This window comes from Acinonyx jubatus, chromosome B4 (assembly GCF_027475565.1).
Source record: "Acinonyx jubatus isolate Ajub_Pintada_27869175 chromosome B4, VMU_Ajub_asm_v1.0, whole genome shotgun sequence".
Lineage (NCBI taxonomy): Eukaryota > Metazoa > Chordata > Mammalia > Carnivora > Felidae > Acinonyx > Acinonyx jubatus.
The window spans coordinates 52,147,756-53,119,383 of NC_069387.1; the positions used below are offsets into that span (position 1 = coordinate 52,147,756).

The window sequence follows — 971,628 nt, forward strand, 5'->3', positions numbered from 1 at the left end:
AAGCTACATTCTTGGGCATCCAAAAACTCACATTTAACAAAAACAAAAGTGAGAAAGACATAAAACTGTGATGAAGGATTAAAGCTCCTACCCTCTTTCCCTTAAGGAAATGTTGTAGGAAGAATATGTGTTATGCAATCAGTGAGGAAAAGCAAATAGATGTCACTTACTCATGTGGTGTGTTACAGCAGCCCCCTTGCCTTCCACTGAGGTCCTTCCAGACCCAGCCTGAAATGAGAGTCCCTACTGTTGCTTCTCCAGAACTTAGAGACCTTCTTACCTGGCTGTGTTTTTTGTTATTGGTCTATGGTGGGACTCAAGTCCATCCATTTTTCTCTCCAGCCTAAAAATACTCCTTAGTATTTGGTACTCCAAATCTTACACCAAATGTGCTTAAAACTCACAAATGTGTAATCAAATGTTGTGGTGAAGGTGGCTTATGCAGTTTTTGAAATTTTAGTGCAAAGTTATAAAATGCTTAAGTAACAGAAGTAGGTGTGGTCACAAAGATCTCATTTCCCTTATTTAAAAAAAACGCATGCATATAAGACTAATTTTTAAAACATAAACTGAATATTTTCATTTTTTTATTCATTTGGCCCTCGTGGAAGAAATGATGCTTGTGACTACTAACATGGAAGCTACGGTGTTTGCAAAACATCTTTCACATTTTATATAGGCCAGGTTATGTATTAAATTGCAATTTTTTGTAGGAAACATGGTTAAATATAGGCAATTTAAAATGGTTCAATCTACTAATTAAGTAACCGCATGCTTACCAGTGTCTCTAAACAGAAATGTAGTCAAAATTATTATAATTAGTTTTTAAACGGGATTGGCAGCTCCAGATTACCTTTAGAGAACATTTTGAGATGCCCAAGGTTTATTGTTACACTTGGCAGATTAAAATGGCAAGATGACATCTTTTGGAAGCTTAAATGGCCCAGGAAATTAAATTTAAAGAATTACTCTTCCATTTATTCATTGTAAACTTGTAAGTCTGTCTCTGTATTAATTAGGGCTACATTTAACTGTGAGTGTCAGAAAATCCAAATTAACAGTGGCTTAAACAAAACAACTTTATCTCATTCACATAAAATGAGGTACAGGGATAACAGTGTGGGGCTTGTAGAATGGCTCCACCATCATCAGGAACTATGGCTTCTTTTACATCGTTGTTCTGCCACCCTCTATAGATGGCTACCAACTCATGGGTGCAACAGGCTCCTTGAACTCCAGTCATCAGACTTTTATTACAGACAGCAGAATGGAAGAGGAGGGAAGAAAGGCGTGCCCACTCACTTTACAGAAGATGGCCATCATATTTGTTTACATCCCACTGGCCAGCATTAAGTCATATGCTACACTGTGCTTTAAGCTGGGAAATGTAGTCTCATTCTGGGCAGTCATATAGTCATAGAGGTAAAATGAAAAGTTTCATTAAGGGTGAACATACTATATTGGGGGGATAACAGGCTTTTACTCTGGGTTCATAGATACATTTCATGGAAATTGTCAGTCTCCTACAGTTGGTCAAATTTTGTAGAGAAAAAGATATACAGCTTTTGCCAGATTCCTAAAGTTCTCTGTCATGCAAAAATGTTTAAGAATCAGTGTCTCATATATAAATTTAAATCTCTATTCAGTTTTAAATAAATAACATACAAGTAATGTCTATTTCTCAGTATACCTAATGAATTTTGTTACTGTCAATAATATACCTAAGCTCCTATTAGGTACATAAGTATCCTATGAAAGATATAAAACAGAATTTTAAAAAAAATTAAGCCTGGGAAGTGAACAAATATATTTAAACCCCAGAACAATATGTAAAGATAAGTGAATCACTTGTTTCTTGCTTATCAACTATTATAAGAGAGTATGTCTGCTTTTTGTCTCTTACAATTTATAACCCAAGTTGGATTTTAACTCAATGTATTTAGCAATCAAAGAAAAGCAAATTAAAAGGGCAAAGCAGTATTTATTTAAGTCAAGAAAATAAAACAATAACAACTCTAATATTTCATGGCAGAATATAATTGATGTCATTTTGGAAGACAGTTTGAGAATATGGATAACATAGACAAATACTTTGATTAAGATCCTTTGTCCCATGGAATTAAAACAACAACAGCAACAAAAAACTAAAAATATATAGATAAATATTTATTGCATTTTTGGCAGCATTTTTAAAAGTTTTATTTATATATTTTGAGAGACAGAGAGACAGAGAGAGAGGAAAAGAGAGAGAGAATAAGTTGGGGAGGGGCAGAGAGAAGGAGAGCCTGAATCCCAAGCAGATTCTGCACCATCAATGCAGAGCCCAACGTAGGGCTCAAACTCGCAAACTTGGTGTCATGACCTGAGCTGAGATCAAAAGTCAGATGCTTACTGACTATGCCATGCCTTGCAGCATTTTTTAATTAGCAGTTTCAGATGGGAAAGTATGCAAATATCCAACTATAGGAGAATATTTATGCAAATCATAATCTATCAGCAAAGGAAACACATGAAACTCTTCAAAGTGATAATTATGACACTTTTGTAAATAGCATTGAAAATTATCCTGTTATACTAAATTAAAAAGACACAATAGAGAATTGTATACAGATACCTAAGAGTTGACCTTTGAACAACATGAGAGTTAGGGGCGCTGACACTCCGTGCAGTCAAAAATCCATGTATAACTTTTGACTTTCCAAAAACTTAGCTACTAAGAGCCTACTGTTGACTGGAAGCCCTACAGATAACATAAACTGTTGATTAACATATATTTTGTATATTATATGTATTATATACTATATTCTTACAGTAAAGTAAGCTAGAGAAAAGAAAATTTTATAAAAAACCACAAGGAAGAGAAAATACATTTATAATACTGTTCTGTAAAAAATCTTCCTGGAAATAGAGCTGCAGAGTTCAAGCCCATGTTGTGCCAGGGTCAACTGTATAAACAGTAGCTGTGTCATAATATACAAAAGCAAAGGTTGCATTGATTTTTTTTTTCCTACATTTTAATTTACTGCAATGGAGTATCTTTAAACCTGATTGGATTGGATACATATATACTTCCAAATCACTAATGGAAGATCACTAAAGCATGAGATATACTTTCAAGGAATCTTACATAGTTTCATGTAATATCTGTACAACTGCTAAAAAATACATAAAAGGGAGTGTTGGGGCATTCAGAAGACTAGTTGAGCCAGGTTGAAATAATGCCATTAGGCAAATGTACTTCAGCGTTCTACTCTGTTGCAGAAGTTTTAATCCTGTGATATTTTAGGCTGGTGCTGTGGAATTCATCCATGCATAGAATTCTCTGTACTCTGACCCTCTCTACCCTTCCCATAATGATATTACTCAAATCAAAAAGTTCATAATGAGTACTTTTAGTCTTATGATTTGTTTAAGGCTTTCAATTTAAATTTCTTAAACAAGAGAAAAAAAAAACACAAGAAAAAAATTTTTTTTCCCGGATGTATAGTAACAGTAGCCCTTCCTAAGCTTGCCTATCATTCCTACACTCACTTTTCCCCCCATTTTTTTAATCATGGTAAAATACATATAAACAGACAATCTGTCATCTTAACCATTTTTAAGTGTACAGACCAGTGGTGCCAAGTACCTTCATTTGTATGTACACTTCAAAAAATTGCACTAGAAAGATTTTCTATGACCTTAATGCTTTGATAATTTACTCAGCAACTAGTTTAAACTACAGAAGGGTGTCAAAGAGTTTGGAACTATAAGTTCCCAAATATTAAAATGGTATTTGTCTCCTCTTATGTTGAAAATTCGCAAACTTTTTGGAGAGGTTTCTCTGATTCCTTATTGAAACTACTAGGCCAGTCCTCGAAAGGCAGTCATTCTGCTTTTACTGACTCTAGAAGAGCAAAGGTGGAAGTGTATCTTTTTCAGTCATGTCATTTAATAGCATGCCTACAATGTGCCAAACATTGTGTTAAGAGCTTTTGTACACATAGCAAGGGCCTCTGATGTAGGTGGCATCGTTTACATCTTACGGATGAGGAAACCGAATCTCTGAGATTTGAAGAGCCTTGGTAAGGCATGGCGGAACTAGATTACAATCCAAATCTTTAGTCTCCACGTCCACTGTTGGTCAGCCCAGTACAGCTGTCATCCCACATGCTTGCAGCATCTCTAGCAAATCCACACAGGCTGACTCCCAAAATGGCACACAAAGGAGAATGTTCCAGATACAACTATTTATCTTTTCTTCACCACTTTTAACTTGTTGGCATTTGTCACTTAAAAGACATCAACTCTAAGGTTCATGGTGGTTATATCTTAATTATTATATTTTAGACATAATTCCTTTCCAGATCACACTGTTGGCTATAGTAGGTATTTTTCCTTGTTTGATTGTGTGTCTGCTCAACCGAAGAGTAAGTATATAGTAAATAGGTATAAGTGTAGCACAGAGAGAATAGGTATCTATATCCATATTTATATATCCATACTGATACAGTCTAGATACAGATATATAGAGTGAGAGTATGTAGAGGTATATAGTGCTGATACAAGGCCTGGGTGTCCACAATTAGACTGCAGTTCCTCAGGTTCTAAAAAGACCAGTCTCATAGGGCTATAAGGATTCTTTAGGATCTTACATTAGTTGAAGAAAGACTGGCCTTCTCTTTCTTTTTTTATTTTTAATGTTTATTTATTTTTGAGAGAGAGAGAGAGAAAGAGAGAGAGAGAGAGAGAGAGAGACAGAGCATGAGTGGGGGAAGGGCAGAGAGAGAGGGAGACACAGAATCTGAAGCAGGCTCCAGGCTCTGAGCTGTCAGCACAGAGCCCAACACGGGGCTTGAACTCACGAATCGTGAGATCATGACCTGAGCCAAAGTCGGACACTTAACTGACTGAGCCACCAGACACTCTGAAAGATTGGAGTTTTCAATAGTTCTCTATATGTGTATACAAATACACACACACACACACACACAGAGAGAGAGAGAGAGAGAGAGAGAGAGAGAGCTTTGCTATCAGGGACTCTTAGCATATAGATCATTCAGAATAAAAATCTAGTTAGCTAAAGGTTGGGTCTTTCTAAAAACAGCCTTTCTTTCTTCCTTTCCTTTTCTTTCCTTCCCTTTCCTTTCCTTTCCTTTCCTGTTTTTTTTCTTTTATTTCTTTTCTTCCTTCCTTCCTCCCTTCCTGCCTCCTTCCCTTCCTTCTTTTCTCTCTCCTTCCTTCCCTTCCTCCCTCCTTCTTTTCTTTTCTTTTCTTTTCTTTTCTTTTCTTTTCTATTCTTTTTCTGTTTTGAACAAAGCTTAAAATATGCCACATATTTCCTTGTGGTTTTTTTTTTTTAACATTTATTTATTTTTGAGAGAGAGACAGAGCTTGAACGGGGGAGGGGCAGAGAGAGAGGGAGACTGAAGCAGGCTCCAGGCTCTGGGCCATCAGCCCAGAGCCCGATGCGGGGCTCCAACTCACGGACCACAAGATCATGACCTGAGTCAAAGTCGGACGCTTAACTGACTGAGCCACCCAGGAGCCCCCCTTGTGTTTTTTTTAAGCTAACATTTTTCAGAGATTATTATACATCTGCCACTGAGCTGAACACACCTCCTGCTCTTTCATTTAATTCTCACTCACAACCCATGAGGTAGGTACTATCACCGTCATTTTACAAAAGAACCTGAGGCCTAAAGAAGTCAAAAAACTTGGTCAGGTTCTCATAACTAGTAGGGAGTAGTGAAGCCAGGATTGAAATCCAGGTCCTCTGACCACCTTACCCCAAACTTTTTCAATCTTCTCACTGTACTGTCCCTCAGAATAATTTAAATTTTTGTGATGACTCTGCCTTCTAAAATTAAACATTGAATTCACCTGCATCATGCCAGAGTAAGACCATCTGGACCCAAGAATATAGTCCTACAATAACATAGATAACATATGCATTGTAGTATTGTAGTGTTGAGCCACTGAATAAAGTTACAAAGGGTCACCATGTACATCTATATTCAGTGGTCCAAGACTACAGTGTTTTGGGGGTTCATGACACTTAATTTTCTTCTCTTTTCTGTCCTCTTTCACTGAGTAGGTAGCCTTTTGTGGTCAAAAGCATGTGGTTTACAGAGGTAGGTATATTGAGTTCCAGCTCTGCTCTGACAGACACTAGCAGTGTGATCTCCTTTTCATCTGTAAAATGGGTGTGGCATTGTCTACTCTGGAGAAGATAAAAGGAGACAAAGTAGCTAAGGGTCTAACACGGTGACTGGCGGGCAGTAAGTTCTCAACCAATGGCACACTATTATTACAGCATATCACTGCTGTCAGGTGGCTAACCATAATTTCTCACTGCTATCAGTGTTCCTGTTATATCTGGCTCTTTCACTAATTTGTAGGGTCTAATCTGTTTGGGCTTTGAAAGCAGTTCCTGTATTGGTAACATAGCAGAATGGACTTGTGCAAGATATTGGCACTGACATGAGGGTGCAGAGTCAAGCCAGGAACAAAGCCGGGGTGGAAATGCTGAGAAAACATGGACAACATTCCAAAGCACAGTCCACGTAGTTGAAACAGAATCAGAGACGTGACTGGGGCCAGATACTAGGGTAGCCCAAGAGATACCAATGGGAGAGCCAAAGTCCATGGCTCAGTCTGGGGTCACAAGCTGACAGGAGCTGAGCAGAAGATAAAGCACAGGGGCTCAGAGAAGACAGGCCTGGCTTGGAATGTGTTCATGCTCCTTTCGAAGGCCTGGGGCTTTTCCCCATGGATCCTCGGATCTTTTTATAGGCACACCTCCCCAAGACGAACATCTCTTAATTAGATTATAAGCTTTTTTGTTTTAAAGTTAAGGAGCATAGACTCTGAATAAGGATTTAGGGAATATTTCTTTAAATAACAAGCAGGAATTTCAACATGCACATTTTGTTTGACTGACTCAGATCTCTTTTATTTACCAGTAGGCTTTTGACTAAGTAATAGATTAATGAATTTTCTTGACCGCATAGGGTTGCCAGGTCAAGTATAGGATGCCCAGATACATTTTAATTTCAGATACACAATGAATAGTTTTTTAGAATAAGTATGTCCCAAATATTGCATGGAATATACTTATGCTAAGAAATTATTCACTATTCATGTAGAATTAAAATTGAATTGGGATCTTGTTTGTTTTTGCTCATTCTGGAAACCATGGGTACAACTGACTATAGTACCATGAATGGTAATTAATAATTATTTAGAAGTTCCAGAATCAGTGATATTTTTACTGTACACTATTTGACCTCTTACAACAACTGATAAATTTGATGCAACTGTTGTTCTCCAAACTGTTGATCATCAGAGGAGAAGTGGGTGGGGGGACGGGTGAAATAGGTGATGGGGATTAAGGGATGCACTTGTTGTGATGAGCACCGGGGGTTGTATAGAAGTGCTGAATCACTGTATTGTACACCTGAAACTAATATTGCACAGTATGTTAATCGGAATTTAAATAAAACTTAAAAAAATCTATTGTTCTCATATTATCAGTCTTGAAAGATTAATTTCTAACAGTTTGCAAATGGCAGAGATAGAAATCAAACTTATATCTGTATGACCTGAGCCTTAAATAGCACATATACCTTTTTATTAATTTAAATCCACACACATAGTCTGAGTCTGTGGCTGAGAAGGCAAATACATGTATACTGGCTTTCCGTGATGTTTAGATATTTGGATTCTGGCTACCATCATTGTTAGTTACCCCTATGATATATTCATAAAATGCAGCCATTTCCTCTCTATGTTTTCTTCGATCAAAAAGGAAAACTCATTTCTGACTTTTCAAGCTCAGACAGGTATGTTACGGGGCTTACTCAGCAGGTGCTAGTTTTCCTGCACAGTTTGAGACTGCGTTCAGGTGACTCAAGTCTTCTGACCACTCTGTGCTGATGGTCCTGTAATACCTTGTAACAGCAATTTCACTTTCTTAATCCTTTTTGTTACTTCCCTGGCCTTCAAAACACTGCTGGCCAAATATAAATTTAATGTGGGCAGATTGGTCACTTTCCAGGAACTAATTGTTGGCGATGCTCCGTTGCCATTAAATATTAAGTATTACAAGTAGGTAAAGCTAATAAAACAACTTAAGAAAATGGATGTCATGTTATCACACCCACTGATAGATGTCTAAAGCTATGTTGGTGCCCCAAACTTCCATGTGTTTTTGGATTTGGGGATTTTTGCCTAATTACCACAAGTAACCTTATTTAAATAGTTACTTAATCACTGGAAACTGAACTGCTACAATCTTCATTGATTTTTGGAGAGTGTATTATCAAGAACCAGAATTAAAAACTATAATTTATATACCCCTGTCACTTCTCCTGTTGTTATTGACTTCTATTGACAAAACAGTCTGGAGGCATTTGCTATTAACATGACTAAAGCAATTACATAAAAGGCTTTCAAATAATGTCCAGCAAATATATGGTTTATTGCATTTGACATTAAGGATTTATGGCAATTCCAGAGCTCATTTTCATTAAATAAGATATCATTATCCCAGGAGATATCATTGAGAAACATTAATTTTGAAATACTTTTTAAAATGTGTTGCTATTGGGGCGCCTGGGTGGCTCAGTCGGTTAAGCGTCCGACTTCAGCTCAGGTCACGATCTCGCGGTCCGTGAGTTTGAGCCCCGCTTCGGGCTCTGGGCTGATGGCTCAGAGCCTGGAGCCTGCTTCCGATTCTGTGTCTCCCTCTCTCTGCCCCTCCCCCGTTCATGCTCTGTCTCTCTCTGTCCCAAAAATAAATAAATGTTAAAAAAAAAATTAAAAAAAAAAAAAGACTCACTCCAGGTTGTGAGACATGTATTAAAATAAATAAATAAATAAAATGTGTTGTTATCTAATTCCTCTAAAAACAAAAACAATGGAAAAACTTACTTGACTAAAAAAAGTCTATGCTTTTTGTCTGTATGATACATTTATACTCATTCAAGCCCATTCAATACTAAAGTCAATCAGTATTCCAGTTATCATTTTCTTGCTATTTGCCTATCTTTAAATAGACCACAAAAGAAAAATCAGGGCTCTAGTGTCATATTTAAAAATATATACAAGTAAAACATGTTATTTTCAACTAATTAAGTCTTATATAGAAACATTCAAATGATTCACTGGGTTATTCACTTTTTTATCTGGAGGTTTGGGTTTTATGACTGTACAGGCAAGCTTGAATTTACTGAGATAAACTTTGGCAAGATGCACCTGTCTCTCATATGACATCAAAGTGGTCAAAGGGAAATGAGTGTACTGGTTCCTTTGATGCAAACATCGGACTGGATCTGAAACAGTGATTGTGAAATCTTCAAAATGAGCCACCAAAGTATAGAATCTGGGGTTTCATGTTAAAAGAAAAATAATTTCTCAAATTCTTCAAGTAAACAAAAGTATCTGGAAACTTGTAGTCATGTTTATCGGGAGGTTGGAAGTACATGTAGGCTTATTATGATTGCCTCAAACACTGTAGAACACTTTACAAGCTTCTCAGAGGGCATCACTTACATTCTTTTTAAGGTGCATTTTTAAACTCACAAGACAATGGTGTTTGTACACTGAAGCACATAACATTTAGTTTCATCAGGTTAACTTGACACAATCCACTACAAAGCAACACTTTTTAATGATCAGTGTTTAAAGAGTTTAAAGAAAAACATTTACTAACCGGTGACAGCATCAGAAAATTGAGGGTTTCAATTTCTTCAACAAAAAGGAACACTAGTTAGAAGTCAGTGATAGAATCAGAGTCTTATTAGTGTATTCTGAGAGCTTACTACCTTTTCTAACTTCCCTGCTTTCTATTTTAAACAGTATCATTCTAAAATTTCATATTGAGGGAATGTATCTCCTGCCATGATCTTATTTTTTTTCAATGCAATATTTTTTTCAAGTTTTTATTTAAATTCCAGTTAGCATACAGTGTAACATTAGTTTCAGGGAATGCAATTTTTAAAAAACTTTTTAAAAATATTTATTTATTTTTGAGAGAGAGAGATAAAGTGCAAGCAGGGGAGGGGCAGAGAGGGAGGGAGACACAGATTCTGAAGCAGGCTCCAGGCTCTGAGCTGTCAGCACAGAGCCTGACGTGGGGCTCGAACTCATGAACTGCGAGATCATGACCTGAGCTGAAGTTGGAAGTCTAACCTACTGAGACACCCAGGCACCCCAGGGAATGCAATTTTTGTTTTTAATGACGAGGTTTTAACATACAAAGTATGTTTTATTTCACACTTAATGAATCAACATTCAAGAACTGGGAAGAGGGTAAATATACATACTTAATCCTAAATATCTTTATTGTCTGCTTTCATGCAGTCAGAGTAAATTTCCTCTAAACCAGCCATTATAAAATCTTAAAAAAAAATCTCTTATTAGGGAAAATTTTAAATATACGTAAAAGGAGAGAATTGTATAATGAACCCAATATACTCTTTGTCCAGCTTGACCACGTGGCAATATGTTACTGATCATTTCTTCTGTCAACTATTCATCTTCTCTCCATGTCCATTATGTTGGATCCCTGATATTATTTTGTTTCTTCTGTAAATATTTAATTTCTTTAATAATTCTATTATCACTCTATAAAAATAGTATTAATTTGCTGGGATTGTCAAATGTCTAGTTCACATTTATTTTTCCTTTTTTCTCCTAATTTATTTGAAATAGGGCCAATAAAACCTATATACTGTGGTGTGTTAATATGTCTATGTGTTAATATTAAGTTTTCTTAGTGTAATTTCTAGCATAATGATGGTCATGGATATATTTTCTTATATAGTGATCTTTGCCTTACTCTTACGGTAATTAAAGTAAAATACAATTTTTAATTGATATTTTCTCCCTGTAATACCAAGTAAAACAATAAGTAGAACAATCAGTTTTGTGATATCTGAGCCTAAGGATCATTTGCTTAAAAAATTCTGGTTTATTTATTTATTTATTTATTTCCTTTTCATTCAAATATTTTCTTATGGTGTATATGTAGGAAAAAACAGTAAATAGAAATTTAAATATTCACATATTTAGAGTTTTGGCATTGGTAGATATCTTTAAAAATATAACTTACAGGTTAAAATACTCAAAACCATAATCTATTGCTGTTGATACTTTATATGCCATAATAATTACACATTTTCTCCTACTTTTATCAGGATCTTTAATTTGGTTCATAGCTTATCTTGATTATGAATTAAGATTCTTTCTCTGAACCATGGAGACTGAAAATAAAGCTGTCAGAAGATATTCATGTACATCATTTAGGCATAATTTATATAATTAATTGCAATTGGGACTGCAGTTGTTAGAATCAGTTAAAACAAAATAACCCACTAATTGTTTTATTTACTTTTATTTAAAAAATCATCATTTATCCTTGGTTTTGTTCTAGATATGCATTTGATTTTAAAATGTCTTTTGATTGAGTAGTTTCTACTCACAAGGAATGAGTTAGAATCTTTTTTTCTCCTTGAATTACTTATACCCTGGATACAAGTATAAATTTGAAGATGGGATTTAAAAGGTGAATGATTTATACGATCTGAAGAGAAACGAGAGCATTGAAGATGGGATTTAAGAGTACCCTTTACTGTTTTTAATTAAAACAAAAATTTTTTAATGTTCCTTTATCTTTGAGAGAGAGAGAGAATCAGAATCGGAAGCAGGCTCTGAGCTGTCAGCACAGAGCCCAACCCAGGGCTCCAACTCATGAACTGTGAGATCATGACCTGAGCTAAAGTTGGAGGCTTAACTAACTGAGTCACCTAGGTGCCCCAAGAGTACCCTTTGTTAATGATGCCTTCTTATTTGCTAATGAGCATGAAAAGTGTGAATTTCAAGTAGATAATATTACTGCCATTATTGCTGAAAGGGGAACCTAATCTATGTAAACCAATAGAGATTTTGTTTGTTACATAAAGTGTTAAAGGATGCAAACTATTTTTCTCTTTTCTGAACAAACATGGTCTCTTAAATAATCCTGATTGTCCAAATAAATACATATATTTGCCTTTGTAAAGGAAATGAAATTGCAACATAATATCTTCTGTTGAATTTTCTAATATGCTTGGCAATTGAAGTTGCTTTCATAAATGTATTTTCTGTTAAAATTCTGAATAGGAAATAATAGAGAAAATAGTGATTCATGCCATCATTATGCCTTCTTTGTCTCTAAACAAAATTCCTGTGGGCAGTGGTAGGTCTTTAGGAACTCAGCTAATACTTATAAGGCATGTAATATGTTCTAGAAATATTTATAAGTATCTAATATACATTAATCTTATCCTTATAATGACAGGAAGTTACGATACTTATAATCTCCATCTTACCAATGAGGAAACTGAGAGATACAAAGTTTGAGTGACTTACAGAGAGTCACAAAACTAGTTTGCACCAAGGCATTCTGGCTCCAGAGATTTACTTTTATACATGACACCATACTGGATAACAAACAGAAAACCTATCAGTGGTTGCCTGCGATTGGGAAGAGGAATGAGTGCTATACGGAAGGAAGGAGTCAGTTATTTGTATAGTGGAAATATCGTGGACCTTAATTTGTGGTGGTAGCAACATGAGTGTATAGATCAAAACCCATCACACTGTCCATGTAAAATGGATACATTTTACCATATGTAAATTATACCTCAATAAAGTTAGTTTGTAAAAAATCATCAAGACTCACTTTATGGTCCACTATATAGTAAATATTGGCAATTTTTGAGTGTGTTGTTTTCTATATGACCTAATTGATATGTAGAGAAAATACTCCCCTTAAAAGTTACAAGCATATACATCCCTTCGAAATGCAAGAGAATAGGTTAGCACACTTTGCCATGCAGTGGATCATAAAGTGGGTCTGTCACTAAACATTAGTTTCAGGTCTTCTATATCCATACTGATTTTCTCTGCTTGTTTTATGACAACAAGGAGAGCTATACCAAACAGATCATGATTTTGTTTGCCCTTTTCATTCTGTTTCTTTTGTCCATATATTTTTGCCATTTCTCATTCAATCCATATAGATGTTTTAGCATTATTATATTTGCCACTGGAGTGATCTCTTTATCATTAATAGTCCCTCATGGTTTCTAGTCATGCTTTTTGACTTAAGTCTAAAAATTTATATGCCCACACCATCTTTTCCTAGTTAGTATTTGCATGACATATCTTTTTCTGGCCTTCTGCTTCAACCTTTCAGGGTCCTATATATATATTTTTAAAGTTTTTATTTATTTTGAGAGAGAGAGAGAGAGAGAACATGTGCACATGAGTGGTGGAGGGGTAGAGAGAGAGGAAGAGAGAGAATGTGTGCTGACAGCACAGACCCCAATGCGGGGCTCTATCTCACAACCCTGAAATCATGAGCTGAGCTGAAATCAAGAGTCAAATGCTTAACTGACTAAGCCACCCAGGCCCCTCAGTATCCTATTGTGGGTTCTTATCACGTCGGGGCCACCAATTGTGGGTTCGGCTTTTGGCTTTATCCAGCAAAACCGAGGACAGCAGAAAGGATAACTCAAGACTCAACAAGTCAAGAGAGGTAAGGAGGCTAAGGGAAGTCTACCCAAGGTGATCTCAAGCTCCCACATTTAGTAAGCATACATTATAGGGGAAACATTGTGCAATATGTCCCTTGGTAAATGCCAGTAGGGGCTATAGAAAGCCTTGCAAAAACAAACAAACAAACAAACAACAAAAAAAACAAGGTGTTCCCAAGAATACAAAAGAGCAGATGCTGAAAGCTGGGTGGAGAACAAGATAAGATATTCCTTTGATAACATGATCTAAGGAATTCTTGAGCACAGACCAGACCCAACCCCTATATACACATTAACTAGATACTGGTTTACTGTGTTTAGCAGGGCCAGAAAGCAGCGTAATGGGTTCCCTAATATCTTCTAACCCAGGATATAGCTATTTGATTTCCCACATCCTATATTTTATAAGAACATGCACTTATATTTGTTTTTGCTTTTGTTTTATTTTTCATATTCTGGGAATATTCATTAATTTTTATTTAATCACTGATATATTTGAGTTCACATTTACCATCTTCCTATTATTTTTTTTAAATTAGTTCCATCAGTCTTAAGTTCTTTTTTTCCTTTCTTTTATTTTCTTCTTTTTCATTGATCAGTTTCTTTATTATTCCATCTCTACCTCTTGTTAGTTTTATACTACATTACTATCATTTTACTGTTTACTTTGGGATTACAATATGCATACTTCAATACAGTCCATTTATAAAATATAACTTTTACCATTCCCCAGTCACACTAGGAATTTAAACCATTTAAATTCCATTTTACCTTTTCTATTTTTTATATATTATTGTTGTAATTTTAATTCTACATATTCATTTGAATCTAAAATAAATTACTATTTTGCTCAGTCAGTATTAATTTATATTTACTTGTTCTTTCCATTGTTCTTTATTCTTCACTCTGAGGTCATTTTGACTCCTCTGGGGTCATTTTTCTTTTGCTAAGGAATTCCCTTCAGTATTTCTAATAGTTAAGGTCTCCAGCAATACATTTTCTAACATTTTGCTTTTCTGCAAAAGCCTTTATTTTGCCTTCATTTTCGATTGATTTCCCCCCAACTGTTGATAGCATTCTAGGTGGGCAGGGTATTTACTCTGGATACTTTAAAGATGTCATATTGTTGCTTTCTGGCTTTCATCATTTCTGTTAAAAATTCACTTGTTGGTCTCATTGTTTGTCTTTTTAATGATGCACTTCCCCCATGCTTCCCCACTCCCCTACATCTCTGGGTACTTTTTAAATTTCCCTTTGTTTTGGGTTTTCAGCAATTTGATCATGATGTGTCTAGGTTTCATCCTGCTCGTATTTATCATAGAAGTGAGCAAAGGACTTCAGAGATCTGTGGCTTGATGACTTTCATCAACCATGTTCTCTTAAAATACTGTTTTTCCTTGGTTCTTTCTTCTCTTTTCTTCCAGAACTCCAATAGCATGTCTGACATGTAAACTATTTTTCTTATACACACTTGTGGACTTTTAGTGTTTTTACCCTCTGTGCTTTGGTATGAAAATTTTTGTTGATCTGTATTTCAGTTGACCAAATCACTATTTTTCTCTAATCGGCCACATATCTCATTTATAATTTTAATTGTTGTATTTTACATTTCTAGAAATTTCATTTGACTTTCTTTTCAAGATTTAGGCTCTGGTGAAATTTTTCGCATTTTCATCTATTTTCTTCATCTTTCTTTCTACTTTCTTGAACATGTTAGTCATGATATTGTGATGTCCTTATTTGATAATTCCAATATTGGGATAACCTGTGGATCTCTTTTTATTGATTATTTTTTTCTTGTGGTGTTAAGTTATGTAATCCTGTTTTTTGGTATGCTTGGTATTTTTAAATTTAATGTCTGACATATATGAAAAACTGAAGAGCTTTCTTCATATCATCTTCCTCAAAGAGTAAGAGGAGTGGGGGCTGATCCCTTTAGTCCACTCAGAAATTAAATTCCTGGCTGGATTGCACCTTTTCTAAGGCTTCTTTCTAGAGTCTCTCTCACTCTTGTTCCAAGAGTGTAGTTTCCAAGGAATTCCTATTTAGGACTCAGGATGCTCACCTGTGCCCCTATCTTCTGGTCTGCCAGAACTTGAATGCCTGTCTTCTAGTACAACTGTTAGACAGCCAAATCCTCTCTCTGCTTTTCAAAGACATTCTTCTTGGCTTCTTGGATTCTCTCCCCCCCCCCCCCCCATAGCTGCAGAAATCAATGTCATGAGGGGAAATCCAGCAGGAGTGTGGATGCTGTTCTCTGTCCCTACTTTCTGGATGGAATCCTAGCTCCTCAAGTCTCTAATTTGTGCTTCTCCAGCTTCATGGGATGGTCAAAAGTTCTGGTGGGGTTTCTACCTCTTAGCAAGGACATCTACTTGGCCTTTTTCCTGACCCCAGCCACTTGCTACATGCTCAGAACTGGCAAATGCACCAAGAAAAAAACAAAACAAACAGACAGACAAAAAAACCCCACTGCATCATGTCCATTTTCCTCCAGAACTATTTCTGTCCTCTTAGCACCCTGTGCTATGGCAGCCCTGGTTACCTATGGCAGCAATCTGATGCCCAGTCTTATTCTTTTGTTCAGCTTTCTATATGTCTTCAGCAGAGGCTTTGTCTCTTTCAAGATGCTCCATAATGCCCCACTATGAATCTTCATATCCCAGGTAAAACAACAGCAAAACCACAAATAACAATTCAACCCTTTTAAGGAGTGATATATGAGAATAGTAATAGTAGGAGGTTTATAACTCACTTCACACAAGAGGCAAATGGGAGAAATAAATGAGATACTGGTGAATCTAAATAACAGAATTAATTAAATAGAACTAATAGATGTACATTTGATTCTATTTAGTAATTACAGAAAATGTTACTCTCTTCAAGTCTCTATGGGTTGTTTCCCAAAATTGTCTAGAAGAGAACAAGGAGAATATCAATAAATATAAAAAAGAGTAACATTATAGACAATATTCTCAGATTATATTGCAGTAAAAGTAGAAACTTATAACAGAGATTGAAATAAGAAAATCACAATCTGAAGTTCTAATTTTTTTTTTTTAACTCTAAGAGGAAATCTAGGCCTAAATTTCATAGCTGGAAAGTAAAAGTAAGACTTTAGATCCAAAAATCTGTGGTATGTGAAAAGCTGTGGCTAGAAAAAAAATATGATAGCCAAAATCTTTAATTTTCTTTGAAAGAAGAAAAATTGTTAGCTATTCATATTAATATTTTAAAAAATAGCAAAAATTTAACTTAAAAGAAGGAAGACTTATTTTTTTTCCCCTTCCCTTCCCCCATGGTCTTCTGTTAAGTTTCTCAAATTCCACATATGAGTGAAAACATGATATCTGTCTTTCTCTGACTGACTTATTTTGCTTAGCATAATACCCTTCAGTTCTATCCATGTTGTTGCAAATGGCAAGATTTCATTCTTTCTCATTGCTGAGTAGTGTTCCATTGTGTGTGTGTGTGTGTGTATCTATATCTATATCTATATCGATATAGATATACACCACATCTTTATCCATTCATCAGTCGATGGACATTTGGACTCTTTCCATAATTTGGCTATTGTTGATTGTGTGAAGATCATGGAGGAAGGGAAGGAAAAAAAAAATTACAGAGAGGGACGCAAACCAAAAGAGACTCTTGAATACAGAGAACAAACTAAGGGTTGATGGAGGTGTGGGGGTGTGGGGGAGGGGAAGATGGGTGATGGGCATTGAGAAAGGCACTTATTGGGATGAGCACTGGGTGTTGTTATGTAAGTGATGAATCATGGGACTCTATTTCCGAAACCAAGAGCACACGGTATACACTGTATGTTAGCTAATTGAAAATTATATTTAAAAAAATAAATAAAACATCCTCCTGCTAAATAAATAAATAAATAAAGGGAGAAATAAGAAAGTCAAAAATTAAATGTAATAAAAGAGAAAAACATTAGAATAAATACATTTTATAACTGATTCTTTGAGAAACAATAACAATAAAATAGAAAACCTATTAGGCTAACTCTCAAAGAGAGCTGGAGAAGGCACAAAAACACAAAATTAGAAATGAAGAGGACATAAGAATAAGTAAATTATAAGAATGGCCAGTATTTTGCTGGAAAAAAACTATATTCTCATATTTCTGTATTTCTCATACTATTTTCCACATACTATTTTCTGATGCATCAGTAAACCTACCTGTCCAACCTTCTACATACAACCCAAATCTGACCACTTTTCCTCACCTTTCCCGGTACCTCTTTTCAGCCTCCACCATCTCACTTCTACCATTTTCCTACACAGTCTGCATTTAACACCTTGCTTATTAATTCTTTCTCCACAGAGAGAGAGAGATCTTTTTAAAATAATAGTTAAATCATGCCATTTTCACTCACAGATTTCAACTTTGGGTTCTCATATCTCCCAGAATAAAATGCAAAACCCATAAAATGCTATATGGTCCTTCTTGCTATGGCTTTTACCTACTTACTGCCTTCAGCCCCTGGTCTCTTGAGCATATTTCTCACTCAGGTCCTTTCCATTTATTATTCCTTTTTCCCTCACACCAGATATTGAAATAACTCACTCTCCTTTCATTCAGGCCAGAATTTACTGACTGCCCAATTTAAAATAACTACTTTATACCCCGTATAATTTTCTATTCTCTTATCTAATTTATTTCCTCTTAGTATTTATAATCACCTAACATATTGTATATTAAATTATTATCCTGTTCTTCTTCTTAGAACATAAGTTCCAGAAGAGTTAAGGTATTTGTCTGTTTTGATCACTGCTTTTTGTTTAGTGTTCTCATTAATACTTGGCACATATTAGTGCTTGATAACTATTTATTGAATACATTGATGAATGGTCTGATCAATAACTAGAAAGCTTCTGGAAAATCCATTGAAAAGCTCTTGCAAACAGTAAGAGAATTTGGCAAGGCAAATGGTTCAAAGTTAATATAACAATAAGAAAAAAGACAAAATAGCTAAAAATAAGTTTAACTATTAATGTGTAGGATTCTACTGATGGACATAAAGAGTTAAAAGAGTAGAGAAAAATACCTTACTCTGTGATAAAAAGCATCAATATTGTGAAAAGGTTCACTTCCCTTGATACGTGGAATTAAAATACCAGTAGGTATATTTTGGGGTAAATGGACAAAGGTTTTTTTTCTTTCCTTTTTTTTTTTTTTTTTTTTTTTTTTTTTTTTTTTTTTTTTTTTTACTGACGAGCAATCAGTTGACAATAATTAGAAACATTCTGGAAAGAAAAAGAGTAGTGAGCTAGACCATGTTTTATCAGATATTAAACTTGAAGTTCAGTTATCATAACCTAAAGGATATGAGACTGGTGAAATGGAGAATTGTGGATTAGCTTTAAGAAGCAAGGTATGGATCTAGATTCATGTAGAGATTTAGTAGATGATGATGGTAGCATTTCGGATCAGTGAGGAAAAGTCAATAAAGGAGGAAACACTTGCCTAACAATTTAAAGTTTAAAAGGACAGTAAGTTTGTGACCTACCTCATTCTTGTATCAAATAAATTTCAGATGGGTCCAAGATTTAAATGAAATTCAGAAATCAGCAAATACACAGTCATCTCTGTGTATCATGAAATAACCAAGGAAGGAAAAGATGGAAGATACATTGACTATTTACAAATTTTAAACTTTTGTATTTCAAAAATCACCATAAACAAAGTCAAAGAAAAATGAAAAAAATGGGAAAATTATGTGCAACACATATAGCAAACAAAAAGCTAATTTTTCTTACTTTTACACAGAAATGGAAAAAAATTAATAATCTCACATAAAATGGGCAAAGTGACTCAATGGATATTTCATCCAAAAAGAAAAGAGAGAAAAAAGTACTAGCATCCAGCAAACACATGAAAAGACCCTTTTCATTCTTGATTTTAAAATGCTAATTAAGAAGATAGTGTGATGTACATTTGCATGTTACATAAAATGACCTAACTTTTTAGAGACTAGCTTAGAAAAATCACTCAAAATTAAAGACACATAGTATTTGACCCAGGGAATTCCCTTCTAAGAGTTTCATAAATACTCCTATAAGTTTGCGAAGATAAATGTACCAAGATTTCGATTGCAGGGCCATATGCAAGAACAAACAAAGAGAAGCAATTTAAATATCTACTAATACAAGCCTGATTAATAAATACTAGTATATTTGACACATGCTACAACATGGCTGAAACTTGAAAACATAAAGCTAAGTGAAAGGTTGCATATTGTATGATTCCATTTATAGGAGATATCCAGAACAGGCAAGTCTTTAGAGACAGAAAGTAGATTAGTGATTGACAAAAGCTGATGTAGGGTAGAGGAACTGAGAGATGATGGCTAAGAGTATGAGGTTTCTTTTGGGGGTAGGAAAAATGTTCTAAAATTGTGATGATGGATGCCCAACTCTATAAACATACTAAAAAACCTCCGAGTTTTCTACTTTAAATGAATGAATTATATGAGCTGTGAATTCTATCTTAATAAAACTTGATAAAAATCATACCACCAAAAATTTTTTTTAAAAAAAGTAAGTAACAGTATATTGATGCAGTGGAATATCATGCCGTCAATAAAAGGCATGGGAAATGCATTGTTGAGGGAAAATGACAAAGATAGATTGTTAATAATAAAAAAAAAAGCATCTGTTAGCTTTCTTTCCAGCGGGCTGTGAGTGATGGGCATCCCTTGGGACAACTGGGCAAGACCAGGGGCAAAAGAAAGCCTTTCCACAAGGAGCAGAAGTTTGAGCTGGGACACACTCTGTTGCACTAAGATTGGCCTCTGCTGTATACACACAGTCTGACTTTGGGGAGGCAACAGTAATTACCATGCCTGGAGGCTGGATCTGGGGAATCTCTCCTGGAGCTCCAAGTGTTCTATGTACAAAGCAAGGATCATCGATGTTGTTTGCAAATGCATCTATCAATGAACTGCTTCACCAAGATTCTGTGAAGAACTATATGATGATGACAGCACACCTCCCAACCATGGATGAATCCCACTATGTACTGTCCCTGGATGGGGAGGAGGCCCAGCTGACTCCTGAGGAGGAAGAGATTAAAAAAAAAAGATCAAAGAAAATGAAGAAGAAATATGAGGAAAGGTCAAAGAATGCCCAAATCAGCATCTTCTGGAGGAGGAGTTCCAGCAGGGCAAGCTTCTTGTGTGTATCACAAGAAAAGCAGGCCAGTGTGGCAGGGCAAATGGCCTTGTGCTAGAGGGCAGGGAACTGGAGTTCTGTCTATCTGAGGAAAATCAGGGCCTGGAAAGGCAAACGAATCCTCTGTCCTCCCATCTTCGTTCATGTAATAAAGGTGCTTATTTTTAGAAAAAAAAAAAAAAAAAAAAAAAAAGGGAGGGGGGAAGTGCATGTGGCTGAATACTTTGTATATAGGAGTGCATTTTTTTGTTTTTTTTGGTAACAAGAATAAGCAAACCTAAGCTTATTCATGCATAGATAATTTCTGGAAACAAATACAAGAAGTTATTAGCAATGTTTGCTTCTGGAGACAGGACTGACATTCAATGATGGAGGAATATATTCTTTTTACTCTGTATTCCTCTATACCTTTTGTGTTTTTTTTTTATGAACACTTTGATTAAATTTTTCAAATTATCTTAAAATTATGTGACAATGCTAACGTTCAAGTTTGCTCTAATATTAATTGATCATTTATTTCCTTCATTATTATTCGTTCTTTAGGAAGAAATTTCACCTAATTAGGAAATTTCACCTTTTAGGAAGAAAGTGCACCTCCTGTGTGTGAAAGAAACCTGATTTAAAGATTAAAAGTTAGATGATGTAAATGGAGAGATATATTTCAAATTGTAGACTAAAGACTTTAACGTAAGACCTGAAACTGTGTGAAACTCCTAGAAGAAAACAGGAGAAAAAGCTCCGTGACATAGGTCTTGACAATGATTTATTTGGATGTGATACCTAAAGCACAAGCAACAAAATGAAAAATAAACAAGTAGGACTACATGAAATTAAAAAGCACCTGCCTTGCAAAAGAAATCATCAACAAAGTGCAAAGACAGCCTAAGGAATGGGACAAATATTTGCAAACTGTACATCTGAGAAGGAGTTAATATCCAAAATATATAAAGAACTCATACAGCTCAATGGAAAAAATCAAATAACCAATTCAAAAATGGGCAAAAGGTCTGCATAGACATTTCTCCAAAGAAAATATATGAAAGGCTAACAGGTCCCAGGACAGATGTTCAACATCACGGGTCATTAGGTAAATGCAAATCAAAACCACAATGAGATATCACCTCATGTCTGTTAGATTGGTCATTATGAAAAAGACAGGAAATAAACTCTGGCAAAGATGTGGAGAAAAGGAAAACCTTTGCACTGTTGATGGGATTGTAAACTGGCACAGCCACTATGAAAAACAGAATGGAAGATCCTCAAAAAACTTAAATATAGGATGATCATATGATCTGGTTATTCCGCCTCTGGATATATATGTCCAGAGGAATGAAACACTAAGTTGAAAAGATATCTGTACCTCTGTGTTTATAGCAGCATTATTTACAATAACTAAGACATGGAAACAACCTAAGTGTCCACTAATGGATGAATGGATAAAAAAGCTGTGGTATGTGTATACACCCACCCCCCCCCACACCAAATTAAATATTATTCAGCCATAAAAAATGACAAAAACATCTGCCATTTACAGCAACATGGATAGACATTGAGGACATTACGCTAAATGAAATAGGTCAGAAAGAGAAAGGCAAATAATCGTATCATTTCATTTACCTGTGAAATCTAAAAATAAACAAATACAAAAAGCCAAACTCATAGAAAAAAGATCAGATTTGTGTTTATCAGAGGCAGGGAGTAAGGGGAAGGAGAATCGGAGGAAGGTGGTCAAAAGATGTAAACTTCTAGTTATCAGGTAAGTAAGTACTAGGGATGGAATGTATAGCATGATGACTATGGTTAACATCTATATGATATATGTATATGAAGGTTATAAAGAGTAAATTCTGAGTTATCACAAGGAAAATTTTTTGCCTTTTTTTTTGCTTTCTCTCTTTTCTTATTTTTTAATTTATTGTATTTTTAAGTAAACTCTATACCAATTGTGGGGCTTGAACCCAAGATACTGAGATCAAGAGTCGCATGCTCCACCAACTGAGTCAGCCAGGTGACCCCCTTTTAATTTATATTATTTTTAAGTAAATGCTTTCTCTTTTTATAAATGCTAACTAAATTATTGTAGTAATCATTTCACAATGTGTATGAATCAAACCATCAGGCTATACACCTTAAACGTACACAGTGATGTATGTTAATTATATCTCAATACAACTGGAACAAATTAAAATTAAAACATTGTGATGGGGCAGAGAATGAGATCTGTTGCTCTTGTTCAAGTTTACACACATTGCTAGATGGTTTCAAAAGACTGGGTGTTCCCTAGGGCTTGTCCATTATTGTTATGCATGAAAGCAAGTTCTGAGTGCTGAGCATTAGCAAACTAAGATCTTTCATGGACTCAAGGTCCAGTAAAGATAGCTCTTGTTTTTATTGGAGTCAATAGCTGTGAGAGAAGGTTTCTCCCTTAATCGTTTGTTCTTTCATTCAACCAATATATATTGAGTGCTTGCTTTTACAACGTACTGGACCAGGCACTGGGTATATAGTGGTGACTAATAATAATCATACTTACATTTACTGAGCCATTAACCAGAGCATGGTTCTGAGTATGTTACAGAGATGATCTCATTTTCCTCACAAGAGTCCTCACAAGATATGGATACTACTATTACACTTTTGAACAGAAGAGGAAATTAGAGTTTAGAGAGGTTGAGTAGGTTACTCAAGATTACATAGCTAATAATAAGCAACGACCTTAGGGTTTGAACCTACGGAATCTGATTACAGAACATTTACTTCTTTTTTTCTTTTTTAATGTTTTTATTTATTTATTTTGAGAGAGAGAGAGAGGGAGAGAGAGCGAGCAGAGAGCATGGAAGAGCAGGGGGAGCTGCAGAGAGAGAGGGATAGACAGAATCCCAAACAGGCTCTGTGCTGTCAGTGTGGAGCCCTACATGGGGCTGGATCTCATGACCATGAGATCGTGACCTCAGTCGAAATCAAGTGTTGGACGCTTAAGTGATTGAGCCACCTAGGCACTCCAGAACATTTACTTCTAAACATTATATACTGCCTTTAAAAGCACCATTAATTTCATCGTGGGAGAAGGGAATCTTGCCATTCTATCACTCCCGCATGATAGAAAGGAATAGTTATCAATATTACTAGCAAGGAAGAACAAGACAGACATCTTTCCTGCACTCACTCAATTATTCAACAGAATTTTTTTTTTTTTTTTTTTTTTTTTTTTTTTAATTAAGTACTGGGGCACCTGGGTGGCTCAGTCAGATAAGCATCAGACTTCGGCTCAGGTCATGATCTTACAGTTCAGAGGTTTGAGCCACATGTCGGGCTCTGTGCTGACAGCTCAGAGCCTGGAGCCAGCTTCAGATTCTGTGTCTCCCTCTCTCACTGCCTCTCCCTTGCTCCTACTCTGTCTCTCTTTCAAAAAGAAATAAAACATTAAAAAAAAAATCTACCGTATGCTTAGAACTGCTCTAAGTCCTGTGGCTATAACGGTGAAAAAGACTGGTAAGATCTCTGCCCACAAGGTATTTACATTCTAGTAGATGAGAAAGTCTAAACAAGTAAAATGCAAAAAATAACCACAAATTGAGGTGAGAGAGAAATTGATTACAAGAGTAGAGTAAAATAGAAGTGAGCTATTTGCGATTAAGGGTCAGAGAGAAACTCTCTGAGTAAGGCAACAGTGGCCAAGATGGTAACAAGTACTCAAAACCATTTACTTTGCCTTCTGGGCACAGAGCTAAACAGCATTTCCCAGGCTCTTTTACAAATTGATGGAGCCAGTGGAATCTGGGCAAAATTGGCAGACTCCTCTTTGAGGCCTGGTGCTAAACCTCTGCTGTGATGCTCCACACATTCTTCCTTTGTCTTCTTGCTGGGCACAGACAGCCCAGTGAAGGACTCTGAGGCCTTAGAAAGTGATAAAGCCACCTACTGAGGAGGGACCCTGAATCCTCCTTAGGAAAGCTGGCTGTAGGAACCTGACATGAGCTGATTAGACTGTGTCATGACTGAGGGATAAACCTTTTTTTTTTTTTTTTTTTTTTTTAACAAGCCACTGAGATTTGGGGGTTGTTATGGCAATTAGCACATCCTGATACATTAAGCGCTATTGAAGCTAAATCTTGAGAGATGAGAATGATGTAGTGTGGGAAAGAGTGTTGCAGAGAAAGGAAATAGCATGTGCAAAGGGTCTGAGGCATGTGCAAAGGGAAGGAACTGCTGTGGACAACAATCTGAAAGGTGCCAGTATGCCTGCAGCCTCAGTGAGTGAGGGTGTTGAAGTGGGGAAGCGACACCTGCACCCCAAGAAGGCAGGTCTTTGCAGACCTTGATGTGAGGGCTTGATTCTCAATGCAATGAAAAGCCATAAATGTGTTTCAACCAAGGGGGTGGCATGATTCATGTGATAAAAATAACCTCAGTTGTTAGTGTAGAGCAAATTAGAACACGCAAGACTACATTTAGGACCAGGACAAGGTTACATATTTTGTGGGGCCCAGTGCAGAATGAAAATGTGAGGCCCCTGATAAAAAATTATTTAAAATTTCAACACTGCAACAGCAGAGCATTAAACAAAATACAGGGATGACTCCCAGGTCATCGCAGCGGGAAAGGGGGGCATTGGGTGTTTTCTCCAAGTGACGGGAAACTGGAAGAAGCACGGGTTATCCCCATGAAGTGATCATGTGGAAATGGCAACGGTGGATGGTAACTACCTACACCACTTAGGAGAAAAGAACAATCTTCACCTGAAAGGGCTGCAGGGGGAGCTGAGCCTGTGATGAGATGCAGATTTTAATTAAAGCAAGGTAAAGATTTGTTTACTAATCAAAGTATGGGAACTTTAGAGGGCACAGTGTGGTGGCAGACAGTGTGGCTGACCAAAGTGGCTAATGAAGGATGATACTCAGTTCCAGTCCTTCCTTCCTTCACTATCAGTGATGTGCATGGTGATGAGAATAGCAAAGAACATGTCCTATCAGATTACTCTCAGTTCTGTTCCTAATTAGAGCCCAATAAAGTGGCTTATAATAACTAAAGCAGAGGAAGCACTTTATTTAGGGGATCAGATTATTGCCAGGATCCTAGATGATGAGCTTACTTAAGGCAACATGGGATCTCCCATAGTGTCTGAGTCTTTCATATTATCAGCCTTTCTCAGTGCTTTGGTGGTAAGTGTCTCCTAGACCTCCGAGGAGTCTGTGGTTTATCCAAAATCTACTTTCAAATCTATTCTTAAAATGATTCCAAGCAGCCCAAGTTATTAATTTATAATCTAAAAGAAACAAAACAAAATAAACTAGATTATTTTTTTGAGCTAGCATACACCTTTGCTAATAAACTAACTCACAGTAAGGAGACAAACACATACCAACCCAAAGCAAAATTAAATATACAGATAAAATGCTGGTAAAATGGTGTTTTGCATAGATTTAAATATTGTAATTTGCTGTGTTTGTGAGGCAGGCGGATGCAGTTCATTCTGAAGTAGCTTTTGGGTCTTTTCACATGATTTGGCTATTCTTAGATTTCTGAGTCATTCTGTCCTCCATGCTAGTCGTTTTCAATTCCATATTCTCTATTCATGAGGGAGATACAACATTAACCAGTCCAAATTTGGCTATGTGGCTTAATACTCTGAACAAACAGGCTATATATTCATTCCTATTCTTAGCAATACCTTGGGACAAGTTGAATGTAAATAAAATATTTGGGCAATGCACTCTCACACTGTAGAATTTCTGGTAAGAGGTGCCAGGAAAACTTGGCATGCACATTATTGCATAATTGTTTTGATTCAATTTGGTTGTCTTCTTAATGACTAAAATCCCAAAGCAGTAGGAATACTTAGGAAAGAACAGAAATGTGGAGAACATGGGATGAGCCAAAAGACCCTGCCAATGTTTGATCCAACAGAAGCATCATATCCTAAACACTAATGCAGGAGATACATTGATATCTGGAAATGAAATTCTTTTGACAAATGGAAGATAGTAATAAATTCTTTATCCAAGGTGTCATCATGGGAGCTAGGAAGTGTGAGTATAAATAGACTGTAAGGGGACTGGGAATTGAAATTTGAAATTCCATCTACATGGGTTTGTGAATACAGCAGAGGAAGAGGGAGAGAATCCACCAGATAAATTAAGGATTCCCAATGTTTTACTGTATTTTTTATGCCCACCTGATGAAAGTGTCAGCTAGATTGTTGCTCCTTGAGGATAAAAACCATAGCTCTTCATCCTCATATCTCCATTGCCCCAAATAAGGCCTGGGACATAATGGACACTTGATGACTATTTGTTGAACTATAAGAAACTTCAGTGGCAGGGTAAAGCAGGCCCACACTTATTCTTCCACCATATTGTTCTAGGGGAGCCACTGTGTGTTAGAACCACCTCCTTACCCTCCAACTAGCTTTTAGCGCATAGTCTCATTAACCACTCTGAAAATTTCAGTGGAAGCAAAGTATTGACTCTGTCCTACTTTTTACCTCATCCTCCATTTTCCCCCATTTTTTCCATCAGGAAGGTTTAGGGAACCATATATGCCTCAACTGCAGTAGAATCCCAGCTCTGAATAGGAGACCTCCCAGGTGGAGAAGTATTAGCTCTGACATGCCTTGTCTGGTAAGGGCTATCAATCTAACTTAGGCCCCAGACCATCTTCTTTGTCTTCAAAAATTATAACCAACTTGAGATAATTCTTGGCTCCCTCATTGAACAAGTAGATATTAAAGACCAAAAGGCAGCATGTATATGTAGTTTTGTGTCACTTTGTACCAATATGTGGTACTCCTAAGAAGTTAGATATTATAAGTCACATGCAGATTCATATTCCATGCTTTTATGCGTGTTTGAGATCAATTTCTTTAGTACTCAATTCCACTGTTTCCTAAAAGGAGGCCAGAAGAAAGAAGTACCATACGCATCATAGGAAAGAATTCCAGGAAAAAAAAGGAATGGTCTACAGAGGCTTAGGCCACAAAAGTTGAACTAAAATAAATTCAGAAGAGTATCCATTGGAGCTAGTAATTAGGTCAATGACATTCTTAGTAGAAGCAAGTTCAATATGCTGCTCAGAACAGAAGCCAGTATTCTGAGGGTTGTGAGGTAAAGAAGTAGAAGCTGAAGGAGCTTGACCAAAAGAAGGAAGGAGAGAGGATTAAGTCTATAGAAGAATTTAGGATAAGTAATGAAAATGTTTTTAAATAGGGCAGACCTGAATGTGTGTAAAAGCTGTAAGAGAAGATTCAGTTTTGGCTAACTCCATATGTGGATAAATAGAGGCCAGCTAAGGCCAGGCCATGAAGTGGGTACAAGAACCAGGAAGCAGTCAGCTGGGTAAGGGATGGAAGGGCTGGCCTCTGGGCTGCAGAACAAAGGGAAAGAGTCCTCTGAGAGGAGAGATAAAATCAAAAGCAGGCCAACTTTTCAACTTTAATGAATCTAAAGGGAGACTCCTGATTTAAGGCAGTAAGGTAAAAACAGAGTAAATAAAGCTGTCATGAAAGTCATTGAAGCAAACTGTAGGAAGTAGATCCTGGAGAAATTGCCTATGCATTGGGAACATAGCCACCACTCTTGTAGAGCTCTGGTTGCCCTGCAGAGAAGGAAAAACTTAGGGTGCCAACCTGGCTGGGTAAATAAAGATGTCAAAGATACTGGAGAAAGAGTTTGTTACAGATAGAACAAGGTCCCTGAGGTCATGAAGTGTGTTGGCATCCTGACCATAGGTTGAGCAATTAACTTCATTAACATGCAAACCATACATGAGTTTCTGAGCCAAGAGGGAGAGTCAGCTTGAAGGCATTTTTTATGGGCTTAGATACCTGGGATCTAGAGCGGAAATTTCACTTGTGTTTAGACTCTGAGGGAAAAATACATGTGCGTATTAAAAAGTTTGCATATTGTGTTTTTACAATCCCCAGTATTCTTAAACATTCCAAAAACTATGGCCAAAGAGACGTCATAAGATATTTGTGTTTAAATAACCTTTAGTAGTTTTTACATGGTTATTATTCTTTCCATTTGAAAGGATATTTCTTAACCTAGTTTTCTCTGTACCGGTCCTCCAAAGTACTCCTCTTAATTTCCATTTAATGAAAATCTCTACATTTATGGGTTTGTATTTTCTTTGGATTTAAGTTAATCCTTCAAGAGGAGCGTTAACTCTCTCAAGCTACTGGAACTCTGCTTTCTGGAACTGTTAACATTTACTACTGGGGAGTGACTATGGCACCAGGGAGGAGTTGGCTCAGTACATTTTTTCAACCAAATTGCTAACATAATAATTTTTGAATCAGAATATTGGAACTAAAAATCTAGATTTAGAAAATTATTCACTATTTAAAGACAAAATAACTATGTTCATGATTTATATTTTGTTATTTCCAAGTGTTTCTCTGAGAAGTCCTTGTGCTTTATTGTGTCTGTTTATAGTCCCTCATTCTATGAAATCCAGTATTATTTGACATTAAAAATCTAGGATAATGATGAAACTATCTGGTTTGTTGAAATTTAATATCTAGATTCAGAAAGAAAATAAACAGGAGAGGGAGGACAAAACTCACACTAAGGATTATTTATTTTTCATGTCTTTCTTTTTGGATTAAAAATATTTTTTTAAAAAAGAAGGAACTTTTTCTTAAACAGCATCAATTGCAATGAATACCTGGTTATTAGATGCTCATGTACCTCAATTATTCATTTTTGGGAATTATTAGTTTACTAAGTGAAGCTCATAATCCAAAAGAGCTAATCAGACCTTGAAATCAGGTCTCCAAAATCATAAATGTTGAGTCTCAGTTTTTATTGGAAACTTCTAGGTGTCTTCCATATTTACCAATGCTGTTCTACTTCTTGTCTCTCTAGAATTGCATAGCAGATTTTCCCTTACTTTGTAATCTTTGACATACACATGTATATAAAATAAGTTATTTATTTATTTTATTCTTTTTCCAACAACATTTTTATTATTTTGCCTTAAATTTTCAATTAAAGGTCTGGAAGAGGTAAATAATTAATAATTTGGATTTTTTTAAAAAAATGCTGCTCTTTGGATAAATCTGAGATCTTGACATCTGCTAATTACATTGATAACTTGGGAAGTGAGTGGAGAATTCTTATTTATTCATGCACTTAATGAATGATATTGGATATATGTTTCCTTCTGGCTCAACACTTCAAGGTCGTGCACTGATCCCCACATATGTTGTATCAATGTCGAGATATCACACTGTCTTATAATAATAATAAAAAAAGAATAATTTATAAGGACATTTTAGAACTTATCAGCAGGCTATAAAATCTATTTGACTGAACAACATTGTAAACTATGGTTACTGTGCCACTGAATTAATCAAAGCACCAAAAAAATTATAGATCAAGAACTGCTGAGCCTGATTCTCTATTTCCAGCCAGAATGGAGCTAAGAATATGCTTTCATGGATGTGAACTATGCAAGAACTCTCCCTCTCCCTCTCTCATATCCTCTTTTCCATTTGTCTCCAAGCAGAAAATTATCCAGTAGGTACCAGTAATAGTGTTTAGAGAAAGATTTATGCCTATTGACTTCGAAAGGATTGGAGGTAAAACCTTGCTCTGGAGGGGAGAAAAAGCTGAACGTGTAAAGGGTACGAACTCTGTCTGGGTGGACTTATTGGCTCAGTCAAGAAATTAAAGTGACCTATTTGGTATCTACTATACATTTAACTGTGTGAGGTGTGGCAGTGTAAATACGAATCATAAGCTAATTTACTGAACATGCTGCAATTTATTTGGAGAGATGAATGTGATAGGATGATGTACAAATAATTAATATATTTCCCATTCTTCCTCCACCCTCATTTGTATACTTTGGGGCTGCGATGCAACCCCATTTTATCTAGGTAGGCATTGTCCAAAAGGAGATTCTCACTCATTAGCTGTAAATCGGAAAAAATTGGGAGAAGAAGTGATTGGACAGAAGCAGCTGCCCACCCTAGTAGCATATGAACTATGATTACTAAACTATGCAGGCAGGGAGGGTTAGAGGGGATGGAAGAGAGAAACAGAGGTCTTAGAAAATATTGAAAAGGGGACTATGATAGAATCTTACTATACTTAAGAATGTAAGGCTGAGAATAGAGAGGTTGAATGCCTCTGTCTAGTGGAATGCTGGAAAGTAGCAGTGTCACAGATGTGTCCTTGCCATGTAAATGCCAATAATTAGTAAAGAGGGCTGTTTGGAGAATCTCAATGGCAGAACAGGCTAAGATAGCTGGGATAAGCTAGGCATTTCTGCTACTATCACCGGGGCTTAGTTTTGCAGCAGTCAGCTTATGGCTTGATGGGGGATGAGAGGGTGTCTAAGGTAGCCTCCCTCACATGTCTGGAGACCTAGTGTTGACTATTGTCCATGATCAATGATCTGTGAGATCGCTCATGTTTCAGTAGTTGCTTCCAGGCCTCCTCCAATGGCAAGGATATTTTCCAAGAGTGTGAAGAAAAAACTAAAGCCTTCTTGAAAATTAGGTTCTGGAACTCCTACAACAGCACTTTTCTTACATTTCATTAGAGCAAGTCAAAAGGTGAGAGCTTAGCTTCAAAGAGTGGAAAAATAGATTCCACTATTTAATGGGAGGAACTGCAAAGTATTTGTGGTCATATTCAATCTACCACAGTCTGCCCTCTGGCTATGCAAAATCTGCTCATCCCTCCAAAAAAGCCTCATCTCTTGGAGTGCTGAGACCTTGTGGTAAGCAATGCTTTGAGCATATGCCACACGTGGCTATTGAACAATTGAAATGTGTCTATTGCAAATTGAGATGTGCTGATATTTAAAATACACATAGGATTTCAAAGACTTAGTAGGAAGAATATAAAATATCTCTGTAATACTTTTTTATAGTGATTCTATTTTTCCCAGCTTTCAAGGGTATAATAGACATATAACATTGTGTAAGTTCAAGGTATACAACATGGTAATTCCATATAGGTATATACTGTGAAATGATTACCATACTAAGATTAATTAACACATCCATCACCTCTCGTAGTTACCCTTTGTGTATGTGTGTGTGTGTGTGTTTCAGAGCTTCTAAGATCTACTCTTTCAGCAACTTTCAATTATACAATATAGTAGTTTTAACTATAGTCACCATGCTGTTCATTATATACCCAGAACATATTCATCTTGTAACTGGAAGTTTGTACCCTGTGGCCACCTTGGCCCATTTCTCTCTACCACTGCCCCCCCCCCCCCCCCGCCAAGGCCACCCCTGCCAATCTGTTGTTTCTGAGTTTAGTGTTTTATTTCCACAATGAGGTGAGATCATATGGTATTGTCTTTGTCTGACATTTCATTTACATTAATGACCTCAAGGTTCATTTATATTGTCAGAAATGCCAAAATTTCCTTCTTTTTTATAGTTGAGTAATATTAATCTTGGATTGCGACTAACTTGTTCTGTGAGTGTTCTACAAGATGAGCAAACATTTCTAATAAGTTTTAACTTGATAAATGAGTGATGTCTTGCAATACAAGTAGTATGTGACACTGAATGTCACATGATCACAACTGAGCCAAGGTTCCTCTCTCTCTCTCTGTCTCTCTGTCTCTCTGTCTCTCTCTCTGTCTCTCTCACTGCAGGATTGTGGGTGATAATCTCCCATGCTTGGCTACTTGGTCTCAGGCCATGGTGTTTGGCAGAAATCAGAAAATCTGATTTCTGAAAATCAGAAATGTTTTTCAGATTTCTGGCACTAGTGTATTTTTTGTCACATCAAGGCACCTATGGATAGTCCTCTGCTTTTTCATGCAGGAGTAAGCTTAGGAATGCTTTGATGCAATCTAGGTCAGGCTGCCTGCAGATATAGAACCTTTCCTCTGCTGCCTCATTGCCAGTTACACAGTGTATGACAAGAGGTTATTAATACTATACTGTAGTCAACGCCTGTGTGAGCGTATATAATGGTCCCCATGCAGAAAAAATTGAAAAGGAGGTAAGAAGGTGATGATTACAGTGGAAGTTAAGAAGATCATTGGAAATATGAATGAAGTATGCAAGTGGCTGAAATTGCAAGATTTTATAAGAAGTCTATGTTTGCATCTTGTCTGCAGAGGAGGAAGAGAAAAAGGTGAAGGAATCCCTCACTTCAAATGAGATTAGGGAGATGTGTCAAATGTGGGAAACTGCAAAATTCTGTAGAAAAGCACCATCCAAATAAGGCTGTAGCAGAGCGAGCAATGAATCTGTTTAACGACAATGCAATGTCACATTTCTGCAAAATCCTCAAAAGGAGGCGTGTCATTGGATAGTTTTCTTGCTAAAGTTACATGAAATAAAAAGAATCCATTGAGCCAATGGATAGCAGTGATTCCGTTAGTGATAGTGAAAGTTGTCCTACACAGTAACTCTCTTCCCTTGTCTCCCTCACACCAGCCACAAAGGTTTTCAAAGGTAATTGCAGGTTAATTTGTTTATTTTTCTTTATATTTTGTATTTTCTTTATTATTTTGTATTATAGTACTGTAATCATTTTTATATGAATATTTTTGGGTCGTGGAACGAATCATCTGAGTTTCCATTATTTCTTCTGGGGAAATTTGCTTTGATATACAAATATTTTGGATTAAAAGCATGTTTGTGGAATGAGTTATGCTCTCAAACCAAGGTTTTACTGTACACACACACACACACACACACACACACACACATTTTCTTTATTCATCTGTTGATGGACACTTAGGTCATTTCTATGTCTTGGCTATTGTAAAAATTCTTTAATGAACATGGGGTACAGATATCTTTTCAAAATAGCATTTTCATTTCCTTCAGATATATACCCAGAAGTGGGATTGCTATATCATATAGTAATTGTTTTTAGTTTTTTGAGGAACCTCCATTCTGTTTTCCATAGTGACTGTACCAATTTATATTTCCACCAATGGCACACTTTTCTCCACATCCTTGCCAGCACTTGTTACGTCTTATCTTTTGATACTAGCCATTCTAACAGGTGTGAGGTGGTATCTCGTGGTTTTGATTTGCATTTCTGTGATGATTAATGTTAAGCATATTTTCATGTGCCTGTTGGCCATTTGAATATCTTCTTTGGAAAAATGTCTTTTCAAGCCCTTTGCCCACTTTTATTTATATTATTTATATTTATATTTATATTTATTTATTTTTTATTGGTTTCAGGAGTAGAATTTAGTGATTCATCACTTACATATAACATCCAGTGCCCTCCTTAATGCCCATCACCCATTTAGCCCATCCTGCCACCCACCTCCCCTCCAGCAACCCTCAGTTTGTTCTCTGTATTTAAGAGTCTCTTATGGTTTACCTCCCTCTCTGTTTTTATCTTATTTTTCTTTCCCATCCCTTATGTACATCTGTTTTGTTTCTTAAATTCCACATATAAGTGAAATCATGATATTTGTCTTTCTCTGACTGACTTATTTCACTTAGCATAATACACTCTAGCTCCAGCCACATCATTGCAAATCCTTTGCCTGCTTTTAAATCAGTTATTTGTTTCTATATTTTTGCAGTTGAGTTGAATTCTTTACATATTTTGGATATTAACTCCTTATCAGATATATGGTTTATGAATATTTTCTTCCATATCTTAGGTTGCCTTTTCCATTTTGTTGATGATTTCTTTTGCCTTGTAGAAGCTTTTTAGTTTAGTTTAGTTTAGTCTCACTTGTTTATTTTTGCTTTTGTGGCTTGTGCTTTTGGTGTCATGTCCTAAACATTATTGCCAAGGACAATGCCAAGGAACTTTCCTCTGTTTTCTCCTAGGAGTTTTATGATTTCAGGTCTTATATTTAAGTTTTTATTCCATTTCAAGTTAATTTTTATGAGCAGTGTAAGATAGGAGTTCAGTTTCATTCTTTTGCATGTGAATATCTAGTTTATTGAGTATCTTTTCTCCATTGGGTATTCTTGGCTCTCTTGTCAAATATTAGTTGACCGTATATGCATGCAGTTTTCTGGGCTTTGGATTCTATAGTGGTCTATGTGTCTATTTTTATGCTGATAACATACTTTTTTGATTTACTATAGCTTTGTAATATAGTTTGAAATCGGGAAATAGGATGTTTCCAGCATCATTCCTCTTTCTCAGGATTGCTTTGGCTATTCTGAGTTGCATGTGGTTCCATATGAATTTTAGGATTGTGATTTCTTCCTCTGCAAAAAAAAAAGTCCGTTGGAACCTTAATAGGGATTGCATTGAATCTATAAATAGCTTTGGTTAGCATGGACATTTTAATAGTATCAATTCTTCCAATCTATGAACATGACTTATATTTTCTATTTATTTGTATCTTCTTCAATTTCTTTCATCAAAGTTTTATAGTTTTCAGTGTAGATTTTTCACCTCCCTACTTATATTTACTCCTAGATATTTTATTGTTTTGATGTTATTGTAAATGGATTTTTTTCTTTATACCTTTTTCAGTAATTCATTGTTAGTGTATAGAAACACAACTGATTTGGGGCCCAGTTGTGCATGGGTTGCCCAGTTGGTTAAGTGTCTGACTCTTGATCTCAGCTCAGGTCTTAGTCTTAGGGTTGTGAGTTCAAGCCCTGCATTGCGTTCTGTGCTGGGCATGAAGCCTAGAAAGAAAGAAGGAAAGAGAAAGAAAGAAAGAAAGAAAGAAAGAAAGAAAGAAAGAAAGAAAGAAAGAAAGAAAGAAAGAAAGAGGGAGGGAGGGAGGGAGGGAGGGAGGGAGGGAGGGAGGAAGGAAGGAAGGAAGGAAGGAAGGAAGGAAGGAAGGAAGGAAGACATGACTGATTTTTGATTTTGAGTCCTCCAGTATTACTGGGTTTATTAGTTCCTACAGTTTTTTGGTGTAGTCTTTATAATTCTATATGTAGAATTATATATATATGGAGAGAGAGAGAAGATAATATCATCTGCAATAAAAATACTTTACTTTTTTCTTTCAATTTTGGTACCACTTATTTCTTTGTTTTGCCTAATTGCTCTGGTTAGGTCTTCCAGTATTATGGTGAATACAAGTATTGAGAGTAGGCACCTTTGTCTTATTCTTCAAAGTTTCAACCTTTCATCATTGAGTATGATGTTAGCTGTGGGCTTATCATATAGGAACTTTTGTTAAGGTACATTCCTTCTACACCCAATCTGTTAAGGTATTTGTTATGAATAGATGTTGAATTTTGCCAAATTCATTTCCCACATTTATTAAGATAATTATATGATTTTTATTGTTCATTCTGTTAGTGTGATGTATCACATTTATGGATTTGCACATGTTAAATCATCCTTCCATCCCAGGTATGAATCCCACTTGATCATGGCATATGATCTTTTTAATGTGCTATTGAATGTGGTTTGATAGTTTGAGTTTTTTTTTTTTTTGAGAATTTTTGCATTAGTATTCACTAGGGATATTGGTTTATTGTTTTCTTATAGTGTTCGTATCTGGCTTTGGTATCAGCGTAGTGCTGACTTCATAAAATTAATTTGGGAGTGCTCCCTCTTCAACTGTTTGGAAGAATTTGAGAAGAATTAGCATTGATTCTTTAAATGTTTAGCAAAATTCACCAGTGAAACCATCTGATCCTTTGACTTTTTTTATTACTGGGTGGGGAGGTTGCTTACTTTTCCAATTGTTTTATACATTATTGATCTGTTTAGATTTTCGGTTTCTTTCTGATTCATCAATAGGTTGTATGTTTCTAGAAATTTGTCCATTTCTTCTAGTTTGTGCCATTTGTTGTTGTGTGCAGTTGTTCATAGTAGCCTCCTATGAGTCATTGTATTTCTGTGCTTTCAGTTTCAACATCTCCCCTTACATTTATAACTTTATTTTATAAATTATTAATAAAATATAATTTCATGTGAGTTCTCTCTCCCTTTTTCTTGACTCTCTTTTTCTTTTTCTCTCCTCTTTCTAGCTTAAGTGTTGTCTATTTGATTTCTCTTTTCAAAGACCCAACTCTTAGTTTTGTTAGCCTCTTTTATTGTGTTCCTGTCCTCTATTTCATTTATTTCTGTTCTAATTTTATTATTTTCTGCCTTCTGCTAATTTTGGGCTTAGTTTGTTTTTCTTTCTCTAGTGTCCTGTGGTGTAAAGTTAGGTTGTTTATTTGAGATCTTTTTTTTTTTTCTTGATGTGTGCATGTGTTAATTGGTATAAAGTCTTTCACTTTGACTATTTAATCATAATGTGTCTTGGTATAGCCCTTTTGGGGTTCGACTTATTTGGAATTCTTTGGGCCTCATGAATCTGGATGTTCCTCTCTCTCCCCAAGTTTGGAAAGTTTTCCCCCATTATTGCTTTAAATACACTTTCTGTCCCTTTCTCTTTCTTTTCTCCTTCTGGAATTCCCATAATGGATATATTGCTTTTAAAGTGGTATCCCAAAAGAGTATCAGAGACTTTCTTCACACTTTTATTCTTTTTGCTTCTCTCTGGATAATTTAAAATGACCTATTTCCTGGTTAATTATTTGTTTGTTCTTCTGTTTGGTTGATTCTGCTGTTGAAGCTGTCTATTGAATTCTTTCATTCAGCATTTATATTCTTCAGCCTTAAGATTTCTGTTTTTTGTTTGATTTGTGGCTCCTGTTTCTTTGTTGAACTTCTCATATTATTTGTGCATTTTCCTTCTTAATTTTGTTTAGTTTTGTCTGTGTTTTCACTGAACTTTTTTAGAGGACTGTTCTGAAGTCTTAGACATTTTATAGATCTTTGTTTTTATAGGGTCTATTATTGGAGCTTTATTACTTTTCTTTGGTGATATCATGTTTACCTGATGCTTTGTGATCCTTAATTTCTTGCCTTGGTATCTGCTTATTTGAGTAACTTGTCTCTGCTTCCAGACGTTACTGGTTCACTTTGGTGGGGAAAGGCCTTCACCAGTGAGCTCAGCTTGGAGTATTGAACAGGTCAGCTGGTACTATCCTTGGGCAGGCAGGGCTTGCTATTAGGGTCTTTATTTGGATAAAGCTACTGGCCATGTTCTGAGGTTGGGGTGGGAGTGCAACAGGCTGGACTCTATGTTTAAGCAATGCCACTGAGTGGGATCCCTCACTGGGCAGGGCTGCTGGCTATACTCTGTAGTCAGGTGGGGCTGCCAGCAGGATTCCTCAATCACTTCTGATCATGTGAGGTCACAGCCTGTGTTCCCTAACATACTAGTGTCCCTGGTTGGACTCCACAATTGGGCAGGTCTATGGGGTGGGCTTAACAATTGCTCCTGGTCATGTGGGTTTTCATGCTATGTTCCCCAACCAGCTGGTGCTATTGGCTAGACTCCGTGTTCAGGCAGGGCCTCAGGCAGAGCTTCACAATTGGATGAAGCCTCAGGTTGTGCCCTGTGATCAGGCAGGGCTCTAAGTTGTGTCCTGAAGTTGGGCAGGGGCACAAATTGAACTTTTCCCCCAGGTAAGCCACTAGCAAGTCTCCACTGTATGGCAATGTTCTTAGGTTCTTAGGTTCTTAGGTCAAGTGGGGGCTCCAGATGTGTCCCACAGTTGGATGGGGATAGAGTCTGTGCTCTGTGGTTAAGTAGAGTTGTTTTCCATGTTCCTTATCAGTGGGGCTGCAGGCTATGCTATGCAATTGGGGAAGGTCACCGGCTGAGCTCCCTGCATTGGTGAGCCTACTGGCTATGTTCAGCAATCAGTCAGGGCCACACATTGGGTTCTGCAGCTTTCCAGGGTCATTGTTGAGGCTCCTTGGTTATACAAGGCCAGAGACTATACTTAGCAGTTGGATAGGGCTGCTGCCTTGCGTCCCCACCCAAGCATGGCTGAATATGGCTCCATGGTTGCCTGGGTTCTTTGGTTGAGCTTCCTGGTCAGGCAGGACTGAAGGCAGTGGGGTATGCCTTCTAATTTGCTTCCTTCCCAGGCTGGGTCATAGAATGGGCTCTGCTGCCCATACAGCTCATTGGCTGGGGACTCAAATTAGGCAGAACAGCCAACTGAGCTCCCTGACAGCATGGGGCAAAGCCCCTAGCTAGGATCAGCTCAGGCTCCACTGTAAGCAAAAATGTGTTCCACCATGATCTGAGTGTTGGTTGCTGTAAGCTCTGGCCAACTTTTCTGTGTCTGTCTGATCCCCAGTGGTCAAGCCCCACAAACTCTCCCAGTGATCCCCTTGAGGCAAGATTCAAGTGGGCCTCACAGGATGTGTCCGAGAATGCTGGGGGGATTTGATGTCCACCTTGCACTCTTTTTACTCACTAGGTAAATTGAAGGCCAGGGCATCCTCTCAGTAAGGCACTATGCTGGCCTTGGGGAAGGGTGATGTGGTCCATGGTGAGTAGTTTATTTTTTATTTTTTATGTTTTCTCAGGGTGGGTACTTTGTCTCACCTCCCAATTCTGGGATTTTCACAGTGGTATCTTGTTTATGGATAGTTGCTAGTTGTTCTTGTGAAGGGGACTGAAGTCGGGAACAACCTATGTTGCCATCTTATTGATATCACTCCCTGATTCTATGTTGAAATGATAATATTTTGAAAAATTGGTTAAATAAAATATTTTATTAAGATTAACTTCACTTGTTTTTACTTGTTTTAAAGTCTTCTTTTTCCTTTTTATTTTTTAAATGTGGCCACTAGAGAAATGTAAATAACATATGTGTTGAACATTTTATTTTTATTGGACAGCACAAATTTAGAGCAGTAGTTGGCAAACCTTTTCTGTAAAAGGGCCAGATGAATGTTTTAGGCTTTGTGGGCTATAGGATCTCTGTTGCAACTACTCAACTCTCTCTGCAGTGTAAAGCAGGCAGAAATAAGATAAAAATAACAGAGCATGGCTTTGTTCCAAAACAACCTTGTTTATAAAAACTAGTGTCAGGCTGGATTTGGCCTGCTGGCTAAATTTTGTGATACCCTGTTTAGATCATTAACATTTAATGTAATTATTGTTATGGTTGGATTTCAGTGTACCTTTTATTTTGGTATGTGTTTGTTCTTTAGGGTTTTGTTCCTTTTCTCCTTTTTTTTTTTTTGCCTTTTCTTGGATTATTTGAATTTTTTGTTAATATTCCATTTTAATTTATATCTTGGGTTTTTGGTTATAATTTTATGTTATTTTTTAGTGGTTGTTATAAAGATTACAATACACATATTTAAACTTTCAAACACAGCTAGAGTTAAAAAAAAACTTATCTTCGATCATTTGATGCTGTCCCATAAGTACTTGAGGTTCTGCTATTTTTTTTTAATCTTTTTTTTCCCTCTCTGTTCTTCGTTTGGATAATTTTTATTGGTATGTTTGCAAGTTCACTGACTTCTTTGTAAACTTCATTCTGCTCTTGAAGCCATCCATCGGAATTTTTATTTCAAGTATTTTATTTTTAAGTTCCTAAATTTTCACTTTTTCCCTTTTTTATAGGGTGTATTTCTTTGTTGTGATTTTGTATCTTTTCCTGCATTTTGTATTTTCCTATACTACATTGGACATAGTTATTAGAGCTGCTTTTCCTTGTTAATGGGTCTTTGTATGTCAAGTAATTTGGATATTATCTGGAACATTGTGAATATGATATGTGCATATTCTAGGTGCTGTCATACTCCTCTGGAGAATGTTGCTTTTCTTTTAGCAGGCAATCTTCCCAAGTAGTTGCACACTGTCAGCTTTGGCTCATCTTTTATGACAAGCGTTTTCAACTCTGTTCAGTTTTTGAAGGCTTCGCTTGGGTCTATGTGCAGATGTGGTTCAAAATGTAGGGTAAGATTTGTGGGGATTTATACACAGTATTAGGAGAAACCCTTCTGTGGCTCTGTCTCTTCTATTCTCCTGACTGCTGGGACTTCTTTTTAGGAGTTCCTTTTTGCAAAAAGAGATGTTGGGGTTTCTTTTCAAAAAATTTTTTGTTTTGAATCAGGAGACTATAGATGCTGGAGAGGATGTGGAGAACGAGACCCTCTTGCACTGTTGGTGGGAATGCAAATTGGTGCAGCCGCTCTGGAAAGCAGTGTGGAGGTTCCTCAGAAAATTAAAAATAGACCTACCCTATGACCCAGTAGTAGCACTGCTAGGAATTTACCCAAGGGATACAGGAGTACTGTCGCATAGGGGCACTTGTACCCCAATGTTCATAGCAGCACTCTCAACAATAGCCAAATTATGGAAAGAGCCTAAATGTCCATCAACTGATGAATGGATAAAGAAATTGTGGTTTATATACACAATGGAGTACTACGTGGCAATGAGAAAGAACGAAATATGGCCCTTTGTAGCAACGTGGATGGAACTGGAGAGTGTGATGCTAAGTGAAATAAGCCATACAGAGAAAGACAGATACCATATGGTTTTATTCTTATGTGGATCCTGAGAAACTTAACAGAAACCCATGGGGGAGGGGAAGGAAAAAAAAAAGAGGTTAGAGTGGGAGAGAGCCAAAGCATAAGAGACTGTTAAAAACTGAGAACAAACTGAGGGTTGATGGGGGGTGGGAGGGAGAGGAGGGTGGGTGATGGGTATTGAGGAGGGCACCTTTTGGGATGAGCACCTGGTGTTGTATGGAAACCAATTTGACAATAAATTTCATATATTAAAAAAAAAAATTTTGTTTTAATGTTTATTTTTGAGAGAGAGAGAGAGGGAGAGAGAGTCAGAGCGTGAGCGGGGGAGGGGCAGAGGGAGATGGAGACACAGAATCTGAAGCAGGCTCCAGGCTCCAGGTTCTGAGCTGTCTGCCCAGAGCCTGATGCAGGGCTCGAACCCATGAATGGCAAGATCATGACTGGAGCTGAAGTCAGACACTTAACCAACTGAGCCACACAAGTACCCCAAGATGCTGGGGTTTCTGAGTTTTAGGTGTCTGCACTGTGCTACTCTCCAACAGGGGCCCAACCTTAGAGCAAAGAAATAAGACAAAAATTAAGTGAAATTTACCCCAGTGTGGATTGCCTCTCCAAGTGTTGACTCCCCTGCCTTTATGTTTGAGAGTCCTCAGGTAAGTTTTTAAAATTATAGGAGTCCTTAAATAGTTTATTTTTTTCCAGAGTTTTTAGTCGTAATCAGTAAAAGGGATGGGCTGTAAGACACTTGCACTGCCATCATAGAACCTACATCACCTTTCTTACGATTGTTTGGTTTTCTTCCCTTTTGTTTTATCAATCTTTATGTATTTCCATGTCATAGATGTCCTTTTGCTAAAAACAAACTGTTGTTTAGATTTACTTGGAAAGTTTTGTCACTTAGCTATAGAACTAAGTCTGTTTACCTTTAATGTAATTACGTGTTTGAATTTACATCTACCATTTTACTTTCTACTTTTTACTCTTCTAAACTGTTCTTGATTCTTTACTTTCTCTCTTCTTTTAGATTGATTGATTTTTATATTTCCATTTCCCTCCTAATTCAGAAATTATTTATTCAGTTTCTATTCATTTAACATTACATATGAAGTTATAAGAGTATATTTAAATATTAAATCTACTATTAACTGGTACTTTTACTATCCTTTTGGACAATACAAATAATTTTAAGTCCCCATTTTTATTGGTTTATAAAATTCATATACCTTTATTTTATTTATACCTTTTCTTTTTCTCTGTAATCTTTTATGCATCCTGATTTTTCATCAGAAATAATTTTTATTGTGAATGAAGAACATTGATTGGGATTTTCTATGGGTGGCAAACTCCATTTTTTCTTGTCTTATAACTTCCCTTATTTCTTTTTTTTTTAAATTTTTAATGTTTATTATTTTTGAGAGAGACAGAGTGCACATGGGGGAGGTCAGAGAAGAAGAGAAACACAGTCCAAAGCAGGCTCCAGGTTCTGTGCTATCAGCACAGAGCCCAACATAAGGCTTAAACCCATGAATCATGAGTTCATGACCTGAGCCAAAGTTAAACCCTCAACCAACTGAGCCACCCAGGCACCCTGTCCCTTCTCTTTTATCTTAAAGTATCCTTTTCCTAAGTATACAATTCAAGGTTGGAAATTATTTTCTTCATCTCATTAACAATGTCATTGTAGCTTCCTCTGTTGCCATTGAGAAGTCAGCTGTGAGTCTTTCTGTGGCCTTTTTGAAAGCAGTCTATCTTTATTTCTTCTGACTCCATTTAATATCTTCTTCTTATTTTGATTTTTAAATTCCACATGAAGGTATGTAAATATAGATTTATCTTTAATTATTGTTTGGCATTCACTGAGTTTTTTGAATGTGTGGATTTATATCTTTAATATTTCATGTGTAATTTGATTTACTATTTAATGAAATAAATAGTATTTCATAGCTAATTGCTATTTCCAATCCACAAAATTTCATGTTATGTTTTTCAGTTAATGAATTATTATTCAGTTTTTTCTCATATCTGCCATGTCACAGTTTATACTTTCTATTCCCCTACAAAAAACTGTTAATTTTTGTTGACTTTTGCAGGCATTTTATATACAATTATTTTATCATTTGAGGTTGATGATTCCAATAAGTCATATTTTTTGTTTTGCTTCTTTTTTGGGTGGTGTCTAATTGTTTATTTTGTCTGTTGGCTTTCATTCATGGTCTTATCTTTCCTTGTGTTCCTGATTTTATTTGACTTTGTGGTATTATATTAAAATTGTTTTACTAATCATAAGGAAATGCAGTTCAAAACCACAAGGAGGCCTCCCCTCATACTTGTTAGAATCGTCACTATCAAGAAGATAAGCAATAGCAAGTGTTGGTGAAGATGTGGATAAAAAGGGAACATTTGTGCACCATTGGTTGGAATGTAAATTGTTTCAACCGCTATGGAAAACTGCAGGCTGCTCAACAATTTAAAACTAAAAATACCATATGAACCAGCAATCCTACTACTGGATATTTATCTGAAGAAAATGAAAACACTAATTTAAAAAGATATATGCACCTCATGTTTATTGTGGCATTATTTACAAAAGCCAAAACATGGAAATAACAAATGTACATTGATGGGTGAATGGATAAAGCTGATATTTTCATAACAATGGAACATTATTCAGCTATAAAATAATGAAATCTGGCCATTTGCAACACATGGATAGAACTTGAGGACTTTATGCCAAATGAAATAAATCAGATAGAATAAGATAAATACTGTATGATCTCATATATGGAGTCTAAAAAAAAAAAAAGAAAAAAATGAACTGATAGATACAGAGGACAGATTTGTGGTTGCCTGAGGTGGGGTGTGAGGGAATGAGTAAAGGGGGTCAAAATATACAAATTTCCAATTATAAAATGGGTAAATCATGGGATGTATAGTAATGTACAGTATAGTGATGACACTTAATACTCCACTGCATATTTGAAAGTAGCTAGGTGAGTGGATTTTGAAAGTTCTTATCACAAGAAAAAAATTATAAAAAAACATTATTTGGAAAATATTTCTTATGTCTTTTATATATCATCTTTCATAGAGGATTTTCTGTTGCTTTTTCTAGGCATATGGGGTCCTGCCAGTCCAGAACCACTTTAAATGAAGTTTGAGATTTCAGCATCCTTACAGATGGTGCAATGTTGAGCCACATGTTCAAAAGAGAGCTTGCTAACCTCCAGCTTATCTTCTAGGTATAGCTCTTTGTAGTAGGTTAATTATTTAAAAAAATTATTAATGTTTATTGTGAGAGAGAGAGAGAGACAGACAGACAGAAAGACAGACAGAGCATGAACAGGGGGAGGTGCTGAGAGAAAGGGAGACACAGAATCAGAAGTAGACTCCAGGCTCTGAGCTGTCAGTGCAGAGCCCAACACCAGGCTTGAACCCATGAACCGTGAGATCATGATCTGAGCCAAAGTCAGAAGCTTAACCAACTGAGCCACCCAGGTGCCCCTGCAGTGGGTAAATTATTAATGTTTCTTCTCCTAAAAAGTTCCTGATTTTGAGTTCTATTTCTCCAGTCCCACAAAACCACCAAAAGCACTGCTAAGCCTTTCAACTACTCCTGCAGGAATGGTCTATAATACTCTTAGTATGCTTTGAGTACCTTAGCTTATATGTCTGACTACTTGTTTTCTACCGTATCTTGTTCCAACAAATTCTGGAGTATCTTGTGAGCAATTTAATATCTTTGAGAAGAATCTTGTCTGTAGTCTTATGTTTATCATCCATACTCAGGTTTACATATCACTTCATTTGGCTACGTTTTTTCTTCATCTTCAAGTTAAGAATTACATTAATAACTCTAAAACATATGACAAAACTGAGAGTGTTAAGGAAATATGGTGATAGTGGTATCAGTATCCAAGTTCACAAGACTTTTTTAATTACAAAGCTTCACAAACATCTTAATCATGCACATCTGTTTCCCATAAGAATCATGAGATTTCCTCCTAGGAATTATTGAACGTGTCAATCATAATTTAGAATTTATGCAAAAAAACCCAAAAAAACCAAAAAAACAACACTGAGATACCAAAATGTGAAGTTGCTTAAGGAAAGCAGTGAGTAAATATTTGCACTACACGATCACATATAGTTATCAGTATCTACATTTGGGATTTTAGGCATTCTTGTGAGCTCTTCGTGAAAGTTTTTAGATCGTTGCACGGTATAGTTTTAGACATTTGAATGAATTCTCATTTTGTTTTGTTTTTAAATGTTTATTTATGTTGAGAAAGAGGTAGAGAGCAAATAGGGGAGAGGCAGAGAGAGAGAGTAGCAGGCTCCACGCTGTCAGCACAGAGCCTGATGCAGAGCTTGAACTCGCAAACTGCGAGATCATGACTTGAGCGGAAACCAAGAGTCAGACACTTAATTGACTGAGCCACCAGAGCTCCTGAGTTCTCTTTTTGAATTAAATGTATTCTTCCATTCAAAAAGAGCTCAAATGTAAGATTTTATCCTATATTTTAAAGAAATTTAAATTTTTGTCATAGTAGCTACAGATGAAGTAAATGGAATTTTGAGAGAAATGTCTACTATCTACTTCTACTGGGCAAAATACTATGGTGCTACCTGGACAAAGAAAACCAGGAGGCTGCTTACCATAATAACAAGTCAGGATCAAGGTAAGAGATTAAACCTACCACTGTTTTTGAATATCACATATGATAAACTCCAAAGGTGCTGTCTCTTTTAGCAATGCCTTAGCACAAGATTGTCTCACATGGAAGTATATTGTAAATGTTACATGATTCCCAATATAGCACCAGGCTGAAGTCCTGGAAAAGCTTCTATTTATATCTCTTAGAAACAGCTTTTATCAGGAAGTGTTTTGCCCTCCTGACCAGCCCTCTCATAACCTTCCCGAGAGCGCCTTCTCTGAAGTGACACAGGGACCTAGGGTTTACTTTGTTAAAATAAAATGCATGACAGAATGATTAAAAAATATAGAGAGAGGACATAAGGATAAGGTGGTATGATTGTCAGCCATCATAGAATCCTAACCTGAGACATCTGAACCAAGATACCACATTCATTTAAAATAAATCTTATGCAGGGGTGCCTAGGTGGCTCAGTTGGTTGAGTGTCTGACTTGGGCTCGGGTCATGATCTCGCAGTTTGTGAGTTTAAGCCCTGTGTTGGGCTCTGTGCTGACAGCTTAGACCCTGGGGCCTGTTTCTGATTCTGTGTCTCCCCCCTGGGCCCTCCCTCCCCATTCACGCTCTGTCTCTCTCTCAAAAATAAACATTAATTTTCTTTTTTTTAATAAATCTTACACTGCAGTGGGCTCTTGAGAGTATTGAGTCTTGAGTTTTTCTTGCTTGATCTTGGTCAGCTCCTTTAAATTTTGCCTATTGATTCTCTTAAATGAAACTAAGTCAGCTGCTTATAAGGATACTTTTGTTCCAAATAAGGCATGTCTTGACTTAACCCCAGTAAGAAAAGGAAAAAACAAAACAAAACACACCACACTGCACTTTTATGACACTTAGTTGGCCCTATTGGGCTTAAATAGAATAAGAACTATCAGTCAAAACCTGCTGGTTCCTGATAACCATAATTTTACAAGGGGCGTAAGCAGAACTTATTTAAACGGGGCAGTCACACCAATATTTGTTCCTGACTTTTTTTCTTTGTACTGGTCTATGTTTTCCTTTCTTTGAGAATGAATGGTTTAAGAATCACGAGCCTCTTTGATTTGGGGATGACTTAAATGGGGTGTGATGGAGTATCTAAAATCTTGGAATTTTTGTTTCATCAAAAATGTTTGAGATGAAGCATTTAAAATATATTAAAAGGCAAACATGAAACACGGAATAGAAATATCCCTGCAGGTTTTTATTAACTCAGCATGATTAAACACTAAGCAAGGAAAAAGATACCAAGGGAATGAAGAGTTAAATTCTGAGTCTAGTTGGAATTGAATGTGCACGTGGTAGAGATTTCCAGGGAAGCATGTGTGCCTTATGCATGAAAAACAGTTGGGAAGAGGGGCTCAATAAGAGAAACCACTTGGGAAGAAAGGTTACATGATGTATGAGCTAGTGAAATTTCAGCATGTAGAAAGTGCATAGCCATTCTTAATAATCACATAAAATTATCCTCAGGCCAAAGTAAACTCTCTAAGGTCTAGAGAGAGTGGATCAGTGTGACACCTGTATTTTTTACTCCCTGTTCATCATTCTGCCTTAGTTATCTAATTTGACTATAACCATAGTATTTAACATTGAATTAAGAACTTCCCATGTTTCTGGCATGCTTTAATGTATCAACTCTTTAAATCTTCTTAACAAACCTATGAAGCAGAAAACTATTTTACAGATGAGGAAACTAAAACATATGAGAGGTGAGGTTCTTTGAGCAAGATCAAACCGCTGTAAGTGGTAACCTAGCTACAGTGTCTGTTCCTTCACCACTTACATCAGACTCCTGGCTACATACCTTACTTAGCCCAGTGACTGTGAGACCATGTAGGGTCACTTGTAACATTTGTATAATTGCTCAGAATCTCTAGGACACTTAAGATTCAGAGACCGTTTTGGCCTTAGTGAGCTGAATCTCACGTGCCTTTGTGTTTTCTGACGTAAAAAATAACAAAGACTCCCTTCATGTTCCATTTTAAGGGAAAAAAAAACATTTTGTAGACAACTATAAAACATTTCATATACTGCTATGTTCCTGGTACTATTTGAAACATTTGACATTTACTCCTTGGAGGTATTTGATGTTAGTAATATTATTTCTATGTTAATGAAATTCAGTGCAGACCTGGTATTTAAACCTAGTTTGTTTTTTATTTCAAAGCAAGCATTCTCTTGCAAATTGTTACAAAGAAAATTTAAGGTTATTTTGGTTATAAACGACAGGATGTTTTTAATTTTGAATACCTCTAGGAGAAGCTATCCAAATAAATGTATATCTGGAGGTGGAATCTGACTACTGGCCAGTCTGAGGAAATTCCCAGCTGATAGGCTGATGAGCCACTTATGTAAAGATGGAAGAACTATCATGAGATTCTTATAGGAATGCTATTCCCATATCTTCCTCTATCCTAAGAAAAAAACCCAAGAGGGTAGACCAGCCTGCATTTAAACTCAAAAGGTAAGGAACTTCTGCCTTCTGGTATTGGTGGCATTTCTGATAATATTATTCTCTCAGTGAAAGGAATCTCATAGGAGACCATAGTGGCAATCTTAATTTTGCTCAGAAATGTACAATAATACACACAGAAGCACTAAGATAGCAAGAAAAGAATACCTCAGGTGGTTTTCAGAGAATAACTCAGGTGGTTTTCAGAAGAAGATTATTTGAAAACAGAAGTCAATGCACTTGACCTCTAAGCATGCTGTTCTCTGGAAATTGGTTGGACAGAAATGAGGAACAACTCTGTGATGAAAGAGAGTGGTATGAATTGTATCGGGTTGATTTAGTGGCAGCCGCTCAACTCTTACACAAATGGAGCAAAAATGGAAGTAAAAGTAGAGTTGCTAGAGCCCTGAAGGCAAAACTGATTATGAGGCAAAACTGTTGGCTTCTTCATATCCTATTTGTTGCCAAGCTCATAGTTAGAGACTTTCTGGATGGGCGACTGGCCCTATCTATCAACAGATTCCTAGCATTACGTTGGGATCACAGGCCAACTTGTGATAGAGCCACTGTGTTCTTGCCTTCTCAGCAGATAAAGAGGTGCAAAGGCAGTAGGGAAATCTTAGAACTAATTGTATTTTGTCTCTTCAATATAAGTGGCATCATCAGAAGACAAGGACAGTAGCAGTTACTATACAGTACCGTCCACCTCATGAAGTTCCCCAAGGTCCTTAGGTGTGCCATGTGGTAGGCATTTTAGTGTGTGTGAAAATGTTGTTTGTTGAAATGTTTCATAATGGTGTGACTAATTGTAAACAAATTGATATTTTTCTACACTTCCCGTTAATTGTAATCAATAAAATCCAAACCAACAAGGTCCATTTTTATCCTATTCTCTGCCAGCTTGGTTAGGACAGAGCCAGGGGCCTAGAAGAAACTTTAATGTATATGTTAAAAGGCTATAAATCAGTAACAACATGACTTTCTGCAGACTGCTACATTGGAATGATTGTTTATATTCCAAGTTACCTTTCATTGAACAGGCATATTGATTAGGTACCATGAAGCAGTAATTGTGCTGGGATTATTAATAAACGATTAAGACTCACAATCTTTCAGGAAGTTGTGTTCTAGTGGAACAGATAAAAACAAGTAACTTGGACACAAGTTCTAAGGCAGCACAGAGTTGGTGAACTCAGTCCAGGCTGGATATCAGGGTAGGAAAAGACATCTGAACATGTCTTGAAGAATGCTAGGCTGACAGTGAAGGGGAAAATGGTGTTCAAGGTACAGGGAAGAGGTGAGAAAATGTACAAAGTTTGAAAGAGCCTGATGTATACAGGGAATCTTAAGCAGTTTGGTATTTCTTTATTACAAAATGCAAAAGCAGAAACAGGTGAAAATATTGTAGTCAGAGAGAGATGTGAAGAATATGCATTGGACGACAGTTTTGCCATACTAAAAAGTTTAAATTTCAGTTTTTTGAAGTCATAAGAAACCATTAAAGGCTTTTAAATACTGTGGCCAACATTTCAAGGTTTGTGATTTCAATTTGTGGGCCTCTCTAGTTGCCTTGGAGAATGTATTTGAGAGGACAAGACTCTGACTAAGCAAGAAATAGAAAAACAAAGCAGCTCAGAACTCTAAATGGTATATTGGCTACTATGACACAGAACTCCCCATACCAAGTGGCTCATCTTAAGATGATAGCTAGCATTCCATCTTTTATGTGTTTGAGGTTTGAGCATTGCCCAAAGATTACTGTCAGCTTCCTGAATTACTCATGAATCCTATCTGCTTTTCATTAGTTGGCACATATAAATGGCCAACGATAAGGTGCTAGAACTTAGCCAGTCTGCTGACAGAAATGGTGGCCACACCAAACTCTTATTTGGTCCCCATTCATGTGAGCATCTATGTCTCTGTTCACATTGCTTTCTCTACCTGAGTGTTCTTTCTCCATTGTCTGCTTACTAAACTACACTAACATTCCACATCTAAACCTTTTGTGACATTCCTTCCCTTAAGCTTTCATCTTCCTCCCTCAACAATTCTCTTCCTTGTGCCACATGTCTACCTGTAAGTATTAATTTAAGTTGTAATGTTACCTCTTAATGATTCCTCGTTAAGGGTCAGGCGCAATGCAAAATACTTTTCACAGACATCTGATCTTATAATAACCCTACAATTTACCCCAGATAACAGATGGAAGGATTGAGAATTTCACAGACATAATGTAACTTGCTCAAGATCTGGTTAGAAAGTGGTTAGAAAGTGAAGACCAAGGTTTGAATCTTGGTACGTCGACCTTTGACATTTATATGGTTTCATTAATGCCAAACTGTTCTATTTCTCTCTCATCTTCTATAATGCAAGAAATTTCATCTGCCCCCATGATGCCTGGCAAGTAAATAGTGGGTGTTCAAAAACTAATGTTTAAATGAATGAATATTTAGAACAATACCACAGTGCCAGATAAGTTCTTCAGTACCTAGAATTCCCATAAATGAAATGGGGCAACACAGTGTCAAATCAGCTCTTTTAAGAATATACTGAAGCGTAATGTCTTCTAAGTCCATTAGTGTTGTTACAAATGGCAAGATTTCTTTCTTTTGTAAGGCTAGCTAATACATTATTGTATATATGTTATCACATTTTCTTTATCCATTTATCTGTCAGTGGACATTTGGGTTGTTTTCATATCTTTGCTATTGTGAATAATGCTACAATCAATATGGAAGTGCAGATATCTCTTTGAGATCACAATTTAAATTCTTTTGAATATTTGCTCAGAAGTAGAATTGCTGTATCAGAAGGTAGTTCAATTTTTACGTTTTTTTTTTAAATTAATGTTTATTTATTTTTAAGAGAGAGAAAGACAGAGCACATATAGGAGAGGGGCAGAGAGAGAAGGAGACACAGAATCCGAGGCAGGCTCCAGGCTCTGAGTTGTTAGCACAGAGCCTGACGTGGGGCTTGAACTCGTGAATCACAAGATCATGACTTGAGCTGAAGTTGGATGCTTAACCAACTGAACCACCCAGGCACCCCTCTATTTTTAACTGAGGATTCTCCAGACTGTTTTCTGCAGTGGTTGCAACATTTTGCATTTCAACCAATAGTATACAGGGTTATAATTTAACATGCTAAGAGAAATAAGTCAGTCAGAGCAGGACAAACAATACATGATTACATAACATGAGATGTTTAAAATAGTCAAACTTATAGAACCAAAATGTTAAACGGTGGTTGCCAGGATATGGGGGGGAGAGGAAAATGGGCAGTTCTTACTCAAAGAGTATAAAGTTATAGTTATGCAAGATAAGTAAGTTCTAGAGGTCAGCTGTTCAATATAGTGCCCAAAGTTAATGATACAGTATTTTGCACTTAAAAATTTGTTAACAGTACCCTCATGTTCAGATATCATGTTGAATGTTGTTACTACACAAAAACAAAACAAAACAAAACAATAAAGCAAAACAAAAACAGGGACACAAGGTGATAGACATGTTTATTACCTTGATTGTAGTGATGGGTATATGGTTATGTCTACACTCATAAAATTGCCTATATTAAATATATAAATATGTATGCAGTTTTAAAAATATATCAATTATACCTCAATAAAGCCGTAAAAAATACACTAAAGCAAATATTATTTAAATTTGATTTAAAACTTTGGTTAAAAATTGATTTAAAAAATTTGACTTAGGTATATAATTTCATGAAAGCAGTAAACAGTATAATGACATATGATAGAGATCTTTTTAAGGACAGGGCTATCTGAAAGATGATAAGTTTATCACAAGCACTCAAGAATATGAAAATGTTGGATAAAGTGCAATATTAAAACACCAACTATGGTATTAGTGTAGCGAAAATTAATTATGCTGAAGAATGTTAAAAAATTAACTCATATCTTTGCATGAATTAATATATAAATACTGCTTTTCAGATATCAATTTACTATGTGCTCATTCAAGGGCCTACTATATAACAATTGCAAGTATGATTGAGTCTTCTACATGGTAGTCTATTATATGACAAATATAAATATAATTCTGCTTAGTAAATGACAGAGCCTCCCATATAAACAATTGAACATATGATTGTGCCTAAGAATTGCAAATGACCACTTACAAAGCTGAATGTGATAGATTTCTTGCCATTAAAGAAATCAAAACTTTGTAAAAGATGTCAATCTTGTAAACAGGGGAACTAAATTTGGCATTAGTGTCATACCCCATCCTGAGGCCACATAAAACAGGGGAATGAGATTATCTTTATTTAAGCCAATAATTCGGGGTGAGATTCATGGTAGGAGGTCAATAATGTCCCCATAGGAGAGACTCAGAAAAGGCTTCACAAAGGAAGCAGTATTTGACCTGAAGAGATTGAAGGGAGCAAAGCACATTCAGATAATTGGAGAAGTTGAACACAGTTGCAGAAACATAAAAACCTTTAATGTATTGAGGGAAGAATGAGTGGTTTAACATGACTGCAGAGTAAAGTATAGGGTGTGGTATGTCAGGAAGGGCTAGAGGGAGATAGGCAGGGATTGGATCACAGAGAACAACATAGGACATACTAATGGATTTGAACTTGATTTGGTTAGATGTCACTCAAAAATTTTATGATGGTAGTAATGGTGGTGGTGTGTGCAGAGTTAGTTTTTCCTTATAGAAAATGTGTCTGTGACATGGAGATTTGATAGTGGAGGGTAGGGGAGAGAAGGAAGAAAACTTTAACTGGAAAAAGATAAGGAATTTATCTAAGACAGGAGAAATAGAAATGGAAATGAAAGTTCAGGTACCAGGAATGTTAAAAAAAGTAAACCCTACTGATCTTAAGGACTAATTATAAAAGGTGTCTGAGGAAGAGAAAGCAGTCTTAGATGGCTTCTGGATTTCTGACCTGGGGGCCTTGGTAGATTCAGTTGCTATTCACTCATGAATGAAACACAGGAAAAGAAGCAGGTTGTGGGTGGAGGTTAGGAACAAGGCATTGATATAATTCTGCCTAGTGTGAAAAGTACAAGCTCTTTAGTTATATGAGCCTACTTCTAAATTGTTGTTTGCTGTGGGACCTTGGGCAAATTGTTGAAGAAATCAAGTCAAATTGAGACAGATATCAATTGAGCTTCAGGAATAGATCTCGTAACAAATGGTGTATGTATGTGGTACCCAAATTCATAGAGAAAGGGAGTAAAGTGGTGGTTGCCAGGCGTTAGGAGGAGGAGGGAATGGGCAATAGGTGTTTCATGGGTACAGAGTTTCAGTTCAGAAAGATGAAAAGTTTTAGAGATGCATAGCAGTGATGGTTGTACAATGGGAATATACTTAATGCCACTGAACTGTGCACCTACAAATGGCTAAACAGGTACAATTTGCATTATTTCTATTTTATTACAATAAAAAAAGCAGAGGTTGGAAAAAAGGAATAGATCTTGTAATCAACTTACCTAATAAAACACTGAATAACTGAAGAAGAATTAAGGCTAATAAGATTCTTTTAGTGAGCCTTAAACACTAGTTAGTATATGTCCACAATCTAATTGCACAAGCTATCTCTGCAGACTAATATTTAGAGAAATCCAATTCTACCGTGTCAATCTTATGAAACCCTAATGAATTAGCTGTTTGGCACATTATAAAATCACTACTATCTATGTTAATATTATTAGATTGGTGTAATATAACATGTCTAAATAAACGTATGTAATCTCAAAGAGAATAGTAAACAAATGAAGTGTGATTTGAAAATTTATTTCAATTGTAGTGCAGTGTAAAACTGTAAATATCACCCCTTGCCCTGAAGTGAAATTTGGGCAGACCACCACCACCACCACCACCAACAAAAACCCAGATACCTGCAGGGAACAACAACCACACACACACACACACACACACACACACACACACACACACAACCCTAGAAAATTACATTCTTAAAATTATTGCCCCCTCTTCTAGTAGATCATAGTAGAATAATTGAAAAGAAATAAGACTATCGTTTAAAGTATTTATACAAAAATCATTACAAAGTCAACATTTAAAATAGCAAAATGTAGGAATTTGTCCTGAAAGCATAGTTGATTAGGAGAGAGCAGGTAGTGGAGTTCTCATTAAGTACATTGTGGCTAGAAAAATAGAGCTTTACGGGAGACTAGATTCATTTTAATTGGAACAGGCCCCTGTGGAAAACGAAGTACGTCACTAGAGTTGTTCTCTACATTATCCGTGGCTTTGAGGCTAGACTACTCAATGAAGCAATTGTTTACTTATTTCATTAATTCTTCTGAAAAATAAGCTTACTCTGTATTCTCTGGAAACAGAAACTGTAAAAATTGCGTTGTCAAGGGGAAGTGAATGCATATGCTCTGAATTAATTTGTCTGGAAGTCTGGAAAACATTACTGAATGTGGTGAACATTTATCAATTTCAACAACAACAACGAAAAAGAGCACAAGATTTGCAGTGAATGAGACAAAGTCTCTTAGAGACGGATTAGATTTCAGCACCTCTTTGTTACCGTTAGATTGCCACAAACAGAATAATCCATTCGGCACATAGTAGGACTTCACATATTCATTGAATGATGCAATATTTTGGAAAACAAGTAAAATATTACATTAAAATAAGCTAAACAGGTGGTATTTAACTATTTTTTTTTACTCCATGGGAGTCTTTCCTTTGGCTGTCTTCCCATTTCTTCAGTCATGATTTTTATGTAGCCATTAGTCATTATTTGATCTCATATTTCAGAACTTACAGCATACCTGATATAATATATTAGAAAGATACCTTGCATTTATAATCATGAATTTTTGTCAGAAATGTATGATTAACTTATGAAATACCAAAAGTGACATGTCCTTTTCCTGTTGTTTCAATGTCAAGCTTTTTTCCTTGCTCCAAATTCTACGAACTATAAATTTGGTGTGGTGTATGTGTATATGAATGGAATGTGTGTGTGTGTGTGTGTGTGTGTGTGTGTGTGTGTGTGTGTGTTTTCTAGGTTAAACAAGTTCATGTAATTCTCTATATTGAAAGATTCCTCTGGGCTCTTAAAGAAGGAACATTCTAAGTAATCATTTTCCAAGAGGCAAAAAATAAGGTTTTTGTCTCTCCTATACGTAGTTGATAAATTATGTTTCATTGAATAATTTTAACTACAATGACTGTACTGCTGGAGTTAGAACTTTAAAATATTTTATCATCCCCACACTGAATGTTCTCAGTATTAAAAATGAAACTTAATGAGATCATGTATAAGTTTCTAGCATGGTAACTATATAGCAGGCATTCTCATTGTTTCTGATAGAACAGCCTTATTCCCCATGACTCGTGTATTCCTACTTCACTCATTCATTCCGGTTTATATTCCTTTCAGGCTACATTATTCTTTCCTGTCAAAAGCCTAGGCAAAATAAAAGCAAACGGTGACCCAATTTCATCTGAGCATGATTCTTATATCAGAAAGCATGAGAGACGTTTAAATGAGGAATGGAAAAAATTCAACCTTGATCTGACAGTTGTTTGATGAAATAGGGAAGTGAATTTAAAAGTTCAGGGGGCCTTGAAATAGTAGTCATGTATTATTGTTCCCAGCTTCTCAAAATTTTATTTCTCAGAACCAGGAGTTAATGATAAACTTATCAAAGCAGGTGGTCCTTGTTCTGTAGTCTGTTGATTTTACAAAATAAGTAGATGAAACTTAAACCCCAGAATGCCCCCAGTATTTCAGTTCTGCAACCATTAAGATGCTCTCCAACCCTGAGATTCTGTGACTTCATGGTGGAAATCTGAAATTGATCTGGGAGAGGAGATATAGTTATGTCTTATATATGATATATCAAGGTAACAGTAACTTATTGTTTGACAAGGGGACATATTTGACCACGATTATGTCTACAGGTTAGACATAACCTGTGACAACCAAGGTTATCCTGGGATTCCAGTATATCTGTCTTGGAATTAAAAAGTAATGTGACTGGTAGATGTATACATTTGCAGTTCTTATAGATATACATCATAGACCCTCTTCAGTACAACTTGAGGAGGAAAAGTAACTAACCTGAATAGTTTGGGAAATTATTTGTGAATAATTTGATTATTTTAATAATTATTGTGAATAATTTGTGGAGTGAAAGAGGCAAGATGAAACTGTAATATTCCCTTACCCCACCCTCATGATACTGCAGTATAATGAGAAATGCATATGTGGTCTTTCCCTCTGGTTCCTGGTACAGAGCTCCTAAAACCCTAGGAATTCCCGGAGTCAAAATTACGGAGTGTCTTTGTTATTCATAACAAACCCCTTTCAACCACACCTAAGTATGCTAGTGAGGTGACCCTGGGTGGGCTTCTAGATAGTTTCAGGATGAGGGAAAGTTGGCGGAGGAAGTGACCATGTGATTGGTGGCTTGGAACATTCAATTCCTCCTCACCCAACCTCCAGGAGAGGAGAGGGTCTGGAGATTGAGCTAATCACCAATGGCTAATGGTGATGATTAATCAGTCATGATTAAACCATTAAACCATAAACTGGTTTAATCAGTCCAGTTTATGGTAGTGGAATTTCCATAAACATCCTAAACAGTGGGGTTCAGAGAGCTCTGGTCTGGTGAAGACATCATGGTGCTGAGAAGGTGGAGTGTTCAGAAAAGGCCGGAAGCTCTGTGTTCTTTCCCCCAAGCTTGCCTGGGCATCTCTTCTGTTTGGCTGTTCCTAAGTTGTATCCTTTCTAATAATCTGGTAATAGTAAGTAAACTGTTTTCCTGAGTTCTGTGAGCTGTCATAGCAAGTTATCTAACACAGGGAGGGGATTGTGGGAACCCCTGATTTATCGCTGGCCAGTCAGAGGTTTGGAGGCCTGGTCTTGTGACTGGTGTCTGAAGTGGGAGTTAGTCTTGGGATTGAATCCCGTGGTGCCTGCACTAACTCTGGGTTGTAAGTGTCAGAATTCAATTATATGACACCTGGTTCAGAGAGCTGGAGAATTGGTTGGTGTGGGACACCCTCCCCCCACATATTTCATGTCAGAAGTGTTGTGTGTAGTTCCCCTGCACCACTGCACACACTTCACTAATAACCAACTTCTGCCAATACTTCCTAGACATTTCACAAACCTGGCTTTTCTTTCTCTTTTCCATCCCCACAGTCACTGTCCTGGTTCAGTTCATTACCACCTCTGCACAGTCAATATAAATTCACACATCTCATAAGTTATCTCTTTTTCCTAGAACACTTCTTTCCCCCAAATTAACCTTATCCTGTGTCTGGTTAATCCTTTGGATCCTATACATCCCAGTTCAGGAGATTCCTGTGAGTCTTAGTGTCATTTTTTTTTTTTTTTCTGGAAAGACTGCCTATGTCCCTGGGAAGGTCAGAAGCCCTTCTGTTCTCAACATTATGAGTACAGCCCCCTCACTGTACTGACAACGTTGCTTTTTTGAGAAGTGGAAAGCTTATCTTCGTTGTCTCTACATTCTCAGAACATAACAGAGTACCTGCTCTATAACAGTTGCTCCATAAAATATTTCTTGAGGGCCTGAAGCTTGCTCTAAATGCCCCCTCGATAGCATCGGTAGAGTCAGCTGTGTTTCCACATATACTTCTTACCTTTGCTCGAGACATGAGCTACTCAAGAAAATGTCTTCCCTTCAGGTTTCATTCTCATTCAGTTCTACACATCTTTCTAAAATATGTATCTTACCATATCATTTCTCTCCTTTCTTTATCTTCCCATAATTCCCAAGGAAAGTTCAGGGTGAACCAAATATTCTGGTTTACCCTTTAATATCTTTGGATTTGCGCTTTGTCTATTTTGCTCAACATCCTTCACTTTTCTATGTATATCTTTGGCACAGATTTATAGAACAACTGGCATTCTTCATAATTGTCATGCGTTTCAAGTTTTTACGACTGCACACACACTGTCTCTTTTGCCTTAAACATCTTCCTCCTAATGCCTTCTCCTTTCTTCTAAATCCTGTCCCTCTGTTAAAGCGTCAGCTCTCTTGGGAAAGACTTCTCTGAGCCACCTCCGTCCACGTCATGTGCCCACATCTGAGTCACTGTTCTCATTACACTGCATGTTTCCTCCATGATGTACCCATCACAATTCACTATCACTGTCAATTTATGCCTCTCTTTCCTCTAGGTGAGTACAAACTCCTTGAGGGAAGGACCTCTGTCTTCTTGCACCTGCATTTTCAGCATTGAGTGCAGTATTTGACACATAGTATGAGATCAATTGCAAAGGAAGGAAGGAGAAGGGAGAAAAATAAAGAGAAGCAAAGAGAAGAAAGGGCAGTGGGCATATACTAATTTCCAGATATTTAAAACCATTCCAAATAGTAACTTCTTTAAACATAAGGGTCCTGGTAGCTGAACGATTGCTGTCCTCTCTGTTTCTACAGTACCTTAGAAAACAAACCTTAGTTTTACAATCATAATTTATTTGATCATTGCAAATGAATAGATTTTGGTAATCTTGCCATTTTTAAAGCTGTAGAAAAAGAACCTCAAGAAATTCATGAAACTAGGAAGTAAGAAAATCAGGATGTGAATCAGTCTGATCAACACAAATCTGGATATTCTGATACCATACCCAGGAATGGCTACACAATTTGTGGAAAATAAAAGTGCAAAATAAAAATGTGGGGCATCTTGCTCAGAATTACTGAGAATTTAAGGCAATGAAAGTAGAGCATTAAACCAAGCTCAGACCTCTTCTAAGGTGGGGTGTGTGCAACTATACAGGTTGTACGGCTGTGAAGCTGGCCTTTACTGTACATTCCCATAATTCTATGGGGCTCTCATTTGAGTGCTAGGAATGGGATTGGCAGCACATTGATCAAAGGCAAACTCTGTCTTGTCAAACTAAGGAGAGCGAGAATTAGCATTAAGCACCAAGCACTGGGGGTAAGTGTTTTGGGTGTCATCTCATTAATCCTCACAATAGCCCTGTATCTTCTAAGATGACTTTCTCCCCACATCTTCATCAGCCAGCTCAGTCCTATGCCTTTTGAAGCATCAACTCTTCTGGGAAAGACTTCTTTAACCCCATTCCTCTACATGGTATGAATCATTGCCTTCCTACATGGTCTAAGTATACCCTTTACTGGTTCCAGTGTGTCACCTGTGTTGATTTTATTTTCTTACCTGATACAAAAACAAACTGAGACTGAGTCATAGCTAGGAAATAAATGTTGTTGAGAAGATTTAGGTTTACAGCTCCTTTCATTGCTAGCTCAGCATTCCGTTATGCTATTTTCACCTCTTTGAGGCCACTTAACCACCTAAAGTGTTCAGCATTGGCCACCTTTGTCATCACTTTGCTTTTATGCCCACAAAAGTAGTATACTGAGGGTTGAGGAAGGAGGTGATACCTGGTTTTCTTGGTGATAGATAACATACCGGAACATATATAGGTCTTACCTAGGCTTTGTGACTTGTTGAAGGTATGACTCAGTGTATATGAGGGTAAGTATGCACCTTTGTCTCTCCAAAGCTGGGATTAAAAAAATAAGCCAAGAAGAATCATTTCTCTAAGAATAACACCTAACAAGCTATCACCTGCATCTGAAAAAGAGAGGCTAAATCCCTTTGCATTCCAGGAAGCTTGAAGACAATATTAGCATTTCTTACAGGATTTGGTTTCCTAAAATGCTAAATGATCTTAGTGTCATGTTGGAACTGCTCCATTGACAAAATAAACATTTTACCATGATGTAATATAAAATTTTTAAGAGCTTGACTTTGCAATTTAAATTTTAAAATATATTTTAAAATGTAATGTATATGCCTCTACCTTTAAATATGAGAATTAACATATAGAACCACAAAGTAGAGCTTAATGTTCTGCATATAACAGAAGACACATGGAAACCAAAAATCAGCTTCTTGAAGTACAGTAACTGCTGAGATATGACCAAGATGAACATTTTTCTATGGTACACTTGGCTTAATTAATTGAAGATGAGGTCATTGATTTTTAGAAGGTGTTTAAAAAGTGCGGTTAGAGATTGACATTTTCTAAGGCGAATTCATGAATCTTTGATAATCCTCAAACAGAATAAGGAAGTACTGGCACAAAGGAGTCTTCTGTCCATCGTATAAGCCCATGTGAAGTTAAATCAGTGAGGTTGTTGTTTTGTAACTGGATGTTAATTCTCCACAAATAGTAGTAAAGCTCATAGTAATACAGAACCTAATGTGGAATTAATTTAAAAATTTTTTTAGAAAGTAACTTATTTGTAGACATTCTTCCAGGATTTGGGGAGCAAACTGTAAACAAGTGCAGGAGATCCTCTTGGGCACATCCCAGAAAATCTCACTAATTGTTAAATAGCCTCTCTATTGATTTCTGAACACTTCCCCCCACTGTGGCTGGGGGAGGAATAGATGTACCCAAACTATTAAGTAAAGTGTGCAGCTGGGACTGACAGATCTAAAATGGACAGATTCACTGTGTCTGCCAACCTCAGCTTAGCAAGGGCTTTAGTCCAGATAACATCATTTTTTAACATTGTTTGATGGGCTTCCTTTCAGATATGTAGAAGTATTGCCTATCCCTTTAGCTCAATCTCTCAGCTTTTCGTTTAAAAAAATTTACATTTATTTGTTTTTGAAAGAGAGAGAGTAAGTGGGGCAGGGGCACAGAGAGAGGGAAACACAGAATCTGAAACAGGCTCCAGGCTCTGAGTTGTCAGCACAGAGCTTGATGTGGGACTCAAACCCACCAATCTTGAAATCATGACCGGAGCAGAAGTCAGACGCTTAACCGACTGAGCCACTCAGGAGCCCTCCCCGCCCCCCGCCTTTTTTTTTTTTTTTTTTTTTTTACTGTTGGGAAGGAGGTGATACAATGAAAGTTCAAATACGCTTTCTTTTTTAGCTTTTCAAGTATATGACATTTATTCTAGTTGGCCCAAAAATTCATCAAACCTGGAGAAGATTAAGACATGTTATTGCAAGAAGGATGATGTAATAGCTTCTGACATGGAAAATAAGATTTTTCAAATTCCTTAAGTTTCCTTTCAGTGTGTCAAGAACACTGGTGGATGAAGAAAAGGAAGAAGTTAAAATTCAGCCAGAAATGTGTGTTCTTTTTTTTTTTTTTTTAATCGTGGGCTGCTGCTCAAAGACAAAACGAGTAAATAAATGAGAGCAAATGAGACCAGTATTGGACTTTTGTGCCCACTTCTCATTTGAGACTCTGAGCGCTATAAGCTACCCCTTTAAGCTACTTATCTTATGAAGTAAATATTATTCTTCTCATTTTAAAAATTGACGGGGCGCCTGGGTGGCTCAGTTGGCTGAGCGTCCGACTTCAGCTCAGGTCAGGATCTCGCAGTTCGTGGGTTTGAGCCCCGCGTCAGGCTCTGTGCTGACAGCTCAGAGCCTGGAGCCTGTTTCGGATTCTGTGTTCCCCTCTCTCTCTGACCCTCCCCCGTTCATGCTCTATCTCTCTCTGTCTCAAAAATAAATAAACGTTAAAAAAATTAAAAAAAAAATGAGGCAAGTGGAGAGGAACAAGTTGCTCAAGGTTATTCAGATGGCATAGAACCTGGATTTGAACTCAGGACAGTGTGACTAACCACTCTTAACCATAATACCCTATATACTGCCTTTCTGTGAATAGAGCTGTGGGGGGAAAAGTTAATTAAAGTGGTGAAGACTGAAATAAAGTCAGCAAAATTTTAATATTTTGCAGTTATAGAATAAATGAGTTTCTAATTATACTGTTATTGGATATGATATGTCACTTGCCATGCTAGTGTTGTAGTCTTTTAAAATCTCCTAAGATTTTGAGTAGAAATGGAAATTTAATATGTAGCTTGAACTTCTATGTTGGCTTGTTTAAAAAAAGTACAGCCTCTTTAAATTGTGTTTTTGTTCAGTTGCATCCAAACTAAAAGTATATCTTTTTATTTGAATGTCTTCAGTGATTTTGTTATTATTGATAATTATGAAAAATAATATAATTTCTGTTCTTGACTTATGAAGGATCATAAACTTCTATAATAGATTTGTAATTTCCTCAGAGTTTCAGAAAATAAATTAAACGCAACAATAAAGATGCTCTTTGAAGCTCTTTTTAATAGGGTGCTTTGTTAATATTCCAGTCATTCCCTTAGAGATGGTGGAAATATTTAATAATTGTTTTGGGAACCAGACTTTTGTATAAAAGAATATTTTGGGTCTTCATGTTATTTAATCCCATCATCCAACAGAATATAAACTACCTCCTGTCTAGATGTTATTTCCACTTTTAGGTTGTTGGCTCTTTATTCACATGTTTTAAAGGATTATCTCATAGCAGTTTATTTGAACTAAATGAGACATTTCTGACATCAACTTTTAAAACGTGATGGTTTTGTTCTCTTTATTTAGTGTTTTGTAGATTTGCTGTCTCTAACGCAAGGCTTGCTTTTGCTTGTAAACCTATAGTGTTACCAATTAAGTGATGTGGCAATTCCAGTAATGTTAACTATCCTGAGTTAAAATGCTCTCGGACAGTAAAGCAGCAGTTAAAAATCATTGGAATTGGAAAAAAATGTGTCATATGATCAACATATGACACATGCTGCATGATTTTTAATGTACAAGGTCTTAGCTAGAAAATGAAGGTGAGCCTGCTACATAATTTCATGCATGACATAGCATCAAGTGGAAGGGAAGAAGAAGACTGGAGCAAATGGGAATCCTGGCTTCCCAGAATAGTGAGGGAACCAAACGTGACTGAGAAAAGTGATAAGTAAATGGTCTAAAAATCGTTGGAGTTATCAACCAGCCAACTGGTTGATTAGATTATATTAGATTAGAATGAGAGACAAAGAAATATTTCAATGTATGATTTATAAGTAGTTTTCTACAAAAGGGAAAACCTTCAATGCTAAGTGAAAAAAAGTAAGAATATCATCAAACATAGTAAATGAGATCAGTTTCTTCTCAGCTTACTCAATAACACATTATGAGAAAACTGTGCAGGGAAAATGTAGGTGGGACCCAATGAAAATGTCAAAATCTATCCTGATCGAAAAGAAACTCCTACATTTCATCAAAGTAGGAAAGATAACTGGGAACAACTTAGGTAAGTGTGTCAAAACTTCTCTGCAGCAAGTTGCAATAAATGTGTGGCCTAGCCTGCAACAAAATCAAAATTGTGGGAATTTTAATGAAGTACCTGTGGAATTGAAAGAAGAAAACATAATGCATTTATCATCATGCCTGTTTGAATTTACAAGTGATATTGTTTGGTGAATACGTAAAAAAGTTGTGAAAAGTTCTCAATTCTATCATGTTTTCATATGATACCACTTACGAACGTGCAGAAAGGTGAACACTTCTTAAAAATGGGTCACCAGAACAAAGATATTATACATGAGCTATGAAAGTTGCAAAACAGACCTTGACATATATTTCATCTTACATATTGGTATAATGAAGATGGCATCTGGAGATGAATGAATCCTCAGATAAGCAGATGACTGGTGAATCGAATGTTTGGCTGACAGATTCCAAATTTAAAATTATAATTTCCTTAAAACTTTTTTTAAAATATCCTGTGCTGTTCTTAGAATTCTTTCTCATGAGCAATAAATTAAATTATATTACAGACCCTTTTTCTTTGCTTTCAAAAAATAAGCATTATTCCTTTTTGTTCTTTTTTTTTTTTGTCAGAGAGAGATAATAAATATTTTAAATCCATTTGGGAAGAAGTGAAAACATATATCACAAACTAACCTCTGAAGCTTTCAAAGTACCCACGCCCTCTCTTCAAAGGAGGCACAATGTCAACGCATAATGAATTTTTCTTATTTCATGGAATGAACTCTCATGTAAAGCAACATGAGGATGTTCACTGAGAGCAAAATTTTGTCTGTTTTGTTCACTCTACTCCCTGCACCTGGCACAGGACCTAGCACATAGTAGATGCTCAATAAATATTTTATGTAGAACTGATTGAATAAATGAATAAATAAGTGAATGAATAATTATAGGCATATATAACCCTAGAATTCTAATTCGCTGAAATTCTGCAAATCCTAACTTCATCCATGAGTGTATCAACATAATAAGTATGGGCATTTGATGTATTTAATGTGGTATCCATAATGACGCTCACTCAAACCTGGCAATGTTTTGAGTTGGCCAATTGCTACAGCAAGGCACGTGATTTATTTCCATTCCATTTCATCCTTAAAATTACTTTAAAATTACCGTGAAAATAGAAAAATAATACTAGTTGCTGGCATTGATGGATATCAGGAAATAATTGATAATCAAATTGATGGAGTCAGAAGGGCTTAGTGGCCCTGGGAAAAGATTTGCCACATCAACAGAGAGAAAGTGATGCTTCACTAATGACACCCCTAAGAGCTTATTACTGCAATTTTATATGTTCTCATTATTCACATTTTGGATTTTAGCCTCTCACTTCTAACAAACACTGCTTTGGTTATAGTTCAGTGTGATGTCTGTTTAATTGCTAACAATAACATGAAGGAAGTTAACATTATTTTATTAAAAGCCTCTACTTTTGGGGCACCTGGGTGGCTCAGGCTGTTGAGTGCCCGACTCTTGATTTTGGCTCAGGTCATGATCCCAAGGTCGTGGGACCAAGCCCTTTTCTGGGCTCTGTGCTGAACATGGAGCCTGCTTACAATAGTGTCTCTCTCTCTCCCTATGCCCCTGTCCCCCACTTGCACACTCCCTCTGTCTCTAAAATAAAAAAAAATCTCCTACTATTATTAAAATTAATGACCCAGTTGAAAGATTGCTCTCAAATTTCCCATATAGCATTCATTTTGTTTTATTTAAAGTCCTTACCTAGAGTACCCACCACTACCAATTCCTGGGAATCACATCCATTTCATAGACCTATCTGAATTATAAGTATTAGCATTCAGCCCATTAGGCATCTTGAGAGTAGGAATATAGTCCATGTTTTTAACTGATTAGGGAGTTAAAGTTATATAATAGGACTGAACGGCCAGTTTCTAAAAAGCAGCTCTCCAGTTGACCTCAAAGGAAACCCAAGAGGATGAAATTGTTTTCCCTAGGTTTACCAGTGGATGCTTTGCCAATTGTCCTCACTTCCAATAGTTTATAATGTCTCTGTTCATTTTATAGTATTGCACTTCCATTCTTGTATTTTGTGTTCTTCCTTCAAGCCCTTTAGTCTGGCTGCTTTATTTTTATCCCTCGGTTTTGGAACTTCTATGTTTTAAGTGGTATTTGTTGACATTCAGTTCCGGCTCCCTGTATGTCATTTTGGGGTTTGGAGTATTCGTTTCCTTACTTGGTTTCACCTGCCATGTGTGCATATGACTCTACATACATGTGTCTAGGATTCATGAGCCCCTTCTGCTCCTAGTGTGGCAAGCGTCACACCCTGGACAGGAGGGGTTAACATGTCACACCCCCTCTGGTCACAGCTCTAAAATGCACATCTTCTCATGTCATGCTCTTTCTTACAATCCTTTAATACCTCCCTGGGATGATGCTGACATTCCTTAACAGTTCCTGTGAGACTTTCCATGATATGGTCCAGGCTCACCTCTCCAAGGCCACATTTCATCATTTAATCTCTGGCAATATTGAAATGTTCTCAGTTCTCCAAATCTGTTCTCTCTCCTTTCACATGCTTCTTCCTGTGCTAACAACACATACCTCCCTAATGCCATTTACCCTCAGGACTCAGGTTATGTACCCTGTCCCTTGGAAGACCTTCACTACCACCTTGCAGATTATACATAGTCAAGCCACCTGCTCCCTGGCCCCTTGTACTATCAGAGAACAACTGATCCCCTAGATTTTGATTACCTATTTACTTTATTCCCTACTGACTTTAAAGTTCTTGAAGACAAGACCTGTGACTTGTTCACTATTTTATGTGGAGAAAAATACTGAGCGCAAATTAACCAGGCAATATCCTTTCATAAACAGAAAGGTAGGTGTTTTGTCTTATTCAGCATTGTATTCTAAAGACTCAAAATCATGAATGTTTTCTTCCTGATTCCTCTAGATTTCTATGAATTTTTCCAAATATTTGAATTTAAGCTTATGTAATAAAAAACAATTCATTTTTTGCTGTTTTAAATTATGATTTAAAAATTTTAAATTACCTTTGAGCATTGCCTTGGCTAGTTCCTGTAAATTTTGGCTATAATTTAGTCATCATCATTAATTCCTGAATAGTTTATAATTATAGATTTATAGTTTTTGTCTAATATTTAAAAGACTTCTTGTATAATTTTTTTAATGTTTATTTTTGAGAGAGAGAGAGAGAGAGAGAGAGACAGAGTGCAAGTGGGGGAGGGCAGAGAGAAAAGGGAAACAGAGAATCTGAAGCAGGCTCCAGGCTCTGAGCTGTTAGCACAGAGCCCGACGTGAGACTTGAACCCATGAACTGTGAGATCATGACCTGAGCCGAAGTCGGATGCTTAATTGATTGAGCCACCCAGCTGCCCCTTTAGAAGACTTTTTGAATTGTTAAATGATTGGGATCCTTCTTTAATATTTCTTCTATAAATATCTAGTTTCAGTCTTTTGCAAAGTAAATATAGATAGCAATTTTTGGACACTTGGAATTTATGTAGGTTTTTTTGGCAAAATATATCTTTGCTATATATAGATATGTTTTAAGGGTCATGTATACTAGTTAACTGTTTAAAGCCTTACAAAATCTGAAATATATACAATTCTGAATTTATTAGTCTTCATTATATATATTTTATATAATTAAGGGCTAAGAAATGTGTATTTAGTTGTGCCTATGCCTTATTATCATTAAATGCCAAGAAATTTTCTTTATGTATTTTGACACATTTTACAAGTTTTATTTTTTATTATTTTAAAGATCCTCTTTCATCCATGTTAAAAAAATCTACCTTCTGTTCTACTTTGTTCAAACTAATTAGGTTATTTGTCTCATTTTTCTTAATAATGCCTAACTCACTGCCACCCACTGTTTTATGTGTTACCTTTCCTTGCTGGTTTGCTTAAGTTCTGTCTTTTTAAGTAAAGCTCATTTGATTTTGGAGTGCTGTGAAATGTCCCTTCTGTCTCCCCTCAAGCCAAATGAGAGGGGATTCAAGGAAGCCCCTTAAAGAGGTTGCCTTGTGTGCTGGGGTTTGGGGCACAGTTTGTTGCCCCAAGAGCTACAAGACTCACTGCCTTAGGAAAAACTTGCATTGCCAGAGGTCTGTGGAAAGAAGAATTCATGAATGCTTTCTGGCAACTCCTGAGGGCCACATAGAAGAGAGAGACATAACTGCAGCCCCCCTTTCAGGGGTGATAAGCTCTTGAGAAAATGTAATGGGCCTCAGAAAATCAGGCTGAAGTCCTGAATGTCCAGGCAAAGGAGACCTCACTTGTGTTATGAATGCAATAATGGGAGACCCTGTGCCCAGTGACAGTTCCATAGAAATTACAAAGATGCTCCATGAGAAAGAATCAGCCTTAAATCCCTGCCAAGCCCAGAGGAAAACAATGCCAGATGACACTGGTGCCTGTCAAATAAGAACTTTCTTGGAGTTTACGGCTCTCTAACACCTCTGTGAAATCTAGAAGATCAGGATCCAGGCTGTCGACAAGGAGGAGAAACAGTGAAATAAAGGAGGTAACTGGAGCCCTCCCCACACTGCAGGCTTACAACCCATTCCTTAACCTGAGCAGGGAGGGAAGAAGTTGTTGTTGTTGTTTTTAATAACAATTATTGTGGGTCTTGTTTGGCAGCCATATATATTACTGACATATAGTTGACACACAATGTTACATTAGTTTCAGGTGTACAACATGGTAATTGGACAAGATTATGCCTTATGCTATGTTCACCACAGATGTAGCTACCATCTGTCTCCATACAAGGACCCCTGTTACAATACCATTGACTATATTCCCTATGTTGTACCTTTCATGGCCGTGACTTACTCATTCCATAATTGGAAGCTTTTATCTCTCACTCCCCTTCACCCATTTTCCCCATCTCTTCACCCCTTCTCTCTGACAACCATCAGTTAGTTCTCTGTATTTATGGGTCTATTTCTGCTTTTTGTTTGTCTATTCATTTGTTTTTTAGATTCCACGTGTAAATGAAATGATATAATATTTGTCTTTCTCTGTCTGACTTATTTCACTTAGCAGAATACCCTCTAGGTCCATCTATGTTGTTACAAATGGCAAGATCTCATTCTTTTTTACGGATGATTAATATTCCTCTGTGTGTGTGTGTGTGTGTGTGTGTGTGTGTGTGTGTGTGTATGTGTATGGTACATATCCAGTGTATACCACATTTTCTCTATTCATCTATCTATGGGCACTTGGGTTTCTTCCATATCTTGGCTATTGTAAATACTGCTGCAATAGTCATAGAGCTGCATATACCTTTTTGAATTAGTATTTTCGGGTTTTTTTTTTTGTTAAATATCCAGCAGTGGAATCACTGAGTCATATGGTATTTCTATTTTTAATTTTTAAGGAACTCTCATACTGTTTTCCACAGTGGCTGCACCAATTTACATTCCTACCAACAGTGCACAAGTTTCTTTTTTCTCTATATCCTTGCAAAAACTTGGGGAATGGAGGAAGTTTTAAATGCAGTTGGGAGTCTTGACCATTACTTGGGAATGATCATTTAAAGACTAAAATTAAATGTTTTATGACTAAAAGTGACCAGAGGACTTTTTGTTTTCTGAGAATGATCAGAAAAGCCTTGGGATCTGCTTAGACTTCATTGAAGGGGCACAGGATTAGTCTCACAGAACAGATTTGAATGAGCAGTGAGGGAAGAGAACAGAATTTTCTGTTTAATTCTAGGGAAACTGTTTCAGTGCCAGTATACTTTTCCCTCTGTGTGTTTTCCTGGATCAGTGGTTCTTACATGTTGATGCAAATCAGAACACCTGGAGAACTCAGAAAGAACACTGAAGAGTAGGCTCATTGAAGAGAATAAGCCTGAGCTTCTTGAGTTATACCAACTTCCCAGGTGATTCTGATTCCATCTAAGGTTTGAGAACCACTGTCTTGTCGGTGGAAAAATGGATGAGGCTGTGTCATGAGCTGCTTGCTAAATGCAAATTAAATCAGAATCCCTTCTGGAAGTTATCTGTAACTGGACTCAGTCCTGTTTTTCAAATTGCTTATTCTTCCTGTCTGTGTTTCAACCTTATTCCTTTGTCTCATTTATTTACATCCTAAAGAACTAATGTCCTCACCACTCCATAACCATTCTACCTTATCTTGTATCTAATTACCATAATTAGGGTGCTTCATATTCTATTTTAATTTTATGCATCATCAGGCTGTGTGCTGAAGGCCCAGGAAAGGACTTTGGCCTTGATACAGTGAGGTCTTAATTAAGGAAGATTCTTCCCCCATTTCTCTAGATTTATTATTTTGGCCTAACATCCTTTTATGTTAACATAATTTAGTTTACAAATCTACACATTGGACAATTAAGCTTTTTATTTTAATTTTCCCCTTCAGTTAATCATCAGTATTGATGTATTGCTGTATTGATGAATGTATCAATGACTTGTATATTAGTTTCCTCTGGTTGCTGTAACAAATTACCACACATTTCAGTGGCATAAAATATATTTTCTCACAATTCTGGAAGCCAGAAGTCCAAAATCAGTTTCACTAGGCAAATCAGGTGCTGGCATGGCTGCACTGAGCCCTCCAGAGGCTCTCGGGGAAAAATCTGTTCCTTGCTTCCTTCGGCTTCTGTGGCTGCTAGCATTCCTTCATTTGTGGCCGCATCACCAGCATCTTCAGATCTCTCTGTCTGCTGCATCTTCACACTGTTTTCTCTCTTCTACGTTTGTCCATCTCATAATTCCTTCTGTTTCTCTTGTATAAGGAGACATGTGATTCCATTTAGGGCCAACCAGGTTAACAAGGATAAGCTCTTCATCTTAAGGGCCTTAACTTGACCACCTATTTTGCCATATAAGGTAATAATCACAGGTTCTGGGGATAAGGAAGTGAATATTTGGGGGGGGGACCCAGTTTTTCAGCCTACCACAAATTATATTGCTGTGACATTATGACCTCTGTGTAATATTTCACTGTGTAAATACATCAGTTTATTTATATCGATGGGTCCCTGGGTAGTTTTCAACTCTCTGCTATTTTAACTGGTGCTGTTAGAAGATTCTTGCCCATGTCTCCTGTTGTACGGATGCATGAGCTTTTGTAGCATGTATGCCTAGGACTAAAAATTCTGGTCATGGAGTGTGTGAATGTTCAAGTTTTGGAGGCAAGGTCAAATTGTTTTCCACAATGGTTTCACTACCTTTACAATGGTAATATACAAGAAATCTTGGGAGTCTACAACCTCCCTGATACTTGGCATTTTCGCATTTCTAAAGTTGTGCAAACTTAATGGCTGTAAAATGGTATCTCATTATGGTCTTAATTTCCCTGCACTAATCATTAATAATATTTAATATATTTATTTTTTAAGTTTATTTATTTTGAGAGAGAGAGAGAAAGAGAGAGAAGAAGGGAGGAGGGCAGGATAAAGAGAGAGAAGGAGAAAGAGAATCCCAAGCAGGCTCCTCACCAGCAGCACAGAGCCCGATGTGGGATTCCAACTCACAAACCGCGAGATCATGACCTGAGCCAAAGCCAAGAGTCAGATGCTTAACTGACTGAGCCACCCAAGTGCCCCTATTATCATATATTTATTGTCAATATGCATTTTACCTACAGTTAAATGTCTGTGTCTTTTTATCCATATACTTTCTGCTTTTCTTATTGATTTTTAAGGAGTTTTAAAAGATATCTTCTTTATAGCAGTCTTCTGTTGTTGCAAATGTGCAAATGTTTTCCTTCATCATAACCCTTCCCCATCCCCACCTGTTTCCTTAAGGTGTTTTGTATGAACAAAATTTCTTACTTTTGATACAGTACTGTTTATTTTTTGTTTTTGGTTTTGGTTTTTGTAAATTAAGAAATCTTGGGGCGCCTGGGTGGCTCAGTCGGTTAAGCGTCCGACTTCAGCTCAGGTCACGATCTCGCGGTCTGTGAGTTCGAGCCCCGCGTCAGGCTCTGGGCTGATGGCTCAGAGCCTGGAGCCTGCTTCCGATTCTGTGTCTCCCTCTCTCTCTGCCCCTCCCCCATTCATGCTCTGTCTCTCTCTGTCCCCAAAATAAATAAACGTTAAAAAAAAAATTAAAAAAAAAATAAAAAAAGAAATCTATACGTAGTAAAGACTTAAAGGTAAGACCTTACCATTAAGGTCTTAAAAATATTCATCTATATTTTCTTCTAGATGTTATATATTTCCATTTTTGCATGTAAAATCCCTATTTCACTTAGAATTGTTTTATTATTAAATATTATTATTATTATATGCAGTAGGGATCAAATTTGGCCTTTTTCTGTAATAGATAACTTTTTTCCCAACTCCTGTTATTAAACAGTTCCTTTTTTCCCACCTCTGCACATATCAAATTTCCACCCTGAAGTAGCCCTATTTTGGGAGTTCTTTATCTACTCTGCTGGTCACTTGGTCTCTATTACTATGGCAGCCATTGTCTTAATTATCCTGGTGTCATCATAAGCTCCAATTGTTTAAATTTCCTTAAGTAATATCTTAGGTTAAAAAATGATCTCTATGGATGAAATATATTTTGCATGTGGTATTATCCATTGTAAACATTTTTTTGAAAATATACATTTTTGAAAGGAGTGGAATTAGTTAATTCTGAAACCAGACATTTATTAAATATTCTAGTATGGAAGAAATAAAAATGTCTTCTTACTTTTGGTATATTTGGGATTTTATTTGTAGAGTCAGCATATTATAAACTAAAGAACCACAAGTTTTAAATTCAAGGTTAGTGTTCACCAAAGATACTTATGGGTTGCTACTTGTTTTTCCAAGTATAAAATGGGCCTGATGCAGCTTACACCTCAAAGTGAATTTTTTGGTGATAAAAATGACAGATTTCACATTTTCTAATTAAGTGAGGCTTAGTCTTTGCATGTGCTTGAGATTTTAGTCTATTTTAGACAATCAAGTTTCAGTACATTGGAAACATGCACTTTAACTTAGGGGGTACATTCAAAGTAGTTTCTGATAAGTTGATTTGCTTGGAGAAGATTGAGGGGGCAAGTCACTGTAACTTGCTGACTGCATTTTCATAGATCTGGTGTCACCTGAGGGGAGGCTAACTGGCTTGAGGATGCACACTGAAGTATGACACCAGGTCCTCTAGTCTGCCCTATATTCTAGAGCAGCTTAAAAAACATACACAGATTTTTTTATACTTAATGGGCACCAACTCTGAGCTAAAACTAATTGCTGGGAACCGGCCCCACTGAGTCCACTGTTGAGTGAGAATTTTTGAGAGGTCAGTTGCTAAGCATAATCCTGATATGAAACATCATACCCTAAGTCCCTTCTCTGGATTTTCTCAGTTCTTCCATATAAAGTTGAAGTAGATATCATTAACAACCAACTGGATCGTCATAGTAACATCTTGATCAATATAGTCAGCGCCGGGCGCCTGGGTGGCTCAGTCGGTTAAGCGTCTGACTTTGGCTCAGGTCATGATCTCACGGTTTGTGAGTTCGAACCCCATGTCGGGCTCTGTGCTGACAGCTCAGAGCCTGGAGCCTGCTTCAGTTTCTGTGTCTCCCTCTGTCTCTGACCCTCTCCATTCAGGCTCTGTCTCTCTCTGTCTCAAAAATAAATAAACATTCAAAGAAATTTTTTTAAAATGCAGTAAGCACCATTTGGTAGGAATCACCAAATAGTAGCACAACTGCAACTCCCACTGACAGAATGAGTTCCATCCTCTTTGCCTATTTTACTCAATACAAGTTCAGAGTCTAACATGGAAGCGTCTGTTTGGAGATGCCAATACCCTAAGTGCTGGGAGTGGGAGACAAATACAGGAGTGGGTTTTGCTCTTTTCAGCTTCTATAGTGGGAGATAGTTCAACAAAGGCATATGATGGGGAATTCTCCAGATATACAAAGGTATTTCAGATTCTAGGCAGCCAAAGAAACACAAGTGTAATTTGCCCAAAGTCACTGGGCTAAGTGAAAGAGTCCAACTGCAAATCTTTGTACTCTAAGACTCATGGTAGATACTGTGTATGATTAGGTAAACAGTGATAATATTTTGGATTTATAGCATTTCTCAGCAAGTAAACAAACCCTGAACCACTTTGACACTTGTTTGCACTTAAAAAATTTAGTAGTTTGAATAATTTATTACTTTATGTAACAGATGACCAACCTGAGAGAAAGAGACACTAAATGGCTTCCCCATGCAAATAGTTGATAGTAGATTTACCATTATTTGTTTTTCCTGACTCTGTTTCAACCTACTACTGTCCATTACCTGCCCTTGGAAAAGAAAAGGATATGGCTACAAATGAAACACTTTGAAGCTGAGTGATATGTTTTCCTCCCCCAGGCTTTTTGTATGATGCAGGAGGTTAGTAACAGGAAAACTGAAATTTAGGAGATACAGAAAATAATGGATTTGGTCCGACTGGACTATGAGAGGATTAGAGCTGAGTTAAATTATCATAGCTTTAAATAATGCAAAGTCCAGCTTAAATGGAAAGGTACTCTCAAAACTTCTTGGCATATTTCCACTTTAATAATCCAACACCATCTGTGAAAACAAAATGAGTATTATAGGTCTCCACTAAATGGATTATATGTTTCTTAGCAGACACCTGTTCAGAGCACTTAGGTATTAGGTGACTCAGGGATCTAAAACACATCCATATCTATTGATTGAGCCTAGATATCGAATCTAAATGTCGGGAAATACAGTGGCAGTTTTAGAGAAAAAATATCATGGGAAAATATTATATATCCAGTTTAAGCTCTTTGAATTTGAGATTATCAAAGGCATAGTCTTATTCATTTGCACAGAATGGCTAATTTATGAAATGTGTTCACAGTGCAGACACACTGTCAAACATTGGCTACTACTAGGGCAGTGCAGGTGTGTGGTCATATATTATGGGCTATAAGTTGGGGAGTTAGGGAGGCCTGTCCATCCACTGGACTGACAACCTGGGGTTTCTCTATAATGTTAGGTGTGTCTGGCCAATCTGGCTGAATGTGGTGGCCCTGGATTTGTCACTAAAATTTGGGTCGGCTTAGTCCAGATTTTCTTTCTTTTATCTTGTGTTCTTCAGGACCTGGTAAAAAAGCTATAATAAAGATAAGTATAGACTTGAATTTTGTTACAATTTAATTTGTGCTGTAGAAATACACTGAACTTTGAAAAGCAAGCACAGTGATTCAAGAAAAAGCAAAAATTAAATAGGAGGGGATACACATTGCAAGTAAATGTAGCCCACACTCCAATAATACTTTAGAATTAAAAGAAATCTGATATATATAGGAGAATGAATGCTTTTCAAACTTGAGTTTTTGTGCATGTATGCACAAGGACCTAGGAACAGTTCGATATCTTTTGAAAAATAATATGTTTCGTGATAAAACTCAGTCTGAAATAAGAAATAACATAACTCATTATGTTTCTTGAATGTAGGGGCTAAAGTATGCATATTCCAGCGGATATTGCTGTGGAGAAATGCATGAAGATAAATAAAAGCAGGCTTAGACAGATATAGCTATTATTCTGTTCTTCAGGACTGGAGGAAAGGAAACGGGTAAGGTAGGACGGCCCAAAAGAAAAAAATAGATAGAAGTTTGTCCTAGAAGTTTCTTTTCCACTTACTTTACTGGGAGTCCTGCTACCCAATACATAGACTTATAAAAAATGGGAAAAATGACTTTAAGCTAACTGATGATGCTCTATAGTAAATGCATCCTCCATTTAGGTAATACATTTGTGACTTGGAGTGCTGTTGTGGAACATATTTGGGGATAGACACATCAGCACACTTAGGCTTAATTAAAAAAAAAAAAGTAGGAGAAAGTAGAAATTGCTCTTGGTCCTGGAAGATAATTGTTTTTCTTATTAATCAAATCTCATTCATAGGCTAGCAAAGAGAAGAGATAATAGAAGTAAGTCTTTAAAACAGAAGGATGTTTGAAAATGGCTATTTTAAGATTTTTTACTCTAGGACAGTGTGTCCTGACCTTTAGTGCTTATAAGCATCACCAGAAGTAGCAAAAAAAAGTAAAAAAAGGTAGATTCATAGGCTGCATCAGCAGAAATTCTGATTTGGTGGGTCTAGGGGAGCTCAGGTATTTTAATTCTTAAAAAGCTTCTAGGAGATTCTGAAGCAGATGGTCTTGAGAGAATGTGATGATCCCAGGTCCACAGTGAACAGTATTCCTGTTCAGTTCATCAGGAGCAAGGCTCTTACCTGTGTGTAATACAGCTCCAGAGTCTAAAATTTAAGATAGAGAATTGTAAGTGAAGAACTGGAAAGGAATTGCAAGGAGCTGAATAAAAATATGTGTTTGTATTGTGAGAGCTGATAGGAGGACTTTTTTTTGAATTGAAAAAAAATGACGTACAACAAGGTAAAGTTTATGTTCTTTATTTCTAGCAGATTGGTTTTAAGGGATTGTTTATATTTTGTCTCCCTTAATCATATCATTAGCAGTAACGGTTGGCTAGGGGATTTTAGAGGTTTTTTTTGTCAATTACAAGTGTTAGAATACACAGAAATAAATAAAACTCTGAGTAATGTAAACAAACATCCACCCAAACAGGCGGTATTTGAATATGTCATTGTAATAGAATATACAAATGTGAAGCTATTTCTGTATCTGCATTTACAAGACATATCTATTTCTACTATAGATTCTCTGAGGAAAATGTTTAATATATTTTTTTTACTATTTGCTTATAGTTCATAAAACAAAAGTGTTGCTTCTTAGGAGGTTGAAAACAGTAACTAAATATAAAGTTACCACATAGCTTTCTGGATACTAATCATCAAAGAAGAATTCTGGAGCTAGTACTCGTCTATGGACTGGAATTTATTGACTTAATTATAACATTGCTAAGTATGAAAAAAAATCAATGCACCAAAAAAAAAAATACATAGAAAGCACTTATACTGGGACTTTTTCATTATGGATAAGAAAACAGGACAAGAGTTTTGAAGAATGTTATTATATATACCACTAAAACTGCTTCCAATGGAAATTCAAAGGAATAGAATGGTGTGATCATGAAATTAAAAAATGTTAAAGAATAAAGCAGAACATGGCCTAACATAATATGCTGCAGGGGGGGGATGTAATGTGTGTTGAAAGACAAACAAAATAAATATAAGAAATTAGGCCAATTAAAGACAAGAAAGACTTATGACAATAACCTTCTGAGTTTCCCCAGAGAGGTTAAGAATGCTCTCTGAAGATGGGATCCCATGAGGCAAATGGGCCCAGATGATTCTAAGGAAGAAGAAAAAGGGAAGCAATGATCATGAAATTACAGGTCTGGGAGGGATTTGAAAGATTAGTCACATGCCGTCTGCAGCAGTCTTCAAGTTGATGGCCCTACTGCCACAAACATCACATAGAATGGCCTCTCTAGTCTCCATTCATGATTCATAGAATACATCTTTAATAGTCTCCCTTGACTCATTTTTCATATCTAGTAACCTGTCCTACCCTATATTCTGCTCTTAAACTTCTTTTTTTACTAACCTATTTTTACCTCTGTCTTATACTCTGAACTTGACAGTTATATTAAGGCTTTGGCTGTGACCATACTCTGCTCTCCACATTCAACCAGTCATTGTTGGTACTCTCATATCCTGACACATCCTCAGATCTTCACCGCCACCCCTCCGCCCACCCCAGTTTGCTCTTTTTTGCCCTGCGACCAAGACTTACTTAAATCCAACCTCTTAATTGGAAAGCTAAATAAATGAAGTTCTACAGAAGTTATGTAGCTTACGAAAGACATTCGGATAATCAGTAGACATAATCCTGGTCTGTTTACAACCATCCCAGTTTTATTTCTACCTAGAGTTCTCTTTTTAGTACTAGTATCAATGGGTAGATACATACATTTTAACTCAGGTCCTCCTCCTAGTAATTTTTTTCTTCAGCTCACTCAGCAGCAGGTTGTCCAGAAAGGGATGCTGACACAAGTTCCTGTGCTCCACTCATCGTTGTTGTAGCGTGATTCCTTAGACACCCGGCACGCCTTGACCCTCAAGGTGTTGCGTGACTTGCTGTACACAGCACGATCCACAGTCCAGCAGCAGCAACACTGCCTGGAGTTTGTGAGAAAAGCAGAATCCCAGACCTGCTCCACCCACTAGCATCAGAATCCACATGTAATCTTTATACTGATGAGAGGAAGGGAGACTGAAGCTACAGAAGCAAAACTCCTTGTTTTGAATTTTGTTAGCAATTATGTTGGGACAGTCATTTACCCTCTACTCTTTTTACTTTAAAAAATATTTCATTACTATTTTTAATGACTAGTTTTTTTTAAGAGCAGTTTTAGATTCACAGCAAAATCGAGAGGACAGTACAGAGCTTCTCCACATCACCCTCTGTCCCCACGCATGCACAGCTTTCTCTTTTATTAACAACATCCCTCATCAGGGGGGTAGAAATCACCAAACTGTCTTCCAAAGTAGCTATACTATTTTGCATTCTCACCAGCAGTCAATGAGAGTTCCTGTTATTCCACATAATCACCAGCATTTCATGATGTTGGTGTTCCAAATCCTGACCATTTTAATAGGTAAATAGTGGTATCTCATTATTGTTTTATTTTCATTTTCTTGATGACATATGGAATATCTTTTCATGTGTTTATTTGCTGTCTGTATATCTTTAGTATCTTCTTTGGTAAGATGTCTGTCAAGGTCTTTGGCCCATATTTTATTTTTTTTTTAAATTTTTTTTTCAACGTTTATTTATTTTTGGGACAGAGAGAGACAGAGCATGAACGGGCGAGGGGCAGAGAGAGAGGGAGACACAGAATCGGAAACAGGCTCCAGGCTCTGAGCCATCAGCCCAGAGCCCGACGCGGGCTCGAACTCATGGACCGCGAGATCGTGACCTGGCTGAAGTCGGACGTTTAACCGACTGCGCCACCCAGGCGCCCCATCTTTGGCCCATATTTTAATCAGATTGTTTCTTTTCTTAGTGTTGAGTTTGAGTTCTTTGTATATTTTGCACAATAGTCCCTTATCAGCTGTGTTTTTAGTAAATATTTTCTTCTAGTGTGTGGTTTGTTTTCTCATTCTCTCTCTGTTGTCTTATCATAGAACAGAAGCTTTTAATTTTAATGAAGACCAATTTATTATTCTTTCCTTCATGGATTGTGCCTTTGATATTGTATCTAACAAGTCACTGCCATACCCAAGTTCATCTAGATTTTCTCCTATGTTATCTTCTAGGCGTTTCAAAATTTTGCATTTTACATTTACTATCAACATTTTTTAAAGATTTCTTTTATCACTTGCAATACCTAAAAACATGTTGGCCTTTCTTGCTTGTGATAACAAGGGCTGCTTGAGTGAAATTTATGTTCATTCCTTCTCTTATTTAGGAACTTCTTGCTGTGATTCATACCACAGCAGGATCTAAAGGCATTCTGACTCATTTAAGAGAGAAGTTTAGAATGTGTCAAATAGGTTGCATTTTTTAAAGCCCCATGATGCTATAGTGTGTAAACATGCTTTGTATAAACAGTCCACAAAGCCTGGTATTCCTGCTTTGTTCAGCAGTAGCTAGGCTTTTAAAACTGTGGGATACATAATCCTAGAGCCTGAAACTTAAGAAGAAGTTGGTAACTTGGAAGAATTTGCAAGGAACTGAATAAACATGGCACCTACATTATGTGGGCTGACAGAAATTGTCCATTTCAGTGATCTTCTACACCATATCTCACATTTTATAAGGACGATATGGGTTCACATTTAGCCATCATCTTATAAAGTGGAGTTGTCTTACAAATGAGCTGTGTCTATTTGGGCATTTGAGAAAACATGAAGAGCTGAGAAAGTGTGACGATTCCTGACTCAGGCCATGTTACCTTGATATGCATGTTTTGGATAGAAAGTCATGGCTTCTAATGTCTGCTTGAGGGAACTTGGGTGTCTGGGGTAATAGAAACAAAGTGGAAAGCACGGATGTAGTACCTTTGATATTTACACGCAAGGTTTTGAAATTCTGGGCAAACTATCAAAATGCAATTCTATACATAATCCCAAAGAAAGCATAAACAGAGTATTTCCTTTTTATTACCGTTTCCCTTTGTTTTCCCCAAACTATAAATGCTAATATTTTTCTAGCTTCAAAGTTTATAAAATTAAATGTCCTAGATACTCCCAGTATAACTAACCTCTAATGGAATCCTAGAAGCCTAATTTAAATCCTCAGGAATCTATTTTAGGTTCTAGTAATATAAAATATAAAGTTCCCAATAAACTTCAGAGATTGACATTTTGTGTACCGGAGGTATAAGAATCTTTGCCTTTTATGCACAGGTTCAGTTTTCACTTGCTTTAGCTCATCTCTGGAATTTTGGAAAGAATGACTGGTTTCACAAAAAACGCTTCTTGACTTAGAAGGTTTGACTAATGGAGGGGAAACAGCCATGGGCAGGATGAATGGGGGGAAAACTTCCTGAAAACTAGAGAAATGAGAGAAGCCAAGGGAGAAATCATCCTGTATTCTTTGGCCATCACTGCTATATTTGTTCTACTTTTGCAGTTTATAACTGTAGAAATGTCATGAGCATAAACATGAGAAAGTGTCACTCAAAGTGACAACTTCAGCCACATGTGCTTAAGTTATTTCAGCAGGACCATGCACTCAAAATCAACCTTGAGTGAACAAATTAACCAAAAATTTGAACATAAAGGTTTGCCCCTAAAGAGTTTTTGGCCAGCTGCAAATAGGTGATGTGGACCCAAGATCACAGGCATGTCATGAGGGATAACTATAAAGCATGTTTTATCAAGGCGGTGACTACCTGATTCATCCAGAAATAGAGAGACATTTCCAAGCCCATGCCTTGATTTTTCACTGCATGTTTCTTATTTTCCAAACCCAATTCTTTACTGACACTAAATTCCAATTCTGAAAATATTATGTTACAGTGGCAGTCCTGAAGGTAGGTTCTAGATAAACATAATGCCACACTACTTCTCTGCATTTCTTTTTTTCTTTTCTGTGCTTTATCATCTTAACCTGTTGATAGTGTCCAAACTGAGGTCTCAGTTGTACAGCTGGGAGTGTTAGCAGTAGGAAAAAGGGGAAGAGACATTGTCAAGATTTAGAGAAGTACCAAGGATCAATAATAGAATGACAAGATTTTAAGGACAGCAGATGGTAGCAAACTGTCAGCATTTGGTCAATATTTCCACATTCAGGTGTGATAGGGTGATAAAGAGTCCAGAGAGGGACGAACAACCAGGAAATCAACAGGCATGATCATGATGATGATGATAATACTATGGCACATTTATCTGATGCTGCGAATTTACTGGCTACTTTCACACAGAGGGAATTAACAATGTCTCACAGTTTATCTGCACCTAGGGAAGTGTATTTATGGGGTAGAGTGTCTGGTCTTAATTGTACTAAACTTTTTTCAAATTGACAAATGGTTCTAATGGATTTCTGCAAAAAAAGACAAACAGACAAACAAAAAACCCATAGACTGAAAAATTTGTAATGCAAGAGCAAGCAAAGAAGACAATGGAAGAACTGCCATTTCTACCCCTAGTCACATTATAAAGTAAAATAAGGATCACTGATCACAGCAATATATTTATATCATATTGCTCTCACTGAAGTTTTTGTACATAAAAAATGAAATAATATGAATTTATGTCATTTTATTTCCTCTTTAGGTTTAGAATTAATTCCTTAGAGGGAAGCCTGACAGGGAATGAGATAAAGCATCTCACATTGGGATGGTCCCATGGGATGTGGCAGTCTTGGAGGCAGATTTCAGGAATCAGTGTCCTTGGTCCAGCAAGTGGGGTAAGTGGCGGAAGTGGCCAGTGAAGAGCAAGAAGGCAGGACACATGGCATTTCTCATATGGGGTGAGCCGAGGTGTTAGGCAATGGTCCTCAGCTGTGCATGTTGTGGGTCAGTGCTTCATAGAGGGTCAGCAGTGGATTGTATGAGAAGTTTGGGTTTCTATTTGTTGGGTGAGATGAATTGCTTACTTTGTTTTCCCCTTCCCTAGTCTTTGGAAGGTGGAAGGAAGGTATACTAGATTGACTCGTGTTAACCCTTTCAACCAAAAGGTATGTGCAAATCATAACCCCTAGTACCTGCAAATGTGACATGATTTAGAAATAGGGTCTTTGCAGATGTAATTGAGTTAAGATGAGGTCATACTGGATTAGGGTGAGCCCTGATCAAATGGTGGTGTCCTTAAAGAACAGGAAAATTTAGGCTTTTTTTTTTTCCAGCTTTACTGTGCTATAATTGACATATAACATTTTGTAACTTTAAGGTGTACAAGTGTTGATTTGATACACATATATTTCAAAACTATTTCCACCACAGTGTTAGCTCACACCTCCATCATGTAACATAATTCTCTTTTTTGTGGAGGAGTGGTAAGGACATTTAAGATCTACTTTCTTGGCAACTTTCAAGGACATAATAAAGCATTATTAGCTATAATCACCATGCTGTCATTAAATCCTTAAAACTTATTCATCTTACACCTGGAAGTATGTATCCTATAACCAACATCTCCCCATTTCCCACACCCCCCAGCTCCTAGTAACTGCCATGCTATTCTCGCATTCTGGGAGTTCAGCTTTTTTAGAGTCCACACATAAGTGATATCATACAGCATTTGGTTTCTGTCTGACTTATTTTGCTTAGCATAATGTCATTAAGGTCCACCTATGTTGTCCCAAATGGCAAGATTTCAAGAGGAAAATTTGGAAACAAAAATAGGTGAGGGAGAGAGCCACAGAATGTGGACACAGAGATTGGAGTGATACATCTATGACCCAAGGAAGGTCAAGGGTTGCCAGAAGAGTACTCCCCAGAAGCTGGGAGAGAGGGGTATAACATTCTCTCTCAGGGCATCCAGAAGTAGCCAGCCCTGCTCACAAACCTAGATTTCAGGTTCTAGCCTCCACAACCATGAGAGAATGAATTTCTGTTGTTTTAGGCCACTTACTTTGCGCTAATTTGTTATGGCAGCCCTAGGAAATTAGTGCAGAACAGTAGAGATTAGCTCTCTATTTTGGGAGGAAGTTAATTGATTTGCCCATTACACATCATTATTAAAAGGCAGAATCAAGGCTAGCTATATGAATGTGGGCACATTACTGGGCTTCAATTTCATCTGGAAAAATAATGTGAGAACCTAGAGGCAATTTAAAGTTTCTTTAAACTTTTTAAAGTCAAAAAAATATATGTGCTTACATGTGCTCCTCTCCACCTTTCTTCCCTCCTTAATAATGAAGCAATTATTATGCACTACTGTGTTTGGTGCAGGAGTTAAAACAACGTCATTAAATTCATACATTCTAGAGCAGTGGTTCTCAATTCCTAGTGCACATCAGAATCAGCTGGAGGACTTAAGAAAGCCAGAATGCCGGGTCCTAATCACAGGAGTTTCTATTTCAGTAGGTCTGGGAATTTGCATTTGTAGCAAGTTCCAAGGTGATGCTGATGTTGCTGGTCTGCTAACCACACTTTGAAAAATGCTGCTGTAGTGCATGTTTCCTAAGCATCTTCCCAATTGTGATTTTGACCTAGGACCAGTGATGTTGTTGTATGATAATATAGTTTTACCTGGTAGCAAGACAGGGCTTTAACTGTTGCAGCTGCAGAATGTTGGTAAATTGGGTGGGAGAAGCTGAGGCTGTTAGCTTCTGATGGCTTCTATTATTCTAATAAAATAGGGGGCCATCAGCTGAGAGTGAGGTGGGCAGGGGGAAGTGTGGGATATTTGAAAGTAGAGCAATAGCTGTGAAACTGTTATCAGGGAGAGGGGGACCCTCAACTAATGAGAAAATGTGGTAAGTTTTCTGGGCTTTTGTGAAGGCTCGTGGTTAGTGGTTTAAAGTGAGATGGGTTAGCAATCTGGCTGGTTTGTAGTCAACCATATGAGCCTCTCATGTGTAAACATGAAGTATACAGGGATTGAGCCTCACTAGATTCGGGGTTTTGTCCAGTAATGCAAGGGATGATGGATGTCAATGAGTTGACATTATACACAAGGACATGAAGATAGTGACAATGAGATGCAAGGTCTGAGTAGGCAGTGAAAAGGTTTCCAAGATAATGGATTTTATTCAAGGTTGGGATGAACAATTCTTGGAATTGGGATCTGGGAAATATAGGAGTTGGTGGTTACTTAGATTGAGATTTTGTAGATGGCTGAGTAGTATCAATAAATGAATCATTTAGTACCCTTAATAATCTCAGACTGGCTACATGAGTAAGTGTTTGATTTTTTCACTTATCAAGAAGTCCCAGGTAGACAATCCAAGGCTGGTGCAATTATGCATTGTTGCCTTTAGGACTCAGCTTTTGTATGTGTGTGTCTCTCTCTCTCATATAGTAATAGATGCAGTTTGGTTACATATTTATTTTATTTATTTTTAAGATCTTGGGGTCTGTGTTCATGAGAGTGGTTGAACAACACCTATCCCATTTCTTTTAATATCCTTCTAAGGTTTTGATTTAATATTTAATAATATGTTGACCTCATCAAAGAAATTGAAAAGTTTTTTTTTTATTTTTCTTTTGTTTTGTTTTGTTTTTTCTTTCCTATTGTCTGGAAGGCTTTATGGGAGATTGGTATAATTTTTTCCTTAAGTGGATGGGAGAATTCACTGGTGAAGCCATTGAAGTTTGCTTTGTGTAAACATCCTTAATTAAAGATTCAAAATTTTAAATAGATAAAAAACCATTCAGATTTTGTATCTGTATCTGTTCTTGTGCTAATTTCAGTAAACTTTTTCTAAAAACATATTTATTTATAAAATTAATTGTCATGAATGTTCATAGAGTATCTTAGTAGAAGTTGTAGTTCCTGGACCAGCAGCCTTTGTATCACCTGGAACATTGTTAGAAATGCCTATTGTCTTCCCCTCCCGTGCTTACTGAATCAGAAGTTCTAGAGTGGGGACCCAGCAGCCTGTGGTTTAAGAAGTCCACCAGGTGATTCGGATGCATGCTAATGCCAGGTGATTCGGATGCATGCTGATGTTTGAGAGCCACTGCTTTAAGTTAAGCTCTAGCAGTGTCCTACAACTTTGGGATGTTGTTTTCTGTTACCAGTATTTTCTAAGTTTCTTCTTTTAATTTTAATTTTTCACTGGGATTTCTTCTCTGACATAAGTGTTATTTTGGTGAGTTTTGCTTAATTTTTAAATATTTGGGTTTTGTTTTGCCTAGGTTTCTAATTCAATTTTACTATGGTCAGAAGATATGTCCTTTATGATGTTAGCCTTTTGAAATTTGTCTTAACTTGGCCTAGTATACATCTGGTTTGGTAACATTTTCACATAAACTAGAAAAGAATGTATATTCTATCATTGTGTATAGTGTTCTATATATGTTAATTAGGTCATTTGTTAAGCATGTCCAAATCCTTTTTTTTTTTTTTTTTAAGAGAGAGCAAGCATGAGAGGGGGTGGGGGGTGGGCAGGTAGGGGTAGAGGGAGAGAGAGAATCTCAAGCAAACTCCATGCTGAGCATGGAGCCTGAAGTGGGGCTCCACACCACAACTCTGGGATCATGACCTGAGCCAAAATCAAGAGTTGGACTTCCAACTGACTGAGCCACCCTGGCTCCATGCATGTTCAAATCTTATATGTGCTTACCATCTGCTTGTTTTATCTTTCTCTGAGGTAGTTATGTTAAAATCTCCCATTATGATTATGGGTATGTCTTTCTGATTTTAATTCTGTTAAATTTACTTACTTTTAAACTATACTATTCAATGCATAAAAATTTAGAATTGTTTTATCTTCCTGGTTGGCTGACAAATTTTATCATTGAAATGGCCCTCTTTATCTTGAAGCATTCATTTGCCTTACTTTCTACTTCACCTGATGTTAATGTAGCAAAGGCAGTTTCATTGTACAGTGTTTGAGTGGTTTATCTTTTATAAATTCGGTTTCTTTTACATTCAATGTGTCATTATAATTAAAGTGTGTCTCTTGAAAGCAGAATGTAATTAGGTTTTGGTTTTTTTCAGGTTTGAAAATTGTGTCTTTTAATTGAAGCATTTATTGCATGTTCATAAATCTATGATTTTGTATTTGTTTTCTGTTAACTGCACCTGCCCTATGTAACTTTCTTTCCCCCCTTTTGTCTATTATGGATTGCTTGGTTTTTTTTTTCTAATTCTATTCCTTCTGTTTTATTAGCTTATTAGTTTTGCATTTTTTAAAACTCTACTTTTGGTGGTTAACCTATTGCAGCATGAATTCTTAACTTACTAGAATCTTCCTTATATTGACACTCAAGCAATTTCAGAAAATGCAAGGACTTTAAGTACTATAATTCCACTTACCCATTCAAAAATATTTGCATTATTCTTGTAATTTAATTCTACCCACATTTTATGCTCTATAAAGCATTCATATTTTATATAGTATTTATTTAGATATGCTGTATATTTTTTTAAATTTTTAAAAATCTTTTTTATTTTTGAGAGAGAGAGTATGAGCAGGGGAGTAGCAGAGAGAGAGGGAGACACAGAATCTGAAGCAGGCTCCAGGCTCTGAGCTGTCAGCACAGAGCCCAACCTGGGGCTTGAACTCACAAACTGCAAGATCATTACCTGAGTCAAAGTCACATACTCAACTGACTGAGCCACCTGGGCACCCCTAGATGTACTGTATATTAACTCTTTCTATTAATATCTAGCTTTCTATCTATCTATCTATCTATGCCTTTCATAAGCATCCCCCTTAGTGTTTTCCACAGAGCAGTTCTGCGGGGGACAAATTCTACAATTTTTCTTTATATACAAATTTTAAAGATTTAAAAGATCAGTTTTTTTAGAGATAGTTTTGCTGGATATAAGTTTCTTGGTTGGCAATTAATATCTTCAATCATTTGAGATACGTTATACATTTCTCTTTTGGCTTCCATTGTTTCTTTCTTTTTTTGAGATCTAATTGACACATGATGCTATATTAGTTTCAAGCGTGCAACATAATGATTTGGTTTTGTATATATTGCAAAATGACCACCACAGTAAGTCTACTTAACATATATTGCCACATAGGGTTATACATGTTTTCTTTCTTGGGATGAGAACTTTTAAGATCTACTCTTAGCAACTTTCAAATATACAACACAGTATTATTAACTATAGTCACTATGCTGTACATTACATCATAGGATTTATTTATTTTATGGTTAGAAGTTTGTACTTTCTAACCACCTTCACTCATTTCATCCCTCGTCCCATCCCTTCCTTTGGTAACCACCAATCTGTTCTCTGTATCTATGTTTGCTTTTGTTTTTGCTTTTAGTTTCCACATATAATTGAGATCATGTGGTATTTGTCTTTCTCTGACTTATTTCACTTAGCATTATGCCCTCAAGGTCCATCCATGTTTTTGCAGTTGGCGAGATTTCATTTTTTATGCATGAACAATATCCCATTGTGTGTGTGTGTGTGTGTGTGTGTGTGTGTGTACATATACATTCATATACACATACACCACAATTCCTTTATACATTCATTGATCAGTGGACATTTACATTGTTTCCATATCTTGGCTATTGTAAATAATGCTGTAGTGTATGTGGTTGTGCATATATATTGTTCTGAGTTCTTGTTTTTGTTTCCTTTGGATAAATACCAGAAGTGGAATTGCTAGATCATATGGCAGTTTAATTTTTAACTTTCTGAGGAACCTCCATTCTGTTTTTTTTTAAGGTTATTTATTTATTTTGAGAGAGAGCACAAGCAAGGGAGAAGCAGAGAGAGGGAGAGAGAGAGAATCCCAAGCAGGCTCCACACTGTCAGTGTAGAGCCCAAGGTGGGGCTCAATCTCATGAACCATGAGATCATGACCTGACCCAAAATCCAGAGTCAGATGCTTAACCGACTGAGCCAGGCGCTCCCTTCCATACTGTTTTTTATAGTAGCTTCACCAACTTACATTCCTACCAACAGTACACAAGGGTTCCCTTTTTTCCACATTTTCATGAACACTTATTTTTTTGGTCTTTTTGATAATAGCCATTTTAACAGTTGTGAGATGATATTTCATTGTGGTTTTGATTTGCATCTCCCTGATGACTAGTGATGTTGAGCACCTTTTCACATACCTGTTAGCCATTTGTTTGTCTTCCTTGGGAAAATGTCTCCCTATCTTTTAATCAGATTGTGTTTTTCTCTTGTTTCTTTAGAGAAATTAGCTTTCATTCTTTTTGTTGCTTCTTTGAAGGTGGTATGTTTAATTTCACTGATTTTAAGATTTTTCTTTTTGCACTTGGTTTTGGGTAATTTTTTTATGAGTGTCTCAATGTGGTTTTCTATTTATCATACTTGAGAATATAGTATTTCTTACATTGGTGGCTTCTATTTTTCCAGAGATATTGACTCCTCAATTTTTTTCTTCCAGTCTTTTTTCCCCCCATCTTATCTTGAAAGACTTAGTCATTTTCTATGCTTCACTCCATCACTCTCAGTATATTGGCTTTGAGCCTTAGATCCTTATACTTCCCAACTTATGGCTTCTAGTTGGTGGCTGTACCTCTAGGCCACATGTCTGTTGTAAGAAAGAAGAAAGCTCAAGTGAAAGCAGCAGTACATTTATTTATATTTCATGTGACTACCGTGTAGGATCCTGAAGAAAAGTGTTTAGCTTTTGCCTTTTATACTGTAGATTCAGGCTAGAGAGGGTTGGAAATAATCCTGGTTAGCTAACCATCAGTGTCTGCTACAGCAGTTATTGGTGATAACAATATCTAGGTTTTGATGATGAAAGTGGATGACAGAGGTGAGATAGCAGATAAGGTCACTGAAGGTAAGAAAGTCAAGGAACTAAAAGGCCAGGGTCTAAATTGGACATTGTAGATGGATATTGAAATCATTAAGAATCAGTAGTAGGGAAAAAAAACAACAAAACAGTGATTTGGAGTCAATTCCTTCAATACTTATGATGGTAGATGACCTGAAAAAGAAGAGTAAGGGATTACATTAGAGAAATAAGGCACCTACCATATATTTCTACTTGAAGACACTGCTTCTCATGCAGCTCTCCTCAGTGGAGACCCCCTCACCCCCCAATCCAAATGGTGTTGAAACAGCATAGATTCACTTTTTCTTTTTAACTGCATCTTGTGTCTCCTTCTTACCCTAGAAGTCATTACCTTTAAATCCATCAACTAAACCACATTCTATCTCACCCTGTTGGAGACACCTGGAGAACTCCTAAGTCACTCTTCCTCATTTTATCAAGGCCTAAATTTCAGGCACAAGGGCACTGTCTCCAACATTGCTTTCTCATCTTTCATAATGATATCAATATCTATATAGATAATCCTTCAAATATACTGGCTCAATTCCTCAATTCCAAAATCTTCTTTCCCCTAATGATCTTATCCCATAGTTTGCCTCCATCCTCTGCTATACTCTTTATGACTAGAACGGAGATATCCTCATCACCAACAATGTAAACTTCCATAATCTCAATTCCTAGTGTTCTGTTTTCTGGCCACAACATTCTATCATTCTAATTTACTTCCACAATTACTTAAACTGTAAAAATTACTCTGCTCCAGCTCAATCTGCCACCATCTTACTGTCCCTTACTTTCCTCAAGTTCTCATTTTTCTCATTTAGTATGAATTCAGTCATCATTCTCTATAATAAACAATTCCCTTATTTTTCTGTGCCTTTGTGGTGCTTACCAGGCATCATCCTCTGCTCTCTGCTTGGTCAGCATGTGTCCAGGTGAATGCAGCTGGGAAAAATACAAAACCATGTTGACTGCTCTCACTTTAAATTCATGACTTCAGAGCCCCATGTATATTTAGAGCTGCCCACAATCTTAAAACATTTCTCTAAACCATTCATTGCTTACTATGCTAGATTTCTATTTCCTATCTTTCTCTGCTCAAATTTGTAGGTAGTACTTCCTCTCCCACCTCACTTTTAGCTGATGACCTTGCTTTCTATTTCACTGAGAAAATAGAAGCCATTAGAAGAGAGTCTCTACTCGTAGAACCCCATTTACCAATATGGGCCTGTGCACATTACTCCTTTTCTCCTGTTAACTATGAAAGGATTGTCAGTGCACCTATCAGAGGCTGACATTTCTACCTGAGCACTAGACCTCCCCCCGCCTTGCTCAAGGACTTTATTACAAGTTTTCCCTCTTTATTTATGAGCATTACATTCAGCATAAAATATGCCAAACTTAAAAAAAAAGAAAAAAAAAAGAAAATTTCTTGACATCACATCCCTTCTGTCAGTGAACTTTTACTGCACAACAAATTACCGAAGATGTAGTGACTTAAAACCACATTCTCCATTGAACTTCCCCCACTCCAGATTTGCCTACCACTCTGTAGATGCATCTTTTGCTACAATCATCAATGACCTCCATGAAAGTAAATCTCTTGATAGATTTTGAGTCCTTTTCTTATTTAACCCTTCACAGTTGATTTCACTTTCATTTTTGAACTGTCTTCATTTAATAGACAGGAGATCACATTCTACAGATTTTCTTCCTGTCACTGAACACTCCTAAATTTTCTTTTGATGGGGACTCTTCCTCAATTTCCAGTTATGTCAGTGACCCAGGATTCAGCTCTTGGACATTTTTTCTATGAACACTATTTTTGTGATATTGTTCAGTTCGATTGCTTAATCTATATTCTGTAGACTCCCACGTTTATATTTCTGGACTGGGTTTTTGCCCAAATTCTAGAATCTTTTTCAAAGTGTTTACTTTCATATGTCTGACAGGCACTACAAATGTAACATGTATAAAACAAAATTTCTGATTTTCTTCCAAACCTACTCCTCCAGAGTAATCCCCTTCTGTTAGCTAATCCTATTGGACCTCCTTTCACAAATACTCAGAATCCAACCTTTTATTAACAACTAAATTCATGCCGCCATCATCTGTTTCCTAGATTATTACAGTATTCTCCCAGTGGGTTTCTGCACTTACCCTCTTTTGGTTTATTCCCAACAAATCAGAGTCGTGCTTTTAAAAACTAAGTTATATCTCACTAACAATCTAGTCAAAACCCAACAAATATTTGTGAAGTGAATGAATGAATAGCAGGAAGGTTGAGTGGATTTCTAAATTTATTGGACATTTGGATTGGCACTTGTTAGAATTGCAAATCCATATCCATGCCTAATTACAAAAAAATTTTTGCAAAAGTTTTTTGGTGTTATTAACTCTTTTTAAAAATTTTTTAAATGTTTATTTATTTTTGAGAGAAAAGGAGACAGAGCGTGAGCTGGGGAGGGGCAGAAAGAGGGAGACACAGCATCTGAAGCAGGCTCCAGGCTCTGAGCTGTCAGCACAGAGCTCAACGTGGGGCTCAAACTCACAGACTGTGAGATCATGCCCAATGAGGTGCTTGAACTCACAGACCATGAGATCATGACCTGAGCTGAAGTTGGATGCTCAGCCAACTGAGCCACCCAGATGCCCCTAGTCTTATTAACTCTTTATCTTTAACAAACATTACAAGTATATTTCCCAAAGTATGGTTTGTCTATTGACTTTTTAATGATTTTTTAAAAAATGTGTAGTGTTAAAAATATATTAATCAAATATGTCTATCTTTTTTTTTTTTGCTTCAGAGTTTCTAATCTTGATTTTAAAGTGCCATCCAACTCCTAGATTATGAATACAAATTTTCTCCTATTTTAGGTTTTGTGTTATTTTTTATTTCATTTGGAATTTTTCTTATATATGGTGTAAGGTAAGGAAAAGTGTAAAGATAGCCAACTGTGGGACACCTGGGTGTCTCAGTTGGTTAAGCATCCAGCTTTGGCTCAGGTCATGATTTCATGGTTCATGAGTTTGAGCCCAGCATTGGGCTTCACTGGAAGTGTGGAACCTGTTTGGAATTCTCTCTCCCCTGTCTCTCTGCCCCTCCCCAACTTGCATGCGCTCTCTCTCTCTCTCTCTCTCTTTCTCAAAATAAATAAATAAACTTAAAAAAATAAAGATAGCCAACTGTGCCATCACCATTTATTATATAATTTTTTTTTTCACATCTAAGTTTTCATGTTCATTTCTGATTGTATTGGCTTTGTTTTTAACTGGTATGGCAAGTTACTCTTCAGTAGTCTTAGAGTTGATTTTTTTGTTTGTTTCTTTTAAAATTTATTCTTTATAGGGGCGCCAGGGTGGCTCAGTCGGTTAAGTGTCCAACTTCAGCTCAGGTCATGATCTTGAGGTTCACGAGTTCAAGTCCCACGTCAGACTCTGTTCTGATGGCTCAGAGCCTGGAGCCTGCTTCAGATTCTATGTCTCCCTCTTCTCTGCCCTTCCCCTGCTCATGCTCTGTCTCTCTCTCAAAAATAAACAAACATTAAAAATAAAATAAAATTTATTCTTTATAGAAACCTTAAGATAATTTTATCTAACTTTTTTCCCATCCCCCTTCCAAAATAAGTCAGTTGGGATTGAAATTAGAAGGACATTACAGTTTTATATTAATTTTGGGACAATTGATATTTTCTTTCCAAGAACATCTTTTCTTTCATTCTGGTCACATTTCATGACCTACAATGAGAGTTATATTTTTGTTATGGCACTATTATATTGGAATACTTTTTACTACTTGTGTTATTTTAGATAGCTATTGCTAATATGAAAAAAAAACTGTTGTATATACCTTGTATCCAAACACTTTACCAAATTCTTTCATTCAAAATACACGATTTATTAGATTTTTAAATATGCAATCATATCATCAGCAAAATAGATCATTGTGTCTCATTAGTCTAATATTTATATTAATTACATTATGCTGATTATCACATTTATAGAACCTCCCTAAAGGTTTAGATAATGATGATAATAGCAAGAATATCTGTTTTTTTTTCTTTCCTGCCTCTGATGAATATGGTATCTTAGTGTATCTTTTTTTAGACTGATGGTTGCTTTATTTTTCACTTGGTTTTTCTCCTATTTAATTGCTTCTATTTATATTTAGTTTATAATATTTTAGTAAGAACTGCTGCTTATCTAAGCTTTAGCATATGTTAACATGATTATATTATTTTTCTACTTTAATTTTAATGTGATTATATTGATAACCTTCTTGATATTAAACTATTCTTTAATCCTCAAAATCACATCATTTTATAATAGGATATTTTTTCCCACAATGCAGAATTCTATCATCTAATATTTTGCTTAGGATTTCTGCTTCTATTTTTATTAACGAGCTTGGTTTATAGTGTTCTTTTTCCCTCTTCCTTTTTTTTTTAACGTTTATTTACTTTTTGAGAGAGAAAGAGAAAGAGAACGTGAGCAGGGGAGGGGCAGAGAGAGAGAGAGAGACACACAGAATCCAAAGCAGGCTCCAGGCTCTGCACTATCAGCACAGAGCCTGATGCAGGACTTGAACCCACGAACCGTGAGATCATGACCTGAGCTGAAGCCAGATACTTAACCGACTGAGCCACCCAGGCGCCCTCATTTTCCTTTATTTCTTCTTTTTCTTCTTCTTCTTCTTCTTCTTCTTCTTCTTCTTCTTTTTTTTTTTTTTTGGTTATCTACTTATAAAAAGAATTGAAGATTTTTACCTCTTTTTCTATGGTCTGAATATTTTGTTGTAATATATGCTTAAGTAATGACTACATTTGTCCCCTTAAACTATGTCAATTTATTGAGTGGTTTAGTTCTTTACTGGTGGACCTCCTATTGTTTAACGAACAGCTTCAGAAGGACAACAGAGAAAATCGGTAAAGAACAGAGACTTTACCTGCTTCAGGTGGCCTCAGAATCTCAGCTCTCTGTCATTTGTTTCAAGCCAACATGAGCAACAGATTTCAACCTCCCTGGCCTAATTCTTAAAAATATGTTGTATCCTTTGGCCTTGCTGTCAATTGCCCATTTCCTATGCTTATGTAAAAACACTTTTGCAACTTTTGCAGAATTTACAATATTGCTCCATTCTCCCCTTTTCAGAATAATTTAATATTAAACGGGGTTTAGGCAATTAAATTCTCTTTCAATGTTAACTTTAATTTTAAAAATACTATTAATCATACTTACATAAGGGTCACGGAGGCTTTTAAGAAATAAAATTCTCATTGTCCACTGAAACTGTACTCAGAATTCTCATAAAGTTAAAAATGGAACTACTCTGTGACCTAGCAATTGCACTATTAGGTATTTACCCAAAGGATATAAAAATACTGATTCAAAGGGGCACATGCACCTCAATTTTATAGCAATGCTATCAACAATACCAAATTATGGAAAGAGCCCAAATTTTTATCTACTGTTGAATGGATAAAGATGTGGTGTGTGTGTATGTATGTATGTGTGTGCACACAATGAATATTACTCAGTCATCAAAAAGAATGAAATCTTGCCATTTGCAATGACATGGATGGAACTATAATACATTATGCGAAGTGAAATAAGTCATCAAAACTCTTATCAGAAAGTTTCTGGTTACTAATTCAAAAGGATATTCTTATCCTACTTGAAATGTTTTCACTGTTAGACACTCTGAACCACTCTCTCCTCCAGAATGCTTTCCTTTTTGTCTGAGTTTCCTGTCCCTCTTATTTCTCTGTGCTGTGGAGTGCCAGATATTCAGCCTTTCCATGGCACTTAACTGTTTGTGTTCTTTACTTTTATTCTAAGCAATCTCCTCTCCAAATATTCTTCATATTAAGTTATCCACATTCATATCTCCATTCATTAGCTCTATGCTTCTGCTAAGTCCCCATGGGTATCTCTGGCTTAGAGAAGCAAACCTATGTGTCAACCTGCATATTGAACATTAGGACTTAGTTTACAGGAACCACAAACTCAATATGTACAAAACAGAATTCATCTTATTTTTCAACTACCTCAGTGGATTACACAACCATCTAGCTATTTGCTGAAGCCAGAAACCTAAATGTCAACCGTGTTACTACCTCTTCTGTCAATTACACTGGACTGTCAAATCATTCACTTGTTTCCCACTACCACTGCAATTACCTTACTTCATGCCACCATGATCTTTCACCTGACAGAAGGCAATACACTCCTACCTATTCTCCATGCCTCCAATCAATTTTCCTCCTGAACAGAGAGACCCTTCTAAAATTTAAAACTGGTCCTGCAACTTCCCTGCTAATGTTGTCCCCACAACCTTTGGATAAAGTCCAGAGTCCTTAATGTGACTTAATTACCCTTTCTGGCCAGCTCCTTCCTAACTATGCAGTCCCATTTCTCATCATTCCCCCCAACTTCACCACCACTCAATATATTGTCTTTGCTTCAATCACACCTACTTTTTTACTTTGTCTTAGCTGTGCTTCCCTGGTTTCTATCTCTTTTGCCTCTCAATTCCTTTACCCCTGTTCCTCTCACTCTTTTCATCTGTAACTGTCTTCAGTATTCCAAAATCACTCGATTTAATTAACAACTCTATATAATCAATACAAACTATCATAATTAATTAGAATCAATAGGGTCATTACCAGTCCTTACTCCCAAACTCAACTCCCAGCTCATTTTGTATGTTCCAGATGAGCAAAATGGCCAGCTGATGAAAAAGCCTTCTCTTGGTGATCATAAGTCCCTTTGAAAAGCAGATATAGTTTAGCGTTTTTTTCTTGGTTAACTTAAATTGTCTAGCAGTGTGCCTTATACATGATAGGTACACAATAAATAGTCATTTCTCTCTTCCTTTTTTTTTTTTTTTTTTTTAAGGACAAACACCTCTAGGTTCTCCTAACTATTCTTTCTCCAGCATGACTTGAAATATGTTGGGCTGTTTGTGCATTTGTTCCAATTACTCATTGTCTCTCTTAAAATGTCATGTCTAGGACTAAACTCAGAGCTCCAGATGTGATGTGACCAGTAAGATTACTGTCACTTCTATATAAATACTAAAAAGCTCTTAAGGAAGCCTAAGATTATCTCATTTTGTATCTTTAGCGATCACATTTTACTATTGCCATATATTAATGAATCTACCCTGTTCTTTTTCACCTGAAGTGCTATTGTGGTGACTTTTCTACACAGTGGTTAAAAATAGTATCTATGGGGTCAGTTTTTATGAGTTCAAATTTGGGCTTTTCCAATTCCAAGATGTTTGATTTTCAATAAGTTATTTAATAGCTGTAGTTGTATCATTTGAAAAATGGGAATACTTGTAGTACCAACAGTCTAGAGACATGAACAGTAGTCTTATAGATATAGATGGAGATCTAGAAGAACACATGAAAAACCTTAGCATAGTTCTGGGATGTATTAAGCTCTAAATAAATATTAGCAACAGCAGCATTATTATTATTACCATCATCATGTTTTCAACTCCTTGCTTGTGCAATTTTTTTTCTTAAAACCACAATCTTGCATGTGCACATTCTGAATTTCATTGTCTAGTAGCTATCAAGACATTTCTGAAAATGTGGTCAACTTTTTGCTTAAGGTCATGTTAAAGTTCTAACATCAACAGTTTTTCATAGTAAGAGAGGAAATTATTTTCTCTTTTACAGTTACTATTATCAGTAAAATGTTTCAGATCTTTCTAAAATATTGGTGTAGGTAAGAGAATTAAGCTGATAATCAATACTAACAATTATTCCAGTGCTCACATTTTATCAAGCATTTAAAATTAAGGTTTGTCACTTATTTTATATTGGTGATAGTTCTGCTAAGTATCAGCCAGAGTAGACTTGCTGTGTTAAAATAAATACTTATCTTTACACCTGGAATGTAAGCTCTCCATTATGCTACTAGTCAGAAAATGTAACTTATTTAAGTAATTGGATGTTTAAAATGATTTAGCATCAGCCTGTTTTCTTCCCTATGTAACACTTAATTATATCGTCTGTATAAGAAAGGAATCCCTTCAAGGTGGAAAAAGAAAATGATATAAATTTTGGAGTTTATGTTTTTGTTAATATATTCATGTCCCAACCAAAGAAGGAAAAGTGAAGCAGGAGGATTCTACTTGATGATTTGTTTAAAAAGGGAAGGAAAGAAGTGCCCAGGATGAGACTGGCATGTCAAACAATTTCTAAGAGCAATGCTTTTGTTTGCCCAATAGTGTGTATGTAGACGAGGATATTTTTAAATGCATACTTTGAACAATAACAATCCTCAGGAAATATCTTCAAACTCATTCCCAACATAACTTTTCTGTCTTTGTTAATATATTATTTGCTTAAAATTACTCCTTTTCTTTTCTGGCTACCATCTACTTCCCAGCTTCACCTTGATTTCTTCAATGCCTTGGGAAAGTACTAATACAATTTAAATCCTTATTCTTCATGACTCTAATCATAAGACCAGTTTATTCCCTCTTTCTTACAGATGAAATCATACATTTTGCTGATGTTTTGACCTATTCTTATAAACTCTGCTGTCGTAGAGTAGGAACCCTCCTGGCAAATTATCCCTTTAGGAGTCGAAGTATATTTTATTGAATCAATTATGCTGACAAATCACATAATTGAACTTTTCAGTTTTTATGGATAAACATTTTTACTTGGAATCACTCTGTTGCTCACAATGTTCATGACTGAAGCAAGACTTGATCTCATCATTAATATTATATGGAGAGAAGAACATACTTCAGGAATTTTAAAAATGATATTTCGTACAGGTTCTTTGACTCATTATTTAATATTATACACACATTCAAAGTAAAAATTGACAAAAGAAAATTGGTTGGAAAGGTTTAAAGTAAACACAAAAAGTGAGGGATTGCCTGTGAGAAATATGGATAGGAATATATCTTAACTAAAGTCTAGGAATAATCTTTATGTCCCAACTGCTTTTTAAGCTTACTGGTAACATCGTCTATTATTAAGAATTACTTATTTTACAATGGTATTAGAAAACTCCAAATGTGGATTGAGATGCCAAAGGATGCCGCCAGCATAAAACAGAGATGTGAACTGATAAAACAATATCGCCAAAGAAAGAAGGGAAATTAAATTAGGCATGTTAGACAATTAAATTAGACAATTAAATTTTACATTTTTGCAACGTAAACTAGACAAATACAAAGTTAACTAGCTAAGAGGGCGATGATCAGTTTTTTGTTGCTATTGTTTCATTTTTATGGCTGTTTTAGAACAGTCACAATTGTGGTCCTTGATATCCACCTCTAGTACAATTTTATGTGATAGAAATCTATAACAAAAGAGGCCGTATCAAAACCAAGGGGATGACTTTTTAAAAAGAAGGTAAACATTTCAAAGAATCAAGTAATTTAGAGAAAATACTCAAAGTGGGTCTGTGATTTTTTTTTTTTTTAACTTTCCACTCAAATTTTTTGTCTGGAGAGTTAGGCATTATCTGTATTTTTTTAACTTTTTCAATAGGACCTGCCATAGACCACATAACCGAATCTGGAAAGAGACTTAAAAGAGGATATAATTCAAGTCATTTTTTTAAGTGAGAAGAGAGAACTAGAGAGATTAACGACTTACCCAAAATCACACAGCAGTTATTTGCAGATAAGTTTTGTTTTGTTTTGTTTTGTTTTGTTTTGTTTTGTTTTATTTTATTTTATTTTATTTTATTTTATTTTATTTTATTATTTTGAGAGAGAGCAAGAGAGAGAAAGAGATCACAAGCAGGGGAGGGGCAAAGAGAAGGAGAGAGAGAGAATCCCAAGCAGGCTCCATGATGTCAGCTCAGAGACCTATGTGAGTCTTGATCCCACAAACCATGAGATCATGACCTGAGCCAAAATCAGGAGTCAGATGCTTAACTGACTGAGCCACCCAGGTGTCTGAATATCCAGTGCAATGCTCTCTCTTCATTCCCTGGTAGGAATTGCATGTTACTAGGTTTTGTTTTGTATTATCTAGATTGTATTCAACAAAATTCTGGAACTTAGCAGCCATCCAATAAATTCTTATTGGATGTATAAATGAAAAATGGGCCCGAGGTAGCATAGGCCAATACTCCATTTTGTTGTCATAGCTTTCATTAAGCAAATCCTGTGATTATTCCTGGTATCCATTACACACTATAAATAAAATGTGTATAACAAATATAATGTTTTTTAACCTTTCCCATCCAAATTGATATTGAACATTCCTGTGCTTGTTCAACAATTCTGGCGCAGGCTTTAAAAAAAAAATTCTAAGTTAGGGGCACCTGGGTGGCTCAGTTGGGTAAGTGTCTGACTCCAGCTCAGGAGCTTGTGAGCTCGAGCCCCACGTCGGCCTCTGTGCTGACAGCTTGGAGCCTGGAGCCTGCTTTGGATTCTATGTCTCCCTCTCTCTCTGCCCCTCCCTGCCCCTCACTTTCTCTCTCTCTCTCTCTCTGAAAAATAAATAAAAAATTTTTAAAAATTAAAAAATTTTTAAGTTATATTTTGGAGTTAGAGGCTTCAGCCAAGGACAGAAAATTGAAATAATAGTAATGTATACAGTTCAAGGATATGTAATTCTGGGAGTTTAGAAGTAAATCATAGCTCCTATTCTCAGGAGCTCTGCAAACAAAGATACCAAAGAAATGGCAGATTGCCTCTCAATCCAGGGAGGAACAAGTAACAATGACCCATTGATTGCTTATTTATGAAAATTATTTCCTTCCTGGTATGTACTTGGAAGATCAACTCAGCCATATGACTGGCACATGAGATTGAAATCAAGGTGGGACGCTATGTCACGGTAGAGCAAGGGTTTTAAAAAGCAAAGTAGAATCAAAGCAATATGTAGGCAAGTTGTTGGTGTTGCAGAAGAATATGAGCTCTAAAATGTAAGGAGGTCTAAACACGAAATACCTCTTTGCTTACCAACTTGGATAATTCATCCTGAGGAGCCTCATAGGCTTCCTGTATAACCGGAAGTGAAGACAGTTACCCTGTAGGGTTACTGTGAGGAACAAGTAGGATATTGGGAAGGCACTGGCCTTTATACACATTCTCTGTGTCTGGGCTGTTTGTCTCAGAAACATTTTTAATGTTTTCAATGTTAGTATGTATGTGTGTGTGTCCATTACGACATTGGACAATTTGACCCCAAGTTGCTGACAAATGACATTCTAGAGGTACTGCAAAAATACCGAGAAAGCTTAACCTTCTAGATGTTAAAATAAAACTTTTGCAGTGGTTCTATTTACCTTCAGTGGAAATTGTTGAAGAAGAAAAAAATCATCAGGGAGTTAGAAAAAATTAAACTACTGCACTTTGAAATGATGAAGTAAAGAAGGCAGCTTGGAAAAAGTCATGTCCAGAGACAGGTCAGTACTTGAAGAGAAAAAAACACATTTGCCATGTAGCATACTGGACAGACTAGTGGACTGTGTCCAAAGTAGTAGAGCACACCGAGGCATCCAGTATAGTTATCTCCCTCCTTCTCTCTCTTTCTCCCTCCCTTCTCCCCCATTCTCCCCCTCCCCTTTGTCTCCCCCCTCTCCTCCCCCTCTTTTCTCTCACCTTCATTTCTTCTTCCTCCAGTTTCCCTGCCACCCCCCTTACTCACTCACCTACAGATGTGATAAAGTCTCTGCCTCATTTAACAAAGGATACAACTATTGAGCTAAAACCAGTGGCCTCAGAGAGCAGACACAAAGGCAACATGCCTTGATAGAGCTTCTTGAGGCCTGCCTGGATCTTTAATGTGGGAATGCAGTGGACAGGAAGATTCCTTGAGTAAGGCATGGTCTCATTAATCTGGGAAGATTAATTTACAGCTGTGCCATGGTTCTTTGTCACTTGAGGCTTAGGGTATTCTTCAAGACAGCATGTAGACTTAATATTTTTTTAAAGGACATATTTGTAGGCAATGAGAGCCTACACATTCTCAAGTGAACCCCAGCATCCATGTTTTTATCCTATAAACAGCAAAATTAGTGTTCAGTCATCCCTAGTTGGTTTCTCTCATTATGTCCAGATACATTCTACATGATCCATTCCCCACAGTGATAATCTAACTCTGATATTTGGAGTATCTTTTTATGGAATGGATAAGTTCCATAATGGATTAGGCCTCAGGACCAGAATTTTTAATCCACTTCAGACTTTTAGAGTCAATAACCATTTACACAAGTGCTTTTAAAAAGGTTTCCCTGCCTATGAAAACGAAGTCACCTTGGGCTTATCACTTGCTGGAATAAAATAATTGAGTATACAAATAACCTAATTTGTATTGGTCAACATACAATGTGTTAATATATATATTATTCTTTTAGCAAACTTTGCACTGCATTCTCCTTTTTAATATCATCCTTTGTTTTCCTTTATGATGATTAAATAATCACTAATTGGATTCCACCAGCCATCTCTTCATGCTGGCTTTTTTTTTTTTTTTTTTAGTCCTTTTGTTTTTTTCCCATAAGTCTCTTAAATTTTCTTTCCTCCCTCTCTCCCTTTTCCCTTTCTTTCTCCTCTTTCTTCCTTATTTAACATGCTTCAAAAATAAAAAATATAAAAGTTATTTAATGAAAATTTGCCTTCCTATGAATCCTTTATTTGCTCAGTAAATATTTTACCTCTCCCATGCCTAAGGTAACCACTATTACTAATTTTCTGTTTATCCTTTCAAAGAATTTGTAAGTATAAGCCAATAAAATTGTAGATTTTGTCCCCTCTTTTAAAAATACAAGTGGTAGCACACTTTCATTTAACAACAGATTATTTTCAATCTTATGCTATTAAAAAAGTTGCAAAGAATAACCACATAAATGCATCATTTTCCATACATGCAATTATACCTTAGGATAAATTCCTAGAAGTAATTTTGATATTATGAAAATGCTTTCCAAAGGGCTCTACCAGTTTATATTCCCATCAACAACAGATGAAAATCTCTATTTCCCCAAATTCTTACCAATCACATGTGTCCTGAACTTTTGGGTTTTCACTAGTCTGAAAGGAATGGGGAGCACAATGTTTCCCAGTGCTGTTTATATTTGTATTTCTCTAATATGAATAAGGTTTTATTTTAAATGTTATTTAAATTTTTAAAATTTATTTTAATTTTTAAAATACTTAAAAACCGTTTGTACTTGCTTTCTTGTGAGTGTTTCTTTTCATATTATTTAACTATTTTTTTTCTATTGGGTTATTGCTGATTTTCTTACCAATTGATAGCTCTTTATATGCCAAAGACATTAACTCTTTGTGACATAAATTTGGACTATATACTTTTTAGAATGTCATTTGATTTCTTGACTATGCTTATGATATTTGGTTTTTTTTTTTTGCCATGCAATAGATTTAATTTTTATGTAGTCCAATGTATCCATTTTCTCTTATAGTTCCTAAATATTGTATTATAATTAGGAGGATTTTTTTCCCAGTCTTATCTTATAAAAATAATTCTTCCATGTTTTCTTTTACAGTTTTGTATCTCATATTAAGATATTTAATCCATTTAGATTTTTTTTTTTCTGGTATATAGTATACATTATGTGGAATTTATCCAACTTTATTTTTCTATTTGGCTCCCCAGGTAAACCTATTCCTTGGTATTACTACAAAGCCCATATTTTGGAGACTTCCACTCTTGGGAAGAAGACATAGATGTATTTTTTTCCATTCCTCTCCCTAAGGACAGTTAGAAACTCTGGGCGTTATATGTAAAACACATATGAGAAGACTCTGAAAACTGAAAAGAAAACCACTAAGGATCTTGAGACCCAAAGAGCAACTCAGTGGTGAGTTCCTTGGGTTTTATTTTGAGCTTATATAACCCAGACTTGGAACTGAAAAATCAGGAAACTGAAAAATGTCAATAGGCACAGACAAAAAAATAGCCCCGACAAAATCCAACTCTTTGTAGCCAAATGACCAGGAAAGGGCAGCCTAGCAAGGCACAAAATGTTTAGACAATAATCTCTCTACTCTAGCCAAAAACCACAGAAAAAATGTGGCCTTACTTCACCTAAACCACCAAAGTCTGAGGCTCCCCCACCTACCCCTTCCCCATGACCCATGGTCTCAGGGAAGGCTCAATAGAGAATCAGGAATCTCATTCCCACCCAGCATTGAAGAATCTACCAGTCATCTGTGGTGTGGCATTACTACAAAAGTAGTAATGAGGCACTTCTACCCCTCCCATCTAGAGTGGTATCAGCAGAACTTACTGCAACCCAAGACTTTCACTAACACCTCCGATAACAATGACCCCCAACCTCGCCCTTCAGGTGTCAGCAGAGACTGAATGAGAACCTGGTTTTTACCTGTACCTGCTGAGGTGACTCCTCCTTTTCCCCTGCCAGAGTTCTGTCAGAGGAAGCTAACTAAAAATGGAAGGTTTAAATAAGATCTAGAGTCTCATAAGTCTCCTAAATGTCCAGGTTTCAATAGAAAGTTACTTGCCATATGAAAAACTAGGAAAATCTCAACTCAGATGAAAAAGACCATCAGTAGATGCCAACACTAAGATGACAGAGATGTTAGAATTACCTGACAAATATTTTAGAGTAGCCATCATAAAAATGTTTCAACAAGTAATTATGAACATGCTTAAAACAAATTAAAAAATAGAAAATCTCAGCAAAGAAATAGAACATTACAACAAAGAAATAGGAGCTATAAAGAAAAGCTAAATGGAAATTTTAGAATTGAAAAAATGTAAAGGTAAGAACTCAGTGGATAGGCTCAATAGCAAAAAGGAGTGGGGAAGAAAGAATATGCAAAGTTGAATATAGAACAACAGAAATTACTCTGAACAATAGAAAGATAATAGATGGGGTAAAAATTAACAGAGCCTCTGGGGACCACTGAGGCTACTGTAAAAAGAGATCTAACATTATGTTATCAGAGTCCTGGAATGAGAGGGGGGGAAAAAGGGAAGGCTGAAAAATACTTTAGAAATAATAGCTGAAAACATCCAAAATTTGTCAAAAGACGTAAACCTACAGAATCAGAAAGCTATGTGAAATCCAAATAGGATAAACACAAAGAAATCCACAGCAAGATGCATAAATCAAACTTGTGAAAACTAAAGGTATAGAAAAAAAGTCTTGAAAATAGCAAAATAATACTTCACCTATAGGGGGGAAATAATTTCAATGAGGGTAAATTTCTTATCAGAAACCATGAAAGCTGGAGGGGGTGGCACAATGTTTTCCACAGAATTCCATATCCAGCAAATATATAATGCAAAGTATTTAATATATTTAAGAAAAATTTTATCAGGGCACCTGGATGGCTCAGTCAGTTAAGCTTCTGAATTCAGCTTGGCTCATAATCTCGCAGTTTGTGAGTTCAAGCCCTACCCCGGGCTCTCTGCTGACAGCACAGATCTGCTTCAGATCCTTTGGCCCCCTCTCTCTCTGCCTCTCCCTCTTACTCTCTGTCTCTGTCTCTCTCTCAAAAGTAAATAAACATTTATTAAAAAAACATTTGATCATATTAAGGTGAGTCCATTTAATCTTGCATTTTAAAGGATTGTTTCCAAGATAAACTTTTAATTATCAAACTATATAATACACTTTAATGCAGTGGTTCTCAACTTTTCCTTAGGAACTGTTTACAGTTTTAAAGTTCATTGAGAACCCCAAAAGGTATGTTTATGTGAGCTCTACCTATCAATATTTCCTATATGAGAAATTAGAGCTGAGATATTTTAAAAATATTTATTGTATTTCAGAATAATGGTAATAACCCCATTACATGTTAATATAAATATCATAGACTTAAAAGTATAATTATCTTCAAAACAAAATTTGCTTATGAGAAGGTTGGCATTGTTTTGCAAATCATTTCAATATCTGGCTTAATAGAACACAGCTGGAGTCTCACATGCTTCTGCATTCAATCTGTTAGGGTATATTGTTTTGGTTGAAGTGCATGTGGAAAATCTGGTTTCACACAGATATATAGTTGGAGAGCACTGAGTATTTTAATAGATTTTTGAGAAAATTGTCAATATCCTTTGACATTTTATCAAAGTTCAGCAAATACATCCTAGTTTTTAAAATAGTAGCCACAATGTGGATTCTTAAACCGTATCAATGGAGTCTTGGTATTCTGTTGCATTAAAATCTATTTTGCTCTTCAAATGGATCTTTCATCTGTATCACTTTTGTAAAATCATGCATTGGTCACTTGGAAAATACTGGTTCAGGGACTTATACAGGCCTTCCAAATATTGGCCCATTTTATCAAATAGTATAAGAGGCACTTTTCTCAGCATCATTGCAGTTCTCATCCCCAAAACTCTTTTAAGTATTAGAAAGCTGTCAAGCTCAGAGTAGCAGATATAATTTTTCCAGGATTCTAATTTTTTGCTTTTCGGTGGTTTTTCCTTGAACTAATATGCTTACTTTGTTCATTTTCAAAAACCTGTCTGCTAAATACCAAAATCAGATTAGACGTAGATTGTCAATTATTCTTTCGTGTGAAAATGGTTTCATGAAAAAAAAAAAAGCAGCTGGTTCCACTCACAGCTGAAACAATTTCACCAGCGCTTTCACTGAAACAATCATCACTCTTTGGTGTAGAACAGGAGTGTTCTTTGACCTTCTATTTTGTCATGTTTTTGTCAGTTTTTTTTAAACATATCGTCTAGGGCTGAGGTATAATAAATTAAGATTTTTTTTTTTTTTACCACTTCAACAAGGACATACTTAAGTAAAGCTGGAAATTTGTCTGTTTTTGCAAGTGTCTGACACAAGAAAACAATGGCTGCTATTACAGTTAGGTGTTACTGCACTGATTTCTAAAATGGAAACAATTTTGCCCATTATTATTTGGCAGCACCAATATAAATGTCTACACAGTGAAATGAGCATATAATATTTTAGTAGTGTTATGAAAGTATATTTGATCACCTGAACCTCCTCAAAGTGTTACCAGGGTCCTTAGATGTCCACAGATGACACTCTGAGAACAACTGGTTCAATGTTTAGCCAGTTTCTATTAGTTGTCTCCTGTAAGCAAGGGTACATTTAACATATTTTAACTTTTCTCTCTCTTTCTCCATCAACTGACATTGGTCAATAGTGCTATCTTTCTTCATATTTACTTTTGTACTGTTAAGTATGCTTAAACCTCTATTAATTGATCTGCCAGCATTAAATGATATCCTTTGACTCCAGAGATTACAGATGAGGTAATGAGCAAACTTACTTTACCTTCAGCCTCCCCTCTCTTTCCTGGCAAATTTTTATTGGTTCCATCATTTCTGCATTTTCAGAGTACAGTTACCTTTTGTTTTGTCACTGCAGTCCCTACACCTGTCTTAGCCTTTGTGATCATTGCCAATTTCTCAGCCACAGTTTCTCTATTTGTCTGACTGCCTGAAGTATTTCTCAAGAAGTGCTTACAGAAACGTTTCCCAAGTTTTTGTAGGCATCTTTTGAAAGATAATTTGGCTATATATTAAAACCTTTGTGTAAGCCTTCTTTTCTTGAGTGTGTGCATCTTGTACTCAAGACAGTTGTTACCCTGTAGCCTTCTGCTGTTAAATATTATGCAGGAGAAACGTTAGGCCAGCCTGCTTTTCCCTTTACAAGTGACATAGTGTCCTTGTCTGGCTTCCATAAGGATCCTTTGTTCATTTTTGAAGTCTCATATCTTTGAAAGAATATCTTTGTGTTGATCATTTTGTTCAACTTTTCCTGGTACTCAGGGTGTTCTTCCATTACCTACGTTAACATCTTTACTTAATGAAGTTTTTATTATAAATTAAATTTTTTTCCTGGCCCATTACTTTGTATGTCCTTGAATCTCAGTTGTATACATATCTTCCTCCACTTAGGAGGGGTTATATCCTGAAAACCCCATTGTAGGTTGGAAATACCGGGGTGTTGAAAATGTATTTAATACACTTAACCAACTTAAATGTGCTCACAACCTTTGTATTAATGAGCCGATAGTTGGGCAAAATCATCCAACACAAAGCCTATTGAGTAATAGTGTGTTAAATATCTCATACAACATATTGAATACAGTGCTGACCGTGAAAAGGGAAATGATTATCAGGTACCGAAAGGCTGTTAAGTGTTGGGATTCTTTACCCTTGCGATCATGTGGCGACCCAGGAGCTGTGGCTCAATGCTACTGCCCAACATCACAAGAGAGGCTAACCTGGGAGAAGATCCAAATTCAAGGTTCAAAGTTTAGTTTCTATTGAATGCGCATTGCTTTCACACCATTGTAAAGTGAAAAAATCTTAAATGGAACCATCATAAGTCAGGGAATGTCTATATTGGAACTCCTTTACTTTTATCTTCTTATTCTATCATTTCTCTCCAAAACTTTTACAGTTTTTTATTTCTTCTTTTTAAACTTGCAGTCTCTATTTGCTATGTCCCATGCTGTGTTTTTCATGAAGAACTTAGAGGAAACTATGCACTTTATTTTCAGGTAAAATGTGTGTTGTTATACAGATCTTTCTTTTCTTAAGTCAAGCTCAACAAAAGCATAAAACTACATATGCTTCTTGGAACAAGCAGTCAGTGCTCAGTAGTGTCGAATATCCCAGAAAACTTAGTTCCTACCTGATGTTGAAAGATCTCATCTCCAGGAATGTAGAGCAAATCTGGAAGTTTATCTTTCTCTGCCCCCAATATTGATAGTAACAGTGTTAGTGATGGTGGGGATATGTTTGAAGCCACGATTCTGGTAGGTCTCTCAGCTTTGCAAATGTAACTCTCATTTGTGTATGAAATTCAAAGATCTAGTTCTATTACCATAGATCCAAACTCTGGTCTCCAATCCAGGTTTCCTATGATAAAGCTAGTGTTTGGATCTGTTGGACTCACATTTCTCAGTTGTTTCTGACTTTCTGTGGATTTGAGGGGCAAGGTAAGATTGATATGTCTGGCCTTCAAAACTTCTACCCCCTCTAAGTTCTTCCACTCAAGCCTCTGTTCTGTCAGGTGTAAAGGGGATTTAAAATACATCTATATATATCTCCCATCCCAATACCTAGCACATGATATTTGCTTAACAAATAACGACAGCTCCCTCTTCCTCCACCTGAATATATACTATACTTTCTCTAAAAGAAAAGAGATAGGTCCTTTAGATCAGCTGTGGTTTCAGAAGTTGACTTGTAGAACTTTTTACACAGATATTTGCTGAATATTATATTCAGACACTATGCTTGATTTTTAGAATTCAGAAAGAGAAGATATTGTCCTTTCCCTCAAAAAGCTCAAGGTGAGGGTATGTGAGTAAAACATGACTAAGAAATTACTATGCAGTGTAATAAGTGTTTTCACTAAAGTATATCCAGAAGGCTAGGAAAAAGAAGAGCATCTAACAGCCTGGAAGAAGTGAAGAAGGTTTCTCAGAAAAGGTAACATTTCAGCTACAGAAGGAAAATATTATAGAATGATATGAGGGTGTCAAACCACTCAAATAACTGTAAGTAATTCAATATGACAGGAGAGGAGGTTGGGCATAAAGAGAGATGATGCTGGAAACGTAGGCAAAAGTAGTTACCACGGGGTCTACTATGATGTGATTAAGCCATTTGGACTCCTTGCTGAAGGCACAGGGGAGTCAGTAAGGATTTTAAACAGTTAAAAAAAAAATGGTTGCAACATGACACAGTGGACTAAAGTGGGGGAAAAAACAGAAGCTGGGACATTATAAGTCTATTAAGGAGTTTGATGAAAAATATTGGACTAAAGCAGTGGGAATGAAGAAGTAGAAATGAGTTTATTAATTATTAAGGAAGAATAATTGACCAAATTTAGTGATTATTTAAATGAGCAGGATGAAGGAAGGAGAGAGATTCAAAAATACATCTAGGTTTCTGACATAGATGGCTCACTTGATGATGAGGGAAAGGTTTTTGGTGAAAGATAAGATTTTAGTGTTGGACGTGATGCGTTTTACATTGTTAATAAGCTTTTTATTTAAAATAGACTTAATTTTACAGAGTATATATATACACACACATATATATATAGTGTATTACAGGTTTAAATTTATGAAAAAATTATAAAGATAGTACAGAGAGTTCCAATATACACATCTAGTTTTATTAATATCATTCAGTAATCTGGTACATTTGTCACAAATAATAAACTAATAATAAACTATTATTAAGCACATATGTTTTTAGATTTCCTTAGTTTTTACTTACTGTCCTTTTCCTCTTTAGGAATTCTATCTAGGATACCACATTACATTTCGTCATTATTTCTTTTTAGGCAACTCCCGGCTGTGACAGTTTCTCAGACTTTTCTTGTTTTTGATGACCTTGAGAGTTTTGAAAAGTGCTGGTCAGGTATTTTGTAGAACATCTCTCTCCTAGGGTTTGTCTAATATCCTTTTTCTCATGATTTTATTTTTTTTTCTCATGATTCTCTCATGTGATTTTTTTCTATGCACATATTGCACATTCCAGTCTTTTCTACTTTATTCAAGTCCCTACTCATGACCCATTTATTCAAGCTGATATCTTCCTAATTTTCTAGAAATAACTACTATAATGCCTTGCATGGCTCTGTGTTTATTCACATTGTTACCTTCTTCCATCTTTTTCCAGAATGAATCACTTCTACTTCCTCTGATTTCCATCCCTTCAAATATGTCTCAGTAATTTTAATTTTCTCTTTTTTCTCTTGATTCTTCTCATTGACCTATAAACATGTTGTGGAAGTGTTTCATCTGAAAAGAATACTTCTTTCCATAATCTTTCTTTCCTCTGTTAACACTATGTTTTCTCTTCGTCTTGAAAAGATGATCTGAATTTCCTAATGCCCCTAAAAGAGAGAGAATTCTGACAACAATGTGCAGATGGGATGGGTTATTGACAATAGTTGCCCTGGTTTTCTGTCACGCATTATTAAGTCTCCGGCAATCTGGCTTTCATTCCTGTAACATTGTTGAAACTGGACTCTTGATTGTTTTCATTAATCTCCTAATTTGCAAATATAATGATGAGAAGATAATCTTGTTTTGCTATTGTATGCTTATTTTTCATATCCTTACAGGTTCATGTCTGGACATAGAGTGTAATCACATATGGCAATGATAGAATACTGTGTGCCTAGCAGGGTAGAGAATTAAATACTGCTGCACTTGACTTTTTTGTGATAGTCATTTTAACATGCCTTCTTCTCAGAACAGGAGACCATGGGCCTAAGGGCACATATTAGGGTTCTCCAGAGAAATAGAACCAGTATGAGCTATATGATATATACTATATAATATTTATATTTACATATATATATATGATTTATTATGAGCAAATTGATCACATGATTTTGGAGGCTGACAAGTTCTGTGATCTGCCTTCTACAAGCTAGAAACCCAGGACAGCTGATGGTGTAAGTTCCAGTTCAAGTGCAGAAAACCAATATCCTAGCTCAAAAACAGTCAGAACAAATTACTTTTTACTGTTTTATTCTACAAACAAATTGGATGAAGCCCGCCCACATTCAGAAGGGCAATCTGACTGAGTCTACCAAATAAAATGTTAATCTCATCCAAGAACACTAGCACAGTCACAGACACACCCAGAATAATGTTTAACCAGATTATCTGGCCATCCCATTCCCTAGTCAAATTGACGCTTCAAATTGACCATCACAGGGTAAGACAGACCTAAGCTTTGTCACTCACTACTCTTGACTTCAGCAAGCTTTCCTTAGCTTCAGTTTTCTCATCTGTAAAATGTTCATAGCATGATTTCCCAGAGTGGCTGTGGATATTAAATAAGTGCGTAGAAACTCTTTTTTCACAGAGTGGGCACTGAGCAGAACTTGCTTCCCTTTTTATCTCTTGTTCTTACCTCTCCCTTTAAAAAGGATTTGTTTCCCATGATGTGTCTTATCATATTTTGTCCACTGTACTTTTTAAGTAAACAGTGAGTGACCAGTGAAGGGGATTCTACCATTTCCCCTGAGATAATGTTTCACAGATTAAGAGATCTCACTGCCATGGAATGTTTCCTGATCTTTGCCCGAAAGTAAATAGCCTCACCAGTACCATATATAGCAAATTATGATGAGCATGGTTTGTGACTTGATACTTCTCCATCAACCCTGGAAAAAGAAAAGTTAGGTTTCATTTTAAATTAGTGTCTTGGATCATAACAGTCCAATTTTTTTTTTACTAGTTATTTTATTTTCTTAATTAGCATCATGAGAATCAGCTTGTGTCTCCCTAGGTGAATTTTAACTTCACATGTGAATTTTTAATCATTCTAAGTAAAGTTTTAAAATGCCTCTTTCTTCTGATCTTTGTAGTACCCTCTAGAGTATGTCATATATTATTAACCCTTTATTTATGATCTTCAGTAAAGCTCTACATTTATGAGCATGATTCTAAGGACTAACAGAAGCCATTTCATAATTTTATGGTGTAAAGTTAGTAAGGTTTTGGTAGGAAATGTTATATTTTGACTACCATTTCTTGTTCAGTATGCGCTGAATATGTATTAGGTCGCTTATCCCCATTAATCTAACTTACACTTTTAACAATCTGACTTTATGGAAGTGTTCTTTCATATATATATATATATATATATATATATATATATATATATATATATATACTTTTTTTTTTTTTTTTTTGAGACAGAGAAAGAGAGAACGAGTGGAGCAGAGGGGGGGAGGATGGGAGAGAGAATCTTAAGCATGCTTCATGTCCCACACGGAGCCCAATATGGGTTCAATGCTGGGCTGGATCCCACAACCCTGGGATCATGACCTGAGCTGAAATCAAGAATCAGAAGGTCAACCAACTGAGCCACCCAGACACCCCTGTCCTTTCACTTTAAATAAGGGAAGCTCAGCAGACAGCTCTCTGCTATGTCAGTTTTTATGTAGTTTCACCATATTTCCTTTTCTTTATGTCGTAAGATAAAATCTGTCATGAACTTACAAGTAATCAGGCAAAGTGAAATGAGGTAATTATTTTGTGACTTTGATCAATGGAAATAAACACCCTGGATAATTCAAGCCCCATTTCCCACTTTTTCTTTAATAACATTTACTGAAAAGTCACAGCAGATTTTTAGGTAATTGTCTCAATCTTCTTCCCTGGGCCTGAGTAAACACAGCTAATGGGTCTGTTTTACATAATGAAATGTTATGGAAAATTCAAAACATAAGCCTGGCAGGGACTTTCAGAGGTCATCTGGAGCGTCTCACTTCCTCTAGGCAGGCTTCTTGTAAATCTCTCTTTAAAAGAAAATGTCTGTGTCTAGGTTAAGATTTGCAGATGACACAAGACTGAGTGGTCTAGTAAATATGATTATGATTTAAAACAATATCCAAAAAATGGGGATGCTTTGAAATTAACAAAAAGAAATTCTTATTTACCTAAAATTTCAATTGCATAGGTAGAAGTTGTAGAACAGGAGCGGGGAGAAATAACGAGATATAGTCAAGAAAGATGGTGACTGGATCAAATGTTATACAGTGGCCATGTTCAGCATATTAACAGATGTGCTGGGTTCTACTTGACCTGAGGCAGTGCTTGTGCTCCCAATCTGGCAGAGAAATGGATGATCATCTACTGCTTTAGAGACCGACAGTCCACTGGGGAGAACAAAGCTGCCATCTCATATACTTAGCTGATATGTTGAAATGACATTAACAGGCAAGCAGGTCTTTTCTTTTACATTCTCTCTTCACACATAAAAGATTCTCTCAGCTGCAGAGAAGCAGAAGAGTTCAGGGAGAAAAAAATAAGTTAGGACTAGAAGCATTATGCAGACCTAGGAGTGAGAGGTTCCCTGTGAAGTCCAGAGGGTAGATAAAATATTGGTGCTTTGATTATCCCCTTGGAAGCTGAGTATAGTTGAGATGGTATTATATTGTTCTTCGTGCTATCTTAACTGTAAGTCAAGTATCATCCTCCCCACACCCCCATGTAACATTTGGGAAGGAATTGGGAGATTGTCTAAATCTATCCTTAATTGCTATTCTGAATTATGTGTTCCATTCACCTCACTCCCACTCTTGTGGGACCAGACCGCTATTGATTTTACTCCTGATCCTTTCCTAAAGTAATGGGGCCCCTAGTTACAGCTATTTCTATGTTGCTACCTTCATGAGGTCATCTACACAACAGGAGTGATCGTGGGGTAATCTTATCTTTTTTTAAAAAAAAATTAATATTTATTTATTTTTGAGAGAGAGAGACAGAGCATGAGTAGGGGAGGGGCAGAGCGAGAGGGAGACAGAATCAGAAGCAGGTTTCAGGCTCCGAACTGTCAGCACAGAGCCCCATGCGGGGCTCAAACTCACAAACCATGAGATCATGATCTGAGCTGAAGTCGGACACTTAACCGACTGAACCACCCAGGTGCCTCTTCTTCTCTTCTCTTGATGGTCCTGCCATCTACTTCTTTTTATAACACCATTAAGCAAAGTTGTATGGTTATATCAGACTTGGCTGAATGGATGAGTTAAACAAAAGAGGATGTTTTAGATTTCGTTTTTGCATTTCCACAGATTTGCTTTGACACATTGTCCCCAGGTTCCAGTCACTTGCTCTGTAGAGAGCTCCAACTACTTTCCTATTTGCCTCATCTACTAATGGTGCCATCTGTGTCATCCTCTCTGGGTGAAGTTTGAATTCCGGTACAGTTGCCATCATGCTTATCAAGGTAGGAGAGCCATAGTGGCTTTTGCACCTGAGTCTAACCTAATTGGACCCAAAGAGACCCTGCCTCTTCACACCACTTTCCAATTCAGATAAAGCACATCAATGCTGGGAATGGGATCTGATTTCCCAGATTGGCCAGGTACACAGGTGGGAGTCAAGATCTGCTTGAGTTTTGACTTCTGTAAGGTTTTCAATTTCAAGCTCTGGAACAATCAAAATACTGTCTAATACTAGAGAAATATATGGAAAGTACTGTGCCAGGGTTGGTAGAATAATGACTCTGAGGCATGATTAGAGCCTGTTGTTAAAATGGATTAGGGATGTTATATCCTCAGCCAAAGATGTCTCTTGGTTATTACCCATGGGGACAGTTCTACAAAGTGTGTTTTATCTGCCATCAGGGCTCCTCACTGTCAGCCAGGTGATGAACAATCGGCTCCCAAGTCCCATTTCATCGATTGCTTGTTGGACCATTGCTAATACTAATGATTACAGGTTGGGTTTCTGGAAGCAGAACTGAGTGGAATTCAAAAGGCAAGTTGTTTATTAGGAATTAACACCTGTGAAGGGAAGGGGGAGGAAGTCAAGTCTGGCAAAGGAAAGAAGTTAAATTGCAAGGGAGAGTTCACACAATCTTACCAACTCTGCAGAGAAAACTTAGTGAGTACAGTCCACCAGAGTATACCATATTTGGGCTAAAATGGCTGGCCTTTTAGTCTTACCTCGCTCAGTTAGCAGCCTGCCTCCAAGAAAAGTGTGACTTTAGACAAGGGGATGCTCTTCAGTTTTGGCCAGCCAGGAAGGAGCTGACAGCTATAGATGGTGGGGCACCACACTGCCTTCAGCTGATCAGTAAGCTCTTTTTTGAGGGGGATCCAGTGATGCATGCATGTTTCTGTCACAGTTGCTGGGCAGAGAAACATTTCTGTTGAGAAAAGGAAGAGAAGGTAATGTTTGGTGAAAATAGGATTTTTTTTTTCACGAATTTAATTGAAGAGAATAAAATTAAGAATCTAGGAAAAGTAATGGAGTGGACATTTGGGTCAGGAAAAAGGAAGTCCAGAAGGCTATGGGTATTAGAACATAGGAGAAGATAGATAGAGATTTACAGTTTGGAAAGTAATGAGGAAAATAGGAATAAGAAATATTGTCAACCCCCCACCCCATCTCTAAGCCATCTGGTCTTACTGATTTTAGTTGCGGTGTTAAAGAGTGGTTTGTAGTTGTCTGTGGAGTAGTACCTTCTAGTTCCTCCTGACGGCGGGGCGGGGCGGGGGGTTGTGGAAGAAGGTAAAAAGTACATGGTAGCAGTAAGCAGCTGTGAATTAGCCAATGATTCCTGGTCTTGCATGATATTTAAACTCAGGGCTGGGTGCTAATGTTTCTGTGTCCATATTTTAATCCTCTTAGCTGACTTGGAAAGATTTGAGTCTGAGACTTCACAGAGCCTGTCAGAGCTGATGGGATAATGTAGAAAAAGGTTTGCTATTCTCACGTACAAGATAGGCCAGTTCTCTGGAGTCTTAATTTTAACACAGAGCTTAACATCTTTTAGGTCAGCAACTAATTCATCAGAATTAAGAGGAATAAACAGGTGCAATCTTCTTTGTAGTTAAATTGATAAAACTGTTACCATGCACTGTAAGCAGAAAACTGAGACCACTGGGATATTTGCCATGAAGCTTATAGCTTGAAAAGGGGTTTTCCTTGCTGCGTTCAATTCTTAGGGTACCGAATATCATACATACATATGTATATACTTCTTTTCTTTTCTTTTCTTTTCTTTTCTTTTCTTTTCTTTTCTTTTCTCTTTTCTTATGAAAGAGAGACAGAATGTGAGTGAGGGAGGGGCAGAGAGAGAGGGGGACACAGAATCTGAAGCTGGCTCCAGGCTATGAGCTGTCAGCACAGAGCCCCACACGGGGCTTAAACTCAGGAACCATGAGATAATGACCTGAGCTGAAACCAAGAGTTGGACACTTAACCAACTGAGCCACCCAGGTGCCCCTATGCTTCTCAGAAAATAGTATAGTGTTTTATAAATTTCCATTTTTAGTTAATATATATTTTATATATTCTTGTATTAATAAATATGTCTAAATTATCACTAATTTTTATTAACGTTTTTTATTTATTTGAGAGAGAGAGAGAGAGAGAGAGCAAGTGAGCATGAGTGGGGGAGGAGCAGAGAGAGAGAGGGGCACAAAGAATCTGAAGCAGGCTCCAGGCTCTGAGCTGTCAGCACAGAGCCTGAACCCAGGAACTGTGAGATCATGAGCTGAGCCGAAGTCCAATGCTTTACTGACTGAGCTACCCAGGCTCTCCTAAATTATCACTTTTAATGACTACTTGTATTCTACTTACTATATGTTTTTGTCATAATTTAACAGATCCTCTGCTTTGGGGCACTTATTATATATTTTTATTCTATATATTTTTTTTTTTAAGAAAAAGGGTTTTAGTGAAGCTTCTGGTCCTTTTATGCCTATAGACTTACTCAATTATATCTTTATGTTAAATTCCTAGAAGTAGAGTAGTGAGTCAGAGAGTCTATATTTTAAGTTTTAAGTTACTAAATTGTTCTCCAGGAAAGCAATGTAAATTTATATCTAAGTTAAAAAACACATAAGGATATTCTATACCCTCACCAGTATTGTATTTAGTCATTTATTTATCTCTGTTAATCTCACAGTTGAAAATTATATTCCCTTTTAAAATGAAGTTGACTATTTTGCTATGTGTTTATTACAGATTTGTTTTCTTTTCCCTTCCTCCCTTCTTCCCTCCCACCCCACCCCCTTTATCTTCTTTCTTTCTTTCTTTCTTTCTTTCTTTCTTTCTTTCTTTCTTTCTTTCTTTCTTCTCTCTCTGTTTTTGTAAAATTGCCCTCTCATGTTCTTACCCATTTCTGTATATGCATTTTGGTCCTTTTTAAGAAATATATTTTTATATATCAATATCTAGTCTTTGTCCTAGTTGATGTGTGTTACCTTTCTTTTTTGCAATTTTTTTTCATGTACAAAAATACAAATGTTTAAAAATTTTTTTAATTTGAATTTTTCAAATTCAAGTTTATTTTCCTTTCTTAGTTCTACCTGGAGCCTCATGGCTTGCCACATGCTCACATGAGTAACCAGATAAATTTCTTTCTAGTACTTTTATATTCACTTTTCATAGGTAAAACTTTTAATACATTTGAAATTTATTATAGTGCCAGATGTCAAGATACCTGAACATACTTATTTCCAATTAGAGGAGCGTTTGACCCAGTAACATTTTTTAAAGAATTTATCCTTTCTCATTGATACATAGTTGGTATGATTCTGGCTTTGAATACTCTTACATTAATCTGGGTCTATATTACATCCTTAGAATCCTACTGCTTCAATTATTGTAACTATATGATAATTCATACCTTAGAGGAAGAATGGTTATTAATATACTTTTGTCTTTCATATTGTTTTTTATCAATTTTGCAGAAGTTTTTCAATTTTTAAAAATTTTAACTCAAACTAGCTTAAGCAAAAGGCTTAAACTCTTAGAATCCAAGAAAGTTTTGGCAGCTTTGCTTTAAGAAAAATAAGGGAGCAAGGCAGTTCTCTTCTAACAAGGGAAACTAGAGAGAAATGCCTTTCCTTCCCACTATGGCTCTGCCTCCCTTGACACATCAGGATTCTGTCGCCATTGTTATTCTCATGGTGAGAAGTACAGCTGCTGGCAGCCCAGGACTTTTGTGTTAGGGCCTCAGCCACCAGATTGAAACTAATCTCAATTTTTGGCTTTTGGTTAGTGGAATTTTCTGACAAGAGACACATTAGCTCAGCTTGGGTTAGGCAGCCACCATTTTACATGGTTCATTCTGGAAAGTGCCTTGAAGACTATTATACTCTTGGCAGGAAATTTTGTAATAATTTCTGTAATGCAGTAGTAGGTTTGCGAATTATAAATAAATTGTTTTGAAGGTATCATCAGAATTGTTTTTGGTGAACTATTTTGACACAGGAAATGCAAAATGAGAATGGTTTTTGTCTTCTCATGTTTCAATGGTATAGGGAACATTGTTATTGAGTTTGCTGTTTGAAAAGTGGATCCGCATGAATGGTTTAAATGTTTGAAATGCATGCTTAGTATTCATTATAAAAGAATGTTTCTGAACTGTGTAGATTTGGTTTAAAACCCAGCAGCTTTTTATGCCTGTGGGCAGCCATGGCTTGGCCACATCAGTCAGGCATCCATATTCTACCTGTAGTAGACAAAACACTCCTTACACACAAAACTGAAAGATAGAAGGAGGAAATAAAGGAGTGGTCCTTTTAATAACTTCATTTATTATTATTACCATGTGATATAATCAAGAAAATCCAGTTTTGTTTAAATTAAGCCAAAGGTGTGCTTTCATCAGGATTCCATTTTTACTATCCATTCCATGATTCCTTTACCTTCAGCAAGTCCTTTTATGTAGCCATCATAGCCTTAACTTATGATCTATTTTATTTTATCCTTTTTTCTTAAATTGTTGATCACACTGCCTAACCTGTCAGCTTCATTAGAGCATGGACTTTCTTATTTCTCTTTAAGTACTTAGAAGCTAAGTACTGTTGTTAAATATAGGTTGGTACTCCATAAGTGTGTTTTATAAATATGAAATAAAGAGAGAGTAGAAATACCAGAAATTAGGGTGGACTAGAAACTAGGTAACTTATTTTTATATGCCCAAATATTTTACATAATTAAACTTCATGTTAACTTTACTTAGGCCTTAACTGTTTTCTTTACTGTAGTTCTACCCATTACTCATATTCTAGGCATCTTGTAGATAGTATAACTCATATTTTCTTTTTCTATTCAACTAAGCCATTTGATTCTCCTTGAGGTAGTTTTAGTGAATTGGAACACTAAACATTGGTCATGAATTAATAGATGTTATATACAGGAAATTATTTCACAGTGTAAGAAGAGTTCACTAAGACAAAATATATAATATTGCTAACTTGACTACAAATCGGATGAGTAAACAAACTTAGGCATCTAAAAGCCTTTAGCCATCTTATATACTCTGCAAAAACAAGTGTCCTCAAGATCAACACTCTATGAATTTGAAATTTAGGTCCAGCTCCTAGAGTGAAAATAGATCATCAAAAACATACCTGTATTTATTTATCTCGTTAATAGTTTGATTGAAGTATCATTGATATACAACGAACTGCACATGGGTACGATTTGGTAAGTTTTGACATGTGTACACATCTGTGAAACCATCTGTCACCTCTAAAGTTTCCTCATGCCCCTTTATAATCCTTTCTTTCTGTCCTTCCCATGCCCTTTTCACAGGCAGCCACTTACTTGCTTTCTGTCACCGTTGGTTAGTTTTCATTTTACACAGTTTTATATAAATAGTATCTTGCAGCATGCATACTCTTTTATTTGGTCTGGCCTCTTTCACTCAGAATTATTATTTTGAGATTCACCATTGCTTTCCATGTATCATTTGTCCCTTTTTTCTTATATCTGGGTTTTATGTCATTGTATGGGTATGCCATCATTTGTTTATCCATTTGCTTCTTTATGGCCATTTGGGTCACTGCCAGTTTTTACCTATTACAAATTAAGTTGCTATAAACATTCACATGCAAGTCATTGTATGAAGGTTTACTTTCTTTTCTCTTGACTGAATACCTAGGTTTGGAATGACTGGATCATATGGTGCATGTTTATGAACTTTTTAAGAAACTGCTAAACTGTTTTCCAAAGTGGTGGTGCCATTTCACATCCCCACCACTGGTGTGTAAGCTCTAGTTCCTTCACATTCTCACCAACACTTGTTATGGTTGGTTTATTAATTATTTTCCTCATGATTAATGATGTTGGGCATCTTTTCAGGTGCTTTTATGCCATCTATATTAGTTTCCTATTGCTGCTGTAATATATTATCATGAACTTGTTGGCTTGAAACAGAAGGTTATTCTCTCACAGTTATGGAGGCTAGATGTCTGAAATCAGTTTTACTTAGACAAAACCAAGGTATTAGCCAAAATCCTGTTCCTTGCCCTTTGCAGCATCTAGAACTGTACTGCTTGAATTCTTTGGCTCATGGCCCCTTCCTCTCTTCCATCTTCAAAGCCAGTGGTGTAACATCTTCTCTGACTCTGCTTGCCTCTGCTTTCATCACATGGCCTTCCTCTCTTCTATGGTCAAAACTTCCTCTGCCTTCCTCTTATAAAGAAAATGTGATTGCATCTAGGGTCCACCCAGGTAGTTCAGGACAATCTCATCTCAAAATCCTTAGTTTCCTTAATTTACTTACATCTACAAAGTCTTTTTCTCTTTTTTTTAACTAGAGATTAGCACATGGATAAATTCTGGGAAGCCATGATTCACCTGCCATATCATTCATTATTTCTTTTTTGGTGAAGTATATGTTCAATCTTTGGCCTTTTTTTTTTTTTTTCCTCTTTTAATTCAGGTGTTGTTGTTGTTGTTTTAGAGAAGGAGAGACAGAGTGTGAGCAACGGAGGAACAGAGAGAGAGAGGGAGACAAAGAATCCAAAGCAGGCTCCAGTTTCTCAGCTGTCAGCACAGAGTCCCATGCGGGGCTCAAAGCCACTAACTGCAAGGTCATGACCTGAGCTGAAGTCACACACTTAACTGACTGAGCCACCCAGGCACCTCTAATTCAGTTTTGAGAGTCTTTTATATAGGTCCTTTATGAATGCTTTGCAAATATTTTCCTCCAATGTGGCTTATCTGTTTGTTATCCTAACAGTATCTTTTGAAAAACGGAAGTTCCTAATTTTGAGTCCAGTGTATCATTTTTTTCTTCTATGGATCATGCTTTTGGTGTTCTAAGAAATCTTTGACAACCCAAGGTCACAAAGGTCTTCTCTTACGTTTTATCCTAGAACCTTTACAGTTTTAGATTTTACATTCAAGTCTATGATCCATTTTGAGTAATTTTCTTACATGGTACTCGATATGAATGTAACTTCATTTTCTTGCATGCGGATTTCCAAATATCTGAGCACCTTTTGTTGAAAAGCCTATTCTTTCTGCATTGAATTGCCTTTGCACCTTTGTCAAAAACCATTTGTTTATGTGCGTGTGGGCCTATTTTTGGACAGTTTATTCTGCTCCATTGATATATTTATCTATTTTGATGCTAATGCCACACTGTCTTACATTACCATAGCTTTATAACATGTTTTGAAATCAGGTCGTATAAGCCTCCAATTTTGTTTTTGAAACTTTTTGACCATTTATGTTCTTTGTATATCCACGTGAATTTTAAATGTCAAGTCCTAGCCAAAAATAAAAACAAAAGGAAAATCCTGTTGTGATTTTGATAGGATTTTGTGGAATGCTAGATCAATTTGAGCAAAAGTGACAGGCTTCCTGTCAAGGCTTCATGTCAAGCTTCCTGATCCATGAACTAGACATATCTTTCTAATTATTTAAGGCTTCTTTGCTTTCCCTCAGCATTTTTAAAAAAATTTTCATAATTCAGGCATTTATTCCTCTATATTCTTTTAAAAACTTTAATTTTTTTTTTTTTTTTTTACTTTTGACACAGAGACAGTGTGTGAATGGGGGAGGGGCAGAGAGAGAGAGAGGGAGACACAGAATCTGAAGCAGACTCCAGGCTGCTGTCAGCACAGAGTCTGATGCGTGGCTCCAACTTATGAACTGCAAGCTCATGACCTGAGCTGAAGTCAGGTGCCTAACCAGCTGAGCCACCGAGGCACCCTTATTCCTCTGTATTCTTTATCTGTACCATACACCATTAAAGAAAATAAGGTCATGACGCCAATATCAAAACCTTAAACTTTCTTCCATATTTCTCTGAAAATATATTTTATTTGCTTAATATGTAAACTCCATCTTTTTGGAGATATTTCTATTGTTTCAAAAGTAGTTTTGTCAGTATGTCCTTGTCAAAATAGAGTAAATATTTTCTTATCCTTGATTTCCACAGCATTTTACAGTTTCTTATGAGAATCTCAACACACTTAATCTATATTTATAATTTATCTTTACATCACATAATTAAGTGATGAAGTTCAAGAATCTGGCAGTTCAAGAATCTGGTAGTTACAGGATTTACCAACTTCAGGTTCATAGCTAGTTGTCAACAAAGACATGTAGAAGTCAGATAATTATCTTTGAATTATAGGACCCCTGATTATATTCTGGTAAAAAAGCTTTGGTTTTTTTTTTCTTTGTTTTAAGGACTGTGAAATAGGGCTTTAAACGATTTTCTATGTACAAATCGTGATTATTTTAGAAGATATAACAAAATGTCCAGATATTGTATCAATATTTAAAGCATAATTATTCAAAAGGCACAGAGGCTAAACATCCATGCCTTTGTTGTCCAAACCCCGGAGCACTTAAACCAGGGGGCTCTATTTGCATTCCATCACTATAACAAGTGGAGTGCATTTCTGTATCTGTTCTGCGTTCTAGCAGCAGAAAGTAAAACTCCGTCTTCTCACGGAATCTCAGAAGTTATCACACAAAAACCATGTAAGAATTACCATATTGCTTATCAAAGGGCAAAGCCCATGGTTACAGCCCTGTTGACTGGTAGGTGGTGTGGAAGAGATCGATATGAGCTGTGTAATCATCCCTCCAGCTTTATTACAACGTCGGTTTTTTCCAAAGACATAATATACATGGGTACTAATGGCTAATTCGTTTAAATTAGTTCAATAGTATGCATTTTGACTGATTTCAACAAATATTTGTAACATATAGCTCTTTCAGAGGGACACTTTTAACAATCAAGCAGAGTTGAATATTTCAACATGCCTCCAGTTTCTAACATGATGTCAGGAGGCATTTGAAAAGATTAACTCCTTTTCACCAGAAATGCCTTCTATTTGATAAATTTCAAGGTAAATACCATCTTAGCTTGCCACCTCTTCCGATCTTTACAATGATGTTGATTTCATTTTTAATGCAGAAAATGACTATCACTGTGAGTTGACTCAGCTTTTTGTGGTCGAAGGTTATTACTATTTTTACACCACTCCATGTGCCAGTAAAATGTTTCTCACTTCATTATCATGCCCAGGCCTTTATGGTATCGCTTAATACAGGATGAAAATATTTGTCCATTTTGTGTTTGGGTGTTGGTGAGCATGGATGATTGTGGGGATTCAAATGGAGTCGTGAAAAGGGTTTTTACTGATGAATAACAAAAATCTTTCAGAGCTATGGGTACATGTATTTTTAATAGGTGCATTTATTTGATTACCAGCAGCCACTTGTAGTGAGTTCCAGTTGCTCCCCACTAACGGACATAAAAAAATAGTTATTAAGCTGAGATTTCTCAGATTTTCTGAGCAAGACTGACTTCTATTTAAATATGAATTCAAATTTATAAAGTATTTTAAAAATGCTGAATGATATTTTCAGCATTCGGCTTATTTTGGAGTTCAGGAGTGACTACCTCGGGTGACTTGTTATGCTGCTTTTTACCGACTTAGAAATACACGGGTGTTTTAAATACACGGCAGAAGACTGACCTCAGGGGAACCTAGATGGCCTATTATTAAAGAGTCTTAGTTTTTGATAATTAGACACTGCATTTGTTTACATGTATACTCAGAGTGCCTCTGAGAAACTAAATTCCCACATTTTTAGCTCCCTACAAACAGTGATAGACTTGTTCTAACCAGCTTTACCTGAGTTTATTTCTAAGTGGCTTTTAGGGCAAATGACTTGAATCACCGTGTTGTTCACGTTGATATTATATGATGATTTAACCCTCAGAACTCTTGTGCTGTGTACTTTGGCTTTACTCCAAGTCACCATGAGATACGCATAGGGCACGCTTTGTCTTCGCTGAAATCACGAAAACACTGCAATTTCAGAATATGTGGTACCTGTTCCAAGATCATAAAGTGGCCTATCTATTGCCTTCACTCTTGAGCCCATAAAGTACTCCCCATGGTTCCTTTAAAACTAAATTGGGAAGGTGTCCTGTTGCTGGATGTTCATTTCATTTCACATTAATGTGTGGATTCATGTGCTGTCATTATGTTTGTTTTAGAGGTGGATTTTGACAGGAAACTAGCAAGGTTTCAATGTGAAATTTAGCTACAATTTCACATAGATAATTCTTCCTGTCTCTACTTTTTCTTTGAGCATGTAAAATTGAACACACGATTACTTACTTGTACTCAAAGTTACTAAGTAGAGTTTCAAGCCAGGAACTTCCAGTGGAAGGCAGTCTCTTTTGTTAGTGTTTGATGCAAAATGCGTGAAAAGTAAATTTAAGATTAACTGTGTTTGGGGGGCACCTGGGTGGCTCAGTCGGTTGAGTGTCCGACTTTGGCTCAGGTCATGATCTCACAGCTCATGGGTTCCAGTCCCAAGTCAGGCTCTGTGCTGACAGCTTGGAGCCTGGAGCCTGCTTCAGACTCTCTGTCTCCCTCTCTCTGCCCCTCCCCTGCTCATGCTCTGTCTCCCTTTCTCTCCCAAAAATAAATAAACATTAAAAAAATTTAAAAAAAAAAGATTAACTGTGTTTGGAAGCACTTTTAAAAGAAAACTCACAGCTATGTTGTACAACTATTGGTGTTCAGTCAAAGGACTTGTTCTGGTGGAGGAGATAGATCTGAGAGATAAGAACATGTAAAGTCTCAGTGGTAAATCAGTTTGGCATGAAAGGCTTCAAAGTGTTTAAATCCACTTCCACTTTCAGTCTACAGAATACCAAATAGTCTGTTCAATGAATTATTTCATGATATTCCTCCAATGTTTGGTGAGAAAACTAGTGAATGAGAAACATTACTTTTGAAATTAAGAAAATTGAGTTGAGTATATATTAGCAATTTGAACCAAAAAAAGCTAAATATTTCTTTTTTTTTTTTTAAGTTTTAAGAGTTTAAGAAAACATTGATTTGAATGGGGCAGTGACAAACTGGAAGTGATTAGAACTGCTCCCAAGATAAGTATTTCTAATTTTCTATTTTGAATCATTTATGCATAATCAATATTTTAAGTTATAATTTCTGATGTATTGTGGATGCTATATTTTAAAACTATCCTAAAATCATTTGGGCATATATAGCTATTTGTGTGCATGTATACACACATATGTATAGGATATAACATATATATATTTTGATCATTTTGAAAATTGATTCAGAAAACTTAAGTTTTAACTATGTGTTTTGATGAATACTATAGGTCCATAAATAATAATTTAGGTATTTATATATGTGTTTAAGTATATGTAATATATATGCTTTGTCTCAGAGGGTTTCCTTTTAAAGGTATATAGAAATATATAAAACTAACATAAATTTGCTTCTAAGGAGCATCATGTTTTTAAAATTTAAATAATGTTAAAAATAATATAACAAACTATCATTTGATTTATTGAATATGTATTAGGTTCACTTTCAAGTGAGACAATAGTGAATTTATATGGCTTCCTCATGATCTCTCATCCAAAGAAAAAAGAATGAAAGAGGGAATAAGCATTTTGCGCAGTGCTCTGGTTTTCATTCCCCAAATATCTGGGTGACCTTCTGGTGTTGTAGGGTTCAATATCTGAGTAGGGGGCTCTACTTCCTTGTGAAACCATCCAAAAGAATTGGCCTTATCCTTCATCTCTCATCTCTCATCTCTGAGATTCTGAGCCTTGCATCAATGGTCGAATTAAATTCTTCAGTCCAGAAGAATAGACTCAGTCTTCCCAGGCATCCCTCAACAGTCTTGGGCAGTCATCAACCAAGAAAGTAGCATCACACATGCTAAAAGAAAAAAGATTTTCTAGAAAAAAATAAAGAAAGAATTCAGTAGTGTCTACTAGATGCAGGAACAAAATCTACATGGAAGAAATAGTAAAGCAATTAGTATCGACTTTAAGACAGGAAGTATTTTTTATGTTTCCATTTGTTTCTCATTAAGAACCACCTCAACTTATTGGTGCATATGTAACAAAAATAACTCACTTATTCTTATTTATTTATTTATTTATTTATTTATTTATGCACACAGAGTAAAAACGCAGACTTTTGGGATTTTATTCCCCAGCCATTATCAATGGGTTTTTAAGCTAGCTAAAGGAAAGGCAATTCCTGGGAGAATTAAAATCTTGTAAGTGAAGACTCAGGCCAAATTAATCCATGGGTATATATACTTTACTATATTGCAAAAACACTCTTGCTGGCAAAAACAATTTTGATATAGACCAGTCTTCTCTCCTTTATTCGATTAGAAATTTTTCTCTGTAGGGATTTGAATCTCAAAGGCCTGAAACAAAAGTGAAAGTCAACTTAATTCTTTGTGTTTCTGTCTTTTCTTTCTTCCTTCTTTTCATCCCAACCACCAAAGATTTATGTTCTGTGCACTGGGCTAGGTACCAGGGAATAAGAGATAAATAAGACACAGTCCCTGCTGATAAGGGCTTTATCATCTAGTGGGAAAGATAAAAATAAATAAATACAAGAAATAAAGTATTGTAGGCTTTTTGATAAAAGGATGTACCTCTAGGGAAAGGGAAAGAAGCAGTTAGTTACATGTAGGGGGATCTGACAAGGCTTCGTGGATAAAATGATGGTTGCGATGATGATTATGACCTTGTAGTCACCAGTGGACAAAGTGAGAAGAGTATTTCAAATAAAAGCAGCACACAAGAAAAGTAAAGAGGCTTGAAGTGGTAGGTACGTGCAGAATGGTTTGAATAGTTTTGGTATGGCTGGAATAGAAGATGTGCATGTGAGAATAAGAAAAAGAAAGGCACCAAAAAGGTGAACTAAGAGTGTTGAATAGCTCTGTCATTTTAGAAGTCTGGAGTTTGTACTACAGAAAAGAGAGACCTGTAGGAGAACTTGTTGTTTTGTTTTGCTTTAGTAATATCATTGTTGCAGCCATGTGGAAGGTGGTTTGCACAGAGGCCCATGCAGACTGAAGTGGGGAAGGAGAGAGACTGTTTTCACAATCCAGGCTGATGCAGATCTAGAGAGCAGAGCAGTTACAACAGCAATAAAGATAGAGCAAAGCACACAAAAGGAAGGTAATTCAAGGGGCTGCCAAGGATTGTTTTTCCTATCTCCACCAAGATTAGAAGGCAAGTGGCCAAAGCGCTCTATGTCCTTATAATAATTGGTTGTGTAGCATTGATCACTTAATTATGTAAAAGATAAGAAAAGAGTTTCTCTGTAGTTCCTGTGTATGGCAGAATGTCTTTAGGCAGCATTTCTTTTCTTTTCTTCTCTTCCCTTCCCTTCTCTTCTCTGTCTCTGTCTCTCTCTGTCTCTCTCTCTCTCTCTTTCTGTCACTTGGTCTTGTTGCTGTTTGTATCTAACAAAGTTTATGTTGGGAAAGGGAGTTTGGGCCACTTTGGGAAAAAGAAATTGATTTCTTTGTACATTTATTCACTCAACAAACACTTAGAGAGTACTGCACTGTGTCCCTGGGGATATGAAAAGAAAATGGCGCAATCCATGGCCTGGACTTGGAGATTTCACAGCACAATGGGGAGAGTATATAGTAACCACTACACTATCCTAGTCTCCACAGTGGAGGCATGTATGAACTGCAGAGGAACACAGAAGAAAGTAAATGCTTGAGGTCACACTTGGAAAATGAATAATTTGCCATGGGGAAAGGGAGTCAGACAGAATGAATATTTTATATTTAAAATTTCACACAAATAAGGGGAACCTGGTATGTTGAAGAATAAATGGTTCAGAACAACCCCAGGAAAAATGGTGAGAGATAAAACCATTTTAGTAGGCAGGAACCGGGATATAGAGGGACGTTCAAGATAAAATATTCAAGAATTATGACATGGTCCAAATTGCATGGGCAGAGAAAAGAGAAGGGATTAACATTAGTTAAGCAGGTACTTAACTCTGTGATGAATGCTTCAGGGGTAGTATTTCAGCATGATGCAGTGGGAAGAGCACAGTTTTGAAACTGAACAAATTGGAGTTTAGATCCTAGATCTTTTTTATTAATTTTTAGAGTTGGGTCAATTAATTTATTCAAACATCTATCATCTTCATAATGTTTTATGCCTAACTTGCATGGTTGTTATAAAGAACTGATGTTAGCTGCAAAGTGTATGACACGATAAGTGTAGTCATATCCTTAGTACGAATAAACACTATTAGAGCTGAAATTCAAAGCTCTGCATAATTCCAAAGAATGCACATGACACAGCCCTTAACCAGTCAGAATCTTGCAGAGCCTTGGACTGCTTCACTTAACAGTTGGTATGTGACTCATTCTGAGTCCACCGAAGTTAACCCTAAAAATTACATGGAGATCCGGTCAAACAAGCCTTCTTTTTCTGCAGATTTAGAGCACTGAGAAGGTGAGTCTAGAGATCATTGTCACTGTTTGCCACCATGAAGCATGAACTAACTGGCCAAGAAATCATGCTAAAATAGAAGGAGGCAGAGTCAGGAAAGTGACAGTAAGTCCTAGTTCAGCTGTACCTAAAGTTAGCTCTCACTATGTACTTTTTGGGTAAAGGAGCTAAATAACAATAATAACCACAATAATAAAAGTAACTTCCCTTTTGGTTTAGCCTGAATTGAAATAAGTTTTCAGTCACTTTTATCCAAGAATACTGACTAATAAGGTTGGAATTAGTAATATAGATGCACACTTCGGCACAGCAATAATGTAGGGATAGAGCGTTTGTAATCAATAAAGGAAAGAACTAAATATTACGAGGGAGAGACAGTTGGTGTAGACTGCTTGTTCTAGAAGCTGAACTAAAAAAAAAAAAATCTTAAAGGAGAAAGCACAGTAGCTAGAGTGGAGACAGTTAAGGAAGTATTTATTCCCAAGATGGGAGACACTTGAGCATGTTTCTAGCCTGCAGGAATGAGGCCAGTGAAAAGGAAAAGGTTGACAGTACTGAGAAGAGAGGGGATAATTAATGGAGGAAAGTCCAGACAGAGGCAGGAAGTGATGAATATTTCTGTTGCCATGAAATCTCTAATAAGGTCTAGTGTCTACTCAGATGGTTGATCAATTTGACTAAAAGTTCTAATTTTTTTTAAAGAATTGTTTTAACTTCTACATGTCTAGTTATATTTTTTACGTTTCCTCCAATCCCTCCTATTTTCCCCAATCCATATGAAGTCGTATAATACCCCAGTTTCCCATCAAACCAAACCAAACAAAACAAAAAACGCACAAGCAAAACTAAATTAAAACCCCCCATTCAAACTAGTGGAGATTTCCACAGCCAAAGAATATCCAGGATAACTGAAGGCATCTCAACAGAGTCATTTTGCAAGTTTTTAGGTTTCCTCCACTTTTTTTGTCCGTAATTTTCACAATCTGATGCACAAAAACAATGGGAAAGAAGATTACGTCAAATGTATGAAAGAAGTGGCAGAAATCCAATGGGAAAGACATGCCCTCCACATTTGGCAGGAGATGTGCAGAGAGGCAGTGGCTTTGTAAAGTGATGAGTCACACTTGAACAGAGGCTCTGGAAGGAATTAGTTCAAGAGAAGGCTGGAGAGCTCCCTGAAATGTATGAGTGCCTTGGGCCATTAGCAATATGTGTGTGATCATAGCGAGACAAAGGAAACCCTGAGGTCTTCAGCCCGTTTTTTTCTGGAACCAGCAGAGGAAAATATCCCTAGCTTTTCCTGTCTCTGTGCTGTGTAGAAAATCACAGCCCTTTTCTATTCTAGTGAGAAAACAGTTCATAAGCACTTTTTAGAAAACTTTATCTTGACCCAAAGTATGTAATACAGATTTTAAAGATGGTAACTAGATGACTCTGAAGGGAAGATTGATCTGCTCAAAGGTCACTGGGCCACACAATTAATGAGCTTAAGACAGACTGGGCAAGAGATGGATGAGAGAGAAGAAAACTGTTTGTTTAACTCTGAATCAATCAACAAAAAGCAAGCAAGCATCAGGCTGGCAGCAAATGACTAGCATATGGACAAAGCCTCAAACAACCAGGCAAAGAACAAAGCCGAATTTACATAAAGACGTACCTATTGAACAATATGGTAAATATCAACGGCCACGTATCAGGGATCAAAAGTTTCTGATTCGAGTGCTAGCAAACTGCTCAGTATTTAATGTCTTAAGCAGGGATGGATTACCTTTCTGCAATAATTTTGAAAATAACTATAAATATTTATAGACATAAATGACAGCTATTTTCCTAATCCTGTTTGTTGTACCACGTCGTAGTAATCCTAGAACTTTGAAGGGCAGAAGTAAAATTTCAGTTTTATAACAATCACATTTTGAGCTTGTGACATGGAATAATACGACTCATTGTTATACTTCTGTATGTTCAAATATGACCAGAGAATAAAAAGAGGTTAGGCTTTCATAGGCTGAATTATCCAAGTGAGACCTAAATCCCCACAAATTGGTTTTTAAGTGAAGTGCCATGAAACCAATAAAATGTTCCAGTAGATTAATGCAACTGATTGATCAATTGGTTCATAAAGTGGAGCACTTTGTTTCTAAAGCATTGAACGATAGATCACGGAACAGAGTGTTGGTTCCAGGCCTTCTAAAATGGATACAGAACTGCTGGTGTAGAGGCAATTGGCAATATTGTCAGAAGACAGCCTCAGAGTGTGCTAAAACATCAGCTAATTTCTAGCTGTTATACTGTAAAGTTTTATTTATTTATGTATGTATGTATGTATGTATGTATGTATTTATTTTATTTACTTATTTCTTTTTTTTCATTTCAAAAGACCAAAAGTACTTGACATGAGTGGGGAGAGAGAACCCTCCCAGTTCTGGGAACTTTGAGTGAAGGCACTAAGTCTGTACAGCCCAATTGTGATAAAATGACTTAAACATTTCATTATTCCAGTTTCATTTGCTTGGGAGAGTATCCTTGACCCTAGATTAATGTAGAATTGAAATTTCCACAAACTGCAAACCTCTCACCATGTAACTAGAATGATGTCAGTAGAGCAGGTGATCTGAGGCCTTGGGTGACCTCTGAGGGGATGTCCTCTAATGGCAGTGGTGAGGGGGCTTGTTTGGCTTTGACTTTTAAAAATTGCCGGAGAAGACTACTCTTTGTCTCTTGCCATTTGAAAAGAACTGGAAGCTGTAGGCATGTGAGAGCTGATTGTCTCCAGTCCCCCTCTGCATGAAAATTCTTGGCGCTCTGCCTGGTTTACTTTACAGTTAGTATTACCTCATTATTCTTATTTTCTCCTGGTGTCCTGCCTTGAAGAGCTTTTCCCGAATGTGATTTTTCTGTCTCTCCCTTCAGAGTTGACCATGCAAAAATCAAATAAAGACAGTCAAAGCACTGCCCTCAAGGGTGTGATTATAGTGACTTTTGCCTAGGCATCACAGTCCATTATTAATGTAATTCTTCTGAGGAGGCCTTGTGAAAGAGTCCAGTCTGATATAGTTTCCCCATTCTATGATTGAGAAGCTGAGGTACATTTTAAAAATGGAGGAAAGTAGCAATTACAGTGGTCAGGCAACAAAATATTGCAGCAAATAAAAAGTTGAGAACAACATCTATGCTGTGCCCAATTCTGTGCTAGGTGCTAAAGTATGTCCGTTCAAATCCTCAAATTAACTTTCTAAATTAAATGGCATTTTGTTTCAATTTGCTGCTAAGTCCCAGGGCTAGAATTTGACCCCAAGGTCATCTCCTTCCAAAGCTCAGTCTTTGTCACATCACACAGTACTCTTTCCCAATTGAAATAGTACTTTTATAACATATTTCAGTGATGATTTACACTGAGTAGTACATTTTACTAACTATCCTCACAAAAATCTTTTGTACTTAATAGGGATAACTAACTTTTTCTTACAGATGAAGAAACTGAGGCAAATTCAGAAGAAACTGAGGCCAGGGGAGACCCTCCTTCTTCCTACAAAACTTAATCACATTATAGGAGATAGGATTAAGGTCTTCTGTGTTGCAATACTATGGCAGCTACATTAGATCACATCATCTATTTGGGGGTATTTATTTTGGGATAGACCCAAAGCAGTTAAGGATAATGATATATGTATCAGGATTTCCACAAATAACCACAAAATTTTACATGATTTTACTCAAGCTGTAGGTAAGAGGTGCTATCATCACACAGTGTGGAGAAAAATGCAATAAGTTCCCTGACAGCCAGAACAGTATATCCCCAACAATCAGCACAGTTCCTGGCAAATAGTGCATATTCAATAAATAGTTGCTGAGTGAATGGAGAATAACTTAATAACATTGACAAATAAAGGGAGAGCTTGTTTGGGTGCCTGGGTAGTTCAGCCGGTTAAGCATCTGACTCTTGATTTCGGCTCAGGTCATGATCTCATGGTTGTGAGATTGTGCCCTTCATCGGGCTCTATGCTGAGCATGGGACATGTTTGGGATTCTTTCTCTCCCATTCTCTCTCTCTCCCTCTCCCCCCCACCCAACTTGTGCCCAAGCTCTCTCTCTGTCAAAATAAATAAACATTTGAAAAAGAGAAAGAGGGAGCACTTGCTAGTGAGAAAAACATTAAAAAATGAATGGACAGCATTGGTGTGTAGGTGGAACTATAAAGCTGCAACTTTTCAGCTTGTCAGCAGGGCCCACTGACAAAAAAAAAGAAAAAAAAAGTATACCTCTTCTCAAAAGGCTTCACTGGGAAAATGTGGTCTGAGGAATGTTGATTAATTTGACTATGTATATATCACACCAAATTCATCTATACATGGAAAATGCCACTAAACTTACCAATGGGGTATCTCTTTTTGGATGCACTCAGAATGGCTTTATACTCCTAAGAATTTGTTAGTTCTTTTGATCAATAACTAAAAAAAAGTTGAGTGCCTACTGTGTCATGATCCTCAATAGTGAGGATAGCAGTACACAAAATGGAGAAAAATTCTTCCTCATAGATCTTATATTCTAGTGTAGGAAGAGACAATAAACAAAAAGTTTATATACTCTGTCAAATGAGGATAACAGCAATGAATAGAAATAAAACAGGATATGGAGTGCTAGTTTGTGTGTGTGTGTGTGTGTGTGTGTGTGTGTGTGTGTGTGTGGAGAGAGAGAGAGAGAGAGAGAGAGAGAGACAGCCTGTGCAATTTAAAATACAGTGATATAGGAGACCTCACACATAAGATGATATCTAATGAAAGATATGAAGGAGTGAAAGAGATATAGATACTTAGAAGGGTGAGAAAGACATTATTGAAAATGGGCTAGTAAGTACAAAATCCCAAAGGCTGGAGTGTGCCTGTATTGTTAGAAGGAAGAAGGCTGGTGTCAGGACAGGGAACAGGTACACAGTAAAGTCGGAGAGGAAAATGGGTATTACATAGTGCCTTAGAGATGATTGTGAAGGCTCAAAATCTTCTCTGCACAGGAAACCATTAGTGGGCTTTGAGCACAACAACATGATTTAATATATACTGTACAAGGATTACTCTGACCACTTACTGTACTATGAATTGACCAGGGGCAAGGATGGAAGCTATTGAAGTGATCCAGGGGAGAGATGATGATGATTTGCTGAGATATTAACAGCAAAGTGGTAAGAAGTGGCCATAATCTGGATATGGATTTGAAGGCAGAATTGCTAAGGTTTGTCAAGGAACTGGGTATGGGGTAGAAGAGAAAGAGATCTGTCCAAGATAACACAGAGGTTTTTGTCCTTAGCACCAGAAAGGTGTTGCCATTTACTAAGACAGGAAAGACTGTAGGGTGAGGAAGTTCCAGAGATGGGGAATTCAGTTTGCAGTTGGGTGTATGAGGCTGGAGCTCAGAGGAGATGTCCAGGCATGATACAGAGATTAAAGAATCATCAACTTATAGATGGTATTTAAAGACCTGAGACTGAATGAGCTCATCTGAGGATATACTACTGATCGATAAGAAAAGGAGTCCAAAGACTAAGTCATTTCATGATTGAGCACAAATAAAAGACTGAGCCTCCACTCCCATGTGTATTGCAACATTATTCACAACAGCCAAGATATGGAAGCAATCTAAGTCTCCATCAGTGGATGAATGGATAAAGAAGATATGATCGTATGTATCATATATATCACGTTATATATATATATATATATATATATATCACATCACACACATGATAGAATATCATTCAGCCACAAGAAGGAGGTCCTGCCATTTACAACATGGATAGGTTCTCAGAGAAAGACAAATACTGCAAACTATCATTTATGTAGAATCTTAAAATAAAAACAAACAAAAACCCCCAAAGTCATAAAAACAGAGTAGAAAAGCAGGGAGTGGGAGCTAAGGGAAATAGAAGAGGGGGATAAGGACGTGGAAAGAGCACCCAGTGATGTAGGAGAAAAAGCAGGAGAATTTGATATCTGAGAGCCATGTAACAAAAGTGTTCTAAGGAGGATTGATCAATGGTGGGTGCCAAATGTTGCTTGAAAACCATGGAAGATGAGAATAGAGAACTCATCAAGAGTTTTAACAATGGGAGAGTATTCATGACCTCAGCAAGAGCTGTTTCAATGGAGAGATGAGTCCCAAAAGACTGGATTGGATTGGATTGGATTAAATAGATAATGAAGGAGAGGAATTGAGGCAAAGATAAATATACAGTTTTACATTTCAGTACGTGCAGAGAATTGTGAAGGACGGAGATGACTGGAATAAGAGGGGATTGGGTTGCATACTCTGATGGCATGAAAATCTACTCTCAGTGAGTTTAGGAAAGAGAGAGGGAGGAAAGATAGGAAATGTCAACATGAAGAGCACTCAGCAGCCTTCATACCTAGAGATAGTAGGATGTGGGAGAGAAACTATCCATCATACTTGGGGGCTGAGTGGGAACCTGTGCCATAAGGAAAGAAGCATTTTTCAGTTGGAGTAAAAAAAAAAAAAAAAGGTAAAGAAAAAAAAAAAGGTAAAGGGAACCTTAAGTGACATATTTGAAGACATGGGGTATTGAATGGCCCTTGAGTCCAGAGGGCTTAGTGTAATGGTTTTACAAATTGGAGAATGGCAGGAGGAGATGAGGTTAGGTTAGGAGATATGGGTTTGGAGTCTCAGAGATGGAAACAAGGGCTTATTGTGACTGATAAAAATAATGATAATAGATATAAATTTAGTAAAATTAAATTTGATAGTCTTAAAGCAAATTATAGAGATATAGTTGTGAGTATTGTAGATGAGGGAAAAGGAGATGGGAGTATTGTCCAAAGTGTGAGGAACACGGGGTGTTTTGTTACATGATATCTGTAAATGCCAAATATTTCCTTGTCTTTCTGGGTAGTGTATTTTTAGACTTTTCCCAGACTCTGAGCTTATACTATGTTGTAATAGTCACTAAACAAATATCTGTTGAAAAAAAGAGTATAAGAATGAATACATGTTTCCATAAGATGATAAAATGCTGAATGAGACTTCATTTTACATGGGGTGGAGTAACTTGTGTGGGACCAGGACTGCTATTTAGAACAACTAGAAAAGCCAGGTAAAATGATGATCTGTTTGACAACATCACAGGCTGTCGAGGAAATAGACACCAGGAGCACTGAGTTGGGAGGCTGAGATTTGGAGTGTACCCATCATGTGGCTGATTCTCTCCTCAGGACAATTCCTAGATTCTGGGGCTGTGTGGGTTAAGGACAGCAAAACTGACTGGTGTTCGATGTCTAATAGTTCTTAAAATGTCTGGTGATTCCCTCAGTTTGGGACATACAGTCACCTGAGTGAATAACCATAGGTCGCTTTGGGAAAGGACTAAGGACTAAGTATATACCACAGTATATACTTCCATGGTGTTACAGGGTCCTTCCTCCTAGGGCTCCCTAGGTTCCAAACAGGAAAATTAGCTCAGTTCTGATAACCAAGCAAAGAACTGTGATATTTTCTTGAGTTTCCCTCATCTTCTTACCCCTCTATTCTTGCTCTTTTGTTGCCGCTGTTATTTATTATTGATTTTGAACAGAATCTTGGCAGGCCCCCACCTCCCTTTCTCATGGGAACCCCAGATTCCATTAATCATTTACACTGTTCCCTGTGGGTCAAGCCTACTGGGCTCCTCCTCGGCTCACTCTCTGACCTTTCTGGTATTACAATCATTGCAGGCTCATCTTAATGCCTTTCCTGTTCTCTAGGACCTGGGTCCCTTCAGTCTGAGCTGATTTGGTTGCTCTCTGATGCTACCATTTGGCTTTTGTTTGTATTTTATTAAGCTTTTTGAGTTATTTTAGATGGCAAACTTAGTCCGATAGCAGCAATTTAGTCACAGATGAGTTACAGAATATTTAAACACTACGAATTAATAAATACCCTTTGCCCCTGGGAGACCCACTACTCTACCTCTTAGCACTCAAGTCCACCCACACAGAAACAAATTAACATTTTATTCCTAAAGAGAAAATGCATTCCCTACAATATTTTTCTCACCATCGTCTCATGTCCCTGCTATACTGCGCTTTTTTTTATCCTATAATAAGATACCCTTGGACAGTTTTGAAATATGGTCATTCAGATTTCTGTGTTTGAGGCAAGGCATCAAGTGTAGTATTTTAAAACATTAATAAAACTAAATGTATGTTTGTATGTTGGGAAGGAAGTTGGCAGGAGGATTCTGGAGACCAATGGTTCCTTAGCTACGGTCTTCCTAGGAAAACCTGGGGTAAACTAACATTTTAATTGAAATTATGATTTTCATTACATCAAATGTATTGTTTGTCTTACTCCTTTTCTTGAATGAAAAATGGCATGCATTATATTAGCAAATATATCAGAAAAGAAAAGCATCAAAGAGATAGGGTATACTTGAAATCTTTTTGACCGCATGATTTATAAAGCAAGCTATTCTATTTATACAGTTAACATCACATTGCACTTCTGAAAATCTGAACTCAGTTTTCAGAGTTAAAAATTATTTGCTGTGAATATGTGTTTTAGATACTTAAATAGTTGTTTGAGTTCTGTATTACATGCATATGCTTTTTAAAGCTTATCTTTTTTGGCAATTTATCAATTTTTATTGTTATTGATTGATTGATATTTTATTGCTATATAATTGCTATCCTTTCTATTTCCCATAGGAAAGTATATATTAAGCATTATACTTTTCAGGATAACAATGAGAAATTACTTAACATATGTCAAATTTCTCTTAAAACTATGAATTCCTAATAGCAATAGCTATCGCTTATAATGAGCTTTTAATCCTCACAGCAATTCTGTCCTACAGATCTTGTTCTCATTTCTCAGATGTAGAAATTAAAAGTCAGAGTTTAATACCAGCTTAAGGTTACATGAATATCAGTGGAAGAGTCAGGAGTTAAAACCATTTCGTAATGTACACACATAGCAGCTCCTGGTTATTCAATCAAGCACTAATCTAGATCCTTCTAGAATCTAGAATTCTGTGAAGGAATTTTGCAGATGTGATTAAAGCTGCTAATCAGTTAAGGTGATCCCATGGGAGATTATCTTGTATAGACTTGAATCAATCCATTGGAAATCCTTTCAGACATGCTCAAGTCTTCTCTGAGTGGAGAGCTTCCTACCTGTGGTCATCATAAGCTTTTGCTCCTGCCCCTGGGGTTCCAGCTGGCTCACAACATTCTTTTCCTGATGGCTTTCCCAACAGGCCTCCCACTTGCGTAGCCAGTACCCACAATTACATAAACAAAAAGGCATATATTTGCTTATAGATATAATCTCCCACGGGTTTGCATCTCTGGATGAACCTTGACTAATACTCTTGCCTTCACTGCAAATCTCATGCTTGAGTCTGAACTTTGTGCAAATTCAGAATGGAACAGTGGGGAGGGAACAGTGAATTTAAGAACAGGGTGGAGAGAGTGAAGAGCTTTATTTTTGTATCTTTACATCGCGATGTTGAAACAGTTTCTACAAAGAATTCTTTTCCTGTCATTTGAGTGACTCATGTTCAACAACTTTTGACATCATTTCTAAAATTATATGGTATTAAGTAAATATAACTAGTGGCTATTAGTATCTGATTAGTAACACTAGGAGTTATGACGTATCAACATTTTTCAGTGTAAACCTTGAATTTGAATCCAGAAGTTCTGGATTATAGGGAAAAAGTTTTGCTGCTATTACATGTGTACATGAGAATTCTCCACAGATTTGTGTAAACAGTACTTTTCTGCAGAGCATTCCCTTATAACCTGCTCAATAGTCTCCAAACAAAATAGATTTCTCTTTTAATGAATGAATACTAGAATACAAAATACCTTAAAAAATACTTTTATGGACTAAATGTTTGTGTCTGCCCCAAATTTATACATTGAAGCACTAACCCCCTAGTGTGTTTGTATAAGGAGATGGAGCCTTTAAAGGAAGTAATTAGGTCTTCATTCTTTTTTTTCTTCAGTTTATTTATTTTGAGAGACAGACAGACAGACAGACAGACAGAAGGAGCTCGCATACATGTATGCAAGTGGTGACCTGAGCTAAAATCAAGAGCCCAGAGGCTTAACCGACTAAACCACCCAGGTGCCCCAGGGCTTCACTCTTATGATCTCATTTAATCTTAGTCCAGTGGGATTGGTTTTCTTATAAGAGAGAGTGCTCTCTCTTTCTCCACCAGTGGACAAGGAAGAGGTCATGTGAACCCGCAGTGAGATGGTGGCCACCTGTAAGCCAAGAGGAAGGGCCTCAGAATAAAACCTACCTTGCTGGCACCTTGATCTTGGACTTTCCAGCCTCCACAACTGTGAGAAATAAATGTCTGTTGTTTAAGCTACCCAGTTGGTGGTATCTTGATGGCACCACAGGCAGATTAAGAAAAATACTAAACCTAAAAGATAACATTTTAGGGGCACCTGGATGGCTCAGACTGACTTCAGCTCAGATCATGATCTCACAGTTCATGAGTTCCAGCCCCGTGTTGGGCTCTGTACCAACAACTCAGAGCCTGGAGCCTGCTTTGGATTCTGCGCCTCCCTCTCTCTGCCCCTCTCCCTCTTGTTCTCTGTCTCTGTCTCTCTCTCTCTCTCTATCTCTCTTTCTTTCAAAAATAAATTTAAACATTAAAAAGAAATATATTAAAAAGGTAACATTTTACTAAAAATTAGTTAAGTATATACAATTTATTTATTAACTATCTCAAAAAGCATATACTACCAAAAGTTTCTTAAACTTTTTAGTATCTTAGGCCCATAATTTTAAGCTAAATTAAATAGCAGACATGCAGACAATGTAGTAAGCATAATAAATTCTAGAGGAAAAAAAAATAATAGGTTTTGGGGCACCTGCATGGCTCAGTCTGTTAAGCATCCAGCTCTTTATCTAGTCCCGGGTCATGATCTCTCAGTTCGTGGGATCAAGCCCTGCATCCAAAATACAATTAAAAAAATTTTTTTTAAATGTTTATTTATTTTTGGAAGAGAGAGACAGAGCATGAGTGGGGGAGGGGCACAGAGAGAGAGACACACAGAATCAGAAGGAGGTTCCAGGCTGCAAGCTGTCAGCACAGAGCCCAACACGAGGCTCGAACTCACAGACTGCGAGATCATGACCTGAGCCGAAGTCGGACCCTCAACCGACTGAGCCACCCAGGTGCCCCCCAAAATACAATTTTAAAACAGTTAAAAAATTTTTCAAAGTGATTAAACATCATAGCTATAAAGGTATAAGATAAAAGTCTTACTAACTTTAGGTATATGAAATTAGAATGTAATCAAATAACAGTTGAACCATTTAAATGCCAATTTAAAGTTTAAAAAATAGGGGCGCCTGGGTGGCTTAGTTGGTTAAACATCTGACTTGATTTCAGCTCAGGTGATGATCTCACATTTCTTGGGATCTGGTCCTGTGTTGGGCTCTGCACGGACAACGCACAGTCTGCTTGGGATTCTATCTCTCCTTCTCTCTTCTCTTTGCCCTTTTCCCACTTACTCTGTCTCTCTCTCATAAATAAATAAATAAACATTTAAAAAAAAACTTTAAAAAATAATTTTAAGTATCTAAAGTAATCTTCATAAATTATATTTGTTAAAAACTAATAATGGTTATAACAGGGATTATAATGATGATATCCAGATCTTATATTCAATTAATTATATAAGATCTATGACTATTAATTCTTCTAATTATCTTTAGAGCATCAAAAATACAGCAATCTTTGAAAGAGTTTGGGGTAAAATCTCATTTTTTAGTGAACTACATAAGTTGAGGGAATTATATATCTAGAGAACATTTGAATCTCAGCATTACAAAATAAATCATGTTTATAACCATTAAATGTGAAGCCAGGCCAATTACCAAACTAACATCCTAGAGACAAAGTGAAATAATTTCCTTTACTTATAGTTTGTGAATAGGTTAAAATTTAATATATTAGAATACTCCATAAGAATTCACATAGGCTTGTATATAGATTATTTGTTTATTAAATAACCTATATATAATATATATTTAACATAAAACATATTATATATATTTTTTCTTAATCATCATCCCCTATTTAACCCATCCCCCCAACCGCTTCCCTCAGGTAACCATCAGTTTGTTCTCTATAATTAAGAGTCTGTTTCTTAATTTGTCGCTCTCTCTCTTATTTTTCCCCTTTGCTTGTTTGTTTCTTAAATTCCACGTGAGTGAAATCATATGATATTTGTCTTTCTCTGATTTACTTCACTAAGTGTTATACTCTCTAGCTCCATCCATGTCATTGCAAATGGCAAGATTTCATTCTTTGTGGGTGAATAATAGACCATTTATACACACACACACACACACACACACACACACACACATATATATATTCTTCTTTGTCCATTCATCAGTTGATTGACATTTGGGCTGATTGCATAATTTGGCTATTGTAGACAATGCAGCTATAAACATTGGGGTGCATGTGTCCCTTTGAACTAGGATTTTTGTTTTCTTTGGGTAAATACCTTGTAGTGCAGTTGCTTGATCATAAGGTAGTTCTATTTTTAACTTTCTGAGGAGCCTCCATACTGTTTTCCCAGAGGGGCTGCACCAGGTTGCATTCTCACCAAGAGTGCAAGAGGGTTCCCCCTTTTCCGCATCCTTGCCAACACCTGTTGTTTTTTGTGCTGTTGATTTTAGCCATTCTGACAGGTGTGAGGTGATATCTCATTGTAGTTTTGACTTGCATTTCCCTGATGATGAATAATGTTGAGCATGTTTTCATGTGTCTGTTGGCCATCTGTGTGTCTTCTTTAGAAAATGTCTATTCATGTCTTCTGCCCATTTTTAATTGGATTATTTCTCTTCTGAGTGTTGAGTTTTACAAGTTCTTTATACATTTTGGATACTAACCCTCTATCAGTTATGTCATTTGCAAATATCTTCCCACATTCCACAGGTTGCCTTTTAGTTTTGTTGATTGTTTCCTTTACTGTGCAGAAGTTTTTTATTTTGATGTAATCCTGATAGTTTATTTTTGCTTTTGTTTCCTTGCCTCAGGAGATGGGTCTAGAAAGAAGTTGCTATGGCCTAAGTCATAGCCTGTGTTCTATGCTAGGGTTTTGATGGTTTCCTGTCTCACGTTTAGGTCTTACATCCATTTTGACTTTATTTTTGTGTATGGTGTAAGAAAGTGGTCCAGTTTCATTCTTCTGCATGTTGCCATCCAGTTTTCCCACCACCATTTGTTGATGAGACTGCCTTTTTCCCATTGCATATTCTTTCCTGCTTTGTTGAAGACTAGTTGACCATATAGTTGTGGGTTAATTTCTGGGTTTTCTGTTCTGTTCCATTGATCTGTGTCTGTTTTTGTGCCAGTACCATACTGTTTTGATTATAATAACTTTGTAATATCACTTGAAGTCCAGAATTGTGATGTCTCCAGCTTTGTTTTTCTTTTTCAAGGTTGCTTTGGCTATTTGGAGTCTTTTATGGTTCCATACAAATTTTAGGATTGTTTGTTCTGTGAACAATGCTGGTGGTGTTTTGATAGAGATTGCATTAAATGTGTAGATTGCTTTGAGTAGTATAGACATTTTAACAATATTTGTTCTTCCAATCCATGAGCATGGAATGTCTTTCCATTTCTTTGTGTCATCTTTGTGTCATTGCTTTCATCAGTGTTTTATAGTTTGCAGAGTATGTTCTTTGATCTCTTTGGTTAGGTTTGTTTCTAAGTATCTTATTATTTTGGGTTTAATTTTAAATGGGATTGTTTTCTTAATTTCTCTTGCTGCTGCTTCATTATTGTTGCATAGACATGCAACAGATTTCTGTACATTGATTTTGTATCCTGTGACTACTGAATGAATTTTTTGGTGGAGTCTTTCTTCCTTTCATTTTTTCATTCTTTCTTGCCTTTTTATTTTTGAGAGAGAGAGTGTGTGTGAGCAGGGGAGAGGGATGGGGGGAGAGGGAGACAGAGAGACAGGAGAGAGGGAGAGAAAATCCACATGGGGCTCAATCATGACCTGAGTAGAAATCAAGAGGTGGATACTCAACCAACTAAGCCACCCAGGTGCCCCTCAGGTTTTCTAGATAGAATATTATGTGTTCTGCAGATAATTAAAGTTTTACTTCTTACTTACCAATTTGGATGCTTTTTATTTTATTTTATTTTATTTTATTTTATTTTATTTTTATTTTATTTTTATTATTGTGTGTGTGTGTGTGTGTGTGTGTGGTCTGATTGCTGTGGCTAGGACTTCTAATACTGTGTTGAATAAAAGTTGTGAGAGTGGACATTCTGTCTTGTTCCTGACCTTCAGGGAAAAACTTTCAGTTTTTCCCCATTAGATGATTTATCTGTGGGTTTTTCATATATGGCCTTTATGTTTCCTCTAAACCTACTTTACTGAGGGTTTTTATCATGAATGGATGTCAAATGCTCTTTCTGTGTCTATTGAAACGATTGAATGATTCTTATTCTTTCTTTTATGATGTGATGTATCATATTGATTGATCTGCAATATTGAAATCACCCTTGCAACCCAGGAATAAATCCCACTTGATCCTGGTGAGTGATTTTTTTAATGTATCATTGAATTCATTTTGTTAGTATTTTGTCAAATGCAAAATAATATTAAATATATATTAATATATTTAAGTGTAAATACATATTTATATTTAACATATAAACATATAATACATATTTATATAATATATATAAAAAGCCATATTTATGCATTATTGTATCAACCCTTCAGTTTTTTCAAAATATATTTTTAAAGGTTAAATACATGACTTTCATATGAAAATGAGCACATCAAAAATTTATTTAATAAATGAGCAAACAAGAGGGGTCATGTTGTTTCCAAAAAATGTTTAGAAAAACAGAAGTAATGGGGCTCCTGGTTGGCTTGGTCGGTTAAGCGTCCGACTTCGCCTCAGGTCATGATCTCACGGTCCGTGAGTTTGAGCCCCGCATCCGGCTCTGTGCTGACAGCTCAGAGCCTGGAGCCTGTTTCAGATTCTGTGTCTCCCTCTCTCTCTGCCCCTCCCCTGTTCATGCTCTGTCTCTCTCTGTCTCAAAAAAAAAAAAAAAGTTAAAAAAAAAGAAAAACAGAAGTAATTATAATGAGTAAAAGAATGGTGAGAGAGGACTATGAAATTCTACACAAAGCTGAATTATGTCTTATGTGAAGAAAAAAAAGTAACCTTGGGTTTCAGACCAACTTACATATCTTCAGGGCAAAATTCATTAAAATGGCTTCCAGTATTGTACAAATTAACATTTACCCTTATGGTGTAGGAAAATATCCTAATGATAATAGGTAACAAATCCAAAGTTCCAAAATCAGAAAATCCTTGGGTGCACCTGTTAGTGCTTCAGTATGACAATCTCTCCTTGTGATCCTGATCCTAAATAAACTCTAGAGATTGTTGATTAAAAACACAAAAAGTTGGTCACAATGTTTTGGCCAGTTACAGAGATTTAGCAAACAATATCCATAGTTTCCTAACAGTATGCTCCGCAAGTTTTGGTTTGCTTTGGTTGAGTTTTAAATACCTCTTACATGTTGTTCTATTCTGTGGGAGAAAAGAAAAAAAATTATCTTCATTAGGTTACACCTTCAGTACCTCTGTATGTGTATGGATTCTATTTCTTCAACGTTCACAAAATCTGCTAAAGTGTTCTGACCAGTGATGAATTAATTGATCTATTACACTGCCTATGAGGCTGTGGTCTTGAACTCCACAGAAGGTATAAGACCTATGTCCTGGAGGCAATGGACTTTGATTTCAGACCCAAATTATAACCTTTGTTCCATAGTTGGCTTTTAGTTCCAATTACATTGGATTTATTCTCCAGTAAGCCAGCACAAGTGATATCTACAATGATACCCTAATTAAAAATATATATATATTCCTATGAACCTATGAAAATAATTATGTTGCCATTAAAATGAAAGATTTAATCAAATATTTGTTTCTGAAGTATGAGAACCAGTCTTAATGGAAATTTCATTTCAGTCTGTAAAAGCATAGTCTAAAAACCTAAGCATTAGAGCTAGAAGAAGGCAAAGAGGATTTTTCATATACCCATCAAAAATATCAATATTCCAGGTCCACCTGAGTGGCTCAGTCAGTTAAACATCTCACTCTTGGTCTCAGCTCAGGTCATGATCTCATGGTTCATGAGTTTGAGCCCTACAGCGCAGAGCCTGCTTGGGATTCTGTCTCTCTTCTCTTTAACCCTCCCCTGCTTGCATGCTTTGTCTCTGTCTCAAAATAAAGAAATAAACTTAAAAAAAAATCAATATTCCAAACAGAACACATATAACCACACAAATAGATTCCTTCAGCCATTCATTCAGTTCTATGCGTGTAAGTAATTATTAAAGAAGGGTAATATTCTCTGTTGAGATACATGCACAACTATATCATGAGGATTTGATCAGTTTTTCCCCTGAGGGTTGAGTAGGTGTAAGGTGATCGAACTTTCTTTTTTAATAGAGAGAGAGAGACACCTGCCTCTCCACCTCCCCTCCTTAGGGTGTCTCCTTGAAACATTATTGACTTGATAAAAAGCTGAACCTTTTGATCTGGCAATGCAAAGTCTTAGTCCTTCTGATTACTGGAACTGCAAACACCTTCAGAATTAGCTCAGGATTGTCTGTTAGAGTATCAGGAGGTGATCTCACAGGTGTATTCTTTTATCTCCCAAGAAGATTTGAGAAGTTTTAATTGTTCTTTTTCCACTTAAGTGTATAAATATTTGTGAAATTGTATCCAACCTTGTAGACACTTTGAGGCTACCTTTACATGCATGTAAATTTGAAATGGTTACTGACTAGGAAATTTTGTTTTCTCCCTTTCTCTTCAATACTGGTATGGAGGGGATTTATTGGTTTCCTGACAGTTTTCAGGAGTTGTGACATCACTTATGAGGTATAAGATGTTACTTGCTAACAAGTTAGCCTACCATAGTTTCATGGATGCCAGCAGAACCCACAACAGTAGGGTCAGAGACAAGGGACTGTTTATTACTCACAGCGAAGCAAGCAGAATGATCATCATGTTCACATCAGTTGACCTTGCCTACCACTTTGTAGAGGCACCAGGTAGATGCTGTGCTCACACCTGAAGAACACGGAATTTAGGAAACCCAAATCTCTTTTAATAGGCTCCAAGGAAATGAAATGAAATTTACCTGAGGGCAGCCCTAACTTTATTATACTGGCTTCTAAACAAACAACTGTGGAGAAAAACACTGTCTTCCAAGCCTGTTTGCTATTAAGATATCCTTAGAAAGATAACCCAGAACAAGGGTAGCCAGGGTTTATGCTTGTAAGACATACAGAAATGAAAGAGATCCTTGGTGACTTGTCTTCTAAAAATGTGAGAAAATATTCTTCACAGTGAGGGCATTGTAAATTTCTAGAACCTTCCTTCAGGGTGAACATTGTCTAAAATATATTTATATTAAAGCAAGTTATTCACACAAAAATAAATTTGGTAACCAATATTTCAGTATCCTAACTTAGAAATCATCTTGGAATGGATCGCATAGGTAGACCTCTGAGTAAAAAAAAAATGTTAAAAGATTTTGGGGGGACTAATCTAGCTTTTCTAATTAGCAAACCACTGTACAATGCTTAGGAAGCTCAGATTAACTAGTCCCTTCAAGAGAAAACAAATCCAAATATTCTAAAAGTAGTTTTTATAGTTTTACTGTATACTGATAGAGTCAGGGAGCTTATGGATTTTTTTTTTTTTTTAATCTAGAATTGCTACGTTGGTCTGATTTGTTCAAGATTCACCTTATTTCCATTAATTTAATTACTGATAGAAAAAAATGCCTCAAAGCTAACAGTTTTGGTGAGAAAGTTTCTTTCCCCCCTCTCAAAAAGCACATTTAAAAAATCAGAAGTTTTGTGTCTTTATATTCTGGGAATATTAGAATTATGTCCATGATGACTAGTTTTCTACATGAGAACAGCCCTTATTTATTTTTAGAGATTTTCTAACATATTAATACCTGCTGGAGTATAAAAAATATGTCACTCACACAATGAGAAGTAAAGGCTTTTCTCAGTTATAGATTCAGATACACAGACTTCACAGCTTTCCTTCACAACTCAGGTCAAAATACAACACAACACACACAGATCACTGGTTCAGATCCCAAATACTGCTCTTTTTTTCAATGAGCATGAGATATTTTCTTAATTGATTTGAACTCACAAATTAACAAAAAAGACCAGTAACTGAGATAATCTGTTATCAGAGAACAAATCTGTGTCTCTACCCATTACAGATCATTAAATGGTGAGATCATGAAAACAGATTTTCATTTTTTGCTGTCCTATGCAAACCAGAAGCAAAACCTTCGTTAAGAAATAGAAAATAAAACCATATAACAAGAAATTAAAATCATAAAGAAATGAGTCAGTAAAGTTAATTGCTGCTTGATAGTCTTTCTAAGAGGCAAGAAAATATGTACTTTGCTTCAAATACGAGGTGCATTTCTTTGGAAACTCAGTCTAATTGGTTTGGGAAGATAGGTCCATTTGGACATCTTGGTGAAACCTCTAAAACTCTCATGGTTTTTTAGAAGTTCAAAGTATGACTCATATAAAAGGAACGCATCAAAGACTTATTAATAGTGCCCAAACTTGAGAAGAACTTGGGTTAATATATATATATTTGTATACATATATTATATACACATGGTAAAATAGCCTGTATATATGATATATATATATATATATATATATATATATATATATATATATATATATATATACACACACACATATATATATATCATCAATCACACATATAGGAGTATTCATGATGACTAAATGAAAGAATGATGGGATAAAATATTGAAATTACATGCAAAACTGGTGTAATGGTTAATTTTATCAACTTGACTGGGCCAAGAGATACCCAGATATTTGGTTAAACGTTGCTCCTGCATATGCATCTGTGAGGGTATGTGTACGTGTCTGCTGCCACCTCAGCAGAGGAAGATTTTAATAATCAAGTGCATAGAAGGACTTGTTCTGTGGATACCAGTCAGCCTCTTTCCTCAGCTACCCTGCCATTGTCCAATGGGCTCATAAACAAAGTGGCCATGGTGGCAGGAATGGAGGTCCTCATGGGGTCCGCACCATGAATCTCTACCATCACATATTGTGGAAGGGGCAGTGTTTTATTCTTGCTAGAAGAGACGCTTACCCTGGATATGGATCTGACTGGCCTGCGTGCCGTGCTTCTGCCAAAACTACCATCCATGTACTTACATTATGTGTTATGTACAGTTGGATGTTCTACAAAATATTGCTTCTGATCAAGAAATTCACTTCACAGCCCAGGAAGCGTGGCAATGGGCTCATGCTCATGGACGTCCTTGGTCTTAGCATGTTCCCTAGTATCCTGAAGCCACTGGCTTGATAGAACAGTGGACTGGCCTGTTGAAGACTCCAGTGCAGTGCCAGATAGGTGGCAATACCTTGCAGGGCTGAGATGAGGTTCTCTGGGAAGTATATATACTCCAAATCAGCGCCCAGTATATGGTGCTGTTTCTCCCATTGACAAGAATCAAGGGGTTGAAATGAGAGTGGCACCATTATTAACCCTAGTGACCCACTAATAAAACATTTGCTTCCTGTTCTTGCAACCTTATGCTCTGCTGGCCTAGAAGTCTCGATTCCAAAGGTAGAAATACTTCTACCAAGAAACATAACAATGATTCCATTGAACTGGAAATTAAGACTACCACACAGCCACCTTAGACTCCTTATACCTCTGAATCAACAAGCAAAGAAGAGAGGTACTGTGACAGCTGGAATGATTGATCCTGAGTACCAAAGGTAAATTGGATTACTATTCCACAGTGAATGTAAGGAAGAATGTCTGGAATACAGGAGCTCTATTAGGGCATCTCTGAGTATTGCCATGCCTTGTAATTAAGGTCAATGGAAAACTACAGTAACGCAATCCAGGCAGCATTGCTGGTGGCCCAGACCCTACAGGAATGAAAGTTATAAATACCAGCTATGACAATGTGACCAATTAAAGAAATTAGGAATGTTATTGTCATGAATATTCCTCCTGGTTTGTTATAAATATATTTTTATATGTGTGTATACACGTATATGCATGCATATGTACAGAGATATTTTCCATATATATTTTCTATTTTCCCTGCTCTTATTTTCTTATCCTATAATGTAAGATGTATTAACTTTATATCATAGTATTTATTCTTAATTTTATATCATAATATGTAAGTTGTGGGATAATGAGGACAAGAGTAAACATTACTCAAAGACTTAACCTTCTCCTTTGGGGAAGAGATGAATGCATTTCTGGTTGTATACAGTGTAGTTGTATGATCTTAGATGGAATCTGTCCTTCTTGTCTTTATTTGAAGATTAAATGTGATTCAGGGACATGAGTATGGAGGCCAAGATGGTTGATTTTAAGCATCAACTTGACTGGGCCCCCAGGGGGCCCAGATATCTGGTTAAACATTATTTTTGAGTGTGTCTTTAAGAGTGTTTCTGGATGAGACTAACATTTGAATCAATTGACTGAGTAAAGGTGATTGTTCCTTCCCAGTGTGAGTGGGCCTCACACAATCAGTTGAAGACCTGGATAGCACAAAAGGCTAAGTAAGGAACAATTCTGTCTCTCTGCCTATGTCTGTGAGTTGGGATGTTGGTCTTCTCCTGCCTCTGAACTTAGGCTTAGACTAGCACTTACACGAACAGCCCTGTTAGGTCTCAGGCTCTTTGACTGACTAAAACTGTACCATTGTCTCTCCTGGGTCTCCAGCTTGCTGACTGCAGATCTTATATTTTTCAGCCTCTGTGTGTGTGTGTGTATCTCCATTCTCTTGGTTCTTTCTCTGAAGAACCCAAATACAACTGATTAATGGCACGCAAGTGAAAAATAAAAACAAGAAGCTAAAACTTTTGAGTTGTAATATTCACTATGGAGAGGAATAATGGTTCTCAACATGAGAAATTCATTTTCAAATTCATTGCTAATTTTAGCCAAGAATTATTTGCATTGTTATCAGATTTCTACAAGTTAGTTTACAATCTTTACAGAGTTGTAAAATAGCATAATTAAGAGCAAATGGCAAAACAAAACAAGATAGATACTTCTAGATAATTAGATAAACTTTTAATATGAAAACTAATTTATTATTCAGTTTGACCCAAACTGTCCATGAAGGGGAAAAATGCCTACTATAAGACAATTCCTTTTATTATTATTATTTTTTTAATATTTTATTTATTTTTGAGACAGAGAAAGAAAGAGCATGAGTAGGGAAGGGACAGAGAGAGAAGGAGACACAGAATCCGAAGCAGGCTCCAGGCTCTGCGCTGTCAGCACAGAGCCTGATGCAGGGCTCGAACTCACAAACCCTGGGATCATGACCTGAGCCGAAGTAGGACGCTCAACCAACTGAGCCACCCAGCCAGCCCTATAAGACAATTCCTTTTTAATATTCAAGTGTTATTATCAATGTACACTTTAGGTTGGGTATTTCTGAAAGTTTCATGAGATTGTTATGCATGTCAACAGTGAACAGCTTTTCTACATTATAGCTTAGAGTCTGAAAAATTATGTGAAAATATCTCAAAGGTGTACAATCAATTAGATTTTCCTATGTCATCTCTCCCCAACTCCCTACTGTACCAAAATCTTGGGTACTTTAAATTTTACAATGGTATTCATTTATATTGTAAGATGCTCCCTGTCTGTAAGAGTTGGAAATTCAACATTTAAATCCACACTGAAGGGTCTCCAGTTCAATGAATACTACTACTTACATTCATAAACATTTAGATAATTTTTTGTTGTTAAACGTTTTGGCCAAGATATTCAATTCCACTAGACCAAGAGTGGGACATATTATTTTGTTTTTAAATGAATTTTTTTAAATGTAAAATTTTAGAAGGGTTTTTTTTCTGAAAATAAGATGAATTATAGATTTAGACATGAATTTCAAAAAATCATAGTAAATAGTCTAATTTTCTAAGAAGAGCAACACAAATACATTTTTGCTCAAATTCTGGAGAAAAAAGCGTGTCTTCCTGGTCAAATGCGGAGAGGACTTTTGTTGCCCTTACTTGTGAGTTACTGACACCATTCAGAGGGACTCCTTTCAGCCCACAGTCTATAATCCTGCTCCTCACTGCCCGCCTTCCTCCCACTGGATTCTTACAGTGCAGAATCTCAGTCTTTGCTGCAGGTAGAATCACCTACAGAGCCTTGATTGACTGATGCTTAGTATACACCCCACACAAATCAGAATCACTGAGGATAGGGCCCTCATATCATTATTTATCAAGACTTCTCCTGATGATTCAAATATACAGCCAATGTATGGCCATACTGATACAATGGATGGATATTCTGGCTGCTAGCTTGTTTGTTCCTGACATTTCCTCCCAAAGTTTTCAAATACTTAAAAAAAAGTTACTGTGACTTCTTTTAAAATAGGAAGCTCATATACCCATAAAATTCTTATTGTACAATTTTCTTAAGAATAGACATGTTCTGGGGTGCCTGCGTGGTTCAGTTGGTTGAGCATCCAACTCTTGATTTTGTCTTAGGTCATGATCTCAGGATTCGTGAGTTTGAGCCCCACATCAGTCTCTGTGCTGACAGTGTTGAGCCTGCTTGGGCTTTTCTCTCCCTTTCTCTTTGCCAACCCCCACCCCCTACTCTCTCTCAAAATAAATAAGTAAACTTAAAAAAAAAACCTACTTGGGGCCCCTGGGTGGCTCACTCAGTGAAGCATCTGACTTCAGCTCAGGTCATGATCTTACAGTTCATGAGTTTGAACCCCGCGTCGGACTCTGTGCTGACAGCATAGACCCTGGAGCCTGCTTTGGATTCTGTGTCTCCCTGTCTCTCTACCCCTCCCTCACTTATGGTCTGTCTCTATTTCTCAAAAATAAATAAACATTAAAAAATAATAAAAAGAACCCAGCTTTAAAAAAAGAATAGACATGTTCTTCTGATAATATTTGAAAATATATACCCAAAATATATCTTTATAGAATGTGAATTTGTCCCATGTGATCAGAAAGTATATTGTTGATCCAGATATACAATATACCAGATTCCTATATGCTCATGTCAGTGACTTTAATGTATGTGTGGGTGTGAGTGTGTGCAAATTGGTCAATATTATTTCAAAGCTGAAAGTAGTTTCTCTCACACATGAATGATGCATTTTCTTTTCAGGGGGGAGATAGTTTTGTTGCTATTAGCTGGGCTTTAAGGTATGAAAAGGTAAAACCAATATCCTGTTCTGGAATCCGGGTGGGGTGAAGACAATAAAGTCCTATACTTCCAAAAATAAATATTATAAATGATTATTTTTATTCTGGGAAGAGTTGCTCAAAATCCCTTTTTGGGAACACCTGAGAATGGTTGTCTGGATTGCGTGGTAGGAAGATACAGGGAGGGAAATGTGGTGGTCCTTGTAATGATAGTTGAGCGGAAGCTCGCTCAGTTGAGAACTAAGAGTAACCCTGGCATAGCCTGGCCTAAGAACTCTGAGAGATTCTTTATGTTTAATTCAATTTCATGTGTGCATATGTGTGTGTGTGTGTGCGTGTGCGTGTGTGTGTGTGTTTCACTGCATTCCTCTTTTTTTTCTACCCAAACCTTTAGTAGAATCTTGTTAACTCATGTTGGCTGATCATTTCTGTGGGGTGTTGGGGACTGTTCTGGGCTCAGAATGAAGTACCAAAGCGGACAGCAGCAACTGCCTAAGGGGAAAGTTTCCAGACTGGGAGAGGAGATCCAGAGCAGAAAGGAGACAGTCTGCCACAATGAACAGAGTGCTGGGTAGCAGTGATAACTGGAATAATTCCGGAACCTGTAAACATTCCTCAGTGATTCTAGAAATAAAAATACCTGGGAGTGGAGAGGGAGAAAATATTCCAAGACCAGATACTCAGTTATTAAGGATGATGCTATTTATGGTAAAAGTATTTATTTATGCTTTTACATATTTATATTATACTTTATATTATGCATATATTGCATATATTATGCAAAATATATATATTTATGTATATGTATGCATTTATATTATGCTTTACAACCTGGGTTGTAATAGGGGGGAAAAAGCCAACTGCCCATAAATTACTTTAACCACCTTGGAAATAGCTTTATAAATATATAATAAATAAATGATGTGCATAATGCATGAGCCAGCAATACAACTCCAAGCCTTATACCTTAGACCTGTGGTTCTTAAATGTTAGTGTGCAACAGAATTGTGTGTAGGGCTTCTTCTAACAGATTGCTAGGCTCTATCCCTAGAATTTCTAGTTCTCTTACAGTAGCACCCAAGAATTTGCATTCCACAGAAGTAACTGGGTGAAGCTGGTGTTGCTGCTCTAGGAACATGCTTTAAGTATCACTGCCCTAAAACCCCTGCCACAGTGCAGAAGGAAGTGTGTAAGAGAATGTCTCAACATTGTGGTTAAGAATTGGAAACATCTTAAAGATTCTTTACTAAAGAATGGCCAAATACATTGTTTTATTCCTATAGTGGCATTTTCTATAGCTGTTAAAATGAATTAGACATGCCTAGCAAATGGATAAATCTCATGAAACACACTGGTGGGGACCAAAATCAATAGGGCCCATTGTTTGGTGATGGTGAGAAAGTGGATACAACAATGGCACGTTACAACACAAACACAGGAGAAAAGACACAGAGCATTCAGGAAAAACAGTGAGTTTTAGAAGAAATGTTATCATATGATACTGTATTAAATATTAAAATTGAAATATTAAAACATTAATAAATAATACTATATCATTTATGAATGCATATCAAAAGTATGAGAACATGGTCTGAGAATTATAAACACAAAGTTCAGGATAGTACTTAGGGCAGAAGCAGTATGTGGCATAGTTCAGTATAATTAAGGAGACCAATACTGAGTGAAATTGTGGTAACAAAGGGTAGATACATTTTAATTCTCATAAATATTGACAAATGGTCCCCACGGAGGTTGTACTAGTTTACTCAAGTTTTGTATCTTATACTGGGTGATAAGTATGATCATGCATTATATTGTTTCTTCTAATTTCATTGAATGTCTGAGATAGTTCATATATAAAAATTAATAAGGAATATGTGACTGTAACTAACTGCCCCTTGTTGATGCTTGATTCCTTAAAATGTCCTAAAGGAGATAAGAGGAAGATGAAGAAAAGTCACATGGCCTGTACCCTTATGTTAAATGCTGATTTCATCGTAACTTTGTTGCAAATTGTGAAATTATGGAACTGTTCTGAAAATTCCTCTTTCTCTCTAAATTTAGGCCACAGATTACAGATTTTTAACCCAAAGTATAAATGGTTCCAATATGGGTTCTATACTGTACCCAATTTTATTTAAAAGACTGCATAAAGAAAGGTCACATAAAAATCTGGTTCTCTAGTTTTTCTAAAAATATCAGAAGGTCTGGCAACACAGGGCTAACATTCCCACGTGGTAACAACTGCCTGGAGCGAGCACCAGCTGCCCCTCTTCACGCTCTCCATGGAGCTCACCTGGTCCCCATGACTCATTGAAGTTACCACTCTAACCCCTACAAGCATTTGAGCTAACAGTCCCTGCTCTATCGAACATTGTCTGGGGGAAGTAAGATTTGTGTTTTGGAGCTCCACATGTGTGTGGTTATGACTCAATCATAATCAGGGAGGGGAGGTGGGTAAAATTCTGTGATCCACACAGGTGAGGTACACCCATAAGACGATGAACCTTTGAGTGCCCGTTCCTTCAACTTAACTGTGACATGAAAAAAATCTAGACCAGACTTCTCTGCTGGAATTAGAACTTTAAAATCGCCACAACTCTCCCACTAAGGCCTTTGTTTCTCTCCCTACAACTTATCCCTAACCCCAACTCCCACAAGTGCCCTCTCCAGTATTCAAGACCAATGGTGTCCAATAGAATTATATATAGCATTATATGAAGACACATTTATATTGTTAATAACCACATTAAAATAAGTAAAAAGAAACAGGTAAAATTAATTTTAATGATATCACTTATTCCAATGTATCCAAAATACAGTAAAACCTTGGATTGTGAGTAACTTGTTCTGTGAGTGTCCTGCAAGATAAGCAAATATTTCTAATCATTTTTAACTTGATAAGTGAGTGATGTCTTACAGTATGAGTAGTACATGATGCCAAACGTCACATGATCTGAGCCAATGGTTCTCTCTCTCTGTCTCTCTGTGGGATTGTGGGTGATCATCTCCCATGTTTGGATGCTTGGTCTCAGGCCACAGTGTTTGGCAGAAAACACTGATTTTTCAGACCTTTGGAAGGTGCCCCACAACTGGCACTAATGTACTTTTTGTCACTTCAAAGTGCCTATGGACAGTCCTTTGCTTTTCCATACAAGAGTAAGCTTATGAATGCTTTGCTTCATTCTAGGTCAGGCTGCCTGCAGATAGAGACCCTTTCCTCTGCTGCCTTATTGCCAGTTACATTAAACACAGTATACGACAAGAGTTCATTAATACTGTACTGTAGTCAACATCTGTGTGAGCATATACAATGGCCCCCATGCAGAAAAAGGTTGAAAAAGAAAGGAGGTAAGAAGGAGATGATTATGGCGGAAGTTAAGAAGGAAGTCATTGAGAAGTATGAATGAGGTATGTGAGTGGCCGAAATTGTGATTTTATAAGAAGTCTATGTCTGCATCTTGTCTGCAGAGGAGGAGAAGAAAAGGGTGAAGGAATCCCTCACTTCAAATGAGATTAGGGAGATGTGTCATATGTTGGAAATGGCAAAATTCTGTAGAAAAGCACCACCAGAATAAGGTGGTAGCAGTGTGAGCAATGAATCTGTTTAACGACAATGCAATGTCACATTTCTGCAAAATTCTCAAAAGGAGGCGTGTCATTGGACACTTTCCTCATTAAAGTTACATGAAATGAAAAAGAATTCATTGAGCCAATAGATAGCAGTGATTCCATTAGTGATACTGAAAGTCGTCCTACATAATAACCCTCCTTCCTCTTGTCTCTCTCACACCAGCCACGAAGGTTTTCAAAGGGAATTGCAGGCTAGTGTCCTTATTTTTCTTTATATTTTGTATTTTAGTATTTTGTATTATATTACAGTATTGTAATCATTTTTACATGAATATTTTTGGGTTGTGGAATGAATTATCTGAGTTTCCATTATTTCTTTTGGGGAAATTTGCTTTGATATACAAGTGCTTTGGGTTACAAGCATGTTTCTGGAATGAATTATTCTCGCAAAACCAAGGTTTTACTGTATTATCATTTCAGTATGTTATCAATGTATAAATGATTATTTAATACGTGTGTGTGTGTGTGTGTGTGTGTGTGTGTGTGTGCACGCGCGCTGCGTCTTTGATATTTGGTAGATATTTTTCACTTAATGCACTTCTCAACTGAGATTAGCAACATTTAAAGTGCTCAATACCCACGCAGGCTAGTGGGTGTAGTATCAGTGTAGTTCTACATGCAGTTGTTTGCACTTGGTGACATAATCTGTCGTTAGGAGATTTGAATCAAGAGGTTGTTTTACAAATCCTACGAAGTAGGATGTATTCATCAAGACATTTCCTGTGGTCGGTGATACCTCAATCTTTTGCATTGAAATATTCATAAAGCATACATCTTTAGGTTTATTTGTCACAATTGTAATGAAATTATCTCACCTTTTGAGAAGTTCCATATACATAGATAGCTTTATGTTGTGCTGTGGTAGAGGGTAGAGAGAAACAGCACAGGAAATTATGGCCAAGCCCTTGCTCATACTTCAGCTACAGTTTGTAGGAATGAAGCAACATTGCCTTCTGAAGGTTGCACTGGACCGTGAATGACTGGGAGGAACTCACACTTTTGGAGCAGCTTCCAGGTCAAGCCTGGGAACTCAAGAGGGATTACACATAAACTGGCTTTTTTCTCTGTATGTACTAGAAGATGTTGAACCTTGGACTGGTAAAAGGACTATAAACAATAGAAATCTTTCTAGAAGGCAAGATAGAGCAAGCAATAAAGAAAAGGATTTGAGAAAAGTCCCTAAGAAAGATGTGACTATCTCCACTTTGGGCTTTGCTTTGTTTTTGTGTTTGTTTTGTTTGGCCTTTAGTTTAGGGCTGGAGGAACAAATTTCATAACACCTAGTAAAATGGCTTTGGGGAGCAAGTTTTTCCCTCTGACCATGTTAAATAGCTAAAGGAGCACTTTTCCGACTCAGAAGGTAACTTCTCTAATTTGCACTGGGAGTTTTGAGAAGTTGTTGGTTAAGGTTGAATAGAAGCATGACTTCAGCTGGACCATAACAATGGTTGGGACTTGAACAGACAGAGGAGGAGACAGGGCATTCCTGGAGCAGGGTGGCATACGCAGCAGACTAGGCAGGTGGAAGAAATGAAACCCTCCAAATTAAAGTTTGCCACAGTGACAAAGAAGGCAAGGTAATAAGAGAAATTATTCAGGGAGGTCAACAAGACACACAGGGAAGACCTTTATCTGCCCTTAGTCTGCCCTCAGGACATTACAAAAGGTCTGAATGAGGCATAGGGACTTATAGAATAAAGCGACTTGAGTTTTATTTGGAACCATTATAATTTCGCCTCACTTCTTTCTCTTCTACTGACAGCATCCTATACTTCCTATGCTCATTCCACCAGAGTCTTCACTACCTTCAATTTTGATTCTTACGAAAATTTTTGCAGGTTTTCTTTTTTCCTTTCCTTCCTTCCTTCCTTCCTTCCTTCCTTCCTTCCTTCCTTTCTTTCTTTCTTTCTTTCTTTCTTTCTTTCTTTCTTTCTCTTTCTCTTTCTCTTTGTCTTTGTCTTTGTCTTTGTCTTTGTCTTTGTCTTTGTCTTTGTCTTTGTCTTTTTTTCTTCAGCTTGCTGATAAATGTCAGGAGAAGGGAATTATGTGGGGCCAGAACCACAACCATTCATTTCCCAGCACACTTGAGTGTTCATACGGCTGAATGCTAGGATTGCTCTCCTGGCAACCTGACACGTGGTCAGTTTACAGCTCCATGTTTTTGCTTGAGCTTTCCCACTAACCTAAAATACCTTCTCTTCTGTTCTGACCCTAACAAAATTCCACTCAATTTCAAGGCCTAATTCAAGTCTAAATCATTTACTTGGGATAGTCAATATACATCAGTTATCAACACATGGATTACTACTCATTTTTCCCACACTTATTAGATGCCCTGTCTAATTTCGTATTATTTTATGTGTTCTCATCCTATAAACTGTCTGCTTCCTATAATTATATAATAAATTTCTTATAATCAGAGACCATTCTTTATTTTTCTCTTCAAATATTCAATACATCCTAGTTGGACAGATTGATTCTTTGAATCAGTACTTAAGTTGTAGTTATTGAGCACTGATTATGTTCATTATGTTATAGCATAGTGAATAAGATCTTTTACAACTTATTCCTCAGTCTATTTTTCAGCTCTCCTGATTGGCAACTGTGTATCTAGCTTTCCTGATTTTCAACTTTGTATCTAGCTTTAAACCCTAGACTTGCTGAACTTTTCATCCAGTGTCTGTCTATTTTAGGTTATTATTGCCATGTTTCTGCATTTACTATTCCCCAATCCCATGCTCTATCTGCACATGTATATTAAGCCAGCATCTGTTCCCAAATAGTGTTTTATGCCTCTTCTCATAGCACATTGGCAAGGTGGTCTTGCATTCCTCCAGATTGTATCCATACCTGTATACGCAAAGAACAGCAATCTGGTAGCTAGGGGAAGGTATTGCATCCATCCAGGTATTATCAACAGAATAGTCAGAGTACTAGAATTGGAGTGGGTGAGTGGGGAGTCCCATATGTTTGAAATCTGGAGATAGAGAAGCTTTTGAGAAAAATGGGGTGGTCAATAGGGATAAGAGCTCAAAAAGTGTCGAGAGAGAGAGAGAGAGAGAGAGAGAGAGAGAATGGAGGAAAGACCTTTGAGTCTGACACAGAAGAGACTATTGAAGTAATTCTCTGGACGGAGTCTTAAAGAAACAGAGGTAGGTACGTGGGAAATAGTAAAGTTTTGGTGCTGAAGAATTGAATATAGCTCAGATATTAGAAAATTTTGACAGTGAAAGAAAGGGAAACATATAATGGTAAGCAAATATGTCAGCATGGGCAAGGGGAAAAATATTTCCAAGATGGGGAGACTAATTTGTTGATTTTGACACCTACATAAACTTTCACTAACAGTCCTAGGGTGATTATTTTTTCCAAGCTTTTTAAACAAGGAAAAATATGATTATATTGGAATAAGTTATATAAGAAAGATAACACTTAAATATTGTCATTTCCTGCTACGCCACCCTTTTCTCCTGATATAGCACAACACAGTACAGTCTAAATGACTACCATTCCACACACAATTCTGTTAATGCAGTGTTACCTGAGAAAATATTTCTTGTTTGCTTCAATGGTTTTCATTAAATTTAGTTTGTCATTCAATACTTACATCTCACTACCTCTATGAAATCATAACAACAGTTACAATTCTTGGGGAATTCACTAACATTGTCATACCATTTGTTTATGTTTCTTAGAGGACAAATAACGTTGTCATTTTTGTCATTGTTTTTAATGGGCTTTATTTATTTAAAAATTTTTTTTAATGTTTATTTATTTTTGAGAGACAGAGAGAGACAGCATGAGTGGGAGAGGGCAGAGAGAGAGGGAGACCCAGAATATGAAGTAGGCTCCAGGCTCCAAGCTGTCAGCAAAGAGCTCAACAAGGGGCTCGAACCCACGGGCTGTGAGATCATGACCTGAGCCGAAGTTGGACTCACAACTGACTGAGCCACCCAGGCGCCCCTAATAGGCTTTATTTTTTACAGCATTTTTAGATTTATAGAAAAATTGAGGAGAAAATGCAAAGGTTTCTAAATGCTTTACCTCTGCTGCTCTCAGGAAGAAAGTATTTCCCCTATTGTTAACCTCTTGTACTGGTGTGATACATTTATTACAATAATGTACTAATATTGATACTTTATTGCTACTAATGTCTATAGTTTACATTAGCATTCACTTTTGTGTTGGACAGTTCTATGGGTATTGCCAGATGCATAATATCATGTATTTACTGTTACAGTATCATAGAGAGAGTTCAACTTCCCTGAAGAGTCCCGTGCCACCCATTTATCCATTCCTCTCCCCTATCTTCCTGGTAACTTTCTTTCCTGCTAACTAACTCTTGCCTTTTTCAAAATGTCATATAGCTGGAATCATACATCATAGAGCTTTTTGAGATTGACTTCTTTCACTTAGCAAAATGCATTTAAGATTCCTTTTTTTGTGTCTTAACAGCTCATTTCTTTTTATCCCTAAATAATATCCTATTGTATAGCCGCACCAATATTCATTCAGCTATTGAAGGATATCTTGGTTGCTTCCAAGTTTGGGAAATTATTAATAAAGTTACTATAAATACTCATGTGCAGGTTGTTAGGTAGACAGAAGCTTTCCACTCACGTGGGTAAATACCTAGGAGTGTGATTGCTGGATTATGTAGTGAGAGAATGTTTGGTTTACTAAGAAGCTGCCAACATGTTTTCCAGAATGGCTCTATCATTTTGCATGCCCACCAGCAGTGAATAAGAGTTCCTGCTACTCCACATCCTTGCTAGCATTTGGTGTTGTCAGTGTTTTGGATTTTAGCCATTCTAATATGTGTGCGATGGTCCCACATCATTTTAATTTGCAATTCCCTAATGGCATATAATATTGAGCATCTTTCATATGTTTATTGCCATCTGTATGTCTTCTTTGGTGAAATGTCTGTTCGGATCTTTTGCCCACTTTTTAATTGGGCTATTTTCTTATTATTGAGTCATAAGAGTTCTTTATATATGTCCATAGAAGTCTGTATCAAATATGTGTTTTGCTTTATATCAAATATTTAATATCCAATATTTTCTCTCAGTTTATTTAGTTAAATATTACAACTGAGTATAATGTCCTGTAAGGTGAGATTTTATCTTAGCGATTTTTTGGTTTAAATTTAATTGGCTGGCAAACCCAATAATAGCCACATCACACTTCAGCTCTGGCTGCTGTCACAGTGTTCTCAGTGAAATATAGAACAGTTGAGAGCCCAGTTTTCAATGTTGGCCAATGGCTCAAGTATTCAAGAGTGAATTTTAACACGTAAGAAAATTATTTTCCCAAGTGTGTGCAAGCATTCAAATGAGAGCTTATCATTCTAACTTTAAAGGGGACTAATATTTAACCTGCGTATAAACTTTCTTACCATATAGTTTATAAGATTATTATAATTTTTCAGAGAAACCAAAAGAAATCTTCCAGCTTATCTTTTTTGGTGGTTTCAATGGTTTCTGACAAAATAACTAAAACTATATTAACACTAACATAATCCTTTTTTTAAAGTTTTATTTATTTTTAGAGAGACAGAGAGAGAGAGAGAGACAGAGAAAGAGAGCACGATGTGGGGGGAGGGGGTGGGCAGAGAGAGAGAAAGAGAGAGAGAGAATCCTAAGCAGGCTCCACACCGCAGCACAGAGCCAGTGCAGGGCTCCACACAGGGCTCAATCTCGTGAACCATGCAATCATGACCTGAGCCGAAACTAAGAGTTGAACATTTAACTGACTGAGCCACCCAGGTGCCCCTAATGTAACCCTTTTAAATTTTTTTAACGTTTGTTTATTTTTGAGAGAGAGAGAGAGAGAGAGAGAGAGAGAGAGACCAACAGACAGACAGTGTGAACAGGGGAGGGGCACAGAGAGCAGGAGACACAAAAACCAAAGCAGGCTCCAGGCTCTGAGGTGTCAGCATAGAGCCTGATGTGGGGCTCAAACCCACAAACCAGGAGATCATGACCTGAGCTGAAGTCTAGTGCTTAACCAACCGGAGCCACCCAGGCGCCCCTGTAGCCCTTTTAAACAACCAAACTATGAGCAGATTTTTGTGGTGCACAGAAAATGACAGTAATTGGAATAAAATTCCAGAAAGTAAAGGCAAAGAAAAACACAATAAAGTCCCAACAGAGAGGAATGGAAAATATTTTGCAAAGTATCAGCCGTCTAAACTTCACTAACTGGGGGTCCAGTCCAGGAAGGTGAAGTCACCATCCTGAACAACTTGGATAGAACTGACATAAAAAGTTATACATTTAGTCATTAGTGTATTAATCCCCTTTCCCATTTGTAAAATGTAAGCTACATATATTTTTATCTACCTTTACAGTGTATAATTTTTATTGTACAATATTTTACTGTACATAAGACTGTATACTTTCTGTTTTACTTTGAAAACATTTTCATTTTTATTATTTGCTTTTCATTATAATAATAATTATTCATTATTCTGAATAAATATGAATTTATTCATTATTATTATTCATTTTTATTCACCATAACCAGTGGTGAAACAGGTAAAGTAGTAATGATTTCTAATGGTGTATTTCATCTGGTAGATACCTGCATCTATAAGTTCCATGAATCTCAAGTTCAACATGATTATTTTTTTTCCTATCTTCCAAATCTGTTACTTTTAACAGTCCCTGACTCCATTAGTGACAGTGACATTAAAATGTATTGCTTCCCAAGCTAGAATCTTTAAAGTTATACTCACCTTCTAACCGTCTTGCAGTGTCTCTTTCCCAACCCCCATTCATCCTGTACACTACCATCTAGAATGTAAATCTGATACTAATCCTGAGCCTCAAATTTTGGACAATGCTCAGTCACCTAACATGACGCAATGTAAACTCCTTTGCATACAATATAAAGCCTTTCATTAGCTGACTGATAAATTTTCCCAACCTCATTTTCCTCTACACCCCAAAATGGACTCAACACTGGTTACATTAAACTCCCAGTTTCCAAACACAATGTGTTTCTCTGATTTTATTTATGCCTGCTATTCTCCTGCCCCTTTCTTTCCAATTCAGATGTTTTCTTTTCTGTGAAGTTTTAAGAATTTTTGTAACATAATTCATCTTTTACCCCTCTGTGTTCCTACACCATCTTATTCCATCGTACTTTAATTACTTGTGTGTCTTTTCCATGTAAACCATGAATTCCTTGAGGATGAGAATGAAGCCATTTAATTTTGTATCTCTCTCAGCTTGCATAGTACCTGGCTCAAAGTTTGTAGTGGTCAAAGATTAAACAAATGAAGGGCTGAGTGAACAAATGATTTATTGACTTGCTAAAACTTCATTTCCAATGCCCTCCACCGCCCCCCCCCAAATAAACTGCCTAAATAGACACCTAGGATGAGTTACTTTTTTTCCTGAATATTCCATGTTTAGGTATTTTTTTTCCATGTTTAGGTATTTTTAAAACATTCATATTATTGAATGGAAGTTGCTTTGTTGTTTCACTGGTAACAAAGATGCTTGAGATCTTTATTTTTAATCTTTATTGATTTTTGAGAGAGAGAGACAGAGACAGAGACAGAGAGAGCGTGCGTGAGCAGGAGGGGTAGAGATGGAGACACAGAATCTGAAGCAGGCTCCAGGTTCTGAGCTGTCAGCACAGAGACGGACACGGGGCTCAAACCCACGAACCATGAAATCTTGACCTGAGCCAAAGTTGGACGCTTAACCAACTGAGCCACCAAGGAGCCCCAAAGATGTTTGAGATCTAACCCCCACCTTCAGTGAGGAATAGAGACTCTGGTAGTCAGATCTAGAAATAACTGCGACTCAGGTAGAATGGAGTTGGTACTGTGTGAGATTTATAGTTCTGGGTGTTAAAAGGAGGACAAACTTTCAGTTTTATCAAAGTACGTGGCATTTGCTTCAATTATTAAACTATCAGTATACTTTAGGCAAGCAGAAATGCAAAGAAAAAGCATTATATAAAGAAAGCAGCAGAAACAAAGACCCGGAGCAGTGCTGTTTGGCTGGACTGGGAATGGTTTGGTAAGTTGGTATGGCCAGACGATGAAGGACCTAAAACATCAGGATAAGAAGTATGAGATTTGTTTCATAAATTACTGGCAGCTTTTGGATTAGAGAAGGAACATACTAGCCATGGAAAGAACACAATATCAAGGTATTAAACACCCTTCTTTGCAACATTTTGCTCCATACATGTATTAGGTATATGTTGCTTTTGCCAGTTAGTCTCCATTCTTACAGCAACAGAATGTTAAGTCCACCCTCTACCTTCTATCAGAGCTCCAGGGATGGAGTATTTGACCTGGGTTGAGCCTAGACAATTAGGGCATTTTGTTTTTTTGCCCCTGGCTACAGCTATTGGTTCTGGGGAGAACCGTGTCCTAACTCAGGGAAACCAGGCAATTAAACTCCATCCTGGACATAGTTTTAAATAGGCCAGACAGCAGGAAGCATGTTGGTTGAAATCAGTTTGGGCTAGGTTTTCTGAAATTGAAATAACTTTTGCATATCTGTGTGTTTCCCTGCTCCTCCAGATTATTGCATGGCATTCGATTTTATGGCTGAGGCAATTCAGAGGTTTCTTTCCATCCATCCATCCCAATAATGAACTCAAAACAACCACAGTTCAAGGCTTAGGCACAGGCGACAGTGGAATTAAGTTGAACCTATTTTATGAATAATAGTGACTAACAGATAATTAATGATTGATGAAAAGAGAGTTGATTTAAATAACTTATGGTATGTGAGAAACATTTGTAAACTGTGAAGCGTAATATAAAAGTTAACTGTTAATACTCAATACCATTTTTACATTGGCCTAATATTTATTGCTTCATTTGTTGCCTCTTGGAGTTCAGAGAGTCTCTTTGTACTCCTCCTGAGCACCTTTGGTTCTCTCCACGGTCTCTACACTGACTTTCCTTGTTTGTCCATCTGTAGCTTAGGGGGAAAAACAGAAAAAAAAAAGAATCAGGTAAGCCCCAATTCTTTAGAGAATCAGAGTTAATTCATCTTGTCTTGGAGCCCTTACAAAAACACCAACCTAACAACAGAGGTCTTTATTGCTGGGTGTTTTACTGATGATTTATCCTCTTAGACCTTGGTTTTCTATTTGATTGGCAATTGAAAACTGCCGCAATTTCCACCTTTACCTAACAGTGCCCTATATTTCAAAAGTGATTTCACTAACAAATGAAACAACTCCTAAGCTAAGAAAATTAGATTTAGATTTTAATTTACACTTCACAAAAACACACTTGCTGAGTGATACCAACAGCAAACGTAGAAGGTACATAACGGAAAGGAAATAGTCTCAAAACAAGGATATTGGCCGTTTATAAAACCTTATATAAATATTCCTTTTGGATTAGTCAAAACTCAGAGCTTCCATTCTTTGATGTTTGAAATCAGCCAGATTTTTAAAATATATTTTTCAACTTGGGAAATGTTTTTTTTTTATTACACAGTTGAAATATTTTCTTTAAGCACAACTTGTCACATCTATTATTTAAGCTTTTTAAAATTAGCACTTCCTTTCTCTGATGGAATATTCCATTTCCTCGTTTCTTGTCATTTCATTTATTTAAATAAAAAATTCCTTCCCCTAAGTCCCCTGAAACCCTTTATAATGCCTTTTTTTTTACGACTTTATATAATCTGCCTTGTATAATGTTTACTTGTGTTCCTATTATATACCCTTCGCTCAATTACTAAGTTCTTTAAGAACAACTCCTGGTTTCTTCATTGCATAGTACGGTATGCTTCCCTCCTGTCACTGTTTACATATACTTATTCTCCACACACGTGGAACAGAAAGGAAGTGAATTACCAATTTACTTTATAATGGACTCCTCTAGCAACTATTTATGTATTTCGTTTCTGGGTAATTCGTATTGTCCTCTTATCAGAACACAAGCTTCTCCAGGACAGTGATCTTTGTTTGATTAACTGGTATATTCTGAGCATCTAGAATGGTCCCTGGAACATAGTTTACTCGATGAAGATTTATTGAAGAAATGAATGTATGAATGAATAAACGATAGTGAATGATACCACTGGGCGTTTTAAAAGCTAAAGTTGCTATACTCTTTTAATAAACAAAGAACAATGCAAGTTTTACTTTGTAGTTTTATAACCACAAAACTACCATTCAGAATGAAAGTTGTCTGTAAAACTTACAAGAGGACACAGCCCATAGCACCTAGGAAAACAGAAAGCTTTATTTTTAAGCAGCTTTTGTGTTGAGTTTGTTCACAATATGCCATCTTTGACATTTCCCCAGTGACATTTTTTCTCCCATTCTTTCTTATTTATCTTCATGATCACATCTGTTCTCTGTGATTTTTCTCAACATTTGTCTTAGGTCTTTGAAATCAGAGGGTGAAAATGTACTATCCCCGCCTCCCAGGCTTTCTACTCAGGGAGTTGTTGCCTGAAGAAGGTGTACTATCTATGTTAGAAGGGAAAAAGAAAGTAAGGAATAGTGAAAGTGGGGCACCTGGGTGGCTCAGTGGTTAAGTGTCCGACTTTGGCTCAGGTCATGATCTGGCAGTTTGTGAGTTCAAGTCCCACATTGGGCTCTGTGATGGCAGCTGAGAGCCTGAAGCCTGCTTCAGATTCTGTGTCTCCCTCTCTCTCTCTGCCCCTCCACCACTAGCTCTCCTCTGTCTCTCTCTCTCTCTCTCTCTCTCTCTCTCTCTCTGTTTCAAAAATAAATAATAAGCCTGGAAAAAAAAAAGAATAATAAAAGCAAGTGAATGGTTCTTGCTTAAACTCAGCCCAAATGAAAAAAAAAAAAAGCACAGTTGACAGAAAAAAAAACCGTCTTTCATTATAGCACACCAGGGCTAGCTCTCCATAATGAGAGAGGAACTTTCAATTTATGAGGGTGCTTTTTAATTTTTTTTTTTAATGTTTATTTCTGAGAGACAGAGACAGAGCGTGAGTGTGGGAGGGGCAGAGAGAGAGAGGGAGACACAGAATCCAAAGCAGCCTCCAGCCTGTCAGCACAGAGCCGGATGCGGGGCTTGAACCCACAAACTGCAAGATCATGACCTGAACTGAAGTCAGACGCTTAACCAACTGAGCCACCCAGGTGCCCCTATGAGGGTGCTTTTTAAAGCGTGGTGTTTATTTCTCGAAATCCTTTTCCTCAAATCAACCGATTAGACTCCTTTTATTCGGCAAAATGAAATTAGTTCCCATAATTAAAGGTACTGGTATATTGGAAATTTGAGAAAGAATTAAATATGTACAAAGCAAACTTAGGCTTGTTTTAGCTATCTGAAAGGGGAAAAATAAATGTCCCTACTTGATAACAGGTTTTGGCTAAATTAACTTCCTAGGTCATGTGGTAGAAACCATTCATTAGAGTTATCTAAGGCATTCAGCAGATTCTTCTATAACTTTTCAAAATTCAGTGGGCATAAGAATTGTTTAGAGGTCTTGTTAAAATGTAAATTCTAATTCAGCAAGTCTTGGGTGAGGCCTGGGATTCTATATTTGTAACAAACTTCTGGGTAATTTCAGTGATGCTGTTGGTCAAAGACCACACTTTGAGTTCTTAAGGCTTTTGGCTTCTTTTTTTTTTTTTTTTTTTTAACAGTGATTTAATTTGCAATCCCTAATTGTTTTAATTAGTAAAAAAAAAATTTACTATATTTTAACTTTATAAAAAAAACCTTTCATTTCTTTACTGTGCTCCATAACTAAAACACATTTTCTGCTGATTAAATTTTAGATATTTATTCTTTGAGGATTTTTTTTTTTACCTGCTAAATTGAAATGAAAAAAAAAAGATATAATATTCCACAGTTAGATTAGTTGAAAAGAAAGATAAACTGTCTTACCTTCTTGTACCACAGATGCTTCAAGTAAAGACAGGAAAATTTAAGTGAAACAGTCCGTTGCTGGCCTCCATGAGTAGACTTCCTCTTCCTGTCCTATCTCCTAACTTAATGCAATTTAAATGACACATGTTATATATAACACACTCGGTCATATGTTTTCCTAAATGTATACAGGGTTAAAAAATCTCCTCTCATTTTTCCCAAATTTTCACCAATGTATTCTACTTTCCCGAAAGTAAAAAATTGGAACGAGGTTCAGTTTTTAGCTTCCAGTGACTAGCTAATGAGGTAAAAATGTCCATGTTCAGCAATGGTGATTAGAAATGTTTTTGTACTTGGCATTCAGTTTTCAAGAACATTTTAACTATGACCATACTGTTAATGAATGTTTGGGAACACCTTTGGGGAATTTTCTTTCTAAAGTACTACATTCTACTGACTATTTCAGGTCAATGGTAGGGGTAAAAGATGGGATTTAGAGATAGGAACACAGTTTAGCATTCTAAATTGCTTTAGTATAAAGACTGCTGAAAGCATATAGCTTTGAAGAAATCTGTACATGAAGACATAGAAAACTATTTTGTCATTAGGTTTGTGCTGATTTTTGTACATTGAGGAGAAAATATTGTGATGTGTTGACATAGTTGCCAAGAGTGACCTAGGCATTTGTTAACAAAAATGGTGTTTCATAAACAGAAAAAGAGAGACAAAGCATAAAGACAGACTTAACTATAGAGAATAAACTGATGGTTACAGAGGGGAGGGAGGTCGGGGGGGATGGATGTAATAGGTGATGAGGATGAAGGAGGGCACTTATCCTGATGAGTGCTGGGTGATGTATGGAATTACTGAATCACTATACTGTACATCAAAAACTAATATAACTGATATAACTAATATAACTACATGTTAATTATACTGGAATTTTTAAATGGTGTTTTATTTATTGTATTTTTTTAAACCTACCTAAACTAGATGAGTCTGGCTTTCCTGCAAAATGTTTCCTTTGCTGGCAAAGGGTACTTGTGACACTCATTATATGACTTCCTATTTAGAATCTTTCAGTGGCTCCCCATGGCATTCAATCCAAAGCTCTCTTTAGTGTAGCACATTGTAGCCTGTATTGTCCTAACCCCTGCCCACCTCTCTAGGCCCATCTCTTGCTCTTCTCAGTACATCTAGCTGTAATCAGCTAAGTGTTCACTGTTTAGTGGAGGCATCACATGAACCAGATTTTCTTTTCTCCAGTCACCCTCCTCAACCACACTATGTCAAACTTCCCTAACCCACTGGATAGTACATTACAAAATACAAATTTACTCACTTCCTTACTACTCTTGATTGTTAAAATCTCTCCACTGTAGAAGTTACAGCTTCTGTATCTTACATCTCTTTTACTTCCCTCCTACAAGGCTGGTCACTTTCGTGGTTTAGGGAGGATGATTTACTCTTACTGCTCATTCTCTCACCTTAAAATGGAAAGGGGAAGTGATAGGTATGCCTCTGAGACACTTCCTTTCTCTCCCGTTTCCTGGCTCCAGCTCCTCCCCAGTATCCTGGGGAAGGTAGGGGAAAGATTAACCGGTGTCTCTTCCTTATGGACATTTCCGTAGTTTCATGTTAATCATTGCTGCTTCCCTGGCTAACAGTGACAGGTCATGGGAGGGGGCGGGTGTGGGCCCTATTGTTGAAATCCAAATGGTTAAGTCTATCAGCAACCCTCCTGGGAGTCATTTAATTTGACAATTTCCAGCCGTGGGCAGCCAGCTCCACCTGGGCCTCTTCTACACACTTTTTGGTGGTGTTGGTAATACCAACCTCGCACTGCTCAGGTGCCCCTGCCCGCCATTTTGTTCTGTTGGTCTCGGGCTGGACAGCTGGCCCAAGCCATCTTCCACAGTTCTCATTTGTCTACAAGCAGCACACATTCTTATCATGCCAATGGGCAGCTCAAAGGCTGTTTCATGCTTCCCGTGCCCCCCAACCCCAAGGCCTTAACATCTTCCTCCAATTCTCTCTCCCTCGTGTTCAAGAAGGCACAGGTGGGAAAATCAGTAAGTGTCTGACCTACACTCATGTCCAAGCAGGCAGTGAGATGCCAGTCTCTCTTGCCAAGCAGCCCTAAGCAATAAGGATATGAAAAATGACCGAGTATAAATTATCATGTTTTATGGCTACCTTTTTAAACTACAATTGTGGTTGATGGGAAAGTATGTTCATAAAATCAGGAATGCAAAGTGATAAATCAGAACTAGCACAGGTTTTGAAATCCAGAGCCCTAGAATCAAATAAGATCTGCTAGTTATTATCTGGATAAACATTGCCACTACCTTTCTGAGCAGAGGTTAATAATAATTTTACCTGAAAGAGATCCTTTCAAGGGTTAAGTGAAATAATGTATGTGAGGCCTTTTAAAAGCCATAGCAGATTATGGAAATAAAGCATTTACTATTTCTGATATTTCAATATCACTAAAAACCTGGAAGTGTTTTATCTTTACTTTGTAATATTGGATGTTTTTGTTGAGCATAATTCTGACTGTATATAATGGTAAGTACTCTGGAGAAAAATTACTGAATGATCTTGATTAATGGCAGTGGAAAGATATAGTTCAGTCTTGTTCCTGAAATAATGCTGTTCTTTTTCTAATCAAAATGATGAATGTGTTTTCTTGTTTTCATCAGTCATGCTCATAAGGCCCACTTATTTAGAGATTTGGCCTAACAGCTTACCTCAATTTAAAGATGAGCTAATGGATTGTATTTTCCCCTCCTGCTGTTGGGAATAACAGACACCATCTCTCTGAATAACTTTTGAATACTCATGACTGATAAGTAAGCCCTAAAGTTGATTGATTGATTACCAAACATACTAAATTAGTCCTCAAAGTAACTTCTAATTTGGTGAGAAACTGCAATCTTAAGTGTTCTAGGTGAAAATTCAGAACAAGTCTATTTTAAAGGTGTTCTCTGTAAGTAAGAATGCAAAATTGGGTTTGAAATAATTAAATCTGAGAAATATTTATGACTTTCCTCCCTTCATATAGCCTCCTGTGATATTCCTTTCATCTAAAGAAGCGGAATGGGATTTAAGTCCTTTGAAAAATTTTTTTTTATAATGCTGAATCTTAAATTTGTCTTTCAACTAGGTTGACAATCAAAGTTGTTTTAATAAGATGAGTCAAATAAATAAGATTTAAATTTTCCTACCCTAGAGAGAGCCACTTGACCTTCCCTATACTGTAATCTATGTACTTAAAAATGCTTTTCTTTTCTTTTTATGAGTACTATGGTCATATCCATAGATGTATATAAAAAACAAAGAGAAAGCAAATCATTATTTTACATTTTCAGGAAAGCAAATGATTATTTTACATTTTCAGTAGGAGGTCTTTTTTTTTTTTAAAGATATTCCTGACTATAATTATTAAGTTTACCTGCTAAATGTGAGAGAGTGAGATGAAAAGATACAGAGGAAAAAATTAGAGAAAACTCTAGTAAATGTATATAATTCTAGAAGGAATATTTTGAATAAGGCATGCCTTCATAATATAATGGAAGGTTGACAGCTGAGCTAGAATAAACCCAATTGTAATACCAAGAATGATTCAGATTTCTTTTAAGTATACCTAATGTTATCCTGGAAGGGAACAACTGTCTATTATCCAATATATTAATTTATTTTTACCTTTTTAAATTGAAATTGCAAATTTAAGAATAGTCTGTGTGTGTGTGTGTGTGTGTGTGTTTAACATAGATCTGGAATTTATTAAAACAACACAATTCAAAGTAGGCTCTTTTGAAACATTATTCATAGACTATTTATTACATAAAATATCCCAAGATGAAACTGACTTTTCCAGGCTATTTACAAAGTGGTCAAAGAGGGGGGAAGTCATATTTTAAGTGAGATACTTAGATGTTTTTTTACCATTATTTTGACAAATTTGAAAAAAAAATTGCCATAGTTACTGTCTTGGCCACACAACTGAGAAACTTCGTTTTTTTTGTTTTTTTTTTAATTTTTTAATGGCTTTTTTTTTGAGAGAGAGAGAGAGAGAGTACAAGCAGGAGAGAAGCAGAGAAAGAGGGAGACACAGAATCCAAAGCAGGCTCCAGGCTCTGAGCTGTCAGCACAGAGCCTGATGTGGGGCTGGAATTCAGGAACCGTGAGTTCATGACATGAGCCAAAGTTGAATGCTTAACTGCTAAAATGACTGAGCCACCCAGGTGCCCCGAGAAACTTCCTTTGCAATAATGGTGCACATGGAGTAAGGAAACAACAAAAGCTAGCAGAAAAGGCCCTGTTCTTTCCCCTTTTTCATTTCTCAATAACCATGGGATAAAATAATATAACTGATTAAACTGTTCTTAAAATTGGGAAGTCCTGGTTCGATACACGTCTTTAAAAACATCTAATCGTCTCCTTTTCATCATCCACACATAATGTCATTTATTATCCTGTCCTTTCTATTTTTTCTTTTCGAAGTTGGCAAGTTGGAAAGACTACTTTGAGCAATCCAAGCTCCCTCCAACTCCCTTGATCAGCATATGTCTCCTTACCACTGTGCCCTCTTCTTTTCTGCATTGAGACCACAGTATCCCTACCACTGGCCTTAAATCCCTCTTTCCCCCAAACACCCATTCCCCCCCTCTATCTCTCATTTTGTTTAGTGGCAATCCTCCCATATTAGAAACCTCCCTGTTATCCTTCACACCATCTTGCTCATTTTCATATTTAACTTAGTGGCTTCTTGTCCTTCCAAGCAGTTCTGTTCTTCACTGACATCGGTCTTAGGATAGATCTTAGCATTTTTATTTGCTCTATTAAAGAAAATCCAGGAGTATAACATCATACAGCAGTGAGATAGAGTACATAACATTTTCTGGGAAGCGTGGGAGAAAAGAGAGGGGCTCTTTCACTATGAAACAAAAGTTATTTAAAAATCTTATTATATATCTTTACCTTTCTCAAAATTAGGCATCACATGTTTTCACTTGCTTCCCCTCACCCCCCTTAATCTTCTGCCGTTCCCCATGAGAGGAAATGTCCATGTGGCCATAGCTGTCACTACTTAGCCTCGGTCCACAATAAGTGACATGCAGAGGACTGAGACCTGACCTAGCTATAGTCTGAATAAGCCAAGCCCAGCCAACCTGCAGACCCCTGAACAAAAAAATCAACCACAGACCTACAAGCTAGAAATAAATGTTCGTGGTAATAGGATCCTGAAATACTGGGCTGTTTTTGGCATCATCTGACTAGTACAATACTATGGACTTAAAAATTGGTCTGAATGTGAACAAGCATCAGAGAAAGAAGGAAACAGAGAGAAGGAAAAGAAAGACAAAACTTTCCAATGTTGTAAGCATTTTACATATTTTATCTCCTTTTTATTCTCACTCATACTATGATACATTTATTTTTATCTCCAACTTACAAATGAAGAGACAAAAGGATATAACCAATCTCAGCAGCAACTACCTCCTAGAAATGTGTTAGAGGCACCTGGGTGGCTCAGTTAGTTAAGCATCCCACTTCAGCTCTGGTCATGATCTCACAGTGTGTGAGATTAAGCCACAAATCGGGCTCTGTACTGACAGCTCAGAGCCTGGAGCCTGCTTCAGAGTCTGTATCTCCCTTCCCCAACTCACACTGTCACTCTCAAAAATAAATAAACATTAAAAATTTTTAAAAAGAAATGTGTTAGATATATGTATGTCCATGGACACTGATGGACTTTCTTATTTTATTTATGTGTTCATATATATTTTTTTTCAATTAGAATGTATTGGTTTTAAAATATTGACTTCTAAGTTTTAAGAATGGAAATGGGGAACCTCAGGCTGTGTGGAGTTGAGTGACTTTCCTAAGATGACATGCACAGTAAGTAGCAGAGCCAGGCCCTAATTCCACATGATCTCCAGCTATTTGTGCACGTTAAATTCAGTTCCTCCTTTATATCATTGCTGTAAACTGGACAGAGGGATGGGTGAGCAACCATCAATCACTTTCCTGTCCCTCGCATGACTGACCCCTTTCCCCCTGTCCTATCTCCATCCCCTGTTCGCATAGAAAATCTAATTTTGCAACCAAAGATGCACTCCCCTTTACCCCCATCTGTTAAGGTGGAGAACAGCAATATCACTCACGCTTCACATATATCAGAGTTTGCTAGGATCCCAGGGGCAGATGTGCTCTGAGATGTTAACTGCCCCAGCATCTGGGCTGCAGATGACCCTGCAAGAAGGTGCTGTCTGTACATTGGAAGATTCCAAAGTTGAATAAACATGGTTTAGGGAGCTTTGTTCCAGTCATTCATATGCTATTAAGGACCTTGACCCTGTTTTGTTAGCAGTTCTGCCATGGCATTTATATTCCACATCTTGCTTGTTAACATCTAAGAATAGAATTAGGGTATTAGCAAGACTGAGAGTGTTTTCTTCTTCCACTTCCCAAGAATATATAGGGTGTGAAGATGATGAGCAGAATGTATTTTCTCATAATATCCTCCTCTGGTAAACAAACCTAGAGATTAAAACCATTCTTTCAGGCTTTCATCTCCTAACTTCAGAAAGAATTTCTGACATCCCCACCATTAAAGCAGCAAATATAGGCTTATCCTAATACACGAATTAAATCAGAAGCATCTGCCGAAGGAAAAGGACAGCATCTGTTAGAATATGTCACATCATCCAACATGAAATATTTGATTCCTCCTTCCAATGACAGAAGAACTAGACCCTAAAACATCACACATCTGGTAACAATCTCCCACAGGCTTTCAGTGACCAAAGATACAGTGACACTAATGAAGACACCATCTATGTGCTCCTGCTACAAGAGCGCATAGTGTGCAAAAACTAACTTACTGGGTTTATGATACTCAGAGCACTATAAGTGGGAACTAGGACTTTTGAAATTTAAATGATAAATATATTCCAGGGAAGGGCTTTTGGCTATCCCAAAGGGTTTTAGCAACCTTACAAGGCTTTGGTGATTAATTATTTTAATATGGTGGTGATTGCAATCTTGGCTTGAAAGGTACACTAAAAGAACATTTCCAAATATTTATACACATTGAGCCAAAGTTTTAGTAAAAAAAAAAAAAGTATAACTTTCCACTTGGGAGTATGACTACACAGGCAAATTTATTTGCAACATCTTTTTGTGCATATACTCATTCAATAGCAATCTTAACAAATGATACCAAATAACTAAAGAATTCATATTTCATTTTGGAATTCAGAACCAAAATAGATTGCCTCCTTGCTTTTGCAATATATAATCAATCTTTGTAATGAAAAGAAATGTTTTACAAAGGAAAACAGTACAATTGCATCTTACGGCGTGTTTCTCCTTGTCTAATAGAGCCACGTGCAGATGGTTTTACTCCCTACTAGCTCTAGTGTGTTGCTAAGTTCTGCTAACCTACAGAAGGAATGAGACTGCATGAAAATTGGAGTAAATCTCATTTGGTGTGACTTGCGTTAGTAACTGATTATGTGATGTGTTGATAATGATGTTGATAATGAAGTTGAATGACTTAATGCAGATTTACCCTATATGCCAGTCTATGGTTCGTGTAAGTTCCCAGTAGTAACATCAAGGTGTTAAATGTGTTATGGCAACGAAAGTAAAAGTATGTAGTTTGACACAAATCACAAACATTGCTTTTAGTGCAATCATCTTGAAGGATAATACATGATTTGGGTCATATTTCTCTTGGCATTATCACAAGACAAGAAGCACAGATGTATAGTATTCTATAGATAAAAGAAACAAAATTTCCCAGTGATAGAAACTGGGAAAGCTATTTATGGTGGAGAATTTTAAGAAAGAAGTTTTCTGTCTCTGAGGAGTGTGCATTAATTGCTGATTACCAGAGAATAAATAAATTTTCAAACATACTATTTACTGTCTATCTAAGCCTCGCATTTTACATAGGTATGCGTTATAAGAATTTGTGTTATCTTTTTATTCTTTTGTTTGTAGTGACCAAATGAATAACATCTTTTGTATGTGTGTAGAGCTAATTTATATAACTAATTTCATAATTTAAATTGTCATAATTTCAATGCCTTAGAAACATGTTGACTCTCCATTTACATTTTTTTACTAATAGTTCACATTATTGAAATGCCTATTCTTAGGAACTATGTGTATATTTAATTCATAAGATTTAATGGAATATTCTCCAAAGCTAATATTTTTTAAATTACCTATTAATTTTAATATCTATTGAAGAGAAGTTTGGGGGAGAGAATATGTGGAAGGGTATATTCAAAATCTTCAATTACTTAAAGGCATTTCAAGTTGATTTGCACTTAGACCTGCCCTGCGCGTATCCCATGAACTAGGTCCAGGGCCAAATATAGTTAGACAAAATAAGTAGGTAATGGCATATTTAAAGGGGAAAAAAACTGTACGAGAGTGCATAGAAGATGGAACAGTTTGCTTCTAAAAGTGAAATTTTCCACAAAAGGAACTAGTATAGCAGCTAAGCAGTCACTCAACAGACATGTTTCAGAAAAACCAATGGTTTTCCCCCTTGTGGGGCTTTTGGGGTGAAGGATGATGATTTGTCAGGGCATAGGAAGTTAGCAGCCTCAAAGAGACTCCAAAATTTAGGCTCACTGCATCCTTCTGAAGTTGAAGTCGACCTTATACTTAATGCCTTCTGAGAAGTGATCCCCGGTATTAAATTATTTAGAAATGTCATTGATTATGACCTCCCAGAAGGCTCAGCTAAGAGTATAAATCACCTTAAAACATCAGTGTGGAATGGAACTCAGATAAAACAAGTTGTCATCTATCTGCAACTATTAAAATTAATGAGCTCATGGAATGACTGAAACTTTTGATAATTGATAGGGAATATTGAAACAAAAGGGAGATGCACGAGGACAGATATAACCGGCTTCATTCAACACTGTGTAAAGAAGAGAAAGGATAGCTCAAGTGTTGTTACGTTTCTAGCTCCTTTAAGGGTAAGAACGTATTTATATCTAAGCTCAAGCACAGGACTGCAGATTGTACAAACTGACCTCTGAGTAGGCAGATTTAAAAAGGCCTTCTCTATGAATAGATGAATTAGAATAAGGTGCCCCACTCAGGGATGACCGTCCTACTGGGAGAGGCTTGGAGAACAGAGCACAGGACAAATTTCAGGCCCTGACCATCCCTTGTCCCAGCAGCTTTGGCTGTTATACAAATTGCACATCAATATATGGTAGCCTGTGTTGAGTCCATTAATGAGCAAATGAATGAATAAGGACAAAAAATATGGGGCATCCCATTGTTTTATTGTTTCTAAAAAGAAACGATACTAGGATAAGATTTAGTCTGCTAATGACCCCCGGAAGACTAGAGAGATCATGTTTCCCTGATTCAATGACCATCAGAAAACTTTTTGATCAATTATTTGGTTTTCACTTACCGGGATCCTGGGAGCCCTGTAAAGCAAACGTAAGTGTAGTAATTGTTATAGAGTGATACTCAGTAGATACAGGAATCAATATCTTTTTCTCTTTTCTGTGGATTTCAGGAGGGCATTGCATCTCCCATGACTACCATATCATCTTGTCCCTTGCAGTATTCTGTAAAATGTATTAAATAAATGTAGAAAATAATTTTATCAGGCATTTAAAAATTTGGTTAATGCCAAAGACTAAACACTTTTAAGTGGCCATCTCCCTCTCTCTCTCTTCCTCTCCCCTGCTCATGCTCTCTTTCTCTCAAAATAATAAACATTAAAAAATATTTAAAAAAATACTTTTAAGTGGCCAAAAACAGAGTTAAAGTATGTGTAAAACTCATCTCTGATCTGGAACACCTGTGACAAGTGATTGCTACCTTGTGAGGCTCCACCTAAAAACATCAGCTGATCAATCCTTCACAACTACAAGCAAGTTCATTTTATCAGGAAGGCTCACCTAGCAAAACAATGCAAGAGGAATTCACGAAAAGGAAGGCAAAGGCACCTGAGTGGACAGTGTGATTGACACAAAAACCATTACTCAAAATCATAACCTGTTAAGTTTCTAATCTCTCAGTGCCTAACGGCAGAAGGACATAGTAAAAACAAAAGTATAACAGCTGAAAGTGTAGTCATCTGAAAATGAGTAAGATATTGAAAAACTATTTTATTTGAAATCAGGGATAATAATTCGAAAGGCATCAGGGCCATGTAATATATAAGCAACAAGCCTAAAATGTCTCAGTGGCCTATGGAGAGCATCCCTGCCTTGCTGGAGAACTCTACCATCATTCTTATCTTAATGATGCTGCACGAAAATATTACATTCTGTTCCCTTGGTTCAAAAAAGCAGAAAGTCTGTAATTTATAAAAAATGGTTAAAATATAAAGTAGCCAAATGTTTCTCATTGTTAGAGTAATGTTTTCTTACTGCTGTAGGAATATGTGTATATTTCAGCGGTCAGTTGTAGAAATCACTTCAGTGAGGGAAGTAATAGGTAATAAAGCTGCCACACGATGAGAAAAGAGGATGCCACCCAAAGGAGAATGCCCCTGTTAATAAGCCTTTTAGAGGCCAGGGCTAAGATTAAAATGCTGTGACCTTCTGTTCTAATCCCAGAGCCTGTTCTAATAGGTTAACATCTATGTCATGCCAGTCACTAAACATGTTGAACGTCATATCCCTTCTGCAGAGCCTGATTCCTCTTGTTCAGTGTCTCTTTTGCAGCCGACTCCCATTTCTGTACCAACAATACCTCCATCCTAGACTTAGCTCAAGCTTCCCAGCAGCTCTCCACACCTGGCCCGGAGGTAACAAGGGCACAAATAACACCCTGTGAGGCACGTTGCACTAAACAGAAAGGCTTTCCGTTCTGTGGAAACTGGATAGCTAATTAGCCTCACTTGGCCTGAGATTCCTCATTTATTAAAATAGCTTTATTGAGGGGCGCTTGAATGGCTCAGTTGGTTGAGAGTCTGACTCTCGATTTCAGCTCAGATCATGATCCCAGGATTGTGGGACTGAGCCCTGCATTGGGCTCCACACTGAGAGTGGAGTCTGCTTAAGATTCTCTCTCTCTCTCTCTCTCTCTCTCTCTCTCTCTCTCTCTCTCTTCCTCTGCCCCTCTACCCTGCTCTCTCTTTCTCTCTCTCTCTCTCTAAAAAAAAGCTTTATTGAAATATAATTTGCATGCCATACGTATTAGGTTTCTCCAGGAAAAGAGAAACAATAGGATATGTGTGTGTATAGAAAGCGGGAGAAAGATTTGTTTTAAGGAGTTGGCTCCTGTGATTGTGGATGTTTGGCAAGTCCAAAATCTTCAGGGTAGGCTAACAAGCTGGAGACCCAGGGAAGAGTTGCAGTGCAAGCCCAAAGGCAGTCTGCTGCCAAAATTCCTTCTTGATTGGGGAGGTTCGTTGTTTTTTATTAAGGAGTTCAACTGATTGTATGAGACCCACCCACTCTATGAGGGTAACCTTCTTTACTCAAAAGGTACTGATTTACATGTTAATTTCATCTGAAAAATACCTTCACAGAAACATCTAGAATAATAGTTGACCAAATATCTGGGAACCATGCCTAGCCAAGTTGATACGTAAGATTAACCATTACAGGAGCACCTGGGTGGCTCAGTCGGTTAAGCATCTGACTTCGGCTCAGGTCATGATCTCACAGTTTGTGGGTTTGAGCCCCGCGTCAGGCTCTGTGCTGACAGCTCAGAGCCTGGAGCCTGTTTCAGATTCTGTGTCTCCCTTTCTCTCTGTCCCTCCCCTGTTCATGCTCTGTCTCTGTTTCAAAAATAAATAAACATTAAAAAAATAAATAAATAAAATAAAAGATTAACCATTATATCCTAAAATTCACCCATTTGTGTATAATTCAATAGTTTTTAGTATAGTCACAGATATGTACAACTATCATTATAGTCAATTTTATAGCATTTTCATCACCCTCAGAAAGAAACTTCATGCCCTTTAGATAACACTCACCTACCCCCCCCATTTTCCTCAGCCCCAAACAACTGCTAATCTACTTTGTGTCTCTATGGATTTGACTCTTCTGGGCATTTCATGTGAATAAAATAAAAATATCTGGCCTTTTGTGACTGGCTTCTTTCATTTGCATTTTTATTTATTTATGTAACATAATGTTATCAAGATTCATCCCAGTTGTAGCCAGTACCACTACCTCATTCCCTCCTATAGCTGAATAATATTCCATTGAGAGACCATGTTTATGCATTGATTCCCTTGATGGATATTTGGGTTATTAGCATTTTTTGACTGTCATGAATAATGCTGCCATAAACAAGTTTTCGAATGTTTTTACTTCTTTTGAACATACACCTGAGAGAATTGCTCATCATAGGGTAATTCTACTTCCCAGAGTGGCTACCCCATTTTACATTCTCATGAGTGGTGTGTAAAGCTCTTGGCTTCTCCATGTCCTTGCTAACACTTGCTATGGTATGATTCTTTGATTCTAGCCATTTTAGTGGATGTGAAGTGGTATGTTGCGTGGTTTTGATTTGCCTTTCCCTGGTGACTAATGATGCTGAGTTTCATGTTTTCATCTTTTCATTGGTTGTTTGTGTATCTTTCTTGGAGAAGTGCCTATTCAGATCCTTTGTTCATTTTTCAGTTGAGTTATTTACCTTCTAACTATTGAATTACAAGAGTTCTTTATATATTCTGTATACAAGTCCCTTATGAAATATGTGATTTGCAAATACTTTCTGCCATTCCACAGGTTGTGTTTTCACTTTCTTGATAGTGTCCTTTGAAGCACAAAAGTTTTAAATTTTGATGAAGTAAGAATTATCTATTTTTTCTGTTGCTGGCCACGTTTTTGGTATTATATCTAGGAATCTTTTGCCAAATTTTAATAATATTAAACTTTCCAACTCATGAATATGGGATATTTTTCCCACTTATTTAGATATTCTTTAATTTTTCAACTTTTTTTTTCATTTTCAGAGTATAATTGCATTTCTTCTGTTCAATTCGATCTAAGTATTTTACTCCCTATGATGCTACTGTAAATGGAATTGTTTTCTTAATTTGATTTTCAGATTGTTGCAGATGAAGAAAGTCCCTTTGGGAAGAGATTAGGAGCTATCTGTTTGATGGCCTACTTCTGTCCCAGGCAAAATCTCTGAGCCAGGGCTCTGAATCTGGGGGTGGGAACAATGGCACAGTTCTCTCTCACTGATGTGCTTTAGTTGCTGAGTGAGAGGTGGAGTCACTAGTCTGAGGACATCTCAGCTTGCCACCTCTGGCATCGAACCACCACCTCATGGGCCCCAAGCAAAGGTGACAGTATTCTCAGTGACACTGAACTCAAAGTAGAAGCCCCGTTCCAAAAGCAGGGGCAAGGCTAAAGAAGGAGATTCTCACTGCATCACAACACTCACATGGAGCTTAACCTCAGGGGCAAGTAGCTGGGTGCAGCGGGAGAAATGCTGACATCCTGCTCCTCCCAGGAAGAAAGCCCTCCAACTGGAGGCTGTAGGGAGAAGGATCCCTGTGCTCTCGGCTGCACCAACCAAGTGGAGTCTTTGCCTTGCTGAGCTGGAAGGGAGGAGAGCAGGAGTGGTCTTGGTTATTCTGTAGATTTTCTTGAATAAATGTTGATTCATCTATTATATTCTTTAGGACCATATCCAGAGGCTTCAAATTGTTGTAGTTTATGTAATTTTAGATGGGGAGTACTCTGCAAAGCTCTTCATGCTATCATGCTACAGTTTGCTCATTTTTAACATGGAGATCGTAGTCTCTATTTCATGCGGTTATGTGAGGTTTAAATTAGTTAATACATGTGAGGATTAAATTAGTTAATACATGTAATGTGCTTGAACAGTACCTGCTCCAGAATAAGCTATCAAGTAGCTTAATGATGATCACTGTTAATGATGATCACTATCATGGTTTTATTGATTGCCACCATAATTACCATTGGTAGGGAAGTGGTGGATTAAAACACAGACCCTGAAGCCAGCATGCTAGCAGTGTTTTCTTTTTTAACTTAATGTAATTTAATTTAATTTAAAGTTAATACCTTGACTTATGTGTATCCAGATGATTCTTCTCACCAAACTTTTCTCCTTTGACTCAAGTAAATAGTATCTTGAGCCATAGTCATATTTGTTAACAAATCAATTTAAATTATATTTTTGTGTGTGCGTGTATGTGTGTGGAGAGAGAGAGAGAGAAAGAGAGGGAGACTGACACTGAGACCTTTAACCCCCCTACCCCAGCCCCTTAAGTGTCTATATATGATAATAGCAAATATTTTGGAACATTTCTGTGTCTTAGCTTTGTATATTAGTTGATTGATTTCTTATTATACCCTATGTAGTAGGTAGTCCTGCAAAGCCCATATTTTTAACCCCTATGCTATATTCCATTCCTATAAGATTACGTGCTTATTTCTGTATTTACATTTATGCATAGAGAGATTTTCCCCAGCGTGTGAATAGAGGTTACCTCTAGGTGGTGGGATTTTCATGATTTTCAGCTTCCTCTTCCCATTTTTGAAGTTTGCCTCTTTTTTTTTTTTTAAACAATGACCATCTACCATGATTAGAAAGAGCAAAATAAAAATCCTAGTGTGGGGTGCCTGGGTGGCTCAGTTCGTTGGGCATTCGACTTCGGCTCAGGTCATGGTATCACAGTTAATGAATTCAAGCCCCATGTTGGGCTCTGTGCTGACAGCTCAGAGCCTAGATCGTGCTTCAGATTCTGTGTCTCCCTCTCTCTCTGCTCCTCCCCCACTCATGCTCTGTCTCTCTGTCTCTCAGAAATAAACATTAATTTTTGTTTTTTTTTTTTGAATCCTAGTGCAACTCTGCAGGTAAGAGCAAAGCTGCGTTAAGCTCTTTATAATAGGGTGATTAACTTGACAGGGTAATTGACTTGAACCTTTGTATTATCCCATATGAACCTGTCTCTGACCTGCATTGCATGTTTTGTTATGTAGAAACTAGAAATCAATCAAAATACATTCTGTTAATTAATTATATCTTGTGCAAAATATACTGGGGAGAATTCTGTGCTATGTGCTTGTTTCTCTGATTTTTCAAGCCGGGTCAAAGCTTTGGCTCTGAGTTCATAAGCATCTACCACATTTCACCTTGCAGTTAATACTTAATGTTCAAACTTAATTTCTGGAAGGAAGTATTCACCCTTCTTAGGGGAATAAGAGTATAAGTTATAAGAGTACCACTTATATTTGTAAACTTCAGTCTAATTCCTTAAATAAAAAATGCTTCTTAACACTTCCCTTGTAAGTAGGGTGGCCGTGGAGTAATAGTATGTGCATTAATTTTCTTTGTCCTGAGTGACGAACATTCAAGTAGCCTTGTTTTACAGTACTATCATTTACATTTTTATTGATTATTTTAATTAACACTTATTATATTCTATATAGAGAACACACTGATGCTTACCAGAAGAGAGGTGGGTGGGTGATGGGTGAAGTAGGTGAAGGAGTTAAGAGTACACGTATCACTATGAGCACTGAGAAAGGTATAGAATTGTTGAATCACTATAATCATACACTTGAAACTAATATAATGCTTATGTTAAATCCACTGGAAACTTACTGGAAAAAAACTTATTCTCAAAAAAAGGAAAAAATATAGAAATAAATTATTCATGTTGTTTGTATAGACCACAAAAATATATTGCTCTTTTTTCCTCTTTTTCAAGTTACTAAAAGGAGAACTAAAATATAATTTTGCTCTAGGAGAGTGAGACAAAATGTCATATACTTTCAAGTAATCTCCAAATGTGAAATAAGGTAAAACGCAAAAAAAAAAAAAAATCTATTTTATAATAGCTGAGCTAAAGCTACTTAAGAATGTAATGGTAATGACAATTTTAAATACAAGCACATCAATGAGTATTTCAGATACTAGTAATTATTCCTCATTTCTTATTCCCTCTTTATTAGCCAGTCTTCTTTGTGCTAATGTGAAATAGAATTTGAACGTATTTAATTTATGTCAAAGTAGATGCCCATGATCCCTTCCTAAATGTAAACGTGAAGTTGTATAAGTGTTCATACAATATTAGAATGCTGGCTCCAAGGAAAATGTTTAGATTCAGCCTAAACTGGAAAATGGAATTAATAATTTATCAGCTGCCTGTTTTAAATGTTTGAGTGATGAGGACTCTGAAATACAAAGCGGGGTATAAATCCTAAAATTATGTGCAAGCCATCAGGCCTTGGTAACATGACCCAGATGCATGATACAGTACTAAAGATTTTAATCAGCCAAAAATGAAAATATTTCTAAGAGAAAAATACTAAATGAAATTACATGATTTTTGCCCATATATTTCAGAATTGATAGTCATGACACTTTAAAAAAAATTATATTCAGAGAGAGCCTGAGCAAGGGAAGAAGCGGAGTTGGTGGGGGGAGAGAAAGAATTCCAAGCAGGCTCCACACTGTCAGCACAGAGCCCAATGCGGGGCTTGAACCCAAGAACTAGGAGATCATGACCTGAGCCAAAAGCTAAAGTCAAATGATAGTCCTAGCTTTTTATTTAACTTCTTTTCCCTCAGATTTATCACCAATTAAATTATCTAAACCCACAGAGCCATAAAATTGTAGAACTAGGCTTTTAAGCAAAAACTGTTTATATAAAGATGAAAATGTTGAAAACAACCTAACCGTTCAATGCCAAAGGCTTGGCTAAATAATAAAAGATAAAAATCATATGATGAAATATTATCTCACTATTAAAGGCATTCTATAGACACAGAGATAGTGAAAATAGGTTTTAAATTATATTTGGTAAAATTATATTTTTATTTTTAAAAACAGCCATATATATGCACCAAAAATATATAAAAGGATAAACTCAATATTGTAACCATAGCTTATTTTGGTAATTATATTTATTTTTTATTGTCTTTGCATATATATATTTTTTAATTTCTGGGGTTTTTCTCCACAATTGAATTCAATTGCTAGGGATGCTATAACAAAATATCATGTACCAGTTAGCTTAAACAACAGAAATTTATTTCCTCACAGTTCTGGAGGTCAAAAGCCTGAGATCAAGATACAGTTGGTTTATTTTAAGTCCTCTCTCCTTGGCTTATAGGTGGTTGTTTTCTCCCTATTGTCTTTGTATGGTCTTCCCTCTGAGTGTGTCTATGTCCAAATTTTCTCTTCTTGTAAGAATACCAGTCATATTGGATTAGTGCTCTCTCAAACGATCTCATTTTAACTTAATTACCTCTTAAAGACAGTCACCAAATACTGTTTGGTCACATTCTGAGGTACTAGGGTTGGAACTTTAACATACGAATTTGCCCCCAGTGGGGGAGACCTTGAAATATATATATATTTATATAATATAATATAATATAGTATAGTATAGTATAATATAATATAATATATATAATATATATAATATATATAATATATAATATTATATGTAATATAAATATATTTTATATTTATTTTATATATATAAAAATATTTATATATTAATTATATATAATATAAATATATATATAATATATATAATATATTATACAAATATATAATATTATATATATATTTATATTATATATAATATTATATATTAGTATAATATAATATTATATTATATATATATAAATTTGGGAGGAGGGGGACACAATTCAGCCCATAACAATAATGTTCATATATGACTTTTAAGGAGAAATATAAGAACTTCATGTTGACAAGATAAAAAGGGAAAATAATCAACTCTTTCAATATTCCTATGCTAAATTAGGTAATTGGTCTTTTGTTTATAAGTCAATCTATTTGGGATTTGGTTTTTATGAGTCTGTCCTTCCAACTCCTGATCAACTCTCTGTAACTATTAACGCTTTGGCCAAGATTTTGTGTAGTGATGACACCATCAGGTACTGTCTAATTGTGAGGCACCCCCTGAGGCAGCTGGCTAGTCCATTTTGAATTTTTGAGCTGTGACAGCTTCCTTAGCCTCTTCTTTCAGCCTCTTGTTTCCTTAGCCTCTTGTTTCAGTTTTCTTGTTATATAGAAAGATTTTTAGAAATATTAAGGAAACAACAATTAGAATCTTAAACTTACAAAAAACCAATAGTCATGTTTTCCAGACCACAGCAAGTAAAAGGAAAAATGAAATCAAAGAAAATTTTTCTGAAGCCAGTCCAGAAACATTGTTTCTTTTCCTTGGTTTCTCTTAATACTGTGCTGTACTGACACCACTAACAATGGAGCCCTGAGAAAAAGATGGGAAAATTTTTATAATCAGAGGAGTTGAGAAACTTCTGGACCATAAATCTCTCCTCTGGAAGATATTGCCTACTTTTGGTTTAGTTAAGAAAAAAGGTGGGAGATTTTCTAAGGAGGAAACTTGAAGGAACATCAGTGAATACAAAGAACACTAATGACATGGAAACTCCAAAGGAAAAGGTCAGATTTACTACCTATAATCAAAGAACCATGGACCACATTTATTTACATATGCTCTGATATATCTTTGAAATAAAGGTCTAATATAGACTGCCAAAGAGTATATGTTTATACAAATTCATAAAATTCATTTTTATTATATATCTTTCAAAAGGGTATAGTATTTTGAGAAAAGTAAGTGGGAAATATTTTTATAATACTCCATCAAAGTCTTTGTGTTTCCTCTTTTAATGCCTCATGATAAATCATATAGTATTTCCAGGTCTTATTTTCCAATAGAGTTAACTTGTCTAAATTGTAAGGGAAGAGATTTTAGGGGTTAGGAAAAGTAAATATACCAGACCAAACCATGGCTTCTCATTAACTTCATCTATGCTTGTAAAATATTTTTTTTAATTCTCGGGAACAAAAAAATTTATAAAAATATATACACATTAGCAACTGGTTTTATATCCATGCAGATGTAAGTTTGTAATTTTTATAATATCAACTGAATTCAAATGAACTTGAGATAACTAAAGAATATTTGACAACTGGAAAACATCATTTAAGTGTGAATTCAATACTTCAAGTCCTCAAATTAGAAAATATTCAATCCTAAAATCTTGAATATTAATCTGCCTTAATAGAGAAATATCCACCTGTGACAAAGTCACTGAATGTAAACATAAAAAGAGAGCAGATGTATCTAGAAGAAATTAATATCATTTCTTCTTTAATATTTGAAATGCTGCAGATCTTTTTTTTGAGGGGGGAGGGAATCTTTGAAAGCAAATCTCATAATGTGCTTTTTTTTCCCCCACATAGACACAATGCAAGCATTTTGTTCATTGCTTTATAGTGAGTACAGTTCTCGTTTAAATGTTCCTCTCTCCCTGTTAATACATTCGATTGTTTGAATGGCTGGAAAAGAAAATACTAAACAACAGTGACTGTCTCCATCTGACCTCCCCAGTGCCTCAGAGAGCAATTGGCATCCAAAACAGGACTTAATCTTTGGGAGTCAATTTCATTTGAAAACCTTGTAGGTTTCCTCAAAGCCACCTCACAAAATAGTTGCTGGGTGGCAACATAGATTCTTTCCTAATTTAAAAAGAAACTGGATAACTTTGGTACTTCTGATGTCTCAGAAATATTACTTGGCAAGGATTATGATAAGAAACAAATCACTTCAAGTTCACTGCGGCCCTTACGATGACCCCAGTTAGCTGTGTAGACTAGACTTTGTAGGATTAGAAAGCACCTTTCAGTAAAGAACTGGGAAATTTGCAAATGAATAAGAAAGTAGGCCCCCTGGCAGGATCAAAATGCTTTTCCTCATCTGGTGTGAAATTCTTTCCACGGTTGCAGCTGATTATTAGACCACAATAGAATTCTAATTTATTGCGTATTTCTGGACTATTATAATGAGATAATTCTAGAATGTGCTGTGGTGGTTGAAACTGAGAGTAGCTGAGTGAGGCAACAGGGTGGCCTTAAGAATTAGTAAAATAAAGAAAAGGGGTGGGGTGGAGGATGGGGGAGAGCCTGGGGAAAACATGGGTTGTCCAGATGCTAACTATTGCATATGAAAATAGCATTGGGGAAAGTCAGGAAAGCTGAGAAAGTGAGAGGGTGAATAAGAAAACAGGCTCTGAATTCTTCTGGAAAGGAAGTTATTACATTAAGCTCTATCTTTTATTCCTTGGAAAGGCCGGCAATAGAAGTACTTTTAGCCAAGGATAAAATGAGAGGCCCTTTCAATTTCCTTTTGGTGTCTGTTATATCAATGTCTAGAACATTTTTTAAACATTCCATAGAGGCACAGTACTTTACTGGGGAAGGATTGTATGATTTTAAATGTAAAGAAGACAAGATTCTGCTCCAATTTACTCTGACAACCATATCTTTGGTGATTTAAAAATATTTTTTAATGTTTTATTTATTTTTAAGGCAGAGAGAGAGACAGAGCATGAGTGACGGAGGGGCACAGAAAGGAGACACAGAATCTGAAGCAGGCTCTAGGCTCTGAGCTGTCAGCACAGAGCCTGATGCTGGGCTGGAACCCACGAACCATGAGATCATGACCTGAGCTAAAGTGGTATGCTTAACTAACTGAGCCACCCAGGCGCCCACATATCTTTGGTGATTTATGTATTTATGGCTTCCTAGCATTTGGATGTGCATTTAGGTGAGCTAATCAGAATCTGTTTCTTGAACTGCATTTACTTATCTTAAACTTCATACAAGTAGATGGGGGTGCCTGGGTGGCTCAGTCAGTTAAGCGTCCGACTTCAGCTCAGGTCATGATCTTATGGTCCGTGAGTTCGAGCCCCGCGTCGGGCTCTGTGCTGACAGCTCAGAGCCTGGAGCCTGTTTCCGATTCTGTGTCTCCCTCTCTCTCTCTGACCCTCCCCCGTTCATGCTCTGTCTCTCTCTGTCTCAAAAATAAATAAACGTTTAAAAAAAAAAAAAACTTCATACAAGTAGAATATAGGTTCCACAAGAGCTAAAAGTTTTGTCTAGCTTGTTCTTTACTCTTTACCCAGCACTTAGAACAGTGCCTGCCCCAGAGTAGCTGCTACTGATCCTATTTGTTGAGTGAATACACACATAATTCCTACATTCAGTGAGATCATAATTCCTACATTCAGTATAAATGGAATGTTTCCAAAGTTGCTCAACCCATTATTATTGTGCATTCACTCTACCAACTCCACTGATTATTTCAACTGATGTCAACCTGTAAATGGCTTAACACCTAATAGAGGAGACAAACTGCGCGCAAAGCACAATTCGGTATCAGTGGAAGGAATGGTCCGATCTACAGCCATGACACTGCAGTGCTCTGAAAGCCAAGACAAATGTAAATGCCAAGAAATGTTGGGTTGTCTGCAGAACAAATACTGCGGAAAGGTAAAAGGAGATGGGGAAGAGGTGAAACATGTAGCTTTTAGGAGATTGCAACGTACATGGTGATGAAGAGCCTTTCCTCTGGGATCAAGCTGTTTATGAAGTTTAAATCTCAGCTCACTACTCAGTAACCCTGTGCCTTCTCTGTGTGTCATCTCACAGATGAAGTCATAATAATACTACCTAAGCCATAGAGTACTTTTAAGGATCAAATGAGCTAAAATATCTGTAGGACGTTTAGAACAGTGCCTGCCATGTCATATACTATTACGTGTGAGAAGTGTCAACGATCATTACCAAAGCTGTCGGGAAAGAACCCAGGTGTTAAGAGTTTAGAAGAGGATAGTGAAGCTTCTCTGTGCTAACCTTTGACCTCCAAAAGAATGACTTCCACACAGCTCCTTGGGTTATGCAAGTCTAAGGGAAGCAATATAGACAATACTTAATCACTACAGCCTGCTTTGTTAGTCAGCTTCTGGCAAGACGTTTAATGATACCCTCCTCCTGGAATTCATGCCTGTACGGAATCCTCTGCCCTGAGTGTGGACTGGACCTAGTAACTGCAATCCATCGGATTGCAACATCCGATGGGAAAGTGCCTACGTATGGTGTGTGCAGGGCACCAACAAGGTTTACTTCAAGCAGTTCTGCAAAACTCGTCAGAAGTCTTATAACCCTTACCGAGTGGAGGATATCACGTGTCAAAGTTGTAAACAGACTAGATGCTCCTGCCCTGTAAAACTCCGCCACGCTGACCCTAAAAGGCCCACCGTCAAGATTTGTGTGGGAGATGCAAGGGCAAACGCCTATCCTGTGACAGCACTTTCAGCTTCAAATACATCATTTAAATGAATGTAAATGAATGGGCCAACTTGAACGTGAGCTAGTGAAGCAGACACATTAGCTTTTTTCCGTGCTCCTTCCTTATGCCTCTCCTTCTCAAAATACTTCATGAAAGACTGTATTTTTGACAGAGACTTCAAATAAAAGTATTGCAAAACAAAACAAAACAAACAAACAAAAAAACAGAACCCAGATCTTTTTGCAAATAGAACATGACAACAGTAGATGACAACAGAAGATGTCACTTCTGTGATTCGTTTTCAGAAGACTATGACTTCCATCTTGCAAGCTGTCTGATGTCCTGAAACTCTCCCTTGCCCTCTTGTTCTCTCACTTGTTCTATGAACCAAGATGCCATGTTGTAAGATGCTCTGTGGAGAGGCCCATGTGGCAAGAAGCTGAAGGAGGCCTCTAGCAACAATGTGTAAGGACCTAAGGCTTCAGCTATAGCCTAGAAGAAACTGAATTTTACCAACAACCAGGTGAGTGAGCTGGGACTCAAATACTTCCAGCAAAGACTTAAGATAACTGCAGACTCATGAGAGACCCAGAATCAGTGGACCCAGCTAAGCCCTGCCTGGATTTCTGACTTACAGAAACTGGGAGATAATAAATGTTGCTGTTTGAATCCATTATATTTATGGAGTCATTTGTTACATAGCAATAGTTTGCTCATATACAAGTATAAGAAATACATTTTATATTGTGACTTAGCATGCATGTGCACACATAGAGACACCTGTACCTACACTTATATAGCTAGAGCAAGAGTTTTTTAAAACAAGATTTATCTTAACTATGTATAATATGCTCAAATATTTTCTATTCTATTAACTTTTTAAGATGACAATACAGACAGTAAGTTGATTTAATGGCTCACAAATTGGTTGTAACAAAGAGTTTAGAAACATTGGTTAAGAATGTTGTCCCTGAGGTTCCTCAAAATGTTAAAAATAGAACCACCTGATGATGCGGTAATTGTGCTACTGGGCACTTACCCAAAGAATACAAGAACACGAATTCAAAAGGATACATCCACCACTATGTTCATAACAACATTATTTACAATAGCCAAGATATGAAAGCAGCCCAAGTGTCCATCAACTGATGAATGGAGAAAGAAGAGGTGGTATGTACACACACACACACACACACACACACACACACACACACACACAGGAATATTATTCAGCCATAAAAAAGAATGAAATCTTGCCATTTGCAAAAACAAGAATGGAGCTAGAAAGTATAATGACTTAGAAAGCTAAGTCAGAGAAAGACAAATAAGAGTCAGAGAAATAGGTCAGAGAAAGACAAATACCATATGATTTCATTCATATGTGGAACTTAAGAAATAAAACAAACAAGCAAAGAGAAAAAATAGAGAGACAAACCAAGAAACAGACTCTTAGCTATAGAGAACAAACTGATGGTCACCAGAGGGGAGGTGGGTGAAATAGGTGATAGGAATTAAGGAGGGCCCTTGTCATGATGAGCACATGGTGATGTATGGAAGTGCTGAATCACTATATTGTACACCTGAAACTAATATAATACTGTATGTTAAGTAACTGGAATTGAAAACTCAAAAAAAAACCAACAAATAGATTTATACTTAGTCGGGGAGATAAACTGATACACATGCCACTACTAAAGGGTTGACAAACTGTAATAAAATGTAATATATACTCAGAACATTCTTTAATAACCTGTATAAATCAACTTGATTTATAAAGTTCTACATATCAAATATATAGACATTAAAATAGTTGAAAAAAAAAATATTGTCCCTGGAATGAAACTTTCAAGGTTTATAATTCAGCTCTACCACTTAGTATTTGGGTAATTCTGGCAAAGTTGCACAGCCTGACTATGCATTAGTCTCCTAATCTATAAAATGAGAAAAGTAGCAGAATACAGGGTGGTCTTGAAGATTGGATCAGGTAATGTGTGCAAAGCATTTGTTACAGAACTTCACAAAGAAAAAAGCTTATTATTCTTAGCTAATACTTTTTTATTGTAATGAAGCTTTCCTAGATCTTTCCTTATTCCTGGGACAGAATTTGTAATTCTATTCACTCCTACGGCTTGTTGAAAACAATTACTATAGCATCTTTTACATTCTATTATTATTATTTATTTTTCTGTAATTTTATCTCCCATACCCACTTCATTCTTACTAAGTTATGAGCTCTTTAAGAGCAGGTTGTATTTCTAATTATTCTTTGCTTTGTTTTAGAATCCTGATTTTCTCATAATGTATTAACTAGGTTTCTAAGCTTTGTATCATTGAAAAATGTAGCAAACGCACATTCTATTCTGTGTCTCCCTCTCTCTGCCTTCGCCCACTCACAGTGTTTCATTCTCTCTCAAAAATAAACATTAAAATTTTTTTAAAAAAATACTGAAGCACATATGGAAACAGGACAAAGAAAAACAATGGAGACCTATAGTTGACCGAGTTTTTGGCGTTATCAAGAAATAGACTGTAAAGTAATTGTGAATAACACATTTAAGAAATAATTGATAAGATAGAGAACTTTACTAAACAAGTTGGAATTAATTTTTAAAATTTTTTTTTAATGTTTGTTTATTTTTGAGACAGAGACAGAACATGAGCAGAGGGGGAGACACAAAATCCGAAGCAGGCTGCAGGCTCTGAGCTGTCAGCACAGATCCCGACATAGGGCTCAAACTCATGAGCTGTAAGATCATGACCTGAGCCAAAGTCAGACATTTAACCAACTGAGCCACCCAGGTGCCCCTGGAATTCTTTTTTTTTTTTTTTTAAATCAAATGAGAATGGTAGATTTTTAAAAATTGTATTCAGAACTCCAAGGATAAATCTAATATCAGATTTAACACAACAGAATAGAGGTTTAGTTCACTAGGACAACTCTGTAAAATGTATTTGGCTAAAACACAGAGGACAACAAGAACAAGATGACAAATAGAACAAATAACATGAGGTAAATAAGGAATATCATGACAAGCTCTTGCATGTAAATTTGAAAGCCAAGTATTTCCAAAATGATCTTGAGGACAATGAATGAAGCCAAAGTACTTATACAACCGATATTACGACCTATTAAAAAACAACAAAAAAAAATAAGTTATTTTTTTCATCAGAAGACACCATTAGAGAGTGAAAGGCAAGCTGCAGGAAAAGTGACAGCATTTATAATACTTACATCCAACAAAGAATTCATATCCATAATATCCAGAATGTATAAATATATATCAGTATATTGAAAATCAATAAGAAAAAGACAATCTAGTAGAAAAATGGTCAAGAAATATAAAAGAGGTCTGAAACATACGAAAAGGGCTCTCTAATTATATATCAGAATAATAAGAATCAATAGCATAGTAAGTTACACTATATACCTACCAGACTGCTAAAATTTAAAAAAAAGTAATATTAAGTGTTGGTATAGATATGCATCAGTTGGGAGTCTCATTCACCACCACTGAGACTATAAATGGGTACAAACCCTTTGAAAATCTGTTTGGTAGTTGCTACACAATTTTAACATAAGAATACCCCATGATCTACTAATGGATACAGGACTGCCAAAAATGCATGTAAAGAGTGTTCATAAGGCATTATTCTGTATACTGGACACAACCCTTACAATACATTCATAAAATAGAATACAATAATGAAAACTAGTAGACTTGTACCCACAATGTAAATGTGTGACATTGGATCTCATAAGAAATATATACTTGGACTTTGTCCAGGTTCCTGGCACAGGGTTTCTAAAACTTCTGGAATTTCCCAATTGATAGGCATAAAAGGGGTGTCCTTTGTTATTCATAATAAGGCCCTTTGTTATTCATAATAAGACTAGCATAAGTTTATGCTAGTGAGGTGAGCCTTGGTGGGCCTCTGGATAGCTTCAGGTGGGGGCTTTTTTCCAGAGGAACAATAATGAATAGGTAATTGGAACTTTTAGTACTACCCTCTGACCTCTGGTGAGGGTGGGAGAAGAGTTGAAGATTAAGTTAATCACCAATAGGTAGTGATTTAACCAATCATGCTTACTGCAATGAACTGAGTGTTTATGTCCCCACAAAATTTATATGTTGAAATCCAAATACCCAATGTGATTACATTGCTATTGGTATATTAGGTGGTAGGGTCTTTACATCATAAGGTGATTACATCACAAGGGTGGAGTCCTCAAGAATGGCTTTACTGCCCTTGTAAAAGTACCTAGAGAATTCCCTTGCCCTTCTGTCATGTGAGGACACAGCAAGTGAGCTGTCTAGAAAACAGGAAGCAGACTCTCACCAGACGCTAAATCTGCAAGCATCTTGATCTTAAACTTTCTAGCCTCTGGAAATGGAAGAAATAAATTTCTTTTGTTTATAAGCCACCCACCCATTCTTCGGTGTTCTGTTTAGCAGCCTGAACTAACACATCAGCATAATGAAACCTCCATGAAAATCTCTAACCAATGGAATTCAGAGAGTTTCCAGGTTGGTGAACACATCAAGGTGTGGGGAGAGCAGTACGTTCAGAGGGGCCATAGCAGCTCTGACTCACTTCCCCTATACCTTGCCCTATACATCTCTTCCATTTGGTTTTTCCTCAGTTGTATCCTTTACAATAAACGTGATAGTAAGTAAACTATTTCCCTCAGTTCTGTGGGCTATTCAAGCAAATTATCAAACCCTGACAGGGAACATGGGAATCTCCCAGTGTATAGCTAGTCTGTCGGAAGTACAAGAAGTCAGGGAATCGTGATTGACTTCTGAAGTAGAGGTATTCTTGTGGGACTGAGCCCTTAATCTGTGGGTCTGTACTAATTCCAGGTAGTGTCTGAACTGAATTGTAGAACACCCAATTGGTGTCCAGAATGTGGGAAAATTGGTTCAGGTGGGGAAAAATAAACACCTACATTTGGTTTCAGAAGTGAGAGTAGAAACAGGTCAGAAAATGGCATGCAAATATTGTTGACTGAAATAAGCTAGTGCACATTGTATGTTTCAGTTATATCCATTTGGAAAACAGGCAAAACTCATCTATGGTATGAGAAGCCCTGATTTGTTACTTGGTTACTTTTAAGGAATCAGTAATTGGATAGGACAAGCGGGACACTTCATGGTAGCAATGCTCTGTTTCTTGATCTGGAGAGTGGTTACGTGGGTATATTCAGTTTTACAAATTAATTGTTATTCATTCAAAATTTGTGTACCTTATGACTTCATATTTCATTGAAAGGTTTGCTTAAAAATCCATTCAAATATCCATTTACTTTTTTGTCCTAAAAATACATTACATTTCACAATGGAGACTTATATAACAATGTTGAGAATGTTACCAGAAATATTTGTAATACTTCAGAAAGATCCAATCTCCTGTCCTACAGGCAAAATATAAATTCCTAAAAATAAATTAATTAAATAAATTAAAATCAATCAATAAAATAAATCAATTATAAATCTAAATATTTTGATTATGTTTTTATTTTGTTCCTGGCATTTTGCTAGAAACTAGGAACATAATAATTAAGAGAGTCATTGAAAAATAAGGGCATTTTGAAACCTGGGAGCTGGTGTTTTAGTTTTCTATTGCTCTTGTAACAAATTACCACAAACTTAGCTGCTTAAAACAACATATGCTTTTATCTGATAGTTTTGGAGATTAAATGTCTAAAATAAGTCTCACTGAGCTAAAAATCAAGATGTTGGCAATGCAGTATCATTGTGGAGCTCTAGGAAAGAATCCAGGTTCTAAAGGCTGCCTGTGTTTCTTAGCTCATGGCCTTCTTCCATCTTCAGAGCCAGCAAATGCATTGCTCTTCCTTGCTTCTGTTGTCACATCTCCTTCACTAACTCTGACTGTTCCCCCTCCTTCTTTCACCTATGAGGACCACTATGATTACATTGGTCTTACCCAGAAAGTCAGGATCATCTCCCTGTTTTAAAATCTCATATGATCATATCTTCAAACTCCCTTTCACTGTATAAAGTAATACAGTCACAGGTTCTGGAGATTGGGATGCAGACATCTTTGAGGGGCTATTAATCTGCCTACCACGTGATCCTAAGAAATAATCCCTAAAACTAACAAATTAGTCTTTTTAAATTTAATTTGTGTCTCTGACAAGAAAGCTCTAAGAAGAATGTCACTGAAGGCCGTGTAATTCCTTTCAAAATACACCATGATGGTGGCTCCCCCCATTTTCTGTAGTGGTTGGAGGTGGGAGGAGCATTCTGGGAAACACTGTCTTTGAGTTCATTCATCACCTGAGCAGTCTGGCTGGATCTGAGGCATTTAAGTCACATGAAGTAACGAATCTGTATGATCTCCACTACTACCATACTTACTTTCAGTTTTATTTTTTATTTATTTGTAATGTTTATTTATTCATTTTGATACATACAGAGTGAGTATGCATGTGGAGGGGCAGAGAGAGAGGAAAAGAGAATACCAAGCAGGCTCAATGCTGTCAGCGCAGAGATGGAAGCGGGACTCTATCACACACACCTTGAGATCATGACTTGAGCTGAAATCAGAAGGTGGACACTTAAGTTTTAAATCTTGACGATTTTAAGGTGGCTTTGCTTTAAAAAAATGCGATTGCCCTTTTGTGGAACCGGGAAGCCACATAGAGTTGAGCAATTCTGCATCGACACCATCTTTGTTGTGTGTACACCCTCTTGTCCAGGTGTGTCACATCCTCTCGTCCAAGTGTGTCCAAGTGCCCATTCCTCATACCCGGCAAGCTGCCATTCTAATGTGCTTGCAGCTCTCCAGAAGGGCCACATCCTCACACAGTTCTATGGCTTTGCACACGCTTTCGTCATCTCTAGAAATTTCTTGCCCGCATTTATTCATTTGATTAACTGCTATTTGTCCTCTAAGATCCAGTGTAGTATTTATCCCATATAAAAATATTTCCAGGCCCTTCTCCACTCTCATCTAATCTCAGTATACATCCATGTATATGTTCTGATACAATTCTAGGCTTTCTTTTATCAAATCATGTATCAAACTGTATTACATATTTATTTATTTTTTATTGTCACCTTTAGGTAAGTTTCTTTAGGGTAAGATCCTATTTTATTTGCTTTTGAAATTCTAGCATACAGATGATGAATGAATGAATAATGAATGAATGAAATGAATGAATGAATGAATAGTAGTAAATAAATTACACTTAAAGTCTATTTAAGACCTGGTTCTGGTTATACCTACGTGAGATTGGACTAAATTGATTGACAACTTGGAGACTTGGTTTTCTCTTCTCATGAGGATAATAACTTCTTTTTCTCTTATTTGTCATTTGAGGATCAAATGTAATAACTTAGGGAAAAGTCCATGCCAACAGTGAGGTTTTACAGAAACCTATTGACAGCTCACTGAGCTGGGCATAGAGAATACAAAGAAGAATAAAATGTATGCCTGCCATTAAGGAACTTAGATCTGTCCTGAATGTCAAGGAAACAGGAAAAGGAATTGTTTTCTTCTGCCGTGAAGAGGGAGAACATCAAAGAGAGATACAGAGAGTGGCATTTGAGCGGGGCCATAAAGACAGATGAAGCATTTGCTTGGTTTGCAATCGTAAAGTGATGAAATTAATACAAATTAGGCAAAACAAAGAGTGCTATGGGCATACAGAAGGAGAACTGCTTAATTTTGTCCAGTGGAGTCAGATAAAGAAGGTTCACACAAAAGATGGCATTTAGGACAGATCTCAAAGAACAGATAGTATCTTCCCATCCTTCAAAACCTTAACAGGAGGAAGGAAATTCTAGGCAGCCACCACACTGGATGACTAGGCTAGTTTGGCTACAGCATATGGTGTAGAGGACTGGCTGCCAACTCGAAGAGGAGGGTGTTTTCAACCCCCACCTGAAGGCATGAGCCTGGGTCAATAGCAGCTGAAGCCAAGAAGGGCGTAGAGGGTGACTGAATGACAGATGGGGCAAAGTCGCATGAGGACTGATGTCAGAATCGGCTGAAGTCGAAGGAACAACACAATTGCCAAAAGGAAATCTGAGAGCAAAGACCAGTAGCCAGTAATGGACGGATGCCATGGTGTCAACACAGGGGCAGGGCAAGTTTCCAAAGGCAAAAGTCCAGTAGCCCAGCTGGGTTTGAAAGCTCTGGGTGAGCACCATCAGGGACAAGATGAAAACAAGGACCGATTAGGCAGAAAAGAGAATCCATGAGGGTCAAAATGTTTTGACACCATAAGGCAGGAGGTGGTGTTATTTCTAAGAGCCCAAAGAGTATTTGTTGCATACAAACCTTCAGTTCTAGTTCCTGGTGGATGAAATTGTTCCCTATGCTGGGGCAGGAAACACCACCTACTCCACTCCCCTACCTTTGTGGCAGTCACATGCAATTATGCTGGTGGTAAGAAATAAAGCTGGAAATATTAGAGAGGGCCTCATAAGGAAGGGCCTAGAGTGCCAGAGTGGGGAGTTTGTCCATGATTTGGAAGTTAATGCAGAGCCGTGGAAAGATCATAAGTAGGGAAGCCACATGATTGAAGCTGAACTTGAAGAAAATCAACAGAAAAAGTAATGGTATAGCTAGTGATGTTTCAACAAGTCCAATTTAAGTTATAAGAAGTCTAAATTGGAGCCTCTTTCGTCTGTTCATTTATGAAGCATAGGTAATCAGAGTGGCAAACATTCATTTATTAAACCTATATTATCTGAATTGCAATAAGGCTAGCTGATACTATTTTATGGATCATCTATCATCATCATGTTCACCAGTTTGTTACTATATAGTTGTATGGATGGTGGTGGTGAATATTTGTCTGCAGAGGAATCAAAATTAGCATTGTTTTAAAGATTCTACAAGTGCACTCTGCATCTAATGCAGGCCAGTTTATAGGCAAGATATGGTCATGTCTGCTGCCCATACCTATTATGACAGTTTAGAATCAGAAATTAACCTATTGGAAAACTCTTTTATACCTGTATATGCTAGTTTCTGAATCCCTCTAGGCCCCCAGGATGGGGATATTCCTTGATTTTGCCCGGTTCTGTTCCCTGAGAAGGGTTCTGGTGGCCTTTGTTTCTTCTCTCTGTATGTTTGTTTTTGTTTGTTGGTTGGTTTTTCTCCTGATCCTCCTCCGCTCCGTGTGAAGTGAGCATTGGAAAATATGCCCTTTTTGGAAGGTAGAGGCATTTTTAGCCTACCATCTGCTGTTAGAAACATAGGGACTGAAGGATAATTTTGGGTTTTGAGGAAGACTTTCTTAGCCCCGTGCATCTACAACTATATACTCTCTTAAAATGATGGATTTCTTATCTATTAAATTCCAGTTAGCTCCATGGACTAATAAATCATAGTTCTTTGCTCTTTTCCAGACATACTTCTTAGAATTTTACACATATGTTAGTATATAAAACGAACCCCAGAAGCAGATAGGTATGCATATATACTTTATTTTCGTTTCTTCTTTTTCTTGCTTCTCTCTCTTGACTTATTGTCAGTACCTTATAAACACAGACTTTGATGGGAGAATACAACTTTAGTGCCTGTTCTCAGAGTCATTTTGTCCAATTTTAAGAATTTCTTGGGCAGTACCTTAATCTATTCAGAAGGTTTTTTTTCCAGTGGGTGAAACAAGTATATCCTTGTTTTGATTCTTACCAAAAGCCAAGTTTTTATCAGTCTTTATCCTCAGAATATTTCTCAATTTTATTCTTTTATTCTTTGGGCTTGAGAAATGGTTGTCTCTTTCATTATTATATATGGCTGTAAAGTCATGGCCTCCATATCCTTTCATCCCTATTCACAGATCAGTCTGCTCGTTTATAAAGTCATATCTTTCTTCTATCTTGCCATATGTAGCAACTGACAATGGCACTGGCATTCAGTTCTCCCGCTTCTCCCAAAGCTACAAGCTCATCAGACACGTTGTCTACTTTCTAAGCTACTTCAGTTGTGCATAGCATGGACTCCTACCCATCTATCCTGAAATGTCAATTTTCTATCAGCCCTTTAGTCAGTGCCATATATTATCGTTTACTTGGAACATAACGTCCCATTTGTAGTACAAAATCCTGTATTAGTTGGGATAAACTGGGTTATGCTTCAGTAACTAATCTTACAATCTTAGTGACCTCTAATAGCAAAGATCTATTCTGAAAAAGGAGTCAGAGAGCTCATCACTATTGAGTACATAATATGTCCTAGGTGGCCGGCCTTGATCTTTCCATGTACTATTTCATTTTAATCTTTATGAGGTATTCATGAGCATCTCCATTTTCTATGTAAGGAAAATAAAGTTTACAGGGATTAAATAATTGTTCAAGAATACGTAAATAGTAGTGGTAGTGGGATTCAAATCTAGGTCTGTCAGATGCCAAAACTTTTTTTTTTGACTATGTGAGAGAAAATATAAGTGTCTTCTGCCAAAATGAAACCAAGCTAGTCACATGTGTTATTGGCTGCAGCTACTGCATGTAAAACATGCACTGCAAATCTGATTTTTGCTGATTAAATTTCTGCCATCTTTATTCTTTTAGCTTGTATGACTCAACATCCACTTTTGAATATCATGTTAAAATATTCTGTAAAGTTCCTCTTTGAAAAAGTAAGGCATTTGTGAAAGCTACTGTGTATCTTTTCTTCCTTCCTTTCTTTTTTCTTTCTTCCTTTTCATCAAAGAGTATACCTATGCCATAAAGGAAAAGTATAACCTTGCCTTTTGTAACATGAAAAAAAATACCATTACTATTTTGGAAAGGATAATAATTGTACAGAAAAAAATTGCTCACAAGAAAATTAAATTATATAAATGATAAAAGTCTAAATGAGATTGGTGATTGGATTTCAGGGAGAGATTATAATGGAAAATCCCTTTTGGATCTACCAGTTTAACCATTTCAGTCCTAATTTAAATGCTTCAATCAAGAACTTCACAAAACAAGAAAAGTTGAATAGTTTTTCCCTGTAAGGGACTAAGCAAACTGGATGCCACAGGAAATAAAATGACCCATTTAGATGCATTCCTTGCACTGAAGATGGTGACTCAAAGTGGTTAATATCTGATTGCGGTTCCTGGGCTCAGGTCCCATCAGTTGCTGGTCACGTGGCTGTACCACACTTCCTGATGAAATTAGCAAAGATATCTCTAGCAAGGAAAATACATTTTAAGTGAAGCTGAATTTGTAACTATGTTTTCAAATCTAGACATGGTTTCAGTTAGCACAAATGTAAAGAAGAAAAAAAAAGCTACACTGTTAACTTGGTGAGAAAGGGACTTTGTTCATAAGCATAATCAAAGCAGTGCTTTTCCATAATTTGCCTAACTTAATTTCAGGTTTAAATGAACCTTAAGTATACTTCATTGAAAACATGTTTTGCCAGGACAAGCTGTTTGCTTCCTCCTAGGAACTGCTGTATCATTTATTGTGTAAACTGTATTTGTGGTACTAGCATATGTTATCTTTAAATAAAATTTGCCATTTGTACAAATCTGGCAATTTACAAAATACTTTCATATCCAAAAGCACATTTTTGAATCCATAAAAATCCTGTGGATGTATCAATACAGTTGAGAAAATAGAGCTCAAGAGAGACAGAGCAATCTGCCCAAGTTCTTAAAACCAGAAGAACAGGGATCCTTCTAATGCAAAACCTGGTCTTTTCACTGGAATTACTATGTTGCTTGCATTGTTGGTTAAGGTTAACCCCATATATACTGACTACCAACAAGGTTAGAAGCATCTTGAGCAAACTACGTCTTGTATAAATTTTTTAATCAGTTTGGTAGTTTTTGATTATTTTTTTTATTCAAGTATAATTAGCATGCAGTGTTTATTAGTTACAGGTGTACAATATAATAATTGAAATTTCTATACATTACTCAGTGCTCATCACAGTAAGTGTATTCTTGATCCCTGTCCCCTATTTCACCCATCCTCCCACCCACCTCCTCTCTGGCAACTACCAGTTCTCTGTATTTAAGTGTCTGTTTTTCTATTTTGTTCTTTGTTCATTTGTCTTATTTCTTATGAAATGAAACCACATAGGAGTGAAATTATATGGTATTTGTCTTTCTCTGACTGACTTATTTCATTTAGTGTTATGCCCTCTAGATCCATCTATGTTGTTGCAAATGGCAAGATTTCATTCTTTTTATGGCTGAATAATATTCCACTGTGTGTGTGTGTGTGTGTGTGTGTGTGTGTGTGTGTGTGTGTGTGTGTGCATGTATACCACATCTTCTTTATCCTTTCAACTGTCTATGGACACTTGAGGTGCTTCCATACCTTGGCTATAGTAAATAATACTGCAATAAACATAAGACTCTATATATTTCTTTTCAAATTAGTGTTTTTGGGTCTTTTAGAGGGTAAATATCCAGTAGTGGAATTGCTGGCTCATATGGTAATTCCATTTTTAATTTTTTAAGGTCCCTCCATACTGTTTTCCACCGTGACGGCACCAGTTTGCATTCCCAACAGTGCACAAGGGTTCCTTTTTCTCTACAGCCTCCCCAACACTTGTTATTTTTTGTGCTTTTCATTTTAGCCATTCTGACAAATGTAAAGTGGTAACTCATTGTGGTTTTGAATTACATTTCCTGGATGATTAGTGATGTGGAGCACTAAGTTTAATCCCATATATACTGATTACCAACAGGGTTAGAAGCTTCTTGAGCAAACTATGTTTTGCATAATTTTTTATGAACAACCCTTCACAGAATGTCCTGTGCAGGGTGGTCATCCAGAAAAGTCTCTTGTGGATGATGATGTTAACCAACTCCAACAGTCTTCTTCCAAAGTAGGCTTAGAAAATCTTAGTTAGCTTTGAAATATATTTTAATTGCATTTAAAAATATGAGTTTAGTATCCTGCAGAATATTAAGACCACAAAATGTTTGCTTGCTTAGTCAATCTTCAAGCTTTATGCTGTAGGTTAAAATAACCCAACAAAACACCCACTCACCTCAATAACTTTCAAACCAAAAAAATTCAATTTTTAGATATATTCTTTTTTTTTTAACTTTATAAGAAAAGTAATTGCTTACTGCAAAGAAACAAAAGAGAGGCTACCAAAGTGATATTTAAACACTGCATTGGAGAATTTAACATTAAAAAGTATTTTTGTTTCTATATAACAAATAATTATGATGAGCTCTGGCAGTTAACTTTGACAGTATATTTTCATCAGAGGTAACTGATTTACATTTGGAGGGGAATATCCCTATAATAAAAGAAATATAATTTTAAATCTTTTATCATAATTTAAATACTAATTTCTGTGCTCAAAAGGCTTCAAAACTACTCATCTACTGAAAAAAAAAACTCCATGCATTTTCTCTGGGGTATTAATTTATGTTCAAAGAATTACCACTGAATGGAGCTCATATTCAAGTCCCATTGCCATCATCCCCAAATCTAGCATCTCTAGAAATAAAATCCACTAATGGCAATAAATCAACAATGCACTATTGAAAGTTTCCTTTTGGAAACTCCTAAAGGTAAACTATGTTAATCTTGAGAAAGACATCATTTTAAAGGAATATACTTACACTCCTTAACACTGTATTTGTGCCGGATACTCATGCAGGTGTTGACATTACCATTGAAATGGGTCCTGACAAGAACCTTCTGTGCCTGGGACACATGTATACATAGAGAGGGAGAAGAGCAGCTTTCCAGAGTGACTCCCATGATGGTGGTCATGGCAGTGGAGTAATCACCTTATCAGCTACAGGACCAATGGTAAGTTACTCCTCTTCATTGGCCTCAGTTTCTGTTGTGTGTGAAATGTGGTTGGACTAGATCTTTTAATACTCTTGTGGCACACTTTGCGAAACAAACTCACAAGGTGCTAGCGAACCCCAGAATTTGTGAGATTTAAGAATCTGGTTCATGTATTTAATGGACAGATTATGGGCTTCAGTTGTTGTTTTGAATATGTCTCATATGAATATAATAGTCATTAGGAGAAACTTGTTTTAAATTTGAGTGACTCTGTGTACAACAGACCACAGCTAAGCTTTTTTAGATCACTTATGTATTGAGGCTCAAGACCACCTGATGCCTTTTACTCCAGTCAACAAACAACCATAGTTTAGTTGGCAATTGGATTCTCAAAAGCTCATGATAAAGTTTTCTTTTATAGCCAGAGTTCTGAAAGTAATCTAGCAAGTGAGCATGATAGGGGGACTATTTTCTGGCTGTGTTTCTCAAGCTTTTCATGCAAATCCATAAAAATTAGCTTACACAGACATTCTGTGACATTTCTATGCAGCAATATGGGCAATTTGGGGTAAAGTATGTGGAATAAGTTAGAAGGAGCACATTAGCATGCAGTATTAATGTGAGCTCCCCTTTCCCTTTGGTGACATAAATGAAAAATTTGCAAGCAGATTATTACCTAGCCATGTGAAGAATTTTCCATTCTTCTTTTTTTTAAACACCCTTAAAAAAATCGATGTCTAGCTGGGGACAATTAAAAGAGATTAGCACATATGGCATAGAGGCATAAGTCAAGAAGTTTTAACATTTTTACTTAATTTAATAACCATATTTAATGACTTATAGTTTTGAAAGTTTAGCTAGAGCTTAAATTAAGTCAGATTTTATTCTTTCATGTTTTCCTTTTCTATCTTCCTCCCTCTTTCTCCAAGTTAGTGTGAAATAAAAAGAGTGGAACATTTCTTTTATCTAAAATCTCATATCTTTTATGGGTATCCCTCCTACTAAAAACAACAACAACACCATCCAAAAAAGAAATACCCACAAATTAATTCAATGATAGGCACTTAAGACTGAGAAACAGAAATTGATAGCAACTCTTGAATTCCTGTTTGGCTCTTGTATATCGTCTTATAAAAAGTGGTTGTAGCACTCAACATTTCTGAATCAATAGAGACTTGGTTATGACTTCAGATGGCAGAACAAACCCAAATTATGGAAACCTCTCCTAACCAAACAAATTGTATTTCATTCCAGTCTTAGATCAATATAGCACTTGCTTTCCAAATTAAGTTTTGTTTATTTGGGCTATTGGATTTTTACAAAACATGAAAGCAAGTCATTAAGTAAACTAACGAAATTTAAGAAGTTTTGTTTGTTACAGTGTGAACTTGTTTTTTGTGTTCTGATTAGAAACCTGGGCATATTTATTTTATATGGCTAAACTTTCATTACTCTCATATGCATGAGTGTCCCACAGACACTGAGATCTCAGTTTGTCCAAAGTCAACTACCTTCGGTATCAAATTGGCTTTAAGAGCTCCTATTTGTGCTTAGTTATTGGTGTAACAGTCTCCGAAGCTTCCAGTTATCCTCGATGACTCCCTTCTTCTCAGTCCCAGATCCAAATGATTACTGAATCCTGTCAATTGTACCAGAGAAACGTCTTTGAAGTTGCATCCTTTTGCTCGTTATTTCCACAGTCACAGCTGTAGTTCAGGCGAATCCCAGAAGCTCTGTGGCGCAATGCCATTTATTAGCCACGTGACAAGTTAACCCCTCTGAGCTTTAGTTTACTCAGCTATTAAGAGGAGGGTGAACTCACTTCAGAGTGTTACTCGGTGACTGACTGCGGTGATGGGTAGAAAGCATTTAGCAGATTTCTGACATGCACTAAGTTGAATCTTAGCTAGGTGAAGGATGAAAAAGAGAAGAGGTTATACACTCTTTAGATGTTAAAAGGCTTGGAAACTTGAAGCGGCATTGCCCATTCAGGAAGAAGAATTTCTATTTCAGTATCAAGAGTTTCCCATGTCCATTGCTATTAGATAAAATACTAGGCTGAGGACTTAATATAATGATGCTCATAGCTTAATAAGAATTACTCAATTTTTTTTTTTAATGCAAAGTACAGGAGAAGAGCCAATTCCACTCAAAGGACAACTAAATACCACCCTCAGACACTGGTACAGACACATATTCATACCCTAAGAGTACCTCCTAGGAAAATATCCCCAGCAAGTGGTTCACTGATCAGACATTTTCAGCTCTTAATAGGGAATGCTGGGAAATGATTACAGTAGCTACTTTTGTAACACGTTATTTTTGTTTATTTACAATATTAAAAATTAAAGTTTCATGTGACCCTCTATTCTTAATCTGAAATTGCAAATATTAACAAACTTCAGGCTGAGAAAATTTTTACTTTAGTCTTTCAACCAGGCTTCACTCATTTGCACTGATTACTTGTTTCTTCTGTGCCATTTCCACAAGCTGTTCCTCTTATCTTTAATTGATTCAGGCTAATTGTATCTACATCTGCCCTGAGGGAAGGAACAGTTCTTTGGAACCAGTGCTGTAGGGCAGTAATCAGGATCTGTCTCAGAAAGTCAGTGTCCAATAGCTACCAGAAGACAGAGGATATTGGAATTACAAAGATACTTCTGATAGTTCTTTCTACCTCTAAGAGAGAGAGAGACAGTATGCCACAGATTCTGTCTCCTTGCCAGGTCAACTTTCCTGTGATCAATACTAAGGAAAAAAAATTCCATTCAGTTGCCAATTGAAGTTGTATCTTTTTTCAAGTAACACTGAGATGTTCCATTCTTTATCTAAGCTAAATGAACTATCCTTAGTCTTTCCTTTTACTTTTTAAAATAATGGCCAGTTTCTAACCAAAGTTAGCTATGCTTGTTTTTAAAACAACTGCAGAAGGACATGGCTGCCTCAGTGATTGTGGATTACAATCTACTCAGGGTGTCACCACAAGTCAATTAGGATAGATATCTATAAGGGCTATTAAATTTGTCAACCGTGTTTAATAGTCTTTCAGTTTGGCTGATGTTTATTTATAGTTGTTTATGATCTTCTAATTTCCCTGTTTCTACCAGGGCCTATTTAAAGTTTATACCATTTCTAAGATTTCTTTGGGGGTTGTGAAACTATATGTAACATGTTTTTAAAATATAGAGTTATTTTGTTAGGGCACCTTGCTATGGTTGACAAGCATCAACATATTTAAGTAAGAAAAATTATGTCAAGTTAGTAGTTAGAACCCTGAATGATATGGAAATTGGTATTGAAGTGATTGATAATGAAGAGTAGGTTTTGGGGGGTGTGCTCCTGGGTGACTCAGTTGGTTAAGTGACCAACTTCAGCTCAGGTCATGATCTCCCTGTTTGTGAATTCGAGTCCCGCATGGGGCTCTGGGCTGCAGCTCAGAGCCTGGAGCCTGCTTCAGATTCTCTGTCTCCCTTTCTCTCTGCCCCTCCCACACTCATGCTGTCTCTCTCTCTCAAAAATAAATAAACATTAAAAAAAAGTAGTTTTTTTAAAAAGCTTCAGGAAATGTGAGGACTTGGAGTTGGTTAACTCTAAGATGCAGTGAAAGCCAGTGACAACCCTATAAATGTTCTGGTATTTCAGCCTTTAACATACCATGGTGAAAGGTTAGTAAATTATTCCCAGTGATTACCTTAAAGCAAATGCCAATAGTGACAGACTGGAGAACACAGGCTATCACTGCTAAATAGTGATGAACTAGGTTAAAGCAAATAGTTTTTTTAGTGATGAACTGTAGGGGAAGGTTGGACTACATCGGATATATAATATCAAGCTCAAATTCTTATATTCTTGACTCAGAAATAAATTTTAAAAATTAGGATATTTAAATATTTAATGATTTATTAAAATACACATAAAATTGTACATATATGGCCTATATGTACTACATGTACAATTTTTAAAAGCACAGTGACAAATAGGCATATACAAACCACCTCTTCTAAAAATTTGAAAATTACTTGCAGCTCAAGTACATTTCCATTCCTCCTGCCCTTTTCTGTCATCAATACTCTAAAACTTTTACTGAACATTCCCTTGATATTTTTTTATGGCTTTACCACATACGTATGTCCTAAAAAATATACTGTGTAGCTTTGTCTGTTCTTTACTTTTAAAAAATTTTTAAACCTGTTTATTTATTTTTGAGAGAGAGACAGAGCATGAGCAGGGGGAGGGGCAGACAGACAGGGAGATACAGAATTCGAAGCAGACTCCAGGCTCTGAGCTGTCAGTACAGAGCCAGACTCGGGGCTCAAACCCAAGAACTGTGAAATCATGACCTGAGCTGAAGTTGATCGCTCAACCAACTGAGACACCCAGGTGCCCCTGTTCTTTACTTTTATATGCTGGTAATAAATCATACAGTTATGTGTACTCCAATGATTTTTCCCACCCTGAAGATTATATTTTTAGTTGCTTCCATGTTGATACCATGGTTCATTCATTTTCAAAATTGTGTGATACATAACTACATGAATTTAAGGTGATTTACCTATGTAGTCTCCCATCAATGTACATTTGGATTATTCCAAACTCTGACTCTATCGACATGTTAAAATATATCTCCAACGTGCATATAGAGAGTTCTCTATGGTATGTTCGTTGGAATAGAATTGTTGGGTGTAGTGAGGGTATAACTTCTACTTTAAGAGGTAATGCCTAATAGTTTTACACTGGTTATACCAACATGCACCCTCACCAGTACTTTATAAAGTTTCTGTTCTACCATATGCTTTCCAGCATTTCAATTATCAATCTTTTAAGTTTTTATCAATATCAGAAAATATCTCCTTTTATTTTTATTTTGTATTTTCTTAACTTAATAAATTTGGCTACTCAGCTTTCTTCCTGTGTCAAATGCTTCTTATTTTTTTCCCATTTTTATAATGTATTTTTTGTTTTTATATATTGCTTTGTGGGAATTCCCTACATATTCTGTATATAAAGTTTTCTTGCTCATGTTCTTGGGACATATCTTCTCCTGACCTACTTTGTTGTTTGTCTTTTCATGTTGTATTTTGATGATAAGTTCTTTGTTTTAATGTATTTGAATATTGATCCTTTCCTTAGAATCCTTTGTATGGCTTATTTAAGAAATCCTTCCCTACTCTGATGTGTTTTCCTATGCTTTCATTCAAGTTTTCCTTATCTTTTTAAAGTTCTATCTTCCACAAGTAAGTTTGAGTCTATGTTGTAGAAATAAGTTTTTTGTATTGGTGAAAAGCAAAGTTCAAATTTTATTTATTTAATATGGATACAAAATTTCCCCGGCACTATTTGTGGATAGTTCATTCTTTCCCAAATGACCAGGAATTCTATCTCTGTCATGTCAGATAGCCATATACTGACAGGTCTATTTCTTGGCCTGCCCTATACTTGTTTCCACTGGTCTGTTCTTCTGTACCAGTAGCACATTGTCTTAGTTAAATTTTGTGACTGATGAATTTTATTTTTAATAAGGCACTTTCTTATTTCTCCATCTCTTCCCCCCATGAATAATTTAGCTATTCTCAATCCTTGGTTCTTGCATATAAATTTTAGAAATAGCTTTATCAAATTCCAAGCTTGTCCAAGCTCAAATTCTTTTGAGATTTTGATGGGAATTTTATTCAATCTATTCAACTATTTAGAGAGAATGACACTTTTTTTTTTAGTCTATCCATGAATATGGTACATATTTCCATTTATATAGACCTTACTTAATTTCTTTCACCATAATATTATTTTACTCCTATTTATATTTATTTCTGGCTACTATTTTTTTTTATTGTAAATAGTATACTTGTCAAATATTTTATTATTTCCATGTATACAGAAATTCAGTTGACTTTAGTATACTATCCTTATATTTGTCAATCTTATCATACTCTTATTCTAATAATCTTCAGAAAATTGAATTTATCTATAGAGACAATTATATAATCTACAAATAATAAAAGCCTTCTTTCTTCTTTTCCAATTCTTATACTTTATTCTTCTAATTACATTACACTAGCTAAGAGCTCCAATAGAATAGAATAGAAATGATTAAAAGGTGTATCAATGAATTCTTCCTGATTTTCAAGAGTTGGCTTGCTAATATTTAGGATTTTTGCATTTATGCTTCCAAAGATAGCATAGCATAAATTGGTCTTTTTTTTTTTTTTAACATTTATTTTTGAGAGAGAGAGACAGAGTGTGAGCAGGGGAGGGGCAGAAAGAGAGAGACACACAGAATCCGAAGCAGGCTCCAGGCTTCATCCAGGATCCATCCAGGCTCAAAGCTGTCAGCACAGAGCCCGATGGGGGCTTAAACCCCGTCTCACAAACTGAGATCATGACCTGAGCCGAAGTCGGCCACTTAACCAACTGAGCCACCTGGGCGCCCCTAAGTTGGTCTTTAATATTCCCTATTTTTATATTCTTTACTTGACTTTTATGCCAACATTATACTGTCTTGTCAGTTGAGTTGGGGAGTGGTCTCTTCTGTTAAAGACTTTGTTTTAAAGTACATCATTTGTTTTTTGAGTGCTTGACAGAATTAACCTATAAAATCATCTGAGACTGATATTTTATTCATGGGAACAATTTTTATTATTGGAAAATTAATGTTTTTACAGGTTCTTATCTTTCTAAAATTATTTCATTTTAACCATATTTTCAACTTTATTAGCAAAAATATCCATTATATTCTTTTTTAATCATTTTGATATCTGGTTAATCTGTATTAAATTCTTTTTTGCATTCCTATTAGTATTTATTTTTTTTTCATTGATCAATCTTTTTAAGCTTATATGCAATAATTTCTTCCAAGAATTATCTTTGAGCTTTGCTGATCTTTTCTATCTATATTTCTTTACTGTCTTCTTAACTTCCTTTTCTTAATTTTTTTAATGTTTATTTATTTTTGAGAGAGAGACAGAAAGAGAGAGCAGGGGAGGAGCAGACAGAGAGGCAGGCACAGAATCTGAAGCAGGCTTCAGGCTCCGAGCTGTCAGCACAGGACTTGATGTGGGGCCCAGACTCATGAACTGTGAAATCATTACCTGAGCCAAAGTGGGACGCTTAACCAACCAATCCACCCAGGCACCCCTGTCTTCTTAACTTCTGCTTTTACGTTTATACTTCTGATTTCTATGGAATTATAGTTTTTTTTAATCTTTAATTAGATAATTAATGAATTATATTTCTTCTCCCCTAATGTAAATATTTAAGGATATATGTTTCCCTGTAATACTACTTTAGTTCTATCCCTCAAGCTTTGATATATAGGGTTTTTTTTTTATAATATATTAATTTTTTTGATCATTTTAAGGCTCACAGCAAAATGAAGGGAAAGTACAGAGATTGCCCATACACTCCCTTGCTCCTACACGTATATAACTTTCCCCATTATCATTATCCTCCACATCAATGGTATGTTTGTTACAATTGATGATCCTACCTTGAAACATCATAATCACCCAAACTCCATAGTTTACATTAGGGTTCACTCTTGGTTTTATACTTTCTGAAGGTTTGGACAAATGTAAAATGATATATGTCTATCATAATATTATCATGCAGAGTATTTTTACTGCACTAAAAATGTTCTATGCCTCTATGATCATGGTCTGCAATTTTCTTTTCTTGTATTTCTTTGGTCTGGTTTTGGTATAAAAGTATTTCTGGCCTCATAACATGAGTTAGGAAGTATTCTCTCTGCTTCTATCTTCTGGAAGAGATTATAGAGAATTGGTATAATTCATTCATTAAATTTTGGTGTAGTTCACCAGTGAGCCCACTTGTGCCTGGCACTTTCTGTTTTGGAAGGTTATTAATTATTGATTGAATTTCTTTAATAGGTATGGACTTTTTCTGATGTCTTTTTATTCCAGTTTGAGTTTTGACAGATTGTGTCTTCTAAGTAATTGGTCCATGTTATCTAGATTATCAGATTTATGGACATAGAGCTCTTCATAATATTTCTTTATTATCCTTTTAATATCTATGGAATCTCTGATGATGCCTCCTTTTTTATTTCTGATGTTAGTAATTTGTGTCTTCTCTGTTTTCCTTAGTTAGCCTGGCTAGAGGCTTATCAGTTTTATAATCTTTTCAAAGAACCAGCTTCCAGCTTTGTTGATTTTCTCTATTGATTTTCTGTTTACAGTTTCACTGGTTTCTGCTCTAATTCTTGTTATTTCTTTTCTTGTGATTATTTTGGAATTAATTGTATCTTCTTTTTGTAGTATCCTAGAAGCTTAGATTATTGATTTTTGATCTTCTTTTTTGAATATATGCATTTGCTGCTATAAATTTCCCATTAAGCCATGCTTTAACGTGTCCCATGAACTTAGATAAGTTGCATTTTCATTTTCATTCAGTTCAAAATACTTAAAAATTTCTCTAGATATTTCTTCCTTGACCCATGTGCTATTTAGAAGTATGCTTTTCAATCTTCAGGTATTTTGAGATTTTCCAGTTATCATTCTGTTATTTCTGTGGCCTAAGAGCAGACATTATGTGATTTCTGTTCTTTTAAAGTTGTTAAGATGTATTTAATGGTCCAAAATATGATATATTTTGGTAAATATTTCATGTGAGCTTGAAAACAATGTGTATCCTGCTGTCACTGGATGAAGTAATCCATACATGTCAATTATATCCAGTTGATTTATGGCATTGTCGAGTTCAACTATGACCTTACTGATTTTCTGCCTGCTGAAACTGTCCGTTTCTAAAAGAGGAATTTTGAATTCTCCAACTATGATAGAAGATAATTATAATTCTATCAGCTTTTACCTTACATAGTTTCATGCTCTGTTGTTAGACACATACATGGTAAAGATAGGTAAGAATCCTTCTCCTTTGATATTTAATATTTTCTAGATTTCATTTTTATTTTTTTACCCCAGAGTTATAAACTGGTATATTTTTAATTTGCATCTGAATGACTTTAAAAATTATCTTGTTATTAGGTGCATTTAAATTTTTTTTAATGTTTATTTATTTTTTTGAGAGAGAGAATGCAAGTGGGAGAGGGGCAGAGAGAGAGGGAGACACAGAATCCAAAGCAGGCTCCAGGCTCAGAACTGTCAGCACAGAGCTCGATGTGGGGCTCGAACTCACAAAGTATGAGATCATGATCTGAGCCAAAGTCAGCTGCTTAACTGACTGAGCCCCCCCAGCCACCCCTTATTAAGTGCATTTTTAAAAACAACATGCTCTCTAAGATATTGATTCTTTGAAACTTGTTAATGTGCTCTTTATTCTATATCATTTAATCAATTTTTGTAAATATTCCATGTATCTTTGAAAGAACATACATTTTGCAGTTTTGGGGTGCAATTAATTATATGTATACATTTGAGCAAATGTTATAATTGCTTTATAATTATATTTTCATATCATTTCAATACTTATTAATTTCTTTTCTGACTTATCTATCATTTCTTGAGGTAGTTGCCTAATTTTATAGTATGTTGATAAATTTATTATTTTCTTCTTTTGTGTACTTTGGAAATGTATGACTAGACAAATGTCAATTTAGAAGTGTATCTTACTGAGACATTAAATCTTTTATCAGTAGGAAGTGATTTCAGACATATAACTTACAAGTAGATAAACCTGTTGTATTTTGTTTCTTAGATACATGCAAAAGTATTGTATTTCCCATTGGTAAATGCAACTCAAGGTGGAAACAATTCCAAATCTTTCAGAATAAATGAAAAATATTTCAAAGAGAAACAGCTGGTCTGACTAATTCATGAAGTATAAAGAACTTTGATCACACACGATTAACATTAAAATACAGTGTCACAAGTTAATAGGTAGAGTTTCATTTTTCTTTCTCAGTAGGCTGTAAAATAATAATCCCCTTAATTCAGTGGCATATTGGATTAAGTTACACAAAATAGCCTGATATTTAAATCCATCCTGCTCATCTTTGCTTTTTTTCTGGAAATTTTAGTCTATTTCCACTTCAAGATAGTTAATTTGTAGTTCATATTAGGCCCATTTATCCTATGTTTTCCTCGCCACAGTATTTTTTAAATTCTATTTCATTTGTTTATTTATCCCACAAGTTAGATATTATTACTGTTCCCTATAGTCAGTGTTTGGACAGGGTTATGCATAGGTTTCCATTTTCTTTGTTCACCAGTTCTTGCAACTCATATCTTTTTCTTAAATCATTTTCTGCAGTTCTAATGTTTGTCCTTTAGAGATTTCCTTAGCAATGTATGTTAGTATTAAAATTTTCAGTTTTTGTTTGTATAAAATTGTCTTTATATCATTCTCAAACTTGGAAAAGTGTTTCACTGGGACTATAATTCTAGAATGGTAGTTACTTTCTCTTAGCATTTGAAGACATTATTTCTTTATCTTCTGTCTTATTTGTTGCTGTGTAGAAGTTAGTGGTTAGTTCTAATACTTTTTATTTTATAGACAATCTAATTATTTTTCTGGATGCTTTTAAGATCTTTTTGTTCTTGGTATTCTGAAATTTTATAAGGCAATGAAAACAATTTTTTGTTTATTCTCCTTGGGATTCACTGGGTTTCCTAAGACTGAATTCTGTTGTCTGTCATCAATATTTGAAAATTCTCAGCCTTAGCATCTTTGAATATTTGCCTTTCTACCATTCTTTCCAATCTCTCATTCTGAAACCCCAATAAGATATATATCAGACCCATTTATATTATTCCCATAAATGTCAATCTCACCTTCATGGATGGAGCTAAAGAGTATAATGCTAAATGAAATAAGTCAGTCAGAGAAAGATAAATACTATGATGTCACTCATATTTGGAATTTAAGAAACGAAACAAATGAGCAAAAAGAAAAATAGAGGGAGAGAGAAAGAGAAACCAAGAAACAGACTCTTAACTATATAGAACAAACTGATGGTCACCAGAGGGGAGGGGAGATGGGGGGATGGATGAAATAGGTGATGGGGATTAAGGAGTGCACTTGTTGTGATGAGCACAGGGTGATGTATGGAAGTGCTGAATCACTATATTGTATACCTGAAACTAATATAACACTGTGTTAATTAACTGAAATTAAAACAAAAGCTTTAAAAATATTAACCTTGCCTTCATATTTTTTATCTTGTTGATTCTTTGCAGTACATTCTGTGTAATCTTTAGTTCTATCTCCCTGTTTATCAATTCCATCTTTACTTATATCTAATATGCTATTTAATACATTTATTGAATTAATAAACAATTTATTGAATTTAGCACATTCTGAATTCTTTTTTTTAATTTTTTAAATATTTATTTATTTATTTATTTATTTTTAATGCTTATTTATTTTTGAGAGAGAGAGAGAAAGACAGAGTGTGAGCAAGGGAGTGGGGGCAGAGAGAGAGAGGGAGACACAGAATCCAAAGCAGGCTCCAGGCTCTGAGCTGTCAGCACACAGCCTGGCTCAGGCCTCAAACTCTTGAACCATGAAATCATGACCTAAGCTGAAGTAAGACACTTAGCCAACTGAGCCACCCAGGCATCCCCGAATTCTTAATATGAGTTATAATATTTCCTATTTTCTAGAAATTCTATGCAGTTATTCAGTGTTTTTTGTCATTTTTTAGTTTGGGTGTTTTTGTGTATATGACAGTTTGATATGCTTTTTAAACATATTAAACATAGTTCTATTTCTATATGATAGTTCTATAAATTTCTTGCATGTTTTAGATTCTGAAAATTTTTATTTCAAATGATTTCCTCTAGGTAGCTTGCTTCTTTGATTATTTTGTGATTTATTAGCCATAGGCTTATTTTTCTTGGGCCTTTATCTATTGGAATTCTTTGAGGTGTGAGGTTGAAGTTAACTAAAGCACTCATTTTTGTTGTTGTGTGTTTTTGTTTGTAGGCCGTTGAGGGCACTAGCAATATAACCTTAAATATTCAGCTTCAGCCTTTTTGAATTCATCAAATATTCTGCCCTAAACCCATGTGATGCCTGGCTTATGACTAGGAACCACCCATCACCTCCCTACCATCCTTCACCCACCACCATCCAGAGTGAAGGCTGAAGCAGGCAAAAAAAAATTTTTTCAGCAAGAATGTTTTTAGTCAACCCATTGAAGGGATTGTTTTGGGGGCCTTGATTTACACAATGGTGCCTCTGTTCTGGTTTAGACATTGGGAATGCCCCTAGTTTTGTCTCTTTCCTTGTCACATAGGACATTTGAAATTCAAGCTCTATTTCATCAAGAATGTGAAGATGCCCGAGGCAAATGCCTATATACTATGCATCAAAAAATTCACCCTATTTGCCACGTAGCTAATGCTTGCCTATCGAAAGATGGTTGTGTGTGTTTGTGTGTGCATGCACGTGAGTGCACATGCATAAAATTGATCCAGACTTTTTGCTGTTCCGTACTGGAAGTGTTACTTCAGACAGCTAAACCACTACAGTACCAGAAAAAGAAGATAGACTTCTTGGAGACTTTTACTGTTACAGTAAAATAGTTTCATAACTCTTATGACTAAAGAGCTAAAAAAGCTCAAAATCAAGCTCAGAGTTTACTGGGGGATATTTTCTACATAACAGGAAATCGATCTGGAATGAGTAAGGCCCTGAGAATTGAAACGAGTGTGTAGAAGAGAGAAGACTAATTGAAGAACTCTGAAGTTTATTGCCCTCTGAGTCTCCCCCATCTTGGAAAGGGGCAACTTCTCTTGCTCTCTCCCCTTTCTTTTATTAACCAACTCCTGTTCTAGTGTCAAGACACTATCATTCTCTTACCTGAGATGATTAGCTTCCCAAAGGAAACCAGTTCTTACCTCCCATTTTATCAAAGCCGAATACATTGATATTTCAAAATGCCCTCAGGAGTCAACTCTAAGTTTATACCCTGGATTGGGGTGCCTGGTGGCTCTGTCGGTTTAGTTTTCAACTCCTGATTTCAGCTCAGGTGATGATCTCATGGTTTGTGAGTTCAGCCATGCATCTGCTTAGGATTCTCTCTCTCTCCCTCTCTCGCGGCCCCTCCCTCTCTCTCTCAAAATAAATAAATAAACATTAAAAAAAAAAAGTTTACACCCTGGAGAAGAAATGCCCACACAAAAGAGCTATAGAACTCCCTTAATATATATTAGAAATAATCTCAAGAATATATATGGAAATGAAATTTTAGGGTCCTCAGCTAAGCAGAAAAAAACATAACCTCAGATCAGGTGAAATTTGCTAATAATGAAGCAATTTCTAGAAAACCCTGAATCTGATAGTTTTCTGGGTGGACTAAGCCTTCATCCATTTGATTGACAAATGAAAATAAAATTCAAGAACTGAATAAAAAAACATAAAATAAGATGATAAAACTAATTGAAATATGCACATGTATATAAACATAAAAAATTGCCTTTTGGAAGCAAGCAGTTATTAGAATGGATTATTAAAATTCCATTCATATACTGTTTATAAGAGACAAACTTAAAACACAAGGACACTAAAAAACTGGAAGAAGACAACTTTATTGGTGAGGACCTTCAGAGTCTAGAGGTTTTGACCACATTTGGTGTCCTGCTTTGACCCTTTTACCAGGTGGCCTGAAGAGCTGCCAGCTTTCAGTGGCACTCGGAGCAAGAGAAGACTCTCCATCAGGCAGCCGGCAATACAAATGATAACTGGGTCCTTGTGAAACAGCAAGTACAATGACTCGTGAGTCTCAGACGATCAGGATGCTTCATAATCCATGGTAAGCCCCATAAGGGAATCAGTGTTCCGTTCAGTTCTCAACAAAGCCAACCTCTTTATGGCAAGTTACTGTATTTGTGAGAAGGAGTTTCTAGCTTGCTCCTGGATTCAGGTGTTAACCAGAAGAGTGAATCAGGGGAATGTGGGGCTCAAACTGACCATCATACATTAGATCCTACCAGATCTTGTGTTTGTTTAGTCACACACTCAGATGTGCTCCATGCCATTTGATCATTTAGAAGAGTATTTTTCAAACTATTTGGTCTAAGATCCACAGTGAGAAATATTGTCATCATAAATACACTCATACACACATATTTGAAAAAAAAGTTTTCCAACACAAAAATACCTTTACTATATACAGTGCACTGTGATGTTTTTATTCTATTTGATCCTAGTTAATCTTCAAGTTCTGGCTGCAACCCATTACATTTAATTCACAACCCGCTAAAGGTGGGGGCATGCAATTTATCTCTTATGGTATCTCTCAGACCTCATCTTGAAGGCACAAGCAAACTGTACATCCTCAGTGGGTCTACATGTACATCCTCACTGCCAGGGTCTCATTCAGTCTGCACCTGGGACTCCCAGGGAGTTCTTTATGACCTGTTGATGAAGAAGAAAAAAACTGAGCTGGGAGTAATAATTCTACTCTGCTATGTCAATAAACAAGCACAGTTGGTGAATTTCTAAAGTGGGTAAGGATTTTGTAGTTCTTTCAACCATATTCTCTGCCCCAATCACTATTTTAAATGGTGAAGGTTCTATACCTTGATGAAAACTGTCATCATTTGCTGTCATCTCTAAGTAACTCTGTCCTTCCAAGTTAGAATTATAAACAAGAATAATAAGGTTTTTTTTTCAAGTAAGTAACCTAGTTTTAGGTTTGTCACCTTATATTCTTTTTTTAAAGAATTTTTTTGATGTTTATTTATTTTTGAGAGAGACAGAGACACAGTGTGAGCAAGGGAGGGGCAGAGAGGGAGACACAGAATCTGAAGCAGGTTCCAGGCTCTGAGCTGCCAGCACAGAGCTCAATGTGGGGCTTGAACTCACAAAGTGTGAGATCATGACCTGAGCTGAAGCTGGACACTTAACTGAGCCACACAGGTGCCCCAGCTTATATTCTTTAATAAATACCATTACGTATTTACAATACCATGTTGAATGTAATTGTTGTTTTCTTAAAATAAAATAACAATTTTATCATTAGAAGTGTTCTCAAAAATAACTTTTTAAAAAACTGTCATGTTGAACCCACAATATAGTCAATTAATCTTCAATAAAGCAAGAAAGAATATCCATCAGAAAAAAGAGTGTCACTTCAGTGGTGTTGGGAAAACTGGACAACAACACACAGAAGAATGAAACCAGACCACTTTCTTACACCGTACACAAAAACAAAATCAAAATGTATGAAAGACCTGTGAGAAAAGAAACCATCAAATCCTAGAGGAGAACACAGGCAGTAACTTCTTTGACTTCAGCCATAGCAACTTCCTCCTAGATATGCCTCCTGAGGTAAGGGAAACAAGAGTAAAAATAAACTTGGAGACTTCATCAAAATAAAAAAGCTTCTGCACAGTGAAGGAAACAATCATTAAAACTAACAGGCAAACTTCAGAATGGGAGAATATATTTGCAAATGACCTAATAAAGAGTTAATATCCAAAATATATAAAGAACTTGTAAAACTCAACACTCAAAAGAGAAATAATCCAATTAAAAAAGAGCAGAAGACATGAATAGACATTTTTCCAAAGGAGACATCCATGATCAACAGACACATAAAGATGCTCAACCTCACTCATCAATCGGGAAATACAAATCAAAACTACAATGGGATACCACTTCACCTGTCAGAATGGCTAAAATCAATAACACAGGAAACAACAGGTGTTGGCAAGGATGTGGCAAAAGAGGAACCTTATTGCACTGTTGGTAGGAATGCAAACTGGTGCAGTTACTATGGAAAACAGTATGGAGGCTCCTCAGAAATTTAAAACTAGAATGACCCTAAGAGCCGGCAATTGCACTACTAGGTATTTACCCAAAGAATACAAAAATCCTAGTTCAAAGCGATACATGCATCCCAATGTTCATAGCAGCATTATCTACAATAGCCAAATTATGGAAACAGCCTAACTGTCCATCCACTGATGAATGGATAAAGAAAAGGTGGTATGTATGTATGTATGTATGTATGTATATAATGTATGTATGTGTTTGTGTGCGTGTGTGTGTAATGGTATATTAGCCATAAAAAGAATGAAATCTTGTTATTTGCAATGATGTGGATGGAGCTAGATAATATTATGCTAAGTGAAATAAATCACTGAAATACCATATGATTTCACTCCTATGTGGAATTTAAGAAACAAAACACATAAGCAAAGGGAAAAAAATAGAGAGGCAAACCAAAAACAGACTCTCAGCTATAAAGAACAAATTGAGGGTTACTGGAGGGGAGATGGGTGGGGTGATGGGTTAAATAGGTGTTGGGGATTAAGGAGTGCACTTGTGGCAAACACTGGGTATTGTATGAAAGTGTGGAATCACTATATTGTACACATGAAACTAATATTACACTGTATGCTAACTGAATTTAAATAGAAACTTAAAAAATAAAAATAAAAGGCTGTCATGTCATTGATGAGAAAACTAAAGTCTGTAGAAGTAATCGACTTATTATTGTCACACAGTATTGAATACTAGAGCCAAAACTACAATTCAGGTCTTCTGATATCTCAGCTAGTATTCTTAAATGTTCTTTGTTTTTTTCACTGTGTCTAAAGGGGAAGCTTCTCATTTATAATCCATGTTTAGCACTGAGTGAAAATAACAGCTTCATCAAAATGTTTCTAAGGGGTGAGTAAATCAATCACAAAGTGATTCTAGTGATCTTCATGCCTAGCTCAAGTACCATTCAGATCCAGAAAGAGGGGACTAGCCCCAGAGTGGGCTGTTCTTTCATCATTCTGTACAACCCAGATAATTATATTGTTTTAACACTAATGTTAACGTCTTGCTGAAGAAGCTTGAAGTATGTTTTCTTAACACTACAGAGTGGAAAATGAGCAAATACTACCGTGACTCTGATTACTTCTGTTTTGTAAAACGTTATTTGGAAGCCAAATGTAGCATCTCTAGTCAAAGACATGCCTCATGAAACTGAAAATACTTTTAAAGGTCCGTGAGAAGGGTCCTCTAATCATGTCACTACTTAGAGTCCTCCTGGCCTCTTATAAATCATTAGTTTCAACAAAAACAAGGATAAAGTAAAACTGAAAGGTCATGCCCTCATGTCAGAATAGAACTAGTATTTATGTATATCCAATAGACTTGGATAATTTAGATACTTCATCTTCTCTGTGTTCCTGCCCACTTCCACTGTTTTTTCCTTTTTTTTTCACACAACACATCTGTGTTGGAAAGCAATTCAAACATCTAGATATTACTAATTATTCCAATGTCTGTTATCATGTTATTGAAATATCTTAGCCATGTACTAAATATCCATGAGGTTTACTGGCAAGTTTGTTCTCTCAACCACCTTTCTGCCAGCAATGCTAAAATGGAGAAGAATTTGGCTGTTCATAAAGTTTGGTCTCAGTTATAAAATATAGCAGTTACCAAGCCTGTTTTTATCACTTGATTCCAACCTCCATTTGCTATTTCTGCTATTTCCTTTTTTTTCCTGGTTCTTTATAAATTTGTACTCTAGTACACAATACTAGAGTTCCCCACCATTATTGGAATTATCCACTTAAGTGTTAAATCTGCCTCTGGCAAACCAAGAAATTCAGAAATTCTTTTGTATAAAACAAATTCAATGATGCTCGATAACTCTGTTATATAATTATAAAAACAATTCACATTTGCTAGCATGTTTGAAGCCACAAGACTTGAGATTGGACAACCTGACTTTTATCAGAATCATCAATTTCATAGTTACCATGACAGGTCCTGAGCATTAGGTTAGGAGCTCTGTGAGTACCAGTTCAGTTAATCCTCACCAACGTCATTAAGACAAAAGTGCCATTAGTATTTCATCCTCATTTTTGTGGGTAAGGAATCTGAGGCATAGACAAATGTAGTTTGTTACCCAAGGCACAGTGGTTGGTGAGAGGAAGAAGGAGGCCATGAATCCAGGTTTATCTGCAGCTAGTGATTGGCATGTATAGTTTTAAGTAAATGAAAATTAGCCAGGATGTATGAAAGAAAGTACAATTTTATCCTTTTTAATAACCTTTTTGTTAATGCAAATGCTTCCAAAACAACACAAAGGTTACTTTTACATTGTATGCTCCAATATGACCAAATATTTGGTGGTTCCCCTTACTTGTGAAAGATGGGCTTTTTCCAAATGAGAAATACTGCCTATTGATTTAACAAGTTATTTCAAGTAAGATTTAAAGCAGGGAGCCCAAACCTAAATAGTGGTGAGCTAGGTAACATGAGTGATTCAGAAAGGTTAAGGGTAGCAGTAACTAGGAAATGCGGTCTAATCCGGTGGTTCTCAAAGTGTGATCCCCTCACCCACAGCATCAGCATCACCTGAGACCTTGTTAGAAATACATTCATTCATCAGCCCCGTCCCAAACCTATTGAATCAGAAACTCTGAGAGTGGGGCCCAGCAATCTGTCAGCACAGACCCTCCAGGTGTTTCTGATGAATGCTTCAGTGAAATATTGGTACTGGTCCCCAACCAGCAGTTTTGACTCCAGGGGTTCCAGGCACTTGTTGCTAGGAGGACCCTGGGAGACCACTTTGTAAAGCTTCCTGAGTTTTCAAAGTATGCCAGAAATACAGAATTTTATGTGAATTTTTAAATGTTAAGTGACATTTTAGTTAAAACGAAAAAGTAAGAAAAATCTATGATGGCTAAATAAAACATTTCTGCAGATCAAAACTTCCCTGAGTTGCCACTCTTTGGTTTCTAGTTTAGAGTACTTATTACAAGACAGAATGTTGTCAGTATACTTAGCCTTTACCCACATTTCTTGTACTAATAAGTACACAAGAACTATTTGATTCTTCTTGAGAAGGTAAAGAGTCGATTAAGCAGTTTTTTTTCCTTTGAGATTTGTTACCAGAGGACTAGTAATAAATAATACAAATAGCCAAACTTTAAAAATAGCTTTTATATTTTACATAAGTAGTGAATTCACATAACAACATACAGACAAATACTACTGAAGGGTAAACTACGACACTTAAAAGTGTTATTTACCGTCCTACCCTACTTGCAATTTACCTTGTCAGAGATTAGGATTAGTCTATTTTTATGACATTTCATTTTTGACCCATTAACTTTGATATTTTATTTGAATCCCTACAATGAATGATAAAAAATTCTCCTGTGTGACATTTCTTTCACCTGATGATTTCTATCCAATTATTATTTTATGATAAAACTTTATTAACTTAGGGTGCCTGTGTGGCTCAGTCAGTTAAGTGTCAGAGTCTTTGGTTTTGGCTCAGGTCACAATCTCATGGCTTTGTGGGTTTGAACCCCACATCGGGCTCTGCATGGACAGTGTGGAGACTGCTTGGGATTCTCTCCCCACTTGGGCTGTCTCAGTCTCTCTCAAAATAAATAAATAAACTTTAAAAAAATAGAAAAACTTAGAGTAGTGATTCAGTTTAGTAATTATAATGATCTTCCTAGCTTTTCCTGTAAATTGATTCTGAATACTGTCAATAAATATCATTATAGTGTCATGATTATATAAGTTCACAGGAGAATTTGTTGCTATGATTAGACTTAGAGAAAAGGAAATAGAGCCCCATATCTTTAAACCTGGAACACTTGAAAAAGAATATCATCAAAGTCAGATTTCCTTTTTTTTCCTGTCATCTTAGAGTTTTCTGGGCATATACACACATCAGTCTCCTTGTAACCATATCATTTCCTTTCTTAAAATCCCTTGGTACTGTTTGATTAGTTCATATATATATATATATTTATATATATATATATATATATGTATACATACACACATACACATGTATAATATGTATATATAATTAATGTTATATACTATATATAATTATATATTATACATATTATAATTATTTATCATATAAACATGATATAATATATCTTTATATAATGAATAAATATATTCATATAAATGTATTCATATTTATATTTATAGATATTAAATGTATATATTTAATATATATGTTAAATTTGGTTGGGAATGTGAAAAGTAGACTCAATAAATTTTCCATCAGTCTGGAAGACAAAAGGATTGCTGATGAGAAATCTGATGTTAATTTAATTCTCATTCCTTATTGGTTTTTTTTTCTCTGAAATATTTTAGTTCCATCCTCCTCCCCTGTCCATCCTTTCAGAATTGTGGATGGAAAACTGATCAAGAACTTTGTGTAAATAGATGATGTATGTCAAAAATCAAGACACCCTTACAGGTATATGGGCAGGGAGGAGGCAGGTTGGCTAATTACCCTTTTAATGTCTGTAAAGGAAGGCTTTATGTGGGCAGAGGTGGGTGTAAACTATTTTATACGTAGGTTTCTTGGTGTATTTTTCTTCCCCTTTTCCTTGTATCTCTTGTGGCAGCTCTGACATGCCTTAAGTTCTCTTGTGCATCTCTCTCAGATTCAGAGTCTAGGAGTTGTAATACCATTTTATTTAGAAGATGTTCTTGAAGTTTTCACCTAAGTGAAAAGTAATCCGTGCCCACTACACTGCATACAGAAGCAGGTGAAGGGAGTAGGGGACGCAATTCCCCCCAGATGACCTAGAGGCAGTTAATTAATTTCTAAGATCCACTCTACATTTGTTGATTTTGAGATGGGAGCTCCTTCATGGCTCCCATATAACTGGTTGCTCTTGCCCCAAATGTTTGAACTCCTTTCTTTGTTTTTCTTTTCTTTCTTTTCTTTCTTTTCTTTCTTTTCTTTTCTTTTCTTTTCTTTTCTTTTCTTTTCTTTTTCTTTTTTCTTTGTTTTTCTTTTCTTTGTTTTTCTTCTCTTCTCTTTTCTGATATCTTCATCTGGGATATCTCAACAGTTTTGCTTTTTCAGGTTTCTTTATCAGCAGCTCTCTGTTTTCTGCCTTCAGGAATTCCTCATTATTTTTGATCTGCTGATGGAGCCTTTCTTGTACATTATACTCACTTGCAAAATCTGAAGCCAGGTTAATCCAACTCTGTCTGCTATTGGACCCAAATGGACTACTCCTATTTTAAAACAAACTTCTCAGTCAGTTAAGCATCCGAGTCTTGATTTCAGCTGAGGTCATGATTTCATGGTTTGTGAGTTTGAGCCCCACACTGGGCTCTATGCTGACAGTGTGGAGCCTGCTTGGGATTCTCTGTCTCCCTCTCTCTCTCTCTGCCCCTCCCCTGCTCTTCCTCTTTCTCTCAAAATAAATAAACATTTAAAACAAACTCCTAACGTCTTTTTTTTTTAAACTCCTAAGTTCTTATAATGACATCAGTGACTACAAGCATCTCTGCAGTCTGACTCCCAGATACTTCAGCAACTGTCTCCCTTCATTCTCCTTTTACCTGACTCCCTTCTGTCACACTGACTCTCCTGCCATTTCTCAAAGTTGGCAAGCTTGTTCACATCTCCAATATACTCTGTACTCTTTCCCCAGATGTTCTTATAGACAAGTCCCTTAATCTGTTGTCTGTCACTTCTTCAAATGGGACCAGCTCAGACCACCCTGTCAAAAATAGTTTTTTAAGATGTGTTGGGGTGTGTGTGTGTGTATGTATGTATGTATGTATGTATGTATGTATGTGTGTGGTGGAATATTATGCAGCCATAAAAAAAGATAAGCTCTTTCCATTTGTAACAACATAAATGGACCTAGATGGTATTATGTGAAGTGAAAGAAGAGAGATTGAGTCAGATTGAGAAAGACAAATACCATATGATTTCAATCATACATAGAACCTAAAAAAAACAAAATTAGTGAATAAACAAACAAAAGGCAGAATCAGACCTACAAATAGAGAGAATGTAATTATAAAAATGTAATGTAAAAAATGTAATGTAAAAAATGAATGTAACTGATAAAAATACTGATGGTTGTCAGAGAGGAAGAGGGTGGAGGGATGGACAAAATGGGTGAAAGGAAGTAGGAGAGATGGGCTTCCAGTTACAGGATGAATAAATCACAGGGATAAAAGGTACAGCATAGGGAATATAGTCGATGATATTGTAATAGTGTTGTATGGGGACAGACGGTAAGTCAGCTGTGGTGAGCAGAGCACAGCATATAGAGAGATGTTGAATCACTGTTACACATCTGGCACTAATATAACATTGTGCACCAAATATTCTCAATTAAAAAAATTTTTTAAGTAGTTTCTCTATTCCCTCAATCCTGTTTTATTTTTCTGATAGCTCTTCTTTTCTGATAGTATGCCATATATATATATATATATATATATATATATATATATATATATATATATTTGTCTAACTTATTCATCACTCTGTATCCAGCACATGGAACAATACTTAGCAGGATGAATACCTGGTGAGTGACCAAATGAAACAGTCGTGCCCATTATAAAATCTGACATGTGGAGGGGTGTCTGTGTGGCTCAGTCAATTAGGCATCTGATTCTTTTTTTTTTTTTAATTAAAGAAAATTTTTTTTAACATTTATTTTTATTATTGAGAGACAGAGCATGAGCAGGGGAGGGGCAGAGAGAGAGGGAGACACAGAATCTGAAGCAGGTTCCAGGCTCTGAGCTGTCACCACAGAGCCCGACGCTGGGCTCAAACTCACAAACTGCAAGATCATGACTTGATCCGAAGTCAGACGTTTAACTGACTGAGCCATCCAGGTGCCCCAGCATCTGATTCTTAATCTAAGCTCATGTCTTGATCTCAGGGTTGTGAGCTCAATCTCTGCATTGGGCTCTGCACTGGTGGACACAAGCCTACTTAAACAAAATCTGGGGTGGATACCCCTTTATCTGACATATAATGGTCCAGGTACAGAGGAGTTAGATAATTTGGCTGTGGTTACAAAGATAGGATTTAAACCCATATTTCCTATTCCAGAGCCCTAGCTCTTTTATTATTATTTTCTTAATGTTTATTCATTTATTTTTGAGGGAGAGCATGCACACGAGCAGGGGAGAGGCTGAGAGAGAAGGAGAGAGAGAATTCCAAGCAGACTCCATGCAGTCAGCACAGAGCCTTACGTGGGGCTCGAGCCCATGAACCGTGAGATCATTACCTGAAATCAAGAGTCAGATTCTTGACTGAGCCACCTTGACACCCAAGAGCAATAGCTCATAAGCATTGTGCCACAGAACCTCTTGATTTGGGACTCTAATCAGCCAATTTAATGTAGTATGATAAATGCTAAGCTGAGGTGTTCCAAAGGTGAAGGTTTTCCTCTGTCTGCCATTTCCCATTACAATGAACTCCAGGGGATAGTCTTGGTTCTTTAGATATATGAGATTTTTGGCTCAGGTCATGATCTCATGGTACAGGAGTTCGAGCCCTGCATCGGTCTCTGTGCTGACAGCTCAAAGCCTGGAGCCTGCTTCAGTTTCTGTATCTCCCTCTCTCTCTGCTCCTCCCCCACTCACGCTCTGTGTCTCCCTCAAAATAAATAAACATTAAAAACCGATCTGGCTCAATTGGTTAAGTGTCCTACTCTTGATTTCAGCTCAGGTCATGATCTCACAGTCATGATTTCATGGTTATGAGATCAAGCCTTGCATCAGGCTCCACGCTGAACATGGAGCTTAAGGTTCTGTCTCTCTCTCCATCTGCCCCTCTCTCCCGCTCATGGTCTCTCTCAAATAAAAAAAATTGTTTTAATCTGACATGTGGACATTAAATATTTGTGCTAGGTCTACTTTTGTCATCTAGTTCATCTAAAAACAACAACAACAAAAAGTAAAAAAGAAAATTATTGCTGCAGGTAGAGTTCCTTTATTCAAATAAATAGTAGAGCTAATAAACAGTACAGTTAATACAATAAGTTCAGTAATCTTAAAATCTGAAAACATATATTGACAGATGCTGGCGAAATACATTCTGTCATCATTTCTGAAATGCTTCCATGAGGATGCACAGCTTAATCGTTAAGCACAATGAGGTGAAGAGACCATTGTCCTCCTCCTTCTGTATGCTTTATTTTCTGTTCCATTTATTATTTGTCTAGTGTTTAACACCATAGCACCTATGTCTCATTAGTAAAAGGCAATCAGGAAAGACTGGAGTTGAAAAATTATGCCCTGAAATACTCATTTGAAAGCAGTCTGCCCAAGAGAAAGATCCTCCAACTGGAATGCCAACTAACATCCCAAGTGACCAAAGACTGTCAATGTCCCTGACTGAGTCTCAGTTTCTCATCTGTAAAATGACAAACGTGAAACTGAGTGACATTCAAGGCCTTCTTCTGCTCTAATCCTCCACATTTAAAGAACTCTAAATATGACTAGTGTTAGACATGATTCTGAAGTATTTTCCTGTACTCATTTTTATTACATCATAGCAGTCATTGATTATGAAACTTTGTAATGATAGACAAATACAGCATGATTATAAAACACACATTAGGAAATGGTACAGTTTCCATCCAGCGATCTCAGCTTCAGGCCCTTACATGTAAGATACAAATGGAAAGGCCTGTAAGGAAGTAGTTGTCAGCATGGTCACTAGAGTCACACTGGCTAGGTGAAAATCTGGGTTCAACCACTCTGGGTAAATGAACTTGGGCAAGTCATTTTACTTATCCGGGCCTCCATTGCCTTATCTGTGAAACGAGGATACTTTATAGGTTCTCTGAGAATGAAATTACTCTATTTGAGTGAAGTCCTGAGAATATTGCCTGGCATCTATAAAGTATTACTTAAGTATTTTTCTACTATGATTACCTAGTTCAAAGGGTAAATACAAGAATTAAATAAGAAAACACACATTAAAATAATATAATATCTAGCAGAAAGAAATTCATTAACCCAACAAATATTTACTGAGGACTTCCTTTGTGCCAGTCATGGGTCTAGATACTAGGCACAAACATTTATTAATATTGAATTATGATCCCTGCTCTCCTGGGGTTTGTACCCTAGTGAAGAAGGACAGGAAATATACAATTAAGTAATTAAGCATAATGTTTAAGGCGGTGAAAATTGGTTAGAATGAAAATAATTTGGAGGAGAGAATGTTCAGATCCTTTATATTTAAGATGGCCAAGGAAGTCTTGTCTGACAAGATTGGTTTTCTTTCCCCAAGTTAACTCGTATGATAAACAGAACTTTATAAATGCATAGTGTCAATGTCATTATCATCATATTTCCTTAAACTGAATTGTTATGAAGTAAGGGTTTGCATTTGGTATGTCATTGCTATTATTTTGATAAAAATTAGAGTAGTGGCAAGTGTCTTTTTGATGGTTCATGGATACATTTGGAAAACAGGCTGTTATTTTTTTGTCATTTCCAATAAAATCATTAACCTAGAGTTCATCCTATGATGAGTATTTTTTAAATATATATCATATGAATTTTCAGTGTACACAGTAACTTTAAAATGCATGCTTAATGTCTGCAAAATACATAAATGCCATTGAGCATTGATTAGGAAATTGAGGATTACAGAGATGTCCGAATTCATACTAGCAATAGAGCAGCACTCAACCCTATGTCCTTGATTCTAAATTCAGAATTCTCTCTACTACTCTAAACTACTTGAATAATAATATATTTAATTGGCTAGAATCTGCAGAGTCTTAATTTCTTTGTTCTTAGATACTTAAACTGGCCTTTTCTTCCATTTGTTTTCATTCCTGAGGACCAGATTGCACAAGATAATTTCATCTGCAGCATTAGTGGACTTTCATGGCCTTTGCCCTCAGATGAGAAAAATGTAGAATTCATTATTTTTCATATTCAGTATCTCATTTATAATTCAACAAATTCAACAGGGTTTTGTTTTGTTTTGTTTTGTTTTGTTTTGTTTTTTGCTACCATAGAGCTTCTCTTCAATGGTAAACAGTTTACCCAATAGACCTGTTTAACTCCAGTAAGGATATCAGGATAACGTGAAACATGGTAGTTCTAGAACAATACGTTCTACTGAAGCATGGAAAGCTACTTGTCCTCTGGTACGGACTGAAAGCCATAAAGAAGAGCAAATGTGAGCTGGAGAAATGATGAATATTCATGCTGCACAAAGACACTGATTTCCATAGTGGGGCAACATCTGGAGCAGCTAATGGGGTCAGGCTGCTCTTAGTCACCTGCGTGCCAGAGAGAGACATTCACACTTAGGAAAACCGAGCAAAAGTAAGAGGCAGTAATTTAAAATTGTATTCAAATATTGTGCCTATGGAATTAATGATGTGTTTTTAAACATATTTTCGATTCATGAGACTGGCTACATAGGAAGGCATTATTTTAGAAGCATTTAAAAATATAGTCCCATTAAGTCATTTTGTAAAAAGAGTAATAAATGACATTTTTATTGGTTTATCATCTTCTCGGGTTTTTTACAATGTGATTTTCTTGGTTTGGAAAAAAGAAAAAAAACCAAAAAGCCCTAGTGACTTACTCTCCTAAACATGGCAAAAATAGAAAAGAGGACATAAATATAATGCACACAATAATGTCGCACTTTATGCTTTCCCCCAAAAGTGTTTATATACAGCATGTCATTTGAAGTTCAAGATCACGTGTGAAACATTGAGAAGAGTGCCTGGCACAGAGCTAGCAGTGAATAATGCTACTTGTTGTTAATATCCAGCAGTGCCTCCAGTTCAATACATCTGAACTATACTCCTCACTCATTCCCTCACTTCTCCAATCTCTTTCTGCTTTTTCTCACCTGACCTGGTGAATGGCATAACCCACTCACTCTAGCCTGCAACCTGGGAGACGTCAGTGGCTGTGTCTTACCTTTCAACCTAACCACCATCTTCTGCTTGAAATTCTCGATGGCAGTGCATTGGCTTGGGTGCTCATGATATTTTGCCCAAACTCTTGCGATTGCCTTTCTCTTAACCTAAAAGAATCCCCATCCCTGAACCCTTACAATTCAATTGCTACACAGCTGGGGGAAGCGATCTAGTCATGTTGGCTACCTACATAACCTTAAATATTCTCCTGGTTTTAGCATAAGACTCAAGAACTCTCACCCCTACCTCTTTCTTGTCACTTCTCACCAGCCCAACCATATCCTTCTATAATTCATTCCCTCCATCCTCGGTTACATGTAGTTCTCAGAACACCCTATGTTCTGTTGAGTTTTTCCTCCTTTGCACAGCCTGCTTCATCTGAAAAGAATACTCCTTCCTCCTTCTTGGTCTGGAAATCCTGTTTTGAATTTTCAAGACTTGGGCGGGGCATCCATTCTCGGTAATGCTTACTCTGATGATCTTCTCTAGGCAGCTACTCCTCTGAGGCCTGGGCCCATATTGCTGGGTTATTTCCACTGTAGCCTTTGTTCATTTTCACCATGATTCACTTGTTTAATATATATTTATTTATTTTTATTTATTTATTTATTTATTTATGTCTATTTTTAAGACAGAGAGAGAGAGACAGAGCATAAGCAGGGCAGGGGCAGAGAGGGAGACACAGAATCTGAAGAAGACTCCAGGCTCTGAGCTGTCAGCACAGCACAGAGCCCAATGTGGGGCTTGAACTCACAAACCATAAGATCATGACCTGAGCCAAAGTCAGACGCTTAACTAATTGAGCCACCCAGGTGCCCCTTGTTTGTTATTTATTAACGGCTGAATTTCAAAGATAAAAGACACAATCCAAGCTCTTAATTTGCATACCAATCCAAGTGGGAGAAAACTAAACAGTTGCCATAACTGATGTATCAAAAAGTTGGCTTTTAAAATGCTGATTCAGGGGGGCTTGGGTGACTGAGTAGGCATCCAAATTTGGCTCAGGTCATGATCTCATGGTGTATAGTTGGAGTTCGAGCCCTGCGTTGGGCTCTGTGCTGACAGCTCAGAGCCTGGAGCCTGCTTCAGATTCTGTGTCTCCCTCTCTCTCTGCCCAGCCCCCACCCTCTCTTTCTCTCAAACATGAATAAACATTTAAAAAAAACTTTTAGTGGTGATTGAGTGCTCTTTTCCTGCCCTGCCCAACTTCCCCACCCTGCCTTCTTTACTTGGAGTCTCCATTTCAAAAACTTACTTTTCTCTCTTCCTTCAAGGCCAGCATAATATTTTGATGTTCTGTATGAAGTTCACCCCCACTTTGAACAGGATGGGCCAGATTCTGCAAAGGGAAGTGAAATCAATGGATGTTTCCCTTCTGAACTTTACCTGCTCTGTAGCTGGCTCATGGCTCTAAACTCGGGAGGCATTCTGAGTACTTTTGTCTCATTTTTAGTTTTCATGCACACCTGTGCATCACTATTTCTTCTCTAGACCTAAATTAGTGACTGGATTTTCTTTTTTTCCCTCTCTTCTTTTCTCCCTTTCTTCCTTCTTTGTTTCCATCTGTCAGTAAATACAGTCTACATACAGTCTACCATGCATTCTATTCATTGCTATCCTAGAGTGGTAAATAAGACAGATACAGTTCTGATTCCCATGGAGCTCTAAGAATCTACCAAGGGACAAATAGGAAGTAAAAAGTATGTATGTATGTATGTATGTATGTATTTAAATTATTTCATTATAATACTGATAAAAAGAACAAAAGAGAAGACTGTTTTTGTGCTAATGAGGTTCTTAGAGATTTAAAGCATGGAGCAGCATTTGGATGAGAGGTAGTTTATGGTCTATTCTCTAAGAGTGTGGCTGCCCTCAGGTGCATGGTGGTAAAGGGAACTCTCATCTTTACTTCCCCCAAAACACTACTCAATTTGTAGTGTTTGTCGGAGGGGGGGTGGCGCGGAGGGAAGGCAATATGATTAGACTAAATAATATTTAGGTAGTAAAGTCCTAGCAATGTGCCCCAGCATGCACACATGTGAATAAAAGCAAAGTGGCTTCAAGAATGTTCACTTGTCATATATTAGTGCTCTATTTAAACTGCAGAGTTGATTTAATGAGAATTCCTGATATATTCTGTCAGTTGCAAATAGATACCACCAGTTTTCTAAGGAGGAGCATTGCCTTACTTCTAGTGCTTCTGTCCTGTGGCCACACCATAGTTGGGGTAGTTTCGTGTATTGTAAGCATACTTTTAATTTGCATATGAGAATTGTTTGCTAATTTCTTGGGAAGGCAAAAAAATAAAAAGGGTCATGAGGATAAGCTCTGGAGTCACATGGCACAGATCTTTGCTGGATTTAGAATCTTGAACAACTAATTTAACACTCTGTGTTACAATCTCTTCATGTGTACAGTGAGATAAAATGAATAATATAGGTTTGTTGTAAGGATTAAATACGTAGGTAATACACAAAGTACTTTGGCATAGTACCTGCTAGGTAGAAGGTGTTCAGTAAATGCTAGGTAAACATTCTTAGAGACTAATTTTGATCCCAAAGGTGAAAATTAAATCGTTCAGTTATGCATTGAGAAGGAGACAGAGTAACAAATTTGGTAGTAGTATCTTAATGACCTTCTAACACAGTGTGATAGACAGAATAATGTTCCCCCAACCTCCAAAGATGTCCAGGTCCTAATCCCTGGAGCTGTGAATATATTATCTTACACTGCAAAGAGGGCTTTGCAGATGTGATTAAGAATCTTGAGATAGGAAAATTACTCTGGATTATACAGGGGGTCCAATGTAATCTCACGTGTTTTTATAAGATGGAGGCAGGAGGGTCAGAGTGAAGAGAAGGACATGTGATGAGGGAAGAAACAGAGGTTGGAGAGATGTGAGCGCTTGAAGGAGGCCACGAACCAAGGAATGCAGACAGTCTCTAGAAGCTGGAAAAGACAAGGAAAGGGATTCATTCTCTCCTAGAGATTTCAGAAAGAACCAGCCCTACTGACACCTTGACTTTAGCTCAGTGTGAACAATTTTGGACTTCTGACATCCAGAACTGTAAGATAATTAATTTGTGTTGTTTTATGCCAAATAATTTGTGGTAATTTATTATAGCAGTGATAGGGAACTACCACGCATAGATTGGCCTGAATTGTTTCTTTTTTCTTTTTCAGGCAAAGCAAATTTCTAAAGTTAAAAATGGAAAGCTATATTTCAACATATAAATATGTATTGCATATACTTTTCAAAGAAAACACAGTTATTGTTGGGCTTCATCACATGAACAATTGAGAAATTTTTCTGCCTTAACTCTGAGTTTAGACCTAGATAAACACGTTATACCCTCTTCCTTGCTTATCTTTCAACTTGGCATTATTTAGCTGGCAGGGACTAGTAGTTGTTAAGGATTACAAATTACACATATATATATATAAAATACTGTGCTATATGTATATATTATACATAATATATATATAATATATTATACATATAATAAATATATAATATAATATATATTATTATACATTATTAATAAATAAATAATTAATTAATATATTAAATATTATTATATATTATTTAGCTGGCAGGGACTAGTAGTTGTTAAGGATTACAAATTACAAATATATATATATAATACTGCACTATATATATTATATATTATATGATATATAATATATATCATATTATTATATTATATTATTAATTAATGATTATTAATATATTATTTATTATATATTAATATATAATAAATACTGTGATAATATTAAGTGTAAATTTTCCTCAACACTTCTTTAAGAAAATAGCTAAAACTTCTCTCTGTTTTTAAAGTCCTGTTTTTTAAATTTGATTGTGCCTCTCTCTTCTGATTTAATGCTTATTATATTCAAAGTACAGTCTTTCAAAAGAAATAATTTCTGAGGATGAATATTTGTGTTATAAAATAAACCAGTACAGGGTTTCTTGAAATAGAACCTCCCTTAGTGCATTTCTAAATGTTTCAGCTTTATAGATGTGTGATTTATACACACAGCTGTTCTTGAGCACAGGTGTTGTACAAAGTGAAGAGTATCTGTGTGTATCTAGTGTCTGTAACTGGGCATGTTTCCATATATCTACCATGGTGTATGCACTTAAAAACATGCCATTTAAAAAGTAGAACACTTTTCTGGGTTTATTTTATTTCAGGAGGCTAGGGGCACCTGGGTGGCTCAGTCAGTTGAGTGTCTGACTCTTGATTTGAGCTCAGGTCATGATCCCAGAGTCATGGGATTGAGCCCTGCGTCAGGCTCTGCGCTGAGCGTGGGACCTGCTTGAGATTCTCTCTCTCTCTCTTTCTCTCTCTCTCTCCCTCTGCCCCTCTGTCCCACTCTTTCTAAAATAAAAAGAAAAAAGAAGGCTAAAACTTACTGTGTTGAGGTATCAAATGCTTACTCATACTTCCTTCTGTCTCATATACCTTTCTTCATACTCATGGAATAAATTGATAGCGATGCTTCCAGACAAAGACAGACAGACAGACAGACAAAAAGAAAGAAAGAAAGAAAGAAAAGGAAAGAAAGAGAAAAGGAGAGAGAGAAGCTTGAGTCTATTAATAAAATGAATTTTGCTTTTAATTGTTTGTTTAAAAGAAAATAAAATAGGCCATCCTCTCTAAAAGATGCTGCATAATGCCCCCAACATACTACAATAGAATAACAAAAATCTAAAGATGAACTTATACATCCCCCTGATTTTTTAAAACATGTGCTCTAGCTTTAGGAGTAATCTGAATGAGGTGCACTGATTCTTGAGAATGTGTATATGTGTATTTCTAAATTTTTCATCTTTCTCTAGTTCTTTAGTATTTCCAATGCACAGAGCCTATGGTAATGCCCCAGACAAACTGCCCAACTGCTCCATGTTTCCCACAGCAGGGACTTGTCAGGGCTGGAGAGAGACTGCCTGGCGCACGCCAGCTCAAACATGGACATTTCCTCTTTCTGTTTTTCTGCTCCCAAAGGCCAGCCAATCCAGGGTGAAAACCCTCAGCCCTGGCACGTGTGATTGAGAGTCTCCATACAAACGATGATGCTTTCATTCCAGTGCCTCTGCAGGTGATAGAAAGTAAGCTGCCTTCTCTCCAGGAGAGGGCTGCCGGCAATATGTTCACACGTGCTTTTCTTTTAGAAAGAAAACTATTCATCAATGCAGGGCAGTGTTTAGAAAAACTGTTAGTCAGCTACTCTTAAAAGCAGTGATTATTATTTTTTTTTTCAACGTTTATTTATTTTTGGGACAGAGAGAGACAGAGCATGAACGGGGGAGGGGCAGAGAGAGAGGGAAACACAGAATCGGAAACAGGCTCCAGGCTCTGAGCCATCAGCCCAGAGCCCGACGCAGGGCTCAAACTCACGGACCGCGAGATCGTGACCTGGCTGAAGTCGGACGCTTAACCGACTGCGCCACCCAGGCACCCCAAAAGCAGTGCTTATTAAGTTGTGAAACACAGTCAGAGAGTAAAGAGGACCCTGGGGATGGCTCCCTTTGTGGATTCCATACATAGTACGTCTCATAAAATTAGAGGTTCTTCCACTTTCAACTTCTCTCTCACTTATGATCTTCTGTCCCCAAGTGTTTAAAGCTTTCTGATAGGAAAACTTAATAACTTAATACCAGCTTCAAGGAGGAAATCTACAAGTCATGGGTAGTTGTTTTCTTTTTCTACACTTAACAATCCTTATAAATATTATGGTAAGTGTAAAATGGGCAAAGAAGATTTTATGTGTGTATTAGCTTTTTGTTGCTACATAATAAATTATCACGTACTTGATGGCTTCATATAGTATTCATTTATAATCTCACAGTTTGTAGATTGGAAGTCCAGCACCATGTGACTGAATTCTCTGCTGAAGGCATCACAAAGCTAACATCAGTGTGTCAGTTGGCCTGAGTACTCATCTGAAAGCCATAGACAAAAATTCTCTTCCAAGCTCATTTGGGTTGCTGGCAGGATCCAGTTCCTTGTGGCACATGACTGAGGTTCCCATTTTGTTTCTGGCTATTGGCTGGAGATGACTTTCAGCAACCAGAGGACATGTTCCAATCTTTTTCACATGGCCCCATCAATTTTTTTTTCAATTTTTTAAAATGTTTATTTTTGAGAAAGAGAGAGAGCACGTGCGTATGAGAGGGAGAGACAGAGAGGGAGACACAGCATCCAAAGTAGGCTCCAGGCTCTGAGCTATCAGCACACAGCCAGATGCAGGGCTCAAACTCATGGACCGTGAAATCATGATCTGAGCTGAAGTTTGACACTTAACTGACTGAGCCACCCAGGCGCCCAGCCCTATCCATCTTTAAGTCAGTAATGGCATGTCAGATCCTTCTTATAACTTCAAGTCTCTGGACTTCCCCTTCTGCTACCAGCTGGAGAAAAACTTCCACACTTAAAAGGCTTCATGTAATTAGGTTAGACCAATCTGGATAGTCTTCCTATCTTAAAATCAACTTATTAGTAACCTTAATAACATCTGCAAAAACCCTGTTGCCAGGTAACATAACATGATCATAGGAATAACCCCAGGGGGTGGAAATCATGATAGCTATCTTAGAATTCTGCCTATTACAGTGGATGTTCTATTTCAATCACCCTTCCTGGTTATCACCACCTTTTATTGTTTTCAAACTGTGATACAATTCTCTAAGTTCTAGCACACTAATAACAATGCAAGTGATACTTACCCATGGAAATACAAGTGAAATGTGCATGCTACAATGCAAGAGATTGTTGCCCCAGGGATAGACTACTTTTGCATCTGTTTATAAATTCGTTTTAGCATTCCCTGTTGCATATATATGTATGGTTCTTTAAACTCACCTTTGAATTACTTGGAACATCTTTCTAGTCCCCTCATTAAATAATGGATTAAATAAAATATTTAACTTGTGTTCATTTTATATTTCTGTGTATGATTTGACTTTAAAAAAATTGATCCTTTAACAATATTTGTTATATGTAAGTTACTATAGTGTTCATCAGTACACAGAAATAACAATCTTAGGTAAGGTCATAAGAAGCTAGGTCTTTAAATAATTGAAAAGTTTCCTAGAAAGGAAGGAGCATAGTTGAGTGGAAAAGACATTATCGTTTTAAGTGAAATTTTAGGCTAATACCTTATAGAAGATATGGAAAGATGTCTCAGTTTCAACAACTTTATAAGTAATTTTTTTTGGTTAAAGGGTAATAGTGAGTATGTATATTTAGTAATAGTAACACAAGAAGGATTTCCTTGAGCTTTCCCTAAATGAAGGAAAGCCACGAGTAGATGGGTTTACTGACCAAGGGTCCAGAGAAGTAGAAGCATTGATTTTAACTGGCCTGTGTTCCTGAGAACATGAATGAATCATTCATGAAGCTGTCAATTTGTACTCCATCTTATAATTTACAGCTTTGTGGATCAGTAGCCAATATTCAATCATTATAACAAAATTTGTAATTGCACTTGATTTGGTAATTATTACATGAACACTGCTGTTTGCCTTCAACTTTATCATTAGGTACAGATCTTTCTCTTACAATGAGGTTACTTCCCAGTAAGCCCATTATCAAAAATATCATTAAATCAGGGCACCTGGGGGGCTTAGTTGGTTAAGCATCAGACTCTTGATTTCAGTTCAGGTCATGGTCTCAGGGTTTGTGAGTTTGAGCCCTACATTGGGCTCTGTGCTGACAGTGTGGAGCCTGCTTGGGATTCTTTCCCTTTCTCTCTCTCTCTCTTTCTCTGCCCCTCCCCCACTTGCATTCTCTCAAAATAAGTAAATGAACTTAAAAATATATGTATCATTAAATCAAAAATGCATTTAATATTCCTAACCTACTGAACATCATTGCTTAGTCTAGCCTACCTAGTACCTACTCAGAACATTTCATCATTGTGAAGGAAATCTCCCACAAGTCTATAATACAAATTTATTTTATCCACTTCAGGATGATGAAGAGTTTTATCCTACAGTTGAGTGAAATCATCCAAAATAAAGCCTATTTTATCATAAAAGTATTGAATAGCTCATGTAATTTATGGCATCCTGTATTGAATGTGAAAAACAGAATGCCTGTATGGGTACACAATGGGTGTAAGTGCATCAGTTGTTAACCCTTGTGATTATGTGGCTGACTGAGAGCAGTGCTTCACTGCCACTGCCCAGCATCAATAGAGAGTATCGTATTACAGATCACTAGCTCAGGAAAAGATCAAATTCAAAATTCAAGGTACAGTTTTTACTGAATGCGTATTACTTTCACACAATCATAAAGCAGAAAAATTGTAAGGTGAAGCTATGTAAGTCAGGGACTGTCTGTAGTATCTAATTTAGAGTGCCCTGGCATAAATCAAGTAACTAGTATGCTTTATACTTTATAAAGCAAATATAAGTACTCATCTTAAACAGAATTTTAAAACAACCTAAGTGTCCATCCATGGATGAATGGATAAAGGAAATGTACACACATGCGCGCGCGCACACACACACACACACACACACACACTGGGATATTATTCGGCCATAAAAAAAGAAGTAAATCTTGCCATTTGCCACAACATGGATGGACCTTGAGGACATTATGCTAAGTGAAATAAGACAATAAAGGACAAATACCAAATGTTCTCACTTATCTGCAAAACCTGAAAACAAGAACCAAAATCTAAACTCATAAATACAATAAATTGGTGGTTGCCAGAGGCAGGGTGGGGGTGGGCAAAATGGTTGAAGGTGGTCAAAAGGTACAAACTCCTAAGTCATAGGGATGTAGTATGTAATGTACAGCATGGCAATTATAGTTAATAATACTGTATTGTATGTTTGAAAGTTGCTAAAAGCGTGGACCTGAAAAGTTTTCATCACAAGAAAAATAAATTGTAATGATGTGTGGTAATGGATGTCAACTAGAATTATGTGATAGTAATTTTTGGTATATACAAATATGAAATCATTATGTTGTATACCTGAAACTAACATGATGTTATATGTCAATTATATCTCAATGGAAAAAAAATTTAAAAGAATGGGTCTATCAATTGACTTGACTAGTATATTTTTATGTATCCCTGAAAGATATCTAGATCTGTCACACAATTGATTATACTTAGCAACTATGACAGGCCCGGCATTCTGAACTTGAGTTTTGCACAAACACTTTGCTCCATTTGTTTCAAAATATCACAGATTATAATGAACTGCAATGATAAAACATAGAAAAGTTTTTGTGTTTGGATGCTAAACAGTACCCCAAATTGGCATTTTAGTTTGCTAAAAATAATCTCTAAATAGGTAATATTACTATAAATTCTCTTTACACAAAAGAGTGAAACTGTAGCTATGGAAGGAAAAGAAAGATAGCTAAATTTGCTTTACTTTGTTTCTAAAACTTTATATTCTGTTATTAGATGCAGGAAGTAATACACCAGATGTTTTCTGGAAAGTTTGTTTTAAGAAAACAAATGTCTTAAATTAGCATCAATGAACAGTAACTTATTCAGTAAGAGTAGCTTACTTAAAAGCTTCTGAACTTCAGAAGGAAAGCATAAGGCTATACTTGGCCACCATCCTTACTGAGAAAAAATAATTCTCATAGGAAGCATCTTACCATGACTCACAGTTTTGCATCCATGAGAAAGGAGGAAGAGGCTAATGCTGAAATCAGTATTAAATGTGTAAAATAAATCTATATTATAGACGTGTAGGGGATTTCCTTCAGCATGATGAATAATTAGTCATTTCTAGATTCAGTGAGTAGCAATTTCACCTTTAACCCCTCTCACTGGTGCTGTTTTTTGTTTATTTATTTATTTTGAGGGGGGGGGGGCATGTGCAAGTAGGGGAAAGGCAGAGAGAAAGGGAGAAAGAGAATCCCAAGCAGACCCCACACTGTCAGTGCAGAGCCCAACACGGGGTTCCATTCCACGAAACGTTAGATCATGACCTGAGCTGAAATCAAGAGTCTGTTGCTTAACTGACTGAATACCCAGGCACCCCTCACTGTGCAGTTTTTTAATACAGGCATTTGGCCAAGTAAGATCAAGCTGTTGTGCTACAATCATGAAGTATAAAGTACTGCTTTTAGACTTTACAAGTAGAATACTTCTATTTAAGTAAACTGTATAGATTGTGTTTATTTGTACCACTCTAAAACAAACCCTTGAGACAGTGTCACTTTTAAAAGTGACCTAGTATGGTGCAGAAAATATTTATAAATAAGTCCAAGGAACAAATAAAAGTGAATAAGCATATTCCAAAAAAACAATGACAACTTGCTGGAAAAGTTTTTACAAATATCTAAAGCTGTGGTAAGATAGACTTGACAAGTAAATATTATACCTTTCCAGCATCATCTTCCAGTGTCTGTGAACACTGCCTTTGAGTGCAGCTCTCTCATGGTCACATCGAGCTGCACTTTGAATTTCTTGCCTTTGATGCATTCCTGATTTTATTGGTGCTTAAAGGCAAAGTTTGGGTTCTATTTATTTTAAATGCATTAGAGAAATATTTGCAGAATTACTGGATTTATAATAAATGCCTCTAACAAACAGATATGTTAATAAACCAAGAAAACTACACCCTTATGGATTCACTTAGAAAATTGATAAAATTGCTTAGTTGATGATTCTTAAACATGAAATATTTTTTGAAGCTTTTAAAAAGTGTTAGTGGTTTTTTACACAAGGACAATCAAGTTTAAAATGAATGCCACTGTTCTGTTAGATTTCAACAAATGTAACCTTAGAAACATGTTTAATTGTATATTACCAAATGAAAGCGGAAAACATATAGGCTATAGAGCTCTAGATATAGAGCTTTACAGGGCCAAAGTAAACAATTACAAGGGGAAGAATTTAGTGTATATACATGTGGACTACATTATGACAGGCAATTGTTGGACCAGGGTTTTTAACTAAATTGATATCACTACTCAACTCCGACTCTTTCCTTTGGCCAGCACAGACTTCTCAAGTCCACCCTGGCCTCCAAAACAACATTCAAGTTCAGCTTTCTCCATGAGGTCTTTACAACTAATTAAAATTACCTTGATGTCTTCTCACCAATACAAAAGTCAGTATCATAAATGTTTCACTCGCATATGTACTGTGCTGTATTAGTTTCAAGGTGCGTGTATGTGTGTGTATGCGCATGTGTGTTTCTATGCGCATGTGAATCTTGTCCCCCATGCAGGAGTTTGCACTTCTCCATGTGGGAAGCATGGTCTCGTGCCTTTTTATTTCCCATGGTGCCTAAAGTTATTAAGCCTGAAATGGTTCCACTGTAAAACTCCAGGCTGCAGCCAAAGGGGTTTTTAATGGGGTACACAGGAAGTATATTAGAATCCACATTTTTACCTAGTGGGGGATTCATTTTCATCTTGGACCTAAGCTGGAATTTATTCTCTGAACCAAAAGCAGTAGAATATACACCTCGTCCTTGCAACTGCTCAGCAGAACACAGAAGCAGCAGACAAAGAACACTCAGAGAAGACACAGAGTTGCCAGGCTGCTCAAATAGAGACAGAAGCCAGTCCTTGTATAATAAATACTAGCAGTGGCCAGTTAGCTGACAGCAAGGAGCAAAACACCTTTCATATTGAACTACGTACAGTTTACAAAGACTCTATATTGAAATCTGAAAAGCAAGCAAAATGGAAACTGAGAATTTTCTACCAGCGGTAGGAATTTGATAAAATGACATGCTAATCCTAGTACAGAAGAGTTAGGGGTATAAAGAAAACAATATGGATGACAAATTGACAACACATAAAGAAAATTCATTTGTGCTGTACCTGAGTAGAGACATTTCACTAGTCTCACTGAGTTAATAATACAGAATTAGAAAAAGAATTTCCAAACTCTACTCAATATTATTTCTAGTTTGTTATGTATACGTATCCTTAAACGGAGGTAAACTCTAATGAAATTCTTATTTAATACTTTTCTTCCTAGAGCCTTGAGATAAAGAAACCCTCTAGGTATCATTAATGATAGAAATCTGAACCTAGTCACTTGCGGACATGATTCTGGTCCCTGTATTGAATATACCAGGGCAGCATTCTTTATAGAGGATCTCTGTGAGAAAACTTACTCTCATCAGGTTACAATACACTAACAGCTGGCTGGGCAAACATGTCTGTTCACTAAATTCTTGTGGATTTGTTTAACCCCAAAAATTGCGAATATAGGAATTTCTTCTTTTGAGCCCAGTTCTAAAACAGGATAAAACTACCTAATAATCTATACACATTTAAAAGAAAAAGGCAGGGGCGCCTGGGTGGCTCAGTAGGTTAAGCATCCAACTTCAGCTCTGGTCATGATCTTGTGGTCCGTGGGTTGAAACCCCACATTAGGCTCTGTGCTGACAGCTCAGCTCTCTCTGACCCTCCCCTGCTCACACTCTCTCTCAAAAATAAATAAACATTAAAAAAGAAAAGAAAAAGACAGGGTGATGTTGGGTGCTTAATAACCTTGGAATTAAAAGAGAAAAAGAGCTGGATCTTCATGAGCCTTAGAGGTGACATTTACTTTGGTCCGTTTACCTAGGCTCAGAGTTTGAAATCCCAGCCAAAATAATCTTGTCAGTCACCCAGAGATTGTGAATGTCAGGATGGCTAACTTGCATTTTCTAAACTCATAAGAGGCCAACTTTGTTAATTTACTATGTTATAACTTAGTTATAACTTAGTTTGGTCACAAGTGACAAAAACCCCAATGTCAAGCTCGCTTAAACACAAAGGAAACGTATTGATTTAAATAACACAAGTAGTTTGGAGGTTTAGTTAGCTTGATGGTGAGATTCAAAAACATCAAAATTATCTGGTTCCCTAGCTTGAGTTGATTTCCCTCCACATGTTGGATTCATTTGCAGACATGATCTCTCCTCTTGAGCAAAAATTTATTACTGCAGCTTCAGACTTTACATCAGATGTGGAAGGGAGAGCATCTCTCTCCCAATAATCCAGGATTTTGTTGTGGTGATTCCCACAAGGTCATACACCTATCTGTGTACCAATCACCAGACCAAAGGGATGGGATGTGCAAAGTTATGTTAGCCAGTCCTGAAGCTGAAGGTGAGGTCCCACATGATTGTGTAGCAGAGAGGGAGTGTTCGTTATTCCTCGAAGGGAAAGCTATGCATTATTAGAAAGTAAGAAGGATGCTGGGGGCTGGGGGAAAGGTCATTTCATTATACAATAAAAAATACAACTGAACTAGCTGTTGACCTCAGCCTGAGAAGCACATTCTTTTTCCCTAAGCAAGCTAAAAATGTGGATACAAATTATCAACATTTTTTTTTAGTAGACAAAGAATTTGATTGAAGGAAGTTAGTTATGTGATTCAAATATTTTGTGATGACAACCTGACCTATTCCTCTTCATGTTGATTGTATGTTCTTAAGTGTTCTAAGCATTAGTTGCCTGGGGCCTTCCTGCAGTCCCATGTACCAGCTCCCACACCTGTTGTATGGAACTCTAGCTGGTTAAACAAACTCTGTTTTAAATTTGAGGCAGCCAGTTCCCAGCAGAGATTCATTTTAGAACTCTAATACAAAACTCTAATGTCAGTCTGTTAGACTTTGGTGGATTCTACAGACTGGCACATTGCCTAGAGCATGATACTGATTTATTATTATTTTTCTTTCATTTTCTTGAAAATAATGTCTGTTCATTAAGTGTGTAACCTTAGGCAAATCATTTAATCTCTCTGGATCCCAGCTTTATCAATCGCAAATGAGATGAAATTCCATCCATCCTTTCCATATTCTTTATGACACTTTGTCACTAAAAGAGGTCATTAAATCGTCTCCTTTATTTTACATGTTGTGTATATTCATGTTATCCTCTTGCTAAGTTAGCACGTTAATATTAAATTCCAAATCTTAGTGGCTTGGAAAAGGAGAGGTTTATTTCTTACACATGGTACGTGTCAGCTGGGACTCTGCTCCTTATCATCCTCATTGAAAAACAAAGCTGGAGGAGAAGTCTGTACCCAGGAAATGTCAGTTTGATGGCAAAGGGACAGTAACTGGTGGAGCCCATGCCCTGTATAGATCACTTCTGCTCATGTTCCATTGACCAAAGCAAGTCACGTGACTAAGGAAGTATTAATGTGGTAGGAGGTGAACAGGCTCAGAAGGGTAAGCCTATGACAAAGAGCTGAAATACACAATTCTCTCACAAGAAAGGATGACTCACTGCCCAAGTACATTAAAAACTTAAATTATATTGCCTTATATTACCTTATGTTGCTTTATTTTTAAATTTAAAAAAATTAATGTTTATTTATTTTTGAGAGAGAGAGAGAGAGAGAGAGACTGCACACAAGCAGGGAGGGGCAGAGAGACAGGAAGACACAGAATCGGAAGCAGGCTCTAGGCTCTGAGCTGTCAGCACAGAGCCTGATGCAGGGCTTGAACTCACGGACCGTGAGATCATGACCTGAGCCAAAGTCTGACGCCTAACCCACTGAGCCACCCAGGTGCCCCTATGTTGCCTTATTTTTAATGTGAATTAGTAAGACACTTAAAAATATATTAGAACATTGTATAGCCCCATTTACAGTAAACTCAGTAGAGAGGCTGAGAATATGGGACTGCTCTGAGAAAAAAGAATGTCAAGTAGATGTTGCAGTGGTAATGAAACCTGTGGAGAAGAATAAAATAAGTGTGAGCCCTGGGTTTGTGACTTGATCTTTGCTCTGACTTCTCCTGGTTACATTTCAAAATCTGAACTTGGGTGGCACAAATGATGATCCCTCAACAAACTGAATATCAAATATTCACCAAGTAAGTGATTGCTGCAAGATATAAGCAGATTTAGCACATATAAACGTGATATGAAATTGTAATATTGATGTGTACATGAGGCTCTCTTTCCCCTGAAGGGCTGCTGTGACATCCAAGTCAAGGTAATGCAACAGCTCTCGAAGTGTGGTCCAGGAGACCACAGAGTCAGCAGTCTTTGGGAATTTGTTAGAAATACAAAATTGGGGGCCCATCTTTCTACCCAGTGAATTGGAAGTCCTGGGGTTGAGATCCTGCCAAGCCCTCCAACTATTTCTGAAATTCTCTAAAGTTTGGAAACCACTGGTCAGGGAGTATTCTTAAGCCTCTGGGACTTCAAACCTGAATAGGTGATAGCTTGGGTCTTGAGTGCTAATGGCACATCAGCACCTTTGCTTCCGTCTAATAGAATCTAGTGCTGTTTATAATCTTCATCTTCACCCAAAACAACGTAGCCTATATAGCCTAGTGTTCTAAAACTTCAACTAGATCGTTGACATGGATTAGTGTGAGAAATATTTCTATATCACCACATATTTGCTTTAAAAATATGTTTTAGCTATTTGCCTCACTATGCCACTTTGACCAGTGTTATGTGATCTTGAAATAAAAAACCTTGTCTTATTTTAGGGTCTGCTTTGCCAAAAATATTTATGGCTTTCCCAGCTTTGCCAGGATAGGAAAGCTGCAGGGGTTTGGTTTATAGCAAGCCGACTTGTGTAGGTCAAGGAGGCCTGTGGAAAAATCTGAACTGTGCCTCTTTCCCAAACCAAATTCAGGCCATGATCCAAGAAAAGGGAAATAAACACTCAGGTGAAGAATTGTTCATTTCTTCTGGAATATTTAAAAGATCTTTCCTAAGAAGGCTTGATTTAAGATCAGAGAAATAGGATTAAAAATAAAGCTTTAGTGGAAATTGGTGAGTTTAATATTTGGGATTGGATAATTAGATAGTGCTGGGTTCCTAGACTGTTTGAAATCTTCAGATCATTTTGGGATAATTCCTTTTTAGCAAAGTATAGTTCCTTACTTACGTTAGCACAGATATATTACTGACTGAACCTCCCATTGTTATTCTGGTTAATGTTTCTGAATATACTTTGGGTATTTTTGTAGATTTCTTAAAAAAAAACTTTTGTCTATTTTAGAAACTATGTTATTTTTTTAAATAGAAGGATGACTTCTATAACTGAAAATTTTATGCTAAGATTCATGCTTTCTACTTGGAAGTGTTTACAGTTCATGCATTTAGATGCTTGCCTGACATTTTTACTTAGTCATTGTAGTATTTTGCACAATTTCTTTCCTTTAGTAGAAGGTACTAGGGGGAGGACATAAAGATATGGTAATATATTGATAGTTAACATGAAAATGAAAAAAAAGGGTAAAGAATACCTTTTCAAGATCATATTAATAATCTGATTTTCCCAGGACATATTGGTCTGGAAGCTGACATGAATAGGGTGCTACAATGAAAGAATACGGGGAAAAATAATAACAATAAAAAATGTATTTCTAGCAACTGCCATCGCTGCTATAGCACCTCCTGGCATCCCTGTGTGTCTTTCTCTGTGCCATCCGTCACATCGCTGGTGTTGACACTCCCTTTGTGACATCATTCACATTACAGTACAGGCTTGCCTTCATTTCAGTTTCAACAGCACTCACGGTGAAGTAAAGACAAGTACCTTCTCACGATTAAACTCTACAGATGTGTTCCTTCTTTTCCCACAGTAGCACTCTTTCCCCCTATTTGATTTACTGATCTAGTCTCTTACAGCCTCCTTCCCCAAAGAGTCTGGCACAGGTTTCCCGAGGGCTGTTCCAGGAGACAATTTGTGTGACACATTATTTTGCTTCTTTCTTCCCCTCTTGTTCCCAGTGTGTTCCAACTCAGATTCAAAAACAGTCCTACCAGGCATGAGCTTTTTTTGTTGTTTTTTTTTCAGATGTATACAGTCCCTGAGAGGTAAAGAGTACACCATTTTTGCCTAAATGCTTTTAAAAAGCAATTTAGGAATGGGGTCCTGAGTTTAGGCCCTGTGTTGGGCTCCATGCTGGGCAAGGAGCCTACTTAATAAAATAAAATAAAAAAATAAAATAAAATAAAATAAAACATTTGCTATTTTTTAAATGTTTGTTTATTTACTTATTTTGAGAGAGAGAGAGAATATAAGTGGGGTAGAGACAGAGAGAGAGGGAGAGAGAATCCCAAGCAGGCTCCGCACTATCAGCACAGACCCCAATGTGGGGCTCAATCCCATGAACTGTGAGATCATGATCTGAGCTGAAATCAAGAGTCAGACACTTAACTGATGGAGCCACCCAGTTACCTCTAAAATACATTTTAAAAAAAGAAAATACCATTTATATAATTTCCATAGTCATTATAGGGCCCAGAGTAGGGGGTGTTGAGTTAGCTTGGGAGTGAAAGAATCACAAGGCTTTGTCATGGTCATCTCTTACTTGATTATTGGTGCCTATTATGGACTAAATGTTTGTGTTTCCCCAAAATTCATATGTTGAAATCCTGACTCCCAATGTCATAGCATTAGGAGGTGAGACCTTTGGAAATGAATTAGATCATAAGGGTAGAACACTCATAAATGGGATCACAGAGGGGCTTCTGGTTGGCTCAGTCAGTTAAGCATCTGACTTTGATTTCTGCTCAAGTCGTGATCTCACAGTTCATGAGAAAGCCCCGAGTTGGGCTCTGGGCTGACAATGTGGAGCCTACTTAGGATTCTCTCTCTCTCTTCTCTCTCCTCCCCTCCCCCTGCTCATTTGTTCTCTCTCTTTCTCAAAATAAATAAACCTAAAAAAATAATAACAAATGGGACCACAGAGAGACTGTGGGGAGCTCTCTCCACTCCTTTGCATGTGAGGACACAGGGAGAAGTCAGCTATCTGCAACCAGGAAGTGGGTTCTCACTGGATACCCAATTGGCTAATGTTTTGATCTTGGACTTCTAGCCTCCAGAACTGTGAGAAATAAATGTTTGTTGTGTAAGCCATCTAGTCTATGATATATTTGTTATCAAAACCCAAGCTAAGACAGTACCCAAAAATACGGTGCCAGGGAGGAGCAAAATGACCAAAGGGCAAAAACTTAAATAAGATCATGATCCAAGATAGTAGGTAAAATATTTTATTGAATGAAGTATGGCAGCGGGGAAGGAGCTTAGAATGAAACATTCATTGAAGAATAGAATCAGGAGACATTAAAGACTCCAATGGGTCCAAGAGAGGTTCAGAAGCACAGAGATCCATAAGCACACAAGCACTGTCTATGACAGCGGTCTTCTTATGCACAAGATGAGGAATTTAAAGTAAAAGCTATTCCAGGCCTATTAATATAGTCTTTTACTATCCTTTGCATTATTTAGAGATTGGGAGCTTCCTTAGACTTGACTTTGGGTGTAAGCTGCTCTATCCATTGAATTCAACTTTGATCAACACTGAATCAATCATTCCTTCATTTATTTTAACCTTTCTTTCATATACTGGTTGCTTCTCTCTGTGTTGCATTTATGTGTAATCTTCACCCCCACTTTTCACCTTACCTACACTTCATGATTTACAGTCTGATAAATCTTACTAACTGATTGTCTACCCTGAGCTAAAACACCAATAGTGAAGAAGCATCACTAACTCTCAAAGTTGTTGATCTTTTCATTTTCAAATGGCTTTAATTGTTAGAAATGTTTTCCTTCTGATCACAAAAGCATGTACTCTACAATATGATTGTGCAAGTAAAATGTGGTTTCTTTACTACAATGGCTGCACTGATGTCTGTAATACTGCCTACTACACACACAGACATTCCAGAAAATGTGGACACTGCAGACTTACAAATGGATGATATTTCTGTCTCTTTTGATTCAAAGCAGAATATTCATTATTTCTAAATTGCACCTTCCTTGCAGGCTGGTTTCAACAATACATTTTTGATGACTGAATTTCCTTAGGTAATTGCCCAGTCTTTCAGGTTTTGCTCCTGTTTCTTTGTTCCCTCAAGATGGTATCTAAGTAGATGAGGACAGCTTACTGTATTTCCCTGTCATCAGGGAAGAAGGTTCCTCATATTCATATGGTATCCTCCAGATTATCTAGTCTCTGATGTGAAAGTGCAATATAGTCTGCCTCTTGGTATTGAAAATTTTGAGGGATGAATGGTCCCATATAGTATTACAGGCAAATATGAAAGTACTCAACACTGCAGCCCATGAGCTTGGCAATTTTACCCCCATTGTGAAAGAGCCTACCCATGATAACCTCTTTAATTTAATGTCTCTGTTCATCTACTGGTGCTGCCAGCACATCTGCGGACCCTTACTAGGGCATGTGGGAACCATTGGGGTCCCTAAACACAAAATATAGGCCAAGGGAAACCAGGAACATGGCTACAACTTGGTAGATATCCAATATCCACAAATGCCTCTGAGGTATCTTTTCTTAGCAATGTTTGTTATGGCGCTAAGCTAAACCCTGTCACCTTCTTTGGGACCTGAAGCTCCCCATTGCTAAACGGGGGGAAACTATCCCTATTTCTAACATTCACAATCATTGTCACTCCTTAAAAATTTTTTTTACTGTTTATTCATTTTTGAGAGACAGAAACAGAGATTGAGAGGGAGAGGGATGGAGAGAGAGGGAGACACAGAATCTGAAGCAGGCTCCAGGCTCTGAGCTGTCAGCACAGAGTCCAACATGGGGCTTGAACCCACGAAATGTGAGATCATGACCTGAGCTGAAGTCGTATGCCTAACCGACTGAGCCACCCAGGCACCCTGTCACTCCTTTTAAAGCTCAGCCAATTGAAAAGAGTGTCTAACCCTTTTGCTCTACTCTGTCTCCTTTCTTCCACAATCCCTGAAATGTGATGCTTTTCTCTACCTAATATCTCTCCAGGTTTGCAAGCCTAATAGCCAGCAATGTGCTGACAAATGTTTAACAACTGGCACTTTGTGGGAAGAAAACTAATTTGTAGGGTTTGCAGAATTTCATGGGGTAAGTGCTCCTACACAGCCAATTTCTAGCTACCAACGTGATGTCTCTAAATGAGTTATGGAGTGATGCATATAACTAGGTCTTGGAAACCAGTACCAGCCCACCCCAGCACACCTGCTTAAGGTCTAATGATCACACACTAAGCAGAGGATTTGCTGTACAATTATCTGTGATCTGAATCTTTTAGCTTTCCTAAATTGATAGACTAACAATATTCTTTTTCTCCCTTTTTATTCCAGTTGAGCTGCAACTACAGTGCATATTCAGGGAGGATTATGTTTTGTTTCATGTATTTATCAAATTTTCCATTGTTTCAGGAAACTTTCATGGTATTTGAGCAGCCAACAAATCACACCTTTGTGAGTCTGTTGGTTCATGACCTTGGGAATTCCTGGGTAGGATTTGAAAGTGGCCCTTGTAAACAGAGAGCAGGGGGAGATGAAAGAAAGGTCAGAACACTCCAGATTGGTAGGTGACAGCTTCAGTAAGCAAGGGAAGTTACACTCAAGGCTTGTCTTGAGTGACCGCAAGATCTTCTTGGATCTTTACACCCACCCCCTCAGAGTCTTGAGTTTATACAGAGGACTTAACCAGGTTCAGTCACGCATCCAGTCCAGATGGTCTCCTTAACACATTACTCTCTCAAGGTTGCATTCCCAAAGTGGCTCCTAGTGTGGGAACAGTGGGCAGAACATACATTCCAAGGACAGGGGAGGGGCTGGAGCCTCTGATTGCCCAGCTCTCAGGCCAACCTGCTGTCACATACTCTCAATGACTTCCTCTGATTCAATCTGCATTTATCTCTCTTGAGATTTGTGTCAACTGGTATTACAGGCAAAATTCCATGATTTCTCCTTATATAGTGAAACCCGATAATTGACATATTGAAGTATACATTAATTTATCATAAAATTTTCTCCTTTATAGTTTTTCCAAACTGAAAAGTGTGTTTGTAATATATTTAAAGTGCACAATGTGATGATTTGATGTATATATGCATTGTGAAAGGATTCCCCCCCATCAAGTTAATCAACACCTCCATTCACCTCACATATTTACCCTTTTTTATTTTATTTTATTATTTTATTTTATTGTTATTTATTTTTTGTTAAATTTTTAATCTTTATTCCTTTTTGAGAGAGAAACAGAGTGTGAGCAGGGAAGGAGCAGAGACAGAGGGAGACACACAATCCGAAGCAGGCTCCAGGCCCTGAGCCATCGGCACAGAGCCCGACGCAGGGCTCAAACCCACAAACCGTGAGATCTTGACCTGAGCTGAAGTCGGACACTCAACCGACTGAGCCACCAGGTGTCCCTATTTTATTTTATTTTAATTAATTAATTTTGGTGAGAACATTTATGCTCTACTTTCTTGGAAAATTTTAATTATACAATATAGTATTATATCAGCTACAGTTATCATGTTATACATTAAATCTTCAAACCTTATCCATCTTATAACTGAAAGTTTAGACCTTCTAACCAATCTACTCCTATTTCCCACATACCCTAGCCCTTTGGCAAGCACTGTTCTGTTTCTGCATTTCTTTGTTTTAGATTCCACATACAAGTGATACCATGCAGTATTTGTCTTTCTCTGTCTGACTTATTTCATTAGCATAATGCCCTCCAAATCCATCCATGTTGTTGTACATGATGGGATTTTCTTCTCTTTTTTTAGGATGGAAAAATTCTCCTCGTGTGTGTGTGTGTGTGTGTGTGTGTGTGTGTGTGTCCTATTTTATTTATTTAGTCATCTTGCTGATAAACATTTAGGTTGTTTCCATCCTTGACTATTGTGAATAAAAGCCAGATATAACCTGCAATTTCTTTTTCCAAAAAATAAACGTTGCAAAAAACATGGAAATACAGATCTCTTTAAGATAATAGTTTCATTTCCTTTGGCTGTAGGACCAGGAGTGGTATTGCTGGATAATAGGGTAGTTCCATTTTTAATTTCTTGAGGAAGCTTTATGCATTTTCTGTAGTGTCTGGGTCATCTTATACCACCAATAACAGGGCACAATGGTTCCCTTTTGTCCACAGTCTTGCCAGAATTTGTTATCTCTCGTCTTTTTGATAGTAGGTATCATAACAGGTTTTAGGTACCTCCCTTATATGAAGACTGGGAATTACAAATTATCTAGGTGGGTAGGTTACATTAGTAATGAATTTTATTTTGGTAAAGGTGACTGTTTTAGATTAGGATCCCCAATAAGCAGGCCCTGAGAAAGGATTTGAATGCAAGGAGTGTTTTTGGGAAGTAATCCCCAGGATGCACTGGCAGAGGGGTGTGGAGTGAAACAAGAGAGGAAGGGACAGGAGAGCAGGTGCATTAAAAAGCAAGTTAGCTTCCATGAGCCCCTGAAGCACCATGTCTTTGGAAGCTTCTGAGAGAGTGTGCAGAACACCACCATCTCTCAACTATCACACCTGAGATGTTAGGAAGCTAGAGTGTAAGTTATCCATTGCCATTTGTCATTGACTGGGGGCAACTGCCGGGGACTCTGGCTCCCCAGCACTTTTGGCCTGTTTCATGTATGGATCAAGCATGGACCTGTGGCTACAGAAAGACCTCAGGCAGAGGGGCACAAGTGTTAACACAAAGAGGTTTGTAGGCAATTTTAGGGCAAGTGCTGATAAGAGGGACACGACCAATGTCTGCTCCAGTCCACCCCTTGTACCACCACATCCACTCAGGCCCTGCCTGAAGTTATCTGTTTTGTAACTGATTCCACAAAGTTCCGGCAAGTCTCTCTCTCTCTCTCTCTCTCTCTCTCACACACACGCATACATACATACACACACACACACACACACACACACACACACATAATTTCAGAAACAAAACTACCTCATTTATTACCCATTTTATTTTTATTTTTTAAAATTTATTTATTTGAGAGAGAGAGAGTAGGTGAAGGGCAGAGAGAGAGGGAGAGAGACTCCCAAGCAGGCTCAGCACTGTCAGCACAGAGCCCGATGTGGGGGCTCGAACTCACCAACTGTGAGTGAGAGCATGACCTGAGCTGAAACCAAGAGTCAGACGCTTAACCAACTGAGCCACCCAGGTGCTCCTCCACCACCTGTTTTAGAGTCTCCTCACTTTCAGCCAGCACTTGTCCTGGCTTACGTCTCCCACCTGGTTGGGCAACACAGACCTAGGCCCTCGGTGCATTGTCTTGAAGATGTCAGATTATCCCCTGAGATGGAATGCACCAGGAGGCTCCACAGTGAATTCCATGAGTTCTAGCCACGTTCCTCTCTGCTCCCAGTATGCAGCACAACCCTATCAGCTCATGTCAATCGTTATAGTAACTCTTTTCTTTGCCCGCTCTTCTATTGGCATGGGATGCCCAATATGCCTGGATAGCAGCCAAAGTTCTAGGTGCAGTGAAGGCTCTGCCCCACCACCCTTCCCTCCCCCATTGTCTGTGCCCTTACGAGGTCATTCTCCATTCTATCCTGCTAGCATGTTCTGGCCTGCCACAGTGTGTGAGACTAGCGCTCGCTGCAACCAGAAAACGTCCCCTGGCAGAGATCAGCAATCAGAAGTCACTGGTGTGTACAACCAAGGGATATGGGAGAGAAGTGACAGCATCTGTTACACTTATGCTACAAAGTATTTGTTATAAAGGGGGCTATGATCTTGTGGTTTTAATAAGAAAGACATATTTGTTCTTATGGCACAGAGCTCCTAAAGCTCTTGGAATTTCCTAAGTGATGAGAGTGATAAAGGTCTCTTTTGTTATGTTAATGAGACAGCTCTTGGAAAGCACCTAAGGATAGGTGCAGAATCAACCAGGTGCTTTGAGGGTTGGAACTCTCAGCCCCATCCCCAACCTCTAGGGAGTGGAAAGGGGCTGGAGGTTGAATTAATCACCAATGGCCAATGATTATAATCATGCCTATGGAATAAAGACACCACAAAAACGCAAAAGGAGAAAGACTGGAGAGCTTCCAGGTTAGTGAGTGTGTGAAGTTCAGGGACAGTGGCATACTCAGAGAACATGGAAGCTCTGCACCATTTCCCCACACTTTGCCCTATGCATCTCTTCTATCTGGCTGTTCCTGAGTTACATCCTTTTATTATTTATTTATTTATTTATTTAAATGTTTATTCATTTTTTGAGAGAGAGATGGAGACAGAGCATGGTTGGGGGAGGTGCAAAGAGAGAGGAGGAGACAGAATCCAATGCAGCCTCCAGGCTCTGAGCTGTCTGCACAGAGGCCAACACAGGGCACGAACCTACAAACTGCGAGATCATGACCTGAGCGGAAGTCTGACGCTTAACCCACTGAGCCACCCATGTGCCCTGAATTAATGGACCCGTAATCTTGTAGTTTAGTAAAGCGTGTTCCTGAGTTCTGTGAGCTGCTCCAGCAAATTAATAGAACCCAAGGAGGAGGTCATTGGATCAATCAGCTAATCTATAGCTGATTGACCAGAAGCACATGTGACAAACAGGGCTTCAAAGTGAGAAGACTGGTGGGGGGGAAGGGAATGGGGGAGTCTTGTAGGACTGACCCCTTAACCTGTGGGATCTGATACTATCTCTGGGTAGATAGTGTCAGAACTGAAGTGAATTGTAGACGCCTTGCTGTTGTCTGAGAACTGCTTGCTTGGTAGTATGGGAGAAAAAAGTCACACTGGAGTGTGATAATAGATATGAGGTAAAGAACCACTGGCTATACTATGAACTATACATTTATGTACCTAATTGCATTTGATAGCTGGACTCTAAATCTTTTATCACTCAAGGTATCCCTTATTTTATTTTATCCTTCATGTTATCATTTGGACATCAAAAATCTTTACATAAGGAAGTCCTGGGGACAGAGAAAAGGAAATAAAGCAGAGCAGACATAACCAGTGTCCTCCCAATTTTCAGGACCTCTTCAATAAGGACAGAGAAATACAGCTGTAAAAGTGAGCAGGACTTGAAGAGCTCAGTTACTGAGTACAACGTGTGAGTTTTCCGCAATCAAGTGGTAACAGAGAGTAGTCTGTTCAGATCCCACTTAGCTCTACTGCTTGGGTGCAAGAGGGAACTTATTTTAGCCGTCGGCCCAAATATATTGGTTAAATTATTACCATTTTAATTTGGAGGCAGCTGAGAAAATATATGGCAATTACTCCCAGTGACCACTAGATTCAAGATGTCTTTTCATTCATTAATTATTAAGGATTGGGCTTTTGTAAGAGGAGGTGATGGTGACCTCTCTCTCTCCCTCTCCCTCCCCCCCCCCCTTTCATTTAACACCTCTTTCATAGAGGTGCTGTGAGGATTTCTGCCTGTGTGGTAATGAGGTTCAGTAGCCTGCTTTGAATTTGTCAGTGGAAAAGGTGTTATAAAATTTTAAAGTAAAAAATATACTACTACTAATAAGGATGTTGATCTTGAAATGCAATATGAAAACCAGAGACTGGAAATTTAAAATTTGTAATGAAATGCTCTAAAGCTGTGATCTCTTCAGACCTCTGGAGTTCAGCAGGGGTGGGCCCAGGGAAGACTTGGATGGAAGAAGATGCAGGATGTGGTGGCGGTGATTCAGTAGGTGGCCCTCTTCCATCCCAAGGTGGTCCGGAGCCAGCTCCCAGCCCTGGGTTATGGAGCACTGTGCTGCAGGAGAACCATCCATTGGATGAGATGTAAGACTGAGTTTCTGACCACCTCTGCTCATTAAAAATTCTGGGGCATTTTTATAAGGTTAAGGATGTATCCTTGTGTTCTACAATCTGGTTCCAGTTGGGTAGCAATATTGGCTTCTTGGTAAAGTCTAGAGAAAAGAAAATGCATGGAAATTTCAGGAAGATGGTTAGCATTCCTATAGGAGAACATGCAGATAGATTAATTCAAAATTTTATTCCCAAATCTTATTTTACAGAGTAGCAAAACAAAACACCTGTTTGAGTAAGTTTCTTATTGGAGTGTAAATGTATTTGTAGATGAGAGATAGATCTCCTTTCTTGGTAAGTTTATATAATAGGGGTTAATTTAAGGAGCCACTCCAGTATTTATATACGGTGATGAAATGTAATTTGAGGTATTTTCTGGGCTTTGGTTCAGTCCTTTGAATAACTCATCTTTGGGATAGTAAATGGAAAAAGATACATAGTGAATGATAATTGTGTTGATTTAGAATAACCTGAAAGCTTTTCTTCACCCCATTTAGCTCCGTGTCATCTGTAACTTCCTGAACTCTTAGTTCTATGTCACCTATAACTTTACATGTAATACACTGTGATTACAAAAATCAGAGCAAGAATGTAAAATTTATTCTTAATAAGAAATGGACTAGGGTAAAAAAAAAAAAGAAAAACAAAAATTACTATAAAGATTAGGTCAAGGAGAGGAGAGTGATTATCAGAGAAAACTTACGCATTCTGAGGTTTATTCAGAGTCACCCCTTTTTTGGGATGTGAGAAGAACCACTTTGCTTTCTCCCATGCATCACTTACTATTCTTACTGAGCTCAAAATGCCCCATTTCTAGATTTTTGTTAAAGAAAATCATTGAGCCTAAGCTCCCTATGTAATTTGCCATTTCTGTGGAAAGTTACCATAGCGCTGTGGTTCCTGTAGAATGAAAAAAATGCCTCACAGCTTCAGGCAGACATCAGCTCAGATTAACTAATATGGCACTTCCCTCTCTGCCTCTGAATGTGAGATATTGATTATATTGAGAAGCCCTGATGTCTTCTTTTCTGAACTCCGTATTAATGGAAGAAATAGTAGACTAGCATATTGCTTTCTGTATTTAAGTCTTTATGAGTACATAATAGTTACCTATGCACACTGATTACTTCTTTTCTACAGTCTCTACAGGTAGTTATTTTTAAATGCTGTATTTTGACACTTTTGCTATGCTTTTAACATACTTACTGTGTTCAAGCCAACCAGACATGCCATAGTCATAAGTGAGATTGCCCTTTGGGGGCTAATGCTTTGAGGGAGGCAAGAATATAAGAGACAGTATAACAGTATAATAAATAGCCCTAGATTCTGTAGGATCCAATGCAGCTACAAATAAAAATAACATGTAAATGTAAGGATAACTGGTCAAGTGCCAGTATTCTTTAGCTACATTTACTTAAAGGTACAAAATATATAATTGCTGGATCATGGTATCAACAGATCAGGAATCCAGACTGAATTGTGGGGTACCTTAGCCGAGGGACCCGAAATATCTGCGTCTCTGTTTATATTTATTATGAATTATCCTCGTTTATAGCAGTTAGGATGCTATCATTCTCTCCTCCCATTTCATGTGAACAATGTTAATAAATCATCTTTAAAAGCAAAGACTAAAACTATATTTAAATGAAGTTCCCCCAAAGTTCATGCTATACCACTTTTCTTTTACAAAAGACCTACATTGGTACCTGTTTTTGCTAACTGAAAGAAATCAAAGAGGATTTTGACGTTTATGAAAAGAGGCAAAAAGTGCAAATAACATTCAGCATGTGTTTGACAGCGAGCCGAGCTGTTACAGAAGCCGTGCACACTCTGAACAGCGAGTGGTACCAACAAGCTTCTTCCTGAGAACTACGCTGAGCATCTCAGCATTAAGCCACCATGACTTTGACCTGTGTCTGTAGGCATTTGTGCTTTATCTCGATTTATTTGTGCACCCGTTAGCAAGATGTGTCTTAAAGTATCAGCAAAGCCTCAGAGAGGTTATTTTGGGGGTCTGGGAATGCTCAAAATTTTCCCAATGGATTAATGGTAATTGCTTCTTTGCTTGACTCCACTTGGGCTTACAAAACTTTACATAGATACACTCTACTTTCAGATTGCAGGGGAAGCCTGTATTTGTAAGTATTTCTTTTCAGGGTAAACTGCTCTATGTGAGCCAAAGACTCAACATTTATATTTTTAATATTCTTTAGTTATACATTTATTTTGCTTTACATGATATCCAGCAATTATTTTATAACAGAATTAACCAAATATCAAAAGAATTTCAATGTGTGACTAGTACAGAGAAAACCAGTACTTTTTAAAAAAATGATCTGCCTAAGCATAGGCAGAAGTAATAGCAATTCTCTTTTTAGCAGTGTCACAGATGATGCAAAATATAATTTGTTTTCTTTTTATATTATAGATTTACATGTAGTTGTGAGAAATAATTAACAAATTCACATACCCTTTACTCAGTTTCCCTCAGTGATAACATCTTGAAAAACAATAGTACAATATCACAAGCAGGACATTGGCATTGATATAGTCAAGATACAAAACAGATTCAGCAACACCAGGATCCCTCCAGGGGACCTTTTGTAGCCACACATATTTCCTAACCACTCAGTCCCTGCACCTGGCTCCCAACCTCTGCCAACCATTAATCTGTTCTCCATTTCTATACTTGTTTAAATTTCAAGAATGTTATGTAAACAGGGTCATACAATATACAACATTGGGGGTTGGCTTTTTTCATTCAGCTTAAGTGTCTGGAAATTTATCTAAGTGTTTGTGTGGATCAGTAGTTTGTTGCTTTTAATTACTGAGTGATTGGTATTCTGAAAAATACATTTGTTAAGCTCTAAACACACCTTACTAGGAATGCTGCTTTACCTAGGGGATCCTTGTTTTTGAGTAAAGTGCACAATGAAAGAATAATAACACATCATGAGAGGGCTATTTCTTGCTACAGTCTACTTTTAAAATTCTGGTAGTTTAAATGAACTATGAGCAAAAACAACATGAATGTATCTGGAAAACACAGTTAACATATTTTTAAATTACATTAATATAAACATGCGTCCATGATCATGGGAAGTAATACAACAGTTTTCTTCTCTTCTGTAGCGCAAAACCAGACCTAGAGCATTCCAGGATGCTGCTGATAAGCAGGTATAAAGATGCAAAAGACACTGAAGGGCCAAAATCCATGTTGCTCAATAAACTGTTCTACAAACTGGGAATCTCTCTCTCCCTCTCTCTCTCTCTAATGTTTATTTATCTATTTTTGAGAGAGAGAGAGTGAGAGTACAAGTGGGGTAGGAGCAGAGAGAGAGGGAGAGAGAATCCCAAGTAGGCTCCATGTGTCAGCACAGAGCCTGACACAGGGCTCCAACTCATGAACCATGAGATCATGACCTGAGCCGAAATCAGGAGTTGGATGCTTAAACAACTGAGCCACCCAGGCACTCTATCTATTGGGGAAAATAAAGCTTCATAAGATTTCAAATATTTTGAATGCTGGCTGCTATGTATGGAAACTAACAAAGTCTTATTTTGTATTTCCCCAAAAACAGAATTGGGAAATAAATTGAGAAGAGGCAAATTTTATTTCAGTGTTAGAGAAGGCTTCTCCCTGCCTTTGTTTTACTGAGATATAATATGTATAGACATTTGGCTAATGATGATTTCCTCCAAAATGATAAGGAGGTTCAAAACATTTTATTAGCCTTTAGGAACACTGGTGGATTTCATTTATAAAAGAGGATTACATTTATAGACCAAAGATGTTTCTGAGCTATGCTTAATTTTTTTCCTGGCATCTTTTTATGACATGCACAAAAAGTAATAGTTTGGGTGCTATTATAACTTCTGAGGGTAAAGTAAAACTAACTTTAAAATTCAGTGGTATTGGAGTATCAAAATAAATAGGCTATACTTACATATTTTTTCATCAAGTAACCATCAAATTTTTCTCTATAAATATGCTCTAATTGAAAACACAAATGATCCTTAAATTCGAACATTTTAAAGTGGACTGCATATCAGTATCAGCTGTAGAACTGAGGTATTTGCTCAGGGAGTCAGTAAGAGCTCAGTCCTGGACAATCTATCAGTACTTTATTTGGTGGACACTGTACTTTTTTCTTCTACTTCTCCCCCCAAAGTAGATTTTTTTTTCATGTTATTACATATTCCTTTTAAATTTTAGTAAAATGTGTTCCTCTTTATAAAAGTACTTGATGTCTTCTTTGGATAGAGAGGCTCTTTACTGCACCTACATAAATATGGAATGTCATTCATTCATGAAGATGGTGTTACAGAAAATCGGGGTAACTCTTCCCCTATTACGTGTTCTCTGTTCACCTTTGCCTCAACATCAAAATATTTAGTTTCTGTGATTTATTGTATGGCTCTGTCCAGAGTCCAGTGGAAGAGATCTGTTGTTTGGATTTGAAAATTAAAGTGAATGGTCTCAAAAAACAAGGCATAAGAGTGAATCTTTATTACTCCCAGGCTGTTGTTAACATATTGCATATATTTTGAGATGAGGGTTATTTTTAAAGTAATTATTACTGCTCAGAGATTAGTTCACATTCAGCCCAACCCCTATCCTCTTACTACCATTTACTTCTGCAGACACAATTGAAAATTACTATTCATAATGATGAGTCTGAGACACTAGACAAGTTTGAATCATCACAGAAAGATTCAATTAAACCTGTCATGCTGATCGCACTAAAGCAGAGAAGTGGAACAATTTATTTAAAAAAAAAACTCTTTAGGGGGCGCCTGGGTGGCTCAGTCGGTTAAGCATCTGACTCTTGATTTCAGCTCAGGTCTTGATCTTGGGATCGTGAGTTCAGACCCTGAACTGGGCTACATGCTGACATGGACTGTGCTTAAAACAAAAGCAAACTTACAAAAAAACATAAAGCCTCTTTAAAACAGTAATATGAGCATTTTTAAAGCTCTCACTACTCATACTATTTATGGTATTTTGCTATTTGTATGAAAATAGATGTACAATAAATGCATTCACAGCTCTTTTATTTGACTCAGGTACTATGTGCTCTGCTATCATGGCCTGTGATTTCCTTCCTTGTTAATAGTCTTGTCCTCTGAGGTTGAGACATTAAGGGTGTCGAGGAAAGCCTTAAGTCTTCACTTCTATACAGAACATCACCTTTAGATATGTACGTATATGAGACTCTTAAGTGAAAAGCATATGGACTACACACATTTTATCATTTATCATTATTTAGGAGACTAACTATACACACACACACACACACACACACTCACTTGTATCATTACATAATGATTCACTTTGAAGAGTTGCAATTGTAGAGGAGTTACTGAAATTACTGGTGTTACTAATGAGTTACTAATATGATCAATGAGAATAACTGATGTGATGGAGAACACATCAACGTATGGTAGGGAAGATTTGGATTCTAGGCCTGGCCATGATCATGTCCATCCTACAAATCATACCGAGTATGTCTCATTTCCAAATTTGAAAACTAGATAAAAATCATGCATTTGAGTTGGAGACCAACTGAGGGAATTTATGGGGAAGTGGCTGGAAGGAAGCGCTAAGAAATGTGAACATGGTAGTCTGCAAGCTACTGAGACCTTGGGATTCACCCCATGTTTATTTTAACAGCCTTCAGAAGGCGGCTTTATATTTTATTAGTGAATCAAATATTAACTGTTTCAAAAATTCCCAGATAAAGTGCCACCAGTTAGAGGTGTGCCTGAGATTATGATCTCCTCAGGCCCTGTGCCTGAAACCTTTGTCTGCAAAGGGCTTTGTTCTTTAAATCCGATGTGACAATAAATATTATCATTTTCTGCATGTGCCACAAAGTGAACAAGGTTGGGAACCCCTGTACCTAAAGCACTCTGATTTCCTTGACAGTTTGTTTAGAAAAGGTGGAGCCAGCAGTTAACAACATCCAAACGTGTTGTAGGAATGCCAGCTGTGTGTCAGACAACGTGGATACAGAGGGCACGGAGGGTAAAGTAACTGTCCTGGTGGTTTGTGCTGCAGACAGTCTGACGCTTTGTTAAAAACTTTTGCATGGGTCACCATCAGTCCTCACACCTTGCTTTTTCCTTTAGTGTTTCTATGCAAGTTCACAATTGTATTTCGAAAGCTGTTACTTAAATTCTTTGGAAATTAAATGGGGGCAGCACTCTACAGAAAGAGTGGGATGTTTGCACTTAAAAATACAAGTTTTCTATGTGTTTCCTCTGACTAGATGTGGAGCAATGAGTATTAGTATGGTCTATCCTGGCAAAATGTTTAATATTTTAAATTAAAAAAAATTTTTTAACATTCATTTATTTTTGAGAGACAGAGCATGAGTGGGGGAGGGGCAGCGAGGGAGAGGGAAACACAGAATCCGAAACAGGCTCCAGACTCTTAGCCGTCAGCACAGAGCCCAACGTGGGGCTTGAACCCACAAACTGTGAGATCATCACCTGAGCTGAAGTCAGACCCTTAATCGACTGAGCCACCCAGGCGCCCATCGATTTAATGGTTCAAATTTAAATTCAACTCCTAAAGTAGTGTTGTTAATTGGAATAGCTGGAAACTATGTCACAGATCACAATGTGAGAGTTATGACTCTTTAGTAATTTTTATTTAGACATCTCCTAATCCTCCTTTCTCAGCTGACTTGCTACCCAGATGCATATGGTTAAACTGATTTTTTTTCTGCTGGGCCCACAAGAAAACGGCTGTGGATTATGGACATTTCATCTGAGAATCCATACGGAGCTTTCAAAACAGTGATTTTTTAAAAGCAACTTTCTATTAAAAAAGTGATGCTCCATGATTCTGCTTATCAGTCCATTCTGGGCAGCAGAATCTTCCAGGCAAGATTTTGAGGGATCTGTCCACTTGAGCAATTAGTTGTATAAACATATGAAGATTGTCTTTAACTTAGACTTTGACAGAGATACCTGTTTCTTTTATTTGTGCATCTATTATTCGTTGACTTTCTTCATTCATCAAGTATTTACTCAGCAAGTATGCACAGAACTACTACCATGTTCCGAGCACTATTAGGGTCATCGGTACTACCCAGCAAACAAGCCAAAGATGTCCATGGCCTTTGTTCACAGGGCACTTACACCCTAGTGAAAGGAGATGTAGGATAAACAAGACAACAAATAAATGAGCAAGACTATAGCTGAGTGCTATAAATAGACTGCAACAGGGTAGTGTGGTAATAAATGAAAAAAATGTGTGTGTGCACAAGGAGACCCAAGACTTTTTCATGTTTGGGAAAAAGCTTTTCTAAAAAGGTAACATTTCAGGGGCGCCTGGGTGGCTCAGTCGGTTGAGCTTCCGACTTCGGCTCAGGTCATGATCTCTCGCGGTCTGTGAGTTCGAGCCCTGTGTCGGGCTCTGTGCTGACAACTCAGAGCCTGGAGCCTGCTTCAGATTCTGTGTCCCTCTCTCTCTGCCCCTCCCCCACTCATGCTCTGTCTCTCTCTGTCTCAGAAATAAATAAACATTAAAAAAAATTAAAAAAGGTAACATTTCAGACGAGAACTGATGGAGCAGAACGAGGCAGCTGTGTGAAGTTCTGTAAATACTAAGGTCATGAGCAAGATTTTCAATTTGACCTGCTAAAGAATGGAAAAATGGCTTGAGGAGCAGGAGACGAACCCATCAGAAACCACTATTCAAGTGAGGCTATTACATTTTTTAAATATAATTTCTTTTAATGTTTATTTATTTTTGAGAGAGACAGAGCGTGAGTGGGGGAGGAGCAGAGAGAGAGGCAGACACAGAATCCAAAGCAGGCTCCAGGCCCTGAGCTGTCAGCACAGAGCCTGACGCGGGGCTCGAACTCACGAACTGTGAGATCATGACCTGAGGTGAAGTTAGATGCTTAACTGAGTGAGCCACCCAGGCTCCCCGAGACTATTGAATTTTAAATTAATTAAAATAAAATATAAAAACTCAGTTCCTCGGTGGCACTATGTTTCAAGTTCTCAACAGCCATATGTGACTAGTTGCCACCATACTTGACAGTGCAGAGTATATCTGCATCATTGAAGAATGTTCCGATGGACAGTGTGGCACTAGTGAAGTAGGAGAATTGGAATAGGGCAGGTCACAGAGAGTGGTTTGCAAAGATCATGAAGGTCCCTGTAGGTGGCCATGAGAACTGCAAGTTCAGTGGAAAGCCTCTGGATGGTTTTAAGCAGGGAGTGACATCATCTGACTTGCATTTTAAAACTCTCATTCTGACTACTGTGTGGAAAATGGTAGGAGAGCAAGACCAGTGAGAAAGTTATTGCAATGTCCTGGCCAGGGATGATGATGGGTCTTTGGTTGGTTATTGTAAGAGGGAGGGTGAAAAGTTGATGGACTCAGGATCTATTTTAGAGGTGGAATCAAAAGGACTTGCTAACAGATTGGAAGTAAAATAAGGTAAATAAAAGAAGGAATTGAGGGCAGTGCCCTCTTTTGGGACCTGAGCAGTTAGGCTCAAGCCTTTTCGCTCAGGTGCTTAAGCTTTTTCCTATGGTAGGAGGACTGGGGAGAAATAGTTTGGGGTGGTGGGGATTGGTGGAGGATGGCAGGGAGGGAGTTGGAAGTCAGGAATTTTGTTTTGGATGCATTGTATTTTAGATACCCATTTGATATATATGCATAGAGGTCAGGGAGGTAGTAGGGAATGAATAAACCCCTGCTATAGAGTATAAACTTTTAAAATTTAACAGAATTCCTTTAAGCATAACTATATTTGGCAAATGATATGCAACCGGGCTGATTTCTAGATCCTCTTCACAAAGCACTAATGAAAACACGGTTGCTAGATTTAGCTAAGTGGAGAGCTTTACCAAATGGATTTTTCCTTTCCATTTTCCATACTCTACTTTCCCGTGGGTGCCTTTTTCTTATCCTTTGGCTGTGTTGTCACGTTCTGAATTGGGATTCATCGCTATCTGTAGAAAATAGGCAGTTTTATATCTGGGTGATTATTCAGTGTCCACTTTATGTACTGGGTCTCACTTCACTTAATATATTCTGCCCAAAGTTTGTCACTTTTTCACTATAGTGTTGTAGCTTTCTGCATCTCTCTAGTAAGAGTATTTGTTATTTTCATTCATCTGCTTCCAGGTTTGGGATGATAATGAAGGTAAAGGGGTGAGGGAATCCACCTTATTTCCCCTGGGTGGGACACATAACTTTCTGGGTGTGATTTTCATTGAGAATGGGGAGAAGCCCAGATGCCAGGACATTGCCTCTGTAATACCATGGAATACCTCAAGGATGTCAGTTTAACATTTAGATCTAGTATTTTTGTGTTGGTGCATTAACAAATGTCATTCTTATTTTTTCTATTACAGTTTCTTAGAATGTCGACATTCCATCTCTCATAAATTCAATTTTTATGATGATTATTTTCTAAAGAACTGAGATAATTGTGGGGGTGGGAAAGAGAGAAAAGTGAAATATTCTAAAATTCCCCTCACTATGCCTTTCTTTCTAACCTTGATACATGCCGTATTTTTCATTTTAATATGCTGTTTCTGATCACCATTGGATATTAGCATGATTTTCCATTCAAGGTTTTTTACTCTGAAGTGTTCCAGGTAGGCTCTGGCATATGAATCATATCTCTAAAAAGGAAACTCAGAAAAGTATGTGTGCATGCTAGGGGGCTCATTTGTCTTTGGCAAAGACATTGTTGCTTCTGTTTCCTTAATTATCAAACAGATGGTGCCCACTGCCATTGACTAGCTGCCCAACTTGTTCTCCACGTGATAGTATAGTTCTGGACATCTGATGGAGAGTTGTATCATCATAGCTCCTCGTATCCATTTATATCATAAATTAATATTAATACCTGCCTCTAAGGAGAGCAGGCTGTTTCCCGTGAAGCTAAGTTTAAGACTTCAGCCATCTTCTCCCCCCTACTTCTATGAATTAATTTTATCTCAAGTATCTCCTTTGGCTTTTCTTTATATTACTTCATCTCTACACACAAAATACAGTGGCATATTGAACCAATTATCCAAATACTCCAGGCTAACAACACACTTTAACCTGGAATGTCAAGATAATTAAGACAAAATTGGATTATTATTAATATTAGTGAAGGCAAATGACATCTAAGGTAGCCATATTCAACACGAACAAGAGTGGACGATCATATTCTTATGTTCTAAATGTAAAAAGAAACTAGCTCCCAACACTGATGGATTTTAAAGGCCCACTGGGTGGATATTGAATGATTTTTCATAATCTGCCTAAAAAGTTAGTTTTAAATTTTTTCTTTAGTTTCTCAAAGACTACATTCCTACAGTATATGAAGCATGCATCCTGTAAACATTCATAACGAGGGTCCTGATTTTTTCTCACAAGCATTCTTTATGGTAGACATACTATTTCACAACCATTGTGAGTCTTCTCAGAGCTCTCCTGCTGTTAACCTACCTGGCCTCACTTCTCCCGTGAGATTTCTTTTAATTCCTTTTAGGCTTCTTAATTTGGTAAACCTTCTTGAGGCTGGGGTCACTTAATCTCCATGTATTTACCACCCACCATCAACAGCTGTTGCCTAATACGCTCATACCCTGGATTTTTCAAATAACAATTTGGAAAAAACAAACAAAAAACCCCGCCCCCAACTCTTATTTCCCAATTTAATAATGCTGTTATGGGGTGCCTGGGTGGCTCAATGGGTTAAGCCTCCGACTTTGGCTCAGGTCATGCTCTCACGGTTCATGGGTTCAAGCCCCACATTGGGCTCTGTGCTGACAGCTCAGAGCCTGGAGCCTGCTTCAGATTCTGTCTCCCTCTCTCTATGCCTCTCCCTGGCCCACGTTCTGTCTCTCTCTCTCTCTCTCTCTCTCTCTCTCTCAAGAATAAATAAACATTAGAAAAAATTGAAAAATAATAATGCTGGTACTGTCTTGGTAACTTTTTGAGATTTTCCATCATTTGGAATAATAGGAAAGGCTTGGGTTCTGTTTAAAACAGACCTTCCAGCAGGAGCAGCCAGAGCATTACAATGCCACCTGAAATTGGTTTGCTGTTGTAACTGACTTGAGAACTAAGCATCTTTGAATCACTGACAGTAGATGTGGCTTGTCATCAGGAGGTAGCATGTTAGTTTCCACTGCCTGACAAGTAGGCAAGGACAATCCTTTTTTCCTAGCGTCCTAGGAAGCTCGGCCTGAGGGCCAGCCGCAGAAACCCGCAACCCCTGGCTTCAGTAAGCTGGGCGGTGGTAGACCAGCCTCAGCAACCCTTTCTCCAACGTGCTCAAGTGCGTGCGGGACCCGCTCAGGAGAATGCCGCAAAGCGCTGAAAGCAGCGCCTCCTCCGGGGGAGGAGGCGGGAACTCGGCTGGGAAAGCTTTCCTAGGGAGTTGCCTTAAAGAAAGCAGCAAGCAAGCTGAGTCGCTGATCACTCCAGTTGCCCGCTTTTTTAATACAGTTTTAACCAGTCGTCTAAACTCGTTTCCCTTTTGCAAAACTGCAAATCACCACCTACATCGCACCAAAAAGAAGGGGAGAAAAAAAAAAGAAGTAAATCTCGTTCTCCCTTCTCACCCTCCCTTCCTCTCACCCTCCCTTCCTCTCCAGCTCGCTCGCTCTCCCTCCCTCCCTTCTTGCCGCTGCCGCTAGCCTCTCGGACTGTGTCTCTTTCCGACGGGACTTAGCAACTTCTTGGTTATTTCTCAGCCCCCTTTCCATTTTTTTTTTTTTTTTTTTTTTTTTTTTTTTTTTTGCCACCCTTTGCCATGGACTGGACCGACAGACGCAGGGGAGGCTTTGCTTTCTGCCCCGGGGAATGGCGGTTCGCTTCCTGGGGCCGTGCCGGGGAGGATCGGCCAAGGAGAAAGAAAGAGTGATAGAGAAAGAGCTGCAGGAAGGAAGAAAAGGGGCACCTCCAGACGCCGCGGGCCCGGCGCGCAACGCCGAGCGCCGCACGAGATGGCCCCGAGCTCGCCCCGCGCCTCCGGCTCCTCCAGCGGCTGCAGCCCCCGTGCGCGGGGCGCGTGGGGCAATTTTTAAAATCCTGAAGTAGGAAGAGACCCCGGAGGATAGAAATCGGGGGTGGGGGTGGAGCACAATTTTTAAGAGTTTTCCAAAGAGAGAAAAGGAGGAAGTCTGATCGTTTGTGTCTGTGCTAGCTTTTAACTTGAAGGCGTCTCTTTGGAGCATCCAGGATTCTCCAGGAGTTTACTGTGAAGCTGAAACTTGTAGTGGGGCTCGGGGGCCCGGGGAGAAGGAAGGATTCTGAGGGTGGGATTAGGGAGAGGGTGCGTGCGTGCATGTGTGTGTGTCGGGGTGGGGGCGTCGGGGGGACCTTGGGGATTCCGTGAGGAGGGCACACAATGGCAGTGCCCCGCGAGGCCGCCCGAGTCCGAGACAAGCCAGGCCACGGTGGGGTGCATCCAGCCCCCGCCGCGGGCCGGGACTACCCCGCTCGCCCCGGCGCCGCACCGCCGCGGGACTCCGGCAGCCGCGGCCGCTGGAGAGACCTGGTGCTGCAGCCACTCCGGCGCTCCCGGAAACTTTCCTCAGCGCTGTGCGCCGGCTCTCTGTCCTTTCTGCTGGCCCTGCTGGTGAGGCTGGTGCGCGGGGAGATCGGCCGGGACCCGGAGCAGAGTAAGGAGGTGGCGGCTGCGGCGGCGAAGGAAGCGGCCCTGGGAGCAGAAGGGGGCGTCTTCCCCGGGCTTCGGGGAGGTGCTCCCGGGGGCGGCGCGCCGCTCAGCCCCTGGCTGCAGCCCTCGGCGCTGCTCTTCAGTCTCCTGTGTGCCTTCTTCTGGATGGGCTTGTACCTCCTGCGCGCCGGGGTGCGCCTGCCTCTGGCCGTCTCACTGCTGGCAGCCTGCTGCGGGGGGGAAGCGCTCGTCCAGATTGGGCTGGGCGTCGGGGAGGATCACTTACTCTCGCTCCCGGCCGCGGGGGTGGTGCTCAGCTGCTTGGCCGCCGCGACATGGCTGGTGCTGAGGCTGAGGCTGGGCGTCCTCATGATCGCCTTGACTAGCGCGGTCAGGACCGTGTCCCTCATTTCCTTAGAGAGGTTCAAGGTCGCCTGGAGACCTTACCTGGCGTACTTGGCCGGCGTGCTGGGGCTCCTCCTGGCCAGGTACGTGGAGCAAATCTTGCCGCAGCCCGCGGGGGCGGCTCCGAGGGAGCATTTCGGGTCCCAGCTGATTGCTGGGACCAGGGAAGATATCCCAGTATTTAAGAGGAGGAGGCGGTCCAGTTCCGTGGTGTCCGCCGAGATGTCCGGCTGCAGCAGCAAGTCTCATCGGAGGACCTCCCTGCCCTGCATACCGAGGGAACAGGTAAGCGCTGGCAAGCTCTTCTCGCTCGCCTCTCGCCTCTCGGGAAGACTCGAAACGCTTGGGATTCGCCCCAAAGTGGAGGGAATCCCAGAACTGGGTACTAAAGCAAAGATAGCCTAGAAAAATGCTCTAACTTCAGACCTAGTAGGAAAGTAGACACGTATTCTCCTCGTCTCCCACAGTATTTTACAACCTGAACAACAGAAACAATAATAAGTAACAAAACTAGGTGGCGTTTGCAGGGTCTTCCACAGCTGGGTCAACTTTTTAGATGTGCTACACCTGGCGTTTGACTTCCCTCCACTTAAGTACTCTCGTAGCTTTACTAATGTAGCAGAAATCTTCCAATGCAGCTTTTTAGCACTGGGTGATTTTTCAACACGTGGATCTTACTAGATTTTTAAAATACTTTTGATAAAGTTTCATCCAAAGTGACAAATGTTTATGGAAGTCAGTAAAAGCAAAGAATGCTTGAAGGTGAGGTGTTGATACACGCGTTCTGGCTTTGCGGTAAGTTTTCCTTGAAGAGGCTGCATCTGGTGGTGCCCAATTTGTTTTTAAATGTAACTTGGGGACATAGTTATTTATGTGCTAATGTGTTTTGTATCCTAATGATAAACTTCTATTTGGGGAACAGTGTGTCTGAACTGCAGAATTTGTCAAAGTCTTGAACTGAGCTCTTAGTGTCAACTAAAAGAAAACATTTCTCTTGAGTGTGCGCTTAAGTGGATGTTTAGAAATTCAAATGAATTTATTCAGATTATACAGGAAATATTAATTCAGGAGAATAATTCTAAGATTGCTGGTGGTATAAATCTCTCAAAAAGAAAGAAGAGAATTATGAATGAAGTCCTAGAGGGGGGAAAAAAAGGTTAGTGAATTTTGGAGATGAATCTCCTTATCATTAAGGGATTTGAGACCATGGAATATAGTTGCTATAAAGGGCATAAAAGAACAAATCCCAATTTTAAATACAAATTGTTTCTGAAAAGGTATACATAAGTGTTTGCTTCTCTATTCCAAACAGATAATGACACTTAAGGGGGTGGGGGTTGTAGAGAGCTTATTATGTACACAGCAAGTGGAAATTTACACTTTTCCCATTTAAATTTATGCCTACCTATGGTCTTTTTAGGACAACTTTAGTGAGTGGGAGAATGTCCTAATATATAGTAAGCTTTTCTTTTTAGGTTATTCTGTGTAGAATCATGTAGATTCTAAGACCTAGCAGTCACCATATGGTGTGGTGGCTAGTTTGTTTTTGAAATGGAGTTGATTACACAGAATGCAGTTGTTTGACAGTATTTGGCAGAATGGATGACAGCATCATAGTCTCTGTGTTTATTTTAAAACAAATGTACTTATTTAGCTTTTTGTTTAGATAAAGCAAATATTTCTTGGGTATAAGCTTACTCTAAGAGTGAAGTTAAAAACAGGCCACTGACTGATACTTAGTTTTGGTAGAAATTTGGAAATCACCAGAATAAAATAAGCCATCTATTTAAAGGTAAACCAATTAGGGGGAAAACACAGTTCAGTTTCTTTTCAAAGTGTCAGGAGAGAATGTTTTTTAAATGAAAACACCGCTAGTTTAATTACAGTTTGAACACTTTTCTTTGACTTGAAGGGGAATGTGATATGATCATTGCAAAATTGAACCATACTTTGTAAGGCAAATCTGTGATTTAATCATAAATAGCTTGACCACAAATTAATATCACTTAACCTCTTACATTTCTGAAATTCCGTACAACATTTAGAAGTTAAGGAGCTCCAAGTGGATTTAATGTAAAGGTGTTTAGGTGAGTTAACTAGCAGTGTTAATTATCCTACAGATTTTTCTTGGTTTTCTCTGATTTGAATTGATAAATGGAAAATTCAAATAATGTGCAGACTTACAAGAAAACAACTTAGCATTGCATTTTTAAATGTTTTGCTGATTAATGCTGTTGAAAATGCACATTTATAATCTACTTTGGCCATTTTCTCTGGTTCCTATTTTTTTTTTAAGACTGTTTATGAAGAATGTTCTCAAGTGAGAGAGACTAGATCTCTTATGGTTGATGGAAAAAACAAGGTTACATTTAGTAGAAGTTTAGATCCTTGAAGTTTTAATGAGGGTACTGGTTAGTGTGTGCGTATTACTTAAGACTAGTTTTCATATACGGCTCATTAAAGTTGTTGCTGAGTAGAATTGGGGGTGGGTGGGAACTAACATGGAATAGTCTCTTACAAGATAGGGCAATATCTCATACGTTAGTCTAACTGTGTGAAAAGTTCAGGAGCTATATAATAAAAGGCTTATCTGTTTTATCATAAGGAAACAAACTTCTGGTTAAGAGTGCAAAGTGTACACTGTCATCTGCATACTTTATGAAGTCAAGAATCAAAATACTTGTAAAGCACATATATGACCCTGCCCTGAATGCTACCTTTATGAAAGAACGTCTGTTCTCAACTCAAGATGATAGGCAACAAGTGAATTTTAAATGGAGGCGTAAGGACATAAAGCCCAGAAAGGCTGGCAGAGGCCTCTTGAGAATTTACTTGGACCTTGCTCATTGCGAGGTTTAAAGGTGAGAGAATTTCAGCCTTTTCTTCTCTGTATGAATGGTAGTGGCCGCTTGCTTGCGAACTACCTCTTTTCAATGACTCGATTCTAAAAGGTCAAGGAGAGTGGATGATAAAAATTCTCGTAAGACAAACTAACTGACAGAGATATTTTCCTCTCTTTTCCCCCTTCCTTCCTGAACCATAGCTAAGTCTACAGATTGGATATTACACATGGGATTAGTTTTGCAGTGTGGATGATGAAGATGGCTTTAAGCGAAGGAAGGAGAAATAGGGCTAGTCCTCAGTCACAGAATGAATCTGATACTGGGTCTGTCTGTGAATGCAAGTGGAGGTATCTTGACTCTTCGTAAAGAAAAGTTTGTAATATTTGTGTGGCTTTTAGTTCAGTAGTATACTAGTCCAGTATCCTCAAGACTCAGGCTGATTTTGTAGATCAGTGTGTCAAACTGCACTTTTTTGGTTGGCACATGTGTGTCCATTATGGTATATGTATCTTTTCTAAGTGGGTGTTCGTTCACGTTCTAGAGCAGATATGTCTCTCTCAAGTTATCACTGCACTGTCTAAACACTGGACTATGCAAGATACTTAGAATTTCTTGAATTACTAGATATTTTGCATGATTAATGCTATTTTTCAATATAAAATTTTATGAAATTTTTACCATTTGGAAATTGTGTTTGAAGTGGTGTCTCCATTCTCTTTATAAGTCAAAGAACACCATTGGCTGGTCATTCCTCTCTAATTACTGTGACCACCTTGCATTTTGAATTTTGTAAGATTCCTAACCAGTGCTATTTTATTTTGGTTACATGTCAAGAATTTAGTATTTTTGCCTATGGCTTCACACAAAGTACACCCCAGGTATGTGTCTCTCTCTGTTCGTGTTATTTGGACCACTCATTGACAAAATTCTTTAGGATGGATACCGTATCCATCAGAAATGTACGGCTATATACTTTATATTGTAGAATTAAAATTCAAAATGTTCATTTCCCTAAAAACTCTTAAACATCTTTAGCAACAACAGATTTTTGTAGGAATGTAGTGGAGCCTGGTGGTTGGCTGTCAAAAGTAGAATCAAGTTTTTCATCATTGATGTAAGAAAGACATTTTGAAATGAAAAAGCAAGTAGCAACAATAAAACAAAAATATGAGAAATAGATAGGCTTTTTGCTGGTAGACACAGATAGGCCTTGACACATCTTTTATATGGAAAAGTATAACTTCTGTTTATAGTGTGGCTATAAAAATACAGAATTATTTCTTTTGAAAATAAAGACTATATTGTCCTTTGAGTTCCTAATACATTTAAGTATAATACACTATATTCCTCAAACTGAATAAATTTCAGAAACAATCATAGGTTTTTAATTTTATAACATTTCAGTAGGATAACTCAGCTTATGGTGATACAAAGAACAATACTGATTATTTATGACCTGCTGACAGAATTAAAATTAATTAATCTCAACTTCTGAAAACATTAAAAAAGAAAAACACAAGACTTTCTTATCCCTTGGGAAAGGTAAAGGGAAATAATTTTGTGTGTTTGTGGGGACAAAATTGTGATTTTTACTTTGTGTATACAGATAAATTTAAAGCATACTGAAAAAACGGTTTTAACTGACAGAAATAGTGAATCTATATAAATTTACAGAGGTTGGAAGGAGTCAAACAGTAATTTTACTCTTTCTGTATTGAGTCTAAAGTGTAAAAAGTTAAAACTGTAGAACTGAAAGAAATGCTGTGTATGCTGGGCTGTCATGTTAATTAAATAAACAACCAGAACAGTGACTCTGTGTATGAAATACATTTTGAAAAGCCTGGGCAGGGGGTGCAGGCAGGCAGGGGTGAGTGACACTGGCATGAAAAAGCATTCATTGTATTTGTAGTGACATTTGTGTGAATTTGTTGTATTCTATTAGGAAATAAAATTCTGAGACTAATCTTTGCACGACTCTAGTTGAATAAAGGCTTTACTAAATTTATTTTCACTTCTCCTTTAAATAGAATTGAAATGGAATGTTTATGAACCTCAAAATTAGATTTCTATATGTTTTAAGATTTCAGTTAATATGGTTGGTGCCAGTAACATCCCAATAGAGTCTATGTAGATTAACACAAGTTTTCAATGATGTCTATCGAATGAATGAGTTTATTTTGGATTTAGGATAGGAGTTGTATTTTTCAGGAAACATTATTGTTGTGAGATGTAATCTCATGGATGTAGGAAGGCAATCAATGCAACTGTTGTAGCATGTGGTATCCTAAAGAGGTTTTGACATGCAGACACAGTGCCTTTGCATAAGGCAAGTTTCTCTGGCTTTGTGAAATTATGTGTGACCCTACATGTTTGTGGTGAATTGTTTATTTAGTTGGTCTTCTGTCTCCTATCCCATCAAGTCTTCCTCCTCCTCCTCTTCTCTTGTGATATTTATAATTGTATCTTTGAAAAAACCCTCAAGATATGAGATTGAAAACCTAATTTATGTTTGCTTTCTACATTCATGTTTTTAATGAAGCTCTATTAAATAAATTATAATGAACCTTAGAAGGTTCAGGTATCTTCATATTCTTATATATAAATTTGCTCAGTTAATATTCAAATGAATATTATTTTTTTTGTATGGGAATTTAAATCCTCTTAGTAACTACTTATATATACTTTTACTGTTGGTAGTATTTTTTAGAAGGATCTCCTACCTCCCCAATAAGGATTTTAGGGAATTGTCTTAACTTGGATCTAAGAATATAATGCTATTGTCAACATAAAATACACAGCTTACTGTCTGGAAGAAAAATATCTTGAAGATGTTGAATAACTTGTAGTTCAGAGAAAGATCTGTTGGATAAAAATTTTCAAAAATATTAGTCGGCTATATGTGTTCACCATAAATGTATACTACGGTTTTAAAAGAAGATGCTACATTTAGCGAATGTTATCCGTAAAGGTCTTTGGTCAGTGAACCTCTCGAATGTCATATCAGCACATTTTATATATTAGGCCTTGTGCGAAAAGCCATACAAATTATACACAGATATAATATAGTACTTGTCCCTCCAGAGCTTAAAGCCAGTTAGGGTAATGAGAGATCAACATAAGAAAAGGGGAAATCAGTAAAATAGCTAAATGACCTCTTAGATAATAGTTGAAAGAATGCATATAGGTTGAGCGTAGGTTTTACATCTAGATCCAGAACCATTCATCTCTTCTCTGAAATTTTATGCAAAACTTCATCTGTTCATTTTTCCGGGATAAAAGTCTATAGTTTCATAGATTTTCATAACTTCCTCATTACTGGTTAAACATAAATGTTTTTAGAATTTCAGCAACTTTGCATTTTGAAGACAGAATTTTTTATTTGAAATGGAAGTTACATTACTATACCTTTATAGTACTTCTGAAATAAAGTTATTACAGGATTTAGGAAGTTACACTTCAATATAGTACAATGATTGTTTTCATATCCTGAGGTAGTTTATGGCCTTAAGTAATTTGTAGCAAGGAGATCTCAAAATGCTCAATTCTGTATAGTTTGTAGTTAAGAGACTAAAATTAGTCTGATTTTAGAAGAAAGGGAAAGTCAGCTAAATGTATGTAGTCAGACTGAGGCAAAATGTTGGTTTTTATCCATTTTTCTCTTGGGCCTGAATATGCTGCTTGGGGAAGAGTAGGAAAGGAGTCAGGCTGGTAAATTTAAGTATCATTTGTGAGTTGCACATGGAAAGAATTCTAAATTCTCATTCAGAATTTGAATAAAACCCATTGAATGGACAAATAACAGAAAACTTGAGCCCTTACAATGAATTTTCTGGTTATCAAAGTACCAGGTAGCCTCCGTAATGTATCATTCAGGACTTTGTCCCATGATTGAATATCAATTGCATTGCAAAGTCTAACTTTGTGGAGTCTTTATCTCATCAAAGAAGAGCATGCTCTGGTGGCTTGACTATTGATTTTTGTTTTTATTTTAGTTTTTTATATCTATTTAAAAATGTTCAGGATTTCAAAATCCAAGGCAAAAAGTAATCTGCACATCAGTAAAGCATTTCTTTGTTAGCAAAAACAGCTGGTGGTTTTTGTTCACCTAAGTTATTTTGCATGGTTTCCTCAGGAATCCATTAAAATGTAAGTAAATAGGATGTAATATTAGAGGAGGTTGTGAAGAACATTGCCATTTATAAGGTGGAAAGCTAGTTGGGAAAAATCAGCAACTAAACAAGTTCAGCCTGTTTGATTTGATTAGAGCTGTCATTTGTTATCGAGGAATCTGAATGATCATTAAAGACTTTTAAATATAGGTATTCCTGCTAAAATGGTAATAAAATTACTTAAATGTGTTCATGTTGTCATCCTGAGATAGTAATAAAATTACTATAGTGTACTTTTTTCTTTCATCCTAAGAAAGTTTCATCCTATGAATATAGATATAAAGAGCATATTATGTCTCTTGGTGTATATGTCCACATGGGTACATGTGTGCATGCCTGTGTGTGTGATTTTTTTCCTCTGCCAGGAAATTGCTTTGGTTGTACCAATTTAGTGGAGAAACAGTGTCACCCAGTGGCTTTGATGAAAACAGTCTTGTAAACATTATAGATAAGCGCTGTCCAATAGAAATCTAACATGAGCCACGTATTTAATTTTATATTTTCGAGTAGCCACATAGAAAAGTAAAAAGAAACAGGTGAAATCCACGATAGTCATATTTAAAGTAATCCATTATGTCATATCAACATAAAATCAATATAAAAATATCAGGATATTTTGCATTTTTTTTGTTGTTGTAAATTTAAATACCTGGTGTATGTTTTACACTTACAGCATATCTCAGTTTGGTGTGGCCACATTTCAAGTACTCAAATGATATATGTGACTAATGGCTACCTTTTTGGACAGTGCAGCTGTACTTAAAACAATTTTTTTAAATGTTTATTTACTTTGAGAGCATGTGAGCAGGAGGGGAGTAGAGAGAGAGAGAGAGACACGGACAGAGAGAATCTCAAGCAGGCTCTGCACTAGGCTCTACACTGTTAGTGCAGAGCCTGACACAGGGCTTAAATTCACAAAACAGTGAGATCATGACCTGAGCCCAAACTGAGTCAGATGCTTAACTGAGCCATCCAGGTGCCCCTACCTTTTAAACAAATGATATATTTGAATATGCATGTGACCTGTTCAGTTATAATGAATAGCAAGTCTATGTAGATTTAATAATGGCACTTGATACACAATCATTCAAATATATAAGTGACCTTAGTAACTCTTTCTTGTACCACTAACTGCTACACTAATAGGTGGAAAGTCTGTTTTTCGTCTTTTCTTCATTTCACATTATTGCACATATTTAAAAATATTATTTTAATTGGAGGGGAGTTTTCACAGACTTCTTGAATAAGGAGACTTTATGTTTACATGATTCGTAACACAGTATTAAAATTGCCAGTTATTTATGATTCTGCCTTTCAGAGTTTGATTTTTAACAGGGATTGCTTGTGTGGACAGTATGACCATGTGATTAGTCACGTTCATGGTGATTAGTGTATAATTGGGTTATCTAATGTCTCTTTAGAAATGAAAGTGTTTATGTTTATAGTGCAGGTCGTTATCTTGGTAACTTAGGAAACTAAAGTGACAAACCTGCTGGTAATTTTAATGGACGAAAAGTATAACAGTGTCTGTAAAGGGCTGATGACTTCTCACCATTGTTTATGCAAACACTATACAAAACGAAATGGAAATAGTTCTATTTTGTGTATAGAAAGGATTAGAGATTCAGGTAGTATGGAATTTCAAGACTAGGGATTGAGATGAGGTGGCTTTGGAGCTCTGTGTGATTTCAAACTGCAGGGTGAACTCAGAAAAAGGTACAGGTTTTGAAAAAGGTAGTGATTTTTGAATGTCCCCTTCCATCTCCTCTCCCCAAACTCCACAAAGTCGTTAACTCTAGGCAGTGTTCCAATATTACATTGAGAATGCAGGGAAAATTACTTTTTGTATAAGGCATGTTGCTTTATATACACAGATACATACAATGATTTTTTTTAAGTATGTGTTTATTTTGTGTATAATGGTTTATATCTGTGTGTGATGCTTGTGGTGACCTTTGATTTATAAATTCCTTTTCTTTGAGCCAGGCCCATTATTTATCTTTGCATTCCAGAATAAAAATAGTGAGATACATGGATTTTTCACGTATCACTTGGGAAATCTAAAATGAACAAAAGGCAGTAGAATCATATGCAAAGAAGCACATTTAGCTAAAATGAAATAATGTGAACTCAGGCTCACTCCTGGTGAAGTTGGCTAAATTTAGACTTCTAGAAGTAGCTAGCTGGAGAATAAAGTGTCATAATAATCATAACTGTTACCTGAAAGAGTTTGTATTTGAATGTAACTAGTCATTCACCCTGGCTAATTTTTGAAATTGCTTTAAAAAATGCAGAAGTTGGTCGTGTAAAACTTTTTTTGCCAGTCATCTTTTCTGATAAAGTGTGTATGTGTTTGTGTGTGTGTGTGTGTGTATTTCAAAGAAATGCTTTTAATTCATGTGTTTTTAACCTAGGAGATTCTTCTCCCTCAGAGTATATTTAAAATTTGAGGAATACCTTTCTATCCCCCACACCCCACAGTACCCTGTCAGATTATGGAAATAATTTTATGCAAGAAGCTTGTGGTTTTGATTTAATAGGATTTTAATAAAAATATTCCATCTTCTGAAGGAAGTTTAAATAACTGAATATTTATGCTATGTCTATGGCAAGTGTTTGCCTCTGTCCAGGTATAATCCACTTAAATAAAGTTTGAAGTCATTAAAAATGTTCTTTTGGGAATGCTTTATTTTGTGGCAGCCCACGTGGAGTCGGCACTCTTACCTAAACGCTAGTTTAAAAATGAAGGAAATAGTTCTTACTTTTAAACTAAGTGTTGCATATGATTCAATTCACAGGTCCACTTAGGCAATGCTCCTCATGAGGCATGGTGATACAAAGCATCCCCTTGTTTGGTAGTTTGTATTTTGGGGTCCTGACCCCTCAACAGCCTCTCAAAGTTTGAAAAGCAGAGGACCTGTTGAGTTGCCTAGGCTACCTTCAAACTTTGCTTTCTAGGCTAACGAACTAACGTCAGACTCTGATCATAACTGTTTTCATTATAAAAGAATCAAACTTCATAGCCTGCTCCAGCCCAGCGCCTTGCTCATTGTGGGTGCCGGCTGGCAGGTGTAATGGATGGAAAAGAAATAAATGACTTTTAATCTGAAATATTTATCTCCCTAATCTACTGATTGAGCTAGTGATTAAACGGATTTAAGTGAATTTCTATGGAAAGTAGAAAAGAAATAGCCTATCAGCTAGTCCACAAACTTAGATTTTTAATGTATTTGTATTTTTATTACTTAAAAAACTGTTCTCTTGCATGTGTCAGATAAGGGGCTGAATTTGCTGTGCTCTTACTGGGAGGAAATCCCACTTTCAGCATGAGTCCTAGATATTTATTTTTAGCTCATTCCGAACTGAAAATAACCAAAGCTACCACCAAGATCGTCACAGTGTAAATGTTAAAACAAGCTTTGAAATTAGGTACATTTTTTTAGAAAAATAAAAATTGAAGTCTTCTAAGCCTTCTCCATGTTCAACTGATAAATTAATTGACAAAGAATAAGCATTGACTTTATTTGTTCCCATCACTTTCTGCAAAGAGTTGGCAGGTGATCTGAACTGCCTTGTATACTGTGTTGGTCTCTATTTTTGTTAGAGGTTCGTACTGAATAGCTGTATATCTGGAAACGTCTAATGTAAAGTAAATCTCTCTTTTTTTCCTTTAATTGTGCTCAATTATGAAATCTGATTTGAGTCCGTTGTTTCCAGAGATGACTTGTCAATTGTGCTAAATAATCTAGAAACTTGGTGGCATAATTGTAGAGTCCAGATGAGCTGAAAAACCAGAAATGGACACCATTTTCTTGAGATGACAAGTTTTAGTTTATCCAATTATTTTGATATATCTAGTTTTTAATAGAACTTGTTAAGATAGAAAGCTTTAAGACCAACAATATTTTGTTGCTGAAGTTTTAATACTTAATAGAGATATTGTCATAGCCTTTCACTGAAATCAGAAATATCTCTTTTCAGCATGGTAGTCAGATTATCATGCCCTTAGATAAACTGGGAGTACAAGTGTAGTGGAAAAAAGGTTACGTTCAACTATATTATATAGTGACAAGTTTCTTTTACTTTGTGGATGTCAAATGGTCTCCTAGGTAGATTTTTTTTTTGAAAGGTTGCCGTTACTGAAAACTATCAAGAGTTTGAGATTTCTTTAAATATATTATTTTTTAAAAACCTGAATGTTTCTATTTGAAAAAAATAAATTACAAACTAAGAATTTAGTCCTAAATTTGTATTTTGAAATGAGCAAAATATATTTTTGAAAATAAGCCATTTCCAATTTGACATTTTAACACAAAATTTAGAAGCAAAATCTTTTAACTACATTTTGGGACAGGAAGCTAGCTATGTATCTGTACCATCTTGAATAGTGTCTGTTTTTACTCTTAATGATTTGTTTTTGCTCTGATTGGAATTGTTTTTGCTAGATAAGCAGCACCTAAATTATAGCCCAGTTTTAAAGGCAGTGGCCTCATATTGTCGGCTTTTTATTTCTTTTTGCTTGAATAATGATTGAATCGGCTCTTCTTAACCCCTTTAAAGAACGACACTAGAACTTTTAAGTGTCCAGTGGAGCTTCTGTAGGAATTAAGTAGTCCTGAATGAAAAGTGTGAGAATTTGGTTAGGAATGTTGGGTACAGATAGAAATGGGCACTGATTAAGTTATCTAAAAAAGTGGCATTGGGAAATGGAAACTGCCCGCAGTAAATGAGTGGAACAAATTAAGGCTGGTATTTGCTTGTGCAGAAAGAAGGCTAGATCAAAATCAAAGGAATAATTCCTCAGCTTAAAAACATATATTTACTGTATAGTCTTTTTGGGTTATAACATTGGTGCGCTTAAAATCTAGAACTTTTTGTGATTTGGAAAGAGGAGAAGACCTGAGAGAGTCACTCCTGGACACTGGGCAGGAAGCCCATCCATGTATTGGGTCAGGATCTGTCTTCAGACCAAAAGCACTTAGATTATTTTTCAGAAGTCGTGATGCTATTTGTGAACTTTCCTGACATTATTACTTTCCAAGACGTTGATTCATAGTCTTTACTTCTTTAGTGCATTTACCACTTTGACTTATAAATGTACTCTTATGGCAATCTTGCATGACTTTTTTTTTTTTTCACCTCTTATGGGCCCAGATTGATTAAAAATGTCAGCAACTAGGGGCTCCTGGCTGGCTCAATCAAAAGAGCATGTGACTCGATCTGGGAGTCATGAGTTCGAACCCCATGTTGGGTGTAGAGATTACTTAAATATTTCAGCAAGTAGATGTATCTCATTTAACATCCAGGACTGTTTCACAATGACTATTTGTTACCTTCTGGGTATCTCAGTAAGTCTAGATTCTTAGCTTCTTTTTCCTTGGTATTAATCTTATATAATTATAATGCTGTGTTAATCAGACTGTTGTTTTATGAATTCTAATAGTGCCTGTTTCTGATTAATAGATTAGTAGACTTCCTTTAGACGCTTTACAGATCTGCGAGGAGATGGCCTGACCTCACCTACTTATAACTACATATCATCTGGTACTTTCTAAATTTTTTTTTTTTTTTAACGTTTATTTGTTTTTGAGACAGAGAGAGACAGAGCATGAACGGGGGAGGGTCAGAGAGAGAGGGAGACACAGAATCTGAAACAGGCTCCAGGCTCTGAGCTGTCAGCACAGAGCCCAATGTGGGGCTCGAACTCACGGACCGTGAGATCGTGACCTGAGCCGAAGTCGGCCGCTTAACCGACTGAGTCACTCAGGCTCTGGTACTTTCTAAATCCAGTTGCACGCTGTAGTTCTCAAGTTTTAGTGTGAATAAAAATTAGATTGGAAGCATATTAAAATGAAAATTTCTAGGTCCTATGGTGAGATATCCTGATTTAGTTATGTGTAGAGTGGGGTCTAGAAATATGAGATTTTTAAAATTTAATTTTAGAGAAAGAGTACATGACCGGGAGAGGGGCAGAGGGAGGGAGAGAGAGACTGAATCTCAAGGAGGCTCCATGCTAAGCATGGAGCCCGACACAGGGCTTGATCCCATGACCCTGGGATCATGAGCTGAAATCAAGAGTTGGACACTCAACTGACAGAGCCACCCAGGTACCCCCAGAAATCTGAAGATTTAAGGTGCACTGTAGGTAGCTCAGTGGAGAAACATGGGGACTACAAACTTCTGTCTACTAAAACTAGACAGAAAGTTCTGACTTCTGCAATCTGATTAAACAAATAAATAGTTAAAAAATGATTGGTTCAGTGTTGTGGGGAAAACTTCTTTATTTATACATGTGTACAGATTATGGTTTATGAACGTATGACATTCATAAAATTTTCACTTTGATTTCCCCATTGAGGATATCTCCAAAAAATTATTTTACCACTCTACATATCAATTTCTTCTTCTGTAAGACAGGAATAACAATTTTTCTACCTATTTCATATGGCTGTTATAAAACTTAAATACAAATAAATTGCTGTACAAATGTTGAGTATATGCACTTTGTAATGTGTACAGGTTTCTTCAACTTTCTGAACTTTAATAATCCATATCATGACATGGAAATAATACAGTCTGTTTTTTTAAGGTGTGAAGATAAAGTTAGTGGAAATAATGGGCATAGGTTTTTGTCAAACATCACTTCTAACTGAATAAGAATAGTATCTATTCCTACCCATTAAGGCCAAGTCATTGAAGGTTGTGGGCTTAATATCAGAAAGTATCAATTTACATTTGATTTAAAAAAAAAAACAAGCTTGTAAGTCTTATAAAAGATTTAGGTTTTCTGGAAGTTAATTAAAATGATATAAGATTACAGTTGCTTACGTACAATCAAAGCTGACCAATGAAGAGCCTGGGGAGTCAGACAGATTAACAGTGGAAAGAGAAAAACCTGACAAAGATGGTGAGAGGTGCTTCTGAGGAAAATGATACGAGTGAAAAAGGATGAAGGGAGATGTTGAGGAAAATTGATGGAGTCTTTGAACATGTTTGCAAAAATGGCTGATGATGCTGTTGAGAGTCAGCTTTGCAATCATGTGTCATAGAACCCCATCAGAAACGTGTTTTGTGCTATAGCTGCCATTATAACCCATATTTTGTTTTGAAAGTTTTCTCAGGATTTTTTATTTCATTTTTCATGGTAAAATTCCAGTCTTATCCTTCCTTTTTTTTTTTTTTCATTATTTACCATTATTCTCAAACAAGGGACTTCCTGCTTATAATCTCTGGAAAATAGCAGTACAGCATAGGCTCAGAAATGACCCTCAGTGGAAGGGGGTAATGGTTTATTTCACCACATAAAAATATTTCTCTAGATGTTCCCTCTTTTTTCTAATTCTCACAGGACTTCAGTACTCAGACCACTTTTCTTCCAGATTTTCCCACTTATTGAATGATCTTTCAGTCTAGTCTGAGGTGGTTATTTTGGGTTGACCTCAGGGGAGCAAGAGTCCTGCATCATTTCACTATACCACCATTGGCTTCAATTTAGAAATTCTTCCTGTGGTAGTCTTCTTTCCCCCCAACTTGGTCATTGAACATTCTCTGGTTTTTGCTTCTGTCATGTAGAAGGAGATGTCAGACAGGTGACAGGAAAGGGCAGTAGATAAGTAAGCCATGGGAGTCATTGCCAGGCCGTTGCTCCAAGCAGAATGGGAAGCCATTGAAGGATTTTTGGTAGAGAAAGAATGTAATCAGGCTTATGTTGAACAGGATCTCTCAGGCTTTTTGTGTTGAGTGAGAATTAAGATGGACGAAGAGAAAAGGCTATTGGAACAATTGGGAATTAGACCAAGAGGTAGTGTTAGTGAGAAATAGATCTTGAAGGCAGTCCACCAAGATTGGTATTGACTGACTGAACTTCTCTTTGAAGGGAGAAGAGTTTCTTTAAGTTTTCTCTTTTATTCAGAGGCCAAATATTAAGGGAATATCTATATCTTCATTTCCTTTAAAAAATCTGATTGGTTCGATTTTATTGCTTTCCAAGTTTATCTTTTGTCTTTGCTTTTCAGAGAATGTACAAATTGTAAACCCCACTTTCAGGAAAACCATCAGATCTCCTTACATTGAAACAAATTACTTAAAAAAATTTTTTTAATGTTTATTTATTTTTGAAGGAGAGAGAGAGAGAGCGTGAGCAGGGGAGGGGGCAGAGAGAGAGGGAGACACAGAATCCGAAGCAGGCTCCAGGCTCTGAGCTGTCAGCACAGAGTCCGATGTGGGACTTGAACTCATGAACCATGAGATCATGACCTAAGCTGAAGTCAGACACTCAACCGACTGAGCCATCTAGGTGCCCACATTGAAACAAATTCTAATCAGGTGTCTTATACTCTTCAAATGTCATTAGTTTGTTAGGGTATTATAACATTTGATAAAAGTTGGTTTTGGAATTTTATTCTTACATATGTGTCTTATTATTTTAAAACAAATTTTTAATACGTTTAAGTGTCCTCATGCTCTCCCTCTTAAACAGATGTATTTGTAGATGCTTTAACATTTCAGCCTCTAATACAGCAAAAACATTAGACTGTTCAAAGAAAATTCAAGTCTTTCTCTTCTTATTAGTCTTCAAATAGTCTGACAAATCCCATCTTATCTAAAGGCATGCGGCCAGTCCATCCCACACCTTCCTATAGAGGAAAAACTTCTATTTTGTTTTCATATTAACTCAGACCATTTGTCAACCTACAGAGCACTTCAATGATAGGTGCTATATAAATATTTAAATTCTGATAGCCTGATTGCCCTGCAATTTCTCTGAGTTTGCTAACTCTACACTGTGGTTAATATCTGATTCTGAAACGTTTTATGTATTGCTTGAGAGCAACACAAGATAGGAATTTTAAAAAGTGTTAAATGAAGAGTGTTTAATCACATGGGAAAATGTGTTGATGAGTAGAGAGGAAAACTAGGAAACAGAATCGAGGATACGGCAAGCTATCACCTGTAACAACAAAATGCATAACAGAGAGGATAGTTGTCAAAATGTTTGTATGAGTGCATCATGGGTGATTTTTACTTTTCTATTTTCGGTACTTTTAAAGTTTTTAAACCTGAACACACATTTTATAATCAGAAAAACAATTAAAACATTGTAAAGAAATGTAGTCATTTGACATTGTTCTGCTTGACATGTTCAGAAAGCATTTTTAGGACCACCTGCTCCATAGTTGTTGGACCTATGGGCAAAATTAATAAAATTTTGAAGTAAAATTTTACACTCCTGTCTCTTGACCCAGATGGCTGGACAAGCTTAAATTTCTTAGAAGATCAATGTTTAACTGGTATGTGACCCTCTGAAATGGGTTCCTGAAACTCTAGATTGACATATACACAATTTTTGTGATGTGACCTGGAAATATAGTTTCATGAAAGAAATATACATATGCACTGAAATATGTATACATATTTGAAAATGTATTTCAATTTTTACAAGGGCTCTTGAACCTGTTTAGGTTAAAAGGTGGTAGTAAAACTGTAACTGCATTCCTGTGATATGTTGAGATGAATATGAAAAAAAATGATGTTCTACTAAGGAGAGACAATTCTTTTCAAAATGTACATAAGAGAGTACTGAGCCTACTTCACTGATTCTCAGGCCAGTAAAGTTGAAAAAAAGTCAGGTTCATAATGATTTTCAAAGTAATGGACGTTAAAAAAAAATCTTTGCCTGAAGGACTTTTAAGTACCAAAGTATTTATTAAATACATAATATAATTTTTCTAATAGTTTATGCATAGTCTAGAAATATAAGCCTTTTTATTTTATAATATTTAAAAAATTTTTATCCATCATTTATATGCAGAAACATGTTATTTTTATGCTTTGCTTTTTCTGTATCTGAGTTATACTGTGTATAATGATTAATTTCAGTTTTACTTGTCAGGATTTTGTTGATTATTCTTTGCATTTCCCGTATGAGACTAAGGAACTTCATATATTTTCATTTGCTATGGTTTGTTTAAATCGATGAATGGGAGAAAAAGCAGTGTGTGTGTAACATTTTAAAAATTATTTCCACACCTTGGATTATTACCATGCTTTAAGAACTGGAAAGTTATGTAAAACTAAATTTTAAAATATTAAAACAATTTCTGTAACTACCTAAAAACATAAAGACAAGGTGTCTACCTACTAAAGAAAAATCTTTGCAGGGGCGCTTGGGTGGCTCAGATGATTAAACATCCTACTCTTGTTTTCGGCTCAGGTCTTGATTCAGGGTCCTGAGTTTGGGCCCGGCATTGGGCTCCACACTGGGTGTGGGCCCACTTAAAAAAAACCTTTGCAGAAATAAATATGATAGAATCAGAGATGGTGTTTAAATAAAACAAAACAAAAAATTTTTACTCAAGCATTTCATCTTTTTACTATTCTATCCAAAGAGCATAAGTAGATTAGCCTTAGCTGATTGCTGGTTATGTTTAATATGGTTGAGTTAAGGTGACAGAGACTGGTAGGCATTTCTCTGTCAAGTGTATGTGTGTGTGTTAGGGGTGGGGAAAGGGGTGTTGGTTTTGGCACTGAAGTTAGCATTTGGCTAGAATCCAGATCTCAGCCTTGCAGGTCAGAGATGCACTTTTTCTATAGAACCAGAGGTTATTCATTGCTAAAGTACACTAATAAAATTCTAAGTCATGAATCAGAATGTCAGGTTATTAATTTATATGAGGGAATTTAATTGTGAGGAAGATCAGAATACCAGTATTAAGTTTCTTGTTCCTAGTGGGAAAGTCACCTTTAGCATGGTTAGCTCCTAGATTGAAACTAGGGATCCCTAGCCTGTGGGAATTTTCCTTGGAAAACTTACTGTGTTCATGTTTTTAAATTTTAGAACCTTTGAGGAGTTCTCAGAACATACCAGAGAGGTGGGATTGTTGGTGAAGGGTTCAGAGTGGACCTCTGTTGCACCCCCTCCCTGAGTAGATAGTAAAGATACAACATTAACAAATGATTGCAGTGCAAAGTGATAAATACTTTGAAATATGGAAAGTTATGAGAACTTGGCACTCCTGAAAGATCAGAGCTAAATTCAATGGTTAAATACTGTCACCTTTTTTTTTAAGTTTGTTTGTTTGTTTGTTTATTTATTTATTTAGAGAGAACGAGTGGGGAGGGGCAGAGAGTGAGGGGGACAGGGGATCCAAAGTGCGTTCTGTGCTGACAGCAGAGAGCACAGAGAGCCCAATGCAGGGCTTGAACTCAAGGACTGTGAGATTCTGACCTGAGTTCCAGTCTGATTCTTAACAGACTGAGACACCCAGGTGCCCCTCAAATACTATCACCTTCTTAGCATGGATTTGTGGTAAAATTCTGTCTCCCCTTCCTTTCTAACTTGTATATTTGTTTCCCACCTTTTCTTGTGTATGTAGGGTACAATATAAAGAATGTATCTAAAAAAGAAGAAAAGGGGATGCGTGCGTGGCTCAGTCAGTTAAGGGTTAAACGTCTGATGCTTCATCTTGGCTCAGGTCTTGATCTCAAGGTTGGTGGGATCAAGCCCCACCCGCTGGCTCTGCCTTGACATTACAGAGCCTGCTTGGGATCCTCCCTCCCTCCCTCTCTCTGCCCCTCCCCTGGTCATGTTCTCTCTCTCTCTCATTCTCTTTCACTCTCTCTCTCTCAAAAATAAATAAATAAACTTAAAAAGAAGAAAAATCTCAATGTATCCTTATAGGAATGTTTGTGTTTCCCCTGTGTACATGAGGTTCAGAGGGAAGGACAGAGAAAGGACAAAACATGTTGTGGGACTGGATGCCATGTATGGAGCGATGGTGTATTCTGGAAATGACATGTAGAATGGAGAGGCTAGCCTTTGTGGATGTGGGAGGGGTGGGATGGTGGGAAATTTTTAAGAGTTAAGATAGAGTAGGGTGGGGATAGAGGAACGAATAATGGAGTGTTCTAAGATTAGGGTGAGGAATATGAACATTATTTTGTCTGTGCCGAAAGTTACTAAGTTTTTAAATTTTTTTTAATGTTTATTTTTGAGAGAGAGAGAGACAGACAGCATGAACAGGGGAGGGACAGAGAGAGAGGGAGACACAGAGCCTTAAGTGGGCTTCAGGCTTTGCACTGTCAACACAGAGGCCAACGCAGGGCTGGAACTCAGGAACCCATGAGATCATGACCTGAGCTGACCCCTCAGAGGCCTAACCAACTGAGCCACCCAGGGGCCCCCGACAGTTCCTAAGTTTTTTAACCAGAGAGTGATGCCAACAGATGAAACATAGTTTTGATAGCAGTGGATCAAATACTGGACAAACTGACATTTTTGGGAGATGTGTAAGGGACTATTGTAAAAGTCCTGGTTAGAAACCATGGGATTTATTAGAAGAGTTGAGGTTGGAAAGCATAGATGACTCAAGAAAAAACAAAGAGCTGCAATTGGCAAGATTAGTTAGTGATCGGTGGTGGAAGGTGTTAACAAAGTGTCCGGGACAGTCCTTTAGTTTGTGAATCTGGGAAGCTGGAAGTATCGTAATGCCCTTCTTGGAGAGAGAAAGCATCAGAATATCAGCATGCATTTGTTTTTAGGTTCAGAGTGAGGAAGGGAAGGTGATGTGTGTATGTGTTAGATTTGGACATATCCCATGAAGGTTACTTTTGCAGCCTCATGTGACCTTGTTTGCTTGAAGGTGCCCAATTTCATTTGTTCACACAAAATATTTCAGTGTCAGAGTTACATTTGCTCCCCATGTTCCCTTGCTCAGTATGTACATAACTTTTAAAAAAGAACCAGAAGCCTCTTGTGCCCTGTCTATAACCACAAGGACGGAAAGGTTGTAGGCTTTGGCCATTTTAATAAGTTCAAAGATGATCACCCTATTTAAGATTAGATTGTAAATTAGTCTTAAATCTTACAGGACAACTTAGTATTTTTGGTGTTGATCTTACCACTGAAATAGACCATCTAGAGTCAACAGACACTGCAGTCTCTGTGTAATCCTCTGAGATTCTTGGGTGATTTATGTCATAGCCCCAGGTTGCATTCTAAGTTTTTAAAAAAGTTTACTTATTAGAAAGAAAGAGAGAGTGGGGAGGGGGGGCAGAGAAAGAGAGAGAGAGGGAAAGAGAATCCGTCAGCACAGAGCTCATTGAGGGGCTCCAGCTGCACCAACCATGCGATCATGACCTGAACTGAAATCAAGAGTTGCATGCTCAACTGACTGAGCCCCCCCAAGACTGCATTTTAGAAGTACATGGTCAAGCTTCTCATCATCGAACAAATGAATGCTGGATCATAGAACTAGTTACAAATTATTTTGCCAGTTGAGATAATCTAGGCAGTCTAGAGCCGTTAACCTTGTAAAATCATCTGGTTGAATTCCGCTTTGGTAGATTTCTTGGGTTATTCTAAATGTTTAACACGATTTGTGTTTATATAAATAAATAAATGGTTTGTTTTTATAAACATATATTACATATGTATAAAATATATTAGGCTATGCATTCTAGGTCAAGTTTCCTTAAGTGCAATGCGACTTCTATTCTTTGCCCACTTGTAAAGTTTCCCACCTGGTAAAACCCTTCATTGCTCTCCGTATTCTTCTGAACTTGTTTTTATATATCATTGTGGAATTTTGGAGATCTTTTTTTTCTTGTTTATGTATGTGTTCCTTTCTCTAGAAAGCATCACTGCTGTTACATTCTAGAGTTGGAGGGAAATTAAAGGTAGAGCCAAATTTATAAAATTCCTAACAAGTGGCCCTCTATAAAGCTTTTGCTTCATTGCTACCATGATGGGAACTAAGTTCCCTTCCATAGTATTTCTACTCTCCCTTTCCTCTTCCCCTCTACCTCTTGTTGGAAGTCATGGTCTTTTGAAATTGAGAAGTCTGGAACCTGGTACAGTAGTTTAAATGTGGTATAATTGGGACAAAGCAGTGTGTGATTGTCTCCTTTTTCTTACCAAATAATTTAGACCTTTGTTTAACATATACTTGCCTAAGTACCAATCCTAGACCTAAACTATATTAACATACAGGTGAACAGGTAGGTAGGATGTGTGATTCTGTAATATACTTGCTTACAAACCACTAATATAGATAGTAAGATCCTTAATATATACTAAGACTGCATTTGCTTTTTTTTGTTAGCAAAATCTATAGATATATATTTAATTTGTAGTCAAAACTTTGAAGACCTTCACTAAGCTCTGTCTGTATTGTGTGTTTGGTACTTTTGACTTTCTGCTTTTGTTTGATTCACATGAAAAGAGGAAGATAGTCAAGGTTTCTGCTGTGTTAAGTATCTTCCAGTGATTTATGTATGGTTAGAATAGTGAAAAGTGAGAGGAAGCAACACTTTATATGTGAAATTTGTTCAAGTTTTAGGGATTTAAAATAGTTCCATTTATCTGCTTTCTCTTCATTCAGAGTAGACCTTTAACACAATAGAAATCTGTAGCAAGTTTAATAATGTCTTAAGTTCTCATTGGTACAGAACCAGTACAGAAATGTGACATTTTGTCCATGATTTTGTACATAATACTTAAATTTGAAAAAAATTGTTTTAATATTTGTATTAGCACTCCATATAGATCTGAAATGTAGCTGGAAAGGGAAGTCATGAGCTTTGATGCCCCAAATTATGGGTGCCCTTGGAAATACTATCAACATAAGATGGTTCATTTCAATGGTGAAATGAGCTTTTTATCCTAGGTAAGATCTTTGAGTTGGCAGGAACATTGCTTCTTTGTTTCCTACAAAGGTGATGATCACATAGTAGGCTTTTCAGATGCTAACCTGCCTTTGATTCTGATATGTTCTGTTGAGGGAGACCTCCCCACCTCCTGAATCAATGCTTTTGTGAGCCATAGTTACTGATGTGTGTGTGTGTGTGTGTGTGTGTGTGTGTGTGTCACATCCATCAGGTATGTTGAAGTGAGAGAAAAAAAAACTTGCAAATCACATCTCTATAAATTTAATCCAAGAAGGGCATGAACCTAATTTAGGGATCAAGTGAACATTTACTTTCCTGTACAAAGTTCCTGTAAGGAGGTATTTAAGCTCCTCTAAGCTTAGAGGAAGGGCCTTTTCAGGAGTTTCATTTGACATGAATGAAATATTCTTGCAAGAGGCAATATTTACCTCCATTTTTACAGGTCATATAGATTTTACTTTTGATTACTGGTTTTCTAACCTTGGATGACAGACGATTTCATATTTTCCCCCATAAAGTTATGCTTCGTTATTTATTTTCTATAGCTTATGAGTTCATGCTTGTAACTTACAGGGAAATCATAAAAAATGAGGCAGAGAGTAGCTAGAGCACCGGAAGTTCTAAAAGGGTATTTCTGCCTTAAAGATGGTATAAATTACTTTTTCAGGAGTTGGGATAAATACAAACCTCGGTAGCACTTTGGGCAATAAAGGAAGGTGTACTTTATTTAACATTGGAATGACACCAACTGCTAAAGAATTGTACCTGAAATTTTTTTTTTATCTAATTTAGTTAAATATTTGTAGAACACATTAGCTATCAGAAAAGCATTGTAATTATGTAGAACTCCACATTTTCTTCTAGAAGTGCCAAATTCTATAATTGTAATCTTCACAGAAGAAAATAGGACTTTGAAATATAAATTAAAAGAACTTGAATTAGTCATTCTGATTCTGTGTTTCCAAAGTTTGAGAGTATTGTATTGTTAGCTGGGACTGATTTTGCCCCTAGGGAACATTTGGCAAAATCTGAAGATATCGTTAGTGGTTAGGATCCGAGGGGTGCTAGCAACATGCATGTACTAGGTGAAAGCCAGGAATGCTGTTAAACATCCTATAATGCATAGGACATTCCCCCAAATAAAGAATTATCTGCCACAAAAGGTTAATAGTGCTAAGATTGGGAAAGATTTTAGAGTATTGTGCACTTATTTTTATTATCACTGTGTATGAACAAGAGGATGAAATAAACAAATTGAATTCTTATTGTAAATGTGAAATAGTGGTAGCAGGATCTATTGATGGAATGGAGGAATTCAAGTCTAGTGCAGTAATTAAGAAGTAACATTTGTTATCAGATTGGGGTTCTGATCTTTACTCCCATTGTTTGTTAGCCATCTGGCATTGGGTAAAATGATTAATCCCTCTAACCCTGAATATATCCATTTATGCAATGTAGATAGTAAATTTTACCTTATAAGCTTGTTAAGTTAAATGATGTTTGCAAACTAGAAAATATTATACATTCAATAAATGGTAGCCACCGTTATTATGTTTAGGATGTAATTTGGGATTGGTAGTGTAGGATTTATATGGTTATATAGGGAGTGAGATGGCAGAAATGTTCTCAGTAGAGATGAATTTCTTGAATGAATCTAACGGTTTCTCTGTAATTGAAGGATCCAGTATATTCTTAAAAAAGCGCTGGGGTTTGTTAAAAAGAAAAAGAGAGTCTTTTTTTTCTAATTTTACATTCTTCTGTGTTTAAATGTTTGTTTAAAGAATCCATTCCTTTTGTAATTGAGAAAGCACACATGACAACAACAAACCCTCATAGTTTCTTAGAAGTCTTGAAAAATATGATACTTATAAAACCATTCCTCTCCTAATTTATAGTTACCCTTTTGCTAGTTTTTCTACATTAGTTGGTTTCCCTCTTTAGTTCCCTTTCTGAACGTGGTTAAACTGTGGGACCCATTACAATTTTACTGGCATGATAAAGCTCGTTGTATTGATACCTTTATCTTCCAGTTGGCATCTGGTGCTCTCTCTGAAACCACCAAAATTTTGTCTGGGTGGGAAGTAGAGAAGAGCACAGGAGAATTTATAACTGAATCTCCAAAGCCAGGACACTTCACTTGCTCAGGTTCTCTTTAGTGCTTTATTAAGTACTTGAATAGAAACAGAGGAAGCATATTTAGTAAATGTCTACTTGTCAAAAATTGGAAGGCATAGGTAATTGGATGATTAGATATAGATTTCACAGTGTGCATAGATTTTAACAGTGGGCAGAGACTAAAGGCATGAAATTTAATGGGAGAAAATGGAAATTCTGTAAATTTAGTTTTTGAAATGATTGTATCATTTCACAGTGAGAGAATTTGGACACTTATCTAATTCCTGTTTAAGTAAAGAATAAATATTAAGTGTTGAATGGTGCAAGTTCAATGAGTTGACTCCTATTTGCTGCCTTATTAGACTTGGTTTTGGCAGCCTAATATCCAGAATTCCCCTGGGTTTGTAGCTTTGTGACCAGTTCTGCTTGCCATTATTTTGAAGGGAATACTGACCACTAGAAAATGGTCAGAAAGCCTAGAATTAGTCATATCCCTGCTTTGTGATGTAGTAACTGTGTGGCTTTAAATAAATTATAATGTGCTTAAGCTTTAGAAATTAAAGTTTAGGTTTTGTCATATAAAATATATTAGGTTTTATGTAAAAAAATTTTAAGTACCACATAGAGATGTTTTATGGGCTGAGATTGATGATGATGCTAATAATAACTATTATTAAACTAATGTATTGCTTATTCTAAGCCTGGCTAAATGCTAAGAATTTATAAGAACTTCACATTTATGAATGCCTTTTTTTATGTTTTGCACCTCCTCCCCCCCCCACTCTCCATCCTTTTCCTGCCTCTAAGAACCACCTATCTGTTCTCTGTATCTGTGAACTTTTCCCCTCCCTTCCTCCCTTCGTCCTTCTCTCCCTCCTTCCCTCCCTCCTTCTCTCTCTCTCTCTCTCTCTGTCTGTCTCTCTCTGTCTGTCTTCTGATTCCACATATAAGTGATATCATATGGTAGTTGCCTTTCTCAGACTTATTTCTCTTACCATAATTCCCTCCAGGTGCATCCATGTTGTGGCAAATAGCAAGATTTCATTCTTTTTTATAGTTGAATAACATTCTGTGTGTGTGTGTGTGTGTGTGTGTGTATAAATACATGCCACATTTTCTTTACTCATTCATCCACTGATGAACACTTAGGTTGTTTCCATAAGTTGGCTATTATAAGTAGTGCTGCATTGGACATGGTTGCATATATCTTGTTTTTGCTTTCTCCAAATAAATACCTAGAAGTGCAATATATAGTTCCATTTTTAAATTTTTGAGGAACTTCCATGCTGTTTTCCATCATGGCTGCACCAATGGACATTTCCATCAGTGGTTCCCAAGGGTTCCCTTTTCTCAACATCCTTACCAATGCTTGCAATTTTTTGTCTTTTTGATAACACTCATTCTAACAGGTATGAGGTGATACCTCACTGTGGTTTTGATATGCATTTCCTAGATAATTAATGATCTTGAGCATCTTTTCCTGTACCTGTTGGCTGTTTGTGTATCTTCTTGGGAAAAATGTCTATTCAGATATTCTGACTATTAAGCTTTTTTTTTTGTTTTTGCTACTGAGTTGTATGAGTTCTTTCTATATGTTAGATATTAATCCCTATCAGATATGTATTTGCAAATATTTTTTTCTTCATTCAGTAAGTTTCCTTTTCAGTTTGTTAACGGTTTCCTTGCTGTGCAGAAGTCTTTTAGTTTGATGTAGTCCTACTTGTTTAGTTTTGCCTTTGTTGCTTTTACTTTTGGTGTCACATAAAAAAATCACCAAGACCTGTGCTTTCTTCTAGGAGCTCTGTGGTTTCATGTCATACATTTTTAATGCTCATCAGTACTCTGGGAGGTTGGTAGCATTATTCCCATTTTAAAGCTGTGGAAACTGAGACACAGTAAAATTAATGTCACTGTATATTCTAGTAAATCACAGTTTCATGTTTTACACATATATAATGCTAAGCATTATGACATATGTATCCTGACAATATCATGTATTTTACATACTTTTGTGGCCTTATTTCACTTTGCATATGGTCTTCAAGGTTCATTCATTTTTTTATTTAAAACATTTTTTTAGTATTTGTTGATTTTTGAGACAGAGACAGAATGCAATTGGGGGAGAGGTAGAGAGAGACAGGGATACACAGAATCCGAAGCAGGCTCCAGACTCTGAGCTGTCAGCACAGAGCCTGATGCAGGGCTTGAACCCATGAATCTCAAGATCATGACCTGAGCAGAAGTCTGACACTTAACTGACTGGGCCACCCAAGCACCCCTCATCCATGTTGTAGCATGTGTCAGAATTTCTTCTTTAAGGCCGAATAATATTGTATGCATCACATTCTGTTTATCCCTTGATGAATACTTGGGTTGCTTTCACTTTTTGGCTGTTATGAATAATGCTACTATGAATACATGTACACAAATAAGATTTTTATATTACTTAAAATGGCATTAATATAACTTTTTATATAAAACTGTGAAGTCCACGAAGGAGCTGCTGCAAATGTGGGTGACTTGACTGCATTTATTTAACTAGCACACTTTTCCCAAACTGATTCTAATCAATCACATCCTCATGGAAAGATAAAATATAATAGGAAGAGATTAAAAGGCATATGTGAAACAGTTTTAGAACATTAATTAGGAACTGTTCTAAATTTTGGGTTAAAATGGACATTTAATTACTTGGCTGGTCATTACTTTTAGGATTCAGATTATTAAAGAATTGATTAGAAAAGCTGAAAGGTATTGTTATAATTTCAGTTATTTTCTACTGGAGAAGCAAAGAAACCTCTCTCAACAAATAACAACACTGTGGACAGAAATAAATTTAAGAGCATTCGATGCTTTGATTTTCAGTATTTGTTTTAGCAAGGCATAAATAAATTATTTTTTCACCTATACAACTAGTATCCCAATATTCTGAGTTCCTAATTGTTGTAGGGATGGTTTAACCATATTCAGCAAATCTTCTACAATTTTTTTTTAAATATCGTTTTAAGTATTTGTTTGTAAATTTGTATTAACTTCTATCTAGTCATCCCAATTGAAACAGAATTTTGTTAAGAATGATTGGACAGAGGGAAGAGCACATTAATTTTTCTAATTTAGGAGCATTGTCAGGTTCTCTGCTTGTGGTGTGTGCACAGTTCCCCCTCAGTCCTATCATGTCCACCTCTGCTCTGGGACATCCATTAGTAGATAGTTTTCCCAAGCATGTGTGAGATCAGGAGCCAAGGCTTCAGGTCATTTTACCTTCTGGAGTTCTGTTTCCGTGTTCTGCCGAATGTCAGACTGAGCTCTGTTTTAAAAACAAGGAGTTGCTACCTGAAGCTAGGGAGCTACTGGAGAATGAACAGCCTTGAGACCTCTGCTCTCTGAGGGAGCAACACAGCCAGATGCTGATGAATGTGGGTGTGATAGCTGAAATCTTCATTAAAAGCCCATTTTGACTCCTTCATATTTTTTTAATTAAAAAAATTTATTTACTTTTGATAGAGCACAAGTCAGGGAAAGAGAGAGAGAGAGGGAGGCACAGAAACAGAAGCAGGCTTCAGGGTCTGAGATGTCAGCGCAGAGCCCGATGTGGGGCTCGAACTCACAAACTATGAGATCATGACCTGAGTGGAAGCCAGACACTTTATCCGACTGAGCCACCCTGGCGCCCAACTCTGTCACATTGTTAATACTTTTGTTTCTCTTGCTAGTTCATCCTTTTCCTAATTACTAATTTTTCCCCAGTATGCTAAGCATTTTCCAGCATTTTTTCCATGATAGCTAAATCTCCTAACAACCTTAGAGAGATCTATTATTGTGTCTGAAGCTCAAAGACGTTAAGTAACTTACCCAAGATTTCATTGTTTATCAGATGCAGAGCCTGGATTTGAGTCCAGGTCTGTCTGGCTCTGAAGGCTTCCTGTTTCCATTGCACTAGACAGCAGAAGCATTGCCGGAATTCACAGGATATAACTTTCTTCAAAGTGATAATCATTATGTCAAGCTGTTCCCTTCCTTTTCTGCTCTTGCTGTCCTACTTTATGGCCTGGTCACATCATACTTGAATGGACTGCAGGCATATGTCAGATATATTCCAGGTTTGGTTCCAGATCATGCAATAAAGCAAACATTGCAATAAAATGAGTCAAGTTTTTTTGGTTTCCTAAATGCATGTAAAAGTTATGTTTATACTATAGTCTATTAAGTGTGCCATTGCATTATGTCTAAAAATACAATGTACATACCTTAATTAAAAATTACTTAATTGCTAGGCATTATATGAGCTTTCAGCATATTATTATCTTTTTGCTGGTGGAGAGTCTTGCCTCTCATTGCAGTTGTTGAAGGTCATCTGTGGCAATTACTTAGAATAAGACAGTGGTGAAATTGGCCATATCATTTGACTCCTCTCATGAATGATTTCTCTGTAGCATGCAATGCTGCTTGATAGTATTTTACCCACAGCAGAACTTCTTTCAAAATTGGAATTCTCTCAAACTCTGCTGCTCCTTTGTCAACTAAGCTGATAGAATATTCTAAATCCTTTCAACAGTCTTCACAGCATCTTCACCAGGAATAGATTCCATCTCAAGCCATTTTCTTTGCTCGTCCATAAGGAGCAACTTGTCATTCGTTAAAATTCTAACATGAGATGGCAGCCATTCAATCTCATCTTGAGGCTCCACTTCTAGGTCTGTTGCTATTTCCACATCTGTAGTGTTATTTCTTCCACTGAAGTCTTGACCCTTCAAAATCCTCCATGAGAGTTGGAATCAGCTTCTTCCAAATTCCTGTTCATGTTATTTTGATCTTTTCCCATGGATCACACTTATCATTTAAAATATTTTAGAGCGTGAACACGTGCAAGAGAGGGAGAGAGAATCCCAAGCAGGCTCCATGCTGTTAGTGCAGAGCCCGATGCCAGGCTCATACTCATGACCCATGAGATCATGACCTGAGCCGAAATCAAGAGTTGCACATTTAACCGACTGAACCACCCAGGTGCCCTGTGTCACGAATATTCTTAATGGCATTAGAATGGCAGATCCTTCCCAGTTTTCAGTTTATTTTGCACAGATCCATCAGAGGAATACTTACCTATGGGAGCCATAGTCTTATGAAATGCATTTTTTAAATAATAAGACTTGAAAGTTGAAATTACTCCTTGATCTTTTAATTTCCTTCAAGAACTTTTGCTCTGCATTCACAGCTTGGCTGGTTGGAACATAAAGGCCTAGCTTTCGGCCTGCCTTAGCTTTGACATGCCTTCCTTACTAGTTTAATCGTTTCCAGCTTTTGGGTTAAAGTGAGAGAGATGTGACTGTTCCTTTCACTTGAATACTTAGAGGCCATTGTAGGATTATTAATTGGCCTAATTTTGATATTGTTGTATCTCAGGGAATAGGGAGGCCCTAGGTGTGTGTGTGAGAGAGAGAAACAGACAGACAGATATCTGGTTGGTGGAGCAGTCAGGACACACACAACACTTACCCATTAAGTTCACTGTCTTGCATAGGAAATGTTCCTGGTGCCCCAAAACAATTACAATAGAAACACCAAAAATCACTGATCACAGGTCACCATAACAAATATAATAATAATGAAAAAATTTGAAATATTGTTAGGATTATCAAAATGTGACACAGAGGTAGGAAGTAAGCAAATGCTGTTAGAAAAATGGTGCCCACAGATTTGCTGGACACAAGATTGCCATGGACCTTCAGTTTGTAAATGAAAATAAATAACTAAATCGAAACCCAGTACGTGTGAAGCATAATAACGTGAAACGCTCTACAGCAAGGTGTGCCTGTATTGTGGGGTGGCTTCCCAACTGGTCTTCCTGCCTTCATGCTTTCTAAATATTAACTCATCCCCTGAACTTCTGCCTTATACCTTCCTGGTCAAGTGTAATCATGACAGTAGTTTTGTTGAATGCTCGTGTAAGCTCTTGTCAATCCCTTGATAAACAGTAGTTCATAGTTCTTAGTTGCATTTCAAACAAACAAATACCTCTTAATTTGGGATTCTAGACCCTCTCTCATTTGCCCGTCCTCCCCTTCAGTCACTGCACACTGCCACTTCTTTGTCACATTAATTTTCTAGCTTGTTTGAATTGCTTATAGGGTGTGTGCTCTCTAGCTGGTGCTGGTTTGTGTTCTCTGCTCTCTCTGCCTCTCCATGCACCACCCCCATTAGGTAGGTACGTAGGTCTCTGTAGAAACCTTGTTTCCTATTTCTGTTGCATTTATTGCCCCCTGCCTCTAATGCCCATCTCTGAATCCTGATAGCCAACTAATGTAAATGAAAAAAATTCACCCATCTTCTACCTGCCTCACGATGCGTTTTCTGATCATCCCAACTGGCAGTTCTTTCTCCTTTGAATCTCCAGAGCACTCTATGTGTTATTCTCTTATAGCACTTATATTTTTCACCTTGGATTGTGAATATTTTTAGAAATAAGAGTGAGGTCTTGTGGGGGGAAGGGTCCATGTATAATTGGCCTGCCTTTCTCATGTGCCACATTGTTTTCCTGCCATGTAGATGGTCAACAAATGTTTTTGAGTAAATGAGATTTTATAACTTACGTGTAGATAGTGCTTGGACGTTCAGAAAATATCTTAAGTGTACATTTTCTCATTAATTTGGGCAACAATAGTGTAGAATTGGGTGGTTATCTCCATTTTATGGATAGCATTTGGAAGTTTATGGAGATAGGGTCAGGAAATGTCAATGGAGTTTTATAGGCAGTTCTCCTGGGAGAATGGCAAGATGGGACTCCAAGTTAAGCAGTATAGAGCTTTAAGGACTTTTAAGGCAATTGAATTAAGGGTTTTGAACCCTGTTAGTGCCTTGGACTCAACCTTCAGGAAATTAAATACAAAATCATTTACCAAGCCCTCCTTCCCCTACCCAGACCCAGACATTGGTATTTTTAAGTGTAGTGATTTTTAAAAATATTTTTTAAATGTTTTATTTATTTTTGAGAGAGAGAGAGAGAGAGAGAGAGAGAGTGCGAGCAGGGAAGGGGCAGAGAAAGAGGGAGACACAGTATCTTAAACAGGCTTCAGGCTCTGAGCTGTCAGCACAGAGTCCATCGTAGGGCTTGGAATTATGAACTGTGAGATCATGACCTCAGCCAAAGTCAGACGCTCAACCGACTGAGCCACCCAGGCATCCCAGTGTAGTGATTTTGAACAATATTTAATTGTCCCAAATTTATGGAAGAAACTTATTAATAGAGATTTATGATTTCTATTATAAACACATTAAAATTTTTTGAGCCAATCGTTCACAGACTTTTTTCTTTTTATAAAGGGAAACTTTTTTCCCTTATTTGTATAGTACTGTCAAAATTACTTTCTGATGCTGATTTGAATAATAGGTCCATATTCTAGTTGTATGAGGCATAGATTTTTGTTGATGTGGTCCTAACTAGGCTGTCAGAGTTGAAATATTCTATAATGTGTTACTGGGAGTCTACCTAGATTTCTGGGAGATGAAACTTGGGTACCAGTAAAGGTTATATTTAAAACTAAAAAAACAAAAATATAAACAAAGAAGTCTTGTTTCTTAATGAAAATTATTTGTTGAAAGAAAGTTATATAGGAATAAAGAAATAATGTGTAACTCTTATTTGCATGGCAATGTCTGTTTTTTTTTCTCTCGCTTAAAGCAATATCATCGCTTGGGTTTTTATTGTTGCTGTTCAGTTGGTAACTGAATTTTTTTCTTTCTTTCTTTTTTTTTTTTTTTTTTTTTACTGTGTGGGTGTGTTCATAGTGCACACTGACTTTAATTACATTTTTTCTTGCTAGCTCAAGGTCTTGATTTTCAACTTGAATTATTTTAAAATGCAGCAGTACAGTAACATCCTCAGAGACCATTAAAATATTTAGAGATATTTTCCCGATGCTGAATGGCTCATCCTTGCATGCTTCTGTACCATAACGTGTGCTTCTTTAAACTTTCCTCCCCCCTCCTTTATAGTTAGCTGTCCAAAGTGCCTGGCAGATATCTTTTTGATTCTGCTGCAAGGAATAATTGTCAGCCTGCTACAAGAACAGTCAACCACACTTCCTTAGTTAATAACTCCGTGAGCTGTAGGTCGAGGCATGAGGGTGACAATACATCTTTCTTACGCAGGACAGTGTTTAGGATATGTGACCACAATTGTATCTAATATTTAGAGGCTAGATTTACAACTGTGTTATGAATGGAAGGGTTTTGTCGGAATTGCTTCTTAAAGGAAGTAAAGACACTTAACATCATAATGTTCAAAATGGCAATCTCTTATGCAGAAGGAGATTTAGAAGTTTGACAACCAAAAATTTGTCCTTTTTTTTTTTATAAGACAAAGAATGGTATTGCTTGTCATTTTTATTTCAAAACTATTTCAAATCTGAGCTTTAAATAAAAAAAAACACAAAACTGTGAGGACTATCAATATTACTATTTCAGGGCAATCAAATTTAATTTCGATTGTATATACATATATGTATATGTAGATCTATCTAGAAATCTAGGTATAACTATTTCAAGGGAGACTCTATACATGGTAGACATTCTAGTGTTTATTCTAACTTTCTACTCTGAAATTTAACAATTTGGTCAAAGTTCAGTCTTGAGCTTTCTACTTGAACTTCCTAATGAATTATATCCTTTCAAAGGCTTTTCCTGGAATTTCTCTTTTTGGCAGGTAAGTTTGCATATCTAAAGTGACATCATTTGGCCAGATTCCTGAAAAAGAATAATTTAAAAGACAGAAGAATGTAGGTTGGCTTTTGAAAGTTCTAATGTTAAAATTCAGGGAGAAGCTAAAATAGAGAAATCATATGTTGTATTAATAGGAATGTGTTAATTTCTTAAACTTCATCAATATTTCATGAGGTTTTTTGTTTGTTTTAATAAGTTCATGAGGTTTATAACTTTATTTCAGGTGGGAAATACTACTTTTCCTTTTTTTTACTGGGTTAAGTTTTGGCAAAAGTGACTTAGTTACAATTTTGGAGTGCATCCTGCAAGAAAGTAATTGGGTCTGGACTTATTAAAACCACACTGCTATAGAAAGCCATACAATTGTTGGTGTGGAAAAGGAACAAGATAGCTTTGGTAATTTCGAAGTTAAAAATGTAATACTGGAAGTTGCTTGAGGTAGGAACCACATCTCGTAATTTTTTCTTTATCCTGAATTGAACTTAAAAAAATGCTATGTACATGATGGACACTCATTAAAAAATTTTTAATTGATTTATTGGTTACCAAATAAATGCCTGGAATAGTACTAGCCATTCTAACTCAATTTGGCTTTATCTAGTGTTTTTCTTATGGAAATAGTCCTAGAAGTTTTTTCCAGTATTGCTATTATAATTTGGCTTTCTCTAATACATATTTCTATTATGAAAATAGTCATTCTCAAGGACTTTAGCTAGCATTTGTCTCCTGGAAATCACCGTTCCTTAATGGTTTAACTCTTTTTGAACTGTTAACCTCAGATCACCTTGTTTCTGTCTATTCAGATTATTTTCCTTATGAGCCATTATTCATCTTTCTTGAGCTGTTGGCTACTTGCTAAACTTCATGCTCATTTGCATCCGTGTAGTTTATAAGTTTGGTGGGGGGGATAGGAACTAGCACAAATCCTTTTTTAAAATATGCATTTGTCTACTGGCCTTAGCTAAGAAGCGCTAATGGTTCCCCACTGCTTGCTGATTCAGTACAGAGTTTTCTGCTGGCTTCCTTTATCTCCTCCCCAGTTTTTATTCTGACAGACTTATTCAGAGAATGAATCAGCTTTTCTGTATAAAGCTTTGAATTTGTTGTGAAGGAGGAAGTGACAGAGGTAACGGAAGAGAAATGGGAAGTGTGAGGTGTGATCCATGCTGCTTAAATTGCTACTTATTAATCCATCCCTGTTCCCTTCAATTTTCTCTTCATCTGTGTTATATGTATTTTGTCCATTCTATTATGTGAGGGTCTGGGATGTCTTGGTGGCTCAGTAAGTTAAGGGTCCGAATGTTGATTTCAGCTCAGATCATACTCTCAAGAGTTTGTGAGATCTAACCCTATGCGTGGCTCTGATGGTAAGGAGCCTGCTTGGGATTCTCTTCTCTCTCCCTCTCTGCCCCTCTCCCTCCCTCCTCACCCCCCCCCCCCTCAAATAAAACCACTTTATTATGTGAGGGCTTACTTCTGGGATTATCCAGGCCTCTCACGGTTTCTTTGTGCGTACAGCTTGGATATCTGATGGATACTCACCACTACCTGCGAGACCTCCAGGTTTCTTCCCACCCTCATTCTCTTCCAGTCCCTGGGATGACCTAATTTCTCTTTGGCGATTTACTAGAATTCTGGTCCTCTTTCACGCACTGATCCAGAACATTCTTTCACAAACCCTTCAGAACCTGTGCAGCTCATTCTCATTTACCTGAACTCCTCCTACATAGCACTGCACGGCTTAGCATTTCCTTACCTTTTGTGTGGTCTTATTTCCATGCCCACGTCAGAGGCATCCTATCTGAAGCTGCTTCTCAGCATTATTTAGTCAGGAGTCATAGTGGTCCAACACAGAGTTTGGGATCAAGGCAGATATTCACTGCCAGCTGTGTGACTTAGGGGAAGTTACCTAGCATCTCTGAGGCTTTTTCTTCATCTGCTTAATGGGGATAACAATTTCTACTTCATAAAGTTATTACTTAATTTTAAGATAATTTGTTCACAGCATCCACCAGTGTCAGGCACATAGCAGACACTTAATAGATCCTTTTCATCATACATACATGGTTGGGTTTAGAATAGGTATTTACTAAAAACTTTTTTTTTTTTTTTGCAACTAAGTAGCTATACTCCACTTGAATGGCTGAATTTTTAGAAAGGCATTAGGAAGGCAGGAGATAGAATTAGTGTGACGTGTTTTCACATAGTTATTCTTTGTCAATTAAGGTAGTAGCTCTAAATGTAGCAAAATGAGGTCTGTTGTTATATAGTGTAGCTGTTACCAAGGTTCCTAGATAAGGAAAGGAGTTGGTGGAGATTGATTCAGCAGTACTCCCCAGTTTTGTACAATTCAAAGATTCTGTTGCTTGGAATTAAAATTTTAATGGATTTTGGAGTCCTAAAGTTTAGAGTTTCAAGTTAGTTTTTGTAAGCTTATCATTGTTTAAAAATTACTTTCATCTGCCGTCCATGTGTTCGGCATTGTATTTGTATTCTTAAAATAGGTACCTGAAAAGCAAGTAGTATACATAATAAATATTTGTGTTTTTTGTGGAATTGGATTATATTTTAGACTCCTTGTACTGAAGTATGGTAAGACACATTTTCTTACAAGTAAAACTTTATTATAAATGTCACATATGTAGCTTAATATTTTAGAAATCTATAATAGAGTATGGATGAAGTTAAAAAAATTAAACATATGAATCTGTCTCCCTTCGTAAATAATTGGAGGAGGACCTATTTGCCTTAAATGAAAACTGATATTATGGTTAACAAATTTATATTCTTAATGATGTCTTGTGTTATTCTGGTCTGCTGTTCAGCTCTATAGATGTGAGAAAACACTCATTACTAAGGGCACCCTTTTTCTTTGTGGAAAATTAGCTCAAGCTGACATTAATTTGCAGATAGCTTTCATTAAAGAGTTTCTTTTCATAAGGGTCATTCTTCATTCTTATTTCAAAGATTAAATGACTTTATAAATATTTTAATGTAGCATCTGTTCTTATTTTTCCCTACTCACATTTTTCTTCTCAAATATTCCATGTTTCTGTTCTGTAAGCTATACAAATGAGATTTCAAGAAGAAAATGCAATAATTATTGTGTAATTTATTGCCATTCTTTCTCTTATAATTTTCATTTTATTAAACATATTTCTCAAGTCTTTCAAAAGGCTTTTCTAAGTGCCATGAAAAATTTAAATGTATATGACATTACTTATGTGTGTATGTATATTATTTCTGCTGCATAGTTTCTCAGAGTGCAATGATGAATCCATTGACAGTGAAGGGTCTGGAAGGCTCTAAAAGAGAGATTTTTCTTCCTTCTCCCTTCCCCCGTTCCTCTCTACTTCTTCTAGAATGGAACGTTTGTTTCTTCTGAAATCGTATGCAAATCTAATGAATGGATAGATTAAAACAAACCAACCTGATCCAAGCCCTTGAAGGCAGTGAGGGCTTGTGGACCCAGAGCACCAGCCTTTTCCCATCATTCCACCTGAATTCCCCCTCCCTGCCTCTTCCCTCTTGTCCCCTCCCCTAGGTTCTTGGGCTAGTGTGCCAGAAATCTGGAGCTTGAAAGTGATATTTACTACAGCATTTGAGGTCCTAATGGTTGTTATGTTTTGTAAGTCAGTGACCCAGTTTGAAGCCACAGGCGACATTCTACTTTGAATAGTTTGTACTTTTAAAAACTATTTAAGCTGTTTCACTAACTGTGGTCACTTCTACAACTCTTCCTAGAAAACACGGTTTCTTAGATTTTAATATATTTGCTATTATTGGCTTTCTTATTTAAAGATGAACCAGATCTCTGTTCCTTAAAACCAAAGAAGTCCCAACAATTTTAACGCACTAGATGGAGAACAATTTTCTTTTTAGAAGTTATCAGGATTGCAAAACCTTTAATAGATGGGAAAAATATTCATCTTTGCTTGTGATGAATTCTTTCAAAATGAAGTCACTGATTCCAAAATTATGAAATATTACATCTGGACATCATCAGAAGTGAGGTAAGTTTCCCACCTCAAACAGTAATTATTCCTATAGTATTTCTGTGAGAAATGTTTATTTAGCCACCCCTTCAATACCTTAAGTGAAAGCTAGCACAGCACATTCAAACCAATACAAAGCAGTGGTGTGTTAGAAAGAGAAGGGAAGGAAATGAATGGTAACAACTGTGAGATGATATGTTAATTATACCAAAACATCATGTTGCATGCATTAAATATATATAACTTTTTGTCACTCATACTTGCAATAAAGCTGGGGAAGAAAAAAAAGAGCTTTGGATCCAAATGAACATTGGTGCAAATTGTGCTTTGCTACGTATTAGCTGTTTGGTGCTGGGCAAATATGTGAATTTCGTAGCTTTGGTTTTGTATTTATTAAATGAAAAGTTAAATCCCAAGGCTGCAGGTTTGTTGAGTGATAATATGAATAGATTATCTCATATGTGGGATATTTAATAAAGCATTGCTATAGGATGATTGTTATGTTGAGTCAAAAAGTGCCCTTTTATAACTTTGACCTCTTTTCTTAATATTTTCTATTTTATGTAATAAATTTAGATGGTGACCATTCTCATTTGCCTCTTAGAACTCTTATGTCTCCCTCCCCACACCCCCATGGCTAAAGATGACCCTTTCATTTGACCCTATATTTATAGTTGTCCTTTGTGGGACTTGATTTTCATATCTCAACAACTTTCCTCTTCCCTGGTGTGCAGTTGTGGTCAATTCCCACTTGGGTATTGGGCTATACTTGGTGTAGCCATCAAAGCCACACTTGCGTGGCTTGACCCTGTTATCTGACCGCACTAGATTGGACTCAGGAGCAATGAAATTCTGATCCAGAATTTGGTATTGGGACTGAGAGTTAAGTCAGTCTTTTCCATAATGGAAAAGCACCTTTCTGAATCCCTGTGGGGCTAAGGAGCATAGAAAGTCAATTTGCAGAATGAAGCAGTTATGGGGAATGGGACAAAGGGAGAGGGAATCTTAATTGACTCAGGGCTTTCCTAACTTTGCTTCTGCTTCTCCCCTAAGGCTGCGCTGTGCTCCTGTCCCTCATTCTATGAATAACCCTGCCCTAAGCTGTATCAAGTTAGTTTCTGTTTTTTTTAACTACTGTTTTGTCATCAAAAGATGCTATTCCTCTTTTGACCAAAACAATTCAGAGATATCAAAATGTGGGGGAAAATATGTTAACATAATAAATTTTGGAAACATCTCTGTTAAAATCTAGGGCTCAGAATTGATCATGATGTTGGACTCCCCCATCTCCCCACCCCAAATGGGGACACCAAAGTAAAAACCAGCATATTTCCTGTTCTGTCCACAGAACCCTTATCTGTTGCTTCCAGCTGCCTGAGAAACATTTCCATTTAGATGTTCCTATCAAACGTATTTGACAGTTGACCCTCTTCTCTGTCAGGCTGGATCCCCTTTATTTCAGTGTTCCTTCCTCTTCTACGCTAGTGGTCCAGAGGAGTGGAGAATTCTTTTCTCATTCTTACCTAATTCCATTTGACATGAAGTTTTGACATTTAAAAAGAATTATTACCTTAAATTGTGGTATAATATGATATTGAGTATATTCATGCTGTTGGGCAGCCAACCAGTGACCACTGTCTCCTCTCCAGAACTCTTTCCTCCTCCAAAACTGATACATTGCACCTGTTAAACAAGAACTCCTCACTCCCAGCTTTCCCTGGACCCTGGACCCTCATTCTACTTTCTGTATCCATGAATTTGACTACTCTAGGTGCGTCACATAAGTAGAATCGTACACCGTGTCGTCTTGTGACTGGCTTATGTCATTTAGTGTAATGTCCTCAAGTTATTCCAAGTTGTAGCATGTGTCAGAATTTTGGGCATTCTTTATGTTATCATTATTCTGTGACTCTTTTTCTTTTTTCTTTCTCCCCTCTTTTGACAGTCAAGATTCTAAGCCTTTATCACTGTACCTGTTACTGAAGTTATGTCTTAGTCTCTGAAGATTCTCTCTCTCCTTACAGTCATAATCTATAATGCATGAGTCATCTTTAAAAACACGGATTTCATCTAGTTATAACCACAGGACGACTATGAATGGAGCTCCGTGGGTGGTTGGTGCAACATGGAGGCCCTGAATAGCCGCTTCTTGCTAAAAACAATACACTTTCCCACCCGATAGCCCCTGTCTCCTTAATTTTTGAGGCCTTCATAATTTAGTTAGATTTTCTTTTAATTATCTCCTCACCATGTGCTTTTATTTGTATACCTCTATTATTAGTCAAACACTTTCATTTCAGTCAGATAGTCATTTAACTTTCTCTACCAAATCCATTGTTTATACTTGTTTCTTCCTCTTTTTTGCCTTTAATTCCTCTCAGATGAAAATTTCAGCTTCTCATGATCTTTCTGAATACCACGTACTGGGTGTAGTTGACCTTCTTCATGAAAATTTCACAGCTGTGAAAGCCCCACATATACAGGTCACTTCGTTGTAGTCTTACTCTTAAGCCTTTTCACTGTTGATTGTGTACTGCTGGTTAGTAGTTTCCTAACTAGATTACAGTTTCTTGAAAACTTATGTTTGTTTTTTTATACCTTCATATTAGCAAGCGTTGCATGAATATGTATTCAGTGGGCAATAAATACTTGTTGTGTTAGCGACATGTTTATGTTAGTGCAATAAAAGAATATGGATGTGCTTTAAAATCTTTCATGACACGGCTGTCATTTTCTATTTCACCATTCTTTCTAAACCACCCACCCTTAATCTACCTGCAAGTGCTTTTAAGTTTGAAAATATTTAAGAAAATTATTGGTGATAGTCTTTTTCCTTCTGTGAAGCACATGGGCATCTCATGATTTAATCTAGTATCATTCCAAAATGAGAAGTATTTGACATATCTATAGGTAACTATCATTAGATACATATCCATGAAAGGAGGAAAAAAAAACAAACTCCACTTGAATCCATAATGCTGGCAATAGGACATAGATGGCTATTACAGCATTTGAAATGCTAGCCTTCCTGCACGGGTGGAAGAATATTGTTTAGTCCTTTTGCTTTTTGCTCCTTTTGAACCACTCTTTTTTTTTTTTTTTTTTTTTTTTATTCTCCTAGCCCTATTCTGAAACTTAAGCTCAAGGTTATTGATGAGTGTGAAGGATGTTTCTTGTCCATCTTTTTCCTCCAACTCAGGTGGATGGGCTTATTGTTGGTCCTGATTTCTCTTCTTTCCAGTAACCCTGAAAAACACCATACTAGCTATAAAAATAAAATGTTGTAATTAGAGTGCGGGGGAGTATATGTTTTTTTGTTTGTTTGTTTTTGTTTTTTTGTTTTTTCAATATATGAAATTTATTGTCAAATTGGTTTCCATACAACACCCAGTGCTCATCCCAAAAGGTGCCCTCCTCAATACCCATCTCCCACCCTCTCCTCCCTCCCACTCCCCATCAACCCTCAGTTTGTTCTCAGTTTTTAAGAGTCTCTTATGCTTTGGCTCTCTCCCACTCTAACCTCCTTTTTTTTTTTTTTTCCCTTCCCCTACCCCATGGGTTTCTATTAAGTTTCTCAGGATCCACATAAGAGTGAAACCATATGGTATCTGTCTTTCTCTGTATGGCTTATTTCACTTAGCATCACACTCTCCAGTTCCATCCACGTTGCTACAAAGGGCCATATTTCATTCTTTCTCATTGCCACGTAGTACTTCATTGTGTATATAAATCACAATTTCTTTATCCATTCATCAGTTGATGGACATTTAGGCTCTGTCCATAATTTGGCTATCGTTGAGAGTGCTGCTATAAACATTGGGGTACAAGTGCCCCTATGCATCAGTATGGGGAGTATATGTTTAAAGTCATAGATATATTAGCTTATATCACATATGTGGAAAAAGCAGATATTATACAATTTAGTTCAGTAGCAATACATTGAAACACCATTAGCATTCTCTACTAGGAATAAAATGATGAACAAGATAACATCATTCTGCCATTGTGGATTATACTGTAGTAGGACTATATTAAGTAATTATAAATATATAAGTATGATTGAAGGGATGTGGAATATTGATTGCTGTGGGAGAGAATAGCAAGGGAATTTTATTTTGTCGATGGGGTCAGTGAAAGCCTTTGATAAAGTGTTCTTTAATGTATATGCATTATTTACCATGTGTGCCAATCAGACCTCTAAGGAAGGGTTAAGGAAGTAACTGGGGTATAGGCTGTAGATGAGACCTGATGGAATCAGGCACCCATGATGGAATCCTCTCTCTACAGATGGTGTAAGGCCATGGGAGTAGACACAATTCCTTGGGAGTTTGTAGAAAAGAAACACTCTTGAGAACCAATATTTAGCAAGAGATTAGAGGTGCATTTAGGACTGACAACCCCAGATATAAAATTATGTAAGTGGAAATATCTTATACATCATCTAATCTGATTTAGTCAGAATAAAGATGAGTCAGATAAGGTCCTGTTAGACTCAGTATTTTTCTATACGACATGGCACAGAATGTCTCCCAACATTTACCTTTCTACTGTAGGTTTTATATTAATCTAACTTAGCCTTTTAGTGGTATTTTATCTGCATTGAATTACAAATTGTGAGGGTGCAAGAATTTTTTCCCCTATATTTGTCTTTAACACCCTTTGGTGGTAGAAAAACTTAAGATATCTCTCATGTAATCAAATCTAAATGTCTGCCTTGTCCCTGCTTATGAAACAATTATCAAATAAGATAATTCTTGGACATTGACTCTAGGTTGTTTTCCTTGGTTGCTCAGCCTGTTACGTCTGTGTGCTTAGAATATCATGTACTTTTTCTTACAGCCTTTATTCATTTCTCTTACTAGACTCTAGGCTACCTGTGGGCAGTTTCTGTTTTCTAACTATGGTTTGAATCCAGAGAAACATAGTGCCTGGCAAAAATAGGAATGGTATTTGCTAAATGAATGAAACATGCAGATATCTGAGACTATAAATTCTTTAAAGATAGAAACTCACTGTTTTCTTCTGGACAAGTACAAATATTTGCACATAATGAAAACACAATTATGTTGACTTACGGTTCCTTCTTTCTAGGAGATATCTTTTCTTATGGTTTGAACTGAGGGCAGTAAGTGATAGCATTAAGAGTAACAGGTGGATTTTTTAAAAAAATTGAGTCTCACAAGAAATATGAGCCATTATTAGACATAAAAGTATGTCAAACAATAAAATTCATAATTGTAAAATACTCATTACCTTTGGATCTAAAGATTGAATTGTACAGGATTGCTCATAAGGTTCATAGCATATATATTTTTAAGCCTCCAAAATATCTTTTATTTAAAGACCTTCTTTTTAAACCACAGAGTGTAGAGATAGTTAGGTTCTATTTATTGCTAATTTCTCTCTGGCTATTTTTTTCCTTTTTGTATCATGCCCACAGCAGCTGTTTCCCTAACCCTTACCCCAGCCCACAGGCTTTCCCACGGTCCTTTTTGGGCTGTCACTTGGCATTGATCCTTAGTGTGAGAGATTAAACATGTGTCTGAATTATAGTTATGACCACACTACTATCCATCAGGTTTCCCATAAGGGTGATTATGCTTATTTTTACTCCCAAACCAGGTGATTATTTTACAATGAAAGTATTCAGTTCACTTTGAATAAGTCTTCAAGCTCCTCATTTAATCTCTCATTCCTTGGTAACATGCTGATACTTTGCTCTTAGGTTTTGTAGTTCAGTGTGAGCCAAGCTCATGGGATATTAGTGTTGGGAACACAAAGAAGGGCCTCCGTGTTAGACAGAAGTGGTGTTTAGTTCAAACTCTGACATATGTTAGCTTGTAAGCCTGCACGTGTGATAGTTAATTTCTATGGGTTTTAACCTCCTTATGTATAAAATTATGTGCTTTTGGCAACACTGATCCAAATGGTATCATTGTGGAAGATTGGAAGCTAACACATTATGGGCCCTATCACTGTTTCATTCAAAGGTATGAAATCAAGGCTGCTACTTCTAAGGTATGCATCCATGGCTCTACGATATCCATAGCACAATTTGAACTTAAGTTGCAGGGACACTTCCAGGTTGACATATGGGTGTATGTGAAATCGTGGCGGACAAGGAAGGAATAAATGACTTAAAACAGATTACAGTTCTCACTTGTGAACATTAGCACACTGGCATTAAAGGATCTGGTAATCAGTGGTCTAACTTATATTAGAAACAAAACAAACTACCTTTAAGTTCGTTTAGCTATACAGAGTAATTGGTAACTACATTAGTTGCATTCTTAGGAGCTCTCTTTATTATCCTTGTTCCCAAGCGCTATTTAATACATTTTAAGTGTTAAAGGAAGAATAAGTAGTGGGTCAATAAATAAACAATAAATGATTTAAAGATGTTCATTACATTCATAAATTTCAGACATAAATACAAACAACCTACCTTTGCGTGTGTGAGTGCCTATATGCATATGTGTGTGTGACTAAATGGTTACAATTTAAAATCAGGCCAAAATTAAACATTCAAAAGAACACTTATTAAGCAGCTACTGTGTACCAGGAATAGTAGGAATATTTTCATCCAAATTTAGGACACCTCTTGCACACACTATAAAACAACTTAATTTTTTATTGGTGTGTATTTCAATCACATCTTTATTAGTCTTCCTATGAATGCCTTCATTACTTCCCAAAGCCCTCAAGAAATTATGAAAGAATTAGAAGAGACCTTTGATTTTTAGATTCAAATTTTCAGACAGGATCATGTGAAAATTCTTTTCTCAGGTTCTCATACATATATGGTTATGAATACACAAGTATGGGCTATTCTTAGTTACTGTTAATTTAGAAAGAGCCCTCCTTTAGGAATACTTTTTATAGCTGTCAAATGGCTTAAATTTAGATCTATATTCTTAATTTTATACTCAAAGTATATAAGGTAATCTGTTGTGATTTTTCCCCTTATATATGTACCTTATTAAGGGAGTATGGTTATTTTTATTAAAAAAATTTTTTTTTAAGTTTACTGATTTTTTTTTTTAGGGTGAGAATCCCCAGCAGGTTCCACACTGTCATTGCTGTCAGCACAGAGCCCCCTGCAGGGCTCAAATTCACAAACTGTGAGATCATGACCTAAGCTGAAATCAAGAGTCAGATGCTTAACTGACTCAGTCACCCAGGTGCCCCTGATTATTTTTTTTAAAACAAATACACATTTTACAAATGATAGTGGAAGCCTTAACCAAAGTATGCTTAATATGTATACAAGATAAGAAACTTCGTTTCTGCAACTAGAATTCATGCTAGAATATGGACACTGATACTTAAGGCATAAATATATTTTGTAAAAAAGAGTTTATTTATTTATTTTGAGAGGGAATGGGGAGAGAATCCGAAGCAGGCTCTGTGCTGCCAATGCAAAGCTCCACACGGTACTCAAACTCTTGAACTGCTAGATCATGACCTGAGCAGAAATAAAGATGCTTAACTGACTGAGCCTCCCAAGTGCCCCTAGGCGTAAATACATTTAATTTAACCTTTCCTCTGTACTTGATTTGTTGTTGGCTAAAAGAGTTATTTATGTGACATTTATGTGGCAGTCCTTAGCTTTTAGAAACAGTTTACTTGTTCAAAAAATAAACTGGCAGTGCACAAAATTACTATTATATAAAAAGGACATTTTAAGTCTGATATTAGAATAATTTATCTTTTGTTTTACATTAAATTTTTAAAATTGATTTATTTAGAAACTTAAAAAATATTTTTAAAGTTTTTTTTTTGAGAGAGAGAGTGTGAGCGAGGGAGGGCCAGAGAGAGAGGGAGACACAGAATCTGAAGCAGGCTCCAGGCTCTGTGCTGTCTGCACAGAGCTTGACAAAGGGCTTGAACTCACAAACTGTGAGATCATGACCTGAGCTGAAGTCAGACGCTTAACTGACTGAGCCACCCATGTGCTCCTGGCAACTTCTTAATAAACCACAAATTATATCTTGGATACTGACATATTTAAGAATATTGCCAAAGTTATGGTATAATTAGGCTTGAGAAGTCAAAGTTGCCCATATTTTTAACTTCCTGTGGTAGCAATTCATAAATGAAGATTCTGGTATAAGTGCTAAGAGTATGGACTTTTGTTTTGCAAAGTTTCTTTAAACTTGAAGAGACATCCAGAAGGTTCTGAGTTCATCCACCCAGTTTCAGCCAGAATGGCTTTCAAATTGTCGCATGGCTCATTTAGGCAATTAAAACATTGTAATTGTCCTACTAAAGGTCTAGAAGTATGCATTTACCTCACAAGTATTATAAACAGGAATACTAGTTAAGTTTTATGGAACGATTTAATGGGAAAAATGTAGAATGATAAAACCTACATTTGTAGAATGCTTGTTATATATCCTAGGCAATTTATATCACCTCATATTTTTGTCATAAAGATTAAGTAAATTAATAGAAAATACATACATATGCCTTGCATGTGTGTTATCTATTTATAATAATATCAATTATTAATTATAAAAAAGTAATAGGTGGGAGAGCCTTAATTTGAAATCTGTTTGAATTTGAATTCCTGCCTGACCTCTATGTCCATTCTGCTTTTCATTGAGCTTTTCTAATTTTCACATGTAAAGAATCAGGATGGTCCAAACAGGTCACCAGGGCCTCCCTGTTAGTGATCCTTCAAAACAACCTTTTTTATGGGTTTTATTTTTATTTAATTGGAAAGTTCTAAATTTTACTTCCAATATAGTTCACATACAGTGTTATATTAGTTTCAGATGTAAATATGGTGATTCATAGTTCTATACATTACTCAGTGCTCATCATGATAAGTGTACTCTTAATCCCCATCACCTATTTCACCCTTCCCCCTTCCTTTCTTCCCTCTGGTAACCGTCAGTTTGTTCTCTATATAGTTAAGGGTCTGTTTCATGGTTTGTCATTTTTTTCTTTTGTTCGTAAGTTTTGTTTATTAAATTCCACGAGTGAAATCACATGGTATATGTCTTTCTCTGACTTACTTTGCTAGTATTATACTTTCTAGCTCCATCCGCGTTGCAAACGGCAAGATTTTATTCTTTTTTTATGGCTGAATAATATTCTTTGTGTGTGTGTGTGTGTGTGTGTACGTACAACATCTTTATTCATCTTTCAGTGGACACAGGTTCCTTCTAGAATTTGATTATTGTAAATAATGCTGCAGTAAACACAAGGGTGCATGTATCCTTTTGAATTAGTATTTTGATATTCTTTGGGTAAATGCCCCATAGTGGAATTACCGAATCATATGGTATTTCTATTTTTAATGTTTTGAGGACCCTCCATACAGTTTTCCACAGTGACTGCCAGTTCGCATTCCCACCAACCAGTGCATGGGAGTTCCTTTCTCTCATATCCTTGCCAACCCTTGTCGATTCTTGAGTTTTTGGTTTTAGCTATTCTAACAGGTGTGAGGTAATATCTCATTGTAGTTTTGATTTGTATTTCCTGATGATGAGTGATGTTGAGCATCTTTTCATGTGTCTGTTGGCCATCTGTATGTCTACTTTGGAGAAATGTCTGTTCCTGTTCAAAAAAAAAAAAGTCAACAACAAACACAATAGACCTTGGGAATAGAAGTTGGCTTGTGACGACTTACCAGACTATCAGGATGCCTTTCAGTGGTCACTGAATTTACACCAAAATACCTACTACCTACACTTTCTCAATTTCTTCTGTAAAATGGGGATGATGACAATACCAACCCTAGATTTATTGGAAGGAGGAAATGAGATACTGCATGTAAATTGCTGAGCACAAAGCTTGGCATATAACAAGCACTCAGTAAAGTTTAACTGTTACTGTTGCATTGAGGACTGTGTATCATATAATTGTATTGGCTGTGAGTGCTCACTTGTGGCCTAACTGAATCCTATGTCCCGAACTTGATGCTATACTTCGGGAACTAATCTTACTTCTTATTGTACCTTGGCACTCCTCTTCTTATTTTCTGGCAATCCACTTGCCCCATCCATTTTGTTTAAGTTTTTTTTTTTTTTAATGTAGTTATGTTTTAAAAAGATTTGTTAGCTTGAATTCTGTGATAAGCAACAAAATAAATGACAATAATCAACGTTAATATTTTAGCAGTTTCTCCCATTTTTTCAATGCTTTTACAGTTTATATAATTAGGATCATAGGTTACATATTGATTTGTTTTCTGTATTTTTAATTAACAGTATTTTCTAACCATTGCCTACAGCATTAAAAGTATGAAAACTTTTACCACTTGTATGCTTTTTCGCTGTACATCATTTTTATTACTTGTATACTTCTTAAGAGTCTGTGTATGAGTGTGTCCTTTTTTATTTAAGCATTTCTCATTGTTAGACTTGTTGATTATCTCCAGGTTTGATCAGTATAAATAATACTGAAGTAAATATTTGAATAAGCCTTTGTTTAATTTCTGATGATTACTTCCAGATACATTTCTATGTATGTGATTATGGATTAAGTAACTAAGCATTCTGGGAAAAAAAAAAGGAACCAAGCATTTTGTACTTTAATGGTTTACAATCTAATAACTAAAATTGGGAGAAAATTTCTTTTAAAAATGCAGCAATGGTTTTTAAAGTGCTCTGTGACCTCTTTGGGGTTACTATTGAGATGGCAAGAGCTTTACACTGATGGTAACCTTTTTCATGTCCCTTTCTTTCTGACAGCAAGTGAAATTTGTTATTTAATAACAAGGATGCATTTCAAAATATCAGGCTTGACAAAAAAAATTAAGTTACGTGTTCTTGCTTCATTTTATAATATATCTATTTTGAGCACTCATATACTAGATACCATGTTTATTTTTTTTTAATGTTTATTTTTGAGAGAGAGAGAGAGAGAGAGACAGAGTGTGAACAGGGGAGGGACAGAGAGAGAGGGAGACACCGAATCTGAAACAGGCTCCAGGCTCTGAGCTGTCAGCACAGAGTCCGACACAGGGCTCAAACTCATGAACTGTGAGATCATGACCTGAGCTAAAGTTGGACACTTAAGCAACTGAGCCACCCAGATGCCCCAATATACCATATTTAATAAATAGTTTAAAATTAAATTACAATCCTCTGATTAAATTTAATATTAGTGAAGAAATGTAGTTGGAGGAAGGTGGTTTTAGGAACTTTTTTTTAAGTCAGGTGAAGAATATTTTACTGACTTTACAACTATTACCAAAATTCTTAGAAGAAAGTATGGAAAAATATTTAGCTGTTGTTTCAAGTATAGAGAGAACATTACACCCTTTTCACTCTACCCATTTCCATAAAGGGTTTGGGTGTCAGATGGAGCCAGACTTCAGAGAGGAAAGAAAATATCTGTGGCACAGATAGAATGTTTTGGAATCTTCTTGGGAGCTTTATAAGAGTGTGGGAAGGAGAAAGTCCAGGGAACCAGGTGAGCAATAGACTGCAATGTGCCTCTTCCTTGTAAATCCCCCATCTCCATCCTCTGAACTCAGAAATCTCATCAATTCACGAATGCTTGCTTGCAAGTTTTACATCATTCTTAACATGTGAGAATGGGCTTAGCTTCGTGCTGAGGTTGACATGTGGATTGAGGCAACCCTGAAAGAAGAGTGAAAACTCTTGAAAGAGACTAGCACCCAAGAAGAGTGAAAACTCGGTGATGACTCCTAGGGACAGGAATTTGATGAAGAGGAAAGGTTGGAATAGGAACCTTCACCAACTGTGGAATTTGGGGGCATGAGATTTTACTTGTACCCATGGGTCATGGAGGCCTCAGTTTGAAGGCTTGGCTATAGGAGTTTTCAAGAGCATTGCAGAGATGGTAGGATAAGCCCGACTTTTCATGTTGTATGGAACAGAATCCCTGAAGGATTGGCTACACAGTGCCAAATAAAGTCCCCACGCTGGATATGCATCAGGTCTATCACTAGAAATACAAACTTCTGGATACATAGGGTTAGGGTTTGGTCATTCCACTTTGCTATCAGATTCCAGGTAAGTTATCAGGCAATAAAGTGATGAATGTCTTGCCCTTTATTCATATGTCCTGGATCTGACAAATGTTTGGACTGTACTTCAATAGGAATAGGGGAAGGGCAGGTATGAGTGATAGACCTCAATATTGTGCCATGTAGTAGAACGAGGGCAAAAAAATTTTTTTTTTCTAATCACAAGAGGTGTGTGAATGGAAATACAGTTTGGTGGAGATAAAATAGAAGATGTTGAAATGGTAAAGTTGTAATTATGATACATGAAATAGGATACTTATATTACATAAATTTGTATGTACTGCTAGTACAGAAATCATCAAAGTGATGGATTACCCATCTTAAAATATTTGGCATTGGTTTTTAGGCACATATATTTGTATATTTTTCTAGGTTTTTTTTTTTTCTTTCAGAAGTTGCCTTTTCTGCTATTTATTTTGCCTTTCTGTAAGTATCATTTTAATGTTTTGCTGTTCAGGAAACAAATAATGGTAGATTTAATTTTGATGATCAGATTAGTTAATGTTTTTATATATGTCTTTATCAGACTTAATTCTGTGTTCACACCAAGTGACAACTCAAGACTGTGAGAATATTCTATTGGCTATGAGGTTTTTTGCTTTAATTGCAGCTGAGTTAATCTGTAGAATTTAGCAATTATACTGCCATCTATCTTAAGGGTTTATAACACTAGTATAGAATAAGCAAATAGCATAAAACACTTGTACCTGTGTGTGCTTCAGAGTTTTATTGGTAATAAAAAAAAAAAAGGGGCATGCTGATTTTTGTGCTTGGGAACAGAATCTGTTTCTAACCTTTGCTATTAACAGGAAGTGGGAGAGGTGAAATGAGGCCTGGTTTTGTGGCTGGGCCAGAGCACTCTGTGTTCCTAAGAGTGGCATTTAGGTTTCATGTCTGTCTAGCTTCTTGCTCCTTGGAATAGCTGGCCTTTGAAGTCCTGAAAACATAGATTGGTAATGAGCAACATAAAGTCAGGAGTGGGCAAATATTTGGAAAATCCAAGCTCTGAGAATAGCCAGTCTAGAATAATTTGGCTTAGACTGTTACAACTGCAGTTTCCTTTCCCACCTACATTATGAAATTTTTCTAATATAATGGTATAAATTTCCCAAATAAGAATAATTGAGAAGTCTCAACTTCACTTCTATTTTCAGGTAGAGTGATTGCCGTATTTATTTTTAAATTGTAGGATAGCACTAACTTGCTGTCTAGAGTATTAAAGGAAAATTCAGCCCCTGAAGTGCCTAGTTTTGCAGGTAGAAGTGGAATCAGAAAAAGGAATTCTAAAGTAAATTTTTGGTTATATACTACATACCTTTGAATGAAAGTTATTAACCTTTTATTATAATATATACAGTGTCCTGTTTTAGAAAATATTCTCTGCCAGAAAAAAGCTCACATAATTTATTACTTATTTCCACCAAGGTCCTGTTCTAAAAATATTTCTATTTTTATTTTTTAATTTTTTAAATAATTTTTAAAGTTTATTTATTTTGACAGAGACAGACAGAATGCTAGCCGGGGAGGGGCAGGGAGAGAGACAGAAACCCAAGCAGGCTCTGCAGAGTCAGCACAGAGCCGGATGCGGGGCTCGAGCTCACAAACTGCGATCATGACCTGAGCCGAAATCAAGAGTTGGATGCTTAACCACCTGAGCCACCCTGGTGCCCCTAAAAATGTAATTTTTGTTTTGTTTTGTTTTAGAGGATGGACATGACAGTAGCTCCATCTAAGCTTAGGTGAATACTGGAGAATATCCCATTTACCAATGCTCTACTGTCTCTTCCTTTAAGAAAATAAAAATAGGCAAATTTTGCTAAATGGTCCCAAAGGGAGGACATACATGTGTGTGCTTTTATATATTTAGGAATATGTTAATTTTATTAAAAAAATTTTTTTTAAGTTTATTTAATTTTGAGAGAGAGAGAGAGCGAGCAAGCAAGCAGGAGAGGAGCAGAGAGAGACGGAGACACAGAATCCTAAGCAGGCTCCAGGCTCCCAGTTGTCAGCACAGAGCCCAATGCGAGGCTCAAACTCACGGACCGTGAGATCATGACCTGAGCTGAAGTCGGACACTTAACTGACTGAGCCACCCAGACACCCCAGGAATATATTAATTTTAAAAGGCAATCTGAGTTATTAGCATATTTATCTCTTGCCTTGGAGACTGTTCTTAAAACTATGAAGATTATTTAGTTCCAATTACTATAGACTTTTGAAATCTGATTTGATATTCTATTATTTACCTTTTAAAAACTTACATTTATAGTTGTGACTGTCAAAATATAACACATGTATAATTTTTGGAGGAGGTAATTTTATAATACTGATACCTTTATCTAATCTGTTATAATTATGTAACAGTGATAGTTTAAAATTTCAGTTGCCTGATAATTAGACTTGGAATACTAGAAATCACTAGAATGCATAGCTTGGGTTGATTTTGGTTATGTTTGGTTTTACACAGTAGCAAATTATAATGCCAATCTCTATACTCAGGTCTCTGAAAAAACAATGTGGCCTTTCATTTATGAAAATGCATTTAACATATTTATCACATTTATACATATTTATAAAATATACAGAGGAAATCTACATACATTTTAAAATAGAACTCTATAAATATTTGTATCATCCTAGATAAGAAAATTACAAAAATAATGACAATTAGATGTCACATGTCTGTTAGGAGCTCAGTTTTTTCCCCCAAAAGATTCCTCCCTCCCTTAGACACAATGTACACACTTTCATATATGAACTCATAAGCCTGTATCTGCCTTGGTTGACTTCCTTCTGGGGACTTTAATCCTGAAATGTTTCATAGCACACATACAGCTAAGATTAAAGTGTTCTTTTTAAGAGCACACTTTTCATAATGCCTTGAACGTGTTTTCCTGTGGCAGAGGGAAACAACCTCTCATGCACCTGGACAAACAAAGGTGTTCCTTCAAAAACAGACTTTCAGAATCATTAATTCTGGTTTAGAAGTAATTATAAAGGTTAAGTGACTCTCATGCGGAAGGCTTTAGAGCTGGTTAGTGGCCCATCTGTGGTTTGCCTCTCCCTTGTTTACATCTTCCCCATGCCATCTACATTACTGTGTCTCCTCTTCAAAGTTGAATTCCCTTTGCAGCAAGGGGGGCAAAGACAGCCTTCCAGCCTCTTCTAGCCTCCTGGTGGGATGCAGGGCCCACTCACTGAGATAAACACTTGGGCTGAAACACGTCCTGAGGTAAGGCGAGTGATTGGTACGGGTTGGGAGAAGGGTGGGTTTGTTAATTCATTTGAGTCCTAAAGATGTAGAAAGAACAGAGAGTACACAAGAGTACAAATAGCAATAACCAGGTGGGAAATCAGTAGTGGGTTCACTGCTGATTGGAGTGGAGTCACTCTGTTTTAGTGTGAGGTTGAAGAGGTAGCAATGTCTTTAAGTGAGGTTGAAGAGGTGAAAGTTGGTAAGAGATGATGCAGACTAGTGGGAGGAAAGCAGTGGATTTTTGTCCTTTCCTTAAAACGTAATCATAAATTCAAAATTAGGAGAAAATAAGTATTACCAGAGTAAAATTCTCAAAGGATAAATTATTTTTTGCTTGAAATTCTTAGTACTTTTATAGTAATCATATTGGTTTTTACTTGCTGTATTATAGAATGGCTGTACAATAAGGAGGTCAATTCTTGGTTGTTAGGAAGGGAAAATGTGGAGATGAGAAAGGAAAAGATAGTGATTAATGGGGACATGAGCTGAAACATGGCATTTTGTCTCATATCTGAGTGGGGTGGAGGACTCTATATCAGTAGGCCTCTTCTTCTGTCTCATTTTCTCTCTCATTTCCTTTAGTACTTCTCCTGAATCACAGGTTTTTATTTCAGTAGGAAAATAATTCAGTGAATACAACTAGATGAAGAGAAGCATATATGAATTGACTTTCTAAGCAAAAAATTTGGACATATGCATATGAGTTTATTAAAAATCCTATTATTGCAAATTATTAACATGAATTCACCCATGAATCAACAATGAAGTGCTTCTACCCATGCAAAACAGAAATTGTTTTGGAGGTAGTATGGAATAATGTTTACAGCTACCTTATGGATGATTTATGTTAAAATTGCTATGCATACATGTCAAAATCTCTATTGGAAAATCGTAGAACAAATAAGCAAGTTTCCATCACTCACACTGTAGATTGAATCAAACAGCTAATGACAAAGTTTGATAAATATTAGTAATGCTTATAATTAGAAAGTAAAGAAGCAGAATATCAACAATAGAACAGCCATCTCAAGACAGTGGATTACTATGTAATGACAGAATTCCATCAATTGTGGCCTGCACGTTCTGCTCTGTCTGCTTGAATGGCATAGCCACACACTTCAAAGCCAAGTGAGGGCTCAGTGTGCTGAGGAAATTCTGATGGCATGCTGCTAGTTTTACTGGTTATATAGCTCTTAGTTTTAGGTAAAAAATGGTGCTCTGTGAAATCCCTGTGTCATTCATCTTAAACAACTAACAAAAGAACATATTTTAGATAACCTTACGTTAGCGGGAACACACATGGGTTGCCAAAAATATTGAATACTTAAAATCCAGGTCAGTTCCTGGATTGGTTTGGTGACCAATAATGAGTGGTGGCAATGCATGTTTCTGAGAGTATTTTTTATTTGTAACCCCTGAATATGTTGGGGACATATATAAAGTTAGTGGACTTCTTTCCATTAGAAGATGGGTGCTAATGAAGTTGAGTGATTTTTTTTCTTCATACAGTGTTTCTGATTGTCCTATCACTTCCACAATTCTCACTGTGCTTCTCTTCTATATTTAAGAGAATATTTCACTTTTTAAAATAAAGCCTCATTGCAATTTACTTAAAAGTTTATTTTTTTTTTGCCCTAAGGAATGGTGTAATTTATGAGTTTACATATATGCATGTTTGTATGAATAAATAAATTTATAATATTGATATTTAAATAGAGCTAGCACCTAGGTTGGGCCAGACATTATTCTAAGCACTTTACAGATACTAATTTATACAATCCCTTCAACAGCCCTAAAAGTGACCTTTGTATTTTGGATTCAATATAAAGTTATGCTCAGAATGTCTATGACCAATTTCTGTGTTGTGTATCATGATTCTGTTTATTTATTATCTATTTGATGGAACTAAGACTAGCATATAGAAATATGAAGATGTTGTATTTTGTTTGTTTTCCAGGTGTCTGGCACAGTACTTACTTTTCTAAGTATGTAAATGCTTGGATTGTGAGTAACTTGTTCAGCCAGCATTCCACAAGATGAGCAAACATTTCTAATAAATTTTAACTTGATAAACAAGCGATGTCTTGCAATACAAGTAGTACATGATGCCGAATGTCACATGATCACAGCTGAGCCAGTGGTTCTTGAAATTCGCTTTGAAATATGAGAACTTTGAAATTATAAACATGTTTCCAGAGTGAATTATGCTCACAAACCAAGGTTTTACTGTATTTAGTTAGGATCAAGAGACAGCATAACATCATGATTATGAGCCCCAGTCTGGTCCTGGACTACCTGATTTTGAATCCTGGCTCTGCTTCTTACTGGCTGTGTGGTTTAAGGCAGGCTACTTAAGTTGTCCGCACTTTAGTTTCGTCATTTGTTAGATGTATATAATAGAAGCACCTACTTCATAATTTTTATCCACGTAAAATGAGTTAATATTCTTAAAAGCACTCAGAACAGTGACCAACACATATTACGTATAAGTAATGGTATACATAAATGTGTTATTTGAATTTTCAAGAGTTCCCCAAAGGAAAAATACTTAAGTCTGTTGAAATTTTAAGACATAAGAATGGCAACCAGAAGAGATTTTGTAACAAAATGTAGTGGGTTCTCCCAGATTTTTATCTCTGCCTTAGGCAGCTACACGTGTCACTGGCTTCTCTGTTAACTGGAGTAAGTGGTTGCTGGCTCCAAATGTGAACTGAATATGAAAAGTTTCAGTTTGTGAAAAAATCTGGAGGTTTTACTTGACTACAAACTTAGTATGAGCCAACTGTAAGATGCAGCTGCTTAAAGGGAGGGGGAAAGAAAAAGAAAACCATTAAGGCTTTCCTAGGCTGTATAAATAGAAATAGAGTGTCCACATCATGGGAAGTAGGATCTTTGATGTACCTAACACTAGCTAGATCACAGTTGGAATACTGTGTTCTAAGACACTGTAATTTTAGGTAAGACATTGACAAACTGGTGTGCCAGGGGTCTGGAAATCATGTAGAAAACCGGGGAAGCAGGGATGGGTAGCCTAGAAAAGACCAAAGAGAACTAAAACATTTATCTCCAATTATTGACAAGGTTGCCATTTAAAAAAAAAAAAAAAAAAAAAAGGACACACTTTTGTCCTGCTCTAGAAAGCAAAAGTAGAATCAATACAATGAAAGTAACATGCACATTTTAACTCAAGGGGGAAATTTTATAACCATCAGTCCAATAACGGGAGTAGTTTGCTGTTGTCCTTTAATAATGGGTACTGATACTGAGTCTTGCTGGAGTGCTGTAAGAATTCCTGTATATGGTCCAAGATTAGATTTGATCACTCACATGTACCCAAATCAAATTGATGTGTTCATATCCTCATTGGGATTGGCTAGTGAAGACCTCTGGAAAATTCATTAAGATTTTAAGGCTGTTATATGATTGCATGGATGGTAAAGATTAGACTTGCTGGCACTATTGGCTATATTTCCCATAATGAAAAGAGTAAAACATGTAATTGGTTCACTTGTATGCAGGTTGGTTTTGAACCCAAGTAAGGCTGCATCAAGGAGCACTGATGATACATTGTTTTCTTAAATTTCGTGAATTCTTTTGACTTAGATTTAGTACGTTATTAAGAATTTGTTATATGTATGTCAACAAAAATAGTTTGATAAAGGACTAATTGAATATTGTATGATGTTGGGATCTGACCAGAGATCTTGTCCCTGATCTCTAGTTAGTTAGAAAGGTTAAGAAGAGTGGAAATAATGTGTACTTTTGAGTTTTATATGTGAACAGTATTTGAGATTCATACTGGTACATTAAGGATTCTGTTTAAGAATGAGTATGAAAGTACACTACTGGAAAATATAATTGGAAACATCTATGGTATATCCTTGAGAACTGACTTCATGTCTAATAGGAATGTTTCTCTTTTGGTATTTTGTTCTTGCGTCTTCAAATATATGCTCTTTGGGTTAGGTATGTGCTAGATCTTAGCATTCCTTTAAAACTCATCTCATCAAAATATTTGCCTTTATTGTATTAATAGTGCCTAGTTTCAGTGATTTGTTATAATTTCTTTGAAAAAGCAATAAAGTAGACTTAGTAATTTTATAGTTTTCTCATAGAAGACAGATAATTTTAACCAACCGACTTTGAGGGAGGGAGGGAGGGGCAGAGAGAGAGGAAGACACAGAATTTGAAGCAGGATCCAGGCTCTGAGCTGTCAGCATGGAGCCTGATGTGGGGCTCGAACCCACGAACCATGAGATCATGACCTGAGCTGAAGTTGGATGCTTAACCAACTGAGCCACCCAAGCGCCCCAGAAAACAGATATTTTAAAATTTTATTTAATAAATTTAACCTTATAATGTACGCATTTCCACATAGGATGGAATAAAAAGTAAAGGTGATCTAAATAAAGAATTAAAAGGCACATTCACATATTTTTTGCAGTACTAGATAATAGGAGTTTGCTATGATCCAGAATATATTGTCATCCTCCCAGACTATCCAAATTAATAAAGAATTTCTTTGTCTTCTTTGAAACAGGAGTGGGTACAGCTGAGAAATTGTTTCTACGTTTCTGGTTCTGGTCACATCTATGCTAAAGTCTGAATTACTAGGATTTGGTGAGGGACTATGCAGTTAGTTAGTCCCTGTCCTCCATATAGAATTTTTCTTCCTGTTGTAATCCTGTCGTGAAGACACATTACAAATCAAACCACCCTGGTATGAATGTTTATTTCAATTTTTGATACATTTAAAAAACATAGATAAGAACATGAAAGGTAGATATAATTGTAATGTTTATTGATTGTAATCTATAAGTTTTGGAGGTTTTTTTAAAAATTCCAAAGCATGGGACTGGGTATGTGCAAAAGTAGGGAGATGATTGTGCATTCAAGTGTTCGGGTTGCAAATTATTTCCTTTGTTCATCTACTTCAAAAGTAGTCAACGCCATCAAAAGAGGTTTAATTACTGGAATATTTTCTTAAACACGCTTATATTAACATATTGTCATCTGTAAAGTGAAATATCTGTAACGGAGATTTGTGAAATATGTCTACTGTAAATAACATTGATGTTATGAATCTTGATCTTGTCTATCCTTTTCTTATAATTCTACCATGCAAATTCTCAATTAGGACCTCTGAGGAAAATGACTTCTATTGATAGTATAAATAAGCATTTCACTAAGTAATGGTTTTGGGTGTAGTTAAGTTCTGTTGCTTAATATTGCCTTTAATGAACATAGACCAGAAAAATAGCGTACATAGGTTTGACTTCTGATTTCTTTTTTTTCTTCAAATGGTTACTTTTTGGCTGTTTTATCTTACTTTTAATTCTTGTCTCAAATTGTTCCCTGGTACAGTGCTGCAATGGACAGCCCTTTTTTTTTTTAAATCGTTAAAGATATGAGAAAATACATCTATGGGCCTTTGGAGGTGAGGAACATTTTGGATGTAAGAGTGTTGGGTTGTAAACACTGTATTGGCCACGTCTGTGTTTATGAAGCTTTTTCCTAAGTCGAGCAATTTTCAGTCAGCTAACCAGAAGACTATCCTAAGTAATGTAATGGGATCATCTTCAATGAAGCAAATGAACACTTTACTGAGCACCTGCTACAGCCAACACTCTTTGGGAGACAGGGATTGTAAAAGAGAATGTCGATGTATTTAGATTTGGTCGTTAGAGTATATATACTTTTTATAGTTAGTGTTGATGTTTTTTTTTTTCTTTTATCTCCCATCATTTCAGTTTCTCATTTTGTTTCAAATACCGAAGCATCAAATCCATGTTTCATATATCCTAGACACTGGTTGTCTATGTTTTCCCTGCATCCACCCAGCACCCAAATGCCAACATTTGCTGCATTTTGCCCTATGGTTTTAGACTTGAACTCCAGAATGCCCCCAAATGTTTAAAAAATTTATTTGTGTACATTTTCAAAATACCCTTCCTTGGAGGTCTCAGTTTTATGTGAGCTGTAGTTAAACTCTTTTTTCCATGACTTGTAGCATATGGTATTTAACTGTTTGCTAGTGTCACTTTCTCAAGTAAACATATTTGTACAAAAGTATTTTAAGAGAACAGTACACTTAATAAAAGGGTCTCCTCTAAGGTGACTCTATTGCTTAGACTTGGGTTTAAAAATTAAAATATATGTGGCTTCACACACTATTTCATTATCTTCCAAAGTTTGTCATATCTGATCTCTGGGAAAGAATCAGCATTAAAACTTTTTAAAGCCAGAATAATCTTTCTTACATTTCATCCTGAGATAATTGTTCCTAACAGAAGAGAATCAAATCCATTGACATTGTGGCCAGCCACTATCAACCTTGCATTAAAAAAAAAATACAAAAAAACAAAAACAAACAAAACCCACCAAAAACCCATCTATTGCATATGATTTGAAAATATAATCAAACATAAATCTAGGAATAGGAATTCTCTGACCTAATAGAGTATAAATTGCTTTCCATAAATTGTACCCTTAGTGCCTTTTTCATTTCAAATATTATTCACTGAATTCTTCCATCTTTTACCTCAACCACGTTATCACAAAGAAAGGACCTCTAGCCTTTTTCAATTCTGTTAGCCCTGTAATAACAATACTAATATTGGAATACATATTCACTATTCTAATTGTGGCTTCTCAGAGTGCAATTGTGGGAAGTGTTAGGCATGCTAGCTGAATCATAAACACAGCTGCAAACATCTAGAGCGTGATTATTGATGCCATTTGTAAATTAGAGATGTTCGTCACAGAATAATTTGGAGACTTGCCCCAAATCACGTGGATAATCAGTGGTCGGGTCATGATCATAGTCCAGCTATTCTAGTACTGGGGTGCATTGCTTTTCCCAGGAAATCAGGGGATCATGCCCAAAGTGCCATAATCAAATAAATTTGCAGACTCTGATCTTTTCATCCATAAAAAACTCCACAAAACAAAAATTTCAAGACGTGGGGAAGGAAATATCAGTAGTAGTAGTATCTGTGATTCCAATTTAGTGACTCAAATACTCAAGGGGACTGTTTGTGTTTGTGCTTACGTGATAAGTAGCAAAATGATAGTGTGGCTAGTGTGGGTTTTCTTGTGGGTTTTGGCTTGAGACAGAACTGGACTCAATCTTGGCTCTGCAAGTTACTAGGATTGTGGCCTTGGATAAGCCACTTAAACTACTGAAGCCCTGGTTTCTTCATCTACAGAATATGAAATGGATGTCATGGCCTTATTGCAATGTTTTGATAAGTTAGAGATGCTATACATAAACCACCTAACACAGTTCATGGAGCTGTGTGTATGCACACACACACACACACACACACCAACATCTCCTGAAAGGGTAAAAGGAAGTGATTATTTAACCCCTCTCAATATTTAAAGTTATTTGTTAAAGTTCTGAAATTGTGAGGCAATTTTAGCAGAGGCATACATGATGATCAGAACGCCATAGATAATTATTAGTCCTTCAGCCAAGTATTTTTAAGTACGGGAGTTGTCACCTTCAAGAAAATCAAAGAAACAGCAGAGATTACTAGAACATCTGGAGAAGTGATAGTGTCATTCATTTTGAAATTCTTAATATAATTCCTTAGCTGCTACCAAGAATCTGGGATTTTTTTTCCTACACGAAAACGTTGATGTACTGTTTAGAAAGATGGTATTTTGCTTAAACACCAGTTCAGTGTCTTCAGTAAAGGCCGGACACTGATTGCTTTGGAAGATGATGTGAACATTTAATCTTGAACACAGGTCTGATTTTGAGGCTTGGAAAGTAGAACCTGGTTAAATCGTTTCAAATAAGGAAATCTTTTGAAAAGCTACTAGTTTAGGAAATTTATTTTCCAGATGCTCAAACATTGCACAGGATGAACCACTTAACAATATAGGAGAAAACTAGTAATTCCTGTATGTCAAAATTTCAGTTATGAATGCTGCTCATTCTGGCATCACTCCGGATTTTTTCCGTGTACCTTGTATAAGTTATCTCATGCACTTGGCAGGATCATCCTGCATAGTTTGAAAAGCATCAAAAGCTGCTAGAATACTGTTACTGAACATCCAGGTGTTCTGAATCCTAGTGAGCGCTTTCCAGCCCTGCTTTCGTAAAAACGGATGTCCCAGTAGTCTCTGTGTGTCTAAGCACCAATAGCTCTTGGCCAGGCAGGGTTATGCTGATCTGAAGGTGCTTTGGGCTCAAGACCCTGGTAGCTAGAGGCATCCCATAGCGGACATTAATATTCTTGGCTTACTTGCATTTTCTGTCAATGGCTCATCAAAATGCTGTTTGACATGAAACGAGTGTTCCCTGTAGTTCCCTCTAATGGGCCTGGCAAACATTGCAGTCTGTCTTAGGGAAACCAGGTCTGTTAATTGGAAGGGTGCTTAACTAGTAAGCCATTCTTCATACCTGCTTCTATTTCTTCTTTAAGAAAAGAGCAAATTATCTGAGAAGGAGAAGAAAACAGGCATGTATTTTAGTTTAAGTTACTGTAAAAATATGAGTGGGTTTTGGGACCCTTCACTGTCTTGATGCTCTTGAAAATAAGCTGAAAGTAAACCCTACACTGATATAATTTGGTTAATCTATTACCTTGGGCAAAAATTCTGGAAAACTACTTTAAAAGATATGAAGAAGAGGACCCTCTTGCTGAAATCTTAGAAAATGGTGTTTATACCAACTATTAGTGAATAAAGAGAACACAACTGAAAACTTTTATGATGAAAATTTGTTATAGTGAGAAGATTCTCTTAGATTTTGTGTTTTTTGCCACCTCCCTTAATACATCTGAGCTTAGGCACACATACACAGAGACCCCTTAGAAAGACGTCTGTCTTCAATAAAACTTTGAATGCAACAAATGAATGCTTCACCTTGTTCTCTTTTATGTCATGGAGGTACCCCTTCCAGGGAGGAAGGAAGCACTCATGATTCTTGATGTAGCAAATTCACAACCTATATCCTGTAGGAAAATATATTTTTTTAATCAAGGAAGTTTTTGCTAATATTAATAATTTGATACAATCCCCTAGTTCTTGAGAAATACCATGGCTTTATTGAGCTTCTGTATTTTAACATGTTTTTCTTTTGTCTGAAGGAAAGTTGTCCACTTTGTTTTAGGGATAAATTACCCGGTTTTTTTTTTTTTTAATTCTTTGTTCTGGGGTCTGGTTGCATTACTTTACTTTGCTACAGGAGACCAAAAACAAAGCACTATACTGAAAGAAAGATCTGTAAAACTCTGGAAGTGAGCAAAGTTGAAATGGGTGACTGCATAGAAATTTAGCGTTTTATTTTAAAGTACGGTACTTTACCATAAATAGGTCCCTGTCGTATATGTAAGCATTGGCTGCTCTCTGGATCCCTGGGCACTTCCATTCCCTACTTTAATATGTATAACCACAACTTCACTGAACTTAAAAGAATTGTGTTTTAGTGAAGGTAATATTTATGGGCTTTCTGTTATTCTGTGGAGAGGGAGACGTTTCATGGGAAAATTACCTTAAATCCATGTTCTTGTCCAGGACTACAGCTGACCCACCCCTTGGCTCCAAGCAAGGCATTCTTTCTATGCCACAGTTACTGCCATAATATTTAAATATTCTGGATTCACTGGGAGATTCTTTTTTTAAATATCTCTATTATGTCCTTTTTATTTTTTATTTTTTTTTCTATTGTATCCTTTTAGTTTTCAGTCATCATATCTCCCTCAGATTGTCTCACTGGTGGGACATTACCATCCTAATACAAAGTTTGCATATTTGTTTGTCATTCTGTAATTCTGTCTAAACAGGTTGATTTTATGTTTTGAAAGTAAAAGACACAGAATGGGATAAAGCTGTGTAAGGAGATTCTCTGCATAGCTAAGTCTGGCTCTTTACACATAAGCACCATGTTCACATAAGCATAATGAATGAGCCTCAAATGTTAGAATTTCTGAAAACAGTTTCTTCATAAAGGTTGATAACATGACTTTTGTTGTTCACTGCAAGTACTGTTCTGCCACGTTGGTTCATGGGGAGGAAGAAAAGTTTCTCATCATTTGAGAGGAGGAGAGGAGGATACTGTATATAATATGAGAGGGGTAGGAGAAGATTTTATTGGGTCCATGACCTTAAAGTAACTTACTTACCTTTTTTTTTTTTTGAGTTTATCTTTTGAGAGACAGCGTGCACACACATGCATGAGGACTGAAGAGGGGCAGAGGGTGTGGGAGGGGGTGGAGAGAGAATCCCAAGTAGGCTCCAGGCTGTCAGCTCAGAGTCTGAGGCAGGCTTGATCCCACGGAACTGTGAGATCATGATCTGAGCCAAAATCAAGAGTTTGACGCTCAGCCACCCACGTGCCCCAATTTACCTGCCTTTTATGAAACTATTTCTTTATGCTTAAGACAAGGACATTTGAATTGCTGTGAGGATTACTTTAAATCAGATGGGTTAAGTGTTAGCACACTGTGCCTGTCAGATAGTGACTGGTAAGGGGAAAAACAAAATGCCACTGCTATTAAATGTACATGCAGCTATAATATGTCTAGATTTTCCATGGTATCAGATTACACTTCAGTTCTTTGAAATTCACTGGGAAAGCATAAAATAGACTGAAAGAAATCATGAAGTCAAAGATAATCTATGTGCCTTATCTTTTCAGTTGTTTATGACCTTTTGAAAGAAAATGTGTTTGTTTCATACATTAGGTTAATGATACATCATACAACTGTGGTAAAGTTCCTAAGTTTCTGTTAGCTAAGAGTTAAATTAAGGTTCTAGATTGACTGGCCTGGTTATCTGACTTCAGGTATTAACCTGTGTGCACTTTTAAAATGCACAGTTAAAAGCATGATTTCTTTTTTCTTCACAAATCTTTTACAAAAAGCTATGATAATATGCTGATGTTGATGAAACATTTGAATTAGAAAAGATGCTTTTACTTATAGGTGAACATGATAAGACCTCAGGTGGTTAAATGATTTGCCCAAAGTCACATCGACCTGGTTCTAATTTCTGGCTTCACCAAATATGTAGGTACTCTTTGCAAAAAGCAAACTTCTCCGAACATCTATCACATTTTCACTGTTTCCGGGATTATATGTGATTCTTGGAATTTTTTAAACAAATTTTTTAATGTTCATTTTTGAGAGAGAGACAGACACAGCACGAGTGGTGGAGGGACAGAGAGAGAATGGCACAGAATCTGAAGCAGGTTCCAGGCCCTGAGCTGTCAGCACAGAGCCCGACTCGGAGCTCAAACCCAAGAGCTGTGAGATCATGACCTGAGCTGAAGTCAGATGCTTAACCGACTGAGCCACCCAGGCGCCCCGATGCTTGGAAACTTCTTAAAGAAAACAAAAAGGAAGAGGTTCAGTTATTTTTCTCTTCTTCCCTTTTTCTATGTCACTGTAAAAAATCCAGAAAGTCTGAGGATCTTTGCTGAGAAGCTAGCATCTGATTAATGGAATCTGTAATGACTCCAAGAGTTAAGGAGAAGTTTCCAATCACGTTGTCATTTGTATTTATTCCTAAACCAGGGGTCAGTCAGGTTTTTAGTGCTTGTGGAAGGAGAATCTGCTAGACTGAAATAAAAAGTCATCCAAAATGGTTTACAAAGATGGGTGCTGCTGCTGAGATCTCTCATAGTGACAGGGAGCAGATCTGGTCTAGATAGTCCTGGGAATGTGAGGGTGCAAATGTACTAAGATTCACAAAGGTAAATGTATCTAATTGGGTATGTACTTTTAAGGGGAGGTGATTATAATTTGCAGTGATAATGGGAAAAGAAGTGAAATTGGTCACAGGGAGGACCAGGGGATCTCTCACATAATGACCAGTATAACGATCTGAAAGGTTAACCATCCCCCCTCCCTTAGCAAATGTCCTGGCAAATACAGATGAGGGCATTGTCTTTCCATGTCACTGCCAGAGTAAAGAAATGAAAAAGGAGGAGAGAAAGGGTATCATGGTGGGTTAAAGAAGGAAGTCTTGATTCAGCGTCTTGGGTAGAAGCAGTGTACTTCATTTCAGACACTTCCTCATCAATGTGATATAGAGGTCTTCAGTGTCTATAAAAGACCAGTCAAGTGGAGACTTATTTAGCTGTGAGATGTGTACTCAAGGCCCAAGACCTTCTAGTTTTGCAGCAGTGTCCATAGTCAGAAACACTTGGTAAGGTGTCTTCCAGTGGGAGGGTAGAGTGGTCTTCCTCTGATGAGGCTTCTAGAATACCCAGTTGCCAGGCTCTAGATTGTGACCAACAGGATCCTTGAATTGGGATCTGGGAAAGCTTCTTTATTTAATATGTTAATGATAAGCTCGAGTATAAGACTTTAAAGACCTAACAGTAACTGGTTATGCCAGCATGAGACAAGAAGGCATCAACAGAAGGTTGTATACCAATAGACACTGGTCAGCTGGAGACTATTTCATGTGGAGTGAGTTTATGCTTCCCAAAGTGGGTACTGCAAACAGCAAGACCAAAGGCAATACCTTAGGTCAGAGAGTTCAGTGCTTTCAGCAAGTTTTGAGATTCTAAGTTTGTGGATCTGATTAGTTCTCTTGATCTTATGTGATGACTGAGGGTGGTAGGGACAGTGATAATTATAAGAAATTTTTGAGATTTTCATTAAGGTTTATATGATTTTCCCAGTGAAGTAGGTGCCTTGATCACTGGAAATTATACTCCAAGTATACTACTCTAAGGACATCAGTCTTGCAGCAGGGGACAACTTCAATCCCTCATTTAAAAGTGATTTTAAATGCACTGTGGTTAGTGAAGGAATGTAAAAAATGACAAAATGGGGTTTGCTAGGGAGCCTGGAAGCACTGAGTGGCTTTCTTGGGTTTTCCATAACTCCAAATATTTGTTTAATTTACAGTCATTATTTACCCATCTTCATTTCTCCAGTTCAGGAGCAGACTGTTAGTACCACAGGGACATCAGGATGGCAAAAATCTGGCAATGAGGGGTCACGTTTTGCAGATGCAGAATGGACTTCATACACGTGTTCCACAATCTTTATAGATGTCTGTTGCTGCTACCTTTGCAGCAAAGTCAGCTGGTACATTTCCCTGATACTCTGGTTCCATCTTTTTAGTGTGAGCCTCAGTTTTGATGACAGCAATTTCAGAAGGTAAGAGAATAGCAGCTAGAAGATTGTTTACTTGTTGCCCAAAGGCATCCCAGAGGATGTCAGAAAATCCCTTTTGTTCCCATAACATCCCAGAATCAGAGGTGACCCCAAAGGTATGCTGGATATCAGTATAAACTTTATCCATTTGTCTGATAATTGCATGCTTATATAAAATTAATAATTGTCTTTCTGATAAACTGGCATGCTCCAGTAAGGTCATGAAACTCTGCTTGTTGGGCAGGTTAACTTTGTGCAAGGTCTCTTCTTTTGAGTAGTTCATATTGGGTGGTAATAATATTATCAGCTTGAACATTTCCTTTTTCATTTCTACAGTATGACCCATCAGCAAAAAGATTAGATCAGAATTAGTTAAAGGAGTGTCTTGTAAATCAGGACATGGTGTCACAGAATGGAACATTATTACCTCGCTGTCACGCTTTCCTTTGTCAGGCAGGGGTAGTAAATTAGCAGAATTAAGGACATAGCGACACTTAAGATTAAGGATGTTGTGACGTTAAGATTATGTGGTGAAAGCAGAAGATCTCATAGGAAGCTAGTCTACTTACAGAGAAACGTTGAGTCAGTTCAGTGTTAAGGAGACTTTGGACAGTGTGTGCAGTCTGCAAATATTTCCTAGCGTCAGATCTGGTGAGGCATCCAGTAATTTTGCATCTGAAGTTATAATCTTGAGACAGGTGGGAAAGACACACACAACTAAGTCAAGTTGTATGCTGTAATAGTCAATAGACCTATGTTTATTACCATGGTCTTGCGTGAGCTTGATCGCAGGGCTTGATTATCTCTTTGGTGCACAAATAAAGTGAAAGGCTTTGAATAGTTAGGTAGCCCTAGGGCAGATAGTTCATGCAGTATTTGAGTCTTATAAAAGTGTGTGTATGCTTGTCTTCCAAAGAAGGGGTTCAGAGACTGAAATTTTAGTAAGTCTATAGGGGACTTACTATAGGGGGAAGCTAATAGAGAAAAGTTAGGAACCCATAGTTTGTAATAACCAGTCAAGCCATGAAGCTGTTGCTTAGTTGTGGGTCCAGGGAATTCTTGATTAGCTTAATTCTTTTTGGAAACAGCTGAATTTTTTCGACACTTAGATCATGACCTAGGTAATTAACAGTGTCTAGAGATAATTATAATTTTTCCTTAGAGACGTTGTGTCCTTTTTCAGCTAACTGTTGTAGCAAATAAATGGAATCTTTTATGAATGCCCCTTTGGTAACTGAGCACAGCAAAAGATTATCTACATATTGTACAAGCATCATTTTTCTAGGGAGCTGGAGGGTGCTTAAATCTCGGTGGAGTACTGAAGAGAAATAAGAAGGGTCCCCAGTGAACCGTTGAGGCATGACTGTCCAGGTATAGCATCAGTTGTTCAAAGTAAAGGTAATTAGATATGGACTGTTGGGATCTACAGGCATGTTGAAAAAGGCCAAACCAAGGTCTGCAACAGTGAACCATTTTGAGTCTGGTGGAACCTGTGACAGAAGCGTGTTCAGGTTTGGAAAGACTGGGAAATGGGGTATAGTCTTAATAGTTCTCAAATCCTGGGCAGATCACCATCCCATCCATTAGGTTTCTGGACTGGCAAGATCAGCTTGTTACAGGGACGAGTGCAGGGAATAATTTGCTTTGCATGGCCTCAGGCTTGAATGGATCTTGAGGTAATATAAGTTTAGTATCTGAATCTCTACATATTCTGTACTTCTCATTCTTCCAATGTCAGTTTTGGAAATAGCCACAGATTTTTGGGTACCTTGATTAAATTCAGGCACTTTTGTTGCAGTTTTTCCTCTTCTAGGTCAAGGACAGACTAAGGAACATATAAGAGCAGGTTTGGGTTGGTCAGGAAACTCTAAGGAGAGGTCTCCATTGGAGCAAAATATATTAGCCCTTTTAATTGAGAAAGGCAGACCTTACCTAATTGATTGGTTGGGCTGTATGACATAGCAAAAATGAATGTGTTTTAGTAAAATGAAATGTGTTTTGCAGAATTATTTGTTTTGCATTTAGTAAAATGAATGTGTTTTGCAGAATTATTTGTACTGGTTGAGGTAAAAATTCTCTCTGAGCTTTATTAGATACCCCCACTATGGAAACTTCCTTTTTGCTCCAAGCAATTTGTTGTCCTAGGGGGGTAAGGCTTAAGGTAGAAAGCATAGCTCCAATAAAATTTAGCAAGGCTCCCATTAATTTTAATTTTAGTTTCCCCTTGACTGTTTAAGGAAATTGTTGGTAACTTTTTACTGAAGAACTCTGAGAGCCCTGTCAGCTGTGGGAGGGGCCCAGTGGGGTTCCCTCCTTTGGAAATAAGTATGAGGACATTTGAGAAGTATTCGCATAGGACTTTTGAGGAAGATCTCTTTTTCTGTGTCCCAGTTGATTACAGCTAAGACCTTCATCTTTGGATGGCCATTTTGATGATGGACCCCTAGAGGGGTGCAGTACGTAAGGCCCAGGTGTTGTTTTGGGTCTCTGGCCTTGTAGCCGTAAAGCTAATAGCTTGGCAAGTTTTTGTTTGCAGTCTTGTTCCAGTGTCCTTTCAAAATGCTCAGCTGTAGTCATGAGTCCCCAAGCTGGTGACCTCCCAGCCTATTTCATGCCTTTTCTATCAATTCACTAATCTCAGGAGATAATCCATTTACAGAGCAGGCAGCTGGAGCAGGCTGGGTGACCTTATTTATTGTATGGAACCCTGAATACCATAGAAAATGGGCTTCCAAAGGAGCTTTAAATTCTGCCACAGATTCATTTTCTGTTTGTTTGCAAGTCTGTTTAATAGACCAGTCAGTACAAGCAGGAAATACTCTAGGAATGGTTTGTAAAAGTTTAGCTGCTATTTGGCAAGCTTTCTTTTTCTCTGGTCCCTGAGAGGTTGAAAAGCAAGGAGCTCAAATACCATCTTCAGGGTTTTGCCATCTTCTTGTATCCCTTTTTGGGCTCTAGCAGGTCCTACCAATGTGCTGATAAAGATCTGGCAGCCAAATCTAGGCCCCAATCATGACTAAATTCTTCAAAAACACTCTTTGGTTCTTCCCTAGATTTAGGAAATGCTTTTAGTTTCAGGAAATTCTTTTCACTGTGGACCTGAGTTTAGTCTTTGACCAAGCGGTGAAGGATACCTGGGAGGTTCATTGCAACACTGGGTAGTTTTGTTTTGAAAGGTAACTGTCTAATAGTCTCATAGAGTCTAATAGAGTGGAAAGGCAGTTCAGCCCTGGAATGAGTAAAGCACGGGAACGCAAGTAACGAAGGATAGAAGGGAGCAGTAGGAGTTCTGTCAATCCTGTCATTTTTCTGTTTAGGTACTTCTTGTGTCTTGGATTTTTTTCATTTGCCTTTTGTCACAATGCTTTTAATGAAGCTGTTTTGCAATCTTGAAGCCTTTTGGAAGCTTCTGCGTACTAATTAAAGTCGGTATCCTATTCTGTTTGTTCAACTTGGGATCCCTTGCTTTCAAGTGCATTTCTTAAATGAACCATCTTTTCTAATTGGAACATTCCCCTTAATGGCCGTTGTAATTGTAGGTTATATTTAGTAAAATTTTGCCATTTAGCATTACTAGGTATCTGCAGTTTCTGGGACTATAGTTACAAGCCAAGTGTGCCAGAAGGTGGCCCTACCCACCCTTTGCATATAAAACATCCCATTTCTTTTTGCTACATCTTTGGGTTTCCCACAGCAAAATTCATACCTGTAAGCTCCTATCTCAGTAGTCTTCTTGAGATGGCGAGCACTCAACAGCCTTTTTAAATGCCTGACCCCTACCCACCAATGTTTGGGGCTTTTTTGACTTTAAAGATTTCCATTAGCAACTTGCCTTTTTACTTTCAAGAAGGCCACCGACTGGACTCTGTCCTCCCACTGGACTCTCCTCCCACTGGACTCTGTCACACTCAGATCAGACCCAGTCTGATCCCAGACCTAGTCTGGCTTTAAGTTGGATCCAGTCTAGCTCTGGCAGGTGACCATCAACAGTTCCTTACATGGAATCTGGGGATTAGAGATGATTGAACCAGCAGACTCCCCCCCCCCCCCCACCCCAAATGGGGACTGCGGACAGATTCCAAACAAATGGGGAACTGTAGCTGCCCCCAGCAGCTCTCATCTGGTGGATTCTGGGGATAGAGCTAAGGGCTGGGTCTCCAATCCTGTAAGGGAACTGTGCGAAAGCTAATCAGATCTGGAGCTCAACAGAAAAAGAGCAAAGCCCAGAACTGGGAGGAACTTACCCTCGGTCTTTGGAAATAGTGAGAAAGAAAACTCAAAGGGTTTAAAGGCACCACATCTGTATTTCTCGTTGTCCCAGAAGCTGCCAGAAGTCTCCTTTGGTCCTGCTGCTGCCACCAAATCTGTCAAAGAACAAAAATTCAGCCAAGTAAATTTGAAGATTTAGTTGCTTTTATTCAGTGATTCACAAACCAGGCAGCATCCCATCTGACACACAGAAGGTGCTCTTGGGAGTTGTACAAAATGCAAAGCTTTTATAGGCAGATATGGAAAGGACAAGGAAGTTACCAGCAAAAGAAAAAAAAAAAAGGCAAGGTCACCTTCCCTTAGGGGTAGGGGCAGGGGGTCTTATCCTGCAGATTGCCCCTCTCCTGCTGATCAGGAGATTCCAGACTGACTGGTTTAGAATTCCTCTCCAGGGAGAGGCTGGAACTGCAGTTAGGTTAGATATTAAGTCTTCCTGGGGCTTAACGGAAGTGACTCCATTTTAGGCATGCTGATTCTTTTTAACAAAAGAAATGAGGGTGTCATTTTAAAACAGGTTTTGACATTTATTACATTGTGTTACAATAAAACTTTAATTCTTCGTTTGTTTTAAATTTTTTTTTTTTAACGTTTATTTATTTTTGAGACAGAGACAGAGCATGAACGGGGGAGGGTCAGAGAGAGGGAGACACAGAATCCGAAACAGGCTCCAGGCTCCGAGCTGTCAGCACAGAGCCTGACGCGGGGCTCGAACTCACAGACTGCGAGATCATGACCTGAGCGGAAGTCGGACGCTTAACCGACTGAGCCACCCAGGCGCCCCTCTTCATTTGTTTTAAAAAGAATATTTAGGGAGCACGTCTTATAAACCAGCCGTTTTTCTGGGTGCTGGGATATAGCAGCAAACAAAGCAGAAATGGCCTGGGATTCTTGAAGTTATACTCCAGAAAGAGCTTCTTTCTGAGAATAACTTGGACAGGCAGGCGATACCTCTCATTTCTCACTCTGCCATGGGGAGTCCCGGTTGCAGTCTTTGTTACATGGTGTCACTGTGCGATTCTTGACTGTGGCACATTTTCACTCAGTTACTAATATTGATGATCTGTGATTAGCATTTGTATTCAGGTTGATCAACAGTGTCTCTCCACTGTTAAATCAAGTGTTGAGGATTCTAATTCTTTTCTACTATCCAGCTGTAAGTCATTCAGCAGAATTTAGGATTTTCTTCCAGGTTAAAAAAATCAGTTAGAATGCAGCATATTCTGAAATAGTGAATACCAAACAACATAGGACATTGCTATTCCTTTTTTATTTTTTTTTAATACAACTGTGGGAAAAATAGTGTAATAAATACCAAAGAAAACATGTCTGGAAGGTAGAAGATGGGTGATGTGGAAGGCACTGTTTTTTTTTTAATTTTTTTTTTCAACGTTTATTTATTTTTGGGACAGAGAGAGACAGAGCATGAACGGGGGAGGGGCAGAGAGAGAGGGAGACACAGAATCGGAAACAGGCTCCAGGCTCTGAGCCATCAGCCCAGAGCCTGACGCGGGGCTCGAACTCACGGACCGCGAGATCGTGACCTGGCTGAAGTTGGACGCTTAACCGACTGGGCCACCCAGGCGCCCCATGGAAGGCACTGTTTTAGTGGGTAGATTCTAGACTTGGAAGTGGGGGGAGGAGGGGAGGGCGTGTCAAAATTTGAGCCTCATTCCTGAATCTGATTCCCGTGAGTTATGAGATGCCATGGATAAGTTGCTTAACTTGATCAATCTGTTTTCTCCTTTTCTGAAATAGTAATTATGTCTCCTCTGCTCAGCTCACAGTTATTGATACGGATTACATCAGAAGTGCATGGATGCTTTCATACTGTAGTGAAGGTACAAAGGTAGAAATGGTTAGATTTCACACTACAACTGTGGTCTAACCACTCTTGATACAATACGGTGTTGGGTCTGTACAAACAAGGTCAATAAAGAAAACTGGCAATTTTCTCCTATGCGCGCGCATGTGTATGTGTGTTGTCTGCTATCGGGCAAGCTGAGATTTTTTGGTGCAGAGGAATTTTTGTCATACCCCTCAGATTAAATGACATAGGGAAAGCTGGAGTAGATCCTTACTCCTTAAAGTAAGGTTCATTGGTCTGCAGAGTCAGATTTTGCCGGGAGCTGCTAGAAGTATGGACTCTGAAGCCACACCTTAGATTACTGAATTGAAATCTGCATTTTACTAACCCCCCTAGTAATTATATGCAAATTTTCTTAAGCACTGGGGTTAACAGATTTCTAAATCCATCCTGGTCCTTCAGAAGACTCTTCTGAAGGTTTCAGATACCCTGATAGCCAGCAGCTGCTGGATGTTTTGGCACCACCTGGGAGAATGGGGGGCTCAGGAGGGTTATACTAAAATATGTACTGCTTTCTGTTCCCAAGAAACCATTTTAGGGGTGAAAGGTTCATATTCCATTATCCGTCCCCTGAGCCCACCAGTGTTCAAAAATGTTTTTTTCCCAAGACTTTTATGGTGCTTAAGTCAGACTTTTCATATTGGAATAACAGACCAAAAAATGACTGACAGTTATAGTGTCTGGGATTAAGGAGGGAAATATTTAGTCAGAGGAACTTGGAATTTATCAGGAGATATGTATGATTGTATCTCTAGGATTCTGATTTCTAGTCACCTTTGTTCTGTGAGGATAGTGAGTAAATACTGCTCTACTTTGCCTAAGTTCCACAAGGCACACATTCTCAGGAGCTTAGGGCATTTTGTAAAAAAATATCTTACTCTGTTATAGAGGGAAAGAATGAAGTCAGTTTAAACCTGGAGAGGCTTAAATTCTCAATAAAGACCACATGCATGTTTGAAAATAGGAACTACTTCATAGTCCGTGTCTAATAGCGAAACCTTTTCTGTATAAATGCAAATTAGCCCTCACTTCCAGTTTTAGCAAGGTTTAGGTAGGATTAAATAAAATTGAACTAATATCCCCCTTAGAACAGCGCTTTTCTTTTGCAGGATACATAAAATAATTTTTTTTAAGTTTTTATTTTTGAGACAGACACAGACAGCGTGAGTGGGGGAGAGGGAGAGAGAGGAGAGAGAATCCCACGAAACACGAGATCATGACCTGAGCTGAAACCTAGAGTCAGGTGCTTAACCGACTGAGCCACGCAGGCGCCCCTAGATAAAATCATTTTTAAATCTTTCCTCCTGTGTAATTATAATAGTTGTAACTTTACTTCTTGCCCCTTCTCTTTCCCTCCTGCCTGGGGTGCTGGTAAAATTTAAGACATCTTCTGAGCTGCATGCTATGTGATTCCTTTGAGTATGGACTCCACATCTGGAATGTGTAAATAAAAATTCAGAGCGTTGGGTGATGTGAAGTAAATCAGCTTTACTACTAGAGATTGTAGATGGCTCAAGACACAATTTCAGGCCTTAGTTTTCCATTTTTGCTACAAATTAGTGAAATTTTGTCATGGCGAGCATTTGGGCACCGTGTTGTACCCAACTCAGCCTTCCTTTATTTATTCAGCAATCCTGACTTGTTTCTAGTAATATTATAGATGGTAGGCCTGGAGTAGAAAGTAAAGACTTGTTCTCACTCACACAGTTTATAGTTCGTCGTGGTGGATATCTTTCAGAGCCCATAGCTCCAAAGTTTGAAATGAATTGAATTGTAAGTTAGCTTGTTGCTCATCTTAAAGCCTTTTATTTTATTTTTCAGTTTTAGCTAAACTTTTTATGGAAGAAAAGAAATTGCTTTTCACAATAGGTCTACCAGTCAAAGCCTATAATTATTTCGTTATAACTATCTTGAAAGCAGACCCGTGCCTGGGGTATTGCTGACATTAACACTTTTCTTGACTTCTCCTGTGGCTGATTCCATCTAGTAAAGAAGGCTTCCTATTCTTGGATTTGGGAATTTTGCTAGAAAGAATTACTTCCATTTTCTCCAGTGTTCACCAAGTTACTCCTATTTCTCTTTGAAGGAAGCTCCTAACTATCCACAGGTGTTCAGCCTCCTAAAATTTCAATTTATCTTCAGCACATCCAGCCTTTGAGTGTTTACTATAAGACTTTAACCACATAGTAATTCCTGCCTTAAAGAAGTCTGCTGTGTATATAATGTTAAGGCGGAGTTGTCATGGCTGTTATCCTGTGTCTTAAGCCAAATACATTTCTCAGCATTCCAAGGTTATGTGAATACACAGAAATAATTATTTTCAGATGTTGACATTGTACTTAATGCTTTAGTAATGTAAGAAAATATGGTTCAAAAGTCAGTCATCTAAAAAGCAATGCAAAATATGGTGCAGATAAATATGCTGTACATGCAGGCATATGCTATAATGTAGAAATGTTGGAGTAATTTAGCTTTCTGTCACAATATCTTCAAAACAGAGGATATGAACTCTGCTATGTCCTGAATTAGCATGTTTCCTGGACTGCTGTCCAGAGATGGTGTGCCTTGCTTCCAGTCAAGTAACTGCTTTTAATCACTGAGCCAGACCCCTGAGTCTTGGATTCTCTTGTCACTTAATATGTTCTGTCTTTAAGTCAACTTCAAAAGTTAAAAAAAAAAAAAAAAAAGAAATCTTCACTTAGTTTCAAAATACGTTTTTTCTATAATTGTTGTAAAATGACAGTAGGACTTAAAAAGCCTCATCTATCTCAGATTCTTTTGGAAGGAAGGAGTTGAGGACAGTAAGATTTAATCATTGAAGAGACCAAGACCAAGTTGAAAAATACGCTGAATTAATTTTTGTGTCAACATACATGGGAGACATCCAATATGAATTCTATCAGTTTTTATCAATTTGTCTTCTAGTCCATCGAAAAAGAGACACAGATGAAATTTTGTGATACCCACAAAATTCTGATTCTTTACATTTATGAAAGGGAAAATTATTTTCATCATCCCTTAATAATAATTAAATTTTTATAGTGACATTGGAAGAAATCAAAAACTATTTGATATAGGAAGTATTGCACTTGAAAATGTTCAGATCACTGAGTATTGTTGACTGCTTGCAAAGCAAAATATTTTGACTTTACAACATTGTATATGCTGTGGAAAAACGAGGAGTGTGCTAAGGTTTTCCTTTCAAATGCATATTTCTGTCTTTACCTTGTAGACTTGCAATACATAATTCAAAGTGTTTGCAAAGTACAAGAAGTTTATTGTATTGTTTAACTATCTGTTTTGAATTATAACTTTAAAAAGAAAATGGGACTCTTTTCCTGCCCCCCACCCTAGAGACAGATTTTCCATGACAGAATAGTTTTAAACATCAGGATATTGCATAAGTCTGTCTGGAAGAAGTAGGGACAGACAGCACTATCTCATAGGGCTTTGCTTTGTGACAACATATTTTTGTTAAATGAACCATACATAAGTTATAATTTTCCTGCGTGTTTGGAACAGCTTTCAAAATCAATTTTTTGCTTATGTTGTTTCTGATTGTCTTTGTTTGGACACTTCAATAAAAATAAGAAAAATCTTAACCATCACAGTATAGGGTAAGACCCAAAGAAATCTAATTAAGCTTTGGGTCTAAGAGAAAACCTGTTCAAGGAATGTTTGGAAGAGTTAACATTTGTGGTGAGGTGTGAAAAGCTAAAGTCGTGATATTGCCTGGCTTTTATGTACACAAGGACTCATTGGGATTTTTTAAGCTTGCCACCCAAAGACATAAATTCCAAAGTAGTTTATAATGGGAAAGAAATTGGTGGGATAGTTCCATTATCCTACTGGTGGCTCAGGGCTGGCCCTAAAATAGTTCATGGGGTAGAGACTTAAAAGTCAGAGTCTGTTTCAAGAAAGTTGTAATCAGGGTGGGAAGGAAGAACTGTTCCTAAGTTCCTTTGAATTTTATGTGATCACTTAACCAACAAGGCCTGGGTCAGGCCCCCAAGTTTTTCAGGTTGTCCTAAAGAGCCTACTGGGCTGGTTGCTTTTCAAGTGCACATCTATTCCTAAGTCCCACTAACACACTTCTTGAGTGCTTGTTTATTACAGAGGAGACAACGAGGGTATCAAGGAACATTAGGTTTACTTTTTGGTGGAATCTGGCAGAAAAACTGTTTTTCAACAGCCAGTTGTTTACAAGGATCCCTGTATGTCTGGTGACATCTTTATGGCCATGGGAAGGAAGAATGCTTTCTGACCAGTTGTGGAAGATTAGCTTTCTTCCCTTCCTGTTCCTGGAATATAAGAGCCAGGGGTTTATTATCAGAGATTGTAAATTTTCTTTTAGGACTTGTCATCGACAGGCCATGCAGTTTTAGAATAGTTACTTAAGCTATCTAATCTTTGATTATTTATAGATAAAAGGAAGGAAAATATTACCAGTTTTGTAAAATAGTTGTTGTTTCTGAACTTTATGAATAAAGATTGTATATATTACACTAAGAAATTTAATCCAGTTATGTGTAAGAATTACATCTAATTTCTTAAGTTTTTCAACAGCCAAATCAGTACATTTAAGGCATTACAACTAAGTACTGTTGAAAATATACATGGAGAGATAAGAAGTAATACTGGCCGAAGGAAAATATAATATAGTTGGTGGGGGGGGGGGGAACACTGTATTTTATTTATCTTTGATCCAGCAGATTGTTTATAATGAAGTGCCATTAAGCAGTTCAAAAATATATTACAGTTCAGAATTGGAAGAGATTATTTCCTGGTGGTGGGGAGCATTCAGAACAGTCTTCATGGAGCAAATGGTATTTAAGCTGGATCCTGAAGGGTGAGTGGCATTGGGGCAGGTGAAGACTGAGAAAAGATATAGTCCAAGGCAACATCATTAGTAAAGGAAGAATGAAAAGATATGGTATTGAGGATAATGGCCTACTTGTGTTATGGGTAATAAAATGATTAGTTAACCATTACTCAGAGCCAGGCACCGGCTAAATAAGCATTTTACATATTTACATATTGCTAAAATAAGCATTTTACATATTTTATTTTATTTAAATCTTTATGGTAAGCCCCAGAAGTGTAAATTTATGGATCAAGAAACCAGGACATCATATAACTATTATGTGGCAGAAGTTGTACGTTTCATTCTGTAAGCTATGGTCATTCCTGGGATATTTTTGAGCTAGTTGAGTGATGTGTTCCTCTCCATTCCTCTCTTTGCCGCATCTCGCCCTCCTATTCCCACATCCTCTCTTCAACCCTGCCTTCAAACTACAGAACAAAAACTTTCAAAATTAATAGGTCTGATCTTACTGTGTTCCCAGGTCTGGAGCATATCTTTCCTGATCCGTCCCATAGTATACAGTGCCCTGCCAATCCCTTGTAACTACACTTGGAATTATTTTTCATTCTCTGAAATTTCTTTGTCTTCTCTTTCATCTACTTTTCCTGGGTTAGTACCTCCAGGTGGAAGACCCTTTCTCAGATCTTATCTCAGATGAGGGATCTCTGGATTCCCTCACCCTTCCAACTGCTCTCATTTATTGTTAAACATTGAGCCACTTAACCTTACATATAAATTTTGAAAATTTATTTCCAAACATGCATTTCTACATCAAAATGAAATTTAACCGTTGACCCTACATGTTTCATATTAAAATGGCCTTGGGGTGCCTGGGTGGCTCAGACAGTTGAGCGTCTGACTCTTGATTTCAGCTCAGATCATGATCCCAGGGTCTTGGGATTGAGCCCTGCATTGAGCTCTGCACTGAGTGTGGAGCCTGCTTAAGATTCCCTCCCTCTCCCTCTCCCTCCCCCTCCCTCTCCTCTCCTCTCCCCTCCTCTCCCCTCCTCTCCCCTCCCCTCCTCCTCCCCCGTCTCCCCTTCTCCCTCTCCCCCCTTCTCCCTCTCCCCCCTTCTCCCTCTCCCCCCTTCTCCCTCTCCCCCCTTCTCCCTCTCCCCCGTTCTCCCTCTCCCCCCTTCTCCCTCTCCCCCGTTCTCCCTCTCCCCCCTTCTCCCTCTCCCCCCTTCTCCCTCTCCCCCCTTCTCCCTCTCCCCCCTTCTCCCTCTCCCCCCTTCTCCCTCTCCCCCCTTCTCCCTCTCCCTCTCCCCCCTTCTCCCTTTCCCTCTCCCTGTCCCTCCTCCTCCCCCTCTCCCTGTCCCTCTCCCTCCTCCCCCTCTCCCTCCTCCCCCTCTCCCTCTCCCCCTTCTCCCTCTCCCCCCTTCTCCCTTTTCCTCTCCCTCTCCCCCTTCTCCCTTTTCCTCCCCTCTCTCTCCCCCTCTCTCTCCCCTCTCTCTTTCCCTCTCCCTCCCTCTCTCCTTCTCTCCCTCTGCCCTTCTCCCCTGCTTGCACATGTGCTCTCTCTCTCTCTCTCTAAAGAAAAAAAAGGCCCCTAAAGTTAATGTAGGTTCCCTGCCCCCCCAACCGCCCAACTTCCAGCATGTTTCATATAGTCAAAACCAGGTAGTCTTCAGAATAGGCTAAGTTATGTTGCAGTGTTAACCACCAGAGTCTTAATGACTTACAACAAAAACTGTTTCCCTCTTATTTACATGTGTTTTGGCAGGAAGAGTGTGCTTGTTACACTTCCAAAGGAAGCTCCCCTTGACACATGCTTCCCAATCACCTGAGCAGGGGCAGAGAACACAGTAAATCACATAGTGGCTCTTAGCACTTCTGCCTGGTAGTGATGCACGGCACTTGAGAATACACTGATTTCACATGAAATCAGATTTCACTGATTTCACGTGGCCTCACTGAATGTCTAGGAGACAGAACTGCAATCCTACCATATGGTGGAAAGTGGGGGACAAGTAGAAATATTTAGTCAACAGCACTGGAGAGTGTGAGAGATTAGAAATTGTAGGCCAGTTCTTTTGAAATTTACGCTTATTAGCAGTGTGTAAAAATGTAGTCCAGTCTAGCAGTTTGGAAATTAAAAGTAAAAATGCTTAAGGTATGATTATGTGTCTTTTGATATCATTAACTCAATTTAATACATTGAATTTGCAGTAGATGCTTAAATTTAACTCTGTAAATGTAAGCACTGAATGGCTGAGCACAAAAACATATGTTAAAATCATCTTGTTCACTAATAGTGTGGAAAAAAAAGGCAGTGTCACAGCAAACAGGTTGAGTTATCCTTGGATATAAATCATGCTTGAAGGATGCTTTTTTCAGGGACAGAGGCCATGATCGTCATTCAGAATTCATCAAAGACAATGAGCAGAGTTTCAAAGAATCAAAATTCCGCATTGAAATACTTCTCTATAAGTGTTTTGAATTTTATAAAAACATAATATTTTTCTTAATATTTATTTTTTTGGTTTATTTTCATTTGTCATTACCAATTAACAGCCAGCACTTGTCAACACTAATTGTTGGGTTTTGTTTCCTTTTGTGAGAAGAGGTTCTACAGAAATTGATTTCAGGGACATTAAATATAAATGTAGCATTGGAGAGAAATCTTACTCTGTCCTCTGTATGGATATTGCTAAATCGTATCACTCTGGTCCTCACCCCTCACTTGGATACAGGATCCTGACTACCTACATGAATGAGGATACTGGGGAGAGGGGAAAATAAGAAAATAGTTATACTAGAATTACTTGCCTTTTATAAAAGCTTCTTAGGAAATACCTCATTTTTTTGGAATGAATAATGACTGTCAATATGACTGAGTATACAGACACAGAAAGAGGAAGTCTAAAAGCAGTATCTGTTTGATCCAAAAAATTTGTCCATTATTTGCTTTTTCCTGTGTTTTGCTTTTATTGCACAATGAGAACATCTCCTTCCATTTCTTATATGTAAGTTAAACATGTCTGAGTATATATTTTAGCTTTCTTTTGCCTCATAGGGTGCTAAAAATTATCTGGAGATGTATTAGCATAAATTAAAGATTAAATATGGAAATCATAAAATAAACTATTCCATGAAAATAATTTTTTTAAAGAGAAATAAGTATTATTGCTTGTGGTTTTTTTTTTTTTGTTTTTTTTTTTTTTTTGTTTTTTTGTTTTTTTTTTTATCTAGCAGATTTGCTTATGGAACTTTATTCTTCTGCCTCTCAAAAATTTTGCCCAATCCCTCAGAACTCCCCTCCACACCCCCCAGAGTTTGTGTTTCAGTAACCTGTCAAAAGAACAGCTGATTTGCATATGCCAGGTTTACTTCCGTTTAAAGCCTGGATCCTGCAGTTAACTTCTTTGTGTTAATGTGAGAGAAGAAAAAGGAGGAGGGAGAATCTTAAGTATTGGTTTATGCAGCGGAAAGTTAAAGGACAAGAAAGCTTTATAATTATGGAGCACACGAACATTGAGTTCTGTTCTCAGTGGTGTGGTGTGGTGCATGTTTACAAAGTTTTAAAGATGATACATCCTATAATTCCTTTCCTTTCTATTGTATAATTGACCAGCACAAGTTGACTAAGTATTTATTAGTTTAAGGTGCTTGTGGCTGAGTTTTCATTTCTGTCCTGCTTTTTCTCTCCCCTCCTTCCCAACCTCTTTGTCCTGGATATTGGGTTTTCATGTGCATTAAATTCTCTGATAGGCCTTCACACTACCCACTTGTCCCCTCTGGCACTGAATACACATGAACAACAGATAGCAATACCTCTTAAACTTAGAAGCTTACACAAAAAACAAAACCAACAAAACCAGTTGGTTGTATTGATTTTTATCCCTCCATTTCATTCTGAGGAATCTAGTCAATGAAATCAAGTATATTATTCTGTTTAAATTCATGGACTTTGTCCATCCATCACTGTTTCATGTATGTAGCAGTGGGTTCAAGGATATTATTGACTTGACAGTGAATTGTTGACAGTTACAAGCTTAAATGTTGCCTTGTGAGTTTTCAAAATTAAAGAATTAATGCATAAATTCTCTTTGATGTGAACGATTCAAGATGCACCTCACCCACTTTATAGGTCAGGTTGTGGAACAAGGGAATGTGATGAAGCATGATCATGCATGCTTGGGGAATTAAAACCAAACGTGATTTTAGCAAATGATGGGAAGGAGTGAAGCGTGCCTTAAATTAGCTGCCTCGGGAATGATGGGAAGACTTGGGTGGCGATAGAGACAGGAACTATTTACATTATGAACTATATTACTTTATTCAAAGTAAGGCAGTTTGTGATCTATGAAGGAATCCCAGGCTCCAGGTTGGAGCCCATGTGGATCAGTAAATTTTGCACTAGGAAACACCTGATCCCGAGCCTTAGAAAGCACCTCATACTTGGACCGGTTGTTGCCAACACCATGCCCACTGCTAGCAAAATAACTCCAAAAACAAATCAAGCTGGGAGAAATTGCACAAATAAATGGGTGACGGAAGAGCAAAATGGGTAAGTGTGACAACATCATTTCCATTGCCCCCCACACTATACTGCTTACATTAGAAACAACTAGAAGTCTAGTTGTATGTATGTTAATGTAAAGCCTGGTATTACATTCTTCAGTGATGCAGGAGTAAGTGTTAACAGCTGTGCCTGGGTGCTTTCCCCTGCTTTGTCCTGGATATCTATCACCATTTAAGAGAAATTGACTACATACCTTTGGAAAAATGTTTCTCTACCATATTGTGCAAATCCGTGTAAATCTTCTCATTTCTTCCCCTTTTTCAGAGTTAAGTCACACAAATATCTGTAAGGCTTTTCCAAATACTTTGTTAAGCCTGAAGAACTTTTCCCCCAGATTTTCAGCATGTCCAAATGGCTGCAGATTATAGCCAAATGTGAGTATGTATGCGCATGTGGAGTGAAGCCAGTTTTTAAAATGTGGGTGGCAGTGTCTTTAGCTCAGATTCAGGATGCTTTCTTTACACAGTAGTAGGAAACATGAGGGATCACCTTGAAATTCTTTAAAAGCAATCAGAATTTTAGAAAGACAAAGGGAAATGGGAATATGGCCTCACCTTTTATTTCTCACTAACAACATAAATGACTCCCCTGCTGTGTTGTTTATTGTTTCTTCCAGATGATCTTTGCATACTCAGTCCATGGAGTATAGAGTCATTGCCCTGTACTCATTTTTTCCTTCCTGGAGGTATAAATAGACTGATGACGCCCTATGCTCTCTGCAGTCTGTGCATCATTCATACCGTACATCTCCTTTCTAGGTCACAAAGCTTTTAAAAAAAATCAGCAGCGGTAGCAGCATGTGAGAAGATGAGCATATGACCCCTTCTCTCACCTCGAAACAGTGCTTTTGATAGCATCCAGACAGCAGTGCATGGAAACATGACATTTGGATGGTACAAGAATATCAGAGGGAAAAATAGCCATTCTTACCAAATAGTTTAAAAATAGCACAGTCTGAGCATTTTCCCTTCCACCCTTTCTCCCCTACATGCCTGAAATGAAGCCCTTCCCATCCAAGGCATAACAAGGAATTTGTATTTTGTGAGAATTTGGAGAGCCTGCCTCTCCCTTCCACAACAAATATCTGCCTTCTCCCTTGGTGCAGTCGTGTACGCTCAAATCATGAGAAAATGTCCTCTCCCTTTTCCCTCTTCCCTCTCTAGTCAAATAAAAATGGTCTTGCTTCCAGACCAGTCATTTATTATTGAGTGCCTACCGAACAAGGAACAGTGGATTGAGTGTTTTGAGATGGTGTGAGGGAGGAACATGATTCTCTGCTTTCCTCCAGCTTCTTCACTTTGCTGGTAATCAGTGATCTCTAATCCAGTTCTTCCACAGAGGGTTAATTGGGCAGCGATCATCTCCTATTTGGGTAAGGCTAGATAGAACAAGGTTGGTGAAAGGCAATGCCTTTGTAGTCCCTGAATTTGTGTCCCAGACTCCAACTTACTCATCACATTGTTCTCTTCTTGGTCTGTCAATACTTTTTAGGCACCATTAATTCTCTCTTAGAGTAAATATTTGAATGCCTACTAGGTGCCAAACTATTCTAAGCATTCAGAATACCAGTTAACAATTAGAAAAATCTGTTCTCTTTAAATTTCATTCCAGTTGATAATATCTCATGTGGAGTAAGTGCTGTCAAGAGAACTCAAGCAGGCTGAGTGCTGTCAGTAGGGAGGAAGAGAGCAATGTGTTGTATTTCATGCAGGTTGGTCAGGGAGGATCGAACTGATAAGGGGCATCTGCTTCTTTCAGGGGAACAAGCCACGTGCATTGTCGGTGGCAAAAGCGTTCCAGGCAGAGAAATGAGCAAGTGTAAATCTCACAGGGGAGGGCACAGTAGAGGGACAATGGCAAGAGTGGTGTGACCAGGGGTCATGGAGCAGTGGGACACACCTAGGAGGCCCTTCTAGGCCATGCTGAGGCTTTTGTGGCCAAGATGTGACATTTCAGAAGAGCGGCACAATCAGGTCTACTCTGCAGAAGAATAACGTGGAATAGAGAGTGGGTATGTGCTCCTATTTTGATGAATACATCAAATGTACTTTTATTTCAAAGGAAGATACATGTCAAAATTTTGAGCTGAGTAGGTCTTGCTTGGGGGCAAGAAATGTATATTTGAGAACACGTTCATGGTAGTAAACAGGCTTTAATTGAGCCAGAGTACGAAAGATGAACAGGTAGAAAGTCCAATGACCTGCAGAAAGGTGTTTCACTTTTATGAAGCTTGCTGTTTAAATCTAGTATTTACTTTTTAATCCCTTCAAATATGTTTGCAAAAATTCTAGTATTTGAAATATGCCTGGATCACTTGAAGGCTGTAGAGGTCAGAGGTAATTGTAAAATATCAGGTATTTAAGGATATGTTTCAACTGAGTCCAGGAAAGTCTCAGGCCTGAGTATATTAACAGCTCTCCTGACACTAGTCAGTGGTCTCTAATTCACATGTAGCTTTTAATGTTTTTTCTGGAATAAAGGACCAATGACCTTTTTGAATGACCACAGATTCCAAAACAAAAGGGGATTTATTTCACCATCTTTAATTCTACCACATTACATGGCACCCTGGTGTCTAGAATAACTTTCTCATGTATGAGACTGGAATGCTGGACTTCTTTTGGAAATAGCAAGATTTTAAAATCATTTAGGAATATTTGTGCCTAAAATGCATTAGCAGTTGAACATAGTGCACAGTTGTTTAACTGGTTTGTGTTTCATCCCCTCATCTTGTATGCTACACTCACACCTATTAATTTTTTTTTTTTTTAGTTTATTTATTTTGAGAGAGTGGGAGGGGGTGAGAGAGAGAGAGAGAAAGCACTAGTGGGGGAGGGGCAGAGAAAGGGGGAGAGAGAGAATCCCAAGCAGGCTCCACGTTGTCAGCACAGAGCCCGATGCAGGGCTTGATCTCATGAACCACCTGAGCCACCCAGGCACCGCCCCATCGCACCTATTAAATTTCTTTTTGTTACATTGCTCTGACCTGACTCACCTAGCCCTTTACCTGCTAAGTCTGCCTTGTTGCTGTGTCTGAATGGTCTTTTCTCCTCACCTGGTTTACATGCACTGCTCCTTTAAGTCTCAGCTCAGATGTTACTTCCTCTTGGAATGCTTCCCACATTCCTAACCTCGAGTATTTGTGCTCCTGAATCATGGCTGTCCTCTGTGCACATCAGCCTTGTTCTCATATCTCATACTGAGTTGTAGTGACTCACCTAGACTAAGTTGTGCAAAGGCAAGCATGGTCTCTCTGATGTTTATTATTCTTGTTCTTGGTGTTTGCTTTAGTGCATGGAACATAGTAATCAGTAAATGCCTCTTATTGAATCAAAATTCAATATATAATTTTGATTACATATAATTGAATCAAAAATTTTTTTAACTTTGGAAGTCCATTGTTTTATATATAAGTTTTCCTGTTTCTGGGCATCGTTATTAGAACTGAAGTCTTTTTTTTATATCTACCTCTCTGTCACCCATTCGTCATTCACCAAGTTTTGACACTTTTGCTTTACAGGGTGTCTTCAAGGGGTCATCATCTTCTCATCGTCCTAATTAAGGTCCTTGTTTCCTTTGCCTCTGGGTAAAATAAGTTTGGGAAATGCTAGTTAAACAGAGGTTTGATTACCACAGGACTTGACAAAAACTTTAGAGAAGGAGCATTGTAAGTATCCACAGACGAAATATAGGATAGAGCATTCCCTACCTTTATTTGATCAGAGAGTCTTTTTTGTCTCAGAGGGGCTGTTGTGATTAATGATCTGTAGAACTCACCTGGGGAAGTTCTGGCAGAGACTGGGGGACTAGCTGTGCTCTCCTTATGGGCTGACGATCATTTGGTTTTAACCTAATGACAGACATAAGCCATAGACAGCAAACACATGGAAAGGAGGCATGCCGGACCCTTGCCCCTGAATGACCTTTGACCCTTACACCCCTTTGGCAGGTGGGACCAGTTTACTTTAATGAGGTGATGGGGCTCTGCATGGGGAAGCGCACACCTTATTCACCTGCCAGAGATGCTACTCTGTCTTCTTGCTGTGCGGCCGATCGCCTGCTTTCCTTGATGCTGTCTTGCTAAGATTTTAAAGAGTTGATAGCCTCCATCTTCAGACCTTCAGAAAAAATACGATAGACTCTTTATTTTTTTTTAATCTTTCTTAATGTATATTCATTTTTTGAGAGAGAGAGCATGAGTGGGGAGGGGCAGAGAGAGAGGGAGACACAGAATCTGAAGCAAAAATACGATAGACTGTTAATGCCTGCCCACATGGTTTGGATTAGTAGGTTCAGGAAATTTAATAGCCAACCTCATGGAAGTCTGGTGGCAGGCTTACGGGCTTTTGTTTTCCAGATTTGGGGTAGGTGTGAAATGGTAAAGGTGTATAGGCAGCAAAACTATGGAAAGAGAGAATCATGATTTATCAGAGTATCCAAGAACTAGGCAAAATAAATTAGAAAGTTCAACTGTTTGGTTAAAGAGGCCAGAGAGGAAAGGCTATAAAATGTTAAATCCTTTTTTCCTTTGTTTTGGTTTTGAATAGAGATTATATTCAGGAAATCATGTTGTTGATGCATTGGTTGGTCTGTCCCACTTCTGCAGTTGCTCACGGCATGTACTTGGGGTTATGCTTCTAGTTCTATTGCTTTCACATCCCACATCTGATCTATCTGTAATCCTGTTCCACCCAACTTCAGAATCTATCCAGCGCCTCACCATTTACCACCTATACAGTTACTGTCCCGCTGTCAGTCACCATCATCTGTTGCCTGTGTGATTACACTAGCCTTCTGAAAGATTGCTGCTTCTGCCCTTGCCTCCATGTGGCCTGTTCATCACACAGCACTAGAACGAATCCTTTGAAGGGTGAGTCAGATGACATCGTTCTCTACAACCATGTGATTGTTTCAGCTCTCTTTCAGAATAAAATTTAAAATTCTTAATGCAACCAGTGAGCTCAGCTATGACCTGCCTACCTGTTCTCTCTTTGATCTCCTCTCCTAACACTTTCCCCGTTACTCCTTTGGTCACAGCAGCTCATTGCTCTTGATTTAACTTGCTGAGCGTGTGCTCGCCTCAGGGATTTTGCACTACTGCTTCCTGTGTTGGAATGTACTTCCTTTCCGTATCCACATGGTTGCTCCTCTCATTTCCTTACAGTCTCTGCTCCAGTTTTCCTCATCAGTGATGTAATTAAGATTATCATCATTAAAGCAGTCCATACACTAACACTCATCACTCTAGCTTTACCTGCCTGTATCTTTCTGCATTGTCTGTATTCCCACGTGGCATGTGTTACTTCCTTATTGTTCTTCTGTTCCAACTAGAATGCAAGCTCAAGGACTTTATCTTGTTCACTGCTTAGAACAATGCTTGTAGCAAAGATCATGGCACAAGGTAGGCATATGATAGATGCTTGCTAAATAAATGAAAGAATACACGAACAAGCTTTATTTGTTGTGGCAGTCAACATTTACCAAGAAATGATAAGCGGCTTCTCAGTAAATCTCTGTCATCTCTGTATGTTTATGGTAAAATCGGTAAGCTTTCTAATTAAAACATAGAGGTAAACATTTTATGAATTGTTGCTCTCCAAGTTCTCTCTTTTGTGGCATATGGGGCAGACGGGTATTTAAAAATGGTGACAATGTTGGGCAAAGGTCAAAGCAACAGGAAGTAGAATAATCTATTTAGATAATACCTCTTGAATCTGCCTGAGCCCATTTTAGGGACAATTATTGTTTGATGTATTATCTAAAGCTTTTCTAAATCAAAACATCATAGATCCCTGTAACATTTCTATCAGTGTAACATTTTCACTGGTTAAGAAATTGGCACTTGACCACAAAATACGGTGTTTTTTCCTGGGCTGAAAAATACATGAAGGAAAATACTAAAAATTATGGGTTAAAAATTAACTGCCTGTTTAAACAGTTATGTCCAGGACATCTTGACAAACTTGTTGGTTCCCATGTGAAGGGATCATTATCCTCTCTGCAGCACTCCAGTGGAGAGAAGGAGAGTCCACATTCCAGAACAGGGAGAATTGGAGGCATGTATTGTGTTCTGCCCCATAAAAATTTACTAAGTGTTGGAGAGTGATGTAACTCAAGTTTACTAAAGTCCAGAAGCAAAGTCCAGTAGAATTTTAAAACACTGAATTTTGTAGTGTGTTCTCTGGCAGTGTGTTTGCTCAGATAATACAACACCAAAGAAGAGATAGTGTATAAATCTGGGAGCAGGTTTAATAACACAAATATAAATATTTCACCTTTGAACCATAACGTTTATACCTTACAGTTGACTTCTTAGAAAATTACATTTCCAAAAGGGTTGTTGAAAATATGAATCTCTCTGTGCTGTAGGGTGAACCAAACCCTGCATAACCTAAATTGGTTAGCTGTGAAGCTAAACAAATTTATAAATAACAGGTTACAGTAAAATATGACCAACTCAGGACAGTACTCTTGATATATTGATTATAAAGAATCCTTACCAAATAATTGGCTGGAAATCCCATTGAACCTATGTGTGTTCATGATAGAGTTGCCAAGCATTGCATGGTAGTTGAATAGTGATTTGGTTATTTCAGTTGATTAATATAAAGTTTTAATAATCTTTTTATAGTTCTCTTGTTTCTTTATGGAGTAGCACTTAGTCACTGGTAAAAAGAATTAAGGCTGTGACTTTGCCCACAAGATTCAAGCAGAGGGATTATGCTTTTGGATACATTTTCCAGCTGAGGACCTTTCTGAGAAGAACTACTTTCACTCTAAGCATAGAGATGCTTCTGTCAATTTACCTTGATTTTTGCTTTGTTCTCCCTTTGCTTAGGTTATGCCAGAGCTTCCTTCCCAGGACATCCTTTTAATTCCCTTTTATTCAAGGCTAGCCAATCACTTCGTTCCAATGTTGCATCTAATGCCAACAAAAAACAAACAAAACCCCACATAAAACAAGAAACAAACCTGGAAATTCACATAAATTTAAATTTTAAGGAAATTCTGAGAAAGGACCTGAGTGGAGAAGGAATGCCCCTCCTAATGTGGAGAGCCCTAAAAAGAAAGGATTCTAGGGGCGCCTGGGTGGCGCAGTTGGTTAAGCGTCCGACTTCGGCCAGGTCACGATCTCGCGGTCCGTGAGTTCGAGCCCCGCGTCGGGCTCTGGGCTGATGGCTCAGAGCCTGGAGCCTGTTTCCGATTCTGTGTCTCCCTCTCTCTCTGCCCCTCCCCCGTTCATGCTCTGTCTCTCTCTGTCCCAAAAATAAATAAACGTTGAAAAAAAAAAATTAAAAAAAAAAAAAGGATTCTAGTTTTTAATTCTAGGCGGGGAATATTTTAATTTATTCCTTTTCTTCTGTTTTTAATAACAAATCTGTACTTAGACCTTAGATGTTTATAGCTATACTCAGTTTACATAGGAGTCTCAATCATATTATGTTTATAGTATTTTACTTATGGTTAAAATAAGGCATGCAAGAATTAAGGTACATATGTATATATGTATGAATTGGTGTGTGTGTGTGTGTATACATGCATTCACAACATATGTCAACACACACAGCTTAATTCATGTGTATTTTATTTATCCATATATGAATAATTTATTTTGATATACATGTTTTACATATAAATTATTATATAATATTGTCCTCTATAGTAAGTGGTAGATCCAGAGTAGACTGCTGATTTCATAAACTCTGAACTTAACTGTTAGAAAAGGATAGGTCTCTATTCAAAGGTATTATAAAGGTTAATCCACTTTTGGCCACTTAGAGTTAGGGTATTTCTTATCTGAGTGGTTATATCTGTTAAAAAATAACTTTCAATATAATTAAATTTGTCATAGCTCATTTATGGCAATGCTGTAAAATTTAAAAAAAGAACTTGTAAACTATGTCCTGATTAAATTAATAAACATGTGAGATAAGTTGCCATTTAGTAAAATTATTCTCATTTCCCTAAAATTGCTACATCCTGAGCCTGTCTTCTGTATCAGTTTTCACAGTGTTCTTTCATTAGTTGTTATGGTTGTTATGGCCGTTCCATGAGATATTAACTTTCCTAACTAGCAGATATGATCTTTGATATCTTTTTCTTCAAAAATATTTCCAGATATTTTTTTTCTTCTGGATTTCAGGAACTTGGATATGTTAGTCTGCTAATGAATTTTCATCTGTATGTGCTTACCTTCCCAGGGATGGATTTATTATTTATAAACCAGTTAGCTGTGCCATCACAAAAGTAGGAAGGGCAGTGCCCAGAGACTCTAGCTTTGTGTCAAGGTTGTTAATATGTTTTCTGACCACCTTTCTATTTGGTTACCTCTTATGTGGAGAGAACACTTACCATCTCCATTTCTTTTCAACGTAGTATTGAGTTTGTTGCCAATGTTTTTATGTTTTTTTCCAGTAATAGTCCTTATATTTATTCTGAATTTCATCAATTTGTATAAGTAATTACTGAAACACCTATTTTGGAATGAACATGTTATGTTATGCTTTGTATTGGTACAGGAGTGGACTGGGTTTTAGTTTAGAAGTGGTGTGTAGTCAGTATCTCGCATTTTCCTGTTGATGTGCCCTTAGAAACACGGGAAGAGATGTACGCAGGACACTGGGGTTGATATTTAATCTGCTGCCTGAACCTGGGAAGCGTTTTTGCTAACTATAAGGAAGAGAGAATCAGAGGTCAGACCCCTGGCTTCACTGCACTTAAATAGGAAGACAAGGGGTCCTTCCTAAGATTCACATGGTAGAAAAGCATAATTTGGGATGCTGTCCATGTTTTTATGTGGATACGGTCTTTGGAGGCCATCAATATGTCTCCCACTATATTATATAGTTAATCACATGGTGTTTACAGTGTTTCATAGAATGTTTGAAAAATGCGTACGGTGGAATCTTGAGAAGGGAAAAAGGGTGGATTTTCAAAATGAGTATGTAAGGGAATAAAAAATATGTAAATATGTAAATAAAAGTGCATAGTTATAAAAGTGAAGGGAATGTGTCAGATGTGAACAGTGCTTCTTTGCCAGGTGGAGGAATTAGGGGGGACTTTTTTTCCCTACTTAATGTTTCATTTTACTTCTCAACTTTTATAGTAAGCATCTGTTATTTGTGATTTTATGTATCAAGTTGATATTTAAACAAAAGACAATAAATAGGTGGAAAGGATAAGGGTGCCCCACTTTTAGTATATGCAATTTCCTATAAAATTCTCAATAGTCTTGTGACTTAGACTTTTATCAACATTATGTAATTAACAAGTGGTTAAAGAAAGAAAAGAAATAGTCAAACTAAGGTCCTAGTGCAATCTGTCTGACCCCACATACTGTGCTCTTGACCTTACACCTTGTTACAAACAAAATCATCCTGATAGAAAGCTTCAAAGGTAGAAAATAAAAACACATATTTACAGAGTAAAAAGTTTAAAAATTTTTGAAATAGGCATAATTTCTCTTTTAAAACTTGTGTGACTTTCAACATGATTTCTTATTAGTAAAGTAATATGTAAAGAGAAAACCAAGAATGATTTGACCATCAAGATGTTGTTTAACATTTGAAACGATCTTGTTCTTATCTGTTTTGAGTGTGTGTGTATATGTATATTCATGTGTATTTATATATATACTCAAATATTTTGTAGCCTCAACCTGAGATCTATATATCAGAACTTTGCAATGTAATGACGGTAATGACGAAAAGAGAGTATGTTTTTGAGTTATATTGGTTTTACTCTGTGGCAGTAGCCATTCAGAAAGGTAGAACTCATTGAAGCAGCAGAAGTTTGAATGAAGAGAATGACAAAGGTAACAGAAGGACTGGAGGCACCAAAGTGAGAAAGGGTTGCTGCCCCCAAATCAGAAGCTGTTACCACCCAAGGCTGGAGGCCAGGAAAGTGCATTTGACACTGAGTTGCTGGTGGGACAGACAGGCTGCTGCTTCTGCTACCAGTGGTGAACCAGCTACTGAGTAGCTGGCTCCTAGGAGCCAGCGTTGCTAATATTTCTGAAATTGCAAGGCTGGATGTCAGTCACCTGCAGTGGTTCTCAGGCACCTGCTGCTGCTGCTTCTATTAGAAACAGAAAATAATAAAAAAATTTTTTCTTTCTTCCATTGGCAAATTTCTAACCGGTGCCTCCACTGGGCAGAATAATTTATTAAAGCATAACGTGGCCAGGAAATGAATGGTTGGGGGCATAGGATACTAGCAAGAAAGATTCATGTACTTCTCCAAAGTGCCTAACACACTGTTTGTAAGAAGAACGTGATACAAAAAATCTAAATTATGGTAAATGAGAGATCATTAAGCTTTTGGAGTAACAAGAAAATTGTTTATGTTAATGTTGTGGTAGAATTCACGTAATCGATTTGTTAGAACAAAGAATGCTACTTTATCAACATGTATATAATTTTAGTAGTTATTTTAGGATTATTATCAGTACTTTTTAAAAACATTCACTTCTTGAAAATGTGACTTGGCCCAATTATTTTAAAGGCTGTGTTGGTCATCAGTTGAAGTAGGGACATGAGAGTTGATCTCAGAAGTGCTCTTTAGTTTCTACCCCTTCTTTTGGCTCACTGCTCCCATTACCCTCCCTGGGTCATAGATGAATGCCATTTTGGTTTTAGTTTGACCACCATCATTCTTGATAAAAGAGAACTTCAGCTTTTCATTTAAGTAATGTGTGCCTAGTATATACTATAGTATTTCTTGAAATGTGGAGTCCATATTAGTGGTAGAAGGAAACACTGTTTCATATGCAACCAGAAATGCTTTGTAGATCATATGTGCTTCATATGCATGTAAGTTATTTGCTTTTCAGTTCTGCTAATTTTTCTGATTAAAGAGCAAGGAGCAGATCTCAGCATGGTGGTAGTACACCATTAGCATCCCTCCAACACTTAACTGGTCTCCATTTGTTACTGAGAGTAAACCTTGGTCTCCGTGTTTGTTGGGAAGTATGTAATGTCATGGCATTGTTTCTCATTGAATTTAATTTTATGGCAACTTTCCACTTAAAGCATTACTGAGTTTTTATTTAAGTAGTAGTATAAAATTAAAAAAAAGTAAATTCAGGGTGCCTGGGTGGCCCAGTTGGTTGAGTGTTCGACTTCGGCTCAGGTCATGATCTTTCATTTGCGAGTTTGAGCCCCTCGTTGGGCTCTGTGCTGACAGCTCAGAACCTGGAGCCTGCTTCCGATTCTGGGTCTCCCTTTCTCTCTGCCCCTCCCCTGCTCGCACTCTGTCTCTCTCTCTCAATATCTCTCAAAAAATAAAATAAAAAGTGTTTAAAAATTTTTGAAAAATTCAGTTGAAGAAAATTCCAGTTTGACTGTATTATATTATATGTGTGGTTACTCCACAGTATGGTAAAATCATGAAGATGATAGCTATGTGAGTAATTGAAATTTGGGAAACAGTGATACGTAGTACATTTACTTCCATCTTATCCTTCTTTCTAGTTACTTTTGCCATAATGATATTAAGTGTAAAACGATACACTTATCTTCAAAAATGATATTAAAATCATTTTTATCTACTTTCTTCCCTGAGTAATCTATATTAAACTTTGGGTTTAACACAGCAATTAAAAGGGACAATGATGATTATTGATTACTGAGGTTTTAAAACCACAATTCCTAATAAAATAAATTTGTAGCTGATTTTAACAAATTTTGATTGGTCGATTCAGCAAATAAAGACAGGTATTGTGTCAAAATGTCAATTGACAAGTGTATAATATCCTGTTCTATTCCAAAAATGATTTCTCGATTTACAGTATATCAAGCTATAGACCATTTCAGAGGATTTTAAAAATAGCAATGAGGATAGTAATAAAAGGAATGTTAGAGTGAAGAAAAGAGAGGAAGTACTTCTTTTGCCCCTTCCCTGCTGCATTTCTCTGCTGTGGGTACTACCTATATGTAGATACAGTCCGTGTCACCATCAAACAAGGCTTACCACCAGTCTTGGATCTCACCTGTCACTTCTAATTCTAGGTTAAAAAAAGATATGCTAGAAGTGTTACTATCTTTGACAAGTACTTAACCTCGGAATTTTCAAATCAATTTTGAATATAAAGAAGATTAAAATTTAAATTACAATGTAGTTTATGAAGATTGAGGTTAGGATTAACTCTCTTATCAGATTTGTACTTTGGCTCCCCAGTTGCCCTAGACAACACTCTGACTGGTTTGGTTCATTATTCAATTTAGTTTGATTGGGTTCAGTATTCTAAATTTCCTTTTATTTTCAATTTACATTAGTAAAACATTTACTTCAAGCTTGCAATTAGTTATTATTTAGTTAAAAACCTCTGGTAAGATACCAACACACTTTAAGAGGATATAATTTATACTGCGCTTATGCCCAAGGTCACTTTCTGAGCGATTGTACATTGCCTGTGTCCATCTGAAAATACGAGCAAGACTTCTCTTCCCTTCAGTCAGACCTTTTGAGAATAAATTTGAAAATATTTTGCTGGTCATCTAAGTTGCAGGCATTAAATTGTTTCAGTACGATGAACAATAGACCAGGAGTCAGAAGACTTTTAGCTTATCTGTGGCAGAGCTGGAGATAAATACCTGATCTCTCTACATGTCCATTTCTTCATCTGTGTAATGAAAATAATTATATTTTCCTTTTTTATGTTGGTATGCTATTAAGTACATTGATGACTAATTTATATGTATTTTCTTAAATTTTTTTTTTTGATGTTTATTTTTGAGAGAGAGAGACAGACAGAGCATGAGTTGGGGAGGAGCAGAGAGAGAGAGACACAGACACAGAATCCAAAGCAGGCTCCAGGCTCTGAGCTGTCAGCCCAGAGTCCAACACGGGGCTCGAACTCACGAACCATGAGATCATGACCTGAGCTGAAGTCGGATGCTTAACTGACTGAGCCACCCAGATGCCCCTTATGTGTATTTTTAAAACTCCACATAAATACGTCTCTTGCTGCATCAAATCTTTTCTTAATGCTATATCTAAGCATCCTATAGATTGTTCCTAGATGAAGAATCAGCCAAAGAAAGTCTCTGTATCTACAAACATATACAATTAGGGAACGGGAAGCATCACCTCTCCTGGAAGATTTCTGGTTTTAGTCTTGTTTTCACATTTACATTTGTTTCAGTACCCACCCAGAGTATTTGAAAATGTTGTAATTTGTAATTACAAAAGTAGTATGTCTTCACTGAGGAAAGATGCAGAAAAACATCATGAAGGTGACGGAGCATCAGGCTTAATTCCACTCCCCAGACCTGGACACTGTTAATATTCTGTCATCATTACTTCCATCCTGTGTGTTGTGTGTGTGTCTGTTGTGTATGTGTGAAAATTGTATATTTTGAGGCTTTTTTGATTTTATAAAATGCAGACCATACTATGTAAAAGTGTATACATTTTTATATGAGTTTCTCTTCTTTTTTTCTGAAAAGCAGAACTATTTTAAATTTGTTTCTGTCTAGTTGTTAATTATATTTACTGCTGCTATTTTGTTCTTTGGGGATTTGATGTCCTAGTCATTATTCTGCACTTGCCACTAGATGGCTCTGTTCTTGGAGTGACTATTTCCTAAAAGTGTGCCCTGCATTAATTATGTGTAAATGATGAAATTTTGTATTGGCCTTATTGGTATTATGTTAAAAATACATAAATATAATTGTATAATAATTTGTTGAAGTAAGGCTTGTGATATTTTAAATGGTATTTGGCAGATCCACAACTTTAATATACACCTTTCAAATCAGGATTATGTGTATTTAGAAATTAATATATTCACCGGACAAGGTCCACTGCCAATTGATAAACCGTTATGTAAAATGTTTTTTCAAGTATTGCTTTTTAAATCTGTAGCTATAATTTTGAGTATATCATCTTTTTGTCCATTAATCAGCTAATTTTTATTATAATTTTCCCTTCTGTGGCAATGTTCATAGTGATATTGTAATTCTGGGCCACGAGATATACTGTATATATATGTAAGATTTTATTTTGAGTGTTTATGATGGTAAGATGTTTTACCATGAATTGAATCATAATTATTTTCAAAGCTTCTCTGTTTTTGTACAGGTCCTAAGACCATGGCAGGATAGGGTATGATGCAAATTTTCTTTCTTCTTGAACACTGACAGCAGGGCTAGAAATGACTTATCAGTTGAATGAAATGAGATGTATGGGCACAGACATCAGTTTCTCATGTGTGAATAAGTTCTAGTCTTTGAAAACCAAGGTTTATCCAAAGATTTCCAGACATGCCTAACTAATTGCTATCACACCTTATCTTACAGTGAGGAAATAAAATATCAGGGGAAACATTCTTACCATATTATGAAGGTATTAAATAACATACTGTATACCATTAAGCAGATTTCATTTTTATGAATTAAGAAGCAGTCAATAGCATGAGAAGTATAGAACAGGAGCTTAGCCATGACATATAGGCTTGTTGTACATAACTGTAACTTTTGTGTTTTTAGGTTCAGGATACTCTATTTATTTTTATTTTTAGACTTTAGATGTTACATATAACTTGTAAAAATTCTGGGTGTTTTTCTCGGTTCATCAAACCTTGCTTTCTGTGAAAAGAAGTCAGTGAAATTGGAGATGGCTCTACACAGTTTCTTCTCTCTGTTGGTATGCCATTTTCCATTTCTGCAGCGTATGTATTCCAAGAACAGAGTAGCTCTTATACTAGGTCATTAAGTTGTAGCATTACACATGCCTACAACTCTCATATGATTCCCTTGCTGATTCTCTGATAGAACAGCTTTCCAAGCAAACTAACTTATGCATTCTAGAATGTTAAATATTTCAAGTACTTTTATTTACAATTTTTAAAGTGGCAACATGTCCTGCATAAAATAAAAAACAGTTGTAAGTCCTGGAGATGGATAAAATGGGAAAAGCAGATAGGACAAACGGTTCCTACTTCTTAGAATTTGAGGGGCTATATCTAAAGGAATGTTCCAGAAGAAGAAAGTGTTATAAATAATATAAATATGTGCCAAAAAATATTGCTCATCTTACTTCTCTCTCTCTCTTGGAGGTTTTAAATCATTAGGAAATCGTGTTTTGATGGAAGTCAAGTGTAGAGGCTATTGCTGAGTGTGAAGAGCCAATGAACTAAGTCAGCAGGTTAAAACCTGACCCTCTGGCCCATTTATTTTTCTCTTTTCTGCCTCTTGAAAAGCATGTTCCCTGGAGATCTATCCAAATAGTCACTGGGAGTCCTGAGGCCCCACCCTTTGTCCAGTACACTGAACTGTGTTATGCAACGTGGAAATTGTTCCCATTCCAATTCCTGACGGCCAAACTCTTAGAAGTCAAGCGAAGAAACAGGATGCTTCTGTGAAGCACACTTTTTTCACTGACAGCTAGGATCTATGAATGAAACTACTTTTTATTAGATAAAAAATAAGGTTTTATTTCTTTTTGAAAATTTTATAAAGTATATCAACTCTTTCTCCCCTCCCCACCCACCAAAGGTCTAGTAACTAAGAATTCTTGATGAGTGGGAAGCAACAGTTCTCATGTGTATTAGACACATGAAGCAGGAGTGGAGGAGGTGAACAGGTGCCAACTGATGATCATCTAGGGTGCACTGAGTTGTATTCAGGTGACTATAATGTGATATAATGAGTGGTCATGGGTAATACTTTGAATGCTTTTTAAAAATTTTTGGGTAGCTTTAAAGAAATTATTTTAAGACTAAATTTTGGCCATACATTATTTTTAAATGTCTCCTAGTAACACATTTACTCCATTTGTGTTTTTAACTTTGTGTGTAGTTCATGTTCTGGACAAATCCAATGTCCAGAAATTGACATTGGATTGACATTCATTCCAGAATAAATGTAGAAACCACTTACTCTATTAACAGTTGCCTGACTGTGGCTGCTTGTATGACAGAGGAAGTTTGAATTTTAAGATAGAGCATTTCTTCCTCTTTCTCTTCTTTAACCACTGCTACCTGTTCCCTTTCCTAAAAGGGCCTGTCTTTCCCTACCACCAATTTTTAGTTTGAATGGTAAAATGAAATCTTATACATGTGCTTCCCATCTTACAGTTATGAGGACAAAAAATAGTCATTTGAACTCTAGAATTGAGCTCAAAATGTGCAGAAATAGCACAGATTTTATTAGCTTTTGGGAGACTTTTTTGCTTTTCTCATTGTTAGGTGGGCAGCTTTTGTTAAATATGCCTTTCAAGGTTTTTTCTTTGTTGTAGAATTACTTGATCTGTGTATTATTTTAATAAGTACACTCAATTTTTATCTAATTAGGAGTAAAAGAAGACAGCTGTTAAACATAAATTCTAAGTTATTGGTTGTTTTCATCTTCTAGAAAAATTCATTTGAGAAATAGCAGATAGACTTGATTAAAACAATAGGTTATAAATATGTGAAATATGTGGAAGAGACTTTTTTTTTAATTTTTTTTTCAATGTTTATTTATTTTTGGGACAGAGAGAGACAGAGCATGAACGGGGGAGGAGGGGCAGAGAGAGAGGGAGACACAGAATCGGAAACAGGCTCCAGGCTCTGAGCCATCAGCCCAGAGCCTGACGCGGGGCTCGAACTCACGGACCGCGAGATCGTGACCTGGCTGAAGTCGGACGCTTAACGACTGCGCCACCCAGGCGCCCTGGAAGAGACTTTTTAAGGAAGAAGAATAAAAGAAAGGAGATCAGTGCAATGACACTCTTGTGTATGTAGGAATCTTTAATTTTAAAATAAGTTATAAAAGTGAGTTAACCCAGCCCCTTTTTAAATGTTTTAGATTACACACTCATTATAAAAATGAGTTAACCCAGCCCCTTTTTAAATCAGTGATGACATCTAGGCTCCTAAAGCTTTGCATATGATTTCCTGTGTTCCTGCCTGGTAGTGTTTCCATTGCCCTATAGCCCTAGAAGTATTAGTATTAAATGTTTTATAAAAATGAATTATTACTCTTGATTATATAAAAGAAAGATTTTAAAAATCTCTTTAAAATTACCTCTCTATGTGATATGCTCTTAAAAACATTGAAAATACATTTTCTGGCATCTTTTTCTAGGTTTTGGACTTTATTCCTTATCCATTATTAGAACATCCACGGGGCACCTGGGCGGCTCAGTTTAAGTGCCCAACTTTGGCTCAGGGCATGATCTCACGGTTTATGAGTTCGAGCCCCACGTCCGGCTCTGTGCCGACAGCCTGGAGCCTGCTTCAGATTCTGTGTCTCCCTCTCTCTCTCCCCTTCTTCTTGCACTCTCTCTGTCAAAAATAAATAAACATTAAAAAAAAATTTGAAAAGAACACCCACTTTAATTTGAATTTTTGAGCTAATTAAACGATGAAGTGTTGGTCAGTGGGTACGAACTTTTCTTGAAACACTCAAATTAGTAGAAAGACTACCTTTTGTAGCCAGCTTTGTAATTTTGTCCTTTAAGCTCAAGCAGAGTAAATTTTACTGTTCAGATTTTAAACCAACACCATTCTTCTTCTAAGATTGAACTCTGTTCGTACATCCATTATGGGATTTAGTTTTCCATTTGCAAGTGGTTTCTCAGTATTCCCTTTCATACTCGGAGCTGTTGCAGAACCTTGCTTTTATTTTGGCACCATTTTGCATATTATGTATTTTGCATTTATATCGGTTGCTTAGTAGTAATAGTATTTTGTCTTGAAATTAAAAAGATAGATGCTTAAATTCTGTATTCGCCTCTGATCTGGAGCAAGTTATTTAATTTTTTTTGGATCTAGTTTTGTCATCTGTAAAATTGCCCTGGTAGTTTGGATCTATAATATTGATGGTAAAGATGGAGTGAAATGCCTGGTGTGGCCTCAGAATCTTCGTAAAGTTGTGCTAATAGGAGTCAAGAAGCAAGAGGCAAGTCAGATTATACCTACAGCAGGTCTGCCTGATGTTTCAGATTATACTGATAATCTCGCTGTGTTTCTCTCTCCACCATTATGCAACGTCAGGTATACCAGATTTAAGAGAATTATTTCACTGTTGTTACAACTCTTAACCTAACTACTGTTGAGAGGAATTAGACACCAGTACTTTAAGGAGTGTTAATTCACTGCATGTTAGTGGTGGACTGGCAAGCACTGTAATTAGATTTTTTAGGACTTCTTTACACAAAGGATGGACGAACCACTAAGCACCATTTCAGAGTTTCAAATGTCTTTTCTGGCAGAAGTTATTTTGTTAGATGACCTTAGGGAGGAGGTTACCTAAGCTTATTTTGCACATGGTGAGGCTGCCACTTTGTCACTAAGTGTATCATTAACATGGTCTGATTATTTGATCCCTTTCAGTTCCTTTCTGAACTGGGAATTAGAGTTCAAAGCCTTGGAGCTCATGGTGCTTCTCTGCCTTTCAGAACCCAATGGTGGCAACCTTGAAAATGATTAATCATGAAGTTGGAGAAGGCAGAGATCACTGCATACCATTCTCATTGTTATTTTTTCTTTTTTTGGCAAATTTTGAAACCTATTTGTTCGTGTTTAACCGTGAAAGACTTCCAAGCCATTCCTTCAGCCTCAGAGTGACTGAAATTTTCAGATTTTCCTAGCTACCTCAGCAATCAGTATCTTCCTAGTTGCCTGGGTGTGACATCCAAGAAACATGTTTTTTTTTTTTTTTTTTTTTGCCTGCCCTCTAAACTTCATTTCTTACTTTCAGTATGTTGTATACTTTCAGTATGTTGTAACATCCTGTCAGCTTTGTTAAGTGCCAGGGTTTCTCCGTTCCTGTGACCTTGGCCTATCTTCATCATCTCCCACCCAGCTATCTGTCACGGTCTTCTGTTTCCAGCCTCTCACCCCCAGAGTCTTTTTTCCACATCACCTTCATGGTCACTTCCCTGAAACATACATCTGCAGTGATTTCACTCAACACAGAAACCGATGGACTCTTTCTGAATTTGATAAATTAATTCAAGCGCTATGTTGTTGATGATGTTTATTAGGAACTGTTTTAGTTTAAAAACTCCTACAGTTACCTTCCAGCAAACACAGGTGCTTCTATATGTGTTTAAGAGATGTTACCTATTGAATAATATCTAGAGAGGGGTAAATATTTTTAGACACAACATTTATTTTTGATGACCTCTGAAAAGAAATATTATATGAGAGGAGTATAGGTATTATTACCTACTATGACTTACTTCAATGTTATTTATGAAGTAAAGGCAGACTAATTTATTTAACACAGATTAACAGTATTGTAACTGTAAATAACACCTAAATTCTGAAGTTAAAGTTCATTGTGGAGAATGAAGACAGACAAAATAGAAATTCACATGGCAGGGAATTTTGGGCTTTCAGGGAATTGTAAATGACATTCTCTGCCAGAAATGACTGGAACATTGTGTTGTCTTCTTTTCTAAACTTGTTTCCGTTTCCACCTCTTGGAAATCATATCTTGAGTTTAATCTCTTTTTCTTGGCAATGAATTTTTAGATATGACACCAAAGCACAAGCAATAAAAGCAAAAATGTTTAAAAAATGGGGTGACATTAAGTAAAAAAGCCTCTGTCCAGCAAAAGAAAATGAAAAGGCCATGTATGGAATTGAAAATGTTTGCAAATCCTGTATCTGATAAAGGGTTATATCTAAAATATATAAGGAGCCCCTATAGCAAAAAAAAAAAAAATAGCAAACCCTCTCCAACCAAACAATACAATTAAACAAGTGGCAGAGGGACTAAGTAGACATTTTTCCAAAGGAGACCGGTAAATGGTGAAAGTCCTGAAAAGATACTCAATATTACTAATCATCAGGGAAATGCAGATTAGAACCATAATGGAATATCACTTCCACACCTATTAGAATGGCTGTCATCAGAAGGAAAAGAGATTAAGTGTTGGCAAAAATGTGGAGAAAAGGGAATACTTCACTGTTAGAAATCTAATTGTTACAGCCACTATGGGAAATGGTATGGAAGTTTTTCAGGTAACTAAAAATAGAATTACCTTCTCATTCACCAATTGCATTTCTGTGTATATCCAAAGGAAATGAAATCAGGATCTTGAAGAGAGATCTGTACTTCTGTGTTTATTGCAATCGCAGCATTATTCCCAATATCCAGGATATGGAAACAGCCTAAGTGTTTGTCTATAGATGAATGGATAAAGATGTGGTGTGTGTGTGTGTGTGTGCGCGCGCACACACACGCTCATACATACGGTGCAATAGTATTCAGCCATGAGAAAGAAGGACATCCTGCCATTTGTGAGAACATGGATGGATTTGAGGGCACTACGCCAAGTGAAATAAATCATCCAGAGAAAGACAGATGCTGTACGTTATCACTTATATATCTCAGGAATTTAAAAAAGTCAGACTCCTAGAAATAGAGAATAGAGTGGTGGTTGCCACGGCCTGGGGAATGGGGGACATGGGAGATGTCAGTCAAATGGTACAAATTTCCTATTGTAAGATGAGTACATTCTGGGGGTCTAATGCCCAGCATGGTGGTTATGGTTAACAACACTGTATTATACTTGAAAGTTGCTGAGAAGGGTAGATTTTAAATGTTCTCAACACAAAAAAAGAAATAGTAACTACTTGAGGTAATGGGGGTGTTAACTATGTTTATCATTTCACAATATATGTGTATTACATCAACCTGTAATCTTAAACTCACACAATATTATATATCAATTATATATCAACACTGGAAAAAATGTTTTTCCTATTTTTTTCTACTTCTGCTTTATATGTTAAGAAAACTTAGATTGCTTTTTCTGGCTTGTATAGTAGTAATCATTCAGTATCATCCATTTTTCTTAACTTTGAGGGTAGCTTTTTAAAATTTTCTTTAACACTTATTTTTGAGAGGGAGAGAATCCGAAGCAGGCTCTGTCAACACAGAGCCCGATGCGGGACTCAAATTCGAAAGCCTTGAGATCATGACCTGAGCCAATGTCGGATGCTTAACCGACTGAACCACCCAGGTGCCCCAAGGGTAACTTAAAAAAAAAAAGTATACTACAGCTAAGTATACTAAAGCTTTGTTTAATGAAATAAATAAATTTGTTGATGGACCTTATGGCATAAAATAGAAGTTTTTAAAGCAGGGATTTTATTTTGAGTGTTGTTTCTACTTGAGTTGAATGCTGTGTTAAGAAGGTCTCTGAGGCTATATCTCAGCTCAGTGGAAAACAGGTAAGAATTAATGATGTCTCACCTGCCACATGTGTAGGGAGAGAGTGATGTCCTACAGGCCTTCTCTGATTCCAAGTATGACCACTGTTATTAGGGATTTGAACCCTAGGGTCATCTGATTACAAAGCTCAAATTATTAAATAGCTAGTCTGTATTGGCTCTTATAATGGCATATAAGTAGGAAAGAATAGTATAATTTATAATATATATATTTTAAAGTTTACTTGGGGAGAAAGACAGCATGAGTGGGGGAGGGGCAGAGAGCAGGGGAGAGACAATCTGAAGCAGGTTCCATGCTGTCAGCTTAGAGCCCAATGTGGGGCTCGAACCCACCAAGTTGTGAGATCTTTACCTGAGCTGAAACCAAGAGTCAGACTGAGCTTAACTGACTGAGCCACCCAGGCGCTCCTAATTGATAGTATTTTTACACTTGAAGTATTTTGAGATGGGAGTTGGGAACAGTGTAGCCATGTGGGTTGGAAGAGGTAGAAAGGATATTCTTTTCCTTTTTCTTTAGTCAAACAATAATCTCTGATTTCTGAATTTGTAAGTGTGAGCCTTAGGTTATCATCACAGTAATTGGGAAACTTTTGAAATGTAGTAGTTCTGTAGACTGAATTGTGTCCCCCCCAAATTCATATGTTGAAGCCCTAACCTCTCGAATGAGGCCTTCAGAAAGTAGAATTAGAGAGTAGAGTGGGGGTACTCCCCTCTTATCACCCCCTCCCACTACCTTCACGCCCACCCCCCCCCCCCCCGACACACACACACATAATGTCAGGACACAATGAGAAGGCAGCCATCTGCAACCCAAAGAAAAACCTCTCAGCAGAAACCCACCATGCTGATACTCTGATCTTCGATTTCTAGTCCACAGAACTATGGAGTCTATGGATTTCTATTGTTTAGGCCACCCAGTCTGTAATATTTTATTATGGCAGCCTGCACAAACATGCAGCTAAACGAGAGAACCACAGGCCTAAATGTGTCCCTTTCCTCTGTGCTTCAGCTCTGTAAATCCTAGTTTCTGGCATTGGAGTCTGATCACACTGTCTTTTCTTACTGGGCTCCCCATTTCCGCATTCAGAGCAACATTCATATTCTTTTCTAAGTGGCAAGTCTACAGTTTCAGAATTCATGTTTTTTCTATTGCCTCAAGTTCTTTACTACTTAAAATCCCAGAATCAGGATTGAACAAGTAAAAAACGTGTATTTTCTAGGTTTATGGATTCTGGGTAAATTGGTATTACTTATCCAAAACTGCACATTTTAATGAATTTTAGACTTTATACCAAAATAACATTTGAATAATGTTCCTTTCACATCCCTTTTTCTGGTGTTCTCATTTAAAAAATATTTATGAAATATCTTTTACCTGTCTTTTAGCTTCTGTATTTGGCACTTGAGATATAAGGGAGAAGGTAATAGTGGAGTATAGCACTGACATGAGTAGTCAGAAAGGACGTGAACCATAAACAGCCCTATGTTCATACTGGGGAATATTGGCCCCAAATGTAACAAACACTGAAAGAAAAGATCCATCTCTCCCACCTTAAGAGAGCTGTTGTTTTTTTATAGAGTTACACTTGAATGTGTGTCAGTATAACTTAGGTGATTTTTGGGTACCACCTCAGAGATTCTGATGCAGTAGATCAGAACTGGAGTTCAGGAATCTGCATTTAAAAAAATTATTTATTTTTTAATTTACACCAAAGTTAGCATATAGTGCAACAATGATTTCGGGAGTAGCCCTCTTTGTGCCCTTACCCACTTAGCTCATCACCCCTTTCACAACCCCTCCAGCAACCCTCTGTTCTCTATATTTAAGAGTCTCTTGTTTTGTTCCCCTCCCTGTTTTTATATTATTTTTGTTTTCTTCCCTTATGTTAATCTGTTTTGTGTCTTAAATTCCTCATATGACTGAAGTCATATGTTATTTGTCTTCCTCTAAGTTTGTTTAGCATAATATCCTCTAGTTCCATCCATGTAGTTGCAAATGGCAAGATTTCATTCTTTTTAATTGCTGAGTAATACTCCATTGTGTATGTATATATGCCACATCTTTATGCATTCATCCATCGATGGACATTTGGGCTTTTTCCATACTTTCACTATTGTTAATAGTGCTGCTATAAACATTGGGGTGCATGTGCCCCTTTGAAATACCATACCTGTATCCCTTGGATAAATAGCTAGTAGTGCAATTGCTGGGTCATAGGGTAGTTCTATTTTTAATTTTTTAGGAACCTCCATACTGTTTTCCGTAGTGGCTGCACCAGTTTGCATTCCCACCAGCAATGCAAAAGAGATCCTTTTTCTCTGCATCCTCACCAACATCTGTTGATCCTGAGTTGTCAGGAATCTGCATTTTTAACATATTTCTTGGGAGAATAGATGAAAAAAGACCACCAGGAAGGGATTCCTCAGTGGTCGCATAAAACAATTTAGTGTCTGAAAAACTCTAGCCCACACCATGTTTTTTTCTTCTGTTTTTTTTTTTTTTCAGGGTCTTTAGTAGAAAATCTCTGCTGCCTGATAGTTGGCATCTTTGGGGTCAGTTTTATGGGGGGTTAGTTTCTATACATTCCAACAACTTCAGTTCCTCCCTTCAGGCCCACTGCAACCCCAGTCAGCAGGAAATTCTGGAAACTGGCAGACAGAGAGAGTGACCGCTTTTTTTTTCTTTCTCCTCAAGGTACAACTATCTAGTTAGATATAAAATCCTACACTCTTCAGTTGTTACATCTATCAATCTAGTCATCCCTCTGGGATTTGATTAATCAAACAGCTGTAACTCATCTTAAGGAGTTTGTCTCGAAAAAAAACCAAAAAAACAAAAAAACCCAGTAAATAGCTAGTGACTTTTTTCATTCTGAGAAAAATAAAGAACAGTTTAAAGTTTAAATCTTATCAGGGTTTCCTCTGAAATTTTTTAGAGGTTGGAATGTGTAGCTTTTGATCTTGTTTGGGGAATTTTAAAATTTGGCTCAGATTAAAGGGCCAAGTTTTTAGGCACATAAGCAGCTTACTATCTAAAGACACTAGAATATATATTTTCAGATGCACATTTTAAATAAATTAAAATGATTATTTACTAACATGGTAGATCTTTTATTATTTTTTACTTGTTAAAAATGTAATTTATTGTCAAATTGGTTTACATACAACACCCAAAGCTCATCCCAACTAGTGCCTCATCGATGCCCATCGCCCATGTTCCCCTCCCCCACCCTCTCCATCCATCCTCATTACTCTGTACTTAACAGCTTTTGTGGTTTGCCTCCCTCTCTGTAACTGTTTTTTTTTTTTTTTTTGCCTTCTCTTCCCCCATGGACTTCTGTTAGGTTTCTCAAGATCCACATATGAGTGAAAACATATGATATCTGTCCTTCTCAGACTGACTCACATGATAGATCTTTTAAATATGTTTCTGTTGACATAATTTAAGTGGCACTCAAAACAAGCTGGTTGTGTGTGAGCTTACATGTAGTTAAGGTGTAAGCTATAATTTTTTTCTTTAAATGTTTTTATTTATATATTTAGAGAGGGGGTGAGGGACAGAGAAGAAAGAGAGAGAGAGAGAGAGAGAGAGAGAGAGAATCCCAAATGGGCTCTGTGCTGATAGCGGACTTGGGGCTTGATCTCATGAATCATGAAATCATGACCTGAGCCAAAATCAGGAATCAGATGCTTAACTGACTGAGCCACTCAGGTTTCCCATATATATAACTTTTCAACAATTAATAATGAACGATTCAAATAGAAAGGTGGATCTTAGAAATATGTAATTTGCTATTGTAACATTTCTGGTAAGTTGTATCGTTGAACTTTTGTAGGTAAATGCTTTTATTTCCTATTTTTTTAAGTTTATTGATTTTGAGAGAGAGTGGGAGAACATGAGCCGGGGAGGGCCAGAGAGAGACTCCCAAGCAGGTTCCCTGCTGTCAGCACAGTGCCTGATTCAGGACTCAATCTCCCGAACTGCAAGATCATGACATGAGCCTAAATCAAAAGCCTGATGCTTAATTGACTGAGCCACCCAGGTGCCCCTGTAAATAAAAACTTATAATTGTGAATATTATGCATATGAAATGAGTCTATGTGATGTATGTACAGTTTGAAGAATACAGAACATTCGTATTCCATCAGAATATTGCTTTATAGTTCACTGGAGGCCCTACCCTGACCCCATACTCCTCTTTTCCTTATACTGTACAGTTAATCCATATCCTCAGTTTTATAAAAATAATTGTCTTTTCTCTATAGTATGAATCCTTTAAAAATGTTTTGTCTATTTTTGAATGTTATAATATTAGAATAACACTGTTGTTGTTTTTTCTGATCTGCTTTTTTTCACCCATCTCTTTGATTCATCAATGTTGATCTCTTTATCTGTAGTTCACTCATTTCCCACTCTATGTTGATTCATTGTGTGAAGGTACATGCCACAACATATTTGTCCCTCTTTGTGTTGATGGGCTTTTGGATTGTTCTCAGTGTTCTTAGAATACTACTAACAACAAGAATATAATTGTATGGCTTCTAGCACAGAGTACAAGAATTTCTTCAAGGTGTGCACCTTGGAGTGAATTGCTAGGTCATCTGGTATGAGCTTGTTCAGCTTGGCTTGCTAAAACCAAACCACCCTCCATAGTGGGTGTAACAGTAGAAAGTCCTCCCTGGCAGCTTGTCTGTATGTATTCTAGTTGTTCCCCATACTGATGAATCTGATGGGTGTTGAAATGAACTCTACTGTTTTTGTTTTTGTTTTTTTAATTGCCATGTCAATGATTGCTAGTGCAGTAGAATCTCTTTTCGTATATTTAGGAGTCATCCATGAAATGCCCTTTTGTATTTTTTGCCTAGTTTATTATTAATGGTTTATCCTCTTGTTATTTCATAAGAATTCTTTATATATTTTGTATACCTATCTTTTGTCAATTGTGTGTCTTTTTTCTTCCTATTTTCTTGAATAATTTTGGTGACAAGACTTTTTATAGTTTAATGTGGGTGTATTAGTTTCCTATGGTTTCTAAAACAAATTACCACAAACTCAGTGGCTTAAAATAACACACATTTATTCTTATAATCCTGGAGGTGAGAAGTATGAAATCAATTTCACTGGTGCAAAGTCGAGGTTTCAGCAGGCCTTGTTCCCTCCAGAGATTCCAGGGGAAAATTCCTTTTTTTTCCCTTTCCAGCTTCTGGGGTTGCATTCTTTGCGTTCCTTGGCTCTTGGCCTCTTCCTCCCTTTTCAAAGCCAGCAGCTTAGTGTCTTGTTTTAGTCCTCATATTGCCTTCTTCCTCTGTTGTTTTTAGATTTTTCTCTGACTCCTTCCTATAAGGATCTTTGTGATGACATTGAGGCCATCCAGATAATCTCACCTTCTTAAACACATCTGCAAAGTCTCTTTTGCCTTTTGGGTAACATTCATAGGTTCTAGGGAGTAGGATGTGATATCGTTGGGCCATTATTCACAGAAGATAAACTTCTGGGTTTTTTTTTTCCTCGTTCTCTTCCCTTCCCTTCCCTTCCCTTTTCCTTTTCCTTTTCCTTTGCCATGTAGATGGGAGGGTGCTATGACTGTTGAATCTTCACAGGCTAGATGAACTGAATGATTTTTTAAATCTCTTTCGTTCCCTTTGGTCAAGAATGAATGACAAAATAGTCTGTCCTTTAATGATGTCCTTTAATTACCATCTACCTTATGCTAAATGTAGGAAAAAATATGTATATTTATATAGACTACACAGGTATACTTCAGAGGTATTGTGGGTTCAGTTCCAGACCATTGCAATAAGGCAAATATCACAATAAAGCAAGCAAATGATTTATTTTGCTTTTCTAACACATATAAATGTTATGTTTACACTATACTGTAGTCTATTAAAGTGTGCAATAGCTTTTTGTCTTAAAACAATCTACATACCTTAATTAAAAAATATTTCTAAAAGATGCTATCATCTGAGCTTTCAGTGAGTTATAATCACTGATCACAGATCACCATAACAAATGTAATAATAGTAAAGAAGTCTGAAATACGGTGAGAATTAGGAAGATGTGACACAGAGACTCAAAGTGAGAAAATGATGTTGGAAAAGTGGTACAGATATGCTTGATGCAGGGCTATGATAAGCCTCCACTTTGTTAAAAAAATGCAATATCTATGTAGCACAGGAAAGCAAAGCACAGTAAAACGAGATATGCTTGTATATCCTTTTGAATTCCTGGGCCCCTCTTCTTTCTCCTATATTGAATTCAGTAAAATGTCCACATGCTTGGGCTCAGTGTCCTCAGTGAAATCACATGTACTTTTCCATGTGAGGTCTGTTCTATGGTAAAATCTGAAGAGTGAGAAAAATGATGCAGAGAGCTTTTGCAACCTCTGTGCCTAGTTACATGATTTGTTAACTTTATGCATGCTTGGTATATAATGAACGCAAGAAATCTCTTCGGTTTTGTGTATCTGGAAATGGGGATTTCAATGGACTGAAGACACAGGCCACACAGGCTCAACTCCTAATAAAAGAAGAAACAGAAAAGCAGATGTTCTTGGAACTATTCATGGGGATACAAGAGGCTGGTGCTAGATAAGCGTGGAAATAGAAACAGGAGTGGAAGTGAGGCAGGCCAAGAAATGATAGGCACAAGAATTATTTAAATGCTTCAGTTTGTATTTTAGTTCATGCCAGAAGTTATGGAGTTTAAAATTGGGTGCCTTTCTTAACTTAAATCTCTTTGCTTTAATCACTTGCATTTTATTTAATTTATTATTCTTTCCTTTGAGATTAAAATAATGATTTTGTTCTTCTGACTTTTAATATTTGGAAGTTGTGACAATCTTTAGAAAAATACTAGCACAGCGTTGCTATTATTGACAAGTAAAGTACTAATGTCACAAACTTATCAACCTATAATGTCCTTAGACTGGGAAAAATCAATACCTTCATAATATCTATGTGGTAAAGGGGAGACAAGAATCTATATGTATTTTGTGTTACATAATATTTGATTTTATGATATTTGAGTTTTGTGAGATGGATCTGATACTGCAATCCTATTAGGTAAAGATTGCCGACTCTTCTGTGATTGGAATAGAAAAAGGATTCAAGGATAGCTCAACATCTGCAGACCATCTATTTGACACACCACATTAACAAAATGAATAAAAATCATAAAATCAGATGCGGAGCAGAATAAGCATTTGACAGAACTCAACATCTGCTTGTGATAAAAGCTCTTAATAGATTGGGAATAGAAGAAACCTATCTCAACATAATAAAGGTCATATGGAACAAGGCCACAGCTAACATCAAACTCACTGGTGAAAAGCTGAAAGCTTTCCTCTAAGATCATGAATAAGCCAAGGATGCCCACTCTTGCCACTTTTATTCAACATAGTATTGGAAGTTCTAGCTAGAGCAATTAGGTAAGAAAAAAATAGAAGGCATCCAAATTAGAAAGGCAGAACTAAAGCTGACACTACTTTCAAGTAGAATGATACCATATATAGAAAACTCTAAAGGGGCCATTAAAAACCTGTTAGAACTAATAAATTCAGTAAAGTTGCATGATACAAAATCAGTAAGCAAAAATCTGTTGTATATCTTTATACTATTAATGAACTGTCATGAAATGCATTTACAATGGCATCAAAAAGAATAAAATACCTAGGAATAAATTTAATGAAGGAGGTAAAGATCTGTGTATTGAAAACTTTCATTAACCAGAGGTTAATGAAAGAAATTGAAGACACAAATAAATAGATGTCCTGTGCTTATGTTTTAGGAGAATTCGTGTTGTTAAAATACCCAAACACCCAAAGCAATCTATAGATTCAGTAAAATTCCAATAAGTATAAAAATTCCAGTGGAATTTTTCAAAGATATAGAACAAATAATCCTGTAATTTGTATGGAACCACCAAAACCAAATTAGTCAAAGCAATCTTGAGAAAGAGGAACAAAAGACATCATGCACCCTGATTTCAAACTATATTATAAAGCTGTAGTAATTAAAACAATATGGTATTGGCGTAAAAACAGATGTGTAGATCAGTGGAGATCAGAAAGAGGAAGAAAGATCATACAATGGAGAAAGGACGGCCTCTTTGATAAATGGTGTTGGGAATAGCCACATGCAAAAAAATGAACTTGACCACTGTCTTACATCAGAACAATGTGGGGGTTCCTCAAAAAATTAAAAATTTTAGAACTACCACGTGATTTAGCAGTTCCACTTCTGGGTGTTTATCTGAAGAAAACAAAAACACTAACTCAAAAATATATCTCTACCCCGTGTTCACCGTAGCATTATTTTCAATAGCCATGATATGGAAACAACACAAGTGTCTATCAGTGAATGAATAAAGAAGTTGTGGTGTATCTGTACAGTGGAATATTATTCATCCATAAAAAAGAATGAGATCTTGGCATTTTTGACAACATGGATAGATCCAGAGGGTGTTTTGCTAAGTGAAATAAATCAGACGGAAAAAGATAAATACCGTATGATCTCATATGTGGAATCCAAAGAAACAACAAACAAACAAAAAACAAAAAAACCTCTGAGAACAAATTGGTGATTGCCAGAGGCAAGGGGTGGGAGGTGGGAGAAATAAAAATTGAAGGAAAAAATGCAATGTAACTATATTTTTTTGACCCATCATATATGTGTGTATCTATATAAAGCTTGAATTTACTTATTTTATTCATTGTAAGTTTTGAAGATCTATCTAGGAGGTTCCCAACAGTGAGCTAAGCACCATACAGTATTGATGGACAATGAAGGAGGCTGAATCTTACAGTGTTGGGGTAAGGAAGATGTGTGCTAATAGAAAGAGAAAAAGAAAAGAAAGAGAAAAGCAAATCATATGTTGGCTATGGATACAAAAGTTAGGGAAAAATCAATAAAAATAATCTTCAAGACTCAACAGACTATATGAAATCTAAAATACAAAGTTGGTATATTTATATATACCAGTAATATTTTTACTTACACATAATGTGCTATATACATCCTTATATCCGTATTATACTAAGCACACGCTTTCCCTCTGGAGAGTCCATTGTTAAAACATTTGCAACCATATTACTGCTTGTATAAATGCTTAAAATATATATAATAAGGCAATATATAAATTAAAACTGTTTTAAAGTAAAACATGACACATAAAAATGGGGCCAGAAGTGAGACTTGTAACAATAACACAAATATTAACAAATATTATCAGTGTCTTTTAATTTTCTGTGGGTAGCCTAATTTACTCTATACTTTCTGGTAGCTACTGTAAAAAACAAGACCCAGTGGATGATTGATTGATAATATTTATTAATGAGAGAATATTGATTACTTAGGAGAAACTACTTTTGATTCTATGTGTATTTGTAGGACCCTGGGTAAAGTAAAAACAAAAAAAAACCTATAATAATCATATAAAACTTTCAAAAGCATTCAAAGAAAGTTGATTGAGTATAGTGAGTCATTCAATGATATCTCTGCCTAATGATGAGAACTTAAAGCAAATTTCCTGGCACTAGTCTGTCTTGATCATTGCCTGCTCGGTTCCATCTTGTGACATATATCATGTGAACCTACTGCGGGAGAATATAGTTGGCATTGAAGGATAATTCATTCCATGTGATTATCTAAATTATCCAAGAAGGATAGACTGTGAGTCTCTTGAACATATGGTTGGGTCTGTGGGGATTCAAACCAACGCCTTGGGGTTTAGATGAAAAGTCCTTCCCCAAAGAGCAGAAAGATATGTCAACAAGATTATAACCCTTGGCAAATTCCATCAAATTGTTTCAAATCTGTGGGCTGAAAACGTCAGTCCTTATTAAACTGCACACTGAAAATTATCAAGACTGTAATTGCTGAATGTCCCATATTCCTTTCTGCCATTAGCAATGAAGTGACAGCTGAATTTTTTTTTCTTTTTGGTGTAGCAGGGTCACTGTTTGTTATGAGTAAAAAGACAAAACACAGAAAAGTTTCCTTGTTTCCAACAAATACTACCTGAGAATTTAGTGCTGGTGAGTCAGCCCATCATTTCATCTGTATACTTACTGCTAAGCTACATTTTGAGGATGTTCTTCTCTCCAGTGAACACTTAGCAAGTATTAAATCACCAGTAGAGTTTAAAAAAGCAAAGACATATTCTTGACATTTTCAAGAATTTCAAAGTCCATTGGAAATCTTTTGGAGCAAAGAAGTACTATACATTTGATGAGAGATTGCCTGTGAAATCTGGAGCTACTACAAGAAAAGTATGAGTTAAATATTTCAGCATAAATGCCTCTTCTCCCCATTTCAAAAGTACCATATCAAAAGAAAAAAAACAACAAAACTATGTGCCAGCAAATTTATACCCCTTGTTATCACGCAGTTTGCAAGTAAGTGATTCGAGTCTTCTAATTTCTGATCAGAAGTAATGCACTTCTAATCCTTTGTTAAATAACTTAAAAAAAACCGAGTCATAAGGAACAGCACTTCTAGCTGGTAGACAAAATAAAGGCCACAAGTCAAAAGGAATAATTCAGTATCTAGCTAGATAAATGAGATGTGAAAAGACAAGACTCTGGGTTTCTGCTAAAATCTTCCCAAACATAAAACGAGTAAGGGTGTCTACCAGCTGACTTGGGTGTGGAGGTAGAGAAGTAGGACAGAGGGCAGTAGAGGCATATTTTGAGAATTAGAGACACATATCTGGTTCCTAGGTGTTAAAACATAACATACAAAGACTCACTTTGTAACAGATTCTCTCCAGTGTCATCAATAATAGGTATGCTCTTAAACAGGGTTGAGTTTAAGATAGAGGAAATCTCATGACTGACATAATAGTTTACATAATGAGGAAAAGGAAAATTGTTGATTTCATGGGTGTGATTCATACATTAGCCGGACAACTCAGGGTGCTATGTTTCGGTTAAAATTCTAAATATCTTAACACCTTCCCAGCATTATTTTTGACTTGAAGAAGGCAGTTAAATATCTCCCTACCATTCCCCTTATCTGGAATTGAACTTTGAAATTTCTAAAGATTCAGAGGTTTCAGTGAGGCACAATATGGGTATTTCCCCACCTCCCAAACTTTGTATACAGAATGTCAACTGTACTGAAAAGTTGAAAGAAATTTACAATGAACACCCGTGCACATACCAGCTAGATTCTACCATTCACATTTTATAATATTTTCTTAATCACATATCCATTTCTCTAAAACTTCATCAATGTACCAATGCATCTAAGTTTTTTGATACATTTCAAAGTATGTTGCAGAAAGGGGTACACTTCTCTGAAATCCATCAGCATGCATATCATTAAGCAGAATGCAATGTTTATTTACTGGTTATGCAGTGTTTATTTAGCTAGTTATGTCTTAAACCTAACTACTCCAAAGCTGTCTGACTGAAAAAGAGTACTTAGGGGGAGAAAAAGCTGCCAAAAAATAGAGGCAGTTGAGATTTAGCCAGAAAGGAGCAGTTTTTATCTTGGATTAATCAGAGTTTTCAGTTATTCTTGCCATGCTAAGCCCTTTAAATGTACTATTTCATTTGATACAACAACCCTATAAATTCGTTTTGTTCCCTTCACATTCCTCATAAGCAAATGGAGTTTCATAGAGGTTAAATCATTTGCTCCAGGCTGAAATGCATATATCTACATGTGTTGGACCTTGACTTGCAGGTTTTTTAAAAATGTAGATAGAAATAGCAGTGTGCTCAACTTGTGCATCCATTTCTTTCTTGTATTTATAGACTGATGTTAAAGTATTTTATAGTAAAAGTTAACTTGTGTTAATGTTAAAGCTTGATGATTATCTCTTGGGTTGTTTCTAGTATAAAATTTGTTCAGAATTACACTCATTTGTAATATTTTAATGTTCCCTCTTGATTTGATATATGTAGGAGTGAGTAAAGATATTAGTTACGTCTGTTTTTAAAAACTATTCCAAATTCGAAGTTAGGATTGATGAGTTAAATTATTATAGCTATTAAGTTAATATCCCTTTTTTAGCCATCAATACTCCTAAGGGAAACACTGCCTATAAAACTGGAAAAAATATGCCTCTTTTTTAGATCGTTAAATTTCGTTGCCGGCATTTCCTTTATTTGACACTGAGGTTCAAGCAGAGGAGCACAATGTAATTTCCACTGAGGGAATCATTTCATATGTAAGCATGTAAGCTTTGTTTCATTGAATTCTAGCAGAGGCTTCTGAAACTGAAGCTTCTCTCTCTCTCTCTCTCTCTCTCTCTCTCTCTCTCTCTCTCTCTCTCTGTGTGTGTGTGTGTGTGTGTGTGTGTGTCTAGTTCTTAATACATGAATATATAATTATGATTGTTGAACTAATGTTTCTTGACCTTGTTATGCATTAAGATGCCAAAGAGAGTAATAGCAACTAAATCCTACCTGAAGAGATGCCATTCACTGTTGAGTAAACCAAAAGCCTCATTTAAAAATATTTTGCCAAGGTGCACCTGGGTGGTTCAGTCAGTTAAGCGTCCGACTTTGTCTCAGGTTATGATCTCGTGGTTCATGAGTTCGAGCCCCACATCAGGCTCTGTGCCGACAACTCAGAGCCTGGAGCCTGCTTTGGATTCTGTGTCTCCCTCTCTCTCTCCCCTGCTCATGCTCTCTTTCCTCTCTCAAAGATAAATAAACATTAAAAACTTTTAAAAAATATTTTGCCAAGAATAAACACGTGTGTACAGTATTTTTGTTGCATTTGTGGGGAATGCATATTGCTTTATTCTCAAGCCTGTTCTACCTTAAAGCCTATGTACACATCATGATTTTCAGTCCTGTATAGAATCATGTATCCTTCCATATGTAACTCAGTATGCTAGAGTTTTAAAGAGAGTAAAAGATTTGTATATTTTCAAGGAGGAAACTGGTAAGGTTTCTTTTTCTCTGTCATTAAGTATGTTAGCGTGGGGAGTGAGACCCTTAAATAGCAACTGAATCCTTTTTGGAAAACATGTTGGTGTCCCTCCTTCCTTTATAAAAACCAAAGGTGGAACTTGAAGAGTCTCTTCATGATTCATCTCCAACAGCTTGCCTTTCTCCTTTGTCACCAGAGTAAGCAGTTCTCTCCAGATGTAATCTTCTGCCAGAAGCCACAAATTTGGCTTCTTGAAATCTCAGAACTACTTGTTTCTCAAATAAGTAATTAAAAACAAATAAATAAAATGTGTAAGGCTTTAAGGTTCCGCACGTGACTCATATTCTTCCAAAATAGTCTGTTCACAATTGTAATGTTCATAATAACAGTTGTGAGAAAGGGATGTTTAGGAATTATTCTTCATGTAAATTTTTATTTTAAAGTGCTCTTAGGAATAAGGATGGTTTATTCCCATTGACAGCCTGGTCTGTGTGGAATAAACAGGGGAACCATGTTCAGAGGCAGCCTGCTATATTAGAAGGAGCAAGGATTCCGAAGAGGATACTTGGAAAATAAATATAGTGGTAGCTATAATCAGACATAAACACCCTAGGGAGCTATTTGTATGTTATACACCTTCATCAGATGAAGCTTCTGCAAACACTTAAGTTATGCATAATTAATATGTACTGGATCTAGAGCCCCTAACTCTTGCCACTATGTGTATTGCCTTCAGTGAGCCCCTGATGACTTGTTATTTTTTTTTATATCTTCAGTACCTAGCACAGTACTTGACACTCAGTAAGAGCTCAATAAATGTTGAATGTAATCACAAAATTAAGAATTGCCTGTAAATGCAGCTACATAAATATTTATTGTAACTGAAAAATTTCCAGGAAGTAATACTTTTCACCCAAATATATTACCTATTTTGAAATAGAATTTAAATGACCTTTCTCCTTCTTTGTAATAGGAACAAATTTTAATAGGATAATTATATACTTCAAAATCCTCATAAACACCAGTATTTTATGGAATATATTACAATATTACTACTACTAATGTAAAAAGTTCCTCTTTTGCTATGAATCTCAGATCATTTTCAGGTCACAGTTTCAGCATGTGCATTTTTGCCTAGATTCTTGGATAGCTGAAAAGTCTTCCAGCCTCCTGAATCTTCTCGTGCATTTTCTTCTCCATCTTAATAAAATAACTGAAGTAATTACACTAATTTGAAAAGAAGTAATTACTGTGGCATCTTCAGCATTTATTAAAACAATTTCTCATGGCCAGATTTTTTATCTACACCTTTGCTAAGAAAAATGATGCTTAGTTGGGATTGACCTAGGATTTTTCAGGTAGTGCTGAGATACTTCTCAGGAGTAACAGCTTACCTATGGTATCTGTTGCTTGTAAATACTCTTTCCTCTTAAAATGTTTTAGTCAGTCTCTTAAAAGATAACTAACATAGTTTACAGAAGTTGAAAACCAGTGAATAAATCACTTGTCCTTTATATGAAATATATCAAATGTGTGCTGATGGATTCCTCTCTTTTTATGGCAATAATGTGATCATACTGTCGCCAGGAGACCTTTTCACCACACTTCCTTATTGATCAGTGCCAAAGTTCATATGTCTCTCCACATAAATTCCTTTCAGTTTATTCTCCTGTGATATATATACCAGGACACATCTTGCATCCTTGTTGCCGAGGGCCAGAATTTAAAAATTACCCCGGGTTCTGAGTTAAAAGGAAGTGAAGGAAAAAGAGTCTCACTGCAGAAATAGTTGTTCATAATATTGTCCAAATCTTGGTCCTTTGAGCTTATGATCAAACATGAGCACATTTATGAAATGCTTTCCTGGGGCCAGCATGGCAACAACTGTGGTTGGAAAGTGATTCAAATTACACGGAGGACATTTGGATCAGAGACTTCTGCAGCTGGAATTGCTTAGAAGTTTCTCACCATTACTTGAAATCTTTTTACATGTTATTAGTTGAGCATTGTATAATTAAATCTTCGGTTGACTTTAAGTTGCAACAAAGAGATTGGCAGGTGCGCAAGAGATCAAAACCCCAAAGGTAGACTGTCTAAACCTGAAGTTCATAAATGATCAAAAGGCTTCATCTGTCAAGATTTCCTTCATCGTTTTTGGAGTCCTTCTGATCATTGTTGACAAAAGCAAGTATCTGAGGAAAATTTTTCTTTTGGCTATAGGGATGGCAGTGAAGAGGAGTTCATTTGTCCATGAGGGTCTTGCTCTTGCCTTCTGGCCTCATTTTATAGCAACGTGAGGCATGTTCCCCACTATCTCTGAAGAGAATGTGCAAAGTTTGGGCCTTCTTGGGGATGTGCTAATAGCCAAGCAGTAGGAGGGATTTGGCAATTAGTCTCACTGCTACAAAATGACACAGTTAATTGTAGAAAATTACAGGGTAAAATGCCAAGTCAAAGCAGTAAAATACCTTCTTGCTTATTTGATGTTTGTTAGCTATATAACAGAGGCCCTCTATCTTCATGGTGTTTATGATCACTTTCTTCTTTATCAGTCACCTAGTATAGTATCCAGGATTGAAAAATTATTCTGATTATGGATAAGCCACTATATGTACTAGGCATTGTATAATTTAACATGATCAATTACATCTTCTAAAAGCATTATTTCCCAAATAAGAGGATTTGCAAATTTAATAGAGAATCTTATTAAAGAAATGCCCTGATTAATTTCAAGTCTATCAGGAATAAATTTCCTTAACTTGGTCTATAGGTCATTTTCATCTCACAGAAGTTTTCCTTTAATATTTGCTTTGGATTATATAACCTCCTTCTCTTTAAAGCAATCATTTGCCCAGAAGCTATTTTATTTAGCTTGAAACCATAGGAGGACAGTAGAGAGAAGACTATATGTGAATAACAGTTCCACCATGTTCTCATAAAGATAAGTTAAAAAGGGAGAAGCTAAACAAACAAACTAACCAAACAAAACTAGCACTGGCAATGAAGGCAGAACACCATTAAAGCTCTGAAATGAAGCCGTAGGAGAAATTCTCTTCACTGACTTCCTCTTTTTTTTAATTAATTTTTTAAATTTTATTTTAGAGAGGGATAGAGACTGTGCAAGTGAGGGAGAGGAGTGTGTGTGGGGGTAAGGGGGAAGGAGAGAGAGAATGAATGAATGAATATGTTCAGCAGGCTCCACACTCATCATGAAACTGGATGTGGGACTCAATCCCATGACCCTGGGATCATGACCTGAGCCGAAATCAAGAGTTGGACACAAGCGACTGAGCCACCCAGGTGCCCACCCACCCCCCTTTTTTTCCATTTTTTTATTAAAGTATAACATGAAGTTATATCAGTTTTAGTATACAATATAATTATTCCACAATTCTGTACATTACTCAGTGCTCATCATGATGAGTGTACTCTTAATCCCTGTTATCTGTTTCACCCATCTCCCTATCCAGTTCCCTCAGTTTGTTCCCTGTACTCATGTGCCAATTTTTTGCTTGTCTCATTTCTTTTATTTTGTTTCTTAAAGTCCACATGTGAGTGAAGTCATATGGTATTTGTCTTTCTCTGTCTGACTTATTACACTTAGCATTATACCTCTGGGTCTGTACATGTTGTTGCAAATGGCAAGATCTCATTTTTTTATGGCTCATATTTCATTTATACACATGCGTGCACACAACATCTTCATCTATGGATGAACACTTGGATTGCTTCTGTATTTTGGCTATTGTAAATGATGTACAATATACATAGGAGTGTTTGAATTAGCGTTTGCATTTTCTTTGGGTAAAGTAATAGAATTCCTGCATCATATGGCACTTCTGTTTTTAATTTTTTGAAGACCCTCCATCCTGTTTTTCACAGTGGCTGCACCGATTTGCATTCCTACCAACAGTGCACGAGTGTTCCTTTTTTTCTATATCCTCACCCACACTTGTTATTTCTTGTATTTTTGATTTTAGCCATCCTGACAGGTATGAGGTGTTACCTCATTGTAGATTTGATTTGCATTTCCCTGATGATGAGTGATCTTGAGCATCTTTCCATGTGTCTGTTAGTCATGTGTATGTCTTCTTTGAAAAAATGTCTTCTCAAGTGCTCTGCCCATTTTAAAATTGGATTATTTGTGGGTTTTTTTTGGTGTTGAATTGTAGAAGTTCTTTATTTTAGATATGAACCCCTTATTAGAGTTATCATTTGCAAATATCATCTCCCATTTGGTAGGTTGCCTTTTGTTTTGTCAATGATTTTCTTTGTTGTACAAAAGCTTTTTATCTGGGTGTAGTCCCAATAGTTTATTTTTGGTTTTGTTTCCCTTGCCAGAGGAGACCTGTCTAGAAAAGTCTCTACAGCCAGTGTCCACTGACTTCCTCTTAATCAGCTCACCTAACTGACCCGTGCTGCCCAGTCTCTGTTGAAAATACCAACTGATGTATGTTGATAGTGTTTGTTCCCAAACTTCTACATACTGCTCCATCAACTGTGTTTGTTCTCACTTATACATAATTTCATTAAAATTATTTGATGTAGATACATTTAATTTAAATATTTGCTATTTAAATATAAACAAAACCATTGTGTCTGTTTTATGGATATTTGGTTAAATGTTTTCTTTGGAAGCTTGATGAAGGCCAAGTATATTTAACATAAATGTTACATTAACTGTAGGTGATATAATTGTGAAATATTTGGAGAACTGTTAAGATCAAATAACCTTGCTGTATTGGAGATGTTTAGGTCATATTCTCTTTAAAGGTGACGTGTAATACCATGTTGGAGACCCATACCTTGTGGGGTCTTGTCCTTCATAGAAAGAATGGTGAATGAATGTGTGGATGATGAATATTTCAAGTTCAAATCAAATATTTATTCTAAGCAAATTTAATTTGTTGAAATGCTTCTCTGCTTTACATGACTCAACCGTGTGAACTGAGTTTTGTTAACCAATTACCAGTCCTGGTTGCCTAGATACAAAGACTCTTGCTGTAGTAAATCTAAGCGTCACCAAATCTGGGATGTCCTGGGACCTAGTCTGTGAGTTGCACATAAAGAAACACAATGAAGCAGCCAAAAAAATTAAAATAAATACAAGAAACATTTTAATCATTACTTGTATCTTTTTAAGACCTTAAAATAAATCCCACTTATTGCTCACAGAATCTCTTCTCAAATCCCCCAAACTCTGCCCAGCTTCTTGGCTTATACAGTTCACTCAGCATCTCCAGGGAAGTGACCTGGTAAATATATATTTTTAACAGGCTCCCAAAATGGCTTTTCTCTGGCAAGTATGAAAAGCACAACTTCATTTCTTTTTGTTTTTTGACTCTTATGATGACATAATCATTTAACTGGAAGATGAAAAATATTTTGTTAATTTCATGACTAAACGTATGCATTGCACACCTCTGTTCTTTTTTCTGTGCTCTAAAGAAAAAAAATACCCTGATACAGAAAATATTTATAATCTATACAGAAACGAATATTTTTGTTCCAAAACAATTGACTGGAAGCCAAGGCATAGAGAAATTCTGTTTCTATAGGTATGTATTTTTTTTTTAAATGAGCCAGATACTCAGGAGCATATGGGAAATAATAAACAAAAAACAAGGACAATTGGAGGATGAGAAAACGGAGTTCTAGAAGAAGTGAAGCAAATTCTGGCACACAAAGTTGACAAATGCAAATCATTAGAGCCCAGTAGTACGTATTCAAGCTGGTTTGGATAAAACACACATGAAAATAAAATAAAAGTTGTTTCTCAAAGGACAAAATTGGAGCTAAGAGTGTCTGACTGTTTCAGAGATAAGCGCTTCTCAACTTAGAGTGGAAAAGGAGAAGCTGGTGTTTATGTAAAAGAATCTGTGTAAAAGCCATATGGAGCTGTTGCTAATAAATATCCATTTAATCAAATGTCACTATGTTTTTTAATGTTTTGTAGTTTGATGCAGAGAATGTACTTTTATTTCTTCAACAGCTGCTCTTTTTAAATGGATGCAGCTGTACTACAGATTTAATTGGCAACAATTGCTTAATTTTTAGTCCGTTGCTTCCAGTCTTTCAAAAGCAATGTTTCATGTTCTGTGGAAGGGAAAGGCTTGATTTATTTTTCCTAGAAAGTGCAAAGTACAGTATGAAGTAGGAATTAGGCAAATAAAAGTTTCTGCTTGAGTTTTTTGTTTATTTGTTTGTTTAATGTGAAAGTGCTTTTTATTATCTTTATATCCCTACTTTTCGTAGCCATCCTTTTCAGATCGCATTGACAGAGATTTCGTGCCCGGTCATCAGTCCATCTCAAAACTCCCCAAACACTGTAAGCTAGAACAGATTCTGGCAGATGACCTGAACATGAGGGAGAAAATGACACCCATTGGTTTTAAATGTTAACTGCTTTGAGAATAACCCAGTATCAGATATTCGTTGCTTGAATTAGAAATGTGACTCTTCAATACATACAGAAACTTGCATCTCGACGTGTTTGATGGGGTTAAAATAGGAAGCACATGTTCTCCTCTACTATTTATTACTTTTTTTGTTTCTACTGTGATATTGAAAATTGTTCTGGCTCAGTTGCTATGGAAAATTCATCCTTTGCAAGCCTTCCAATTCAGTTTCTTTTTTCTTTTTCTTTTTTTCATTTTATTTATTTTAGAGAGTAAGAGTCGGGGGGCAGAGAGAGAATCTCAAGCAGGCTCCATGCTCGGTGCCAAGCCTGATTTGGGGCTCGATCCCACAGCCCTGGGATCAGGACCTGAGCTGAATCAAGAGTTGGACGCTCAACTGACTGAGCCATCAGGTGCCCCAATTCAATCTCTTTTAAACCTAGAACAAATTTTGGAGGAAAGGGATTAATGTTACAGGACCTACTTTTCATCCGGTTTCACCATCTTTTGCTTTTCACGCTTTCATCCTCCAAACAGGACTGTGAGTACAGAGTATTGGATAGATAATGAAAAACTCGATTTCCAAAATGTGTGCTACTCAGAATCTCTCATGCAAATCTTATCTAGAGAGCTCTGAATGTATAGGTCTGCTGAATAAAACCGCCTTGGTTATCTGTTTCTTCCTGCTTCACATACCCACTTGACTCATGAATTAGCTATGAGGCTGTTTAACTTCTACTTTCTTCATGGAATGTTTCCAAAGATCTCTTTGTACGTGTTAGGCTCTTGTTCAATGTTGCCTAGGCACTTCTTAATTGCTTTATATAGTAAGCTGTGCAGCCAGAATTCAGTGATAAATGTGGATTTGTATGCCCCAATTCCACACTATTTGTTACCTAGTTATTATCCAGAATTAAGTAGATAACCCACTAGTTACTGTGATTACCTTGAAGCTTTGTAGCTCTTAGAACTATCCTGTGCTTAATGGGAGTGACATACTATATAACTCAGTAGCAAAGTCTCTTCTGATTTTTATGTAACATTTTCTTTAACATTTTAAGTGTTCTTTATTAAGCAGTAACCCAGTCATGATAAACTGAAGTAGATATAGCTCTGTATGTTCCCCCAAATCAACGCAACTTTTCTTTATAGTTTTCAGTCTTTTGGGTTAAGGGAAACTTCTTAGCTTACTTCTGATCTCTGCAAGAAAGGGGTTTCTCTGTACAATTCGGTGTGCTTATTATCCTTTCTCACTTTGATATTATTATCTGTTAATGGATCATGAGCTCCATTAAGTTTAATATATATTTCAGAAAGCTTTTGATTTAATTTTGTTTTAACTCTTTGCCTTGTCTTTAACATTTTTGGTCCTTATTCCATTGTCTCATTTTAATTTTTTAGGATATCTAAGATAAAACATAAATCTTGAAGTATTTTTAATAAAGGTATGACAGTAAAAGGTGAAACAATTAGCATTAAAAGAATGTCATTAATGATAATTGATGTACAGTGACCAGAACAGTCCATTGCAGTTTGTATTTAAAAAATTACCATGTTCCTTTCAAAGAGTTCTTTAAGTTTCGCTCTTTTTCCTGCTGTGTGTGTGTGTGTGTGTGTGTGTGTGTTGATAGAGGGCAAGTTGAAGGGAAAGAGTCAAAATAATTCGGTTAGTCATTAATGTGCATTAATAGTATATTATATTGAGATCATAAGTAGCATGTGAAGTTAGACAATGAAATGTCAATTCTTGGGCTAGTTTTCAGGGGCTATTGTAACAGTACCACAGACAGAAAGGCTTAAACAACGGAAATGTAGTCTCTCAGAGTTCTGGAGGATAGAAGTCTGAGATCTGTGTGCTGGAATGTTGGTCTTTTCTGACAGTTTTCCAGGAAGGATCTGTTCTGTACCGCTCTCCTAGCTTTTGGTGGTCTCAGGTATTCCTTGGCTTGTAGATGGCATTCTCCCTGTGTCTTCACATCATGTTTGCTCTGTACATGTCTGTCTCTGTGTCCAAATTTGCCTTTTTAATAAAGAAGTAATCATACTGGATTAGGGCCCCCACAAATAACCTAATCTTAAATCGGTCATCTGCAAAAGCCTTTTTCCAAATAAGGTCACATTCACAGGCACTGGTGGGGGGTTGGGAGGTGAGGGGGTTAGGACTTCGAATCTTTTGGGGAAGGGGGCACACAATTCAACCCATAACAGTTCTTGAAACATTGGCTAGTTCCTTCATGATTGATTGTTAATATGTCTTCAGGGTATATTATATTTTTATTCTGAATGTTCAGAATAAGGTAAAAAGTTAATTCACATATATTGATTTGTTCAGTAGGAAAATGGGCAGGTATTTTGTAATGATACATAATAGAGTTACCTATTTCCTGTCATCTCTGTGCTGATGTGGGTATTATATGAAAATTAATAAATTATAAGGATTCACCTGTCTACATTTGCAATGGAATTCATGTTTTAGAACCTGTGATATTTAACTTCTCTGTGTGCAAATATTTACTTTGCTTTTAAATACTATTACTTATTTCTATAGTAATTTCAGTATGGGTGCCCTGTTATGATATGGCAGGCTACAGAGTGCAAAGATTTATTAATTTTTATCAGTAAAACACTTTTATTTATTTCTTATTGTTTTAAATGTTTTTATTTATTTTTGAGACACAGGGAGACAGAGCATGAGCAGGGGAGGGGCAGAGAGAGAGGGAGACACAAAATCCAAAGCAGGCTCCAGGCTCCAAGTTGTCAGCACAGAGCCCGATGTAGGGCTCGAACTCACGGACTGTGAGATCATGACCTGAGCCAAAGTCAGACACTCAACAGACTGAGTCACCCAGGCATTCCAATAAAACACTTTTAAAAAATTAAGATGAATACTTTGGAATGGCTGAAGAGATTGTGGCTTGAATTAACGAGACTGAAGACTTTATCTCATTAATGCTTAGACACTAATGTCTATGATTTTATTGATACTTCATTGTTTCTCCAAATAAAGTCCAAGAAATAGTTATTTTGGGGGGTTCCTGGGTGGCTCAGTGGATTAAGTGTCTGACTCTTGATTTCAGTTCAGGTCATGATCTCATAGTTAGTGAGTTTGAGCCCTGCATCAGGATTCTCAGTCTCCCTCTCTCTCTACCCCTCCCCTGCTCATGATTGCTCTCTTTCTTTGTCAAAATAAATAAACTTTAAAAAAGAGAGAAATGAAAATGTAATTGATATGGTGTTTTAGAAACTGGCTCCTTTTGAATGGGTCACCTGATGACAGCATTTAAAAAATATATTTGGGAGTTAGATATCTATGTGTAGAAACTCTTAGAGGATTACTTTAGCCTTTTTTTTTTAAAAAAAACAATATTCTTTCTAATCAATGAAGTAATTCATGATTATTAAATCTCAGACAATACAGAAAAATATATGGGAAAAAGTACTTGGAGTCCAACTCAACATAATTTTAAATCTTATTGGTTTCTGTGTCTGTTTCTGAGGGTATGTGTATATGTGCGCGGCTGTGTGCAGAGCCTAAGGATAATTTTGTTTTAGAAAAGTGTAAGTCATGACTCATATGAAATGAGTGTATTTATTTACTTAACTGAGGGAACTGATGTTACAGCTGATTCAAAGGAGAAGTCAATGTATCACATTTATAGTCAACATAGTGAATGATAAAATGAATTTTAAAAAGATGTAAAACTGGGTACTCCTGGGTGGCTCAGTCAGTTAAGTGTCTGACTCTTGATCTCAGCTCACGTCTTGATCTCAGGGTCATGAGTTCAAGTCCTGTATTAGGCTCTGAGCTGGGTGTGGAGCCTACTTAAAAAAAAAAAAGATGCAAAACTCATGAGTATCCACAGAACATGAATCAGTTGCATTCCAATGGACATGGCTTATATTTATGACAGTTTTCTGACAGTAATTTGCATTGCTCTCAAGTTTCTATTACTTAGGGAGTTCTAAAATGGCTCAAAGACTTTGGAAGGAGGAGATAACTAGGAAGTGTGAGCTGGTAAGGATACCCATGATTTAGGATGTATGTTTTATCTTTTGCCCATTTCAAAGTCTTTCACAAATTTTCCATGTGGCATATGTTAACATTTATTTTATCTTCACCAATTGGAATTATATGTTTACATTTTTTCCACCCCAAACAAATATAATTGACATCATTGCTATCCACATGCACATGAAGTGCATAAACTCACACTTAAAAACAAGGAAGCAAAGTAAGACAAAACCATTCCTACCTTTCATTCTTTTTACTCTGGGAGGGGCCAGTATATCACTCTTTCACTTCCCTTTTCACTCACCCTGTCCCAGTCACCCTTTCCCCCTTTCATGACTCCACTCCTCACCCCTGCTACCCCCAACACGCACACATAACCTGGTCAGTCCAGTCCTGATTCTGGAGCCTGGAGTTTTTCTTGCTTCAGTTGGTGATACCCATCACACTATCTGAGAAGTGCATTCAAGAATGTCGTTTGGTGTTGATGAATAAGTATTCTTAACATTTTCCTTTAAAGCCTCTATTTAACTGTGTTACAGAGCTTTACCAAATTAGTCTGATCTTCTTTCTTTTGAAAAATTCATCTTCATTGTTATTCCCATGAGACCTGCTTTTAAGAGGTCTTTTTAAATGAGCCAGCTTTTAAGAGAAATAGCTTCTTTAGCACTGAATGCAAAGTGTTATTCCCAGTGCTTAATCACCATTATTTTGTCTAAAGTATCTGTGGTCAAGGTGATAGTTTATATTTTAGTAAATACTTTTAACTAATAATTCTTCAAGAACTAGTCAGTTCTTTGGGAGTCATCAAAGAAGTTCTTTTTCCAAGAAAGAGAAACTAAGGTTCTAAAAAATTCATTTTCTGTTTGCTCTAAGAACAGATTTTTACTAATAACGATTTCTTTCCTTTTTTTTTGTTTTGAGAGAAACAGAGAAAGTAAGTGAGATGTAAGTGAGGGAGGGGGAGAGGGAGAGAGAGTATCTTAAGCAGGCTCCAGGCCCAGCTCAAAGCCCGACGTGGAGTTCGATCTCATAACTATGAGATCATGATCTGAGCCAAAAATCAAGAGTCCGATGCTCAACCCAGGCGCCCTTTTCATTCCTTTATTAAGGAGTTTTGTAATTCATTCTCACTTGAATGAACAGGCAAGAGAAGAGAAAGATGCACTCATTTTTGTCTTTTCTAGAAATTAATACAGAAAACTTGTACTAAAAATTTCATCTGGCTGTAACTTAGAGTCAGAGTGATACAGCTACCTAGCTTGGCAGTCAGCCCCTCACAATGTGAGCAAGCCTCCAGGTGGTCACGAGAAGTGATGGCCATCCTTGTGCAGAGACTTGTTACCATTTTGATCCAAAGAAAAATGTTTGGGTATAAGTAAAATACTGTAGACATGAAAATAAGACAGTCATTTATTTTGTCCTGTGTATACTCCATGTAGTTATATAGAAGAATGAAAAGTCAATGTGCAGTTCTCTACCAATCCCTGTACATGAAGGAAATCATTTGTGCCTAAACACATTGATGTTTAATTCAACTCTTCTATATAAAATTGTATGTGGCCATAAAATACAACATTTATTTAACATTTGTAGTTAATTCCAGTTCTTCCCTTACCTATAGAGTAGGTAGATTTATTCTAGTAAAACAAGTCTGAAAATAACGTTCACTGATTCAGATGTTGATGACAGATGGGTTTTAGGTCAGGCTAATGTCTGTGGCTTGGAGACAATGATTGTTAACATTTACGCTCCAATAATGAATGACCTGAATTTTTCCCACATGTTTGAGGTCTTGACGTCACAGAGGCTGAAGGATTTGTAGCCGTGGGTATATTCAATGTTGGCAGCCATTCATTAGTAAATCCTTGGTAGGAAAGTTGGATATGAGTGACACCTGGAGGCTTTCTATACCTAGAGGTGGGGGAATTCTGGGTTTGTGGGGTTTTTGTTTTGTTTTTGTTCCCCCCAGTAAGCTAGATTCAGCTTTTAGGAAATAACCACATGTGCAACTGATGAGTTTAGCATTTCACAGAGAGAGGGACTGAAAGATTGAAAGAATGGAAGGAGAAAGATCTTTTATGATTTCTTTCACTGAATAGAATTGGTTAATTTGATGTTAGGTGCTAATATAAAACACTGCCTGAACTATGTGTATATCAAGGATATATATGTGTTATCAATTGCTACTTAAAAGTGAACATTAAAATTTTTATTTTTACCTATCAGAAAAGTGACAGTTACCCTTAAATATTTGGAAAGGGTGCATTCCAAAGTGTCTAGCTATGAGGCAAAATTGCTAATATTGATTCTGTTTTCTTCCCAGAGTCCATTATAATGTGGGAAACTGTGAACACTGGAGTAGTGTCGGAATTTTGTGTTTGCAATATGGAAAAGGGAAATGTTAGGCTTGTCTACATTGTGACTAAGCAGGGCAGTGGATGCATGGTGAGGCTGGGGTGGAACTTAGACTCCAGTTCCCTATAAGACATAGTTCACATAGTTTGATCATCCAGATTTGATGAAATGAAATTTGAAGCATACTTACTCTTCTGTACATCAATATTGTCCCAAGGGAAACTATAAAATTCTATCTTTATTAAACTCTGGAGTATATTGTTAAAAGTAGAATATTAAATGTTTTTCTTTTGGTTCTCATCCCATTGGAAGAACTAGTTAATCCAATATCTCTTTGGCACATTGTCAACAATAGGAATAATAATTTAGTAATCCTTTACTCTTTTCATATTCAAGGATTTTTTTTTTCCAATCCAGGAGTGTCAATACGCAGCATATTGTCTAGACCTCTACGTTACAGAATGATTATCCATAATTTGTAAGAAAGCCCTAGAGTCAAATTTTTTAAATAAAAATTTAACTACAAAATGGGTTATCTGTCCTAAGAGATTAGACCAAATTTCTTTAAAGGAGTAATAGTAAGTGCTGTCATTTCCCATTGTTGCCATCTCACTATTGAATGTATAAAGCTTCATTGCATTTTTATTAGGAAAACATAAAAATTAACAAAAAATAATGTTTATTTTATTTTTGAGAGAGGGAGAATGTGAGCAGGGGAAGGGCAGAGAGAGAGGGAGACACAGAATCGGAAGCAGGCTCTAGGCTCTGAGCTGTCAGCACATAGCCTGACATGGGGCTTGAACTCATGAACCATGAGATCATGACCTGAGCTGAAGTCGGATGCTTAACTGACTGAGCCACCCAGGTGCCCCAGAAAAACATAATGTTGTAGAACTATAAAATATAGAAGTTTACACTTCTTCCTATAATTCTACTTCCCAGATAAAATTCCTATCAATAACTTAGTGCATGATCTTTCAATACAAAAAAGACATGTATACCAACACAGCAAGGAGGCAGTATTCCATGGTGGGCAGAACGAGAGAGAGAGAGAGAGAGAGAGAGTGCATGCGTGTGTGCGAGAGCATAGCCTCTAGAACAAGACTGCCTAGGTTTGAGTCCTATCTTTGCTACTGTAGGACTCAGGGTCCTGGGAAGAAATAGATGACCCAATCATAGGAGTCACTGAATACTTTGAGAAAAGCATGTGTGTGATTTTTTACTCTAGCAATATATCTTGATCATCTTCTATCTCTGTATCTGCACACACACATATACTAATAAACATACACAAACATGCACAAATGCATACCCATTTCTCTCTCTCTCTCTCTCTGCACATACACACACATACACACATACACACTCACTTACTCACTCACTCTTTATTGGCTTTAGAGTATTCCGCTGTGTGCATATACCATGATATATTTAAACTTTTCTGTTTAGATGGGGATTGGGACTATTTTAATATTGCACTATTATATACAATGCAGTAGTAACATTTCACCTTGTAATCCCTAATTTTGGATTTGAGAGAAGCGAGTAAGTTTTTAGTATTTTGAGTCATGTAGATTAAATCATCTTCAGGCCACTCTCTAATAAGAAGGAATGTACATGACTGACATTAGTTCAGCTGTTCAGGAAGTGACTGAAGCCTTTTATTTCTCTAGGTCCTAACCCCATCAATTTTATAAAGAAAAGGTTTATAGACTTCTTTCTATGGCTTTTAACTTGATTGAAGAACAGCTTTTTGAATATTTTTTCTTGATACTATAATATTCTGTGCACCTAGGTTTTAGGTAGTTTATCAAAATATTAATAATTATGTAAAATTCAGGGGCAAATTTTTGAACTGGTTGATCTCAGTGTAATGAGGTTAGAGAAGCACAATTATGAGTTATTGGAATCCCATGGTGTGTTTGTAAAAATTTTTTTAAGTTTATTTATTTATTTAGAGGGAGAGAGAGCACAGCAAGGGAGGGGCAGAGAGGAGAGACAGAATCCCAAGCAAGCTCTGTACTATCGGTACACAGTCCGATGTGGGCCTCGAACTCACAAACTTCAAGATCATGACCTGAGCCGAGATCAAGAGTTGGATGCTTAACCGACTGGACGACCCAGGTGCCCTAGTGTTTGTTTTTAGATGCAATAATATATATCATGATTATTTTTTATTTATATATATTGTTGGCCTAGAACTTTTTTCTCCTTTTGTAACAACTAATGAAGTAAATTTGCCCTTTATTGTGTAAATTTTATAAAATTCAGTAAGTGAAATATGAAAAAAGTAACATTTGTTTATTTTTACTTCTGGTCAGAATTATGGTGGACAACAATATATTTCATTCTGCTTTGAAATAGTTAAGAATATTGCTGTAGTGGAGAATCTAGACTGAGTAAAGGAAAGTTTCCACCAACTGTTCATTAAGGTTACACTGAAGAGAATTGGAACAAATAACATTTTTAACAGTACTGTAATAAAACTATGTTTTAGTGGCATTGGTGACTATCTGTCCTAAATACAGTACTTCTCAGTTACATCATTTGAGGATTTAGCATGAATGAGATTGTTGTAGAAACAAATTCTACAATATTACTTATTTTAACATATTTCCTCTCTAAAAGAATTCCTTTTGAGAATTCTTCCATAAGGGCAGCAGAAAAGAGGACATTTCATGACTTTCTGTGTAGTATCTTTTGTCCTAACTCTCCATCTGCTAAGTGCTCCCTCAGTGCCTCCTGGTAATTCTTCCGTCCTCTCCCTGGATCTCTTGCCTGTTTTGCCAGTTGTCTTGTTGTCTTCAGCACATGCTCTGGTGATCTGTGCCTCTAGTCTCAGTCTTAAACCTTTATTCCTGGCACCTAGCAAATCATCCAACCAAATTTGAATTGCTTTCAGAATATCAGATTTTGGATTTCTTAGATTTGTAACCACAAGTTCAGTGTTTAGAAAGTTAGGATAATACAAAGAAGAAAAGGAAAAAAAAATACAGTGTTAACCTGCTAATCTGAGATCAGCTCATGTTTTCTGTATCTTCAGTTAAATGTTTTACATGGTGCACTGTATTTAATCTTGAATGTTCCTTTTAAATATGTCTATGTTACAAGCATTTTGTTTTGTACTAAGTGTTCAAAACATTTTTAGGGGTCATGTGCCAATTTTCTCTATGGCTATGATATAACTTACTCTCTTGTTAGACATTTTTGTTTCCTGATAGTCCGTATTACAAATAATGAGATAAAAACTTTGTATAAAAATATCTCAAGTTGTAGATCTCTTTATGAAGTATTCCTAGAAGGGGAATTAGTGGGCCAAATGGTATGAATACTTGAGAACTTCCCGTACATATTGCCAAATTGCTTTCCAAGGAGGCTGTACCAATTTGCACTTCCACCAGCAATGTAGAAAAGTGCCTGGTAAGTTTTCAATTGGATTTCTTTGATAAGAAGCCAAATGGGCAACATTGAGCTGGTCATTAAAACAAAGATGAGAACACAACTGTACAGGCATTTTGCTGTCAAGATGGAAATTCTGGTCTGTTGGATTTCTGCTGTGTGCTAAAGGAATTCAGCGTGTTAAATTATTATATCATTTTTATCCTCATTAGGTCATCAGACAACAATCATACTTGAATTTGCTTTTTACTTCCCCCTCGTTGGCACTCTCAATGTCAGTGTAAATAAGCAGACGTTGGGCACTTGGTTAAGCGTCTGACTTTGGCTCAGGTCATGACCTCACGGTTCACAAGTTTGAACCCCAAGTCGGCCTCTGTGCTGACAGCTCCAAGTCTAAAGTCTGCTTCAGATTCTGTGTCTCCCTCTCTGTCAGCCCCTCCCCCACTTGCACTCTGTTTCCCTCTGTCTCCCAAAAATAAATGTTAATAAATAAAGCAAACCAGCAGAGGTCAAAGAATACTGTGCCAAGATTCTGACCCCTCTTCATTGGGCTGGAATCGGTGGTGACAAGTGGGGGTTGATTCTGAATTAGTTACTGAAGACCGTGTGCTGGGCTGGCCCATTGTGACTGACCCTGTCAGGGGGAAGGGACTGAAGAGCTGGATGCCCAGCACCAAGTACGTGATATATTTAACGGCTGGATAGATTGGATACATCAAAGGATTAGTAAGTGAAGTAATGAAGTGGTAAACACACAAACCTGCTGACATTAAAAACCTGAAGTCATCCTTTTTGATATAGCTGGGTAACCCTCTTTACACGTTTGGCTAGTTAGAATTATCCTTGTTAAAGCCTCTTGGACTTCCTGGTCACTGAACGGAACCACTCCCCCCACCCCAAGCAAACAAGCAAAACTAATCCTCAGAGAGCCTTAGGTGCAGATTATCTCTGTACCATCTCATGGACCCAAGTGCTTTTAGAGCCATACAAAGAATTTATTTTGGTTCTTCTCAATCAGAACTCTACTTTTGGGTGTTGGAATTCATCCAAAATTAAGTGCCTGACTTTCGTATTGAAAAAGATACTTTTTTAGAGATTTTGATTTGCTTTGCTATTTTGAACTAAAGAGGTATTGGTTCTAAACTTCTGTCACTCACTGAGTTGGGCTTTATACTTAAGGAGAAAGGTCTTCATAACTGCTAGATTTTTTAAAATGTAGCACACCCATATATGAAAGTGACAGGTTAGAAGTGTTCCAGAAGAGGATCCTTCATGTTGCTGGCTATGTCCTGTGTACTAGCCTTGCTACATACAAGGGAATGGGCCCAGCATACGTGAGAAGTTCCATGAAGAAGCACTGTGCTTGCATTCTGCTGGTCATATTTGAAAGTTTCAATATTACCATGGTGGTTTATGTTCAGTATTAAGATGGGTACTTTTTCTGTAATAGAAACTCTGTTATTAGACACTTCTTCTCAAGAGACCTCTCAGGTTACTATAGTGAAAACTGTCAGTAGTGGTTCCCTAAAGAGACTGCACTTATTTAGGAAACATCCTCATAAGATTAAAAAAAAATTAATGTGATTCTGATATAATTGCTGGAGTACTTTAAACCTATCAGTCCTAGAAGTAGAACTTATCTCTGTTGAAGATATATATATATCTATATATATAGATATATAGATATATATAGAATATGGATATAGATATATAGATATATATAGAATATATAGATATAGATATATATAGAATAGATATATATTCTATCAAAGGAAAATTTATCCTAATATTAAATAATATAAAATTCTAATTCTCCTAGATGTTGGGCAGTGTGTTTTGTGAACTTATTTAAATCAAAATGGGAGCCAATATATATAAAGAGAAATTAAAGAGTTTTTCTGTAAATTAAGGGACCTCTTGAAAACAGAAACCATATTACATATATGGTTTTATATATATATATATATATATACACACACACACGTAAATATATGTGTGTATGTACGTATATATGTGTATGTGTGTATATAGTGAAAAACAGCAAAATATTTTAATTAGAATTTAATGCATTTTAATATAGAATATGTAGATCTGTCATTTTTGACTAATGACAAGTTGCCATTGCAAGAAGCAATGTTTTTACACATTGTTTTGAAAGAAGAAAATGATTAATCTTTATACTTTGAAGAGAGTGTGTTTCCCTATATTAACTGAAAAATGGCCCATAATCTTAACTTGGTCCCTTAACCATTTTTTATTTAGATTCTGAATTATTTTTTCTCTTTGGTATGATTAAAATTCTTTTTTTTCATTTTTCAGGAATTTGTTTCTTATTATTTGGACTGTTCTACAACTGGTTTGCTCAGCAGAAAAATATAATGAAGTTATTTGTTTAAATGAATTTCTTTATATTTAAAAATATGTATATTGTATCTTAGAGGGTTTATATTTAAAAAATATGTATATTGTATCTTAGAGGGTTTTCCTCCCCTAATTTTGGAAAAATGACTGATTAGGGGCATCTGGGTGGCTCAGTCAGTTAAGTGTATAACTTCAGCTCAGGTCATGATCTTGCAGTTCAAGAATTTGAGCCCCACGTTGGGCTCTGTGCTGACAGCTCAGAACCTGGAGCCTGCTTTGGATTCTGTGTCTCCCTCTCTCTCTGCCGCTGTCCCCCCTCTCAAAAATAAACATTTAAAAAAATTAAGAAAAATGACTGATTAAAGGAGAAAAGGCTTTAATTATTTTACTGTAGAGAAATTACAAGTGTTACAGGTAAAAGAGAAAATATTGGCATGGAATTGTAGTCCAAGCATAGGAATTCCCTCTTTAATATTATGTTCTGACTATTCTTTGATCAAGAATTTACACTACTTTTTTTTCTGCCTTTGGATTTAGGTACATTGTGAAGCAATAAGCCAAAATGATTAAATCAGAAATGAGAAAATATTCGTTGAGTTCAAAGATTATTTTTTTATTCAAAGATTGGTGTCTATGTTAGTGTCAGTATATCCTCAGCACCAAGTCAGAGTTTGTTTATTGCCTGGAAAGTGCTAAGTAAATACTGTACAATTAAATTAATGAAGGAATAAATATTTCAGCATTTTAACCAGCTATGAACAATATTACTACTCTAAATAGATATAAAATTATTCCCACAACCTGTTTGTATCAACTTTTTCAATTGTTTAAATGGAATAAGAATTTCTGTTTAGTTCAGTAGAAGTGATTTGAAATGGTGCATAGAATTGAAGTAGTTAAATTTTATTATTCTTATTTTCCTAGAAAATTATACTGAGAGAGTTGCGTTCTGTTTCTCTAATGAGCACTTATAAAAATGAAGCTATTTTCTGGTGCATTTAATATTGTAAGTGATAATTCCAGACTATTTTACATGTTTCAAGTTAGTCTGATGCCTTGGTAATAAAATTGAAAAAGGATGCTAAATCTTGAGACGTTAATGGTAGTAGAAATGACTTCATTATTGCTTTTGACATGTCAAATTTACCACATTAAGCTGTCGTCCCAGTCTTATGCTAAATAACTCACCTGTGTGTGCAGCTCATCCTGTTACAGAATTGATTATACCCTCGATTCTGACTTCCATAAACTCTGTACTTGTTAAACTTACCAACCTGTATGCACTGAACTTTTAAAAGGGAATACAAATGATTGTTCATCCATTTGTAAATAATACTTCATAAAATAATATTAACCTAAAAAAACCCTATCCTTGCTTATATCCTGTAAGGATGTACGTGAAGCAAATACTCCCTATATTTTTGGTAGGAATTATTATTACCAGTTGGGTGCTTTCTACTGAATCACATGACTTCCTCCATTCCCAAATATTAGATTTTCAGTTTGTAGCTGAAAGGATGTAGGAACAGTTAGGAAAAGCTGGATGCTTCTAACCACTTCCGATTTTTAAAAAATCTTTTAAAATTTATTCCTTTAAGCGTTAATCCAGCAATCGTATGAGGAAGGATATTTAGTCAAAGGATGCTTAACACAGGTAGAGTTTGAATGGACCAATGGAATGAGTCTTCCTGCCTAGAAAACCTTTTTCTGAGGATATATCCATGGCTTAAATTCTTATTTTGTTCAGGTCACAAGTCAAATATCCCTTACCAGAAATATCTTCCCTGAGGTCACATGCCCAAAAAGTATTCATTTTACCAGAGGAAATGAGATAAGTCAGGATCTTTTTCTGCTTGTGTTCACTGTTGTATGCTCAGTACCTAGAAGGGGTCTGGCAAAAAGCATTTGATGTGTATCTATGGAATAAATGAGTAAAAACATGAATGAATTATAGAACTAAAGTCCTTTTGATCTCCTCTGATCTTTTAATTTATATAATGGGAGCTAAGTCCAAGATCAGTGCATTGATTTCCTCAATATTCCATAGGTAAGAATTGAGGACATCCCAGAATTCCAATTCAGTACTTCATTCTGCGACCTTCACTTCTGTCCATGAGAGGCAGTGTAGGAAAGGGGAAGGACTCATGTTTGGGAGCCAGACCAAATCCTGATTTTATCGCTTACTAGCTGTGTGACTTTGTGAAAGATACTTAATCCTTCCATGTCCTTTTCTTCAACTGTAAGTGGAGATGACGTGTATATCGCTTTGGATTATTGTGAAGAATAAATGAGACAGTGTATCACAGAACTTGTCATAGAGCAAGCTACTATGGCTATCCTCATCATTTAGTCATTATAAATCATATGGGTATTTAATCTGTTACTTCCTATAATATTACTATAGTAGTATTTTTCTCTGACTTAATATATATAAAGCTTGTTCATCATCACCTGAAGTGATTATGGAGTTTAATAGGTTGATATACTAGGTTCAGAATACTAAGTGATATTAATATGAAGTGTGTTTTCTATACTAGTTTACAACACTAATTAATATTAAATATCAATCTAGTGCTTCTGAGTCCTGAGGCTTTACCCAGTATTCCGCATGAAGATTATTCTCTTATTGGCAATAGACTTTAGAAATAAGCGGGATGTAAATCTAGCTACAGAGGTTGAAACTCGGTGAAAAAAATGTCTTTGATTTTCTTATCAATTTCCTATCCAAAATACAAAAATTTCTATCATTCAGTAACCAATCAAGAGAAGGCATGGAGAGTATTCCAGAAAGAAGTAAGTTGTATAGATACATATTGATCATTCTTTTGCTTAATGTGTCATCTAATTTGAGTATTTGTTTTTTGAAATTAGAATCATGTAGAATAATTATTACTATCAAGAAACTAATTTTTAGATGCATATTTTTATGGCATCATGATTCTGTCAATAAATTTCTGTGTGGTAGCTTTGCTTCTATTGGATTCTAACTTTAAAATCAACATCACAGGGGTGCCTGAGTAGCTCAGTCGGTTGAGCATCCGACTTTGGCTCAGGTCATGATCTCATGGTCTGTGGGTTCGAGCCCTGGGTCGGGGTCTGTGCTGATAGCTCAGAGCCTGGAGCCTGCTTCGGAATCTGTGTCTCTCTCTCTCTCTCTGCCCCTCCTCCATTCCTGCTCTGTCTCTCTCTGTCAAAAATAAATACCCATTAAAAAAATTAAAAATAAATAAATTAAATAAAATCGACATCATGTTTGATGTTCATTAGAATTTATAGACCATCCTGGGGTCCACTGTCTTTAGATTTCCGTTTTTCAAATGTAATGGAATGTGTAATAATTTATTATTACCATTACAAATTATGGAGCAGTTCCTTGAGTTGAGAACTTTTGTTCAAGATTCTAAAGTCCTTCCTTCTTCTCAGCTACTCTGTTAACCTTTTACGTACAAACTTTTATGTACACAGACCCATGTACACATAAGCCAGTTCCTGAATGCATCTTAGTCTTCTTTTAATCCCATGTCCTTGAGTCTAGCACACCTTAGACTTTCAGTAGATGTTTCTTAAATGAATGTTAAGATCTTTTTTCATTTATAAAGAAAACATGCTTTTATAAGCTAAGTTTACAAATTTTCTGTTCCTGCTGTAGCCAGTTATCACACACTTAATGGCACTAACCCACATTTATTTTTTATAGTTCTATAGATCAAATATCTGACGTTCACACTGGGCTAGAATCAAGGGGAGGTGGTTCTGCATGTCTGTCTTTAGGCTCTGGGTAAGATCCATTTTTGTGCCTTTTCCGGCTTATAGAAGCTGTCCAGCTTCCTTGGCTTGTGGCCCTTTCCCTCCACTTTCAAAGCTAACAAAGGCCAAGTCCATCATAAATCACATTGCTCTGACCTCTTCCATCTTCACGTGTCCTACGACTGACTCTTCTGCCTCCCTTTTATAAGGATCCTGTGGTTACAGAGATGATAGTCTGGCATAATTTCCTGATCTCAGGGTCTGTAATCCCATCTGCAGGGTTGCTGTTGCCATGTCTTCACAGCTGCTGGAGATCACCATGTGAACAGCCCAGGGTCTGTTATTCTGCCCAGTACATTGAGCTTATGCCAGCAGCTGAAGCCCCAGAGGTCGTTTCCTTGTTAAGTATATGGGGAAGATGCTTGTTGGTTAGCAAGTGTAAGTGCTTTAGCCAACCCTGTCTGAGGTTTTAGCTCAAAAAGATCCATTCTTTAGGTTTAGATTTCATTTCAAGTGTGTAGTCAGCAATTAGTTTATATAGCCCTGTATTTATGGCCTATCACTTAAGTTCCAGTAAATTCACAGTAAATTCATAACACACTAGTTCATCACACAGTGACAGAGGTCTATGTGGTCCGTGGCAATTTCCCTTGAACTGGACTTAGGAGAATTCTTCTCTCTGCTAACTTTGCAGCCCTGTGTGAATCATTTTTTGCCACTGCACTTCATTTGCTTATGTAGAAACGGCATATAACTAAGTCTCTTACTCATTTTCCAGAACCACTAAGATCTCAATGAAAAATGTCCTATGAAGTACAGAGTTCTCTTTCCTATATATAGTATTTCTCTAGGTTTTATTAAAGGACTCTTTTGTACTGAAATGTTTTATTTACTTTGATGTAAACGTACACCGTGGTGAATCTTAGCACATTACTGAAAATAACTCAACATTTTGTAAAACCACTACTTAGTACTGCTTCACATGTTAAGCTTTCCAGTAAATGATACAAAACAGATTTTTTTTGCCTGGTTTCTTTGGGAAAAGTAATGTTAATCCAAGTGTCTGTTGATGGTTACACATTTCTTTCTGTAGTTCTGTTACATAAATGTGGAACTTTGATGCCTCAGTAATTTTATTTTTAATTAAGAAATATCGAGGACAGTGGTTTTCCAAGTAATTTTGTAAGCTACGGAAGCCCTTTTGCTACAGAATATTAAACGGAGCTGCCATATACAAAACAAATGTATGCGGAGCTGCTCTGGTTGGTTAAGGCCCCCATGAATACACCTTCCAGTGACTGCTAGGGGACCAGTGGGCCTCAGTGAACAGTGGTTACATATTTGTAATGTATTTTGTAAGCTCTAAAGTATATAAGATAATATAGGTCAAGAAGCTATGGGAACAGTAAATGTGTGGGCGTGTGTGTGTGTGTGTGGGCGTGTGTGTGTAGAACAGGTTAAATAAATGAGTTCTCCACAAGTTTATTTTGTAAATGCTAATGCTAAGTCAATGTTTGTTCTCTGAGTTAACTTCCTATAAAACCATAACCCATGTGAATATTTACATTTAAAATTATTTTCTTGAAAGTTATAAATTCATAGACCATGTATTTATATATATCATTTATATCATAATATGCATACTGTGTGTGTGTATATATAATTAAAAAAATCTGTGTAACTTGGAAAATTTATTTTCTGCATCTGTCCATCATGACCAGAGAAAACAGATGTTATAATGATATAGCCCTGGGTCCTCAATATTTAATGTATATATGAGTACATGAAATATTTTTGTTAATCTTATCAGAGGAAATTTGGAAACTGTTTTTGGTCAGACTAGCATATTTAGTTTGTAGTAAGAAATCTTGAAGTTCTATTTTTTTCTCAAACTTTTTATTTTTTTATAGGTACGTCTATAATTTTACAGTAGAATTTATAATTTGGCTCATAAACATTGTCAGAAATGGTATGTGATACTCTTACCTATTGAAAAGATGTGTATCTTCTGCATCCAAATATTCTTAAATAAGTTAACTCTTAAATACTTAAAAAAGTACAAGACAAGTAATAGATATGAAACCTTTAAAGCCAAATGATTAGGAAAAGAGAGAATTGTTCTATAATTCTTTGAAAAATATGGTATCAAATGAATAAGCCATCATTTTTATGTTCTGTTTTAGAGAAATAGGTTACTTAATGTTCTACATATGTGTGCACAATTTGGCTCATGTTGGTAACATCAAAATAAAGTAAGTGACTTGTGAGAAACAGGTGATTTTTCAAGAAGACAATTTACTTAAGAAAACCAAAATGTTTTAAACATTTTTATTCAATCCTAAAAGACTTTGTAAATTTTCATTCATTGCAAAAGGCTTATTAAACTCAACTTTAAATTTAATTCACATCATTAAGGGCATTTATTATATTAGGTCTATAGTTCTGCATCCGCTTTTTGGATTCCTTTTTTCATTTATCACAGCCAGAATATAAGCTACATTTCTATTTGTATTGGGCCCTTGAGAGGTTATATAGCTAATGGAAAAGCCTACATAGGAGTCCAAGGTCTGCCTCTTCCAAAATTCATTGCCATAAGGAAAGCTGGTTAGCCTCAGGGAATTACTTAGACTTTCTCAATTTAATTTACTAGGCTGTAAAATGGTCTAGTCTGAAAAACAGGGGAGTTACAAGAATTAAATGACATAAGGCATGTGAGAGTTTACGGTGTAGGGCATGACGTATGTTAAGTGACCAATGAGTGCTTTGCTTCTCTTGCTCTTTTAGCTAGAAATGAATTTTCAGACTGACAGCCTCTAAATTTATATCTACTGCTTGGACCCCTCTTTTGAAATCCAGACTCCCATATGCAGCTGCAATAAATGACCTCTTGACTCAGATACCTAACACACATCTCAAACTCCATGTGTCCCAAAGGGAACCTCCAAACGTTGCCTTCAAACCCAATCCAGATGCAGTCTTCCTAATCTCAGCTGTTGGCAACTGCAGCCTTCTAGGTGTTTCGTCGGAGATCTTGGGGGCAACCTGGATTTCTGTCATTCTCTTATCCATCACACCCAATCTACCAGCATGTCTAGTTAGTTCTACCTTCTGAATAGTCCAGAATCTGAGTACTTCTCTCCATCTCGGTTTTACAGCTGCCGTAGAACTTATATCTTGCCTAGCCTGAGTGCTACCAAAACCTCTCAGCAGTTCTCTCTGCTTCCTTACTTAACTGTCAGTTCCCAGCAGAGCAACCTGGGTGACTTGAGAATAGAGGTTGGTTAATGTTACTCCTCTGCTTGAAACCATCCATGACTCACCTTGTCAGAGTAAAAGTCAAGGACTTTATAACCCCTACAGGGACCTCTGTAATTGAGCTCCTTTATCTTCGCCATTATCTTATGTCTTATTACCTTTCTCTTCACTTACCCTGCTTCGGCTACACTTACCTGTACTATTCTTTGTGCATGCCAGTGTACTCAGTGATAGTATTTGCATTGGCTATTCTCTCAGCCTGGAACGCTTTCTTCTTGAATATCCTCCTAGCTCATTTCCTATGTGCTTGTGTCTTCCAGTCTTAAATCTGATACTGGCTTCCCATTGTGGTTTAGCCTGACAACTCCCCCTCCCCCACTTCAAGATGAAGCCCCGCCCCCTGTAGTACCAGTCCTTACTTATTATCTTACTCTTCCTTCAAGAGCACTTGTCATCTAATACATGGTAGAATTTATTACTTTCATTATTTACTCTCTGTCTCCTTCTCTAGAATTTAAGCTCCATAGTGATGGAGCAACTTTTGTGGCTGTTGTTTTGTTTATTGATACTGCCGAAGCATCTAAAACAGTGTTTGGTACATAATAGGGGCTCAATAAATATTGACAGAATGAATTAGGTAAACCATTAGAAAAATGCATCCCTAGAGTTTTTTTGTTTTGTTTTGTTTTTTATGTTTTTTTACATTTCATCCTTTACTATTTATTTATAAGGAACCCATGTAGAATAACAGAACAACAAATTTGCAGTTTGGAAACAACTGGGAAGCAAACACAGATTAACCAGTTAAGATATGGTAATGACTTTGGATTTGGGCTACCTGGGATTGATTCCTGTCTTTGCCACATAAAAAGCTCATTGGGATCATCAACTTTCTGATTATTTCATCAACATGAATACTTTAAAATAGCCATCGAGTTGGTAACAAAAATAAAGAAGAAAAATCTTGCATTTTTTTTCAGTTTTTTACCCCAGCACTTGTTTTTCTTAAGCATCCAAATCTGTAAATGATGACATTTGTTGTATTTTTTGATGAGTCCATCCTTTTGAAATAAAGAATTGTATCTCCAAATCAAACAAAATCTCATCGTCATTTATCTAGCTACATCTTCTAATAATACCCAGCGTTTTCCACTCATTTCATGTTAGTACACATGCATTCAGTCACCAGATCTTAAACTGCCCTTCTTATGTTGGCTTTGTGACATTGTGCGTCATCAAGAGCTGTTCTCAAAAACACAGATTCAATTACATCTAACAAACAGGCCAAATATCTAATCTGCCACCATTAAAACTATATTAACCTGCTTTTATCCAGTTGGGGCTTGAATAACAGAGCAAGACCACATCTGTGTCCACAGCTGCTTTCTTTTAGGCAAGAGCTGTAGCATAATATTCTGGACAAGGGCCTTTTGAAGAGTCTGTACACAAAGCATACTCTTCGCTATCAGGGAAAGCCCGTCTTCAGGGTTTGGGGTCTCTACTTTATCATCCGTTTCCCCATTTACAGAGTGTACACTTTATCTTTTTGCATTACCTTCTGTTTCTCTCATTAATACTTCTTTTCCAGAAGTAGTCTATCATTTATGTCTTAGTGTGAACTATTTATTCTGGAAGTGTTTGCTTTTATAGCTTAATTTTCAACTAAATAGTCTTTTTTTCATTAAAAAAATGGGTGTGAAGAAGTTGGTAGGAAAAGTATTTTGAGAGGGCTTTTTTGGCACTATAATAGTCCCAGCAGGTATTTCAGCCTGCTTCATTACTTTATAATGTCTCATCCTGAACTGATGATTTTGTCTCCTGATTATTTTATTAATAGATGGTATTTAATGTTTTCCTTGTATTGTTAAATGTCTTTTGTTCTTTTTATGCGGCTTTGAAAATCCAGAAATAAATAGAAAAAAAATCATACACACTTTTACTCTTTTCTAGAAACCATTGCTATAGTGCTAGTGTTAATTCACGTTTACTAGAATTGGGAGAAATATTTGAATTAGTAATTGAATAGGTGAAAAAAGAATAGTTCATCTATTTAATTCACTTTTTTTTTTTTTTTTGGTTTTTACTTAGGAAGCTGAACATTTTGTTAGCCATTTGTATTTTTTCTCTCATGAATTATCTTCTCATTAACACTTTAATAATAATTACATATTTTGTGTGATAAGACATTTCAAATGTGTTGCTTGCCTTATACATTTATTTATATACATTTATTTATATTTCAAATGCATTTTTAAAATCATTTTGTATTTAGACATTATCTTTCTATTTAAAAATTTTCTACACTCAAAAAGTTAAAAAAAAAAAAAAGGAGACACCTGGGTGGCTCAGTCGGTTAAGCTTTTCCAACTTCGGCTTAGGTCATCATCTCATGGTTTGTGAGTTTGAGACCGTATTGGGCCTTGTGCTGACCACTCAGAGCCTGGAGTCTGCTTCAGATTCTGTCTCCCTCTCTCTCTGCCTCTCCCCTGCTTGCACTCTGTCTCTCTCCCTCAAAAATAAACATTAAAAAAAAAATTAAACAAAATAAAACTTCTGCATTCAGACAGCAACAGATTTAATCAGCATTTTCTTCTAAACTTTTTGGTTTAGGTGATTTGAAGTGTAGCACTTGAATTCTTTGAAATTCACTTATATGAATGATAGTTTACATGTAAATAAGCAAATTGTGTGTATTTTCTAAGTTGCTACATAAATTTGTCAGCAAGTTTAGTTGAATAATGTATGTGATTTTTCTGTTGGTTTATCATATGTAAGATCACTCAAATGGTAGAGGAGAATTCACTGGAACTAGCTAATTAGGTAGAAGTTATATTTCATTCATGGTAGAAGCCAGGTAACAGTGGGTAGAGAGGTAGATGGGAGTTGAGGACATGGAAAATTTTATTTAGATTCATTTCCAAGGTGCTGGGGCATGAAGAGAAATAGAAAAAGAGAAAAATAGCTAGAAAGTGTTTTGGAGATAAAAATCTACATTTGTAAGAAGAAGGGAGGGCCTTGAGTGTGTTTGCTGAGGAGAAAGAAAGTGGAAATGGAGAGGTTTGTAGATGCAGACGATTCAGGCAAATTAGTGGTGGGATTAGGTACCTGGAGAGGCAGGGAGAGGGAAGCTAACTCTTACATGGGTCCTTTAACACCAGCTGAAGGCAGACTGTTTTCTGCTGAGTGGGAAGTAGACCATACAGATGTGTATGGTGCATGTATCTTTGTAGGAAGGAGAGCCTGAGGTTGAGCCAGATTTCTTGACATCTGCAAAACAAGAAGGAAAGTAGGCTCTGTAAGTGCAGAGGAAGGTAATAGATGTCATTTTTGTCTGGATTTCTTCAGACATCTATTCAGCAATTGCTGAATGTTGCCATATGTCAAGTCCTGTGTGAAGACCACGAAAGGTGACCAGAAATGAAGTGTACAGTGAAGTCTATCAAATCACTCCAGTCATGAGTCGACCAGAAAGTCACACAGGGAAGAGGACTGTATGACTTCTGCACTGCAGCATCCAGAGTACCGTCCGTTCCAAAATGAAGTCTCCCTAAAGGGGTGTGTTCAGTTTGGGGAGAGGTGTATTTTCAGTTTGGTTAATGACATAAAAAAGGCTTAATATAGATGCAAATAGATAAATATGGAAATATTTATTTTCATGTATATAATTTAGGGTTAGTGTACACACAAATACTTCCTTGCTGTGTCTGCTGAGAGGGCCTAGAAACACAACACCCCGTTAGCACTGAGCATCTCCAGCTGAGACTGGTTTCTGATACCATCCCCGATAAAGGCATGGGGGTTCTTTGGAGAAGTGGTTTATTTGAGGACTGAGGTAAAGAATATACAATACAAGTCTGGAGTACCTTTTAGTGCCAGTAAGTTAAGAAGTGCTTGCATATACAGTCATCCCTACACACATATACACAGTGATAGGTAGGGTATGTCAGTTGGACCTAGGAGTCAAGTGAAAGAACGCTGATGGCCAAAGCTGGAACAGTCTGAGAAACAAAACACGTAACATAGTGTTGGATTACAACCTAATTTTAAGGTAAATATTCGTGAGTCCATACTGATCTAAATGATTGACTAAATAGGCTGAATAGACAAATCTCCCAGTGCAAAAGGAGTCCAAATAATTTATGTAAATACTTCTCTTGCAAGGATGTAGAATATAACTCTCCACTCCTTAAGTGTGGGCTGCACTAAGTGATTCCTTCCAAAGAGTGTAGCATGGGAAGTGGAGAACAGATTAACTTTACATCTTATGGAACTGCCTTAGTCGGATGATCAAGGTTAATTTAACCTCAAAAGCAATGTCAAGTTGATAGTATATACCCATAATATGATGTGGTGAGAATACATTTACCTATGTGATCTTCCTCCTCAAAACCTTTAACTCCAGTGTAATCATGAGATAAACATCAGGCAATTGAGAGATATTCCACAAATACATTCCTAGTTCCCAAATTGTCACAGTCATCAAAAACAAAGTCAGAAAAACTGCCATAGCTGAAAAGAGTCTAAGGAGATATATAACAACTAAATATACAGTGATTTCCTGGATCAGATTCTGGAGTAGAAAAAAAGACATTAAAAAACAACTAAGTATATCTGAATAATATATTGGCTGTAGTTATTAGTAATATATCAATATTGGTTCATTAATTTAGTGAATATACCATACTACATAAAGTGTTAATAATGGCAAAGTGTGTTTGTGGGAGAGGTGGGGGTCGCATCTGACTCTGTGCCATCTTTACAACTTTTCTGTATATCCAAAACTATTCCAAAATAAGAATTGTATTAACCTTTTTTTTCTTAAAGCCACACTACAAACCATATACTCTTCGGTAATTATGAAGCTATTCTTATATCAAAAGCTAAAGACAAATCCTATTAGTGCTAACTTGATTTATTGAGTAATCCCTTTGTAAACACCACAGTGTGCTGATAAGAGTGTAGTCTAGTGTTTCTTTCTTATCTTTCAGCAGAGGAAACAGATGAAATAGTCCATACTTGACAATAGTCACTTTGGGGTTTAGGGAATTTCAGCTTCCAGAAAGGTTCAGTGAGTTTATTTTTAATTACAGAATGCATTCTGCCGAAGAGTGTAGCACATTTTAAGCTACACAAAATGACCATCCAAGAACTTCTGCGTGGGTTAAGCCTACATTTACCAGAATATTGTTTGGTAAATTTCAACTCCAGCACAGTAAGCAGTGACCTGACACCCTGAGACTGATGACAGATTTGAAAGTGCCAGGTTCCAAGGAAACAGTTGACTTGGTGCAAAGCGTATTATTTATCATCATTTTGGAAGCATCTGTCATGATACAAATACATTCATTTATTAATATAGCATTATTCATAGTAGGAGGCACCAGATTCTTCTTATTCATTCTTTGCCCTTCGGGCTTCTTTTGAATAAATATATTTTGTTCTTTTTGCAGCAATAATTACATAGAGTGATTTTCACCTCACCAAAGGATGTTGTTGAAGGCCTGTTCCTCTCTCCCCTATTAATTTCTCCTTTAAAATGATAGATGCTCTTGGACAGTGATTCTTGATCTTTCATGTTTTGCATCATACCACCTAATGTATTAAAAAAAAAACCTGTGTCCCACTGTCATAAAATCAAACCGTGTTTATAGTCATCCATTGTAAATATATTTTCATTTATATTTAAAGCATAAACTGATACAATTTTAGCAGCAAACTATGTTAACCCAGTATGTTAGAAATATTTGAAGGAGGTGAGATGGCAAAAAATAGGTGATTTGGTGAAATATTTAATGTCTACCAACCAACATGAATAAGAATTACAGTCAATTATGTGATCAGAAAGGATTGGCAAAAGAAAGTGTAACTTGTGAGGATTGAGGGAAAATCTGAGTAATATTTGTGAAATTCTTTGTATCTCATGATACTACTGTGAATGTTATTGGGGAAGATTCTAGGTGTCATTTCTTGTTCCTTGTGCCAATTTACTAGTTGTTTCCAGGAGTTACTTGGTAATGACAACAGAAGAGACTTTACGCTGACAACATTTTACATATTAAGTGATAGGTACTTACAATAATTTTTTTCTTTTTTAAAATTTTTTTAATATTTATTTATTTTTGAGATAGAGTGAGTGGGGCAGGTTCAGCGAGAGGGAGACACAGAATCCAAAGCAGGCTTCAGACTCTAGGCTGTCAGCACAGAGCCTGATGGGGGGCTTGAAATTATGAACCTTGAGATCATGACCTGAGCCGAAGTTGGACGCTTAACCAATTGAGCCATCCAGGACCCCTGTAATGTTTCTGTCTGATTTTTGATGCAAAATTTCTAGGCAGTAGTCTAAAAGAGATATAACCATACGATCTTTACCTTGTTTAAATGTATTTTCGTGCTTAAATATTTAGTTGAGCTGAACTCGAACATGTGTACCAGATGTTGAAAATTTGTAATAGGCTTTTTTCTTTTTTAGTAAGGTTTATATCCCACCGTCCAGAGCCCATATATCTAAACAAGACTTCCAGCCTGCTGGCCACTCATGCACATTTGTTTGATTAGCATGATACAATAGATCAGTGTGACATTCTACAGGATATCCAGACCATTCAGGACATTGCAGATTATGTTATGACAGAGGGATGAACAGTTAACATGGCCCCAAGGGCAAAACTGTAAATGTATACATTTATACATTACAGGTGAATGCAAATTGTTTCTGATTCTCTTCTCTGATAGGTATACGAAAACTCATGTTAAACAAAAGCCCTATGTCATGTATCTTAGGTCATATGAACCAGAGATATAACATTTGGTGTGGGCACTGCTAGTTCATGGACAAATTGTAGTTTGCTGTCATCTTCAGGATCCTTCTGGTTAGTGGAGGAGCCAGACTGTTGAATTGAGACAAAATGAGAACCATACTGTAGATCTTAAGGGGGACACTATTTTATGTCCTGGAGGATGTTTTGAATTGTGACCTCAAGGAACTTGAAGCTCTATAAAGGGCACCATACCCAAGAAAGTAATGGTAGATTTTTTTTTTAGGACAATAATAAAAGTGAATACATGGTATTTGAACAGTTGTGGCCTCGGAATAGAGGAGGGCCTAGAAAACTGTTTAAGGAAGTGAAATTAGTAATGCTTTGAACTGAACTGTGTTTTTAAAAAGGGAGCTAGAAAGGGAAGAGGGGAGGAGCAAGAAGATAGCGCAGAAAGAGCAAGAAGCAAGAAATAATGACGGTGCAGGGAAACTGCATTCTGTGGTTAGTTGCTGAGGCATCAGTTGTGGGGCTCCTATGACAGGAAGTGAGACTGCAGAAGAAAACAAGGCCAGATTGTAGAGGGTCTTCATCATCATGTTCAGGATCTTTTATCCCATCACAGAGAACCAGGTTATGCCAAAGTCAAGGTTGTATTTCTAACATAATGGATCATTCTGGCTCACTCCCCAGTGAGGACCACAACTTTGGGGTGGAAAGTTTGGAGACAGGTAAAGCTGTTGGAACTTAATTGACAAACCCATGGGACTGATGGTGTGAGTGGACTACTGCTAGAGTAGGGTGGAAATAGAGTTACTGAGTCCAAATGAGGTGACTGGTGTTGGAGCTTCAGAAAGGACCCAACGTGTAGACCTAGAGATTAGATGGTTGAGGGATGTGCAAGAAGCAGTACATTTGGGAAAGTTCAACAGGAATGATTAGGGGGATTGAGGATAGGGTGCATTTACTTTGAACTTCAGCTTCAGGTTATAAGGCATGTTTGGATAGAGACATCCAACAACAAATCTGAAGCTCAGAATGGCGGATGGGGATCTTCTGGCTTTAGAAAATAATTATTAGAAATGTTGAAGATAACATCAACTTTCTTAGAAGAGTTTTGGAGATTTTCTTTAGCCCTTCTTTGTGTGAGGTCACTTGCTCTGGTCCTCTGACTGAGTTGGTAAAAATATTCAAAGAGTTGATTTTTGTAGTTTAATTTCTATCAACTTGAAACCTAGAAAGAAAATCTGAAATAATGCTTGCCTTTTTTGTCTAGTAATTGTATAGCTAAAATAAAATATCAGATAGTCACGATGTATACACTTTTGTTATTTATTCCCACTAAAACATAATTATGGACTCTAGAGACCATTTTCATATGTTAAAATATAATTTTTACACAGGTAGAATCATGGTTCATAGAAACACAAAATGAACATAATTCGAATATTTAATTAATGAGGGAACCACTAAGATGTTAAACCCCTATGAGACAAAATTAGTTTGCATTGTCATGAGGAGGAGTCATTTGAATTGCTGCAAACAAAATGTTTGCATTGCTACCAGTGTTCTCTGACTTAAGGATTATCCCTAAAGTTGTAAAATAGTCTAGCCAAAAGCAATCAGAGAAAGCATAAAAATGCATTCTTATTTTTAATCCCTAGAAGAATCATTAGAAATCCCTAACATTCCATTGAAAAGACAGTAATCTTTTTTGTATTAAGGGCCTAATACACTGTCTGATGCATAGTAAATACCCAGGAAATGATTGTTGACCATAATTATAATATACCTATACCACTCACATATTAAATGTGCTTCAGAATGCATGGCCTCAGAATTTCTGTCCAACTTTTATGAACCTAAGTGTTGCTATTTTTACATATATGAAAAATTAAACCTCAAAGGTCTTCGGTTGGTAACAAATCAGTTATTCCAGCATATGAGATTCTCACGTTATTTTTAATGAGATTTCTTTAAACTTTTTGAATTGTCTTCACTGTGATTAATTTAATAGTGAAGATGTTTATAAAATCAAATTTTTTATTCTCAATGTTGTCACTTTTGCTTCATGCAATTAAGCTTAACTAATTAAAAAAAAATCACCAAGGCAAATTACATCAAGATAAATTTCATTCAAAAAAATTTAGCTAAAAGGAGAATATATTTTATTATGCAAAGCTAAAAGCTATAGCTAGGATGAGGAACTCTTTTCTCCTAATTCAAATTACAGAATTTCAAAGCAGGAAGATCATCTTGTCTCGCTCCTCTCTTTATAGATGGGAAACAGAGCCCCAGAGAGAGCACATAATCTGCTCAGTGTCTCAGAGGCACTTAGTAAATGGCAAAGGTGTGAGCTTAACTACAGCAGTGACAGGAGTTCCTTTTTCTTTTTCATACTTTCTAATGCAGCACTAGGAAATGAGATGTAATTTTGAAAGTTGTTCAGTGTCTTTCAGAGCATCAGGTGTTATTTACTGTTCTTGTTTTCGTTGATGTATCCATCCATCCATTCAAAAGGTTTAATTTACTAGCTAAAGTAATCCAAGAATAAAACAGGATGACCAAAACAAGACATGGCCTCACTTCTTGGCCAATTGACAGAGGAAGGAGTTGAAGGCTGGGTTTTACAGTGGCTCTTTGAACAGTAGGCAGAGAGGGTGAACTTTCGGAGTATTTTTGGATGGCTTTACAAATATTGTGTGACTACAAGAGCTTATACGTGGAATGCTTTTCTCAGTTGTATAATAGGTACCACAGTGACATAAATAAGCTTTTTTACTGATTTTCTACTGTGTTTTTATAGCTCCCTCATGCAGCAAATTGTGTATTGGTTATGCCCTAATTGTACTGATATCCTTGGGGAAAATATGTTTTCTGTGTATGTGTGTATACATATATATGTGTATATATATGTTATATTTATAAATATAGCATAGTATCTTATATGTAGTATAATTATATATAATCAATATATGTGATATATGTGATTAATATCAAATATAATTATGTTATAATTATACATAGCATTTATATATCACATTACTATATTATTAATGTAATCAATATTATATTTATTTATAAATTATTAATTAAATTAATATAAAATTAAATAAAATTAATTAAATTAATTAATTTATAAATATTTATATAAATATTATATATATTTATTATATAAATATTTAATATGTGTTTAATATATATAATATATAACACAATAATATAATATATATTATGTTTATATATAATTATATATAATATATAGTATATAATTATATTATATGACTATATAATATTTACATAAATATTTATTATATATAATTTATTATTTATGTATATTTATTATATATGATATATATTTATATAAATATTTATTATATATTATATATTATTTATATATTTATTATACATATAACATATATAATAAATTTATATTAAATTAAATTTAATTTATAAATTTATTTAATAAATTAAATTAAAATAAATAATATAAATTATTATATTTAATTATATAATTAATTATATTGCCATTATCTGAACTATCAGGCCCTGCTCTCTTCCAGCCCAGTGATACTGTCAGGATATATAGTGCAGGGTCCTTTACCTTTGTCCCTGCCACTGTGACAATGGTTGTCAAACTGGAATGAGCATACCAATCTCTTGCTCACTTGTCAGATGTGGAGTTCCAGGCCCCAACCTTAGGATTATGACTTAATAAACCTGGATCCTAGGAAGTGGCCCACAGGCATCTGTATTTAGCAACACTTTCCTGATAGAAGAGCTTCTAATGTGGGTGGTCCAAGACCATATTTTGAGCTCTGACTCTGTGGTGTTCTTTTCTGAAGACAGGCAGGAGTTTCTCTCTCCCTCCTTGGCATGGACAATGCCTATACACTACTTGAGCATGTAAATATTTGTCTTCCTAAGAATTGATAGATGGAAGTAAATTTGCTCCACAAGAGGGTAAATTGCAGGCAGAATTCATCAGTTTTCAGATCTCATAAAGGACTGGCTGTTCATTCATTAAATGGCTTATAAAAGAGCAATCTTCTCAATATTCAAATGTACTAAGGGCACAGACATTTTTATGAATAAACACTAAGAATCAGTTCATTTATATAGGACACTTTTTGAAAGCTTTCTAATCCTTGTTATGAGCATGAACTTTTAGAGAGTTCAGACTTAAAATTTGCAAGGGTGTTTACCACTCGAAAAAAAAGCAATCCTTTTGGGAGATGATCTTGAAGTATTACCACCGTTAGCTCTTTGCTTATTCCTGTGAGAATAACTGACTTAAAAAAAAAAAAAAAAGCAGTAGAGAGCATGGATAGAGACTGCTTTTTAAAATTTAAGCACCTATTTTTTCATCAAGAAAAATCTATTATTGGATTGGACTATTTCCATATTTGTAAACTAAATTTAATAGATGTTTCAGACCTGAAGAGTCTTTTCTCCATCTTCCTCCTTCCCTTTTGCATGTAGAGGATCATGGTTACCAATTCTTTTTGGTAACAGACAGCCAATAACCCAATTAACAATAGATTACATGAACAGAAGGGCATAGCCAGATTAAAAAACAAACAAACAAACAAACACATTTTCATGGTCATTCTCTAGATGCAGCACAGTTCAGTGGAACTTTCTGTGGTGATTAAGATGTTTTATGTGTCTGTTGTTTAGTCTGGAAGCCACTAACTACATGTGGCTACCAAACACATTAAAAATGGAGCTAGTGCAACTGAGGAACTGAATTTTTAATTTAACTTCAATTAATGTAAATTGCCACATGTAGGAAGTAGCTACTGTATTGCACTGTGTCACTCTAGAAGAAAGTATAATGTACAGTTTTTCATAACTGTAGTAGTAGTAAATGAGTTCTTTATGAAGCTAGAAAGCATTGTAGCCTATTAAGGTGGCTTTTAATGGAGCAGTCCTTTGACTTTCTCAGACTTATGGGTGTGGTTATTATCTCTCCCCTTGCTTTTATTTTGTTTGTTTCATTTTTTTTCTTTTTTTGTAATGTTTATTTTTGAGGGAGAGAGAGAGAGAAAGAGAGAGTGAGTATAAGCAAGGGAGGGGCAGAGAGAGAGAGAGAGGGAGACACAGAATCTGAAGCAGGCTCCAGGCTCTGAGCTGTTAGTGAAGAGCCAAATGCCGGGCTCAAACTCATGAACTGTGAGATCACAACCTGAGCTGAAGTTGGATGTCCAACCTACTGAGCCACCTGGGCACTCTTCCCTGCTCTATTTTGAAAGTCCTTCCTTAAAGCAAATAGATGAGTGAGTCAGAAGATCATTACACAGCACCTGGAGGGACCATGTCATGAATGGCTTTCCTTGGGATGATGCTCACAGCATCCTGGCCACCCTATAAAGCTGCACCACTGCTCAAGGGGATTCTTACTCCTTTTTATATCTAATGTGTTTAGCATGCAGTCAGTTCGTGATAAATCTTTGTCATATAAAATAGCAATGTATATCCCAATTTTAAATATCCACCATGATGAAGCATACTGATTTTACTATGTAAAAATCATCTTTAACTGTGCTAATAGAACCCATTGTATGAATTTTCCCTTCAGATCTACATTTATTGATTTGTCCTACATGTTTAGAGTACTTACTTTGTAGCAAGTATTACTTTAAGTATTTTGGAGTTTGAAGATAATTTTTAAGAAGATTTTTGTTTATTTTCAGAGAGTGAGTTGGGGGGGGCAGAGAGAGGAGGAGACAGAGAATCTGAAACAGGCTCCATACTGTCAGTGCAGAGCCCAACATGGGGCTTGATCCCATGAACCATGAGATCATGACCTAGGCTGACATCAAGAGTCAGACGCTTAATTGATTCAGCGACCCAGGCACCCCTGGAATTCAAAGATAATTTAGATACAGTATGTGCCTTTATGAATCCACTACTGATTAGTGAAGATGGGAATTAAATATGCTGCATCATAAAATCGAAACTGATAGTTATTGTATATGTGTGGCGTAGTTTTGAATAGCCAAGGAAAAAGTGATTTTCGTCTGGCTGAGAGCAAAATGGAGGGGATGAGGGCAGAGAAGGCTGCACAGAAGAAATGACTTTTGGGGCAGGCTTTGAAAGAATAGCAGGGGCAACCGTAGGGATGAGTAAGGAAGATAAGGACTGCTGTGGTCCAGGCACTTTGCTAAGAACTTGAGAAATGGTATCTCACTTCAGTTCTCTCAGTGCTCCTCCAAGGTAGGTGTCCTTATCATTATTTTAGTGACAATGCAGCTAAGACTCAGAGTTTAAGAAACTTGTCCAAGGTAACCTCGTTATTCAGGGAGGGCGCCAAGCTTTGAACCTAGGTCTGTCCAACACCAGAGCCCATTCATTGTACCAGAAATCATGAGTGTCAGCAATGACCAACCCAGCATGTTTGGAGCAACTGAGTAGTATGGGATCAGCGAAACACAGGATACAAAGAGGAGTAACTGAAGAGTTAGGAAAAACCACTGGTGCTCTGGTAAGAACGTTGGAATTTTTTTCTGTAAGTTATTTGGAGTCTTGGATGGGTTAGTTTTAGATTAGGCAATGACATCATGGTTCCTAAGGAAATTCAGGAGCTAAAATCAACAGCAGACTTGGCTAATTGTTTGACTTGAAGTTCTTTTTTTTTGAACTGGCTTTATTATTTCCTGAATGCACAGTTGCTGGGAAGTGGTTGAGTTCTACTCTGGCGTGTTGGCTCTCAGCCAACAGAGAAGTAAAAATTCACCGTGAACAGTCGGCCAAGAGACACATGTGGATATTTAAGAAATAATTATAATTGCTTTTCACATGTCTGCCAATGGAATGGAAAGCTTTTGCTCTATTGTGTTTTTTGATTGTTGGTTTGTTTTAATGTGTGTTTTCAAAAACATAAAGTAACAGGACAACAGATATCTGACGGAGTTGCCAAATCATTTCTAGGCTTTGGCCCAGGGTTTGATCATCCCTCTGCTGTTTTCTGGCTTCCTATGCTCAGAAGCACCCGCCATCAGCTCTCAGCCCTGTGGCAAAAATGAGGAATGGGGTCAGAGTCAGGCAAGCAGAAACCAGAGCCAGGAGTTGCTCTGGGAAGTTTGAGCATATGTTTTGTGCAGTGAGGAGTTCTCTGCTTTGTACTTGGCAACCCACATGAGACTCAAGCTAAAAAAGGGGGCTGATGATCTGAGATTGAGGGAGAGAAACCAGACAGGAGACCTTGAATCATGGCATGGCCCTTTCCCCACCTGTCTGATGGACCATTCTTCATGTTGACCCACAACTTAGACTAAAGCATTGCCCCTGTTCCTCATGCAGATGAAAACACACTTTGTTCTTAGTGTAGGGATATGTTTTTCCTTTCCTTTCTGTTATACTCCTTCTCCTTCTGCTTCAAATACATTCCTTGCCCAACTCCTGGCTGTCTCTCTAGGACCTTCCCTTTTTTCTTTGGCTTATAAACATCAGATTAACCTGCAGGTGTCTAGAAACAGGCTGGCTGGACAGAAAGGAAACAGGCAGACCTAGTTTTTAAATCTGTACACAGTTTTTGGAGCCAGGAACTGCTGTACAGTCTAGCTGCTTTGGGATAAGAATTTAAATTAGTAAAGAGGAGTGATGATGTAATAGGGAAATTAAAAAATATATATGTAATAGGGAAATTAAAAAAAAACATAGATGATAGGAATGCAATCAGATATTTTAGTTAAGCATTTTGAGAAATAAGTTTAAATAGATTAAGTATTCAGTTGTGAACATTGAAAACGTATCACTGTCTTGACTGTCAGTGCATTTAATAATGATTGGTAATATCCAGATTTCCAATTTGATGAGTAGCCCATTTAAAAATGATATACAAAGGTATTTATACTACACTTTGTTTTAAGAATGTTTTGGTATAAATTATTTAGGATCTGAAGCCCATGGAAATGTCTCTTACATTATTTTTTTTTTAATTTTTTTTTTCAATGTTTGTTTATTTGTGGGACATAGAGAGACAGAGCATGAACAGGGGAGGGGCAGAGAGAGAGGGAGACACAGAATCGGAAACAGGCTCCAGGCTCTGAGCCATCCGCCCAGAGCCTGACGGGGGGCTCGAACTCACGGACCGCGAGATCGTGACCTGGCTAAAGTTGGACGCCCAATCGACTGCGCCACCCAGGCGCCCCTGTCTCTTACATTAAATCAAGTTTATTCCAAAATGAATTATCCATTTATTCACCGCAGTTCATTGAGCATCATCCATGTGTGATAGGCCAGGTGCTCTCCCATGTGCTGGGGATACGGTGGTGATTTCTTTCATGATGTTTTGTGGCTCCATTCATAATTTTATATTCTTTTAATTTGTCTTGTTCTTCCAACATGAATATACAGTTTTCAGAACTCTTATATATGGAAGGCTGAAAGGGCTCAGGCTTTGAAAGTGTCTTGTTTTCACTGCTTTTGCCTTGTTTTAATAAGCTATATAAAACTTGTGAATTAATATGTTTTTTAATAATTTTTTAATGTTTATTTATTTTTGAGAGAGAGAGAGTGAGACAGAACACAAGTGGAGGAGGGGCACATAGAGAGGGAGACACAGAATGTGAAGTAGGCAGAGCCCAGTATGGGGCTTGAACTCTCAAACCGTGAAATCATGACCTGAGCTGAAGTCAGATGCTTAATCGACTGAGCCACTCAGGCACCCCATGAATTAATAAGTTTTTTAAGAGACTCATGGGTGGCTCAGTTGGTTAATTGTCCGACTTGATTTCGGCTCAGGTCATGATCTTGCAGTTTGTGAGTTTGTGCCCTGCATCTGGCTCTTCACTGACAGTGTGGAGCCTGCTTGGAATTTGCTCTCCCCCCTCTCTCTCTGCTCCTTTCCTGCTCTCACCCTCTCTCAAAATAAATAAATAAATAAACATTAAAAAAATAAAATTTTTTAAACGTTTGTTTATTTTTGAGAGAGAGAGAGACAAAGCATGAGCAAGGGAGGGACAAAGAGAGAGGGAGACACAGAATCCAAAGCAGGCTCCAGGCTCTGAGCTGTCAGCACAGAGTTGGACTCAGATCTCAAACTCATGAACTGTGAGATCATGAGCTGAATCCAAGTCGGACGCTTAGCTGCCTGAGCCACCCAGGTGCCCCAAAGCTTAGTGTCTTAAGGACAGGTGGTGTGTTATCTTACGGGATCAGACTCCTGGTTCCCTCAAGTGTTTGTTGCAGGCTCCCCTTGAAACTTGGGAACCATGCATACAGCATACAAAACTGTTTAGGAGAAGAGAATGCCCCCTTTCCTCTGTCTCAGTTGCCATCTTCAATCTTTTTTCTCCCTTTTTCCATTTCCTGGATATTCACCAGGTAACTTCTTTGGTCCAGACAGCTAAGAATAATTAGTTTTGGTTTGTTTTTTTTCCTAAGTTAATAGTACCTAGATCATTTTAGAAATTGGCATACTCTACCACTCTGACAGAGGTTTTTCTTAACATTGAATTACATTGTTGATTTTTTGCATTCTAGAACTTGATGTTTTCTGATATGATCATTTAAATGCACTGAGTTATTGATCAAAGCAACAATGGAATTTATAATTTCCAACTGGGCCTGTGAGTCTTGGGGTTTCCTTCAGAAAAGAATACCTCTACAGTGGAGGAGCGTATCACTTAAAATGAAAAGTATCTTTAAAATCTGAATTACAAAAGAAAATAATCAATAAATGATTCGCTTCATAGGAAAGTTCTTTGACCTTATCTAAGGTTTCAGACCTCTTTAGTGGAGAATCAAGTCTTGAATCTGGGTCTCCTAGGGGCTGGCTCACTTGTGGAATTGCCCACCACAGCTTCGGGGGAGTACCTTAGAAAGGGTGGAGGGGGATCTATAGGAAACATACTCAGTAGAATGAGTCTTGATCAGCACAGGTTTATTTATTTATTCATTTATTCATTCATTCTAATTTTTTTTAACGTTTGTTTGTTTTTGAGAGAGAGAGAGCACAAGCAGGGGAGGGGCAGAAAGAGAGGGAAACACAGAATCTGAAGCAGGTTCCAGACTCTGAGCTGTCAGCACAGAGTCCAATGCAGAGCTCGAACTCATGAACCACAAGATCATGACCTGAGCTGCAGTTGGACGTGTAATTGACTGAGCCACCCAGGCACCCGAGCACTCCTGATTTAACACATTCTTGTACTACTTGCAGTGTTTAGATTTGAGTAACAAGTTTTCTTGGCAATTGTGGCTTCACTCAAACCTGTACAGCTGTAAATTTCTAAAGCTGTAAGGTATTTTAATGATGTTCTAATTTTCTTGTTTTTAAGTGAGGAAACCATGGCCTTGAGTGGTTATTACTTGCCAAAGCTTATTTCTTAGAAGAATGGGAGATCTTCAAGTACCTTTCAGAATGTGACCGAAAATTACCCAAATCATGACATGTGTTCACTAAAAGATGATAAACTTCTCTGTCTACATTCCAAACCCAGTCAGGATGCCACTTGGGCGAACTTCTAAAGTTTTTAGAATAGCTGCTTTCTTTAAATTTTTAAATTGTGAAATACATCATTAAAAAGAGCATATGTACCATATATTTTAATGTATTTTGTTATTTTAAATCTATATTGTTTTAACTATATATCCAAAACTATAAATACATATATAGTTAAAATAATAAGAAAAACAGGGCACCCGTGTGGCTCAGTCAGTTAAATGTCCAACTCTTGTTTTCGGCTCAGGTCATGATCTCATGAACCGTGCGATCCAGCCCCGTACGGGGCTCTGTGCTGAAAGCGTGGAGCCTGCTTGGGATTCTCTCACTCTCTCTCTCTTTCTGCCCCTCCCCTGCTCGCGCGCTCGCTCGCTCTCTCTCTCTCTCTCTCTCTCTCTCTCTCTGTCTCAAAATAAATAGTAAATGTTAAAAAAATATAAAATAAGAAGAATTAATGAAATATAAAACAGACACACAGGTACCAGTCACCAAGTATAAGAAATAAACCTTCCAGAATCTTGAAGGGTCCCTATGGATTCCTGATCTAGCTCCTCCCCTTCCTTGTCCTCAGAATAATCTCTGTGCAGTGCAGTCTAGTGGTTAGGAGTGTGAAGCTATGTAGCTGCTCTACACCTCTTGGCAAGATACTAACCTCTCTGTGGCTTAGTTTCCTCATCTTATTGTCTAAAGGGAATGATAATATACTTCACAGGGTTGTTGGGAGGGCTAAATAAGTTCAGCTATGTAGCATGCTTAGAAAAGTATATTGTGTTGCAAACATAATTTGTTTACTGTTTGGTTATCATCATGTTGAATTTTATATCTGAGAGACTTTTCATGCTGTCAACCAGATGGAATATAAAGGTCTACAAGCTGGTTTTAAGAGGGATAATTTTATTATTCCCTTTTCAAATCTTTCAAAGTGGAAACATCCTGATTTCTCTTGGGCCTTTTAGATTTCATGTGTTTCACTTTATAAGTGTGTATTTTCAAAATACTGTCCTAAGAAGCTTCCATTGAAACATCATGAAAGTTTATTTAAGCAAAGACTCTTTTATGTTAGAATCATTATTTGAAAAGATAATACCAGTTGCTGGCCAAACAATTTTGTTTTAACAGGGGGTACCTGGGTGGCTCAGTCAGTTAAAGCATCCAACTCAGGCCATGATCTCATGGTTTGTGGGATCAACCCCACATCAGTCTTTGTGCTAACAGCACAGAGCCTGCTTGGAATTCTCTTTCTCTCTGTCCCTGCCTCTCCCCCCACTTGTGCATGCTCTCTCTCTCTTTCAAAACCAAATTAATTAATTTAAAAAAAGATTTAATTTTAACAGGATCTTGCTATTCTGTTGTGTAATAGTGCTGGTTGCATTAAGATACAGTGAAGGGTGATATTAAAAATTGACAGACTTTCCAGAACACTATTTTGGGTCTTTTGGGTTTGGTCCCTCTGCTGAGTTTACTAAAGAGTACCTCTAAAAGTATGAGAGAATAAATGTTTAAGAGTGACAAGGGGATAATTGGCAAAATAAGACTGTAAAACAAGAAAATGAGTTTCTAAAAATTGCTATCTTATCAGTATGGAGAGCCAAAGAAAAATTTCCCACTTGGAGGTTTTGGCTTTTTCTCTTAGTATTTATAAATACGGTTGAAAATCAACAGTACATTTTCCAAGTAAAAGAAAATACCCTTCTGCTTTAGGACTTTGTTTTGAAGTTGCCAATATAAAATTCACCAGTAAGGTATTTGGAAACTCTTGACGTCACTGTTCCTTTTCCTCTCAATTCATGCAAAGATTATTGTCTGAGCTCTTTGTTTTACCATGAACGTCATATTTGATGACATCCCTTTATTGCCTTTACACATTGGTTTAGGCACTCCATAAAATTTCTTATCCTCTATTCAGTTGGTGCTCTTTTCCCCCAGTAAAATTACTTTTTTCCTTGGTGACATAATTCTCAAGTTGACTTCTAGTCAGCAACTCTGTAGGCTCTTGTCTCTTGGTTTTTAGATTCTGTAATGCAATAGGCTAGCAATATTTCCTTTTTATTGAGATTGCATTGTATCTTTGTTAAGAAACTCATTTACATGTGTTTACATTTTAAAAATGTATCTGGGATCTAAAGATTCACTTAGAAATTCGCTTTCCTATCAGATTTGCAAAAGAAAAAAAATGTTGCAATGAAACCATGTCAACATAGGAAAAGAAAATACTGCGAGCATGCATAACATGTCTTCTATATCTCTATGCATCTGGCAGCAGAGATCTGTGTTTCATGAATGATCTACAAATCTGCTTAATGAGTTCATAACCAAGCATGTGGTACTTGGAGTAGTGGAGATGATAGGAAAAGCTGTCTGTCATTCATTTGCTTCCGAAAACATTTAATGGCAGTCTTAAACTTATTTTTTTTTTTTACTTGTGGAATCTCACTTTATAGCAACATGAGTTTATATTGATCATATTTGTAATTGATGACGTACCCATGTCCCTCGGTGAAGTAAATTGTGAACCTAGGAAGATTTTCATGTGTCAGTCCATCAGGAAATATTTTTTTCTTTGTATTTTTTAGCATGAGGAATACAGCAGCAGAAGCATAATAAAATAGCTACCAAACATCTGAAAAGATAAATACATTTCCCCTTTCTAAATGAGATAGTCAAGAGAGAGTTAGTTAAACATTTCTAATCTTACATTTGATGATAATGTTTATACAACCTAATAGTTGCTCCCTTTCCTCTCTTTTGCTTCCCTAATAATAACAGCACTGCTTCTGGCATTAAACGAGTACAAAATAAATAGAAAGGCCATGAGCTTGATGCGCTGTTTCCTTTCTTTTTCCTTGATCGTCCTCCCCTCCCAACCTACATTTCTTGGCATCTTTCCACTCTCTGTTTGTTAGAACTCCGACTCTGACGTAAAGAACTCACAGTGAGTGACCCCCGTGGCAAACCTGTAAAACATTATACAACATGAATAAGAACTTTCTTATTAGATCTGCAGCTGGCTGGGTGCAGACATATGGCAGCAAGAATGTTTTGGAAGAAAGGCATTGCTTGACAAAGAACCCAGTCTCTTGAATAAAGGTTTACACTGGCACTTCTGGATGTTTACAATACCTGATGCCAGGGGCAAGACTCCACACCCCCCCCCCCCATTACATTGTTATTTTACTGTTTAAACCTCGTGGTTTCATATGTCGAGGTGGCTAAAATGTAGAAGCAGACGTTTTATGTGTGTCTGTATAACTTTAAAAGAAAAAAAAAAAAAACCCACAGAACTTTCTCAGGCTCTTCCTGCCCAGCTGGGAGTGCTCCTTTCTCTGAGGCCCAGCCTGTGATGGAAAGTGAGGGAGTTTCTCCTCTGCTGAGAAGACCCAAGTTTTCTGACTGGGATTAAAAACGACCATCAAAGGGTCACCTGGTTGGCTTAGTTGGTAGAGGATGTGACTCTTGATCTCAGGGTTGTGAGTTAGAACTCCACGTTGGGTGTAGAAATTACTTAAAAAAAAATAATAACGACAAAACAACCATCAAAGGGCGCATAGGCTTTGAATGCCTGACAACATCCACTGTTTCTTCTGGTCACTGTTGTTGACAGTAGTTATTTTCAGTTGCTAAAAAATTAGGTGGGGAACGATTTTTAACCTAGGAAGTTGTCACACTGGTTTTCATTTGACTTGTGATTTCTCAGTCTTTTCCTTGCTGCCCTACTGCCATTTCTCCGATGCCAGCTGCTAGAATTGCAAAGAACGTGGTCATGTTTGGTGATCTGCACTAGCACACTGGCATTGAATAATATAGTGAGAAATTTCCTGACGGTGGCAGATGTGCAGTTGCCTCAGGAGGGATGATGACACTTTGAATTACAGTTACAGGAACAGACAGGTTACATCTAGTGGCTAGCCAAGGTAAATGAATGAAAGCTTCTGCTTCTACTAAGATTATTGATCTCCTTTTATTACTGATTCTTTGTAACCTTGATGATATTTAAAATGCTCAAAATCTTAGATGTGGTCATTAGCTTCCTTCCCCTTATTGCACCTGTGATAATTTAGTGATAAGCTAAGCAAGGCCTGCTCACTATATATGCTTGAGAGTATTTTCTAATTATCCCCACGTGATAGCTGAGAAAACTGAGGCAGGGAGCCACCCCCGTGAGCTTCCCAGAGCACACATCATAACAGAGGCAGAATGAGCTGGGAGTCTAACACTGAGCAAGTAGGTGCTTGTTGGTGCTTCTGACTTACTGAGCATATGTTAAGAAGTATATATTTACAGAAGCAACATAGTGTATGCAGAGAATGGACTCTAGTCTGGGAAGATTGAAGAACACTAGGAAAGGTGTTAATAAGAATAATGTTAGAAATGCTCAGAGCTGTAAGGATGATTTTTTCCCTTATTTTTAGGTGTTCATGTTAAAAATTCTTTGGCAAGACATCTTGTCTTTGTTGATTTCATCTACATAGTAAGAATGCAGGCCTAAAAACTGCCCTAGATTTGGAAAAGTCCTATCTGTAAAGGTCTTGGAGATCATCTAATCCAGGAGTCCTCAATCTCTAAATCAAATCTGCCAGATGAACCCTATGGTCAGTCATTATAAACATAACTGATCCTACTCTAGAAAAACTCAGGTTTTTCTAGAAAGTGCAGAAAGCACAGCTCTTGCCAGGATCTTGCATTCAGCAGGTGCTATCAGCACTCATGAAGTATACATTTTTATTTTGAGAAAATGAAAATTGCTTTATTCCTTCAATGGTTGAGAGCCCCATTAGGTAGTCGCCCTTAGTAATTTTCTATGTGTGAAAACTAAGACCCATATGTTATGGGTTGAATTGTGTCTCCCAAAAAAGATGTTAACATCCTAACCCCCAGCACCACAGAATGTACCCTCACTTGGAAATAGGGTCTTTTACAGGGGTAATCAAATTAAAATAAGGTCTTTAGGTGAGCTCTAATCCAGTATGGCTGATGTCTTTAGTGGAAAATTGGGAATTTGGACACAGAGATAGGCACACACAGAGGAAAGATAGCTGTAAAGACAGAGGATTGGAACAATGCATCTATAAGCCAAGGAACATGAAAAGTTGCTAGGAAACCAACAGAACTAGGAAGAGGCAAGGAAGGATTTTTCCCTCTATTGGTTTCAGAGGAAGGGTAGCTCTGCTGGCACCTTGATTTCAGACTTCTGGCCATCAGAATTCTGAGATAACACATTTCTGTTGTTCTGAGCCAGTCAGTTTTTGGTACCTTGTTGCGGTGGCCCTAACAAACAAATGCATCATGGGTATTACTGGTCATAGTCTCATAGGGAATTAATTAGTAAGGTGATCAAGTCTGCAGCCCAGTCTGTCTGAGTTCTGAGTGCTCAGTGCCTGCCTCTAGAAATAAATGATTTCATTTCATTCCTGTAAAGGAATTACAAATTAACAAATTGTTATAAGGGACTGTCACTTTACTGTTACCCATTTGAAGTTATCTGTGTCCATGAATTACTTGATTTAGAAGTTCCTGAAATCTAATATATATTTTCAGGTTCAGATTTCATTTATTAAAATTGAAGAATCGAATTTGAGGAGGTAAAATTTCTTCAGCCATTTCTTTCACGTCTCACAGTTGATCAGTGAAATCTGGAGAAAACCGTAATTACTCTTCCTTTTCCTTTACTTCATGTGAACACTGAAACCATAGTTAATAAAATGTGTCAGATTCCATAGTAGTCAAGGAATTAGGGTCAGCTAAAGTTGACCCTACTATATCTAATGGGCACACCCTTCTCTAGAAAGTAGAAATAAGACTCAGAGTATGTATTTCATAAGATAAATCCAATGTGAGCACCAAGTAATAGATTCAAATATAATTTTTCAAGGCTTGAATATGAGTTCACAAATTAGTATTAATGACTGTAAAATACATTTTGTTAAGAATTAGCCTCATGGCAAAATCACATTGAAAACCTCACCCTTTCTTTTCAAATTAAAATTAATTAGTAAATTAGAAGTGTGAATGCCTTACCAAGCTCAACAAATTAAAAAATGGTACATGGATCCAACAAATCCTTCCTCCCCTGGGCCTTGTCATCTGTGTACATTAATTGGAATAATGCTTTGTTCATTCTGTAGAAAGTGAGTGTGTTTTTAAATACCTCATTTAATGTAAATTCTGACCGGGTTTAATTAAAACATTATAGTAAATCAGAATTGGGATCCTGAGCATGAAAAAGGATTTATTGTTGTCTGGTTCAGAGTTCAGCCAGGAAAAGCACTCTCATGATAATCTAGAGGTTTAATCCTTTGAAATGTCACCCCAGACTGAAGTTCCCAGAGGTTAATGGGGTTTTCCTTATCAGGACATATTTCTGATCCCCATGCAACTCACCTCTTAGCTTTATCCTGTTAGACCGGTTTCTATTTATTTTGACATTCCAAAACAAAATCGTTCCATTATTCTACCAACCTCTGCAAAAGCAGTGCTCCTTATGTTAAAAAACAAAAAACCCAAAAACCTTATCTATGTGAACGCATTTCCCATATTCTTACAGGATACTTTACAACACATTATAAACAATTATTTTTTTTATTCTTTCACTGTAGGGCAAAATAGTGTTCATTTGATGTGAAGAGATTTCTTTAAGATAATTCTGTATTTCTGATGCTTGACCACATGTTACATTTATAAAATGCATAGTCAATAGTTTTAGGAATAGCTTCACAAATTTAAATAGATTTGTCCTACTCACAATCATTACATCACATAAGAGACGAGGGCAAAGAATAAAGGCCTTCAGAAAGCACTTTTTTGTCTGTTCTGTCATTTGCTCCCTTGTAAAATCCCTGTGAGATGGTTAAGACAAGTAGTGTCTCCATTGACTTAGAAACTGAAGCTTCAAGAGGTCAAATATATTTCTCAAGTTTGCTTACATAGTAGAGGTTAAACCTTAATGTGACATTTGCTCTGTTGTGGAAAAAAATTACTCTATAACAATGTATCTGAACAGTGAAGGGTGTACCCTTATAAGGGCATTTTTTTCAGTTAAGATATTGGATTATTATTAAATAAATGATAACACTGTTTTTGATAAGAGTAGTACTTTCTAAAATACCTAAGGAATTAATTGAATACTCTGACTATTATAAGATTTGTTTTACTCAGAAAATTCTGAGTGATCTTTAAATTGTTTCTTCTATGTCTTAGGCTTTTTTTTTTTTTACTTTTTTTTTTTAACATTTATTCATTTTTGAGACACAGAGACAGGGTGCATATGGAGGAGGGGCAGAGAGAGAGGGAGAGGCAGAATCTGAAGCATGGTCCAGGCTCTGAGCTGTCAGCACAGAACCTGATGCAGGACTTGAACTCACAAACTGCGAGATCATGACCTGAGCCGAAGTCTGACACTTAAGTGACTAAGCCACCCAGGTGCCCCTCTGTGTCTTTGGCTTCTGTTTTTTATTCAGTGTTAGCATCTGTGAAATAAGAGATTAAGAAAAAAGATGTCTTGTGTCCTGTGCTCAAGTCTGATATATCTGTGTCCTCTGCTTGCTAAGTGGACAGTTATTCCCTTAAAGTTTCAGTGCCTTCCCGCAGAGTACAAGTAACAGCAAAATAGGAAGCAAATACATTGGAAGCCTCAAGGAATTTTGTTTTTAATTAGTTTATGCTTATTTGCTAGCATATGCTCTGAACACAATTTAATTATACATCTGGAGTCATATTGAACAAAGCTATATAAAAGTAATGTTAAAAGCTATAAATAAAAGTCATGATAGATGCATGGGACAAAAAAGGGAAACTTTGGTAAGATCTGTAATAAGGAATATGAAGATCTGGATGCTTGGCATTTGTCACACATTTATTTAACGCAGAGCAGTTAGTTGGTACACTGTATAGATACTTGAAAATTTGAATATTTGAAAATTTATTTTGGAAATTATTTTCAATAGCCATAATCAGCATTTATTAAGAACTAACAGTGTTGTTTGGGTATAAAATGAACTAAGCCAGAGTCTCTAATCTTGAGTTTACAAATTAAGATTGACAACATTGATATGGTTAGATATAACAGGCAGATGACTACCATTTAACGTGAACATTCGTGATATTGACATCACACAAACATTTGGGTTGAGGTATCAGGTTCCCATGTGACAGTTTCTTGTGAAGCTTATTCAAACCAATCTGTAAGAATGTATTAAGGGTCTCATGCTGTATTGACTGAGAGAAACAACACAAGTAAGGTATTAACTAGATATCAGAACTCAAGCTATACTGTTGTTTTCTCTGGATCATTGCCCTTTGTCCATGTTCTATTGTTATGTTAATATTGCAGCACTTAAGTAATTAACTATTAGTTCTGGAACATCTTCTAGTGAAGACACAGTGTTAGGCTCAGCAGTTGGCAAATGTGCCTGACATTAAGGAATTTGCATTTTTTAAGCTAGAGGTCTGTGGTAAGGTATGAGAGGTACACAGAATGTAATACTTGCCTTTTTCTGAAGCTGTCTTTTTGTCTTCTTTGAGTAATAAACCTCCACTTCAGGAATCTCCCTCACTCTCCCTCATCTCCTCCATTTATGTTGTCTCTGCCTTGCCCCAGATCCTCCTTAACTCTTGACCAGATAATAGAATTGTTTCTTAACTGGTCTTCATGCAGACTCCCTTCTTTACCTGACCCCAGTCTACTAAACACTGTCTTAGCCGATATCTTTCTAAATCTGAACAGAGCAGTGACTGTCTTAACCCATGGTGTAAATATTCCAAGTTCCTAACATGCCTTATCAGGCTTTCCAAAGTTTGCTACCCTTTTTGTAGTGCCTCCTAAGTATAGGTGATCAGTGAATTGGTCTTCTTTTCCTGAACAAAGAATTCATGTGCTTTCAAATTCTGAGCATTTGCCAGTGGCCCATCCTCCTGGGAAGATCTCCAAACCCCTTGACCTCCCTCTCTTTCTTTTTATCAAAACCATCTTCACCCTTCACAACACATAATAAATGGTTTATGCAGCCCTCCTTGTCTTTGAGAAACAGAAATTTTAAGGGTTATAAGATTTTATTATAATTCTTCATTTACATGTTTTCTTTTCCTCTGGTAAGTGAGAGTTCCTTCATGGCAGACTCTCAGCTTTTTATTTGTCTTCTATAACCCAGCATCTGACAGTTAGTAAGTGCTTAATAAGGGTTCAATTTGTGAATAGTAAATATATAATATAGGTCTCATCAAAGCATGTGTATCCTTGGCTTTCTGAAGGCCTTTATCCTTTGCTCTTGCCAGGGCTACCCTTTTGGTCTCTCCAGTGATAAGGTATAATCTACCTCTAATGGGTAATACATTAGAGTAATTTTTTAGAATTTCTTTTTTTTAATGTGTATTTATTTTTGAGAGAGACAGAGCACGAGTGGGGGTGGGGTAGAGAGAGGGGGAGACACAGAATCTGAAGCAGACTCCAGGCTCTAAGCTGTCAGCACAGAACCTGACGCATGAGCCTTGAGATCATGACCTGAGCCAAAGTCAGACGCTTAACTGAGCCGCCTAGGTGCCCCTAGAATTTTCTTATCCATATTTACATTTATACTTTAAATGCTGTGTCCTGTGTGGGACAGCCCTTATACTGATCTGTGTAATTTAAAAAAATGGAAGTCTGAGTGCTTGTCAACCACTCTAGACATTTAGATACATTTTGGGGCTCATGGATCCTTTAAAAGTGCTCAAGCTACAGTTGATTTAAATTACCTATTTAAAGGGAAAAAAGAGTATAACATTCTCCCCCACCTTTCTTCTGAGTTGTCAATTCTCTATCTCTTTTTGTTGGGTTCTAATTTATTAGCTTTTAATTTTCTTTGGTTAATTAAACCTGTTGATACAGTTAACAACCTCAGATGAAAACATTGATGAGAGCATGAATATTTAATGGCCTTAATCTTTGAATGTGAGAGGAGAAGATGCTCATGTTTCAATTCAAATGTATCTTGAATTGATTAGACATTTCCTTATGAGAATAAGGGAATGAGTATGAACTTTAGTTTCAAATGTTGTATCCATTCCATGTTTAGTAGGGGTCTTATTCTAAGGGATCTTGCCATCATTCTCCTTCCCAAAAGTTGCCCTATCATTCAAACAATCTGTAACTATGTTTATAGACTTGTCTTTCTAAAGCGCAAATATGTTCATGTAATTTTTACTTGAAAGTGTTTAATGTTTCCTTGCTTTAAACATTTTTTTAACGTTTATTTATTTTTGAGAGAGACAGAGAGAGACAGAATGTGAGCAGGGGAGGGGCAGAGAGAGAGGGAGACACAGAATCTGAAGCAGGCTCCAGGCTCTGAGCTGTCAGCACAGAGCCCAATGTGGGGCTCAAACTCACAAACTGTGAAATCATGACCTGAGCCGAAGTCGGACACTTAACTGACTGAATCACCCAGGCCCTCCTCCTTTAGCTTCTAAAATATATTATGAAACCTTTAACTTAATGTACAAGGATCTTTGTATCTTGACCCCAACTTACTTAGAATTTTCCCTTATCCCGCGCAATCTCCTATGCATTCTTTAAAAACCAATTTAAACATCACATCCTATCCTTTGTTCATCCCTCATTGTTACCTCCTACCTCTCAGGGAAGAGTTCATTGCTTCCATATCTGTGATTAATTCATGATATGTGAGGAGTACAACGTTGAGGATAAGAGCTGGTGTTTCAAAGGCAGACCTTGCTGTGTATGCATTCTGGCTGTGGGACCTTTGACAGATTCCACATAATAAAGCTCTCTGTATGTCCCAGTTACATCATTTATAAGAGAGGGGAAATGATATTACTCTAGAGGGATTATTTGGAGGATTTTTGAAATAATGCATAGAAAATACTTAATGCATGCCTGGCACACACTAAGGACTCAACCACACCAGTGGGAATAACAAATGTGTGCTTATGTTTTATTTTAATCGCTTATGTTTCTTTCTCCTTTATTAAAATGAGATGGCCAGAATCCCATCTGTCTTTGTTGTACACAAAGTATCCAACAGCCCTTGGTATAGAATATTGGCTTATATGGTTATTGATATTAATATATATGGAAGGTCACATAGTGGTCAAAACATTAATTATTTGGAGAAGAATCATCAGATTATTACAATGCTTTAAATTACCATATTAATGTTGTAGTAGTCACTCAAATATTTTGAGAAGGGTTTTGTTCACAGAGAAAAGGAAAATGAAAGCTACTGTGTGAGCCACAGTTTAAAATAACAAACCCCAAAATGTCAGATATTGTATCTCCAGTGCAGAATTACTCCTGGAGCCAATTTAGAAATAAAAACAATGTAAGTGCGTATAAAATCTCCCTTTGGTTCAAACTCTGCAGGTAGAGCTGGTATAAGTGGAAAGTTTCCTAAATATTTTCAGAGTACCTAGTAATAGGAATAGCAATCACCATGCATATACTTATCATTTTCTAATAGGAATAAGCCATGCTTATATTTACTTTTTAATACAGCTAAAATAGCTTGCACATAAGGAAGTTAATTATAATTCTCTGTTTCACAATATTTTTAGCAGCATACATCAAATTTAAATAGGGATGATTAATGCTCATAATTTTTCCTTAAGCACTTCTGTAGTGTGGAATGTACATGCTTATTAGAAAAAAAAGTTTTAATTGATACATAATTCACATACCATAAAATTTACCTATTTAAAGTTCATTGGTTTTTATATATTCATGGAGTTGTGCAACCATCACCACTGTCTCTGGAATATTTCTATCATCCCCCCAAAGAAATCCTATATCCATTGATAGTCACTTTGCCATTTCTGCTTCTATCCCTGCCACCTCCCTACCATTTATCTTTTTTGTTTTTTTGATTTTTTTTTTAAGTGGTGATAGTCATTTTCAAGATCCAAGTGTCTGGCAACAAAGGGAACTGAGATGTTCACAGATTACATCTGTGTTTAATTCATGAAGTTGCATATATGTGTCATAGCTTGATACATGTGTCAGATACATAATCAAACTACCAATCTTATAGTTAGCATGTTATGATGATTTTGCTTTGGAGTAAATCCAAAGTCAGTTAATGTGTGTGGATCTGTTTCTCTTCCATTTCCAAGGCCTTTCCTGGTATGTATTGATTGCCTTTCATTGTTGCTACTCTTCCATGAGAGAGAGGGAGAGAGATTGCATTTGTACATGTTTGCTCAAATAGAACTCAATAATGACATTTTCATGGCTTCAGGATGTTGGAGCAGAAGCAATTATCTTTCTCTCATGGTCATTTGTATCAGATGATAATTGTTTCATCTCCAGAATGCTATATCCCTTCCAGGCAGGAAGGTGGGAAGGCAGAAGGGCAAAAGAGACATGCCAGCCACGTTTCCTCTTTTAAAGAGTTTTCCTGGAAGCTTGACACAGTGACTTCTTCTTATATCTTAGTGACCAAGACTGTCCCATGTCTGCCTGATTTGTAAGGGCGGGGAGGTCAGGAAATGTAGTTTTTAAGCTGGGCACATTGCCATCTTTATGAAAATCGGGGTCCTGTGAAGAAGGAAAAAGAATAGAAAGTTTATGATATGAGCAACTAGAGGTCTTTGGTCACATAAGACAAGCAACAAAAGAGAAGATTCTGAGTTGGAATGAAGAGACAAATCATCTTTACTATTAGGTGTCCTTTTTTCCTCTTGGTTGATTGTTTTTATTTTTTATTCTATTTTTATTTGAGTACAGTTGACACACAATGTTACATTAGTTTCAGGGGTACTTACGTACTTCTGTCTGTACCTCTGAGCTTATAGAAACTTGGTATGCCTACATTTCCATCAAGAAGTGCTACAGAATCTTAAAGTTAAAATAATAGGCATTTTATTCTTTAAAATTTGAAAACTTATGTATTTCACAAGATGTGTTTTTGTAGCAAGAGAACTCTAGGGAGAATGAAATTGAAGACAAAGGATTCACAGCTATAGAAGTTTTGATTCAACTTCTCATTATTTAAATTTCTATCTAGTTAACTTCTCTTATTAAATTTTCTTTGGGACACACCAATCAGTCATTCTTTAAACAATATTTATTGAGTACCGTAACTGGTACCAGGCACAGTGTACATAGAAAATAAGACCAAAAGTTTGTGCTAACTTCAAACTCACTTTCCAGAATGGGAGACCAACAATACACAAGTAATGAAATAAATAGACAACTTAATTTCATATTGCAATAAGTATAGAAAACAAACAGTGATGTCGAAGAGTAATGGGGGAAGATGAGGGCAAGGCTGGCCTCTTTTCTTTACTCCCTAACCCCAGTGTCTTGTATCAAGCCTGGCCAAGAGTAGGTGCTCAATCTGTATTGGTTGATGTTGGATGGATGGATGGATGGATGGATGGATGGATGGATGGATGGCTGGCTGGCTGGCTGGCTGGCTGGCTGGCTGGAGGAAGGGATGGGTAGATGAAATGGGAAAATTCATTCCAGGACTGATCAATAATATTCAAACCTTGAGTTTGTAGCAGGGAGTTCAAATTTAATTCTAAAGTAAGTGAAAGGCCAGTTGCATGGTTTTATATGGGTTCTCTCATCTATAAAACTTACATGAAGTTGGTAATATTCTTATCTCTATTTTACAAATGAGGAAACTAAACACAGCAATGATAAAATAACTTACCCAGATTGATGAGACTAGGAAGAGTGAAATAGGGATTTGTTTTCAGGAAATTTGACTCGGGAGTCTACCCTTCCAAGGATACTGTCTTGGGCACATCACACACACCCTGCAGCCAGAAACAGCATGAGAGGAGTCATTCCCTCATGACCGCTTCCAGAAAGGAAGAAATGTGGGCTAACAGGAAAATTGCCCTAATATTCCCATAAATGACCATAATTTTCCATTTTCAGATGTAATTTTCTGATCACTTGGAATCCCACAATTCTAATTCTTAAATTTCTTAACAAAGGGTGAGAAACCAAAACGTTTTCTATGGCAGTTTCATTAAAGAGGTTTGGCTGTGACGTGGCATTGATGAACAAATATTTTGTCAAATTCCATCCCTCTCCCTATTTCTATATCGCAATTTCAATGGAAACATGTTTCTTGGTAAAATATTCAGTACTCCCAGTTATAGTTGGAAGCAAAGAAAATGTGTTTAATAAAATATATATATATTGTATACTTTATTTAAGATGGTCCTTTCTCCTCCCAAAAATATCCAGAAAAATTTCAATGTATATAAATAATCTACGAAGCAGGAATCCCATTCTTTGTACATTATTCACATTGACAAGGTCAGTAATAAATTGATATATCAGGACTCGCCTTCTACAACCCAGAATAGCCATCATTAGTTAGCTATGTATCTATTTCCTTGTGTTTCTGTGCTTCAAATTAACTTTTTTAGTTGTTCCTCTTTTTTATATTTGGCCTTTAATACAGGCTGTAGCGTATAGTAATGCTTAAAAAGAAAGAAAGAAAGAAAAAGGCAAGAAGTCTCTCTGCTCTAGCAGTAAGAACAGAGTTAGAGAAGAACATGATAATTCTTTTCGCACTTGTAATTCTACCGACCTCATCAAATACAAAGAATTTATTAAGTTCCTAATTCAAAGTTCATAAATTTTGAAATTCAGAGAGTTCATGAAATACAAAGAACTTTAGATCTTACTATACTACTTTTTTCCTCCTCCTTCCCTTTTTCTTGCCACGATATCTTATATTCTAATTTATTTTCCTTGGTCCCCAGTGACCCAAATAATATATCCCCAAAGGGAATACATTTCCAAGAAAAAATTTTTTTTTGTTTTTTTTTTGTTTAATGAAAAGAACACTGGTTGCAATATAAACAAACACATGAAATTACTCTCAACATATCAAATGGCTCTTGGAGCCATGAAGAAGAATGGAGGGGCTAGGTCAAATTTGGGGAGGTGGCTATATATTCTGCCTTAAACTTGAGCTAAGAGGATATCTTCTGGCCTTATAATAAATTATTTCCAATAACATTTAAGAATCTGAGGACAAAATTCACGTTTTGTTAAAACTTACTAATTGTAGAAAGTAGAAGTAAAGTAATTTTGGCAATACCAAGTTCAGAGGAAAAAGAAGAAACCCAAGGGACGTGTAATGGAGTTGGCATATATTGTTCTCTGCCATGTAAGTGAATCTGCCCTTTTCTCACCAACCCCAAAATGAAGCTGTTTGACAAGAAGGAAGTAGTCTGGAAAATGTTGGGAATTATGTCATTTTGCTGAAGTTTCTTTGGCGCTAATGAGAAACATAGCTTACAACTGAATAAGGCTTTTAAAAATTTACAAAAAGCATTTTTGGGCCAATGTTGAGAGGAAATTTTAAAAAATTAATTCAGTATTTTATGTCATTTTATGAGACTTAAAATGAGTTCAGTTTTTTTAAGTCACATGAATTACTGAGATTTATTTGAAAAAGTCATGCTATGGACTTTTAAGACCCTTTCTGAGAAAGATGGTTAAAGTGGAGAATTTTCCTCTGATTTAGTTAGTTTTGTTGATATATAACAGCTTAAAAACAGAGTAGTAATATATCTGTATTTTTATGGGTTCACAGTGTTAAACTATTTGGGGATAAAAGTAATTTTCCCACTTCTCAGCACACAGTGTTAATTTTAATGCTTTTACATTAAAGAAACTATTCTTGTTTATACCACATACAATGCATAAGAGTGTTTGATTTAGAAAAAGGAAAAAAAAATCCTTAAAACTATCCAAATGCAAGACCTCTTGAATCTTGAGTTAAAGCTTTTGTCACAACTGAGGCTATTTCTGATTTTATTATTTATCCCTGGGATTTCCAAATTTTTCTTATAAGTAAAGATCAGTTTTATAGATTAGTTTCATGAATTTGCCCTCTTGGGTTTGACTGGGTTTTAATTTTTCTGGGGAAAATACTCTTGAATGAGCCCTTTCAGGAGACATTGTATAAATGCAATATGAATGTAGATAGGGAAACTGAGAAATATTGGCATGATCTAGTCTAAAAATAACAGGTGAAAAGCTGGAAATAATGAGACCCCCATTTTTAAAGATTTCTACTCAGTTATAGAAATTGGCAGAAATCACATAAGAGGTAGTTTAACAAACTGTAAAATACAGATTTATAATCACATTCAAGGCTGCTCACAGATTTGGGTTTCACTTGAAGTAAACTTGATAAAGTTAAATGACTTTAAGCCGTAATGCCTCTTTACTATTTCACAAGAAAAATGTATTTCTTTTGTTGCTTAGAACTTAAAAGCTTTTTTACTGTGATTGTTTTACATGGATTTTGTTTTGTTTTGTTTTCGCTTGCTGTTTTAGGGCTAATTAACTGTCACTTGCATGGGAAATTTGGTTGTATTTCCAACTAGTAGATCATACAGCTGAAGGTGCAAGTCTTTTTGATATTGAAGAAACATAGCATAGCCTTTACCTAACTGATCTTTTCAAGTGTTTGTTCTTTGTAATTCTCAGCTTTTTGCTACTCTTTATGTGTCAGGAAGAGTAAGCCATCCCAGTTGTCATTACTGCATGCATCACCAAGGGGTCCTAGTAATGTTAGAGGTTGGGTTTTCCAATTGATACACAGAAAGTAAATCTGACCTGATGCAGTACACTCAGTAGACTCCATTGTCATGTACATCTCTTATGTTACTGTGAGTAATGATGCTTGAGTTTTATTTTACTTATGAATTTGATCAAATTTTATAAACTATGTGGTGGCATGGGTCAAGGAATGGGTTTCTCCCATTCTAGTTTAATAGAAAGTAACCGTATATATCATCAGATTTATACTTTTTAAAAAGAATCAGAATACAGTAACACCTAAATAATATTATATAATTACTAATGGTGACAGAAGTAACAGCTAAGGTTTGATGAGTGATACTTATTACACACCCAGTACTGTACTAAGCCTTCTTTCTGTAATGACTCATTTAACAATCCCCTAACCCACATGAGTTAAACGCTATTATTATCTGAATTCTAATGGTACAGAAACTGAGGCACAGAAACATTCATTAAATTTTCCAAGATCATGTATCTTGTAAGTATCATGTCAGATTGTGATTTAAACTAATCAGCCTCCCAGAACCCATGTGCTTAACCAATGTGCTATACTTGATTAACAGTTCAGAAGGTACTTCAAGATTCTGTGGTGACTCTGGGTTGGCAATATCAGTATTTGTTATGTTTACATAGAGCATGGGGCTAGATATATTGTGGGCACCCAGTAAATATTTGTATGAATAAATATGTGAATGTAGCAATGAATAATGTGTATTAAAGAGACACATTAGTAGAATTTAGTATAACCTAACTTCTGACATGTAATTTACTATATACATTTTGAGGTAATTCTATAGCCCACATTAAAAAATATAATTAACTTGTAGGATTTACATAGGATTTTCTGAGACATTAATTTTTTCTCTTATTCCACAGTTTTTAAAGGAGGTGGAGACTAGAGAGTAGAAAATGGATTTTAGAGAAATAAATCTATCACATTAACTATCATCATTATTAATTCCATGAAGACAAATCAACTCCCACATCTTTTTCTTTTTTCTTACCAATATACTTCATTGCCCAGGATGGGATATTTGGTTTGGCTCAGTAATTCCTTATTGTTAAAAGTAATACAGTAGGAAAGAATTAATTGATCATACATGATTCTATAAATCATATGAAAATAATGTATATGAAAAGCATTTAGAAAACTGTAAAAAATAGTTTCTCAGAATGTATTCCAAATAAAATTATTACTCCCTTTTGAAAGAAAAGTATTCTGTGATCAAATTCTACTGGAAATGTTTAGTTGAATTGTGTTTCTTTAAGACTTCCTCAAACTTTAACAATGCTAATATACATTGCGACTAAGTAGAATTATATTTTGCAGAATTTCACAAGCTTATTTAACTTTACTGCTATTTCTTTGTGAAATGTTGCACTGTTTAAGCACAAGACTGATGTGATTGCATTATTCATAGTAGTACCAAAAATGCAAATTAGCAGTAAAAGTGTCAACAATTTATGTAATCAAGATAGTACAGATGTCATATGTAAATATGTAAAAATAATGGAAGCGTTAGTTTCATCGGTGACCACATATAGGTTTAGAGTAATGATTGTCATTAGGATAACAGAGACAGAAATAGAATTATGGAAACACTCTAAATCAGAGTGTGTGAATATCATCATAATTGTCAGAAATAGATCTATGATTTACAGTAGAGAGGATGGGATTTCAAACTCCAGAATTTTTGAATTTCTTTCAACTTGAAGTCTTTTCATTTCTCATGTTTATGAAATTTATACTTGGTTGGCATGTTAAGAGTCAGGATCAGGGATGTATTCTGTGTAGAGTGGATGGAATTTAGGTAGTTATCAGCAACTGTGAAAACAAAGATATCCCTTAATTTCAGTCATTCAGTTCTTTACTATTTCCAGGGTCTCAGTGCTAAGGAGAGTTAGTTCTAAAGAATCTTTGTTCCCCCTACTAATTTGTCTAAAGATTCAAGATGGGGAGAATAGGAGGAAGCTAAATTATTCTGGAAAAAAAAAAAAACCAACATATTTAGAGCCTGAGAAAGATCCTTGAGGCATGAAAGGCTAGGACCAGTAAGTTGAAAAAGACTCACTTCCCTTGTCCTGCCTCAAAAGTAAAGGGCAAGAGGTGTGACAGCTGCCCTCCTCCCACCCCACCCCCAAATGCTGAAGGATGCCTTTGGAGTATCTGATGAATATTTTTGTGGCTTTTTGCAGTATTCAGTGTAATGTAACCATGTCCTGTTCCCCCTAAAATCTTTGTTAGTATCTCCATCACTTGATAATGCCTTTGCAGAGTGAGATGGACTTGGGTATGGGTGATGTGATAAAGTGGTGGTGGTGAAGGTAGGCTATGGGTAAGAACCAAGGCCACTGATCAAACCTATCTGGTTTACCCAAAGGGGTCTGATGGAGTCTACCAGTTTGTAAATTCAATTATAAAGGAGGGTAAATCTTGTCAGTGTCACCTGCATTAGGCCTTTCTATGCCCCAAACCCCAGGGAAGAACCCTGCAGGGCTGGGTGACAGTGTGTGGGAGCCTCAGGGATTCTGTCAACATCTTTGGCCTAAGGCCCAAATCAAATATAGATTTCAGCATCCCTCTTCTGCAGAGCACAATCCCCTCTTGAACTTCTTAGTCCATTGATAGCAAGAGGTGAAGGAAAGAAACAAAGGATTAAGAGCAATTCCCCTCAAAGGACTAGACAGGAACTGAGCTTGGCTAGACTGTCTGTCAAAGAGCTTCCCAGGCCAAGGTACTGCCATCTAGTAGACCCTGTGGTCAGAGGAGTGAGTGGTCCAGGTCTGCCTTCCCACATGGAATCCTGAAGAGAGAAAACTTAAGTAGTAAAGAGATTATAAAAAGAGTATACAAAGGGGAAGAATCCAAAGGGAAGTGCTAAGTGTAAAGAGAAGCTTTAATTTGTTTATCAAATGGAAAGTTTCATGCCTCTCACAGTAAGTAGAGTTAAAAGGCAGCCTGCTGTGCCTTTTATGACTCTTGAAAAAAATGTGTAAAGGGACACCAGATTTGTGCTATGTGCTATGGCTAATCTAAGGGTGCCTTTGTGAAGTGTGGGATCTATTGCATAAAATTGAGGAAGAGATTGGGGAAGAGGGGGAATCCCTGGTCTGTTATTGCTGAAGAGAATGTACTTGGCAATTTTTAATTAGTGGATCGAAAGATTAACTTTTGGGCAATTTCATACCAGAGGAACGGAGTAAATACCAAATATACACCTATGGTTAAAAAACATCAGCTCTTTTTAAAATTTTAGCTTAAGGATAATCTGCTATTTCCCAAATGAACCACTTCTCCCATCTCGAGATCACGATCCTTGCATCTCCTATTTCCTCTGGCACGCCCACCCCCCAGATATCTGTGTGTACAGCTCTCACTTGATACAGTTCTCTCCTAAAAAGCCACTTTTTCATAAAGGATTTCCCTGATCTACTTATATGAAATTAGCTCTGTTCCCAGGCCCTCTCTGCCTTGAGCCGCTGATTCTCCTTCCTTTATTCCAAGCTTCTGTGTAGCTTTATCATCTCCTGCTATCTTCTGTTTATTCATTTATGTTCTGTCTCCTTTCACTAGAATTGTAAGAGCCAGGTGAGTAGAGATACATCTTGGTTTGTTCACATCTAGGTTGTGCCTAGAACACAATAGGCATATAATAAATATGCATTAAAAATTTAATGAATAAATGATGCAATGAAAAGGAGGTTTATATAGCAACTTTGGCATCCTCCTATGCACCATCTATGGTAGATATAAGTATACATAGTGTGTGTATATATATATATATATATATATATATATATATACACACACACACTATAATATATATTATATATAATATAATTATATATTATATAATACGGCATATATATGTTATTTTATGTGTTTTTAAAAATATGCTTTAGTAATTTTTGACAAGTGAAGTAGAGGAATGGTTTCTAGAGAGGAAGGCCAGGATAACAATGGGATTGTCTCTCTGTGTTACCTTTTTTTTTTTTTTCTTATGTAAAGCCTCTTACCTCCTTAGGTATGTGCAAAGAATTATTTTTTTCACACCTAGTGGGCCTCATGCAGCTTTCATCTCTTTGCAGTAATAGCGATGGTGAACTTTTTCCTCCCATGGAGCCCCTAAAAAGGTGTTCTTTTTTATATTAACAAACAAAAAAATAATGCAATATAGCTCAGGGAAAAATCTAGAAACAAGAAAGGAAAATATTTTACCTACAGAAGCATACTTTCAACTGTCTGCATTTCTCATGCTATTATTAAAAATACCTCTGCTTGGATAGAACCATTTTGTTTCCATGCTGACTTCTCCTTTGCTTTCTCCTGTGAACTTTTTAAATTCGGTGTTTGGCAGCAGTTTTGTTTTCCTTGGAAATGAGTACTGTGTAACATACTGTTAGCTGAAGGCTGTGATGTAGAAATGTATTATTAAAAATAAAAGAGAGAGAAAAGAATTTATTCCATAAGGATGAAAATGACTCAGTGTCAAGGAAGTTAGGATTTTTGAAATGCTTTAAATAATAGATTGTATTTCTTTTAAAGGAAGTATACTTTGTTTCCTAGAAATAAATATAAGGATCTGCATTTTCCTATCTTGATTAGTGGGACCTGGAAAAGAAGAGCGATAACTCTGTGTTTTTTTGTTTTGTTTTTTTTTTTTTTTTTGAGAATTCCTTCATCAGATAGAAAGATTTTTGTTTAGCATTTGTGGGTATAACTTTGGTGACCTATATATCCCCAAACCTTCTTATTAAAATGCCTTTACCCAGAGGGGTAATCATATTTCAGTAGTTAAGAAGGTATTTTTTAAAGGTGAGAGGCAAACATTCTTTTTTCTTCCTGAATTAAGCAGCCATGTATTCTTGACCAGCTAGAATACATTCGAAAACCTTTTTTTTTTCATTTTTCTAGTCAGTCTCAGTATGTGTCTCTCGTTCTCTCTTACATTTCTAGAAACTGTACATAACTAATCATAAAATCCTAAGCATTCTTTCTCCAGAAAGAGTATCATATCATGTTAATGAAGTGTCTCTTTCCCCAGAGTTATCTAGGTATCATGCTGCTCTTCATTTTTCTTGAAAGTTTAGTCCAGATGAATTAAAGTGCAAAAAGAAAAAAAGATAATTCCACAGTTTCTACTTCTGGTCCTTATGGTCCATGACCGATTTCTGTCTTTCATCTAAGCCCATGAAAATGTCAAATGACTACTCTTGTCATCTGCAACTTAATACTAATCCTACCTGTTTGATTCGAAGGATGTTTTGACTTTCTCATCAGTATTGGTTTGCACTTAATTCTGAAATTCACTGACTTCCCTGTTCAAGATCTCCTTTTCACTGTTTATTATAACCAAGATTTTTGGTTTGTTTTAATTTAGTCATGAGAGGGAAGCTAATGAGATGTCTATATACTTCCTAAAGCATTTAGTCCTATGGTACAGCATTAACAGGAATACTTACCTGTGGGCAAATGCTTCATTTTAATGTAAATAATCTGTAATAATAAATAAGTCAGGCCGTTTATCACAGTATGGATGGTTTTTTAAAAGGGATAGTGAAAACATTGTGGTTATTTTAGTCTTTTGTCCTGTCTAAGGGCAGTGCTGTTATGATAGTAAAATAAATTCTTTGTGCAAATAAGATGAAAATGTATGTGCTATCATGTGCTTATCCTCACTCCCTACCTCACCCCTACCTGTGCCGGGTATGATGTAATCACAGGGAGAGCAGAGCCCTGACACCCTGTACAGCACCCCCACTACTTCCTACTACTGCCTTTAAAAAACAAATTACAGAGAATATTATAACAAAACCCATACATTCGACACTGAAACAATTAATGTTACATTTTGACTCATTATTTTAATTAAAAACAAAGTCTTTGTATGATTTCTTCAAGTCCAAAGGGAAAAAAAAATCTTGTTGAAGTTTCTTTGACTCTCTTTCCATCAAATAGAGAATATTACAGTATCTTGTTTATCATTTCAGAGTTTATTGCTTTTTTCATTTTATTGCATAGCATGTAGATTTCTTTAGCTTTTCATTATTTTGAAAAAAGTAGTGATAGTATCATTTAAAAATACATTTTGAAATACTACCAAATGGCTGGTCCACGCAGACTTTTAAATATAATAATTTATAAAATAAATATGTAATAGTAGAATAAAATAGAATGCCTTTACCCTAAATCAAAAGGTCAGATTTAGAGAGTGAACTTTTGGAGGTTTATAAGCTCTGGCTTATTATTATCAAGTTTATCTTGTTCTGTGCTAAGGGATGACCCAAGTGACTCTGTATTTTGAAAGTTTTTGTTCAATGTATTATGTATTATGTATTATAACTTGTGTTTGTGGTTTACTTACCTCTTTTTAGTGTGACACTCATGATAGAATTTATTAAATTATCCCATTAAAGTCATTAGCAAGACAATAATGGCATAACAGTTTTTATAAAATACTATTTTCAGAAAATTTAGGTAGTACTCAAGTTATCATCTCTTTAAAGTTGCCAAAGCAAGTATTTCCTCTTTCTATTATTTTTTTTCTTCCTATTATTGACAAAAGTCAATAATAATAGTTTAATAATAATAGGTCAATAAGGCAGGTGATGAAGTGTGTCAGGAATGGGTTTTGATAGTTCTGGAGAACAACTAATTAAATGTTGATTTATATGTTTCTAAATCAGACTATTTATTTCACTAGTTGATTAGTATTTAACTTTTTTATAATCAACTTTATGTAAGTATTAATATTTACTAGCAGATGTAATGCCATTAAATCCAGAAATTAAAAAAAATTAAAGCATTAAAGAAATGTCCACTAAGCGTAAACATTCAAGGTATATGATGATTACCTGGGCTAATTTACCCCAAACTGTGTGCTAGCCAAATTATAATTAAATCATTTCACTAATTCCAAGGCATACAATAACTGACCTTCTTATTAAAAATGAGTAATTTAAAATTACTTTGTTATATTTTTCACTTATTAAAACTTGAGCATTTTGCATGTAATTTTTAAAAGGGCCCTGAAGGCCACATTGTAAATGCAATATTATATTCTTTTGTATACTCTAATTTAGTGGATAGTTCCCCTGTGGTTGGATGACACAGTGATTGACACATTATAATTACTGGATTTTTACATTTTTATTTTCTAATTCAAAGGGTATGAATTTTTAAGAGTATGCAATATCTATTAAAATTAATATATATAGTGTATACATGTCTGTATTTACAAGTATGTAAATATATACATATGTGTGTATCTGTGCACTACATACTAGCAATATATAGGCATACTAAGCTCCCAGAATATTATCAGTCTGCTAATTTAATAGGCAAGCGTCATTTCTTGCTTTTGTTTATATGGAATTTTTTTCACTTCAAATAAAGTTATTTCCAGTATTGATTATTGATAATTGTTTTGTGAACTATCTTTTCCTGTAATTATTTTGTTAAGTTGCATTACTTTCAAATTTGTAGAAAATTAGTGTACTGAAGATACTTATTTTTTTTACCTGCCATTTAAAGCAAATATTTTGCCAGTGTGACATTTGTACACGGATATTTGAGGATTTTATGTAGTTGAATCGTAATCCTGTGTGTATGTGCGTGTGTGTCTGTGTGTTTTGATTCTCTGTGTATGTGTGTTTTTTGTTTAGTTTGGAAAATCTTTTCACATTTCAAGGTAGTTTAAACATTTGCCTGGACTTTATTTTATTTTATGCTTTTATTTAAAAAGATATTTAAATTTGTCTTTTTATCTATCTAGAATTAATATTTGTGTATAAGGTTCAGCTCTAATTTTTTTCCAAAGAATCTATTTCTCTTTTTTTCATTTGTTGACTAATTCATCAAATACTCATTGATATTTATGTTTTCTTTTTCATATTTTGTTGCCATATGTACTTGAGTTCATGTCACAAATGTCCACTACATCTCATTCATTTATATTTTGAGTCTTAAATCACTAGCTCATAATTAGGGTTAAATTTTAGAATATATTTTAATATCCCCTAGGGTATTACTATCTCTTCTAATATTTTCTCATTCTTACCAATGTTTATTCAGATAAAATTTACCTAGTTGTTTTTTTTTTTTCAGTTTCCTAAACAAATATGGATCACTTTTCACTGAAATTAGGTTAAACCTGTAAATTTGTGTGGGTAGAACTGAACGCTTAATAATTTTATACAATTCAGTCTTTTTAATCAGGAGCACTGTATGACCATCAGAAAAGTTTTACCGTTTTCTGTTTATGGTTATCACACGTCTTGCTAATGTTCAAAACTATAATACTTTTTTGTTGCTATTGTGTTGTGAACAGATTTCTTTATTTTTTTTTCAATATATGAAGTTTATTGTCAAATTGGTTTCCATACAACACCCAGTGCTCATTCCAAAAGGTGCCCTCCTCAATACCCATCACCCACCCTCCCCTCCCTCCCACCCCCCATCAACCCTCAGTTTGTTCTCAGTTTTTGAACAGATTTCTTTATATCCACTAAGAAATCATTGCTGTTGTATAGAAAATCTAATAATGTATATGCATGTGTTGAAGGGTCTGTCCTGTTGGTGTGCTAGTTTATTAGTGATGGGGAATTCTTCCATTGGGACACACGAATAGTAAGTGTACTGGACAGATGAATGGAGTTTTATTCCTTTCAGTCAACATCTTCTATTTTCTTAGTATTCTTCTAGTTGAATGTTGTTTTCAATAAATAAATACAATGCTTTGCAAGTAGAGTAGTTCAGGGCCATTACAACTATGGGACAAACTTGATAATGTCTTATAGTGTCTCTTTTGATGTAAATCTACATTTTGTGACCTTGGGGGCATATTTCACATTAAATCATTTCACTCTTTAGAATTCCCATGTTTTGTGATATTATCAAAACAGAATTAAAAATGATTGAAATATTTTTGCCTTCTCATTTTTGTCATTCATGACAGTAAATTAAGCTATACTAATGATTTATTTAGCGTATTTTCTTAATAAGCTAGAAACCTAATGGCTTACAAACTTAAAAAGCTTAACCTGGGTTAACATCTCTCTAGGACATTCTGACAAAAGAACCATAAAGCTATGTATTAGCAGACTCTTTCTATCAGACAGTAATATTAAAATATCTTCAAAACAACTACCATTTGGAATCTTAGCTATCAAAGAAATTATTATGACTAGGTATATTAATTTATTCATGATAGCTATTTAATACATTACTATTAAAACTTAGATTTCAAAAACTTGATCTTTAGAAGAAGGAGTACACATTTTTTGCCACATAAAATAAGCATCATTGAATTTATGGTAATTATTATATTATATTACAGCTCATGGGGCATTCAGAATGGGACCACAAGCGAGGGCCAAGAGGATCACAGGTAAGTTTGTTTTCCTTTCCTTTTTTTTTTGCATTTCGTTTCTTAATGTTTTGAGCCATGAGTCTTCTAAAACTCAAGAAATAACAAGTAGAAAGAGGAAGAGGCAAATAATCATGCCATTTGTTTTTATTTAAGTTAGTTGTGATTAAAGTCTGGTTTGAAATCCCAAAGGCAGATGCCTGCGTATTCTTCCTGAGAGCTTTCTGGTATCCCAGATTGGTTGTGTTTACATGAATGTAGATTTTATATTCATCTTGTCTCTGCACAATACATTTTGATCAGCAACCCACTCTCTTGCTTTTATTCACTTCCTTTGATAATTTTTCAGTGTATTTTCTTTCTTTCTCTATCTTCCTGTTTTTGGTTAAATATTTTGAAACATAATCAAAGTAAACCCTGAACTAATTACAGATTTTGTCTCTAAATTAACTGTCTTCGTCTTAGGGAAATAGAAAGATGAAAGGACCTATTATTTTTGAAAAGAAACAAATTCTGAACCTTTCTATATTACCAGATTGTTTTCATTGTCTTACTTTATGTCTTAGGCAAGGGTAAAAGCTTCCATGACGCATTTATGCTTTTTAATGACCTAATTAGACAATGTGGATTTGTTTTGGTTCCATAATTACTTTGCCTGACAGAATAAGGACTGAGTTTTATACTAAGAAAATTCTCTGTCCTCCTAGGGTGTTTGTGAAGAAATATGAAAATCATTTATCTCCTAGTAGCCTGTGTGTTTACCTGTCTGTAGACATGCCAAATAAAAATTAAGTGGGTGGAACATTTTTACCTTTCCTGCTCACACTTTATATTTGTCACTAAAAAAATATGGCTGAAAGAAAGTTGAATATGTAGCACTGCATGTGAAAGTCTGTTGTCAACTGTGAGATTCTCTGGAGTGTTTTATGAAGCTGATGCAGACCGGCACGGTCATCAAGTTGGCATGGTAGCTATCTAATTTAGGTCATGGGAAAATAAAACCCAGTCAATCAGTTGTTTTTCGTTGAGATTTTAATAGCTGTGGTTTTATTGTTGTCCATTATCAACTTGATTAGTAAATAATATAAGCCAGGCCAATTAAGTCGGTTATCCCACAGAATTTATGCCCTGCTTTCCTTCACTCTTATTTCCCCTTCTCCATTCTCTGTCAGCTCTCCATCTGTATACATCTGTAATGTTTTAAATCAGAATTTGCCGCAAGATTGGTAATGAAGTGACGACTGTGTGGTAAATGCTTTGTGAGTCCAAACCAGTTAAAAAGTAAAGATGAGCACAAGTAAGAAATTCAACACTTCTGATAATTGCCACCAAAAACATTTTGATATTCAAAACATGCCAAGAAACTTCATGCTGACATGCCCCTTTAAAGGGATGTAGTGTTATATATGTTTGTTTAAAATTTGTGTTATTTACTCCTCATATGACCAATTTGGGTTTTTTAAGGTTTTATTTAAATTCCAGTTAATTAACCTACAGTATAATATTAGTTTCAGGTGTACTATATAGTGATTCAGAACTTCCATAGAACACCTGGTTCTCTTCACAACAAGGGCACTCCTTAATCCACATTACCTATTTAGCCCATCCCCCTACCCACCTCCCCACTGATAACCATCAGTTTGTTCTGTATAGTTAAGAGTCTCTTTCTTTGCCCCTCTCTATTTTTTTTCCTCTTGCTTGTTTCTTAAATTCCACATATGAATGAAATCATACAGTGTTTGTCTTTCTCTGACTTATTTCATTTAGCATAATACTCTCTAGTTCCATCCATATCATTCACTGACTGATAAATGGATAAAGAAAATGTGACACACACACACACACACACAGTGGAATATTACTCAACCATAAAAAGAATGAAATCTTGCTATTTGGAACCCATGTGACCTATTTGGATAGAATATATCTTCAAGTTGGAATTGGTCACTCTTATAAATTAGAAAAAAAATGTCATAAAGGCACAATATTGCTTGTGTTAAATATAAATGTAAAGAACTCAGAGTGAAAAACTTTTAAATTCTAGATACTGCATGTAGCTAGAAAACTTCAAAATTCCATATATACAAATATTTTTATAAATAAAGTTTGATCATATTTGAAAGCCCGAGATGGTTCTCAAAAGCAAAGGCATTGGAACATTCTTGCATGAACTACCATTATCAGCATCAAGGCAGTCTTAGACCTTTCAACTAGCTAAATAAGTATTCTAAACGAGTGTTCCTTTGTCTCCCTTTGATTCTTCAACACAGCTAAAAATTGCTAAGGTAGAAAGAAAAATACACATCCAAAGCTGAGAACAGTAACTACAACAAAAAACATTGTTCTTTGGAAATTTCAGATAACAAGTATTAGGTAATAATTTCTTACCTAATTTTGATTGCCCACTGGGGGGAAAAAGATACTTTATTTATGTTTTATATCATTGATCCCTTATCTTGCTATTATTTTCTGGGGTGATATGTCAAAAGCCTTTTAACCATTTCAAAGGAATTTCAGACAGTCTTCATCTGAATACAGATTTCTTAATAATTTACTAATACTCAAATCCCATCTCAGTTTAGTTTAATTGGAGACACTTAGTAAGTTTTTAAGTATTTACAATGTATACACACTGTGGCAGATCTAAGTCTGAGGAAAAACTGAGTTGTCAAGGTTACTGTGTTCCAAGAGCTCACAAGTTGTATTTGGAAGTAGAACAATATTTGAATATATAATTTTCATATAAGGCAGTCTGGTAAGTGTAAAATTAACTATATAAACAAAACATGATAGGAGTTGAAGTGGGACAGAGTATTTATCCCTAGTAAAACTACTTCTTGGAGCTGATATTGGAGGTGAGCCTTCAATGCTGGATAAGATCTTAGAAGTACAAAGAGAGGAGAAGGAAAAGCTTGAGTAAGAGTCTGAACTGGCAGAGTATAGGACATGTTTGGATATATGTGAATTTTCTTTATAACTTCTTTGTAAACATTTATTGGTTAAGGGCTGTTGCAGGAACTACAGCAAAGGAATGATTCAGAGAATGTCACGCATTATTGATTAAACGTAAGGAAGAAGTAAGGAGGGTCAAGATGTTGAAATCCAGTACTTGAGGAACTAGCACCATTCACATAGCCCAGTTTACAGAGAAGACGATGAGTTTGGTGTTTGTGATGTTACGTGAGAACATTTCCACAAGGATATTTCCACAAGGAAATATCAGACAACTACTTGAGATACCATTCTGGTGCTCTGTAGTCAGATTAGAGCTCTGTAATCAATTGAGAATGCTAATCATACATGTGATAATTGAACTACATCAGACATAGATCCTAGAGGAAGAATATTAAAAGGGAGAAATGAAAGAAAGACTGATTCTTGGGGAAGGCTAGTTGGAAGGTCTGGGATGAGCCTGGGGAGAAAATTAAAGCATGCCTATGTTCCCACTAGGAGACCATTTGAAGGAGAAATGATGCAGAATCCAAAGCAGCATACTATGAAGTTACCCTAGGAAGAAAATTGAGACAACAAACAAAGGTTCATGGAAACAAAACAAAAACATAGGAAATACCTTTCAATATAGTGATTAGCAGGACATTAGCGAGCTTTGAGAATGCCATTTTGATCGAGAAGGGATGGAAAGCAGAATACAGAAATTAAATGACAACTATAAGGTAGAATATTCTCTTGGAGTTTTGTGTTAGAAGAGAGATGGCAGCAGAAGTGAGTGAAATTTCTTTTTATGCCACAGTGAGAGGTGTGTCTCAACAGTTATTAATGGCAAAGAAAAAAGAATCTGTGTAGAGAGGAAAATAGTGAAAATTCTTGACACTGGCCTGTTTAAGGACTGGAAAAATGGTGTGGTTCAGGGAAAGGAATGTACGTTCTTCCAAAGTGGCCCTTTTGGCACCTGTTGATGTGCTTTTCTTACATGCCATCAGTCCCCTCACCAAACCCCACCATTCACCCTTTAGTCAGAAAACTGACCATGTTCTCAAAGGAACTATTGGGTAGATTCACCAAAAAGCACACATGAAGAAGTTTTGGAGAGAAAGTAGAGGCATCTATACCAGAGCAAGGTATAAGAAAAAGAGACAGATAGTACAAAGTAAAAGAAATACTGTGAGCCTAATGATTTCAGCTTTCTTGGTAGACAAAGGGTGCAAGAAGTTGATGATTAATAGTGGAACATCTTGAATGGTAGAAAAATAGATGGAATATATTTGTTTTGGGTATCTAAGAAAAGGGGACTGGCTTGATGTTTGAGTATCAAGAAGTACCTAGTAAAAGCAGAGGCATTTTCTGTGAGTGGGTAGCCTGTAAGACAAATTTTCACCCCTTTTGTGTTGATTTACAACACCACCAATATATGTCAGGCACTTTCTTTAGCCTTTAAGGGGTCAAACCTGAACTGAACAACTTTGGTCTTCAAGAAGCACACAGTTTTACCTGAAGTCAGCCTTAGCTAGAGGATAAAAAATAATCAGCTAGTGGTTTCTTTTAATATTTTTATTTATTTTTGAGAGAGAGAGAGAGGGAGGGGGAGGGAGGGAGGAAGGGAGAAAGGGAGAGATAGCACAAGTGTGCAAGGGAGGGGCAGAGAGAGAGGGAGACACAGAATCTGAAGCAGGCTCCAGGCTCAGAGCTGTCAGTGTAGAGCCCAATGTGGGCTGAAACTTGTGAAGCCTAAGATCCTGACCTGAGTAGAAGACAGATGCTTAACCAATGAGCCACCCAGGTGCCCCCCAGCAACTGTTGAGAGGATTAGTCATTATCAAGATAGAGTTAAGCTTATCTTGGATTTCCCCCCATGTGTTTATTACTAAGTAAAAGATTTTCTCAAATTTGATGTGATTCTCCAAAATTGTATCATGTGTGCACTATTACAGATAATAAGGGGTACCCTTCAAATATTTATCATATGGAAAAATGTATATCTTGTTTCAAGTAAACTGTACCACTTAATTGCATATGACTTTTCAGACTCAATAATAATTTAATTCAAATTGATTTATTGCAATAATTTTGTGACATAATTTATGAACTCACTGACAGCTTTCTGACTGTCTCTTCTTCCTCTTCCTCCCCTTCCCCCTCTCCCTTTTCTTCCTCTCCATCCCCTTCCTCCTCTTCTCCCTCTTTTTTCTCCCCATCCTCCCTTTCTTCTGTCTTCTCCCTTCTCCTCTTCCCCGCCCCCCCCCCATCTTCTTCCTTCTTCCCCTCCTCCTTTTCCTTCTCCACCATGTTCTTAAAGTATATATTCCCAAATAGTAGATATTCCAAATTAGGGAATATGCTAAAAGATTAACTTCCAACAGCATGGAGAACTCTTTCCTCTGGCAGCATTCCCAGTAATACCAAATGAAGTCAGGGATGAAATTCTCAGAAGGCAATTAGTTTTTTATTTTTCCTTAAATTCTTGAAGAAAAGTTTTCCAGTGGGAAGTGAAGAAGGGCAATAGAAAATCACTCTCCTTTGAAAAGGTTAAAAATGTGAGGAGTGGATTCCAAGGAGTCTTGTGGGAAAAGATTACTTTAATTTGTGAGCTTGCTAAGATTTTAATATACTAGGAACCAGCAGGCTCTTCTTTACCAATAGTTAGAGACTAGCAGGTTCCTTAGTTGTTTAGTAAATTAGTGATGATTGACAGAGTACCAGTCAGGATTCATCAAATAGACTTAAGAGCACTTATTGAAGAAACAGCTTTTTGTGTGATTTATGTAATTCTGTAGACAATGAAATTCTGGTTTGTATGTCCCTAAATAAGTGAAGTAATGTGTATATAATAGAAGAGCACAGCTAAGTATTCTGATGGGGAAAAATAAGTTATCAGATACACTAAGCTATTGGTATGCTTAAAAATGAAACAAAGATGGATCTGTAACATATCAATATTTATGGGATGCAGCAAAAGCAGTTTTAAGAGGAAAGTTCATAGAGTCTACCTCAAGAAATAAGAGAAGTCTCCAACAATCTAACTTTCTACCTCAAGGAACTAAGAAAGAAGAAATGAAGGCCAAGGATAGTAGAAAGAAGGAAATTATAGAGATTAGAGAAGAAATAGATGATGTAGAGACTAAAAAGAAAGTTAAAATAAAAGCTGTTCTTTGAAAAGATAAAAGTTGATTAACTTTTTGTTGGACTCACCAAGAAAAAAGAGAAGACTCAAAATCAGAGATGGAAGAGGAGATGTTATAACTGATACCACAGAAATACAAAGGATCATAAGAGGATCAGTCTCTTATAAGACTAATGTGAACAATTATATTCCAGTAAATTGGACAACCCAAACGGAATGGATAAATTTCTGTAAACATACAACCTACCAAGGCTGAGTCATGATGAAATAAAAAATCTGAACAAACCAATGACTAGCAGGGAGATTGAGTCAGTAATCAAAAAGTTCCAACAATCAAAAGTCTGGGACCGGATGGTTTCACTGGTGAATTCTACCAAATATTCAAAGAAGAATTAATAACATTCCTTGTCACACTCTTTTAAAAAATAAAAGAGGAGAAACTCTTTCAAACATACTTAATCTGGTACCAAAATCAGACAAGAATGACTCACAAAAAGAAAACTACAGGGCAATATCTCTAATGAACATCGATGTGAAAATTCTTAACACAATATTAGAAAATCAAAATCAACAATACATTAAAAGGATCATACACTGTAATTAAGTGGGATTTGTTTCAAGGATGCAAAGATGGTCCAACATTCACAAATCAGTCAATGTGATATACACCACATTAACAAGGTGAAGGATGAAAATGATATAGTAATCTTGGTATATGTAGATAAAGTGACAGAATTCAGCATCCATTTATAATTAAAAACTCCCAACTTCCTTCCCACGGAAGGAATGTATCTTAATGTATTAAAGGCCAGATATGAAAAGCCCATCGCTAATATCATATTCAACAGTGAAAAGCTGAAGATATTTCTTGTAGGATCAGGAATAGATATTCACTCTTACCACTTTTATTCAATATAGTACTGGAAATCTTAGCCAGAGTGATGGGGCAAAATAAAAGGAAAAAAAACAAAACAAAACAAACAACAACAAAAAACTACCGAAGGCATCTAAATTGAAAAGAAGAACTAAAATTGTCTCTATTTGCAGATGTGTTGATATTATATATAGAAAACCTTGAAGACTCCATTAAAAAACTGTTAGAACTAATAAGTGGCTTCAATAAAGGTGCAGGATATGAAATCAACACCCAAAAATCTGTTAAGTTTCATTACACTAATAATGAACTATCAGAAATAGAAATTAAGAAAACAATCTCATTTATAATTGCATCAAAAAGGACAAAATACCTAAGAATCAATTTAATGAAGGAAGCAAAAGACCTGTCTATTGAAAGCTATAGGGCATTAATGAAAGAAATTAAAGACATAAGTAAATGGAACGATATTCTGTGCTCATGAATTCAAAGAATTAATATTGTTAAAATTTTCATACTTCCCAAAGCAAACTAAGATTTAGTGTAATCCATATCAGGATTCCAATGGCATTTTCACAGAAATAGAATAATCCTAAAATTTTCATGGAACAACACACACACACACACACACCAACTAAAGAGCCAAAGCAATCCTGAGAAAGGACAAAGTTTGATGCATCATACTCCCTGATTTCAAACTGTATTACAAAGCTATTACAATTAAAACAGTATGATTTTGGCATAAAAACAGACACATGGGTCAGTGAAACAGAATGGAGAGCCCAAAAATAAACCTACACACATATGGTCAATTTATGACAAAAGAGCCAACAATATACAGTGGGTAAAGTATTATTAAATTATTAAAGCCTCTCTTTAATAAATGGTATTTGGAAAATTGGACAGCCATATGCAAAAGAATGATGCTGGGTTACTATCTTACACCATACACAAAAGACAACTTTAAATGGTTTGAAGATATGAATATGAGACCTGAAACCATAAAACTCCTAGGCAAAAACATAGGTAGTACGCACCTTGACATTGGTATTGGCAATAAATATTTTTTTTAATCTGACACCCAAAGCAAAAGCAACAAAAGGAAAAATTAACATCAAACTGAAAAGCTTCTAAGCACCAACAAAATGAAAAGGCAAACCACCGACTAAGAGAAAATCCTCGTTAGGTCTTATGTCTGACAAAAGGCTAATATCCAAAACATACATAGAACTCCTACAACTCAATAGGGAAAACATAATTTGATTAAAAAATAGGTAGAGTATCTGACTAGACATATTTCCAGAGAAGTATACAGATGGCCAACAGGGATGTGAAAAGATGCTCAACATCATTAATCATAAGGGAAATACAAATCAAAACCACATGATTTATCACCTCACACCTGTCAAAATGATTATTACCAAAAAGATAAGAAATAACAGTGTTGGTGAGCATGTGGACTAAGGAGAACTCTTGTCCATTGTCGATAGGAATGTAAATTGATGCACCACTGTGGAGAACAGGCTTCCTCTAAAAATGAAAAATAAAACTACCATATAATTCAGCAGTTCCACCTCTGGGTATTTTTCCAAAGCAACTGAAACACCAATTTGAAAAGATACCTGCACGCCACCTTCATTGTAATGCTGTTTACAATAGACAAGACATGGAAACAACGTAAGTGTTCATTGATAAGTGAATGGATAAATAAATTATTATATGTATTATATACACATACCCCCACACATCAGTGGAATATTATTAAGCCAGAGAGAAGAACGGAATCTTGGGATTTGAGACAATGTGGATGGACCTCCACAGCATTATCTAAGTGAAATAAGTCAGAGAAAGATAATACTATATGGTGTCTCTTCAATGTGGAGTACTAAAAAAAAATTATTACAGAGAATGGGCTGTTGGTTGCAAGAGGTAGGGAGTAGGAGATAGAAATGGGTGAAGTGTTTTTGGTTTAAACAAACTGAATAAAAATTTTAAAAATATTAAAAGTAAGTAAGTAAATTATCTGTGTCTTATTTAGTAGCATGGCTTTAAGTGTCTATCACATACAAGAAACTCCAAACTATGAAACTTCTAGAATAAGAAGCATATATGTAGATAAATTAGCTTTTGCAGTAATATTTTAAGTCTTAAGGATGGATTTTGATGGCAAGTTATCATACTTGAGTATCCTGTCCACTCAGGTGTTCAAGAGAATGATACTTGACAGCTACTCAAGTTGATAACTTAAGCATTTGCATCCTAAGGATCTAATTCAGGGCAAAGCAATTCTTTTCTATATTAAATAATTTGCTTTTGTTACGAGAGTAATTTAAATGCTGTCCAGGTTTACCTGGAATAATGCCATATAAATTTATTAAAGTTAATTTCATTTAATACATTTTGAAAGACAACCATCCAGATTTTTCAGGAATTTATTCCAAGGGATTAATGTAGGGATTAATGCAGATTGGGAATCCATGATTACATTGCCCAAACTCCTGATGTATTACCAAGGAATAATTCATATCCTAGATGAAGCTAGCTGCCAGCGTTAACTTTTTCTGCAAACACAGTGTTTTTCCCTTGTACTTCCTTCTCATTTTTTACTTTACCATGTATTAATCTAATAATTATTATCATTTTTTGGCATCTCTCCAAGGGAATATTTTTATTGTTGTTGTGTTGTAAAATTTGTTTGAATTTTGTTTATATGGGCCAAAATGCCAAGTATTTGCCTGGGCCCTACATGTTTTAGGAATGGCCTTGTCGTCTCATACAATAGAGGCAGGAAAGGACCTGATTGTTTAATACTTATTGAATGACCCTCTTATCTTGGAGGCTGTGGACATCATTTACATGACATGTACCTTATACTTGTTTTTGTTAAATCAGAACTTTTTGGTACATCTAAAAAACAAAACTGCCCATTAAATCCTCCTCTGAGTGTTTTAAATTTTACCCATTAGGTCTAAATTTTTGGATAATCTCTCCCCCATATTCTGTGAAATTGCTTTTATCTGGTGTTATTTTACTGTTATGTCTTTAATTTACGTTGACACACTTTATAAGGTACAGTCTTAAAAATTTGTCCTGATGCTAACATCCAAAGAGGACACATAGACATTTCTTTTTATCTCAGTTCAGAGAAAGGGAAATGGTGTTTCTCTTTAACAACTGAACCCAGTGGTTTATTACTTCTCCAGCATCTCTGGTCTCTCCCCAGTAGAGGCCAGTAGCAAACTCCCTAGTAGAGGCCACCCACAGTTCATATGATAATGAAAAATGTGTCCAGACATGGTCAAGTGCCCCCTGGGAGGCAAAATTGCCTCAGGTTGAGAACCACTGAGATTACAGCATAATCTCTTTGCTATACATATAAAAGATAATAAATAAATATTTACTAATGAATGTTGATATTGCATATAGGAATATGGGAAAATACTTTTTAGGTGTAGCTTTTGAGCTTTCAGGTTCCATCTTTAAGTCTACTAAGCAATTTTAAAGAGCATATTCATTTTGTTATGAGGTAGTTACTCACAGTAGAATCATTCCTAGGAAACTAGGAGGAGAAAATGCACTGTTTCCACACGTAAGCATCCAAGTGATTCAGAAGAACAACCTTAAAGAGAACATGGCTGTGTCTATGCAGTGTTGCACAGAATGTATTTCTGGTGAATTGATGGATGGCCTTGAGTGAATCACTCTTCATCAAGGTCCCTGGTCTCTAAAAAGGCATTGATCGATGAACAGGAATTAAACAAGTCCACAGAAATAAAAGGGGAAATTGCCACTGGCATTTATGCTCTCCTCCCTCCATATTTATAGATTAGTAGAAATGTTGTTCAGTAATTATTGAATGACCCTCTTGTTTGGGGACTGTGGACAACATTCACGTGGCATGTATACTGCCTTATGCCTGTTTTTGCCCAATCAGAGGCTTGTGGTCCATTATATGAAACACAACAAAGAAATGAAACAAGCAGCTGGAGATGACACACGTTTATCTGCAGGAGCTATAAATAACTTAAGCGATCGTACAATGTAATAAGTGTATAAAAGTATACTTTGAAGAAAATAAAAACAAAAATAATTCTTTTCATTTGTTAGAATAACAGAAGAAAGATAGACTATCTAGAGAACTGTTAGTTTTGTCTTGGAATTGAAATGCCTGACAGAGGGAGGTAATTTTTACTGCAGGCTGGATGATTTTATGCAATCTCTGGCATAGAGTAAGATCTCGTTCTTCATTCATTATGGAACGTGCTCTACAAGGAAAGCTTTGGGGGTTGAGTTTTTAAATTTTTACTCATAGATAAAGCTGATGAAAAAAGATGGAGTTGAACATCGTTAGATTTTCATGGGAGACAAAAATCCAAGGCTAGGATATATTGACTTGAACAAACCGTCCTGTAGAGCAATAGGTGAAGGTGAGGTGAAGTGAAGGTCATATGAAAATTAGAAAGCCAGTTAACTATAAGGGGTGAATAAAGGCAACAGAAATAAGAAGTGACTGCAAGAAAGAAAAATAACTGATCTTTTAAAGTGAACATGGACATCTGTTTTGGTATACTAACAAAAACAAAACAAGACAAAACCCAAGATGCAGGTTTTTAAGCATCTTCTTTGTATAATTGGTAGACATTTGGAGACAGTGAATGTTATCATTTAATTTCTTAATGCAAATCTAGGTTACATGCAAAAATATACATTTCTAATACATAACAATCTTATGGAATTTTCCTTTGCTTCTTTTGTAGGGGATGAACTAAAAACTTATTTAAGAGATTTCCCCACATGATTTTATATTGTCATCAAAGCTACTGATTTTTTTTTATAACATTTTACATTGGAGAAGGAGGTTGCTTGGCAGTTGTGTTCTCAATTTAAGTGATTGTCCCATTTTGCGTAGAATAAAGCCATTGTGTAAAATCAAGTAAATCTAAGGAACGGGGGCTAATAATTACAAAGCAAAATCTTGGCGCAACATTAGAGATATTAGCGAACTGAAATTTCTCAAAATTCACAAAACTGAAGCTTCTTGTCAAGTCTGATTTTCCAGACCATAGGGAGGGTTTTTGTTTGTTTGTTTTTGTTTTCTTTTTGTGGTGATGCCTTATGCAATGACCCATTCCCAGCAAACTCTTCGTTTTACTAGTTAAAGCTTGTTCTCATTGGCAATCTGCAGGTTATCAAACTTGAATCAAAATAGTTTGGTTGCTGAATTATATGGCTGTATGGTTAAATACTTCTGGGTGACAGTACGTACTTGGATCTCTACAACTATTTCCATTTTAGAATTTTGTAACCATGTTGTTTTCTTTTCAAATCGTTTTAACCCCAAGTGTACAGAAAGTTGTTTACACACCATCAGTGATACACACTTACGTGAGCAATTAAAAAAAAGTTTAGGAGAAAAACTCTCAGAAGGAGATTATGGGTGAGACCAACAGATGGAATGCAAATTTCAAAAGTTAAACCAACGTGATCATTCAGGAAGATAAAGAAGTGCAAACAGATGTAAAAGCTCTAGTTCTCCAAGGATTGAAAGCAAAGGAATGGAAAGAAGTTGTCTATCAAAAATGATACAAAAGAGACCCAAGGGAAAAAGGATTAGTCAATAGAGGAAATATTATTTCATGAAGCGAAATAAGGACATGACCATTGCAGCCATGTTGAGAAGGTTAACATGCATAAAACATTGCATAAAAGCCCTTTGATCCTGGGCATCATGATTTGGGGCAGCGGTGGGGGGTGGGGTTTGCATGCCTTAAACCCATTTTTACTAGTCAGGATTACTGTGACTCACTGCCATAACTTGTTGACATTTCTCTGGTACTTCAAGAATGTGTCAGTGTGATACATACTTGTGTTTTTAGGCCTCTTACAGTTTTTTCAAAAATATTCCAATGCACCAAGTCAATTTGTGAAAACTAATCCCAGTGTAATTTTGTTTCCATTTTGATGTAGAAATACAGCATGACTTTACATAAGTTTTGGCAAATACTGTAGTGTCATCCCAACAGTCAGTTTTATTTTATGCTGATTATGGTAACTCCATACCCCAAACAGTAGATTTTTAATGAATATTTCCAAAATAAATGGAAGCATGTTGAAATTTAATAACTTACAGTTTAATTTAGTAAGTTTTGTTGAATCAGGGTGTTCTGAAGAAATTTCTATTAATCCACCGTAAAATATAGCATCTCCCTAGGATTTATTGAAATGATTTCTAAAGTGTAAAATAATAAGGCCAAAAAGCCTTTTGTTCTATTTATGCTATTCCTTTGTCTTCCAATTTCTCTCTTTCAAAGCTTACAGGTAAGTTGAAATTCCCTCCTTTTAATATCTTTGATGCCATATTGTAGGATGGTATTTGATTACTTGAACTGTAAACTGCCATTATGATCTGAGGAAAAGTTGTATTGATATTAATGTAGGAGAAGATAGAATTTAAATATATACTTTTCCATATTGGAACATGTGTTCCTCTCATTCTCCAGACCCCTGTGGCTTCTCCCTCCCTTTCTCCTCCCCGCTTTGTTCTCATGACATGGACTTTTTGAGTGCAGGAGTGGTCCTGTCTCATGCAGCGCAGAGATCTGAAATTTACATAAGGACTTTAATAGAAACTTGTGACACATGATATGACCAGGCTTTTCATTATTGTTTTGCTATTTATTTGGCTTAAAACCAGTGGAACAAACTGAACTTGGCATTGCTATTTCTGTTCAAAAAGAAGAAAAATATATAATTTTACTATTTCTTATGTTTTCGTCTTGGCACCGCGGCTTTTGTTTATGGAAAAAGATAGGAGAGGAAAGTGCATTATTTTAACTTCACATGATAAATAATCATACCAAACTAAAATTCCCTTAAAAAGCATTTGTTATTTTTTTAAATTATCATTATTGCAATGCACGCTGCCACTAAGTCAGTGCAAGCTTGAGAAATAATATTAATATTTTGTTTAACATTATAGGTTCAAATGCATCACTAAGATTATATTAATGTATTCCATTAGAATTCAACTAGTTTCTGTGCCTGTGCATGAAAGGGAAACCTTCCATTTTATTATGGATGTTATTTCCTCTTCATAAATCCTTACAGAATTTATGGAAAAGCATTTTGATTACTCTTCTTTTTTTTAAGAGAGAGAGGGGGGAGAGTGCATGCTTGTACCCACCTGCAAGCAGGGGAGGGGCAGAGAGAGAGGGGGGAGATTTACTTTTGATAAAAATGATTTACCTTTGGTAAAAATGATAACTCACACTTTATTGTTAAACTTACTTGTAAGTGTTTTATGGACGTAGCTACTTGGAAATATTAACTATTTTTATCTGAAGTAAATTTATACCAAATAATAAAGAAAAATGGGAATATAAGTAATGTCTGACTTACAAATGTTTCAAAGAGGTTCTGTTTTCATCATTTTATGCACTGATTGTCATGAAAATTTGAATTGGGAGATGCAGTAGGGGAAATAAACAATTTTCCCAGACTGAACAGCATATTATCCATATTAAGTGCATACATAGCTTATAGGAGATGCTATGTTACACTGAATATCAAATAGTTGAAGACTTTCTCCCTTTTTTTATATATTTCAAACATGCAGCAAAGTACAGTGAACAATGTACAAAACCATATGCTTACTACTTAGACTTAATAAATATTAACATTATGCTACATTTGAATTTTTTTATTAATTGATGATTGCTTAGAAATACTTATTAAACTTTTTTATAACATGTACACTTTTCTCATTAAGAGATATGTATTTAGTTAAATTTATTTCACTATACTTGACAATGGGAATGCATAGAATGTGGAAAAAATTAGTATGGAAAAGAATTAGAGAATCTGGAAAGGAATGTGGAAAAAATTAGTTTTTCAAGGAGATAAGCAAGATGCAGGGGTTTTTTTGTATGTAAGCAGTACATTAATAAATATGTATACAAGTAATATCTATTTTAACACCATTTGGAATAAGCTGGTGGTGTATGACCAACATTTAAATAAATACATATCCAGAAACAGGGTTAACATAAATGTGTGAGATAGTCAAAGCATGCCCTGTATTAAAATAATCTCTTTGGAGATATTAAGAAAAGAATATAAGAAATTTTATTAACATTAAATATTCTCTTCTAACAACATTAAATATTCTCTTCTAATTCTCTAAAGCTAATAACAATTAGCTTTGTTAACTAGACCTAAATTTCTTTTAAATCGTATTTTAGAAAATCATCCCTGTATGGGTCATCAGATCAACTTCTTACAATCAACTGTATGTAAAATTGGAAATGGATGTTACTATCTATCCCTGTAATGTTTTCTAAAAGTGTTACTTTCTATACATTGCACATAAATATTTAATGGTTCTTTTAACAGCTTAAAAGACAAAGATGTTTGATATATTTTTATTTTAAAAGTGTAATTATTTATGTAGGAGTTAGAGTTATCAATAGTGTATTCATCTCTTCAAAACCTTACAAGGGTTGTCACATTTGCATACACAGTGAATAGTTTTTGCAGAGAAGAATCAAAAAATAAAATAAGAATTGTAAAAATCCTTAAGATACCACCCTATTTAACATTTTTATTGATGACTAGTTTGGACAAAAAATGCACACTTATATTTTTTGTTAAACATAGGATATGAAGCTTATATTTGAATAATAGAGTATATTTTCATTAAACTCCAGCTAAAATACTAAACCAAAAAAGATTAAATTGAAGAGGAGGAGACAAAATTTTGCACTTAAGTTTTCAATAAATTTCTAGTATGAAGGTGCCTGCATATTTTTATAAACAAGTGAAGAAATAGAAAAAAGGCTTAAAGGTCCGGGTTAACTTCAAGCCCAAATCATGGCTTTTTCTAATAGCATGTGCAAACTTGGGCTCTATTAGCAGTGGTTAGCAATGGCATGCAGAGAAGCAGTCATCTAATAAAATCTGCACTGGCGACATGAAACCTGCAGTGTTGCATTCAATTCACATTCCCAGATCTCACGAAGGGTGTTGAAAAGCTGATCCATTTACACAGAAGATCACCATGTGTAGACAGTATGGGAGAAAGAGTGCTTTCTTGAGTCGTCAGAAGTAGTAGGATGTTGAAGGGGAGTGCAAATTCTTTTTTTCTCTTTGAAGTCCTATAAGATGCTATTTGAATAAATGGATAGAACCCAAGAGCAGTCAAATTTTGATTGGATATGAGGAGGACATTTCTGGCTCTTCAAATTGACCTAGGAATAAAATAATAGTGCCCCTGACTATGAAGTTGTTTAAATGATTGTTATGTAGAATGGTTTCTATTACAGCAGATGATCTAACCTAGTAAGAGTGTGTCTCCTGATTGTTTCTGAACAGTGATTAATAGACAAGATACTAAAATCTCAACCTCCTAAGTTAGTGTAACTCAGAGAAGAGTCCTGTTATGCTTTTCATTTGATGGAAATTTCCAAATCTGGGGAAACCATAAGTTTTAAACTCAGATATAGACCATATTCTTTATAGAGTATTCCATATAGAGTATAGAGTTTCCCTTGGGGAGTGGCTTTAAAGCCATCATTTACATGGATTAGCAATATATATCCATTCAGTATCACCTAGGGAGTTTATCAGAGACTGATTGACAAGGTTTTAGATGGAGCTAGGCAACTTTCCTTTTAAGAAGTTTCCCAGGTGATGTGAAGAGTACCCATACATTCTACCATTGACTTAAAGGAGTTGTATTGGATGCTGAATGGATTTCAGTGCCTAAGCTAATCTTTTTCTCACTCCTGTCTGAAATTCTGAAGTTAGAGCTATATTTCTTTACTACTCATTGGTGTTGATTTGTAAATTGTGAAAGCTTACATTTTGTATTGATATCAGTCATTTATTCATTAGTATGAATGAAGCATAATGAAATGTTTGATGAGGGAGCATAGAAGGGCAAAGAAACAAAGGTACTCAATACTGGAGTTGAAAGTCAGGGAAACAATGCTGACAACTGATACTGGTTTCTCTTCCCCCAACTTAAGGTGCCAGGACAAGAAATTGAACCAACTCCAGCAACTCCATGTGTAATTTACATGATTGATGCACATCCCCCTCCCCCGAGTTGTGCAGTGTACAACATGAACAACTGCACATGTTTAAGGGGTCCTTAATGCCCTTTAAACCTCTTTCTACACACACAACAAAATGTTTGTTCTAAAACCTAAACATGACTGTGTCCCTCCAGTTAACTCTGTGGAAAAGGACATAAGGCCCGTTATTGACTCCTAGCTTTCTACTAACATCTTCACTCCCCAGAATAGATCAGATTTCCTGTTCCTTGGATGGCATTGTGTTATTTCACCCTCCATGCTTTGTAGATGTCTTTTCTCTGCCTGTAATAAATGCTCCCCCACCTTTTATTGTCTTCTTAAATCCTTCTTCAGTGCAGTGAAACATTGAGTACCGATGGTTCATTTAAGCATTAACCATTCTCCCATAACACATTTTTATCCATCATGGATTTGACATAGAATATTATGTAAAATTTCACACCAGCCTAAAATTTCTCATATTCAGGAACTATGTCTTGTTTGAATCTCCCATAGTGACTGCTCAGAAGTTGGTCAAGAAATGTTGAATCAGTGAATGAGTGAATGGGGTGAAAAGTGTGAAATCTGAGCATACAGAATTTTCATTTAATTATACTTCATGAGTTGGTTCTGGTGTGGCCCTGCTTTGATTTGAAGCATACCTGGAGTTTCAATCAATATTCAGGAAAAGCAAATTTTAAAGAACTGAGTATCGTTTTAACAGTTTCTGAACATTAAAAAATACCTTATTACTGATCATGCATGGTGACAATACACCAATTTACCAAATTGTAGAGCTCCTACTTGTGGAATGTCTGAATAAAATTTTGTCCTGTAAGGATTTCCAATAGTTGGATCAATTAGAGAAGACGAATTGAAAAACTTTTAAAAACAAGGAATCCAGAAAGTAAGAGAAATCACATCTATAATAAACTTGTTCAGCTTATTTCTTAAGTAATCTATTAGGTTAATTTTAGTGTTAATTTTTCAACAAATATATAACCTGGAACCAAAAAAACTTCACAGCCAAAGTTCTAGAATTTTTAAACTGCTACAAAACTACCTTAGAATGTTAAACAGAATTTTTATTAGCTTAGAATTCTTCAGTAACATCCCAAATAGAACCCCAATCTCTCTACCCAAAAGTAAAAGATTAAAGTGTTGTGACACATGATAATCTTTATCCAGTACCAAATCTACACTTAAAGCTTGATAATATATTTTCTTCTGCTTGTTTTCCTATTTTCTTTGTGAATTAATTGCATACTTAGAATTTTTAAAGGTCTAATTTAAAATTCATGGAAGAACGTAAAAATACATAATACCCTGTCACCATAGCAGGAAGTAATAAACATCTGTTGAAAGAATCACTATTTGAGCAGACAAGGCATTTGTATATAAGATATGCAAGTGATTTAGTGTTTCTGTGGCTGCTAAACTCTAATGTGGTTCAAGCATATATTTCATACTTAGAAGTTATCTTTGTAAGATGTATGAAATACAAAATCAGAAATGTCAATATATAATGTCCTCCCCCCTCCCCCATATTGGTTGGTACCTATCAGTCATTACTAGCCAAAATGGTGATCCTGCGTTTCTGACCTTATTAAACTTTCCAAACTTGGGTTTTGGTTTATCTTGGACTAACATGCTAAAGTACAGATCCTGCATGCCTTTTCTTTTCATTGACTTTGATGGTACTTTTTTTTTTCCCTATAGTAATTTCTCACTGCTTCCTGTAACAAAAGATAAATGATTTGAAGTAAAATATTAAAAACATATCTTGAGTTAACTTGAGGAAAAAGAAACTAACATTCAGTGGATAGGTTTTTGTTTTGTTTTGCCAGATACTATGTGAGGCACTTCATTCACATAATTTATTTTAATCAATAAATAATTCTGGAAGGCCAAAATTAAATTACTTTTTCAGCTGAGGTTTTTTTGAGCACCTCCTGTGTATGGTTTTAGTGTTAGTAATGAGTTTCATGGAAACAGGGCAGACAAATTTTGCCCCTTAAGAATTTCATATTCAAGAGTTCTGGATAACATTACACATTCACAAATGAAGAGAAAGACTTAAACAGTCTATAGGACTAGCCAAACATCACAGAGCTAGAAAGGGGTAAGGTTGTGTTCAAATCCACGTCTGGCTCTAGAGTGCCGCTTCTTTAAAAAAAAAAAAAAATTAGCATTCATTTTTGAGAGACAGAGTGTGAGTCGGGGAGGGGCAGAGAGAGAGGGAGACACAGAATCTGAAGCAGGCTCCAGGCTGTGAGCTGTCAGCACAGAGCCCGATGCGGGGCTCGAACTCACAGACCGCGTGATCATGACCTGAGCTGAAGCTGGATGGTCAACCGACTGAGCCACCCAGACGCCCCCTAGAGTGCTGTTTTTGACTCCACAGCACTATATTACCTTTCCCCAAGATATATTTGGTATCTGATTTATGAGACCATCAAAACACTTTACCAGATAAGGTAAAAATTCAATTTTTTATACCACTGCTAATTACCATCTGTTAAAATAAACTCACTGTTATTGAATGAAACCTTAATTTTAATTAGAAACAAAGCCCCATCTCGAGATAGAGGTTATAAATTTAGAGTCTCAGAAATTTAAATAACTGCAGGGTTAATCTCTGAACACCAGGTTTTCCGAACAGCCTTATAAATGTGCAGGAAATAAACATTTCGGAATTACTTTTCTGACAAAAAAAAGGTGGTTTCAGGCAACACACATATACCACTGCATTTTCTGCTGCCAAGCCTGCCTTCCATAAATTAGATTTATTATGTACAGTGCATGAGGAAGTTCTCCTCCAAACCTGTGCAGCTCTCACACCCTCCCACTTGACCACGTATGCAGCAGGACTGTTAAAGAGGTTAGTTTATTTATGATGGAGTAGAAATTACCTCTAAATATGAACTTTGGAAGACCTCTGAAAGTGCTGCAACCTTTCATTTTCCCACTGAGGTAAAATTTACTGTACTTCATCGTCTTAAAGCTGCACATCTGTCAAAGCAAAAGGTTGTAATTAAATTTCCTTGGAATTTTATGGAACTACAAATTTTTGGGTTGAGTCCTGCCGAATTCCACACTAACTGAAATGAAAAGTAGTTCCGTGTGGTGGTTAGGAGAATGCTCTTTGAAGTAATAAAGATCCCAACTCCACCATGGAGCACATATATCATCTTAATACGACATTTAACTGCTGGAAGTCATAATTTTCTCATCTGGAAATGAGATAATATCTACTTTGTAGGGTTGTTCTGTGGATACAGTACATTGTAAAACATTAAATCAAAAAGAGTGTCTAGAATAGAGTAGACATGCTCATTTAAATGGTAGCTTGAAACACCTCAGCATCCATCCTCTGCCACCACGACCGTCACCAACCGCCTTTATCTGTTTCTGTTCAAGAACTATGCGTATGTTCCCTCAGAACATATACTACTCATTTACCCCAGTGCCACAGAGAACCACCTCACACGGGCACATTTGTCAAAATGTCCTGCATACGTCAATTAAGCATTTTCTTGTGTTTCTTTCCCAAGACAGCAAGATCTTTCAAAGAGAGATTATGCTACCTTGTGAACTACTCCACTGAAAGACGATTAGCTTGAGCTCACCATTACACAGATTTCTTTGTTCTACGAGAAATGGTATTGTAACTGAGCTCCAAAGTGGAGATATCTTCCTTCCAAGTGTCTGTAAATGTCATTTAACATATTATTTATTGAGTTACCTCTGATTACATAGGTAAGATAAATTACCTGTCTCATTGGGAATGCCCACTTCTCGAGTAATTTATGAAGATGAATTGTAACTTCATCCATAATCATTTTCAATGAGGATATTAATTTTTATGTTCTCTATTTTGCAAAACAAGTTAAGTTGTCCTCATTAAACTTGGATTTTAACTTTTTAAATTAATATTTTTGTTTACTTGGAATGTGAAGCAAAACGTAAATTTACAAAAAGTAAATTTCAGCTTCCTTAATAGTTACCTAACCATTTCGTTAGAGCTAATATATTATTTAAGATTAAGCTACAAAATTAAGCTGTAGAAAAATGATTCAAAGCAGGAGAAGAAAATAGAGCTCTGATGAAATCAACAATGACAAAAAAATAGAATTTAATCTAGCCATAGAAAGAATTTTTTTTTAACCATAGAAAGAATTTTTGATAGCCTGTGAGTCGATTTTAATGTGTACTTTGGGTTTCACCTAATTAAGTAACTTTAAAAATCACCTGATGCTGTTCACTGGTAATTTTTTGGTGTTTGGGAATTTTATCTATATAAAATTAAGTAATTTAAGGTATAACATGTTAATCTCTACGATTGGGATCATCTATAGGCTTCCATCCATGTAGAAAGAATTCTTTCTCTGCTTCATTCTGAGTTATATCGTGTTACATGATTCTGTTAAAATTAGCACTTGATGCAATTTTCACTAAAGAGGCTGTTTCTTTCACCCTCCTTTTTTAACCCCCAAATACTTGATTGGACGTGACAGAAAAGATTTAATTTCAAATTGTAATCTGACAGTTTCATTTAGTTTCTTAAACACAGTATGATTGAAAAGATCTTTTCCAAATGTATAGCTAACCTCAGATGCATAGAACTAATAGAAATTAGGTCAACATTTGCATATTCACAAATCAAAGAATTTATACCTAGAAACTATTGCCACATCTTAATTTGAACTTTTTACAATACTAAACTATCTCATAAGTGAATGTTACTGAAAGAATTGCTTAAATTTTACATTACTGGTCTTTAGGTTTCCTAAATGTGGTTTGGGAAGAAAATATTACCTTATTCTGAAGCAGGAATTTGAGAACAAAATTTGCCTCAAATATAGATTGAATTGTGAGCAGTATTTCATGTGTTATAATTTTTATGTTGTCCACTGAATGTTAGAGTAGCAGGAAGTGTCAAAATTGACAAAAATAAAGATGTGAACATATTTGAAATAGAGTACTATATGCAAACTAATTAAAAACAGAGGGATGAGTAGCTCGGCAGAAGCATTAAGGTATCCTAAAAACAGGAAACAAGGATTGCCTTGGTCTTACATACCGTGAAAGGACTAAATCCTGTACTAGCAGTAGACAGAACTGAAGAACAATTCTTTGAGCATTAAGCAGTCCATTGCCAGTGGGAATAAGATTAGACAGTCTTTATTTTAAATATATTCAATTTATGGAAATTTACAAAAATAAAATTTGTCTTGTAGAGAACAATTTTCTTTTCACCTAAAGACCTTCCTTGATAATGAAAATATTATATATTTTTTCTTAGTTACGTGCTATTATAGGCACAGGTGGACTCTCTTATTTTTCAAATGGAGTATGTCCACTTGTGAGAATACAAGATTCAGTGACCCAGAAAGAGTAACATGGAATTACACAAAGGAATAAAAGAAAAGGGTAAATTGATAAATGTTGAATGAATGTATGCTTTCCAGTTTCTACTTTTAGATCTTTACATTTCAGAGCCACTCGTAAGTTTACAGTTAGTTATTTGTAATCTTTGTTAGGCTTATCTTTTGCATTTTCATTATGACACACAACTGTACCGTGTTGCCGTAAGTGTTCATTCAGAAAATATTCTTTGAGTATCTATTTTGTGTTAAGTGCTATAAATGCAAGAATAAGCATGATTCTTGCATACCTGAAAAAAAAAACCAGCTACACATCATTCATCAATTCATTAAATAATTCATTGAACATTATGACTCTTCTGTGTGGGCAGACACTGCATTAGGCATTAGAAATAGGAACACAAAAATGAAATCGCCATGTTCTTAGAATGGATGAAAGTGTGTTTGGTACTGTGTTGGCAGTATGCTTTGAGAATGATAGAGACTATAAGAAAAATATAAATACATTTGATATTCAGGTCATGCCTGATAGAAATGAGGGGCATTTGAGACTCCTGAGAGTTGATTCAAAATTAGACAAGGGAAGGGTTGTGGAGGACTTCCCATGCAAAGGCAAGGTGTATAAAAGCTTAACAGAATTTTAATTCCGTAAAACAGAGCGAAGAGTGCTGGTTGGGAAGCAGCTTGAGACTGACAGAGGTCACATCTTGCTGGGACTTGTTACTTTTTTTTCATTCAAGTGTAATTAACATACAATGTTGTGTTAGTTTCAGGTGTAGAATATAGTAATTCAGCAATTCCATATATTACTCGCTACTCATCATGATAAATGTACTCAATCTCCTTTACCTATTTCATCCGCCCCCCTCCTACTCCTCTGGTAACCATCTGTTTCTTCTCCACAGTTTAGAGTCTACTTTTTTGTTTGTTTTTTGTTTTCTTTTTAGTTTGTCTCTTTTTTTTTAAAGCTTATTTATTTTTTTTTTTTTTTGGCGGGGGGAGAGAGAGCAGAGGAGGGGCAGATAGAGTGAGAGAGAGAGAGAGAGAGAGAAAGAGAGAGAGAGAGAGACAACGAGAACCATAAGCAGACTTCGCACTGCCAATGAAGACCCCAGAGAGGGGCTTGAGCTCATGAACTGCCGAGATCATGACCTGAGCCAAAACCAAGAGATGCTTAACTGACTAAACCATCCAGGTGCCCCTTGTTTTGCTTCTTAAATTCCTCATATGAGTGAAATCATATGGTATTTGTCTTTCTCTGACTAACCTCGCCTAGCATTATACTCTAGATCTATCCCTGTTGTTGCAAATCATAGGATTTCATTCTTTTTCATGGCTGAATAATATTCCATTATATATATATATATATATATATGTGTGTGTGTGTGTGTGTGTGTGTATGTATGTATGTATGTATACACACACACACACAACTTTCATTCATCTATTGATAGACATCTGAACTATTTCCATAATTTGGCTATTATAAATGATGCTGCAATAAATATGGGGGTGCATGTTTTTTTTTTTTTTTATTTTTACCCAGTCTTCCAGGTACAAAGTGATATCTGATTTTGATTTTAGTTTACATTTCCCTGATGATGAATGATGTTGGGCATCTTTTTATATGACTGCCAGCCATCTCTTTGTCTTCTTTAGAACAATGTCTATTCAAGTTCTCTATCCATTTTTAATTAGATTATTTGTGTTTTTTGGTATTAAGTTCTATATGTGTTTTGGATTCTAATCCCTTATTAATACATCATTTGCAAATATCTTTTCCCATTCAGATTTCCTTCTTGTTTAGTTGATGATTCCCCTCACTGTACAAAAGCTTTTTATTTTGGTGTAGTCCCAATGTTTAATTTTTCTTTTGTTCCCTTGCCAGAAAAGATAAAAAATGCTTCTTCGGCTAATGTCAGAGAGACTACCACCTATGTTTTCTTCTAGGGATGCTATGGTTTCAGGTCTCATATTTAGGTGTTTGATCTAGTTTGTGTGTAGTGGAAGAAAGAGGTCCAGTTTCATTCTTTTGCACGTTCAGTGTTCTCAGCACCGTTTGTTGAAGAGACTTTTTTTCCCATTGTATATTCTTGCCTCCTTTGTTATGGATTAATTGACCATATAAATATAGACTTACTTCTGGTCTCTATTCTGTTCCATTGATCTATGTATCTGTTTTTGTGCCACTATCATACTATTTTGAACATTGTAGTTTTTAGTGTGTCTTAAAATCTGGGATTGTGATAGCTCCAGTTTTGTGTCTTAAAATCTGGGATTGTGATAGCTCCAGTTTTATTCCTTTTCAAGCTTGCTTTGGCTATTCAGTCTTTTGTGGGTCCAAACAAGTTTTAGGATTGTTTGTCTAGTTCTGTGAAAAATGTTGTTGGCATTTTGATAGAGATTGCATTCAATCTTTAGACTGCTTGGAGTAGTATGGACATTTTAACAATATTGTATTTTTAGATGATACTTTGCTAAGGCTTTTGAAGGACCCTGAATTGGGAACTAATATGATTAGATCTATAATTGAGGAAGATTATTCTGTTAGCAACATAGATAGGAGATGGATTGCTTAACACTTTTCAAAGTCATTCTGTAGCACTTGGATAATAGATGAGCTGAAAGCAAGAGATGTGAGGCAGGAGACAAGTTAGGAGACTATGAGGATAAGAAAGATCAAAACAAGCTGGACAAGTGTGATTGTAGAGATTCAAAGGAAGGTTATGTCCTGTCATGTCATGTGTTGTGTCTTGTCCTCAGGCCTTCTTTTATGACCTCCTCTAAACTAGCTAGTCCCCTCACCATACATCTCTATTATTTACTACCACAGCCTTATGTTTCCTTTATACTATTTATTATAATTTGTAATATTTTTATTTACTTATCGTACTTATGAGTATAGCTGTAAATGGGGTGAACCCAGGCATGCTTTCTTCACATTTGTGTTCCCAGTGCCTGGGCAAAATATTTGGCACATAGTAGCTACTTGACAAATATTATATTTTTACATTTATATATTATATTATATATTATATTATATTATATTATATTATATTATATTATATTATATTTTATATTACATTAATAAAAAATAAATATGTGGGAAGAACAAGCAAAGGATATCTTTTATTTTTTTAATGAGGCAAGTAGGTAATGTGGTGTAATCATTGAGATAGGAAATGGAGGAGGAGAAGCAAATTTGGGGGGAAAGAGAATACAGATTAAGTTTTGAGCCCATACAGATAGTTTCACTTTAACGTGATCACCTTCTAAGAGGCAGTTGCACATATGATTGTGAAGTTCATGAGAAGGGGCCAGACTAGAGATGTAGATTTGGAAGTTTTTGAAGATTTGGAAATTTATGAACTAAGCCAGCTGCAGTTACCCAAACAGAATGTGAAAGAATAAGCAGATGGCACCCTGCGACACAACACAGCCTCAGGAAATGCAGTAGCATTACTAACAGCATGAGAAGAGGAAAGTATTAAATCTTCCCAGGATATCAAGCAGAAACCAGCATAAGGACTACCTACACTACCCAAAGATTACCCAAACAAAGAATCCTAGGACTCTTCAATTCTGAAGAGTCAGCTGGAGCAAAGTTACAGGAGGAGGCATAAAAGCACAGTGCTTTGAGAGCCCAGTGAATAGGTCAGCATGGTGGAGTAGCACTCTAGCACATGTGATCCCTGTGGGTCAAGTGTGGTGGAGAAGATGGGTTAGGTAAGAACCACTGTGACACACTTTGTTTGTCCTTCTAAGGAGTTCGGAATGAAACCAGTACGTAATAATCACTGAAGGATTTTAAGGAAGGAAGGTCTGCTACATTAAGTCCCACCCCTCCTCCCACCATGTCATTGAATTCTGTATTTTTTGGATTGGTGCATGTTCGCATTCATGTATATTTTTGCATAACTTCCATGAGTCTGGGAATCAGAGTGTGAATTTGGATTCTAACTGGCTTAGTTAGCCCCTAACTAGTACCATGATTTTAGACCTTAAATAACTTCTTTATGTTCCAGCCTTCTTAATTAAAAAAAAAAAATCATGAATTTGGCTGTGTTATCTGTAATGTCACCCATTGCTTTACAATTTTGTGGTTGTGGTATGTGCTTTGGAAATGGGATTTTATGTATCCTAAAAATGCCCAGTCATTTTATTTGCCAGAAATAAGGGGAAAAAATTCCTTGGTTCTTTTTATAATTATGGGAAAGCTAGTGAAAAATGTAAAGACTACTGAAGTAATAGTTTTCAGGAGATGGGACAAAAGTGGAGATGTGCAATTAGAAACGAGTAATAAATTTAGGTTTGAAAAATTCATCAGAGTGGGAGAGGAGCTGTTCTATGAGAATTGCACCCATTTCACTACTTGTTCCAGGGAGAAACTTTAATGGAGTCAGAAGAAGTTGGTAAAGATTATTTGTGAATTAGGTTTCACTTCCTCTGTGAGAGTTTCACACTATTCCGAAGGAGTACAAGGCCAAGGCAGCCTTCATAAATAAGCGGTATTTCTTATGATGTTTTTATTTTTAATTTAAGGATAGTATCAGTCAGGATGGAAAAGTACTGAAGCATTAAAGAGACCTCGACTCTCAAGACCATAAGGTTTATTTCATGCTCCATCATGTGTTGTCCATCATGCTTTGGCTTGGAGCTGTGTCCATATTGCCCTTCCATTAAGACAAGGTGGTGGGGCAGCTGCTATCTAAGGCATTGCCAATCATTGGCGGGGGGTGGGGGGTGGGTAGGGAGGTTATTTCTTGAGCAATTAAGTACCACACTCTGAAAACACACATCACTTCTCCCTATAACTCATTGGCCACAGCCAGTGGCATGGCTCCACCTAACCACGGAGGAAGCGGGCAGTTGTAATCCCTCTAATGTGTCCAGAAGAGAGGAAAGTTGGGAATATTTTACAAACACCACCTTGGTTCACCATTCTAATTATTGCTGGATGAGAAAATTATTCTCCCCAGAGTTAAAAACAAATACACTTCTCTCCTTCTCAGGGGAGACAACCAAAAACTTTCATCCAGTGTCCATGTGATCTGTTCTTTCCTCATTAGGGAGTGTATTAGTTTGCTAAGGCTGATGTGACAAAGTGGCTTAACGTGAGTGGCTTAAACAAAAGAAATTTATCGTTTCACAGATCTGGAGGCTAGAAATCTAAGATCAAGATGTTCATGGGGTTAGTTCCTTCTGAGCGCTGTGAGAGAGAACTTATTCCATGTCTCTACATAGATTCTGGTGGTTTTCTGGGCATCTTTGTTGTTCCTCGACTTGAATAAGCATCACTCCGATCTTTGCTTTTATCTGTACATAGCATTGGCCTTGTGTATGTGTACGTCTCCAAATTCTCCCTTTTTATAAGGACAGCAGTCCCATTGCATTAGGGTCACTCTAAAGACCTCATCTCCAAATAATGTCACACTCCAGCGTATGGGAGGTTCACATCTCAACTTATGAATTTGGGGGAACACAGTTTAACCCATAACAAGGAGTAATGGGCAGTAATTTCTGTATTAGATGTGGATGTGGCTCCTGTTGATCCTGAGACCTCTAAATGTAAAAGACAGCTTACCAGCCTTCTCACTCTCCCCCGACTAGTACACACACATACAGACACACTTACACAGTATGCACGGGTGGAAAATGGACAGAATCAGCACAGCAAACACTGTCACTTGGAAAGGGAAGAAAGGAAGTCACACAGCATCACTAATGTGAAACAGTTCCAAAGCCTTATTGGGAAACCCTTATCCTGGGATAGTATACATTTTTTCTTAGATCTTGGTTCTGCTCCCTGGAAGAAGGCCTCTGTCCATTGTTCCCTAGGTCCCTGGCTCTGACCTCAGAAGTTCTCCCTGATTATCCTCCAGGACCACTTGTAAACTGGGCATTGGGAAGCATGCCCTTCTTTGGAACTGAGCACCTATATTTGATCACTACCTACAGAGTGTTGGGATCCAAACGGTTGTGTTAAGTACTGAAAACTCATTTGTTTCCTGGTATAACCCTTTCAAAAACATAGCTCCTTTTTAAGCCGATTGCATTCAGCTTTGTATACTAATTACATCTACAGTTTGTTTCTGCATATATGTCTTAGATGTGCTATATCTTCCCGTATGGTGTATGCTTCTTACTCCCACTTTAGATTCTGATAATATGAGACTATTAGACTTTGTTGGAAAACCCTACCAGATTTTGATAAGAAAAGTATCTTTCTTTAGTCTCTTTTTTCTGAGTTATTGTATCCTACTGAAAGGATATATTGAGTGCTGTGACCTTAATTTAGTTTTGTTTTAAGACAACCTGGTCCATTCAGAGGTTTCAGCAATGGGAGTGATGCCCATATTCTTATTAATCCTTACCAAGACTGAGTAGTTACAGGCATTTTTAGTTCAGTCTCCTCAGCTTGCTCTTTTGCCATGTGAGAATGGGAAACAGTTGCCTCTTTTCTTTCTTACAAATGATAACACTTTTTTTCTGAGCTTATCTGTTTCTTGTCCTGGCTTATCAAATACAGCTCACAGTAACCAACACGTGCTACTCATATCCTGTTTTTCATTCTTTCTGCTAGAGCTACAAGTTCATTAGATCCATCATCTACCTTCAAAGATACTGAGAGTGACAGTGTTACCAAACATTCCTTCTCTGCATCACATAGACTGTCTCTTTCCAGATTCTGAGGGTAGGTTTCTCACCACCTGCCACCAGATCCCTAACCCATTGCCTCATATATTAGTGATTTTTTTTACAGCAACACTCCACTTTTGTCTGCCAGTTTCTGAATAGCTTTTTATTACCTTAAGTTATGTTTTGTTAAAATCAAAGCAAAGATCTTAGACTCAACCTATAGGTGTAGAGAAAGCAGTTGAAGAGCCAAGTACAATTAGAGTGAGTGAAGGCATCCTTGACAGGAAGAAAAATGCATGTTTACAAGGTTGGCTTAGAGTTGATTCGTTCATGAAAAATATTCTAAAAGCTTTAAGAAACACCTATTTGGGATGGAGAAATGAGACCAGGCATATTAGATCAAAATTTAATATAAAAACAAAATATAGCCAGCTAAAATTGTGTAGTGAGCACTACAGAGGTGTCCAATCAAATTAAATTCACTGTGCCCACATTATATTTATCATGTAATAAACCATTGTGGGAGGAGGCCTCCTGCACCACTTTTAATGAGCCCATGACTTGGAGGTGGGGGATTCTGGGGAGGGAGCAGAGAGTTTTTGACTAATTCTTGGGGTTAAAAACATGACTCCCTTGTTCAGAATTTAAAATTTGAATTAGAACCATGAGAACACATAAAAGTTAAGAAAACAGGACATAACATTTTAATGGTCTAATATTGACTATAGTGGGTGGAAGTCAAAGAGAAAAATCAGTGTGGACTGGAGTCTTCAGGGATAATTTCACAGAAGCTGTTGGCTTTAAAGAATGAATAAAAGATGATGGGGTGGAAATGAAGAAAAGGTCATTTCAAAATTCAACCCTTGTAACCATACTGGTAATATTAAAAATATTCTAAGGTCCAAAAGCATTTAGTCAATTTAGTGCTGTGATCCTAGCAGTCAATGAACCAGTGTACCTTTTGACGGGCAAGGGCCTTTTGATTCTTTTCTGTTTCTATTTCTATTGATTGTGGAGCTGGGAAAATGACTGCAAATTATTTTTTGCTCTTTATTTTTTGTGACACTGAGCGCAGTAGTGTGTGCTAAGTCAGAGGAATAAATGCACAGGCTAGTATTAAAATCGTGCTCCGCATACTCACATCGCTTTCCTGACACGCATGAAAATGTGCAAGCATTTCCTAAAAGTGACAGCTAATGGTATAAATTAACCTCCTGAATCTGGTTCTGTCATTTTCAAAAGTACTGTAGCGCGTGAAATATGAATAGTAAATGGGAAGAAGAATGGCATCCCCTCCTCCCGCTTTCAGAAGCAGATGGAAGGTTCCACTATCAAGAAAATTATAACCTCTCAGTTTGTTTATTACTGAGATTTTCAAACAACCTTCCTTTACAGTGAACTAATTTAGGCTTGGGGGGGAAAATAGCAGAGGACAGTTCTGTTTAAATTTCCTTTTAAAACTGAAAGGCTTGCCAAATACTGAGCTTTATCACCGGCGGAATAAAGGCAAACTAGCAGTAGTTTATCACCATGGCAAACATATTCAATTCAGTTTGAATAGCAGGTACACATTTAATGCCAGATGGAATGCTTACACTTTTAGGACTTCGAAGTAAAATTCTAGTTTTTGTTTTGTTTTACTAAAGAATCATTAAGCAACAGGTGACTAATATCGATAGAGGTCATCGTATGAGAAAGATACAGGGAATGGAGAACATGCTTCATAGCTTGGAGCCAAATGTGTCTCCCACTCCTTCACCTGATACCTTCCCCCTCATGTTAGACTTCGCTGCTACACTAGTTAAATACACACATGCATAGACATTGCAAACAGCAACATGTTAGAGCTTGCAATATCTTTCTTTGGAATCGAGCATTTAGTATATTCATACATACTTGTCTCTAAATGTGAAATCTATAGAGAAATCGTGAAATACCAGAATTTTAAAATTGGATAAAACTTCATTGACTAATAGGACTAAGAAGAGAAACACCTTTTAAAGACTTCATTTACATTGTAAAAATGTGGTTTTTCTTTGTATTATTTAGTTTGGTGGCTTTTTATTTTTCATACTCTTCACAAGTCTCTGTTCATTGATTCAGAAACTTCTAAAGACACATTTTTACAAAAAAAAAAAAAAGACATTGCCCTCCAAATTAAGACCTAGTGGAAATAGCCTTCTCTGTTCTGTTGCTTTAAAACTGGATATAAATGAAATTATTTTGATGGAAAGAATTCAAGTCATTTTGTAAATAATAGCAATATTGTTAATTTATATTTAAAATGGTTCAGAATACTGAAGTTGGAATATTATAGTGAAAAGCTATATACATTATACTGTAAATTATTAAACAGAATGATTTGTCACCATTGATCCATGGTACAAGTTAGAATCTGAAACAATAGTCATTACAAATGCACGTATTGATGTTTATAGCAATATGTTGGGGACTGTAGACTTTTTTTTTCATTTTTGTGTTTGCTCTTGTCTGTAAGTAGAAATATTTACTCTGATGTGATTCTTGTTTGCACTTGAAAACAAGTGCCGTGTTGTAGAGTGAAGTCATGGTGAAATATAGAAGTGAAAGAATAAAAGGAAGTACATTTAGAAATAATATTCTCCCACAGTCCTAATATGCAGAGGGGGAAAAAAAGGACAATTTTAGTAATTACTAGAGCTATTCTTAGGAAACTACTGCCTATGGAGCTCTTAAATTCTGCAGAACAGTTTTATAATTGCAGACCTATTCCCTGTTCCTTCCCTTTTTTCTCCCTCCCCCACTCATTGTCTGAAAACTGTTTTTTGTTTGTAAATATCCAAATTGTACCAAGTCAAGCCTCCACCAGAATGCTGGAATTACCTGCCCACTCCAAAGAACTCAGATTCTGAAATATTCTCCTTACCCCCACCTTGCCTCATGCATGGTATAAATTCTTGAATATAGAAAATATTTTTTAATCTCCTATATTTTCTGTGTTCTCCGTAAATAAATAGTTGTGATTTAGGGAAGCACTAAGTATAGATAGATAATTTTTCCACTGATTTCTAGATTGCCCTCAAGGAGTTGCTTTATTTACCTTACTATAATTACTACAGGTCATTTCATCTAGAATGAGAGATTGGTTAAGAATCTCTTTTAGTTGGATTTCACTAAGGGGAACAGTATAGAGGATAATGGTGAAGAGAGCAAAGACTCTTCTCCAATTTCATGGAGTCAGAGACTGCCTGGAATCAACCCCTACCCCTTACTTATTACATGTATGCCCTTGAGCAGGTTACTTTAACTCTACCAACTCCTCTGTAAAATATGTATAATGTTAGTATCTTCTTGCCAAGGTGATATGAGGACTAAATGGCAAAGTTATATCAAGTGTTAGTTAAATTAGTCACAGGCATAAAATAAGCCCTTAGTAAGTGGTCATTTTTATTCAATTTCCCACTATGATATTTGTTCACTTTTTTTTCTTGATCAATGAAATTAAGAAACTACTAATGTTCCTACAAAAAAACCAGCTTTCATTTTTATAGTCTACAAATAGGAGAAAACACAGATGGAGTGAAATACGTATTAATTCTAGTATAATATAGAACAGGAGTGCCACTTAGTTTCTGTGGAGAACTTTGGGTACAGAAGAGGTTTTTTTTTTCATTAAATTTTTTTAATGTTTATTTATTTTTGAGAGACACAGAGCATGAGTGATGGAGGAACAGAGAGAGAGGGAGACACAGAATCTGAAGCAGGCTCCAGGCTCTGAGCTTTCAGCACAGAGCCTGATGTGGAGCCTGAACTCGTGAATGGCGAGATCATGACCTGAGCCAAAGTCAGATGCTTAACCAGCTGTGCCACCCAGGCACCCCTAGAAGAGGTTTGATGAGGACAGAACAAGAGCTGATTGGCAAAGGCGAGTTTCAGCCCAGATTCAGAAACATCTTCTAATGACTACAGCCTTCCAGTTTAGAAAGACTGCTTTGTGAAGTGGTGAAGTCCTCGTTACTTTCAACAAAAAGGATCCCAAGAAAGACTGGGTGCTCTTGTTTAGCAGTCACACAGATGGGCAGTGTCCGTTGTCAAAAGTATGACCCTCGATGCTCTCAATTTTTTTGTGAGGTAACCTACAAAATCAAACTCGGAAATACTAGGTCATTAGAGATTCACATTTGGGTGGGATGATATGTTATCAACTCAAAAATCAAATGTTAGTGTGATTGGTGAATTATAGACATTGGTCAGTTGCCCAGGAAACTGTATTAAGTAATATATTACATGACTTGCAATCCCAAATTGTTGATCAAAGGGAGTGGACCATAAAATTACTGCCATAAGGAGCACCTGGGTGGTTCCGTCGGTTAAGTGTCTGACTCTTGGTTTTGGCTCAGGTCATGATCTCACCTTTCATGGGTTCGAGCCCCACATTGGGCTCTACACTCACAGTGCAGGGCCTGCTTGGGATTCTCTCTCCCTCTCTCTATGCCCCTCCCCTACTCACACTCTCTCTCAAAATTAATAAACATTAAAAAATTATTGCCATTTGAATGTGGTGCCTTTAAGTTTCTTATCTCTCTAGAATGTTTCCATCTAGCTAAGATTTAACAGCATCATTGCCCAATATCAGGACCTTCTACTTCACCTTGACAGGCTTTACACATACTGATTGTTCCATGGTAGCAACCAGTAATCCTGACTTGACATAGTAATGCCAGACACTTGATTAAAATATCCTTTTTTTTTTTAGAAACTGATTATAAGACTGTTGTATAAGTTTTCTTGTCCTTTTTTACATTACAGTCCTAGGAGTAACTCCCCAAAGCACTATTATGAATATGAGATGTTTTATGTCTTACGTTGACTCAAACTCGGGCTAGGTCTTAGACAAGACAAAGCTTGTTTTGTCTAATGGATCTGTCTCAAGTGTGCCATTAAAATTTTGAGTATCTTCTTTTTTCTGGTGATTTTTATCTTTTGTGTCCTTGCTTCTCTTCCTCTGAAAACGTGTTAACTGTTTTCTGGACAGTTTTAGAGTCTGTTCTCTTGATTTCTCTATTTTATTAGAAAAAAAATAGTTTCCACTTAAAGACAGTTATGATTAGGTAAGGCACTCAGCACATTCTTTGTTTCTCTGCTTTATTTAATACTTTCTAGAAGGGATGTTAGATATTTTTGCTGATTATTAAACGTTTTAAGGTACAAATCTAATAATTCCTTGTTCTTATTCTCTCATTTACCAAACTGATATTTTCCCTTGCCTGATTCTTCCAGGGCCTTCTGAGTTTTTTATTTTCCATTCTTAACCCAATACATAGAGCTCATAAAAAACAGTAGTTATCAAGTGACTGGTGTTTTTTAAAAACTTGCTTAGTTTATACGTTGAGTGAAGATGTTGCCTCTAAATCAGCAGCTGCTAATGACCTTTTGTTCCAGGAAGCTGTGAGAAATCCAGATGGAGTCCTGGAGCTGAAGCATAGTTTAGGCTTCGCCCCAAGTTGGTATTTTCCAAATGTACCTTGTTGAGTTTTATCTTAGGCCCTAATGGATTTATTCTTAGACTTTGCAAGATTCACCTCAACTTCAATAACAGGGTATTCATTCCCTTGCCTTCTCTTTCCCATTCTCCCTTCTGCCTTAAAGTAATACAACACAAGGTATTAAATATCTTGTAAAGCTACAGGATCAGCATACCTGCCTTCCATCCTGCCACCACCTTTTGCCAGTTGATGGGCCTTTTGGTAGTTTACAGAATCTCTCTGAATCAGATTCTTCTTGTGTAAATGGTAATAACAATTCCCACTTATCAGGTTTTTGTTTTGTTATTAAAATGGATAATGTGTGAAAATACCTAGCATGTTACTAGGCACATAATAAATCTGCAGTAAGTCCTAGCTGGTTTTCTCTAGCTATAAAAAAGTTGTCTTTTGAATTCTTTTTTTTTTTCTTTGCTGCACTTGTTCTGCCTTCTTTCCTTTCTTTCATTACTTCCATAGCCATCCCTTGAACACTTAATACCATGCTAGGCACTGAAGACGCAAAGATGAATAATACTCTCCATACAGTGGAGAGAGTTCACAGTGTCATGCAAAAATGGACATGCACCATCAAGTGTTGAAATTAACTTGAGGATGTGTGCACAGGTCATTTTCAAAAAACTTCTGGAAAAGGGTCAGCAGAGGCCTTCTGGAGGACAGGAATTGCTAAACTAAAGCTTAAAAGATGAGCAGAAAGACTTGAGAAGATATGTCTTCTGTGTAGAGGAAACAACATAATCCAGAAGCCTGCAACAGCCTGCTCAGAAGAACAAACCAGAAATATTTTATAGAAAGAAAAAGAGTGGCAAGAGTCGAGTTGAAAATGAGAGGGAGAGTAAGAGCTCAGTCACACAAGGCCTCATTTTGGATATGCCATGTTCCCTTTTAGAGTTAGTGGGTGAAGACTTTCAAATTCTACATCCCTCCCATTATTTCTTCTCCCTGCACCCCGACCACCATGCGTACATCACTAACTTTGCTCTTTCTACTATTGGAACTGTATCCTATTCCTCCAGTGAGTTGAACCAGGGTAGAAAGTTTAATACATAAGAGGGAACTCTTGAAAAAAAAGTCAGCCCAGAGCACACATAGTCCTATCTGTACTTCATAATCACTCACCTAACTTAGAGGATGAATGTATTTTCATCAGAAGTTATAACTGGAAAATAAGGATATTAAAAGTTCTTTTCAATATTAGATGTTTAAAATTTTTTAAAAAGTAAAAAAGCAAAACTTTTAGGAAAGGTGAAGAACGAGGTCCATAGCAATGTCTCTAAGCAATACCAAGATTGGTTAATCTTAATTAATAGACTTGTCCTTAATGTATAAAATTATTTTTTCAAAATTGTTTACCTTTGATAAAGGTCTGCCTAGGTAAGTGAAGTGTACCAGGATTTGGATAACATTATCTGAGTCAAATGTGTATGCTTTTACCTTGAGAAATAATGTGTTGGGAGCCTAAAAAGGAGCTGATTAATTGGCTTTTAATGAGACCAGTTTACTCTTTATGGTTGATAGTACTTGCCCATTTCCAGGAACAGACTGGGTATTGTGAGGATTCAACTTCTCCCTTTTAAGTAAAAAAAATCATAATAGGCAATAATAATTTAAAATGTGTATTCTCCTTTCCACTATGTGTAAATATTAGAGTTGGTTTTTTGTTTTGTTCTAATTAGGACTTCTGGAAAGGATTTGTATTGGATTGGTGTCTCTTTTATGATTCTGTTTCTTTGATGAGGTGCAAACATTCAGTTGACTTATTTGCTTTTTTTCAATAATTTAGAAAAATATGTGTTTCATGGAGTTATATCTAAGGCAAAATAGCTTGATAACTATATCATATGATTTCAACATTGAAAAAAAATTCTGTCCATCCAAGTTTCTAGTGAACTATTAAAAGATGTGTGCAGATATGTAAGCTCTCAAGCCATTGCATTCAGCCTAAGGCTGCAGACTTATTCTCTGTAACACTGGGTGTTTATTTACAGGGATCAAAGAGAGCATGTGTGGAATCACAAGTCACATTAATAGTTTTCTTTAACACCTCTAGTCTTGGAATAAATGTACTTCAAGTCCTAAAACACAAATAGAAAAGACTTTAAATTTTCTTTTTAATGTAATGATCTATACAACCTTTGACTGGAATTTGGAGAGCTGGGGCCAAATGGCACTGATGCTCTGATGCTAAAGCCGGTTCTTAAAACGGAGCAGAGAAGAAATAGAGAAAAATCTTTTAAAATGGCTACTCTGCTCCTGCCCTCCACAACTGAAAGTCAGAGCTTTTTGCCAGAGAGGAGGGGAGAGCAAAGTTGGGGGTGGAAGGGAATGATGAAGAAGGCAGTGGGGGCAGTTGTTTTTCTGTGCCTGCTGACGTCAACGAAATTGCCAGATGGCATTTGAATGTTTTGCAAAAAGACAGGAGCCTTTTATTACAGCTGTCACATGGGGTTTCATTCATTTGCATTCCCAGAAGTGGTCCAAAGCTTTCCCTAACTGTAGGAGTAATGAGGGCTCTGTACCTTTGGAGACCCAGAGAGCCTTTTGTAGGATGTTGTTACCTTAAGTGGCTCTGATAAGGGACACATGCTCAGAGAATGGCATATTTCACTGTCAGCTTCAGAGGGCTATGAATTACGCAGCTTCAATTAGGACTATAATGTGATCATTCAGAAATATTCTCTGCAGAAGGTCTTTTGTGGATCCTGACAGCTTTGGAAGCACACTCAGCAGCACCTGAAGGGTTAAAAATGGCAATAATGAGCTCTAGGAAAAAAACCCAGGTTTTGTGAATTTATCCCAGGACGAAAAAATACCTAATGGAAATAGACCTATGCATATGTACAAACAGCTTTAGCATCACCATCTTGCCCTGTGCTGCCTGTCATCCCCACACCATTTGGAGGGACAAGAAAGGAAAAATGAACTTTTAGAAAATCTGTGGGTCCATGCATAGAAGCAAGAGGCTTTGAAATACCAGGGACTGTGCTCAGAAACTGACTCCAGGCCTCTCTCTTGAGCCAGGCTGACCTGTTCCCTTCATACTCCATTCCTCCCACTGCCAGAAAATTTCATGTTTTACTTAATTTTCATGCCTAGAATTTCTGAAAATTTTAATCCACTGGATTGTCAACTACATTTTAAAATGACGTACCTATTTCTGGGACAGGTAATTGGATACGTTGATTTCCACAGCTAATTTAAGAATGACAGAAGAGATAAGGTACTTATACCAGAAAAGTTTTTATCTTTGTTTGCTATCACTCATATTATTTGTTACCACAAATACCAAAATGAGTTGATATTTGAAGACGGAGCTGTGTTACCCAGGTCACTTCCTCCTTCTTACCTCAGGTGAATGATATGATGCGCTGTTTTGATGGCAATAGGTCTTTGTGTTGTGCTGAAAGGAAAAGCAGCTTATATACCAAGGGAATTGGAGGCAAGGGACAAGGAAGGCTTAAAAAATTAGCTATTTGTATTACCTAGTTTCAGTCTTAGACCCACACTGGCAGTGATAACAGAGTACTTACAATGGGACTGATCACCTCAATTTTAGTCAAAAATCTTCCGCCCTTTTGTCAGTGGCAACACATGATGCAGATGTCAAGACTACTGGCTCAGTGATGGACAGACCTAGAGAGGTTTCTATGTGCCCTGTTATGCTGCCAATGAAACCAGTCCAGTCACTGTTACCGTTCCATGCTCCAAATACATATACAGGGTCAGCCATGAAATATTTTCCAAATATTAACTATGAGAGTGGAATTGTGGGGAGTGTGTTCATCTTATTTTAATTTCACTTTCTGGTTCCGATTTAGGATCTAGGGAGATGTAGGAGATGATGATGAAGATTATGAAGGTTTCATACAAAACCTTGCGGTTTCCTCTGATTCCTTTTTCCCTCTCATCCTTAGGGGCAGGGGCCCATGTAGTGGCATGACCAGTGTCTTATATTCCTGAATAGATCCAGATCTGAGAGGTGGCTTGAGGTCAGGAGCAAGGAACATAACACCAACATCAAAGAATACCTCTTAGGAGAAAGATGGTATCAGGAAACACGACCAAAATGGGCAGGATGATGGGAATTAAAAAGAGATGGGATATAAATATAAATCACCCACTCCCAACCCCAGGCAGCACCAAGGTGTTTTACAGGTGGAATCAAGATGAGAAACGTATTCATAAATACATATTTCACACAGAGTGTACTTGGATGTAAATCTCAAGAGCATGCAGGCAACGGTAGATCTATTACACACCGTGTTCCTGTTTCCCTGAGAATAAACTCTAGGACAGCTGTCGTGTTAATAGCAGTGTCCTACTTTGTGTGTCCTAACTGTCCACTCAGAAAGTACAGAGCACTTGTACAAGGCATAAGTATTGCTACTGTTGATACTACAATGGCCATTATTCATTGCCACCTATCTAAAATGCTAGAGTTTTGCCTGAGCGTTACCAGAATTAAAACAATATGTGCCTGAATATAACTTCAGGTGATAGTCATTTTTGCCAGATTGTGCTTGTCCCCATAAAGTCCTAAAACAGCAAGCCTATGATTCATTTATTTCTCAACTATAGAGACATAATGTTCTGTAAACATTTTATCTCCTTTTTTCATGAAGTAGGTTTCTGATTGGGCAGTAATATGGTATATTGCATATATTGGACAGTGCTACAGTTCAAGACAATATAAAACCATATGTAGATTTCACTGTTTTGAATGGAGTGTCGTAGAAAAGAATTGAATAGCTAGTTGTCAACTTACATTAGAGTCAAACCACCATCTACTCTTATTTTAATAACACCATTTCTCAGTCAGAAGAAGTTAGTGTAGAGTTTGTAGGGTCTGGTATCTCATTGCTGGTGCCATAATCCAAAACGCAATTCCATTTCACAAAGGACTAGCTACAGGAACAGCTTCATTCTGACACACAGGTATAACCTTCCCATGCTTGAGGCAAATGGCCAAGACCTGTGCTTTGTTAAGGAATCAGAGGCAGTGATGATGACAGGCTGTGCTAGGCTGAGTGTCATGAGTCTTGCCAAGGGGCTGGTAGAGATGTTATTTTTCTACTAAATTCACCCAGATAATCGAGGTTTCAAAGAACTTATGAATTTTAACTTCTCTCATGAGAGGCTGATAAACCATAATGCTAGTGTACTCACTTTTCTTGAGAAATATCATTGCCAAACATTATAACACGCTGGCTATTCTGTTTTTGCTTTTGAACTAGGAAAGTCTACCTAGGCAGGGGCGCCTGGGTGGCTCAGTCCATTAAGCATCCAACTGTTGATTTTGGCTCAGGTCATGATCTCACAGTTGTGAGATTTAGCACCGGGTTTAGTTCTGTGCTGAGCATGGAGCCTGTTTGGGATTCTCTCTCTCTGCTGCTCCACTGCTCACACACATACACTCGCTTGATATCTCTCTCTTTCTGTCTCAATAAATAAATGAATAAATAAATAAATCTTAAAAATATAGAAAGTCTACCTGGGCGAATAAATCAGTGAATAAATAAATGCAACTAATAACTTGCTAATAAGCATTTTGTATGCACCTAATGAGTTGCACACCCTGGAATAAGCACTGGAAATAAAAAAGTTAAATAAAGTCAAGTGGTGAAGACAGGTATGCAAACAAAGCATTCCAATTGCAGGGCAGTGATTGATACATCATTAGGGTGATATAGGAGTACAGGTGATGGGTATCTACCCCAGTTTGGTGTAAAGTGGGGAGTCAGAAAAAGTGTTTTTGGAAGAATGAAGTAGTAATGGAATAGTAGGAATAAACCAGGGGCACCTGGGTGGGTCAGTCATTTGAGTGTCTGACTTCGGCTCAGGTCATGATCTTGTGGTCTGTAAGTTCGAGCCCTGTCTGGAGCCTGCTCCAGATTCTGTGTCTCCCTCTCTCTCTCTGCCCCTCCCCCACTTATGTGGTCACTATCCCTCTCTCTCTCTGTCAAAAATACATAAACATTAAAAAAATTTTTTTAAGGAATAAACCAAAGGAAGGTGGTGGTGAGAGATGGAGGGCAGGGGGTATTGAGGAAGTAAGTACCTTTACCAAGATGTATGATTAAAAACTAGCATGTGGAAAACATAAGTAATTAAGTACTTTTGGAGCAGTAAAATACAGTGAATACTCTTTTTAAGAGTGAAATAGAGTAGCAAGCCATATAGCAGGTAAAAATGCCAAGACTCAGTGATTAATGAGATGAAGTTGAGGAAGGGGACTTAAGGCTTTGGAGATAAGGGTGAATGATTTGGGGCAGGGGGAATTGAAGCAGCGACTGAGATCCTAGAGTCAAATAAGCAGATTAGGAAAGTTGGTAGGTGAGGTGTGGGTGCTAGGCTCTGAGGAGCCATGGAGTCTCCAGGGGGTCCAGTGACAGTAGAGGCACTGGACAGAGAAGTTTTGGGCAGAGATGGTTTAGGTGTTATTAACTAGAAAAGATTATACAGATTTCATGAGAGCTTGTGAACAAATTTAGGGAGTGTCTATAGAATAGAGAAGAGCAGTGGGCTAAGAGAGGAAACCTATGGAAATGGGTTTTAAAATGTTGAAGGATCGGGAAGGAGGAGGACAAAAAATCCAGGAGAGAAGTGAACTGTTCAGAGAGATAGGAAAAGAACTAGAAGGACATGACATCATGGGAGTTGAAGGAAATGAGGTTTCCAGAAAATGCATGCCACCAATACTGTAAATGGAGAAGTCCAGTAATGCAGGATCTGAAAAGTATACTTTGGATTTGTCAATTAGAACCCACTGGGATGGCAAGAGCAATTACAGTCTTGATTCTAGAAGACCAGCTCAGTGGGATGGGATCTAAATGGAAAATTAGAAAATGAAGACTGTGAATACTAACTGTTCTTTCAAAAAGGTTGGTAGAAAAATTGGTTGGTAGTTAACAGGGGTGTGGAGATTGGGGGAAGAATATGGGATTAAAGAGGTATTCTAGCAAGGGAGTAAGAGGTATTCTAGCAAGGGAGAGACTGGGGTGTTTCCAAAAAGGTGGGGTTTATATAGGCTGAGAAGACTCTAGTATCAAAAGTTCGCTTACAACATATACTTTCAGAGTAAAGAGACACATGATCTTAATGGTTACTGTCATCTTGCCGTCAGCTTAACGTGTCCTTCTCAATGTCAGGGCTTTTTCTGCCAGCTTCTTTTGAGAACGAGTTGGCAAGTTAGGAATATTTGAGTTGCAACAAACAAGCTCTTTCTTCCCAGCTGCTCCTTTCTAATATTCCCTATCATAACTCGTCAGCAAGAAATTCTTACCACAATAAATTCTTCATGACAAACATAATTTTCAACATAGTATTTACAGTTTATGGCTAAAATCTCAGAACGGATACCAGTATGTCTCCCGAGCAGAATGGCAATCATCCAGCATCTTGGGTAGGTCATATTGTGGAAAGGTGGTAAATCTTATCTATTTAAAGATTTGATTTAAGAGGCTTTTTAAAATTTTGTAAATCTGAAGAAAGAAAGAATGTTGTCTCAAAGAGCATATGGGGTGATATGTGCTGATGACAGTGGAAAGCTCAAAAGTTAGTATATTCATTTTGAGAAAGCAGATAGATTAACTGTAGGTCTCCAGAATTATCTCTTCAGAAGAACTGATGATCAGCCTGCACTCAATAAATTTAAACATTGTATATGGCCATAGACAGTATATAGGAATAGTATATAAAACTCTTTTAGCAACGCGTCCGAATTTTTTCAGTCTTCTGTTTCCCTTCTGTGTTCTAGAATTTTCTGATAATGTGACTGTATTGTAAATTACCACAAACAAAGCCACTTTCTGCCAAGTGTGCACGTATGCTTGAGTGCTAACCACAAACAGGAGCCCTGGAAATAAGCAGTGTGTCCCATCATCAGGGACTAAGGAAAATCAGCGAGGGCATCCAAAGGAAGTTCAAACATACAGCCTCTCCTTTCTTCAGCACTCTTTTTGTTCCTGGCTCCTGGGAATCTACGTTTGCCAGTCACTTGAGCACTTAGGCCATTGCCTTAAGTAACGTGGTACTCAGTAGGAGGTTGTAAGAACATGAAGGGGATGTTGTTTGACTATAAGGACCAGGCAAAGGCACACTTTTTGGACTGATTAGTATGACTGAGAGCCTACAAACTTTTGAGAACCATTTGTTAGACTAACATATTGTGTTAGAAGGCAGAATTCATTTAATAATTATGTTTTTGGAGTTCTTACAGTATGCTGAGTGCTAAGATTATAAAAATTAATAAAAATCACCCTTGCCCTCAAATTCACAATCTGGCAAGGAATTTATTCACAAACAATTAGCAGTAGTGCAATATGATAATAGATGTTGGGAAAGAGTGCTACAGAGGCTTTGAGGCTGAAGTGATTAATTTGGTGTCAGTTTGGGAATGAGGCTAAAATGTTTTATGTTTGGACATTGGGTCTTGATCATTAAAAACAGTATATCAGAGAAATGAGGTGGTAGGCAGAAGTAATACCATAAGCAAAGGCATGGGGTTGTGGTAGCATATGGAGGAGGTAATCTAGCACAGTTGAGGAGGAAGCACATTAGCGGGATGTGTGGAAATGTAACTGGGGGAAAAGGGGTTAAGGATTAAGTTTTAAGATACCTAAAGCCATCCCAAGAAGTTGAATCTTGTTCTATAACTTCAGAAAACCATCAAAGAAAATAACAGCAGCATATTAGTACCTCTGTATTGGGGAAAAAACAAGTTTGTGGTAGGAAAAAACTGGGGGAAAAACCCTACAGCCATTCTCATGTGAAATAATGAGATGGACTAAGGCAGGGATTAAGGAATTCTAAAGGAAGAAGTAGTTGAGGGGCTCCTCAGTAGAAATTTTCAGTTGCAGTGATTAGTTTGATGTTGGAGGTGAGAAAGGAAAAAAATCCATTAGAAAAAGCCAAGGTGTCCAGTTCACGTAAGTAATTTTGTCATTAAGCCAAGGTGTCCAGTTCAGGTAAGTAATTTTGTCATTAGCCAAAATAAAAAATAAAGGAGGGGAAGAAGAGTCTAGAAGATGGAGGTGAATTATTTTCTTTGGGAAGGTAATGATTGTGGGGTATCTGAGTGAAGCTATCCAGAGAACAGATAAGTACACAGGCTGAGTCCAGAGAATTGGTCAGTGTTGGAGCTCCAAATTAGCAGGTTCTCACTGTAATGCAAGGTGAGAGCTGGAAGGGAAGGGCATAGATAGAAGAAGAAAAAAACAGTACAAAGGGTCAGTAGTTAAGGAGGGAAGAAGACCCAGCAAAGGAGGCATGGAGTTCCTTCTCAGAGGGACTGGAGAAAGCCAGGGCAGGAGAAAGAGGCTGTGAAACTGGGCTAAGAAGACAAAACCAGGAATGTTATCATTAGATATTTTCATGAGGATATTGAATGGACTTGATAGAGGATTTTGCTTTATTTCATTTATTTATTTGAGAGCAAGAGAGCATGCTCATGCAAGCTCAAGCATGGGAGGGGTAGAGAAAGAAGGGGAGAGAGAATCCCAGGCAGACTCCGTGCTTTCAGTGCAGAGCCCCACTCGGGGTTCGATCTCATGAACCATGAGATCGTGACCTGAGCCGAGATCAAGAGTCAGACTCTTAACCAACTGAGCCACCCAGGCTCCCTGAGGATTTTATTGTATCAGATACATCAGTAGAAGATTAAGTATCTTTAAAAAGGATGTTAAGAGAGAGTAGAGCTCTCTTTCCAAGGGTTTAACAGATTAGAATTTAAAAGGAATAAATAACATCTTAGATGGGGTCAAAGAACAATTTTGTCGGGAAGGGAAATGCTAATAATGTTCTTAGGTTAAGAGGAGGGAAAGGGGGAGAAAAAAGAGTGAATAAGAAAAACACGAATGAATAGAAGTATGCTGTTTGTGTTTGAAGAAAGAGTAAGTAGGCATCTTTTTGCTGAGCATGGTTAAAGTTGCTGTGGGAGTAGAAAAATAGATATAAAATGATTCTCATTGCCAAGAAGCTCACAAAATCCACACGTGAGAGTAGAGTACATTTGCACAGGAAGATTTTATGAATGGCATTTTGATTATTACAAGTCATATTGAAAGTCCATGGCATCTGGTAGTTTGCAATTAAGGCACAGTTAGGGATAGTGTACTGATGTTAGACGTGAGTCACTTAGCTAGAGTGAAACTAGTCCTCGCTCTGCTCTCATATCTCCCAGTGAGCCACCAGGGTTTGCTGAAACTATGATAATCATATTTTATTGCCTCCTGATATCCTGAATATAATAAAATCACTGAAACCAATTTTTTAAATTAACATGATGAACTCTGTAGATAATGCTGCTATAAACACAGGCTATCTATAATAGCCAAATTATGGAAACAACCCAAGGGTCCATCAACTGATTAATGGATAAGGAAGAGAAGGAATATTACTCAGCTATAAAAAATAACGAAATCTTGCCATTTGCAATGACATAGATGGAGCTAAAGAGTATAATGCTAAGTGAAATAAGTCAGAGAAAGACCAATACCATATGATTTCACTTATATGTAGAATTTAAGAAACAAAACAAACAGGCTAAGCGTAAAAAAAGGCAAACCAAAAAACAGACTCTTAACTATAGAGAACAAACTGATGGTTACCAGAGGGGAGATGGAGGGGGATGGATAAAATAGGTGAATGGGGATTAAAGAGTGCACTTGTTGTGATGAACACTGGCTGTTGTATGAAAGTGTTGAATCACTGTATTGTACACTTAAAACTAATACTGTGTGTTAACTGGAATTTAAATGAAAACTTAAAAAAAATAAAGTGATTAACTCAGACTTGCAGACACATTATAAAATTTTATATTCATTACCACCTACTTAATCTACTAATTCCTTATACATTTGTTAGAGTTTTATGCTGTATTAGTTACTTCCAACCATAAGAAAAAGAAAATTTTATTCAGATTACTGGTAGGCCATAATTTGAAATGCTTGTTATGTTATCTCTTATAAAAAGGCCAGAGAAAAGAACGCTTCAGGGCTAATGAATTCATAACTCAAGAACATTGTAACAGACCTCGTTTTTTTTTTTTTTCATTCTTTTCACTTTGCTACTGTCTACACTATTGGCTTCATCCTAAAGCTGATTCCACTTGTTATCCAAAGATGGCTGCTGGCAGCAACATTGCTTCCTTCTGGAGGGTGAAGATTTTTTTTCCTCGAAGCACTGAGCAAAGTTCCCCTCAAGTCTCATTGAATCACAGTGCTTAGGACCTACCTACCCATCCTTGACCAAATTTCTGGCCTTAGAGATGGAATCACCATGATTAGTGTAGAGAGTCAATGACAACATCCATTGTGTATAGTTTGAAGAGAGTTAAGAACTGGGGCATGTCACTGGACATAGGCCTTGATATCAAAATGTTACAGTAGTCCCAAGGGCAACAATCAAGTCTGCCGACTGATCAACAGCCACAAGACCTGCTTGATGGGCATCTGAAAACCTGTTTAATCTTTTGGGCACATGTAGAGTGTGGTTAGTGACAGATACAACAGTAAGTTTATATTACTGTTAGAAATATTGAAACCAGCAGGAAGACAGTTTGAGGCTATGTATAGTTAGATCTCACTCTATATTAATTTCAGTCTTTAGTTTGCCATCAGAATCAGCATGTGAAAACATTCATTGCTTCTGTGTTTGTTTTAATCATGCTTTGCTTATTTTTTTTCCTATGGGATATTTTAATTAAGTTCTTGAATTATATTTCCACTGACATCTTCTTTTAAGATGAAATAAAACTAAAAGAGACTGAAATGATGGCTAAAGAGGAATTAACTGCCAGCTTCTCCCTAGATCCTTCCTCTTGATCCCCAGGGGAAAAAATAACCACTTTTTAATCAACACTTTTATTAATCTTGTGAGATCATAAGATCATAATCTTAGAAGATAATTTCTGAAGTCAGTTTGTCTTCTTTGCATAGACCTTTGTCTTAATGAATCTGTGCTGAATCTCAACAAATTGTTGGCCATTTGTATTCCTTCATATGCTATTATTACTATACTAACAGCATATGGAAGCATTGACCAAACTAACAATTATGTCCACAAGGAAGAAAAATCTATGACATAAATGTTGACTGACGCATCATTATGACCAAATGACTTCTTTTCTTGCCTGATTTCCTCTTCACTCAGCAACACATTGTTGCTAAACATGAGGAGTAGGGTATCATTTTGAAATGCTTCTCATACAGAACCTCTATAATCTGGCTCAACATCTGCCTATTAAATATCTTGGTGAGTTACTGGGGTCTATTGACCCAAAGATAATCATATTTATTATCTGTATGTCTCATAACGTTATGAATATAATAAGATTATAACTGAAACCAGTTTCATAAACTGAAGTAATTAACCCAGACTTGTAGACAGATGCATTATAAAATTTTATTTTCATTACCACCTAAAAGGAAAATGAAGACAGATGCTTTCCTATTAGCAACAGAAGTCTCGACAAGAACCACCAGTTTTTCCTTCTAGGAGCAAATATTACATGAGATCTGGCTCAAGTATGAGAAATAAGGACAAAGAATAAATGGCATTTTTCTTGATGGAGAAACCGTGGGATCATCCCTAAAAATTCATTCTGGGAAGAGTCTAATTTGATTTTCAAAAACAAAACAAAAAAACCTAAAGGAAGGGCATATAATAATATGAATTCTTGGTTTGCCTGGGTGGCTCAGTCGGTTAAGCGTCTGACTTCAACTCAGGTCATGATCTCACAGTTTGTGAGTTCGAGCCCCGCGTTGGGCTCCGTGCTGGTAGCTCAGAGCCTGGAGCCCGCTTCAGATTCTGTGTCTCCCCCTCTCTCTGCGCCTCCCATGCTCATGCTGTATCTCTCTGTGTCCCTCAATAATAAATAAATGTTAATTTTTTAAAACAATAATATGAATTCTTAGAGTATAGTGATGATGTTAATAAGTTCTTGATAAGGAGAGCCTAAATTGATGAAGATTAATTGCAGGAAGAGTTTATGGAACTAGTAGTATGTAACAAATTGACGAAGATATATCATCAAAGGTAAGTGACCATACATAGGAATAGTTACCCCCAGATACTGGTAGGCACTTTTGTGCTGTGATTAGTAGTGTAGGTGCAGACTGCCTGGGTTGAAATTCCTTCCTCTTCTGTCACTTACTATCTGTGTAATGTTGGACAAATTACTTGTGCGCTAGTTTCAAACTTTGAAAGTCATTCCCTTTATAATTTGTAGAGCTCTGAGTTGCCTTCTGGGAAATCCAGAAATGATATTACTCAATAATATTTTTAATTTTTGATATTTTAAAGATTTTAACATTTTAAATATTCTCTGCATGCCAAATGGTTCACAGGTAAGTTTACCTCTTCTCTTAAAATCAGTTAGCAAGAAGCAGACCCTCAAGTACTCTGAGAGACAAGGGAGTTTCCAGTTCCCTACACTTTACTGGGGGAATGGGAAGCTGGGGAGCCTTGCAATCCAAGTTTCAAAGTGGAAACTTGGGTGGTGGAGCTATGGGAGTTCTAAGGGCTAAAGATTTTGAGGGAAGTGTCAAGAAACTGAACGTTTCTATGTTTGAGTGATAAGTATCTTTGCAACCAGTCCCTCTCCCTTCTCATGCTTCTCTTCTCTGGAGAGTTGATTTTTATTTTAATCCTATGTTAAGGAGAGGTATGGATGATAATGGTGACTCAGCTCAGGGTAGCCATTTTCAGAGTTGGCCAGAGGTAGGTGTTTTGAGACCTGCATTTTAAGAAACAACTTACTTCCCTTCTGGAAACCAGAGGTGGTGTGATTCATCACAGGATTCCTTCAGTTTCCTCTTTAGTCCTCCAATCGCTTTTAGTCCCCTGAACATCTTCCACTAGACTGCAGGCTTCTTGATGGCAGCTGCCAAATTTGTCTATCTCCATAGCCCTAGGATGTAGACGGTACAAAGTACCCAGTACATGTTCAGTTAATAACTGTTGAATAAATGAGGCAGAGATGGATGTTTCCCAGTGCCTCTATATTTCCTTTTTGAATCACACTGTTGATAAAATGTGTTTTGTCTTAAAATATTGAAATATAGTTGAAATAGGGTACATTTGCACTGTAGAACAAAAAAAAATGCTATCATGCCTATTATTAAGTGGTTGTATAAGTTTGTGTGAGCTTGCCTAGGAATTTCATCACTGTTTATAGTGTTATTTCTCTAGAAAAATTCTATGTTCCAAAAAAAATGGTTTTAAAAGCATTTTGAAATTTGATCTATTTACAAGTTTGGAAACCTTGTTACATAATTTATGGTATCTTTGACTAGTTGTAGAAAATAGAATTTACTGTGTTTTAACAGTACATTTATGAAGTATTGGATGTTGTATTAAAACAGCTTGGGCCTATTAAGAGTATCCATTCACCCCTATGTTTAAATTTGGAGGGCTACTACCAGGATATATCAAAAAAAAAAAAGAACATTTTCCTAGTTGCTTAGACCCAATGTGGATTTTATACCCTGCAAGTGGACTCTCCACCTTTTATTTTGTGAGGGCAAGAGTACTTGAAGAGATTCTCAAAAGAAGGAACTGAGAGAATATTGTGGACAGAGTAAAAGAAGACTACTACAGGAATAAATACATTATATTTTTTTCATGTCTCAGTCTTGGATGAATTTACAGGTGCAACTGATTCTCCTTAATGTTACTTTCACTCTTCCCTCCCTGGCCATTCATACTGTAAGTATCTAGTTGGACAAAATCATTGCTGTGGCAGCCTTGGTCAAGTCTGTCTTCTCTCCACACCTTAATCTTCCTTAAGCACTGTGCGCTGTTCGATTACATCATTTTTCTTCTCAGACATCTTTCATCAGTCAATTACCAACTGATAGAATTAGAAAACTTTGTCCTTCATTCTTGGTCATCTGAAATCAGGCTTCATATTTCCTTTTCAACCTTATTTTCTGCTAATAAAAAGCAGAAACCTTCCATGCCTGAGAGACTAGCCTACTAATGGCATCCTGTATTTGTTTTTCTCATTCAAACACCCGACCCTGTATGTTGACTCCATGCTTCTTCAAGCTTTACTGCTCTGTTTCTCACCTGCTCTGTGCCTGCTCTTCCACTTCGCCAGAATCTTCGGTCTAGTTGTTCAGTCGTCTTTCTTTTCCATCTGGCAGACCCCTCCCGTTTTCACTTTGTTGCCTTTTCGTGTAAAATTTCATGCTGAGTAACACTGAAAAGTACACAAACAACATATTGGAGCTGAGGCCTCTAACCTCAGCTGGACCTTCAGGATTGCCTGAGAATCTAGCCAGCTATTTCCTACTCCTTTTCCAAACGTTCTTTATTCTCCTCTATACTTCTAACCTCCACATTGCCTACATCGCTCTCTCTACGAGGGACTCATGACTAATCTTCAGAGTTAAATAAAAGCCAAAGTATAGGAACTCCAACCTCTCACCTGCAAATCTTTAGCCTTTTTTTCTCACTGTTACCATAGAAAATGTTAGTCACCCTCTACTTCCTTCTCTTGGACCTTGATCTCTTTATCATCTCTGTGTTTTTACTGCAGTCTAAACCCCTCACACTAGTGAGATTCCCCTGGTTCAATATTTATGCTAGCCAGCTCTTTAGAGCTTGTTTTTACCTATGGATATGGACATATCTCTATCTTCCATTTTACAGTAGTTTTCAGGAAAGAGTTTTCTACATTATTTCCATTTTCATATCTTTTCTTTGCTTCATTTATTGCGGTGTGACTTACAACCTCAGCATGTCACTAAAATTGTTCTCTCCAGAGTTACCAGTGACCTTCCAAATACTAAACTAATGGATATTTTTTTTAGAATTTATTAATCTTTCACATTCACTGGCCATACCTCTCCTCTTGACAAAAGCATTTATTTTATCCATTTGGCCCCATGCTCTTAATTTTCAGTTGTCCTTTCTCATTTTCCTTTGCCAGTTTCTCTTCTCCCTGACCTTTTCAAACTGGTATTGATTATGGCCCTGCCTTAAGTCTACCTTTCTTTCTCCTTATACACTGCCATGTAGGGTGTTACTGAAATGACCATATCTGTGTCATTGATACCCAGGTGTATATTTTCAGTTCAGATATCTCTCTTGATGTGCAACTTGAATCATCATGTGAATATCGCATATTTACTGAAGGATGAGTATCTTAGCATCCACATCAAATCTCATTCCTTCTCTTGTGATTCCTAATTTAAGGGAAGGTTCTTAGCTACCCATGTGTACAAGTCAGAAGCCTGAAAGTCAGCCTGACTCTTTCTTCCACACATACTGATGAGGTCACTACCCTGCAGGGGCTTTTCATTACTCTTAGTAGTTAATCAAAGCTCTTACATTTGGCTCATGTTCCTGTCATGATGTATTCCCTCAAACCTCTCCAGACACATCCTTTTCTTCTTCTTCTGTTTTTAAATTTAAGTATAATTGACATGTAACATTATATTAGTTGCAGGTGTCCAACATAGTGATTCGATATATATGGTATATTACAAAATGATCACCACAATAAGTCGAGTTAACATCCATCACCATGCATCATTACAGATTTTTTTCTTGTGATGAAAACTTTCAAGATCTACTCTCTTAGCAACTCTTAAATATATATTATAGTATTATTAACTGTAGTCACTATGCTGTACACAGACAAATTCTTTTCAACCTGAAGCACTCTTACTTCACCTGAGTGTTATCACTGAAAGGTCATTCTTTCTCTTCCTCCAGTCCTTTTAACTCCTTTCCCCCCTCTAAAAAATACTCATACATTTACCTGAATCCTCTGCTTGTTCATTTCATACATGTACCAGATTATAGAAAAATATGTAGAATCACTTTCTTTTTTTTTAAATTTTTTTAATGTTTATTTTTGAGAGAGACAGAACATGAATGGGAGAGGGGCAGAGAGAGAGGGAGACACAGAATCAGAAGCAGGCTCCGGGCTCCGAGCTGTCAGCACAGAACCTGACATGGTGCTCAGACTCATGGACCATGAGATCATGACCTGAGCTGAAGTCGGACACTCAACCGACTGAGCCACCCAGGTGCCCCCAAGATCACTTTCTTTTATCACTACTATTCATTCTCCTTGGCAATTTCACGATTTTCTGCTTATTAGTTATTCCAGAATCAGTTTGTGAAATACAATTTTTACTTATGTCTCCAGTATTTCAGTCTAACAATTCTCAATATTTTTATTTAAATTAAAATGAGAATATGAAATTGTGCTAGAAGGTTAAATGTTTTAGGATGGCTTCCAGAAAATTCATTTATCTGTCTTGAGGAAATACCTTGGACGCTGTAATTTGTCTGTCTTTGTATTCTTTAAGACACAGAACTAGAGAGAGGAAATTTAATTCTCTGGAGGTTTAGAATATGCTACTTACAACTTCACTCATTTTTAAAATCATCGAATGTCTAAAAAGTGTAAGATCCTAAACTAGGGTCTGGGGTTAAACTGGCAAAGGAAAACTAGCACTGCCTTTGTGCTAACGCTGGCAGCCTGAAAGAGGAAGACAAACCTTTATCAAGATCACACATCAAAAGTCGAATTGAAAACTGTCACAAGTGTTTATGACAGAGATGTCCTAAAAATACATGTGAGAATTGGTCAGAGATGCAAGGTTTCTCTGAAGTTACAGCTTCCAAGGCTTTTCATTTGTTTGTTTTGTTTTTGATGCTCCCAGCATGAGGTCCAGGCACTCATGTGGTGAGCCCTTTGGGTGCTACTGTACCAGTCCAAGGTAAGATCTCCTGGTTGGACAGCAGCTGGAGCAAATCGGTAGCATAGATAAGTGCCTGTTGCCCATGAGGTTGGAAAGAGTCTACTGATAGATAACACAGGGCAGATAAAACAGATGCCAATGAAGACTGACACAACCAGTCGTGTCAGAATGCATACTTGGATGGTTTTGTTTTGGTTTGTTTTGGTTTTAGTTTTTACGGATATTTGAATCACAATGGAAAATTACATGGGGAAAAATGTTTAATTGTATATGCAAATGGATCATCTTTAAAGTGTTTACCTTATGAAAATGGGAATAGGCGACAGAACTGAAGTGTTCATAGTGTAAAAGAATTAGTAACGATGTAATTAGTTTCTCTTTGACAATGATCCTGAAACATATAACACAATTTAAAATTTTGTATTACTTTCTACCAATAATCTTATGTAAGTTATTCTTCTTTTAGTGTTTGTTTTTTTTTCTTGTGAAAAAAGAAACTGAACTATGCTGGTTACTGAGGGAGCAGCTCTCATTCAAAAAGATCTTCAATTAGAGTTCTTTAAAAAGGCAGAATACTGCCATCTGTTGTTCACTGAAATTGTTTCTAGGCTAAGCAAACAGAAACCTCAAGAGTTCAAGTTTAATAGCAGTTCTTAAAATTTAACAAATAAAAGACCATCAAAATTCATCAGCTTTTATGAGTTCATACTTGAGAGAGTCTTAAATTTTCTATATTTATAAACTCATGCGCAATCAGAAAACCCAGTTTCTTTCACCAACAGAAATAATAATGCTTTTTATTTATATAACAGTTGGCACTTTACAGGGTACTTACCCACCTTCATTTGTGGGAGCAGTCACATGACTGGTTCTGTACCTGAGTTCCTCATAGAGCCACCAGCCGCCTCATCTTTTCTAATTAGAAGAAACTGAGAGAAGCAGCCCGATATGGGTGCTTAATAAATATGGTTTGTTTCCTAAATGATAAAACAGTGTTCTGTGTTAATTGTTGTTTTTGAGGCTGTTTAGTGACTTTGCTCGTTTCTGGAAGACAGAAAACAGGGACCGCATGAACAACTTTCGGCTTATCTGCAGATAGATTATAGGGAGGTATGTAAGGACACAAGATGGTGTACTACATCCCATTTGGGGGCACGGAATGTTCCTTGAACATCTAAAGAGAAGGAAGTTAAGAACTCTGACAATTGCTGCATTTTGCTGCATCTCACCTCTCACATGCGGCCGGCCCACAGAGATGTTGGAACACAGTTTGATAAAGGGCCCTATATGTTTTCCTCCTACTGTACATACATATTATCTTAAGGAGAAAATCCAAATGTAAACTTCTAGTCCCTGCCAGAAAATTAAAATAAGCAAACATCTGCTTCCTTAGGATGGCATGTAGCCAAAGTTCAGCCTACAATGAGTTACTGCAAAATTTTCACATGATTTCATTTTTAAAAAATTTCCCAACCAACTTCAAGTCTAAAATTATAAATGGGTCCTATGAAAGTATAAACACATATGCAATTTTACTGGCTTTGAGGTCAGAACCAGTAATACACCAAAGACCATTTATCAATCCAGCTCACCTTCTAAGTGAATTTGGGGCCTTAAAGACCAAGATACTACTCCCTGGGACCACAGAGAGCCTTCCAGAGAAAGATTTGGAGGGTTGGGGGTGGCAAACTGTGCTTTAAAGTTGCAGGGGACTGCTCCCAAAAACCCATCAGGCATCTTTTCCCAGCATTGAGGACCAAAGTTGGGTAAGAAAAGTCCCAGTGACTCTTTCCTTTTATGTGTCATCTCTTACACTGTTTATTCCTCTCTTATCCCAGCTTGCTCTTCACCCTGAGAATGTTCTTCCCATGCTATGTTTGCCTCCCAGGGTGCCTCCCACGATGACTAAATAGAAAGGAAGAAAAAAAAAACTTTCCAACAATGGAGCTAAGAGGCCTGCTCCTAGAATTCCTTTCACATACTGTGTTATAAATTATACCAGTGCAATCAGCCATATTAACTGAAACCAGGACTTTTGTACAATTACTTTCTGAGACCCTAAAATCTCAGAATGATTTTCAGTATATAGGAATAGGGAATACGATCTTTAGATTTACCTAGAATAAGAAGTGAAAGTACTCAGGTTTTCATTTTTGTTATTTTGTTTTTGTTGATAAAGAAATATCTCTATGCTGCCTTCATTTATGAAGAAACTGCTGGCCCAGTATATGTTGAAAAAAAACATACATGCAGTACTTTACCACAATGTTTTAGTGCAATAATAATGGTGGGGATATATAATATTTATCAAACATGTACAGTGGGCCAAGCAACTCTGCTGAGGTCTTTATGAGCATGATTTCATTTAATCATCAATAATACTATATAGTATCATATAATAATATTATTATTATCCCCTGTTTTGGATACAGGCAGTCTAGCTATAGATCCTCTGTACCGATTCATAAAGGCCCATGTACCAATTCATAAAATAAAAATTTGGGGCGCCTGGGTGCCTCAGTCGGTTAAGTGGCCAACTTTGGCTCAGGACATGATCTCGCGGTCTGTGAGTTCGAGCCCTGTGTCAGGCTCTGTGCTGACAGCTCGGAGCCTGGAGCTTGCTTCTGTTTCTGTGTCTCCCTCTCTCTCTGCCCCTCCCCCATTCACACTCTGTCTCTCTCTGCCTTTCAAAAAATGAATAAATGTTAATTTTTTTTTAAATTTGATATAGGTGAATGAGTAAAACTTCCTATTTTATCTCAGTACTTTATCATTTTGCTTTCCAACTTCTCACGTATGCAAACTTCCAAATCACATACATGATGAAAATAGGCACCAGTTCCTTTTTGCCACCCCCATGTGCTAATTCATAAACCAAACTTTACTTTCTACCCCTTGTTTCAGGAGTGGTAATGAACTAGCTATGACATAACTATTAATAATAGTTCCTTTCACTGGAAGGCTTCCAAGTGAAAGGTGTTGTATTTAAAATGTGGGACTCTTAACAGATACAATCAGGATCGTAGTTGGTCTGTTCATTTTAAAAACTTTAAAGCAGAGAATTATAAACATTTGACCTACATTTTCGATACCTCTAGTGATATATTTTAACTTAATACATCTAAATATGCAGGCTTTTACACATCTTTTGATGAAGAGCCAAGACTATTTGCTGTAAGCATGTGTCCACTGTATTGATTAGAGTTGCAAGTTGTCTTTCTTACATGTACCACACCTGTACCTCGTTGTATACACTGCCAGTTTCTGTTTATTTCACAGTGGAAATGACTTATGCACTTATAAAAGCATTCTGAGTTCAAAATCTTCCAGGTATGTTATCACTTTCTTCTTGAACCCTTACAGTTGTACCTCCCCTGCTTAATTTAACAGAAATCAATATTAGGGCCTCACTTTTATGAAATGTATTTATGAAGTCTTTAAAGTTGTTCAACTTAGTTTTCAAAGGAACTCTTCCAGTTTTGACTCATGTATCACTGGTTTATGGATATTTTATTAGCATAGGTAATTTACAGTGACCGAATACAACTGGCCTCAACAGATGTGGGACTAAAGGAAACCAACATTTGGCAAATGTACAACTCCATTCTTGGGAGAAGCATGTGGAAATTCCAGAGAATAGCCTATTTGCTTGTGAGCACTCAGTGGACACTGGGCATTTTAACACAGAAAGGAAACAGCACCAGTAACTCAATAATAAGTTATAAGGTAGAGCTTAGGTAAGTTTAGCAATCAGTGAAACAAAGAATTTTCTGTCTACGTAATATCTTTTAAATTGTTTTAAAATTTTTTTAAATGCTTACCGATGCCAAGAAATAAGTTTTAAAATAATTTCCTTCTTTCTTCTTTGATGTATGTTTATGTGTATATGTGAAATCTTTAGATATATAGAATTGGAAGGGACCTTGGGAAAATCCAACCCAGTTCTCTGATTTCACAAGGGGGGAGCCTGTCTGGCCCCCAATGGATACAGTATTGCCTAGAGACAGCCTGTGTGGTTGGTTTTGGAAACCATTATAAATTAAACTATTAAACAAAAAAGAGGATCTAATTTGAGGCATATAGCATCTCAACTAGGTTACTTAGATAACTGTCTTCAATTCTGGTTCTTTAGCGTATGTAACCTGTCTTTGAGTTTCATGTAGAGTTATGAAGAGAGGCATTTATGCTGCTCCTAATTCTGTTTTTTTTTCCAGTTAGAATAAATTAATCTCCAAAGTAAATGACTCATCAGATGATTCACTAATTCACTGAGTCAGAAGACTTGAGAGTTATTACATCTTCCACCTTGAAGTAGGGATGTGTGCAACCTATTTGATTAAATTATCGGTTTAATGTTTGCTTCAAAATGTGTAGGAAGAAAAGCTATAACTTAGCTATATTGGTGCTGCCTCCAAAAGAATTCATCAAGTATTAGATGAGTTACCGTCACCCGACTTTTGAAACCAGATAACCTCCCTCATCATTTTGAACAAGTAGTTTGCTGTTGACCTGAAGTTTCCCAGTCCTTTTCTGATTTTTATCTTGGGCATCTTCTCATTCTTTAAGTGAAATAGTGTTTGTTGGCTTTTTTTTTTTTTTTAATTTACCTTGTTCCTGTAGCTATTTTCTAAAACTTCTTAGCAATTATCTTTTAGGAATTCCCCATTTCTAAATAATATGTTGACAGAACCCGAAACACAGTGCCACAGTAAATAATCTGACATGTTACTTAAAGATATATAATTTTATTTTACATGCTATTAGTAATTTGGTCACGTGGATTTATCTAGAATTTTTTAAAAATTGCAACTTAGGGTAATTTAGAAACTTGAGTGCCCTTCCTAAAGTGCTCGTTTTTTTTCTGATCCCTACACATATTGAAAGCTTTCCCTTTTCTTGTACTAATAGTGTAATTTCAAAGTTTTAACACAGCAATAGTAAGAGTGAAAACAAATTTCCTATAATTGAATTGATTGATACCTGCTTAGTCTAGGAGTTATGTTTAATGGTGTTTATAAGTATATTTGTTATTGTTTCTTTAACTTCTTATCTATAACTCCAGATTTTCCCCTGCCTTTGGTGTTCAATAAGTAAAGTAACTTGGAAGCAACTAGATCATATTGTATAGCAAGACCATTTGTATATTCACAGCCTGGAGATGGTGAGATAGACTGGATGGAGATAAGGAGGGAAAGGATGATATTTTAAAAAGTGGACACTTTGAATCAGCTATTTTTGCTTTAACATATATATATATTTAACATATGTATTTGTTATATGTTAACATTTTAACATATAAATATATATATATATATTTAAAATATATAAAACCACACTTTACTGTTTATCAGACTTAAATTCCCTAGTTTCTATTTAAAGGTAACAATCCAAATTTGGTTGTCATTTAAACAGTGTGTAGGGAATTGTACTTGCATCTTCTTAAATGTTAAGTGTAAATATTTCTGTTATAAGGAGAGCTTGCTAAGTAGAATGTTTTATATTGTTTGATCCTGTTTTTTTTTTTTTTAAGGAAAAGATTTGTTTGATTATCTCCACCATAAAACAACTCAACCGTGGTTTTATGCTCTAGTATATATAGTTCATTACTGCACTGAAAGATGATTTCATGCTGTTAGCTTAAGACTTTCCTTTAAAGTAGCTTTTATATAAACTTAACCTTTAGTATTTATTATCACTAAGGTTTCACCAGTGAAATGGAATATTTCTGAGTATGCCTAGAAATTTAGTTATGTTATTTTTAAAGTTGGATAGGGTATGGCAATATCCTCTTTGTGAGTCACTCTTGTTTCGTATTTTGTATCTTCCGATGAAAAAACTCTACCATTGACCAAAGCTTCTCTCTCCTAAAATTCCTTGTTACTTACTCCTTGGACTCGCCTGTGTCTTTGTAATTTGCCTGCTGCTTATTGAAATAGTGATCTGTCTGCCTTTCAGTGAGTCACGTGTGGTAGCCTTGGAGATTTTGTGGCAAACAAATCTGATTGTTGGTTTTAGATTTTATGCCTCATTGAAGCCTTTAGTTATTTGAGCCAAAAAGTGGTGATAACGTCTGTGTGTGATGAAACTTTTGACTTTTATGCAATTCTATTCTTGAATCAGAAAACCAGTAGAGCAAAGACCTGGTTTCATTCCAGTATTAAGTATATTTCATTAAAGTATACTTTTTTCCATAGTAAAAATGTTCACTTTGCTTTCATAGCTAATTCCAATATGGATAATTTACTACTTACTGGCATGAATATTGCTTTGTTTTTACTTGAAGACCTTTGCTTTTACAAAAGCTATGGCATAAATAGCATTGAAATACATATTGTGCTTATTTTCTAAATTCTTACGTAACACTAACAATGACAGGAGAATGAGTTTTCAGTACTGTTTCTATTTTAAAATTACTTTAAAAATGTTTAAGATTTGTTTTTTTTTCTGAGTACATAAATGCATTAAAAAAGAAAATATGTTATCATAAAATTAAAGAATTATAAAAAAAGGACTTGTTCTCTCACCAATAATTCATTAAAAATTATAGTTCTAATTATCAATGAACATGCTCTACTTTTTCTTCAGGTTTGTAAATTTTGTATGGTGAGAGCATTTTGAGAAAACCTCTTTAATTATTAATTATTAGCACATAAACTGTTAATTTCATTGTCAGAAAGTCTGAAAATTTTATGTCCTAAAAACAATTTGACTTAAATTTTCACTTTTTAAGGGGAACAATACAGTGACTTGTTATTTTAAGTTTATTAGAGAAACATGGATAGGAATAAATATTAGTTTTTCAGAAGGTCACACTGAGTGAGTTTTTTAGAAGCATCATAATTAGAGATGCACTTGAAAAAAATGTGTTTCCAAAGGAAAATGTTAACTTAGTTCAGTGGCATTTCTCATAAACAGTTTTTGAAGTTGGCAATGTAGGTACATATGTGAAGTATGCATAATTATGTATCCTAAAGATATTAACATTACACTTAAATTTGTACATTGGTTCATAACAGATATTTAGTCTTCCAAACAGAGAAAAGCTTGACACAGTGATTAAATAAAGCATTAGATAATTACAGATATATTTAGGAACATAAGGTAAAAAAAAAAAAAATCAACATGTATTCTGGTGTACTGGGTTAGCACTTAAGCTGTAGAATCAGAGTACCTTTATTTGCAGCCTGTTGTTTCCATGTTTCAGCTATCTGACTATGATTTTGGCAAATTATCTTAATAAAAATGGAGTTAATAAATGAAGTAACTACTTTGTAGACTTGTGCTGAATAAGTATCAGCTGCCACTATGATCATTATGGTTACTATTATTCCAAGGTAAAAGACATAACTATTCTATACTGTATCTTTACAGAAAAATTTAGCCTTTACTTACAGTTGTTACAAGGCTACATGTCTTCCTGTATGATGGGTGTTTTCATCATTTTTATATTTTTCTGATCATAAAAAATAATGCATATTCACTTTTTTGAGAACCTACCTTTCTCCACCAGTGAACAATATGAGTGTTTTTTCAAGTAATCATTTATAGATCTACCCAAATCTTAAAAAAAAAAAAAAAAACAACTATATACCAGTGTATAATATAGTCAGAATACAACTTTGTATCATTTTCCCTGTAGATACCCATTTATGACTGCATTCTCTGGTTGTTATAAGAGTACTATTGTACTTTTTGTGTCTTTGTCCTCATGTTTTTACGTATTTGCAGTTTTTCTTTAGATGTCTGTCAACATTGTTTTACTGGATAATAGGATATATGCACTTAAATGACACATTGATAGACTCAGCAAAATGCCCTTCCACAAATACTGGGCTATTTTGACTCACTGCTTATTTCCCCAAACTATTACTAATACTTGGTGCTATCAATGCTTTATTATTTTGCCACATTGATGAGTAAAAGTTTTCATTACATTAATTTGCATTTTAAATATGAGGGAGACAAGGAGCTTTTTATGTATTTGATTGTTTACATTTTGTTTGAATTGTCTATTCAGTCCCTTTATCCAAATTTGTCTTTTATTGATTTTTTTTTAGAAGCTCTTCATTTGGATATGTTTTTTCTTCTCTGTGGGGCAAATATTTTCTCAGTCTTCTTTACCTTTGCTTATGGTGTATTTTCTTACATAGAAGCTTATGTCTTTATTCCTACCTGTCATATATTTCATTGACAGGTTATGAAGTTATATAGTTTTTTCTAACATTCCAAGATTATAACTTACTCCCCAGTATTTGCTTTTAATAAATTGCTTGTAATTTTATATGCTTAAATTTTTCATCTCTCTGGAGTTTATTTTTGAGTCTGTTGTAGATGATTAAACTTTTCTTCCAAATATGTAGCCAAACTTGTAACATCCTCTTATTGAAAAACTCTAGAATTATCATTATTATTTTTACCATTATCCGTATTGAGCACCTAGAATTGCCAGCACAATATTGAGTGCTTTACATGTATTGCCCCATTTAATTCTTACAATTACCTTCTGAAGTTGGTGCTATTACTGTATCCACTTTACAGATGTAGAAATCACAGGATGGAATCTTAGTGACTTGACAGAGATCATGCAGCTAGATAGTGTAAGGTTACGAGTCACGATTTGGATGTAAGTAGCCTAGTTCCAGAATCTGTTATGCTGTTATGTGGGTTTCCTGTGCCTCATATTGTGGCACTGTTCCAGTATTAACGGTCTTTGATGCGCTGTCTTTAAGCTTCACCTACTCTCTTGGCCTTGACTTTGCCCATTATCTCCTTTGCTCTCATGCCTTCCTGCCTGCATTTGGGCCTGGCCAGCAGGTCCGGGAGCATTCCTGTCCTCCGTTTTTTGTGCTCTTCCTTTCTTCAGCAAATACAGAGTAATGACTCTCAGTGTTAGAGGCACTTTGCAAAATATGACAGATGTGCCGCAGAATACCAGAACTAAAATGACTATTCTTACCATCCACAAGAAGAGGGACAATGTGTGAATTTGATCACAAATGGAGTTGCTTTTTGTGCTTGTCTTTAACATTTAATTAAATAACTACCACATACCAGGCTAAACTATCACATTAAAATATTACTGAATTAAAAGTTACAGTACATTGGGGCACCTGGGTGGCTCAGTTGATTAAGCGTCAGAGTCTTGATCTCAGCTCAGGTCTTGATCTTGGGATTATGAGGTTAAGCCCTGTGTTGGGCTCTGCGCTGGCATGAAACCTACTTTAAAAAAAGGAGGAAGAGAAAAAAGTTTACAGTATATTAATGTTACTTTCAGAATGAAATTTCTAAATAAAGTGCAGTTAAATGTTGAGGTCTTCATAAGGAGTGGCTGATAGGAAGTTTTTGTTTGTGTGTTTGTTTGTTTTTCCCCCAGTTCTCTGAAACTTCTTGCCTTGAAAAACTAGTTATCTTTTGGATTTCTTCAAATATGTCTCACCCCTCCCCAAGTTCTAACATTAAAAAACATGCATGAACACAAAAATGGCAAAAGACATGGCACATTTGGGTAAATTTGAAACAGAAATGTGACTTGAATGTACTTTACTGCAACCTGAAAGAGTCCATCAGCTCATTTCTGAGAAAAAAGCCCAATTTTGTCTGTGCCTTCAGCCTCAGCTCTTCTCTCACTTGACTGTTCCTTTGGTGTCTCAGTCTTCAGGAACCAGTATTACTGTGGATATTGCCGTGATGGGTGAAGCTCATGGTCTCATTACCGACCTCCTGGCAGACCCTTCTCTGCCCCCCAACGTGTGCACGTCCTTGAGGGCCGTGAGCAACCTGCTTAGCACCCAGCTCACCTTCCAGGCTATTCACAAGCCCCGCGTGAATCCTGTTATTTCCTTCAGTGAAAACTACACCTGTTCTGATTCTGAAGAAAGCTCTGAAAAAGACAAGCTGGCTATTCCCAAGGTAAGTATTAAGGACACGTTCCTGGAAAGGTTAAATTTTTTTTGTTTTGTTTTCTGGGTCTGTTTGTTGTCACCCCACACCCATATGGAAGATTTATGTCAGTGACTCAGTGAAGACGTGTTGATCATGGTGATCAAAGTTAATAAAAATATAAACATAAAGACTTGTGTCCTTAAACCTAATAGCTTTCTACAAGTGAAAGCTTTACCTTGTTATGTTACCTTTTTATTATTATTATTATTATTATTTTGACTTTGAAGAAGATTTTACTCCTCTATGCCAGGCTCTGTTCTGTGGGCTAAAGATGTAGCAGTGAGGGATGGGGGCAGGAAAAAGTCCCTGCTCCTGGTGTTTAAAATCTGGTGTCTTCTGAAACCCAAGGATGCTCTGCACATGATTTCTTTGTGTGATACCCTTCAGAGTACGCTCCTGGTTTTCCCAAACCCAAGAAGTTTTGAACTCAGAACAGTTTTGATTGATTCTGGATTATTTAAGGTAAAAGATGGCCTTAGTTATTTGTAGAATTCTTTCTTTTTACATGTAAGATCGGAGTTTTACAAACATAAGCTGTAGGAAATCGGATCCTACAGCCAGTTTAGACCTTGCATGAGAATGGGTCATATTAAAGACTAAAAAAAAAAAAAGTTTTAAGTCATCTCTGGCACATCCTGCAGTTGTCTGTTTGGTAAACAGGCGTCTGTCCTCTTTAGCTAGTGGTCAGTCAGTAACACCCTTGCTTTAGCTATTCTGAGTCTCTTGACTCAGGAATGTGTTTTTCACACAGCTTTCTCAATTAGGTATTTACATAATTTTTTGAACATCTGCTTCTCTGCAAAAAGTATGGCTAAGCATGATAAGACAGTAAAGGAATGAAGAGAGATTAACTGATTCCTTTCAGTCTCAAAAGAGACATGAAGTTAGGCATCAATCCTGATATGTAAAATGCTTGACCTCTTCTCTTACTATTGAATTACATTCTAAGATGAATATTCAGACCTTTAGGAAATATAGGAAGCTAGTATCAGAGTCATTCTTTTTTTTAATGTTTATTTTTGAGAGAGGGACAGTGCAAGTGGGGGAGAGGCAGAGAGACAGGGGGAGAACACAGCATCTGAGGGAGGCTCCAGGCTCTGAGCTGTCAGCACAGAGCCCGATGCGGGGCTTGAACTCACGAACTGCAAGATCATGACCTGAGCCGAAGTTGGATGCTCAACTTGACTGAGCCACCCAGGAGCCCCTGTCATCGTTTAGATGAAGACCCCAAAATGTTAATTTTGTAATAGTCATTCCTTTATTGAATTCCTGACCACCTAGATCCAGATAGGTAATATTCAGCCAATAGATTTTAATAAATTTGCTTCCAATTTAAAACCTATTTCCTCCCATTATATTACATAGAAGTCAGTGATCAAAAATATGCTTGATAATAAAATCAACACTCCTTCTTCCTAGCGTCTGAGAAGGAGTTTGCCTCCTGGTTTGTTGAGACGTGTTTCATCAACTTGGACAACCACCACCTCAGCCACAGGCCTACCCACTTTGGAGCCTGCCCCAGTCCGGAGGGACCGTAGTGCCAGCATCAAACTGCATGAAGCATCTTCATCAAGGTTAGGCAATGCTCCTGTTGGTTTCATGTCTCTAGAGAAGTTATTTGCCAAAAGGAATGATAAATTGCAGAGGAAAGGTGGACCAACTAATTACAGTTGCTTGGAGGCCAGTGTCAAAAATGAAGATGGTATATGGTTTAAATGCAGAGCAGTACTATAGGGATTAATATTAGATAGTTAGGCTTAAGTTGTGTTGTGTGACCTTACATGTAAATGGGAACAGGGAGTTGAGTTAATGCCCGCCAGTATGACAGGATGGGAAGAGTTGAGCCCAGAGCAAAGGTAGGCTAGATTTTACAGAGACTGAGATTCATATTGAGATTCTTAAATCAAAGGCATACAACCTGATATTTGCAAATTGTTGTTAGATTTCCCCCAGCCCACCAGACCGGTTATCCTAGTATGATATGAAAGGCAAAAGATCAGATCAAAAAGTAGATCGTCATCCTGAAGGTATCTGGATATGTTCAAACATTTGGTGATTTAAAGTTTATTTAGACAAAGGACAAATTGGTGGCTAGCAGAGACAGGACATGGGGGGTGACGTGGGCCAAATAGGGAAAAATAGGGAAAGGGGGTCAAAAGGTACAAACTTTGAGTTTTAAATAATTGTGATAAGGATATAATATACAGCATGGTGACTATAGTTAGTAATACCATATCACACATTTGAAAGTAGCTAAAAGAGTAAATCTTAAAAATCCTCCTCTCAAGAAAAAAAAAAATTTACTGTGTGGTGATGGATGCTAACAAGACTTATGGTGATTATTTCACAATATATACAAATATCAAATCATTATACACCTGAAACTAATATGTTGACAATATCTCATTTGAGAAACAGAATAGACTTTATGTAGTATGTTAATTAAAATTTTACAAAGTGATTTAAAAGCCAGAATTACCAAAGCTAAAGAAAGATAGTGTTAAGATCTAGAAAGAATTCTGAAGAAAACTTCGTGAAAGAGGTGCTTTTAGAGGGAGCTATTGTGTTTGTCCTTTTCTAGTTAGAATAAAAATAGCATACTTTGCATGAATTCAGTAATTTTGAAAACATTTCCCATACGATTTTAGGTTTTCGAAACATTTGCATCAGTTTTATTAATGATGAAATGACTAAAAAATAACCACATCTTTGTTGAACTCCATGAAGGTAATATTAGAAGTAATTTTCTCCTGATCTGGGCCTTGAATATCAATAAAGCACTATTTTGAGATTGGCAGAGAAATGGAAACCTTTTGAATTAGAACTTTAATGACTAACTTTTCTTTCTTTGTCATTTAAAAATATGTTTAATTGGTTTCTCCCATATTAACATGGATAGTCTAATGAACCTATAGAATCCAAAGCAAACTCAAATGATTCTTTCACGTATCAGTGTAATTCTCCATTTTATTACCTAGACTTCTGTAAAACTTTAAATGCCACCACAGGAGAAGATTACCCAATCTGATTCATGAACATTTCCCAAAGTTTTAAATTACAGGTCTTTGGTGATATATTCCTCTGAAAATATTGACTATTGTCAGTGTCTCCAACAGCAAATATTGATAAGTGATACTGGATCATAGTTAAATATTTGTTCCTTAAGAAAATGAATTTCGGGGGTGCCTGGGTGGCTCAGTTGGTTAAGGGTCTGACTTTGGCTTGGGTCATGATCTCACAGTTTTTGAGCTCAAGCCCCATGTTGGGCTCTATGCTGACAGCTCAGAGCCTGGAACCTGCTTTGGATTGTGTGTCTCCCTCTCTCTGCCCCACCCCTGCTTGTGCTCTTTCTCTATCAAACATGAATAAACATTAAAAAAATTTTTTTGTAAAGAAAGAAAATGGATTTTGTTCTCAGTGTATATCTTTAGGGAAGCTATTTTACCGACCAATTTTTTCCAGGATTTCTGTCATAGAATAGCTAATGCCCCATGGTTTTTTTTCCATACAGTGACTTTGCCAGAAATCCATTTGTGCATTTTTGAATGATTCCTTTATTTCTGTAATTGTTTGTTACTTCTTGTCACATTTCATTTCTTATATTTCTTTTCTTCTTAGTTAAGTGAGATTAAGGACTGTAACTGAAATTATCATGAAGAGGGTTTCAAGAACTTTTATGAGCTGAACTCCCAGGGATCCTGTCATCCTGCTTAATGAAATAAATACTCATAATCAAATATTTTCAACATAATTTAGGAAGAGTGTAAAATCTCATTCATTTTCTTTGTCCAAGAAAAAAAAATACTTAAAGCTGACTTGCCAGAGTATACTTCCCCCCCCTAATTTTACTATTCCTTAATTTCACTATGCTATTGAAAATCCTGATATAAAATCTGAAAACAGTACAAATTTTCACCACAATGAGTAAATGAAATTCATTCTGAAGAGAATTTAAGGGAATAACCATATATTAGTGGCAATAGTACCACCATTAACTACAACTAGTTTTGGTGGACTCCTTTGTCATGGGTGAATATTCAAAGTTAAAAATTCACTTAGAAGACCTATTGATAAAACTACAGATAGATTTCAAAACTGATTTGAGTGTTAGCCCTTGTGGTTTCTTCCCTTTCAGCCTTTTTGTTTCTTCCTTTCCTATGTGCCTATTGAAGACTCTGAGGACTGTAGTTATCAGAAGAACAGAGGTGAGAAGTGGAAATTAGGAGCAACCCTCAGCTTACCTTACGTCCCCTTCAGTATTTAGCTAGGTGATTCACTCCTGGGTAGTTTTACCTACAGCCGGGTAGAAAGGACGCTGGACTGAGGATCAGAAAGACCTTGGCCCTACCACTCAGAGATGCGTGTCCTGAAGAGCAGTCCTTGTCTGAGCCTCAGCATCCTCTGCAAAGAATCCTTTAGAGAAGGGGGAACTGTGGCACAATTGTGAGATAAATCAGGTAGAAGAATACCAGATGCTTCAAAAAAAAAATAGGCTTGAGATAAGTCACAAAAGGCTGAAATAAATCACACCCTAGTGACTGACTGAACTGACCCCTCCTTCAGTATATTAGGCAGAAAGGAAACTTGGTTTAAAAACAAACAACAACAACAAAAACTTAGGATCTGGTAAGACTTTTTGAACCTTGGATGGTGTTGTTATGGGTAGAACTAAGATTATAAAATTTACATTTGTGGAAGGGGATTGAGATCTTCCACAGCAGACATGTACAAACTTTTCCTCTTGTCACCTTGAGGTGCCCAAGTAAAGGTTTCCCCAAGCTACTTTCCTCTTCCAAACCCAAATTATTATGTACATATTTATGTGATTGAAACAGCAATCATGAAGGTGTGAGGGTCAGTCCAAAGCTGAAAGCTATTGTGAGGCTCACAGAAGGCAATGTATTTGAAAGTGCCAGTAAATTATAATGCACATATATACATACACATATACGTATATCTACATATACATAAACATATAGCTTTATTGTTTTATTGATATCTATTTTAATAAATGTTATATTAAGGACTGTATAGCTAGAATTTTAATTTGTCTTCAAGTTCATTTATTAACTTAATTATTAAAGGTACTCTATTATACTTTATAAAACTTTGCAGAATTAGCATATTTTCAATGTTTTCATTAAAAAGTAGACAGCTTTTGAGCTAGCTTTCATAATAGAAAACTTTTTGTGATAATAACAAATGTACAAATATAATAAAATGTAGTTAATGTTAAGGTCTTTTCTTTTAAAAGTCTACATAGAAAAGTAATAACCATTCATTATGTTATGTACTAAGAAATTAAAACTCCTAGGCCAATATACATTGCATAAAAATTCTTCATAGTAATCTTATTGGTCATTCAATCAAGCAAAAGAAGTTAAAGAACAGCGCTGTAAAGAAATAGTGTAGTTATCTATCTCAGATTCTAAGTTTTCTTTGATTTCATTGTTTCAGAATTTTAGGCATTCTGAAATGCCTAGAATGAGATTTCAAGAAGAATATGAAACAAATATTATTTTGTGTGCTTTTCTTAATTGATAATCACTGGAGTTCATTCTATAGTTCATTCACTCTATAACATGTCTTTGTTATAATTTGTTTTGTAAACTGCTATTAGAATTAGGAGAAAAGATGAAGTTTTCAAATACCTAAGTCAATAAGTGAAGAAAAATGTGAAAAGGAAAATAAGAAATGAAGTAACATAAGTGTCAGAGTGTTAAATGGAATTCAATATACAGATTTTTTTGAATTGTTTTTAATGTTTATTTATATCTGAAGAAGAGAGAGACAGACCATGAGTGGGGAGGGGCAGAGAGAGGGAGACACAGAATCCAAAGCAGGCTCCAGGCTACGAGCTGTCAGCACAGAGTCCGAGATGGAGCTCGAACTCACAAACCATGAGATCATGACCTGAGCCAAAGTCGGATGCCCAGCCGACTGAGCCACCCAGGCACCCTGTAAGTTATGGATTTTATTCATTGCTAATGTTACTAATAATCAGAGAATATAGGCAGTAGTAAAACACATGCTTAGCATTCTTCCCTTCAAGAAGTATGAAACTATTAGTGCAGCCCCCTAAAAAAGTCCTTTTGTTCCACATTAGCACATGGGTCTATTTTGTATTTAACATGCAGAATTCTAAGTAATTCATGCATAATGTTGCTTGCACAGAGGAAGCCATTTTGCTTATGGGACACCTCTAAATTATGCGTTATTAATTATGCATCTTACACGACCAATCTCCACCATTCATGACTCCATACCTCCATCAATTTCAGGTTTATTTACAATAAGCCACACAGACCAGGTACATCCTGCTTACACTGCCAGAAAGGAGGCTGCCAGTCCAAGATTGGCAGAATGTCAAATTGTCCAATTATACTCATGCAAATTATAGATCTGACCTAGTACCAAATTTACAAATGTTTAAAAGCGCAAAGGTATTAGCAAAACATGACCAGGTGTTTTTCCCATGGAGCATTCCAAGATTGCCAACATAGCTTCCTAATTACAATATATTCTCAAATTACAATATATTCTGTTTCAGATTTCACTTAAGGTTTTGAGCACTGCATTCAAATAAATTTTGCTTTAGAACACCTCCAAAATTCATATCCCATTAATTACATGGGTGTGTAATATTCTCCTCCCCAACCTTCCATAGATCCATTAATTCCAGATTTATTTATAGTTATAATCTAGGCAAACCAAGGATAGCTTGATAAAAGCATCCCTAGATGAAGTCTCACTGTCCATTACCTTTCTCCTACTAAACAGCATCACTGTGTTTATCAAAATGTCCATCATTAACGTGTTTACAAGGCGATTTGGCTCAGCATCCCTTTCTTTCCAGAGTGTCACCAATAAAAGAAATTGTAGGCTAAATGCTTGTTGCTAACCTTTTCTTCACAAAAAAATGCTTGTGCAAAGAATACTATCTTTGAATAATTTTATAATCACTTAATTTTCAAATTCAGATATACCAAGAATAGATGAGGCACCTGCCATTCATAACTAATGTAAATTACGAACTTTGTTAAAAGCTTTGTCAAATTTGGGGCACCTGAGTGACTCAGTGTGTTAAGCATCCAACTTGGCTCAGGTCATGATCTTGTGGTTTCTGAGTTCGAGCTCTGCATTGGTCTCTCTGCTCTCATTGGAGAGCCCACTTCAGATCCTCTATCTCCCTCTCTCTCTGCCCATCCCCAGCTCACACATGCTCTCTTGCTCTTTCTCTCTCTCAAAAATAAACATTAAAAAAACAACTTTGTCAAGTTTTTAGAAAATCTGTGAGGAACATGATTATAGTAGTACACTAAGAAGGTGTCTGGTTCCTACTAACTGGATAAATAGGAAAATTATCTTTCCTCTTTTATTAACCCAGTATGTTTGATGAGTAACTGCTGTATCCCTGAAGCAGAAATTGAGCTCAGATAACTTATTTTTTTTATTTGGAAGTCATGTAGTCATGTTGCTGAAGCTGGACCATGACTCAGATTGGCAAGCTGAATATGGAAATGGTGATTGCGTTGTGGCAAGATCTATCCCAATAATTGATTAATAAATACTTCATTTTTCTTTATGCTCTGTCTTTATAGTGCTGTTTGTCCTGATTCTTGGAATAACCCAGTGATGATGACCCTCACCAAAAGCAGATCCTTCACTTCGTCCTATGCTGTTTCTGCAGCTAACCATGTAAACTCAAAAAAGCCAAATCGACCAGGTTAGTAGCTTTTTAGGAGAAGAGTTCCTCCTTAGTGAGTGTGTAGTCATGGGGTAAACTAAGCCTTAAGTGTTGAAATAAGATTCTGAGAATTCATACTAGGATATGTTTGGTTTGACAATTCTAAAAAGAAAAAGCCTCAATAACCAATTAATTTCTTAAATTTCCACAGATGCTTTCAATTTCTGCTAGGTATCCTATCTTGAACTTATTGGATGAATAGGAAATAAGTATCATCATTGAGGATAATCTGTGGAAGCATCATCTTGTAATATAAAATCTAATGATGTTCATGCCAATTTCAATTTTATTTTTAGTGTTAAAATTAGTTTTCAGGAGTATGGTAGTTATAGGAGTTAAGAAATGCTTCATTTGCTATACATATTATAATTCTTTCAAAGAAATTCTTTTGTTTTTTTTAATTTTTTAAATATTTGTTTTAGAGAGAGAGAGAGAATGAGCAGGGGAGGGCAGCGAGGGAGACACAGAATCCAAAGTAGGCTCCAGGCCCTGAGCTGTCAGCACAGAGCCCGACACGGGGCTCAAACCCACAAATTGTGAGATCATGACCTGAGCCAAAACCAGATGCTTAACTGAGCCACCCAGGCGCCCCTCAAAGAAATTCTTTATGTCACTCATCCCCTCATATATAAAGGGGTATATGAAAGGAAGAGGTAATTAAATTTGGAGAAAATACAGTTCAGAACCTTTGAGAGCCCTTTGGAAAAGCCCACAAATTAGCAACGAAAAAACCCAATAGCACAATGGGCAGGAAGTTTTCCTTACCTTTCAAGACTGGTACAAAATGAAATTTGATGTGATTTCTCCCATCTGGTATCTCGAATATAACTCTTGCATGGGGTTTTCCACGTTGGACTCAATGTACACTGTATACTTCTAAGCATCAGCTTCTCCCTTCCCTTGAGCTTCCTTTATTCAACAAATATTTGTGAAGCAATCACAGTCTCAGACCCTGAACTAGTTTGGGGAATATGGCAGTGATTAAGCCAGACCCACTTCCTCCTGTCACTAGAATTACATTATCATGGGGAATACAAACAGATCGATAGCCACTACTATTTAGTGTGTTAAAGGCTATGATGAGGAAGAGAGGGAAGACTTTCAAATAATGAAAGATGAAAAGAGATAAGATCCAACACATTGAGAGAAAGCTTAAGGAACTTGAGTCTAGATGAGTGGCAAAATTGGCAAGCACAAGGGGGATGGAAACAGACATGCAGATAGGACCTGGAGATCTATGGAAAAGAGTATAGATATCAAAATTAAGGACAGTTAAGTATGTTTCAGGTAGGAAAGTGAATGTTTTGGGTAAAATTACTTCATTTAATTAGAATTTGGGCTGATTCAAGACTGGAATATGGTTTTTGTCAGATTCTTTTGCTAGATTGTCCCCCTTCTAGAATGTCACTTGAGAGTCTGGGGTATATACGATGACCTCTTCTTCTTAGAATGTTCTGACTAGAAGTTTTCACCTCTCAGCACTGCAGAAAACTCTAATGAAATTTTCAGTAGCTTCCGGCGTATGTTCTTAATCTTCTGCTTTTATAGCAGCTTAAGAATTCTCCAAAAGGCTCCAGGGAAAAACTGCCCCCTTCTCACTTGGCCGTTAGACAGTCACATTCTAGCTGCCATGGCGGCAGTCCCAGACTCCAATTTTCCTGTCATTAGCGTTGTGACGTTGCTAAAAGTTCTGCTGACTTGCTTCCTTAATAGCTGCACCCTTCTGCTTAGATTCTTAGACTTCTGCTCCATGAAAATGGTCAGTAAATAATGTTCTGAAAGGAAGAATAGTTCATAAGACTTTTGCTTACCCTTCCGTGGTATCTTCTCTTTGCTCTCTCTGAGAACCTAGTCCCTCTGAATTGATCATCTTGTCTTAAAAGCTTTTTATTTTTAAACTCTTCTATTTGTTCTTAAAGAAACATGGGTTTATTACAAACTATGGCATCAAAGCCAGAACCAGAAGTCCTCAAAATGGCAAAGTGTCTATGTGGGTCAGAGAAACAGTGCTCACGTTCATTCCACTAATATTTCAAAACACCACCTTGAAGTAGAAACTTTTGATTTTAAAAGAAGTGCATCTCCTCTATTGTTTCTTACGTCTGGAAATTTTACTACTCTCTTCCCCCTTTGATCATCCACTTTCTATTGATGACTATTTCTTGGAATCACGTAAGCAACAAATTTGCTTAAGTCTCTGTTTAGTGTAGGACGACACTTCCTCCAGAAAAGGCTCCAGGGAAAAACTGGAAAGTATGATTTTGTTAGAATTGCATCATTGACAGAAACCACTAAAAGCAATGCAGGTTTCCAGAAACTAATCTCGTCCTCTCTGCTCTTTGGTAATGTTCATTAAGTCATATAATTTAGAAGTTATTAATGACCTGAGAAATATGGACCTGAGTAATATGGATCCTCATCTTGGGCTCCATCAAGAGAGAGGAACTGAATTTGAGTATTCCACATTAAGCCGGAGAGAGATTTTAAGGGGGCACTAAAGTCATTCTAGGTCAGTGGGACCCTTGGTTCTCTACAAAAATATGTGCAAATATTTTTGGAGGAAAGCATCACCAGTTAAGGGCTAACCTATCAAGTTCAAACAAATTGGAGCTTATAAGCAAGAGCACTAAACACACATAAAAGACACACACAGGGTTTCTAGCCATGAGTTAGAAACAAACAACAAACAAAAACAACTTTACAGATTTCTAAAAGGGTTGAAATATTTAAATGCTAAAATATTTACATATTTATGTTATAACTTTAAAGTATATAAATATTTTAAGGAAAATATGAGATCATAAAAAGTAACAGCAATGAGAGAAGACATAACTGCAGAGCAGCTAAATATAACTTTCAGAAATGTAATCCAGGAAAAAGGATAGATTAAATGGAATAATACACTATTAAAGGGAGAAATAGTAAACTGGTGAGTGGAGAATATGAAGAAACTACCTAGAATGTGGTAGAGATGAAAAATGGGGAGTATGAGATTTTAAGAAATGTACGAATATAAGAAAAGGCTAGTATAACATCATAGTTTTAGTACAGGATAGGAGACATAAATGCTGAGGAAGGGCAGAGTAAAGGCAAAAAAAAAAAAAGTTACACAAAGACAAAATAGTGAAATTACACAACACTGAAAACAAAACAAAAATCTTAAAGTCAGCCAGAGAAAAAGGAAATTTCAGGGAAAGCAAGTCAGTCTGAGAGCAAGCAGAACTATCTAAAATAAAGGGCATCAGAACATAGAACATTTTTCTTCCAAGTTCTGAGAGAATGTAACGAACTCTAGCAATGATCCCTGAAAATATAGTCTTTCTGAGAGAATATAATAGCCTGAAATTGTGTAGCTGGCACATCTATCTCACAACAGTAGAGGAATTTTCAGATTCCTAAGATATTTTCAGAAAGTCAAAACCTTGCCACCTGCCAAATCTTAACTAAAGGAATTTAGGATGGATGTATTCTAGAAAGCAAAGTAATAGAAGAGAAGTCTGAGATCTAATAAAAATGGTTACTAAATTTAAAAACCATCAATTTATCAAATGTTATGTGCATAAATAATAGTATTTTTACATTTGTAAGTATTTTTTTTAATTTTTAAGGACAGTATTAAAATATCAGACAATAATAATATGTACCATAAGGGATGAAATATAAATGTAAATGTTCTACTTTCTTGTGTAGCTCAGGAAAAGGACTCAGATGAGGAGCCTGAGGCACAAAGATGTTAAGTAACTTGCCCAAGTTCACAGTTATTCCTGAATCTTTTATTTTGTCCCAATGACTTTATACTAGAAGAAAATTGATGACAACAAATGGAGGTAATTTAAAATTAGGATTTTCTTTTTTTGTTGTTGTTCCTGTCTGGCCAAGTACATGACAATGGAAGGATTTGATTTTGTATCTCTCAGTTTCTTCATTTAGGTTAGAAAATTAAAATTATCAAAATAAACAACCAATGTGCTCATTTTGACAGCACATATACCAAAATTGGTGTACAAATGCTGAATCATTGTACACCTGAAAGTGATGTTCCATGTCAATTATATGTCAATTAAAAAAAAAGCTGAAAACTATAGTTAGTGCATTCACTGGAGATAAAGAGCAAATGATGGCACAGACATGAGGAACAGCCTCATCTTCCTGTGTCCTACTCCTCAGTTTATACAACTGTAGTCAAGAAGAAAGAACAGAGTACAAAAAGAAAAAAATTTCCATGTTACATACCCCAAAGGCAGATGGTAGAAATTAGAACCCAGGCATGGTGAGAGCCTCTCTCCATTCTTGCCATAAAGTACATAAGGTATCTCCATCATGATTACTTTGGAGGGGATTTCGCATTGTGACATACTTAGATTGCTGTCACAGCAGAACTAAATGTTTATAAGATAACCTACGTCCTATGCATGCTGAATTCAACTAAACAAATCCCTGAAAGTCTGCCAAGAGGGAAGAAAGTCCATCAAGAATCAGAGAGCTGAAATTCAATTACAGTTCTTCCTGATCACATGGGCTCTTCTGTTTTGATACCTTTGTTTTTCTGCATTGATGACGTATTGGTGTTGATTGAGCTAAGTGGGTGTGATCTGTTTGATGTTATTGACTGAGATGCCTATGTGGAAAGGGGCTAGGAAAAGCCCCTTTATGTGGCAAAGAGTATAAGGAAATGGAACCAAATGAAGTGTGAAGAGAATAGGAGGAGGAAAGTAAGAAGTAATAGGCAAGAGAGGATAGGGGGATGCAAGCATAGAGAATAAACACTGAAAGGTAAATGTTTCCAGAGGGAACTAATGAAATCTATTCCTTCCACGAATCAAGTAAAACAGTGTATTCTCTAACTCAATCAGTGTTAATATAAATAGTTGAAACAAACCAATTATTATACAATTGCTAATATAAATGGATAAAATCACATAGAAGTCCTTTGATTAAAGCGCAGGAACAGGATATTTAAATATAATTTACATTTTCAAACTTTTTTATTAGGAGTCACTGGCAATGTAGAGCTGCCATTGTCATTCTGCTTTTAAAATTCCTCCAGGTCATACTTACTGCATTTGCAGTAGAACCTTTCAAGATTCTTTTCATTTTTATAAGATTCTTATAATCCTTTTACAGTGATTACAAATCTCTCTACACCTACAAGGTAGACGGAGTTTTCCCTACAGAAAATTTGAGGTGAGAGAGAACTTTAATTATGGTGCTCGGTGGTTGCGGGGGAGGGGGTTGTTTCTTTTTGCATTCTCTATACGGTAGATACGTTTTCTGTTTTGGAAAAATATTAGGGCTGTCCATTTTACTGAGGGCATAAAAAAGAGACATGTATTTATTAGACATGCTCACTCCTTTCTTGTTCAATTAAAATTAAAATGAGAGTTTTACAGCATAAAACAGATGGATTCACTTAAGTAATTTTCCTCCAGTATTGTTTATCATCTCCCTTTAATTGTCCAGAATTCCTAGTGTCTTGACACATTTTCTCATGCTCTTAGAAGCAAGGAATTAAAACCTGAATCACTCAAAGGAGTTGAGATTTTAAAATTTTAAAGTTACATTTTTAATTTTTTTTAATGTGTCAGTTTTAAGTATTTCACATCAGGATGGTTTGAATCATTCAAAGATTTATATTTCATAAGCTGTATCTTTTTCCTGGAGTCTCAAATACAAAATGATAAATAAAATTAAGAATGCATGTTTAGGGGTGCCGGGGTGGCTCAGTTGGTTACGCATCCAGCTTAGGCTCAGGTTATGATCTCACAGTTATGGGTTCGAGCCCTGTGTCAGGCTCTGTCCTGACAGCTCAGATCAGAGCTTGGATTCCGTGTCTCCCTCCCTCTCTGCCTCTCGCCTGCTTATGCTCTGTCTGTCTCTCTCTCAGCAATAAATAAATGTTAAAAAAATAAATAAATAAAAATAAAGAATATGTTTAACTGAATCCCTTCCCCACCCCATGCATGTACATGTGTAAATGTGCAACATGAAATTGGATGATACTCCAAAGCTCATAAAGTTAAGTCTTCTAACTTAGTACATGATCAAGTTAAAAAACAAAGAAACCTAGAATATAATTTGTTCTTGAAGATTTGTAAGAAGGGCATTTCTCTTGTTTCCTTGGAATCCTCTTCCTTGCATCTGATAATTTTGCTTGTAATCTACCCTTTCTAGAAATAAAGAGTATTTGGTTATTCTTAGCACTGATATATCTCTTTCTACCCAAAGACTAAAAATGTAAATATGTACCCATTTTCTATAGCATTCCTAATTCTTTTTGTTATTAAAACTTTACTGTGCAGTGTATGAAATACTTTGATTTGGGAAAAAGGGAATTTATATGTTTATACCTTTATCTTCTCACCTACAATATAAAAATATTCCTGCTTTCCCACCAGTTTTATTGAAAAATAATTGACACACATCACTGTGTAAGTTTAAGGTGTGCAGCATGATGGTTTGATTTACATATATTGTGAAGTTATTACCATGATAGGCTCAGACAACATCCATCTTTCTCATTATAGATATAATAAAAAGAAAAGAAAGACAAACAAGAAAAAGGAGAAAAAATGTTCTCCTTGTGCTTGGAACACACATGATTTACACTCTTAACAACGTTTCTGTGTATCATACAGCTGTGTTAGCTATAGTCCTTATGTTGTACATTACATCCCTACATTATTTACCTCCTAACTGAAAGCTTGTACCTTTTGACCACTTTCCTCTAATTTCTCCTCCACCCACCCCCTGCTTCTGGTAACCACAGTCTGATCTCTTTTTCTCAGTTTGGTGCTTTTAGTTTTGTTTATTTAAAGCTTCCACATATAAGTAAGATCATACAATGTTTGTCTTTCTCTGTCTTATTTCACTTAGCAAATGTCTTCAAGGTCCATCCATGTTGTTGCCTTTGGTAAGATTTCCTTGTTTTTTTTTTTAAATGGCTAAACAATATTTCATTATACACACACACACGTGTGTGTGTGTGTGTGATGTGTGTGTGTGTGTATAATTTATCCATTTATCCATTGATAGTTACTTAGGTTGTTTTCGTGGGACACAGTTTTTTTTTGTGAATGTTTTCATTTTCATGAAGTGAATTTGAGAGTTTTTACTTGTTTTCAATATTTTTTGGAAGAGTTTGAAAAGAATTGGTGCTAATCTTTAAATATTTGGTAAAATTTACGAGAGAGACCATCTGGCTTTTCTTCATTGGGAAGGTTGATTACTGATTCAACCTTCTTACTAGTAATTAATGTGTTCAGATTTTGTTTCTTCCTGCTTTGGTCTTGGTAAATTATAGGTTTCCAAGAATTTTTCCATTTCTTCTAGGTTGTCCAGCTTGTTGGTATATAGTTATTTGTAGTAGCCTCTTTTGATCCTTTGAATTTCTGTGGTATTCATTGTATTGTCTCCTTTTTCATTTATATTTTGTTGATTTGGGCCCTTTCTCTTTTTCCCTTGCTTCTTTTAGCTAAGGGTTTGTCAGTGTTGTTTATCTTTGCAGAGAACCAATTCTTAGTTCGGTTAATCTACTCTGTGGTTTTTCTTTTTCTATTTCATTTATTTCTGCTCTACTCTTTATTATTCCTTTTATTCTGCCAACTCTGAGTTCAAGTTGTTCTTCTTTATTTAGTTCTTAAGATGTAGATTTTAACTTGTTTATTTGGGATCTTTCTTCTTAATGTAGGCATTTGTGCTATGAACTTTCCTACCAGAACTGCTTTTGCTGCATCCCACAGTTTCTGATGTGTTGTCTTTCCATTTGTCTTAAGACACTTTTTAAATTCCTTTTAATTTCTTTGATCCGTTAGTTGTTCAGGAAGGTATTGTTTGATTTCCATGGGTTTGTGAATTTTTACAGTTTTCGTCTTGTTACTGATTTCTAGATTTGTGCCATTGTAGTTAGCGAAGGTACTTGGTATGATTTCAATCTTCTTTCTTTTTTTAAATGTTTTTATGTTTGTTTATTTTTGAGAGAGAGGGAAAGTGAGCAGGGGAGGAGCAGAGAGAGAGGGAGACACAGAATCTGAAGCAGGCTCTAGGCTCAAAGCTGTGAGCACAGAGCCTAATCTAGGCTGGAACTCAGACCACGAGATCATGAACTGAGCTGAAGTCAGATGCTTAACCAATTGAGCCACCCAAGTGCCCCTGATTTCAGTCTTCTTGAATTTGCTAAGACTTGTTTTGCGGCCTAACATATGGTCTATCCTAGAAAATGTTCTATGTGTGCTTGAGATAAATGTGTATTCTGCTTTGGGTAGATTATTCTATTATTAGTCTTTTGGGTCCATTTGGTCTATAGTTGTGCAAATTTGCTGTTTCCTAACTGATTCTCTCTGGCTGATCCATGTATTATGGACAGTCAGGTATTAAAGTTCCCAGCTATTACTATATTTCTTCTTGTAGCTCTGTTAGTTTTTGCTTTATGTATTTAGGTGCTCCAATGTTGGTTGCATAAATATTTTATAATTGTTATGTCTTCTTGCTGTAAAGACATATGCTGTAACATTATAAATAATGCTGTAACATTATAAATAATGTTCTTTGTTTTTACCATTTTTAGTTCAAAGTCTATTTTGTCTGAAAAAAGTATTGCTACTCCGTTTTTTCTGGGTTACCTATTTTCTTGAAATGTCTTTTTCCTTCCCTCTCAGTCTACTGTGCCTTTAAGGTTAAAGTGAGTATCTTTAAGGCAATGTGTTGTTGAATCATGTTTTTTTCACCAGTTGGCCATTCTGTGTCTTTTAATTGGAAAACTTAATCTGTTTCCATTTAAAGTATTTATTGATAGGTAGGGACTTACTATTGCCATTTTGTTAATTGTTTTCTGGCTATTCTGTAGGTCTGTTGTTTATTTTTTCCTTGCCTGCTGTTTATTTTTATATTTTAATGTCTTTTGATATCTGTATGCTTTCATTTCTTCAGCATATTTTTTTGTGTAATTATTAAAGGCTTTTCCCTTGTGGTTACCATGACACATACAGTATCTTAAACTTAAAATGCCATGTTTTATTTTTATTTTATTTTATTTTAATTTTATTAATTCCATTTCATTTTATTATTTTTTCAGTTTCTTTATTTATTTTGAAGCGAGGGACAGAGTGAGAAGGAGAGAGAGAATCCCAAGCAGGCTCCGTGCCATCAGCACAGAGCCCCACACAGGGTGAGATCATGACCTGAGCTGAAGCCTAGAGTCAGACACTTAACTGACTGAGGCACCCAAGGTGCCCCCTAATTGTGGTATTTTAAACTGATAACAACTTAGCTTCAATATAATCCATAAACTTTACACTTTGAGTTTTTTTCTCCCTCACATCTAAGATTATTATATTGCTATTATAATTTACACGTAATTTATGTTGCATAACTAATAACAGATTATTGTAGTTATGATTATTTTTACATTTTTTTTTAACTTTTAAAGAAGAGCTGTAAGTGAATTGTGCTCCACTGTTACCATATTGCAGAATCTATGAGTTTATATTTGTCATTATCAGTGAGATTTACACTACCTTTTTATGAAGTTAATTACCATTCTTTTACTTCCAGTCAAGATGTACTTAGCATTTCTTACAAAGCAGGTCTGATGGTAATGAAGTCCCCCAGCTTTTGTCTGTTTGGGAGTCTTTAATCCTTACTTTGTTTCTGAAGGAGAACTTCATCAGGTATAGAATTCTTGGTTGACAGTTATTTTCTTTCAGTATTCCAAATATATCATCCCATTTTATCCTGGCCTGAAAAGTACTGTTGAAAAATCTGCCCATCATCTTATGGGAGTTCTCTTATATATACAAACTCTCTTTTCTCTTGCTGCTCTTAAAATTCTTTGTCTTTGACTTTTGATACTTTGATTGTAATTTGTCTTGGTGTAGCCCTATTTTGGTTGAACTTTTTAGGGGTCTTTGGGACCTCATGGATCTGGATGGCCATCTCTTTCCCCAGATTTGGGAAGTTTCCAGCCATTGGTGCCTTAAATATACTTTCTGTCCCATCTGTTTCCTTTCTTATTCTGGAATTCCCATAACACAAATATCATTTCCTTTCATTGTATCCCCATAATCCCCATAGGCATTTTTCACTCTTTTTTATTTTCTTTTCCTTTTGGTCCTCTGACTGTGTAATTTGCAATGTTCTACTCTCCTGATCATTGATTCTTTCTTCTTCATGGCCAAATGTACTTTTGAAACTCTCTATTAAGTTCTTCAGTTCAGTTATTCTATCTTTAAAATTTGGATTTCTGTTGGTTTTTGTTCATTTGGTTTTGGGTTTGTTTTGATGGTTGCTAGTTCCTTGTCAGACTTCTCTTTTTGTTTGCATTGCTTTCCTAATTTTGTCTAGTTGTCTGTTTTCTTGTAATTTACTATACTTCTTTAAGAGGGTTATTCTGAATTCTTTGTCAAACAGTTCATAGATCTTCATTTCTTTAGGATTAGTTATTGGAGCTTTATTAGTTTATGTTAGTGGTGTCATATTTACCTGATGTTTTTGTGATCCTTGATTTCTTAGGTTGGTATCTATGCATTTGAGTAACTGAGCTTCTTTTCCAGACTTTGCAGGTTTGCTCTACAGAGACAATTTTCACCAGTCAGCTCAGTTTGTCTCTGGGTTGTCTCCTGGTAATGTCTTTGGGCAGGTAGGACCTGCTATTGTGGTCTATTTTGGAGTGAAACAACTGTTGAAGCTCTGAGGTTGGGAATGAGGGAGTGTGCCACTGGCTGATAATAATTGGATAGGACTGTTGGCTTGGTCCCCTACGTAAATGAGGCTGTAGTATGGGCTCCACAATGCATTGATTCTCTGGTCAGGCTTAGTAGATGGTCAGGACTGCTATTATATACAGTAATAGACTATGACAGGGACCCTAGCAGGGACCCAGGACCTATGCAGCTTGTTGTTTGGGGACATGAATCAGGCCAGAGTGTACATTGAATGCTCTGGTTAGGTAAGGTCATCAGTTTTGCTCTGCAGATGGGGGAACCCACAGGCTGTGCTCTCTGTTCAAGAGCCACTGTATGTAAGGCTATTGATGGGTTATGCAGCTTCCCGTGTGCTCTGTTTAGACCCCTGGTCAGACAGGCTATAGGTTGTATTTAGCAACGAGTAGTACTAAAAACTTAGATTCTCTGCTTGGGCACAGCAGGAGAAGCAGCTCTAAAGCCTACAAAGCTCTTTGTTTGTTGTCTTAACTCAAGCGGTACCACATCTCATGTTCCCCGACCAAGCAGGGCCACTGGCTTTGTTCTGAAAGCTGTCTGTTCTCCCTGCCCATGTGTCAGCTCCAGTGATGCTGGACCACACAGCTTCCAAGAGTTGGTCAGCTGGGGATAAGACACTCTCTACAGTGAGTAGGACTGTCTCAGGGCAGGAGGGGGAGGTGTCATTCCAGCTATTTTCAGTTTCCCAAACAGGCTCTCAGGTTGAGAGTGGCTAGGAGTCACCCTCAGGCTTAGCTATGAATGAATCTCCCTGCCTGTGCATAGCATGGGAACACTCCACACCCAGCACTGGCTTTGCTCTTGGGGTATTCCACACTGCCCTTGCACCTCTTGGCTCAAGTGCCACCGGACCTCACTGCCTCTGGGAATTGTCACCAATCCTTTTGATCAGATGGGGCTGGGAGACACTCCCCACAGTGGGCGAGACTATGACTCACTTCCTTGCCTGGGTATGGACATACTGAGCTTTAGAGCTGACAAAACTCCTTGCTTAAGAATCTGAATCAGGCACATCTGCACCCACCAAGTTCACTGATCTGTGTGTGCCCCCAGCTTGGTTCTGCAGCTGAGCAAAGCTGCTGGTCAAGATTACTATTTGGGCATTGCTTGTATGAACTTGATCTGCCAAGATCCATGTCCTAGTTGTTGCAAACCCCTACCCCCCTTACATATCACAGTCCGATTCCCAGTGGTTGAGCCTCACAGATTCCCCTGCAGTCGCCATGGTACAGATCAGAATAGGGACTCCCACAGAGCAACCTACAATTCTGGGAGGGGTGCTCGTTATCCACTTGGGTTGTCTTTTCCTGCAGGAGGAACCAGAATCTCAGGGGAGACTTTGTGCATTATTGTGCTTGCTGGGGTTAGAGCAGCGTGGTCATCCTGTAGCTTCTTTTCTTACCCTTCTAATGCAGTCTGTCTTGATCTCTGTGGTGCAGAGGGAGTGCTTCAGCCTCACCCCCACGTTCTAGGACTCTCTCAGTGGTGTTTTTTATTGAGTAGTTGTTGGTTGTTCTTGCGAGGGAGAGCTAAGTTGGGAACATCCTATGTTGCCATCTTTGTGACTGAAGGCAAATATCCCTCTTTTCATGGTTGTTGCCAGGGCTTGTACTTGTCAGAAGTGTTCAAAATATTAGACTAACAGTACTACAGAAGCAACGTGCTTTTCCTCTCTTACAAGGTTTATTTTAAATTTCATCCCAGGCAGTAAGTTTGGAGTCTTAAGGTCTGCTGTTTGTTTAAATTTAGTCAATCCTTGAGTTCCAAGAACTCTAATCATTGAGTGGATTGTTAAATTTGTATTTAAGATGGAATTGCATTTCTCTGAGAATCTCAGCTGGCAGCTATAAAGAATTTGCAATGAAAAAGATCACTCTTCTCATAAATTTCCCTTAGAAAATATGTTGTATTAAGACTCATATGGCACTACTCCCATTGACTCGATTAAAAAAAAAAGTGGAAAACTCAAAAAGTCGCAATTAACTATCAAAATAATTAAAGAATTGCCTAAAGCAGTGCCTGTCAGAAGTCTTTTTTTTTTTTTCCAAAATATAGCAGTTAAAATCTTGCCTTGGCCTATCAGCCCTCTACAGTCTTGCCTGGCAGATTCTCTGAACATGTTCCCTGTCCCCTGCTCCTCCTTCCCCTTCACTAAGCTGCTTTCCCTTCCACACTGACCTCCCAACTGACCTTCTGACTTCTCCCAGGTAGGGCCCTCTTTCTGAAACATGCTTCCCCCAGTACTGTCTAAATGTCTTCCTTACTGCACCAGGCCTCTGTTCAAATTTTACCCCTAGAACATTTCTGAATTTCTGTTCTTTGTTCTATGTTCTCTGCATAATTTTTCTTTATATCACTGAAAACTACCGGAGTTTCTTTTCTTTTAATCCCTCCTCCTCTCCTTCTTCTTTTTCTTTTCTCTTCCTTTCCCCACCTCTTCCACCTCTTTTTTTTTTTTTTTTTTGAGGTTCTGTCTTTTCCAAGAGAGTGGAAGCTCCACGAGAGCTGGGATTTTGTTGTTGTTGTTGGCTACTTCATACTTAGTCTCTGGAACAGGACACGCAATTTCTCTGTGCAGACACTTTATACAACATCATACCTCCATCCTGCTCCTTATGTTTACCCTGCTTTTCTAAGATTATCTGAAGGTGGCCATAATCTAACAAATAGTCTAAATTAAACTAGCCATTTCCAACCTTTTTACATCAGAGCATATGATGTTTGATCTGTATATATGATGTGTTATATGTGATACAACGTGTGAATACAGTAGTGTTCCACAGACAGCAGTGGAGAAAGGGGAAAGGATTTAGAGCTTGGTGAAAATTTTATTTCCTTTGTTTTATAAAAATATAATACAATATCATTACAAAATATTAGAAATAATATTAAAAATTAAATTTATTCTGAAAGCTACAAATAAAATCTTATTTAAAAAAATTTACAGCCCTAGTACTTCACAGGACACCTATAACCCACTTGTTGCCCACAATGATAGATTTGTTGGGAAACTCTAAGACTTAAGTGAAGTTTTTGTTTTGTTTGTTTAGGAGATTATATGTTGTGTAGGTTTGTCAGTGTCTTTGGTAAAATAGCTAAATCTTTTCCAAAGACATAGAAGTCAGTATAAAAACCCTTAGGCATGTTGTTAAGTGCAGTACAGATGCTGTCTAGCAGATCATGAATTCTTCTTCCTCCTCGGACAGCCTCTGATAGAAGTATGGGCTAAAACCACATTTTACTAAGAACAGCTGCACTCACTCCATATTCTCCTGTTCATTAGTACTGTGACCATGGGAAGGTTATTTAACCTGAGTCTGAATGATTTCTTTACCTATGAAGGCAAGTGATTAATCTACTGATCAAGTATCAATAATAGAGAGGTGCCTGGGTCGCTCAGTCGGTTAAGGGGTTAAGCATGTCACTCTTGATTTTGGCTCAGGTCGTGATCTCACGGTTTGTGGGATCTTGCCCCGAGTCCAGCTCTGCACTGACAGCATGGTACCTGCTTGGGATTCTCACCCTCTCCCTCTCTCTCTGCTTCTCCCCCATTCGTGCTCTCTCTTTCTCTCGAAAATAAATAAATGAACTTAAAAAAGCAACAACAGAAATATTTGAAAGGAGTAGGAGGATAGGCGGGGCTCCCAGCTTCCACATTTATCAAAGGAAGAGCACAGTTTTCCTCTAGTATAACAAAACAAAAGAAATAGTGATGCCAACAAGAGATGTGAAAATTACAAAAGCCTTTCAGCAAGCTTAATATTACTTTCAATGGACCCAAAAATCTTCGGGTGTAATATATCAAACTTTTGAGAGAACTGGACGTTGGAAGCAAACTAAGCCGGCTGCGAGTTCCCCACACATATTAGTCAATGATGTGAGAGGTGCCTGTTGTGTGTTTCCCTTGAGTGGTGAGAAATAGAAAACAACTCAAGATTTCATTTCATTTGCCTTACAGGAGGTTGTTCAGCCATAAAATGCTAGAAAACAGTAAGCAGATGGCTGTTCAGAAGATAGTTCTCTCTTCACTTTTCAGTGCAGGCTGTCTTCTCTGTGTTTGGGAGAATGGAACTTCAAAAGATCTCGTCCCTGTACTCAAGTATCAGCACTTTGAAATCTAAGCCAGTTTTCACAATCAAGAGTAAATGCACTTTGGCACAGATATCAACACTTAAAATTTAGGCTTTAGTCCTTTTGTTTCATCTGAAATGGATCATATTACATTTTTAAATGGTTTCTACGGATACTATTCTGATCAGAGTTCTGTCTCACACCAATAATGTAGGTTCACTAAAAATGTTGATGGTTAATAAAGTTAATTGCCTCTCAAAAATATATCTTCTTTATTTACGAATTTTAAGCATCGGATACCTGCCAAACTCTGCTCCAGATAAGTTAATGTTTAAAACAATAGCAGATCCTGTTACTGCTAAAAATTTTTCAACATTAGAGAAGGCAAACACACGAGGAAATTTTAATTATTATGTCAGAATGACAAGAAGAAACAAAGATGGGAGGAGAAAATAATATCCTTCTGTCCTGAAGTTACTCCAGGACACCAAGGCTTTAGCTCAACTTGCCAACATTGCCACTGATCTTTTCATGATGATCCATTCTTCCCATTTCATGCCATGGAGACACCCCACTATACACCTTGTCTCCAGATGGTGGTGTGCAGAGAGGGCAAGCCCCATGGCCTGAGTGCTCACGTGGTCCTGATGGAGTGAGAGGGGGTCTAAGGTGAAGCGTAAGAGCTGCAGTTTCTAATTTCCAAAAAAATTATTTAGTGGTTTAATAAATCTTTGTCTTTCTAGGTGCCCTAGCTAAAATTTCACCTTTTTCGTCGCCCTGTTCCTCACCTCCCCAAGGGACCCCCGCCAGCAGCCCAGTCAGCAAAATTTCTGCAGTGCAGTTTCCAGAATCTGCCAACACAACTGCCAAACAGGGCCTAAGTTCTCACAGGGCATTAACTTATACTCAGAGTGCCCCTGACCTATCTCCTCAGATCCTCCCTCCACCTGTTATATGTAGCAGGTAAGGATTTTATTGTGTTAACTAGAGTTTAACTCATCAGAAAACGAATACTAGTTTTCTTCTTAGGAACACTTACCTCCAGTCCACGTAGCTATGTGGAGGTTTGACAAAGCAATGGACAGGAAAAGTAGAAGATAATGTATTTTATGTTGAATAGAAACTTAATTTTTTTTTTGTGGTTGTCTGTTAATATAAAGCTTAGAGTCCATACAGTCCATACAGCTAAACTTTGGAGATGATATAAAATAATTAGTTGTATATTTCCTCTGCTTACTGATGGAGAATGCATAAAACCTGTAAGTAAAAAATTGTATCAAGTCATTTAGTATAATAGGATGTTGTGTTGGAATTTTTAAAAATTTTTTTAATGTTTATTGATTTTTGAGAGAGAGAGAGAGAGAGTGTGTGTGTGAGTGGGGGAGGGGTAGAGAGAGGGAGACACAGAATCTGAAGCAGGCTCCAGGCTCCGAGCTGCCAGCACAGAACCCAACACAGGGCTCGAACCCATGAACCGTGAGATCACGACCTGAGCTGAAGTCGGACACCCAACCGAGGCATCCAGGCGCCCCATGTGTTGGAATATTTTTATATCCAGGGAGGATTTTATATTGATTTTAAGGGTATTTTATCTTAAGCATGCAATTCCCACTTTGAAAATATGCAAATAACACATGACACGTTACAGTTGGACCAAATGGGTCTCTGAATGCAATTAAGCAATCAGTTTGTACTGCTCTATCATTTTTAAATAGAATTAGAAATAAGAAGTCATGTCTTGTCACAGAGGATAAGAAAAAAAGGCCTAGCATGGTGAGAGTAGTTATTTTGCCAACATTGTCCTGAGAAGGAAATACCTTCTTTTACTGATATAGTAATATTATTGTTCTCTAGAAATAGCTTCAACTTGAAGAACTGGTTTTAAAGCATTACAGTATTCTTTTAACTACAAAAGTTGAGTGTTTTTAAACTAAGTATAATCATGAGAGTGTTATTTCTTTTCTAAGGTTACTGAGGATAACCATTTGCATAAATGACTTACATATTGATAGTTTACTATCACCTGGTGGTTCACAGACCCAGATTTAAGCTTCACACGTTTCATTTTCTGATCATTTATTCAAAACCTATATTCTTTTCTCTTTACAAATATTTTTAAAGGGAAATCATTTTTGTTAGTTTCCTGGTCCAGGGTCAGAGTAAAAAGTTATTTTACCATCCAAAAGTTATTCTGTTACCCTCTCTATGACAGCTTTTTTAATGAAATAATTTATGTGGAATATTAATTCCATCTTTCCCCCCACCTCCCCTCACACAAAGCATGATCTGTGGTAAAACAGACCTATCATATATATTTCCCTCAGCGATTCACAACACACATCACTTTATTAAAAGCTCTGAGAAGTCCTGCAAAAAGAAACCTCTTGATTTTTGTCTCATCTAGCATTTCCTGAATATATCTGACAACATAACCAGTTTCTTTAGGTGAACACACAGTAATTTCCCATGGAGCTAGTGTTTGATGGAACATCCTTAAGAAACATGTTTTTGTGGTATGCATCCTAAGCCAAGACAAAGCTCAGCGGAGTAATCACCATCAAGGACATCTGCTTCCAGCATTTCTAGGGAGACTCTCCCACTGCGGGCTTCAGACTTGTGGGAAATAAGTTGCCTAAAGAAAGCAGAGATGTTCTGATCTACCACTCACACAGCTCTTCTCATCACAGTCTATTTTTTGTGAATTTAGCAGGAAGAATGTTAATGGGATTTTTATAAAAGAGGTTTTGGAGAAAAACAAGATAATTTCACTGCCTGCTTTTTCAGTAATGTTTATAAATCCAGTAGTGTGTCTTTTATTTGTTTGGGCTTTATAAATCTGTAATTCAAACCATGTTCTATTATTGCCTTCAAGGCAACCACCCATGTAGGCACAGAGAGCTCCAGAAACACACGACTAATTATTGTGGTTTCCCCTGCTGAACTCGAAGGGTTTGGCATTGAATCCGTCTTTTGGCTGCTGTAATGTCTACGCAACAAGCCATTTTTTTGGCATAAGAGGTAGTATATTTGGACTACTAATTTAAGTGTTCCTTTTAAGTATTATCTTGCAATGAAAATTCTTAAAACTAATAAACCCGGCATCTACCAAGTGTCACCCAAGAATGTAAGCCCATCATTTGTGTCTGTTTTTTCCCCCACTTTGGTCCAGTCATTTTCTTTTGATTCCCTAAATCAAAGTGATGGGATTTCATAATTAGAAATATTTCACATGTGACGCTTTTCCACTTACGTTTAAGGCTTGAAAATAAATTTACTTAGGATGAAAATATTCTCTACCTATAAAAATGCTTACCTCTACAACACATATCTAAGCACAATTCAGGGGAAAGAAAAGTGATGAGACGTTTAATATATTAAATTATGAACCGTTTCATTTCTTTTCCTTTTAGAGTGAATAATCTGTGGTTAAATAACAAACAAAACCGTCCAAGACCATTTGTAGTATTAGGCAGAAGAAAAGCACCCATAAGCAAAAGGCAGAATTAAAATCTAACCATGGAGTTTCTAAACAAGATAAGTAAGAGAAGAAACTTGCCCAACCATTTGTGGGGTTGCTTTTTAATTTATGAAACAGTCAAAAGTGTTGAGAAAGTAAGTGTCCTACATTCTCCAAAGTCCTCTGTTAAAAAGTCCAGTCTCTCAAGTATTTTCCTTTTTCTAGGTTACTCACAACATACCCCTTTGGCCTGTTTTTCTCAACTAGTGTTCTGTGATAGTCAGTTTTACATTCACTCTTCATCAAAATGTATCTCTACTTTCTTCATTTCCTTAGGGCCTTAACAGTGACTGGTCAATATTAAAAAAAATGAATTTTTATTTTGTGACAAAAAGTTAACATACTAACATTCTATTTTCACATATGCAATCTTTTCTTAAAGGGCTCCTTGGGCATAAAATGTCTCTTAATCCACAGAAATAAATCTAATAATGAGGCTTTTAAGCAGATACAAAGGGATTCCACTGGGAAACATTTTTTAACTAAATGTGCATCAGCACCTCCAAAATCATTATTATAAATAGGTAGCAGACAATCCCAGGATTCTCTAAATAACGTAACAATTTTGCCAGTAGTTTCACCTCAACTATGGTCTAGACTATAGAGGAAGATGAGCGTTGAGTGGAGTTTCTGATCATTTGTATTGATGACATTCTCACAAAAAAGAAAACAGTATATCAGCATATCAGCATCTGTATATAAAGCAAAATGAGGTTTTCTATCAAATAAGTGGAAGATAGAAAGATTTGATTATTATTGCCCTTCACGTGTACATAGATGGTGTATGCCTGTGACTTTTTGAAAAGAAAGAATATACTTACAGCTGTTCCAATATTTCTCAGCTGTGGCAGGCCATACCCCCAAGGGACCCCTGCTGCTGTGCCCCTGGAGAGAAGCAGTGCCACCATTCGGACACCAAGCAGAACGGGTAATTCTTTGTTTGGATTCTTTTGCTTAAAATGGAAATCACTTTACTTTTTTTTTTTTTCCTCTGATCAAAAAGGTAACATATATTTCCGATTTTTTAGATAACAAATTTAAAAAGATAGTGAAGGAAGACAAAATCATCCATAGTCCTACTACCTAAGAGCTAATCGTGGGTAAAATTTTGATGCAAAGCTATCCAAAATGGTTTTCAATATCTATACACAAATGTATGTATTTTTAAAACTAGAAGTCATTTTATATAATGTGTAGAACTATATAGAAATGTCATATTATCTTGGACACTGAAGGGTCATCCCTTTTAGGGAACTCTCTGGAGATCTCCATTACAGGCTGAGAATCACTATAAGCTTGTAAAAAGGCTTTTTCTTGAGGCAATGTTATGGACAGGTTAAAAGAACACAGGCATTCAAGGCTGGTTTTACCTTTATTTGACTGTCTACTAGTTTGTATTGTAATCTCTGTGACTCAATTCCTTCATCTGTGGATGTGGATGATAACAGTACATACCAGACAGGATTGTTGTGAGAATTAAATTACTTAAAACATGTAATGGAAACACTAATTTGAAAAGATATATGCACTCTTATGTTTACTGCAGCATTATTTACAACAGCCAAGGTATGGAAGCAACCTAACACATGACAGAATATTACTCAGCCATAAAAACATAATGAAATCTTGCCATTTGTGACAACATGGGTAGACCTAGAGGCTATTATGCTAAGTGAAATAAGTCAGACAGAGAAAGACAAATAACACATGATTTCATTTATATGTGGATACTGAAAACCAAACAAACAGAAACAAACTCATAACTACAGGGAAAAAATGTTATTGCCAGAATGGAATAGAGTAAGGGGATGGGCAAAATAGGTGAAGGGAATTACGAGGTGCAGACTTCCAGTTATAAAATAAATAAGTCATGAGCATGAAAGGTAGAGCAAAGGGAATATTGTCACTAATATCATAACTGTACAGTAACTACACTTATGGTAAGCACTGCATAATGTATATAATTATTGAATCACTATTTTGTATACCTGACACTAATACAATATTTTATGTCAACTATAGTTCAATTTAAAAAAATCAAGTAAAATACTTAATAGTATCTAGGTCACTGTAAGTAATGTCAACAGTGACCCACTGTTTGCTGCCACCACTACAGTAATTATTATTTTATTTTTATTGATGCAGATCTAGGGACTTGCTTTTGTTAGCGCTGAAGATCTACATGGTAGGAAAAAAATGGCTGCTCTGAACTACAGAGTTTAGGGTGATAAAGGTATGCAAGAATGGTTCATGATTATCTGCTTCAGCAGATATGTCAAGGGACACAGGCAAGAAAAATTCAAAAGGAGAATTCTCTGTGATATTGTAGCATTCTGAAGACTCAGAATATCCCCTCCTTATGTCCCTGATATTCTTTGACTCTACTGAGTCTGATAGAATATGGGTAGTAGTTTCTTATCTCCTTTGTGGCCTCATGTAGAACTATGGCCTTTGAGTGTTCTTCATTTTTTCTACAAATTCTGAGATTGAAACTTGTCGATTGTATTTTCATGCTGTGTCTCATTCTAACATAGAACAAACTTCATGAGAAAGATGGAAGAAAGGCAGGTCCTTGGAAAAGTCTTATAAGATACCCCTGATTGCAATAGTCCACCTAACAAAAGCCATTATTCGCTAACAACTTCAGAAAAATTAGATAGTAAAGGTATGATGGCATACAACAATACTAGAATATCCGCATCTGAGAAGGGAGAACAAAGAGGAAATACTTTACCTGACTTCAAGACTTAAACTATAGTAATCAAGATAGTGTGGCGCAGGAATAAGGATCAGCAAATAGGTCAAATGGAATAGATCAGAAAGCCCCAAATTAGACCCGTGTCTACACCATCACTGAATTTTCAACAAAGATGCCAGAGCATTCCAAGAGGGTTGGAAAAAAATGAATTTCACCCCCTACTGCACACCGTATGAAACATGGTCCTGAGGTGGAGCATAAACCTAAATGTAAAAGCTAAAACAATAAAGGTTCTGAAAGAAAACAGAGGAAGATATATTTGTGACTTAGGAGAAAGCAAAGATTCCATAGGGATGTTAGCAATAACCATAAAAGAAAAAAAAAGCTAGGCTTTATCAAAAGTAAAGAATATAGGACGTTGGGTCCGATTTCATGGGTTCAAAGTCATGCGGCAAAATTTACCAGCTGTGTGCCTTAAGCCATTTACTTATCCCTTCTGTGCCTCCAATTCCTTTCTGCAAAGTAAGGATATGAGTAATGCAGTGATGTGCTGTAAAACCCGCCTCAGGATTGTGTAGGTTTAAAGGCGTTAGTACAAATAAGGTGCTTTCGGTGCTGTCCAGCACATGGCCACTCACACAGTAAACTTCATTCAGGCACTTGTTCAGCCATGAGAAGGTTCTTTGGAGGTCTTTGCCCCAGAAGCATGTTCTACAGACTGTTCACATTACCTGATTGGGCCTCTGGTTAGCATAGTTTAGTGCTGATTGAAATGGGAGACAGTGGAAGGAGGCATCTAAGGAGGAAAGCCACAGCTTCCTATGGAGATTGGACACACAAGATGTTGCCAGTCCTTCAGCACATGCTACTGTGCCATGTCCCACAGACACCACCTTGTTCTCAGGTGTCAGCCAACTTCTACCATGTGCCCATTCTGGAGTTAGTGTTTTGTCAGCTACTTGCTGGTTTAATATGTTGGCAGATGCATAAAGGAAAAAGGAACATAATGTTATATGATTTGTAAAAAGTATAAACTGCTGATCTACATATTATTACTGAGGAATTGCTGAGCGTAATATAAACCACAGGTCATAATTCTGTCTATTTTCTTGGGTTAAAAAATGTGTACTTTTCTCCATTTCATGATCTCACCTTCTTGGTGTGTCAGCTCATGAAAGCAGTTATTTCCCTACTCGCTTATGAACATGCGCTCACATAGGACCCCTTTTTCCATTTGCAGGTTTCATCATAATCTGTTCTCTTGTAATTGCAGATGACACTACTCAAGTTACCTCTGATTATGAAACCAATAACAACAGCGATAGCAGTGATATTGTACAGAATGAAGATGAGACCGAGTGCCCGAAAGAGCCTCTAAGGAAAGCTTCGGCTTGTGGCACCTACACGTCTGAGACCATGATATTCCTGGTAGCCCCATATCACTGCGCTCATTCATTTACTTGAGAGATTGCCTTCTGTTACAGAAATTGACTTAGAAACAGATCCCTGAGTCGTTAGATTTACAGATATATCTCTTTTGGAACACACATGTGTTATAGCCATACCTATGTGTGTCAGTGTATGTTTTCCTTATGCAAGTATATCAATCTCTTAATGATTCTATTGCTTAGTGATTAAAACCATAAATATTCATGTCCACAAGTGATTACAGGTGTTTAATCCTAGAATCTAAAAATGTAAATCTAAAAGTGCATAGAAAAAAAATTATTTCATCCAATAAAAAATATTTTATAAACATCAGTAAAAGTGAAATATGTTAGTTATCTTAGGGCTTCTGCTACTTTTTCCTAGCACTTCCTTTATTTAGAAAGCATGCCAATATTTATTTTCCTTATTGTATTAAGCTAGATTTATACTGACACTTTCTACCCGTTAAAATATCCTTTAATAATGACTGATTTGGGGTGTTTATAGAGATCCTTTTAAAGAAGATAAAAGCATACATTTGAGTCTGATTAATCATGGGGAGGCAGCAAATAGTAGAAAATAGTTCACTGTCATGTAATTATCCATTGTTGCTATTATCATTTTTATTTTTACCTGAGTTACCATTTATACTTTTAATTTAAAGAGATTGTCAGATAATGTAATTTCCATGTTTCCTAATCCTCACTATCATTTTTTACTTTTACCTTTTGGTAAATGTACTCTTAAGAATATCCTCATTTAGAACATACTGTAAAATGTCTTTACATTTCTTTAGTGCGGGTTTCTTTATAAACCATACATCACATGAATTAAATAAAAATAGTGAAAAATGTGGCAGTTATCATAGGATTAATGCTGATTTTGAAACAATAGTATAAATTTGGCCGAGTAGGGGGTGATTGACTCCTCCCCCATCATGGGTTTCTCTTGAAAGTCCAATATAAACCAGGAACCCTCCCAGAAAAATTTACATATACTTCTAAAGAGATAAATTTATATACAATTTCAGAGCATCCTAAAGTCCTTTAGTCTTTATTGAAGAATCCCATAGTAGGTGAAAAACAGTTCTATTAGGAAAGAAACATCCATTTTTTTCTGTGGCATATATGAACCAGCAATAGGCAGGCACCTAATACGCAAAATTCATGGTATGAAACAGCATTAGGACCTTCTCTCCTTACTTTGGGACCAATGTCTTATTCACCTTGCTTTTTTTTTTTTTTAAGATCATTCATTCACCCTGAAGTTTTAAGTCATTTATTTTTATAAACCCAGTTGTTGAACAAAGCACAAATTGCTTCGTAGAAAAAAATTACATGTTCTTAAAATATTTTCTTCTTCATTATAGGACAAACCAGTTCTTGCTCCTGAACCTCTTGTCATGGATAACTTGGACTCAATTATGGAGCAGCTAAATACTTGGAATTTTCCAATTTTTGATTTGGTGGAAAAAATAGGAAGAAAATGTGGCCGTATTCTTAGCCAGGTAAGGAATGCATTCATACGTGTGACTTTAAATGTAGGAAAAAAAAAAAAAACTCCTTGGTTGGTTAAAGCTCTGTACATGCTTGACACTGGTGGTGGACTTCAGGTGGAAAAAGGAAATTTTAGTACCTCACATTCTGTAGATTCCTTGGTAGTGGGTCAACAAAAGAAGTTGGAATTTCAAGTGAGTGAATACCATAATGTACAATTAAAATACGTAGTTTTTAAGACAGTGGAGAGGAACAGGGACAAAATAAATAAAAACTGATACAAGCCCTCAAGATAAGAAAGCTACCTAATAATAAATAGTAATTTATTGTCTATAATTTTTTCCAATGACTAGTTTTTAATTTTTTTTTAATATTTCAGTGTTTAGGTCTTACCAAAAGACCTAAAATTGTGCAGAAACACATTTCCTTCCATTGCTGTGAGAAACATATCAGAGTTCTCTGTTCTAATATAGAAGACACCATTAAGTATCACAAGAAATAGACTATGAACTATTGCTAGTTAACAAGACTTTTTGTATATTTTCCTTAAGCTAGATGACTTTCAAGACTTTCCACATTAAAAAATATATAAATTGGTGTCCTTGAAGGAGAAAGAAAACACAGAAATTAAGAATTTGAGTATGACCTCAATAAATGAAAAAAACAAAACAAAACACTGGAATTGTTCTGTTATCAAACACCTCTCAGAACACACCCTCAATGAAAGGGGCTAATACAATAATATTTATCAGCTTATGTAAAATGCTTCAAATGTGTTCTCATAGATTGACTAAATATCACAGCAGAGATGCTAAAGACCACCAAATTAATATGAGACGTAGAATTCAAGACGCTGATTTTTGGAGCCACCAACATTTTCCTGGAAAACACTAGAAGAGAAATCACGTGTCATACTGATTTCTACTCCATGCATCAGAGACAGGCTTTCTTCAGACTTCTCAACAAGTATCTTAAGTGTGGAGTTTCAGGATGAGGATTCCTGATCCCTGAAGGTTTGAAGGAAGATGATAGAGGGGCCTTTCCTCTGTTTTTCAGATCCACAAATACAAAGTACTAGGCTAGTCTTCAAGAAGGAAAAGTAGGTCTGTGCCTTAAAGGGACTAGTAGGGAAGTTAGATATGTGTCAAAATAATGGCAGTTCAACTTCCTTCACAGAAAAGTGTGCTAAAATGATTGATGGCTTATGAAGGTCAAAATAATTATATGGTCTGTGTGCCGTGTAGTTGCCTCTGCTAAACTGTCTTCTAACCATGAACACTGAGACCTAGGGTGACAGCCCTTGCACCTTTCCTAGGAGTTAGTGGGCCCATTTTTCTCCTCTCTTTCCTTCTCCTCAGTGCTAAGCAACCTCTTTTATGCTAGGTGATCGTGAAGACAGCTTTAAGGGCAGCTGTTTTAATCCAGTCCACCTTCACCTCACACCTCGGGACTCCCCCTGGGAGATTTTGTATCCCACTTTCTGAACCCCCTTGCAGACTGCACCTCTGAGGGAAGGATCTTACCTGGAAATACCCCTGGAATGGCACAGCAAGAGGAGATGGCAGTGGGCCCAGAACTCTGCTTTCCCTTTCACTGCAGTGTGTGTTTCCTGTGAAGAGAACATTTTCACATTGTTTGGTATTTGATATGTATGTCACAGACTCCCCCAAGCTCTGCAATTTAATCCTCTCAGTAATGTTGATGCAGGTATTCTGTTTAATCTGTTTTTCAGAAGAGGAAACCAAGGCTTAAAACAGCATATCCCATTCATCTAGTTATATAGTAAATATTGGACCTGTGATTTGAAACCCATACTTATTTTTTTAAGTTTATTTATTCATTTTGAGAGAGAGAGAGTGAGAGCGGGAGCAGGGGAGGGGGAGAGAGAGAGAGAGAGAGAGAGAGGAGGGAGGGAGGGAGGGAGGGAGAGAGAGAATCCCAAACAGGTTCCGCACTGTCGGTACAGAGCCGGGGGCTCGAACTCAGGAACCATGAGGTCAGATCATGACCTGACCTGCTCTGAAATCAAAAGTCAGATGCTCAAATGACTGAGCCACTCAGGTGCCCCAGGAAATCCATACTGTTGACTTTTGTTTACCTTCAGCTGTTTCTCAGCCCCTCATAAAACATTCACTTATTCTGTCTTCAAACTGGGAACAGAGAGCTTGAGCCAGTGGGAAAATGGTTATTGTAGTAGTTGGTTTCTTAGCTACAGTGACAGTATAGCAAATACTGTTCCAAGTACCTAGCTCCCCTTTAATTTCTGGGAACAAGGGGTGGGAATGTGACCCTTGACCAGCTTTGCCACAAAATGTTTTGTAAGAGTCCTGGATAGGAGTACACAATGGAAAAATTAGATGTGGTGAACAATTAGATTGCAGTAAAATTCACTAATGTTTTTTTTTTCCAGTCATCTTTCAAAAATAAATACATAACTACATGATCCTTAGTACGTCACTATTTTATCTTTCCGGTTTATAAAACATTGAACTTTGAGAAAATGCAGTTTTATTTGTCTTGCTGAGTAGAACTTCATGGGATTTTTTTTCTTTGATTGGAGTTTATAAGCGCAAAATCATGAAATTTTCACTGTGTGAAAGGCATTTTTTTTTTTTACCCTAGTAAGACTTTTGGGACAGCTGAAATGAATTAACTTGAACATTCCGAGAAATCACCTTTTGGCTGAAACTACACAGAAAAAATCTCACTTCAAAAGATTTTTAAAGAGACATATGTGCAATGGAAATGACTTTTCAGTCTCAATATACTGACTGCCTTTTTGATGACTATCATATTTACTTTAACAAATTTAAAAGGGCATGGTTCAGATTTCAGAAAAGTGCTTGCTTTTTCCAGTTACCAGTATTTACCTGGTTAATGGAATCTTTACTTGTAGTTTAAATTATTAGTGGTTGATTTGTAATGGCATCTTAGTGAAAATTCTCCTATTTTAAAACCATACTCTAAGATATCCTGTTGTCTTAATTTTTTCAATTCATCTTTCAAATGTTTAAGAGAGTAATGGGAAACTTTAGTTATTTGCAATCTTAAAAACATTGCTTTTCACATACCAGTGGTAGGATCTAACACAGTTTAGAGCACAAAATTTGGAGCCAAAAAAGGCTTGGCTTGAATTTTGGTTCTGAAAATGTCAGCTGTGTGATCTCGGACAGGTCCCTGAAGTAACATGCATAGTTAAGCCCTTTAGGTATTTATAAGCGAGAACTCATATACAGACTAAAGCAGTAGTAAAGAGGAGCTAACTTAACAAAAAAAAAAAAACAGCTTGAAATATTACAGAAACCTTAACTTCACTTTCTGTTGCATTTTTAGAGAGAGGAGGTGTGGATGTTATGTTCCAAACAAAAAGGGTAAAACCTCAATGTACTTGCCATTCAGAGTGGAGAAAAGCATATCGAAGTTGATGTACCTAGGGTATAATCTGTTTCCAACAGCAGCTACGGTGATGCTTTTAAAACATAAGTCAAATAAAGTTACTTCCCTGCTCTAATCTCTTCCAGGGTTTCCCTACCTCACTTAGAGTAAAAATCTTATAATGGTCAGTCTAGCTGTCAAACCCCCAACATTGCATCCTGCCCAATCCCACTCTGCTGTTACTAACATAAATTCTACTCCTGTCCTCATTCATTCTGTTTTAGCCATGCTGGCCTTCTTGCTCTTTCTTGAGCATGGCAAGCATACCTCAGGGCCTTTGCACAGGTCTTTTTCTCTGTATGAAAAACTCTTTTCTCAGATATCCGTGTACTTCAGTCTGCATATCCTTCAATTGTTTACTCAAATGTCACCTTGGATATGTCTGCTCTAACCACCATACTTAAAAAAGCAAATTCCATAGCTTTCCTGGTATTCTCAGTCCTCCACCCCTGCTCCCCCCCCTTTTTTTTACATATTACTTACTACTTTTTGTCATAGTGTATACCTTATTATATCTGCTGTTTACTTCCCTTCCCTGCTAGACCGTAAGCTCCCTGAAGGAAGAGATCTTTGTTTTGTTTACCTGTATATATGCCTCATATGCAGAAAATTGTCTGGAACGTGGTAAGGGCTCAATAGATATATGCTGAATGAATAACTCTCCTTTTTAGTTATGCCAGCCTAAAGAAGTAAACCGAGGCAAGCTCAAAGTTGTCAAAAAGATGAGTTTATTCAGGAATAACAGGCGTACTGCGATTTCGGATATGCAAACTATAGCAAACTATCATGAGTCCCTTGAGGGTTTGGGGTGGGCTGTTATCTATGGGCAGGAAATGTAAAAAGGGGATAGTTCAATTAGAGACTGTTAAAATAAAAAACAAATGGGACCAGGTTTGAAAATTCCTCAAGCAGACGAAACCAGTGCAGTCATACAAACAAAGCTCAAGTCAGTTTATTTTGTGAGACCAGCCCGACCCTGACCATTCCTTGTTCACGCCTCTGGAAACCATAAGTACAACTTCCCAAGGTTGATACGAGGCAACTCTTGATCAACTACCTATCACTTAAGAAAATTCCAGTGTTACCACTTTTTTTGTAAATCAGTCATTTATGGGAAATCAGTCTGTCTTTAAATTGTATTTTCCTGACAGCACATGTGTGAGACTTTTTTTTTTATATCCTTCTGTTTCATTTTAGATAGAAATTCCTTTAGAGATATATATATATATATATATATATATATATATATATATATATATATACATACACACACACATGTATGTTAAACACTGAGTACATAATTAAAGGAATATCATTGAGGGGCACCTGGGTGGCTCAGTTGGATTAGCATCCGACTCTTGATTGCAGCTCGGGTCAAGATCTCATGGTTTATGGGTTCAAGCCCCTCATCAGGCTCTGCGCTGACAGCATGGAGCCTGCTTGGGATTCTCTGTCTCCTTCTCTCTCTGCTCCTCCCCCTCTCACCCACTGTCTTTCTCTCACTCTCTCTCTCAAATTAAATAAGCTTCAAAATGGAATGCCATTGACTTTAAATAAGTTTAAATAAATTTAAAGTCAAATGACAAAAGATAGAAATTTATGAAACAATATATCAAAGGTTTGGAAGAAATATTTCAAGACAATTTTAAGAAGAGATGCAGATAATAAAAATGATGAATAATTCTTTCATAAAGTCTCCTGAGTTATAACCAACTCTGTACCTTTGTGATACGAAGTAAGGCCACTTGAAATGGTGCTGTCCTCCATTCTGCCATGCGAATAACCATTTCTCTCCCCATTACCGCCTGTGCCTTTATCATTTGTTTCTCCATCATTTGCCTGTCAAATATGCCAATTGCATGCAAAGGTATTCACTGACTTTGAGTCGCCAGAGCTGTGAATGCAACTGAAAGGAGAATAGATATTTGGAGGAGAAAGAGAAGACATGTGAGGAAAAAATAATTTAGATGGCATTTATACTGAAGTAGAATAAATTGGTTTCTCTATACATTTAGTCAAGGTAACCCTTTTTCTCTCTCATAATTCTTTCCCCTTCTCTAAGGTACAGCTATGAATCCTTTATCCTCTGGAATTTCTTTTTCAATAAAAATTAGTCAAATTAAAGCCTTTTCTCATTTGTTACTGCTTATGTTATGCACTTGGCAGTCAACAATTTAGGAAGTAGTGTTGCCTAGCAGTTGATATCACACACAATTGATTGCCTTGATTTGTTTCTGCAGTGTATATACTATTGTTTGAGTTGGCTGTTTTCTTGGTTGCATGTCCCCACCTTTAAAAACAGATGAAATGCCCCTTGTGGTCAGGGACTGCAAGGGCTAGACACACAGAGTTCCTCAATAGTTACTTGACTTATTATTCCCAACAGGTGTCTCTTCCAGCTGTGAATTATTTGATGTTTTATAAAGCTTGTGCTTCTGTTTATAGGTATCATACAGACTTTTTGAAGACATGGGCCTCTTTGAAGCTTTCAAAATTCCAGTTAGGGAATTTATGAATTATTTTCATGCTTTGGAGATCGGATACAGGGAAATTCCTTGTAAGTATAAGTTATTTGTGAAATAACACTTTAAAATCTGTCAGATTTGCTGTGGGTAGTGGGATATTGAATGGTTAGCAGCTAGCAGAGAATTCCTCATGGTAAACACAGTGTGTGGCCACATGCTATAGTGATTAGGAGAGAATAGCCTGTTTCAGAATCCCAGCCCCTACATTTATCAGCTGTGGAAGACCATGGGTCTTACTTAACCTCTGCATGCCTCATTTCTCAATCTGTAAAATGGGGATCGTAATATCTGCTTTGTAGGATTGTTATGAGCGTAAAATGAGGTAATAATTCTAAAGGAGTTATAATAGTGCCTTCACCTAGTAAGACAATTAAGTGTGTGCCCCACAAATAATTAAATGTTAAATTTATTGCTCATTTTATTATGTACTCCTTTTATTGGGTGAGTTCAACTTTTGTTCTGGCATCTGCAGAGTTAAAACATTAACTCTTGATATTCTTGAATATAACAAAAACCTGCCTGGGTGTTGAGGGACAGGTGGGTGATGGTATAATTAATAAAATACACAAGAGGCACTCCTAAGTGGTTGCAAAGAAATTATTAGAAGCCTTTAAAATCAGATAAATGTGAAGACCAAAGGAAGATTTTGTGAACCAAGTGTTCATGTTTGTGAACTTTAAATATTATGAGCATAGTTTGTGATTTATAATAATGCAAAATAGAACAGAGGGAAGATGTTAAATTTCCGATATGGAGCATTGCAGGTTTCATCTGAACATCATCCTAAATGCTACAAAATATATGGAATGGAAGAAAATGTCCAAAAACCCAGTCATAGAAATTGTGAAAATGTGCAGAAATCACGTGGTACTTTTAAAAAATAAATGGCATACAACAAGAGAAATAGACATCATATATTGGTTGAGGCATGTCTTAGAAATGTGTTGTTCAAATCATGTTCTAAGTTTTAAGTTTTAAATTTTCTTTTATACACCTTAGACTTTAGAATCCCATGTCTTTTTCTAGTTGCAAAGAGCTGAAGTTAAATAAAAATTCCATGCAGACAAATAAAGTACAGGTATTTCCAGACATTAAACTAGTGATCCATTATTAACATATTGTTTTTCAAATGCCATCTGATTGGAACAGAAATGCACACCTAATGGCATGTGATAGGAAAAGAGAATGAAGAATTGGATCCACAATGAGATTGTTGGAGAATATGGGACCCAAATGCAGGCAAAACAGGACAGTGGGTGTAGAGGAAAGAGGAGCCTAAGAACACTGGTCCCCTTGGGAAGATCTGGCCAATAGGGCCATGGAAATTGAGAGAGAAATATGAAAAAGGGGTAGTTGAAAGGATCTCAAGATAAGCCTTGCTTTCTTAATACCCTTTTCCCAGGGCTCCCCTGGTTGGATGCCAGTGATTGACATAAGTGTTACTGATTTTTCAACAGCTAGTCACCAGACTAAATTTACAAATTGCTGTATTTCCAAATATATTTTAGTAACATAATCAGTGATAGCCAAGTCCATGGAATACAAATTGATATAATAACTACTAACTTTTCTCTAGGCAGTGTGTCATTAAATCATAGGGAAAGTTGACTAGTATTTAAGTGTATAAAGAAGTTTCCAGAGTCTAAATTTTATTATTCATGCTTATAGTTTTTTATTTTACAAGTGAATGGATTTTTTCCCTGAAAGAGTGGGTTCTTCATTCCATGTGAAAAGAATTTGTTTATTATAAACCTGCCTATTCTATCAGGAGTCCCAGACACTTTCCATAAAGGGAATTCACTGATATCTTCTCACAGGAAAGTTTTAGCTTGATTGGTGATCACTTTTCAATAGTAATTCTTTGCATGTGGTTGTGTTGTAAATTTCAACTAATATAGATATTTATTAAAAGCTTTGTTTACCATTAATTATAATTATGTTACATAAAAATTTGTTTTATGTGTCCTTAACTTTAATACATATTCCTGGAGAACTATGTTTCTAATAGCTCTATCTAAATAAACCCATACCTAAATGAAAAAGCTCAAGAGTAACTAAAATGGGTTAGATTAACTTTAATATGACAGTCACCTAAAATAATAGAAACTAAACTGTATTAGACTTCTAAGTACACCTTTAATAATTTTTAAAAGAAGCGGGAAAATGTGAAAGCATTTATTGATTGATTGATTGGTAGAGAGCATGAGAGGGGAGAGGAGCGGACAGAATCTCAAGCAGGCTCCCACACTGACAATGGAGAGCCCCACACAGGGCTTGATCCCCCAATCCTCGGATCATGACCCTAAATCAAGAGTTGGACGCTCAACTGACTAAGCCACCCAGGTACCCAAAAATATTTTAAATTTGTACCCAGAACCCTTATTAAAATTTGAAGAATCTAGATTTAAAAATAGGGGCGACTGGTGGCTCAGTCAGTTAAGTATCCCGACTTCGGCTCAGGTCATGATCTCACAGTTTGTGGGTTCGAGCCCTGCGTCGGGCTCTCCATTGTCAGCGTGGAGCCTGCTTTGGATCCTCTGTCTCCCTCTCTCTCTGCCCCTCCCCTGCTAGTGCCCCCCCCCAAGTTCTCTCTCTCTCTCTCTCTCTTTCTCTCTCCCTCTCTCTCTCTCTCTCTCTCTCTCTCACATACACATACACACTAAATAAACTTAAAAAAAAATAAAATAGACATGGGTAGCTAGGTAGATATGACAAGGTATAGATGTAGGCAACTCACTGACAGAAATATGATACCAAATATATACTTGCTCAGTAAAGATTTGGATAGATTAAGGTATAGTTTATATTCAATTGCACAGAGAGATAATGTTTAATATTGTTCACAGTCCTTTTCAATTGGGCATACTGGCGGGTAAAGAAGATAAATTATCAGGTGATATTCATTAGTAAATTCAAAGTTACTTTTGAGAGTGCTTTTTCTCTTTTCGGTGAATTTCATCTCTAAAATATATGTTACCTAACACCTCTCATTCTTGTTACTGAAGTTGGAGAAATGGGTACGATGTCTCAGAAATACCTGTGATCAGGTACTATTTAATGGCAGTAAGAGAATAATCTTGCTCAATCTGTGTTCAGTTCAGTTCAGCTGAGCTGTATGTCATGTTCCCACCAATTCTAAAGTAGATCCTGAGGTGACGCAGCATAAGCTGGAAAGGCAGAAATATTACAGTATTTGCTATATTCCAAAGGGGAAAATATTTACATTGTCACTTTTCTTCTTTTAACACTTTTCCATCGGCACATAGAATTTTAAATTGAAAATCTATAGGTCTAAAAATGTATGAATTTTACGTATAACTCCAACCCTCCACGCCAGTTTGCTTCAACTCTGTGCTTGAGGGATCAGGAGAAAGTTGAGAAAACAAGTGTCTCAAGACAGAAGAGGGAGATGGACAGGCTTTGGGTATGAGGTGGGGCCTATTATGTGTTATTGTGTGTGCATGTGCGTTTATGTGTTTTCCGAGAGGCAGAGGGGCTTACCAGATGGGAGGGGGAACCACCGAGGGGGTTGGAGGTTTGTCCAAAATGCAGAGATGAAGGAAGAAGGATGACAGTAACGATAGCTCTGATACTGTTACTTATCCCTCTCAGTTGCCTACAAGAAGAGGAATATTTAAGCATGTTTGTGTGTCCTACAAAATCCCCTATGTGGACCTAGCTGGCTTATTTCCTGGGTGCCTTTGCTCCTGAGTTGGTCATCAGAAAGCTGATGGCGAGAACAGCAGCAATATTAGCACTTGACACAATACTTGCACATAATACGTGCTAAGTAAATGTTTATTTAATAAACATGTTATTGACTGCTTAGAAGGCAGGTGATTTTCTATCCTGCATATATGACAGTGACAGTGTTATTCTTCTGGATCTACACATGCATAACTGGAGATATTTTTTTTAAGGAGTTAGGTTTGGTTAGCTATTGTTTTAAGTATTTCTGAACCTATATTCAAGAGCACAGGGGGTATTTATTTCCATATACTGTCTTTACCTAATTTTTAAATCAAGATTATTCTAGCCTCATAAAATGAGTCAGGCAGCTTCCCTCCTTTTTTATATTTTCAGTACCAGATTATTTAGATAAGATTATTCATTGAAAACTCACAGAAGTTACCTGTGAAGCCTTCTGGCCCTGGGCCTTGGGGTGGGGAATAGGGCAGGAAGCAGTAACTCCACAGGTTTATCTGTACTTGATGTTGTCTGTCACCCCAAACAGACTCTGCCAAAACCCTGATCCTGCCCCCATCCGCCCTTCATGATGCTGGGTGCATACACAGGTTTCTGTGACTTGGAAGAGGACTGGGAACTACTTGCAAACAGTCATTTTCCCAGTTTGCCACAAAGGGGGAGAAAAAAACCTAGAAGCTCTCTCCTGATATATCCCCTAACAGTGGCAGCCTGGGCAGTTTCTTCCTCTACCGGAACATCACTGCCTTCTCTGTCCCCCAAGGGTTTAGCATAGCTGTTATTTTTAGGTCTTCAGTGTTTAACAAATCCAGGATGGATTTTGGAAGAAAATTGGTGATCTGTATCATCTTGTTCCAACAGCAATAATTTATTTTATGTGAATTATATTTATATTAACTGCAAGCTTACTATGTGTCAGGAGTTTAAAAATACGTCTTCTGTAATTCTCACAATTGTACCATTGTGCTATAATAAGGCACCATTATTTAATATGTCTATACTTTCAAGATTAGGAAATGAGACTGAGAATTTTAACTCACTTAAGGTAACCCACGTAATACTATCAGAAAAGAGACAAAATCAGATCTCACCTAAATCCAGAAACGTTTAGTGTGATCAATTTTGTACATGACACAGGTGTGGATGTAAAATATAATGGCCTTGGATGACTTGAGATAGTCCATATGCAGAGATACAGACTCCAGTTTCAATACAGTTGTTCTTTAGGGCACTAGATAATATCTGGCAATGGCAAAGGGCACAGGTTTTCCTCTTTTCCTCCTTTGGAGCCTGGGTTATCTGTTTCTCAAAGCTCTTCTGAACACGTCTTCTCAAGTCCTCACAAGACTGAATTGCTGGGGTGTTTACGTAAGATCTAGCTACATGTCCTCACATAAAGACGGACTCTTAACAGTCACCAGAAATGTAGGAGAATAGGCACTATCTCCACACATTCCCTCCGTGTGCCCACCAACACAGTGTCAGTTTTTTCTTTCTTCCCTGAACAGGGACCAGATGTTTCTCTCCAAGTCCCATTATTATTCTTATTTTTCTCTCTCTCTTTTCTCTTCATCTGTTGAGTATTATTCAGAGATATAATCTATATTGGAGGAGACTGTATGATCGTTGGTCATTGGAAATAAAGTATGTAAAGTTAGTAGACTTAGGGTAAGGCATAGCACTCAATGAAATACTATGAAGGGCCAGTAGACAAGAGAAAAACTTGGAAGAATTGCACCAGAAAAAGAAGGTGAGCCAAGAGCACACCAGGCCTTTTGTCACGGTTCAGTAGAAGCTGAGGTGCACACATAGAATAGACCCCCTTCCTGTGATAATGACATTGTTAACTAGAGGATATGGTTTTCCCATAGATTTTGCTGTATGGTCAATGACTCAACTCCCTACATTAATGTACAAAGAGGCTTTTATTTTTCTCTGTAGGTATGTCCTAGAGCTGTATTCCCAAACTGAACATCATTGATTCTTGTTCTTGATTTTTGCTTTGTGGATTTAATCTACATATAAAAGATATATTAGTAACTTTTAACCAGTGTTTTAAGTTTGATACAAAAGAATAGTACTATGTTTTATTCACAGAATATATTTGCATGCTATTTATCAGAGATGAGATATTGGGTGATATAGGCCATTGATCTGACATATTTGAAGTATGTCACGGGTCTTTCTTTTATTTTGGTCCTCTGCATAATCTTATAGGAGCATGGAAATACATATAATATAAAGGTAAACATTACAGGGGTTTCACATAGTGAGTTTTCTTTATATGTTAGGTTTCTGGTAGACTCTGCACACAGATTTTTCCACTTCAGACATCTGCGTGAATAATGAATGTTGTGTGTGCTTTTTTTTTTTTCTTGTCACTATGGATATTTTGGAGTAATGGAAGAGTAATCAAAGAGTATTTGTCCTTGAATGTTTGGCTGCTTTTTGCTGGGGTATTAAAATGTTCAGACTAAAATGTTTATCCAGTAGATGGCACTCTTAGTCCTTGGACCCCAAGTTCACAAATTAATGACTGTTCCCTTTGCATTGGTTAAAGATCATAACAGAATCCATGCCACTGACGTCTTACATGCTGTTTGGTATCTTACTACACAACCTATTCCAGGCCACTCAACTGTGATTAATGATCATGGATCAGCAAGTGATTCAGGTACGTGTTAAGTATATCTGTGCTTCTTTGTAACTGTGACAGGGGGAAAAGTATTTCTTTGAAAAAGGAAGTCAAGACAAATGGTATCGCTTTAATACTTTTTAAAACTTTCTGTTACTTTCATTTTCTCTTCTCAGATTCTGACAGTGGGTTTACACATGGACATATGGGATATGTATTCTCAAAAATGTATAATGTGCCTGATGATAAATACGGATGTCTCTCTGGAAATATCCCTGCCTTAGAGTTAATGGCCCTGTATGTAGCTGCAGCCATGCATGATTATGATCACCCAGGAAGGACTAATGCTTTTCTGGTTGCAACTAGTGCTCCTCAGGTAAATCTTTCAATTTTGATTACAAGAGATAATTCAATTTAGAGATTTTTCCAAAGGAAATTTATTTTATAAATTTGACTTATAATAGGGACCAAATGAATATGAGCCAAGCTATATTTAGCCCTAGGAAAAAATTCTTACAGACCAAGCTAATTTTGAAAATATATCATGTTTGTTCCAAGATATTAATGGCAGGCATGCAACTTTATTACCCATGGGACTCCCTTCTCAGTTTTCTTAAGAAGAAAAGCTAGTTGAATTCATATTAGTGAACCTTCTCAACAAAGAAAATCAAACCTATACTAAAGTCTCTTTTTTGGAAAGATTAGAGAACCCAGCCTTTCTTGGACTTTTAAGAATATGGGGCTTATTTGTATATAAATCCTATTCATTTGAGATATACTCATTATAACAACCATGATTCTTATGACATTTCTATTGATTAGAATTTAAACATCAACTTATTTCATTCATTTGAAGGAATTTTTTTTATCTGAACATAGTATTCCAAAAACAATAACTTTAAAGAAGTTCATTTTCATATATATTTAAAGTTAAGTCAAAAATTAATCACTGAGTATCTCAGCATCTCCATTTATACAATTAAACTCAGTAAGTTTCTCCTTCATTTAATTAGCTGGATCCATGTTACTAAGTATTCTGAGATCCTGTTTTTCTTTCTAGAGGATCTAGAAGACAATCTGGTCTCATACATTTTTTGTTTTTTTCTTGTTTGACTTTTGTCCTTTACCCAACCCCTATCCATTTCCACCTGTCATATAGACTAGACTAGATTTTCCTCTAATCTATATGTTAAAAAAGTATCCTGATATTTTTTCCCTACTTATTTTAAACTTATTCCAGCATGTCCTTCTTACCCCAAAATTATTTTCCCTAAAGATGGGCAAATCATTTTGCCAGCACCATTTGTCATGCATATTTTTCTACACATCTATGCATTTTTACTTAGTTCAATGTAAATTTTCATGTGCTCAGGCTCTCCTTTTTATCCTTATGCCTTTTAACCCTGTATTGTCATCTATCTGACACACTAACCTTCAAGCAGTTTTTAGGCAACTTCCTTCTCTTTTGCAATGTCCTTGAGCATTATTAGAGAATTCCAAGCAGATATTTATTATATACCTTCAATTACTACTTTAAGGATGATGTTTTCAATGGCTGCTTGTGAGGTGAGAATGTTTTAAATTATGAGCTTTTCAGGGATTCCATTCGTATGTATTAGTTATATATATTTAAGAAAAGGTAATTCTTACTCTAGATGCAGAAAGTAACTGAGTTACCTCCTAGGGATTTTAGTGTATTTGGATTGTTTTAAATAGTTAAATTCCTGTGCAAAGAAATCTGATAAAAGCTAACTCTAAGCCCCTCATTTGCAAGAGTTTAGAATAAAGTTCAAGGAAATGAACTTCATCTTATAAAAAAGGAAATTTAACCAAGAAAAGTAACCATCAATCAATGTAATTACAATATATAATTCTTAATAACCACCAGTCACAAGATTAAATTTCTGTGTTCTGTGAAAAAAGAGAATTCCGAAAGCTTTGCATACTCATGTATTATTATTATTATTTTTTTAATTTAAAAGTTGAACTCTTCAGTCTCTTACTTATTTGCTTAGGCGGTGCTCTATAATGATCGTTCAGTTTTGGAGAACCATCATGCAGCTGCTGCATGGAATCTTTTCATGTCCCGGCCAGAGTACAACTTCTTAGTTAATCTTGACCATGTGGAATTTAAGCATTTTCGTTTCCTTGTCATTGAAGCAATTTTGGCCACTGACCTGAAGAAACACTTTGATTTCGTAGCCAAATTTAATGCCAAGGTAAGTAGATTTGTACCAGTCTTCATTTTATGACCATATTGAAAGATGTCATGGAATCAAAGTGTGGAACAAAATTCATTGCTTTCACCTTTTATATGTCAAATGTGAAAATAAAGTGCAATAAAATGATTAACCAGAAGCAGATATATAGACATTGGTCCCAATCTAGAAATCTGAGAAGTTGAGGTGCTGTTTATGTGTGTGTGTGTGTGTGTACACATACATACATTTTGTGCTGCAGAGAAATAAAACTCTCAGTGTCATTGGGTTTTTGTTTGATTTAATTTACTCTCACCTCTGTAGCATATTAACATATATTATCTGACTGTAGAAAAGGTCAAAACCTCAACACAAAATTTCATACTTCAAACATAAACACCAAAATTTAACTTAAGAAAATTTCTTACCGTTTGTAGCTATATTTATTTACTGGTAATTGGTAATATATGCTAATTTTATTTATTTGTTTATTTAGAGAGCATGAGCAGGGTAGAGAGGCAAAGGGGGAAATAAAGACAATCTTAAGCAGCTCCACGCTCAACATGGAGCCCAACACAGGGCTCAATTCCACAACCCTGGGATCATGACTTGAGCCAAAATCAAGAGTCAGATGCTCAACCGACTGAGCCACTCAGGCATCTCTTTTTATTTATTTATTTATCCACTTTAATTTACAGCCTCTTTACATATATATGCTATTTTTTTAAATTATTTTTTAACGTTTATTTATTTTTTTTTTGAGACAGAGAGAGACAGAGCATGAATGGGGGAGGGTCAGAGAGAGAGAGAGAGAGAGAGAGAGAGAGAGAGACACAGAATCTGAAACAGGCTCCAGGCTCTGAGCGGTCAGCACAGAGCCCCACGCGGGGCTCGAACTCACAGACCGCAAGATCATGACCTGAGCCGAAGTCGGACGCTTAACTGACTAAGCCACCCAGACGCCCCTATGCTAATTTTAAGTAGCATTATTTTCACTTCAATAATTAATAATTATTTTGTCCATCATTTCTTATTTTAGTCTTCCGATAAGCTATTTTACTGTTATGCAAGCCAATAATGTTATTTTAAATAACTACGAAGTTCTTCATTTCTTGGTATTCTGATCTCTACATGTTAGGAAGATAATAAATATTGTTTATCTGTTCAACTTTTGCTTTCATTGAGGCAAAACACATTTTAACTTTGCCCCTCAAACAGGTTAATGATGATGTTGGAATAGATTGGACCAATGAAAATGATCGTCTACTGGTTTGTCAAATGTGTATAAAGTTGGCTGATATCAATGGGCCAGCTAAATGTAAAGAGCTCCATCTCCAGTGGACAGAGGGTATTGTCAACGAATTTTATGAACAGGTAACTAACTTAACTGTTTATCTTAATTCCTACTTAGGCTGCTCGTAAATTCAGAAAAGCTTCCAAAAGCTGTAAAATGTGATCAGTCTCTTTCATATTCATACATCAGAAAATGCGCTGACTAAAAACTCTAAACATACACAATTTGCAAGGATTGTGGGAGTGTGGGAGGGGAAGGAGAAGATACTGAGATAATGAAATGACTTAGTGAGCCATTAGGAACACCATTGACATATTGTTTTTTTTTATAAACTGATTATAAGGTAGTTTATATGGGTGAATGTATATCAGATTAAGTTCATTTACTTTTTAATGTTTATTTTGAGAGAGAAAGAGCAGGAGTTGGGGGGCAGGGAGAGAGGGCGGGGAGAGGCAGAGAAAGAGAAGGAGAGAGAGAACCCCAAGCAGGCTCTGCGATGTCAGCACAGAGCCTGACACAGGGCTCGGTCTCATGAACCATGAGATTATGACCTGACTGGAATCAAGAGTCAGACACTTAACCAACTGAGCCACCCAGGCACTCCCAAGTTCATTTACTTTTAGTGGTCAATAACAGCAGCATACAAAAAAACTTTAAAAATAGGCATTTTACTTGACATGATAATGTGAAAATAAACACACTAACAAAAAACCTACCAAACACATAAACATGAGGTGATCTTCCCCATATTATCCTATGCTGGTTTAATTATATCTGAAACTGTGTTTTGAGTACTGTGATTTACTCTCTTAAGAGGAATGTGGAGGCAGTAGATCATGGGTAAAGGACAGGGATCAGTGACATAAAAAGACATGAAAAAAGTGAAGATCATTACCACGGGAGAAAATGGAGGTGATGTAATAACTGTCTTCAGATACTTAAAAGGCTGACTTACAAATTTAGTGTTAAGTGATCATACATTGTGGAGATTAAAGAAGATAAATTATCGCTTAACACAGGACCTGATTTTTTTTTAATGTCTATTTATTTTTGAGAGAGACAGAGACAGAATGCGAGTGGGTTAGGGGCAGAGAGAGAGGGAGACACAGAATCTGAAGCAGGCTCCAGGCTCTGCGCCGTCAGCACCAGAGCCTGACGTGGGGCTCAAACTCACGAGCCGTGAGATCATGACCTGACCAAAGTTGGACACTCAACCTACTGAGCCACCCAGGTGCCCCAAGATGTGATTTTTAAGAAACATGAGATTTCTTTTTCCTTCCCTAAAAATGGTGTGGATATAACCAGTCTAAAGAAGGTATAGTGAGATTGATTTCAAGACAATGAGAGAAAAAAATTTGTATTATGAAGAAATCCAGAAATAAGTAATAAATTGCCTGCTATCGCTGGACATATTTAAAAAGGGATTAGAAAGAATTTTATAGGTTTATAAGGTTTTGTAGACAGGATTCATATATAGAATAAAAGGTTTATACTTTCTAGATACTTTTCTAGAAATGAGATTAATTCATAATCAATCCCCAAATATTGAAATAAAGAAAAATAAAAAGGATAATTTATGATCATTCTACATAGGTATAACCATTGTTGGTATTTCAGTATATTTCCTTCATTAATTTTGCTAGATGACTACTAGTTTACAATCTGTTTTTTTTTTCCAGAAAGATTTGAAGCAGTTCAAAATAAAAACACACAATAGTACTGATAAACATATTGCCAAATAAGACTTTCAGAAACCATATAATCACAGAAGATATAATTCAACCAAAAGCTGGGATAAGATAGCACCTTTAATTGAGCAATAAACTATACTAAGATTTCTGGCAGCTAAGGCAAAAGAAAAAAAAAAGAAAACATGATAGATTATGTATTTGTTGGATAATTATTCCCAGCATTGCATTTTAAAGTGCATTTATATTCTCATTTAAAGAGGAATCATGTGTAATAAGAAGTACCATCTACTGAGACATTAGACCATTTCTTCTATTTCCCCTCAATCAAAAGCCAAAATCTCAAGATCACAAAAGTGATAAATAGCAACAAAACATTTCTACAGGGATCTTAGTAATTTGAGTAGAATCTTTTAGCAGTCAAGCAAAAGAGGGAGTTCACACATGAATGTCTGGGTTCTTACATAATTGCAAATTTTAGGTGCCAAGTGAATGTTGACTTTACTAGTATTTTAAATTTTCCATGTCATTTATCTTTCTGGTTGACTATTCATGCTAAATTCCTATTTCCAGGGTGATGAAGAGGCCAGCCTTGGGTTACCAATAAGCCCCTTCATGGACCGTTCTGCTCCTCAGTTGGCCAATCTTCAGGAATCCTTCATCTCTCACATTGTGGGTCCTCTGTGCAACTCCTATGATTCAGCAGGACTAATGCCAGGGAAATGGGTGGAAGACAGTGATGAGTCAGGAGATACTGATGACCCAGAAGAAGAGGAGGAGGAGGAAGAAGCACCAAATGAAGAGGAAACCTGTGAAAATAATGAAGCTCCAAGTAAGTTTTATAAAATCTATTTCTAGTGTGTTTTTCCTAGGATTGTTGTTTTTTGTTTTTTTGTTTTTACATAGGTTTGGATGAATTTACGCTTCTCATGAACTACATAGTTTGTGTCCACATATCATCTGCATTGGATTGTGGATAACCTCCCTTCCCTAATATCATAATAATAGCAATTATAGACTGTGGAATCTATTATAATACCATGTTCATACAAGGATACATTCTCTGTTATGAAGCAAAAAGAAATCAAGCGGTTGAAGTCTGTTCTTTGTAGTATCTTAATAATATAGAGATGAAAGGAATTTCGCATACTATATAGAGCAACAATAGAGTTTTGTTGGCCTAGTTCAAGGAAAGCCATGTGAAGTGGTAAGAGGTAGTTATCACTCATTTATGTAACAAATTTTTATTAAGCATCAACGCTGTGCCAGGCATTCTTCCACGTACTGAAGATAGAGCCATGAACAAATCAGACAAAATATAAATCCTTGCCCATTTAGACTTTTCTTTCCAGTGGAGTCAGTAGACACTAAGCAGGACAAGTCAGTAAGTCTTTAATAAGTCAGGTACTGATAAATGCTCAATTTAAAAAAAAGGGGGGATATGAAATACTGCAGAGAAAAGTTAAAATTTTAGATAAGGTACCCACAGATGGTCTAAAGAAGAAAGACATAAAAAAAGAAAAAAAGAAAAAAAGACTGAAAGAAGTGAAGGAAGATCCATGGCAGTTCAGGTGGAAAAAGTGTTCCAAGAAGAGAAAGAAACAAACCATGTAAACGTCCTGAGGTCGACATTGGCTGGGTGTTCAAGGAGCATCGGGAGAGCTGGGGTGGCTAAGACAGGAAAGGGGCTGAGGGGGCAGCAGGAGAGAGGCAGTGGGGAGCCAAATGATGTAGGGTTTGAAGGTGGGGCACTGTAGGTCACAGTATGGAGTTTGGCTTTTACTCTGAGTAAGTTGGGAAGCCCTGAGAGATGTGGTGCAGAAGAGTTAGCTGATTCAGCTTATGTTTTAAATGGGTTGCTTCAGCTGCTGTATTGAGAACACTCTTGAGTCTGAGGTGGGAATAAGGGTAATAAGAGGCTGTTGAAGTTATCCAAGTGAGAAATGACTGTGGCTTTGAACCAGGCAAAGTAGTGACATTAGGAACAATGAAAAGTATTCGCATCTGGTCATTGATTTGGAGCACATCATGTAGCCAACCTAATCCATTTTAACTCACCTGATGACAAAAAGGCATTAGTTTTATTCATGTCTTGAAATATTCTCCGCTACTTCTCCTGTCATAGGGAGGAGGCCCAAACATCATAATTAGGAAAACCCATAACCCTTACAGTAACATTGCACAAATAGTGTTATTATTTTCATGAAAACACAGTATGTGGTTTACCTCTGCCTTCATATATAGTGGTAATATTTTTCAAAGCCCTTACCCAAAATATTACCAAAGAAAGACATTCTGATCATTTATTCCCATCTTTTAGCACTGTCAGGAAAATTCATGACTCAGTTCATCTCAGCCATCTAGTAAATTCAGTCTGACATGGGTTTGACCCATTTTGCCCTCTATAAGTACTCTGTTGTAAGCTTGCAAAATAGAGATACAGAGATCTTCATGAACTATAAACTAATGAGGCAGGGTTTCACAAATTTCCTCTAGGTTAAATTTTTGCTTCAGTTCTGTCTTATATTTTAACTTTGGTACAGAATGAGGTGAAAATCAAAAGTTGTTTTACTTCAGTATTCTATTATCAAAGAAATTATATTTTATTTCTCTGGTGCTTATAAAAAGATTTCCATTAGCAATTTTGTGCTAATCTTGAGATTCAGAGGTTGGAGACAAGACTTGGGATTCATGGCTTATGTTTTCATTTGTTCATTTAATAAACATGTAGTGGTTGTTTTGTTTTGTTTTGTTTTGTTTTGTTTTGTTTTGTTTAACTTCAAAGAGCCAGGAGGTAGTTTGCTGTTGAAGGACAGGACAGTTTTTTGTTTGTTTTTTGTTTTTGTTTTTCTTTTCCCACTGAGTGACATTGGAAAGTGTTGTCGGCTTAGCCTCTTGGAAAAGCTTTGTTCCCATGGGCTCTTACTGATTGCTATTTGAACTCAAACACATTGAAAACACACACACATAATACCGGCATCAAGAATTGAAGAACGCAGGCCAGGAGATTAAACAGGCTCAACTTGTCAGCATTGGCTTTAGCAGCAAATGAGACAACCAGATATTCAATTACTTTTCGTTCTGTAGGGTTAAGTTGCCATACTGACTTCCAGATTCTGATGTATTACTCTCCAAGCCCAGATTTCCTCATTTCTAACTCGACTGCTGTAGAATCCGAGTAATTTTAGTTTCATAATCAGATTGACTGAGACGGTTAACTTGATTGAGCCTGAAAGTTAGGTTTCAGAAAAAATTTAGATTAAATATGCACTGATAATTTCAGCAATTTGCAAAACTTGGAGATCTCCCAGGAAACACAGAATTAAATGTTTCAATATGGTATCCTAGGGAAAGAAGGCTTTTTCCCAACCTCATAATTAAATCTGAAAGATTCCTACAGCGAACTAAGAGGTTTCTAATGAAGTACTAAGCTGCATTTAGAATTTCAGCAATGAAAGGCTCTTTGTTCTCATTTCAAAAGGTTCCAGTGCTGAACAATTTGGCTCCCAATACAGGCATGTTTTAGACCACCTGCAGACTCTAATCTACGCAAATTTATTTGGTACAAACTTTCTTCTACGTCACCTTATTCAGTTCAAATCCAGAGAGGTTTATTGCTAGCATTTAACAGCATTAATAAGAGAACAGCTGTTCTCATGGGAGCTGTCCTGAAAGAAAAAGGAGAAAAATCAAGCTTTTGTTACCTTCATCCCTTTGAATACACTGACATGAATGTGTATAACTTTCAGATGGAATAATCACCTTGGGCAGTAGTGTTTTCCTATAACCGTGATTCAAATCTGTCCTTCGGCCAATGCTCATTGGTAACTCTCTTGATTCAAAGGATTAGGTTCAAAAGTATATTGACATTGAAAAATTCCTAAACAGGAGCCGATTTGACTTAACTATAATAAAAACAAAGTAGACACAGACAAGCAGATGACTTTGGTAGAAGAATAATTTTATAAATTTGCTTTTAAAACTCTAATGTGGTAGTAATATATTTTATTGATTTTTATAGAAATAATTCAGATTTCTTTAAATTTTAGTGTATATGTATACACACATACACACATGCATACACATATACACAGAGTCTTTGTTAAGAAACGTTCAGTTGAAGAAATTGATGTCATGCTCCACAGACCCGTAACCCTGCCTGTGTGCATGCCCCTCACTCTGCCTGGAATGCTGCCAACACCTTCACCTAGAGTATTTAATTCTCAAAATTTATGTCTCACCTCAGGTGTCCTGTTCTTTGAAAGAAAAAAAAAATCTTACCTATCCCCTCACAGGCTGAGTCTCTTGTGTTGCCATGGTTTTAATGTACCAGAGAGAGATTGCAATATACACTTTGTTAAAAATGTCAAGGAATGCTTTATTCAACATTGTTGCGATAAGGGAGAGAAATTAAACTCAACTCCATTGAAACTAAGGCAGGAGAATTTTTAAGCAGTAGCATGAGCTATGAAAAAGTACTATAAGACCTTAGAGGGAAGTTGGCCCATGTGATTGAGCCATTTGTGTTTGCTAATTGGTACGTATTGAAGTTAGGCACCTTCTCTCCCGTGAAGACTGAAAGTTAGGGCCCCTGTTTTTCTTGATTTCATTTCAAAAGAATTAATGCCCATGTACTTGAGGAAGGAGTTCCTGGGTTGTAAAACTGGCTAGAAACTGGGAGAAGTTTTATCTGTATTACAAAAGAGCAGAGAAAGTATCTGCACTTTCAAGTTTTATAAAGTAAATGCTATAATAAAAGGCAGGCCAGAGACATACAATCTGGAAGAAACTGGTCTAGAATTTAGTCCAGCTAAGGGGAGCATCAAGACCATCTTAGTCACATGCATACGTCTGTCATAAAACATAGCATGTGTATTTTATTTTCTTGTCTTCTTTGCTCTCCTATAAACAGTAAACTCCTTTAAGGCAAGCTCTTGGACTAATTGGTCTTTGTGTATGTAGCATCCAGAAATTTCTTGTCAATTATTAGGTGGTCAATATAAATTTGATTGATGGGTTCATCTCATAAATAAAATAATGAAAACAGTAAATCATTCTTTAAATTCTTGCTTATGACTCAGCCTATATCCATTCACCCTGGCATTTATTCAATTTAATAATTTTGTTATGTGTCTGTATGGTTCAAAATTAATTCAAGATAGCGTGTCCCTTTTTTTTGGGCATCTGTTTCTTTTCTTTTTATTCCTTTTTTTAAATTTACATCCAAATTAATCAGCATATACTGCAACAATGATTTCAGGAGTAGATTCCTTAGTATCTCTTACCCATTTACCCTATCCCCCCTCCCACAACCCCTCCAGCAACCCTCAGTTCTCCATATTTATGAGTCTCTTCTGTTTTGTCCCCCTCCCTGTTTTTATATTATTTTTGTTTCCCTTCCCTTATGTTCATCTGTTTTGTCTCTTAAAGTCCTCATATGAGTGAAGTCATATAATTTTTGTCTTTCTCTGACTAATTTCACTTAGCATAATACCCTCCAGTTCCATCCACATAGTTGCAAATGGTAAGATTTCATTCTTTTTGATTGCCGAGTAATACTCCATTGTGTATATATATATACCACCTCTTCTTTATCCATTCATCCACCGATGGACATTTGGGCTCTTTCCATACTTTGGCTGTTGTTGATAGTGCTGCTATAAACGTGGGGGTGCATGTGTCCCTTCGAAACAGCACACCTGTATCCCGTAGATAAATGCCTTGTAGTGCAATTGGTGGGTCATAGGGAAGTTCTATTTTTAGCTTTTTGAGGAACCTCCATACTGTTTTCCAGAGTGGCTGCACCAGCTTGCATTCCCACCAACAATACAAAAGAGTTCCTCTTTCTCTGCATCCTCGCCAACATCTGTTGTTGACTGAGTTGTTCATGCTACCCATTCTGACAGGTGTCAGGTGGTATCTCATTGTGGTTTTGATTTGTATTTCCCTGATGATGAGTGATGTGGAGCATTTTTTCATGTGTTGATTAGCCATCTGTATATCTTCCTTGGAGAAGTGTCTATTCATGTCTTTTGCCCATTTCTTCACTGGGTTATTTGTTTTTTGGGTGTTGAGTTTGAGAAGTTCTTTATAGATTTTGGATACTAACCCTTTATCTCATGTCATTTGCAAATATCTTCTCCCTTTCTGTCAGTTGCCTTTTAGTTTTACTGATTGTTTCCTTCGCTGTGCAGAAGGTTTTTATTTTGATGAGGTCCCAGTAGTTCATTTTTGCTTTTGTTTCCCTTGCCTCTGGAGACGTGTTGAGTAAGAACTTGCTGCACGTAAGATCAAAGAGGTTTTTGCCTGCTTTCTCCTCAAGGATTTTGATGGCTCCCTGTCTTACATTGAGGTCTTTCATCCATTTTGAATTTATTTTTGTGTATGGTGTAAGAAAGTGGTCCAGGTTCATTTTTCTGCATGTCGCTGTCCAGTTTTCCCAGCACCTCTTGCTGAAGAGACTGTCTTTATTCCATTGGATATTCTTTCCTGCTTTGTCAAAGATCAGTTGGCCATATGTTTGTGGTTCCATTTCTGGGTTCTCTATTCTGTTCCATTGATCTGAGTGTTCTTGTGCCAGTACCGTACTATCCTGATGATTACAGCTTTGTAGTATAGCTTGAAGTCTAGGATTGTGATGCCTCCTCCTTTGGTTTTCTTTTTCAAGATCGCTTTGGCTATTCGGAGTCTTTTCTGGTTCCATACAAATTTTAGGATTATTTGTTCTAGCTCTGTAAAGAATGCTGGTGTAACTTTGATAGGGATTGCATTGAATATGTAGATTGCTTTGGGTAGTATTGACATTTTAACAATATTTGTTCTTCCTATCCAGGAGCATGGAATCTTTTTCCATTTTTGTGTGTCTTCTTCCATTTCTTTCATAAGCTTTCTATACTTTTCAGTGTATAGATTTTTCACCTCTTTGTTTAGATTTATTCCTGGGTATTTTATGGTTTTTAGTGCAACTGTAAATGGGATCGATTCTTTGATTTCTCTTTCCGTTGCTTCATTGTTGGTGAATAGGAATGCAACCGATTTCTGTGTGTTGATTTTATATACTGCAACTTTGCTGAATTCATGAATCAGTTCTAGCAGTTTTTTGGTGGAGTCTTTTGGGTTTTCCATACAGATTATCACGTCATCTGAGAAGAGTGAAAGTTTGACCTCCTCCTGGCCGATTTGGATGCCTTTTATTTCTTTCTGTCAGTTTTTCCCTTTTGAGAATGATATTAGCATTGGGTCGTTCATATATGGCTTTTATGATCTGGGGGTATGCTCCTTCTATCCCTACTTTCTTGAGGGTTTTTATCAAGAAAGGATGCTGTATTTTGTCAAATGCTTTCTCTGCATCTATTGAGAGGATCATATGGTTCTTGTCCTTTCTTTTATTGATGTGATGAATCATGCTAATTGTTTTGCAGATATTGAACCAACCCTGCATCCCAGATATAAATCCTGCTTGGTCGTGGTGAATAATTTTTTTAACGTATTGTTGGAGCCGGTTGGCTAATATCTTGTTGAGGATTTTTGTATCCATGTTCATCAGGGAAATTGGTCTGTAGTTCTCCTTTTTAGTGGGGTCTCTGTCTGGTTTTGGAATCAAGGTAATGCTGGCTTCATAGAAAGAGCTTGGAAGTCTTCCTTCCATTTCTATTTTTTGGAATAGTTTCAAGAGAATAGGTGTTAACTCTTCCTTAAATGTTTGGTAGAATTCCCCTGGAAAGCCATCTGGCCCTGGACTCTTGTTTTTTGGCAGATTTTTGATTACTAATTCAGTTTCCTTACTGGTTATCAGCGTCCTTTTTTTTTTAACTGTATTTTGAAATTGATCTTACCCTGTAAAATAAAAGAATTTTTGTGGTATATTATAATAAAACTGTTGACAGAATCACTAATACTTCCATAAAAATTGTGGCGGATGGCCTCCAAAAGATCTACTTCCTTTGGCATATCTCATAGCTAATGTATTTTTTTCCTATTCTTACTATTTTTTTTCTTCTTTTTTCCTCTTAGATTGTACATTGTAAATCATTACTACTTCATTAGGTAAACCCAAATATCCCTGCTGATATTCCTGGTAACTTGTACTGTTAACTCTTTAATGTAGTCCCCATTAGATCATAATTTCCTGTGGACCACTTTTTCATATCATTGTCATTTTTATCACTCATCACCACTTCATCATTTACTTGGACCTGTGGAACAGAAACTAGAAAGAACGTGATTCATCTAGTAAACTCTTACTAAAGTCTGGAGCTTTGTACACAATATACACACAAAAGGAGGGACCTGGCTTCTGTGCATTGGAAAGTTCATAGTCCAATAGGGGATCTTAGCCTAATTTCTAAATTCTTGGTCTAAGTCTAAGATGGCCACTCGGATGAAGGTACTAAAAGTTATATTCTGGCCGCAAGCAGACCCTCTAGCTAAACTCAAGTCTAGCTCTTACTTTACCTCTGCACTTGAAGGTCTCCCAGACATTTCATGTTCAGCATCTCCCTCAAATCTCCTCACCTAACATTGCCTTCTCAGTACATCTTATGACCACCTACTCAATGGCTCAGGCCAGACAGCTCAGGGTTGTCTTTGAATCCTCTCTCTTCTTTTTTTCCTTACATCTAATCAGTTGCCAAAGTCCTGTTGATTAAACCTCACAAATATGTCTCACATTTATCTACTTGTCTTCATTTTCATTACTTTCTTCCTAGCCCAAGCCATGGTCATCATGCCATATTCTCTTGGCTGAGTAATTTTTGTCTCTTTCTGGCACCTTTAAAAGATTTTGTAAGACTCAGTGTGATTGTACCTACCTTTTCACTCTTGCCCACTAGAGTAAAAGCTCCATGCTGGCAGGCATTATGTCTACCAGTGAATGACCAGAACCTACCATACTTGGTACATATTAGGTTCTTAATAAGTAGATAAAGAACTGGAAGACTAAATAGTGAATTATGGTATCAAATCAAAGGTCTTTAAAATGTCTTATGTTTCATCTGTCAAAGTTGATGATATTATAGTTCCTTAAGAGATGCAATTCTGTGAAAATTGTCCTTACTATTTCCATGTTGAACACATGAAATGTTTTGGTCACCAAGACAATGTAATTTATTTACTTATCAAATGCATATTTGCTGAGCCTCATTCTGTATAAGATACATACTTGTCTTTACAAGGCTCCCTAAAAGAAGCTGTAGTCTAATAGAGGGGCTAAGGCCTGTAATATATGAGAGCAAGATAAGTGCCCTAAAGAATGCATGTTATTGGGGCACCTGGGTGGCTCAGTGGGTTAAGCGTCCGAGTTTTGGTTTTGGCTCAGGTCAGGATCTCACACTTTTGTGAGTTTGAGCCCTGTGTTGGGCTCTGTGCTGACAGTGCTGCAGACCCTGCTTGGGATTCTCTCTCTACCCTTCTCCTACTCGTGCAGTCTATGCCTTTTCAAAATAATAAACTTTAAAAAATTAAATAAAATAAAAATAAAAGATTGCACATCATTGAGGACATTGTTTTTGTTACAAGTGACAAGACTCCAATAAAGTGAGTATATACAAAAGGGAAAATTACTGGTTCAGGTAATGGGGATGTTGTCCAGTATTCACGCTTACTTGCACCTGCTCTTGTCTCTGAGTCACCTGCTTGACAGCTTGATCTTTCAACCTTTCTTTCTATGTGAGACTGGAAATCTAGCCAGCTCTATATTCACTTCATTTCACATAAACAGGAAGAGGAGAAAAGATCCCCAGCCCCCATTCCCTGACTGATTCCATGCTGTTGGGAAAATTCCCAGGGGAAGACGCTGATTGACCTGATTTGGGTCACACCTATTGACTAGCTGCTGCAACAGGGCCATATTGTGGGAAGGTGGGTGGGGAAGTAGAGTTTGACAACCTTTTATAGAACTATATAATTGAAAAAAGGGATGAGAGTTTCTGATTTTGGATATGCAGTTATCAGAAAAAGATACCAAGATAATGAGAAGGGAAAAAAATGAAAACAATGTGTACTCTTGGAAGCATGAATGGAGGGAAATGAGAGTTTAGAAGAGTGAGGGGAGACAGGGGGAGAGAATATTTCTTATAGGAGCAATTCAGTAAAATCTGAGTCTTAAAATAATAAATGGGCATGAACTTTTGAGGACTGAGAAGAACATTTGAGAAGGAGGGCCAGTACCTGCTGGACAGTAGAAGAGTTCAGTGTATATATGGAAGTAGAGACAGAAGCCAGGCTGCGGAAGATGGAAGACTGCAAAAGCATGCTTGTGCCAGCTTGTGGGAGAACTTTGACAGGACTTTGAAATTAATATTTTAGTCCGTGTGAAGCAGAACAGTAACATTCAAACCATCCTAAAAGAAATCAATCTTGTAGACTTTTGTGGGTTGAATTAGCTGACAAAGTAAAGGAAGACCTAACAAGAAGTTCTTCCAGTAGTCCAGGTGAAAAATCTGGAGGATCTGACTGTATTGAGAATAATACCAAAACTTAAGCAGAACTTTTTATTGGGCGTTACTGGATATTAAATCCGGTTCACAGTATGTCTCGATGTAACCATGATATATTAATGATGGTTGCCATCCCCCTCTTATTTCCCCACTCTTGAAAGCAACATTATGATGATACACAAATCAAGTGGTATATGTATCTGTTTGGTACTTTAGCTCCTATTAATGATGTGAAAAAAAATAACCACCATGTACTCAGCACACAAATAAGTAATTTGGTGTTTTCTCAGGAAAGAAAACTTTCAAAAGGAGGAAAATCTACTGCCAAATAACTCAACACCTCCTGCAGAACCACAAGATGTGGAAGAAAGTCATTGAAGAGGAACAGCGGTTGGCGGGCATAGAGAGTCAATCCCTGGACCAGTCACCCCAACAGCATTCCTCAGAACAGATCCAGGCCATCAGGGAAGAAGAGGAAGAGAAAGGGAAGCCAAGAGGAGAGGAGATCCCAACCCTGAAGCAAAACCAGTGACGATGGATATAATGAGCTGTGTTTCCCAACAGAGTGACTTGTCACAGACTCTTTTCAAGCCAGCACAACACTTAGACACAACACTGTAGAAATACAAGAAGATGGGCAAACAGCTATTGCATTTGGGAATTCTTCGCATTTTATGTGTTTATTTTTACAGTGAGGTACATTGTTAAAAACTCTTGCTCGGAGAAGCTTTCACATTTGCAACACCAGCTTCCAAGGATTTTTTTTAAGGAAGAAGTATATATGTGTGTGTGTATATAAGCTCGCACGTAGATACATGTAAAACATATTCACACACATACACGCACATGCACACTGAAAGCCAGGGTTACTGGCTCCACACTTTAGTAACATTCATATTAAGATATATAGTGGTCACTGTGATATAGTAAGTTATAAAGGAAAAAAAAAGGAGAACAATTCACAGAGGAAATGGGGCGGCTTAGCAGGGAAACAGTGCAGTGAATGTAAGTTACCAACTAAGGAGCTTTTGCTCTTAGTACTGACGGATGAAAGTTCCAGAGCATTATTTGAATTCTTCTACATCCTGCCGATATCATGTGTGTGTGTGTGTGTGTGTGTGTGTGTGTGTGTGTGTGTGTGTGTGTGACAGAGAGGAGAGAGAGCATGCTTGTGTGTATGTATGTGCTTATGTCAACAGAGATTTTTATGGTTTTAGTCATTCATAGAATAGCTGCAGCAGATGACTCAGCACATCTGAACAAACGGAAGGCAGTTCACTCTGGAGTGTCTGAGAGGCAGCCATTCCAAATGCCTTCCTCCATTTAGCTTCAGTCCAGGGCCCTCTGAAGAGGGAGGGTATTCACAGGCTGGTGAGAGGGCCACGGGATTGGTACTATGCTAATGCACCACTTGGAGGCGCTCTATCACCGGCCTTAAACCTGGGAGACTGAGGCATTTTCCAATCTGCTTGCCTAATGAATGTATAGGAGCTGTTTGTCTGTGAGTATGTCTGTCACTCATGTAAGATCAAATCAACTATTTTTAAGGGGATGGCATTCTTTATACATAAACACCTAAGAAGGGGCTGAAGTCCGATCTTTTAATTAGGTTAGAATTCTGAAAAGTTGCCAGAGGAGACTTGGGGGAATTGCTCTTCACGGTGACCTTCCATGTCTTAAATATGCTGCAAAATGTGTGATAGAAAAGAAGAAAAAAAGGCAAACAGAAACCCACTATGGGACATATAGCGAGAGATGAAGGGGGAAAATTGCAACCTAGGGTTTGGTGTTTGTTGACGTAGTGAAAGCCTGATTCTGGGCAACTGTTGAAGATTGGCTTTGGGTGGTGAAGGTCCCACTGACAACAACCTTGTTGTGGTGTTCCACGTGCCGTGGGGTAAGGTAGCTTCTGTCTGCAATCTGGCCCATTGTCATGTTTCTTTTGGCAGGGAAAATTATAGAGGGAATTTTGGGTACTGGGCCTATTATTGAAAGTCTTTTTTTTTTATTTGTTCATCTACACTTGTTTATGCTGTGAGCCAAACCTTATTTAAAAAGTTGATACTCACTTTCAATATTTTATTTCATATTATTATATTTGTCATGAATAGTTATCTTGATGTAAATATAAAGATTTTTTTTTGTTTCTGTAGATAGTAAACTTTTTTTAAAAAAAGGAAAAGGGAAACATTTTTATAAAGTTATATTTTAATCACCATTTTTATACATTGTATCTATCTCCAAGCCCAGTAAGAGAGTGATGAATCATTTGCACGGAGGTCTAAGGACAGCCACATATCTACCTATTCTAATTTAAATGATAATCAGATAGTTATTTTATGCCAATTAAAGGAAGATGCCACAAAGAATGTTTTTTCCTAGGAACTTTGAACTTTTAGGTCACTTTGGGGTTCATGTCTCCCAAAGAGAAAGACTTGCATAACCAATACCGAATTTTTATAATTGGTATCCATTTCTTGCCAATGTTTTTTGGTTATAATTCCTCCTTCAGTACTATGTACGGAAGAACTTGTTCATCAATGAAACGATCTTAGCTTCTAAGTTAACCTTGATGGTGATTTCTAATTTTTCTTTCCTCTGAAGTCATAGCAAAGAGTGTTTACATTAAAAATGCTTTTGTTTCTCATAAATGAATATTCTTCCTTTTCAAAGCAGTGATTTTACATTAACCTATGGCATTTTTCAAATAAGGCAAACATAATATAATCGAAAGTAAACACAATTTCAGGGCAGATTTCCAATTAAGTAGGAAAATATGAAAAAGGATCAAATAGATGCAGACTCTGCTTCAAAAATGAGAATAATTTCATATTTTTGTGTTAACACTAGGTCTTCACTATTCAGGATTTATTGAGTTGTTTTCCATTTTCTTAGTAATGCTTTTGTGTCTCATGTTTGCAAAAATTACTGAGTCCAATGCATTTCCCCAGTGACATTAACTGTTTTCCTTCCCTTGCAAATAAGAGAAGAGGGGGAGAAAATGTGCTCGTTTATCTCTTGTACCTAATTACTTAAGAAAACAAATCTTTCCCCATTCTCCAAATGTCGTATGACAAGTGTCTAAAACACAGGTGAAAGTGAGCACAAATATAGGTTGTGGAGCAAGTAGTGTGACAGCAAAACAGTCATGAGTCTATAACTGTGTATTGGCAGGTGCTGCGTCAAGCTGGCCAGTCTGGCTGCCAGAGTAGAGGTCTTAGCAAATGACCCAGTTGTGTTTATTCTGTTTTAAAGTACCTGAAATAATGGTGGCCTAAGCACTTAGAACCTCTTCATTCCCAAATTGTGTTAATCATTCCAGGCAGATTGATCACCTTTTTTTCTTCAAAAATCAGTTGCCAGGATATTACAGCTAAAAGTCCATTGAAATAAAAAAATAGAGATCAAGGATGACCCTTTCATACACATTCAGTACATCCCAAAGGATGACCAGGGGCATAGAAAGATCTTTTCTGCTGGCTATGTTCTCCCCCTCCTCGGTGACAGCAGTATTACTGTGTTCACTTCCAACTCCAGAGCTTATTCCCTGTGGTGCCAGTGTGTTTGTTGCAATTTGCTACATTTTTATATGAGCCTATTTATAGGTGCCATTTAGGTAAACTCAGGTCTTTCAAATGAAGGAATCTGTAAGCCCATTTAGGAAAAAGGATCATTGTACAGACAGCCATAAACCCAATAGGAGGAAAACTCGGAGCTGGTGACCTTAATGCTAGGGGTTGCTCTCTGTTAAGGAAAAGACCAGGTATTACTATGAGTGTCATCACTGTCATTTCCAGCGTGCTATTATAATGTCCTTTCCAGGTATCCAACTAAGCCAACCTTTAGGATATCGTTCCCTTGGTGAGAACACCACTTTAGCTTTTTTCTAAACTATAAAATTTTATTTGTCATTTCTATAAGATTTGGTTTTCTCTCAGTAGATGAAGATAGTAGCACTGTACAGGGATAGATCTATACTAGTCTTCATCTGGCAAGTGAAGGAATGTCCTCATGTTTAAGAAAATACTCATTTTCTAAAAACAGAATACCCAATTCTATATGTTCCGTTTTGATCGACTTCCAGAACAAACCCCTAATTATTGCAATCCCAGTAAAACTAAAGAAAAGGGATTGTACGATGTGCAGACTGTTCGTATTACTTGTATGTATTGTGATTTCCTCATGTCCCCTGCCTCTCTTGATTTGCGATTTCCCAACGTCCCCTGTCACGTGCCCAGAGAACTTTCTTTGAAGGTAAAAGCTGTGCAAGAGGCATGAGACTCAGGCCTATTCTTTGTTTAAATGGTGGAAAAATATAAATTATTTTCTAAGTAATAAAGATATGCAAATTATCATTGTAAATAAAGTCTAAAGTTTGAAATGACTGCTTTATATAAGTGATATTTGTGTGATGAACAATTCCTGACCAATGAGAAGTGACTGATCAAAAAATCATTTCTAGCCTACTTTGGGAGGTATTTTTGGTGCTTCGCTGTCAGTATGGGGATCTCCATTGTCCTCACCTTTTGAAATATTTCTAAAATAATAATGAAAACCACAGTAAGGATCTTACTGTCCTTTCTTCCATCCTAACCCTAAGTCCCACTTAATGCCTTTCCTGGTTTACATGCCACTTTGGAAATAAACTGTCTTTTCAAACTGGCAGAAGCCTCCAGTAAAACCAACTTTTGTAAGCTTTCATAGCCTGGGGTAAATCAAGATTCTCCTTATTCTAGGGATTCTCAGCTCCTGTGTGTGGAAAGAAAAATATCAGTAAAATTTCAAATGCTCATAGGTTACCTCCAGACCATTGATATCTAAAATATCTGTATACTTCGAAACCAAACTGAGTTTCTTTCATTCACCTTCGCTCCTAACAAGCAGCAAAATACTTTATGATCGTTGTTCTAGGTCATTCATTTCTCTTGTGATTTTTCCATGAAAGGAAACTGAATTTGCTGATACTGTTCGTCTGTTTTTCTAATCTGTTCAACAAAATTCCACCATAAGATTAGGAGACCAATTAGCCGTTTTAAGCGAGGAGCATTCCAAAATTAAATTACTCTTAGAACCTCTAATCAGGGCAAAATATGCAAGTTTTAGGTCCACCTGTATTCATATCAGTTTGTTCCTCTAGTAAATACTCAAATTCTTATTGCATATTTGATTGATTGCATATTCAGTGCATATAAGCACTGAATTAATTAAACTATAAACAATGCATTCAGCAACTTAAATTGAGGTTTGCATGGTATTTATAATGTTTAGCACTAATAATCCATGATCAGAGAAGAACAGATTTTTCAGTCTATATTACATACCACGGCAATTTGCGTATCACCTCACACATTTCATTTATTACCATGCTGCAACTTTACCTTACCTAATGGTGCTTTTACCTTACCTGAGTGATCTTTACATTCATACTATCACATCATTCAAACAGGTTAACAATGGTGACAAAAGATAATTAGGCATTGTCCTGCTAAATATGTTTAAAGACCCAAAACTAAACCTTAAAGCTTTATTATTTGGTGGAACTCCATGTTAACATCTGCAGATTCAAAAATACTGATCCACCGTAAATTATTTTAGTACAGTAAGACTATAAATTATATGGAATTGTATAGAGATGGAAAACAAAATTAGCTTTTGCTCTGTGCTTCAGGTTGCAAAATGAGCCCAAATTTCCTATCTAAAGGTAGCGGGTTCTTCTCCATATTCTACTCCTAAGGTTGGTTACTTGAAAGGCATTGGTATTCATGGATTTCTGCTTCCCTCAACAGAAGAGAAGTCAACCCTTCTTTTGATAGATAGTGAACATGTACCTGTTCAGAAAAGTTTCCTCATTGCTTCACATCAAGAAGAGGTTCTTTAAGCATGCAAATAATCCATTAAAAAAATGCTTCAGAGAGTAATATTGTCATCGTATGTAAGTACTATCAAAAATATTTAAATTTGATATAGTTTTTGAAACAAAGCTGTTTAAAATTTTTTTTGTTATTCAATTACAACGAAACTCACAAAATGACCTTCCATGGTAGAGAGACGCTAAATATATTGATAGAATTACAACTACTATTGTGTCATAAAAAACTGGAAAGAATATTTAATTATTTTTCTAATATTTCTCATGCCTCAGGGAGGAAATTGTTTTATGGCAGGTTCAAGAAATACATGAAATAGATAAAAATAAACTTAGTACCAATAATTTAATTAGATGAAATGCACAAATTATAGCCTGAGTTTTTCAGACTTGTCCAGAAAAAAAAGGAATGTATTATCCAGCAATTTTTCATGGATTAGATTGTTTTAAAGTAAATGGTCTGTTAATGTAGATTATATTTTAGTAAATTATAACACTGTTAAAAAGCCAAATACGTTATCTTCATTACTAAAAATAATTAAATCTTATTAATCTTGACTTTCACAGATGAAGCACTGACCAGGCAATAAACTACACCCACTACTTCATCTACCAAGACTGATCAAATGGTAGGTCGGAATTTGAAATTCATTAACAGAAACATAAATTTTTAAAAATCATGTTAAAGCTTTACTGCTTTAACTAAAATTTCAGTGTCAGTAAAAGTACCTATTTCAAATGAAACAAATTTTAGCAGGGAATTCTTCCTTTCCTCTTTAAAAAAAAAGAAAGTCAAACTCATAGAAGAAAAGTGTGACTTCTCTTCAGTCACACTAACTCAAAATAGTCAAGGAAAAGTGATCAGAAATTCTCCGCCATAATAAGGAATAAGAATACCCTTCACCTAAGTTACAACTCTCCACACCCAGTTTCATTGTGCAGTCCATGGTACCAGAAAGCAGAAAAAAAAAAAAAAAAAGGTTATGGATCAGGAGTGAACACAACATAAAATGTGAAGGATCATGCCAGCACACCCCTCCATCTTTGTGATAAACCAATTTAGTTATCAGTTACTCTTGAGTAAAGACGCTTAATGGATCCATATTTCAGCCCTGACTTCCGTTATACAGTCAGCACGTACACATGTTTTGGAATGTGAATTAGCCCTTAGAACTTAGAAACTGCTGCTTGAGTACCTTTTGATGGGAAGGACTTTTTTTTCTTTTAATTCTAGTAATTTTACTCCCTATATAATAGCAAAATATTTAGATGATTTAATGTAAAATTAAAAGTAGTTGTTTAAAGATGTTTTGTGTATATAACTTGTTGGTTAGAATTTTCCGTCAACTTTCTTTTGAAAATTAACTGGTTATTTTTATGGCTTAAAAACTCCTATCACATATTATGTTTTAGCTAGTTATAAGCATAAACCAGTACTATAGTGTTGCTATCTTTAAATAATAATCCTAATTACCTATATATTACCTGTTAGTGGGGTTTATTGGCTTGACATTTAGTGTATATTTATTCATTAGTTTTTTTTATATAATCACTATTTTTTAATATTCTGTCAAATATCTGCATGGGATTTTTACCATACTGTGTTTGCTTAACTGGTGGTTTGCTTTTGTTTTTGTTTTCCATTTGAGTGTCAATTCATTTCTTGATATATTCTCACAGAAGTATGCATACCATTTTTTGCTCCAACAAGGACAGTTTGTCAGTTGATGAGCACTGGAAATAAATATCACTGAACCCACCCACCCCTTGATATTTCTTCCTAAAGATTTTGGTCATGCAAATCAGAAAATGAAAAATCGGTGCTTTTAAAAATATTCAAAACTTTCAGTGCAAAACAATGAGTAAGAATTCTTCCTGGCTTTCTATCATAATATTTGTATATGCAACTGAAAGAACTTTAATTTGAATGTAGAATATTTTTGGTTTGGGCTGATTTGGTTAATTTGATTTGGTTTTTGGTATTGAAATGGATTTCTGATTCCCGATGGAACAGTTGTTCTGATCAGTCATTATTTCTTCCTTTTCCTAAGAAGAAAAAAACAAACAAACAAAAAAACTGCCATTAGAAAGTTTATATTAGTAAGTCCCAAATATTTGACTTTGTAGGGTATTTGCAAACCAGAGAGTATTACATTAACTTAATTTAGTATTCCTGAAAAGCAATATTTTCAAATAAGTAGCAACCAAAGTAACAGTATAGGGAATATCTTTTGCACATGACAATTTTTAACAAGGTAGTTCTTACCACTCTCAACTGAACGTGTTTATTAACAACTCTCCAAATTTATCAACTTTTAGAAACCCAAGAGTGAAGCATTGGACTTAAGGGATCATTTTGCAATTGAAGTAAATCTTGTCCTTACACCTGTATCTCACACTTAATACATGTAGCAATACTTCGTATCTTCCTATCAAAATTATTTGTTAAGTGATTTAGTTAATGGCTGATAAATATTTTGTAAAACATAAAATTGTACAGAAAAAATATTAATTTGTATTTATTTTTATTATTTTTTAGCATAGACACTATATTGATGCTCCTTTTTTGCCAGAATTACTGGAAGTGCCTCTTGATTTATATATATATATATATATACACATATATATAAATATTACAGTAAACATATACTCAAAATTATTAGAATTGTGTCACAGATGATCAATGTGGATGTTACAATGTGAAAATAATGTATAATATAAATATAATTCTGTGGTATTATGTTTGATGTAGTTATTTGTACAATTCAAGCCCTCCGTCCAGTTTTGAAGGCATCCTTCCCTCTCATATCCAAATGCAGTGGTTTGTGCCCAGCTATACATGCTATAGTGAGACATCTGCTGGACTCCTACAATTCCTAAGGACGCCTGGGGGCTTTTTCCCCCATGGTCACATTTCCTTGCCTATTGCTGATGAATTCTTAGTTTCATCTCTCTGTGACTAAGCTGTGTTCTTTGTCTAATCAAATAGTTAACACCATAATCAACATACCTAGATTTCTGGCATTCAGCTGCAGAGTTCTATAAAATAGCTCTGCCATTGATCCTATAAATACTACAATTTGTCCTATACGGATTGTCTGTTGATGCCTAATACATGGGATATTTGGTTGTACAGACTCAGAATAATTTTTGTTCTGCATCTTTGAAAGCTTTTAAGAAAACTGAACGATTCAAAACATTCAGAGTGTTTTAACTAGCTCAAACATACAGTCTTCAGACAAAAAAAAAAAGCAAATGTGATTTTTATCCACAGTTTCCAAGGAATTAATTCTTTAAGCTACACATACAGATTTCCCTCATTCCCTGTTAGGCAAAATCCCTGCTCCTAAACTTGGTATATTTGTAGCTTTCTTCACTTTGGCCCCAAACTATCCCTCACCAAAGGAACTAACCATCTATCATTTGTATTTCTGTGTCGTAGGCAAGTTATTATCAGTGGAGTATTTACACACACTGTACACATATATTTTCTTTCTTTTGTATACACACACATACTTCCAATCACAGACAGCACAAAAGGGCAGAAGATTGACAGTATCTTCTTGAGTTGTAAACTTTATCCCTCTCCCAAGGCTTTCCTTTTACAGTGATGTCCTCAGTGGAAAGGAAGCAATAGCTGGAAATTCCAGTCCCAACCTTCATCTCCTTCCTGCAACTAGGTGCTATCAAAACTGTTCGTAGGTAAGTAAATGTTCATTTACATGGTTGGGTAAGAGAAGTGATGATAGGTATCTTCTAATGGCTCCTGAGATTCAGCCCAGGGCAAAGGGATGACCATAGCCACTGCCTTGGAGATCAGTTTAGTGTGTCCTGGGTCAGCTCTACAGATCACCCCTATGCCTGCTGAGCCATGTGAGGTGGAGCTCGGAATATGGGTACACCCCAACCAATGAAAAGAAAAATGAAATAAAATCAGTTCTTAAATAATTAGAAACTCTTCTGCTTATTAGGATTGATTTAAGCTTATTTAATCCTGAAGCTACTTCAGGTCCTGATCATTCTTTCTGACATCATTGCTGGCTTTATAAAGGAGCCCAAGGTCCACTTCTGGTGAAATTTGTCAGATTTGAAGAATTATCAGGCTGCCCATGCTGGCTGAGATCTTTTGGGCTATTGGGGCCAGTTAGAGCTGGATGGGCATAGGGAGAACATATTGGTTCATACTTTGTGCTTACTCTACTGTCAATTTGACTGCCTTTTCCCTGTAAGATGCCAAAGGTGAATTCAGAGAAGTCCTGGTCTTCAGAGAGTGCAAAGTAGTTAACGATTATGTAATCATTTTCTATTTGTGCTATAATCAATTGCCACAAACTTGGTGACTTCAAACCAACAATCAATTACCACAACAATGGTGACTTATTGGGTCAGAGCTTGGCCAGTCAGAAGTCTAGAGGGACTTGGCAGGACTCTCTTTCTGGTCTCTCACAAGACTGAAATCAAGTATTTGCCAAAGTGTTTGCCAGCCTGGGCTCCTCTCTGAAGTCTCTAGAATCCACTTCTAAACTCATTTAGGTGGTTGGCAGAATGTAGTTCCTTGTGGTATAGGACTGAGGTCCCCCATTCCTTGCCAGCTGATGTCTGAGAGCCTTTCTCAGGGTCTTCAGGCAACTTCTTTCCTGTAGGCATTGCTTCTCTCACCATTCGTCATCTTCAAACTGGTGATGTCACCTGATTCCTTCTTACACTTTGAGACTTTCTGACTTCTGCTGCATCCTTCTGTCTCCAGCTAGGAAAGTTCTCTCCTTTTAAGGGCTCATGTTATGATATTGGGCCCAGATAATCCAAGAGGATCTCCCTACTTTAAGATTTTTAATTACATTTGAAAAATCTCTTGCCATGTAACTTAGCATATTTATAATTTTCTGGGGATGATGGGGTGGACTTCTTTGGGGGCTCTAATTATGTCTTCTACAAATCATGAATAGGATGAGGAACACAGTGAAAATAAAGAAGGCATATTAGCCACATGGTTGTTCCACATGATGGAAGCTCATGCCCACAGTGAAACTGCGGGGAAGGTACAGAGATTTCCCATATACCCCTGCCCACTGTACACTCAGCCTTCCCCATTACCAATCTCACTATCAGAGTGGCACAGTTGTTACCATTAATGAACTTACCATTTATGGACCATTTATGAACACATCCTAAATCACCCAAAGTCCATTATTTACCTTGGGATTCGCTCTTGGTGTTGTACATTATAAGGGCTTAGACAAATGTATAATTACATGTATCTGTCCTTATGGTATCATACAGAGTATTTTCACTGCCTTAAAAATCCTCTGTGTTCTGCCTGTTCATCACCGCCCCCCGCCCCCTGCCAGCCCTAACCTCTGCCCATCACTGGTCTTTCACTATCTTCATACTTTTATCTTTTCCAGAATGTCGTATAGTTGGAATCATACAGTATGTAGCCTTTTCAGGTTGGTTTCTCTCACTTAGAAATAAGCATTTAAAGTTCCTCCATGTCTTTTCATGGCTGGATAGCTCATTTCTTTTTAGTACTGAATTCTATTCCACTGTCTGGATGGACCACAGTTTATTTATTTACTTACCTGCTGAAGGACAAAATGATTACTTGCAAGTTTTAGCCTTTATGAATAAAGCTGTTAAAAACATCTGTGTTGCAGGTTTTTGAGTGGATGTAAGTTTTCAACTCTTTGAGTAAATACCAAGAAGTGTGGTTGCTGGATCTTATGGGAAGAATATGTTTAGTTTTATAAGATTCCACAAAACTGTTTTCCAAAGTGCGTGTACCATTTTATATTCCCACCAGCAATGAGTGAGAGTCCCTGTTGCTTTAAGTCCTTACCAGCATTTGGTGTTGTCAGTGTTCTGGAATCTGGCCATTCTAATAGGTGTGTATTGGTGTCCTACTGTCACTTTAACTTGCATTTCCCTGATGACTAATGATGTGGAACATCTTTTCATATACTAATTTACCATCTTTATATCCTCTTTGATGAGATGTCTTTTAAGGTCTATGGTCCATTTATTAATTGGACCCATTTCCTTTCTTTCTTGCACTTTTGGTTGGGAAAAAAAAATAGCTGTTTGTCTTAATGAGAGTCTCCATTTTGGGTGTTGCTGATTGCACCTTTATAGTTTCATTTAGCATGTTCTTCTCTTCCTTGCATTTCTTCTTCTTTTTTTCCCCGCACACTTATTGATTTTTGAGAGAGCGCAAGCAGGGGAGGGGTAGAGAGAGTGCGGGACAGAAGATCTGAAGTGGGCTCTGTGCTGACAGCAGAAAGCCGGATGCACAGCCCAAACTCATGAACCATGAGATCATGACTTGAGCCAAAGTCGGAGGCTTAACCAACTGAGCCACCCAGGCACTCACTCCTCTCTTCCCTGCATTTCTTAAGAACTGATATTTAGATCTAAACTGAGGTTTGGTAAGATTTTTTTTGAACTAGGGAAGAGTGCTATTTCAGAGGTGATATTTCAAGTTTCTAGCGTCCATTGAGATATTTAAAATAGCTCCTTCTTTTTTGTATTGTTACTGATCGTTGGTGACCATTACCTAGATGCATTAATTCATTAGAGGTTTGAAAATTATGGTATTCTAATTCTTTCATCCTTTTTTTGTTCATTATTTGGAATACTTCTATACAGAAAAAAAAATGTCTTCACATTTTAATGATTCTAATGACTAGGAAAGACAGGATAAATGTAATTTTTCTCCTAAGTACCAGTTTTAAATGTATTGAAGTGGTTCCTTAGAAGCATCCAGAGTTTAACATGTTCTTTTTTTGGAGTGCTATGAATTCATGAATTTAAACATTCTATATATTTCAACCATTACAGTTACTTTTCTTAACGATGAAAATTTCCTACAGTTGGTTAGTGGGAGCTTGTTCAAATTCACCCATGAGTTACTGGGGCACAATCTAGTCTTCAAGGCCTCCCTGCTTTTTTGTATGACAAATATTCTGGGCTCATCTTATATTCTCAGACCTGGTAGTAATCACATATTGAGAAGCCATAATTCCTTTTATATAGCATTTATAGACCCGATTCAGTGCTGGTTGCACTTATTGCTACTGGTTGATCATTGGTTTTGGGCCTTTTCAGTGCAGAGCTAAGATATATGTCACTCAGACTGAAAACTCCTGCTTCAAATATAGGACTATCAAGTTTTTCTTAACCTGGTTCATCTTAAATTATAAATGACATTTTAAGCCATGAGCCTGGATGAGGTGATTTGGGATTATATGTAGATAGGGCAAAGAAGATATTCTAAGGACTGAACTGTGGAGTGCTGTGGCAATGAATACTAACAGGAAATGACCACTTAGCCAGGAGGAAAACAAAGAGAGTGTGGGGTTATAAAAACCGGGTGAAGAGAATGGATTAAAGAGAAGGACACAATCAATGGTACGCAATTCTGCTAATAGCTCAATGAAGATGAAGCCCAGAAACTGCTGAATTTATTAATGTGAAGGCCTTTGATGTTATTTATGAAAGTAGTTGTGGTAGAGTTGTGGAGGCAAAAAAAAAAAGAGCTGGTGGGTCAAGAATTGGAGAAGAGGAATTTTAGATAAGGAGTACAGATGAAAGCTTGGTCTTAGAAACATGGACCATGCAACCATAGGAATAGAAGAGGAAACAAATCAGATGAATACAAATGCAGATGGAGAGTAAATGTGGTGGGGGAAGAGTACAATATTTCTCTCCTGATTTCATCAGTGAGTTCCCTAAGCAAGGTCATCAGCTGATAATGAAAGTTGGGAAAGAAATGTTGAGGTTTGAGAGAAGTCATTTGGAAGAAAGGGAAAGAGATTAAGTTATTAAAAGTTATGCTTAACAATGCCTCTAAGACCCAGTGAGGTCAGTGGTCATAAATTTAAGATAAGCCCTTATGTCATGTTAATGAGTTTTTATTCAACTATTTAAAACAGTGTGGGTGTAAATACAGAGTAGAGAGAAATTTGAATTTAACCCAACTGTGGTTTGTCAAGGAAGAACAAATTGACCAATGGACAAAGGAAGTGATGCGCTGTGCAAGTGAGTGATTAAAACAGTTATGTAAAACAACTCAGGTAAGGAGGGAAATGACAATATGAATGATATGGGTTAAGTTGTGTCCTCCCCCCTAAAAACATATGTTGAAATCCTAATGCCCTGTATCAGTGAATGTGACCTTATTTGGAAATAGGGTCTTTGCAGATGTGATCAAGTTAAGATGAGGTCACTGGAATGGGTCCTCATTCACTGTGACTGTCCTTTTCAGAATAGGAGAAGACAGAGACACATAAGAGACAATGGTCATGAGACAATAGAGGCAGAGATTAAAGTAATGAATCTACGATTCCAACAATTGTCAGCAAACATTGACGGTAGAAGAGAAGGAAGAATCCCTTCTTTAGGTTTCAGAGGGAGCATGGCTCTGCTGACACCTTAGTTTTGGACTTTTAGCTTCCAAAACTGAGATAATAAAGTTCTGCAGTTTTAAGCTCCCCAGTTTGTGGGGGCTTTGTTAATGCAGCCCTAGAAAACTCATTCATTTATGGTTAATTTCACACCACAGCAGCAGAGGTGAGTGGTTATGGTAAAGTTTATATGGCCTGCAAAACCTAAAACACTTACTATTTGACCCTTTGCAGGAAAAGTTTGCTGATCTAAAATACGGAAGTAGGATATAGTCCAATGAAAGACTACATATGAGAAGTGCTGAATATTGTATAAAGTAAGTAGTATGTACCTTCAAAACTGTAACTTTAACTGTGAACTGAAGAGGTCAGGAAAGGAATCATGTTAGAGAGTGAACTTGAGTAAGCTGAGGATAGACCAAATTACACTCTCAGGAAAATTCCATTTGTTGGTGAGGAAACGTAGGCTCTTTGCACTTTGGGATAGTAAACACTTCTTCCCTTTGAATGCACTAATGGCCACACTGTTAAACACATTGAAAATACAAGACCTATTGCAATGCTTGCTCACTAGCAAAAGCTAGTTTGATTGCTAAAATAAAATATTTGGTCTTTCAGACTCTGAATGTACCATTGCCTCATTGTACGATTTATCACTTTATTTGTGTCCTTTTTTTTTTCATTTGTAGTGAAATGTGCTTATAACCTTTGATTTTTGGTTAATGATCCTTACCATTGTGTGAACTGAAATTGTATATGTAATGATGATACTTTCCAGTCATTTATAACATTTTGTTATTTGGAATATACTTCTGAATTGCTCATATAATTTAATCTTTAAGAGAGCCCCATGAATCTATTTTATTTTGAATAAAAATTCTGCTTCACAGAGGAAGAAGCTGAAATTCAGTAAAGTTTAGTGACCAGGTCAGAGTCACAGCCATTTAAGAATATGATGGATCTTGGATGATACCGGTAGCAAATTCATTTATTACCATAACCAAATGCAAGCTGACATGGCTCAGAATCCTCCTAAAATGGTACTCTTGGAAAAAGAATTTATTGTAATTTTAGAATTTTTCAGTGCAAGGAGTTCTCTCTCCTTAGAATTTAGATAGCATAAACAAGTGGATGCCGAAAAATCCAATGTTGTTTTGTTTTTTTCTTTTTCTATTGGATCCTTATAAATTGTGGATGTGAGCAACTGATCCTGTGTCTGAGAATTAACTCTTTCTAGAAAGAACTCTGCAGAGCCTTGATCCTGACCTGGTATGTGTTCCCTAAGATTCTAGAATCCCAGTGGGAAAAGAAACCACACAGAGATTTAGCCTATGAGCCTTTTTTTTTTTTTTTAAACAGAAGTATCCCAATGATGTCTCAAGGAGCAGCTGGCTTAAAAACTTCTTGGAAGGAGAAGGAGGGATCTTTGTTACAGACTTCCGCCCCTCCTCCTGCTTCTGTTCCCTTCCCCTCTGCCCCCTGCCGAGTTTTGTTTCTGGGAATCAGCAAGTAAGATCACAAGTGGTCTTTTCTCTTTTCACTCTCTCCCATACAGAAAGCTTTATCACGTGTGGCCTTAAACTTGCAGCAAATTGCAAAGAAATGGCTCAAAAGCTTCAGCTCTCTCTGTGCCCTGGGAGCTGAGATGCACGTCAGTGGCTTTGCCAGCGTGGCCTGTTCTCTGCAGACTGCCAGAAAAAAGAGGCCAGGAGGAAAGAGGAAAGAGTCGAAATTGCCCAGGGGTGAGACCATGCCCTTCATCTTTTCTTTCCCCTAATTTGCTCTGTCTGTGTCCATCCAGGCTCTCCCCACCTGGCAGAACTGCTCAGAGCTGCTGTAGAATTCACCCCAGTTTCCTCTTTCAGTCTGTGGAGTGGGGTCCAGCCTCTTGCTGAGCAAGTTGAGAGGAATTGGCTGTCTTTGATCTCCACCTCCAGGTAAGATTTAGTTCTCTGCTTTTGTATTTTGTGACTATCACACCAGATTCTCATAGGAGAGCAGCTAATAAACCCTTCAGTTCTGCACTACAAGTATCTTATCCATACACACCATTAAAATTGGGCCCTTGTCAGGTTGATAGAAATAGGAAAGGACACAGGTTAAAGTCAGATCAACTCAGATCTGGGTTCAAATTTTGACTCTGATGCTTATTGGTTGGGTAGTTCTTGACAAGTCACTTAACAGCTCTGAGTTGTATAATTTTCTATAAAATGGAATTCTAATGCTAACCTTGCTGAGTTGTTTTAAGGATCAGCCAAAAGTATATAATTCACCTGGCACATAAATAGTACTTGTTAAATCTGAATCTGACACAAACAATTACTTGTATTAGGGGGCTTAGCTTTCTTAACAACTCACAGTTCGTATTAGCAAGTACCATGACATTATTTGGTGTCCAGAAGACAAGCTAGTCCAGAGGGTTTCCTCATGAGACTAAAAGAAGAGGGTGTTGGGGGTTGCTCTCTGACTTTCTCTCTGGCAGTCTTTGGAGTTTGACTATGGATGGAATCTATGTCACAGGATTAGGGCACAGAGCTTCAGGGCTTCTGTGTGATCCAATTACACCCTTTCAGGCTATCTATGCTCTTTCAAGACCAGAAGATTCATTTTCAAACTCATATGAACAGAGAATTCTGTCGTTTTTTTTTTTTAAGTGAAAAAAATGAAAAGCAATTGGCTTCTTTTTCTTTGGCCTCCAGAGTAAGATCTACTCCAACCCAGGATGTTGGATGAAAACTTTGCCTGGAGGTATCTGTTCAAGTGGTGGAAGAACAATTAAGGATTTGCCAAATGCAAATCCTTCTAAATAGTTGTGTGCCTTTGCTCTACTGCTGCAACTGCAAATGAATAGAGAGAGGGAGAAAATCTGGAGGATCTTTCCATTCATGTCCTTGAGCTTTCCTTCTTCTTCTCACACAGGAATGAAGAGCTCAATACTCATAAACATGGTGTCCTTGAAACAGACTATTTTTGAGGTGATATGCAAATTAGCCATCAAGATGAAATGACATTTTCAGTGAAAATATCCAGTGCCAGTGTTCTAAGCTGAATCCTATTTTGCCCTAACACAACATCAACTAAGATGACTATAGTTTTCTTATTTTTGTCATTACTTCTAGATTAGAAGTGATTTTTGTGTCAACACTCCCAAATATAAGAAGACAGTGTGTTTTGGTGTCTCAAGGTTTTAATATTGTTTGCAACATGATTGTTTTTCTCTTTAGCATTAGCATTCTAGATGTAACCTTTGAATCTTTTAAAGATAGATTTATTATAAGTGATAGTATATTTAATTATTAAAGAATTAGTTCTGGTCCATTGGCTTTATTATGACTGGCCAGAAATAATATATTGAAGCTCTGAAACAGTAGGCCAATTTGAATTAAATTTAAATTTTTTCTGGTATATATTTCTTGCTTGGTGATATTTTTACATCTTTAATGTTTAAAATATTTTTGTATGTTCATTATAGAAACATTAGGAAATATGAAACACAAAACATTTTTAAAACATTGCCTACAGTGTCACCAACCAGAAATAATGTGTTAACTTTTTCTTTATATCTAGACTTTCTGAAACTTCGTTTCTATGCATATACACATGTGAAAATGTATGCTTCTGTTGTAAAACAGCGTATTATGTATATTGTTTTGTACCATGAAGTTTTAAAATCAGCTCTATAATAAAAATATTCTATATAGCTGTATTTACTTCTTTACACTAATTTCTAAAGGCTTCAAAAGATTTTCTTGCATAAATAGACCATAATTTGTTAGACATTTAGGTCATTTAGATGTTTTGACTTTTTTGTTATTATTATTATTATTATTATTATTATTATTATTATTATTATTGGCAGTGTGTCTCCAGCAATTTAATGAAGGTACAGGTACTCAGTAGTCTTTTAGCAGAGAAACCTATGTAACATTGCATAACCCAATGTTTCTCAGACTCCCTTTTCATTGTTCTGACAAAACATTGTTCTGGAAAACTAGTTTCAGTGACTCAGTGGACTAAAGAAGTTGTTCTTCTTATGACTCAGTGGACATAAGAAGTTGGCCTTGGGTATCAGAACACGGTAAAGAAGAATCTCTATGTCCTTAGTTTCTTAGAAGTTGTGTTTTTTTTTTAATCAGAAATGGATGTTAAACTTTATCACCTGGTGTTTGGCATCTACTGAAACTTTATTGTTTTTTTTTTATTTTGTTTTTTTTCAGCTTTCTTGAGATGTGACTGACAAAAATTGTCTAAATTTATGATGTACAATGTGATATTTTGATATTCATTATAACATGTAACATTATAAATGTATACATTCATTAATGTAGTGATTTGGTAAATAAAATTCCTAATATTGTTACATTTGTAAACTAGATCCTAATTACAGAATATAAATTAATTTGGATTTACTAGTATTTTATTTAAAATTTTAGCATCTCTAAGTTTCACCTGAAGTGTTTTTTTTCCCTTGTGCTATCTAAATGAGATTTTGCTCAATATAACTCTGACGTTTTTAAATGAATAGAGATTTTTATCATCTGTTTTAATTACCTAATATTTTCTCTTTGAAGGGTATCCCTTACTAAACTACTCCTTAGTATTCTTGTGTAAGGGATCTGTCCTTAGTATTTTTGCTTAGAGGTTAGTTTCAGGGTATTTTTGTTAATGGTTCCCTTGGCTATTTTTCTTTTCTCGGCTGTATCAGTACAGGTAATTAATATTTGCCAGAAAGTTACCTATTTGGTCAAGACTTTGAAGTTATTTCTATATATTGTGCATAATTTCTATGTTTTATACTTATAAACATCTATGTTTAGAGCTCACTGATATTGTATTCTTGGGTCTTTGTCTTTTCTTTTTTTAATCTTTATTTATTTTTGAGAGAGAGAGCATGAGCAGGGGAGGGGCAGAGAGACAGGGAGACACAGAATCTGAAGCAGGCTCCAGGCTCTGAGCTGTCAACACAGAGCCCAACATGGGGCTCGAATTCAAGAACTGCCATATCATGACCTGAGCTGAAGTGGGATGCTTAGCTTAACCACTGAGCCACCCAGGCACCCCAATGGGTCTTTGTCTTTTGATCTTGCTTAGTATTATCTGCTCTTTGTTTAGTTCTTTGGTTTTTAACTTTTTTCCTGTTTCACTCAATTTTCCTTGCCCATTTCTTAAAAGTTAAATTTATGTATCAAATAATCTAAAAATCAAATAATCTAAAAATCTAATACTAAAAAAAAAGAAAGAAACAGGCCCTTGCTTTACCCTTCTCCACTCATTTCTCACTCCCTAGAGAAATCCCCTCCAGTTTTAATTGTTCAGGTCTTACTTTTGATATTTAATTCCATATTTCAAAATAAATTCTTGATTTTTCAGTTTTGAGAAATTATCTATGAATTCAAACTGTGAAGGATGAGGTTTAGGAAACACAGAATAAGTATTACATAAAGTCAAGGTAATATATTCATAGGTAGAATAAGCCTAAATTTCTAAATACGTTAAATTTTACTCCTAATGTTATTCCTTTAATTAGTTTTATGAAAATATGCAAGATTTCTATTAACATACAAATGCATCATTAGGGTGATCCAGAAGTTATTTTGTTTTTTCAATCTCTTCACTTAATTTATTTTTTCAGGCAGGTATTGAGCCATGCAGAATCCTAAAAAAGTAAATACGGATATGAATAGGAGAAAATAGGTTCAGAGCATGTGAAACTGTCCAGGGCTTGGTAAGGACAGGAGGATGGAAAATTAAACATAGGAAGGGAGGCCATCTTTTTTTAAGGCACTAAAGTAACTTTTGCCTGAATTAAATGTAAGCCTGAGGCACAAATCATGCTCCTTCCTTGTGTGTCAAACTAAAATGATACATAAATTGGTCCTCTTCTCTTTATTGCCATATTTTAAACCTTACTTTGGATGCTGCAGACATATAGGAATAACAGTGTGCTACAGGGACCTATAAGGGGCATCAATCTTTTCTACCCATTCTGTTCAGATAGATTAAAAGGCTTTAATGACTTAATTTTAATGAATCAATATTCAAATGGTTGAATGCCTCTTCCTTTCCTGCTTGCTTCTAGTTTAAGCTGGCAAGACCACAAAGTTTGCAAAATTCTGCCTCGTTATTTATTCCAAAGACAACATTTAAATTTATTCTTTGCCATAATGAGGCTTAAGCTGGAGGGATTGAGAAAGAATGTTGGCTACAGAGTCCTGATAGCTGGATTAGTTAATCAAATATACTGGTCAATTTTAATTGAAAAATTTTGCCAACTTCTGCGGTAAAATAAGGTAGCTTATATCAAACTATGTCTCCAGAATTGTGATCTGTGAAATAAAAACATTATTTAATAAACAGTGGATTTGAATTTTGTTTTGTTTTTTTACTGTCAGAAGCAACCTTGACAGGATCAGAGTCAAGGAATATTTTCATAATGGACACTTCATCCAAAGAAAATATCCAGTTATTCTGCAAAAGTTCAATGCAACCTGTCGGGCGACCTTCCTTAACAACAGAATATTCTTCCTCAAAGGAGAAACAACAGTGCTGTGGTGAACTGAAGGTAACAAGCAGTTCAACAGTAAACAACAAATAACCCTATGTAGTGAACTAAAGAGTAACAAAGAATTAGGCGGGGAGGGGGGGTGTTGGGGGGAATTATTTGGTGGAGTCCATGTTTTTGACTCTCCATCCAGATGTTTGCTGCACAATTTTATAATTCATGTTTCTATGCAATTACATATTTTCCATATGAGTTAGAAGCAAGAATTTTTTTTTTCCTTTTTAAAAAGCGATCTTAGATGTAACTTATTGAAACCACACTTTATCAGGCAGTGAAAGCAGTAGTCTCTCTCTACCATGTAGGTTGTTACTGCATATTACTTTCGGGCCCCATTTCAATGCCCCTCCTAAACTGAAATGGGAGAGAAGAAACTAACGTTTATTCAGTTTCTACCATGTACCAGATATTATGCTAAGTATAGTGATAGCATTTAATCTATGAAATGTCCATCTATTCCCATTTTGTAAATGAAAATTTTGAACTTTCCTTGCTGCACAGTAAAGGGTAGCATTGCTTTTTATTTTTTTTTATTTTTATTTTTAAAAAAAATTTTTAACGTTTTATTTATTTTTGAGACAGGGAGAGACAGAGCATGAACAGGGGAGGGTCAGAGAGAGGGAGACACAGAATCTGAAACAGGCTCCAGGCTCTGAGCTGTCAGCACAGAGCCCGACGTGGGGCTTGAACTCACGGACCCAGAGATCATGACCTGAGCTGAGGTCAGCCGCTTAACCGACTGAGCCACCCAGGCGCCCCTAGCGTCGCTTTTTAAATGATGCTCAGTGTGACTCCCAAGTTCCTGTTCTTTCTTTGTACCAAACATTCGCTTAGCAAATATATGTGTGTGTTTTCATACAAATGCTCATCTATTCTATGGATATTCCATCACAGACTCAGGTCTGGCAAAATACATAAGCCAGCTATTAAAAAAACATTCATTTGAGAATGAATTTAACTTGAATATGAACTCAAGCACAAGGATAGTAGTTGTACTTTTTTTGGTCTGCTATGTTCCTGCTATGACTGTGAAACAGTCTGAGTACTAGACTTGATAAGATGTTAAGTGTTTGATTATATCCTTGTTTTGTTTTCTTACCTCTGTATGGTTCCTTCCACTCTTTGCTTCACCATACAGTGGATCTTTTTTTCAAAGCCAAGACTCCTTCAAGTATCCTTGAGGGGAGGGGGTGGAAAGAAGGGAAAAAGCAGAATTCAATATACATTCTGAATGAAATATATTTCAGAATTTGTATTTTTAGGAATCTGCATGAGCTTGAGGCTGAAGAAAGCCTGTACCCATCCTTGAGAGAAATCTTCAGTGATAACAAGCTTGTTAGATTGTTCTTGGTTTGCATTCTTGTTTGTCTGCTTGTTTAGGAAGTTTCCACATGTATATCAAGCTAGAGTCAGACTAAGTGTGACTTGTCATATTTTCCAGGTATTTTTGGGTGCCTTGTCTTTTGTTTACTTTGCCAAAGCATTGGCAGAAGGCTATCTGAAGAGCACCATCACTCAGATAGAGAGAAGGTTTGATATCCCCTCTTCACTGGTGGGAGTTATTGATGGTAGTTTTGAAATCGGTAGGTATTGCAGATACATGGCTTTACTTTTAAGTACAAGGTCTTCTAGGCGTTACTAAATGACATCCTCACTGCATTCTGTTGTTGCTAGGATCAGACTCTCTCTGCAAATTCATGTTTAGACAGAATTTACTAGGACCTGTTACAGTGGAGGCCAGGTGTTCACTATTATATGACACACAATCCAGAGTTTCCAATCAGAGTGAGAGACTTTCCTAGAGGTGAGGGTGAGATGCTATTGGGATTTTGAGTTAAAGATATTCAGGAACTGTCTTTACAGAAGAGTTCTATATCCTGAAAGCCCTGTGATTCAAAATTTGGAAGAATTCACATGGGTTGTACAAATCTTTATTGTAATGATTTAAGAAGTGAAACCATAAAAGAAGTTTTCTGCCCAGTGACCTAGAAAAAAATCCTATTAACGAGAACAGTAGAGCAAAGCAGGCAAGAAAACGTCTACTCTCATGTGTCTTTGGGTAGCATTTGACTATAGACTTCCTCTTGGCACTTGAAAAGACCAAATGATTTTAGTCACTGTGTTGGAAGTACTTTAAAGAGTATAATTCCACCTAGAGCTTCCTGAATTGATAAGGTACAAGGCTATAATTCTTTGTTAAAATAAACAAAGAATTGGGGTCCTTACTACCTTGGGACTCAGATATATACTTTATGTAGTAAAAGCTCTAATGGCTCCAGTTTCAGCTCATGTGAACTTATAGAAATGTGAGGAAATATTTTTCAACTCTTCAACAATGACTTTTTTAGTTCATCCTGTATATTTCTGTTCTTACTCTGAATATCACAAAACTAAAAGAATGAAAAGGTAACCTTTTACCTTCAGGGTTTTCTTCCCAAATCCTTCTTTCATCATCCTACCAAAAAAAATGGGAATGCTTAGGTCAGTACTAATCAAATGTTAATGTACATCCGAATAACTGGGCAACCTGGTGAAAATGCTGATGCTGAGTCTGTAGAAATTGGAGTAAGACTCTGCCTTTCTAACAGGCTCCCATATCACATGAAGCTGTTATTCAATGGACCATACTTTCTGTAGCAAGGGTTTGAAACATCTGATCGTATCACTCCCTTGAGTAAATTCTGTAGATAGGCCTCGATAGTTGATGTAGTACTTGATGCCTGTCCTGTCTATAGCCCTAAACTGAATGAAGGGCCATGGAGAGTCAAGATAAGGATGACACACGTAATCACAGGAAGAAATGAGTATAAAGAGGCAACTAGTTCTAATTGAAAGAACAAATCACACAAAAAGAAGAAGGAATGAACAGATAGAACATTATATATCAAGTGGTACTTCTTGCTCACTCTAGATTATAGTATAAAAACATTTTAGAGCTGAAGAGACTTAGAATATGGTCCAAACTTTTTCTTAAGTCCCCAGGTCCTAATGCAACTTGAGAGAGCCTATATTTGATACAGAGTACTAACGTTTCACAAGAAGTGACAAAGGACCCTGAGAATAAATTGATATTAATTCTTTCAGACTATTCTAAGGATAGAAGCTGTTTATTGAATTAGATACAGTAAACTGCTTTGAAATCCTCTCACTTCCATTGCAAACCTTTATTCCAAAACAGCACTAGGTTTTCTCCAGTTGTTTGCAATCCACAGTTTTTCAGAAAAGTGGGTTTCCTGACCATAATCCTAATTTATTCCACTTGCCTCTCTCCACATTCCTTCCTTCCAGCATTCTGGATGCACTATCACCTTTGTCTCTAGCTCCCATTTCTTCTTTTTTGCAGAACAATCTCATTTATCCTTTGACATCAGTTGGCATTATTATCTAATGTCCACACACCAGGCACTCAGTTTTTTCCCAAGTAAAGTATTTTTTCAAACCAAAGTCTTTCTTCAGCAACAGCAGAGTTGCCAAGAAAATAAAATGTTTTCTATATTATCACTTCCTAATATTTCCAGATACTCTTTCTTTCAAAAGTTTTCCCATATATTCTTATAAATATTTAAAAGTTTTGCTTTTCATATTTTACTATTTAATCAACTTCATGTAGACATTATAAAAACTTTGTTTTTTAGAGTAGTTTTGGATTCACAGCAAAATTAAGTGGCAGGTACAGAGATTTCTCATATATACCCTACTCCTACCTATACAAAGCCTCCTCCATGAAAACATCCCCCACCAGAGTGGTATATTTGTTACAACTGATGGACCTACCATAACATTATCGTTCAGAGACCATAGTTCGTATTAAGGTTCACTCTTTGTGTTGTATATTCTAAGGGATTGAAAATATATATATATGTATAATGCTAGATATAGCATTATCTATGTATATCTATATCTATCTATATCTATGTGTATATATATGTATATATATATACACATATATACATATATACATATATATACACACACATATATATATGTATATATGTGTGTGTGTGTATGTGTGTGTATATATATATATATATATATATATATATATATATATATAAATGCTAGATATCCATGCAAACTACTTTCCCTGCCCTAAAGATCCCTGTGCTCTACCTGTTCTTTCATCATGTTCCCCTACCCTCTGGCAACCACTGATCTTTTTACTGTCTCCATAGTTTTGCCTTTTCCAGATTGTCATATAGTTGGAGTCATATAGTATGTAGCCTTTTCAAATTGGCTTCTTTCACTTAGTAATATGCATTTGGGGTTCCACCAAGTATTTTCATACCTGGATAGCTCATTTCTTTTTAGTGCTGGATAATAATCCATTTTCTGGATAGGCTTTAGTTTATTTATCCATTCATCCACTGAAGGACATCTTGATTGTTTCAAAGCATTGGCAACTATGAATAACGCTGCTATAAACATCCCTTGGCGGGTTTTTGTGTGCACATGTTTTCACCTTCTTTGGGTAAATACCAAAGAGCATAATTGCTGGATCATATGGGGAAAAATATGTTTAGTATTGTGAGAAACTGTCAATTGTTTTCCAAAGCTTCTGTGCCATTTTGCATTCTCACCAGCAATGAACAAGAGCTCCTTTTGCTCCATGCCCTCACCAGCATTTTATACTTTGGATTTTGGTCATTCTAATAAGTGCATAGTGTTATATAATTGGCACCTCAATTTGCAGCTCTCTTATATGACGTTCAACATCTTTTCATGTGTTTATTTGCTATCTGTAAATCTTTTTTGGTAACATGTCTGTTAAGTTATTTGGCCCATTTTTTAATCTCACTGTTTGTGCTTTATTATTGAGTTTTAAGTGTTCTTTGAATATTTTTGATAACAGTCCTTTATCTGATATGACTTTTGCAAATGACTTCTGTCAGTCTGTGGCTTGTCCTTTTATCCTCTTTTCATTATCTGTCACAGAGCAGAAACTTTTAATTTTGATGAAGGCCAGCTTATCCATTTTTTTTGTCACAGATTATGCTTTTGATGTTGTATCTAAAAAGTCATCACTAAACCTAAGGTCATCTAGCTTTTCTCCTAAGTTATCTTCTAGAAGTTTTATAGTTTTGCATTTTACATTTAGGTTTGTCATACATTTAGACTTTATTTTTATGAAGAGTGTAAGATTTGTGTCTAAATTCATTTTATTGCATGTGGATGTCCAGTTGTTCCAGCACCATTTGTTGGAAGGATTATTCTTGCTCTCTCATACTACACTTGCTCCTTTGTTAAGGATCAGTTAACTACATTTATGTAGGTCTGTTTCTGGTCTGTGTATTCTGTTCCACCATCTATTTGTCTATCTGTTCACCACTGTTACACTGTCTTGTTTAATGTGGCTCTATAGTATATATTTAAGTTTGGTAGTGTCGATCCTTTAACTTTGTTCTTTTTCAATATTGTGTTGGCTATTCTGGGTCTTTTGCCTCTCCAGGTTGTCAGTTTAGAAGTCAGTTTGTCAGTATCCACAAAATAATTTCCTGGGATTTTGACTGAGATTGAATCAATAGATCAAGTTGAGTAGAACTGGCATCTTGATAATACCAAGTCTTCCTATCCATGAACATGGAATGCGTCTCTGTTTTCTTAGTTCTTTGATTTCTTTCATCAGAGCTTTTTAGTTTTTCTCACATATATCTCGTACATGTTTTAAGATTTATACCTAAGCATTTCATTTTGGGGATGATAAGGTAAATGGTTTTTCAAGTTCATTTGTTCATTGCTGGCATGTAGAAAAGCAGTTGACTTTTGTGTATTAACCTTGTAGCTTGCAATCCTGCTATAATCATTTGTTAGTTTCAGAAGTTCCTTTGTCAGTTCTTTTGGATTTTGTACATAGATGATCATATCTTCTGGGAATGAAAACACTTTTATTTTTTCCTTCCAAGTCTGTGTACCCTTGTTTCTTTTCCTTGTCCTGTTGTATTAAGTAGGACTCCAATACAGTAATGAAAAGTAATAGTGAGATGGGACATTCTTGCTTTGTACCTGATCTTAGTGGGAAGCTTTGAGTTTTTCATCATTAAGTATGATGTTAGCTGTATATTTTTGTAGATATTCTTTGTCAAATTGAGGAAGTTTGTGTGTCTTCCATGTTTATTGAATTTTTATCACGAATGGTTGTTGGATTTTGGTCAAGTGCTTTTCTGCATCTACTGATATGAGCATGTGATTTTTCTTCTTTAGCCTGTTGATGTGATAGATTATATTAATATAATTTCTAATGTTTAACTAGCCTTACATACCTGTGAAAAATCCCACTTGGTCATGGTATATAATTCTGTATATTGTTGGATGTGATTTGCTAATATTTGCTAATATATTGTTGAGGAATTTTCTACCTGTGTTCATGAGAAATATTAGTATTAGGGCAATGCTGGCCTCATGGAAATGACTTAGGAAATTTCCCCTCTGCTTATATCTTTTGAAAGAGATTATAGAAAATTGGTATACTTTCTTCATTACATGCTGGGTAAAATCCACTAGTGAATCTTTTGGAGTCTGTGCTTTCTGTTTTAGAGGGTCATTAATTATTGGTTCAATTTCTTTAATAGATACGGGCCTGTTTATATTATCTATTTCTTCTTAGGGAAATTTGGCAGATTGTGTCCTTCAAGAAATAGGTCTATTTTATTTAGGTTATCAAATTTGTAGGCATAGAAATGTTCATAATACTCCTCTACTATCTTTAAAAAATTTTTTTTAAGTTCATTATTTTTTGAAAGAGACAGAGTGTGAACAGTAGAGGGACAGAGAGAGAGGGAGACACAGAATCCAAAGCAGGTTTCAGGCTCCGAACTGTCACCACAGACCCCTTTGTGGGCCTCAAACTCACAAACCTGAGATCATGACCTGAGCTGAAGTCGGAAGCTAACCCACTGAGCCACCCAGGCGCCCCTCCTTTATTATTTAATGTCCATGAAGTTTGTAGTAGTGTCTCCCTTTTCATTTCTGGTATTAGTAATTAGAATCTTCTCTCTTTTCTTCTTGGTGAGCATGACTATAGGTTTATATTTTTATTTAAAAAATATATTATATTAAAAATTTTTTAATGTTTATTATTTTTTTGAGAGAGAGAGAGAGAGAGAGGGAGAGAGAGAGCATGAGTGAGCACAAGTGGGGAGGGGCAGAAAGAGAGAGGGAGACACAAAATCCCAAGCAGGCTCTGAGCTGTCAGCACAGAGCCCAACGTGGGGTTCAAACTCACAAACTGCAAGATCATGTCCAAACTGAAGTTGGACACCCAAACAACTGAGCCACCTAGGAGCCCCATGAGGCTTATTGATTTCATTGATCTTTTCAAAGAATCATCTTTTGGTTTTGTTGATTTTCTCTTCTGAGTTTCTGTGCTCAATTTCATTTATTTCTGTTGTAATTTTTATTGTCTTTTCTTCTGCCTCATTTGGATTTAATTGGCTCTTCTTTTTCTGATTTTCTAGGTGGAAACTTAGATTACTGGTTTTAAATTTTTCTTCTTTTCTAATATATGCATTCAATGCTCTAAAGTTCCCTCTAATCATTGCTTTTACAATAGTCTTCTGTTACATTTTCTATTTAGCAATTCCTGGAATATTAGAACAATGTTAATATCTAATATAATATTTATGCAGAAACCTTGTTGAATTTATGTTAATTTTTTTTTAAAAAAATTTATAGTTGACACACAATAGTACCTTAGTTTCAGGTGTACAACTTAGTGATTTGGCATGTTTATACTTTATGTTGTGTTCACCACAAGTGTGGCTACCATCTCTTCCATTATATCACTACTGCAGTATTATTGACTGTATTCCTTGTGCTGTGCCTTTTATTCCCATGACTTATTCATTGCATAACAAGAAGACTGTGTCTCCCTCTTCCCTTCATCCATGTTGCCCAACCATCCTTCCCCTCTGGCAACCATCAGTTTGTATTTAAAGGTCTGATTCTGCTTTTTGTTCATTTTTTTTAAGATTTCACTTATGAGTAGAATCATATGGAATTTTTCTTTCTCAGTCTGACTTATTTCACTTACCAGTATACCTACTAGGTCCATCCATATTGTCCTAAATGGCAAAGTCTTGTCCTTTATATGGCTGCATAATATTCCCGTGTGTGTGTGTGTGTGTGTGTGTGTGTGTGTGTGTACGTGCACACCTCCTTTATCCATTCATTTATGAATGGACATCTGGGTTGCTTCCATATCTTGGATATTGTAAATACTGCTACAATAAATATAAGGGTGCATACATCTTTTTTAATCAGGGTTTTCATTTTCTTTGGATAAGTACACAACAGTAAAATTATTTGTTCTTGTGGTATTTTTGTTTTTAATTTTTTGAGGAACCCCCATACTATTTTCCACCATGGCTGTACCAATTTTCCTTCCCACCAACAGTGCATGAGGTTTTCTTGTTCTCCACATCCTTGCCAACACTTGTTATTTTTTGTCATTTTGATAGTTGCCATTCTAACTGGTGGAAGGGGATATCTCATTGTGGTTTTGATTTACATTTCCCTGATGATTACTGATGTTGAGTATGAAAAGATTTTCATGTGTCTGTTGGCCATCTGTGTGTCTTCTTTGGAAAAATGTCTATTCAGCTCCTCTGCCCATATTTTAATCAGATTTTTTTGGTGTTGAGTTATATAAATTCTTTATATATTTTGGATATTAACCCTTGTCAGATATATCATTTGCAAATATTTTCTCCCCTTCATCAGGTTATCTTTTGTTTTGTTGATGGTTCCCTTTCCTGTGTAAATACTTTTTATTTTTATATAGTTCCAATAGTTTATTTTAGTTTTTGTTTCTTTTACCTGAGGAGACAGATCTAGAAAAGTCTTGCTACAGCCAATGTCAGAGAAATTACTACCTGTGTTCTCTTCTAGGACTTTTATTGTTTCAGATCTCAAATTTAGGTCTTTAATCCATTTTGAGTTTATTTGGACGTATGGTATTAAAAAGTGGTTCAGCTCTATTCTTTTACATATGGCTGTCCAGTTTTTCCAACACCATTTATAGAAGACACTGTCTTCCCCATTATATATTTCTGCTACCTTTGTTGTGAATTAATTGACCATTTAATTGTGTTTATTTCTGGGGTGTCTATTCTGTTCTTTTGATCTCTGTGTCTATTTTTTGTGCCAATACCATGCTGTTTTGATTGCTACAGTTTTGTAGTTATCTTGAAATCTACTTTGTGATACATCCAGTTTTGTACTTCTTTCTCAAGATCACTAGTCTTCTGTGGCTCCATACAAATTTTAGTATTATTTTCTCTTGTTTTGTGAAAAATGGTGTTGGTATTTTGACAAGGATTGCATTGAGTCTGTAGATTGCTTTGGGTAATATGAATATTTTAATGATATTAATTATTCCCATCTATGAGCATGGAATATCTTTCCATTTGTTTTTGTCATCTTCAATTTGTTTTTTTTAAAGCAGTTTTAAATGTTTGTTTATTTTGAGAGAGAGCGTGCCCACGAGTGGGGGAGAGACAGAGAGAGAGGGAGACACACAATCCCAAGCAGGCTCTGCAATTGTCAGCACAGAGCCCGGCTTGGGGCTTGAACTCATGAACCATCAGATCATGACCTGAGCCAAAACTAAGGTCAGATATTTAATCTATTGAGCCACCCAGGTATCCTTGTCATCTTCAGTTTCTTTCATCAGTGTTTTATGGTTTTTGAAGTATACTTCTTTCGCCTCTTTCGTTAAGTTTATTCTTACATATTTTATTCTTTTTAGTCCAGTTGTAAATGGTGTTGTTTTTAAAATTTCTCTTTTCTTCTCTTTTGTCATTATTGTATAGAAATGCTACCAATTTCTGGTTATTTATTTTGTTTCCTGTTACTTTACTGCATTTATTTATTATTTCTAGTAGTTGTTTTATGCAGTCTTTAGGATTTTCTTTTTTTTTCCTTTTTTTAAGTTTATTTATTTATTTTGAAAGAGAGCAACCAGTGAAAGGGTAGAGAGAGAGAGGGAGAGAGAGAGAATCCCAAGCAGGTTCTATGCTTAGCAGCACCAACTCACCAACTATGAGATCATAACCTGAGCTGAAACCAAGAGGCAGACAGACACTTCACCAACTAAACCACCCAGGTGCCCCAGGATTCTTTATAGTATAAATGTGTGTCATTTTAATTGTCTGTAGATGTCTATAGTAGAGTTTTCTGAATGGACAATCATATTGTCTGAGACAGAAGTCAGTTTTATATTATTCTTTCCAATACTTAGATCTGTTGTTTGTTTTTGCCTTATTGCCTTGGCTTCAGTACTATCTTAAATAGAAGCAGTGACAATGGGCATTCTTTTCTCATATGTGACCTTAATGAAAATGCTTTTACAAATTCACCATTAAGTAATATGTGTGCAGTGTAATATGGTAGATACACTTTATTTTTTTAAAAAAAAATGTTTAATCAATTAGCATGAGTGAAGGAGGGACAAAGAGAGAGAGAGAATTCAAAGCAGACTCCACACTGTCAGTGCAGAGCCCTACGTGGGGCTTGATCTCGCAAACCATGAGATCATGACCTGAGCTAAAATCAAAAGGTGAACACTTAAGCGACTTGGCTACCCAGGTGTGCCTGGTAGATATACTTTCAAAGTTAATATGCTCAAATATTTTTCTTATCATAAATGAGTGGTTAATTATATTGGATGCATTTACTACATCTGTTAGGATAACCATGGAATTTTTCTCCTTCTTTAATTTAATACAATGATTAAATTAATATATATATATTTTTATCTTGTTTGGTGGTACCCTTGCACTTCTGGAACAAATTGCATTTGGTCTTTTCTTTCATTGTCCTTGTCTAGTTTTGGTTTCAAGGGTATATAAGTCTTATGAGTTGGATGGCTTTCTTTTCTGTTATCTAAGTACTTTGTGTGTGTGTGTGTGTGTGTGTGTGTGTGTGTGTGTGTGTGTGTGTGTGTTGAGAGAAAGGAAGAAAGAGAAGGTGGGGAGAATCTGTTCCTTAAAAGCTTGTTAAAACCACTTTAAAACACTCTAGATCTGTTGTCTTTTTCAGAAGCTAGTGATAGTAAATATGAAAGAATTTTGATAACCAATTTAGTTTTTTAGAGATTACTTATTGCCATTTATTTTCTATGTGTATCTTCTGAGAACTCAGAGGGATACAAAGTAAAGAAAGCAAAAACACTATAGATATCATAGATGCTAAAATGGTATTATGTAGTCTTTGGCATACTCACTAATGTAACACAGAAACAGTCTGTAAACATGAGTTCTTTATTGTGAAGTGTTGGTGGTGTGGGAGTTGGGGAGAATAGGTAATGTTGGTTGCAGGGATACATTACCTATAACTGAAGGTCAGCTTTTACTTTACTTTGGCTTATTCACTGTGACGCATTAACAAAAGTATAGACATAATTATCAATGTCATATGATACAAAGTTTCTTCTACTAAATGCTTAAATACCGAATGAGAAATCTCATACTCAATATTTTTTCCCCTGTGAAAATTAAAACAAGTTTAATTCTTTCTGAAGCCATAAAACCTAGAACCACTGTGCAAGCTAATTTTCTCACTGTCATTATTGTCCTCAAGTCTATAAAAATTGCTACTCTTTTTGCACTTGACTAAAGCTGGCAATGTGAACAAACAGTAGTAAATTAGATGATTGCTTACAGATGTAAGCAAACACAGTCTTGCTCGAAAATTGGAAACATCGAAGAAAGCTTCAAAGCAGCACTATCCATCAGCCATCACAATCAATTGCTGGGGAATTGCTAAGTTCTTACTCTATCTAGCACTGAAGATTTTAAAGACTATTCCAAATGCAAAGAACTGAAACTTTAAGCCTTTTGAAATCTAAGATTCTAAACAATGTTTATCAAACCGTATTTCAGGAACCATCTCCATCAGCACATATGAGCTAGTTTTAAAAATGCAGATTTCTTGACCTACCCCTAGATCCATAGAATCAGAATCTGTTGGGAGCTTCCAAGATACTGCATTTTTAAGGTTTCTGTTACTGTCACCACCACCTTTCAGCGTTTTTGTGTACAGCAAAATATGAGGACGTTTTCCCTAAAGCATATTTAATCACTCATCACAATCATCAACTGAAAGTAATTTATCATATGCTTCTCTAGAGACATTTTCAAAAAGCATAACTTCTACTTGCAGAAAAATTCTTTTTTGTACTAATATGAATTTCATAATTTGATTTCATAAAGTGAGGTACAGTTGTGTTTATCATACTTTTTTTAGAAGGAATATCTGCTGAAGCAAGAATTTGTAATGTATGTTTTAAGAGCAAATGGGAAACTGACAAGTTTTAATAAAAAATATTAATGAATGAAAAAACAGTAATAAGGTTCACTTCAAAATCATTGAGGAAAACTTAAGAGAACACCTAAAGGAACTCTTCTACAATTTGATTTACTGTTAAAACACTTTTAAAAGGACAAATAATCAGGGTAGATGACAATGAGGTAGTTGTGTTGATAATTAAAGTATTTTGATAAATGGATGAAATAATTGAAGTAAAGAGCATGGAGACAATTTCAACAGTCATCTCAGATTAAAGAGAAGAGAGAAAGGATGGGAAGAATGGTGGGGAGACAGTTTAGTTAAAACAAAGAATTGCCAGAACTGCTATAGACATTCATGCATTTAATATGCTGATGACTTTTTCTAATTTATCTAACTGATGCACATTTTATTCTTTATCTGAAGGGAATCTCTTAGTTATAACATTTGTTAGCTACTTTGGAGCCAAACTTCACAGGCCAAAAATAATCGGAACAGGGTGCCTAATCATGGGAGTTGGAACACTGCTCATTGCAATGCCTCAGTTCTTCATGCAGCAGTAAGTCTAAAGCAATTATCTTTTTCTTGATTTAACCAACTGTATTGCTCCCTTTTTATAATTACAATTAATTGTTTAAATTTAAGAAAATCACACATGGCTTAAAGCATGATGATTTATACCTTATTTTCATTATATCCTCTGGGAAAAAATTTAGAATACTTACAAGTTTGCTTAAAATTTAATAATCTGTAAAAAAATTGATATATAGCTATGTATCGATGTCGGCAAAAACTAAAGGGAAATTTCACTATATGTCTTCATTCAAATAATTTATCTGGGGAGACAAAATAAGTAAAAAATGAATGTATTGTGGTAGATGTCAAATGGGTAATGAATGAATGTTTCTGACAATATGCTGGGTCACTTGACTGGCAGATCATTGACTAAGGGTATTTTATCAATTCAAATAGCTATTCAGTGTCCAAATACTTTCTCATAGAACTTTTTCAGTAGGTATAGGTTGTCGGTATCCTTTAACCCTGAAGTCTGCTTTTGGTACTTTTGCTACTAAGTTTGTTAGTACTTGCATACAACTTTAGTAGTTCCAAAGATTTTCCACCATCTTTATATCATTTCACCTTTACCTGTGAAGTAGAAGATCAGTTTGTCTTTTTATTTTAGGACTAATGATCATGACTTAGTCAACTTTTTAAAGGTTAGGTGTCCTGTAATTATAGAACTGGAATCCTAAAACAAGTATTCTGACTTCATGCATATCTATGTTGCCTTCCTTATCCATGGTTACCTATTGCCAACTGAGAGAAGTGACTACCTAGAGGTTTTGAAGCAAGATAATAGTTTTTTAAAATTATATATCAAATAATACTTTGATACTGTTCACTCTAGATCATTGTATCATGACATTTTAGAGCTATAGAGACTTAGGTATGATATAGTACAAACGTTTTCTTGGATTCCCAAGTTACTATATAAATATAGTCAGATTTTTACCTCTGTGGTCAATCTATAAAGATAGTGCACAGAATCCTCTGAGTGGGATCTCTTGTACTTATTTGGATAGCATCCCTGGCCCCTTCATTTTTACTTGGAGAGAGATCGGTGTTTTCAGAACTTCTGCCTACTCTTTGAACACCTATCCGGCCTCCTTTTCATGAGGCAGAAGTTTTCCTTGGATCACTGAGGTTCTACAGAGGTGCCATTTGGAGTCAATGGAAAAACAGCAAGCAAAGGAAAAGGCTGAGGAAATGGATCTTCACTCTGCCTAATCCCTGCTTGATCAATAGCTGTGACACTACTATCTGTCCTAGTCACTGAACCCCCATGTTTGCCACCTGTTTGCCAGGTGGTGGGGGGGTGGGGAAGAATTCCGTTACTTAAAAACATAAAATTAGAAAGTAGTTGCACAGGATAAATAAACCTATGACTCTTGACATAACTCATTCTGCAGTGGGTCTTTTCTGTATGACCTTGGACATGTTACTTAAGCTTTCCAGGCCTCAGTTTATGCATATTAAAAATAGGTATTATAAGTATTAAAAATAATACCTAGCTTATAATATTGCAAATATTAAATGAGATGACACAGGTAAAATGCTTACTAAGTTTCCTCATATATCTAGTAACTGTGTCATTATTCTTATGTATTGTTATGAGACCTTCTTAGATCATTAAGCCACCTGGTTTTAACCAGAGACAAGTAATGGGTTGTCTTCAGATTAATAATTTTGTCACTTCAAGTTAGTGACAAATATAAAACATTCTATTTCCCCTTAATCAAAAGCCAAAACCTCAAGATCACAAAAGTGGTAAATAGCAACAAAGCATTTCCACAGGGATCTTAGTAATTTGAGTAGAATCTTTTAGCAGTCAAGCAAAAGAGGGAGTTCACACATGAATGCCTAGGTTCTTACATAATTGCAAATTTTAGATGCCAAGTGAATGTTGACTTTACTAGTATTTGAATTTTTCCAGTAAAAGAAGTAAAATTTTCTAGTAAAAGATTTTTCTTTTTTCTAGTAAAAGAAAATCAGAAAAAGACCAGCCAGGCAGCCAGGCTAGGGTTATCAAAGGTTGCCAAAGGGTCAAAGACAAATTATTAGACACTACTTTTTTGTATGTTTAAAGTTATATTTGTTTATTTATTATTTAGTGTCTGCATTGGCCTGGTACTGTGCCATGTAATGGGGCTACTTCAGTGAGAAAAAAACAAAATGAAATTAAACAAAAATATATGTGCACAATTTTTACCCATGAAGTTTACTATCTACTAAGGGTTATTATAATAACTTCTTTTTAACTTTTCACAGTATTATTTGGACAATTGTCCAAATGTCATTTTGATCTCCAAGAGACCACTGTACTCTTCTGCCTAGCAGAAATACTTTTGATTTCCAGCAAAACATAACACTGATCATGGATATCAATTATTGAGGGGCTACCATGAACAGACTGTGTTTAGCTTTATGTGTGTGAGCTCACCTGAATCATGAGTTTAAAAAGTATATATTGGTGGTTTTTCTAGGTAATGCAGATAGAGTAGAGACAAAAAATCTCTGTTCTCTTGGATCTTAGGAGGAGGAGACAGATAATAAAGAAATAAATAATGATACAGTATTCCAGATAATGTTAAGTGCTATATAGAAAAATAACCTTCTGAAGACACATAAGGAGTATGTTGCGGGGAGGAAGGGTTGCAGTTTAAAGTAGGGTTATGAGGGGATGGCTCACCCATATGATGACCCTTGGGAAAGACTGAAAGAGATGAAGGAGAGAGCCATGCAGACACCTGGGGAAGAAAGCTTCTGTGCTGATTGAATAATGAATATAAAGTTCCTGCAGCAGGAGGAAATCTGGCATGTGGGTAAACAGCAGGGAGGCCTGTGTGGCTGAAGTAGGACAAGCAAGGGGAAAATGTAAGGGGGAATAGCAGAGGCTGTCAAGGTTGTTTCTCAAACTTTGGTGGACATTTGTGTCACCTGAAGCTCTTGGTAGAATAAAGATTCTGATTTAGTAGTTCTTCGATAGGGTTTGAGATTCAGCTGATGCTGTTGGTCTGCAGACTTAACCTTGAATAGTAAGGTTGCACACAATTGCAACTTCAGCTTCTTCTTGGGATGAGTTGGGAAGCTGGTGGAGAGCTTTGAGCAGAATGGCATGATCTCACTTACATTTTTTAAGGGCCATGCAGACTCCTGCTTGGAAAAATAACTCTGGTGAGGGAAATGTGGGAGTAGGAAGACTATTTAGATGGCTACTGTAGAACTTCATGTCTCTGAATCAAGATTGTTTCAGAGTCTGAATCCAGGTCAGGAACTAAAATCCCTGGTTTAAAAGCATTTAAACCACTGGTCCCCTGTGAAATTACTTCTCTGTCTCCTTATCCAACAGAACCTAAATTGTACAGAGTACATGGATACGCCTACTTTACCACCAAAAATATTGAAATTTGAAAAGGTTAATTGATTTTTCTAGAGTGTCATATCTAGTAATTAGTGGCAAAGGAGACACTTGCATAAATTACATTTATTCAGAATCTAAATAATTGTTATGCTAAACAGTTTCATTTTGATAGAATGAATTAGGAAAGCTCAAATAATTTAAAATTTTAAAAATTCTACATAATCATGATTGACATTAATTTTAAGAGCTCTAAGGCACTATAACAGTCCGTGGTACCTCTGGAATTATTAAAGAAAGAAAATTATATTTATCACGATTTTAATGCTGAATGTTCTCTTGGGTAGCTGAGAATCGACAAATAGTTATCCTCATTAAGTGATTTTTAAACTATTTTGGCCAGAGAACCATATGATAAAAGTAACAACAACTCTGAACTTCTTTCCTTAAATACTAATATACATACAAAAATGTTACTTTTTCTGTAAGGTTCATGGACCTAGCGAGGTATAGATTATGCAAAACTGATATAAGGTGACCCATCTATTAGTCTATATATTTTAATACCTCAATACATGTTTTACTTACATGGCTGAGTAGGTTGTTATTACTAATATTATAAATACATTACTCTGATTCCTAGTCTTTAGTCATATGGTACCTGAACAAAAAGAGAACCATGATGACGTTGAGAAAAAGATAATGTTGTGATGTCCTTTTATCAGGTACCTCTTTTTGGAGAGTGCAGTGGACAGAGAAATTGTCTCATGAAGGATAATTTGAGAGGGAGCATGGCTGGGGAACTGAAGATAGAATTATCACAGTGTTTCCATTCAGCCTTGGCTCTTCAATCCAGCTGCCATTGTAACCATACATCAGAGGAAAGAATGGCATTAGAAATAACTTCGAGCCCTAACAATAAACTCTAGAGAAAAGTGATACCATCCAGATAAACAGTTCAAAATCCCCTTTTATCAGGGGAGAGGAATATGGCAGCAAAATAGGCAGACCCTAGGCTCACCTCATCCCATGAACACAGCTACTATCAAATTCTCCTAAATACCCCAGAAACCAACTTGAAGACTGACAGAACAAACTCCACAGCTAACGAGAGAGAAGAGGCCACATCGAAGAAGGTAGGAAATGCAGATTTGGTATAGGGGAGAAATAGGTCACAGGTGCTGCAGAAGGGAGGGTGCTGTGGTCACAGAGAAGGGCACGAGAGAGAAGAGCACACAGGGGAATGCACAAGGAGAAAGTTTCTCCAAAGTTACTCACTTGGAAAACAAGAGAGGTTGAACTTCATCTGTTCTTGCAACCAGCGGGGCATAAAGTTTAGAGTTTAAAGGTCAGCAGACCTGGCGGATAGAGCCCAGAGGGCACTGTGCTGCTCCTGGAGAGAAGGCTGACAAACAAGCCAGGGGCATACAGCATGGAGACAGCAATCTGAAGAGTACCTGAAGCACACAGGGGTGAGATTATTTGCTCTTCTTGGTTATCTTGAAGCATATTCCAGAGAGATCGCATTCACAGAGATGCCTCTTGGAACAAAGGAGCTGGTACCATTCCCCTTCCCCACTGTTCCTCAGCATAAGCACAGAGCCATCTGCTGGAAGCAGCACAGCACCAACACTAACTTCCTAACTTGCTTATACCAAGCTCCACACCCCTGTGCTCTGGCAGGACTGCTCTTCTCTGTCAAGCTTCCATCAGTTCCAGTGCAGCAGGCTCCATCCTCTGAAGATGAGCATAAACCTCTGCCCATACCATGTCTCCCAACCAGAGTTCTCCAGGGCCTTGGCTCTGGTGGAAGTGGTATCATGTCTCATTTCATGACCAAACCAAGCACATCTAATTAAAACTCACCACATTCAGGCCAGGGAGCAAACACTGCCCGCAGCAGACAACAAAAGCCTCTGAGGACAACCGGCCTGAAGGATAGATTAGCTAAAACAAAACAGCAAAGCGCATGCAGCACATACCTGAGACACCCCCTGAAGCACCAGGCCCTGGACACTTCATGACCTCTTCATAAAGTCATTACTTTCAAGCACAGGAGACATAGTTGGCTTTTCTAACACAGAGAAGAAGGCAGAGACTTAGGCAAAATGCAAAGATGGAGGAATTTATCCCAAATGAGAGCACAAGATAAGGCCATAGCCAGAGATCTAGGTGAAACAGTTTTAAGTAACACACCTGATAGAGAATGACAATAGAAGAAATCAGTGAGACCCTTACTACAGAGATAACAGAGTTGAAAAAGAAAAATGAAGAGTGCAATAAACAAGATTGGAAACAGGCTTGATGAAATAATCAGCATTCTGGAAGAAGCCCAGGAATGAATTAGTGACCTAGAAAGCAAAATAATGGAAAATAATGAGACTAAACAAAAGAGAGAAAGAATTATGGAACACGAGAATAGATATAGGGAACTCAGTAACTCCATCAAATGTAAAAACATTCATATTGTAGGAGTCCTAGAAGAAGAGAGAGAAAAGGGTGCAGAAAATTTGAGGAAAATAATAGCTGAAACCTAGGGAAGGAAACAGACATCCAGATCCAGGAGGCACAGAGAACTCCCATCAAAATCAACAAAAGCAGGCCAACAATCAGACATATTGTAATTAAATTTGCAAAATATAGTGATAAAGAAACTAAAGGCAGAATGTCAAAATAAGTCCTTAACTTATACAGGAAGACCCCGTAAGGCTAGTTGCAAATTTCTCAACAGAAACTTGGCAAGCTAGAAGGGAGCAGCATGATATATTCAAAGTGCTGGAATGGGGAAGACTGCAACCAAGAATACTCTGTTCAGCAAGGTTATCATTCAGAATAGAAGGAGAGATAAAGAGTTTCCCAGACAAACGAAAACTAAAGGAGTTTGTGACCACTAAACCAGCCCTGCAAGAAATATTAATGGGGAATCCTTGAGTGCAAAGGAGAGACCAAATGTGACAAAGACAAGATCAGAAAAATCTGCAGAAACAATGACAAAACAAATAATAAAATGGCAGTAAATACATATCTATCAATAATTACTCTGAATATAAATGGACTAACCAATAAAAGACATAGGGTGTCAGAATGTATAAAAAAAAAAAAAAACACAAGACCTATCTGTGTGCTGCCTAGAAGAGACTCATTTTAGACCTAAAGACACCTGCAGATTGAAAGTGAAGGGATGGAGAAACATTTAACATGCAAATGGATTTGACATACAAGTCAAAAGCCAGAGTAGCAATACTTATATCCGACAAACTGGACTTTAAAACAAAGACTGTAACAAGACACAAAGAAGGGCACTGTCTCATAATAAAGGGGACAATCCAACAAGATCTAACAATTGTTAAGTATTTATGCAACCAACATTGGAGCACCCAAATATATAAAATAAATAAAAACAAAAATAAAGGAACTAATTGATGATAATACAATAAGAGTAAGGAACTTTAACACCCCACTTACGTCAATGGGCAGATCATCTAAGCAGAAAATCAACAAGGAAAAAGTGACTTTGAATGACATGCTGAACCAGATGGACTTAGACATATTCAGAACATCTCATCCTAAAAGAGCAGAATACACATTATTTTCAAGTGCACATAGGACATTCTCCAGAATAGATCTCATATTAGGTCACAAGTCAGACCTCAACAAGTACAAAGGATTAAAATCATACCATGCACCTTTTCTGACCATAACACTATGAAAGTAAAAGCCAACCACTAGAGAAAATTTGAAAAGACCACAAATACATGAAGGTTAAACAACATGCTAGTAAACAATGAATGAGTCAACCAGGAAACTAAAAAAGAAATAAAAATACATGGAAAAAATGAAAATGAAAACATGATGGTCCAAAACCTTTGGATGCAGCAAAACATTTTTTTAATTTTTTTAATGTTTGTTTATATTTGAGAGAGAAACAGAGCACAAGTGGGGAAGGAGCAGAGAGTGAGGGAGACACAGAATCTGAAGCAGGCTCTAGGCTCTGAGCTGTCTGCACAGAACCCGAAGCTAGACTCAAACTCATGAACTGTGAGATCATGACATGTGAAATCATGACATGAGCCAAAGTCAGATGCTTAACCAACTAAGCCACCCAGGCACCCCGCAGCAAAAGCTATTCTAAGAGGGAAGTATATAGTGATACAGACCTACTTCAAGAAGCAAGAAAAATCTCAACAACCTAACCTTATACCTAAAGCTAGAAAAAAGAACAACAAATGAAATCTAAAGCCATCAGAAGGAGGGAAATAAATATTAGAGCAGAAATAAATGATACAGAAACTAAAGAAAAAGAAAAAGAAAAACAAAACAAAACAACAAACAATAGAACCAGATCAATGAAAACAGGAACTGTTTCTTTGAAAATATTAATAAAATTGATAAACCACTAGCCAGACTTATCAAAAAGAAAAGAGAAAGATCCCAAATAATCACAAATGCGAGAAGACAAATAACAAATAACACCATAGAAATATTAAAATTATAAGAGAATATTATAAAAACTATATGCCAACAAATTGGACAACCTAGAAGAAATGGATAAATTCCTAGAAACATATAAACTACCAAAACTGAAACCGGAAGAAATAGAAAACTTGAATAGACCTATAATCAGCAAAGATATTGAATCAGTAATCAAAACCCCCCCCCAAAACAAAAGTCCAGATGCCTTCACAGGGGAGTTCTACCAAACATTTAAAGAAGAGCTAATATCTATTCTTCTCAAACTATTCCAAAAAACAGAAAAGGAAGGGGAACTTCCAAATTCACTCTATGAGACCAACATTACCCTGATACCAAAACCAGATAAAGACTCCACTAATAAAGAGAACTATAGACCAATACCTCATGTACATAGACACAAAAGTTCTCAAGAAAATACTAGCAAACCAAATCCAACAATACATTAAAAAAATCATTCACCACGATGAAGTAGGGTCAAAGGTGGTTCAATATTCATAAATCAATAAATGTGATATACCACATTAATAAAAGGAAGGATAAGAGCCATATGATTATTACAATAGATGCAAAAAAAGCATTTGAAAAAGTACAAATCTATTCATAAAAATGTTTTTTCAACAAAGTAGATTTGGAGGGAACAAACCTAAACATAATAAAGGCCATATGTGAAAAACGCACAGCTAATATCCTCAATGGGAAAAAACTGACAGCTTTTCCTCTATGGTCAGGAACAAAAAAGGAATGTCCTCTGTCACCAGTTTTATTCAATATGATACTGGAACTCCTAGCCACAGCAATCAGGCAACAAAAAGAAAAGGTATCCAAATCAGCAGGGAAGAAGTCAAATTTTCACTATCTGCTGGTGACATGATACTCTATATAGAAAATCTGAAAGACTCCACCAAAAAAAAAAAAAACCTGTGAGAACTGATAAATTCACCAAAGTCACAGGAGACAAAATCAATGTACAGAAATATTTTGCATTTCTATACACCAATGAAGAAGCAACGGAAAGAGAAATTAAGGAATCAGTCCCATTTACAACTACATCAAACCCAATAAGATACCTAGGAATAAACCTAAACAAAGAGATCTATACTCTAAAAACTATAAAACTCAGGAAAGAAATTGAAGATGACACAAAGAAATAGACATTCCATGCTCATCGATTGGAATGTCTATATTACCCAAAACAATCTGCAGATTTAATGCAATCTTTATCAAAATACCAACAGCAGTTTTCACAGAGCTAGAACAAAGAATCCTAAAATTTGTATGGAACCACAAAAGACTCCAAATATCGAAAACCATCTTGAAAAAGCAAAGCAAAGCTGGAGGAATCACAGTTCTGGGCTTCATGTTATATTGCAAAGCTGTAGCAATTATGACAGTATGGAACTAGCACAAAAACAGACATATAGGTCAATGAAGCAGAATAGAAAACCCATAAATGAACCCACAACTATATGGTCAACCAATCTTTGACAAAGAAGGAAAGAATATCCATTGGGGAAAAAAAAGTCTCTTCAATAAATGGTGTTGGGAAAACTGGACAGCAATATGCAAAAGAAAGAAACCAGACCACTTTCTCACACCATACCCAAAAGTCAAAATGGATTAAAAACCTAAATGTGAGACCTTAAACCAGAAAAATCCTAGAGGAGAACCCAACCAGTAAACAATTTGGCGTCAGAAGTACCAAGTTCTGGGACACCTGGGTGGCTCAGTCGGGTAAGCATCCGACTTTGGCTCAGGTCATTGTCTCACCTTTCCTGAGTTCAAGCCCTGAATCGGGGTCTGCGCTGACAGCTCAAAGCCTGTAGCCTGCTTCAGATTCTGTGACTCCTTCTCTCTCTGCCCCTCCCCTGCTCTCTCTCTCTCTCAAAAATAAATAGACATTTTTTAAAAAGTACCAACTTGTTTCTAGGTATGTCTCTTGAAGCAAGGGAAACAAAAGCAGAAATAAACTATTGATATTTCAGCAAAATAAAAAGCTTCTGCACAGTGAAGGAACCAATCAACAAAATTAAAAGGCAGCCTATAGGATGGAAAAAAATATTTGCAAATGACATATCTGATAAAGGGTTAGTACCTAAAATCTCTAAAGAACCTATAAAACTCAACACTCCAAAATGAATAATCCAATTAAAAATTTAAAAATCCAATAAAAAAGACATGAAGAGACATTTTCCCAAAGAAGACATCCGGATGACCAATAGTCTTATGAAAAGATGCTTAATACCACTTATTATCGGGCAAATGCAAATCAAAACTACAGTGAGATATCACCTCACACCTGTCACAATGGCTAAAATCAACAACCCAAGAAACAACAGGTGTTGGCAAGGATGTGGAGAAAGGGGAACCCTCTTGCACTGTTGGTGGCAGTGCAAAGTAGTGCAGCCACTGTGGAAAACTGTATGAAGTTTCCTCAAAAAGTTAAAAAGAGAACTACCTTATGATCCAGCAGTTGCGCCACTAGGTATTTACCCAAAGAATACAAAAATACTTATGTAAAAGGATACATGCACCCTGATGTTCATAACAGCATTATCCATAGTAGCCAAATTAAGGAAACAGCCCAAGTGTCTGTTGACAGATGGATAAGGAATAAGTGCCATATGTTATTATTATATAATATTATATAATATATATGACATATATTTTTGGTGGAATATTTTTCAGTCATAAAGAATGAAATCTTGCCATTTACAATGACATGGATGGAGCTAGAGAATATTATGCTAAGTGAAATAACTCAAAGAAATACCACATACTTTCATTCACATGGAATTTAAAAAGCAAAACAGATGAGCAAAAAAGGAGAGAGAGAGAGGCCAAGAAACACTATTGAGAACAAACTGATAGATACCAGAAAGGAGGTGGGTAGGGGAATGAGTTAAATAGGTGATTGGGATTAAGGAGTGCACTTGTCATGATAAGCATCAGGTATTGCATGGAAGTGTTGAGTCACTATATCGTATACCTGTAACTAATATTACACTAGATGTTAACTAACTTGAATTTTAAAAGTTTTTGTTAATTTTTTAATGTTTATTCATTTTTGAAAGAGAGAGCACAAGCAGGGGTGGGGCAGATAGAGAGGGGGACACAGAATCTGAAGCACGCTCCAGGCTCTGAGCTGTGAGCACAGAGCCCGACGCAGGGCTTGAACTCATGAACCACGAGATCATGACCTGAGCCAAAGTTGGACGCTCAACCGACTGAGCCTCTCAGGCGCCCCTGGAGTTTAAAAAGTTAAAAAAAAACCTACACATCATCATCAATTCTCTAGAATCAGCAATGCAGTTGTTCTACTAAATTTACAACTCTAAATATAGCATGCAATACCATAGTTTTTAAATTATTGCTTTTCCTCTGACTTGGAGATAGTCATGATTTTATCAAACATTGGATATTTTTTCACCAGGGGAATAGGTGATTTATAGTCATTATTTTTACATTAAAATGAACCCTTATGAATAATTCTTACTTTTATTTTCTTTTACTACACTAACTGGTTGAGATATGGTGTAATACCTGTAAATGAGACTTTCTGGTTATCTCTTCAGGACATCTGCTGTTAAGTGCTGGTTTGGTTTAGTGATTCAGACCAAAGGGTAGTGCAAACTCAAACAGGTTCCATAATAAGTCATGTAGTGTACATTTAATATTTTTAGTATGATGTTAAATGAGTCTGTAGTGAAGAAAACATTCTTTTTTTACAGGTACAGATATGAAAAGTATTCTCCTTTCTCTAATTCCACTCTGAGCATCTCTCCATGTCTCCTGGAGTCAGACAATCAATTACCTATCTCAATTATAGAAAAATCACAATCCAAAAGAAGTGATGGTAAGATGATTTTGTTTACTTGACTAAGATAGCTTTTTATAAAGACTTTATATTGCTTTAGTATGGGCAAAAAATTTATGTGATGTTTTTCTCTTAAAAGCTTTACTACTTAAATTGAGATACTATAGTGCCATAAAAATTCCTAGAATATAAAGCAGTATATGATGAGATCTGAAGAAAACATGGAAAGAGCATTAATTGCTGGCGACTGGGAAAAGTTTCCCATGGTTCCAAATAAGGTGGGCCATGAATTAGGATAAAACTAGTTTAGCACATATTAATCTCAGTCCAGTGTTCAGATATGAAAGAAATATATTCTTCCCCAGATCTCAATTTAACTTCTGTGTTCAGCCCCTTTCCATCAGAATGGGATAAATTGAATCTCATTCAATTTGTCCCTAACCTTACCTTTTTCCCCAGGGGTTGCTTATATTCTAGGGAGCTTACATAATAGCAAAGAGGGAAGTTGTGGGAGGGGCCTCTTGGTGTTATTGGTCCCTTGTCAACTTAGGTATTTAAAATCCCTCTGGCCACAATATTTGGTCATACATGTCACTTTAGGGCCATCCCATGTCTACCTTTATGTCCTTTTTTAGCACAGAAGCTCTTCCTGATGCAGATGTGACAGTCTTGGAAACTTGGGAATAATTGTTTTCCACACAACACAGGATGCAAGGAATTTTGTCAGGATGTCTAGAATTCCATATGGCTGATGCACATTGCATAGCAATGCTTTGTGTGAGCACCCTTGGGAACATGGAAATCATCTCTTAGAAAGCTTTTGAGGAGCCAAAAGCAGGACGCTTAGCCACACTGTTCTACATATGTAGCCATCTTGTCTTTTGGGTTTTGCTACCTCCCTGGCTCTACCATGGTGGCCCAGGTTCTTCCTGCTAGGGAATCCACAAATCTCCCCTCAGGTGTTTGCTATGTCTCCGGGATGAGCTCAAATGCCCTGTCTCCACTGCCCTTGAGCATTGACATGCTCGACGCTTCCTCCTCCACTCCCACCCCACTCCCTGCTCCTAGCCCACAGATTGCTGTATAGGCAGTGTGGAAGCTCCTCTTTTCTATACCTGCTACTCATGCAAATCTTTTATCTATACCATAAAACCTTTTCTTTCCCCTAATATCATCATCAGTGCTTTCTTTTGAGATGTCTTTTTTTCCTGAGCAATGAACTCCAGAGGTCTGGATGAAGGGAAGGGCCAGAGGATTAATAGAAATATGAGGCAGGGAGGTAGGGAAGATGTGAACATGTAACAAGTGTACCCTATCCTGCTGTATGAAAAGAAGAAGAAAAGCCCCCTGGAAGAAGAGAAGAGTGTGAAAGGAGGGTTTGGACTTTCACTTCCACATAATGTACAGTTATTGAAGATATTTTGTTTTTGACAGGAAAGATAGGATGTAGATGGCAATACAGCTAATCACGAAATATTTAAACCTTTAGTGTTAAGAAGAAAAACATAGCATTTAGAGGTGGGAATTAAAAATTTTTTAATGTGGGGTGCCTGGGTACCTCAGTCAGTTAAGCATCCAACTCTTGATCTCCGTTCAGGTCATGATCTCATGGTCATGGGATCGAGCCCCAGGTTAGGCTTTGCAGTGATAGCACGGAGCCTGCTTGGGATCCTCCCTCTCCATCCCCTTTCTCTCTCTCTCTCTCTCTCTCTCTCTCTCTCTCTAAATAATAAATAAATAAATAAATAAACAAACAAACAAACAAACTTTAAAAATGTTTTTAATGTAGAGACAGGTTTTAGACAGGTATACAGCATAAGACCCACAATCTTTTTCTTTGCTTTAAATGAGGTCCTGCTCCCTTAAAGTCATAGATCTGTATAAACATCAGATATAGTGGACACAAAGTTTATCCTAAAAATTATAGTAGGGTGATAATAGGACTCTTGTCAAAAATGCTCCACCTACAACCCCCATTCCCACTACACTGGAGAGCTGAGATGTCCAAAAAAACTCTGCAACAGTGGAAATGTTCTATATCTATGCTGTCTAATACAGCAGCCACTAGCACATGTGACTGTTGACTTCTGTAATATAGCTAGTGTGACTGAGGACTGAATTTTTACTTTTATGTAACTTTAATTAATTTACTATTCAGTAGCCACATGTGTTGTGTAGTTACCATATGGAAAACACAGATCTAAGCTATCTTCACCTGTCTACAATATTTCCCTACCCTTGTGTGATCTTGGGATCACACAAATGTCAGGCGTAGAATTGACATTAGAATCAATTTTTTGGAAAAGGAATTCCCGTTATATTTTGGGGAGTGAAATGGAAATCTATAAAAGATAAGTGAAAAATGCGTGGTCACTTGGCTACATTTCTAGAAGAGGCAGAATTAGAAGGAACATGACTACACAATAGTCTTGTCTGTTACACAGTCTGATTCATCTACCCAAAAGGATTCATCCCAGTTCCAAATAACCTATATTTTACTTTCAAATTTTACTTAAGGGCTACTAATAAGTGTAAATAACTCCTACCTCATATGATTATTAGGAGGAAATAATCTAAAAATGCCTGCAAACCACTTAGCCCAGTGCCTGGCAGAAAGGGAGCACTCACAAGTGGTGATTGTCAGAGATAGATAACATTATCACTTTTATTAAAGTGATCAAACTCTTCAAAATATATTTCACTTGTGATGTGGGGGTAATTCTCCAGCTTTACATGATTATATCAAGACATGACTTCTATAAAAGCATTTTAAAATAGTTAGCTTTGAATGTCTAAGAATACTGCCAAAAGTATAGTTAGTTATACTACTAAATAGTTATACTACTAAAGTATATAGAGTTTTAAATTTTTATGTGACTTTGTTTCCTAAACCTGATCCCTAAAAATGGCTATTCACTAACAAACGATTGTAATGCTGTCCAAAGTTGAAGTATCATCCATATAAAAATTTAAATTTCAGATAAAACTTGGTCAGCAATAAAATTACAAGGGATTTCTGTTGAAAAATAGAAAAGTTTAAAGATTAAGGCAAGAAATGCCTTTGTTCAAAATTTTGGTTTTTTTCCCAGACAGGATAGTGAATGTTATTGGAGCATAGGAATTCAAAGTACACAGTATAAATATAAAATAAAAAGAGAAGAGAAAATAAGAAACAAGGCATCAGAAACAAGAAACAAAAGAGTCCTTTTATCAAAACCTCTGGGGGATTTATATTGCCTAAAATATTGAGGAGAAAATATTTTCCAGTCTTGCTTAGACTCCTATCAAATTAAGTCTGTTGAAAATTTCATTTTTACATCCTAATCCAATTTTAGGACAGCTTGTAGAAATGCAAAATAAGTATTTAACTTTGATACTGATCTAATTTCACTTCTCTTGTTTGCTTTCCTTTCAAGAATGTGAAATTGATGCCAGCTCTTCCATGTGGGTTTATGTTTTCCTGGGGAACCTTCTTCGTGGAATTGGGGAAACTCCTATTCAGCCTCTAGGCATTGCCTACCTTGATGATTTTGCCAGTGAAGACAATTCTGCTTTCTATATTGGTAATGCCTACCCCATTCATCTTCTTGGGAAGCAGCATATCTGGTTTTCTCAACTCTATTCCAAACTGAGTGGAATAGAGTGTGCAATAGAGTTTGATACTTCATATCCAGTTCCTATATTGAGGTTCACACATATCTGATGTCCACTCTGAGGATTTGGATGATAAAGAAACTTGCATTAGAAGGACATGTCATGTTAGGGAAAGAACATCAGATTAAAAGAAAATAACTATAAGATCAACTGCAATCATGTACGACTTTGTACAAGTATCTTCATGGACTTCATATTTCATAGGTTCTTTTTATTGGGTTAACTGTGCCACTGAAGCATTTAGGTATCATATATATATATATATATATATATATATATATATATATATATATGTGTGTGTGTGTGTGTGTGTGTGTATATCTGTATGTGTGTGTGTGTGTGTGTGTGTGTGTGTATATATATATATATGTATGTGTATGTATATATTTGTCTCCAGAGCCCTAGAAATTGCTTTCTAAGATAAAAGCCCTGATTATTTCAAGCATCTTTTTTTTCTATGAGGGATAGCCTGAAAGGAATTCTGAGTTATCAGTAGCAGGTATGAATGGATAAAGAAAAACACAGAAAGTATGAGAGCAAGGCCTGACACGAACCCATGTCTGGAACAGGCCCCATTGGATAGACCAGCAGCTAAAATCACACACACACAAAACAAAATATAGCAAAAGCAAACTCCAAGTCCAGATACATCTAAGCGGTATTGACTGAGTGCCTCTTATGTCTTAGAAACTAATTTTTTCTCTATTTCACACACCAGTCTTGGTTTTTTTTGGGTTCTGATCTTTGAGGGCCTGGCCTTCAAGGGACAGAAGGACAAGACTGAAATTCATTGGGAGGGGCTGTGGCTAGCTCCACAGTATAGTTCTTTGCTGGCTATGCACACAGAACTCCAGAGGGCTCTGATTACAGTCTGGCAGCCTGTAATTAAAAACAGGTTACCTGCTCTAATGGAAAATTCCAGCATAAATCAGAAACTAGAGTAGAAGTTGCTAGGCAATGACTCTGGAGACTAGAGGAAAGATTGCAAGCCAAGAGATGCAGGCATGTATCAAGGTGTCCCCTTCCTGCTCACTCTGTTCACCCTGTCTTCTCTTCTGAAAAGGTTCTGTAACTGCCATTTACTCCTCCTATCAATATAAATTAATCGTCAGGGATATGCATGTATCAAGCTCTGTGGTGAAATGAAAGGCATATAGTAGATACTTTGCAAGGAAGAGTTATGTTTCTGGTAACCAGAAATGATGTCATTTATACAGTCTGCTCCACTTTCCTGTTACAGCTGCCTAGGCTGGTCATGGTTGCTCCAGAGAGCACCTTCCTGCCCTCCCACGTCTAGCTCCACTTGCTGGCTGCATCCAGGGATATGCATAGTTACTACTCTCACACAGACTCTCTGAACACATGCACTTCTTCACTAAGGTGGAAGAAATCAAGTTTAATGTCAAAATGACTCTTATGCTTAGCCAGCCACAAAAAAGTTTTGAAAGACTGTCAAAATAGTATAATTCTGATTTTCTATCAGTGGGGGAAATCTAATCCTAACGAGTAAAGTTTGCTCCATTTGGGGGAAGTTAACTTCTTCAGAGTCTTGGTGTCACTTCTTTACTAAGAAGTAATTAATGCCTTCCAAGTGTTCGTTCTTCTTCCAAAGCTGAGAAGGACTTATTTCCTGATTCAATAAGGTTGAAAAAATTGACAAATTAAGCACTCTTAAGTGAAGAGTTGATGAAATATTTTTAGCTACTCACTGGATTTCACTCATATTTCTTGTTTAAAAATGTATTAATTTACAAAAGCAGAGAAATGCCCCCCCCTTTTTTTGGTGCAGGGTGTGTGCAGACGGTTGCAATTATAGGACCAATCTTTGGCTTCCTGCTAGGCTCATTATGTGCCAAACTGTATGTTGACATTGGCTTCGTAAACCTAGGTAAGGAAGTTTATTTTTGTTTATTTATTTATCTTAGTTACTGCAATTTTTTAAATGCAGATGGTGTAAAGAATATCAGAGTCCCTTTTTATAAAATGACAGGATTATAATCTTTCCTAGAATGAAAATAATCCACTGAAAATTTGTTGTTGATATAATCACCACATACATTAATAAATGAAATATGAAAAATAGGCAGTGATTAGAACCGGACGACCTATGGTTTGTTATTCAGATGTATCCTTTTTCACTTCTGGTTTGCCAGTTCAAACACATTCCAGCATAGTTAAGACTAAAAACTGTGGCTTCTCATTGGCTCTTGTTGGTTCAGGTGTATCAACATGACAGTCACATCGATTGATCATGTATTTTGTAGACTTGCCAGGAAGACCGAGAGTTGAAAGTCTTTCGGCAACCAAAATTCATTCTTTACAAATCATTTTCAGGTGGAAGCATATTAGAGTGGGACTACCTTACCCCCTGAGAGAGTAGTTATGGAGGGAATAAATGTCAGAACTCATCTTTCCATAAGTATTAATTTGTTTCTTTCCTTATGAGATGTACCTCCTAGAAATGGGCATTACTTTTCTTTATTTTTTTAAAACTTTTTTAATGTTCATTTACTTGTGAGAGAGAGATGGAGACAGAGTAAAAGTGGGGGAGGGGCAGAGAGAGAGGGAGACACAGAATCCGAAGCAGGCTCCAGGCTCTGAGTTGTCAGCACAGAGCCTGACATGGGGCTTGAACCCACGGACTGCAAGATCATGACCTGAGCCAAAGTCAGATGCTTACCTGATTGAGCCACCCAGGCACGCTTATTTTTCTTTCTTTTTAAAGAAGTTCAAGAAATCAGTTAAAACCAAGAAAATAAGTTGCATTTTTAAAAATTCTGAAATTGCTTTTTGAAATCATTGTCTGTTAAAATTAAATGCAAAACTCTTGCACTAATTTTCCTTTTTTTATCAAATAAACTTCAAGATGAATTCCCCAATTTTTATTTATTCATTCACTTACTCATTAACCTTATTAGTTTTATATCTATCTTAGGTGCTGTTCTACCACAAAATAGTGAAAAAGATAGTAGATGAATTCCTTGAGTTCGTTAAAATCCTGTCATGGAAATTGGTACAGATAAGAAAGCATAGGTGTGATGAGTGGTACAGAGGGAAATTGTTCAGGGGAAGCAATGAAGATGCAGAGAACTAGTGTGAATGTTTTACCAAGTATGGTGTAGTGTCAATTGAGCCTAGTTGTCAAAGGACATGTGTTTATTTTGTTGTTCTCATAGGGCACAGTGGAGGTAGACCAGTTATATGCTTTATGGGTTCTTTATATAGAAAAGAAAAAACACTTGATTTTGTTCATCAATACTTAGCTTCTAGTCAAATAAAAAATGGTGTCAAAAATAAAGTTTTTATAATGATTAAGATATTGACATTTTATTGACATATACAATTCTTGCTTCAGACCTTGAATAGCTCTGAAGTATTATTAACCATCATTTAGTAAATAACATTCTGAGTAGTTTAGACCAGATTTTGACCAGAAGGTGTAGGATTTAGCTCTTTTTTTTTTAAGTAAGATCTTAGACATTCAATTTGTGAACCAGGTGAAAGTGGTGCTGATGTGGGGTGGCTGGCAGATTTTGAGCCCTCAGAATTCTCCCTCACATGTTTCTTTCCTCCTGCCATGGGCCCAAGCGTTCTTATGCAGAACCTCAGGGCAGAGTAGAGACCACTCTTGCAGTATTTAGAATCTATATTTCAAATCTAAGGAACAAAAGAAGAAAAGCATCATGTCCCAGAAACACCTTGTTCCCTTCAAAAAGCAAGATGATGATAATGTTCAGACTAGAAAGTTATCCTGCATGAATTATTAGGTATTTTATGATGTGACAGAGCTAACACTAGGATTTCTTTTTTAAAGAGGCTGATTTCAACACACCAGCTTTGCTGTACATGCTATTTAGCTATCCTCTCTCTCTTTCAGATCACATAACCATTACTCCCAAGGATCCTCAGTGGGTAGGTGCCTGGTGGCTGGGTTATCTAATAGCAGGAATTGTAAGTCTTCTTGCAGCTGTGCCTTTCTGGTGTTTACCAAAGAGTCTACCTAGACCCCGAAGTAGAGAGGATTCCAATTCTTCCTCTGAGAAATCCAAGTTTATTATGGATGATCGCACAGACTACCAAACACCCCATGGAGAAAAGTCAAAAATAATGGAAATGGCAAGAGGTGAGCCAGATTCTGCTTGATTTTGAAGCCCTTTCAGTTTTCCATTGACACTCTATACGGGATCTATATATAATATCCCTCTCTCCCCATCATTTGTTCAGAAAAATTGAGAAACTGTCCAGGAAGCAGAATTGAAGATTACAAAGTCAGCTTTATTACTGGAGAGTGGATTAAAGAACATGACCCAAAGTTTTGGTAATATTCCTTGTTGACATTCCCACCCTTATACTGCTTCAGGTTAAACCTTGCAGTTGCCCCCATCTGGGTTTGCTGCTTCACATCAGTCCGGGTGGACAGAAGAGAGTGAATCTTCAGAGCTTGTGGCTTTTTAACAGATGAGATTCAGCCATTTGACAAACATGTGTCAGTGCACGTTTCCCCCCCCAGTGATCAAGGGAATGAGTGTGGTGTGGAGCAAAAGGCTAGACATGTTAGAATGAATTCCTTCCACATGGAAAAGGGTGGCTGGCCATGAGGAAGATTGGTTCTTCTCAGTTGGGCCCAGCAAGCAATATTTACATTTATGGAAAATCTTCACATTTCAAACTATGTGGCTGCATAATAGGAAGAAGGGGGAATGCCAAAGGTCATTTCTTACACTAAAGTTCATTGAATTAAGTGGAGGTAACTTGCATATTTCTTTCTCTGTGACCATGACCCAAGTTTGAAGAATAGGGACCAGAAAACTGAAGTTCTTAATGTCCTGCCAATGACTTTCAGCTCTGGAGTGAGGGAGTATTCTCGTCCCTCTTTCCTTTTACCCATATCAGTTAGAGGAATCTATTCCTATCTGACTTATATCTCTAACTGTAATCTAAACTATATGCCTGTAGAAGCGAGTGCCTATGTCTCGATGTGAACCTGACAGATCTCAGTCTTGACTTGAGCCAGTGTTTACAACCCATAGTGTGTGTGTGCCCCACACTGTACGTGTTCCTGATCGCTGTGACAGTGGGGCTCGGCCGTCTATGCCCTGCTGCCAAGGCTGTGTCTTCTGCCAGGTGTTACACTGACTTTAATTTCTCCATGTTACTTTTGTCTTACAGATTTTCTTCCATCACTAAAGAATATTTTTGGAAATCCACTGTACTTGTTATATTTGTGTGCGAGCACTGTTCAGTTCAACTCTTTGTTTGGAATGGTAACCTATAAACCCAAGTACATTGAGCAACAGTATGGGCAGTCAGCCTCCAAGGCCAACTTCGTTATTGGTATGCTCACTTGTCCTTCATGCTTGCCAGTAGGTACTGTCAGCTGCATCTTTGTTAACCGTTAGCAATTTTAGAGAACACTATTCTCATATTTAGACTGAAAGTGATTTATGGCATTTTAGATACAAAGTTAAAAAGGTGAGTGAATAAAAATTTAGCAGAATGGAAAAAGATCCAGTGGGGGAAAAATATTTAGATAGTCTGTGGTATAACCTTTTAGCAAGAATTATTCACAACTGTAGATGAGTGACCTTGAGAATATTATATAAACCAAACATGCATTTTATTAGGAGGTTGTGATACTGGATATGTGTCTTTCAAGTATAGCCAAAACTTCATAACAGTGGCCACTTTACCTGAACAGTTTCTAGGACTTTAAAAAGTGAGTATTCAGACAGTTTAAAAGGTACTCATTGCAAAACAAAGTTTGTATTTGCTCAGAGTTAAAGGACTTTTCTGAGTCCTGGCATTCAGCTTATTTAAAAGGGCCGTGTTTTTAGTACAGCAGGTCAGTCAAGAATAAGAAAGCTATTCAGGGGCAAAGAAAAGCATGAAGAAATGAATGAAGAAGAAACAGAATCTACAAATACAAGAAGGTCCTGCTCCAAGTAATTGTGGATACTTTTAAAACCTAGATTAGCTCCTTTAGCCTATGAAGATGTTACTTAATGCTACTGTTTCAAGGCATAAATATATTTTATTCCATTGGATATATTCCTTTATGGTAGGAGACTCTAAAAATTTAAAAACATTTCTTCTTCATAAATATTTCAGGAATTGTTCTATGTATCTATCTCTGAAAGAGAGCTCTGAGCTCATTTCAGAATATGTAATTGTCCTGTAACCATCCTGGATAATTTAATCCAGATGCTAATTTAATTGACTCTGTTTAGACTATTCTGTTAAATTATAAATATTAAAGCTATGCCAGTGAACTTTTGCTTTCAACATGAATTGGTTTGAATTAAGTTAATCGTATTATTTAATTGTTGATCTGAGGAAACAGTTTAGGTTTTTTTGCCCCCCTCCATGCCAATCAGTGCTTTATACTGACTTTAAAAAGAAGAGAAATGAAAGTTTAAGAGACATTCTTTTTATTTGATTTTTAAAATTTCCTTTATGTTTGTTGAGATATAACATACAAGCAACATTTAACACTGTAGCCCCTAAATGGGTAGTATATAGCTGGATAAATGTTTATATGTAAATCTATATGGTAACCATAAACTAGAACATGTAGCCCATTTCAGAACCCCAGAAGCTCCCTCAAACCTCCTTTTACTGAGTACTCTTTCCTAAAGCTTATAAGTATTCTGAACTCTGCCATCATAGATCAGTCTTACCTGTTTTTGAACTTTATTTAAATGTAATAGTATGTTACGCACTGTTTTGTATCTAGCTTATTTCGACTGAAATGAAATCTATGAGATTCATGTTGTGTATAGCTGTTTGATCTTTTTCATTGCTGTGTCATATCCTATCACATGAATATACCACAGTTTATTCATTTTATGGTTGGTGAGCATTTGGGTCTTTTTTTTTTTTTTTTTTTTTTTGCTGTTGACAATTAAAAATAACACTGCATGACTATCCTATATATATTTTGGTGGGTGTATACATATGTTTTTCTTGGTTGTATCTTGGAGCAGAATTGTTGGGTCATGTTTAGATCTAGTAAATATAACCAAAACATTTCAGTAGGGTTGTGCAGATTTATAGTCATGCTAGTAGTGTAAGAGTGTTCCAGTCACTCCACATCTGTATCACACTTAGTATTGTCAGTCTTTGTCATTGTAATCATTCTTATACAGTGTGGTGATATCTTACTGTAGTTTATTTGCATTTCACCAATAACTAACGATGTTGAGCACTTTTTCTGGAGGCTTGTTGGTCATTTCAACATTCTCTTTTGTTAATTATGTTCAAATTGTCTATTTTTCTTGAGCTGTCAGTTTTTTTCATATAGACTTAGAGGGGTGGGTACTTTTTTTCTGGTATAGGTTATGAATTGTGATACAAGCTATTGAATATATGTATTATAAATATTTTCTCACAGACTTCAGTTCTTCTTTTCACTCTCCTAATGATGAGCTTCTTACTTTTAGTTAAGTCTACTTTCCAGTCTTTTTCTTTCTCATTAGTGCTATATGTTTTCATGAAAATGCCTTGTTAATATTTCTCCTAGTAGCCTGTTTTTTTGTTTGTTTGTTTGTTTGTTTTGGTTTTTTTTGTATAATGTGAAAAAGAAGGTCAAGGTTGATATATCAAATGGAAAATCTATCTTTCCCCCATGAGTTGTAATGAAGTGACACATCTTTAAGTGTCTGTTTGTTTATTATTATTCAACATGTGCATAGCAGAGTTTGAGGGTATTTGATTTTGCTGTCAGTGGAATCATAAATACATTTTTATTTCAACTTAAAAACATTTCATAAGGGAAAATTAAGAGCATTTTTTTGAGAAATGTGTTTATAATAGAAAACAAAATTATACACAATCTACTGGGTAGGTAGTAAATACTTTTTGCTTATAAAATTATTTTTGTGAAAAACTAGCACAGATGAAAGAATTTGAAATTTTGAGAGATTCAATGGCCTGCCTAACTGCATACATACATTATGATGTAGCCAGGAATAGAATTATTTCCCCTGAGTTTCTGAGTTATATTTCCTCTCTGGACATAATTATTTTTGGAAAACTGACCAAAAAAATCTAATAATTATATTTTAAATTCTGGGTGACTTATTTCTTTTAACCATAACCCTTCTCTGTACACTCAGATGGTCTCTGAGATCCAGACTCATCATCAGAATGTTTTGATTCATCTATCAAAGTTTGCCTAAAATTCTGATTCCTCATAGTTTCTAGCACATCATGTCTTCAGCTAATTCAAGTACTTTTGTGAGAAATAAGTAATAGTGTCTAATGATTCTTTTTTTAATATATGAAATTTATTGTCAAATTGGTTTCCATACAACACCCAGTGCTCATCCCAAAAGGTGCCCTCCTCACTACCCATCACCCACCCCCCCCTCCCTCCCACCCCCCCATCAACCCTCAGTTTGTTCTCAGTTTTTAAGAGTCTCTTATGCTTTGGCTCTCTCCCACTCTAACCTCTTTTTTTTTTTTTTTTCCTTCCCCTCCCCCATGGGTTTCTGTTAAGTTTCTCAGGATCCACGTAAGAGTGAAACCATATGGTATCTGTCTTTCTCTGTATGGCTTATTTCACTTAGCATCACACTCTCCAGTTCCATCCACGTTGCTACAAAAGGCCATATTTCATTCTTTCTCATTGCCACGTAGTATTCCATTGTGTATATAAACCACAATTTCTTTATCCATTCATCAGTTGATGGACATTTAGGCTCTTTCCATAATGTGCCTATTGTTGAGAGTGCTGCTATAAACATTGGGGTACAAGTGCCCCTATGCATCAGTACTCCTGTATCCCTTGGATAAATTCCTAGCAGTGCTATTGCTGGGTCATAGGGTAGGTCTATTTTTAATTTTCTGAGGAACCTCCACACTGCTTTCCAGAGTGGCTGCACCAATTTGCATTCCCACCAACAGTGCAAGAGGGTTCCCGTTTCTCCACATCCTCTCCAGCATCTATAGTCTCCTGATTTGTTCATTTTGGCCACTCTGACTGGCGTGAGGTGATATCTGAGTGTGGTTTTGATTTGTATTTCCCTGATAAGGAGCGACGTTGAACATCTTTTCATGTGCCTGTTGGCCATCCGGATGTCTTCTTAGTGTCTAATGATTTCAATCATTGTAGCTAGGATTCTTTCCTGAGTGCATTTTGGTTTCACATTAGTTAAGGGTCAGTGTCTAAGTTAGTCGACATCCTTAACACCTACTTTGATTATCTGTAGAATGGTAAAAATAAAAGCATCATTAGTTTAAAATAGCAATGAAATAAGACATATAGAATACATTGTAAATGTACATAGCTGTCATTCAGTAAATATTGTTTTTTCACTTTCTCTTCTATCCTATTTCTCTCTCTCTTTCATTTTGTGAGGGGGTGGGGAGGCTACAAGGAATGATCCTTTGTGTGATAAAGTAAGGGAGAAGCACAAAGAAAGCACATTTCCCCTCTCCTCTCAGAGTAGGCATTTGACATGACATGGAGGAAATAATAAGCAGAAATTTTCCCATGTGTTCAAAGGCCAGTTGTTACAATGATGATTTATTTTTGCTATACATGTTTTTACATATTGGCCATATTTCTAAAATTTAGAAATAATATTTTCTCAGGTTAACTACTTTAATTTTGCAAAGAAAATCAAGGAAAAATAGGCAACAAAAATGTTTCAAATTCAGGGACTAGGAAGTATATGACAGAATAATGTTGCTTTTTCAAATGTGTAACTTTTTTTTCCCATTGCTGTCTCCACTGGAAAAAGTTTAGATAGAGTAATTTTTCTCCTTTTATTTTTTTAAGCTTCTCCTATCACTGTTGAGTTATATGAAAATGATCTTATGTTTTGTTTTCTTTCTTATTACACAGATTGCAATGAGTCCTTTTTCTTAATTTCTTAAAGTTTTTAATTAAATCAGACAGTTTCTAGTGGACGTGATGCATTGACATTGACTATCATTGATAACAGTGATTATCATTCTCAATTCTTGGAGATGTTACACAGACAAATATGAAAAAATTATGATAATTATTTGGGGAATGTTGCTTATACTAGAAAATATTAATTTATGTGGCTAATTTAGCATAGCAAATTAAATATGTGTTAAGATGTGTTCTATATGTAGGTCAAGTTATTTTAAAAATCTGTGAGATAATGGAAACTAATCTTACTTTGTGAGGAAAAAATACTTTTATTATACTCAAGAAAGATGGCTAATTTTGCTTCTTTGTCTATACTAAATTGGCTATATGTGTGTGAAAAGTCCCGTAAATTTTTCCTTGTATGTCCCCCTGTAAAATTGAAATCTTAATATTTATATCTTCTAACATTAGAGTAATATAGTGAGGTCCATTACATATTACAGAATTTTACTTCATCAGAAGAGAAGCTCGAAAACATTCCAAAGTACTATTATTGTTATAGCCCATTACTATTCATCTTAATGGCTAAGCCTATCATATATTTGTATGAGAATCAGAGTTTCCAATTTATATTGTAACTGTAGCTGACCATCTTAAAGCATTTTACACAAGTCTAATAACTCTTGTTTGGGACAGTCACAAGGAATAAGGTCTTCAACATGAATGAGTGTAGTGAAATAGCAGTAACAAATTTGCTCTTAAATTTCTCCTAGCTTTCCTGTTATTTGAGTAAATATATGAAATTCAAGTTAAATGCATAAAAAATTGAAGCAAATTGTGGATGCTAGTGTAAATTACAACTAATATTTCCACTTGGAATATTTAGATGGTAAACGTTTTAAGATCAACACATTTTATGGTGTGAATAGCGAGGAAAGTGTGTAATGAAGAAATCAGAGTGAAATTTCTACCTCATTAAATGACTTTAAAGTGCCTGAAATCAAAGTAAAGAAACTTTGGGAGGCAAGTAGCACATTTCATTTAATGTTCAGGAAATTTGTTGTACACTCAACTTGGCCCAGCATAGATAGCTTACAGATCCTACGGAATTTGAAAGGGAGAATCAAGCTGACAGTATATTTGAAATGTACTACTACTATTTAACAGAATGACGTTAAAATTCCATTATCTTAAAATAGAGTAAACCATCCAGGAGAAATGTTATACTTGAATAAACTTAACTAAAGTTTGTCATTCAGCACTTTTGTAGGAAAATTACAAGGAGCACAGTATATGATGTTGAGCACAGTTCTTGCCTTGAAGGTGAGATTGGAGGGGAAGGAGTGCAAACCAGGCAAGCTAACAGGTAATTGTCATAAGGATCAAGACTGCTGCCTATGGGACTCAGCAGAAGGGCCACAGGCAGAGGGAGGAAAGGAGATTCTGATGATCAACTTGAGTACCCTGATGCCAGATACGTCCCTGAAGGCACCATATGGCTGGCGGATGCTGTGATAAATCTCTAATGAGGAGAAGCCCAGAGTACTCTGGGAAAACAAACCTAATCTTGGAGTTAGAAAAATTTTCTCTAGCACAAGGTGCCAGTACCTAAATCAAGAGCAAAAGGATAAGGAGGTGTTAAAAGACAAAAATATGGGAACTGGGGTGGGGTTTTGAAAGAACATTGTATCAGATGAAGCAGATATCGCTTTAAGAAAGGCCTGGAGGCAAGAGAACACATAAAACTTTCTGGAAGTTTTAAGAGAACACAAGCCTCTTAAAGGAGGTCAGTCAAGAGAGGATATCCCTGATACTTAACATTCTGTACTGTGGGAACAATGCAATTAGCATAATCCCATTTTGGTTCTCAGGCTCTTCTAGGCCAGATCAGGGTGGGGAAAAGTCAGTGGAAACCAACAGAGCATGAAGCTACAAAACAAAGGGTGTCCTTTGTGCTGTGATGCCTTATGTCCCAGGTTTGATTGGTACCTTACAAAACAAATGAAATTCTAAGCACGTTCTCTGAAGGTCTCAATTTAGAGTCTATTTTTCAGATGATATTTTTTAAAAAAATGTTTATTTATTTACTTTTAGAGAGACAGAGCACATGCAAGTGGTGGGGTAGAGGCAGAGAGAGGAGAGAGAATCCCAAGTAGGCTCTGCACTGGCAGGGGAAGCCCAGCATGGGCTCAATCTCACCGTGAGATCATGACCTGAGCCAGAATCAAGTCGGATGGTTACCAGACTGAGCTACCCAGGCGTCTACAGAAGATATATTTTTTTTTATAAACTACTTTTGGAGGGATAGAATTGAAAGAGAGTGGACTCTGCCCTTTTTCTGTAAGTCTTGGATCTATGAGAGGGTGATTCAAAGTCAAGAACTATGAATATGTGTGTGTAAAAGTAGGGACTTAAATGATACACATCAAATCCATGGCAGTGCTTAGTTCTTAAGAAGGAAGATGGAATCTGGAACAGAGAAAGAATGTGTTTTATATATCTTCATATTTAAAAATCAGAAAAATTGGGAGAAAATATTAGCATTTAATTTGAGTCATGAGAACTCAAGTTTGTTATATTATCTCCCATTATCTTCTCTCTTTTTTAAAATAAATAATAATCAGGTTCCTCTTAGTTGATGTTTGGCTCTTTAGGGGCCCCATATACATTCATCTCTGCCACTTTTCATAGCCAGAAACCTCAGTTTAGTTGAGAAAGCAAAAACTATCACCTCCTCTTTTTTTTTATTTCACTAATTTTGTGATTATGCCCCCTTCGAGGTGAGTTGATTTCTAATGTGACCATATTAATGTTACCGTTCCAATTTAAAAATCCAACCAAGTCATCAAAGAGCCTCTTTCCCCACCTTTTCTAATACAGACATGTTCCAATCTACCCACCCATCCCAGTATTTTCATCTTTGTGAATCTGATAGCTTGAAATGCTAATAATAACTTAATTGAATGATATTTTTGTGCCATATATTGTGCTAGGAAGTTTCGATGTTATTCAGTCACCTCAGCACTATTATTTGCTCCATATTATAGGTAAGGAGACAGATTTATAGAAATTCAGAGTATCACCTGCAGTTGCACAACTATTAAGATGTGTGACTGAGATCCAAACCCAGCCAGTTAGGTCTCCAGAGTCCAAGCTCTCAACCACTTTGTTAGACCTCTTCCTGGTATTGTTTTAAAATTACATTTATTTGATTACTAGTGAGGCTGCACATTTGTTTATCAAGAATCCTGTCTCCCAAATGCTTAGAGACAGTATAACGTAGTGATTAAAAGCAGGGGATTTAACATTAGATTCTATCTTGTCAAATCTGGTTTTAACACTTACTAACCATGACCATAAGTAAATTGCTGTCTGAAGTGAAATTAACAATATAGCTACCTAGGGTTGTGGTAAAGGGTAAATGTGAGAGATATATCAGATGCTTACCTGAGTGACTGGTACATCATAAGCAAATAATAAATATAAAAGTAGTCTATTAATACATTGTTATTGTTGTTTTTTTGTGGTGGTTGTTAAGGATACCAGACTAAGCAGACAAGAGTGTAAATAAAAATAAATTTTGTTTGGGCCAGAAAAAAGAACGAACACTGTTTCTTTGTTCCCTAAATTCCACGTGCCTATTAGTCTTTTACACATAACCTTAAAGAACATTAACTTCACCCAGTTGCCCTTTGATTGAACATGTCAATCCTGGGATTAGACCAGAAAGACATTGACTCATTGACTAACTCATTGTTTATTGATTTTGGACTCTGTGCTAGACACTGTTTTAGGCAGACCTCTGAGACTCTGTTGGGCTATCCTTAATCTATAACCTAGACATTCATCAAAATCTCTTGATATGTCAATAGACAATAGGGAATGAATATTTCTATAACTTAAAATGACCAACTAGTCTAACAATTTGTCAGGAAGTATTATAATTTTGTATAATCCCTTAGAAAGTTTATGTCAGTGTACTCAGATTTCTTTTAGAGATTCACAAAATGACATATATATTTTTTATTCCTCAGGGCTCATCAATATACCTGCAGTGGCCCTTGGAATATTCTCTGGGGGAATAGTTATGAAAAAATTCAGAATCAGTCTGTATGGAGCTGCAAAACTCTACTTGGGATCATCTGTTCTTGGGTACCTCCTATTCCTTTCCCTGTTTGCACTGGGCTGTGAAAATTCTGATGTGGCAGGACTAACTATTTCCTACCAAGGGTATGTTCACTCATTAAGTTATCTGAGGACATTGGCTTGTTTAATCAAATTATTGATAGAATTTCAAAATAAGATAATTTGATTTTAAGCATCCTAACTATGAGAAGGAAATTATTGTTTTGTGAAATAGCTGACTGTACTTTGACATGGAAACTGTTATTGTCACCAAAATCTGTCATCTCCTTTGAATTTGGTTGTCAAAGAGAAATTATTGAAAATACTAAATCTACATCTTACTTTAGGGAAGCAACCTAATAGTGGAAAATACAGACCTTGAATTTTGCCTCTGCCCATTATTAGTGAAGTGACATTGTATAGATCATTTAATCTAATCAAGTCTCAAATTTTTAAATAAGAATTATAGCTACCTTATAAAATTTTGTAAGCCTTAAGCAAGATAATATACACGGAAGTGATTAGTACTTGCCTGGCACAAAATCAATGCGCCATTTGTAAACAATTTTTTTTTTCTTTGAACACTTGGATAACTGGAAAGGTCTCTGTGACACTTTTTGTTCTCTCTGTTATACTCAAATCATGTGAAGTTTCAGGAAAGAATGCTATTCCTCAGCCCGGTAACCCACACAACAGCTCTCTTTAGCTCTTTGCAGTTGGTCAAGGGAATATTTATTATGCTCTCAAACCTATGCCATCTTATGTAAGGTAGATGATTAATTTTCTTAGTTTCCAGGGTCTATCACTCCTAATACAAAGCTGGATCTTGAAGAAACTACTCTGTCTTTTCCTTTCAAGAGTCCTTGATATCTCTCTACCTCTGAACAAGAGTTCCCAGAGGTAGCTCTCTTCATTCTTCCACCTAATTATGCATTTTCTATTAAAAAAAAAAGTTATTAAGCCGCTACTATGTGCCAAGCCTATCACCGTGACTGCACTGCCTGACTGCCTGAAACTCTGCTGATCTAATGTTCTGTCTTCTGCTAGTTCAGGTGCCTCTTATTTACTGCTTGCTCTCCAGCTTTCTTCCTATACCTCCTTCCAAGCTCACCTATCTGTCTTGTTTCCATATTCCAGTCTCCAGCACCTTCATTAACCTGGTTTCTCCTGCTGTTAAGTGAACATCAACTACACTTTTCACCATCTAAAATGTCCAGGAAAATTAGTGACTGCCAAGTTTATATACCATTGCTCCTGGGAGTTACCGCAGTAATGTTAGACTTAACTGAGTGTAGCATTGACTTGGTAATAGTCAGCAATGTAGATTAAGGACATTAATTATCAATAGGAATTGCAAGAAGATTCTAAAGAGAGTAGAAGCTCTGTGTTATCTTTAACTGTCCCTATAATCCTAATGGTAGATGGACAGTGGTAAAGTACTTTGTATTTTGCAATTTACAAAACAGCATAACTTTCATTATTTCACTTGTATCCTCAGAGCATCTTTATGAGGTAAGTTTTGTTATCCTCGCTTAAAGGAAAATGTGTTTAGAAAGGTCAATTATCTCGTCAACATATAATATTCTGTCTACCGCATCATGCTGTCTTGAAGCCAGAAGCAAACACATAAACAGTCACTAACTTTTGAAGTTCAAATTAAAAGTATACCCACAAAATAAATGATTAAATATTTTTAAACAAAGAAAAGATAATATATTCATTGCATGAGTACTAGCCCTTGAAAGCAGTCACCTTGAAAGACAATAACTACATTGCAATAATGCTATCATTGTTAAAACATTCTAAAACTCCTCTTTTGCAATTGCTTTCCATATATTTCAGAATATTCTCAGTAATGGCAAAGATTTAACCTTACAAGTAGCTTTGCTATTGGAAGCTGCCAAAAGCAATGGCAGCATACCATGAAAAAGCTCTTCCATCCAGCATGACTATTTTGAAAGAAAAATCTCATTCTAGTATAAGCATTCTGACTTATTTGATTAAACTTATCTTAAAATTTTAAATAACAACACTGTAAGCACATCCTTTGTAAAATATGCAACTAATTTCCACTACAAGATTGTCCGAGATGATAAATGTAACTTACGTTTAGTAGATAACATGATTGGCCTTATAAGATAAAACATGCTCCCCAGGGATTATCCTCAGTTGCTTTGTTCCACAAGGCTGTTTTGATTCTGGACACTCAACAGGAACCTTGTAGACAGCTTTAGATGTGGTAATGGAAGAAACTTTTCTTCTGTAATATTGAGAGTAAGTTTGATGTTATACCAGAATTTGGAATCCAGAGGCTTGGAAGAGTTCTCATTTTGAAGTTTGTCACTAATAAACATTGTGAAATCGAGCCAATAATTTGCCCACTTTGGACCTGACTTTCCTGATCTACCAAATGAAAAGTTGACCTAGATCTCCCCCAAAACTCTTTCAGCACCAGACTTCTGAGACCTTAGTCCTACAATATCCATAGTGGCCTGATTCTAAGCTTTCAAGGCATTTATTTATACTGTTAGATACTACCAACAGTCTCAATTAATTTAACGATTAGCGCCTTATGGAAGAGAATGGTTGAAATATTCCTACAAGATTTCTCAGGAAGCCTGTTTATACCCTTTTATTCTGTCCAAAGACATCTCAGAGGCTTTCGTTTTTATGTTTGAGGTAACCACATGCATAGGAGTTCTACCAGATGGAATATTCCATCAGTTACGAAATTATAATTGCAATCATTATATGAAATACCTCTTAGAAGGAGGGGCCAAAATGACTGATTTTTCCCCTCCAAAATAGAATAGCATTTTACTTCGACTTACCAGAAATCTGGTTTCTTAACAGAATATATCCCAAATTGTTCTTAGTGCTGGAGATACAGGAATTAATAGAAACAAACAGTTCCTGCCCCCACTCAGTATACATGATAGTGTATGTGGGGTTTTTGTTGTTGTTTTTTTGGTTTTAAGTCTCTCAAATACTTCAGGGAAAAAATGAGAGGAGAATAAGCAAATAAATAGATTCAAAACAAGAGAGAAAAAGCAAAGAATGATGGAGTGCCAAGGGATGAAAAATAAGGTACAGGTAGAAGAGAAATACCATTGCATAAGTACCCCCTCAGAAGAATAAAGGAATATGAAAAGAGCAAGGAGAATAAGAGTAGAAGGGTTAGGTAATTCAGGTGAGAGGAAGAAATAGATGTGAAAGAGAAGGAATATTGGGAGAGTTAAAAGGGGAAGGTAAGACAGAATGACAGAGAGGGAGAGAAAAGAGAGAAGACAATCAAAATTATGTAAAGGGAGCGATTAAAACAAAAAGCCACCTCCTTAAGGGCATATATTCTCATTCATATTTGTAACTCTCTTCTCTCTTCCCCAAGCTAGCACTTAGAAGGCTTCCACAAAATTTTTGAACACATGAACAAATGAATGGGTAAGTCATTGAAAAAGCATGTGCAAGAGAGTTAGAAAGAATGCCTTAAGATATGGATGAGCTACGTAGTGTGGGAGATTATGAAAGAGAAAAAGAGAGAGAGAAAAGTTAGATGAACTGGCAATACATTTATTAGACAGACAAATAGGATATGTAGCTCTCCAAACCAAGGTCTGTTGAAATAATGTTGACTGCTTGATTGTTTTTTTTTTTCTTTCACCACACTATCAGCAATGTCCATTCTACTGATGCTTAGACAACAATTCTGAAGGAAATTTACACACATGCACGCATGTACATGCATACACTACTTGCAGTGCATTTCAGTAATGTCATAAATCACTCTAGAAGTTTATTTCTTTTCTGCCTTGTTAGCCATCTTCCTACATCTTTGCATAGGAATATATGAGAAGGTCCTAGACACTGTCAATTTTAGTAAAAACCATAAACCCGGAACTGGATATTATGTGAAGTTGTAAACTTCTAAAGATAACTTTCAAGAGAAAGCTGCTTAAAAGTAGATTCACATCTAATCATCAGAAGCTGGCATTTCCAATGACAGTTGTGTTTCCAAAAGGCAAACTCTGTTGGCAGTGCCATTTATATCATTCAAGAACATTGATTTTTGAAAATATTAGGGTGCTGCCTGCTTAAGAGGTAATATTTTATACTGTTACATTTCTTTTCAGAACCAAACCTGTCTCTTATCATGAACGAGCTCTCTTTTCAGATTGCAACTCAAGATGCAAATGTTCAGAGACAAAATGGGAACCTGTGTGTGGCGACAATGGAATCACATATGCATCGGCATGTCTCGCTGGCTGTCAGACCTCCACCAGGAATGGACAAACTATGGTAAGAAAGCCCTAATGTGTGTGCTTGTGATGCCTGCGACAATACATAACCACACAGCTCTGCAGGGGCTCAGGGGCAAACCCAGAAGCAGACTGCACTTATAGCAGACCTGGCTCTTACTCTACCCTTGTTCTTTTGTATGGAGACAGGAAACATCACCATTGCTAGTGGACTAGAGTTGTTGAAAGAATTAGGATAAGAATTAGAATCGTGAAACATGTTGGAAGAGCCTTGCAATGATGTACGCTAGTTCTCTCATTTTGCTTATGAGGAATCTTAGCCTCAAATGAGAAAGTCTTGGTCATCAGATCATATGATAAGGTCTGCATTGGGATCCATGTTTCCTGACCTCAAAACCAGTGGTCCTTGGAGGTTTTAGGGAGAGGACAAATAGAGGTCAGTGTTAGAAAGTCTAGTCCAAGAGGTCTAAATCCAGGGATCACAAATTGAAGAGATTGATGATTCCAAACACTCTGCCTGAGAAATCAAGCTGATGTGTGTAATAATGAAGAGAGTAGGGGGCTCGAATGAAGGGGTTCTATAAGACGGATGAGGGAGTTGAGGTTGGAAATAAATATAAGAAATCAGTTGTGAAGGATATTAAGTACTTAAAGCATTAAGACTGTTTCTCCAATCACACCTTTATGTTTCTGCCCCAAACATAGACTCTTCCTTAGTACAAACATGTACTCTCTGTATATATGGCTAGGGGTCAGACTGCTGTCTACTTGTGCTGATGAAATCTGCCTGTATTTGACAGTCCTGGAGGGCTGAAAATTAACCCACATGTCTATTTGCATATGCTTATCAACTAGATAAGAATGCTTAGGCAAAGACATCTGTAGACACAGAGTAACATGTTGATTTTCTCTGATTATTGTTATTTTGACATTTTATTCAGAACATGAAGGATTGGCCTCTAGCAATAGTAAATAGGACTACTTATCCATCTGAAATCTGAGTGTTTTTTTACTTCCTCTTCCCTTCCCTCTCTCCTTTCTCCCTCCTTCCCTTCCTCTCTCTCTCTCTCTCTCTTTCTCTCTCTCTCCCTCCCCCTTTCTCCCTTTTCTTCCTTTCTTTCATTCTTTCTTTCTTCTCTTTCTCTCTTTCCCATCCTCCTCCTCCTTCTTGTCTTTCAGCTACTACTTTTTTGTCCAAACTGCTTGGAAGTTTTCCTTGACTAGAACTTCCACTTATTGAAGGCATTCATGCCAGAAACTAAGAAAGGTGCTTAAAAAAATGGATTTAAATATCATGGTCTTCAAGTAATTGGGTATTACTTTATTTTTTTTTTCCATATGTGAGAACTGAGGCACTGAGATGCCTAAACTCGCATATCTTGTATGAAGCAGAGTCAAAGTTCAGAAGCCTTTTACCTGGCATTAAAAAAAAAAAAAAATTCAATGTTGCTACTCTTCCTTGAAAAGGAAAAGCCAACTTTATTTCATTGTTTATCTAAAAATTCACAAACTCTTTTGTTTTTTGTTTTTTAATTTTTAATGTTTATTTATTTTTTGAGAGAGAGAGAGGGAGAGAGAGAGAGAGAATGATCAGGGGAGGGGCAGAGAGGGAGGGAGACACAGAATCCGAAGCAGGCTCCAGGCTCTGAGCTGTCAGCACAGAGCCCATCATGGGGCTCGAACCCACGGACTATGAGATCATGACCTGAGCTGAAGTCGGACCCTCAACCGACTGAGCCACCCAGGCGCCCCATCACAAACTCTTTTGTGATAAAAGTGACAACTCATAATATATATACATTTATACATGAAATTTACAAAAATAAACTAATAGGGATTATAAAAGTTGCCTTTATGTCCAAGATTTAGTTGAGGTTTATTTTTTCAGGTTTTTCCCCCCTGGTAACCATTATAAAGTCCTGTCTTCAAATTGTGCCCATTTATTTAACAAAGTTTTATTGAGTGCCTGAGGACCCGTTTTAGGTCCTCACGTACAGTGTACATGTACCATGATGAGAAAGCAGACAGTTTCTGCCAGAGGTTTCATTCTAGTGGGGGTATATGATTTAAAAATAAATGATTATATAATATTCTAATGGGTAGTGATAAGCACTGTAAAGAAAAGATAGAATAAAGGATGGAGAGATGGGGATAGTCTTTTGAATGGGTAGTCATGGAAGCCCTCTCTAATGAGCAGAGACCTGAGGTATGTGTGCCAACCTTATAGCTATCTGGCAGAGCTTCCCAGCAGAGAAAACAGCAAGGCTATGAGACGTGGGTAAACTTGCCATGGTTGAGGGTTTGCAAGGACACAGTGGAAGCCCATTTGTGTGGCTGAAACAGAGGAAGAGGGGGAAGATCATTGAAGAGTGAGGTTAGAGCAGAATCCATGATAGTGTGTAAGCCACTATGATTTTGGATTTTATACAACAAGTGTGATAAGAAGCTATTGGAAAGCTGAGAATAGTGACTGCCATTTTTAAAGGCTCACTTTGGTTACTATGTGGGTAACAGATGATAGCTGGATAAGAGTGGATGTAAGTTGAGTGTAAAGAGATCATTGCAATAACCAAGACAGGAAATAATGGTGGCCTAGACTTGGAAGTGGCAGAGAAAGAGATAAGGTATGATTGGATTTACTAGGACTTACTGAGAGATTGTTCTGTGATGTCACTAGTTTGAAGACCAAGCACCTTCTGTTTGGATTAAAAAAAAAAAAAAGTTATCTATATAGATTTTACTTTGCTTGATATACCCTAACACCAAGAAGTAAAAGAATATTTACCTTATTGTTTATATAATACATATATATTATACTGTGAGGTCTTTTAAAATGAATACTTATCTTCAACTTTATTCAAATGTTAACTCAATAATTGGGACTCTTTTCTGTTGTGTTACAGATGTTTTATAACTGCACCTGTGTGGGAATTGCAGCTTCAAAGTCAGGAAATTCCTCAGGCGTGATGGGCAGGTGTCAAAAAGATAATGGATGTCCCAAAATGTTTCTGTATTTCCTAGTAATTTCAGTCATCACATCCTATACTTTATCCCTAGGTGGCATACCTGGATACATATTGCTTCTAAGGTGAACACTAATTTCCCTGCCCCAATTTTAATATAATACTATAATCATCTAGAGGATTGATTTCAAATTCTGATCTATGGAATTATGATTCCTTATAGCTCTTTTAGGGAACTTGTCCCACATCCTTGTTCTAGTTTTATCCTTTTCCCACTTTGGGCTTTTATGTAAATATATGGTTGAAGTTTTTCTAGTTAAAATTTTTCAGATCAATTTTTCAGATCAGAGTGATGTCAGTGCCTACATCACTGTAGCTACTTAAAAACAGTATGCTATTTCTAATGGTGGCAGTAATATTAACCAGTGTAGACCAAGTGTGTGTGTGTGTCTGTGTGTGTGTGTGTTTAAGATTTTATTTTTAAGTAATCTCTTTACCCAATTGTGGGGCTCGAACTTACAACCCCGAGATCAAGAGTTGCATGCTTTACCAACGAAGCCAACCAGGTGCCCCTAAACTAAACCTGTTTTAGATTAAACATGGTTTCACTGAATTATTGGTGATAAAATTTTAAAATACTTTAAAGATTCATTTAATACCACAGTGTTTCACATTTATTATTTTAATCTGTAAGGTTATTTTTCTTGTTCTGACTGGAATTATCTGTGTGTGGGGGGGAGGAGGTGTTCATGATTTTTTAATCAATTTTCTCTAATTCATGAATATATGTTAATGACCCCAAGGGTTTTTGCTTATAAAACACTAAAATAATTTTTTTTAATTTTTTTTTAACGTTTATTTATTTTTGAGACAGAGAGAGACAGAGCATGAACGGGGGAGGGTCAGAGAGAGGGAGACACAGAATCCGAAACAGGCTCCAGGCTCTGAGCTGTCAGCACAGAGCCCGACGTGGGGCTCAAACTCACGGACCGCGAGATCATGACCTGAGCCAAAGTCGGCCGCTTAACCGACTGAGCCACCCAGGCGCCCCACTAAAATAATTTTTAAAACTGTGCACCACTTTTGCACATTAAGTGGACATCTAAAAATTTATCATAAGTTTAATAGTAATTAAGCATTGATTTCTAGTATATTATAAATATTTACATTTACAAATATAATGATTTTATTTTATTTATTTTATCTTAAAGTATACTTATTTTGAGAGAGAACACTAGTGAGGGAGGGTCAGAGAGAGACGGAGAGAACCCAAGCAGGCTTCACGCTGTCAGCACAGAGCCCAGTAAGGGTCTCCATCTCATGAACGATGAGATCATGACCTCTGCCCAAATCAGAAGTTAGACACTTAACCAACTGAGTCACCCATGCACTCCCAAAAATATGATGATTTCAATGTAGATCACTCTTTTAAATGTAATTAGTGAGAATCTAGAAAAAAGATTAGATAACTAATATCATCTAACTTTAAATTATACAAAAAATCTTTTACAGTAAATATCTTACATATTTCTTCACCTTGTGCTTATATCTTCATTCAACTTCCCTACAGGCTTCTCATCTGTTGTAATATAATTTATTTTTGAATATTTTTTATTGATTCTCCTATCATAGAGCTCTGTTAAAAAAGTGTATAAATTCAAACTTTAAAATACTAGTTTCATAACTAGTATGGTCATTGATAAATTTTTTATTATGAAATTAGCCTTGCAAATATTACTATTATACAATTAATCAAAATAACCTAAAAATATTACAAATATTGATAAAATTATTAAACATAAAACATCAAATTTATTGGAAACCAATCTTATGAGATGGATTAGGTGATTTTTAAACTAAGTCATAATATTAAAGGATGAATATTATATTATTCTAAAATTAACTTAATCAAAAGTATTATATACATCTTTAATTTCCCACAGTATATTATGGAAATTGATTAGGAAAGATAAAAAATAGAACCTGACATCCAGAAATATGTTCTTCACAAAAGGGCTTAAGGAGAACCTGAATAATTGTGTTTTCAAATGGGAGCATGATTTAGAAAGCATTGCCCCAGAATTCTGAGACCAGAATTGTTCTTCACTATATTTTTTTTATAGTGCTTTTGTTGTTTTTAGGTGCATTAAGCCACAACTTAAGTCTTTTGCCCTGGGAATCTACACCTTGGCAATAAGAGTTCTTGGTAAGTATAATTTATGTTTTAATTATGATAGCCATGATAAATGTATTTTGAATACCTTTCTATGTATTTTTATAGAATTATCATGCATAACTACATAATATAGGTGGTTAGATGCATATCGTTTTTCCTTCCTTCCTTCCTTCCTTCCTTCCTTCCTTCCTTCCTTCCTTCCTTCCTTCCTTTATTCTCTCCCATCCTTTGTTCTGTAAATATTTCTTGAGAGCCAATGCTCTGCCCATGGTATAATAAAGGGATTTGGTGAAATTAGTGACATTTTTCATTTAATAATCTTGTCTCTTCCAGCATTGGTCTATTGTCAGAAAGTTTATTCTTATTATAAAAAAGCCCTCTGAGAATAAAGGAAGATATGAATCAGTAAGAAAGGCTGAAGCTTTAATATATTTTTTTTCAGTTATTAAAATTGAAGGAATTCTTTTGAGCTACTCTCAATGCTAGGATGTATCATTTGTTAGAAATATCAGTTCATTCATGCAATCAAAACAGTATGGCTTTGAGTTGACAATTTTCTAAATGTAATTGGAATGTTTTTTTACTAGCTAGAAGATTTTTCAATATGCATTTAAGTCCATAGAAAATAGAGTTAATGAGTCAGATAAATTTTCTATCTGTACAAAGTTTATATTCTAAAGAAGAAAGTGAAACAATCATAAATATTCCTCTGTAATTTAACAGAAAAGAAATACTAGAGAGAAAAATAAACTCAGATCTTTAAAAAATCTGAAAATAAATAGATCTTGATATGAAATGGGTATATATGAAGATGCAGTATGGCTGCAATATGAAGATGCCATCATGGCTGGCTTTAATTCTATGACCTAAAAACAAAGATTATCTTGAAAAATGTCAGATTATTGAGCCTGAAGTATGTCCCTAGCTGGAATTGGTTTCTATATCTACCTCCCTTTGGAAATGTAATGTAACCTACACTGTGCAAAAGATTTCTACTGGCTGGCTAAGTAGAGCATGTGGCTCTTGATCTCAGGGTCATGAGTTCAAACGCCATGTTGGGCATGGAGTCTACTTAAAAAATAAATAAATAAAAATAAAGTATAAAAAAAGAAATGATTCATAAAATTGATTTCATAAAAATATATCCAGTAAAACCTTGGTTTGAGAGCATAATTCGTTCCAGAAACATGCTTGTAATCCAAAGCATTTGTATATCAAAGCGAATTTCAAGAACCATTGGCTCAGTTGTGATCATGTGATGTTTGGCATCACATACTACTCAGATTGCAAGACATTGCTCATTTATCAAGTTAAAATTTATTACAAATGTTTGTTCATCTTGCAGAACACTCGCAGGACAAGTTGCTCTCAATCCAAGTTTTTACTGTACTTGAAAATGACAAAAATATCATAAGCAAAGTCAAAAGGCAAATGATAAACTGGGAACAATTTTTTTTGTAATTTATGTAACAAAAAATTTATAAAATCTCTGTGATGAAGAGAGCCTCTAGGTGTTAAGAACAAAAGGACCAACACGCAAGTTGAAAAATGGGTAGAAGATATGAATAGCCATTTCATAGAAAAAAATGTAAATGCCTCATATATAAAAAAATGTCAAACTCTCCCATAATAAGGAGAGCACAAATTGAAATTGCACTGATATAATATTTTTTGCTTATCAGATTTGCAAATTACCAAATGTTGTTTGCAATGTATGGGAAAATAGGTACACTTAAACATTACTTTTGAGCACATGGTACCATTTCTCAATGGTCTCAACACTCAATGGAGGGTTATGTGGCAATAACTAACAAAATTACATATAGATATATCTTTTGACCTAGCAATCCCACTTGTAGGCATTGATGCCAAAAATATGCTAGCAAAACTATGAAATAAGTCAAAGGTTATGAATGTCTCATTGTGGCATTATGTGTAATAGCAAAACTGCAGTCTAGTTGTCCATCAATATGAGATATTTAAATAAACTATAGTGAGTGAACCCATATAATGGAATCCTATGGAGCTGTGAGGAAGAATGGGGAAAAAAATCTCTGTCTAATGTTAACAAGTAGATTAGTCAGTTCTAACTGCCATGACAGAATACGACAGACCGAAGGACTTAAACAACAGAAATTTATTTTCCCACGGTTCTGAAGGCTGGGAAGTCCAAAATGAAGGTGCCCACAGGCCTGGTCTTTGGTGAGATCTCTGAGACCTCTTTTCCTGGTTTATAATCAGCTGCCTTCTCACGGTGTCCTCACAAGCATCTTAGTCTGTGTACACATGGAGAGAGGGGGAGAGCTTTGGTATCTTTTCCTCTTCTGATTAGAACACCAGTCCTACTGAATTAAGTCCCTACTCTTATGGCTTCATTTAACCTTAATTATCTGCCTAATAACTCTATCCCCAAGTGCAGTCATATTAAGGGTAGGGCTTCAACATCTGAATTTTGGAGGGACATAATAGTCTATATACCAAAGGATACCCAGGATAGACTCTTAAGTGAAATGAAGTAAAATGTTGAACAATGTTCGTTGTATGATGCATTTGGTGTAAGAAGTATGGAAAAGTGGAAATATTATATGCATATGCAAATGTATTTGCTAATATTTAAAAAAAGAAACAAAGGAAGTATAAACTAAAAACATGATGATGATGATGGTGGTGGTGGTGACTGTAAGGGAAGAAAGGGAAAAAGAGAGGACAGGATGGAAAGTAGAGTTTGTAAATGTAACTCTTCTTTATGTTTTAATTTGAAATTATGCAAAGGTTTTCTATAATTAAAAAACAATGGAAAGAAACTAAGACATTTTTCAAACAAACTGAAACTAGCTGTGTATCATATAAGAGGGCATAACCATAAAGAAAAACATTTAGACTTAAAAGGACATGATCATTACCAAATCCACATAGCCTCACTACATTTTGCAGTCTTATCTTTAATATTAACATTGGTATTGTTATGTTGAACTATTACATATTTTTAGATAAAACAGATGAGATGTTAATATAATTAGAATCAGTATTTTCAGCCCAATAGAAGGGTGATAAAAGCATAAAATAGTAAAACCCATTCTTAAGTAATGGGAAGATGACCAGGAAAAGTAAGGTACACAGGGGTTAGGTTTGTTATGGAGATTGATTGATTGATTGATTGATTGATTTTAATTTTTTTTAACATTTATTTATTTTTGAGACAGAGAGAGACAGAGCATGAACAGGGAAGGGCAGAGAGAGAGGGAGACACAGAATCTGAAACAGGCTCCGGGCTCTGAGCTGTCAGCACAGAGCCCGACACGGGGCTCGAACTCACGGACCGTGAGGTCATGACCTGAGCCAAAGTCGGACACTTAACCGACCAAGCCACCCAGGCGCCCCTGTTATGGAGATTTAGCTGTAGGCCTTCTCCTTTGCTAAAAGCCTCTTGGAATTAAGAATCATCCTTCTCTCCTTGGTACAGAGAGGGGACCCTCTTACAAATGGAGATTTCTCTTATAAATGTAAATTTCCCTTACAAAAGGAAACGCGTTCTATCTTCAGGGCTTCTCCTGTGCCTTCTGTTTCTCAAAATAACCTTTATGCCAGAGGAAGATGATGAGGTGGCATATCCCGGTCTCCTATAGGTACCCTATTACCTCCAAAGCAGTATTTTTTTTAGTTTGAAAGTAATTGGTTCCAGAGACTCATTCATTACAAAGATGTGTGTATATTTTTAGAAGCAATTATTTGTTTTCCACACAGCAGGAATCCCAGCTCCCGTGTATTTTGGAATTTTGATTGACACTTCATGCCTCAAATGGGGATTTAAAAGATGTGGAAGTAGAGGATCCTGCAGATTATATGATTCAAATGCTTTCAGGTACCGTATCATCCTCATTCCTGCATCTCACTGCTACTTTGCACAATGAAATTGGCAGTAAACATTCCTTATGTAGTTTCACTGCGGAATGATAATGTAACTAAGAGGTGTGTTCTATTTTATAGAATAATTTTATTATTCACTTGGCTAGACCTGTATTTGTCCCCATTCCTAATCTCGACTCCCATTTTAAATGAGTGATCATTTTTTTTTAAATTCACAAAAGATTCCAGAATACAATAGAATTTGGCAACTTTATGCGCACAAGTGGGTAATTCTCTGGAGCTCAGAAGCATTTAAATTTAGGTCACATTTTGGGTTCAATTCTATTCTTTTTTAAACTGAGCCAAACTGTCCCATTTACGTCAGATATAATCCCCCTGGGCAAGAGTTGGATTTGGCTCTAAATCTGTCTAGCTTTTATTGCCAAACTGATGTTCAATTATTCCAGTACTTGAGATGCATAAAAGTAAAAGGTTTTTTCTGTGTGTATGAGTGTATAGAGCTGAGGGGCATGGCTTTTTCACTATGGTATCATTCAGTTCAGTTCATCCAACACTTAGTCCCCTTATTGCTTAAAGCAATGCTTCAATGGCTTAAAAGCAGGAAGGATTTTTTTTTTTTTTAAGATTTACAATCTGAGCATTTTCTGGAGAAATAAACTTGGTACTGAACTGTGTAAGTTGGAAGTTGGATGTGAATTGAGCCAACCATCTTAAATAAGTTTGTTTGATTTAATAGGCTTTGATGTTATGTGAGAAATTTATTTTGGTTTGAAAGGGACTTGATCTGTGAGTAGAATTCGTGCTTTGCTCACATTTGCTAAGGCTGCATTCACTTTAACGTAAAGACAATGTATTTCAGTCAGAGACTGAGTATGTGTACAAGGTGACCAGAATAAATCATTTAACCTGTCCTGTTTTATGATAGAATGAAGAACAAAAGTCTTCTTATTGAAGAAAGTGAATCAAACCTCATTCTGCTCTACTAAGAGCTCTGATTCTCCCTTAACATTGCTCCTTTTTTTTTTTTTTTGTAGAAGTGCATCTGGGCAAGTTTCAAGGGTAGGGTAACCACATAATTTATTATTCAACCTGGACACTTTTGAGAGTGAAAGGGGCACTATTAAAAAGTACACTGGGATAACACCAGCATAAGCTAGGACTGTTCTGGACAAATAGGCATATGGTCACCTGGTTTAAGGGAATAATTTACAGAGAGGATGGAACTGATTATGTAATTAGTAGTAACTAAAATTATGGCATCACTAAGAGATGGCTTTATATTAGTACACTGTCTTCAGTAGTCTGCCCAATGTTCACAGAAAGCTCTTTTATAGCCACTGAATCTGCATTCTTAAGGAAAATCATCCTCATGATGGTTTCATTGGTAGATCAGTTTTATTGACATGATATTTATTGATTAACATTGCCTTCCTTTCACACTTTAAAGTTGGATAGTTGCAATAATTGTGATTGAGCATCTCTCTTCTTTTAGACACATATATCTGGGACTAACTGTGATGCTGGGCACAGTGTCTATTTTCCTAAGTATTGCAGTACTTTTCACTTTAAAGAAAAATTGTGTTTCAAAACATAGAAGCTTCAGAACCAAGAGAGAAGGAACAATGGTGTCTACAACAATCAGGAAGGAAAACTGTACTACAGGTGATCATTTGCTACAACCCAACTACTGGCCAGGCAAGGAAACACAGCTTTAGAAAGATTACGACTTGAAGCCATGTTTTCTAATTTCTGGAAATTCTGCAAATAGATTTCAATCTAAAGGGTTTTAAAGTGTAATTTTTTTTCTCCTTTCAAAAGATGTCTTGGATTTTGACCCTAGGTATTAGATGACGTATCTGATAACAAATATAATTAAACATCTAACAGACAATGTAGATAATAAAGTTCATCTAAACCTTTTAATTCATTATATTATTTATATAAATTACTTATATTATTTACTCGTCCTGCTAAATTTTGCCTTGTGCCCATTGATATAGTAGCCGTATTTCTAGTAGAACAAGTGTCCTAATAGTCTAATGGCTGTGTGTAATTTCTAAACTGAGATACTTGTCAAGGGGGAGAGAATACTGTTAAAAAATTAAATTATATCTTGGCCTCCTTTAAATATGACCTTAATGCAGATGTTAGGATAGAGTCAGAACATGTAGAGAAAGATATTTTTAAGCTCTTCCTTTTTTTTTTTTTTTGGAATACAGTAATTGATACAGAAATGTATAGTGGCAAATAATCTTGGGGGATTAGAATTTTGGATTATTACCTATTCTACCATTCATATATGTGCATTGTGTGTGATGCTTAAAGTGACCTTGGTGGTAAAGTAATAAAATTAATATTAACATGCTTTATTGTCCTTCTATAAATTTAGTGGATTAAAAATATTGGTAATATAATACTGTCCCAATTTGAATGTAAGCTGTTCCACATGTATGCACGTGACGTGATCCTAAAACATATTTGAAAGTTGAATTTCTGAAAGTACAGTAGCCGTAGGTGTTATAACAGGAATGCAGACTGAGGGGTTGAGTGATGGTGTGGTTCTTGGGTGCTCTAACTGGCACTCATCACAGGGCCTAATAGTTTCTGGGCAGGCTGCTGACACTGCTGCGGCCTGCCAGATAGCTCTCTGTTTCTGGACAACTGAATAAGTCAGGGCAGCCCTTTCCTCTTTGCGGGCTTCCTGGTGCTCCTCTGAGAAGATATAGTAGGCTCAGTGGTCCACCATCTTTAATCGTCAGCTCTATTATGTACTATATTTTTCTATCTCCACCACAGCTGCATGAGGGGGGCTTGGGCCTCACAAGAAAAGCAGAATTAAGGTAGAGACCGCCCCAGTGGAATCTCGAAATTGTACTGCAATTATTAGCAGCCTATACAACAAACAGAATGTGCAATCAGGAAACTCCCCAAAATAAGTTTTTTGAGGAGTTTCTTGGAGCCTATGTCCCAACAAGAAGGTCTAGCTCAAAAAGGTAATAGTCTTCAACAATGGAAGGATAATATAGTACAAACAAAATAGTTTGCTGTCTTTTCATTTTTCCATTACATACCAATCCTGTAAGTATGAATAGAAAAAAAAAAGATGGAAAGTTTAGGATGGAGAGAAGAGAAAATTTCCTTTAAGTGTATATTCATTTTGTCATTTTATTTGAATTAGTGATGCAAGATTTTCTCATATTTTACTATTTTTGAAAATGAAAATAGACGTTTTTTGTTTCAAGCATGCCTACATCAGACCTGCTACTGATGTGCTAATGTGAGAGCAGGAATTCTTTTTTGTCATCTCAGTATCAATCTTACCCACAATAAATATTTACCAAGTTGGTGAGGGAGTATACTTGTCAAGAATTTGCTCTGTAGAGATATAATTAAAGTTCAAGCTCTTCATCCTGTCTCCCACATCCTCTTTATTTTTTTAAACATTTGTAGCAATATCATGAAAAATAATTCTTTTGCAAGTAAATCTGTAAACAGAATCTTATCCAATTTACTCTTGAGTAACTTGAAAAATGAATATTGGCATGAAAGTTGATTGAATGATCTTTTTTTGTTAATGTACTGTCAGTGAAAAGGAACCATATTTTTATGCATAGCCATTAATTCAACAAGTGGAATTCTGTATATGAAACTCAAAAATATGGCATATGATTTAGTATGATTTAGTGGGAATTGAATTTGCAAAGAGAAACCCTGATGATTTTAGATGAGTAAATTCATCTGACAGAAATAAGCAGGCTTTTTATGCCTCAAAAAGCACATGATTAATTTTTTTTTCTAACAAACCAAACTTCATTTCAGAGGTCAAATAAATTCCCTCAGTCCTAGGGCCAGACATTTGGAGGTCAAGCCTTGACTGACATGTGGGAATCTCACAGTTGCTCCGTATTCAATGGGTCACTTTATTCTCTTATTCTCCAGCCTTTAGAAGTGGCCAGCACCTCAAATGAACATCTGATTCTCTATAATTTTCAGACAGGTCAATCTCCAGCTATGCCATTTTATAAATGGAGTGACTTAAATTGGATTAAATGACTTACCCAAGGTGGAGGGGGACAAATTAATCCCGGGTTCCTCCAATACATCATGATGCCTCTAAAGCAGGTAATAAAAATGTTCTGAAATTCTTAAAAACTAGAAGAATTTTTGTGACAATTAGCATTTAAGAAATCTCCACTTACATATTACATATTTATATGCTCATATAAAGGGAGATTGAAAAAATAGATTGACTACAGCATATAATCGAGAATAATTTTAAAAACAACTATTAAGTTACTTTATAACTATTAAGTATAATAATATTAAGCACTTTCCATATGTGTGCTGTGTGCTTTAGACACATTATCTCAATGTCAAATATCAAAATAACATTATGTGGTAGTTATAATTACTGATATTTTTAGAGGAAAAAACTGAGGTTTAGTGAGTTTTAGTGACTTATTTAAAATCATCAAGTCCTAGTAGTTGGTTGAGCCAAGATTGAAATTGAGTTTTAGTAGTTTTGAACAGTCACATTATGCCTGTATTAATCTATATCCTAAATTGTCATCTTCCACTAACTCTGCTAAAAATGAAATTTGTACATCTACACATTTACATTAGAAAAGCTTTAACATACCAAAACAGGCACATCATTTAAAAAAAATCAAATAATACAGAAGGATTTAAAATGAAAAGTAACAGTCCTCCACCCCAACTTCACTTTTGTTCCTCAAAGGCAATTACTTCTAATTAGTTTGGGTTGTTGGTTTTTCAAAATAGTCACTTCCACATCTTTAAATAATATGTTTGTACCACTTTCTTGACTTACCAACTTTGGGCAATGTCTATTGACTGTCTGATAGATGAGGAGTTATGTCTCTCATTCCTTGTAATTAGTACTAGTGAGGTCACTATTCTGAGTTCCTTGAATGTCACATCAATACCTCCATTTCTTGTTCAATAAACATAAATCATATCATGTTTCCCCACTTTGTGCAGTGAAGACCTTGGAGCTTCCTCCCTTCCCTCGATGTCTCCAAACTCTCTTTATCTCCTTTCTGTTCCCTGTATTTTTATTTTAACTTGACAACATGTTTAATCAGCTCTGTAACCATTCCATCAGGAAAAGCCTGAATGGTTATGATTAAGCTCAATGCCATCTACTGTTGAAGACACAAAATCTCACAATTAGGAAAAAAGAGAGAAAAAAAATAACATATTTATTGAGGACCAACTATGATCAAGCATTAGAGGTACATTAACGTATTTAAGTGTTAATAATGAAGATGTAAAAAAATGTTATATGTTTGAAAAATTTTAGAATTTGCCATTAATGATAATTCTCACACAAGTGCAGAACCTTTAAGATGTGATGATGTACATTGCTGATCTCTTCAAGAGGATGTGTAACTCAAACTCATTTGGCATTAAATCAACTTTTTGTTAACAAGTCTTGGGCCTAACTAGTTTTCTTCAATGCAATGTATTAAAAATACAATTTTATCCTCCTCCTTTTAATTTTTTTTTTTTCTATCTTATATGTCGGCTTCTGGTATCAGGCTTATGTAGTTTTGTAAAGTTAACTGGTAAACTATTTAGTTTTTAAGGTTCCGGAACAGATTTTATAACATAGGAAATATCTGTTTCTTTTACATTTGAAAGAGTGCTTCTAGCTTTTTAAAGAAATAATATTTTTAAATTTAAATATTTTTAAATACTTAAAAATATTTTTAAAAGTTTTTGATTGGTTATTGTAGCTTTTTTTTTTGAAATCTGCTTCCTGATTCAACAAATTGTATGTTTTCTAGGAAATTCTAAATTTTTCTTAACTGCTTATTTATTTTTGAGACAGAGAGGATGCAGGGAAGCAACAGAGAGAGGGGGAGACTGAGGATCCAAGGCAGGCTCCATGCTGTCAGTGCAGAGTTGGATGTAGGGCTGGAGTGGGTGAGATCATGACCCAGCTGAAATCAAGAGTCGGTCGCTTAACTGACTGAGCCACCCAGGCACCCCCAGATTTTTTAATTTCATAAAATTAGAGCACATAAGCCTCAACTTGCTATTACACTCTTTTCTCATTCCTAATTTTATGACCGAGTTTGGCTTTTTTCTGAATTTTGCTTAACAGGAAATTATTTTCTTGAAATTTTCAAAGAAATGGCTTTTGGATTCTGTTTCTCTGCTACCTAATTGATTAATTTTTGTTTTTTACTTTACTTCTGCTTTCTTTAGGCATGCTTTAAAAAAATCTTTACCTGAATTCTTGATTTGTAAGCTTATATCATTTACCATAGTAAACAATATCTCTTACAGTAAAAATTTGTGTATAATTAAAAGGTTTGCCCTGATGTAGTACCAATGATGTTTTTGTAATTGTTTACAAATACATTCTTGATTTTCAATTTGATTTAAAATTCCTATTTGCTCTAAAAGGAGAATGATTTAAAATTTCTCTGTTTGGAAATTTTAATTTAAATTTGCCTTTTAGTTTTCAGATTAATCACATTTACAATTAGGGAATGTAGCCTATTCATTTTATCCTTTTGGAAATTTATAAAAGGTTTAAACCAAAGAAGTTAATTTATGAATATTAATAAGTTCAGGTTTTCAAAATAAAGGATGTTTATTAATGATAAAGGACAATAATAAATATATATGTACCATATCAAACAAGTTAATTATGCACCTCCCATCTTTTGATATTATTTTCTTTCCTGTTTTTTAAAGCTTGAGAGTAATCATATATTAAAATCTTTCAATATAATTGAAAAAGTTTTATGAATTAATTCCATTTTTTCAAAAATTTTTATTTGTAGAACTTAATGTGTTTTATAGCTATGATGTCTTTATGAAGTATAGATTTGATTTTCTAAAAAAATATGTGTAATATATATTAATATGTTATATTAATATTTACAGTTAATTTTTTGAATTTTATTTTAATAAAAATATTGCTACTTCTGTCTTCATTGATTATGTTTACATGATGTATCTCTGTTCCTGCCTTTATTTTTTTCAATTTTCTGTGTTCTGTTTAAGGTTAGAAATTTATTAACAGTATAAAATTGAATTTTCTAAAATTTTACCTTATCTAAAATTTTGTCTATTAGCAAATATATTTAATTGTCATACCTGATGTTTGGTTTTCCTCTTTTATATTATGTATTGCATTTGGTTTTACTTTTCCTGGTATCTTCCTTTATTCTTCCATATGTATATGTGCTATATTTTTGCTTTTAGTTTTTACTAACAGTATGGAAATCATAGCCACTTCTTTAGCAATTTGAAAAATATTTTGCAATTGGTTGTCTAAAAATTATAAAAATATACGTTAATACTATTTTTCTCTTCTGAAAAATGCAAAATAATCAAATAATAAATGCTGTCTATTGACTCCCTTTGTGTAAGATTAAACATTTAAAATGTTAAATTTAAAAGACTTGAATGTAAGAACAAGCCATAAAACTCCTAGAAGAAATCATAGGAGGTGAGCTCCTTGACATTAATATTGGCAGCGATTTTTTTGGATTTGACACCAAAAGCAAAAGCAACTAAAGCAAAAATAAACAAGTGGGATGACATCAAATTAAAAAAAAAAAAACAAAACTTCTTCACAGCAAAGGAAACCCACAACAGAATGAAAAGGCAACCTACAAAATGAGTGAAAGTATTTGTAAATCACATAGCTGATAAAGGGTTAATAGTCAAACTATATAAAGAAATCCTACAACTCAATAGCAACAAATTAAACAATCCAATTTAAAAATGGACAGAAGAACAAAGTAGACATTTTCCAGAGAAGACATGCAGATAGCCAACAAGTAAATGAAAAAATGTTCAGTATCACTAATCATCATGGAAATGAAAATCAAAACCACAATAAGATATCACTTCACACTTGTTTAAATGGCTATTACCAAAAAGACAAGAGATAATAGGTGGTTGACAGAAATGTGGAGAAAAGGAAGTCCTTGTGCACTATTGGTGAGAATATAAATTTGTGCAGCCATGATAGAAAACAGTATGGAATTTCCCCAAAAATATAAAAATAGAACTACCATATGATCCAGCAATTACACTTCTATCCAAAGGAAAAGAAAACAGGATATTGAAGAGACATATGCACTTCCATGTTCACTGCAGCATTATTCATACAGACAAGATTTGGAAACAACCCAAGTGTCCATCAGTGGATAAATGGGTAAAGAAGATGTGGTATATATATACAATGGAATGTAATTCAGCCATGAGAAAGAAAGAAATCCTGCCGTTTGTGACAACATGGATGGACTTTGAGGGCACTGTGCTAAGTGAAATAAGTCAGCTAGAGAAAGACAAATACTACATGGTATCACTTACCTGTGAAATCTATTTAAAAAAAAGATTAAATTCTTAGAGAGTAGAAGAATGGTTATCAGGGGCTAGAGGGTGGGAGAGATAGGGAGAGGTTGGTAAAAGTGTACTGACTTTCAGATATAAGAGGAATGAGATCTGTGGATCTACTATTAAACATGGTGACTGTAGTTGATGACACTGTATTGTATAACTAAAATTGCTAAAAGAGTAGAACTTAAATGTTCTCACACACCAAAAAAGTGAGGTTATGGATGGGTTAATTGACTAGATGGGGAATTCTTTCACGACACATATGTATATCAAATCACAACTGTGTACACTTTAGATATCTTACAATTTTGTATGTCAATTTTACCTCAATAGAATTGCAGTTTAATTTTAAAAATTAAACTAAAAAATTGTTTTTATTTTCTATTTCCTCTTTTCACAATTCCAAGTTTGTTTTACTAATGTAATCAAAGATCTAAGATATAAATTATTAATAAATTATTTTTATGTGTCTTCTGTTTGGTATACAAACAAATCCACAAGGAAAATTTCATGCATGCATCCTTTTGCTTTATATTTATTTCTTTAAAATACATTCCTAGAGATAGAATGTTTCAAATATACTAACCAGTGGCATTCCAAAAGGGAAAGACCATAGAACCTCACAAACAGCATTTGAAAGATTAGCTGTCCTCAAACTTCACCAATTTATCAAATTTACAAATTAAAAATGGCATTTCACTGTTTTGATTTTCATTTTTGCTAGTATATTAAAACTTACATATTGGGGCACCTGGGTGGCTCAGTTAAGTGTCCAACTTCGGGGTTCAGGTCATGGTCTTGTGGTTTGTGGGTTCAAGCCTTGCACTGGGCTCTGTGCTGACAGCTCAGAGCCTGGAGCCTGCTTTGGATTCTGTGTCTCCCTCCCACTATGCCCCTCCCCAGCTTCCACTCTGTTTTTCTCTCTCGCTTTCAAAAATAAACATTAAAAAAATAAATTTTGTTTAATGTGAATTTTGACTTAAATATATTTTTAAATTCTATAATCATCTACTCCTGTATAGAATCTAAATTTATAAATGTGCTTAAAATAATTTTCTTGCCTTATGATGATATGATTACCTGCATTTATCTGTGTTTTATGATTTAGTTTCTAAAAATATTTAATGTATCTGGATTTATTTTGATGTAGTGTTTACAAAGGTTTTTTATTTATTTTTTTTCAACGTTTTTTATTTATTTTTGAGACAGAGAGAGACAGAGCATGAACGGGGGAGGGACAGAGAGAGAAGGAGACACAAAATCGAAAACAGGCTCCAGGCTCCGAGCCTGACGCGGGGCTCGAACTCACGGACCGCGAGATCGTGACCTGGCTGAAGTCGGACGCTTAACCGACTGCGCCACCCAGATGCCCCTACAAAGGTTTTTTAAAGTACACCCAATGTGGGGCTCAAACTCACAATCCTAAGATCAAGAGTTGCATACTCTACCAACTGAGCCATGCAGGTACCCTTTGATGTAGTATTTTGAGATAAGGAACCTAATTATTTCAACAAATTGTTAGCCACTTGCCCTAAATACTATGTGTTTAATAATCTATATTCTCTGCCTTTACAAATTATTAAATTATGAGTGTCTGGGTTTTCTAATCTCATTATTATGCCCATTTCTGTCCAGGGTCACACAATATAAGAATTATATATATAAAGTATAAAAATACATTTTAATTTCTGACAGCATATGCCTTTCTTCATATGATTCCCTCTCAAAGTCTCTTAGATATATTCATTTTTTTCTTCTAGATACATTCATGATTGTTTTGTCAGCTTCTAAAACTATCTAGTTGAGACCTAAGAGACCATTTATTTATAATCTTTATATATATGGCATTTATACATAATGCATATTTCCTTGGAATCCATAATGCATGTTAGTATATGCATTTTTTTACTCCATATAATCTTAAAGATCAATGTTTCTTTCCATTATAGATTAAAAATTTGAGCCCATAAAAGGATTCTATAAATACACCTGACTTGCTAAGGTTGTAGTGTCAGGTTTTGACAGAGTAGAAGCTTAAACCCATATCTGCTGATGCCTAGTCTAGTGCTCTTGACACTCACTATATGTGGTTGATATTGTTTTAAAGCCCCCAACCAGCAGAGATAGTGATATGATACAGGGTACCATATATCCAGGATATTCAATTTTGATTTTGAAAGAATCAAGTTTTCAACTCTGTTCCACAATTTTTACCTCTATCTAAACAATAAAATTAGTTTGTCTATGTTGTTGTTTTTATGTTTCATTTTTCTTTCTGGTATAGATTTCTAGGCTGGCTAAAGTGGTTGACTTGTAAAAAAAAAATTTCTATATTTGGTAGCTCATACAACGCAAAGAACCTCACAATGATAGTAGGGCTGACTAATGAACACAGAGTACCTACCACCACAGTAATCAGTGTCAGCACTGGAGGTGAACTCAGAAGTCATTAGTCAACAGGCAGGAGGATCAGGACCACTGAAGTGAAAGTTCTCATAGACACAAAATCAAGTTACTTACTAGCAGTGTGTGGGTTGCTGTGCTAGCTGGGTGCCCTCTTACCACCAAGACCTGTCATTGACCAACCTGAGTTGAAAATCAAGGCCTTTGAAGTTCAAAGTAGACTAATCGGGATAAAAACTGGTATGAGAAACCCTGATAACTTTATAAAGCACTCACACTGATACAACATATAATTTTTGGCATCATATATGTATATTTAATGTTACCATGGCCTTCCCAGGCCTTACATGTTTTAAGCACAGTTACCTGTAACCTCTCATTTCCTATTCTCCTCTTCCCCGCCTCACTATGCTCCACTCAGGCCTTCCTCATGTTCCTCCAACATATCAAGCAGCCTCTATATCAGGATCTTTGCATTTCCTAAGCCCTTTATCTGGAACATTTTGCCCCCTATGACTTGATCCTTCACTCTCTATTTGTTCAAATGTCAGCTTCTTGAAGGCCTTCCCTAAAAACCCCATCTAAAATAGTATGTGCTGTCCGTTTCTATTTCACTAATCTTACTTATTTCTCTTTATAGCAATTAACTATTCCTCCTTAATATATGTATCCTCTTGCTAATTTCTTTCTTGCCTGCCAGTCCCACAGTGTGTCAAGAAATAGTTTTTCCCCACTGTAATGGTCTTGGCATAGAAGTACCCAGTGAATTAATGAATGAAACATCCTAGATTTGAGAGAAATAGAATAACGGAGTAAAAATTTGGAGGTGTAGAAGGTGTAGAAATCGCCCCCACAAAAATGTGTAAATAGACATCACATGCTGGAAGCTTACAAACTTTCTACACAAAGTTTTATATGATGAATTTTTACCAAAAGGCTTTATTAAGGTATTATTTACAATTAATTGGACTTTATTACTGAAGTTATTCAGGTGCATCTACACATAAGATTCTTTAACAGATTTCATTTTCTAGCATTCATCCTCCAACATCAGTAGAACTCAATCTTAGGTTATACAGTGCTTTCGGCCAGGTCTGGAGTGGATTAAATCCATATTTTAAAAATTCAGGCATTGATTTATTTCATGCCTAAGGCTCCATCCTTCATAAGAAAAATCCAAAGTAGTGAAATATTCCAATTCCAAGACAGAAAAGTATTCAGGAGTGCATCTGTTTTGCCTTATTCAGAAATGCATATATTTTTTTGAAACCCTGCCAGAACCCTGGCCATTTTGAAAGTATTTACTTTATTGCAATTCTGCTTGTGATGAGTGTTTATTGTGAATCTGTGAATTTGCCATTATAAATCTGAGTATGGATTTCCTGGGAGCTGGCAAAGTGCCATCACTGTACATGAATGTCACCTACTCTCCTGTCCACTTCACCGCACCTCAGGGAATCTAGTCACTCTCATGACAGGGGCTCCCTGATTCTTTGCCTCCACCAAAACATTCTATAGCCCCTAGGAATTTTTCATGTAGCCAGGGACATTAGTTCCCGCAAATGTGCCCCTGCTCCTGAATGGTTCCTCCTTCCTGTTATCTCTGTGCCTCCTATTCCTCCAACTTGTAGGGGCAAGGTTGCTCAAGCACTTGATTTCTGTACACAGGATGCTTATTAAAGCTCTGGGTTCTGAAATAAAGTGCTGCTTCAGTTTCTAGCTTTTTTCTTATATTGTATTCCCACTAGATGATAAGTTCTCCTTCATCAAAGGAGATTGATCAAACTTTATCGCCAGAGTGAACAAGGATGGGCAGAATAGCAACTGGAGTCTGTGGGAAAATAGAATATCTATGGTTAAGTGAATGATATCATTATCATCAAGCTGGCATGCCCAGTATGGAGTGAGATCTCAATCTGAGGTAATAGCAAATGAAACAGATTCAGTTTCTTGGAAGAGAATCGGCTAACTGGAACTATGGTCAAAGGTCTAGACAACTAGGGTTCCTAGAGTGGAGCATGATAAAAGAAACTAGATTATGTTCAGAATATCAAATATATTTATTCTCCAAAAAGGAAATAACAAATTTCATGACCATTGGTCAGTGATGTTCATGCAGTTAGAAATATGTGAGGTGCATCCTCTTAGCCACCAAGACCATAAGAAAATATAGTAATTTACTATGATAATATAAGTGGGGAGAATTTAGAGTAGCTGCTAACAATAGAAATCCCATTGAATGGTACCTGGAACCCACCTATGAGCTGTGAATCCTGGATATAGTACAGCAACACTTATCACAAACCTCACCCACCAGAGATTTTTTATATACAACATTCAGTGACCGTTACTTGAACATTTCACTATTGACAGTTTCTGTAAGAGGTAGGTATATGGAGGACAGCAGAGGAAGTGAGAGGAGGGTTGACGAAGGCAGTCACCACCTATGTTATTTTCCTACTGGTACTATACAAGGTACCACAAACAGTGGCTTACCACAGCACAAATTTATTCTCTTCTGAGTCTTGAAGTCGTAAGTCTGAAATCAATCTCACTGGGTTAAAGTTGGGCATTGGCAAGGCTGACTCCTTTCAGAGACTCAGAGAAAAGAGTCTGTTTTCTTGCTTTTCTCAGCTTGTAGTGCCTTTTTGTATTCCTTAGCTTGTGGCCTCTTCCTCCCTGTTCAAAATGTGTAGCTCCAGTCTGCTTCTATCACCACACCACATTCCCCTCTGAGTGTAGTCAAGCCTACCTCTACCTCCCTCTTAACACTTTCCATTACATTTAGGCCCAATCCAGATTATCCAGGATACTCTCCCCATGTTAAGTTGCTTAAACTTGATCATATTTGAAAAGTCCCTTTTGTCACACAAATGAGCATTCACAGGTTCAAGTGATGAGGACACGGATATGTTTGGGGGACATTATTCAGCCTCCCACATCATTTTCCACTACCTTTCAACTTTGTTTTATACATTACATAAATTTTACAAGTGACCTGCTGAGATAGCAAATCATATGGAGACACCATTTGAACTTCTGTTTAACCATTCACTGTTTTATTCAATAAATATTTAATGGATATCTACCAGGTGTCCAGAACTGTGTTAGCCTATGAAGCAAACATCACAGATATATCCTTTCACTCATGGAACTCACAGGCCACATTATTCCCTTTACTAAATTATGTATGCCCTTCCCCTTACTCCTTTTCTTCTGTGAATTTGCCCTTGTCTAATCCTGCCTTTCTGATCTTAAAGCAAGTAGCACTCTTTTTCTGAGAGGATGGGCCAAGAACAGAATTCATTTAAACATGTAGCACGATTAGCTTCTTAGCATTGAAAGCCTCAGATGATATTTTACTCTTTAGATGTTTACTTCACCTAACTTGAAATTATGTGGAAAAAATGTCATATCCTAGGCATGGGTTAAATTAGTGAAAGGCCCTAATCTCCTTTGAATAGGGATTAGTGACTGCATAAATATTGCCCAAGAAAGAGCTGATCCCTGGAGAATGAAAGCTGCTTTTACTGCAAAGTGCTAAATGACTACTCAGATGTGTGAATTATTTATAGTATTCATCTTTACAGATAGGATTCTGCTTCCATCTACTGGCTGGCGAATTTTACAATCTTCGGTACCACACAGGTAATTTTTACTTGGATTATTGTATTTGTTTCTGATTTACAGGCATACTATCAGCTCTTGTCTACCTAGGCCTTCATTACTCCAAAATTAAACAGCTCTTTCTAGTCCTACCTTCTGGAGTGGTTGATTAAATTAACCAATGTGTTGTCTTATGAAAATTGTTAGGTAGCTACAGATAGCCAAGGTATCTAAGAGGACATCTGAAGCCATGAGGAAGTCCATGGTACACAAAACACACTTATAAAGGCCCGAGAGTAAAGGAACAAGGCAATCCCAGGAGGTAAGGGCATGACTGAAATTTCTGGAGGCCTGGGGTTAGCAGTCATTGAGGACAGGAGAATTCTGTTGCTCCAAAGACAATTTTGGGGATTGTGACTAGTCTTTGTTATGTTGTGTAAGAGAGAACAACTTGAGAATTCTCTAGGAAAGTTATAATTTCCAGAAAAAAATAATATTTGTGCTCTGAGGTGTTAAGAATCTTTCAGAAAACAGGGTTAATTAGGATTTCTCTTTCAGAAAACCAAATGTTATACTGGTGCTATTCAAGAGGACACACATTTTTGCCATTTGAGTATGAAAAATATTATTCTGAATTTGAGCCAAAGTGACCTAGAGAGAATTGAGGTAAAGAAGATTTGTAGCATATGAAATATAATAGAAGACTCTGTCATAAAGTCTTATGAATTAGCATTAATGTAGCCTGTAATCAAATAAATGCAAAAATGAAACAGTAAGATTTCATTTTGTAATTGTCTACGATTGAAGAAATATATGATTGATGGATATAATCCATCAGAGGTGCAATATATTTGTAGGCATTGTTCTTGAGATATTCTTTTTTGGAAAGCAATTTGAAAAGTGAGCTTTGGAAAGCTTATACTCTGATTTGGTAATATTGATTCTAAGATATACACTATAGAAATAATCATAGATATATTTAAATGTTTACATAAAAGGATATTCATTATAGCATTGTTTAAAATTAGAAAAACTCAGAAAAGGTCTAGGGGAGCCTGGGTAGCTCAGTTGGTTGAGCGTCCCCCTTGATTTCAGCTCACGTCCCCATGGTGGGCTCCACACTGAGCGTGGAGCCTGCTTAAGATTCTCTCTCTCCCTGTACCCCTCTCCCCCACTCACACACTCTCTCTAACAAAATAAAATTAGAAAGGCCTATTACAATAGCTACCACATAATGAGTGATTATAATGTTTCTGTCATTTGTGCTTGATCCTTCATCCTGAGATACAGCAGGAAAGTAAAGGGAGAGAAAAGAGAAGGAGAAAAAAGGAATAATATAAGAAAATAGAAATAATAGAGAATTACTTATCCCCTATGTTTCCTAACAGCCTAATGATTTGGTATTTCAGCCCTTGAAAAGAATTAGATAAACAGTAAAAGCCTTAGAAATGGTTAAGTAAGATTTTGTGACACTTGTAGGAAAAGACCATTTTTCCTCTGCTCTACCTCAGTCGTGCTACAGACTGATAACCTGAAGTTATGTTGCCCAATAAGGTAGGCACTAGCTACTTATATCTAAATTAAATAAAATAAATTCAGTTTCCTGGTCACACAAGCCACATTTGAAGTGCTCCCTTACCACACATAGTTAGTTGCTACTAGATTTGAGAGTGTACTTATAGAATATATCATCATCTGCTGCCCTGAAGACTCAACACAGATAACTGAGCAGAAATTCGACACTTTTTTGAGTATTGGAAAAATTGTAATCTATTTCACTTTTGTTACCCCATCTTGTAGCTACTTTCTGGTATTTATCATCACCTGGAACTGCTTCACAATAATACATTTAGATTTCCACTTTTCCCCCTCATCTCATTCCCTCAATTAGTCTCTTCCTAATTCATTGGACTTTCAATATATTGGCCCTTCTATTTTCTTCCTATTCATTAGTACAATGATGTCCAATAAAAATACAATGAAGTATGATGATTATATAGGTATTCTGATAGACACTCTTCATTACTTTAAGGAAATTCTAATCACGGTTTGCTGAGTTTTATCATGAGTTAAAGAAGAGTTTTATCAAATGCCTTTTTTACATATTTTAAGATGATATAATTTTAGGGTTTTTTTTTCCTCTTTATTCTATGGATGCAATGAATTACCTTGATTGACTTTAGACGTTTGAATTGACTTTTGATTGACCTTAGTGATTTAAGATTCTCAGATAACTAGAAATAAAAGAGAACCTCTTTAACCTGTAAGTACAAAAACCTACAGCTAGCATTATTCTTAACTGTGAAAGACTGAAAACTTTTCCTCTTAATATTGGGAACATGGCAGGGACCTGCTGTCACCATTTCTATTTTATAATATGATAGTCCAGAGAGAACACTGCAGGTCTTAGACAGTACAATAAGGCAGGGGGAAAGGCATCCAAATTGGAAAGGAAGAAGGGCAACTATTTTCATTTGCACACAGCATGGTAATTTACATTAAAAATTTTTAAAAATATGTTTTTAAAAATCCAGTAAAACTACCAGCTGAGTTTAGTAATATTGCAGGACATAAGTTCAAAATACATATGTAAGTTTTTATACACTAGCATTAAACAATTAGAAATTGAAATTAAAATAATATAATTTATAATAGTATAAAAATAATAATGCTTAACAAACTTGACAAAATATATGAAAGAATTGTCACTGAAAAATACAAAACTGTGCTATGAAAAATTAAAGAAAACTTAAGCAAAGGGGAGATACACCATGTTTATGGATTATATGACTTAATATTACCAAGATGCCAATTATTCCAAAATTGATCTATAGAGTCACTCCATTTTCTACCAAAATTCCACCAGAGTTTTATTCAGAAGTTAACAAGTGTATTAAAAAAATGTTTATGGGAATGTCAAGGACCTAGAATAGTCATAACATTCTTGAAAAAGAAGAACAAAGTAGGAAGACTTATATTTTCTGGTTTCAAGACTTGTTATGAAGCTATAACAATGAGATAGTATGGTATTGACATAAAGATAGACATGTTGATCAATGAAAGAATAAACAGTCTAGAAATAGGCCCACACATTTATATTTAACTGATATTGTACAAAGATTCCAATCAAGTTCATAGGGAAATAATGTTTTAAACAAATGATGCTAAATAAATTGGATAATGATATGCAAAATAGTAAGTCTTGAACCTTGCCTCATGTCTTATACCAAGAACAACTCAAAATGGAGTATAGACTTCAACATAATAGCTAACAGCTCTAGAACAAAACAAGAAAAATTTATTGACCTTGATTTTGGCAAAGATTTCTCAGAATACAAAAAAGCACAAAAGGTAAAGAAAAATTGATAAATTAGAACTCATCAGGGGCACCTGGGTGGCTCAGATGGTTAAGCGTCTGACTGGCTCAGGTCATGATCTCAGGGTTCATGGGTTTGAGCCCTGAATTGGACTCTGTGCTGACAGCTCAGAGCCTGGAGCCTGGATTCTGTGTCTCCCTTTCTCTCTGTCCCTCCCCTGCTCTTACTAGCTCTCTCTCGCTTTCTCTGTCAGAAATAAATAAACATAAAAAAATTAACTTAGACTTCATCAAAATTTTAAGGTTCTGACTTGAAAACATTTGTAAACGTATACCCAACAAAGATCTTGTTTGTAGAAATCTAAATAACTCTTACAACTCATTAATAAGAGGACAAACATCCCAGTAAATGCTGAGTAAAAAAAATTGAGCAGACATTTTACCAAAAGACAGAAAGAAAGAGAGAAGGATAGCAAATAAGCACATGACAAGATGCTCAACATCATTAGTCATTAAGTAAATGCAAATTTGAAATCAGAATTACATACTACTACATATCTATTAGAAGGAATAAAATTTAAAGACTATTCATACCAACTATTAGGAGGGAGAGGAACAAAACTCTTATACATTGCTATTGAGAATGTAAAATAATACAACTATGTTAGAAATTTCCTAAAAACTTAAGTACACAACTCTCATATGACCCAAGCATTCCACCAGTAGGCATTTTTCAAGAGAATGAAAGCATATGCCCACACAAAGGCTTATAAACAAATATTGATAACACTTAATTGTAATAGCCAACTGGAAACAACTCATATTTCTATAAACAGTTGAGTAGATAAAGAAATTGAAATAATTTGTATAATGTGAGCTAATCAGCATAGAAAGGAATGAACTGATATACACAACAATATGATTGAATTTCACAGTAATGATGTTGAATGAAAGTAAGATAAAAGGGATCATTTGTGTGGGTGATAAAAGATGGTGATGGAGTGAGCTATACAGATATCTAGAGAAGAATAGATTGGAAGAACAGCAAATACAAATACTCTGAATATGGGGTCTATATCTTAAAAGTCTTAAGGCCATTCTTTGGACTTTATGCTGAATGGTAGGAAGCCATTGGAGGATTTGAGCAGATCAGTGTCATGATATGACCTGTTTTGACATGATGGAATTCTGGCTCCCATTTACATGGGAGAGTGCAGTTGGTGAATTTAAGGAGATAAGCTGAAACACAAATTGGAGAATGTCGCAATAATTCAGGACAGAACGACAGCCGTGGTGGTGGTGAGAAAAAGTCAGATTCTGGGTATATTTTGAAATTAGAACGTATGTTTTGAGTAAAAGAAGAGTCAAGAATTATTCCAATAGTGTGTGTGCATGTGTGTGTACATGTGCGCACGTGTACACACAACTAAAAGTATAGAACTACAATTGACTAAGATGAGGAATATTATAGGAGTGGTTTGGGAAAGGAAGATGAGAGGAACAGCTTTAAAATTTTTTAGTATCAGAAGCCTATTATCTATGTAAAGGGAGATGGTGAGCAGGCAATGGAAAAATCTACCATAAAGTCTTGAGGAAAAATCTCAGGAATAAAGTCTTTACCAGAGATAAAAATTTTAGAATTCTCAACATATAGATAATATTAAAGATATGAGAATAGATGAGATCACCAAAATATAATGGTTGAATTCTGAGGCTGTCATGGAATAATTGGGAGTGACTTGTAAGACTGTCATGGAATAAGTGGGAATTGAATCCTGACACATTCCCATTAAGAGGCCAAAGATATATAGAATATTTCCACATGAAGTGGAAATGGAAGCCAATGAGTTAAGAGGAAAACCACAAAGGATAGTATCCTGAAAACTGTTTCCTGGAGAAGGGAATAGTCAGCTCTGAAAGATGGCTAATAGTTCAAGTCAGATAAAGACCATCACGTTATAGCATTTAGGTAATTTATGACTTAGGGAAGAGTAGTTTGAGTGGAATTGGGGGTATAAACTTGATTGAGTGTACTCAGGAAAGAATGTGAGAAAAGGAGTAGAAAGCGATATTATAGATAAGTCTTTTGAGAAGACTTTTTAACAGTACAAAAATAGTGCAATACCTGTAAAAGGTACGGAATCAAAAGAGGGATTTATGAAGATGGGAGAGTGACAGGATGCTTATATGCTGATGGGAACATTTCTTTAGAGCAGGAAAATTGATATCCTTTGGAACACAAGGAGAGGAGACAATCTGGTGCACAAATGGAGAATGATCTTGGCTGCAGCATGGACAGTTCCTCAAGGCAAAATATGTGGCACTGATGCTATAGGTAGATAGATGTATTGGAAGGAGGTTTTGAGTTTTGTTCTTCATTTTTTGTCACTGAAATAGTCACCAGCTGAAGGTAAAGATAGGAAAGGATGTTTTAGAGTTTTGAGGAGATAAATGAAGTTTAAAAAGAGTCAAAAACAAGGTGACACAAATTAGGAAAATGCAGCATGATACCTACACAAAGGCTCATTTGAGTTTCTTAATCATAAACTTAAAGTCAACATGTTGAGGGTTTTTCTTCAACCTCATTCAGTAGCATGGATGAATTGACAGAGTAGTCTGAGAGTTGGGGTTAATCAAGGTTGTAGTTAAGCAATTAAGATGATGCAAAGGTCAATAATGACTTGAAGAGATATGGAAAAAAGTTATTACCATGACCATTGAATCTAACCCAGAAATGCAGGAAAATGAGGACATGAAACCAAGAACAATGCAATCTCTGGGAGAATCAATCAGTGGTTTATAAATCCTGATTAGTGAAAGTGTTGTTGCATCTGAGGTATAACACAGTATATGCTGGAAAGATAGACAGTGGTAAACCAATCCTTGGAAATGATATTATGGGGGAAGTTCCAGTTTTTTGTGTAACAAGGTCTTGGATATATCCATTGGAGTAGATAGAAAAGCAAGATCATTGGAGAAGGAAAGGTTAAAAACCAAGAAGCCAGAAAATTAAAAGGATTATCTCCATGATCATTGAAATCACCAATAATTATGATAACAGTAACATTCTGAGAGATTGACTTTGAACCAGGAGCTTAAACTGTCACAGAATAAGTGGAAGTGACTGAAGGATTAGTAGATGATTCCAACAAGAAGAAGGATAAATGATAGTGTCTTTTGATATGAAATTCAAAACTATGCCTTCTGAGAGAAGAGGGAATGAACACAGAAGGGAAGTAGCAAAGTAGAGCAAACTGAAAACCAGCCCATCTGGTATGGAGCAATATGGAGAATAGTACAGCTCCCACTGATTACAGCAGCGGGAGAGGCAGTCTTCAGGAAAGTGCCAGGTTTAAGTTAGAGCAAGAGATGAACAACAGCAAGAAATTCAGAGAAGAGACTGAAGGTAAAGGGAATTCTATGTTTGATTAACCATGAGTTCTAAAAGACTCAAGAAAAGGGTCTTAGTTCAGGCTTGACAGAGCCATATGGGGATTAGAGAGGAGGTGATGAGACTGATCAGGAAATACCTTCCTTCTTATGGTGGTACCTATAATAACAAAGGTGATGGTCACAGTAAGAGTAATCACAAGGGCTTTAGCATCAGTACATACAGAAATGTTGGGTTCTTTCCAGGAGTATACACCTGGAGCTGCCTCATGACCATTGCCAAGGGAAGTGGGGTAGACAGGTGGCAGCATGTTTGCTTTGAGCTTGAAGCCTTTCTCTCAAAGCATGCCTGAGAACTCGGGCAATAAAAATTGCCAGAAGAAACTGCTAGGCACATGTCTTAGAGATGTTTTTTTTACTAATTTAATGTGAATTAATTGCTGTAAATATTTATAATACACAAACATCATACAATGAATCCTATTAGAAAGTAGATATTGAACTATAGTGTCAAGTACTGTGTAAAGCACTTTATACACATTATTTAATCCTTACTCCAAGTATTGTATTTTACAGATGAGGATATTGATGCTTAGAAATCTTAAATAACCTTAAGCTCATACTGCTAGCAAGTAGCAGAGACAAATTGGCATTGAAGTTTATCAGATTTCAAGGACTATGATATGCCATCAGAACTGTAATGATAATCTCTGAAACAAATATCACTAGAATATTTTTATAAAACTATACGATTCTCCTGACCCATGGATGTTAGCATTATATGGATCTTAAAGGAACTATTGTAACATTTTTCCTCTGACCACCTTACTTCTCCACAAGTTGCACAAGCACGGTCTAATTAGTAATTAAACAGTCATACAGAAGGAAGAGCACAGAAGACGCTCTTTGACCTATGAAAACACTCCAGGATTTCACCAGAAGGCCTTAGTTTAGGGATTAGGACGGTTCTTAATTTGTACTATTTTACCTTCATTCCAACCTTCAACCTTCATTCCTTGGTAGAATGGAAATTTGAAGAGAAAATCACTACCGTAGAAGCCCCTAAACTTATTTCCACTCTGAATAATAGGGAAGTCCATAATGTCCTGAAAGTATTCTCTAGGTCTGCTCTAGTGGTTCTCAAAATCTAGAGATACATAAATATTAAATGAAGTGCTTATTTAAAAAAAAAAACTTTCATAAATGGAATCAAAATTTCCTGTGGGGAGATTGTTGGGTGGAGGGGTGGGCCTGGACTACTATAGATTCTGACTCAGCAGAGGGCTATCTGGAAAACCAGATCTTAATTTTCTTTGTCCCAGTTCTACATTTCTCAGTTCCCCTTACTTGGAAAATTGGGGGTCTCCCAACTCTTCTATCCCTCCACAATCTCTGGTTCCTCCTGTGATTCCAATGCTTCTAAAAATAAACATGGACAGAGCTAATGTATCAAATAACTGAGATACAGAATTTAAATACATATTGCTGCAGCTGTTCCAGTAATTGTCTTATAGAAGTGATTAAGGGGTATGTTTTCATATATGCAGTCTCACATTGCTATATATGCATGTGTGTGTGCACATATACATACAAGCATATATATACATGTATATGTATATATACACATATATATACATATATACACATATATACATATATATATACACATATATATATGGTGTTCTCTAAGTAATAGCTATATATATATGTGTCTGTGTGTGTGTATGTATGCAGTATTCATTGACCCTGTATTAGAACTGTACCAAAGTATCAAGCAAAAGAGTATGTTTTATCTTAAATGCTAAAGGAACCAGTAGACACATTTAAAAAACTGCCTTGAATTCTTTTCTAGTTCTAAATATCTTAGATAATCTATGTTTGTATTTTTAAAGAAAAAATATTATGCAACCAACTCAAGCAAATATAAGTTATTCTCAGAAATGAAGTTTAATAATTAAACTTTTACATAAAAATAATTTATAAATTCTGAGAAATTAATGTAATGTAGTGTAAAATCTGACATTTTTTTTTCCTTTTCTGTAACACAAGTGCCTAGGTTAAGCTCTGATTGCCAAAGCATCCATTTCAAAGAGGCAGACATGTCAAAGAGGGCTATCTCAAATAAACAGCTGCCAGCCACAGAACAGATAAAGAGCCATCCCCCATCCTCCACCTTAGAGGCATCTTTGTTTTAGAGATCTTGGTTGATTTCAAAAACTGACCATTTGGGGTCACTTTTCTTTTACTTTTCCTGAGCTTTACATTTTCACTCTTATGTTTTAAATTCACCAATAAGAGTGATTTGGTAAAACCCTAGGCCTCAACCTTCACCCCCAATAAAAGCAGAACCCCAGGCATTGCACTCTCTCTCTCTACCTATAACCTTGCTGTTTGCCTCCACGTGTGCTGTGTAAATCCCAGATCCTATAAGAAATAAACCTGTAGTTTTTCAAAGTTCCCTGATGCTTATTGCTGAGGAGCATCTTGAATAAAAGCAGAACCCCAGGCTTTGCGCTCTCTCCCTCTACCTATGACCTTGCTGTTTGCTCCCATGTGTGTTGTGTAAATCCCCAGTCCTATAAGAAATAAACCTGTATTTTTCCAAAGTTCCCTGATGATTTATTGCTGAGAGGCATCTTGAAATCATAATAAAAACCACCCGAATGGGTCCAACCACAACATTGGTAATTAATAGACTGAGATCAAAAAATATATAACTTTTAAAATGTAGAAGTCTGGAGCAGGCTCTTAGAATAATTAATTTTCTTCTGTTTACTTAGGACAATGACCTAATAATATGGTTAATCATCACTGAACTGATAAAAAAAAAAGCCAACTCACTATTTAAAGAGAGATTTTAACAACAGATAAAGGGATGGACTCTTTGCTACTGGTGTAGGATCTAAGTCCAGGTAAGACCCTTTGAGAACCTCTAATTTCAGTGTTTCTTCTATGTGAGAAACTGCCACAGATTTCAAGGGAAAAAATATTTTGATGAACATGATAAATATTATATGTTTTATGCTTTGTCTTCAGCACACTTATATTTAAGCATATAAAATTTATTAAATATGACTTCTGGAGATAGATGAGCCTCAGGTTTCTATGCTCTGAAAGTTAAAATGTAGAAAATAAGACATTCATAATTTAAAAATAAATTTTGAAACCCTGTTACCATTACTTTCTAGATAAGTGAAACTTCAAGTTAAAAAAAACGGATCTCTGTTTATCTTCTCAAAATATACTACAAGGCATTTATTTTCACTGACTATATGGAATAATTAGATGTATTCCCTACTTTTTTTTTATCCCATATTAACTGGATAATATAGGGTGGAGAGTTAGTTGGCAAACATAAAAAAAATGGGACATGTCTCAAAGTCACTTACCCACCTCTACGTTCCTGTTTCAACTCATTTGACTCAAGGTGAGGACAAAGAAAGAAGTTTTCTAGATAATTTTGTCTCTGATCAAATGAGAAAAAAAATTTTCCCAGCATGGTTCCTGGCATAAACTAAGAATTCAATAAATATTAGTTCCCTTCTCCAATTCAGGAAGGTGGCTATTCTTAATAGACTATTGTGACTGCAAAAGTGAGGTAGAAAATGAAGAAAATCCTTCATAAAAGGTCTAAAAAGTTAATAAATTTGTTTTCTCTTTTTTTCCTCCTCGGTTCCATAGGTATACAGTAGAGACTGGGTCACCTGGCTTGCACTGCTTTTTTATGATCTCTCTAACAGTAAAAGCTTGACACAGGTAAGGAGAGGCTAGTGAGATTCTGCCCTCCACTCCAGCCCAATCAAATGAGGCAGAACTGGGCTGTTCTGTTGAAGAAAGAATGGCAGTGCTGTGTCTGAATGTCTGTGGTTCTGTCCCAGAAACATATTGTGTCCCCAAAGTGTATTTAAATGTCAGTTGTTTGGGGCCCTGAGGGGAAAAAAAAAGTGTCCAGAGAAAAGTAAGTTAAATTCTCCAATCAGGTTTAAAATGCCATGATGAAGTAAAAAGTGTGGTGGTAAGAGTCAAACCTAAATTGATACTCCAACTCCGTTATTACTTTGAGGTTACCCATTACAATTCAGTCTTTCTCAGACATGAGGGGGGGATGTCCTACATTTCCCACTTTTTTGCTATTTTTTCTTGGTATCTAGGAGAGAGGTATGGAATTGTAATCTATCTGAGAAAGTTGTAGAAATAACAGGGAAAAGTAATGACTGTGTTACAAGTTATAAGCAGCAGAGTGAGAAAGGTTTTTTTCAATTGGGAGTAACTGGGAAAATATCTAACAAGAGTGATTTGGGGCAGAATTACAATGAAAAGGTGAGGAAGAACATTACAGGTTAAGAAGAAACATAGGGCAGAGCGTTCTAGGGACACTTGGTTCCATATGGGTGTAGGTGCTAATGGATGTGTTGGGAAATGAGACTAAAAACAAGGGCTGGGTTTAGTTTGTAAAGAATCTCAAATAGGAAGTGTGAATTTTATTCTGTATGATACAGGGGACCTCTGAAAGACTCTGAAGACGGATATGATAGAAATAAAATAAGAAATCATAATTTAATCAAATGCAATAAACAGGGCTAGACTGCAATAAAGAATACTTGTTCACAGGGCTCCTGGGTGACTCAGTTGGTTAAGTGTCCAGCACTTGATTTTGGCTCAGGTCAGGATCTCAGGGTCATTGGGGAGCCTGCTTGAGATTCTCTCTGCCTCTCTTCCCCTCCCCTGCTCACTCGCTCTCTCTAAAAAAAAATTAAAGAAAAAGAAAAAAGAAAAAGAATACTTGTTCAGTAGCCAAAAAACAAAGCACAACAAACAGAACTAAAGCTATAGGGTGTATATACACATCATAAATCATTCAAAGAGATTTTCAGTAATAGATTTAAGTGGAAAAAATGACTTCCTAACCATTTAAATTCTGGGGAAAGATACAGAAAAAGGTATTCATGAAAAATATAACAGGAAATTTATCAAAGGGCTGGTTATGACTTTGGGGTCCCTAACTACTGATTTCTTCCTCATTCTTCTCCACTTAGTAACTGAAAAGGTATAGGCATGTTTGGAGCACATGCAAAAAAAGTGGAATAACTAGGATTTACTTAGATGTACATAGACGTGGGTTTTTGCATTGATGCATATGTTTACATACACATGATAATATCTTCAGATATTTATCACTTCTACAGTTATACATTATCTATTAAATTGGCATTACATATATTCATTGTCTTTATAATATAAGGACTCAATAAATCCTGATTGAATAAATTAATAAAATACATAGTTGATCCTCATTATTCATGGATTCAGTATTTGTGAACTTGCCTTCTCACAAAAATTTATTTGTAACCCCAAAATCAATACTAATGTTCTTTATGGTCATCCATAAACTTGTCCAGAGTGGCAAAAAATCTGAGTTGTCCAAAACACACGGTCCCAGCTGAAGTCAGACAAATGTGGCTCTGCCTTCTTTTTTTAGCTCTCATGTTCTAAACAAGTGTTCTTTTCACAGTTTATTTAGAGCCATAATTTTTCACTTTTGTACTTTTTTTTTGATGATTTTGCTGTTTAAACAGCTCCCAAGTATAGTGCTGAAGTGTGGGCCAGTGTTCCTAAGTGCAAGAAGGACGTGATGCACATGATGGAAAGAATATATGAGTTACATAGGCATCCCTCAGGCATGAGCAAGACAGTGCTATTGGCCACAAACTTAAAATTAATGGATCAACAATATACATTAAATAAGATATCTTTAAACAAAAGCACACATGAAACAAGGTTATAAATTGATTGGTTGATGAAAATGATGTGGCCAGAGATACACGGACATCTAACCCTCTATTAGGAACAATGTTCAGGTCTTGCTGTTTGCATCAACTTTATAGAACACAAGTACTGCAAATAATGAGAATCCACTGCACATATGACATATTTTAAATATATTGTATAATTATAGCCCTATTAATTATCATATATCTATGCTTATGTGTGTTTCTATATATAAATATCTTAGATACATAAGTATGTATTATGCAGATATGTATAAACAAGAATACATTTTCTAAACCTCAGCAAAGAACTCACTGTTCCATATAAAAGAGCAAATCTAAGGAACAAGTTGACTCATTTTACAGTCTTTAAAGTAGAGGCTTAATAAAATAAGTCAATCAGAGAAAGATACATACCATATGATTTTACTTATATGGAGAATTTAAGAAACAAAGCAAATGAGCAAAGAGAGAGAGAGAGAGAGAGAGAAACCCAGAAACAGACTTTTTAACTATAGAGAACAAACTGATGGTTACCAGAGGGGAGATGGGTGGGGGGAAATGGGTTAAATAGGTGATGGGGATTAAGAAGTATATTTATGATGAGCAATGGGTGTTGTATGGAATTATTAAATCACTATGTATTACACCTGAAACTAATTATTACACTGTGCTGACTGGAATTTAAATAAAAACTCAAAAAATTAAAATTAAAATAGAGGTTTAACAATTTACAAAATTATAATTTATCTTGCATTTTGACCTCAAAACTCATAAGAATTTATCTTACACATAAATAAAATGACGTGTTAAAAAAATTTTCTAGGGATGCCTGGGTGGCTCAGTCGGTTAAGCGACGACTTCAGCTCAGGTCATGATCTCGCGGTCTGTGAGTTCGAGCCCCGCGTGGGGCTCTGTGCTGACAGCTCAGAGGCTGGAGCCTGTTTCAGATTCTGTGTGTGTGTCTCTCTCTCTGACCCTCCCGCATTCATGATCTATCTCTCGCTGCCTCACAAATTAATCAACGTTAAAAATTTTTTTAAAAAAAATTTCTAGTATGAAATATTCAGACACTAAATGTTTATCAACATGTAACTAGATATATTATGGACAATAGGATAACTACAACCATAAAGAAACTGAAAAAAGTCATTTATTAATATAAAGTAGCACAAAAAGGTAGAGAGCAGTGTTAACGGTATGCCACCATCTGTGTTAAAAAAGGAAGCTATTATGTATTTAATTAAAAATGCATATCACATTTCTGGATAATGTTCACTGAGAACTGGTTAAATTAGTCCTCAGAATAAGAGACTGGATGTTGGGTAGACAAGGGCTACAGAAAGATTCTTTCATATACGTCTTTTTGATGTTTTGTACTTTCAAATACATATATTTTACATACATGCAACTGCATACATTTTATCTTCAAAAGTAAATGAACAAAATAAAAATAAAGTAGGGTTGTGATAGTGGTAGGTCAAGCATGGCCAGAGTCTCTCTGAGAGGTACTCTTTAACAAGTCCATCTCGACCTGCATTTCATACCTGGTTCCTGAGGTATCTCTTCCATGAAACCTTCTTAGGTCACTCTAATTACAATTCCTTACGTTATTTTTCTGTCTACCCATTTTGACTGTCTACTATGTACAAGGCACGGTTTGACCCTTTGTAAAACTATAAAGATGGATTAAATATATATTTGCCTACCTAAATTTTATAATGGAGATATGTGAAACATTTAAATTTTTCTTTCAGTACTTTAAATTTTTGATCTCATCTAGTGTATGATCTATACTATTCATTTGTTGTTTCAAATTATTTTCAGAAATTTATCTTCCCAATCAAATTATAATCCCTGGAAATTAGGACTCTGTGTGTGCATGTGTTTCCCCCTTACTTTGGTGTCTAACATTTGCCTAGTGCTCTGGACATTGAAGACCCCGAATGAGTATTAGTGGGTTTATCTATTGATTAATGTCAGCCTTACAGCATATTTCTGAATTATATATTGTCGAAGTGAAATAAGTTATCCTTTTTCTCCCTGAATAGGTGGTCGTTTCAAACCAAGCATCAACTACAATTGAAAACACTCAATGATGGACCCAAATCAACATTTGAAAAAGACAGCAGAGACAACACCTTCAGAGAAAAGGGAAACTAGATGCTGCAATGGATTCAGGGTAGAAAGAATTTCATGTTTCCAAATTAAAACAAGTGAAGGGGGAATTTTTTAAAAAAAAACCACAGCCAGTTTTTAAAAAGAATATTTCATTTCAAATTAGCATTTTTAATGAAAGCATACACTAAAATATTAATAGAATGATCTATATCATGATTTAAATGAGTCTTTAAATCTGAAAAAAGGAATTTCTTAGTGATACTACCACTGGCTAAGAGTTTGTTAATGTTAAAAATTTAGAAGTCTTTTGATTTAGAAATCTTCTCTTTGGTACTTGATGGACCAAAAGATATTTATAGATGTCATTAAAATAAGTCACTATATAATGAATAATATATAAATATATTCTTAGAATTGACTTATAAGCAATGGATTATTTAGTCTTGTGAATCACTTTGCAGTCTTGACCTATTAATTTTTTTTCTTTTAGAGAAAGGCATTTTTCATTCTAATAATTTAAATAACAGAGTATGGTGGAAAAGAGATTTGTAGTAATAATCGAAAGACGTCCAAACACCTAGTTACTAACTACTAACTTAGGACAGCCATTTAATTTTTTCGCATGCAAGTTACTGAAAATAATAATCTTGTGTTTTGATTTTGTCTTAAAACTATGAGACATTAAACGGTAGACTGTATTGGGATTTTCATAGAATAAAGTACTCCCTGAGCACAGTGGTGAAGAAACAAAGATTGAGGAAAATTGAGAAGTTTGCCTAAATTCATCTAGCTTGTAAATCAAAAACCTTTAAACCCACGTCAAAGCCTTTAAACTCCTGTAGAGAAGTTTTGAAGAAATAAAAAAAATAATAATAATCATGGCTGCCTTTTATCAATATTTTGAATTTTTTTTTGTTTTTTGTTTTTTTGTTTTTTTTTTTACTCACCGATGTAGTCTTAATTGCTGAATAAGGACTACAGAAGTCAGACTCAATTGCAATAATGTTATGTAAGGCCCCTTTTAACTTTGTCCAGAGAACATGTTTTGTTTGTTTTCAGATATTACTGATAAAGTCTGTTCTGATGAAATATTTGAACAGCAGTCACAGGTAAAAGGTAGTGGTAAATGTAAGTCTAAGGGTAATATGGTGTGCTGGGCTGTTTCTGCTTCTTTTTATTTATTTTTATTTTTATTTTTTAATATGAAATTTATTGTCAAATTGGTTTCCATGCACCACCAGTGCTCATCCCAACAGGTGCCCTCCTCAATACCCATCACCCACCCTACTCTCCCTCCCACCCCCCATCAACACTCAGTTTATTCTCAGTATTTAAGAGTCTCTTATGGTTTGGCTCCCCCTTCTCTAACCTTTTTTTTTTTTGTTTTTCCCCTCCCCGATGATCTTCTGTTAAGTTTCTCAGTATCCACATAAGAGTGAAGGAATATGGTATCTGTCTTTCTTTGTATGTCTTATTTCACTGAGCATAGCACTCTCCAGTTCTATCCACATTGCTACAAAAGGCCATATTTCATTCTTTCTCATTGCCACATAGTACTCCATTGTGTATATAACCACAATTTCTTTATCCATTCATCAGTTGATGGACATTTAGGCTCTTTCTGTAATTTGGCTATTGTTGAAAGTGCTGCCATAAACATTGGGGTACAAGTGCCCCTATGCATAAGCACTCCTGTATCCCTTGGGTAAATTCCTAGCAGTGCTATTGCTGGGTCATAGGGTAGATCTATTTTTAATTTTTTGAGGAACCTCCACACTGTTTTCCAGGGCGGCTGCACCAGTTTGCATTCCCACAAACAGTGCAAGAGAGTTCCCATTTCTCCACATCCTCTCCACCATCTATAGTCTTCCAATTTGTTCATTTTAGCCACTATGACTGGTGTGAAGTGGTATCTGAGTGTGGTTTTGATTTGTATTTCCCTGATGAGAAGCTATGTTGAGCATCTTTTCATGTGCCTGTTGGCCATCTGGATGTCTTTTTTAGAGAAGTGTCTATTCATGTTTTCTGCCCATTTCTTCACTAGATTATTTGTTTTTTGGGTGTGGAGTTTGGTGAGCTCTTTATAGATTTTGGATACTAGCCCTTTGTCCGATATGTCATTTGCAAAATCTTTTCCCATTCCATTGGTTGCCTTTTAGTTTTGTTGATTATTTCCTTTGCATTGCAGAAGCTTTTTATCTTGATGAGGTCCCAATAGTTCATTTTACTTTTAATTCCCTTGCCTTTGGGAATGTGTCAAGTAAGAAATTTCTGCGGCTGAGGTCAGAGAGGTTTTTTTCCTGCTTTCTCCTCTAGGGTTTTGAGTTTATTTTTGTGAATGGTGTAAGAAAGTGGTCTAGTTTCATTCTTCCGCATGTTGCTGTCCAGTTCTCCCAGCACCATTTGTTAAAGTATGTTGAAAACTATAGAAAGCTTATGAAGGAAATTGAAGAAGATAGAAAGAAATGGAAAAACATTCTATGCTCATGGATTGGAAGAATAAATATTGTTAAAATGTCAATACTACCCAAAGCTATCTATACATGCAATGCAATCCCAATCAATATTGCACCAGCATTCTTCTCGAAGCAGAACAAGCAATCCTAAAATTTGTATGGAACCACAAAAGACCCCAAATAGCCAAAGTAATTTTGAAGAAGAAGACCAAAGCAGGAGGCATCACAATCCCAGACTTTAGCCTCTTCTACAAAGCTGTAATCATCAAGAGAGCATGGTATTGGCACAAAAACAGACACATAGACCAATGGAATAGAATAGAGACTTCAGAATTAGACCCAGAAAAGTATGGCCAACTAATCTTTGACAAAGCAGGAAAGGATATCCAATGGAAAAAAAAAAATCTCTCTGCTTCTTTTTAACATTGTTACAGTAATTTCATTTGCATATGCATAGTAAAGTGACAACAATCTGGCTGAAACAATTAAAATTGCTAGAACAGTCCCTTGCAGCATATTTGGAGAGGAGCTAGAAGTTAGAAAGTTTTTGTGTGTAATATATATTAATTGCAGTCTAATAATCTAGACCAGAGAGCAATAATAACAATAGAAGCTAACATTTATTGAGCACATATTATATGCCAGACTCTGTTCTAGTGTTATATTTCTTTTAGTAGGTTTATTCCTTACCAAAATTCCATCAGCCAGATGCTATTATCTCTCTTTTACAGATGAACAAACTTAGATACAGAGAGGGCAAATGAATACTTCTCAGTCCCAAAGCTGGTAAGTGGTGGAGCCACGGTCTGAACTTAGGCAGTCTGATTCCAAATCCCATGCTCCCAATTCTATTCCACATTTCTGAAGTAACTATAGCTTTCCATAATATTAGACCCCTTACGATGTTCTGGTAGGTAGGGATTTATAAGTAGGCTATTTAATCATCTTCCTCATTTTATATTTTCAAATATTCACCTTCAGACCAACTATTTTCAGTATCAGGCAACCATAGGATTCTTACACTTGTTTATGTGCATGGGCACACACATTTACACATATTATTGGCATGTATATACAAACTCAGAGATGTATAAAAGTGCAAATAGATAATAGGTTTTTAAAAATAAAAACAACATAATTTGATTCTTTCATCCCCCTTTTCCTCAATTTTTGGACTAAACCAACCACATCATGTATATTTTCATCATATATATACATATATATATATATATATATTCTTCATCTTTACACTTGATATTTCTGTGTTTCAGATTTCTTATACTTTTATGTTACAATAAAATTTCAAGACAAGAAATAGTAATGCATCATCATCAAAACCCATATATAATAGGACAAAAGTAAAGGTCCCCCCTCTTTGCCTTCATTCCTACTCACCCTCCAAAAATAACCAGAATAACCATCCCTTATGTAATCATCAGTGGTATTCATATCCTGTGTTTCCTCTGACTCACTTTTCACATTGGCCTTTAGCCTTATTAGCCTTTTTTCTATTCATCAAAAATGCTGAGCAAACTTCTGACTTGGAGAAGTTTGCACTTGTTTTCCCATCTGAACATTCTATTTCCAGATACCTTGCTCCTTCATTTTATTCACATTTCTATTTAAACATTACCTCATCCTTGACCACCCTGTATAAAATACCCTTAGTTATTCATAACACTTTGATAAGATTTATTTTTTTCAAAGCAATATCACCACCTGACACTGACACACAAACACACATATGTATATGTGTGTGTGCATACATATGTCCTTAATGGCTCAAAAAAATAAATGTGTTAGAGTTCTCTCATAATCTTAAAGTCCTGATGTTCAGAAGTCTGAAATGAGTCACAATGTACTAAAGTCAAGGTGTTAGCAGGGCTGTGTTCGTTTCTGGAGTCTAGGGGGAAAAGCCACTTCCTTGCCTTTTCCAGCTTCTAGAGGCTGCCCAAAGTTTGTGGCTAGGCTCTCTTTCATATGGAAAGCTCATGGTCAGTCAAGTAATTCTCACACTGCATCACATGAACACTGACTGTTAGGCCTCTCTCTTCCACATTTAAAAGACCCTTGTGATCCCATTGGGTTAACCAGGATAATTTAGGATAATCTCTTTAAGGTCATCTGATTAACAAGTTTAATTACATTTGCAACCTTAATACCTCCTTTCCATGTTACATAATATATTCATAGATAGGCAGAATAACAGCCCTCAAAGAAAGATGTCTAGGTCCTAATCTCCAAAACTTGTGAAAAAAATATATATAGTTTGTGTATGTACTTATTTATTTATATATGTGTGTGTGTGTGTGTGTGTGTGTATATACACACACTGTATATTATATATGTTTAATATACTTATATATTTAATATATTTATATATTTAGCTTTGGTACATTGTATGTTTCTAGTAATTTATTCATATCCTTTAAGTTACCCAGTTTGTTGGTGTATACCTTTTCATATTAGTTTCTAATGATCCTTTTTATTTCTATGGCATCAATTATAATGTATTTTTTTATCATTTCTGATTTTATTTATTTGAGTGTGCTTTTTTTTTTAATCTAAGGGTTTGTCAATTTTTTACTCTTTTAAAATAACCAACTTACCAATTTTTCCTATTGTTTTCTTATGTTATTTATTATTTCTGTTCTACCTTTTGTTATTTCCATCCTTCTGCTAACTTTGGTCTTAGTTTGTTCTTTTTCTAGCTCATTGACATGTGAAGTTAGATGGTTTATTTGAGGTCTTTCCTCCTTCTTTTAACTTGGGTGCTTATCACTATGAACGTCTCTCAATACTACTTTTGCTGCATTCCATAATTTTTGGTACATTGTGTTTTCGTTTTTGTTTGTTTTGAGGTATTTTCAATTTTTTGTTTGAATTCTTCTTTGACCCATTTTTATTTGAGGACGTGTTGTTTAATTTCACATATTTGTGAATTTTCCAATTTTCTTTCTGCTGTCGATTTCTAGCTTTATTCTATTGTGGGGGGAAAAGATACTCTATATGTTTTCAATCTTTAATTTGTTAAGGATTTTTATGACCTAACATGTGATATATCTTGGAAAAAGATATGTGTACACTTAACACAAATGTATATTTTGTTGTTGTTAGGTAGAATGTCCTATATATGTTGTTCAGGTTCATTTGGTTTATAGTATCATTCAAGTTCTCTATTTCTTTACTGATCTTCTATCCAGATGTTCTATCCATTATGTAAAATGAGGTATTAAAGGCTCCTACTATTACTGTATTGCCATATATTTTCCTGCTATATTGTATATATTTCTGTTCTGTTTTGTCAATGTTTGCTTTATATATTTAGGCATTCTGATGTTGGAGATATCTATATCTATATCTATATCTATATCTATATCTATATCTATATCTATATCTATCTATCTATATCTATATATATCTATATATAGATGTATTTATATATAATAATATATATATAAATACATATATAATAGTTATATCTTCCTGGTCATTTGACACTTTTATCATTATATAATGTCTTTTTGTGCTTCTTGTGACATTTTTATTTAAGTTCTATTTTGCCTGACATCAGTGCAACCATTCCTGTTCTCCTTTGGTTACCAATTGCATGAAATCGCTTCTTCCATCACCTCATTTTCAGCCTATATGTGTCCGTAAATCTAAAGTGAGTTTCTTGTAAACAGGGCAGAGTGGAGTCTTGTTTCTCTTTTTTATACATTCAGCCACTTTATGTCTTTTGTTTGGGGAGTTTAATCCATTTACACTTAAAGTAATTATTGATAGAAATGATTTACTATTGCTAAAGTATTGTTTTCTGTTAGTCTTATAAAAGTATACGTCAGAGATATTTAGGCTTTGGTTCCAGACCACCCCAATAAAGCAACAGTCACAGTAAAGGGAGCCAAGTGATTTTTTTTGGTTTCTTAGTGCACACAAGTTAGGTTTACACTACAATGTAGTTTAAGTGTGCAATAGCATTATGTCAAAAAAACACAACAATAATGTACATACCTTAACTAAAAAAATACTTTATTGCTAAAAAATGTTAACCAGAAATTTATAATCTTTTTGCTGGTGGAGGGTCTTGCCCCAAAGTTCATGGCTGTTGAAAGATCAGGGTGGTAGTTACTAAAGGTTGGGACAGCTATGGCAATTCCTTTTTTAAAAATGCTCATTTATTTATTTTGGGAGACAGAGAGAGAGAAAGTGACTGAGAGAGAATGAGCAGGGGGAGGGGCAGGGAAAGAGGGGTGGTGGGGAGAGACAATCCCAACCAGGCTCTGTGCTGACAGCCCCAGTAGGGTTCGAACTCACAAACTGTGGGATCATGACCTGAGCTGAAATCAAGAGTCAGATGCTTAACTGAGTGAGCCACCCAGGTGCCCCGTGCTGTGGCAACTTCTTAAAATAAGACACAGCAAAGTTTGCTACATTGATTGACTCTTCCTTTTGCAATTTCTCTGTAGCATGAAATGTTGTTTGATAGCATTTCACCCACAGTAGAACTTCTTTCAGAATCGGAGTTAATCCTCTCAAACCCTGTTCCTGCTTTATCAGCTAAGTTGATGTAATAGTCTAAATTGTTCATTGTCATTTCAACAATCTTCATAGCATCTTCACCAGGAGTAGATTCCATCTAAAGAAACTAACTTTCTTTGTTTATCCACAAGAAGCAACTCCTCTTCCATTAAAGTTTGATCAGGAGATTACAACAATTCAGTGAAACCTTCAGGCTCCACTTCCAAGTCCAGTTCTCTTGCTATTTCTACTACATCTGCAATTAGTTTCTCCTGAAGTCTTAAACCCTCAAAGTCATCCAAGATGGTTGAAATCAACTTTATCTATACTCCTGCTAATATTGATATTTTGACTCCTTCCCATGAATCATGAGTATTTCTAATGGCATCAGAATGGTGAATCCTTTCCAGAGGTTTTCAATTAACCTAGATCCATCAAAAGAATGACTATCTATGGCAGCTCTAGCCTTATGAAATGTGTTTGGTAAATAGTAAGACTTGAAAGTAGAAATTACTCCTTGATCTATGGGCTGCAGAATGGATGCTGTGTTAACAGGCTTGAAACAACGTTACAATAATAATATCAAAGGTCACTGATCACAGATCACCTTATTAAATATAGTAATAATGAAAAAAAGTTTGAAATATTGCAAGAATTATCCAAATGTGACACAGAAACATGAAGTGAGAAAATGCTGATGGAAAAATGATGCTAATAAACTTGCTTGCCACAAACCTTCCATTTGTAAAATGCACAACATCTGCAAAGCACAATGAAGTGAAAGCTCAATATAATGAGGTATGCCTATAGTTCTTTTATCTGTTTTTTTCAGTCTTGTCTTTCCTTGTGTTTTGTTATTTTTTAAAATTGATATGCTTTGATTCCTTTCTCTCTCTCTCTTTTTAAAAAGTTCATTTGTTTTGAGAGCATGCACAAGTGGGGGAGGGTCAAAGAGAAAGGGAAAGAGGGAGAATCTTCCACACTATCAGTGCAGAACCCAACATGGGTCTCAAACCCAAGAACCGTGAGATCGTGACCTGAGCTGAAATCGGGAGTAGGACACTTAATCGACTGAGCCACCCAGGTGCCCCTCTCTTTTTCTTTTGTGTAAATTCTATAGGAATTGTGTGTGTGTGTGTGTGTGTGTGTGTGTGTGTGTGTGTGTGTGTGGTTAAATTGGTGTTTACATAAAATATCTATAGTTATACCATTATGTTAAACTGATAACAACTTATGTTTAATAGCACACAAAAACTCAACATTTTAACTCCCTCACCTACTTTATGCTGTTGTTGTCACATTTTGCATCTATTTATATTGTGTACCTTTTAAATATTTTAGTTACAGTTATTTAAAAATATTTTTGTCTCTCAACTTCTTTATTAGAATTATCAGTGAATTTATTCACCACTATTATAGTAATAATTATAGTAATACGGTGTTCTGTATTTGTTAATGTACATACCTTACAGTTTCATATTTTCTTATGCTATCCTGTTGCTGCTTCACATAATTTAGTTTCAACTAAAAGAATTCTCTTGAGCATTTCTTGTAAGGGAGGTCTAGTCTTGATAAACTCCTTCAGTTTTTGTCTGGGAAAGTCTTTATCTCTCCTGCACTTTTGAAGGAGAGTTTTGCCAGGTATAGTATTCTTAATTGGCAGGGTTTTTTTTTTCTTTCTGCACTTTAAACATTTTGTCCCATTCCCACTGGCCCTCAAGGTCTTCATAAAATCTGATATTCATCTTTTTGGGGTTCCCTTGTATGTAACAAGTTGCCTTTCTCTTGATTCTTTAAAAATTCTCTCTTTATTTTTGACTTTTGACAACTCGATTATCATGTGGATTGGTGTGAATTTCTTTGAAATTAACTTATTTGTGTTTTTGGCCTTCCTAAATCTGGATGTTGTGTCCTTCCCCAGTTTGGGAAGTTTTTTATTATTTCTTTGAATAAGCTTTCTGGTCTTTTTTCTCTCTCTTCTCCTTCTGAGACTTTCATACATATATGTATATTGTTCTGCTAGATGGTGCCCTCTAAGTCTCTTAAGCTTTCTTTGCTCCTTTTCATTCTTTTCTATTTTTATTATTTGGACTGAATTGCTTCCAAAGACCTATCTTCAAGTTTGCTGATCCTTTCTTCTGCTTGATCTAGTCTTATACTGAATCCTTGTCATGAATATTTTAGTTTGGTTAGTGTATTCTTCAGCTTTATGATTTCTGTTTGACATTTTATTATAGTTTCTATCTCTAAGAATGTTGAAATTCTCACTTTGCTCATACATTGTTTTCTTGACCTCAGTGAGCATCTTCATGAGTCATTTGCATTCACTGTCAGTGAATGATCAAACTCTATTTCATTTTGGTCAGTTTCTGGAGATTTATCTTGCTCCTTTGTTTGGAACATTTTTGCTGGATTCTTCATTTTCATTGATTCTCTGTGTTGACTGTATATTAGACAAAGCAGTCATATCTCCTAGTCTTCACATACTGGCTTCACAAAGAGAAGACCCCCACTAATAAGCTCAGCCAGTTTCTGGAGTCCTCTACCAATTTTACCTTTGAGAAGCTGAGAACTGGGGATTTGTTCTTACATGCTTACACTGTGCTGAGCAGGGAAGAGGATCTATTGTGTCTACCAGTCCTTACTGGTATCTGTGTTCTCCCCCAAAGTGGCTAGACTATTCTGGATCTATCAGAGCTCTAAGACTGGTAACACAGAAGCCAGTCCTCTAGAAAAAAAAAACCCTTGGAAAAAAATGGAATGCTGAATGTATAAGTCAACTTTCTTTCTCCCCTGGGAGAGGCTTGGGGCTAGGGATCTCATCCTGATCATATGGTGCTATGTCAGTGCAGGGACTCTGGTGAGAGGGTATCCTAAATTTCCCAAGCAGCTTCTGTGAATCTGGTTTCACATTCTCCATGTGTGCAGAAGCTGTTCAACTTGTTTCTGGATTTCTCACAAAGGGAATTTTTCTGTGAAAATCTACTTCACTATCTTGCTGATGTACCCCCTTATTGATTTTTGTTTATATGTTTGGGAGCTATGAAGTACATTATTTTTTAACTGTTTCTCCTCCTCACTCCTCCTTCTCCTCCTCCTCCTCCTCCTCCTTTCTTCTATTTAGAGAGAGCATAAGCAAGGGAGAGGGGCAGGGAGAGAGGATGTTAAGCAGGTATTATGCTCAGCGTGGAGCCCAACAGGGGGCTTGATCCCATGACCTTGGGATCATGACCTGAGCTCAAACCAAGAGTCAGATGCTCAACTGACTGAGCCAGCCAGCCACCCCTTAACTGTTTTACCTTCTAAGTAGATATATACCTATATTAATATATAGAAACCTCCTCTATCCCTGATAATGTTTCTTTAAGTATACTTTGGCTAATATTATTATGGCTAAGAGAGTTTTTATTTAGTAACTGTGCCTTCTCTCTCTTTACTATGATCAGAATTTCCTCATGATTTAGGGGCATCTTTTATAAAAAGGGTACAGTTGGATATTGTTTTTAAAAAGCAAAACTAAAATATTTGTGTCCATTTACATGTATTGTATGTGTTGATATATTTGGAGTGTTTATATTAGCTTATACCAATTTATCCTAATTTATATGCTCCTTTTAATGTTTTCTTATACTTTTTAATTGATATATTATCTTTTTCCATAACAATGCAAACCCAAAGGCATGTTCCCTATCCTTGGATGTGTCTCCTTATCCTCTATCATACTGATACTCTTTGGATCTTAAATCTAAAATTTTAATTTTTAGATATCATAACTATTTTTCCTCCTTTCCTATTTTTGTTCTTATTTTTCTAAATACAATAACAAAATTTACCATGTAAATTTATCCATCTTATTTTACAAATTCATGCATCATCTCCTGGTTCTGGTTCTCCTTTTATTTAAGGAAATCTTCCCAAATTTTTTTCTTTTTTCTTTTTTATAATGTTTATTTATTTTTGAAAGAGAGACAGAGTGACTGGGGGAGAGAGAGAGGCATAGACTCTGAAGCAGGCTTCAAGCTCTGAGCTGCCAGCACAGAACCTGATGTGGGGCTCAAACTCATGAACTCTGAGATCATGACCTGAGTTGAAGTTGATGCTTAACTAACCCAGCCACCCAGGCACCTCTTTCCATACTGTTTCTAATGTGGGTCTCTATGTGCCAAATTTTTTGAAAACTTATATGCATAAGAACATATATCTTTATAGTTGATTGGCCATTTGGACAAATGTAAAATTCTAGGTTCAGTGTTCTTTTATTTCAGTACTTAAAAAAATATTATTCTTTGCATCTGTTTTGTGGTTTTGGGTTTTTTTTTATTTGTTTATTTGTTTTTATACCCACTCTTGCTATTTAAAAGCGATGTGCTATCTCTCCTGGAAGACTTCAAATTTTTCTTTACTGTTAATATTCTTAAATTTCAATCCACTGTGCCTAGTTTTCTCATATACATGCATGGGTTCTTCCTTATTACCCTTTTTGGATATTCTGTTGTCCCTTTCAACCTAAAGTTTTTCATCTTTGCTGAATATTGGTAAAGTTAAATTGTTTCTTTAAATATTCCTCCTCTCCTCTGTATTCCTTTTCCCTTTTAAGGCATTTATTATTTAGTTAAGTTCTTTATGAATGAGATCCTCAATTTGGTTTTCCAAATCATCCTTATTTTTATCTCAAATATTATTTTAAAGTATTATACTTTCCATATATCATCTTTTCCACTTATTCTTTTTGTTATTTTATTTTTCCTTCATTTTGCTAATATTTTTCCTCATCCATTTTGTGTATTTATTATGCTTGCTTTAAACTCCTTTGACGTATCTTCTAAAAACATCTACTACTTATGTCTACATCCCAGGCATTTTTTTTTCTTTTCTTACTTTTGAAGAGCTTTATCTTCCTTACATTCTCACTATTTTGTCCTAAGGTCATATGTCTCTGGTTTTGATGGTTACCCTTTTTAAATTATTTTTTTCTTTTAATTTTATAATGTTCATTTATTCATTTTGAGAGAGAGAGAGAGAGACAGCATGAGCAGGGAAGTGGCAGAGAGAAGGGGGGTGGCAAAGAGAGAGGGAGAGAGAGCATATCAAGCAGGCTCCTTGCTGTCAGCACAGAGTCCAATATGGGGCTTGATCTTACAAACAGCGAGATGATGACCTGAGCCAAAATCAAGAGTCGATTGCTTAACCAACTGAGCCACCCAACGGTCCTGGTGATTACCTCTTTTTGATAATGCAACAGCAGGGAGACTAAACAACAGACCCTTGCTGATGTCAACCCCAACAGCTCAAGAAGAAGGAAGGGAGATAAACCTTAGGGTGAAGAACAGTAGTCACTAGTAAACACATGTCACTTTACTTTTCCAAATTCCTCTGACAATGCTCTTTCAGTCTTCTAAGAAGAAACAGGTCTAGGAATTTTGAGGGAGATATCCATGGAAGAAATTACCTGAGATTAGTCAGGCTTACCTCCTTTGCTTAGCTCCTCTGTTGGTCAGGACTTTTGAGACGCCCTGATTTTACTGTGGGGGGCACTTACTACTGAGGTATGGTCAATAATTACCATTCCCTGCATTGAGGTGGAAGACATTGACTTCCAAGGCTGCCCTGGGTCATACAACTATATTGAATGCAGCCAAAAAAAATGTAATCGCTGTGTATTATATAATAGGTTGAGTAATTGCTGAGCAGGGAAACTAAGATCAAGACCAAGTCCAAATTACAAAAGTGAAGTTGAAGATAAACTTGCGAAGATTTCAGAGCAGAGGCCTTTAGTTGCTAGGTGGTTTCTCTTAATTCCTTTTAAAGGAAAGTGCCATTACATGATTAAGGAATTATGTCAAAGTCTGCCATTTTGAAACTCTAGTACATATTAAAACATTATACTTAAATGATTATATTAAAGACATAATTTATGACACTTTTTTTGAAGTTCACCTTTTAATAAAGCATTTTAAAATTTGTAAGCAATTAAAGGTAATCACATAATCAATGCCAAGATAGCACAAAAAGCTAGGGATTATGACAGTGAATACATAAAACTGACTGAAATGAATTGAGTAAGAAAGATGGAAATGCACGGAAATAAAAATGACAATCTGTAAGGCACCTGGGTGGCTCAGCTGGTTAAGCATCTGATTCTTGATTTCAGCTCAGGTTATGATCTCATGGTTTCTAGGATTGAGCCCCGAGTTAGGCTCTGCACAGAGCCAGCTTGGAATTCTCTCTCTCCCTTTTGCTCTGCCTTTCTCTTACTTACATGCTTTCTCTCTCTCAAAATAAATAAATGAACTTAAAAAATATCTTAGGGGCACCTGAGTAGCTCAGTCAGTTAAGTGGCTGACTCTTGATTTTGGCTCAGGTCATCTACTCATGGTTTGAGAGATTGAGCACCACACTGGGCTCTGAGACGACAGCACAGAACCTGCTTACTATTCTCTCTCTCCCCCTCTCTCTGCCTCTTCCCCACTCACATGCTCTCCCTCCCTCTCTCCCTCTCTCTCTCTTCCTCTCTCTCTCAAAATAAATAAATAAATTTAAAAAGTTTTTTAAATGACAAACTGTAAAAGCTGCAAGTGGAATTAACTGTAAGATGTTTATTTAACCAAAGTGACTGCTAATGAGAATATAGTTGCTCACAACTAGTTAGTAATAGAAAAAAAGGAAATTTCAAGAAATTAAAAAGTCTCAGTATATTAAAATTATATAAAGCAATATTAAATAAAAGAAATGTAGATTTAAAAAGACAAAGACCAGGGCACCTGGGTGGCTCTCAGTCGGTTAAGCATCCAACTTCGGCTCAGGTCATGATCTCATGGTCTGTGAGTTTGAGCCCCACATCGGGCTCTGTGCTGACAGCTCAGAGCCTGGAGCCAGCTTCAGATTCTGTGTCTCCCTCTCTCTCTGACCCTCCCTCATTCATGCTCTCTCTCTGTCTCAAAAATAAATAAACATGAAAAAAATTAAAAAAAAAATAAAAATAAGACACAGACCTTTTTTTTTAAAAAGCATAAGGTTGATACTTAATACTGCTTAAATCTTTAGGTATGGGATGCACTGCCCAATTTATGCATCAGACAAGTGCTTTATAATATTTCAGTCTATAATATACATCTTTCTAACTCAGTTATAGTATATCTTATAGAGCTTGTAGGCAGGGTCTTGTCAGTCAACATTATTCCTATTCTTCTCCCACTGCCAAGAACAATTAATATAAACAGAGAGTGTGAATGGAGCAAAGTTTGAGAAACAGGTCTTATATTCATAAATAGAGAAAAAGGATAAATCAATAAAGGGCTTCCAAATTTCATATATGTTTGGTGTACTGACAAACGTTCACAAACATTTCCATGAATTCAGGAACATAATTTCCTTTCAAACTGAGAGTACTTCTATGAAATAAGTTAAAAGTTATATTATTCTTGTATGTATGAGGCAACTGAAGTTCAGTGTAACATTTCCATCTTTATTAGGTTATTAAGTGGGAAAAGGGGCATCTGGATCTAGACTTTGTCATTGCAAAGTAGATTTTGTTTTCTTGCATCACATGCACACCAAGTCCATGGATAGTTTTCTTCTTTTGCCAACAAGAAAACAATGCAAAGAGAAAGAGGTATAAGGAAAAAGAAGGGGGAAAATATGAAATATAGAATCCAGATATGAAATAAAATGAGGTGAAGAGAGAAAGAATGTATCTGAAGCCTAATTTTTCTGAAACACATCAGTATATTGTCCTCGAATCCTAATTGGAAGTAGTGTATTAAATTTATAATATTTACATTCAATTCTAAATTAAATTAAAACTTATGGAAGTTGAGAGCTAACAACAAAGACATTCACAAAGCATCCTAACTAGAAATTCTTTTGCACAGCATGAAGATGAGAGAAAAATAAATTTATTTCACTAAAGCAAATAGCATAATAATTTTACATTATAAATATTTTTGAATTAAGATTAATTTAAAAGCTGTATACCTTGACCTTAAAAGGCAGGAAAAACATTAGATGTAGTTTTCAAGAGATAACTAAAAACAAAAAAAATCAAATAATAATTTGTAGATTTCAACCATGAAAATTTTGGTTTTCAGTAAAACATGCTAAGAGTGCCTTATATCACCATATTAACATGGAAAATAAACAAGTTTTGAAACATAGGAAATCTAAGAATAAAAATGAAAACATTGAAGGATTAAATTTCAACAAAGATTTAATGAGTGTATACAATCACCCTATTTTCCAATTTTCCACCCCTCCCCCCACCATCCCACCACCTACCTTCTCTGGATCTCTTTATAAGAATCTCCCCCTAACTTTTAGGTGACTGTGGTTAAACTAAACTCTTCTTTCTTATTCTTCAGATTAAAAGGACTATAGGTTTTTTAAGAGTTTTAGCTTTGAAGGTACTGTGACCTTACCTCAAAGCCACAAGAATGAGAAATTAACCTTAACCATTTTCTTCTAAGTATCATCTCCCATCCAGAGTCTGACTGCTTTTGTTTGCCCTCCCCGGTCGGTGTTCCTCCAGGTGATTTTGTTTTCCCCTTTGACTTTATAATTGTTATTTGTTGGAGGATTAGTTTAGTGGGAATTTACTGAGGTCTTTTAGAAATGGAAATGGTTATACATATTTAAAAATCACCCTGGCTGCAGTGTGAAAAGAATAACAATGAGGAATGAGAAATACTGCTTAGAAAAGGTGGTAATCTGGGTGAAAGATGATGGTCATTTAAGTAGAAATATAAAGTGAAGTATGTTGAAAAGAGATATTTATAAGGTTACGTTTTTAGCTTTGGAATATTGATTGGAGGTAATCAATAAGAGAGTAGCTCTGGCCTGGGCAGCAGGTTGAATGTGGTGATCCAGGAAAAGGAGGTGAAAAATGAGGAAGAAGACAGTGAGATCTGTGCATAACAATAAAGAGCCTGAATGGAGTTCAAATGTAGGCACTTTGGAAAAGCCATCTAAAATTCAGCAAGAGCAGTCTTGGCTCAAGATATAGATTTGGTAATCATCAGCATCTAGGTGGTAATAAAAACAATGGCAATTGTGGAGCTTTCCTAGAAAGAGTATGTGGAGTTAAAAAAAAAAAAGAGAGAGAGAGCCTGAAACAAAACCCTGAAAAAACAAATTGAAAAGTGAGAATAATATAGCCTGCTAAGGATACTTGAGAAGTGATGCAAAAAAAAATATTTGATTTATGCAAATGTAAACAACTCTCACTTTGTAGTGGAAAGGACAGGAATATTTTTAAAAAGGGTATGAGATTTTTTAATGGAATTGATGAAGTTTTGGGGTGATGTTGGGTGGGGTGGTCTGGAGCCCAGAGACAAGAAAGAATTCTTGAAGACATCTTTGGTGCAAAAAGGTCATTTTATTAAAACATGGGAAAAGGCCCTGTGGGCAAGAAGAGCTGTGCTGGGGTAGTGACAGGTAACTCATTATATACCCTCAGTTTGGGAGGGGGTTAGGGGTAAAGTAAGTCTCTAAGATATTTTGGAAGCAAGGTTTCCAGGACCTTGAGGGGCTAGGTGTTGCTAGGAAAATGCCATTTATTACCTTTTAATAAAACATCAATCATGAGACCCTTCAGATGTATATCAGGGGGTCGTAAGTTTGGAGTATGATTGCCAGCACATACCTTGGGACAGTAGAGATACAGGAAGTAGACTTACAAGATACTCAAGGTTGAGATAATGTTAAACTAAGATTCTCTTTTGCCCCTACCAAAGTGTCATCCTTGAAGCAGCTGAGATCCTAGAGGGAGGTCATTCTGAGGGTTTCAAGGACTTGTCATTGGGTAATAGGCAGTAAGGGAATTTAATTTTTTCATTTTTCTTAGTTTTCCACATTACTGTGGCAAGCACTAAAACTCCTTTCCTTTGTTTTTGGTAGCCAGAAGTGTCCGAGGAATATCACACACATTCCACCTGGGGGAGAGTGGTAATGTTAGCCTATGTTTTGCCCTCAGCTTGCCCCAGCGTCCCTCATCAGAATAAACTTGAAAATGGATTATATAGCTATTCCCTAGTAAATCTGCAAAGGACCTCCAGACAAAACTCTCTCTTGAGCCCCAAACCTGCCAGATGTGTCTGCTTGATGTATGTTTATTTTTAGGAATCTCAAACTTGATTTGTGACTTCATTGTTTTTAACCTCAAAACCTCTCTTTTTCTCATCCCAAATAGCAATAATAGTTATTTGCTCATAACTATTGCTCATAGCATACAGTTATCCAAACTAGAAACCTAGAAAACAAGATCAGAAAACTCATTTTCTATTATTCCCACATCTTATTGAGTCTCCTCTTAAACTCCAAAGTGTCTGTGATTTTTTGTTTCCTTCTTTCCAACTCATCTTTATTTTCTGAAATCAGCTTTCAAATAAATTTGTCATAAGTCCATCTTCCACAGGGATATCAGAATTGGCCCTCTAAAATTTGATCTCCTTATGTTACATTTAAAAATACAATTTCATCTCCCAGTGTCTGCGTATTTCTAATGTTCCACCTAACAGATATTCTTTTTGTTTTTCAAATGATCTGTGTTCTTCCACTGCTCAGATTTTTCATGTGTTTCCTTTTTTGTTTTAAATGTGTTTCTTCTTCAATTTCTAAGTTACTATTATCTCTTTTAAAAAAGATTAATGTTTGTTTATTTTTGAGAAAGGGAGAGAGCATGAGCAGGGGAGGGGCAGAAAGAGAGGGAGACACAGAATCTGAAGCAGACTCCAGACTCTGAGCTGTCAGCACAGAGCTCAATGCGGGGCTTATACCCATGAACTGCGAGATCATCACCTGAGCTGAAGTCCTACATTTAACTGACTGAACGACCCAGGCACCCCAGTTTCTATTATCTCTTAAAGACTTAGTTCACATGTCACCACACCTATAGAAACTTTAACCATTATAGACAGAATTAATCATCTTTTCTATGTATTCATAACATTATAAATTTATAGTACTCATTACATTATTATGCTGGAATTATTTATTGTTTTTGCCCCAGGAAATTACTAGTTCATTTGGGACATTGATTTCATCTAGTTTTTTCTGCCCTTCTTACTCTGCACCTGTCTCAACTCCAAGATGTAGCAGAGTAATTGCTGTATTGGAGTTGCTCAATAAATGCTGAGTAAATGAATTGAGGTTCAGATGAGTTAGCAGAGTTAATCTTGGCTGTACTTGTAACCAATTGGAAACTTGGAACTGTCTTCATGCTTCAGTTCCAGAACTCTTGCCAAAAAGCTAAAGGACTGACTTGCCATGATTGCAGGTAAATATCAACTTGATCTCTTATCTGCATGCCAGTTGTCTCTTTCTATCTGTGATACTTTAAACTCTATTTGATAATTGTGAACATTTATATCTCTATTTTGAAATCTTTCAATCTTAAATTCTCTACCTAATGGCACAGGTGTTTACATGTTTTTCACTCAAGATTTCAGCTTTCTTATTCCTTTTGATTTTTTTTTTAAGTTCTAAGAAAATCATCGTGTCATTCTTTCTCTGAACCTCAGTTCTGTGTTAGGAATAGGGTTAAAAATGCCCATCTTATAGGGTTATAGATTAAAAGAAAACCCAATTTGGGGCAACTGGGTGGCTCAGTCAGTTAAATGTCCAATTTTGGCTCAGGTCATCATCTCACCATTCATGAGTTCAAGACCTGTATCAAGCTCTGTGCAAACAGCTCAAAACCTGGAGCCTGCTTCGGATTTTGTGTCTCCCTGTCTCTCTGCCCCTCCCCTGCTTATGCTCTCTCACTCGCTCTCGCTCTCACTCTGTCAAAAATAAACATTAAAAAAAATTTTAAAGCTCATTTATAAATCTATCTATATTAATTCATTTCATATCCTTCTAAAATCCCAGCTCGTTGGAGAGATTCTATGATGGCTATGTATTTCCATCTATTACCTTTTTCTTATTTGTAAAAGGAATTTAGAATTATACTGTGAGATTTTTACTTTTTTAGGTCCCTCTCTTATCTTGAGCTAATTTTCCTTTTAAGATTGGAGACATGGACTATACAAAAGTTTTCTCTGAACTTTTAGAAGTTCCTTCTTCTACAGGACAGAGTTTGTATTTAGTTATACTTACATATGCTTTAATGATATATTCCATTACTTTTCTGAAATTTTCTTCTTTGATTTCACAAATGAGAGCTTGATGGTCAGCATTTAAATGAGAGTTCACTTTTGTATTTCTTAAATAGTCAATAAATCATATTGTCAATATGCTCATTATTGATTCTGCAATGCCTATAATAGTGCATGGCATAAAACTGTATTTAGCTAAATGATCATAAATCCTGTTTTGGTCTAAATGAACTTAAACCTAAAAACTGGTTGATGGTAGTTCGCAATGGTAATAAAAACACACTTGTGAGTGCTTTCTGTGTGGCTAGCACTTCCTGCAAGTCAAAAATTTTATGTATGTTTTTTCAATTAATCCTCATTGTTTATTATAATAAACATGTTGTAATAATTGCCATCTAAGAACTGAGGAAACCAAGAAATGAGAGGTTTCACTACATGTTGACTGTGTACCAGATTTATAATCTGAATTGGAGGAATAATAATTTTTTCAACAACCCAAAAACATTTATTGAGTATTTGCTCATTATGTGTCAGGCATCTGAGTTTGATGGAGAGCCTGATGACATTTTTTCTATTTATTCATTAGAAGAGAGCTCTAACTTGAAGCCTTCCAGTTCTTCATAGCAGGCTAAGAATAATAAGGCAGAAGCCACCTCTTCCTCCCTCCAATTTTAATAAATAGTCTAAGAGGTATTAAAAGCAACTCACAACTGTGTTAGAAAACAAGAGATATATTCTGTAAATCAGAAACCATGAGGGTTTTCTGAAAGATAATTAGTAAAAAGAATTAGAAAAAAATCCTAGTCTAAGACTTGTGCAGGAGAAGAAAACTGAAAAGCATGGAAGTGGCTCCAAGGGTGCTTCAAGCCACAACACACTGGTGAGAGGTCCCAGGGAAAACTGACAGGTGGTTAGTTAGGGTATCCCACTCAATACATGAAAACATACATCTTTCCTTGTTTAACATGTCTCCCTTCATCATCAACATACCCCCACTTAGTAGGTTGCACATTTTAACTTTGGGTAATACGGACCTTTTAACAATATCGCATCTTCCAGTCTGCTAGCACAGATGTCCCATTTATTTGATCTTTGATTTCTTTAGCAATGTTTTGTAGTTGTCAGTGTACAAGGCTTTCACCATCTTTGTTGAAGTGTATTCTTAAATATTTTATTACTTTGATGCTATCATAAATGGTATTCTTTTCTCAATTTTCTCTTCAGATTAATTATTTTCAGTGTATAGAAACACACCTGATTTTTGAGTGTTAATTTTTTATCCTGTATCTTTGTTGTACTTGCTTATTAGTGCTAATAGTTTTTTGTGTGTAGAATCTTTATAGATTCTTACATATAAGATCATGTCATCTGTGAGCAAATAGTAGTAACAGTATAAATTACATAAATTATAAATAAGTAGGAAGTATAATTATAAATAAATAATATAGTAAAAATATGATTTTACTTCTTCTCCAGTTTATATGCCTTTAATTTTTTTTTTTCTTGTCTGATTGGTCTGGCTAGACTTTCCAGTATGGCATTGAATAGTAGTGGCTAGAGTTGGCATTCTTGCCTTGTACCTAATCTCAGAGAAAAAGTTTTCAATATTTCCCCATTGAGTCTGTTAGATATGGGCTTTTTATATACAGCCTTCATTCTGTTGAGTTAGTTTGCTTCTATTCCTAGTTTGTTGAGTGCTTTTATCATAAGAGTGTTGAATTTTGTGAAATGCTTTTTCTGTATCTATTGAGATGATTGTGGTTTTATTCTTCATTTTGTTAATGTGATGTATTACATTGATTGATTTTCATATGTTGAGTCAGACTTGCATTCTAATTGTAAATTCCACTTGTTTATGATGTATGATCCTCTTAATGTGCTGTTGGACACTGTTTACTAGTATTTTGTTGAGAATTTTTATATCAATATTCTTCAGGGATATTGGTCTGTAGTTTTCTTTCCTTGTGATGTCTTTGTCTGACATTGATATCAGGTAATGTGGCCTCATTTAATGAATTTGTGCCCTCTTCAATTCTTTGGAAGAATCTGAGAAGGATTACCGTTAATTCTTTAAATGTTTGGTAGAATTCTCCAGTGAAACTGTCCTGGGCTTTCTATGTTGGGAGGTTTTTAATTACAGCTTCAGTCTCATCACTAGATATAGGTCTGTTAAAGATTTTTTTTATTTCTTCATTATTCAATCCTGGTAACTTGTTTCTCTAATAACTTATCCATTTCTTCTAGGCTACCCAATTTGTTGGCATATAACTGTCCATAGCAGTGTCTTATAATTTATTTTATTCCTGTGATACTATTTGTAATGTCTTCTCTTTAATTTCTAATTTTAGTTATTTGAGCCTCCTCTTTTTTTTTTCAGTTAATCTAAGAGTTTGTCAATTTTGGTAATTTCTTCAGAATCCAACTCGTAGTTCCATTGATGTTTTTCTATTCCTTTTTTCATTTATCTTTCCTCTAATCCTGATTATTTACTTATTTTTGATAACTTTGGGCTTACTTCTTTTTCTAGACCGTTGAGGTGTAAGTATAGGTTGTTGATTTGAGGTCTTTCTGTTTTTTTAATATTATCTTTTATCACTATATACTTATATTTTAGCAGTGCTTTTACTACATCCCATATGTTTTGGTATGTTGTGTTTTCATTTTCATTTGTCTCCAGATTTTTTCTAAATTCTCTAGTGATTTCTTCTTTGATCTTTTGGTGATGTTGTTTAATTTCTACATATTTATGGATTTTCCTGGTTTCCTTCTGCTATTATTTTTTAATGTCACTCCATGCAGTCAGTGAGAATACATTGTATGATTTCAATTTTATTAAATTTGTTAAGACTGCTTCATTACCTAACATATGCTCTGTCTTGAAAAATGTTTCATGTACACTTGAGGAGAGTGTATATTCTGACAGATGGAGTGTTCTATAAATGTCTGGGTGCAATTGAGTCTAATTGGCTTATGGTGTTATTCACGTCTTCTGTTTCCCTGTTGGTTTTTATCTGGTTGTACTATTGAAAGTGGGGTATTGAATCTCTTATTCTTAATATGTTTCTGTTTCTACTATTAGTTCTGTCAGTGTTTATGTATTTGAGTGCCCTATTGTTAGATACATATTTATAATTGTTATATCTTCCTGATGATTGACCCTTTTCTCATTATATTGTCCTTCTTTGTCTCTTGCAATACTTTTTGGCTTAAAGACTATTTTGTCTGCCAAAAGTATGGTCATCCCTGTTTTCTTTAGGTTTTGTTTGCATAAAATATTGTTTCTCACCTGTGGGGGTAACTATAACCAAAAAATCATAGACTGGGTGGCTTAAATAATAATAACTTATTTCTCCTAGTTTTGGAGGTTGGGAAATCCGAGACTGAGGTATTAGCAGATTAGGTTACTGGAGATGGCTTTTTCCTGATTCACAGATGGCTGTTTCCTCATTGTGTCTTCATGTCATGGAAAAAGGGCATGAGAGTCCCCCTGGGGTCTCTTTTTTAAGGACAGTAATCCTATTCATGGGGGCTCTGCCCTTATGACATAATAACCTCCCAAAGGCCACACTTCTTTATACCATCACTTTGGAGGTTAGATTTTCAATATGAATTTTAAAGGGACAGAAACATCCAGGTTATTACAGACCCTTTCATTTTTAGCCTTTTGGTATCCTGGATCGAAAGTGAATCTCTTATAGACAGTATATGGTTGAATCTTATTTTTTAAATAAATTCAGACAATCTATGTCTTTTAATTGATGCACTTAATCAAGTTACATTTAAAGTAATTGTGGATAGAAAAGAACTATTGCCATTTTGTCAATTGTTTTTCTTCCTTTCTTAAATTTTTTGTTCTCATTTCCTCTCTTGCTGATTTTCTTTCTTTCTTTCTTTCTTTCTTTCTTTCTTTCTTTCTTTCTTTCTTTCTTTCTTTCTTTCTTTGTAATGGCATGTTTTGATTCTCTTCTCATTTCCCTTTATGTATATTCTATAGACATGTTCTTTGTGGGTACCATTGCAATTACATAAAACAAGTTAAAGTTATAACCATCTATTTTATTTTTTTAAATTCTTTTTTACATTTACTTATTTTTGAGAGACAGTGAGGCAGAGCATGAGCAGAGGAAGGACAGAGAGGGAAGAAGACACAGAATCTGAAGCAGGCTCCAGGCTCTGAGCAATCATTCAGGGCAGAGCCCAATGTGGGCTTGAGCCATGAGATCGTGACCTGAGCCAAAGTCGGACACTTAACCAACTGAGCCACCCAGGCACCCCATTTTTAAATTTTTTTTAATGTTTATTCATGTTCGAGAGACAGAGACAGAGCATGAATGGGGCAGGGGCAGGGAGAGAGGGAGACAGAATCCAAAGCAGGCTCCAGGCTCTGAGCTATCAGCGCAGAGCCTGATGCAGGGCTCAAACTTGCAGATGGCAAGATCATGACCTGAGCTGAAGTTGGTCGCATAACCGACTGAGTCACCCAGTTCTCTATTTTAAACTGAGAACAACTGAACTTCAACTGTATATGAAAATTATTTTGTGTATTTGCCTCCATCCCACTTTGTTGTTAATGACACAATTATCCTTTTTATATTGCATGTCCATTAACATAAATTTACATTGACTCTTTATGCTTTTAAAAATCTAAATTAGATTTATAAGTGATTTACTCACCTACATTACAATAATACAGGAATTTATATTTCCTTTACTAGGGAATTTTTCATTTGATATCGTTTTGTGTTGCTATTCATCACCCATTCACTTCAACTTGTAGAACCTTCAGTGTTTCTTGTAGGGCAGATCCAGTGTGATGAATTCCCTCAGCTTTGACTTATCTGGGTAAGTCTTGATTTCTCCTTGCCTTTAAAGGACAATTTCGCCAGATATAGTATTCTTGGTTGGCAGTCTTTTACTTTCAATATTTTGAATATTATATTATATTCCTTTCTAGCCTGAAAGGTTGTTTTGCTGAAAAATCTGACAATAATCTAATGGAAATTGCCTTGTGTGTGATGAGTTACTTTTCTCCTATTGCTTTCAAGATTTTCTTTTTGTCTGTGACTTTTGACAATTTGATTTGATGTGTCTTGGTGTAGGTCTCATTATATTTTATCCTAGATGAACTTCTTTAAATTCCTAAAATTTCTTCACTCAGATTAGGAAAATTTGGGTCCATTGTCGTCAAATAATTTTTCTGCCTCTTTCTCTTTCTTCTTCTGGCATTCTCATAATGCATATACTGTTCTGCTTCATGATGGTGTACCATAGGTCTTTTATATTCTTCATTTTTATTAATTTTTTCCCCTTGGGTCAGTCTTTGAATTTGTTGATTCTTTTCTGTTTAATTTTGAATCTCTCTAGTGAAGTTTCCATTCAGGCAATATCTTCTTCAGTTCCAGAACTTCTCTTAGGTTCTTCTTCCTAGTTTCTATTTCTTCATTAATAATTTCACTTTGCTTACGCATTGTTTTTCTGATTTCATTTAGAGGTATATTCTGTATTTTAATCCATTGAATATCCCTTTGATGGTAAATTTGAATTCATTTTCTGGCAATTCATATATCTCCATTTCTTTAGGGACAATTTCTGGAGATTTAATTTCTTCTTTTAAATGTGTTGTGGTCCCGTGTTTCTTTATATGTCTTATTATTTCTTGTTGGAATTTTGGCATTTGAAGAATCAGCCAATTCTCTGTGGCTTTGTACAGGGATAAGTTTCACTACTTAGCCAGACTAGAGATTCTCTAGACCTCTCAACTTTTTTCTGGGTGTGTTTCCTCCCCGGGCTATTTGAAGAAGTTTGCTGGTGCCTACTTACAAGTTCTTCCTGGTGTCTGAGATACTGCAGCCTCCCTGTGTTAGTAAACTACAGTACTGGTTCTCCACCTAGTGTCTATCCATGGTACTACATGATTCTGGTGCATGGTTTATTGTCTTTGTTCCCAGAGCCTCAAATCTGGCCATCTACTCTTGTCAGTACTTGGATACAAACTGGTCCCTCATGCAGCCCCCTTACAAGTCAGAACATTGGATATAAGTTCTACTGCTTTAAGTCCCCATAGAGAATATAGGAGTTGGGGGTTTTGTCCCAGTTGGCAAGAAAGTTGACAGTGTCAGATTTTCCTACTGGGCTTGCATGGTTGGCTTCACACTCTCTAGGATGCAAAAATGTTTTAAGTGGTTTCTGGATTTCTCATAGAGGTATTTGTTCAGTTGTTGTTGTTAAATCTATGCATCCATGGGGGAAGGTGGGTTGGGGGCTCCTATTCTGTCATCTTGCTGACATCATTCCCATCTACATTTCTTAATTTCTGATGTCAGTAACATGATTATTTTTGGGAAATGATTAGAACCTGAAAATTTTAATTTCTCTTTTATAATGTAAAGACAGTAAATAATTCTACAAGAATTCCTAATTGGCATTCCTTGAAGAAAATATTCATACAATTTTTTTCTAATCCTGCTGGACAAATTTAATATCTTTGTCCTGTGAGTCTTGTTGTTCCCTTCACCAATTTAGTAAAATTGATTTTGATATCATTCCACCTTTTGTGTTTCACTCTTGGATGACTTCCTATATCTTATATAAGAACGCTTAATTATTTCTAATAAGTGGTAACATTTACAACTTTTCTCAAGTCTTTTCAACTTCATCAAAATTCCATATGCAGAATGAAAGTACACACATCTTTCCAGCCATGGAACGGCTGTATTGGGCCTTTTATCTCTTTTTCCAAGCATGACCTCATGCAAGAAACATACTAGGTTATAGTTAGACAAAAGATCAACACAGTTTCATTGAGCAAAACCCTCAAGGATGTGAGGGAGTGAGTGATAGGGACATAACTATGGGGAAGAGTTTTCCTTGTAGGAATAAAAGCAAGAACAAATAACCTGAGACAAAATAATAAGCCTGGGATGCTCAAGGTACAAGAAGAAGACTAGTGTGGATGGAGAGGAATGAGTAAGAAGTAGAGTAACAGAAGATGAGATCAGAAGAGTAAGAGGGAATACTTGTGGGGAACAGATAGTTGGGGTGGGGAGGACAGATCATTTAGGGTCTTGTAGGCCATCGGAAAAACTGGATATTACTAAGAGTGAGATGGGAAAACAGGGAGTAATGGCATGATCCAATTTTTATTTTGAAAGAATTTTTGTAGTTACTGTGTTGAGAGGGAGGATGAGAGCAGAAGCAGAAAGATCTAATAGGCTGAACATGATGGTGCTACCCGCAGTGGTGTAGAAGGCAATGAGAAAGACCTGTCTGAATCGGCTTGGGTTACTATAAAGAATATACCACAGACAAGGTGGCTTAAACAACAGAAATTATTTCTCATAGTTCTGGGGGCTGAAAGTCTTAAGATCTGGATACCAGCATTGTTGGGTTCTGGTGGGAACACTCTTCCTCATTTTCAGATAGTACCTTCTTGTGTCCTCACAGAGCAGAAAGAGAAAGTAAGCTCTTATAAGGACACTAATCCTATCATGAGGGCTCTATCTTTATGACTTAATTCCCAAAGAACCCATCTCCAAATATTATCACATTAGGGTTTAGGATTTTAGCATATGAATTTGGTGGTGACACAAACATCCAGTCAATAACAAAATAATATTTTAATGCTAGATTTAAAAGGAATTTGCTTATGGGTAAATCAACAAATTTTGTTAAAATTAATTTGAAAATAAAACACCTATAACCACTAGAGTTAAAGTATTTTTTTAGAACATTGAATAATTTGTTGTTTTCATTTTAATTTGTTCTCCAATAATAGTGATGATTTATAAATTAAAAAAAAAGTTCCATTTCTAGCTGAATTCCTAGAAATGCCACCTTTGAGAATGTCTAGCCACTTCCCTCTCAGTTAGTCTATACTGTTCATGAAGGAATAAAGAATATCTTATCACCATGGCCATCTCAGACATCATCTAGAAATCTTTAATAATATTAAATAAAAAATAACAGCCTTGACTGTCCTGCTCTAATTACCTGATGTTGCAACCAAATTAGAAAATGATGCTTTATCAATGTAGCGATGGTAATGTTAAAGGACTAGGTAATGTTAAAGTACCAATTGGTATATAGGAAAGGTGGGTATGCTTTTTATGATAAAAATAATGTTTTTAAGTAAATAAGATAAGCCATTTTTAATTCTATGCATATATAAGCATTATAGTCTTTTTATTAATCATTTTAACTTTTCTTTCTGCTTTTTCATAGATGTTCTTAGTAGCCCTGTCACTCAGCTTTATGTGTAAGGCACTCGGTGGAGTTGTTATGAAAAGTTCCATCACTCAGATAGAAAAGAGATTTGACATATCATCTTCTGTTTCTGGCTTAATTGATGGAGGCTTTGAAATGGGTAATTTTTATTTCTATTTTTATTATTACTTAGTAACCAGATTTGTTGAGGTAAAACTGTTCATAAAAGCTCTACACCATTGATTCTTAGGAGTAAATTCTATCCCCCACCCCAGGGGCAATTTGATGATATCTGATGTCACTTTTGGTTGTCATAACTGGGGGGAGGGAGATTGTTATAGACATCTAGTAGTAGAGGGTAAGAGTGCCACTAAAAATCCTACAATGCACAGGACAATCCCCACAAAAAAGAATTAATCTAACTTAGAATGCCAATAATGTAGAGGTTGAGAAATGCTGATTTATACAAACTCATTGCTTGCAGCTAATACTTTTTAGGGCTGTACCTTTCCTCTCTCAAGGTGCCCTAGTGAAAAAAAAAATTTTTTTTTAAAGTTTGGAGAGAGGATTATGATTCTGATGATTTAAGGAAGGAGGAACAGCTTTGGAGCAACCTCTGTTCTACTGTTTGGGTATAAAATTTGGGGTGAAAGGTTTTTTTTATAGAACATTGAATGTATTGCTTTGTTTTCTTTAATTCAGATATCTCTAATAACAGTGAGGTTTTATATTATTACTGGACAATATTTTCTCTTTATGAATTCATAGCTTATTACCTTTGCCTTCTCCCCCTTCAGAATTTTTTTCATTTTAAATAATATCCAAGCTTATTGAACAAATATTAAAAAGTATTATAAAATGTTTAACTTTCATCAGCTTCAAGGTTTATGTTGCTCTCGAATTTTGCATGTAATTGAATATGCTAACACCCACTGAATTAATTCCATTCTGGATTTTAAGGCATTAGTTTACTTTTGCAAATTTTTCTTTGCTTCTCCTAACATGTCCTGTGTTTCTTCTTGAGGATGACTGGTGAAAATATCACCGATTTGATAAGATATGATTAAGTGGTCATCACCTTGTAAGCGTGATGTCCTCACAACAACTTGTAAATTTTACAGTTGTATCTTTTTCACGTCTTATTTCTTCCTTCAGCTCTGTGGTTCTACTTGCATTCTGTGCATGTTTGCTCATCTTTTTATTGGTCTTCAAAGTAACATTGACATCTTCTGCATCCCCCTTCTTCGTGGTGGCCACCGTTTTGGTCCCTTTTTAGACTTCTTAATGATTTGAGGGGACTCAAAAATTATGTATGCTGTATTAATTACAAATATTTTCTGTAAGTTTGCTGTTTATCTTTTAAGTTAATTTAAAGTGTATTTAGCTATTGAATATTTTAAAAAATAATTGTATAAAGAAAGACCCATCTATATTTTTATTATGAATTCCGCTTTTTCATGATTAAGAGGTTATCGACACCTTGCATCCTTCACTCTTCACCTCTGAGATTTAATAAAACCATCTAGAATTTTAGTTTTGGATTATTATTAACTTTAAATTGTAATTTTCTGTGTGTCTCTTTTTATTGAGGAATGGATTCTTAATATTTTTGTTAAACTTTGTAGCTATTTGACAGCAATTATGTGGGCATGGTTTTAGGTTTTCCTGGTTTCTTTGCTTACCACTGTTACTTGAATCTTATGACTTCAAATCTCATCTTTAGTTTTTCTAGAGTAGATCTTTAAGTTGTTATATTTTCCCACAAATAATTGAACACATAACATATTTCCTAAGCTCTTGCTTGTTGGAAAATATATTTACCATTGTATTCAAGTAATAATTTGAGTATGGAATTAAAATTTCAAAATCTTTTCCTTGGTACATTTAAAATATTTACCTACTGCCTTTTAACACCCAATATTACATATAAGACATCATTATAAATATCATTGTCATGCACTGATGAGTACCTCCTCTTTATCTCTGAATTTCAGAAATTTTACTGACATATATCAGGGCTGTTTTTTTTTTTTTATATTACTTCTGGAGAAATGTATCTGAGGGGTTAACTTTAACTGAAGGTTTCCCTTTAACTCAGGGAATTTATTTTCTATTTTTAGATGTGTATCTTTCTCTCTATTATTTATTTTTTTCTGGAACATATATAAGACAAATATTAAATTTCCTCACAGTTTGGTTCCTTTAACTTTTTCTGTCTAAAATTATCTTTGTTTGGAACACCTGGGTGGCTCATTCAGTTAAGCGACCGACTTTAGCATAGGTCATGATATTGCGGTTCATAGGTTGGAGCCCCCATGTCAGGGTCTGCGTTGAGAGCTCAGAGCCTGGAGCCTGCTTTGGTTTCTGTCTCTCTCTCTGTTCATCTCCCACTTGCTCGCACTTTCTCTCTCTCTCTCTTTCAAAAATAAATAAGCATTAAAATTCTACTTTCATTGACTTTATTTTCCATCAATCTCTGATACTGTCTTCTATCTTATTAGCTCCCAATATGTACATTTCTCTATACTATTTAAAATTTTTTTTAATGTTTATTTTTTTGAGGGGGGAGGGGCAGAGAGAGAGAGAGAGAGAGAGAGAGAGAGAGAATCTGAAGCAGGCTCTAGGCTCTGAGCTGTCAGCCGACTTGGGGCTCAGACTCACTAGCCGTGAGATCATTACCTGAGCTGAAGTTGGACACTTAACCAATGTAGTTACCCAGACATCCCTTACTATTTTTGATTTACAAAAATTCTTATTATTCTCTATTTTTAGTCTGCCAGTTCTTATTTTATGGATGCACCATACCATAGTACCTCTAGAGATACTAACTGGATTTTTTCAGTTCCTCCTCTTTTTAGTTTCCTTATTTAACTGTTTCTCCATAAGTTACTTTATCTACCAGTTCATTTTGGCACTTTTATTGAATTTTTTTTCCCTATAAACTGCTTTAGTAATTCTTGATTTGTGTCTATTTGCTGTTATACATGTAGCTCCAGATGGATTAGGTTGGTCATGACTTCCTCTACTTGGAATACTCTTCTTCCCCTTTTTTAATCTAAATAATTTATACTAGACATTAAATCTCAAATGGCCTCTCCTCCAGGAAACTTTCTTGTAACCCCTACTTAATTTAAGCTCTTCTTTTCTGTGATCTAATACCACCTCTGTTCATCTATTTATTTTTATCACTGGTATATATGTTCCTGGAGGACAAATACTATCGTTTATTCCTTTTTTTTTTTAATTTCTAGCTCTTAACACTATGGCAGGTACTTAATAGGAATTTAAAAAATTATAGGAATGAATCAATAAATCCCTGAATGAACACCTTCCTCTCAGGTCAGGAAGATTTTCTGCATTTTTTTTCCAGCCAAAAACAATTCAAACCAATCTAAATTCTTCAGTAAAATTTTATGTCACTAATATTACCTGGTCATTCGAGTGCTTTCTTTCCTATCTAAAACTCATTCTTCTTATTATTAATAACATATAATTTTACAGTGAGTGATTTAATGTAAGTAGGTTTCACCTTCTCAATTGAATTACATGACCTTTGGGGGAAGGTACTATGTCTTATGCTTTACTTGTATTCATTCTGGGGCTTTCCATTCCACTGGACACACAATTGTACTGTCAATGTTTGCTATGATTAATCATGTCAAAATAATTTTATTCTCTTTCTAGGAAATTTGTTTGTGATTGTATTTGTGAGTTACTTTGGATCCAAACTACACAGACCAAAGATAATTGGAATTGGTTGCTTCATTATGGGAACTGGAAGTATTTTGACTGCTTTACCACATTTTTTTATGGGCTAGTAAGTGTTAAACAGTTCTGTCCTTAATTATCATTTAACTATAAATTAATGGTAGAATTTCATCTTTTTTCCTTTTAAACAAGCAGTCATCTTTTAAGAGGAATACCCAGTAAGCATGTGTAGAAATGAAGTATATTTTGTATAAGTAACTTACTGCTTTATCAGCCATGGCTTTCATTGACTTTCAGATATGAATAGCACTAAGAAAGGTATACATTTTCATAGGAAGTAAATGAACTTTTTATGGCCTTTTGATATGACATACACTGCATGTATTTGCTTACAAGTTTTTTTTTAATGCTCAATAAGAGTTTATCACCTAACCCACTACCATACCCATTGAGAGTATTCTTCTTAAGGTCATTGTATCATTATGAGTAGAGTCAAATACTAATGACAGCAAACCTAAAATAGTGATGGCTTAAATAAGATAGAAACTTATTTTCCACATAAAAAAATTAATGTAGCCAGACTAGGCATAATAGATTCATGCTTCTTTTTTATCATATTTCTCTGTCTTTTTAAAAAAAATGTTTATTTATTTTGAGAGAGGGAGAAAGACAGCATGAGTGGGTGGGGGCAGAGAGAGAGGGAAAGAGAGAATCCAAAGCAGACTCCGTGCTGTCAGCATAGAGCCTGATGCAGGACTTGATCTCATGAACCATGAGATCTGACCTGAGCCAAAATCAAGAGTCAGACACTTAACCAACTGAGGCACCCAGGTGCCCCAATATTTCTCTGCCTTGCATGGCGTTAACCTCATGCTCCAAACTGGCAATGTTGTTCCAGGCAACAAGATAAAAGAAGGGAAGAAGAACCAGAAGAAACAGTGCCTGCTGGCTGGGGCTTAAGAAATATTTTCAGAACTATAACACTTATCCTAACTTCACATTGGGCAGAACTTTGTTACATTTCACATCCAGATATAAAGACATTGGAAAAAGTACACTTTATTCCAGGCTACCATGCTCCTAGCTAAAAATCCCACCTACTATTACAATGGAAAGAGAGAAGAATAGATATTGAGAGTTAATGAACAATTTCTGCTAAAGATATTACTTATTCATTGTCAACACAATGTCGTGTCTTTTGGCATACTAATTCCTTTCCCCACCTTTATTTGACTGTCATAAGAATTTTCTTCTTCCTGGTACTCCTGCTTCTTATTTTCATTATATTTCTGTTTCTTGATTTATTTTCTATATATGTGGTTTCTTCATCATGCCCATACTTCTGTTGCTGACACCATAATGTCAGTATCCCCTAACCTCCCTTTTCAGTCTTCTTCATTTTTCATTCTGGATTTTTTGTATGAAGTGTGTGCATTATACGTATCAATCACATATATATATTAATTTTTTCTTACACTTAGTCTCTATATAGTCAACCAGTTCATGGGTATCTCCAGCCTAACATCCGATAAGAATTTCCCATTCATATATTCAAAACTAAATTCATCCTTGTGTCAAAACCAGTTCAGATTTTTCACATTCACTCTCTCAATAATGATTAATTTAACCACAGTGGAACTCAAACCAAAGTCAAGGGGCTCATTCTAGATTCTCTATTTTGACACAGATGACAAGTGGCCACCAAATCTTCCTTATTCTACTTCCAATGTGTCAGATTGTCTCCTTTCATCCCTATTTTTCCTAACCTAACTTAAGCTTCCCACATCTCGGGCCTAGAGTTTTTGCCTTCAGTCTCAACTCCATTATAACTCATATTCCATACTATTCATTTTCAAACACAAATCTAATTATTTTATTCCTGCTTAAAATTCCCAATTTCCTACAGCAGTGTTTTTCAAGCTTCAGATTCTGACCCACTAGGGGACCAATTCAGATTATTGAAACCAACAACTTTTGAGAGGATAGGATAGAATAAATAGAAGAATATACAGTATGAGAGCAAATATTGTTCTATAAAACTTTTATTTTGATTGTATATATATATATATATATATATATATATATATATATATATATATATATTTGTGTGTATGTGTGTGCATGCATGCATATGTATATGTTGTTGTGATGCAAAATGTGTTTCTTACTATTGGTCATAGTTGAAAATGTTGAATGCCTCTTGCCTATGGATTAATATCCAAACTCGTTTACATATAACCTGACTATCTTTCTAGCTTCATCTTACACTGCTCCCCAGAGTGGAGAATCATACTCAAGGCTTGTGGTGTTCCCCCATGCGCCATGCATGATAATGTTATATCTTTGTGCATGGTGTTTCTATAGCCTTGCATAATCTTCCTTCTTTGTCTGTTGATCTCCTATCCTTTTTTAAGGTTTATCTTGCATGTCCTCTTCATTGTGAATTCTTCTTTAGTTTACCACCTTCCCCACCTCAGAGGAAAGCTGATCATCCCCTTTTCCTTTATGACAACTCAGGACCTATTATATTAAAATTATCATGTCTTTTATTGTATATGTTTATCTAATAGAGAATAAAATGCCCTCGGTACAAAAGCTGTGTGTTTTATTTCTAGTTCCCTGGAGCTGAGCATAAAGCCCGGCCTGCAGTAGGCTGCCCTTGGAGCTCACAGGACACCTCAGTATTTTTGGATCAACACTGTCCCTATACTAGCTCCATCTCTGTTGTTTTTATTAAGTTCTTCCTCACTCAATTGAAATAGACTAGAATTTTTTAAAACTAAGTTTTGTAGTTAGACATTTGAGTGTGTGTGGGGGAGATGGGGGTATGAATATCTGTGACAGAAGATCAGACAGGTATTGATAAAATATATAGATGAACTGGTATGCATTATAGATTGACTTGTAAAACACTAAAGTTTATTAAATGTTATCAGAAAGTTTATCAGGAGGTTTAGATTGGGACCACTTGAGGATAATTCAAATGGGTGGATAGGTATAGTTAGCAGGGGATTTTTTTGTTTCGTTTTTTAACAAAGCATGAAACCAAGATATTGTACCTCTTGAACAGAATACAAGCACTCCTAGAATGATAATCCTCCTTTCCTGGGGAGTATTGAATAATATTTCTTAGTGGGCATTCCCATTCATTTGTACCCATTTCTTCCCCTAAAATACAAGCTGGGAAATTCACAAAAGGGATTATGATAACTTAGAGAAAAAAAACAGTGCAAATAAAGTGGGAAAATTTATCTGTATTTCTGGGAAAGTAAAACTGTTCAGTAGATAAGCAAAGCTTTAAATCTGGTGATATTCTTACAGTTACAGGTATTCTAAAGAAAGTCTTGTCAATCCATCAGAAAATTTAACAAGCTTTTCAACCTGTTCAATTAGTGAAAATTTGTTACTCAATAGTACATCACCTAAGATAGTAGAAAAAGGTAAGAATTGATAATGTCACTAATTCTATAACTGGTCAATTTAAATGTGAAAATTATTATGAGATTCATTAGCAAAAGTGGTTAAAAATAGGAAAAGTATTTGCATTATTATGTACATATAACAAAACCATGCTAATATATGTTATATATAAGAAGCTTTTAGAAGTAATAAGAAAAGAAGAATATTTTGGGGCATGTGGGTGACAGTCAGTTGGGCCTCTGACTTCGGCTCAGGTCATGATCTTGCAGTCTGTGAGTTCGAGCCCTACGTCGGGCTCTGTGCTGACAGCTCAGAGCCTGGAGCCTGCTTCGGATTCTGTGTCTCCTCTTTCTGCCCCTCTGCCTCTCATGCTCTGTCTCTGTCTCTTTCTCTCACTCAAAAATAAAAAACATTAAAAAATTAAAAAAAAATATTTCAGTAGGAAATTGGCAAAGAATATATACATTTAAATTAGGAAAGTGGTATAAATATGTTAAAAATGCAACTTTACTTCTTAGGAGAAACACAATTATTACACCAATTAAAGATTATTTTTACCTATTAAGACACAAATTATAAATTGTAGTTATAATTTTTTTTGCCTATTGGGTGTTTCTACTTATTAGGAAAACATTTCAAAAAATATTTTTCTACCTGTTTTTATTAAAAATAAAAAGAAATGCTATAGAGGGAAAAACATTTATGTATTTCTGGGAGTATATAAATTTCTAGATTTTTGAAAGTTAATTTTCAATATAGTAAAGAACATACATGCTTAAATCAGCATATCTACTTTTACTGACTTATCTTAAAGAAATAATCTGGAATGTGACCGGATTTATTTACAGTTCTAGCTACGGCATACCTGTTTAACAGAATGAAAACTTCAAAATATTTTGTGAGTAAAAAGTAAGGGATTAATTAATTAATTAATTAAGTTACAAAACTTATTCAGCACACCACCATGCAGTCATTAAACCCTGATATCAAAGAAATCTTAAAAACATGGGGAAATTGACATAACATGGTGTTAAGTGTAAAAGGAGATTATAATATGATCTGGACATTTAAAAATATAATGTACATAAATATTATGCATATTTTTATGTGAACTGAAAATGTGGAAGATACATGCAAACATGAGAAGTAGCTCTCTGCATGTGGTGGGATTATAGATAACTTAGTTTTTACTTGTTTACTTTTTGCTTTCCTATATTGTCAAATTTTGTAAAGTAACTATCAATCAGTCTTATAATTCGAAAAAATAAAAAAAAAATGTTAAATGGAATAATTAAGGGATTAAAACAGTTGAGTTTCTTATATAAATGCTAAAATTAATATTTAAAATAAAACACTCTTGTCTGCATAGGTTGTGAAAAGGAATCTGGATCATATCTATGGATATATGTACTACTGGGTAATATGCTCCGTGGAATTGGGGAAACCCCCATAGTACCCTTGGGGATTTCTTATATTGATGATTTTGCTGAAACAGGACATTCTTCTTTTTATTTAGGTAATGTACAGAAAATATTAGATTTTATGATTACTTTCCTTGGGTCCACCCTTGAAATAATAGTGTTCCTAAATTCATTTTTTACTTACTAAAAAATTCTTTGGAGACTTGTATAATGTTATTATTGGCATCTGATAAAATTGTTTTATAATATTTTTAGGTACTTTGCATGCAATATCAATGATTGGTCCAATCATTGGCTTTATACAGGGATCTCTGTTTGCTAAAATGTACGTGGATATTGGATATGTAGATCTCAGTAAGTATAATAAGAACAAGGTAACATAATAATACTTTTCACGTACAGGACATCATCCTTCCAAATACTGAATCCACTTTTTCAGTAGTCCTTTACTATTTGTGTGATGAAGTGTGAACAAAATTAAAAAAATAGTGTCTCAGAATTGATGTAATAGAGTTTAATTTCTGTATCTATGAAGGGCAGCAGTCATTATTATTGCTCAGAATTTATTGCATTTCAAAATGATTTTTTGACTGGCTACTTATAATTCTTTATTCTAGGCAGTATCAGAATTACTCCTAAGGACTCTCGTTGGGTTGGTGCTTGGTGGCTTGGTTTCCTTGTGGCTGGACTATTATCCATTATGTCCTCCATTCCATTCTTTTTCCTGCCCCAAAATCTGGATAAACCACAGAAAGAAAGTAAAGATTTAGGATATTCGCATTTCCCCAAAACAAATGAGAAAAGGAGTCAAATAGCTAATGTGACCAACCGTGGGCAAAATATTAGTGAAAATATAACTGGTAAGTATTTCACATTTATAGTCAATTTGGAATTGTTAATTTCAAATGAAAGTAGACGAAACTATTTCTTAGTTGCCACTGGGCAGAAAGCATAGTTCTGACTCTGTTTGATGGAAACTTTTAGAGACGTATAGAACGAGATGTTTCAAGGTCCACGTCATCCATCTCTAGATAACCATACCTGGTCCTGTCTTGCTAGACTCTAACACTTACTACAATTATTTCTAAGAAAGTCCTTCCACTTTTAACATCCGTTACAATTAGTCACCCCTCTAATTATAGACCCAGACCACAAAATTCATGCCATGGACAGAAGTTATGAATTTTTCACACACCTGTTTGTAGGCACAGATTGTTCTACTATTATTGTAATAATGTCACCTGAGACACAACATCATTATTCTCTTCTTCTCCTTGTACCACAAGAAAGGTGATTTATAATACTATATAGTATTTTAAAGCAGAAAAGTTGCATACCAAGAAACAGATCTGAGTCCTGCATTAAATAGAACTTTATAATTTTTTAACTTTGGTCTTCTCATTTCTGTGAACTTTCTACTTAAAGGTAAAATTCTACTTAATAATTGTATTATTAACATAAAAATTAATACTAAGTGCTAACAAATAAGAGACATTGCATGTCTAGTCACTTTTGTTTCTTGAGCACCTAGCATATTGCCTGGGACCCAGTTGAAAACCAAATATTTGTTGAATGAATGAATAAATTAATTAATGATACATGCAGTTGTATGGTAGAGTGCTAAGAATAACCAAATATGAAGTGAACTGAGCAAGTTGCAAAACAGCATGTATGTATGATTTCACTTTGGGGTAAAATAAACTAATTGAATAGATATTAATGAACATATGGAAAAATGAAGGAAAATATAAAAACTGTTGACAGTAGAATTGCAGGGTACTCTGATTTTCTATGTTATATATTTAAGTAATTTTCAATCTTATATAACTTTTATATTTACAAAATTAAGATATTAATGTATACTTAAGCTGCATTGTAATATCTTATCTTTATAATTTTATAGATTTTTTCCAGTCCTTGAAAAGCATCCTTACCAATCCCCTATATGTTATATTACTGTTTTCATCATTGCTACTGTCCAGCAGCCATATTGGTGCTATTACTTATGTCTTCAAATACATAGAGCAACAGTATGGTCAGTCAGCATCTGAGGCTAACGTTTTTCTTGGTAAGACACATTATTTATGTTTGTTTGATAAGCTATATACTACCAAGTAATTGAGTTTCAAGTGACATTTCGTTGTGAAGGCAATTTTATATTTTAGTAAGTATAATTTCTAATTATTTTTTTGCAAATCTTGTTGAATTTGTCTGTCTCATGGTGTCATCATTGTTCTGCATTTGAAGTCACATATCATGCTATTTTTGAGAAGATGAATTCCTAGAAGAAAAGTTGCATGTGAATGGACTATTTAGATATAGTATCTGTATAATTGAATTTTATAGTTTAGTGTTGAGATCCTGAGACAAATCCTTTTGTAATGTAATCATAATTTCATAATTCGTTGACTTTAAATCAGAACTCAGCTACCTACAAAAAATAGGAAAGAGAAAACAAACACATCATTGATGTCTACATAATTCAAACAGGTATCATATTTTATGAGTTATTTTTCTATAATATCTGTTTCTAGTGACATATTGAGACTTGCTTTTGAAGAAAAGGTTTTCTTATATAATTCTTCCCTCACCACCAGTATAAAATGAGATTACTATTATTTTATTTATTTATTAATTTTTGGAAAGAGAGAGAGAGAGCATGAGTTGGGGAGAGGAGCAGAGAGAGAGGGAGAAAGAGAATCCTAAGCAGTCTTCATGCTCAGTGCAGAGCCCAACACAGGGCTCAATCCCTCGACCTTGGGGTCATGACCTGAAATCAAGAGTCAGACCTCAACTGACTGAACCACCCACGTGCCCCAATATGAGATTTTTAAGAGCAGTACATTACCTAGTACAGTACTCAGCACATTGTAGAAACTCAGTAAATATTTGATAAATTAAACTGAACGTCTCAAGTGGCATGTGAGTAGGTCATAAGTAAACAAGAAAATAATAATTATGTTCAATACTTTTATTGAACTTAAGGTAAAAGTTTAAATGGTAAAAGTTGAGTTTGACTCCCAGTAAGGTTCCCAGACTGAATTATGTTGTTGTTGTTGTTGTTGTTGTTGTTGTTTGTTGTTGTTGTTGTTGTTAGAGGGATCTTTACCCTTAATAACTCTTGCAGGACAATGACATGGAAAAATTATAATAGGGGTCCTTTTTAATACCATATTTAGGCCTATTTATCATTTTAGGGTATATGTGTGTTGGGATGAATAAAGAAGAGATATTAATTCTAGTATTTAATTTTAAAGTGATAGACAAATTTAGAATGAGTTTTTAAGGATTGGAACTCTTCATTTTGAGGAGGTGTAAAGGATTTAGATGGTAGAATGCAAGTCTCATAGACAGGTAATATTTTGTTGCTGTTTTCCAGAAGAAACTCCCTCATAGAAACCATCTGTTCAGATATTCAAACATTCTCAGTCCCCGGCTTTTGCTATAGGGGGACCCAAATTCCCAGCACTGGCATCAAGAAGTTATTTTTGTTTCTCCCATGTGCTACACTGGGTCTCCTACCTCCATGCAGGGCTATTGGCTTTCTACTTAAGTCTTAAGATAGGATACATTTGGTTGATGTACTCTGTGTTTCATATTATAACACATTTCGGAATAACCATATTTATATAACAACAATTTTTTTCTCTTATTTCTAGGAACCATAACCTTACCAACTGTTGCAACTGGAATATTTACAGGAGGATATATCATTAAAAAATTCAAACTTAGCTTGCTTGGAATTGCCAAATTATCATTTTATACCAGCGCATTGGCCCTCATATTTCAACAATTCAACTTTGCAGTAATTTGTGAAAGCAAATCAGTTGCTGGCCTAACATTGACCTATGATGGGTTTGTATATGTCAATATATTAATTGCACAATGTATAAATTATACAATGTAAAAGAATATAAGTAAAACAGGGAAGATAACAATCTTAGATAAACTTTTTTTAATTGAAATTTCAATTTACAAATTCTTAAAACCTCCACTTCCTAAAATCTCAAAAAGTTCTCCTTTTATTCCTTCCTAAAAGAAAAACTACATAAGTTGTAATAATAATAGTTATCTTTTGGGGCTTGTTTATAATGACTGACAGGTACTTTTACCCTCATTTTATAGATAGGGAAAGCAGGGTGTAGAGAAATACACATATTACAAGACTAGCAATGTTAAGATTCTGACTTAAATTGGGGAGTTTTGACTCCAAAACTTTTAGTCTTAACCACTACAATTTTGGATGCATTATAAGAGGAATATAAATAACATTTTCCAAAAGTGACTGAAAAATTCTTATCTACAGTTAACTGTAATGTTTAACAGCTATCTGTTTTATTTTAAAGTGATAGACAAATTTAGAATGAGTTTTTAAGGATTGGAACTCTTCATTTTGAGGAGGTGTAAAGGATTTAGATGGTAGAATACAAGTCTCATAGGCAGGTGATATTTTGTTGCTGTTTTCCAGAAGAAGAAACTCCCTCATAGAAACCATCTGTTCAGATATTCAAATATTCTCAGTCCCCAACTTTTGCTATAGGGGGACCCAAATCCCCAGCACTGGCATCAAGAAGTTATTTTTGTTTCTCCCATGTGCTACACTGGGTCTCCTACCTCCATGCAGGGCTATCGGCTTTCTACTTAAGTCGTAGACTTTCTACTTAAGTCTACTTCCTTACATTGTATTGAATTCTCCTTTTCTGCAAGCTAATACTGTTTCTTATGATATTATCTTTATTAGCAGTAGAATTAATAAATATCCTATATATGATTGTATATTAGACCCGGGAAAACCTTTACTTTGTAGTATTATCTGAAGTATTCCCAGTATGCCAGTCTCTACCCCAAATTAGGGGCAGGATTCTGGTGTAGATTTCTTATAATCTCCAGAATATAGCCATGAATTTAAGCTTGGAAAGGTTCGCATTCAGACAACAAGGAAAGATCTTTGGATTATGCTTGTATAACTATGCTACGTAGTGCTGTTTATTGTTGGCTCTGAGCTTCTAAAGTCTCAATCTCATGAGGTGTCAGTTTGAACTTGTCAAATTTCCCCACAACTGCTTACCTAAACACCATCCTATTCTTAGATACTTGTCAACCTGGTCTTGAATTATCTCTCTGCTTCCTCCTAGTCCTGACTGTTGGTAATTACTCCTATCCACCCAGCATTACCCACTCCGGTAAATGCAGAGTACTTAGCACATTGAATTTTTTTTTATTCCAAGCTAATTAACATATAGTATAATAATGGTTTCAGGAGTAGAATTTAGTGATTTATCACTTACATGTAGCACCCAATGCTCGTCAGAGTAAGTTGGAACCCCTAATGCCTATTCACCCATTTAGCCCATCCCCCTACCCAACACCCCCTCCAGCAACCCTCAGTTTGTTCTCTGTATTTAAAAGTCACTTGTGGTTTGCCTCCCTTTCTGTTTGTATCTTATTTTTCCTTCCCTTCCCCTATGTTAAACTGTTTTGCTTCTTAAACTTCACATGAGTGAAATCATACGATATTTGTCTTTCTGTGACTGATGTATTTCACTCATCATAATACATTCTAGAACATTGAACTTTTGAGGTAAAAGAACCTTAGAGGGGCACCTGGGAGGCTCAGTTGGTTAAGCGTCCAACTTCAGCCCAGGTCGTGATCCCATGCTTTGTGGGTTTGAGCCCTGCATCGGGCTCTGTGCTAACAGCTCGTAGCCTGGACCCTGGTTTGGATTCTGTGTGTCCCTCTCTCTCTGCACCCCCCACTCTGTCTCTCAAAATAAATAAACACTTAAAAATATTTTAAAGAAAAGAACCTTAGAGATCATGAAGCTCAAACCTCTTAAATCCTCTTAATTTATTAGTTGAGACCCAGAGGAACCATAACTTATTTGAAGTCACACAATGACTCCAGACTGATGCTATATCACATCAGTAGTTCTAAGGGCTCCCAAGTTGTCAGATATGCGTTAGCCTAAAGCCAGTTTCCTAAAAGCATGTATACTAACTGTGCTATCTATTCAAAAGAAAGCAGCTAGAATGGTGTGGGATTATTTTCCTTCAGTAATTTTACTGAGTGCCTCCTTAAAGATCAAGAAGATTTATAGGATACATCGCTGCCTTCATGAAAATTATAGTTTAATCATAGTAAATAATAGAATAGATGTATTCAACATTTATGAAGTGCTAGTAACAGAACTAACTTTTTAAAATATAAGTAAGTTCAGAGTTTCTTTGATTGTGGCCTGAGGGTCAATAGGAGTCCCTGAGACCTTATTGAAGTCTCAGCAGATTCTAAACTATTTTTATAATAATACCAGAATGGTATTTGTCTTTCTTATTCTCATTTTCTCATGAGTGTAAAGTGATATTTTCTAAGGCTACAATAATGTAATGATAACATCAGTCTGGTGGCTAATGATGTGTGCTTGTGTATTCTCATGTATTAAACATTTGTAGTATTAATTTCTAATTAGAGTCTATATATACCAATACCAATACATATAACCCACTTGAACAAAAAACCTTTGGGGTCCTCAATACTATGAAGGGCTACTGAGAATAAAAACTTGAGAACTTCCTTATTAATTTTTTTTTCCAAAAAGTCCCTATACGATTGATGTTATTATCTCTGACTTACAAATGGCAAAACTGTTTTAGGAAGAGTAGTCACAAGTATCTTATTCAAAGATAATTCATCAATTCTCAAATGTTATCAAGATTTTTATCAAAACCAAAAGCATAATTTTAAAAATCTATAAGCAGAAAATTATATTATACAAATAATCCATTTTATAATTTTAGCCATGTTATGAAATTATATCTTATAAATACAACCATGTTTTATAGTCCATCATTTTAAAGCATGTTGTCATTGCATTTAAAAATTATATGGAGTTATTCTTGTCTTTTTCGAGTGATTTTATTCTTGATTTTTAAAAATTGATCCTTAGGAGTTCTGCTTTGACCATATTGAATTATTTTCTTATGTAGTTGAAATATAGATTTTAAAATTCAAACTAAGTAACACTAACAGATTCATGGGACTTTATAGTAAGCTGGGGAGAAGTTTAGTTTATCGCCTTACTGAAGAGAAACTGAGTCTCAGAAAAATGAAGTGACTTGTTTAATGAATTATTTCTTGGTAGGATCACAAAGATCTCCTATCTAAGTCTTATTGATCTTTTTTTTTCTTTACGTTTTACTTTTTCTAGGTCATAAATTATGTCTGGGTGAAGATGGGGGTATGTGTTAAGTTAATAAGCAGTATTAAAAATGCCATTTTTGCATCATCATTCATCAAATTTCTCTGGTTAAAGCCCAACTGTTTTCCTTGTTTCTCTTCTGCCCTCCTCTGCTTTCTCCTTCCCTGCCCTCCTCATCCTTCTCCCTCTCCCCTCGTGCCCTCCTCTCTTCCTCCCTTCCCTTTGCTTCCCTTTCCTACTCTACCCTTCCTTTCTCTTCTCTCCTCTCTTCCCTCCTTCTCCTATTTCTCCTTCTTCTTTCTCTCTCGCTCTCTTTTTGATATATGTCTACCTTATATTTCCAGAAGTAATCCAGTGGCATCTCACATAAATGTACCACTTTCTTATTGCAACTCAGACTGCAATTGTGATGAAAGTCACTGGGAACCTGTCTGTGGAGCCAATGGAGTAACTTACATGTCACCTTGTCTAGCAGGTTGCAAATCTTCAAGTGGCAATAAAAAGTCTATAGTGAGTATTTGTTTTTACTTTCTCTTCTCTCCTTGATCAAAATCACATATTTGGTTTACCTATTACTTATCAAATCTTTCTGAAAGTGAAGTCTCCAGTAAAAAGATAAAAGAAAAAGACTCCCAGTATTGTCTGTCATTGTGATAGTTGTGGGGTTGTGTTTAACCTCCAATAAAATCCTGTTTGAAACACAAATGGCTTTTTCTGTTGCTTGAATTCTCATTGAGATTATTCCTACTTTCCCCCTTGAATTTATGAGAATATGACTGTCTGGAATTTAAATGCATTTAAGATCTCTAGGAAGCACTTCATTTGACTAATTAGATTCAATTAGGGTTACTTTATCCTCTACCCTTCAGAAGTTAGGGGAAAGTCCTGACCCAACAATTTGTCAGTACTTTCTGCCTTTCCAGTACAACAATCTATATGCAAAATTGCCTTTAGGCTCACCACCCTTTGACTTTCCAAAAAATTAATCAAGGCTTCATGCTCTCTTGACTACCCAATTCTTGGCTTCCAATTTTAATATCTCCAAGGGCAGCACTTCTATCCAGTATAACTTAGTCATTTGCCTACCTATTCCAGACAACTTCCATAGAAATACCATATCCTTCTTCACTTAAAATATTCCCTTCCATGCAAACTATGGGTTCTCCCTAATTCTCTGGGTTAATTTCCAGTAGTTGGGGATCAGGTATTCTACTTACAATCTACTGAGTACTCACAAAGTTGGGAGCCATTTTCTTATCACCAACATTAGCAATATAATCAGCTTATGATCAATCATTGCCCTCTTCCACACATTTCTGTCTTTGATTTTCAAACTTTTTCCATCTTTTCCTTGTCCATAACCCTACTAATTGTATTATTGAAGGGTACTGAGAATTTGAAGAATAAAGCACCCAGAGTCTTTGAAGCCAGGCCATAAATTAACATCCAAGGACTATACTTAAAAACCCCTATTTTATATTCATGGCTCTAGTGCTTTTCACTGAGAATGCCCTGTTTAATCCATGGTCCCACTTGGCCCCTTAGTGAAGGCCTGGAAGAGACATGATGTTAGAATCCTAAAGAGAACTCTGTGTACTGTGGAGACATTTTCTTAATACTGGCATGACTATAACATTTGGGGATTACTGGGGAGTTCTTTTACCAAATCCTTAGTAAGAAATCATCCCTTCCTAATTACTCAAAATAACGTCCTTTGTACCTGAGTTTGGTTATATTGGTCAATAGGCTTGATACATAAAGGATTCCTCCATATTATTCCTAGTGAAAAAGTAAAGTTTGATCATCAGATAAGTACTGATTCAAATTCTTTTCCAATTCCTTCTTCAATAAATAGTCTAGAGTACTAAGAAGTTTAAGCTTAAGTGAATTGCTTTTTTTTAGCCTAGCCTTAAAACAGGATTTATTTAAGCCACCTATATAAATAAACTGCCTGCCAAATCAAATCTCTAAAATCATTTGTTCCTAAGATTTCTTCTCCTGTGCTCTATTCATTAGGGTATTCTGTTGTGTTGAACCTCCCCGGTGATAACATCATCTATCCTCTAATCTGTCATTATGTTCTTGGATGTTGTGTTTGCTGTACAAAGTAGTTCCAGTATGCCTGCATAGTTCCTATTCCCCTAGATTCTGACCCAATTCTAATGGGTAGCTCCAGGTTTTGCCCCCCACAAAACTATATTTTCTGGATTCTCTGAGTAGCCTCTCCCCAGAAGATGTTTCTGACACTTAGGATTGTTAAGGAGAGTAACTAGATGTTTTATAGAAAGTAAAAGTGACTGGGAGAAAATTATTTAAAAGAATTTATATTAATGAGAAATTATTTACAGAGTTTCAAACATTAATTTTTCTATTCTTTTCTAATTTTTAAATTAGGAATGAGTTAAATGTTAATAGTGAATTGCTTTTTTTCTAGAGTAATAGAGGAAACAATTTTGCCTTTCATCTGTTAAACAACTGTATGTTTTAAAAACTAAACATTTTAGCTTGATGGGTGAGACTTCTTTAGCTATAATGAAATGATTTATAACCCAGTCATAATTTACAAATATATTCTGTAATATCTCAACAACTATTTTTTAGGTGTTTTATAACTGTAGTTGTGTGGAAGTAACTGGTGTCCAGAACAAAAATAATTCAGTGAATTTGGGTGAATGCCCAAGAGACAATCATTGTACAAAAAAATTTTATATTTATGTACTGGTGCAAGTCTTGAATTATTTTTTCTCTTCATTGGGAAGCACCCCAACTATCATGCTGGTTTTTAAGTAAGTATGACTTTTTAAAAGCACTTTAATGTATATTTAGACAGTAAACACACCTAATAATGTACATATTTTCCATAATATATTAGGAACATGAATTTATATTTTGTTACATTTTAATTTTCTAAGAATGCATTTTCTTAGGATTATTGTGATACTCCAATGCCATAATGAACGATAAAAAGATTTCATATTTTCTCCTCTTATGAAGAATTTTGTGACATGGAGTGACTGAAAATCACTTCAATTCTGAAAAAAAAATCCATGTTGTGATTCTAAAAGAACTTCTAATTTTGAGATGCCTTACACCAGGATAAGCCTGTCGGAGTGAATCAACCATTGATTTCATTGAAAGAAAACATTTGGGAGCCAGACTGTGTAATGTAAACCATCTACAATATTCTAAAGTTTTCATAACCCTCAAAATTGCTTTTGACTTGGTATCTCAATTACCCTCACAGATAAGAAAAAAATATATGAGCAGAATTCATTCCTTTTTTCACTCAGACTAATACTTACACCATGCTTGAAGAATATTCCATGGTGAATAAAACAGATACACATTAGAATATTACAGGAAATAATGATGTAAGAAAAATAAGTTTAAAAATAAATACATAATTAGAAACTGTCATTAGTACTAGTAAGGAAAAAGAACAACATTAAAGAAAATAAAGAGGAAAACCTAATTGAGGATTGAAGCGAGGAGCAGTGAGAAGAGGACTCAGAGACTTCTCAAAAAAAGCAACATTGAATCCTAAAGTCTAAAGAATAGGTTAACATTAGCCAAATGAAGAACTTTATAGAAAAAGAGCATCAGTGCCAATTCTTCAAGACCAGAAAGAACTGGAGTGTTTGAGTTGGTTGGAACATACTGAGTGAGAGGGCTATGACAGAAGATAAGATTGGAGAGTTAGGAAGGGAGAAGATCACACAGACCATGTTGATGAAGTTAATTGTTCAGTTACGTAAAACTGAAAACATATTAAAACTTGCATGCATATCTCAAAAATATACAGGTGTAAATATGGTAACCTGGGTTAACATCCAAATTATACTTTTAGGACCTAGGTAGTTAACCACAAGTTCACTGTCAGCCAACAACATGACATGGAAGGGAAAGAAAACAAATGTGATAAGTTGTGTTAAAATGAATATTCATTCTAAAATGAATAGACATATTCTACAGCTATGTCTCCACCGTAATATAAAATGTCTACTCAAAAACAGAACTCTTCCATATTTGCCAAATTACACATTAATTATCAGAAAAAAAAACTCCCTCAAAATTCTGCATTAGCTTTATCTAAGTCTTAGCTTTTTAAAAAAAATGTTTTAGTGCTTTATTTTTTAATTTTTTTTAAATGTTTATTTATTTTGCAGAGAGAGAGAGAGCAGGGGGAGGGGCAGAGAGAGAGGAAGACACAGAATCTGAAGCAGGCTCCAGGCGCTGAGCTGTCAGCACAGAGCCTGATGCGGGGCTCTAACCCATGAACCATGAGATCATGACCTGAGCTGAAGTCGGACACTTAACCGACTGAGCCACCCAGGTGCCCCTAAGTCTTAGGTTTTTAATTTAAAATCTTTGCAGAGTGAATAGAGGGTTTTAGATAACACTGTTTCATCATTGATGACATTTATATTTTACCTTATTAAGTGGTTAATATAAACATTACCATCAAAAACATTTACTGATCTCTCACCAGCCTTTAATTTTAATGAAAGAAAACTTTTGTGAAGCAGACTGTAGAATAAAAATATGAACTTCAGTCTATTAATGATTTTCCAATGCTTACATCATAAGGCTATTATTAAAACTAGACTAAGCAGGAATGATTATACTCACTCATTCATTATATTCATTTTGTGTGTCAGACACAATTCTAGGAGCTGAGACAGAACTATGAACATAAGTGATAAAGGCTCCTCTTTTACTAGCTTCCAGTGAGGGTGAAAGACTGGATGGGTATAAAAGAAGAAACAATAAATAAGTAAATATGTAAAATAGAAGTATTAAGCACTAGGAAGAAAAATAACTCAGACTAAGAATATAGAAGTGGGGCAAATAAATGATAATAATTCAAATATTGTGCATTGGAATTCACTTGATAAGAGAGCACAATAAAAAATGAGGGTATAAGCTATGCTGATCTGGGTACAAGTGAAGAGCATGGTCCAGATAAAACATACCCTGTGGGTCACAGTAACAACTTTTGAGTTTATTCTAATTGTATTAAGAAGCCAGCAGAGCCATTAGGCATTAAAATTATACACCTGACTTATCCAATTGTGAGATGACTCTGGCTGTTGTGTGGAGATCAAGTTTTTGGGACTCAAGGATGGAATCAGGGAGAATGGAAGGCTTTGATAGTTCTTCACAGGATGGGAATTTGATTGAGGATAGTGATGGTAAAGGAATTAGAAAGTGATATCAGTTTGTCTTTGATCTGTTTTTAAAACCAAGTCAATAGTATTTGCTGATGGATTGAATGTGGCATGTAAGAAGAAAAATTTAAGGATGATCTCAAGGTTCTGGCTCAGCTCTGAGAAGATGGTGGTACTTTCAACAAACTGAGGCAGACTAAGGAAGGGTAGTTGAAGATAGTGGATAAGCAAGAATTTGCTCTATCCCTGTAAGTCTGAGATGCCTATTGATGAAATATTGGAGCTGGAGACATTAAATTTGGAATGAATAACACACAGATGTTATTTACAATCTTGGCAATGTTGAGACCTTCTAAAGATTGAATACAGATAGAAATAAGATTCTAGAACCAAGACCCAGGCACTCTAATCTCATAAACCAAGAATGGGAGGAGAATCCATTGAAGGAAACTAGGAAAAAGATTCCATGAGGTTGGAGAGAAACCAAGAAGGTGTATCATAGCAGTTAAAGATTGGAAGTAATTGTTGGATTTCATTATGTACTTGTCACTAGATTTAACAAAAGTAATGCATAAAGATGGGAGGAAAGAAGGGCTGTTTTGCAAAGAACCAAGAGAAAATGCAAGAAGGGGAAGTGCAGATACTCAGGGAAAATCCTTCATATTAGTAATGTTATATAAAGAAGCAGAGAAGAGATGTGGTAAGCTAGCAAGGGTGTGGTGTCAAGATTTCTGTTTATGTTAGATATTATAGCATGCTTGTGTACTGATGAGAATTATCCAGTAAAGTTTAAGGAAATTGATGGTACAGGAAAGAAAGGGAACATGACAGGGGAAGGTGAAAGGGGATATGAACAAGTGCATGGAGTTTATTCTATAACAGAAAGGAATGTCTTCTATGTGAGTAAAAAAAAAAGAGTTACATGTTTAGCTTTACTCATACAAGAGTATTGAAAGTCTGTTCTGATTGCTTCTACTTTTTCTGCTAAATAAAATGCAAGGTAATCAACTAAGAGAGAGGAGGAAAAAGAAGTAGCTTGAAATGAGATCAGAAAGTGGGAACTAGTAATCTTTAAGGTTGGGAGAATAAACTGGGAAAGTGGGCTAGTAAAATACAGTAGGATTGTACCAGAGGCCCTGGGGGGTTGTACTTATGAATTTAAAATGAACTTAGTCAGAATGTTTGAATGATTTCCTCAAGTCAGCACAGCTCTGGAGGGGTCGAATGAAAAAGGTAGGGGTTGGATGAAAGCATTTTTGCTTGCCTGGGACAATAACAAATGAGAGGGACATGGTAGTTTAAGGTATATGAAAGGAAGGATGATAATGAGAGAACATGGTAGGAAATAAATGAGGCGGTGAAAATGGAGATGGGTGGGGACAAGGTGGAGGGTGGCAAGGTCCTGAAGAGCCCTGTGGGTCTGAACTTTGTTGGAGTTGGTTTAGTGGATACAGTGAAGTTAAGAGGTGTTAGGAAGAAGGGAGCTCAAAGCTGATAATTAGGGAAGTATGTACTGATTGGCATGACCATGCAGTGGGTGAGATAACCCCAAATGGGTGAAGAGGTCAAGAAACATGTAGGCCAGAGCTTTGAGAGGATGGTTTACATGGATTATTAAAATAACTAGGAAGAGTGGCAGATATAGTTTTTGGAAAAAAATCACAGCCTAGCACTAAAACTGCCAAGGAATGATGCAGGGGCGGGGAGTGTTGTGCTAGTCCATAGATATTTCAGCCAGTAAGTGAGAGAATGATATATTAGAATGGCACAATACTTGAGGAAAGTTAAAGGTCTTTCAGAGGAGGCACTAGGGTCTGCAGGTAGTAAAAAAGCAAGGAAAGGAAAAGGCAAGAAGGACATCTATTCTTGAGGTCCAGTGAGACTGCAGGCTGTGGGAGAAAAACAGCCCCCACTTGAAAGAGTTGCATGGAAAGAGAACCATCAGGGGGAAGCCAGGCTTTGTTAGAACAAGAAAGTGAAAAATTTCCTAAGAACATATGATCTAAAGATTTTCCTGGTAACAAGGGATATAATGGAAGAGTTTGAGTGCTGTAAGAACAAGAGACTGGGTGTGATTAAAGAATGACTAAACCATGTAGGAACCCAGGGACTCAGGAATATGGAAACTGATACTAAGAGAGGTTACATGATTTCTCCAAGTCACTTATTCAATATGAACCACCATTATCTCGTTATTCAAGAATAAGAACTAGCATGGAATGTCATAGGAGACACTTAGACATCTGTTGAATGACTAAGTCTGCTTATCTCTATGAACAAATACAGTCATCCAAACAGTTCAAATAAAAAAAAAACACCTTTGTATTAGTTAATCAAGTATTTCCATAGAAATGTTCCATAGAAACAGTCAACTCCTCCCTATCCTGCCATTACTGCTGGATAATTCATTTCACTTGAAATGTATTAGGCTATCACAGGTATGGTAGTGTCATCATCTCATTGGACACAGAAAAATGGAATGGTGGAAAGAAATTTCTAAATGGAAGAGTGAGTTAATTTCTAAAAGAGAGGATACAAATGTGCTTGCTCCCTTTAAAATGCCATTTACATACATTAGACACTAGAATACACAGGTATCTTTTTTGACCCTCCTGGTTATATTCCATGGTTTATGAATCATATTAGTGAACTTTGCTTTTAGCAGAAATGGCAGAAATAAGATGGTAAAAGAGTTCTCCTCACACCAAGACCTCAATAAAAGCATCTGCTGTATCACGTGGCCTGTGTCAACTGAATGGGTCACAGGAGATCTGTTTCTTTGTAGGCATAATAAAGTCTGTTCCAATCACAAACTGATAGGATTTCAAAGGATCAATTGTAAAAATGCTAAACTGTCTTGAAACCTCAACATATTGAAAAATAAGAGAATAATAATTATTATCACTCATATGTTCCCGTTTTAAAACAACTGAATGACAACTTGAAATGTCAGCCATTCACTTGAGGGTTTTCATTTGATCATGAAGAACAATGCCACTGAGTGTTTGTTTGTTTGTTTGTTTATGAAAGAGTAAATAGGGGCAGAGAGAGAGAGGGAGGGAGGGAGGGGAAGAATCTTAAGCAGGCTCCATGCTTACCATGGAGCCTGATGCGGGGGCTTGATCTCATGACCCTGGGGTCACGACCTGAGCTGAAATCAAGAGTCAGATGCTTAACTCACTGAGCCACCCAGGAGCCCCAAGAAATGTTTAAGTATTGAATTTGGTTTGGTATTTTGGAGATGTTTAATGTTTCTTTGCCCTTATTTTATTTCAGAAATGTTCAACCTCAGCTGAAATCCCTTGCAGTGGGTTTCCATTCACTAACTATACGAGCATTAGGTATGCTAAATATAGAGATTAAAAATTTAAGATATAAATTTTCGTGCCAAAGCTCACAGACTGAATATAATTAATTTCCAATTATAAGAAATGTTTAGAAGTTACAATTCAAAATAATTTCTATTTTTGTTGTAAATAAAAAATGAGAGGAAAACTAAGTAACTTAAAAGAGAATTTGTTCATTCTAGTTAACGTCAAGGTTTAACTAGAACAAAGAGTCATCATATTTGTTTTACACTCTTTTTAACACAAAGATAAGTGATCCCCCAAGTTTCTCTACTTTTAGAATTAGGAATGTTACTTCTAATAGGCAAAGTGGAGGGCCTTCCTTCTACACAAAGACGTTAATGCCCAAAACAGCTTGGAAGTACAGGGTATCCGGTCAGGCTGAGATTGTGTGAAACAACAGGAACAGACTTTTTGCTTTCCCTCTTCTCTAAGGCTGGGGACCCTAACCTTTATCAGAAGTTAAAAATGAGAGAGGAAATGGGAACTAAATGGTAGGACTGAACATCTGGGACTAAAGGAGTGTTCTGAACGAAAGAAAGCTCAGGAAGTAGTGTTTTATGTTGTTAAAGAGTAGGGCTGTAGACTCCAGAGGTTAGAGTCCTATTTCTAAATATTCAAATGAGGTGATTAGTACAGGATATAGGATATCGCCCTTTTCCCCTTGTTGTCATTTGCCATTTATACCACACAGATTTCCCTTGCTAGCTCAACAACTCCTAACTTAACTCCTGTGCAAGCCCCTTTGTAAGATGTATTAACATAATATGCTTATTCCTGGGAAGTAGGAAAAGAGCACCATTCCTCTAGGGATTGGGGTAGAAGACTGACCATGGCCTGGAGGCAGCCACTGATGGCAGAAGGAAAAGTAAGCGAGAGGGGCCAGTCCCTGGGATCCGTGCAAGCAAAAGGAAGAAACATAACTCTATGGCTAATTGCATTGGAGAAGTTGTACAGGAAGTATATTTGAGAAGGCCACAGATTCCTAAAGGTAGAAAGAGGGAATACAAAACACATGGAGAGAAGAAGATGGAGGTGCTGCAGGATTCCACTTAGTTCTCGAACCAGCCTTCCTTCTGTTCTTCTCTAATCACACAGCTCTGTCTGTCCTAGAAGCTTCCTGCCTCCACATATGATGGAGATGCCTCACTCCTAGAAGCTAAGCCATAGAAGCTAGCAGATGAAATAGAATGTGGAAGCAAGCAGTCCTCCTTAGATTCTGAAATAAGATTGAGACTAGAGGAAATTATTCTAATGCCATAAAACAGAAAGCAAGGAATTTTACCATCCTAATTGAGCACATTATTTTGATGTGTCCAATATATGGTGCAATAGAACCTAACTGCTTTTATGGGGAGAAAAAAAGTGCATCCTGAGTAGTGAACTTTCACAAATAATTTTCTTGAATACAAAATATGTGTAAATTGTGAGGAGTCCATAGAGAATCATTAAACTGAAAAAGATAATCAAAAAATAGATAATTTGAAGTTTTAAAATTCCGGTAATGACTTAAGACCAAGGTTGTTACCTAAAACATTTAATGCATTAAGTTTGGTCAGTTTGGTCAGACTGGTGGTATTATATGGGGAAAATAAATTATTGGCATGCATTTCTCATTTTTCAAAGGGTGGCTGTAATTTGTGGAAAGCTGCAAATTTTTCACCCATTTTCTCAGTACCAGTTTTCCTCAGATATGTTTAGCCCAGACACCAGAATTTTGTCATCTCCGATTTTTCACTCTCAGAAAATTGAGACTAATTAAAAGTAAATGGAATTAATAAAATTTGTGAAATATGAATCACTACCACTTTTATGTAACAAAATAAAAATTGTCAGTCACTCATCAAAATACAAAAAGAACAAAGTAAAAACATGGCCACTTCAGTTCCACCATATGCAATATAGATCTCTACTGGCATGTCCCTAAAATTTTGAACTAGGAGTTTATCTCAGAGTTTATTAAAATAGCAGTAGGAATAGATGGGCACTTCTTCTATAAGGCAGCGTATGTATTTCTAAAAAGCTTTACATTCTGTAAAACTGTACACTACAAATAAAACCTGGGTTAGGCACAGACCACTAGACACCTAGGCATCATTGTCATCAGAGCATTAACAGAAACAAAATTCAGCCAGCAGCCCTAACTTGAACAGCCCATGCTCCTTCAGGAGATTTTAAAAATGTGCACAATCAATGGAGAGAAAATGCAGGATTGTGGGCTTTAATGACACGAACAAAGTGGAAGGGGAGCTCTAAGCCAAGAAAGGACAACCTGCCAAGATGCCTAGAATTCTGTGAAGCTGAGCCTGTGCTTGTCTGCGGAGGAAGAGCTAGTGTTGGCATTTACCTTCTAATTTTTTGTTTGTTTATTTAGTTTTGAGAAATTGAGCATGAGCCGTGGAGGTACAGAGAGAGAGAGAGAGAGAGAAAGAGAGAGAGAGAAAGAAAGAATCCCAAGCAGGCTCTACACTCTGTGTGGAGCCTGACACAGGGCTTGAATTGTGAGATCATGATCTGAGCAGAAATCAAGAGCTGGACGCTCAACTAATTGAGCCACCCAGGTGCCCCTACCTTCTAATTTTCTTAAAAATAGCGTACAAGACTCTCCTGACTTTGCAGTAATTGAGTTGAGAACATTTACCTTTCCCTGTGAAGTTATAATTCTACTCCCATTCCTCAGCTTTCCTTGCCTAAGAAAAATTATGTACGAACCAACATAACTTTCATGTTTTACTCACAACATTCTCCTTTTCACCAGTCAGGCTTAAGTTACTTGGGAATCATAAGAACAGAGTGTACATGCGTTTAATGTTCCATCTTCTCTTCCCTATGTGTGGCGGGTGAGGTAGATAACAGATATCTATGCTATTATATGTGATTTGAGCCTTTGAGATTCCTAACAGTCTCAATTATTGAGTAAATTTAGGTCAAAACAATGGAAGAGTGCTTTAAAATTTTCAACTTTTACTTAATCTAAAATGTATCAGTGTGGAATATCACATAGTTATGTGATATTGACCTTGAATTGACCTTTTCTCATGTTGCAGGAGGAATTCCAGCTCCTATATATTTTGGGGCTCTGATTGATAAAACATGTATGAAGTGGTCTACCAGCAGCTGTGGGAAACGAGGGTTTTGCAGGTTGTATAACTCCAGATTATATGGGTAAGATGTCATAAATATATTTCTTGAATTGATTTTTTCCTTTGACTATATTAATTCCTAAAAGATGACATGTCATTTTCGGTATAATAATGATTATAAACACAATTTAATGAACTTTGTATTCATGTTGTATCAGGCAGCATGGTATCTCATTTTAATACTCTTAGCAACTGTACGAGATGCATTTTTTCCCTTTTTCCTTAAATATGAAGAAATAAAGACTCAAAAAGAATAAGTAATTTGTTCAAAATCATACAGTAAATAACAAAAAGATCTGGGATTTGTACTCAGGTTTTTTTGTTGTTGTTGTTTCTAAAATCTCTCCTAATACTAAAGAAAACTATTTTCAGTGACATTCTGGCTTCTCTAAGATGATATAAAATGATCAGCTGGAGCTCTGGTCACAGGTCTGGAAAAAAAAGGAAAAACGTTGTTTCTACAATCTTCTATTCATGGGGAAACAACTGGATGGTCATCTAGAAAAAAAATAGTTGCAATAGTACTTTAACCTTACATAAAAAATAAATGCACATTAATCAAATACATATATTTACAATATGAAACTACAAGTATTAGAATAAAAAACACTGGTAGAAATACTTTTAATTATCTAGGAAGCAGGAATGTGTTGCTCAGTATGATCCTAGCCCCTAAAACCACAGTAGAAAAAAAAAAAAAAAACTCTGTGTCCCAAAACTGAGGCAAAGTTCAAAGACAAAAGGTAAATTGGAAAAAGAAGGTGTAAATTATAACCATCGAATATATAAACCACATCTTTATCCATTCATCAGTTGATGGACATTTAGGCTCTTTCCATAATTTGGTTATTGTTGAAAGTGCTTCTATAAACATTGGGGTACAAGTGCCCCTATGCATCAGTACTCTGTATCCCTTGGGTAAATTCCTAGTAGCGCTATTGCTGGGCCATAGGGTAGATCTATGTTTAATTTTTTGAAGAACCTCCACACTGGTTTCCAGAGCGGCTGCACCAGTTTGCATTCCCACCAACAGTGCAAGAGGGTTCCCGTTTCTCCACATCCTTTCGAGCATCTATAGTCTCCTGATTTGTTCATTTTGGCCACTCTGACTGGCGTGAGGTGATATCTGAGTGTGGTTTTGATTTGTATTTCCCTGATGAGGAGTGACATTGAGCATCTTTTCATGTGTCTGTTGGCCATTTGGATATCTCCTTTGGAAAAGTGTCTATTCATGTCTTTTGCCCATTTCTTCACTGGATTTCTGGTTTTGGGGGTGTTAAGTTTGGTAAGTTCTTTATAGATTTTTGATACTAGCCCTTTGCCCGATATGTCATTTGCAAATATCTTTTTCCATTCTGTCGGTTGCCTTATAGTTTTGTTGGTTGTTTCCTTTGCAGTGCAAAAGCTTCTTTTCTTGATGAGGTCCCAATAGTTCATTTTTACTAGTAATTAAATTCCCTTGCCTTTGGAGATGTGTCAAGTAAGAAATTGCTGCAGCTGAGGTCAAAGAGGTTGTCCCCTGCTTTTTCCTCTAGGGTTTTAATGGTTTCCTGTCTCACATTCAGGTCTTTCATCCATTTTGAGTTTATTTTTGTGTATGGTGTAAGAAGGTGGTCTAGTTTCATTCTTCTGCATGTTGCTGTCCAGTTCTCCCAGCACCATTTGCTAAAGAGACTGTCTTTTTTCCATTGGATGCTCTTTCTTGCCTTGTAAAAGATTAGTTGGCCATACATTTTTTGGCCCAATTCTGGGTTCTCTATTCTATTCCATTGGTTTATGTGTCTGTTTTTGTGCCAATACCATACTGTCTTGATTACACGTTTGTAGTAGAGGGTAAAGTCTGGGATTGTGATACCTCCTGCTTTGGTCTTCTTCTTCAATATTACTTTGGTATTCAGGGTCTTTTGTGGTTCCATAACAATTTTAAGATCATTTGTTCTAGGTTTGAGAAGAATGCTGGTGCAATTTTGACTGGCATTGCATTGAATGTATAGATTGCTTTGGGTACTATCGACATTTTAACAATGTTTGTTCTTCCAATCCATAAGCAGGAAATCTTTTTCCATTTCTTTGTCTCTTCTTCAAATTCCTTCATAAGCTTTCTATAGTTTTCAGCATACAGGTCTTTTATATCTTTGGTTAGGTTTATTCCTAGGTATTTTATGATTTTGGGTGCAATTGTAAGTGGGATCAGTTTCTTTATTTCTTTTTCTGTTGCTTCATTATTGGTGTACAGAAATGTAACTGATTTCTGTACATTGATTTTGTACCCTGCAGCTTTGCTGAATTCATGTATCAGTTCTAGGAGTCTTTTGGTGAAGTCTTTTTGGGTTTTCCTATGTAGAGTATCACGTGGTCTGTGAAAAGTGAAAGTCTGACTTCTTTGCCGATTTTGATGGATTTCATTTCATTTTTTTGTCTGATTGCTAATGCTAAGACTTCCAACACTATGTTAAACAACAGTGGTGAGAGTTGACATCCCTGTCGTGTTCCTGATCTCAGGGGGAAAGCTCTCAGTTTTTCACAATTAAGGATGATATTAGCTGAGGGCTTTTAATATATGGCTTTTATGATGTTTAAGTATGTTCCTTCTATCCCAACTTTTTTAGGGTTTTTATTAAGAAACCATGTTGTATTTTGTCAAATGCATTTTCTGCATCTATTGACAGGATCATATGGTTCTTATTATTTCTTTTATTAATGTGATATATCACATTGATTGATTTGTGAATATTGAACCAGGCCTGCAGCCCTGGAAAGAATCCCACTTGATCATGGTGAATAATATTTTTTATATGCTGTTGAATTCAGTTTGATAGTATCTTGTTGGGAATTTTTGCATCTATGTTCATCGGGGGTATTGGCCTGTAGTTCTCCTTTTTTGTGGGGTCTCTGTCTGGTTTAGGCATTAAGGTAACAGTGGCTTCACATAATGAGTCCAGAAGTTTTCTTTCTATTTCCATTTTCTGGAACAGCTTGAGAAGGATAGGTATTAACTCTGTTTTAAATGTCTGGTAGAATTCCCCAGGGAATCCATCTGGTCCAGGACTCTTATTTGCTGGGAGATTTTTGATAACTGATTCAATTGCTTCACTAGTTATGGGTCTGTTCAAATTTTATGTTTCTTCCCATATGAGTTTTGGTAGTGTGTGGGTGTCTAGAAAACTGTCCGTTTCTTCGAGGTTTTCTTATTTGTTGGCATACAGCTTTTCATAGTATTCTCTGATAATTCCTCATATTTCTGAGGGATTGGTTGTGATAAATCCACTTTCATTCATGATTTTATCTATTTGGGTCTTCTCTCTTTTCTTTTTAGAACTCTGGCAAGAGGTTTATCAATTTTGCTTATTTTTCTTTTTAAAAAATTTTTAAAATGTTTTTATATTTTTGAGACACAGAGACAGAGCATGAGCAGGGAAGGGGCAGAGAGAGAGGGAGACATAGAATCCGAAGCAGGCTCCAGGCTCTGAGCTGTCAGCACAGAGACTGATGCAGGGCTTGAACTCATGGACTGGTACATCATGACCTGAGCTGAAGTCGGACACTTAACTGACTGAGCCACCCAGGTGCCCCGCTTATTTTTTCAAAAAAACAACTCTCTGTTTCATTGATCTGTTCTACAGTTTTTTTGTTTTGTTTTTTTTTTTGGATTCCATATTGTTTATTTCTGCTCTGATATTTATTATTTCTCTTTTTCTATTGGGTTTGGGGTTTCTTTGTTGTTCTGCTTCTAGTTCCTTTAGGTATGCTGTTAGATTTTGTATTTGGGATTTTTCTTGTTTCTTGAGATAGGCCTGGATTGCAATGTATTTTCCTCTTAGGACTGCCTTAGTTACATCCCAAAGGGTTTGGATTGTTGTGTTTTCATTTTCATTTGTTTCCATATACATTTAAATTTCTTCTTTAATTGCCTTGTTGACCCATTCATTCTTTAGTAAGATGTTGTTTAACCTCCATGCATTTGGAGGTTTTCCAAACTTTTTCCTGTGGTTAATTTCAAGTTTCATAGCATTGTCATCTGAAAGTGTGCATGGTATGATCTCAATTATTTTATATTTACTGAGGGCTGTTTTGTGACCCAGTATGTAGTCTATCTTGGAGAATGTTCCATGTACACTTGAGAAGAATGTATATTCTGCTGCTTTAGGATGAAAAGTTCTCTATATATCCGTCAAGTCCATCTGGTCCAGTATACTAGTCAGAGACATTGTTTATTCACTGATTCTCTGTAAAGATGATCTGCCCATTGTTGTAAATGGAATATTAAAGTCCCTGCAATTACCACATTCTTACCAATAAGGTTTATGTTTGTGATTAATTGTTTTATATATTTGGGTGCTTCCGTATTCCGTGCATAAACATTTATAATTGTTAGCTCTTCTTGATGGATAGACCCTGTAATTATGATATAATGCCCTTCTTCCTCTCTTGTTAGAGTCTTTAGTTTAAAATCTATTTTTTTTCAGATATAAGTATGACTATTCTAGCTTTCTTTTGACTTTCAATAGCATGATAGATGGTTCTTCATCCCCTCACTTTCAATATGAAGATGTTGTCAGGTCTAAAATGGGTCTCTTGTAGACAGTAAATAGATGGGTCTTTTTTTTATCCATTCTGATACCCTGTGTTTTTTGATTAGAGCATTTAGTCCATTTACATTCAGTGTTATTATTGAAAGATTGGGTTTAGAGTCCTTGTGTTATCTGTAGGTTTCATGCTTGTAGTGATGTCTCTGGTGCTTTACAGTCTTTACAACACTCACAGAGCCCCCCTTAAGATCTCTTGTAGGGCTGGTTTAGTGGTGATGAATTCCTTCAGTTTTTGTTTGTTAGGGAAAACCTTTATCTCTCCTTCTATTCGGGATGACAGACTTGCTGAATAAAGGATTCTTGGCTGCATATTTTTCCTCTTCAGCACATTGAAAATTTCCTGCCACTCCTTTCTGGCCTGCCAAGTTTCAGTAGATAGGTCTGCTACTACCCTTCTGTGTCTATCCTTGTAGGTTAACACCTGTTTATCTTAGCTGCTTTCAGAATTCTTTCTTCATCTTTGTATTTTGCCAGTTTCACCATGATATGTCATGCAGAAGATCAATTCAAGTTATGTCTGAAGGTAGTTCTCTGTGCCTCCTGGATTTCAGTGTCTGTTTCCTTCCCCTGATTGGGGAAGTTCTCAGCTATGATTTGTTCAAGCACACCTTTGGCCTCTTTCTCTCTCTTCTTCTTCTGGAACTCCTATGATACATATATTGTTCCATTTCATTGAATCCCTTAGTTCTCTAATTCTCCCCTTGTGATCCAGATTTTTTTTATATCTCTTTTTCTCAGCTTCATCTTTTTCCATAATTTTATCTTCTATTTCACCAATCTCCCCCTCTGCCTCTTCAATTCTCGCTGTCAACCACCTCTAGTTTATTTTGTACCTCATTTACAGCATTTTTAATTCAGCATGACTATTTTTTAGTTCCTTGATCTCTGCAGCAATAGGTTCTCTGCTGTCTTCTATGCTTTTTTCAAGTCCAGAGATTAATCTTATGACTGTTATTCTAAATTATTATTCAGTTATACTGTTTATATCTGTTTTGAGCAATTCTTTAGCTGTCCTTTCTTCCTGGAATTTCTTTTGAGGAGAATTCTTCTGTTTCATCATTTTGGCTAGTTTTATGTCCCTTATGTGTTTTAAAAGCTTGTTATGTGTCTTGTGCCTCTGAGAACTACTATATTAAAGAGGGGTAATACACTGTCCAGGGCCTGGCCCTTCAGGAGGTGTTTTTTGGAGAGTGTACTTGCTGTCTGTTGTTGTGAGTTTGGTTACTTTATCTCCCTACTCATAGTGATGTTTTGAACCCTTCACTAGGTGTGCTTTGATTTGTTCCTTGAAGTATCCCCAGAAAGGAAAACAAACAAGCAAAAAACACACAGAAAACAAAAACACTCAAACACACGCATAAACAAAAAAACAAAAACAAAACCAAAAAAACCCACACATGAGCTACAAGTAAATAAAAGGGTGGAGGAGGTACTGATGGAAGAGGCCTTATCCCATACAAAGAGAGAAATGACAAGGGAGGGGAAAAATAAAGAATAAAAATTGACCAGAAAAACTATATGGCTTAATCCAGAGAGAAAGAGTAAGAAAAATAAAGAAGGAGTAAGGGAAAAAGAAAAAGAAAGTAAAGTTATCCATACAGAGAAACTGTAGGGCTTAATCCAGAGAGAGAGAAAGGAGAATAAAGAAAGAGATGTGGAACATGTATCAAGAGAATGGATTAAATATGTCTGTTTAAACAAGCCAACAACCAGAGTAACCAGACTAGAGGAGGGAAGAGATAAGAAGGAGAAAAGGAAAGAAGAATGTATCTATATAATAAGAATTGTCTGAGAATTAAATCAGGCAATGCAACAGCGCTGGTCTGGAGTAGGGGCCATCTGGTTCATCAGTATCAATCCCACTCCAGTAGATACATAGTTATCAGGTGTGGAGGGGTGTGGTATGGTGTGCGCTGGCCTTGCCTCCACTGTGCCCCCCCCCCCGGCTCTCCGTTGCTGAAATCCCACCTTGTTGGTGATGAGGAGAAAATGGTGACACCCCAGTCTCTCCTCCATGGGCCAGGTGTCCCAAACCACTCTGTTTGAGCTGTCCTCACTGTGCTGCGGCTGCAAATGAGGCGTTTTGTCTTGCTCTGCCAACTCCTGTGTCCTGGTGCTTGGCTGGAATTCAAACTCCCGCTCTGTGCGCCCCGTACTGGGGAAGCAGCACTCCATGCTGCCCAATAGGTGGTCCCTAACTGGTGGGCACAGGCCAGACAGCTGACCCCAGTCCCAGTCCGGAGAAAGCCCCTCAGTTAGAGATTGCCTCCTTCTCTGTCCCAGTCTGTGATTTTTTTTTTCTTGTCTAGATACAGACCTATGCTTCCCCAGCTGCTCCTTCTCTTCCCTTTGTCTCTCTGCAGAAGGGGATCCCTCCCCTCGGTTCATTTTGTCTCTTCCAGTTCACAGTCACACACCTATGACCCATCAAGTTGTCCTGGTGGGTCCCTGGAAGCCACAGTCTCTTTTCCTATTGGACTCTTGGAGTTCAAAGTCCTTTAGCTTCAACACTACTTTGTGAGATGAGGGAACTTTGGATCCCCCTACTTCTCCACAATGTTGGCCCCTCCTCCTAGAAAGGATCTTAAATACACATTGCCAAGTGAAAGAAGGCAGTCTAAGAAAGCTACTACTTTCTGCCATGAAGTTTGCAATATTGCAACCAGCTGGAGATAACTAACCCTCTTTAGAACTCTTAACACTTTGAAGCTCACTCAAGGGCCTTATCACTTTCCTTTTGGTCAGTTGTGTTCATTGCCTAAAGTACTTTGAAAAGTACTGCCTAGACATTGTCTAAAGTGGAATTTTAAAAAAGAGCAGTGTGTTCTCCAGTGAAGAAACAGCAAAACCTAGTCACCTTATGATTTTTTTGGATTTAATATTTGAGGTAACCAGATAATTGTTCATTCATTTCATCTAGCATAAAAATAATGTAAACAATTCCTACTCCAAGAAGTAGAAATCTACATTATGATATCAATCCCTAACCTAAACCCAGTTTACTCAAGTTTTCTTAGCAACAGTTACATAACCAGAAACACATACTAATTTTTCTCAGTAACAATAGAAATTCTGAAAAGTTTAACATTGTTGTAGAACTACTTGACATAACCCAAGGATGAGACAAATATATTTGAAGGTTTAAAATATTTCTTTTATTATATGTGGGACACCACAACATTCTATTGTAATTTTAGTAAATTTAAGCTTATATGGCTCAAAATTCTATAAATCCATTCAACTTCAATTAAGCCTAATAATTGTTCAAATATTTTTTGTGTGTAAAGCTTGTCAATTAGTTAACAATGTCATGAGGCCAGTGAGTGTTTCCTAACCTACTAGGTCAGTGACAATCAGTCTTTCTTGTTCATTATAATCACCTGAGGAGCTTTAAAAACTGCAAATATCTGTGTCCCATCTTCAGAAATTTTTATTTGATTGTTCAGGGACTGTGGCATGGGCATGGGATTTAAAAAAATCTCCTGGTATAATTCTAATGTGCAACCAAAGCTGAGAATCATAAGAATCGACCATGTGTGCAAGATAATTTAATGTAGCTTTATTAAAAACTTCCAGTAGGTGGGCTAGATTCAAAAATTTATAAATAACTCACTAAACTCCACATCCAAAAAACAAATAATCCAGTGAAAAAATGGGCAGAAAACACGAATAGACAGTTCTCTTAAGAAGATATCCAGATGGCCAACAGGCACATGAGAAGATGCTCCACGTCACTCCTCATCAGGGAAGTACAAATCAAAACCATAATGAAATGTCACCTCATGCCAGTCAGAGTGGCCAAAATGAACAAATCAGGAAACTATAGATACTGGAGAGGATGTGGAGAAACGGGAACCCTCTTGCACTGTTGGTGGGAATGCAAACTGGTGCAGCCGCTCTGGAAACCAGTGTGGAGGTTCCTCAAAAAATTAAAAATAGGTCTACCCTGTGACCCAGCAATAGCACTGCTAGGAATTTACCCAAGGGATACAGGAGTGCTGATGCATAGGGGCACTTGTACCCCAATGTTTATAGAAGCACTTTCAGCAATAGCCAAATTACGGAAAGAGCCTAAATGTCCATCAACTGATGAATGGATGAAGAAACTGTGGTTCATATACACAATGGAATACTACTTGGCAATGAGAAAGAATGAAATCTGACCATTTGTATCAACATGGATGGAACTGGAGAGTGTTATGCTAAGTGAAATAAGCCATACAGAGAAAGACAGATACCATATGTTTTCACTCTTATGTGGATCCTGAGAAATGTAACAGAAGACCATGGGGGAGGGGAAGGCAAAAAAAAGAGAGGGAGAGAGCCAAACCATAAGAATCTCTTAAAAACTGGGAATAAACTTAGGGTTGATGTGGGAGGGAGGGGAAAGTGGGTGATGAGTATTGAGGAGGGCACCTGTTGGGATGAGCACTGGCGTTGTATGGAAACCAATTTGACAACAAATTTCAAAAAAATAAATAAATAAAACAAAACAAAACAAAACAAAAAAAACTTCCACTAGGCCATACAGCATGGGCTGTGGACTGCATTTAGCCTATAAACTAAACTTTGGCTCCTGGTTCAATCTAAATGAATTCAATTTGATGATCTGTTAGTTAATTCATTTCCTTCATAGTCTCTTTCCATTACACATGAACTAATCCATCTTTGAGAAAGCTAAACATTCCAAGTATACCTTACTTTTATGGAAAGCATTTAGGTAGATCATTAATCATGCTTAGTTTCTGTGGCTTATATATTCCTTTTAAAATAATTTTAAAAACCCTCCTATGTATCAGTAAAAATAACCACTAGAATTGCTGACTGAATATTCTTATGTATAATTTCAAATCCCATTTTTTTTTCCTCTTAAGGTCTTCTGCATACTGGAGAACAACACTGTAAATTGTTTTAAATGACTGAAAATGGAAATTTAATTTTTTTCTCTTTTAACAGAAATACCTACTTGGGCTTGATTGTGAGCTTAAGATTTTCAGCACTTATTCTGCTTGTTGTATTAATTTTCACTATGAAGAAAATATATCAAGGAAAAAATACCAAGGCATCAGAAAATGGAAGAAAAGATATGAATGAAGCAAACTTAGAACCCTTAAATAATGATGGATATTTTGTACCTTCTTCGGACAATGAAGCACATATGTAAGGGGAAGAAAAGAATATGTTGCTGTGTTTTACACTAACATTGTATTAAAGTAGTAGGATGTTATTTTGAGCAGTTCTTGGTCTTTTCACTGAGAGTCCTCACACTCTTCACTTATGAAGGTACAGCAAATCACCTATGAATTTGTCATAATGAACCAGACTATATATAAAAAGGAATGAGAGTACTCTTTGTTCAGGGTATGACTATGCATTTTAGGTGAACATTAATGCAGATGATCCATACAAATTTATACTGAGAGGTATGGTTAGTATGTAATAAAAATTTTTTGCCCAGGTAATTGTAACTCAATAAAACCAGTAACTAGAAAATAGATGTAAAAAGGAAGGAGAAAAATAAATAACCTTAAAAAAAAGCTAATACTTTTTTTTTAAAACCAGTTTGGCCCATGTTACTCAAACATGAAGTTAATGTGATGGAGGCTTTATACTATGATGACATCTGTCATTCATGTATTAAGTCATGTATTTCACAGACCTCATTAATTTATAATTTGAAATTGCATTTGACCATGAACCCCTGATGTATCCTCTTCCAACTTTCCATTAAAATACTAGTAAAGAAGTAGACATAATTGAGAATTTGCAAGCTATGATTGTCAGACAGCATATTACAGAATGTGTTAAGTTTCTTTCAGGCCCATGGAAGTGGATTAAGAAAACTGACATTAATTTGAGAAACCAAAGCCCATTACAAGATGTATCTTCATTCCATTTGCTCCCTGAAAGACATGGATTTTGTACCAGATAACTTAGGAGCTGTTTCTCAATTACATGTGTGTGTGTGTTTGTGTGTGTGTGTGTATGTGTGTCTGTGTGTGTTTGTTTGTTTGTTTTTGGTGCACCAAGAGACAGCTTTCACAAATAAGATAAGGGTGAATGAGAACAAATGTTTGAATATTGTGTTTGTTAAGTGACAACAGCTTTATACTGACTGCTAAAAATTTGTAATTTTTATACTCAATAAGGTTAAAGGACAATTTTTGGCATTAGAATAACCTGTAAAACTTTTTTTTAAAAGAAACCAGTTATGTACCCACCCCCAGACATTCTGATTCAAAACAATTTTTCATGTATCCTAGACATCTCCTTTAAAAAAAAAAAGTCTAGGGGCGCCTGGGTGGCTCAGTCGGTTAAGCGTCCGACTTCGGCTCAGGTGGTGATCTCGCGGTCCATGAGTTCGAGCTCCGCGTCGGGCTCTGTGCTGACAGCTCAGAGCCTGGGGCCTGTTTCAGATTCTGTGCCTCCCTCTCTCTGACCCTCCCCTGTTCATGCTCTGTCTCTCTCTGTCTCAAAAATAAATAAACGTTAAAAAAATTAAAAACAATATTAAAAAAAATTCTATATAGAGTCCCTGATAAAGAGATACAGAAAACCACAGGATAGGAGAAGGTATTCCCGAGTATGACAAAGTCACATAATATGATGCTTGCTAGAATCTGAGAATTAGCCTACAAGTTATGTATATTCAACTATTCTCAAACTGTAGCCCTGAGAAGATTTATTACTCCCACAAACAGAGATTTGGAAAAACCACCAACATGCTCAGTTACTATGTTACAAGTCTGGTGTGACCTTGTCTCAAAAAATAGAGAAAATTATGAAGCTGTTTTTTAAAGCATTATAAAAAAAATAAAGGCAACATCTTGAATATTTATTCGACAATTTTTGAGTGTCAAATATATTTCAAGTATAAAATATCTGTCAAGCAAAATGAAATATAATAGTAAACAAAACAAAACAAAACAAAGGACCCTATCTTGTGGAGCTTATACTTTAAAGGAGACAAACATTACCAATGTTATAAAATTAACTGTTATAAAATTATAAAATGATATAAATTAAAAGAATAAATTTATATTTATAAATGTGATATGTGCAGTGAAGGAAAAAAACATTAAAATATGCCTCAGATTATTTGATCTAGTTCAGAATCCAAGAATCCAGAATATTAATCCTTAATTCAATGACATTTATTAAACAGGAATACAAATCCTAGAGGAAAGCAGAGGGGAGTGGGAATTCTACAAAAATATGAATAAGGAAAGTTTGCAAGGGCGCAAAGTAATGCAAGAGTGTAATTAAGACACACATTGGATAAGGTTAAAAGAAGACAATGGCCGAAAAACCTTATCAATGATGAAATTGAATTTGAAAATTTGTGAAAATGTGGAGGAAAAAGATAAAAAAGCAAATTATGGAAAAAAGGTAGGTGATTTAGAAGTCAGATGGCAATTTAGAGGACAAACTAAAGCACCAACCTAGGAAATTTGATATATTTGAAGAGGAAATCAGATCTAGAAAAGAAACATTAAAAATTTAGTGGCAGAATGCCTTTTTGCTGTGAAGAGAGACTTCAGTATACAGACTAAGACTTTTTATTTGCACCCTGTCTTTACATTCCCATCCATTTTCATGCAGGGGGAACTTTGACTATGATATTTCTTCCTTCTGAATTTTTTTCCACTTAATTAACTGCGTCTCAGCATTCAGATCTAGGCTCAATCACCATTCCTTCAGTGTCTCTGACTTCTCTGCTTAAAAATCCTCCAATTATATTTGTAGCAACATAGGACTTAAAAAAATAGTGATTTTACATCTATTTATGATTTGTTAACTGTCTCCCTCACAGTCATATGCTCTAGGAAGGTAGAAATTGAACTCATTTTACCTGTTTTATTTCCAGCATTCAGCTCAGTGTCCTACACATAGTGGGTGCTTTATCAATTATTTTTGAATGAAGGAATAAGTGAATGAATAAATGAACTCCAAAAATGCCACTCATAAAAACAATATGCAAACATTTTAAAGTTCCATTAAGGTCATTGGATAGGGAGTGGGGACTTTAGATGTTTTGAAATTTTTCTTTAATATTTTTAAATGAAAAAATAAAATTTTAAAACATTTATTTTCTTATTTTGAAAGAGAGAGAGAGAGAGAGAATGATCAGGGGAGGGGCAGAGAAGAGAGGTTGAGAGAGAATCCCAAACAGGCTCTGCACTCTCATCACAGAGCCTGACATGGGGCTCAATCCCACATACCATGGGATCATGATCTGAGCTGAAATCGAGAGTTGGACACTTAACCAACTGAGCCACCCAGGTGTCCCCAAGAAATACTTTTCAAAATGTTAAAAATATCTTTTGACTGCCATCTACATGCTAAGCACAGGTAACAAAAACATTTATGAAACAGAGTCTTTGCCCTATGGGAGCCCACAAAAGAGTTGGAGAAACAGGCATGTAAACATATGAAAATATACACTATAATAAATACTATTCTAGAATAAACATGTCCTTGTCTCTCATTCACGGGGACCATTCTCATTTCTGTTTCAATTTCAACATAGGTATTTTTGGATATTTTACCAAAAATTGAGAATTAATAATAAAAAAATTCCAGTGAGAAGATCACTATGCAAGTGGTACATTTTCAGCAACACTGTGGAACACTCCTGCCCCTAAGTCATAGATGGATCTTTGACCCCAAACCAATCTCCATTATTAAACCTGATGTTGCCCCAAGTTCCATCATTAGAAGTTTATTCTTTTGAATTAACACTTGGTCTTCACTTAAATTGGAAGGGATCATGTATTATTAGTCATGTAATAGTGTGAGTAAGATTCCAATCTTTTCTCTAGAAGCAGGTTTGTGATAATGGGAATGGAGAACATGAGGATATTCTGAAAATAAGAGAAAAGGTCACAGAAAAGTGAGATTATAAACACCAAAATATCCTATGTCTATTTTTAGGATTGATATTAATGATACAGTCCTATACATTTTAAATCTGCAAAAAATGTTCCATTGAGTCACATCACTTAAATAAATGTCTTCATTTGTCTAATGAATTTGTCTAATCATTTGTCTCATAATCTGTTTAATATCTGAGCTTGATTCTGATGATTTGTCTATTCAGACAGTGTGTTTTATTGTTTTTTGTGTGTCTTATACTTTTTTGTTGAAGTCCATAAATGTATTATAGGACAGTCAATACTGAGGTGAATATCTTCTTTATTTGTAGATGAGTCCATCTTTCCTTCGGCTAGGACTGTATTGTGGGTTTGTTGCAGAAGTAGAGCTGGGTTTGGAGTTTGTTTTTGCTATAGATACCCTCAGTGTACCTAGGGCTTCAGATTCCTCCAGGGAAACCTTGTGTTTAGAGTTCTACTCCCTATATGGATTTGGTTCTCCCTTTTGTTTTGTTACCCAGAAATAATCTGTGTCTTCTAGCTCTCCCACTGTATTCCACTCTTATTCTTACTAGATGCTTGCTACTATGGTGGGGTTTACAGGTATAGAGGAGGGAGACTGAAACAAACTCTGTGAACATAGGTCTTGGGAGTGAAACTTTTCTTTCTTGCTTCCCTTCCCAATTGTAGTAGTTTTCACCAGTAACCCTGAGCTACAGTTTTTGTTGCCATTCCCCACTGGAAAGAAAGGCTGTTGTTACTTAGTGGAAAGAGGGGGTACTGGTCTGTGTAGAATTTGACGAGTGCCTGCTGTTTTCTCTCCCCCAGCCAGCATTAATAGTGCTTTTACAAGATTCTCTCTAATGTTCCCTGAGGATGCCTGGTTGGGCTCATGGAGGAATCACCTGCAAGAGGTGTAAAACCCTTCTCTTTGCCACCTTCAGGACCTTCACATGCCAACCCACATATGGTCTTTAGGTACTCATTAAAAATTTCTAGCTGAATCGTTTTACTAACTTATACGGCATTGAGTGGTTTCTGCCCTAAGCGAGTAAATGTTCAAATTCTGTTTCTCCCTGCAGAAGCCTCTCCTTCTTCAGCTTTCTAGTTAACTGCTTGCACACTAATATCAATTCACTGATGGGTTTGAGAAAAGTTATAATTTGCATTTTCTTAGCGTAAAGTTGTAGGTGCAACAATCCTTCCTGCTCTGTGCATGCCTGAACTGAAACAGGAAGTCTCACTCTTATTCCTTTAATGAAAAAGAAAATGTGTTTCAATTAACTATGAATTTGCAAGACCATTTTAGATAACTAGAGAGTAGTTCTCTTCCTTTCCCTCACTTGATTCTAGTCAGTAGATTCTCCAATAACTAGTATCTTATCTATTTGGTAAACAGATCTTAGTACACATATCATTTCTAAAGTAACTCATTCTATAGGCTCAAGTTATCAGGCAAGAAGGCTTTTAATTTTTTTTATTGAGTTCCATCTATCTTCTTAGTTAATTTTTTCTTTTAAAGATTGGATTTTTTAAATTAGAGTCTATTTTTATTAACTCAAAAAATTATCCCTAGCAACTGTGCATAAAGAGTTCTAGTGATGTTCTTCTAGCAATATTTCCCATACTCTTAATATGATCTTTTCATTAATATGAAGTCTCTAAACAAACTGATAAGGAAAAGAACAAATAATGCCATTAAGTATGAAAGTAGAAGAAAAGGCGTAATCTTGCAAATACATCTGATATTTGGAATGCCTGCACAAACATATCCAATGTGGTGAACTTGTTAGAAGTCATTAGGTGTATATTACACCAGGTCTATAAGTTATTTTTCTCACATGTTTTAGGAAAATATACAGAATTATGAAAACAATGAGGTTTTCCCATCATGTGAAAGCCAACTAAATATCTTTTCTGTATATTAGCCTATTCTAAGAAACTTAGCACATTAGGTATATATGTACTGTTTGGAAGAATGTATCTATTTCTCTCTCCCCAGCAACATCCTTTCCTCCCTTTCAAGTAACTTACACTACTGTCATTTACTTATAAAAAATGATATTGGTGAAAGATGTCTTTTGAATTTACCAAGTTGACATATCATTGGGACCAATCAAATTATAATCTTATTTGGAAATTGACTGCAACAAGAATTATATCCCTCTCAGTGCTACTGTGATTTTCTTTTCTTTTAAGTAACATTTGTTTAAATTTTTATTAAGACCAAATGTAAAAAAGAATATCACTGTTTCTAACAAAGTTCTGGGCACTATTGTCCGGTATGAGTTGTATATATACATGTATTAACCAGGCTATAACACTGAGAAAAAGTAAAAGTAAAGTAAACTTATTGTTTAACAACATAAAAAAAATCTACTGAGATAGTTGTTTGTTGGATCCACAAATCTCTTGAGCAATAAATTTAAGAAGTAGATACATGAGTCATAAATTTTAAAATCACTTCTAGGATTTCCTATGCTCACTGTATGGTTCAACAAACTGAAAAACATTTTAAATATTTAGTCAATAAAACTCTTTGTTTCTATTCTAGAGCAGGAGATAACATGAAATCAACTTAAGTTTCAAGACCACAGTATTGTGTAGTGGCATTTATTAATCTAACCCTGGATGTAAGTGAGCTTAGTGTGAAAATATAATTGGCAACATGCATCCACTTTCTAGATATTTATCAATTTTTATAAAATTTATCAATATTTTAATTGTGTTTTTCCCCTTCTTCTCTCTCTCTCTCCTTTTTTCTTTCCTTTCCTTGGTCTTGTCTTTCTTTTCCCTAAACTGAATAATTCAATCCTGAGCCATTAGATGGAGTCAAAAAAGTAGGCATGTAGGTAGATAGGAAACGTTAGCTATTGAGGGAACTACAGGGAACTGAGTGGCATGTAAAAGCTCAAGGGTTCAAGCAACGCTAGGAGAGTGTCCATAAGAGGGATGGACCAACATGGGTGCCAGAACCCGAGGAAGTGAATATTGGTCAGGGTTTTCTAGAGGAAAAAAAATCAATAATATAGATAGATAGATATAGATATAGATATAGATATAGATATAGATATTAGGCAAGCAATTTTGAGACATAGGGAAGAGTTTATGTTGCACTTTGAGTCCAGAGACAGTCTGCTGGCAGAATTTCCTCTTCTTCAGGAGACAGTAGTCTTTTTTTGATTAAGGCCTTCAACTGTTAGGTTGAGGCTCACCCTCACTATGGAAAGTAATCTACTTTAGTCAAAGTCTACTGGTTTAGATGTTAATCTCATCTAAAAAAAACACCTTCATAGAAACATCTAGAATAATGCTTGGCTTACTATGTGGGTATTATGACCTTGCGAAGTTGACATATAACATTAACCATCACAGGAGTAAAGAGGACAATAACACATGGGCATTCTGGTATGGGTGACAAAACCTAAATAGAGGTAGACATCCCTGTAGGAGGAAGCAGGACAGAGGTATGATGTGAGGTGTTGGAACTTCAGTAGAGTGAGAAAGATTTCCAGGTAGGAGAGCAATTACAGTACATAGTGTTGGACTCTGAGTGGAGTGAAGAGGGCATCTGCAAGGGAGAGAGAGTGGCACCAGAAGTGGAAGATTGGGTGGCACCCAGGATGGGGGATTGTTTGCCAATGCCACATTGCCTTAATTATTTTAGTTTTATAGGTTTTAGTATCTGGTGCTGGGCTTCTCCAACTTCATTCTTCTTCAAGATTGCATTGACCCTTTATATTTCCATGTAAAAGCCAATAATCTTGTCAGTGTCTGCATTTCAAAAAGTACTGGGATTTTGTTTAAGATTTCACTGAATCTGTAGATAAATTTTGGAACGACTGACATCCTTACAGTATTAAATGTTTTAACCAATAAATATGATATAGATATTCATTTCTCTGGATACTCTCTTGTAGCTTTGAGGGTAGAGGTCTTGGATACCTGCTATGAGATTTATCCCTAAGATTTCAATGTGGTGGGTTTTTTTTTTGATACTATACTACATAGTATGCTTTACTAATATCATTTCCTAATTGCTATTGATACTTGAAAATCTGTGTTTGATTTTGTGTATCCAGATTTGTTACAATTCACTTATTTGGACAGTTTATGTCTAGTAACTTTTGGATTTTCTGCTTACACAACATGTCACTGATGATTTTATTTTTTCTTTTCCTATCCTTACAAATATTCATTCATTCTTTTCCCCTCCTGTTTCTCTGGCTGGGACATTGGGCATAATGTTAAATGGAAATGATGACAGCAAGTGTTTTCTTCTCACACTCATCCTCAGCAGGAAAGCTTTTAACATTTCTTATTAAACTGTAATATTTGCAGTAAGTTTTTTTGTTGTTGTCATTTTTTATCATGATTGTGTCCTGAAGCATATTACATGGAATTTGTTGTGGGTTTTTTCTCATCTTAAATATTCACTTTTAACCTTATTTTGTATTCATTTAGTTTTTTCTTATATAGGCTCTCCTCTCTATAAGCTTATATTATAAGCTTTCTTATATAGGCTCTCTTCTATATAAACCCTACATTATAACCTTAATATTCCACAAAACTTAGCCCTGACCCTGCTGGTGCAGATTTTCAGCACTACATCAGGTGGCCAGGCTCTGGCTGTCTTCCTGCTCCACCTTCCTCAAATGTTGGTCTCCATTCTTATGCCTGTTGTCTGGTTGCAAGGTGGCTCTTGCTCCTCAAGGCCTAATATTCACAGTTCAGGTAGGAAGGAAGAAAGAGCACAAAATATATTCTCAGAAAGTTTTGTCTTTTTATTTTGGAAAAAAAAATACCAATTAGCAAGTTTCTGCCAATAACTCATATCTGTAGTTAAAGGAGATATTCTTCATTCGCTTCAATTATTCCTTCAATTAGGACTGGATTTTTTTTCTTTCTCTATCAATCTAGGGTCATCATTTCCCACCAAGACCTGAATGGCGAGCTTATGCAAAAACTCCGATTACTCAGTGACCCGTTATACATTCACAGTGTTGGAAATTACATTGTGCTATTATTTGTTGTTCTATAATTGTTTTCTGTGTATATTTATTCACCTAATAAAATGGCGCCAACTTTCATTCTACTTAAATTCTACAGACTACACTTAGTTAGTTCCCATCACTGTCAGGACCTCTAGGACCATATATCCTCTAGGAGCAACAAATGCAAAAGTAGTTGTTCAATAAACACCCATTGAAGAACTTCAACAACTCTTCAAACTGGAAGACTCAGTTTTTCCCTTTCTGTAAATGCATCATCTTATTTTTTTAATATTATTATTGTTTTTGCTGATGTGTTATTATTCTTCATGAAGTACTATTTTTTAACCATGATTTATATGCACAGGGGGAAAATTCAGAGTGCAAAATGAACTAAAATGAAGGACATATATATTATTTTTTCTTCTCCTCCTGATAGTCCAGTGCTGCAGAGGCAACCATTTTAAGCAGTTCTAATAATATGTGTATGCTAATTTTATGTTAATTTATCAAGTTTAAAATATTTGTTAACTTCGTGTTATGAAATATGAAGAATAGTTATTCCCTCTCTTTCCCTTTACATATATATTCCCAACTTTTATCTTTTCTTAAGTTCTTATTTTTTGGTTCTTGTAAGCATTGATTATAGTTAGAATTATAAATAACACATTAAATTACTATTTCTATTTCCATTAACTTAGACTCTCCACAATATTAATTAAGAAAGTAAGTGATCCTAGGCTTCCCTCTATCTATCTTCTCCTTTTCTCTTCTCCACTTTTATCTGCTATGACATTACGTCTACCCTATCATGAAGAAGTTTAAGTGTTCAGAGCAAGAACTGACCTCCACAGATCTCCTAGATCATAAAGCACTCCAACAACTACTTTCTCCAAGTTTCTTTCCTCCACCAAGAAATGTCAGGGTAAAATGCCCCGTCTGCCAGGAGGAGATAAGAATGAGCCCAAAGCACTGGGTCCAAAACCATGTCTCTTTTTTTCTAGGTAGTCAAATTTGTTGGCATATATTTTTCATACTATTCTCTTATAATTGTTTGTATTTCTGTGGTGTTGGTTGTTATTTCTACTCTCTCATTTGTGATTTTATTTATTTGGGTCCTTTGTCTTTTCTGTTTGATAAATATGGCTGGAAGTTTATCAATTTTATTATTTTTTTTCAAAGAGAACCAGTGTCTGATTTCATTGATCTGTTCTATTGTTGGGTTTTTTTTGTTGTTTTCTTTTTGCTTGTCTTTTGTTGTTTTTTGTTTTTTATATTGTTTGTTTTAGTTTCTACATCATTAATTTCTGCTCTAATCTTTATTATTTCCTTTCTTCTGCTGGCTTTAGGATTCATTTGTTGTTCTTTTTCTAGCTCCTTTAGATATAAGGCTAGGTTGTTTATTTGAGATTTTTCTTGCTTCTTAAGATAGGCCTATACTGCTCTTTACTTCTCTTTTTAGAGTGCTTTTGCCTCATCCCAAAGGTTTTGGAGTGTTATCTTTTCATTTTCATTTGTTTCCATATATTTTTTACCTTTATTCTTTGATTTCCTGGTTGACCCACTTGTTGTTTAGTAGCTTGTTGTTTAGCCTCAATGTACTTGTGGTCTTTCCAAGTTTTTGTTTTTTTTTTTTTTTTTTTTTTGTGGTTGACTTCTAGTTTCATAGCTTGCAGTCAGAAAATGTGCATAGTTTGATTTCAATTCTTTACAAAAAATTTTAAAGCCTGATTTGTGGCCTAATATAAGTTCTATTCTCAGAATGTTCCATGTGCACTTGAAAACAATGTGAATTCTGCTCTTTTAGGAAGAAATGTTCTGAATATACCTTTTAGGTCAATCTGCTCTAGTATGTCATTCAAAGCCATTGTTTCCTTGTTGATTTTCTGTTTAGATGTTCTATCCATTGATGTCAGTGGAACGTTATAAAATTCCCTTCTATAGTTGCATAGATAATTGGATAGAATATACATAGCTGCAGATTTTTCTCATTCAGCATGTTGAATATACCATGCCATTCCCTTCTGGCTTACCAAGTTTCTGTTGAGAAATATCCAGCTATCCTATGAGTCTTCCCTTGTAAGTTAAAGACTTCTTTTTTCTTGCTTCTTTTAAGAGTGTTTCTTTATCACTATATTTTGAAAATTTAATTATAATATGTCTTATTGTTGGCCTGCTTTTGTTGATTTTTGTGGGACTTCTCTGTGCCTCCTGGATCTGGATATCTGTTTTCTTCCCAAGATTAGGAAAGTTTTAAGCTATTACTTCTTCAAATAAAATTTCTGCCCCCCTTTACTCTTTCCTCTTCTTCTGAAACTTCTATAATATGAATGGTAATAAATTTGATGGAGCCACTGAGTTCTTTAAGTCTATTCTTGGGTTGTATAATTCTTTCTTTTGTTCACTTTCATTATTTTCCATTATTTTGTCTTCTAGGTCACTAATTCATCCCTCTGCTTCTTCCAGCCTGCTGTTCATTACATCAAGCCTGCTTCCAATATCATTTATTGATTCTTCATCTCTGATTGATACTTTTTTTTAACTCTTTCATCTCTTTTGTAAGGGTCTCACTGATGTCTTCTTTTCTCAAGCCCAGTGGCTATCCTTATGATCATTGCTTTAAGTTCTCCATTAGGAAGGTTATTTGTATTTGTTTTGCTTAGCTCTCTGGCTGTGGCCTTAGCTTGTTTTTTTATTTGTGATAAATCCCTCTGTCTTCTGAGAAAATGTTCCTCTGACAATATCTGACACTATAACTTTTAAGGATTATTTTTTTCTAATATTATACTTTCATCCTTTGACACAGATACTTGTTTTTCAGAGAGAATTTAGTCACCAGGTTTGAACTGCTAAAAAAAAATTCCAACAATCTTTGTTACATGATTTTTAATAAACTGACTCAGTTTTTCAGTATTCTGAACAAAATGAGCAAATATATTACTTGAGTAATAAAGCAGAAAACAAATTGATAGTAGGTGATGGCATAGTAATGAGTAATCTATTTTTAAAACAATCATGTCTGGAATGAATAGGAAAAGTTAAAGAACAGTTAAAGAAAAGAAAAATTCTTTAAGGAAAAGTTAAATAATTAGAAGACATCGCTTCTTTCACATAAAAATGATGAACTTGAATAAAGTATTTAAATAGTCATGTAAGCAGGATAAGAATTTCAATCTCTAACCCCAATAACAAAGCAGAAATTCAATGAAATTAAACAGATTTTCCTAATATGAAATTTTTAAGATCAGTTGGAAAAGGAGATGTGGGATATATACCCTTATTTCACATGAGTTAAAAGAGAAATTGCTATTTTAACATAAAAAATAAAACTGGGTCTAATATTCTGTTTTGAAGGTTGTTATAAATGTCCTCTGAGGAAAATTTCAAGTGCCGTAGATGCCTCAGAAATATCATCAGTGAACATTTTTTTTTCTTGGGTAAAAAAAAATTGAGGTTCATAAAGATAAGAAAAAATTACACACTTACCCCTATTGATTTTAAAAGCAGTTCGGTTATAAGTGTATTCCACAACTCTGGGAAGCATGATATAATAGGGCATTACAATTTAGTTTTCAACTCATTATCATTCAAAACTTTGGAATTTTGGTCCATATCTTTACACTCACTTTCCTTCTTTGTAGTTTTTGCCTCTGTAAGCATAGTTCCTGAAGAGGCATTTTCACCAGGTAGATGACGATTCTTCAAAATATTTAGGATTAAAAAGGCTGGGATATAGCTTAATCCTCTTAGAGCTGCTGGCAAACCAAGGTAGATGTATCTATAAAAAAAATGTTTTTAAATATTAAGCTTACATAGTGTGGTGAGTACAAGCTAGTTTTGAATATCTTTAATTATTAATATTTCATTCCCATGAGGACAATAGCACCTGTTTTGCATGTCAATCTTATATAAGCAACTTTGCTGAACTCACTTATTGTTTGTTAAATTTTTTTTTGCAAATTTTCATCTAGAAAATTCACACTTATTTTCTTTTCTTATCTTTGGGTTTTTTAAATCTTTTTACAACAAATTGAACCTCTGGTTTGAATGCAATACTGATAATGGCAGCAGTTGTATTCTAGTATTTAATAAAATGCTTCCAAAGAATAACCACCAATTGTATTATATTATATATTCTGTGGGGGTCTTTCTCATGGCTTTTTAAAAAAGGTTTATTTATTTTAAGAGAGGGAGAGAGGTAGAGAGAGAATCGCAAGCAGGCTCCATGTTCAGTGTGAAGCCTGACACGGTGTTCAATCTCACAACTATGAAATCATGACCCGAGCCAAAATCAAGAGTTGAACACTTAATCAGCTGAGGCACCCAGGCGCCCCTGGATGATTTTACTCAGATTAAGAAAGTTCCTCTTCTATTCTGAATTTGCTCAGAGTTTCAATTATGAATGCATCAAGTATCACCAGATTATTTTTGTTCCCATAGTTAGCAGAACATCAAGGATTTTGCCCCCTTAATTGTGTTAATAGAGTATATTAGGTTAATAGATTTTTCTGATGTTGAACCATCCTTGTATGACTAAACTCTATTAGTGAGGTTTTATACATTATTGCATTTGATTTATTTTTAGAATTTTTGCATGTGTATTTATAAGTTAAGTCAGCCTATATTTTTTCCTTATGCTGAACTTGTCCAATCTGAATATCAAGACTAGACACTTGTATTGTTTGACTTTTTTTCTGTTATCAACAATACTGCAGTAAACTTCCTTTTACATGTCTCCCTGTGTATGTTAGCAAGATTTTCTCTAAAATGTCTCAGGGTCTTAGAGTACCCAACTTAGCAATTGTCCAGACGTTTTCTTCAATAGTTTTTATTTACTACCAACATTCTTTATAGTCTATAGTGTCTTCTGTCATAAAGAAAATTTTTAGATTTATATTTAGTGATATTGGCTCCTTTCTTGCTCTTTGGTTTGTGTGTGTGTGTGTGTTTTTTTCAACTCAAACCCAAAGCAATAAGGATCAGAGATATGTGGCTGTGTTGTTGCTGTAAACAACCAATCTACTATTGGTTTAATTGTTATTTCTTTGTAAGTCACCTATTTATTTCTCTGGTAATTTTTATATTCATTTTTCTTTATCTTGAATGTTTATAATTTTACTCTGATATGCTCATTTATATATTTTTCACTATGCCTTTAAGATGTATTTTGAAGTGAAAATTCATGCCTCAAATTGTAGAAAATTCTAAGCCATTAATTTTTTTTAATTTATATCTGCCATTTCCTCTATTCTTTTTCTAGAAATTTTTTTTGAGGTGTATGTTTTAATTGTTAACTGGTCTTTAATATTACATAGGTGTTTATTTTTGTTGAATCAGTTCACATTGTTGATCTACATTCTAGATAAATTCTTCTGTACTCTCTTCCAGTTCACCAATTCTCAACTGTATTGCCTTCAAATTTATTATATACTTAGGATTCCTTTTATTATCTCAATAACATGCATTTAATCTATAATGTTCCTGAGTTCTTCTTGATATTCTTATTTCTGCTTGATTTTTCCTATCATTTCTTGTTAACTTTTAATGGATATTATGCCATTTATTAATTTTAATCCTATTGAGCTGGTTAAGCATACTTATTTTAAAGTCTTTGTCAAACTCCTACATTATATGAAATTTAATCAGGAATGAAGTCATGTTTCATTGGGAATTTGTGTGCTTATCTTTTTTAGCATTAGATTTGTTCATGTTTTTTTTTCAGAATTTTTAATTTTTTTTTAATTTACATCCAAGTTAGTTAGCATATAGTACAACAATGATTTCAGGAGTAGATTCCTTAATGCCCCTTACCCATTTATCCCATCCCCCCTCTCACAACCCCTCCAGTAACCCTCTGTTTGTTCTCCATATTTAAAAGTCCCTTCTGTTTTATCCCCCTCCCTGTTTTTATATTATATGTTTCCCTTCCCTTATGTTAATCTGTTTTGTCTCTTAAAGTCTTCATATGAGTGAAGTCATATGAAATTTGTCTTTCTCTGACTGATCAGTTTCACTTTGCATAAGTGTTGCAAATGGCAACAGTAGTTGCAAATGGTAAGATTTCATTCTTTTTGATTGCCTAGTAATACTCCATTTTATATATCTACCACCACTTCTTTATCCATTCATCCATTGATGGGCATTTGGGCTCTTTCCATACTTTGGCTATTGTTGGTAGTGCTGCTATAAATATTGGGGTGCATATGTCCCTTTGAAACAGCACACCTGTATCCTTTGGATAAATACCTAGTAGTGCAATTGCTGGGTCGTAGGGTAATCCTACGACTTAATTTTTTGAGGAACCTCCATGCTGTTTTACAGGGTGGCTGCCCCAGCTTGCATTCCCACCAACAATGCAAAAGAGATCCTCTTTTCCGCATCCTTGACAGCATCTATTGTTGCCTGAGTTGTTCATGTTAGCTCTTCTGACAGGTGTCAGGTGGTATCTCATTGTGGTTTTGATTTGTATTTACCTGATGATGAATGATGTTGAGCATTTTTTCATATGTTTTTTGGCCAACTGGATGTCTTCTTTGCAGAATTGTCTATTCATGTCTTTTGTCCATTTCTTTACTGGATTATTTGTTTTGTGGGTGTTGAGTTTGATAAGTTCTTTATAGATTTTGGATACTAACCCTTTATCTGATATGTCATTTGCAAATACCTTCTCCCATTCTGTCGGTTGCCTTTTAGTTTTGCTGATTGTTTCCTTCACTGTGCAGAAGATTTTTATTTTGATGAGGTCCCAGTAGTTCATTTTTGCTTTTGTTTCCCTTGCCTCCGGAGACGTATTGAGAGAAGTTGCTGCGGCCAAGATCAAAGAGGTTTTTGCCTGCTTTCTCCTCAAGGATTGAGGCTTCCTGTCTTATATTGAAGTCTTTCATCCATTTTGAGTTTATTTTTGTGTATGGTATAAGAAAGTGGTCTGGGTTCATTCTTCTGCATGTAGCTGTTCAGTTTTCCTAGTACCACTTGCTGAAGAGGCTGTCTTTATTCCATTGGATATTCTTTCCTGCCCTGTCAAAGATCAGTTGGCCATACATTTGTGGGTCCATTTCTGGGTTCTCTATTCCATTCCATTGACCTGAGTGTCTGCTCTTATGCCAGTACGATACTGTCTTGATGATTACAGCTTTGTAGTATAGCTTAAAGTCTGAGATTGTGATGCCTCCTGCTTTGGTTTTCTTTTTAAAGATTGCTTTGGCTATTCGGGGTCTCTTCTGGTTCCATAAAATTTTAGGATTATTTCTTCTAGCTCTGTGAAGAATGCTGGTGTTACTTTGGTAGGGATTGCATTGAATATGTAGATTGCTTTGGGTAGTATCAACATTTAACAATATTTGTTCTTCCTATCCAGGAGCATGGAATTTTTTCAATTTTTTTTTTTATCTTCTTCAATTTATTTCCTAAGCTTTCTATAGCTTTCAGTGTATAGATTTTTCACCTCTTTGGTTAAATTTATTCCTAGGTATTTTATGGGTTCTGGTGCAAATGTAAATGGGATTGATTCCTTGATTTCTCTTTCTGTTGCTTCATTGTTGGTGAATAGGAATGCAACCAATTTCTGTGCATTGATTTTATATCCTACAACTGCTGAATTCATTAAACAGTTGTAGCAGTTTTTTGGTGGAATCTTTTGGGTTTTCCATATAGATTGTCATGTCATCTGTGAAGAGTAAAAGTTTGACCTTCTCCTGGACAATTTGGATGCCTTTTATTTCTTTGTATTGTCTGATTGCAGAGGTTAAGACTTCCAATACTATGTTGAATAACAGTGGCGAGAGTGGACATCCCTGTCTCATTATGGAAAGCACTCAGTTTTTCTCCATTGAGGATAATAGCATTGGGTCATTCATATAAGGCATTTATGATCTCGAGGTATGATCCTTCTATCCCTACTTTCTTGAGGGTTTTTATCAAAAAAGGATGCTGTTTTTGTCAAATGCTTTCTCTGCATCTATTGAGAGGATCTTATGGTTCTTGTCCTTTCTTTTGTTGATGTGATGAATCACGTTAATTGTTTTGTGGATATTGAAGAAGCCCTCTATCCCAGGTATAAATCCCACTTGGTCATGGTGAATAATTTTTTTTAATGTATTGTTGGATCCGGTTGGCTAATATTTTGTTAAGGATTTTTGCATCCATGTTCATCAGGGAAATTGGTCTATAGTTCTCCTTTTTAGTGGGGTCTCTGCCTGGTTTTGGAATCAAGGTAATGCTGTTTTCATAGAAAGAGTTTGGAAGTTTTCCTTCCATTTCTATTTTTTGGAACAGCTTCAAAGGAATAGGCATTAATTCTTCCTTAAATGTTTGGTTGATTTCCCCTGGAAAACAATCTGGCCCTGGACTCTTGTTTTTTTGGGAGATTTTTGATTACTAATTCAATTTCTTTACTGGTTATGGGTTTGCTCAAGTTTTCTATTTCTTCCTGTTTCAGTTTTGGTAGTGTATATGTTTCTAGGAATTTGTCCAATTCTTCCAGATTTCCCTTTTTATTGGCATATAATTGCTCATAATATCCTCATTATTGTTTCTATTTCAGATGTGTTGGTTGTGATCTCTCTTTTTTCATTCTTGATTTTATTTATTTGGGTCCTTTCCTTTTTCTTTTTGATCAAACTGACTAGTGTTTTATCAATTTTGTTAATTCTTTCAAAGAACCAGCTTCTGGTTTCATTGATCTGTTCTGCTGTTTGTTTGTTTTTTTGTTGTTTTGATAGCATTAATTTCTGCTCTAATCTTTATTATTTCCTGTCTTCTGCTGTTTTCGGGTTTTATTTGCTGTTCTTTCTCCATCTCTTTAATGTGTAATGTTAGGTTGTGTATCTGAGACCTTTCTTCCTTTTTTAGGAAGGCCTGGATTGCTATATACTTTCCTCTTAGGACCGCCTTTGCTGTGTCCCAGAGTTTTGAGGTTGTGGTGTTATCATTTTCATTGGTTTCCATATAATTTTTAATTTCCTCTTTAACTTCTTGGTTGGCCCATACATTTTTAGTAGGATGTTCTTCAGTCTCCAAGTATTTGTTACCGTTCCAAATTTTTTCTTGTGGTTGATTTTGAGTTTCATGGTATTGTGGTCTGAAAACATGCACGGTATGATCTCGATCTTTTTGTAGTTGCTGAGGGCTGATTTGTATCCCAATATGTGGTCTATTCTGGGGAACGTTCCATGTTTACTGGAGAAGAATGTATATTCTGCTGCTTTAGGATGAAATGTTCTGAATATATCTGTTAAGTCCATCTGGTCCAAGTGTAATTCAAAGCATTGTTTCCTTGTTGGTTTTTGATTAGATGATGTGTCCATTGCTGTGAGTGAGGTGTTGAAGTCTCCTACTATTATGGTATTACTACCAATGAGTTTCTTTATGTTTGTGATTGATTTATATATTTGGGTGCCTCTTCATTTGGCACATAAATGTTTACAGTTGTTAGGTCTTCTTGGTTGATAGATCCCTTAATTATGATATAATGCCCTTCCTCATCTCTTGATACAGTCTCTATTTTAAAGTCTAGATTGTCTGATATCAGTATGGCTACTCTGGCTTTCTTTTGTTGACCATTAGCATGATATATGGTTCTCTGTCCCCTTCCTTTCAATCTTAAGTTGTCTTTAGGTCTAAAGTGGGTCTCTTGTAAATAGCATATAGATGGATCCTGTTTTCTTATCCATTCTGTTACCCTGTGTCTTTTGATTGGAGCATTCAGTCCATTGACGTTTAGAGTGAGTACTGAAAGATATGAATTTATTGCCATTATGCTGTTTGTAGAGTTGGAGTTTCTGGTGGTGTTCTCTGGTCCTTTCTAATATTTGTTGTTTTTGGTATGTATGTATGTATGTATGTATGTATGTATTTTTCATCTTTTCTCCCCTCAGAGAGTCCCCCTTAATATTTCTTGCAGGACTGGTTTAGTGGTCACAAATTCCTTTAAGTTTTGTTTTGGAAACTTTTTATCTCTGCCTCTATTTTGAATGACAGCCTTGCTGGATAAAGAATTCTTGGCTGCATACCTTTCTGATTCCTCACATTAAATATATCCTGCCACTCCTTTCTGGCCTGCCACGTTTCTGTGGATAGGTCTGCTGCAAACCTGATCTGTCTTCCCTTGTATGTTAGGGACTTTTTTTCCCTTGCTGCTTTCATGATTCACTCCTTGCCTGTGTATTTTGTGAATTTGACTATGATAGGCCTTGTTGATGGTTAGTTTTTGTTGAATCTAACAGGAGTCCTCTGTGCTTCCTGGATTTTGATGTCTCTGTCTTTCCCCCAGGGTAGGAAAGTTTTCCACTATGATTTGCTCACATAACCTTTCTACCCCTTTTTCTCTTCATCTCTGGGACCACTATGATTCTGATGTTCTTCCTTCTTAATGAGTCACTGATTTCTCTAATTCTTAAATAGTGCTCTTTTGTCTTAATCTCCCTCTTTTTTTTTCTGCTTCATTATTCTCCATAAGTTTGTCCTGTATCGCTGATTCTCTGTTCTCCCTCATCCATCCTTGCCGCCACAGCATCCATTTGAGATTGCAGCTCAGTTATAGTATTTTTTATTTCATCCTGACTAGCTTTTACTTCTTTTATCTCTGCAGAAAGGGATTCTAATCTATTTTCCACTCCAGCTAGTCTTCTTATTATCATGATTCTAACTTCTGGTTCAGACATCTTGCTTGTATCCGTGCCGGTTAAGTCCCTGGCTGTCATTTCTTCCTGCTCTTTCTTTTGGGGTGAATTCCTTCATTTAGTCATTTTGAAGGGAGAAAAGGAATTAATGAGGTAGAAAAAATTAAAATTAAAAAAATATTAAAGTTAAGACATTAAAAACAAAGAACACACACACACACACATACAAATCGAATAAATGATGCTAGATCCTAAGTGTGTTTTGGTCTTGGTGTTGAAAGTAGCTTGATAGATTAGAGAAAAAAGGGGAGAAAAAAAGAAATCATTTGAAAATTTGAAAGAATGAGTACGCTGAAGTAGACTAAAATGAAATGATCAAAGTAAAATAGAATTTGAAAAAAAAATAAAGAGTAAAAAATATAGTAGAAAAAAATTAAAAATATTTTTAATAAAAATTGAAAATAAAAATGATTTTTTTTCTCTTTCTGTATTCAAGAAAAAAGAAACGAAAAAGAGAACAAAGAAAGAAAATTGAATAGTTTGACTGTCTAACAGACTGAAATATGACTGAAATTACTTCGTTTTCCCCTAGAAGTCAAACTATGAAGCATTTTATAGTCCATAAACTAAGTAGGCGGTGAGGCTTGTGTTAAAGACAGAGGTTGGCCCAGTTGGGCAGGGCTTAGTGTACTGGCTCCATTCTCCACTAGATGGCGCTGTTAGCCTACTGGGGTCGATTGTTGTGGTGCTTGCAGGTGTGTATGCACATACATGGAAGCGGTGAAAATGGTGTCACCCAGCTACCCAGTCTCTAGTGTTGGAACTCTGTTTTCTGCAACTAGCAATCATGCATCCGTCCTCTGTCTTCAGCTTTTGTCCATTTCCTGCTTTTTCACTGTCTGTGACCAAGCTCCAGGCAGTACCTCTCTCCTGAGTTTTATCTCAGATGCGACTGTTTTCCCAGGCCCCTTACTTGTGTGCAGCTTTGACCCATTCAGCCCCTCTGTGGGAGGGTCTCACCGAGCAATGGCCAAATGTTGGCTGCACCCAGGAATGCTTGCTGGACCCTGCTGCTGCTGGTGCCCTGAGACTGTGGCCAGATGCCAGCCCACCCCAGAAAAAGTTCACAAGATAGTGTAGCAGCAGCATTTCAGGGATTATGGAAAATCACAACACACATCTGGCACCAGGCTTCACCCTTAACGACCTTGTTCCAACACCAGCAAATGTGGCCGCCTTCTGGGGCCTGCTGAGCCCAGGTGGCCTCACAGCCTCTACCAAATGTCCTTCCAGCAGTGGAATTGCTTCTCCCCATGTGGCCTGAGAACCTCCTGGACCCCACTCTGCTCCTTGGGATTTGCTCTTTCCACCAGAGCACTGTCAGGTATCAAGCTGCAGAGTTCAGACTCTGTGCTCCTCCTGTTTACAGTCGTAATGGAATTTAAACCCTCTCCTTACTCGTTTCTTTTTACTTCAGTCCCTGTGGCTGTTTCCAATTTTCCTCTTTTCCTCCAGCTACTTTTGGGGAGGGGTGCTTTTCCCATATTTTCCCCCTGTCTCTGTCTTCTCTCCACACACAAAAGCAGCTTCCTGCCCTCTGTGGCTTCTGTCTTCCCAAGTTCACCACTCCATGTCACATACCTGCTGAATTCTGTGGTTCAGGTTGTGCAGATTGTGTGTTAATCCTCAGATCAGTTTTCTAGGTGTGCAGGATGGTTTAGTGTTTGTCTGGCTGTATTTCATGGATGCAAGACACTCAAAAAACTTCCATGCCCTTCTGCCATCTTGGCTCCTCTTGTTCATGTGTTTTTAAGTTTTAGCTTGTAAAACTAAACAATTTTGAATGTTTTGTTGTTGTTTTTGTTGACTGTTTGCTCTGGTTTTCTTCCTGTGTATTTATTCTTCCAAATTTGTTCTGTTTGCTCTCTGTATTTATTCTTCTAAATCTAATAGCTTTCCCTTTGTTCCTGAGGCCAGACTGAGTTTTTATAAGGGTGATTTTTTTATAGTGATACTGGGATTAATCATAAGGAGAACAGATTGTTTGGTCTGGTTCTTGGATATATCTATGTCTTAGTTCCTCCTTAGTAACATAACAATGATGTGTTAAAGAGATTCTTTTAAAACCTCTTTTACAAAGAGGTTTGTATTTGTTTCCTAGGACCTCTATAACAAAGCACCACAAACTTGATGGCTTAAAACAAAGTAAATTTATTCTCTCACAGTTCTGGAGGCTAGAAATCTGAAGCCAAAGTTTGCTTCCTCAGTAGACTCCAGGAAAGAATCCTTCCTTGACTCTTCCTACCTACTGGCAGCAATCCATAGCATTCCTTGTTTTGTAGATGCAACACTGCAATCTCTACCTCTGCCTTCACACAGGATTCGTCCCGTATATATGTGTCTCTATGCCTCTTTTCCTCTTCTTATAAGGACACTGGTGATTTGATTTAGGGCCCACTCGAATCCAGAAGAACCTCATCTTAATTTCACTAATTTAAAGACTTATTTACAAACAACTTATTTCCAAATAAAGTCATATACTGAGGTTATGAGTGGACATGAAATTTTGAGGGACACTACTCAACCCAGTTCATGGGTGTTCAACACCACCTCATGGATTAAGCACTGAATCTGGATCTAATCTCTTGACTCCTTGGAAGTACTTTACTTTTTCTTTGGAAACTGATCACCCAGAAACCACTTCCTGTTTCTAGCCTTAGAGGCTTTGCATTAGCCTTTGTATTCAGGTTTTATTTATTCCTTTATGTTTCTGTTCAATTTCTACTTCAGGAAAACTGGATGTCCAGAATGATGTTTATATTATCTTTTTTTTTTTAATTTTTATTTTAGAGACAGAGAGAGCACAAATGGGGGAGGGGCAGAGAGAGCCAGAGACAGAATCTGAAGCAGGCTGCAGGCTCTGAGCAGTCAGCACAGAGCCTGACGCGGGGCTCGAACCCACAAACCGTGAGATCACGACCTGAGCTGAAGTCAGACGCTTAACCGACTGAGCCACCCAGGTGCCCCATATATTATCTTTGAACCCAGATATATCCCTTTCAAATTTAAAATGATATCTATTGTTCTTATTTGAAGTAAGAAATATATCAATACATAACTTATTGAGCTACTTATCAGGCTTTTCTACCTATTTGAAATTACATTGTTGTCCTTTTTATAAATAATGAGTTCATTAATTTTTAGTCTTTAAAAAATATGTATATATACATATAAAGTTCTAAATATACTTTTGAGTATTGTTTTAGCTTTGTCCCACAAATTTTCCTCTGCAGTGCTTTCGCTGATATAGAGTTTTAGTTATTTCATTATTTTTATTATAATTTATGCTTTGACATTTCAAATGTGAGGTTTTGGGAAAATTTTATCATAGATTTCTAATTGCATTGCATTATGGACAGAAAACAATGGTTGTAAGGTATCAAACTTTTTTTTTTTTAACTTTGTGACATTAGACTCAGTTGTAATGCTTTTTATAGGCTTGAGAAAAAAATATATATTCTATTGGTTGGGGTTTTTTAAATTGCTGTATATCTATTAGATAACTCTTGTATAATTTGGTGATTCAAATTTTTCTGTATCCTCAGTAACTTTTTGCCTATATTTTATATTTCCTTTTGGAAAAGTGTGTTGAAATTTTCAACTCTGTAGATTTCTTCTTGTAATTTTGTAAATTTTTTGTTTTATATATTTGAGATTAGGTTGATAAATATATATGGGTTGATGACTGTTACATATTATTGAGAAAGTGTTTTTTTATTACTAAGTAATATCCTTATTTAACTCTTAATCCTTTTCACCTTAAATTCTATTTTGTCTTACAGTCATTAATATAATCACAAAAGCTTGATTTAATATCTGCCTGGTATTTTTTTTCCTGACCTTTATCTTCAATCTTTCTTCACATATATATTTTAAGCTATGTCTTGTAAGCAACATATACCTGGAATTTTGAAAACACTGAAACTCACATGAAAGTATCTTTTAAGCAAGTTCAGTTGGTTCACATTTATTATGAAACCTGATGTATTTAGGTTTATTTTTTCAACTTATTTTGTGTGCTTTTATTTTCCTATTTCTTACTTCCCTTGAATTTTCCTTAATCCTTTTATTCCTTTCTACTAGCTTGGAATAAATGTAAGTGGCCATCCTTATATCTTTACATTTTTGGCATAATTTAAAGTTAGTCAGTATTTCTATTCTTCGAACTGTAAAAGAGTCCTAGATTTTCCCTGGATTTTAAACTGACAGTTTAGCCTGACATAGTTGCATGGATGCTGGCTGGAGATACGAGACTTCCAGGCCAGAGACAAAGGACATTTTTACTCACAGTACAACAGTCATCACAAACTTCATGTTCAGGTTGGTTTTCCTTAACCTTCAAGTCCCAAAGAAATCACACCATGGGAAACCTATGTGAATTTTGTGCGTACAATGGGTTTTGTTCACAGCTAAGAAAGCCTGAAATTAGGAAATCCCATTCTTTTAAACGGGTTGGAAGAAAATCTGCCAGCCTTAGAGAGAGTTATTACTTTTATCATCCTAGACAGCAAACTCTGCTCCATAGGAAAACATCATCTACATACTCCAAGATCATTTACTATTCAAACATCCTTGAAAAGATAGTCCAAAACAAAATCCTCTGCTAATAAGATATGCAGAAATGTAAGAGACCCATGGAGAACTGTTTACCAACAATATCCACCTCCTGTTTCTACTCTACACCATCTGGTAAATTTTCTCACGAGTACACTTTATCAGCCACTCTAATTAATCTGACTGATAGAGGATGCTAACAAATAAAATCATCTTGTCTAAAATAGCATTTAATTAAGGCTACTATCAACAGAAATCTTGGCAGCAGGATGAGGCCAATCTATACCAGTGATCCTCAGTGTTTCTCAACTCTGAAGGATGTACGCGGGGCCACCTTCACATTACCTCTGAAGAGCTTTTGGGGAACAGAGAACTGATGAAAACATGAATCTCATGTTGTCTGCTCTCTTCACAGTACTTGCCATATATCCTTTTACTAACCAAAATAAGACCTTAGAATGTTTTAAACAATGCTAAATTGTTTTTTAGTAAATGAAAGAATTTTTGTACTTTCAATTTTGTACGATCAAGAGAAATTGATACAGATCTAAACAAAATTCAGGTCCCCAGATAAAAAAGAATATGGAAATAGAGCAAATGGAAGTATTTTGTTCAAAAACACATTATGTTGAGTTTTGTTTAAAATCAGATTTATACTAACAAAAGAATAAGACTTTATGAGACATGAAGAATTTTGTGTCAGCAAAATTTAATGAAGAAGGAAAAATATTTCAAAAAGTAGAGGTAGATGTAAAAAGAAGTAAAGATTCAGGCTAGTAAGATGCTGAAATGATGTAGGATGCAATGAGGATACTTTAAAGAGTAATATAATTTTTAAAGGTAGTTTATGTATAGCTATTACCTTCAATAATGCGTTGATTGCAAACAATTTAACAAAGATTATTTTGAAAGGCTAGGTTAAGGGAGTTATCCATGCTTATATTTACCAAGTAGTTTGAAAATATTGAGGAAGTAAAATTCTGGTATATAAATAAGGAATAGAGATGTAATATTAGCATATATTCTGGAAGCACAGCCAAAAGTAGTCTAGTAACTGAAAAAGAAAGTGTTATACATGAATGTTGTCATTTTATGTACAGTCTGTGCTTAGAAAGCAATTCTTTAAAAAAAGATTATTATATTTACCTGAAATTGGCTGAATCATATATCCTGCATGCTCCTGACTCACCACATTTCAAAGTTCCCCAGTGTAAACATGTGGAATCCACTAAAGCTCCAAAATATATAGGTGCAGGAATTCCAGCTACAGTTAAAGAGGGGAGAAAAAAAAAAACATCAACAAGGTAAGAATTAAGGTACATTATTTTGTTTGTAAACATTTCTGTTTTATCTATTTGTAGAATAAAGTATGAATAGAATGCTTTACATTTTATTTTTACATATCAGAAGTTGTTACTTTTACTATAACATTTCTAAGTTATAAAGGATAAGTAATGTGATGGATAAATGCAACATAAAAATCACTGATATTGAAAATCATTGAATTAATGACTCTCTATATTTTTTGTGCAATTTTTTGTACCAATCATGTATACATTTTACTTTAACAAAGTATTTTTTGTTCATTTGCTTTTCAAATCTTCTAACAGCTGAAAAGCAAAATTAAGTTCAGATAGGTCTTTTTCAAGAAAAAGGGGAAATTCTCCATTTCTTCTTGTACCTTATTCTCATACAAATTACTAAGTGCTGCAAACAGAGGGATATTTGCTAGACTTGGAGAGAATGATTTCATTTACTTGGTAGTTAATAGTGGTCTGATATGATGCTGGAAAAAAATAACAATTTTTACCAAATACTCTTGTGCAAAATGTATGTAACCCCACACCAAGAGACTTCTCTTCAGGCTTGATACACCTAAAAAATAAGTAAATTCATAAATAAAATGAAAATAGAGATTTAAACGCTGTTGTAGTTTCTTTAAAAAGTTGTTTGTAAATGCTGGTAACACACTGGGTGCTAGAACATTTTTTTTGCATGCTCAGATCTTGGTTATCCAAGGCCTGATTATCCAGTTTGTAGTCTACACACGAGCCCTACTTTTGATTCTTGGCATTTTACCTATCATTTTTTTGCTCATTATTATCAGAAAATTATCAAAGAAGAAAATATTTCATATCAGTTTCTACCCCAGTATCCATTTATTGAAGCAGTAGTTCTTGATTAAACCTTCAGCCTAAAACAAGAATAATGCAACCCTAGCTGTATTTAAATTATTTGTATTAACAAAATACAGAAAAGCCAAGAATTATATAAATAAATGAAAGGCAGAAAGAAAACAAGGATAGAAATTTTCAAAGGAATGTGATGAAGAAATCCAAGGCAAACATATTTTAAGTGATTTGGTATCATTTCAAGAGTCACAAAGATCTCTCCATTCTCTCCAAAATCCCCACTCTTTTGCACTGTTGCCTGAAATTCCTATATGCAGAAATAGAGACTATAATTCTGCAATGGACTTTCATGTGTCCCACTCACTCCAGCATCACCATGGCTAGCTCCTCAAAGAATTCACGTTCAGAGTTCTACTGTATTCCCTTTTCTTCCCTGACTAACTCAAAGCTGAGAAAATAAAAGTAGCTTTCTTCACAAAAGCATACATTTTTAGCAAAAATGTCATCTTATTGGCATTTTCTTAACATAAATGTTTTACTGAATTTTCAGAAACCTTATAGATTGATCTAGACATTATCTACCTGACACATAGGTTATTTAGACAACATCAATGATTTTACTCGGAAGGAAGTAAGAGAAGCCAAGAGACTCAGCATGACCCTCTAGGTCCCATGGTTTCCATTTAATACAGAAAATAAGGCATTTAAGTTTTACTGAAGAATTTTTCTTTCCTCTCTATATCTAATATACTACTTAATGATCTCACAGAAATGTGAAATACTAATTTAAACTGTTATTATTTAAACTGTTGAAACAGTTTAAACTATTCTACAAACTCTATCATTGATTGGCATTGATAATAACAATTTCTAGAATCCAGGAATCAGAAAAGTTAGCATGCACATCATGGGAAAATGCTGAGAGAAATTCAAATTTTTCTTTAAATTTGCAGAATAACAATGATGTTGCATCCCTTTGCCATCGTGGTAGGAAATCCAGGGAGATCCCGCAAAAATAGAGACAACACAAGCATATTAGCAAAAATCCAGGTATTCAATTCTACAATATGACCCTGGAAAGAGGTGGGGAAAGAGAGGAGGGACATGAAGAGAGCATGATTAAGTACTTGTTTTATTAGGAGGTAGATATTAATACTGAAAAGTTTTAAAATTGATGAGCAAAACATAAGTATAATTAAGAATATCAATAATCAGTCTGACCATTTCAATAATCAAAGTAGCAGAAGAAAATCCAATATATACCATAGTTTCCTCTTATCTGTGGTTTCACTTTCCACAGTTTCAGTTACCCACATTGAACTGTGGTGTGGAAGCAGATATTTCTCCTTCTGACATATCAGATCAATAGCAGCTGAATGCTACAGTCTGTATATCACAAGGGCTCCATCATTCACCTCATTTCATCTCATCATGTAGTCATTTTATCATCTCACATCATCTCAAGGAGAAAGGGTGAGTACAGCACAATGTGATATGTTGATAGAGACCAGATGCACTTAACTTTCATTATAGTATATTGTTATAATTGTCCTATTTTATTATTAATTATTGTTCTTAATCTCTACTGTGCCTAATTTATAAATTAAACTTTATCACAGTTATGTATCTTTAGGAAAAAATATCAAATATTTAGGGTTTGTTACTATCCATGGCTTCAGGCATCTGCTAGGGATCTTAAAATATGTCCCTTGCAGATAAAGGGATACCACTGTACAATGGAAAGAAAAAAAAAAAAGAAAAAAAAAGAAGTAAAAAGAAAGTCAAATAAATAGAGTATATTAAATAAAATAGCAAAAAGAGTCTTATCACAATAATTACAAGAAATCTAAGTGAGGGGTGCCTGGGTTGCTGAGTAGTTGTGTCCAACTCTTGCTTTTGGCTCATGCCTTGATTTCACAGTTCATAAGTTTGAGCCCTGCATTGGGATCTGTGCTGTCAATGCAGAGCCTGCTTGGGATTCTCTGTCTCTCCCTCTCTCGCCCGCTTATACTCTCTCTCTCTCTCTTTTTCTCTCTCTCTCTCAAAATAAATAAACTTTTAAAAATAAATAAATAAATATAAATGAGCTAAATGTACCTATCTCAGATTATAAAATGATACCTAGCAAATTGTCTATGAAGCAAAATGAAAGACTGAAGATTGAAAATAAAGGAAAGATATAACAAGTAACAACGAACCAAAAGAAAGCTAGAACTTCCATTTTAATGAAAAACAAAATACAATTCCCTAAAAGACATAACTAAAAGATAAAGAAATTAAGTGATGCTAACAATAGAAATATAATGATCAAAGACACATTTTCATATAATATAGCCTCCAAATATATGAATTAAAAAACTGAGAGATTTATAGGGAGAAATACACCTGCAATATTTATAGATTTGAACATCTCTGAAAAACTGATGAATTAATGCAGACAAAAACAAGAATACATTTACAAAATTTAGATAACACAATGCTTTACTTCAATCCAAGAGATATGGAACTACATACCCAAAATTCAGTTACACATTCTTTTCAAAAAGCCATGAAATACTAAAAAAAAATGCACTAGGCCCCAAATACAAGGTTGATATTCAATCTCCCCAACCTGTAATCTTTCAGATTAAGTTGTCTGAACATAAAAATAGAATAATAATAATAAATTATACCTATAGAAAGTTCTTAAAGATATGGAAATTACATAACACATTAATAAATAATCTTTGGTCTGGTGGGGCAAATCACTACGAAATAGAAATAAACTCCACAGAAAATACTAGTTGAGGCATTGCTAAATCAATATTTGGAAAGAAATGTATAGATTTATGTACAGTAGTCAGAATGAACAAATGATCTAAGTATTAAACTGAAACAGTTGGATAAGGAAAAACAGAGCAAGCCTAAAAGAAAAAAAAATCAAGAAGAGCAGGATTACATGAAATAAAGATTAACAAAACCAAAACTCATTCTTTAAAAAGAGAAAAATAAAATAGACAAGCCTCTGACAACCATGATCAAGAAAAAGTAAAGAGGCAAATAAAAAAAATATGTAAGAAGAAAAGAGAAATCCTTTCAGATACATCAGAGAATATCAGATAAGGAATATTATAAACACCTACATACAACAGGTTTAAGTAGAAATTGAAAATATGAATAGGCACTAATACTAAATAAATGAGAATAATAAATAGTATCACTGTCCCAACAAGACCAAAGTATAAATACTTTCACAGATGGATTTATATAGCTTTCAACAAATATTTAATGTAAGTAGTGCCAGAAATTAAAAAATAGAAAATTTATTAATTCATTTTGTGGGGCCTATGATGATTCCAAAACAAAAAAAGAATAAAAAGTAATATGTCTATTTTATTTATCAACATAGATGTAACAGTTTTAAATAAAGTATTATTTAAACAAACCAAATCATATATAAAAATATAATTAAGTATGGTTTTTTTCATCCATGCAAACAGTTCAACATGAAAATATCTACCATTTTATTTTACTACACCAAAAATACTGAGTAGAAAAATTATAGAATCATAGATGCAGAAAAATACATCTAATAACATTTAATACCTATTTCATTATTAAAAACTTAGAAACTACATGAAAACTATATACTGAAAAATCTACAGCAAATATCATCATGGAAAAATGTGTATGTTTTCCATTAAGATTAGAAAAGTACAAGAATACTTGCTATTATCACTATTATTTCACATAGCTTTGGAGGTCCACGTTGATGCTTTAAGAAAAATTTAAAAGCCTAAGATGTGTAAGGTTTAGAAGTGAAGAGACAGGGGCACCTGGGTGGCTCAGTTGGTTAAGCGTCCAACTCTGGACTTTGGCTCAGGCAACGATTTCACGATTCGTGAATTCAAGTGCCATGTTGAGCTCTGTGCTGACAGCACGGAGCCTGCTTAGGATTCTCTCTCTCCCCCTCTCTCTCTGCCCCTCCCTGCTCATGCTCTGTCTCTGTCTCTCAAAAATAAATAAATGTTAAAAAAAAAAAACAAAGACCACAAGACCATATGTAAAAGGTAAAGTTATAAAGCTATTAGGATAAAATTTAGGTGAATATTTGTATAGATTAGGAACATAAAAACATTTTTAAAATGTGACTCCCCAACACACAAACCCTAAGGGAAGAAAATTGTAAGATTTCAGTACAACAATATTTAGGATTTAATTTCATAAAAGAGAGTATGGAGAAATTAAAAGAAAGATGAGAGACTAGGAGATAATTGTATCATGTAAGCAATATTACATTAACATTTATAATTTAGACAATAATCAGCAAAATCACCAAGAAAAATATGTGACATATAATAGAAAATGAGCAAAGAAAATCAATAAGCATCTTGAATCAGAAGCCTAAATAGCTAAAAAATAAATTTTGAAGATGCCTAAACACACTGGATCAGGAAATCACATATTGAAACATCAGTGAACTACCATTTTACAGTCATTGGACTAGTCTAAGTCAGAATGTTAGATAATGTCAAGTGTTAGTGAGGCTGTAAGAAGGCAGGAACTCTCAAGTGGGGAAGGTGTGAGAACTTATACATATACATACTAAGCAGTATTTGGTGAATGTATGTACTTGTGAGTCTTATGAACCAAAGCAAGATTTAAAGCACAATACCACACATGTGAATATAGGAACACATACTCACAAAAAGATGTTAGTATTTTACAAAAGAAAATACATATTTAAGTTCGTGTAGCTATCATATTAATATGGGTGGCTATGGTGAGAGGAGGTGAAAAATAGAATGAAAAAAGCAAAATCAAGAAAGAGTGAAAACTTATCCCAGCCTATGAGGATAATGTGCTGTGAACTGAGAATCACAATGAACTTAACTCTGCTTCTAAGTTCCAATGAAATATGATGAAGAAAAGGGAGAAATGCAAATTTTATTTACTAGGGATGTTTACAATCGTTTACTAGACATGAAGAATGTTGGAATAACAAGAACACATGTATGCCACACCTAAGTCTGAATTTTAGCTCTACAATTTCCTAGTGTTGCAAAGCCCTTCATCATTTGTATCTAACAATAGCTTTGTAAAAGACTCAAGCATTTATTATTATGCCTATTGTTTATTTAAAATGAAGCTCAAGGGGCGCCTGGGTGGCTCAGTCGGTTAAGCGGCCGACTTCGACTCAGGTCATGATCTCACGGTCTGTGAGTTCGAGCCTCGCGTCGGGCTCTGTGCTGACAGCTCAGAGCCTGGAGCCTGTTTCAGATTCTGTGTCTCCCTCTCTCTCTGACCCTCCCCCGTTCATGCTCTGTCTCTCTCTGTCTCAAAAATAAATAAACGTTAAAAAAATAATAAAATGAAGCTCAAATAAATCGAGGGACCTGTTTAAGTCCCTGTAGATAGGAATTGGTGACACAGGCTCTGACAGCTTTGCACTCTGCTGCCCAGTAGTTTGAACCATCTGAAATGACTGCAAGGCAACCACTCTTTACCCATCAAAATGACCATTTCATATGGTTTACACTAAAATATAAATGTGTCTCCTCTTGTGTGAAACAATGAGAGGGTCACTAATTTAACTGCAAAATATAAAGAAGGAAAGATAGGGAGGAAAATGGCAAAATATGAATATTTATATTCCTATACCTTTAAAATTTTGTAAAATCTGACAATGCCTAGTGTTAAACTCTTAATAAATGATATATATGAGCACAGGATTCTTAGATAATGTGGGCTCCAGGGGGATTTCTTAGAAAAAGGCTCTTTAATAAAGAATCCAAAAGGAATATAAATAAAGAAAATATTTTCTGTACCTTAGGAGAACCATATATCCAGGTATGGCAGATAAAGAATAAATGAAACTGCCAACTGCTGACAAGATTAAAAAGTACTGGAGCATCATGGAACAGTCATGTCCTTTGTCACACAGCCCAAGAACTGCAGATGAATTTCCTGATGTTTGAATGCAGCTACAATTTTGGAATACCTATCAGAAAATAATATTATCCTATTTAAAGAAAGTAAAATTTTGAACACAAATCACAAATATTTTGTACATAGGCAACTGGATCAAGGCAGAGACCATTTATTCTCTTTTATTCTCATCTCCTTTGTGGTGCCTCTCAGGATTATAGCAAAACAAACTACTGAATGATGGTTTTAGAAAAATGGTATTTATTTCTAAATAAATAGAGTAAATTTGCAGTAACTCAGCTACCTTAAAGACAAGCCTTTTAAAAACACATATTCTTTTGTTACAAAATGAAGTATGACAAACAAAATTGTTTTGGAAGTCAGTTAAAATATTTAGATACTTACTAACAAAACTTTGTTTCAAAAATACAGTTTATTTCAAAAACAGAGTAAAGTAAGTCCTTTTAAAGTTTTTATGTTTCCAGGTTTTAGTTGGAATTAAAAGTTATATTTTACTTTATAACCAACCAACATTTAAATGTTGTAATATGTTTTTAGGCAAACAAAACAAAACCTAGTTACATTTTCTTAAAAGAGCTGTCAGAATGTGAAAAACAGAAAGCACATGCAAGCATACATACAGGGAAAAAAGGGAAAAAAAAGCAATTAGGTAAATAATTGATATCAAAACCACCAACTTTATCTCCATGATAAAAATATTTCAATCCAGAGTATTTTTAAAACAAATTACCTGAGTAATAATGCCAACAGCTATGAAATTAAATTTCAGTGATCGATGTCTGCTATACTCAAAAATTTTTTTTGATTAAACATAAGATCAGTGGTCAGAGGTTTAAAATAAGATTTATGAAATAAAAGGTAAATCAAGTGAACATACAGAAAAATTTTACTTTTACTTTTATCAAATGTGGCCCCAGTTCATGTGGGAATGTTCTAGTGCAATACATAAAAACAAAGTTTTGTGGGAAAAAGAAAGCCAACAGAATGTGTTACCATGTTTATTCCTGCTCCAACGGATGTCTCACAACCAGCAAGACAAGCTGACATATATGAAACACCATTGTTTCCACACACAGGATCCCATGTTTTAGTTGGACAGTTGCAATCCCTATTACAGTCAGCAAGAATGGCGTTTTCCATATATAAATCTTGTTGCATTCTGAAATAATTTAAAATAATTCATGGCTATTGAAAGATCATTTTCTTTTTCTTCTTTTCATCTTAATCCAAAATTATATTTCCTCTCCTTCCCAAAACAGAAACAGAAATCTTCCAACCATCAATGTGTGGCCTCAATACTATATCTCTGGCATAAAATATACCTGCTTTTGTGATCACATAGCCACTTTATCAATGATTTATTTCAGATAAAAAAATAGCCGATAAACAAGTATTAATTGAGTGTCTACCATATGGAAGGTATTTTTCCAGGTATTATTAGCACTCAAAAACGAAGATGACTTAATCCCTGTGGCTGATCCATATGGTAGCATTTAACAAGAGATCATATGTTATGAAAGCAAGCTTGAAGATCAAAATCTATAAATTCAGTTTATAATGCAGATATTAATTACATTTAGCTTCAGAAATCTAACTACTTGAGTAAATAAAGACATTCTTCTAGTATGAAGAGTGTCCAGGGGATATCAAAATGGCAACACAGTTTGTTTTTGATGAATCTCCCTCATAAGAAGACCAATTAGCAGCTATCTATAGACAAGATACCATTGTGAAAATCCCAGAATCTGGGAATGAGGCTAACGCACCTTCCTGGAGCACAAAGACCTAGAAGGACCACATTGGAAGAGTAAGAGGAACAGTTAGACTCTGATCAAATTATGCATCCCCCAGGTCAGCACAACACCACACTGAGAAGACCTCCTTGGGTCTACAATTTCTTCAGTGGGAAAAGAGAGCCAAGGTAGACATCAAGTACCTTCAGCATTGTGGGATGTTACCCAGGAGGCCCATTCAGGTCTCACTTCATGAGGATGACTAGAAGAATCTGCAGGCTTCACTTATTAGGGATTCGATAGAGAAGGGGGACAGCAATTACAACCAGCACTCAGATCTTGATAGACAGTATCCTTACTTGCAGCACTATCCAAGTACAGATCCCAGCCAGTAGTTCTACTGATTTACAGAGCTGAATGATGGCTCCTTTTATCCAAGAAACTCAGTTGGCAGTTCTGCTTTATTTACAGTCAACAGACTATACTGGCTGTGGAGCCCATTCAGCTGCCACATCTGGGCAGGGAAGCAAATTCACAGGCTTCCCTAACTGCTGAGCATAACCTCATGTTCCACCCACCCAGAAAGCGTGGCCAAAGAACCTAGGGAGTCATAGAGTCCATCCTACAGCCTGCTCAGTCTGGAAGCCAAGCAAATAGCTCTGCCCCATTGTTAAACATAACCTCTGGCCCCACATAACCAAGGAGCCTGAACAGTAACCTGGGAAGCCTCAGAGCCCAGACTACAGCACCACCCAGCAACAGAGCCCAGTCCTTGGCCTTACCCAATTGCTGAACACAGCCTGAAACCTTGATCAGGCAGGGAACCTATCCAGTGACTTTGTTAAATCATGGAACAAACCTAAAGCCTCACCTGATGAGAGAACCTGGAGAGCAATTCTGCCCAACCAGAAGATGCAGTTTCTAGTACCACCCTATTCTGGGGTACAACTAGAAGCCTCTCTCCTCTAGAGATTCTGGCCAGCAACTTTGTCCAACAGCAGAGCACAGTCAGCAGCTTACCTGATTATGAAGCCCAGTCTATGGCCCACCCAACTTCAGGGCACACCTTGTGGTCCTTTCTGATTACAGAACACAGCCGGAGACCCAAGCTGACCAGGAGCAATTGCAAGCCCAGCCCATTGCTCTGACCAGTGGTAAAGTCCAACCAGTGGCATCATCCTGCCAGGGAATATAGCCTACAACCTTGTCCAACCAGAGATGATTGCAAAGATCTATCAGTGGTCCCACAGAACTGCAGAGCACAGTCAGCAGCCCTTCCCAATCAAAACACCCACCGGTAGCCTCATTTGAATGTGTAACCCAGCCAAGAATCCCAAATAGTTTGAATTCAAAACTAAAGTACACAAAAACACGTAGTAATTAAACTGACAAAAGTCAGAGATGAAGAGAGAATTTTGAACACAGCAAGAGAAAAATTATTTGTCACTTCATGTGCATTCGCATAAGACTATAAGCAGATTTCTTAACAGAAACTTTGCAGGTCAGAAGAGTGGGATAATATATTCAACATATAGAAAGACAAAACTCTCAATCAAGAATACTATACCTGGCAAAGCTGTCCTTCAGAAATGAAGGAAAGATAAAAATTTTCCCAAACAAAAGTTGAGGGAGTGCATCACTACTAGACCTGAATTACAAGAAATGCTAAGGGACATTCTTTAAACTGGAATAAAATGATGATAAATAACATTATAGAAACATGTGAATGTGTAAAGCTCACTGGTACTGGTAAATACATAGTCAAAGTCAAATTCTCTAACATCATGATTATGGTGTATAATTAATTCACTAACAACCCTAGTTTTAAAGTAAAAAAATAAATAAATAACCATAATTAGAATAATACATTATTAGATACACCATGTAATAATGATGTAAATTTTAATGTTAACCTAAAATGTGAGTGGGGAGAAATGCAAATATATTTTCCATATGCTATCAAAGTCAAGTTGTTAACATAAAATAGGATGCTATAAATATACTTTAATGTAAGCCTCATACAAAGGAAAGAACTATAGTAATACCTAAAAGATTATGCTAAAGTTGTGAAGGCATACTGCCACAAAAAGTTATCAAATCACAAAGGAAATTCATTCATCAAGAAGATATAACAATTGTAAATACTTATGTACCCAATATTGCAGTACCCAAGTATATAAAACAAATATTAACATAACTAAAAGGTGAAATAAACAGCAATATAATAATAGAGGCTTTGATACCATACTATCAACAATGGATAGATCACCTAGATGAGAATCAATAAGGAAATAGCAGATTTGAACGATACAATAGACACCTACAAGACATATACAAATCCAACATATTCCATCCAATAGCAACAGAATGCACATTCTTTTTAAAAGCACACAAACATTTTCTTGGATATATCATGTGTTAGTCCACAAAACAATTTTCAAGAAATTCAAGAAAATAGAAATTATATCAAGTATTTGTTCTGACCACAATGATAGGAAACTAGAAATCAATTAAAAGAAGGAAATCTGGAAAATTCACAAATATATGGAAATTAAACAACACACTCCTAAATGACCACTGGATCATAGAAGAAATCAAAAGGGAATAAAAAATATTCTGACACAAATAAATGGAACCATAACATACCAAAATTTCTAGGATGCAACAAAAGGAATTCTAAAAAGAAAGTTTATAGTATGAACACATAAATTAAGAAGAAAAAAAGACCCCAAATCAACAACCTAACTTTACATATCAAGGAAATAGAAAAACACAAAGAGAGTAAAACTAGATAAATAAAATTATAAATTAAGGAGGAAATATTACAACCAACACCACGTAAATATGAACGATCATAAGACAAAACAATTATACAACAATAAATTGGACAACTTAGAAGAAATGAGTAAATTTCTAGAACACATATCATACCAAGATCAATCATGAAGAAATAGAAAATCTGAATAGATCAATTACTGGCAAGGAGATTAAATCATAATCACAAACCTCCCAACTAAGAAAAGCCCAGCATTAGTTGGTTTCACTAGTGAATTCTATCAGATATCTGAAGAATTAAAACCAATTCTTCTGAAATTCTTCCAAAAATTGAAGAGGAGAAACATCCCCAAACTCATTTATGAGGCCAGAATCATATTAATACTAAAGTCAGATGCAGCCACTACAAGAAAACTATGGGACAATATCCCTGATGAATATAAATGCAAAAAGTTATCAATAAAATACTAGTAAAATGAATTCAACAACACATTCTAAAGATCATATGCCATGATCAAGTGGGTTTTATTCCAGGGATACAAGAATGTTTCTACATACATAAACCAATCAATGTGATACATCACATTAACAAATTGAAGGATAAAAATCATATGATCATCTCAATAGATGCAGAGAAAGCATCTATTTTGTTGACAAAATTCAACATCCGTTCATGATAAAAACTCTTAACAAATTACATATGGAAGAAATTTAACAACATAGCAAAGGCCATTTATGACAAGTCCATAGCTAACAACATACTCAATGATGGGAAGCTGGGAGCTTTCCTTTAGGATCAGGAACAACATAAGAATGTCCATCCTGTCCACTTTTATTCAAGAAATTCTAGTCAGAGCTATTAGGTGAGATAAAGAAATAAAAAGCATTCAAATCAGAAATGAAGAAGTGAAATTATCTCTATTTGTAGGTGACATGATATATATAGAAAACCCTAAGAACTCCATCAAAATATGGCAAGAACTAATAAATTAATTTAGTAAAGTTAAAGTATGGGAAATCAGTATACAAAAATCAGTTCTGTTTCTATACAGTAACAACAAACTATTAAAAGAAAAAGGAAAATCCAATAATTGAATGAAAAGAATAAAATACTTAAGGAATAAATTTAACCAAGGATGTGAGAATCTCTACATTGAAAACTATAAGACACTGTTAAAGACAAAATAGGCCATAAATAAATAGAAAGATATTTATTCCATGCCCATGCATTGGAAGAATTATTATTGCTAAAATGTTCATACTCCCCAAAGTAATCTACAAATTTAGTGCAGTCCCTATACAGATTCCAGTGGCATTTTCATAGACATAGAAAACGATTCTAAAACTTGTATGGAATCACAAAAAAATAGCCAAAGCAATCTTGAGAAAGAGCAAAGCTGAGATATCACACTTCCTGATTTCAAACTATTTTACAAAGTAATAGTAATAAAAACAGTTTGGTATTAACATAAAAAAGAGTCACGAAGATTAAGGAACAGAATAAAGAATGCAGAAATAAACCATGCATATATGGTGAATTAATTTACAACAAACAAGCTAAGAATTTACTGTGGGGAAAGGATACTCGCTTCAGAAATGATGTTGGGAAACTAGGCAGCCATATGCAAAAGAATTAAAGCAGATCCCTAACTTATATACACAAAAATAAACTCAAATGGATTAAAGACTTAAATTTAAGACCCAGAACCATAAAATTACTAGAATAAAACATTGTGGGTGAACTCCTTGACAGTGATTTTTTGGATTGGACACCAAAAAGCACAAGTAACAAAAACAAAAATAAACAAGCGGAACTACATCACACTAAAAAGCTTCTGGACAGTAAGGAAATCATGAACAATGTGAAAAGGCAGCCTATGGAATGCGAGTAAATATTTACAAATCGTATATCTGATAAGGATTAATATCCAAAATATATAAAAACTAATAAAACTCAATAACAACAATAACAAAAAACAGCAATCTGATTTTAAAATAGGCAGAAGATTGTTTCTTGGTCTTTTGGATAAGATCAAGTGTTAAAATGGGCAGAGGAATTAAATAGAAAATTTTTCAAAGAAGACATACAAATGGCCAATAAGTAAATGAAAAGATGCTTAATATCACCAGTTATAAGAGAAATAGAAATGAAAGCCACAATGAGATATCACCTCACTCCTGTTAGGATATGTATTTTCAAAATACAAGAGATGGTATCAGTATGCATAACCTTCCTATAAATTCAGACTATCCTCAAATATAAATCTAAAACTATTCAATGATAGAGACATAATTACACAAATGTATGAATTTACATATGAATTAAAATATCATGTATTCGGATTCAGTTATGCTGGATTTAAGCCCATTGTGGAAACATATAAAGGTGATTAAGATTGTATAGTTAATTCTTAATTTTACCCATTTATGAGAGTATAAAATATATGAACAACATACCCTAATGCAACCTAAAACTATTGGCAGTTTCTTTGATATCCACTTTAATGTCTACGAGGATATCCAAAAACAAGCCCACACACATACATGTGCACTCATAAACTAACGAACCCTATTAGCCTGGAGGGATAGGCTTATAACTGACAGATGGAGGAAAGAGAAAGACCATGGATTATTGCTATCAATTCCAATTAGCAAATGATCTGGTCATTGGGTAATCATTGAATAAAATATGTCATTAACTGTTCTAAAAGTATGACATTCATTAGAAAACAACATACCCATTATAAGTGGTGGTTATGCCAGCAACTGAAGAATTATCACAGATCATGAGAAAACACAAAAAATGAAGAAGATATTCAGTTAAAGATAACCAACATGCTATGTGGGCAGCTTGTTTGACAGTAATCTTGAATTTCTTCATAATTAAACCACCAGCTACATATCCAATGCATATTGGAGGTAAGTTATAAATACCTATAAATGTAAGTAAAATGTTGTTTACAAAGTGATTTAGCAAAAGAACAAATATGGTATCTAATATCTTACATAAGAAACCATCTAGGTCCAACTCACAGTGAAGAAAGCTGATTGATTATTATCTCCACTTATTTACATATTACATACAGAGAGATTTTTAAATGCTCCACAATGTCAAAGTATATTAAGACTCTTATCACTGTCCTTCATTTAATTTATTGTAGTAGGTTGTAAATTTCTTATATGCAGGGATCATGATCTATATCTCTTTTCTAATGATTCAGGCAGGAGTGGCAATTCAAAGTTAACCAGTAGTTTATGATTAATATGATTTTGCCATTGTTTGTACCGACTCTAGTTGTTAAGAATTTGACTTCATTCAAGGTACCTTAGAAGGTTACTTTGCTGAGCCTGTGATTGTCAAGTGTATTTACATTTCATGTCCCTCTCCCTAAAAAGAGAAAAGAAAAAAAAAAAACAAGAAAAAGACAGCCCTTGATGGCATTCTTAATGTCAGGGTCTCTCACAGAAGCACATCACATCTACTTGGGAGAGTGTTTAAAAATCCATTCCAGAGTCCCACACCAGATTGTCTAATTTAGTATGTCTGAGGTGGGTGCCAGGTATCTGAACTTCTAACAAGCACTCTATGTGACGTGGATCCAGGTAGTCTAAGAAATTCACTTTTCAGATCAATCAAAAGATCTCAGGAGAAACCCAAGGTGGAGGAATACCACCAAAGTTAATGTGGTCACAGGAAAATAAGAATGCCTGTGCTGCAAAGACACCACCAGAGGGCCAGGGAACTAAGGAGAGACAGAATTCATAAACTGGAGTTAAAAAAGTAAAACAGACTCCTGATGAATTAGCATTGGTTTCCTTTGTATATTAATGGCTTGCCTACCTAAAAACTGTCTCTAATTTGTACATTCCCCAAGAATTCCACAAATATTTTGAATTTGCATTCTGATTGGAGAGAGAGCAGAAGAAAAAAAAAGCCAGGACTTCCTGGCTTCTTTCCTTCCTTCCCTTTGTTGATTTCCCAGAAGAATGGAAGTAGGAAATGTACCAGAGACAGAAACATCTCAATGTATTTCAATTTAGGAGTCTCCTAGACACATCATCACACTGTTCACCATTTCATGGTTAAAAAAAAAAACAAGTGGGGCTACTAATATAGAGGAGAATAAACATACCAATTAGAAAGATTACATCTGAAGCTGATTTTCCATGTTGCTGTTCCAGATATTTGGGCATGAAGGTGAACATATTAACAAATGCATTGAACTGTATAATACTTATTAGTATGAAAAGCATGTAAACTGGGTTGCATAAAAGACTTTTCATGAATGGCAAAAAATCTGAAATGAAAGAATGACAGCAGTATTATACTAGCTTGGCATTGCATTTTAAGATTTACTTTTTCTAAAACATCAACTTCCCTTCCAAATTACATTTTTCTATTTATAATGCTCATACTGTTTTTTAAATGTGTGTTTTGTTTTGTTTGTACCTCTTGAAAGCTAAAGCTATATCATTTTGGTACCTTCTGCAAGTCAATAATGCAGTTGGCTGGGTAGGGCTCAGAACACAACGGTTTTGCCATCATTAAGTTACTATTGTGTCTTGGGGAAAATATTGTCTGCATTCACACCATTTCCTTTTTTTTCCTTCTCTTTTTCCTTCTCTGAATATCCTCTCTTCTCTAGAGATCATCTAGAATGAAGGATGCTTGTTCTGTTCTTTAAAGTTTAGAAGGAGGTCAACTTGATAAAGTTCACACTCAAATATTGATATTATCATTCCTCAACATTCAAAATGAAGATATATGTGGGTATTCATGGGATATAATTTTGTCAAGTACCGGGTATTTTTCTTCTTCCTCAGAAAAACAGTTTTGGTCCTGCCAGTGGTTCATACTGGGTACACAATGAAATCACTTGGGGTTCTTTTAAGATACAAACGCCCAGGTCCCACTCTCTGAGATCTTGATTCATTTGGTACAACATACTAAGGGTTATGTAAATGATATAACCCAAACGTTCCCCTGTTGGTGTGGACTGACACAGCTCGAAGCCAAATTTGTGGCCCATCTCTTGCAAATATTCTGGGTTGCCCTGCCACCTTTTTGGGATCAAAGTCTCATGTATAGTTACTTTTCACTTTTCCTATCTTCATGTTTTTTTGTCTTGATTTCCTTCCTTATTGTGTATTTTTTTCTCAATAAACTGTCAAAATCCAAAGAATAAATAAATTGGGAGAGAAGGAAGAACAACTCGATGCAAAGAAAACTATTTTAGCTGTAGAATTCATATCACAAATATGAATAAAGTACATGCTGGGTGAGAGAGTTGTGTTCAGAGCACTTTGGAGCTTTTTAAGTTGTACGTGTTTGTTGACATCTCTGTCCTAGTAAATGAGTCTCAGTAGTTCAAATTTCCTTTCTATATCTCTCATACTAAGCTCGCCTCTTTCCTAGTTTTGAAAATGGACCTTGCAGATCACAAACAATATTCTATGTTAAAATCCTCTATGAGTCCACATCAACCTTTCAAAAAGAATTGTTAATCATGATCACTCTGAAAATTTAAAGGTTCTGAATTGACTCCTAATGATCTAAGAAGTATTATGTTTAATACTAGCTTAAGTTAATGTGTAATTGTTAATAAAAGTTCTGTGCAAATTGGTATTATAATTTATGGGTGATAGTAGAAGTAGCAACATCAACAGTAATGACACTAATACTATTAGCAGTAATAACAGTAATATGTGCCAGAACTCCTTTTACCCTCACACAACAACTCTATATTAAAAGTACTATTATTACCTCATTTTACAGATAAGTAAGCTGAGTCTCTCTTCATCTTGTAAATGAACAATCTTTAAGAATTCCAAGGCCCAGGTGATAACTCATACTAATTAAATCACACCTACAGAATTTTAGGCATCAATATTTTTTTTCTAATTTCCCAAGTAATTCCAATATATGGCCAAGTTTGAGAATCAGTGTTCTTGAACACTAAATACTTAGACTACCTTAGCTTAGTTTCCCACAGAAACACTTTCTGTAAATTATTCTTTGAGTTTTTATTGAAGATTATCCAAAAATAAAAAAAAAAACCTGTTCTATGAAATATGCACTTGCACTTGCTGGAAAAGAACTACTATGTGGTTCAGTATTACTGTATCATACATCGTATGAGAATGTTTTTCTTTAATTGCAATGTGTTACTTGAGAACAGTTTCTCTTTAAGAACTATTATTCCTCTCTGTATCAAATATAGAGAATTATATGACCTTTCATGTATTCTTTTTATGCCTTAGCTTCCAGGAAGCTCAAGTTAAGCTAACAGTTTTTGTTTCAGAAGTATACACTTTGAAATAGTGTATATTTTTTCCTCCTTTTGTTCTCAGTTTGAATTTCTTTTTTTTTAAATTAGACTTATGTTCTGTATAAAATAGATTTTTTTAAAGGCAAATGGGGATTTATTTATTTATTTAGTGCCTGAATTGATATAAAATTTTATATAAATGCTGACCACAGATAATTTGTCTTGAAATTATATCACTTATTTCCATGTAGTAGCACAGGAAGACTCAGACTAGTTAGACATTATTGACTACTCACTATTAATGACAAATTGTCTTAATGCAGCCTGGCATGTTATAGTGTTAGACTGAAATACAGACACATATGTATAAAATAAAAAATAAATTATATAGTATTTATATTTACCTTTAGTGATTCCATCCTTTTTCTTCTTGACCTCTTCTCTTTGTTTCTCTTCTTTGTCATTTTTAATGATGTCTGCATTACTCTTTAGTCCTTCCTTTGGAAGCCATTTGGGCAAAAAGAAAAACGGAATGGCAGTGAGCGCATTCACTCCTGCACAAATCAAAAAGCCAAACCACCATGCACCAACCCAACGAGTATCAGTGGGAGTTATGGTCAGATCATCTGTAAAGAAATATACACATTTTTGTTAGCTTGTCACTATTTCCTTCATGAACTGTAGAAAATTCTTAATATTACAGTTTTCAGGTTTTATTCAAGTTCAGAATTTGTATGCAATTTAGACATTCATAACATTTGTCTGACAATATGTGGTATTACAGTATTGTCTAGCAATAAATTATTTTGCTTATCTGGCCTATCCTATAAGGAACTTATTAGTAGATACTTATTAAATAACTACAAGCTCTATTTAATTATAAGCAAATGATTATTTGATTAAAAGAAATTCAGACCTATATCTTTATTTTTTTATTTTTTTATTTTTTTTATGAATATATAAACAGTAAATTTTTTTTCAATATGTGAAATTTATTGTCAAATTGGTTTCCATACAACACCCAGTGCTCATCCCAAAAGGTGCCCTCCTCAATACCCATCACCCACCCTCCCCTCCCTCCCACCCCCATCAACCCTCAGTTTGTTCTCAGTTTTTAAGAGTCTCTTATGCTTTGGCTCTCTCCTACTCTAACCTCTTTTTTTTTTTTTCCTTCCCCTCCTCCATGGGTTTCTGTTAAGTTTCTCAGGATCCACATAAGAGTGAAAACATATGGTATCTGTCTTTCTCTGTATGGCTTATTTCACTTAGCATCACACTCTCCAGTTCCATCCACGTTGCTACAAAGGGCCATATTTCGTTCTTTCTCATTGCCATGTAGTACTCCATTGTGTATATAAACCACAATTTCTTTATCCATTCATCAGTTGATGGACATTTAGGCTCTTTCCATAATGTGGCTATTGTTGAGAGTGCTGCTATAAACATTGGGGTACAAGTGCCCTATGCATCAGTACTCCTGTATCACTTGGGTAAATTCCTAGCAGTGCTATTGCTGGGTCATAGGGTAGGTCTATTTTTAATTTTCTGAAGAACCTCCACACTGCTTTCCAGAGTGGCTGCACCAATTTGCATTACCACCAACAGTGCAAGAGGGTCTCGTTCTCCACATCCTCTCCAGCATCTCAGACCTATATCTTTAAATCTCTTGAAAATAAGAAACGTGATTGTGGTGCCATAGAAAGAGCACTGGATTTTGAGTCTGAAGGTCAGCATTTTAACTTATTTTCCTGATCACTGGTTTGAAATATTTCAAAAATTCTCTAAACTCTTTCACTTCAATTTGTGAACCTGAAAAGTGGAATCAATGTACCTAACCAAGGGTCAAATAAGGCAACAACTAACTGTGATAACAATTGAGGTTACTTTCTGTTACTATTGATACTATAAATAATCGTATTGAATTACCTGTGTTCACAGATCCAGTGTCAACATAAACATTGGCACAGAATGATGCTAATGAAAGTCCAAACAAAGGACCAATGATAGCTCCTGTTTCTACAAACCCTAAAAATAAATGAAAATATAAAGTTATAATATAGTTATATACCCCCATAAAGAGTCCTAATTCCATAAGTCTAGAGCCTGACTTGTTTTTGCCTCAGATATGTTTGCCTTAAACTTTCAGTTTGTAAGAAAATGAAGCTTAGTGTACATATAAGTAACAAGTTTGTTCTGTAAATGTGGAAAAAAAGAGCCTCAAAATGTAAAACTGCATTCTCTAGGCCTCTAAATTCTCTTTCATGATGAATTGCAGGTAAAATCTGCTGTGGCAGCATAGGCTGGGATCGTGCTGTTGACAAAGCCACAATACAGAGCAAGATTCTTTTACTGCTTTCTATAGGCACATTTTTGGAGGAATTCTAAAGTAACACCCTGTAAATTTCTTGTGGCATATTCCTCAGGAAAGCTTTACTCTCATGTCTCCAACTTGAAGCCTCCTCTGGCTGTGTCCTCACTGTCACTGATCCTTCTGTTCACTTTCATCATGATCTCCTTTCTTACTCTCCACATTATCTTCCATACTCATCAGTCCCCTCTTACTTATGACTTACGACTTACTTACTTACGACTGCTTACTCATCTGGAATTTCATCATCAGTTAGCTCTTAGCATATCTACAATTCAGAATCAAGGCTGAGCTCTCGCAGCTCCTGAAAACCAAGACATGACCTTCTTCAACTTTGTTCCTCTTTACTTCAAAATATGTCTCCTCCAGTGTCTCTGCCTTCTCCACCGTTCCATAGGGTAGCCCACCCAGTATACACACCACATTTCTTGACATCATCCCCTTCTATCTTCTCAGAGATCTTGCTCAATTAAACATGTCTTTATTTGTGTTTGTTCAATCTCTCCTACCCTCTGGTTATACTATCTCACATCTACCCTGCTTTCTTTCCTTTCACTACACTCTACACTTGTGGCCTCACCACTCACTGAATCTACCCAAATCCTTCCACATTCTTCTCAAAGCACTTGCAGGCAAGACCAGTGTTATTTCTGTCACTAATTCAGTGTCCTTTTCTGGTCTCCATCCTCCTAGTCTTCATGTTATTTGACATTGCTTGCTAGCTTCTCTTTTGACATTTCCTCCTAATACTTTCAAAAAGCTATGCCTTTATTGTTTTACTTTCTCCCTATGTGACCACTCCTTTGCTTTTTCTTCTTTCTTTTTTTTATTAAAAAATTTTAATGTTTATTTATATGAGAGAGAGAGAGAGAGGCAGAGTGTGAGCAGGAGAGGGTCAGAGAGAGAGGGAGACACAGAATCCAGAGGAGGCTCCAGGCTCTGAGCTGTCAGCAAAGAGCCTGATGCAGAGCTTGAACTCATGGACCCTGAGATCATTACCTAAGCTGAAGTCGGACACTAGCCAACTGAGCCACCCAAATGCCCCTGCTTTTTCTTCTTTATATTCTACTCACTAACTAAAAGTTTTCTCTAGTATTTTAATGTAGGATTTCTCACTATATATATGGCTTCCTTTGGAAAACTCATTTCTCCCTCTTAATTTATTTTCTCTATATATGATTCTCAAAATTCATTTCTAGATTTTATGTTCTCTTCTAAACTTCAGAGCCATACATGGAAGTATTTTCCTCAATTGTATAGCTAACTGATTTATAGTTATTTAATTACATGCACACACACATTTATTTAATTTTTAAGTCTATTAAAAAAAATTAACTACACAGAGATATTTATCAAGTTCGATTGATTTATAATTATGTAGTTATTTATATACTAAACCTTATATGGACTGTCTTATTGACCTTAGAACATACAGATATTATCACAGTTATTTCTATATAATATACATCCTAGTATTTATTGAATAAAGAAATACATATAAAAAGGTATTCATTAATTTATTACAGGCAAGCATTTGTATTCTTTCAAGATAAGTATGTGAAGGGATTTGAAAGTACCAAAAAGAAAAACATTGAAAAAAGTTATTGCAAAATCAGTGCATCATCAAAAAGTGCCAAAGGTTCGTTGGGGTAAAGGATCTGTAAATATTTTGATCTTTTCCAATTATGTGTAGCTCTGTACCTGTCTTCTTTGACCTTCTTTGACATTGCCAGTTCTTAAAAGATATGTCTACAGTAATGGCAAAATTGTTCCTGTACTAAAAGTTATGCTTTTATGCTAACAGATGGAATAACTAAAAAATATAAATAGTTATTCATAATAAATGAAGAATATTTAGGAGATTGGAAGACAACATAAGAGGGTAGATCTTAAATTGGTTATTGTCGGAGATGACACTGATCAATTTTAGAAAAGAAAATTTTCAGAAACACAACCAAGAATATGAACTAGAGATTTGTGAAGAATCTGAAAAATCTGACTAGCATGGAGAGACTGTGATGAAGAGAAACTATACAAAAAACTAAATAAACTAAATAGAGTACAGAGCTGTAATAAGTGGAGAGATCAGAGATAGTAAATAAAAAGCCAGTATGTTATATAAACTGGTAGAGAAGACATAATCAAAACAATGTTTGAGAAAATTGTACTGCAAAAACATTGATAATAAATTGATATTAAAAATCCTAGCAATAAAATGACCAATGGAGATGTTATAATAATCTACAGATGGAGTAATGAAGACCTGAGCAAAAAATAGAGGTAATGAAAATTGTAAGAAAGGTTTTGAATAATAAGGGACATTTAAAGAAAATATTGGTAAATCACTTAATATATTTGATGTAGAATGGTGCCAAAGAAATGGACGAATCAAAGAGAACTCCTGGGGCACTAGATTAGTAGTATTTTCAATAGAAAGAAGCAGAATTAGCAAAGTGGCTTATTTGGAGTTAGCATGTAATTGCTCCATTCAGCAAACTTTCATTGATGGCCAGGTGTGCCGAGGTACTTTGCTCATCATTCTGGAAATCACTGACTCCAAATAACTGATATCCACCCTTAAGAAACTTACTTTCCTGAAAGGAGGCTAAGGCAGATTTTCAAACTCACCAATATATAAAGGAGAGTTTTCAGATTTGGCAAAATCTTCTATGTAGGAAATACCCAAAGGCATGATGGGAGTTTCACCAATTCCACGTATAATATTGCCTACTAGTACATACATCCACATTAATGATTTAACTTCTTTCACACACTCTGTATTAAAAGAAAAAAGATACATTGTATTCATGGTTTGGTAGTAAAGTATTAGTAATAGTTAATTCTAAATTTTTGTTAAACATTTCACAGTTCTTATGTGACATGGCATCTTCTCAATTACTTGTATTACTATGTCAGCAGTGAATCATTGGGCCATTCCAGTTGCATTTTCTGACAGTGTACTTAGGTATGGCAAATATAAATGGTATGTTGGAGCCAGTTACTACTAGGTTGGGAGAGATGAGTAGTATACACATCTCTCTTCAGTTTAGTATTTAGTGACAACATATTGGCAGTTTGATGGCAGTATTTGACAGAAATTGACAAACACTAAAAACCAGAACTATTTTTCCCTCCAAAGAAACAGTTTGCCACTAGCTACTAGACCCAGTTAGCTACTATGAGAGCTGTCCAATTTCTACACTAACTTTGGGAAGAGAAAATAAACCTATAAATATCTCTCCCTAGAACTGATACTATATGATTTAAATAATAATCTCACTGAAGTTTTAATTCTCTACAGCTCTAACCACTTCACAGAAACTAAAAATATTTAACTGGTAGTAATCACATTTTCTCTATAGAACCTACTGTTTACTGTAACCTCCAAATAATCTTTTAACAAAGAAATCCACCCCAATCCTTGGAGCAGCACTGCTTAGTAGAATAATAAAGATTAGGCTGAAGGTTATTGAAAGGGATGAAGATAAGCACATGTCTGAAAACAGCCAGTTCTTTTCTAAGCCAAAATAGCTACCAAGCCAGGAGGACACTCTGTAGGGTGATGTTCAGAAAAGTGAATGACAACTTATTTTCATCTTCTATAATCTGGCTGGGTACCCAAAGATGTGAGGGTCCTGAGCACAGCTGGGCCTGGAAATATCTATCTATATATCTATCTATATGTCTATCTCTCAGTCATTCCTAGTCCAGAAAATCATAATGTCAATTTCTGGGTACTCATAATTTTTTTCTGTGGTGAGAATAGCAAGTTGTATCTAGAGGTCATAGTCAAACTCTAGGCCTACCACAGGGCAAAATATAAAATATCTGGTGATCAAAGAATTTTTATTTATCCACTACAATGCGTATTTAAAGAAAAAAATAGAAAATAGGACCTAGTCAGTCTTTGGCAAAAGAAGAGTATATAGGCCACTCTTGATGTCACTGTTTTGGTTTTGTTTGTTTGTTTGTCTCTTAGCATATGAAGGAGCAGAAGCTGGCACGTTGGTGCCTGGGATTGCAGGAAGCCAGAAGAAGCACCACTATTGTGTCAGACTGTAAAGTAGTATCTCTGGTAGGGAGGAAGAAGTAGGGCAGAAAGACAAGTTCCTAGTTCAGCAGAAAGAGAATAGAGTAAATCAGTTAGAGCATACTTGCTTCCTTTCTCTCCTATAGAAGATCAGTGATATAACACAAATCTTTTTGTTTCTATCTCTATTATTCATTTACAAATCATCAGCATAAATCCATCTTTCTAACGTGTTTTCCTCTGTGGAATTAACTCTAAGTGGTCCTCGAATGGATGTCTTCGGCTTATTTTTAAATAACCATTTCAAAGATAGATAAGGCATTGTTATTAAATATATTCAAATATAAGAGGAATAACATTTTATAATGTTATTGGATGGATATAAGCCAATGGATATAAGCCATTCCTAATCCCCTCCACGATCTCCTCCAAAATCCCTGAAAAAAATAAAATATGTTTTGTTCATTTACTTACTTACTTAACCAAACTTAATAACATTCAAAGCCCCCCAGCAGAAAGTGTTCAGTTACAAATTCACTGAACAGAAAGCAATACAATGAAGTGGACAACCTGATGGATCTTCTGTTGGTCTGATAATCTGGGTTCCATTTTCCATACACAAGAAACTGTTTGAGGACAAATTGCCTGAAACTGAAACTGTAGATTCATATTCATATCTGTATGAACACAGGGAAAACATGTTGATGTTAAGGAGCCAACGATGACAATGTGAGCATTGTGCAGATTATTAACTCCTGCTTCACTTAAGACACAACATCCAAATCCAGAAAAGAAAGTATCTTTTTGTCTTTGCCACCTAATCATCATAAATTAAAATTATTGAAAAGAACTTGCCACTCACTTTCAATGTACAATCCCTTGATAACTAGCTTTCAATTATCTGTATGTGGATGATCTACCTTCTAAATCATCTGACATCGACCTTTGGTGGTTTTTAGGTGATCATTTCCTGGAACTAATTACTGTGTGATAAGAAACAAGAACCAAGAAAAATAATAGACTCAACAAAGCATAATTAAGAAGATAAAGGCTTTGGGGAGAGAAAAAACAGCACAATAAAGCAGTTCTCTAACTTTGGATTCTCTAAGGTTTCCTAATAAGAAATATACTCTCACTTTCTGAGAATCCAAACAATAATTCTTTCACCTGTTCATTCATTAACCCTCTAAAAGAAACAAAGCATTTACCCATCATGAGAGACCTTAGAAGAATCTTAAACACTGTGACAGCACAATTTAATGACTTTTTCTCTTCTCATGAAAACAAAAGTGTTAATAAACTGTGACCATTTATCTTAGGCATATTACCAGAAGATCCACATGCCCTTTCTCAGAAAGTAAATTATATGCTGCAGCAATGGAGGAAATATGTCCAGCTAAGTCTCTCTTTGTTAGAAATTACACTGGATTGGTTTCTATATTTCTATTAGATAAGAGAAAGCCAAAAGAAAACTTGCCTTTCTGAGTTTCAAATGAGCTCAAGAGTGTTATACTTGTCACCAAGAGTCCTAATTAATATGTTACAGAACATAATAAAAATGGTTAAAATACCTTCCCCTTAGAAACACTGCCCAGTCATACCCATAGAGTTTGGCTGTGAACTGTGGACTAAGGCTTCTGTTTCCACACCCATGGTCCCATGAGACATGGAAGCTTCAGACAAAATAAATAATAATACCTTTGGCAGAGTATAGAAAGAAATGACAAAATTGCTGAATATTACTCAACATTGTCTTGAACAGGATAGGATATGATAGGAAATAAAAGAACAGTAGATATTCTTTGTCTTGATGCCTCTGATCCCTTCAGAAATATCTGAGAGCTAAAATATCTTTTTCATTTAGATTATTGACTTAAAACCCAATAACACATCACATGTCCATTCATTCCCAAAACATCAGCAAAATGGCAGTAACTGGATTTTAAAATAGAAAAGGAAAAGACATAATGCCATAAGGATAAAGAAAAGGGAAGGTCTGACAAGAAGAGAGAGTTTCGTAGGATTTTGAAAATGGAAAAGTAGATAAATGAATGATCACTGAATTAGTAGATATGAGAAACATAAAACTGAGTAATTGCCTGTACGAGAGCAACTGAACACATGCCACACATCCCTGGAAAGCTTCAGTCAAGAAAGAAGATACTTCTAAAGGTGAGAGGATGCATGGTCCAAAAAAGGGATTGCTTTCAAGTATGTATAAGGAGCAGTTAAGCCTTTTTAGACATCCTCTGTCATTTCAACTGAATATGGCTTTTGACTCTAGAGTCTGAATAAACACACTGAGGACAGGGAAGATATACTAAAAACTGGGGATATTAGGTTTAAAAAATCCATATACTGAAAAGTGAGATTTCCACTCCCATGTGCTGGTAACCAAGCTTCTACCTCCTAGAAAACAGATTGGAGAATCCCTGCCTAAGATAGTTTATGGGCAGTTATGAGTCACTTAATACACAGCCAGGCCATGTACAATCACCCTACAAAGAAATTTTCCATTAATTAAGTCTTACATACACAGAAGTTCCAGGTAGCTTGTGTTATTCCTCTCTCTTAAATATGTATAGATAACCAAGAACCACCAGATATACGAGGAAAGCCTATAATAGTAAAGACAGAGACAAATAAAAATTATACACTCAGAGAAGGCAGAGACAAGATAGATGAACAAATTTAGTTGGAAAAAGACATCATATTCTTGAAAGAAGAACAAAATATTCCTTCAAAAGATACAAAGAACAAAAGAGTCCTTGGGAATTAAAAATGGGATAGCAAAAGTTAGAAATTAATTCAGTGCTTTAGAAGATAAAGTTAAAGAAATCTCCCAAATAGTAACAAAAAGACAAGAAGATAGAAAATTGGAGAAAATGATGAGAAATATATAACAGGGTATGCAGAATTCAAGCAGTAGAAGTTCTAGAAAGAGAAAATGGGGAGGGGGCATATTATCAAAGAAACAATACAAATTCTCCAAATGCCCAGATTGAATACACCTAGCATGATGGAGGAAAAGGATTTATACTAAGACAATTATCATGAATCCAGACTCTGTAGCTTAAAAGAAAATCCCAATAGCTCCCAGAGAAAAGGAACTGGTCATGGGGATTAGAGTGGCACAAGATTCTCAACAGTACTACTGTAAACTAGAAAACATTGGAACAATGTCTTCAAAATCCGTAGGAAAATATTTCCAACCTAGAATTTTGTATCAGCCAGAATATTAATCAGGTGTGAGAGTAGAATTCCAAATGTTCAAGGTCTTAAAATTTTTATGTCTCTTACACTTTTTCTCAGAAACCTATTAGATTATGTTTTCCAAAAAAAGGAGTAAAAAAGTAGAAGATATGATATCCAGGATCTAAGTTAACTGAATACAGGGAAGAGGCAAAGCAAATTCCCAAGGATAATGGTGAGGAAAAATTTCCAGGAAGGAGCCATGCACCAAGCCTAAGGAGATTCCGGTTCAGACTGAAAATGGAGAATTGGTGACATAGAGATATCTCTAAGGCAAAAATGAAAACTTGTGATATGTATGAGTATTTTGAGATGTTGCCCTGCCAGTGGAGAGTTTGCTGATGATTAGTGAGAGATAAAAAGAAAATGAATCAAATAAAAAAGGAGCAATTATGAAGTCCAATAAAAATGAAAAATATTAAAAGAAAATAATAGCATGGTTCAGTGGTGAAAGATACTTACATAATCGTCCACATGGAAATAGTGAATATAATTTTATAGTAAGATATCAACATATATGACATAACATGAAAGTATTAAAAACTAAAAGGTTAAATATTTACTTAGAACTATGGAGGCAAATTGAAGAAGAAAGAACTAAAAGAATTGCAAGTAACTTCTCTTCAAAACCAGTAATATGGACAATGGTGAAGGGGCAGGGGACAACTCTTTGTGCAATATGATAATTTTGCCTGGTCCTAAAAAATCATTTCATCAGACTTCACTCCATAAAATCCCAAATCTCTTTTTCATATATGGACAAAATATGACTATATAAATGAAGTGAGGCAGCCAAGAGCACAGTGGACCAGTGGAATGGAATCTGCATCTTCCAGTTCCCATTGCAGTGTTCTGTGCTTTTAGGAAACTTTACTCCTAGAAAGGAAATTTCAAGTTTCATTCCATACAGTCCAAAGTTGAATCTATGAAATAATCAGAAACTTGAGTACTTACCGCTCCATGAGGAAATGAGGTAGAGATTGTAAGAAACACCCTAGACCCATAACCACACATCCAACACCAATCAGTATAGGTCTATGTAATTTGGTTCCAAAATAACTCACAAAGATAATCAACAAAAGATTTCCTAGGAAAAAATTGATATTGAAATGAATATTTCAATTAAGCATGAACAATATCTTATCTTCATTCAATCATTTACTATCTAGCATTTCTTTTAGAAAACCTATTCCAAATACTAGAACTGGTACTAGGGATGCATGAAACAATAAATGAATAAGACACAATTCTTGCCTTGAAGAAGGACTCTGTTTTACAATGTCGACAAATACACAAACAGGTATCTGTGGAACCCCAATGGTTAAAGAGAACAGCAGAAGAGAAGTGAGTAGAAGGGATTGAAGGATAGTTCTGAGAGATGTTAAAGACTCTGTGTGTTATTATCTAGTCTTAGATGTGTCACCTCTGGTCTTTCCCTCCATTCCTGCTCCAGAGAATATTATAATGTTTTCCTATGTCGGAAAAGAGAAGCAAAAGTCAAATTCAGATATATATATGTTTTATAACTCATTGTTTAGATATAACTTTGTATTGGTCAATATAATCAAGCCAGAGATCTATGTTTGTTTTTCTCTCCTTAGAAGTAAAAAAGAGTAGATACCCACTTCTCCACTGAGTTTTAGAAATAACACTTGCGTTGAGGAGTAAATAATTCAATGAAAAATTTATCCACATGTCTTAGAATGAAGTTTAAGGATAAAGAAACTAATTGGGGAGGCCTCATTCTGATGAACAGGTCCTTGATAACTATGGTGTAAAGGGTCAAAAGAACCAAACACATGAGGAAGTTCTCATATCATACATCTTAAATTCAGTAATCAATATTTTCCCTGATCTTATTATGCATAAGGAAAACCTCTATGATGAGCTCAAGAATTATAAAAGTTTTAAAAACTTTCCCTCAATTTGTTAATAGTTTTCTATGTAGTAATGTATATTTTGAAAACTTTTCTTTCCATATCTGTTTCTCTCTAGTCTGCCTTGTAAGTAGAAGAAATGTCAGTGCCTACATTATTTTATATGGACAGTGCCTCACCAAGTGCAACCACCTTGTCCTACCTAAGTCTCTAAAATTCCCATCATCAAAGCCATCCATGTTGACAGTATCATCTCTAGAAAGCCACAGTTTGAAATCCATATCCATTTTTGAAAGGAGAAGAAAGGAAGAGACTTCACTCCACATAAGGGTAAGCTGATATTTCAAATTGCATTTCTCTGTCAATAAAATAATTACCATGAAAGGGAATAAGAAAGGACAGATAAGATTTTGTCAAGGGTATGGAGAACGCTATCTATAAACATTACTGAGGAAAGGTAAGCAAAGTAATACATTTATTGGCATCTGTAAATTACCTCTCCTTTTCTCTTCAGCGATTATTTCAGATCTGCATCATTGCTCTCAAGCCACCTATCACCACTCACTTTCCATAGTTAATACTTTCTACTTTGTCAAGAAATTTGGGGCAGTCCAGTTCCCAGGTTATGGCCTTACCACTTTCCTTCTGTTTCAGAGGTTGTGGTGCCCATCCTACCATCCACAGACTAACGCACAACCTGGGCACTTCCATTCCCTCCAACAACTTCACTAATTATAATCTCTCTTGTATATGTTAAGTGTCTCCCTCTCTGATGCATTTTAATTACAGATGTTCTCTAGTTTCTCTCCAAACTGATGCAGATTCCACTTCTTTCCCTCTTGTTCTTTCCCAAAGTCACTGCTCTCTCTCTCTCTCTCTCTGCCTCCTAGCTTGTATATCCACGATTCAGCTAAACATGCCCTGGCAAAGATCATCAATTATTTCATAAAACCCAGGGAATATTTTTCTATCCTTATCTAATGGGATATTTTTTAATGCTTTTGAGACCGTTGAGAAATTTTTATTTTGGGAACTTGTACTCCCTTGGTATCTATACCTTCTCTCCTGTTTCCCCTCTTAATTCTCTATTTCTTCTCTTAACACTTTCGTGGGTTACTTTCTTCCACCTGTTCATGAAATATTGGTGTACCTCAAGGATGCACTCTGCCTATGGTATTTGTCACCGTATACCCTCTTCTTAAATAGCCTCATCTGTTCTCTAGTTTTAACAACCACCTGTTTACTCAGTAATCAGTTCCTCCAGCTCAGACAGTTCCTCCAATGCTTCCAACTCCTATAACTGCAACATGGACATCACTACTCAAAATCTCACTGCTACTACCACAATTTTCCTAAACAGAACTCATCATCATTCCCATAGCCACTACCACAATCTTGTCCCCCTTCCCCATTATCCACTCTACTACCCAAGCTGTAAATCTGGGGATGTCTACTTTTCTCATCCACCACATCCAATCTGTTACTAAGTTCTCAGGAATTTAACTCCTAAATATTTCTTAGGTCACTCTCTTCTTTCTATTCCTACCAGCATGATCTGTGACTCAGATCCAGATAGCTCTCTCTTGTGCTTTTGCCATGCTAGATTCCTCTCTGGCTGGCTGGCCACCTTCAAATCTATCTCAACACAGCCACAAGCATGGCCCTGCTAGAAAGCAAATTTGACCTTTGTTTTAATTTTTTTTAAATATTTTATTTATCTTAGAGAGAGAGAGCTCGAGTAGGAGTGGAGGAGGGACAGGGGGTGGAGAGGACAGAAGATCTGAAGCAAGTTCTGTGCTGATAGCAGCAAGTCCAATGTGGGGCTCAAACTCACAAACTGCAAGATCATGACTTGAGCCCAAGTCAGAGGCTCAACTGGCTGAGCCATCCAGGCACCCCATCTGAACTTTGTTTTAAATAGGTCCGCCTAACCTGCCATATATAAACAAATACCCATGGAGTCCATGATAGAAATCAGGGGTTCTATGATTTTGAGTGAGAAAAAAAAATGCATCTTTATTTTCACTAACTTATAATTAAAGTTATGTTAGCATTTTCTTTGATACTGAGAGTAGACGCAAACTATGGTAGCCTTAACAGTACCTATGATTTTGTCACAGATTGTCACCAATAAAAGTTATAGATATTTGCATATGACATTACATTGTTGTAGATACCTCAAAATATTGACACTACTCATTACTTCAAAATTAGGGTAGATATTATATTTAGTGTGTTGGCAAGCACAAATATTATTATATGGCAGGTTGTTTTAATATTTTGGTAACTTTATTCAAATACAACTGGGTTTCTTTTTACCTTTTTTTCCCTTTTTACTGTTATAGTTTTTATTTCATGCAAGTGCCGTAATAAGCACAGAAGACCAACCATATTTCATTTCTCACCCCTGCCCATTTCTCCAGACTCATATCTTAATAATTCCCACATAAGCTTTGTGAGTCAACAATATTGGGCTGAATGTTACTCCCCACACAAATTACTACTCTGACTCACCCTTATGCTTCTTTTTCTATTGGAATTCCCTTCACGCTCATCTAACCCTGTTTCTTCACCTAGACAACTTTTTACTCATCTGTCAAGATCTTCCCTCAGTAAGGCTATGTCCCTGCTGTGTGTTTCTATAGGACCTTGCATCTATCTATGTCACCAAGTGTACTGCATTCAATTAAAATTATTATTGTGTCTCTATGCCCTCCATTTGTGAGCACAGTCTAGGCAGGGCTATATAATGAGTTGTATCTAACTCCGTCACCAGGATCCAGCACACAGGTGGTGCCAAGTTTAGTTTCAGGGAGTTAAGTGCTAGAATATACAAACAAGCATCACCTGTTTCAGTTTTGCCTCCCCTCAATCCTGATTTTTCTTCCAGATATTAAGTATATTGAAAGCAAAATTCACCTTGGAGGAAATAGAAGTCACTCTAAAGCTGTAAAAGAATGGCATTCGTATTTCTATGTAGCTTTGTTTACAAGAGAAATCTTTCTCTTCCTCAGTCCTCCCCTATGTTCACATCTTCCCAGTCCTCCACAAAATTCAGAGAGTAAGAACAGACTTTATTCCTTCCTAGAGTCTGTTTCTGAAATAAATTCAGGGAGATGCGAAAAAGTTTCTTCTTCCTTCTGCACTTAGAAGAATTGTTAACCTCCCAGAAACAGCAGGAAAATAAAAATATTCATGTTTCCTTTGGAAAACAGATTCTTTTGTTTTCCATGACATATGTCTTCTAAATAGGAAGATAGAGCTTTTAAGAATTCTCAAATGATAGATTAAATTTAAAAAATTTAAATACTCTGCTACTTATCCTAGCTAACCAAAAAACTATTAGAATAAAAAGTCCAGTGGTGGGATATGTGGCAATACTTAGGTGTTATTTGGGAGATAATATTTAAATGAAATGTTTCTAAGCATAATACAAAGTTAGCAAGGCTATTCATCCATTTTGGAAAACATATTATTCAGTCAAATTAGATGGCCTAAAATTGCAAATGAGGAGAATAAAATTCAGACTAGCTTTATAGATAAAATATAAAAAGGAGTAATACAAAAATAATTCATACCAATCTCAAAGCTCCCGTTAATAAATCCAACTAGAGATGTAGGAATGTTGAATTGTCTCTCTATTTGTGTGAGCATGGAATTCATATAAGATCCAGATAATGTTTTGGATACAAATGCACATGTTATTGCCAACAGAAACATCTAGGGAGAAAAGAATATAAGAAAACATAGAAAAAAATTATTTTTAAATTGTATATTTGACATTTGTTGACAAAATTTCTTCTAACACAAGACTGATCATCTCCAACATAAGTAACCCTTAAATTTGCAAGAAACTTTTAATGCAGTCTTTTCATCTGGTCTTTCATGCCATGTTGTCTCTGAAAACTCAAAGTAGGACTGATTAGTAATATTGAATTTTGTGGGTAATTGTAGCTTCATTATTTTATAGGTACCTCTTTTACATATGCAGAAACAGTCATTATAAATAAGAGATAGCTTTTAAATAGATCTTCAACACTACACTGCCATCTGTAGTGCAAGAAATACATATATGATAAAAAAGGAACACAGCATTACACAAAGACATTATTTCTGTAGCAAATTTGTTCAAGGTGTCTCCAAAGTAATATGCAAATTATGCAGCATTAGATTGCTGCTCACTACCAGTTTATTTATTTAAAACAATATTATATATATTATAATAAAATATAAAGTAATTATAAACCATTATAAAAATGTTTCTAAATGGAACAGGCATTTGCTGTAAGAAACAAGTATGAATACAACAAATTTCTATATATTGAATCACATTTCCTACTTACTGATACAGTTTTAGAGGACAGTCAGGTTGATGTGATCCATAACAAAAACCAAGGACAACTTAACAAACAGAAGCATTGTGATCACCAAAAGCTAGTATGGTTTTACTGAAAATGTGGAAAAGTCGCAATTTTGACAGTTTTATTAAATTAGGAAGAAGCAGACTTAGATTTTAGTAGAAGATTTGGCAAAGGAGTATTGTATACTAAGTGACAGCATAGTTAAGTAAATACACAATAGAGATAAATAGATTTAGGCCATCCTGAATGGTGGTTTTCCAACCCTAGGCCAAAGGACTTTTTCCTTGGTCTTACTTAAAGATGTTTCCTGATGAAACTTCCATCCTAGAGACTATTCAATCTACTCTCTAGCCAGCAGACTCAAATCTGTAAAATCCTCACCCCTTCATCTTCCAAATTCTCAATCTTAAACCAACCCCACAATTTATATTGCACCTTGTACATTCCCTTCACAGTTATTCACAATCTTTTCTATTTCTCAGTCTTCGAACCAGTCATGTGGTCTTCATGACCAGCAAATGATCTCAGCAACATCACCATCAAACTTTCCCCCATCTCTGCCTCTCTAATTCCCTTCCTACCTTAGAAGGATAGGTGTCCCTTCTCCAGTACAATAAAATCCCTCTACCCATGCTTTTGAATCCATTCTTCCCATTTGAGATCTTGATTCATCAACTACTACTCTCTCCTCTATTTTCAACCTCACACTCTTTACCACCTCTCTACTAATTTATAAATGTATTTAAAATACTTCTGTCTTCGTGTGTGTGTGTGTGTGTGTGTGATATACGTGTATATATATATGGTATTTTTCCCTACCCCCTGATGGTTGCAATTCCAGCTACCAAGAGGATGTTTGGAAGAACAGTCTAAGTTTATTGCCTAGACTGTTTAACTTTCCATTCACCCTTTACTTTCCTACTGTTTAGCCTCTCCTGAAGCTACTCCATTAAAGGTCAAAAACAACTTCCTGAGTTCCAAATTCAATAGATACATCTCAGTTCTCAGCTTTTCTGATGTCTCTGGGTCATTTGACTCCATTAATCTCTCTTTTCTTCCTGAGGTTCCCACCCTCCCCCCCTCCCCCCCCCACACACCTATATGTCCACTTACCTCCTAGCATCTTTCTATTCAGTCTTCTCTTTGGCCAGCTTGTTCAGGATTTGTCTTGCACCCTCTACTCTGTGCTATCTATGCTCTCCTTAGGAAATCTTATATATTCCCATAGCTTTCCCTATCACCCAAATGCTGAAATCCCTCAAATGTACAAACAGTTTAGATGAGACAATTGTCAGCATTCCTTAGTTGCCTGTAGTCTTGTCCACACCTAAACTCCCTCCACCTGCCACCATAACTGGCATGTGATTTCACTTCTTAAAATGTTTTAATGACTTCTCAAAAACAAACATTTATACTTTTTTAGATGGCAAACCATGTTTCATCTATATGTCAATAACATTCCTGCTGTTTATCCCTATACATAATGTTCTACTTAAAGTTTCTTTAATTCACCATGCCATTTTACATCTCAGTGTATTTTACAGGATGGTATTCCACTTGTAATACTTTTCTTCCTCTTGTGTATATGATAAATATATACTCAATTTTTAAAAGTCAACTCTATCATCATTTCTATCGTGGAGACTTGTTGTTCTGCTCCCCAAGTAGCCTTGACCACTCACTCTACCTTCTCATCCTACTGTGTACTGCCTCTATTATAGCCCTTATCGCCGTGCACTTTATGTATGTACTTGGATGCCTCCTTCACTGTACTGTGAACAATTCAAATATGGGATACATATATTATTTATCTTTAGATCATTGGTGTCTAGGCACTTAATACAGGTTTGCTGAATTAATAACAGAATAAGTATTCAAAAACATCTTGAAGAAGTGGTCAGAGCTGAAAGTAAGCTGAATATAAGATGCAATGTAATAGAATTAAATACAACTGAGATGAATTGGCTGTACCAATTCATTTGGAGAAATCTGAATAGAAATTTATGTGGAAAAAGTCCTGAGAAATTTAAATATGAAGCTCAATATGAGCTAAACCATTATATGGCTATATCTCTGTTTATTCTTTTATAGTAAATGCCATTTGTAGAAACTGTCTCCACACTATAAATCTTTGCAGAGCACATTATTGAGAATAAAAAAAATTCATATGGTTTTATATTTAATTTTAATTTTAAGTGTTTATTTCTGAAAGAGAGAGAGAGAGAGAGAGAGAGATCATGAGTAGGGGAGGGGCACAGAGAGAGGGAGGCACAGAATCCCAAGCAGGCTCCAGGCTCTGAGCTGTTTGCACAGAGCCTGATGTGGGTCTCGAACCCACAAACCACGAGATCATGACCTGAGCTGAAGCTGGACGCTTAACCGACAGAGCCACGTAGGTGCCCCTTCAGGTTTTATATTTAAAAGCAAGGTCTACCAAATAACGTACAAATCATATTTGGGGGTATAATTTATTTTATTTAATATTTTAAGAACAGACACTAGAAGAATCATGGCCCCAGTGTTCTTTCCTAAAACACCTAGATGGGTTACCTAAACTGTTTGGTTCTAGTCACAAAGTAAAAGCAATCAGTGGCTATTCTGACTCATGTCTAGTACGAAATAACCTCTATACTTGTGAAGCTAGTTCTACTAGCTGTTAACAATAATGCCACAGAGTTTGAAGCAAACTTACTGAGGACAGTCCACTGATGCTTTTTTAAGAATTTTGCTTAAAATTTACTACCATAAGGGCGCAAGTTAAAAGTTTAGGAGCTACTGAGCTTTGAGAAATAATAAAAATGAAGAGTATCCAGTTATCCTCAAGTTTAAATAAACCATGTTATTATCTACTGAAAAAAAAAAAGAATTTTGCTTAACATGCATATTTTTAAGTTCAGAGAAGCCAAAAAAAAAAAAATCTGGCTATTAAGCAGTTGCTTCCCAATTTACCTGATAAATTTGTCCTTGCAACATTTTACCATAATGTGAACATCAATATATAATCTTGTCAAACCCCTAAGTAAGCAAATATTACATTAAAACCTTTTCTTAAATAAATGACACTTGACTTTTATACACAAATGCTATAAATACTAATTTTTTACTTCCAAGTTTTTATTTAAATTCCAGTTAGTGAAAATATAGTGCTATTAATAATAATAGCTAATATTTATAGAATGTATATAATATTCTAGTCATTTTCCAAGTATGTAAAAAGGAAAAAATCCTATGAAATAGGAGTTTTGTTATTACCTTTTTCAAATCAGAAAGCTGAAGCAATCACAAAGAACAACTTGTCCAAGGTCATATGGCAAGAAAGCAGTTGAACCTAGGCATGAACACGGGGAGCCTGAGCCTAGATCCTTATTTTTAACCATTCAGTTTTAGGATAAGGGCATGAGAATTGAGGGATAATTTAAGGGGAATTTTTTTTTTGTAAGGGGAATTTTTTAAATAAATAATTAATACAGCATTTCAGGCAAATGTAGCTTGCTAGATCTAAATCATCATTCTCCACTTTTATGCACATGTATAGATTTTCCCTACACATGTATGAAGAAAAAACAAACTTTGATAAGGAGAATATTGGTGACATTAGTCTAAAAACCACTTGCAGTCACTAGCTTTAGAATCAAGACAAATATCCAGATCCCTTGGTTTAAAACAAATTAAAATTTTCTTTGAAGGCAAATGGCTTTGAAGGTATACAAAAAGAATTTGTTCTGAAATGGTCAAGAGTACCAGAAACAGCTAACAAAATGGGCATTATTCTTACAGACAATGGTTGATATGTTGCCAAAGCTTGAAGTAAATATTTGTTTTACTAGGTCATTGTGAATTAATCGTTACAAACAGACCAACAAAGCATTTCTGTACAATGAACCGTTTTCTAGGTGAGACCCCCACACTCCTCTGGACTAAAAACCCCAAAAGAGTGAACATTAAACTGGCCGTTTTATCCAGAAAATCAAATCCTATTGTAACATATTATCGCCTGAAAACTTTTAAGAACTTGTCTTCCATTTAAGTTCCTCAAAATCATTTCTGATTAAATTACCTGAATCAGTAGCCCTGTTTAACCCTCAGTTATAAAACCAACTTAATTAAAGCAAGAAATTATCAATATATTAGGTAATGTGACATTAACATTAAAGCACTTCATGTGAGCAACTTTACAAACTCTAAACTAAAAAAAAAAAAAGTACACATACATATATCCATACACACAAAAGTCCATACCTTCATCTTGGAAAGACATCTTATTCTATGGGTTTTAATTCTTTTCTCATTTTCTGCCATTTTGTTCTTCTGAGTGTTCCAAATATTTATGTTTCAAAGCTTGAAATTTCTTAGTTCATCCTTTTAAGAAGACAAAAATCTGTTAACTGGCAAAATCATAAGTCGTCATTCTTTTGAAGAAAATATAGAATCTGAGTAACAATCAGATTCTACTGTATTACAAAAATACCTTAGAAGCTTTTATTCAGATCTAGAAAATAATGATGTTAGAGAAGATTTAGTTGCTAATTTTCCACTGAGAAAGTTACATCAAATAACTTTAGTTAGTCTTTAGCTAGATTAAAGATATTATAATAATTTGCTATGGTCCCCTTGCAAAATAATGACCACGTGGTTAAAACAAAGGTTTTCATTTCTTTAGCCAAAACAAATAGAACCAAAGTGAGCTTTTTGGACTTACATGAAAATGCTGCTTTTAAGAACACAAAGACTTTGATTTGTGTTTGTGCTAAAAATCTGCTTCAGCAAGCCTACCAAGGCTCAAAAATCTCTATTTGGCCAGGCTCCCTCTTCAAGTTCTTTGCGTTCCAAGACTTCCCTGGAGTCTCAGGAAGGGAAACACTTTCTGGGGCACTGCTGATTCAAGGAAACCTGGGGAGATATGGAATTTTAATCATGGAAATAGTCTAAGTAAAAATAACAAATAATTCTGTGATCTGGAAAAGAATCCTACAGTTGCAAGTTAGAATGTGAGGTGTATAAGAAGACCAAATATATAAGTGGAGAGTGATATGCCTACATATGTAATAAATACAGATATATGTGTACTTGTATATAATACATAGGCACACATTTTTATATGTAAAACAAGAAGATGAGTTAAACTCTATTAAATTCTACTAACCCCTTCTCAAAGATTTTGTCTATTTGTGTCTTGAAACTAGGGCATTATTTTGCCCCCAAACTAAAGGGTTTCACTCTGACAATATTTATTTTCATAAATCCACTTCAGGTTGCCAGAATGATATTTTAGTAGTATCTTCAATGTTCATTTATTAAAATCCTCTGAACAAAATCCATTTAACAAGTGATCCTCAATGATTCCCATTTTCCAAAACTTAATTGTCTTACCTCTATACATTTGCTGAATCAGCAACAGTCTAAACAATTATGTATGAACTTAGTTTTCTTTACTCATTCTCTCACAGACAACAAATATGTCTGCTATGTACCAGACATAGTGCTAATCACAAGATTTCAGCAGTGTTTAAGACAGATAGGCTGTCTTATAGACAACAGAAACTAGTTATAACCTAGTTAATGAGTCTCTGTGGAAAGTACTTGGACCCAGATCCCAAGGAAATTCTATTTTTATTGAAAAACATAAAACTTTTAAATAAAACACAGTGGAATAGAACTGAATAGCATCAGATCAAATACAAATTGTTTGGTATGTAAGAGGTGAGAAATTCATATATCATACATGAAAATTATTAGAGACAATCTTGGCAAATCTGAATGGCATACACATGAACTCATGCTGAAATCCCCCACCTAAAATGCCAAATCACCTTAACTATAGAACAAGTACATGGCCGTAGTTTTGGAAAAACCAATAGATAGGGTTAATTTTTCGAAAGAATGGGAACTGCTATTCTTTGGTTCTCATTTGTATTATACCTGCTTTTTATTTTATACCTGTATTATAAACCTCTCAGCTGCTCTTGTTCCTTCCTTCTCATGATTTAGAATCTGGTCTTTCCTCTGTCTTTTTTCCTTCTGTTCTCCTTGCTAATATCTGAGCCCAATTATGGTCACCCAATGAAACAGTACAAGAGGGAGAAAACTTATTCCTCTTCCATGTCAAAGTTGGCTTTACTCTTTAGTGGCTAAAGTCATGACTGTTCTAAATGCCTATTTTCCTATGCAGCCACAGGACATAGAAGGTGGAGTTAGTGACACAGAAAGTCACTACAAAGGGGAATTCTGTAGTTCTTTCTATGCGTTGTGATACTATGTAGCCATCTTGAGCAGGTTTTATCACCACGCCTCAAAGATTTGTTTGAAATGTGTTTACTATCTTGAGAGAAGTTCTATAAACAGTTGTCTTGACTGGGGTAAGAGGTAGTGTGTGAAGCTAAGCACTTGGAAGAAATTAAATGTGATTGAGTTAATAGTAAACTTTCCCTAAAAATTTTTTGGCTTTTCAGATATGTTTAAAACCTTTAATGAAGGAAAATAAATAAAGGAATGAATAAAATTTATTCTGTTTAACAAAATTCATGAAATCCAATGGTTAATGTCACCATCACTTTTGAGCACCGTGGCTCTGAATCAGGGAATGCACGTGTTGTTTCTTCATATCTCATGGCCCTGCAAGTGCCAGCCATGTGAACAGTCCCTTTTTGTTAGCACAGTGTTGTTTACATGGTGACTTCTGCTCCTGGGACTACAGTGTCACCAATAAATCCCCATCAATCATTACTGTTAATGAAAACAACTTGCTTGAGTTTTATTAAGTGGAGAAGCATTTTCTTTCACTAACTCCTTCTCAGCATTCAAATGAAAGCAGGTAATTCTTTAGTATGTGTTCTCATACAAATGTGGTTGAGTGTCTTCCATGCCTAGTGGTCATGACTCTGGGGGTTTTTGTTTTTGTATTGTTTTTTAGTTGTGGTAAAGGCACATTGTAGAATTAACTAAATGCACATTTTTGGTATTTGGATCTCTAGAACTTTTTCATCTTGCATGACTGAAATTGTATAACAATTGAATAGCAACACCCTGGGGGTTTTGGCACCCCTTGGTTGTCAGCCCTTAATGATATGTTTCAGTCACAAAAGAGTGAAATTTTTACAAAATGAATAAATGGTCCTGTTTGTGCTTTCCCCCCAATGTTAAGTATCTAGACACAGTTTTTTATTACTATAAATCACTGAAGAAACATGTATACATTTAATTTTACATTATTCTATACTATTAAGAAAATAAAGGCTTTCCTTTATCATGACAAAACTAGCAATACATACATGAAGAAGACTTAGGAGAACATCCTTTCCCCGGGAAAAAAAAAAAGAGAAGGCTGCACCAGCAAAAATCTTATGAAAGTTGTTTATTTCCAGAATCTTCAAATGGTTCCTACTAGCCCTGCAAGAAGAGAACAGCCTCTTGGTGGTGTCCAGCTGAAATAATTTCAAACAATAGCACAACAAGTAGTGCCAATCAGGCATGTGTGGAAGCAACAATAACTCTTTGTGTGATGCCTAACAAATTATTTTTCTTCTATTAGTTAATTTCCATCAGAAATCAAAAAATAAGATAATGGGTTCTGCAAATCAGCATCATAAATATAGTTATATTTTCCTTCCTACATGCAGAGGAGGTACAAGAAATGCATGACTGCAGACAAAGTAGGGTAGAAACTTAACTGGGTCATAGACTCATACATGGATTTCACCAGGGAAAGTGAAAAATAGAACATACAAAAACACAAACAAAAGCTTCCATTAGCAATCCAGAAATAAATATACCTACCGTGTTACTTTGGGTAACATACTGTCTAACTCTGTAATAGACCAATATGTGGAAAAAGTAAAACTGAAACCTGACTTCTAAATCTTTAGGAGAACTGATTGTAAATATCATCAGTGTTACCTCATGCCAAGTTATTCTAGAGAATGACTAGATAATTATGGGAATAGCTAACACTTTCCACACTTGTCATATAAACTGTTTCATTTATTTAGATCATTACTCCAATTCTTCTTTTCCTTTTGCCTTCATAGACATAACTTTGGATACAAAAATGTGTTCCTTCGTTTAATTATGGCAAGTAAATACTGAGCTGCTCCTTTTTCTCATAGACATAATATTTTGTCTGTTTATAAAGCTCCCCAAATAAAATGTTTACTTCCCCCCCCAAACCATTGATATATGTATTTGTCCATTCACATTAATAGAGGCAGCTAGATATGGTAAAAATGTCAAGACATGAAGCCCATTTAGCTAATCCTAGTTTAGTTGTGAGTTATTTAATCTCTTGAGCCTATTTTTCCTTAACAATGATGTTGGACTATTTATGCCTATCTTGCAAGATTGTTAATGAAGATTGAGTTATAAAATTTACATAAGATCCCTAGCTTTGTTGTTGGAATGAAACAGTTACTCTATAAATGGCAATGATTATTATTCATTCATTCCCCAAATATTTATTAAGACTCTACTACATTCCAAGCACAGTAGTTGGTGCTAGGGATACAAAGATGAATAACATATGTTCTTGCTCTCAAGAGATCTCATAAGCTACTGGGGTTGGGGTGGATAGACAATTAAATGGTACTCATAGCTAGTTAGTGCCATAATGCAGACAATTTGAACTAAGTAATGGGAAGAAGTGATTCATGAAAACTGTTCATTTGAATACTCATTTGGAATATCATTTGAATACAGCACAGCAGTTTAAGTACTTGGGCTCTGAAGTGAAGCACAACTGGTTTGAAAGCCTGGTGTTAAACTAGCTGTGTGATTTTGTACAGGTTACCTTAATCTATCCACACAAGATAACCTCTACCTTTGTATCAGCCAAGGTTCGGACAGAAAAACAGAGCTCATGACAGGTAGTTCAGTAAAGGAATTTAATATGGAAAAGTGTCATAAAGGTATTAGAAGAGTTAAAAAGCCATATACCAGTAGGAAGTCATTCCCATGCCTAACGCTGTTATCAAAAAGGGAAAAAGGCTGTGCTGCAAGGAGCTGGTGTGCTTCAAGGACACACAGCCACTGTCAGAGGCTCTACCTAAAGTGGGTGGATATGCCCTGGCTGTTTTTTCCTCTTTACACTCCTGTCAAAAGTACAGAAATAACAGAAGTAAGACCAATGAATCACTCGAGTAGTAATTAATAAAAGTTTACTGTGCACAGACCAAAAAAGATAGTTCGCAAAACCAGGAGCACTAAAACTGTGAGAAGTGAGATGATTAATTTTCAGAAATACCAAATAAAAGCTGTGCTGTGTAGTTAATAATAAGCTTACAACCTATTGGGAATATGTACGAACCACTCCCCTGCAATGGAACCCAAACCCTTAGACACTTCACTTCCTGGTTCTTCTTCCCCTCTTCATTTCACTTATTTTTCGTGGGCTTTGCAATGAGTATGCGCCAAAGAACTGAAGTCTCTGTATCACCTCAAGGAATGTACATTTGTTCCAATCAGACTACTTTTTGCCTTACACGGGCATAGGTGACTTCCAGGTAAGGCTGTAGCCTGTATAGTACTCAGCTGATGAGGAATCAGGAAAGGGACCTGCATACTATGAGATAAATTGCCTGCTGTAACTGTACCAAGTGTGCCTGTTCATCAGGCACCCACTCTTGTAATAATGTTGATTAAATCCTCACTTCACTGTGCTCTGAGTCTCTGTGTTACTCTGTTGATTGGGTCAGTGGGCTTATTTATCACACAAATGAAAACATGGAATGTGGCTCAGGAGTATATTATTATAAAGCATCTAAGCATAGTAAGAAAACAGTGACTGTTTTATTTTCACAATGGTTGGTCAGAATATTAGAATTTTCTTAAGTGATAGTGAATTGGTCAGTGGTTATTTCATATCAACTTTGGGAAATAGTTTAAGTTTTGCTTATGATTTCCAGAAGCACAAGCAAGAAATAACCCACATCCAGTTAGTCTTGCAAAAAATAAGCTAAATTAAATGCATAAACTGGTTTTCTCTGCTCCAGGAATTTCCAAGGCTGATCTTGTTTGTTTTGATTTTAACAATTCCAGTCTCACACCAATACTTGCCACTGACAACCTAACACGAAATCAGATGCAAGGGTGCCTGGGAGATTCAGTCTCTTAGGATACAGAGAGGATCAGAGGATGGGAGGCAGAAAAACAAATAACCAACACAGCCACAATCAGTTGGAGTAGAATTAAAATAATATGTAATAAAAGTGTAATATGATGCTAGAGGATAATCAACATGCAGTGAAGGGTAGCAGAGAGAGAGAGAAAGAGAGAGAGAGAGAATCCCAAGCAGGCTCTGCACCATTTGTGCAGAGCTTGATGAGGGGCTTAAACTAATGAACCATGAGATCATGACCTGAGCCAAAATCAAGAGTCAGATGTTTAACTGACTGAGCCACCCAGGTGCCCCCTCAATGCCTTTTTAATTCTCAGTAATAGACTCAGGAGATTTAACTAGTTCCATAATTGGCCAGCTCTCAACTTTACATATGTAGACATTGCAATCTATATGTGATAAGCAGTAAGACATGAGACTTTGTCATCAAATGAACTGATTTTCAACTGATTCATACATCAATCAATTATTTTTATATTATGTAAACACAGTTTCAGTCACCAAATCTTCACATAGAAAGGTACATATCCAGCTTTCTTATTTAAGTTATATGTAGGAAAAATGTCCAAAGAGAACTGAGCTATATACTCTTAGTTACCACTAAGTGCTTTGTTAGAATGTTTCAACAACCAGATTTTTAAAAGTACAGTCAGAAGTAAACCTTTCAATGGTGGAATAAGAGAAAGGGAAAAGACTAGCATTATTATTATTCCTTATTCTCATTATTTCCTTCTATGTGGATAGAATTCACACACAAATCCTCTCTCTGTAACCTCACCTACTCCATGTGAGATGGCTGATATGATTGAAAGACTACTTGGGAAAGCGTATTTATTTGGAGGTCAACTGTAAGAAAGTGTGCTAACAGAAGTAAGCCACATTCCCTATCAGCTTGTAAGTGCTAAAAGTGATGTTTTGGACTCTGTGTGTTATACTTTTCTGTCTTGTTTTTCAATTGACTCAAATTAGGATGGGGGAAATCTGGTATATATTGATATTTACTGGACACTCTCAAAGGCCCCAACATACAAAGAAAGCATGGAGAAGCAGTTTTCCCAAAAGGCTATGACCAGATTAGAAAAACACAAGATCTATTATTATATATACAATATGATACCATTTTTTGTAAAACTATATATAATTGGAGATAATAAAAAAATATAAACTTTGTACATAATTTTTATATTGTAGGCCCTCTCTAGAAGCTTTATAAATATCAATCCATTTAATTTTCCTAAAACTCTATGACATCAATAATATCATCCCAACTTTAAGGATGTGGAATTAAAGCACAGAGAGGTCAAGTAATGTGTGCAAGGACATATAGCTTGTAAGTGTCAGAGCCAGGATTCAGATCCAAGCAGTATGCCTTTGAGATTATTAACCTAGGCTGCCTCTCCATTAGGGTGTGGTGTGTGTGTGTGTGTGTGTGTGTGTGTGTTCATTGTGGTATTCATTTAGATAAAATACTGAAAGACCTAAACCAGAATCTTAAAAGCAGTTCTCTCTGGATGGGTTATGGTTGATTTTGTTTTGTTTTTACTTTGGAAATTTCTGTGCTGTTTTCCACAAGAATGGTTATACTTTTTTTATTTAAAAAAATAGAGAAAAAGAACACCCATCTTTGGAATTGATTTTTTTTAATGTAATAAGAATGTAGCACACTTCTACTTCATGTTCATATTGTATTCCTAACTACTTCTATTTTTTCTTATTTCTTTAATTATTTTGCTTTCACTAATATATTTTGTCTCCTTTTCTCTCCCTTCTCTTTGATTATTTGGTATTTATTTTAGCTATTCAGCCCAATGCATTTATAAATTTCCTGACCGAAGCCACTGAAAGAGCTAGAAGGTATCTGGGCTCACTACTTAGCACTTCACACTGGCTGCATATTGGCACAGGCCATGAAGGTATCCATTCCTGTTTCTACTCTGGGATTAGTAAGTAAAACACTTGTTTAAATTGCATAAAGGGAACAGTTTAGAGGCCTGAATAAATATCAAGAGAGAGGCTCGGGGTCTAGTGTCAGTCACATGAATGTGCACATGACTGGCATCTCCTTCAAGTTACCCCTCAGCTGAATTTGTCAGCATGGTGGCTTGGGTCATTAGACAATTTTAAATTATCTTTATTCATGGCCGTATGCTTTTTTATTTATACTTCTAATGGGCCACTGAATGGGCCACAGGAAGCTTGAGAAGCACTAATGTTAAAATATAACCTAATGAGGAGCATTAAAAAATAGTAATTTTTTTAGTTGATTTATTTACTTTCAGAGAGAGAAAGAGAGTGGGGAGGAGCAGAGAAAAAGGGAGAAAGAATGCCAAGGAGTCTCTGCACCATCAGCACAGAGCCCAGTGTGGTGTTCGATCTCATGAATTGTGAGATCATGACCTGAGCCAAAATCAAGAGTCGGACCCTTAATTGACTAAGTCACCCAGGTGCCCCCCAAAATAATAATGTTATAAATTTCCCATAAGGTTACTTTCATTGGATCATTAAGTTTCATTCATCTAATCAAAAATTTTACCTAGGACCTTATCTTATGGCCTTATTGTTCCAAAATCAATTTTGAAAAGGAATAATACGTGGAAAATTGAATCTAGATGGTCTTTTTTCACACTCAGAGACATATCTGCAAATAATAACTTAAAAGCCATTCTCCTATTTCCTCAATTTGAAAAAAAGTCAAGCATTATAAAACTAACTTTTCTGATTTTTAAAAAATTTTTAAACAATCTAAGCATAGAAATTCCTAACATCATATCAGCTTTTTAAATACCTTAAGAAATATAATAAACACAAAAATCTACATTTTCATATGTGATTCCCCACAGCCAAAGACAACATAATGTCATTTTTGAATTTATTTCTTCACAGATCAAACATTTACTCACAATATTAGTTTAAAATTAAGAGTGTACACCTTTTGTTAATATGATGTACATGAAAAGAAATTTGCATTCATACTTAATATTACCAAATATTATAATTAAATAAAAGTAATAATTGCCTACCAACATCAATTTAAAATTAAACATTTAGGGGCACCTGGGTAGCTCTTGGTTTCAGCTTAGGTCATGATCCTAGGGTTGTGGGATCAAGCCCCATGTTGGGCTCTGCACTGAATGTGGAGCCTTCTCAAAATTCTCTCTCACTCTCCCTCTGCCCTTCTTCCCCACACATGCTCTCTCTCCCTCGCTCTAAAACATAAAATAAAAAAATAAAATTAAACATTTAGGTATAATTGTCTACTATTAAATAAGCTTTTTTTTAATTTATAAGAATTTTCAAAAGATTATGCATTATCGTGAAGGAGAATAAGAATCTTATATAAGCCAAAAGAGATGGATGAACACTGGTCCAGTCAAGTTCTCACTTGGAAAATATGGAAATAGACATCATATGTATCTATGCACACAAAATACCTAATAAAACACTTTTACACAGTGATTGACTAAAAGCCAAAATATTGCCAAAGTCCATGGTTCTTAGCCAGAACATATCATAATAGTCAACCTACTGGTCTATCTTTTTACCTATTCCTATGATCTAACACTTCCCACCAAAAATGAATGCTGTTAAAGCAGAGCTTTTATGAACAGTTTCATTTATTGGACCTTCTCCTTTAAGCAGCAGTATTGTTTTAGCAGTGTTTATTTTGGTATAACTTCAAAAATAGAGAAAAGTTGCAAGAATATACAGAATTTCCATATACTTTTTACTCATATTCACCTGTTAGTTACATTTTGCATCATTTGCTTCCACATTCTCTCCCTTTTCCTCTACCCCCCTCTTTCTCTCTCATTCTCTTTGTGTATATGTTCTTCCCTTCCCACTCCTAAGCCGCTTGAATACATTGGAGATACTGTGATCCTTTCTTATTAAAGATATCTGTGTGTATTTCCTAAAAACAAAGATATTCTTAAAGATATTCTTTTATATAACCAGAACACAATTATCAAAGCCTGAGAATTTAACATTAGTTCAATATTCTTATCTAATCCATAGTTTGTATTCAAGTTGCATCAGTTGTCCTAATAAGGTCTTATAACTTTTCTGTTTTAATAATGTAGGATCCAATCCAGCACCATACCCTGCATTTCATTGTCATATCTTAGTTTCTTTTGATCAGAAACAGTTAGTTATTCAGTTTTTTCCTTTTTCTTTCTTTCTTTCTTTCCATTTTTTCCCTTTTAGTATTTCCTGACCTTGAATTTTTTTTGAGCATAAGTTAGCTGTTTTGTAAAATATTTCTCAAAATGAGTTTGTCTGATGTTTCTTCTTAAGTTCTGGTTACACATTTTAGATAGGAATACCACTGAAGTGATGTGTCCTCCTCAGGGCAAATAATCTTGAGGCACATGATGTCAGCTTGTTGAATTTTGCAAATGTTAGCTTTGATCACTTGGTGAAAGTATAGCTGCCAGTTTTTTCTATATAATTATTATTTTCCTTTTGTAATTCGTAAATAATTTCTGTGGAGATACTTTGAAACCTGTGTAAATATCCTGTTTCTCCTCAGATTTTGATCCTCTAGTTTTAGTATCCATTGATGATTTTCTAATCCCTTTATTCCTGTTAAATTTATTAGTAGGCATTCTGGTATTAAAAAAAAAAAGCTATCATTTTTCTCTCAATGTTTATTTATTCATTTACTTCAATATGGACTCATGAGTTTTATTTTATTTGATGAGTTATAATCTGTTGCCTTCATTATATATATTCATGTTCAAATTTCCCAATAGAAATCCCTTCCAACTGGTTACTCTATTTTTTTGGCTATGTCTCCATCATTGTTTGGGCATTTCCTTTTTTTCTAGCTCTTGAAAATATTCTAGGCTCATTTTCATTCTCCCTGGCACAGCTCTCGGGTTAACTTTTTCTCCAAGAAACCCCAGTTTCTTTAGGGGGAAATAATATTTACAAACCAAGATAGAGATATATACATATGTACTCCCAGGAAATAGATGTCTATATCAACAAGTAAAGATTGGTAATATAGATATAGGAAAATGTATAGATACTGAACACAGGTTCATACTGATACTTCCAATTCCAATCCAAAACATTTTCCATGATGACCAACACTGATCTGTACTGAAATAATCATTTTTTTCTTCTTGGAAAAAAATTTATCCTCTCTGTTATTATGCAGATAATTTTTTTATCTCAAGTTCTTATAACAAGGCATTATTTTTCCTCAATATACTTGACTCCAAAAGCTAATATAATATCATGTCTTTGGATTTATTTGTCAATAAATTCATGTCCTTACTTAGTTCAATAATTTAAAGTAAAACTAAACTTCTAAAATAGCTTGCCACTTTTTAAATATTTTCCCCAGATAACAAGTATCTCTCTCTCTCTTTCTCTCTCTCTCTCTTTTTTTTTTTTTTTTTGGTTGCCTTGTTTTTTGCTCATTTATCTGTTCTGAGCACTCTGTCCTCTGGCTGATTGCCTCTGTGTTTTCTGAGCTTAAGCAATGGAAAAGTCTTTATTGTACTTATTTTGTTGTTGTTTTTGTTTTTTTTGTTTTTGTATTTTTTGTATTTGCTTGTTTTCTAATTTTTTTTATTTTCTTATTTACTTTTTGCTAGAAGTTTAACCTCTGTACCAAGTCCAAGACAAACACATTCTCACTCCATTCAGCAGATACAGACAACAATGGATGGTTTTGCTGTTTAACTCTTTCTCCTTATTAAATGACATTGTCTACACGTATTTATACAAGTATTTGTCTATTCATGTGGGTGTTCTTTGTATGAGGAAGGATATGTGGGAACATTAGAAAAAGCACAGTTGATTGAAATCTGAAGAAATTTTGAGGTAAGAGGAAGTTAAGAGAATATGTGTGGAATGACTACCACATTCTCAGTGAGGAGAATTAAGTTTGTCAGTAGAAAGCAAATGAGTCAGGGACATGCTGGAAGACCACAGTAGAATGAAACAAGTTAAAAATGGTCACTGTTGAGGTTAAAAACAAAAGGTGAAATGGAAGTGAGTAAAAAGATTGGTGAATAGCACTGATTGCTAGACTGAGTAAGATTTGATGATACAATTTTATAGAAGATCATAAATACCATTGTGTAATTAGTGCCAGAAATATTCAATAGAAATAGAAAAATAGGGAGATAAATAGAAAAATGTGCTTATCTAGAATTTGGAATTGGCAATTTTGATTCAGTAATTGGTTAGGGGAGTAAAGGAAGTTAAGAGGCCAGTAAGTATAGAACTGAAATTATGTACCATAAAGCCAAGTTTGAGTACAGAAGAAAGGGAAGAAGGAAGAAACACTGAAACCACAGGGTGGGTCAGGTTATGAGTAATGTGAAACAGATGAAAAGTTGACTAATTTAAAAGGTTAGAGAGTTAGATAAATAAAATATTATTATTAAAGAAAACAATTCAGATGCATTTCCTGGTGCAAGATATCAGAAGAGTACTCAGAAAAACACCACCAAGGTTTGAATGCTTGATACAGGATGTGAAATTTGCCCAGGCTAAGCAAAAATGTTCTCAAATACATCAAAAAATTTTCAAATGCATTGTTTCTAAAAATTTTGGTAAAATTTATAATTAGTATTTGGCAAGGTTATGGATTCTTCCGACATTAAAAAAAATTCTCCTAGCTGACATTTTAAAACAATCTATAACTATTTTCCCCTTTCCTTTCCTGATGCACCCCTTACATATAAAGGTTTTTTTAAGGTGTAATAATTGACAAGGGTTAAGTTAGTATGCTTCTATAATGTCTCTTAGAATCTTAGAAAAGTGATAGCCTACAATAAGTGAAATAGACATTCCAGAACTTCTATGGAGATGGTAGGAGAAGGGATCAAAAAGCTCAAAGAAGCAAGCATGCTAAAGTAGATATGTCACATAAGGCCAAAAACCCCACCAGTCAGCTGTGTTACACAAGAGACTCCAAAGGATATTGTATTTGCCCAAGCATTATGGAATTCATTGGTAAGCATCTTTTTAGAAATTCAGAGATGATTACCTGGGATAACATTAAGAGATGCTATTATAGAATATTGGTCTCTAAGAACAAAGAGGATGATAAAATCATAAAACAGTAGAGGCCAAGTGGTAGCATTTAAATATCAGAAGCAAAGTTGGTACAACAACTTTAAGTAGTGTCAACATTGGAGTAGTAATCAGTGGGATTTGAACTGCAGAAAGTTATGGGGATGGTTAACAGAACATGACAAACATAGGTGCAAGATAGATGGTAACCAACATGAATGTTACTCAACCTACACAATCAAAAGAAATCAAGGATAGATTCTCCGGAGGTTGAAAGCAGCCATCCCTAAGAAAATGTTATAATATCTTGTTCACTTTCCCCAAATGAGCCATTTTTCAGACTGGAAACTATTGATTGAAGGCGAGGCCAGGTCCCCAAGAGGAAAAGATTGTGACATCTCAACACATATATATGGTTTCCTCCAGTCCTTCCTAAATGAGCTATTTAAACATTTATTAGAGTATTCTTCTGTTGGGGAAAGGGATATACTCAAGTATTTCAGGGACTAGTATGTAGGATCTGAATTGACATTGATACCTAGAGACCATAATAGTCATTACAGGCTTCTTGTTAGTTTGGGGCCACATGTGGGCAGACAATAAATGGAGTTCTACTCCAGGTATAGCTTGCAGTGGGTCCACAGAGACACTCATGGCCATGTTTTTTTTTGATCATCAATAATTGGAATGGATATTCTTGGTAAATGGTAGAACCCCAACATTTGTTCCTTGGCTTATGGGGTAAGATCTATCATAGTGATCTGTGGAGAACAGCAGAAATTAATGCCACCTTAAAAGACCAAAAGTGCAGGATTCCTTTCCTATGCTCCATTTACACACTGCTCTTGTCCCTGCAATAAATAGACAAATTCTGGAGAATGACAATAGATCATCACAAACTCAAACTATCAGTAATTCCATTTACAGCTGCTGTGAAAGTGTGTTATTTTTTCTAGGGAAGATTAACATGGTCTCAGGTACATGTTATACATGTATATTATGCAACTATTCATCTGTAAAATATATTCTTTTCTATCTTTATCAGAAAAAAAGAACCAGAAGTTGCTCATATTTGTGTGGGAGAAAAAATGATTTGCATTTACATTCACATTTACAGAGATAGCTGTAATGGGAAAAGACAATGTGTGGAGGTAATGGCAAGCTCTGGTATGAGAATCACAATAGAGACACTCCCGCCCCTCAGTTTCTTAGGATATTTATTTTTAAAAATTTTTAATGTTTATTTATTTTGAGAGAGGGAGGGAGAGAACAAGCAGGGGAGAGGCAGAGAGAGAGGGAGACATAGAATCCAAAGCAGGATCAAGGCTCTGAGCTGTTAACGCAGAGCCTGGTGCGTAGGACTCAACCTCACAAACTGTGAGATCATGACCTGAGCTGAGGTTGGATGCTTAACTGACCGAGCCACCCAGGTGCACTGATCCCCCTGTGTTTCTAAAGCAAGGCCTTGCTCTCTGCAACTACCAGGCCTTGAAAATGAAAGAGCGACTGACTGCCTAGAACACATCAAGTGACCGTGTGACCAGAGACACCCATGATGAGCTGGATTCTATCAGACTCACCAAGCTATGGAGTGAGGTAAGAGCCAAGCAATCAGTCAAGATAAAAGTAATGCCTTTGTTATCAGGCACAAGCAAGTTCAGAGGGCATGCGCAGGCAGATAGACCATACTCCATGTCATCCATTAGTGTTGCACCTACATCTCTCCATCAGATCATATCTACACTATCAGCAACGTCCCTTAGTATCAGCTGAGAGAGGAGACAAAAAATATGAGCTGGAGACAAAAAATAAATAGATGGGTGAGCTCAATATGTGAATTTGATGCAGTTGTCCCTAAAGAACAATTAGTATATAAGGTTTTCCCCCTGGGGACCTGCCTTAATGGCCAAGACATCTTCAATGGAAAGAATTTTATTTTACAATCATAGATTACTGGGCTCTAAATAATTCCTTTGAATTCTGCTTGGAAATACACCATTGTCTGAGCACATCTCTCTTTTGTATTGCCTATTATCAATTCCAGTTAGCAACAACCAGCTCATGCTATCATTTCTGCCACAAAAACCTCCTTGCCTGTGCCACAAGTTCATTAGGTACTTTTTTCATTTTCTAGGCTATTGCAGGCAAACTGACCAAATGGTTTACCACCGTGTAACATGAGTCACCATTTTCCTAAATCATATTATAGGTTTTTGCCATCTGATTCGAAAACCAGTGATGCATACTTCATGTTTTTGTTACAGAAGAACCCTATTTCCAGTACCAGTTTCTGTATGTATACAGTTTTGTGCAATAATGCCACATAACAACCTCAAAAACCTCAGTGGAATCAAAACAGGAAGTATTTTCACATTTATAGCTCTGTTGTTTGGCTGTGGGTTGGACATAGGCAGTACTTAGCTGAGACAGCCTGGAGCCTAGGCTTCTGTCATGGTTTATTTCTATTGCACATATTTTCACTTAGAAATACAGGTTACCCTGAAGCATATTCTTCTTTTATTTATTTGTTTATTTTTTTTAAATTTACATCCAAACTAGTTAGCATATAGTGCAACAATGATTTCAGGAGTAGATTCCTTAATGCCTCTTACCCATTTAGCCCATCCCCCTTCCCACAACACCTCCTGTAACCCTATTGTTTGTTCTCCATATTTAAGAGTCTCTTATGTTTTGTTCCCCTCCCTGTTTCATTATTTTTGTTTCCCTTCCCTTATGTTCATCTGTTTTGTATCATAACGTTCTCATATGAGTGAAGTCGTATGACATTTGTCTTTCTCTGACTGACTAAATTCACTTAGCATAATACCCTCCAGTTCCATCCATGTAGTTGCAAATGGCAAGATTTCATTCTTTGTGATTTCTGAGTAATACTCCATTGTGTGTGTGTGTATGTGTGTGTGTGTGTGTGTGTGTATACCACATCTTATTTATCCATCCAGCCATTGATGGACATTTGGGCTCTTTCCATATTTTGACTATTGTTGACAGTGCTGCTATAAATATTGGGGTGCATGTGTCCCTTTGAAACAGCATAACTATATCCCTTGGATAAATACCTAGTAGTGCAATTGCTGGGTCATAGGGCAGTTTTATTTTTAAGCATATTCTTCTCACATTAGATGACAAGAGTGCAAGTGAAGCAAGTAGAAGATGCTATTGCAGTGTTCCTTAGTGCTTTGTGCTAAACCTACACAGTATACTCTGCTTGTATTCTACTGGCCGGAGCATGCCAAATGGCCAAGTCAGTGATGGGGGACAGGGATCAGAGTATATTCACCCATAGCCAGAGGATCTGAAAAGTCATATGGCCCTAAGTGTCAGATCCATATTCATTTCTATACTCACCCTATGCTCCAGCTATCTGTATCTGCTACTTACTTTTTCAAACTCACCTACCACTATGTTCTTACATCTTAATAGAAAATTTTTCTGCTTTCTCTGCCAATTCCTCTTATTCTTCAAGGTCAAACTCCCAAAGTACCATTCTTTGAAGTCTCCCCCATCCCATCTTCATCAATATTTACTTTCATACAATTTTTTTTTGTTTTTCACTGAATCATTTTCTGCATTATAAAATGCATAGGTATGTGTATCTCCAGGCAGATTACAATCTCTTTAAAGGAAGATACAACATTTTACTCATAAAAAAGAGCTTCTTGTACAAAAAGCCTTCCCAGACTATGTGTCACTTATTTAGTGAACAGGTTAAAGGTGTAGTGAGATGCTAATAGCCCAGCCAAAAGAGGGCCAGTCTGGGCCTGGAACAGCCAGAGTCCCTAAGACTGTCACCTCTAGCTGGGAGCAGCCACTTTTGTTTGTACTGATATACAATACAAATCGTTATTTTTTATATGTGCTATAGGAAAAGCTCTAAAGCACCTAGATAAGTGTTGCTCTGTTAATAAATAGTTCATAAATACTCACTGAATAACAAACTGTAAATCCTTTCTATAAATTAAATAGCACTTTAAAATCATGTATTTTGAAACAAACATTCTAAGTTCAAAATACTACAGATCAGTGTGAATCACACATTTTCTTGGAGCTTAAGATGCATAAATTAAATAAGCTGTCATGGGATTTCTTAAATATGATGTTAATACACATAACAAATATGATTGTGCAATTTATAGAAAAAGTACATGCTTGAATACCATTTAAAAAGGCACTATTCACTAAGTATTTTTCTTTCTTAAATATTTTGAAGTCAACCAATAGGAATAAGTCAGATAATAATAAATAGAATTTGCCTAAGAAAAATTGTTCAGCACAATTTTCTGGTTAGGAGAGAATTATATTTCCTTGGGGCTAATGAAAACATGCCAAGGTGAGTTACGATATAAACTAATTTCTGTGTGTCCATTTTATCTATATCTGAATGTTGGCTGATCTGATTTTCCCTCCTACAAGGCCAGAAATCTGAAAATATGATACAAGCTAAAGAATGGGCTGTCTCATCTCTTATGTCTGAAACTATGGAGCTGTCTCTGCATCTTACTTGTATTCGTGCCACTCATACCAATGCAGACGAGATAGATAAAAATATGAGGCACTTCTCTTAGTTTAGAGATCTGCCACTATGGTAGAGGAGACTGTTAAAAAGATTTATAAGTAAAGCTTTATTTAATCCCATCTGTTTCCCTTCTAACTAGTCCTTGAATCAATTCCATTTTATTTCCTTTGCCACCACCTTTGTCCAATTTGCCATCTTGTCTAATGTTCTCTATGCTAGCATTTTTATTTATTAAGGGAAACAATTATTTCTCCTTTACTTGATTATATAGCTCTCCCCATCCTGCTTTGTACAGATTTGTTTACTAAACATATATACCTAATACATACAGAACACTCTTCTAGATGCATGTAGCTTTAGAAAATGCAGTTTCTATCTACATGAGGCCTATGGCTTATTAAATAAAATATCTATAGCAGTAACTATAATGTAAAGTTATATTATGCCAATGCATAGACTAAGGAACAAGAATGTAAGTTCTGGAGCCAGACTGATTCCAATCCTGACTCACAACTGTCTAGCTACATGACCTTGGAAAAATTATCCAACTTATTTCCTCATCAACGAAATGTACTCAGTAAGAGTACCTACCTTGAAGGTTTGTTTTGAGAATCAAATGAGTTACTATGTGCAGAGATCCAAGCATCATTCCTGGATTGCAAAAAGTACTAAACAAATATTAGTTACTATTATTACAGGAGAAAAAGATCACTTTTAACTTAGGGAATCACAGAAAGTTTCATGATTTAGGCAGCACTCAAACTGAATTTGAAAGGTAGCGGTTAGGCATTCTTGACAGGAAAGTGAAAAAGCAAGTCTGTCATGAAATAAGCAGGCTCCTTCAAGAAGCTCTTCATTCCCTGCAGGCATACAGAAAATGGGGTAAATACCTTAATGTGGGCAACTGGAAATTAGTGAGACTATATGATCTATGATTGCTTCTTTTCTGGATCCTTCCCTCTCCTGCTATTTCTAACAGGATGATGATTTCTCTGTGTGTAAAAACACAACGATGGATTAGATGATTATATTAATTTCCTGAATAGGAAACCAAATTCGTTATGAGATTACTTGAAAGTCATGTACTAGATATTTGCAGGGGAGAGCCATCACTTGCCTGGCTCCCAAAGCGGTCTCTTACCTACAGGCCTTTAGTTTCTCCCCAACACTGTCCTCCTAAGGCCCCAACACACATGTACATGTGCACACACATACACGCATATCCACGCACACATCTTATTTTGCATCTATACACAGGTAGATAAATGTACATTCTAATGTGAACACCTAGAGGTAATGACTCCAGTTTTGTCTCTATTAACTGAAAGTAATGACTGGTTTCAAACCAAACAGAAGAAAAAAGTAGCCCTGTAGTCTGCTGTTACAGGCATTTTTTTTAAGTAGGAAGAACCATAAAGAACTTCATGCAAACCAGGTGTAGCTAACCTTATTGGGCATGAAGGAGAAAGTAGAGCTGATGAAAGTCTGGTCTGTATCCCCAAAAAGAAGTGAATAAGTCAGGCACAAAAACCATTGCTTAACACTAGAGGAAGCTGAATAAAAATACTTTTGAAAAGTCACTTAGGACATATTCACACTAGCTGTCTGCATTTTAAGTTAGTAGATTCTTGCCAACTTTGTTGTTTATTTGAAACTACATGGAATTGACATCAGTATCCCAAGCGGTCAAAGTATTATCTCCAGTTAGCCAATCAAATTTTTAAGCAGACCCTTTAATGATATCATTTAGGATAGATACATGTGTTAAAATATGACTTGAAATACATTTGAGTTTATCTGGATCATCTGAATTGCTTGCAAATTTAGCTATGTTACACAAAGAGCTTTGATTAATATAATCTAAAGAAAGAAATGTGATATAAGTTGACTGTAGCTCAAAGACTTCATTTTCCTAAAGTTTTTCACAAAAAGGTCATCAGTTGTGATTCATCAATCACTGACTAATGAAACCACATAATATTTTACTTTCATTACTCACCAGGCCATGATTCTGAGTTTGTGGAAATGTGACTGTCTTCAAATTCATCATATAATGGCAAAAACATTCTTGGTTAGCAGAATAGCTAATATATGTAACTTACTAATGTATATTTTGTTTAAAATATCATTGGTCCTACCAATATAGAAAATTTTTAATTAAGCATCTTTTCGTGGTCTGTTAACTCTTTTCTTTGGGCTGGGCCAGAATAAATGGTTGTCTATATGATGGGATTTTAAGTAAACTAATTCCAAAATATCACTCTCAAAAGGTTAAAAATTTCCTATATTCCTTTATAAGATATTACAGTTTCTGTTAAAAATGTAGTTCCATGAATAAAAGAGACTCAGTAAATATGTGTAGATTGGATAATAGTATATTAGCCACTATCAGGTTCCCTTATGCACAGTGAAATATTTGGTCACTAGATACAGCTAATCACTTATGAAGTTGTACCTCATGCCTCCAGTTAAGCTAAAACACCTATATATACTGTAAAAAATCCACACACATGTGCCACATACCCATGTGATATACACCTGTCATCTTGAAAATCAAATTGTCATTGTCATTTATTTTTCCTTCCTTAGTCTGTATGAGAGATGACAGGCTACATCAAGGACTGACGTCTTTTTTTTTTAATTTTTTTAATCTTTATTTATTTTTGAGAGAGAGACAGTGTGTGAGCAGGGAAGGAACAGAGAGACACGCACACACAGAATGCGAAGCAGGCTCCAGGCTCCGAGCTGTCAGCACAGAGCACGATGTGGAGCTCGCACTCACTGAGCTGTGAGATCATGATCTGAGCCAAAGTCGGATGCTCAACTGACTGAGCCACCCAGGTGCCCCAAGGACTAACTTCTATGGCAAAATATTTTTCTTTTTTTTGTTTATTTTATTTTATTTTATTTTCAATATATGAAATTTATTGTCAAAATAGTTTCCATATGGCAAAATATTTTTCAGTCCCTTTTGCTCTTCTCCCTTTCCCTTAACTCTTCAGACATGTCCCTCAGGGGCCTCGTTTTGCTACTTTCCAATGTGATGCCAGCTAACTAAAGACACCATTCTCACTAGGAGGTAACATCCTCTTCTGCTGCCTCTTAATTTTGAATTTACTATGCTCCTCCCAGGCAGGTGCATATTTTAATGGGCCTTTTGTTAAAGTTTTTCATTAAAAAGACTGGCTCACATGTTGGGAATTTTAGCACACAAAAAGCCAAAGAGGCAAATGAATATTTGATAGGAAAACCCTTTAAGATCCTTCATATTATACTGTAACTTATCTGATGAATGTAGCAGAAAATTATATTCATGAGAGAAAGATGAAAGAAAATGAACATATTAATTAAAGTCCCACTCTATGCATAATAATGCATTTGGCTCATCAAGTTATAAACAATTTTCTTTTTTTAATTGTTTTTAATGTTTATTCATTTTTGAGAGACAAAGACAGAACATGAGTGGAGGAGGGGCAGGGAGAGAGGGAGACACAGGATCCAACGCAGGCTCCAGTTTCTGAGCTGTCAGCACAGAGCTCGACACAGGACTTGAACTCCTGGACTGTGAGATCATGACCTGAGATGAAGTCAGATTCTTGACCTACTGAGCCACCCAGGTGCCCCACAATTTTCTTTTTTAAAGATAAGGTAGCAGTCTGAGGTTTTAGATTTAGAGTAAGTTTTTCTGTACACTGAATTCAGATGTTAGTAAACCCCAGCCCTTTTCTCTTTAATAACGAACTGTAGTACTGCTTGTCCTTTTTCTTGGTAAGATCAGTGTTGATAATAAAGGTTCTTTCTTCAAAATCCCTAGCTCAAATGAACAGAACAATTTTTCGAATCCATGTTTTGTAAATACAGAACAATTAATCTATAGGAGACAGTAGATGGTAGTTAAATACACACACAAAACTAAACCATAACAATACCTTCAAAGAAGCAGATTAATATTCAATCTTCAGTTACTTGTTGCTTTGCTTTGATTTTGATCTGTTTTTGTTTTATGTTTGATTTTGTTAAGCACAGTTGCAGAATTTTCTAAGACTAACTTTTTATAGTCCAAATTTAATTCATTCTTTACCTAAGCTCAGATAATCAAGGTATGTGAAAGTCTAAATGTATCTGCATATTCATATAGACTCTACCTGCTCCTTGCACTAGAAAAACTAAATTATTGTAAATCTGTGGATCAGTGCTTATCATAGGAGCATAGCAGTCTAGAGACTGAGAATAGACTATTCTAAAAGTTTAGAACCAGAGAAAGAATAACAGATTTATCTGCAAGCAAGCCCCATACTATCTTCTTTTTTTCCTTTGGCACAAACAATAATAACTATGTTTGTTAATTTTAGGTGAATGGGTAATCCTAAAAAATTTAGGTTCACTATCAATTTGTGGGAATGGATTTATAGTATCATGTTACGAATTGTAATTGATTTTAAATTGGCTTTTGCCACATCATCACTGAAGCCAAGTAGTCAAAACTGAACCAAAGGTGTAAAACTGAAATGCATTTTTCCATTCCAACTCATGAAAGACAATCACAAATTATGTTTTTTTAAGCAAATGAACTGATAATAGAATTAAATCTGACGTCAGTTACAAAGTCAGTTTACCAAATGACAAAGTTTCCAAATTTACCAAATTTGCAAACTTACAAAAACTTGTCATAAGGCATATTGTTTTTAAACATACATATATTTTCATTAAATACATTGTATTATTTTTTTCAATATATGAAGTTTATTGTCAAATTGGCTTCCATACAACACCCAGTGCTCATCCCAAAAGGTGCCCTCCTCAATACCCATCACCCACCCTCCCCTCCTTCCCACCCCCCATCAACCCTCAGTTTGTTCTCAGTTTTTAAGAGTCTCTTATGCTTTGGCTCTCTTCCACTCTAACCTTTTTTTTTTTTCCTTCCCCTCCCCCAAGGGTTTCTGTTAAGTTTCTCAGGATCCACATAAGAGTGAAACCATATGGTATCTGTCTTTCTCTGTATAAATACATTTTAAAGAATATTCAATTTGTCAAAAGCTGAGTCCTAGGCTTATTTGGTCTTTATTATTTTCTAATAAATGTATAGAATATATTAAATATATTAAAATTTATTATGTTCTAAAATATAAGTATATTAATTAAATACAGCCTAATAAGATGGTATTATAAGCATAATAAATATGAATAAATTCATTGAATATAGTCATATTTGTGATAAATATATTTATGAAGAATACAATTAGGAAGAATGCATTTATGAAGAATGTATTCATATAACATATATTCTTCAATAGGTTCTTGACTATATTCAAGAAAAAATAATCATATTCACTTTATATAACCAATAAATTATGTTTATAGGAAACCATACAAAAAACATTTAATGTGCTCATAGAGATTAATCCTTAAAACAATATTTTTGGTAAACTAGTAAATTTAAAGTCTGTTCCATTAATGGCTTTCAGTGCCTTGATCTTTGAAGAATTCACTACTTCCATAAAATTGTGGTGAAAAGGTAGTATGTGTTAAAGAGCAGTCAAACACAGAAACATGTTTTTTGAGCACAGGATGTAGATCAAAAATGGGTTATTGTGTTCGAAAGAATTTGCCTTTTTGTATGTACAGTCAATCAAACTAAAACTGCTAACTATGTGATTTTATACTGAGAAGATATATCCCCAAAAGAAAACATATATGGAACAATGACTATCTTTTATCCCTGCTTTAGCGGAAGCCATGGGCATAGCCATCTTTCCAGTAGTGATAAATATCTCATTTTAGATTCCAGAGCAATTTCTCTTTGACTGAATTTTGGCCTGTTGTGTGACCCAACCTCCAATATCATCAGATGTTGTATATCCTGAATTTGCATACTTCCTTATGAAAGAAACACCCACATTTTCCAATGTACCTCATTTGGGCACAAGATGAGCTAGCTAGCAAGCCATACAAATGACATTGTGCCATTAACAATAGGTCCAGTGTGTTTTGCAGTAATTGCCCAATGTAAATCCCCTTGTGTAAGGTAGAGCATTTCCTTCACTCCTTGTGGAAATCTCTTAGTAACATGACTGATCTCAAATTTAAACTTATTTCAAACTACAGTGGGGGGGGGCGGGGAGAAAGCTGCTATTTATAGACAGTCAAAACTGTGTTATTGAAAGATGAGGACTGTTTTAAGATACAGAGGAGTTGTCTTTCTTTTTGCTAACTTCATACGGAAAGAAATTGTTGAAAGTGAAACAACTTTGAAAATAACTTGCTAAAATTCATTGTCAATAAGCCCAAATTGATCTATTTCCTCAAGTACAATTTATTCGGTATACACAGAGTACAAAGTGGCACACTGGGCATTAGAGTTAAGCAGTAGCCTTGGTCCATTTCATCACCTTTTCTAACTCCATTTGCAGTAATTGTCTCTACTTCATCATTACCATGTATTATAGCTCATCAGGCATGCTTATTGTTTCATATGCCTAGGTCTCAACAATATTTAAGTTTCCCTGTGGCCTAGAACTATGGTTTTACCTTATTTTTACACCCATATTTCCTAGTTAGTGCTGAGTTTCAAATGTGTACTGCGTTCATACTGCCAGTCAGTACAATAATGTGGATTCAAGAGATCTCAACCAAATCAAATATGACCAAATGAATGGCTGGTCTCACTTTACTGGAACTGTTTTGACTGCTAGAGTAAGTAGGAATTTACATACATCATTCTCCTCATCTTTAGGCCCAGTGCTCATTGAGTCTTATATCAATCCACAAATGATCAAGCACATGACTCTTTTATCTCTTTATTTTTATTATCAATTCAACTCAGTCATTTATTATTATCACTTTTCTTGAGATAGTTGGTTACCATAAGAAAAACACTAAATTTCCACTTCATTCCATAGCCCAAAATAAATTCAAAAAATAGTTCTGGAAGAAAATTTTGCATTATTTATAGGCTATGATGGAAGAAAAGACCTTTCTAAATATAAAAGTAGAGGCAAAAATACTTATATTAAATATTAAAAAGTTAAAATTTAGAGCAACAACAATAAAGAAAGAAAATAAAGTCTATTCATAGCAAATAAGAATCTGGGAAACACTGAAATACATATGACAAATTTTAATAGCTTTATATTAATAATGCTTACCTATCAATAAGAAAGATATACCATCAACAGAAACATGGACAAAAAAATAAGAACATATTCACAAAAGAATAAATAGCAAGTAAATTACCATACATTTAAAATTATAAACTTTAACAAATTTTTCAATAAATCACCTATAATCAGTATCTTTATTTCTTGACCTCATTTCTCAACCACTGTGGCTTCCAGCCAAACTGTTGCACTAAAATCCTTCATCAGAACCCCTAGTGAGCTCACTGTTGCTAAATCCAACAAACATCTACCTTTTAGTCCTTCTTTTTCTTCACCTTTTAGCAATATTGGACACTGAGGACCATTCTCTTTTAAAAATATATATATTATCTTCCCTTGGCTTCATGATATCATGTTCCGTATCACCTCTTACCTGTACCCTCACTGCATTTTGAGTCATTTATCAACCACCAGAGATCAAAGGCAGAAGACATTTTTATCACTTGAATTAATATTAATTTGATCCAGCCATTTATATTAATAGTGATGCTACCTTCCGTAGCTTTCTTTCTCTATCTGCTCCTTCTTACTCTCCTTTGGATGCTCCTCTTCTACCCACTCCATAAATGCTGGAAATTTTGAAGACTCTGTTCTGTTATTATTCTTCCCTTCCTCATTTTACCCCTGTGAAGATTGCTCATTCCTATTGCCTCCATTGCCATCTATAAAGACACAAACATCAGACTCTTCCAACAATTGCCTGCTAAACTACTCAACTTGGATATTTTGCAAACATTTCAAATTTATTGTTACCAAACTGTCTAAATCAGAAAATTTGGAGTCCTCCTAGATTATATTCTCTCCCTCACTTCCACATTCAATGAATTGCTCAGTCTGTCAATTCTGCTTTATAAATATCTGCTGAATCCATCCACTTATCCCTGCTCTATAATGGACATCTGTTGTTTTGACTTTCTAGCACCCCTCCACTTCTTTTTGTTACCAGAAGCCCTCTATTGGATTTGTTTTTAACTCATTGAAAATATGAGTCTGTCCTTTTATAGATGATGCAGCAGTAATAGTTGCATTACTAGAGCCACCTGTGGCCTTGTTTGTAGCCATGTGGAAAAAGCCAGTCTGAGACAATCAGTCTGAAAAGTAGAAAGTACAAAAAAAAAAAAAAAAGGAAAAAGATGGGTAATGACAGCAAAGAGAATGGAAAAGAAAGGGAGAGGGAATGAGGAAGAGACTGTTGGAGTTTGGGGTTTCCATTGTTCCTAAGAACCAGGTGAAATTTTTACTTTAATGTTTTGTTAAAAGAGCCAAAATTTCTCCCTTTTGCCTTAAGCTGGTTTAAGTTAGATTCCTATCACTTGTAACCAAAGAATTGTAATACAAGCTGCAAGTCACTCCTGTCCACATTGTTGCCTCCTACCTAATCTCCCCAAATGTACCCTTACTCTCCCCAAATGCACTCGTACTCTCCATTATCAAAATGCAACTAGAATTATATTTTAAAAACGAAAAATCATATCCTTAAAATAAGGTCCTCAATCTTAACGTGGCTTCCAAGGCCTTTATGTGATCTGACCTCTAAATACCGCTCACACTGTGTCTTGAATCGTTCGATTGTGGTCCATGTTCTAGCCACACTATATTTTCTTCAGTTCCTCAAACATCAGTCAGTCTGAAAACCTCTTACTTCTGTGCTTCCCTGCATTTCCTTCACTTCCCAGCTGGGTCAACTTCTGCCCATCTGTAAGTGTATTCCCGGAGGCTGAGTCTAACACCTTGGCCTAAATTATAGCTCCTTTAGATATGTTCTTCGTCATCACGCCTTTAACTGCTACATGCATAATATAGATTTAGAGTGACATATCATTTATACTTTTAAACCAGCTAAACTTTAAGTTCTATCAAAGTAAGAACCTGATCTGTCTTGCTTACCTCTGAATCATCTCCCCCACTTCCTATCATCACCCAATTCAGTGCCTGGAACACAATAGATGCCTATTAGTATTTGCTGAATTGAGACTGAATTTTAAAATACAAATGAGCTGCCATTTTTTACTCATCAAATTGTCAAAGTTTTCTTTATTATAATACTCAACATTGGCAAAGATCTTTCATGTACTGATGATGAAAGTACTGAAATGGCAACTGAGTAGAAGATATCAGGTATTTAAAACTGTAGTCTTTGACTTGACAATTTTATTTCTGGAAAGATTAAGAAAAAAATTATGGACAAAATAATGTATAAGGGAATATTTACCACAGCTTTGCTTCCATAAAATATTTTTAAATTACAGAAAAAAAGCCTGAATGTCCAACAATAGGGATTGTTTATTTTATGCATATACAATAGAATAAAATGTGGCCACATTATTGCAAGGTTATTATTGACATGGAAAAGTATTCATAGCACTACTTGGCAATGAGAAAGAATGAAATATGGCCTTTTGTAGCAACGTGGATGGAACTGGAGAGTGTTGTGCTAAGTGAAATAAGGCATACAGAGAAAGACAGATACCATATGTTTTCACTTTTATGTGGATCCTGAGAAACTTAAGACCATGGGGAAGGGGAAGGAAAAAAAAAGTTAGAGAGGGAGGGAGCCAAACCATAAGAGACTCTTAAAAAGTGAGAATAAACTGAGGGTTGATGGGAGGGAGGGGAAAGTGGATGATGGGCATTGAGGAAGGCACCTGTTGGAATGAGCACTGGGAGTTTTATGGAAACCGATTTGATAATAAATTTCATATTAAAAAATAAATCATATGATCTACTGAGAAAAAAAGAAAAGTATTCATAGCATGTTCTTAAATAACAAAAGGCATGTTACAAAATGGTATGAAAGATATGATGTCACTTTAAGTCTACATGAAGATATATAGCGATTAAAAATCTATGTTGGGACAATATTCATCAAAATATTGTTTTATTGTATCTTGGAGGTTTGACTAAGTTGGTTTTTACTTTAATATTTTTGCTTATCTGTATTTTCTATGTTTTTTTAGTGAAAATACTGGATGATTTAAATCTTTTTCCTCACAAAATTGCTACCATATATCGAGTGTTTATAAACTTCTAGGCACTGTGGAAAATATTTCATACGCATTATGAAATTTACCACATAACCATAAAAGATTGCTTTTGTTATTCAGTATTATAAATGAGGAAATAGAGATTTAGAGATATTAACTTGTTTAAGGCCACACAACCTGGATTCCAATCCAATTTTGTCAGCCTCCAAAGCCTAACTTTTAATCATTACACTATAATAACAAGGTGCCTAAATGTGTACAAGACACTGTGCTAAGAGTCATTGGGTGAATAAGAAGTTTGCAATTAGTAGCTCTCACTTTCAAGTGGCTTAGCAGTCAATAAGTAAGACATGTAGACTACTATACAACATGGGAAAATATGTTTTATAACATGAGAGGTACAAATCTGGAGGTCACAAAATTCAGGGGTGTTTTGGGAATAACAAGCACGTCATCTTGTTTTATTAGTGTGGTTTCTCAAAATGTGGCCTTTAGCCCATCTGCCACATATTTATCAGCTCATCTCAGGAGAAAAAAATCCCTACCAACTCAGGAGAATTCAAATGATTTCCATGAGCATCATACATTTGGTATCTAGCATTTAAAAAAAAATGCCTTACAATACTTATAAATGTTACTAGCAATATAATACTAAAGGCTTGATTCTTGGTCAAGGGAATATAAGAAGTGTACCAACACCAGGCTATATTGTGTTCCCAAATACCTGAGGTCAGACAAATGCCGTGTAACCCACCAACATCTCCTGGGCCTTTGTGTCTTGGTTTGTACTGATTTGAAATTGGCCTTAGGAAGTTTTCTCCTAGGTTTCAAACACATCTTGGGATGAATTTGAAGGACAGATTGAGGTGGATTCAAAATACCTCCAAATACCTGTATTCTTATGGAAAATGTCAGGCTCCCAATTGCATCAGCCTCTTAGTCACTACCTTAAAAGCTCTGCTAGAATTTTGTTTTGTTTTGTTTTGTTTTGTCTTGTTTGTACTAGATGACATTTTAATTTTATTTTTTACTGTGGTAAGGACACTTAACATGAGTCCTAACTTCTTAAATTTCCAAGTACACAATACAGTATTGTTAATTATAAGCACAATATTGTACAGCAGATCTCTAGAATTTATTCATCTTATATAACTGAAAGTTTATACCTCTTGAACAACAAATCCCTATTTCCCCCTTCCTTGCCCCTGCAACCACCATTCTACTCTGTATGAGTTTAACTATTTAGATACTAATATAAGTGGAAAATCATGCAATGTTTCTGACATAGCATAATATCTTCCAGGTTCATCCATGTTGTCACATATAGACTAAGGCACCTTAATGGTTTTTAATGGCTCAAACTTCTTAGAACTTTGTCTAATTGATATCATCCACCCCTCCTGGTCTTCCTTCCCTTTGCATTTAAGGATAGCCTTTAAAAGGGAAGGTCTTCTGTTTTATTTCACAGACTGACAGGTTAGAATTGCACTTCACCAAAGCACTTCAGTCCAGACCTACACCAAGCCTACACCAGACCCACAGTTTATCCGGAGATAAACTGAATTTATCTCTGGAAATGCAAAGAGAGGAAATACTAAGATGGGTGAATGGTAGCAATTAGATAAGATTCTAAGAAATTCAAGCCATTAAAAGCCTAGGGGGCTTTAGTATGGTAGCTCCAATTCCATATTGTCAGTAAAATCTCAAAGAGTCCTACTCCATTTTCCCAGTAACTGGGTCACCACCCCCATTTCTCCACCTTCACCTGTTTCAGTAAGGTCATCTGACTGAGAGAATCTCTAAATTGAACATTTGGGGCCCCCTAGTAGGGGTGCTACTATGGCTGTGTTTAGATGTGTTCAAGAACACCAGTCATCATCATGAGACCTTCAAGTCTGCCTACGTATAATCACTCCTTTTTGCCTATCATCTGTTTATAGATAAAATTTTGTTGCTGTGAGCCTCTGAAACTGAACATATTTGTTCAGAATACATAGGTGTTGGCTCTTCCATCCACAGCCAAAGGTATAGTACAACAAATATCAACAGTCCATCTACGCTAAAACACACTGAAATAAAAACACTCTTTCCCTGTGCAGTACATATTTGGTCGGTTCACTGATTAATTAGCTGTTTCTAACTAATCTGTCTGGGGGTAGAAGGAGTATGGGTGAATGTAGGCAGAAATATCTCAGTGAGCTTGGCAATTTTGTCACCCAATGAATTTACACTTAAAGTGAAACCACTAATCTAATCTGTTTTTATTAAAAAAAATTTTTGTTAATGTTTATTCATTTTTGAGAGACAGAAAGAGACAGAGCATGAGTGGGGGAGGGGCAGAGAGAGAGGGAGGCACATAATCTGAATCAGGCTCCAGAGTCTGAGCTGTCAGCACAGAGCCTGACATGGTGCTCAAACTCATGAACTGCGAGATCATGATCTGAGCTGAAGTCGGTCGCTTAACCAACAGAGCCACTCAGGCGCCCCTAAACCACTAATCTTTAAAGCAATATTTGGCATAAGTTATTAAACTTCTCAACAGTGGATATAAAATAGATAGATTTCAACTTAAATTTTATGTTACTCTGAGCAGTGCCATAACATAATCACAGGGTCTCTTCTTAAATTATTATAGGACCTGTGTAAATGAGCAAATCCTAATCAGAGTTCTTTTGACTATACACAGTATCACTTAAAACTCATCTTTGTAATTATATCCAACCACAGCATTCATAACTAAAAGAAATTACTATTTGGAGCCAGTTAATTTTATTACATATCTACTTAGGTTTGAAGTTACTTAGATCAAATTGCAATAAAACTCAAATATAAACAACAGAAAGTAATATTATTTATAAAAGGTTTCTAATATAAAACAAAACAAAAAATATAAACAAGATTTAAAAGAGCTAATGAACAAGATTTAATCTTAAACAAGATTTAAAATCTTAAACAAGATTTAAAAGAGCTAACTAGAACCATGATAGACAGTAATAGACAGTAATATTGTATAGAGGGGAATAAAGGTTACTCCCAAGACTTCTACAACATGGAAGGTTTCTTTCCATACTTTTTGATTTGTGTTAAGGAAATATAAGAGCAAGAGCAGTCAGTGTTCAGTGGCTTTGATACGAGATAATGTATGATTGCTCTAATGGGCCTATTATATTCTTTTTTGTTCTTCCTTTTTATTTAACTCATATTTGAAAATCTCCTGCAGACAACTTGGCTCTTTCCCAGAGGTTTGGTCCAACCCTAGGTTCCATTGCTATCAGATCTAGTGGAGGTCAAAGCACAGGCCAAGCGGCTGCAGGTCTGCGAGGATGTAAGGACACCCCTTTAGCATAGCTAAGGAGCATTTCTGATGAGTCAATAGAAAGAAGGTCAGGCTAATAATTATTCTCAAGTGGTCATTTTCTGCCATTTGACAGTACAAATTTCCCAAATTTACCTTCTTTCAAACTCCAATCTTAGTTATAAGACTTAATTTCCTAAAAAAATTAATTTCCCAACTTATATATAATTGTTCCAACTGTGTGGCAGCTGTAGTGTGTGGAAATGGATGTTGGACTCTTTTTCCATACCCTAACATGAATGTGAAAAGTTATATAATCTCTCAAAGCACTCAAATGATCTTCAGTAGAAGTTAATTATTTCCTACTTCACAGGGTTGTTTGAAGATCAGGTAAGATATTATACAGAAGATCCTAACACAATGCCTGACACAGAGCAGATTCTAGATAACCATACATTTTTAATGTCCACCTCCCTCTTCCCCATAAGACATTGCTTTCCAACTCTTTGAGAACACTGTGCCAACAATTATCTCTTTCTCTCCCCGCTCACCAAACTCCCCTTTCCTGATGGCTCCTGAAAGATCAATAAACATTTATTGAATGTGTAGTTAGCAAGTTGGCCAGGTATTTTTCCCATGTTATTTTAACCTAAGCCTAACCTCTCCTGAAGCTATTGGTCTTTCTTTCTCCTCTTTATGATGAAAGCTCTTCAAAGAGGCTATAGTAGAAGAATCCATATAAAGAGTATTGTCAGGGGAAGTATAAGTGTCTGGGTGCTGTGCCCAAAATTTAGATGACATGTTCAAGTGCATATTTTCCACATACTATTTTCCCATCATAGTCTTAAAAGAATCCTTATCCTCAATATGTTGAGATCCACTGATAGACATCAGTAACATTTCAGGACTGTCACACTATTCCTTTATATCTGCTTCTCTCCTTACTATGAATTGAAATTTTCCTAGCTATAGCCATCAGTAAACTTTATTTTAATGTTTATTTGTTCATTTTGAGAGAGAGAGAGAAAGAGAGAGAGAGAGAGAGAGAGAGCGCACACGTGTGAGCAGGGGAAGGGCAGAGAGAGAATCCCAAGCAGGCTCTGCGCTGACAACTCACAACTGTGAGATCATGACCTGAATCAAAATCAAGAGTCAGACACTAAACCAACTGAGCCACCCAGGTGCCCTGTCATCAGTGAATTTTTACTTGCCAGCTTCCAATTTCTATTTTTAGTCTTCATCCTACATAATGTATTTGTATCATGTGACATTCATCCCAAGCTTTCCTTCTTGGAACTTTCCCATCACTTCATTTTTGAAATTACTTTCATTTCCCAATAAGTCATGTTTGTGCACTCCTATTTCTTTCTCTGCTCCTACTCTTCAGTATGACTCCTAAATTTTGATGTGCCCCAAGATATTCTTTGTCTTAATTTATTCTTGTTGTACGTCCTCTTTTTTCATTGTATAATTTATGTCCAAAAACATCCCACATTTCTAGGTTACACCTATCCTGAAATCCAAATCCATATTTCAAGGTAATTAAAATATAAATTGCATAAATACACTAAAGTTTTAAGTTTCATTGGTAATCAAAGAAATTCAAGTTATTATAAAAATATTGTGTTCTTTTACCATACAAGTGATGGGTAGTTTTTTTTTCTAAATAATATAACTGTGTTGAAAAATTTAAGGACGAACAGATACACTAATGCATTTCTAAAGATGAGCAGATTATTACAACCCTTATACAGAGGAATTTGGCTCTATAGCTCAGAATTCTTTGAAATATACATACACAGTTCTGCTTCTATACTGTGAAGTTATACCAAAGGACCCTCCCACTAAAAGACAACTAGAACGAGGGTGCCTGGGTGGCTCGGTTGAGCGTCAGACACCTGACTTTGGCTCGGGTCATGATCTCACAGTTTCATGAGTTTGAGTCCCACATGGACTCTGCACGGACAGTATGGAGCATGCTTGAGATTCTCTTCCTTGATATTTCTCTCCCTTTCTCTCTCACAAAATAAATAAATTTAATAAAAAGCTAGCAAGAAATTGGATACATTAGGAGATAGATAGATAGATAGATGATAGATGATGGGTGATAGATATAGATGATATAGATATAGATAGGCATGGCTAAACTCATAAGAAAAGGAAATCTCAAAGTAGGAGGGGTGAGACAATGAACTAAAATTTGAGCACAGCCACAAGTAAGTAAGTGAAAGAAAGTTGCCCTGGAAACAAATACTGATAAAAATCCTGAAATCATGAAGTCCTAACTTCAAGGTTGGAGAACTAATGTGAGTCTTCTATATAACTCTGGACCTTCCTTGGAGCTAAAGTGATACCAAATACTGGCAAATTCTGATAGTGGCAGATGAAACCATAAATATCCTTTCTAAGGGAACATCCCCCTTGGATTCTTACAGATTGAATTTATTTATCTGTATTTAAAAAATATTTATTTATTTATTTATTTATTTATTTATTTATTTATTTTTGAGAGAGAGAGACTGACAGAGAGAGCGAAGAAGGGGCACAAAGAGAGGGTGATCTGAAGAAGGCTATGTGCTGGGAACCTGATGAAGGACTTCAACTCATGGAACCATGAGATTATGGCCTGAGCTGAAGTTGAGCACAACCAACTGAGCCACCCAGGTGCCACTCCCTACAGATTGAATTTAAAAGCATATGATCTTATACATATAAATCAAGCCATTTTGACTGAAAGCTATCAGAAACAAAATACAGATTAAATTTCTAAGGAAATTCATATGCTGAAATTATCAGAAACAGAACATTAAACATATTAAATGATTAAAAACCTAAAGTTGGATTATTTTAAAATCAAGTCTTTAAAAAAAGACTATTATAAATGAACAAGAAATATTTAAAAGTAAAACAACTTAACCTTTGATATTAAAAACTCATTTAATGGGTAACAGCATATCAGATAGAGATGAAAGAGACAATTCATGAACTGAAGAAGAGATTTCAGGATAATACTCAGAATTAGTATAAAAGATTCAGGAACCAGACTCAATTTGAATTCCGGCTCTATCACTAACTGGGTCTGTGACCTTAGGTATGTTGCTATCCTCTTGTATTTCAGTTTCATCATATATTAAAAAATAGGGGTTTGTGTAAGGATGAAGTGCTTGGACCAAAGCTGATAATATTAAGCCTATAGAACAAATATTATTGATATGACAGAGGTAATTCCAAAATATCTATTATATCAAGAAACACATGGGCTTAACTTCCCTACCAAAATAAGGAGTTTTTCAGATAACTCACAAATGAAATCTCACCTTATGCTGTGTAAGAAACACACTAAATATAAAATTATTCACAAAGATTAAAATAAAAGAATGAGCAATGATATACACACCATATGCAAAAAAGAAAAGAGAAAAAGAAAAAACAAGAGTCATGATAATGTCTAACAAGGTAGAATTCAGAGCAAAAAGCATTAGAAAAACTACAGAAAGGTAGTTTAAAGGTACTAAACAGGACAATTCACAGAAAAATATGTGTGATACATTTCTGTGCACCCAGCAACAGTGAGGCAATTTCACACAGCAGAAAATTCAGGGGGTACAAAGATAAATCAGCAAAAACAATAATTGGCCTTAATTCTCTTCCCAGTCTAAGACATAACAAGATGAAAAGCATTAAAAAAGGGTTTAGAAGACTTGAATTACATTTTTAATAAATTACATGATATGCACATATATTGAAATTTGGTAACTGAAGTAGAAAAGTATGGCTTTAAAAACGTGCTTTTGGAACCTTGACTAAAACTGATCATTTATTAGGTCACCAAGAAAAAGTTATTAAAGCGTAAAGTAAAATCAATACAGAAAACATTGTTTGACCACAAAACAATAAAAAGATACTCCTCCACTGAGGTTTTAAAAACAAACCTGTATTCCATTGTGTATATAAACCACAATTTCTTTATCCATTCATCAGTTGATGGACATTTAGGCTCTTTCCATAATTTGGCTATTGTTGAGAGTGCTGCTATAAACATTGGGGTACAAATGCCCCTATGCATCAGTACTCCTGTATCCCTTGGGTAAATTCCTAGCAGTGCTATTGCTGGGTCATAGGGTAGATCTATTTTTAATTTTTTGAGGAACCTCCACACTGTTTTCCAGAGTGGCTGCACCAGTTTGCATTCCCACCAACAGTACAAGAGGGTTCCCATTTCTCCACATCCTCGCCAGCATCTATATCTCCTAATTTGCTCATTTTAGCCACTCTGGCATGAGGTGGTATCTGAGTGAGAACAAACTGAGGGTTGATGGGGGTGGGAAGGAGGGGAGGGTGGGTGATGGGTATTGAGGAGGGCACCTGTTGGGATGAGCACTGGGTGTTGTATGGAAACCAATTTGACAATAAATTTCATATTTAAAAAAAACCTGTAGAGTTAAAGAAGATAATAAAAACAAACGAAAAGTGCAGAATTTCTAGAAAACAACTGTTATGGTTGAATTATGTTCCCTTCAAATTCATATGTTGAAGTCCTAACGGTACCCACGAATGCAACCATATTTGGAAATAGAGTCATTGCAGTTGTAATTAGTTAAGATGAGGTCAACTGGAGTAGTTTCATCCTCTTATCCAATATGTCTGGTGTCTTAATGAAAGAGGGGTAAATTGGATGCGTGCGCGCGCGCACACACACACAGACACACACACACACAAATACCACATGGAAATGAATACAGAGATGGGTGTGATGCTTCTTCAAGCCAACGAACACCAAAGACTGCCAGGCAATCACCAGAAGCTAGGGGAGAGGCATGGAACAGCCCTCAGAAGGAAGCAATCCTGCTCACATCTTGATCTCAGACTTCCAGCCTCCAGAACTATGAAACCATACATTTCTGTTTGTAAGTCACTCTGTTTGCAGTACTTTATTCAGCGGATTGAAAACATCACTGCTATTTTCTGTTCAGTTCCCCAAATCTCCAATACACCATATTTCAGAGTTTAGTACCAAATAATGCTGTAATATCATTAAATAAATAAGTCAAGCATCAAAGTGAGTAAATTAAATTCTCCCTACAGCCTCTTCTAACTCCAAGATTTTTGTTCATTTGTGTGCTTATTTTGTTTTGATTTGGGGGGAACATAATAGGCCTTTCGAAAGCTCCTAATCTGTATTAGGATCCTAGAAGTCATTGAAAATACATTTTTTTTAAAATACTAAAATAGTATAGAAAGAACACATGTTCATTAAGATAATTTCTTGAGAAACTTTTAAAATATAAAGATGCAAACCTCGCATACTGAGCTCTCCACAGAAGCTTACAAATGAATTGAAGCTGTGAGGGAGAGGCATTGCTCACACTCCCCTAGACTTTGGTGGGGTGCAGTGGGCTCCTATCTCTTTTCAAAATATTACTCACATTTTTTGAATCTGGTAAGAGGAGATGTGAAGAAAGTGTTGGAGAAGACATTATTCACTTTAGGGACTTAAATTTTTCTGTGCTACATTTTTAAAATGTTTATAGATAGATTTATTTATTTATTTTTTTATTTATTTACTGAGGGAGAGAGAAAGAGAGGAGAGTATGTGCATGAGTGGGGGAAGGGTGGAGAGAGAATCCCAAGCAGGGTCCACGCTCAGTGCAGAGCCCAATATAGAACTCAATCTCATGACCATGAGATCAATGACCTCAGCCAAAATCAGGTTCAGACACTCAACTGACTGAGCCACCTAGGAGTCCCTCAGTGCTGCATTTTAAAGGATGGCAGGAAAGAATGGCTACATGTGGTGTGAAAACAATGGCAATTCTAGATTGCTTTCCAGCAAAGTGCTTCTGTGATTTTACAGAGGTGAAAGTATGTATGTTGGAAAAATTACCCACGTTGTTAATTTGTACCTTTTTGCATAAAAAATAATCTTACTTAAACCCTCAGAGTGGAGTGGAATGAAAAAAAACATTACTTGATGCAAAGTGGCATAGATTATAAACAAATTGTTTCACAGATTCTAAGGTGTACATATAGCATTATGAATAATATCCAGACTATGGAGAGAGCCCAAATGTCCATTGACCAATGAATGGATAAAGAAAATGTGGATATAAAATGGAATATTACTCAGCCATCAAAAAGAATGAAATCTTGCCATTTGCAACAATGTGGATGGAGCTAAAATGTATTATGCTAAGTGAAATAAGTCAATCAGAGAAAGACAAATACCATATGATTTCACTCATGTGAATTTAAGAAACAAAACATGAACATATGGGAAGGGGGCGGGGCAGAAAAAGGGGAGAGAGGGAAACAAACCACAAGAGATTCTTAATGATAGAGAACAAACTGAAGGTTGATGGAGGTAGGTGGGTGGGAGATGGGTTAGATGGGTAATGGGTATTAAGGAGGGCACTTGTGATAAGCACTGGGTGTTGTATATAAGTGACAAACCACTGAATTCTACTCCTGAAACAAATACTGCACTGTAATGTTGACTACCTAAAATTTAAATTAAAAAAAAAAAAGGAAGAGAAAATAAATAATGCCCTCATGATGATCCCTCATCTATTTTTTTCTTAACCCATTGGGCTTAATATATAAAACCATGATCTACCAAAATATTAAAAAATATAAAAATAAAAATAAAAACACATTTTTCCTCTGAAAATGTTTAGAACAATATTATTTCCACACTATTTGTGGCAATTCATTAAAAAAATAAGTTTGTAAACATTAATTTATCTTAATTCTGGTATAGTTAACATACAGGGTTATATTAGTTTCAGATGTACAATACAGTGATTCAACAATTCTACGCATTACTCAGTGCTCATTACAATAACTGCACTCTTTAATCCCCATCACATATTTCACTCATTCCCCAACCCCCACATCCCCTCTGGTAACTATTTGTTATCTATAGTTAAGAGTCTGTTTTTCTGTTCATTGCTTTCTATTTTTGTTCATTTGTTTGTTCCTTAAATTCCACATATGAGTGAAATCATATGGTATTTGTCTTTCTCTGACTGATTTATTTCACTTAGTAGTATACCCTCTAGATCCATCCATGTTGTTGCGAATAGCAACATTTCAATCTTTTTCTTTTTTTTTTTTAGCTGAGTAATATTCCATTGTGTATATATACTACAACTTCTTTATCCACTCATCTATCAACGGACACTTGAATTGCTTCCATGTTTTGGCTATGTAAATAATGCTGCAATAATCATATGGGTGCATACATCTTTTTGAAATAGTGTTTTCATATTCTTTGAGTAAATACCCAGCAGTGGAATTCCTGGATGGTATAGCAATTCCATTTTTAATTTTTTGAGGAATCTCCATACTGTTTTCTATAATTTTGCATAGTTTGCGTAGTTTGCATTCCCACCAAGGCATTAGGGTTTCTTTTTCTACACATCCTCACCAGCACCTGTTGTTTCTTGTGTTTTTTATTTTAGCCACTCTGACAGGTGTAAGGTGATACCTCATTATGGTTTTGATTTGCATTTCCCTGATGATGAGTGATGTTGAGCATCTTTCATGTGTCTGTTTGACATCTGGATATCTTCTGTGGAGAAATGTCTGTTCATGCCTTCTGCCAATTTCTTAATTGAATTACTTGATGATTTTTTTTATATATTTTGGAAACTAAGCCCTTATCAGGTATACCATTTGCAAATATATTTCCCATTAAGTAGGTTGTCTTTTAGTTCTGTTCATTGTTACCTTTGCCATGCAGAACCTTTTTATTTTAGTGTAGTCCCAAAAGTTTATTTTTGCTTTTGTTTCCCTTGCCTCAGGAGATATATCCAGAAAAATTTTGCTATGGCCAACGTCAGAGAAATTACTGCTTGTACCGTCTTCTAGATTTTGTTTGGTTTCGGGTCTCACATTTAGGTATTTAATTAGTTTGAGTTTATTTTTTGTGTACGGTGTAAGAAAGTGGTCCACTTTCATTCTTTTGCATGTAGCTGTCCAGTTTTCCCAGCACCATTTGTCAAAGAGACTTTTTCCCTATTGTATTTTCATGTCTTGTTTATCAAAGATTAACTACCCATATAATTATGGATTTATTTCTGGTTTTTCTATTCTGTTCTCTTGATCTATGTATCCCTTTTTATCCCAGTACCAAATTGTTTTGATTATTACAGCTTTGTAATATATCTTGAAATCTGGATTTTGATACCTCCAGTTTGGTTCTTTTTCAAAATTGATTAGGCTATGTGGGGCCTTCTGTGGTTCCATACAAATTTTAGGATTATTTGTTTTAGTTCTGTGAAAAATGCCATTGATATTTTGTTAGGGATTACATTAAACTTGTAGGTTGTTTTATGTGGTATCAACATTTTAAAAATATTTGTTTTCCCAATCCATCAGCATGGAATATCTTTCCATTGCTCTGTGTCGTCTTCGATTTCTTTCATCTATGTTTTATACTTTTCAGAGTACGGGTCTTTCACCTCTTTGGCTAAGTTTATTCTTAGGTATTTTATTCTTTGTGGTGAAGTTATAAATGGGATTGTTTTCTTACCTTCTTTTTCTGTTGCTTCATTATTAGTGTATAGAAATGCAATAGATTTCTGTATATTAATTTTGTATCCTGTGAATTTATAAAATCACTTATCAGTTCTAGTATTTTTTGGTGAAGTCTTTAGGGTTTTCTATGTGTAGTATCATGTCATTGGCAAATACTGAGACTTTTTTTCCCTTACTTGTATTGTACGACTTTTATTTCTTTCTGTTGTCTGAGCTGTGGCTAGGGCTTCTAGTACTATGCTGAATAAGAGTGGTGAAAGTGGGCACCTTGTCTTGTTCCTGATATTAGGAAAGGAGCTGTCAGTTTTTCACCATTGAGTATGATGTTAGGTGCAGATTTTTCATATATGGTCTTTATTATGTTAAGGTATGTTCCCTCTAAACCTACTTTGTTGAGGGTTTGTGTCATGACTGGATGTTGTACTTTGTCACATGCTTTTTCTGCATCTACTGAAATGATTATATGGTTTTTATCCTTTCTCTGGTTGATGTGATATATCATGTTGATTGATTTGTGAATACCGAGCTATCCTTGCCTCCCATGAATAAATCCTACTTGATCATGGTGAATTTTTTTATGTATTGTTAGATTCAATTTGCTAGTATTTCATAGAGGATTTTTGCATCTATATTCATCGGAGATATTGGCCTATAGTTCTCTTTTTGATGGTGTTTTTATCTGGTTTTGGTGTCAAGGTAGTGCTGGTCTTATAAGATGAATTTGGAAGTTTCCCTTTCTTTTCTATTTTTTGAATAGTTTGAGAAGAATAGACATTAATAAATATTTGATAGGGTTCACCTGTGAAGCTGTCTGGCCCTGGACTTTTGTTTGTTGGAAGTTTTTTGATTACTGATTCAATTTAATTGTTGGTTATTGGTCTGTTCAAGTTTTTTATTTCTTCTTCTTGTCAGTTTTTGTAATTTATCTGTTTCTAGGAATTTATCCATTTCTTCTAGGTTGTCCAATTTGTTGGCATATAATTTTTCATAATATTCTCTTACAATTATTTGTATATCTGTGGTGTTGGTTGTGTGATTTCTCCTCTTTCATTTGTGATTTCATTTACTTGAGTCCTTATTTTTTATTAATTTGGCTAGAGGTTTATCAATTTTGTTGATCTTTTCAAAGAACCAGCTTCTGGCTTCATTGATCTTTTCTATTGTTTTTTGTTTTTTGTTGTTGTTTGTTTTTATTTTGTTTTGTTTTTTTAGTTTCTACATCATTTATTCCTGCTCTAATCTTTATTATTTCCTTCCTTCTGATAGTTTGGTGTTTTGTTTGATCTTCTATTTCTACTTCCTTTAGGTGTAGGTTTAAGTTGTTTATTTGAGTTTTTTCTTGCTTCTTGATGTAGGCCTGTATTGCTATAAACTTCCCTCTTAGAATAGCTTTTGCTGCATCTCAAAAATTTTGGACCATCATGTTTTCATTTTCACTTGGATCCATGTAGTTTTTTATTTCCTCTTTAAATCCTTGATTGGCCCATCCATTGTTTATTAGCATGTTATTTACCCTCCATGTATTTGTGTTCTTTCTAGATTTTTTTCTTGTGGTTGATTTCTAGTTTCATAGTGTTGTGTTCAGAAAAGAGGCATGATGTGATTTCAGTCTTTTTGAATTTTTTGAGATTATTTGTGGCCTAACATGTGACCTATTCTAGAGAATGTTCCATGTTCACTTGAAAAGAATGACATTCCACTGTTTTAGGATGGAATGTTCTGTATATATTTGTTAGAGCCTTTTGGTCCAATGTATCATTCAAAGCCACTGTTTAGTTGTTGACTTTCTGTTTGGATGATCTATTCATTGATGTAAGTGGAATGTTAAAGTCTCCTACTATTATTGTATTACTATCGATTGCTTCCTTTATGTTTGTTAATAGCTGCCTTATGTATTTAAGTGTTCCTATATTGGGTGCATAAATATTTATAATTGTTATAACTTCTTGAGGTGTTCCCTTTATGAATATGTAGTGTCCTTCTTGTTAGAATCTTTGTTTTAAAATCTATTTTGTCCATTATAAGTATTGCTCCCCTAGCTCCTAGCTTTTTTTTTCACTTCTGTTTGCATAAATGTTTTAATATCCCTTCACTTTCAATCTGCACATGTCTTTAGGACTGAAACAAGTCTGTTACAGGCAGTCTATAGATAAGTCTTGTTTTATTGTCCACTCTATTACCCTAGTCTTTTGATTAGATAGTTTAATCCATTTACAGTCAAGGTAATTATTGATGGCTGTGTACTTATTTCTCTTTTGTGACTTGTTTTATGGTTGTGTTTATAGTTCATGTTCCTGTCTTCTCTTGCCCTCTTCTCTTGTGCTGGCATTCTTTGATGATATACTTAAGTTTATTCTCTTTATTTTTTGCATTTCTATTACTGGTTTTTGATTTGTGGTTACCATTAGGTTGATATATAACATCTTATGCATATAACAGTCTATATTATACTGATCGTCACTTACATCTGAACACATTCTAAAAGCACTAAATTTTTGCTTTCCCCCCTGCCATCTTTTAGGAATATAGTGTCATACTTTACATCTTTTTATTTTGTGAATCCCTTGACTGATTTTTATAGATATACTTAATTTTGCTACTTTTGTGCTTCCAAATTTTCTTACTCCTACTTATAGTCCTTCCTTTCCACTTGAAGTATCCCTTTTAACATTTCTTATAAGTCTGCTTTACTGGTGGTTAATCCCTTTAACTTTTGTTTGGGAAATTCTTTAGCTCTCCTTCTATTCTGAATGATAGACTTGATCAATAGAATATTCTTGGCTGCAGGTTTTTTCCTTTCAGCGCTTTGAATATATCATGCTACTCCCTCCTGGCCTGCAAAGTTTCTGCTGAAAAATTAGCTAAGAGCCTTATAGGGTTTTCCTTGTATATAACTATTTTATTTTCTCTTGCTGTTTCAAAGATTCTTTATCGCTACTTTTTGCCATTTTAATTATTACATGCCTTAGTGTGGATATTCTTGGCTTGATTTTGTTGGGGGTTCGCTGTGCCTCTTGGATCTGAATTTCTGTTTCCTTCCCTGTATTCCAGTTATTATTTCTTCAAATAAAATTCTGACCCCCTTTCTTTCTCTTCTTCTGGGATCCCTATAATACAAATATTATTATTATTGATAGTGTCACTGAGTTCCTTTGATCTATTCTTATTTTTTTATTACCTTTTTCTTCTTTTGTTCAGCATGATTGCTTTCCATTATTCTGTCCTCCAGGTCTCTGATCCATTCTTCTGCTTCCTCTAGTCTACTATTTATTCCTTCTAGTGTATTTTTTATTTCAGTTATTGAATTCTTTATCTCTGATGGTTCTTTAAATTTTCTCTTTGTCAAGGATGTCACTGAAGTCCTTCACTCTTTTCTCAGATCCAGTAAATATCTTATGACCATGACTTTAAAATCTCTGTCAGACATATTACTTATCCCCGTTTTGTCTGATTTTGTCCCTTCCTTTCATTTGGAACATATTCCTTTAACTCCTCATTCTATCTAACTCTCTGTTTCTATGTGTTAGGTAAGTCAGCAATGTCTCCTATTCTTGAAAGTAGTAGCCTTATGAAGAAGAAGCCCTGTAGTGCCCTGTGTAGTGCATGTCCCCTGCTCACCAGAACCTGTCACTTTCTATAGATGTAGTGTACACTCTACTGCTGTGGCTAAGTGCATTTGCCTTCAGTGCAGCCATCTGCAGTGGTTCTCTTTGCCTGTAGTGCCCAGGGTTTGGTTCCTGTGTTATTAATGGGCCAGTCTTGGGCCACTTTGGGTATGAATTGGGTGAGACTAGGCTTTTGACAGAGGTGTGGCCCCACCAAAGTCAGAACGTTATCCCTCTGCTGTCCCCCTAAGAAGCTTGTTGGTGGGCAGGGCCTGAGGTCAGACCAGATATCTGTCTCCAGCCCATTGCTCAGACTGCAATCCAACTGCTGTGTGTGGTTATCTTCCCCTCTCCCCAGGGTGGGTGTCACTTTGTGGTGGTGCTGGCTCCTGTCAGGGCTGCTTGCACACCACCACATTTGTGGCACTACTTTGGATGGACTCCTGCTGAGGGCAGGGTTGGAGAGAGTGTGTCCACAGAACAGTGTGGGGACATGGCATGAAGTGTTAGCAAATTTTGCACAAGTCTGCCATGAGAGGAGAGATGGCACTGTTTTGGAGAGCTGCAGAGGCTAGTTGGAGGGGGCGAGTCTGCAGAAGAGCATGGAGGTGGGGGCATGTTGTTAGGCAGCTAGGTGGAGAGTGTTCATGTGCTATTTCCCACAGGTGTCCATGTGTCTAGCTTGGGCGGTGGAGGAGGAAAATAGTGCCTGCCAGCTCCTTTGTTCTTGGTGTAGTCTCCCAAAGATCCCTGCCCTTCCTGAACATATTCTGAGATTAGTAAATAAATCTCCTTTCTATATACCCCAGACATCTTTCAAACTGCTGCTTCTATGCTATATCTAAGCAGGATTGTTTGTTATGCTGTCTCTTTAAGGGTGGTGACTCAGTTTCCTATCACCCTTCAGCTCTCCCAGAACTGATTTTTAAAATTCCAACTGTTAAGCTCTACTGACTGTTAAAACTCATGATGTTAATCCCCTCTGGTTTTCAAAGCCAAATGGTATGGAGATTTGTCTTCTCTGAACAGGTTCCCCTTACTTAAGATGCCCAATATGGGGTCTGTTCTCCCCTCTCTTTGCTTGCAGAGTCCCTCCCTCCTAGGGACAGTCCTGAAGTCAGTTTAGTTCCTCACTGGATTTCTGTTCTTCCTACTGTTTTTTGAATTGGCTTCTTCTTTATGTTTAGCTGTGGAGAGTCTATTCTGCCAGGCTTCAGGTCATTTTCTAGATTATATACACTGATGTGGGTATTATGTAGGTGTATACATGGGATGAGGTGAGTTTGGGATCCTCCTACTCTGCCATCTTATAAGTACCCAAGATAGTTTTACAACTATGTAGCAACAACAAAAAAATGTTTAGTGAAAAATCAGCTATAAACTCTTACTATTTTTATGTTTTCTATATTTATATGAAAATATTGTGTATAGTTCAGCCATTGTGTATAGGCAATCTTGTATCATATTTTATCTCTCTAGAAAATAATATTTTATTTATCTATTCATCTGTCAACAGGCACTTAGGTTGTTTCCATACTTTGGATATTGTGAATATGCTGCAAAGAACATGTAAGTACGGATATATCTTCAAGACGATGATGTTGTTTTCTTTGGATATATACACAGAAGTGGGATTGTTGGACCATATGCTAGTTCCATTTTTAATTTCTTAAAGAAGCTTCATAGTGTTTTCCATTGAACTAATCTACCAGCATTGTGCAAGAGTTCCAACATAGGATAATTTGAACATCAAAAAAGTGGGGATCAAAATACATGTATATTAAAATATAGGGGTTCACAATGAGAACCACCCCCATCCCCCCAAAAAAAACCTTTAAGGTCATATTCAGAGGATGCTTGGGAACCATCTCATTACTGTATGCAGAAAACTCATGAATGAGAGGAAAGAATGAAGTATATATCCTGCTTTTTCTTTAAAACTGTACCTCAAGGGAGTGAAATACTTAATGAAGAATGCTCTCCTTTATTGGAGAATTTCAGCAAATAAATGTAGAGGGAATAACAGAATTAGACTATCACTGGAAGCCTGTAATAAAACAATGGTTCTAGGCAATTATAACCAATGGTTGCTAAAATCAGAGTGAAAGGCTAATGGAGAACTCAGAATGGACAATGTGGCTGACAAAATCTGACCTCGCTGATCAGTCTTAATGCCATAAAAGAGATTCAACCAGATGTTGTAATGCAGTAGGAATAAACAGTATCACTGAAGCATTCTTACCTGAATGTGATCAAGCCTCTAGACCAAACAACCAGTATAGAGAAAATACAAGTGAGAAAGGAGCACATTAAATGATACCTCATGATTGCCATCAGCAAAATCTGGGATGTGGGGAATTCTATACAATAAATGACCTGTTTTCTTTAATAAGTCAATGGTAGGAAAAAGAAAGGAAGGAAAATTATATATTAAAAGAGTCATGAGAGACAAAAAAAATGCAATCTTATTTAGATTCTGACTCTAACAGACTAATTAAAAATATTTTATAGACAACTGAAAAATGTGAACACTGATTAGATTATTTAATTATATTAAGGAATTACTGTAAAATTTCACTTTAGCTATACCAACAATTTTGTAGCTGTGTTGTATAAAGTATCCTTGTCTTTCATGAATATAAACCTGAAAAATGTTACATATAAAATTGTATAATGTTTAGGATTTGTTTTTAACAATCCGGTATGGAGTGGGAGGAAAGTAGGTAGGAATATAGAGAAAATAAGATAGATTTGTGATGTGATAATTATCAAAATTTTATATACATTTGAAAATTTCTGTAAAAAAATTAAATGTAAATATTAAAAAAATCCATCTAATATTGATACAATCAAAATGTTTTATTTTTTAAATTTTTTTAAATGTTTATTTATTTTTGACAGAGAGAGAGAGAGAGAGAGCATGAGCAGAGTAGGGGCAGAGAGAGAGGGAGACACAAAATCCAAAGCAGGCTTCAGGCTCTGAGCTGTCAGCACAGAGCCCAATGAGGGGCTTGAACTCACAGACCATGAGATCATGACCTGAGCCGAAGTTGGACGCTCAACCGACTGAGCCACCCATGCGCCCCTCAAAATGTTTTATTAAAATATTAGAGGAACAGGATAAAGAAGAAAAGTAAGTGTGCTGTTAAATGCTAATTCTTGGGGTGCTTGGCTGGCTCGGTTGGTAGAGCATGAAACTCTTGATCTCGGGGTTGAGTTCAAACCCATGTTGGGTATAGAGATTACTTAAAAATCAATCAATCAATCAAGTAAATAAACTAACTAACTAACTAACTAACTCTTTATCTTCCAGAGTAGGATATGTGCTGTCAGCACAGAACCTGATTCAAGGCTTGATCTCATGAACCATGAGATCATGACCTGAGCTGAAACCAAGTCAGACACTTAACTGACTGAGCCCCCCAGGTGTCCTAAGAAGAGATTATTTTCAAAATATGGAGAAAACAGCTAAAATCGCTAAAATTGATTACCTATGGAAAGCAAAATTCAGAGGTAGGCTGAAGGAAGACAGAAGACTGCTGTTTTTATTATTAGACTTCTGATAGTATTTGATTTTTAAAAATTATAGACACACAAATTTGATAAAAAATAGAAATTATTTTCTAAAAGATTTATAAAATATATTTTATAAATTTGATGAAAAGCATTAATAATACAAATAATACATTAATTTGTATTATTAATTATATCCTAACCTGGCTCTCATTTTAATGCTCTGTTCCCATTCACTTGTTCTCCATACTTAATCCATTGTCAAATCATGTAATGATCCCAAATGTGATTTGAACTCATTTACTTTTCTACTGCTCTGCTATCACCCTATGTGTAGCATCACTGTCTCACATCTGGACACTGCCATAGTCTTCCAACAGATTTCCTGCTTTTACTCTTGCTCCCCTCTGATCCAGTCCACCCACAGTAGTCAGCCTGATGTTTTCTTTATTATTTTTTTATTACTTTTTTTATTTGAGTGTAGTTGACGTACATTTGTTTCAGATGTACAACACCACATTGATTTTTTAACGCTATAATCTTTACACCAATTTCTCCTTCAATTACCTGAATTTTCACATGTTGTTTCTCAGATCTTAAACACTTTGCATTACTTTTTCCTTTGTCATCTCTTATGGTTTAGGATTCAACTTAAACATCACCACTTTTCTTTCTCTCACTACCAAATTAGTTTTCTCCACAGCACTTCACACTTGTAATTACATATTCACTTGTTCACTTTCTTTGATTTTGTTTCCTTCACTGGCTCTAAGCTCCCATGACAGCAGGGACTTGGCTTTGTTAAGTGTTGTAGCTCTAGTCCCTAGAACATTCCCTATCATAGAATGTGTCCTTAATCAGTGTTTATTGAATCATAAATAAATGGAATGTGCAATAGACCAGATTTTCTCAAACTTTAGTGTGCATACAGTCACCCAGGGAAGATATTTTTAAATTAAAAAAAATTTGTTTTCAATGTTTATTTATTTTTGAGAGACAGAGCATGAATGGGAGTTGGGGCAGAGAGAGAGGGAGACACAGAATCTGAAGCAGGCTCCAGCTCTGAGCTGGGCTCAAACTCACAAAGCATGAGATTATGACCTGAGCCGAAGTCAGAGACCTAACTGACTGAGCCATCCAAGTACCCCAGGAAAATCTTTTCTTAAATGCACATTCTGATTCAGTAGCTCTGGGGTGGGGCCTGAAATTGTAACAAGCTTCCAAATAAGGCCAAAACTGCCATGGCATTACTTACGCTTGGACTAGCAAGGCTAAAGTGGGTACAAAGATGAGTGACAGTAATGTTTGTCATGTAGGAAGGAGCTTATTATCTGGTAATGGAGTTACCTCATAAAGACAATCTACCACCTCCATTTTCAATGGTGTAGGAAGCAGGAAAGACCTAAAGCTGTTAGAGATTGGGATAGATGTTGACCTTACCAAACATTATACAAGACTGCCTAAGGCCGTATTTGGCTGCAACTGAGTCATTTGAAGTGTTATAATAAGATACAACATTTACAGGAAGGAATTAGCAATTCAGTATATGAGAACAGAGATCCTTTATAACAAAGAAATAAATATCATGGAACAAGGAGATGAGAATTTGAATTTCACTTTGCCCTGAGTAGCTGTGCAACTTTAAGCAGCCACTTACATTCTCTGAATCACTGTATCATCATCTAATGATGAAAACAGACGTGTGAAGATGAAGTGAGGAATCATATATCAATTAAATAACTATGACTGACATAAGGTAGCCCTTAAAAAGATTCAGGTTCTCCTGTTCCTTTCTTAGTTAGAACATTTTCCTTATAACATTAATTTCCTACAGGGAGAGAGAACCAATTTTTGAATGTTATGTTTGGCACCTTCAACATCTCAGAGGGGAAAAAAAAATAGGGAAATAAAATAAATATGTAGCTAAAAGCAGGTATTTTGGTTTAAAGGAACACTAGACCATAAATCAGAAAAACCAAGCTTTGGCTCAAGGTTTCAACATGAACTAGATGTATAATGCTGAATAAGCTATTTAACATCTCTGGGCTTCTGTTATCTTTTCTAAATCATTGTATATACTTTGTTAAATACATCAATCATTTTCTTACAGGAAATTATCATTCTTCCAAATCACTTGATTTTTAAAAATATTTTTTAAGTTTATTTATTTATTTTAAGAGAGAGAAAGAGACAGAGAGAGGATGAGTGGGGGAGGGGCAGAGAACGAGGTAGAGAGAATCCCAAGCAGGCTCCCAACTGTCAGTATGAACCTCCCCCACTCAGGGCTTGAACCCACGAACCATGAGCTAATGACCTGAGCCGAAATCAAGAGTCAGACGCTCAATCAACTGAAGCACCCAGGTATAACCCAAATCATTTGAGTTTATGTTTTCTTTCTTTTTGGAATATCAGTAAATTTTACAGAAATATTAAAATTGCAGAATCATTGGATAATTAGAATAAGGATTCGGAAAACTGATTTTTTTCCTGAAATTTTTACTAACCACCCTCAAACTATATTACTAAGCTTTAAAGAATTATATGAGTTCAGTGAACTTATTTTTTTTACTTGGAGTACTTCCATCATTTTTAGATTGCATAGATATGCATATTTCCACAAGCATTTGGAATTTGTCTTACTTGCTACATCGGCTATTGTCATAACTTAGAACATTAACTTAAATATAACTTAGAAATACAAGAAAAGAAAGAACAATTTGGAGAAAATAAAAATAACAAATTAAATATTCTTTCAAAGTAATTGTGATGTTTCTATGTAATAATAGAAACAGTCAGCAAAAAAATTCTTAATCACACAGATATGTGTCTCTATTTAAATGCTGACAAATGAATTTGGGGATTGAAAATTATTGTTTTGCTGCCTTTAATCTTCCATCCCCATTTCATTATAAGTAGCTTTCGATTTCTTTCTGCCCCCCCCCCCATCTTTTTAAGTGTCTTTTTTTATCCACCCTGGCCTCATAGTTTACTCTACTGAATGTTCATGGAATTAAGCCATTGGGGTCATTTGGCTTTAGCTTCCTCATTAGATTCTTCAATGTCCCTGGCTTCACTCTTTGCATATAAACACATTTGTTATTCTTAATCACTTCCTTCTATCAATCCTTTACTAGAGCATACCACTTAATCTTTGAAAATCCACTCTTGTATTTCACAAAAATGGAAAATTCAAACTTCTGCTGTGTGTGACACACCATTAACTGCACAAAGACACTCTGTATCTGCTACCTTAATATTTACTGATGTGTTAATGTAATATAATAATGACCCATCTGCTTCTGCTGTCTATGAGGCACTTTCTATAGGGATGGAAATTAATGACAGTTTCTCTGAGCTGCCTGATGTCAGAGCCGGGAAAGGTGTGAAGAGTATATAAGAGCTGGATTACTCATTGGCAAGTGTGGGGGCAAATACTCCAGTGGATGCAAGCTTGGGATTGTTTATAAAGCTTTCTTACCATTAGAGGCATTCTCTGATATTGCTGACGCTGAAACACTAAAAGGTAAAGAGCTTCCTGTTTATGGGAAAATATCATTTGTTTAGGGAAGCTTAGATTTGGGATCAAATATATACTTATTTCAAAGAAAGCCTAAAGCAATAATGTGGTATAATATCAACTTTCCAGATCGTTTAGAGAAGGAAATTGGGAAATTGAAAATTTTGAAAATATTTGAAAATTGTTTAAACAGTATCAAGAGACTGTATCAATAAAATTGCTATATTTGGAGATTATGTTTAAAGAGATTTTTTTAAAGTAGGCTCTAGTCTCAAGTTCCATCAATCAGAGCTATAAGACATTTCTTGATTTTGATGCTGAATTATTCTTTTCAGAAAATTTGAGAAGCAATGTGCCTCCTGAAACTTCCAGTAGTTCTCATTGTGCTCTTGGTTGCACTACACCATCTGAAAGCTACCCCCATTGAAAGGTTAGTAACAAAAAATCCTGTTTCTTTTGTAAAATGTGGGAAAATTAGAATTAAAAACTGCTATATAACTAACAGCCCTTATGCCATTAGATTTCTGATGAAATCATGCTTAAGAACAGTACATTAAACTGCTTATCTGTTCCTTGAATTCTGTGTTCTTTAAAGAATAACATCAGTGGTTGATGACTTTCTGACAGAACTGACAGAAAGGAATGGAATAGTTCCAGTTTTATCAAGAAATATGCTTTTGCATAAGAGACTCTTAAAAACTGAGAACAAACTGAGGGGGGGTGGGACGGCAGGAAGGGTGGGTGATGGGTATTGAGGAGGGCACCTTTTGGGATGAGCACTGGGTGTTGTATGGAAACCAATTTGACAATAAATTTCATATAAAAAAAAAGAAAAATAAAAAGAAATATGCTTTTGGAAACTAGAGGGGCAAAACCAGAACATGAAGCAGGAAAAGCCAAAGGTAGTATTTTCCACTATATTAACCTGATTCTAAAACAAACTGTAAAAACTTAATTAAAGCATATTTTTTATAACAGGTGGGATTTTATTGTCTATTTACAGATTTCTTTTTCTCCTTGGAGGGCTCTGGCAATATCCAGAACTTTTACATCTCTTTCTGGAAATCAAAATACATAGAAATAATCAGGGGGCAAATTAAAAATTTTAAGAACTAGTTAAAAAGCCATTTGTAGTCAGGCTCTGGGCTGATGGTTCAGAGCCTGGAGCCTGCTTCGGATTCTGTGTCTCCCTCTCTCTCTGCCCCTCCCCCGTTCATGCTCTGTCTCTCTCTGTCCCAAAAATATATAAATGTTTAAAAAATTTTTAAAAAAAGGGTGGCTCAGTCGGTTAAGCGTCCGACTTCAGCTCAGGTCACGATCTTGCGGTCCATGGGTTGGAGCCCTGCGTCGGGCTCTGGGCTAATGGCTCAGAGCCTGGAGCCTGCTTTGGATTCTGTGTCTCCCTCTCTCTCTCTCTCTGCCCCTCCCCCGTTCATGCTCTATCTCTCTCTGTCTCAAAAATAAATAAATGTTAAAAAAAATTTTTTTTAAAAGCCATTTGCTCTTAGGGTTTTTTTTTCTATATTGTTAACTGTTCTGTTAATGAAATAAAATTATAAAAAAATATATTCTTCATAAGATTACTTCTGAGCTGCACTAAATGTAAATTAATACTTCTTAAAAATGAATTCAGTAGGTAGCATGTTCACCAGGATTTCCTAAAAAGGTTTATTTGAGAAGGTGTCATGTCATTTAACTGGTAATATTTTAAGGAAGTCTAAAAACTATCAGGTGATAATGTTAGCAGTAATTACAACTTTCAAGTGGAAAGCCTTTAAAACTGTAATTCTTTTATTTAAAAGATTCTCAAGTCCAAATGCATGCATATGTCATATACAATAGAGTGAGGATTTGTTTGTACTTAAATCAGTTTGACTCCTTGTAGTCTTTTAGGACTGAACTTACACATTCTTTAACACCAAAGAGAGTTAAGTTTATTTTTGAAGAGTTTGCTTTAAGTCATATTAGAACTTTTCTCATAGAATTATTAGCATCTTGTCCATTTTCCCTTGGGGTGTTTTTTTCATTGAGGTGACAATCTGTGGTGATATGTATATTTCTACAGCACCCACATGAAACAAATAGCAGGAGTTATCAGACTTCCTTTGTCCTTTCAGGCTTATCGAATTTACAGGATGTTCTCAGAATTGACTCTGATTTTCAGTTGGATTTTTGTGGATAAAAATAACTAAAACTGACATGAAGTTTCTGGTAAACCAGCAGAACAATAGAATGACAGGAAAATTAGCAGTATTACTTCATAATTCTGTCTATATCTTGATCTTTTCTTTCATTAGGTATAGATATTTGATAAGCATCTTTATGCAGTATGGCTTCATGGATATTAGTTTATTAGGAAGTGAACTTCACTTGAAAATAAAATAGTATATAACATTATTATCAAGTTATTTTCACAATCTCTTACTTAGAATCTTTATTAGAGATACTTGTAAAGCATTCTTCAAATTGCTCTTTAATGGGTTTCCTGAAATGAGTATGTCTGGTCATTTTTTTTAATGAAAATTTATCATCCTGAGCTGTTCAACCATGTAATATTCTATAACCTCAAAAAAAGCTTCTTGAGAAAGCTTCTTCAGAAAATGACTCAAATTTCAAACACCTTTAAAAGACAAAGCTGATGTTGATTTATCATTCATTGAATGTGATTTTTCTCATAAAATTTAATCATCTCACTTGAGATCTTTTTTAACTTCTACACATGTATGAGGTGAGATTAAGAAGTAACAAACTTGGGGCACCGAGGTGGCTCACTCGGTTAAGCGTCAGACACTTGATTTCAGCTCAGGTCATGATCTCACAGTTGGTGGGCTGATGGCACAGAGCCTGCAATGGGATCCTCTCTCTCCCTCTCTCTCTGCTCCCCCTCATGCTCTCTCTCTCTCTCTCTCTCTAAAATAAAAAAATAAACAGTTCAAAAAATCTTAAAATAAAAAAAAAGTAACAAACAGACTTTACAAGTCATACTAAAAAATAGTTATTTAATACTCTTGACTGGAGCAACAGGATCATACATTTGCCCACACCTTTTAAACACTCAGTTGTAAACCTGCTTAGCAGATAATCAGAGATTATCTAACAGTATAATTAACAGAGTTTTCAAGCTATACACATAGGAGCTTGCTGTAGGAATTCTTATACTTCCACAAATGAATATCGAGAGCTAGAGCAGGGATACAGTTTAAAACTTTTAAAAACCCTGAAACTGAGGTGTTTTTAAAGAGAGACAATTTAAGAGTGATCCTTTAGTTTACAGTCTTCATTTTTTAAACTCTTAAAGTTAAGGACATATGCATGTGTATAAATTGTCAATAGCTTTGAACCAGTGTTTGTTACTAGATGCTAGGCAAGCCTTGCCTACCCAAGTAGTTAAAGAGAACAAAATGCCTGAAAGTAGGGGCGTGATGCCTTTTACTAACCATTTAATCTGTCTTTTTCCATCCTAATAACAGTTTGGGATAGAATCTTGTACATACTGTTGCTATGTTTACATGAAAAGTTGTGTTTGTGAAAGCATTTGCACAATAATGAAATCAGTAATCATAAAAGCTCTTAATATTTCTGTTTAGTAGAATGATGGTTCTTCTAGCTAACCCAAATAAGATAACATTTTGGTTGGAATAATTTTAAATCCTGTTACAGACCTTGAGAGCAATTATCAAAGTACCACTCAGATATTTAGCAAATAGACTAGTTCACACTCTACTCCAAGCATTTGCCAAACATATCTTGGAACAGATATCACCTTTCCAATTTCACTCAGAACTTTATTTATTTCTTTATGTTTATTAATTTGAAGTGTTTGGGTCAAATTCTAATTTCTGCTTTTTTCAAGAAAAGTTTATTCTGTTTCAGAATTAAATGTCTGATGTATGAATTATTGGTTTAATCCTTAAAAAGCATTAAATCATTCTTTGGAAATGCACATTGGCCATGCTTACGACACATGTAAAGAGAAATAATTAAATAGATAATATGAATAATACTATCATATATACCAAGTAATTATGTCTCAGAGTGGATTTCCTTTGCCTGAATAATTGGTTTGTCAGCATACACTTAGACTCAACCCAATACCTAATACCAGAAGGTATCATCCAGATACCTAATAACATAAGAAATTATTGTATTTAGGAAAAAATATGAGAATAAAAACCCTCAAGTTTCACGTGAGATTTAAAAACACCCGAGGCTATCACTATACAGAGATACAGATAAGAAGTACTCTCCACATAAAGTAAACACATTGAAATAAAATATATGCATTTTGCCCCAAATTATGTAAAACCACTGGCTTCTGAACATTGCTTCATACCTATATTTCTTTCTCAGTTTATACTTATCCTAAGTTTTACCAATATTTTTATTTCTATGGAGCTGAAATTAAAACATTTCCCTAGCTTTTATAATCATCTACAAAAAGGAAGCATGTTATTATTCTGTATCCATTTCCAATATCATTTGAGAGCGCATTAAAACAAAAGGTGGTACAAAAATGTAGAGTTGACATAAATAAATTCTGTAAAAAGAAACAAAAGTTAAAATTCAAATCAATTATTTAACCATAGTGATCATTTCTGACTTACCTATAATATTATTATGCAATTGTTCCAGCTGGCCGAAAGAATGTGGTGAACATTAATACTATTAATATAAAAAGTCTTTTAGTTTTAACATTCAGCCTAGTCTTATCATTAAAATTGTTAAAAGGAACTAAGTAGGTGGCAGAAAGATAGTAACATTCATGTATTTATATTAAGAGTAACAGAACTCCCACACTACAATAGTCCAAGTGTAGGAACAGATGGTAAATTTGATTCTCTTGAGACTTTATAATACTTGAAATTTATTTCTTAACACCCCTGATTTGATGATCTCAAGGAACTTAACAAAAATATCTTACACTGCTTAATTTTTATTAGAAAGATGTGGGAAATGAATATATATGTGTTTAATTCTACATATTCCAGATTCCATATACATTTTCTATTCTAAATGCTTTTTATATATTGAGAACTAGATTCATCAAGATTTAGAAGAATATAACATAAGGAAACCTTTTATTATTATTGTTACTGTTTGGAATATATTCTAAAGTTTCAAAGGATCATACTGGGAAATTCAACATTTACTATAATGGAAGTTTTGCTGTATGATTTCCTAGTCAAAAATCGATTCTGCTGCATTTTCAAGGTGTCAAAAAAAATCTGTTATCCAGCTGTTTCCAAACCAAAACACTGAGTTACTTATGTAAAAGTAACCAGTTCCCATTGATATATTTGTTGTCACATCAATATATCCAACCATGAGTCTAAGTCTCTAACCTTTCATATTTGTTCTATGCCACCAGTAACCAAGTGGAAAAGCGGAAATGCAACACTGCCACATGTGCGACCCAACGCCTGGCAAATTTCTTAATTCGTTCCAGTAACAATCTTGGTGCCATTCTTTCTCCTACCAATGTGGGATCCAATACATATGGAAAGAGGAGCACAATTGATATTTTAAACAGGGAACCATTGAATTACTTACCCTTTTAGAGGTCAATGTACCTCTAGAATTCTTTTTGTTTCATGTACAAATATTCTAGTGATTTCCTGTGTAATTTAACATTAGCATGAACCTGCGTCTGTATGTCCCATGTTTGTTGCCAGTACATATAAATTGTCTTGAAAAGAATTGTTTTAAATTTAACACTAATTAAGGTCCCATAATAAAAAGTCAGTATCTTTAAAAGTGAAGTGTTCTTGTTATAGATTTTTATTTTAAAAACATTAAAAAGTCACTCTTTAGCTTGTATTGCTATGGCTTGAGTTTGAGAACAAAGGAGAAAATGGTATCTGGAAACTTGGTAAATTGTAAACAGCTAAGAGTAAAGTTAAGAACATTAAAAAACCAGTAATCATAAGGACCGTTGTTAAGTAATTTATTTTGCATTAGATTTCTAAAATGAGATAAAATGCTACGTAAAAATTTTAATTAATTTTTGCTCTTAGTCAAAATATTTTTTTTGAAATTATATTCTTTGCTGGATTTGCTGGTACTAGAGGTTATTTAAAAATCTTAAAGCAATTTGTGTTCATGAGGGTTTCATTGTGTGTTATCATCGATGTGCTTTTGTTAAACATATATGCCTTTTATCCTGCTCAAGTGACTTTCAGCAAACCTCAGTCATATTCTGATGCAGCGTATTGCAAAAGCAACTTGTGTTCTTATTAATCATGTTTTCAACTAAAAGACCACAGACTTCTGGGAATTGTATACTGTATGGTGATTTATTTTGTTTGTTAAACCTATTGGACATTTCTGGCAGAGGTTACATATGTATGATACATTTTTTTTTGAAGGAAGCTGTTGAATTGGCTATGAACTGTAATGTTTCCCTCTAAGTCTCATTTATATAGGGGTATCTGCTTTTCTCTGTGAGTTAGTTACCTTTGGAAACAGCATTAACTGAGATAAATTGCTATCATGCTGTATTATGCCATTTCTAAAAGCACTCAACTTGTATTTTAAAAAAAAGTAGAAAAAAAAAAGCATCTCAATGTGAGAATCTGACTCATTGACTTGATTTATACATTAAAATTTCCCCTTATGAAGTATGCCTTAGATTGTCATATTATAGTTGTTTGTGTGTATAGGTGTATAGAAACAGGAGATTATATTTATAATGATTTATGTCATAAGTTGCATTTTGAAATAAATAAGTTAATTTATAAATTCCTATTTGTGATATTAAACTGTTGGCCCTTCTTTCAAAGTGGAGTTGAGCTCAACATTTTAAATTAAGGAAGGTATGATTAAATTATAATTTCTTACACTAGTTATTTAAAAAATTTCCCATAACAGTCTAGTTTATGTTTTTTAATATTTATTTATTTTGAGAGAGAGACATAGACAGAGTGTGAGTGGGGGAGGGGCAGAGAGAGAGGGAGACATAGAATCTGAAGCAGGCTCCAGGCTCTGAGCCCAACACAGAGCCCAATGTGGGGCTCGAGCTCACAAACCGTGAGATCATGACCTGAGCTGAAGTCAGTCACTTAACCGACTGAGCCACCCAGGTGCTCCAATAACAGTCTACTTTAAATAAAACTGTATTGCATATCAACTCTATAGCAAAATTATGTGTGATTATAGTAACCTAACAACCTCTGGTGCTAAGGAGTGAAATGTAGGTAGGGTAGCTATGTAACTTATTCTAAGCAGGAGATTTTGATAAAGAAAAGAATTTATTATATTGATATAAGAGATATTAACAGTAGATGTCCATATAAATTTATTCATTAAATTTATCAAAGTGAAACATTTGAACAAATTCAGGATTATTTTCTTGGTTGGTAGGCCAATAAGAATCTCATAGAAGTTGGAAATGCCTTATTGCATGCAGTTTACCAAATACTTTCCCTGCTTTTTTATAATTGCCTTGTGAAAACAATGAGTAAAACTCAATTGATACAATTGGTGATATTAACAGTAAGTTTTGGGGACTACATTTATCCCAACCTTTCTCATTGTGTCTTGGATACTTGAAATCATAGGTACTTTTGAATAATCTAGAAGTGAGTTAAGCCTCCAAATACTCACATGCATGGCACAAGTTATATTTCACTAAACTACTAAAAATACAAATGATTTCCCTATCTTCCATGTTGCAATACAGAGTTAGACAAGAATTTATTTAGTAAAACTCCATTTAAAACTTCTGGAAATTCTCTCGGAGTGCCTGGGTGGCTCAGTTGTTTAAGTGTCCTGTCTGATTCTTGGTTTCGGCTTAGGTCATGATCTCATGGTTTCGTGAATTCAGGCCCCGTGTCTGGCTCTGTGCTGACAGCCTGGATTCTGCTTGGGATTCTCTCTCTCTCTCTCTCTCTCTCTCTCTCTCTCTCTGCCCTTTTCCCACTCATGTTGTCTCTGTCTCTCTCAAAATAAATAAATTAATAAAAAAAAACTTCTGGAAATTCTCGAGCATTTTGAGAAACATTATGCAATGAACATCTTACTTCTGTGAAGCCTGAATATCATTACCTAGCAATATTATGTAGAATACCTTTTGGTCAAGAGAAGGAAAGCTTGTGAGTCCAAAGCTCCTTAAGTTGAGTACAAAACAGACTTTTTAAATAAAGTAGGAGGAAGTATTCTTTGTCTACTGATTCTTCTTTACACACACACACACACACACACACACACTATCCAAAGCTATGGAAAGATTCATCTTACACTCAGTGCATTTCTAGTAGACATTATAGTGCTCACCAGTATCCTCTCTTTCCTGAACCTACAAGAGATTATAGTCTCAACCCTTTTGTATTTAAGTGAGGCCATTTGGCTAATTCTGGCCAAATTTAGCGAAGTGGTATGTCATTTTCAGGCTGATCCAGTAGGTAAAAAACCTACAGTTTTCAATCTTTCTCTTTCCTCTACTGCAGCAGTTCCTGATGAGGATGGACACATCCATCAGGTGGGAGCTCTGAGTAACTTCATGGAGAGCATTCCATTCTTGGACACGGAGTGTTATCAAGAAATAAACTTTTATAACTTATCTACAACCCATCATAATACAATAACCAAACTCTAACTTTTACTCAACCTAACAAACCTGCTTCTCCTATCGGCTTTATGAATAATAGCATAAGCATTCTCTCACTATAACTCAGTCTTGACATCTTAGAATTATCACCAATTGCTCAAATTCCTCACTCCACACATTCAAATCAGTTACCAGGACACATGTACTTGAAAGTCCCCTTGCTACTAAGGTATGTTTCTCCTTTCTTCTCCCATTGCCAATAATGTAACTTCAACCTCTTTACTGCAAGTCAGGACCCTACAGCAACCTGCAGATAGTTCTCCAACGTCCAGTATTTTCTGCCATTCTATACACCAATGCCTAAAGCACATTTCTTACATCAGTCTTCTACACAGAAGTTTTAAAAGGCATGTTGTTAATCTACTAAAATCCATCAAATTCTTTAGCCTAACATTCAAGTCTCACCACAAACTAACCCCAGTCTTCTTTTCCAGCTATACTGCGTAGCATCTCACTTTATACATTTATTCCCTGTCAAACTCTGGTTGTTTTAGTTGTTCCTAAACTGATATCATCACATATCCTCTTCTTTTCCAGTCTCTGTCTCTTCCCTCCATTCCCTCCAAGCTGAACAACTGTCCCCAGTGCAGCCTTTTGAAACCTTTTAATGACAAAGTCAAGAATCTTTCATCATTCTTTTCCTGAATATGATTTCTCCACCCACTGAGCTGCCATCACACTTTGAGGATATATTTCAGATTCAAAAGAAATACATTATTTTATATTGTATCACTATTTGTATTAAAAATACTATGTTGTTATGTTGTTGCTGTCTTATTTGGGTAACTGACACATTTCTCTTCAACATTGCTAGGTTCCTAAGGGCAGAAACTAGGACTTAGTCTCCATTCCATGAATTTTCTATTTTACAATCAAGGAGCTTAAGCCTATTTGCACATTCTGGAGAAAGGTAAGCTACTTGAATGATTTCCTGTTTCTGTTCTTGATATTGTTCTGGCACAGAGCTTAACAGTTTTTGTTTTCTGAAAATTACTTGACATTCACTTTTGGTATGGAATATACCTTACATAGACTAGAACATATTAATTATGGTTTTCTTGCCTTGATTTGAATTACTAAACACTTGGGAAATGAAATCCATCACCCAATAAAGTTAACATAGTATTACACAATTAAATATTTAAATTCCGTAAGATAACTATTGAAATAAAAATCCTAAATTTCCATATTAAGTGAGATTAAGTAACTTCCATAGAAAATGGGTTTTCTGGTGGAGTGGGACAGGAGCAAATGGCCATGTTTCTCACCTTACTGTTTGAAAAATGCCTTTTCATTTGAAAAAGGATAAAATATGCTATCAACCTTCCCTTTCCCCTTATTATTGATTTAGACTATACACTGAATTCCTAAACAAAATTTGAATCTTTTCCTATTGCTTAAACTTTGAAAATTATTTATTGATCACTTTTGTGAGAATGTAGTGTATATTTGTCATTCCTATTCATGCGGCTCTTTAACCTATATCATTTGGAAAGTATACTAGCTGAAAGATCCCTACTTTGAAACATTTATTGATAGTGAATAATGAGATCTTCTGGACATCTCCAAAATGCTACTACTTATCTGATAATTATTTAAAGGGGTTTTTCATATACCTAGGCTTTATAATACAGTGCCATTTTTCTACTGCTAAAGAAGTTACTGGGTAACGAGGTCCAGTTAAAAATTCCATTGTTGTTTCCAAGGCCCCTTGGTATCTACAAATGGTGTGAAATGCACCTATGTTGGGTAAATAATGGCAGATTCTTTAAAAATTACTGTCAAATTCTTCACTTCTTATTTGCATAGGAAAAAATGATGATTTCAGACCTGCTATTTCTTCACAATGACAGATGGGAGATTTGCATTTGTTCCACGGCAACACTCCTTGGAGTGATTAGGAGAGAGGTGATGAGTATGTGTCCTCATTAGTGCCTTAAGATAGGAAAGCTAGATGGTCTGGAGTCATGTACACTTGTGTGACTAAGGTCAAATTACTTTGAACCTCTCTTTCCTCATATATGGCATGAAAAAATATTTCTGAGATTGGCTGTGAAGATGAAAAGAGATTGTATCATTAATGAAAACAGCTGGGATTTTTGGCTACAAATCTGCTCTGCAATAAATGCTGGTTCTCTCCCTTTCCCCTTGGAGAGGAAGCCTCCTCTCTCCCTACAAAGCATTTCCCACAAAGGCCACCTTGCCAGAGCACAATGACCTTGGGCCACACTTTGTAAGGGAGAGGTACCTGCCCACTGTAGAACTAAGCCAGGTGCTTGAGAGAGCATTTAACATGTTTTTATTTATTTTTTTAATAGCAGGTACTCTACCCTACATCTGAATGTCCCTATCTGTTTATCTACATCAGCTTATACTCGGTACAATTTAATTGATACCCATTGATTGCTAAGCACTCATTGCCTTCCTGTTTAGAGCTATATTTATGGCATGCTTACTAAATGTCAGATGCTATTTTAAGTTTATTCACATCTATTATCTGACTAAATCCTCCTATGAAATAAATACTATTATTTCTAGTTTTAAAAGAAATAGCTCCTGGAGATGTAATATGCAGTATGGTGACTATAGTTAATACTGTATTGTGTGGGACACCTGGGTGACTCAGTTAAGCTTCCAACTTTGGCTCAGGGCAAAACAGTTCACGAGTTCAAGCCCCATGACTGGCTCTGCACTGACAGCATGGAGCCTGCTTCAAATTCTCTCTCTCTCTACCTCTTCCCTGCTTGCACTCTATCTCTCTCCCTCAAAAATAAATAAACATTAAAAAAAATCACCTGTATTGTATATTTGAAAGGTGTTTTTAAAAAAGTAGATCTTAAATGTTCTCATCTTAAGAAAAAAACATTTCGGGGTTCTGGGTGGCTCAGTTGGTTAAGCATCCGACTTTGCCTCAGGTCATGATCTCACAGTTCGTGGGGTCCAGCCTGCATCGGGCTCTGTGCTGACAGCTCAGAGCCTGGAGCCTGCTTCAGATTCTGTGTCTCCCTCTCTGCCCCTCTCCTGCTTGCGCTCTTTCTCTCTCAAAAAATAAACATTTTAAAAAAATTATAAAAAGATAAGAAAAAACATTTGTATCCATGTGTGATGATAGATATCAATTAGACATACTATGACAATCATTTCTCAATATATACATATATTGAATCATTATATTGTACAGCTGAAACTAATATAATGTTATATGTCAATTATGTCTCAATAAAAAATACACTTAGTATCCCCATTTGCAAATGAAGAAACTGAGGCTGTTTGACCTTGAGAAAGTCACTTTACCTTCTTCTGCCTCAGTTTGGACCAAATACAATCCAAGTCCCATAGCAGAGCCAAGGTATTAACCCAAATACTCATCATTCCATATGTTTGCTGAGGCCTGTTATATGCCATTCATAGTGCTTGGGATGTATTAGTAATCCAGACAAAATCCCTATCCTCATGGAATTTGCATCCTAGTTTTGGGGTACTAGGTACAAGAGCTATGCTCTTAGCCACTATATTATATTGTTTCCCCCAACTTCAATTCCCTAAAAATTATTTCCTAATTTGCAAAACCATTCATCTTGCTTTCACAGCCTAACAAACTAAACCACAAAGATTTTAAGGAAACCAAAATATCTGGGCAGTATTAGAAAAAAAAATCTCTATTTTCTAAGTACCATCTACACATACTCATATATATATATATATGTGTGTGTGTGTGTGTGTGTGTATATATATATATATATATAATTGTTAATTTTCACAAAACTCTATGAGCCAAGTATTGTTATACCATTTGCTGATAAAAATTAAGGAGCAAAAAATGATCTGGCATAAAAATTTCATTCTGCAAAATAGATGATAATAATAAGGATTTCTTTGCTGTCTCAAAACAGCTGCATATTTCAAAATAAAGTGATTATTTCTTTAAAGAAAATAAAGCAACTTGTCCGGGATCACACAGTTAATAAGGGTCGTTACAATATTGGAACCCAGGTTTATCAGGCTCCAAAGTCCAGACAATTTCTCTACATCATGTCCAAACAAAAATATTTTTATTGTACTTCCACTATGTCCTGTGATTTATTTTATGTAGAACCTTGCCAAATCAGTTTGTCTTGGAACTGGATAAACAGGTCAGGCAAAAGAATAATAGGACAAAAATATCTTTTCAAAATATGAAGAACTTGTTTGATGTTAGGAATAACAATCATTACCCAGTATGAGATAGTTTTGCCTTGTTTTTTTTAAGGTTTTCAACTGAAAGAAAGTTTGAAAAATTGAATATACTTATTAAATATTTCTAATACTGAAAGATTGCTTGTAGCTTATCTTGATTCCCACCCCTCACCAAATTCAAGTTAGATTTTCACATTTAGTTTTCTATTGAGATTTTATTTCTTTGCTCTGTATACAACTACGAAAATTTTCTTTTATGGCTTAATGAAACTCTGCTGAGTGCATAGGCCTTCATTCAGTAGCCAATCTATTGAGGTTCTCCTGTGAGGGTTCTCAGACTATATTTTATCTTCATTGCTATCGCCTGTCTTTCATATTAATCTCTATATATTTCACACCTCACACTCACCCACCTCCACAACTTTGGTCATATAACTTACTGAACTTGTAGTCTCTCTTCACCCTTTGGAAATCTACCTCGAGGTTCTGCTCAAATCCACATTTTCTGAGGAATCTCTCATGATGTTTTCAGCTCTCCTCTGAATTTGCATAGACTTTTATCTGTATTGCTCTTCTGATACCAGTTTATTCAAACATTTACTCAGTCACTCAACAAATGATTATTTAGCTCACTTTGGTATTTGATAATACTTTCGTGGTTACAATTTCGAGGACATCTTGAGGAAGTTCCTAGTTTCTACTTTGCATTTTGGTTTGTATGACCAGGTATTATTTCCTGATCTAGCCTGTAAACTAGCTGGAGACAAGGACATATGAGTCATCTCTGTAATTCCTGTAATACATAAGCCCACTACTTGACATAACAGGCACTCAATATATATTGTTAAATAAATGTACTCTATGGCTAATGAACAAATGAATGAATGAAACCTAATATAAAGTTATGATTTAATACAGTATGATAAAGTTGATACAGTATGGCAACTCCCACCTTTTGTAAACAGGGGATAATAATTGTAGGGTTTTATTATTAAAGAGTAGGAAGAAAATATGCATCTTGGGTGTTCCATCAGTGATAGCTTTTACAGTCATTGCCACTGTACACAAAGAAAGGAACAATATTGGACTACAGTTGGTACTTTTGTTATTGTAGCAAACAAAAGGAATTTAAAAACAGAAAGAGGGGGAGGAAAATTATAAAGGTAGATAACAAAAACGGGCTCAAAACAATGTGGAGAAACATTCAAAGAAACAGAAAGGGAAATAGAATAATGACAATAATCTACCCAAATCCTAAATAGGATTTGTATCACAAGATACCTTTCCTGCTCCAATAACCAATGCAAAGGCACTTGTCCTGCACAACCATGTCTAGAATTACAAAATTTTGACAGAGCCATACAAGATGCAGGTTCTGAGAATCCACCTCTTTGCTGAGAAAAACATTCCTTTTGTTTTTAGAACAAAGGTCATAATCAGTAAGAAGTGGCACACAAACCCTAATAAGGAAATCACAGACAATATAGAAAAAGCACATCTGGTAGAGTTTACCTGGGTTGGAAGTAGGTTAGAAGAGCAAGAGCAAATTCTCAAACTTTTAAAGGATGGAATTTAAGCAGCCAGAAATGTCACCACATATATAACAAACCATATATTAATAAATTTAATACTTTTAAATTGAAATCATGGACAGTCACTGTAAAAAGGGAAATTAATTTTGTCAAAAACTTGTAGACATAGGTAAAAAACATCTTTTATTTTCCAATTTAATTTTATCCTATAAATATGTGAATGTGGGGTCTGGGAAACTGAAATGCTGTAATGATTAGTGTGAGCTTACCTTAGGGCTAGGAACCTATGGCCCTACACACATATAAGTGTGATAAAACTGTTTGTGACAATTGACTTTCTTTTTTTCAGTAAGTGCCTCCACTGACAGAAATATGAATGATCTGAATAAGCAACAGGTCTTGCTTGAGTAAAACCCCTACCCCAATTAACCTGCATAATTTTTTACAATTTGAAATCTATTACTTTGCATTTTAAAGGCTTTTTAGCTTAAAAGTCCCTCAATGAAAGACAAATCTCTCTTGACAGAGAAATCCTTACTATCAAATAATACCCTAGATGAAGTACAGTACCAATTAGCTAATAACCCTCGGAGAATAGAATCGGCACTTGAAGTCAAGAAAAAAAAGGTGAGCAGGAGGCTCAAGCTGCAAGGGGTAAAAAGGAGAATGAATAGAAGGAAAAGACTTAAAAGGGTCCTGGTTATTTTACAATTCCTCTGGTCAGGCTTTGGGACCTACATTCATTTGTAACCATTGTCTTGCACAGAGTTAGGCATGATCAGTGTTTAAAGCACCGATTCTACTTTGGCCTGAGGGAGAGGGAGAGGGAGAGGCTACTCAGGTGGGGAGCCTGAGTAGCTCAGTGAGTTGAGTGACAGCCTCTTGATTTTGGCTTAGATCAGGGTTGTGGGAGACCCACAGGAGCCAGCTTTAAGCCCTGCCTTGAGCCCTGAGCCCTGCTCAGCATGGAGCCTACTTGGGATTGTCTCTCTCTCTCCCTCTACCCCTCTCCCTTTCTCATTCTCATTCTCTCTTTCTCTCTCTCTCTCTCAAATAAAATAAATAAATAAATAAATAAATAAATAAGATTTTTTTAAAGATCCTAAATGTTGTTAGCCTGGGTCAGTGGAGTAGAGAAGGCTGACAGGACAAAGCAGGGAAAAGAGCAAGACAATGGAAACCATTTGTTTCTCTGAAGCTTCCTCAGGGTTCCTCAGACAGGATTGAATCCTTGGGACTCTTTTTTCCCAGAGTCCCCCACCTACAAAAATGGAACTGGAAAGAGGCTACGAAACAGAACCAAATTCTTTGAGCACCAGGACATTAAATGCCAGTTTCTGGAGCTTTCTTTGAATTTGAGTTTATAATTAGCAGATGTCTATATCCAAGAGATGTTGCTCTGTGTTCAACTTCCATAATAGAAAAGTAAAATCAAGCATTTGAAGGATGTCCTATCATTATGTTGAAAAACAAAAACTCATCAGGACTCTGGAAGCTACTACAGTGAGGTTGCTGGTGTGGTGGGAAGGGTGGGTTTTGGAATCAGGCTGACCTTTGTTAGGATCCTGGTTCTTTTCGAAACTTTGAAAACATGTCTTAATTTCTTTAACCTCAATTCCTTGATTAATATATGAAAAAGATAATCTATTCTGTAGAGATGAAAGGATAGAGATAATGCATGGAAATCACTTAGTATATAATTATACCTGGCTATACTACATTTGGCAACTTTGAGCTGTGATTATTATTAGCTCAATTCCAGGATACGGCCTTGACCAGAACATGAGGTATTAAATACTGATACAACTTCACTCTGTTCACGTTTGGCTGCACCTTGATTCTAAGACTTCCAAGTAAAAAATAAGAAAGCAGTAAACTCAAATCAGGATGCTTAGGAGACCCTAACAGCTACAACTGAGAAAAGCTGTGAGTGTAGGATTGGTCTTCTAGAGCCTATTCGAATATAGAGAAGACCCGTTTGTTCTTCATCATCATGAACATCCTCATACAACAATCTAACGAACGCTTGACTGTGGCTGTTTTAGCACATCATATGCTGAGGTACTTAACCATCCTTTACGTCTACACATCTCTAGTACATGCTGCCCTATTTGCGTTTAAGAGCAGAATCACCTAAAATGGATAATGCGCGGCTCTACCAAATGAGCTTAGTCACTGTGACCAGTAATCTGAGCTAAATTGTTTTTCCAACTGTAATACAGGAAAGCATCAGGACAAAATGTTTACATATCTAAAAATAGTTATAACACATACAGTTACATTTTCCTGCAAGTTTTTATCTGGAACTTTGCCTCACAAAAGCTGAGGCGTTATTACCACTTACATTTCTTTTTAGCCTTTTCTAGGAATGAATACTTAAAACTTAACTCAGCTGATAGAAATACACAAAAACGTGATTATGAGTTCCATGTACAGATGAGATTATTAAGAAGTTAAGATCCAATATTGATGTAAGAGGTTAGCAAATGATCAGGGTCCCATCTGGAAAACAGAAACATGGAATATAGTCTACCCTCTGTCCTTTCCTTATGCATGTAAACAAGTTATTCTGTCAGGTAAATATGGCAAAAGATGGGATAGCAAGATCAAAGATTTGTTCACTACTCAAATATATATTTCTGACATTGTAGTTCATACTGAATTTAGATAGTAAGTAGTCCTACTAATTGGCCCCATTTGCTGGACTTTAATGTCAAGATTCACAGCATAAAGGAGTACATAAACCACAATGTGTCACTAGCAAATGAAGAAAAAATAACATTCATACATAAATAAAAGAATATGGATATGAAAGGAAACCAGGATGTCTTTACAATGAGGTATTTCCTATGGGTTTTTCACAGTCCTATTTCATTAGCTGTTTTTCCATTGAGAATGTAAATAAAAGTTATACAGTTTGGTGATTGCTGGATTGCCATATTATATTCTCATAAAGTATATGAAGTCATATATTATTACTGACAAAAATATTTATAATTTATAAGACAAAAATGTTGGTGAACCAAACTAATATAGAACCCATTCTACATTCTCCCATTCTTTTCCTGGATTACAAATATGATACGATTTACATCACATATTAGATGACATTTTGTAGCACCGATGTTCCCACTGCCATATCTGAATTAATTCTAATTTTTAAACCCAAGTAACCTGAATACCTCTGATTTTCCAGAACTGCTAAGGGACCATCTAGGTAGATCTTGTCAGGCTTTCTAGAATTGACTCAAATAGGGATATATAAATCTTCTTGGTGGATCCTGAAAAGATTAGACATCCACATGGCATGTAATGAAAAAGGAGACAAATGATGTAAAGTACTTGTCAGAAACCCTGACACATTATAAGTTTCAATAATTGGTAGCTCTTGCTGCCTCTGTTGCTAGACAAAATGACTAAAAAGCTGTCCAGCTTGAGCTTCATCTTATCCTGTTCTGCCTTTGAATAGCTGTATTAAGTAACTTTTTTTAAAGTAACGTCTGCACCCAATGCAGAGCTTGAACACATGACCCCAGGATCAAGCATTTCATGTTCTACTGACTGAGCCAGCCAGGTAACCCTGTAACTCTTGAGACATTTTCTACATTCTGTCCTCATTTCAGTATAGGACATACAATTCTATTTATATCCTGTCTTTTAAAAAATAAATGGCTATTTTGAAGACTTAAAATACTATATAAATCTCTGAAATTATCATCATTATTATAAATGATAATTCCACTTAGAAAACAACTCCCTTTATAACGTGCCCCAAGTTTGAGTCACATGCTTCAACTGTCCTTATCAATCCCTATCCTGTGGAATTGATGACATACTTGTAAAGCTAAATCTATTCTCATGATTCATAAAGATGTCTTTAGGTTAAATGGTAAAATATTATGTATGTGTAGAAAATACTTCAGTAGAGGAACTAGCAACAGTATACTGAAGTAAAGGGAAGGTTGAAGGCAGGCAAATATATAATCCTGGTGTCTTTCTGAGAAGAAGGCCAATGTTTACTGAAAGGGATGTGTTGTTGAAAAAAGACTTTAAAATTTAAATAATCCACCCTAGTATTTACATTAGAAATTGATCACAAGTACAAATCCCTTGAACAAATGGTCTTTATAACATCAGAGAATAAGCCTTATTCTTCTCCCTCCACTGACTATAAAATGTATTTTATGGGACCTGTTCTTCTCCTGATACTAAGTGGAATTTCAGGTTGCACTACTTTCTGTTGACTTTCAAAAGAAAAATAAAAGCCCTCTGGTCACATTAGTCTCACAAAAATGACTTTGAACTTCATTTAAACTGAAGCTTCTTTCCTCCCACTACAACATATCCAAATCTTCCAGGTGGGAAAAAGGGTTCAGGTGGTTTGTTTATGCTCTGCTCTAGCTTCTCCTGGCCTCTCTCCCTAGCCCCACTCCAGCTCTTCCCACAGAGTGAAGCAAGGCTGCTTCTGTGTCCTCCGGAGTTGAAACTTGGTGTGGGAAGTTAAAGAGGCAGGTAATGTCATTTTTTCTTTCTCTGGCCTAGAGAGCAATTTAAAACAGACTCTCCCGGCCATTTCTGTGGGTCTTTGGAGATGGTAACCTTCATTTGTGATCTCTAATGTGCAGTATCTTCGGTGGGGTAAATGCACTTCCTCTGACTAGTCACACACAAGTTCTCCTTCAAATTTTTACCTGTAGGACACACTTTTAGCCACTCTACTCAGTTCTCATCATTGCTTCATATAATCCAATTAGCCAGACTTGACAGACCCAAACCAGTTGACCCACCCTTGACTGGGATGTTGCTCCTTGTCAAATGTAGTCCTTGCTTCCTTTCACCTCCTGGCAAGAGGATCCACCTCAGCTCTTTGCCTTCTAGACTTTTTAGCAGGAATCAGACCAGTCTCTGAATCCTCCAAACTGTAGAGGACAAATATAAAGCACTCTGAGCAAACCTCTAAAATCATGCTCACTAAGCTTGAGGTTGGGCAAAACAATGTCTTTGCCCTGAAATTGAAAAGGATGGTAGGCACCTTCCATAGGAGATGCTAAAATCTTCTGTAGCATTAATGTGATTCAAAGAGTAAGTCATGAGCAAAAAAGCAGGCAAACAAGTCTCTGGCACAGACCGAGTCCATGACTAGATCCAGTAAAATTGAAAGTGTAATATATGATAAATACTTCAGGAACGCCTGGGTGGCTCAGTCGGTTAGGTGTCCGACTTCAGCTCAGGTCATGATCTCACGGTTCATGGGTTCGAGCCCAGCATCAGGCTCTGTGCTGACAGCTCAGAGCCTGGAGCCTGTTTCAGATTCTGTGTCTTCCTCTCTCTCTGCCCCTCCCCCACTTGTGCTCTGTCTCCCTCTGTCTCAAAAATAAATAAACATTTAAAAAAAGATAAATACTTCAATAATAGTTCATCAGGAAAAAATATATCTTGTGTAATAAATGATATTGATATAATTAGATCTCCTTCTGGAAAGAAAATAGACTCTTAGCCCTCCCTAATGTCATGTTCAAAAATGAAAAGAGCAATAGATTGAAGATTTAATGTAAAAAATGAGAATATTTTTTAAAAGTAGGAGTGTTAGGATCAGGAAAAAACTCTTCCAAAAAGAAAAAGAAAATCCAAGAAACAATAATGGAAAAAATTTAGAGTTGACTTCATAATGATGCAAATTACACAAAGGCCAAAAAGTACCATAAGTAAGGTAAAAAAAAAAAAAAAAAAAGAGAAGAAATAAAGAAAGAAAGAGAGATAGAGGAAAGATTTGAAATATATACAAGAGGCATTTCTCTAATGTGAAAAAAGAACTCTTACAAATTGACAAGAAAAGAGACAAACATGGGTATGAGCTGGGGTTCATAAAAGAGGAAATGCAATGGCCCAAAAATTTATAAAAAACTTTTTGTAAAAGAATGTCAAATCTCACTAGTAGCTAAGGAAATGCAATTTAGCACAACACAATATCCTCATTTATTACTATAATAAATTAAAAAATTTATGGAAATTTATAATATTTAATCAAATTAGGTATAAAAATGGTAAGTTGTGAATTGCAGTGTGCAGTGTTTCTGTAATTTCCTTTTTGGAAATCTTTCTCTAGAAATGGAAATGTTTCTAAGGAGATACAGGCCAAGAATGATTTAGATGTATGTGTGGGCCTAGAGGAATGTTCATGGTACACAGTTGAATGAATACAGCAACAAGGTAAGTCACATATATAATGATGATTCTATTCATGTGAATAAAAGTAGGGAGAACATTTGTATATAAATATGTATAATTATATATGATATATGTATATTTTATGTGAATATAGAAAGAAATGTAAAAAGATATGTACCAAATTGACTTTTTCTTTTTATACTATTTGTGTTATTTGGCTTTATTAAAAATATAACTCTCACTTTCGAATTTTTAAAGAAAACACCCGTGTGTGTGTGTGTGTGTGTGTGTGTGTGTGTGTGTGTTGTATGTGTATAATATAGACAGCTAATGCTCTAGGATTTCATGGGAGAGAGACAGGGATATGGAGAACATGGAGCTTGATCAGAACTAGAAGGATGGGTTTGGAGGAACCAGATAAACAAAAAGAAGTCTTTCAGACCATGGGCAAAACAAGAGGAAAGCAGTATTATCCAGAATCATTTAGATTCACTTCAAATGCTCCAAATCACTTATAACTGCATATTTAGAAAAAATCCAAGTATATATCCATATGTTTGTGTGTGAACAAGCAATATTATTATAATTACATGATCCTGCTTTACACAGAATTCTTGTCACTACCAGGAAATTATAGACAAGATAATTAGAAAACCCAAAGAGTCTTATATTTCCGAGTATTAAATTGGCCTTGTATTTTTTTCTAAGCAAAAATAACTGAAATGCAACTCACAACAACCCAAGTCAATGAACTCCCTTTACCTTAGCATTCACCATCATCTCCATTCACTGCTGCTTCTACACTTGTGTAAGATCATCAGAGTTTTTTAAAAGTACACATTGAGTAACCAATATGTGTAACGCTCTGCACACATGTAAGCTGGAACTTCCTGCCCTGCAGAGAATCAGAGTTATAAATAAAGGGATCTTTGTTTATATAACTTTTAATCCTTTGATAAAGTTTCTTTGCTCCGAGGGTTACGTAAAATAGGTTAAAGAAAAGATTAATCACTTGGAAACAGAGGCTCCTCCCTGGCTGTTTTTTCTTAAATTAACTCTTATGTGGTTGTGGTTCTGACTATAACATTGTATTAAAAGAGTAAAGAAAAACTCAGTGAGTACATAATAAGTTAAATAATAAGTACTTAACTTCCTTAGACTTCAGTATTTTTCTTTGTATATTAACAACTCTTTTGTAAATCAAAGAATTGCTTACTGATTTACTCATGTATTGAACAAACTTAATATGTTGAGCATTAGTTCAATTCTGGGTAACTGGATAATCTAAGAAAAGATGATACCAAAATAGGAATAAACTTGGAGGCAATAAACTTGGAGCAATGCTGTGGACAGGACCATTCATTTCTATCAAACATTGATTTTCTCCCGTCAGCCACCAACATTTCCAAACAGTAGGCCGATGGGAGAAAACCAATGATTACGAGTTATTCCATTGGTAACTTGCCAGCCAGATCGAGTGAGTGAAAGATTAGCTATGTCATGTGCTGAGGTGGTCAGATCCAGGTAAAATTCAGGATGAAGTGGAAAGGATGGTTTGGATTAACATAGAACAAATGCTATGTAATGTTTACAAGCACCAGCTAAACCAGCTCCAGCACTGATGAGTTGTGTTCTTGGACAAGATCATTAGCTTCATTTTTTTAACCTATGCTAAGGGATAATTATAGCAGCTACCTCAAATAATTGATGTGATTATTGTTCTTTCATTCAACAAATATTTGCTAAGTGCCTACTCTATGCAAAATACTATCCTAGGTGGTAAGAGGTCATAGGCATTGTTTGTTCTGACTGAAGGAAGGAAGATATAAACAAGTCAACATAATAAGATTCAGAGAGAATATTTTCCCCTCACTAGGCCTGTTTAATAAATATATTTTAAAAACCATAAAGGGCTGGGAGAGAGGCTGGATCAAGATTGGATTTATCAATGCTTTCAGAATCCAGGATGTCTTTCTGAGGCCAATCTACAAGCTCTGTCTACACCTTCATTGCCTATGTACTTACAAGTTTGAATCTGTTTGGAAACAAAAGTAGGTTTTATTCTGCCAGCCATTCAGACTTGTTTTAAGATAGTTTTGGGGATCTTTGAACACATTGTTTTCATCCTCATTTTTAAAGTGAGTGTGTGTCTTGTCTGTAAGTACCACCAACCCCATGCATGTGGACACACACACACACACACACACACATGCTGAAAGGGTGGCCTACTTTCCTGATTCATGTGCCTTCCTGCCTAGAACTTTTATCTGGCAACTTATAGGACCAGCATCTTCAACATGATACACTGGATTTTCATCTGCAGGGAAGGGACTGGAAATCTTCTTTAGTGAACGGTTTCTCCAGTGGACTCACCAGCGAAGTGTGGAGGAACATATGCACAGGTCTTTGGGTGCAACAAAGCATGTGGTAAAATACTACTGCATGTTAAGAAGTCACATTAAATGTTGTAAGCAGAGGCAGGGGCAGCAGTGACAGTATAAAGGGCTTCTGTAGTTCACTGCTGCTGAAGGAGGGATGATGATCTTGGATAAATATTTATTCAAAGAGGAGACATCCAAAAATAACCGAGAAGTCTCCTTTAAACTCTTTTTACTGTTTACTTCCCTCAAGTCCTCATCTCTAACTTGCAGCAATGGAGGTAGTGTTCCTTGGTAATAAATCCACTATAAAGATTCCTATAGCCTGGATCAGAGGATTATGTTTCTTCTCACGTTGGAAGATGTAGCACCCGTGGAGGGATAACTCATTAAACTCTAAGTTCTGACCTAAACACCATCTCACCACTCTGGCAAGGATGCTGTATTTATACCTGTTCCCCCACTATAAGGTATCCATATTAACCATTGGATGGATAGGATTGAACAGAGCTCAGCAAAGTATGCATTGGGGCCAAATCTGGGCTGCCACTTGTTTTTGAGTTTTATTGGAACACAGCTGCACTCAACCATTTACATTTTATCCATGGCTGCTATTAATGACAGCTTTGAATAGTTGTGACAGTGATCATAGAGCCTGAAAAGCCTAAAATGTTTACTATTTAGCCCTTTACAGTACAGGTTAGCTGACCCCCAGTATAGAATAATGCTCCTGGTAACAGCAATGCCAGTTTGGTGTCAGGTCAGCAAAAGTTCTGATAAAAACTGGACTTAGAGCTATACAGATACCAACATGAAATGTTGAAATGAATCCATGTGTGGCTAGTGACCAACTACCATCTTTGCCTTTGAAAATAAGCTTTGAGATCATGGTTATATCACAGAATTGTACAGTTCAGAAACTTCCTTCAGAATCTGCACCTCTTGATTATCTCTCTCTGAACTTCAAACTCATTATGTGTGTTCTCTTCACTCTGTTGCACATGTTCTTTCCTCTCAGTGAGCACTGGTTAGTCAGGTAGTTCTTCATGACTTTTAAAAATCTATTTAAATAGTATTTATTTATTTTTTTAATGTTTTTATTTAGATTCAAGTTACTTAACACAGTGTAATATTATTTTCAGGTGCACGATTTAGTGATTCAACACTTATCTACAACATCTGGTGCTCATTACAACAAATGCCCTTCTTAGTCCCCATCACATATTTAATCAATCCCCCCCCCCCAATCTCCCCTCTGGTAACCATCATTTTGTTCTCTATAGCCAAGAGTCTGTTTCTTGGTTTGTCTCTCTTTCCTCTTGATCATTTCTTTTGTTTCTTAAACTCCACATATGAGTGAAATCATATGGTATTTGTCTTTCTCTGCTGACTTATTTCACTTAGCATAATAGTCTCTAGCTCCATCCACATCGTTACAAATGGCAAGATTTCATTCTTTTTTATGGCTGAGTAATATTCTATTATATATTCTATTCTTTCTATATACTCCATTATATTCATATGTACATAAAAGAGCAGTGTGAAGAAGTGGGGGCAAGAATGACCCCCAGACTGGCCAAAGCCCACACACCACTTCATCCATGTGCCCAGTGCCTATGTCCCACCACTGTCACCACTATGCCCAAGAGAAAGGCTGAAGGGGATGTTAAAGGAGATAAAGCCAAGGTGAAGGATAAGCCACAGAGAAGATCTGCAAAGTTATCTGCTAAACCTATTCCTCCAAATCCAGAGCCCAAACCTAAAAAGGCCCCTGTAAAGAAGGGAGAAAAGATTCCCAGAGGAAAAAGAGGAAAAGCTGATACTGGCAAATATGGGAGTAACCCTGCAGAAAATGGAGATGCCAAAACAGACTAGACACAGAAAGCTGAAGGTGCTGGAGATGCCAAGTGCAGTGTGTGCATTTTTGATAACTGTGTACTTCTGGTAACTGTACAGCTTGACATCTATTTTTTATCAAGTTTTATAAAAATGTAGCATATATATACACACATATATACATACTATATATATATATGGCATCTTCTTTATCCATTCATGGTTGCAATAACTTCTTACTAGATATGTCTCCTGAGGCAAGGGAAACAAAGGTGAAAAATAAACTACTGGGATTTCGTCAAAATAAAGGCTTCTGCACAGCAAAGGAAACAGTCAACAAAACTGAAAGGCAACCTGCAGAATGAGAGAAGATATTTGAGAATGACATATCTGATAAAGGGTTAGTATCCAAAATATAGAAATAACTTATAAAACTCAACCCCCCAAATAATCTGATTTTAAAAATTGGACAGAGGACATGAACATTTTTCCAAAGAAGACATACACCTGACCAGCAGACACATGAAAAGACTTTCAATATCTCTCATTATCAGGGAAATACAAATGAAAACTGCAATGAGATATCACCTCACTCCTGTCAGAATGGCTAAAATCAGCAACACAAGAAACAACAGGTGTTGGTGAGGATGCGGAGAAAAGGGAAGCCTCCTAGACTCTTGGTGGGAGTGCACACTGGTGCCAGCCACTCTAGAAAACAGTATGGAGGTTCCTCAAAAAGTTAAAAATAGAACTACCTTAGGATCCAGCAATTGCACGACTGGGTATTTACCCAAAGAATACAAAAAAATATATACTAATTCCAAGGGATACATGTATCCCTCATAATTTTTTTTGTGGGTGTTGTGTTTTTAAAATGTGGAATGTAGCTCTCAGGGCACCTGGATGGCTCAGTAGGTTGAGTGTCGAACTCCTGATTTTGGCTCAGGTCATGTTCTCAGGGTCATGGGATAGAGCCCCATGTCATGTTCTGCACTTAGAGTGGAGCCTGCTTAAGATTTTCTCTCTCTCTCCTTCCGCCCCTCTCCCCAAATTGTGCTCTCTCTCTAAAAATAAATAAATAAATAAATAAATAAATAAATAAATAAATAAATGTAACCCTTTTAGGAAATCCTTCATTTGGACCAAAAAAAAAAAAACTTTTGGGGCCTCAGGAACCTAGAATTACATTAATCACACCCCTTGGTTTACAACTTGTTCTCATCATTGCCCATGCATGGATGCTTTTATTTGCAAAACCTAACACCTTATCAATAAACTGCATCTGTCTTATTTTCCCACCAACCCACCTCCTGTCTCATCCAGTTCAAGGTAACCATCCACCTGAATCTTATGTTCATCATGAATATTTTGTTCATCATTCCTTTGCTTTCATTTTTATGTAGTTTTGTTTTTATGAATATTCCTAAAGACAGAGGGGGCAGAGAGAGAGAGAGAGACAGAGAGACAGAGAGACAGAGAGAGCACAACCATGCATGCATATATCTGTTTGTTTCAAACTTTATAAAGTGTTTCAGGCTGTATGCAATTTGAGGGGACTCAATTTTTTTTCACTTATTGCTATGATTAATTCATTTTGTTGGATATTATATCATGGTAATTAATTTGTTTTTATTGCTGCATAAAACTCCATTGGGTGAATGTACCACAGTTAAATTGTCTACTTTCTCTTTGAAGGCATGAGGGTTTGTTGGTCTCTGCCCCCTGTTCCTGGCACAGAGCTCCCCAAACCCTTGTAATTTTCTAAGGTATAAGAGCACTAAGAATATCTTCTTCTAATATTTGTTTTTGACCCTATCCCTGACACAGGGCTCCTGTATATTCTATTGAAACAACTCAAGGTGGGTTCCTGGGATGGCTCCTAGATGGCAGCTAGTCACCAGAAAGACCAAGCCATGATTAGAAGCTTGGAATTTTCAGCCTTACCTCCCTCCTCATCTTCCAGTGTGGGGTGAGAAGCTGGGAATAGACTTAATAATTGATCATGTCTATGTGAGGAAGCCTCCACAAAATCCCAATAGTGGGCCCAGAGAACATCCAGGTTGGAGAACACACCCTTATACCAGGAGGGTGACATACTAAATCTCCACAGGGACAGAAGCACCTGCACTTAAGATCCTCTCAGACCTTGCCATATGTATATCCTCATCTGGCTATTCATCTGTGTTCTTTTTCATATCATTTAATAAACTTGTAAATGTAAATAAGTGTTTTCCTTAGTTGTGTGAGCTGCTCTAGAAAATTAATCAAACCTCAGGAAGGATCATATGAACCTCTGATGTGTAACCAAATTGAATAGAAGTTGTGGGTAACTTGGGGATCTACTAGTTGTGATTGGCATCTGCAGGTGGGGGCAGTCTTGTGGGAATGAAGCCTTAGTGGGGTCTGATGCTACTTCCAGGTAGATAGTGTTGGAATTGAGTAAAATTATAGAACACCCAGATGCCGTTGCAGAGAATTGCTTGATGTGGGGAAAACTCCGTATGCATTTGGTAACCAGAGTGTCAGAAGTCAAGTGTTATGTATGAGTGTGTTAGTGATGTCAAAGGAGACACATTGGAGAGGAACATAGAAAGAAAGAACAGGATTATTCCCTACTGAAAAGAGAGAACTGTAGGGTTTCCCAACACAAAACTCTTTATCTGGGTTTTGCTATTAAGAACAGCTCTTATTATACAAGTGCAAAATTTTATTTTGGAAATAGACTTACCCTGTGGAAGGATGCAACTTGAAGGTATGTGAATGTTCAACTTAAGGAAGTAAATGCAAACTCTTTTCTAGTAGTTACTTTATACTGAACAGCAATGCATGGAAAATGTTATTGAAATATAGACTTGGTATTTTCAGACTTTTTTATTTTTCTCAAAAGGATGGGTATAAAATGATATCTCATGATTGTGATGTATAATTGACTGATTAATAGAGAAGATTGAACATTTTCTTAATATGTTTATTGGCTATATGTTTCTTCTGGGATATGCCTGCTTATTTCTCTGATCTATTTTTCTAATTGGGCTGTTTGTACTCTTCTTATTAATGAGTAAAGGTTCTTTGTATATTACTAATTCTAATATATTAGTTGTATCCATTGTAAATATTTTCTCCAACTTTTTTACTTGTCATTTCATTCTTTATGTTGGCTTTTGATGAACAAAAATTCTTACTTTTTAGTATAGTCAAATTTTTCAATTTTTATTTTATTTTTTTAAATTTTTTTAATGTTTATTTATTTCTGAGACAGAGAGAGACAAAGCATGAGTGGGGGAGGGACAGACAGAGAGGGAGACACAGAATCAGAAGCAGGCTCCAGGCTCTGAGCTGTCAGCACACAGCCCGATGCGGGGGTCGAACTCACAGACTGTGAGATCATGACCTGAGCTAAAGTCGGATGCTTTACTGACTGAGCCACCCAGGCACCCCAAATTTTTCAATTTTTAAAAATTTATTGCCAATGCCTGTTTGTGACAATAAAACTCTGTCCAAAAATATTTTTTTAAAACTAAATTTTTTCATGTCATGTTTTAAAATTTTGTTTTTGATAAGTAGATCTTTAATATATCTGAAGTTGATCTTTCTATATGATATGATATACTAATCCAATATTATCTTTTTCCATAAGGATATACTTTTCTCCAGGTCCATTTATTAGACAATTTCTCATTTCCCCATTGATCTCTCATGTCATCACAGTCATACCAAAATTCCAAGCACATCTGGGCCTCTTTCTGGGCTCTAATTTTATTCCATTTGTCAGTTTATCTATTTCTGCAATGTTACTACACAGTGTTTATTATTATGTCTTTATAATAATTTTTAGAATCCGATAGACTAAGTCCACCCTCCCACAGACTTCCCTTTAGAAACACCCTATTTGTGACCTTTTACTTGACCATATAAAATTAGAATAATCTTATCAAGTGTCATGTTTGTGAATTGCATTGAATCTATAGATCAATTTGGTGAGAAATGCCATCTGTATGTATTTGGTTCTATCTATGAACATAGCATCTCTATCTGGAATTTAAAAAAGTATTTCTAAATAAAGTTTCATAATTTCCTTATAGATATAACAAACATCTTTTGTCAAATTTAATCATTTCATAAATAATTTTATAAGTTTAAGATCCTTTTCTTTCTATTCCTGAGTTACTTAGAATATTTACCATGATTTCCTGTTGGATTTTTTCAGTTATTAATCAAATGCTAATATGTTTTCCTCTCTTAATCTGTTGAATTGCATTGATGAATTTGTTTTGTTAGTTTTCTAAAAGAACCAATTTTGAGCTTTCTCCTTCGTTGAGAAGTAAGAGTTAATTTGTTCAAAACTAATTCTCTGTAAACTAGCCCCTGCAAAGCTCCACTGGAAATCAGCTCCTGTTTAGTCCTTGAGGCAATCATTCTTGATAGATTGTTAAGGTGAAGGCTCAGACCCCAGGTTCTGTAACTTTTGGATCTCAGCCCCTGAGGGCTGCTGCTTTCCCATTAATGAGTGCCATAGTAAAGGATTAGGGTTAAAGACCAAGATTCTACCATGTTACAGTGCTATGACTTACACTCTTGGACTTCGGTCCAGAAGAAAGGTCCTATGACTTATTTAAGATGGATGCTTAGTTCACTGATTGTGATGCTTTCTTTTTTTCCTAATGTAAGTCCTTAAGGTAAATACTATTTTGGTGAATACCATTTTCTTACCATTCAGTTCTAGACCATTTTTAGTTTTCATTATTTTTTTTTAACTTATGACTTATTTGGTAGCATTTTTTTCAATTTCCAAATGTGGGGAGTTTGTATTTATGCTTTGTTGTTTCTAACGTCTAACTTGTTTTAGCTTGTTAATAGTATTGTTTAGGTGTTTAAAATAGTTCCAGCCTTTTCTATATTTGACTTATCAATAATCACAAGAGTGTACTGACATTCAGTACTGTTAAACTTAATTTGTATGTCAGGCCCCTCAAAATGGAGGTCACCCCAGTACCTGGCCCACGTCACAAATGTAAACCTAATTCAGCCTGCACTTACAAGAAGCACCTGTCAAAGAATCCTAACATACACCAACACAGTCCTCCAACTTAGCTTTAGCTAGCTTACCTTACCCTAGAAAATAGGAGATGCTACCCTGACCTCCCAGCCAATCATGTCCTGTTTCAAAGTGGCCTCCTCTAAAGTTCTACAAAACTCCCTCTTGTCCCAAATCCTTTGGGAACATTGTTCCACTGCTTATGAGGCAGTGTAACCCCCCAACCCATGAATTGTTTTCCCTCGAATAAAAGACATCAAACTTGTCACAAAATTGTTTTAGTTTTATTTAGCAGTGCAATAGTGGATGTATCAATGTCTCTAATGTCTATCAATTTTGATTCATGTATTTTAAGGGTTAAAATTCTACATTTTCAAAATGTATTGCAATCTTTATCATTATGTGATGATTTATTTTATTCTTTATAATTTTTTTGCCTCAAAGTCTAATTTATCTGATATAAATAACTATACCAACGTTATCTTGGCTAACATTTGCCTGATGTAAATATTTAAAAAAATTTTTTTACTTTTGATCTTTGCATGTTCTTATATTTGGTGTTTCTTTTGTAAATACTATACATTTAGATTATTTGCCCTATTTATTAATCTGTATCTTTTAACTGGTGAGTTGAGTAATTATATTTCTTTTAATTAGTGATATACTTGGACTTGCTTCTACCATGTTAATTCATAATTTCAGTTTGTCTCCCTTTTACTAAGTTTCGTATTACTTCATTTCAACTGAATCGGGGGAATGAAAGGCTCAATGAAGGAAAATTCTAAGGAAAACCAAAAACTGTTACATTACTGATGTGTTTGAAGTTATTGAGCTGGAATATTAACTGTTTGAACTTACTGATCTAGAATGTTAACTCCATGAGGGAAGTAAGTAGCACATAGTAGGTACTCAATATATTAATTTTCTATGTCCCTGTCATATCTTCATTTTTTGGACAGTTTGGGAAGAAATTAGTGATAAGAACAATAAAAAGTAAGCAAGTAAAAAGGCAAGGCAACCATTGATTCCAGGAAAACAAAAAAGTTATACAAGACAAGAAAGGTATTCATATTGTAATATCAGCTGTGAATAATATTTACACAGTCATAACTATACAAACATTGACAAACATTTAATCAAAATGATAATTGACTATATTGGGATGCTATCAAAAGGAGTATTTGTCTGTGTAGTTACATATACAATGGGTTAAAGAGAATTACATCTTCCATAGGAAGAAGCAGATAAAAAGCATACATCCAGTTCTTAGTTGGAAAAAAAAAAGAGGTGATACCAGAAAAAAAAATATTAAAAGTAATTTTCTTTAATGAGGGTGTGTTTGTGAATGGAGAAAAGTAACAAATACTATTATTTTTGCTGAAAGATTTGTAGTTCCTGACACTTTTCATGCATAATTTTGATACTTATAAAAATAATTTATTAAAAATGTAAACAAAATATAAAAAATAAAAACTATACAAATTGATATATATACTCAATGGCCAAAACTATGTGTAAAGATGAGAGATGGTGCATATCAAAGAGAAGTTAAATCATGCTAAATTTCCTGAGTTGTTTGGGAAAATATTGGAAGCATATATGCATTTGAGGAGAGTACAATGTACATATGTATTGAAATGTGAGGATAATCAGTAAACATATAGAAATGGAATGTCGACCTTTGTTTCCAGCATTATGTCAGATAAGTGTACTGAGAGACTTTCTCACTACACAATATCATCTCCAGAACATCTCCAGCTTGTGGAAAGAAAACATACTTTTTTTTCAACATGTCATGGGTCTCCACAGAAGTAGGGGAGGTCTATAAGGATAGTAAAACTTTATGACCCTACTCCCACTCCCAACCTGCACCTGGGTTGTTCTAAAACTGAAGGCCAGAGAAATACCAGTATTGGGATGGTATACCCTATTCCAAAAGCAACAGAGGGAAGCTAAATATGAGTCTCCTTCATTGAGCCAAAATTCTAGAGGAAGGTTCCAAGTCACCAGTGCCTCTGGGTTTCAACAGAAGAAAAAGTGAGTGACAGTCAGAAGAAGTAACAAACAGAATTAGACTACTGAGAACTGCAAATACTGGAAATTTCAGGCACAGAATATAGAACAATTATGTATAAAGATTTAAAGAGGTAAGGGAGCTTCCACTTTTGCAAACAGAACATTTAACTATTGATACATGCAACAACCTCGATGAATCTCCAGAGAATGATGCTGAGTGAAAAAAGTTAATCCTACAAGTTTACTTATTGTCTTATTCCATTTATATAATGGAATTATTTAAATAATGAAATAAAAGAAGTGGAGAACAAATTAGTGGTTGCTAGGAGTTAAGGAGATGACAGTGGTAGAGAAGTAGGTGTGGCTGTAAAAAGGAAGCATGAGCAATCCTGTGGTAATGGAAATGTTCCATATGGTTGTGATTTGTACTGTAGCTTTTCAAGACATTACCATTGGGGGGAAACTGGGTAAAGGTACATGGATATTTTTATGGTACTTCCTATAACTGTATGTGAGTCTTCAATTGTATCAATATAAAATGCTTAATTTTTAAAAGTATGTAAATATTATATGAAATTCAAATTTCATTGTCCATAAATGGAGTTGTATGGGAAGAATGTCATGATAATTTGTTTATATATTGTCTATGGCTGTTTTCATGCTTCAATGGGAGAGTTGAGTAGTTATGAGAGAGACCATATGTTCTGTAAAGCCAAAATATTATATTATCTGGCCCTTCACAAGGGAAGTTTGTGAACCCTTGATCTAGGTAAATTAGATCAACCTACTGAAGTAAATGTATATATATATTTTCTGACCAAAATATAGCAGAAGATAAAATGTTATATAATCCTAGAATTCAATCATTCAATACTACCTTTGTCCAGAAGACATTTGTTTTTGATCTAGGAAAAACAATTGCAAAACTGATCAATTTCTATAGAATGTGGGTCCAAAAGCCTGACTGGAGCATACTTAAGAGAAAAGGAGAAAAGAAGTAGTATTTCTGTGAAGGGGTCACAAGTGACAAAGGTCAACTTATGTCCAGTCTTGACCAGGTCAGTTCTGATTTATGCCTATTACCTTAGCATCATAATTAACATCCACCCTCCCTTTCGGTTTTTGAAAAGTCAAGTTTGAATAACTCATATGGTCAACCTACCAATGACCTTTCCATTATTAAATCTAATGGATATTTTTCAGTCTTCTCTTACTTATTAGTGGCATTTGACAAAGTCTATCATTCCTTTCTCCTGAAAAGTCTCTTCACTTGGCTTCTAGGACACTACATCTCTTATTTTTCTCCTGTATTATGGGTGATTTATTTCTGTCTCCTCTGGTGAGACTCCCACCCCCTTCCTCTGCTTGATCTTGTAACACTGGAATACCTCATGGCTCAGTCCTTGGTTCTCTTCTCTATTTAATCTATATAAACTTCCTCAGTGATCTCATCTAATTTAATGGCTTATAAACACCTCTTATAGGCTGATCATTCCCAAACTGATGTATCCAGGCTGGATGTTACTACCAAACTTCAGATATATGTCTACTTATCATCTCTACTGGATATATCAAAGATAACATATAAAAAATTGAATTAGAATTGATGTTCTCCTTCCTCCTCGCACTCAAAAACAAAACAAAACAAAACAAAAACAAACAAAAAGGTGCCATTCCACCTTCAGGTTTCCCCCATCTCAGTGGATGGTATATCATCTATTTGGCTACTTAAGCCAAAAACTCTAAAGCAATACTTCCTTCTCTTTCTCATTCAATGATGATTTTTCTCAGAAGACATTTTTCTGACCCAGGATAAACAGTTTCAAAATGGCTAAATTTTTGTGGATTATTGGACAGTTTGACTGGAGAGGAAAGAAGAGAAAGAAATGCTCTGCAGAGGGCAGGGAGGGGAAGTTCTTTCAAGGTCACTAATGACTAATGATTTTATGTCCACTTTTGTCCAGGACAGTTCTGATTTATGTCTCTTGTCTTGGCATAATATTTAATAGAATCCCTTTTCAGTTTTATAAATATCTAATAGACATGATAAAAAGTATATGGTCAACCCTCCAAATCCTGTTGGTTCTTCCTTCAAAATATATCCAGAATTCAAGTACTTCTTCCTGATGCAAGGCACCATCTCCTCTCACTTGCTGCATTTTGTCTCTCTGCTTTTGACCTTGCCTGCAGAGCATGTCACTCTTATGTTCAAAACCTTGCAATGCCTCCTCATTTCATTAAATAAGTACCAAAGTCCTCGCATAGCCTACAAAGCTCTAGTTAATTTGTCTACCTCTTTCATTATCCTTTCTCACCTCCTATCTTACTCTTTCCCCCTCAGGTCTCTGCTCCAGGTAGGTAGCACATTGTAAATTTTAACAAAATTAGGATTCTGTTAGCAAGGAAAAAAGGGAAGAATGTATATCCAATAGGCAACAGAGGAGCAGATATGTTAGAAATGGAAAATAGAAAGGGAAGAGAACTTCACAGAGAATAGAACTTTGAGAAACAAGTGCATTTAGGGGCAGGTGAAAAAAAATGGATCATCATAGGACAGAAAGCAAAAAGACTTAAATATGTAAAAGGAAAATAGCATTGTTAAAAGAGTTATTCAAGTTTTATAATATTAGGTTTATATAATGTTATGACACTTTTCTAAATTATTTTTAAATATGAGGAAAATAATTACATCATGATTCCATAAGTCATGGCTGTCTGATAATTGATATTAACATTCCTTTTCAAATGGAGCATTAATCGGGGCGCCTGGGTGGCTCAGTCGGTTAAGCGTCCGACTTCAGCTCAGGTCATGATCTCGCGTTCTGTGAGTTCCAGCCCCACGTCAGGCTCTGTGCTGATAGCTCAAAGCCTGGAGCCTGCTTCAGATTCTGTGTCTCCCTCTCTCTCTGGCCCTCCCCTGTTCATGCTCTGTCTCTCTCTGTCTCAAAAATAAATAAACGTTAAAAAAATTCAAATGGAGCATTAATCAATACAAAGAACAACAAAAATATAGTGTAGGTTCCTGGGACAGATGGCTGGGGCAAAAAAAGGAGGAAATAAATGGTTGTCTAATTCTCTACAAACACCAGATGCTGTAACTATTCTATAACTGGTGATACATTAGATTACTTCAAAGATGTCAAAAAGTGAAATCATTGCACGGCCAGCTAATGTGTCTCTTTAAATACATGTTTCACCTTCCTGAAGAAAAATATTTCCCTTTGTGAATGCAGTTCCACAGTCACAATAATAACAAGATTTTTTAGAAATTTTTTAAAAAAATTTTTTAATGTTTATTTTTGAGAGAGAGACAGACACAGAGCATGAGCAGGGGAGGGGCAGAGAGAGAGGGAGACACAGAAACTGAAGTAGGCTCCAGGCTCTGCACTATCAGCACAGAGCCCAACACAGGGCTGGAACCCACGAACGAGGAAATCATGACCTGAGCCAAAGTCAGATGCTTAACTGACTGAGCCACCTAGGCACCCCCGAAATGTTTTTTAAACAGCTGTTTTTCAAAATGTGATCTATACAATAAATAACCTCACCTGAACCAAGCCAGAAATTGGTTATATACTTGTGTCTCCCAGGGCTAATGATGAAATTTGAATTTCTTTTCACTTTTAGCTTGATATGTTCAGGTTGGCATGTATATGAATCATTGTTGCTACCAAATATATTTTGATTGAGATCATTTTGATGGCTAGAATTCCAAAATCTCATGTAAACCTGAAAGAATTTTCAAGACTAAAAATGGAAAATTTACTTAAACTTTCATGTAAGTCTGTCTTGGGTTAATGTGAAGTTAAAAAAATAATAATGGAGAAGATAATGCAGTGTTTGTAGTATTTGAAACAACGTATTTTTTCTTTTAAAAACAGGTAAAATTCTTTGGTGCAACTGTTCTGACATAAGTATTTATATCAAATTAGCCATATTTACTTGATACCCTATTTTAGCATTTTTCTCATTGGAAGGGAAAATGCTTTACCTTCTTTATACCTCCATTTATTTTATGGGAACTACAATTTCAATAAACAAAAAGTATAAATACAAAGTGGTGTTCCTTTTTCTTCCCTTACTATAATAACTAGCTGTGGGAAATATTTTAATTATTTATCAGAAAACAATTTTAATTTATCTTATCTTCAATATAGCTAATGTTAAAATGTTACCTTATACACTAAAATGAAAAATAGTTAAGTATCAAGATAAGTAAACAATAATTCCATTCCACTGGCCGTTCTCCATTTCCTCCAGATGCTTGAGTTCTAGGCTGTTCTTCTCTTTGCCCATCCTAAAGGGGAGCTAGCTTTCAATATACAGGAAGATCTTGACCCTGGAAAATGAATCTAAAAGTCTTTAGGGAACTCACAGGCAGTCTCATGCTCCACTTAATTACTAATTCATTCAGGACATTTACATTGAGCACTCACTACTAATTGAAGATTGGGACTACAAAGGGAGACTAGTAATAATCCCTAAGATTAAGGAGTTTATTGTGGTGGGGTGTGAGGGTTAGGGTGAGTAATAGGTAGTTTTAAAATAAGGTGATATAAGTCTAAACTCAGGGAATGACAAGGCGCTATTGGGACATACAGAGAAGACACCTAGCTCAGTCTCCACAACATTTGATAAAGCTTTTTAGGGGAGGTAATGGCTGGTTGAAACCAAAGGTCAGCAAGGATTTAGCTAGAGAAAATTAGTTGGAGGAAGAATATCACAGGAAAAGTTATGTTCAAATGCTCAGAAAAAAAAGAACATACCATATCCTGGGTGCTGCCAGTGCGGTTCAATCTAATTAGAGCACAGTGTGAGTGAGATCATGTGAAAATAAGAAGCTACAGAAGTAAACAATGGGCTTAAAGTACTAGTTCCTCCTCTTAGAAATGTTTTGTTTGGTTGTCTAAGCTAGTAATGGGAATTAAACTCACAATTGAACTACTATTTAATTTGTGAAATTAAGTATTTAATAATTATTAAATAATTATTAGAATATCAGCAAATATATATAATTACATGGTAGGGTTTTCTATTTATCCAGAATGGTTATTTACCGAGTTTAAAGAATTAAAGGGGGGGGGTTGCAATTACCAGTTTTAGAGTCAGCCACTTAGAGATATTGTACCTTCTTAATATTATAGTACAACACTAAGGAAACATGTTATATGAGACAGTAAAGGCAATAGTAAATAGCAAAATAATGAAAATAGTGAATACTATAATACAAATATAAAAAATATTTTTAAAAAACTTAGTCATTTCTCAAAACGAATACAACAAAAAAGGTATTAGCAATAAAATTACCTTGGGGATATTAAATTCCTTCACACATGCTATTTACTGGACACTTGGGAGGAATGTTCATTTATCTTGACAAAATGGTGAGCAACTCTCTATACTACTGAAAATTTTAGCTGAGGTCAAAATTGCAAATGGAAATAACTTCTCAGAACAATTCAGTAGTATTGCTTTGCTTTAATATATCATGAGGAATGTGCTTTCAAAATATCAAATCTTGGTTTGCCAGGCAGAAGGTAGGGAAGGATTATATTACTTATGATATATGAGTTTAAAATTGACTCAATGTCAAATTCCTCGAAGAACCAATAGTGAAAACTTCAGGGCAGTTTATTTATTCTGAGTGCCCGGTCCTGTGAGAACTCTGGTCTGTGTTTAGACAATTTGCCAGGCTTCTCTTGGCGACTCATCTTTTTACTTTAATTTTGTTAGATTTTTTTTTAATTTATTATTATTATTATTATTATTATTATTAAATTATTATTATTATTATTATTATTATTATTATTATTATTATTTTGGTCTTCTCTTTATCATATCTATGTGTCAAAATTCTATTCAGGTGTGCTGACAGTAAAACGAAACCCTGGAATCAAAGACACGTCTTTCCACCGCGGAAACGAGGCTCTAAGCGGATACGCGAGGACACTAAGTGTGAACTGCTGGGCACCCGTAGCTCAGAGTCTCAGGCTCAGGCCCCGGCACCGGAAGTGGCCGCCCAGCTTGACTTCCGCTCCCAGGGTAAGAACCCTTGCGGCTCGCCCACCGGTTGCCAGAAAACCGCTAGGAGTCAGATCATGGAGGCAGCGCGCCCTCCGTCGACGGCGGGAAAGTTTGTGGTGGTTGGCGGTGGCATCGCGGGTGTCACCTGTGCTGAGCAGGTAGGCTGACGCGTCGACAGTTCCGCCTCTTCCCTGACCCCGCGGCGGTGGCACTCAAGGCACCCTCTGGCCCCCACCTTGTCCTTCCAGATCCCGCTTTAGCCGCTTCTTTCCCCCCGCCCCAGCACTCTTTGTTTTCAAATGTTAGAGACTGCGTGGCGGCCCCTCTACGAAGTTCTTGGTAACTCGCAAGCTTCGCCTTAGGCCTAGGGAAGAGGAGTGGGGAGCAAGTTGTTGGCAGGTGGGACCCCAAAGCTGACTGAACCAGACTGTGGTGCTAGTTATGCCAGAGCAGACAAGAGGGCTTAAACTGGTAAATAGTTGGTCAGAAAATTCAGCCTCCATTGCTCATTAGCTGATTGAATTCAGCTTTCAGGTAGATGCCAGGTCCTTAGTTCCTCGTAAATAATTGAAAGACCCTTACGTAGTTTCCTATACTTTGAACCCCCAAGATAGAAGAGATTTCATCTGTAGTAATGTTTTGTAAAACAACCAACAAGGGATTAAAAGCAGCTGGGGAATGCTTTTCTAATTATAGTGAATAATCAGAACACACACACACACACTCCAAAAAGAATTGTTTTGTTGATATAAAGTAAATGTAAGCAATCATTGAAGTCACAGAAGTAGTGCAGGAAATCCAAGAATTGTTTTCAAACTTCTAATCTTTAGGTGTGTATTTTCCATGTTTTCACCAAGTGAAACACCTGTTATCCAGGTACGGTACTAAGGGCTGAGTAATCACAAACAGAGCATGGTACCTCCTTTCTAGGGACTCGCAATCTAGTGGAAGAGACATGTGAATGAACCATTTCATCAGTGTGTTTGCCAACCTAAGGGTGTCTGGCGAGTTGACAGGGCATGAATTAGGGGGTGGTGTCCTTTTGTCTCAGTATAGAAAATGAGTAAAAGTTGACCAGGTGGACAAGAAAAACTAGATGGTCCAAAGGGAGGCAAGGATATGTAATCTCAGGTAGGAAAGCACTACTGAGAGCAGCAAAGCTTAAAGAACATGGTGCTTGGGGAGGTGACCAGAGATGAAGCTGGGAAGGCTGGGAGAGACCACATCATGAAGTATCTTATTAAGTCTTGCTAGTAACTAACAAGTGGGGCACCTGGGTGGCTCATTTAGTTGAATGTCCAACTCTTGATTTCAGCTCAGGTCATGATTTTACAGTTGTGGGATCGAGCCCCGTGGCAGGCTACATACTGAGCGAGGGGACTGCTTGGGATTCTCTCTCTCCCTCTGCCCCTCTCTCCTGCTTGTGCTCTCTTTCTAAAATAAAATTAAAAAAAAAATTAGCCAGAACTTGCAAGAAGTGAGATGATTTTGAGCAGTGGAGTAATGTGATCAAATGAAATATTTTGAGAGTTGATTAGCTCCAGTATGTTTGGGGCAGGGGCAGCTGGTTAAAATGAGATTGGAAGGCCAACTGGAAGGTGAATTTAGTAGTATAAAAAAATTTTGAAGCCAGGTATAGCAATGAAAACAAAGTGGGGAAATAACAATATATAAAGAGAAGAAAGATGGAAAGAATGGTAATATCATCAGATATTATAGAAAGTTCAAATAAGGTGATATTTTAAAAAATTTAGTGAATTTTAAGGGTCTGGAGGTGAATTCAAGATGCTCCTTTTTTCTTTACTGAAGTATTGACATACAGTATTCATCAGGTGTACATCATAGTGATTGGCTATTTGTTTACATTATGAAACGATCATCTCAATAGGCATAGTTACCCCTTGTCACTACACAAAGTTATTACAGTGTTGACTATATTCCCTATGCTGTACATTACATCCCTATGACTTATTTATTTTATAACTGGAAATTTGTTCTTCTTAATCTCTTTAACCTATTTTTCCCTCTTCCCCCCAGCCCCAATCCCTTTCCACTCCATTAATAGTTTGTTTCCTGTATCTATGAGTCTGTTTTGTTTGCATTGTTTTTTCGTTTTCCACAAATAAGTGAAATCATATAATATTTGTCTTTCTTTGACTTACTTCACTTAACATAATACCCGCTGGGTCCATTCATGTTGTCAAAAATGGCAAAATTTCATGTATAGCTGAATAGTATTTCATTAATATATTTATACCACCTCTTCTTTATCCATTCATCAGTAGACACTTAGGTTGCTTCCATATTTTAGCTATTTTAAATAATGCTGTAGTGAACATAGGAATGCATGTATCTCTTTGAGCTGTGTTTTGGTTCTCTTTCCATACATACCTAGAAGTAGAATTGCTGGATCATATGGTAGTTCTATTGTTAATTTTTTGAGGAACCTCCATACTGTTTTCCATGGTGGCTGCACCAATTTACGTTCTGAAAAACAGTGTGCAATGGTTCCCTTTTCCCCACATCCTCACCAACACTTGTTATTTCTTGTCTTTTTCATAATAGCCAATCTGACAGGGGTGAGGTGATATTTCATTGTAGTTTTGATTTGCATGAGTGATACTGAACATGTTTTGTTGTATCTAATGGCCATCTATCTTCTTTGGAAAAATGTCTATCCAAGTTTTGCCCATTTACACATTTTTTTAATAGTAAGTTGTGTAAGTTTTTAATATATTTTGGATATTAACCCCTATTGGATGTATGATTTGCAAGTATCCTCTCCCATTCAGTAGGTTGTCTTTCTGTCTTGTTGATGGTTTCCTTCTCTTTCCAAAAGCTTTTTAGTTTGACGTAATTTCTTTTGCTTGTTTTAGCTTTGTTTAACCTTGCCTGAGGAAAATGGCTCAAAAAATATTGCTAAGATTGGTGTTCAAGAGCTTACTGCTTATGTTTTCTTCTAGGAGTTTTATGGTTTCGAGTCTTATATTCAAGTCTTTAATCCATTTTGACTTTATTTTTGTATGAAACAGTGGTCATGTTTCATTCTTTGGCATGTAAACTGTCCCATTTTCCCAACATTATTTATGAAGAAACTTCCCCCACTCCCGCTGTATATTCTTGCCCCCTTTGTCATAGATTAATTGACCATCTATGTGTGGATTTATATCTGGGCTCTGTGTTCCATACCATTAATCTTGTGTCTGTTTTTGTGCCAGTACCATACTGTTTTGATTACTACAGCCTTGTAGTGTGGTTTGAAATCAGGAAGCATAATACTTCCAGCCTTGTTCTTCTTTCTCCTTTGGCTGTTTGGGGTCTTTTGCAGTTTCATCCAAATTCTAGGATTCTTTGTTCCAGTTCTGTGAAAAATGCTATTGCTATTTTGGTGGGCATTGCATTGAATCTGTAGATTGCTTTGGGTAGTATGGATATTTTAACAATATTAAGTCTTCCAATCCATGAGCGTGATCTTTCCATTTATTTACGTCTTACTCAATTTCTTTCATCGGTGGCTTATAGTTTTCAGAGTACAGGTCTTTCACTTCTTTGGTTTAATTTATTCCTAGGTATTTTATTCTTTTTGATGTGGTTATAAATGAGATTGTTTTCTTAATTTCTCTCTCAAATAGATTGTTACTAGTATACAGAAACTTGACATACGTTTTCTGTATGTCAATTTTGTATCCTGTAGTTTTACTGGATTCATTTTTTCATTCTAATATTATTTTTGGTTATTTATTTATTTATTTTTGTTTGTTTTTTTGATTGAACATGCTCAGTTTTAACAGTATAGTAGGGAAAGAAATAGAAATTGGTGGAGAAATAGAATTGGTTGAGGAACCAGAGTATGATTTAAGAAAATTCTTTCAAGAAGTTTAAAGTGAAAGAGAGGTTGTAGCCAGAGGAGAATGATGGAAAAAAATAGCAAGTTAAGCCTCTAAATACTGTTGAAGCTACTACTAAAATGGTTTTGTTTTTCCAGAGTATACACTGGTTGGGCATTTGGAAGAGGCAGAATAGGAGTACCAAAACACTTGGGAAAAGTCAGGCTAAGATTCTGAATATTTATGAGTAAGGATTTACTGTAATTTCATGCCACTGAAGGGAAATGAAAATACTATTTTAAAAGAAATAAAAGTTGGTTTAACTGTTAATTAGGAAGATATTTTTTTTTCTCATTCTCTGAAGGACAACTTTACATTGGTATGCAAGATAGTAAGGGATAATATCATTTTTCTTATTCAGGAGGTTTTTTGTTAGTGTTTATCATAAACGTATTATACATTTTATCAGTATCAGAGTTGAACGTTAGTCACTACTACCCCATAAATAAGAACAAGACACAGAATAATGGAGACCTTTGGATGAGGAAAAGTGACTTTTTAGTTTTCTAGGTTAATAATAACATTATTAAAATTGCATTATCCCTATCTCACCCCCATGTCACATATGTTAATACCTGAAGTTACTTATGAAATTTTTTCTCCCAATTTTTTTTTCTTTAAATAAGTTGGCTATTCACTTTCCATCAGAAGATATTCTCCTGGTAACAGCTTCTCCTGTTATTAAAGCAGTTACAAATTTCAAGCAGGTAAGAATCCTTTATATAACTTTCTTAGTTATATTTTTGTAATTTCAGTAACTTGCCCAGCAGTTAGTGTAATTATAGTTTTTAAATGTTTAAAATGATAAATGTTCTTTTGATGGTCATTTTAAAACCAAAGCCCAAAGTTTAGAATTATATTAAATACCAGGGCACCTGGGTGGCTCAGTTGGTTAAGGGTCTGACTCTGAATTTTGACTCAGGTCATGATCTCACAGTTGGTGAGTTCGAGCCCCAAATTGGGTTTGCACTGGCAGGGTGGAGCCTGCTTATGTTTCTCTCTCTCCCTCTCTCTCTGCCCCTCTCCTGCTCTTGCTCTCCAAATAAATAAATAAATAAATAAATAAATAGACAGATAGATAAATAATATTAAATACCAAAAGCACCCAGCTGATGTTGAATTCCTAGTCTTGTTTTTCCTATCTTTTCCTCCCACTCAGAGTTACTTTTCAGAAATTTTTAAATAAAGTTCTTTTGAGGAAAAATGCTTTGCAAATGTAAATATGAATACCAATACATATATGTAATTATTATAAGTAGTTGTGTGTGTATAAATTGTGTGTTTGCATATCAGAAGAGTACTTCTCAGCTAAGTTTACACTTGTAGGTAATTAATGTTTCAGATGTGTTATAAGCATCTCAGAACACTTTGTAGTTCCATGAATTTATATTACACACATTATAGCATTACATTAGGAGTCTAAGATCATTTGGGTCTTAGTGTTATAGAAAAGTGATCTATAAACATTTTTGATCTGATACCTCACCTGTTAAAAAGTTTTGGCTGATCTTGTAATATACGTATATTTATATATTTATAAATTATGTATATACTATAGTGCTCTAATTATGAATGTTATAATGGCTATGCAAAAAAATTAAGTAAATCATACTTCACTGAAGTATTTCTTCTCATACTTCAGTGAAGAATACTACTATAGTCTTTAATACAAGTTTTCCTTTAGATCCTGATAATAAAATAAAACTTTCTCATGTTGTAAACCCCTAAGACCAAGGGTAATTTAGTGTGATATGTTTTTCCTTTATAACCTTCTTAGAGATATGTAAGATATCTTACTACTGAGGTATGGCCAAAGGACTTAAGGGATTGGGAGAACTAGAGAACAAATTGTGGCTATTAATCTCTAATGGGAAAAAAAAATCAATTATAGGCTAGGAGCACATACATAAGAGAAAGATGTTTGGCTGTGTCTTATAAGTGTTTTTCTGGAAGACTTAATTCAGTGTGACTATTCCAGAGTTATAAGACTTGACTTAAATTTTTGCTGATTTTGTAAATTTTGTATAATAGAAGAAAAACAGTTTTGGATTCTAGGCCTACCTGTTATTTATTGGCTGTGTAGCCTTGGCAAATCTCTGTATCTAAGTTGTTTCACTTCTAATATTAGGATAGTATCTTCCTTGTTTACTTGAAGGAGGTTGGGAGTTTAAGATATACTAATATATGTGAAAATGAATTGGAATAACATTATGCAAATGTCAGTTATTCTTAATATTCAGAAGTAGGAAATTGCATCCTTTTTATCATTTATTGAACATCTATATTATGTATGAGCCAGTGTGCTAAGCACCCAGAAGACAGATTGAAAGTATAGAACATACACCAAAAAGTCACTAATGGTCATCTCTGGAGTTGGGGAATGGCAGTCGTGGTGGGGTAGTGTGAGATTTAGGGAAGAGTAAAAGGGACACTTTATTTTATATTAGGTATTGTTTGTTTAATGTTAAAGAAAATGTTTTCATGGCATGTGTAATTTCTAAAGGAGAAAAAAGATTAATAATAACATGTTATTTATGGAGTACTTGCTATGTACCAAACATTCTTCTAAATGTTTTAAATACATTAATTTATTTAATCCTTAAAGTAATCCTATGAAGTGGGTTCTTATATTATCCCCACTTACAGATGAGGTAAATGAGTCAGTGAGGCTGGGTAAATCTCCAAGGTGTGTATAGATAGGTTTTAAATTCAGGTTGGCTCTGTAACCCTCATGGTTAATGAGTAGCACTTTCTCAGAATGGTAACAAATCTGCAAGACAAAGTTATCATTATAATGTGGTAATTATCCTTATAGTGGAAAAAAAAATTGCAGTTGTATTGCAATATATACGTATTTATTTTTATAAATATATTGTGAATGAGTGTCAGAGCCTGCCTTTGAGATCAAGAAAGGCTTTACATAGGAGAGTGGATTGAAACTGAGACTGAAAGAATAAGTAGGTCTTGCCATGTTTGCAAGAGGTTGAATGGAGGCAGGCATGTGCCAAGATGATGAAAGTATATGACTATATAATATGTTGTAATAGGTATCAGTTCAGTTCTGCTGGAATGTAAATTCAGTGCTGAACCAATAGTCAGAGGGCAGACCATGGTGGGCTTGTATGCTATGATGTGGAATTGTATTTTATCCAAAATTTAGATGATGCCAAACTTTTGGAGCATTTTCAGCAGGTGAGAACACTGAATTGGAGATATAACAGGTTGGTATTCATCATTGTCTCAGTACCAGCTCAGCCATAGGCATTGGCTGCAATTTCCCAGGGAGAAGAGCCCAATAATAGTGTTCTATGGAACACCGACATTTAAAGGAAGATCAGAGAGAAAGGAAGCCCTGAAAATGGGCACCCTATTTATTAGTCTTAAGTCAGAGAGGAAAACTATGAGAGAAGAAGAGTTTGTTTCCCTGAAGCCAACGATGGCAAAAGTTTAATTAAGTGCAGTGGTCAGTGGTGTCAGATCCAAGGATAGCAGGTAAGATAATGACTCAAAAGTGCCTATATCTAGTAAATTATTGGTGACTTTGAGACAGTTTACACCATTTTCAGAAATTAGTGGGGGATAACTCTAAAATGACAGTAACGATAAACTTTTCTCTTTTGAAATTTAGCTGCAAAAGGAGAAAAGATAGGGTGGCAGCAAATAGAGAACGTGAAGACTAACATTAAGTTGAGTTTTATTCTTTTTTTTTTTTTTTTACTGTTGATTTATTCCTAGAGCGAGCGAGCACATGAGCAGGGGAGGGGCAGAGAGAGGGAGACACAGAATCTGAAGCAGGCTCCAGGCTCTGACCTGTCAGCACAGAGCTCGACGTGGGGCTCGAGCTCATGAACCACAAGATCATGACCTGCACCAAAGTCACATGCTTAACCAACTGAGCCACCCAGGTGCCCTGAGTTTTATTCTTTTAAGGTGGAAGACACTTTAGCGTGTTTACCTATTGAGATTTAGAAACCAGTAGGAAAGGCTGAAGATGAAGGAAAGCAAGGAGTACATAATAAGGAAGGAGTCCTGAGGAGGTGAGAGATGATGGCATATAGAGCACAGATTACTGGATTCACCTTGAAAAGGTAGAAATGGGTCATGGAAGGTGGACTGTAGTACGGAAATGTATAGATGGTGGGAAAGAAGTCATAAGAGTTCTTAGTAGTCTCTTTGAGCCAAGAAGTAAAGTGATTTGCTGGGAGTGCTGAGGATGGAATGTGTTTGGGAAGCATTAGAATGGTGAACGTTTAGAAAAATCACCAAGGGTTGGAAGATGTTACTTCGATGTTACTCTTGTCACTACATTGACACATAAACACTGATGGTTTAAAAAAGCCTTGGTGGCTAAACTGAACTAGTGGTCTTGTATTCTTCACTTCCAGGCACTCAGTGAAATAAACTAAAGCCAGTAAACAATGGTAATTTTATTAAATCCTGACTCTTCAGTGCACGTCTTTTTAATGTTCTGTGTGATGAGATGGGATGTATGCATAAAGCACTTGTTCCACATATGGGGCTAAGAGGGAAAAGCAGTTGTGCAGTTGCTGAGTTGCAAGAGGAATTAATTACCCTTTTTGTGGAATACCAATTTTACTTGAAAGAACAACTGACGAACTAATTTCATATTTGGAAAATGAGTGAAAACAAGTGACAGTATTTGTTGCCAGGATAACAAAATTATTGTTGGTGACAATAATGAATGTGGTTTTTGATATTGTATTGAGTTGAAATTAACATGTGGAAGATCTCTTTAACTTTGTGAACTACTATTGTCCAGATGACAAATGTGATGTTACACGATCCAAAGTGCAGGATAGACCAATAGATTTCACAGTATTAGGGTATGAAAAATTCTTTGATAACGGTTTCAAATTCTACACTGCAACTAATCTTTAAGAAACCACATTTGTTGAGTTTTAGTATAACATCAAAGAAGAATATACAATTCTCTAAAAAGGCTGCACATCTCTGTCAGCCTGAACTGTCTTCATAAATTTTAACCAAATTAACATACTGTAATAGTTTGAATGCAGATGCAGAGTATGGAAGCAGTTTGAATGCAAAAGCAGATCTATTAAGACCGGATATTAAAGACATTTGTAAAAATGCAAAACTGCCATTCTTCTCACTTAATTTGTTTTGGAAAAAAAAGTTACTCTTATTAAAAGGATATTATATCTGTTTAACATGTATTGGATCTATTCTTAAGTGAATTAAGAAATGTTTTAGGGGCGCCTGGGTGGCGCAGTCGGTTAAGCGTCCGACTTCAGCCAGGTCACGATCTCGCGGTCCGTGAGTTCGAGCCCCGCGTCAGGCTCCGGGCTGATGGCTCAGAGCCTGGAGCCTGTTTCCGATTCTGTGTCTCCCTCTCTCTCTGCCCCTCCCCCGTTCATGCTCTGTCTCTCTCCGTCCCAAAAATAAATAAACGCTGAAAAAAAAAAAAAACTTAAAAATGTTTTAAATTTTTCAGTTTTCATTTCTAGTAGTTGCAAATATCACTGAGTTTAACTTACACAGACTAAAGTTCTTTGGAGTCCTCAGTCCATTGTAAGAATATAAAGGGAGAGTCTTGAGACTGAAACGTTTGAGAACTGGTAGGGCCATGTAGTAGGTCTTACAAGTAGTATTGAAGGGGTAGCTGAGGTCAAATACTAGTCTGCAAGGTGTGGTCCTTCCACTGCATACTGGGTATTGGACTGGAGAAAGCAGGTTGTTCAATCTGTGGTTGTGAGTTTTCAGGGTAATTAATGGTTAAAGACGAGAGCAAGGAAGTATAAGTGGGCAAAACACGAAATGATCTACAATGGAGTCTTGGCTGCATAGGAAGAAAAGTGAATCCAAGAGGATGCTGATGGTTTTGGACAACAGGAAAGAGTCCAAAGACTAGATCACAATAAAGTTAGTAAGTAGAGAAAACTATAAGGATACAGAAACAGACAAGCTGTGCAATTAAAATATGCAGAAGTAAGTAGAGTTAGCCCTCATTTTCCAGGCTAGGAAACTAAGGTGCAGTTACTTGGCTGACTTGCCCCAGTGGTAGGATTGTCATTTGAGTTCAAGTCTTAAAATGCGAGTTAGCCCTTTTTTCACTGTATACAGTACAGTTGGCCGACGTTCTTGTTTTATGAACATTAAGTAGTATATAAAAAGAAATGAAAATATTTTCATTATTTAAAATTCTTAAAAGGAGGGGGCGCCTGGGTGGCGCAGTCGGTTAAGCGTCCGACTTCAGCCAGGTCACGATCTCGCGGTCCGTGAGTTCGAGCCCCGCATCAGGCTCTGGGCTGATGGCTCAGAGCCTGGAGCCTGTTTCCGATTCTGTGTCTCCCTCTCTCTCTGCCCCTCCCCCGTTCATGCTCGGTCTCTCTCTGTCCCAAAAATAAATAAACATTAAAAAAAAAAAAGCTAAAATTCTTAAAAGGAAATATTTTTTTGAAAATTTACATTTTCACCTTTTTGATTTAATACAGGTTTCTAAAGTATTGGAGGAATTTGATGTTGAAGAGCAACCGAATACTATGTTAGAAAATCGCTTTCCCAACATTAAGGTTATAGAATCCGGAGTAAAGCAACTGAAGAGTAAAGAACATGTAAGTTTTTTTTTTTTTTTTTAATTTTGTTAAATGTTTGTTTATTTTTGAGAGAGAGAGGCAGAGCACAGCAGGGGAGGGGCGGAGAGAGAGGGGGACATAGAATCCAAAGCAGGCTCCAGGCTCTGAGCTGTCAGTGCAGAGCCCGACATGGGGCTCGAATCCACGAACTACAAGATCATGACCCGAGCTGAAGTTGGACACCCAACTGACTGAGTCACCCAGGCACCCCTAGAAGATATTTTTCTTAATGATGGTCCATTGTTAAATATTGATGAGCTTTCCCTGCTTTCTTTTGAACCCATCTGTACCCCCACCACTACTAAGATTCCTAGCATATAAAGTTTAGTAACATTGATTTCTTTTTATTAGGAAAATTTATACTTTTTCTGAATTTATTGGGATTATATAATTAGTTTGATTTAACATTTTAGGTTTTACATTTCAAATTAGCATTAACATTTACATAGTGTCTGTTGTGTTCTGGGCACTGCAATAAGTGCTGGGATACAACAGGAACATTACAGTGAACTTGGCCTGGGAGGTCTCATTGTCATAGGGAATATAGACATGCACATGTATTAATTATATATATATGTGAAAAGCACAGTCACTGAAGTATTATCAAAGCTCTGATGTTAGGGATTTTGGAGGACCTCACAGAAGGAGAAAATGTTTGAACTGGGTTTAAAAGGTGAATTAAGAGTTCTTAATTAAGGACATTGTAGGAAAACGAGGTTGCTTGTTCGGAAACCCAAAGAAAAGCAGCACGTGGAAGAATAACATCGTCAGAGGTGCTGTGGTGGAGATAAAGAGAGGAGATTGGCAGACTAGGGCAAACAAATAGGACTGTGAAGAGCTGTTTACATCATGCCAAGATGATTTATTTTACAGTCAGTGGAGAAATAAAGTGGAGGCAGGGATGGTAATATATTTAGGAAGACAGATCTGATACCAATGTTGAGGATGAAATGGGGTGGAGTGAGTGATAGTGTCCAGCAACCAAACCAGAAGGTGGTTGCAATAGTCCAAACTGATAGAAGGCCTGAACGAAGACAAGAACTGTGTATTTGGAAAGAATAGTGCAGATATGAGTGAGATTTCTCCTGTAAACTTAGCACAGGACTCAGTAACCCATTGGATGTGGGAATGAATAAGGCAGTCGAAGGAAACGTGTTGTCAGATGATTAACAATATCCTCAGGTGAGCTTTAGGCAAGATGAGAAGTAGGGTTTCTAGTTGTTTCTCTACAGCAGCTCTAATTTTTCACCCTTATGGAGAAAACACATACATAATACATTTGAAACACAAATAATTTGACAGTAAAAAAATAAGAAAAAGGACTAAATTTTATGAGAAAAAAATAAAAAATCTGAATCCCAAAACTGGAATAAATTTCTAACATTTACAGTAGTACATATCCTATATAACATCCATGTCCATTAATTTGTAAATTGAGGTGGGCTCAAATGTAGACTAATAAATTGTGAGGGAATTTATATTAGGGCATTTGAATAAATCCGAATGCCACCCATTACCATTTGAAGTGTCCTGTATGAGCTCATGTCTGTATTCTCTTATTTGTCCTTTATATTCTTTGATGAATTAGAGATTGTGTGTTTTATCTTCATGTCTACTTCCAAAAATTTAGCAGTAGCCAATGAAAGGAGTTTTTGTGTTTGTTTTTACAACATAAAATGTAAATTATTTTTTAAATTTGGTCAGTGTCTGTTAATTACTGTTTGTCAGATAAAATTCCCACCACATTACATTATCTTCAGAAAGAACTGCATAGAATTTCTGTATGCGTTATACTGTGTTGAATTATCAGTTTTATGTATTTGTTATGCAGCTGAAGAGTTACAGTGGGTAACAAATGGCTCAGTGGGTATCAAGTGCTATCTTATGATTTGCTATGTTTTATAAGTCAAACACATGTCACAGTGTTAATCTCTAAACCATTCCAACAAAGTCTTGTGTCATAGTCACATGTGTGTGTATATATACATATACATATATGCTTATTAAAAGCTCCTACTTATGTGCAGATTTCCATTTCAATTTAAAGAATAAAAACAATGGATCACAAATACATATTTTTAGACTCAATAATATTATTAAAAATTAATATAAATGACTTTAAAAGCTAGTACATGTTAGGATTTAAGGTTAATATGTTTTTCACTTAATATGAAAATATCCCCAAAGAACATTTGTTTGTGGTTAGGTGATTGTTATTTGTACTTAAGAAGAATGCATGCACGTGCAAACTGGGGAGGTAGAGTGGGGGAGAGAGAGATTGAGACATTGAGATTCTTAGAATCTATGCTCAGCACAGAACCTGACACGGGGCTTGATCCCATGACACAGGAATCATGACCCTGAGCCAAAATCAAGAGTCAAGTACTTAACAGACTGAGCCACCCAAGCTTCCCAAACACTTTTAATATTTTTAGATTAAGTAGACATAATGTAACCTTTTTTACCGCACTGTACTCCTCTGTACCCATAACAAATATTAAGGTATGATGCCATTAGAATTATTAGATCTTCCTACAGTAACTTCCATTGAGATCAGAAATATTAAGGCCTACCTCAGGTATAATATGATCAGAATGCTTGATTTAAAAATTTCTGAATGTTTAGTTTTTAACCTGAGGTCAACATACCTCCCTGAATATAATAAGATTCCCTAAGTTTTAGGCAAAATCTGGTGTGAATGTATGTTTTTTTTCCAGGGAAGAAAGACTGTTTTGCCCTAGATTCTCAAAATGGTTCATGGCCCTAAAATGATGGTGAATCACTGGGTTAGAGAATACATTCTCATGTTTACTCTGATTTGCAATTGCTGTGACAACGTATTGAGTGCCACCAAGAGGCAACCTTAATGTATTTTTTTGCTTTTGTCTTACTGAATTTTGTACTTAAAATGAAACTGTACCCATGTATAAATATGTTTCTCCTCTCCCCTTCCTTGCCCTGTTTTTACAGTGCATTTTAACAGGAGATGGCAGTCAGCATGTATATAAGAAACTCTGTCTGTGTGCTGGAGCTAAGCCAAAGTTGATATGTGAAGGAAATCCTTATGTATTAGGAATCCGTGATACAGACAGTGCTCAGGTAACATTCTGAGATGGGGCCACGGGAAAGGAACATGAATATTTCATAGACTTCCTTTATTTGAATCAAAGTATTCCACTTACAGTGTTAATTCTTAAATTACAGAAGAGGTTTGTTTTGTGATCCACAAACCAGAAAATAGTTATAATGTTTTATTATTGCCAATTTCAGTTTGGTTGTAGCTGATAATTTTTCCTGTTTTTAGTCCCATGCTGATGTTCTGTGTTCTTTCCATTGTGCACTATCCCAGATATAATGACTAAGCTGAAGGTTATAACTTAACTTATACACACATTCATTACTGTATTTTGATTGGGAATAGTGATTTGTAGCCTAAATAATGTAGCAATCTTTTTCCACAAAGGTAAGGCATATCCCAAACTTACTGTACTCCTTAGCAAAGAAATTAATATTCAGATCTTTGTGGTCCAGAATCATGACAGAATCCCAGAACTAAAAAATTCATTTGGTTTATTGTTCTGCTCAAGAACCATGTAAACTATCCCAATAAGGTGAAAACTGTGTGGAACCTTCTACAACTTCTGATAATTTATTGCAGGGCTTCAGGGTTTATTGACCCTTCTTGCCAAGAAGCTCTTCCTGGTTTCCAGGCATAATACTTTGTCTTACCTGTAGCTTATTGTTGTAGTTCTGTCCCTAAGGTGATAATTTTATGTATACTAATAATATTTTATATTCTTGAAATTGATGTTTTCTTTCAATCTTTCTTAGTTTAAAACTTTTTTAAAGCTTATAATTTTGAGAGAGAGAGAGAGAGAGAGAGAGAGAGAGAGAGCGCGCAGATGAGTGGCAGGGAGAGAAGGAAAGAAAATCCCAAGTAGGCTCTGTGCTGTCAGTGCAGAGCCCAACATGGGGCTCGATCCTACAAACCATGAGCATAGCTGTGTTCCAGCGAGGCTGCCTACATACATGAATTCACTGACTGCTTATGATAATACTGTGTGACAGTATTACTCCCAATTTACAAATAGCAAACTCTAATAGATTAATTATTTACCTATACTTAAATAGCTGTTATCAGAAGTACAATATAAACTTACGCCATTCATCTCCACATCCAGTGCTTTTAACAGATCTTTCTTATTTACTGTCCTCAGAGAAAGGCTGACTGAAATTAACTTAATGTTTTTTTTTTTTCTGGTAGAATTTTAAGCCAGTCAGTTTCAGTGATTATTTATTGAATATTACAATAAGTTTTTGGGTGAATTTAATAGAAATGGTAACTTGACATGGTAGGAAGAGGAAATTTAGCTGTTGATATGTCATCCTGATCCAGTGGGACTATTCTGTACTTACAAAAGTGCCGTAAAAATGACCATGGCTTCCCTAAGCTCATTGTGATAATTTTTTTTAGGGGGCAGAAGAGGGGGGTAGAGCCATCAATTAATTGTCTTATGATAAGAAAGTAGCATTTTTTTTTTTAAATTTAGACATTATTTGTGCCTGCTCTTAACAGCTTTATTTACATTATCCTAATGCTTACAGAGACGTAATGAAATACAGTCACTTCTTGTTTCCATTTATATTGAAGAAGCTGAGGCACACAAGGGTTAAGCAACTTGGCCAAGTTACTAACTGGGGGAAGTTAGTAACTCCAGGGACTCTTAACCACCAAGCTGTTGTGCTTCTCATTCCTGTAAGTTTCGGTGTTGAGTGAGTCCAGGAAAGTGCCAACTGACAGACTAGAAGAAAAGGAATAACCCTGTGTGTATACAGATCAGTGTCATGTTAGTAAGTTGGTTTGATCAAGTAGTTCGGAATGTGATGAACTAGAGCTAGTGCCTCTTGCTGCAATTCTGAAGTACTCTAGATGTAATGACGTAAAAAGTCAAATCATAAGAGGCATTGCTATAAAGGCAGTTTGTGTGACAGATAGAGGAAAACATTTGTAATATTGGGAGGGTGTGTCCTGGCAGAGTGTGAAAGTGAGATTTTTGTTCCTTTGTAAATCAGGTAAAATTCGTACAATTTTAAGAACATTATCAGTGAAGCCTTTCTTCAAGTATTGCCCACTATTACAAAACACTCTCATTTTCTTTTTAATATAGGAATTTCAGAAACAGCTTACTAAAGCCAAAAGAATAATGATCATAGGGAATGGTGGCATTGCACTTGAACTAGTGTAAGTATATATTTTTAAATATCATTTAAACACTACTCTATGACTCATAATTGTTGGCAGACTAGAAAACATGCTGTTCTGAAATTCAAAGATAAATAGAACTGTTTTTCATAGATTTTCAAGGAGAAAAAAATCCATTTTATATTTTTAGCTTCATGGAATTCATAGTTGTAGAAATGTCACTGTAAAACATGAGTTTAGGGAAGGTTTTAGGTCTCAAGGGGTCACAGGTGACTGGACAGATGTGATCCATACATGTGTTTGGTAGGCATGTACTATATTGAAAAACAATTTAAATGTGCACACCTTTAGAGATTTCTAGTCACAGTATCTACCTGTTTTATTGTTTACACCCATCCTGCTTCATTCATTTATAATGCTACCTGTTGGGCCCATGAAACCCACAGTGTGTTTGACTCCCTATTTCAAGATGTGGTACTCCCAGCTCTTGTTTTTTTGGAAGTTGAAAAATGTGAACCCATCAATTAATGTGAAATACTATCTTAAAATGATATTTCAAGTTTAAAGAACACTGAGGAATAAATATCCTGCTATGGTCTACAGAGCATTCATTTTCTTTATGATTTTATCTTCCATTGGATGGCTGAGATGGAATAGTCTGGACATTTTTAGGGCAGAAAGTTGAGTCCAACTACAAAGAGGACAAATTTGAATCAAAGTAATGAAAGCTTTGTCCATTCCTATTCGCAGACTAGGTTTTTGCTCTTCTTTTTGACAGCATGGTGATTCCCAGTGGAAGCTTCTAAGAGTTCCTAGATTGCCTGAGTACTAGAGATGGCAATCATTCTTGTAATTATGAAATTTATGGCACTGTATGGAGAACAGAGAAAAAACTGGAGATTCAAAATCAAACAGGTCTAAGAAGGAGGTACATGACAAATTTTCTCCATCAGCTATCACCAAAAGTGTAACTGAATACTATTATTATTTACACTGGAAAATTTTCTTGCATTCAGAAATGCTCAGTCTTAAAACATGTAATCCTATTCCTCATTTTCTTGAGGTTGGAGATATAAGACTATATAATCGGACAAAGCTTATAATTTTATATTGAATAAACTCTGATAGTTTAAGAAAGGCTGCATATAATGCGATTGTCTCAGCTTAGGTCCACTGAATGATCAGGTGTTTATCATCTCATGGTGAAAAATGCCATATTACAAACCCTTTTTGCTCTTTAATAGCCCTTGTGTTCCCTTGAGGCCAATGCTGATTTTCTTCAGTGTACTTTTATTTCAATTACTACCTCTGTTTTCTTCTTTACTAGTGTAGGTTAATCTTTTCAGACATTTTTTTAATGATTTCAAAAAACCATAATACTTCACTGTTTATTTTTTAAAAGTGGTTTTAAAAATGAAAGTATTTCTACTATATATGTGATACTACCTCCATGGTAATGTATCTCGCTGAGGGCATGGTTCATAGTCTAAGGGCATCTTGTGAGGTAGGACGTGTATAGATGTTACTCGCGGTTACTTATAATTGTGGGTGGCCTACTAGTGAAGCATTAGTATTTTAAACTATATTGATACTGTGTTATACTATTATATTACTTTAAAATTAAAAAAAAATGGTAGAGGAGTTTCTTAATAAAAACTAAGGAAAGTGTTTCATAATATCTATGTGCCTATATGTAAATTAAAATATGTAATTTATTACTGAATGTGTGTTCTACTTTCTGCTCATCAGCAATCCTATGTGATCTGAGCAACATAGAATATTCACCAAATAATCTGAAATTTAGTAACTAAATATTTTTTTCTGCAGTAAGGGAGCAATTGTCACAAAGCATGAATGTCAGGTGACCTGAAATCAGATGTACTAAACCTTTTTTTCTATCATTTATTTATTGATTAGTTTGAATCATTTATTTATTGAGAAGTTAATGTGTTACATTGTAGCAGTCTGTGAAATAAACATGGCAGTACTTTGTATCACAAGTAAATGTTAAAAGTTCTTAACACATAATACTCTTATTGCCTCTATAGGTTCTGATAAAGTCCTAGTATAATTAGGATGACCATATATCCTGTTTATCGTGGATGGTCTCAGTTCATCAATTGTACCAAAACAAGTAATAATAGCAGAAAAATATAATGGACTTCAGGGACTTAGTGAAATGAATACTAAGCAAACCACACTCTCTGTGACTAAACGTAGAGATAAAACAGCAGATCCCCAGGAGCTCCGGCTGTCTCATTAGTGGTGATGACCTGTACACACCATGGCCATTCTGCTTTCTTGATTTTTCTGTGAACCGGATCTTTCTTCGGCTGAATGGCTTAGAAATTATTGAGGTGAAGGGAAGGGAATGCAGGGTAATGGTTCCTTTATAACAAAGTTAAAATTGTAGTTAATAACTCTGATTCTCTCCTTTGAGTACACAAAATATTTGTTACCAAAGAGTATGCTGTTGTCAATACTGTAACCATATACCATGGATCCATTCATCCATTATTGATTACACTATAACCACATCAACAAAGCACTGCTCACTCCTGGGAACCGTGGGGAACATTTGTATAGTAACTGTTGGAGAAATTGAACCCTTAGAAGTAATGCTCATTGTAATGAAATTTTATTTGATACTCAGTTACACATGCTTGTCATTTTTATGTTCTTTCAAATAAACTGGATAAATTTATTGTTTATTCTACTTTAGCTCTTATTATCCTGAAAGAGTATTACATTCTTCCTTATTTCTGTTTGCCTTAAAACACTTTCTTTTACCTTTGGAGAAAATTGTTATTTACAAAAAAAAAAAAAAAAAAGAAAAAAGATTCCTACTCAGACTTCTTAAATTGCTCTGAGTAACTTTATTCCTTTTAGGTATGAAATTGAAGGCTGTGAAGTCATTTGGGCCATTAAAGACAAAGCCATTGGGAATACTTTCTTCGATGCAGGTGCAGCTGAATTCTTGACTTCAAAGCTCATTGCTGAAAAACCAGAGGCTAAAATTGCACATAAAAGAACCAGATATACAACTGAAGGTAAGTATAGCGTCTATTCATTAATTCACAGATGAAACTGTTTCTTAGCTGTATAGAAAAAGGCTATAAGAACATGGAATAAAAATACTACAGTTGAGAGACAGATACATAGATAATATTTATTTCCTGTCTCCATACACAAGATTTAGACTTTCAAGGATTTTTTTTTTTCAAAGTTTATTTATTTTGAGAGGGAGAGAGCACGGATGGGGCAGGGGCAGAGAGAAATAGGGAAGGAGAGAGAAAGGGAATCCCAAACAGGCTCTGGCTGTGAGTGCAGAGCCCAGTGCAGGACTCAAGCCCACAAACCCTGAGATTATGACCTGAGACAGAACCAAAAATTGGATGCCTAACCAACTGAGCCATCTAGGAGCTCCTATCCAGGACTTTTTTTTTTTAATGAAAACTGTGTATAATTAAGACTGGAAATTTAAAGTGAATTAAATAAACCAGCCCATCTGCATCTTTGCAAACAGGTGGTACAACTGGACAGCACCTTAGGTAATTTTACAAAAAAAAAAAAAAATGCAATGAGTTAAAAAGGAAATACAAACCTAGATTTTTATTTAAGAGCCTTTTTAAAATTTTTAACTTTTGGCTTATAAAATTCAAAATATCTGTAAGTGTTGAGGGTGCTAAAAGTTGACAAAATGTTTAAAAACTGTTGGCTAATTGTTTAATTGAATTATAACTCACATATATTAGTTTCAGATGTACAATAGTGATTCAGTATTTGTATACATTATGACGTGATCGCCTCTGTAGGTTTAGTTACCGTTTGTCACTGTACCAAGTTATTACAGTATTGACTATATTTCCTATGGTGTACTTTATATCCCCATGACTTATAACTGGAAGTTCATACTTCTTAATCCTGTTCACCTGTTTATCCTGTGCACCAGTTCCCTCCCCTGTGGCAACCACCAGTTTATTCTCTATATCTGAGTCTGCTTCTGCTGTGTTTTGAGGGGTTTTTTTTAATTATTTTTCTAGTTTAACTTGCCTGCATTTATTGTAAAATTTTTATTGAAGTATAATTAACATACAGTGTTCTATTATTTTCAGGTATACAGTAAAATGATTCAACAATTGTATACATTACTCTGCTCATCATGATAAGTACACTCTTAATCCCCCTTGTTCCACACACACATCCCTTCACCCACCTCCCCTCTGGCAACCCCCCGTTCTCAGTTTTTGAGTGGGTTTTTTTGAGTCTCCTTTTTCTTTGTTTCCTAAATTCTACGTATGAGTGAAATCATACGGTACTTGTCCTTCTCTGAGTTATTTCACTTAGCAGAATATCCTCTAGGTCCATCCATGTTGCAGATGGTAAGATCTCATTCTTTTTCCTGGTGGAGTAATATTCCATTTTGTGTATGTGTGTGTACACATACACATGCACACCACATCTTCTTTATCCATAAGTCTGTCAGTGGACACTTGAGTTGATTCCTTATCTTGGTTGTAAATTATGCAAGTTCACATAGGGGAACATACATCTTTTTGAATTAGTGTTTTCATTTCCTTTGTGTAAATTCCCAGTACTGGAGTTGCCAGATCATGTGGTAATTCTGATAATTTTTTGAGGAACCTCCATACTGTTTTTCATAGTGGCTGTACCAGTTTGGATTCCCACCAACCGTGCACGAGGTGTCTTGTTTCTCTACATCCTTGCCAACACTTGTAATTTCTTGCTTTTTGATTCTAGCCATTCTGGCAGGTGTAAGGTGATCTATCTCATTGTAGTTGTGATTTGTACTTCTCTGACTAGTGATTTTGAACACTTTTTTATGTCCTTGTTACCCATCTGTATGTCTTTGGAAAAATGTTCAGGTCCTCAGCCTGTTTTTTATTTTGGTTGTATTTGTGTTACCCAGTTGTAGGAGTTCTTTATACATTTTGGATATCAACCTTTTATCAGATCTCACCCTTCATATTGACCATGTATTTAGTATGGTTTATATTCAACACTTGATTGAAAAATTACCTGTTCTATAGCTCTATATCACAAAATATTAAAACAATCAATACAGATAAGTTAGTTTTTGCTATATATGAGAATCATGACATTGCCTAAAAGCTTGAGAACACAAGTATACTTCTCTGCCTGGAAGTTTTTATATCATTTGAATTTTGAATTGAGTTTTATCTTTTCAGGAAGAAAAAAGGAAGCACAAACCAAAGGTAGTGCTGGCAATATGGGCAGTGCCTTGGGACCTGATTGGCATGAAGGCTTGAATCTTAAAGGAACAAAAGAGGTATGTGTTCATACACTAATTAAACATGTGTAGATGGAATTTTAAATTCATTTTTTTTTTTTAAATTTTTTTTTCAACGTTTATTTATTTTTGGGACAGAGAGAGACAGAGCACGAACGGGGGAGGGGCAGAGAGAGAGGGAGACACAGAATCGGAAACAGGCTCCAGGCTCTGAGCCGTCAGCCCAGAGCCTGACGTGGGGCTCGAACTCACGGACCGCGAGATCGTGACCTGGCTGAAGTCGGACGCTTAACTGACTGCGCCACCCAGGCGCCCTGGAATTTTAAATTCTTGAACCATTCGTTGAAGACTGGTTACAAATATAGTCCAACAACTGCTAGGTCACTTAAAATCCATAGTGCTAGGATAGAACCAATAGCAGCTGGCCCAGTTCCTTACCTTAAGAGAGATAAGTGGATATTTAATTCATCAAAAACTGACTGTTCAGAGTGGCCAAAATGAACAAATCAGGAGACTATAGAATGCTGGAGAGGATGTGGAGAAACGGGAACCCTCTTGCACTGTTGGTGGGAATGCAAACTGGTGTAGCCGCTCTGGAAAATAGTGTGGAGGTTCCTCAAAAAATTAAAAATACACCTACCCTATGACCCAGCAGTAGCACTGCTAGGAATTTACCCAAGGGATACAGGAGTGCTGATGCATAGGGGCACTTGTACCCCAATGTTTATAGCAGCAGTCTCAACAGTAGCCGAATTATGGAAAGAGCCTAAATGTCCATCAACTGATGAATGGATAAAGAAATTGTGGTTTATATACACAATGGAGTACTACGTGGCAATGAGAAAGAATGAAATATGGCCCTTTGTAGCAACGTGGATGGAACTGGAGAGTGTTACGCTAAGTGAAGTAAGCCATACAGAGAAAGACAGATACCATGTTTTCACTCTTATGTGGATCCTGAGAAACTTAACAGAAACCCATGGGGGAGGGGAAGGAAAAAAAAAAAAAAAGGTTAGAGTGAGAGAGAGCCAAAGGATAAGAGACTGTTAAAAACTGAAAACAAACTGAGGGTTGATGGGGGGTGGGAGGGAGGGGAGGGTGAGTGATGAGTACTGAAGAGGGCCTCTTTTGGGATGAGCACTGGGTATTGTATGGAAACCAATGTGACAATAAATTTCACATATTAAAAACAAACAAACAAACAAACAGTTGCCCTTCTTTTTAATTCTCCAGCACAGAGATTTCTACAGTGAATATACCTGTCCTATTTTAAATTAATCTTTTCTTAAAGGTCACCTCCTATGCATTATAATATTTTACAGGTTATTTGATAAATTCTAAATACACATCTAATACCTTAATTGGATAAGATGATTTGCTTTTACTCATTTGATTTATTAGGTATTTGTTTTTAAATAATTGCTAAAAGGCTATGATATGTAAATACTGTAAGAAGCATACACGGAGTTCTTACTACTTTGTATGATTTCAGCCTCAGGTAGTTTGGAGAGGAGCTGGCTTCATGTTATACCTCATTTTTGTGATAGAAATTATGCAAAATCAGTTCTTCTAAACCTTCAGATTCTAAGTTTAGTAGTATTTTTAAACTGAGCAGCAGTTTGGTTCAGTGAACATTATCTCCTACATACTTGGTACTTTACTAAGGTTCTGGGATATAATAGTAAATCAACATAGATCTGCCCTCAAGAGGGTTTTATAGTTCTCTAACAGTTGAAATTTTTAGAAAATATATTTGTAATTCTCAGTGAGGCTTATCTTAAAAAGCATCCCTTGGTGTTACCTGTCAGTGCAACTACTTGTTCTCTTAAGTTCTGAATGGATTTCTTCTTACTGCCTTCACAAACAGAAATCGAGATTATATGGGGGCATCCAGTGTGTTTTCATTTATATTTTCCATATGTTTCTACAAGTGTATTGTAATTTTTTTTTTATCAGTAACCCAAATCAGTCTTTTGGGAAGTATTATTTATGGTAACCATTGTTTCTTTTAGTTTTCTCGTAAGATTCACATTGAAACTATGTGTGAAGTAAAGAAAATCTACCTTCAGGAAGAATTTAGAATTTCAAGGAAAAAGTCCTTGCCTTTTCCGAGAGACCATCATAATCAGCCAGTCACAACTGATAAAGGTAAGTAATTAAGAAAAAATGTAATAACTAGTAATTTAAAAGGAGGAAACTTAAACATAAAAAATAAACATGAGGGGCATCTGGATGGCTCAATCCATTAAGTGTGGGACTTCAGCTCAGGTCATGATCTCACAGTTTGTGAGTTCGAGCCCCACTTCAGGCTCTGTGCTGACATCTCAGAGCCTGGAGCCCACTTTGGATTCAGTGTCTCCCTCTCTCTCTGCCCCTCCCCCACTCATGCTGTGTCTCTCCTTCAAAAATAAACTTAAAAAAAAAGTAAACATGAAATCATTACTTAATGTAAGTCATTTCCTTTTCACTACTTAATCTTCAAGTTTCCTAATAATTGATATAGTGAGCATCACATTTTACATGGCATTCATGGTGTTTTGCCCACCACAACTCTGTGAGTCAAATGGAATACCTTGCAGATCAAAAAGAAACTAAAAAAACCTTTATGCTTTCAGAGATGAAGTGACTTCCCCCAAATCAGATTGAAAATCTGTAATTGGACTAATTCCTGTTCCACATCTCCTGTGAGACCTACCACTATTTGAAGAAATACACTCAAACTAGTGTGTAATATTCCATTGTTTTGAATTCTTTGAATTTTTCCACGGGAAGAGTTAATGTTACAGTTTGACTAAGAACAGTAAGGGAAAACATTGAAAAATGAGTAATGTAGTTGGGCTAAACTCTCTGGAGTATATAATGTATTAATATTTTTAGATAAATAATTTATAAAGTGATTATCAATTTAAATTTACTTTGTTAGAAAAGGTCTAGGTCTAAATTTGAAGGGAAAATGTTTAGAATGCTGTAATAAGTATACCCAAAACAAGGAGATAATGTTGATTGTATTATAATTGTTTTAGTAAATGTGCCTTATAAAAGTTATTAAGCAGTGTTGTTTTAAAGTACTCTCCTGCCGTTTTCTTTCACCCTTTATTCTAGGTATTATAGTCACATAATGCTATGGATAACTTGTGGTGATTATATTGGAGAATAAAGGTTTTGTTTATTTTGTTCTGTTTTAGAGGTATGGCCTGTATATGTGGAATTGACCAGTGAAAAGATATACGGCTGTGATTTCATTGTCAGTGCTACAGGAGTTACACCAAATATAGAACCTTTTCTCTGTGGCAACAATGTAAGGTGAAGTTTTTTTTGGTTTTTTTTTTTTTTGTCCTGTGAATATTTTTATATATTTTTTTAATGTTTATTTATTTTTGAGCGAGACAGAGAAAGAGTATGAGCAGAGGGAGGGGCAGAGAGAAAGGGAGACAGAATCCAGGGGAGGCTCCAGGCTCTGAACAAGCTGTCAGCACACAGCCTGACACGGGGCTCAAACTCACAAACTGTGAGATCATGACCTGAGCTAAAGTCGGATGCTTAACCGACTGAGCCACCCAGGTGCCTCATGCTGTGAATATTTTTAAAGTACTGTATGAAATTTAACTTTCAAGCATAAATAACTGTTCCTTGCTTTAGTGTAAAACTGTAACTTATGGAAGGTGAAAACAATTTAGATCATATTCATGTTTGGATTTGCAGTATTCCTTATTGCGTAAAGTCCTTAAGCAGCTAACATCCCAGCATAAATGTCATCATTGATGGGACATAATGCACAGTTCATTTGTCTAAAGGTTGGTAAGAGACTGACACCTATGGATTCTTACAAGTGATTCTTTTGGAGAAATGCTAAAATGCTAAATGCCTTTTAGCATTTAAAGCTCACAAAACTGGAATATTGTAATTATGAGTGGGGTAGTCACGGTTACTGAGTGTTCCTGATGTTGAAAGTCTAAAAATTTTTGAGTTGGTCTGTCTTAGTAGCATTTTGATTCCCTGGAAATTGAGCTGAGTTATCTAAACTTGCAGCTATTTTTTACTTTCTCATTAAAGATCAGCATACCAAGGTGTACAAATGTGACTTGTTCTTTTACTTTAGAATGACAAAGCCATCTTTCACTTTTCTTCCCATGTGTTCTCATAAGGAACATTGTTTAGTTTGATCTAGGCGAAGATGGTGGCCTGAAAGTGGATGATCACATGCACACGTCTCTCTCTGATATCTATGCTGCAGGTGACATCTGCACTGCGTCATGGCAGCCCAGCCCAGTGTGGCAGCAGGTAAGCCAGCATCCAGGATCACATCTTCGTATCAGAGATTCCATCTGACGGTAAAGGAGTTGCTACCAGCAAATCTAAATACCTGGTTTTCCAACTTTTTTTACTTTAAGAAGCTGTCATAGAGTTTTTTGTGACAATTAAAGAATTTTCCCTTTTGGTAAGTTATTATATAGTGATGGAACAGTAGTTTATCAGCCCTGTCCAGTGGAACTTTATGCGATGACAGAAATGTTCTGTACCTTTGCAGTGTCCAGTCAGGTAGTCACTACGTATCTCTATTGAGCACTTGAGTTTAAATAGCTACATGTATCTAGTGTCTGCCAGACTGGACAGCACAGCTTTAGATTAATAACTACTGAGGTATAAACCATGTAGATAAATGATGACCCTATTCTGTGACTGAAAAAATTTCCTATACTAAACAGCCTTCCTCAGCTGAACACCTCCATTGAACTGGGCATAGACTTCCTCCTAATGGTGGAGGAGAAATCCTTGAGGAAGATACTCAGACCGTGGTCATAGGTGAGGTGGTCTCAGGGGGAGGAGAGACACAGTAGATGTTACAGATAAAAGACCCAGGCAACACTCCGTGTGAGACCAGCTCCACAGGTAGGGATATTACTCCTTCAGATCAACCATGGAGTGTGAAGTAGCAGAAGAGCTAGATGTATTTTAAGAGGCAGCTTCATTACTTTGTGTGTTTTTACCTACAGCAGAGCTGACAATCATATAAAAGTGCTTTTAGCCTAGGGGCGCCTGGGTGGTATAGTCAGTTAAGCGTCAGACTCAGCTCATGATCTCACGGTTCGTGAGTTTTTAGCCCTGCATCAGGCTCTGTGCTGACAGCTGGGAGCCTAGAGCCTGCTTTGGATTTTGTGTCTCCCTCTCTGTCTGCACACCCTCCACTCATGCTTTGTCTCTGTCTGTACTCAAAAAATAAATGTTAAAAAAATTTTTTTTTAATTTTTTTTTTAAAAAGAGTGCTAGCTTGTTTTCAGTTTTCTCTGCAATCATTCTCTTTCACTTCTGTTAACAGATCTGTCATAAACTCTGAGTTTGTGGGATTTTTTTAACGCTTTTAAACCGTTTAGGATAAATTACATCCTTAATGGGTGTCATAAACTCTGGTATAGTCCATGCCCAAAAATGACAAGTGTCTCTTGAGTGAATCTAATAGACCCTTTCTCAGTAAATAATAAGTACACTAATTAATTTGTTTTACACAGTCCGAGACACAGACTGAAGGGACCTTGAAGCTGGTATACATTGTTTATGTTTATAGAGACTGAATTAAAAAAAAATCTATCAGAAATGATTATGGTATTAGTTTTGCACACAAAAGGACATTACTAATTGCTTAGTGTAGGCTAGCTTATTTAAATCTCTTAATAGCCATTGAATAGGTGGTATACATTTTTGTTTCAGGTGAAGAAACTGAGGCTCAGTTAAATATGTAGAAGAGTTGGTATTTAAATCTCTTGACTTCCAAGGCCAGTGTTCTATGCAGGATCACTGATAACCTAAGGGAAGAATTTAAAATGAATTCCCAGCATTGGTTGCTGAAATCTGGTAACATTTCTTGAGGCTGTTAGGACAGCAACTATTATATCGATCTGCCTGACCACTGAGGTTTTATTGCATGAGAAGCCTTAACTATATAGCACCAAAATCTAAGGATTAGGAAAAGGAATGAATTTTTCAGTGATCATTTCTCATCTCTATTTATGCTGATGATAAACTTACTCTGTGAGAGGAGACCAGTTAATTAGTATTATTCTTCCCTGGTGTACCCTGAAATGTTTTAGTTGTTATAGTTTATTGAAACATACAGAGTTGGTATCATCCTTTAATTTTAGAATTCTCAAATAGCAGTATCAGTTTTGGTTAGTGTGGAATGGTGATTGCTTCTATGGCAAAGACAATCCAACTGGTCATCTGGCTAGCTAGAGCTAACCAGTCTCAAGGACTCTCGATATTGAAGCCCTTTAAGCAATTTTGTAAGGTTAAGGTGCTAGCATTTTTTAAGTATGGACAATGAACATTATATCTCATAACATTTTTTTATTTCAGATGAGGCTGTGGACCCAGGCTAGACAGATGGGGTGGTACGCAGCCAAGTGCATGGCCGCAGCTACTTTAGGACAATCTACTGACATGGACTTCAGCTTTGAACTTTTTGCTCACGTAACAAAATTCTTTAACTATAAGGTAAGATAAACAAAGTAGTGCCTTTTTCTGCTTGTTAGCCTTTAATTATGTAATTTTATCATTTAAGTAAATATATGGTTTTAGTCATTTTACAAAAAAATGACATCTCATTTCTTGCAAATCAGTACCTGGTATTACTGCTGGTCTTAATTCCTAATCACCACCTACCTTCCTACGATACTATTTTATAGTTAAAGGTGGGGGTGGGGGGGCATCTCTTCTAGACTTACTCCCTGTTGGTGCATTTCATTTGAGATCCATCCTTGCCTTGTAAGGGGAACTAATAGCTGTCATACTCAAGAATGAACCAGGTACTCTGGCATACTTATTTTACTCCGAGGCAAGTTTTTTCTTGATAATTTGCTGATAAAAGGAGATTAAATCATGACTCTAAGCTAATGTAGTCCAGATCCTGCATATTTGCTAATTCACTAGATATTTTTAATGTTCATATATAGATTGTGTGTTAGTGTCATCTGCATAATAAATGCAGTGCTATTCTAGCATAACACAGTGTAACTACATACCGTGTTTCCTTTTTGTACTTTATCCCTGCGTTTAGGTTGTATTGCTGGGAAAATACAATGCACAGGGCTTAGGTTCAGATCATGAATTAATGCTGAGATGTACCAAAGGACAAGAATACGTCAAAGTCGTCATGCAGAATGGGCGCATGATGGGAGCTGTCTTAATTGGTGAAACTGATTTAGAAGAAACATTTGAAAACTTAATTTTAAATCAAATGGATCTTTCATCATATGGAGAAGATCTGCTAGATCCCAATATTGATTTAGAAGATTATTTTGATTAATAAAAGCATTTCAAGAGCTACATAATGTTCCAAATAGTACAAAGTCACAATAAGGTAAAATTTAATAGAAGTGATAATGATTTCAGTGGCAAAGTTTTAAAATATATTTTTTCTAACTTAAAACCTAGCACTTAATGTAAATTTAAGTTATTCATTTCTAATTTAGCTTTGGGGCAGATTCAGCTAGGTTGTGATCTACTTAGCCAACAACTTGGCCTGGTACACCAGAATCATTCTGATTGAAATGTTAGAGAGGGCTGTGGTTTCAAGAGGCTTATAGTTTGGTTTTACTTCTAGAAATGTAGCAATAGCTTACTTACTAATATCATTTGTATTGATACTTTATTCCTTTTGCATTTGGATTCCACAGCTGTTAAGAGCTGAAATCACCCCCTTTGTAATAAGCCTATATAAAATATTCCACGTAATAACACTGCTATCAACAGTTAGTTATGTAAAAATAATACGAGTTTATGTGAACTTTAGTTTACATTTTTCTCATTTTATACTGTCAATTTTTATAAATCATGATCTCAAGCGTTCAAGCCTTCAATATTAATGAAATTGTCTTAAACTACAAAATAATGGTGTATATGTACATAAAATGTTTTCTTGGAAAATTCGGAAACACTCTTAGATTGCTGAAGTATGTTTGCAGACTTTTGGAAGTTACCTGAATTGTTTTCTTTCCTCTTTATCAGCTCCTTTAGCATGATACGTTTGAAGTGATTCAGTCTACAAACAAAAACACACACTTTGGTAAAAACTCAGCTGTTGCATTTTCTCTTCAGATTAATAGTCCCCCTGGGTCCTTCTATATTGGTTAGCTCTTAAGTGTCAGTGGCCTAGTTTTTTTGTCTTCAAATATCTACTCAAATATGAGCCCTATCTTGAAGGGATATGTTGTCTGAGAAACCCTAAATCTATGGACACAGTGGTACACAGCATGGTTTCACAGGCTTGAGAGTATTGGTTCCACCTTTGCTGCGCAGGCAGATTTCTCAACCAGTGTTGATCACAGCCGGTATTGTGAACAAGTCCTCTGCCTACTTCAGGATCTTGATTAGATCTCTGCAGTATGCTGTTAGATGTTTCATCTTTCACATGCTGTAATGAAATAGGCAACTGGGATTTGGGAATTACAAGCACAGGCTATTCTAGTTATTAAACTGGCTTAAAATGAGTCCTCAACATGAGCCACCCTAAACACTGATTTGTTAATTTGTTCTGAACTAAAATTAGGATATTCCTCAAGGCTGTCACTAAACTGTTATAGTCTCTGTAAGACATTGTTGAATTTACAGAGATGTAAAGAAAAGAACCTGGTTACCAGAAGGCCTTTGGATATGCTCTAGGAACCAGAGTGTCTGCCAGACATGATTGAGAGATACTTAGAATCAGCCTATTGTTCATATTTACCTGATTTGTGCTCATTACACAATATTCTGGAAACTGTGGCTTCCTAGGTACACTGTTTAGAGACAAGAATGTCCTCATCATCAGATATTCCTAATTATTGATTCTAGTACCCTGATTTATATATCAGACTCTTGTTAACTGGTGAGTATAGCACAGCATAAGAAACTCAGAAGTTTCTCTGGCTGCAAATTTAAGACCATAGTTACCTTCACCCACCAGGTGTCAGAACTCTGTGAGGGGGAACTGGTTAGTCCAGCTCTTCAGATACAACAAACATGCAGGAAGAAAAAAAGTTCAACTACAGCACCCAAACACTGCTATGTATATTAGTGTCTTATGAGTGATTAGCCATTACCTGGTTCAAAAATAATTCACTCTTTTGCATGGAATTTCTCTTTCCAATCAGCCACTATAAACTCTTAGAGATTAGCCTTTTCTTAAATAGCATTTCTATTCAGAGGGATTTAAACTTTTCCCTTCATTTCTTAAAAATTTAACATGCCCTTAGTACAGCAATATAGATCCATACACATACCACTTATCCTTTTATCCTTTTCTTATTTTACTGTTTTAAAACTGTGTTACTTTTGAATCTAGAAAATGCTGTTCACAGCTTGCTTAATCTTTTAAATCCATTTTGGGATCTAGTATTGCCCCCATGTAGTCCTAGCTATATATATTAGCCTATAAAGATTTAAAAACAATGAACTAGGGAGTGTTCCAATCCAAGATGGCAACATAGGAAGATCCTGAACTGGGCGCACCAAATCTACACCTGTTTGTAGGCAATTCCTCTTGAAGAACTGAGGACTGACTTAACAGCTTCTGTACAATAAAAGATACACCACACAGAGAACAGCAAGAGAGACAGACATGGTAATCCACGGTACCCACCCCTGATGCTGCAAACTATAGTGGGGAGGATAGTAATGAGGTACCAGGAGCAGATTCATCTACCCTGGGCCACAGAAAATAAAAGCCCTAGCTTAAAAGAGTAACTAGAATATAAAGTAGCCCTTGAACCCTGCTAAACGGGAGGGGAGCTGCTGCAACTCTCTCTGGGTTGGAAGGTCTAATATGTGCCACAGCTTATGCACCCTCCCACAACCTTGACAGCATAGATGGGAGCAGGGTCCAGGTGTCCTAACCAGCCTGCCACCTCAGTAAGCCCTGACACCAGCCCCAGCTGTCCCACCAAGACAGCCCTATGGTGGTGCACACCAGGAAGCCCTGGTCGGCGCTCACTATAGCTCCACCTATCTCACCACACTGAGGCAGGCACAAAGCACACTGGAACACTTCAGACCTGCACCACTGTGGTTTCAGACAGCTTTTCAGCACACCCCCAGCTGATGCCTTTTTTCAGCTCCAGCTGCCCTGCCAGGACACCCACACTTGAGCTTCCTTGCAGGGCACCCTCCATACAGAGAACCCTAGAGTGACCCCAGCCTATGCCTATTTCAGCTATAATTGTCCAAGTTGTCCCCTTTACAAAGCACCCAGTGACGTGCCCAGCCAGCAACCCACCTCAGCTCCAACTGCCCCCATCAAAGTACCTTCTGCACATCCCAGAACACCCCAGCTTACACCCACTTAGATTTCAGCCATCCTGTCAGGGTGCCCTCTGCACGGAGAACCCCAGGACTACCCATGGCTTGCGCCCACTTCAGCATTTGCTTTCCTGCCAGGGCACCCCATGCCAAGAGCCTCAGGACCCACCCCCAGCCCACACGAACTTAATCTACCACTTTTCTACCAGGGCAGCCCCAGCAGGGGGTACACTGCAACCCCCATCCCATGCCAGACAGCAAAAGTCACCAGATATATACAGTCTACACAGAGGACAACCACACATAAAGACCATTCCTTCAAGTTTAGGAGGAGTAGCTCTTCTGCCTAATTCATAGAAACAAACACAAAGTTAGCAAAATGAGACAGGAATGTGCTCTAAATGAAAGAACAAGACAAAACCTCAGAAAAAGAAATTAATGAAATCAAGATAAGCAATATGCTTGAAGAATTTAAAGTAATTGATCATAAAGATGTTCACTGGACTACAGATAAGAGTGGGAGAACTCCATGAGAACTTTAACAAAGAACTGGAAAATAAAAACCAGAGTTGAAGAATACAACTGAAATGAAAACTACATTAGAGGGAATCAAAAGTAGATTAACGATGCAGAAGAATAATCTGGAAGATGGGGTAATGGAAAGCAGCCAAACTGAACAGCAAAGATATATTTTTTTTTCTTAAGTAAAATCTATGCCCAGCGTGAGGCTTGAACTCACAACTCTTTGATCGAGTCGCATGTTCTACCTACTGAACTAGTCAGCTGTCCCCCTCCTGCCACCCGCCCCAAATAAAGACTTTTTAAAAATGAGGATAGGTTGGGGCGCCTGGGTGGCGCAGTCGGTTAAGCGTCAGACTTCAGCCAGGTCACGATCTCGCGGTCCGTGAGTTCAAGCCCCGCGTCGGGCTCTGGGCTGATGGCTCAGAGCCTGGAGCCTGTTTCCGATTCTGTGTCTCCGTCTCTCTCTGCCCCCCGCCTGTTCATGCTCTCTCTCTGTCCCAAAAATAAATAAACGTTGAAAAAAAAAATGAGGATAGGTTAAGGGATCTGTTGACAACATCTAGTGAACAAACATTCATATTATAAGGACTCCAGAAGGAGAGAAAGGGGCAGAAATTTATTTGAAGAAATAATAGCTGGAAATTTCCCAACCTAGGGAAAGAACTAGACATCCAGATTCAGGAAGCATTTTAGAGCCCCACCCCTAAGATGAACTCAAGGTCCACACCACAACACATAATTAAAATGTCAAAGGCTAAAGAGAGAATTGTAATAGTAAGAAAGAAGGAAACCCCTTAAAAACTCTCAGCTGATTTTTCAGCAGAAACTTTGCAGGCCAGAAGAGTGGCATTATACAGTCAAAGTGCTGAACAGAAAAAAACAAAAACAAATAAAAAACCCTACAATCAAGAATACCTGACAAGATTATCATTCGGAATTCAAGGAGAGAGAGTTCCCATACAAAAGGTAAAGGAATTTATCACCATTAAACTGGCCTTCCAAGAATGCGAAAGGGACTTCTTTAAATGGAAAAGAAAAAAACATATTAGACATAAGGAAACTATATATAAAAAGATGTAAAACTGGCAATATAAACATAAACCATGGAGAGGGGAGTGAAAAGGAAGTTCTTTTCGAATGTGTTATAAATGCCCATGAATTCAGTATAGACTGCTTTATATTTAGGATGCTCTTTATGAACCTCATGCTAACCACAAACCCAAAACCAAATTAGGTTAAAAGAAAAAAAGAAAAAAAAAGGAAAAAGTACAGTATATGGGATATAGTCAGTGGTATTTTAACAGTGTTGCATGGGGACAGATGGTAGCTACATTTGTGATGGTCACAGCATAACAGAGTTGCTCAATGATTATGTTGTACTTGTAATATTGTGTCAACTACACTCAAAGTGAAAAAAAAGGGGGTGCCTGAGTGGCTCAGTAGGTTAAATTAAGTGTCTTGATTTTGGCTCAGGTCCTCATCTCACAGTTCATGAGTTTGAGCCCTGCTTTGGGCTCCTCTCTCCCCCTCCCTCACTCTGTGTCCCTCCCCTACTCATTCTCTCTCTCTGTCTCTCTCTGTCAAAATAAATATTAAAAAAAAAAAAAAAAGAAAGAAATGAAATGAGGGGTTCCTGGGCAGCTCAGTTGGTTAAGGGTCCAACTTCAGCTCAGATCATGATTTCATGGTTCGTGAGTTCGAGTCCTGTGTCCGGCTCTGTGCTGACAGCTCAGAGCCTGGACCCTGTTTCAGATTCTCTGTCTACCTCTCTCTCTGCACCTCCCCCCTCACACTCTGTCTCAAAAATAAACATTAAAAATTTTTTTTAATGAAAAAGAAGAGAAAGCCAAATATAACACTACAGAAAGTCAGCAATCACAAGGAAAGCTAGGAACAGAGAAAAGCTACAGAAACACCCAGAAAACAATCAACAGAATGACAGTAAGTATACAGCTATTAATAATTGCTTTAAGTGTAAATGGTCTAGGGGTGCCTGAGTGGCTCAGTCGGTTAAGCGGCCTAAGCGGCCGACTTCAGCTCAGGTCATGATCTCTCAGTCCATGAGTTCGAGCCCCGCGTCGGGCTCTGTGCTGACAGCTGAGAGCCTGGAGCCTGTTTCAGATTCTATGTCTCCCTCTCTCTGACCCTCCCCTGTTCATGCTCTGTGTCTCCCTGTCTCAAAAATAAATAAAACGTTAAAAAAAAATTTTTTTTTAAATGTAAATGGTCTAAATGTTCCACTCAAAAGACATAGGATGGTGGAATGGATTAAAAAATCAAGACTCATCTATCTGTTGCCCAAGAGACTTGCTTTGGGCCTAAAGACACATACAGACTGAAAGTGAAGGGATGGAAAAACTTATTAGGCAAATGAAAGCAAAAAGAAAAGCCAGAGTAGCAGTTAAACTTTAAAACAGACTGTAACAAGAGTTAAAGAAGGGCATCACATAATAATAAAGGTACCTATCCTATCTATGCACCCAACATACGAATCTAGATACATAAGGCAAACATAAGCAGACAAAGGGAAAAATTAATGGTAATGTAGTAATGGTAGGGAACTTTAACTCTCCACTTATATCAATGGATAGATCATAAAGGCAGAAAGTCAACAAGGACATTGTCTGTGAACAACACATTAGACTAGATGCACACAATAGACACATACAGAACATTCCATCCAAAAGAGCAGAATACACATGCTTTCAAGTGCACATGGAGCATTCTCTAGAACAGATAGCATTAGGGGACAAAATAAGTCTAAATAAATTTAAGAAGACTGCATCTTTTCTGAACACAACAGTATGAAACTAGAAGTCAATCTAAAGAAAAAAAAATATACACGTGGAGGGTAAACAACATGCCACTACACAAAAAATACATGGAGACAAAGGGAAACGGAAACACAATGGTTCAAAATCTTTGGGACACAGCAAAAGCTGTGCTAAGAAATTTATAGCAATAGAAGCCTACCTCAAACAACAAGAAACTTAACCTTACGCCCAAGGGAACTAGAAAAAGAACAAAACCGAAGATAAGTAGAAGGAAGGATATAATGAAGATAAAAGAAGTAAATGAAACAGAGTTTAAGAGAAACAAAGATCAAGGAAACCAAGAACTGGTATTTAGAAAAGATAAATGAAATTGATAAACCTTTACCCAGAGTCATTGAGAAAAAATAAGACAGGACCCAAATAAAATCAGAAATGAAAGAGAAGTAACAACTGACACCATAGAAATACAAAAGCTTGTAAGAGTATTATGAAAAATTATATGCCAACAATTGAAGAACCTAGAATAAATAGGTAAATTCCTAGAAACCTATAATTTTCCAAAACTGAATCAGGGAAAATGGAAGTCTGAACAGACCAATTACTAGGAACAATACAGAAGTGATAATCCAAAAACTACCAATAAAGGTCCAAGATCACATGCATTCATAGGTAAATTCTACCCAACACTTAAAAAAGAGTTAATGCTAATCATAATATTACCATAAACTTAGTGGCTTAAAAAAACACAAATTTATTATCTTGCATTTCTATAGGTTAGAAGTCTGACATGGGTCTCCCTAGATTAAAATCAAGGTGTCAGCAGGGATGGATTTCTTTTGGAGGCTCTAGGGAAGAATCTGTTTCCTTGTCCTTTCCAGTTTCTAAAGTTAATTCTCCTCAAACTATACCAAAAAAATAGAAGAGAAAGGAAAGCTTTTAAATACATTCCATGAGGCCAGAGTTACCTTGATACTAAAACCAAAGACAACAGACAAAAAGAATACTATAGGCCAATATCCCCAATGAACAAAGATGCAAAAATCCTCATCAAAATATTAGCAAACCATATTTAACAATACATTAAAAAGATCATTCAACAGTCAGGTGGAATTGATTCTGGGGATACATGGATAATTCAATACTGGCAAATCTATTATATATTTATTTATAAGAGGAAGAGTAAAAACCATATCATCTCAATAGATGCAGAAAAAGCATCTGACAAAATTCAACATCTGCTCATGACAAAAAGTCAACAAAGTGAGTTTAGAGGGAACACACCTCAACATAATAAAGGTCATACGTGAAGAATTTGCAGCTTACACTTAATGATGAAAAACTGGGAGCTTCTCCACTATAATCAGGAGCAAGACAAGGATGTCCACTCTCATCACTTTTGTTCAACATAGTACTGGAAGTACTAGCCACAGCAACCAGAAATAAAAGAAACCCATATTGGTAAGGGAGGAATTAAAATGCCACTATATGTAGGTAAAAAGAACTATGCAAAGAAAACCCTAAAGACTTCACCAAAAGGTATTAGAATGAATTCAGTAAAGTTGCAGGATACAAAATTAATACACAGAAATCAATTATGTTTCTATACACTAATAATGAAGTAGCAGAAAGATAAATTAAAAACATAATTCCATTTACAATTGCACTACACATAATAAAATACCCAGGAATAAACTTAACCAGGAAGGTGAAAGAACATGTACTTTAATGAAAAAAAAACAATGATGAAAGAAATTAAAGATAACATAAGCAGATGGAAAGATATTCCATGCTTATGGATTGGAAGAATACTGATAAAATTCCTAATACACAGAGCAATCTACAGATTCAATGCAATCTCTATCAAAATACCAATAGCATTTTTCATAGAACTAGAATAATCCTAAAATTTGTATGGAACCACAGAAGACCTCAAATCGCCAAATAAATCTTGAGAAGGAAGAACAAAGCTGGATTTCACATCCCAGATTTCAAGATGTAGTAGAAAACTGTAATAACCAAAACAGTATTATACTAGCACAAAAATAGATGCAGATCAATGGAACGGAATAGGGAGCCCAGAAATAAATACACACTTACATGGTCAATTAATCTATGACACAGAATGCAAGAATACACAATAAAGAAAAAGTCTCTTCAATAAATAGTGTTGGGAAAACTGGACAGCTACATGCAAAGACTGAAACTGAACCACTTACTTACACCATACATAGAACCAAACTCAAAATGGAATAAAGACCTAAACGTGAGAGCTGAAACCATAAAATGCCAGAAGAGAACATTAGGCAATAATTTCTTTGACATCAGCCATAGTATAATTTTTCTGCATATGTCTCCTAACACAAGAGAAAACAAAAGCAAAAATAAGTTATTGGGTCCACACCAAATAAGCTTTTCCACAATGAAGAAAAACAAAACTGAAAGATAACCTACTGAATGGCAGAAGATATTTGCAAATGACATATCCAATAAAGGGTTAGTATCCAAAATATGTAAAGAGCTTATAAACTCAAACCAAAAAAGCCAAATAATCCAATTAAAAAAATGGGCAGAAGACCTGAATAGACTTGTTTCCAAAGAAGACTTACAAATAGCCAACAGACACATGAAAAGATGCTCACCATCACTAGTCATCAGGGAAATGCAAATCAAAACCACAATGTGGGATCACTTCACACATTGCCAGAATAGTGAAAATCAGAAACACAAGAAACAAGTGTTGGTGAGGATGGGGAGATAAGGGAATTCTTGTGCACTGTTGATGGCAATGCAAATTGGTACAGTCACTGTGGAAAACAGTACAGAAGTTACTCAAAAAATTAAAAATAGAATTACCATACGATCCAGTAATTCCACTACCAAGTATTTACCCAAAGAAAATGAAAACACTAATTTAGAAATACCTATGCACTCCTATTTTTACAGCCAAGATATGGAAGCAACTCAAGTGTCCATTGTTGACACATGAATGGATAAGAAGAGTGGTATACATACACAATGGAATATTACTCAACCATAAAAAGAAAGATCTTGCTATTTGCAACAACATGAATGGACCTAGAGAGGGTATTATGCGAAATAAGTCCAAGACAAATACCATAGGATTTCACTTATATGTAGAAACTAAGAAACAAAGGAATAAACAAAACCCAGAAACAGACCCATAAATACAGAACACAAATTGATGTTTGCTAGAGGGGAGAGAGGGTAAAATGGGTGAAGGAGAGTGGGAGATACAGCTTAACAGTAATGGAATGAATAAGTAATGGGGATGAAAGGTACAGCACAGGGAATGTAGTCAGTGGTATTGTAATTGCACTATATGGGGACGGATGGTAGCCACACTTATAGTGGGCACAGCACAATGTATAGACTTACCAAACCACTGTGTTGTACACCTGAAAATAACCTTATATGTCAACTATACTTCAGTGAGGAAAAAAGTGAACTCAACAAATGCCTTTACATCAGTTATCACACATTTTCTTGCATGCTTCATCAAAATGTTGAGCTATCAATACACAGTGACATTGCAAACACACTTAGAGATAAAAATTATTAAATGACCTAACAAGTTTTAAAAACTCCTATTCCAAAACACAGTTATATGTTCTATTACTTTCCTATTGCTTATCATAACATTACCATAAACTTAGTGGCTTAAAAAAACACAAATTTATTATCTTACATTTCTATAGGTTAGAAGTCTGACATGGGTCTCCCTAGATTAAAATCAAGGTGTCAGCAGGGATGGATTTCTTTTGGAGGCTCTAGGGAAGAATCTGTTTCCTTGTCCTTTCCAGTTTCTAAAGACTGCCTTAAATTCCTTGGTTAATGCCCCGGTTTCCTCCATCTTCAAGGCGAATAAGTATCATTCTGACCTTTCCTGCTTCCTTCCACATTTAAGGACCCTTTGGATTATACCGGACTCCTCAAACAACCCAGAGTTATATCCCTACTTTAAGGTTGATTGTCAACCTTAATTCCATTTGCAATCGTAATCCCCTTTTGCCATGCAAGGTAGCTTACAGTTTACAGGAATTTGGATTTAGACATCTTTGGGGCACTGGTCTTCTCCCCACCATGTAAAATTTTTTCCATATGTACCCTAAACATTGCTTTATGAAGTTGTCAGAGATTCACTTTGAAATTCAGTATTTTGCAACTATTAAATAATCTTCCTGATTAGCAAAGCAGTTTCTTTTACAGTATCAGTTTCAGTCTAAATCGCAAAATGTAGGGGCGTCTGGGTGGCTCAGTCAGTTAAGCGTCCAACTTCGGCTCAGGTCATGATCTCACAGTTCGTGGGTTCGAGCCCCGCATCAGGCTCTGTGCTGACAGCTCAGAGCCTGGAACCTGCTTTGGATTCCATGTTTCCCTCTCTTCTCTGCTCCTCTCCTGCTCACACTCTTTCTCTCTCTCAAAAGCAAAATAAACATTAAAAAAAAAATTTAAATCGCAAAATGTACTTCTTGGGAGTCTACTGGATGTCTAATGAAATTTTCATTTTCCTATTTAACTAGATTATTGTACCCTCTATAGGAAAGAAATGGCATTTTTGTCCAGCTACTGCTTATCAGTTCAAAATTTTTGAGTAGTATAAAGATAACTAATACTAAGAAGCCATTGGGGTATTATATGGTCTCATTAAAACCACCCTAAATGGCCTTAAAATTTATTTCTTATGGAGATGCTTAACTATGTTCTTATTTCATCAACCCATCAGCTGGTGAGATGATACATTACTAAGCTCAATTCTCAAAACCTATTATATACACCTTTTCAAAATTATAAAGCATGTCGCTGTATGCCAGTGCCAGAGAGAAAAAGCTTAAGTTCATTGTCAGTTTATATCAAAACTGTCAATGAAAGAGGGGATGAATGAAATAGGATTAAGAGGTATCATCTTCTAGTATATAAAGATAACTATATAAAGATAACAGCAGGATATAATGTACAGTAGAGGGAATATAGTCCATAATATTGTACCAACTCTGTAGGGAGACAGAGGGCAACTAGACTTCTTGTGGTAACCATTTTGTAACGTATGAGAATACTGAATCACTATGTTATAAACCTGAAATTAATACAACATTCTACTTCAATTATTCTTCAACTAAAAAAATCAGCATCTTAGTATAATTGTTTTACTTAAAAACTACAAAAAAAAAAAGTTTTGGAGGATTATCAGGTGTAGAGAGAGAATATATTTTCTTGAATTAAGGCAGATCCTAAGAGTTCATGTACTGGCTCCCATCCTTCAGACACTTGCTTTTCAGGTTTATACTTGATACTCTACCAGTGTATTTACTTAGTGAACAAGTACTCAAAGTAATTTCTTAGACTTTCAAATTGTGCTTATGTTTAAATGCAAATAAATAAAAAAGTTAAATAAAAAAGGTATGTGGCTTACTTGGTTATGTTTTGACAACATGACTCCATCTCATAAAGCTTCTGTTGTCCCACATTTTCCATCACCGCCATTGAACTTATTCTGAATATATCTCCAAAGCTGTAATACAAAATACAGTCGCTTTCATGTCATCTCAGCTGGTAGCGTGAGAAATCTTGAGATTGCATAGCTACTTAAAAATTTCAAAATATGCAAAAATAGTATGTATAAAATCAGGTAGCAATGCTTTATAGTCTAAATATATCACATCTACAAAGTTCAGAAATGTGAAAGTTAATTTGTAACAGCTTCCCTCAAGTTATAAAAAGAAAAAATGACTATAGAAACTTAATCTACTTTATGAGTTAACAAATATATACATAAATAATACAGTTATTGAAGTTATAGATTAGAGACCACTAATTAAAAATTCAGAAGGCAAAGATGGGACACCAAATTATCTTAGCAAACATAGGAAACAATTCATAACACTCCAATACAAGTAAAATAGGCACTTAAGTAAAAAAAACTGCAAAAATGACTTCATTGTTCTAAAAATACTAGCTAATAATGAAGATTCAAAATACAGAATTATTAAACATCATCTATAGTGTGCTCTCTAGAAAAGCTTTTTTAAAAGTTACTTCTGAAGAGGAGTTATACATACCTGCACATCCTTGGTAACAATTCAATAGATTTACTCACTGATGAGTAACAAACCTCCCATGTTATATTAATTCCCGTATCAAATGCAACCGTGGCCACGACTATCTAATCTGTTTTTACACTTTATGTTAATTAAATTAAGTTAAAATATTTTTAATGTTTTTTTTTTTTTAATTTATTTTTGAGTCAGAGGGAGACAGAGCATAAGCAGGGGAGGGGCAGAGAGAGAGGGAGACACAGAATCTGAAGCAGGCTCCAGTCTCCGAGCTGTCAGCACAGAGCCTGACACGGGGCTCATACCCACAAACCGTCATGACCTGAGCTGAAGTTGGACGCTTAATCGATTGAGCCACCCAGGCGCCCCATCATTCTATAATTTTAGAACCAACTGAATTGTAACCAAGGCTCTACTTCAGTAAAGGGTTTAAATTAAAAAAAAAAAAAAAAAAAAAAGGGAAAAAAAAAAAAAAAGAGCCACAGAAGCATACCTTAGAAACATTTAACATGGTAGCTGAAATTCCTAATGTTTTAAAACCATTAACTGGTCTTCCCTAAGAGAGATCAATGGGCAAATCACAATGGTAAAACCTAAAAGAAAAAGTAACTACCTTAAAATTTACACTTTTTCCAGAATAAGTTTCTACCACTCACCTGAGGGCATCACGCATTAATATACTTCCTATTTTTTAGCCTCATTAATAGAGGCAATAAACAAATGATCATTAACCAAATAAGCAAATAGAAGATTACAGGGAAATCTCCTTTATTCAATACTATAAAAATAGGGGCGCCTGGGTGGTTCAGTCAGTTAAGCATCTGACTTCAGCTCAGGTCATGATCTCACAGTTCGTGGGTTCAAGCCCTGCGTCGGGCTCTGTGCTGACAGCTCAGAGCCTGGAGCCTGTTTCAGATTCTATGTATCCCTCTCTCTCTCTGCCCCTCCCCTGTTCACGCTCTGTCTCTGTCTCAAGAATAAACTAACATTAAAAAATAATAATAAAAATAGGTATCATTTTGAATTTTTACTTTATCATTTTTTAACAATCAGTATTGGTAATCTCAGCAAAATAACATAAATCTAGTCAAATACTGCCCAGTTATATCAGGAAAAAATTACTACAAAGCTTTCCAAAGAAAAGATAGCAACCTGTATAGTTAAGAATGGTAGTTACATAAGCGTTCTTCCACACTCACTGTACCAGATTAATTTATGCTGAGTAGAAACTGATGAATAGTTTATTGACTGAAGTTTTTTTTTTTAATATTTATTTTATTTGAGAGAGAGAGAGATGGCATGAGCAGAGTAGGGGCAGAGAGACAGAGAATTCCAAGCAGGCTCTACACTGGGAGCACTCAATGAGATCATGACCTGAGCAGAAATCAAGAGTTGGATGCTCAACTGACTAGGCCACCCAGGCACCCCTTGGCTGAAGTTCTGAAAGTATATCCCTTTCTCTTATTACTGAAACTGTCTGCAGCTATATAGCTATTCTACATTATTAAAATTGCTGACCTCTGTAGTTTGTTCCTTAAAATAACCTGAGACAGAGAGCAGATAAATTAAAAACTATACTCAGATTCAGACTTTATCAGGGATTTTACCATCTCAAATAGTCTCTCTGCTGTATTTTCACATTCTCCCTCATCAATGGTAACTTGTCATCACATTTAAACATGGGCAAGCCTCTCTCATCTTTGAAAAACCCTGGATACCTAATTTAGGGCACCCTCTCTTTTTCCCTTCACAGCAGTTCTTTCCAAAGAATATCCCATTCCTTAGCCCCCCATCCTCAATTTCTCTCCCCTCTCTCTCCATTCCCACGTAAATTCTTTCTCCAAATGTACCCTACTTCAGTGAACAACTTCACCATTTGTCCCAGCCTAGAATTTGGACATCATTCTAGACTATCCCTTCTCCTACCCCCATCCAATGAATACCAAGTCCTTCTGAATCTACCTCCTAATTATTTCTATAATTCCTCCGTCTTCTAAACCACAATTCTGGCAAGTCTCTTACCGGCATAAAACCCTTCCATGGTTTCCCACTAATCTAAGGAAAATTTTATAGTATCTTTCAAGACTCTTTCCACGTGCCTTGCCCCTCACTGCCTGCCACACTGAAATTCTTCCAGATTACTGATATTCCCTACACACATGTTCTTACTTTTGGGCTCTCAGAAATACTGCTCCGCTGAATGAACACTCTTCCTTACTCTGCTATCCTTTCTTTGCGTACTTATCCTTCAGCTTTTAGCTCAAATGCCACTTCCTCAGACAGCCTTCTCTGGACAGCCCCTAGACCAGATCTTTGCACTGACTTAATTCCCTATTAACACCTTTATCACAAAACCTTTACTACAATTGCTTGCAATTACCTATACTCACTAGACTGGGGTCAATAAACTAAGAACTGGCTGCTTGTTTGGGTAAATAAAGTTTTAATTTTCATCTAATATTTTTCTACATGGTTTATGTAGGTTGAGTAGATTAATGATTAAGATTTAAAGAATCCTTACACTTTTCTCTGTTAATTTTCAATGTCTACAAGAACTGTTTTTCATTAACCTTTTTTAAAGTTTATTTATTCATATTGTAAAACAGAGATCAATAGGACTTTAATAGCTAGAGAGGAAAAATCAATGCCTGGCTTCAAAGCTTCAAAGAATAGGCTGATTTTCTGTTAGGAGCTAACAGAGCCAATGCTCATTTACCATTCCAAAACTCATAGGGGCAAGAATTATGCTAAATATACTCTATGTTCAGTAAGCCTGAATGACAGCACATTTGTTTATAACATGTTTACTAAGTACTTTAAGCCCACTGTTGAGACCTAGTGCTCAGGGGGAATAAAACAAAGAAAGATTTTTTCCATTGATAGTGCATCTGGTCACCCAAGAGCTCTGATGGAGCTCCATCTCTGATGGAGATGTCCAAGAGATTCATCTTGTTTTCACGCCTGATAACACAACATCCATCTGCAACCCATGGGTCAATACGTCATTTTTGACTTTCAAGTCTTATTATTTACAAAATACATTTCATAAGGCTATAGCTGCCACAGATAGGGATTGCTCTGATGGATCTGGGCAAAGTCAATTGAAAACCTGGAAAGGATCTGCCATGCTAGATGCTATTCAGAAAATTCATTATTCATGGGAAGAAGTCAAAATATCAATATTAACAGGAATTCAGGAAAAGTTGATTCCAACCCTCATGGATGACTTTGAGGGTTCAAGATTTCATTGGACAAAGTCACTGCAGATACAGTAGAAACAGCCAAAGAACTAGAATTAGAAGTAGAGCCTGAAGACGGGAGTGAACTGCTGCACTCTCGTGATAAAAATAACAGGAGTCATCTTAGGGGTGAGCGAATAAAGTGGTTCTTGAAGATGCTGTAAAAATTGTTGAAAGAACAACAAAGGATTTAGAGTATTACATAAACTTACTAGTTAATAAAGGAGCAGCAGCAGGTTTTGAGAGGACTGGCTCCAATTTTGAAAGAAGCTCTACTATAGGTAAAATGCTACCACATGTACAGAGAAATCATACATGAAAAAAAGGAAAAGCCTACCAATGTGGCACACTTGATTGCTGTCTTGTTTTAAGAAATTGCCACAGCCATCCCAACTTTCAGCAACCACCACCCTGATCAGTCAGCAGCCATGAACATCGAGGGAAGATGCCTGACCAGCAAAAATACTATACTCACTGAAAGCTCACTGAAAGCTCATTTTTCAGCAATAAAGTATTCTTTTGTTTTAAGTTTATTTACTTATTTTGAGAGATAAAGAGGGGGAGAGAGTGTGAGTTGGGGAGGAGCAGGGAGAGAGAAATCCCAAGCAGGCCCCCACGCTGACAGTAGAGCCTGAAGCAGGCCTCAAACCCATGAACCGTGAGATCATGACCTGAGCTAAAACCAAGAATTGGATGCTCAACTGACAGAGCCACCCAGGCACTCCAGCAATAAAGTATTCTTAATTAAGATATGAACATTGTTGTTCGAGACATTCTATTGCAAACTTAATAGATCACAGTATAAATATAATTTTTATATGCACTGGGAAACCAAACAATTCATTTGCCTTACTTTATGATATTGGCTTTATTGTAGTGGTTAGACACAAACCTATAAGATCTCTGAGGTATGCCTGTATCACCAGAAAAGTAGGGAATATATGTGGGAGTAGATTCTAAGGATACTAAATCAGAGTGAACAGAACAAAATAGGTAAAAAGCTAAATTTACTGATACAAAAATTCTGGCTTAGTGCATTAAATACAGTGGCCAGGAGTGGCTCTAATAATTTACTTAGCTGTTTGCCAGAAACCTGGCTCCAATGATGAATGTCAGAAAGTTGGGCTGGAATGACACAGGTGTAGATTCCAATCACACTGAAGTGCTAGAACTTCCTAGGTATAGTCTAAAAAGGGAGTCCAGAGGCTTAGGGAGATGGGAATGCTAGAGTGGATTATCAGGTAGATTACTATCTACTCTCTTGCTGTGTCCACCAGGAAAATCCAGAGGACACTCCCTTCACTAAGGTTGTGAAAAATACATTAATAAGGGGAGCCCCAGCATCCCTGAAGAACTCATAGTGGCTGTTCTCTTTAAGCTAGGAATGACAGTAAGGAAAGTATTGCCTTTGAACTAGGTCAACAGAATCAACAAGAATGATGGATTCCAAGGTATGGGAGGTAAATGGTAGCAATTCAATTCATAACCAAAGAAAAGGTACATGTGTTGCTATAAGAGGCAAGAGAACAGAAGCAGTAATCAGAATAGTCCACAGAGAACTCTGGCATTGGCTAGTTGGTCATGATGTCCTTGAAACAGATTACTCAATCTGAATATGCAGAATACAAAGCCCTGATTCTGGTAAATGGAAGTTTGACCTGAATCGCTACAGAGTCAGAGTCCTTCAACCAGTTCCCAGAAATGACCCAATTTATAGACAAAGAGTCCCTTGAATAAAGTGGAGGTTGGGACGCTTTGAGGAAGAATTCTATTACATAACTAAAATTTTATGTAGTAAGTCTTCACACTAGTATTCTCCAGAGGAACTTATCAGAGTAATTACGTACTGGGGAAAGGAAAATAACTTCTCAGAAATTACTGGACATTAACTCTGAAATGACAGTTTCTGGAAGACTAAAATGCCATGGTGATCCACCAGTCAAAACACGGACTGGACTTTATAAAAGTCACATGATCGGTGCAGTTTTGCTCAGGTTCATTACAGAGTGGGCCCAGGAGGTCCTCTAACCTACTCTACGGTTATTTCCCCGGTTCCAGATCATATTATCAGAACAGACATATTCAGCAACTAACCAAATCCATGTATTGGTCCCCTGGCCTATGACTAAGGACTATTGTGGTAGGAAAGATCAAGTAGATGCCAGTATAACTGCCCTTACCTACCAAAACAGTGGATACAATACCGTTTGTCCCATAGATAGGATTCTTGGGTCTAGGGATCAGGGTGGAAATGGGAGTGGGTCCTCTTACAATTGCCTCCTAGTGATCCACCAGTGAAATGCTTGCTTCCCATCCCTGAAATTTTGAACTTTGCTGGTTTAGAGGTCTGGGGCACCTGGGAGGCTCAGTCAGTTAAGCATCCGACTTTGGCTCAGGTCATGAACTCATGGTTGGTGGGTTCGAGCCCCACATCAGACTCTGTGCTGACAGCTCAGAGCCTAGAGCCTGTTTCAGATTCTGTGTCTCCCTCTCTCTCTGCCCCTGCCCTGCAGAGGCCTACAAAACCCAAATACAAGCAAACTGCTAAGGCAAGTCCACACACCAGGCAAGGATGTGTGACTATTTAGATACTTGCTGAGAGCAAAAGAATAAGGAATGGGAAACTGAAGAAGACAGTTATAAAATAACATCTAATGACCACATGATCAAGTGAGAAACAGGACTGTAATAACTCTAAGTGTTTCTTATTTTCTTGTCGTTGGTGGTATGTATGTATGTATGTATTTAGGTCCCTTTTCCTATTTTCCTAACATCTAAATAAAATGTGTTAATAGTAGCTGACTTCACATCTCAGGAGTTAAGTTAGAGGATTACCAAAGAAGGATGTGATTCAGCAGGAAGAGGAATGAGCATCATCCAAAGATGAATAACAAGAACCTGTGCCCTTTTCGGGGGGAGAGGAAGAGTTTATCTTTGGTTGTACAAGGGACAGTTGTTTCCTTGGACTGCCAGATATATGGAAGGTAGAAGTGAAAGAGTGCCCTTGTTTTCCATATGTGAAAAGGTTAATTAAGGCCAGGATTGATGACCTCACTGGCACAGGGCAGCACCGAGCCCACAACTCTGGGTGCTGCTAGATATCCTCGGGGAAAGAGCAGAGTCTGCAGCTCACCCAGATGCTGTTGGTTCTCCTTCAGCTTCTCTGAACCCTCAGCCAAGCAGTATGCCAGTCCATGTGCATGTACACCCACTCCTGAATCATCCACACTGGAGACTGTGAGGCACTGAGACTAATACAGGTTCTGCTAAGAAACACGATTCATGATTCACAGGTTGCAGTTTGCCTTTGCACCCCCACTGTACATCACCTTCTTTTCCTGACCGCTGGCGTGGACTTCAGTGCCAGACACACAGGTGACAAACGCCAGGGAAGAGCTTGACCACTTCACACAATCACATAAGGTTAAATCCCTCCAGTAAATCCCTTGTATCATGCATAGTGCCTCTGCTTCTCCGATCAAACCCTAACTGACAGAGAACTTCCGATCCAAGATGGCAACATAGAAGACCCTGAACTCATCTCCTCCACAGACACAACAAATCTACACCTATTAACAGAGCAATTCCTTCTGAAGAACTGCAAGGAGACTGAACAGCTTCTGCACAAAAGATAGAGCACATGAAAAACAGCAAGAGACACACACCGTAACAAAGAAAATTCCCAGCCCCTATGCTGCAAACTACAGTGGGAAAGGATACTATTGAAGGGCCGGGAGCAGGTTCATCTGCCCTGGGACACAGAAAAACAGCCACAGTTTGGAAGGGAAATAAGAATATAAAGGAACCAGCCTTAGGCCACTACCAAATGGTGGGGCAGCTCCTAGAACTCTCTCCAGATCTGAGGCACTGGCAAGTGCCATGGTTAACGTTCCCAGTCCACCTTGACAGCACAGACGGGAGCGGGTTCCAGAAGCCATAGCTGGCCTGCTGCCTCTGCGAGCCCTGGTCATACTAGCCCTGAACCCCCTAGGACACAGAAAAAAAGCCACAGTTTAACAGAACAACTGAAATATAAAGGATCCAGCCCTAGAACTCCACCAAATGGCAAGGGAGCTGCTGGAAATCTCTGGATTGGAGGGCCTGGTGAGTGCCCTGTGTTCTCTTCCACCTTGCTAGCATGGATGGGAGCACAATCCAGGCACCCTAGCTAGCCTACTGCCTCAGTGAGCACTGGTCCCTAGTCTACACCATCCCAAGCCATCCTACCAAGGCAGCCCCAACGCAATGCACACTGCAGCACCCTGGTCAGCGCTCACTACAACTACAGCCAACCTGCCAAAGTGACACAGGCACAAAGCACCTGGGAACCACGCAGACCTGTACCATGTTGACTCCAGATGATATATGCTAGGACACCACAGTGCACAGCACTCCAGGACTTCCTGGCTCTTGCTCTCTTCTGCTCTAGCCACTCTGTGGCTCTAGCCACAGAGCACCACAGGAATCTCTGCCTTGCACCCGCCTTGGTTACAGCCACCTTGCCCAGGAACCATGGATTTGGGAGTGCCCTGGGAGACTCTCTGCCCCCGTCCCGCCTCACGGCCCCACAGGACACAACATGTGCGGAGCATCCCAGCACACCCTGGGTCATGCGCACTTCAGCTCCAGCCACCCCATGTAGGCGTCCCCTATGCTAAACACCCTAGGACACCCTGGCTTGCACCCACATCAGTTTCAGCTCTTGGGCCAGGGTACCATCTGTACAGAGAGGACTGCCCAGGCCAATGGCCACCTCAGCTCTGGCCATCCCACCAAGGCAGCACCAGCACAGAGGACCCCAGCATCCCTGGCCCATGCCAGGCAAAGCTCCAAGTCAATGAAAGCCACTAGGCACACACAGTCTGCACAGGGGACAACCACACATATACATAGGACTATTCTTTCAAGTTTAGGAGATGTAGCTGCTCAGCCTAATTCACAGAAACAAACACAAAAAAGTCCAAAAAAAAAAAAAAATGAGGAGACAAACCATATGCTCCATTTAGGAGAAAACAAAACCTCAGATAAAGGACTAAATGAAATGGATATGGCAAATCTACTTGATGAAGAATTCAAAGTAACGGTCATAAAAATGCTCACCGGACTAGAAAGTAGAATGGATAAGCTCAGTGAGAACTTCAACAAACAGATGGAAAATATAAAAGAGAACCAATGAGAGCCAAAGAATATGGTAACTGAAATAAAATACAATAGATCACAGGAAGCCGAAAAATAGTCCAGCAATCTGGAAGACAGGGTAATGGAGAACACCCAACCTGAATGTTTTATTTTATTTATTTTTTTAATGTATTTTTGAGAGAGAGAGAGAGAGAGAGCGAGCGAGCGCAGGCAGGGAAAGGGCAGAGAGAGAGGGAGACACAGAATCCAAAGCAGGCTCCAGGCTCTGAGCTGTCAGCACAGAGCCTGATGCAGGGCTTGAAACCATGAACTGTGAGATCGTGACCTGAGCCGAAGTCAGAAGGATGCTTCACTGACTGAGCCACCCAGAAGAGAATAGGGGTGCCTGGGTAGCTCAGTTGATTAAGCGTCTGTCTCCCAATCTTGGCTTAGGTCATGATCTCACGGTTCATGGTTTGAACCCCATGTCAGGCTCTGCACTAACAGCACAGGGCCTGCTTGGGATTTTCTGTTTCTTTTCCTCCTTCCCTCCCTTTCTCCCTCTCTCTCAAAAATAAATAAACATTTAATAAGAGGATAGATTCAGGGTCCTCTGTAACAACATTAAGCATAGTAACATTTGCATTAGAGGGGTGCAAGAAACAGAAGAAAGGGAGGAAGGGGCAGAAAACTCATATGAAGAAATAATAGCTAAAATAGTTCTCTAATATGGGGAACAAAACAGACATCCAAGGTTCAGTAAGTACAGGCAGCCCTTAAAAAAATGAACCCAAGGAGGTCCACACAAAAACACACAATGGAAATGGCAAAGATTAAAGAGAGAGTTTTAAAAAGGAGCAAGAGAGAAACAAAAAGTTATATTCAAGGAAAACCCCATGAGGCTATCAGCTGATTTTTCAGCAGAAACTTTGCAAGCCAGAAGAGAATGGCATGATATATTCAAAGTGGTGAAAAGAAAAAACCTGGAACCAAGAATACTCTACACAGCAAGGTTATCATTCAGAATTGAAGAAGGAATAGAGAGTTCCCGGACAAATAAAAAGTAAAGGAGTTCATCTTTAAGTGGAAAAGAAAAGGCCATAATTAAAAATTTAAACAATTATGAAAGGAAAAATATTCCATTAGTAAAATCAAACATAACAGTAAGGTAGTAGAGAAACCACTTATATAGCTAGTATGGTTAAAAAATAAAGAGAAGTAAAATCCACTGTACCTAAAATAAATTATAGGAACTCTCACAAAATAAAGAGATGTAAAAACTTCTAATATATACATAAATGTTGAGGAGGATAGTAAAATTGAAATTCTCTTAGAATGTGTTCAAACTCGGGGTGCCTGGGTGGCTCAGGCAGTTAAGTGTCCGACTTTGGCTCAGGTCATGATCTTACAGTTTGTGAGCTGGAGCCCCACGTGGGACTCTGTGCTGACAGCTTGGAGCCTGGAGCCTGCTTCAGATTCTGTCTCCCTCTCTCTCTGCCCTTCCCCACTTGCACTCTGTCTGCCTGTCTCTCAAAAATAAACAAACATTAAAAGTTCAAACTTGAGTAGACATCAGCTTAATTTACATTGGTATACACATGTTATATATGAACCTCATGGCAACCACAAGCCAATAACCTCTATGAGATATATAAATAATAAAGAGAAAGAAACCCAAGCATAACACTAAAGAAAGTCATCAAAAAGAAAAAAAGAAAAAAGAAAGTCATCAGTTACAAAAAAAGAGAGCAAGAGAATAAGGAACAAAGAACGACAACAACAACCAGAAAACAAGTAACAACATAGCAATAAGTATATATCTACTCATAATTACCTTAAATGTGAACAGTCTAAATATGCTGCAATCAAAACCTAGGAGCTGAAAGGAAAAAAAAAAAAAAAAAAAAAAACACAAAACAAGACCCATCTATATGCTGCCTACAAGAGACTCACTTCAGACCTAAAGAAACATACAGACTAAAAATTTAGAAATGAAACAAAATATTCCATGCAAATGGAGACAAGTGGAGATAGCAACATATCAGACAAAATAGACTTTAAAACAAAGACTATTATAACAAAGAAAGGAATTACATTACAATAAAGAGATCAATCCAACAAGAGTATATAGCAACTATATAATTCACTATGCAACCAACATTGGAACATCTAAATACATAAAGCAAATATTAAGAGACATAAAGAGAGAAATTGATGGTAATGCAATAATAGGAGACTTTAACACCCCACTTACATCAACACACAGATCAAAACAGAAAATCAATGAGGGAACAATATCTTTGAGTAAAACATTAGACTAGATGGAGCTAACATACATACAGAATATTACATCAAAAAACAGCACAATATATATTCTTTTCAAGTGCACATAGGATATTCTTCAGGATAAATCACATGTTAGGCTACAAAAAAAGCCTCAAAAAACTTAAAAAGATTGAAATATTATAAATAATCTTTTCTGACCACAATGGTATGAAACCAGAGATCAATTATAAGAAAAAAGGGGGTGGGGGCAGACACAAACACATGGAGCTTAAATAACATGATACTAAGCCACCAACAGGTCAACAAAAAAAGCAAAGAGGAAATTAAAACAAAACAAAACAAACAAAACAAAACAAAAAACACATGGAGACAACTGAAAATAAAAACACAATGGTCCAAAATCTTTGGAACACAGTGAAAGCAGTTCAAAGAGGGAAATTTATAGCACTACAAGCCTACCTCAAGAAAAAAGAAAAATCTCACTCTAACCTTATACCTAAAGCAACTAGAAAAAGAACAAAGCCCAAAGTTAGTACAAGGAAGGAAATTATAAGCACCAGAAGAAGAAGAATAAATGAAATAGAGATAGAAAGAAGAGAAGGGAAAGGGAAAGGGAAAAAGGAAAAGAAAGGAAAAAGAAAAGAAATTCAGTAAAATGTGGTTTCCATGAGCTGGTTCTTTGAAAACATTAAAAAAAAAAAAAAAACACTTGATAAACCTTTAGTCCAACTCATCAAGAATAAAAGAGAGAGAACCAAATAAATTCAGAAATGAAAGGTAAATAACTGATACCACAGATATACAAAAGATTATGAGACTACTATGAAAACATATGCCAACAAATAGGACAATCTAGATGAAAAAATTCCTAGAAACACAACCTTCCAAAACTGAATCAGGAAGAAATAGAAACAGACCAATTATAGGTAAGGCAATTCAACTAGGATATCAAAAAACTATGAACAAAGAAAAATCCAAGACTAGATGGATTCACAGGCAAATTCTATCAGGCATTTAAAAAAGAGTTAATACCTATTCTCCTCAACTATTCCAAAAAATAGAAGGGGAAGGAAAGCTTCCCAATACATCCTATAAGGCTGGCATTACCCTCATACCAAATCCAGACAGATACCACAGAAACACACACACACACACACACACACACACCACACACACACACCACACACACACACACACACACAACTATAGGCCAATATCCCTGATAAATGCAGATGAAAAATTCTCAATATTAGCAAAGCACATTCAGCAATATATCAAAACAATCATTCACTATTATGAAAAATTATATGCCAACAAATTTGATAGCCTAGAAGAAATGGATAAATTCTTAGAAACATACAACTTCCAAAACTGTATCAGGAAGAAATAGAAACAGACCAATAACATCCCAAAACTGAATCAGGAAGAAATAGAAAATTTGAACAGAATGATAACCAGCAATGAAATTGAATCAGTTAATCAAAAAATTCCCAGCAAACAAAAGTTTAGCACCAGATGACTTCACAGATGAATTCTTACAAATATTTAAAGAAGAGTTAATACCTATTCTTCTCAAACTATTTCAAAAAATAGAAAAGGATGGAAAACTTCCAAATTCATTCCATGAAGCCAGCATTACCCTGATACCAAAACCAGATAAAGACACTACAAAGAGAACCACAGGTCAATATCTCTGATAAACACAGATGCAAAAACCCACAATAAAATATTAGCACACCAAATTTAACAATACACTAAAAAACAAAAAATCATTCACCAAGATCTAGTGGGATTTACTCCAGAGAGGCAAGGGCGGTTCAATTATTTGCAAATCAATCAATACGATACATCACATCACCAAGAGGAAAAATAAAATCATATGCTCAACTTAATAGATGGAGAAAAAGCATTTGATAAAATCAACTTCCATTCAGGATAAAAATTCTCAACAAATTAGGTTTAGAGGGAACATACCTCAACATAATAAAAGCCATACATGAAAAACCCACAGCTAACATCATACACATGATGAAAAACTGAAAGCTTTTATTCTAAGATTAGGAAAAGACAAGAATGTTCACTCTCACCACTTATTCAACACAGTTGGGAGTCCTAGCTGCAACAATCAGACAAAAAAATAAAAACCATCCATATTGGTAAAGAAGTAGAACTGTCACTATTTGTAGATTTCTATACTATATATAGGAAACTCTAAAGACTCTACTGAAAAACTATTAGAACAATAAAGTTGCAGGATACAAAATTAATATATAGACATATGTTGCAATTATATACACTAATAATGAAGTAGAAGAAAAATTATAAAAACAATTCCATTTACAACTGTACCAAAAAGAATAAAATACCTAGGAATAAACCTAACCAAAAAAAGTGAAAGACCTGTAAACTACAGGACACTGCTAAAAGAAATTGAAGAAAACACAAATAAATGGGAATATTCTCCGCCCACAGACTAAAAGAAGTGACATTGTTAAAATGTTCATAATGTCCACAGCAATCTACAGATTTAGTGAAATCCCTATCAAAATTCTAATGGCATTTTTCATAAAACTAGGGCAAATAATCCTAAAATTTGTATGGAACCACAGAAGACTTCAAATAGCAATCTTGACAAAGAAGAAACAAAACTGGAGTTATTACAATCTCAGATTTCAAGATATATTCTAAAACTTCAGTAACCAAAACAATATGGTACTGGCCCCAAAACAGACACACTGATCAATGGAACACAATAGAGAGCCCAGAAATAAATCCACATCTATACGGTTAATTTACGACAAATGAAGCAAGTATATACAATGGAGAAAAGATAGCCTTTTCAATAAATGGTTAGGAAAACTGGGCAGATACATGAGGAAGAATGAAATTGGACCACTTTCTTACACCAAATACTAAAACAAACTCAAAATGGATTAAGAATGAAGTGTGAGCCCTGATACCACAAAAATCCTCAAAGAAAACATAGGCAGTGATCTCTTGGACATTCCCCTTAACGACCTAATTAAGGATATATCTTCTTAGGTAAGGAAAAAAATGCAAATGTAAATTACAAATGCTAATTACATCAAAATAAAATGCTTTTGCACAGCAGTGGAAACCATCAATAAAACAAAATGACAACCTAGTGGATGATAGAAGATATGTGCAAATGATAAATTTGATAAGGGATTAATATCCAAAATACATAAAAAGCTTATATAACTCAACACCAAAAAAACAAACAAACACTCCAATTAAAACATGGGCAGAACACCTGAATAGACATTTTCCCAAAGAAGACAGAATGGCAAACAGACGTATGAAAAGATGCATAACATCACAAATCATCCAAAGATATGCAAATCAAAACAACAATGGAGTATCACCTCACATCAGTCCAAATAGCTAGTATCAAAGACACAAGAAATAACAAGTGTTGGCAAAGATGTGGAGAAAAAGACCCTTGGTGCACTCTTGGTGACAATGTAAAATGGTACAGCCACTATGAAAAACAGTATGGAGATTCCTCGGAAAATTAAAAAAAGAAATACCATATAATCCAGCAATTCTACTTCTGGGTATGAAGAGAATGAAATTGTTGATTCAAAAAGATATATGCCCCCCTATGTTCACTGCAGCATTATTTACAATAGCCAAGATAGGAAAGCAACCCGTGTCCAATGACAGATGAATGGATAAGATGTGATATACATGTGCAATGGAATATTAATCATAAAAAAGAATGAGCTCTTGCCATTTGCAACAACACACACACACACACACACACACACACATATATATATATAAAGGGTATTATGCTAAGTGAAATAACTCGGAGAAAGACAAATACCATATGATTTCACTTATAGGTGAAATGTTAAAAAAAAATGAAAAGAAATACAGAGAACAAACTGGTGGTTGGCAGAGGGGAGGAAAGTGGAGAGGTGGAGGAAATGGTGAAATAGGTGGAGGGGGATGAAGAGGTACAAATTTCCAGCTGTAAAATAAGTCCTGGAGATGAAAAGTACAGCATACGGAATATAAATAATATTATAACAACATATGGTGATACGTAGTGACTATAGTTATCATGTTGCAATCCTGGAAATAATACCATTATATGCTAATTATATGTCAACAACAAATAAAAAAAACATAATAAAAACTCTTTGCAAACTAAAATGTTTGTGGAAAAATAATATATCTTTATATTATGATATTAATCTGAGTAGTGAGACTAGGAGTGACTTATGTTTTCTACTTTATGATTTCTTAGGTTCCTAGAATTCTATCAAAAAACATATCATTCCTTGGAACTCTTATGCATTGCTTGGGGGAATAAAAAATGAAACAGTGAGTATGGAAAATAATATGACAGTTCTTGAAAATTTAAACACAGAAATACCATGTGATTCAGCAATTCTACTTCTAGGTATATATCCAAAAGAACTGAAAGCAGAGGCTCAAAAACATTTGTACTGCAATGTTTATAGGAGCGTCATACACAACTGCCACAAGATAAAACAACCCAAATGTACCTGACAAATTGATAAACAAAAGGTGGTATATACATACAACGCAATGTTATTCAGCCTTAAAAAGATACCTATCACAAAATGGATGAAGCTCAGAGACATTATGCTAAGGGAAATAAGCCAGAAACAAAAGGACAAATATTGCATGAGTCCACTTATATGAGGTACCTAGAGTAGTCAACTTCATATGGACAGAATATGAGTAGTGTTACCAGCAACTGGAGGAAAGGGAATAAGGGAGCATTACTGTATAATAGGTACAGAAATTCAGTTTGGAATGATGAAAAAGTTCTGGAGATGGATACTAGTGATGGTTACACAATAATGTGAATTGCTGCCATTGTACTATATACTTAAAATTAGTTAAAATGGTACATTTTGGTATATATGTTTTACCACAATAAAAAAAAAAACTCACAAAACAAAACTCAGAATTTTTAAAACAAGTATATATTTCACATTTTTTAAGTGTATTTATTTATTTTGAGAGAGAGAGAGAGAGTGCAGGAGAGGCAGAGAAAGAGAAAGAAGGAGAGAATCCCAAGCAGGCCCCACACTACTAGCACAGAGTCTGATGCAGGGCTGGAACTCACAAACCATGAGATCATAACCTAAGCTGAAATCAATAATCGGACACTTAACTCTGAGCCACCCAGGCACACCAAAACAAGTATTTTTATAATTTATCTTTCTTTATTTTTATTAAGACTTTCCTCTTAGAGCAGTTTAAGGTTCACAGCAAAGTTGAAAGTACAGAGAAAAAAAAATTTTTTTTCAAAGAGCAGGCAATTAGAAATAAAACAGAATATACTATACAATGTAATCATTTCCACTAACTTGAAATGGATGCCATTCTAAAATTGAATTGGAGATTCAAACTTCTTTATAAAAATGAAAGAAAAATCATAGCAAGTTTTTTAAACCGTAGTTTAAAATATTTTTTAAACCTAACCAATGATAATTTGTCACTATTAAGCACAAAAAAATGTTAGAAAGTAAACCATATATTATAGTGACTTTGAAAATGACTACATGGTTATTCCCACACTAATTTTTACTGAGAATTCTCCAGATTTCAGAGAAGTGTCCAAAATCACATAAACAAGTATAACGCCAATGATACGTAAACACCACATACAAAATGATTAGCAAAAAAACCAAAGCTTTGAGGCTTTTTTTTATTAACTCAACTGTATTGAATTTTAGCAAGAAATTACTGTATGATCTTAGCAAACTTAACCTGTTCCTCTTCACCTCTTTCCTTATCTGTAAAATTGAGATGGCAAAACCTATCTTATAAATAACAGATTCAAATGTCCCAGATTAGGCAAAATCCATCCACATAAATACTCAAATTAATCATTCAACGTTTCATTCAATACTTGCTTTAAAGAGTTACAATTCAATCTTAAAAGAGGAACTCCTATTCTATGGAGGGATTAGATTTCAGACGAAAACATGAAAAGGTCAGAAGTGGGGGAAACATATGGTGCAAAATTAAGGAACTTCAAATACCTGTGAACGACTAAAATTTAGTAGTACATACATATGAACAAGTAGAAGACGCTTGAAGGCAGGAATTTCTCACTATATAAACCACTTTCTAACAATATACCTCTGAGCTTCCTTCCATGTTTTGGTTTGAAAGCTCCTGGTTTGCAAACTGTCTTTTTGGTGTGTGCACAATACACTTTCACTAATTACTACTTCAATGATTCATTAGTTTTACCTCTGTTATTTCTAAACTTTTGACAGTTTGTGGTGTCAAAATGGGATCCAAAGAAAATACCCCTTACCTCCCCTTCCTCCTCAACTGAGGCCCCTATGGTGATGGAACCCAGAGTCTACTGAGTTCAGTGCTTTCTCATTTACTCTAGAGTTTGAAGGTAAGTCTCTCTCATATCTGAGCTCTGTTCTCTCCATTTTGAGATGACTTTAATTTGCATACCTGTATTTTGTTTGTTGAAGCTTATTTACCTAAATCATCTTATTCTATTCTAAAGGGAAGAGGGCGGGGAAACACATGGTTCCCTGTGTTTGAGAACAGCTTTTAGAAAACAGCCCCTCAAATGAACTCTTAGGGAATCTAAAGGCAAAGATGTGTTCTACCTGGTTGGTCTATGGACCAGGATTTTGTGCCTTTTTGGAAAATGGGTGAACTTATAGAATTGTAGTGGTCACTGTAGGGCAACTTTAACTTGAAGTGTATCTTAAGCTGTGCCTTTGACAAGAGAGGATTCCAAACCTCTCAGAGACAATGGAATGCATTCTTTGATAAGCAGACGCTTCTAAAAGATCCTTACAGCTTGCAAACAAGCAAACTTTGCTTTGCTATCTGAGCAGGTAGCCTCAACTTAGCCCATCTGCCAGAAACACAATTTGGATCCAACTATTCTTTTATAAACTAATGAGTTTTGGTTATGGCTATCAGCTCATGCCTAATTTTTTTTAAACAGAAGTTATAAGATCTGTTTGCCTGTCTATATGTTTGTCTATCTATACGTGTTATAGATGTGTGATAGTTTTCTAACTCCAGATGGTATTGCCATAACTAATGTGTAAGGAGCTATTTAATTGGCTTAAAGAAAAAATAAGTCCTTATAAATGAAGTACTCTTGAAACCCTCAAAAATATAAAAACTAACCCAAATGTTTTCAAGTTCACCTGACCTGATATAACTTTTGATAAGTAAAACCTAGTTTAAGTTTGTTGGCTTAATAAAAGCAAGCATGTCTTCAAAATTTGCCAACAAGAAAAATAACTTAGGATGATGGTTAGGTGTTTTTTTTTTTCCTTTTTTAATGTTTAGTCATTTTTGAAAGACAGAGAGAGACAGAACACAAGCAGGGGTGGGGCAGAGAGAGAGGGGGACACAGACTCTGAAGCAGGCTCCAGGCTCCACGCTGTCAGCACAGAGCCCGACACGGGGCTCGAACTCATGAACCATGAGATCATGACCTGAGCCGAAGTCAGATGCTCAACCGACTAAGCCACCCAGGCGCCCTGATGGTTAGGTGTTTAATGTTTAATCCAAGCTTAACTGTTAAAAACAAATAATTTAAATAAATGTAAATAACAGAAATGTCACCTATCAGGAATCCTAAGTTCTCTCTGGTCTGGTAAGAGAGCAAATGCAGAAATGAAAACGAGAGAGGCTAATATCTAGAAGGATACACCAGCCCCAAACAGAGATTTCTGTCTCCTTTCATCTCCATATTTATTGACCTCTCAAGACTACAGACGTGGTGAATGTGCAGGAAGAAACAATCAGATAGTAGTCATTAATTTGTGGAAGCAAAGAGTCTGGGGGGGCAAGTGGCTTTTGAAGTTGTGATCAAAGCACAATAATATATTGGCGTCACCAGAAGGAAAGTAGTATCCTGTAGGCAATACAACTAATTAGCAGTTATCTTTAAAGTTTAAGATTGATGGAGCATGCAGCTTTAAGGATAACCGGTTACTATTCTAGCTAGCTAACCTTGGGCGCTTTAGTCCTGTGGGCAGCTTTCTGCCCTAAGCCTTTATAATCCATTAATGTAAGTGTAGGAATTCTTGAACCTATTTCCCATACAGAAAAGTACAGACCAAGTTAAATTAAATAATGAATATTCGTTGACTATCTAAATTATTTCCCAATGAGATAATAAATATACTGAATCATTAAACGTTAAACATAAGTTTATCTACCTTGGGCTTTCTTTTTTTTTCTGTATTGTAGTATTGCTAATATTTTATTTAAGGAAACTAACTTTATTTAAACTCCTACTGAAATAAAACTATACATCACTACCAGAAATGAGGAAAAAACAAAACAGTCACTTGCTATAAGTAAAAAGTAACCACACCTATAATTGTAATAAATGATAAATGTAACCAATGATATTTTTTGCCTACTGGGAGTTTGGAGCTTGGGTATTGCTTTTTGTTAAAATGAGGAATCAGCAGATATAAGAGAATTACTAAAGACATGCAACCTCAACTAATAATTTTTCCCTGAAGCTAATAAGAACTAAAAAAAGTTAAAAACGTATCTCTAAAAAGTTTTTATAATTGTGTATTTAATTTAATTGTGTATTTAAGCTATGTGATTCAATGTACTTTTTATCACATCTGAGTTTCAACTAAAACTGACCTGAGCAAATCAGTGTTTTGGAAATGCCATTTAAATACATTTAAGTCAGCTCTCTGAATTGGTTCCCATCATGGCAGTCCTCAGTACTACTGCACTGCCTCAAATCTACCTCAGAGTGAATGGTTTTTATTAGGCACCTCCCTTGCACTACTATGCAAGGTTCTTAGTTATGTTTAATTTGTTTCCATTTGTATCATCTGCTACAAGGTAACCTAAATCTAGTTCTTCATCTTCTAGGAAAACTCTTCCAATAAATTCAAGCTATGGCAACTATCCTTTTACTTATGAGAAATCACTATATTCTTTCTATTAGCACCTGCCAACATTGTTTTACCCTAGCCTCGCTTGCTCAGACAGTCTCAAAAGAGTCACTCAAGCTTTAGTAACCAAGGATTCATTAGAACAACCCCAACTTTTGGCCTTTTTAATTTTTACAGAGAGACAATACTTGGGTCTGTTAATAACTATGTCCTTTGCCACACTAATAAACATACTATAAAAAAATGTATCTAAAAAAAACCAAAAAACGTATCTCTAAAAAGTTTTTATAATTGTGTATTTATAAATTTGCCAGTCCACAATTGCTTACTTCTTAGTTTTTACTAGGAATTCAAGATTATAAGCATTAAAAATCCTAATTAATAGATGTAATTTAAAGCTAATAGAAATAATACAGGAGAAAGAAAATGACTTTATATGAAAAGTAGGAAAGGAAAATAGAATGTGTTTTTTGGACAAGGAAAGAAATGAAGGACATGGGTTTTTGTTAGTAGTGGTGGTGGTGGTGTTTGGTAAGGGAAACAAATAAAGCGATTTCATCCTCAAGTAAAATAATTGTTCCAGAATGAGGAAAAGAAAAAAAAAAAAAGATGGGGCAAAACTGGAAATCTTGAGAAAAGAATTTTATGTATGGTCTAGCTACAAGTGAAATGGATTTATTTAAGTTTAAAAAAAATGATAATATCAAAAGTATACTGGTACAAAATTAGAACTTGGTTTTCTGTTAAAAGGACAGTTTTGTTTTGTTTTGAGTATTGATCAGTTCTTCCTAAGAAATTATAAATAAAACTTTTTCTGTACCTTTAAGGTAATCTATTTATGAAACAAAGATCTGGGTCTTATGAAAATAATTTTGTGTAATTCTTCATCACATCTTGGATTACTTAGAAAAACTGAGTCTTCTCTATTACAAGAGCTCAATTTTTTATAACTATGTAGATTTTTATATTTGCCTTTGGAATCTTTTAATTGTTATTCTGGTTGAATGGGTACCTAAGTATTATTTCAGAGTGAACTATGATCCTATTTGACCAAATGTTTTAAATCTTTTGACATTTTAAACAAACTTCCCCAAATCGACTTCTAAATAAAGTAAAAAGAAGAATGTTAATTTATGTAGACTTACTTGATATATTAAATTGCATGGGAAACACTGTCAAATAATGTTTTACCTTAGATCATAATTTATATATAGGATATATTAAATAATTAATTCAAAAATTATTTGAAATTCCTAAATACCTGACATTTCCTGTTATAGTCATAATTCTAGTCATAATTTCAGCTTTTATCTTAAAATATCATATATCATAAAAATAACCAATTTTATTTCTCAATTGCATGTCTGCACGTGTGCATGTGTATGTATGTGTATGCACTCTCACCAGATCTTTAACCATGGCTATTTTTTAATCTTTCTTCACTCTCTGGCAGTGATTGTTTTACTCTGATCTCTCACAAAAGTGTTCCTATAAAAGTGCTTCATTTACAAGGAAATTCATGGAAAAGACTGACAAGTACAGGTTTGTCATAACTTTAAGATCATAACACTGAATGGGTAAGAATTTCAAACTGATACGTAAAGCTGCTGACCTAAGCTGAAGCAAAACAAGAATTATAAGAGACTGAACTGATGAGACGATGAATATAATTTTTTTATGACTTCATTTAAAACACTGCTGGTTCTTAAATGTTTTGTTGTCCGGATTTAAAGGGTCCTGTTTTCTCCTCTCTTCTAAGCTACCTATAGCTTACAGCAGCACTTCAGTAAAATATAATTTTGTAAACAAAGGTTGAAACATGTATATTTTTCTCCCTCCCTGATCCCTCCAGAATTCAGAAATTCATATTGAATATCTTTATTTTTCATGACAATATATTTTTACATATTTACATATTTACATAAGCTCAACTGACTCTTCTCTTTGTATTAGGACACAATTAGAAAAGTCCTAATGTTAGCTTCTTAACCTAAAAAGACTTGAAAAGTTCAATCTAAGATTCCTTATGAAAAGTTCCAGCAGAGCAGATTTAAAAGAGCCTATATGGTCAGTCACTATTCTTGCTGCACTTACGTAAATAATCAGGCCAAATTTTTGAAACTAGACTTAATTTGCAAACAAGCTAGTCTTACCATGGTTATTTTTGATAAAAATAAGAACAATTTTAAAGAGAACAATGTTTCAGTAGTACACCTCTGTGGATATCAGCTTCAAGTGCTGTTAACTGTCCTTGAGGTTTCGTTTTCTCACAAAATGAACTGGATCCTGAATTCTTCTAGTTTCCTCCAATACTTGACTAGAACTCTCCAAACTAACATTTCCAGTTTCCTCCCACTCTTCTCACCTGGAATCACTATGGAAATAAAGTTGCCCTTTTCTCAAAGCCATGCAAGGTAAAGCTGGACAACTGAATATAAACTTCAGAGAAACCACCAAAACAGCTCATGTGAGGCCAGTCCTTGTGTCTGTTGCTCTGTGGTCACGCAGCAAGATACCAGAGACATTCAAACTGCAAACCAGGAAAATCTGTCAATTGCCACTCTTGCCCTCACTCCATCTGAAGATGCTTTGAACCCAATATTTATAAATTTTCTCAACTGGCTGCCCTCCAAACTCAGTGAATTTGTAATTTCCTTGAACTATTAACCTTTGTTTCTCGTTCGTTTCCACAGAAATACTTTTTATTAAATTACCTGACTGCTCACATCATAAAGAGGCCTAATTGGGGTGGAAGTTCATCTGCAACACTGCCTCCTAAAATAAAACATCCTCATGTTCATCCAGTCCTAAGTCATCATGAGGATGTGACTGTTAATACATCATGTTATGCTTTTGTAAATAACTTTTTAAAAATTGCAATCCATTTGATTTATTTAGTTGGTTAAATCTTGACACCTGGGAATCTGCTCTGGGGAATTTTTCAGTCTTTGGCTATGGTTCTCCTTAAATCATCATATATACTTCTTTAATATGTTGTCTACTCCTAAGGGTTCTTAAATGCCTGCCAGCAGCCACTCATATGCCAAATGGTATCCATCAGGATCAGATTACCAGAGGAAATAAACAATAAACACATAAATGATGAAGACAGTGACTACATGGCCCTCAGGCTGATTATTCAACGAATGGCAACAACAAATATGTGGTTCTTCAGACTGGGTACATGAGAAAATAATCAAAAGGGGGGAATTGTTAAAATAAAAAACCAACAGAGACCAGCCTTGAAACTTCCCTGGCAAACAAACCAGTTTTGTCATACAAAGCTTAATTTAGCTTATTTTGTAAGACTAACTTCACCTGGAATAATTACTTGTTTACGCCCGTGGAAATCATAAGCACAACTTAACCTGTTTCCCAAAGTTGATATGAGGTAACAACTAACCAATTCCCTATCACTTAAGAAAATGTAAATATTCTTATCACTGTAAAAAAAAAAAAAAAAATCCTTAGACTTCTTACTTCCCAAGCTGCTTTGTAACAACATAGCCCTGCGCCTAATTCTGTTTTGGCTTGAGTGCTCCTGGGTCCCCAGCTGTTCTTTGGTGGATGCTCAACAAACTTTACTAATTGCTACATCAATGATTCATTGGTTTTCTGCTATTTTTGAACTTTGACAGCAGCCACAGTAAATGTTGTATGGGGTCAGAGCCAGTCATTTACGTTGGAGTAAATACCCTTGAGGTACTACAGGCTAAATCAGAAACACACACCTCCTCTCCCCACCAACTGCTTCTTAAAGACGACAGCAATCCTCCACTATGCCTACGTGGCCCCTGTACCGTTCACAATAAATGGTGGTTGCCAATAAACAGACTTTGGTAACCGAACTTCCTGCATGGGAAAGGCTGGAGATAAAAAGGAGTAGAAAGTCCAAGATGCCCCTAAAGGCCCGAGTTCCACTAGAGATGGGCGAGGATTAACGCCCTTTTCTCTCCTGCACAGTATATTGGTGAAAGGAAGCGATCCGCGATAGACCGCCCTCGCCCTCAGTAAGGAGAAAGAAAAGATTAGCCCTTTGAAAGCCGAATTACCCTAGATCCTCTCCCACCCATCCACCCTCCACCCCTTCCACCCTCCAGCCCCTCCACCCGCGCCCCCACCCCCTGCTTCTTAGGTCTCCGACCTCAAAGAGCCCAGCTCAGGAACAGTAGGATTTCAGCAGCTCTCCAAAGAAAACCTCCCCCTACAAGCTTCCCTTTTTCTCCAGCTGGGAGCATTCGCCCTCCGGTTTGGTCTCCTCAACCAATTGCAAGTAACACTCTTCTCTAATTGGTGAAGGGGTGTAGCCACCATTTGTATCACCGAACAAGACTATGGATGATTGGTTGCTATTGAGAGGGTTTCGCCAATGGGAAGCAGTCTTGAAGCTCTTGTGGGGAGCCACACTTGTGGCTCGAGTGTTCTGTAGATGCTCGGGCTGTACCCTTGGCTGCCTACCGGTTTTTAATTAATTAATTAATTAATTATTTTTTTTTTTCCGCGTTGCTTCGTCCCCTGGGCTCTTGGAGGGTGCTGTAGCCGTTCCCCTCACCGCTGCAGCCATGATCTCCTTAACGGACACCCAGAGTAAGCACTCGCCCGGGTATCCCCGCCTGGAGCCTCACACGCCCGTTGCCCGAGCTCGTCTCGCTCGCCCGCCCCTCTGCCTGGGTCACTGAATGAAGCTCCGTGTTGGGGGCGGCGGCCTGCGGGACTGAGCCAGGGATGCGGGACTGGGAGGGCTGCCTTGAGGGGTCAGGGGCTGGACTTGCAGTGGCAGACCTGGTCTGGGAGGCGGGTGGGCGGGGTCTGTGGAGAAGTCCGATCTGGAGTGGGGGGAAGCCTTTGCTGAGCGTCTGTCTTGCACCAGGGTCTCGCCGCTCTCACCCCCAGTGAGATGGACGCTTTGTTCCTGCAGATGGCCACAAGAGAAAGTTTGATGCGCGGTACCCGCGGTTACGGTACCCCTTGGAGACGTTTCTGCAAACTTGGACTCCTCTACAAGTTACAGGCCCGTTGTTTGGGAGGCGGTATTTTAAATGTCACCAGTTATCGGGTTTTGGCTTTCTTTCTTTCTTCTTTTTTTTTTTTTTTTCTCTTAATATGCTTATACTTTAATATTTTTACTATTTCGCCATTTGCCACCTCTGGAAAGAAACTTCGAAAAATTTCTTTAAACGATTTCACTTTTCTACCACCTAATGTTTCCGCAGTGGTAAAAAGCCACATTGTGTTCAGTTATACAGTGTCTTTCCTCAATGTTGTATATTGTGCTTTGTGGCTTATTTTATTATTTTAGAATCTCTTTCTGCCTGACAACAGTTCTCCACGCCTTTCTTATCTCTAAGGTTAGAATTGCTGTTTTCCTTTCTTTCATAACACTCCTACTTCTCTACCACTTTGTCAATCTTAAGTATTTACATATCTGCCCGACCTTGTCGGTCCTATATTTTTTAACGGTCATAATAGTCTTTTTGTCTCACTTCGCTTTATCTGCCATCCTCTGGGTTTCTTACTTTGCTTATTTCCTTTGATTTTCAAAATTTTAAGTATTAAAAAGTCCTTTGAAAACAACTTCATTTAAAATGCCCTATTTTAAAGTGGAGTCTTAAGATTTGGGTTCAAGTCATGGCTGGCTTGAACTTAACAGAGCTTCTAATGTCTCCTATATACACAACGACCCCAATCAGGCTTTCTTCCTTCCTGAGGTTAGATGGGTCTGCACCTTGGGGCCACCTGCACTGGCACAGGAAGGGTGCCCATTTTGGTCTGTTGGTCTCACCTGTTCTGATGTGAGAACATATAAAGTCTCTTTTCTTTTATCTTTTCTTTTCTTTTCTTTTTTCTTTCTTTCTTTCTTTCTTTCTTTTTTTTTTTTTTTACTGTTATAATAAAAACTTGCAATTGTATAAAGTCATCTTCTTTCATTTTACTAAGTGCCTTCACATAAATCATTACACTGAATTTTTATGAGTTCTGTAAGGCAGAGAGGAGTATACCTCTTTTATATATTAAAAAAGGCTCAGGGGTGCTTGGGTGGCCCAGTCTGTTGAGCATACGACTCTTGATTTTGGGTCAGGTAATGATCTCATGATCCTGAGATTGAGCCCCGTGTTGCCTCACACTGAGCATGGAGCCTGCTTGGAATTCTCTCTCTCCCTTTGTCTTGCCCCTTCTCCCCCACCCCCCTCACAAAATAAACAAACATTTAAAAAAAATAAAAGAGGCTCAAAAGAAATTCAGTGTATGGTTATAAAGAAAGTGATAGAAACAAGGCTTGATCCCAGGTCTGCTGCTCTAGAAACTTTTATTTTCACTGTACCTTACTAGCATCTAAGAAGCCTTGATATAAACTTTGAGATCTAAGAATGATGCAGTTCTTTTGATAAGGATGCATAAGGCAAGCTGACACCCTGCAAACACCCCCCCCCCCCCCACCGTGGGATATGTGTGACATTCCTCAGGCACTCCTAGCTGCCCTAAAGCTAAGAGAAGCAGAAAACAATTGGTTTACTGATAGAGATGCAGGACATGAAATCTCTATCAGTGTACAAATGTCTTTGTAAATGACAAGACAAAGGCAATCTTATCAATAGCCTAATCTCCAGAAACCTATGGACTCCCTCTCCTGGAGCCCCAACATCACCCTCCCCTCCATAGTGATGTAGGGAACAAAGGCAAGAAGGAAATGGTAACATTAAATTTCTTTATAACCTGCAGCCCATTGACAAAAACTTGAGGCAAATACAGAATATAACAGTTCTCCAGGAACCCCCTACTATCATAATGTTAATGAATTGCTAGAGAAAAAAACAACCTTAGCTTGACAATATCTAGGCCTCCAGTATCTTATGAATCCTCTTTAGCATATGAAGGCCTTTTGGATGCCTCCTTTTTGCCTTTACCTCCCCCAACTCCATAGTATATGATCAGTCACTCTTCAAAACCCCAGTACAGTTCTTTCTGCCCAAGGGTCCTGTCCCCGTGCTCTAATAAAATCACCTTTTGCACCAAAGACGTCTCAAGAATTCTTTCTTGGCCCTTGGCTCTGGACCCCCACCACTCCAAAACCCCATCAAAGCCAATGCCAGTTTTGGCAAATAATGTTACAGGCAACTTCCTCCTGGACTACACTGAGTGAAATAGGAGGAATGTTTTAGTTCCCATGTTATGGTTTTAAGCTATGGAGTCCAAAAACTGGGTTTGAATTCTGGCCTGAATCCACACAACCACTACTCTTCCTGCCCAACTGCCCCCAGCCCCAACGCACACACATACATACATTTGCTGATTCTATGAGCAAGGATAATTCCTTTTTTTATATAATTTTTTAAGTTTATTTATTTTGAGAGCAAGAAAGCATGAGCTGGGAAGGGGCAGAGAGAGGAGAGAGAGAGAATCCCAAGCAGACCCCTCCCTGTCAGTACAGATCCCCATGCAAGGCTCAAACTCATGAACCATGAGACCATGACCTGAACTGGAACGAAGAGTGAACACCTAGCCAGCTGAACCACCCAGGCACCCTGAAGCAAGGGTAATTCCTAATCACTCTATGAAATATGGGGCTGGTGCTACTCTTCACCTCAAAATTTTGTTAAAGGCATTACATTATATTACATTAATATTTGTGTAAAAATTTCAGTACATGTGAAACCATAGCCACACGTCCTTTTTCATTGTAATCAATTTTTAATACTTCTAATACCTAATTAGTTGTATTAGATAATAAACTAATCATACTGAACTTGAATCACCTAGATGCTTCCCCCAGAAGTTCAGAATACTCAAATACCCTTGAGGTTCATTTAATAAAACATATTTAACCTGAAAAAAAAAATCCCATAGGAAACAGTGTGACATAATGGTTAAACACAGGGACTGAGTTAAAATGCTTAACCAGAAGCATGACTCCAGGCAAGTTATTTCTCTAAACCTCAACTTCCTCCATCCCTAAAACGATGTAATGAAATACCTATCTTGTAATAGTACTGGGGGGATTTAATTCTATAAGTGATGTAAATCACCTCATAGATAATTCATGACAAATTCTCAGTACATAGTATATTTCCATATAATTTCCTTTCTAATGAACAAACATCTCAAAATTTTTATGTAATCATTAATATAATTTGTGGATAGAAATTAGTCATATTCAAATAACTCAGCTGCCAGTGATTAAACCCTAATCACTAAATAGTTATATAATGGAATTTGTTCTTTTGTTCATATTTTTCTCTAGGAAATTATGTCTGACAGCTAAAGTTATTTTGGTCAATTCTCTTAAGGAATTTAAACATGGAAATATTAGCCAAACATTTCCATAGGATTTTGTCTCTTTGGAATATACTTCTCAGTATATTTACAAACAGATAACTGAATTCTTTTAGGTGAATTTGCAAGAAAAAGATAGTTGAAATGGAAGGCAGTAGTTAACTGTAAATTGAGGAGGTGGAGGATGTAGAAAAGGTATATGATAGAAGTATTCAACTCATCAGAATATTTTACAAGGCTTCAACATTTGTAAATAGCTGTGCCCTTGATTTTGGCTTTGTGGAGCCAAGGCCAAAAAGTTAAATAACAGATCAGAAATCATTAATAGTGTATTTCAAACTGGGTTTCCAAAAATATGTGGAGGAACCATAGAATAATGGAGTCCTAAGAGCCAGCTAAGACCAACAAGGCAGAGAAGAGACTTTAGGACCAGTTATACAAAGAGCAAAGGGACACAGTTGAACAGAGAGGATGGGAAGACAGTACCTAAGGTTGGGGGAGGAGGGAACTGGCCAGTATAAATGTTTGGAGGCAAGTCCCAGCAAGCATATGTGGTGAGTGTCATGTGTGGGAGACACACAGAGCAAATGAAGTCAGCTGTAGACAGTCTATAACAAGAGCTAACAAGGACTCAAGACTATAGGTAGGCCAGTCTACAGCCCAACAGCATGGGTCAACACTGAATGCTACTGTTGGCCTCTCCAGAAAGAGAAGTAGGAATTTTAGTTTCCATTTTCTCCTTGTACTTTAAGGAAATGTTGGTTGCATTCCTGGTTGTTTTGGACACACAGACTCGTCCTCCTGTAATGAATCTGAGTGTTCAAAGGTATGATGCTACTCTCTATTGTACTAAGGGATAAAGTGAAGCCTGGAGCAGAGAAGACTATTGGATCCAAATTCGAATTGTATTTAAGAGCTGAGTTCTGCTTGGGCTCAATTTATATCCTTAGGATTTATTATTGTTTTATTTTAATATTCATTTTTGAGAGAGAGAGTGCAGGTCGGGGAGGGGCAGAGAGGGAAGGAGAGACAGAATCTGAGGTAGGCTCCAGGCTCCAATCCATCAGCACAGAGCCTGTTGCAGGGCTCGAATTCATGAACTGCAAGATTAAGACCTCAGCTAAAGTCAGACACTCAACCGACTAAGCCACCCAGGTGCCCCTATGTTCTTAGGATTTCACTGCTTATCTTCCATTTTCCTCTCTTCCCCCTGAACATCCCTTAAGGAGATGCTGAATTCCACTTAAGCCAGGTGAGGGAGTGGTTAGATGTGGAAGTAGAAGTTATTACAGAATGACTTCAGAAAGACTACTATGCTTTGGGTTAGCTGCCTGCCACAGCCCAGACTCCCTAGATTAAGGCACCATATTCTCATTTCTAATCCCATTTGGATTCACAGATGTAAGTGGCCACAATGGAAATATCCTGAAAAGTCTGAACACTGAAGTAGAAACTTCTCAGTGACCATTCTGAGCAATCAGTAAAGCCATATTGGCCCTAAACCTTGAAGGAAAAACTGAATTCAGTTTTGGTGAGTAGAGTACAACTTTAATACAGCCCAACTGCAATTAGAAGCTAGGGACTAAGTCGTTCCTGAAACCCACCTGGAGAATTGCTCCCCAAGTCCTCTCTATTCTCCACATTCTGCCACAGAAGATAGTAAAAAGGGGTTGTGCCACACCCTTCTGTAGAAAAAAGGTAGATTTGGGAAATAGTTTGGAGGCATCAAAATTATAAGCAATTTTAGGGTACAATCAAGACCTGGCTGCTTAACCCTACAATAAATTGGACTTCAAAGGCACTCAGCATTGGTAGGGGAAAAAAAAATACATGTGCTTGCAAGATGATATGTGTTTGATGCTCATGGAAAAGATGAAGAAATAGGTCATCATCATGTAATGAGCTTGTAGGTGTCATAATGTGTGCTGTTGGAGGAGATAGGGGAAGGGAGATGGAGAGCAATCAGCAAAGCAAAAAAGGGCTGGAAATCAGACTCCTATCCCCACGATCTTCCCTTTGGTTGCAGACAGTGGATGGGCCTCTGGGGGCACAGGTGGACCCCTCTCCCATTTTTTCTTTCTGGGACATCCCTTCAATCCTCTCCCCAAATGGATTTCTGACATTAATCACCTCTCCCATTTTGAAATCAGCCAGTCAGGCTATTGAAGCATTGTTAATGACACCATTGACCAAGGTATCAATCAGGCAAGAGAATTTGAACTTGGCTCAAAAGGGCTCTTGGCCCTCCTTCCCTGAGGTAGAGATCTCCAGGCAGTAAATGAAGTCATCCACAGGGCAGCCAGGTGATCCACCTAACAATGCATTCCACGTGGGAAGTTCCTTTTACCAAGCTCTTTTGTTGTTCTTCATAACATGCAGTGGACACACCAATCTGTCACCTATTAGTTGCAGGATTTCTTATTCTTTAACACAAGCCACAAAATTGGTAACAGCATCAGGCTAAGGCTCTGGTATATACAAGTTGGTGCAAAAGGGTATAGAGTCCCAGGACTGGAAATAATCTTAAGAAGTCATTTCAAATACCTCCCACCTCTAAGAGGATCACCATACCCACCCACCTTGAAGGCAGTCTTCTTTCCTCTTCCCAAATACAGAAGTAATTTGTCTTTCTCAGACTGTCCATTCCCAGCTATAGTCACACAATGATGTAAAATGCCCCCTGCATGTTCCAGGTTTTACCTTTAGGAAGCACCTAATCTAAGTTTTCTTATGGAATGTAAATATCTATATTAACTTCTGTCAAAATGCTTACTAAGCAACAAAGCAGTGAATACAAACCAACAAAAAGGACTGAAAAGAGGAAGAACCAAGAACCATTCAAAGACAGAAGAAGTTAGTTAGAGAAGGCTTCCAGGAAGAGGGAGTATGAAGCTGGTTTGGAGAAGAAAGGGGCAGAAAGGAGAGAAAGATGAAGATATGCCAGCCTGATGGAGGAGGGGAAGTGTGTGAGGGATGTTTCAGAGGCCAGAAAATGTGTAGCATGGACAGGAGGCCAGGAAGCAGCTTGAATCAGCTGACGTGGACCATAGGGATGGACAGAAAAGAACTGAGTAGAAGGAAGTTGACAGTAGAGTCTTGCAAGTAAAACTAGAGTCTGAATGTGACCAGCAGCAGCATGGTGTAGTATTAGGAGTCTTGAAGTGTGAGTCAAAAGACATGGGTTCCAGTCCTGGATCTGCTACCATCTCAGGCACTATAGGTCTTAGTCTTCTCATGTATAAAATAAGACCACTGGACAATAAACACATGAAAAAATGCTCAACATCACTCATCATCAGAGAAATGCAAATCAAAACCACAATGAGCTATCACACCTATCAGATTGGCTAAAATAGAAAACACAGTAATCAAGAGGTGGTGGTGAGGATGCGGATACTAAGGAACCCCTCAAGCACTATTGGTAGGAATGAAAACTGATGTAGCCACTGTGGAAAACAGTATGGGGGGGTCCTCAAAAAATTAAAATAGAACTACCCTGTGATCCAGTAATTCCACTAGTGGGTATTTACCCAAAGAATACAAAAACACTAATTTGAAAAGATGTACACAGCCCTATGTTTATTGCAGCTTTACTCACAATAGTCAAATTATGGAAACAGCCCATGTCCATTGATAGATTAATGGATCGAGAAGATGTAGTGTGTACATGTGTGTATGTGTGTGTGTGTGTATTTAATGGAATATTATATATAGAATAGAATATTATTCAGCCATAACAAATAATGAGATCTTGCCATTTGCAACAGCATGGATGGATCTAGAGAATATATTGCTAAGTAATTTTTCAGAAAAAGACAAATACCATATATTTTCACACATGTGGAATTTAAGAAACAAACGAATAAAGACAAAAAGACAAACAAAAAAGGAAACCACTTTATTAACTATAGAAAACAAACTGATGGTTACTAAATGGCAGGTGGATGGAGGGGATGGGTGCAGTAGGTGAAAGGGATTAAGAGTACACTTATCTTGATTATCACTAAGTAATGTATAGAATTGTTAAATCACTGTATTTTACATCTGAAGCTAATACTGTATGTTAACTATATTAGAATTAAAAAAAAAAAAGAGCATTGGATCAGAAGACCTAGAGAGTCCCTTGTAGTTCCAAAACTCAGTGCTAAGGTACCAGAGACAATACGGACTGCCATAGTTGTTCTTCCACAAATCCATTTAATATTTTTCCCTTATACAAGACAAGTCTAAATTCCCTTCACCCCTGCGACTGAATTACAACTTGAGTTTATTTACAATGTCAAAGATTAATCCTCTAAACTTGGCAAGCTCACTGGTTGAGCAGCAAGGAAATATCTCTACAGAAAGAACAGATTTTGTAAATTCTTGGTCAGTTACGTAGGACCATTACTAAATTATTTTAAAAGGATTGTGCGTCTACACTCTCACTTCTCTCTCTGTCAGATGATTTGCTTCCTGAACTAGGAAGGCTGTCTAGGCAGGGACCTTAAAAAGTTTGATATATTCCAGATCCTTTAACTGCTGGGATTTTAGATGATAAATAAACTGCACAGTGGAACTGAATCAACCTATTCACATACTACAATGGGGCAAGACAGTAAGTTACTGATATTGCCCCTTCAAAGCATTCTACGTAGTGTAACACTTCAACTGGCTTTAATTAAGGAAATGTCAGCTTTCCCATGCTTCTGCCTCAGGATTTATGGTGGATTTTAAATGTTTATTTTTCTATCTACCACCCTAGGCTGCAAGCTCCCTGGTGACTTGTACATCTTCAAATAAGACCTAGTATAGTGACTAGTACCTGGTTGGTACTTGTATATTTGTTCAGTGCATGAATGCATAAAGAAATGGCAACCTAATTGAGAAAGACGTTGTAGTGTCTAGGCTTAGTCATATGCTACACAATCACTCACTCCCTTCTGCCTCCTGGGCCAATAACTTAGCTTAGTCATATGCTACACAGTCACTCACTCCCTTCTGCCTTCCTGGGCCAATGACACCTCTTGCATCAGAATTAGAGATCTACCCTTCATCCCCGTACCTCATGCACATCTCCATCATAAAGCTCTGATCATGCTGTATTAGAAATGCTGGGTTACTTATCTATCTTCCCACCAACCTGAAGCCACCTAAAAGGTAGAGACCTTGTCTTATTCATTTTTGCCCTCCTTGTCCGCAGTAGTAGCTAATATAAATAAGTCTATTTGTTGACTGAATCCAAGAAGCAAGAAGCTTATGTTTCCAGTGTTATGACCAAAAAAAGAACCCTTTAGTATATCAAAGGTCAATCTCTTTGACAAAAGATATACCCATAACACTGTGCCTACTTGACCAAAGGAGAGGCTTGCAGAAGCAATCACATGGATATTCTAAGCCTCTAAACATGTTTCAGAAAGACAAGCATCATCTACACAGATCAAATTATCTAGGTAACTATTCACCTCTAGCACCTGGGGTTATTATGAATTCAAGCTCTCAGTTGCACTATGAGGGGTGTGGAATAAAGCAAAAAATGCAAATGCAGGCTCTGTCACCAGAGATGCCCTGACTGAAACACATCAGTGAGAATGAACAGAAGGAAGCTGAAAAGCATTAATGCTGTACAATTAGCCAAAGAAAGGCATCAGACAAGGTAAGGCTCTGGGGTACTTGGCTTGGGAAATGAGCAGGGTAGCTGGTCATTCATATTTTGACAAACTGTCCTCTTGTTGGCCCAGAAGAGCTTCTGAGGAAATGCTGAAAAATGGGCCTCCTGAAGTGAAAATAAAATTTGGAACCACCTCTCAACCCCAACCCACCACCTCCGTTTCACTATTCTACCATAATTTGGGTCACTTATGTTCTTAAGGATTTGAAAGAAAAGCAACCATATTACAGATGGGTTTATGATGTGCCTTTGAGCTCAACCTGCTCAGCCTGAGCCACTAAGAGGTGCTCTGTAGGTGCCATGCATGGATCTCCTTGCTCAGCAGCCAGCAGATGAAAGAACCAGGTGAAAAATGAGGAAAGGCAAGCTCTGAAAGTGCCCAGGCTCAGAGTCCTGGGGAACATGGGACAGTTTTCTGGTTCCACAAGGGAATTGGAGAGAAAAAGGATGAGCCAAACTGATAGAGGATGAAAACAAACTTTGAGAAGAACCTACCAACCATTAAAGTTGGAAACACTCCCAAGAAGATAGTGATGGCTGTCTTAAAAGGCCAGAGAAACAAAGAAACCAATAAAGGACTAAAGTCAAAGGCATGGAAGACACAGACCAAAAGATTGGAAAAAACCCAAAAAGTATAACTTTGGCTAGAGAAGGGGCTACACAACATAACACCAGCACAAAGTGCAAACGTTTCTACCAGGCACAAGCTGTGAAGTAGGCTTGCTTGACAACTGGGAGACATTTCTGACAGGATTGTGGTGTGTGTGTTTTCAGGGTGGGTCAGTGTTGAGAAGGGAGTTTGGAAAACCATTTCTTTGGGTCAGTCTGGAGGAAGATAGTGGAGAAAGGAAAGCTTGAAAATGTCATTCAGTTGTTTGAAACCCATTATGCTGATCCATCCAATGGGGAAGCACCAGATTGTATCCCCCACTACAACCTATCCATATAGGTAAGCCCAGACAGCAAGGGCTCCAATAAGCTGGCTTCCTACCCTGGGATACAGGGAAGGCTTCTGGCCCAATCAGCTTCTACCCCTACTCTCTGCCTCCACCTTCTGTAAGTAATGGTGAATCCAGCAGCTGCTCTTAAGTCAGCTTAGGCACAGAGTTTGATGATATTTTCTGACTTAGGGCAGCTAAGTCAGAAACCCTAATGGGTTTCTTTTTCAAAATCCATTATCTGTGATCAAGTCATAGCACCCATGTAATCCTCAGGCTCTGCCCTGACCATCATAGCAATCCCCTGGCCTCCAATGATAATACAGGTGATCATATTGTGACTGGGGAGGATTTTTCCTATTATTCATGTCCTCATAGCTAGGTAGTTAAGGGCTTCTTTCTGAAGTTTGCCCCCAATGCCTACTACTATTTAAGAAGCATTTATTTTCTTCAAGGACATTTTTTGAAGGGATATGGATCTCATTGAAGTAAAAAAAAATGCCATCTACAAATGAGTAAATTGAAAAGAGACCAAAGATTGATACAACCATTAATTATTTAAAATTATCTTTTGAGAAGACTCATAGATGAAATCATGAATGAAGGAGGAGAGAGCACAGCCAACACCACAGAAATACAAATAATTTTAGGAGAATAATATGAAAAATTATATGCCAACAAACTGGACAATCTGAAAGAAATGGACAAATTCCGAGACACCCACACACTACCAAAACTCAAGCAGGAAGAAATAGAAAATTTGAACAGGCCCATAACCAGCAAAGAAATTGAATACATTTTCAAAAATCTCCCAAAAAATAAGACTCCTGGGTCAGATGTCTTCCCAGGGAATTCTACCATTTAAAGAAGAATCAATATCTATTCTTCTCTAACTGTTCCAAAAAATAGAAATAGAAGGGAAGAGTCCAAACTCATCCTATGAAGCCAGCATTACCTTGATCCCAAAACCAGACAAAGGCCCCAGTAGAAACGAGAATTAGACATATATCCCTAATGTACCTGGATGCAAAAATTCTCAACAAGATACTAGCAAGTCAAATTCAACAGTACATTAAAAGAATTATTCACCAAGATCAAGTGGAATTTATTCCTGGGCCACAGGACTGGTTTAGTATTTGCAAACCAATCAATGTGATATACCGCATTAATAAAAGAAAGGATAAGAACCATATGATCCTGTCAATAGATGCAGAAAAAGCATTTGACATAATTCAGCATTCTTTCATAATAAAAACCCTCAAGAAAGTCGGGATCGAAGGAACATGCTTAAACATCATAAAAGCCATTTATGAAAAGCCCACAGCAAATATCACCTTCAATGTGGAAAAACTGAGAGCTTTCACCCTGAGATGAGGAACATGACAGGGATGTCTACTCTCACCGCTGTTGTTTAACATAGTGTTGGGAAGTTCTAGCATCAGCAATCAGACAACAAAAGGAAATCAAAGGCATCAAAATTGGCAAAGATGAAGTTAAGCTTTCAGTTTTTGCAGATGGCATGATACTATACATGGAAAACCCAATAAACTCCACCAAAAGTCTGCTAGAACTGATACATGAATTCAGCAAAGTCGCAGGATACAAAATTAATGTACAGAAATCAGTTGCATTCTTATACACTAATAATGAAGCAACAGAAAGACAAATAAAGAAACTGATCCCATTCACAATTGCACCAAGAATCATAAAATACCTAGGAATAAACCTAACCAAAGATGTAAAATATCTGTATGCTGAAAACTATAGAAAGCTTATGAAAGAAATCGAAGAAGTCACAAAGAAATAGCAAAACATTCCATGCTCATGAATTGGAAGAAAAAATATTGTTAGAATGTCAATACTACCCAAAGCAATCTATACATTCAACTTAATCCCAATCACAGCATTCTTGTCAGAGCTAGAACAATCCTAAAAATTTCATGAAACCAGAAAAGACCCCAAATAGACAAAGTAATTTTGAAAAAGCAAAGCAAAGCTAGAGGCATCACAATTCTAGGGTTTAAGCTGTATTACAAAGCTGTAATTATCAAGACAGTATGGTACTGGCACAAAAACAGACACATAGATCAATGGAACAGAATAGAGAACCCAGAAATGGATCCACAAATGTATGGCCAACTAATCTTTCCTATATGGCAGGAAAGACTATCCAATGGAAAAAGTGAATCTCTTCAGCAAATGCTGCTGGGAGAACTGGACAGCGACATGCAGAAGAATGAAACTTGACCACTTTCTTACACCACACACAAATATAAATTCAAAATAGAAAAAAACCTAAATGTGAAACAGAAACCATCAAAATCCTAGAGGAGAAAACAAGCAACAACCTCTTTGACCTTGGTCACAGCAACTTTTTTTAAATTTTTTAAAAATTTACATCTAAATTAGTTAGCATATAGTGCAACAATGATTTCAGGAGTAGATTCCTTAGTGCCCCTTACCCATTTAGCCCATCCCCCCTCCCACAACCCCTTCCATAACCTTCAGTTTGTTCTCCATATTTATAAGTCTCTTCTGTTTTGTCCCCCTCCCTGTTTTTATATTATTTTTGTTTCCCTTCCCTTATGTTCATCTGTTTTGTTTCTTCAAATCCTCATATGAGTGAAGTCATGATTTTTGTCTTTCTCTGACTAATTTCACTTAGCATAACACCCTCCAGTTCCATCCACATAATTGCAAATGGCAAGATTTCATTCTTTTTGATTGTCGACTACTACTCCATTGTGTGTGTGTGTGTGTGTGTGTGTGTGTGTATCTTCTTTATCCATTCATCCATCGATGGTGGGAATGCAAGCTGGTGCAGCCACTCTGGAAAACAGTATGGAGGTTCCTCAAAAAACTAAAAACTAAAAACTACGACCCAGCAATTGCACTACTAGGCATTTATTCAAGGGATACAGGTGTGCTGTTTCGAAGGGACACATGCACCCCCATGTTTATAGCAGCACTATTAACAATAGCCAAAGTATGGTCACAGCAACTTCTTAGTAAACATGTCTCAGGAGGCAAGGGAAACAAAAGCAAAAATGAAATATTGGGACCTCATCAAGATAAAAAACTCTGCACAGCAAAGGAAACAATCAACAAAACTAAAAGGCAACCAATAGAATGGGAGAAGAAATTTTCAAATGGGGGATAAATGGGATAAATATCAGTTAGTATATTTGTCAGTTACTATCCAAAATCTATAAAGAACTTATCAATGTCAACACCCAGAAAACAAATAATCCACTGAAGAAATGGGCAAAAGACATGAATAGACACTTTTCCAAAGAAGACATTCAGATGGCTAACAGACACATGAAAATATACTCAACACCATTCATCATAAGGGAAATACAAATCAAAACCACACTGAAATACCACCTCACACCTGTCAGAATAGCTAAAATTAAAAACCCAGGAAACAACAGATGTTGGTGAGGATGAGGAGAAAGGGGAACCCTTTTGAACTGTTGGTGAAAATGGAAACTGGTACAGATACTCTGGACAACGGTATGCCATTAACTCAAAAACTTAAAAATAGAACTACCCTATGATCCAGCAATTGGACTACTAGGTATTTATCCAAAGGACATAAAAATGCTGAATTCGAAGGGGCACATGAAGCCCAGTGTTTATAGTAGCACCATCAACAATAGTCAAATTATGGAAAGAGCCCAAATGTCCATCAATTGGTGAATAAAGAAAATGTGGACACATGTTCCACACATGAAATATGTTCCATTCCATATATATGTGTATACACACACACACACATTTATATGGAATACTACTACTCATGAATCATAAAGAATGAAATCTTGCCATTTGCAACAACATGGATGGAACTAGAGTGTATGGTGCCAAGTGAAATAAGTCAATCAGAGAAAGACAAATATCATATGAGAACTGGACGTTGCTAGAGGGGAGGTATGTGTGGGGATGAGCTAAATGGGTGATGGACTTTAAAGAGGGCACTTGGGATGAGCACTGGGTGTTGCATGTAAGTGATGAATCACTGGGTTCTACTCCTCAAACCAATAGTACGATGTTAACTAACTTGATTTAAATAAATACAAATAAAATAATCTTTTGAGATGTACTATTTGTAGGAGGAAAAGGCTCTATGTTTCTACTGAAAGTTAAGAGGGAATCACTATCTAACATTCACAAAGTTTATTTAGAGAATTTTTATACCCATTACTTCAACCAATCTTCACAAACATCTCATATGGGGATGGGAAAAGTAGGCATTAGTATTATGATGCTCATATTTTTAAAACTACAAGTGAATAAATGGAAGCCAAAAAATGTATTACTTTAACTAAGGCTAGGCATTGGGAAGAATCTGTAGGGATTGTGAAACA

General features: G+C 36.2%; 7 protein-coding genes, 2 long non-coding RNA genes and 2 pseudogenes across 39 annotated transcripts; 8 read left to right on the forward strand and 3 right to left on the reverse strand.

Annotated features, from left to right (window-relative positions):
* Positions 1-20,263: 20,263 nt before the first annotated feature.
* On the forward strand, positions 20,264-38,924 carry LOC106977144 (40S ribosomal protein S8-like; annotated as a pseudogene).
* Positions 38,925-43,339: 4,415 nt separating this feature from the next.
* LOC128311039 (uncharacterized) lies at positions 43,340-45,705 on the forward strand. The gene is made up of 3 exons (XR_008288961.1): positions 43,340-44,264; positions 44,595-44,676; positions 45,582-45,705. It is a non-coding gene; the product is annotated as an uncharacterized LOC128311039 (long non-coding RNA).
* Positions 45,706-49,948: 4,243 nt separating this feature from the next.
* On the forward strand, positions 49,949-576,280 carry PDE3A (phosphodiesterase 3A). 4 transcript variants are annotated; one of them, XM_053225916.1, is made up of 18 exons: positions 49,949-50,071; positions 101,702-101,906; positions 201,630-201,784; positions 450,046-450,096; positions 512,021-512,278; positions 513,731-513,885; positions 519,913-520,037; positions 535,588-535,807; positions 539,204-539,289; positions 542,333-542,487; positions 543,857-543,994; positions 549,864-549,975; positions 556,209-556,322; positions 556,460-556,659; positions 558,299-558,502; positions 559,700-559,855; positions 562,037-562,295; positions 572,190-576,280. In XM_053225916.1, exons 3-18 carry the CDS (start codon positions 201,782-201,784, stop codon positions 572,429-572,431), a joined length of 2,478 nt encoding a protein of 825 aa, XP_053081891.1. In that variant the 5' UTR covers positions 49,949-50,071; positions 101,702-101,906; positions 201,630-201,781; the 3' UTR covers positions 572,432-576,280. The 4 variants fall into 4 exon arrangements, with proteins under 4 accessions (XP_053081891.1, XP_014930144.2, XP_026891483.1 ...); XM_015074658.3 differs by lacking the exons at positions 49,949-50,071; positions 101,702-101,906; positions 201,630-201,784 and adding an exon at positions 266,143-267,244; XM_053225917.1 differs by lacking the exons at positions 49,949-50,071; positions 101,702-101,906; positions 201,630-201,784 and adding an exon at positions 352,218-352,239.
* A 9,410-nt stretch (positions 576,281-585,690) lies between these two features.
* On the forward strand, positions 585,691-670,187 carry SLCO1C1 (solute carrier organic anion transporter family member 1C1). 12 transcript variants are annotated; one of them, XM_053225922.1, is made up of 18 exons: positions 585,691-586,488; positions 587,366-587,433; positions 587,524-587,673; positions 587,966-588,101; positions 592,557-592,726; positions 594,165-594,306; positions 605,432-605,564; positions 617,126-617,250; positions 620,628-620,774; positions 622,655-622,753; positions 624,743-624,988; positions 626,035-626,199; positions 634,741-634,936; positions 638,962-639,127; positions 641,991-642,175; positions 644,192-644,256; positions 647,971-648,088; positions 649,586-655,819. In XM_053225922.1, exons 5-18 carry the CDS (start codon positions 592,598-592,600, stop codon positions 649,806-649,808), a joined length of 2,139 nt encoding a protein of 712 aa, XP_053081897.1. In that variant the 5' UTR covers positions 585,691-586,488; positions 587,366-587,433; positions 587,524-587,673; positions 587,966-588,101; positions 592,557-592,597; the 3' UTR covers positions 649,809-655,819. The 12 variants fall into 12 exon arrangements, 11 of the variants coding, with proteins under 11 accessions (XP_053081897.1, XP_053081895.1, XP_053081896.1 ...); XM_053225920.1 differs by lacking the exon at positions 587,524-587,673 and having other exon boundaries at positions 585,691-585,834; positions 586,399-586,488; XM_053225921.1 differs by lacking the exon at positions 587,524-587,673 and having other exon boundaries at positions 585,691-585,834; positions 586,399-586,481.
* Positions 670,188-672,025: 1,838 nt separating this feature from the next.
* Positions 672,026-741,581, forward strand: LOC106977174 (solute carrier organic anion transporter family member 1B3). Of its 4 annotated transcripts, none has more exons than XM_015074673.3 (16): positions 672,026-672,108; positions 672,878-672,952; positions 677,016-677,146; positions 704,372-704,513; positions 708,038-708,170; positions 711,383-711,501; positions 712,851-712,997; positions 713,158-713,256; positions 713,520-713,762; positions 714,806-714,970; positions 716,562-716,757; positions 720,443-720,608; positions 722,700-722,884; positions 728,543-728,607; positions 731,661-731,778; positions 741,302-741,581. In XM_015074673.3, the coding sequence occupies exons 3-16, from the start codon at positions 677,060-677,062 to the stop codon at positions 741,507-741,509; spliced, it is 2,073 nt and encodes a 690-aa protein (XP_014930159.1). In that variant the 5' UTR covers positions 672,026-672,108; positions 672,878-672,952; positions 677,016-677,059; the 3' UTR covers positions 741,510-741,581. The 4 variants fall into 4 exon arrangements, with proteins under 4 accessions (XP_014930159.1, XP_053081905.1, XP_053081906.1 ...); XM_053225930.1 differs by lacking the exon at positions 672,026-672,108 and adding an exon at positions 678,145-678,194; XM_053225931.1 differs by lacking the exons at positions 672,026-672,108; positions 672,878-672,952; positions 677,016-677,146 and adding an exon at positions 678,172-678,213.
* On the reverse strand, positions 705,096-707,947 carry LOC106977141 (prefoldin subunit 4-like; annotated as a pseudogene).
* Positions 741,582-753,078: 11,497 nt separating the features above from the next.
* On the reverse strand, positions 753,079-875,833 carry SLCO1A2 (solute carrier organic anion transporter family member 1A2). 13 transcript variants are annotated; one of them, XM_053225934.1, is made up of 18 exons: positions 875,691-875,833; positions 807,436-807,553; positions 804,867-805,057; positions 804,407-804,526; positions 799,385-799,526; positions 794,884-795,016; positions 793,209-793,295; positions 791,248-791,354; positions 789,276-789,422; positions 786,206-786,304; positions 784,684-784,905; positions 782,144-782,308; positions 780,749-780,944; positions 774,496-774,661; positions 773,382-773,554; positions 767,253-767,317; positions 766,589-766,706; positions 753,079-753,987 (listed from the first exon to the last, which is right to left on the reverse strand). In XM_053225934.1, exons 4-18 carry the CDS (start codon positions 804,464-804,466, stop codon positions 753,768-753,770), a joined length of 2,100 nt encoding a protein of 699 aa, XP_053081909.1. In that variant the 5' UTR covers positions 804,467-804,526; positions 804,867-805,057; positions 807,436-807,553; positions 875,691-875,833; the 3' UTR covers positions 753,079-753,767. The 13 variants fall into 13 exon arrangements, with proteins under 13 accessions (XP_053081909.1, XP_053081910.1, XP_053081912.1 ...); XM_053225935.1 differs by lacking the exon at positions 807,436-807,553 and having other exon boundaries at positions 875,691-875,830; XM_053225937.1 differs by lacking the exons at positions 804,867-805,057; positions 807,436-807,553; positions 875,691-875,833 and adding an exon at positions 804,636-804,791 and having other exon boundaries at positions 780,749-780,776.
* On the forward strand, positions 812,058-860,206 carry IAPP (islet amyloid polypeptide). The gene is made up of 7 exons (XM_015074663.3): positions 812,058-812,185; positions 818,790-818,900; positions 848,934-848,986; positions 850,327-850,550; positions 854,244-854,453; positions 854,783-854,877; positions 859,816-860,206. The coding sequence occupies exons 6-7, from the start codon at positions 854,798-854,800 to the stop codon at positions 860,003-860,005; spliced, it is 270 nt and encodes an 89-aa protein (XP_014930149.1). The 5' UTR covers positions 812,058-812,185; positions 818,790-818,900; positions 848,934-848,986; positions 850,327-850,550; positions 854,244-854,453; positions 854,783-854,797; the 3' UTR covers positions 860,006-860,206.
* A 2,566-nt stretch (positions 875,834-878,399) lies between the features above and the next one.
* Positions 878,400-882,338, forward strand: LOC128316361 (non-histone chromosomal protein HMG-17-like). The gene has a single exon (XM_053225945.1). The coding sequence runs from the start codon at positions 878,828-878,830 to the stop codon at positions 879,179-879,181; it is 354 nt and encodes a 117-aa protein (XP_053081920.1). The 5' UTR covers positions 878,400-878,827; the 3' UTR covers positions 879,182-882,338.
* A 9,853-nt stretch (positions 882,339-892,191) lies between these two features.
* LOC106977146 (pyridine nucleotide-disulfide oxidoreductase domain-containing protein 1) lies at positions 892,192-927,690 on the forward strand. Its single transcript, XM_027035699.2, has 13 exons — positions 892,192-892,375; positions 896,731-896,811; positions 902,578-902,697; positions 905,689-905,817; positions 907,887-907,960; positions 910,811-910,971; positions 913,132-913,232; positions 915,206-915,341; positions 916,379-916,491; positions 917,352-917,474; positions 919,545-919,682; positions 920,245-924,299; positions 924,521-927,690. The coding sequence occupies exons 1-12, from the start codon at positions 892,292-892,294 to the stop codon at positions 920,491-920,493; spliced, it is 1,509 nt and encodes a 502-aa protein (XP_026891500.2). The 5' UTR covers positions 892,192-892,291; the 3' UTR covers positions 920,494-924,299; positions 924,521-927,690.
* LOC128316365 (uncharacterized) lies at positions 902,561-956,704 on the reverse strand. 2 transcript variants are annotated; one of them, XR_008300167.1, is made up of 3 exons: positions 956,544-956,704; positions 921,167-921,228; positions 902,561-903,968 (listed from the first exon to the last, which is right to left on the reverse strand). It is a non-coding gene; the product is annotated as an uncharacterized LOC128316365 (long non-coding RNA). The 2 variants fall into 2 exon arrangements; XR_008300166.1 differs by lacking the exons at positions 902,561-903,968; positions 921,167-921,228 and adding exons at positions 910,775-910,932; positions 932,190-932,288 and having other exon boundaries at positions 956,544-956,703.
* Positions 956,705-971,628: the final 14,924 nt, after the last annotated feature.

What these genes read in the sequence shown, in the direction of transcription:
- PDE3A (XM_015074658.3), top strand. Translation starts at nt 266,285, where the DNA reads ATGGCAGTGCCCCGCGAGGCCGCCCGAGTCCGAGACAAGCCAGGCCAC. An exon ending in TTGCAACTAGTGCTCCTCAG is followed by an intron (nt 556,660 to 558,298) that starts GTAAATCTTTCA and finishes TTATTTGCTTAG; the next exon opens with GCGGTGCTCTATAATGATCG. An exon ending in TAGCCAAATTTAATGCCAAG is followed by an intron (nt 558,503 to 559,699) that starts GTAAGTAGATTT and finishes CCCCTCAAACAG; the next exon opens with GTTAATGATGATGTTGGAAT.
- SLCO1C1 (XM_053225919.1), top strand. Translation starts at nt 592,598, where the DNA reads ATGGACACTTCATCCAAAGAAAATATCCAGTTATTCTGCAAAAGTTCA. An exon ending in AATAATGGAAATGGCAAGAG is followed by an intron (nt 624,989 to 626,034) that starts GTGAGCCAGATT and finishes TTTGTCTTACAG; the next exon opens with ATTTTCTTCCATCACTAAAG. An exon ending in GGATACATATTGCTTCTAAG is followed by an intron (nt 642,176 to 644,191) that starts GTGAACACTAAT and finishes TGTTGTTTTTAG; the next exon opens with GTGCATTAAGCCACAACTTA.
- LOC106977174 (XM_015074673.3), top strand. Translation starts at nt 677,060, where the DNA reads ATGATGGACCCAAATCAACATTTGAAAAAGACAGCAGAGACAACACCT. An exon ending in TATTAGTGAAAATATAACTG is followed by an intron (nt 713,763 to 714,805) that starts GTAAGTATTTCA and finishes ATAATTTTATAG; the next exon opens with ATTTTTTCCAGTCCTTGAAA. An exon ending in ACTATCATGCTGGTTTTTAA is followed by an intron (nt 722,885 to 728,542) that starts GTAAGTATGACT and finishes ATTTTATTTCAG; the next exon opens with AAATGTTCAACCTCAGCTGA.
- SLCO1A2 (XM_053225934.1), bottom strand. Translation starts at nt 804,466, where the DNA reads ATGGCAGAAAATGAGAAAAGAATTAAAACCCATAGAATAAGATGTCTT. An exon ending in TACCTGGAACTTCTGTGTAT is followed by an intron (nt 791,355 to 793,208) that starts GTAAGACTTAAT and finishes GTGTTCATACAG; the next exon opens with ATATGAATATGAATCTACAG. An exon ending in ATAACCACCACTTATAATGG is followed by an intron (nt 774,662 to 780,748) that starts GTATGTTGTTTT and finishes AAATTATTTCAG; the next exon opens with AATGCAACAAGATTTATATA.
- IAPP (XM_015074663.3), top strand. Translation starts at nt 854,798, where the DNA reads ATGTGCCTCCTGAAACTTCCAGTAGTTCTCATTGTGCTCTTGGTTGCA. An exon ending in AAAGCTACCCCCATTGAAAG is followed by an intron (nt 854,878 to 859,815) that starts GTTAGTAACAAA and finishes CTATGCCACCAG; the next exon opens with TAACCAAGTGGAAAAGCGGA.
- LOC128316361 (XM_053225945.1), top strand. Translation starts at nt 878,828, where the DNA reads ATGTACATAAAAGAGCAGTGTGAAGAAGTGGGGGCAAGAATGACCCCC.
- LOC106977146 (XM_027035699.2), top strand. Translation starts at nt 892,292, where the DNA reads ATGGAGGCAGCGCGCCCTCCGTCGACGGCGGGAAAGTTTGTGGTGGTT. An exon ending in AACCAGATATACAACTGAAG is followed by an intron (nt 910,972 to 913,131) that starts GTAAGTATAGCG and finishes TTATCTTTTCAG; the next exon opens with GAAGAAAAAAGGAAGCACAA. An exon ending in GCCAGTCACAACTGATAAAG is followed by an intron (nt 915,342 to 916,378) that starts GTAAGTAATTAA and finishes GTTCTGTTTTAG; the next exon opens with AGGTATGGCCTGTATATGTG.